At 40.8% G+C, this 1,153,433-nt stretch overlaps 9 protein-coding genes across 15 annotated transcripts; 6 read left to right on the forward strand and 3 right to left on the reverse strand.

The window, feature by feature from the left end:
- Positions 1-18,138: 18,138 nt before the first annotated feature.
- LOC132833348 (wolframin-like) lies at positions 18,139-55,704 on the reverse strand. 2 transcript variants are annotated; one of them, XM_060851538.1, is made up of 8 exons: positions 55,501-55,590; positions 46,677-46,737; positions 44,302-44,381; positions 30,610-30,754; positions 26,777-26,947; positions 26,562-26,642; positions 25,024-25,166; positions 18,139-23,716 (listed from the first exon to the last, which is right to left on the reverse strand). In XM_060851538.1, the coding sequence occupies exons 3-8, from the start codon at positions 44,374-44,376 to the stop codon at positions 21,911-21,913; spliced, it is 2,421 nt and encodes an 806-aa protein (XP_060707521.1). In that variant the 5' UTR covers positions 44,377-44,381; positions 46,677-46,737; positions 55,501-55,590; the 3' UTR covers positions 18,139-21,910. The 2 variants fall into 2 exon arrangements, with proteins under 2 accessions (XP_060707521.1, XP_060707520.1); XM_060851537.1 differs by lacking the exon at positions 46,677-46,737 and having other exon boundaries at positions 55,501-55,704.
- A 405-nt stretch (positions 55,705-56,109) lies between these two features.
- On the forward strand, positions 56,110-117,361 carry LOC132833372 (FACT complex subunit SSRP1-like). Of its 4 annotated transcripts, none has more exons than XR_009647075.1 (13): positions 56,110-56,533; positions 66,759-66,850; positions 73,901-74,073; positions 80,917-80,996; positions 81,843-81,966; positions 85,472-85,598; positions 87,834-87,892; positions 95,392-95,500; positions 99,207-99,386; positions 104,553-104,644; positions 107,217-107,346; positions 115,931-116,034; positions 116,744-117,361. XR_009647075.1 is itself a non-coding variant. In XM_060851593.1 (13 exons), exons 1-12 carry the CDS (start codon positions 56,214-56,216, stop codon positions 113,137-113,139), a joined length of 1,539 nt encoding a protein of 512 aa, XP_060707576.1. In that variant the 5' UTR covers positions 56,110-56,213; the 3' UTR covers positions 113,140-113,141; positions 115,931-116,385. The 4 variants fall into 4 exon arrangements, 3 of the variants coding, with proteins under 3 accessions (XP_060707576.1, XP_060707577.1, XP_060707578.1); XM_060851593.1 differs by lacking the exon at positions 116,744-117,361 and adding an exon at positions 113,087-113,141 and having other exon boundaries at positions 115,931-116,385; XM_060851594.1 differs by lacking the exon at positions 116,744-117,361 and having other exon boundaries at positions 115,931-116,385.
- A 41,833-nt stretch (positions 117,362-159,194) lies between these two features.
- On the forward strand, positions 159,195-432,159 carry LOC132833424 (janus kinase and microtubule-interacting protein 1-like). The gene is made up of 14 exons (XM_060851673.1): positions 159,195-159,537; positions 280,220-280,316; positions 325,732-325,969; positions 344,993-345,490; positions 373,108-373,317; positions 381,522-381,641; positions 381,932-382,078; positions 386,643-386,783; positions 389,936-389,995; positions 415,206-415,325; positions 417,108-417,236; positions 418,885-418,968; positions 424,642-424,704; positions 431,825-432,159. The coding sequence occupies exons 3-14, from the start codon at positions 325,841-325,843 to the stop codon at positions 431,996-431,998; spliced, it is 1,875 nt and encodes a 624-aa protein (XP_060707656.1). The 5' UTR covers positions 159,195-159,537; positions 280,220-280,316; positions 325,732-325,840; the 3' UTR covers positions 431,999-432,159.
- A 758-nt stretch (positions 432,160-432,917) lies between these two features.
- On the forward strand, positions 432,918-511,965 carry LOC132833289 (janus kinase and microtubule-interacting protein 2-like). The gene is made up of 10 exons (XM_060851453.1): positions 432,918-432,990; positions 433,492-433,590; positions 440,801-440,854; positions 444,608-444,673; positions 454,628-454,696; positions 462,667-462,744; positions 475,230-475,433; positions 508,641-508,706; positions 509,013-509,053; positions 511,872-511,965. The coding sequence occupies exons 3-10, from the start codon at positions 440,822-440,824 to the stop codon at positions 511,963-511,965; spliced, it is 651 nt and encodes a 216-aa protein (XP_060707436.1). The 5' UTR covers positions 432,918-432,990; positions 433,492-433,590; positions 440,801-440,821.
- A 200-nt stretch (positions 511,966-512,165) lies between these two features.
- On the forward strand, positions 512,166-633,008 carry LOC132833290 (uncharacterized). The gene is made up of 25 exons (XM_060851454.1): positions 512,166-514,481; positions 515,391-515,557; positions 525,933-526,080; positions 528,690-529,409; positions 537,411-537,467; positions 538,991-539,062; positions 541,869-541,998; positions 543,765-543,904; positions 546,061-547,653; positions 547,889-548,050; positions 548,129-548,233; positions 553,621-553,773; positions 559,521-559,577; positions 559,827-560,009; positions 563,689-563,740; positions 567,908-568,050; positions 574,142-574,378; positions 591,005-591,419; positions 595,715-595,845; positions 597,997-598,050; positions 606,421-606,609; positions 620,087-620,221; positions 629,274-629,354; positions 630,443-630,565; positions 632,831-633,008. Exons 1-24 carry the CDS (start codon positions 512,166-512,168, stop codon positions 630,563-630,565), a joined length of 7,563 nt encoding a protein of 2,520 aa, XP_060707437.1. The 3' UTR covers positions 632,831-633,008.
- An 8,930-nt stretch (positions 633,009-641,938) lies between these two features.
- On the forward strand, positions 641,939-699,309 carry LOC132833460 (dihydropyrimidinase-related protein 1-like). The gene is made up of 14 exons (XM_060851773.1): positions 641,939-642,310; positions 665,895-665,983; positions 668,740-668,924; positions 673,883-674,047; positions 679,452-679,513; positions 680,082-680,162; positions 684,139-684,207; positions 686,902-687,022; positions 688,574-688,730; positions 690,895-691,036; positions 692,040-692,210; positions 692,912-693,091; positions 695,085-695,250; positions 699,218-699,309. Exons 1-14 carry the CDS (start codon positions 641,939-641,941, stop codon positions 699,307-699,309), a joined length of 2,052 nt encoding a protein of 683 aa, XP_060707756.1.
- Positions 699,310-703,960: 4,651 nt separating this feature from the next.
- LOC132833313 (evC complex member EVC-like) lies at positions 703,961-751,254 on the reverse strand. Of its 2 annotated transcripts, none has more exons than XM_060851483.1 (20): positions 750,665-751,254; positions 750,405-750,524; positions 741,302-741,385; positions 740,540-740,772; positions 739,183-739,267; positions 738,678-738,776; positions 733,602-733,736; positions 729,844-730,002; positions 727,983-728,199; positions 726,761-726,909; positions 724,792-724,890; positions 722,246-722,458; positions 719,373-719,482; positions 716,754-716,964; positions 716,130-716,330; positions 711,276-711,420; positions 710,036-710,147; positions 707,005-707,113; positions 704,923-705,013; positions 703,961-704,403 (listed from the first exon to the last, which is right to left on the reverse strand). In XM_060851483.1, the coding sequence occupies exons 1-20, from the start codon at positions 750,848-750,850 to the stop codon at positions 704,330-704,332; spliced, it is 2,832 nt and encodes a 943-aa protein (XP_060707466.1). In that variant the 5' UTR covers positions 750,851-751,254; the 3' UTR covers positions 703,961-704,329. The 2 variants fall into 2 exon arrangements, with proteins under 2 accessions (XP_060707466.1, XP_060707465.1); XM_060851482.1 differs by having other exon boundaries at positions 706,987-707,113.
- A 250-nt stretch (positions 751,255-751,504) lies between these two features.
- On the forward strand, positions 751,505-929,670 carry LOC132833403 (limbin-like). 2 transcript variants are annotated; one of them, XM_060851641.1, is made up of 22 exons: positions 751,505-752,074; positions 752,796-752,871; positions 769,113-769,261; positions 772,893-772,958; positions 779,703-779,889; positions 782,229-782,338; positions 783,936-784,001; positions 790,363-790,479; positions 793,038-793,180; positions 802,128-802,452; positions 817,739-817,978; positions 819,178-819,353; positions 837,392-837,551; positions 841,726-842,195; positions 846,994-847,189; positions 855,582-855,710; positions 884,049-884,276; positions 896,813-897,021; positions 898,095-898,182; positions 918,079-918,266; positions 919,807-919,908; positions 928,216-929,670. In XM_060851641.1, the coding sequence occupies exons 1-22, from the start codon at positions 751,733-751,735 to the stop codon at positions 928,484-928,486; spliced, it is 4,038 nt and encodes a 1,345-aa protein (XP_060707624.1). In that variant the 5' UTR covers positions 751,505-751,732; the 3' UTR covers positions 928,487-929,670. The 2 variants fall into 2 exon arrangements, with proteins under 2 accessions (XP_060707624.1, XP_060707625.1); XM_060851642.1 differs by lacking the exon at positions 884,049-884,276.
- Positions 929,671-947,007: 17,337 nt separating this feature from the next.
- On the reverse strand, positions 947,008-1,143,403 carry LOC132833359 (serine/threonine-protein kinase 32B-like). Its single transcript, XM_060851571.1, has 10 exons — positions 1,143,249-1,143,403; positions 1,110,227-1,110,400; positions 1,043,700-1,043,737; positions 1,024,810-1,024,899; positions 990,682-990,785; positions 978,426-978,542; positions 973,198-973,323; positions 955,935-956,066; positions 955,265-955,329; positions 947,008-947,388 (listed from the first exon to the last, which is right to left on the reverse strand). The coding sequence occupies exons 1-10, from the start codon at positions 1,143,365-1,143,367 to the stop codon at positions 947,253-947,255; spliced, it is 1,101 nt and encodes a 366-aa protein (XP_060707554.1). The 5' UTR covers positions 1,143,368-1,143,403; the 3' UTR covers positions 947,008-947,252.
- Between the last annotated feature and the right edge of the window lie 10,030 nt (positions 1,143,404-1,153,433).

Genomic DNA, 1,153,433 nt, shown 5'->3' on the forward strand with positions numbered 1-1,153,433 from the left:
CACAGTAAATGCACCATTCCTCTGAGAAGAAATGACTGTTTTAATAAGATTTTTCTTTTGATATGACTTCTGAATTCTCGACACAAGCTAAAGTACTGCAAGCGTTAAAAGAGTACTTTTACATGGCAAAATACACTTTTTTCTCACCAGCCATGACAATAGTGACATGTACAGCACGGAAACAGACCCTTTAGTCCAACTCATCCATGCCAACCAGAGATCCTAACCTGATCCAGTTTGCCATTTGCCAGCACTTGGCCCATATCCCTCCAAACCCTTCCTATTCATATTGCCATCCAGATGCCTTTTAAATGTTGTAATTATATCAGCCTCCTCCACTTCCACTGGCATCTCTTCCCATACACGCACCACCCTATGTGTGGAAAAAGTTGCCTCTTAGATTCCTTTTATATCTTTTCCCCCTCGCCCAAAACCTATGCCCGCTAGTTCTGAAAAACCCCACCCCAGGGAAAAGACCTTGTCTATTTATCCTATCTATGCCCCTCATGATTTTATAAATCTCTGTAAGGTCACCCTTCAGCCTCCAGTGCTGCAGGGAAAACAGACCCGGCCTATTCAGCTTCTCCCTGTTGCTCAAATCCTCCAACCCTGGCAACATCCCTGTAAATCTTTTGTTACTCGTTGGTGAGGAATGTAAACTACTTTCCATTTTATATTTCATGGGACCTTAAGTAGTGCATACTGGGTGAGGCTTGGGGTGAAGCTTTTTACCAGCTCCCAGAAGAGTTTAATGTGTTGAACAAGAGTCATCTTATTAGTTTGCCTGCACATCTTTATGTATTCTAGCCTGGATTGCAAACTGCACTGTCTTTGAGAAAAGACAAAGCATGGGTCATTTCTGCAGTTTACAAGCTAAACAACTGTGTGAGAAATTGAATTTTCCTGTGCTCAGAAGAAGGTTTGATACCAAATGTTCTTAAAATAGTTGAGCTGACTGAGGACAGCTAGAAATTAATGATGGATCCGCCAATTTACTAATGGCAGACCATACGCCTGGAAGGAAATACAAACAACAATTATTAATAGGCAATCAAATCAGTAGGGAATGCAGTGAATCTAATAGAGTTATGGCAGCTAAAGAGGTTTTGAAGAAATAAATCATCAATACCTTCCAAGCTAACTGCTGCTACCTGATGATGTAATCATGATTGCTCAAGAAGCACATTCCATTAACTTAATTTAATTGCGTTTTATTTATCTTAGTGTTATTTTCCTTCTTAAGATATTTCTAGCTTCATCTTATCTTTATGCGGAAAGCTTAATTTTCTCTGTCAGTGTTTCATTCTGCAGTGGGTCAGTTTTTAGAGGTGAAATTGACTTAGTCCAATCACTAACAGTTCACTGTATCATCTCATGGACACACTGAAAGCTAGTGAGAATGGTTCCTATTGCAGCTGCTCAAATGTCAATTGGGGAGGACAGTTGCACACACTACCTTCTGCATGGGATACTAATGGCTTATCACAAATACTGTCAGACCACCTACTGAGATTTTATTGTCAAATTCATACTTCTGCCTTGGGGAGAAGCGTATATTCTCAGCCTACTGTAGAGTTAAATAATTCTTTGTGGTTCCTGTGATGAAACATAGTCTCATTCTTTAGCACAGTCCACCCCCTACTGTTGAGCTTCTTGCAACATACAGCACGTGTTATTGTGGATTCAAACTGACAAATGAAGTATCACCAATAACTGTACCAACCATTGCGTGTTTTCAGTGATAAGGTTGTGATAAGGTCTTCCTTCAAATTTAGGGCTCGTATTCAGAATAAAAGGATGTTTAAGTTCCCTTTCTTGTTTTTTTTTAATGTCAGGTTTTTAATGTCTTTGTTCTGGGTATGGAACCAACCCTCAGTTTTCAACCTCCTCTTTAGTAAGTCACCCAACTGATGATTATTGTATAAACTTAGGTGATGTAAACTCACAAATTGAGTTTGATGCTGTCCTAGAAGGAGACTGTGCAATGCACTTTGAACACTGCAGAATAGAGTTCGTGTACAAGCACCATGGATGATTGGGGCAGCACGGTGGCTCAGTGGTTAGCATTGCTGCCTCATAGTGCTAGGGACCCAGGTTTGATTCCAGCCTCGGGTGACTGTCTGTGTGGAGTTTGCACACTCTCCCTGTGCCTGTGTGGGTTTGCTTCAGGTGCTTTGGTTTTCTCTCACAATCCAAAGATGTGCAAGTTAGATGAATTGCTTATGCAAAATTGTCCATAGTGTTCAGGGGTGCGTAGGTTAGGTGTATTAGTCGGAGTGGGTCAGGGTAGAACTTATTCGGACGGTAGGTGTGGACTTGTTGGACTGAACGGCCTGCTTCCATGCTGTAAGCATTCTATGATTAGCTGGTCCCCAGTTGCAGAAATAAAGGTTTGCATTAATAAAGTACATTTCTTCACCACAAAACATCTCAGTGCTTGGAGTGAAGTCTCTATTTTCAGCACATGAATTCCCACAAATAGCAATGTGAGAATGACCAGATGATTTATTAATATGATACTGATTGAGAGACACAATATTGGACTAGAAGAGCCAGAAAGGTCTTTTGTAGAATTCCGTCCAGCACCATCTGGTTGAGATCAGTTATTTCAGCCAAACCAGTGACTGATTTGTCCCTCTGGGATAAATAGGTTTTGCAGTATTCTGTCACAGTTACTTCAATTTATTAGCACAGTTGCTCTCGCCTTTTTTATGCCCTTTGACTACCCAACATTATGTCCTGCTGTGCTTCAAGATTGAACACTAATGTCTTGTTTGATCCTCAGCTCCTTTGTCAGCTGGATAGGGTGCTGGCTGAAGTCTGCCACCACTGGCTACTGGGCTTAAGCTACTGACTTCCAGAGAGCGATGTTGTACTGTATTCTATCTGTTCTTATGCATAGTTCGATGTTACATGCTCCATTTTCTGCTCTTGACTAAAGTTTTCCATTTTTTGCTAAGCTTACTCATTTTGATTCCTATCACATTATGGTTTCATAGAATCCCTACAGTGTGACAGTAGGACATTCAGCCGATTGACTTCACACTGACCCTCTGAAGAGCGTCCTACCCAGACCCAGACCCATGCCCTATCCCTGTATTTCCCGTGGCTAATTTACCTAGCCTGCACATCTTTGGACTGTGGGAGGAAACTGGAACACCTGGAGGAAACCTACATAGACACAGAGAGAATGTGCAAACTCCACACAGTTGCCTAAGTGTGGAATCGAACCCTCGTCCCCAGTGCTGTGAGGCAGCAGTGCTAACCGCTGAGTCACCGTTTCTGATCCCTTTCTGCAGAATTCTGACTTTTTACTGCTTTCCACTTAATTCCTGTGACATCTGACCAAACTTACCTTTTATGTACTCCTCCAATGGTCTGGGTTCTGCTGCTGCTGCTCCCAGTCTTGTTTACTTCATCTTCAAATGAACCTTTTGTCATTTGCACTGTCATCTGAAAGTTCTGTCATCTGCACTGATCCATTGGTTTTATTGTTCGCTGTCACCTGGCTTCCTGGGATTCACTGCATTTGGTTCTTGAGTTTTTCTCTCATTATTTTTCAGGCATACTTTACTAACACATCTCAATTCCACTAGCACAAGCCTTGTTGAAACTTAATTTTGCATTGGATAACCTTGAGCAGCATTTTCATTGGTAATCTATTTCTCAAATGGTCCTGAATTCATTCATTCTGTTCGCTGTCCCCAAAACTGTGCACTCAGTGATTGATATTCTGAGCTGACTGCACTTTATTCGTACATCAACCATCCCACCAAACTTTCCCTTTGGCCTCTCTCATTGTCTTCTCTCCTCTTTTATTATCCACTCCACTTCTCATCTCATAGCTCAGCAGAAAGTTTATGTAACCCACATCCTGTATCTGTTTTCCTCAGATAGCCACTGAGAATAAATGTGGGTTTCTCCAGGAATTAGAGTTGATGGAAGCAATGATTTGGAATTTGGGAGGAGTGGGGGAAGTCAGTATTCAAAGGGAATAAGAGATGGTAAGAGGTGGGTGGAAATTGTCGCAAGAGGTGTTGACTCAGGTCTACAATGAAAGGTAAAATATGTACATCAATGGACACAGAATGAGTGTTTATTTGCATGGAAAAGTTTTGGAGAGACATGTCCCTATAAAATCTACAAGATTTGCCACTTAAACATAGAAGTGAAATATATTAGTAATGTAATGAGAGAAAAACTAAAATAAAAGCAGCGAATCCCAGGAGATCAGGATATAGTGACAGGTGAAGACCAAATCTAACATCGTCACGTCTCTCCCCCGCTACAATGTCTGTATCCTGGCACCAGGTCTGATGGTGTTCTCAGGAGAAAGGGAGGGCAGCAGATGCTGGAGATCAGAGTCGAGAGTTTGGTGCTGGAAAAGCACAGCAGGTCAGGCAGCATCCGAGGAGCAGGAGAATCAATGTTTCAGGCAGGAGCTCTTCCAGATGAATGGCTCTTGCCCAAAACATTGATTCTCCTGCTCCTCGGATGCTGCCTGACCTGCTGTGCTGATCATGCTGTCAGATTGAAGTCTCTAATAGCACCAGACAACACTCAACCCCTCTTCCCGATATGACCTAGATCAGATTTTCAGAAACAAATCTTTTCCATTTAATTCCTATTTACACCCCCCATTGTATTATGCACCTCCACCTGCAACCAACCACCTCATTCATTTCACCTCCATTACATCCAGACTGGACTATTCCTCTGTTTGAATTACCACCTTTCACTCTCCACAGGCTTCAACTCATCTAAAACTATATTGTTCATATCCAGTTTTGTTCACAATCAATCCTGCTTACAATTAACCATTAACATAGAACATAGAAAGTTACAGCGCAGTACAGGACCTTTGGCCCCCTCTGTTGCGCCAACCTGTGAAATTAATCTGATGTCCACCTAACCTACCCCGTTCCTTTAATATCCATATGGACGTCCAATGGCAATTTAAATACCCTTAATGTCGGCGAGTCTACTACTGTTGCAGGTAGGCCATTCCACGCCCCTACTACTGAGTTTAGAAACTACCCCTGATACCTGTCCTAAATCTATCACCCCTCAATTTAAAGCTACGCCCCCCTTGTGTTAGCCTTCCCTATCAGAGGAAAAAGATTCTCACTGTCCACCCTATCTAACCCTCTGATTATATTATACATCTCTCCACCTTCTTTTCTCCAATGAAAACAGCCTCAGTTCCCTCAGCCTTTCCTCGTAAGACCCCCCCTCCTTACATCCTAGTAAATCTCCTCTGAACCCTTTCCAAAACTTCCACATCCTTCCTATAATGCGGTGACCAGAACTGCACACAATACTCCAGGTGCGGCCTTACCAGTGTCTTGTACAGCTGAAGCATGACCTCCTAGCTCTGAAACTCTATCCCCCCCTATCAATAAATGCTAACACACCATATGCCTTCTTAATGGGCACACGTATGGGCCCCAGCTATGCCTGTCTCTTTGTTGGCTACATAGAACAGTTGATCTTCCATAATTACACCGGCACCACTCCCCACGTCTTCCTCCACTACATTGATGACTGCATTGACGCTACCTCGTGCTCCTGCGAGGAGGTTGAGCAATTCATCAACTTCACCAACACATTCCACCCTGACCTTAAATTTACCTGGACCATCTCTGACACCACCCTCCCCTTCCTGGACCCCACCATCTCCATTAATGACGACCGACTTGACACTAACATTTTTTACAAATCCACCGACTCCCACAGCTACCTGGATTACACCTCTTCCCATCCTACCTCTTGCAAAAATGCCATCCCATAGTCCCAATTCCTCCGCCTCCGCCGTATCTGCTCCCAGGAGGACCAGTTCCACCATAGAACACACCAGACGGCCTCCTCCTTTAGAGACCGCCATTTCCCTTCCCACGTGGTTAAAGATGCCCTCCAACGCATCTCGTCCACATCCCACACCTTTGCCCTCAGACCCTACCCCTCCAACCGTAACAAGGACAGAACGCCCCTGGTGCTCACCTTCCACCCTACCAACCTTCGCATAAACCAAATCATCTGCCAACGTTTCCGCCACCTCCAAAAAGACCCCACCACCAGGAATATATTTCCCTCCCCACTCCTTTCCGCCTTCCACAAGGACCGTTTCCTCCGTGACTACCTGGTCAGGTCCACACCCCCCTACAACCCACCCTCCCATCCTGTCACTTCCCCTGCCACCACAGGAACTGTAAAACCTGTGCCCACACCTCCTCCCTCACCTCTATCCAAGGCCCTAAAGGACCCTTCCACATCCATCAAAGTTTTACCTGCACATCCACTAGTATCATTTATTGTATCCGTTGCTCCCGGTGTGGTCTCCTCTACATTGGGGAGACTGGGCGCATCCTAGCAGAGTGCTTTAGGGAACATCTCCGAACATCAACCACACCGACCCGTGGCCCAACATTTCATCTCCCCCTCCCACTCTGCTGAGGACATGGAGGTCCTGGGCCTCCTTCACCGCTGCTCCCTCACCACCAGACGCCTGGAGGAAGAACGCCTCATCTTCCGCCTCGGAACACTTCAACCCCAGGGCATCAATGTGGACGTCAACAGTTTCCTCATTTCCCCTTCCCCCACCTCACCCTAGTTCCAAACTTCCAGCTCAGCACTGTCCCCATGACTTGTCCTACCTGCCTATCTTCTTTTCCACCTATCCACTCCACCCTCTCCTCCCTGACCTATCACCTTCATCCCCTCCCCCACTCACCCATTGTACTCAATGCTACTTTCTCCCCACTCCCACCCTCCTCTAGCTTATCTCTCCACGCTTCAGGCTCACTGCCTTTATTCCTGATGAAGGACTTTTGCCCGAAACGTCGATTTTGCTGCTTTTTGGATGCTGCCTGAACTGCTGTGCTCTTCCAGCGCCACTAATCCAGAATCTGGTTTCCAGCATCTGCAGTCATTGTTTTTACCTTCTTAATAACCCTATCAACCTGGGTGGCAACTTTCAGGGATTTATGCACCTGGACACTGAGATCTCTCTGTTCATCTACACTGCCAAGAATTTTACCATTAGCCCAGTACTCTGCATTTCTGTTACTTCTTTCAAAGTGAACTACCTCACACCTTTCTGCATTAAACTCCATTTGCCACTTCTCAGCCCAGTTCTGCATCTTATCTGTGTCCCTCTGTAACTCACAACATCCTTTGGTAGTATTCACAACTCTGCCTACCTTACTGTGAACCGCAAATTTAATAACCCATCCCTCAACCCCACATCCAGATCACAAACAGCAGGGGCCCCAAAACGGGATCTTGCAACACACCACTGGAACTGAGCTCCAGGATGAACATTTCCCAGCAACCGCCACCCTCTGTCTTCTTTCAGCTAGTCTATTTCTGATCCAAACCATTAAACCACCTTCAATTTCACCTTCTCGAAGAATTCAATAAGATTAGAGGCACGACCTATCCTTCACAAAACAGTGTTGACTATCCCTAATCAAATTATTTCTTTCCAGATGATCATAACTCCTATCTCTTATAACCTTTTCCAACACCTTACCTGCAACCAAAGGAAGGCTCAGTGGCCTACAATTTCAAGGGTTGTCCTGTCTCCCCTTCTTAAACAAGGGACAACATTTGCTATCCTACAGTCTTCTGGCTCTACTGTCGACAATGATAACATAAAGATCAAAGCCAAAGGCTCTGCAATCTCCTCCCTGGCTTCCCAGAGAATGAGAGGATAAATCCCATCTGGCCAAGGGGTCTTCCCTATTTTCAGATCTTCCAAAATTGTTAAAACTTCCTCTTTGTCAACCGCAATCCCATTTAATCTAGTAGCCTGTGGCTCCGTATTCTCACTAACATTGCCCTTTTCCAATGTGAATACTGACGAAAATTATTCATTAAGTGCTTCTATATCCTCAGATTCCAAACACAACTTTCCACTACTATCTTCGATTGGCCCTAATCGTACTCTAGTTATTCTTTTATTCCTGATATACCTAAAGAAGGCCTTAGGGATTCCCTTGATCCTCTCCGCCATCAACTTCTCATGTCCCCTCTGGGCTCTTCTTAGCTCGCTTTAGATCTTTTCTAGCTAACATAACTCTCAAGCCCCCTAACTGAGCCTTCATGCCACATCCTCACATAAACTGCTCTCTTTCTCTTGACAAGAGCTTCAACTTCTTTAGTAAACCATGGCTCCCTCTCTCGACAACTGCCTGATAGATAGCTACTTATCGAGGACCTGTAGTAGCTGTTCCTTGAAAAGGCTTCACGTTTCAAAAGTGCCCATTCCCTGCTGTTTCCTTCCCCATCCTATTTATCCAAAATCTCGCCTAATCACACCATAATTGCCTTTCCACCAGTTATATCTCTTTTCCTGCAGTATATACCTATCCCTTTTCATTCTTTCATTCAAATTCAAATTACTTTGTAATCATGCCTCTAACCTTCGGTCCTCAGAAATTTACAATTTCCCCTTTAAAATGTGATTGTTGTGCCACTTGTGTTTCGAGTGTGTGATTTGTTTAATTTTTTTGCAGTTGTGTATGCACAAGATTTCTTTTGTAAAGATGGTAACCATTTATTTTTCTGTATTTTTGACTGAAATGGAAAAAGGATTTTTAAAAAGGGCTTTGAAGCAGATTACTAGCACTTATTCTAAGTACTGTTTATACTGTTACTAATTTACCAGTGGGAAAGGTTTAGTTGCAGATGAGCTGGCACCAAGGGATATGTATATGGTGAAATTTGAGAGCTGAACAGTTTGTGGGTGAGAATGATATAGACAGAAACCTTTGGATTCCTAGAAAGGGAGATTGTGTCCTTTTCTCTGCAGTTAAAAAAAACCAAAGCCTGAAGAAAGTCAATTAATTTTACCTCATCGGTTGCTAAAAGCTGTTACAAATTAGTTAAGACATATGGTAAGTTGTGATCTAATTGTTCTGTCCCTTTTTGCAAGTATGTGAGCACCTGAAGAAGGGAGATTCAGAAGCAACAAGTCTCGCTGCGCCGAACAGATTACCTTCCTGGTTTTTCAAAATATAAAGAACTGCAAATAAATATCTGAAACAAAAAAAAACACAGAAATTGCTACAGAAACTGAGGAGGTTTGGTAGCATCCATGGAGAGAAAGCAGAGTTAATATTATGAGGCCGGTGATCCTTCTTCAAAATGGAGAGTTGCTCAGAAAAGATAGTATTTATGCTGTTGATGGGGTTGGGGGGAGGAAATGAGTGGAGAGAGAAAGAAAGACTGGGGCAAAAGAATGGCTGAAAAAGCTTATGATGAGGAGCATATGTCGATGAAAATGGGTTAGCTGTGCTGAAGGTATCTCCTATCATAACAGGGCCTGGAGTGTGGAAGTGGGTTAAGAAAAATGGAAGGAGGTATTTAAGCACTCAAATTATTGAAAGTGATCTTGAGTCCTGAAGGCTGCTGGGTCCCCAAACAGAAGATGAAATGCTGTTCTTCCAGCTTCCACTGAGTCTTAATGGAGCATTTCAGTCAACCTGACTGGTGTGGCAATTAATTGGAAGCTTAGGGTCTTTTTTTTTGTCAGTGTCTGCCCACACAAGTAGGGGGTTTTAACGTTTTAATTGGTAGAATTAACATTGATCGTTCACAATTATTTATCTGCAGCTAGAATATATATTTGTAATCAATAATAGTTCTTGTTAAGTACAGAAATCTAGTCCATTCTTTCAGTCAAACTGGATTTAAAGAAACTGATAAATTGGGAAGTTTTCATATTTCTGTAAAATCAGTAAGTTTTGTGATGACACTGGAATTAACAGGGCCTGATTTCCAGCGTACTATCCCAGTAAGTTTGTGAGACACTCAGGACACATGCTACACCATACCTCTTACCTAGTGTGCAGCTTTGTGGGACTTTGGCAGCCTTCCATTTTAGGAGGCAATGTCTTTGTAATCAACTCTGTTTAACCATTACCTGATGTGGCTGAAGACACCCACCCTGGCACAGGAGTTGCTGTTTGCTGTAGATGAAGACATGGGTTGAAAAGTTGCAGGATTTGCCTGCCTTTGAATTCTCATGTCATTTCATCTCATCTCTTCCAGTGCATCTCCAGTATCTGTCTTCCAGTTGTTTATGTTAACGTCTCACTTCCAGATGTCCTTGCATATTATAAGTTGGATATGTTCAATAGTTTGACATCCAGTAACCATTTCACTGGACAGAAGGTTTTTGGTAAACAGCCCTCATTCATCTGATAAAAATGGCTGAGCCAGCAAGAGCATTAATTAATGGCTTAGCAATGCATGTGTACTGATTGACAGTATACGTGCACAATGACTCTGTGTATCTCAGCCAGGTAAGGCTAAATTGTTTTCTTTAAATGTTGGAAAGTAGATCTCTCCAGAAAGCAACTGAAGGCATATGATAATAGCAGAGGAAAGAATATGCAGAAAGGATGTCGGTGTTCAAACACAACTCTCTCTTTGACCCCGTTGCAGGCCACCCCTTCACAACTGCCCTTAAACCATTGAGCAGCTTCGGTGGGCAGCCAATTTTCTCCAGCAGCTTAGGTAGATTGCCTCTGCTTAAACCATTTGATGTCTTGGTGAGATCAATGAAAGTAATACACAGTGGATTCTTTATTCTCCATGCAGCAACTGAACATTGGAAAACCCGCAATCGTAAAAGCACATTATGAAATGGAATAAATCTGCCGTCAACATCAAAGGCAAAAAACATAATTGCCATGATGCTTGGCAGGGGAATGGTAACAGATAATATGATCGCTGCTATCACGCTTATTCTTGAACAAAGACTGAGTCATTAAATTAGGCATATCACAAGGCACTGTGCCCTGCCTTGAGCAGCTGTATTTATGCTGATGATGCTGGGGTGCCAGTTTATTTCGGTTTGATGAGTTCAGGTAGACTCCCATCAACACCTGGAGTTTTGCCAAAAGTAAGGGGGTCAATAACTTTGCTCATGTCTTTCAGCTATTCCATGACAGTCAAGCTCTGTAAATTTAAGGTCATTGTGTCCTAAGGTACAAGATGATGTTTCACCCAAATGAAAAAAAAATGCCAGATGCAACTCAACAGATCTGGCAGCATCTATGGACAAGGCAGCAGAGTTAGTGTTTTGAGTCCGCTATGACTTCTATAGAGCTGAAAAAGGTTTAAAAATGGCAGTTTTAATGCCATTGACTGTCATGATGGGTTGGGGAACAGGAACAAGTGGAACTAGGAGGGTGTTCACAGCAAAAGACAAAGGGAATGTGAATAGAGGTGAAGCAGTTGTAAAGGTGCAAATTAGGCATAAATGAAGGTTCTGCTTTGCTGAGAGAAAAGTCAACAAGATAAAGCTGGGGGAAATGTGGGGAATGCAAGAAAATGGAGGATAGAGGCCATGCTTTGATGTTGTGGAACTCTTAAGTCTAAAGAAGTCATACCAGTTTCAATGGGTCTGGCAGCATTTTTGAAGAGAAATCAAAGTTAATGTTTCTGGTCTGGTGACCTTTCCTCAGAAGAGTCACCTGACCCAAACTGTTAACTTTGATTTCTCTGCACAGATAATGCCAGACCTGCTGATCTTTTCCAGCAACTTCTGTTATAGAGTCAGAGTCATAGAGATATACAGCACGGAAACAGACCCTTCAGTCCAACTCGTCCACGCCGACCAGATATCCCAACCCAATCTAGTCCCACCTAACAACACCTGGCCCATAGCCCTCCAAATTCTGTTCTTGTTTCTGATTTAGTGTCCACAGTTCTTTCAGTTTTTATACCAGTTTCAATGTTAACTTTGCCCATTTTAAGTATTATTGTTTTGTACTTATTAAAACAGTGAATCTACAGGGAGAACAGTTCAAAATTTCTGGCTGACTGGGCATTAGCCTCTTGTTCTGTTGACTGATGTTATTTTTCTGTTTTCCTCCTGCTGTGTTCTTGGCTGGTAAGTGTTCTTGCTTATTGAACTTGCTAGCCATTACCCCTGTAATATGGTCATTGTCACCTCTGAACTGTAATTGTCTCACCAATACATTACCAGTACCAATTCTTAAGGACGATGGTCACCTCACTGACATCACTTCCTATATCCTGACTGATTCCAGAAAACATCAGTAATGTGTGAACATCCTTTCTTGAAAGGGTTCAGAATGATTTACAAAGATGATGCCAGGACTAGAAGATTTGAGCTTCAGGGATAGGCTGAGGAGACTGGGCCTTTTTACCCCTGCATTGTCAGAGGTTGAGGGGTGACCTTATAAAGGTTTGTAAAATCATGAGGGGCAGAGAAAGGTGAATAGCTGAAGTCTTTTGCCCCCAGGTTAGGGGAATCCAAAACTAGAGGGCATGGTTTTAAGGTGAGAGGCAGTGTTTTCACGCAGAGGGTGCTGCATATATGGAGTGAGTAGCCAGAGGAGTTGGTGAAGGTGGATACAATTACGGCATTTAAAAGGCATCTGGATGAGTACATGAATAGGAAGGGTTTGGAGGGGTATGGAGATAGTGAGGGCTGTAGGCTGGAGAGTCCCTCTCCCCAGTTCTGAAGAAGGGTCTGGCCCAAGACATCGACTCTCCTGCTGCTCAGATGATGCTTGACCTCCTGTGTTTTTTCCAATTTATCGATATAGAGGGAAATGGGCTAAATACTGGAAAATAGAACCAAATCAGTTCAGGCTATCTAGTCAGAATGGATGAATTGGACAAATGGGTCTGTTTCCGTAATGTATAACTCTGTGACTCTTAATAAAGTAACAGTGAAAAGCTTTAAGTTTACAGATTACCACTGGGGCCCTTGTTCTGCAGTGGTAGTGTCCCTACCTCTGGAACAGAGGGCGTGGGTTCAAGTTCTGACTTGCACAAGAGGTATGTCATAATATCCCTGAACAGATTGATAAGAAAATATGTGATTAATCTAAAATAATTACTACTTTGTACAAGTTTAGAGCATATGTAGTGTCAGATTGGAATGAGTGCTATTATCCCATATTCCTAATTGGGGGAATAGTGTGAAGTGGTGTCACGTTACCAAGAATCAAACCTTATCACTATACTAAATATGTACAGCCTAGGTTGTACAAGATATCATTAGATGAAACTGATTACAGAACTAAATTTTAATAAAATGCATTATAGGTCTACATAGGTCTGGTAGGTACATTAAAAAAGACTTATTCCTTTAAAGCAGAAGTTTGAAAAAATATTAGGCCAACATGAAACCAAAGCTGTTTTGTTTCAAAATACTATGGCAGTTGAAGCTCTGAAATAAAAATAGAAAATGCAGAAGAACAGATTTGGCAGCGTCTGTGGAGAGACTGATAATGTTAACATTACCAGCCTGATGACTCTTTAGTATATTCATGAACATTTATCCGTCTCGGGTATTGGCTTATTTTGATCTGAGACAATGTGCTACACTGAAAAATCCTTCACTCCTGGACTTTCCCTTGTCCCAGTCCAAGGAATTTGGTAGCACCGTATGCACTTTCTAAATTTAGTAGATCCAGCATGTTTGTCACTGATGTGCTAATCCACAGCATCATAGTGACTCCACACTGCATGATAATGTTGCAATGAGAATTCACAAGCCTCAGACTTCCATTTTGCAAACTTTGAGAGCTTCTGTCTCCCACACACTTTACTGAAACAGAGAATTGTATTGCTGGCCTGGACTGAGCTAATCATAGCAGTGTGACATAAAGTAGTGGGTGAATGTGAGCAAGTTGACTGCTTCCCTCGTCCAACATAGGGAAGAAATTTAAAAAAGTGAGAAAAACTGTTATTATTCCTTAGAATTATAAAATCTCTTAACTAACACAATGTAATGGATTCAGAAATTATGTTCTATGCTAGTTTTAACAGGATATATAAGAATACACAGTTGGTATGTGTGACTAGTGTTGCAATGTATTTTACTACCCTAAATCAAAATCTATTCATGTGGCAATGTCAAGTATTATGCTGCCATCTGGTGGCTGAAGGTTTGATCTGTGATTCAGTAGAGCCTGACAATGAAAAAGGGAAGACTTCAATATTGATAAATGCAATACATGTTTAAAAGATAGCATTAAACAAAACAAATTTTCAAGTTCCCCAAATGTACTTCTCGTTTCAGTTTGTACATAGCTTGGATTTTCAACTTCCCGATGGTTAACATAAGAACAAGTTTGAAAATTGGAAGAACATACTCTAGATTTGTTTAAATAGGAGGGAAGAAGTTAAGGTTATCCATTAGAAATGATTCAAATAATAATAGTTAATACAAACTTGCACTTCCATAGATTTTGCTGTAAAATGTAAATGCGATGTCAGACTGCTTCCATGGTATGGGAGTATCTTCAATTACTGTAGTTGCAGTAACTTTAATATACGATGATGTATTATGTTGAATATAAGACCCAAAGTAAATTAAGAACAGTTCGTAAAAGTTCATCTTGCACAAAATTGAAAAAAAATCTGGCTTAACTGCCCATTGGAGAACAAACCCCAAATCTTTGGAACAACTGAGATGATCAGGCATTACTTAGAGGGTGTGACTCTCTGGAATTGTCTCTTACAGGAAGCTGTAGATTTTCAATCATTGAATATATTTAAGGCAGAGGGTCAATAAATTTTTGGGCCCTGAATATAGCGGCAGATTAATGTCACGGCTGAATGATTTACCCTTCCTTTATTTTTATATGTAAAACATCCATACCTCCCCAGGTCACATCTTTGTATCAAATTGACCACATATTTGGAAGTGTCCTCTGCCATTCCAGGAAATCAGTTCAAATTCTGCTGCTGGTCTAGTTTCAAATTAGAGCTAACTTTGTATATTGTTTTCTTTCAGGACAACCCAGCTTCATGGCTACCTGCAATGGAATGGCTGGTGAAGATCCAAGATTCCAATACAATTATGTGACTTTATCTAACAGTAATCAATCAAATGTCTCCTTCCCCAGGGTTTGATTAATTTTATTGATATATTAAATAACTTCTTTCTTACCAACTATCATTTTACTAATTCCATTTGCAGTCTGAGGTAGACAATCAACAACTTAAAAACCTGAGAATGCTGGTCTTGATTCAAGCATCAAATGAAGCATAATTGTTTTTAGGTTCTTTTCCTTTATTGATGGACAACATGGGGGATGGAAGTGAGGCCTGACAAATGGAGGCTTAAATCTAGAAATTTGGGCCCCATAGTACCCAAGTTTGCAGAACTAATTTGTTCAGCTGCTACTCTGGCAAGAATAATGTTGCCTGTTTTAATGTTGACATATACATTGGGATGGTTTAGAATCATAAGCAGTGTTTTTGAAACCTGAACCACTTGTTGCATTAACAGGTTCCCTGCATACTTTGGTCCAGTCTTTTTGATTCTTTCATCAATAGGAACAGTTTCTTCATATGTTCTTAGTCAAGATTTTGAACGTTGTTGCAATATTTTCTTTCAACATTCGCTCAAGGAGAACTTAAACTTCTCCAATCTAATTGAAGTCTCTCATCTCTCGAACCATTCTTATAAATATTTGCTGTATCTTCCATAAGGGATTGCAATGCTTTTAAAAGTGCAATGCCTAGAATTTGACAATACTCCAGATGCAACTGAATCAGTTTTATAAAACGTCAGCATAACCACCTTCGTACTAATGTTTACTCTATGTAAAGGCCAGAATCCTGTGTCATATTAAATCACTTTCTCAAGCTGCTCTCATTTCCTGTATCCTCTTTAAATAGTCCTCTTTAAAGGTTCTTCACTTCCAATGTTAAATTTCACATGTCATTTCTTACCATCCTTATAATTTACAATACTTTCAAATTTTGTTGCATGCATAATTTTAAAATTGTCCCTTAACATAGACGGGTAGATAGGATTTAGTATGCTTTCCTTTATTGGTCAGAGCATTGAGTACAGAAGTTGGGAGGTCGTGCTGCAGCTGTACAGGACATCGATTAGGCAACTTTTGGAATATTGTTCAATTTTGTTTTCCCTCCTATAAGGAAGGGTGTTGTGAAACTTGAAAAGGTTCAGAAAAGATTTACAAGGGTGTTGCCAGGGTTGGAGGATTTGAGCGATAGGGAGAGGTTGATTAGGCTGGGGCTGTTTTCCCAGAGCATCGGAGGCTGAGGGTTACCTTATGGAGGTTTATAAAGTTATAAGGGGCATGGATAAGGTAAATAGACATAGACTTCACCACTCCAGGGAAAAGACAAAAACTAGAGTGCATAGGTTTAGGGTGGAGGGGGAAGACTTACAAGGAACCTAAGGAGCACTTTTTCCTGCAAAAGATGGTGCATGTCTGGGATAAACTGCCAGAGGAAGTGGTGGAGGCTGATACAATTGCAGCATTTGAAAGGCATCTGCATGAGTATATGAACAGGAATGGGTATGGACCAAATGGGACTAGAATAGGTTAGGATATCTGGTCACCATGGACAAGTTGGACCAAAGGGTCTGTTTCCGTGCTGTATATCTCTATGACTCTAAGAGGTGCAGTGGTCAGAATACTAATTCTGAGGAACCTCACTATGAGCTTCCTCTAATTCAAAATCTAACCATTCACCAGTACTGTTCAATGTGACTTCGTTAACTTCATCACCATATTGCTATTGTCCCTTTTGTTTTAAACTTTGTCACTTTACTAAATATCTTTTGTTACTCTATGTACACCAAATCAACTCCATTTCCCTCTCAAAAGGTTTGTTAGTTGAACATAGTTAGCTAGCTTTGAACTAATCTGTGCTAACTTTCCTTTAATTTTTGACATGGGTCATTTCTAAAAAGCTTTCTCACTACTGAGGTTAAATTGACTGTTCTAATACTGGACATAATTTTATACCCTTTGAACAAAAGTGTAATGTTTGCAATTCTCCAGTACTTTTGCAGCAGTCCTGTAACGAAGGAAAATCAGAAGGTTTTGGACAGCATTACCACAATTTCCACCTACTTCCTGCCTGCTTCAGATATATCTCCTTCTGTTCTAGTTATGAGCAGTCTCCAGAATACAAATGAGTTTCATTCTGCAGTCCCTTCACTAAGCAATTTGAAACAATGCAGGACAGTGTAAAACAACTGTGATTAAGTACAGAAATATTTACAAAGTCACAGGAAGGCTCAGTGGTTAGCACTGCTGCCTCAGTTTCAGACAGCAGGATTTGATTTTACCCTTGGGTGATGGTCTGTGTGTAGTTTGCATGTTCTCCCCTTGTCTGTGTGGGTTTCTTCCCACCGTCCAAAGATGTGCAGGTTAGGTGGATTAGCCAAGGGAAATGTGGAGTTACAGGGATAGGACAGAGGGATGCTCTTTGGAGGGTCAGTGTGAACTCAATGGGCCAAATGGTTTGCATCCACCCTGTAGAGATTCTGTGATCATTAAATTTATACCCTTGCACGGAATCACATCTTCATAAATATGGGTTGTTCCGATTTAACTTCAAAAAGGTGGTCCAGATCGCATTATTTTAATAAATCAGTTTTCGCTCATTACAGTTACTTCCTTTTTATCCCAATGTGGCCACAGGACCTTTGTTGGTATAAAACAGGTGAAAAGTACCAATTTACTGTCTCAGTCATGTCTCTGCCCCCTGCATAAATCTCCTTTCACTTAGGGTATGTTAAAATGGAAGCCAAAAATTTTCAGTGTTGACTTCTAATCTCTTCTCACACTTCCCTTTGGTTTTTTTCCCCCACTTCCCTTCTAAATTTTGTACATTTAGCCTGGTTTACAATCATTTTATTTTTGAACATCTGCTATGTGTTTTTTTTGGTTCATTTTGTTCTGTCATCCAAGAAACCACAGTTTAGTTTGTCCTATTACTTCTGCTCATGGGAGTAAACCTCAACTATTTGTGAACTATCTCCTCTTTAAAAGGACAGCTCTTTGCTCTGTTTTATCTATTAATTTTAATTGAAGCCTCTGATCACTCAATGCAAGAATAGGTGTCAACATATCAATTATTAAAATTTACCATGAGCTGCGTTGCTTGCTAGCTTTAAGAAATGAGGACAAATATCAGAAACAGCTTGGGTCTTAAGGTAAACTATTGAAACTTGTGCCCTCTCTCTTTGCCTTCAATTTGGACTTGCATGTTTTTGGACTCATGTATATGTCATTCAAAAACAGCATTCCTTCTCCCAGAACTCAGAGTCTGATAGCACCAAAAAATAAACAACACTGACTTGAATAATGTAAACAGCCTCTTTATTCAACACAAAAACCATGATTCAAAGCAGCCGAAGACTCGTTAGGTAGCGGTGTCAATATAATTATTTAATACACAAGCCAAATATCAGCTTTCATAGACACATTCCATTTCTGTGACACAGTTAACATAGAGTGCAGGAATTAGGCACTTAATACAACCGGATCCGTAAATGAACATTAGTGAGCAAATGGAAAGAGGTAATGTGAACCAAATGCTAAACACTTGACTGGTTTAGGCAAGGCAGTTAAAATGTGCAAAAATTGTTTGATTCAATGCCAATTCTATACTGACCAAATTCTATTTCTCAAGGTGATACCAATGACTTTCTGCCCTGAGCAAACAGCACATTTGATTTCACAATTAATGCTGCATTTGCTTACTACAGTCATTGAAACTTTTCAATATTGCATCCACACAAGTTAACACAGTGACGGATCACAGGCACTTAAATAAAGTTTGGTAGTATTCAATAAACAAGTAAAACATCAGTGGCTTCATTTTTACATCTAGAATATTCTGTGAACGTGCTTGATTTCTAAAAATATCTGATTAGATGGTAAACAATCTATTTTGAAAACACTCAGGTCTGTGAATTATTTATAGCACTTCTGTCATTCCAAGATATAGTCAGAAATCTATCCACAGGTCTTTCATACTGTGTAAGACTGGAGTTTGGCAGCTTTCTGAAGTATCAAAATTCAAGTCATTTGATAAATACAGAGTTTTACATAGAGCATATTAAAGTCCCATTTATTGCAGTTGCCAACATCTGCTCTCACTAATAAGCACTTACACCTTTCTTTCACAAATCCACGTGCAGAACAAATAAAAGAACAACTGCACTTTGATTAGATGATAAATGTCACATGTATGAACAAGCTACATGCATGTTGTCTTATCAATGATAAGACAAATAAGTTTCTACCTCTCCCACTCCCAATACCTGCCTGCAGATAGTTAAGATTAGAAATTCTGTCCAATGAATGCATTATTATATGATGGCATATTCTAAAAACAAATCCCAGTAAGTAGTATTGTTCTAACACCAACTTTAGGACCAGAACAGAATTAAACATGGGTAGGGATTTATAATTGAACAAGTTACCATCAAATTTTCTTGCTGGGATTGTTAAACTCCCTGTTAGAGAGCTACACTTTGGTCCCAATTTGAAGTATTTCTCTTTCTCCCTTCATTTCGACCACTTTTGTTTTTGTTTAAAAAGTAAAATTGAGATTTAGAACCACATGCTGGCTAAGCAGACTGTAAATACTATATCTAGGGAAAAAATACAAGGTCGAGAGGATTGAAAGCACCAAGTTCCTAGGAGTGACAACAACCAATCTGTCCGGGACCTCCCAGATAGATGCAATGGTCAAAAAGGCACAATAACACCTCCTCTTCCTCATGAGGCTTAGGAATTGCAGTATTTCCATAAGGACCCACACCAACGTTTACAGATGCACCATGAAAAGCATTCTCAGTGCTCTGCCTCAGAAATCTCAAAAATGAACCTCCCATTCATGGAATCCATCTACACTTCTCGTTGTTGTGGAAAGGCTGCTATTAAAAGAATCCTCTCATCCCGGTAATATTCTCCTCCAACCCCTTCCTTCCGGCTGAAGATACAAAACTTGAACAAACATACCAACACGTTCACAAGCAGCTTCTTTCCTGCTGTTATTAAACTGCTGAATGTACCTCTCTAATTTAAAATCTAAAGTTGATCTTGCTTTTGTGTACCTCCTGCGCAGCTGTAACCTTGTATGCCTCGCTCTATCTAAACTCCCTCTGATTTGTATGTTCTGATCTACCTGTACTGCTCAAGCCAAAACTTTTCACTATACTGGAGTACGTGACAACAATAAATGATATTTGATTTAAAGTGCTCCTTTAACAATTAGTTCTATATCAAATTTTTACTATGAAACCAGGAATTACATTTGAATGGCATGTTGTTTCTAATTGTTTTTGATATTATTCATAAAAACCTTATATAAAGCCATACAGTTATCTTGCAAGAAAAATATATTAACAGCAGAGGTTTAAAAGAATTCTTCAGAACTTCCATGCCCATTCCCTTCTCAACCGGCAAGGATATGTAACAGTTATAGATGAGTAGAGATAGCATTCCTTTCTTGCAGCACATAATGCTATTTGGTCAGAAGCAATTAAAGTAAAATTTCGTGAATCCCTACTTACAATATCTCAGAAGATCAAACTCCTCTTTAAGATGAAGAATGATAATATAATTCCCACACTCCTCTTCCGTAGCCAACATCATCATAAAACCAAACTGCCATTAAACTAGCACAATGTCAAGCTAAGAATTGCTTATCAGATAAGGTCTAATTCAGGAATTAAAGTGCTATATCAAAAATAAAATTATTTCCTATCAATAAGAACAGTAAAATCAGTAAGACCTTTGAGCTGGTCACCATAACAACCCATACTATTTTACAAGATATCACTGCCCTCTGCCAGTGACTACTAGAAGAAATAATTAAGTATAACTCATACACTATGGAGCTTGAAACACTCAACACTGTTGTCAATGAGAACAGAAATCACTAAATTATCAAAACATGGAAGAAAGAAATTGAATTTGTACACATTCTTTCACGACATCAGGACACTACAAGCATTTTATGGCCAATCAAGTAATATTTTTGAGGCATAGTCACTAATGGAGAAAAGCAATTCAAAGGATTACAGGCTGCTCTACTTTTTCATGTTTATTGCAAAAGATTAAGTGTAGCTGTGGTATGAGATTACTATATTGTGCCTATGTGTTTACACTATCACAGAAACAGCAGAGTATGGGGAGGGGAGGGGAACTAATGGAATAGAATTTAGTTTGGAATTTAAGTCTTAAATAAGTTTGAAGTGCTAACCATTAACAGCATCTCAATGATGCACCAGTACCACAAATAATAACCGTATCACTTTAGATCATTCACTAGAACTGAACTATTAAAACATCCCACATTAAATCTAATTGTTTCTACAGAGTCCAGTGTTAATTCAGTAGGGCAAACATTTAACTTCACAAACAAAAATAAGAAAAATAATGGAAGAATAACTAAAACCTTCCACAGGCTTTACTGATGTATTTATTAATACTCAGTCTCATTTCTTACTCACTCTTTTATGCAAAAGGGAAAAGCTGAACAAATCCAAAATGTCGCTCATGTGAATGGATGTTTTATCTATACAATCTCTCTTCAGCAAATGTGTGGATGTAAAATACATTTAAGCAGATTAATCATGGTACTGTTATCATCCCATGTTAATTCATGCTTTACCATTTATTCTCAGTTATTGTTTAGCACATGTTCATTATATACTGCATATCATGATACTGGTTTATTTAGTAAATGGTTAGAAGCATTTATTAAAATGCTAGCACATTTTGATAATTATCAATCTTTCTACTTAACGAATACAACAAGAATGTACTAAAACAATAGCTGGTATCTGCAAAGTCATTCATAGTCAATTCAAACTAGTGTTCCATGCACTGAAATCCCCAGATCCATCTGTAATTAAATTTCTTCTGAACTAATTCTGACCAGATAATTTTAAAACTGGACTTGGTAAATATACATTTCTTTTGCCCTATACATGTTTCCATTGTTTTCATCAGAAGGGACTCCAGAACTGTTAAGTGAATGTCCTATAGTGTAGCTCTAAATACGTCAAAAAGGCAGGGGTTCATCCAGCAAGAAAAAGACATTAACAACCAATGCTTAAACGCAAAGCCTGGTTTTATATAGCACAAAAGAATGGTGCGAAAAAGAAATTGAATGCAAATTTGAATGCTAGCTTTACTATACCTCTCCAGTCGTGTTCAATTTTGACATGCCTTGCTGATGCTGGTGTTAGCTTCGCCATACAGTTAAGGCACTTGATGGCTTTCAGTTCAAAGACTGGCCATTTACTGCCCAACTTGCCCTCCAAAATAGTACTGAATTCCACAATACTTCCTTGTCCCAAATTCAGCAGAACATTCTTGAACTCATTACTAGCTCTTAGTACAATATCTTTGGTTGCATCATCTTCAAGAGTTTCATTCCCATTTGAACCATAAGGCATTCCCACAGTTATTTCAAATTTATAGCGACAAAATCTTTTAAGGTGGCAGGTGTGCTTTGTGAGGAATTTAAGCCGACAAAGATCTTCCTCCATCACAGTCACATTTTTGGGATCACATTCAGGATATGTCTCCCCATACAAGCATCTCATCCAATCACTTAAGAAGTATGGAAGCATATTTATTGCAGACTCTGCACTGTTCTCAATCTCAGTGATACGGACATATTTGAACCTTCCTGTCCATGTTACTCTATGCCCCTCAAGATGACCACAAAGAATTTGAACTTGAGCCATGTTAGTCTCTTTCCAGGCACGAGGACCACAAACAAAGCTATATTGCTGCCAAGTCAGAGTTGAATTGTACACCTTCATACCTTCCGACCTGTACACATAAACCCAACAGAACATCATAATTGCAGTGAGCCAAACCAGGATGAGCTTGACAACAGAGCTCCTTGTCAGGGATTTAACTAGTGCTAACAAAGTGCCAGTTGCTTTTGTCCACATGTGAAGGACAACTGGAATTGTGCATAATACAAGGGTGACAAGAATCTTGATCAATTCCATGGAAATGAACCATTTTATTAACTGGATGAAAATCATTATTGCAACACCAATGAGTAGAATTGGTAGAGCAAAGAGAAACAGGAAATAGCCCACAGATGCCCGAATCAGACCCAATCCTGTGGATGACCTCAAGAGTTCTATAGCCAGTTCGCACCACATAAAGCAGACAAGGTACGGAATTAAGTAGTAGTAGGTACCTTTAAAGTTCCTCAATTGTGCCATTTTGAAGAACAAGTAAAACAATAAAAAGTACAAGAGACAGGGAATACCAAGATTCAACATAAAGACATGACCTATTGGCATAGAGATAAAGGGCTCCCCAATAATTCTTAAGTAGGACCAGTTATCAGGAAGAGTGTAAAGGAACCCGATTACTGCACATATAACCTCTGTAATGAGGGCCCTTCGAGTATATGGTTCTGCACTTGTACTCAGACTCATATAAGATGTAATCAAAAAGAAAATTGCAATAACTGACAGCTCTGAACAAGGAATCCAATCTTTGTCTGCAACAGGAAAGGAAAGAATCACAAAAAATGCAGAGAGCATGAAGTGGATGTGTGGTTCCAAATGACTCCAACTAAAGTTCACCTCAGCCTGTTCTACATCTAGGTCTGGCTCAAAACGTAGCAGCAAGTCAGTCATTGTTCTGAAATTGTCCCATGCTTTGCTATCTTGAAAGACCTTTAGTGTACAAATTACCATGGAAATGAAGGAGAGATAAAAAATGACTAAAGGGATGATGAAAGCAAAAAAGCCAATCGTCAAGTTGCTAATTATAAAGAAAAAGACAAGAGCATTTACATGGTGAAGTGGAATAATAGTATGTAACCAGTGCATTCCAGCTTTAGAGGCAAAATCTATTAGGTGCTCCTTTATTTCCATTAAGGCGTGAAGTGGATATTTCACAATCTATAGAAAAAAAAGACAAAATATAATGAGACATTATAAAATATGTTCTGTATGGTTTGATTAGATTAGATTTCCCACAGTGTGGAAACAGGTCCTTCGGCCCAACATGTCCACACTGACCCTCTGAAGAGTAACCCACCAAAACCCATTTCCCTCTGACTAAAGAACCTAACACTATGGACAATTTAGCATGGTCAATTTACCTGACCTGCACATCTTTGGACCGTGGGAGGAAACCCACGCAGACACGGGGAGAACGTGCAAACTCCACACAGACAGTCGCCCAAGGCTGGAATTGAACCTAGGTCCCTGGCGCTGAGAGGCAGCAGTGCTAATCACTGAGTCACTGTGCCACCCACTTTTTAAATGTTCCCTGTCTGAGAAGCAGCAGCCGATTGATTAGATAATTGATTGATAGATGTTTGGCTAGATAGAAATTAGAAACTGTGACGGAGTGAAAGCTATCAAAACATCGTAAAATTATTGATAAATACCAAGTGACTGCCAAGGTAATCTAGTGTCACGTTTGACTGATTAAAGAAGCATTACTATTATTATTCGGTGTAATCAAACTTTTAAAAAAAAATGTATAAGGACTGAAACAACGGAAAATAAAAATTTGGAGGATTCCTTCAACAGCTCCTTCCAAATTCAAAATCACTTTCATCTAAAAGGGCAAAGGCCAACAGGTACTTCAGAAAACCATATGCAAGTTCTCCTACATGCCACTCATCATCATGACTTAGAAATATATCACCATTCCTTCAAAATTCTGAAACACCTTTCCTAAGGACATTGAGAGTCTGCCTATACCAAATGAACTGCACCAGTTCAAGGTAGCAACTCACTACCACCTTCTCAAGGGCAACAAGAGAGAGATGGGTAATAAATATTGGCCCAGTCAATAAAACTCTCATCCCACAAATAAGGCAATCAAATGCATTGACAGTACTCAGCAAGAATTCTTTAAAAAGCACTGACCTAGAACCCTATTTTGTTAGCTATTTGTGACAGTAATATTTAACATTTGGAAAATTTACAATTGTTACCTGCAACTTACATGCAGAATTATTTATATTTCTCAATCATTGCAAGAACAAGAAGTGACATGTACTAATCAAATTGATTATAACTATATTCATGCAATCTTTACAAATTAGAAATAATTCAACACATTTACTTTCTTTAATCAACCCCAGTTGGCAATATTATAAAAGAAAGTATTAAAGTAAGAGGGACCTATTGTAATAAATTAGTGCTCACTGTAGAAGTCTGTTGAACAATTCTATTTGCATTCTTAACTATACCTTCTGCTGTAAAGGCAAATCTTCAGGTAGTTTCCCTTCAAGTCCATCATCCTCTCCCTGCATTAGTAAGTTAGATGGGATAATGCCCTTGGCATACTTCTTTGTGATGTCAACAAAATCATCCAACTTTAAGTCCTTGTTACCTGAAAGAGTAATACCAGTTTTGATTAACAGGATCCCAAGTGTATCCTTCATTGGACTATTAAGTTGCACCAATGCAGCACCTTCCAATTTTACACCTTTTTATTTGTGTTCAAGGTAAGAAAACATTAGGATTTTATACACTTAGTTTTCTTTGAATGCTTCCAGCTAAGTGAACTTTAGTTTGCTTTGCTCTGACAACATGCCTTAGTTTAAGCGGACAGAATTATCCCATTACACTTGTATCACACCTGCATTCTTGAGGTCACGACGTCACCGTATTGCCAAGTTGTGAAATTCATAGAATGGTTATAGCACAGAGGAGACCATTTAGCTAGAGTACCTGAGGTGCCTCTCTGCAACTCAATCATTGATACTTTTGCCAAATACATTAAACCAGTGTCCTCGTGTTCCTAAGCCTTCTGCCAATGCAAACAGTTTCTCTTTATCTAGCTAGTCTGTCCAGTCTCTGAGGAGAATTACTATAACATCACCCATCTGATCATGGAGCTGAAGTCCTTCATCGCTAGAACTGTTTGTCTGATATAAACTCATTGTAATGAAATCCACCAGTCTACTTTCCAATGATAGCAGAAGATCATCAATAATGAGAATAAAGTTATTACCTAACATACATTCAAGCTGACTAGGTCATTTGTTTAGCTTCTTAGTATCCTTTTTCTTGTAAAGTTGCTAGCATTTTAGGATTGAGTGAGACTGATTCTGTAAGCATTAGGCTCGTGTTCATAATCACTTTCTGAACACAGACACAATAGAAAATACATTTAATCTACCAGCCTGGTTTAAATTTGAATCTAGAAGTTAACAGAACACTGACATCCAGTCCTCTTAAATGGCTAACCTTAGGTCAGGTATCTGAGCAGTACTGGCCATTTTATATTGGCCTCACACATCAGAGTCCCAGATTAATGCAAAGTATATGCAGTGACATAGGTAAAAGTATTGAGTAGCATCTCTTGGGAGTTTATGGGAGAGTAAATTTCTGCCATTCAAAAGATATACTTCCTTAAATTTCACTTCATTTGCATCCTCCTTTCTCCATTTTTCATCTTTGGTTCTAATGAACATGAACAAAGAACATAGCAAAGCAGAAATTGGAAATTGAGATAAAATATCCTATAGCACACCAATTCCCCGATCGCTGGTATTCACTTTAATATGAAAATTGAGAAAAAAAATCTCCATTCAGGGATGATTTGATTTTCCTACTCCTGGTATATCACTTTACTTCCATTAAAGACAATATTTCTTAAACTGAAGTTAAAAATGATTCAAATGAAATTGAAATAGATGAACTAAACTACTTGCATACTGAATTTCATAATGTAGCTGCTTAAGAGTTACAAAGGAGGAAGAATGTTAGCAGGTTATCTTACTTTGAATGCTGACCAGTCGCTCAAGCACTCGCCTCTCTTTCTGCAGCATTTTCGGGACAGGGCCTGGTTCAGCCTTGCTACCTGCATGATGATAAAAGCAAAGGAATGGCAATCTGTTATAACACATCGTCAATATACATTTTGAAAATGTGTGAATTTCATCTGCATCAAGATGTGGATGAAGACCCAACAATGAACCTTCTCTTTTGTCCTACCTTCAGCATTGATGTGACTAACATTCTCCAGGATTTCAGAGACAGCTACCTGCTTCTTGCGGTTTGGATTCAGCTTCTGATACATAATTAACGTAGCCTTCCGCACAGCCCGCTCAAGCTCACTCTCATTTGCAAGTTGCTTCACCAATTCCTCGTTCTCAGATGTGATGCCTTGAGGAAAAAGTAGGTGTCAAGCAATTTTTCCTGAAAACTGCATTAACGCATGCAGCCATACAGTAACCTGGAAAGTAGCATGCAAACGGTTTACAGGTTTTTCTCATGAAGATGCACCATGTGCAAAATCTTTCAAATACTGAGCAGATCTACACAACCAAAAGTAAAAATGATGTTTGCGTTAATTATTCAAACTCTTTAAAACAATGGAAACAAAATGTGATATGAAAACAAGAAACATTTTGAATGATTGCACTCTTCTAAATACAGGTTTAGACTTTAGCAATTGCTTTTAGAATTGATTCAAAACAGGCTGAAAATTGGACATCAGCTCACATTTATCACTTCTGTATAGTCTCTCGTACAATCACATCCTTCCTGTGGTGTGATGACGAGAACTGCACACAGTACTTCAGTTATGGCCTGTCCAATGCTCTGCACAACTCCAACATTACTTCCTTGCTCTTACATATTATGCTATGACTGATGAAAACCTCCTTAACTATCACATTCATGTGTTCTGCTGACTTCATGTCAGTTCTCAATTCGATTCATTCTACATAATAATCAAGAAATGCACAGAATCCATAATGTGAAATCAGGCCATTCAGCCTATCAAGTCCACACCAACCTTTTGGAGAACATCCCACCCCATCACACCCCTGTAATCCTGCATTTCCCATGGCTAATCCACCTAGCTTGCACATCCCTGAATACTATGGGTAATTCAGCATGGCCAATCCACCTAACTTGTACGTCTTTGGACTGAGGGGGTAACCAGAGGAAACACACACAGACACGGGGAGAGTGTGCAAACTCCACACAGTCGCCCAAGGCAGAAATTGAACCTGCATTCCTCGTGCTGTGAAACAGCATTGGATACTGCAAAGGCTCTGACAAAAGTCTGGTAACACTACTGAAAATGTATGTTCTGGAAGTAAGTGCACCCCTCGTCAAGCGGTTCACAGCTATGACACTGACATCCATGCAACAATGTGGAAAATTATCCTGATTTGTCCTATTATTATGTACAGGACATATCTAATCAATTCCCACTGTCTACTGAATATCAGCAAATTGACACAATAGCTCATCGACAATGCTATTCAATAGTATTTGTAAAGGAAAAACTTACTCAATGATGCTTAGTTTCTGCTAGAACCATTCAGTTCCTGGCTTCATTACCACCTTGGTCAAAGAGCTGAATTCAATATATTAAGTAACTGCCCTCAACATCAAGGCCGCATTTGATGGAGAATTACATTAAGACATCCTTGCAGAAGTGGACTCAGTAGGATTTGAGGGGATAATCTCCACTGTTCAACGTCTTGGCTAGCACAGAGGAAGATGGTTGTTGTTAGAGGTCAGTCATTTCTGTCTGAGAATATCAGTGCACAGGTTTCCCAGATTAGGGTCCAAGGTCCAACTATTTGCAGCTGCTTCATCAATGAGTTTCCCTTCCTTGTAAAGTCAAATATGGATGCTTGGTGATGATTGCACAACTATTAGCACAATTCGTGGCCCTGAATATTGAAGCAGTCCCTGTTCAAATTTTGCACGACCCAGACAACTTCCAGGCTTGGGCTAAGTAATATCTTTAAGCAATGCAACTGCCAGAAAATGGCTCTTTAACAGGAGAGCATCTAAAATTGCCCTTTGATGTTCAGTGGCATTACTATTGCTAAATCCTCCTTTATTAACAACCTGGAGATTGGAGATTTGACATTGACTGGCTACTGAACCAGACCAGCTATATAAACGATGTTGCTACAACAGCATGTCAGGGGCTGGGAATTCTGCAGCAGTAACTTCCCTCTCGTCTCCCCCAGTACTTGTCAACCAGCTCTAAGTCACAACGTGATCAAGTACTTCCTACTTGCCTGGATCACAAAAACTCGAACTACACAAGTAGCTCCACACCATCCAGGACAAAGCAACCAGCTTGATTGGTTACCCATCTTCATTATTCACTTTTCAATCCTGCATCACACAGTGGCAACGGTGTATACTAAATACAAGTTGCAGTGCCGTGATTCACCAAGGTTCCTTCGACAACACTTTACAAACCACAATCTCCAACATTTTAAATGGCGAAAGCAGCAGTTATAGTGAACAGCCACATTCTGCACACATTATGAGTTGGAACTAGATCACCACTCCTGGATTGCCTCTGGATCAAAATCCTTTCCTAACATAACTGCAAGTGTTTGTAAGCTCAGATGATTGTAATAGTTCAAGAACGCAGCTCATCACCACCAATTCCAAGACTATTAGGAATGGTGGCACAGTCCGTGATGAATTAATTTTTTAAAAATGCTAATGTATTTAATATGCAAACAAAATTAATGCAATACATAGTTTTACAAAAGATCTAAAAGTTGGAAGACACAGACAGCCTACTACGAACCCATTTCCTAATCTGAATAGAGGGAGGGACTCTTTCTCAGAGCTAAGTAAATTCTGGTACTATATTTCTCCTGAAATCCAAGTCTATTAATCCTGTATTCAAAGAATATTAATAGATGACTAATTATGAAAAAATTGAAGCGATTAAACGGTTTCCAACTATAGCAACTGAGCTAAAATTCTAACGGTCATACACGGCCAGATATGGCATAAAACATCCTAATGCCAGCTAACATAATCAGGCTATAAGGAGAGATTCAGTTGCAATTTCACATTGTCTGTGTCTCCACTTGCACATAACATAAGCCATTCATTCCCCACTTTGCTATTTGGGTGGGCAGACCATTTCCTTGATACATTGAACAAACTTTACTTTCTGATACTGGCTCGAAAGTCAATTTTACGAAAATGCAATGAGACTTCAAAGCAGCTTTGGGTCAATTCTGACAGATGTGATAATAGCACCAGATTAATGCAGGTCCTTCTTTCTCACCAATTTAAATTAATGACCTCCCATCTTAGATTAACTGCTTACGTCGATCATGTATATACTTTGGGGAGATTCCTACTTTAAGGAAGCTGAGCCTTGGCTGATTCAGTTTTTTCCCTCAATGCACATCCCCATTAACCTTTTCTTTAAACTGGCCCAAAGGGCAACAGCAACTCCAATGTTGGTCACGCACAAGTTGGCTCCTTGAAGTCTGAGTATGTGGCCACAAAATCAAATAGTGATACAGGGGTTACAAGCTTAGACAAATCACCTGCATATTTCAAAACATTTAGAGAGAAGAAAAGTCATTACTTAGATTTAGACTGCAGCACAGAAATAAGCTGTTCTGCCTAGCTGGTTCATGCCAGCTCGAGGTGTCCTTCCAGCCCTTTGACAAGTAAATTTATTTTGGTATTCTTCCTTGTGAATCAGTTTTGCACCCTCTCTGGTGCTTTTCTTTTAAGACTATGGAGACATGACATGAGTTCTACTGTCCTTCTTTCAACCTTTTCCCAAAGTATGGCTCATGGCATCGCCTCCAAAATGGGACAGTCAGTTTAAATAAACAGTCAGCATTTGCCATGTGCAGTTTGTGATATACTAGTGTTCCTATAGCAATGCAATCATTCAATCAGCATTCCTTTTTAAAAACTGTTGCACCATATTAGCCACATATTAACTGTAGGGTACAAAAAATGATATGTTATCATTACTTCCACATGCTATTCAAAGTCTTTTTATGTCTACTATAAAAAAAACATACCTTTCCTTTCTGCAAGACAACTTTTAAGCAGTTTTCCAGCTTCTTTTTTGCCCTGTTTGGCAGATTGGATTAACCAGTATACAGCTGTACAGTTGTTCAGTTCTTCATCCTTTCTGCCAGCAAGCTTCAGGTAATATTTACCGACCTAATGGCAGCAAATAAAAAGGACATTATTTTTCTTTAAAATGCCACGTATGCAAATATCTGACAATGGCTGTCAAACTGAGGCAAACATTAAAATCCTGGATCTTCAGATGTATAAGTATAGGCAACAAGAATGATATGGTTTTAGAAGTCATTGGTTAGGTTGCAGCAGTAGTTCCATATCTATGTTTAAGTACACAGCACTTGCAGAAGGCTAGCAAGGTCTTAGAGACTATGAAAACGAGAATTATTGGAATGATATGGTGGATGAGAAACTTCCTTTACCAAGGAAGGCAGAGAACCTATAAGGAGAAAGCCAAGATGAGGTTCAGTGGATGTTCAAAAAAACAGAAGACCTCGATGTTTTCTTTCTTACTCTGTTAGCATTGATGCAAATGTCAGGTACCAGAGTACAGTGAATTCAAGGAAATTTTCAAAAGAATCAGGCAAAAGATGACGACTTCTTTTAACAAGAAATTAAATGCACTTCACACAAAAAAGTGCTGAATGCAGATTCAATCATAACTTTCAAAAAGGAAGCTGGAAAATTTGATAGGACATAGAGAAAGGGAAGGAATAACTTACTGAATAGCCTCCTATGCCTTTGGTTCAGTGAATCCTATAATAGAGACACAGTGGCTTTATTTCCTACTTATTTGTGCATGTTGAAGTATGGTACCTTAGCTCATCTATGTAATGCAATCTATTTTCCACTATTAAATAGCTGAGAATAAAGTCAAAAGACTTTAAACATTCGAAACTGGCTGCCAATGGACTGGGTGGTCCATATGCGAGTGGGCGGGCAGGCGGACGAGATCTGGTAGGATGTGCTCTTTGTGGGGTTTCTCATTGTCCTTTCTGTCTAGGTCAATCCTCATCCTTTTTCTCCCTCATGTTTTGCAAGTTAGCACCTCATACAAGTTTATGCGGGAGAGTAGAGAGTGAAGTTCTGTCTTCCTTAAATAAGCAGTTCAGATGGAACAAAACTGGATGTGAACAATAGCTTAGAAATGCAAAACAAATATCATTCCTCATTAGCAATTCTATGGAATTTTAAAGAATTAGATTTACAGAACACCAGATGTGGTCTCACCAATGTCCTACATATTTGAAACATAGCCTCTGTACTTTGTATTCCCCTCACAATAGACAATAACATCCTATGATTTTGTCTAATTACTCTAATTCCAAAAGATAAGAAGTGCAGACCACAAGGTGAAGTTTTTTCTCCTTCAGTCCTTTGGCTTTTAGCAATGATGACATGTTGTTGTCTGTAGGGCAATAGTTGTTCTTTGTTTCGTTGGTTCATCAGTTATACCTCGGTATTTTCCACACATTCAAGAGTGTGTTATGGTTATTTTCTATCTGTAGACTTTAGAAATTTCTCTACTGCTCTTGACAGTGTTTTAATATAATTCTGCAACACAACTGCTGTCAGACAAAATTTCTCATAAGGCTTGATGTCACTCACTGCCTTCAAAAAGCAACACTGGGCCACACAGCTCAAAAATATGTAGCACTTCATCAAGTTGCAAAATTCTTATTTCAATTATAGTCCAACTTCCACCATTTAATAATCCCCCCAAAAAATGTCACTTCTATGAAGCACTAGCTTTTTGGTTCTCTCAGATGAAATAATCCTTGCTTCAACGGTAAGTAAATTTCCTTTTTTGCATGAGTGGATGAAGAACTTTCCTTGGTGCAGCCAGGGATACTGGCTTTGTTTCAGGACAGAATGATTTATTATGATACCTCCTGCTTTCCGCGTCTCATGAATAGCTGTGGGAATTCAGCTCTGAAATGTTTTGATGGATATTATTGGCTTTCCAGTTCCTCTACTCTGCCAATAAAATGCAAGTCAGATTTCTTGTGTAAGAGTGAATTGCTCTGGTTCAGCATATACAGGTTTATAAAATCACGAGGGGCATAGATAAGGTGAATAGTGAAGCCTTTTTCCAAGGGTAAGGGAGTTCAAAACTGGAGGGCATCATTTTAAGGTGACAGGAGAAAGATTTAAAAGGGACCGGAGGGGCAACTTTTTCCACACAGAAGGTGGTTATGTGGCAGATGCAGGTACAGTTACAATAATTAAAAGACACTTTGATAGCTACATGAATAGTAAAGGTTTAGAGGAATATGGGACAGACACAGACAAATCGGACTGGTTTAGTTTGGGAAACCTGGTCACCATGGATGAGTTGAATGCAAGGTCTGTTTCCATGCTGTATGACTATCACATCTGGATTTTAATTATTTTTCTATCTATATTGAAAAGTCATATTCAGTTGCCCTACAACCTACGGTTTCATGCTCCTAGCCCATGCATACAGCAGGGTACTGGTTTACCAGTATGCTCACTTTTGCAGTAAAGCCGAGTACAGTGTGATACTGGGTAAATTTTCAAAGTCAATTTAGCAATACTACTGCTTGTTTGGGTCTTATAATCTGCTCAAAAGTATTCAGTAATAGCAGAGAGTTCTTCACATTGTTCTATCATTCACTATCATTTTATAATATTCTTCACCTCGCTGTGCTACTAAAAATATTTAGATTCTGAGGAGGTAATGAAAACATTAAACTATTTTTTGGGAAACAAATTGCTGTGGCTCCATCTTGTTACAATACTTCAAGAAACAGCAGGACCACCATGTGACAGTGAGACTTCCTGTGATGATGCATGCAGTCTTTTTAGCATTTCAGCCAGACCTAACCCTGATAACATGTTTGCCACTTGTTTTACTAGAGGATATTTACATAAAAGGTTCAGTACAGGCACCATATTACATGTATGGTGAATATTTACATCATTTAATTGATTTGACTGCTCAAATAGCACAGGGTAAAAGTGAGGACTGCAGATGCTGGAAACCAGAGTTTAGATCAGTGTGGTGCTGGAAAAGCACAGCAGGTCAGGCAGCATCCGAGGAGCAGGAGAATCGATGTTTTGGGCAAAAGCCCTTCATAAAATGAGATAATTACACTATAAACAATGATAAAAATAAAAGATCTTTTTCCAGATTTAAGTGAAAGGCTTATGTTTCTCAAACCCAGCAAGTGCGTCAGTTCACTGAAACTAAGCATATTATGAAGTTCAACATTTAGCTTTGGTATGTCATTTCTCCATTAATTATTAGAAAACTCAATGACACATTTTCAAGCCTGTTATAGCAATGGAAACAATACAGATTAGGCCAAAGGAAAATTTCAAGTTTGTTCAGAATAAATGGTTCAAGAATTATTTGTAGAAATGCTTATCTGAACAAAGATGGATTACTCAAGTTTATCTGGCAGCAGAAATACTAACATAAGAACATATGAAGAAACTACCACATGACTAGGTCACTGAACCCTTCAAAAACACCACAGGAATTATGCCTGCTTTACCATTTGATACGATTGGAACTGATATACCGTTACAACCACAATTTCCTTTAATCTCAAGCAGCTGCTATCATTCAATTAAATCAAGGTTGTTCTTAATGTTAACTTCATTTACCAGCCTGGGTCCCATAGAACTCCTCATCATTCACAGATCTTTGTTTGGCAATCTCAGTTTTAAAATTTTGAACTGACCTCAGCAGATTTGCGATAAGAGCGGCCATCACTGTTTGACATCAGCCCCGAATTTCCCATTTCAAATTTTAATGTTATACTTCTTTGATCTGAATTCCATTATCAGAAACAGTGGTTTCTTTTGATCTAACCAACCCCTTTGATCAGCTTAAGTTTAATTAACTTAACTTTCTACTAGACTTAAGTTAAGGGAATAAAAGCTAAGTCTATACAGCCAATCCTCAAACTTTACACTTTCAGTCTAGTGTCATTCTGGTAAAATTATGCAGCACCACGCCCATAGCTAATACATCCTGGTACACTGCCCAGAAGTCAAAACATGGTGGACCAGAACCCTGTATCGTTGTAACTTACCTACTACTATTTATTTTCTAGCTTGAGATAAAGGCCAACATTCCATCAACTTTTTAAAATTTGCTTTATTCACATGTCCCCTAGTTTATACAGATTTCTTTATTTGGACCCCTAAATCTGATTTTTTAAAAAAACAGTTCCCATTAAGAAATGGATGGCCTTATTCCACTAAACTCTGCTACTTTTTGCCCATCATTTAATCTACCAATCAATCTCAATTTACTGCTTTCTATTCCATCTACATTAAAGTGCCCCTTACGTAAGTGCCCCAACCAACTTACATATACAGCTTTCTATTCCTTCCTCCCTAACCAGCGAGAAATCTTCACTAAATCAGTATCCAAAACAGCTCGACCATCTCGAAATGTCTTGGTAAGCAAATTTGAGTGTAATGTGACACTGGACTGCAGCACTGATCTGTTAGCTGGGCAAGGCCCCCAAAGAAGTTTTACAGCTGCCTGCTGTTATTTTGGGGGGGGGGGGGGGGGGGGGGGGTGGCTACATGTAGCAGTAAAAATCCAAATATAAAATGGTACAGTCTCTTGCAATCGCAGAAAACAAAATCTACTTTTATGAGAAAACAACTGGTTACTCCTCCACTCTCAAAAAGCTAATAAAAAACATTCAAGTGTCCAAAGTCACCATAAAAATAAACACCTTTGAGGAATCTATCCAAAATATAATGCAGGATTGGGGTTCATTTTAATGACTGAAAAGAGGTTTTAATTTTTGAAGTAGGTTTAAATCTGTAAGAGGCAATAATTTATATTTACTGTATAACTACAATACAAAAGAAAACCTTATTTCCATTTTGCATCTATTTTAAATCAGTAATATTAATGTCTTTAATCTATCCTCTCACCAATTCAGCAGCTACCACTATTTGCATTACACCCAATTTTCCACATTAGACAAATTAAATCAACGCTTTAATGTTACAATAGTCTGTCAACGTTAATGACCCAGCAGCCTGGTAAGCCTCTTTATGCACTTCCCTGGCTTTGTAATGATCCTGAGTCACGCTCCCTCTGACCCCATCCAGTGTCACACTGTGGCAATGTGATCTTTCACTCTTGCATTAATACACTTCAGCTGCTTTAGTTATCTTTTCTTGAAGCTTCTGTACCTCCTGCTTTTTTTCAGCTCATCTTTCATGGTGGCACCATGGTTAGCACTGCAGCGTCACAGTGCCAGGGACCCGGGTTCAATTCCCACCTCAGGAGTTTGCACATTCTCCCCATGTCTGCGTGGGTTTCCTCCGGGTGCTCTGGTTTCCTCCCACAGTCCAGAGATGTGCAAGCCAGGTGAATTGGCCATGCTAAATTGCCCGTAGTGTTAGGTGAAGGGGTGAATGTAGGGTTGCTCTTTGGAGGGTCGGTGTGGACTTGTTGGTCGGAAGGCCTGTTTCCACGCTAAGTACTCTAATCTAATCTTTCATTTAATTCTGGGCTTTGTCCTTTATGGCTGTATTAGTTTTTGCTTCCTTTAAGCGGTTCAGTCTCAGTTCTGGTGGTGCTCTAATTTGTTTCTGTACACCATATCGTCATGCTTTTATGGCCTACTCAGGCTGGTAGAACAAACCTGTTGTGAGAGATCACAGTAGAAAGATGACAGGAGATCAAGGGGCACACAATGAAAGACATTCAGCTAATGGAGGAGTCAGAAAACAGTGCTGAGGGGAAATCAGAATATTGGAAGGCAGTGGGAAATGCAAATACTTCCAGGTGGGACTGAGTAGCTGAGGAAATCAAGAAATGAACGGTTGAGCAAGATCCAAGAGGGAAAGATATTTAAAATGGAATAAAGGCTTTAGAAAGACCTTTGTTGGAAGCTGATAGTATCAAAGGATGAGAAAGAGTTGAGTGTTAAAGTAGATGAAAGATGATTACAACACAAGAGGAGGAGCCCACAGGGATAGGCAATGAACTGAAAGATAATGTTCTCTTTTGGGATAGTGTGAAGTGAAAAAAAGTAGTAGAATGCAGATCAAGGTGATGAAATGGTGGTAGAGAAGAGAGTGCAGTCAGCAGAGATGGAAGTAAATCGAAATAAATACAATGCACAATACAGTATATGGTTTTAATCTTCAGACCCAATAAAGGATAATTATTTACCTTGGAAGGGGGAACAAAGGTTTAATAGATGGATTGCTCAGGCGACAGACCATCCGATGAAGAGATAATATTGAATAGGCGTATTCTAAGAAAAATGAAAGGTGACCTAATTGAAATTGATAAAAGAGTCATAGAGATGTACAGCATGAAAACAGACCTTTCGGTCCAACCCGTCCTTGCCGACCAGATAGACCAATCCAATCTAGTCCCACCCGCCAGCAGCCGACCCAAATACCTCCATACTCTTCCTATTCATATACCCATCTAAATGCCTCTTAAATGTTGCAATTGTACCAGCCTCCTGGGTCAATAACCCTTGAGTTGTTTCCCTGTGGACAGCCTTTAACTAGGGAATACAGTCTATGCAGATTAGTCATTTAGGACTAAGATGAGAAGCCAGTTCTCATTCAGAGAGGATTGTGAATCTTAAGATTAGTCCAATCTTGGCTGCAGATATTCAACTGTTAAATGCATTCTTGTAATACTACTGCTCTCCATCTGACCTCTTTCAGCCTGACGATTCTGAAATCTCTGTGCTCCTTTAATTTTCACCTCTCAAATCTTCAAGTTTGCAAAACCACCAGCCATCCAGCTCTGCAATTCACTTCCTAAACCTCAACATCACTGTATATGTCCTTATATCTACTTAAATTATTGATTTCTCAGCCTGAATGAGTACATAACTTGGGACTTTTGAAGCAGCATGGGGATTTTTGAGGCAGCGTGGGAATTTGGTGCAATAGGAAGAGGTAGTTTATGTTTTCTTTCCAGTTTCATAGCTTAAGGTCTCTTTAGGGGATAAACTGTAGCTCATGATCGGAGGCTCAGCATAAAAGAAAGTGATATCATAGAAATAGCAAAGTCACTAGTTGATAATAGCTATAATATGACTATTAAAGGTATTTTCAGATTAAAGGCAAAACAGGAAATATTTACAGGCTACAAACTAAAAGATCAGTATTTAATCTTTAAAAATCCATGTTATAAGATGGTTGTTTAATCACTTGAGTATCTCCGGTTCAGCATTGATGAGCTGGAACTCAAGCTTCAAAAACTGTGATACATGAACACATCATAAAGTGGAAAGTAACCTGGATGCCGTGTTTCAGGGGCAGTCATACCCCTTGGACCAAGTACCTCAAATTCAGTCACTGGTCAGATACAGGAGTGTGACTAAAAGCAAGACAGGTAGAGGGTCCCAGGAGGTAGTGTTGAACGAGTCTCAGCTCTTGAGCCTGTTAAACAGGCTTGAGATTCTTGCTTCCTGTGTGGGCGAGAGTGTGGGCTGTAGAAAGGATGAGCAAACTGACCATGGCATTATGGTACAGGACGCCATTCAAAGAGGAGAGGGTGAGAAAGAGAAATTAAGTTTTAATTAGGGGTAGCATAGACAGAGGAATTGACTCTTCTCTGGCCAGGATTGCAAGTCCACAAGGCTGTGTTGCCTACCAGTTGCTCAGGTTCAGGATAGCTCATCCGGGCTGCAGAGGAACTTGGAGTGGGAGGGGAAAAATCTAGGTGTCATGATCCACGTGGGTACAAATGATGTAGGTAGGAGGAGGAAGGATTTTTTCTGAGTGAATATGACAGACAGAGCTAAATTAGAAAAGCCTAACCAAAAAGATAATAATATCTTGATTACTACGTCAGCCACAAAATTGGCACAGGATTAATAAGGTTAGAGAGATAAAAGCAGGCTCAGAGATTGTCATGGGAGAAACAGGTTCTAATTCATGGGACATGGGCATCACTACTGGGGTAGGAGGGAGCTGTTCTGATGGGATAGGACAGGCTCCACCTTATTCAGGCTGGGACCAGAGTCCTTGCGCACTGCATGACTAGGACAGTGGATGGGGCCTTAAACTAATTGGTTGGAGGTGGCGGTGGCTTGGGTTTGGGGCATGCTTGTTGGACAGGTGCATGGAAAGTTATGGAAAAAGTTAAAAGTTGAGAGGTTATTGAAGTTTCTACCACAATTAATAGGATAAAGAGTATGGAAAGACTCAAAACTGAAGTGGAGACATGGTGCAGTCAACTCAGAACTGAGGGTGCTGTATTTAAGTGTACAGTATAAGCAAAGAAAATGAGCATGAAAATTGAAATTGGCAGATAGAATATTGTTGGTGTCACAGAGACATGGCTGTATGGGTATCAGAGAGGAAGTAAGGACTGCAGATGCTGGAGAGTCAGAATCAAAAAGTGTGGTGCTGGAAAAGTACAGTAGGTCAGGCAGTATCGAGGAGCAGGAAAGTCGACTTTTCGGGCATAAGCCCTTCTTCAGGGACGTGTGTGGATGAAGGGCTTATGCCCAAAACATTGACTTTCCTGCAATGAAATTAAATCAATAGCAAGAAGTAATATAGGGTCGGAAGGCAAAGCTTGTGTGTGAATAGAGTTGAGGAATCACAATGGAAAAAACCTTGATGGGAGTTATGTACAGACCTCCAAGGGCACACAAACGTAACAAAGGAAATGAAATTAATAGCAAGATTAAATTAAATTAGTTAACAAAATTAAATCAACATCAGGTCAGAAGGTGTAGTATCCATGTGGGTAGAGTTGAAGACCTGCAAGGAAAAACAAACCCTGAAGGGAGTTATCTACAGGCCCCCTTGCAGTAGTCAGGACAGGGGGCAGAGATTAAATCAAGAGATAGAAAAGGCTTGTATGAAATACACCATTTCAATAATTATGAGGAATTTCAATATGCAGGTGGACTTGGAATTCAGTTCGGCAGTGAATCCCAAGAAAAGGAAATTCTTGGAATGTCTATGAAATGGGCTTTTGGGTAGATTGTGGTTCAGCTCACTAGTGAACAGACAGTTCTGGACTTGGAGACGTGTAATGAAGAAGATTTGTCTGAACTCAAGGTGAAGGAACACCTAAAGGGCAGAGATCATAATATGATGGAATTCATCCTGCAGTTTGAGAGGCAGAAGCTAGAACCAGATGAAACAATATTACAATAGAGTCAAGGTAATTGCAAAGACATAAGGGAGCAGCTGCTAGAGTTGATTAGAAGAGGAGAGTGGTACTGGAAAAGCACAGGTGAGGCAGCATCGGAGGAGCAGGAGAATTGACATTTTGGGCATAAGCCCTTCGACAGAAATGGGGTTACATTTTCTGAAGGGCTTATGCCTGAAATGTCGACTTTCCTGCTCCTCAGATGCTGCCTCATCTGCTGTGATTTTATAGTGCCACACATTTTGTGCCTGATCTCCAACATCTGCAGTTGTCACTTTCTCCTTGATTAGAAGGAAGCCTAGCAGGGAAGGCAGGGGAGCAGCTATAGCAGGAGTTTCTGGGGATAATTTGGGAGGCAGTGCAGATTCATCCCAAAAAGGAAGAAACACACTAAAGGGAGAATAAGGCAACCATAGCTGACAAGGGAACTCAGGGACAGCACAAAAGCAAAAGGAAAAACAAAGTGGTGAAGATTAGTGGGAAGTTAGAGGATGGGGAAAACTTTAAACACCAGTGGAGGACAACTAAAAGAGTAATAAGGATAAGATGAAATAGGAGAGTCAGCTAGATAATAATATAAAAGTATATTGTAAGATCTATTTTTTAGATCTATGAAAGGTAAAAGAAAGGCAAAGTGAACATTGGATAGCTGGAAAATTAGGCTGGCGTAGCAGCAATGGGGTAGAAAAAAAATAGTGGAAGAACTGAATAGATACATTGCATCAGTCTTCACAATGGATGACACAACTGACATGCTTGAACTTCAAGAGAGTCAGAAGGCAATGACCATCAATAAAGAGATGGTGGGAAAACTGAAAAGTCTGAAGGTGGATGAATCACCCAAACTGGATGGACTACACCCCAGTATTCTGAACAAGGTTGGAGAGGAGATTGTAGAAGCATTGGTGGTGACCTTTCAACAATCACCTAAAGTCAGAGGGGGTCCTAGAGGATTGGAAAATTGCTAATGTACCACCCCTGATTAAGAACGGAGGGAGGCAGAAAACAGGAAAATACCAGTTTGCCTGACCGTGGTATTTGGTAAGATTTTAGAGTGCATTATATTAAAGAACAAGATTATACAGTACTTGGAAGTGCATTGTAAAATAGGGCTGAGTCAGCAGGGCTTCGCCAAGGAAGACTCAGGCCTGCTAGAAGTTAGACAAAGGAGAGCAAATGGATGTGATTTATTTGGATTTCCAGAAGGCTTTGAAGCTGCTAAATAAGAACCATTATATTAGGGACAAGGTACTGGCATAGATACAGGACTAGGAGACTTGCAGAAGACAGAGACAGGACATAAGTGGGTCTTTGTCAGGATGGCAGCTGGTGAGTTCTGCTGGGGTCAGTATTGGAACCACTACTATTCACATTACACATTAATGATCAGGATGAAGGAACTGAGGGTATTGTTGCTAAATTTGCAGATGATACAAAGGCAGGTGAAAGGGCAGGTAGTGTTGAGAAAAAGAGGAGGCCACAAAAGGACTTGGACAGGTGAGAAGAATGGGAAAAGTAGCAGATGGAGTATACTGTGGGAAAATGAGAGGTTATCCACTTTGATAGGAAGGAGAGGCAAATATGGGGAAAGGCTTTAGAAATCTGAAGCAAAAAGGTTTGGATTTTCTTTAGGTTAAGATGCAGATTCAGTTGGCAATTAGGAGGACAAATGCAATATTAGCATTCAGTTTAAGAGAATTAGAATATGAACTTACAGCATACGGAGAGGTCTGAATAGAATGGGTGCAAAGAAGATGTTTTCATGAGTAGGATAGACTAAGACCTGATGACAACTTCAGAATGAAGTGATGATCCTTTAGAGTAGTGGAGGAATTTTTTTCAACCAAAGGATGGTTAATCTAAGGTATCCATTCCCACAGAAGGTAGTGGAGATAAATCATTGAGTGTATTTAAAATAAAGGTAGATAGGATCTTGATTAGTAAGGGGTTCAAACGTTACAATAGCATGGGGTTGAGAAGTATATCAGTTATGATCAAATTGTGAAACAAATTCAGGCTGAATGCCCAGATTTTGTTCAAATATCTTAGGCTACTTTTGAATGACAATTTTGTTTTCTTAGAATGGGGTTGTGGCAATTACACATAAAGTTGCACTTCTACAATAACTAATAAGAGTTTAAATTGTTATTTCAAACAAATAGTTGAAGAAGAAACCAAAAGAGCAAATAATAGTACAGAAATAAATGTGTATTGTTAAAGTGCCACACCTCATCCACATTACTTTGTGCTCCTCCTAAGGAGATCAATTACAGCAGTTCAGTTGTGCAAAGCATGACCGTGCAAACAACAAATTCATTGAAAGACTAGTTAGTATGTTGTTTTGTATAATTAAAGGGACAGGTATTGACTACAGCACCACAAAGTCCTCAGCAATTCTTTGTCTTGTACCTGAAGATCTTCCCTGCATATTTAAATCATAAAACTGGCAGATAAAACTTCAGTTTAACTCATCAAATTATAAAAGTTAATGTCAGGCAATGCATTATTGATTTAGTACTGTACTAGTCTGGCTTCTACAAAATAGGGAAATACTTTTTAACCAGCGAATTTGAAGCAAACAAAATAACCTAACTTTTTATACAATTTATTCATAGGATCATTAGTTAGGACTAGCTGGAATTTCAAGCAAAATCCCAGAATATGATCTTAGGGTTCTAGATTACCTTCCTCAAATAGAAACAATTAAGTGACTGCATACATTACCCACTGTAATAAAATTATGTAACAGCAAGTGTCGTAATATGTCTGCCTGTGATGATTTACTAGATGAAGTACATTTCTAAAAACATATTGACAATGCACATGTTAATTATGTATACTGTAAATTTTGGCAAATCTGGTAATTTAGCATGAAATAGCACCAGAGGTGGCCATTTGTTCAACATGCCAATGCCAACTTTTGGGAAGAGCTATCCACCATTATTCCTACTCACCCAGTCCTTCCCAAAATGTAGCAACTTCTGACTTCATTAGTATTGGTCCAAACATGCAAAAATCAAACTGACGTCCAGGAATGACTGCTTCTAACATCACGGTACACGTGACTAAGAGTTCTAGCAAAATCAGAATTAAGGGAAAACTGAAAAGGTTTTTATAGGTCAATAATCTCAGCTCCAGAATATCACTACAAGAGTTTCTCAGGGCAGTATTTCATGCCTAACCACCTTCAGCACTGCTCTTCCTTCTATCCCAAAGTCAGAAGTGGAAATGTTCACTATTGTGGACACGTGCATAATGTTCAGCAACATTTGAGAATCCTCAGATTGTCCATTAACAATTGCAGCAAGACCTGACTAATATATGGGCTTGGGTTGATAAGCGTCAAGTAACATTTATACCATACAAGGGCCAGGTATGACAATCTCTAACATGAGGGAATTAGTTATGCCCTCTTGACATTCTATGGGGATTACTAATGATTAGAAACTGAATTGGAACAGACAATAATACCGTGGCTATAATAACTGGTCAGAGACGAGGGAATTCTGCAGCAAAATACCTGACTACCCAAAGCTGGTCCATGAACTACTGGGCACAAGTCATGAGTATGATGGAATACTCCCCACTTGACTGGATAAGTGAAGCTCTAACAATATTTTAAAAGCTTGACAATTCAGGAAAAAGCATAATGCTTGTTCAGTATCACATCCAAACATTCAATCCATCTATTACTGATGCAGTAGCAGCAGTGTGTACTATCTATACAATGCACCAGAGAAATTCAACAAAGCTCTGAGACAGCACCTTCCAAACCCATGAGAACTTTCATTGACAAGGTCAAGGGCAGCAGACACATGGGAACACCAGCACCTGGAAATTCCTCGCTAAGCCACTCATCATCATGACTTGAAAACATTGCTGTTCCTTCACTGCTGTTCGGTCAAAATCCAGGAAATACCCAACAACAAATGTGTGTACCGACACCAATTGGTTGCATCAGTTCAACAATACAGCTCACCATTACCTTATTAACAGTAATTAGGATGGGCAAAGGATACTGACTCAGCCACTGAAGCCCACATCATGAATGTGTATCTTTAAAAAAAAATATTATTTCCATACAAGGGATAAAGATCATGCAAAAATAATCAGTGATCTCCAACTTAAGTTTAACTGATTTAAATCCTGCAACAAGTGATGAAGGTTTCTATTGAATCTTCTTCGGAGAACTTAAAATTTAAATGAATACACTGTACCTTAGCTGTGGCCTTGATATCCTTGTTATCCTACTTTTGACAAAAGTAATTGAATATTTAAAACCACTGGAGTAATGAACCATACTCCAAAAACCAATCTTCCTGTTAACGTAGGGAGAGTTTGGTGGGCTGGCAGTAGAGAGAAAAAAAAGTTTGCAACTATTAACAACTGTGAATTAGTAAACCTGAAAATGACCCTTTGATTTTTTTTCCTTCTAATGTTATAGATAACAGTCGGGTAAGTATATGAAGGTGAATTCCCATTATCAATTGAATACATTGACATTTTGAATTGAAGAATTTTTGCAGCAATGTTTTGGTTCTACCTCAGTCTGTGCCTTTGCATCACCATTTCTGGCTTTTTCCTCTTGTTCTTCTATGTATTCTTTCTCATTCAACATTTTTGCTGCAAAGAAAAATATAACAAAGGAAACTATTAAGCCTAGCATAATTTTTTTAACTCAATTGAGTTTTACTAATGAAGTGTAATGCAATAGCTCAATAAGACAGTCACAGAAGTCATGCTATGCTCAAATAAAACACATATCACAAATTAATTATTCAGAAAACAAATGGCACACATAAGAAATAATTTTAAAACAGCATGGCATTTGGATAATAGCAGATTTGACATCCTTGAATTATTTTACTCTTTCCTTATTTCCAACTATCCTAAACTTTACAGCTGAAGATCCAACCCTGATACAAACACTGTGGTAACATTTCACTACCTTATTCAAATTGATTTGGTATATGTGCAACTTCATGCACTCTTCTTACCCAGTATATAGAAATGCCAACAGGAGAGGGTACACTGCTGAATCCAGTAATCAGATGCGAGGAATAATCAAAGAGGTATATGTTTGCCATAGTGATCAAACATAGTAAGCTTTTAGGATAAAGATTGAGAAAGACAGTAAAACAAAAAGCAAACTATTTAATGGGGAAAACCTAATAGGCAATAACTGAGCTAAGAAAAATAAATTGGAAAGGTACTCAAAGAAATAAAATATTTAAAAACAAAATACACTGCATTAAAAAGATCAAGCTCAAATTTAAAGTTACATTATCGACGATTAAAGAAATAAAGGGAAGATTGAAACTGAAGTAAAAAGGTTTACTTTAAGCATACTGGCAAATGAATAGATGACAAGAAAATGGAAATGGGAGTGTCAGGAAACAGGCCAAAACAACTTGAAAGATAGACATAAATTTAAAGATTAAAGTACTAAAAGAAACAAGAAAACATTCTTTAACCATACAGAAAATAGCCAGGATTTGTATATGCCCATTGGGGAAATGAATGACAGGCAATAACAGAAAAATGGCAAAAATATGAAATTATTACTTTGTCACTATTAACCATGGAGTCGAATATGCTGGGCATGACATTAAGAGATTAAAAAATTAATAATATTTGATTTCCAAAAAGGGTGATAACTAATGAACTATTCAAGTCCCTGGAGAAAATAGGCATTACTATACATAATACTATCCAAGTATGGGGCCAGAAGACTAGCTTCCATCTAACATTATATTTAGAAAAGGAGTTTGGACAAACCCAAGAAATGTAGACTGACTGGCTTAGTGCAGGTAAGATAATGGAATTCTTATTAAAAATTTAATTTAATAACATCTCAAAAATAAAAATATAATAAACACGCCCATGTGGATTTCGAAAGGGCAGGTTCATGCGTAATCAACCTCACTGAACTTTGGTGAAGAATGTTCACCTGAGTTCCGGTTTTGCTTTCTCAGCAGCTATCCTACTTTTATGAATTCTAGATCCATTAACTATTTCAAGTGGAAACATCTCTACTTCTAGTCTAACAATTCATTTCATCTTTTAAACAGCTTGAGTAGATCACACTTAAGTCTTCTTTCTTCTAAAAACTTTAGACTGTCGTGCTAATTAATTCTGGTACCATTCTAGTAAATCTTTTTTGTACCTCTTAAGAACTAGTTTGAATAGCCAGCATGTGGCTGTTGCTTTCCCTTAGGATAGATATAATAGGAAGGAATGAATAGAAGGCTAGGGTTAGTAAACAATAAGAAAAGACTCATGTACAGCATAAACAGTGTCATAAACCTTGAGGGCCAAATGGCTGATTTCAATACTGAGAATATCATTGCGTACTGCTTAACAGCAAGTGTTGGCATGCTGTTCACATGAATTTCATAACTTAACCAATTCTGCAATTTATGATGACAGTGTAGTTCCCCAAAGTAAAAGTAGCACAAACACATTTAACTAGTGTAATATTAAAAGATTAAATAGGACTCGCTCTCTGGACAGTAATATAATGTTAAAGGGTTAAACTATACAGTGTACATTCTGGAAGTCGGTAGGGATGACAGTCAGGCAAGAATGTGAATGACCTCCCACTCCAATTAGACAGTCATTTGCTCCCCTACTCCCCCATTAACAAATTAAACCATCATTTAATCTCTTCCTTCAGAAATGCTTTCTAGCCATCTGCTGAAGCTAGGTATGTCGCACCTGCATTGTCTTGTGACATCATGGAGTCAGGAAATCATCTGCATAACGATTCTCCAGTACTAGGATATTAGTATTCCCGTTATCTTAGAGGATGATCTCATCCTACCACTGTACCTGGAGTAACAAGTGACTGGGTGTTTTTTTAAGTGGCATATGAGTATGGGGGGAGTAGCCAGAGTATTGTAAGCATGGCCAACTGACCTGTATAAAGGAGAATGTGGTTTCTTTATTCAGTGCCTCACTTTGACTCGACTTCATGTGCCTGTGAAAAGGGTCAAAGGGGGTTAACCTAGCTTGTACAAGATTTATAAACTTTAACTGTTTGCAGATGTTGGTGTGTGTGAATTGCATCTTGTGTATAAAACCTCAGGAAAAGAAACCAACAGTTTCATCTCTGGCTTTTAACAACTCTCTAGCTAGTGCTCTTCCTATTTGAAGAAGGGTTTTTGCCCCAAACGTCAATTCTCCTGATCCTCGGATGTTGTCTGACCTGCAGTGCATTTCCAGCACCACACACAAGTTTAATCTCCAGCACCTGCAGTCCTCACTCTCGCCTAGCTACTGATCATGTCAAACTCCAAATATTCTTTCCATATTAAAATTAATATTGATTACACCTTTACATATTTGACCTCTATACCTCAGTCTTCCTTTATTCATAGGAATTCATTCATTCAAAATATAACTCGACAAGAACTGTTATACCAACCACAATTTTGTAGTTAAAAACAGAACCAAATAGCAGTGTCATTCTTTTGCTATAAAAGCAAAGTCTGTAAAAGGGATAGCAGTCAAACAGCATCAACATTACTTCATATATGGAATTGCTCGCAGTTTAGTGAACGAATTGGACATGTTTCATTGTCTGAGTCATTTGGCTGGAATCCCTACATAACCCGAAGAGAAACAAGTGCCATGAAACTGTCCAGAAAAGAGTGAACTTGAATTGCAATCTCTCCTCTCCCCAACCAAGCCATTCGAAGAGTTAAGAGAATTAATAGCAAACCCATATAGGCAATATTCATCAGTATATGGAAATGTAGTGGTTTCAAATTTATTAGTATAAAGAAAGGCTTGCACTTAATGCAGTGCTTTTCATGACAACTGGATGTCTCAAAGCACTTTACTGGCAACGGATCTTTTTTTGTTTTGAAGTGCAGTCACTGTTGAAAATTGACACTTAATGGGAAGACAATGGTTTAGTAGTATTATTGCTGGACTATTAATCTAGAGATTCCAGTAACGTTCTGGGGTTCTGGGTTCAAATTCTAATCTGGAAATAAGAACAATTGTTGGTTGTCAGGAAAAATCCCTTCATGTGACTCCAGATCCACAGCAATGTGGTTGATTCTTAACTACCCTCTGGGCAATTAGGGATAGGCGATAAATGCTGGCCTAGCCAGCAACACCTACATCCCGTGAATGAATTTAAAAAAAACTTGGTAGCCACTTTTCACAGAAATTGGCAACATGACAGTTTCCAGCCAAGCTGCTTCTGCAATGTTGATTGCAGGATAACTACTTATCAGGACACCAGGAAATAACTCATTTGCTCTACTACAAAGCAATGGAATCTGTCAGTTTCACCTGAAAGGGCAGGCAGATCCTTGGCTTAAAAGCTACACAAAAGACAGCATTTTCAGTCTGAATCATACCCTGAATGCAGCAAATAAATGTCAGAACTGATTTTTTTTATTGCGCATAAATCGACAAATTTGAATGGGCTATAATGTATGGATTTACAGTTGGGTTAAGGAAACTAAGACAGAATCAGAAAAAAATGTAATTAAAATTTTAGGATGTGGATGTCATTGGCTGGCCAACAATTACTGCCCATCTCTGCTTGCCCTTGAGAATGCAGTGGTGAGCTGTCTTCTTGAAGGACTGCAGTTCACAGGCTGTGGATTAATCCACAATGCCCTTAGGCAAGGATTTCCAGGATTTTGACCCAGCAACAGGAAAGGGAGAATAATATATTTCTGAATCAGATTGGTGAATGGCTTGAAGGCAAACGTGGAGGTGGTGGTATTCTCATGTATCTACTGTCCTTGTCCTTTTAGAACAAAGAAAATTTACAGCCCAGGAACAGGCCCTTCGGATCTCCAAGCCTAAGCCGATCCAAATGTACTGTCTAAACCTGTCGGTCAATTCCTAAACAGCTCTATCCTTCTTCTCCCCACCTACTGATGTGGCTGTCCAGATGCATCTTAAATGAATCTATTGTGCCTGCCTCTACCACCTCTGCTGGCAACGCATTCCAAACGCCCACCACCCTCTGTGTGAAGTACTTGCCGCGTGTATCCTCTCCAGCAACTTTCCCACCAATGTCAGGCTCACTGGTCTGTAGCTACCTGGACAACATGAGCAACCATCCAGTCCTCCAGCACCTCACCTGTATTTAGGGATGCCACAAAGATATGTCAGGGTCTCAACTATTTCCTCTCTCGCCTCCCTCAGCAACCTGGGATAGATCCCATCCAGTCCTGGGGATTTGTCCACCTTAATAACCTCTAGCCTACCCAACACATCTTCCCTACTTATGCCAATGTGATCCAGACTAATCAAACTTCTATCTCTAATCTCAACATTCATCATGCTCCTCTCAGTGAACACTGATGCAAAGTAATCATTCAGAATCTCACCCATTCGCTCAGGTTCGACACACAGCCTTCCTTCATTATCCTTTAGTGGACCAATCCTTTCTCTAGTTACCCGCTTGCTTCTTATATAAGAATAAAATCTTTGAGATTCTCCTTAATTCTGCTTGCTAAAGCTATTTCATGACCCCTTTTAGCCTGCTTGATTCCTTGTTTAAGACTTATCCTACTCTTCCAATATTCTTCCAGGGCCCGTTCTGTTCTTAGCTGCCTAGACCTTATGTACGCTTCCCTTTTCCTCTTGGCTAGTCTTGCAATTTCTGTCATCTACGGTTCACAAATCTTGCCCTTCCTATCCTTTGCCTTCAACGTGACATGGCTATCCTGCACTATCTTTAACCTATATTTGAAAGCCTGCCACATCTCAAAGGTGGACTTCCTTCAAATAGGTGTGTCCAAAGTTTGAGAGAAGATTTGTAGCTCGGCTGCTCGTTGTTGTGGTTCTGTTTGCTGAGCTGGGAATTTGTGTTGCAGATGTTTTGTCCCCTGTTTAGGTGACATCCTCAGTGCTTGGGAGTCTCTTGTGAAGCGCTGGTGTTGTTCCCTCAAGCATTTATAGTGATTTGCCTCTGCTGCTTCCGGTTGTCAGTTCCAGCTGTTTGCTGCAGTGGCCGGTATATTGGGTCCAGGTGGATGTGTTTGTTGATAGAATCTGTGGATGAGTGCCATGCCTCTAGGAATTCCCTGGCTGTTCTCTGTTTGGCTTGTCCTTTAATAGTAGCGTTGTCCCAGTTGAACTCATGTTGCTTGTTATCTGCGTGTGCGGATACTAAGGATAGCTGGTCGTGTCGTTTTGTGGCTAGTTGGTGTTCATGGATACGGATCGTTAGCTGTCTTCCTGTTTGTCCTATGTAGTGTTTTGTGCAGTCCTTGCATGGGATTTTGTACACTACGTTGGTTTTGCTCATGCTGGGTATCGGGTCCTTTGTCCTGGTGAGTTGTTGTCTGAGAGTGGCTGTTGGTTTGTGTGCTGTTATGAGTCCTAGTGGTTGTAGTAGTCTGGCTGTCAGTTCAGAAATGTTCTTGATGTATGGTAATATGGCTAGTCCTTTGGGTTGTGGCATGTCCTCATTCCGTTGTCTTTCCCTTAGGCATCTGTTGATGAAATTGCAGGGGTGTCCATTTTTGGCGAATACATTGTGAAGGTGTTCTTCTTCCTCTTTGTGCAGTTCTGATGTGCTGCGTGTCCAATCCACATTTCTGGGCTCCTGCCTAACTTTGATATAATTGGCCTTGGCCCAGTTGAGTACTCTTCCCTTAGCACCACTCTCTTCTTTATCCACAAGTATTTTAAAACACTGTTCCCAAAGAAATCCCCCACTGCAACTTCTACTACCTGGCCTGGCTCGTTCCCCAGTACCAGGGTTCAATATGGCCCCTTCCCTTGTTGGACTATTGACATACTGCTCTAGAAAACTCTCCTGGATGCTTCTTACAAATTCTACTCCATCCAGACCTCTGACCGTAAGGGATCCCAGTCAATGTTGGGAAATTTAAAATCTCCCATCACCGCTACCCTATTGCCTCTACATCTTTCCATAATCTGTTTACCTATTTGTTCTTCTACCTCACGCTCACAGTTGGGAGGCCTGTAAGAGCCCCAATGTAACTGCATCCTTCTTATTTCTCAGCTCCACCCATAATGCCTCACTACCCAAGACCTCAACAGTGTCCTCCTTTAGCACAGCTGTGATATTGTCCCTGACCAGCAATGCAACTCCACCACACCCCCCTCCCCACCTCACCTACCCTTCCTGTCCTCTCTGAAGTGTCTATATCCTGGAATATTTAGTTGCCAATCATCATGCCCTTCCGTCAACCAAGTCTCTGTGATTGCAATATCATACTCCCAGGCACCAATCCAGGCCCTAAGTTCATCTGCCTTACATACTATACCCCTTGCATTAAAGTAGATACATTTCATGCCACCAGTTCTTTTGCGTTCACCTGCTCTCTGCCTACTCTTCCCTTTATTAATGCTATCTTCATAATTCTTACAGTCTCCACCTCGCTGCCTACTTGTTTTCTCTTCCAATTCCCAGTCCCCTGCCACATTAGTTTAAAACCTCCATAACAGCAGTAGCAAAAACTCCCCCAAGGACATTGGTTCTGGTCTGGTTCATTGGACTGTCCATTTTGTAATGGTCCCACCTTCCCCAGAACCGGTCCCAATGTCCAACTAATCTGAACCCCTCCCTCCCACGCCATCATTCAAGCCAAGTGTTTATCCTGACTATTTTTTCATTTCTACGCTGGCTAGCATGTGGTAGTGGTAGTAATCCCGAGATCACTACCTTTGAGGTCTTCCTCTTTAACTTCTCTCCTAGCTCCCTGAATTCTTCTTTCAGGACCTCATTTCGCTTTCTACTTGCATCGTTGGTGCCTATATGCACCAAAGGCAACTGGCTGCTCACCCTCCCTTTTAGAATGCTCTGCAGCCGATCAGTGACATCCCTGACCTGAGCACCTGGGAGGCAACATACCATCAGGGAGTCCCATTTGCGGTCACAGAACGGCCTATCTACCCCCCTCACAATAGAATCCCCTATGATTATGGCCCTATGAGTCTTTTTCCCATCCTTCTGAATAGCAGTACTTGCCACCATGCCATGATCTTGACAACTGCTGCCCTCTCCTGGTGAGCCATCTCCCCCAACAGTATCCAAAACGGTATACTTGTTTTGGAGGGAGATGACTGCAGGGGACACCTGACTGCCTTCCTACTCTTTATGCCGTCTTTTGGTCACCCATTCACTGTCTCCCTCAGCAATTCTAACCTGCAGTGTGACCAGTTCGCTAAACGACCTCCTCAGCATCGCGGATGTTCCACAGTGAGTCTATCCGCAGCTGAAGAGCTGTCATTCTGTCAAACACGAGCTGTAGCTGGACACACTTCTTGCAAGTGTAAGAATCAGGAACGTCAGACTCGTTCCTAAGCTCCCACATCAAGCAAGAGGCACATGCCACGGGTCTGAGGTCCCCTGCCATTGTAAGCTTAGCTTTATATGAACTAAAACCAAACAACGCACTTAAATAAATGAAAGAGACAGACAAGAAATAAAAGCCTTACCTTACAGAGTCTTTCTTCCACTTAAAGGAGGGGGGCAGAACATGTAGTATCACATGTTTAGCCACTGCCCAAATATAAATTAAGCCCTGACCTTCCTGGCAGACCTCACTTCATCTCACCTTCTCTCCTCACCACTCTGGCAAAATGGAGGCCCAAATCCCGAGGTAAGTCCCTTTTTAAGCGAGGAAAAAAATCTTATCCATCCTGACAGCCCTCGCTTCACCTCACCTTCTCACCTCGCCGCACTGACAAAATGGAGGGGAATGGTCTGAGTTTGAAAGGTGCCGCAGAATGTTTGCAGTGTATCTTGTAGATATTTCATACTGCAGCCACTGACTGTCATTGGGCGGAGGGAGTAGATGTTTACCAATGTGGTGCCAATCAAGTGGGTTACTTTTTCTTGGATAGCATCGAGCTTCTTGAATGTTGTTGGAGCTGAACCCATTGAAGCAAGTGGAGAGCTAGGAGGTGAGTTACTTGCCGCAGGTGTTCTAGCATCTGACCTGCCTTTGTAGCCCAATGTTTATGTGGCGAGTTCAGTTCAGTTTCTAGTCAATGCTAACCCGAAGAATGTAGATAATGGGGGATTCAGTGATGGCAACTGAATGTTAAGGGAATGTGGTTAGATTGCTGTGGCAACAAGTGTTACTTGTGACGCGTCAGCCCAAGTCTGGATATTGTGCTGATGTTGTTGCATTTGAACATGGATTGCTTCTATATCTAAGGAGTCATGAATGGTGCATGAACTTAAATAGCCGATTGAAATTCTTTCTTAGCGTCTTTAACCATCCTTAACAGTAGCCTTCCTGCAACACGGTTCTTTATTTTGGGGAAGTTTGATCTTTTTCCAGCTCTGTCCCTTTTCCTTTAATAAGCTGCGTCACTCAAGAGGAAAAAAAAATGTGCTGATGAGTACAAATCAGCATCTCAGCCTTTTAATTTACTTACCCAAAAGGCTTAGTTGCTCAAAGCATATTGCAAATGAAGGCCAAAAGAGAGTTTTCATGCTATAGTGTCGCTCATATCATCACAATACCCGTAAGTTTTTAAAACAGCTCATTAATTATATTTTAAACATATCCTATGTTTTGTAGTAAAAAGTGGGAACACATTGAGGCACAAAACGCATTAGGTGAAAGGAACGCATGGTTGTAAACTTCAAAAAAAGGCAAAGCTAACCATAAATCTTTCCAATTACTATTTTTAACCACTTTGGGAAATGGTCCTTTCATTGTAAGAGGCTGATAACAAACTTTTCACTCACTTTGTATTTTGCAAGAAAATTAAATCAGTTATTATCATTGTTTTCAAATTACTCTACTGCTCTCCCTAATTCAAATCACCTCCATCTCTACAACCCTATAAAATATCTGCACATTTCTAATTCTGGCTTCTTGAACATCCTGATTATTTCTGATCCACTACTGATGCTCATGCCTCGAGTTGCTAATGCTCTGGAATTTCCTCCTTACTTACTTGTCTCACTACCTCCCTTTCCACCTTTAGGATGCTTCCTAAAATCTATTTGTCTGAACATGTTAATAACTATCCCCAATGTTGCTTCTGCAGCTTGGTGTCATATTTCACCCCCTCCCCTATGGTATGCTTTGGAATGTTTCATGTTAAAGATTCTGAAGAAATACAAGGTAAGTTTCATTACGCTGGGGAAGCGAGATTCTATCGTAAATTCGCATAAATAGATCTTTATCTGAACACTTTATAAATTACTGCAACTTTTTTTCTACTCATACATTAGAAATACATGAAACTAATCACTTTGATGATGAAATACTAAAGATGTGTTTCACAGGTATGGAAGTGCCAACATATGTACAAGTGCTGTAGCTGGAAAATATGTCTGCACCCTAGATATGCATAGTTTCTTCCTGATTTTGAGCATGATTCCAGTATTCATTTTACAGGTTCTAACACATTTTAAAGTGCCACCTATACTTGCAAGTTGTGCCATCCCCACTACCTGATACATTTGTAAAATATTCTTTATAACTGTGGCTTGATTTCAAAAGTATTAGTTGGCTGTACAGCACTTTGCGACATCTGGTGATTGTAAAAACACAACATAAATACAAATGTTCCTTGCTTGGGTCTGAAAGAATATGAAAGGATAAATAGATCAGGTCATCCCTCAACCCTCTTGTTTAAGCTAAAAGGGCCTCGGTGTGATTTTGTGCCTAAAATATATGAATAGAAGAATACAGCTATACAATGCTTTGGAGATGCTGGTGTTGCCACTCCGAACGCTACACCATGCACTCTCCTTTGTGATCTATCTTGGCTGCTTTAAGGAATTGATCTCTAATATCAAACTTATGTCTTTTTTAAAAGGAAAGGGAAAAAAAGTAATAACAGACTTCACATCTACAATCATCAGTCCTCTCATCTGCTATTAGAATTCCTGATGAAGGGCTTTTGCCTGAAACTTTGATTTTCCTGCTCCTCGATGCTGTCTGAACTGCTGTGCTTTTCCAGCACCACTCAAATCCAGAATCTGGTTTCCAACATCCGCCCGCAGTCATTGTTTTCACCCTGTCTTCTTACTTTGCAGATCTATGCCTAACTGTTGTGTATTTTCACAAAGGATGTTTATAATTTCTGGATTTTAACTCAGTTTGGTGCAAACCAAATAGCAGAATTTTCAGTCATTACAAATGTATCAAATACAATGAGATCAAAATAATCTTGTGCAAACCTACATCATGCTAAATTGCCCATAGTGTTAGGCACATTAGTCAGAGGGAAATGGGTCTGGGTGGGTTCCTCTTCAGAGGGTCGGTGTGGACTTTGGGCTGAACGATCTGTTTCCACACTGTAGAGAATCTAATCTAATTTCATAAACTGATAGCGCTGCGTGTAAAGTCACCGATATAGTTAATTTAGACCAACAGGACAATTTACGGTTTGACTTTTAGCGATGTATAATGTTAAAAAAAACCTGCGGATGTTGGAAAACAGAAAAAAAATGCTGTTTTGGTGTCTAACGTTAAAATAAGAAACATAATTTGAAATGCATAACAGGACATTATGCGCAAAAGGTTATTTAAAGCATACCACACCTACAACCTGGCATAAAAGCATCCAGTTTACTTTTGTAAATTGAAATGCAAAAATCTGTCAGACACATTTTTCGAGGAAAATATTACAAGCCTAAATCAAATTTGTGGTGTATAGAGACACAGACACCATCCAATGTTTTGACTGTAACAAATCCCCCCGCCCCCGAGATGTCTGCACCCAGGAACAGCTCACGAAGTGGTGATCGCCCCGAGTGGATACTGACCGTCCTCTCCCGCCGCAGGCTCCGACTCGACGTTACGGCCATCTCCCGCGGCGTTCAGTTGCGACTTGCCGTGCTGCGGAGTCGGAGGCTGCTCCGGCTGCATGATCCTTGCATCAGAACACGACTCCTCTGACTCACCCTCACCGCCGCCGCCACTCCTGCCGTCTGCCTGACCGAGAGCTGTCCGCAATGTCGCGCGGTCAGGCCCCGCCCCTCAGCCGCTGGCCTCACCCCGCGACTCTCTGATTGGCGGAAGCGCCGCTGGGCGACGTTCCTCGTGACGTTAACGTTTGGGGTGTGGTAAAGAAAGAGACACGCCTAACGGTCAGTGGGGCTGTTAGCAGTGAAGCTGAGATGTATTTCTCATTCCTTCTCTGTCGATCAACTCCTTTAGTTTTTTTTCCATTATATTCGACCAAATTGCGGTTGCGCCCTTACAGGGGGACCGAATGGGGGGTGTACAAAGTATGTGTGTATTTTACGCACGTGTGAAAATGAAGATGATGGTTGTTGTTGTAGTGGTGGTTTGGACGGTTGGGCGCGTGACTATTGAACGCCGAGCTTCTGGCTGCTTGCGCCCACGCACGAGCCCCCCGCCCCGCCAACTAGTCCGATAACCATTGGTTGCCGCTTAAAACGTCCCCGCCCTCAACCTGGGCTCTCTGCTCGTATTGGCTGGCGCCGGCTTGGCTCGCCCACCATCGACCTCTGTGATGCTATTGGCAGGCGGCCGGGGTCGTGCCCCGTTGCGCGTGAACATGGAGCTGCAATTGGAGGAGGTGGAGGCAGGAGCCGGGCGACCGCAGGCCCCGCTGCGGACTGATTTCGCCTCGTCCCCTTTCGCTGCCGTTCAACCGAGTAGGAAAGCGGCTGTTAGGACGGAGCCGGCCACTCACATTGCCGCCGCCGCAGGTGGAGGTGGTAGCGGCGCGGTGCCGGCCTATTGCGGTAGCAGTGCGGGCGGGGACACGGCCACTTTCATCGGGAGTGTGCCGGTCACCGTCTCCTTGGAGAATTTTGATGGTCAGCACAGGTACGGGGGGTTGGTCAGTACACCGATATAGGATATATACCAGCACAGAAACGGGCCAGCTGGTCCGAGCAGCTGTTGATTGAATGGTTCGCGTGCAGCAGTCTGTCCTCTTAATATGTCTGTACGATTCGAAGGAAGAGTAAGGCCTCAGTGATAGACTGAGGTTTCAAGAAGTTCAAAAACATCGGGCGGAGAGATTTTTCAGATAACTGGGCATCCAGCCCCGTTGACACAGAAGCCAGCTCAGCTTTAACTCCAGATATTTAATTCAACAACTTAAGTGTTTGGATTTATTCAATGACTTTGTGTTATGAAGTTTTTATTCATTCATAGAATGTGTATAGTGCTGGGTTGAACAGGACTCATTGCTCATCCCCGGTTTCTCTTGAAGGTGATGGCAAGCTGCCTTATTGAACCATTGCAGATCATTAGCTGTAAATACACGCACAGTGCTATTAGAGACAGATTTCCAGGATTTTGACTGGCAAATCGCTTCCAAGTCAGGATTTTGTGTGGCTTGGAGATGGACATGCTCCCATGTAACTACTTTCATTGTCCTTCTGGATGTTAGTAATCATGACTTTGAAATATACTTTCTATGGAGTCTTGGTGAATTTCTGCAGTGTGCCTTGTAGATGCTGCATTGGGTATCACTAATGGAGGGAGTGAATGTTTGTAGATACATTGTCAATTAGTTTTGTCCTGAATAGTGTCAGATCTCTTGTGTTGTTGGAGCTGTGTACATCTGGTTAACTGGGGAGTATTCAATACATGAGAATTGATGTTTCAGGCCAGAACCCTTCATTGATTCTCCTGCTTCTCAGATGCTGCCTGACCTGTGCTTTTCCAGCAATATGCACTCTACTCTGATCTCCAGTATGTGCAGACCTCCCTTTCTCCTAGTATTCAATACACCACTGATTTGTATCTTGTAGTTGTTTTTGGGGAGTCAGAAGGCAAATTAACTGTTGCATGATTCCTACCTTCTGACCTGTTCTTGTAGCCACAATAAATATTTGGGTCATCCAGTTCCATTTTCTGGTCAATGGTAGCCACCAGTGTATTGATGATGGGGATGATTCTGTAACTGTAATGTCTTATCAAAGGGCAATAGTTAGATTGGATTTTGCTGAATATGGTTGTTACCTGGCGCTTATGTGAAGTGAATTTTACTTGCTACTTATCAGCCTAAACCTCGTTCAGGTCTTATTGTAGTTGCATGTGGACTGCGTCAGTCTCAGCAGAGTCACAAAAGATGCAGTCATCAGCAAACCTCTCCATGTCTGACCTTGCAATAAAAGATCAATAATTGAAGCAGCTAAAGACCATTGGCCCAAGAGAGATTTTTGGATTCCTCGTTCACAAATCGTGAAAACCTAGAATGCAATTTTGGTAGGTAATGTGGAAGGCAAATGGGATGTTGACCTTTTTATCTCAATTGGGAATGGAGTATAATAGTGAAGACTTGCTATACAAGGCATTAATCAGAACAACTACAATAATATGAAAACATTTGAGTCCCTTCTTTATGGAAAGATATACTGGACTGGAGGCAGCCCAGAGAAGGTTCACTATGTTGATTCCAGGTATGGAGAAATGGCATTTGTGATTGGGCCTATGCTTCTTGGAGTTTAGAAGAATGAGAGGTTACGTTATTGAAACATACAAGATTCTTGGTGGACTTCACTGGGTAGGTATGGAAAGCTTGTTTCAACTTTGAGGGAGTCAAGGACCAGAGAGCATAATCCTAAGAGTAAAGTGTTCTCCTTTTTAAGACCGATGGAGAGGAAATTCTTCTCTCAAAGGTAGTGAATCTGATGAACTAGCCTAAATGGTAAAGAATTCATTTTGTATTAAAGTCTTGAATATTTTTAATTGGGGAATCAAGGGTTACGGGGGAAAGGCAAGAAATTATATAAAGGATTATTAAATGAGCAATGATCTAATTAAATGGCAGAGCAGACTCAATGGTCTGGATGCTCTGATGTTTTACTAATGCTACTGAGGATCTCTTGCAGAGATGTCCTAGGGCTGAGATAACTGACCTTTAACAACATTGTCCTTTTGTGCTAGGTTTGACTCCAACCGGTGAGATTTTTGCCTGATTCCCATGAAGTCTTATTTCGCTACTACAACTGGATGCCATCCATGCTAGGTCAAATGCACTGTTAATTCAAGGGTGTCACTCAGTTTGGCTTCTTTGTTCATAATTAGACAAAGATTAATATGAGGTTGGAAGCTGAATAGCCTTGATTGACACTCAGTTTGAGTTCTATGGCTGTAGAGTTAGACATCTTTTATTTTTCTTTCTCTGTATTTAAAGATGGCATCGGAGAGTGGCCACACTGCAGCACTAACACTGTATTTTGTAACAAATGTATGTGACAAAAAATAAATGAATCAAATCAGTGAGTAAGTCATTCCATATCCAGGACTGCTTGATTTCATTCAATTTATTGTTACATGTAACTAAGTACAGTGAAAAGCTTTGTTTGCAAGCAGTATAGGCAGATCATAGTGAGCAAGGACATAGATCGTAGGGCTTTAAAATAAAAGCTTAGAAGCATACACTTGTGTCGCTAAGAGCATGTGCTATGCAAGATCAACATTAACTTCAAATAATGCTCATCTTGTTAGTGTCCATTCATCTGTCTAATAAAGATCGAAAGAAACTGTTCCTGAACCTGCCGGTGTGTGTGTTTAAGCTTCTATATCTTCTGGTTGATGGAATAGGTTGGAGGAGAGCTTTATTTGGGATGTGGTGGTACTGTGAAGTTGGCAGACTTTCTGCGGCAACAAACCATATACATGGAGACCACAGATGGAAGGTTGGCTTCCATGATTGTCGAGGATGAGGTACAGTTGTCTACCTTCACTGCAGTCTGTGGGTCATAGGGTCACAGTCCTAGAGATGTACAGCATAGAAACAGACCCTTGGGTTTAGCTCATCTATGTCAGACTAACCTAATATCCGAGCCTAATCTAGTCCCGTTTGCCAGCCCTTGGCCCATGTCCCTCCAAGCTCTTATTCATATACCCATTCAGATGCCTTTTAAATGTTGTAATTATACCAGCCTCCACCACCACCTATTCCATACAGGCACCACTCTCTGTGTGAAAATGTTGCTCTTGGGTCCCTTTATACCTTTTCCCCCCTCACCCTAAAACTATGCCCTGTTTTGGACTCCCCTCTCCACCCCCCCCACCCCAGGGAAAAGATCTTGTCTATTTACTCTATCCATGCCCCTCATGATTTTGTAAACCTCTATAAGGTCACCCCTTAGCCTCTGACAAAATATCTGAAAGATTTATCAGGATGGTTCCTGAATTGAGAGATGATCTTTATTAGGAAAGGATAAATAGTACTGTAGTTCTTTGATCATGGTAGAGAACTTTTAAAATTTATGGAAGATTTTGCTGGGTTCTTGTCACAAACTGTTTCCACGTGTGGGTCGAGCAAAGTTAGATGCCATCAATGTAAAATGTTATTAAGAAATCAAGGAATTCAGAAGAAATGTTTGGAGACTGGAATTTGGTGCTAAAAGGAGTGGTTGAGGCAAATCACATAGATGTGCTTCAGGGAAAGAGAGATTTGGGGAGAAGGTAGGTTGACTGGTCAGAATCTATGGAATCCCTACAATGTGGAAACCAGCCATTCGGCCCAACAAGGCCATACCAACTCTCCGAATATCCTACCCAGACTCACTCCCCTACCCTACAATCCTGCATTTCCCATAGCTAACCCACACATTCCTGGACTCTATGGGTAAATTAACATCGCCTATCCACCTAACCTGCATGTCTTTGGACTGTGGGAGGAAGCCAGAGGAAGCCTTCGCACACGGGAGAATATGCACACTGCACATGGTTGCCCAAGGGTGGAATTGAACCTGGATCCCTGACACTGAGGCAATGATGCCACTGAGCTATTGTGCCTTAAGTCAAAGGAAGAGGCTAGAGTGGAACATTGCTGATTGGGCCAGATGGCATGTTTCCTTACTTCTATTTCTATGTGAGGCACTTTTTTTTTAAGTGTACTTCAGGATTTCTACTTGTATTTTGTGAATCACGTGCATCCACATTTTCATAGGCAAGATTCATGCCTGTGACCTTGATACCTATCTGTTCTGGACAGTAGTCCACTCCATATCCGCAGGGGATATGTTCCAGGACCTGCTGAGGAAAGGTGCAAACCCATTCATTTCAATGAGAGATGTATCTTCCCAGTAGCATGCTGGTCCTTGGTTCTGGAAAGTTCCCTATAATATGTTCTGGACACAGTAAACCCTGGATAACTGAAACCATAGAAAACTATTCTGCGAATTCGGAGTGGGGTAACATCCTCCATTCCCAGCAACATGCTGATAAATCTCTTCTGATACCTGTCCAGCTTAATAATATCGTTCCTATATCAGGGCAACTAGACTGGACAGAGTACTCACCAATGTCCAACCTCAGTATAAAATCCCTGTACTCTGGTCTGAACAGTGAAGGAAAGCATACTGAATGCCTTCTTAACCGCCCTATCTGTGTGTCATGCAGACTTCAAAGAATGATGTATCTGAACCCCTTGGTGTCTCTGTTCTACGAGACTATCCAAGGACCTACATTTAAATGCCAAAATCTTACATTTTGGTAAAACAAACAAAGGCAATACCTTGAATTTATCCAAATTAAACGACATTTGCCACTTTTCACTCCTTTGACCCAATTGATCAAGATCTTTGTGTAATCCACTATACCATCAATCTTGGCGTCATCTGCAAACTTACTTACCATGTTTTCTATAATCTTATCTAAATCATTTATATAAATGACAAAGAGAATGTGAACTCAGCACTGATCCTGGCAGAACACGACTGATCACAGGCCTCCAGTCTGACGAACAACTCTCCACCACCATTCTGTCTCCTGCTGTTAAACCAATTTTGTATCCAATTCATAACCTTACCCTGAATCCCATGTGATCTAACTTTTCTGCATAGTAGACTAATTAGTACCTTGTCAAAGGCTTTACTAAAGTCCAAGTAAACAATGTCCACTGCTTTTCCTTCATCAATCATCTTGGTTACTTGCTCAAAAAAAAATTAATCGAGTTTGTGAGACACCATTTCCCTTGCACAAAAGTATACTGACTGTCCATGATCACTCCTGCCTCTCCAAATGCACATAAATCCTGTCTTTCAGAATCAGTTTGAATAGCTTACCCACCACTGAAGTCAGATCCACAGGTCTATAGTTCCTAGGCTTCTCCTTGCATCCCTTCTTAAAGAAAGGCACAACTTAGCCACCCTCCAGTCATTTGACATCTCACCCCTATCTTTAGATGATATGAATATTTCTGCAAGGGGCCCTCAAATTTCCTCCCTAATTTCTCACTAAGTGGTGGGGATACACTAAATTAGGTTCCGGGGATTTTTCTGCCTTTGTTTTCTAAGACTTCCAGCACCTCGACCTGTCTAACGTGAGCTGTTTTCAAAATATCAATATTTATTTCCCTGAGTTCTCTGGCCACCATTTCTTCGCAACTTAAAAAAAACGATGTGAAATATTCATTTTATATCTCTCCCAGTTTCTGAAGTTCAACACAAATTTGACCTTTTCAATCTTTAAGGGGCCTTACTCTGTCTTTTGTTAATTTCTTGCTCTTAATGTATTTGTAGAATCTCTGGATTCTCCTTAACCTTATTACCAAGGCTATCTCATATCCTCACTTTGCCATCCTGATCTCCCTGTTAAGAATGCCCCTACACTCTTTATATTGTTCAAGAGATGCATTTGAACCCAGTTGTTTATATCCAATATAAGATTTTTGTTTTGTTCTTGACAAGAGCCTCAATATCTATATTCGTTTGTTGTTGTCTAATCGTACCAGCCTTACCTTTCACTCTAACAGAAACATAATTTCGTTGAACTCTTGCTATCACACTTTTGAAAGCCTCCCACTTATCAGGCATCTCTTTAACTGTGAACAGTCTACTCCAATCAATTTTTGAAAGCTTTTGTCTCGTACTATTGAAATTTGCCTTACTCTAATGAAAAGTTTTAATTTTATGGAAGACTTATCTTTTCCATAATATTTTAAAACAACTAGAATTATGATCACTAGGCGCAAAGTGTTCCCCAACTATCACTTCAGTTTTTTTGCCCTGTCTTAATATAATTAGATGGTAATAAGTTGGAACAATTTTTTTTAAAGGGTGTTTTTTTCCAGCAGATTTTCTTGTCAATATTTGTTAATATTTTCATGTTATGTCTGTATTTGTTTTTATTGTACATAGAAGCATCTTGTCAAGAAGTTTTTTCGGTATTTTCTTTCTCAATTAAGATCCAACCAAAATGTGAGCAATTTTGTTGTGGCATTGGTAAGATAACTGAAGTATTTCTTGCTGACATTGTAACATTGAGTCATCGAGATGTATAGCACGGAAGCAGACCCTTCGGTGCAACTTGTCCATGCTGACCAACCCTTCCTATTCATATACCCATCCAAATGCCTCTTAAATGTTGCAATTGTACCAGCCTCCACAACTTCCTCTGGCAGTTCATTTCATACCTGTGCCACCTTCTGTGTGAAAAAGTTGAGATATCGTTAATTAATCTATTCCCATTTGCCAACATTTGGACCATATCCCTCTAAGCCCTTGCTATCCATATATCCATCCAGATTGGTTTTCAATGTTGTAATTGTACCAGCCTCGTCCACTTCCTCAGGGAGCCCATTCCAAACTCTGAGTGCAACGTTGCCTCTTAGGTCCCTTTTCGATCTTTCCCCTCTCTCCCCTTAAACCTATGCCTTGTAGTTCTGGACTCCTCCCTGCCAGGGGTACGACCAGATCTAGTTACCCTATCCATGCCCATCATGATTTTATAAACAGTAAAAAGTCACCCGTCAGCCTCTGACACTCCAGGAAAAACAGTCCCAGCCTATTCAGCCTTTCTGAATAGCTCAGACCCTCCAATCCTGGCAACATCCTTGTAAATCTTTTCTGCACCCTTTTCAAGTTTCACAACATCTTTCCAACCAGAATTGCACACAACATTCCAAAACTGGCCGAACCAATGTTCTGTATAGCTATCTAATACATTTTTGTCCGGATGCATCAGCATCAAAATGTTTGGGGAGCATTTTCTGAAATAATGCAACACTTGTTCTGTTTGTTTGTGGAGAACAATACTAACTGTAAACAATGGTGGATAAATCAAACTATCACATTTATTTAGTTATTCTTTTATATGAGCAGTAGTTTACTGTTCTAAATTCAAAGTACTTTTAGGTGTGTTTTTGTAGAAACTGTCAGGATGCCGAATTTCTTTTTGTTTAGTATAACTGGACCTGCATAGTTTCTTTGTCCTGTCCATTGTGGGAGAACTGAGTTTGAATTTCGCAATCTTATGAATTCGGGGGTTACCAGAGCTCCTTCGTGAGTTCTTTATTTTAAATCAAAGGTGATGTTTTAAATTCAAGTTGGCAATTTATTCTCCTTAGAATAACTTTTTCAATCTCTGTCCAGTTTATATGTGTCACTGTATCGGTCCTCCACACAACGAAAATTCTTTTTTGAGTAAAATGAATGATCATCTGAAGCGTTGTCTGTGTATAAAAACATGTCTCTTCTACATACGTTTTTGATGAAAAACATTTTTACGAAAATATATATATATAAAAAATATGTGTGTGTAGACTAAAACAAAACATCATTAGTGCAACATTTTTGATAGAGGAAAAATAAGTTTTAGAATTTGATTTCTAAATTTTTGCATTTCATTCTTCCATGAAGTGGGTCACATTGGTTGAGATATAATTTTAAAATTGTTGATTTTGTAGACTACACAATCACACACTGTTTCAATCCAAGAAGGTGCAGTCAATAATAGAAAATAAGTCAACAGAAAACAAAAAAAAACCTATTTCCAAGCTTTCTTTGCTTTTGTTAGGTAGGATAGAGATGTAGTTACTTCTTAGGACATTGGGGGCGCTGTGAACCTATAGTTTAAAATGATGACCAAAGTAATTTTTAATTCTGGGCTTGTTGCCATGACAACTAACAAAGCTGATGTTCAAATGAAAGAACATCAGCAAGGTCAATTTTGCCTGCTAAACTAAGTGATTAGATTAAGGTAAACTATGTGATAAAAAGACTAGGAAAAATGTCTCGATCAGAGAATACATAGAACCTTAGTTTGCAAATTATACTATTTTGAAGAAGGCTTTTGTTTGTGAAAGATCACGTTGCATGAATTGAGATTAGAAAATAGTATAACTAATGGAGCTTATTGATAGATTTTCAGAACTTGTACATTTTCTCCAGCGAACCACTCGATCTTTCGTGCTTCGCTGTAACAGCTAAGTTTCTGCAGCTAAATAAATGTACCTGCTTTATATCAAATAATTGGGTAAGTGTGGTCACTCCTGAAAAGAACACGCGTGGACGAATTCCGTCCTAACACTTTGCTAGGCAAAATTGGTCGCCACGGTTAAGATGATACAGTACACGAGAGAGAGAATATAGGAGAAAACTTCCCTGAGACGTTACATGATTAAGTCCTAGTTTCATCTTTTATGATGTCAAGATATTGCTCCTAATGTACTTGCTTGGTAGCTATGATTAGTGTAAAGGTGCTGTTGACTCTATTGTCATAAGCATAGAGAACAAATATTTAAGGTGATGGATAAGTGCAAAACAAATTAACATCTTTGTGTTGAATGGTGTAAAATCTCTTGAGTGAGTGCAGCCGAGCAACAACCAGACAAGTAAGAAGTACTGTATTTTATCTCACACTTAACCTACAGTTGAAGCAGCTTTGGGAATTGAGAAGTTACTTGATTGCACAACCCTTGTCCTCTGACCTGTTGTTGTAGCCTCTATGACTCCAGTTTAATTTAGATGAATGTGAGATTCTGCATTTTGAAAAGACAATTAAGTGCATAAGTTTTGCCCTGATTTTTAAGGTCCTGGGGAGTGTTGCTTTAAAAAAAGAGACCTTGGAGTAAAGGGTTCATAGTTTCTTAAAACGGAATCTGATGTTTTGGTGGCAGGAAGGTCAAAAATGAAGCAACTGAAAATCGTTAAACCTGGATGTTACCTACAGGTGTTCTTTTGGGAAATGTTGTGGACATGAAATAATTAGCCTTCAACACCTACAGATATCTCGCTTTGTGTCAAGATACTTTTTTGCCCTGATTTCCATTGACTTTAATTTTGCCAAGATTCCTTGGTGTCGCACTGCCTTAAAACCGCCTTGGTGTCAGGGAGAACTGCTCTTGTCTTGTTCCTGGAATTCAACTTTCTTGTCCATATTTGGATGAAGGTTTTAGTCAGGTTTGAAAGCAAGTGGCCACAGTGGAGTCCAAATTGAACATTGATGAGCTGCTTATTTAAATCTGTATAAAATGAAAATAATAGCTGATACTATTTTCAAGATTGCAAACAGCTTGCACGCACAAAAAAATGCTACTTTCAAAGTTATACTGCACAAATGTGGAATAATGACATTACAGACTATCTGAGTTTGTCACTTCCTTTTTTTATTGGCTTATAGTGGCTTTCATCTTAACCTAACTCATTTTTTGATCATTTATTTCAATGCTTGAGTGGTTTTAATGCTGCAATGTATTAAAACTAATGTGGTCTGTGCTTTTAGTTACTCAAAAAACCTAAGTGACCCTGTAAATATTTTCTCAAATATTGATCAAATGTTTTCCATTTCTGTTTAACTCAAGTTTTACAGTGAAATAATTTTACAGGTCTCTATCTCTGACTTCATGTATTAATTAGTTCTCTCCTGCATTCCTAAGGAGTGGCTTTTGCAGAGCTCCAATGAAATTAATTCCAAAATGTTCCCCAGCATTGAGTTCAGGATCCTGTTGCATAAGCTATAAAACTATTCGAAGACAGCCAAGAAAAATAGATCTTAATTCACAATGTCCTGAAAAATAACTCGTTATTAGGTTTGAGTAATTTCAACCTAAATATCTGAACTAAAAAAAACTTTTTTTTTATTGATGGGTCAGCAATTCATGTAAATTCTTTTCTGCTTTACATTAAAGCTAACATTATTTCCTTTGTTTTGATTGCTTTGTTTAATGTTAGCTATGAGTGTCCAAATTTGTTACTTGAGTAATACATATTTTTTGTTTTGAACAGCAAAATAATTAGTGTGACTTTTAATTTTTAATTTCATTCCTGAAGCTTATTTCAACTGCAATTTTTATTAATTTTAGAATAGTATGTGTGACTACAGATGCTAATGGAGGAACATTGTCTTACGTGGGTCAGCTGAATTCAGATGTGAATTTGGAATTACAGGCTGCAGGTAATGATCTTGTACGTTGTTGTTGGAGACGGATTTTATTAATTTTTATTGACATGGGATGGGGAAATGTGTTTCAGCTTTTTGTTCACTTGCTAACTAACTAGTAATCCCAGTCTGCAGTTTGTTAAATTTAAAGAAATTCCATTTATACATGACACCAAGGCACTTAAGATGAGTTGTGTGCTTACAGCTAATTCTGGAGACAGAGGACAAGATCTATCATAGTAAAATAATCACTAATGCTTTTACAGTTACCCAGTCACCTTACAGTTGAGGTCCAAAGGAGTATTAAGTTTACACTATTAGTTCAAATTGAGATGGACCATCTGCTCCTATCTTTTGTCACATGACTGAAATTGGAGCTGATTTGTTTTTTTTTCAAAAATACACAATTATAAGATTCTAAGTTGTTGAACCTGTATAGGTGGGGCAGTTCTCCAGGCTGAATTGCCAGCTCACCTTGAAATCTCCGTGTCTCTCTCCAAATTGCTGGCTGGAAAGAAACCCACACTTTGCCTGCCTCTATTAAATTGTAATTGAAGTCAACCGATTTTTAATACTTTTTGGATTTAACAAACATTTAATTTATAACTTCTTAGCTCTCCTATCCTGTCTTCCTTTAATTTCCTCTGTGTGGAATAGTGCAACAATTTCTTTGCTTTTTAAATATTTTCAAAATAAGCCTTACCTTTTGATTTTGTGAAAATTGGAATTTGAGAAAGGTTTTGGGGAACACCCTTTGGCTTATTTTACTAAGGCATTGAAATTGAAAGGATTAAATCAAACCATGCCTTGCTGTTTTTGACTTGAGGTGAAAAGTAGTTGAGATTTAATTTTACCTTACATCTGTGACAAAGCAAAGAATGATTTGGACTGGTTATGAACTGAATGCAGCATGGAAAGGAGGTGTGCAAGGAGGCATTTTATTACTCGGAAGAAGCATTTGAATAAATTTCAATGGAAGAATGATTAATGTGAAATTTGCTGAAATTGCAGAACTTTATTACCAGTAATTATCACAGTTGAATTTAGGAGTTTGATATCTATGAATCTGTTGGTATAAGCCATTTTCCTAGCATACTGGTATTTCAGCATGCTCCATTGACTTAGTTGAAAGATGATCGAAATTATGCAAGTTTTACCATTTGAGTTGCTGAAACCACAGCAGAAGTTCTCAGCTTATGGCATACAAGGCAAAAGAAAAGAGATACTACATTGATTTTTTTTTCAATGTGTGCTTTTAAGATTTTCTGAAGGGTTACTTTAGTTTTTCAGAGCTGCTTTTTGATTATCACTCATTCCATCATTAGATGCAGTTACACAGTAATGTTACCGTATGTGTTTGTTGAATATTTACAAGGTTTCCTTCTTTTAGATTGGCAAGATAAAACAAATTTCAAACCGAAAGACTCACTGTCTTATCGGTGACAACTTATCAAAAGAAAGTAGATCAATTTTGTATGTTAATCATCTATTAGTGCCAAATTTGAAGATTTATTTTGTAAAATAACACCTCTTTTATTTGGCAAGCCATGGTTTGTGCAATAGTGGTTTTAAAAAAAACAGGAGTAAGCGTATAAAAAGTTGGTAATAGCAGTTTTGATTCAAATGCAAGTTCCACCATAAGCACCAAAATGCTTGTCTGTTAAATTTGTAAAATTGATTACTCTTGAATGTTTGACTCATGAAACATCCAAGTTCACGATAACGTTGCAAATTTTGAGATTAAGATAAATCATTGATATATTTATGTCTATCAATCACATTCTTTGTGACTGTTATTACATTTTCTTGTTACACAATTTCTTTCTTTCAAAATCATGTGGTACAGGATGAATATGCTAATGAGTGTGACCTCCCTGAATTAGCGCAACTTGCTTCAGTAAAAGAACTCAAGGTGTTAGTATCTATGAGCTAAAGTTGGTTGTCCTGCTGTCTGAACATTCATTGTTCGGCACCTAAATTTAATTCCAAATTGACGACAAAACGTTTGCAGAAGTACAAAGGAGCACAAGTAGGCCATTCTGCCCTTCTAGCCGATTTTGCTTTTTAATATGGTCACGGCTAAGTTGATTGTTATCCGATCCACATTCTCATTTGTTCCTGATAATCTTACACTTTTGTTAAGCAAGAGGGTGTATGTACTGCTGCCTTAAAAATACTCATAGACTTTACTTTCACCTTTTTTGTTAATGAAGAGAATTCTGAACACTCACAAAGAAGTTGTCTTGTCACTGTTTTAATGGACACTATGTTTTGACAAGTGACTCATAGCGGAAATACCATTTTTACATTAAACCTATCTTTGTAAGTTGCAATTGAGTTATATCGTTTCTTAAGGGGGGCTGCTACTCCAGATGTGATCTAACAAGAGTCCTGTATAACTCAAGTGAAACTTCCTTAGTCCCTCTTGCAATAAATAATAATATTGTGCTGGCTTTTGTATTTATATAATGTACCTTTTGTAGTAGGATGCCCATATCACACTGCATCTCAGAGCTCTAATCTTTCATCATTCCAATAAGAGGCTTTCATTTTTTCTTCCTGCTTAACCAAGCAATTGAATTATGCCACAATATACTCCATTTCCCAGATCTTTGCTCACTCACTTAAATTGTTTGTAGCTTCTGGTGATATCTTTGTGTCCTCTTCGCAACTTGTTTTCCCAACTATCTTTGTCATCAGCAAATTTGGCAACCATTCCCATCTCCCTTTATTCAAGTCATTTATATGTAACTTGTTGATGTCCGAGCACTGATCCCTGTGACACGTCTCTCCTTGTATCCTGCCAACCTGAAAAAGACCCATTTATGTTTCCTGTTCGCCTACATTGAGTTTTTATTTTCTGCCATAACCCTTTGTAGCACATTATCCAAGACCTTCTGGGATTTTAAATACAATACATCCATAAGTTCTTTATAAGTCCTTTATCCTCAGCATGTGTTATTTTCTCCATGAACACTCAGTAGATTTGTTAAACATGATATCTGTTCATATAACTATGTTGATTTCATCTGATTACTTGAACTTATCTTAGTGCCCTGCTGTAATTTCTTCCATAATAGCTTCTTGCATTTTACCCTTTGACTGATGTTAAGCTAACTGGCTTGAAGTTTCCTGCTTTCTATCTCCCTTTCCTTTTGAATAAAGGAGATGTATTTGCTATCTTTCAGAACATGCTATTCCAAGAAACTATCCCAAGAACATTGTGAACTCCTCATCAAGGCCACGTTTGCCCATTTAATGTTTCCAATCTTTATGTAGATTAGTCTCCCATGATTATTGCTGTATTTTTCTGACAAGTTTCTATTAGTTTGGTGGAGCAGAATGAAAACTATCTACCCAAAGACTTGAAATTATGCTTTAACACAAAAGGTATATCTGGCCCATTTAGAGAAGAATTGGTTTGAGCTGCTTCTTTGATTAATTAAACCTTGCTTCTCATCTGACATAAGCCTTGTTAAAATCCTTCATAAGGCTGGGGATTTTATTTAAAATTGGATTTTAGCTAAATGCTAACTAAAAACAAAACTAGATTTGTACTGAAAATTCAAACTTTTCTTAACCATAAGTGCCAGCATTCAGACTTTATGTAGCTTAACATAAGAACCTCTGTTTCCAGCTATTTGATGCAATGAAACGAGCCAGAGACACAAGGAGTTCAGGTAATTTAGTCAAGGGCCAAATCAATCTGCATGGTCTTCTAGTTCCTCACTAACATTAACAATTACTGTGCACTTAAGAGTCCAATGTTAAGAGCACTGGCCCATGCTGTCCTATACATCATAAATTTGTGCCCATCTTTTCCTAGAACTCCAGCAGGTTTCTGCCTCTGTTGCAAGTTGAAGTTGTTTTTTTCCGAGTCACAAACTATATCCCATGTGAGTAACTAAAGGCAGACACTCCCTCCTTGTCATTCTGAATCTGTCTGTAACTTTTGCCATGGTTGACCGCACTATCATCCTTCTCCTCCTCCTCTGTTATTGCTAATCTGCATGGAACTGCAATCACTCATTTCCAGTATTGGCTACAACTGGATAGAGAATCAGCTATGTGTTATAAGACCATAAGACATGGCTTCTCTTCCTGCTCCCACTTCAAGTTCTATCTTTGTCACCCTTGTTTTCTGATCTGCATGCTGCCCTTTGGTGATTTAATCTGAATGTCGCTTTCCATGTGTGTTAGTGACAACCAGGTCCAATCGCAGCCACCTCTTAACCTCGCTACTGTTTCTGAAGTGTCAAGCTACTTTGCCGACATTCTGCACTTTAGCAGAAATTCCTTCAAACTAAATATTGGGAACAAAAACACATTGTCTTTGGTCTTCATCCTGTGCTCCATAGCCACCCTCTCGCTGTAAAATGTCTGAGGTGGAGCCAGACTTTATTTGTTTGCAGTTATGTCATATTTGACTGTGTTAAACCTCTATCCATTAACCTATTCTGTCAAGGCTGCCTATTTCCACCTCTGTTCCTCTTTACCCCATCTCAGCTCATCTCAGCTAAAATTCTAGTATGTTTGCTACCACAAGAGTTGGATACCCATTCTTGTCCATTCCCCATAATACAGTTTGTGTTGAACACTCAATATAAATTTTATGTCAATGACTCTTTTCAAGTTTGCTCTTTTTTTTAAACCAGCCTTTCTTCAAATATTTTTTGTCAAATATTAAAGTTGTTATTGCTAGAAATTGAAAGAAAATAAACAGGTAATTTGTTTGACTTAACATTTAATAGATGTATTCAGTTTGTCAGGTTTATTTGAATCCAACTGTCACAGTAGAACTGAAAATGAAGTTTTAAGTTCAGACAATTGGGGAAGGTTGAGGCTTTTTGAGAACATTGCAAATTTAGACAACTAAGATTTCCAAGATAAGTAGCAGTTATGTTTTGTGAAATATAATTTAATTGATTTCATTTTTTTTTAAGTTTATTTATCGGTTATCGCGATTGGTCGTTATGTTAAAGTTCTGATTAGTTTTCCTTTTTCGGTTTGCTATCCCACACAGCCTCCAACATCAGTCATGGAACACCACATTGCTAGGTTCTACCCCTTACACAGAATCCACAAACCTGACTTCCCCCAGTTGGCCCATCATCTCAGCCTGTTCCTGCTCCACCAAACTTATCTTCTTCTATTTTGACCCCCCGTCCTATCCCTCTTGGTCCAGGAACTCTCCACATATATTCGGGACAGCACCCAAACCCTGCACCTCCTCCGTGACTTTTGTTTTCCCGGCCCCCAATGTCTCATCCTCACCACGGGCATCCAATCCCTATACACATCCATCCACAGGGCGAAGGCCTCCAAGCGCTCCATTTCTTCCTCTCCCACCAACCACCAACCACCAACCCAACCAGAACCACTCCACTGACACTCTCATTTGATTGATGGAAGTGGTCCTTGCCCTCAACTTCTCCTTCAAATCCTCCTATTCCCTTCAGACCAAAGGGTAGCCATGAGCACCTGCATGGGCCCCAGTTATGCCTGCTCTTCTTCAGGTAACTTCTTCCACAGTTACACTGGGACCATCCACCACCTTTTTCTCTGCTACATTGATGACTCTATTGGCACCACCTTGTGCTCTCAAAAGGATGTTGAACATTTCATTAACTTCACTAACACCTTCCACCCTGACCATATTGGAGACCTCCCTCTCCTTCCTGGGTGTCTCAGTCTCCATCTCCATCTCTAGTGGCCAACTTAACATGGGTATTTATTTCAAACCCACCAACTTCCACAGCTACCTGAACTACGTCCCCTCCCACCCATGTAAAAAACACTATCCCCTACTCCCAAATCTTCCGCTTCCGCCGTATTTGCTCCCCGGAGGAGCAATTCCACTCCAGGACATCACAGCCTCCTTTTTCAAGGACTACAACTTCCCTTCCCACATGATCAACAGCGTCCTCTAACGAATTTCCGCCACTTCCTGCACCTTCACTCTAGAACCCTACCTCTCCAACCAAACCAGGATAATATTCCACCTCACCTTCCACCCCAGCAATTTCTGGATACCGCGCATTATCCTCCACCATTTCCATCACCTACCATCAGTCCCCACCACCCCACCCTTACCTGCATTCTGCAGAGAGTATTCCCTCAGTGACTCCTTCGTTAGGAACATGCCCTCTATCAACCCACCCTCCCCTCCTGGCACCTTCCCTTGCTGCCTCTAGCGGTGAAAACCTGCACTCTCACCTCTCACCTCTCTCCTCATCTCCAAGGCCCCCAAGGATCTCTTTTTGCATCTGGCAAAGATTTTCCAGCACATCCAAACACCTCATCCACTGCATCCATTGCTTTTGCTGTGGTCTCCTTTACATTGGAGAAACAGGATGCCAACTCGTGGAATACGTGCACCAAACAACCCCACCACTCTGTGGCCGAGCATGTCAACTCCCCCCTCTCAGTTGACCAAGCACATGCAAGTCCTGGGTTGCCTCCATCACCAAATCCAAGCCACCTGACGATTGGGACCCTTCAACCACATTGCAACAACGTTGACTTCCACCAGTTTCTTTATCTCCCCTCTGCCCACCTCATCTCAGATCCAACCCTCAACTTGGCATTGCCCTCTTGAAGATGGACAGGTAGTACAGTTCCTTCTCCCTCTCTTTCTTCCCCCCCCCACCCCCCCCATCCACTCCACCTTCTCCTTTGACCTATCGCTATCACCCCCCCCGCCTGCATCTACCTATCGCCTTCCCAGCTACCTTCGCCCCCATCCCACTCTCCTATTTATCTCTCTGCCTCCTTTTCCCACTGCCACGTTCCTGATGCACAACTTATGCCCAAAATGCCCCTACTCCTTCGATGCTGCCTAACCTGCTTTACCAGCGTCTCATTTTTTGACTCAGTATGCTTGCTAGTATCACTGATCTAGATTTTTACTTAATTAATCTTGCTACTTCTCAACTTGAGTTGACTAATAAAAGTATATTGTCATTAATACAAGTGGCAAAAAGTGTTAGGATGTGTGTGCAAATGTAAACTTATTTATGTGCAGTTGATATTTCACAACGTATATATTCTTACACCATATTTCAGTATCTCCACAGCCATTGCTGCAGCGTGATGGTGTGACTGCTATTTCAACTGGCAACCCGCTGCTTCAGATTCATCCGTTGGATGCAAGATCACAGCGCCTGCAAAGTGTTATTTTGGAGGGACAAACCGAAAGAAGTAGCAGTGCAAAGGAAGTTGAGAGTGATGAACCCAAGGTATTTGTGTAGGATTGGTGAAGTGGTGTTCATTTATGGATTTGATCTCTTCCCAAAGTGAAATAATTAACTTTTGATTCCTAGTATTTTTTTTAAATGCAAGATTTGTTTCTTGTAAGCTTCTGTTTTAACTTTAATAATTTGTATGGTATTTACGAAAGTACCAGTCTTGCCCATGACGATATTATGGCTATTTACTGGTGCCTTGTTTATAGATCTACCCACAACTTGTTGATATGTAGGATTAAAGATATGAGAATGTGTTAGTATGAATGGTATTTGAATTGCAGTAGAGGAGTCAAGAACATGAACTTAATTTGAGAAGTCTCAAAAAAGATGAATTTCTCTATTTTTGAACGAATTATGTTGGGGGGGAAAATACATGGAAGTCATAGTTTATTTGGGGATTGTCACTTGAGTGGATTAACTTTTCATCAATGCAAAAAGTTAAGACTGATGTAAGGGGGATGGTGATTAGCAATGAGCAAAATTATTGAATTTTCATTATTTTGAGGCTATTTCCCATTAGCAAATTGCTTTTTATAATGCCACCTTACAAGCACTAGCTCTGCTTGGATAATTTAAATAAAGACAATTATTTGGACTTTTGAGTTTTACAATTGTGCAAATAAATAATAAAGTATTTTTAATCTTGAATTAATAATTGTAGGGCAAGCTTGACCTGCAAACCCATTAGTTTAACTAATAGGGTGTTTTTTTTTCTCTCTTGCTCTGCTCGTATCCCAAAACCTGTAAAAGTGGTTTGCTCGGAAATAGCACCCTTCAATCAAACGTCCGAACAACTAAGGAGGGTTGGTATTAGTGGGGTCAATTAGCAGTTGTTCATACTTTTTCAGTGTTCCATTTAATCAGTACTTTGTGAGACTGAACAAATGGACAAGTATTGTTAACAAAAATAAATCCTGCAGTCTGTGAAACCTGGTAGTGAACTGATGAATGCACAAAACACCAAAAACATTGAGAATTTGGCTTAGTTCAAGAATTGTTTTTATACCAGGAATAAATGAGAGTCAAGATGCTGAGAAATTATGGCTTGATCATTATTTTAATTTTCAAGAATTGCACATCCTGATCACCATGTTTTGTACTGACACAATTAATTTAACGTGAATATAAATTGATTGGAAACCTATTTCTGTTTTGGTTTTTCTTTGCTTTTTAACAAATGATCGTAAGGATATTTTTGAATTTGTTAACCTGCATTAGAATTTGAGTAGCACTTTTAATTGAAATGGAAATTGAATACTGGACCAATGAGTTCTCCTAAATTCAAGTTCCAGTCTATTGATGCAATGTTTGCAGGCTTTGGCAGAGTGAATAAATGGTGGTAATTTTGTTTGTTACTATGAAATTGTGAAATTATATTTGGGCTGGAAGGGAAATGTTAGTTAATTTTACAATGTTTATGAAAGGTTTATACTTGGTTAACATTTTTCTTAATTTAAGCTACTAATTGTGTTGCAACTCTTTGCAAGTTGCATTGTTACCTTGGTAAACCAAATACATGAGTCACAGTGGTTCCAACCTTTGACATTCCTACACAACTAAATTTACAATTTGCTTCCTGCTTATTGGCGAGAAATACAAAAATTGAATTAAATTAAGTGTGGACATAACTCACAGCCAAATCTTGCTTCCAATTAGTGTATTAAGTCACTGTTTAAAACCAGAATCCTGCTTTTATAAAGGGAGTGACATATTAAGGACAATGGAAGAGTCAATGTTTGGTGTAGCATGTTTTCTACATGCTGGGTCATGTGCAGATGACAGGAAAAATGTGAGTATTTTGACATCTGTTAAAGGGTTAGATGGGATCGTACAGGTCTATTTTCTTTCATTGATTCTTGGATACATAGAAAAGTATTTTATCCTTTATTTTGCTGATTTGAAATTGTTTTTGTAGCCTCAGGGTTGATCTAACAGATTTCTCAGTTGTAGAACTGATCTCTTGTGCCACCTCGTGGCAATTTTGATTTCTACCTTGAAGTTTTTTCTGTTGAGAATATACCACATTGTATCACTGTAGCTGTTTACTTGAGATAACTAAAATTATATTGGTTACTATTATGATGATGCATGTTAGATACTTGGTGTATTCTAAGTAGTCTAAATTTGAAGTTCACGCCACAATGAAACATTGTATTTGTGCAGTGCCTATCATAAGTCCTAAAGTGCTTGACAGCTAGTTAAGTTCTTTTGAAGTATAGTCACTATAATAATATATGAAATACTGTTGCCCATTTATACACAACAGGTAATTTGTTGCTAGTGATACTCTTTGAGGAGTAAATGTTTGACAAGGCATCGCGAGCTCCTCTGCCCCCTCCAAATAACAATCTGGTTCTGCTGAGAGGGGCAGCTTTTGGCTGTGGTTTAGAATATCACCTGAAGATTGATAGTTTCAATGCCACCTTGCACCGTCTATACCACACAGAAGTGTTAGCTTAGTTTTTGTTTGCTCGAGCTTTGTTTAATAAGGTTTAAACTGAACGCTTCTGACTTGAGTGACTACTACTGTTAATCCATACATTGACACTTATTAATGTTCAGTTTACAGCAATAACTAAACATTCATGCAACTGGGCAAATTTTCATACACCATTTTATTGCTGCTCTGTTTTATTAATGGACTTGTGCCACAGAGAAAGACCCCTTTTCAAATCCTTTTGTTTTGCCTTACACTATGGCTACACTCCTAACCCCTTCAACCCAGCAAATCCACACTGCTTATCTTTACTCTGGGCTTTCAGTGCTGCTTCTGGTCCTGAGAAGTTGCAGTGTCTGCTGCTCCTGGTGGAGTTCTTGGGAGCACAGACCAATTGGTTATTTAATTAGTCGGCTGCTATTAGAGGCAGTATCCTCAATCTGAGATGCCAGACAGAGGCAACAGACTGTCAGAAAGGGATTTAATCACATTGGGGTCCATGGAAATAGTCACAGTGGCTTTATGGCTGGTGGGTGGAGCCAGTATCATGACTACTAAATTTATCTGTGTGTGTGTGTGTGTGCTTTTAAAGAGAGTGCTATTGCTGCTAAGAGGAAAGGCAATGCTGCTGCATACTTTATTTTCCCTTTAATAGGGAAGCTGCCCTGTAATATAACTAAGTTGTTTTCAGCTGGGAAATTGATCTTATTTTCCCCCCGATCTTTGCCTCAATTGATACCACAAATACACGTGCTTTCTACAGCAACTCAAAAGCAAAATACCGCGGATGCTGGAAATTTGAACTAAAAACAGAAAATGGTGGAAATGCTCAGCAGCTCACTCTGGCAGCGCCTGTGGAGAGAGAAACAGAGACACCGTTTCAGGTCTGTGACCTTCCATCAGAACATGCTCTCTATTTCTTGATAGATCGGCCACAGTGTTGAATGCCCCTATTTCTGAAGACCGGGTTTAATTGGAATCAGTCATCCCTATGTCAAGGTCTGATTTGTTATTAACCTTTTGATCTCTGTACATGGATTGAATAAATCAGTCATGGGTATATTGTTTATAGGTCAGTTCAAGTTAATAGGTTTCACTTCAAATTCCACAAATACAAGAATGCAATATAAAACAATCCCACAAATCAGTCGTTTGCTATGGTGGATGTCTTACAACTTTTATCCTTAACAGGGCTAGTACAATAGTGTCAAGCATCAGTTCATAATTAGTGTTCACGTGAGTGTTTTCTGTAATATGCAGAGAACAATATCTCACTATTGTCAAATTTTAAGTAATCGCCTAATATTTGAAATTTAAAAACTTATGACCAGCATGGATGAAAATCTGCCTATGTTTGGTTCCCCTTAGTGGTGAAATTCCTCTTGCCATAATTTTGACCAAAAGTCAGTGTGGATGCAAAGCCTTTATTGTTATATTGATCTAATCATGGGAATTTAGGTAGAATTAATTCACCTTCCTACATCTACCTGAAACCCAGAGAACATTTGACAAAACAATCTTACTGTCTGATTTACTGTAGTGAAAGACAATGAGATGTTTTTCGCATTTTCAAGGTGAAAAAATTGCAAGTTGTTAATTACTCCCAAGTTTTTGTTATATCAATACACTTGGTATATATGATGTAATAATTATCTGCTATTTTCACAGCAAATGACTGATGCATTGAATTGTTTCTTGTAAGTGGAATTGAAAGTTATTTTCTATTTATTGATATTTAAACTGAAATGTGTTTGAAAAAACTTGTCCAAAATATCAACTTATACTTTTCAACCGTAACTGAAAATGTGGATTTGATTGGGAAAATAAGTCAGTGTAAAAGGCACGTTGGTCTGTGGTTGATGTCAACCTGTGTTTGCAGGTACAGAGGAATTCAGCTTTGCTTCTGATTTGTTCTGAGATACAGATATCATTTGTTTTGTGATATCATTCGAGGAAGATTAAGAGAGACTAATCAATTTCCTATTTGTATCCTGCATTCTGAGTTGAGCTAAGTATTAAAGAAAAGTTGCTCAAACAGTAGTAATAACACAACCTAAATGAAGGAGTTTTTTTATGTCAGAGAATGGTTTGCTCAATTGAAAACTGATAATATTGCAATTTGATTGTGACAGAAGGGTTTGATATCAAATTAAATTGTAATGCTAGTAACAGAGCAATACCATTTCAACCTTGGTGATACAGTCATTGTTACTCTGACCTACATACCAGCACATCAGGCATTTAGCAATTTAGGATTAGTTCTAAAAGTAGAAGATACAATTTAATAAAAATATGATAGAGATTTTGGGTAGTAATTTGAACTTGAGGTCTGTTGATTGTCACTCCTTGCTTAAGGTGGTAGAAAGAAGTGATTGACAGTTACTTTAGAAATGCCCAGTTATTCAGAAATGGGTTCTGAACTTTAATATTTGCCCTTGTATCTTGTTGTGGATTTTAGGGCTGCTATGTAGTAGCATGTTCTGTGCTTAAGGGGCTTTTCCAGTCTAAACAAGTATGGTCACTTCTTGCAGAAAAAAGTGCTTTTAGCCCAGTTTGTTTTTTAAAAATTAATTTATCGCAATATGGGCATTGCTGGCTGGGCCAATACTTATTGCCCATTCCTTGTCCTGAGAAGGTGGTGGTGAGCTGCCGCCTTTAACCACAACAGTACTTTAGGTTTAGGTAGACCCAAAATGCCATTCAGGGAGGGAGTGCCAGGATTTTGATCCAGTGATGGTGAAGGAATGGTGACACATTTCCATGTCAGAATTTTGAGTGGTTTAGAGAGGAGCTTGCAGGTGGTGGTGCTGTCATGTACATCTGCTGCCCTTGTTCTTTTAGATGGGAGCGATTTTGGGTTTCATAAGTAACCTTTTGTGAATTTATACAATGTGTATCTTGTGGAAGGTGCATATTGCTGCTATTGAGCATTAGTAATGGAGAGAGTGAATGTTTGTGGATGTTGTACCACACAAATGGACTTTCTCCTGGATTGTGTATTCCACCATACTGCTGATTTGTGGATAGATTTTTGAATCAGAAGCTGAGTTAAACACGGCAAGATTCTTAGCCTGATATGTTCTTGTAACTGCTATATTTATGTGGGTTCAATTTCTGATAAGTGGCAACTTTAGGTTGATAGTGAAGGTTTCAGTCATGTATTGCCATTAAATGTCAAAAGATGATGGTTGGATTGTCTCTTGTTGGATAAAATTGCCTGGCATTTGTGTGGTATATATGTGATCTGCCACTTGTTAGCCCAAACCTAGATATGGTCCAAGTCCTGCTGCATTTGAAGATGGACTGTTTCATGTGCATGTACACAATTGTCTGGTAGTACAGAACATTAGAAGCTAGATATCTAAATACACAGAATCCTGTTTTATGAAGGCAAAAGGAATTTGCACATAGGTTGCACCTTTTCCCTTTAAGAGTCAACACTCTGACCAGTTGGAATCTACATCTCTGGTCTGAGAATTAAGATTTAACAGTTAATTGTTTTGCTGTATTTCCATTCCAATCTATCAGCACCCTGTTCTCATCCTGTATAAAATGGTATCCCTTGTTTCAAATCTGTTTTAATTCTGATGAGTGCATGATGAGCATTTCAACTTCTTGCCTTTTAGCAATGTCTTGGCATGTGTATGTCAATAGTATTACTTCTGAAGGGGGGAAAAAAAGATTTTGAGTCAAACCAATGATACCAAGTGCCATAAAGAAAAGTGTACAGAACTTGAGGTAAATCAGGGACTGATAAGTAGATGATACCAAGTTTAGATTTTATTTGATCTTAAGCTTCACTGTGCATGCTTTGAGTGATTTCTCACTGGACGGAAATGGTAATACAGTATATTGAAATGTTATAAGATTCAGAGATCCAGATTATGATATAGGGCATTTGTTTAATTCCACCTTGGAAGAGCAGGAACTTAAATTCAATTTCTTAAACAATCTAGAATGAAAAACTTGTATCAATAATGATGACCATGTCACTCATGGATTATCTTAAAATCTTTCTGCTTCACTGGTATCCATTAGGGGAACATATCTGCTGTGCTTACCTAGTTTGGCCTGCATTTGACACTGGACCCAGAGCGCTGTGGTTGACTCTTCACTGGCTTGCCAAGCCTTTTCAGAAAACAATCAGTTGTCAAAAGGGTTGCTCACCACGGTCTTGTCAAGGACAATAAATTATGGCTTTGTCAGCAGAATTTACATTCTGCAAATTAATATTTTAAAAATGCCTACTGTTGGGCTGTTTATAACAAAGTTTACCTGAAGTTTCAAATTTAATTTTTAAAAAAACAAGTGTATGTTTTTGTCAGGAATTGCCTCATGTATTGGGTTGTATTCACGCCAACGGAGACATCCGTAAACCTCTTTTTTTTAAAATTCAGAAGAGAAAAGGTGGTTGGCCAAAAGGCAAGAAAAGGAAACCTCAAAAAGATTTTACTGCACCCCGGGCTCCTACTACAGGGTAAGAAAGTGGTTTCATGTCATGTTTGAAGGACTTAATTTTGAATGCCCAGTCAACGTTAAGTACTTGTATTGATGTTTGCTCATTTGATTATTCCAGCATAATGTCATCTACTTTGCTCTGATAAAAATCACATCTTTTGTAGTAATGTTTCTGTCAGATTTATAAATGAACCTTGATGGTATGATGGTTAGATTGCTACAATGTGTTAGCACTATTTCAAGTCAGAATAAAATAGCTCAGCAAAAATCAGAATTTGCTATCAGAAAAGCAAAGAAATTAGAATGAAGGCTTTTGGCCACCTGTCTCATACCAAAGAGCTCCACCAAAATTGCAGGAATGCACAAACACTAAAATTCGCAAGTTAACTGCACAGGATGTGGCAAAAGGATAATGTCCAAGCTTATGGTGAGGTTTAAAAGTATGTTGGGTAAACCACTACAAAGTCACCAAAAATGCTTAATTTATATTTATGAGCAATAAGCTACGTTATAGGTAGCTCAACCTCTTTTGTCTTTGCGTAACTAAATTTTATGATTGTATAAATAAAATTATAGTTTATCAATAACCAGATATTTAATAATAGTGCTTATACAGTACGTGTACCACAGACATGTTTTATGAAGTGCTTGTGGTAAAATTGGGTCATTTGTATTCATATTTTTGGACATCATTGTAGAATCAAGTCACATTGTCTTCTGTTGCAATACTTTTTTAATTGCCCAGTTAAAATAAAGCTAGACTTATGCTTTGTGTAGTCTAATTTATTTATTTTTTAAATTGACATGCCTGGTAACACTGCCTTTCAAAATTTGTTCCTTTTAATCCCTTGTAACTGCCTGACAGGTATGTGTTATTCCTGAATGAACAGAGAGCCAAGCTGAAAATTAAACATCCAGATCTCCCTTTTACAGAGATTACAAAACTGCTGGGCACTCAGTGGTCACAACTGTCTCAGGAAGGCAAACAGGTGAGAAATGTCTATCTTTAAATTGGCAACGGCTTCCTTCCTGTCTGATGTTTATTTTTCCCGCCATGTTAACTCTTGTTGTTATAGCTCTCCTGCTCCCCATACAAACAAAATGAAGAGGATCAGAGAAGGAAGAAGAGGGTATGTTCAGAACTTTGCCTTCAGGGTTCACATTGAGGTTTTCTATGAGTTTAAGTGTTAAATATGAAGTTTATATTTGTGTTTCAATTAATTGATGCTAACTGATCCTTGACTTAAGATTTGGGATTTATCTGTTATTGAACAATGGCATTTAAAAACAAAACCTTTTCCAGGGGCATACAATTCAAGCAGGAATAACTAACAAATAAATCTAGGTACAAATGAGACTAAGGGTTTAGAGGATCATAGTGCCAATCCTGTATCCAGGGTGAGGGTGGGATGATGTTGATGATACATGCAGCCCTTGGTCTGTAGGATTGACAACCTGATACTAGATGTCACTGTTTATCAGATGGATCCATTAATTGTTGATTTCTGCTGCTTAGAAAGTCAACATAAGTAATTGTCTTCTCATAAGGACTACAGTATAATGAATTTAACTTACACCTGCTTGGAAATCAAAAGCTCCAGTTTTGAGTTTTTGTCATTGCATGCTTGGCCTTTTTTTGGATGCATCCTATTTACCTGTGTATTCACCAGTAACAATGATTTCCTAGGTTCCCAAGAGAAATTAAAAGATGGTCCTATCTGATCTCATCGGAATTGAATTGAATGTAATTTATTGTCACGTGTACCGAGGCACAGTGAAAAGCTTTGACTTGAGAGCAGTGCAGGCAAATCGCATATTTAAATAGCACAGATATGTAAATAGTAGGTAAACAGAAGCAAAAACCAAAACACTGGCACAGGCGAATGCTAAGAATTTGAGTCCATTCAGTATCCGAGCAACAGGAGGGTAGAAACTGTTTCGAAACCATCTGGTGCGTACGTTCAGGCTTCTGTACCTTCTCCCTGATGGTAGAGGGTATAGAAAAGCATTGCCAAGGTGGGATGGATCTGTGAGAATGCTGGCTGCCTTTCTTTGACAACAGGCCTGGTAGATGGATTCTACAGATGGGAGGTTGGCCTTTGTGATTGCCTGGGCCGAGTTCACCAGTCTCTGTAACCGTCTCTGATCTAGAATGGTATAGTTACCATACCAGGTAGTGATCCATCCAGATAGAATGCTCTCAATGACTCGCCTATAAATGTTAGCAAGGGTATTCGCTGTCTTGCCAAATTTCCTCAGCTGCCTGAGGAAGAAGAGATGTTGGGTGTTTGTAACCAGTGCGTCCACATGAAGAGTCCAAGAAAGATTGTTGTTGATCACTCCCAGGACCACTGTCCACTAGTTCCATCTGTGCTGTTAATATGTAGGTGGGCAGAAAGTCCCGCAGAAAGTCAATAATGAGTTATTTGGTTTTGCCGACATTGAGAGCTTGGTTGTTCTCAGTGTTTCATTTTTCCAGGTCTTCCACCTCCTGTTAGTCTGTTTCTTCACCATCTGCGATTCAACTGACTAGGGTGGTGTCATCAGCGAACTTGTAAATGGCATTAGACTGGTATTTGTCAACGCAGTCATCGATATACAGTGAGTAAGTAGGGGGCTGAGTATACGCCCCTGCAGGGCTCCAGTGTTGAGTGTTAGTGACAATAAAATATTGTCCCCAATCTTTGGTTGTGGCCTGATTGTGAGTTACTCATCCTGGCTCAAGTTTAGGCAGGGTATTAAGCCTGGCTATTCGAGGCAATCGAATTTTTTAAAAAAAGAAATTTTTACAATCAAGGGCTGGTTGGGTACAGCCTACACACACTTGTTGCAAATGGGCAAAGTGACCTTATATTGTTAAATATGATCCACCAGTTGTTGGTGCATATTACCTGGCATCCCATCAGTATTAAAGTTCATGTACCACATTACTCATTTATGTGCTGGACAGAATGTTTTGTTGGCTTAATGGTAGTATCTGTTATGGTGAATATCACTTGTGTTGCGCTGCAAAGAAGCAGCATGGAAAAAAGAACTTCAACTGTTGCTCAGTTTATCCTGCCAGGGTTATGTGAGGTAGATTAAGATCTTTTCAGAGCTGCTAGTGGTGGCCTTAGGCTTGTTCATAAGTTGATGAGTTGTACAGTGAGCAGTTATCTACTGTAGGCAAACCACAGGGCAGCATTGACATGCTCTATTTTGGCAGTGACCTTGCATGTAGCAGTGTATAGCTTCTGGTACACGCAGGTGAGTTGCACTGCACACCTGACTGATCGTAAATGTATCGTTAGTGTAATTCTTCTCATACTAGATTATCCAGCACAAGTCCAGTCATAGAATCCTATCTAATGTTGAGCACTGTTGTTTAAGAGGAGGTTGGTTAAGTATGGTTAGTATGTTGCAAACAGCCAAATACGCAGGCCCTGTTGTACACTAAAAAGATGTGCGCAGAATGTCTTTTTCAGCTCAACAAAATAATAGTAGCTATTTGCTGGTTCAGTTCTCAAGTCAAAGTCTTAACCAATCAGTCAACTTGCCTGATTTTACCATTTAAACGAGCTTGATAGTTAATTGTTGATATCACTAACTGATATATTCTCCATGGCAGCAACAACTACCAATCACAGTCCACTTGCTCCTTTCATACAGCTGTAAATGTTGGTTTCCAATTATGTTGGCATTCTTGCAATTTGTCCTGATGTTATGGACCAAACTCAACCTCCCCAAAATATGTTAAGGAATTAGCCTAGGCTCTAAATTTTGATTTTATTTCAAGGCACATGGAAGGTGCTGTGTTTCAGATATGATTTGATTGGTCCACCTCTCGGCTTCAAGCAAAGCACACTTTATGTTAACTGTTGGAAGAATACAAACTAAAAAGAATTAGAACTATTTTAACTCTACTGAAATACTTAATGAAATAATATATTCAGTGCAAATCATCAAATTTTCTAATATTGCAGCATCTCACAAACAAACCCTTAGCAAATGCAAATTTACAAATTCCTAATGTGTTATCTCCTTCCTAGTCAAGGAGAAAGGAACTAGGAAACAATCTAGCATCAGCAGAGAGAACTCTAGCTTTTTACTGCAGCACAGAGATAGGTATTTATATCAGCTTCAACAGTCAACTCGACACTCCAACTGAAAGTAAAATAAAAACCCGAGGTCTGTGAGCCTGACTCCACTCACTCATGCTCTTTTGTGTAATGTTTAAAAAAAAACACTGCTTCAGAAGCAGACATTCCAGTCTCATTGTAGCAACACCCCTCTCTGCAAGTGAAACAGTGCACAACAAATCTAGTACATCAGAGTGCAAGACAAAAACTTAGACAAAATGTATTCTCAGCAATACTATAATACTGTCATCTACATGTTGGAAGTATGCATTTGGTATGACTTGATGTCAGTCCGTGGCGATAATATTTCTTATGGAAACTGGCGGCACATAATAGATTTGGATTCCACTAAGCATTCCTTCCTTTATACGTATAGAAGTATATTGATGAAGCAGAAAAAGACAAGCAACGATATATTGAGGAGCTGAAAGCATACCAAAATTCAGAGGCTTATCAAGCTTTCCTGAAAAGAAGAGCAATGAACAAAGTAAAAAACCTATGTGGTAAGAGTCTAGCTCATTTGCCTTTTTATTTTGTTACTTTAATTTGCATTTTTTTATGACTGACTTATAGGAAAATATCAGTTTTGTTATGAAAGGAACAAGCAATTTTATTCTCAAACAAAATATTTTGCCAATTATATAGATCTGTATTGGAGATAAAAAGCAAAATGCAATTGTTAAAAATTCTGTTTATCAACAAATCAATCAGCATCTGAAATTTTTAAAAAAGACCAATTTTGGATGGACAGCTTCCCAAAAAACTGAAGAAAGAACTCTACTGTTTTCAGCATTGAACATGATTTGTGGTGATGAAATTCAGTATAATACTGAGATTGATTAACTCTGGGGGAGGCAATGTACCACAGTAACTTCATCCACATGTCCAAGATAACACATCTAGATTTCATAATTATGCACAATTTACATGTGTCAGACAACTTTTTAGTTCTCAATTTTTGCATGAAAATTCATGGAAAGAAGAGCAAATTTGATACGTTCTGATATGGGTCAGTACTTGAGCATTCATGTATTTGCTGCTGCTTGGTTAATTGCCAGCAATCATGCTTTGCCTGTAAGATGTTTATGGGTTCCATTCCAGGGAGGTGTTGAAGGAATGTTGCATTGGGAGCATTGTTAAAGTGAAAAGTTGTCAACTTACTCCATTGGTTTGTATGTGTGTTATAGAGGATGATGAGAGGGTTTTGAGCATTATACTGACAATTGTCTGAACAATACCTGTTTTTAGGGCCTTGCTTTAGTGCTACATTCATTTACTTAATAGAAAAGATGCATCCGTGTAGTTAATTCCATCTGCAGCATTTCAACTCACTTGCTAGAACACCATGGTGGATGTGAGATTGAGGATCTAAAATTTGAATTTAGACAACAAGTATATGTAGACTTTTATTTACCACAAAATGATTTCTCAATTTAAAAGAATACTATAAAATGGCCTGTGAACCTGTACTGCTGATTTGCAGAATTAAGCTGAAATTCAAAGATAAGAGCACAATAGAGTTTTCATAAAATGAATACTGACACATTAATTGACCATTTGAACTAATCTTGAATTGATACATGGCATGACAATTTACATAAATGAGATATCTTTTCTAAAGAATACCATGGGATTAGCCTGTCTTCAATCATGTCACCATATTACAGTTGATTTGGACTTTTCTTGTAATTAAGAACCCTTTCCCAGGGAATGTCATTGGATTAACTTGGTGTAAATCATGTCATCTTATTATATGATTGGTCTTTCTTGTAATTAAGGCTGTACTATTTCTTAAAAAACAACATAAATAATGTGTAATTTTCAAATGTAATTGCGCAACTTCACCACGGAACACAGAAGCTTCAATCTGTGTTACTGGATAGAATTGCGTCAAGGTACCTTTAATTCAATAAACTAATGACTCTTGCTTTTTGAACAGACCGCATTTATTGATTCTTTTGACCGATCTCGAACCAAGAGGCCCCTCTTGAGGGGTCATAGAGCTTCAAGATTTGGCTCAGAGGGTTGGAGCTAATCACTTATATTAAAAAAAAATACATGTATGCTTCCACGTTTAATTAGCTGAATAATTGAGAAACTACACAGTACTGATATACAATGCGAGCAATCCTATGACATTGCTCATGTTAAGTCTGTAGGCTCTGTTTTACAACCTATGACAGAATGTTTATAATGTTGATATATTGAACTATTAAGATGCAACTATGTTGTTTTAAGGCAGATCAGTATTATTGCTGGTAAAGATGGTCTCAGGCCATTGAATGATTACTGTTTTTGGTCAGGAAAAATTGGAAGATGTAAATCAGTTTAAGGCTTCAGAAGCACAATACCTTTGAAAATTGTTGAAAATTTGTACTTGTGTGTGCAGATGTTACTATGTTGTAATTGTAACTTTATTACTTAATAGCATTCTATACCATCTTTTGCCATATTTAAAGCTGATAAGATTTTTATAATTTGGATATTTCTGACATTTTGGTGATCATGGGGAAGTTTCATTTTGAAGTTAGCTCGAGATTGAGAAGAAGCAATAACTTAATGTTTTGGCAAAGCATATAAGCCCCATAATTTTGAACTAATATTCAATTCATCAGTATTAGAGATTGCAGTGTTTATTTGCCAAAGAGGACATCTATTGCCACGCATCAAACTGCTGGTGAGGCATAGAACTGTTCAGATTTAAAGTTACAGTGAATGCCATCATTTGTTCCAATTAGGTGTGGAGTCTCTGGATACCGAATTTGAAAGTGAAATGGTTGGAGTGTCAGAAATTGGTGTAAGTAAACTTTTTTTATTTCATTAAACATAGCATGTAACAAATAGTAATTTATTTTAAGCAAGGGAAAGGCAGTGAAAATTGTTTATTTGGTAAAATAATCTAAATTATTAGTATAGCACTACTCCTATCCAGGGTACTGTGACAGCAATTGAATACACTTTGAAATGTTGTAGTTGTATTGGAGAGCAATTAAACCAATTTATAGGTAATGAAATCCCCCATGCAGCATTAAAATTAATATCCAGGTAATATTTTTGAGATGTTGGTCAAAGAATTTATTTTAACCCCAACACTGCATGAACTGCTATCCTTTTTCTTGTGTTTGGGATCTTTTTATTTCTCCCTGAATGAGTAACTGGTGCCCTGGTTTAATATTTCATCAGGAAAAACAGCACCTCAAACAGGCAATATGCCCTCAGTATTGTACTGAAGTGTCAGCCTGGATTATGAGCTCAGGTTTTTGAGGTGGGATTTAAATCCAGAGCTTTGGATTCCAAGCTAAGGTTGATACATAGCATTGATAGATAATTATCCTGTTTACATTCATTTCAAATAAAAATGACTCATTGTTAATTGTATCCTAAGTTCCTTCATTAATGTGAGAGACTTCCACACTTAAAGGTATGCAATCATGAGTTTGCAAACACTTCCAGCTGTCATTTATTTGTGCTTTAGATGCAATAATAAAAGGTAGAAGATGGCCCAGTGAACTTATTGCTAGACTGTTAATCCAGAAACCCAGGTAATGTTCTGAGGACCTGAGGGTGAAGCCTTGCAGATGGTGGAATTTGCACTTAATAATAATAATATAGAAGTAAGAATTTAATGATAACTGTGAAACCATTGCCAGGAAGAAACCCATCTGGTTCACTAATGTCCTTTAGGGAAGGAAATCTGCTGACTTTACTTGTCTGGCCTACATGTGACTCCAGACCCACAGCAATATGGTTGATGCTTAACTGTTCTCTGGGCAATTAGGAATGGGCAATAGATGCTGGCCTAGCTAGTGACACCCACATCCATGATTCAATAGAAAAAAATGCTTCTAGAGATATTGTAAAATGTTCCTGTAATTCAAATATTGAGTTTTAAAATGTTTCACGCACTTGCAAATTTTGACTTAATTTAAAAAAATTAAATATCCCTTCTTTCCCCTAACCAATTTCTTTGACGCTTCACTATTCATATATATGATAAAGAATGGTATGTGGTTTGAGCTGCTGACTGGCCATTACAGATTTCACAAATCGAGCCTATTAATAACATATAAAAGTAAAACAACAGCTCCTTTGAAATAATTCCACCATGTAGAAACCTGGCTCAGATCAAAAGCTTTAGGAATGGAGGGATTTATTCTGATTCACACACTATCTTTAAAATGCTTTATTTTCAAGCATTTAGTTTTGATCCTGTAGATGACTCGAATAACCACAGTCCACCAGTTGAGAGTTATATTTTTCAGAAATGGGTTAACTGACTGCTTCTCTTTCTCCTTGGAAAGAGAGCGTGAAGAGGGCTCAGTGAACCCCTGCAAAATTATATAAGTTGTGAACACACTATTCCATAAGTGAGTTTTGAGAAGATTTGTAACTCAAGTTGAGGTGCTGGATGTAAGTTTGCTCTCTGAGCTGGAATGTTCATTTTCAGATGTTTCATCACCATACTAGGTAACATCATCAGTGAGCCTCCATTGAAGCACTGGTGTTAGTGACCTGCTTTCAAAATGTGTGTTTAGGTTTCCTTCGATTGATTGTCATTTCCAATGGTGATGTCACTTCCTGTTCTTTCTTGCAGATGGTGGTAAATGGAGTCCAAGTTGATTTGTTTGTTGATTAGTTCTCGTTGGATTGCCATGCTTCTAGGAATTCTCGTGCATGTCTCTTTTTGCCTTTTCCTAGGATGGATGAAATTTGGAGAATTAATTAAGACAGACTTCCAAAAAATGAAACCAGATGGACCCAACACACCATGCTTCTATGGATTACCCAAAATTCACAAGCCAAGAGCCGCCCTCAGAACTATAGTCTTGCTACCTGGAACACCAATGTACAGATTAACCAAGGAGCTACACCAAAGACTAAAACACTTAGTCGAAGACTCACACCACTCCATCTACTCCACCCAAGAATTTCTGAACACCATCAAAGACACCAAGCTAGAAGAAGATGAAATAATTGTCTTCTTTGATGTAACAACCCTGTTCACATCCATCAACATCAACCTGGCCAAGGAAACGCTGACTACATTATTAGAAGAATCAAAGACACATACACCAAACACCACCAACATTATCAGCAAGGACAACATTGTCAAGTTAGTGGACCTATGCCTGACCACCTACTTCACTTTCAATAACAAACCTACAGACAAACCAATGGAACACCCATGGGATCTCTGACATCCGGGTTCTTAGCAGAGGCAGTAATGCAGAGATGTGAACAAACAGCTCTGCCAACCATCCATTCCAAACTTTGGGTCTGCTATATGGATGACATCTTTGTCATCACTCAACTAAACAAATTAGAGGAAATCTTCCCGATCATCAACAATATGCCTTACTGGCATAAAATTCACTAAAGAGAAAGAAAACAACAACAAAATGCCATTCCTAGATGTCACGGTAGAGCGAACTTTAAACCAGTGTCTACAGGAAAACAACACGTACAGACTAAATACTGAACTACAGAAGCAATCATCCCAACACCCATAAACAAATTTGCATGAGAACATTATTTCAATGAGCCACCCCACACTGCAGCACAGAGGAACTACAAAGAGCAGAGGAAAATCACCTAGACAGCGTAATCAAAAAGAATGGGTAACCAATGAACACAGTCTGCCAATTTCTCACCAAGCAAGCAGACAAAATCTAGAAGCCCTAGCCACACTCCCCTACATCAAAGACCTCGCGGAAATGAATGCGAGACTACTCAGGCCTCTTAGAATCATGGTAGGCTGCAAACCCACCAACACACTAAAACAGTAGCTAATGAACTTAAAAGACCCCATACAAACAACAAACAAAACTGTTGTCATTTACAAGATAACTTGCAAGAACTGTAACAAACACCACATTGGACAAACATTCTGAAAACTAGCCACTAGGAGAGATGAACGTCAAGTAGCCACAAGACGACATGACTTACTCTCATTAATATTCTTACGTACAGATGAGGAAGGACACCACTTTGACTGGGACAACACATCCATCCTAGGACAAGCCAAAGACACGCATGAGAACTCTCAACAAACAAATCTACTTGGACCCTGTTTGCCACCATCTGTGAGAAAGAACAGGAAATGGTATCACTATAGGAAATGACATCACCAACGCAAGGAACTCTAAACACACACAAAGCAGGTCACTAATACCAGTGCTTCACAGGAGTCTGATGTTATGGTGACGAAATGTCTGAAAATGAACCTTCCAGCTCAGAGAGCAAACTTACATCCAGAACACTGTTATACTTCTGGGGAAGAGCAGAGTGAGAGGCCATCAATATAAAATAATCGTTGAAATATCTAACAGGGAATTCATAAGACATTTCTTTACTCAAGTGGTGAAACTATGAGCTCATTATCATGAGTGTAGTGTTTTAGTTAATGGAATGTGGGTGTTTCTGGCAAGGCCAGTATTTATTGTCCATTGTTAATGTGCCTTGTGATAGTGAACTGCCTTCTTGAGCTGCTACAGTGTTTTGGGTGTAGGGACACTCGCAGTGCTGTTGGGAAGGGAGTTCAAGGATTTTGGTCCAATGACAATAAAGGAAAAGTAATACGATCCAGAATCAGTGTGGTGCATTTCTTGGAGGGGAATGTGCATGTGGTCGTGTTGCCACTCATCTGCTGTCCTTGTCTGTCTGGATCATGTCCTGGGAAGCAGCTTTGGTGAGTAACTGCTTTGCATTTTGCAGATCATTTTCACAGCTGCCACTGATGTTCAAGGTGTGATTGTTGAAGGTAGTAGTTGGGGTGCCAGTAAGAGACTGGCTTTGTCCTGGATGGTGTTCTTAACAATCCTGGCTTATTCTGTGATGGTGGAAAGGTACTGGGGAGACGGGAGGTGGGTTACTCACTGCAGAATTTCTAGCCTTTGACTGACTTATGAAGTCACAGCGTTTGTATGGTTGGTTCAGTTCAGTTTCTGCTCCGTTGCAACTTCTGAGGATATTGGAGGTTCCAAAATAGCTGTGCTATTGAATGCCAAGGAGCGATGATTAGATTCTCTTTGATGGAAATGGTCATTGTTTGGTACTTGTGTTGCACGGATGCTACTTGCTACCTATAAGCCCAAGCCTGATTATTGTCAGAGTCTTGCTACATATGGATACAGATGCTTCAGTATCTGAGGAGCCATGAATGGTGCTGAACATTTTCCACACAAGCAAGCATCCACTATTTTTCACCTTTACAATAGAGAGAAGTTCATTGAAGTAGCTGAAGATCACTTGGGACCAGGATATTGTACTGAGGCAATCTTGGGTAGTGATACCTTGGGGCTGAGATGATTGGTCTTCAGCAACCATAGCCATCTTCCATCATGATAGATATGACACCGGCCAGCAGTGTTTTTACCTGATGCCCATTGACTTCAGCTTTGTTTGGGTCCTTAATGTCATTGGCAGTCATTTACCTCTGGAGTTAAGTTCTTCTGTCCATGTTTGACCAAGGCTGTAATGAGGTTAGGAGCTGAGTGGCCATGGCAAAGCCCAAATTGATTGTCACTGAGCATGTTATTCCTATGCAAATTTGCTTGACAGTACTGCTGCCGACCTCTTCCATCATGTTGCTGCGTTTGAGAATAGACTGATGTGTAGGAATTGACTGAGATGGACTTAGCCTGTTTTTGAGGATAACATATGTCCCTGAGCAGTTTCCCCATCAGGTAAATTCTTTTTAGGCATTTGAAAATGTTTGCAGGGTTGTAACTAGACGAGCTGTGTGCCACGGCAGTATTTAAATGCAGGATGCCAAAACATTCACCTGCGGCTGTGGATTATTACCAGTTGATAGGGAAACATTTATGGGAATCTATATGAGTGTAGGTTGGAAACGGGAGTAAATGGTTGTGCTAGTAGTTAGATGAGGAACATAAGAGGAATCTCAATTAGCTATACTTGAACAGCTTGACTTAGTGCACAGCTAGTTTTGTAGCACAAATCTTCAGTAGTATCGATAGAATGCTGTCATGGTCCACACCCTTTACAGTATCCAATTCCTTCTGATGTTTCTTGATTTCAGTGGAGTAAAGTAAATTGCAGACTCAGCTGATGCTGGAGACCTCCAGAGGAGGCTGAGAAAGATAATTTACTCAGCACTTCTGGCTGAAGATGGATGCAAATGTTTTGACCTTGTCTTTTGCATAGATGTGCTGTGCTCCCCTATTCTTGGTGATAGGGATATTTGTGAGACCTTCACTTTCTGTTAATAGATCAACTGTCCAGTACCATTCATGATGGGAAGTGGCAGACGTGCAGAGCTTTGATCTGAATTGGTGTTTGTGGGATTACTTGGTTTTGTCTAATGCCATGGTGCTTTTGCCATTTGGCATGCAAGTATTTCTGTGGTTTCACCAATTTGGTACCTCATTTTTAAGTATATCTGGTACTGTTCCTAGTCTGCATTATTGCACTCTTCATTATACTAGGGTTGATTTCCTAGCATGATGGTACTGATTGTGTAGGGAGTATGCCCAACCATAACGTTATGGTTTGGTCTTGAATACAGTTCTGATGCAGATGACCCACAGCATATCATGGATGATCAGTTTGAAGTCTGTCTCATTTAGCACTATTAGTGCCAGATAATACTATGGAGACTATGCTGTATTGGAAAATAGAATTTCAAATTCACAGGGGCTGTGCATTAGTCACTTCTACCAATACTGTCATGATGTTAGTACATGTGATTGGTGAGGACAAAGGCAAGATTTGTCTGGCTTGTTGGTTCCCTCATCACTGGTGCAGATCCAGTCCAGCAGCTGTGTCTTTTTAGGCCAAGATCAGGTTAGTTGAACAACTGGCAGTGGTGTTACTAATCCACTTTTGGTGATGAACATTGAAGTCCCCACTGACCGTGCATTCTGTTCACTTGCCGCACTCACTATTTGCTCTGTGGTTTCTAACATGGAGGAGTATTGAGTCATCAGCTCGTGGGGTGGGCAGAGGGCAGCAATTATGGGTAACTGATAACATGTAGGAGGTTTCCTTGCCTATGTTTGACCTAATGCCATGAAATTTCATTGTGTCTGAAGTTGATCTTGAGAACTCCTTGGTCACCTCCATCTCAACAGTACGCTTTTGACTGTCATCTCTGGTGGATCCCTCCTCTAGTTATACAGGGCATACTACATTCAGAAGGAAATCTGCTACATTTGGTCTATCTTATGTGACTCCAAACCCATAGCAATGTGACTGAATACCCTCTGAAATTACACATATAGCTATATTCGTTGAATCATATGTTGCAGACAGTAACTGACTGTTGCTTGATCAGTCTGTGTGGCCACTGTTCCAAATTTGATCCAAGTTCACTAATGTTGGCAAGAAAGAATTTGCAATTGTTAACAGGAATGTGTTTGCCGTTATTTGGATTGATGTAAGGTACCCCTATGGATTAATTCAATGCTCTAGACTCCAAAGCGGTTTAATCAAACTGAGTAGCTCACTGTTTCACTTCAGTGGGCATTCAGTCACGTTATTGTGGGTATGGAGTCGCATAAACTAGACCAGGTAAGTATGGCAGATTTTCTTCTGAATGTGACATTAGTGTACTGGATGGGTTTTCAGACATTTGAAAATAGTTGCAGGTTTGCCATTAGACTCGTCATCTGCCTTGGCGGGATTTGAATGCATGATGCCAAAACATTCGTCTGGGCTGTTGATTATGACCAGTTGACAAGGAAATATTATTTATAATAAATTAGGGCGATCTGATAAGCATAGGTCCGAAAAGGGAGTAAATGTTTGTGTAGTCTTTAGAGGAGGAAGCATAGGAGGAATCTCAATTGGCTACAACCTATTGAATGGTAGAGTAGGCTTGATGGGCTGAAATGGCCTTGTGTACCTGGAACATCACACATTAGTTGGACTTAATTGACTTGCTCTTTAGTTGTGCACACTGTGGATGATCGTAGGGAGCATTAATAATTATGTTGATCGTGTTCTCAATTATTATTAAAAGAAATCTTATTTGCTTGCACTCTAACATGGAAACCTGTGTTGTGATATTTTAGCAACTTATAATAAATGTTACTATCATTTCACAAATGAAAAGAGACTTTTTTACGTTCCCTAAGCATAGAACAACTATTTTCTTAATCTGACCTTTTTTAAATATTGATTTAAAAATATCAGCAATTCGTATGTTGCTTTCATTTCTATTCTAGATTTGAAATTCTCCTTTTGAAAACACTAATGATATAAAAAATAAATTCATCAACTTTGTAAGCTGGTGGTATATTCAGGAGAAAATAATTGGGTCTTTTTGTTGAGCAGGATGAAGATGACAATGGCCTCTATTGCAAAACATGTAATCAGTACTTTAGCTCTTTACATAATAAAAAGGAACATCTTTTTGGAAGACAACATCTGCAAAATTTGACAGGTAAAGTTTTCTGTTTATCAGCTTAGAGAAAATATTTTAGCAAAACCAAATAATAGCATCAGAAAGGTTGGAAGTCAGTTCAACTTGGCAATTACACAAAATACTTTTCTGAAATGTATAGACCCCAAAAACAACTGTTTAATTTAAAGGGAATTACAATGAAATGGGAGTTAGCTAATGTGAACTGGGTGGATAGATTAGCAGAAATGATAGTAAGCAAGCAGTGGCAGACATTTAAGGAGGTAATTCATAACTCTCAGCAAAAATATATTCCAGTAAGGAGGAAGGATTCTAAGAGAAGGAAAAAACAACCATGACTAACCAAGGAAGTTAAGGACAGTATTAAGTTGAAAGAAAAAGCATATAAAAAGGCAAAACTCAGTGATAGCTTTGAAGACTAGGATAAATGTCGAACCTAGCAAAGAAAGACTAAAAAGTTTAATGAAGGCTGATTAAATAGGCTACCTAGTATTATAATTATCTGATAATAAGAGCTTCTGTAAATATATAAAAAGGAAGCTAGTGCTCAAAGTAAACCCAGGTCTCTAACTATCTCGTCAGATTTATTTTTTAATGGGAACAAGGAAATGACAGAGATGTTAAACAGATATTTTGCATCAGTCTTTATAGAGCCAGAGTTATACAGCACAGAAACAGACCCTTCATTGCAACCAGTTCTTGCTGAACATAATCCCAAACTAAGCTAGTTCCATCTGCCAGCTCCTGGCCCATATCTCTCCAAACCTTACAATTTGTGTAATTATTCAAATGTCTTTTAAACGTTGTAATTGTACCCCCATCTACCACTTCCTCAGGAAGTTCATTGCACTCGCAAACCACCCTCTGTAATATATTTGCCCCTCCTATCTTTTTAAAATCTCTCTCCCCTCACCTTCAAAATGTGCCCCCTAGTCTTTAAATCCCCTATCATAGGGAAAAGACAACTACCATTAACTCTATCTATACCTCTCATTATTTTATAAACTCAATCTCCTATGTTCCAGTGAAAGAAGTTCTAGCGTTTCTTTATTACTCAAACCTTTGCTACCTGGCAACATTCTGGTAAATCTATTCTGAATCTCTCCAGGTTAATAATATCCTTATAATTAGATGTCTAGAACTGGACACAATATTCCAACAGAGACCTCACCAATGTTCTGTACATCCTCAGCGTGACTTCCCAATTTCTATACTCAAAGGTTTGAGCAATGAAGACCGGTGTGTCAAATGCCTTTTTAACTAAATAAAAACTGAAACAACTGCAGATGCTGTAAACCAGGAACTAAAACTGAAGTTGTTGGAAAAGCTCAGCAGGTGTGGCAGCATTTATGAAGAAATAGCCAAATTAGTTTCTGGTCTGGTGACCTTTCCTCAACTGTTTTGAGAAAGTGTCACTGGGACCTAAAATGTTAACTTTGACTTCTTTACACAGATGCTGCCAGACCCGCTGAGCTTTTCCAACGACTTCAGTTTTTGTTTCTGACTTTTAACCACCATCCAAATGTGATGCAAACTTCAAAGAATTATGTACTTGAACTCCCAGGTCCCCCTCTGTTCTACAACACTACACAAGGCCCTGCCATTAATTGTATAAGCTCTACCCTCATTTGCTGTACCAAAATCTAAAAAATTTATCCAGATTGATCTTCATTTGTCATTCTTTTAGTCCATTGATCCATTTAGATTAGATTAGATTAGATTCCCCAGAATGTGGAAACAGGCCCTTCGGCCCAACAAGTCCATGTTGACCCTTCGAAGAGTAATCCACTCAGACATTTCCCTCTGACTAATGCACCTAACACTTTGGGTTTCACCTGACTTGCACATCTTTGGACCGTTGGAGGAAACCAGAGCCCCTGGAGGAAACCCAGACATTGGGAGAATGTGCAAACTCCATACAGCCAGTCGCCTAAGGCTGGAATCAAACCTGGGTCGCTGGCGCTGTGAGGCAGCAATGCTAACCACTAAGCCACCGTGCTGCCACAGCACGATAATCAACATCCCTTTGTAATCTCGGAAAATCTTCTTCACTGTCTGTCATCGATTTTGATATCACCCGCAAACTTACTAACCATGCCGTCGATATCCTCATCCAAATCTTTTATATGAATGACAAATAACAGAGAACCCAGAACCGATCCCTGGGGAACACTACTGATAACAGGCCTCCAATGCGAAAAGCAACCCTCCACTACCACTCCATCTGAAAGGAGAGGGAACTTCTTCTGTGTGGTGTCAAAATGATGGATCTTGGACCTTCGTTACGCTGTGTCATGGATTACTAGGCCAACGAGTGTAATTATTAGAACGCTCAAATCTTGGGTGTTTTCCATTCTTGCTACAGGATGCACACGAAGTCTTGAAAATAAGCCAGACTGTTATTGTAATAGTGCTTCATTATTAACATTTTCTGACATGTTCCTGCAGCTTTACGGATACAAAGTATTACTTCAGTGCTGTTAGTAGGCCACACCACTGTGGCGATCTGCGTACAATTGAAACTTTCGATTTCCAAGGAAAAATAAGGAGCTTGGGGATCATGCTAAGTTATGGTAGTATTAGGCTAGTAGGAGATATGAAAAGCAATTGCACAAAAGATTTGGAGAGTTTGAGACCTCATTTTGTAGATCTTGTAACACTGGCTGTAATACACTTGTTTGGCAATAGCAAAACATAAATAAGTTGGTGTATATTTCCAGAGCATAATTTAACCACTATTAGTAGCATGCATATATAGTTGTACAGATACTACAGTATTTTTACTTCGTATTGTGCTTGCATCGATATTGATTTGCACATATATCGGACCAGAACAGTGATAGCTGGTTGACTAGACCTATCTTCCCCTTTCTGTTAGTTAGAATGGGGACAAAAATATTGCAAGTTTGGCGTTGCAAATTTTTGATAATTGTATGCATTTCTGCTATATTGGCTGGTCAAATAGCGGTAGTTGCTGCATTGTTTTGAACAAAACAGTACTGTTTGAAATACAATTCTCCTGTCAAGAACAGAGTCATTTTGATAGTTAAAATTGAAATGTTTGGAGAGCATCCTTTTAACTGTTAGGGGCAGCATGGTGGCTCAGTGCTTAGCACTGCTGCCTTGAGTGTCAAGGATCTGGGTTCCATTCCACCCTTGGGCAACTGTCTGTGTGGAATTCACATGTTCTCCCCATGTTTCCATAGATTTCTTCCAGGTGTCTGGTTTACTCCCACAGTCCAAAGATGTTCAGATTAGGTGGATTGGCCATGCTTTCTGGAAAATGCAGGGTACAATGATAGCGAAGGGGGCCTGAGTGTGATGCTCTTTGGAGGGTTTGTGTGGTCTCTGAACCAAATGGCCTGCTTCCACATTGAGGATTCTGTTATTTTTAAGAAAGCTCATCATGACCATGTACAGAAGTCCTTTGGTAGGACAAGGATCCACATAGTAATTTAAAATTCTCTTTAACACCAAACTTGATTTACACACCATATGTATCCAGTCCAATTAAGTTCTGATTGTCTTCTCCACAATATCTCATGTAGCATTACTAAGGATTGAGATTAGGCTCTCATTTCAGATTTATTTAAACACAATGTTGTATAGTGTATAAACAAAATACTTCAACTTCAAAATCTTGTTGTCACCATCATCTGAATGGGCAGACACATTGCATTGAACCCTCACCCAACCACGTAACAATTGTAATTATGAATTCAAACAGGAGATTTTGAGAAAGAGGCAGCGGAGCTCTCCAAACAAGAAACGCATTTGGGTGATGAGGACTCAGGAGATGATGATGACAGTGCAGAGCTCTCTCAGTTGTGTGCCCTGACGTCAAAGCATAACTATACATCGCTTAATCTAAGTCTTTTGGAGGAATATATTTTCAAGCAGGTGAAGTGTAAGTACAAACAACTTTTTTGTTTAGTCTTCTGTATCCCAAATACACAGACAAGGTAAACTGGTTTTGTTATCAACTATTTTAAGAGGACCAGTTGCCACCTCTTTCATCCTGTATAAAGTGAATGTCCTCCCTCTGTTGAATGATGGAATCCTGGTTGAAATTCATTTGGGTAGTTATGACCAAGGCCCTTATAGTTGCACCAAACAAATTTAAACAGGCCATCGTTTGGCACAGTTGACAATTAGTACTTTTATGGAAAATAGTTAAATGTTTGTATTGGTTAGTTGAAAATGTCTTACATCAGTTTTCCAGCACTTAGCAGGAATGGGGTGCAAGAAAGCTTGATTTTGCATTTCTTGTAGATGTATCAGGTGGATTGTATCTAAATTGAGAATATTTTGCTGTTCAAAGTATTGCCATTCTTCCTTTACCGATACTTTTAAATATAAAAGCCAATATATAATTATTATTTACAAATCTGCCGATCTGAAGCAAAATGTAGACATTTTAAAGGGATGAGGGGACTGGTTCAAGTTTGTTTGATAACTTTCCTCACAGATGATAAATGCTGATAGAATTGCTGAGTCTTTTCAGTATTTTCTCCTATTTTTGACTGCTCGACAATCTTGGAACCCTAGCCTCTCTAAATTGAAAATTGAATGTTTTTAATACGATTCATGGTCCTGTGTGTTCATCAGCAGATAACACTCTTGCCTCTAAGTCAGAATGTTATGAAAAATTTCACTTGAGACTTTAGTGTAAAATTTTAGGTCGTACTGTAGTGCAGTCCTGAAGGAATGCTGCATTGTTAGAGGTGTTGTCTTTTGGATGGGATGTGAAACTGAGGCCCTATTTGTCTGTTCAGGTGAATGCAAGACATCGCATAGCACTATTAAAGAAAAGCAAGAATGTTCTTGTATCTGGTCTAATACTTATGCCTCAATCAAGATCACTTGCGGGACCAAGGTTTTTGCAAAATGGCTATTCCATTTTCTACTTGAAGCGTTTAAACAACCAAGTTCATGAAAAGCACTATGGAACTTAATCTTTTCCTTCCAATAACTGGAAGATCATTAAAAAGCTGAGATTTTAAATTTGTGCAATTTGACAACAATCTCCATTTCAAGCATGCAATTTTCTTTTCACTTCTGAAAACCATTCATTCTTACGGATAGTTAATGTGTAAATGCCTATATTTCATGCATTGATGGGTTCCTTTGTTTTGCATAAGTACAGAGGAATCTCGATTATCTGAACAGCATGGGTGGGGGAATATTTTGTTCGGATAATCGAATGCTGGATAATACAGTTTAGCCAAGTGTCTGGACTTCGCAATCTTGTCCAGATAATCTGAAATTCAGATAATCGAATGCCGGATAATCAATGTTCTGTGTACAACTGAGTTTGTCAAAATGCTGCAAATAAGTCAGCAAGAAGTTATTCTCATTGATCTGTAGAATGAAGTCTTACATAACGTTAATAACTGACAGATGTGTACTGCTATCGCATATTAATTGAATAATTCTTGTAATAATAAAACAAACAACTGCAGATGCTGGAGATCTGACACAAATTGTTGGACACGCTCTGATTTGGCAGTATCAGTGGGAAAAAGCACAGTCGTTGTTTCAAGTCTGGTGTCACGTCCGCAGAATTGATAATAGTTAGGAAAAGGTGGTATTTATGGTGAGGGTGGTTGGGGAGAGTAGAGTGGATAGCTGCAGATGGAGCCCTAAGAGAGGGAGAGTGTCAGACAAGGGGATTATTGTTAGTAAACTAAGGCAGAAGACAATGTGTTAATAAGGACTAAGAGTCAAAGAAAGTGTGGAGGCTGTGCTGAAAGCAACCCATGTAATGACAGGACCAGGGTGTTGGGTGGGCTAAAAACATGGAAGGATGTAGTCACACTGTAAAGTTATTGAACTTAATGTTGAGTCCTAGAGGCTACAGGATCTCCAAATGAAAGCTGCAGTGCTGATTTTTGAGCTTACGCTGAGGCTCATGGGAGCACTGCAACAAGCCTGAGATAGAAATGTTGGTGTGGGAGTACAGTGACGTGTTGGAGTGGCAGTTAAGTGGAAGCTCATTATCACTTTTATGTGTAGAATATAGGTATTCTGCAAAGTCACCCAGTCTGCGTTTCGTCATCTCAGTGCAGAGGAGACCACGTTGAGAGCAGCAAGTACAATAGACTGGATTAAATGAAATGCAAGTAAATCCCTGTTTCACTTGCAAGGTATGTCTGGAGCCTTAGTTATTGAGGAGGGAGGCAGGTACAACAAGTTGTGAATGTTTGGGAAGGTACCGTTAGGAGTGGACCAGAATGCCCGGAGGGAACACCCTCTGCAGAAGGCTGACCAAGAAGGGGAAGGGGATATGTGTCTCGTGGTAGCATCCCACTGGAAATGGCAAATGGCTGCTAAAGGTCCTTTGGATGCAGAGGCTGGGGAAATGTTCAGTGTGGACCAGGGAAACCCTATTTTTGCTGCATGAGGGAAGATGATGAGTGAGGAAAGAAATTCTTGTTATGGTTTAAAAAGTATCACATGGTTTTTTTTCTGCTGAGGTCATTTTGTGCATTATTTATCACTTAAACTGGTTCTCCTAAATAAACTTTATTAGGTGTTTTTTTTCTCTCTTGTATTGCATTGTCAGTAGATTGCATTGTCAGTAGATTACATAGTGGGCAAGAGTTGCATCCCGGGAATCTGAATGCTTCAAACTATTAAATTGATTGTTGACAAAAACCATTCACAGACATCTCAAATCAGAATATTATCCTTTTTCATTCTTCTATTTAAATGTTTTGAGGAGGCTTTTGTATTGGTGTCACAGGAGCAAACATTAGGGACATGTAACTATGGAGTGTACAGACTGCATGAAATAACAATTAGTTGACAACACAAATTGAGAATCCATTGACAATTTTGTGATTTTTATCCTTTTTCGGGTTGGCAGGCAGAAATGCAACATTGGTGTCTAATTTGGCTTTACCAGCAGTTCAATTAAAGTATAGAGTGTGATGGCTCAGGTCCTTAATATTTCCCAAAACAATTTTTTTTGTCTCTGCTATTTGTATGTATTAAAGGAATGCTATGCTCTAGAATTACTTCTAATGGAGAGGCAAAGGTATGTTGCTTCTCTAAATTTTTTTATGACAACTTGTCCTGCTGCTCTAACAGCAATTTGCATAAAATAAAACTTGGTTATACTAAATAGTGTATTTATATAGTAAACTTAACTTTCTGGAACCAGCCCTGTTCACAAATATTTCCTTGTATCACCTGTTGTTTCTTGTATCTTATAATTGCTAGTGCAGTGTAATTTGGAGTTCTTGAACTTGGTCAAGGAATATGAAATCCACCTGTGATAAACAAAAGTCCTTTTCATATAACAAGTTCATGTTGCATATTTTTTATGTTTGTCAGAATTGGAAAAATTGAGAAAAAGTACGTTTTGATTAGTGAGTGGGGGAGGAACTCTGGTAGAATGGAAGGATCAAAGGGCTGAATGGCCTACTGCTGCTCCCATTGGAAAATCTGGGCCAATTGCCCTTTATGAAAGGGAGGGTCAGGTCTGGAGCAAGGGAAGGGGTTTGGGAGCAGAATGGAGAAGGGTAGTGGTAGGGTCTGGGGCAGGAATATCAAGTAAGGATTGGCTGAATGGGGGAGCAGATTGCAGTGAGGAAAGGTGATTGTCACATCCAGAACAGGGTAATAGAGTTGTCCATTTGTAGGTACTATTGGGTCCTGGAGGGTGTAAGTGGTGTGGCAAATGTCTTTTGAGGATGTCTGCGATGAATATGAAGTCAGTTGAATTGTCACACGGGAGTTAAGACTACGTATTTAGTAGACGAAAGTTTCCTGGATAACTATTATTTTCATCAAAATTCTCTGATTTAAATGGAGACTTTCACAGGGTTCCAGGTGTAGAGAAGTTGCCCAGCGGAATCTTCAATTCTTTGGTCATTTGAGTCTGCTATGATGGTGATCCCACAGGGTGCCTGTATGCAAACTTCAGTTTATTCTAGAGTAACGACTGTCCCGACATTGATAATCCAGGACAGTCTTTATTTATACAACCATTGCTGTGCTATTCAATTGCTTTACCACCTGTCAAAGATTTATGTCTGTGAACTTAGAGATCTGTCTTTGTTCTTGTAACCTCTTTAAATTGTATTATTTAATTTATCGTATCTCTTCTTCTGAATTGCATTATTTCACATTTTCTGCATTGAATTTCATTTGTCGTTTGTCTGCGTGTTTCATCAATCCATGTCCACTTGAAATTTGTATGCTACACTTTGAAGTTTAATGCCATCTGCAGTCTTCAGTATAGTGACCTTCATAGCCCCAAGATCAGATGATCAATGAAAAAGCAGAGTATTTCTTCTACCAACCTATGAGGACACTAATATATACTATCTTGTAATCTGAAAAATAAATGGTCTACTTACATTTTTCTTAACTTTTTATTCGTTCTGCCATGTCTCTTTTAATCCCGTCCTTTTTCAATTTTTCTATTAACTCATTAATATTTGTTGTGGTTCTGTTCGCCGAGCTGGAAGTTTTTGCTGCAAACGTTTCGTTCCCTGGCTAGGGAACATCATCAGTGCTATTGGAGCCTCCTGTGAAGTGCTGCTTTGATGTTTCTTCCGGAAGAAACATCAAAGCAGCGCTTCACAGGAGGCTCCAATAGCACTGATGATGTTCCCTAGCCAGGGAACGAAACGTTTGCAGCAAAAACTTCCAGCTCGGCGAACAGAACCACAACAACGGACACCCGAGCTACAAATCTTCAACCAGACTTTAATCATTAATATTTTACCAAATGTGAGTAATATGACTATACCACTTCAAAATTTGCAGTACTGGAGAAGAGCAGGAAATTCCTTTGGATTTTTTTTCCCACACCCAGAATATGCAGTATAATCTATTTGTTTTCCCCTTAAAAGTTCCATGAGCCCCCTCTAGTAATTTCCAAATCCTCAGCCAATCTTGTTGGGCATAAACTGTCTTCCTACAAATCTATGTTGCTTATCATTCATTAATCCATGATCCATGATATTTCACAGTCCTAAGAATCCTAATTTGTAGCAGAGGTGTCAGAGCAACCATGTGTAATCAAAAATGAAAGTTACTATCTGCTTTGTTTGCTTCCTAGTGAGAGAGTTAGAACTTGGTGAACTTGCAAAATCTTTGGGGCAAGCAAAGGATGAGTGTGAAAATTTAAGTACACAGTTGGAAGCGTTGAAGGTAAATTATATTGGTCACTACTTAGTGAATCTTTGAATATTTCCTAATATTTTTATTCCATTCTCTTGCATTTAAATTTCAAAATTATACCTGCGTATCATATACTTTGATGTTTAAGGTACAATTCATCATGTTGTCTTTGGTGAGATAATGTCAGTGGCATGGATTCAAATCCCACACCAGCTGAGGTTACCATTAAGGACTCTCCTCAGTGTCTCCCCTTGCCTGAGGTGTGGTGACCCTCAAGTTAAACCTCTGCCAGTCTCTCTTCTATTGAGCAAACAGTTCTACAGTTCTCTGGGATTACGGCAACTTTACCTTTAGAAGATAGAACAAACATTGCAGCATGGTACAGGTCCTTCAGCTCTCAATCCTACTCTGAGATCAAACTTTTGATTTGGAGGTGCCAGTGTTGGACAAGTGTGTACAAAGTTTAAAATCGCACAACGCCAGGTTATAGTCCAACTGGTTTATTTGGAAGCACTAGTTTTCGGAGGACTGCTCATTCATCAGGTGGTTGTGGAGTACAACATTGTAAGAATTTATGGCCATGTGATGTAACTGAAATTATACATTGAAAAAGACCTGGATTGATTAAGTCTGTCATTTTTTTTTAGAATGACCATGCTGGTTTCTGTTCTTTTATATATAAATCCCAGATTTTTTAACTTTAACTTTAAAAAAAGCTCTGGGATTTACATATGAAAGAACTGAAACCAACATGGTCATTGCAAAAGTTGAGAGACTTAACAAACAATCCAGGTCTTTTCAATATTTAATTTCAGTTACATCATACTAAATTTTTGTTGTAAATTCTGTGTCTTACGATCTTGTACTTCACAACCACCTGATGAAGGAGCAGTGCTCTGAAAGCTAGTGCTTCCAAATAATCCTGTTGGACTATAACCCAGTGTTGTGATTTTTAACTAAGATCAAACTAACCTACATACCCTACATTTACTTTCATCCATGTGCCCATCCAAGAGTCACTTAAACTCTCCGCTGGCAATCATTCCATGCATCCACCACTCTGTGTAAAGAACCTACCTCTGACACCCCCACCAAGCCTTCCTCCAATCACCTTAAAATCATGCTCTCTCATGATAGCCATTTTGATCCTGGGAAACAGTTTCTGGCTATTCACTCTATGCCTCTCATCATCTTGTACATCTCTGTCAAGTCACCTCTCCTCCTTCTTCACTCCAATGAGAAAAGCCCTAGCTCCCTCAACTTTTCTTCATAAGACATGACCTCCAGTCCAGGCAGCATCGTGGTAAATCACATCTGCACCCCCTCAAAGTTTCCACGTCCTTCCTGTAATGAGGCTACCAGAACTGAACACACTATTCCAAGTGTGGTCTAACCAGGGCTCTATGGAGCTGCAGTATAACCTCGCAGCTCTTAAACTCAATAACTCTGCTGCTGAAAGCCGACACACCATATGCCGCCTTATAACAACCCTGTCAACTTGGGTAGCAACTTTGGGAGATGTATGGACGTGGATGTCAAGATCCCTCTGTTCCTGCATGCTGCTAAGAACCTTGCCTTTAACCCTGTAATCTACATTCAAATCCGACCTTCTAAAATGAATCACTTTACACTTGTCCAGGTTGAACTCCATTTGACACTTCTCAGCCTAGCTCTGCATCCTGTCAATGTCCCATTGCAACTTCCACCAGTCCTCCACACTATCCACATTAGCACCAACCTTTGTATCACCGGCAAACTTACTAATCTACCCCTCCACGTCCTCATCCAAGTCATTTATAAAAATTGCAAAGAGCAGCGGTCCCAGAACAGATCCCGGCAGAACACCACTGGTCACTGACTTCCAGGCTGAATACTTTCCATCAATTGCCACCCTCTGTCTTCTATGGGCCAGCCAATTCTGTATCCAGACAGCCACATTTCCTTGTATTCCATGCTCCTTACTTTGAGTCTACTAAAATCCACGCCTTGCTAAAATCCACGTACACTACATCCGTGCTCTACCATCATCATTGTGTTTTGTTGCATCCTCAAAGAATTCAACAAGGCTGGTGAGGCATGACCTGCAAATCCCCCCCTCCAAAAGCCATGCTGATTATTTGGAAAAGCATAGCTTTGTTAGAGATAATCTCAAATCCTGTGCCTCAGAAACCTCTCCAATAATTTGTCCACCACTGACATAAGACTGACTGGCCTATAATTCGCAGAGTTATGCCAATTCCCTTTCTTGAACAATGGAATAACATTTGCTACCATCCAATTATCCCGCCCTGTATTTTGGTGAGAAGGCAATAAGCAGCCAATAGTTTTAAGTTGACTTTATAGATCTAGATAATGTTTGAAGGGATTAAAAATTTGCAGCGTTAAACTTAATTCTGCTTGAGTAATGTTCTTTGTCATTGCATATGGTATGTTTCTACGTAAAAGATAGGAGTTACCAAAAATCTAAATTGCATCACATGCATTAAAACTATTTAACTTGTTTATTTATATTAATATTTAGATTGGACTTTATGATCTATAGCTGTTCCATGATTTTTCAAAACCAACAATTTTTTAAAAATACATTTATTTCCTATTTCAGAATCAAAAGGTAAAGTTGGAAACTGATCTTGCAAACCTGAAAGCCTATGGAGCATCATTAGACGCACAACTGGACAGTTTAAAAATGGTTCCAATGCTCTTTCAATTCCACATTCAAATAATGGATAATGGTAAGTTATAAGTAGTACTGATCAGTTCTGGCAAAGTTGACATTTATTGTCCATCCCTACTTGCACTGAGAAGTTTGGGCCGCCATCATGACTGAAATTGTGCTGCTCTGGGATCAAAGTCACATAGACCAGATAAGCAAGGCCGTTTCTTTTCCTGAAGGACCATTTTACACCCACTGGATTTTTATAGCAATCCAACAGCTTCATAGTCTCCTTCAATATCAGCTTTTTTTTAGTTCTAACCTGAATTCAAATTTACCAACTGCTATTTGTTCAACCATGAGAATTGCTAATGTAATGTTTAAAACATCAATATGGTGAAATATATCTGCAAAGTATGTTGCTTCTGATTCTTTAATTCCCTCCAGTCTAACACCCACTGAAATCTCTGCACTCCAAGTTCTAACATCTGTACTTCAAGTTTTCATTGTTGGCATGAAGTTAGCTGTCTAAGCTCTGAAATCTCTCAACCCCTCTGTCTACCGTATCATCCTTTTAGGGCATTCCTTAAAACTTATCTGTGACAGAAGGTTTGGTCACTTGTCTCATTTTCTTGTGGCTCTATCAAATTTTGATTGCAGTTCTGTGAAGCACTTTAGGACTTTATATATGCTAGATTAGACAGCAATTATGTCAGTAGCAGCATAAACACCAACTGGAAAAAAACGTAGACTATCCTTGACTCAGTGAATTTTAATCCATTGATCATAGTCATTTCATTTTAGTTTGTATGAGCCACAAAACACATGCAGATATTATTCTCATTTGTTAAAACTACTTCCTATTCCAGAATCGCCCTTGAATGGAGAGACATCTCCCAACTTCTTTTCTCTACTGTAAACTATCACTGTAACCACTCCACACTTCCACCTTTATCTTTTACAGCAAGTGTGAGGAGTTCATAGATTTCTTTGGATGGTCTCAAACTTTGACAATCAGCTATCTGCCCCTGTTCCCTGTCCCCACCAAGTGAAATGTCCTTGCAAGTTCCTAATTCTTGTGTCCTTCTCTAGTTTCTCATTCTCTTTCTAAACTCATCTTGCCTCCATTTCCATTAAACTACTGACTACTATCTAATTTCCCTACATGCCTCCCATGTCAATTGACAGTGTTAACATCTCTCCTCAGGTTCTATCCCTCTGTCCTTTTTATCATTCTTCATCACCCCTTTCCTCAAAAAAAGGCCCTTGACTGCTTTGTCTCTAATCTTCATTTTTTATCTTTTGTTTCTTTTCTAATAATCTTGGAACATTTTGTTGCTACCCAAATCTGTGACCATCTTTCCTTCAATTCCCATATTTGAATCCCAGTGATCAGGCTTCCATCCCTGGATAGTGCTGAAGTAGCTTTTACCATAGTAACAAATGATGCCCTATGTGACTGATAAAAGAGAAACTATCCTTTCTCATCCTTCTCTACCTGTCTACATCATTTTGGAATTGTGATCACATCCACTTGGGTGAGACCGCATTCGCCTGTTTTCATTCATGATTTATTTCCCATTCTTCATTCCAACACCTATTACCTTTGGTGTCCCCAAGGATCTATCCTTATGCTCTTGCTACTTCCTACATAGTGCTTCACAGATTCTCTAACATGCAGTGTTTCACCAGTCTAGTAGAAAAGAACACAAGGAGAAAATTTGGGCAGAGAGAGAGAGAGAGAGACAACTGCAGCATTTAGCTGTCGCCAACAGTGATATATAACAGCTTCCACAGCTAACTTCAAACCCAACAACTGAAAGCTTAACAAATCCTGGATCTGTGGGAGCCTCACTGCACCCATTCATGCTGCTTCTGTTGTTTTAACTTTAAAAGTTGCCTATCACTGCCATCATCCAAAAACACTTGCTGTCTGCAGTGGTGAGTTCTGTCATGATCATCAATCTCTGAATTGTAGACTGCTTAATTGATTAACTTCCATAGAATTGTTGAATTTTAGAGGTAAACGATCAGATCCCTGTTATGTGTACCAGCACCTGATAGAGCTACCCAGCTAGTCTCATTTTCCAGTCTTACCTGAAACCCTATTAAGTTCATCACTTCCAAATGTATATCCAGCTCTCTTTTTGAAATCTCATCTGGAACCTGACTCCACCACTCTCCCAGATAGTGCATTCCAAATCCTGACAGCGAAGTAAAGAAGTTTGTCCTTGTCTCGCTCCCAGCTCTCTCGCTGTCACTTTTGAAACTGTGACACGTAGTTACTGACCTGCCAGCTCATGGAAACAGAATATTCTTCTTTACGCTGTCGTAATTTTGAACACCTCTTAATCTCCACTGCTGCAAGGAGAATAAGCCCGATTTCTGTAATCTTTGCCTGTATCTTAAATATCTCATTCCTGGTATCATTCGAGTAAATCTCCTCTGCACTCTCTCCCGGGTTTTCACATCCTTCCTTAAACAATGATCCCAAAACTGAACGCAATACTCTAAATGTGGTCTGACCAATGATTTGTTGCGGTTCAGCACCACTCTCTCGCTTTTCTACTCTGTATCTCTATTTATAAACCCAAGGATACTATAAGCTGTCTTTGTACCCCTTTAACTTTCCTAGCCGCCTTCAATGAATAATGCATTTGAAACCTGAGGTCCTTTTGCTACTGTTCTCCTCAAAACTGTACCATTGTTGTCTCTCTCTCTCTCTCTCTTTTTCTTCCAGCTGTTATGAACCAGACCAAACCCCCTTCAAAACTCTGAGATAACTAGACTCTAACTTTTACCTTCTTTAAAGGCAGGTGTAAACTGCTGTGATCTAGATATAGTTTGATTGTTCACGCCACTCAGCCTTAAGCAAAATACATTTTTTGCTAGGTCTAAGTAAAAATACAAACAAAAAGAAAATAATTTATGTAACTTTTAATTCGATTGGAAAACTGACTGAATAATAGATTATTTATCTACTACACAACAACTGGTCAAAAATAGTGCAATCCCGTAAACAACCTTTGTAAAGGTAAATTCAGTAAAATAGATTCTCTAACACGCAATGTTTCACCAGAACACAAGGAGAAAATTTGGGCAGTGAGAGAGAACTGTAGCATTGAGCTGTCGCCAACAGTGATTTATAACAGCTTCCACAGCTAACTTCAAGCCCAACAACTGAAAGCTAAACAAATCCTGGATCTGTGGGAGCCTGACTGCACCCATTCATGCTGCTTCTGTTGTTTTAACTTTTAAAAGAAATAACAGGGTGCCTCAAGTTGTTTACTTTATTGGTTTGGAAGAGACAACTCCCTACTTCTGTCTCAAAACTTCTCTTCAAATAAAACCTGTATAAAATACACCTCTTAAAGCTATGGTATCATCATGCATCAAAATGTATTACTTCACATTTCTCTGCATTGAATTTTGTCTGTTCATTTGGTCGATTTGTCAATGTCCCTTTTGAAGTCGCTCAGTGTCATCCTCACAATTTACTCTTCTCCCTAGCTTTGTATCAGTTGTAAATTTAGAGGCTTTTTTTTTCCCTCAACACCCATCTCCCAATTACTTAAATCTGAAAAAGCAAACGTCTCAACACTGACCCCTGGGGATCACCACTTTCACCTCATCTGCAGTCTGGGAAATAGCTGTTTCCTATCTTGTAACCAGCTTCAACTCCATTCTGCCAAGGATCCATCAATCCCAACCATTTCTAATTTGCTAACCAACCTGCCATTTGGCACGATATCAAATGTTTTTTGGGAAAAAAAATCCACAGCATTCCCCTCATTCACTGCTTGTGTCGTCTCATTGAAGAACTCAATTGAATTTTTCAGAATTATCTGCTCTAGACAAAGACATGTTAACTGTATAGTATTAACTTATTTTTCTCTAATTCCTTCTGTGTCATGGTTTTCCCACTATTTGATGTCAGACTGCAAGCTAGGCACATACCCATAAGAAATAAATACAGAGGATATCCAAAGCCAGAGTAGATTCCTGGGTCATCCTTTGCCCCTTCCTTCAAGGACAGTGTCACATTTGCAATTCTTCAGTCTGCTGGGACACATCCTGTGTTCACGGAGGCCTGGAAAATTTCTGTCAACAGTTGAACAATTTGCTCCCTTACCCCCCTCAGCAATCTAAGATGCATCCCTTCTGAATCTTTTCTACTTGAAGTCCTGCCAGCCTTTTTAGCAACTCTTCTTTATCTTTCACCATACTGCTCGGTGCTCTGTACCCACATTTTCAACTAGGTCATTGTCACTATTTTGAGCAGTCTGTTCAAAGCTAACAAAGTATACAGCTTATAAGGCCTTAATGTTTTTTAAAAGTTGGAACAATAAAAGCAGCCTGAATGGATTGGGCAAGCTCCCAAACTACTAGATTTTTAGTTTTACCAATCAGCAGTTGCTAGATTCTTGAAGCTGGATGTAGATGTTCTTATTCTCCTCTCTGTTCCAACTAAAAACTTGGTTTCCCTTCCTGCTTATCGAATGGTATGTGAGACAACTTATTTTATTGAACTTGCCCTTGCCAAGGGTTGTGGGATGTTAATATACATTATTTTGTTAAGCATTTCAATTGAGATAAGCCAATTCTTTTCTTATTATTTTATTTTAATCTGCATTTTAGCTGTAGTGTAAAAGTAGTACAGTTTGGTCAAACTACTCAATTTTAAGCAATCAAATTGCATCTGACTACAAAGCCTTACAATTATCTTAAAATAAGAAAAGGTTAGGATCTAGGCTATTTTCTTAATATATTTTGAGGAGGTTTGGTCTGGTCCATAACAGTACCTAGTTTGCACTGTCTTCATTTCTCTTTTGAAATTCTCCCATTTTTCATGCACTGTTTCAGTACTAGATGGACATAACTTCCCTTCCAATTAAATATCAGAAAGACTGAAACCAATGTTTCATTTTTCTAGTGGTTCCTGCCACAAATGCTACTTCCTTTGTACTGAATCATTCTTTTCCCCCTCATTTGTTTGAGGCCAGAGCAGAGTGTTCACTACTTTGGGAACATATATTTGACATTTGAAATGAGCTTTCTTTCACCATGTCCGTGCTGTCGTTAAGGCTGTCTATTTCACACTGTTAAAACTTTGCCTGGCGGTACCCTCAAGCATAGTTTTTTTTTAATTCTCAGAGGTAACTTTTTCTATTGAACTCGAGACAACCTCCCATCATTTACCTTTCACAAATCCGAGGACGTCAAAATTCCTGTTGGCTGTGTTTGAACTCGCAGCAAATCCATTTTTCTGTCCCTATACTTGCTGACCTACATTGGGTCCTGGTTGAACAATGTATTGATCTCATCAATTCAAATCATTGTTTTAAAATCTTTCCAAGTCTTGGCTCCTTCTTACCTCTAATCTCTTGCAGTGTGCAATTGTCAGGATATCTATGTTTATCTAATTCTGGCCTCTTGAGCGTCACAAATTTTAATCACTCTCAAATTTAATCACTCCATCATTGGTTGGCAATCCCTTGGCACTGGAATCCCCTTTCCACGTCTTTCCGTCTAATTAGGTGCTTCTTCCTTAAAGGTGCTCCATTAAAATGTATCTCTGTCATTCAAGCTTTTGGCGATCTGTTCTGATATATCCTTATACATCTTGATGTCTAATTTTGTTTTTTAACACCTCTGGGATGTTTGAAGACACTAAAAATATAAATTGTTATTGGGGCAGGCATTGCCAGGTATATCTAGCATATGTTCTCCTAAAGTAATATTTCAGCATTTTTTTTTCTAGGTTATTGGCAATATGTTCTGAAAATTTAGGGGAAATCTAACTTTTTTTTATAACTTAGGAACTTGCATATGGCAGAAACGGTTCATATCTCTGGATACACTCATGAAGTAAAGGTGAATAAGTAAAAGGATATAATAAATGGTTAACTCAATGTCACTGATTTTTTCTGTGCATACTGCAAACATAGAGGTTGCCATTTGATACCAATTTGTGAGAAATCAGCATAAAATTAGGCTACCTCCTTATAAAGGTCTTACAAAATTGATGGGAAACTGTTATGAAGATGACATAAAGCTACAGAGGGATGCAGATGGATTAAGCAGTGAGTAAAGATCTGGCAAATGGAGTAAAATGTGGGAAAATGTGCAGTTGTCCATTTTGAGAAGCAGCGTATTGTCTCATGAAGATTACAGAGCTCTGAGGTGAGAACGTTCTAGATGCCGTACTGATGTCATCCAAGTCGAGCAACTAGTTAGGAAAGCAACTAGAATGTTATTTACAGTGAGAGGGATTGAATACAAAGTAGGGAGGTTATGGTTCAGTTATAAAGGGCATTTGTGAGATCACAGCTGGGATACTGTATATAGTATTGGTCACTGTATTTAAGAAAGCAAATAAATGCATTGAAAGTAGCTCGTCCCAGAGTTGGACTTGAAATTCATAGGTTGTCTGATGCGAAATTGTTAAACAAGCTCGGCTTCTATTGGCTGGAGTTTAGAAAGATAAGAGATTACTTGATTGAAACACAAGATCCTGAAGAGTCTTGACAGAACATTGGGAATATGGAGTTGGTAATTGGGCATATGGAGTTCAAGTTACAATCAGATCAGCCATGATCTTATTAAATGGCAGAGCAAGCTTGAGGAGCCGAACAGTACACTTTGTTCCTGACTTGTGGTACTACCAGTCTAAATTCAGATTGCACATCTTGCTGTTTCACTTTAATATTATAGTTAGTCTTGATACCAAGCCCAGTACAGTTGGCAAGATACAAAAGACTTTTATGGGGAACAGAGAAAACAAAAATCCTCTTTTCCTGAGGGTGGGGGGAGTTGAAAACTAGGGGGCATATTTTTAGGGTGAGGGGAGAAAGATTTTAAAAATAACATGAGAAGCAACTTTTTTTCAACCGTGATTAGTATGTTGAATAAACTGCCAGAGGAAGTGATGGATGCAGGTACAGTTACAATGTTTAAAAGACATTTGGATAAGTACTTGAAGGTTTGGAGGGATATGGGCTAAACACAGGCAGATGGACCTAGCTTAGTTTGAGAAGATGTTTGGCATGGACTGATTGGACTGAACGGACCGTTTCCATCCTCTGACTGTATACATATTAACTAAAAACTCCCTCTCCCTGCCTATGTTAAGTGGGTAATGTAACAGGTATATTAGAGTTAAACCAAATTTTGACACAAGAATAAAGCATAGTTATACTCTCACTATGTGCTCCTTTATGTATAGTCAATGCTTAATATAGGTCTTAGCAGAACGTGAAAGCAGATGTAATCATTTTATGCATGTAAGAAAGGAGAGTGGTGAATGAGTAGATCTAGTTGCTCATATATGCTGACATTGGTTTCTTATACTGACCAAGTTTCTTTTGTCGTTATACCCCCTTTACCATATGTTAGATGATGTGTTATATTGGAAAGAGCAGAGATGAATCCTTGCAGCATAGCGGGACTAATTCTGCAAAACTCTGCGGGCTTCCCACATTACTAACCAGACTGGTAGAGACTCAAACTATCTTAAAGCTTGCCTACACCTAAAGGAAAAGAAGGCTTTATTTTTGTTGTTTGCAATCTATTCGAAGTAGTTGGGACACTTTGGCTCATTTCTTGACATTCCACTTTTGAGATTCCTCTCAGTTTAGGTTTTTTTGCTAATTGTATTTAATCTTTGTTTTTCCTGTACAAATTAATAAGCTCCACAAAATTGACCATTGTAAATAATGTTTTTAACCTGTTTTCTCAGTTATCATATAGTTTAAGTTCAATGAAGTTGAATGTTGATAAAGAACACAAGTTTAACTACTGCCAGTTGTTTAGGTGGCATGATTTATGAAAATGCTGTTTGTTCCTGTTTCAATATTAATGGTTTATTTGTCAGAATTTGCTAAAATATGATGTCAGATTTAAGTATCCATCTGCCTTTCTCCAATTCTACTGCCTTAGAGATGCTCAGGTATGTGGGAATTTTAATTCTACTGTAAGTAAAGCCTAATAGTATTCTGCGTCTGGTTTCTTAGCCTTTAATCTTGAACTTGTCCCTCCCCGATTGCTCTTCGGGTGAATTAGCTGATCCAAACAACATTTAGGGTCCCAGATTGAATTTGTAGCCAATGAAGAGTTAGCTGGCTTCAACTGAGGTGGCACAAGCACTACAATTGTCTATAGGATCTGGGTTAAGAAGGGGGAAGATGAACCAGAGTTTCCGCTCCCTATTGTTTCCTTGTAATTCCTGCTGGAACCATGTTAAACTGACTTTGAACAAGATTTCTTTGACGGTAGGCGTGATTTCACCCGTGCAGTTGGTAGTTTGTATTTCTCAGCAAGACCAATTTTTGATAAGCTACGTAAAGCAGCCATTTATAGGTGTGAATCTGTACAAACCATGTTTAGTCTGATTGGACTAAACTTATACATGTAGCCTTGGTTATGACATTGAATCTGTAGTTTGCAACATGAGATAATACTTAAATTCTTCTCTGTGCTCCTCCAAGTGTACCGCTGCATCCTTCTATCTGCAATTTACTGGTAGTGTTTCTGCTCATCTTTTGAATAGAAGTTGAAATGCAATGCCATACATTTCAGCAGCCCAAATTCATTTAAAATATTTATAAGTTACTGGTAAGTTTTGATTTTAATTTGTAACAAGCTATTTATGTATGATCTCACAGAAAGCATCCAAATTGCAACAACCTTTTGTTAAAAGTACTGTGTATGAAGAAAAAAGATATGTTAACTGATGAAGAATGGAAACGATTTTGAAGCAGCAGCTCAGGTCAGATGTGAATACTGAATTTCAGTGGATTTCTACCTGTTTAAAGAGATTTTCTGTTGAGGTTGGCTTTTATGAATTAGATTTATCAGTGTTTTACTTTAATGCAACAATTTTTGCTGATCTATATGTTTTCACAGTATGCTGTATTTTGTTATAAAAGCATGTAGCGAATACATTTTATCAATATATTACAAACTATGTCGATTATGTGGCACAGCTTAAATGTTGAATGCTCATTAGTAAGAATTGCCAATCTGGGATTAGCCCATGATTATTATTGGCTAAACTGTGGTCAATTTAACTCTGAGAAAGTGAGGACTGCAGATGCTGGAGATCAGAGCTGAAAAATGTGTTGCTGGAAAAGTGCAGCGGTCAGGCAGCATCCAAGGAGCAGGAGAATCGATGTTTCGGGCTTATGCCCGAAACGTCAATTCTCCTGTTCCTTGGATGCTGCCTGACCTGCTGCACTTTTCCAGCAACACATTTTTCAGCTGTGGTCAATTTAAACACTATAAGGGGCAATTTATTGAAATGTCTAAGTCCATTCGCGGAAGATGTTTACCACTATCATGTAAAACTTAAACACAGTAAATGTAAATGCTTGCCAACCCCACCAACCTGGCAACACTCGTCCTATTGAACACCACACTACAATTTCATGGTTTAAACTGTTTTTTATGTACTAATTGACACAGCATTTCTTTTACAGAAAAATGATAGAATGCAATATCTTTTACAACACGTAAGTGAAAGTAGTCTTCATTTGTGGTTTTTCTACAAATTTGTGAATGTTTTTTCATTTAAGTTATTAGTAATTATGTACAGTATAATACATGTACAATGTACATTAGTGGAAAACTACTTTGCCTCGTTTTTGAAATTGTAGAAATGTGATTTTTTTTGTAATACTTATTTGCTGCCAGCTATTCAAAATGTTAATTTTTTTGTAGAAAATGTACATGTGTATCATACCTGCTTTTTAATGTAAATTGGCTACTAATTTTTGAAGCATATATTATGCTGACTTGCAAGATTTCTTTCAGTTGGTAATGCACATTATATTGAACATGATTGTTCTTGGTGCCAATGCAGAAGGCAAGATTGCTAGTAAATAGCCATTGTCTAATACATCGGTTAGTTGGTGCTATGTTAGTGAAACTAATGAATTGCACTTTCACATATGGGTCATATTGTAGAATGTGTATTTTTAAATAATGCCTAAGAAAACTATGAATCTGTTTTATAGATCTAAAGAAATATGTTTTGCCATTTTAAATGTTTACTAAATCATTGAGAACACAATGTTTTCTATATAGTATTGCTACATTTGGACAAAAAAGCACTGTATATTTATTTTTATTGTGAAAATACTGTCAAATCCAATAAAAAAATGTTTTTAAAGGTGCTATTTGCTATTTTTACGGAAAACTAAATTGCAAATTTACATTTTCTTGATTTATGGTGCAACTTTACATATCCTAGCACCATGCAGCAACGGCTGGTAATAATGGCAAGAATTATTGATGCCAAAATAGGAAGAAAAACATCTACGCCATTGATAATTGGCCAGGAAAGAATCTTTATAGTTTGGGGGATGGGGGGTGGGTGGATTAACATGAAAGGATTTGATTTGTACCTATTGTCAAAGGATAAAGCATAGACGATTGTGATAGACTTTTTGTTTTATTCAATTTTCAAAAATGCTTTCTTTTAATCAAATTTTGCTAATCAAACCTGAACTATTGCATTGCTGGAAAAAGTAGGAAAGTTTCATTTTGGTCACTAGTACAGAAAAATAAATCTTGTATTGCTGTACGGCAACATTGTCTTTTCTCCAAAAGGTCTCAGCAATATAATCTTTGCATTTCCTTTTCCAGCTAACTTTGTAGCCTTTGGCTTCATTATGCAAACCAAATCATGCTAGTTTTAACATTGTCAATGAAGTGCCAATTTGTGCTGAATCATGGACAGGTTAACAAACTAGTTACAAACATTAGCTAATCATATAATGGCAGCTAATGAATATGTATTATAAAATAGTCAAAAGGTGTACTATCTAAATGTATGCACACACTTTACATATCCTAGCACCACGCAACAACAGCTGATAATAATGGGAAGAATTATGTCTTCCCAGGTGATGTCCTGAAATGTTGAATGTCAACAAACTGGGTTCTGACAATATCTCTTGCTTTTCAGAAATTTAAAGAAAGAGAGCTGGTTAGCTAGTCTATTACCACGTATGGTCAACTTAATTTGTGGTCACATTTAAGTATTTGTCAGTACATATGTTAATAAAAAGCTAGTCAAAACAGGCATTCTGTCCAGTAAACATAATAGCTTTGGACGTAGGTTTGCTGATGAAGGGCTCTGGCCCGAAACGTCGAATTTCCTGTTCCTTGGATGCTGCCTAACTTGCTGTGCTTTAACCAGCAACACATTTTCTTGCTCGCTGAGCTGAAAGGTTCATTTCCAGATGTTATGTAATAAAGTAATGAACATCTTCAGTGGACCTCATGCGAAGCAATGCTGAAAATTCCTCCTTTCTATTTATATGTTTGGGTTTCTTTGGGTTGGTGATGTCATTTCCTGTGGTGAAGTCATTATGTTCCTTTTCTCAGGGTGGTAAATGGGGTCTAACTCTTTGTTGATAGAGTTCCAGTTGGAATGCCATGCTTCTAGGAATTCTCGTGCGTGTCTTTGTTTGGCTTGCCTTAGGATGGGTGTATTGTCCCAGTTGAAGTGGTGTCCTTCCTCATCTGTACGTGAGGATGCTAGTTAGAGAGGGTCATGTCTTTTTGTGGCTGAATGGTGTTCATGTATCCTGGTGGCTAGTTTTCTGTATGTTTGTCCAATGTTGTGTTTGTTAGAGTCAGAGAGATGTACAGTATGGAAGCAGACCCTTCGGTCTGACCTGTCCATGCCGAGCAGATATCCTTGCATGGTATTTTGTAAATGACGTTAGTTTTGTTCATTGCCTTTTGTATTTGTGTTGAGATATTTGGACACAAAAAGATTTAGAAGAATTCATCAATATCCTCAATAATAATCAATTCTTCATTAAGTTTAGAGCTACAACACAAGGAAAACATTAATTTCCTCTAACAGCATTTAATTGGCATTTATTGACATCAAATGTTTTTTCCTCAAAATAACTGGTGCACACTTTTACAATAGACTGGTAATATCATAGCAAATACATTTCCATTGCAATTTGCAAAACTGAAACATTTTAAATGGGCTGTTACTACCCTTTGTACCACGTCGCAGGTCCACATCTCAAGTTTAAGTTTGACAATTAGCACAATGTTCATTTCAGTGAAATCAATGCATGTTTCCCAAGTATAGTCCATGCGCTTGCTCAGCCTAAGACTAGACATTCTAAGTTCATTGAGAAATTCATTAACTCAATGATTTAAAGTTTTCTTGGATTCCAGTTGTCTGAGTATCCCTTTGTTGATAAATTAAAATGTAAAGAAGTTAAGTCAATTGCAGCCTCTTTGTGTTGCCATTGCAATCTATACTACTCCACGCCTATTATTTAATCCTCTTCTCTCCCCACATCCTCTTGCAGTCCCCTTCTGACTCCACAACCACCTCTACCTATTTTCTCCCCAAATCCTCTTGCTTCTCTATCTTCTCTCTCCTCAATATTCTGGAAACTGAGGTTGAGGTGTGAATTGGCAAGGTTGGATTGAGGAAACATTGTCAGAAAATGCAGCAAGTCTGAGGATCAGTGGCATTTTAGAAATCAAACGATGACAAAATAGTTTAAGAAAGGGGAATAGAGTGAGAGAGTAAAGTAGAAACTGACTGTAAAAAGCATCTATAAGTGTGTGAAGAGAAAAAGATTTAGAAAAATAAATGTTTTTGTTAGAAGTTTGGTCTAGTTAGAAGCCAAGAAAATTACCATGTGAAACGAAGAAATGATGGAAGAATTGAACACCATACTTTGGTTCAATCCCAGAAATTTCAGAACTGGAACAGTCGGGCTTTGCTCAATCAGTCAAAAGCAGACAGGCCCGCAACTGCCTCGCCAGGTGCTAATGGCCACATTTTTTCACCTTCAGTGAACTTGCTTTGTGAGAAGAATGCTTTGCAGGCTTGGTGGCACTCCGCTCTGTAGAAGGTCTGGGGCATAGTGAGACCAGGACTGCTTGACAGTTGAAGTTCAAAATATTCTGCGACCTAGTGTGAAGGACAAGGCTAGTATATGTAGGAATAGTATAGTTTATCGCTTAACTGGAAGATGCAGACCATTTTAATCTGTTGCTGTTGATAGTTAATCCTATAAAATCACTAAATTTTATTATTTCAGAGGTAACTGCAAGATTTCCTTCTCATAGTACTAATGTTCAACTGATGACTCATGAATATATCAGCACGAGTTTCTATTTTTATTGTTTGTACAGGACAAAAGATTCATCAATGCTAAATCTGTAGTTTAAGTAGAATACAGTCCTTGGTCATTAACCATTTATGACATTTATATTTTCTCTACATCTTTGAGTTGAACATCTGACTCATTTTTCTTTCATGGTTTTTGGTGGACTTAAAAAAAAAAATGATGGAGCGGAATGTGTACCCTGTAGCAATATTGAGCCATTTGGCATCCATGATAATACTCAGATGCAAATAATCCAGCAATATGCACAAACTCCAATACCAGTGTCATCGTTTTGATGTTTTGAGTAGAATTGCAGTGGAGCAATGACACATAATGGTTTCTTGACATTTGTGTCCTCTGAGTCTGCTGTCTAAACATTGCAATGTAGTGTGCTTACTGTGACCATTGAGAAGAATAGGAGCTGGATTGCAAACACTAGGTTGAGCAGTGGTAGATCATTCTGCTACTTGAGCAAGAACTGCCATTCAACAAGATCATCGCTAACGTGTTTGTTTCAAATTCTACATTCCCATCCACCTCCGATAACCTTTGACTCACTGTTCTAACAGCAATCAATGTAACTTTCTTAAAAATATTCAGTGAATGTGCCTCCACCACCTTCTGAAACAGAGTTCCAAAGCTGCACAACCCAATTTTAACCGAAGTGGTAAAGTCTCAAAGGCAAGCTAACTTTATCATTTTAGTTTTGTTTAGTTCTACATTTATATTTTCATAGCTTACATCATAACGCAAAATCTGAAGTAATTATCTATATATTTAATCACCTTTCTGTTCCTACAACTTTGAGAAAATTTCCACATTTATGGATTTGCATAATCCAATCCCATTGTTTTATTCTATGCTTGTTCAATGCTGATAGCATGTAGACTGAAACAAATGTGGAGTATAATGGTTATACTGCTACGTTTGTCACTGGATGCTGTGGAACATTAGACAACTGGTCTAGCCTGTGATTATTACAATAAAACCAAACTTTTCTGTTCCAATGATTTAACTGTCAATTTTAATGTAGGGAATATTACCTGTGGACAGCTTATTTGCCTTCTATGCAGTATATTTCTGATTACTGCATGCCAGTGTAGCTTAGAAGGAATGTTACACACACCTTTTCTAGTAAATGTCTTCAATTTTTTTTGAGTTATAGAGATGTACAGCACAGAAACAGACCCTTCGGTCCAACTCGTCCATGCCGACGAGATATCCCAACCCAATCTAGTCCGACCTGCCAGCACCTGGCCCATATCCCTCCAAACCCTCTTTTATATACCCTTCCAGATGCCTTTTAAATGTTGCAATTGTGCTAGCCTCCACCACTTCCCCTGGCAACCCATTTGACACATGCACTACCCTCTGCATGAAAAAGTTGCCCCTTAGGCGCCTCATATCTTTCCTCTCTCACCCTAAGCCTATCCCCTCCACTTCTGGACTCCCCTACCCCAGGGAAAAGACTTTGTCTATTTACCCTATCATGACCCTCATGGTTTTATAAACCTCTGGGATCACTCCTCAGCCTCCAACTCACCAGGGAAAACAGCCCTAGCAAATTCGACCTTTCCCTATAGCTCAAATCCTTCAACTCTGGCAACATCCTTGTAAATCTTTTCTGAACTCTTTCAAGTTTCACAACATCCATCCAGTTGGAAGGAGACCAGAATTGCATGCAATATTCCAACAGTGGCCTAATCAATGTCCTGTACAGCTGCAACATGACCTCCCAACCCCTGTACTCAATATTCTGACCAATAAAGGAAAGCATACCAAACGCCACCTTCAGTATCCTATTTACCTGTGACTCCATTTTCAAGGCTATGAACGTGCACTCCAAGGTCTCTTTGTTCAGCAACACTCCCTAGGACCTTACCATTAAGTGCATAAGTCCTGCTAAGATTTGCTTTCCCAAAATGCAGCACCTCGCATTTATCTAATTTAAACTTCATCTGCCACTCCTCAGCCCATTGGCTCATCTAATCAAGATCACGTTGTAATCGAAGATAACCGTCTTTTTGCTGTCCACTACACCTCCAATTTTGGTGTCATCTGCAAACTTTATCTCTTATGCTCACATCCAAATCATTTATATAAATGATGAAAATTAATGGACCCAGCACCTACCCTTGTGGCACTCCACTGGTTACAGGCTGAAAAAGAGCCCTTCACTACCACCCTCTGTCTTCTACCTTTTGAGCCAGTTCTGTATCCAAACGGCTAGTTTTCTTTGTATTCCATGCTATCTAACCTTGCTAACCGGTCTATGATGGGGAACCTTGTTGAACGCCTTATTGGTTAGAATTGGGCATAATACTGTCGCTGATGATTAACCAATGATTTGGAAAGGTTTAGCACAACATTTATTTTCCATACACTGCCTCAATAAGTAATGATCTTTTCTGATGGCTGAATGACCCGATGTTTCAACTTTATTGTTTATATTATGTCAAATCAACGGTAGATGGCAGTGTTGTTCAAGCGGTGACCAGTAGCAATGCCTTTCCTTAAGAATAATTTCATTGGATGGTATTCCTCATTTACTTTTCAGGGAATAGTTAAATTCTTAAATAATTATCATACCATGGTAATTCTTTGTCATAATGATCTTGCTGAGAACAGAGTGGTATAATAGATTATTTGCGTGGTTTTTTGTATTACTTTAGATTTTGAAATAATTGAATTTTCCCTTTTTAATATCATAGAAAAAGAATTGTATCATTTGATTTGAACAGTCGGAACATTGAGATTTTTATATATTGCAGAGAAATATAGCTTATGTTTATATACTTTTAAACAGCAAACGAAAGCAACTCAACACTTCTTACTTTACATCGTGACAATCTGCAGTCATTGTCTTATCTATCGCGAGTATTTGTGAGAAAGCTGAAGTGATTCTTTTCTATTAATTATTTTAAGCAGAATACCATTCAAATCTGAATCATAGCATTGGCTGTGATGTGTATTTGCATGTTGTGTAATGGCTCTGAAAAAGTTAATGTTGAAGTTGTATTAGCTTCACTCAGCTTGGTGATGTCTTTCAATGTTGCACGAGGTCCTGATGGTGACATACCTGGCTAATTATAGTAATTATTGCCTGTTAAGTTAATGTTAATTGTACCTATTCCTACCATGCAATGCCCTATACCTTGTTATGGAAGACACTAACTTTTTCTCGTTAAGACTTGGCCTATGCTCTCCTATTGAAAATTAGACAAGCCCTCATACTAAGCAAATGGTGATAGTGAACTGCTGCAGCCGTGCCAAGAGTTGGTTAACAAGATGCAACATGATAGCAGTGTTGCTGCCTAAATATGAAACACTTAAATATGCACGTCATTTCATGCAATAAAATATATAAGTTTGAGTTGTGAAACTGGTTTTAGTCCTCGTTTACAATTGCCTTGTCACATATTGCTATTTAATGCATAAAAAAAGTTGAAAATATCGGTCCGTTATTTCTTTTAAAAAATAACATCAGATAAATGAAGTAATGTTGAATCTATCCTTTCTACCAATTAATATTGTAAATTTCGTTTGCTTGATTGCAATATTTTTAAAGCTGTGCTTGTTGATACCCAGGGCCAAGTACACTAGTATTGATAGTACTTCAACATGCGTTTCAAAAAAGAATGAGAAGTGCCTAACTCCTCAAAGATAAAGGAAAAATGTAATGAGTGTATTGTGTAAGGAAAGTAGTTTTAAACTTAAGATTTTGATATTTATTTTTGTAAAATCAGTTCAATTTGCATAGAGAGGAAAGTGAGGACTGCAGATGTTGGAGAGTCAGAGTCAAAAAGTATGGTGCCAGAAAAGCATAGGTCAGGCAGCATTCGAAAAACAGGAGAGCTTTCCTGATGAAGGGCTTATGGCCTAAACTTCGACTCTCCTGCTGTTTGGATGCTGCCAGAGCTGTGAGCGCACGCAGAAAGATCATTGGTGTCACCATCACATCCTGGTTTCCTTACAATGATATAAAATAGATTTTCCTCCTTTACCCACCAATTTTCTCCTCACTTTCATCAGTAAAATAGTCTTTTTTGCATTGTACTAGACTGAGCTTTGTCAGCATTTTGGATCTAGGGATAGTCATGGGAACAGCAAAATGTACCACCTACAAGATGCACTGCGGTAACTTATTCAACAGCACTTTCCAAACTCACTATCTTTGCCACTAAGCTAATCAAGGACAGCAAATGCATGGGAACGCCACCACCATAAGTACCCCTCTAAGCCATATGTCATCACTGACTTAGGACTATATCAGTGTTTCTTTACTTCTATTGGGTCAAAATCTTGGAGCACCCTCCCTAATAATGGTGTGGGTTTCCCTACACCCATAGGACTGCAGCACTTTAAGGGGCAGCTCATTACCACCCTCTCAGGGAAGATTAGGGATTTTCAATAAGTAATGCAACAGTTACTACTTGTGGATGTAAAATAGAATTATACTGTGAAAGTATACCATTAAATGCAGTATATTCATTTAATGGTATAGTTTCACAGCTATAATTTACAAGTGCAGAAGAATACATAGGATAGAATGGAGATATGACCGTTTGGTCAAAAGGAAAAATAAACCCCTTCAAGTGAAGCATCCAAGCTCATAATTATACTTAGGATAAAGGGACTGCTCAGACGCTTGAAGTGTTTAGTTAGCTCTCCAAAGAGTTCAATGAAAGCCAATGTGTTGATAAATGGATGGGTAGAGAGCACATCATGGATCCCTTGTACAAAGTCCAACTTTATGACTTGTTGTCTGAACTAGTGGCAGTAGGTAGTTGGTAATTTCCTGTAGAAGTTAATTTTATTCTGGGGAATGATTTAACAGGAATAAAAGTTGTGGCTTTGCTAATTGTTTCAGACAGCGCAATTGAGGCTTAAGGAATGAAATAATTGCAAGATAGGGTTCTGGATATTTTTCCATTGCATTTAGTGACCAGAGCAATGTCTCGACAAAATACATCACCAGATCTCCCAGTAATTTCGCAAGCAAATGTTAAGGGAGCTAAAACTCTATACTTAAGAGTGAGGATAACTGAGGAATAGTGTTTGGCATATCTTCGTTAATTGAAGCTCAGAATCATGTCCTTGGCCCAACCATATTCAATTCCTTCATCAATGATCTTCCCTCCATCACCAGATCAAAAGTAGAGAAGTTCACTAATGATTGCACAATGTTCGCCATAATTTGTGACTTCTCAGGTACAGGAGCAGTCTGTACACAAATGCAGCAAGATCTGGGCAATACCCAGATCGGAGGTGACAAGTGGCAACTAACATGTACACGACACAAGCACCAGACAATGGGTATCTCCAATTTGAGAATATGAACATGCCCCTTGACTTTCACCAACATCTCCATCACTGAATTCCCCTATTATCAACATCCCAGAGCTACTATTTTCCAGAAACTGAACTGCACTAGTCATCTATGTACTGTGGTTACAAGAGCAGATCAGTGGCGAAGAATCTTGCAATGAATAATTCACCTTCTAACTCCCCAAAGCCTGACCATCATCTGCAAGATCCAAGTCAGGAATGTGATGAATATTACCCAATTGCCTGGATGAGTGAAGCTTCAATAACACCCAAGAAGCTTTAGTATGATCCAGGCCAAAGCATTCTGGTTGATTGGCGCTACATCCACGCCCTCAACCAATGCTCGGTAGTAACACTATGTACTACCTACAAGATGCATTGTGGAAATGCACCAAGGTTCCAATGACCGAACCTTCCAAACCCATGGTCACTTCAAGCAAGGACAAGGGCAAGAAATACTTGAGAACATGCTGCACGCCATCCTTCAGTGTCACTGGGTCAGTATCCGAGAACTCCTTCCCTAACACCATTGTATGTGTACCTACAGCACATGGACTACTTGTTTCCACCTTCTCAAGGGCAGCGAGGATGTGCAATAGGTATTACTGGCTAGGTCAATACTTGCATCCCATAAGTGAATTTAAAAGAATATAAGTTCTGTCTAGATTGTGATTGCATTTACTTTTCTACAAAGACTGATTCATACCCAGTTCCTCCTTTAGAAGAATGCATTGATAGGTTGACTGTGCCTCATTTGTTTCTAAGATTAACCTAGTGAAGGGGTACTGGCAAGTGCCATTAAAACAAGGGCTTTTTAAAAAAAAATATGATTTTGTTATAACATGCATTTACCAATGTTGAGTGATGCCATTTGGGTAAAAGAAATTGGGCCTTGTGAATTAAGTTGTAACTGAGGATCATAACTGTATAATTTATTTAGATTGTAAATATGTACATCTAGTAATGTTAAGACATGGGAAGAGCGTGTAAGACGAGCTGAAGATGGTTATAAGCAATTACAGTTGGCTGGCATAATAAGTTTAGCCAAAAGTGAGTTGCGAAAAGGAAGTGTAACTTACCTTGGGCATATTGGAGGGCCCAGGATGTATTTTGCCAAGGACCATAAAGGAGAAGATCCTATTAGAGTTCCCTGTTCCTAAAGCTAAATGACATTTTTAGCAATATAAGAGCTTTACTGGAAATTTGTGCCTAATTTCAGCATTGATCTCTGCATCTTAACAAATGTTTTAACAAGCAGAAGTTTTATGGTGAATAGGATACCCGGCACCCTTTGAGAAGCTGATGGCAATCCTAATAAATGAACCAGTGTTGGCTGCCCCTGATTTTACCAGATTTTAAGATTTTGATTGACGCTAGCGAGTTGGAGGTAGGAGAAGTCTTAACATCAACTGTAACGTTTTGATTTTTAAGTACGTTAATTTGGAGAAAGTTTTAATTTTTAACGGTACCATACCAGAAAAATTTGGTGTTGATTCAGAAAAGTTGAATTATAGTGGTTCTGTTCGCCGAGCTGGAAGTTTTTGTTGCAAATGTTTCGTCCCCTGGCTAGGAGACATCATCAGTGCTCTGGAGCCTCCTGCGAAGCGCTTCTTTGATGTTTCTTCCGGTATTTATAGTGGTCTGTCCTTGCCGCTTCCGGGTGTCAGTTTCAGCTGTCCGCTGTAGTGGTTGGTATATTGGGTCCAGGTCGATGTGTTTGTTGATGGAGTTTGTGGATGAATGCCATGCCTCTAGGAATTCCCTGGCTGTTCTCTGTCTGGCTTGCCCTATGATAGTAGCGTTTTCCCAGTCGAATTCATGTTGCTTGTTGTCTGAGTGTGTGGCTACTAGGGATAGCTGGTCGTGTCGTTTCGTGGCTAGTTGGTGTTCATGTATGCGGATTGTTAGCTGTCTTCCTGTTTGTCCTATGTAGTGTTTTGTGCAGTCCTTGCATGGTATTTTATAAATTACATTAGTTTTGCTCATGTTGGGTATTGGCTCCTTTGTTCTGCTAAGTTGTTGTCTGAGCGTGGCTGTTGGTTTGTGTGCCGTTATGAGTCCTAAGGGTCGCAGTAGTCTGGCTGTCAGTTCTCAAACGCTCCTGATGTATGGAAGTGTGGCTAGTCCTTTTGGGTTGTGGCATGTCCTCGTTCCGTGGTCTATCTCTTAGGCATCTGTTGATGAAGTTGCGCGGGTATCAGTTTTTGGCCAATACCTTGTATAGGTGTTCCTCTTCCTCTTTTCGCAGTTCTGGTGTACTGCAGTGTGTTGTAGCTCTTTTGAATAGTGTCCTGATGCAGCTTTGTTTGTGTGTGTTGGGGTGGTTACTTTCATAGTTTAGGACTTGGTCTGTGTGTGTTGTTTTCCTGTGTACCCTTGTGGTGAATTCTCCGTTCGGTGTTCTCTGTACTATCACGTCTAGGAATTGGAGTTGGCTATCCTTTTCTACTTCTCTCGTGAATCGAATTCCTGTGAGTGTGGCGTTGATGATCCGGTGTGTTTTTTCTATTTCCGTGTTTTTGATGATTACGAACGTGTCATCGACATATCTGACCCAGAGTTTGGGTTGAATTTGTGGTAGGGCTGTTTGTTCTAACCTTTGCATAACTACCTCTGCTATGAGTCCCGAGATTGGTGATCCCATGGGTGTTCCGTTGATTTGTTTGTATATCTGATTGTTGAATGTAAAGTGTGTAGTGAGGCACAGGTCCAGTAGTTTAAGTATGCCGCCTTTGTTGATAGGTTCCGCCTCCTGTTTTCTGTTCTGTATGTCCAGTAGGTTGGCTATTGTTTCTCTGGCTAGGGTTTTGTCAATCGAAGTGAACAGTGCCGTCACGTCGAATGAGATCATGGTTTCTTCTTTGTCTGTGTGTGTATTCCTGATGGCGTCCAAGAATTCCTGTGTTGATTGTATGGAGTGTTTGGATCTGCTGACCAGGTGTTTCAGTTTCTGTTGTAGTTCTTTGGCCAGTTTGTATGCTGGTGTCCCTGGTAGTGATACTATGGGTCTGAGTGGGATGTCTGGTTTGTGTACTTTGGGTAGTCCATAGAATCTGGGGGTGTTGTTGCTTTCCGGTTTCATTCTTCGTAGGTCAGCTTTGGTTATCTGTCCGTTTTTTTGTAGATTCCTTAGTGTGTTATTTATTCTATTGGTGAGTTGTGGTGTGGGGTCAGAATCCTTCATTTGGTAGGTGTTGGTGTCTGCTAGTAGGTGTTGTGCTTTTTTGATGTAATCTGATTTATCTAGGATGACAGTCATTCTGCCTTTATCTGCTGGTAGTATGATTATGTTCTTATCATTTCTTAGTGACTTTATCAACAGATGCCTAAGAGATAGACCACGGAACGAGGACATGCCACAACCCAAAGGACTAGCCACACTTCCATACATCAGGAGCGTTTCAGAACTGACAGCCAGACTACTGCGACCCTTAGGACTCATAACGGCACACAAACCAACAGCCACGCTCAGACAACAACTTAGCAGAACAAAGGAGCCAATACCCAACATGAGCAAAACTAATGTAGTTTATAAAATACCATGCAAGGACTGCACAAAACACTATATAGGACAAACAGGAAGACAGCTAACAATCCGCATACATGAACACCAACTAGCCACGAAACGACACGACCAGCTATCCCTAGTAGCCACACACTCAGACAACAAGCAACATGAATTCGACTGGGAAAACGCTACTATCATAGGGCAAGCCAGACAGAGAACAGCCAGGGAATTCCTAGAGGCATGGCATTCATCCACAAACTCCATCAACAAACACATCGACCTGGACCCAATATACCAACCACTACAGCGGACAGCTGAAACTGACACCCGGAAGCGGCAAGGACAGACCACTATAAATACCGGAAGAAACATCAAAGAAGCGCTTCGCAGGAGGCTCCAGAGCACTGATGATGTTTCCTAGCCAGGGGACGAAACGTTTGCAACAAAAACTTCCAGCTCGGCGAACAGAACCACTACAACAAGCACCCGAGCTACAAATCTTCGCACAAACTTTGAAAGTTGAATTATATTGTATTTAAAATGCCTGCTCCATCAGCAGTAAATGACAGTAATGTACCAATATCTTTGTGTGGACATGGATGAGAAACTTAATGTTAAAAACGAATATATTTTATCCTTTTTTTTCTGCCGAATGTACCTTGATAGCTTAGAAAGAGCATCATTGAAGTTGAGAATTAAGAGGAATCGGTGACCTGGTTACCAGGACTGCCAGCTTGAGGGAGGGTGTATAGGCTTAGAAGCTGTTAGAGATGATAGGGATCATTAATAGTATACTGCTATATTTATTCTCTAATAGAAAATGTTGGCAAGGATAGTATATAGGATGAACTATGACGACCGAGTCTCAATGTGTAATTATGGCAGCCAGTGTGATGACTGCAGGGAATATCTTCAAACAAAATTCACTCTCTCTTCAAATTGCCTTTGTGTTTCATTGTTTTAGTAAGGGTTTGGGTCGTGGCAAAAAAAACCTTAGAGAGAAAGACAACGTTTTTGAACCAAAGTCGAGGCTCAACCAGTCATTCTGATCTCGTACAACATTATTATGACAGCTATTTGTTTCTTCCTGTTGCCTTGGCCCTGATAAGTACACAACCAATGTAAATCTTGAAATGATATGAATCCGTCTCATTTAGCATATTCACAGAAACCTTTCAAACGCAGGAGTGTTGGATAGATATTGTACTGTGAAAAATGTGTCTCTTGGAATAAATCCAGAGTCAGTATTGTACATGCACAAATGAGCCATTCATTATTGGCGATCCCATGATCTGATTCTTGAGAATTGATTTCATTGACAGTGCTGCCACTTTCCTTGAACCTATATTGACTTTTGTACTATTTTTGTTTAGCTATTAAAAAATCTTACAGAATAGGAAGAGGATTTATTGGTGAATAGAACATGACGAAAAGAAACTAAAAAGGCTTTAGGATGCCAAGAAGCAAAGAACAGAGTGCAGAAGTGTACAGGTGGTAAGACTGATCTCTGAATACAATACGGCCCTGTACTGGAACAGGCCCTTTGGCTCACCAAGCTTAGCTGATTCCTAATTCTTATTTGGGCCTGCTACTTATTGCCACTGCAAGGTGTCTGTCCGTACCATTCATGTGTCTATCAACGTACACCTTTAAATGTTGCTAATGTGTCTGTTTCCACCATCTCCACTGGCAGTGCATTCCAGGCAACCATCACCTTCTGTGCGAAGGATTTTCTCTGCACTACTTTTCTAAACTTTCCCCCCTCACCTTGAACCTGTGCACTCTCCTAATTGACATCCCTATCCTGTAGGGGAAAAAAAGCCTTTGACTATTCACCCTATCTATGCCCCTCATAATTTTGTAGACCTCTACCAGGTCGTCCCTCAGCCTTTGTCTTGTCAGAGAAACCTTTTTTTTAAAACAGTGGTTTGTGTGTGGAATGAACTTCCAGAGAAAGTGTTGGGTGTGGTTACAGTCACAACATTTAAAACACATTTAAAATGTGTTTTAAACACATTTAAAATGTGTTTTAAATAAGAATAAGAAATATTTGGAGGAGTATGGGCCAAGTGCAGGTAGGTGGGACTCGTTTAGTTTGGGATTATTGTCGGCATGGACTGGTTGGGCCAAAGGTTCTATTTCTGTGCTGTATGATGCTATGACTGTAAAACAGTCCAAGCTTATCCAATCCCTCCTCATAACTGAAACCCTCCAGACCAGACAATATCCTTGTAAACCTTCTCTGCACCCTCTCCAAAGCATCCACATTCTTCGGGTGGTGTATCGCCCAAGCTGCACACACTATTTCAAATGTTGCCTAACTAACTGGGATTTAATCAAGAGCTGTGAAATAGTGATCCATAGATTGAGTGGATCCTGTCATGGTAGTATTAGAATTTTGATTCCGTTTTCAAAAATCTGAAAGCTAAAGCTAGTATTAGGAAAAGATACGTTAAGATATTGGCTAGTCAGAACAACTGGTATAATAAAAACAAAGCGCTGGAGAAACTCTGGCAACATTTGTGGAGAAAGACGTTTCCAGTCTTAAGGTCATGTTCGGAACTCTTCTGAAGAGGAGTCACTGGACTCAAAATGTTAACTCTGTTTCACTTTGCACAGATGTTGCCAAACCTGCTGAGTTTCTCCAATAGTTGCTTTTATTTCAGATTTCCAACATCTGCAGTATTTTACTTTTATTTAACTGGTGTACTAATGTCTTTATGGAAGAAAATTTTCTGTTTTACTCAACTTCGACCCATTTGTGACTCCACCGTCACAAAAGCACACGGTTGATGCTTCATTTATTTATGAAATGGCCTGGCAGAAAATTTGAGGGTAACTAGGAATGAGAAAACAGACGGGTGGGAGAGTGTCACTGCACAGCAGGCTTTTTACGCACTTCACTTTCTTCAACTTCGACTCTAGAAAACTAAAAACTCAAAACTTTTGAAACTACAGTGGAGGGAATCTTGACAGTTGCTGGGAAGATTAAACAGTGTTCTAGTAGTAGTGCGCAAAATGATTTGTAGGAAGGATATTATCAAGCTGGAGAGGATTCAGAAGAGATTTACCTGGATGTTGTTGAGGATGGAGGATTTGAGGTATGAGAGCCTGGATAGGCTGGGACTTTTTTTGAGTGGAGCAAAGGAGGTTGAAGGGTGACTAGAGGTTTATAAAACCATGCGGGATATAGTGTGAATGGCAGGTGTCTTTTCCCTCGGGTGGTGGATTTCAACACGAAGGTCAGAACTGAAAGGTGAGAGGACAGCAATTTTTTTTTTTAAAAGGTTGGGCAATTTTTCTGTACAGTGTGGTTCATGTGTAGAATGAACTTCTAGAAAGTGGTGGATATGGGTACAATTACAATGTTTAAAAGAATGTTTGGAGGGATATGGGCCAAGCACAGGCAGGTGGAAATAGTTTAGTTTGTGATTATGGTCAGCATGGACTGGTTGGACCAAAAGGTCTGTTTCTTTGCTGTATGACCATATGACTGATTTTTTTTTTCCATGAATGCATAGGTTTACTAAAATAGGTTACTATCCAATATACTAAGATTTGAGATGGGAGAAATATCAATAAATAATATGTTGGAGTTCCACATTGAGTCACTGTGAAATGTAAGGAAATGTTTTATTGGCTGCTGCTGTAGTGCTGATTTCTTATTTGTTCCATGTTGCGTTTGAAAGAAGTTGAATTGAGATAGTGTTCTTTTCCAGAGGACATGGCGATGTTGTGAGCTTGCTCGAAGCAAATTGCTCATTCTCGCTTAAAGTTAAAAGTGCATGCCATGGGAGTTCCAAGGTAGGCAACAAATCCTTTCAAAAATGTTTCCAGAACTTAGTCTGTTCGACCATTAATCTATCTTGCAGGAAGTGCACTGAAATATGCAAGACTTGTACTTGAGCTTTTCCTTACTTCAAATATTTCTCGATTTGTACAAGGGAATTGCAGGGGAGAGCTGATTCTGTTCCTATATGTCAAAGAGAATGCCTCAAATTTTGTTCTGGTTTGATGCAGCACTTCTTCAGAACCGTTTGAACACTTCTGGAATGATATCGTCATAATGTCTGAGAGAGATTTTTGTTTTATTCAGTCATGGGACGTGGGCATCGCCAGCTGGCCAGAATTTTATTGCCCATTTCTGGTTGCTGTTAAGGTGGTGGTGAGCTGCCGTCTTGAGCTGCTGTAGTCCACATGCTGTAGGTTGATCCACAATGCACTTGGAGAGGGAATTTCAGGAATCTCAACTACAGTGAAGGAATGGTATGTATTTCCAAGTCAGGATGGTGAGAGACCTGGAGGGGAATTTGCAGTTGATGGTATTTCTTTTATGATTTTGTTTGTCTCAATTTTTAACCAATCTAATTCCAAGCATACATACTAAAAATGTTATTACAGGAAATGCAATCCTGGCATTTTGGTCAAGCGCAGCAGGTCAGGCAGCATCCAAGGAGCAGGAGGATTGATGTTTCGGACATGAGCCCTTCAGGAATGAAGAGTGTGCGCCCAGCAGGCTAAGATAAAAGGTAGGGAGGAGGGGCGATGGAAATGCAATAGGTGGAAAGAGGTTAAGGTGAGGGTGATAGGCCAGTAGGGGGGAGAGGTCAGGAAGAAGATTGCAGGTTAGGAAGGTAGTGCTGAGTTTGAGGGTTGGGATTGAGACCATGTGGGGGGGAGGGGAAATGAGGAAACTGGAGAAAATCTGAGTTCATCCCTTGTGGTTGAACAGTTCCTAGGCGGAAGATGAGGCGTTCTTCCTCCAGCCGATTTCCCCTCCCTCCCACCTTGTCGCAGTCCCAACCCTCGAACTCAGCACTACCTTCCTAACCTGCAATCTTCTTCCTGACCTCTTTCCCCCCCCCTACTGGCCTATCACCCTCACCTTAACTTCTTTCCACCTATCGCATTTCCAAAGCCTCTCCCCCAAGTCCCTCCTCCCTACCTTTTATCTGAGCCTGCTTGGCACACTCTCCTCATTCCTGAAGAAGGGCTCATGCCCGAAACGTCGATTCTCCTGCTCCTTGGATGCTGCCTGACCTGCTGCGCTTTTCCAGCAACACATTTTCAGCTCTGATCTCCAGCATCTGCAGTCCTCACTGTCTCCTGTAAGATTTTGGTCAAGCAACATTTTTGTGTATTACATTTACCTCCCACTTACTCCTCTGAACTTTATCTCCAGGGCATTTGGCTTTATGCTGCTCACTTACTTGAGGCCTACTTGAATATCACTTAATCATCTGTGTTCCCTGCTGTGTTTACTGTGATCTCCAATTTCCTGCTCACCTTCCAAGTTTGTTTCCTTTTCATCTCCTTGGTGTGTGTTAGAAGCATATTTTTTCAATACATTTCTATAGGATCTGCCAATTGTGGCTTTTTAACAAATCTGCTATTTTACTCACTGTTCTTCCCTATATTACTAATGATGACACCACTGACAACATTAACAAAAGCAAGACAGAAGAGATGCAGGTGGTTCTTGCCTCCTATTTCCTTTGCTTGTTGGAATCTGCTAACTTTTTAACTGGCTTTTAATGTCTCCTGTTGCATCCCAATATATAACTGCCTGACTGATTTCCTTTTTGATTTTCTGCTTATGCACATAATAGGATTCAGGTCCAGTTGTCAACTGAAATGTTGTGTTTATATAATGCAACAAGAGGTTTACAATTGCAAAGATGAAATAAATTCTAATGAGCATTAGCTTGCATTTATGCAGTGTATATGATGCAGTGAAGCTTCACACAGCTTTTCACAATAGCTGTCAGAGAGGAAAAAATATACATTTGGAGATGTTAAAATAAGTGACTTAAATCGTGTTTAAAGAGAATAAGTCTTGAGAACCATCTTAAAAGAGGAGAGAAGGTGGAAGGCCACGGGCTCAGGGAGGGAATTCTAAGGTTAAATGCAGGAGCAAGTTGCTGCAGATACTGGAATCCACTGGAAACAAAAAGTGCTGGAGATCTCAGTGGGTTAGGCAGCATCCATGAAGAGGGAGCTTCCGTTCTGATGAAAAGTCATCTAGACTCAATGTTAGCTTGCTTTCTTTCCATGGATGCTATCTGAACCACTGTGATCTCCAACACTTTTTGTTTCCAATCCAATGTCTAGACAGCAGGAGGCACTGCTGCTTTTGGAGGAGTAAAAGAAATCAAAAAGCAGGTAGCCAGGGAAGAAAATCTAGAATTCTCAGAGACATGTGTGACTGAAGAAAATTTTAGGGAATTTTAGGATAAGCTAGGTGACAAGCCTAATGTTTACTTATAGCCTCTGGGTGGAAGAGATCCTCTATCAAAGAAACCTAGTGCAGTGAGGATCCAGCATCAGGAAGGAGTGGGCATCTGAAGATCGCACCCTTGCCTCTGACACACTAACCCCCACCATTCTTGCGATCTTCACATTTCATTGTTCATCTGAGACCAGGAATCGTTACTGAATCCAAGGAAAGCTTCTGGAACTCTAGCAGCAGCTGACAGGCCAGAGGTTTCAGAGGACACAAATTTCATCCTGCCCAGAGGTCCTGGATTTGAACAAAGACCTGATGCTAGCTGGTTACATGTCTGAAGTGTATTTTATTTGATTGGGCATCTCCCACAAAAGCAGATTCTCCAATTGGGATCCACGTAAGAAATGTTAAACTCTACCTGAAGTTTGTAATTTCATTGAGATATTTCTTAATGTTGCCTGTTCCAACTTGCGGGCTAAGCAAGATGAAATTCACATTTTGATTTTTTTAAAAAAATTTTTTTGTTGCATGTTGTTTTCCAAAGTCACTTAATTCTCTTTCCTTGAGTGAACTAAATAGTCAAATGTACCTCTGTGACACTTCATCTGCACAATGGAAGGGAAACTTCTGCAGCAAAACACTACTTCTTCAAGTTATGTTAGCATATCTGCTTGGCAAGTTACATAGAGTCACATATGCTTTGAAATACAAGTCTCCAGAACTAACAATGAAGTATTTAGAAACTGGGAAATGGTTTTCAGCACTCTCTTCAGGTCACTTGATAATGTGTTGTCAGAAGTAGGGAACAAACAGGAAAACTGATTTGCCTCTTTCTCTTCATACAGTGGAAGGAAAATTATTTGGTTTTGGCATCATTGCTTAGGCTATTATTACCCATCTCTAATTGCCCTGAGGTGAGGATGAGTTGCTACCTTGAATGCTGCAGTCTTTGGGGTGTAGGTTTGCTGTTAGAGAGTTCCAGGAATTTTACTAAGTGACAGTGAAGGAATGAGAGTGAGTGTGATGTGTTTCTTGGAGAGGAGCTTGCAGATGATGACCTGCATCTACTGTCCTTGTCCTTTTAGTTGGTAGAGGCTGTAAGTTTGAAGTTGTTGGCAGAGAAAACTTGCTGAGTTACTGCAGTGGATCTTGTAAATGGTGTACACTGCTGTTGCTGTGTGTGTCAGTGGTAGAGGGACTGAATGTTTAAGATATCTACTTATTGAAAATGGTGAACTTTGTTAAATGTTATTAGATACTTTCATTTGCAAGTTCTTCTTTACCTGCCTGTGCATCATCCCATTCCAGGTCTGTTCTGTGTCCATATGGTAGGGGGTGATTCACAGAAAAGTATAGAAGAACCAAGTCAGTTCAGAAGGCAATGCAAATATTATCTAATTAATGCGTAAATAAGGGTGACATGGCTGAATGCTGTTTATTTTATTGCAACGATTTTGTAAGGATGGCAGATAAGTTGAGGGTGTGGACTAAAACATAGGGACATTGCATCATTGATATCAAGGAGACATGGTCGATGGAGACACAGGACTGCCAGGTTAATATTTCAGGATATAAAATCTTTAGGTGAGATGAAAAGGAGTGTAAAAGAGGAAGTGGTGGCTCCACATTGATCAAGGAATCAATTACTTCTTGATTGACAACAGTCAAATGCAGTAATGAGGGATGATATCTTAGAAAGTTCCTCAAAAGAGGCAATCTGGGTTGAACTTAAGAACAAAAAGGGAGCAATCTCTTTACTAGGAATATAGTGTAGACCTCTTAATGGTCAGGGAGAGAAACATACATAGGTAAATCTCAGGTGTAAAGGTAATAATAGTTGGGATTTCAAGTAACCCCAACATTAACTGGGATAGAGAAAGTGTTCAAGGCCTACGGGTGGAATTCCTAAAATATGTCCAGGAGAACCTTTGAAATTAAAACATAGTTTGCTAAGAGAGGGGACAGTGGGCTTCATTTTAGAGAATGAAGCCAGACATGTATTATATGTGGCAATGGGGGAGTATTTAAGTGATATCCGTAATTACCTTGTGAATTATGGTCAGGAAAGGATGGACCAGAAATAAAGGTTTCAAATCAGGGGAGGGCCAGTTTTTAATAAGATTAGACAGGATCTGGCCAAAGTGAAGTGGGAACAGCAACTTATAAGAAAATCACTTCAGAACAGTGGGGGACGTTCAAAAAGGTAACAGTGAGCATACAGAGGCAACATGTTCCTGTAAAGGTGAAGGATGGGGCCAACAACTCCAGTGAATCCTGGGTGACAGAGGATGTACAGAATTGGATCCAGAAAAGAAAAGGAAGCCTATGGTCGATACCAAAGGCTCAAAGTTGCAGATTGCCTCAAAGTACAGAAAATGCAGAATGTTACCTAAAAGAGAGATAAGGTTAGCATAGAAGACATGAGAAAGCACTAGCGGTTAAAATGAAGGAAAATTGAAACATGTTTTCTAAACATACTAGGGACAAGAGAGTAACCAGGGAAAGAGCAAGGCCCATTAGCGACCAAAGTGGCAATCTGTTTTTGAAGATGGAAGACACAGCTGACCTTTTAAATGAATACTTTGCCCTTCTTTATAGTGAATACAGATGCAATGTACATATAGAAATCAGGGATGGTACTGTGACATAATTAAACAAATTAGCATTGAGTGAGAGAGGAGGTATAAGCAGTTTTAGCTGGCTAGAAAGTGGATAAATCCCGGTCCTGGATGAGATTTATCCTAGGCTGGTGAGAAAGGCAAGGGAGGATGTTTTAGGACTCTGGCATTAATTTTCAAGTTCTGATCACATGAGGGTGTTAGAGGACTAATTTAACACCACTATTCAGGAAGGGTGTTAGGTATACACCAGGAAACTACAGGTAGTATGGAAACAATTGGAAAAATTCAGAGGGATAGAATTAATCTCCACTTGAAGAAACCTGGGATAATCAAGGCTAGTCAGCATGGTTTTATAAGAGGGATATCATGACTAATAAATTTGTATGAATTTTTCAAGGACATTACTAGGTATATAGATAAGGGTAATGTAGTTCTGTTCGCCGAGCTGGAAGTTTTTGCTGCAAACGTTTCGTTCCCTGGCTAGGGAACATCATCAGTGCTATTGGAGCCTCCTGTGAAGCGCTGCTTTGATGTTTCTTCCGGTATTTATAGTGGTTTGTTCTTGCCGCTTCCGGGTGTCAGTTTCAGCTGTAGTAGTTTGTATGTGGGGTCCAGGTCGATGTGTCTGTTGATGGATGTTCTTGCCGTTTCCGGGTGTCAGTTTCAGCTGTAGTGGTTTGTATGTGGGGTCCAGGTCTATGTGTCTGTTAATGGAGTTTGTGGATGAATGCCATTCATCCACAAACTCCATTAACAGACACATAGACCTGGACCCCATATACAAACCACTACAGCTGAAACTGACACCCGGAAACGGCAAGAACATCCATCAACAGACACATCGACCTGGACCCCACATACAAACCACTACAGCTGAAACTGACACCCGGAAACGGCAAGAACATCCATCAACAGACACATCGACCTGGACCCCACATACAAACCACTACAGCTGAAACTGACACCCGGAAACGGCAAGAACATCCATCAACAGACACATCGACCTGGACCCCACATACAAACTACTACAGCTGAAACTGACACCCGGAAGCGGCAAGAACAAACCACTATAAATACCGGAAGAAACATCAAAGCAGCGCTTCACAGGAGGCTCCAATAGCACTGATGATGTTCCCTAGCCAGGGAACGAAACGTTTGCAGCAAAAACTTCCAGCTCGGCGAACAGAACTACAACAACGGACACCCGAGCTACAAATCTTCAACCAGACTTTAGATAAGGGTAATGCTGTTGCTGTAACTTGCGTGGAATTCATTAAGACTTTTGATCATTTGACATGGCATACTTGTTAAGATGTTATAAGCCCATTGAATCCTGGGTATCTTGGCAAATTAGATCCACAATTTTGGCTTTGTGGCAGGAAACAGAGTGATGGCTGAAGGGTGTTTTTGTGACTGGAAGCCTATGTCCAGTGGTGTGCCACAGGTTTCAGAGCTGGGTCCCTTGTATTTTCTTGCATGCATCAATGGAGGAAGTATGATCAGTAAGTTTGCAGATTGCACAAAATGTAGTGTTGTAGTCGTGAAGAAGAAAGTCTTGGACTACAAAAAGACACATATAGACTGGTCAGTTGGGCTGAAGAACGGCAAATGGATTTGAATCCTGAAAAGTGCGAGGTGTTGCATTTTGGAGGACAAACAAGGCAAGGTATTACTCCTTGAATTGTAAGACTTGGTGATGTAGAGGATCACAGGGGCTACATGGTGTGCATGCCCATACATCCCTGAAGGACAGTAGGATAGCTAGGTGAAGTGATAAAGAAGACATGTAAGATATTTATCTCTTTCATCAAGGTGTTGACTGCAAGAGCAAGAAAGTTATGATGGACCTGTATATATAGTTGGTTAAGCTACAACTTGAGTTTTGTGATCAGACTAGTAATGGTGTAGAAGAGAGTCACCAGGATATTACCTGAGTTGAAGCAATACAGCTATGAAGAGGGAGTAAATAGGCTGGAGTTGTTTTCCTTAGAACAGAGAAAGCAGAAGGGGGATGTCATTGAGATGTACAGAATTCTGAAGGGCGTAGTTAAGACAGGTAGAGAGGAACTTCTCCCCTTTAGAGGGGTCAGTAATCAGGAGGCAGAGTGTAAAGGTCAGGAGCAAGTAGTTTAAAGGGATTTGAGGAAAGATTGTTTCAAACATAAGGTTGTGGGTATCTGGAATTCACTGGCTAAAACGGTGGTTGAGGTAGGGATCCATCAAGACATCGAAAAAATTATTTCGATTAACACCCGAAATGCCATTGCATACAGGGTTTTCGGCCATGTGCTGGAAAATGGGAATACGTGGATGCCTAGTGACTGACGTGGAAACAATGGGCCAAAGGGTCTCTTTTTCCAAGTTGCAAAATCTATGACATACATCTTTAAGTACTGTACTTTTAAATTATAATTCAAAGCATTTTAAATTTAAATGGGAGTTGGCCTCCTACAAATTTAGTACTCCTAATTAACTTTCTGAATCCTTTCATAGATTTGTGGCTTCATGAAATGCTAAGACTTTATGCTCTGACCAAATTCCTAGCAACATCGATTTCGAGTTTCCGGCTGAAACTGAAGAACATTTTATTGGAATAGAGAGTTTCATTCATGTGATGTTATGATGTAGTTTATCTCAAAAATATTCAGCCAAACAATTTTGGAATGTTCTCATAAATAAAAGCCATCAGACACTTTTAGCAATAACTGCTGCAGCAATCTACTGGTGATCTTGATTACATTTCCTCTTTTGAGGAAGCTGCAAGCTCTTGCAATTGACAACAATACGATAGCAAAAGCATAACTTAATGAAAACATGATGAGCAGGCTTTAATAATAAAAAAAATCCTGAATTTATAAAATAGTTAATACCTGTGATGTTGCTCATTGTTATGTATTTTAAAATACCTTTTGTATCGTCTGGAAATTAATTCTTACCATCACCTTTTCTGTTTGCCTTCCATTTTTCTTCTCTCCTCCTTGTCTATATACATGTGACAGTTCTGTGTCACGTTTTTCTCTATCTCCATCTGTCTGATTTGTTGACATCCCACCTGCTTGTCCTTGTACTCTGCATGCCCAGTTATTTACAATCCCTTGTTTTTGCTATATTGTCTTTCAAGGATACTGTTGTGTTTGTGAACTCAGTTGAATGGTTAGGAATAAAATGGTATATCTTCTGGTGTGACAAAATGCCTCTTGATGAGAACTCCTTTTTCCTGTTAATTCTGACTTTCCACTTTGCATTTGTGGTGATGTGAATCAAGACCTCTCTTCTTCCTTTCTGCAAATGGCAGCTTCTATCAATTACCTTCAAATGAATTTTTTGTTTTAGGATAGTCTTTCTTGAACACTTCAGCAATCAAGGAGCCAAGATCTAAAAATAATGTTTGAGGGCTGAGTGAAGAAATGGATTGTAGCCATGGAGATAGAAAAAGCAAAGACAACATAGAAGCTCTGGCCACTATGGAGCTGTTGTCAATGAGCAGTTTGGGCAGAAGGGTGATCATAGTGGCAAAGGAGTTAGGGACCAGCCAGCAGATGGTGTGATGTGACAATGGCTGAGCTTCAAAGAGGTATTCATTGGACCTGGAATCTATTTTCATAAAGTGCTTGGATGGCCACCAACAATTATTTGAATAAGATCAGATCCATTATTGCTGACATGAAGATGAGTTTAAAAGGTATTAGACAAATAATCTGAAGGCCATCTTTAAAGAGAGAATTACATTTGCACTAATGTGAAATTTACATGTTGTGCAAATATTTCACAATGATATGAAACATTATATAATTGATGTTTTTACTAACCAGTAAGAGACTGCATAGGAACACTCATGACAGTCAATATATTAAAATTAATACATAGTTACACTTTACTTGCTATTATACAACTATTGTTGAATCATTTTTAATTCCACCTGCTTAAAAAATGTGTACCTCAAAAACAGCTTTGGCTATGAAATATCTTGTATTTTGTAACATTTGTCAGGCTAACAGCATCCATTTATTCCTTCCTGACATCTCACCAGTGAACGCTATTATCTGGTGTTGCCGATTCGTAGCCAATGGTTACTGATTTTTTTTTAACATCTGACAGCTTTTCAACCAATAAGCCTAATATTTTATTTGCAAAGCATCTTTTTAAGGGGCATAAATTAATGTTCGTCAGAAATGTGGTTATTTCATATCTGCAAAACTAAACGTTCAGTATTTTGCTTTCAATACACAGGCACTATTTTTTGAGTAGAAAGTGCCTGTTTCTTTATTGCTATGAATGTTGAAATTCATAATGGTCTTTAAAAAATGAATATTGTTTAGTGACGCACAAGAAAACATTCAGAGCGCCAACAGGCATTTTAACACAGTCAAAGCTTTAATTTTAATTTATAAATACTAATATTTTTGTAATATGTTCCTAAAATATAATAAATGTTTAAACGGCAAACTAGAGTTAGACATCCTGGCAGAGAGGATATTTTATTTAGAGTTGAGATCAGTTTTCTTTTGATCATATGTTTAGATTCCTCAGGCATTGGAGAATGCTTTTTCACTGGCAATTCCGTTCCTGTAAAATCAGATTGCATATGCCAGAGTTGCATGAATGTTTTTTTCACGTTTTTGGAAGATGTCCTCAATAGTTTTTTGATTGGTATTTTGACAGGTATCCTCAAACTAGAGAATTATGGGAATGACCTTCAGGAAGTTATCTATGGATTGATAGCTTAAATATTAATAAATATCTCAGACTGATCAAATGAAGAATTAATCACTGCAGATACTGTGGAGCATAAACAGATACTTGGGAGTAACTGCTTGGACAGTTATGAATAGAGCTGTTGCATAATAGCAGAAATTGTATGGAAATTATGCACATACTTTGGAGTTAGTAGCCTGCAATAAACTAAATGAAGGACTCCAGTGATGTCATATGTCATATAAATGAATCCAAATAGTTTAGTACCATCTCTTGGAAACATGAAATTTTGATCATATCCTTGGGTCTATTATTTAACCACAGAATTTGAATTTGTGCAATTTTTTTCCCCGTCTCATCAGTTGTCTCCTGGTTGAACTGATCACCCGATACGTATTGTCAGTTTGCTGTGATGACATTAATATGGTAGAATTGATAGTTATGATATTGCCACAGGTTGATCAAAGAAAATGACCTGCAGTGTTTGCTGAGAATATCTGTATATAATATTAAAAGGAAATGTCAACAAAGGTGAGCAAATATAAAGGTTATTGTAGTTGAATGAAAGATGTACGAAATTCACTCAAGCTTGCAGCTCTTGACAACCAAGTCTTGTCGCGCTAACAAGATAACTGCTGTATTCTCAGATCTTGGGAAATTTGCTTCAGCGCTCCTGTCCAAAGTAGTGCGATATAAATTACATCTTAAATTTCAAGTGAGAGTATTGCTTTTTTTTTGTGGTGCAAGATTTTCAGTCATATTTTTGATATTGTTTTGTCCATTCACTTCTGATCCTCATAGCACCAAAGCAATTTAAAGACCTTTTTTGAACAATGTAATTTATATGTTTACCTCCCCGAGCTGTTTTTTTAAATACATAGTATTTTTTTTTTAACCGTTTTCTGAAGAACATAAATGCAAATTATGACTTGAAAGTAAAGCCGGAATATGTGGCAAGTAAAAATTAGTTAAAAGTGACATTTTATCTTGAAGCTACTTTAATCGAATAGCACTACTTGTGTGGTATAATCTGTTGGGTAGCTAATGGGAACAAAAACATTCAGATTTAAAATGTTCTTTGGTATTCTGATGGGCGATTTACTGTGCGAGATGTGATTTAATAGTCCAAGTAGCCTTCCTCAACCATGATACTTCCTATGTCATGTTTTCAAAAAGTGATTTGTTAGTAAAATGATAGTAAAGTCATTCACACTGTTAAAGTCAATTAAACCATAGAATATCTTAAAATTAGCAAAGGAAGTAAAAGCTATGGATACAAAAATATTAGGAATGTGTAGATTTTGTACTTACAACATTGTGACCAGGGAAAAGCATTTTGCATTTCACCAAGAAAGGCGACCCAGATCACAATGGTATAGAATGCCTTTGAGATACTGAATTATCTAAAAATTGATTGATTGATTGAGGACGTAGTGTGGCTATACTTAGAATAATTTACTCGACCTGGATGTGATTCATCCAAGAATGTGGAGAGAGCTATAGAATGTTGGGGATAGAGGAGAAATTGCCGAGGTACTCAGCATAATCTTCCAATCTTTGGCTAAACCAGTGGCATCAGAAGGCTTAAAGAACTGAAAACTTACCCTTATTCAAAGTGTGTCAAAGATATACCCAGCAACTATAGATCAATTAGTTTCGCCTTGCTCGTGTGAAAGCTTCTAGAAATGATCATTTGTGACCAGATTAATCACATGGATACGTGTGGATTAGTAAAGAATAGACGGGATGGATTTGTTTCAAGGGAAGCAATTTTTGATAGTGTGTTCAATGAGGTAATGGAAAAAGTTAATGAGGGTATCACCATTGATGTGGTACACGTGGACTTGCAAAAGGCATTTGATAGAGTGCTGCAAACAGGTTTGTCAGCAAAATTTAAGCCTAGAATATAAAGGGCATGATTCCATGGAAACCAGGTTGGCTGAAAGACAGGAAACAGTGGTGAATGTTAGCTTTCTGGATTAGAGTATGGTATACAGTGAGATTCCTTAGGAGTTAACATAAGGACCACAGCTTTTCTTGATCTATATTCATAATCTAAAACTGGAGCATCTAATGTCACTTTTCAGTGTTTCTTGTAAAAAATGTGCATTAGCACTGAAAAGTGGACTGCTTGGGTGGTGGCTGGGGGGGGAGGGGAGAGAGAAGGGAGGGGGGAAGGGCTGCAGTTAGGGGACTTTTAGTGTTGATTGGATCAGGTTTATGCCAACTGTATGGGGTTTGATCCCTGTTCCACTGGAGGTGAATTTGGGACTTGACACTTTGCCCTACCTGTCATGTAGATTGCAGCAGTATGGGTCAGACATGCCTCCTGGCAGCTATTTTATAAATTAGAGTATTGAATACTAAAGCTGAAAATGTGTTGCTGGTTAAAGCACAGCAGGTTAGGCAGCATCCAAGGAATAGGAAATTCGACGTTTCGGGCATAAGCCCTTCATCAGGAATGCCGGGAGGAAGAGAGCTTCTTCAAGGAAGGCATCCTTGCAAGAGGATTCGCAGTAGGTTAAAATCTTCGGGTAAAAAATGAGGTCTGCAGATGCTGGAGATCACAGCTGAAAATGTGTTGCTGGTTAAAGCACAGCAGGTTAGGCAGCATCCAAGGAATAGGAAATTCGACGTTTCGGGCATAAGCCCTATTGAATACTAAAACATGGAAGAATTACCAGGTTTCCCTTAATTGGAGTATTGTATGGAATAATAAAACAAAGAACTGTGGATGTTAGCAATTTGAAATTAAAACAAAGTGCTGGAGAAAGTCAGTGGGTCTGGCAGCATCTTTGGAAAGTGAAACAAATTTAATGTTTTGAGTCCACTTGAGAAGGATTTGAAGGCATGAAATTTGCAAGGTTATTTTCAGATAGGAGCAACTTCTTTCCATTGATAGATTGTAGATAGATAGACAGACACTGTAAATGTTCTCATGAGAGAGAAAATTCAGAAGAAATTTCATGGAGGTGTGAAAATTCATGAGGTGTCTGAACAAAATGTCTGGAGAGAAACCGTTCCTATTAATGAAAAGATGGAGAATCAGATGGCACCAGTTTAAGTTGATTGGCAAAAGTCTCAGCAGCAACATGAGGAGAAGTATTTTTATGCAGTGATTCGGTAGGATCTGGAATGCACTGCCAGAGTATGTGGTGAGAGCAAATTTTATCGGGGAATTTTAAAAGAGAATTGTAAAACTATTTGAAGAAAAAATAATTGCAGGCCTGAATGGAAAAGGTGGGGAATGCAGTGGGTAAGTTGTTTTTGCAGAGAGCTGGCATGGACATGATGGGTGCTGTACAACTGATGCTTTGATTCTATTGTACAGATGTATGTGCAAAAGAGTCACTGGTGGTAGAAAAAGTCTAAGGTGTTTTGACGGGAATATTACAATTTCATTTGCACAAGGGCAAATGTGGGTAGATTGCATGGGGAAGAGGAGATGATGTTCAAACATCACTAACTTTCCAGTTTTTAAAAGATTCATCCATTATCTCTTTTTATTAAAGTTATACTTTAATGGGCCACAGACATCAAGTGATCTTCCAGAGTTTGTCATTTGTGTAATTTGAAAATAATGATTTCTGGCTTGTCCCTATAAATGTTCACAGGTATTACAATGAACTGTATCAAAGTATGTCAACAGAGCCACTACATAGACTCTGAGGTCAAGAGCTGTGGTCCAAAATGTCCTGTTTATTTTTCTTTTTGCATTTGTTTCTGTTTGATTACAGGAAATAATGAAACTCTTACTTGAAAGATGAGCTTTTTTTATAGCTACAGATGTTTGTTTTTCTGGTAAGCTGGTATAAGCTGAGCAATATTGCCACTGCCAGTGACACTGCACATTTTCCTACAGTATATTAGTCCAAAACAGCTAAATGAGCCAGCGAACAGCACGTTAGTTGCATGGGTTCAAATACCACCTGCTGCACCCCCAGTGTTCTCCTTGCAGCATATGAAGTAAACTTGGCAGATGGTGTTTAATTTTTTTTACACTTGGGTAGGAACACAAACAATATTATACACACAAGATGTATTTCATTGTAATTTGGGGGAGGGTAGTTTTTCAGTCCTGGGTGCAAATCTACGAAATGCTTCAAAACATCAATGAAGTTGCTGCCTGTGCAGCAGTGATTTAATTTTTGGGAACTGTGATACAAAATGCATTTTTAATTTGTTTTGGTGTTATGACAAATTAAATCATATGTCTCTTAAGAGTGTTTTGACATCCTTTTGAAATCACAGGAGTTTTTATTACAAGAGATGCAATATCAATCAAGCCATCTTCACAGGTTTCAGGGATTTGTTTTGAAATATTGTCTTGAACAGCAAATTTTACTCAGTGTAAAAATTTAAGGGCATAAGAGAGAATAATGTGTCAGGATAAGCCACCTGCCCAAGTCATAAACGTTGTGTGAAATGGTCTTGTGGTGGTTTGAGAAGCCTTCTGTTATTACTTTAATCAAAAATTAATTTTCTTGTTTTCCTCTTTTTTTTTTGTTAGTTTTTCAGGTCATAGACCATTTAGCAGAGTGGAAAAGTAGCATATTCTCTGGCATCCTACCAATACTGCAATTTAGATGGTCACTGGGATGAACGAGAGTAATCCCAGATTGACCTGATCCCCATTTTACATTTTCTTTTGGGAAATGCTTGCTCATTTGAACTGATAGCAATAATAGAATTCCTTATAATGGGCTAAGAGGCCATTCAGCCTGTTGAGTCACACTGGCCCTCCAAAGAGAATCCCACCCACTCTGTCCCAGGCCTCCACCCTATCCCTGTATTTACCTTGGTTAACCCACCTAGCTTAAACATCCTGAACACTACAGACAATTTCCAGTCTGTCACCCAAGGCTGGAATAAACCCTCTGGAGGAACCAGGTGGGGAATTTCCTTACTAAACATTTTGACATGGTTTATACCCTCACTTTCAAACTTTATGATTTTAATGTCCCTATCCCACTTCAAGTTGCAATGTAACACATTTATGCTTCCAGGTTATGGTAGTTGGAATGGAAGTGAGGTACCATGATGCAAATCAAATAGATATTAAAATGCCAGTGATGTAAAGCAACATGTGACCAGCAGCCAGTCATGGTGCATGTGTGAGTACAGCTATGCAGAGAGTCATGGTTGCTAAATCCCGAGAGTATGAGCGCTATATCCTGTAACGCATTTCTAATGTGTGATGTGCGAAATAGTGTAACTGAAACATGTGGTCAAGACGTGACCTACAAATAAAAGGAAAGCAGGAACAGAGTCAAAAAATATGCAGTGTATGGTGGTTCTCTCCACTCAGTAAAGAATTTACAAATTTCAATGAACTAGGATTATTTGCAAAAGATAAGGATCGTCAGAAAGGTAACAACAGTATTCCCCAAAATAAATTGGAAGGTCACATCTATCCTGTTCAAATTTCGTCTTTATAAACAAAAGTTAGAATTGTGCTGTTTAGATTTATACATCACAGAACTGGATGAGCAATCATGTAAATGAAGATAAGCATTGGAAACAAGGGGTTGGATCGAATCAACGCTTCCAGGCAGTCGGTGTATGATCAGAAGGATTCCATTAAATTGCGGAGTATGCCAGCACCATAGGGGTATTTGCACCCCAAGGCCTGCAGCAGTTCAAGAAGTCAGGTATCACCACTATCATCAGCTCTTGGGCTGTTAGAGAGAGGGAATAAATATTGGTCTTGCCGATGATGCCCAGATCCCAAGAATGCATCAAAGAAAAATAAATTTTCAACAGGAGCCATAGCAGAATTGTTTGGGGACTTTGTTGTCTAAACGGATGGTTGAGCTTGTACAAGAAAGCTAAAAGATAAAGTATGAAGCGATTGTGGCTGGGCAACAATACTTGCCAGCATTGTGTGATTGTCAGGATGTAATAAGGAAGCAGCAAGCCAATTAGGGAAGTCAGGCTGTCTCTCACTCCAAGAGGTATGCAACGATTATAGTGTGAGAAGATATTAGACTCGCCAGTGCAGGAAATTTGATTCTCAACATGACCAGAGGTGGGCTGTCAAGGGTCTGGTTTATGATGGACTTCATGCCAGGGTCTTAAACGATGTGGCTAATGAGGTAATAGATATGTTAACTTTCCAATATCCTCTACATTCAAGAAAGGTTCACTGAGACTGGAAAGTGGCAAATATGACCCGTCTATTTGAGGAATTGGGGAGATTGGAATTTGAAGAAATTGGAAACTATACACCATATACTTTTTCATCTGGAAAGATCTTGGAATCGGTCATTTAAGTCTTTGAGATATTCTAAGTATACAGATAATCAGGAAGAGTCAGTGTGGCTTTGTGAAGGGGAAATTCTGCTTAATTAATTTATTAGACTTCTTTGAAGGAGTAACATGTGCAATGGATAAATTGCCCATTGACATACTCCACTTGGATTTCCAGAAGGCATTTTATAAGGTGCCATACCAAAATTTATTACAGAAAATAAAAACTCATTGTGTAGGGGATAACATTGGCTGGGATTGAAGATTTCTTGACTGGCTTGCAGAAAGTAGATCATAAAAAAAAGTCTTTTGCAGGACATGAGGAATGGAGTCATGCACGAATCTGTGCTGCTGCCTCCAGTTTTTACTGTTCACACCAATTGTGAGATGAAGGGTGTGAAAGCATGGTGCCGGACTACATAAAGTTAGCTTTAAAAAATAAGTATGTTGTGAAGAGACATAAGAAGTTTACAGCTGGACATAGGCCAAGTAAGTGCGCAAATATCTGGCAGATGGAGTTTCATATGAGGAAATATGATCACTTTAGCAGAAAGATTACCAAAACAGTTTTATTTAAATGAAGAAGGACTGAAGAATTCCAGAGTAGAGAGAGATCTAGGTATTCTACTGCATGAGGCACAGCAATTCCGCATGCAAATAGAGCAAATGATTAAGGCTGCTTAAGGAATACTATCCTTAATTATGAAAGGAGTTGAATGTAAAAACGAAAATGTTATAAACAACAGCAAAAACAAATTGCTGGAAAGCTCAACAGGTCTGGCAGAATCTGTAGAGAGAAATCAGAGTTAATGCTTTGGGTCCAGTGATCCTCTGAACTGGTGTAAATCCTCAGAAAAATGTTATTTTAATTAGTTGGAGAATTGGTGAAACGCATCTTGAATGCTGAGTCCAGTTTTGGTCTCCTTATTTAATGAAGAATGTAAATGAGTTGGAAGTAGTTCAGAGGTGGTTTACCGGAATGAATGGGTTGTTTTATGAAGAAGGTATAGTGACTTCATTGAAGTGTCAAAGATCCTGAATAGTCTTGACAACAATGGACATGGAAAGGATGTTTCATTTTTGGATGTGTCCAGAACAAGCAGGTATTGTTTCAAAATTAAGGTTCACCTTCTCATGACATGATAAGGAGAAACCTTTGTCTCTCCAATGGTTGTGCAATTTTGGAACTCTGCCACAAAAGGCAGTAGAAGCTGGCTCACTGAACATTTTTAAGACTAAAGTGTGTAGATTTTTGTTAGGTGAAGAAACCAGAGATTACTGAATGGAAATCTGGAATTTGACACATGCACAGATCAGCTACGATCTTTTTGAGTGGCAGAGAAGGCCCAAGATGCCAAATGGTTTATTCCTGCTCCTATTTCATATGTTTTTTAAAAGCATGTACAGCATTCTGGCAGCTACAACATAAGGTCCGCCAGAGAGCCACATGAATGCAATCAAATATATTAGTTTATCAATAAGACAACCTTGAAATTTCACAGAGGTGAAATATTTAACCAGATAGCAAACAGGTTTTACAATTGAATGAAATCAAATAGCTTGAAACCTTTCGCTACTAGCAACATCTTAGGCCTAAAGAAAAGCAACAATCATAGTCAAACTTGCAGGTGAACACGAATATCTTACGTGAAAATCCTGAAGGATATGTATTTGACCCATTGGAGAATATGTTACCACCTCAATGGCAAAACTGTGTACATTGGGTCATTCACAATGAAATGCAACCACAAGACGTCTTTGTGGTCATTACAACTATCCTACCTGGTAGTCACAAACCAGAGGTAGGGGATTACTTGCATGTTGAAACTCAATCTTGCATATAATCACGATATTGTCAGTGTATCAACTGTGGCAGGAAAGGCTAAAAATAATAATAGCATTGTGTTACTTGATGACCTACCACAGAAACACCCGCAGATTCAAAGCTATAAAAAAAAAACTTCAAATTCAGGATTACATCTCCGATGAGATGCATTCCCATTGATCAACCTCCAATTCGGTATCTGTATACAGGTATTGAATTCCAAATTCATAGGAGCAAAGAGATTATCCAAGTTCATTACCAAACTTATATGTTGGTCAGATCATTTGGCAGAGGGAGCTCAAAAGATCACTATTTCAACTTGCCTTTTGTGAGATATTGTATCCAGGAATTAACTTTTAGTTTATTTAGAATAGCAATGTTTCTGGTTGTTGCCCATAACTATAATATGTCTAAAATTTATATTTACTGATGGCAACAGCTCGTTGTGAAGGATTTTTTTCAATGACAAAAAACATAAACTTCAGGAGCAACAGGTGAATGTAGATCAAATTAACTTGTTCAGTTCTGTTTAATGATGATCTAGGATCTGTCCTGACTCAAACAAACCTGAAGATGTGTGACATATGCCTTCTTCCCAGAATAGAGAGGATTTGCAGAGATGATTTAGGTATACTTCAATTTACTATGGCCATGCATATCTAACTTTGCCAATAGCTCATCAGCACTAAGAGAACTGTTAAAAAAGTATGTTCCATATATGCATGGAGGGAGAGCTATTAAACCTGCCATAGGTTACTTCAACACTTCAGTCATCAGAAACGATGTTTCTACCCCAAACCAAAAATGGAGTCAAGCTTAGAGATTAAAGCATCTCAAAGGGTTAGGAGATTGCATTTTGCAATATGGAAAACCAATTCCATTTGGCTCCAAAAGTCCATCACGAGTTCAACTCCGTTATTCAAACAGTGTGAGAGACTTGGTATAGTATTTGGTATCACAACATTTCACGTGTCACTAACTGGTAAAACATTAATTGTCTAAACTAGCCACAAATCATTGAAGAGTGTATTATTTAGACTACTGCAACTTCCAATAAAAGTACAGAGTTATGACTAAAGTCCATTACAAACCAGCTAACATATAAGTTGCAATGTCTGAAAAAACTGAAGATGTTTTGCTGGACTTACTTCAGTGTCACAATTGTCTATGTGTAAAATATGTATTCCATCTTCAATGATGAATCTTGGTCAACACCAATCTGTGCAATTTCAGGAAGAAGCAGCAAATGATCCATGACTGAAGGAGTGATGAAAAGTTATGTTGGTTTGATACATGCAAAAAGTGCCAGACCCCCTCAGATGTTTTTTGTTGTTCAAAAGTGAACTAGGTGTTTTAGAACATGATTTCTAAAGGAAAATAGGTCTTCCAAAGATCTAGCCTCCCATCTCTCTGGGATATCTATACATTGTCAGCCGTCAAAAAAGAAATTCAGTTTTGAATGAATGTCCCCTTATTCTGTAACTATGTTTCCTGGTTTGTGTTTTCCCCCAGTAGTAAAAACATCTTCCCACCATCTACCCTGTCAAATTGCCTCCAAATCTTATATGTTTCAATATGAACACCCCTTATTCTTCTGAACTCAAGTGCTAACAGCTTAACCTGTTTAGCTGTTGTGTAAATAATAGGGACTTTTTAACAGGCATTATCCTTTGTGTAAATAGTTTTTGCAACTATATTGTGTACCTATTTTTAGTTAGTCTTTGCACTGATATCTTGGGTAGGCAAAATAGTTGTTATGTCACTTTAAGAGAATATGCAAATAATCAAGAAAGCAATCTGAACAGCAGTATGTGACCAGCAACCAGAGTGGTGTGAATGAGTATACAATGTAACAAATAATTTGAACCAAATTGTAGTTTATCAATCCTGCATAGTGGGCCAATGTAACACTTCGTCGAGAAAGAATGTCAAACACACGAGGAACAGCATGGCTGTGCTGGAGAAGAAGCAACAAACTAGCATTGAAATCAAGAGGTAAGGCAGGTGGAAAAAACTGAGCCGGAATGGTCTACATATGAGCTGGGAATAGTTGGTGGACTCAGAGCTTTGGATCAAGGAGGACTGTGAAGTGGCTGGTATCTGGAATGAAGGAAGTGAAGCACGGTTGAACATGAAAACCTACCTTTTGAGAGATTTGAAAGCAAAACTACTGAGCCGATTAGTACATGATACAGTGAATGATTCCTGAGGCCAGGAATAACCCCTGTCCAGGTCAGGTTAGACCACTGCAGAAAGCAGAGGGAATTGATTAGACCTCTTGGACTTCAGCATACACATGGGTGGAATTTGGATTGAGATGACTGCAATTGATTTGGATGTGAGCATAAGTACAGTTGGTAAGTTTGCACATGACACCAAAATTGGAGGTGTAGTGGACAACGAAGAGGGTTACCTCAGATTACAACAGGATCTTGACCAGATGGGCCAATGGACTGAGAAGTGGCAGATGGAGTTTAATTCAAATAAATGCGAGGTGCTGCATTTTGGGAAAACAAATCTTAGCAGGACGTATACACTTAATGGTAAGGTCCTAGGGAGTGTTGCTGAACAAAGAGACCTTTGGAGTGCAGGTTCATAGCTCCTTGAAAGTGGAGTGACAGGTAGATAGGATAGTGAAGAAGGCATTTGGTATGCTTTCCTGTATTGGTCAGAGTATCGAGTAGAGGAGTTGGGAGGTCATGTTGCAGCTGTACAGGACATTGGTTAGGCCACTGTTGGAATATTGCATGCAATTCTGGTCTCCTTCCTATCGGAAAGATGTTGTGAAACTTGAAAAGGTTCAGAAAAGATTTTCAAGGATGTTGCCAGGGTTGGAGAATTTGAACTATAGAGAGAGGCTGAACAGGCTGGGGCTGTTTTCCCTGGAGCGTCGGAGGCGAGGGGTGACCTTATAGAAATTTACAAAATTATGCAGGGCATGGATAGGGTAAATAGGCAAAGTCTTTTCTCTGGGGTCTGAGAGTCCAGAACTAGAGGGCATGGGATTAGGGTGAGAGGGGAAAGATATAAAAGAGACCTACGGTGCAACTTTTTCACATAGAGGATGGTACGTGTATGGAATGAGCTGCCAGAGGAAGTGGTGGAGGCTGGTCCAATTGTAACATTTAAGAGGCATTTGGATGGGTACATGAATAGGAAGGGTTTGGAGGGATATGGGCCGGGTGCTGGCAGGTGGGACTAGATTGGATTAGGATATCTGGTTGACATGGACGGGTTGGACCAAAGGGTCTGTTTCCATGCTGTACAACTCTATGGCTCAATTTGCAGAGAAGGAGATGCCAACTCTAATACTCTGAAACAATGAAGAACTAAGGTAGCAGCATATGAGCAAACTTTCAACACTTTCAAGAGGTTTACATTGTCTTCAAGTCAACCCGGGCAACAAGAATGTGTCTACATTAGAAGTAGTCATTACTTTATGCTAACTATATTACTTTTCCAAATAGTTTTCTTTTAGAATGCAGATCAGGGAAGCAGAATTTTGTTGTCAAAATTGGCTACTACTTTTTACTTGCATCTCTAGGATTGGTATTGAATTTATACTGTTATTCATTAGATCTATGCTCATTATAATCCATTTCTAATTCTTGCACTTTGAAATGTCATGCCATTAATACACCAGGCATAATTTTAACTAGCTAGATCTATGTGCTGTTCTAATTTGAATTGTTAATGAATTTGTATACCAACACCAGTGTTGCTACTTACTATATTGAGAAGTATGAAATGCCTTTATTTGATTCCATGGTATTAACTTTTCTGATGAAGTAAACAGACCACCTGTTCATAATGTCGCTGTGTAAACAAAGCTGCTGCCGCTACTGGATATTCACATTGGTCCTGTTCCCCATTGGATAATTTCTGCCTTATTATCTACATTTGCTGGCTGGATCTTTGCTTTCTAGCTTTTCCTATTGACGTATCAGTTCATATTAAGGTGTTTGAGCACAAAAAAATTATATGAACAATTTCAAAGTAGGACTGTAGTTTCTTGAGTATACTCAGAGTCATAAAGTGTACAGCATGGAAATAACTCATGTGTAATAGTCTTTAGTGTTATGAAGGCATGAGAGTGTGAATGCTGCTCTGAACTGAGAACTTACAAGCACCTGTGATATGACTAGATGGCAATCCCAGAGTATACTGGAAAATTGAAATATATAACATTTCATTATGAAATGGACACCTGAGTTTTGATTGGTTAAATTTGAATTGTTGTCAAAACAGCAATCAGAATCATGAGTGTGGTGTAAGAAAAACACAGCAGGTCAGGTAGCATCCGAGAAGCTGGAGAATCAAAGTTTCAAGCATAAGCCCTTCATCACGTTGATTTCCTGCTCCTCGGATGCTGCCTGACCTGCTGTTCTTTTCTCGCACCACACTCTTGACTCTGATCTGCAGTCTTCACTTTGTCCAAATTTAACCAATCAGTTTAAATTATGCCCCGGGATACTAGAACCCAATCAAATTTGAATTTATTGTTTTGCCAACATTGAACCAATGCAGCCATCCAATGTTGGGGGTATAAAAATGTGGACTTTTGAAAATTGGAGAGAGAGCAACTGCCATAGAGAGAGACCCAGAAATTAGGAAACACTTTGTCAAAGGTACCATTTTATATGAAACATACTTGCAGTAAAAAGAAAGAAGGACCACCCAGGGAATTCAGCATCCGGAAGAGTAAAGTCATAGAAGATGACAGCAGCTGTGTGGTTTTGAAATTAAGTTGATGTAATTTTAATAAGTACCTTATTGGAGCAGTATGTTGTTACAGAGTTGGAGGCAGATAATAAACAGTTAAGAGAAAGGGGGCTTAGAGTTGTGAATAGTTGTTGTTTAATGTTCACTTTTAGGGTTAAGAAATAAATTTTCTTTAAATAGTGGAATTTGGGAGTTCTCTGTCACTCATTTTTTTAATAGATTACATGGGAAAGTGAGCTTTTATGAGTGTTTGGTTTAATTAACAGAAGGGTTCACTGTCGTGTCATAATGTTAGCTTTGAACTCATAAAATGTCCAGGAATTGAATAAGTAAACTGAGTGCTTCCTGTTCCTGTGACCAAAATAAAGATTGTAGTCATAAATATATATTAGTTTCCCATAGCTAAAGGGGACGTTGCATTCCTGTTATCGTCAAACATATAAAATAATTTCACTTCTAGGCACCCCTGCATCGAATCGCCGTTTATGTGTAAAATTGTATTGATGTTTACTGTTGCGATCTAATGTTAATGCAAGATGACTTTATGCATTTTGTGGGCTTGATCAAGGTCACGATTGTCTAAACTGGAGAAGTATGTCTTGTACTATGTCCTATGCTTTAATTCCATCATCAACAGGATTCTGCAACAATGATGTTTTTCAACTTCCCACGGCAGGTTTTATGGTCCCTTAATTGAGGAATTAAATCCTCAGTGAAATGCAGTTAGTTTTATGCTATAAATTTTAAGAACCAGATTGACTGTTCAAGCTAGTTTCATGTGGGCTCATCCCAGGCAGGTAAAGAAGAAAACCTCATTAATCCTGAATAATTTTGAAGTACCTCAGGCATACAAAGCAATAATAGTACCTGTTACTTTTTCTTGTGCATTGACTTTTATTCATTTAAGGATATAGGGATCACTGGCTAGGTATCCATCCCAAACTGCCCAGAATCAGCCTCATTGCTGTAATTCTGGAGCCCTATTGTAGGCCTGACTGGGTAAAGGTGGCGGAGTTTCTTCCATGAAAGGGCATTAGTCAACCAGATGGGTTTTTCTGACAATCGATAATGATTTCATGGTCACCATTAGACATCTTATTCTAGACCTTTTTTTAATTTAAGTTCCACCATCTGCTATGGCAGGATTTGAACTTGGATCCCCAGAGCTTACCTGGCTTTCTGAATTAATAGCCTAGTGATAATAACTCTGTGCCATCACCTACCCATTTGAAACATTTTCCTGAAAACACAGTAGAATCACATATAAAGCTGAACATTTTGAAAAGGCCATCATGCTATTCAACCATCTCCAGTAACTCTAATCTCAATGGGACTGGAAAAAAAACCCACATCAAATGAAAGAAAATCTCTAGGTAATACTTCTGTGGCTCCCCGGGATACCCAGCAGACCGCAGTTGTCCATACACATTCTAAACATAATGATTTTCTACTTTGCAGAAAAGATGTGGCAGTCAGCTGGTTTCCATGATCAGATTTGATTGCTCAATATAATTCCTCACTTCTCTTTCTTACTGCAATATATCTTCTTAAAACTTTTTCTGATACCTTCCCTGTGTCAACCTCCAATGTTAAATGCAATGAGCAAATTACTTAGTTTTCACAAGCATCAAAACCATTCAGACCATAGGGTGTAGGAGCAGGAAGTTCAGGTCCACTTTGCCATTCAATGAGATCAGGGCTGATCTGATAATTCTTAAATTTGCTTTATTACATTAAAAGTATAGAGGTAGTTTTCCCTAGGGAAAGTCTAGGACCAGATGACATAATCTCAGAGCAATAGGTCAGCCATTTAAAGCTGAGATGAGAATTTCTTCTTTCAGAGGTTATGTTCATGCACAGAATTGTTGAGGTCAGGTCATTAAAATATTCAAGGCTAAGGTCGACAAAGTTTTAATCAGTAGGAGAATTGGGAGCTATGGGGAAAAAGCAGAAGAGTGGAGTTGTCAGTTGTCAGATCAACCATGATCTCATTGAATGGTGGACCCATTCTATGTGCCAAATAGCCTACTTCTGCTTCCAGGGATCAAAATCGTTTTATTTTCTTGAGAGTTGTTTTTGAGATTTACTAAAGGTCTGCTTTTTGATTTTCAGGGACTCTCTTTTTTTCATTTTCATGAATTCCTTTATCAAGCAATGTGGGTGTGTAGCAATATTATCTTTTGAATTTGTTTTGACAGATAGGGTACTCTAACTCACACAAAAGCAGTATTAGAAGAATTAATCAAAGTCCTGAATAATCACCCCTCCATTAAGCCTAAAGGCACAGCACACAAGATCTGCAATGCAACAGCCCCCTCCCCCATTAAAACCCTTTGTGTGTGTTCTTGCTATTAATTTTTTTAAATTTGATTTGTTTATTGCCACATTTATCTTGTTATAAAATACAGTGAAAAGTGTTGTATCTTTGTTCCAAGAGGCTGCCAATATACAGCTAGTGTTTTTGGTTAATTATTAAGAAATGGTCGTTACAGCACATGTGTATTTGTATTTTGGATGCTTCTACTTTTCTGTGTGCATTTCAAGCTGCATTTCTTTGACATGATCTGACACTTATAGATTGAGACATCCGCAAGGTCTACACAGAATATGTAGATGCTGATGTGTGCAATGTTCAGTAGGAACCTGCAGAACCTTTGACCAATCAGCTTTGTGGGAACTCAGGCTGCAACAGTTCTGGAAGAAAGAGCCACCTTCACCAGCTATTTCTTAGAATCATAGTGTCCCTAGACTGTGGAAGCAGGCCCATCGAGTCCACACCACTCCACCAAAGAGCATCCCACCCTGACACCCCCATTCTCCGCCCCCCAAATCCTTGTACACTTACTTGTCCCATACTAATCCACTAACCTGCACTTCCTTTGACACTATGGGCAATTTAGCACGGCCAGTCCACCTAACCGGCACATCTTTGGACTGTGGGAGGAGTCTGGAACACCTGGGAAGCTCGTGTTTTTTTAAAAATTCCTTTTGTAATCCAAATGGTGCCAGATTGTGACAACAAATACACGTGACAATAAAATCATTCACATCCATTCACAGCTGGGGATGGATAATGAGTGGTGGCCTCATGAAACCTATAGCCTGAGAAGGAATTTTAAGAAAGTAGCAGTCGTTTCAGGAAAGCAGAAAAACCTTCCAGAAGCAAAAGAAGCGATTGCATATGGACTAATTAGCATCGGCCATTTGTTGTTTGATTCTTCTTAAGTCTTGCTTTAAGACATATGATTTAGAGGAACCCATGTTTTAAAGCATAATCACTTTTAAAACTATTTCGATGTATGCAATCAGAGACCATTAAATGCGCTGACTTGTTTTGCCACATTCTGTTGGACCCCACATATTAAAGCATAATTAGTGTAAAACTTTTTCTCTGATAGCATTAAGAAGCCAAAATAAAAATCTATGTATTTTGCAATTTATTACTCCTACCCTCTCTGCCATAAACCATTCACTGAGAGATTTGGGAGTGGGGACGGGGGGGATGAGGGTTGAGTAATGGTGAGAGGTGTGTGTTGGTGCTGTAGGTAATCTGTTGCCTCTTTAAGTAAGTGCAGCGCCTGACGCTGTGCGGATAGAGCGAGTCAGATAGCTGTGGGGCTGCGCCGCTGTCACAGACCTGCGCTGGGAGCTGTCCACAAGCCGAGAGCTGCTTCCACATAGCACAGAAGAGACCGAGAGAGAGAGAGTGTTGCAGGAAAACAGGCTGAATGTAACAGATAATTGCAACGAGAAAGAGACAGCAAAAAAAAGTGGCATGTGCATATAAATATATGCAGAAATACACAGTAGTTTCATGATGAGGCTGCAGTTGGATTCTCTGTTAAGCCGGAAGCTAGTCGAGACATGAGGGTTTTTTCAGTGCAAGAAAATATTTAAGTATCTTTATAACGTGCAGTTTGAAAGGTGAAGACATCATGACAAGTGAGTACAGAAATACCTGAGCCCTTTCAATGCAGAGAAAAAAGAAGCAGGAATTCCTCAGCTTCTGCAATGTGCTTACTGATCAGCAACACGTATTTTTGTCATTGAATAGCCTGGGTGTGTTCTACTGTGTTTTTTGTATCTCTGTATATTCCTAAAGCAACACTTCTCCTGATACAATCTGCATGTCGGTTTAAAACATACTTCAGAGATAATGTCACGGCGGTATGATGCTAACTCCCATTAACTCATATAAAAAAAATTGCACGGGGGTGTGGGGCAAAAAAAATTGGTTAGTTTCGGTTTCCTGTACCGTGTTTCTCAGCTATTTTAAGTGGGTCAACTGAAAAAAAATCTCTTCAATTACATCCTAAACCTCAGCCCCGCGATGGTATAGTTAATGCTGCAGAGGGATCTGCCTTTTGCGGACTAGGATGAAGGCAGGGTGGGGCCAATAGGCTCCTGCCATTTACATTTTTCTTCTATGGCTGAAAATGCTTTGACATCCTGTAATTGACGTTCCATCTGACCTCTTTCTAACTGCGCTGTCTATTTTTTTGTGTGTGGTCACCCCCACAGCTCGTGTTATTCAGTCCTCAGCGGGAAGCATGCCTGCTCCTTCACCCAGTGCTAGTTTGACGCGTCTTTTCTGACAAAGTTTTTTTTTGGTTGACGTTAATGGTTTTTATGTTCCGGGGATTTGAATATATATAGCTTTATTATGACTGAGAAGAAGTTGCCTTCGCTTAGTTGTCACCAACTCTGTACATTGAAATTGAAATGTTCATAAAACTTTAAAATTTAAGAACCTTACTGCATATTGATGCCATTACAATTTCAGATGTTGATTGTCACCAAATTTTTATTGATTCATATTCATATCTGCCTACTTGTATCTCTTTGACGAGGTATTGTCTGTCTGAGGAATGAACAACTGGGATAAGTGTGTCTTATTTTGGCAACACAACAGACGTACAATGTGTACTGTTCTCTAGGGAATACAGAAAACATATTAAAGAGACATCTTAGGCCATATTTCAACTCCGATTGTTCTTTTTAAGGAATTTGCCAATTTGGTCAGCTTAAGGATCCTTTTAATTTATTTTCTATAATTTCTCAATCTCAAATGCCATTTGTTCTGTTTTGACCTGTTAAAAAATGTTTTTTTTTCTGTGAGGACCTTGAGTACCAAAAACAATACTGATAAAATATTAGTATAAGTAATCCGCTTGTGCTAAAATAACAATGTTAAAACTGTTTGGAAATTTAAACCAATTTGGTTAGAAATGTTGACTTAAACTCATCATACAACAACGCTGCACTGACATGACTGAGTTTTTCTGTGTTGAAACATTCTTTCAGCATCTCGAACTAAGATACTAAGAGTATGATAGAAGAACTTTTCCAATTGTTAATAACACTTATGTCACAGTTTGACTCGATGGTTGAGTAGAGATACTTGTAGAGATTGATGTTTCAGTGTTGCTCCAAAATGAAATGGATGTTGGGTTCATGTAACGGCCTTCTACTGATTAAGGTCAACTTAATCACCACTAAGTGTGTAGAGGTAATGTAGCATTATTTTTCCATGTACAAATGTATGAGGGATGTAGTAGAAGAAGTGAGACTAACTTTGGTTTAGTTTAATTGTAGTCTCCAGTGAAATTAATAGAGAATTTGCCTTATATATCTTTTCCTCTGCACAAGTATTTGTGTTTATGTGATTGAATTAGATATATTGGAAGACGCAAGAACACAGCAGAAGATCATAAGTATGACAGTTCAGTTAATTTTATGGCAGTATTTCAACCAAAAAGATGGTGTGCACTTTGCTTCCCCTTCCTTTCATGCCAGTGGCTAATTGTGATTGGTACCAGTTAGATCATGGGTTCAAACTGCTAACACTTGCAAATTAGAACGAGGAATGGATTTAATGACTGAAATGTATTCAAATAATGCATGCACAGGAAATAATTAGGAAAAATGTGTTTACCTAAAAAATAATGAGGGGAAAAATTCACACAAATGAAATTAAATTGACTATAATTGATTCAATTAATTGATAAATGCTGCAGTTTCAAATATAGCATTATAATTCTTTTGAAGACATGTAAGATGTACAGGCTTTCTTGATATATTCTAATCTAATACTGTGTAATGAAACTTTATTTTTTAAAAAACCATTTAATGTTATGAAATAAGTAGAATGCTATTGCAAATAGTGAGTAGGTCCATCGATGATGAAGTTGACTGTAACTTGCATATTTATTCCTGTGCAATCAGCTTTGCTTACGGAAATACTTTACTAATCTCCTTGCTAGCCATTACATTCCCTTGATTTGTACTGAGGGTGAATAATAACAATGATTAGGTTTATGGTATAAGAGATTACAAATTTCTAATTGTCTGCACCTAGCTTTGTACTATGAGTTGACAGTAAACTCTCAGAAGAATAAAATAGGCATGAAAAGTTCATTCATTAAAACACACTACTTAGTTAAGAATTTCCAAAATCAATTTTTATTTCAACCTTGAATGTTCTGGTAAAGGCTTTGATAGACCATAGGAACATTGGAAGAATGTAGCTCTTGTTCTCCTCACAGTGCAACAATCAATTTTAATAATTATTTGATAATGAGGGAGTACATGAATAAGATTAAAGAATTTGACATTCTCAGAATTATGGGTTTTTTTCCTAATCTGTGGCATTCCATTGAGCGTTTTCATTTGCACAGAATAGATTTTGCCTCAGTTGCTTATATATGCACAGACATTGGGAATCTGTTAGCTCTATTTGCTTATGCTCGATGAACATTAGCTGTGGGCAGACAGTATGTAGAGGCATTGAATAATCATAATTCAACAGTGACGTTTTCATAAAATAAACTTGCACAAGTCAGATATTTTTAAACTAAGATTGCTATTGGTGTTATGTCTTCATCCTGTTTCTAGAGTGTACATGAAATTCACTTTGCCAGAGAATATTTATTCCCCCCACAGGAGTGCACAACATAAGATAAGGTTTTTTTTCTGCTGAAGGTGAGAACTGTTCTTATTTGTAGAATTTTTTTTTCCCCCCGCTGAAGTTTATAGTGCAGAAAACTGTCTTTTGGCCCAACTTGGCAGTGTTTGGTGGAACTAACCCAAAACAAATTCAGTTGCTCTGCTCTCCCCATAGCTTTCTAGCCTTCTCTATTTCATATGTTTAACCACATTCTCGTAAATACTTAAATATTCTTCTGTAATATATTCCGCATTCCAGTAGCCCCGTCGATGTGAAAAAATTGTCCTATCTTCTCTTTCGCATAACAATATTTAATCGATGACCTCAATGCCATCTCAAAGAGCATTTCTAGTCTTTTTTTCTATTCATATGGTCAGAACCTTTGCAATATTAAAAACTTGTATTAAACTTAACCTTCACCTTTTTTTTCTGATTCAGTGGAAATAGTCTTGGAACCTCAATTTTATCCTCACTATAATTTTTTTACCTCCCTTTAGCATCTTAACAGAGCAGTTTTATTATTTAAATGTGAATGAAGTGGATTTGTTACATTGCAGCAAGCATTCTATTTGGAGTTCTCTTTTGATACATGAAGCATTTTGCTTTTTTACATTTAGTTTGCAAGCACATTATTACATGTAAATAAACATTTAATATATGTAGGTGAGGATATTGTAGATAGATGAATATTCAATACTGTACAGCCAAGACTTCAAAATTGAACAACAATTGCATAGCAAGCTTAATGCAGTTGCTAAAGGACAAGACAAATCAACAACTTGAAAGAGGATAATCTCTCCTCCATTATTCTTCTTTATGCTGTTTGTATTTTAGGAGGACCCACTTCTTTAATAATTCCCCTAAAGGTCTTTTTCTGTAATCTAAAGATTAGCACTGGAAAGATCTCCTTAAGAAGGATTTTCATTTTTCAGTTTGAGGAATGTCTATCCTTAGTCTCTTAGGGTAGTAAAATGGTTTTTAATGTACAGTACTGACTATGGATGCCTGATATTGTCAGAGGACTGAAATATTTGTAATGCGAATCCCATTGTGGAGTAGTTCACTGTCACTTTCCTGGATTGGAAGTGTTCAGCCTCAAAGGATGTGTATGGCCTACAGTGCGAATGTTTTGTTTAAAATGAAGGGCTTTGATGTGGTCTTCAGAGCACATTCAACAGAATATGTTTGTTTCCAGTTTCTACCTCTGCAAATGTGTTTGATGCATAAACTTAGTTTCATTAAATTGCAATACTTTCTGATGAGATTATTGAAGAAAGTTGGAAGAAATACCTCTCATTCTTTTTTTTTCACATTTGCAGACTGTATTTGGACTTCTTTTGCCATTTTACTTGGGGATCGAAGAGGTTTTTGCCTAATTCCTGACATTTGAAATGTGGATGCTTAATCTATATATGTTAAAATAGATGTTTATTAGGAATAGAGTATTTCAATTCTGTTTTATTAAAGCTGTGATACAGGATTGGAGTTTTATGGAATTGAGAACATGTCTTGAACCTTTAAAACGAGACCCAGATGTGAAAATCTTGCTACCATTTCCAACAGTTCTAATTTCTGCAAGTAGGGTAAATGGTGGGGCACAATTTATCTAAGTGAAAAATCTAAACTCCACAGGGTCATTTGAAATGGGTGCTGTGTTAAAATAGACATAATTTTGGCTGATGTGGGAATCATGAATTGATGGCATAGACACAAGCTTGAGGGGTAGATAAAGTCTATATAATTGTCATGATCTGACATTTAAATGTGTTGCTCTTTAAACTTAAAACAAATACAGGCTGCAGTTATGATTTTTAAAAAAAATCTATACTGGAATGTTTTGATTGACAGATATAGATTGGCAAAAATTAGCAGCTGTTCCTTTAATTTCAAATAAAACTAACTGTTAACGTTTCTCCAAGATCTATTATAGAGTCATAGGGCCCTTCAGCCCAACTTGCCCATCACCACCCTGTCTACATGTGACTTTACTTTCATAGAGCTGTGAACCTGTACCCCTAGATCTTTGTTCAGTAACGCTTCCCAGGGCCCTATCATTGACCCTGGTTTGCCTTACCAAAATGCAATACCTTCATTTATCTAAATTAAACTCCATCTGCCATTCCTCAGCCCACTTGCCAGTTGATCAAGATCTAGCTGCATTCCCAGATAACCTTCTTCACTCTCCACTATATCACCAATCATGATGTCATCTGCAAACTTACTAACCATACCTCCGAAGTTCTCACACATGTAATTTATATAAATGACGAATAATAGGGACCAAGCACCAAATCCTGTCGCACACCGCTGGTCACAGGTCTCCAGTCTGAAAGATCACCCTCTGTCTTCTACCATCAATCTGTTTTTGTCATTGAGTTTCAAAAGCTTCAGTTATCTCAACAGATGATCGGAGTTCAGGCTTGACAGTCTACTAAAGGGCTCGGTGTTTTAATTGTGGGGTCTGAATAGAAGTTTATTTGTTTTTATAAAATATTAACTAATCGAGATTTAAAAGCTTTCAACTGATTTTATGAATGGGAGTTTTTCCACTATCTAGTGTGTAGGATTAGGGACTGTAGTACATCATTATTAGCAGTTTTTTCCACCTCTGCAGAACTCCTAAGGTCTATCCGTAGTACAAACTCAATAAGTGACTTTGGAGGTAGCATGAAAGATTTGAGGAGCCAAAGATTGGGATGAAGGGACATGAATTGACACTGTTCTAGGATGAAAGAGATGAGGGCATAGGGATGGGTGGGTTGTAAGGGGTTTCAAGTACTCAAAGGTTTCCAAAATAAAAATGATGTTGACACCACAACCAGATCAGCCAAAATCTGATTGAGGCCACTCCACCATCCAAAGAGCCAAAAGGCTTATTCCTGGCTCTACGTCCTGTGTTCCCAAAACAACTGGGATACTGTCCCAGAGTACTGAGACAGATCTTTCTTCTACCATGCCCTGACACTCATCCAGCCCTGTTATTAGTCACATCCTGCTTCTGCGCTTGTCAGGCCCTAATCTATCCCACACCAGCAGCCATCTCCCCCCCCCCCCCCCCCCCCCCCCCCCACCCCCCCACCAGCCACATAATGAAATCTCACATTTTGGGGAATTTTTAATCAAGGTGAGTTCACCAAGTTGTGCTTGTCACCCTTGATGGCCTAAATACAGCCCGTAATATCTGAACGCTCTCCGACTTAGACTGTGTCAGTAAATCACTGTGCAGTTAATCTCAGTAATAGGCTTGTACCACAGAAAGACATGAGAACTATACATAGATCCCTCATTATATTTCTCAAACTTTCAGTGCAAGAGCTATGCAAATTTTATGGTAAGGTGAAGGTGATTTGTCAAGGGAATGAGTGTAAAAACAGAGTTGATAAGCATGCAGGCTCCACGCTCCTGAATGCCACCACTCTGGGGAATCTAGTCTGAGCACACAAGCCTGACTATTTCATAATTGCATCAACACACACATTCCCATTGACTAACAGTAGGAGCCAAAGAGCAGCAAAAAACATACCAAGCCTTAGACTGGATGACTTTTGCATGGGTACTCTGTTTTGCGGGAACAGAGCTAATGGAAGCCACTTGTCAAACAAATAAGAGCTCTGGTAATTGTACAAAAGCTATATTTTACAAACAGTAATGCTGACATGATTGTAGAACCCTTTGAGCAGTGAAGCACTTCCTAACTTCCTGTATAATTAAATCATTTTTAGTTTTGAACAGCTGAGACCTTTGTTATTCCACTCTGCTAAATGAGTTGCAGAAAAAAAATTGGCTGCTTTTAGAGGGTCAATGTAAGGATATCTATGCAAGGTAGTGTAGAGTCATGGAGTTATACACCATGGAAACAGCTCCTTCAGTCCAACACATCGCGCAACCAGATGTCCCAATCTGACCTATTCCCATTAAGCAGCATTGGCCCATATCCTTCTAAACCCTTCCTATTCATGTACACCTCCACATGCATTTTAAATGTTGTATTTGTATCCACCTTCACCACTTTCTGTGGTAGCTCATTCCATACGTGCAACACCTTCTGAGTGGAAAAGTTACTCCTCGGGTCCTTATTATATCTTTCCCCTCTCACCTATGCACTCTAGCTTTGGACTCCCCTACCCTAGGAAAAAGACCTGGGCTATTCACCTAATCCATGCCCCTCGTGATTTTATACACTTTGATAAGGTCACTCCTCATTCTGTTTTTCCCCTGGAGCAGCACAATCTCCAGCCTATTCACCATTTCCCTATAGCTCAAACGCTCCAGTCCTGGCAACATTCTTGTAAGTCTTTTCTGCACCCTGCCAAGTTTAAGAACATCCTTCCTACAGAAGGGCGTTCAGAATTGTATGCAGTAGTCCAAAATGGTGGCCGCCTTCACCATCCTGTCTACTTGCGACTCTGCTTTCAAGGAACTATATTTAGGTAATCTCTGATCATTTTGTCAACTCCTGTTATATTAGTCATAAACGTACTTTTCATGATTGTGCATGTTTAGATTTAGCACCAAATCAGGTTGTATTTAGCAATTTTGTCTAATTAAATGTAGTCAAACGGAATACTTGCACAAGGCCTAATCAGGACAAATGGTGTTGCTCCCTATGTTTTGATGCTTGTTGGGAGGTATAACACTCCCATGTGAAAAGTAGATTAGCATTGAGACGGGGAAAATGGGCAAGTTGGTAATTAACCAAGAAGAGGAGAAATTAGAAGGAAGTGAGAAACTTCTTTTAAAAAAAAAATTGTAGGAAAACTAAAGTATAAGATACTTATTATTAGAAATATCTGTTTGCTTAACTTGCGGGATCAGTTGTGATCTTGCATACTAAAAAAAATTCTATCATTGTTAAGTACTGTTCTTATCTACAAAAACATCAATTTACTAGGAATGTCAAAACTGGGGGAAGCATAGTCATAATGCAATGATTTTTTCAGTAAGTGCTGCATTAAGGCTTACTGATGATATAAAGTTGAATATAGTTGAATTCAGCCCAAATATTGTGAACACCTTCTCTCTTCTGGTCATAGAAAAAAGAGGTCAGTAACAGAATGGGTATTGAAATTTTGTGTTTGATAGCTTAGATATTCCAAAGTATTATCATGGTGCAGGTGCAGAAGAGGCAACCCTTATGTGCAACCCCCACCTTCACAAGAGTGCTAATGCTGCTTCTGATGTATGACATATAAACTATTATTTGTACGTTAGCTATCACAGGTAAATGCATGTCCAATACCCCGGGGGATAAAGGGACAGTTACCATTGGAACCCAGCTTTATATGGTGATTGGCACAAAGGTTTCACAAGTAGGTTTGGCCACTGCATATCCAAGTGTTTTTGTAATCTGGAGTTCAGTGTCTTTTCTCAGGTCCTTCATGTTTTGCCATAGCATGGCACGTGCCTCCTACTTTGTAGCTGACAGTCTTCTGAATTTTTTTCCCCCTTTGATGGGAGCTAATACGGAACTTGTCTGCAAGGAATGAATATCCATTAGAGTGAATGAGGAGGGAAAAAGAGAGTTAAGCTGCTCCTTGCATTCTGCTCTGTAAACAGCCATGCATCCCATCATGTCGTAGGATTGTATATGCAGTGGCGTGCCTGGACCTGTGTTAGTGCACATTTGGTGTGATCATGGTCTGCAGCAGGGTGGAAAGGTGTAATAGGTGAAAGTGAGGACTGCAGATGCTGGAGGTCAGCGTCTAGATTAGAGTGGTGCTGGAAAAGCACAGCAGGTAAGGCAGCATCTGAGGAGCAGGAAAATCAACTTTTCAGACAAAAGCTCTTCATCAGGAAGCTATGGGGTCAAGGCTCCATCATTTATGCCAGTTCCTGTCATTCCTTTATTCCTGGCTACTGTTAGAGCTTTGCTAACAATCTGTTTGAGAACTGTTTGATAATTTCTACGTAACTTTCCAACATTAAGAAACCAGACAATATATCATGCTATGAATTTGAGCCAGGGTCACAGGTCACCATCTCTCTTGCCATCTTATAAATATTGTCATATATTGTTATTGTTCCTTTATGAGTATTATGGAATATTGACATATATCTTCTTATTCCTGATGTAGAAATATTTTAACATTCATTTATCTTTAGGACAAGGTCGAGGACAAGGAAGCACTGACATGTTTATTTAATATTTCTGTATTTAATCAAATCAATGATATGATAAAAACATTATTCCTTCCAAGCGCTTCAGTAATTTGCATCTTTTATAGGTTTAATTACATAGAACAAATGCAGGTACTTATGTGGTCACATTGCACATATGTTTATTTAGCACTTAGTGGTAAAATTAGCTTCTTCCCTTTTGTTATCAACGTCTTTAATGGTTAGGGTTATTTATATTTTCCATATGAGTGACTTGTTAGTTCTTTTAAAGCATTATACCTGAGTTTGTTATAGCCATGGCTTTTGTGGTTTGGTGGTAGCGTCCTTGTTTCTGAACCCTCCTCAATGGAACTAGCAATTTCCCTATAAGACCTTCAGTCCCCATTCTAATAAAAAGGCACACCATCTGGAATGTGCAGGTTTCATGTACACCAGACATGACCCTAATGTCCGAAGAGTCAAAATCTCTCCCTCTAGCACCATTTACTGCGGTCATGCATTCATTTCCTCTATACTAATTCTGTACTCATTTACACATGGTACTGGGAGTAATCTGAGGGTTGCAACGTTTGAGGCCCTGCTTAACATTTCCTATCTAGCCCGCTAAATTCTGACTCCAGAGTTACTTCCAATGTTTCTATTTTGTAGGTATTACTGTTGATCATGATGAATGACTGGTCTCCCTTCCCCCACTCCATGTTCATTGGGCCATTCAGTGACATCTTTGCCCTGGCACCAGGGAGGCAATGTACTATCCAGGATTCATGTTTGTGGCCACAGAAGTACCTATTATGGGCTCCATATTGAATCTCCTATCACTGATCCTCTTCCAGGCTTCTTCAGGACCCCTTCATGGGTCATTGTGCCGTGAACCTGGCTCGGGCTCTACTTCCCAGATGAAGCATTGCTTTCATCAGTATTCAGAACCGAATACTGGTTGTGGAGTGAGATGTATTCCTGTACCACCCAATTATCTCTCCCTCCTTACCTACTTCCTCTTAAGCTGTGGAGTGACTGCATTTATAATCAGATTACCAACCTCACAGATGCAATGCAGTGACCCCAGTTGCTGCTCAAGCTCTGAAATTCAGAGGCTTGTGTTGGTACTGTTGGTGGTACTTGCTGCCCATGTGGTCATCAAGTACATGTGAAATGTCCTGGAGGTCCCACATGGAAAATGATGTGCATACCATGGTTCAGAGCTGCTGTGTCATTCCTGTATCTATTAGCAAATAAAACATACTATTTGAAAAAAACACCAGTTACACATTTGTCTTCTGTTGTCACATGGATATAGGAAGTCAGTGTATCTGAGGAGCAATATGATATTCTCTGTGGATGTATGTTTTTTCATGATTCTTTTTTTCATGTGGATGTATTTTTTTCATGATACCCGTTGACACTTCTTACTAATATCCCCACTTCTTACTAATCAGAGATAGTGGATTATTTTTGTAACATTTATTGTAATATTTCCCTGGTGGAATAATCTATTTGCTGAGGAAAAATGCTAAAGGAAATTAGTTTACACTGCTAATTTTGAAAACTTTTTATTTAGTATTTTGTCTTCTCGTTTAAAAGGGTGTCTATTTGTGTAATAAATGCTTCAGATTTGAGAGTCAATAGCCTGGCTGTGTACACCTTTTTATTACTTACTTTCAATGTTGTTCCTGCTGTCAGCAGCAAATGTAAAGCAACAAGAGGGTTTAATCATAATATCCCATAACTCAATTTCTTCACATCAATGGCTAATAGATTCCTATGATGGAAAACAGTTTTGCATTCTGCCCTTACAATATGACAGGGGAAGAATTGTTCTGGGTGCTACATCTGGCAACATTACAATTCCTTTCCATTTCTTTTGATTGATGTTTCTAGTGAAATCAAAAAATGTTTTATAGAAGAACAGTTTTATGATTTCATTGCAAGTAGTGATAATCTTACCAACCTCACAGATGCAATGAGGTAATCTTAAATACCTTTATACTGTCATTACACTTAATATTTGAGGCAATTTCTCCTTCATGTTTTGGAAGGCAGGTATTCTACAATGAAAAAAAGAAACGTTGCATTTTTGTGGTGCCTTTCACAATTCCAGTGTGGCCCAAGTCATTTTGTGGCAAATAATGTGAAGTTTTGAAATGTGTACGCTTGCAATATAGAAAACATGTAAGTAAATTTGTACACAGCTATCTGGTTTTTGTTTAAAGAATTATCTTGAGAACTTCTCCTTTTTAATTGCTCCATCTTAAGTGACTGTACCATCAGCTGCCAAGACCCTGGATCACCATCTGGCAAACCTTCCTCAGTCTCTTTTCTTCTTTATGATATTCCTGAAAATCTGTCTCTTCGATCAAATGGTTGCTCACCCATGCTAATATCTGATGTAAGTTGATGTCAAAGTTTGCTTGATAATGCTCTTGGATTAAAATGCTATGAAAATGCAAGATCTTGTTCATGATATTGAAAGCATCCTGATTAGGAGCAGGTATAGGCCTCTCACTCCCTTGAAGCCATTTGTCCATTCACTAAGGTGTGACTGTTGTGATTACTTCATGTTCCTGCTTACCCCTAATAAGCTTTTACCCCCTTGATAGCAAGAACCTATCTACCTCTGCTTTAAAAATATTAAAATACTCTACTTCAGCCGTTCTAAGGAAGAGGGTTCCAAAGATTCCTAAACCCCTGTGAGAAAAAAAATCTCCTCATCTCTATCTTAAATGGGTGACCTCTTATTTTTAAACAGTGACCCCAAATTCAAAACTCTCCCAAAAGAGAAACCATCCTTTCCATGCACAGCCTGTCGGAACCCCCCAGGATCTTCAGATGTTTCAATTATTCAACCAAGTTGCCTCTTTTCTAAACTCCAGCAGACACTAGCCTGTCTAAACATTCCTCATAAAGCAACCCATCCATTTCAGGTATTTCAGAAAACCTTCTGTAAACTGCTTCTAAGGCAATAATATCCTTCATTAAATAGGGTGCACAAAACTTTACAAATCATTCCACGTGTGGTCACACCAATGCCCTGCATAACTGAAACATAACGTTCATACTTGTGTGTTCAATTCCCTCCCCCAATAAATGGCAACATTTGTATTAGGTTTCCTTAATACTTGCTCTACCTGCACACTGACATTTTCCGATTCATGCGGTGGAACATCCAGATCCCTCTACTTCTGAGAGCTCTGTAATCTCTCACCATTTTAGTTAATGCAGGGAGACTGGGAAGATCTTCCCAGCTTTTCTAACATACATTGATCTCATCAAAAAATAAACAAACATGACATTTGGGAACTTGAATGTCAGTAGAATCTCCCTTCAAATTTAGTCATCATTTCATTTGAAAGTCCTTTGCTCATATTTCTATATCGTAAGACCATAAGACATAGGAGTGGAAGTAAGGCCATTCGGCCCCATCAAGTCCACTCCGCCATTAATCATGGCTGATGGGCATTTCAACTCCACTTACCCACCCTCTCACTGTAGCCCTTAATTCCTTGCGAGATCAAGAATTTATCAAACTAAAGTTATCAATATCTACAGTTCCTTTGCTATGATCCATATTACAGATATATTTCATGTCACATTTTACATAGCTTCTGTTTTCTAATTTATCAGCAATGATTTAAAATGTAATCTCGTGATTGTTACAACCTATTTACTAATTCCATGTAAATTTTTGCAGAACACCAGAATGACTCATTCTCTCTGAATTTTGGATGCCATTGTTAGAACTGAGCACAATCTACTTTTCCAAATGGTTAACATAAAGAGGATATGCAAATGAGTTGCAATGTTTACTTTTTATGCAGTTTTCCCCATTGTCATTAATGCAACCTTTCAAAGACTCTTCACAACAACTGATTCTGTTATCATCTAGATGAAAATTCTTTTGGGGTGAAATGGAATATCATACTATTAGTTTGGAATCGCTCTGAGACAATATTAGTGTCCAAATGCATGATCATATACAATTTTCTTAAACCACTTTTATGGGATTGCTAATCAGTTCAAGTAAATAAATGGAACCAATAAAGTAGAAGACAAAGGAATTGTCTTAATGTATTAAACTGGTATTATTTGTGTGGTATATTTTCAGTCTAAGAAATATACTGATAAATTCAGTACTATTGTTTTCATAATTTTAAGCCAGGGTCAAATGTCTGAGTTATGAGTCAAAAGCAAAATACTGCAGATAATGGAAATCTGCATTTTTAAACAAAAAAATACTTTTTTTTTGTCATGACAGTCCACAAGCCAGCAGCATTATGGAAACTGAACAATGAAATATATTTTAACATTTTATCTGTAGCTGCTGATGGAGCTTCTACTAATGTGTTTTGATTTTAATTCCAACAAGCAATTTCTGATCAGGTGAGAGGACTTAATTAACATTGACTTCAGGAAGCTAAGATTTTGTAATGTACTCACCCTGAAATATATTAATGTGCTGTTAGCAGTAATCTACCTAGGATTGAAATTTCCATTTCCTCCAGGCATCAGAAGTCCAGCACTCAAACATTTATGAACATTAAGAACTAGTTACAACTCACAAGATCACTAGATGATTAGTTGAATAACAATGCCATGGAATGTGGGGGCAAACACAGATAATAAATATTTTCACCAACCTGATTTCAACATTGTGGAAAAAGAAACATGTTAAAAACATTCCTATATTTTTACTGTTCATTTCCTAGACAATATCCAATAATTCTTCCTTGCTATGGAAACATGTTGTAGATGCAAGACATTTGGTGTAGGCAAACAGTTGTTAAAGATAAAGGCTAGTTAAAATCACTGATGATTGCAAGAAAGAAAAAGCAATCGACAACTGCATTTTCCGCAAATTGGATAGTTTGTGAAATTATAAGTGACCTTGGTGCTTAGCAACTATCCATATGGCAACATTAGACAGCAGTTTTTTTTAACTGTTCTGAATGCTGTTAATAGAAAACAGTATGAATATATTTCTGCTCTGGAATAAATCAATGTCTCAAAGCTTAATATATTTCAACATATGCATTTGTTAGGAGAATCTTTTTCGGGTGCATGCCAAGTTAGTATCTTGAAAATAATATTCTTTAATTTAATAAATGGAGGAGGTAGGGGCTAATAGTATAGTGGATTGTGTCCCTACCTCTGAAGGTTAGATGCTCCAATCCCAGGACCTGGTAGCCAGAGAGAGACATGGTCAAATAGAACATAATAAGATTATAAGATGTAGGAGCAGAAATAGATCATTTAGCCCATCAAGTTGTCTCTGCTATTCAATGAGATCATGGCTGATCTAATAATCCTCACTCCACTTTCTTGCCTTTTTCCCCATAAACCTTGATACCCTTACTTTAAAAACAAAGGTCTTTCTCTGCTTTTGAATATACTTAATGCCCCAGCCTTGACAGCCTGCTGTGGTGAAGAATTCCACAGATTGATAACCGTTTGAGAGAAAAAGAATTCCTCCTCATTTGTTTTGTCTGTGTACCTTTTCTTTTGAAAAGGCCCTCTGGTCCTAGACTCTCCCACAAAGGGAAACAGCCTTTATGCATCTATCTTGGCAAGTCCCCCAAGAATCCTGTATGATTATCAACCTGTGAGACCTTCTGTGATGCCTGTGGAGCAGGTGAGTTTCCTGGTCATCGAGAACTGTGAGGTAGCTGTAGCGCAATAACCATCTCATGTTGAAGGATTATACATGCAAGCATTGGGATTGGGCGGTATTCCATGTCAACCATCCACCTTGTTTCAAGGAATTGCAAGAGAAAGTTTAATAACATCACAAGTTAAATTCATAGGGGCGCCACTGTAAAAGAATATATGTGCCAACACTTAATATAAACCTGTATAGTGAGAACTTTAAAACCATGAAATATTAACAGCAGGCACTGTCAAGTGTACAATATTTAGGCGTTGTGGTAATTAGTGGAAATGTCTGTAGAGAAGTTACATTATAAGCATTTATTAATTTATTTAAAATAAAGAAATGCTGTTAAAATAGCAGAGAGAAAGATTTGATGCAAGATGGTTATATACTTTCTATGATGGTTAGCATTCTGCATCATTCTTGAAATAATATGGTCATCAATAAAATATTCAAATAAATAGGAAGTGGAAGACTTACCGAATCAGTTATCAGATTACAACCATAAAATCCCCCCAAAATTTTACATTCAGGCTTGATGCATCCCTAGCTTTTCAATTCTTTGTGCTGCATATGACATGTAATTTTTAGGGGGGTAATCAGATGACCTGAGCCCAATTTCTTCTGCCTTGATGGAAAGGAGGAGTAGGAAATTGGGCATTAATGTAACTTATCCAGCCTGTGCTACAGAAAGAGAGATGAAGGACTTGTCTTCCAAACCTCTGGCAGAATGATACAGTGACATCAATGCCACACAAGTCCCAGGTAATGATCACTCCAAACAAAAAAGCACCTAATTATTTCCACTTGGTATTCAATGTCATCATCCTTGCTGAATCCTCCACTGTTAACTTTTTGAGGTTTATTGTTGACCACAAAGTGAAGTAGACTAGCCATATAAATACTGTGACATACATACTGGAGGCTGGAAATTCTGCGAAAAATAACTTACCTCCTGCTGACATTGTACCTGATCACCAGAAACAAATCAGGAGTAAGATGGAATACGCTCCATTTATAAGGATCAATGCAGCTCCAACATTGTACAATAAATGCAATACCATCTAGGACATAGCAAGTCATTCGATTGGCACCCCATCTATCACCTTCATCATTCACTCCCTTCATCACCAGTGCATATTGCAACCAATGTGTATCATCTACCAGATGTACTACAGCAACTTGCCTAGTCTTCTTAAACATCATCTTCCAAACGCATGTCCTGTACTATCTCAAGGAACAAGGACAATAGATACTTAGGAACTTGTAGACCGTGGAGTACCTCTCCAAGCCACACACCATCCTGACTTAGGACTGCATTCCTGATCCTTCACAGTCGTTGGCTCAAAATTCTGGAACTCCTTTCTTGATAGCATTGTAGGAATACTTAACTCCAAGGATTACAGCAACTCTAGAAGGCAGCTCATCATGAATTTTTGAAACACAGTTAAAGTTGGGCTATATATACTGGCCGAGCCAGAGATTCCCAATTCTAAGAATGAATAATAAAGAATGTTGTGATTTTTGAAACTGTTAGAAGTCATTTCACTCAGTTATTACAGGAAAACTGACCTATTTTCATGATATTTTATATATGGTATTCCACAATGTCTTACTGTATTAGTTGGTAGAAAAAAAAGTATTGCATTTCAGTTAGTTAATGCATTAGGCACTGACTGGAGATAAGAAAGCCCAAATGACTAGGTTGTGTATTTCTATATGTATTCTAAATCCATAGTATAAAATGCTGCTTTTAATGTCTGAGGAGTGTAGCTCCAAAATGAGGTGCTGAATAGAAAAAGGTACAATTATCTGAGCAGGTGATCTGAATTTGGGTTCTGAATGAGGGATTAAACTATCATGTTGGCTGTTGAAATTATATGATTAGCATCTAAAGCTTGAGTCCATTGAAAGCAGTTGGATCCAATAACATTAATGGCTCTCATAAAAAGGGCTTTGTGGCATAGTGATAGTGTCCTGACCTCGAGACTAAGAGACCTGAGTTCAAGTTCCACCTGCTCCAAAGATACTTTATTATATATCTGAGCAGGTTGATTAGAAAATTCAAAATATGAATGTCTTTCATTTAAAAAAAAAATTTTGTGGAAGAGTGGTAGTGTCCCTACCTTGAGCCAGGAGACCCAGGTTCAAGTTCCATTTGTTCCAGAGTTGTGTAATGACAGGAAACTAGGAAATGTCTAGGTGTCTTTCATGAAAAAAAAATTAATCTGTGTAGCCTTAGGCTCAAGAAGAGCCTCGATGAAAGTTTGAAGCAAGGGGTTAAATGTCATCCATATATTCACATTTTGGTGCATTATTTGATAATCGTCTTTGGTAATATTGTTAGAAGCTCCTGGTTCAGATGGAAGATCAAGTTGGTGTTGAAGACATAAATCTGACAGAGTATAATTTAATATCAAATGTATTCTCAAAATAGTTTATAACCCATCTCCTATGACCACTGCCACTTTAGAAAACTGGTGGTCAGATATTGGCCTTGTTAGCAGGCAAACATTTCCATCTGTGTGAGAATATAATTTTGGAGTGTAATTACCATGGTTACCAGACTGGCTGTCAAATATTTGAAGATGGCTTTCAAAAGAAACTCACTTTGATTTGGAAGGAATGAATTTGGTATAAGTGGGACTTCTTCAAATTGGTGTGATGTGATGAATCAGGGCTCCACAGGGGTCTGTGTGGCTTTTCAACATTTTGCAGTTTTCATCAATGACTTCGCTGGAGAGATCAAAGATATGGTGGCTAAATTTGCAGGTGACACAATGGTAGATAGGAATGTATGCTATGAAGTTAACATATGAAGGATGCAGATTGATATAGGTAGGCAAAAATCTGGCAGATGACTTATAATGTGATAAAACGTGAAGCTCTTCACTTTGACTGGAAGATTGCAAAAGCAGAGTAGTATTTAAATTGAGAATGACTGCAGAATTCCGGGAGGGAGAGGGATCTAGCTGTTCTAGTTCATGAGGCACAGAATGCTAGTATGCAAATAAAGCAGGTGATTAAGAAGGCTAATAGATATCCTCAATTATGAGAGAAATTGAACATTTTCAAGTAAAAATAATATGTTTCAGTTATACAGGACATTGATAAAACCACATCAGGAATACTGAGTCCATTTTTGTTCCTTTTTAGGAAAGATGTAAATGCTTTGGTGGTGGTTCATAGGAGGTTGATAGATTGACACTTGGAATGAGTGGGTTGTCTTAAGAGTAAACATTTGGACTTAATGGACTTTTTGAAGGGATTATTTGAAATTTATAAGATCCTATACAACCTAGAGAAGGTGGACAGAGAAAGTATGTTTTGTCTTGTGGGCAAATCCAAAAATAGGGTACACTGTTTTACAATTAGGGGTTTTCTGTTTAGGACAGACATGAGAATTTGTTTTTCTCTAAGGGTTGTGCGACTTTGAAACTCTGTCTTTCGAGGCACAGTCATTGAATATTTTTAATTAGCGAAAAATGGTCAAGTATTATTATCACTAGGCTACTAATACATTGACCCAGGCAATTTGAATGCAATAGTAATCTGGAATTGAGAGTTTAATGATGATCATGAAACTGTTGTTGTTAGTTTGAAAATCCCATCTGGTTCACTAATATCCTTTCAGGGAGAAAATTGCTGTTCTTGACTGGTCTGTCCTCCAAACCCATAGCAATGTGATTTGATTCATAACTGCCCTGTGGACAATTAGGAATGGGCAGTAAATGCTGGCATGGCTAGTGATGCCCATTTCCCGTGAATGTGTGTATTTCTAAAGAAGTCTGCTACATTTATGTTAGGCAAGGGAATCACAGGTTTTTGGGGATAGAATGTAAACAGAGTAGCCATGATCTTATTGAATGGTGGTATAGGCTTGAAGGAGTATTGTGCAGAGAGGCAGGCTAGGAAGGTTGGAGGCAAGGGTACTCAGAGGGTACCTTTTGTATTTCCATCCTTGTGTCCAATTGCCCTCACCTATAGGCAGTTAGAGAACACACCCCATCCTAAACAGACAGCCAGATCATTGTGGTTTTCTGGTTCGGAATCTCGCCATCTTTCTCATCCAAGGGGGGAGGCAGGTGATCAGGCAAAAGGCAAGTCTTTATGTGATCACTAATTGACCAGTTAAGTGGCTTAGTTGCTGGTGGGTTGAGAAAATCCTGATTAGCCGCTCCAGCTCAGCATGTAATATTGAGGTGATGAGAAATTAGTGAGGTTCTCTCCAGGTTCAATGCATCCCAACACCTCCAGAGAATGGAAAATTGTGTATTCCTGTCTAAACAGCATTCAAGCATTTAATCTTCTAATGATGATTGCTTTCATTCTCCTTCTTCCGCAGAATTAAAAATTTTAGGTAGAAACTAATGTTTAGATACATCTTTCCCAGGTATTGTTAGCTGAAATGTGTACTCTTTGATGCAATGGATGAGGTAAAACATCATGCAATCTTTGCAAGAGAGACATTTATATTGATTTTGAATTAATGTCAATGTTGACTATTATTCATGTACGTTTGGTGATCAAAGGGCAGTGATATTAGGAATGTGGAAAGGCGCACATTTCCCTTTTGATCATCTGCTGCCAAATTGCTGTTCAGGGTAAATTGCTTTTGTGCAGTACAGCATTGCAGACATGTTCTGCTATTTTAGCTTCTTATTGCTGGCCTAATTGGTACTTAAAGGAAAAATGTACCACATTGTAAATTTAACATTTTATACTACGGGAGCAGAGGAGACTAAAAAGGGGTGTTATTAAGAAGAGCTGTTGAACTATAGAACTTTATGAATCGGGAAGATACCATTCAGCCCATTGTGAAAAAACTAGCCAATCAATCCTACTCCACTATTCTCTCATCAAAGTGATCAACATTGTTCTTGTCCAAATACACGTACATACAATTCATTTTTGTCAATTACTATTGCATCTGTTTCAATCATCATTTTAAGCAGTGCATTCTAGAACATAACTCACTCACCAAAGTCTTATTATCATTCATTTCTTAATTCTAAAATCTTCATTTTCTTGTTAAAATCCCTATACCAAATGCTTTCTCCTTCCCCATTCTTTTAAACTATGTAGGGTGGAGTTTTATAAGTGATCTGGGTACTGACCACAGCCAGTTTTGGATGAGGAAATAGTGAAACGTATCTAACATTGGGAGCAGCTTGTGCCAAGCGGTGAGATGCGCTTCTCATTAAACATCAGCGAGCAGAGCAAGGAACCGGTCATTTCAGCTTGTAGCGTTCTGATGAGCGTTTATGTCGCTGAGGACCAAACAGCATCTCCGGGCACATTCTACGGGCACCAGCCTCATGCTCCCTTCCCCCATAGATGTTGGAATCTGATATTTATCAATCCACAAGATTCTCATGGCACCTCTCCATCCACTTGCCGGTCACTCAGGAGATGCAGGCTTTCATTCCAGGTGCATTGGAAGCTAGGATTGAAAGGCTGATGCAGCTACCTTACATGCACTTATACAGGCACCCGGCTCATAGATTCGATTGGCTGCAAGTGAGGGCTGCTCACTTGTGCTGTCAGCACTTGCTCGCTCAATGCCTACCTGGATGCTTCCACCATCCGTGCCTTGCCTGCCATGTCAGTTGGCATTTTGCCAGAGCCATATTAGTACTACCATATTGACATACCCTTTTACACAGACATACAGACTGCTCATCAGTTGGAGTGTGTCCGGGAGAGGGAAGGTGGGAGTGATATTCTTGGATTATGGCAAACTGAGATGTTAGCTTAATGTCTAAGTGTGCCAGCAAAATGGCCATGTTGGAAACTGAGTGGGGGCTAGTCGTCAACCCAGTCAAAGCTGGACCGCTGTCAGTCAGGGATTCCCAGTGCCGTCAATCAGAGGCACGGTCCTTTTACAGTCAAGTGGGTTGTCCAGGGTCACTTGTCAGCCTGGGACATTCACCCTCAGTGGATCTGTCAAATCCAGTACATTAGGCCGGAGGTCAGATCTGTAAGGCTAATAGCAGCAGTCAGGGGAATCATGCATAGTCAGATGGGAGGACTGAAAATAAAGCAGTCAGGGTCTGGTCAGCCACATCCAGGGACCGCTCAAAGTCCAACGTCTGAGACAAATATCCTCCATTTGTCATTAAGGAGGATGCAAGGGGCCCTATAACAGCAACAGAAAGATCACTACCAAAATTGGCAGGGTTGTCAAAGCTGGAGAGGAGGGAAAGCAAAAGCGTTTATAGGGATGGGAATGAGCATCAGAGAGCAAGCTTGGCTCCAAGAGGCAGGTTGTTTTCAGTGACCAGCACTTTGGCCTTCCCGGGGGAGTGTTGAGGAGCAGAATGGGTATCATTTCAGGTATAATTCCTGGCATTTAGGGAACGGCAGACAGTTGGCAGTGGAGTGCTGTGTGGTGGCTTTCTGCATGGGGAGTTTGGAAATGGGCTTTTGGGGTAATGTAAAGTAAAAAGGGACATTGAGGCCCTTGCAGGATTGGGGGTAGGGTACTTAGACTAGGCTGAGCCTGGTGCTCTTGGTGTCCACCATTAGCTATTTTCCTTGCTATCGTTTACCCTTCTCTAGCTGCGCAATGCAACTGGAAAACTGCATGGCTTTGTGCCTTTACAATGCTATTGAGGGACATCACTGGTTTGCCAACACCTGTCAAAGTGCACAGTGGCATTTCAGATGGTGCAGAGACATTTGTTTTTGGAAGATATCTGCTAGGTGATGAATCGTTCAAGGAATGGCTCATGTAATGATGGCATTAGAATTAGATGTGTGGGATGACGTGGGACATGTCAATAGTTAATGAAGAACTTTTGGTATGATACAGTTAGTACAAAAAACTCAACATTGTTCCTGAATGATACTGTGCATAGTTAGGCACAGTATTGAAGCCAAGACCTAACCAATGGTTTACAAAGATAAAGTGTAACTTCCTTGCTTCTGTTTAATAGAGAGGATCTATCTAAAATGCTGTTCTTAATAGCGTTATTAAATTTGCATTAATATCAGAAATTATAAATGAGAAGTAATTTGTAGTTGTGTTTGGAAGATTTGAAATTGGATTTCTTTTGTTTATGCTCTGGTAAATTTCTTTACCAGAAATGATTTCATTTGGAAAGATAATCACATTTTTTCTCTAATCTTATGTTCTCTATTTTTTTATTGTGTTTTCATTCCAGTTGATGGCAATACTGAACAAAATTAATATCCAACAGTGAAATCTGGCTTGATAGATCATAAGTTTTATTTTTGCTATTTGTTTACCATGTTGGTCAGTCACTGAACACATTGACAGGAGGCTGCAATGTACATTTAATGAAAGAATATGCAAGTTTATTAGACTCATGGGGAAGAAAGCACTGACTGAATTATGCTATGTAAAAATGAGTTGAAATTAGCTAATTATAAAAATCAGATGTTGTGGTTCTGCTCGCCGAGCTGGAAGTTTTTGCTGCAAACGTTTCGTTCCCTGGCTAGGGAACATCATCAGTGCGGTGGGAGCCACGTGTGAAGCGCTGCTTTGATGTTTCTTCCGGTATTTATATTGGTTTGTTCTTGCCGCTTCCGGGTGTCAGTTTCAGCTGCAGTGATTTGTATCTGGGGTCCAGGTCGACGTGTCTGTTGATGGATGTTCTTGCCGTTTCCGGGTGTCAGTTTCAGCTGTAGTGGTTTGTATATGGTGTCCAGGTCAATGTGTCTATTGATGGAGTTTGGGGATGAATGCCATGCTTCTAGGAATTCTCTGGCTGTTCTCTGTCTGGCTTGTCCTATGATAGTGGTGTTTTCCCAGTCAAATTCATGTTGCTGGTTGTCTGAGTGTATACACTCAGACAACCAGCAACATGAATTTGACTGGGAAAACACCACTATCATAGGACAAGCCAGACAGAGAACAGCCAGAGAATTCCTAGAAGCATGGCATTCATCCCCAAACTCCATCAATAGACACATTGACCTGGACACCATATACAAACCACTACAGCTGAAACTGACACCCGGAAACGGCAAGAACATCCATCAACAGACACGTCGACCTGGACCCCAGATACAAATCACTGCAGCTGAAACTGACACCCGGAAGCGGCAAGAACAAACCAATATAAATACCGGAAGAAACATCAAAGCAGCGCTTCACACGTGGCTCCCACCGCACTGATGATGTTCCCTAGCCAGGGAACGAAACGTTTGCAGCAAAAACTTCCAGCTCGGCGAGCAGAACCACAACAACGGATACCCGAGCTACAAATCTTCAATCAGATTATAAAAATCAGAAATAAGCATTCAACCCTTGTACCCCAAACAACAACCTCACAGATACTCAAACCTCAATTAAGGATGACCCTGTCCACACTTTAAAGTTCCTTTCTCAGCTGGCCAAAGTTAAAAATCACACAATACCAGGTTATTGTTCAACAGGTTTATTTGTAAATACAAGCTTTTGGAGTGCTGCTCCTGTGTCAGGTAGCTAGTGGGGCAGGATACATAGAACACAGAATCTATAAGTAAGAGATCAAAGTGATACAACTGATGCGATGTATTAGATAAACCGAGATGGCTGTTAAATCTCTAATCATTCAGAATGGGGATGCAGGTTTCGATTGATTAATATGTAAATCCCAAAATTTCTTTCAAGTCATAGCCCTAAGATAACTTAAAGTTTTGACAGGATATTAAAAGAAAAGGATTTATGCTGTTAACTATCATTAATAAATAATTTAGTATTTTAATCTATTTTATTTATTGTTTAACAATGCTGGTGTAGAGGGAACCATAGTTTTTGTATATTCCATTAATTGTAAGTATAAAAGTATGTGTATGTATTCAACTGGAGAACAATGATCATAAAACAAAATGTGTTTAGTTGTGTACATTAGTTTCTGGGAAAATATTGATTAGCCACTAGCATAAATATCCTCTATCTTTTGTCAGCAAAGAACTTTAATAAGCCCTGGCCTTCCAAGGGATTAGAGCAGCACCTAATCTTCAATCTCTTCCCATTATCAGTCTGACCAATTTCTGAACTCAACATTTGTAATATCATTGCTTCACTACTCGGGCAATTTTGAGCACCAAAATCCCACTTTTTCAAATAGTTCCTCCTCTTGACTCTCTCTTATAACCCAAAATTCAGCTTGAATTTGTTGAACTGTTTTGAGCTGTCAATGACTTCGCATTTCAGAATGTAGATAGGCTTTATTTGTTTTCTTGCATACCTAGATTTTAAAAAAGGGTGATTCTGGGAATGTGTTAATATTTTCCTTCATTATTCTGCGAATCATCTCGCTCTTCTAAAACAATTAGTATAAAATTATAGCTCCAACGATAATAGCAATTGTGATTTATGTCTACTGTTTATAACATGTATCTAATGTCAGCTACTTTTCGATTAAATCCTGTATTTAGTTGGTATCGTCTTTACTTTGTGGAATCTGAGTGGGCATCCGGTGTGGTCAATAGATCTTTTAATTCCCCATTTTCTTTCAAATGTAACTTCCATCATAACCGCATGCTGCTAAAGCTCATTGTATTTCTTTTCTTTGTTCTTTCGTGGGATGTGGGTGTCATACAGCAGGGAATCGGACTCTTCGGTCCAGCCAGTCCATGACAATCATGTTCCCAAACTTGTCCCTTATACTTCCAAACATTTCTTATTTGGGAACTTATCCAAATGTCCTTGCCAGTGCCCCTAAGTGGACTTGAAGTGAGTAATTTGTGAGACCATTTTAGAAGGGAGTTAAGAGGCAAACGTGTTGCCCTAGGTCCATGTGGAATCATGTGTAGGCCAGATGAGGAAACGATGACAGGATCCCACCCTATACGATATCTGTGAAATAGAACAGCAATCACTGATAGTTTTTCATGTCAGCATTATTAAAACTAGGTTTTTATTCCAGGTTTATTCATGAAATATAAATTCTATCAACAGCTATGGTGGGATTTGAGCCCATGGCATTAGCCGGGACCTCTGGATTACTGGGTGAAAATGAGTACTGCAGATGCTGGAGATCAGAATCAAGATTAGAGTGGTGCTGGAAAACACAGCAGGTCAGGCAGCATCCGAGGAGCAGGAAAGTCGACGTTTCGGGCAAAAGCCCTTTATCAGGACTCTGGATTATTGTTCCTGTAAAATTACTGCTATGCCACCATCTCCCCTAACTGTGCACCAGAGATCACCAATTAAATATGGCTGTATGGCTTAGATACTTTACTTTCAAATCAGTCTGCTCAGAGATGTTTTGAAGGCTCAAGCCCAGCGCTCTTGGTTCAGTTGTAGGGGCACTACCACTGATCTACAGGAGCCCTACATGACTTCACTATTCAATGGCTTACATAACTAAATCAATCAAGGGAACTCTTCAGTCACTGTAAATTGGGTCATTTAGTTACTTGTGGATACATGAACTGATTACCATCATAGATAGCTGCTTGTTGGACATACATGACTATTATTGTCTCACCAAATTAATATTGTTATGTGGGCGGTGGTGGTGATTTGAGGTCCAGTTAATTTTGAAAGCAGTTAAAATCTCTTGCAGCCAAAATGGTTCATTCTTTCCTACTTTTGGTTGAAATAGATTGACTATTCTAATAATATTTATTGAAATAATTAGCACATTCCTGGATTTGCACAAATTCTGGTTGGTTGTCATATATTGTCAAGCTTTGGGATTCATCGACCACTTTCCACAGAGAGAATTGGAGTGAGATAAAAGATTTATGTGAACAAATTGCGTTTTTAAAACAAAATGCGTTCACAAATTGCTTTTTATCTAAAAGGTGCTGACAGTAGCAGGCTGGGATACTAATAAGTGAAGCTTTGATGCTGCAATGTCAAAAGCTGCAAATGATGAGATGTTTGTTTGCCTGTATCAGTGGACTCCTTGTTGAGATGTCAGTCACTCATTCAGATGGAGACATTGGAAATCAATTGGGCTTTCAAACAAAAAACTGCAAGGGAAGCTTTGGCCAGGCCCAGAAGTTTAGCTTGCAGCAGGGTTGGTGAAACTTTTTCAAATAAAGTAGGATGACCCATTAAAATGGGAAAGAAAAGTATTGTCTTTTTGTAATTCAATGTGAACGTCAATTACACTGATCAGAGGAAGTGACTCTGATCATAATTGTAGTTCTGTACATCCTTGCATTGTGAAATGAAGATTTTTTTTAAGGATTTGCTGTTTACTGGATGTTTTTTTTCAGAACCTTGCCAGAAGTGGAAGAGGTAACAAGATGGCATGGATTTTCAGCAGACATATCTGCTCTAATCATAGGAGGATGCTATTTTATACTGCCAGATTGTATGACATAGTTCAGTGCTGAAAGTTGTGGGTGCATCACTGATATCCATGTGAAAACTCTAAATGAGTCTCCTCCAGGATCAGCAAATTACTTTATGTATTCAGGAATACTTTATGCTTACTCCTTGATACTCCTATGTAGAAATGCCAAAAAAAACAGGAACAGGAGGAGGCCATTCAGCTGTTCAAGCCTGCTCTGCCATTCAATATGATCATGGCTGATCCTTCTACTTAGTACCCTGATCCCACTTTTGTCACTACCCTTCGGTTCCTTTAGCCCCAAGAAGTATGAGAACTCAAGGATATGGAACAAGTGCAGGGAATTCAGAATAGCGCACTTTTAGTGGCAGTTATGTTGGTGCAGTCTTGATGGGCTGAAGGGTCTTTTCTGCACTGTATGAATCTGTGAATCAATATAACTATCTCCTTGAAAACAATCAATATTTTGGCTGTAACCACATTTTTGTGGCAAGCATTACACAGGTTTTACCACTCTCTGGTAAATAATTAGTTCCTCACCTTAATCTTAAACAGCCTATCCTATATTCTTAGACTGTGACTCCTTGTCCCAGGTCATCAGGAACATCCTTCCTGTATCTATCCTGTCTAGCTGTGTTAGAATTTTATAGGTTTCGATGAGATCCCTCTCATTCTTCTAACATCCAATGGAAATAGCCCTAACCAGTTCAGTCTCTCTTCATATATCAGTTCTGCCATACCAGGAATCTGTTTGGAAAATCTTTTTTACAATCCTTCCATAGAGGGATAAAGAAAACAAAACTGCACACAATACTCCAGGTGTGGTCTCATGAAAGCCTGTACAAATGCAGCAAGACATCCCTGCTCCTGTACTCAAACCCTCTCACTATGAAGACCATCATACCATTTGTCATCTTCATAGCCTGTTGTATCTGGATCCTTATTTTCAGTGACAGATCTGTATCGGTATTGGGGTCTCATTGCATCTCCCCCTTTCCTAATCTATCACCATTCATAAAAAAAAATCTGCTTTTACTATCAAAGTGGATAACCTCACTTTTATGACAATATCTTCATCTGTAATGCATCTACTCACTCACACAACTTATCCAAATCATGCTGAAGCATTTTCTCACAGTTCACTGTGTCGTCCAACTTCATGCCATCTGCACACTTGGAGATATTCTACTTAGTTCCCTCATCCAAATCATTGATATTTATTGTAAATAACTGGGGTCCAAGCACTGATCCCCCCCCCCCGTACTCTACTAGTCACCGTCTCAGAAGATGACCGATTTATTCCTGCTGTTTGTTTCCTGGCTGCCTGCTTATTCTCTATCCATACCATTTCCCAAACCTATGCACTTTAATTTTGGGTGCAATATCTTCTGAAAATCCAGGTAAACTACATCCACTGGTTCCCCCTAATCAACTCAACTAGTTACATCTTCAAAATTCAGGTAGATTTGTCAAGCATGATTTCCCTTTAGTTAATCTATGCTGACTGTCCAACCTTGTCACTGTTTTCCAAGTGTTCTGATATTAAATAGACTCCATGATTTTCACTTCTTGGGTTTAGAGATATCTCGCAAAATATAAGCATCGAGACGTCAGAAAATTTTATCCAGTTCCCCATTTCCAAAGATCAATTATTTGTTTTTCATCTATTATTAAGTGTGGAGGTCATGAATATTTTATATCATCGTACTTATTGAATGAATGAACTTCACAAAAACCAAGTTCCTGGATAACTGTCATTCTCTTAATCATTTTCTCTTGTTCTCTTATTTGAGACATCCAGGGAAGTAGCTGATACAGGATATGCTACATAATGCTTTTTTAAAAAAAAATGTTAGTTCACAGGATGTGGACATCACTGGCTAGAACAGCATTTATAGCCTCTCCCTAATTATCCTGGAGAATGTGGGGTGAGCTGCCACCTTGAGCCACTGCAGTCCATTTGATGTAGGTACTCCTGCAGTTCTGTTTGGAAGGAAACCAAATTTGTGTTCCTTCAATGCCTTTGTGTGCTTTAGATTTCTTACATGGTCATGTGTAATGAATCTGAATACTCTAAATGAGGCTAGAATTCAGATATAGGGACCGATTATCATAAGTATTACTGTGAACAAGAATGGCATTAAAAAGAATGTGTTATCCACAATTATCAGTGAAAATGACTAATATTGATGAAAAAAGATATGAGAAAAATTAAGCGTAACATTGTACAATATCCTTATGTAGTTGCTGCAACACTAGAAGTAATTTACTACATATATATGTTCAAAGATTGTTCATTTTCCTATGTGTAATCTAGATCCTCCTGAGAGACATTAATTGAGCTGTTAGTCATTGTGATGAGCTTTAATCCAGGCTATTACTAATTCAAGGTACAGATCTAGCAACAATGCTGATATTGAAGTAATGCACATTTACTCCTATTAGAATAGATTACTGCTACCCAACAGTTTATTTATGGCAATTGGTGAGAACATAAGTTGGCAATGCTTATTAAATACTATGAATAAAGTCGCACTTTTATTCTTAATGTTGGCATAAAAATAACAGATAATTTAAGCTTATTTGAACTGTGTGCTTATTACTAACATGAAGACTACAATAAAGTACCATTACACAGTTACTGTCTTGAAATGTCAGCACTCCTGTAATCAAGTGTATATGATGTCTTGTTACCTTTCAGTTCCATGAATGGTCCTAAATAATAGTTTCTGTTTATATAGGACATGATGTTGGGGGAAAAAAACTAATTATGTTTGTCTCCATTAATGCTGTCTAATCATCACAGGAAACCAACTTCAGGACAGTTCAGTGCCTTTATTGCTTGCCTTAGTGCAATCAATACATGTTAGCGTATGAATTGTATTTTTCAATCCAGTAATGAAATAAGAAAACTGTCTTGGTTTATTGCTATTTCAAATAAAGCAGTGATATTCCTGAACTCAGTAATATGATATAATAGTCAATAGCTTTTGCTGCAGGTAATTCTGTATGTTAAGATTTTTATTTAAATCTGATTTAGTGATGAGCATTTTATGTTCAGCTCATTATATCTTATACATTTTGGAAGTGTCAATCTGTCATTATATTTGTTTTATTGTTATTAATCTATTTGTTTAAATTATGGTCTACAATTGAAAGCATTACTTCTAGTATACTGTCTTTTGTGAGAAGAAATAGGAAAATAAAATGATTTAACTTGGAATGCCTGTATTCCTGTGAAGTTTCTTTGTGTGGGTTTCTATTGTACGATGTATTAGGAATGGTAAAGCACCCTAAGCACCTGGTCAGATTCTAGTGGGCTATGCTCTTCCCTTCAATTTTGGAATTTGTGCATCCTCATGTTTTTGTTGAACCTAATAGTAAGCTATTGTAGCTGTGCTGATTTACTCCTGTTACGTTTGTTAGGGTTGGTTAGGGTTTACATGGATAATGACGTCAAAAATAATGGACTGTACTGATCTCTATTTAAGATACGCCAGCTAGCACCCAATGTTACTTTAAACTGCCAATACAATAACGCGTGTGTTTAGTTTGAAGAATATTTGTTTGCATTCTCTGCAGAAGTGCAAATGTTAGGGGCTGCAAGGAAGAACAGGTACAAAGGATGTTGGTAGACATAGCATGAGAACCAAACAGTGCTGGAATGTCAAGATTATTCAGGATGATGATTATCAGGTTTGTGTCATTTTAAGGCACTTGAGCTAACTGCTTTCAAAGTTACCAGTCAGCATATTACTACACGTTAGCATCCAATAATTCTACCATTGTCATATTTGCGAGATGAGCAGCTTTCAATGTTATTATGGCTTTCAATTGAGGTGTCCTGTTATGTTGACTTTTTGCATCAGGTTACTGTAACTAAATACCTAGCCTTCTTTGTTACTGAGTCCGTAAAGGGTGTACAAAGGAAATAACATTATAAATGTACAGAATATCATTTAATTTATGATAATAATTTGAGCACATTGACGTCCAATACCCTTAGCACTGCATCGTGTGACAGATCATGGATTTGGAAAACTGAATGGATAGTACCTTGGGGCAATCAGCCCATTGTCCTTGGCCTTATCTGATAACAACTGTCAATTTACCAGCCTGTGGGGTGGCACAGTGGTTCAGTGGTTAGCACCGCTGCTTCACAGTGCCTGAGTTCGATTCCACCCTCGAGTGACTGCCCATGTGGAGTTTGCACATTCTCCCCATGTCTGTGTGGGTTTCCTGTGGGTGTTATGGTTTCCTTCCACAATCCAAAGATGTGCAGGTTAGGTAGCCATGCGATATGCAGGGTTAAAGGGATAGGGCATGTGGTGGGTCTGGCTGGGATGCTCTTCACAGGGTCAATGTGGACTTGATGGGCTGATATTGATATTCAGTACCCTTAGCAATGTATCTTGTGACAGATCCTGCTTCCACACTGTAGGGATTCTGCTCTATTCAGAGATCCATACAGTTTTGTTATTGTACTGCACCTCATCCCAAAGGAACCTAACTGAATTTCCTAATGTAGTGTGAAGTGTTTCAAATAACTCACTTCCATCTTTGCTGACCACCTATTTGTCTCAGGAGCTTGTGCTATGCTGCCATCTCTGGCTGTTGGATCTTACCAAGCAAGTGGGCTTTATGCTGTTGTTATGACTTAACTGGGAAGAGTGCACTGATGATTGAATAAGCTATCATAAATGTGTAAATACCCAGTTAATGATCAATTTGCCTGACTGACTGACTGACTGCTATTCAGCACAAACTCAACTCTTTCCCTACCTGCTTATACCTTATACACTTTCTCAGTGTGAATTAAGTTCTGAGTTTTGTGAAACAAGAGGTTCAGCTGAGCAAAACTCATATCAGATAAGAACCTGCAGTTAACAATGAGGTGCTGGAGGTAAAGGTAATGGGTTAACAAGGTGGAAAAGCAGTCATAATGTAGAGCCATTCAACAAGATGAGTCAGTTAACAAGGTGAAAAGTATTCATTATGTGGACCCATTTATTAATTGTGTAAGAGCAGACTGCTTAATCTTTACTATTGACACTCGCTGATTGTAACAGTCACCACTCACTATATACATTGCATTGTCTGGATGTTCCTCCCTGTAAAATGACTATACAGTTCATTGAAAAACTGCAGTTCCAGAGAAGACCGTGAACTTATGTCTCTGTGCACATGGGCGATTGTTCTCACTCCCTCTAGGGCATGGAATAAAGATGGTGGTAAAACTAAGTCTCTGAGCGTTTTGCTTTGACTGAGGGGATAGAAACAGGATGACAATAACACCAAGTTTTGTCCTTCTCATAAAATAACTCCACTTATTGCAAACATACTTATTCTTTAACAAATGGTGGAGAGAAAGAAGGATTACTCTTGAAGTAAAAATTCTTGAGACAGAGACCTTGAGAACTGATTAGTTTATTACATGATATATCATGGGGAATTCACCATCCTAACTGACTCGGTGCTATTCCAAAGTACATCAGAACACTACAGGATTATCGAGAAAAAAAGATAGGAGCTGATTGTTAATTACAAGGCCTGTGCATGCTTCCAAGATGGTACTGAATTAGAGATCAGCCGTTTGGGTCAAAACTAAATACTATTACACATTCCACAAGTGGACCAAAGTGAATGTTATCACCGTGTGTTCTATTTGCACAGATCTGTTAATGCTAAGCAGAGATGTCCTTAATTAGCTGAGCAACCGTGAAATGGCAATAATTTGTAGGGGAACAGGACTAATTGACAAGTCTAGGTCCACTTGACTGACTCCATTGCATGCACTGGCCATCCATCAAAGTGAGAAAAACACTAACTTGACTGGCTAGAGGCCACGGATAGATAAGGCCTACTTTTAGCATTACCTCATACTAAGGGGTGCACAGCTAACATGCCAACTACTATTGCTTTACAAAATGGTTTCTCAGCCGGAATAGGAAAATGGCTTCCACGCAAACCATGTCAAATTTTCCTCCACACTAGCCTACAACTTATTTTCTCTTGTGCGGGTGGTACTTGTTTTCTCTTGTCATATCTGTTCCAGAGAGGGATTCATTGGTTTTATAGCAGCAATCCAATCATCCAATGGTTCTGATTAGTTATTGGTCATCTTAAAGAGAAGCGGAAAGGTGATTAAACTCCACCCACTGTTAAGAGATAATGCCAAGAGACAGCATCGCCTCTTACAGAGAATAATATATTGTACATCATATGTGTATATCGTTTTTCTCTCTCGCTCGCTCTCTCTCCAGATGCTGCCAGACCGATGATTCCTTTTCCCCGTATTCACTGCAGTCGCATTAGAAGGAGTCCATGATGGCCCACTGACCTGCAGCTGGATGATAAGCTAAGGGAGAGCAGGATTGCTTTAAGTAGTTTTCTCTTCTCTAGGCAATAGAAAGTTTCAACATGAGGCCCACAGAAATTTGAAAACTCACAATTTCAAGCTTTTGTTAGGCCATGGTTTTACAGTTTATGGATCCAAAGCAGGTTGTTAAAGTTAGGTTTCTCCCATATGTAATAGGAGCAGGAGTAGACAAATAAATAGACCGGGTGGAGGTGGGTATTACAGATGCTAGAGATTAGAGGGCTTCCTAATGAAGGGCTTTCGCCCGAAACATCGATTTTTCTGCTCCCCAGGTGCTGCCTGACCTGCTGTGCTTTTCCAGCAGCACTCAAGTAAGTCGACCCTTGAGTGTGCTCAGCCGTTCATAACCCTGGCTAATTTTCTGCCTCAGATCCATTCTTGCACTTTCTGTCAATCTCCCTTGTTTCTCTAAGAGACCAAAAATGTATCCGTATCACTCCTAATTATACCCAATGATAAACAATCTCAAAGATTCACATCTCCTAACTGAAGAACTTTCTCCTCCTCTCAGTCCAAATTTTGTTTCTCCTCATCTTGTGGATTCCCCAATCAGGGAAGACACCATTTTAGTATCTGCTGTGTGAAGCCTGTTCAGAATCTTGCATATCTCGAGGAGATTGCCTCTTGCTGTTCTAAACTGAGGAAGAATAGTGTGGGTACAGCTCAGCCATGATTAATAAATGGTAGGACAGTATTGAGAGGATGATTTGAGGATGTCGATTTTTCTTACCATGTTGTTTGCAGCATGGCCATACTGCAATGTATAATTCAAATGCTGGGCTTTCACCTTCCATAGCCACAGGGTGGCTCAGTGATTAGGACTGCTGCCTTACAGTGCCAGGGACCTGGGTTCAATTCCAGCCTCAGTTAATTGCCCTTGTGGGGTTTTGCACATTCTCCCTGTGTCTGCATGGGTTTCCTCTCACAGTCCAAAGATGTGCATTTTTGGTCGTTGGCCATATTAGAGTGTCCAGGATAAGTAGATTAGCACGGGAAAAGTAGGGTTAAAGTAATAGAGTAGGAGGGTGGAATGCTGTTCAGAGGGTCAGTATGGACTCGATGGGCTGAATGACTTGCTTCCATGCTGTAGGAATTCTATAATTCTAAAGCTGCTCAAAATAAACAATTGCCCTTTAAATACTCAGTATGTGCATAGTCATTCATGAATAAGACAGGAACAAGACAGATGGTTTGAAAAAGAAAATGTGGTTGTGAAAATTATAGTCAAGGAATATAAAACTGTGAAGATTGAAAGTTCAGATCTCAAGGTGGAGAGTTAATTCATACTGTTCTTTTGATTTTAGCAATGATGGCACTATTATGTAGAGCACATTGTTCCTCGATTTGGTGGTTGATAGAGTAGATTTAGAATTCTAATTCAAGAGAAGATCTTTCTTTTCTGTTTCTCATTTTTGTTTTGTCTTTTCATTTCACAGAGAAAAGGAAGAAAGATACTTTTTGGTTGCCAGCAAAGAGTCTTGTATGTTTTAATTCGGTTGCCTCTCATTCTTCCAAACTCCAAAGAGTACAAGTCCGACCTACTTGACATCTCCTTATGAGAATATCCCTTTGTATCTGGATCTGTCTCCAGAGCCAGTTATCGTTCCTTTAGATAAGTGGACCAAAACTATTCGCAATGTTCCAGCTGTTATCTGACTGGCGCCTTGAATAGTTTTAGGAAAACCATCCTACCTTTATACTCCATTTGTTTTTGGAATGTGGGCCAAAATTTCATTTGCCTTTCCTAAAATCCACTAAAATTGGATGCCAACTTTTTATGATTCATGTGTTCAGGATGTTTCCTTGAATTTTGACTTTTTTGCTTGTATGCTTCAGGAATTAATAGCTACACTCCTATAATAGCCTTTTTCTTTTAAAACAACATCTGGATCCTTAGAAAACCCCTCTGACAGTGATGCAAAAATACATGTATTCTACTAATCAACTTGCTCTCCATGACCAATATCCAGTTTTTCTTCCACTGCATTCGTTTCACCATTTTATCAAATGATTTAACTTGTTACAACAACCTTTTTTTTCAGTCAAATTAGCTGCCTTCTGTTCTTAACAACTCATTTTAAGGAAGTAAGTTCCTTTTAAATAGGTGATTCAGACACACTGTTAATATCCGTTTTATATTTTATTCCAAAAAATATTGTATGACTATTGTTATCTGCCTAGTACATTACTCCTGCCAGCGTCCAAAGTCATTGAGTTTTAGTTAAAGTTTTTACTCTTGAAATTCATTCACAATAACTTCACTTTACAGACATCAAATGGATGATTGCCCTACAGTCCAGGCAGCATTGACATGCATGTTCTGCATTGGAAATGTGTCATCTGCAATATTGACAATTACTGAAGTGTAGACTACTATGCCCTATGTTTGTAGTAGACATCAATCCATTTGCATATGCAAATAGGAGGCCTGATTGTTTTTTCCTGTCTTTAATCTTTCATTGGGCCAATCTGCCCCTGGCAAAGCCTAGATTTGTTGCCCATCCATAGCAACCCTTGCATTGAGTGACTTCCTAGGCCACTTCAGGAGCAGTTAAGAGTCAACTACATTGATGTGGTTCTGGAGTCACATTTGAGCCAGACCAGGGAAGAATGGCAGACTTCCTTCTCTAAGGCATCAAGTAATTTTCCAGGACAATCAACAACTGTTAGCCACCATCCTTGAGACTCGCTCTCAATTCCAGATTTTATTAATTGAATTTAAATTCCACAATCAGCCATGGTGGGAGTTGAGCCTGTGTTCTTGGAACATTTATCTGACGTCTGGACATGACACCATCTCCCCAACAGTGCTTACTGAAATTGGGGGACCATAAGCATTCCTGAAGAACAAGTGTCATTAATGCTGGAGCCTGGGGAAATCTCCAAAAGGTTTTAGATGGGTTTGCCGAGAAAATCCCAGCAAAATATTTTAGAGGCTGCTGGGGAGGGAGAAAAGTAGCTATGATCTTAGGAGGTGAGTGGAAGATGGCCTCAGTGGACATCTTGAAGGAGGTATCTCCACCAGTAACCTGGGCACTGAAAGCACCTTCTTTCTTCCTTCTCCAGCTGCATGTGTTCCAGTAGCAGAGCCAAAATGCAACCCTTAAGCTGCCTGTAATTAGCAAGGGTAAAAAATGAGGTCTGCAGATGCTGGAGATCAGAGCTGAAAATGTGTTGCTGGTTAAAGCACAGCAGGTTAGGCAGCATCCAAGGAATAGGAAATTCGACGTTTCGGGCATAAGCCCTTCATCAGGAATGTAATTAGCAAGGCCACATTGGCAGGGTGCTCTACACTTCACACCATGGAGCCAGGAACAGCACACATTCAGTTCCACAGCAGCCCGAGGATAAGTGCCCTTCTCCTCCAGACTAGCCCCAACTCTGCTCCCCCTCCCAGATTTTACCCAAAAGCCACTTATGGCCTATGTTCCAAATGCTCTTAATGCATTTGCAGCTCTCCCATCCAACTGAAACAGTCTAACGCAACATGGCTTGGGGCCACCCATAGGTGAATTGGCCATGCTGGATTTCCCATGGTGTTCAGGGATGTGTAGGTTGGTCGGGGGCGGGTATGGAGTCGGGTGGAGTTGGTGGATTTGGATGGGTTGCTCTTCAGAGAGTCGGTGTGGACTTGTTGGGCCAATGGGCCTGTTTCCACACTGTAGCGATTCTAATTCTAGTTCACACTTTGTAATCTATACAACACTTCACAATTCTTCAATGCAAGTGCGTCCAATGCAAATGACTCTATTCCAATTGCACCTCCCTTATTCCTCAATGTAATTTCTGCTGTTTAGAACACATCTGCACTGGGAATTCCTATAAGATTTCCTTCAATATGCTGCAGGAACCTCGGAGAAAAATAACTGTGCACTCTTTCTCCTGGCTTTGTGTCAATGTTACCTCAAATTTAAAGAAGAGCAGAAGGTCTCCTCTCTGACATCCACTGCCAATTTTAAAATTGCGGCAGGAACTTATACAAAAAATTCCAGATTTTTCAGTCATTTGTAGTCAGTGGCTGGAAAGTGTAGTCCTTTTGCACAATAAAATGTCCACTCACTGAGTTATTTTTCATGTTTCTCAATAAATGTTTGATGTTTTCCTGACTTCTTTTCAAACCACGACCAAGATTCATTACTATGTTAGGAAGTAATGAAATCATGTGATGAATCAGTGGATATACACTGTACATATAACTTGTATTGGGATTGAACATTAAAGATTAGATATATCATCAGTTGGGTTCATGAGCTGAGTTCTGTTTACTGATCTCAGAGAGGTGAGTAAGGAGTAAGGAAACATCTTTAGCTGTACTGATTGTCCTGGAAAATGAGAAACTGTCTGGAAAGTGAGCACCTAGGGAATCAGGATTAAGTATCATTCTGAGGACTTCACTGTTAATCTCTCTGCTACCACTCACTGCCTAAACTGAATTAGAAAACTCCAGATGCCCATATTACTCTGTCAATAGAAGACTGAAAATGAAATTAATTTGCTTTTATGTTTTCTGTAGAAGAAATAAGGTGATGCTGATCTGTACTGTTAGAGAGACCTTACTCTGTGTAAATATTAACGCTGACTTAGTGTAATATTAAAGAGATCTCACCATGTGTAAATAAGTCACAGGTGGAATTTATTTGCTCCATATGTTTCCCTCACCTCGGCTAATCATGGTTGCTATGTTTCTCCAGTGCTGACATCAGGATGAGTCAAAGTGTTTAATGGGATTTGTTTTCTCTTTCGAGAGCACTGACTTCAATGAAATCACCAGTCAGCCAGCTGCAGTATTGAAATGTTATTTTTATTGCATGTTATTAGCTCTTTGGCATATGTGTATGTGTATTTAAATAGGGCACTGTGTATTTTAAAAGGTGTGCTATTAATTAAATGCACTGTTGGTAACACTTCCCTCAGTGACATAAGTAATGGTTTCCTTGCAGAATGCCAATTGAACAGCATTTTAATGTCACAAAGGAGTAAGTTTTTTACTTCATTCATCCCACAGATCCTCTTCTGTGCCTCATCAGACAGTAAGTGTACTAACCGTGTTGAGAAAAGAACAGTAACTGTACCCACTTGCCTTGAAGAACCGTGACACTTAGTATAGATTACAGCTGTTCCTATCTTTTCCCATGCTTAATCTGGTAATGGGCTGCCATTTAGTGCGAATAACTTTATCATTTACTGTATTGAAATCTTTTGAGATTTTAACTTTACAAGGATAATAACCCTAAAAAAGAGAGAATTGTTTTTTTTTGTAGAGAGAGTGCTTCTAGGTTTGCAAGAGGCAACCACAGTGAGTTTTCAACTGTATTGAGAAAGAAGAAATTCATTAGCATTCTCTGTTAAATCATCCATCAAAATGCCACAAACATTTCTTTTTATGATGGGGAAACGACATCAAGTAAGAATTAAATTTGATTGACACAACTTGCTTATTATTCACTCTTTTTGTGCCAGTGGTTAAATGGAACTCCTATCAATCCACATCTGACACAGTGTATTTAACAATTCATAATGTTGAAATTGCGTAGTTTGGCGCAGTTATTATTGAACGATAACAGCACAACTAGAATACTAACAGTCCAGGAACTTACCAGGAAAAGTAACAAAATATGAATAATGCACACCATTGTTAATGTGCAAATTGGCTTGCAGCTTGTGGCAAGGGTGGGACTTGCAAATTGCTACAATCTGCCTGACAATTTGCACTGGTCCATTGTTAGCTTCCAATACAGGCCTCTCAACACTAACCTCCTTGTGAGACTCGTTAACTTGTTGTATTTGTTCATTTAATTGCCAACTAAACACGCCACAGTTAAGTCTAATAATTATCAGCTGAAGTACCCTTGCACCGACATGGTCGTTGACGGTCAAAGTCTGGTGTCTCAATCCACCAGGTTGTGAATTGTGGGTAGTTTGTTGCCATTGTTTCACAATTCCAGAGCAGGCCACACCATATCCCTGTTTAGCAAATCATGGACCGTTGTTTTAAATGTAAGAAAATGTTTTCATTGTACTTAACACACCTAAGAACATTCAACAACAGAATGAACCCTTTTTTGCAAATATAACTGCAAACTGATATTTTAGCTCCACAGGCCTTCTGAGATTTTCCAGGAATTTCTGTTGTCGATTGTTCAGGGTTTGATTCTGTGTGTCTGTTGACTTTCCTCAGCAAACACAGCAAGGAAAACAATGTGAATGTTGTTACACACAAACAGAAACTGAAAGTGAGATGGAAGCTTGTGCTGGAGATAATTTTAAGCATTGATGAAAATTCTCATCAGAGACAGGAAATTGAGTCATCTCCTGAGCATACATTTTAATGTGACCTATGACCTGGATGATGCACAATGTTTTCTTTCCTTATTTATTGGATTTAGAGGGAGTAATGAACCCTGTCATGCTCATTGTGTTAAGTCTGCCAGTTTCATAAAATTACACATTACAGTTACACATCATCTTTAATACAGTCAAGAAAGCAATCAACCTAGATAAGTATCCACTTCCTATGATTCAAGATCTGTCTGCATCATTTCATGACTCCACAGTCTTGATAAAGCGTTACTTGACTCTTTAGGAAAGGAAATTTGCCATCCTTACCCTGGCCTTGTCTAGGCTCCAGACTCATAGCAATGTGGTTTACTCTAAAGGGTCTTCTGTGCAATAATTGCTGGCCGAGTCAATAAGGCCCACATCCATGAATTAGTTTTTAAAACAATGTCCAAAGAGATCAATGGTAGATGATAAAGGACAGTTGGTGAGAGTGACATTATTGATAGGAGAATGTTTATACAATCCATTTGCCTCCCTTTTTGCATATATGAATCCACCTTATTCATTCTGATGAAAAGACACCATCTAAACTTATGACTGGTTGCATCTTTTGCATGCCACTGATCAATTATAAATTGCCACTGCCATCCAAAGAGTTAATGTAAAGTTGCCCTAGTCCTGGAGGACCACAAAGCTGCTGTCTCATTCAAAGGAGACAACTGGTAGTGGTTGAACTTATCGGTCACCACGCCTCTAGTGAGGGACAAAGTTGAGAAGGTTGGACCTTCATGGTGACCTCACCCATTGCAGAAATTGAACATGCATCACAAACCAGCTGTCCAGCCAACTGAACTAACTGATCAAAGAGAATGTGGGAACAGTCACAGATGAAATTCCAGATTGGAAAGGCACAGTTAAGTGTATGTCAATGAATGAACACCATGACAAAAGCATAATTTGAAGTTGAGATTGGATTTTCATTAGACATACAAATTCACAGCAGAAAAAGGCCATTCGGCCCATCTGAGCCTGCTGTGACATTCATTAAGATCAAGACTGACCTGATTATGGCCTCAGTTTCTATTGTCTTCTATTCCCAATAATTGTGATTTTTATTGAAGAAATAGCAAAATGTCAGCCACAAAAGCAGGTCGAGTACAATGCTCATTTTAGAATGGCAGAATGAAGTGGGACATATGAGTCTTGATCAAGAGCTGACCAGGGTCTCTTGAGGCCAATGATTATGAGGACACATTTCCTTCTCAAATGAGTGACCCTGATGTTGATCATCTGCCTCATCGATCTGATCAAGCAGAACTACAACCTCAAAAGCTTAGATCTCTTCCGCATCATACACAACCTTCATATCTCATATCTCAAACTCAATCTTTGTGTTGTACTCAGATTAATCAGACACTCTGGCCTCTACGAAATGATGCAATGCATATTTATTTGTTGATTAGGACCATGAATTTAATATAAGGTCATTGAGTTTACAAGGAATAAAAATGTAGTATTTGATTCCAGGGCCTGGGAGAGAAATCAATGGTTCGATTTGCTTCTCCAATTCCTGAGCCCTTTATTTGTGAGGCCCATACCCCTAGTCTTTAACCCTCCCTCACTATCCAGAATTTTAGCAAAATCTGCAGCAAAAGCACTTTAACTAATAAAGGAGGAACACAAGGTCATTTATTTTTCCATACATGTATACCTTTATACAGTGAAAAAGACCTTACTCAGGCATTGGATCCAAACCGATCAAATTCCGGAATGATAGCTTACATTCTATTTTAGAAATAGAGAGACAAATAAGCCTACAAGTAACACGTAAATGGGAGGTCCACTCTGCCTTTTTTCCAGACCCTCCCAACTTGTTGACTAATGATGGTAGATGGTGTCCCTTTAACAAATAGTCCAATAATGAATTGCTTGTCAAGGATTGATTAACGTCGTGGATTGGTTTACCTAAGACAGTAAAACACATTGTGAGTTGTGAAGCAGACATCTAATTTCTGTGGGCAACTTGAAAACCCACAGCTGACTAACTTGTTGGTAGTTGCAGCATTCTACATGCACAGCATATAGACTTGTTATAATCTTTGTTTATTTGTTCGTGGGATGTGGGAATTTCTGGTTGGATCAGCATTGACTGCGCATGCCTAATTGTCCTGGACAAAGAGGTGGTGAGCTGCCATCTTGAGCCACTCAAGTCCTTCGGGTGGAGGTGTACCCACCGTATGAGAATTCCAGGATTCCTAGTGACAATTAAGGAAAAGCCATATGGTTCAAAGGCAGGATGGTGTGTGGCTTGGAGGGAACTTGCGGATAGTTGTATTCCCATGCTTGCATTGTCCTTCTAGGTGGTAGAGGTTGCAGGTTTGCAAGATACCTTTGAAGGAGCTGCTGAAGTGCAATTTGTAGATGCTGCTGCTCCTGTGAATCAGTAGTGAAGGGAGGGAATGTTGAAAGTAGAGGATAGACTTTAAATCACTTCAGCTGCTTGTGTCCTGGATGGTATTGACAGTTGAAGCTGCACACATCGAGTCAAGTTGAGAACATTCTATCCTATTCCTGATATTTTTCTTTATTCATTCACAGGATGAAGGCATCAGTGGCTAGGGAGCATTTATTGCCCATCCCTAATTGCCCAGAGGACAGTTAAAAGTCAATCACATTGCTGTGGGTCTGGAGTCACATGTAGGCCAGACCAGGTAAGGATGGAAGCTTCCTTCCCTGAAAGACATTAGTGATCCATTTTTCTAACAATTGACAATGGATTCATGGTCATCATTAGACTCTTAATTCCAAATTTTTTAAATTGAATTCAAATTCCTCTGTCTGCCATGGTTGCATTGAAACTCAGGTCCCCAGAACATTATCTGGGTCACTGGATAAACAGTCCAGCGATAATATCACTAGACCATCTCCTCCCCTAATTGCCTTGTAAGTTGGTGGATACACATTAAAGACATGGGAGGTGAACTATTTGCCATAGAATTCTCAGCCTCTAACCTGATTCTCTAGATAGAGTATGTAATTGGCTGGTCCAGTTCTGCTTCTGGTGACTGGTAATATCCAGGTTGTTGATAGTGGGGAATTCACTGGTAATGCCAGTAAATGTCAAGAGGCCATGGTTTAATTGGTTTTATTGGAAATAGTCATTGCCTGATTCTTGTTCTGTTATTATTTCTTATTAAATTTAGGAAGTGTTTTTTGAATAGTCTGTTGCAATTTCTGTTGTCTGACTGATTCCATGGATTGTAATGAGTGAAAGTTCAAAACCTGTTGGTATACCTCTGAAAAGACACTGTCTTTTAGTTTTCTCTATTTTCTCTTATTAATTGTGTATTGAAATGGGAAAGGAGCTGTTTTAAAAACCAAGCAATATCAAAGGATGATTTGCAGTTTTTGAAAGCAAGTAGATTGATGTTCTTGTAAGCACTGTTACACAGTTGCTTGTTTAAGCAGTAGTTTGTAGATATGTTGCAGTTAATGTGTGCACAAATTGAGATTTAGTGGCAATAAGTAGCTGATTGGTCTGCAGCCTAGCAACCTTTTATCTCTCAATGGTCCTCTGCCTACAAACAATGTGATTCGTGTGCACTTTGTGTCTCTCACTGTGTCTCACACCTGCACGCACACCCCATGGGTGCTGGGGAAAAATGAGCAATACCACAGTTAGGTGGTAGTGTGGGGGTTAATAAAAAAAAGGCGTGAAAAAGAAAAAGAAATAAACAGGACTGTCAGAGGTTCTGTTCACTCTGAGAGAGCTGGATCTGTGTGTGTGTGCGTGCGCGCACGCAAGGACTCTCCTCCTTGACTAAAAAACTTGTGATTGGTTCTTTGATTCCTGAACAGCTTGGGGTTGCGAACATGGCAGTGAGCAACTTTCAAATCTCCTCCAAGTCAGGAGGTTTTTCTGTTCTCTGCAGTAAAAGCTACTTTCTGTTCGAAGAGAACTAGTTTATTTTTCCTTCAGCGGTAAGCTGTGACGTTTAATTAGTGTCAGCTATTGTTACAAATGTGAACCAACTGCCCTGTGCTTCTTGCAAACCAGTGAAAACATCTGGAGGAGGAAGACTGTGAGAAGCAGCATTTTGTTTGGCATCAGCTCAATCTAAGCAGATCCTGTGAGCAGTAACCACATAACTGCTTTCCTAGTCTTTCTCCCCATCCGTATTACCTATATTGTGTGTGTAAGGGTGGAGCTTATAAGAGGATTAGAGTTTTCACCAGTAGTTCATTACTATTCATTTATGGCTAGAATCTATTTGCTTGTATAGAATAGAGTACAGAAATCTGTTCCATGCTTTATGTCAACCTGTGTCTGAAACTCATGTAAATTGGGGTATTTTGTGTACTTATATAAAATCTTCAACTTGGGTGAACTCCAGGAGCAAAGAGGCTTGATTTCTTGTGCACAGTGAGGTATAACACCTGAATTGCTGATCTAGTATTGTCTAAGTGGATATCTGCAATGTCCAAGTGGATCGATTGTACTTGCACTCCAGCCTTATTGATTCTGCACGTGGAGTTGCAGAAAGTTTTACATTGGTAGGTTTTGTCATGGGTTCCCATTTCTGTGGGTACATTTCTTGTAGTTTTTACAAGAGTAATATTATTGACAACTTCTCCTTTATGAAACCTATCCAGTAACAAATAGTCACTAGATTTCAGAGGACAGACAGCTTGAATTTTGTGAGCACTTTGGAGGGTTTGATGACAATGATAGTGTAAAACACTGTCTTGTTTTCAATGTGTCACTTTGAAAGCAGAGTCCAAGTATACTGCACCTTGTGCCCTCCCTTTCTTAGGCTTTGTTCAATTGTTCATGATCGGATATGTGTATCTGCTGACTTTTCTGTCTTTGGGAACATGCGGAAGGAGAGAATGCTTGATTTTAAATGCAATGAAGGGTTAATCAACAATGACATCGGGAGAAACAACCACCTATTTGTTGTAACAAATGTTTATTTCATAAAAATTGTAATGAGCATGATATACGTACAATTTGATGAAGTACAAATATCTTGAGAAGATACTGGTAGCTATTCCTTTAGCCTCCTAGACTTTTAAGCTTTTGAGCCTTACCACTTGAGCTTTCCTCCTTTTACAACACTCCTGAAAGCCTACTTCTTTTATTCATGGCTTTGGTTATCTGTCCTAATAAGTCGTCTGGTGTCATATTTTAGTAATAATATTCCTACAAAGAACTTTGGTACATGGATGCTATACAAAAGCAAGTTGTTGCTGTCCTAGGAAGAAAAATACTGCAGTAGATCACAGATGGGGGAGAAATGTCACCTTGAAAATGAAAATAATTGATCTATTATTTGTATTTTGACATAATTCGTTGAGTTGCCTTGGGCCATATTACCTTTATAAGTTTGTTGTTTCCCTTATGTACAAAACATGGATTATTTGTAATTGGAGTGTGTGACTTTTTTTTTAAGTGATCCATCAGGTTTTATTTTTGATCCTAACCGTAGAATTATAAGAACCAGAATTTCCCAATAAGTGAGATTTCTCATTCTTCTGGCTTTCTGATCTACCTGCATAAGTTTTTCATTATTTAAGACAGTCTTACATTCCTTGAAAGGAATGAAATATATTTGCTCTGCAAACATAGAAAAAGAATTGCCAGTTCACTGTTATGAATCCCACTTGGGTTTCCGTGATGGATTGAAGAGAAGGTCTGCCTGGACCATTTCGACAAAGGCATTCGGCTGAGAGGACAATTTGTGCTGCCAACAAACTACAGAGAAACCTCGATTATTTGAATGACAAAGGTGGGGAATATTCTGTTCGGATAATAGAACGCCAGATAACACGGTTTAGCGAGGCATCAGGACCTTGCGATCTTGTTTGGATGACTCAAGATTCCAATAAATGAATGCCGGATAATTGAGGTTTCTCTTATAAATCTTTCTCCTGTGACTGACCAAAATAATTCTTCCATTCATTGGCTATGGCCCAAACATGTATCAATATGCTTGTGACGTCTGTACTGCTTCTAGGTTAAAAATCACACAACATCAGGTTATAGTCCAACAGGTTTAATTGGAAGCACACTAGCTTTTGGAGCGACACTCCTTCATCAGGTGATTGTGGAGGGCTCGATCGTAATACAGAATTTATAGCAAAAATTTGCAGTGTGATGTAACTGAAATTATACATTGAAAAATTGATTGTCTGTTAAGCCTTTCATCTGTTAGAATACAGTGATAGTTTCACTTCTTTCATGTGTAAATCACAAAACCCTTTTTTTTAAAAGTTGCATTCTCAGGTTAGCTGTTAACAATGGTGATAGCTAGAAAATATGTTGAAGGTGTTAGCCCCCTGTGTTCTCTATGACCTGATGTTTAGATTGATTCTAATCTAAAAAGTGAGATAACAGAGTTTTACATAAATTCATCAGTTTTTGAGCTGAGAGTTCTACATGAATTTATACAGTTTTTGAGCAAAGTGCAATGTAACTCTGCAAGTACACATTAACAACACAAAATATATGTGTGCATGTGGGTCTTTGTCTGTGTGTGTGTGTCTGTCTGTCTGTCTGCTTGGGGTGGGGGTTGTGAGTGTGATAAAGTGTGTGTGCAGAGTGTCTTAAGTCTGGGTGTGTGTGCGTGTATGGTGCAATGGTGATCATCTGTAATGTGACATGAACCCAAGGTCCCAGTTGAGGCCCTCCCTATGGGTACCGAACTTAGCTATCAGTCTCTGCTCGGCCACTTTCCTCTGTTGCCTGTCCCGAAGTCCACCTTGGAGGATGGTCACCCGAAGGTCCGAGGCTGAATGCCCTGGATCACTGAAGTGTTCCCCAACTGGGACGGAACCCTCCTGTCTGTTGATTGTTGTGCGGAGCCCATTCATCCGTTGTCGTAGCCTTTGCTTGGTTTCCCCAATGTACCATGCCTCCAGGCAACCTTGCCTGCTACGTATAAGATAGACAACGTTGGCTGAGTCACATGAGTACCTGCCATGTACAAGGTGGGAGGTGTTCCCACACGTAATAGTGGTATCTTTGTCCACAATCTGACACGTCTTGGCAGCATCCACCGTGACAGGGTTGTATGGAGTTGTCCTGAGAGCCGGGCAGTTTGCTACGAACAATGATCGGTTTGAGGTTTGGCGGTTGTTTAAAGGCAAGTAGTGGAGGTGTGGGGAAGGTCTTGGTGAGGTGCTCATCCTCATTGATAATGTGTTGCAGGTCACGAAGAACATGGCGTAATTTTTCAGCCCCTGGGAAGTACTGAACAATGAAGAGTACCCTGTCAGTTGCAGCATGTGTCTGTCTCCTGAGGAGGTCATTACGGTTCCTTGCTGTGGCACGTCGGAACTGGCAGTCGATGAGTTGAGCATCATACCCCGTTCTTGTGAGGGCATCCTTGAGTACTTCCAGGTGTCCGTCATGTTCCTCCTCATCTGAGCATATCCGGTGTATGCGTAGGGCTTGTCCATAGGGAATGGCTGTTTTAATATGTTTTGAAGCTAGAAAAGTGTAGCATTGAGGTTGTCTGTGGTTTGCGGTGGAGTGTGGTGCTGAGGTATCCATCCTTGATGGAGACGCACGTGTCCAAGAATGAGACAGACAGTCGAGAGTAGTCCATGGTGAGTTTGGTGGGATGAAACTTGTTGATGTCACTGTGTAGTTTTATCAGTGACTCCTCGCCATGGGTCCAGAGGAAGAAAATGTCATCAATGTACCTGGTGTACAATGTTGGTTGGAGATCCTGCATAGAGCAGAAGTCTTGTTCGAACCTGTGCATAAAAATGTTGGCATATTGGGGTGTAAATTTGGTCCCCATGGCTGTTCCGTGTGTCTGGATGAAGAATTGGTTGTCAAAGGTGAAGATGTTGTGATTGAGGATAAAGCGGATGAGTTGTAGGATGGTGTTTGGAGATTGGCAGTTGTTGGTGTTGAGTACTGAGGCTGTTACCACAATGCCATCCTTGTGGGGGATGCTGGTGTACAGTGCGGAAACGTCCATTGTGATGAGGAATGTTCCCGGTTCGACATGTTTTGGCATCTCCAAATCAGTACTGCTTCTAGTTTGCTTTGTTGTTTAAGAGGCCAGCACTGAATCAGTTTATAATTAATACTTATATGTTGTGGGTTAGCAACATACATACAGCCTAGATCTATGCATGTTCAATGATATCCTATCTAGCTAACCCCTTCTAGCTATGAGAAGGATGACTTTTGCAGATGTAATGTGATTCCTATTGAGTTTCAAGTATTATCTTCTCAATCAATAGCTATTTAACATGTCACTGAGCCCAAAGGAGGCTTAAATGAAGTTTGGAAGTGTGGCTAGAGATCTATTCATTCCTGTTTGATAGTTATATATCCAGTTTCTTATTAGTTTTTCAGTTATCATTCTGCCTCCTGTTAATAAAGGGTATGATATTTACCAGGCCAAGATGACGGTGATGACCAGAATTCTGTCTGTCTGAGTTAAACTGCTGTTTTCCCATTTGCTGCAAATGAGGGACTGAGGGCTGGGTCCAGCAGCCTACACCCCGTGACAATGAAACCGTCCTGTCCCTCCCATTCTCTGCTGTGTGTCTCCCTTTCTGTTGCCCTGGGCCACCTCCCAATGTCCTCCTGCAGGAGGCCGGCCCCCTCACTACATCAAGCACAGAGCCAGCTCTAGCTCCAGCTCGGGTGGAGGAGATGGAACCCAGAGCCAAGACCTCAGCAGCTGACCCCCAGCATCTGCACCTGGGTAGAAGTGTTGAATTTGCGTCCTCATGTAAAGCCTAGGCAGATTGGGAGCGAAGTGAATGTTTGTTTTGTTTGGGTGGGGTAGAGTGTGCAAATGAAGGTTGGGGAGGAGGAGTCTTATGGATGGTGTGGAAACATTGAGAAGGAAGGGATGTTTATGGAAGCAGCAGAGTGAGGGGAAGGAATGGATATTTATGAGCAGGTGAGGAGTGGGTAGAATACTTGAGAGGAGTTCACACTTTGGGGGAGGCTGCGCAGCAATTGCAAAGGAGCCTTAGAGAGGTTCAGGAGACAGCAGCTGGTTAAGGGATTGTGAATGGGGGAGTAACTGATCACTGATGGATCTACAAACAACCATGGAGTGCTGGGTGGCTGTTACTGTCCAATATTCCTCACTTCCATTTCACCTTCCCTGAGTAAGCAGGCTAACCATTGTTAAAGCCAAAACAACTCTGGGCTAGATGAATTAGCTTTTTAAATGACTCCACAAAGGCTGGTATCCCATCACTCTTTATTTACACGTGCGTTGTATTCAACACTGGTCTGGCTCCCTCAGAACCAGCTAACAGAGCAAACAGAACCTCTGACACTCTCTTTTTTTTGAGTCACTATATAGGTTTTGTCTTCCTGTCTGAACCAAATTATCTCCAGTGTCGTCTTTTCACTCTTGATGCAGATTTCACTGACTGATACACTCGCTGCATTTGCTGCTGTTCTTATCGTACTTTGGTACTGAGAAGATAAATAGTCTTGTTTATTGAGGTCTGAATATTCCAATACAGACAGGTATTGTTCAGTGCCATCGATTCCTGTAGCCAGGGCACAGTTTAGGCCTAAAGCGACATCTGCAATGAAATGTCAGTATTGCTTTTGCTACTTTGCATTCCTTTATTTTTCTATGCTTTTCAATGCTAAAGTAGATGGCTGCAGGGAGCAGTCTCTAAGATAAATAGCGCTCTCGTCGTTTTGTGCAGCCATAAAAACAACAGTATACTGCAGTAAGAAGGCACACCATTACAGCTGGCTTTGTGTCTGCATTTGTTGATGCAATGAACTAGTTAAAATTGCAGTGAATAAAGGATTAGGTTACATCCTTTTTGAGGAAACTCGAGCAGCAACAATTTTAAAATTCACTTCCTTTATAAATATTTCTATGGCTTCCGTCCTCCCCATTTCTGAAACCTCCTTCAGCCATCCACCTCTCTGAGGTGTCAGAGCTCCTCTAATTCTGGCCTCTTGAGCATCCCAAATTTTAATCCATTGGTGGTTGTGCTTTCAACTGACTAGGTTTTAAGATGCAAAAGTCCCTTCTTTACTTCACTTTCATCCTTTAAGACAGCCTTTAGAATTCATCTCTTGGATTACGGTTGTCTGATTTAATATGACTGGGACCTGCTCCTGCCCCACCGAACTCATCTCCACAAACCTTGACACCATCCTGGCCGCCTGGTCCAGGAACTCCCCACCTATGTTCGGGAAACCACCCATGCCCTCTACCTCCTGCATGACTTTTGTTTCCCTGGACCCCAATACCTCATCTTCAGTATGGACATCCAATCCCTGTACATATCCATCCGCCATGACAAAGGCCTACAAGTTCTCCATCTCTTCCTCTCCCATTGACCCCCACCAGTACCCTTCCACTGACACACTCATTCATTTGGCTGAACTGGTCCTTACTCTCAATAATTTCACCTTTGAATCCTCCCACTTCCTCCAGAGCAAAAGGGTAGCTTTGGTCACCTGCATGGGCCCCAGCCATGCCTGTCTGTTCGTTGGGTATGTGGAACAGTCCCTTTTCTACCGCTACTTTGCCACCATCCCCCACCTTTCTGCTACATCGATGAATGTTGCAGCACCACCTCGTGCTCCCATGAGGAGGTTCAACTTCGCTAACACGTTCCAACCTGACCTTAAGTTCACTTGGACCATCTCAGACACCTCCTTCCCCTTTCTCGACCTCTCCATCTCCATCTCCATTTCCAGTGACCGACATAGACATCTACTACAAACCCACTGACTGAGTCAATTCCCTTGATTACACCTTGTCCCACCCTACCTCCTCTAAAAATGTTGTCCCTTATTCCCAATTCCACAGCCACATCTGCTCCGAGGAGAAACAATTCCATGCAGAACATACCAGATGGCCTCCTCCTTTTAAAGATCATAATTTCCCCACTCACGTGATTGACGATGCCCTCCAGTGCATCTCCTCCACTTCTTGTACCTCCACCCTCAAACCCCACCCCTCCAGTTGCAACAAGAACAGAACCCCCGGTTCTCGCCTTCCACCCCATCAACTTCTGGATGCATCGCATTATCTTCCCCCATTTACGCCACTTACAAACAGACCCCACCACCAGGTATATATCCCTCCCCACCCCTACCTGCATTCCGTAAAGACCATTCCCTCCATGACTACCATATCAGGTCCTCCACACCCTGCCCCCTCCCCCAACACCAACACCATCCCAGCACCTTCACCTGCCACTGCAAGAATTGCAAAACCTGTGCCCAGACCTGCCCCCTCACCTCCATCCAAGGTCCCAGAGGGATCTTCCACATCCATCAGAGATTTACCTGCACCTCCACACACGTCATTTACTGTACATGTTGTTCCCAATGCGGTCTCCTCTCCACTGGCCTACTTGCGGAACGCTTCCAAGAACATCTCCAGGACATGTGCACGAAACAACCCACCGCCCTGTGGCTGAACACTTCAACTTCCCTCCCACTCCCCCAAGGACATGCAGATCCTGGGCCGCCTCCACCACCAAACCCTTACCATCTGCCGCCTGGAGGAAAAACACTTCATCTTCTGCCTTGGAACCTTCTAACCACATGGGATCAATGTGGATTTTACCAGTTTCCTCATTGTCCCCTCCCTCCATCTTATCCCAGATCCAACCTTCTAACTCAGCACCATCCTCTTGACCTGTCCTACCTTCCTTCCCACCTAACCGCTCCACCCTCCTCTCCAACCTTTTTATCTCTTTCTCCCCCCCCCCCCCCCACAACCCGCCGCCACAACTTTATCTACAAATTGTATTTTCAGCTACCTTCCCCTCCAGTCCCACCCCACTCCCCTTTATCTCTCAGCCCCCTATCCTCACCCCCTCATTCCTGATGAAGGGCTTACTGCTCAAAGCATCGATTGTGCTGTACCTTGGATGCTTCCTGACCTGTGCTTTTCCAGTGCCACACACTGCAACTCTGATTTAATATGATGCCAAACCCATAATCAACATTATGTCTTAAAATATGTTTGTAGAGCTCTTGGGATGTTTTGATGTTTTCTTGCATTAAAGGTGTTCTATAAATATAGGTTGTTCATTTTCATTAGCTGTATGCTTTTGTTGTTTCAGTTTTGACTTGATTTTTACTCAACAATTCAAGCACTACATGAATAATGGTATCTCCTAATGAAAGCTAATTACTGCAAATGGAATAATTTGAGAGAACCTGTACAGTGAAATCATAGGTATTCTCCGATCCAGGCATGACCTCTGTTGTGAATGGTCTTGTATCCGGCACATCTTGCACCTTGCTGTTTCATGTTTGCTGCTGACATTGTTCTGCACTAACAGTCTCAATGACAACTGTAATCAGAACTGAAGAGTTTCAGGGACCAATAGATCCAAAAGAAAGGTAATTAACAAACTGTTACTGAGAAACCACTAAAGTTGTATGAGTTAACCCATTAGAAAAATGTACCAATAACTAAAGCTTGGACCAGTCAAATGACTGAGAATGTATTTTGAAAAGTAAATCAGCTCTTGTAATTTTCTCTGCAATTGTATATTTGTCTATAAATTTGGCTATTTGCTATATCCCAAGTGTGTTTATATATTTTACGACATTGGCAAAATTGAGCTTTCTGGAGTGGGCATGAACCTGTTAGCTGAAGACGAGTGCTCCTCTATCAAATGTGCAGTTTTCCAAGAATCATCAGTACCATTTGGTTGGCTCATTTGATACCATTCTTCTCTTCCTTCTCTAACATTGTGTCTGGTTGGATAGCAAATTCCCAAGGCTTAATTTAATTGATTGTTATTTTCAATAGTGAGAGTCCTGTGTATGCATAATCGGGGGAAAAAATGTTGACTACAGATTTGTAGCAATTATGATTTGTTAAAATGATTTAATTGGATCTATTATTGTCACATGTACCGAGATGCAAGTATTGTTTAGCATGCTATCTAGGCAAATCATACCTTACATAAGTACATCAGGGTAATAGAACAGAATGCAGAGTACAGTTTTACAGCTACTGAGCAGGTGCAGAGTACAGTCAATAATATATGAGAGGTCTGTTCAAAAGTACAATAATAGCGAGGAAGAAACTGTCCTTGATTCTGTTAGTATGTGTATTCAAACGTTTGTATATTTTGCCCAATGGAAGAGAGTATACCAGGGTGATTAGGTGAAAGTGAGGACTACAGATGCTGGAAATTAGAGTCAAGAGTGTACCGCTGGAAAAACAAAGCAGGCCAGGCAGCATCCGAGGAGCAGGAAAATCAACGTTTTTGGCAAAAGCCGTTGATCAGGAAGGGTCCTTGATTATGTTGACTGCTTTGCAGAGGCAATAGGAGTCAATGGAAGATTCCTGATGAAGGGCAACAGGAGTCAATGGAGGGTGCCTGATGAAGGGCTTTTGCCCGAAATGTCGATTTTCGTGCTCCTCGGATGCTGCCTGACCTGCTGTGCTTTTCCAGCAACACTCTAATCTTGGCTCGATGGAAGAAAGCCTGGTTTGTGTGATGGACAGGTCTGCATTCACCACTGTCTGTAATTTCTTGCCGTCTTGGGCAGAGTATTTGCTATACCAAGTTATAATGTATCCAGATAGTTGCACCACCTTTAATTGGTGCATCTATAAAAATTGGCATGGGTCCTTGTGGACCTGATCAATTTCCTTGACCTTTTGAGGAAGTAGAGGTGTTGGTGTGCTTTCTTGATGGTAGTGTCAATGTGGAGGACCAAGACAGATTGCTAATGGCCTTTACTCATGGAACTTAAAGATCTTGATCATTTCCACCTCATCACCATTGATACAGACATGGGCATGTTCTCAACTCTGCTTCCTGAAGTTGATGATCAGCTCCTTCATTTTACTGACACAGAGAGATGTTATCTTTACACCATGCTACTAATCTATCTATCTCTTGTACTCTGTCTCATCATTGTTTTAAGATTTGACCTACTATGCCGGTGTCATCAGCAAATGTGTTAGAGCAGAATTTGGCCCCACGATTGAGTGTATAATGAGTATAGTAAGGGGCTGAGTGCCCAACCTTGAGAGACATTGATGTTGGGATTATCATGGAGGAGATGTTGCTACCTGTCCTTACTGATTACGGTCTGTGAATCATGAATGAGAATCATTCTTTGGATTTTCTCAGTGGAAATCTTGAACTGTATTTAAATATTTTAGTTTGTCTTTCAATTAATGTTTTTGAAGATGATTGTAATTAGCTTTTAAGCTCTGAGTAAGTTTTTAAAACACATTTATTATTAATATTTTCAAAACATATCAAGTTGAAAAGTAGCAAGAGAAAAAGGGGTAGACAAGTGAGACTATTTCCTCATCCTGATACAATTAATTTGTTAAAGGGTAGAAAAATTATATTATTAAAGTTGCTTAATTGCCATTGTAGCTGGTCAGACAATTGTAAACATTTTAACCAGTGAAAGCCATACTAGACCCAGTTAGGAGCGAATCACAGATACAACATCTTTCATCATATAATAAATTATAAAATGCACAACAAGTCATCTCAGGGATATTTTCAGGTAAAAATTGATACCAAACTACAAAAGGAGATAAGGAGCCTCATGTAACAAGTAGGTCTCGGGAGCATCCAAAAACAGGTTAGAGATATTTAGGGAGGGATTTCCAGATTTCAGGGCTCAAGCAAGTCTGTCAGTGCAGAGTAAAAAGAAACAAGGATATAAGAAAGGGCTGAAGGAGGTGACTGAGATAAAAAGAAATGACTACACATAGTTTTGAACACAGGAGTGCAAATATTAAATTCATTAAAGTATATTTTATGAGTACATGGCAGCTAAGTACCAAGGGACTTGGTTAATATGTCACATATTGTTAGCTTGACTGGATCTCGGAGGAGTTTTGATGCCATGTTTCAAGAATGTCAACCAAGGATCATCTGTCAGGGACAGCCCAGAGACAGTACATTGGAAGAAGCCTTTTAACAGGGACCCAAAACTTCAATAAACCAGGCCTGCAAAACTGCCAGAGAACAGGTATCCACCAATAAATAAAAACTGACATTCCCCAAACCCTCACCCCATCATTCTGCAAAACCTCGAATTCACCCACCGCAGTGTTCTCAAATTTGAGATTCTCCTTCCATTGTGATACTAGATCAATGCAAAACTATATGCTCATCATTCCTGCTATACCCCAAACGATCCTCCCAAAGCCCCCAATCGCTAGACCAATAATCCAAGAACTTTCAAAGCCAAAGTCCTCAAGTATCTTTTTTCCTCATGTTTTAAACCAGCTGACACAAAGCTTCCAAATTTTTTTAAAAAAATTCATTCATGGGATGAGGGCATCACTGACCAGGCCAGCATTTGTTGCCCATTCCAAAGTGTTCAGAGTCAACCACATTGCTGTGGGTGTGGAGTCACCTGTAAGCCAGACCAGGTAAGGATAGCAGTTTCCTTCCCTAAAGGGTATTAGTGAGCCAGTTGGGTTTTTCCAACAATCTATAATGGATTCTCGATCACCATTAGACTCATACTTCCAGATTTCACTGAGGTCAAATTATGCATTCTGCAATGGCAGGATTTGAACCTGGGTTCGCTGGACATTACCTAGGTCTCTAGATTAACAGTCTATCAATAATACCAGGAGGCCATTGCCTCTTTGCACCTTTCATACCATGTTGCCTTGAATCCTTAAAATAATGGGATCAAAATTAATGGAATATTCCGAATACACAAAGCAAAAGCCACATACTTACAGTTTGCATGGAATAATGTTCAGCACTGATCCCCAAATTGTCAATAAAGTTCTGAAAATATAATTAATAATCATGGAATTTGACTTCTTTGAACACTAAATCATTTGTTTTGATGTAATCCAGAGCAGGGCATAAAGATTGCTATTATTGTAAAATGTTGTAATTTCAAACTTACAATGAGAAATGCTGTGGGATAACTATTAGTAATTATTTGTAACGCTTTGTAACTTCTATCATTGCATGCTTTGTAACCCACCACGAGGTTAAAGGCAGTTTTGTGAACTGAATTGTACATTATTGTGTTGTTGGAACAGAATCGTTTTGATAAGACTTGAAGACTGCTAGCTATAAAAGACTCGACATTGATTATAACATAACTACAACTAGAAGGACACGTTCTCACACCTTGTTCTTTCCATGCCACTTTCTCTTAAAATCTCAGTGCATGTTGCTTCTTTCTGTGACATCACAGTCTGTTACAGTAACCCTTTAAGGGACTCAGTCTAGCACACTGCATTTTCTTGTAAAGTAGGCCGTTTAGCAGCATGATCCTTCTCCACCATTTAGTATGGTTGTGGCTGGTCTGTTATATGTCTCTCTATCCCCACCTTTACTCCTTATCCCTATACTATGGCTGTGACAGCAACGACAGGATCCAGGGCTGCACCTGGTCCAGACCCCCAGCTCTAGTCCCAGTCTAGGCCCTACTCCCAGCCTAAGGACAGTGGTCCCCAAAAATCCAGAGTCCAGGCTGTTTGGCCTGTTGCACCCACCTGTGTCCCAGGCCCTGTCCCAACAGGGAGTAAGAGTGAAGCAAGCAAGGTTTGAAAACTTTGGGCTAGATATCATGAAAATTTATCAGATTTTAGATTCCTTCCCTTATAATATATGGGAATTGTAATGTTGTGTGTGATACAAAAGAAATTATGCTTACGTTAGATTGCTGCAATATTCCTTATTATTATATTTTCACCATTCTAACTTCGTATTTGATTCAACAAACTTTTAGATCTAGGCTGACGCTTCATTTTATTGGCTGTGGTAACTTATAATGCATCTAATGATCTATGATTCAGAAATTCTACAGATGAGGATGTTAATAGTCAATAATTGTGAAGTAATGCAGATCTATCCCCTACTACCTTCGTAAAAATTAGTGTTGATCCTATTATGCTGCTGCTGTTTTAAATAAATAGTGTTTCCTTTACCAGTGCTGATGTGTCTTGTTAGTCAGGTTTCACTGTTTGTATCAAATGGCTGTGTTAATTCTTATATATACTGGTAGCAATTGCACAGTCCAAGCTTGTGACTTTTCCAGTTAAGGTTTTTAGATATAGTGGAATTTTGCATCTACAATTTCTCTGCAGTGTCCTTGAGCATGGTCAAGATATATTGGTCTCTTTCAGTTGTTCATGAGATGTATCTGATCAACCCAAGGCAAATCAACTAACTTTCATCTTTCAAATCATTTGGGTAAGGGTAGGATTGTGATCCAAGAGGGAAAGAAAGAGCACCTAATGGGGGACGATCGAGGCGGACGTGAATAAAGTGGAGATTGTCTGTTTTGTCTTCCTTGATAAATACACACACGTTAATTGAATTGCCCATAATGGCAAGCTCTGAGTCTGGTATGGTCTGTGTTCACTGATCCGTTGTCATACTTATTGTTCATATCCCAAACATGGCTTAAATAATTAAAACACATTGCCTTTTTTAAAGGTTTAATATGATTTACATCTAGGCGTTAATAAGTGGAGGGGCACTTCAATATTCTGTTATTGTCTTTCCCAAGAGCTTAGTCAGTTGTCATTTTCAACACTCTGTCAAGAGCATTTAAACGAAGGAAAAATTATCTGTCCCCTTGGTACAATAAATATAATGTCATATAGCTCTGTGTCCAATTGCCACGGTAATATTTATTTAAAATTAAATAACACATTTAAAATTTTGCTTTATTCCTGAACATTGGTGACATATGAAGATACAGAAGTGTACAAATCACACAGTGTGTGAATAATAGCTAATTAGGGGTTTATGCACTTATCTATAACAAAACATAAAGAGTGCTAATCCATAGACAGTTTTCTGGATTTGATCCAGCAACAAGGAATGTTTTGAGAATCTACAGTGATATAACAGGAAAAGACCACTTGGTCCATTAAACCAGTCTGGTCTACTCAAGTACCTTAGTGGCTTTGCCCTGTCTTGATGCCAGTTTTAAGTTGCTGGCTGTTCTTCAAGCTGAACATGTATCATTGTGAAAAGCAGCCAGTTTAATTGCAAAGTGATTTCCTTTATCAGTAAACCTGCCAATACTTATTGTTCCACTTGAAATGTTGCACCCTACAGTGGCACACTTCAAATACAAAGTCTGGCGCATTGTCTAATTTTGGAATTGTCTATGCTTCTTCTCAATGATAGCTCTTTAGTGAGATGAGTCTGCCTGCCTAAGGGATCTATTTAAAAATTTCTTGTAAAAGGCAAGGTGTCAGCAACTTTTCAGTGGCATGTAAATAATTCCATATTCATTCAGCGTATGTCTAAATTTCTAACTTGTGAAATCAATTCATGAATGTTTCAAAACGCAAGTAACTTACTTGCCAGGTAAACCATGGAAGATTTAATTTCTTTACTTCAGCCATAAAGCACAAAGTGCTGCTTTAAATCGACCGTTTCAAAATAACATGAGCTCTGGCTAAAATTGTCTCCGTGCAGTATATTTCTTAGCTCTGAGACAATATGAAAAGCAAATCAAAACTCTGAAGGGGAGAAATTCATATGCATGGCGCCATCCCTATCAGTGGCAGGCAGACTCATCTCTCAGCAGGTAGGCAAGCGGCTCTGAAGGCTGTCAGTTGTGCAGCCGCTGCAACACACTTAAGTACAGGAATTGAGGGACTGTATTGGTGCTATCTTAATTAAATGTTTGCAGCAATTTAAGCTCTCAGAAACTAAATGTTAAAAATCACAAATGTAGGTGCCGTGAAAATATGAGATTTAGAAGAATGTGTTTTAATTTTGTTTGCTGCCACTTGAATTCTTGGAATTCTAAGTTGAACATTGTGTTTAGATTTAACAATCAGCTTTAAAAAAAAACTGAAAACCCATAATTTTAAGCGAGAGGGAAGTTATCCAGAGTTCCTGGGGACTTAAAGGTCACTGCAGTCCCAGTGCTCATTCATTAGAGAGAAATGACTGGTGGGGAGTTTAATCCTAATGGTAGCCATGCCTTGGGTGAGGTAGGGAAGGTGGGACAATGGGAGGCTAGGAAGGAGAACTTGTAAGACTTTAATTTTAAGACTGCACTGGGAAATTGTTTGAGAGAGAAGGATATTTCAAGCTCCAAAGTACCGAGATGTCTTTAAAAGGAAAAGCATGCTAAGCAGCGTTCCAAGTATAAGGGATATAAAGCAATGAAATTATCTTAGAATAAGAAGTTGTTATTATTTATTAATACCAGACCAGACTAATGATTTGGAGGTGCCGGTGTTGGACTGGGATTTACAAAGTTAAAAATGGCACACCAACAGGTTTATTTGGACACACTAGCTTTTGGAGCACTGCTGCTTCACCAGGTGGTTGTGGAGTATAAGATCGTAACACACAGAATTTGTAGCAAATGTTTATAGTCTGATGTAACTGAAATTATATATTGAAAAAGACCTGGATTGTTTGTTAAGTTTCATCTTTTAGAATGACCATGCTGGTTTCAGTTCTTTCATATGTAAATCCCAGAACTTTTTTTAAAGTTACATTCTCAAGTGAACTTTAATAATAGGTGCTATGTCAGCTCAGATAATGCATTGAAGGTGTGAGGTGCCCTGTGTGAGGCTATCTGTGCCTCAGTGTACAGAATGATTTCTATTTCTTAAAGGGATTTACAGTATCTTACATGGATTCATGCAATTTTTGAGCAAAATAAAATGCACTTCTGCAAATACAAATTCACCCCATAAACTTTGTGTGTGTGTGTGTGTAGGTGGGGGACAGAGTGGGGGTGGGGGGGTTGCTGGCTATGAGTATCTGTGAGAGAATGTGTGAGAGTGTAAAGGGGTATAAATCTGTGAGAGCATGCGTGTGTGGGTATGAGTGTGGGAATGTATTTGTGAGCGTATGAGAGAGTTTGACAAGAGTGTATGAGTCTGCAAGAGTTTGTGTGAATTTGGTGCAATGGTGTCACCTGTAGTGTGACTTGAACCCAAGGTCCCGGTTGAGGCCATCCCCATGGGTACCGAACTTGGCTAGTTTGAATTGTTGCCTGTCCTGAAGTCCGCCTTGGAGGATGGTCACACGAAGGTCCGAGGTCGAATGTCCTGGAACGCTGAAGAGTTCTCCAGCCAAGGGAGAATACTCCTATCTGTTGATTGTTGTGCAGTGTCTATTCATCCATTGCCGTAGCCTCCTGCTCAGTCTCTCCAAAGTTACCATATCTCGGGGCATCCTTGCCTGCATTGTATGAGGTAGACAACGTTGGCTGAATCACATGAGTACTTGGTGGGTGGTATCTCATTGTGTAATGGTGGTATCCGTGCTGAAACGTCTTGCAGGGTTGTACAGTGTTGTCGTGAAATCTGTGCAGTTTGCAATGAGCAATGATCTGTTTGAGGTTTGGTTGTTTAAAGGCGAGAAGTGGATGTGTGGGAAAGATCTTTGAGAGGTGCTCATCCCCCTCAATAATGTGTTGCAGGCTGCAAAGAACATACCGTAGATTTTCGGCTCCTGGGAACTACTGGACAATGTCAATTGCAGCTAATGTCCACAACCACCTGATGAAGGAGCAGCACCCTGAAAGCTAGTGCTTCCAAATAAACCTGTTGGACTATAACTTGATGTGTGATTTTTAACTTTGGGGATTTTAGTCTGGTATACATAGTCCTCCTGGGAATGATGTCTCATCAGAGAGAGAGGACTGCTGATGGTTTAACCCTATGGGTCGTCATAACTCCGGCAAGGAGAGAGGTTGAGAAGGAGAGTCCTTAATGGTGACCTTAGCCAGAAATTGAACTCACACTGTTAGCATCGGTAACCAAAAAGAGGTGAAGTTTTAAATTGTTTTTGAAAAGAAAAGAAATTGAAGCTGTGTCAGGGATAGTATAACTCTGAAAGGAAACCAATTCAGGAGCATAATAATAATAATTTTTTTAAAAAGCTATCTACAGTTCCAGCAGGTGAGTTGAAATTTTAATTACTTCAAGCCCATCAAAGTATTGTGAAAAAGAAGAGGTTCTCTCCTTTTGGAAGTGAGCTGGTCTGGGTCTTGCCAGAAATATGGCACTAGATGCTCTTAAAATTGCAGCAATGTTTTGTGACCTTTACCGGGTTAAAATCCAATATAAAGCTGTTGTTTCTGTTCAAAAAGTGCTTAGATTTTTGTACTGCGTTTAAAAATCTTTGAAACTGTGTTATGAGAGAGCAGAGTGGGTTTCTTTTTGTTTATCCTCATTTCTATTATTTATAAAGTTTTGTTTTATTGTTAAAACAAGGACTCCAGTATTTTGTACTTATGTTTTATTTAAATGTCATTTCAGTCAAAAAGTTAAAATTGTATAATCTATCTTGTATTATCATCAACATGGGGTATTACCCTAAAACAGTTGAGGACACTAGATCATAACAATAGCCTTTATAATAACAGCATTACTTCTTTTCTTACTCATTGATGTGAGAAGGTAGGGGGCAGGGGAGAGATGACCTGAGTGGGGATTGCACCACAATGTTCACATCACAGTTTAGCTGACTACAGTACTTTAAGCAAATCTAGCATAAAGTGAGGTAACCCAGGAATTACGCTGCAATCTGAGGAAGAAGTTGAGGCAGAATATTTTAATAAATTATAAAGGTTCTGAACTTTATAAATTGAGTCCCAAAATACAAAAGGTGGGAAATTGTGGCTTAGCCTTTATTATCCTGAAGCATTAGGTTTTATTCTGGGTACCATGCTTTAGGAAGGACATGATGACCTTAACGCTACAAAAGAAGTTTCCGAGAGCGAGGCATTAACTCTGAAACAATATTAATGCTCGGTGAGATTTTTCTCCTTGGAAAATGTTTGTGGGCCACATATCTAAACTCAAATCTTCTGAATCTCTGAACAGGTGTTCTGGTCCCAGAAGCAATGGTTCTGAAGTCATACAGTCATACAGTGTGGAAATAGACCCTTTGGTTCAACTCATCCAGATTGTCCAAGTTTCCCTAACTAACTCGTCACATTTGCCTGCGTTTGGCCCATATCTGTCTAAACCTTTCCTATTTGTGTACTTATCCAAATCTCTTTTTAAATGTTGTAATTGTACCTGTATCTACCACTTCCTCTGGCAGTTCATTCCACATCGGAGTCACCATCTGTGAAAAAGTTGCCCCTCACCTCCCTTTTAAATCTTTCTCCTCTCACCTTAAAATTATGCCGTCTAGCTTTGAACTCCCCTCCTCTAGGGAAAAGACCTTTGCACTTCATCCTATTTATGTCCCTCATGATTTTATAAACCTCTATAAGGTCACCCCACAACCTCCTGCACTCCAGTGCAAAAATTCACAGCCTGTCTTGATAACTCAAACCTTCTAGTCCCAGCAACATCCTGCTAAATCATTTTCTCTACCCTTTCCAATTTCATTTTATCGTTCCAGATCAGGGTATGGTCACTGAGAGCTTTTCCCCTTTGCCCTTGCTTACACCTCCCTATGATCGTACTCTCCTATGAGCCCAAACCGTGAGACCCTGTTCCCTGACAACGATAGTCACTTATTCCTTGGGAGACTGTTTCATCCTGGATGTAATACTGACTGCAGCCACTGATTTTTCTGTGGTGCTATTTTTTCTTTTTTTTCTTTTTTTTTACCCCCACACTACCGCCTAACCGTGGGAGTGCTTATTTTTCCCCCAGCACCCATGTTGTGTGTGTGCAGGTGTGAGACACAGTCAAAGACACAAGGTGCACGAATCATTATTCAAATTTCCACCTCCAGGAAGAAAGGAAACACTCGAGTAGCCTGTGACAAGCAGTGCCCTTCACATCAAAGAGCAGTGCTGTATGATCAAACAGTGAAGGGGAGGGTAGGGATTAAATCAAAATAGAGATGGCGGGGGAAATGATGCACTCCACTCCCTGCGGCACCCACCTCTCCCTGAACAACTCCAGGGTGTTGGTGGACACCGCGTGCTCCTTCTCCAAGGACACCCGGGCCCTAACGTAACCGCGGAAGAGGGGCAGGCAGTCGGCCCTAACGACCCCCTCCACAGCCCGCTGCCTGGACCTGTTTATGGCCAGTTTGGCCAGGCCCAGGAGCAGACCCACGAGGAGGTCTTCAGACCTGCCCTCCCTCCTCCGCACCGGGTGCCTGAAGATCAGGAACATGGGACTGAAGTGCAACCAAAATCAGAGGAGGAGGTTTTTAAGAAAATCAAAAAGGGAGTGCAAACACCCACACCCTATGTATACATGGTTCACGGACTCCACAGCGCCATAGAACAAGCAGTTGGGCCGGGAATCCGTGAACCACTGCAATCTGCGTATGCAGGGGACCGTTGCGTGCCGCACCCTCCATCCCAGATCTGGAAGAGAAAGGGGGAGGACTCCCACATAAAGAGCTCTCCACCTCGGATCCCCACTGCCCGGTGGCAAATGGACTCTGTGGTGCTATTGAGTGAGAGCTGCTGGCACTGATTGGCTGTCAGATCATGGTAGGTGAGACTTCTGTGATCAGGTTCCTAATCCCATTTGAAGACTTACCAATGACCAATCAGGTGTCCCTTAAAAGATCGACTTTCAGCATAAAATTTAGAGCAAGGCCTCCAATTAAATTGATTGTCAAGTTGGGTATCTTTTTTGTGTAATTGCAACTGTTTTAATGTTGCTAACATGAGTTTCTACTGTAATGTAGGGTGCTCTGGCAGAGCAAGGGTCTCTCCCTCTGAGCCAGAGGATCTGGATTCAGTCTCACCTTCTCCAAACATCTCCAAATAGCTTGTATCGGAAACATCTAACACAGTAACCAGGACATGCAAGCAAAGTGAGGGAAGCAGTACAGTGCTAATGTACTGCTTACATTACTGACCCACAGTGGTGGATCAGTAATCCAGAACCCCACGTTAATGTTGTGAGCACATGAAATTTAATCCTAACATGGGACAGAAGTATACCCTCTAGTTCATTCATTAACAGCCTTGGCTCGGTTTCTACTGATGCTTCAGCCTGAGCCACCTCCTTAGTACTCCTGGAGGATAGGACAAGGAAATAGGTTCCATCCTATCTCAGTGGGAACAAGAACTGAATCTACAATTTTCCAGTGCTTGATTCTGGCGTTTGTCACTCGTGTAGCCAATTGATCTAAAATGCTTCCCAGAGCTGTTGGCCATTCCCTCAAATTTGCTGTGTCATTCTAGATGGCCGCATCATCCACCTTTAATATCATTTTCTTGTGATAGCCACTTGTTCCATGAGGTCATTCGACAATGTGTTAATCTGTCTTGAACATGTTCAAAGATCAGCTTCCAATGACCTGATTAGGATACAATACTCCCATTTAAATTAAACTCCCAGTCCTGTGGGACAGGTAGCCTTCCTGTGTTTGTATATAGGCTTGTAAAAATGATGGGTAGGAAAGGAACATGTCACAAACATCTCAATGTCCCTGCTGTTCTTTTTAGCAGATGGGAAGAGGAAGTAAACTTGTCCCTTAAATCACAGCGCTGTATTGAGTAAGGATAGGTGATGTTGTAAGGGTTAGAGAGCAATATCTAATTTAATACTGAATTCTTTTATTAAAGAAGGATACAGGGCTGATTTAGAAATTACAGGTAAATCGATGTAACATTGGTATGGAAAATTTAAGCCTTCGAAGTACGGTTTGTAAATTACCGCCAAAGTAGATTAATGAGTGGGATTGAAGGAATATTACAAAAGGGATTAAAAATTGATTGGAAAGAATAATATGGAGAATAGAGGTGAGGCCATTTTCTATCAAAGGTTGCAAGTCACTAGTGATATGCTTAAGGTTTCCGTCATTCCTGATGTCATTCTTGTTCAATGTTTATATGAATAACTTGGATATTGGCCTAGAGGGAGTGGGGCCAATATTTGTCAATAATACCAATTTGAGATAACTAAGGATTTGGAAGATCAAAGGAAGTTGTAAGGGAATGCCATTAAGATGGGGAATAGACAAGACCTCAATCCAACGTTGTCCCAAATGTCGACAAGAGAGCTGAACTCCAGAGGTGAGGCAGGGTCAACTATCTTTGACATCTAGGCAGAATTTGACCGAGTGTGGCATCAAGAAGCCACAGCAAGCTACAGTGAAAGAGAATCAGGGTAAATCCTCCGCTGCTTGGAATCAGACCGAGCACCGAGGAAGAGGGATTTGCTTGTTGAGAGTTAATCATCTCAGTGCCAGGACATCGCTGCAGGACTTTCTCAGGATAGTATTTTTGACCTATCCAAGGGTTTGGGGGGATATGGGCTGGGTGCTGGCAGGTATGACTAGATTGTGTTGGGATATCTGGTCGGCATGGACGGGTTAGACCAAAAGGGTCTGTTTCCATGCTGTACGTCTCTATGACTCTGACTCATAAATGTCTTTTTTTCTATCTTCTAGCCAGTAGTCATTCATTTGGTGGTGACTGCGCGATGTTCAGCACTATTTGTGACTCTGCAGATACTAAAGCAAACCATAGCCATGTACAGCAAGAACTGAGCAATATTTAGGCTTTGGCTGATGTATATCCAAATGACATTTGCATATTCCAAGTTCCAGGCAATGATCATCTCCAACAAGATGAAATCTAACCATCTCTTAATTTTCAATGGGATTATCATTGTTGGATCCCCTCGCCCTCTCCCACCCCAGTCAATATCCTGCAGGTTAGAAAAGAGCTGGACTAGCCATATAAATGCTGTGGCTACAAGAAGAGGTCTGAAGCTAGGAATCCTGCAGCAAGTAACTGACCTGCTAACTCCCCAAAGCCTGTACACCATCTACAAGGCACGAGTCAGCAATTTGATGGATTATTCTCCACGTAACTGAATGAGTGCAGCTTCAACAACTCTTGATGTTCAGTGGCATCGAGGACAATGCACTCTGCATAGTTGGCACCTCATCTACCACCTTAAGCATTTGCTTCCTCCATCATCAAAACAGATTGGCAGTAATATGTGCTGCAGTAACTCACCAAAGCTCCTTCAACATCACCTTCCAATCCCAAGGCCCCTCTCACCTAGAAGAACAAGGCAGCAGGTACTTTGTAACATCACTGGCCATAAGGTCCCCTGCAAGCCACACACCTTCCCAACTTGGAACTGTAAGTGAACAGCATCTTCATCCTGTGACAGAAGTTTACAAAATGCAGTTGAAGAACCAAGGGCCATGAACACAAGATTAAATGTAAAGGTTTAGCACAAAGGGCACCCCAATTTAGAGTTGCATTTTTCAGCCGTTAATTTCCATCATTTTTGGCTTATCATTCAGCCATGTCAACAATCAAGACTGGATTGGAATTGATGGACTGAGGGCACATATGAGGGAACAAGTTGGCGAATGTAATTATGACTCAGTGCTTGAAAGGAGGGTGAATGCCCACACGTACTGTTGAAGCTAAAAAGCTTGTTTTGATGTTATGCACTTCATTGTATTGTCCCAAATCAGCTGGCTACAGGCCACCATTAGCAGAAAGCTGCTGAAGTCTCCCGTCTATTTTTCTGGTCAGGCTTAGGATGCTGTGAAAGACAATTTCCAAACTAATAAGGATTACAAGAGGAATTAAAAATGGCGAGGACACCACTTTAGGACAGAAGCAATTAAAGAAAATACTGCACATCATTATTCAGGAAAAATAAGATGAATAAGTCATCAATCTTAATGCAAATTGTTGTGTTGAAGTGAAAAATAACAAACAAAGGAGGATTGTGTATGTCATTTCTTCAAATCTGTTTTTTTTTGTAAAAGACATAAAGGGAAATTAAGCTAATATGTCCAGTTGTATTTCGTTTACGGTCGATTCAATATTATTCTCCAAAGGACAATAAGGACAGATTAGGTACTGAGAATTAGAAATTGTTAGTCTCATTAAACACACTCTTCTAATCATTAATGAGTGAACAATGGGAAGTTTCCTGATGAGGATTAATATGTTTGAGGACTGTAGATACATTTTTGGATGGATGAGGATATCAGTAGAGGATGATAAATGAAGTTTACAAATTATATGACATATTTTTCCTTATTTCCTTCCTTCGAGAAGATTTTTCTCATGTATCCATGTGGTGTCATACAGTGATTTGTATGATATCAGAAGGATACATGAAAAACATCTTCTGGAAAGAAGGAAAAATTACATGCAAAAAGTTATTTTAAATACAGCAAGGTATTTATTGAGATTTTTAATATTAAGAGAACGTAGACATTGGATTATTTGCCATAGGATCTAATGACTTTTGGTTTTCTGATATGTTTTCAGTTGATCCTTTGAAGAGCCAACTGAGGAGTTGGCTGTGCTTTTTAAAACCTGACACCATGTTGGGTGCATCATCATAGGCCTCCTGAATGCCTCCTTAAAAGCTGGTTCACACAGAATTTTAGAAGTAGTAAAAAAAAAGTAGCTATTTTAGTTTTCTGTTTTTCTTCTTGTGAACTGAAAAGAAGAAAAGACTGGTTTAAAGGCCAAGGACTCTTGAAGGATTGCTGCACTTTTTAAAAGCAGGTTCCTGACACTCATTTGGAGGTGCTGCTTATACAGTATTTGCTCTCCAGAATCTTCCTATTGTGCTGCTTTGTCCTCAGAGTCTCCTGTGGTCTGTTCCATCCTTTAAAGTCTTTCCTCTTTTCTCCTCCAACTAGTGGGCAGTGATCTGACTTCAGTTCAATAATTTTGAGTCTTCCTCACTGTCACTGTCCTTTGATATGAGCTATGCTGATTTAGGATGAGCCTGGTTTCAGCAAGCTTCCCCCGTTGTTAGCCTGTTTCATAAGCACATTGGATCACCTCTTGTATGTCTATATTTACACATTCCCTCTTCGAGATTGCTCCTTCTTTTTAACTTGGCTGCCACTCTCTTGATGTCAAGCATCCCAGATACATATCCCAAAGTAAGGTATCCTCTCTCACTATCCTCAGTTCTGAAACACACTCTTGCCCAGATTTTCTGATGCCCAGATAATTACTTGAGAAGTATTTTTGGAACTTGTACACAGAAACCCTGTGAATTCCCAGCACAGCAACTACAAAGGATTTGCCTGGGATGTTGAGGATTCCGCTAAGCAATCCCTTACGACTGACAAACTGTGAAAGTATCCATTTAAATTGGACAATATGGAGGCCTTGCAGTTAAGCAAATAGTTACTCAAAAGGGAGACTATTAAAAGCTAGTGTGACCCCTTGATAACTGTTAAATTTAACCTCCCATTTCATCTCACCTCCCCAGATGATCAACACTCCCCAAACCATGGGCCAACATCCTGTAAGCCCAAGATCTGAAATCCCTCAACCAAGAACCCTAGTGCCCTTCCCTTCTTCTCCCACTGTTGGACACTCTGCTTCTGCTGGACCAGATATCTTTTCCCCCACATTTCCTGATACCTGATCATCACCCCCTTCCAAACCCAGACCTGACACTCCTGGGACCTGACACCCTCCTTTCCCACCGAATCCGATAACTCCTGACCACCCCAAATTGCCCTAAATACAGTATCGCTTACCTGGCCCCCTTGCTACCTTGTGCCCTGGCACCCTGACCTGGCATCCTATTGCCCTGGTTACTTACCTTGCACTCTACCACAACTCCCACCTGCCACCCTACCTTCTGGCACCCCTTCTCTTATTTGCTTAGCCACCTTGACAGCTGCTGTGAAATGTTGTCTGTGATGATGTACCTTTTTAACTTACAGAATATGGCAATGATTGCCAGGGGGATAAAAGGATCATCTGATTTCCCTTCGTCTGACTGCTCTCTACCTGCTTCCCTCAGGTCTCTTCTTCTGCTGCAGTCTTCTCTGCTGATGTCAGAGTAATATCATCATATGGTTATTCCAGTGAATACTGTCTGCTGCGCCACACCCATTTAATTCAAACATTGAAAGTGAACTCTTCACCTTTACTCCTCTTACTTTTTCTTTATCTGCTGCCAGAATTGATTTGCAGTTAAATTTGCATAGAATAGAGTTTACTAAATGATCTGTCTCTTTTTATGAGTCAATGTATTTTTATATTATTATCCTATGTATTGATAATGTGATAGTGGATGTGTTGATCATTCTTAATCCTACCTCTACCTGTCATGCAATACATTGTCACCTGTGCTCCCCTCACCTCATCCTGGAGAAATTCTTTCTTCCCAGGGGTGATCAGTCTGGAATTCATTGCCGCAGGGTCCTTTAAGGCTGGGTCATTACGTATATTCAAGGCTGAGATGGACAGATTTTTAGTGGTAAGGAAATCGAGAATTGGGGGAACAAAGCAGGATAGTGGAGTTAAAGATTATCAGATTAGTCATGTTCTTATTGAATCGTAGTGCAGATTTGATGGATTGGATGGCCTATTTATGCTCCTGTATCTTGTGGTCTTATTTACTTGTCTGCCACTCTTCTACACAGACCCACTGCTTTAATTTTGGCCTTCAACGCTGTCTTTTTCCAAGTGTACCTTCAAAAGGTTATCAGTATTCAGCCAACATGTGTATAAGTCTGGTCCATTCATCTTGTCTCATTATAAGGTGTTCTGTTACTTCAGAGGCTGCTGTTCCTCATTATTTCAAAGCTTATCATTCACAGTTCTCCTCTATTGGCCTCAATATCCTCTTCTCAATAGTATCCAATACTATTCCAGTATTATCCAGTATTTTCCAATAGTATCCAGTTTCAACATGTCCTTCATTCATATCCTAACTTAACCGTTGGGGACAATAATTTCATTAATGTTGAGTAACGCTGTACAATCCTGGGGAGTATTCCTGTGTAGCTACACAGTTCAATTTTGCCAGGGCATCAGGAATAATTTGCCAATAAATATACCTTCAGTAGAATTTGTGAGTGCTAAGTGCTGACTTTGTGCTGCTTACAATTATTAATTTCTAGTTACAATCTCAAAATCATATTTTGGACCCATATATAGCATGTTGAATCTGTTTAAATGCTGAGCCATTCTGTACCGCCACAATTCTGTGGTACCAGCAATTTTGGAAATTCATTTATTTTGCTCACCAAGGTCATTTGTTAAAAAAAAATGTAGGCTGCAGATATCTCCATGGGAACTGGTTTCTGTTAAAATTGTAGTTAAAATATTTCCTATTGTCTAATTAGTTTGCATTCCTCTTGTGAACATTTCTATACTTCTGGGGCTTTAATCTTCATCACTAATCACTTGTCAATCATGTTTTGCATATCAGTGTCCATATCAAAGCTATTTAGACCAACCTTCACTCTTGGACAAACAGAATTCTGATAGTATATTTCCAAGTCATTTGAAGATAATTGAAAGGTGAATCAAGTAGGTGAAATAATGGTTGGCTAATATGACTGACTTAAGTCAGTGTTGGAAGTTGTTCCTATGTTTGCTCGTTATGAGTTGGGAATAGCACAATTGGATTAATGATCTGGACTAAAGGTTTGGAGACATAAGTTCAAATCCTAACATGACACTGGGGTATCGTAATTTAGTAATGAAGTATATCTAAAATTAGAAAGAGAAGTTGTATCAATAGATTGTAGATTGTTGTATAACTCCATATGTCTTGTCAGTATAATTTAGAGAAATACATTTACAGTTTTTACCATGTCTGGCCTGCATGAGACTTCAGAATTATAGCCATGTGGTTGACTCAGCTCCCCACCATGTAGGAATTGTAACAAGGTCGGCCAGGGTGAGTTGGAGAAAATGAGGACTGCAAATGCTGGAGATCAGAGTCAAAATATGTGGCACTGGAAAAGCATAGCAGGTCAGGCAGCATCAGAAGGGCCGGAGAGTCAATGTTTTGGGAATAAACCCTTCATCAGGAATGTGGACGGAGCCCAAGGGAGCTGTGAGATAAATAGGAAGGTGTTTGTGCAGGGGAAGAATGGTAAATTGGAAGGCAGTAGGTAGATGAAGATGGGGGGGTGATGGTGATAGGTGGGAAGGAAGATAGACAGGTAGGAGAGTTCAAGGGGGTGGTACTGAGTTGGAGGGTTGCATCTGGGATAAGGTGAGGGGAGGGAAGATGAGGAAACTGGTGAAGTCGACATTGATGCTACGTGGTTGGAGGGTCCCTAGGTGGAAGATGAGATGTGCCTGATTGGGGTCGTTAATCTGGTCCAATTGGTCAGCCCTGGCTGATGGACAGAACCAGGAGTGTCAGAGGTTCTGCTCATTCTGAGAGCTAGCTTTGAGGAAGTTCAACCTGTGACAAGTACCATGTACGTATAAATACAGGGTGACGGGATTTGGGCCTCTGTGGAGTTATTTCATTGAGTTATGGCCTGGCAAGTTACTCAGTTATAGACAATTAGGGATGGAAAGTAAGTGCTGGCATCCTTGCCCTTTGAATTAATTAAAGGGACCTTGGATATCATTTTCTTTACAAGCTCAATATATTTAAATAAATTACAAAAAAGAATGTTTAAAACAATAAGTTTTTCTCTAAGAGAAAAGAAAATTTTAATGATTTGATAAATGTTGTCACTTTAACATGCAGTTTAACAACACAAAGCTATATTCCAAACTGAACAATTAGCGAGCTGCATATATCATGCCCTAATGGGGTGTGATTTTAATGAGGGGTACATTAAACAGGTGAGTTCCAGTACACTACTTTTCCACCCACTGTAGGTCATTGCCATGATACAATGGGCAGCCTGCCCATTCTATGTAAATAATTAATGAAGGGTTAATAGTGCTTGTAAAAAGCTCTGTTGTGCACAACATCATCCAACTGTATCCTTCCTGGTGGTGGAATATAAATAAAGATGTACAAACTTGTTTTTCGCTGTGTCCAACACCTGCACACACACGACATGGGTACGAGGCAAAATAAACACTAAAAAAAAGGAAAAAAAGAAAAAAAAAGAAAAAAACGAAAAAAAATCTAACTGTTTTCTCGTGTTGCAATAGTAGTGCTCCTCTGAGCCTGGAGGCTTAGCTTCAAGTCACATTTGCTCCAGAGGAGAACTTATACTGTTATCTTTGGAAAATTACTCAGAAAATATCTCTCTAACTGTACCCAAATAGAGTTGGTGAGGGAGGTGAGTAGCCTGTTTTTGTTTTCAGCAAGTTTTGATGCGTGGTGTAGGGGCCTACGGTCTTTGGAGGGTGCTCTGACACACCGGGAAGTTGTTGTAATCTTGGTGTCACCCACCACCGCGCTGTGGTACTGCCAGGACAGTTGGAGCTCTGGCTAATTGAGATATTGCTCATCCTTCCATTGAGGGGCAAAGTTCTACATTGATTCTGCAAATCTACAGCATCTCAAAGTGGAGGGACCACTTCCTGTGGGCATCGGCACTAACTGCTAACTTTACTCCCCCTCGGGAGGGAGGGAGGTATTCAATCCCTCCATCCCATGGTTAAACCCACCCATTATCTTCATTGAAATGTTTGGCAGTTTTGTTCTTACTTGGCAATGGGACAAACTGATGTCATTTGTAAATGACACAAATGTGCCTTTTGTTTGCTATGGATTATGGATAATGAGCAAAATACAACACAAAAGGATTTTGAGGGATTTTTCAAACTGCTTTTTTTGTTGTTGAGCCTGTATCACTTGATATTACAATTTAATAAGGAGACAATTTTCTTGATTGAAGCTTATCCAAATTTCAAAAAATGCTAGCTGATTATCAGTGAGATAAATGTCTTGATTAGGTACAAATAAATGAACAGTTGGGGTTGCACAGAGTGAACTGGCTCCATTAGGATGCAGTTGTTATGTGTGTTGCTGTCACCTTTTATGGAAGATCCTGGCTTCTCCTTGGAACTGATTGACCTACTGAATTAGGGAGTTAGCTGATTCCCTCAATGTATCATGTGGTGGTGTTTATTTTATTAGTTAATACAGTTATCAGTTATTTGTGTTTGTGGGCTGCTCAATAATGAAAGCATTAATGTTCGATAATGGAAAAAAAGCAAAAGGCTTTTTGTCATCGATGTCTCTTCTTAACGGGTTCTTTGCAGAATGCTGTTTAAAATTACAACAGAACAAAGGAGCAGGCTTTCATATCATTCATACTTGCAGTCATCCTCAGTATATATTTGTGTGAAAAGGACCAGACTCATTATCAATTAATGCTAACTAGAGTTAGTTGTACTTGCTGAATATTGTGTGGATTGTGCTTATTCCTGTCTGCATCCATTGATAGAATAGTAATGATTTTGATTTGGTATAAATTGCTTGACCTTTTGTGGACTGAATCTCATTTGCAATAATTTCAATTATAAATGTCAAATTCTGTGAAATTTGGTGAAGCAAGGTAATTGAGGCAGCTAATAGCTCAAACATCTCAGGATTATAGAAACGTTTATGTACACGAAAATTAATAAGAAACAAATCGTTCAAGTAATTTATAAGCACTGAAGATCACTCTTGTTCAGTGTAATTCTCAAAAAGCTTACAATAATACATTGTTCTACTCATTAAAATGTTCTCCAGTAGTTGGATAAATTATGAGGTATGAATACTATACTTGTAAAAGCAGCAAAATTGACACTGTCAGTCACGAGGATCTGTAACAACAGAATGAGAGGCAAAGGTTACGTTTCTCTCCATTTTACATGATAAAGTGTAAAAATATTTTTACATATTTTGTATGTAAATATTTTGGCATATTGGGTAATAGTTTGTAAAACCTTTATTTCCATTTGCAGAAAGTAAGCCATGGCTCTGTGTGCATTTCACTGATGGAATGAGAATACCTTGGAATCAGCAAATCCAGATGCCATTATACAATACGATAATCTTTATGTGTACATGTCACGATCACTGTGGGTGATTGTTGCCAATAACTCCGTTTTCTTCAAACAGACCATTGTTTTTATATGCAAAAGCTTTGATTTTGTCAATGCACTGGTAGAACTGATGATGTTAGGCATTAATAATAAATATGCACATGTAGACTTACCACCTTGAAGACAATGCATAGCTTTTCCACAAATGAGCTCTTGCATTTTAGATTGTAGGCTATGGTCCTTTGGCACAGGTGGGCAATGTCCTTGCCTCTGAGACAGAAAATCCAGGTTATATTCCCCCGTTTCCCCCAGGATTTGATGGCCAGTGGAGGAGATGGCAAGATTGGCAGGTTGGTATGCCTACCTCCATCTACTGCAAGGTAGTATTTGCTAACCTTCAAAGCTTAATTGCCCACCCTATCACCCCCTGCCCTACCTCCCTGGCCCATGTTAAGTGGCTTTTATTACAATATTACTGTGTTCTCAAGATTCATGTTGGTTTTAGTTTTGCATGAATTTATTTTTAAAAGTTGATAATAATTTTAAAAAGCAAATTTAATTTATGACATTTTTTTCCATCATAGTGTCAAGTAAAACTTGAAACTTAAGCTGTAGATATCAGTGTTTAAATTTATTTGGAGGGTTGTAATGAATACAGGGAGTAGCCAATGATGGAAGAAAAGGGATTTATTAACAGATTAATATTCATGAAATACAGCTGTTCTGTACGTCTGGAATTCATTACCAAATGCAAAGAGAAGCCGTTAAAGAAATTGTGGCATTTTTCTGCAGTTTTAAATATTTTTAAATAATTGCTACAGTTTCCATAGAGATCAATAATTTTAAAATGAACATTTGAATTTCGAGTGACTAACCGAAGGGAATCTCAGAATTATGATTTCAAGTTTTAAGACTGTTCCTGCAACAAAGAGCCAAACCAAAATTAATTTTGATTAGATGTTACTTCAGTAACTAATACTTAGAACCATAGAAAAGACATGCCTTATTGGGACTTTTAACATATTTGAAAATCTCAAGCTGTGTTTATAATTTACAGCATAGTCTTTGCAGCTTTGTAATCTTTACGAAACCCAGTCCAACATTGCTTCCAGTTTCCAAGGGACTCCCTTCTCTCTGTTCTTCCGAATTGGAACATCCAGTGATCTTCAGAGGTCCTTTACAGAAATGTTTTGGTCTATCTCAAACTGACTGCCAACAGATTGGCTCACTTGGGTGACTCCTTCTCCCTTCCCCATCAGGAGTCCTTAAATTTCTTTGGTTTCCATCCCTGACCTGCCCATCTGCTTTTTCTTTCAAAGCTAATGGAGAAGAACAGCCAGAGCTTTTTCCTTGTTACTGACGTCAGAAGCTATTCTTCGAGTCTCTATTTCGGAACTTGCTATTTTTATCTGTGTCCAAGGCTTTTTGAACCTCATTCATTTGGAGACTGTAAGTCTGCATGAAGTAGTACCAGCTGCCTCTTTCTTTGCATTCAGGTTAAAATACTGCATGGAATTCAGCCTGGGCTTCCTATTCCCATGGTGTCTATCATCTGGCCTGTTTTGTTGGGCACAGGCAGATGCAATTTTTTTGTTACTCCCTTTTCCAGGGAATTCTCACTTAGAATTTAAGAGTCCAAAATACAACCACCTCTCAAGGACCTCTTCCCTGGAGCGTTGCAGGCTGAGCAGTGACATTATAGAGGTTTATAAAATCATGAGGGACACGGAAAAAGTAAATAGACAAGGTCATTTCCCTGGAGTGGGGGGAGTCCAAAACTAGAGGACATAGGTTCCTTTTAAATCTTGCCCCTCTCACCTTAAACCTAAGGGGCAACTTTTTCATACAGAGGATGGTGTATGTATGGAGTCAGTTGCCAGAGGAGGTGATGCAGGCTGGTACAATTATTTAGAAGGCATCTGGATGGGTATGTGAATAGGAAGTGTTTAGAAGGGTGTGGGCCAAATGCTGGCAAATGGGACTGATCAATTCAGGATACCTGATCAGCATGAATGAGTTGGACCGAAGGGTCTGTTTCCATGCTGTACATTTCTATGACTCTCTGCTTCTATTTGGATTATAACAAGTGCTGACATGTGGTAGTGGAGAGAGTGAATGCTTAAGAATGATTGGGGTTCTAATTGATTAGGCTGTTTTATCCTTTTGACTTAAATTTTAAAAAAGTACCTTTCAAACATGCAAGCAGGCCCAAATTAAAATAGGAGGGAGAGGTTGTCGTGGTTTTTAAAAAAAATCACTTTCCCTTAATAACGAGTTTCCCGGTGTGCCTATTCCCGGGCCAAGAAGTTTTGATAGCAACAATTACTATCGCTACTTTGTGAATTCTTCACAAGTCCTGTTTTTAAAAAAAAAAGCTGCTTGTATTTTTCTATTGCTCTGTTGGGAAATCTCAACCTTTGTTTTTAATTGGACTTTTAAAGTTGATTTTTTTTTGCTGAAGACTTGATGAGTGTCTGTTACATTCCCTAATGAACAATTTCCTCATAAAATCACCGTCTTGGAAATAATGCAGCCATTCCTGAGATTTTATTATCAAAGTAATGGCTAACAAGCTAACATTTACTGCTCCTTTCATGGTAGGAGCATAATAAATTCAGAAATGTTATTCTATTTTATTTATTTTTTCTGATATTTGTTTCTTGTAATGAACCTTTCAAAAATATCCCAGGCCTGCAGATACGAAGGAAGAATATTTCCTAGTCAAAAGCTGAGGGAAACCGACAATTTTAATTAGCTCATTATTATTCTATGAAGAATTAATACCTGGTGCTTCATTAAGTTTTTAAATAAGACTGGAATTGGCAAAAGTAACATGAGTGACAGCAGGAAACCATATGGCAGTTACATAATTTACAAGATACACATTAATTACTGATGATGAAGACCTTGTGAACTATTTGAGCTCATCCATCTGGAAGAAGTCTACAACTCCCCCCACCTTTAGCACTCCAGCATCAGTTAAATAATTCCAGCTTATTTGTTCTCATACCCTATTCAAAGTCCATTTCATGTATTGGCCACATTCTGCAGGAATGGCATATTCTGGACCTCACTTGCCTTCTGCCAGTTTGAATTAGTTATCGCTTCATCCTCCTGTCAAGCGTATATTGAAGTAATGTTGTATAATTGCCATTTAGCTCCATAACTCTGCAAAGCTTCCTCACCATGTGTTTTTTGGCATTTTCCCATATTTGGAGACTGAATGCAGTGCTCATTATACACGGGTAGGTGATGGCCTAGTGGTATTGTTGCTAAACTATTATTTTAGAGACCCAGGCCATGTTCTGAAGATCTGGATTCGAATCCTGCCATAGCAAATGGTGGAATTTGAATTTAATGGTTGTCTGGGAATAGAGTTAGATAGGAGTTTATGGTGGTTTAATACGAGTTCAATGATGAGTTTAATAAGACTACAAAACCATTGTCGAATGTCAGGAATAAACCTTTCCCGTTTGCTAATGTCCTTCAGGGAAGGAAACTGCCATCCTTACCTTTTATCTAGCCTACATGTGACTCCAGACCCACAGCAATGTGGTTGACTCTTAACTGTCCTCTGGACAATCAATGTGACACTCGCACCCATGAATGAACAAAAAACATACTGCCGGCAGTACTGATTTAGTAAAGTATCCAGTCACTTGTGTAGTACTTGTTTGGCTACCTATGTAGAGTGAAATTTTATTTGCTTTGCTGTTTCATGCTCCACGATGTTGCAATTTTGAACACCGAACCTACAAACGTCGCTGGGTCTGATCACTTCTTTCTGGTTTGACGTGGTAACTTTCCAATGGCCAAGTAATTGTTTCTGAAGCATGGATGGGAGTTGGGAATGGGCACCCTGTGGAATCCATCGCGTCGCAGAATCCAAAGGACTTGACCTGAAAGGTTGGCTGAACAATTCCTCAACGCCTGGAACCTTTTCAAGTAGACAGTCAGGCTGGAAGAACACAGCAAGGCCAGGCAGCATCAGGAGATGGAGAATGGTCCTGAAGAAGGATGCACCCGAAACATCGACTTTTCCACCTCCTGATGCTTCCGGGCTTGTTGTGTTCTTCCAGCTTCCTGTCTGTCTACTTTGAAACCTTCTCAAAGCATCCATTTAAATCTGAGTACTTGCTGTATCACAGCACCTGTTGAATTGACAGTCTGTAATTCTGAACCTTTACAGTTTAGAATACAACAGCTGACTGCTGTGAAACGGGAACATGATCTGCCTTCGCACGATTGTCCTGTGCAACAAATGACCTGTCCGAATGGAGCTACAGCTCCCCATTTCTGAAGAAGCACTGATTGGAATCTCCTGTCAGAAAGATGGAGCTCTGTCATTGCATGATGTAAAAAGTAGAATGACAGTCTGTGTGTGATTGCCACTCTACAGAAAATTTAATTTACCTTATTATTGTCACATGTACTTAAATAGAGTGAAAAGCTTTGTTTTGTGTGTGGTGCAAGGAGATCATACCATACAAAGTGCATAAGAGTAATATAACAGAGCAAAGAATACAATGTCACGACTGCAGTGGTGGTGCACAAAGAGTGAGATCAACATTTAAAATTTGAGAAGTCCATTCAGAAGTCTGATAACAGTGGGGAAGAAACTGTTCTTAAATCTGTTTTGTTATAGGTGTTTTAAAGTTTTGTATTTTCCAGACAGAAGAGATTATAACTGGGGTGGGAGGGGTCTCTAATTATGTTAGCTGCCTTTTCTAGGCAGGCAGAGGTATAGATGGAGTTAGTGGATGGAAGGTTGGCCTGTGTGATGGACTGAAAAATGTGTTGCTGGAAAAGCGCAGCAGGTCAGGCAGCATCCAAAGAGCAGGATAATTGACATTTCAGGCATGAGCCCTTTTTCAGGACCATTCTCCACCCGAAAAGTCGGGCTCATGCCCGAAACATCGATTCTCCTGCTCTCTGGATGCTGTCTGACCTGCTGCACTTTTCCAGAAACACATTTTCAGCTCTGATCTCCAGCATCTGCAGTCCTCACTTTCTCCTTTGTGATGGACTGGACTGTGTTCACAACTCTCTTCAGTTTCTGATAGTCCTGGGCAGAGCAGCAGCCATACCAAGCCGTGATGCATCTGGGGATAGAATGCTTTCTATGCTGTAGCTATAAAAAATGGTAAATGGGCATGCTGAAATTTCCTTAGCCTCCTGAGGAAGTAGAGGTGTTGTTGTGCTTTCTTGGCTGTCGCGTCAATGTGGGTGGATCAGGATAGAAAGTTCAGCCCATGCTGCTGTAAAGACTATGTCTTCTTATTTTGCACCTTTTACAACTGTAGACTGAAATAAGAAAAAAAAACTTTTTTTTCTTAGTTTTGACTCACAAGGATTTCGGTCATAAAAATGACTGAATGCTTGAAAGTAAGGAATTTTATACCTTTTCATGAATCTGATTTGTGTAGCTGTGGGTTCTGGCAATGTACAGACAAACTTGGACAAGGTGTTGTTGTTATCAGTGAAACTAATTGGTTTGTGGACCATGGACTGATTAATGCTGTCAAAGACCCGCTGCCTGCCAACAACAATGTGATTGTTTGGTAGTTGAACAACTCAGGCTATGAATAATAGAGAGAGAGAAACTGGTTCAGACAGGAGAGAAACCAGCTGATCTGCAACAGCCAAAAACACTCGCTCTGTGGTCGCTGTAGTTGGTCGCTGTAGTAAGCCACTTGAATCCAGAAGAACACCAACTTGCCTTTTCTTCAGCAGATGCTGCAAGTTGTGCCTTTAAATTGGATAAGCCAGTGATGTTTTGTAAGCAAACAGTCATCCTATGCCTTTTGTCAACTAGTGGAAGCATTTGGGAATAGGAAGGTCAAGGGGAAACACTTGGATCAACACGAACCAACTCAACAGATCTTGTGAACAAAGACTATGTGGCTATTTTCCCAGTTTTCCTTCCACATGTGAAACAGCCATTTTCTTGGCTGTTTGTGTGTGTGAAAAGGAATTTCTAAGACGTTTAGAATTTTAATTTGTACCGTCTACTTATTCAATTTGTTTATTTGTAGCTAGAATTTAACAATCTGTAATAAATGGTGATTTCTTGTTAACTACAGGAACCTGGTAAATGCTTTTTATCCTGGCTGTGAAAATGAGGTAGTTTGGGATTGTTGAGTAATTCTTTTAGAAGAAGACATTAACTTATATGATGACACTAGGAAATAGCAGGACTTGCTTTTGAGCATTCTACCCCATTGCGTCATGATACAATACATAAGGATATATTGCCTATTTATTCCTTTATGTTAAGTGGTCACAAAAACTATTCAAATCCAGACCTCCTTTCCTTTTTGATAATTTCGCCTTCTCTATATTGAATTCCATCTGCCACTGTGTTCTGTTGACTTCGAATTCATTTCGTACTGTCTCAAAGTCCTTGGCTGTCCCATGAGTCATGATGCCCCAGCCTTCATTCAGCGTTCTCCAACAAATGTTGAAAAGTAATCCGACAATGAATTCTGAAGACCTGTAACCACACCAGCAAAGGCTGGAAACACATAGCTGTTTCAGTCAACCACATTTTTCCATTTAGGGGTGTTAACATTTTTTAAAAAAGCTTTTCATTTGAATCCTTCTACTTTGTACATACAGAATCTGTAGTGAAGTTCAATGGCCTCCTCAGATGCAGGTTTGGAGGGGAGAGGGGCATTTAATTTAAATGCCAGGTAGAGATGCTGCCAATTTTCTGCCTCTGTCCTGATTAACTCTAGGAAATGAAGGCTTGAGAACTGCCTTCCTGCCCCTCCAATGCTGTTTGAGGCCATTATATGGGTAATTAATGTCTAGATTAGAGTGGTGCTGGAAAAGCGCAGCAGGTCAGGCAGCATCTGAGGAGCAGGAAAATCGGCGTTTCAGGCAAAAGCCCTTCATTAGGAATGCTTTTGCCTGAAACATTGATTTTCCTGCTCCTCAGATGCTGCCTGACCTGCTGTGCTTCTCCAGCACCACTCTAATCTAGGCTCTGGTTTCCAGCATCTGCAGTCCTTGTTTTTACCTATGGGTAATTAATGCCCATTTGAGGGGTTTCATCCCACTGCCATTGGCATGAAATGTTGAAAAGCTTCAAATTGAAGTTTTGTGATAAGTTAATTATATTCTCTTCTGGACTGAGTTTAAAAAAAAGTGAAATGGTTTACAACACTTAAAGTGAAGCAATAGTTTCAGCTGGAACTCAGAGTGCAGAGTGATGAAGTAGGTAAGCTCCCCACAATCAGTGGCTGAACCTCAAGGTGATGTAAGTTCAAGACAGGAATGATGGCCCTGAAATTCCTAATGTGGCATAATAAAAAGTCACATCGATCAAAATGTGGCAAGTAATTTTTTTTTTATTGTGAGCTATATAATGACCTGCAGAGAAAACAAAGAAAACAAATGATGGCATTAACTGTCCTGAAGGTAAGTTCAAACATGAGGCATGAATATATTTCCCTTAAGTCTTAATCCTTTGATGGTTATGTACTTAAAGATGTATGAATTGATGTTTTACTTTGTAGAATGCCTTGAGTAAAAAGTGCCTTGAACAACACCAATGTATTCTGTAGTATGGAAAATAAGCTGGAAATCTGAAGTGTTTTATTAAACTGGGGTTAGTTTAATGTAGGTAATCGGAATGAGTACCACTGTATTTGTTTTCCAGACTCTCACCAATTGTTGTAACTGCTGTAGTAGTGCTTATTGTTGAAATTTTCATAAACACTATGATTATCTCACCAGCAACCTGAGAAAGGTGACAAATTATGATCATAGTGGAAGAACAGTTTAAATCTTTTGACTCATTACAAAGATTGATTAGTCACCATTCCAATTGGTGAATGTTTGGTGAGTGAACAGTGCATCTATCTACTGTAGAAATAAGAAATATCTCTGTGTAATCCATAAAGATACTTTCATGTGTTGGATTTTTAGCTTGTGGTACCTTTTGACATTTTTGTTTTAGTTCAGAAATATCAATTTATTAGAGAATTAGCTACAAGTGACTTTTCGAGAACAGGGTCTCCGTTAAAAGCACCTTTATTTGGGTGCATGGGTGAACATTTAAATATTGCCTCTACGCTTAATAAAGGCCAATCTGGGACAAAGGGAAATTAAGTCACATGGAAATAATTATTTGAATTATTTCTGTTTAACTTCAACCTGTTGCTCTTATTATTACTGGATGCTTCATATTTTTAATCCTAAACCGCTACAAATATCTAATGGCCCGCAGGTCAGAGACTCATGGATGCAGAGACTGCTCAGTCTGGGAAAATATTTAGGTAATATTTAGTTAACGTGCTTCAAATCAAGTAATAGATGGGGGAAAAAATAAATACTTGCATTTATATAGCACCTTTTACACGTAATGGATGTCTCGGATCTCTTTGCAGCCAGTGAAGTACTTGCAAATTTCTGTGGCTGTCGTAACATAGGAAGAAAAGAAAATTGGGAACAGGCTCAGGTCAATATCAGGAAGAGAAGCAAAAAGAAATCAATCCAGAAAGAGAATGGGACCGACAAAGGTATGAGCTATAAAAGCAAAAACAGAGAATGCTGGAAAAAAACTCAGCAGGTCTGGCAGCATCTGTGGAGAGGAATCAGAGTTAATATTGTGGGTCCACTGGACCCAAAACATTATTTCTTATTTCTCTCCACAGATGCTGCCAGACCTGCTGAGTTTTCCCAGCAATTTCAGTTTTTGTTGCTGATTTCCAGTATCCGCAGTTCTTTTGGCTTCATTTGTTAAAGGTATGAGCTACATGGTGCTCAAAACAGTTTGATTAAAACTGTTATACGAGCAGGTAGCAGATAAAGCTTTACCTCTTGGGCCTTTACGTTTACATTAAATTGGGGCCAGTAGTTCTTATATTTAATAACCAAACCATCTATAATTGATCTGTGGAGTGGAAACTAAGAGAACGTCCACACAAACGGATAGCGCTGATTATGTGTTGAGTACAGAGTTCTGTTATCGCTGCTGAGATACAGAGAAAGCGCCCTGCCAGTAGTGCAGAGAGAAATACAAGATTCTCTCACATTAAACATTAATTTCAGGGATTGAAATTTGTAAGTACCTCACTAGCTGCAGAGATGTGAGACATCTAGTACTTGTAAAAGGCACTCTATAAATGAAAGTCTTCATTTTGTTTCTTCATTCTTTGCGAGAACAGGTATAGGAAATGTGGAATTCTTGGAGTTGATGCATTTAATATGATATAAGATTATAACTGGCATGGACCATATTAATCGAGAAAATTAATGATAACATATTGTGGGTACATGATAAAGAGGGTGAAGATTGGATTTAGTAAAGGCCAAAGTTAGTTCTGATGCCAGGATTTTTCTTCATGGCAAGACATATTGGATGTAGAATGGAAATATGAATCGTGTAGTGAAGCTAAAGTCGTTGGAATAATTTCTGAAACAATGAAATGCTGTTAGGAAGGATTGGGTGTGGCAGAAGGGAAGCTGGAAGCTTCTGAAATCTTTTCTGATTGGTAAACTAATGTGGACTCAGTGACTGCCTTCAGTCAAGAATTTAGAAGTGTAAGTTTTAATTCCTCTAGTTATATTATCGATGAGAAAAGTTATAAAACTGGACCATCAGCACTGTAACCAACATCACTTAAGAAATATATTCACTGCAACTTAATGGGGCTTCTGTTGAATATATTATTTAGTACAGGTTGATGATTTTTAAAAAATGTGATTCAGGTTTTCACACTGAAAAGCATTGCTCAGCAAATAATTCTAAAATAACTACCTTCTGATGCATGACATGTTGCAAACATTCCCTTCCCTTGATACCTAATGTTGGATTGCTAATCAGGAAAAGGAATTTCAACCTCAGTTCAATTATTCTTGAAGGACAGTGAGAACAAGCTACTTGGAAACGGCATGAGTGATTCTGACCTGAGATACCTCATGGCATTTTTTTTTCCTCTTTGCTCTATTTTTAAACGCAGAATGTTTCCTGACTCCTGCCTGTGCTATTTTAATCTGCACTAACAACTGAGTTGAAAGATTTCAGACTGGAATTCAGTGCAGCTTCATCAGCCACTGGGTTAGAAGTTGTGCACGGCAGAAATAGAGTCCCTCCTGTTTATTGCTGCTACCAGATGACTGGAGTTTGACCTTCTGGTTCTGGTGTACACAGACTGTAGCTTTTGATTGATCATCTGTTCTTGCGGAACATCTGCAAGCATAATTATTGTTTTCCTCATGGTTTAGACACAACCATAATCATTCTGCAACTTTAACTTCTACGTACTTCTTTAAAAAGACAATCATCCAGCAAAATCATAGATACTTGGGCCTCATTGTGGTTCTGCTTAAGCTACTATATCCTAAATTTAATCAGGGAATAGTGCATAGAAAGATGCAACTTGACTTATTAAGTCTTTGCTAAGAAAGGTTTGATATCACAGTATACCTAGACTGTACTGAATAATATTATTGGTTTTCCACCACTCTCCATTGTGGAAAATGCAACTCCTTTTACATATAGGAGTTTAGAACTTTGCACACTGGCTTTTACAAATCAACTGAAATCTGTTTTCTGTAAATTAGCAAATTTAAAAGTGTTCCCATCAGGGGTGCAGTGCTTTATCTTCCCTTCCAATTCTATTTTGATTTAATCTTCTCCCTCTCCTTTGGTGTTCCTTCACTGTGCTTAATGGACTTTGCATGTAAGTTAATTAATATGAACAAGGTTGACTTATTAGTGGTAGTTCATACGTGAAAAGCACCATGGGTGGTTTGATGGTGGGAGAAAAGCCATTTGGCTGTGTGTGATAATACTTCTGGATATTAAGAAAATGCTCACATGGGTGAGCTGAAACATTTTGTTTTTAAAATGTAGGTTGCAGCAGAGACTCTGCAGGTCTGGTAGCACCTGTGGAGGGAAACTAGCTGGGTTCCGAAGAACAATCATATTGAACTTGAAACATTAACTCTGTTTCTCTGCGCAGATACTCCTTGACCTGCTGGGTTTTTGTAGCACACGATTTTAATTTCAGATCTCCAGCATCAGCAGTGTTTTGCTTTTATTTACTTTTATAACTATGTAGAAGTCCAGAGCTTTAAAAAAAAACTAACTCAGTATCTAGCTGCATTTGCACTTGCTCAAGGTCAGAATGGAACTCAACTTTATTCATCCAAATATGATGGGAGTTTTTAGTCACAGTGGTCAGGGATAGAACTGAATGGGGGCCTAAAAATACCAGCATCACTATTGTGTTGTAACTGACCCTGTCCCACAAACCAGCCATCTTAACTCAGGCCAGTATGAATGTATCACATTAAGCTCATCAAAAGCCTTAAAGGTTAATTTAGGAAGCTGACTGGGTTTTTCAGGTGGCCCACAGTTCTATGATGCACTGAGCTTGGGAGGTGAATGTCTCCGATCATTTGGGGTCAGTTGGCTCAGTTGGTTAGACAGCTGGCTTGCCATGCAGAGTGACATTGATAGCGTGGGTTCATTCCCACACCAGCTGAGGTTACTGTAGGGATGGCACGGTGGCTGAATAGTTAGCACTGCTACCTCACAGCGACAAGGACCTGGGTTTGATTCTGGCCTCTGGCATCTATCTCCCCGTGTCTGTGTGGGTTTACTGCAGATGCTCCTATTTTGTCCCCCAGTCCAAAGATGTTCAGGTTAGCTTGATTGGCCATGGGAAATGTCGAGTTATAGGGAAGGGGGGTGGGGAGAGGGTCTGGGTGGGATGCTGTACAGCGGGGCATTAAGGAACTAAGTGGGCCGAATGGCCTGCTTAATCACTGTAGAATTCTCATGAATGAATATTAAAAAACACCCACCAGGCAGTCTAGCACAAACACTGCACAATAACAGAGCAGTAGGATTTTCCAATGTATTTGTTAATCTGACAAAATAAATATTGTCTCGTAAGACAGCTCATCAGTGCACACATTTGAAATTAAGGGAACAAACTGATTTGTTCATTTGTGTATATTGTAGTAATTTTCAGGCTGCTCAACATGGGTCCTGATAATGATCCAACTCTAAATTGACAGCGCATTTCTTTCAGAAGAAAGTGCTTTGTTCAGCAATTTTTTTCAAGTGAACTCATTTCTATAAACTGAGTCCATTACGTATTACGGTTCTGCAAAATCTTACATTACTTTATTAAAAAGCATTTATTTAAATTTTCCATTGCCGTATGAGGCAGACAAAGTAAAGATTTACGTCTGTTTCCGTAGTTAGTATTTCCTGGAATAGGACAGTCATCTATCCCCAGAGGTTGTAGCTTAAGGGATGCCATTCTGCATCAAGCATGGCTGACCAAATAATTCTCTCACTCTTACCTGCCATGGGTGTAATTTACCATGCTGCTTCCCCCTCTCACCCAGAATTGGAAAAGTTTATCGATTTTGCTTCCAATCGTCTCCCTGCTCTCACCTTCGCCTGGTCCGTCTCTGACTCCTCCCTTCACATTCTTAACATCTCTGTTTCTGTTTCTCGGGTTGGGCTGGTCACCAATATCCACCACAAACTCACTGACTCCAACAGTTATGTGGGCTATACATCCTCACACCTCCATTCCTGTAAAGACTCCATTCCATTCTCGCAGTTTCTCTGTCTCTATTGGATCTGTTCTGATGATGCTACCTTGCACTGGAGGTCTCAGAAATGTCCACTTCTTTCCTCAACTGAGGGATTGCCTGCTGTCAAGGTTAGTAGAGCCATTAGCTGTGTCTGACCGATTTCCCACACCTCTGTCCTCTTCCCCTCTTTTCCCTCACACAACACTTTTTTCACCCCACATCCAAAGGATCATTAGCTACTGTTTCGGCCAACCCCAGCGAGATGCCACCACCAGACACATATATTTCCCTCCCCTCCATTGTCAGCCTTCCGCAGGGACTGTTCTCTCAAAAATACCCTAGCCCATTGCTCTTTCACTCCCACCACCTCTCAATACCCCCACTGGACCTTCCCAAGCAAAAGGGAAGCAATGGCCTAATGGTATTATCACTTAATCCAGAGACCCAGCTAATGTTCTGGGGACCGTGGTTTGGATCCTGCCATGGCAAATGGTGGAATTTGTATTCAATAACAACCTGGTATTAAGAGTCTAATGATGACCATGAATTCATTATGGGTTACTTAGTGCCCTTTAGGGAAGGAAACTGCCATTTTACATGTCACTCCAGACCTACAACAATGTAGTTGACTCCTATCTGCTTTCTAGGCAATTAAGGGTGGGTAATGAATGCTGGCCTAGCCAGTATTGCCCTCATTCTTTCTTTCAATAATTAATTTTTAAAATTACAGAATGTGTAACACCCATCCATTTACTTCCTCTCTCCTCACTATCCAAGGCTCCAGACACCCCTTCCAGGTGAAGCAGTGATTTACCTGCACTTCACTCTATCTAGTCTGTTGTATTGTGGTCTCCTGTGCATTGGGGAGACAAAACAGACTAGACAACAGTTTTACGGAACACCACAAAAAAATGACCCTGAGCTGCTTTTTGCCTGTCACTTCAACACACCACCATGCTCCCTAGCCAGTGTTGCTGCCTCGGGCTTGCTGCAGTGCTCCAGCGAGGCTCAACACAAGCTGGAAGAATTGCGTCTCATTTTCTGCTTGGGCACCCTGCAGCCTTCAGGATTCAGTATCAAGTTCAGTAGGTTTAAGATCACCTTCCATATCCTTTACCCACTGCCACACTCCAGACCCTGTCATCACTTGGGTTGCTTTCATCATCATCAGCCCATTTTCATCTGCTTTCAGTTAATGGCCCAGTTAGTACCTTTTCCTTCTTCCTGGCTCACCATTCTTCTGCCTAACTATCTTTGTCTCCATGTATGGTTTACTCTTCTACCCCCTGTCATTAGCATATACCACCATTTTCAAGCTGCTATCAATTCTAAAGAAGACTCGTTGGATCTGAAACATTAACTGTGCTTTCTCTCCACAGATGCTGCCACACGTGCCGATCTTCTTCAGCAATTGCTGTTTTTATGCAAAAGCCACTTGAATTGGAGTGGGACTTGAACCTAGAGCTTCTTGCTTGGAGGCAGGGGTACAAGCCATTGCCCCAGAAAGCCTTCATATTGGTTTAGTTGACTCTTGCTTATAGTACAGTTTGAAAGAACTTCCCATTATTGCTGTTGCCGGGCTGGCACTGATGGAAGATCTGGAACATGTATCAGTTTACAGCTACTGCATGCTAAATCAATGTAATTTCAGCCCTGAAATGTGAACTATTCAACAATCAGTTTGAGGGTAGCAGGGTGGGATCTTTTACTACCGACAGTATCTTAGAGTGGCCACTTTGTTTTCATGCACCATTTGTTTAAACTGCTTCATCAAACTCACTGCGCAGGATCCAGCTGGCTAAGGCAACTCTGAGATATCTGATACACTCCGATCGCCCTCAAGCTGACAGAGGTGCAGGCCATTTTGAGTTTTCTCTGGCTGCCGGTTGAAAGCAAGCAACCTAGGGCAAACTGTTGGGACTGAATGGCCACAATATCAGCTGGAGCAGATCTCGTTCAGATTAGCACCATTTAGATGAAGCGAAGGAAGAGGGACAGCAGCCTTCCCTTGTGAATGCGTCAGAGATCGGAGAGGTATTGACACCCTGCATCTTTAATTCCATATGAGAGGTGCTGACAGAATGGGCTGAAGAAGCCTCAGTGCTGATTGATTGTGTGTGTGTGTGTGTGTGTGTGTGTGTGTGTGTGTGTGTGTGTGTGTGTGTGTGTGTGTGTGTGTGTGTGTGTGTGTCAGAGCACCCGAAGGAAGGCAGCAGCCCAGGACGTATCTGTCACAACATGGCATCCAGGGGGAGGTTTTCAGGGTGATCATTGTTTCCAGAGCCCTCTCTGCTTTGTGGACACCTTACAGGTCACCCTGAAGGACATTGGAACATGCAGCTTTTCTGACTTGGTATGTCTTACGATTGTCTAGTTGGGCAAACTGTTAACTGAATTGATCTTGTTCCATTATAGCTGAGCTGCAAGGAGTAGTTGCAGATGCAACAATTCCTTGGAGCAGTGAAGGTGAATAAATTGTTTCTGAAAGACTTTGGAGAGATATGTTGTCCATGCACTGGACACTTTGACCATTTTATGTAAAATTACTTTGCCCAAGTGTTCCTGTCAATGAGGAGGAAGTGAGGACTGCAGATGCTGGAGATCAGAATCAGAAGTGTAGTTCTGGAAAAGTACAGCAGGTCAGGCAGCATCCGAGGAGCAGGAGAATTGATGTTTTGGCCATAAGCCCTTCATCAGGAATCCTCGCACCACACTCTCGACTTATGTCACTGAGGCAGACAAAGGCACTCCGTATTCAATTTTTGGATCAATTCGATTTTTACTGACAAAATATTCCTTATTAAAAACACTGTGAGCATTTCCCAGATTCCCACATTATTTGCTGCCTGTATAGCTCAATCCATATGAAAAAAATTATTACCCGCAACGATCCATGTGTTTGAGCTGGGCTGTTTAAATCTCTTTCCTCTCTGATGTAGCACTGGCTCTCTTCCACGAAGGTGGATCTTGCAGGTCAGACTGGATCATCTCCTGGGTCGGCACACACACTTCTGCTGTGAGTCTTGCTGCGAGTCTTCGCTGTGGGGGTAGCTTCCAGGTGTGTGTTTTTATCCCCCTTGCCCCACACCTTCCTGGATGTTCTGTGCCCTTTGGTCAGTGGGGCCATGAATAGGATTCAACTGTTGCCATGCCAGAAGGAGTATGATGCACATACTCAGGCAGTCAAGATGCTAAAAAGTCTGATTCACCCTGCTCCAAAACCCATGGACTCGGTATAACTGGTTCTCCTTGAACCTTTGTAACCCTTTTTTGACCTTAGTTTTCATTGGTTATATCTAGCTGATGGTAACTGACTGCTGTTTAATGTAGTTTGGTCAATTTTCTATCAGGCCTGATTTCTGCGGTTGTGAGTCCGTTTAGAATGTCCAATTTTGGGTCTCTTGACCACGGAAAAGCATCATGATACTGTACTGATGAAAGTAATTCATTGAGGTGAATACTGCGATGTATTCAGTCCCTGCCTCCAGCCTCACTTCTTTTTGATATTCAGTCAAACCAACCAAGGTGAACAAGTTAGATTTACATGCGAGGAGAGCTTTAGGTTTTATGCCGTGGTTCGATGAGAGGAGACAGTAATCGGTTGTGAGGAATAGGCATGCAGTTAAATGTGGAAATTTTCTGCTCCGTTTGCAAATGATTTTCATGAGGCTCAGGGCTGCTCTTCATTTGGTGATAAAATGTCCTTTCCTGAAGTAATGAGAAGCATTTCGTAGATTTGAATAATGGTTATCTGTGAAGAATGAAAAGGCTTTTCATCAGCATTATAGATTCAGAAGCTGTGGTACTTTTTTTTGACTAGAAGCTGTTGTTGATGGCTTGCTGCTGAATCTCATGTGCTGAAGGCAATGGTTTATCATGTTCCACCTCATCTCTTTTATTCAGCGCAATCTGTAAATTAATGGTCTCCATTTCCTTCCTCTTCTCTGTATCTCTTGCCAACTGCTAATCTATGCACGTGAAACCTGCCCCAAATATGGGACACATTCAGCTCCTGGACCTCAAATTCTTGATGGACAGTTCAATAATGATGTATACAATGCAGAAAGCTTCACTGAGCCTGCTATTGGTATCTGTCATGAGATGATGGAATTGTGCAGTTGGTTACGGCTGAAGTGGGTGTCCCTTGTCTCCATGCATCCATCCCGATAATTTGCTTTGACATTGAAGAATGCGGGTCTCGTTGTTTTTTCAGGAAACTGCAGAATCCTATCAGGTCTCAAGGCAGCATGTATTCACAAGAAGAATGACTTGAATTCCATCAGCAAGTGTGTATCCTCAGAACAAAAATCTTTCATGTTGCTGACATTTTAAGGTATTTTAATGCCCAGTGACACCATAAAATTGGAATTATGGCACAATACAATTCCAGCACTTGCACTTCCTGCATGAGCGAGTCAACAGGGGAGAAATTAAACACCCAGATCCCATCTGAAGCCAACATCCATTACCTGCATAATACAGTGGTGCATTCTTGATTGACTTTATTCGTCTTAAAGCAGCCAAGGGTTGCTAGGAAACAATTAGGTAACTCTAGTGCTACAGTTCCATTTGAAAGGGTAAGACTGTGCCCTCCTTGATCTGGTTCCAGCAGATGGCATCATGCCCTGCTTCTCAAGGAACTGCAGCTTTCCTGTTTATGATGAAACACACATATGTAGACCCAGTTGCATCTCTATCGGTCATCTGGTGCTGAGTAGATTATACTGCTCTCTGCCATACTTGCACTGATGGCTACATCTGGCTTATGTCAACTGAGTTTTCTTTTTTATCTTGTCAAACTCACCTCATTAATTGGCCAACTGTGTCACTCACATCTGATTACCTCCCCATTACACCACACACCATTTCCATGATCAACTCTCACTCAGTGGATAACCACCCAAAGGTAACTGCCCTTGTGTTTGTAACATCTTAAAAACCCATGATGCACCCAGACTGGCACTGTCAGTGCAGAGTTGCCCTGCACAAGTGTTGACATTAGCCACAGACATAGCTCAAAGTGGGAAGTCAGAGCCCCCTCCCCAACCTCCCTCCAACGCAGGCAGTACCTTGGAATCATGGTGGATGTGGTGGTGCTGATGCAGCTCCTTCTCTTACCCTGAACCAACAAAGGAGGACATGATACCTGGCCAACCCAATCTGAAGTTGGCCCTAAGGTTTAACGTATCTCTACCCAGTCTGGAGGAATGCCCAGTTCTGAAGGAAGAGACACAATGACTCTCTTTGCCCTGTGCCACCATCTTCTCTCCGGTACCTTTTCTCACTTGGTTTCTGTTCCTGTCCCCACCTCCCACCAAAACTCATGCTCTACCACCCTCACTATTGCCTGCAGCTTTCAGCCACTGTCAACCATAGCACCTGCAGGCCCTTTGCTCTGCCATCTCACCAGCTCGGAACACTTTCCCCATCTGCAACAGCATTGAGAGCTGTGCCGCTCACTACCATCTCCCACGTCACCTGCCTGTCTTACCAGGAGGAGAGTGGGGCAAGAAGAGTCAGATGGGTGATGTGTTGCCCATCATTTGGTTCCTCACCTCTTATAAGGAGAGATTTCTGACTCTGTCTCCTCTAAGCCATCCCTGGCCTGATACTGGAGACAGCCTGTGCTGGTACCCTCTGAGTAAAGGCTGTTCTCTCCCTTGATTGTCCAGTGCCGACTATGACCAGCATCCTGGCTTTGTGCCTACTCTAAAAGGCATGACGACACAAAGTAATATGAGCCCAATATTTCTGTCTGAGAGGGTAAAGTATGAAAAGGCAATCCAAGGCAAGGTATTTATGAGCATCTGGGTAGGTTCTAATTGAGCAAGCAAAGAGCCTGGAGATACAACCTGGTCCAGTCTATGAGCTGGTCCCTAAGTAAACAGTGTTCTTGCTGCAGCATTTCAATAATAGCTACCAGTGTACCCTTGAAGAGTAGAAGCATACTGTCAGTGCATCGGAGATTTGCCTTAAGGATTCAGAGGCTGGCACATGTCAGATACCTACATTTGTGGATATAGGGTTTGTGTGGCCAGTTTCCATCGAGTCCGCCCTGAGATTTTGGTGCCCAAGTATAAGGGCGTGGTGATAGAAGGGGTGGAATATTGTAGGGGTCAGGTAACAGAGGGTATACTGAGATGTTTGGCCAAATTGGATGCTAAGTGCGGTGAGACCCATCTTGATGTCAACAACCTTGCTGCATCTTTTATGTTTTTCGAAAGCAGCATGTGGAGATTCTCACAAGGCATCAAAAAGGTTAACGCTTGTTAAATTCCTTGTTAGCAGCCTAACTCACCTCATTAATATTCAGACTCCCATCTTACCAAACTCATCGAACCAGCTGGATGCCAGTGAAAACTGGAGAAGAATACCAGGTCGGGCTTCCAGCTGATGCAGCTCGTCACTTGACCTGAATAACATCCGTGTTGGACATTGGGCACTAAAATCTCAGGAAGACTCAATGGGAGCTGGCCACACACATCCCATGTCTACATACATTGGTATCTGACAAGTATGAGTCTCTGAATCCTTAAGGCACATCTCCGATGCACTTACAGTATGCCTCTGCGCTTGGAGGGTGCTCTGGTAACTATTATTGAAATTTTGCAGCAAGAACACTGTGTGCTCGGGGACCAGTTCATGGACGGGACCAGGTTGTATCTCCAGGCTTTTTGTTTGCTCAATTAGACCTACTCTGATGTTCACAACATCCCTGCCTATATTATCCTCTTGTGCTTCACTGTCTTTCAGATGAGATGTTAAACAGAGGCCCAGCCTGAATGCAAAAGGTGCTTTGAGGAAGAGCGAGGATGGTCCCATTCCCCTGGACGACATTTAACTCTCTTTCAACATCATCAATGCAGACTACCTTGTTATTATCTCAGTGCTGTTGGTTGGAGCTTGCTGTGTGCAAATTGGCTGCTATGTTTTCTAGTCAAGAGTGAGGTGCTGGAAAGATGCAGGTCAGGCAGCATCTGAGGAGCAGGAGAATCAACATTTCAGGCATAAGCCCTTCATCAGGAATGAATCTTGAGGGCTGGGGGCTGAGAGATAAATGGGAGGGGTATGGGGTTGGTGGGGGGGGGAAGGTAGCTGAGAATGCAGTAGGTGGATGAAGATTGGGGGGAGAAGGTGATAAATCGGAGAGGAGGGTGGAGCGAATAGATGAGAAAGGTGATGGATTAGAATAGTGATTTCACTTTCAAAACACTTCATTGACAGCAAAGTGCTTTGGGATGGTCTGAAGTTGTGAAGGGTGCTATATGGATGTAAGATCCATTGGATTTTTCGTTTACGTGTGGTTTCGGTTGAAGGTAACAAAATTTAGAAAACCAATATTTGGAGAGGGTTTTCAGAGAAGAGCTCCTCATCACCATTGGGACTGGGGGACATTGGTCAGTGGTCACTGGGATAGGCTGAATGACCTCAACCCTAATGTAAGGACCCTAGCACTGTGGCCAATTGAATGCAATTCCTGAAATAACTCCACAGAGACCGGCATCCTGCCATCCTTTTATTTACCTTTGCACGTTATTTGACACTGGTCGGTCTTCCTCAAACCAGCTCAGAGTGAACAGAGTCTCTGACACTCCTGTTTATATCTGTCAGCACAGCTCCTTAATTGGACCAGGCTAATAGCCCCACTCATATTCTATGAGGTCTACCTGGCTGACTTCATTACAGTCACTACAGTTCCTATCGTAAGAACCTACCTCAGTCAAGAGGATAGGACAGTGGATATTTTTAAATATTAGAATTGCTGATAAATATACTTCTGGTTTCCTTTTGTTTTTCAGAAGTCATCTCCAGCATGGCAGCTGGGATTGTGATATGATGGGTTTGGGTAGGTTTCATCCACTACAACAATATTATTCCTGAAAAAGTTGTACTCTTTGCATAAGAATGTCGTCAGAGAAATTCAACTTATTCATGCATATTTAATGTTCGGATTTACTTTGCTTTAGTTGACCTGCAGAGTCCTGTCAAATTCAGTCTTCTGTCCCTGGGAGGAATGGAGCTGCAGGCAATGCAATGTTTGTAACTCTGTGTTAATTCCTTAACAAACGAGTTTGCTCCTTACACTGTGCAGTATTGATCAACTTGCTTATCCAATAGTCCCTGATTTTTACTTTTGGAATATTTGAGATACTTCCTCGCATAGAGAATAATGTGGCTCGGCAAATCTGGAAATTGTAACAATCAGCCCATTGTGTATCTGCAATGTAAGTTCATCACTTTCAGCCTGAAATATGTAACTATACACCATAGTGGTCAGACAGTCTGTTCTCTTTCAGTAACTATAGTTTTGTTTTAACAATTGTCCATTTCTTGTCCTCCAACAGTTGTTATGAAGATTCAATTCTCTTCTCTAGCTTTCTTGTCTCACTGTGCCAATTCCTGACTTGCCCAGTTTTGCAAGAAAAAGAGGAAAATACCTTGGCTGCAGAAAATGCACATCCATGTTCACAGACCAGATTTTATACCGATCTTTCTCTGTTCTTTCAGCACCACAAACTCAAAAACTGTCATGAATATGACCATATCACCAATCTGTGGATAGTCCTTCCTTTCCGTTTTGGGAAGTAAATATATTTTTATATCGGTTAAGTACAGGTCTCCTTGTCAAAAACCTGAAGTGGTCAGGGTGAGAAAGATCTCACTACTGGCAGTAGGATTTGCAAAGTTGTAAAGTGCTACTTAACCAGCAAGCATCAGAGATGTGGCCTCGGGCAATGTGTGAGAAGTCTGTGGGTTAATACGTCATGAAAAATACCAGCGAAGACTGAACAATGTAATACTATATTTGGTGAAAAATTGATTCTATAGTTGTAACTGATGGGAAAAGCATAGAGTGTAATTGGTTCATTGTCAAAGTAATGAGATTGTTCCTGATATGAAGTGAAAATGCTGTTTTCTGAATTTAGCCCGAATGTTTCCGGTTCAGTTCCATCTGTAAAAATATCAAGTGGGCTAATTTTTCCTTTCTCCTTAAAAAATGTAGAATGACTGACTGGCAGACCATTTAGCACAGGAGTAGAGTGACATGTGTGAATTGCTTTTAAATTCAGAGTTTACCATTTGGACAGTACAAGTGGTTGAACATGCTTGAATGAAAACACATTATAAGAGAAAATACTGTGCTGGAATTTAATCCCTAATTACTACTGGTTGGATGAATTCGTGTAGATCGTATTTACAAAGGGTATTCTAGGAAGTGCTGAATTATTTGAGGGAAACATACTAGTTGTGTGCAGAATATTCTGTCTTGGATTTGTGGAATCAGATTAATTTTAAATGGAAAGTCAGGTGCTTTGGTCAACAAGTTGCCATGAATGATTTGTTAAAGATATCCTGTGTAGATGAAGTTACTTTTGGAGTCAGTGAATGATTGGGAGGGAAGAAATCAAGACAGTCTATCAGCTGTGTTGCTTAATGTGAAGCCAGGGGAAATGGATAGGAACACATCATCTATGACAAATTGCAATGGCACAACCCTTGTGCAGATTCAATCCTTTCAGCAGTTTCAAAATATGTGTAACATGCAAAGAAATTAATCACTGGGAGCTTTTTTTTTGCCTGTGTCAACTTTATCAAGTTTCATGGATGGTTTCCCTTGGTGACTCCTAATGGTTTTCTTGCTGCATCTTATCATTAATTGCCTCATTAAATACCTATCCTGCCTCCTCCACACCATTGTTCTCCAATTATAGCCCCATTCGACTACTCGGTCTGGCAGCATCAATTCGTCACTGCCAGGATATCCCAGAATGGACTGGCATCCCAGGCACTGGTTGGCACAGTGGCTCAATGGTTAGCACTGCTGTCTGACAGCACTAGGGACCTGGGTTCAATTCCAGCCTTGGGTGACTGTCTGTGTGGAGTTTGAGTCTGCATGGGTTTCCTCCCATGATCTGAAAATGTACAGGTTAGGTGAATTGGCCTCCTAGTGTTCAGGGATGTATAGATTAGGTGCCTTAGTTAGGGAAATTTGTCTGGGTGGGTTAATCTTTGGAGGGTCAGTGTGGATTTGTTAGGCTGAAGGGCCTATTTCTACACTGTAGGGATTCTATTTTACACGCACAGGGTGGTGGGTGTCTGGAACGAATTGCCAGTAGAGGTAGTAGAGGCAGGCACGGTAGATTCATTTAAGATGCATCTGGACAGATGCATGAGTAGGTGGAGAGCAAGGGATACAGCTGCTTAGGAATTGGGTGACAGGCTTAGACAGTAGATTTGGATTGGCTCAGGCTTGGAGGGCTGAAGGGCCTGTTCCTGGGCTGTAAATTTTCTTGGTTCTTTGGGTGAATTGACTTCTTATGTTCAGTAATGATTTTCTGAACAGTCTGTTCTCTTTCAGTAACTGTGGTTTTGTTTTACCAATTGTCCATTTCTTGTCCTCCAACAGTTGTTATGAAGATTCAATTCTCTTCTCTAGCTTTCTTGTCTCACTGTGCCAATTCCTGACTTGCTCATTTTTGCAAGAAAAAGAGCAAAATACCTTGGCTGCTGGAAATCTGAAACCAACCCAGTGGAGGGAGAAACCGAGTTAACATCTCGAGTCTGATATGACTGTTCTTCAGAATTTCTCCTTCTGAAGAAATCGTACCAAAACATTAACTCTGTTTCTCTCTTCACAGACATTCTAGACCTGCTGAGTTTGTCCAGCATTTTGTTGGAAAAATATTCAGTGCCACAGTTTCCCAAAGCCACATCTACCCCCTGCCTTCCTACTACTTGTTTGATAGTATAACATGGTAATTCTACATGTGCCTGTTATAGTAGGGGGTCTGTACTAGAATTTAATGATGATTTTAGAAGAATTTCCCATTGTTATCAATTCAGTCAGTAGTTGGTACTTATCAATATAAATGATTGCCTGAAATTTCTGTTGGTTTCTTTTGATACAGTGCAATGATTTTTCTGAAGATAGGAGAAATGCCTGGTTTTGTCGTTTTACTAGAGTTTCAGCCAACCATGCGGGGAGATCAGGCTATGGCTTCAAAAATTCTCCTCCTGTGGAAATCCAATTGAACTTTATCTTTCTTTCATGTGGCTTTTGAAAGTCAACAACTTAGTTAGTTATTGAGTCATGTTAAAATTTGCTGACACCAGAATACCGTCCAGAGACAGTGAAAGAAAGGGTGGCACGGTGGCTCAGTGGTTAGCACTGCCGACCCAGGTTTGATTCCAGCTTCGGGCTACTGGCTGTGTGGAGCTTGCACATTCTCCCCGTGTCTGCGTGGGTTTCCTTTGGCTACTCCGGTTTTCTCCCACAGTCCAAAGATGTGCAGGTTAAGTGATTTGGCTATGCTAAACTGCCTATGATGTTCAGGGATATGCAGGTTAGATGCATTAGTTAGGGCAAATATAGAGTAATGGGGGAGGGGAATGGATCTGGATGAGTTAGTCTTCAGAGGGTCGATGTGGATTTGTTGGGCCGAAGGGCCTGTTTCCACATTGTCGGGATTCTAATTCTAAAAAGAAGATTTCTCTTGTAATGACTTTGAGAATTTTTGTTCCAGTGAGTTTTGAGAAGACTTGTAGCTCAAGTTGAGGTTTTGGATGTGGGTTTGCTCGCTGAGCTGTAAGGTTCATTTCCAGACGTTTCGTTACCTTACTAGGTAACATCTTCAGTGGGCCTCAGGCGAAGCAATGCTGAAAATTCCTGCTTTCTATTTATATGTTTTGGTTTCCTTGGGTTGGTGATGTCATTTCCTGTGGTAGTGATATTTCCTGTGGTGAAGTCACTTCCTGTTCCTTTTCTCGGGGAGATAGATGGAGTCTAACTTGATGTGTTTGTTGATTAGAGTTCCAGTTGGGACATAACCCTTTCTCACTAGTATCCTCACATATGGATGAGGAAGGACACCACTTCGACTGGGACAACACATCCATCCTAGGATAAGCCAGACAGAGAAACACACGAGAATCTCTAGAAGCAGAGTAACACTAGGCCCATGTGTTAGTGTTCCCTCATCATTCAGAGGGAATGGGTCCGGGTGGGTTACTCTTCGGAGGGTTGGTGTGGACTTGTTGGGCTGAAGAGCCTGTTTCCACACTGTAGGGAATCTAATCTAATCATGGCATTCCAACCGGAATGCTACGAACAAACACATCGAGTTAGACCCCATCTACCACCACCTGAGAAAAGGAACAGGAAGTGACTTCACCACAGGAAATAACGTCATCACAGGAAATTACATCACCAACCCAAACATAGAAAACAGGAATTTTCAGCATTGCTTCACCTGAGGCCCACTAAAGATGTTACCTAATAAGGTAACAAAACATCTGGAAATGAACCTTGCAGCTCAGCAAGCAAACCTCCATCCAAACGTTTTTGTTCCAATTCCTTTATGTGGTCTTCCCATACCATGTGCTTCTTACAGAATAACAGTCTCTAAACTTGAACTATCGTTGACCTCCACTGGAAGCCAGCAAATTGTTCCTGGATATCAAACCGACCTTATGGCTTTTTTTGTTGTGTTCTACTTAACTTCCCATGAAGAGTCAAGTTTATTTCATGTAAATAAGTGCCTCTGCACTCAATCATTCATTGGAAGTATAGGCTTCAGTTCAGATGCTGCAAAACTGTTATTTGATCTCACCTTCCAGGAAATTCATACGGTTGTACCTTTTGACTCACAAGTGCAGTTCCCAACTCTCCTCTTGTCTCTGGTTATGCAATGCTAGTATCTGGGCTGGTACCTGCAAATGTCCAAGTAACGATGCATCATCCATCTCTTGTCTTGCCACCCTAGGCTTCAGGAGCTGAGCTACAGAAATGTCTTATTATCTGCAAGCCCAAAGCCAGAGGGGAGCATAGGGATGAGAGAGGGCCTTGGTGGCAGTCAGGGGAGAGATTGTGATGGTGAGGCAGTTTCCATATGGCAACTTTTTAGGATATGAGGGCAAGGGGTTAATGGAGAGGACTCATTACAGTTATGGCCATCAGGGACTTGAGGTGGGTAGATGCATTTTGTGCCATATCTGGCTCATTTCCAATGGGCACAGCTTTGCTATGAATCTCAATGTCCATCCACGAATATCAAGGGAAGTTAATTTTGCATCCTATGAATTCATGCTTAAGGTCAACCATTGAGTTCAGGTGAACAATCCAGGTGATTTAACATGTATAATAGGTATATCTAGAGGACTGGAGTACAAGGATACAGAAGTTATGATGCAGTTATACAAAACCCTGGTTACACCGCACTTGGAATACTGTGAATAAATCTGGGCACCACATCTCAGGAAGGATATATTGACCTTGGAGGGAGTACAGTGTAAGTTATGATACCTGAATCTCAGTGTTGTTCTGAGGAGGGATTATATAAATTAGGCCTGGTTTCTTTAGAATTTAGAGGGTTAAATGGTAAGCTGATTGAATTCTTCATTTCTTATTTACAGAAAGGGGCAGAGTAGATAAAGCTATACTATTTCCACTGGTTGCAGATTCTAGAACTAGCAGGCAAAGTCTTAAAAACTTACACCAGACATTACAGGAGAGATGCTGGTAGCCTATGGTACTTTCTTCCATAAGTGGCAACTGATGCTAGATGAGGTAATTTTAAATCTGAATAGATAAATTTTTGTTATGCAAGGTATTATGGGATATGAGCCAAAGGCAGGTATAAACAGTCAGGCCACAGATCGGCCATATTCTCATTGAATGGCAGAACAGCCTTGAGGGGTTGAATGGCCTACTCCTGTTCTTGTGTCTTATTTTCTGTGTTCAACATTCACTCCCTCTACCACTGACACACAGGCCCCTGTAGTGTGTACAATACACAAGATGCACCTCAACGACAGGAGTGTCTGAGTCAGTGACCTCCATATGTAGAAGGTCAAAGGCAGCAGATGAAGGGAGCGCCATCACTTGCAGGTTCCCTGCCAAGCCCACATACCAACAGGACCTCAAAATATATTGCATTTCTTTCACCGTCACTGGGTCATTATCCTGGAACTTCCTCTGTAACAGCATTGTGGGTGTACCTAATCCAGCAGAACTGCAATGGTTTTAGAAGGCAGCTCACCGCCACCACTTACTCAAGGAGTAATTAGAGATGAACAACACATATTGGCCTTTAATGGCATTCACATCTCATTAAAGCATTTAAAAAAGGCGCAAAACCTTGAAGTCTGTATATTGAAGAACATTAAAGGCCTTGTACAGAAAAGCAAGATTCATTAAAATCCATCTCCCAGCTTGCAAAAAGCCAATTAAAGGAATCACTGAAAGGCAAAGCTACTCATTGATTTAATGAATGATTGAGAATGCAGGTTTGAATTATAAAGCCTGACATTAATGTATTTTGATGAATAAAAATGTTTCCTGTCTGTTTTGTATTCTGCTTCAGAGATCATGATAATGGTGAGTTTAGTGACTGTGATTGTGGCAGCATCATTTAATCAATATATCTATCCTCTGTTTGTCCTGTTGCTGTAAGAACTGCTTATACCAGGCTATGATTTGCTATGGTAAAATATCTAAAATTGACTGTGTCATGCTGGTGAAGGCTCAAGCTGACAAATAGCATCATCTGGTAAGTGAGACCTGATATTTTTATTCTAAGCATATTTCACAGTTTTCCCCAGCCTTTTGACATACCTTGGGAGAAGGAGGATGATCAACCTTGAACCACATCATAAACTGTCTTCCATGGTTAAGAGATGCTAATATAGGATGTGAACCCAATGTTCCTAGTGTACAGGTAGAGAGATACTAATACTGTGCCACAAGACCTCTTTTGGGATCTTGAAGAGGACTAATAATACATCATTCCTCAGCCAATTAGTCTGAAAGATTATGAAATTACTGGTGCGAGAACGGAGAAGGAAGTGTAAATCAATGTGGGTGAATTCAATGTCAAAACAGGGACAGAAAGAAAAATAAAGAAGGACTGGATGAACCAAGAAAGTCGGGAAACTGGAAAGGAAATCATAATAATTACACATTTCAAACTTTACATTTCCCAGCCATTAAAGTTTGAAGGAATAGGACGCTGTTCTTTTAATAATTAATTCTCTGTACTGGTGTGGTGAACACCTTTTAAAATTTGTCATTCGGTCTCGGGTATTTTTAACTTTCTGCAATGAGTTTAATTTGTATTTCTTGCACAAATCAAGTGACTTTATGCAATTCAATGCATTTGAATAGCAAGTCAGAGAGAGCAGAGATTTTCACAAAGCCAACAGTGCATTGATGGATATGGAATAGAAACTTTCGGATTTCTAAACTTCACCTTGGGTCTATCGGGTCTTGCAGTGCTGCAGCAATTACACTTAATAATACAGAGCGCTTTGAACCTTATGGTCATTTTGATGGCAAATTATGGGCTACTGTAGACCAGTTTCTCAAAGGGAGGGAGAATGGAATATAGCATTATGCTGTACCAGCCTGCTATTGATTTGGTCTCAGCTGCTCTTTGTGTAGTTATAATCTGAATCTACATGCTTTAATTCTTAGCATGATTTTAAATAGTGTGAACTGGAAGTTAACTGGAGGAAAACTGCATATGATAATACAGTCCTTTTTCCAAACATTTTAGGCCACTCCTTCAGAGTCATAGAGATATACAGCACGGAAACAGGCCCTTCGGTCCAACTCATCCATGCTGACCAGATATCCTAAAGTAATCTTGTCCCATTTGCCAGCATTTGGTGCATATCCCTCAAAATCCTTCCTATTCGTATACCCATCCAGATACCTTTTTAAATGTTGTAATTGTACCAACCTCCACCACTTCCTCGAGCAGCTCATTCCATACACGCACCACCCTCAACGTGAAAAGGTTGCCCCTTAGGTCACTTTTTAAATCTTTCCCCTCCCACCTAAAACCTCTTGTTCTGGACTAGCACCAGCCTATTCAGTCCTTCCTGAGAGCTCAAACCCTCCAACCCTAGCAACATTCTTGTAAATCTTTTCTGAATCCTTTCAAGTTTCACAACATCCTTCCTGCAGCAGGGAGACTGGAATTGCATGCAATGTTCTACAGGTGGCCTAATAATGTCCTGTACAGTGGCAACATGACCTGCCAACCCCTATACTCCATGCACTGACCAATAAAGGCAAATGTACCAACACCACCTTCACTATCCTATCCCCACCTGAGATTCCACATTCAAGGAACTATGAACCTGCACTCCAAGGTCTCTTTTTTGAGAACATTCCCCAGGACCTTACCATTAAGTGTATAAGTCCAGCTCTGATTTGCCTTTCCAAAATGCAGCACCTCACATTTATCTAAATTAAAGTCCATCTGTCACTCCTCGGCCCATTGGCCCATCTGACCAACTTCCTGTTGTATTCTGAGGTAACGTTCTTTGTTGTCCACTACACTTCAGATTTTAGCATCATCTGCAAATTTACTAACCATACCTCCTATGTTCACATCCAAATCATTTCTATAAATGATGAAAAGCAGTAGACCCAGCACCAATTCTTGTGGCACATCGCTGTCTCTGGCCTCCAGCCTGAAAGGCAACCCTCCCCTACTACCATCTGTCTTCTACCTTCGAGCAAGTTCAGTATCTGGCCAGATGACCTATTCTGAGTTCTGCCTGACGACAAGCTTGTCAAAGATTAAATGGGAACAGGTTGTTTTTGTTTTAAAATTACATTTTATTGCCATCTATACTCATTTACAGGAGTACAGTGAAAAGTCTACAATGTTACTTCTCACAGCACCATCCCAAGCACAAATCTTAGATACAAAAAGAAAAATAAAGAAAAGTTGCTTTACCTTACCACTTCATAGTATACGTTAGAAATAAGACATAGTTAAAAGGATAAATATTACAGTCCAGTAAACATTTATCAAGAAGATGTTGTACTTACACTTATCTAGCAGAACAGTTGCCCTGGTCATTGTTTATACGAGTCAAGATACAGTCAGAAATGGCAGGTTTTGTAAAGGGCTACATTTCAAACTGTCTGTTTAATTTCATGATAGAATGGACTTGAGTTAAATCAATAGCTGATTTTAATTTCTACTTGGATACAAGGCCCGTGTGATTCCTGTTGCTGTGGTAGTGGGTTCTGAGTGGAACAGTTAGTAAATCATCAGGCTATGACTATCACTGAACCGCATAGCCAGTGTCAAGCTCCAAGCATCCAAGGGTAGGAGGGAGCAGAGAGATCGAGGCAGTTAATCATGTATCACACCCCGAATTTATCTGGGAGATCACTCAACTGAGATTGAACAGAGGAGTTAACAAAGACTGGAAGATTTGTATAGAGCTTTGGATAATGGGAAGGAACTCTTACACTGGATACAAAGTGATTTTATCTGGAAAAGGAGAAATGAAAGATAGGAATTGGGGGCACAGTCTTAAGGTAAGGAACAGGAGATTTAGAGGGGATTTGAAGAAAGTTCTGCCACCTAGAGGGTGGTGGTTTTCAGGAACACATTGAAGGGCTCTGGCCCGAAACGTCGAATTTCCTGTTCCTTGGATGCTGCCTGACCTGCTGTGCTTTGACCAGCAACACATTTTCAGCTCTGATCTCCAGCATCTGCAGACCTCACTTTTTACTTCAGGAACACATTGCCTAAAAAGGCTAGTAGAGGCAAGAACCCTCAAGACATTTAAGATGAGCACTTGAAATGCCATAAATACAAGCCCAAGTGATGTTAAATGAGATTAAACTAGATGTTTGATCATCAGCTTGGAGATGATGAGCAGAAGAACTTTTTTTACAAGCTGTAGGCTCTCTGAGACTCAGTGACCCTTGGTTCTCCTTCGAATATGCAAGTCCAGGGTCCCACAATAGTGACTGGCAAAATCCCCATTGTTAGAAGCCTAGAGTTTTTATTCATTATTGAAGCAATATACACATTAGGAAATGAGAGCTGGATTTTTCATATTGTTAACATTGATGTGGTCATTTGTTTGGCGAGCAGCTTACAAACTGTGCACCTTCGTGCACACATCATTGTCTCACTTTTGGAAATAGTGAGGAAATGGTGGGAAGATTCTTGCACTGAATATCAATTTGATGTTGTGTGGCCAACTAGTCCTGGCATGGAATGTGAAACTGGAACATGTGGGTCAGAGCTAAGGACACTACCACTGCAGAACAAGACACTCCTGCACTCTGAATATTCGACAGTGCAGCCACTATATATCACTGAAAACTATTTGACTTTACTCAGACTTCTCGGCCAATCAGAACTGGAAACTTAAGGAGTAAACACCAAAATGAATGTCTTTGCCTAAATTCCAAAAACATTTTAAGTAAAGCTGTGGAGTTAGAGGCATTAGTGACAGCTAAATTATCCAGCTTTGTGAATATACTTTGCAAAATCCATGCAGGTACTGTGTTCTTTTACATTCTTATTTGCATTTCCTTGCACACAGCAACTATTTTTCAGAATGACAACGTGTAAAACCTTTTTGATACTCTTGATTAACTTTTGTCAAAAGTTTCCTTGGAGCTTCGCTCTTTCTTTCCTCTCCTTTTTTCCTCTGTCTGTCTGTCTCTTTCTCTTTCTCTCTGCCAGACTAACTTTGCTAGAAACACAGCAGAACCCTGTTTGCACATAAATGGCATTTTCACCTCATTCCCCGTGAAGTAACTGATGCAGAGTGGAATCAACTTCCTGGAAATTCTAGGCCAATGTGCAAGTTGTATTCATTCCATTTAGACCAGTGCAGCTGAAGCCAAGGTAACTTTATGGAACTTTCCATAGAGCAATGCTCTCAAATACGTGAGAGTGTGGGCTAAACCTCTTAAAGGTTTTGACTGAAATAAATATATTTCTGTGATACACTGTGCTCTGAGCCATTCATTTGCAAAGGGTGCACCACAAGCCAGCATCCAGAAGCCATTGGATGTATGACTGTAAAAGATCAAAGTTCTGGCAGTCCATCAGCAGAGAGGTCGGAGTTGAGAAACGGCTTTCAGACAGAGCCCAAATTGTAAGGAAGGGGTGGGATTGATCCAAAATCCCAGCCTGCAAAAGAACTTGGAAAAAATGATTTTTTTTTGTTTTGATAACAGAAAATACTGGGCCAGCTGCTTGCTGAGGAGGTTACGCTCATAAGCCTTTTCAAAATGGTGGCTGAAGCCCTGATTCCATGAATCCAGACCCCCATCCTGGAATTTGTAATTTTCCAGAGTCACTTTTAAAGTTAACAGGCTAGTTTGGATCGTGAGAGTGTGCCAATGGCTCCTGATCTGGGTGGGATCATTGTGGAGGTTGTCCTGGCCTCTTCCGCGATTTTCAGGCCAGATGTTTGAAAAGCTGTGGTTTCAGGCACATCAGGGGTGTAAAAAACCAGAGCTCCATGGGGAAATCCTTTTGAAACTGAATTCGAAAGATTTGTCCCATAACCCTCATATCAAGGTATGCCAATCCTCTCAGCTCTCACCAAGTCCCACCAGGCTTCCCAATCCAAGGAATCTCCCCAAACCTCCCTCTGGGACACCTCCAGAAGTAAATTCTGTGAATGATGCACAGACCGGTCCGACTCGCGTCACAAACTTTAATGGTGTTTCAATATGACATTTAAGTTCAATTGCAAGTATTGCTGGTTATTTTAGGATTTATTTTCCCTCTGGGTCTCATATCAACATGACCCCAAATAACTCCCATAGCCTGCATGCTAATGTAAGGCACTTCAATAACCAGGAACTCACTACATACTGTTTAGAAGCAGTGTGCCAACTGAATGTATGATAAAATGATTTTCTTTTTAAGAAGTAATACATTAATAAGTTTTCACAAAGTGGAAACGAAAACTCCTTTTTACTACAAGATAATGCAAGTGTCAGTTATCCAGACCCTGTTAAAGTTTGAAACATTACTTGGAATCAGTGTATCTTCTGCAAACAAACTTGAAATTAATTGCAATTAGACAGCCAGATCTGTCAATCATGCTGAGGTGCAGCTTGTTCGATAATTTAATGGTTGTAATACTGACAGCCAATAGTGCTGAAACATCAGAGTCCCTGTCTGATTGACAGCTCTAGCTATCTGATGTGTTAATTACACAATGTTTGTTTGCACAGAGCCTTAGAGTTTCCAGTGTTGAAACATTAAAAGGCCTGGTTTACATATGTACTATTTTGTAGTCGAATCGAGTTTTTTGTTTAAACATAGTGAGAAGTCATGAATGAATAACTTTTTAGAAATGTTTATTTATGCAACTTCCACTACCTGGCTTACTTTGTCCATATTGTTGGTGAATGGGCATGGAAATGAGGAGGGGTATAATCTTGCTTAGGGGACATGCGTAGTTTAGTACAGACTATTTCAGCTGTGTATTGACAAAGAAGAGAGACTGTCAAAGGTCATGGATTGGTGACAGTCATCACAGCACCAGGGTTCCAGGTTCAATTCTGGCCTCAGGTGACGGGTGTATGGAGTTTGCACATTCTCCCAGTGTCTGTGTGGTTTTCCTCCCACAGTCCAAAGATGGGCCATGCTCAATTGCCCGTTGTGTTAGGTACATAAATCACAGGGGAATGGGACTGGATGGGTTAGTCTTCAGAGGGTCGGTGTGGACTTGTTGGGCCGAAGGGTCTGTTTCCACACTGTCGGGAGTCTAATCTAATCTAAAGAAAAATGGGCAATTCTCTCTTGGATGCCTGTCAAGTTTCTTCGTTATTGTTGGAGCTGCACCCACCCAAGCAAATGGAGGGTATTTCATCACACCCCTGATTTGTGTCTTTGTAGTTGGTGAACAGTAATTGGGGGATCAGGAGGTGAGTTTCTAACCATGGCATTCCTGGCCTCTGACCTGCTCTTGTACCCATAATATTTATATGTATGATCTTATTCAATTTCTGACTACTGATAATAATGAGGATGCTGAGAGGGGGGACTTCAGTGACAATAATGCCACTGAACTTCATGGGGAGATAGTTAGATCTATTTTATTAAAGATGGTCATTGCCTGGTACTGGCTGTGAATAGTACTTGCTGCTTCATGGCCCCACATTGAGTATTGTCCATGTCTTGCGGATTCACGAATGGTGCTGAACATTGTATGATCATTCGCAAGCATCTGTACTTCTGACCTTATGATGGAGGGAAATTCATTGATGAAGCATCTGAAAATGGTTGAGCCATGGACAGTGCCCTGACGAATTCCTGCAGAGATGATAGACCTCCAACATCTTCAACTATCCAGTTTTGAAATGCGATAGACCTTGTGAAGCATAGTGAAATATGATCAAATAGCAGGCTTAGTGAATAAATTATAGAACAAAATGTTTTAAGTTGTTAATTAATTCATAACTCACATCATTGTTATGAATCTCAAAAATGGTAAATGCATTCCATTAAGGAGCAATTACTACTTTGCAAAAAAAAACCACGCTTAGGGATACATTTTAATACGAAGGAATGGTTGGTGTTTATTATAACACTTAAAATTTCAGTGTAAAGTGTGGTTTGGTGAGAAATAAAAATGTTTCTTTTTCCACTTTCCTGCAACCTCCATAATGGAAACTCTTAGTTTGTGATCATTTTTGTTTTATGAATCAATCTGTTCAGCAATATTATAACACTCTGAAGCAGGTGAGACTTGAAGCTGGGTCTCCTGACTCAGAGATAGAGACACTACAACTGCATCATAACAGCCCTTTGTGATTGAATCTGTTATTCTCTCATTAATAGAACAACACATGATCGACTGAGGACGTAGATGTGACATCCAAAAGAAATAAGGTTCAGTGTGATTTTAGTCTCTGCTAGTTCTGTTCATCCGATCTGTAGAATTCTCAAACCTGAGTCCAGTAGATGCTGGAATATTGACTAAATTCAAGGAGGAGGAAGACAAAGATATTTAAGTAGTAATGGTTTGAAAGGTTACAGAGAGTGGGCCGGGAAATGGAGTTGGGACTGAGATACAATCAGCTATGATTGTATCAAATAGCAGAGCAGGCGTGAGGTGATTAATTGCCGCCTTCTGCTCCTAGTCCATATTTTCTTATATTCAGCATTAATGCCAAGTCTGTGATCTTATGCACAGGCTTTAACATTGAGCCACTTATGTGGCTGGTTATACATCCTGGGGAAAGTCTATCCTGGTATTTTTTTTGGAAAGATTATTTGGGTTACTGGGATTATTTTCTTTTGTATGAATGCTGTTTAATAAAATTATTTTAATTTCCTACGGAGAAAGTAAGGACTGCAGATGCTGGAGGTCAGAGCTGAAAATGTGTTGCTGGAAAGGTGCAACAGGTCAGGCAGCATCCAAGGCGCAGGAGAATCGATGTTTCAGGCATGAGCCATTCTTCAGGAATGAGGAGAGATCTCCTCATTCCTGAAGAAGGGCTCATGCCCGAAACGTCAATTCTCCTGCTCCTTGGATGCTGCCTTCATGTCAACGCCCTGCATTACACATTCATTAATTAATGCATTATTACTTTCTTAAGCACTCTCAGGAGTTACTTCAAAACCATTGTTAGTTCATAAATTGTTAATAAATTGTTAAATTCACATCCAGTTAATAGTAGTTAATGGGTCTAGTCCTTAACGATGTGAGTTTTTTTCTGAGGTACTAATTGATTCCCAATGCATGTAAAGTGCACAAATGAGATTTGTTTAATGGGAAGAGAGCAGATAAATGGAATGGCTTAATTTCTGAGGTTGCCTCAGTAATATACTTCAAAATGATTATTTTATAATATTGTACACTATTTGTGTCTGCTACATGCCACCTCCATTTGATAGTAACAGTTAATTAAATGTTGCAGCATTCCATACCTATAGCATCTTGGAGCGCCAATATTTTGCAGATATTTTTAATCCGCCTACTCAGACAAATTCAGATATATGCTTGATGCAGGTGGTACTTGAATCCATACCAGTTAGGTCAGAGGTAGGGACACTACCACTGCACCACACAAACTCGCACTTTGTTTGGCCACGTTTACAGATGGGAACAAAAAAGGTTTCAGTTAGATCAGTCTCTTTCTTATGATCTTTGTTATAATGCACCTAGCTAGCTCCCTGATATTGTACTTACTGCATGCTGTATAGACTGTTTAGTTGTCACGATCTGTGTAAGATATGAATGCCTCTTAGAAAAGCCTTTCATTTTAGGCAATTTGAGTTGGGACATTCCGAAAGGTTTAAAACCCCCACGCCTCCACTTTTATGTGGGTGGAAACTACAGTAAAGCATATATTTTATATTTTCTTTTAGTATAGAGCAGAATTATACAGTCAGTGGGTGTCCTTCCTCCCATCCATTCCCTGTTTTAAGAAAACAGTTCATGGCCAAGCCCCCCCACCAACCACCAAGGTTGCCAGGCAACCATGTGATACTCAGAAGGATGGTCATGGTGAGACATCCACCCAATCTGCAGAGAAAGCCAATCTCAGAGAGGTGCACCATTGATCAGATCACTGGATATTTCTGGTCCCAGAAAATTTTTCCTGGATTCAGATCAATAGGTGAGTTATATGTTGGGGGGATGTTTGGTGGCATAAGGATAGGACGTCCTGGTGAGGTGTCTGGGGAGGGTTAAGTGGTTGGGGCCATGGTGTGAATGCTGAGTGGAAGTGGGAGAAAGTATGACCTTGATGGGCCCAGGACCCCATGAGGATGTATTACCAACCCCTGCAGCCCAGATTTGGCAAGGCTCAAACCTTTCTATCATTTGTGTGAACAAACATGGCGGGCAAGGAATCCATCCTCTTCACTTTGGGTTATCTCTCTTGGAGATTATTCACTGAACCATGGGAAATTGCCGTGATTTACTTTTAAAATATGGAGGCTGGGCCTGAGTCATAAAGATGTGCAATGTGGAAACAGACCCTTTGGTCCAACTCGTCCATGCCCGACCAGATATCCTAACCTAATCCATTTTTCATTTGCGAGCACTTGGCCCGTATCTCTCCAAACCCTTCCTATTCATATACTAATCCTGAGGCCTTTTAAATGTTGTAATAGTACCATTCTTCTCCACCACCTCTGGCAGCTCATACCATATATGCACCACCCTCTGCGTGAAAAAGTTGCCCCATAGGTCCCTTTTAAATCTTTCCCCCTCACTTTAAACCTGTGCCCTCTAGGTCTGGACTCCTCCACCCCAGAAAAGAGACCTTGTCTATTTACCCTATCCGTGCTCCTCTGTGATTTTATAAACCCCGATCTCAGCCAAAATGAGGATAATTTCCTGTGCCATTGGTGTTGATTAGATTCATATACTAGTCATCCAGTGAGTTAACCGGCCATCACTGGAAGGCTTTTGTGAGGCTATTACTCCCTGTCCAACTGCAGGGTGAATTATATCAGGTCATGTATAGGTTAGTGTCAGTTAGATGGGCTTTAGATTGTTTTCACAGGTCAGTGCAACATCAAGGCCGAAGGGCCTGTACTGCACTGTAATGTTCTATGTTCTATGCTGGTCACTATCCTCTCAAGGTACCATTGTCTTTCACTTTTCTGAGCCCAGGGCCGGCCTGCTCCATTTTTTTTTTAGTTTCTTTTTGTTTTTGCTCTTTTTTTTGTTTCTCTTTTCTGTTTTATTTTACTTGTGGAAACAGTGATGGCATTGGCGACTGTGAGTGGCCCAGTGCCGACTCACGGTTTGAGGCGGGTTTGGGCTCTCGGTGGAGGTGGGGTTGGTCCCAGTATGAGACCCAACGGCATCGGCAGTGACTGAATGGGCAAGCTGGGCCTGGACCAGGTTCATGGCGGCGGCAAAGTTGAGCTTGGGCTGGTGCGGTACCCAGTGGCATTGGTTGAGTCTGCATTGGCAAGGTCCAGCAAGGACTCATAGTGCCAAGGGCATCAGTGGAGATGAGGTGGCACCAAAGATGGCAACTTTCATTCCACCAACAGTGATGTAGCGAGGCCACCAGGCCCATGGTGAAGCACTTAACAGGAAGGACTGTAAAATTTCTATCTGTTGCTTTATTTTTCTGTTTTAAGATGGCGCCACAGAATGACAACACTGTGCAACACTTTTCACTGTATTTTGTAACAAAACACACATGACAATAAATAATCAAGTCACATCTGCCTCATTACGTATCACTAACTCCAGAATTGCCTGTTCTCTAATGGGCTCGACCACAAGCTGCTCCAAAACACCATCTTGTAGACACTCCGCAAATTACTTTTCTTGGGATTCACTACCAACCTGATTTTCCCACACCACCTACACATTGAAGCCCCCATGATTATTGGAGTACAGCAGAGTTTTTATGAACCAGCAGCTGTGGAACCAGCAGTGCGCTGGTTGATCAAATATTCTGGATAATCAGGAGGTCCTCAGTACTGCAGTAAAACCTGACTATGTGAAACTTCAAGATACCAACACCTCTCAAAAAAAATCAATGTAAAAAAATCAACACACCACCTAAAATCAATGTAAAAATAGAAACGTAATAGAAACATAGTGCAGGTGGTATGCACATCACTTTTATACTCTATTTACAGCATTAGTGCTCAGACATTGCCATAAATTGCAGTTTTTGATGTATGTATTTTGCCACTTTGTCCAGAGTACTGGTTGATAAAGTGTCAGTTAAAACAAAGTTTGTTTTAGTGCCTTTCTTGCATGCCTTTTCTAACTCCTGATTTATTTTATTCCCACATCCTGACTACTGCTAGGAGATCTGTACACAATTCCTATCAAGGAATTTTTCCTTTGAGATTCCTCAACTCGACCCACACAGATTCTATATCTTATGACTCTAAAATCACTTCTTGCTATCGATTGGATTTCATTTTTTACTAACAAGGCAACCTCCTCCCCTCTGTCCATCTGCCTATCCTGTCGATAGGACATTTACCCTTGGATATTTCGTTTCTAGCCTGCTCCCCTTGCAATCACATCTCTGTGATACCAACAATATTGTACCCGTCAAATCCAATCTGTGCTACAAGCTACAATAAACTGTCTTCTCTGCCAGCCACTACAAAGCCAGTGATTCTCATAGCTACCTTCATTACAGCTCATCACACACCACATTCTGCAAGGACTCCAAGCCATTCTTCCAACTCCTTTGCCTTCATTGTATCTGTTTGGATGATGCCACCTTCCAAAACAGTGCAGCTGACATGGCTTCCATCTTCCATAGCTGTAGTTTCTCCCCCACTGTGTTGACAGGGCCCTCAACCACACCTGACCTATCACCCATGCTTCTGACCTGACCCTTTCCCATCACTCTCAACAGCGTGATCAGGCCCCCTTTGTCCTCACTTTTCATCCCACCAGCCTCCGCAGCGTCCTCTGCCACTTCAGACAACTCCAGCAGAACATTACCACCAAAAACATCTCTCCCTCATCTGCATTTTACAGAGATTGTTCCCTCCAGGATACCCAAGTACATTCCTCAATCACCAACACCATCATCCCTCCCCACCAACTCTCTGAAGAGTATCCCACCCAGACCCATTCCCCATCACTCTACATTTACCCCTGACTAACGCACCTAACCCACACATCCCTAAACACTATGGGGCAATTTAGCATGGCCAGTTCACCTAACCTGTACGTCTTTGGACTGTGGGAGGAATCCAGAGCACCCAGGGGAAACGCATGCAGACACGGGGAGAATGTGCAAACTCCACACAAACAGTCGCCCGAGACTGGTATCGAACCCAGATCCCTGGTGCTGTGAGGCAGCAGTGCTAACCACTGAGCCACCGTACAGCCCCTTGTGAACCCATTCCCATCCCATCCCTTCCCTTCCCTTTCCTTTCCTTTCCTTTCTGTTAGCTTTACTTGTTACATTCTCTGTCACCATTCTCGTTCCCCTCCCACCACCCCAATGCTACTTGCTGTTCTTTCCAGTCTGACAATTAGACACACCACTGTTCTGCCATTCTCACATTCCAATCACTTAATCTGTGCTATCAGCGTTGTCTCCCAGCATTCCCTATCCCCACCATTGCATTAATGCTATCCTCTCCATACTTCATGTCAGCTATGATGACGAATCATATAGACTAGAAACATTTAGTTTGCTCTCTCTCCATGGATGCTGCCTGACCTGCTGTGACTTCCAGCAGTATTTTGTTCTTTTTTCTATTACGTGTTCTGGAGACAGGCATTCCCATAACCTATTCGTTTATGATTGAGGCAGACCTAATCTGAACGTGTTCTTCCTTCAGACACTTGTTTGAGGGTTATGAAAGAAAGAGAAGAGTTAGGCTGGACCTCCAAAGTTATGGATTGCAGTGATTCACTTCTACTGCTGATGGTGGCTTACAGTGCTCCATGGTCAACTGATTTTGTCTGTTTGATTTATAATTTCCCCTCCATTGTGATCAACAATGCCCTCGACTACATCCTCAATTTCCAACACCTCTGCCTTCAAACCCTTCCCCTTCCACTATAACAAGGGTAGAGTTCCCCGGTCCTCACTTTCCACTCCCCCAATCTCCAAATCTAGCGTATCATCCTCCACCATTTCCGCCACTTGCTGTCTGACCCCACCACCAGAATGATAATTCCCTCCCCACCCCTATCTGCTTTTCGCAGGGACCGTTCCCTCAGCAACTCTCTTGTTAGGTCCACACTCTCCACCGACATCTGCACACTTGGTACCGTTTCCTGTGGCTGCAGGAGGTGCAACACCTGCCCTTACACCTCCCCCTTACTTCCATCCAAGGGCCTAAAGAGTCATTCCAGGTCCGGCAAAGATTCACCTGCATTTCCTCTAACCTGATATATTACATCCATTGCTCCTGATTTAGTCTCCTCTACATCAGAGCGACAGAGCGCAAATTCGGGGAAAGGTTCAGCGAACATCTATGGCCCATACACTCCAATCAACTCCACCTTCCTGTTGCCAGCGATTTCAACTCTGCCTCCCATTCCCCTGACGATATGTCCATCCCGGGCCTCCTCCACCATCGCAATAAGGCCACATACAAACTGGAGGAAGAACACCTCATCTTCCACCTCGGGAGCTTACACACATACAGCCTCAACATAAAATTCACCAGCTTCCAGAGCTCCCCATCCTCCACCTCATCCCAAGCCCCATCCCCCTCCCTCTCTGCCCTGCTCCCTTGACCTCACCTAAGCTGTCCATCTTCCTTCCCACCTATCCGCACCATCGTTCGCACTGACCAATCACTATCACCTCCTATCTGCATCCACCTATCATCATCCCACGTACCTTTCCCCAGTCCCAACCCCAATAATCATTTCTCACCCCCCCCTCCCCTTCCCCATTCCTGATGAAAAGTTCCAATCTGAAAAGTCAACTCCCTTCTCTGATGCTGTTTGATCTGCTGTGCTTTTTCCATTTCCACACTTAGATTCCCTGCAGTGTGGGAACAGGCCGTTTGAACCAACAAGTCCACACTAACCCTCCGAAGAGTACCCCACCCAAACCCGTTCCTCTATGTTTACCCTGACTAATGCCCCTAACCTACACATCCCTGAATTTAGCTTGGCCAATTCACCTGGCCTGCACATCTTTGGATTGTGGGAGGAAACCGGAGCACCTAGAGGAAACCCACACAGACACTGGGAGAATGTGCAAACTCCCGAGGTTGGAATCGAACCCTGGTCCCTGGCGCTGTGAGGCAGCAGTGCTAACCACTGAGCCACCATGCTAGCCCAATTGCTCCTGTCCTGAATCTTACCCAGTCAGCCTGACTGCAGTATGACATTGTACATTGGAGCATGCTTCATAGCGACACCATGGAAGTTATCTAGGTCAGCAACATTTGTACACATTGCCACAGCCAGAGGTGGTGGACCCTGATTTGCTCCCTTCCTCAGTTTATCATGACCAGTTGACATGTATAAAGATAACCTTACCCTTTTTGTGTGTATTTAATTGTATATATGCTGAGAAAGTAAAGTACCAGACTGACAGGTTCTCTTGATTCTAACAAAGAAAGTTTTTTTTTAAAGTTGCATAATATTCACACCTGAAAATAAAGGCTGGAGCAGCTGTGGGCAGGACTGTCCCAGAGACTTTGGATTGAGAAGGAAAGAGAGAGATCTTATTGAGACATAAGGCAGTGGCTTTTGCGTTCAGCAAAGAGAAGGTTGCATATACTTTGTGAGCTACCAAACCGAACACCAGAGATAAGATCACCTGTGGTCAAAAAATATATTCCATGACAGTGTACCAATTCAGGAAGATTTTTCTGGTGAGGCCAGGAGATGGAGTCGCTGGAGTGGGTCATACTGTGTGGTTCACAAATTCTCTTAAAAATGAGCAAATGTGTCTTTCAATTGTCAGTGGTGTTACAACTTTGCAAAATAGGATGACATGAATCCACTGGAAGATGGAAGTGATGGCGGGCTATTTCTTACAAAGATGGCAACCCTATGAACAGCATATCTCAAAAAATATGAGGCTATGAGGTATTAGTAGGGGTTAATTTTTCTATAAGGTATTGGTTGCCTTCAAGATGATGATTTGTCAGTTTTTTGCTTTTAGTTTGTTTATTACAGTAAAGACTTTCAAACATGAAATTTTACTGCATAGTTTCTTTAACTTTGGCTTTTGAGATTTCAAATCTCTGTTTAATGTTATGGTTGTCTATGTATATCTTATCTATGCACATTAAACTTCAGAAAGACATTGTTGATTCAAAAGTGCATTGGGATGTCCTGTGGCCATGAAAGATGCTACATAAATTCAAGTATTTATTTTATTTTAGTATTGGGCATTAAGATGGTCACATCATTCAGTTCTCTGAGTCATTTTGAGTAGAGATATACTAATTAGAAACTGCAACCTTCTGCCAACAATAAGGATAGATCATTTAAAAAAGCATTATGGGTAAAAATAGTAAATATTTCTTTGATTCATCCCAGGTGGAAATATTTTAGTTTACTTAATAATTAGCATTGTTTTTCAAAGCTAGCTACCTTGGATGTAGGTTCGCTCATAGAGCTAGAAGGTTTGTTTTCAGACGTTTCATCACCATACTAGGTAACATCTTCAGTGAGCCTCCAGATGAAGCACTGGTGGTGTAACCCACTTTCTGTTTAAATGTTTGGGGTTGCTTGGGTGAAAGAAACTAACGAATATCATCCAACAAGTATTAAAACAAACTAAATTTCTGAAAAAGGTGACTTTTTAAATATAAAGTGGGCTAAATATAAACAGTTAAATATAAAGTGGGTTATACCATCAGTGCTTCATCTGGATGCTCATTGAAGATATTATCTAGTATGGTGATGAAACATCTGAAAATGAACCTTCCAGCTCAGCGAACAAACCTACATCCAGAACCTCAAACTGAGCTACAAACATCTCACTAATACTTGTAAATATTTCAAGGGCATAAACAACCTTTATATAAATATAAATATAACATTTTTTTCTTTCACTTCTTCATGAGAAAGGAGACTTAAAATATTTTTTAAAAGTCACCTTTTTCAGAAATTTGATTTGTTTTAACGTTTGTTGGATGATATTCGTTAGTTTTGTAGAAGACCAATTTATGTCATGGTGGAATTCAGAGCAACAGACTGATCTGCTATAACAGTCCCACAAGTCATTCCAAAGACATGCTGTGAGCCATTTGCTTGCTTGACTTAGCTGATGTGTCCCTGTTAAAATCTTCTCTCATCACAAAAACATGTGTCCATTATTTAGAGCTCAGAGTGAATATTACTACTGGCCTGGTGGGTAATAGCCTCCTGAAAATATTTACTGCTCAATGAAATACATACAGGCAATGAGTGGCCAGTGAACATCTGTGAGAAGTGCACAGACAGCTGGAGCCAATAGACTGCGGTTGTAGTACAAAATGATCAGACAAGAGAAAGTTGTTTTCAAAAAAATAACGGTATTGACCCATTGTCAAGCTCGAATAGAAAGAAAAAATGTGAAACCTCATAATGTGTGGTGGACTGATAAGCTGTACGTGTTATACATTATATGGGAAAACCCTTCCCCCTCAAAAATGTTTTGCTGCAATAGCAAAATGACAAATATTCACATGTTGTCATGTACAGTGTTTTAAAATAAGTTAGACATCTTGTTAGCATATAACCACTGTTGCATTTGAAATAGTCGAGAATGACCCTACTCACCTTTAGTAATGATGTAGAGGTGCTGCTGTTGGACTGGGGTGGACAAAGTTAAAAATCACACAACACCAGGTTATAGTCCAACAGGTTTATTTGGAAGGACTAGAAGCAACAGATGAAGAAGCAATACTTCGAAAACTAGTGCTTCCAAATAAATTGGTTGGGCTATAACCTGGTGTTGTGTGATTTTTAATTATATTTAGTACGTTATAATTAGTGAGATTTTATTTTGTGAACCAATGAAATATTTAATGTAAGCTGAGGTTTTTTTTAGTTGAAGAAAATTGCTTTTAGTTTCTCAAAGTTACGGTTGAAATGAAACAAATTTTATTTAGTTACGTTATGTGATTGTCTTTCCTAAATATCAGTGAAGAAAAAAAGCCACAACTGAATTAAATGGTTTTTCTCTAAATGTGGTATCAGTTTTGAGAGTATAATGAATTTGACAAGAGGTGGAATGTGAAGTGTGTTGCACAGTGCCTCTTTATTCAAACATAAATGAAGGTAAAGGTTGGCTGCAAGTACAAGTAGAAAATGAATGGGTCTATAATGTGAAGTTTACTGATGAGAATTTCTAATTAAAGCACATAGGGCTTGGTGTCTTATCTGTGGCCAATGCTGAGCCAAATATAAATGGATCCAAGTTTTGTGCATGTGCTTTTAAAACTGAATGGTTGGATGGATAGCATGTTGTAAAGAGATAAAAAGCTGCAGCATTGTGCAGAAGGTGGAGGGATTTAGCAGTGGAAGTGGCAAAATTATCAATGCTATCAGCATTTTAATTGTGGATAGTGTGAATAGAATTGGGCACTCGGGTGTTTCCTTTCTTCCTGTTGGTGGAAACTGAATAAAGAATCGTGCACCTTGTGTTTTTCACTGTGTCTCACACCTGCACACACACAACATGGGTGCTAGGGAAAAAATAAGCACTACCGCAGTTAGGCGGTAGTGTTGGGGTTTTAAAAAAAAAGAAAAAAAAGGAGTATCAGACATCCTGTTCAGGAAAAAAAATAGAATTGAGCAATTTGAATCAAACTTGGTTACTTGAAAGTCCAAAAAATAATAAACTGGATGATTGACCAGATTCAGTTGGGTGGACTTAAATGCTTAGAACTGCTCATTTGTGTTTTAAGTTACATTTCTGAGGATAAACTGGAGCAATTGGGATTATTTTCCAAATGAAACGAGGCTAACGAAGGATTTGGTAAAGGTTTTTTGCAATCATGGAGGGCTTAGGCAAAACAAATAAAGGAAAACTGTTTCCCGTGGCTGAAGGGAGAATACTGGGCAGCACATTATTGAGATGATTGGCATAAGCCAGAGATGAGCTGAGATAAAATATTGTTATGCAATGAGTAGTTAGGATTTAGAATACATTGCCTGTTCGAATGATAGATAAAGATTTAATGGTACGCTTTCACATGGAGTTGGATTAATACTGGAATGCAGGAAAGAGCAGTTGTGTGTGATAAGCTGGTTTTGTCTTTGAAAGAGGTAGGACAGACTCAAAGGGTCAAATGGCCTCTTTTATTTTATTCTTTTCCTTACCGCCGCACTACCGCCTGACTGCAGTAGGGCTTATTTTTCTCCAATGGCCTCATGTTATGTTCTACTATTTCATTATAAGTGTGTATCATTTATACATGATCAGTGAGGTGTAGCAGATTAACAATATATCTCCTTAGGTTAAGGTTGGACAATTCCTGCATGTCATGTCAAAGTGCAGGGCAACTGGAGGCCAACTTGTATTTACTTGGCATGGGGAAACAAAAAATATATAAAAATACTTGTGATTTTTGTGTGCTCTTTAGCTCTGCAGCCAATTAAACAATGTACACCGTGCACCATCCAATCATGCCCTCTTCCAGAATGGCACTTAGCATTGGTATACATTGCACAGCCACTATCAGTGGTGAGAGTGCTGGTGTAAATGTCAGTGTAAGCACAGCACAACCGCTTGCGTATGGCTATCATCCTGTATAGTCTGAACGTAAAAATTCCCAAGCACTATAGAGCAGCTTTTAAAATGCTTCATAATTAATGAAGAAAGCCTGTTCGATAGTTTCAGTTTAGATAGGTGGGGAAAAAAGATCCCTCGTTGGTTAGGTAACAATTAAGTAAGACTGGTCTATTTTCAACTTTGCCGTAGGTGAAAAGCTGGCAGTAGCAGATGGGCTGCCTGTTATGCAATCTACTGCTTTCTTTTGGACAACATTTTGAGTGTAAAATGAATGACCGATTGAATGGTACTGTTTCTCCATCCTCAAGAAGGACCCCTCTTCACATTATGTCAGCAGATTGCTGTGTGGATGTGATGGACCAGCACACACCCACTGACCACAAACATATTATTTTAATCAGTCCTACAAGAGTATTAACTGACACTTATCACTGGAATTAAACTGTGTACCTTGACTCAAGTCAATGGCTTTGAGTGGCTAATCCCACTTCAGAAAATGGAAAATCCAAAAATGAGGAGGAATCCACAATGCTTGGTTAGTTAAAAATGGAACAGGGAAATATATGCATAAACCAATTACGTTCTGACCTCATTACCTTTGTGGTTCTGCATCATACTTTGCTGTAACATACTTCTGTGACACACCTTTGGACATTCCAAGAAGTGTTAGAAGCACTTTTAAAAATATAAGTTGCTGTTCTGTGTTTTGAGACAAATTATGTGTCAGTCATCTTTCAAAAGTGGTCAGCCATGAAGCTTTTAAAATTGGGGATTTGTGTTTGAGAGTGTCCAGAAGAACAAAAGGCTGCCGCCTTTACAAACCCAGTCATGAATTTGAATCCAGTGCTCATCATCTTATTGTTGGACAGCACGGCCAACTGTCATAGAGATGTACAGCATGGAAATAGACCCTTCAGTCCAACTTGTCCATACCGACTAGTTAGCCCAACACAATTTAGTCCCACCTGCCAGCACCTGGCCCATATCCCTTCAAATCCTTCCTATTCATATAACCATCCAGGTGCCTTTTAAATGTTGCAATTGTACTAGCCTCCACCACTTCCTCTGGCAGCTGCCTCCTTGTAATTGAAATATTGATAATGACATTCATTCGAAGGAGTTAAGATGTCAGACAATAGTAGGAAGGATGTTGTTAAATCTGAGAGGCTGCAGAAAAGATTTGCAAGGGTGTTGCCTGGTTGGAGGGTTTGAGTTATTGGGAGAGACCAAATAGGCTGGGGCTTTTTCCCTGGTGCATCGGAGGCTGAGGGGTGACCTTATAGAAATTTATAAAATCATGAGGGGCATGGATAGGGTGAATAGCCAAGGTTTGTTTCCTATCATGGGGAAGTTTGAAACTGGAAAGCATAGGTTTACGGTGAGAGGGGAAAGGACTTGAGGGCTAACATTTTCACACAGAGGGTGGTGTGCATATGGAATGACCACCAGCGGAAGTGGTGAAAGCTTGTACAAGTACAAGAACAGCATTTAAAGGCAAGTAGATATGCATATGAATAGGAAGGGTTTAGAGGGATCTGGGCCAAATGCTGGCAAATGGGACTAGGTCAGATTGGGATGTCTGGTTGGAGCAGACAAGTTGGAGTGAAGAGACTGTTTCCGTGCTGTACATCTCTATGACGCTAAGACTGAAAACGTAAAGGGTGGTGACCAACGTCACTGTTGGCTAAAGAGATATCTGTCACCTGGACCTTCCTGTCTGGCCTGATAGCTACATGTTGCGACACAAGGCAAACCCTTCTGCTAATTAAACCAAACACAGAAAAGCTCACCTTGCCTCGTAATCTGTTAAAGTATGAGTGACAGCGAACTGCCCAAATTCCACTATTTAAAAAAAAATCAATTTTATTCTTTAACTCTAAAAGTGAACATTAAATAACAACTGTTTACAATTCTAAACCTCCTTTCCCTTAAACGCTTGTTATCTACTTCTCACTCTATAACAATATCCTGATCCAATAAACGCCCCTATTAAAACTACATTTAATTTTTAAAGCCAGACAGTGGCTATCATCGTCGGTGTTCACTGACATAGATCTCCCCGAATTGTCTTTGGTCTTTTGCTGCAACAATGTTTTATATGATAAAGGTACCTTTTGATAGAGAGTGTTTTGAATAGTAGTCTCTCTCTTTCTCTCTCTCTCTCTCTCTCTCTCTCTCTCTCTCTCTCTCTCTCTATGGCAGGTCACTCTCTCTGGCTATCAAACTGTGTCTGCTGCTTTTATCACCCAAACATCAGATCATCTCACTGGTTTGATGTTGTCAAAATAGTAAAGTTGAAATTTGATTGGGTTTTAGTATTCTGGGACATAATTTAAACTGATTGGTTAAATTTGAACTGTTGTGAAAACATAGCAACCAAACTCAGGTATTTGTTTCACAGCCAATTGTTACATACTTTAAATTTTCCAGTATACTCTGAGACTGTTAGTCAGTCACATGACAGGCGCCTGCATTCACTCTCTCTTAAAGTTACAGTATACACCTTCAGCTTCATAACACATAGATAATCTAAAAGGAGATCTGCAAATAAGTCCAATGCACATGCACAAATTACAAATGCACACTTTATTAGGTAAACTGTTGTTATTGCTCAATTGGTTTTGACCAACATCAATTGGTGATTAGAGACTTCAGCAAGTCGGTATAATTTGGGTTCAAAATCAAATGGATTTCATAAGTTACATTTTTTCCATTCTGAGCATTATCTCAACCTTTTTAAGTTGCGACACTTGTTTGTCACCCAGGTTTGTCATCTTATTTAATACTATTTAAAAGCTGGGTTTCATTTTTCTAAACCTGAGTATTCGCCAACTAATCAGTGATACAATATTTTCAACTTTCTTTTAGAAACAGAATTCTAGAAGAACTTGTTGGAAAAGAGAAAAGGAAGTAACGCTGAGAACTCCGCTGGCCAAGAAAAGTCCATGGAAGAAGTTTGTTTTTGGTAAGTGAAATGCAAGCAATACTGCTAGTGTTTCTCTATATTGCCATCGTTCTCTGCACTGTCTTTGATGTAGCCAAATAAACCTCAGCCAAGGAATACTGTGAATTTTCTCTATGTCACACAGGTCTTTGTAGGATTTGAGGTTAACTTTAGTTTTGGCTTGGACTTAGAGGAGTTGAGGGGCGTGCCTGCTGAATGGAACATTGGTGGGAAACCCCTGTTAGTATCATGGGGGCTACTTGGGGATAAGTGCCCTGTGGGCATTTAACTGGTAACACTTGCGACTTCCCTTGGTTTCAGATTTGACAACAGAAATCCCACTCATTAAGCACCTCACTGGTGCCAGTGTATCCACCAGAGGCCCAGGATCAGTGAGGGACCCAAGCTACAGGTGATTGAGAGCAGGTTGGGGCTCACGCTCATAATGAAGAACCAGTAAAACTTATAAAAGATGTAAACTGGTCAGATACATCTTGTATAGCTCAAAGTGCAGCTACAGTATGATCAGTACATTCATTTCCAAGTATGGCTAGTTCACCACCCTGTGCAGGGTAAGGGCCAGGGAAGAGGTGTAAAGAGGGGAGTTGGATTGGCAGATACGTGGAGGAGTACCGATTCAGCTTACCCTGCTATCAGAATGTCGGATTCCTCGATCAGGCCCTATAGCAAGGCCACTATTCCCCACCTTATCTCCCTCTCACCCCACTCCAATTCCACAGGCCCCTGACTTTGCTAATGGCCTTTAGGAGATGCATGGATGCTGTACAGCCTCCATTTAATCCATAAGCCGCCACCACATTTTGATGGGTTCCAGTAAGCCATTCATTAATGAGCCTAATTGGCATCCTGCCAATAGGAATTCTGTGCTAACACTTTCTGCCTTCCAGTTTAACTGGAGGAAGTTTTTGTTATCGGGAGCCCATTGTACCTAGCCACCATGGTTCCTTTTGTAATAGGCTATGTTAAATCCATTCTCTTTTCTACTGTGTTCATATCATAGTCAAAGCAGGTGAACATTTTGCTCAGGGTAAAAAATGAGGTCTGCAGATGCTGGAGATCACAGCTGCAAATGTGTTGCTGGTCAAAGCACAGCAGGTTAGGCAGCATCTCAGGAATAGAGAATTCGACGCCTGATGAAGGGCTTATGCTCGAAACGTCGAACATTTTGCTCAGACAACTGCCCATACTCTTCCACCGTTTAAAAAATGATCTGTTAAAACGTTACCGAATTTCGTACATGGGTTCAATTCCCACATCATGAAGGATTCTTATTCTCAGCCTTTCACCTCATTTGAGGCGTGGTGACTCTCAGGTTAAACCATCACTAGTCCTCTTTCTCTCTCTCTCTCTCTCTCTGTCTCTCTCTTTCTGTCTCTGTCTCTGTCTCTTTCTCCGCATCTCTCTAACCTATGGTCTGATAAGACCTTTATTCAACTCACATTGTTGAACTCAGTGACAATCCATATTTCTTCCTTTTTAATCTTCAGGTTATGGAAAGATGCTCTCCATTTAAGATGTAAAGATATTCAAGGAATTATTGTCTCTTTTTGTGGAAAATATACACCATTTGTTTCCCTGTCGTACCTCTCTGACTTCCACAACCTATGGTTGCTGGGAGTCAATATTTTATTCGTTTGTTCTCTCATGAGAAACTGTGGCCAAGAGCTAGAGGTTGTGAATGTAAACGAATTGTCAGTATGGAATCTACTGTGCTGTGGCTTCCCCTTGGTGCTGTGGCAGGCTGCATTCGTGTCCAGCTCCATTTTGCTTGTGTTATCAGAATTCCTGCAGTTTTTATACTTTCATAGGATGTGGGTGTTGCTGACTAGGCCAGCATTTGATGTGGCATGGAGGCCCAGTGGTTAGCACTGCTGCCTCACAGCGCCAGGGATCCAGGTTTGATTCCACTCTTGGACGATTGTCTGTGTGGAGCTTGCATATTCTCCTTGTGTCTGCGTGGGTTTCCCCCGGGTGCTCCAGTTTCCTCCCACAGCCCAAAGATGTGCAGGTTAGGTCGATTGGCCATGGGAGATGCAGGGAATAGAGGGAGGGTCTGGGTAGGATGGTCTTTGGAGGGTTGATGTGGACTCAATGGGCCAAATGGCCTGCTTCCACACTGTGAAGATTCTATGATTCTATGACACATTAATAGTACAGGAAGCAATTGCAAGCCTGAAGTGGACAGAAAAATAAATCTTAAGTTGCCTTTGCCTGCTGACACAAGGACTCGTAGCCTGGTACATTGGTAAATTATATTTTTATGTTTCTTCAATAACCAATTCTTAGCCATATATTAAATAATCTTGTTCCCTCAAGTACTTATATGTTATGTCAATATTTATGGATTTACTGTCGCACTAAAACAAATCTGTAAGCCTTGGGATCTTCTCAAGGGCAAGGTTAAAATATCCGAATATCATTATATCCTTTATTGTTAAGTATGCAAGTTAACTCGCTGAGCTGGAAGGTTTGTTTTCAGACGTTTTGTCACTGTACTAGGTAACATCACCAGTGAGAGTCTCTGGTGAAGTGCTGGCGGTATGTCCCGCCTCTCTATTTATAGGTCTTGGTTTCTTAAGGTGGGTGATGACATTTCCAGTTGTTTCCTTCAATGGAAGGTAGATGGGATCTAAGTTGATGTGTTCATTGATGGAGTTCTGGTTAGAATGCCATGCCTCTAAGAATTCTCGTGTGTGTCTTTGTTTCGCCTGTCCTAGGATGTGTGTGTTGTCCCAGTCAAAGTGGTGTCCTTTTTTGTCTGTGTGTATGGAAACTAGTGATAGTGGGTTGTGTCTTTTGGTGGCCAGTTGGTGTTCATGTATCCTGTTGGCAAGTTTCCTGCAAGTTTGTCTGACTTGGTGTTTTTACAGTTCTTGCAAGTTAGTTTTGTAAATGGCAATAGTTTTGCTGATGATATTGAATCAATCCTTTAGGTTCATTAGTCACTGTTAAAGTGTGTTGGTAGTTTATGGGCTACCATAATGTCAAGGAGTGTGAGTACTTTGATGTAAGGTAATGTAGCTGTAGTTTTTGGCTGCTTGTTTATGATCAATAAACACATTAATTTAGACCCTACCTACTTTCCCTTCAAGAAAAGAACCGGAAATGACAACACCCACCCTTAAGAAACCAAACCCATAAATAGAGAGGGGGTACATACCACCAGTGCTTCACCAAAGACATTCACTGATGATGTCACCCAATATGGTGACAAAACGTCTGAAAACAAGCCTTCCAGCTCAGCGAGCTAACTTACATACTTATCATCAACCAGAGCTACAAATCTTCTCAAAAATCACTGTCCTTTATTGCTACTTGTGCTCTAGTACAAAAATACAGGAGTATTGTGAAAAGTTTTACAATGGCTGCCTTTTTCTGGTGCCATCTTAGGTATGAGTATCTAAGTACAAATCTTAGAGTAGAGAAATATAGTTTTGTAACACAAAGAGGCTTACAAAGGAAAGCAGTAGCATTGCTTGTACATTGTGAACAAGATGCAAGTTTCAATCAGTTGTGAAAGGGTTTTAAATTAAAGTCCTGTAAAGAATTCCAGAAACAGTAGCTTAGCATGTGTTACCAGGCTGAAGTCCCACATCATTCCAGCTTCCATTCCCCTCCTCGCTGGCACCCAGCAGCAGGTTTATAAGGTCCTTCCCAATGGTGCCTGGGTGGGCATTCCTTCCACTGGCATAGATGAATTTTGACTGAAATGGGTGCAGAGCCTTTCAAAGAGTCTCAACAGGGCACATGCCATCCTCTGCAGGGGTTTAAAGTTATATTTGTTTCGGGCAGGATTCCAGAGGAATTCCCAACCTCCCCCACATCATGAATTTTAGCGTTATTCCATGGTGATTTAAGCAAAAGAACCAATTGAGTGTTAATGTTTACATTTTTTTGTTATAATCAGACTATGACCAAGACAAAAATTCAGTCCCTTAATTGTTGATGGTGCAGTGAAGCTACTAATTTGTGACAAGTGGAAACAGAAAGGGAAAGCTACAAGACACACTAAGTATTGAAATATTTCTCCTGTATACTTCTTAATATATCAATGAATGAGTGTATTCTCAGAATGTAATTATATAGCACAATGGAGTCGCTGGGAAGAAATGTCAGGCAAGGTAAGACAGAGATAAGTTTGTCACCTTTGTTTGACATACATGATACAAGAAGTTAATGACTTTTTGAAAGGAGCCTCTGCTGGATATTTCCATCTTTGGAGCATTTTTAATGAATGTTTTAACTCTGTCTTGGAGCGCTTGAATGTATTCTAGAATTAATTTTTCTCCTCTCCATTAGGAAAGAAATTGTCTGCAGTATTTTTGTGGCATTGCCATCTGGCAGGTGCTCAAGCCTCTCGAAGGAAAAAAAACGGAAAAATGACCAGTAATAGTTTGAATTGAAGTTCACCAGTGTTTACCAGTTTGGAGCAGAATCAATCACTTCCAAATTCTGCTGGCTTCTCTTGTGGGGTCAGAGACTGAAAATCAAAGCATATTGAATGTTAATGCATTGAAAGATTTATTGATAATTTTAAATGAACAAAACAGAAAGAAAAATATCTTTCTTGAGTACATTTTAGTTTGAGCAATCTGGCCTCATTTAACTCTTATTCTGTGAGATTTGGTGAAGTTAGATTGGTGATCCATCTCCATATGATATATTCATATTTGTGTGTGAAGCTGTTGCATGAATATATAGGTTGAGTTCTTTGCTTGTTATCTTTATTTTATAAATGCAGTGTGCCTTCCAATACAGAACACTCCCCTTGTATGTTTTCTTCCGATGCTCTGACTTGTTGCAGTGGAGCTGTTTACAATGGTCTAGTCAGTGTGTGCACTCGGAAACCTCTGTTTACAATGGTCTAGTCAGTGTGTGCACTCGGAAGCCTCTGTTCCCACATCTTGTGTTGTACTGAAAGGAAAATGTGCTCTTGAATGAGAGGGAATAATCAGTAGTCATGCACCAAAATTGAATACAACAGTGTAGTGAATATGTCAACTCATAGAAATTTGAAAACAGGCAGATGTCAAGGTCTGCCTTTGCTGATTTATTGAAGGTTCATTATAATCTGTAATGTCTACAACATTGTATGAGATCAAGATCAGAAACAAAAAATTGACAAATTTCAAAGGCAGGTGAGGGAAGTTATGGTGGAAGAATGGCACAAAACCGACCATTTACTTTTATAAATACATTGCTTCTGAACCTATTGACAAATTTGTTAAAACAAATGCATTGTAATCTCAGATGTATTCTGAATTATTAATCTGACATTGTGCTTCAAAAATCTGATGTTAGCCTGTACATTTGTTTTCATCTCTCCTCCTCGCGCTATGATAAAATTCCCAATCTGCATCTCTGCTTATCTATTGCAACTAGTGGGAATTACTGCAAAGCGATTTGAATGGAAACTGAAGCAGAATGCTGGCATCTTAGGTCAGGCTGTTAATATCACAAAATAATTAAAGTAATCACAAAGCTGGGCCACGTATTATTCTAATCTACAGAATGTACTATTTAATTGGATGCTTCAAATAGCCATCTACCCTTGGGCTTATCAAGAGTAAGTTTAGTGTCATTTTCAATTAAAGATTTTCCATTGAGGACGGCGAGTCTTCTTCATTCCCTCTCTAAAATGCATGATGGATTGAAAACACTAAAAGATTGTTATGCCACAAAGATTTGGAATATCTAAAGGATTTGGAATGTGTTGTTGAAGTACTCTGAGTATGAGAAGAGTAATGTGTTAAAAAGTGATTAGACGTCAATGTAAATTTAGATTAGATTACTTACAGTGTGGAAACAGGCCCTTCGGCCCAACAAGTTCACACCGGCCCTCTGAAGCAACCCATCCAGACCCATTCCCCAACATTTACCCCTTCACCTAACACTACAGGCAACTTACCATGGCCAATTCACCTGACCTGCACATCTTTGTGACTGTGGGAGGAAACCGGAGCACCCGGAGGAAACCCACGCCGATACGGGGAGAATGTGCAAACCCCACACAGACAGTCGCCCGAGGCAGGAATTGAACCCGGGTCTCTGGCACTGTGAGGCAGCAGTGCTAACCACTGAGCCATCGTCCTGCCCAAAATGTGTTTAATCTCAATTAGTCTCATCACCAGTCTAAACTTTGGTATTGTTATGTAAGTATACACTCTGAACAATATTGAGAACAGTCCATAGTCCCAATATAAAATTCCTGCACTAATAAGGAATGATTTTACAATTACTCACTCCCAGTGCAGAGACTTGGCCATTGGGAGTGAATAACAGACATCTAAGGATGCCTTCTGCCTAGCTTTCCATTTATAAAATTAATGTATGGAGGATAATGTGGGGCTAGCCCACAATTTCCAGCTGCAATTCTGGCCCATGAGGTTGTGCTTTAGCAGGGTGTATTTAATAGACGTGCACTGAGCAAGCTTCATATTTGACAGAAACAGAAGTGCTCATCATGTGCTGTGGTATCACCAGTTTCAACAATCGTGTAAATTGAGAGTGTTCTTCAGTTTATCTAAAACAAAACCACGAAGTAAGTTGGTACATTTTTCTACAACAGGCTGCCAAGCAAAGTGCGATTCCAAGCCTCTACGTTTATGGATTTTCCTGTGTGATGAATTAGTCGATTAATGTTATTGGTGCCTTATAAGGGCACTAACAGGAGTTAATGAGCCAGCCATTCCACTGTGATGTACAATAAAGCTGCTCATTGCTTTAATTAAACCAATTTGGGACAATAGAAAATAATCTGTCCCTTTCTTCAATCTTTTATCTTTCCATTACTCCACCACTTTAATCCTTTCACAGCCTAAAAGAAAGCAGAATGATGGTTAATCACAGGAGACACCCAGACCCTACTTAACTTATTGTTAGTTTGATGCAAACTGCTGTTTGGAGCTATGTTGATGAAAATGTATAATGTAAAAGGCTTTTAAATGTTCTGCTAACTTCCTAAATTTGCAATCACTTCTACTAGTAACAAAATATCTAGAGACATGCGTGAAATAGTTATGTGCCATTGCTACCACTATAAGATCATATAGATAACATTTACTGGTGAGAGATGGGGATTCAATACAATTGAATCATTAAATCGTCTTTGAAATTGACTGGCATTATCAATTCCCTTGTCCAGCCCACTAACTGATTCATGCATTTTAAAAGATGGAAATTTCCCAGATTTGAAAGCTATCCAATCTTGATGCAATAAATAATTTATGGAGGTTGTTAACACTTTAAAAAACATTATTGATTTGTCTTTCCTGCTGATTAGAGCTTTTGAACAAAGGAATGGAAAAGCTAACAAAACCAATGGTGCGCAGCTAAACGCTTACACCCATTGCTTTTCAAGGGGGACTAATTGGAGATTGTTCCGTGCTGATTTAAATGTTACATACAGTTTAGTCAGCAAATAAAATTGCAACAGGTACTGTGTACCTTGGTTAGTAATCTCAGAAAAGACGAAAAGGCCAACATTCTGTGTTCTTCATGCCCAGTGTCATCATCCAGGACAAAGTAACCCGCTTAGTTGGCACCTCATCCACCACCTTCAATATCCACTCCCTCCACCACCTATGCTCACTGCTTGCAGTGTGCATCATTTACATATTACACTGAAAATCCTTACACTGCACCTTCCAAACCCACAGCATCTGCCATCTAGAAGGACAGGGACTGCAGATATACGGAAACAGCATGACCTGCAAGTTCCCCTTCAAGTCTCACATCATCCTGACTTTGAACTATATCGTTGTTCCTTCAACATTGCTGAGTCAAAATTCTGGAAATCCCTTCCTAACAGTGCTGTGGATGTATCTATACCACATGGGCTGCAGCAATTCAAGAAGGCAGCTCACCGCTGGGGCAATTGGGGATGGACAATAAATGCTACCTTGATGGTGAAACCATGAATGAATTAAAAAGATGAGGTTTAATTTTGTACTTAGTTTCTAGGCACAGTGGATCACTGATCAGAAGGACAGTAATAGAAAGATCCCTTTCTATTTGCATTCCAAATGGTTATCTGTTTGGGGATGTAACCAGTTTTTCCTATCTGCAGGAGCAATTCCAACTACCTTGAGAATTCTGATTGTCTTCTCTTGACTAGCCATGGGAACTCACACCGACTAACAATTCCCAGGAAAGTTCAAGGTATTTTAAAAATTTCGATAATGTGGGAAAAAAAGTATCCTGATAATTTTTAAGAAGCTACACAATTCAAAACTTTCTTCTTTCAGAGGGTCCTCACTGGAACGCCCTTTCTCTGTTAGATCATGCATGTATATTGCATCTTACCAGCTTCAGGTCCCCCCTCTCAGGTATACAGATTAGTTGGAGGCTGTACTCCCATGATGTTGATAATGGGGGATTCGGTGATGGTAACACCATTGACTATCAAAGGGTGATGGCTAGATTGTCTCTTATTGGAGAAGGTCAGAGCCTGGCATTTGTGTGACAAGACTGTTACTTGCACTTGTCAGCCCAAGCCTGGATATTGGCCAGATCCTATGGCATTTGGACATGGACTGCTTCAGTATGTGAGGAATCGCAAATGGTCCTGAACATTGTACAATCATTGGCGAACATCCCCACTTCTGACCTTACGATGGAGGGAAGTTCATGAATGAAGCACTTAATGATGGTTGAGCCTCGGACTCTACCCTGAAGAACTCCTGCAGGGAACTCCTGGAACTGTTATGACTGACCTCCAACAACCACAACCATCTCCTTATGTGCCAGGTATGACTCCAACCAGCAGAGAATTTGCCCCCAATTTCCATTGATTCCAGTTTTGCTCAGGCGCCTTGATGCCACACTCCAATCGAATGCAGCCTTGATGTCAAGGGCTGTCACCCTCACCTCACCTCTGGAGTTCAGCTCTTGTGTCCATGTATGAATCAAGCTGTAATAAGGTCAGGAGCTGAGCAGCCCTGGTGGAATCTAAACTGGGCATCACTGAGCAGGTTATTGCTGAGCCGGTGCTGCTTGGTAGCATTGTTGATGACACCATCCATCACTTTATTGTTGATCAAAAGTAAACTGATGGGGCGGTAATTGGTCAGGATGGATTTGTCTTGCTTTGTATGTACAGGACATACCTGGGCAACTTTGCATATTGTCATGTAGGTGCCAGTGTTGTAACTGTACTGGAACAGCGTGGCTAGGGCAGCAGCACAAGGCAATTGTTTGAATATTGTAATGGCCCAGAGCCTTTGCAGTGTCATGTGCCTCCAACTGTTTCTTGAGTGAAGTGAATATGGAGTGAATAGATTTTGGCTGAAGACTTGTCTCCGTAATTCAGGGTACCCTGAAGGAGATGGGTCATCCACTTGGAACTTCTGACTGAAGATAGCTGTGAATGCTTCAATCTTAACTTTTTCAATACTTTATCCATCCTACTCCGCCATTTCCGCCACCTACAGTCAGACCTCACCACCAGAGTTATAATACCCTAACCCATCCCTGTCAGCATTCCGCAGAGACCATTCCCTCCACTCCCAGCACTTTCCATTGCCACCGAAAGAGGTGTAAAACCTACGCCCCTACCTCCATCCTTTCCTCCATCCAAGGCCCCAAAGGAGCCTTCCATATCCTACAGAGATTTTCCTGCACCTCCAAACACCTCATCTACTGTGTTCGTTGCTCTCGGTATGGTTTCTTCTACATTGGGGAGACAGGACGCCAACTTATGGAACATTTCAGGGAACATCTCTGGGACACAGGCACCAAGCAACCCCACCACCCTGTGGCTGATCACTTCAACTCTTTCCACCCTCCCCAATTGGCCAAGGACTTGCAAGTCCTAGGCCTCCTCCACTGCCAAATACTAGCCACCCGATGACTGGAGGAAGAACACCTCATCTTCCATCTTGGGTCCCTCCAAACAGAATCAACATCGATTTCACCAGTTTCCTCATCTTCCCTCCTCCCACCTCATCCCAGATCCAACCTCCCAACTCAGCATTGCCCTCTTGAACTGTAGTAACTGTCCATCTTCCTTCCCATCTGTCCACTCCTCCCTCCACTTCAACCTATCACCATCACTCGTCCCACCTTCATCCACCAATCACATTCCTAGCTACCTTCCCCCAACCCGACACCCCTATTTATCTCTCGGCCCACTTGCTCACCATCCCCGCCCCCTCCACACTCCTCATGAAGAGATTATTCTCAAAATATTGAGACTCCTGCTCCTTGGATGCTGCCTGACTTGCTATGCTTTTCCAGCGTCACACTTCTTGACTCTGATCTCCAGCATCTGCAGTCCTCATTTTCTCCTCCTTTTTCAAAAGCGTCATTCTGAACTTACTTTAATGAGTATGAACTAAACAAGGGCTGATAGATAAAACTGCATCAGGTTGTTCATGCTTTAGCTAGGAAGACCTTAAACTTACAACATACCTTTCACAGCCTAAGGTACTTCATGTTTGGAGGTTTCTTTAAATTTGTGGTCCCTGTATGTAGATAAACTTCAGTCCACCTTGAGCAGCAGAGTCCCACACACAAAATGGAGATCTGTGAGGGATTAATCTGCATTGGGTGATTGTGGTTGAAATGTTGGCTAATGTACCCAAGAACTTTCGGCTGTTTGAAGCTAACATCCACTCGACGTAGCCAATTGCTTTACCAGCCCCTCTGTTGTCCGCTGAGAGGATGTGTAGTTCTTATTGTGATTGACAACTCGTGGCAGGATGGTAGTCACCTTGCCATCAATCCAACAATGGCGCCACATTTGCAGGGACTGTGGCTCAGAGAATAAGCAGCAGTATTACAGCCCCAGTTCTATGACCAACATTGTCTACAAGTTTGGCTTTCTACAGTAAGTACTGTACTTATTGCCGTCATTGCTGAAAGCGTTGGTCAGTTTATAGAGGGTTTTGTTCATCTTTCTATGTTGGTTCTGTAACATCCCTGAACATAAAGAGGGCTGTAATATCTTTGCTCCTGCAACAAGAAAACAGAGACAGAAATTTTCTCAGCTTCACTTCTCGATTTCAAAATTGCAGCTGCCTCTCCAAATCACAAATGTACAAATGACTCCTCACCTTTGTCTCCCCTCAGTCCTGTTGAAAATTATGCACGATGGGTTCAAGAACAGGAATGCTGATCTCTGGCATCATTTTGACTAAGCTAGAGTCCTCTCAAGAATTCGGGTCTAAATCTTTGCAGATGATCACAAAGCTGAGTAAAGAATAGAATTTAAGGGCAAATAGATGAACTCAATGAAGATGAGGGAACAGAGAAAAAGTAGTGAATTAGAATGAGGAGCTTGCTCATACAGACTGATTAGTTCAAAAAGCCTACTTAAATACTGACATTTCTCTGATCTATGAGCTAATTGTGATGGAACTCCCCTTGTGGTGTTAAAGTCATCGTTCCATGCTTGAAAAAAATTAAGAACATAAAAGATTCCCAAATCAATTCTCATAACAAAGCAATTTGCAAGCATACTTCTGAAATACAGCTGAACTGTTTTTCCATTTATACAAGAGAATTGTTTGAAGAGCACAGTGCTTGATCCCCATCCGGTACATGAATTCTACAAGCTCTAGGGAAATTAACAAGGACCTGTTATCTGAAACCAATTCATGAGGATTTCCCTGCCTTGTGAAAACAAAGGAGACAAACCTGAATAATTCTCCGTGCCTTGTGAAACGTGGCAACTTTAGGCCACTTAGCTTGGTCAAATTCCACTCTCCTAAGTGTATTCATGCTGTTTTTGCTATGGGTTTTATGGTATAGGAATAGTGAAGAGGTATAACCACAACTAACTAAGTGTTTTGGCATTCTATAGCTAACCAGTTATGTTGAGAAATCATTTTTGAGCCAAGATTATAGCTTACTTTAACTTTGCCTCTCTGTGGTATTGAAATGTTTTCTATATCAGGTCAGTCACCTTTTGAAGAATTATACTCATGATCAAAAGATAAGAATCTCAGAATTGCCATAAACAAATGGAAGCTGTTGAGCTCGCTTTTGTTTCAAGTACATTGCAAGCTCAATGTAGAGCAACCGAATAAATTGCAAATTTGTTTATAACAAAGGAATCACACTGCTCCCCCAAATCAAAATCCATCTAAATATGCATCTACTTCAGTGTTTCAGCATTTCAGTTAAAGTTGTATGACAGCTGGTTATACCTTGGTCAGATAGTCAAGAATGGAGTAACAGCACTTCATGCTCTGTTTTCACCCTAACTTTCTGGCTACGGTTATGCCTGGGGATATTATAATATGAATCAAGCTACTAGTATAAGCACTGTGCATGACTTAATTAAAGCGGCAAGTAATACATTTTCAGTAGAAGGTCCTCTAAATTCAATCTCATGAACAGTACTATCCCCCAGGATCAGCTGAGCAAATTAAGATCTGAGGTGATATGGTGGCAAAGTGTTAGCACTGCCGCCTCACAGCGACAGGGACCTGGGTTCAGTTCCACCCTCGGTGACTGTCTCTTTGCATTTTGTATATTCTCCCAGTGTATGCATTTTCCTGTTTTTTTTTCCCATAGTCCAAATATGTGCAGGATTGGCCATGCCAAGTTGTCCATAGTGTCCAGCAATGCCTAGGCTAGGTGAATTAGCCATGGAAAATGCAGAGTTACAGGAATAGGGTACAGGGTGAAGGTTCTGGGTGGGATGCTCTTTGGAGAGTTGGCATGGACTTGATAGGCTGAATGGCCTGCTTCCACACTGTAGGGATTCTATGCGCTCATGGTGAAATAGCTGAGGTCTCTATTGTAACAGCCCCTTTTTTTAAATGGCTAAATTCAATTGACATATAAATCAGACACAATCAACAGCAGTATTATGCTTTCACTTTGCGTGAGAGGTAAGGCCAGTTTAAATGTTATTTGATTGTTTGTGAAGTTCAGCTCTAATGCGGTCCAACTTTAATGTGGCTTCACTTCATGGACCTTGATACTCACTTTATTTTATACTTCCACTCTGTAAATGCCATTCCTATTTTGAAATTGGTGTTGAACTTACTTCAACCACCCCTTCATCAAATGCAATCCAGATCACAGCTGTCTGCTCAAAAACTGCTCTTTCTCCCTTCTGCTGCCTTCAGTTTACATTATCAACCCTTTTGCCAGTGAAAACAGTTTCACCTATTTACACAATAAAGTCCTTCATAACTTTACACTCTTTCCTTAACTCTCTCCTTGAGCTGTCCACAAAGAACAACCCCAGCTTTTATAGTGTCTCCACATGACTGAAGTCTCTTACTCCTGAGAGCATTTGAATGAGCCTCCTCATCACTAATTCCGAGGCCTTAACGTTTAAATGTGCTCCCTTCAAGGATGCAATACACAATATATAGGTCTAACATGTCTTCCTTGCTTTTGCTACTCCACCAAGGGTCTAGTATTTTTTTCCAATAGCCCTAGCAACTTGTGCCATCTTCAAATGTTTGTGCCTGCGAAGACCAGTCCTGCTCTCTGATTCCCTTTAAAATTGACCTGTAAATATTGTGCCAAATGTACTCAACAGAAACGGTAACTTGCTGAGCAGGGAATCAGTTCTAATCCATTTCCCTATGATTTTCTGGCCACTGTGGCTTTCATCAATACAACTTCCCAAGGACAAGAAAGATGTGCATTTATCTACCACTTTTCATGAGCACCAACCATTCCAAAGCACTTAATAACCAATTAAGTATTTTTGTTGTCATTGTTATAATGTAGTAATGTTGTAACATGACAGCCTAATTTACACACAGCAAACTCTCAAACAGTAACGTAATAATAATGGGATAATCTGTTTTGTTTAATGCTGAATGAGGGATAAATATTGCCAGGACACTCTGGATAATTCCACCATTCTTCTTTAAAATAGTGTTATGGAATCTCTTGTGTCCACTTGAGATGTTTGACAAGATCTCACATTTCATCTGCCCAGCACTGTCTAGCACTCCTTCAGCACTGCATTGGCGTGTCAGCCTTGATTTTTGTATTAAGACCTGCAGTCAGTCTTAAACCTAGAACGTTGTGCCTGTCAACTGAGCAGGGGCAGACAGAAGAAGATCAATGCACATAGCAACTGAAACACAAGATTGCTACTCTGAAATAGTGTTAAAAATCAAGATCAGTCATATTAACTGTCTCTGCATCATCTGAACCAAACTGGCAATCCAAGTAAAATTTAGCAACTCTTTTGTTTCTACTTGATGTTGACTATTAACTTGAATAAGCAGTTAGAGTATGTCACAAAGCTAGTCCTTTTTTTTCTAAAAGCTGTTCCTTGGCTCAGGAGACTCTGACCTTGATTATTTTTAGAGGGGTAATAAACCAAGCCAGACTCCGATCAGTCTAGTTTGGTACAGAGATGCAAAGGATTTTGAGAGGCCTTTTGTTTACATGTAAACAGATGAGACTTCAGGCCAAAGTGGTCATGTTTTAGAAGTGATCTGTATAATGAAAGGGGAGTGGTCAGTTGTCTGGCTGAGCAGTTTAGTTCAGTGCAGAACTGGTTGAGAGTTCAACAGTGAGCTGTGTGGAAACTCTCTCTTCTGCCCTTCTCGCTTCAACCTGAAAACATCTGACCCTTTTTTGTGCTGTGTTTTAAAGGGGGTTTGCTTATTGGGACTGTTGTGTATACTCAGAACATCATATTTAAGTCTAGTTTGGATAGACTGACTTCTGTTGGGATTCTTTATTCTGTTGTTCTTATTTCATTGTGTAATTTTGTGAATACAATTTTTTGTCTGTTTTAAACCTGGTAGTCAACCTCGCTAACCTAATCCAGGTAATTTTCATTGTACACTTATTGAAATAAATTGCAAAGTTATGGTCTGGGCTGCCTGCTTAAGAAAGCTTTGAGTGGTCTGGCCTAGTCCATAACAAGTGCCATGTTAAATATGTAACTGTTATATCTTACCGTGCTGGGAATCCATATTAATTTGACAATAAGCACGTTTTCTATCTCATATTTATTCACACATTTTTTTCTTATCTGCAGCAAAGTTCTTCTTCCCATAGCAGAGTATTCCCTCTGCATCAAAAATTGTTCATTTTAAATGATTAAATCCAACATTGCTATTTTAAGCCATTATTCATGCAAGTTTTATTAAAGTGAAAAGGATTGTTGGTACTTAACACTGGGCACACAGCGAAGCAGAATAGTTGAGCAACAAGGGACGTACAATTCTCTAAATAAAACCGGAAGATCTGTGCATGCTGGAAACCAGAAACAAAAACAGAACCTGCTGGAAAAGCTCAACAGGTCTAACACTGGATAATTTCAGGATGGCCAATTCACCTAACCTGCGCATCTTTGGAATATGAGAGGAAACCGGAGCACCCAGAGGAAACCCACAAACTGCTCAGTATTAACTTTATTCATGTCTAATAGGGTTAATTTTTCCCAATAGGGTTGGGAGCACATTTTTTGTTTCTGATCCTACTTGAGGTAAATGCATGACAGACAATATTTGATAAAATCAAACAAGACCTTCAAAGATGAGAGGTACGTCCGGTCTCATGGTTGGGTCAGATAGCACTGATTAAGATGAATATTCTCCCCCGTTATACCCTGTACGGATGTTCGCCCTGATTTTCAATAAGCAAACTTTCAGGACACTGGCTAGTTCAGCTCCTTGATTTGGCATCGTAAGTGACATTTACAGAAGGAAATCAATTATTGGGTCATCACTATGATTACTGTCCCATCAAGGAGGGCATCTAGGAGGATCGCGTTGCAAAGCTCTGCACCACAGCACAAACAAGACAAACTTCTAACCCACTCAACCTGAACCATTGCGATATCCTGGAACTCTGGAAAGGTCACCGAGTCCCAAACTGTGAAAGATCAAATCACCTGCATTTTCGCTGTCCAGAGATGCTGAAGAAGGGAAGAGGAGTATCTAAGGCCAGGTCAGAGTCAATGTCCTCGTCCTCTCTTGGTACGGTTTCATCATTATAGAGATACGGAGAGAATCGTGGAAGCTTCCAGGATCTGGGGAAGGATCTGAAGGCCCTATTTTACGAGGGCTCTTGAGATCATGTTCATCCAGTACTTCTCAGTGGCAGTGATCCAGAAAAGAAAATTCTGTGACACTGTCAAGAGAAGACTGAGGGAGCTTGGGATGCAATACTCTCTGAGATATCCGGCCGTGCTATTGTTCACCTGAGATGGATCCTTAAATCTCTTTGAGATGTTGGAAAAGAAGAGAGACTTTGTGGACAAATTAACCTAACCTGAACAATTTAGTCTGTGCAAATAGTTGTGTTGTTTGGGTATGTCTTTTTTTTAAAAAACAGAGGAAGTCTGGTTGGGACTTTCTTTTCCTTTTTTTTCTGTTGGTAATAATCTGGTTTAAACTATGTTTGGCGGTGGTTGAGTTGTGTACTTTCAATTTCTAAGTTAAATTATGCCAAAGGATTCTCTTTAAAACATTTTTCTTTATTCACATTGCTATTCCACAGTGTATTTTCTTTTTTTTCTGCTTGTGTTGGGGGTGTGGCTCTAGCTAGGAGGAGGGAAAATGGTTGGGATGGCTAGATGCCTACTTACGGGCAATTTATACCCAGTTCAAGGATTTAAATGTCTGAGTTGCAGTCTTGGCAGTGGGATGGGAAATTGGGTTTTGGGTTGTCCCATTTGGGCAGGGGATGAGTTCCCCAATGTGGTTCTGTTTGTCGAGCTGGGAGTTTTTGTTGCATCCCCTTTCTAGGTGACATCCTCAGTGCTTGGGAGCCTTCTGTGAAGCGCTTCTGTGATGTTTCCTTCGGCATTTATAGTGACTTGTCTCTGCCGCTTCCGGTTGTCAGTTGCTGTCCGCTGCAGTGGCTGGTATATTGGGTCCAGGTCGATGTGTTTGTTGATGGAATCAGTGGATGAGTGCCATGCCTCTAGGAATTCCCTGGCTGTTCTCTGTTTGGCTTGCTCTGTAATAGTAGTATTGTCCCAGTCGAATTCATGTTGTTTGTCATCTGTGTGTGTGGCTACTAAGGATGTGTGGCTGGTCATGTCGTTTCGTGGCTAGTTGGTGTTCGTGGATGTGGGTTGTTAGCTGTCTTCCTGTTTGTCCTATGTAGTGTTTTGTGCAGTCCTTGCATGGAATTTTATACACTAAGTTGGTTTTGCTCATGCTGGGTTATCGGGTCCTTTGTCCTGGTGAGTTGTTGTCTGAGAGTGGCTGTTGATTTGTGTGCTGTTATGAGTCCTAGTGGTCGCAGCAGTCTGGCTGTCAATTCGGAAATGCTCCTGATGTATGGTAGTGTGGCTAGTCCTTTGGGTTGCGGCATGTCCTCGTTCCGTTGTCTTTCCCTTAGGCATCTGTTGATGAAATTGTGTTGAGTATCCATTGCATGTGTGTTCTCTATTTCTGTGTTTTTAATGATTACTACCTAAAGTACACAAACCAGACATCCCACTCAGACACCATCACACAAACTGGCTAAAGAGCTACAGCAGAAACTGAAACACCTGATCAGCAGATCCAGACACTCTATACAGTCAACACAGGAATTCTTGGACATCATCAGAAATATACACATAGACAAGGAAAAAACCATGGTCTCATTCGATGTAACAGCACTGTTCACCCCTATCGACAAAATCCTAGCCAAAGAAATAATATCCAACCTGCTGGACATACAGAACAGACAACAGGACGTTGAACCTATCAACAAAGACGGCATACTTAAACTACTGGACCTGTGCCTCACAACACACTTCACATTCAACAACCAGATATACGAACAAATCAACGGAACACCATGGGCTCACCGATCTCTGGACTCATAGCAGAAGCAGTAATGCAAAGGTTAGAACAAACAGTCTTACCACAAATACAACCCAAACTCTGGGTCAGATATGTGGACGACACCTTTGTATTAATTAAAAACACAGAAATAGAGAATAGACACCGGATCATCAACGCCACATTCACAGGAATCCGATTCATTAGAGAGGAAGAAAAGGACAACCAGCTCCCATTCCTAGACGTGATGGTACAGAGAACACCGAACGGAGAATTCAGCATGAAGGTATACAGAAAAGCCACACACACAGACCAAGTCCTGAACTATGAAAGCAACCACCTGAACACACACAAACGAAGTTGCATCAGGACACTATTCAAAAGGGCCACAACACACTGCAGTACACCAGAACTGCAAAAAGAGGAAGAAGAACACCTATACAAGGTATTCACCAAAAATGAATACCCACGCAATTTCATCAACAGATGCCTAAGGGAAAGACAACGGAATGAGGACATGCCGCAACCCAAAGGACTAGCCACACTACCATACATCAGGAGCATTTCCGAACTGACAGCCAGACCACTGCGACCACTAGGACTCATAACAGCACACAAACCAACAGCCACTCTCAGCCAACAACTCACCAGGACAAAGGATCCAATACCCAGCATGAGCAAAACCAACGTAGTGTACAAAATCCCATGTAAGGACTGCACAAAACACTACATAGGACAAACAGGAAGACAGCTAACAACCCGCATCCACGAACACCAACTAGCTACGAAACGACAGGACCAGCTATCCTTAGTAGCCACACACACAGACGACAAACAACATGAATTCGACTGGGATAACACTACTATTATAGGGCAAGCCAAACAGAGAACAGCCAGGGAATTTGTAGAGGCATGGCACTCATCCACTGATTCCATCAACAAACACATCGACCTGGACCCAATATACCGGCCACTGCAGCGGACAGCAACTGACAACCGGAAGCGGCAGAGACAAGCCACTATAAATGCCGAAGGAAGCATGACAGAAGCGCTTCACAGGAGGCTCCCAAGCACTGAGGATGTCACCTAGAAAGGAGACGAAACGTTTGCAACAAAAACTCCCAGCTCAGCGAACAGAACCACAACAATGAGTACGCGAGCTACAAATCTTCTCCCAAACTATGAGTTCCCCTATTGACGCTTTAAATGTTGGTTTGCTTTTTGGTTTTTGTGTATATAATCTTTGTAGTTTGTTAATGGTAGTGGTTTTACTTTATGTAGTTTTTACGTTCGATGGATCTTGTGACACTAAGGCTCAGCGATTTGTAGTTCAAGTTCCTCCTCTCTGGAAATTAAATCTTACCGCAGAAGATTAATCTGGCTAATGACCAGATTAATGGTGTACATGGAAATCAAGGGAAGTCACTCACCAATTAAGAAGAAGAAGAAGGTATTTTCGAGTCTTAGAAAGGAAAAGGTGGATATTGCTTTATTACAGGAGACACACATGGATGATAGGGAGCATTTGAAACTACACAAGAATGGCTTTGATTTTGTTTACTTCTCATCTTTTGATACCAGATGTAGGGGAGTGGCTATATTGGTTAGGAGGAATCTCCCATTTAAGCTATGAGAGTGTGTTAAAGACACAATGGGACGTTTGTAATTCTCAAAGTGCTGATAAACAGGGAAGAATATGGTGTTTTAAATGTTTATTGCTCTCCAGCCCATCTCCTCAAATTTTTGGTAGATGCGTTCGCTAAACTGATCAGCCTTGAATCCTGGCATATCACTATCGGGGGAGATTTTAAATGTCTCATGGATCCCACAGTAGACAGGTTGCCCAAAGGCCTTCCGTTACCCTCTGTACAAACTAAACAATTAGTGGATCTGCGTATGGAGTTAAGGTTGACGGATGTCTGGAGGCGTCTCCACCCTACAGGCAGGGTTTTACATTTTTTTTCCAATCCACACAGATGTCACACCAAGATTAATTTTTTTTCTGACCCCTGCGCCAACCCTGGACTTGGCAGCATCTTGTACGATCGGTAATATTACCATCTCTGATCAGGGTCCAGTGTACCTCTTGGTTAAGATTAAGGACACTGTAGTGGGCCCGAGGCACTGACGAATGGATCCCTTTATCCTCTAGGATAATAAATTTGTGGAGTACTTCTCTCGGGAATTTCAGGCATTCCTAGACATTAACTTAGGCTCAATTTGGAGTCCATCTGTCCTTTGGGAAACCCTATACCGGGAGTTAGTTATCTCCTACTCTGCCAGTAGGAAGCAGCAGAAGGGTGAGCAGCAACGTCTCCTTGAAGCACGGTTGGAGGCTGCCGAGAGGACCCTCGGTCAAGCTACAGAGGATTACGGCGCTGCGGTCTGCATTGAATTCTGTGCTCACGCAGACGGCAAAGAAGGAGCTTAATTTTGCAAAGTAAAAGTTATAAAAGCAAGTGACAAGTCAGGCAAATACTTAGTGTATCTCATCAGGAAAAGGAGTGTCCCTCAAGCCATTACGACAATTAGGGAAGGGTCTGGCAATCTAACATGAGACTCCAAAAAGATTAATGTGGCATTTCAGAAATTTTACTCTAAGTTATACCAGTCTGAGGATTGTGAGGAGGGGTGGGCCAGAATTGAGTTTTTTTTAAGGATCTGGAGCTCCTGGGCATGACCCTCAAGCAAGAAGTTTTTCTCAAAGCCCCCTTATCAGAGCAAGAGGTGCAGGAGGCCGTGAAGCAGCTTCAGAGTGGAAAGGTGCCTGGTCCTGACAGACTTCCCAGTGAAATCTATAAGGAATTTATGAACATATTGTCAGGTCCAATGCTCAACATGTTTAATGACTCATACAGTCATGATTGTCTCCCACCATCTCTGAGAGAGGCCAATATTTTGCTTATTCTTAAATAAAGGTAAGGTCCCGGAGGACTGTGGTTCATACAGGCCCATTTCACTCTTAAATGTAGACTTTAAAATCCTCTCTAAGACTCTTGCGTTAAGGCTGGAGACTGTGTTACCTTCTATTGTTAAAGAGGATCAGGCGGGCTTCATAAAGGGCTGCAGATCCTCCAATAATGTTAGGAGGCTGTTTAATGCAATTCAAGCTGTCAGCAACAATCAATACAGGGATTGGTGATTTCTCTGGGTGCAGAGAAGGTATTTGATCGAGTTGGGTGGCCGTACCTTTTCTAAACTCTGGAGCGGTTTGGTTTGGGCAAAGCCTTTATAAGATGGGTAAATGTTCTCTACAGTGACCTTCTCACTGCAGTCATTACCAATGAGGTGCGATCAAGCGATTTTGACATTTTTAGGGGCAGCCAACAGGGCTGTTCCCTTTCGCCATTGCTTTTTACGTTGGTGATTGAACTATTGGTGGAGGCCATTTGTGGGGATCCCAATATATCAGCTCCAGAAGTGGGGTCATAATTACACGAGATTTTGTTGTACGCGAATGATGTCTGAATGTTTTTGTCAAATCCAGCAGTTTCAGTGCCTCGCCTGATACAATGCATCAGTGTGTTTGGTGCCTTTTCGAGGTGTAAGATTAATCTTGCAAAATCAGAGGCAATACCGATGGGTGGTCTTAAGAAGGTGCTAGGTCTTGAGGGCAAATATTGATTCCCATTTAAGTGGTCACAGGGTGGAGTTTGTATATTTGGGCATATTCATCACTCCAGTTCTGGATTGGCTGTTCAAAGCTAATTTTGTTCAATTATTTGACAAAGTCAACAAGACCTTCAAAGATGGGAGGCACTTCTGATCTCATGGTTAGGTCGGATACCGCTTATTAAGATGAATATTCTCCCCCATCCGTTATACCCTATACGGATGTTCCCTCTGATATTCGATAAGTAAACATTCAGGAGACTGGCCGGTTCAGCTCCTTTATTTGGCATCATAAGCGGCTCCTCATTAAATTAGCTAAAGTGCAATTGCCTCACAGATTGGGGGAGTGGATCTCCCAGACATAAAACACTACCAACTAAGCTTACGTGAATGATTGGGCCTGAGAAGATGCTCTTTCAATATGGTTAGATATCGAAGCCTCCCAGGCAAGGTGCCCTCTTCCTGGCTTGTTATTTTGGACAAAATTAGGACAATTAGGGAATATTGCCATAACCTGATAGTTATCAATACTGTTAAAGCATGGAAGCAATTCGGCAGAGGGAAGGCTATATTGGCAAAACATCTCCTCTTTCACCTATTGTGGGTATGATGCGTTTTCAACCGGGGATGATAGATTCAGGATTCAAGCATTAGGCAGTTAGGGGTGTGTCTTGCATAGGTGATTAATTTGAGGGAAACACAATGATGTCCTTTGATCAGTTAGCATGGAAATAGGAGGGTGCTCTGTGCTAAGAGTACACTCTGTCAGCACTATATATCATCAGTTGGGGGGCGGGTGGCCCCTCAGATGAGTTTGATTGACTCTGCAGGGTATGGGAGAGAGAGTTAGAGTTAGGGGTTGAGGTCTCTTCAGAGGCATCGGAAGGTATTTGGGTAAACGCTAGAAAGATATCAAGTTGCAATCGGACCCATGCACTACAGTTGAAGATCCTTCAGGTTGGCAGAAGATTGTTATGGAGCATATCCCCTTGGACTTTCTCGCAAGTATGGTACACTACAAAACTGAGAATTTTTATAAGACATGGCAGCCCTTTTTGGAATCCTGGACACAGACTTATCTGCTGCACTAATAAGAGTTTTTATATATGAAACAGTTGTGTTTTATGAGTTCAATATCCAGGGAGCAGGAACTGTGAACGTATGAGTGCCTTGTTTGGCTGAGTTGGGTTATTACTATCTATTAGTTTGTTGTTAGTTATTATTTAGTTAGTTAAATAGTTATTTGGTTTGTTTTATTATATATGTTTCTATATATATTTATACATTTGTACATGAAGGTGGGTTGGGTTTTTTCCAACTTTTTTGTGTTTTTTCTTTGTATTGTTTTGAATTGCATTGTTTTGCATTTGTTGTAATATTAGAAAAATCTGTTTTTTCAATAAAAATATATTTTTAAAAAAAGGAGGGTGTATAAGTTCTGAGGGCAGAAACTGGATGTGAGAGGTCTCATTCCCAGTCAGAATCTCTATTAGGACATTTTGCAGGTGAAGTAGTCATATTGCCTTGCGCTGACCATGACAGTGATTCCAGGCCTCCCCACACACTCCTCATCCCCTCCAAAATCCCAAGAGCTTTGCTTCTACAATGGTGCAAGACATGAGCTATTCTTTGCTGAATCCCTGTTTCAATGCTGAGGATTGAACAGCTGACACTTTAATCAATGGTATTCTGTAGGGCAGCTACATCATTCAATCAGATGAAGGTGCTGACACGTATGGAGCCAGTGCGTCTCTGAAGAAAACTGTACTTTGGTGGCGAAATGCCCAGTTACCCTTGAAATTGCCTGCCCGCTGGTACCACTTGAATGACATCATTCTGCCTTCAGAAAGGTCATCTGAGAAGTTGCGAAACAGAAGGTGACTGGTACACCACCCACTTGTGCAAAATCACTGGCATGTGCTCTTCAGAACTGGCGTCCATGGCAAAGTTCAACCCAAGATCTCAGGCTCTGTCTCCCAGCAATATCACCTTCTCCTGCAACTTGCACAGGGGAATGGACAGCACTGCCTGTGACTGTGAAAGTCATAGTGACCCTTCGATTTTACATGGAGTGGGGAAGGAATATTTCTAGGCTACAAGTGATTATTCTTCAGAAGCACTACTTTGGCTGCAAAGAGATGCCCTGAAATGGTAATAATTGCTATATAAATGCAAGCTCGCACTTTCATCTCTTTAAAATATCCATGAAACATACGATTACGTTTTACAGAAATAAATCAATGTCTGTAAAGCACCATAAATACTGCAGCGTTCAATTTATTCCATGTGTTAGTTTAGCTGAAACCCTGTGTAGACTTTAAATAGTTTGGCCCATTCAGAATCTGTAACTTATTTATTGGTTTTATTTTCAGTGGAGATGACTGTCACATGTTCCAGACTAGAAAATGAATGTAAATTCTAGGACTAATCACACAGTGAATAATTTAAAATATGGAGCATCAAGAGGTGCCCTTGTGGACATGCTCTGAGTACATGAACAGCAGGCAATCTTTAATTCCATTTAACATTCTACCCTCACATATTCTATCCCTGTAACCTTGAAGTCATTTAAACTGTATTTGTCTTTCGTAGTGCTACTCATGGTTTCCTATCACCACTTGCTGATTCATAGGAGCACTGTGATGTTAAAAAGCTCAGCCTTGTTTTCTGGCCCCACTCCTCCGTGTAATCTTCTCCAGCTCTACACCACTCTGAGATATCTGGCTTCAATCAAACTCTGACCTCCAGAGTGTTCCCAGTGGCTCCATTGCTGGTGGCTGGCCTTTGTTTGCCAGGGCGGTGAGCACCGGAGTTCCCTCCCTGAACCTCTTTGCCTCTCTACGTTGCTATGGTTTTTAACTTCAATGAAGGATTGAAATAATCTCACAAATAAGAAGGTGATGTTTGAGAACATTGGAGAAAAAAAATCAGTGCCTCTGCTGTGTTGTATCATACTCAGAATGTTTAGTCTCTTGCTTACTGCATTTTTTTTTACTATATTCAACTTTTAATACTCTGAGCTTGAGCCTACTCTGTAGTTAATAATGCATGCTGCTAGTGGGATCACATGACATGGGGATGGGATATTGTAATCCTTTGATGTGGTCTTTGAAAGTTTACCAGAGGGCTAAAACTGAGTTTAGTTTAGCAGAAGGATTAATTACCATTGCAACAACACTGTTTCTTCAATTTAGTGTTTCCTCTTATTTATTAGTGAGAATAAACTCCGCTATACTGAATGTTATTCGTAAGTGAGCACATTGGGTATAACAGTTATTATTAAATATTTTGGAATCAGACTCCAGTCATAGATATAAAAAAGACACTCCTTTATGTTGCATTGGGTTAGCACTGAGATGGACACATACAGACAATAAAATCCAATCTTCAATTCAGGCCTGTGGCCAGCCATGTTTGATTTCAACATTTCTGGGCGAGATCAAGAAAGAATCAGCCATGACTCCTACACCTAATTTCTATCCAGTGATACTTAACACAAGTCCATTTGAGCATGGATTAATTTTATATCATTCCCAATGTGATTTGGTTGGGAATGCTGGTCCCGAGTCAATTGTAAAAGACAATCAGCTGGTAGAGTTACTTGGAGACCAGGCAAAGGAACAGGCTTGAAATTGTGTTGCTGGAAAAGCGCAGCAGGTCAGGCAGCATCCAAGGAACAGGAAATTCGACATTTCGGGCATAAGCCCTTCATCAGGCTTATGCCCGAAACGTCGAATTTCCTGTTCCTTGGATGCTGCCTGGCCTGCTGCGCTTTTCCAGGAACACATTTTCAGCTCTGATCTCCAGCATCTGCAGACCTCACTTTCTCCTCAGAGGAACAGGCTTCCCTGAAAGTACACATACTGAAGGAAATATTCTGGCAGTGGCTACTGATCATACATTGCTAAAGAGCCATTTCTGAGAATGGATGGCATTTGGGGGGAGCTCTTCATTCCAGCCTGCTCATAGTTCCGTCTTCACAGATGGAAGAGATTTTTTAAAAAAGGTGTAATAAAAAGGAAGAGTTCAAACGCTTGCAGAAGTGTGCCTCAGGAAGTCACTATAATATTGCATCATCACCTGGGTTGAAATGTCATGTTGCTTTGGAAAACTTTGCAAGGTTGATGTTCTCCAGCATACTAACTACATTGGAAGAAACAGGACTGCAGTCTTCAAGCTGTGCTTTTCCTGTATCACATTTTATATGTGACTTTTCAAAAAAGAAATGTTTGGGAAATGCTTGGTTTTGATGCAAAAGTGAGAATAGATTTTTAACTGGAACAGCAAGAAATGAGAAAATATTCAGGATCAGCAAAAATATCAGCATCAGCATGCGGTTCAAACAGGGCAAAGGAAAAGGAATTTTCCAGTTCCAATTTCAATTTATCTATGTTCGCAACCTGCTATAACATATGGCAGGAGCCTGATGTCTGTTGCAGTCCACCCTGATAAGCCCTGTCAGCACAACAACAGTAGAAGAAATTAACATTTCTGGATATTGCTTGGGGTAATATATCGTATCGAAGGCAGTAGAATCTATGAAACTAAAGAGAACAGCTTGTCTCTGGTAAGACCATGTCTTGATTGTCATCTGAACAGAATGAGAACAATAATTGATCATTCCAAAGTCCTCTTGAGGTTGGCAATTTGTTATCACTGAAAGTTGACTCCAGTATTTTCACTTGACAGGCTGTCGTTCCAATATAATCTGACACTTGCATTTGATTCTCATTTTTGCTATTGATATGTAAAACTGCGAAAAGTCCCATGGTGCCTTGCACACATTATTTTGAAAATGTGTTTAGTCAGGTAATGCATTGACTGTCAGAGACACTGGCATATTGTATTTGTGCTTTACCAACTTCATACCTGTTTTCAGCAAGAGATTGAAGATGATTCCATGAATCAACAGCAAATATTGGACTGACACTACTTTGCTGTGATCATATAAGATTTAATGGGTTTAAAGTGTTGTTGTTTGACCTGATTATTGGTGGGAAGCAAGGACCAAAGTATCAGTTAGAGTATTTATCCTGAGCTTTGTTGAAATTATCTGTACTGTAAATTTTTGTCCTTCAAACTCAGTGGTATTAGAACATATTCACAGAAGCAGTTTTTTTTAGCAGCTCCTAGTTGTAATGTGTTATTTTTAAAAAACTATTCCTGTTTACCTTGTTATAACATTAAATAAACTGGTTTAATAGCTTTGAGAGAATTTGCATTTGGTATTTTTTATTAAATTGATATTAAAACTGGAGAATTGCTCAATATTCCTAATACCAAATGAGACATCTTTACAAAATTACCTAATTAACATAGAAAATTAGCTATCCAGGGTGATCTGAATTGGATTAGTTTCCACAAAATAAGTGAACGCCTGAATTGGGTGTAGATTAGACTCTTCAGATGCTGCCCCTTTGCAACATCCAGACATACAATGATATAATGTGTCGCTGTAAGAGGCTGACTCTTTTTGTTAACTATTAGATCCTTCTCTGGGCTTCTGCATGTAGGAGGAAACTCTCTGAACTACTACAGTTCACATGCATGTATTTTGGAAGCTTGCTCTGTAACTTTATACATTAGTTGCACCTGCATTATGGCATGCACATAAATACATGAAGCACTGAGGCACTGAAAGTTTATTGCTTCAACAATGGTCTGACTTTTGGAGATAATGTGGAAGTGCCGGTGTTGAACTGGATCGGGCACAGTTAAAAATCACCACAACACCATGTTATAGTCCAAGTTTACTTGGATGCACTAGCTTTCACAAAACTGCTCCTTTGTCAGGTAGCCAGTGGGGCAGAATCATAGGACACAGTTTAGAGTGAAAGATCAAAGTGTCATACAACTGATGCCATGTATTGAACAAACCTAGATGGCAGTTAAGTCTTTAATCACTTAGAATGGGGATGCAGGTTTTGATTGATTAATATGTAAATCCCACAACTTTCAAGTCCCAGTCCTGAGATAACTTAAGGTGACATTCAAGCTCAGGCAAGCCATTAAAGGTGTGAGGTTAGAGTCTGTATGTATTCCAACCTTGAGTCAGCCTGGTTTTGTTTGCAAAGTAGGAATTTATAAAATGTCACATGGACTGACTGCCTACAGATTGTGTGCCTTTTGAACAAAATAGACTGTACCTGCAAATACAATCTGCAAATGCAAATTCTCCCCATAGATTTGAATGTGTGTATGTGTGTATGTCTGAGAGGGAGACAGAGAGTGTGTGTGTGTGCACATGCTTGATTAAGGGATGCATGAGTGTGATGGAGTATATGTCTAAGAGTTAAAAATCACACAACACCAGGTTATAGTCCAACAGGTTTAATTGGAAACACACTAGCTTTCGGAGTGCTAGTGTGCTTCCAATGAAACCTGTTGGACTATAACCTGGTGTTGTGTGATTTTTAACTTTGTACACCCCAGTCCAACACCGGCATCTCCAAATCATGTCTGAGAGTGTGTGGGTGTGTGTTAGTGCGCCGGTCTGAGAGAGGATATGCATGAGTGTGTGAGTATGATTGCGTGTAAGAGTATGTGTGGATGTGTCTGAGATGGAGTCTGCATGAGTGTGTGAATATAATCATGTGTGTGTGCGAATGTGTATAGTGTAGTGGGGTCACCTGTAGTGTGACTGAACCCAAGGTCCCAGTTGAGGTCATCATCACTGGTACTGAACTTGGCTATCAGCTTCTGCTCATCGACTCTGCATTGTTGTGTACCCAAAGTTTGCCTTGAAAGATTGTCACCCGAAGATCCGAGACCGAATGCCCCTGACCGCTGAAGTGTTCCCCGACTGGGAGGGAACACCTCTGTCTGGTGATTGTTGCCCCGTAGGTATTTTTTTTCTGTTTATGTCTTTTTTTGGAGCAAACTTTGTTTAAATAATAAAAACTGAAGGCATGCATCCCTTTTCTCTCTCCCAAAGGCTTGGGAGGACTGCTGCATATTCTTGGTGGTGTGGGAGGGGGAGTTGAAGTGGTTGGCCACAGGACGGTGGGATTGTTTGGTGTGTGTGTCCGAGAGATGTTCGCTGAAAAGCTCTGCGAGTCTGCCGACAATACAGCATCAATGTTCATTTCCAGAACTAGAGGGCATAGATTTAGGGTGAGAGGGGAAAGATATAAACAAGATCTAAGGAGCACCTTCTTCACGCAGAGGGTGGTACATGTATGGAATGAGCTGCCAGAGGAAGTGGTGGAGGCTGGTACAATCACAACAGTTAAAGTCATCTGAATGGGTATATGAATAGGAAGGGTTTGGAGGGATATGGGCTGGATGCTGGCAGGTGGGACTAGATTGAGTTGGGATATCTGGTCAGCATGGACGAGTTGGGATGAAAGGTCTGTTTCCATGCTGTACATCTCTATGACTCAATAAGTGAATCTAATTCTTCTTGATGGTTCAACTTTTGAAAGAAGCATTTCTGAGAATAACACTGCAGGTAACATAGATGACCTTCTGATTAAGAAAGATACTTGTCAGGAATATATGAATGTCGAAAGGAGGAGATGTACCTTGTTATATCTGTGGCTATTTGATTAGCCCGTTAATTGAATGCTAATCATTTTTGCACAACTTCTCATTAATTGGCAAAGTCACAATAAAGTGCTACAATGTGCTGGGTCGCATTGTTATTTCTTGCAGTAATTTGTAACAGCGTTACCTGTGAAGAAAGAAGTGAATCTGGCCCTTGAATTTCAAATAGATGTATGTCTAGGTTCTAATTTATTTACTGATTTATTAATTTTACATAGGTTCTAATTTATTGCCAATTACTTGTCTTTGTTCAATGCAAAAATGCAATGCTATGACTCTATGACTCCTGTTAATAAAAAATGGGACAAGTATAAATGAAAGCAAAAACACGATAACTAAATTGAGAGGAAGCAAATTGCTGGTGAAGGAAATAAACCATATCTCTGTTTTTTTCTATCATTATCCGTTGTGGAAAGAGTTGGTTAAAAGCAACTGAAATAATTGTCCATATTATTCAAGAACTGTCACAATCTGACATAATTCCTTTTACAAGGACTAAGCTGTACTTTTTCACCTGGCATAAAAAAAGCAGTCATATGCTAATATAGGTGTGAAAGTGTGTGCATTTTGTCATCTGGCGTGAGTCTGTACTGTGTGGAGAACACACTTGCTAATGTGATTCCTATATTTACAAAGGAGAGTAAACACGTTTGGACAATGAGAAACAAATAAGCTTCTTGACCAATGGTTGGAAAACATACGCAATTCTTATTTATACAGAGGAACCCCAATTATTCGGATATCAGTTATCTGAATTTCAGATTATCCGAAGAAGATCTCAGGATAGAAACATTACACCAGAGACGTGTTTGCAACACTGATCACGTCTGTTTTTTTTACAGTGATTAAAAGTGAGCTCGGCTTACTGAAATGCTGCTGAGAACAGGGGTTGGGCGGATGGGGTGTGGGTGCGCATGGGAAGAGGCGGTGTTGGACAAGTTTGATGGACGGGTGGGATGCAGGGGTGGGCGGGGAATGGTGTTGGACAAGGCTGGGGTGTGGACAGGGATGGGGGTGGACTGGTTCAATATTGGATGGGGCTGGGGGGGGTTCAGTGTTGAACTGGGGAAGGATTGGTATTGAGGGTCAGTGTTGGATGGGGCCGGGGGAGTAGACAGGGGAGGGGGAGGTTAGGGGGGTGTTGGATGCGAGGAGCTAACGATTGAGCGTCAGTGTTGATTGGGGCTGGGTGGCAGACGGGGGGGCTGTGCTGGGAAGAATGGGTGGGGGTGGGGTGGACGGGTGTCACTGTTGAATGGTGGGGTGGTATTGGGGGCGGGTGGGGCAGATGGGGATCATTGTTGGATGGGGCTTGGAGGTGGACGGTGAGGCAGTGTTGGATGAGGGGGCGGTGTTGGACATTGGGGTGGTGTTGGAGAGGTGGGTTGGGCTGGGGGAGTCAGTGTTGGATGGTGGGGCAGCTTTGGGCGGTGGGGTGCAGAACGGATCAGTTTTGGATGGGGCTCGGGGGCGAACAGGGAAGCGCCATTGGACAGTGGGGCAGTGTTGGGTATGTGGGGGTGGCTGGGGGTCAGTGTTTGCTGGGGCTGGGGGGTGGGCAGACAGGGGACGACATTGGATGGGGTTACAGGGCATTGTAGGGTCAGGGTTAGATGGGGTTGGGGAGTGGCTGGGGTTGGGGGCGGAGAGGGGTCAGTGTAGGATGGGGCTGGGGGGGAGATGGGGAGACGCGAAGGCTTGTGCACGTTGTGCTGCTGTCTCGTCTTCTGAGCGGGGAGCAGACTTAACAGAAAACTCCGAGCCCCCGAGGAAAGGCATTTAATCGATTAACCGAATAATCAATTATCTGAGTGGAATAGTGCCTGCCCGTCTCATTCGGATAATCGAGGTTCCTCTGTATATCTAAAAACTGAGAATGTAATAAAGAGTAATCAGCATAGATTTCAAAAGTGAAGCTTTTATTTAACCAAACTTATTGAGTATTGTCAAGAACTAATTGGAAAACAAGATATGGATAATGTAGTGGACATGATATATTTGGATTTTCAAAAGGCTTTCAGGAAGTAATAAATAAGTCATTATAAGTTATTTAGAAGTCATGAAAAGAACTCACACCTAAGCTCAAACCACGTGGAATCAGAAGTAAGTAGCAGGTGCCAAAACATATGGCAGATAAAAAGCATAAGTTTGAAAACACATACCAACAGATTCAAGAATAATTTGTTCCCCACTGTTAACAGACTTTTGAATGGACCTCTCCTATAGTAAAGTTGATCTTTCTTTGCGCCATTTCTGTAGCTGAAGATAGCTAAGCGAAGAGTCACAATGCTCTGGAGCCATCTTGATGATCAATAAATTCAGGGCTTGCCAGCAATCCCTACATCCTATGTAAGGTTTACAAAACAATCTGAAGAGTAGAAATGTTAGTGAGGCTCTCCCACCAGCATCAGCAAAAGCAGGGATGGAATCACACCCTCCTGTTTGCCAGTAAATCTTGGAGCCATCACTCACTATTGACAACTCAATGCCGTACCTAACTTGTTAGGCTGTGCATTATATCACATTTCTCTCACAGTTTGAAGTGAAAGCTCAACTCCTGCATAGAACACAGAACATTACAGCACAGTACAGGCCCTTTAGCCCTTGATGATGTGCCGACCTGTGAAACCAATCTAAAGCCTGTTATGAAGATATGGGTGTACTATACCTTTAAGAGAATTAAAAGCCAGCAGAACTACCCGACATCACAAAGTGTCGCTGGTTTAAATTAAGCAGGCAGGTTTACCCTGTGTTGTAACAAGCCCGTCTAACCTACACTATTCCATTTATCATCCATATGTTTATCCAATGACCATTAAAATGCCCTTAAAGTTGACAAGTCTACTACTGTTGCAGGCAGTGCATTCCACACCCTTATTACTCTTGGATAAAGAACCTACCACTGGCATCTGTTCTCTATCTATCACCCCTCAATTTAAAGCTATGTCCCCTCGTGCTAGCCATCACCATCAGAGGAAAAAGGCTCTCACTGTCCAACCTATTTAATCCTCTGCTATTAAGTCACTTCTTAACCTTCTTCTATCTAACGAAAACAGCCTCAAGTCCCTCAGCCTTCCCTCATAAGACCTTCCCTCCATACTAAGCAACGTCCTGGTAAATCTCCTCTGCACACTTTCCACTACTTCCACATCCTTTCTATAATGCGGCAACCAAAACTATAAACATAACTGAATGGGGGTCACTATCATCTATCTCCAAATTTAACACCTGGCCTGGTTCATTATCCAGTACCAAATCATATGGCCTCACCCCTTGTTGGCCTGTCTGCATACTGTGTCAGGAAGCCCTACTGCACATATTGGACAAAAACTGACCCATCTAAAGTACTCAAGCGTTGGCATTTCCAGTCAATATTTGGAAAGTTGAAGTCCCTCATAACAACTGCCCTATTACTTTTAGTCCTATCTAGAATCATCTTTGCAATCCTTTCCTCTACATCTCTGGAACTATTTGGAGGCCTATAGAAAACTCCCAACAGGGTGACCTTTCCTGTTCCTAACCACAGTTTATACTACGTCAGTAGACGAGTCCTCAAACGTCCTTTCTGCCACCGTAATACTGTCCTTGACTAACAATGCCACACCTCCCCCTCTTTTACCATCTTCCCTGATCTTACTGAAATGTCTAAAACTCGAAACCTGTGATAACCATTTCTATCCTTTCTCAATCCATGTCTCTGAAATGGCCACAACATCGAAGTCCCAGGTACCGACCGATGCTGCATGTTGACCCACCTTATGCCAGATGCTCCTGGTATTGACGTAGACACACTTCAAACTACATTCCTGCCTGCCAGTACACTCCTGCGATTTTGAAACCTTATTCGTGACCTCAGTACTCTCAACCTCCTGTACACAGGGATATTTTGGGAATACGAAGCTACACTTTGAAAAATTGACTTCAAGATGGGAAAGCATCAGGCTTACTGTGATGATAAACTGCAGCTTCTTTTGGAAGACTGTGTAATTGGCAGAGACTGAAAAAGTCACAAGTGTACTAAAGAGGCTGCAAATCATGAGTGTTTTTAATTTTGAGGAGCAGAATTCAAATGCCATTTGTTTATTTCTGCCTTTAACATTTTTCAAATGCTAATCTTCTGTTAAAAGCCATTAATATTCAGGCACCATTGTGAGGGTTGCAAATCCATGCAAACATGACAGCAAAATAGAACAACATAATGGAAATGGCACTCATCCTCAACAAAGTAGAGCCACTGGACTAGAAAATGATCCATTTCTGTCTAATGACATGTGGCAACTAAGCTACATTACACAGTGACCTGTATTTTACCATGGTTATATTTTATAAAGTATATTTCAGAGAAATGAATTGAAATTCTGCTGTAGTTTTGATTTGGCATTGATGCCAAGAATACCAACAATAGAAATCACATGTTTATCTCTATCATATTTGACAAGTTCCAGTCTACATTCACCCTCACTACTACTAAGTATAACTTCATGGTTTTTCCCACATGGAGGTTGAAAATTCTTTTGTATATCTGTTGTTCTTTTGGGAACTTTTTTTTCTGCATTCCTCCACCCCCAGATACATATATTTCTGCCGATGCTTCTTGTGCTAAACAGATGAGAGGTGTCTCAGATAAAGAGCTTGCGTTCCGCAATATATTGGGGACCACTGGCACAATGCCAACTTGTAAAACATCCAAAGTTGCATTTGTTTCCTAAAACTCTTTGTTAAGTTGTCATTGACATGAGTGATCCACAGGATGCAGTGAATGTTTTAGAGACAGAGAAAAAAATAATCATAAGTTTTCCCATCCAAGAAGGAACTTGAGCTACTGCAGGAAGTAAACTGCAGATGCTGGAAATCTGAAACAAAAACAGAAATTGGTGGAGAAACTCAGTGGTTCTGGCAGCATCTGTGGAGAGAAAGCAGAGTTAGCATTTTGAATTCACTGACCCTTCTTAAGAACTAATACTGGCCAGAAAAAGGTGGTGTATCTACTGAAGACATGGAGTGAGGGTGGGATGCTGGAGGGGAAGGAATGAACTGCTGGGTGGAGATGAAACCCAGAGAGAGAGCAAGTTTATTAAGCGCTTAGACAATGAGATAGAAAACATGTACTCAGATTTCTTGAAAGGCAAAATTGCAAGCAGCATACATTGAAGCATAAAATGATACAGACAGATTAATAGGTTAAATAAATGGACAGTTCTGTGGCAAAGAATTTCATTGGAGATTATTTGGACCTGAAAAGAATAGAAAAGGATACATTCTAAATGATGGAGAGCCAGGAAGATTGAAAGCCCAAAGAGACTTGAGCATCCAGATACTTTAATCATGAAAATGCTGTGAGCTGATACAGAAAATAATCAGAACAGCTAATCAAAGGCTGACCTTCATAACTGAAGGACGAGAATACCCAGGAGTTAGAATTTATGCCTCAGCTATACATATCCTTGGGTGGACCACACTTGAAGCATAATGAGCAGTTCTGCATGATGCACATTGGGAATGATCTATTGCTGTATATTGTGAAGTGGAATTACAAGGAAAGATTAGACAAACTTGACATTGGTATTTTGAAGAATACTGGTTGATTTGATCAATGTTTCAAGATATTAAGTATAAAAGATAAGTTAAATAGCTACTTCCACTGATGTGGGAATTCAGAACTAGGGCGAATTGTTTAATATTAGTGTCAGACCTTTCAGAAGTGAAATTAGGGAACAATTCTACTTGCCAAGTATGGTAAGAAGATAGAACTGTCTTCCATGAAAGGCAATTGATGTTAGATTGGTTATTAACTTTCAATCTAGGATTAACACATTTTAACCAAAGGAATTAAGGGATAAAGAGCAAACACAACCATTTGGACTCAGGTTACAGATCAGCTACGACCACACTGACTGACAGCACAGGTTCACAAAGCAAAAAGGTCAACTCCTGTTCCCATGTTGTTATGTCATATTGTAGCAAATATGACAATTTATTTACTCACTGGGGGTTCCACAAACAGTGATGATCAGATTATCTATTTTATTAATTAGATTAGATTACTTAGATTAGATTACTTACAGTGTGGAAACAGGCCCTTCGCCCCAACAAGTCCACACCGACCCGCCGAAGCGCAACCCACCCATACCCACTTACCTAACACTACGGGCAATTTAGCATGGCCAATTCACCTGACCTGCACATCTTTGGACTGTGGGAGGAAACCGGAGCACCCGGAGGAAACCCACGCAGACACAGGGAGAACGTGCAAATTCCACACAGTGAGTCACCTGAGTCGGGAATTGAACCCGGGTCTCAGGCGCTGTGAGACAGCAGTGCTAACCACTGCGCTACCGTGCAGCCCAATATCTGGCCAAAACCCCAGGAAAGATTACTTTGTGTTTACTCAAAGCACTTTAGATTAGATTCCCTACAGTGTGGAAACAGGCCCTTCAGCCTAAACCAACCTTCTGAAGAGTAAACCATCCAGTCCCATTTCCCTTTGACGAATGCACCTAACACTATGGGCAATTTATTATGGCCAATTCATCTGACCTGCACATCTTTAGACTGTGGTAGGAAACCCACGCAGACACAGGGAGAACGTGCAAATTTCACACAGACAGTCACCCAAGGCTGGAATCAAACCTGGGACCCTGGTGCTGTGAGGCAGCAGTGCGAGCCACTGAGCCACTGTGCCTTTCATGCAAGGTAATTGATGTTAGATTGGTTGTTAACTTTCAATCTAGGATTGAAATCACAGCACAGCACTCTGGCAGTATGACTCTGAGTGTCAGTTTAGATTATTGTGTTCAAATCTAAGGAGTGAAGCATGAATGAACATCTTTTGAGAATTGGATTGCCACCACTGAGCCACTTCTGACATTAAAACTGATTATATTTTTACATTAACATTCTTATATAGAGCTAACAAATTACTCTTATTCATAGGAGAATGAGCTATTTCATGAAGATGAGAAACTATATCATATAAAATAGATTGTGGGAATGTTCCCTCTAAGTCTAGATGCTTAGACAAACAGACGAATTTGGAGATAGCTTTCCGTAACAACTTGTTTTCTCGCCTTTTGCCTCACATTAAGGCCTGTTGTTGACTAATGGAAACGAGAATTGTTTGCATGGTTAGCCAACAATCTATTATTCTTATATGTGTTTACCTAGATGATCAAGGGTGAACTAGCTTGACCTTGGCTTTTTTTTTATTTGATTAATGAAACCAATGACATATAGAATATCTGTTTGCATTTGGTCATTGGAGATAAAAGATACATGAGTAATTCAGTTCTATGTAGCAAGCTGGAAGACAATAGTCATGAATTCTGCAAAGTTAACAGAAATCATACCCTAAAGGCCTATCCTGTTTAATAGAAATGATATATTAAAAACAAAATTGCTCGTCAGAAGCAGACATATGTTCTTACAAAAAATAGATTGAGGTTAAAACTAAGAGATAGGAGCAGGAATAGGTCCATTACTCCTCGCCACCATTCAATAAGATCATGTTGGTCTTTTACTTCCATTCCATTTCCTACATTTTCCTTCTATAAGGCCATGAGAGATAGGAACAGGGGTTGACTGATCTGACATTCCCTGTGTTGTCCCCAAAAACCTTTGATTTCTCTACTGCCCATCTATTTCAGCTTAAATATACACAGAGATTCTGCCCCCACAGCTCTCTATTCCTTGAAGTCTTTAATTTACTTGGAATCTCCACAGTGTGGAAACAGGTCATTCAGCCCAACAAGTCCACACTAACCCTCCAAGGAGCATCCCACCCAGACTTATGTGTACAACCCTGCATTTCCTGTGGCCAATTCACCTAACCACATCTTTGGATGATAGGAGGAGACCAGAGCACCCAGTGGAAACCCACACAGACACTGGGAGAATGTGCAAACTCCACACAGGGAGTCACCTGAGCCTGGAATCAAACCCGGGTCCCTGGCAATGTGAGGCAGTAATGCTAACCACTGAGCCATTGACCTGTGTCTTAAATAGATTTGCTTAGATATAGATTAGATTTTTAATGTCACGTGCATTCGAGTGCAGCGAAAGGTGTACAGAGTTACTGGTTACCGGTGTCACTGCACTTGTAATCTCAGCACTTGTGGGAAAGTCGAGGATCAGAGGGCATCATCTCAGAGCATGTGGGTCACCAGTTAGGAGAGAAATGAGGAGGAATTTTATCTTTCAGAAGTCATGAATCTGCAGAAGGTTTTACCACAAAGGGCTGTAGGCGCTGGATCGTTATTATGTTCAAGGCTAAGAGAGACAGATTTTTACTCAGTAAGGGAATCAAGGCTATGGGGTAAAGGCAGAAAAGTGGAGTTTGCAACGATCAGATCAGCCACGATCTCATTGAAAGGTACAGTAGACTCGATGGACCAAATGGCTCACCTCACTGCTGCTCCTATGTCTTATCGTTTTTGAAGGTTTTAGGAGAATGGATTCATATCTTTCAAAGTCAGTTGTGAAATTTCAGTTAAATCAATAAAGCTGGAATTGAAAATGAGCAATGTTGACCATGATATATACCTTTATTGTTTTAAAGATCCATCTGATTCATTAGTATTCTTTAGGGAGGCTAATCTATTGGTCCTTACCTGATCTGGCCAACATGTGACTACAGTATCTTAACTGCGCTCTGAAGTGGTCCAGCAACCCTCTCTGTTCAAGGGAAACAATTGCAGGCTTGCAAGTGATTTCACAAAATATAAAGGGGAAAATATCTTTAATATTCAAGACAATGATAGTTCCCAATAAGCCAATTTGAAGCTGGATAATAGTTGGACGAAAAACAGTATTTGGGGCGGCATGGTGGCTCAGTGGTTAGCACTACTGTCTCACAGCGCCAGGGACCCCAGTTAATGGCTTGGAAAGGGTGGACGCTAGGAATTTTTTTCCGTTAGGCGAGGAGACTAGGACCCGTGAACACGGCCTTAAAATTAGAGGGGGTCAATTCAGAACAGAAATGCGGAGACATTTCATCAGCCAGAGAGTGGTGGGCCTGTGGAATTCATTGCCGCAGAGTGCAGTGGAGGTCGGGACGCTAAATGTCTTCAAGGCAGAGATTGATAAATTCTTGATGTCACAAGAAATTAAGGGCTACGGGGAGAATGCTGGTAAGTGGAGTTGAAATGCCCATCAGCCATGATTGAATGGCAGAGTGGACTCGATGGGCCGAATGGCCTTACTTCCACTCCTATGTCTTATGGTCTTAGTTCCATCTTCTGGGCCACTGTCACTATGGAGTTTGCATATTCTCTCCATGTCTGTGTGGATTTCCTCCAGTGCTCCAATTTCCTCCCACAGTCCAAAGATGTGCAGGTTAGGTGCATTGGCCATGCTAAATCGCCCCTAGTGATCAGTGGTATGCAGGCTAGGTGGATTAGCCATGTGTAATGCAGAGTTACAGAGATAGCATAGGGAAGTGCGTGTGGGTGGGATGCTCTTTGGAGGGTAGTGTGGACTGGATGGGCTGAATAGCCTGTTTTCCATGTTTGTAGGGATTCTATTTGAACTTTACTGTAGGTACTGAAATGGTGGAAGTAGAATAGCATAATTCAAAGACATAATAACAATGTCACTTGCATGAAAATATGATCAATAAGTTTTAAAAACTCCCAACCACAGAAGTTATATCAAAAATGCATTTCATCATAATTGTAGAGTCGTAGAGGTCATTGACACAGAAAAAAGAGCCTTCAGCCAATTGAGTCTGCGCTGGTCAAAAGAAAACCATTGAGTTATTCTAATGCCATTTTCTTGCTGTTGACCAATGGCCTTGTTTGCCAGTGCATATCCAAGGACTACTTCAATGTTCTAAGGGGTTGTACCTCTACATTCTCACAGGTAGTGAATTCCAGATTCCCACCACCTTCTGACAGAAAAATTGACGTCCCCTTTAAACCTCCTGCGCTTGGTTTAAATTAATTTCCTAGAAGTAATTCCCAAGAATGATTGCTTTGTCCGTTTTACAGTCCTCTGTAATGTTTCCAGTCAGTTGTTGCAACCTTGCCAGACTCCATTGTTAATCCGTTATAAAATCTTGGTTCTACTTATCCAAAGGCTTGTTTTACTTGTATTTTCATTGCTGCTCACATAATGCTCAACAACTAGGAGAGGAAAAGCTCATAACCTAACTTCTGGCTTTCAGTTATCCCTCGCAGAGATTGCAACATTGAAACAGTATTGCGAGCTGTGTTAATGTCAGAAATCAATAGTTTGCCTCAAAGGTCAAACTGAAGATATTTTTTACATTAACTAATTCCCACTCGATATTTCCAATGCTTAACCTACTCTCTTTGCCTTCGCGTTTGTAACCACTTCAAGTCCCATTCCATTGATTTGCTGTTGTTCCTTAATTTTGTTTTTTTTAATTCGGTCCAGTGACGAGGGCGTCGCTAGCTGGACCAGCATTTATTGCCCATCCCTAATTGCCCAGAGGTCAGTTAAGAGTCAACCACATTGCTGTGGATTTGGAGTCCCATGTAGGCTAGACCAGGTATGGATTGCAGTTTCCTTTCTTAAAGGACATTAGTGAACCAGATGGGTTTTTCCAACAATCGACAATGAATTCATGGTGGTCATTAGACTCTTAATTCAACGTTTTTTTATTATTGAACTCAAACTCCACCATCTGCCATGGTGGTCTTTGAACTCGGATTCCCAGAATATTACCTGGGTCTCTCAATTAACAGTCGAGTGATAATATTACTAGTCCATTGTGATACATAGTCATCCTTGGTCTTGGTGGGCTGCCTAAGAGGAAGAGGAGAAAGTGAGGACTGCAGATGCTGCAGATAAGAATCAAAAGGTGTCGTGCTGGAAAAGCACAGCCAGTCAAGCAGCATCCGAGGAAAAGAAGATTATACTATAACTGAAGGTCTATGGAGTTTGGGCTGATCTCAGTTTTAATATAGTGTTAGCTGGTGCCAAGAATTTTGGGACAAAAGTTTACAAGTAAGGTGGCAGACAACAGTGAGAGTGACAAGAGATGGGAAGATAGAACTCGTTGGCATAACACTGATGGAGGTTGGTTAGTGGAGGAATTTGAAGCAAAAGTGCCAGCAAAGCATCCATTCTGAAGTGTATTATTTGTTCAAGGGATCTTGGAGACAGGGAGATGGTAGCAGGGTGGAGCCCAGATGCAAAAACAGTGAGGAATTCTCTTAGAATAGATACTGCAGGGTGGAGGAAAAAAATCTCAGAACTTCCAGTGCCTGCAAAAGGACAGTCAAGAGAAAACTGAAGTAAAACTGAACTGTAATAGTTTTGTAATGTTTTGGGACTTGTTCATTGTATAATCCATACTGCTGTTAGTCATGTTGTGTATGAGCTCTTTGCCATATAGCTCACTATAACATTAATTTTCAGTCCCCATCCTCTCTCAGTGAGGGAATCCTGTACGGCCCACTCAAATCAGAACTCCCTTTGTCTAGTACCTTTGCTGCCACTGTCCCCTTTCCTGGTCAGCATCTAAAGAACCTGTTTGGTCTAGTGGGGTCGGGGAAACCCCGTTGATGGTCTAATGAGAAAAGGCTATCATCTTAACCAAGATGGCATTAATTGCATGAGAGAAACTAGTTGCAAGTTACTTTGGTATGTTGGACATTGTCACTGAGACAGAGGGAATTCTCAATATTAGACTTTACTCCTTTGAGATCCAAAGCTGTTCTCTCATCCAAATCCATACAATATCACTATGTAGAATGATAATTAGTACACATCTCAGTATTAACCCTTTCAGACCCTTACACCTTGTACAAAAACTGGGAACCAGAGACATGAACTTGTGGAGTTGGGGAATGATAGCGGGAGGGGGGAATAAGTAGAGAGGGCAGGAAATTGGGAAAATTTTTATGCGAAGATTTTTAACATGTTCATGTCATGTGCACATAGAAGCAAAGCCTTCATCTGTTCTCTCTGTTTACTGAGCTTAAGGAGCCTATCATGTGGCATTGAAAAATCGAGTCAGATTGTGTACAGAAAAGCCAAATTCCTACAATAATGTCTCCTGCCATAGAATGACAGGGGAATCATTCAGGCACACTCTAAACTGTCAGATTTTACATTGAGTCAATTCCCACTGTGGCCCTCAATAGCAGCAAACTTCTCAGCATTTGCCATTGTTGAATAAGGAAATTCTAGCCAAGATATTATTTATTGGGCTTGATTTAATGGGCTATGGGTGCTGGTACATTTCACCACACTTAACATAGTTTCAACCCAAGGTGCATTCCACATGCATATTCTATAAGGTAATTAGTCTCCATGGACGGTCATCTTGGCTGCATTGATGGTACTGCTATATAGGTTCAGAACTTCTGTGATACTCAGCAAGTGCTACCTTGTCTGAAGTCTTTTAAAAAAGTCCTCAACTTATGGTTCAAATATCAGTGAATAATTCCACAGAATTGTACTGGATAGCCACTTCTCATTCAGCAAGGTCAAATAGTTTAATTGTTTATCTCATTTGCTTTGGGACATTACTATTACATCGGAACATAAGAACTGGGAGCAGGAGTAGGCCATCTGGTTCTCCAAGTCTGCTCCACCATAGAATAAGATCATGGCTGATCTTTTTGTGATCTCAACTCCACTTACCTGCCCTCTCACCATAACCCTTAATTCCTTACTGTTAACACAGTGGTCCTCAGGTTTTCCGATGAGACACCAGCTACAATTGTAAAGTTACTTATTGGCTGTGGAACACTTCAGAGTACACAGAAAACATACCAGATAATATTCAAATGAAGCTGTTTCTTCATAGCAACATGTTTGGTTTGTATGGTGACTACCTCGTAATTATTTAAGAAATGATTACCAGCTCAGGAAGTCTATATTTTCTTTTGCAGGATTAAAGAAAAGTCCCTTTTTTATTTGTTCACAGAATGTGGGGTATCACTGAGTGATACAGCATTTACTACTCACCCCTAATTGTCCACAAGATAGTTAAGAGTCAATTACTTTACAGTGGTTCTGCAGTTACATGTAGGCCAGACCAGATAAGGATAGCAGATTTCCTTCTTATTAGTGAACCAGATTTATTTTTCTTAAATGACAATTGACAGTGACTATTAATCTTTTTGTATTCCAGATTTTTGTTGAATTAAAATTCCATCTTCTGCCATGTTGGGATTTGAACCTATGCCCCCAAACCATTGGCCTGGCCCTACTAGATTGTTGCACTCAAAAAACCCTCACCTCCCCATTTGTTAATTTACCTCATCATAGAGTCAGTACAAATACATTTTGTGATTTAAACTCTTCTATCCATGTCCAGCAGAAATTGTGACTAATGATGTAGTGTATCTTAACAGACAGCAATATCACTTCCAAAAATAGCAAGTTCTTTTTCTAATGACTCTGGATTCTGGAAGGATCTTGCTCAATTATGTACATCCATAAGCATGTGTGCATAGGTTAGGTCGGTATCCTTGTGTGTATATGTGCGCGTGCATGTGCCAATGAATAAATCAAAATCGGAGAGAAAAACAGTGTCACAGATGGATCTGAAAGAATTATAAACAAGTATGAGATGGCAAGGTCACTGTGATAGATGGAATTCATTTCCTTGGATTCAGAATGTTGACACTGATTTTTAAAACGTGCACAATTTACCTAAGAATAACCTTTCGATGCAGCTCTTTAATTTCAAGAGCTTGTTCTGACCAGTTGAGAAGATGTGAATAAGCTCCCTTTTTAATACCCTTTAGTTCATCAAAAGAATGTAAATTGTTTTTAGCATATTGCTAAACACACATCAGTTTAAAATGTAGTTCATACTTTCAAAATTAAGGACCTAATTGCAAAGTTTCCTTTAGTGAAACAAAAAGGTATTTTAATATGGTCCAACCCCAGAGCAAATAATAAAACATGATATTAAACACAAACGTAGGTGTAAAGTTTAAAAAGTACAGGCTGGAAGATAAAACAATATGTCATTAAAAATCCTTAAAGTTATTCAAGTATCGGTTTAACTGGGGACCATGATTGCTTAACATATGACAAATATCCTTAGCAATAGTTAAATGTTAGATTTCTTTGAGTTTTCGTTGAATAGATATGTTTGCAATTTGATTTATCACCAGATGTTACATCTTGAGAGACTGAGAGAAAACTGAGAATGAGGCAGCCTTCCAGCTCTGCTCTTACAAGGCCATTTTTCTCTCTCTCCCTCTTTCTCTAATGTGTCTGAAAATGGTTGCTTGAAATACAGTTCATTTGTACATTCCCAAGTTCTGGCCTCATCGTTCCTCCCCCACCGCATAATTTCATCTCCAGAAAGTTAAATTTATCTAGAAAGGTGTAACTCAAACAACAGCTACATATCTGCACTCCAGTGCATTTGTGTAATCACTGATCTTTTTCTTCCTGATGATTTCATGTGTTGGCTCAAGCTGTGGTCAGGTAATCTTAAGTCAGTTTTTTTCTGTCTTTGAAACCATTTTACTCTATGAGAGGTCACAGCTATTGAAATCAGATGGTGGAAGTTAAAATTTGTTATTCCATATTTTACTACCAATATAACAATGGTATAACCTACATTCAACAAACTTTAGTAACTTCAGTGATAAACTAACGTTGTAATGCAAACTTCCTCTTTACAGCTCAGATCATGTATTTACCATTACAAGTCTTTTACTGTTTATAGATTTGATTGAATAGCTTTGTACATAAATATTTTCTATGATGTAAATTAATGGTGCTTAATGTTAGCATTTTTCATTCCCTAGTTTATAACTGCCTGGTGCCTTCTTGAGATCATTAATGGCACTTTGTCACTTGATCACTTTATCACATGATTTCTGCGATATACATTTAGTCTCACATCTGTTAAGCACATTAAATACAAATTATTTTGGCACCTAATGTTCTTGCTTAAATCAATTGCTACAGTCATGCTGCTTAAAACAATATTTTATTCAACATTCCACCGTTTCCTATACAATAGACACAAATCGGCCTCTTCTTTTGTTCTGGAAAGGATGCTAGTTTGAGCAGAACTAACAGTGAGAAATAATCCTGAAAAATACTGCTCTGAATTAGGCCTGAAGGCACACAAATAATAAATTGGAGTGAAAGTGTAGCCTGACAAGGAGTTATCATGCTTTAAACAAAAGGTTTACTTGACATTTTTTTTAAAAATTTGAATTTTGTAAAACTGACTTGGAATATGAATGCTGATGGTGTGAGATTTCTTTTCTCTCAGGGAGATTCTTGACTGCCCAGGGGTAAATGTTAAAGGTGGAGTCTCTTGACAGGTTTGTCCTGCTATAACGTGGGTGCACAACTGCTGTAAACTCCAGGGAAGCAGTGCACAAATAGATGGACTGAGATATGCACTCATTTAAGTAATTGGTTCCTGTTGATCTTCCACCACAGTTGGGGTTACAGCTGGTCCACTTTAACTTTACAAACAACAGGCTGAAACAATGATGTGGATTTACCCCCCCCCCCCCCCCCCCCCCTTTACAAAATATGTTTGTAGGAGTGGGGGGAGTATATACTTAGCTTAGACATATCCTATAGACTTTTTGAGGCCAGGACTATTGGAATCATTTCACCAGGAGCCGTAAAATGATGGGCACAGGCAGGTGAGCCCGGTGTGCAGTGGCCATTTTGGAATAGATGGGATGGAGAAAGTGTGCGTCAGTTGTGAGGAGAGGGAGTGGAATTCCCTTTGTGCTTTGGCATCACCCCCTCCCAAGAATGTCTTCCCTTCATTCCTGTCATCCACTGCCCCACCAAGCTCAAACCCTTGATCCCTACCTCTCTACTCCCTGGACATCTAGATCACTCTCCACCATAAAAACCCAATGGCTGTGATTTCCTTTCCACAGTCACCATTTCTTTTATTTCATTGTAACTGTAACTGTTGACATACCCACCACTGAGTTCTGGCACTGCAGTGTACAATTTTGTGGCTGGTCTAATCGATGGTGGCCCATCCAGGTTATTGGTGGTGGTCTCCTGGCAATGGTAATGTAGTTGATTGTCGAGGGAAAGAGATTATACTTTCTCCCGTTAGTGGTGGGCATTGGCTGGTCCTTACATATTATGTAACCAGGCTGGAGGCTGAAAGAACCCAGCAAGCCAAGCAGCATCAGGAGGTGAAGGAGTCGATATTTCGGGTGTAACCCTTCTTCAGGACTGAGGAAGGGTTACACCTGAAACGTCAACTTCTCTACCTCCTGATGCTGCCTGGCTTGCTGTGTTCTTCCAGCCTCCTACCTGCCTACTTTGGATTCCAGCATCTGCAGTTTTTTTGTCTCCTTATATATAGTGTTCAGTTATACATTTAGTTCAAGTCTCAAGCGCTGGATTAATAGCTCTATTATTATCTGAGGTTTATTGTGAATTGAGTTCAATGTATGTGAACAGCCCTATTTCCAACCATATGACAGAGCAGTCGAAAATAGCAAAGCTGAGGATGCTGTGTCAATGCTTTGGCTTGAAGTGCTACATATGATGGTGTGTTGTAATGAATTACACGGTTGACTTTTCTTTCCACTTTGTTTTGAATCTGTTCACTCCAGGGTCCAAATGATGAAGCTGATGGGAGGATATTCCATAGGCTGTGAAATGTTGACAGTTAGGAATTACTGATTCCACCTTCACTGTGTGCAGAAGAATTGCTGAACAAACATGTCAAAGAAAGGACGGGTGAAGGGCGAAAAGCCCGAGGCATTAATAGATGCATTGCAAGCTGCCAATGAGGAACTCCGAGCCAAGCTGACTGATATTCAAATCGAGCTTCAGCAGGAAAAAGGCAAGGTAGGGATGGTGATCAATACTGAATAGCATTGCAGGCAATGTTACTGCGTACAGCAACATGAATGGAATGGATGCGTGGTGGAAAATGTTGAGATAATTCTGTGAACTCTGAGAGCAGTTTATTAATATCTATTCCATCAATCGATATACCATGTATAGGTTTCCAGAGTCCTTGCTATTTTTTGGTTGAGGTCAAGTTATTTGTAACTGATATTATATCTTTGTCTAAATCAATAAAATTCATTTCCATCTCTCTGTCAGTCGCCACATGAGACAAAACATGGGTTTTTGCCTGTTTGCAAGAGTTAGTAAGCAATGGGGTGTGGATTGTGCTGAGTCACAATGGCCTAGGCAGTTCGATCCTCTTCACCTTGAGGTTGGTTCTCAGCTTCCCATTTCCCATTATTTCCTCTTAAGTCACAACTCGAGATCCAAGTGCGGAAGTGCCGATTGTTAGGTGGACCAGTTGACGGGAATCAAAATCAGGGATTCTAATACTATTGCACGTGTTCTAATAATAATGGCTGTAATGATACAATAAGCACACAGCTATACATCTTGCTTATTGCAGTATGTAAAGCAATTCTGGTGATTTCAATATGTTGAATCAAAGACAGTGCAAGAAAGATACAAAACATTGTCGTGATCTCAACCAGCAAGACCTCAATTGATACCTCTGTAATTTCTCAACACTGTTATTATCATAAAAAGAAACCCCTTTTTTATAAGTGCAATGGAAGCTTTCACTTTTCACATTTTCAGTTTAAAATGAATGGCTGTTGACAATTCAATGGTCATTTATTGACTTCTTACTGTTAAGCCATAGTTGAACTTGAATAAAAGTTGCATGTTGACCAGTACAAACAGATGGCTTAGAGTGGTCCAATTGGCAAAGCTCCAGTGTGATAGGGATGTGGGAACAGTGTGACACCTGATACAGAGTACTTTTGACAAGTAATGAAGATGGAGAATCTCCAACCACTTTTCATTGTCATGAGTTTTCAGAGGGAGGGCAGGTGAGTGACTGCACCTGCAACAGGTTCACATAAAGGATTCCTGTGTAAGTAATGAGAAATCTTTCCTGCCACCATAGTATATTTTCCAGATACTGAAAGACCTAGAGATTATCTTTAAGCACCTTTACACCTAGTTGTTGCAGGATTACTGTGAGGGGCAGACCAAGGTGAAAAGTGACCCAAAAAGATACAAGTTCATATTGCTTTATGCAGGTATCCATTGGATGCTTAGGGCTGAGGAGGTTTTACCTAGTCTTTTCAGGCAACAATCGTACAAAGCTGTGCTCACCAGTCTTCACTGCTTCAGCAGGCCTCTTGGGGCTCTCTGTTTGGGATTCTGGGAGCAAACATTGCCAAGAAACAGTCTTACACTGGGGGCATATCAGATCAATGTCAGCAATCTGAACTGACAAATTGAATTAGGAACAGTGTAGCATGGGTACATCATATTTAATTTAAACTGAATGATGAGGGCTGTGAGCTTTTAGTTGATTTTCTTCTGTTGAGTGAATACTTTTCTGTACTGGGCATATATAAAGATAAAATTATTCTGTTGATAAAAAAAGACATTCAATTTAGTCATCAGCTTGTTCTAGCTTATCTCTTGTTCTGCAGAAAATGGGTTTTCTAGATGGGAAAATATATTTGCCTAAATTTTTAACGGTTCATAATATTGAGTAGAAACTTCAGTCAGCAGAATTTTCATTGCACGATCCGTCACAGGGGATATGTGTGAGTAGACTAAAGTTGTTCATCTGGGTAATAATGGGAATGCCAGAAAGCTGTAGTAATTTCAGTAAAATTCCTTTCTCTATTGTCTTTAAAGTTTACAAGACCTAAGGGACAGAAGCATTTGTCTCACTCAAATTTGGCTTGCGTAGCAGCAAAGTAGGTTTCATGATTGGAATACTTCTGATTTTTCTGTATGACAAATTTAAACTGTAGAGTTCCAGGGATAGGGTGGGAGATGCTCTTCAGAGGGTCGGTGTGGACTTGTTGGGCTGAATGGCCTATTTCCACACTGTAGGGATTCTATGATTCTATGAAAGGTTTGACAATAATTGGAAATGGGTAGTCAAATTGCTGACAGCTACAATGATGTTGCATCGATATATCATGGTGTGTGAATGTGTTTGCAAGTACAGCTTCTTAAAATAGAAAGCGAGACAATTGTGAGACATCGAAACATGCAACCTGAAATTCCAATGCAAATCCACTGAAAGGCTGAGCAAAATTGCTGTGCATAGGCCAGGAAATGGGAAAAACACTAAATCAGCTGATATTCACCTCGTGATTTCAAGTTAGCTTTTTTTTTAAGGTGTGAGATGGGAGTTGTGAAATTATAGCACATCTTGCTCCTTTAATTTGATCTCTCAAGATGAAAAGATTTGCTAGAAAGTTTCAAAGTTATAATGGGCTGAATGGCTTTCGGTTCCATATTGAAGCCAAGACTGAAGAAGGAGCTTTGATGAGGAAACAATGAGCTGGACTTTTCTGTTAAAGTTGAAGTCCCATCACTGGGCCTAAAATCAGTAGCTCATGCCACCTTTGGGGAAAGAAGGGTCCTGGAAAGTGTTTTGCAGGTAGCCTGACCCTCCTGAAGTACTGCTGACCTTTTCAGATGGCAGCCTCAGAAGTGGTAAACTCATGGTGAATAGTTGCCACTCCAGAGCGAGAGGGAGGCTCTAACAGAGATGAGCTGGGCTATGGGATACTGAGTCCTGACTAGGAGATGTTTACCACTGAGTGGCATTGGTGCAAAATATGGAGTGCCCATCACAGAGGGCCCCTGACCAACCCCACCTGTTGGTCTCCCAATCTGGCGATGAACCCTTTCAATGAAGGGAGAATACCCATGTAAGTGAGAAAGATTCGTAGCAGGTAGTCAAGCTGCCAATGTCTCCAGCATTGGCAATATGGCAAAATGGCACGATGGCAGAAAGATGCCAAGCTTCCTTCTCAAAGTCTGCCCTGCCTAATTTGCTCATCCCAGGATCTATGACTGAACTTCTTAAGCTTGTTAGGAGTCCTTGGGTGAACATTTGATTTCTGAAGACGGTCAGGAACTTCCTGAATGAATTTGTCATAAGCAACAGTATTTTTTCTGTAGTTGATTTGCTTCTGTTTTTTCATCAATACCACTTCATCGGTCTCAAGCTGTGAAGGTGCCACTGATTCTTTGAAGCCACTGGAGGTAAGGAATATACAGGGCGGTGGTGGGTACTGCAGATGCTGAAGATTAGAGTCAAGATCAGAGTGGTGCTGGAAAAGCACAGCAGGTCAGGCAGCATCCGAGGAGCAGGAAAATCGACGTTTCGGGCAAAAGCCCTGCATCAGGAATCATAGCCTACAGTTTTTGCGGCTTCATCAGTTAGTAATGATAGGACATGAGTTTAAAGTAATCATCAAAATGACAAATGGTGTTTTAAAACTTCTATTTAAAATAGGAGAGTTGTAAATTGATATAACCTTTCAAGACAAAAAGACCTCAATTTTTATCATTTTACTCCAGTTAGATTGAAGGTTTGATAATACAATGGATCTGGAAATAACATGCTGAGTAAACCTGACTAGAGTAGTAAATCTCCTTAATATTCTGGAGCTTGTGTGTGTGCTAAAGGTTCAATATGTTATTTGGAAACTTAGTTTCTGAAATGGACAGAATTATGTGTACTTTAAGATTGATTTTTACTCCTACGCTGGGTGTTAGAAATGGAGGACATAGTCTTAGTTTCATTTTGAATTAATTTTGTGAGTGGTTCAGGGTCGTCTAGAAATGTGTTTACATGCATTCAAATGAGGCTTCAAGAAAACCTCTTGAAGTGAGTGGTTCAGTGCTTCAGAAGAAAAAAATGGGTGTTGCCTAGCAACAGTATATCTAATGACACAAAGAAAGACAGAGATAGAGAGAGGTTTTAAGACCATAAGATTTAGAGCACCAAGACTGGCACAATGGTTAGCAGTACTGCCTCACATCGCCAGGGAGTCAGGTTTGATTTCACCCTCGGGCGTGAGTCAGTGTGGAGTTGCACATTCCCGCCAGGTCTGCATATGTGTACTCCGGTTTTCTCCCACATTCCAAAGATATTCAGGCTGGATGGATTCGCTGTACGAAATTGCCCCATAGCATCCGCAGGATGCCATGCGAAATGCAAGGTTATGGTGATAGAGTGGGGGTCTAGGTAGGATCCTGTTCAGAGGGTCGTGTGAACTCAATGTGCGAATGGCCTGCTTCCGCTGTCGGGACTCTATAATTTATTTGGCCCATAAAGTCTGTTCTGGCATTCGATGATGACTAAGTGTTTCTTAACCGTATTCTGCCTTCTGCCATACCTTTGATCCACTTACTAATCAAGAACCTGTTGTTATCTGTCTGAAATATGCTCAATGACTTAGCCTCCACTTGGCCTGTGACAATTAGTTCCACAGATTCACCATTCTCTGGCTGAAGAAATTCCTCCTCATCTCAGTTCTAAAGGGACATCCTTTGGCTGTGAGGCTATACGCTTGGAACCTAGTCTCTCCTGTTAGTGGAAACATCATTTCGAAGTCCTCTCTATCCAGATCTCTCAGTATTCTGTGTGCTTTATTTAGATCTCCCCTCATCATTCTAAACTCCATTGAATACAAACTCAGAATCCTCAACTACTCCTCATGTGACAAGCCCTTAATTCCTGAGATCATTCTTGTGAACCTCATCCAAGTCCAGTACTTCCTTCCTGAGATATGGGGCCCAAAACTCTCACTGTATTACAAATGCAGTCTGACCAGAGCTTTTAAACAGCCTCAGCAGTACAAGTCTGTTTTCATATTCACTTGAAATGAATGCACATATTACATTTGCCTTTCTAACTGCCAGCTGAACCTGCATATTAACCTTAAGAGAATCCTGAAGTAGGAATCCTAAGTCTCTTTGTGCTTCAGCTTTCTGAAGCCTTTCCCATTTAGAAAATAGTCTACCCCTGCATTCTTTCTTGCAGTGATAACTTCACGCTATTCCTTACTGTATTCCATCTGCCACTTCTTTGCCCACTCTCCTACCTATCCAAGTGTCTGTTCCTCTGACATTTCTTTGTTCCCCTTTACTACTTCTCTAACCTCATTTTCCAGCAGTCCTACATCTATACTTGCTCTCTTTTGCCTTTTATGTATATGAGTAAACTTATGCAATTTTTAAAATATATTACTGGCTAACTTACTCTTGTATTTCGTATTCTGCCTCATTATTGCTTTTCTTTGTTATCCTCTGCTTGTTTTTGAATCCCAATCCTCTGGCTTCCCATTAATCTTCGCCACCTTGCATGATGTTTCTTTTGCTTTTAGGCTGTCCCTGACTTGCCTTGCCAACCATGATTGCCTTGTCCTCCCCTGATTATATTTGTTCTTCCTTGGGATAAATTTCTGCTGTGCCTCCCAAAACAGACCAGAAACTCCTGCCATTGCTGCTCCACTATCTTCTCTTCTATGTCCCCCTTCCAATCAACTCTGGTCACCTCCTCCCTCACATCTTTGTAGTTACCTTGAATCAATTGTAATACCATTACATCTGTTTCCAGCTTTTCCTTCTCAAACTGCAACCTGAATTCTATCATATTATGGTCACTGCCCCCTCAAAGTATCTTCACCCGAAGCTCCCTAATCAAGAATGCCTCATCGCACATTACCAAATCTGCTAACAATCTGATTTCCTGAGCTTGGGTATCTCTGGAGAAGGAGCACGCAGTGTCCACCAACACCCTGGAGTTGTTCAGGGAGAGGTGGGCACCACAGGGAGTGGAGTGCATTATTTCCCCCTCCAACTCTATTTTGATTTAACCCCTGCCCTCCCCTTCACTGTTTGATCACACAGCATTGCCCTTTGATGCGAAGGGCAATGCTTGTCACTGGCCACTCGGGTGTTTCCTTTCTTCTTGGTGGTGGAAATTTAAATAAAGATTCGTGCACCTTGTGTCTTTCACTATGTCTCACACCTGAACACACACAACATGGGTGCTGGGGGAAAAATAAGCACTACTGCAGTTAGGTGGTAGTGTGGGGGTAAAAAAAAAGGAGTAAAATAAAAGAAAAAAAAACTGATTTCCCCAGTCCACCTGCATGTTCTTGGGATAGTGCCTTCCTTACATGCCTTTTCTATCTTGACAGTGCAGTTCCCTCCAGTCCCAATACCAATGACCGTGCCCCATAAAACCCCTCTTTCCCACACCACTCAGGTTTATTGACAGGTGACTGAAAGGGATTCATATAAGTATTGCTCTCTCAGTGTATTAGAACTCACCTGTAGCTGGTTAGCAAGCACTCAGTACTTTGTATGCTACAGGACTCATTTCAGATGCTTTAATTAGGTTTTTTAAATAAAGCTGTTTTTTATTTTCCTCATTATGGTTCAGCGATGACTTCCGCTGTAGCTTGGCTCTCTCTTTTATATCAAAATAAATCTATCTTGCATACTATCTGCTTTATTCACCCTTGCTTGATGTACATTGCAGAATATCACAGTGCAGATGTAGAATTCAGATAACTGTGCTGAACGTTTATGGCTGTGGGAAGCTACTCGCTGGTAACAAAGGAAAAGAGCGGGGAATGCAACTCATTGAGTAGTCCTGTCAAAGAGACAGCATCGACATGACAGGCCAAATGGCCGTTCCCTGTGTTATAAGATTCTAGGATAATGGGAGAGTAGTTTTCATTGCCCTGGTTTTAGATTGATGCCTGTTGCTGTAACTATGAAACCCTGTGCAGGATAATATCTAATCTAATGCATATGAGAGTGCCAGTCCTCTGCTCACTCCAAATTGGATCGGAAAGCTTTAACAAGTTTTTTTTTATCTTGGCTACAGTAGACCCATTAAACCCAATCTGTTTTACTTGTTATATCCTAAAATGTTTATGATTTCCCACCCTGAGTTTCAGCTAGAGTTAAAGTGGCCATAGTGCAGCAAAGTTATACCATGGATATTTGTTGAGGCAAGTTAGGAGGTGGGAAGGGGATTTAATTGGGTGAGTGATGACATACTCGATCCCGACTACCTCCTGCCCCTGTTTGAATTAAGCTCTGGCTGGTTAGGCCCATACCAGGCCTTTGTGCCCCTATCTTTGGGCCAAGAGGCATGGGTTCAAGGCTTACTGCTGCAGAAGTTTGTAGCAATTGGAGAGGCGAGGTGTAATCGCTAGACTATTAATCCAGAAACTCAGCTAATATTCTGGGAACCTGGGTTTGAACTCTGTCATGGCAGCTGGTGGAATTTGAGTTCAATAAAAAAAATCTGGAATTAAATACTGTTGACCATGGAGCCATTGTCTGAAAAGCCCATGTGATTCACTAATGTTCTTCAAGGCAGGAAATCTGCCATCTTCACCTGGTCTGGCCTACATGTGACTCCTGACCCACAGCAGTGTTGTTGACTCTTAACTGCCCCCTGAAATGGGCTAGCAAGCCACTCAGTTGGATCAATTGCTATAAATTCTCAACCAAGAAATGAAACCTGACAGACCACCTGGCATCGACCTGTACATCAGAAAAACCCTGGCAATGGCAGAAACAACCCTGTTGACACTGCAAAGTTCTCCTCACTGACATCTGGGGACAAGGGAGAGCTGTCTCACAGACTAGTCAAGCAACAGCCTGACGTAATCTTGGTCAGGAAATCATACCTTACAGACAATGTCCCAGACGCCATCATCACCATCCCTGGATATGTCCTGTCTCCCCATCAGGATAGGCCCAGCAGAGGGGGGCCGCACAGTGGGATACAGTCAGGAGGGAGTTGCCCTGGGAGTTCTCAACATTGAATCTGGTCCCCATCAAGTCTTATGTCTTCAGGTTAAACTTGGGCAAGGAAACCTCTAGCACATACCATCCTCCCTCAGCTGATGGATTGATATTCCTCCAAGTTGAACAATACTGAGAGGAAATTCTGAGGATGGCAAGGGCACAATATGTACTCTGGGTGGGAGATTTCAATTCCTACCACAAAGAGTGGCTCAGCAGTAGTACTACTGATCTAGCTGGTCGGGTCCGAAAGGACAGAGCTGCTAGACTGGGGTCTGTACTAAGTGGTGAGGGAACCAGCAAGAGGGAAAAACAAGCTTGTCCTCATCCTTACCAATCTGCTGGCTGCAGATACATCTGTCTATGACAATATCGGTAAGAGTGGCCATCGCACAGTCCTCCTTGTGGAGACAAAGTCCCACCTTCACATTGAGAGTACCCGCCATCATGCTGTGTGGCATATCACTGTTCAATGGGACAGACTTCGAACAGATCTGACAAATCAAAAATGGGCAAGTGAAGATACCAAACAGGACTACTTGCATGCCAAACAACATAAGCAATAAGTGGTTGATAGAGCTAAACGATCCCACATCCAGTGGATCAGATCTAAGCTCTGCAGCCATGCCATATCCAGTCGTGAATGGTGGTGTACAGTGAAACACCTCAGTGGAGGGGGAGGCAAATATCCCCATCCTCAACAATGTAAGGGCCCAGCACATCAGTTCAAAGGATAAGGCGGAAGCATTCGCAGCAAGTTCCAGCCAGATGTTCCAAATGGATAATCTATCTCAGTTTCCTCCAGTGATCCACTGCATCACATACCAGTGTTTTGCCAGTTCGATTCACTCAAGTTATCAAGAAATGGTTGGAGACACTGGATATTGCAAAGGCTTTGGGCTCTGATGACATTCTGGCAATAGCATAGAACATAGAACATTACAGCCCAGTACAGGCCCTCCAGCCCTCGATGTTGCGCCGCCCTGTCATACTAATATGAAGCTCATCCCACCTACACTATTCCATGTATGTCCATATGCCTGTCCAATGACGACTTAAATACACTTAATCTAGGCAAATCTACTACCGTTGCAGGCAAAGCGTTCCATACCCTTATTACTCTCTGAGTAAAGAAACTGATGATTTATGCTCCAGAACTTTCCGTGCCCCTAGCCATGCTCTTCCAGTTCAGATACAACACTGGCATCTACCTGAGAATGTGGAAATTTGCCCAAGTATGTTCTGTACACAAAAAGTAGGACAAATCCAACCCAGCCAATTATTACCCCAACAGTCTAATCTTGATCATTAGGAACGTGATGGAAGGTGTCATCAACGGTGCTTTCCAGCAGCACCTGCTCAGTGACGCCCAGTTTGGGTTCTACCAGGCCTACAACCTTGGTTCAAACATGGCCAAAAGAGTTGAATTCCAGAGGTGAGTGAGAGTGAAAGCCCTTGACAACCTTGATTTTGACTGAGTGTGGCATCAAGGAGCCTTAGTAAAACTGGAATCAATGGGTATCGGGAACAAACTCTCTGGCTGGAGTCATACCTGCCGTATAGGAAGGTGGTTGTGATTGTTGGATGTCAGTCATCTCAGCTCCAGGGCATCTCTGCAGGAATTCCTCAAGGTAATGTCTAAGATTCAAACATCTTCAGCTGCTTCATTAATGTTCTTCCCTCCAACGTAAGGTCAGATGTGGGAACATTCAGTGAGGATTGCACAATGTTCAGCACCATTCGTGACTCCTCAGATACTGAAGCAGTCTGTGTGCAAATGCAACAAAATCTGGACAATATCCAGGCTTGGGCTGACAAGCAGCAAGTAACACTTGCACCACACAAATACCAGGCTATGACCACCTCCAATGAGAAACAATCTAATCACTGCCTCTTGACATTCAATGGTGTTACCATCACCGAATTCCCCCACTATCAACATGCTTGCACTATCATTGTCCAGAAGCTCACTTGGACTCATCGCAGAAACATAGTGGCTATGAGAGCAGATCAGAGGTTAGGAATAAAGCAGTGAATAACTCACTTACTGACTCCCCAGATCTTGTCCACCATCTACAAAGTTCCTCATCAAGTTCAACAAGCTCCTCATCAAGCTCCAATCCAGCCTGACGGAAGTACATCACCCATTCCATCACTGTCGCTGAGTCAAACCCCTGCCCTAACAGCAATGTGTGAGTACCTTCACCACACAGGCAACAGCAGTTCAAAAGTGGGGCTCACCACTTTCAGGCCAGATAAAGTTTAACTGTCTGAATTGAGTTGTCTTCAAATATGAAGACAATGTAGAGCAAATATTTGCTGCAGTCAAATCATTATTTATGCGTCAGGAAGTAACATGATTGTTCTGTTTAAGTAAATTATCTTAATTCAAGCTCTTGTCTTAAACGACATGTAAATATGCCTTTTATCTAATTACTCATATCAAACTAATAATGAGGAAGGTATGAATGAATTGATGCCAAAGCAAGTTCCACTAATAGACTTATATTATATGTTTTTTCAAAACTCTTTATAATCTGCCACTGTGGATTAGAATTTACATGTTTTTTTACATGTTTGGTATTTTTAAACAGTATTATATTCTAGGACTTAGCAATAGCATTTTATTACTGTTAGACTTTGTGCTTTGTATGCCCCTTATTATAGAGTGGTGTTGTGCAGCAATGACAGATGGTAGCTGGATGGTGTAGTTCACAGTCTGTTACATCCAGTTAAGGTGACTGTGACCTTTGGCAAATGTTTGAGGTTCAGCACTAATGCAGTGACAGCACCACCGTGATGAATTCGATGTAAGATTTTTGTCAAGCTGTCCTGAATAATTGGTCTGTACAGTAAAAGACTTACCAAGATGTCTGCTGATAATATCTTCCTCCTGGCAATTCCAAATAAAATATAATGCAATTTGAAATATGCACAATGCTGTATTTGATGCAGATGGGCAGAGGAGACTGAAGTGTGTTAACCACAGGACTATAACAGGATCAGCAAGATAAGCTTTACTATTTCTGTTGCATCCTGCTTGTTTATTTTTTTTAACTTCTCACTTCATATATAATGACACACGTCTTCACATTCTCCTCAGCTGTCTGAGGAAACTGTCACATAGAATCATGGTCGATCATTTAAAAACTGAAAGGACTGCAGATGCTGTAAATCAGAGACAAAAATGGAGATTACTGGAAAAGCTCAGCTGGTCTGGCAGCATCTGTGGAGAGAAGTCAGAGTTAACGTTTCGGGGCAAGTGACCTTTCCTCAGTCACTTGACCCGAAACATTAACTCTGATTTCTCTCCACAGATGCTGCCAGACTTGCTAAGCTTTTCCAGGTAATTTCTATTTTTGCCTATAGTCCATCATTTAGTAGTTTTCCCTGAATGTAATGGTCCCACAATGAACAACGACAACATGCTGGGCTATGGGTATGCAGTGGGGAAAGAGGAGCAGTGACTCAGAGGGCTGTGCTGGACAATGCGGCTCAGGATGGGTCCACTATGTGGCCTAGTACTTACACCATGGTTATTGTCAGACTGCGCTGTTTTATGTGCTGGCAGGTGCCAGCAATGCCACCAGTATGTCATGAGAGGCCTTGGTTTTAGCAGCTGTGACACTACATTGACAGTGAAGGGCAACTCTGCACTGTTAACACTTGACTAAATGAATAGCTGGGGGTCAAAAATGGAGCCAACAACAGGGATACCAGAAAATCCCTGGATATCTCAGCAGTAGCAACCACTTCTGGCTATGGTGAGCAGGTAAATAGGAGAAAAGGGTTAAGAAGCTCACCATAGGGGTGTGGAAGGTAGTTAATAAATCAGGTTTGGGATGATCACATGAGAAAACACACTTGACCATGAAGAGAAAAATCCTTCATGAAATTTGATGGAAATGACAGTGGGGAAAGTGAGGACTGCAGACAGTGACCCAAGGCTGGAATCAAACCAGAATCCATTGTGCTGTGAGGCAACAGTGCTAACCACTGAGCTGTGATGCTGCCCCTGGATGTAAGTGAATTAATTACTAATGAGGGATTGCTGATTCTGGAAAACTTACAGACAAGATTTACAACAAAAAGTTGATTTATTGAAAACCTAGGAGACATGGTCGACTTTTGGTAAATTAAAGAAGATTGACAGCCAGTCCATGGAAGATCACTGATGGATTTGGACATGATATAAAAATGACTAAAGTGATTTGATCGAGAAATTCCAAGTCAGTGCTGGGGTTAAAATTATTAGAGTGTGCATAAATTTTGCATTTGGATGGACATTTAGTTTTGACAGGTTCAGTTTTGTCATAAAGATTCTCTCTTTGAATGAACAACTGATGCCCTAAATTAATTTTTGGGAAAAAAAGTTTGTTTCCAGTTCCCTTCATGTCCCAAACTGGAAATTCTACCCTGTTGCACAAAATGGGGGATCTCCATGGTGAAAAGAGTCAAAACCATTTTGCACCTAGTTGTAGGCCGAGTATAAAAGGAGATGCTGAACGATGTTCTGAACTGGTCATACATTTGTTGATTAAGACACAACACTACATTGACATAATTGACTGAACTCTCGAAATGAATGGGGTATGACTAATATGTATGTTTGTTGTGAGGGAATGTATTATTATGCAGAGTTGTCTAAAATCCAAGGATCAAGTATCTGAAATAGCTCATGATATGAACAGACCTGATGATGAGTATGACGAAAATGAGTGACATGAAGATGTTGCATTATTTTCTGAAAACTTAAGTCAAGCCATGAGTATTATTGGGAAACCCTTGACATGGCAGATAAATGTAAAATGAAGGAACATATAAGTACTACCTGCTTTAGGTCTAGGGATTATAATACAGGAACATCTTTAAACGGAATGCTTCTCCCATGTGAAATAGCACTTCAACAGCATCAACGTCGTCCCGAGTGATATACTATGAGTGCTAAATTAGGCTGTGATGATAAAAGCTCAATTTACATTGAGTCCGAATATTATTGTATTCTGTTAAGAAAATAATATGTTTATTGCTGAGTATTGTTGACCTCTATAGAGAAGAATCTGGCCAACATGGAAAGAATTATCTGGAAGTCGCATAGACAATTTTCCCATCCTTCAGCACAAAAATCATAGCTGCTGCTGGAGGGATGCTGGAGTTGTGGGTAATAAGTTGTGAATTCAAATCCCTCGTTGTAAAAACATGTCAATGTGATGTATATATATATATATATAATATATATAACAACTATCAGAAGACCCAATTCTAAGTGTCTGATTAGCCCAGGAATTGAATGATGTGGTGGACATGGATGTGAAAGTATGGAACAAGGTTCAAAGCGTTTATTTGTTACATTTTTAAGAGCTGTTCCCTAGGTTCAGCATGTTTGGGGTAGTAAGCAACTAAGACATCAGGCGATAGTGGGTTAGGTTATAGAAAAGTGGATTGGAAAAGCAATGAAGTTTCTAACAATCTAGGAGAATTTACAAATGATGAGTTTAGGGACTTGTGTGAGAACTCAAGTATAATACTTGTGAACACACCTATGGAAATTGTCCAACCAGCAATGGTTTTTGTGAAAGAGATCATGTCCCATTTGATGCAATGTTACACAACGTGCCAGAAGATCAGCTAAAGTGCAAACTCACACAGCTCTGGCTTGGGCAGGACATGATGCAAATACATTGCAAATGGCTGGGACTATAGCACAATGCAATCTGTAAAGCCCAATACAATTTGTCATCCATAAAATGTGATGGTTCTCCAATCCGAGACCAAATGACCATGAACTCCATTTTCTCCACCCACGTAAATGCACTACCCTCTGGCAGGAAAGTGTCTAACAAAGTCAAATCATCAGAAAAGAGTCAGAGCCCACTGTAACATCACATAAGAGTATCTGGGGAGACTTCACTTTTGGGCATAAGGAAAGGGAAGATCCCCTAAGAAAAATATGTAAGTCTGATAATACAACCTGACAGCCCGACCACAATTGTATATTTCTCACAAGTATAAGAATGCATTATCAACTTTCAAACTTGAAAATGTGGGAGAAGGTGATAATGACAAGACACCATGTACATTGCATATCCATGTATTCTGTGAGTTAGAGCCAGAAGTATAAAATCAGATAGTTCAAGGGATAGATGCCAAAATACATACCGATCATAGTGAAGAGGAAAAGGCAAACACATCCGAGGGTCATAGAATCTCAGAATCCCTACAGAGTCCATCAAATCCACACTGAACCTCTGAAAATCATCCCACTCTCTCCCTGCATTCCCCATGGCTAATCTATCTAACTTACACATCCCTGGCCATTGTAGGTAAGTTAGCATGGCCAATCCACCTAACCTGCACATCTGTGGACTGTGGGAGGAAACCAGTACATCCAGAGGAAACCCAGACAGGACAAATGTGCGGACTCCACATAGACAGTCACTCGAGGATGTAATCAACTTCAGGTCCCTGGCATTGTGAGTCAACAGTGCTAACCACTGAGCCACCATGCACCCACCCTTGCCTAAAGTTGGTTCCTGAGCGATGTACTGACTAGAAGAGTCAGATAACTAGAGGAAGACTGTGATAGCGATATGATTAGGGAAGTCCATGGGCAAATGCAAAAATTGGTTAGAAATCCAGGAGGAAAGACAAGAGGTGAGGGCTCTGGATTGGCCAAAGGGAGAAGATAGATGGAGAAAAAGAAAACAAAGCTCAAATTCGAGAACTGATTCAAGAGATATGGCTAGGAGGATAAAAGAATTGCAGATAGTGCAAAGAACCTTTAGTAGGCAGACTGACAGGAGTACTCGAGAGAGGCTTCAACAAAATGTGGAAACCGCAGCCTGAGGACCTGTCAATCAGACTGACTGTTAAGCAGGAACTCCGGAGAAGATAATCAAATACTCTTTGAAGAAAACTTTATTTTTGGATTCCCTGTCAACTATTGCGCCAGCTGGTGGAATCTAAATTCATAAATAAAACCTGGAATTGAAAGCTCCTCTCAGTCGTGATGACTGTGAAGCTGTCATTGAGTGTAGTAAATTTTCCAAGCAAGGAACACATCTCAAGGGCAGCTGGGGACACGCAAAAAATACTGGCCTTGCCTAAACCCCATGAGAAAAGAAATTAAAAAAAAGATCGCCCATTTGTGGCATGACTCAGAGGGCAACCTGAAGCCTCTTTGGTGCTAATGACAGAGGTGGAAGCAACTCAAGCAGCTTGGGGAGTTTGGGATGCCTCAAGATGGTGCTCTAATAATTTTTAAAAAGGGGGCCAAGAGTAAATGGGTAACCTCTCTGAAGAAATCTTGGGTGCCACTGTGGCTGCGTTCCCTGACCACAGACCCTTCTTTTGGGCTGTGTAGCCTCTGACTGTGAAGCTCCCCTAAGTTACCATAGAGGGGCTACTTCTCAATGACAAATGGCCATAATTGTAGGAGGTTTTGAGGGGATTTGAGGAAATTTGTTTTTTTCACCTACAGGGAGGTGGAGTTCTGGAATACACTGACTGGGAGGGCTGAGGTGGAAAACCTCACAACTTTTCAAAAGTGCTTGAATGAGCATTTTATGTGTCATAACAATCAAGGTTATGGGCCTCGTGTAGGAAAGTGGGACCAGTATAAGTTGAAGTATAGTTTTGGCCATACAGATTTGATGGGCTGAATGGCCTCTTCTTTACTGTATGATTTTACATGGCAAGGGTTGTCAAGTCATCAGTGAAATGCTCCTGGCATGCAAAACTTAGTGAATAAACACAAAATGTTGCAGGAAAAGTTGGGAAATCTGCTACCTAATTTTGCACATCCTCTGTTACAAGGTTGTGTAGGGTTGGTCATGATGTTCCTGCATCACTAAGTCAAAATGAAAGACCACTGCAAGAGTAATAAACCACTATTCAAGCCAAATACAATTGTGTGTATCATAGATATCATTGAATTTGAGCAATATATAACTTCAGTCTTCAAATAAACATTTTCTTATAGTTTTATTTAAACCTTATGATTTGATTATTGCTTTCAGATATATATTTTACTTATACCTAAGTGGTTTGGACATTGTGAGCTAGATTTTCATGGAGTCAGCCTGATTCATCGAGCCCGGAAAAGCAGCATACCAGGATTTTCACCTCCATTTCTGGCATCAGTAGTTTTTTTGTTCTGACCACTTGGCTGAGCTCCAAATTCACTTGTGGATAAGTTTAGCCGCAGTCTGTTTAGAGAAGATGGTCCTGAATGTTGTAGATTTACTCCAACTGGTTTATTGGGCACAGTAATCATTCAGAGCATACGTCTCTGCAGAATCTTCTTGGTCTGGATCAGTGAAAGTCTTGATGACTCCTCAGAGTCACCTTCACCTCACACTCAGCACAGTATAAGATTAGTTCTAAATCATTAGTTTCCCAGAAAGTGAACCAGTGGCAGCAACTTTATTTCACTATCCCTGCTACTAATTTAGCTTTCAGCTTTCCTGCTTTTCAGCTGTTCTGTGGAAACACATCTCCACAGCCTACCTATGCTGGTCTGCTGCTGATATCCCATCCCTGATAGCCTTGGATGTTTCTTTAGAATTAATTGCTCTCTGTTTCCTGAGCAACCTGAGATCAGAAACTGATTTCCTAGCAATTTGATGTCACAGCCAAAAATCCAAGACCTTTCCCAAAAAAAAACCTGAAGTTTTAGTTTCCCTTTCAGTAAGGGCCTTCCTCAAAAAAACACAGTCTCTGGAATCAAAATCAGTGTACCCACCAAAACATTTGATAAACCATTGGTTTTGCCAATTGCATATGCTTTTACTTCATCCTGAGAATTGCAGCGTACAAATGTAAATACTTCTATGAGTCCAGGCGTTGTCGAGGTGGCAGTGGAGTGAGGGTTTCCTGGTTGTGGTAGGCCCAGAGTGGGAACTCCTGGTTATCAGCATGGCGATGGTGGCCAGGAGCTGGGGTTGTGGTTGGCCTGGAGCTGGAGTCCCCTGGTTGTGGTGAGGCTGTGGCAGTGAAACTGGGGTCTCCTAGGTTGGGGGCGAGTCTGAGTCCAGCGTGGCACCAGGCATCAGCAGCATGCCAGGAAGGTGGGCCGAATAATGAAGAGATGGCGCCTGGAGAGTGGTGACTCCGACACTGGTGCGTCCAGAGTGGGTATGGGCTAGCTCAGGGCTCGTGGTGGAGACAGCAGAGCAAAGATGGACTTTTATTCGGCTTTATCTTTTTATTCTTAAAACACTCAAATTGGTGCTGGATTGTGGTGACAGTTGAAGCTTTTCACTGTATTTCATTGTGTTATTCATTGTAAAGCACATGACAATAAAATAATGAAAATAAAAAAAGTGATCTATAAAAATAGTAACATGGATTTAAATTAGTCAGTTGAGATTAGAGGCAATGTTGAGGTTATGATTGATGTTTGAGCTAACAAGAATACACTGATTTAATTTGTTTTTCTTATTTAAATGCAGTGTTAAAGGTGACTATTGTTTGACTCTCAAACATTGGCTGTCTTAGATGTAACTGTCCAGGTTGAGACATTGCTGATAATTTGTGAACTGTCTCCCAAAGGACTTCGAGCTATAGATTATGTAACAGCACGAGTCTCATATGTGGTCCCCTCAAGGCTACTGAGAAGTTTTGAAGAAACCTGTCAACGCAGCATTTTCCAGGAATTAAATTGCTTAACAAATTCCACTCTGAATGAGAATGTCAGATGTGGTCCATTTCTTCTTAAAATGAGGTCTTTAAAATTGTCAATGTGTACACCTTGTCACCTCACTTCATAAACATGGAGAGATACATTCACTGCACCAAAATGAGATTGAGTGGTTGACCTCAATCTGCTAGTGTTGGAGCCAAGGAAAGCCCGGTCACTCTACTCTCCAAACTCCTTGGTGATCACAGACATTTTTTTTCCCTTTTCTTTATCTTTATCCTTACCTTTATCTGTTTTAAAAAATGGTCCTGCTCTCAGTACAGAGCAGTATTCCCATGGATCACGCGTCAAAGTCAAACTTGCAAAGTTGCTGTAATGGTTGCCTTTTTAAGAATGGCTGTCCTGCTGGAAATGAGTATCTTCTGTTTGGATATGGCCTCCAATTGATTTCATCACCCTCAGGAGGTTATCCTCTCAGTAGCTCCAGTGTAATAGAGAGGCATGTATATGTCACCATTCATTTCCAATCTGTGCTTTGAACTAGCTTGAAATCTGATTGTCTCACATTCAATGAGAGTTCCTCAGGGTCCGAAGTGGACCTTCTCCAGATTGGCACTGAAAACTAAACTTGACAACTTGTTGTGAAACTGTTACCAGACACAAGTGGAGGAATATGATAACATCTATTCAAATGAAGAGTCATATTGGACCTGAAACGTTAACTCTGTGACTCTCTCTGCAGCTGAGTTTCTTTAGCACATTCTGCATTTATTTAAAATCAATGTTGCTCCAACTCTTTGACTTCCAACAAAACATTTCACCCTTGAACATGAGAAGAATTAACAATGTAGATTTACATTGTGTGCTGTTCTGAATTCATGAACATTATACTGAATTAAAATTTAATGTTTAATTTACTGTTAAAAGGTACTGCTTTCTTAGAAGTGTAAGCATTTAGACTATTTGCTGGAATGTTATTACAGGTATAGTGTTTCAATTCCAGTTACCTGATATCTAAAATCCAGACATTTTTTAGGCTGCTAAACATGAATTTTAATTATTATTAGACAAGTAAAATGACTAATGGGCTGATTGGCTGGTTGTTAGATTTGTGGGGTGCTGTGCTAACTAATTAACAGATTTGCATGTCTATTTTTTTCCCATGCTAAATGTTTTGGGTGACTCTTGGCCTAACCAAGCTGAAGCCATCAAGATGCTAAATCTAGCCTGGACTCAGTCCTGGGATTGCTCGTTTGAGATGCTATGTCTCTATAACTAAATTTGTGTCCTTCACCATCAGTGATGGGGCCAAATGAATTCATTTCGTTGCTTTCAATTATGAACTAGCCTGCCCGCTCTAGTCATCAGTGTCTCACTCTAAGGCATGCCAGTCTTAATATTGTCCACCACACCTTACTAGTGTTTGGTTTTCTGTTCCACGTAACTTTGGGTGCAGGACCACAAAGGTTATTCTACCTCTTTCCATTTATGAAAGATCCCTAAGCAGTCACAGTTGCCTTTGACTTGAATGCCTAGTTATAACTTGAGAAGGCAGTATTTTATACTAATTTCATTTGTTATTTGGTTGTAATCTCCAGGTGAATAAACTAGAACGGGAAAAAGTACAAGAAGTGAAGCAAGTGCGGGAGCTGGAGCAACATAAGCAGACGGTGCTGACCACAGACCTTAAGGCTAAACTCCATGAAGAGAAAATGAAGGAGCTACAAACCGTCCGCGAGATCCTACTAAAGCAACACGAGCAGGAACTAGCCCGCGCAATCAAGATCAAAGACAGCGAAATTCAGCGACTCCAGTCCACTCTGAACGTGCTACGGGATGGGGCAGCTGACAAAGTCAAGACTGCCCTGCTCAATGAAGCCAGAGAAGAAGCTCGGAAGGGATTTGACGGCGAACGCACCAAGCTGCAGCAGGAGATAGTGGAGCTGAAGTCCACGAAGAAGCAGGTGGAGGAATCCCTGAACTACGTCGTCCAGGCCGATAAGAAGAAAGCTGCTGAGCTGAGGAGTGCTCACCAGTCTCATCAGGACGAGATCACCAGAATCAAGAAGGAGTGTGAGAGAGACATTCGTCGGCTGGTAAGTGGAGAAGTCTGTTCTTAGGAACTGTCTGGGTTTTCTGCTGAAGATCCCAAGATTTGACTTAATCCCCTTCCCTTTATCAGCTACAGTAGTTGAACCTTACTACAAATGCAAGATCAGCAGTCCTGTTACTCCATAGGGACCTTTAGACGTTAGGAGAAAGTGAAGACTGCAGATGCTGGAAATCAGAGTCAAAAAGTGTGGCGCTGGAAATGCACAACCGGTCAGGCAGTATCCAAGGAGCAGGAGAGTCAATATTTAGTGAATAAACCTTTCATCAGGAAGGTTGGGGGGCCCAAGGGAGTTGGGAGTGGGGGAGTGACCTTTTAAAACTATAATAGGTAAATGGCCAACAGACTTATTGCAAGTAGGTTCTCATAGAAACATATAAAATAGAAGCAAGAGTAGGCTACTCAGTCCTTTGATCATCCCCTATCATTCATTCTGATCATGGTCATCCAACTCAATAGCGTGCTTTCGCTTTTCCTTCCTGTCCTTTGACCCCTTTAGCCCCAAGTCATTCAACTCATTCTTGAATTGTACAATTGTGCCTCTTGCCCCAACTTCCCCAGAAGGAAAACGTGCAAATGATGCATACTAGTCTGGCTTGTGTACCTCGATACAGTGCTCCAGTATAACTAGCACATTCATTTCTAAGTATTATTTACTGCTTTATCCCTTTGGAGATGTGGGTTGGACCAATGCAAGTTTTGTTTCTTGTTCCAGGTGTTTTTGTATTTTAGTCTCTCACACAGCCCCGAAAAGATGTGAAGATTCAGCCTGTATTTTCTAAGTTCTGCTGTGCTTCTTATGCATTAATCTGTTATGGGTAACCTTTGGGCTAGTGGTATTATTGCTGAACTGTTAATCCAGAGACCCATGTCATGTTCTGGTGACCTGGGCTTGAATCCCTCCACAGCAGATGGTGGAATTTGAATTCAATAAAAATCTGGAATTAAGAATCTGAAGAATACCATGAATCTATTGTCAGAAAAACCCATCTGGTTCACTAATGTCCTTTAGGGAAGGAAATCTGCCATCCTTACCTGGTCTGGCCTACATGTGACTCCAGACCCACCGCAATGTGGTTGACTCTTAACTACCCTCTGGCAATTAGGGATAGGCAAAAAATGCTGCATAGCCAGTGACACTTTCATCCTGTGAATGATTAGATTAGATTACTTACAGTGTGGAAACAGGCCCTTTGGGCCAACAAGTCCACACTGACCCGCCGAAGCGCAACCCACCCATACCCCTACATTTTACCCCTTACCAAACACTACGGGCAATTTAGCATGGCCAATTCACCTGACCTGCACATCTTTGGACTGTGGGAGGAAACCAGAGCACCCGGAGGAAACCCACGCAGACACAGGGAGAACGTGCAAACTCCACACAGTCAGTTGCCTGAGGCGGGAATTGAACCTGGGGCTCTGGCACTGTGAGGCAGCAGTGCTAACCACCGTGCCACCCACCACAGGAATGAATAACACAGGAATTTATGCAAACATAGCAAAAGAGTATTTCAAGTCCATCTATTCAGGGAATGATTAGTGTACTAAGAATTGCAGTTTTCAATAACATTCTAAGCCAGAACTTTCTCAAGGTTATCTTCCTATGCTTGTTTATGGCCATACATTCCATGAAAATAAAAGTCCATAATTTTCTTCCCTAAACTCTTCCTCATTTATAATGTAATAACTAAGAATAGACTGAACTTGTAGATCAGATGCTGCAGTGTAAGGGAAAACAGGTTCCTGCCTCTCTAAGGACAGTGCATCTTGATATAATCATTGTTGAAAGCTTAGTCAAGAAGTGACCTTTAAATAATCGTAGATAAAAGCTTAGTTAAGAAGTGGCACTTCCATTTACTGAAACCCTTTCACAGCTCTAGCTGTTGCCAACAGCAATTTGCATTTATATAGGTACTTTAATGTGACAAAAACATGCCAAGGGTGCTTTATGACACCAGTTACTAAACAGAGTTTTATTGCAATCCATATTGGATAATATTAGGACAAATAACCAAAATCTTGGCCAACAAGGTGATTTTACAGAGTGTCTTAAATGACGAAAGGCAGAGAAGTTGAGGAGCTTAGAATTTCAGAGTTTAGGACCGGGATAATGGAAAGGACATCTGTCAGTTGTGATGTGATGGCAGTTAAATTACTAGAAGTGGAAGCATTGAAGAAAATACAAAGGGGGTTTCCAAGAAAGATACCAGAACTGAGAGACCATTATCAGAAAAGACTGGAGATCTTTTCTATAAAAGAGAAAAGACTGAGAGGTGACCTGAAGGGGTTCTTTAAAATTCTGAAAGAGTTTTATGGGGTAGACATTAAGATACTTTCACTTGTGGATGAGTTCAAAACTAGATGACATAAATACATCAGTCACTAAGGAATCCAGTATGAATTAGATGGGAAAAGGATTATAGATAGCATAATTGCCAACAGAAATCTGCATTTTATGTTAGGTGTGAGGTCTCCATGATGCAATGGAAAAGTGAATTGAGTTTTCTACACTGGAGAGAATGAATCATTATGATCTTTTGACACAATTTAAATAATTTGGTATAGTGTGGCTCAGTCGGAGGGAAAGTATTTAAGTCGGCAGCTTCGGAAATGATCTCCCAGAGTGCTGGGGAGAGGACATTGTCCAGATATCTCTTCTTCAGCGATGTGGGTAAATTCAATCCTTACCCAGGCCTCAGGAAATAACCCACAGCAAAACTAAAAATAAGTTACTGAAAACTAACAATATTACTGACAAGTAGTGCGGTATAGCTGCTCAAAAGGAATTCCAGAGAGAAAATCAAGTGAAATGCACACATGTGCGTAGTTTCCGAAAATCCAGTTTACAGGAATAATTACATGTATTGCAGGAGCCATTCCAAAGAGATCACAGCAAGGCCGTGCATCTTTGGTTGAAAGGAAAAGCCTGCTTATTGTAGTAGAACGAAGCAAAGATTTTGAGAAACAGAACTAAGAGAATTACAGTATCACTTATACTCTTGTTACTTTTATATGATGGGAGATGGGAGATTATTACTCAGTGCCTATTGAGATATCAAATGGAGTGCTGTGTCCCATGAAGCAATGTGTTTCATGGGCCTGGGTCTCATGGCAAGGAACATTCAAAGGCTGACTAAATAGGCAGAGTGTCTTCCAGCAACACATTTTTAAGCTCTGATCCCCAGCATCTGCAGTCCTCACTTTCTCCTAAATAGGCAGAGTCACAAAGTGTGGCACTGGAAAACCACAGCAGGTCAGGCAGCATCCGAGGAGCAGGAGAGTCGATGTTTCGGGCATAAGCCCTTCATCAGGAATGTCTGATGAAGGGCTTATACCCGAAACGATTACTCTCCTGTTCCTCCACTGACCTGCTGTTTTCCAGCGCCACACTGATCTCCAGCATCTGCAGTCATCACTTTCTCCTAACTAAATGAGCAGGTGAAAGGCAGATGGACTTTAATGTAGAGATTGGTAAAGTGATGCAATTTTGGCAAAAGAGATAGTGAAAGGCAATATGGACGTAATGGCATATTTCTTAAAAAACTGCAGGACTGGAAGGATCTGGGGGGCAAATTTGTATTGATTGTTGAAGATGGCAGAATACACTGTCAGAGTAGTCAGCAAAACACATGGGATGTTGTTCATTCGAGATATTGAGTACAAAAGCAGGAAGGGTATGTCATCACGATCTATACTGCACAAAGTTTGAACATGTCCAAAACTCATCCAGCCAGCATGTACCTTCCTCACCACCCTCCTTTATTTCCCCATCCCTCAAAATGTCGATTCCAAAATCTTTGTTTTTGTTTTCAAATCCCTCCGAAGACTCTGATCATTACTCAGCAACTTTGTCCAACACCCGTCTTTTAACTTGATGATTCTGGTCTCTAATATATTCTGTCCTCCATGTATTTGCAGTATTGGTGGCAGATTTTCTAAGCTTTCTTTGTTTACTCTCTATAGCTCCCTCCCTAACTCTTCCTATCAGTTCTTCTTTCCTCATCTTTGAAAGCATCCATAAATGATGCCTACCTTGAACTGTTTCAATGTTTACCCTGTATTAATTTCTATATGAAGCACCACAAAATCTTTATTCTAATAAGTTATTGCAATAGATAACCACAGTCTTGCATATTATGTTATTTTATATGCAGTAACACTCAGAGAAGGTCATTAGTGGTAGTTTCCCTAGCTCTGAACCAGAGAGTTCAAGTCCCACCTCAGGACTTGGTGGTCAAGAAGGTATGTTGTTATGTGGCTGATTAACTTGATAATAGATCTGTAAATTCTTCCAACACAACTTGGCAGGTGGTAACAGTGGGGAGGATTACTGGTTAGCATAGAACCAGATGGTAGCTGCAGTGCAACAGCCTCCTGACATTAAAAGATTTCCTGCACAGGTTCATGCCATAAGCAAGTGCCATCTTTGTTCCAAGGGATTGTGGTAAGCTGCCACTGGCACATAGTAGCTCTGAAATTATTGTACAGGAGCAAGAATAACACATATATCTGTTCTTGCAGTGCCGGCTATAAATGTCTGAACTAATGGCTAACATCAACCAATCCAACCAGAATCTTTACCTACCCTCAAATGTCCTCCCTCCTCAGGGTGTGAGGGAATTTTTAAATTTAGGATTGCGATTCCCACAAAAGTTTGTATTAAAATATAGAAATGGAAGATTCAGGGTTCAGTGTGTGAATGCTAAATACCAAAGCCACACATTGCATTTCAGTTAAGAAAGCAGTTATTTTGCTGTCCAGCTGGACTTATTATTAAGATGTGGATACTTCTTTGAGTAGCACTAAGTAGGATCAATCTATCCCAACTTATCATCAGAGTGACAAAATGTGAATTCAAATTACTTCTCATGGCTTCTGTTCAAAATTCCTCGACATACAATTACTGTGGGAATAAATAATTGTGTTTAAACCGGTTTTATTCTTATTTGAGGAAGATCCAAATGTTGCTGCTTCAAATCATTATGTTGCCTGGCACAATGTTTTGTTGCTAGGCAACATGGAGGAAAATTGGACAGGAAGGCTTACGTCCATTGCCTTAATGACTGGGGTTTGACTTGTCCACCCAAGCAGAGGAGACTGCTGGCTGCCTGTTCACTGTCCTAGACACCGTGTAAATGGTGAGGTTCAGGTGGGGTGAAGGAACCAGCCACCAAACCAGCAAAGAAAGGAGAACGGTGATAGGATCTGTGTACTGTGTGCACTGTAAAGTATTATGTAATTTTATGCAGGTTTATATACCACAAGAGCTACTTTGGGTCTAACCCCATCGACATGTGCTTCCAATTCATTTTTCCTCCTATTTATCAGCTTCCCCTTAAACATAGCTGCACAGTGTGTCTCGACTACTCTTCATGACAGTGTTTAACTTTCTAGTCAGTATCTGGGTAAAAATAGATCTATTCAATTCCCTACTAGATTTATTAGTGACCACTGTATATTAATGGTTCCCAATTCTGGTCTCAACTGTAAGTGGAACCATTTATTACCCTACCTAAACCCCATGATAATCTTGAAACTTTCTAGCAGTTCTCCCATCCGTCTACTGTTCTCTAAGGAAACTGTGAGGCAAAGTGGATCAAGTGGGCAATTCTCTTCTATTTTAAGTGGCCTTGTGCTTCATGGAAAACCTTCTAAATCTTAAAAAGATTTTTGCACCTGTTTTGCCCTGTTTATCAGTCCTCACACTCCTGGTGCTGCAGAACTGCTTGTACTTCCTTCTTTGGCAGCAGTGTCTGATGTCTGATCTCTTTGTGTCTGACGTCCTCCCTTATAGGTAATGGTCAGCAGTCCATGTATATGGGTGGGCCAATGGATGGAAACTCTATACTGAAGTCTCTGATTCCGTCCGCAAGAAGAAGATCAACCTAGGATTGATCTACCAATTGCAGTGTCATATTAGGGTCACGCCAGTTAAAAGGTGGATAAAAGTCTATTCTTAGGCAGCCCTAGCAATCATGAATGACTTGTTTCCATGATGGCTTCAATAGATGACTGACAGGTCCAAGGAGTGATCTGTGGACTCTGCCACATTTGGGGAAGGTGGTGCTTTAAAGCTCAGGAAGTGGATTGTGTGAAAATTTGTTCACTTTCTCCAATAGCTCGGCCACCTCTATGTTCTCCTGACCAAGTCTCTCGATGTCTTTGGTACCTTTCTCAAAATGAATCTTCTCCATTGTAGTCAGTTGCAAGCTGGAATTCCCACAAGCTGGCTCAGATGTTTGATTTTTTCAGGAATGCTTTGAAGACATCCCTGAAACCAATCCCTGAGAAGCAAAAAATGCCATTTTTTTTACTAGGTCAGTTAGTTGGAGTTGGTTGTCAGAAAGATACACTCAACAATAGTTTGAACGTATTTTTAGTGCTATTAATAGGAAATACATGCCAAGATACCTCTACATATAAATGCAAGGACACACCTATTTGCCTATGGACCAATGAGTGCTCTTCGCAAGTTATTATTTGTGCAGTACATTGTGTCACAAAGTATTAATTAAATGCAGGGTTTATTGATGTCTTAATATTCTTCCACAGTAGTGTGGAGTCATCCTGGTCTCAGTCAGCTCAGGTGATTCAAAAACACAAAATATTAAATGATTTCATGATTTCAATCTATAAATTTGCTCACCACTTTGGTGTGAACTGAACATGCAATATTCCATGCAGCATATACAGACAGTTAATTCCTATGACCTGCTAATTGTCTGATGACTGCTATAATATGATCAGAAACCTACAGTCATTTCAAGGCCAGGTTCAGTTGAAAGCTGAATTCGCAGGAGAACGTGAAGGACGATTATTTCATCTCAGTACTCCCAGTGCACTCCAGGAGTACATTACCGGAAAAGCCCCCGATTTTCTGTCAACTGAAATTAATTTCCAAGCATACATTTCCAGTGATTGGTGCATGAAGCAGAAATCTCCCTGAGGGTTCTGCAGCACATTAGCGACAGTAAAATTAAAAGTACAGCAGTGATGTATTGACTCAAGAGGTGCAAGTGTAAAAAAAACTTACAAATGCTTCTTTTTATTGACATTTCTTAGCTTTGTTCCCTCCTTTTTTCTGGTACATTCATTCACATTTTTCAGTAACGTTTAATGTGTCAATTCTAACCTTAAAACTATAGAAGTGATCTCAGAAGTACATTTGTGAAATCAGTCTCATTTTTAACCTTTTAGAGTGCAGCTCAAGTCTTGTAGATGATCCGTGAAGTCTGATGACTTTGTGGATCCATATGTGTTATGTTTCTGAGAGGTTTAAACTAAACGCATCATGGAGTAAATAAAAATGACAAACTAATTCCTAAATTAACCAGCTAACATTCCAAAAGAATATGAAAACTCTTGTAAACATAGCAACAAGCAGTCGCAGCCCTGACTCATTGTAAGAGAATGCTTCATGTTGTATTCATTGATAGTCACTTTGTGTGGAATTTAAGTGTAATAGCTGCAGCTCCCTGTATTTATTATGAAGAAATGTGTACGTTCTGGAGTTCTTAGTGAGGCCAATTACTATGCTTTCAGCACCATGGTAATTTGTAGACTTAAATAGGTCCTTAGGGCAAGATATCATTTTCATGTTAATAGAATTACACATTAGAATTCTTAGATGTTGGTTCCTTTCTCGGGTATTTATGGTGTTTCCTTCAAATGTCGAGGCATTTGGCTATGGACTAAGTGTAGATTACTATAATTTGACAACATCAGGTTATTGTCCAGCAGGTTTATTTGGAAGCACTAGCTTTTGAACTGCTGCATCTTCATCAAGTGGTTGAGGATATTTCTGTCTTTCCTGTTTAGTTCCTTCATTTCCACTGCATTTTCATATTGGCGTTCCCACCATTTCAGACATCTGTAGACACCTCATGTTATTTACTGACCTGACTATAACAGCAACATGGTTAAAAAGTGCAAAAAGAGGAGCTGAGACATGGAGGAAATTTTAGTGTTGCTGAACTCAGATTTTAAAAGTAGAAGGGTAGAAAGGACTAAGGGAGTGATACCATACACAGTTCGAGGTGCAGGAGGGATTGAGTTTATTTTGGAAATGTTGCAATAGTCAGTTCAGTGACAATTGGCTAATTCTGTGAGAAGAGATGATAGGTGTTACATGTATTTTTAACAGACAGAATGCTGTAAACTGGAGTGCTGGAGGTGTATGACAGTAAGTGATTAAAATGGTAGCACTGTGATGCCTGCTTCATGTCCTTGAATTTTCAAAGACCTAAGACATTGTGGCATTCATAAAACAGTTACAGAAACATTTTCTAATGGAATAGAATCCCTACAGTGTGGACACAGGCCCTTCAGCCCAACAAGTCCACACCAACCCTCTGAAGAGTAACTCACCCAGACCCATTACCCTACCCTATATTTACTGTGGGCAATTTAGCTTGGCCAGTTCACTTAACCTGCACATCTTTGTGGTTGTGAGAGGAAGCCCACAGGGAGAATGTGCAAACTCTACACAGACAGACGCCTGAGGCTAGAATTGTACCTGGGTTCCTGGCACTGTGAGGCAGTAGTGCTCACCACTGAGCCACCGTGCCACCCCACAGTTTATTCCACAGTCAAGTGAGTGACCTTTGCATGTGAGCTTTACACAGTAGTTCAGGTGTCGAGGTGTTCTGTAAAATCTAATTTTGTTAATACTCCATGCAGTCTTTTTTCTCAAATCAGTTGGGATAACTGTAAGTCCCTTTCCCTCTTGAAATGAAGAGGGCACTTGACTATTCTAAAATACATAGGACAATTTGATTTTGGATTTAACATTTTCCATCATTTATGTAATGGTGTCTATCCCAGCATAAACATTTATTAGATTCCCTACAATGTGGAAACAGGCCCTCCAGCCCAACCAGTCCACACTGACCCTCCGAAGAGTAACCCACCCAGAAGCATTTCCCTCTGACTAATGCACCGAACACTATGGGCAATTTAGCATGGCCCATTCACCTGACCCGCACATCTTTGGACTGTGGGAGGAAACCGGAGCACCCGGGGAAACCCACACAAACAAGGGGAGAATGTGCAAATTCCACACAGACAGTCACTTGAGGCTGTATTGAACCTGGGACCCTGGTGCTGTGAGGCAGCAGTGCTAACCACTGAGCCACCGTGCTGCAAGATTTTAAGAGAAGGGGCCCTCTTTATGGGATTTAACACACATCTCTTGTCAGGAGACTACATTGGTTGGAGTCAACTCTGTTGGTGTTGCTCATGAGAAGTTTCACTTACATGAAATCTTCATGTCGAAAACATATCAACGAGCTTGAGGGAGGCACAATAAAACAAAAAACGAGCTTGATAAACTTACATTGAAAATGTTTGTCTAATCATAATATTCACTTGTAAACATTAACAATCCATAACTGAACCTTTCATTCAATTGTTCTGCACATTAATGAGGGATTGCAAGCCAGAATAAAGACCCACTTAAATCCTTAACCTTTAACCTTCCCTGCTATCCAATGAGGTGGGGCTGTTGTTGCATAGTCCCTATAACCTGCTGGTGAGCATTTAGATCACAAGGGATCAGAATGCCCTGCAATGTGCTGTACTGAGCCCTGCAAAAAATTGCAGCCCAGGAGCTCAGGAGGCATCCTCATTTCAACAATAAGACAATTGCAGTTTCCTACTTTTTAGTGGGGATATCATGGGCATGAAGACTGGGTCCTAGAGTCAGAGAATTGGACAGTTTTAGTGCGGAGACTGAGATGCTATGCAATAGAAACAGGAAGTGCTGCAGAAATTCATTAGGTTCAACAGCATCTGTGGAAAGAGAAAGGGAGTTAGTGCTTTTTATCTGGTATGGCTTTATCAGAACTGGAAGTGGTTAGAAAAGTGTGTTATTTATGTAGGGGAGCAGGAGCAAGTGGAGTATTTTGATAAGGAGCGCAGAGCCAAAGACAAAGGGCTTGCCAATGGAAAATAGAGATGTAAAAAAGTGAAAAAATGAAGGTGTGAAAAGAAGAAAATTGGTTCACTTTGCTGAGGAAGGTAAACAAGATGCATGTGCGTGTTTGATCGGTGGGGGTGGGGAGGGCTGGAGGTGCAAGCGGAAGGAGGGATTGTTTGAAAAATGTTTCAAAGTTTCAGAGATCATGCTCTGAAGTTGTGGGATTCAGTATTGAGCCATGGATGCTATAAAGTGCTGAAGTGGAACATGGTTAGATGTTCCTCCAGCTTGCACTGAGCTGCATTGGAATAATGTAGATGGACCAGTTCAGAAATGTTGACATGGGAGCGTGGTGGTTTATTGGAATGGCAAGCAACTGGAAGATAAAGGTCATTCCTACAGAGAGAGACATATCAGACTTGGAACTCTGTTTCTCTCTCCACAGATGCTGTCACACCTCTGATAAATTTCTCTGGCATTTTCTGTTTTTATTTCAGGTTTTCAGTATCTGCAGTATTTTGCTTCTATGTGAGATGTTTTCCTGCTGGAAAAGTTTACAGACATATAGGAAGGGTCAAATTTGACCAGAATATTTTAGTTTAATTGCTTACCACATGTTTCATGAAATGTTTGTGCTTTAACTTCTATGATAGATAACCTAGCTGAATCAACAGCAAAATAATTAAGGATATTGATTGAGCAGCAGCGCCACAGTCTTTGAGTTATGTTTTCAACAGCCAGGGTTTAGAGGGCCTGCAAATCATTAGAATCCAATCTTGTCATTAAACACGTAATTACTTATTACCTACAGACTGTTATGAAGGATTGTTAATGAAAAGGTCGCACTTTTTAATAGTTAAAGATCACACAACACCAAGCGTTATAGTCCAACAGGTTTAATTGGAAGCTAGTGCTACAACCTGATGTTATGTGACTTTTAACTTTGTATACCGCAGTCCAACACCGACATCTCCAAATCATCACCTTTTAATATTGTGAGTAATTTTCTTTTGCAATGTCATTGTTTTCTGAGTATTAACATAATAAATATTAGAAATACTGGTGCAATCTGCTCCTTTTTAATCCATAATCCTTGCTTAAACAATTATACATTTACATTCAAAGACATTGTACTATTCTCATGATTTATCAAAAGAACAAACAAAGGTAATGGCATCAGTGCTATTTTTTCATCAGTAACCAGCCAGTTTCACCAAAACAATGGGGCAGCACGGTGGCTCAGTGGTTAGCACTGCTGCCTGACAGTGCTAGGGATCCAGGTTTGATTCCACCCTAGGGTAACTGCCTGTGTGGAGTTTGCATGTTCTCCCCATGTTTTCATGGACTTCCTCCGGCTGCACCAGTTTCCTCCCACAGTCCAATGATATACAGGTTAGGAGAATTGGATATGGAAAATTGCCCATAATGTGCAGAATAGATGGGTTAACCATGGGAAACGCGGGGTAAGATAGGGGATGGGTCTAGGTGGGCTGCTCTTTGGAGGATTGGTGTGGACTCGAATGGCCTGCACCCGCACTATAGGGCTTTTATTTTTAAAACATGCACCTATAACTTTTTAGATTAGATTATTTGCAGTGTGGAAACAAGCCCTTCAGCCCAACAAGTCCACACCGACCCGCTGAAGCGCAACCCACCCAGACCCATTCCCCTACACCTAACACTACGGGCAATTTAGCATGGCCAATTCACCTAACCTGCACATTTTTGGATTGTGGGAGGAAACCGGAGCACCCAGAGGAAACCCACGCAGACACAGGGAGAACATGCAAACTCCACACAGACAGTCACCTGAGGCAGGAATTGAACCCGGGTCTCTGGCGCTGCGAGGCAGCAGTGCTAACCACTGAGCCACCGTGCCGCCCACTAATCGGTAGTAATGTTCTTACATCTGAGCTGGAGGACTGGATTCAAGTCCCATCTGCTCCAGAGTTGTGTAATTAGGGCTGATTAGAAATATCTAGAAAGGAAACTAGTGAGAAATAAGTGCAATATAGGAAGGTAGGTAATAACTATCTCCGCTGAGTGAGAATGTAATACCTCCAGTGACATTCACTCAAATAACCATTGCTGAATCCAGTAGCATCAATGTCCTGGGGGTCAGCCTCGACTAGGAAGTATATAAATATTGCAGCTACTAAAGCAGGCCAGAGGCTGGGAATTCTGCAGCAAGTGCCTCATCTGCTGATTCCCCAAAACCTGTTGGCCATCTACAAGATATAAGTCAGGAGTGTGTTGGAATTCTGTCCAGTTGCTTGATTGGGACCTGTTCCAATAACACTCAGGATTGTTCCAAGGCAGATCAACCTGCTTAATTAGTACATTCACCACATGGACTGCAATGGTTCATCAAGACCCACCACCAATCTCTCAAGGCCACCTGGAGGTGGGCTGGCCTTGCCAGTGATGTCCATAACTCCAGAATCAATAAAGCACAAATGAAAAGAACCAGAGGAGAAAGAAAACAAACAAGCCATCAGATAGAAAGAAATAATGTGGAATGAACATTAGTTTTATTAAAATAAAAGCAAAATACTGCGGATGCAGGAAATCCGAAGCAAACACAGAAAACTCTGATGATATTTAGCATATCTAGCAGCATCTATGGAGAGAGGAATGGGGGTTAATGTTTTGAGTCTAATTTGATTCTTCTTTTCAAAACTGGTTCTTATTCTTCAGAATCAGTGCCGAAGAAGCATTATATCAAACTCCACATGTTAACTTAGTTTTTCTCTTCACAGCTGCTACCAGATTTGCTTCCCCCAACATTTTGTTTCAGACTTTTGTTTCCTGCTGACATCCTAAGCAAGCATCCCCAGCATTTTTGAAAGGCATTTTCTTTGATGTTCGTACAAAGTGGGTCTTTATCTAGGGATTCTGGAACAAGCTTCTGACCTAATGCTCATGCCACCTTGAAGTCCCTTGATTCCTTCCACGATAACATTGGCCCCTGTATCAATTCATCTGTTGTTGAAACCCTCTCCCCTACCTTTGTTACCTCTAGATTTGACTACACCAAAAGAATTCTTCTTTGATTTCCCATTGTCTAGTCTCTGTAAGCTTGATGTCATCCAACACTTTGCTGCACATGTCGTAATTCTGCTAAGACCTGTGTGCTCACAAACTACCTTGGCTCCTCGCCAAGCAATGCCTTCATTTCATAACTGTACTCCTCGTTTTCTAGTTTTCCTGTAGGTTTGCCTCTTCTGACATCTACAATTTCCTCTATCCCACAACCTTCCAAGACATCAATGTTTTTTCTAATTCTGTCCTCTTGCATATTCCCAATCCTAATGGTCCCACTGTTGGTGGTTGTACATTCAGTTGCCTGGGTCCAGAGCCCTAGAATCCTTTCTGTCTCAATTTCTGCTTTAAGATGGAGTTTAATTGGGACAAATGCAAAGTGATGCATTTTGGAAATCTAATGCAGGAGGGAAGTATACAGTAAATGGCAGAACCCTTCCGAGCATCACATACTGAGGGATCTAGGCCTCAAGCCTGTGGTAAAACAAGTGAGTAAGTGGTCAAGAGGGCAAATGGTTGCTTGCCTTCATTGTTTGGGGCATAAAGATTAAAAATTAACAAGTCATGTTGCAGCTGTATAGAATTTTAGCGAGGCCACATTTGGAATATTGTATATGGTTCTGGTCACCACACTGCCAGAATGATGTGGAAGGTTTGCAGAGGGTACTGAAATGGTTTACCAGGATGTTGTCTAGTTTGGAAGGTGTTAGATATGAGGAGAGATTGAACAAACTTTGTTTGTTTTCACTTAAACATTGAAGAATGAGGGTAACCTGATAGAGATTTACAAAATTATGAGAGGCAAGGATAGAATAAATAGTCAGAGTCTTTTTCCCAGGGTAGAAATGTCAATTACTTGAAGACATAGATTTAAGGCAAAATGGGTAAGTTTAAAGGAAATGTAAGAAGCACTTTTTTTTTACACAGAAGATGGTAAGTGCCAGGAATGTGCTGCCAGAGGAAGTGATGTAGGTAGAAACAACAGCAATGTTAGGCATCTTGACAGATATATGAATAGAAAGGGAATAGAGAGATGCAGACTACACAGAGGTGAAAGGTGTTTAGTTGAGAAAGGCATTATGTGTCAGCACGGTCTTGATGGGCTGAAGGGCCTGATCACCTGGTCACCTGGTCAGGGATTGATCACCTGACTTAACATCTTCTTATGTGACTCGGTGTTCAATTTTGTTTCATAATGCATTTAGGGATGTTTCATTATGTTAAAGGTGTCATGTAATTCTAGGCTGTTATTGTTGATTTCCCAGCAGTTTTGATGAGGTACAATTTGAATTCACCTTAGTATTGCCTTTCTGTGTCTTGTAGGCACAAGAAAACCAGTGAATTGCTCTTCCCAATGTATCAGGGGCCAGGAGAGTGAGTCATCAAGGTGGACTTGTTATAGACTTGTTAGGGTCTGAGACATATTATAAATTGTAAAAAAAGCTTGCATTTGTGCCAAGGCTGCATAATAGAAAAGGTAAATAAGGAGAAATAATTCTAACTCTGCAAATCACATGTTGTCTTCGAACCCAAAATAATATTTGTACACTGGAGGATGCTTCTTCAGCCAGAAGGTGAAATATTTTACTGTTTATAGCCTAAACATCACACTTAATACTTATTTCATGGTACCCAAGGGGATAAGTTCAATAGTAAAGAATCAAAGGTTTAATCCACTTTGCCGAGAGGACAAGCTTGTAATGATTTTTATTTTGTAACATCAGTAATCCTTGTTCTCTAACTCACTGACTTCATTAATAGAAGATTGAGGTTTATCGAATGAGATTAGTATACAGCAGTGAAAAGTATTCAGTCAAGCTCATTCAAGATTTAAGCCAAAGGGAATTGTCCAGAGGATCTAGGTCAGGGTCTGATGGTTTACATAGGTAAAACTATTTAGTTAGCCCAGCTGTGACAGGAAATGGTTTATTGTTCATTGATGAAAATCTGCAATTTTCTCCACTTTTGCAGAAATTATACGCCCCAAGGAACAGGAAAGTTACATTTGGGTGAATGCAGGGAACAATAACAACTTTATTTCAATTTAGATAAGCATATTTTAAGAATATGGAACTTGTGCAGTGGAGTACTGAGAAACACCACTTTGACTTTTGCTTATGACACAAAGTTGATTTTACACCTCTAGGTCGGAGCTTTGGTGTTGACAATGAAATGAAATAAATAGTAAATAGATTTTTTTATGGACAATTTTAATAGTATTAATATTTTCACAATGAGAGTTTAATTTATCTAATTTCAGTGGTGGTTCAATTGATGCACTTCTAATAAAAACATATACAATCTTGTTATGCTCCCATATTGCCACCGTTATCTACACTATGGTTTGAAATGCTTAGTTTCCTGGTAGATTAGTTGCCGTACATGTCACTGGTTTTGTGTTGCCTCTATCCCTCTCACTCCCAATCCTTTTGTGACTTTGCTCTTCAAGGGAAAGCTGAGGAGAAAACTTTCCATTTGAAACATCTCTCCCATCTCTAGTTGATAGGAATTATATGTTACCAACTCTTACTCAAGAGTGAACACCATTTTATCTTTTCTTTCTTTGTGCTATAACTGTGATGATTGGCCATTAAATCTAGACCTTATGATTACAATTTGTATCATAGATGATGGTTTTCTCTGTGACTTGAGATGTTTTTGCCTCAGTTATCTTCTGCTGAAACCCTCATTCATGTCTTTGTCACCTGCAGAACATCTATCACAGTGGTTTTCCAACCAGCTTTTCTGGTTGGGCTCCCACATTCCAGTAAACTTCAGTTCATCCAACACTCTACGACCTTAATCTTATGCTGCATCACATCCCAATCTCCAAAGAATCCTATTTCCATTCACTTGTTTGGATTGCCAGACCAGTAATACCTCCAACCTAAAGTTCCCATCCTCCTTAAATCCTGTTATTATTGCCCATTCTGTATCCTTTTAACCATTTCTATGCATATAATCTCTGCACCCACCCCAGAATTTTCTGTTTCTGATCCATATGTGCATCCCTTAATCTTTGCCCCTTAATTTGAGGCTGTACCTCCAACTACCACACCCTCATGCTCTAGAATTTCCTCCCGAAGTCCTTCCACCTCTTCTCTTGAATTGCAGAAGCTCACATGTTCTTGTAGAGAAGAAAATGATCAACATGATAGAGGTGGTCCTTTGTTTCACTTTCACAGCACTGCAAGTGTTGTCTTTTGGTAGCCTCGTTCAATACAGTATTTCTGGCTAACTCTCTCTGCCTCCCTGTTGATGATCAGTGATGCTTCTGAAATCTCTGCTCCCAATGCATACTGATAGCCAGAAAGCTGAACAGTTTGAAAATTGAAACGAGCTGCTATCCCAGATTGTTGAACCTTGATCCTACATTAGGTATTGGGTTAGCTTCAGTCTGGGTCATAAACTCACCATTATCTTTTCATTGAGTTAATTACCTTATTAACTTTCTCAGTCATTAACGTGGATGGCAGTCATTCTAACAAATTTTTGGTGAGGTAGGAGGAGTTATTAAACCCACCTGACCCCTGAGAAGCCAATGTCATTGGATTTCTGTTTACTCTCAGAAATCTTCATTGAGTTTCAAAAATTCCCTTGTGATTGAATGTATCCATTTTAAAGACAGATTAGCTTTCTTTACAAATAGACAATAAATGTATACTGATGATTCAGGGAAAGGGAAGGGAAATTAGACTTAATTACGCTGGCACAGAAACAGCACGTACTCGATGGGCTAAATGGCCTCCTTCTGTGTTGTAACTATTCCATGATTCATTTTATGGATCATAAAATGCTCTTTAAATGTATTATTGAATCTGGTTTTTGGTTCCTCGTTAATATCTCTTCCTTTAAATCGGAATTCACTTCTATTTCTTATTTCTTAGTTGGGGGGGGGGGGGTTGGGGTTGGGGTGTAGGTGATGTAAGACCATTTGACAGAGGAGCAGAAGTAGGCTGTTCAGCTATCGAGTCTGTTCAGCCATTCAGTGAGATCATGGCTAATCTGATAATCCACAACTCCATTTTTCTGCTCTTTCCCCAGACCACTTGTTCTTCTTACCTGATCGAAAATCAATCTCTTTCAGCCTTGAATATACTTAATGGCCCTGTATCCGCAGCCCTCTGCTGTAAGGGATTCTACAGATTCACTAGCTTATGGAAGAAAAAAATCCTCCTCATCTCTATCGTAACTAGGTAGCTCTTTGAAATTATTTTCTTTGCCCCTAGACTCTCCTTCAAAAGGAAACAACCTTTCTACATCTACTCTGTGAAGTCCCTTAAGGATATTATATGTTTCAGCCTCGCTTCATTAAAAAAAAATCCCTCCATACCTTGTGAACCTTCTCTGGACTGCCTCCAATGCCAGTGTATCTATCCTTAGGGGACCTAAACTGTTCACAGTGTTCTCACTAGTCAGTGGTCTGACTAGTGCCTTGTATGGTTTTATCAAGATTTCCCTATTCTTAGACTCCATTCCCTTTGAAATAAAAGCCAGCAATCCATTTGCCATCCGTATTTATATTCTGTAATGGTGCTATGTAAATACAATTTCTTGTTGTAATCAACAATAAATGAGTGTTGGATAAAAATGGAATAAAGTACATACAGTAAAAGGACAGGGCAGTACATGGAAAATGTGATTGAGAAACATCATCTAATTCATCAGATCCTTTCATGACACTTATTTCAGGTAAACCCTTCTAGCATAGAACACTAGGAAAAAAAGAATAGTTTCTTCAGAAATGTCCAATAATCACTAATCTTAAGGTAAATGATAGCAATACCAGAGCATTTATCTGATCCCATCTGACACGTTACACATCCTTACTCAGGCATGTGTATAATCCAGGGTAGCATTAAACCATAGATACCCCTCGTAAATCTTTTTAATGAGTTCTCTTCCAATTATTCATCCAAATTTTCTTTAATGGTTCACATGAACACAATATTAACGTTTTCAATCCTTTCATCTACTCACTGCACATGGACGAAAGCATTCTCTGTCGCAAAAATCTGAGGTTTATTATTTTTTTTATCCAATTCTGCAGTATCCTTCAAATGTTACCTGACAGTAAGGAATTAATGAGACACTAAAACCAGAAGTGTTGGAATAAAGCCCTAAAAGTGTTACTTGAGGCTGAGCACATTTAAACTCAGGTGTACTGACATGATAGTTCCAGGCAGAAGCTATCAATGTTTTCAACTTAGAAGTTAGAGTCACAATTATCTTAGTGTTATTGAGACTGAATGAAAAAAATATCCCTTGTGGGGGCACTGAAAAAGAGTTACTTTTGGGTATTGTATAAGGGATGTTTTGTTTGGAATTTATAAAGGACTGTTTGGAATTAATGGGACTATACTTCTACCCTGTGTTTAAAATATCTTTGTATTGCTGCTATAAATAAATAGTTTAGTTTATTCCTTTTGTTTGTTAAAACACTTCTGTTCTATTGTTAACACAAATTTTGCAACGCTGTGTGTTTATAGGTCAATGAGAGACCAACTCATTGAAGCTATAGCAAAACATGGTCTATCAAGCCAGATTTCAATGTGAGGTTTGACTTATCCAGCATTAAATTGATGGGATAATAACAATATAAAGACAGTGGCTACAACATGTCAGAGATCAAGAATCCTGATGGGAATGACTCACTCACCTTTTGACTTCACAAGAGCCTGTCCATAAGTTGGGAATGTGATGGCCTAAACTACAGTTGCCCGGATGAGTGCTATTCCAAAAACATACAAGAAGCTCAGCACCATCCAAGACAAAGCCTTGCTCCTGTTATCTATCAACTTCAACAATCATTCCCTCCACTATCAATGCTCAGTAATTAATTCGCATGTGTGTTATTATCACCCTTCGCATTTAGAACATTACAGCGCAGCGCAGGGCCTTTGGGCCTCGATGTTGCGCTGACCTGTGGAACCGATCTGAAACCTATCTATCCTACACCATTCCATTTTCATCCATATGTTTATCCAATGACCACTGAAATGCCCTTAAAGTTGGTGAGTCTACTACTGTTGCAGACGTTGTGTTCCACACCCCTACTACTTTGAGTAAAGAAATTACCTCTGACATCTGTCCTATATCTATCACCCCTCAGTTTAAAGCTATGCCCCCTCGTGCTAGCCATCACCACCTGAGGAAAAACGCTCTCACTATCCACCCTATCTAACCCTCTCATTATCTTATATGTCTCAATTAAGTCACAACTCAACCTTCTTCTGTCTCACAAAAACAGCTTCAAGTCCCTCAGCCTTTCCTCATAAGATTTTCTCTCCATACCAGGCAACACCTTAGTAAGTCTCCTCTGCACCCTTTCCACATCCTCCCTATAATGTGGTGACCAGAACTGTACATAATACTCCAGGTGCGACCGCACCAGTTTTGTACAGTTGTAGGTTTCAGTACTGACCATTCCCCTTTCATTATACAGGTTACTTCTAAAACATGAAAGCTGTAGCCTAGTCTCATCTGTTTATGTATAAACAAATTGGCCTCCCAATACCCTTTTCATCTCTGTACCAACCCAGCGAATTGGGAGCCCAGACTGTTTTACGACCCCTCTTAAAAATTGCAATGATGCAGTATCGTTGAGAAAAGGAAGAGCTTTTAGAGAAAGGACCAGCTTTGTGACAAAAGAGGGAGTCCACTGGTTTATAAACACTAACTTTAGATTGCCATTGATTCTAGAAGCAATTTATCACTCCAGCTCCACTTAAGAAGCAAGAAACTGTCCTGAGAAACATGATACAGGGGGCATTTTAACTGAAGATAATCTCATGTCATCTCCCAAGCTTTCTTCCTTACATGCTGATGATTTTCTGAATTAAACAAAGACCTGACAATATGTGCAGCAGTTGGCATAGAAACTCAGCCCCACGTTGGTAGCTGTCAAAGTTCAGCTATATTTCTACCCATCAAAATAATGAAAAGATAATAATAAAAGCATAATTAATTTCTTTAAGTGGATGGGTTTATCATAGATTTTCAGGATAAATTTTACAAGCTGGCAGTCCTAATGCTGAATTTTACTTGATGGGAATAGAGCTAATGTAATCAGTGTGTCTGATTCACAACTCCTTTAAACTTCCCAGTTGAAAAGTTTGGCAGCTTTAAAATTCAGAAAGGCTACAAGCGCTACTGTCTGATCTCTCTGTAGTCGAGGGAACATCGGTGCCAAGAAAGATAATTTGGATAGTTTGCCCTTAAATCTAGACATGCACAAATCTCTGCACAATGAAACTAATTTTTAAGAAAAGGGAATGTGATTCCAAAGATTATTAAAGTAGAATACAAGTGCATTTATGTTGTAAAACCTTAGTTTTTGAGGTGGTGGAAGATTCAGAATTAACTAACTACTGAAAATTAAACAACAAAGCAGGTGTTGTAACAATCATTTCTCTAAAATGACAAATACAAGTGTACAAATGAGAGCGTAAATTCAATCCTTTACATTTTCACTGAGTGAATGCTGGATTAGTCTCTGTTGTGCATCAGAGACTGGACGTGTGTCAGGTTAGCTCTGAGAGCTACGTTTTTCACAAAGTGTTCAATTTGATTTGCTTTCCTGCTGTTCATTGCTCAAGAATAGCATGAGGCAGAGAAGGTATGAACAAGCATAATGATTCTCTCTCCTGCCATGTGTGATCATCAGGATTAAGGCCAGCAGTAAACCATTCAGTCCATCGACCTGCTTTGCCATTCAATATGATCACAACTGCTCTGACTGCGACTTGCACACTTGCCTCTTTTCTGTAAATCTTAACCAAGAGAATTAAGATTGAGGTCTACTCACGACTGGTTATGTGTTGTTCAGTGTCAAGGGTACAAGCATTGTTGATTAGAAATCTGCTTATTTATTCTTCAATGTATTCAACATTCCAGACCCTATTACTCTCTGTGGGAAGATAATTCCAAAGACTAATGACTTTCTGAGTGAAGAAATTCCTTCTCCTCTCTACCTTAAATGGGAGACCATTTATTTTGAAACTGGGCCCCTAATTTTCAACTCTCCCACAACAGGAAGCATTTGTCAGCGTCTAGCCTGTCAAGCTCTCTCAGTATCTTATATGGTGCAATGAGATCACCTTTCATAGTTCAAGTCCAGTGTGACTTCTTCAGAATTTCCTTAGACTGTTCTTCGGAATCCGTTCTGAAGAAGAACCATATCTGGCCAGAAATACTAACTCTGTTTTCCTCTCTCTACAGAAGCTGCCAGACCTGCTGAGTTTCTCCAGGATTCTCAATGGAGAATTAGCTGAATATATTTTTCTTATAATATTAATATTATTAATATATTATTCTGTTGTGAAACACTAGCAGCAAAATTATCAAAGCAAAGTCTTACAGGGCCACACAGCAGTTACATAGCACTGTCCATGAGCCCTTCCCTGACAAATGTTTGGGAATTTGTCTGTGTCACCTCCTTTAATCAGGAATTTGGCCTGATTGCCATTGGTCTCCTTTCCCTTCCTCCATTAGTCATTAGCTCTTCATGAATAGCAGCATACAACAAGCAACACAATAATAGAAACCTCACTCTGTTATACTGTACTGATTGGGAGTGCTTTTGCCAGACTCAGCAAGGGCCTGCATTCTGCAGAAAAGAGAATTAAGATTGAGGTCATAGAGATGTCCAGCACGGAAACAGACCCTTTGGTCCAACTTGTCCATGCCGACCAGATATCCCAACCCAATCTAATTCCACCTGCCAGCACCCAGCCCAGATCCCTCCAAACACTTCCTCTTCATATACCCATTCAGATGCCTTTTAAATGCTGTAATTGTACCAGCCTCCACCACTTCCTCTGGCAGCTCATTCCATACACGTACCACCCTCTGCGTGCAAAGGTTGCCCCTTAGGTCTCTTCTATATCTTTCCCTTCTCACCCTAAACCTATGCCCTCTAGTTCCGGACTCTCCCATCCCAAGGAAAATACTTTGTCTATTTTTCCTATCCATGCCCCTCATGATTTTATGAACCTCTATAAGGTCACCCCTCACCCTCTGTCACTCCACGGAAAACAGCATTAGCCTATTCAACCTGTCCCTACAGCTCAAATCCTCCAACCCTGGCAACATCCTTGTAAATCTTTTCTGAACCCTTTCAAGTTTCACAACATCTTTCTGATAGGAAGGAGACCAGAATTGCACGCAATATTCCAACAGTGGCCTAACCAATGTCCTGTATAGCCGCAACATGACCTCCCAACTCCTGTACTCAATACTCTGACCAATAAAGGAAAGCATACCAAACACCTTCTTCACTATCCTGTCTACCTGTGACTCCACTTTCAAGGAGCTATGAACCTGCACTCCAAGGTCTCTTTGTTCAGCAACACTCCCTAGGACCTTACCATTAAGCGTATAAGTCCTGCTAAGATTTGCTTTCCCAAAATGCAACATCTCACATTTATCTAAATTAAACTCCACCTGCCACTTCTCAGCCTATTGGCCCATCTGATCAAGATCCCATTGTAATCCGAGGTAACCCTCTTTGCTGTCCACTACACCTCAAATTTGGTGTCATCTGCATTTATTCACTTTCATGTGTTTCAAGACATCCATCTCATCCTCCTCTATAATATGGATATTTTTCAAGATGTCACCATCTGTTTCTCTACATTCTATATCTTCCATGTCCTTTTCCACAGTAAATATTGATTCCATAGCAGACTGGTCACATGTTGTTCAGTGTCAACAGCACAAGGTTGGAAAGCCTTGGCTGAAGTTGGCAATGGGATTCTAAAGCCCAGACCTCTTTGCAACTGTCCAACTGCCCATTCGCAATTTACAATGAATCATAATCCCAATGTGAAAAAAGAAAATCAGAAACATTCGTGTTCCAAAATGCTGTAGCTTTCTCTTCATGACCAGTGATTACCCAAAACTGGCGTAAATGGCAACTCACCCAACTGGAAAGCTGGTAGCTCCAATCATTGAAGTGCATGTAAAATGGGAGACAGTCATGTTGGCCTTTTGTACAACTGCTTCAAGCCTCCGCAGTAACAGTTTGCCAACACAAGATGTGACAAGTGTACCCACACACGAAAGGAGCTTCGCACCACCATGCGGTAGAACGATACTGCTGCGTCATTTACACAACAGCGCTTTGCAATGTAGCTATTTCAGATTCCTTTCAAATCTGTCTTTGTTTGGAACACATGGTCGCGTCTTTTTATTCTTGTGATGCCTGAAGAGAATATCAGTATAAATTGATTTCCTCGTGGTAACCATAGAAACCTGATTTTTGTTATGCAGTTATAGCTTTTTTTCAAATACACACAAGAAAAGGAGATTCCTGATGGCATATTGTGTGAAGTAATTTCCCTTGAAACTTGCCCTTTTATCGCATGACTGCAGCAAACTAGGATTTGTGCCACGGGCCCATTTCAAGCTGACAGGCCAGAACAAGGGATAAGTAATAACAGAGAGCATTGGCACCACAGCTCTGAGCAAATGGTGCACACTGACTGGTGGTAAAATGCCAGGGTTTCAAACTCCTGTGGGCAGCTTCTATTGGTTGCTTGTGTTAACCCTGCCAATTTATAAATGGAAATTACTTGGGCAGTTTGAGGAAAAGATCCAGCCACCTGTGTCCTGAGACAGAAATACTTCAGGAATGAATGCCCACATGTCTGGTATTGCATTTAATAGTTAATGAACAAATCAGGGATACCGAACTCTAACAAGCTCCTTGTGCCTTTGTTGTAATGTAGTTGTAATCGTTTAAAACAAAACAGATGTTTCAACCCAATTTACACCCAATGAAGTCACATGTTTAAATTTAGTCATTTCCTAATGTAGAATGTGCAGCAGCAAGTTAGTTCCCAGCAAGCTCCCTGACAAAGTGCATCCTGCATTTTCCCTGCTCAGAAGACTCTAAATATGTGATTGCACTTATAATGTTAGTTGCTGCAATCAGGAATTTCATTTCCAGTTTTTCTCCAAGTTGTTCCCTATTTCTCTCTCTCTCGTTCTTCGAGCTCAATACTGGCTCTCTGTTTTTGAAGACAATTTGTCAAATTTATGAATTTAAAATACAGAGCTATGAGCAACTATTGGATATAGATAGAAGATACACTGAAGAAATAATACCACAATTTAATTAGCACCTTGTAGTTCCAGAAACCAAAATCACTTCACTAACTGCAATCACTTCACTAATAACCTTTAACCCCCTGATCTTTTAAACTTTCCATTCTTCACACACAGTCTTCATTAAAGTAAGTTGTCTCTTCAGTTATCAGGAAATCTCCTTCTCTCATTGATGATGGATGTAGTGAATGATCAGGTCCGATTTTCCAATGTGCAATTCAGAAATTCAAGAAACACCATAATCTTTGGACAAACAACTCCCCTGTGGGCTTTTCAAATTCCTTTGGATGGGAACTGGACAAAGGTTGAGTGAACCAGGTCTCCTAGCAACTTGCACAGGGTCAGTCGTCTTGGGCAGATTGTAATCCTAGATAGAGACTGTGCTACAGGCCACTGTGAATCTGACTAAAATTTTGAACTGTCTTTTACACAACACTTTGGATGTGTTCGCTGGGCAGGTCCCAACTCTGAAGAAGGTCTCCTAACCTTATTGAACGCGGTTAGAAAATGAGATAAATGAATAAAGTACAGTAATTGCACCAAAGGTGAAACACTTGTTGGTGTGAAAAAGGAACTTATTCAAAGGATAAGAATGATCTCAGCACATCAATTTAAGTTTGAATGGTCAGTTTCTCTTGCCAATTTAAAAATATATATTTCACGGGGTGTGGGTCCACATTTGTTGCCCATCCTTAATTGCCCTTGGTTTGAGTTGCTTGCTAAGCCACTTCAAAGGGCAGGTAGAAGTCAACCTCATTGTTGTGGATCTGGAGTCACATGTAGGCCAGACCAGGTAAAGATGAAGGATTTCCTTCCCTAAATGGTAATAACGAATCAGATCGGTTCTAAGGAAATTCAGTGATAATTTCATAGTCACTGTGACTGAGGCTAGATCTGATTCCCAGATTTTCCTTAATTACATTTCATCACTTGCTATGCTGGCAGTTGAATCCATATCCCAGAGTATTAATCTGTGCACTATGTGTATTGCCAATACCACTTTGCCATCACCTCCCAGTGACAGAATTGGAGTGTCAGCCCTGCCTTTATTTCAAAGTCGGAAGAACATTGATTTAAACCCAAAACAAACACTTGGACCAGGGGTTTACTGCAGGATTTAGATCGTTAATGTTGGGACAAAAGTGGGATCCAGCATCTATCATGGCTGGTGGCAGGGATAGACTAGTAATGTTACTGGAGGCAGACTCCTTATTAGCTGCTTCCAAACCCTGCACAATTACAGATGATTGGCAGGTTCCTGGGGCACAAAATAATTTGTTACTTTTTTTGTCTGGTGGCTCCTGTTGAGGGTTATATTTTGATCTTCAGGGATCCTTTTTACAGAAATAAAATCCTTTATTTGGCAACACAATCGCATTACCTCCTGTATTTGTAACAAGTAATTGTACACCTAGAGAAGCAGCATTAGGAGGATTCATCAATACTTTCAATAATTGTGATCAGTTGGTTCAATTTAAAGCCTCAGTGTCCTTGGTAAACATGGTTTCTGTGGACAGCACAGTGTTTCAAGTGTCTTAAGACAATGGGAAGAAGTTAACAAAAAAGTTTTTTTTCCCTGAATAACTGATACATCTCCACACACAAGGTGCCATCCCCTTAAGCACACCTTCCAGATAGATGCAGTCCAAACCTATTTGTTTCTTTCACAAATGTAAAATGTTGGAAGATTTTAACCAGGAAGTTACTATCCTCTTTGCTGCATCTTCAATCTCAAGCTCACATTTTAATTTAACTTCTGACATAGAATCTCCTGAACATAAGCCTTAAACTAGAGGTTCCACATCCATTTGCAGGTAATCCATTACCGCTGTGATTTCAAGTTTTCTCCAGTTCATAGTTAGCTGAGGTGTTTCTTTGTTGACATATTTGAAGTTCTTTTCTCTTCTTTACAGCCGTACTGTTCCCCTACTCTCATGTAGCCTCCCTCTCTTTTCCTTCTTTGTAGTATCCCTCTGTCACTTAACATCAGGAATCAGGCATTTGCCCGAAACGTCAACTCTCCTGCTCCTTGGATGCTGCCAGACCAGCTGTGCTTTTCCAGCACCACAATCTCGACTCTAATCTCCAGTATCTGCAGTCCTCACTTTCGCCTAGGATAGGTGCATTAGTCAGGGGTAAATATAGGATAATGGTACAAGAATGGATGTGGATGGGTTACTCTTCGTGGGGTTGGTGTGGACTTGTTGGGCCAAAGGGCCTGTTTCCACACTGTATGGATTCTAATTCTCTCTTGGAGCCTTCCTCTAACTTCCACTTTCCTTGCAGTCTCACTCCCCTCCTTCTAGTTAAATAACCAGCAGTTGTTTCCGGTCTTCCCACCCCCCCATCCCCGTTACAACGCCCCATATTCCCCAGCTCATCTTTGGCTCCCTTATCTCTCCCCATCATTCTTGTGGCCGCCATGTCTCCCCCAGCTCCCCCAACTTATTTACGGCCTCCATTCTTCCTCCAGGCCTGTCATAGAAGTGCTGCCTTGGTTAAAAAGGCATGTCCTGAAGCCATTCCCTGGCCTCACGGAGTGATGGGCAGAATCACAACACATGGGTTGCCTCCTCCTCCTCCTCCCCCCAGCACTGGGAAGTCTCCATGGCAATGGGATAAGGAGTCATCTGATGCAGTTCCCCAAACTTTTTACCAGCTCCCCCCCCCCCCAATCAACCATCCAGTTCCCACTATCCACCATTTTACTGAATCATATAACCATTGAGCTCACAATTTATGTTGTCATTTTTTATGCATTTCTACATTGCTGGAGGCCTTGTTTCTTGGATGCTGTGTTAAGTTGAGGTAGTCTGCCTCCCTAAGTACTTTCATAGTGCCTGTAAGTAAATAGAAAACAACATTTATCACAAAACATGGTGGAAAAATAGGTGAATAGGGCATTAATTTAATTTTACCCCATATTGGCATAAACATAAAGCTTGGAGATTATTCCAGTTGTAGACCCTGGAATCAATCTTTTGGTCTAAAATTAATACAGTGGGCAACTTGCAATGGTTGCCCACTTTCAGCCCAACATGTTGGAGGATGAAATATCGATTGAGTGCCTGAACAGTGGGCATGATGTCATGGAATTTCTAGGCCACCATTTTCTCCAGTCTCCTTGATGTAGCGAATTGAAAAATCCACCTTATTTGGTTATGTCATGGAATGGAGGGCTTCCATGTCTTAACTTTGTCACTATGGATAGATGTTAAACAGGAGCCTGATATCTCTTCCCAGGGTGGAAGGGAGAATGTAGATGGTGGAGGTTGGGCACATTACTATAACTAGCCATTATGATCAGGATTCATTTTGATACCTTGGTGAGAGATGCATGCTTAAGAATAAATTGCCAATGTTTTTCAAAACATTCCTGTGGAAAATCAATGGGAAAACCCAAAAAGCATCACTGTTTAAGTTTTCGAAATTGCATTGTAAGATGAGATTCCTTTGTTTTTGTTTGTCTTTATAATGTCAGCAATGGGGGTTTGAAATTTTGACAGTGACTTACGTGGCCCTTTCTTTTATAGATGGATGAGATAAAGAGCAAAGACAGGGTCATTCTTGCCTTGGAGAAGGACCTTGGCGTTCAAACAGGCCACACTCAGAAGCTCATCCTTCAGAAAGAAGCCCTCGATGAGCAGCTGGTACAGGTGAAAGAAGCTGAACGCTACTACAGCAGCCCCAAGCGCGAATTTCCGAGTGCTGCAGGGGACACCTCCGACCTGATAGGGAACCATGTAAGAAGCTCATCGTATTTCATTATAATACAGCCTTTTAGCTGCTAATTGACTAAATAACTTTCCTCTCATTAATAACACTGTGTAATGACACTCATTGCAGTGTTCCTTTCACAGAATGGGAGAATAGAATGATTTCCAAATCTCCTTTGCCATTTAATGGCTGTGCGCGATCAGTATTGTGGTTCATCTCCTGACTGTGATCTTGAAGCTTTTCTTGATTTTTCCCAATCCTGATGTGCTGGGTGAAGAGGAATAGAGGAAGTGAATTTTATGGAGCTCATCTCCAAATGTTGTTTAGTTTCACAACCTAATTAACCTTGTCTTCAGCATCCCTCTTTCGAAAGTATTTGTTCTTTCCCCCCCTCCCCTATCCATTCAACCTTCCAACAACCTTGTAACCATGGCTTCCAGAAAGATTATTTGAATATTATTCTTTAATGGGGTTTTGGGTACACTGCCAAGGCCAGGAGTGGTTTGCTTTTGCTTTTCTGTCAGGAGGCACTTTGAAGCTAAATTCACATGTACACGAAATCTGATAAAGGCGGTAGATTTCCTATTCACAATTAACAGGATAACCTTTCACAACAGTCAGTGACAGTGTCAGTAGTGATGAGCATGAAATTAGCTTTATGTTTGTTCATTGAATTTTTTAAAAAGTTTTCGAATCAACCCATTCAGAGATGTTATTGCACACCTCTGGAAACCATGCAATGCCAACTCTACTGGAGTTGAACCCAGGTGTCCTGGCACAGAGGTAGAGCCACAAATTGTACTACTGTGCCACAAATTCCACCCACTGCTTTCTTGGAATCCCTACAGCGTAGAAACAGGCCCTTCAGCCCAACAAGTCCACTCTGACCCTCCGAAGAGTATTCCACCCAAACCCATTCCTCTACATATACCCCTGAGTAATGCACCAAATCTATACATCCCTAAACACTATGGGCAATTTAGATTCTCTACAGTGTGGAAACAGGCCCTTCGGCCCCACAAGTCCACACCAACCCTCCAAAGAGTAACCCACCCAGACCCATTTCCCTCTGACTAATGGCAATTTAGCATGGCCAATTCACCTGCACATCTTTGGACTGTGGGAGGAAACTGGAGCACCTGGAGGAAACCCACACAGACACGGGGAGAATGTTCCAACTCCACACAGACAGTTGCCCGAGGGTGGAATCGAACCCGGGTCCCTGGTACTGTGAGGCAGAAGTGCTAACCACTGAGCCACCGTGCCACCTCAATTTAGGATGGCCAGTTCTCCTAACCTGCACATCTTAGATTGTGGGAGGAAACCGGAGCACCTGGAGTTAACCCCTGCAGACACTGGGAGAATGTGCAAAACTCCACACAAACAGGTACCCCAGGCTGGGATCAAACCTGGGTCCCTGGCCTTGTGAGGCACCAGTGCTAGCTATGCAGCCACCATGTTTTGATGGGATTGGAAATACTGTTGCCAGAGCATTACCTGGGCCTTGCTACTACACCGCCATTACCTCTTTGAAAAAGTGCCATATATTAGGCTTCTCATCAAAGACCCACGGAATGTAAAAGGCCGTAGTACCAAGAGTATGAAATCGGCCTTGACTGAAAGTAATGGTGAACAATTGTTTCCCACCTGGAGTAAGGTATACAGTGAGGTTAGTATTGGGATCATTGCTTTTCTTGACCCATGCTAAATACCTAAGTTTGGATATACAAGGCATAATTTTAAAATTTGTGGATGGCATAGAACTTCGAGGAATTTGAACTGTAAGAAGGATAGTGATAGACATCAAGAAAATGTAGACTGGCTTGTGGGATGTAAGACACATAGCAGATGGTATTTGGTGCAGTGAAACATTTTGATAGGATGCACAAGGAGAGACAGTATAAAGGGCACAGTTCTAAAAATCCAAGAAGAGAGATAACTGAGGGCATATGCGTACAAATCATTAAAGCTGGCAGCGCAGTTTGAGAATGCATTTTTTTAAAGAATACAGGATTCTAAACTTTATAAGAAGAGGCATGAAATACAAATCAAGGAATTTCACTTGATCTTGATTACACACTGGCTCATCTTCAACAAGAGTATTGGGAAATTGTGCCAAATTGTGAGACTCCAATTTAGCAAGGATGTAACTGCATTGGAAAGAATGAAGAAAACATTTGTGAGATTTGTCCCTTGGGTAAAGGAATTCATTCATGTGAATATGTTGGAGAAGTTGGGGCATTTCTTCTTAGAGGAGAGGATGTCGAGAGGAAATTTGATAACAGTGTTGAAAATCAAGTTAGATCTGGGCAGAATCGACAGGAACACTTTCTCCATATTGGTGGAAATGTAGAGTCGCTTTAATGATGATAGCAAACGGCAACATGAAGGACATTATTTTTTACATAATTAAGATGTTACAATCCAGAATGCATCACTGAATGTTGCAGTAGAGTTAGATATAAGTGTAGCTTTCAAATGAATATTCGATAATTACCTGAAGAGAGAAAATTTGCACGTGTACAGAGAGAAAGTGAGCCAGTGGAACCAGCTGAGCGGCTTTGTCACATGAACGGTCTTTTTCTGTGGAGTAGCCATTCTGTGTTTCTATACTGCGATTCTATTAATAGATCTTGTTGGCGAACATTCACCAGTGATTGAGAAGTCAAGACAGCTAAGTATGAGATGATGATCAAGTCAAGCCATCTTAGCTATTCAAAACCAATATTGTAATGGACTATACAGCATCCCAAATAGCCCACTGTCTATTCAGGCTCTTGCATTTACGTTTTGAGGAGTTAAAACTGAGGGGAAATATTGAGATTATTTGGCTCCAGGTTTTTGTTTTACGTTATATGTAGTGATTATAGTAGTAATATCCAGTGATGAATATTAGCTCTTAATTATTTCTTTACGCGTTATATACAATTACTGAAAGTATCACATATTGTACTAATATGATTCACAAACAGACAATGTATTTGTAGGTGTTTCTTTTTGTTTTAAAAATAACACGAAATTTGCAATATTTTCAATTTGTTGTATTATTTACAGATTAAACCATTAAAGGAGCAGTATTCCTTAAAGGGGAACTTTAGTGTCAGGGTAAGTACAAAGAATGATGTGTACTTACCTTTACATTATTCCTTTGGTAACTGGACTAAGTGCCAGAATTACATGTACTTATTCCTACAATGATTATTTAATGTAGGATTAAGGACAGGATGCAGACTTACCTTAACATGGATTATCTTCCATTGGGATAAGTGCAATGCTCTGCATTTATACCAAAAACATGTACACCAATGCATTTTGTTTTGCAGTATATTTGCAACTGCTGAGTTGTTCTTAGAAGCACTGTGTATAACTCTTGTCTTAGAATGGATACGCTGTGACATATCATTAAATATTATGCTCACAGGTTCCCCACAAGTTGTCTCATTGTGAGGTTGTCAACCAAGTCTGTCCACAGAGAGTTCCCTCAGGTTTTCAGTAGATTCTCAGTCACAGATATAAATGGTGCGAGATACAGAATGAAGGTTGTCTACCATCCTTCCAGTGGGAGCTCAGAAAGGCAGAGAAATACAAGAACCATTGAAGAAATTATGCACATCATTTCAAAAAACATTGTTGCAGTCCCCTTACTCAGTTATGACCTTCCCTGCTATAATCAGTGTGATAAAGTTGCTATGCATTTGTCATTTGAAGATGTTTGGCATGGTAGATTTTAAATTAGAGCTTACCTACATGTATAAAAATGAATTTTAAAAAATAAAATATTAAGTGTGCAGGTAATCTGAAGATAAATAAAAATGAAGAAATAACATGTTTTTTTTAATGAAAATCAAAAGGAGGTGTAATATCTTTATTTGACTACTATGAGATAAAATAATTCAGGTTTAGAAGGTTGTTTGATGTGGAAAACCACCCTTAACTTCCATTTGCTCATCATTTGTCGATTCTAAACACTGTATTGAAATCTCTCCGTTGTCTGAATTGCTGCTATTTCAGTTCTCATGTTGTGGCTGTACAGGATATTGGTTAGGCCACTGTTGGAATACTGTGTGCCATTCTGGTCTCCTTCCAATCAGAAAGATGTTGTGAAACTTGAAAGGGCTCAGAAAAGGATGTTGCCGGGGTTGGAGGATTTGAGCTATAGGGAACGGATGAACAGGCTGGGGCTGCTTTCCCTGGAGTGTCGGAGGCTAAGGGGTGACCTTATCGAGGTTTACAAAGTTATGAGGGGCATGGATAGGATAAATAGACAAAGTCTTTTCTCTGCGGTCGAGGAGTCCAGAACTAGAGGGCATAAGTTTAGGGTGAGAGGGGAAAGACATAAAAGAGACCTAAGGCGCAACTTTTTCACACAGAGGGTGGTATGTGTATGGACTGAGCTGCCAGAGGAAGTGGTGGAGGCTGGTACAATTGCAGCGTTTAAGAGGCATTTGGATGGGTATATGAATAGGAAGGGTTTGGAGGGAAATGGGCCAGGTGCTGGAGGTGGGACTAGATTGGGTTGGGATATCTGGTCGGCATGAACAGGTTGGACTGAAGGGTCTATTTCCATGCTGTACATCTCTATGATTCTATAACTCTCCATCCAGAGACTGAGAGGAACACCACAGCACCCCTGGTGAAGCCCTCCTTTTTAGAATTAACCCTCTCAATTTCTCTGCCATGCTACTTTCCTCACCTTCAGCAGCCTTCTGGACCCCTACCTTCTCATCTCTATTCTCTTTCAGTTTATCTAAGTTCTCCCTTCTCCTGCCAGTTCCCTCCAAGCCTTTTGCAAAGCAATGGAATGATTAAACACAATTATCATGAGCTTTTTATTGCTTTATTAGAAAGCCAATTTATAATCTAAAATATATATTGCATCACCCTTGGCAATGTGTTCTTCACAGATGTGATAGGTTAGTTCACAAGTAGCAGTGTATGACACTGTGTATAGCTCTCTAGGGTATAACACTTCCTCATGAGGAGAAATATTGATCACGTCTTGCTGATACTGATTTAACCGATGCTGTTTATGTCAGACCTTAGATATTTTAAAACAATACATTTGTCTAAAACATTTTCATTTCAAAATCAAGGTGGACAGTACACATCAGACTGCATAAGCTACTTCTTGCTTAGGTTCAAAACATTTGGTTTCCTCAAAAGTTAAATGTTCTATTCCAGGTATTGCTGGAATATAGGAACAGGAGTGGCTTGTTCAGTACTTGGGTCTATTCTGTCATTTAACAACCACAATGGATTCTGACCTAACCAGCTATGATTCCACATAACTTTGCTATTAGCAAATAAAAATCCTTCAGTTTTTGCTTTGAAATCTCAATTGATCAAGTTCCCTTTCAAGGGAGAGCGTTTGGGATTTCTGTTAGATCTAGTTGCAAGGTGCAACATTGTCTTCTGCTGTTATGGTACATTTCCAGTGTTTTGACTTGTCTCAGTTACTTTTTTAAAATTTTACAATGTCAGTTGCACTAATGGTTGAGTGAGCATAGATTACCCAGTGCAACATTGAGTTATTTGGAGCAGGATATTCCAGGTTTGAGTTCCAATCTATTCTGAGTTAAGTGGGATTTAAACATTTTCAATAAAGACACTGTGTTGGCATTGAGGATTTCTAAGTAAGTTAAATTATAACGAGATTCAATAAGTCTTGACAGATTTCTGTAACTTAGTCTCAGAAAGACACTTTTTATTCAAGTGTGAATATGCGGTCGAAGTATGTTATAGGGCATAATGGGATGCAAATTGTGAAACCACAATAGCTGGACTGCATTAATTCTAATTTCTCATATTAGCACCTTGAAAACTGAAGATTTAAATACAGATTTACTTCTTTGGGGAGCTATTAGACCCCTGTACAGTAAATGAATTTGTGGTATATAGAAACACATGATTACACACTTCCAATGTGTTTAATTGTTCCTGCTAACCATTGTATTAGGTTGTCTGTGTAAGATCATCTATTAGATGAAGCTGTATGCTATAGGTCTTAGTCTGAGTCAGCCTCCAGCAGGGCAATTTTACCTGATGAGGCAATGCTTATCTTATCTCCTGTAACATTAGGGTGGCACAGTGGTTCACACTGCTGCCGCTCAGTACCAGGGACCGGATTTAATTCCACCCTCGGATGACTGTATGTGTGGAGTTTGCACTTTCTCTCCTTCCAGTGCTCTGATTTCCTCCCATTGTCCAAAGATGCACAGGTTAGATGTATTGGCCATGCTAAATTGCCCATAGTGTCCAGGAGTTGTAGGCTCGGTAGATTAGCCAAGGGAAATGCAGGGATGGGGTGGATCTGGGTGGAGTACCCTTTGAAGGGGCCTGCTGTGGTCTCGATGGGTCAAATGGCATCCACATGTAAGGATTGTATGATTGTCCAAGAAACTGGACGTGGGTATTATTGCTTTGAAGATTACTATCTATAATGTACATTCTTCAGGCAAGTAAGTGTCTGGTCTAATATTAAACTATTTGTTTATAACAGAGGAGGATGCATCCAGTATAGTGTGATGCTTGGTGTAAACTGGAGTATGAGATTTCTTTTTAGCGTCAGGTCACATGCTAGTCATGTGCAGTGATGATATCATGAGCATGGTTCTAAAAGATAAACTGACATCCAGTTAGTGAGCCCCCATATGCCAGGTCCCTGACAATAAGAACACATTCATTTTTGGCTTGTTTCCATTGTTAAATTGATGCAGGATAGGATCACTTTGCCTGAAAGGCATGGCTCAAAAGTGTATTTGAAACAGACTCTAAGCTTCCTCTAAACAATTGGTGTGAACAGAGACATCTTTCTGCCTTCCACTAATGATTCCCAGATGTTGACATTGCCCAACTGGTCAGTCCAGAAAAGAGGAGAGAAGGGAAGGGGTGAATCAATGAGAACTGATAACAATTCTCAGGATTAATGAGGTCAGAAGGAGCACTGGCCTTTCTTCCTAGTACCCCATGACAGAATTTTATAAAATATTGTATTGTTTTTGGCACATTTGCTCTTGGAGAAGTTGCACAGTGCGTGATTTACACAGTTAAGCCCAATTTCAAGATTCAAGAGCAGCTTCTCCCCTGCTATTATTAGACTTTTCAAATGTTAATTCTGATCTCGCTCTCTGCACCTTCTCAGTGTCTGTAACATTGCATTCTGCACTCTGTTCTGCTACCCTGATGCACTTTGTATGGTACGATCTGCCAGTACAATACAAAAAAAACACTTTTCACTGTAATTCAGTACATGTGACAACAAGAAATCTATCAATGAATTTCAGGAAAGGGTTCTTAAACAGGCATATATCATCTCAATCTCATTGCACAGCATTTGCACCTATTGCCTATTTAAGGCGCCTGTCAGATGTGTGTGAACATTATACAGGAGAGTAGGGGATAGCTATCATTTAAATGCCCTTGAGATGAGGATACTGAACCACAAAATTACTCCATTTTTTTCCCATAGTTTACATGGAAAATTGGTGTAACAGGGACCGATATTTTACCCTCATCTACCTCAGGCCCTGCTGTTGAGGAAGCATTCATCTCATCACTTTTATACTGGTACCTAAAGACCACTTGCTGTCTAAACCACTGTACACCCTCCTGACCTTTTGGAAAAATTAAACTGCAACCATTTTGCTGTAACTATGATTATATGTTTAGATTGGGAATCAGTTTAGCTCAGTTGACTAGATTGTTGGTTTACAGAGTGGTGTAATGCCAACTGCTTGGGTTCAAATCCCATTACCAGTTAGATTATCATGAAGGACTCTCCTTCTCAACCACTTCCTTCACCTGAGGCTTGGTGGCCCTCAGATTGAGTCACCACCAGTTGCTTCTCTCTCTAATGAGAGAGCAGCCCCTATGGTAAGACTGTGGCGACACAACATGTTTAGACTAAAATAAAATCATGGAGAGAGAGTACCATTTCAGCTGAATGGTCATAACTAAGAACAACAAGGTAACTTTACATGAGGTATAATTAACCTTACTGAGAATAGAGGTTGTATTTGGGTGTGACAAACTCCCTTCAGACTTACTCTGTGTAAAATTAGAATGACTGTTTGGGTTCTGTACGTCAGTGGAACTTGACAAGGAGGACATTTCATCTCCGATGTACAAAATATTTGTGTGTCTTCTTTGACATTTACATACAACTAATGTTAATGTTGTTTTATTACTATCAAAATCATCATTTAATTTCTTGCTCTGAATTCTCCAAAAGGAACCACAACTGGATGAAAGGGATGTAAGGCGGTTCCAGTTGAAGATTGCTGAACTAAATGCTGTGATTCGAAAGCTAGAGGACCGAAACACGCTGTTAGCAGATGAGAGGAACGAACTGGTAAATGCAATAACTTGTGCCCCTCTTTAGTGAATGAGTAAGCCACGCGAGTAATTAATGCTGTACCAAACTAGTTTGTCTTTGACTAGGAAAAGACAAATATAAAATTGTCCACTTCCAGGCAGAATGTGAAATATTTGAAAGAAATACCCTGAAGAATTTGTCTGCTGCCTTTAGCGAAATGAATGATTGCCTGTTAAAACGGGCTGTGTTAATGCTAATGAACTTATTGTGCTGTTGACAACATTTTGCTGAAACTTATCACAGGTCACTATGAATTATTTTTGCAGTTGAAACGTGTCCGTGAGACAGAGAGCCAGTTAAAGCCACTCGTAGAGAAGAACAAGCGCTTGACTAAGAAGAATGAGGACATCATGCAGTCTGTACAGAGGATGGAAGATAAGTTAAAAAAGCTGACCAGAGAAAATGCAGAAATGGTACAAGATACAGTTGAAATGTTATGTAAATTAGAATTCAAGGCATAACTTACAGCACAGCAAGTAGACTTGGAATTAACACATAAGTTTCTGACAGGGTAACAGTGAGATGATTGGCACTTGCTGTTATTTACACCTAAGTCTTACAGCAATAATAGGCAAGGGGTAGACGTGCAATTAAATGTTGAAACCCAAAGGTTTCTGTCCAAGGTGATCCACTGCCAATTTTACAAAAATGGCATCTTGCTGTCGACAACATATTAAACTACACAAACATTGTGAGATAGCAGTATTTTGCATGTTAGATACGTATTAAGCTCACCACATAAAATTGTCTTGTCCACTTCTATGTACGTATCCTTTTAATGATATTTTAGAAGTTAATTACTGCCGGCCAACCTTTCCAGTTGGAAATTACCCATTGAATGTGGAGTCCCATTCCATTAGGTTTGAATTGTTATAGATTTTAAAAATGTAAAATGTAGGACTGAGAAGAAATCTCTCAATTCAATCAATCTTTCCCCTCTTTACTGCTCTTTACATTCCTAATGTGAAGTTGAATTCCTCTATTCTAACTTGACTTCCATCTCAGTCTTTGCACTGTTAATTCCACAAATGTATTAACGGGTTTTGTAGGGAGCACTTTGTTCAAGGCCTCTGAAATAGTGGACGACAAGGTGTGAGTCCTGAGTCAGAGCATCTGGTCCTTTATCAAGTGAATGCAGGAGAAATGGAATGATGCGTCTCATTTGTAGTTAAAAAACAATCTTTACCTTATTAAGACTGTGACAAGCAAAACAAAACACACATAGAATCCGGTGGCTCATCATTTTGAGCATTCTGCATTTGAAAATAAAGTGTAACTTCATTTAGGAAGTACATTCTATCAAAATTGTTTTATTGTCAAATGTCTTGCTTACTTAATTCCAAAGTCTACATGATGTAACTGGGAAAAAGTATAATGTGCTAACAGAAGGCATGGATGAGTTGGACCAAAGGGTTTGTTTCCATGCTTTATGATTCTATGACTGTAAGTGCTGGTCTCTCCTCTTATATATGTTAACATTGTAGGGATTTTCATACAGGGTACTTTTAGTCATTTGCTATTGCAGAATTTGAGTATGTATCATGCATTGAGATTTACATGTTGTGTTAGGCAGCAAAAAAGTTTCAGTGATTCATGAAGATTATATTGTCAAACATCAATCTCCACCTTTTCCTGCTGGATCTTTTCTCCAGAAGCTAACACCCCACTGGGGAAGAACTTAGCACTTTTTGTTTGTTTTGTTTTATATCCAGAAATGCTATCATGCACAGCTGAATGGCTTTTCCCACTAGTAAAACACCCATGGCAATTTTCACCCATTAACCACCATCACCACTTAACCGCATTTCTTTCCATTTAATCAAACTATATACAGTGCTCAACAGGACAATGATAACTTAGCTCTTTTTTTTGTTTTTTTATATTCAGAAATGCTGTCGCACACAACAGAACAGTTTTTACTCCCACCATCAAATCCAAGTCAACATAGCCCTTTAGTTTTTGTAGAGAATTTAGGGTTTTTTAAAATCTCTTGACTGTTTTAATCCATAAATGCTATTGCTCACAACTGAAAGAATGGTTAACTTTTTTAAAAGACATATTTTCTAATTAATCTATTCTAATTAATTCAGTGATATTATTATACACCTCTGGAGCAGGTAGGATTTGAACCCAGATCCTAGCCTAGAGATATGGACACTGCTACTGAGCCACTAGAACCCTCAGAACTTAGCCCTTAAATGAAATGCCCAATGATCAACATTTTGCTCTCCATCAATTCTAGGGTGTGGTCTGTTTGAGCCTTAAAGCTATTTGCATTTCTAACTCTGATAGCATATTGTTAACAGGAGACACAATTTGGTGAAGCTTATTGTTTTGCATTCATCAGGTCATTCAGAATATTAGCAATGTTAATGGAGACAATGTTTTATACTGTATGAGAGGAGAGCACTGCTTCATTGGCAAATGGACTCAGATTAGTAAACATGTTGCCATTGAGAATGCACTAGTTAGATGATGACTGATGGATAACTGCTAAAACTTATTTAATGTTCAGTGAAGCAAGTTGGTCAAGGGATTGCCCTGAGGAATGAACCAGAGAATGGCTGTCATCACCTGTGTTGTTAATTTGAAGCAGGCACAAAATCTGTACATGTTCTGCAAGGTTCAGGGCCCTGTATTTTTTCAAGCTTTCGTGAGATGTGAATGTCACTGGCGAAGTAAGCATTTATTGTGTATCCCTAACTGTCCTGGAAAAGGTTATGATGAATTGTTTTCTTGAACCACAGCAGACCTCGGGGTAAAGGGACAGTCACAATGCTGTTAGGAAGGGAATCAACAGGATTTTGATTCAGTGACAGTGAAAGAGCAGTGACGTAACTTTAAGTTGTGATGATGTGTGGTTTGAAGGAAAACTTGCATGTAATGGTTTTTCCATCCCACTGTTGACCTTGTCCTTCTATGCAATAGAGATTGCGGGTTTGGCAGGTGCTTGCAGAGTAGTCTTGGTAAGTCACAGTAATGAATTTTGCAGATGGTACACCCTACTGCCATGTTTCAGTGCTGAAGGCTGTAGATAGGATGTCAATCAAGTGGGCTGCTTTGTCCTGAATGGTATCAAGCTTCTTGAGTGTTGTTGGGGCTGCATTCATCCAGGCAAATTGGGAAGTATTCCATCATACTCCTTACTTGTCCGTTTTGAATGGTGAACAGGCTTTGGGGAGTCAGGAAATGAGTTAATTGCTGAAGAATTCCTAGCTCTCATAGCCACAGTGTTTATATGGCTAGTCCAGTTAAATGTTTGGTCAGTGGTAACCACCCGAATATAAATGATGGATTATACAACAATATTAATTCCACTGAATGTCAGAGGACAATGATCAGACAGTCTCGTGTTGGAGATGGTTACTGCCTCCATAAATGTTTCTTGTGACTCATCATCTCAAACCTGGATGATGCCTAAGTCTTCCTACATTTGAACATGGATTGCTTCAGTATCTGAGGTGTCATGAATAGTGTTGAACATTGTGCAGTCATTATCAAATATCCTTACTTCCAGCCTTATGATAGAGGGAGCGTCATTGAGAAGCAGCTGAAGTTGTCTGGGTCAATGACAGTATCCTGAGGAACCCCTACAGAGATGTCCTGGAGCTCAGGTGATTCATCTCCAACTACCACAGCAATCTTTCTTTGTGTCAGGTCTGGCTCCAACTAGCAAATAGTTTTCCCCGATTCCAATTGACTCCCGGTTAGATTGGAACACCTTGAGGCCATGCAAAGTTGAATATTACTTTAATACCAATGGTAGTCATTCTAGTTTCACGACTGGATTTGAGCTGTTTTGTCCATGTTTGGACTAAGGCTGTAATTAATTCAGGAGCAAGTAATCCTCCTGCCACACAAGCTGATCATCAGTTATGCCATTTGCAAATTCTATTTGACTTCACTGTAGATCATCTATTCCATCACTTTGCTGATGATGGCGTGTAGACTACTTGGACAATAATTGACCACGGTGCAATTGTCCTGGTTTTTGAGCATAAAACCTATCCGGGTAATTTTCCACAATGTCGGATAGATGCCAGTGTTGTAACTGTAGTGTTACTTTGGCTGTAGGCACAAGTCTTCAGTGACCTGTCAGAATGTTGTCAGGGCTCATAGCTTTTGTGGTATTGACAGGCTTCAGCAGTTTTTTGATATCATGTAGAGAGAATTAAAGTGGTTGAAGACTGGCATCTGGTTGAAGCTGGGGACTTCAAGAGGAGGCTGAGGTGGATCATCGACATGGCCCTTCTGACTGAAGATGGATGTAAATTCTTCAGCCTTGTCTTTTGCACTGGTGTGCTGGACCTAGTATTAAATTGTTGATATTTGTGGAGCCGCCAATTAGTTGTTTAGCTGTCCACCAACTTTCACAACTTGATGTGGCAGGTCTGCAGAGCTTAGGTTTGATTGGTTATAGGATGACTTAGCACTGTGGATTGTACTAATATATGTAGCTCACAGTAGGCACAGTTGGACCACTTTGCAAGCCTGACTGACCACCTTAAATTAGTATAATTCTGTTAGTTGCCATGAATTCTCCGTGGCAACACATCTACCAATCAAAGCTCAATTGCCAACAATGAGCACTCTCTTGTCATACATTATAAATGCTTCCTTTTACTTTGTTATTCTTGCAAATGTCCTGATGAGTGGAAGATGCAAAGTTCGTCATACTGTGTCTTGTTTCAGTACTACAAGAGTGTACTTTATGTTAGCATTAATGTTTGCCTACTTTTAAGCATAGGGAGGATACAGACAGTTTTGTTATCTGGATAGTTTAATATACTCCTGTTAACCTCAAAGGAGTCCTGTTAACTATCAAGGAGTCCTAGCAAAACTTGAGTCATTGGGATTCAGGGGAAATACTCTCTGTGGTTGAAATCATACCTTGCGCAAAATAAGGGAGTTGTGGTTGTTAGAGGTGAATCATCTAACTGTTGCTGTCAAGCACTAAATACATGGTTTGTTTGTCAGAAAGAGAAGTTAGCTTCACAAGGACAGCTGAGGCGTCATACTTCACTGAATGATCTGAACCAAACACAAGACGAGCAAGAAATAGAGTTCTTGCGACTCCAAGTTGTTGAGCAACAACACATTATTGATGATTTAACAATGGTGAGTCATTTTAATATTGCTATTGTCCTTACACATATATAAATTTCAGTTGTTGTTGGTTACCATGAATGGAACATTTACTAGCTGTATTAGTATTGTAATCAAAGATCATTCAATTTCTCAATCAAAATTCTCCCTCCATTAAAAAGATTGTTGGCAAACATTGGTGCCTACTAAAGCTATGAGTGTGATTTCTTCACTGAAGAGTGCAATATATGACAACGTAAAGTGGTTTTCACAAGGCATTATTTCAAAGGCACTAGGGTAGGTTAAGAGACTATCAAATGCACTAACGTTGTGAGGTATGTACCCAGTTCTAGGAGCCACCTTAGATGTTTGCGTAGGCTGGGATCTTCCAGGGGCCTGAGCGATGTGGGCTATGGCGATATCCATAGGCATTGGCATCCAACATGCGCCAGCCTTTTAAGGATGATCATGACACATCTCTGATCCACTTACATTTCACTTCTCCACTTCAATGCTTCACCTTGGCTGCACCAACATCTCTTACTGGAAGGCTATTGCAAGCATACTGTGTGCTCAGGGACATGCATCCAGCTCACAAACAAGACCAGACTGCAACCCCAGGCTCTTTGTTTGTGATCATCGTGCTGTCTGACTGTGAGGTGCTCCCAACATCCCTGCCTTCCATTGCCTTCCCTTTTTGCACTTTATCCCCTCAGCCCGTGATGCCAGGCTGACAGTGCTGTTGTGTTGCCTTGCCATTTAACACAGCCACAGAGACAGAAAATTTTCATTGTTGGTGGCATTTCTCAACCAATTCAAGAAAGATAGCTTTGCCTCAGAGGGTTCCAGCACAGTAAGTCTGTATACCTGTCCAGGTATATTGTGAGTCAGCAGCTGGGAGTGGCCAGAGTCAGGATGTTTTTCACATCAGTGGTGAGGAACCAAATGTCACTATCTGCCCTGCCTTTTCCTGCCCTATTATGGGCTCTTTTCCTCCAGGCATGAGGGAGAGAAAGGCAGTGATTAAGGGAGCTGAAAGTTAACAGCTGTTACAATTTGTGCGTGTGAGGTGTGGGGAGGTGTCCCAAGTGAGTGAATAGACAGCATGGGAGGCATGCAGAGCTTAGTAGTGCAGGGGGTTGGGGGTGGGGAGGGGGTGGAAGTTGTGGTGCTGGTAGTGGTTGGGTGAGAGTGTGTGAGGAAGATATTGCAAGCAATCGTGGTAGAGCTTGAACCTTGCAGGGAACTGGGGTGCAGTAGGGGAGCTGGAGTGAGTGTGAGGTATAAGAGAGAAAACGGTCCTGCCTATGCTCATGGAGCAGAGAAGACATTGGCTTTCTTCTTCCCGTGCTGTTTATCTCTCCTGCCCTGCCCCGGATAGCAAGCTTGGACCAGGCTGACATGATATGGGGTCGTTAGCTCTTCTGCTGGTCCTGGGGAAAGAGGAAGTTCCGCCTATGGAGCACCTCAACAGGACCTCCGGGTGCCTGCCCACAAAGCAGGCATTTAATTTCCCTTGTCTACCATGTCCTGGGCAAATATGAGGAACCAGACTGATAGTGCTTGTGTGGGTGCAGAGCTGTCTTTTAAAGGCAAGGCCATGTTAGGCTTGCTGGTCCATTCAAGAATATCACAGTAGTGGCAGGTTGTTCTAGGAAAAGCATGAAGGGGCTGAGATTGAACGAAAAGTACATCATAGCGGTACTGTAGGTGGTCAATGAGGCACATTTGGTAAGACATGGTGAGAAATTTCACCAGGCCTTTTAAAAAAACTCATTGAAAGTGGCACTTACCAAAAAGCTGTACCATTCAGCTGAGTTTCTGCGATGTAAATTCAGTCTGAAAGGCAAATTCAAATGAAGCAAAGTCTCGATGTTTGTTTCACCACAAAACAGGTTCCATAACTTTAGTCAGGCTTATACAAATTCAAAAACATAAAATTAAAACGTTTCCATGTTTTGCAGGAAATATTATGTTCAATCTTTAGTGTGCTTATTAGTAATGTGTTTAAGTTCTGTCAAAAACTTGGTCTAGATCAGATCCCCTGAAAATATTTTAAAAAGGTAGCCTAGACCCTAACTTTTTCCATACTTTTAAAGCAAATCTGAAGTGTCTGTTTCAGATGCAATGTGACTTATCAAACTACACCATGTTAAGCAAAACACAATTTACTTAATTGCTATAGTTAAAATGCAACAAAAGAAAAAGGAGTTTAGAATAACTTAACTCTGTTGGAAACTTAACAGAATAATAGATACGGAAACTATTACTAATTAACTGTTCCAATATAGGAACCTCCCATAAACACACCCCTTGGCGACAAAAAGGAAGATTCAGACACAGATTCTCACATGCAGTTCTCCAGTCCTGGAGAAAACAACATCAAGAGAAAATTCAGAGAGAGTAGCAGCCAGGCGACATTTACTGAAGCTTCCAACTCTGTTGAAACATCAATAGCTTCAGATACCAGTGAAAAACCGAAACCCAGAAATCCTGATCTGTCAGAGCTGGCCACACCCACTCAGGCTGTTAAACGAAAACCCAAGACCTCTCAGGAGCCTTTACTCAACTGGTCTTACCCAGCCAGCTCAGCACCTCTCGTTCAGTGTCTCTCATAAAATAAACCAGGTCAAAACAACCTCTTAAAGTTACAGCATCGTCACACTACTGCTATTGTTCACTTGGGGCATTTTGGTATTTTCATTTGAAAAACACATATTTTGAAGTTTTCTGGAGGAAGCGTATGACTAATGATAGGATAACTCAACAAGTCTAAGCATGATAGCAAATGAAATAAAATCAGAAAACGCTGAAAATATTCAGCAGGTCAGGAAATATATGTGGGGAGAGTGAAACTGGTCGATAATCTTTAATGTAAAACATAAAGTTAGATATTTCTATTCCGAGTGTAGATTGAACTTAAGTTCAGAGTACAGTAAAACATCAGCACTAAAAGATAAGTGTGTACTCAAGAGTATAATTTTCCTAAGACATCATAGATGTTATAGAATGAAAAATGTGAACTACAAACCAATATTTATTTTATTAATGTCTCATGCTTGAAATATGATGAGATTGACTTATCCTGATAGATTACTACTGATATTTATTGCTGTATTTTTGATTGATTGAGTCAGTCATGTAAAAGTTGGATTTTGTAACTCACTGTTTCTTGCTCGCTGCAGGAGAGGGAGAGATTATTACGTTCTAAGAAACAGAAAAGAAGAAGCACAAAACCTCACAAGGTAAAGTGACAAGTATACAGCATTCATGGAGTTACAATTTGTGGGAAATTGAAGTGCTTGCTAATTATTCCTCAAGGCGGCACGGTGGCACAGTGGTTAGCACTGCTGCCTCACAGCGCCTGAAGACCCGGGTTCAATTCCCGACTCAGGCGACTGACTGTGTGGAGTTTGCACGTTCTCCCCGTGTCTGCGTGGGTTTCCTCCGGGTGCTCCGGTTTCCTCCCACAGTCCAAAGATGTGCGGGTCAGGTGAATTGGCCATGCTAAATTGCCCGTAGTGTTAGGTAAGGGGTAATGTAGGGGTATGGGTGGGTTTCGCTTCGGCGGGTCGGTGTGGACTTGTTGGGCCGAAGGGCCTGTTTCCACACTGTAAGTCTAATCTAATCTAATCTAATCTAAAGTGACGAGTGAGTGCAATTGCTGATTGATTTAAGATATTTGCTTAGGTTTAAAATTGTTTCAAAATTTCTGTCTGTATTACTACGCATTATTTAGAGAGAAGACTTTTCGGTCAATAACTTAATAGAGTTTGGTTTAAAAGAATGCTGGAATACTTAATGTATTGTAACCAAATGAAAATTGTATTTGGAGATGAAGAAATGATCCATAGACTCATAGAGATATACAGGATGAAAACAAACCCTTCGGTCCAACTCGTCTATGCCGACCAGATATCTTAAATTAATCTAGTCCCATTTGCCAGGCTTTAGCCCATATGCTTCTAAACCCTTTCTCTTCATATACCCATCCAGATGCCTTTTAGATGTTGTAATTGAACCGCCTCCACCACTTCCTCTGGCAGCTCATTTCATACACGCACAGCTCTCTCCATGAAAACATTGCCCCTTAGGTCCTTTGTAAATTTCTCACCTTAAACCTATGCCTTCTAGATTTTGATTCCACTACCCTGGGGAAAGGACCTTGGGTATTCACCCAATCCATGCCCCTCATGATTTTATAAACTTCTATAATGTCAGCCCTCAGCCTCGTGTTCCAAGGAAAACAGCCCCAGCCTATTCAGCCTCTCCCTACAGCTCAAGCCCTCCAACCCTGGCAACATCCTTGTAAATCTTTTCACAATATCCTTCCTACAGCAGGGAGACCAGAAGTGAATGCAGTATTCCAAAAGTGGCCTAACCAATTTCCTGTATAGCCACAACATGACCCTCTAACCCGTATACTCAATGCACTGATCAATAAAGATACCAAACGCCTTCTTCACTATCCTATCATCCTGGGGCTCCACTTCCAAGGAACTATGAACCTGCACTCCCAAAGTCTCTTCATTCAGCAACACTTCTCAGGACCTGATCTGTCATTTTTTTGACTTCCCAAAAGCAGGCATTTGGTGATTATTTGTGATTATTCACCAAACCGAGATAAAATACCATAGCTTTTTAATATGGAAGGGATTAGGTAGGGGATTCCTGTGATGAGAGCATTAATCTGTTCAGTTTGAATTGTCGGAACTAACTGCTCCTAACCAGATGATTTGTATTACTGTAAATAAGACTCTACCTTTGCATTGAATATAATTACATTTTTAGTTCAATCCTGTTGGAATAAGTGGAATGCATACTGGAATGGTTCAAATGCGTCTCAGTTGTATTTGATGTGCAGTGTTTCTGTATAGATTCCTGTAACCTCATCATAATTTAGAACAAATCTAATGGGTGGGGATAAGAGTAATGGTTAGGCACAATCAGGCTGCAGTTTGGTATCAGAATAGCCTCTATTCCTTGCGTCAGGGTTCTGTGTTACAGCAGGAAGTTCTTAATCTCCACTGAGCTTTCAAGAAAACTCGAGTTTGTCTTTGAAAAACTTGCTGAGACTGAACAAGACAAGTTCTCTTTTAGTTATACAGCTTTCCGGAGTAGTGTTTTGGGGAATGGTTTTCCCTTCGCCTTCTGTTTTGCAGTGGGCCTATATGGGATACACGGCGTTTCCTCTGCAGTGTCATATATCTCCAAGCTGGTGAGTGCTGAAACAGAAAACATATCATGGGGGCATTCACAAATTCTCAGATCTCCATGTCTGCAACTTTCTGCTGGGAGTGATGGATGTGCTAAATATATTGCATACCAATTTACCATTAAGGAATAGTTGGTTACTTTCTAAAGAAGTTAAGGGGTTTTATATTTTAAAAGCTGTATTTTTAGATTACTTACAGTGTGGAAACAGGCCCTTCGGCCCAACAAATCCACACCGATACGCAACCCACCCAGATCCATTCCCCTAGATTTACCCCTTCACCTAACACTTCGGGCAGTTTAGCATGGCCATTTTTGGATTGTGAGAGGAAACCGGAGCAAGCCCACGCAGACACAGGACGAAAATGCAAACTCCACACAGAGAGTCACCTGAGGGGGACATTGAACCCAGGTCTCCTGAGCTATGAGGCAGCAGTGCTAACCACTGTGCCACCGTGCCGCCCAAGACAGTTGAATGCTCTGGGATTCATGGGTAATTGGTGTGACTGGGCAAGAAAAAAATGGATGCTTTTATTTTGCTTACTTTGAGGCAAGTACTGCAGCGAGAAAGCAAAGAATCCTCAACGGAGGATTACATGACCATGTTTTCGAGAAAGACTCACAGGAGTATGTAAAGTAGCACAAGATAATTTTAAAATTTCACTATGACAGAATGGGCAAAGGAACATGCTATGTCTATAGTATTTCACACAAGACAGAAAGTCTTGATATTATTGCCTTTGTAGGTGAATCTCAAAGTAAAATTCAGTTGTCCATATAAAGGTAGTTAGGAGGATTAGTAAAATGACTTCTCTGACAGAGACTCCTGATTATGGTACCAGAATAAGTTATGTCACTTCAGTTTCAACAGGGATGGCAGGTGGCTCACAATGTCAGGGACCCAAGGTTTGATTCCACTCTCAGATGACTATTTGCAGTCTGTACCTTCTTCTTGTGTCTGCATGGGTTTCCTTCAGGTGCTCCTGTTTCCTCCCACAGTCAAAAGATGTGTAGGCTTAGTGGATTGGCCTTAGAAAATGCAAAAACACAGGGATGGGGTGCGTCTGGGTGGGATGTTCTTTGGAGGGTCAGTTGGGACTTGATGTGCTGAACAGCCTGCTTCCACACTGTAGGGATTCTATAATTCTAACTTGTTGAAGCAAAATCATCATAGGGAGGAGGATAAGAAAGAGCAAGTATGTCAGATGGCAAGAGTAGTGGAGGATGACAGAGACAGTAAGAGTGAGGTAGGAGAGGTAGACAGTTCGTAAAGTAAACGTCCTACAATTTGTCTAGACAAGGTGGGAATACTAGGACAGTTACAAGCTATGGTTCGGAATTTAGAGTGCGGACAGTGGGAAGAATATGTAAAGCAATTTGAGGACTTGTTTAATTTCATTTAGCTAATTTAGTGAATTCAGAAAAGCAAGGTTAACCTACCTAGGGCATATCATAGGACAAGGGCAAGTGTGGCTAAGAACACTGAAACTGAAGGCTCTAATAAAAGTCCCTGTTCCTGACACTGAATAACAAATCATGAGATTTTTAGGCATCTTTGAATTTTACAGGAAATTTGTGTCTAACTGCAGCATGATAGTTGTTTCTTTGATAAATTTATTAAAGCAACAGACACATGGCCAGCGTGATTGCAAGTCACCTTTGAGCAGCTAAAGACAGACCTAATAACTGAACTGATGTTTTTTCCACTTTGTGGCAGAAGTGAGAAAACTTTTGCCTGAGTTTACCAAACCTTTTACAATGGCCCTTGATGCTAGCAACTTGGTGTCTGGTGCAGTTTTATAGTGAGATGATTAAATGAGAATAGAAAAGTCAGTGGAAAACTTTTCCAAAGAATTAAGCCAATATCAGAGGAGGTACTGTGCCACGGAAAAGAAAACTTTGGGAGTATTACAAGGTCTTCAGAACTTTCAAATCTATATCTGACATATTAGCAGGGAAAAGTATAATCTATACTGATGCTTGTGTTCATTGAAAAGATTAAAACTCAAAATATGAGGCTGTTCAGATGGGGGTCTATTGATGCCACCATTCAATGTGAAGCTTGTTTATATTGCTAGAAAAGATAATATGTTTGAAGTTTCCTTGTCACCAATTTAAAATGGTGAAACAAATTGTTGCAGCTGCTCATAGCTGCAAGCTGCACAAAATGGCTGAAAGTAATTTTCAGTTAACCAGACTAGCCTGTTTTGTGTAGTTCATTTTGAAGTAAACTGTAAGATAGCGTAATAATAACTTTCTAGACATTATATATCCAAGATAACGGATTAAGATAATATGCACAGCGTTCGATCACAAACACATAGTTGCAGTTGTTTATACAGGAGTAACTAGTCAAGAGCACCCTGTATGCTGATTGAAGAATTTCATACTTTCATTAATTTGGAGTTTGGGATTCATTACAAAGACTTTAGTTAAGATTTCCAAATAATCATAGTTATAGACTTTGAATTATTTTATTTTTATATATTTTATATATATATATATATATATATATATATAAAAAACACAAATTAAGAATTTAAACAATGGCAGAGGCTTTCTATGAAACTTGTATAAGGAGTGAGTGAAGGGAAATGGATGTGTGTTTTACATTTTGTTGCCTGTGTGTCACCTATCTTGTAACGAAATGCATTATTGAATTGGAATTCATCTCTTTTAAGGGTGGAGATGTGTAAAAAACAAATATTTTATTATGTTTGTTTTTGGACTATGGACTAACATATTAAATATATAATAACCTGTTAGGAGAAGCATTAAAACTCTCTTCTTGTCTCTCTTGTGTGAATATACCAGTAGGTCTCCATTCACAGCCAGTTGGGTTTCTCTCACCCTTTTCTTCAAATTTCCTGTTGGAGAATGAATAAGACTTTGACAATGAATGAAAACCAGTCAATGAAAGACTGAATGTCAGTGTGTGAACAACCTTGTGTCTACATCAAAGAATCAAAAGGAAGTGAAAGAAAATAATGTTTCAAATCGTGCTATTGAACTGTGTTTCCCTGATTTTCTTTCTTTTTCCACACTTCTCCATGGACAGAGTAGATAGGGAGAACCTGTTGCCATTCCAATAATAAAATATATAAAAAGAAGGTATTGATTTAAAGTATTGTGTAAATGTAGTAAAGGTGATGCGAGTAAAGATTTTCTCGCACAGCAAGTATTTGGAGCATAGAATGCACTGCCTGGAAATCTGGTGGAGGCAGGTTCAGTTGAGACATTCGAGAGAGCATTGGATGATCATTTCAATAGAAATAGTGTGTAGGGATTAGGGAAAAGGCAGGAGCTTGGTACTATTGGGTTGGCATGGTTTCGCTGAATGGCCTCTGCTCCATAGCAATTCTGTGATTCTGTGAATCCTATCCTGAAGTATCACTGAACCATAAAGATCAGTGAGTCCATTCTTCAATTCCTGAGTTGCTCTTCATCAAACACAACAGTTGGTGTTCTGAGGGTCTTCTGTTTCAATTAGATTTATTTGTTATTCTGTTTCATGTTGGCTTTAACAGGTTTCTTTTCTTTTGAAGCAAAATGACACAATACATACTAATTTATTACACACATAAACAACATTTAAAATATTATAGACAATGAAAGTAACTATAATAGATGTTGCATTTAACAGGGAACCGATCCACTCTCATCTGTTTTGTCCAACTGCTTAAGACACCTTTCCAGACTTGATATCGAATTCCTACAGGGACTAAGACTGATGAAGGGCTTATGCCTGAAACATGAACTCTCCTGCTTCTCGGATGCTCCCTGGCCTGCTGTGCTTTTCCAGTGCCACACTTTTCAACATAGAATTCCTACAGTGCAGAAGAGGCCATTCAGCCTGGAGAAATACATGAATAGGGAGGGAATAGAGGGATATGGATCCTGTAATAGAAGACAGTTTTAGTATGGAAGGGCAACATGTGTCAGCGCAGGCTTAGAGAGCTGAAAGGCCTGTTCCTGTGCTGTATTGTTAATTATTCTTTCAGTCTGCGTCAATGCTTCAATGAGCATTCAACCCTATCCTGTAACTTTGCATTAATCATGACTAATCCACCTAACCTGCACATCCCTGGACACTACGGGTCAATTCAGCATGGCTAATCCACCTAACCTGTGCACTGTGGGAGGAAACCAGAGCACCCGGAGGAAACCCACACAGACACAAGGAGACTGTGCAAACTCCACACAAATGACCACCCAAAAGTGGAATCGAACCTGGGTCCCTGGGCAGTGCTAACCACTATAGTACAGTGTTGCCCATTTCATATAGTTTGTCATTGAGAAATTTGGGCCATAAAATATTGAAAATGGTATTAAATCTGTGGTTGTGTTACTTTCTCTTAAAGCTTGCTTGATCAATGATAAATTACAGAGCCATCTGTCAGCTTTGAATATAATGAAACCTGTCAGGAATAGGCTGATTGTTCTTGCTGTTGCTACAACTACTGATGAGTTTGCAGGCATTATAAACTGCACTAGAATGTCTTCAGTGTTATTAACCGTAGAAACTCATTTCACCTCAATGCACTTGAATTCCACTCCTGGGCTGGGCTTTAAGATCCATCTCCCTCACTCTGCATTCAGCTGCAAGATTCACATTGTTTTAAGGATTGAAAGTTTGATATGTTGATGATAAAAAATGGATATTTGCAGACATACTGTATCAGGCTCCATTTGTATTATGAATTTCCTTGCAGTGACTGTTCATTAGGGCATGAGTAAATATTTAAGGTTAATGTGAATGGAGTCTTATATTAGAAAGGAGTGTTAGCCCTCACATTAACTTGGAAGGAAATGCAATGTTTGCAGTAAAGATGCCCTTGTGAGTGTCTATTAAAAGAAACTTTATTTCTTTTATTTTCACACTCTTCATGTGCACGGTCTTAGGGCTGTCAGATGATTGTTCTTTCAAGATAGTGAGGTGAATAGTGCTACATGCTTGGGGATGTTGAATGGACTCCCACAGTTTGCATGATGAGTTAGGACTACCTTCATCCTCTAGAAGTGAGTACATACACTGGATGTCCACTCAGAATTGATCATTGGAGCTGCGATCTCCAACTTGTCTACAGCGGATTCAACGCTCCCACCTTGGGCAGCACAGTGGCTCAGTGTTTAGCACCACTGCCTCACAGTGCCAGGGACTCAGGTTCGGTTCCTGACTTGGGTAACTGTTTGTGTGGAGTTTGCACATTCTCCCCGTGTCTGTGTGGATTTCCTCCAGTTTTCTCCCACAGTCCAAAGATGTGCAAGTCAGGTGAATTGGCCATGCTAAATTGTCCATAGTGTTAGGTGCATTAGTCAGGAGTAATTATAAGGCAGAGGAATAGGTCTGGGTGGGTTACTGTTCAGAGGGTGGGTGTGGACGTGTTGACCAAATAGCCTGTTTCCATTCTGTAGGGAATCTAATTTAAACCTCCTGACTGTTAGATGGAAATGCTCCCAGTATGGTAAGGAATTATGGACAAGATTTTATTTTTGGATTGAATTAGGACTGGCTAATATGCTTTAGTAATTCAGTTACCATCAAACATTTCTGTCTACATACAGCTATTTTAAAAAGTCCTCAAATAAAGGAAAGTTCTGTAGAGTAAAAGAAATTGCCCTGAGATTAATGCTGCCCAGGTCTGGAGTTAGATAATCATGCCAGGACCTGAATTTAATGCAGGAACCACTTGATTGAGCATGCGGGCAGCAAATGTCATTTAATTTCTCCATCTCTGTAACAAATTGTACCAGTTTCTCTTCCTAACCCATTCTCCCAGCATTCTCAACAAATCTACCCTCACTGTCCTCTTCTTCACACCCAGAACAAGTAAACTACTTCTTGCCTTCATTACAAACACACTTATCACTTCCTTGTTCCATTCATAACAACCAGCACCCTCACTTTCTGGACTTTTGCTCAATGCCCAGCCTCCCTCATGGCTGCTTCCTCAGTTCACATTGCATACTGAAAGGGTGATTTTAACCCTTTATTCCCTCCTTAGACGAGATGAAACTCGGGTTCCTTCATTTAAACTTTTATTCATGCCTGGGAGGTGGACATATCAAAATGTTGAGTACCTTTCTCGCTTTGTCTGCAGGTTGTAAATTCCAATCAAAAGATTACACAATGATGCATATCCTCGTGATCACCAGGAAATCTATACCGTCCACTTTTCCACTTTCAATATACTTGTTTTCCGTTCACCATCTGCTGTCTTGATTCTTTCCTGCTTCACCTCCCTCTCATCGTCGGAACAGACAGAAATCAGTGCACATCTTTGTAGGAGACAGCTTTTACATATTCTCCCACTCTTTGATACAAGATAACCCTCAACACAAGGGAGAGGAGCGAGACCAACATCACTTAAGTTCTCAAACTGAAGCAGGATACATTGGAAATCATTGGACTCCTCAGGAGGAAGAATCGGAGATTTTAAGGATTTGTTAAGCAGGGTCTCTGTCTATCATTTACATTTGTTCATGAGCCTTTGAAAAACAGTTATGCAGCTTGACTACCTTGCATTTACTTTGTGAGTAGAAATAACTGAGTTCCCAAGGCGGGTGAGAGGATGGTCTACTTAAACACTTCACCATTCCTGCTGAGGAGGGATTATAACTGAGGATGTTGAGTTAATATGCCATAGTATTTGTGCATGGGCAGTTTTGCATTGTTGTACAGGCTCTTATTTCTGCCTTTGGCCTTCTGTCTGTCAAGTTTGGTCACAGGATTTTATACAACAATGACTGACACAGTTGGACAAGTCTCAGAGAGCAATTATTTTGTAGTTTTCTTTTCCATAAAGAGAAACCCAACTTTGCGATTTGTTTAGAAATGTCAATAGTTAATTGTCACTATGATTCATCATTGCATTGAGAAGAGCAGAAAGGCTCTCTTGTTCTTAAAAGTTTGAAGATAAGTACTACAATTCTAGATGTGGCAGGAGCACACACTTCCTCATAGCGAGTTTTGAGAAGATTTGTTCCTCAAGTCAGAGAAGCTGAGAAATAGTTTTTTCCTGATGCCAGGATGCTGGTGGTTTTCAAGGGGCGAGGAAAGAAAAACTGTTTAGCCTGAGATCAGTAGTAACTGAAAACATGGCAAATGGAGTTCATTCTGGAGAAATGAGAGGTAATGCAGCTAGGGAGGGCAAACAAGGTCAGAGACTATGCAATAAACAGTACGATACTGAGAAATATAAAGCAACCCCTCAAGGACAACTTGGAATGGTCAATCAAAGGTGTCTGATTGTAGCAGGAGATGGTGTCAGAAATGATGTTTAATAAGGCACATGGAACGTTGCCTTTTGTAGCTAAGACAATAAAAAATGAATAGGGCAGTTGTGTATAAAATATTAATTATGGAATGTGTTCAGGTATCCTAGGTTGAGCAGAACTATCCAGGTTTTTTTGTAACCATTGCAATGTCTTGATTGTTTTCTCCAGATGCCTCAGTTTCCAATTCTTTGGTAGCTCCACCCCTCGACTCTGAGGCTGAGCCCCTTTAAGTTGTGGTCTCACCCCTCTGACTCATCTCTCACATTCATTCTGGGGAATCAGAAGAGGTTCAGTAGTATATGCTAATCAGAAGCTGCACTTGTGGTCACAGATCTCTATTTTTTGTTTTTCGGCCATTCATGACTTCGGCCTTCACTCACTCCCATTACAATTGGCAGTGTGAAAATCTTCATCTGGAGATATCTTGTAACTATCTGCTCGAATACTGTTTCCCTCACAGCGCAGTGATTCAAATGTTTCGCAGCAATTGGTTTGCCCTAACTCCAGTCATCCATGTAGTCTCAGTTAATAGCAACAAAACTACAAAGACTGTGATTCGTACTCTCAATAATTGGTCAACTCTGAGCATATTATGAGAGCTGTCATCATGTGACCACCTGTCATCAATTAGGCCTCCCCCAACTTATGCTATTGGTCACCGAATATGTCAGTCATCTTGGCTCCTAATCTCCCCAAGGCAATTCAAAGTATTCTGGCTTTTCCTTTTGAAAATCTGGTCACTCTGTATTTAAGCCAGAGCTACAACATTGTGTATGATTCTGCTTGCCATGTGACAAGGATGTGATTACATTAGAGATGGAACAGAAGAGATTAACGAGGATGTTGTCAAGAATTTCAACGATGAAGAAAGATTGGTTGGGCTGGCAATAATTACTTTGAAATAGAATAAACTGAGGAGCAATCCTGACTCATCATTTACAAGACACAGGTTAGGAGTGTGATGGAATACTCCCCACTTGCCTGGATGAGTGCAGCCCCAACAACACTCAAGAGGCTTGCTACCATCCAGGACAAAGCACTTGATTGGCACAACATCTACAAGCATCCACTCCCTCCACCACCAATGTTCATTAGTAGCAGTGTGTACTGTCTAAATGATGTAATGCAGAAATTCACCAAAGATCCTCAGACAGCACCTTCCAAAACCCACAACTGCTTCCATTGTTGCTGGATCCAAATCCTGGAATTCCTTTCCTAATGGTTTTGTGGGTCAACCCACAGCAGGTGGACTGCAGTGATTCAATAAGGCAGCTCACCTCTACCTTCTTAAGAGGCAACTAGGGATGGGCAATAAATGCTGGGAGCCAGTGATGCGTACTTCCTACAAATGAATAAAGAAAAAAAGAAATTTAATTGATGCTGTGTTGCAGTTCACTTAGAGTCCAACTTTGCTACGACAATATGCACTTTAAGATACATGTTGTATTCTGGAGCTATGGTTAGTGATGGAAGAGGCTTCAATATTCTTTCAAGTATATAGCTGGCCAGAAAGCTCATCCACTCCTTGGATCTGTCATTGAAGAGTGTTGGAATGAATTTCAGGGTGATCCACACAGCATGATTGGTTGTGTCATCAATGAACTTTCCTTGGTCATCAAGCGCTGGTGGGACTCAAACCTGGAGCTTCCATCTCAGATGCAGGAATGCTACCCTGTGCATTACAGGACCGCAGATTCAATTAAGATGCATAAAATTGAGGAACATAGATCAAGTGGATAGGGAGGACCTATTTCCATTAGTTCCAGAGTGAAAGACCATAGACCTGAAGTGATTGGAAGAAGGCTTGAAAATACATTTGAGGAAAATATTTTCACCCAGAGTCTGTTGGGGTATACCTGAAAGGGTAATAGTTGTGGAAACCTTCAAGAGATTTAAACTAAAGTTGCATATGCACTTTGAATGACATAACCTACAAGGCTGGATGATGGAATTGGAAAGCTGTTTTTTGCCCAGCAGATCATGGCAGGCTGAATAGCCTCATTCTGTTCTGAATATTGCTATGATTCAAACAGTCATGGAGTCATACAGCATGGAAACAGACCGTGCAGTCCAACTCACCCGTGTCAATCAGATATCCTAACCTGATCTAGTCCTATTTGCTAGCATTTGGCCCATATCCTTCTAAACCCTTCCTATTCATATACCCATCCAGATGTTCTTCAAATGTCGTATTTGTAGCCACCACATCCTCTGGCAGCTCATTCTATATAGGCAACACCCTCTGTGTGAAAAATCTTAAATCTTGCCACTCTCACCTTAACCCTTTGCCCTTTAGTTTTGGAATCCCCTACCCTGAGAAACATTACTCAGCTTTTCACCCTATTTATACCCCTCATGATTTTATAAAGTTGTATAATGCCACCCCTCAGCCTCCAACACTCAAGTGAAAATGGATTCAGCCTTTTCAGCCTATCCCTGTAGCTCAAACCTTCCAGTCCCAGCAACACCCTTGTAAATTTTTTCGAACCCTTTCAAATTTTTTGGGAAAGCAAATCTTAGTAGGACTTATACACTTAATGGTAAGGTCCTAGGGAGTGTTGCTGAACACTGAGACCTTGGAGTGCAGATTCATAGCTCCTTGAAAGTGGAGTTGCAGGTAGATAGGATTGAGAAGAAGGTATTTGGTATGCTTTCCTTTATTGGTCAGAGTATTGAGTACAGGAGTTGGGAGGTCATGTTGCGGCTGTATAGGACGTTGGTTAGGCCACTGGAGGAATATTGCGTGCACTTCTGGTCTCCTTCCTATTGGAAAGATGTTGTGAAACTTGAAAGGGTTCAGAAAAGATTTACAAAGATGTTACCAGGGTTGGAGGATCTGAGCTACAGGAAGAGGCTGAACAGGCTGGGGCTGTTTTCCCTGGAGCGTCGGAGGCTGAGAGGTGACCTTATAGAGGTTTACAAAATTATAAGGGGCATGGATAGGATAAATAGACAAAGTCTTTTCCCTGGGGTCGGGGAGTCCAGAACTAGAGGGCACAGGTTTAGGGCGAAAAGGGAAAGATATTAAAGAGACCTAAGAGGCAACTTTTTCAAGCAGAGGATGGTACGTATATGGAATGAGCTGTCAGAGAATGTGGTGGAGGCTGGTACAATTACAACATTTAAGAGGCATTTGGATGGGTATACGAATAGAAAGGGTTTGGAGGGATATGGGCCGGGTGCTGGTAGGTGGGATTAGATTGGGCTGGGATACCGGGTTGGCATGGACGGGTTGGACCGAAGGGTCTGTTTCCATGCTGTACATTTCTATGACTCTATGACTATAAGTTTAATAACATCCTTCCTTTGGAGGGAGACCGGAGTTGAATGCAGTATTCTAAAGGTGGCCTCACCAATATTCTATACAGTTACAACATGATGTCCCTTTATGTTCTGATGTTCATGTTGAACTTCATTCAGTTTGTCTGAAAACAGAAATTTCTTAAGTTTAATTGGAGTGCCATTTTAATATGCTTTAGGTAATTTTTCTTTGTAGTCGTATTTTTAATTTGATAGCTCCAAGCATTGTTGTCCTAAAAGTGTGCATGACTTGCTGTTACAGTGGGAAGAAAACTAAGCGGCCAGTTTCTTTGTTCTGGTACTGTCAATAGATGGACAAAACGTTATGTTGTTCTGTAACCTGTGACTATTTAACCTGAAGCAATGTTCACTATAAAGTCAGGAGGTGCTGCTTCATAACCTGTGCATATGTCTTCTGTTCACCATCAGACAACAGTCACTGCGGGTCAGAGTAATAGCTTGTGTGTGAAGCAGCTGGAGATATTAAAGAGATATAGTAAGACATTTTATAAATCCAAGCTTTTTTTTTAAACTAGCTTCCCTTATGAATAATTAAAATAACAGCTTTTATCTCAGCATGTAGTCCTGGTTTATCCAATCGTCATCTCCATAAAATGAGTGAGTTACCATTAATATTACGATGAGCAAACCTGTGTCATGGACCTTTCCACTCTACTTCACACAACCCCTGCCCTTGCTTGTGAATTGCGCATAATTTGGACAGCCACTTACATTCTGTACGTAGTTGATAGAAACTGATTAGGCTCCTTTTGCAGACATGAATTGAAGCTGTTTACAGGAAGGAGCACTCTGTAATTTATTTTTAAATAATTTGTCTGCCGTTGATTGCCATGTCTTGACAGGGGTCCAGTGCCATTTTGTTAGGGACTGCGAGTCTGCTGCCTGTGCTACCTGGATGATCGAAGTGATGCTCAGAGTTTCTGGAACACACACAGTTTTCCATAGCTAAAGGGTGGAAATTCTGATTGAATGTCGAACTGACTCAATCTGCAAGTAATTGTCCAGTGTACAAGTGGGACCAGCTAATTTTGCATAGAGTAGCGAGAAATTGGAAGTATGTGTAAAGGGGTATAATTAAGACTGAACATCAAATAATTTTGATCCATTATGATTGTGTGATAAGGGTCCTTACAGCCTTTACCTATTTTCAGGAAAAGCCATAGTTGTATTTTCGTTGCTAAGCTTCAAATTGATTTTTTCAAGCAGTTGGCGACAATCACCCTTTTATTTTAGAGTATGCAGATCCTCAATAGACACAAACCAACAATATGCTGTGAAGAAAGATAAGTAAGAAGCTCCAGGCTTAAAGTAATATTGTTAATGCATCCAATGAAGCTTGTACCAGCAGTTTACATCTAGCTAGCCTGTCCAAATGACAAAGATACTACCATGACTTTCAAGAGTTTAACATTAGAACCTATCCCTGTGCAATGATAGTGGGATGATCTGCCCTGTACTGCCCGCAAAATAAAACCTTTCACTGTACCGACGTGCATGTGACAATAACAAATCAAATCAAAATTCATGGTTCATAATCTGTTAACATATGTAGCTTGTTTTAAAATTAAGACTCACAGATGGAGCTTGGATCTGCAGCCATTCAATGCAAAAATTGTATGTATTTCCAGGACACTGCGGTTGCTGATGCCCTATCCTGAAGGTAGACTGATATAAATTTAAGAACGTGACCAAGGATGTTTAGTACTGATTAAGAATCTGGTGGGCGGAAGTATGAATGGTTGTGGGATTTGTGTTTGTTATTTAAGTGTTACTAACCAGCACTTTTCCCAGTGTTATCAGACTTCTGAACGGGCCTTTCAAATTCTAATGTTGATTTCTATCTGCAACTTCTCTGCATTTGTAACACTTTATTCCTCCCTCTGTTCTGTTACCGTGATGTATTTTGATCTGCCTCTATAGCAAGCAAAACAATACTTTTCACTGTACCTTGGTACATGTGACAATAATAAATCAAATCAAATTAAAGCTAACTCCTGGACTTTGTCTTAAGAGCAGTTCAATATTGAATTTTCAGTCGTACTTGAGCTTCTTCCAAAAGTCATTGCCTGGAAACCAGGTGCATATTTGTTTGTAACTGACTTGGTTTCCTGAGTAACTTGTCCCATTTCTCCTGCTGGGGCATTGAATGGCCTGCTTCTACACTTGGGCGAATAGAAAAAAAGTTTTTCTCTTGTTATCTTATTTAAGCCTGTCATTCTCGTGTGCACCACTGTTATGTTCCTTTTGAATCTCCTCTGGTGAAAAACATCAGCCTTTCCAACCTGACCTCTTAACTGAAATCCCACCTCCGAAACCATTCTGACAAATCTACTCAACACTCTGTCAGGGGGTTTCACAAATGCATGAAGTGTGGTGACCAGAACTGGATGTAATACTCTTGGTTGGTGCTAAGCAGATACTCATCAAGAGTCACAGTAGCTTTCCTGCCTTTGAACTCTGTGCCTTGACATGGTAAGTATAAGGACCCAGAGGCCAACCACTCTTCCTTCCTTTTACCTTCACAGATAGGTATACCTGCACCTCAAGAGACTTTATTCCTCAATAGCCTTTTAGAAATATGTCATTTATGACAGATATGAAGTTTGTAGAATGGTTATGATTTGGGATTGTTTTGGGTGCATGTCTCTCTGTTTCTGTCGGGGAAAGTTATTAAAAATCTTTTGTGTTCCACCTTTGATGCACTGTGGAAGCCAGTCTTAGCAGTAATGCTTCAACATTGTGACCCTATTAACAGAAGGCAGCTTCTGGGATCCAGTGGTGAGTTTTGTAAAACCAAGCAGCACATCTGAAATTGTATTTGTATTGAAATTGTATTCTAACGTTGTGTTGTGGAAAGCTGACTTTTTGTTATTGGTTTAATACAAAGTTGATGAATTGTTGTCAATGAAACAAAAATTTAAAGTGGTTTCTGATTGGCAGGTAGGGCACGTGAATAGAATGAATCAGCTTAAATTCACTACCCGTTCTTTTTATCTACTTCTGTGCTCTGTCCAGCAATACTTTAGATTTCTGATCAATAGTAGTTTGTTGTTCCATTGGTAATGGTACTCTAGTTAATTGTTTCCCCAATCAGTTCAAGTTGACAACTCAATTATCATGATTTTGTCTGATTGCTGGGATGGTATGTGGACAATCTTGACTCATTATTTTACCTACCAATTCCCCTGTTCCCCTATGTGTTGTTTCCTTGTTTTACTGTATAGTGTGATGTTGCTACAAGAAGCTATTGTAATTTAAACATAGCAATGTTATTCTAATGTCCTTCATCCCTTTGAGATTGTAAAGTAAGTGTCCTGAAACAAATTCTGTTTAAATCTATGTTATGACAGAAAATAAGAACCAAAACTCCACAACTCAGATAGCATCTCTGTGAAGAAGCAGATCTAACCTTTCAGATTGGTGGCCATTCATCAGAACTGTTTAATTGTTAAAACTGTAGAGCTGTTTCCATTGCATTTAGTGGGTATCTAACCTATTCTGACCAGTCTAAAGATGTGCAGGTTAAGTGCTATATTGCCCCGTAGTATGCAGGTGGGTCTGGGTAGATTGCTGTTTGGAGGGTCACTGTGGAGTCAGAGAGTCATAGAGATGTACAGCATGGAAACAAACCCTTCAGTCCAACCCATCTATGCAGACTAGCTATCCCAACCTAATCTAGTCCCACTTGCCAGCACCCGACCCATATCCCTCCAAACCTTTCCAATTCATTTACCCATCTGGATGTCTTTTAAATGTTGCAATTGTACCAGCCTCCACCACTTCCTCTAGCAACTCATTTCAGAGTCTGTGGACCAAATGGCCTGCCTCCACACTGTATGGATTCTATGATTCTATTCATGTCCTGCCATAAACATGAACGGTGAGTCTCTGACAATGCACTGTTCGAGTGATGCTCATGGAAGGGCAGCACGGTGGCTCAGTGGTTAGCACTGCTGCCTTACAACACCAGGGTCCCAGATTCAATTCTGGCCTTGGGTGACTGCCTGTGTGGAGTTTGCATATTCTCCCCATGTCTGCGTGGGTTCCCTCTGGGTGATCCGGTTTCTTCCCACAGCCCAAAGATGTGCAGGTTAGGTGAATTGGCCATGCTACATTGCCCATAATGTTAGGTGCATTAGTCAGAGGGTCTGGGTGGGTTACTCTTCGGAGGGTCAGTGTGGACTTGTTGGGCCGAAGGGCCTGTTTCCACACTGTACGGAATCTAATCAAGGTCACAGAAGTACCAACTTCTTCATTTTCATGTTTGTGCATGAAATATTATTGAAACAGAAACAGAAAAAGCTGGAGAAACTCAGGAGATCTGGCATCATCTATGTAGAGAAAATAGAGTTAACATTTCAATTCCAGTGACTTGAAGGGTCCAGCAATTTCAGTTTTTGTTTCAGAAGTCCAACATCCACAGTTCTTTGTTTTATTTTAGTATTATGATGGAAATGGCTGCCAGGTTTGCTTTTCTAAGGTAGCTACTGTTAGCCTCAACATTATTGTAATAGAGGGGCAGCACCGTGGCTCATTGGTTAGCAGTACTGCCACAGAGTGCCTGAGACCCAGGTTCAGTTCTAGCCTCTCGATCCAGCTTTCTTATATATTTCTAACAAATTAAATTTCTAACAAATTCCACCCTCGGACGACTGTCTGTGTGGAGATTGTGCGTTCTCCATGGGTCTTGATACGTTTCCTCCGGGTGCTCTGGTTTTGTCCCACAGTCCAAAGATATGCAGGTTAGGTAGATTCGCCGTGCTATATTGCCCCATAGTATGCAGGTGGGAGTGAGTGGAATGGTCTTTGGAGGGTTACTGATGGACCGAATGGCCTGCTTCTATTTTCACGGCATATTCTGAGCCAACTGGACAAGTACACAGCAACAGTAGCAATGAGGCAGTTAGAAAAAAAAGAGTGCAAGGGCTATATTACGACTCAACATTCTGTAGATCTTCACTGTTTTGAATATTCTTGCTTGTTACATTGTTAAAACAGCAGCCTCCTTTGTATTCTGAAGGAGAGATGAATGTGCTTTTCAAATTGCCACAGACGTCATAGAATTTGCTGGTCAGATTGACTGACATGATGCCTAGGAGCTTCTGATTTGTGATGAAAGTGCAGCTGTATCCAACAAGCAATGGCCACAATGGGAGGGACCAGAAGACCAGTGGGGTGTTCCCTCAGAACGCTGAGACATATTGGCATTGCATATTTCCTTGGGTTTCACCTGAAGCAAGCAGCATCAACGAAACTGTGAAAAGACAGACCTGAAGATTTTTTTGTCCTGGCGTTAGCAAGCAGCTATTTGCTCTTCATTGAAAATTTAGAAATTGTGTTTCCATCTTCCAAATATTAATGCAGGGGAACAAATTCTTCAATAACATTGTGAAGTAGCTCAGGTATTAAAATGGAATATTTACTGCTTGTGCTATATTTTTCCTGCTTCATCTGCTTATGTGTTTTGGTCTGTCTATATTTCTCTGGCTGCCAAGAAATGACTTATAAGCATGAAGGTAAGAAAGCCCTCAGAGCAATTAATGATTTTTTTCTAATTAGGGAACCAATATTACAAAATCCACAGAGTTTACATATGATAGAATATGTGACAGCAATGTACTTCTTTAAATGTAAATATATTTCTGTCAGAGGATAGTAAAAACGTTTTAATTGTAAAATATGGTTCTGAATTGTTGTGTTTTCCATAAATACGTTCTTGATCTCTGGGGTCCAGTACTATACTAGCAGCTCAGATTGAGTTTGTCTTGCCTAAATGTATTATGTAAAAATGAATAAAGGCCTCAAGGACAATTTAACAATAATATAGTAAGAATGAGCTTTCTCATTTTGTTTGAAAGTCACTATAGCTAAAAAAGATATCTATTGTATTTGAATTTTAAAACAGGTTTTTGAAATGGATGGATTTTCTGACGAACAGATGAATCTCATTGAGCTTTGCTGATGTGCCTGTGTGCTTGACCTTGTTCAGACAAGATTAGTATTTCTAATAAAATACTAACATGGACTGATTGATGCATGAGTGAGAGGAATATAAGGAACTGGTGAGCCAACTTGTTCAGTAGCACCTTTCAAAGGATCGTATTGTTAGAGGAGAGAGGACTTTCAGTCTATTACTTACCCGTCCCCCTCTGGGTCTTTTTAGGGACAAGTATTTAAATTTATGCTGGAGGGTTATATTAGTTGATGGTTGTGCCCTTGTAGAGACCTGACATTTGAGGTCACCTCAGCTTTCAAGTAATACTCAAGTTAACGTAAACCTCAGGGGACTGGTCAGTGCCGATCTCCATTAAAACAGCTGCTGCACAGTATTATTCATTATTACTCCTCTTGAACTGACCTGATATGTTTCACCTTTTCTCTGTGCGGGGGGAAAAGCCATCCCCTGACAACACAGTCGGCAGGCAACCCCTGCCCTGTGAAGTGTGACTCTGAACCAATCTGTTTACACCATTGTGGCACACTGCCTTCAATCACTAAAGCATTCACTGAAAAGACAAATTGTGTCTGATCATTAAAACTGAACCTGTGTGTCAGGGGGAAAATAAATAACAAGGATTCCCTGCATCAGTAGCTTTGTGTCGAAATGGGGGTCTGAGTGAGCTGAGCTCAGAGTTTTTAAAGTTATCATATAGATGATGTTTCTAATATGTTGTCTAAATGACTCTAAACTGTGAGTAACAATTATCTAACACTGATTTTCCCCAAATTTGCCAATTACTGATCTGATCAGTAATTGGCAAATTTGGGGAAAATTGAAAGGAGGCTTGGAAGGAGCAGCAACATGCAGTTAAGAGAGAGGGAGAAGGCACCTCCATCTTGAAGCATCCTCTCACCCAGTTTCAAAACTTACATTTGACAAATCCCCTAGTGTTCAGGGAACCATGTAGAAAGGAAGTGTCTGACTACAACTCTGACCAGGCAGTGGACAGGGCCTCAAAGCCTTCCCAGAGGATGGACTGCCTGGTCTTTTGACTGGAGGCAGCCTCCAGGCAGCTCTCATTTTTAGGCTTCGATACTTCTGAAGGTCTGCAGGCCTTTGAAAAGAATGCCTTAGCAGGCCCGCAACTCTAATCAGTCAGCTCTGCGCCATTACACTTCTGATCTGCAACCAGCCTCTAGAAAAATGGTCTGGTGCAGGATGGTGCTGCATGTCAGCTACAACACACAGTTTCCCTCATGGGGAGAAAAAAAATCAGTTATTGCTTTCAGAACAAGTAATGTTGGATCAAACAAAAGCAGCTTGCATCCTTTCACCTGTATATAAGCTTGTCAGGAGGAAGGCTATGCTAATTCTATGATGTGCAGCATTTTTAGCTAAGTTACAAAAATGCTTAAATTTGATGAGGTTCACTGACAACAATCACAGACACGTTTTGATGTGTCTGTATGACACCCATCTGTCAGTAATTTTACTGGAGATGTTAACTTCTTGAAAATAAGTGGGCTAACATTTTGTGTTAAAATGGAAATGCTGAGGGAACGTGTTAAAAATTCATCTGTTAATATCACCAGCAGTCATCCGGCTGGTAATTTATAAATTAAGTCTTAGATAAAGAATTTTTTAGGTCAGGTTGTCATATGTAGAAAGAAAGGGGATCAGTTTTTTATGATCTGCTATATTAAATGCAAATAACATTAATTAACGCTTCATATGTTAATAGAACATTCTTTCCCTTCAGCTAGTCTTTCATTCTTGCCATTTTGAAAATTCAGGTTGTGAAAGAAAAAGATTTGAACAGTACAAAATCTTATGGCATCGATGAAGTGTGGAAAACTGGCCTGAGGTTTTAGCTGTATGTTCTTAATTGTGAGCTTCAATTTAATTCCCTAAGCTCATCACAAGGCTAAATCCTAGCTACCTGACAACATGATGCTTGTTTGCTTTTTGTTCTTCACCAATTTTTCCATGCGGCTCTTCTCACCCTTCCCCTGGTAACATTTTGTCTCTTTACTGGGTCCAGATGGCCATTCCCACGCCAATACTCACTACTGTGGATCCCACAGAAAAAAGAACCTTTGTCTCCACAATAATGATTATTAAAAATGTGTCCATTGTACTTTGGAGGAAAGAAAATATAGTATGCTAAAATGTATTGAGAATTTTCCCATGAATGACTGAAGCTTTTCCTCAGCTATTATAAATGCTTATTTTCCATTGAGTGCAATCTTTGTGCTCCTGCCTATTGACTCATTATATATTTCCTAATACTTATACTAATTAAAAATAGATAATTGAAACTGATCCCATAGTTATAGGAAACTTTCCAACACTATATCCTTTTGGTCAGTGGATCATGACAAGGTTGCATTTTGGACTGGTGTGTTCACTTCTGATTTTGTGGCTTTGTATAACTTGTGTGGTAGTGAATTGACTACTCCTATATCACTCTCCTAATGTTTAGTTCAATTGAAGGGAAGATTCTGCCAATTCAATCTAAATCATAGGTGTAGACTAATCATAGAAGCAGCTTTGAATTATTTCTGCAGAGTTGCAAACAGTGCAATGTTAATCTTGGTATTGAAACCAACCTTACTCACTCTATTTGTTAATAGTTTTGCAATATTGATGGAGGTTGTTTATATTTAATGTGGCCCTGTTCATTATTTTTAAAGGAATGCATTTGAGGGAGATGGAAAGGCTCTGCAATGGATTTCGGATTTCTGAACTATATTAACTTCTTTTGGTACCACTTGCCATGTAAATAATTAGCTTCAGGAGATTAATGTAAAAACTGCTTAGTCTGTATGATGCTGCTGATGATGTTTCCTAGCGTGTCTTCAAAATAATTTGAGGGATCAGACAGGCATGGCAAAAGGTAATGCTTAGCTTTTTAACTCTGTTTCTCTTACTACTTTATACCTAAATTTTGAAACTGGGTGCCCTTGTACCTAAGATGGTGCCATGTGTGGCGACATTGTATGCTTTTCACTGTACTCCTGTACTTCTGTCCTTGAGTACATGTGACAGCAAAATCTAAATCTAAATCCCGAGAGTGATACATTCAACAATATACATTGTTCTGTTAAATGATGCAAAAGAGTTTGTTTTATTTTGATTGGTTGTCTTTGGGATTTTCAATCTTACAATGAGGGTGAAGGCCTGGCTTCGATACAGAACGGGAATTAGATTTCAATTTTGACAAATACTCTCTGGTGACTATGTTTTTTTTTACAATGGCCTTGAACGTATGTTTGACCCGAAAGGCTTCATAAAGTAAATAGTTTTGGTAGGCCTTCATTTCAAAGAGAAATTGGAGTGAGATGAGAACGATGCATCATGTCACAAACATCACCCCATAAACATTGTTTTACTCTTTTGCTTCAAGCTACATAATATTTTTGAACCTGTCAGTAAAAAAAATGAAACTTCAGATAATACATCTGCTGTCCAGTGCCACAGTATAAAGTGAATATAAAAGAACAGTGCACTCTGCAAACGTATGTCCAGTTGTGTTAAGTTTGCTCAGTATACATAGCTGTTTCTGTAAGGTCATGGTCGGTGGTGGGGATATACTTTTCAGTTCTGGCTCTAGTGATCAGTCACACACTTTATGTCAGGGCTGAACCTGTCTGATGCTGCAGATTTCCTCTCAGCCATTAGAGAGGTGACTGAGAACATTTCCACTGTCCAGACCACTGTCCAGAGGTGCTCTGTAGCTATGCGATGGCTAGTCATGAGATTTCTCCTACCTCGGGAGAATGTCCTGCCTCAGCGAGGCTGTCGGTCAAGCTGAATAGTCAACAGCTCTAGGGTTTCAGCATTGGCATCAGGAATAGTGGCATCGCTTGGGGCTACAAGATGTCGCAGCAGTCAAACTGTCGAAGTGTCAGGTCAGAAGTAATTGTGAGTCTCGCAGTGGAGAGGGGAAACGGGGGCAACAGAGCTTGTACTTCGAAGCTCAGATGAGGACTGAACCTCTGGATGGCCTAAAACATGCAAATCTAAATCTTGATCTTGCTTTGTGCACTTGATGTGCAGCTGCACCCTTGTATGCCTTGCTCTGTCTAAACACACTATGATCTGTGTGTCCTTGTTGGTCATGATCTGCTTGCACTGCTCGCAAAACAGAACTTTTCACTGTACTTTGCTACATGTGACAACAATAAATCAAATCAAAGGTACTTAAAGGGGGCGTCAAATTTCTAAAGGAGGCCACTAATTGAAGCTCCCCCCAGTTCCCCCAAACCACCCTGAGCAATGGGCTTCCACTCCCATGATTGAACACTTCCCTTTGGTCTCTAAATTGAGGGAAGGTTAGGAAACGATCCTTTAATGCTCAATAATTGATGTTAAGGCACCGACTTTCCTCTGAAATCATGGAGAGGACTAGAGTGGACAGGGTCGGTGTTGGCAAGTCCACCAGACAACTTTATGGACCCCTCCAAACTGGAAATCTGCTCATGAGCGCCTCTAAACTAGGTCACTTTATAATCTAATATTCTGTTCCTGAAAGATGAAAGCTCCCTTTGCTAATTGCAATTGCATCACAATCTATTGCTAAGTTTTACACTTCACGCAGGTTATTGAAAATTGGAATAAGTTGAAATTTGATTACTAGTGCTATGGATTTTTCTTTGCTGAGATGAATTTTGGATTGTGGTGGCTATCTCCATCCTGAGCAACAAGACTTCCTATTTGTCTGTGGTGAAAAATTCATACTTGTTACAAAAACAGGAAGTGTTGGAAAAACTCAGCAGGTCAGGCAGTATCTATGAAGAGAGAGCAGAATCAATGTTTCAGGTCCAATGACACTTCAGCAGAGCTCTGGGACTGAAACATTGACTTTCTTTCTCTTCACAACTGATGGCTCATTGGTTAGTGCTTGCTGCCTCACAGCGCCAGAGACCCGGGTTCAATTCCAACCTCGGGTAACTGTCTGTGTGGAGTTTGCACATTTTCCTCATGTCTGTTTGATTTTCTTCTGGGTGCTCCAGTTTCCTCTCACAATCCAAAGATGTGCAGGTTAGGTGGATTGGCCAAGGTAAATTGACCACATTGTCCACAGGTGTGCAGGCTTGATGGATTAGTCATGGGAAATGCAAGGTTACGGGGATAGGGTCGGGGGTGGTTCTAGGTGAGCTGTTCTTTGGAGTACTGGTGAGGAATCAATGGGCCGAATGGTCTGCTTCTGTATTGTAGAGATTCTATAAAATGTTGCAGGCCTACTGAGTTTCTCCAGCAATTTCTTTTGTTTTTGATGCAGATTTCCAGCATTTGCGGTGTTTGGTTTTATATTAATTCATATTTGTTTGTCTATTTTGAATTAGTTTTAAGAGGAGACAGTTATTGATTAAAGTGCTGTATTTATGAAAGCTTTAAATTTACAATCTCTCAGTGAAGTATGAACTTTTGGAATTGAATTTGTGACAAAGCAGGTAATTAGGACCAGGCTGAATGACTGGGTCCTTTTCCTCGGGTGAGAGAGTTCAAAACTAGGGGACGTATGCTTAAGGTGAGAGAAAAAAGTTTTAAAAAGGACATGAAGGGCAATGTTTTTACACAGAGAATAGGAATGAACTGCCAGAGGAAGTGGTGGGCGCAGGTATAGTTACAACTTTTAAAATACATTTGGACAGATACATGAATAGGAAAGGTTTGGAGGGATATGGGTCAAGTGCATGCAAGTCAGATTAGTTAAGTTTGAGAACATGGTCAGCGTGGACTAGTTGGACAGAAGGGTCTGTTTCTGTGCTATATGACTCTATGACTGAAGATTCTACAGTAGGAAAGGAAGTTTCTGTGTGTATCAGCAAGTTAACTGAATCTAGCATGCTATTCCTAAACAGTGGAAGATCACATTCCAGCCAGAATTTTAATAGGCAGTTATGGTTATAAATACATGTACATTTATCAAATGGGGTACTATTATTTGAGTTATGACTTCTGGCACTCCATGTCCCTTGGACAAAGATGTAGCTTGACTGAATGTTATATTGAGAAGTGTGATCTTTTCTAACCATATTGCTAATATTAAAAAGAAAGACTTGCATTTATATATTGCCCTCCAGAATTACAGGTTTCATAATGCCCAAATAGTTAAAACCATGACACGTGCATCCAGAAGGACAAGAGCAGCAGATATATAGTAACACCACCCCTAAAGTACGTTTGAAATGTAATCTGCTATAATGTAAGAAACACAGTAGCCAATTTCCATACAGCAGGTTCCCAGAAACAGCAGCACGATAATGACCAGATAACCTGTGTTTGTGATATTGAGTGAGGGAGAAATCAGGACTTACCTTTTTGTTTTCCTTCAGGGTGGTTATTGGGATCTTTTACATCTGCCTCTTTGGATTGACAGAACCTCAGATTAAAATCTCATCCTCTGGTAGCACCTCTGAGAGTGACCTCTGCCTCAAAACTTCTTTGGAACGTCAGCCTGAACTTGTTGTTCAGGTCATTTATATTGTGGATTTTATTGTAGCCACTTTAGAAATGCTGCTCCTTAGCTGACCGTTAAGATTCATGAAGCAAAAGGCTGAGAATAGTTTCATCACCAATACGTAGAAAAGCTGCATAAGGTACCACAAAGAAACTACGAGGAAAAATTGTTTGATATTAACAATGTTTTTGAGGACCTCAGTAATGTATAAACATTCATTCATACTTTTTTTCAGAGGCATGTTGTAGAGACATTTTTTGGATTTGATGAGGAATCGGTAGATTCAGAAACCTCTTCCGTTGCCTCATATACAACTGACAGGACACCAGCAACTCCAGAAGAAGATCTAGATGAGGTAAATAGTTTTATCATGTTTGTCATACAGTTGGTACTGGAACTCTGAATGGACTTTGAAATCTATTGCGATCAACTACAGTCTCACCCACTTCCGTATCATCATTCCTGAAATTCATTGCTGGGAAAATTCTTGACGTAAATCGGGGTAAGAGCTGCAGCTTACTGAATGCCTGTCCTGGCCATCATTCAACTGAGTCTTCATATAGCCTCTCTACATGCACCGTGTGTACCATCCTCCTTGATACTTCACCCATTGGCAAGTCACCACATTACCATAGCTGCTGTCGTTCAAAATCATACATTGCATTAGCCTTTTAACACATTACTTTAAAGCTGAGAGGCACCTATGCTTCTGCCAGGTCGCTTTGCGCTCACAGATACAGTAGACAACTCACCAATCTATATACCTTGTGACTCTTGGCTTTCTTTTTTTCGTGCTTACACACTTTGTGCTGACTAGGAGGCTTTCATTCTTGATGGCTTGCATTGTACTTTTTTAGCAAGTAAGCTCTTTGCTGCACATTCATATGCTCTTAGTCTCTGTGGCTTTTCTACAGGGAAGGAGAGGCAGGCAGTTTGTCATGATCCGGGCACGAAACAGCCAAGTGATGGACATGTTGCTACATGTTAATGCTTGCAACCCGTGTCAGCAGCTTGTGCTTTAAATGACCATTTAGGAAAGTCTAAGGGTGAAAGAGATTATGGTTAGTCAGGAGGTACTGCCACAGTCAGTCAAGGGGCTAATCCCATTCCAGTTCAGGGGACTGGTTATGGTCAGTCAGGTACTTGGTTCTACCAGATCAGAGGAATCCGTATCCTTACAGTCCAGGAATTGGATCACAGTGTGACCTTCAGGAGCACACTCAGTCCAGGGATCATGAGTAGGTCACTCAGGGTCCTATGGAAACATCTGTCCAAGTGGGTCAGATTTTTCTGCAATAAGATATAGGGAGGGATTGAATATGATGGAAGAGCAGTGGTGATGGTATATGACAGGTAAGGTAGTAAATGTGCCCAGTGAGTGAGTAGGAAGTGCTGAGGGCGGTAAGGTTAACAGTTTGGAAACTGAGTTGGTTGTGAGGCCTGAGTGATGAGAGTTGGAGTTGATGAGCCTTGGGGAGAGGCGTATGCAAGGTGGCCCCGTGAATATGAGGGAGCCACTTACCCTTCATAGCACTGAGGGATCATTGGTATCCTTCCTGCATTGGTAAATGCCCACTTTACCTGGTATACAGCACAGACCTGGGCTACCAGTTGGGTCCAGGCTGGCTTGGTTTTGGGGTGTGGCCCTCTGTAGTGGTAAAAAGAACTGCCCTCCTCCATTGCTCTGCCCAGCAGCACCTTCAGGTTTGCTTCTGTGAATGGGACAGAGCTTTGTCATTTTCTCAGTGATAACGGTTGAGCATCATAGTTTGAGAGACAGCTCCTAGAGGACCCGAGCTATAAATATAACTCCAGTGACATGAATGGTGGAAGGTTCAGGCAGTGACCAGCTATTCCACCTCTCTGGCCAAGATGTTTCCCAAGAAAGGTACCTGAGATAATTAGCGAAGTGAAGAGTGAAAAATTGTGTGAGTAAAGTTACTTTGAGCCCTTGTGGACTAGTCACCATGAATTTGACTCAATAAAACACTGAATGAAAATTGGACAACATTCTGCAGTCGTTGTTTGATTTCATACTCAAACCTTTTTAAAAAAAATAATTACTTGCCTTTGTTTCCTTTATAAGATTTCCTTGTGCATTAATGACTAATTCCAAAGATTTCCTCCATTTTATAAGGTCATAAACCGGGAAGAATCTGAACTGAGATTCCGTCAGCTTACGAGAGAATACCAGGCTCTGCAGAGAGCTTATGCGTTGCTTCAGGAGCAAGTCGGTGGAACTCTGGATGTGGAGCGAGAAACCAGGGTAGGTTAAGGATGTGACACAATCCTCTTCATCCAGAAATGGCATTGTTTTGACATTTCTCCATTTCACAATAAATTTTTATTCACCAATCTTTCCAGGGCTACATCATGGCTGGGATTTTTAGGGAATTTAGAACTAGTACAGCATCTTTCATGACATCCAGCATGTAGACTCAAAATGAACACATTTTTCAACATTTTCACCCGATTCAAACTGAACCTTCCTGATTGCCTATCAAATGGATTTCAAAATCAATTCTTCCTTTGGATGTGCAATGATACAGTGAGCTTTCTCTCCTTTAGGAAATTAAGAGCTACACAGCATCACTAAAGGCCGCAAAAGAGTTGACTTTTGACACCTATTGTTTGCACATCATGGAAGAATCATAGAATTCCTACAGTATGGAAGCAGACCATTCAGCCCATCGAGATCACATCGATGTCTAAAGGGCATCCCACCCAGACTACCCATCCACCCACCCCACTCTATCCTCGTAATCCTGCATTTCCTCTGGCTAATCCACCTAGCCTGCACATCCCTGGACAGTATGGACAATTTAGCATGGCCAATTCACCTAACCTGCACATTTTTGGATTGTGGGAGGAAACTGAAGCACCTGGTGGAAACTCTTGCAGACATTGAGAGAATATATAAACTCCACACAGACAGTTGCCCGAGGGTGGAATTAATAGAAATTTAATTTGTTAGAAATATTTAAGAAAGCTGGATGTAGAAATTCACGTGATGCCAGGAATTCCATAGTTCCCCTTGCTTGCCCTCAAGCTGCATCCTGGGGTGAGGAGAATGTGAGTATTTTTGGATGAGCACCAGAACCAGTCCTGGTGCCTGCTTGAGGTGTGAGAAGGTTGAGGAAAGCAGCTGGACCACATTTTATGCCAGTTTACCCACATAATAAGAGGCATTTTGAAACCCATGCATTTGGCACTGCCTTTTTTTTTGTAATAATGACAATCAATGGCAACTGACCTTTATTTCTTCATGCTGTGCTTTGTTCAATGTATTAAGACTGGGTGTTTGTCTAATCATGGAACACAAGTTGCTGACAAGTAGGGAGTGATTTTGTTAAAAAAAAACTATGAAGAGCTTAATTGGGTTAGTAGGAAATACAGCTGAAAATGTGTTGCTGGAAAAGCGCAGCAGGTCAGGCAGCATCCAAGGAGCAGGAGAATCGATGTTTCGGGCATGAGCCCTTCTTCAGGATTCCTGAAGAAGGGCTCATGCCCGAAACATCGATTCTCCTGCTCCTTGGATGCTGCCTGACCTGCTGCGCTTTTCCAGCAACACATTTTCAGCTCTGATCTCCAGCATCTGCAGTCCTCATTTTCTCTTAGTAGGAAATATAGTTCCACTGATTATGTAGTTACCAACAAGAGATTAACAAGTTTAAAATGTTACTAAGAGAGTGGTGCGAAAGATTTGGAAATACTTGCATGCATAAATTTCTTGGAGTATGCAATACTTCTGACAAGCATAATTGAAATAGAGTCCATTTAAGGGAAAAGATATATTTAGTGCAGGAGAGCAGAGCAGTGGGATTCATTTTGGACTGCTCCAGTAAATAACAGCTCAGATAAAAGTGGCCTAAATGGCCTCTCTCTGTGTAGTAATGTATGATTTATCTGAACAGACTCGTGAACAGCTGCAAGCTGATCTCCTCCGATGTCAAGCCAAAATTGAAGACCTGGAAAAATCGCTTGCTGGGAAAGGGCAGGTAAAAGTGGTTTCTGAGAATCTTTGTTTTCAATTGGTTCTAGTCCTGATTTATGCCATTGTCCCTGGTTTAATAAGATCGATGGTAATCAGTAACTTCTTTGGTGAGCGTGTAAAATCTAGTTTGCACAATCTTCCAGTTTCTGAATACAGTGTTGAATTCCCCAAAGAATTATCAGTGGTCATCTGTGCTGTTCAATGTGTACATCCGGATTAAGCACATATCAGAATAGAATCTCTACAGTGTAGAAGCAGGCTAAAAGGCCCACCAAAGCAACACCAACTCTCCACCCAGACCTTTTCCCTGTAATGTTGCATTACCCCAGGCTAATCCACCTAGTCTGCATATCGCTAGACACTATGGGCAATTTAGCATGGCCAATCCTCCTGACTCACACATCTTTGGACTGTGGGAGGAAACCAGAGCAACCCCACGCAGACATGGGGGGACTGTGCAAACTCCACACAGGTAGTCACCCAAGGGTGCAATCAAACCCAGGTCCCTGGGTCTGTAAGGTAGCAGTGCTAACCACTGAGCCCTAGTTCTAGCAGGATGTGAAGCAGGTACTGAATTGATCTGTCAATTTATGAAAAATAAACCTCTGACCACCTTCTCAAAAATCCTGGCAGGTTGCATGCCTATACTGTGTAACAAAGCTGCTTGTTCCTAAGTATTAACTGGTTATTATAATTTTTAATGCTCACTGCTGACATTGGAACACAGCCATCCATACTGTTTGTTCTGGTAGTTTCAATGTTATCAAGGCATTTATGAAATGACATGACATTGAAAAATTACATTTTTTTGGCCGTTAATAGAATGTACCTTCAGCTCTTCCTTTTAATGCTGATTCTGAAAATTATTTCCAATTCTTTTCCGCTCAGGAAGCCTCAGAATTTGGCTTTCAGCAGTTTTTTTTGCTTTACTAATTTCATTCCTTGCAGTTGTAATTCAGAACAAAAATGATATTTAATACAGTTAATTTGCATAATTAGATAAATTTGTTTTGCATTTTCTGTTTCCAGGAAGTTATTTATAGTTGTCTAGTTATACTGCAGATTCCTTCTTAAGCATAGACACTCTGGTCATAAGAATTAGGAACAGGAGTAGGCAGTTCAGCCCTTGAGCCTGTTCTGCTGTTTAACACGATCATGACTGACTCATCTCAGCCTCAGCTCCACTTTCCTGCCCACTCTCCGTAACTATTTAACCAAATACAATATAAAATCTGCCTATCTCCTCCTTAAATTTACTCAATGTCCTCGCACGCACTCAGTCTGAATTCCACAGATTCATAACCCTTTGAGAGAAGTAATTTCTCCTCACCTCAGTTTTAAATCTGTGACCAATCATCCTAAAACTATGACCTTACGCTAGCCTGTCATCCTCTCTACGTGTACTTTGTCAATCCCCTTCAGCACCTTATATAACTCAATTAGATCACCTCTTCTTCTTCTAAACCCCAGAGAATATGGGCCTAAACTGCTCAATCTGTCTTCATCAAACAAACCTCTCATCTCTGGAATGAATTTAGTGAACCTACTCTGATCTGCTTCCAGTTCAACCACATTGCTCCTTAAATGAAGGGACAAAAATTGTACATAATACACAAGGTGCGGTCTGACTAATGCCTTGTACAGTTGTAGCAATACTTTCCTACTTTTGAAAGGGTTGCCAAGATGTATATTTGTGTATATTATAAATAAATAAATACTATCTATAAATATGGCTAAGTATGCAAATATAAATATATTAGCAAAACCTGAAATATTTATATATGCTTTTCCAAATAATGTCCTACCCAAATGTCAAACTAAAGAGAGTCTGAGTGAGTTGGAGAGGAAGTTACGTAAGGTGAAGTCAAGCATGGTTTTTTTTAAAAAGTACTATTCAAACAGTACAAGGCAGGAAGCTGTAACAGAGAGAAGGATTTCCACAATTTTGAGACACTGCGAAAGAATAAAATGGTGGGATGATGCCTGAATTCAAGGGCATTACAGAGAGGGAACAATGAGCTTGATTTTATAATTTTCCCTCGCATATAATTTTTTTCTATTTAGGACAGAGTCAGGGGACGTATGGACACAAACCTGCTTCAGATTATGCTGTGGAAATTGTCTTCTCTCCCTTTCCATTCCCTATTCCCTGCTCCCATTTCTCAATATCCAGTAGAGATGCAGAGTGGGCACATGCACCTATATATAGGTTGGCATGTGCTGCAATTCTGCCAATCAATCTGTTTGTATTTTGGTTTAATGGACTGCTTGTTAGGCCAAGGTGTTCAGTTGTTGTAGAGGATATGAATGAAATTTGGAGGAAGGGTACATCCCAGTACTTTCAGAAAACAGCCATGTATAAACCACATTCAGAAAGAACATTTAAAATCGAAGGGCAAAATGTTATGTAAACAATTCTGTTGCTGACCCTTGCTGTCTGACATGACTCCTGGTTGGAGAGAGCCTGCATTTCCTGCACAAATTACTGGAACTGTGAATGAGGTCTTCAATTCCCATGGAGATGTGCTCAGTTAGAATATTCAGGCCATTGTGTAGGTTATCAATTTGGAGATGAATGATTACAGATTATCATAGAGAGAAAATGGATTTTTCTGAGTTTCAAAATAAGAGGCTTACAAATTTTCACAAATGATCTCTCAGATTTATTTGATTTTCAGGATGACCTTTTAAAAATGCAAAACAACATTCCTTTATCTAGCACCTTTTATCCAATAAGAAATCACAAGCCAGATAATGGGAATATATTTAGATAAAATTTGACACTCAAGAAAGATTTGTTAGAGCAGGTGACAAAAAGATTTTCAACGAGGTAACTGTTAATGAGTTTTTGAAAGGAGTTGAGTGTTGTGGAAGGAACAGTAATTTGACTGCTCTATGTTTAAATGTGGCAAACAATTCATACATTACAGAAGGGGAAGAGAAATGCCTTGTAAAGATTAACTTAATAACTGACCATTTGTTTGAGGTTCATGTCAGACTGATAGAGTGGATTGCTGTTTGATGAGGGCTGCTTATGAATGGCTTCTATTGCAAAATCAGACTTGCACTATTCATGACTTTCTGGTAGACAATGAGCCCAAGTTACTGATGGGCCCTGCCACCGTTGTTTTTCAATGCCAGTAAAGCAGCCAGAATAAGTTATCCTGTCCAGATCTAACATGAGATTTATCTATTGCAATACGATCATAAACCAGGGATTCTTTACTCCACTGTCATTGGGTCATTGCAACCATAAAGGGAAATTAAGTTGAACAAGTTACGGTTAAATACTGTGTTTACGTGGAATTAAACCTCAGCTTTACATCTGGCTGAGGAAATCCTTTGTCTAATCCATCTCCCCATTAGGCCTCATTCCTCCAGAGGGACTGTTTCCTTCAGTCATTTTTACTGCTTTGACTGCCCTGCTCAGTGCATTCCTTACCATTGGCACCTGTTGTTGGAGGTTCCATTACACAGATTATAAATGGCACATTCCTTTTTTGTTGCCACGGGTTTATCATTCTAATTCTCAAAGTGAAATGAGTGTTCTTTCTGTGAGATGCGAGAGGTCTAATTCTAACTCTGTATTCTGCAAAATCCATGGAAATGAACTTTGTTGGCTGTTTTGTTTTATGCCTAAGATGCTGGAGTTACAACTTGTTAACCAATGTATGATCTAGAATACCATTTTGAATGTTAAACCCTGTAAGGGGATCAAATGCTTGTACATCATTTCCAAAGAAATAGGTATTTGGGAACTTATGCTAAATGAGTGACTCAGACACTTAAACTTGCCATGACTCTAAACCAATTTAGGATTATCTATGCAATTGTGAGTTTGTATTATTCAAAGTTTCTGTAGCTGTCAATTTCGAGAGTCTGAAAACAAAATCATTTTTAATGATGTAAAAGTACATCTTAATGCTCACCATCTGCAAATACTTTCCAAAATGAATTGTTGACATGAATGTTTTGTGGGAATTATTTACTGAAAATTTTCTTATAATATATGAAAAAGAACATTGCATTTATATACTCTGAATTTCAACATTTAATATTTTAATTAAACAGAATATTTTCTTGTTGCAGCTCTCATTAATGTCGAACATTGTACCTGAAAGCACATTAACTCCCATTAACCCTTCCTATGTTCATATTGCCTTTACAACTCAGTCGAGACAGTTCTGTCACAATCTTTCCTTCAGTACAGTTATCTCTAGATTTAGATTTAAATTTTATTGTCACATGTACTCAAGGACAGAGATACAGTGAAAGGTGTCCAATGTCATCAGACACGACGCCATTTTAGGTACAAATGTACCTCAATGCAAAATACTCAGGTACAGAGTAGTAAGAGAAATCAAGTTAAAAAGTTGAGCATTACAGACCTTCATACAATAAGTAGAAAAATGAACAAATAATGTAATAGTTAACATTAAACTCCTTCTTAACGTAAACTAGAAAAATAAAGGAATAAAGTTAAAAATTCACCAGTCTTTGATGAGTGCTTCCTGAGGCCTCAATCTCCTCCACTTAGCTTACCCTCCGGGAAACCTCAGCTGCCTGTTCTCACCACCACTGCAGATACCGGGAACTTCACTCACCGCTCACTCTTCCCATGTTGGACCATGATGCCATCACCATATCTAGTCAGACGCCTAGTGGAAGGGATGTATATAAGCAATGAGAAAATGTTTTACATGCACCCAACCGTACACTTTCAGAACTCTAAGCTACTGCAATTATACAAAGAGACCCTAGTAGTAATTCTACTCTATCTTTGAACAGTCATATCATTCAATAATTCAAGCTGTAAAAGATAGTCACAAATAAATCAGACTTAGCTTAATTGAGAATACTTTAAAGCATATTTGCAATTTTATAATTTGTTGAATTGGTAATACTTTTATTTCTTCAACATCCAATACTTGATGTCTTATTTTAGTTTGCATTAATATTAAACTTTTTCAGCTTGTGTGAAATATATTTTCTACTCATATCCCTCCATTATTTATGTTTCTAAGTCAAGGTTTCTGTTAAAGCATCTTTGGTATTCTGCACATAAACAAAATAATTTCACTTAATTAAGCACTGCTCCATATTTCTGTCTCAAGTTAAAAAAGATCCATTTAGTCAGGTGAATGTGGAATGTTATAACAACACCTCAGCAAGTGTAATAACACCTCATGTTACAACAACATTTTTCTATGAATTCATTAAGGCATTCATTAAACGTTTAGGGTGCAATATCAGAATCAATGTCTTTTCACATTATTGCTATGTCAATTTAATCAAGCCTGCTGAAATAGCCTAAATTCAAATACATTGACCTGTTCATAGATGTTATTACATACCTCTGGAACAGGTGGGATTTGAACCAGGGCCTCCAGGTCCAGGAGTAGGGACACTACAACGAAACCACAAGAGGGCCCAAACTGTTGTAGAGTATACCTCTGAAACAGGTGGGAATTGAAGCTGGGCCTTCTGGTCCAGAGGTATGGACAATCATGTTGAAGTGTTTATTAATGTCAGGTATTAGCCCATTTGTATTTTAAAAAATGTTGGAACAAATCTCTCTGCAACCACAGAGGTTGAGGTATAGCTTAATATTTTGTTTTGTTGCATAGCGTTTTTGTAATGCATTTTCTTTCTTTTCTTGCTATCCTGTGTATTTTAGGATTCAAAATGGGTGGAAGATAAGCAGTTACTCTTTAGAAACAACCAGGAACTTTTAGAAAAGGTAAATGATCCATTGGATGTGCCAAATGAAATTTCATCACGTCTCTGTTGTCTCACACAAATAATGTCTTGTGAGGATGTTTAGCACGTTCATGTCTGACTGCTTTGGTTAATGGAGGATGGGGAGACAGCAGTGTATCACATTTAACTGAACTAATCTAACCTGTTAATAGGTTTCTTACTGGGGCCATTTTTGATCCTTGTACTATACACAGATTTTCATTTACCCTTTTTTGTTAGTGATTGTACTTGCATTGATTTTTTTTTGTGCTTGTGAACTGTATTTTCTTGGACACTGTTACAATCAATCTTAATTATGAAAAAGGAAAATCAGGTTACCTTCTTGCTTATTTTATATTTCCCCCTTGATAATTGCAAATTAACTCATGACCTGATAGTACTCAACAATTCAGAGTGAAATTCAGCTGTTGGTACTGTTAATGCTGCCCTGGGAGTAGACATCAGTAACAGTTAGTTTGCAAATAGTGATCTGGTAGTACAGAATTTGGGCGCTTCTGAGAACTGAAAACCCAGGTTGTTTTTTATTTCAACCATCAAAGCATTGTCCCAAAAAATGAATGAGAGAGTAGCTGTCACTGATTTTATTGAGTTGAAATAGGTGCAGTGTGTCTATGTTTTCTTTCTGTGTGCAAAGAATAGGGCTCTGTGTATCAATGTATGTAGCACCAGTGCACACAAATGTGACACAAAATTAAACAAACTTGTCAGTTAACTGTCAATCATCATTAACAGGTGCATTATACATGGCAATGCCTCTACCAATCAAGGTCCATTTGCCAACCAACTTGCACTCTGCTCTCATACAGTATAAATGTTGTTTCCCTCTTACTTTAGTAATTCTTACAAATGTCCTGAGTGCAAGATCAAATACTTCAACAAAATGTCTTTCCTTCAGTAATTTTTAATATTGGTTTAATTTATTTTCACCATCTATTTATCATTTCCTGTATGGATGTAAGTGTGTTCGCTGAGCTGCAAAGTTCGTTTTCAGACGTTTCATCACCGTACTAGGTAATATCATCAGTGAGCCTCAGGTGAAGCACTGGTGATATGGCCGGCATTTTGTTTATGTGTTAAGGGTTCCTTGGGTTGGTGATGTCATTTCCTGTGATGATGTCATTTTCACATGGTATTTCATTTCCTGTTCTTTTACTCAGGGGGTGGCAAATGGGATCTAAATCATTGTTTTTGTTGATAGAGTTCCAGTTGGAGTGCCATGTGTCTAGGAATTCTCATGCGTGTCTCTGATTGGCTTGACCGAGGATGGATGTATTGCCCTAGTCGAAGTGGTGTCCTTCCTCAACTGTATGTAAAGATAGTAGTGAGAGTGGAGACTGTCTTTTTGCATGGCACTCCAACCGGAACACTATCAACAACCATATTTAGAGATGCTTGGTAACAAGTTTAAGAAGCACTGGGAAGCTCTTGGTGAGAGAGAAAAGGCAGGAATGGATTGTTGAAAAGAAACATTTTTGATGTCCCCAGTTGAGTCTGTAATGTGCCAGAATAGATGAAAACTGAATGGCCCCTCATCAATTTCATTTGTTTCTGTGGGTGAATGAAGAGTCGCAAGGCATCACAACTCTCCTCATAATGCTGAATACATGCCTAAATTTCTGGATTGGGGCAGGGGTGGTGTGCAATGGGTAAGTGAGCAGGTTCAGTGTCACCTGGCTGTCCGCTGTTACTTCAGCAGAAGCCCTGAGAACATGTAATAGCAACATTTTTTCAGATTTCCGTGTGTTTTCCAGTAACACTGCAGGAGAAAATTGAGGGAAGTCACTGCCCCACTGTGAGTCACAAATGGTGGGTCTCAAACTAGTGATGATGAAACTGCATATTTCAACAAAACTGCACAGCATCTAGAGCTGGCTCACACGCACCCTTTGCACCTTCCTCGTTCCTACTTTCTTATATTTAATTTTACACCTTCTAAATATTTCTACTGATGGGACATTGTAACAATCCTTTTAGAGAAAAATTACTTTTAAGAAGAAATGTGAATTCCCAGTAACTGACTGAAAGGATTACATAAGATTTCAAGCTTTACCTAGAAATCAAAGGCAACATTGTCTGAGCACTACTCAGCAGGCAACTTAATCAATAATCTACAGATAAGTAATTTCCCATTTTGCTTAAATAGGACGAGAAGTCTTCCTCTCGTGAGATACTGAGACAATACGTATTTCTCCAGGAACCAGTACAAAGTTATGCTCAGCTCCAGATGGTTTGTTTCTTTTGATTCAATTTCCAGCCACATAACTTCTAATCCCAAGAAATTGCCTCCAGTCTGAGGGTTATAATACGGATTCCTACTTCAATCTCAAGTTAGGTGAATCTTCCAGCCTCATTAACTCCTCACAGATGTGGCTTTTTTCAATCTGAGCATGAGCTCCTATCCACATTTTGCATGCTCACTGCCAGAGGAAATAGTTTCTCTGCTTTAGCACAGGATTGGTTGCCTCTGTCTTCCTACCGATTTTCTTCCAGATTCTTGCACTTGGACTTTTTCCCAACCTTCATCTAAATGGCAACATGTATCATATGTGCGTTACATTGATATAGAAATGACAGTTAGCTATCTTCAAGATCCCCAACTCCACTCAAGTCTGGAAGTAAACAAATAGTATCAAGTACAGTCATTTGTGGACACTAATTTTCCTAACATCTTACTGTGACACCTGAAAACTGAGGGGCAGGTTTTTGCTCCCAAGGCATATTTATTAAGCACCGTGAGTCCCAACTTTCACTTCAGGAAGGCGGGGGCATTGTAGAGTTGGGTGCATCAATAGGAGCGGGGGCAGGTGAGTGAATACCAGGGTGCACTGCTGAGAATGCTCACCTTAGTTCTCTGGGACTTCATCCCTTCTGCTTTACAAAACTATTAGGTACTCTCACCCTGATCCCTCACACAGCTTTACTCCTTCCCCACCTCCACCCATTGACCACCATCGCACTTCCATGCCAACTCTTGGGTCTCTTGCCACCATGCATATACTCACACTTCTCCTCCATAGCCTTGGTTGTGATTCGACCGGGAAGGGGGAGGGGGGAGGGGGGGGGAGAGAGAGAATGCATCAATGATCACTCATTGGACTTTGAAAGAGGAACACTGTAGACCACAGGCCCATGGAAGGTCTATGACACAGGCATTCGTGCTGTTTACTCCCTGGCCTTCCTACAGCATTGACCCTATCTGTACATGGCACCTCCCTGCACAGCCACTGCTGGATACATCTCTCACAACTGTACCCTTGCATAGAGGGAGCCAAGCATTTGGGATATTGACCTTATGTGTCAGAAGCACCTGATTCCATGTGCTCGCATTGTTCATCCTGCTGGCAGATGGTGCATTAGGCTTTCTGCGCAGACCTCTGTCCATTACTGGTTATGCAGGGCCATGAACTGCTGTCAGCTGGAGTACAATTCATTGAGAGCCCACACAGAGACTCTAATGCAGTTTCAGGCAACAGTGAGGTGCATGAGCCTTGGTAGGAGGTCGGTACACTAACAGAGATTAGTGAGGTAGCAGAGATGGCATTAGCCTGGCAGAGCGGAGATTGTGATTGCCTTTCCTTTTGCATTGCTGGCCGATCCTCTGCACCGATGGAGGTGGCACTAACACAGGTGATGATCTGAGACTAGACTGGCCGGGTTTGGTGGCACAGCCTCCTCTGTCAGTTTTCCAAGAAGCAGACACCACTTCTTTGCACTATGCCATCCACTAAACCTCCCCCTAGTCCCTATCAGAGAAGCACGGCACCATCTTGTGCTATGCTGCAAATGTTTCTCCGAGTGAGCAAGAGCGTTTCAGTAATTCCAGTGCTCATCCACTACGGCACTTTAAAGGCAGCATGGCGTGCAGGGGGTACTGGTCTTTGGGCAGATGTATGCTGAGTGGTGAGTTGTTCTGGGAACTGCGTGTGGTAAGATAGAGCTGAAATCAGACATGAGAGATGCCAAAGGGGCGTGGTCAGTCAGTAAAGAGGTGAGTTTGGAAAGATAGGATGAGAAAGCTTGCTAGGACACTTTCATGGTGTGGAAATTAACCCATTTGATCTATGGCTTCTTTGAGCTGCAAGAGTTTGTAAGCTCAATTTTCAACACGAGATTGTGATTTTAATTAGCTTGTACTTTAAAACACATTTATTTACTTGCCTAGGGACCATCAGTCAGAGTTTTATTCTGTGAAAGTGAAGACAGATTGAAATCCCACCACACTTATCACTTTAACATGTGCTGTCAGTTTAATTTTGTTCCATCAATATGATCCAGCTATTAAAAAAAATGCATAGCCCATTATGTATGCATGCACTGGGAGTGGAGCTGTGTGGTTGGAGCTATAATTAACATCCTCTTCTAGGCTGTGCAATGCTCTCTCCACCTTTTTAATGAACCGATCACAATGCATCCTTGTTCTTGTCACACCGATCCTGTCATTTCGGAGTTACCTTGCTTTGCGTATTCATGATTCCTAAGAAGATTGTGATGAGCTCATGCAACAACAGGCTTACATCCTTCTGAATCCCTGTAAGATGGAGGCTTGCATGGAGTACCTTGTAGTAGAGGTCACATGGCTACAACAAACCAGGAGGCACATTGTGACAAGACTATATTTTTTGTCCCAAATGATGATCACCCCCCAAAACCTCTTCTAGAGATATGGCAGTTCTCTTTTGCCATTACAACTGTATTTAGAAGCATTGAGCTGAGCTGATGCTTTTTCTGGTTATTTGAATGTTTTGATCAGTTTGTCTTGCCTTGTAGTGTTCGGCTTGTTTTGACAGAATCATTTTAAGCTTCTGACAGCCAAGACTAGAAGCCCTTCTCTTTCAGTATTAATGACAGCTAATCTTTCAACATACTCAGTTCATTCACTCCTGCTCATGTGCTGGATGACGAGAATGCTATTTTACTGTCCTTGGTTTACATTCTGTTGTTAATGAGTAATTCAAAGGGAGATTCACTTTGTTGTGGTTCTGTTTGCCGAGCTGGGAGTTTTTGTTGCAAACATTTCGTCCCCTTTCTAGGTGACATCTTCAGTGCTTGGGAGCCTCCTGTGAAGCGCTTCACAGGAGGTTCCCAAGCACGGAAGATGTCACCTAGAAAGGGGACGAAACGTTTGCAACAAAAACTTCCAGCTTGGCGAACAGAACCACAACAACGAGCACCCGAGCTACAAATCTTCTCACAAACTTTGGAGATTCACTTTATCCATTTAGAGTCTGTCATATGCTTGTCCTGAGATTGTATATTCTGGAAACAAAATGGCAAGAAAATCGACCATCTGAGAATCTAAGCCGATGTTTAAAATAAAATAATATATTCCAATATTACAGGATGCAATTATTTGTGCAGTGGTTTACCAGCAGCTTCAGCAAGAGTCCAAAAGATTAGAAAAACTCCCATTGAAAATCTGGGCTAATTAATAAGGCTTCTCAGAGATGGGATGAAGAGTGGGCCATTCAGCTCTTTGAGCCTCATTTCTCATTTGCTTAGATTATAACTGAGGTAATCTTAAAGCCATTTACCCACCTTGGCTATTAATTGATGGTCATACTTAGCAAAGGTATATCAGTCTCAGTTGTTTTCAGATAAATTTTCATTTGATCAAATTCAGTATCTTTTTGGCAGAACAAGCTTCAGAATTCTGCTATACATTGTTTGCAGACTTCCTCGTGGCACCACCCTAATCAGTCTAAGAGTGTATTTGCTACTCCTTATTCTAAACAAATTGACCAGAGAAAATAGTATCTTTCTATCGACCCTATCGAATCCTTTTGTAATCTTGACCAGTAGACAATGGGTGCAATTGAACATTTGAACATGCCCCAAAGTTTGAGAGAAATGTTTCCTTCTTCAAGTTTTCACTCAAATTCTGTTCCCAATGAGTAATTCAAAGAAAGGTCAACTTTATCCATTTAGATTGGCTGTCATCTGCTTGTGCTGAAACATGTACATTCTGAAAAACAAATGGCTTGGAAATCGACCGTCTGAGAATCAAAGGCTATGTTTAAAATAAAAAATATATTTTGATGTTATAGAACACAATTATTTTGCGGTGGTTTACCAGCAACTTCTGTAAGAGCCCTAAAGGTTAGAAAAGCAAATTACAAACATTTGGCACAAACAAGCACAATTAAACAATATTTTTGAATGTACTTGTTTTATTTAAAGTAATGTCCTTGATATTTTAGGGGTGGTAACTTCATGCAGTTTATTAATATAGCTGTAATGGGTTTATCGTTAAAGTAACCATTTAATTAGTGTCCATCACCTGAGAGTAAACCAATTCTAAATAACAAAAAATGGTTGAGAAAAATCAAGTGCTACTTATTTTGAATCAATGAATCCCTACAGTGTGGAAGCCGGCCATATTGACGCTCCAAAGAGCATTCCATCCAGACCCAGCCTATCATCCTGCATTTCCCATGGCCAATCCACCTAACCTGCACATCTTTGAACTGCGGGAGGAAACCCACACAGACGCGGAGAGAATGTGCAATCACCACACAACCTGAAGGTGGAATCAAACAGTGTCCTTGGTGCAGCAGTACTGCAGCACTGAACCATCATGTTGTCCTCTGGTATACATGAATCACATTTCTCTTAGTACATTCAAGAAAATAACATCCAAAAAGCTTTTATAGCTCGTAAGTTAGTGTCCATGTGCTCAAAAATGCTGAATTTTTATTGTACTGCAAATGGATTCAATAAGCAGAAATTTCCAGTCGTGATTAATTCATACTTGGGATATGGCCTGTTTTGTGGGTTGGGTAGGTACGAAATTCTAGTGCAGTGTTTTTCCCACTAGTACACTGGTAAACTTCATTTGCAATTATGTTTGGAATTCTGCAATCTTCTGCATTGAGTCAGGTAAATTACATTGTCTGAAACAAAAGGCATACCTGATTGGAAAATCCAGGCCTCAAAATCTTCCGTTGGTCACTGTTGGTATAATTTTGCATCAGACACCCAAAGGGTTTGCTGAAATTTGGTTATTTGTTGCTTTAAAATGAAGCCATTTTGAAGCCGTGGCTGTTTAAAAAAAATCTGATAAATTCCAAAATCTGTACATACACTTCTGAATTATTTTACAGATTCATAAATTGGAACAGGAAGAATTGAGACTACAGAATGAGATGCAAGATGCAAAGGACCAGAATGAGCTGCTAGAGTTCAGAATCTTAGAGCTCGAAGTAAGACATTGTGTTTGTAAAGTGTCAAATGGAGCAGACATTTATGAATCAAAAAGGAGAGCATGTGTGCAGTAATATTGAATGTAGTTACATGTGTTCCAGTACTCACGAGAACTGCCTTTTATTAATGTGCTACAATTTCACTTCAGAAGAAGTGAGATGTCTCACAGCCCGAATTTTTGATGTCAAAAAATATTTGAAATATATTACGAAGAATTGTTAGAGATTGATTGAAATGTACAGAGATTATAATTTATACAAATATTTATAGTGAAATTTTTTTTGCACATAATAAAAAGATTTTGTTTTTGCTCCTAATTGCATTCATCATTTGTGTTTCATAATCCTGCATTGTTCATCAATCACCACAGTGAGTCCAAGTTTGCTTCTGTTACCGTACTTCATATGCATTAGGGTTTTTAATACACTCCCATTATGATTTGCTTTTGTTTTACTTTGAATAATCTGGTGGAAAGCCAGGAGCTTCACATCACAGCCATGGTGTTCTGCATGTAATTGAACTGCATTCCACACACAATTCAGTGCAGGAGATACTGAGGAGCTAAAAAACATAATTGAGAAATGTAACACATTTCTTTCATGCAGAAAGAAATATGACAGTAGGCATGAATACAGCTAATCCACCAAAATGCAACAAACGTTTCTTCAATTCTATCACAGAAGTGTATATTTCTTTAGAACTATGCTAGATTTTCAGGGAGTGATTACATTAAATGTTGCTTTGTGGCATGTACATCACACTGTGATACCATATATGTTTTTTTAGAATATTCATCTTGTCTTTAGTTTGGCCTAACACTGTTGCATTGGCAAGTAAATGTGGTGCAAACCTTGTATTTCAAAACTATGCAGGAGCACTAACCCAAAAGCTTTGTTCTTTTTTAGTTGTTGATTAAGCTCACACGATCTATTATTTTCCTATCGTTTTTGGGAGACTCTTCCTCACGTTTGAGCATGACTCCATTGAAATCCATTTATTTCCAATATCCCTGCTTTTCCATCTGGTTCATTTCAGCAGCAGCATTCTTCCATAAGCAAGTTGTAAAGTAAGTATGGAAAACATAGTTCAAGTAGTAGCTAGCATTAGGTTTTCTGGTAGACAACCGAAACTGTAAACTTTCCAGTCGTTGTTACGTCTGCGAAAGTGGTTTCACCGAATACTCCTGAGCTGAAGATTGTTAATTGCTGTGATGTTGTATAAAATCATCAACTATGACCAAAAATCAAGTTAAGTTTTGACACTGATGGTGAGATCCTTTTCCTTCTAAAATGTTTCATTGCTTAAAGTAACCTTAATTGTGCTTTAATGAAAATTAAGAAAGCTGTTTGCAGTTTATTCAGATTTTACCCTCAAACTGTAAATATTAAGACCAGAGAGTACCAAAACAAAAGGTGAATTGGGGAAGTGTTTGATATGAAATTGAGTTCACAGCAGTTAATACATTTCAAAGCTTGAATGTCATGCTATGATCTTAATATCTTATAGAGGATTTTTTTTTCTTCATAATTGTGACTTGGATCTGATGAGACTTGTTTCCTGCCTGCAGGAGCGGGAACGACGATCACCAGCCTATAACTTGCATATATCAGCCTTTTCTGAGAGTGGAAGTGCCCTTCAGCTCTATTGTCAACAAGAGGGTATTAAGGTAAGATTTTTCTTCATCAGAATTTGTCTTGTCTGTGGCACCAGAGCATTATAGAGTGTATCTCACATTTTTGGATATGTTCTACATTTGAATCGTGTGTCAGTTGCAACATGACAAGCTTAAGTCTTGGGTTACGCAAGCTTTTAAGGTTTTCTGGAGAAATGCAGAAAGATGTGATTCTGTACAAAGATGTGGAGGAGACTGTATTGAATACAAATAAGCTGTGAGATGTGTCTGGCAAATGTGAATAAACCTTTGGGCAGCGTGGGTGACTCTGTGGTTAGCACTGCTGCGTCACGTGCCAGAGACCCAGGGACTTTCATCGTCATTCCTGATGAAGGGCTTACACCTAAAATGTCAACTCTCCTGCTCCTCGGATGCTACCTGACCTGCTGTGCTTTTCCAGTGCCACACTTTTCGACCCCAAAATGACTACTGGACTACTTTACGTCAGTCTTCATTAAATTAACAATGATAACGAAGATCGCAGTAAAAGGGAAGAACAAATTATGGATAAGATAGCAATTATTATGAACTGAAAGGATAAGCATTGTTGAAAGATGATAAGTCACCTGTTCTACTTGGAATACATCCTAAATCACTGAAAGAAGCCAGGGCAGAAATAGACAAGGCATTGGTCACGATCTTTTACTTTCTCATTGAATAAAGAAATAGTATTGGAGAACTAGGAAACTGTTAATATAATACCACTATTTAAGAAAGGGGAGATGAATAAACCAGGAAGCTACAAACCCGACATATATTGGTGACAGTTATTGAAAACAATTATCAAGGACTAAAATATGTTTCATTTTGAAAGGCATGGGTTAATTAAGGAAAACCAATCTAGATTTGTTTAATGCAAATCCTGAATGCCTAAATTGGCTGAATTCTTTGATAAGGTAACAGAGAAGATTGATCAAGGAAGTGCAAGTGTTATTGTCCAGAGCAAACCGTTCAAAGACATTCAACAGTGCCAGTGTAGGAGAATTGGTAGAAGCTCCAGGAACTTGAGACAAATCAGGACTGGACACAGGCAAGAGCGACCCATCAGCATTTATTGCTGAAGAACTATATACATGGAGCATTGCTAGTGACTTCTGTCATGTAACCTGATACCATCGTGGAGTACCTTAAGTACATGCTCAAGATTTACAATCAAACTACTGGTTAACCCTTTACCCTCCTCAAAGGAGACTTATTAAGAAGATGAAAGATCAAGGAATTAAGAGGGAGGTGGTGTTATGGATTCAAAATTGGTTCCATCACAAGAAACAAAGGATGGTGGTGGATTTGTTTTTTTATATATAGATTAGCTTGCACTGGTGCTTCCTGATTGTCACTTTTGGATCCATTGCTGTTTTTAGTCTTTAGAAACTGTCTCGTCTCTCTTGGGGTAGGGAGCAGCCTTGTAAAGTTTGTAGATGATCCATGGCAGTGAGGATAGTCATAGACTTCAGGCTGACATAGTCAGAATGATGTACTGAGCAAGAGGCGTTCAGTGATGAGAAGTGTGAAGCGATATACTTTAAGAAGGCTAATGTGGAAAGACAGTGTACTATAAATTCATGATTTTGAAAGTGTAGATGAGCAACGGGAGCTTGGTGTTCATGTAGACAAATTTTTAACCATGTCACAACAAGTTGGTTAGGTGAATAAAAAGCATTTGTTTATTTGCATTTATAGAATATAAAAGCACAAACATTATGCTAGAACTTCTTAACCTAGTCAACTGGACTATTGTGGATAATTCTCTGCACCAGACTTCAGGAAGGATAAAACTATCTCAGAGAGAGTACAGAGACGATTTACCACCATGTTATCAACAACGAGGGATTCTAGTTTTGGAGAGAAGTTGGAAAGGTTAGGATTGTTGAAAGATAATGAGAGGTTTTGAAAGAGTAAATAAAGAAAACTTTTCCCACTGGAAAGTAGTTAATTATCAGAGACCATAGATGGAAAATCCTTCACACAAGAAATGAAGATAAGTTGAAGAGTATGTTTTCACTCAAAAGGTTGTTAGGATCTGGAACTCTCTGTGTCAAAAAATGGTGGAAGCTGATTCTATAAATAATTCTGAAAAAGAATTGGACAGGTCCTCAATTTGGGACTTGCAGGATGAAAGAAATAAGCAAGGAAGCAGTTTGAATGATTCAATGCTTACAACCATGATTACACTTCAGTGGATATAACTTCCCTACACACAAAATTGGCTGAGTGCTGGGAAATAGGCGAATAATGTTTACAGGATGTTTCTCAAGCTAAAGGAAGGGCTTGTATTGATAATCCTCATGGCTCACTGTTGCAGGCCTTGTTTTTCCTCTATCGATATTCTGGACCTTGGAGTACACAGTAATAAAGTTTGTGGATGATACAAAACTGCAAAGTTCATTAAACTGTGAAAAATGACGGTGCAGAATTGCAAAAGAACATAGACACATTGGAGTGACCTGATAGGCAGTAGATGAAAGTCAATGCAGAATTGTGTGAGGTGATACATCTGGTAGAAAGATGGTGGAGAGTTAACACAAAATAAAGGCTATTATTGTAAAGGGGGTGCAGGAGCAGAGGGACCTGGATGAATAGACAAGTCATTAAAGGTAGCCTGATAGTTTGAGAGAGCAAACAACCAAGTTCAGCATGTCCTCGGTTCTGTTAACAGAGGTACAAGAACAAGGAGATGATGCTGAACTTTTATAAGACACTAGTTCAGCCTCAGTTGGAGTATTATGTCCAGTTCTTGGTGCTGGGTATAGGAAGGGTATGAAGGCATTAGAGAGAGAACAGAAAAGATTTATGAGAATGTTGCAAGGGATGAGGATTTTCAGTCATGAACATAAATTGGAGATGTCAGGTTTGTTCACCTTGTAGAAAGATGACATGTGATGGAGTGAATAGGGTGAAAATGTCCCCACTCGGGAGAGAATAAGAGTGCACAACTTTATAGTAATTTATAGAAGAAGCAAAAGTGAGATGAGGAAAATCATTTTTATGCAGTGAATAGTTAGGTTCTGGAATGCACGGCCCGAGGGTATGGCAGAATCAAAACATTCTAGGGGAAATTGGATGCTTATTTGAAAAGGAACATGTGCAGGGTGACAGGGCAGGTGCTCTGTTGAATTACTGGTGCAGATTTGGTATTAGAACATAGAACATGGAAAAATACAGCACAGTACAGGCCCTTTGGCCCTTGATGTTGCGCCGATCAAAGCCCACCTAAACTACACTAGCCCACTATCCTCAATATGTCTATCCAATGCCCGTTTAAATGCCCATAAAGAGGGAGAGTCCACTACTGCTACTGGCAGGGCATTCCATGAACTCACGACTCGCTGAGTAAAGAATCTACCCCTAACATCTGTCCTATACCTACCACCCCTTAATTTAAAGCCAAGCCCCCTCGTAATAGCTGACTCCATACGTGGAAAAAGGTTCTCATGGTCAACCCTATCTAAACCCCTAATCATCTTGTACACCTCTATCAAGTCACCCCTAAACCTTCTTTTCTTCAACGAAAACAGCCCCAAGTGCCTCAGCCTTTCCTCATACGATCTTCCTACCATACGAGGCAACATCCTGGTAAACCTCCTCTGCACCCGTTCCAGTGCCTCCACATCCTTCCTGTAGTATGGCGACCAAAACTGCACACAATATTCCAGTCTTATACAACTGCAACATGACCTCAGGACTCCAGAACTCAATTCCTCTACGAATAAAAGCCAGTACGCCATATGCCTTCTTCACAGCACTATTTACCTGGGTGGCAACTTTCAGAGATCTGTGTACATGGACACCAAGATCCCTCTGCTCATCCACACTACCAAGTATCCGACCATTAGCCCAGTACCCCATCTTCTTGTTACTCTTACCAAAGTGAATCACTTCACACTTCCCTACATTGAACTCCATTTGCCACCTTTCTGCCCAGCTCTGCAGCTTATCTATATCCCGCTGTAACCTGCCACATCCTTCCTCACTGTCAACAACTTCACTGACTTTCATATCATCCGCAAACTTGCTCACCCAACCTTCTAGCTCCTCCTCCAGGTCATTTATAAAAATGACAAACAGCAATAGTCCCAAAACAGATCCTTGCGGAACACCGCTAGTAACTGCACTCCAAGATGAACCTTTACCATCAACTACTACCCTCTGTCTTCTTCCAGCCAGCCAATTCCTAATCCAAACCTCCAACTCACCCTCAATGCCATACCTCCGTATTTTTTGCAGTAGCCTACCATGGGGAACCTTATCAAATGCCTTACTAAAATCCATATACACCACATCTATTGCTTTACCCTCGTCCACCTCCTTAGTCACCTTCTCAAATAATTCAATAAGGTTTGTGAGGCACGACCTGCCCTTCACAAAACCATGCTGACTATCCTTGATCACATTATTCCTATCCAGATGTTCATAAATCCTATCCCTTACAATTCTCTCTAAGACTTTGCCCACAACAGAAGTGAGACTCACCAGCCTATAGTTACTAGGGTTATCCCTACTCCCCTTCTTGAATAAGGGAACCACATTCGCTATCCTCCAGTCTTCTGGCACTATTCCTGTAGACAATGAGGACATAAAAATCAAAGCCAATGGCTCTGCAATCTCCTCCCTTGCTTCCCAGAGAATCCTAGGATAAATGCCATCAGGCCCAGGGGACTTATCTATTTTCATCCTTTCCAGAATTTCCAACACCTCTTCCCTACATACCTCAAAGCCATCCATTCTAATTAATTGTGACTCAATATTCTCATTGGCAACAATGTCCTGTTCCTGAGTGAATACTGACGAAAAGTATTCATTCAGTGTCTCCACAATCTCTTCAGCCTCCACACGCAACTTCCCACTACTATCCTTGACTGGACCTATTCCTACCCTAGTCATTCTTTTATTCCTGACATACCTATAGAAAGCCTTTGGGTTTTCCCTAATCCGACCAACCAAGGACTTTTCATGTCCCCTCCTTGCTGCTCTTAGCTCTCTCTTTAGATCCTTCCTGGCTACCTTATAACTCTGAATTGCCCCAATTGAACCTTCATGCCTCATATTTACATAGGCCGCCCTCTTCCCTTTAACAAGGGATTCCAATTCCTTATTAAACCACGGCTCCCTCACACGACCCTTTCCTCCCTGCCTGACAGGTACATACTTATCAAGGACCAGCCTCTTTCTCTGATGTAACAATTCTGTGATTCTGAATAGTAGTCCAATCGCTACTCAGAACTTTAGTTGATATGAAACTGTGAAAATTGCTATAGAAGTTCACATTCTTTCTATTTATCCATTATTGGATATTGGGAGTGCCCTGTGCCAACTTGCAGATCGACAAATTTGGCCCTTGATTTTCCATCCCCCTTCTCTCCCTGACTACCCTTTCCCCATCCTGCCCTTCACCTTTCTCCCTGGATCCTGTCAGTCTGCATGCTTCAGTAAGTTTCCAGAATTATCTGAGTCCCAGGCCATCCACATTCACATTTACTCCTGGGCATCCTGCTGTACTGGCAATGGGCGCCTGGCGGTGCTGGCAACCTGCTAACGGCCAGCCCCTTTATGGGGCTGAGTGTACTCTAGGAATGAGACTGAGGTCTCACCTCATGATAATTAAAAACCTGTCAACTGAAGAATGATTCAGAGTCAGACTTGGTTGAGTGATGCTCTTGCGAAAGGTTAGGGTTAGCGTTAGGCTTTGTTCATTGCTCTTGTGAAAGGTGTTGGGATGTTTCGTTGTACTAAAGGTGTTGTATAAATGTGGGAATTTCTTGATGATTATGCCTTGTTGTTCTGGAGAGGAGGCTCATTGGCAGAGATCATCTTGACCAAATTGACTTGTAGCATGTTCCAGAAGTTTCTGGACTACCTTAGGAAGCCTGCTCTTGTCTCCTAAATGTCTCCTTAGACTTTACAGTAGCTGAGAACTGGCTTGAGACTTTTGAAGATTTGGGATGACTTCAACCAGAGTTCTCCCTGGATTCCAACTTAATGCACGGCTGGAAATGGCATGAGCTGATAACTGCTGCCTAACCTGCTAAGTGTAGTCAGCATTTTCTGATTGCATTTCAGTTCTCCAGCATCTGTAATATTTTGCTTGTACATTTGACGACCAATATTGTTTCTTCGAGTGCGTAATACAATCATTTTCAAATGTTTTCTCACTGCAACCTCATTTCAGTGCTTGAGGGTTGAGACAACCCCTGTGTGCAAGTTGGGTGAGTGAAATAGGGTGAGAGCTGTTGAGTGAAGGAGAGGAAAGTTGTCAAGTGGGCACATTGGAGAGATGGGAGTGGGGGTGATTGTGGGAAGAGTTGTTGAGTGGGGCCTTTGGTTTTGCTCACAATTGTTCTGATATTCTACTGGGGCCTTAGAGCTAGAAAGCATGAGCAAATAGGTAAGGGAACATTCCAGGATTGTCCTTCCATTTACCACAATGTATTGTGGCAGCATGTTGGTTATGTGGTTAACATTACTGCCTCACAGCACGGACTTGGGTTTATTCCAATCTCAGGCACCTGTGTGGAGTTTGCTTATTCTCCCTGCGTCTGAGCGGGTTTCCTCCGGGTGCTCCGGTTTCCTCCCACAATAGAAAAATGTGCAGGTTAGGTGAATTGGCTATGCTAAATTGCCCACGGTGTTCAGGGATGTGTATGTTACATGCTTCAGTCAGGGATAAATGCAAGAATAATGGGGAATGGTTTTGGATGGAATACTGTTCGGAGGGTTGGTGTGGACTTGTTGGGCCAAAAGGCCTGTTTCCACACTGTAGGGATTCTGTGATTCTTTGCTTCTATCTCTGAGTTTGTTACAAGCACATCCCAGTTAGATAAATCAGCGTGCTGAACAGCTAATCAGCATACTGAAAAAATGACAAATCAAGATGCTGACCAGTTGATAATCCATTTAGAGGTTAAAGTTCATGTCCCAGCACCAGTCACATTGCTGTGTTGGAACCTGTGACCCCAAATAATCAGGCTGTGACCCCAATGAGGGTCATGACCCATGGTTTGATAGCCCTTCCATTAAAAGTTTTCAGTAAAACCTGCAGCTATAAAACTTTTGGAATAAAGTATATCTTCAAGAAGCATAATGAAGAAAACTTAGCATTACCAATCAATGGTTAATTACTTTTATTTGTTTTTCATTTCAGTAATTGTTTCATTTGACTGTTAGATTGATTTAATTCTTTATGAATGACATTAACCCTTTCTTTCAGGATGTGGTTATTCCTGACCTAATGAAGAAACTTGATATCCTGGGAGATAATGGGGTAAGGTTACGTCAGGTCAGCATGGCTCATCGATGTAATCTAAGTTCAGCAGATTCATGTTGCGGGCACCTTTCATCCCATTCTATAATGACTTCTCATTGTGATAACATCCAATTGTTATTCGGTCATCATTAAGTGTGGGCGATGCTGCCAATTGGAAAATAAAATGTTCTAATCTTAGTGACATCCTGTGTCAGTATCATGTATTCACAGATGATGTCTCACGCAGCGGGTTCTGAACAAAACTCCCTCTATCTCATCCCAACATTGAACTTTCATTTCCTGTTCCATCTCAACCTGTATTTCACACCAGTTACTCTCAAAGTCTCTGTAAGAAGCATTACCTCACTTCTGGGCAGTTTTGAGTGATAAATCACCACTGACTGGGAGCCAGTTTGAGGCAGCCTTTGCATTTCACAGACCACCATCAAAATTAAAGCCTTTTTGGCTGGACAAGAGTTATCAAAGCGCAAGTATTTGTATTTCGTACCCGAGCCCCCAAACTCTGATGACACAGCGGCAAACCCCTCTGCTGATTAAACCAAACAACTCGAGAAGCTTACCTCACCTCGTAATCTGTTAAAGTACGAGTGACAGAGAATTCCCAACTTCCACTATTTAAAGGAAGAATATCAATTTATTCTTAAACTCTAAAAGTGAGCATTAAACAACAACTATTTACAACTCTAAGCCTGCTTTCTCTTAAAGTTTTGTTATCTACTACCAACTCTAAACAATATACTGTTCCAGTAAATGCCCCTTTTAAAATTATATCAACTTAATTTTCAAAACCCAGCAGCGGCTGTTGTCTCCGGTGTCTATCTTCCTCTGGTTATAGATCTCCCTGGGATGTCTTGGGCCTTTTGCTGCAAAGATTTTATAGAGAGTGTTTTGAGTAGCAGTCTCTCTCTCTAGATGGCAGTCTCTGGTTATCAAAATGTCTGCTTCTTTTATGTCCTAAACATCGTATCGTTTCATTGGTTCGATGTTGTCAAAACAGTAAAATTCAAATTCGATTGGGTTTTCGTACCCTGTGGCATAGTTTAAACTGATTGGTTAAATTTGAACTGTTGTGAAAACATAGCAACCAAAAGTCAGGTATTTGTTTCACAACCAAATGTTGCATATTTTCAATTTTCCAGTACAGTCTGAGACTGCTCATCAGTCGCTTGATAGGTGCCTGCATTCATTCTCTCTTAAAGGTGCAGTACACACCTTCAACTTCATAACAATTTGATTTAAAATAGCCATTGTATGTATGCTTTCAGTAAGGCTGTGTTTGCATGTCACAACACTAGGGGGAGCACTTTCTGGACATGCTCCATGTCAGAGTGTCAGCTGCTTGCATTAAAACTAAAAAAAGTTGACAGAGACTAACAAGAAAGCTCAAGTTACCCATTTTTAGATTTTTGGAGTTCTAAACTCTTTGCAAGTCTTGTATTTATGTCACCAGTCATCTCGCAAAAATTCCCTCAGCAGGCAATAAATTAGGATGATATATAATTAGGAAATGTTAGTAAAACAACCAATATGGAGTGTGCAAGTTTCTTAACTTTCGATGTGTGAAATTGATTCAAATGTTTAAGGGCACCATTTTTTGCAATAATAACATTTTTTAGATTAGCTTCCCTACAGGATACAAACAGGCCATCTGGCCCAATAGGTCCACTCTGACCCTCCGAAGAGCAATCCACCCAGACTCATTCCCCGCCTCTGACTAATGCACTGAACACTATGGGCAATTTACCTTGGCCAATTCACCTGACTTGCACACTTTGGATTGTGGGAGGAAACCAGAGCATCCGGAGGAACCCCACGCCGAAAATAGGAGAGAATGTACAAACTCCACACAGTCACCCGAGGCGGGAATTGAACCCAGGCTTCTGCCGTTGTGAGGCAGCAGTGCTAGCAACTGAGCCACCAAGTTATGTTGACTAAAATATTTAATAAATAATATACTCAAGGTGGGACTTCGAATGGCAACCCTGGGATTAGGCATCCCATTATTTACCAATTGAGCTGCCTAGTTGTGTCAAAGCTCCTTACAACGACATTTAACATACCACACCTTGCCTAAGGAGGCAAAGTTCAAATGAAATCTCATTGGGACCCAGAATGAATAATCATTGATGAGGTGAATTGAATTATACAGCCTTTGATCAATCTAAACCCCTAAAACTAGCCAAAAAGATGTCAAGAGCAGTTGTCCGTGTGGTGGCGCTACAGTGTTGGCTGAGTATGTGTGCACAACTGTTTTGGATGCCATCTTGCTCAGTGGCATGCATGACAATATTTAAGGGTCTGTTTTTGTAGTAGCTGAATCAACTGCTTTGAGCAAGTAAAATGATAAATTAATTGGAATGAGAAACAAAAATATTTAGTTTACACCCAGATTTATTTTTGTATCTCAGGGAAGAGAAATGCCATTAAGACGATTAATGAAAGGAGGGAATTGGAGCAATTGAATTGAAATCTATTGCATTCTTGTATAATTCGCTGTGGTATAACCAGTATTAATGGTGCGAGCTAAACTTTCAAGTGATTGCATTGTGGATATTTGATTGTTTCTTTTGCTGTGTGACAGATCTTACATATTTGTAAGAGAAACAAATATTTCAGCAATTTTTTTTTCTCTGATGCTGTCAACTACACACTCCACATAGGTTGTTTTATTTAAGGGTATTGTGTTTGTGAAATGTTTGAAAGTATGTCGAAATGCAGCAATCTTTTTCTCTCCCTATCACTGCTATCATTTTCTGCCTCAGAGACACTGTGAAATAAATGGAATTTGCAGCTAAGACTTAATTACTGACAGTGCTGAAAATGTGTTGCTGGTTAAAGCACAGCAGGTTAGGCAGCATCCAAGGAACAGGAAATTCGACGTTTCGGGCCAGAGCCCTTCATCAGGAATCAGGGCCCTGGCCCGAAATGTCGAATTTCCTGTTCCTTGGATGCTGCCTAACCTGCTGTGCTTTAACCAGCAACACATTTTCAGCTCTGATCTCCAGCATCTGCAGACCTCACTTTTTACACTTAATTCCTGACAGTGTCAAGATGCAGTTGGTAGCAGACTGTACCTTTTTTATTAATAATACAAATTTTAATTTGAATAAACGAATACATTTGGTTTCTTTTCAGCATAATAAATACCTAACCTGTGACTGGTTAAATTTGGCAAAATGCATTGACGTGAAATTGCAGTTTTACCCAGAACACTTAGCATTATTTATACCCCAGTGAATGACCGCCAGATCGCCTTGATTTTTTTATTTGGATGGGACGCTAAACACCATTTTTTTCAGGTGGATGTAAAGAATCCCAGCACTATTGGAATGAGTAGTGCAGTTCTCCTTTGCATCCTAGCCCACAGATATCCCTCGACTAACATCACTAAAAATTAGCCATTATCTCAGTGCTACTTCTGGGACCTTGCTGTGTGGAAATGTTTCTTGCATAGCAACAGTGACTAAGCTTCAAATAAAATTACTTTTGAGAAGACCTGAGAGTGTGAAAGGTGCTACATAAATTCAAGCCTTCCTTTCCTCTGAAGTGGACTTAAAAACTCACAATTTAAGATGTGTGCATGTGTAATATATTAACTCAGTGCATGAATAACTCATTTTATACCGGGGTAAAACTGTCTAAAGCATCTGACTAATTTGATCATCTCACTTATACCTCCCAACACAGCATAAATAACTGTGCTGTACCATTAAGCTCAGTTTCAATACTTTGTGCATCTTTGTATTACAGAACCTAAGAAATGAAGAGCAGGTTGCAGTAATTCAAGCTCGTACTGTGCTGTCGCTATGTGAGAAGGTACACTTCGAAATCATGATCATTCTATGAAGCAGGAAGTGCATTCATACACCTGAATGTCTACCACTTCTGTTAATTTGCTTACTGGAATAAAGCATACACAAAATAGATTGCTCGTACTTTGTACTCTTCGCCAGTGCCACGACAGAACCATTTTGGTGGGAGTTGTTCTTGTAAAATGTACCCCTAAGAGTGAATAATACATTTAGCATGACTATTTTTCTTTCCAATTATCTTATCAGAATGACACTGTTGAGGTCCCGTGCTGTTTCACTTGTCCATTGTATGCGTGCATAGAGATGAGGGTTTGGTTAGCTCAGTTGGCTGGACAGCTGGTTTTTGGTTGAATCCTTGCATTGGCTAAGGTTACTGTGAAGGTCCCACCTTCTCAACCTCACCCCTTGCTGGAGATGTGTGACCATTTCAACCTGTGCCTGAATTTGTGTTTCGATTTATTATTCTAGCAGCTCTTTCTGTGTTTAAACTTACAGATTTATGTGCTGTATGGGTTTTGGTAGCTTCGAGTTGCTGTGAGGTTCTGAATGAATGATAGATGCCAAGAGGTTTGGTTAAATGCATTACTTACCAAGGATCCAATAATTGTTCTTGTCATTACTCTATCAAAAAGAAACATAATGGCATGGATCAGCTAAGGATAAAATTATGGGTTCACTCGAGAAGGTTGTAATAAACATGTGTGATCAATACTTTGTGCGGTTCATACAAGCTGCACTTTCACTGAGTGAGTTTGCTTTGTAGTCTTCATCACCATTATATGTTGGCTCAAACACTCTATGTGGGTCCTTGTGCAGTTGAGAAAACAAGCTGCTGGCTGGCCAGCCCCTCAACTGTAGGGGAATGTATTATTACGAAAGGCTTCCATTAGCAATCCATCTGTAACTTCACATGATGTCGATCTGATCATTTTTAAATCCCTTGACTCCTTCACTACTGCAGCAGCACCTCGCTTCCTGATTGCTGTTATCTTTACTGTTTGGACAGTAATAACAACATGTCTCACAGTAAAACATCCCGAGTTGTTTCTCCACTTAGGACTCTCTGATTTTATCCAGAAATTAGAAAACCTAACCGTCTTGAGGCTAACCTCTGCCATCTGATGATGGGACACTGCAGAAAGGGACACCTTTCAAGTGTCCCCAGATTGGTTACATTAATACAGCCCACTGACTGAAGCTTTTATAATAAGATGCAGTCATGGGTGTCAGGAACACATTAGAGACAGATTTTGCTTCAGTCACAGGCAAGTAATCTGATTAGGATGCTGTTGTCTGGTAAACATTGTGGCTAGTAATAGATGTTACTATCTGCATTCATTCTCATGGGATTTTTTTCTTATTAAGGTGCAATTGTATGACCCGCAGAGCACTTGTTGTGGAAATGAATTCCAGGAATTGTGACAGAAATTAACTGGGATATACATCTGATATTCAGTAGAATTTGCAAAATGGCATGCACCCACCCCCAGAATTTCTAGTCATTAAGAACTTAACAGTACTGTCGTAACAGCTCCCCGCACTGCCATCCACCCTTCCAGCCCACTTAGACCACAGTGAATTCTGGCTGAGCTGCTTTATGCAAGTGTTAGTCAAACTCAGGAAGGTGCATTAATCACCTGCTCAAATACAAGCAATAATAGAAAATGCTAGATGCACTCAGCAACTCCGGCAGTATCTATGGAGAGAGAAACAGAATTAAAAATGCAGGTCAATCACCTTCTAGTTTTGTTGAGGGGTTCTTGACCTGAAATATTAGCTTTGTTTCTCTTTCCGCAGATGGTGTCTGACCACACAAGCATTTTCTGTTATTATTTAGGTGCCATTGGCCAACGAGATTCCAAATTAATTTTCATCATGCATGTTTGCTTTAATTTTCGAGAATGCTGTAATGGCATTTCATGAGCTCGGTGCGTTCATTGGTATTTATACGAAATTTGTTTTTTAAGTTCCATCCATTATAGCATCTCAATTTTGCTGTCTGAAGCTAAGGAATTGATGATTGATTTCCTTAATCCCTACCGCCTCCCCTAAACGTGTACTGCTGGGTGTCATTTAATCCAGGTGGTGAGGGCTTGCCCTGGTGAGAGGGCAGACCTGGTGAGAGATTTGTGTCTCCTCCCTTGGGGAAGCCCATGTCATATTAAGTACCAGTTTGTGACCAGCAGAGAGCCTTGCCCTGGATCACCCTGGGGTGAAAATCCTGGGCATCCCAACACCCCCTCCAAAGCGCTGCACATCAAAAGTTGGCAGCTCTTCATTGTTGTGAGTGCCAGGCAAGGAGCATGGGGTAGCTGTTGGCAGTGCCCCCGTCAGAGGGTCAGGATCAGTGAGGGGAACCATACCACAGGTCATTGGAGGTGGGATGAGGGTGGTAGACAGGAATGTAATGGTAGATGGACCGGAGTTTAGCAGTTAGTGCTGTGCTGTGTTGGGTGCCTGATAAAGAGGGATCCCTGACCCCTTCAACCCCTCCTCCTGGAATCTGTGATCACAATCATTAAGATTTGCTTTCCGGATTCCCCACCTGGTGACTGTCCCACAGCAGAGGAGCTCCAGGCTCTACAAAAGGGTATTAGTTGCACCCATGAGGCTTTCAAGCCTGGACTAAATCGAGGCAAACTTGACACCTGGTTAAGTGACCCCCCGCCCCCAATCCCCCAACCATCAGCACCAAACTCTCCATTGTGGAGGGTATTAAAATCCACCCATCATAGTATTCCTACTGTGTGGAAACAGGCCATTTGGCCCAACCAGTCCACACTGACTCTCCGAAAAGTATCCCACTCAGACCCATTCCCCCACACCTATTACTGTACTCTACATTTCCCCTGACTAATGCACCTAGACTACACATTCTTTGACACAATGGGCAATTTAGCACAGCCAATCCATCCAAACTGCACAACTTCGGACTATAGGAGGAAACTGGAGCACCCAGGGAAAACCATGCAGACACGGGGAGAACGTGCAAATTCCACACAGATAGTTGCCTGAGGCCGGAATCGAATCCAGGTCTCTGGCACTGTGAGGCAGCAGTGCTTACCACTGAGCCACCATGCTGCCCTTTATTCTACATTAATCTTTATGTAGCTAACACTTCGTATGATACAATACTTATGGAGGTTATGCACTAAATAGTCAAAAACTGATGTCAGTGAACAGGATTTGAGTGCATCCTGAAGAATGGATAATTTTTAACAATGTGTTGCTTTTTCAAGGTAATTCAAAGGAAATTCTTTATCCCAGTGAATAGTGGAATGTGAAGCTACCTAGACAAAGTGTAGTTCAGACAAATATCATAAATGAGTTAAGAAGAAGTTTGATAAATATTTGAGGACTAAAGGGACAGGAGGATATTTTGAATTGTTAAATGAATACAGGTCAGGGGTCAAATGAAGCAAAGTACAAGGAGTATTAATCAGCCAAGGGCTGTTGGGCTAATGACGTTAAAATGCATCTGAACGCTGTTGATCTCTGTTGTTAGGCTTTTGCAGGAGGCCAGTACATCAGTGCTATGCATCTCGATTGTGTGTAGCAACCCATAATACTATCTCCACAGAAGTGAGAATGGACAATGCAGCTGTATTCACCGACCCACACAAAAAATACAGCCTCATCTGCACAACAAAATTGCTAACAAGTCGCATGCTTTCATATGCCTCATAGGACAGTAAGATAAATGCGGATATCATGGAGAGCCTGGAAGTGTCGATGGTTCTTGTCCGTGCGCTCTGTGAAATTAATGCTGCAGCAGTAATGGAATTGTATTGCAAGGCTAGCCAATAATTTATGTTTGGCTGCAACAGGCTACATCCTTGATCCTCCTGTTATGACCTTTGGCTGCAGGTTGCTAACCTAGACGTGTCATTTGCCATTATTGAGAAGAAGCCGTAAAATAGAGTCACTTCAAAGTTACCCAGGATGTTGAAATGCCAGGAGCTTTGGTTATTATACACAATCTGATGGGAATGCAATGTTTTCCATTTCACACTGAAAATCCCAGCAATGCTCCAAAGGGCAGGAGGGAAATTATGGAAAATTGTCAGCCCAAATCTGTAAGAATAGGTTCATCGTAAGACTCGAATCTAATAACTGCTGTAGAGGAATTGTCAGCATCAAATAATTCTGGTCATTTTTATTTAATATTGTCACAATTCAAATGAGAAGAATGCTCCCATAATCAATCTCACTATTCCACAAGTCGTCAGAAATGAGTAAATATCCAATTGAACCAACAAGACGATCACCTTGCCTGATGGATTGCTATTCAGCGCGAAGGTCACACACACCGTCAACTGGAAAGTAACTACTTAATGTGAACAGACTTATTATTTAACAGATGGCAAAACGTAGATTACTAATTTAATACCTTGTGATTTAAGCCAGACCCCCTTCAAACCCCAAACACACATATTCATCCATGAATAAGACTGACAGAAACAGACAATTTGGCATCAATTTTAGCGTCGAAAATACAGACAGGCAAAGAAACAAACTCTGAATGTCAAAGTCCAGGCCACATGGTTGGGATGAGTTGTTTTGAACAGTTCTTCTGATTGTTATCAATGATGACATGATGTTGTGGACAGAACAATGGCCAGTCTTTGATCCAGCAGCTGATCGGGTCGACCTGGGTCTTCTCTTGTCTTTGGAGCTCTTTATCTAGAGTTTCCAGGTTTGTGTTGCCTTACTCATGTAAAGAAAAACAGTGTCATTTCTTGTTTGCAGGCTTCTGGATATCTCCGAGTGCGCTTAAAGGATTGTGAAAATGCAACTTGAAAAGCAAATCCAAAAAAGCTGCTTCTAGTTTTCCCTTAATTCCAAGATTTCTGTTGCCATTCTGTCTCATAAAGAATTTCACTTCTGTTCTCTGAATTGTAATGTAAGCCTGTAGCGAATGTGTATTTCACATAAGCCTACTTGATCTTAGAGTTGCAAAATGCTCCAGGGTACCTTTAGCTATGTAGCATGTCCAACTTGCATTTTCCAGTTGACTGTCCAAAAGGAACACAATATGGATGAATTACAAAACTAATGTAAGCTAGTGTACTTAAAACTTATTGGTCATGGGGGGTGCCTAGGACAGTTGGCATCTTCACAGTGCATCCAAATCTTACTCACATACTACAGCTATTGTTCAGCACTAGTGCTTTTGCCTCCAAGATGGAAACTTTGTGTTCTAGCCTCATTGCAGCAGTCTGAGTACTTAATGCAGGCTGGTACCTTACTGTATTACTAAGGGAGTGCTGCACTGTTGGAGGGGCCTCATTCAGATAAGACATTAATAGAGACCAATCTGCGTGCTCAAGTGGATATAAAAGATCCCTGGCATTGTCAGAAGGTGAAGAGGGGAATTTTAACCATTGTTCTAAATAATATTTTTCTTTTATGAAACATCAATTAAACAGATCACCTGATCATCGTCATGGTGATGTTCTTGGAACTTTACTATGCACAAATTAAATTCTGTGTTTCCTAGATTATGTCAGTGATTAAACTGCAAAATAAAATGTTTCATTGAAAACCCTTCTTTCTAGCTTACTAAAAGAAGAAGGGGTTAAGAATATGTTATTTTTCCCTCTCCATATTATTGGACGCTGAAGCTGATGATAATTGTCCACTGCTACCATGGTGGAAACCACCTAACTCATCACAGACCAGGGACTGAGCCTACCTCTCTCTGATTTACTTGGCTTGCATTAAACTCCCTGGTTCATTTTCATTATGTCAAAGTCTCTGATGCCTTTGCTGCATGAACTGGCTTGGTGAGTTAGTGAAGATCTAGTACCTTATCAGAGAAGTCATTTGGATATGTATGCGTTTACAATATGAACATTAATGGACATTGTGGAGCTTGGTCCTATTCATATCTACTGTGGAGCTACCTTTGCCATTCTTCTGCCCACCTGACCAGTTCTTTGATGTTCTCTGACAGTTTAAAACTACTCTCTTCACTGTTTACCATGCAATCCATTGTTGTGTCATCCACAATCTTCTTGATCATATCCTACATTTGACTCTGAATCATTAACGTACACCCCAAACAACACGAGCCCCAGCAGCAAGCCCTGAAGAACTCCACTGGAAATAGATTTCTGTCACAGAAACATTCTCACACATCATTCTCTATTTCTTGCCTCATTTCAATTTTAGGTCCAAACTACCACTTTGCCTTGGATCCCATAGGCCTTTATTTTCTTGGTCAGTCTGCCATGAGGTACCTTATCAAAGTCTATGTTAAAGTCCATATGAACTACATCTAATGCATTACCTCTTCAAACATTTCCCTCAAAATGCTGACTATCCATGATTAATCAATATTTCCTCAAGTGCAGATATATTCTGTCCCTCTAAATTCTACTAATTGCTTTCCCACCACTGAGGTTAGACTGACTGACTGACCTATAATTTACTAGTCTATCTGTTTCTCCCTTTTTTTAAATAATGGGACAACAACTTGTGGTGGATTTTGTGCTACTTAGCTGTAGGTGTAAACATTGAGGAAGGCTTACATTTATAAATAATCAAAAACTGAATCTTCCTCACATGGGTTTAGATTTTAAATGCTGATGGTTGAGAGAGGTTATTGTGTAACTGTGTTTATTGTCATCTGAGAAGTCACGGGTAACTGATGTTGCAATTCTCTGGACGCTGACTCGAAATTGTCAAATCTGCAATTTTAAGATTGAGCTAATTTATTTTCTTCTCCAAGATGATAAGTATAAGACCATAAGACCTAGGAACAGATATAAGCCATTCAGTCCATCGAGTCTGCTCTATCATTCAGTGAGATCATAGCTGATCGTATATTCCTCAACTCCACTTTCCTGCCTGTTACCCATAACCTCTGAATCCCTTAGTGATTAAAAATCTGTCTATCTCAACCTTGAATACATTTAATAACCCAATCTCTTCAGCCCCCTGTGGCAAAGAACTTAGAAGAAATTCCTCCTTATCTCTATCTTAAATGTGTGACCCCTTATTCTGAAATTATGCCCGTTGATCCTCAACCGTCCCAAAAGAAGAAAAAAAAACCTGCTACATTTTCCCAGTCAAGCCCTCTAAGAATTTTGAATGCTTTAATAAGGCCATTTCCCATTCTTCTATAGTCTACTGAGTACAAACCCCATCTACTCAACCCCTCTTCATAAGACATAACCTGGTATCAGCATTCTCTGGACTGCCTCCAATTCCAGTATCTTTCTTTATATAAGGGGACCAAAAATATTCACAGTATTCCAGCTGAAGTCTGACTAGCACCTTGTGCGGTTTTTTAGCAAAACCTCCCTACGTTTATGGTACACATCTGTGTTGAGCCGTTTTCTCATGTTGACATAAAGTACATAAACCTCATTTTCTCAGGTGAACTGAAGCAGACACTAATCTCAGTAGTGTAGAATGTGGCAGGCTTTAAACCACCACCCCCTCCTGTCAGTTACCCACCCAAGACCCAGTGTGAGCAGACAAGTGATGACTAGCAGATCTAGAATATTGGGCAGCAGTCAAAGGAGAACTTGTGGTGCTCCCCCAAGTGCTGGATAAATGAAGGGGGAGTGTATTAACAAATAGGAAGCAGAACAGCCTGAAACAGAAACGTATCCTCGCGCTCCCAGTTCAGCTGCTTTAGCCCCAGACCCAAGCAAGAATGCCAGAAGCCAGTTCCAAAACATGCCTGCATTCACCTGTTGTGGCTCTGAATCATCTTCTTGGCACCATCACGTGGGACACTTATCACAATGACCTTCACTGAGTTAAAACAGCAGTGGGGCTTCAAGAGTACCAACACAGCCAGAACTGCATGGTTACAAACATGCATTTGAATCAAAAACAAAGGAGGCCATTCAGCCTCTTGAGAGTGCTACGCTTTTCAATATGATCATGGCTGATCTGATTGTAACTTCAATTTTGCTTTCCTACCTATCCCTGAAAATCTTGCACTACCAGAATCTACTTCCCTCTGCCTGAAAAATATTCAAGGACTTTGCCATCTTTTAAGGAAAAAGAGTGGCACGGTGGCTCATTGGTTAGCACTGCTGCCTCACAATGCCAGGGACCCGGGTTCAATTCCCGCCTCGGCCAACTATCCGTGTGGAGTTTGCACATTCTCCCCGTGTCTGCATGGGTTTCCTCCAGTACTCTGGTTTCCTCCCACAGTCCAAAGATGTGCAGGTCAGGTGAATTAGCCATGCTAAATTGCCCATAGTGTTAGGCGCATTAGTCAGGGGTAAATGTAGGGGAATTAGTCTGGGTGGGTTGCTCTTCGGAGGGTCGGTGTGGACTTGTTGGGCTGAAGGGCATGTTTCCAGACCGTAGGTAATCTAATCTAAGATTTGTCTGAGAGAAAACATTTGCCTAATCTCTGCTTGTAAGCTAGCAATCACTAATTTTTAAATATTGAAGCCTAGTTTCAAATAATCCCAGAAGAGGCAGCACCCTCTTCATGTCTACCTGTCAAAACCCCTCATGATTTTATATGTTTCAATCAAGTTGCCTCTTACGCTTCTAAACTCCAGTAGATACAAGCCTAGCCTGTCCAACTATTCCTCATAAGGCTACCCACACATTTTAGGTATTATTCTATGAAATCTTCTCTGAACTGCATCCAATACTTTTACATCCTTCCTTAAAAGAAGTGACCAAAACTGTACTCCAAATGCAGTCTTACCAGAACCCTGTATAACTGAAGCATATTTTTGAATTCAATTTGCCTCATGATAAATGATAACATTCTGTTAGCCTTCTTAATTACTCTGTGCATCTGCATACTAACTACTGTGATTCATGTACAATTCCCTGTACAATTCTGAGCTGTGTAATCTCTTACCATTTAGCTAACATGCTTAATTTTATTCCTCCTGGTAATATGAACAATTTCAACTTTCCCATTGTATACTTTATTTGCCAGATTTTTGTACACTCACTTTGTCTATATCCTTCGAGCATCCTTATGCCCTTTTCATAACTTACTTTCCTATCTATCCTCATGACATCAGCAAATTTGGCAACCACACTTCTGTCGCATCATCTAAATTACTTTTATAAATTATAAACAGTTGAGGGCAAATACCAATCCTTGTGGCACACCATTCGTTACATCTTGCCAACCTGATAAAGGCCCATTTATGCTAATACTTAGCTTCCTGCTAACCAGCTAATCTTCTATCCAGGCCGGTATGCTATCTATGACATTTTCACTTTCTGAAGTAACCTTTGATGTGACACTTTAAAGTTTTTAACAGGCATCCTGATTTCTTGATCAGAAGAGCAAGTTAAAAATACAGACAATAGAAATAGAGTAAACCAAAGAAATACAATTCTCTGGGGCGTTTAAATGTCTTGTTGGCCTGCTTTCCAGAGTCAAAATATCTCCAATCAAATTGACGTAGTGTTTCCATTTTGAAGGTCAGTTTAAAGAACACAGAGTTCTTGAAAAAACTTTCTTACTGTAAACCTATTTGTAAACAAGTGCATTAGTACATCAGTGTCATATACATGTGACAAATTGTGTAAGCTATAGATGAAGTATCTAATGGGGCGGGTGTGGTGTCAGGGAAAATGTCTGAGCAAATTTCGCAACGGAATACAAATTTTGTGAAGCATTTTTTCACTAAAACTGTGCTGTTTTAAAGGGCTCAGAACCATTTATTTGTATGCTCTTAATATATAATGTTAAGTGTTTTTGAGAATGCATTTGAAAACCAGTTTCCTGCAAAGCATGTGTTTTACTCTGAGGCAATTTCAAGCTGTGAACAAACAGAAAGGCCAGTGCCTTGAACAGATCTTGTGTGTGTGAATAAATTTTCTGTGAAGATGCAAATTTTAATCTTCAGCCCATGGCTCAAATTTGTTTGGCCTTTTTAGCTAATTGTGTGCGTCATGCTAAAGATTGATTGTTTACTGACTCATCCCCTTTGATATGCTTTCTTGAAAAATACAGTGGCTGAAACAAATTGAAGGAACAGAAGCTGCCCTGCATCAGAAGATGCTGGACCTGGAGATTGAGAAGGTACCTTTCTGCATGTTAACACATCAAGGATATGATGATGATAGGAAACTATTGGAAATTCGGGGTGGGGCATTCAAGAGAAGTGAATCTTGTCAAGTGAGTTTAATATGCAATGTGTGAATTGAAAACACATGCTGTGGATCATGTGTGCTCTTTGGATCACAATTTGTTTCATTGTTGTGATTGTCACAGCATTATTGTGCTTCAAATGTGCAATGCGTATTCTGCTGTGAATGAAAACATGGAAGTTACAAAGCTCACAAAGCATTTTTGCATTTTTGAAAAAAAGGTGCAGTTGCATGCCATGAGGGATTCAGGGAGAAATAGCGCCACATATTGTCATGCTGAACTAAATGATCTCAATGCGCAGTCTGTGCTGATTAGTGAATCAGTGTTCGTGAAGGATAAGTAAACAAAGGGATTTCTAAAGTATCACTGTAATAATTACTATTTTTTATACTGTGCCTTTCCATGCTGTTTCTGGTAGTAAAATTGGGGAATGTTTCCATGAGAAACCTTTTCTTCTGATTTCTTTTCCCTAATGTGAAGTCACTCTCATCTCTCATTACCAATCAGAGTTTGACCCTTTCTGACGGGTGCACAGTCACATCATTAGAATATAGGATAATGAGTTCCTTGGCCCAGCAGACTCGAATTTCTTGGTTTTCAGTCACACTGCAGGAAGAGCAAGTTAGAGTGAGAGGTGGGAAGCTGCAATCATTGGGCTAGTCAAAGGTGACGGCTTCCTGAGCTGGAGGACATCCAGCTGCTGCTGCAGGTCAAAATGAGTTGTTTGTTTTCAGCGTTGTCCCTGTATAAGTTGAGTGGACAGCATGGGATGGGGCAAAATGAGAATTTAATGACATTTAATAACCATGGAGATTAACTCTTGCTTCATTCCCCCTCCTTATGTGAAGGCCTTTATTAAGAGATGCATATAAAGCAGGGAACTTCACCAAAGCATTATGTTGGTAGTATGTTAAAAGAGATTATGATGTAGTGGTAATGCCATTGGACTTGGGTTGCTGGTGGTCAGTGGGCAGTGTTTCAAATCCTACCCTGGCTGCTGTCAGAATTTAAATTCAATCACTAAATCAGGGATATAAGTCGAAAGCTAATCTCAGTGAAGTCCTTTCGAGAAGGAAATTCTGCTATCCTTTTCTGGTCTGGCCTACATTTGATTCCAGACAGTGCAATCTTGTTGACGTTAACTACCCTCTGAAATGGTCGAGCAAACCACTCACGTCAATGCCAATGGGGGATGGCCAGCAAATTCAATGCAAGAGTAAAATAAAAGCCCTGGCTTGTCCAAGCTGTTTTCTTTGTGGCTTATGAGGGTTAATTAGAACACACAACATAGAACAGTACAGACCCTTTGGCCCACGAAGCATTTATCTTCATCTAAGAACAACCTAACATGCGCACCCATCAATTTACTGCCTTCCACGTGCTTGTCCAGCAGTTGCTTAAATATCCGTAATGGCTTTGACTCTACTACCACCGTTGGCAGTGCATTCCACGCACCCACCACTCTCTGCGTAAAGAATCTACCTCTGACATCTCCCCTAAACCTTCCTCTAATGACCATAAAATTATGATCCTTTGTGACAGCCATTTCTACCCTGGAGAAATGTCTCTGGCTACCTACTCTATCTACGCCTGTCATTACCTTGTACACTTATGTCAAGTCATCTCTCTTCCTTCTTCTCTCCAATGTGAAAAGCCCGAGCTCACTCAACCTCTCTTCATAAGTCAAGCCATCCAATCCAGGCAGCATCCTGATAAATCTCCTCTGCACCCTCTCTAAAGCATCTATATCCATCCTATAATGAAGCGACCAGAACTGGACACAATGTTCCAAGTGAGGTCTAACCACAGTTTTATATAGCTGCTGCAAAACCTCGTGGCTCTTAAACTCAATCCCTCTGCTAATGAAAGCCAAAACACTATACACCTTCTTAACAACCCTATCAACTTGGGTGCCATCTTTGAGGGATCTATGTATGTGGACTCCAAGATCCCTCTGTTCTTCCACATTGCCAATAAACCTGTCTTTAACCCTGTATTCAGCATTTAAATTCAACCTTCCAAAATGAATCACTTCGCATTTATCCAGGTTGAACTCCGTCTGCCACTTCTCACCCAGCTCTGCATCCTGTCAATGTCTTGTTGTAGCCTGCAATCGCTCTCGACACCATCTACAACACCACCAACCTTTGTGTCCATCGGCAACCTTACTAACCCACCCTTCCACTTCTTCGTCCAAGTTATTTATAAAAACTACAAAGAGCAGAGGCCCAAGAACAGAACCCGGTGAGACACCACTGGTCACTGGCCTCCAGGTGGAATACTTTCCATCCACTGCTACCCGCTGTCTTCTTTTGGCCAGCCAATTTCATATCCAGACAGCCAAATGTCCCTGTATCCCATACCTCCTAACTTTCTGAATGAGCCTACTGTGGGGAACCTTACCAAATGCCATACTGAAATCGATATTTTGTTTTAGATTACTTACAAAAATACACCACATCCAGTTATCGACCTTTGTCGACTTGTCATGTCCTCGAAGAACTCATTAAGGCTTGTGAGGCATGACCTGCCCCTCACAAATCCATGCTGAGTATCTTTAATCAATCTATGTTTTTCCAAATAGTCATAAATCCTATCTCTCAGAATGCTTTCCAGCACCTTGCTTACCACAGACGTAAGACTGACTGGCCTGTAATTCCCAGGGATTTCCCTATTCCTTTTCTTGAACAGAGGAACATGAGTTGTTCTCCATTTTTATGCCCATGCACATTTCAGGCAGCCACGAGGAATTCTTGCTGTGACAACTTACATTTATATAGTGCCTTTAACACAGTTCAAAAAATCCTTTGGTGCTTCACAGGAAGGTCATTAAACAAAGTTTGGCACTGAAGGCGATATTAGGAAAGGTGAGGAAAAGCTTGATTGAAACTTGACTAACTAAATAAACTAGTTGGATCTCAGCCAAGGTATTAGGTACGGTTCTGGAATCCCACATTATTGTAGGGATGTGATTGCGTTGGTGAATATAATTACCAGGATGTTGTCTGGGCTGGAGGGTTGTAGTTATGAAGAGAGATTGAATAGACTGGAATTGTTTTCCTTGGAGCAGAAGAGGCTGACGGAGATATAATTGAGATGTGTAAAATGGTGAGGGTAGATGGGGCAAACAGGAAGAGACTTTTCTCAATTGTGGAGAAATAGAACATAGAACATAGAAAAATACAGCGCAGTACAGGCCCTTCGGCCCTCGATGTTGTGCTGATCCAAGCCCACTTAACCTACACTAGCCCACTTTCCTCCATATGCCTATCAAATGCCCGTTAAAATGCCCATAAAGAGGGAGAGTCCACCACTGCTACTGGCAGGGCATTCCATGAACTCACGACTCGCTGAGTAAAGAATCTACCCCTAACATCAGTCCTATACCTACCACCCCTTAATTTAAAGCTATGCCCCCTCGTAATAGCTGACTCCATATGTGGAAAAAGGTTCTCATGGTCAACCCTATCTAAACCCCTAATCATCTTGTACACCTCTATCAAGTCACCCCTAAACCTTCTTTTCTCCAATGAAAACAGCCCCAAGTGCCTCAGCCTTTCCTCATAGATCTTCCTACCATACCAGGCAACATCCTGGTAAACCTCCTCTGCACCCGTTCCAGTGCCTCCACATCCTTCCTATAGGATGGCGACCAAAACTGCACACAATACTCCAGATGCGGCCACACCAGAGTCTTATACAACTGCAACATGACCTCAGGACTCCGGAACTCAATTCCTCTACCAATAAAAGCTAGTACGCCATATGCCTTCTTCACAGCACTATTTACCTGGGTGGCAACTTTCAGAGATCTGTGTACATGGACACCAAGATCCCTCTGCTCATCCACACTACCAAGTATCTGACCACTAGCCTAGTACTCCATCTTCTTGTTACTCTTACCAAAGTGAATCACTTCACACTTAGCTATATTGAACTCCATTTGCCACCTTTCTGCCCAGCTCTGCAGCTTATCTATATACCGCTGTAACCTGCCACATCCTTCCTCACTGTCATCAACTCCACCGACTTTCGTATCATCCGCAAACTTGCTCACCCAACCTTCTAGCCCCTCCTCCAGGTCATTTATAAAAATGACAAACAGCAATGGTCCCAAAACAGATCCTTGCGGACCACCGCTGGTAACTGCACCAAAGGTCATCGATTTAAAGTAAGGGGTTAAGAGAGGACATGAGGAGATACTTTTTTTACTGGGGGATGGTAGGATTCTGGAATTCACTGTCAGTAAGGTTAGAAACCCCATTTTATTGAAAAAGTATTTCGATGGGCACTTGTGATGCCAAGGCTATGGGCCAAATGCTGGACGATGGAGTTAGGATAGTTAGGTTGTTGTTTCTGACCAGCATAGACTTGATGGACCGAAGGGCCTTTTTCTGTGATCTAGACATCTGTGAAGTTGCTAAGAAGTTGTTTTCAAAAGAAAAATGAGAAAGTAGGGAAATGGAATGGTTTTTGTAAGGGAATTATAAGCTTTAGATTGGAAGCAGGGCCACAAACTGTGGAATGATGAGCACTGGGGATGTGTAAAAGGCTAAAATTTTACAACCTCAGGATTGTAGGGCTGGAGGAAATCACTGGGATAGGGAGGCCATGGAGGGATAAAGCCAGCCTAAGAATTTTAAAACTGCGGTAATGCTCATTCAGTGAACTGTAATATTCGTATATATTTTTGATGTGACTGATATCACAGCAAGGGAAGACGGTAAATAATGGGAATTCTTAGCAGATAACATGTTTATTGGGAGAGAAGGAGAATGTTTCAGGTCCATGACTTTTCATCAGCTTTGGGATAAATTAGAAAGGTGAGAAATTTTGAGCAAGTGAGATAGAGGGGGATGGAAAAAGAACTACAGGGAAGGTGTTTGCCTGGATGGGCAGAGACATGAGAGATTGAAATATTTGGGCCCATGGAATTGGTAATGCGACAAGTAAAGATTCAAAATATGTGTTGATCGAAGATGCAAGTGGAGGGATTGTGAATCTAGAAGCAAATACATGGGCAATTGAGAGGAAGACCTAAGGCTACATTTATTGCCAACATTGCCAATGAGTCACACAGTGAATGGCATTCTCTGAAAGAGGCCAAAGTGTGCAGCAAATGTGGGGCCAACACCTTTTGCTATGCTCAAAATTTGTAAAGAAGGAAGTGGATAGTGTTATTACAGTGCAGATAAAGGCTATTTGGCCTACTGGTTCCATCCATTCTCAGGCATCTCAGACACTTAAAGCTGAGGGATCAAAGAGGTAGTCTCCATGTTCTACCATCTCACATGGAATAGCAACAAAAATGACAATGTCTAAGAATGATGCTGCATTTCTTCCAAGACCGGATGAAAATCTGAGAGTGCCCCAGACAGATTGTGGCATATTACATTGTGCTGTCCCAAGGGCATCAGCATGGGATCAGATTGATTTCTTTGGAGGGCCTCAGAATACGTGCAGCAAGTTTCCATTCGAAGCATGCTTATCGATTTGGAAGTGGCTTAACCATTTATCAGTGTTGAGCAAGGTTTACAAGGGAGAGGTGTGCTTTAGTACAGTGAACAGAAAGAAGTACCACTGCAACATTTTTAAGGGCAAATAGATCCCTAGCGAGACAAAATGCAACCTGAGTTTAAGAAATAAGCGCTATCAAGCAAGTAAAGAGAACAAGAGCATAACCGGGCAATGCTGGGGAAGCTCAGGAGTCCTGAACAGCATGCATGAAGGGAAACTAGAGTTAACATTACAGATCATTGACGTTTCATCAAAACCATCAGATCTCATCTCATTGACGTCTCATCAAATGGCAGAGGTGGAACAGGTTCAAAGCAAGTACGGAGGCAGGGAAAGGAACAGAGAAGCCTAAATGTGTAGTGAGCTGTTGCTCCTGGAGTTTTGGTTGAACTTTGTTGAAACTGTATCGCAGGCTGAGGGCGGAGTAGGAGTGGGGCGGTGAATTTATGAGGGGTGAGTGGAAGATTCCAATCATGCTTCCAGATTGGATAGAGGTTTCCGCAAAGTGATCATCCACTCTGTCTTTGGTCTCCCATATCAGGAGCAGCGAATAGATCTCGATACAAATGAAAATCTGTTGTATGTGGAATTCCCCACATACAATAGATTTTAATTTGTATCTTTATCAATTTAATATATAGTATTGGGCACTGGATGCTGGGAATAGAAAAGGCAAAAGGGCAAGTGCTGCATCTGCTGCTTGGGAAGATGCTGTGGGAAGGGGAGCAGTTGATCAGGGAGATGGAAGATATGGACCAGGGTGTTATAGAGTGAGTGGTGCCTTCAGAATGCTACAAGGCAAACGGAAGATTGGAATAAAAGTAAAGTGCTGCAGTTGCTGGGGATATGAAATAAAAACAAAAAATGCTAGACATGACATTTTGGCCATCACTGCAAGAGGATTTGTGTTCATTTATAAAGAGTAACTTGCCATAGAGGGAGTACAGCAGAGATTCACTACGTTGATACCAGGGATGGCAGGACTGACCTGTGAGGAGAGATCGGTTCAATTAGACATGTAGTCCCTACAAGTTGGAAGAATGAGAGGGGATCTGATTGACACACAAAATTCCAACAGCACTGGACAGATGAGACACAGGGAGGATGTTTTCCCTGATTGAGGAGCCTCAGGAATGCAGGGTAGGCCATTTAGAGATAAGGAACAAGCTTTTCACTCAAAGGGTGATGAACCTGTGGAATTCTGTACTACAGGAGGCAGTGGAGGCCAGACCACTAAGTATGTTCAAGGAAGTGATTGATAAATTCTTAGATATTAGAGGCTTCAGGGGTATGGAGAGAAAGTGGAAAAAGAGGAATGAGATAGAAGATCAACCATGACAATATTGAATAGTGGAGGAGGCCTATAGGGCCAAATGGCCTCCTGTAGCTCCTAGTTTGTACATTTCTATGAGAAATTCAGCAAGTCTGGCAACATCTGTGAAGAGAGAGAAACCAAGTCAATATTTCGAGTCCAAGGTGACTCATCTTTGATTCTGAAGAAGATTGCAACAGACTGGAAATGTATTCTCTTTCTCTTTCTCTCCACCAATGCTACCAGACTCACTGAGTTTCTCCAGTATTCTCTGCATTCAGAATAAGAGATTATGTTTGGTGGTGGCATCATGTTTGGGGTGACAGAAATCTGTTAAAGTGGACACTGAGGTGAGGGAACAGGGCGTTAACGGAGTAGGATTTTCAAGAAGTGAGACCGAAGTTCAGCCACATGGCATTGTCCCACCTCCGGAACACTCTAGGTCAGGAACCCGTCCTCAAGTGACAGGTAGCCGACTGTAGTCATTAGGTTCCTCTCCCATGATTTCACAACCAGCGATAAGATGTGTCCTTTTGGCAGCTTCGGAATAATTGGAAGCTGCCCTCCCGCCTCTCTTAGAAGCTGAGACAGAAAGATGGCCAAAGCTGTGATCACAGACTGCCCTGTGCTCTGTCCACACTGGTGAAGTGGCAGCTGTGGCCATTTTTATTTTCAACTCTTCTTGGCACCTTCATCTCGTGACATTATCTCTCACTCTCTCTCCCCCTTACTTGCTTTGGTAGGCTACTCCTCCAGATGCTCTGCAGTACTGGGAGCCCACTCATTGTCCAGACCACGAGTTGAACTTATCCTTTCCCACTCATCTCTTAGGAAAAGTCACTGACAAGATTCTCAAAGACCTGGTAGGGTCGGAACCTGGATTTTATCCCAGTGTCAGAATCCTAACCCTAAAACAAATTTGTGGTCCACTCTTTCAGGCTGTTGACCTTTTAGCAGAACATTAAGATGTGTTCAATTTAAAGAAACGCAACAGATTTTCAGCAAGTTGAAATGAAAGCTGGCAGATTCGGGCTGTGCGTTAAAAGCTGAATGTTTAATTCTCTTTTACCAGGAGCAGTTTAGCAAGCAGAAGGGCTACCTAGAGGAGGAACTGGATTACAGGAAGCAATCTCTGGACCATGCTTATATGGTAGGATCAGTATTCCTTAGTGTATTTGTCAGTCAGGATGAAATAAAGTTTGAAATATGGGCATATCAGCAATGGGCAGGTGGTACTAGCTGTAAAGATGATGGAGTGAGAGGGACAGAGGTTCCTTGTTGAAACAGTTCCAAACATAACTTATTAAGACTGCATTATTATCACTAATGAGTAAAATGTATGCCAATTATATCACCATTTTTAGTCCTTCAGTGTAGACATTTTCCTAGATCCACATGAAGAGTACACCAGGCTGTCAAACAGTTACGAGAAACATTGGGGAGAGGAAGTCAACATTGTTGTATACATTTAATTGATGTAAAATTGTATGGTGACACCTTGAGCAGGGGAAGGACCTCTATTAACCTGTGTGTCTGTCTGCATCACTGCTAAATCCATCAGGGTCCTTCTTCTAAATCATGCACCCATTTCCTGAACCACTTTTACAATCCAGCTGACTGCAGCAACATCAAACAGGCACTCAGCATTGCCAAGTCTGTGACCAGCCCAACTAGGGCTGCTTGGGATCACTATTAAGATGGAAATATTTTTAGAATCATAGAAACCCTACAGTGTGGATAGAGGCTACTTTGCCAATCAAGTCTACACTGATCTCTCAAAGAGCATCCCACCCAAACCCCCATCCTATTTTTGGAGCCCCACATTTGCCATGGCTAACCCATCTAGCCTGCATATCCCTCGACATTTCCTGTGCCTGATCCACCTAACCTGCACATCTTTGGACTATGGTAGGAAAACAGTGCTCCCAGAGGAAACCCACGTAGACATTGAGAGAATGTGCAAACTCCACACAGATTGTTACCTGTGTTTGGAATCAAACCAAAATCCCTGGCATTGTGAGGCAGTAGTGCTAACCGCGGTGTCAGACTTGATGTTGTGCTAAGAGGAGCGCTCCTCTGTTGGCTCACACTAGGCCCTGTTCCTCTTTTCCCTGCTTTCCTTCTTCCCAGTATTTACCAAAGAAGGAACTGCTTTGAGACAAATGGCTCAAGTTGGATTGAGTCACAGAGGCAATAAAACTTAAGAGCAGGCATCAGAATGATCGTTGGGCCTGGAGCTCACTGTTTGTTAAGTCCCCAAGAATAGGCCGCAATAAATGTAGAACTTATTAATGTCAGACATTTTTGAATTGTTTTACTTTGAGAATATGATGGCATCACCTCGATTTAAAATATTAACTTATGCTAACTGATTTCCTGTGATGGTGCTCATAAGACAAATAGAAATTTTGCCTCACTCTTCACCTTCCCCTTAATGAATAATGAACAAATAATATGAAATGCGACATGTATAAACTGGCATCTACATCTTTATTCTCAAAGTTTACTCTCTGAATCCCCCAGTATCAACATCCTGGGGATTACCATTGACCAAAAACTCAACTGCACTTGCCATGTAAATAAAGTTTATAAATACCATTTATAGGAGCGAGTCAGAGGCTAGGAATACTGCAGCAAGTAACTCACTTTCTGATTGCCCAAAACCTATCCACCATCCACAAGGCACAGGTCAGAAGTGGGATGGAAAACTCTCCACTTGCCTGGAGGAGAACAGCTCCAACAAACTCAAGAACCTTGATACAATGCAGGGCAAAGCCACCCACTCGATTGGCACCACATCCACAAACATTCACACCTTTCACCAGCAACGCTCAGGAGCAGCAGAGTGCACTATCTACAAGATTTCACCAAAACTCCTTGGACTGCATCTTCCAAACCCATCACAATTTCTATCCAGAAGAACAAGAGCAGCAGTTACATGGGAACACCACCATCTGCAAATTCCCCTCCAAGCCACTCACCATCCTGACTTGGTTCCTTCACTGTCGCTGGGTCAGAATCCTGGAATTCTCTCCCTAAGGGCATTTTGGGTCAACATGCAGGTGTTCAAGAAGGCAGCTCACCATCACCTTCACAAGGGGTAGCTACAGATGGACAAGAAGGGTACACCCAAAACTTCGACTTCTCCATCTCCTGATGATGCCTGGCTTGCTGTGTTCTTCCAGCCTCCTGCCTGTCTATTTTGGATTCCAGCATCTGCAGTTTTTTTTACTTTAGCCAGCTAGCGACGCACACATCCCACGAGTGAATTTTTAAAAGTACAGATTAGTGTTTTGCCTCTACTTCAGAAAGTCATCTGTTTACTAAAGAAGTGAGACTACTCGTAAATCATTCTTTTTGTGGTAAGATGTGATCAATGTTGGTGTAGTGGTATCTCAGGTGGTAAGCTGCCGATGTAGGTTCCACTTTTGGAATTTAATCCAGGTTATCACATCAATGTAGGTACAGTCTTTTCGATGACACTGAAATATGATTTTACTCACAAGTGATATTAATTCAGGCTTTGTTTTATACTGATGCCTTATCTGTCTCAGGTGGATACAATGGATTCCATGACACTACTTAAAGAAAGTTAGGGTCCATTACTTGTTCAGGGTTCTAACCAATACACATTTACAACACTGAAGAGTAGATGGTCTGGCCATTATTTCATTGCTGTTTCTGGGACTCTGTTGTATGCAATTTGGTTACCGTATTTCTTTCAATACAATATTCTTTATTCAAGAGAACTTCATTGATTGTAGAAGACTTGGGACATCTTGAGATCTTGCAAGGCATTTATAGATTTGAATACTGGGCTCCTTTTGTCAAAAAAAGGACTCATTTCTAAAATTAAAAAATAATTGATAATGTGGAAGTGTTGTCTCACTGCACAATAAAAAGAAAGACTTGCATTTATATAGCATCTTTTGCAATTACAGAACACTCCAAAGTGTTTTGCAGCCAATGAAGTCCATTTGAAATGCAAACACTGTTGAAAAGTAGGAAACACAATAGCAAATTGGCAACAAAATGATAATAATCAGATGATCTGTTTTCTTTCGTGGTGTTGATTCAGGGATAAAAAGAAATAGTGGGATTAATTCCTTGTTCTTTTTCAAACTAATGCCCTGGATTATATGGATCAACAGGCGGGCTCTAGGTTGACATGTCATCTAAAAGTCGGGATCTTGGTTACAGAGTGCAATGTCTATCCCCCTGACTATACTATCCGTGATTACAGCAACATTTCTCTTTTTTCCCACCTGTGCATGCCTCCTTGCACATCGTGCTGTGGTCAGTTTGCTCATCCTCCCTACAGCCCCCACTCTCATCCACAGGGAGCAAGAATCTCAAACCTGTTAGACAAGCTGAAGGGCTGAGGCTCTTTCAACACTCCCTCCAGGACCCTCTACCTGTCTCGCTCATAGTCACACCCTCCTGCCCCTGACCACTGACTAAATTTGAGGTTGTTACTCTAAGGGGTGTGACTGCCTCCTGAAACACACCGCCTAGGTAACTGCCCCTCCTGAGTTGGCACAGAATTTGAAGGTCGGACTCCAGCTCACCAGCTCTGAGCCGGAGTTCCTCAAGGAACTAATACTTGCTACAGATGTGGTCACTATGAACCACAATGAGGTTCACCAGCTCCTCTATCATGTAGGAACAACACATTGGCTGGCTTGGCATTTCTCTTTTAATGATTTAATTCCCAATTTGGATTTTTTTTTTGTACAAATTTTGTCCTGGTTTATAAATATTTACAACACTTACCTTCAATCTGAAAGTGACCTGTAATAAATGTTCAAATTGTAGCTATCACCAACCAATGAACTTAGGGGTTACCTGTGATGTCACTCTTGTGCTGAGTCCCTGAACCTGGGCTTCAATTTGAAAAAAACTGACAGACTATAGCCGGAAAAAGCAAGCAAAAGGCACCTCATCCCCTCTGGACCGAATTCTCAAGTTGATACCAGATTCCTAAGTTATGTACTCACTCGGGCTGTGCCTCATGCTGGATGGGATCTCTCCTTCCTGATCATGTGAAGCTAATCATGTGGGTGGCACAGTGTTTAGCACTGCTGCCTCACGGCGCCAGAGACCCGGGTTCAATTCCCGCCTCAGGCGACTGATTGTGTGGAGTTTGCACATTCTCCCTGTGTCTGCGTGGGTTTCCTCCGGGTGCTCCGGTTTCCTCCCACAGTCCAAAAATGTGCAGGTTAGGTGAATTGGCCAGGCTAAATTGCCCCTAGTGTTAGGTGAAGAGTAATCTAATCTAATTGATGCAGTTGATTCCAGCATTTTATCTCCATTTAAATAATACCTTTTCTCCCTTCCAAAAAGAACAACTTCACAGTTTCCAACGTTTAGGTTAACAGAAAACACTATACTTAACAAAACTACTGCTTTTTTGCAGTTATATAAATACTAACCGCAACAAGAAAAAAACTACAAATTATTAACTTATAACTGTACTAGTTTAAACTTCACTCTGTTTTGAAAACATCATACTCACACACACACGCGGACGGACACACACACACACACACACACACACACACACACGGAGGGGATGTATGGAAGGGAAAATATTGATAAATGCAATAGTAGCAGTCCACATGATTTAATGAGATTGCCTTTTGCTTCCCAAGATCTCTGTTCTCCAATTTTCTTTCTAGATTCCTTCACTTGTTCACAGGAGTCAAATGGTGATGATTACACAAGCTGTAAAATATTGAGTTACTATTTAAAGGTAACAGCTCTAAGCAACTGATGGGAGGAGAAACCTCTCTTTCGTTGGGCTGCATTTACTTTTGGTACAAAGAAGTAGAGAAACAAAACCTACTTCCCAGTCCAGAAGCTTCTCTCCCTCTTTCCTAAACACTCAGATTTTTCACCTGCCCAGGAGCCAACCAGAGCTATCACCAAACTGATAACATTTGGCATGTGCAACTGGTCACATTTGCATAAACTGATCAGCTAACTGTTGCTGGACAAATCTCAGTCTGCACACAGACCCCAGTGCTGTGTTGTGTTCTGTCTCCACCCCGGCCCTTGCGAAACAATGGGGTTAACATGACTCACATTGAGTTCCAGTAACCAGTTTTTAAACATCCAGCCCCTCCTTCCGTAGTCCTGGCTTTTAAAGCATTCTTTTCTCATCTTTGTCCACAATGGGAAAAATAAAGAAAGTTATAAAGATATAGAGGTAGATAAATGCTTGATCAGCATGCGGACAATAAGTTACTGACCATAGGCAGAAATGTGGAGTAATCAGCCCAATCATCACCTTGTTGAAGACAGAGCAGGCTTAGGGGGCTGAGTGAGCTACCTGATCCTAAAACATATGTTCATATATTCGTGTCAGTTCTAACTTTGTTTGATGTATTGCTTAGAAGTGCAGTGACTATTATCTCAAAAATCCTTGCAGTCATATTTCTGGACACCAGCCGCCATGAGGAAAATGCAAGCATTTATTTCTTTATAGAGGGTGCTTAATAAAACAGAAATATTGGCCGGGATGCTGAAAGAAGTCTTTGCAGGACATGTAAAATTATTAAGATTGTCCAGCCTAACTGAACTAACAGGATGAGTCTCAATGTAATGGGTTATCTGGAGGACAGGTGAAAGTGAGGACTGCAGATGCTGGAGATTAGAGTCAAGGGTGTGGTACTGGAAAAGCACAGCAGGTCAGGCAGCGTCCGAGGAGCAGGAGAATCGACATTCTGGGCAAAAGCCCTTCATCAGGAATGATCTGGAGAACAATATAGCGCTCTCTCAGTACTGAACCTGTAATGCCTGTTGCTGTGCTGTGTTGTCACAACTTCTCTTCTTGACACAACCCATTTGTTTCATGTGTTATTTGGCATACTCGTATTGAAATATAGTGAAACTAAAGTTGCAGACCTCGCAACACTTGCGCTGAGGCATGTACTGCTCTGACCTGTTTTTTTCAATTTGGATTATAGAGTAAAATAAGGCATCCTGCTTGATAAGGATTGACCTATTGGATTTCTAAGAGTAGAGTGTTATCAGCCAAACTGTAACATCTTCCCTTTTCAGGAACTGCCCTACTGGGTACTCATATTGAAATAATTTGAATCTTCAACATGCAGTGCAGGACTCCCACCACTGGAGATGCTGTGGCTTGAACAGTCTCTGTTCATTTTGCCTTCATTTTAAAAATTTCAGTTCTTTTCTCAGTGATATGTACAGTACCAGCATGTTGCTGACTGCACAGTTGATGATGGGATTAAACGTGTTGATAGCATTACATTTGAATATTCTTTGTTGAACAGATTCTGGAGGATTTTTAAATCAATTATTTGTTGCTACTAATTAAGGTGTTTATTCTTACCCTACATTTGAGCGCATCACATCACTAATAATAATTACTCTTTATACATGTGCACAATATTAAACCAATTATTAAAATTGAAAGAAATGTTCAATATTGTTTAGTATTTTATTTCCTTAAGACATTTACTCCATCATTTGAATTGTATAATCAATTGGTATTTGTCAATTTGAATTTCACTGCTAAAGTGTATGGTCCTTGGTATCAGCAAAAGTATCTTTCTCTTTACTGCCTTAGTGCATGTGTAACAAAGGGCCATTTGGTTATTTCCAATGATGAGAGAGTCGTCCTACAATGAGACACTGAATGGAATTCTCCTATTCTCTCTGACCTTTGAAAGAATAAGTAAGAATATCATTCAAAGATCTAACATTCTGAGAAAACTTGGTGTCATAAATGTTGAGAGGTTGTTTCCTGGTAGGAGACTGTCAACTGTGGGAGCATGCAGAATATGGCGTGGCTATTTTCAGCTGAGATGAGGAGAGATCTATTTACTTAGATACCTTTGGAATTCTTTTCCTTTGGGATCTATGGATGCCTAGTCTTTGAGTCCATTTAAGGCTAAGACTTGATTTCTGCACTTTGAGGGGTTGGAGCGATATGTGGTGTGAGAAAGAGGAAGGTGGAGTGGATTTAGAAGATCAACCACAATCTTATTGAATGGTGGTTGCTTGAGGAGCCGTAACATCTACTCCTGTTCCTATCTCTGTAGTGCTCACGCTGTTTTACATTAGGTGTTTCATTTCAAATTTATGATTTACTTTGTGATTTATAAAACAACTTCTAACAATCAACTGCAGAACATTTTCGATTGTATTTATATAGCACTTTTAAATTCATGAAATGTTCTAAAACTGTTCACAGGATTATTATAAAACAAAATGTGGCACCAAGTTAAGGCATGTACGGAAATTAGGTCAGACTATCAAAACCTTGGTCACAGAAGGGAAGTAAGGTGAAGAGGCGTAGGGAGGATATGGAAACCTGAGTCACTACTGGATGGGTTCCACAACCCAATTCCCTAAGCAATATTGCACCTGATTTTAAAAAAAAAGTATGATTAGCCACACAAGCCTATCCCAGGATCATTAGATTCCCTACAGTGTGGAAACAGGCCATTTGGCCCAACAAGTCCACGCTGAACCTCCGAAGAGTAACCCAACCAGACCCATTTCCCTCTGACTAATGCACTTAACACTGTGGGGCAATTTAGCATGGCCAATTTACCTGACCTGCGCATCTTTGGATTGTGGGAGGAAACTGGATCGCCCAGAGTAAACCCACGCAGACATGGGGAGAATGTGCAAATTCCACATGGTCACCCGGGGCTGGAATCAAACTGGGTCCCTGGCACTGTGAGGCTGCAGTGCTAACCACTGAGCCACCATTGCTCCCATGTCTGCTTGTAGACTGATTGATTTTTCTCTAAGAATTTATATTCAAGAATCTGTATTTAGGTACCTTTGTACCTCAGATGGTGCTGTAAGTGGTGACTTACAAAGTTTTCACTGTGAGTATACACGACAATAAAGTCAATTCAATTCAATTTAATCCTAAACTTTGTTTGGAAGCCAAGAGGAGAGGTTAATTTTGGAAGGCTGATCTTGCACCTACTAATGTCTCCCTGAAATAAGGTCAGCAATCCTCAGAAATGGACCTGGGGTTGCCAGAAATCGACCTCTGCCTCAAAAATATCTAATGATCTTGCTTCAGCCATTTTCTGGGGTAAAGAGTTTCCAACGCACTCAAGTCTCTGAGGAAGAAGAAAAATCATCCTTATCTCTATCATAAATGGAAGAGTCCTGAATTACACAAACATCAGTTCCCAGTTAAAGTGGGAAGGCAGGGTGCTATGACACTGCATGTCTTGGATGGCCAATCACAGGAATTAGTCATGAAGAGAAATTGAGAGGCAAGAGGACATGTCAGAGGAACAGGAGTAGGTCATTCAGCTCCTCAAATTGTTCCACCATTCAATGCAATCACAGTTGACCTGTAGCCTAACCCCGTATACCTGCCTTTGGCCCAGATTCCTTAATATCTTCGCTTAAGAAAAAAATATTTGTTTCAGATTTAAATTACCAATTGATCCATTGCCATTTGTGGAAGAAATTCCAAACATGTACCATCCTTCATGTGGAGAAGTGCTTCCTAACATCTCTCCTGATCAGTGTGGCCCTAATTTTTAAACTTACACCCCTAACTCTTGAATCTCCAACCAGCGGAAATAGTTCATCTTTGTCTACCTTGTCTTTTCTCATTAATATCTTGAAGACTTAACCCTTAACCTTCTAAATTTTTGAGAAAACAAGCACAATTTGTGTAATCTCTCCTCATAACTTAACCCCTGATGTTCAGTATCATTCTTGACAACCTATGTTGTACTCCCCCATGGTCAATATATCCACCCTTAGGTCTGCTCACAGTACTCCAAGTGGGATCTAACTGGAGTTTTGTACAGCTGTGGCACAATGTCATTATACTTTATTCCTCCACACATAAAGGCCAGCATTCTATTGGCATTCTTGATTAGGCTTCTGATGAAAATCTCAAGGAATGCATCCAGTCAGTGTTGGCAACACAACCCTGAAGATCTTGTACAATGAACAAGAAGGGCGGCACGGTGGCACAGTGGTTAGCACTGCTGCCTCACAGCGCCAGGGACCCGGGTTTAATTCCCGACTCAGGCGACTGACTGTGTGGAGTTTGCACATTCTCCCCGTGTCTGCGTGGGTTTCCTCCGGGTGCTCCGGTTTCCTCTCACAGTCCAAAGATGTGCAGGTCAGGGGAATTGGCCATGCTAAATTGCCCGTAGTGTTAGGTAAAAGGGTAAATGTAGGGGAATGGGTGGGTAGCGCTTCGGCGGGTCGGTGTGAACTTGTTGGGCCGAAAGGGCCTGTTTCCACAATGTAAGTAATCCAATCTAATCTAAAAGGTTACAATTCCTTTGTGGCGAAGGCGATGAAGGTGGCTGCTTGAAAGGATGCAAAAAGCTAACCTTTACCATCAATAAATAAGTGGAAGAATATGTGAATGGAGGAGTGACAGGAAGCAAGAAAGAATGCAAAAAATGTACGTGTGAGAGGGAGAGAAATACTGACTGCTGAGGCAGAAATAAATCCAAGGGGAAATAGACTTGCTTGTAAAGAGAGATATATGATATAGCAATCAGGTTAAACCTGATATATAAATAAAAACAAAACCCAAAAGATATCACAAGTTAAGGAAAAATTAATGTAAAGAAACAGAAAGCAAATCATAGAAATAATGGATGAAAAAGAGTGGCATATGGAGGGCACAAGGTCAGAGGGGTTGAGGGGTTGAATGGGGAATCGGAGACAGCCTTTTCCACTTACTCTTCCCCCAGTGCTGTGCTCTACTCCTATCTTTTGCGTTTAGCACTGTCTTCCTCACCACCCTTATAATTATCCCATTGCATTATCACTTAATTGCACTGCCCACTCCCACATTAGAGTCCAAATGTGTGGTGCTGGAAAAGTACAGCCGGTCAGGCAGCATCCAAGGAGCCGGTGTGTCGACATTTCAAGACTCCCCCATTAGCCTGATTGTCTCACATATATCTGACATATACCTTTTGTTATAAGCAATTCTACTTTCTCTTAGATTTACTTTGCCCCCAGCAGTCTCTCTCTCTCTCTCTCTCACTCACACACATACACACTGTGTGGAGGATTGTATCCAAAGGTGTTCTAGGATGAAACCTTAATTAAGAAAACAGAGGGAAAAAAGCATCGGTGGCCTGGCACCTGTTCTGTCCAGTCATGTGTAGCATAGTTCTGATAATGAATGAGACTCACTCACGCTAAATAGTTAGGTGACCCTCGAGTGTGTGACTCAATACATGTTGGAAGTGATTCTGAAAGGTAGGATTTGTATGCATTTGGAGCGGGAAGGACTGATTAGGGATAGTCAGCATGGTTTTGTGTGAGGGAAATTGTGTCTCACTAACTTGATTGAGTTTTTTTGAGGAAGTAACTAAAAAGATCGATGAGGGTAGAGTGGTAAACATTGTTTACTTGGACTTCAATAAAGCTTTTGACAAGGTTCCGCATGGTAGACTAATTAGTAAAGTTAGTTCACATGGGATTCAGGGTGCGTTTGCCAATTGTATACAAAATTGACTTGACAGTAGGAGACAGGGTGATGTGGAGTGTTGTTTTTTTTCGACTGGAGGCCTGTGACCAGTGGTATTCCTCAGAGATCAGTGCTGGGTCCACTTTTGTTTGTCGTTTATATAAACGATTTGGATGTGAATGTAAGGCACAGTTAGTAAATTTATGGATGACACCATATTATGGACAGGGAAGAAGGTTTTCTAAGATTATAAAGAGACCTTGATCAATTGAATCAATGGACTGAGGAGTGGCAGATGGAGTTTAGTTTGGATAAATACGAGTTATTGCATTTTGGTAGAACAGAAAATGGCAGGACTAGTGCAATAATGGTGAGGCCCTGGGTCGTGTTGTAGAACAGAGACCTACGGATTCAAGTACATAATTCTTTGAAATACACAGGTAGGCAGGTTGGTTAAGAAGGCTTTTAGCACACTTATCTTCCATGCTGAGACCTTTGAGTATAGGAGTTGGGGCATCATATTGTATAGGACATTAGTGAGGCCTCTCCTGGAGTACTGTGTACAGTTCTGGGAATCCAGCTATCGGAAGGATATTATTAAATTGGAGAGGGTTTACAAAAGATCCACCAAGGTGTTGCCAGGAATGAAGAGTGTGAGTAAAAGGAGAGGCTAGGTAGCATGGGAGTCTCAGTGGTGCAATTGGTTAGCGCGGTTGGTTGTTAACCGAAAGGATGGTGGTTTGAGCTCCCCCAGGGACGCTCATGAGCATTCATTGGGGCAGCATGGTCGCTCAGTGGTTAGCCCTGCTGCCTCACAGTGCCAGGGACACAGGTTCAATTCCTACCTCGGGCAACTGTCTGTGTGGAGTTTGCACATTCTCCCCGTGTCTGTGTGGGTCCCCTCTGGGTGCTCCGGTTTCCTCCCCCAGTCCAAAGATGTGCTTGCTGGGTGAATTGGCCATGCTAAATTGCCTGTAGGGTTAGGTGCATTAGTCAGGAGTAAATGTAGGGGAATGGGTCTGGGTAGGTTGCTCTTCGGAGGGTCGGTGTAGACTTTTGAGTCGAAGGGTCTGTTTCTGCGCTGTAGGGAATCTAATCTAATCTTTCTCCCTGGAGCGTAGGAGGTTGAGGGGTGACCTTCTACAAGTTAACAAAATGGTGAGGAGCATGGGTAAGGTGAATAGCCAGTGTCTTTTCTCGAGGGTGGGGCAAGTTCAAATCTAAGGGATTTATTTTTAAGGTGAGAGGCAAAAGTTTAAAGACACATAGGACAATGCTTTTACTCAGAAAGTGGTTTGTGTGTGGAATGAAATGAACTGCCCAAGGAAGTGGTGGATGCAGATACCGTCACAGTATTTAAACAGCATTTGGATGAGTACATGAATAGGAAAGGTTTGAAGGGATGTTGGCCAAATGCAAGCAAGTGGGACAGGTTTAATTTGGGAACATGGACTGTTTGCACTGAAGGGTCTGTTTCCATGCTAAATGATTCTATCTATGACTCTAGTGTAGGTAATTGTATATTATGTGGTAGAGACATAATGGGCTGAAGAGCTTCTGCTATATGATTCCATGATAGTGCAGGTAGTGTATTGTTTATGGGACTATTATTGATTGTCAGACACTTGGGATGGTTAAAGCTGTGAAACCATTTTTGCAGTCACTCTCTTTGAGTTACTACAGCAATGCAGGTGGAAACACAGTGACCATTTAGAACTATCAAGGCTGTAGATCTCAATCGACAGTAATTCCAAATGAGTGTGTTGATCAGATCAAATGTGGTGCTCATGCTCAGTGGAATGTTGCCTTTTTGGCTCTGCCCTCTCCTAATGAAACTGGATATGTTGTCCACAAAGTGAAGTCTGAACCATTGTTTGATATGTTCACCAGTTGCTAATGGCAACAAAAGTGCACAGTAAACTTTCAAACAATGGGGTGGCGGTGCAGGGAGCATTTGTGTATAATGACCCTTCTGAAAGTAAACCTCATTGTTCAGAGCAGTGGTGAGAGAGAACATTGTGTCAATTGCCACCTCAGCACCTGCTGGAATGTTGGGTGAACTCCAGTCATTACGCCAGTTAATAGTTCTGTGCGATCACATCAAACAGCTTTCCATCCTGTGGATGGTGTTTGGTTTCACTGAGTTTGCAGCTTTTGTGTAACCTGTCTATTCTCCCTTGCAGCAAATCCAGGAGCTGGAAGCCACCCTATACAACACTCTGCAGCAGTGCCCTGGAAACAGAGTGAGTGAATCTCTGACTGAAGTACAAAAGGAAGAGTTGAAGTTGGCGGTGGAGAAGTGGCGACGCCAGGTCCTGAGGCAGAGCCGGGAGTATGATGGTCAGATCTTACAGGAACGCTTGGAACTATTGCAACATGCTCATCAGGTACCAATTGCAGCCATTGGGCATGAGTTGTCTCCAATTCCACTCAAAATGACACATTATCTCTTTGAGTTGAGTATTTTGCGAGCAATAAGATAAAATTGGAATGATTGCCTGCTTTAACAATCAAGTTATTTTGATGGTCAGGCAGTGTCCAAGGAGCAGGAGAATTCAGATTCCTGATGAAGGGCTTATGCCTGAAACATCGATTCTCCTGCTCCTCGGATTCTGCCTGACCTGCTGTGCTTTTACAGCACCACACTTTCAAATTCAGATCTCCAGCAGCTGCAGTCCTCACTTGTTCTGATGTGTTTTTCAGAGCAAATAAGGGCAGTTAAATCATTTTCTATCAAGTGTACATATCTTCTCATTCTAGGGCCTTATTATTGCAAACGTGCTACTTGCAGTCATAGGGACATAGAAATACACAGCATGGAAATAGACCCTTTGGTCAAAATCATCCATGCTGACCAGATATCCTAACCTAATCTAGCCCCATTTGCCAGCACTTGACCCATACCCCTCTAAACCCTTTCAATTCATATACCCATCCAGATGCCTTTTAAATGATGTAATTGTACCAGCCTTCACCACTTCTTCCGGCAGCTCATTCCATACACATACCACCCTCTGTGTGAAAAGGTTGCCCCTAAGGTCTCTTTTATATCTTATCCTTATCACCATAAACCTAAGCTGTCTAGTTCTGGACTCTCCCATCCTGAGGAAAATACCTTGTTTATTTATCCAATCTGTGCCCCTCATGATTTTATAACCCTCTATATAGTCACCCTGCAGCCTCTGATTTTACAGGGAAAGCAGCCACAACCTATTCCGCCTCTCCCTATAGTTCAGATCCTCCAACCCCGGCAATATCCATGTAATCCTTTCTGATCCCTTTCAAGATTCACAACATCATTCTGATAGGAAGGAGACCAGAATTGCACACAATACAAGTGGCCTAACCAATGTCCTGTGCAGCTGCAACATGACCTCCCAACTCTACTGAATGGTCTGACCAATAAAGGACAGCATACCAACACCTTCTTCACTATCCTATCTACCTGAGACTCCACTTTCAAAGAACAATGAACCTGCACTCCAAGGTCTCTTTGTTCAACAACACTCCTGAGGATCTTACCATTCAGTGTATAAGTCCAGCTGTGATTTGCCTTTCCAAAATGCAGCACCTCACATTTATCTAACCTCCATCTGCCACTCCTTGGCCCATCGGCCCATCTGATTAAGGTCCCCCTTGAGGAAAAAACATTTCCTGACAGAATTAAGTACTAGACTTTGCCCTTTAAAGGGACAAAGCAATAATTAACTTTATTGTTTTGTGAAAGTCTGAGCAAAACACTTGATGAGTCGTGGTTATTTCAGTACTTCATCTGTTTTAAAGAGCCTTGAGAAGGCTGTCTGCTTTTAAAAGGGAGTAATACTTTGGAATGGGGGTGGGGAGAAGAACAGGTGACAGAGTGAACCTTTCAATCATATACCTATAACAAACAGGACTTCTCCAGAAACCTGACCCAGTAGATCTCCAAATCCATGAGTCTCTGTAGAGCAGAACAAAAGGTTCAATTTTCCCACTGAACGGGAGTTTCAGATTGAAGCCTGCTTGCTTTCCACTCAGCTGTCTATCCCTCAGCTCTCAGTTTCCTGCCTTAAACCTCTGTTAATCTACGTTTCTTTCCTCCTTTGAGATGCTCCTTAAGACTTCCCTCTTTGACCCTGTGACTTCAATGTGAATTGTTCCTTCATGCTCCTGTAAAGTTCTTGGAATCATTTATGGCTTTAAAAGTTCTGTATAAATGCAAATTGATGTTGTTTTAGAAGCCTATTAGAGCTCCCTCTGTTTATAGAGCCTAGGAAACTCTTACGTTTCTTTTTTTACCAGAACTAACTTATTCTGTAACCCTCTATGGGAAGACTTTGAGTAATGTTTCAAATGTGCTAAAGGAACAGTTGGTACTGTGGTCAGGAATTTATGAGCAGAGCACGAGCATCAAGTAAGGTTTGCAGGATCTTTGGAAATGGGAAACTTACAAACAGCAAAAGGCTATGCATGGCAAGTGGATAGGGAGTTATAACCTGCACCATTGGGTAGGGTCAAGATTAGAGTGGTGCTAGAAAAGCCCAGCAAGTCAGGCAGCATCCGAGGAGCAGGAAAATCAACATTTCTGGCAAAAGCCTTGAAAATCTACATTTCTGGCAAAAGCCTTGATTTTCCTGCTCCTCGGATGCTGCCTGACTTGCTGTGCCTTTCCAGCACCACTTTAATGTAGACTTTCTCTCCAGCATTTGCAGTCCCCACTTTTGCCATTGGGTAGGGTACACAGTGTAAGTAAGTTAAATAGAATAACCCATTTACATGGAGCTTATTATTGTTTGTTCTTTGTTATCAGTGGGTGAACATAAATTGTATTAATTGAGCAAAGTGATTTTGATCACATCTGTTGCTACGTGCATTGTTCTTTATGTTGAAAGAAGGTCACTTTATCTTTAAACCGAATTTCACCTCACCCATAACTTATGTCAAGGTTGGAGAAATTGTAGCACAAGCGACGGAGATGAGTATCTGTTTAGTTGTACAGAATGTACAATCACACATTGTTCTATGTTAAAAGTCAACTGAGTGTACTAAGAGTCAACTTAAAGCTAAAACATTCTGATCGGTTTCAGGAGTGGCTAATCTAACTGAACCCTGGACAGGTTTCCACAACAGACTGGAATCTGTTATTATCCCTGCGCTAATCAGGGTGGAGTTTGATTCATGAGAAGTTGAGAAACTAGGGGGTTAATCCTTTTTCATTGTCGATTAAACCTCGAGCATTGTTCATGTTGTATTGGTGAGAATTGATTTAGTGTATTCTACAAGGTTTTATGAAGTATCCAGGCTACTAATATGGGCGGCACGATGGCACAGTGGTTAGCACTGCTGCCTCACAGCACCAGAGACCTGGGTTCAATTCCAGCCTCAGGCGACTCTCTGTATGGAGTTTGCACAATCTCCCCATGTCTGCGTGGGTTTCCTCCGGGTGCTCCGGTTTCCTCCCACAATCCAAAAATGTGTAGGTTAGGTGAATTGGCCATGTTAAATTGCCCGTAGTGTTAGGTGTAGGGGTAAATGTATGGGTCTGGGTGGTATACGCTTCGGCGGGTCGGTGGGACTTGTTGGGACTAAGGGCCTGTTTCCACACTGTATGTAATCTAATCTAATACTGATTGATAAGTCAGCATGCTTGTGATGGCCAGAGGCTGACTGGTTGGGCATGTTTGTCAGAGATAATGGCCAAGCAATTAGATAGGACCTAAACATAGCCAGAGGGACCCCAGTGTGGTTTAACCCAGACCCTTGGAGTTGAGAAGACCTCAGGTCTTCATGGATAACCACCTGCAGTTTAAAAAGAAGTGGCTGCTGAGGTGCAAGGTGCAATGGTTTGAATTTTCCAACATTCTCCAAATTCTGGACAAGTCCATTCAGACTGGAAAATTGTAAATGTGACTCCTCTATTCAAGAAATGAAAGAGATAGAAAGCAGAAAATTACCGAGCAGGTAGTTTAACAACTGCCACAGGCAAAATGCTGGAAACTGTTAAAGAAGAGGTTAAAGATTCAATCACTTAGAAAATCTCAAATAATCAGGCAGTGCCAACATGATTTTATAAAGGAGAAATTATGTTTGAAATGATGCTCTGTTCTATGCTTCCACTTAGGGCAGTATGATGGCTCAGTGGTTAACACTGCTCCCTCACACTGCCAGGGATCTGGGTTCAATTCCAGCATCGGGTGACTGTCGGTGTGGAGTTTTCACATTCTCTCTGTGTCTGTGTGGGTTTCCTCTGGGAGCTCCAGTTTCCTCCCACAATCTAAAGATGTGCAGGTTAAGTGAGTTGGCCATGCTAAATTGCCTGTAGTGTTCAGGGATATGTCGGTTAAGTGCAATAGTCAGGGGTAAACATAAGGTAGGGGAATAGGTCTGGGTGGATTACTCTTTGGAGGGTTTGTATGGACTTGTTGGGCTGAAGGACCTGTTTCCACATTGTAGTGATTCTATTTTATTAAGTAATGAACAGCATGAACAAAGGGACATTTGTGAATGTAATATAGTTAGATTTCCAGAAAACAGAAAGTGCCACAGGGGCTACTAACTCATGGTAAAAGTGGCAATGTAGTGATTGGAACCATGGCCAGGTCAATCTCATTGATGGTGAGATCCTTGATTGGTCTTGTTAACCTGGGCCATACAGGGAGCCCTCGCTGACAGATACAAACAGGAGATGCAGAAGGTCTCCTCAGTATAGGGACTGGCTCTGAACTGGCTGGTCAGAGTCCATGAACTGTGCACATTTAAATAAAGGGTGACTTGGTGACAAGATGTGCAGTTATTTCAGGCACATAAATAGTTTAGCAAGATATGATGAGAGGAGTGCCACAGGAATTGGTTGTTCGGACCTCAACTATTTCCAATTGAATCGATTACTTGGATGATGGGATTGAATGTACAATTGGTAAATTTGCTGAGTAAACAAGGATAGGTAGGAAAGATAAGAATTCTGAAAAGAAATATAGTGCGGTTAGGTGAATGGGTAAAACAATTTGAGCATAATGCAGGAAAATACGTACTTATCCATTTTGGCAGGTAAAATAGAAAAGCAACATATTGTTTACATGGAGAGAGATTGCAAGGACTCTGAGCTACAGAGGGATCTGGGTAGTTTGGTACATGGAACTGAAAAGGTACAACAAATGAACAGTAATATAAACATAATGTGGTCATTTACTGAAGGTGGATAAGATATAAAGGTAGGACTGTTTTGCTACAGTTGTATAGAGAGTTGGTGAGACCCATCTAGAGTATGGTTGGGCACGTGTGTCAGAGACAATGGCCATGAAACTGGACAAGGCCCAAACATAGGCAGAGGGGCTGCAATGCGGTTTAATCCAGACTTGCATTGGTCTCCTTACTTCTGAAAATACATTAGAAGAAGTTCAAAGAAGGTTCAATCAACTGACACCTGGGATGAGGAGTCCTATCTTATGAGGAAATGTTGGACAATTTCGGCCTGTATCGATTAAATTTAGAAGAATGAGAGGTGATCTAATTGAAACATATAAGATCCACAGGGGACTTGATTGGTTCAATACTATATTTCGCCTTATGGGAGAGACAAAAACAATTCAGAATTCACATTGAGTAACTACATGGCTGAGCAGAGAAAGATTCAAATGAATTGTCGCAAACCCACACTTAGTAAAGCCACACTCCAACTTTTACAGGGGAGTTACATTAATTTACAGTAATGTGAAAGTCTTCTCCAAGTAATTTTGATATGGAGATACTGGACAAATAGCACAGCATGGGAGGCAGTGGGCCCGCAGGTGTTCTGACTGTGCATTGCATGGAGGCATTTGTGAAACAAGGGAACTCAATTCATGCTGAGCTGTTAAACACCTACCCTCCTCAGCCCCACCCCAGACAAACTTTACATAGGTTGTGAAAGCTGATTGTTGTGGTCAATATCTAAAATCATGCCAAAATGACGGGAATGCGGTGTCACAAATCATTTCCATGTCCCCATATAAATGGTCAAATGTATGGATCCTCACTGCCCAAGGTCAAAATATATCTTTATTTCCAAATCATGCCTCTTGAAATTTCTCAAGGGCTACTTTTTGACTCTTGGCAGGGTCATGAGCACAGGTCATAGTCCCAGATCTCCTATAGATATGATGAACATTTCATTGCAATGTGTTTTGTTTTAGAAAAGCACAGACATACAGCCAAAAGATCCCCGTGGATGTGAATTCTATGGCTGTCAGCGGGGAAATTCTAGCATCTCATACCTGTATAGAGTTTCAGAAACTTCAAGTGGAAAGACTAAGGTGGAAGAGATAATGAGACGCTGACGATCCAACACGCTGTCAAGCAGAGAGCCATCTGTTGTGTATAAGCTTGTGTTTTACACTTCCAGGATGTACAAAGGAACTTTGATTATCCGAACGAGATGGGCAGACACTAATTCGTTCGATAATTGGTTATTCAGTTAATTGATTCAATGCCTCTCCTCTGGGGCTCCGAGTTTTGTGAAGTTTCCTTTTTCCTTGCTCTGCCTGCCTTTCTCCCTCTCTCTGTCACAGGCTTTGTTTCTGAGCAGACACATGCTTGTGTGTAAGGGCCCTACAGTGATGCTGAAGCCTCTCACCCTCTCCCAACCCATCATTTCAATGGAATTGACGCAGTGAGCACTTGCTAAGTCCGCTGCCCATTTAGGAGACTAGGTAGCAGCACACCGCACGCGAACTCCCATCTGGATCCACCTCCCCCAACCCTGCCCGACATTTACCCCATTGTCGCACCCGTACCCCCCAACCCCATCCAACACAGCTCCCTGTCTGCCCCCATCTACCTCCATTCACGCCTCACCCCCACTTTGGGGCTGTCGGACTGGACACCAACAGCAAGACTGTTGCTGCCTTTGTGGGGTGAGTCTCAAAATAGCACATGCACATACAGCCACACACAAGCCTTTTACTGAAACTTTTTGACAGGTTCCACCTTTGCCCTGTAGGACAATGATGGAGAGATTATCTGGGGAAGAGAGGTTTACAATACGCCACTCTGTAGAACACCAGGGAGAGTGTGGGGGGGGGAGAGAGAGAGAGAGCGGGTGGTCACTCATTTGGAGTCGGTGTGTGGGCTCCTATCGATGTTAACTCTGTTTTCAGTAGCATTTCAGTAAGCCGAGTTCATTTGTAATCATTGTAAACAAAAGTCGCAATCAGTGTTGAAAGACCTATTTGATGTAATGTTTCTATCGGGACTTTGAGATCTTCTTCAGATAATCCGAAATTCAGATAATTGATATTCGGACAAACGAGGCTCCTCTGTACAAAAGATGGAGGCTTCAACCCTACTCTGCATGTGTTAATGACCTGATATCTGTGTATGGGCTAGTATACTGTAAAGGTCATAGTTTTGAGAAAGGCCACTAAACACCTCTCCATTATAGGTAAATAAAGGGAGAAAAGACAATCTCTACATCGTGTCAAAAGCACCCAGGACAACATTATTTTAATTAAATTACAAAGCCCAAGAATCTTAAAATCAACTGTTCAACTGCCAACAGCAACACTAATGGTCGCATCTGTTGTAAAGACTACAACATTCTACCTCTATTCTTCATAAACAGCTTAGAAACTGAGTCATGAATCTTTTCTCTCACTTTTATCTTTAATTCTGCTCACGTCATGTTCCTAATCTGCGTGTTATGTTGTTATTTCTTTTATCGATTAGTAACTAATAACTCACTCTTTTGTTATCTTGTGAAAGCATGCCTAAATTGACTCCATTTAAAGCATAATTTCATTTTGTCTGGGAGAAAGTGATCAACAAATTAACCCTGTTATTGCCATCCAAAGTGGCAGGTGAATACGCAGGGGAGCTGTTCTTCCCTCCTCACCCTGAGCCTAACCATTTGGGTATTGTATCTGGAAACATCATAAATTTGGGAAATTTTCCTGGGGGCTAATTATAACAAGTTGATTTTAAGATTCTTAGCTATGCAATGTAATTGAAATAATGTTGTCCTGGATTCTTGAATTGATGGTTTTTTTGTGGGCTACTTTTCATTCTCACTAACACTTTTATTAGATGATGCTGTAGTCTCAATACCTTCTGTATTTGTGGCGACGGATGGGTTATTTGGACTCTCACGGAAACAGAATAATTAATTTTCCATCAAAGCTAAAAACACACACACACGATAATCTCCGAGATGAAATAGTATTTAAATTGGTACAAGACAACAGGCATAAGTGATCAACAAAGGTTTTATTGAAAACAACTGACACATAGTTCTACAAAAAGCAATCACACTAAACATACTTTCAGCAGACTGGTGAGATTACAGTTAATGTTTTTCAATCCTGTATGCACGAAGCTCAAACAATTTTTCTTGGTAATTACTACACTTTATTATGCCATCTCAGATCTCAATTTTACAATTAACATAATTTTCATTACAGTAGGATCCACCACTTGCCTTCCATGTTTAGTAACCTCTGAACTCATGCAGCCCTAAACTAGGGATTCCACATTCATTTGCAAGGAATTTATTATGTCAGTTATTTAAAGTTTTCTTGGATTCCACTTAGCTGAGTATACCTTCGCTAACAACTTTATCACTGTGTCGTAACTCCATTGCAGCTTCCTGCTTTTTTTCATTGCAATCTAATCTCCCTAACAACCCTCTTGCAGCCTCTTCCTCCACATTCAGTCATCTTGCACACTCCTCCTTCACCCTGCTTTTCAGCTAACTCCTTCCATTCTGCCACAACCACTTCACGCTTGACAGATGCTCACACCCTAGGTCTAGCCAATGGGATCTCCCTGATCTACCAAAAGGCTCTAAACCTGTCCTTAGCCAAAGTTGGCTCCCAAATTGCTGACCTCCAATCCCAGTCTTGACGACAGCTTGCGACTCCCTCCCTGCTATCATTTACTTTCCAAACTGCCTGTTACTGCTTCACCCACAGATTTCCTGGCGTGCATGCTCAGTCTGTCAGCAGCAAGCATGGGAAAGAACAGGCCCTAGGCTGGAACAGCAGACCCTCACCATTTCCTTCCATTCTGTTCATTGAGGTAACTTTCCTCTATTTGCCCCCATGGGTGGATGTACCTCCACAACGGGCTGAATCTTACTTTGCCAACACTCTCCACAATTTATTTGAGCTAATGCTCTCTCCCACCAGTTGCATCAATAGCAACATACCTCATCATAATTTTATTTTGTATTGCTCAGCTTATATTGTTTAAGAGTGCAGGCCATTTAAGCTTGAGCGCAGTGACTGAAAGGGAACAACATGTATACCGTTAACATGGAGATTTTTCATTCATTGCAGAACTGTCTAACTCAGTGGGTGCATGTCAACTGTGGGTGAGTTGCTGGCAATCTCATTTCCTCAGTCAATAGATTCCAGATTCAAGTCCTACAACTCAAGACTGGCACTAGTGCAGTTCTAAAGGAGTGTCACCACTGATGGAGCTGACTTTTTTTCAGATGAGATACAAAACCGAGATTATGCCTGATTGTGTATGAAGCCCTCCACTCCGACCTATCACTATCACCCCCAGCGATATCTACCGATCGACTTCCCAGCTACCTTCCCCTCCAGCCCCCACCCACACTCTCCTATTTATCTGTCAGCCCACTTTCCCCCCTACCCCATTCCTAATGAAGGACTTAAGCGCAAAACGTAGCTCCTCCTACTGCCTGACCTGCTGTGCTTTTCCAGCACCACATCTTTTGAGTGTGAGAGATTCTGCGATTTTACTTTCTGAGAGAAACAGCCTCCAAATTCTGCTCAGGGCTCACGTTGTGGGCTGTGGCCTTTAATTTGACCAGGACAGTGTTGGAAATGAACCTGATTTACAAGTACCAGGGGAAGGGGAGGGAATCAACACAACAGAAAAGGGAAAAGCCAATGATGAGTTGGAGACAGCGGGATTGGCAGAGAAAATCAAAGATGCTGCAAAATCAAAAGCTTCTCCATTTTATTTTATTCTCTGGCTTTTATTGTCTTCAAAGCTGTTCATCATTAACATCTACCTGGCCTGGTAAAATGGTTCCATCATTTAAGATTAATTTGAATTACTTATAGTGTGGAAACAGGCCCTTTGGCCCAACAAGTGCACACCAACCCTCCGAAGAGCAACCCACCCAGACCCATTCCCCTAACACTACAGGCAATTTAGCACGGCCAATTCACCTAACTTGCACATGTTTGGATTATGGGAGGAAATCGAAATAAACCCATGCAAACACGGGGAGAATGTGCAAACTCCACACAGACAGTTGCCTGAGGTGGTAATTGAAGCCAGTCTCTGGCGCTGTGAGGCAGCAGTGCTAACCACTGTGCCACCGTGCCACCCACTGTTAACATGTCTAGCGACTGCCAGCTTTGAAAAAGTGCTGATATTACCACTGGCTGGTGAGTCTTATTATGAGTCTATTGCCTCATATTTAATACAAAGAAGCCTCCTGTTCCTACTTTTTTTTTAACAATGGTGATAACACAATCTGAAAGAGTTTATCAGGATTGAGCCTGTTAGGGCTTTCTCACTGCTTTGCTTTCATGTCTTTTTCTCTCCAAATGACGATTGGTTTGAAAAAGAGTCATCCCGTTACTTAGCCAATTTGTCTTTTGTCAGATTGGTGAAAGATTGCTTTTTGCATGCAAACAGCTCAAGATTATCTGTTATTCCTCCTGTCAGGGACGGTCTCGTGCATTGGAGAGATTCAGACTTTTGACAATGGAAGTTAAATCTTTCCAAAACCCTGCTTAAGCGGTTTTATTTCATGCACAACTGAAAACAAGAAATCAATGCACTTGGATGTATTGCTCAGCTACTTATCTACTAATAACCTATAATAAGCCCATAAGGTATAGGAACAGAATTAAGCCATTTGGCTCATTGTGTTTGTTTCACTATTTGATCATGGCTGATATGTTTCTGAACCTCATTCTCTTGGCCTTCTTCCCATAATCTTTGATCCAATTACTAATCAAGAACTTATTGATCTGTCTTAAAGACAATGACCTGGCCTGCACAGCCCTCGGCGGCAATGAGTTGCACAGATTCACCACCCTGGCTGAAGAAATTCCTCCTTTTCTCAGTTGTAAAGGGTTGTCCGTTCTCTCTGAGGCTATGCCCTCAGGTCCTAGTTTCTCCTACTCATGGAAATGTTTTCTCCATTTCCACTCTATTCAGGCCTCTCAGTATTCTGTAAGTTTCAATGAGGTCCCATCTCATCCTTTCCAACTCCATTGAGTACAGACCAAGAGTCCTCAACCATTCCTCATATGACAAGCCCTTTATCCTCAGGATCATTCTTGTAAACATCCTCTGGAGTCCTTTTAATGCCAGCACATCCTTCCTTATATGTAGGGCCCAAAACCTGCTCACAATACTCCAAATGCTATCTGACCATAGCCTTACACAGCGTCAGCAGGACACTTCTGTTCTTTTATTCTAGCTCTCTTGAAATGAATGCTTGACTTCCATTGCCAACTGAATCTGCATGTTAATTACAAGAGACTCTTGAACTAGTCCTTGTGTGCTTCAGATTGTCAAATTCTTTCCCCATTTAGAAAATAGTTTAAAGTCTCTATTTTTCCTACCAAAGTGCTTATCTCACACTTTCCCATTGTATTCCATCTGCCATTTCTTTGCCCACTGCCCCAGCTTGACCAAGTCCTTCTGCAGCCTCTCCACTTCCTCAACATTGCCTGTCCCTGCACCCTATCACAGGTATCACTTGCACCAGTAAGTGATGTACTGTTTTGCACAGGGTCTTCGTTCGGATTTCTCTTAGTAGACACCAGACACCGTTTCCTGAGGTCAAGCTGACTTTGAATGTGAATTATGATTTGCAAACCAATGTAAATGGTTTAAAAACAGAAAATGTTTGGAATGCTCATTCTCTGGGAAGTCTGTGAAAAATGAAGCGAGAGATAACATCTCAGATCGTTCATGAAAACTGAGTTCCTTATAGGAATGTCATGAATGTTCCTTTTAGAAATATCAGGAAAGGGCACAGACCTGAACCACTGGCTGAATTTTACAGACCCTCAGATGGTGGGATGGAAGGAAGGGTGGCTGGTAAAATAGCAGGAAGTTAGCCCCCTGTTGCTAACGTTTCCAGGTAGCAAGCAGAACTGTTCGGTTCTGAAGAAGAGTCACTGGACCTGAAAAGTTATCTCTGCTTTGTCTCCACAGGTGCTGCCAGACCAGAGTTTTGCTGAGTTTTTCCAGCAATTTCTGTTTTTGTTTCAGTGACCTAACCTCCACAGCCATCTGTGATAGAAAATTCTATAGGTTCACTACCCTTTCAGGGAAGAAATATTTCCTATTCTCAGTCCAAAGTGGTTTGCACCATATGCTGAAAATGCAATCCCTTATTCTAGACTCCCCAACCAGGGAAAGCATCCTCTCTGCATCTGCCCTGTTAGATTTTAATCATTTTAGTTTGATCACTTCTCATCAATTAAAACTCTAGTATAGGTCCAGTCAAATCATTGTCTCCTCAAAGGACAGTCCTACCAGCCTTGTGAACATCCACTGCACTCTCTCTATGTATCCTTTCTTCAGGAGGATAATCATAACTGCACCCAGGTATGGTCTCATCAATACCCTGTGTAGTTGTAGTAAGGCATGTTTGAACTCAAAATCTCTTGTAATGAAGGCCAGTATATCATTTGTCATATGCTGTTTTTGGTAATGATTGGCTGGAAACATTCACAACGAGACAGTCATTATTGTTCCGATTCTTTTTAATTGGCTTGCTGGCTCATTGACTCCTAGCATGCAGAGTGAGAGATTCCTTTTATTTACAATGCAGAGGTGACCAGTGGATGATAAACTTCAGAGCAGACCTAGGATTCAAACACAGACTAATAGCTCAGTTCTCTAGCACATCATCTTCCACGACCATACTTTCTCCCAGGCGTGATGTTGCATTAGGTTTTTTTGCTCCCTTTTTGTATGGTCCTCGAAGGATAAAACATAAAAAATACCTGAAAGAGGTGATTTTCAACTGAGGGGGAAAAACAGTCTGCCCCTTGTTATCTCTCCCTGTTTGTATCTCTCTCTCTCTCTCTCTCTCTCTCTCTCTATGTTCGAAACTGCACTGAGATTATACAAGGTCCCCCTCAGGACTTTGCCAAACAGAATTCACATCTGCAGTCTTTTTTAAAACACATTTTGGAATTAAAAGTTAAAAAGTCTATCGTACTTTGAGGCTCTGATCTGTTGTCATGACAATAACAATGCGGAAGAATTTTTTTTTCTCTGAGGGTCTTTGATTTGTGGCATTCTCTTCCCAAGACAGCAGTAGAGGGAAGATTATCTTTAAGATTTGGAGGTGCTGGTGTTGGACTGGGGTGTATAAAGTTAAAAATCACAAAACATTAGATTATGGTCCAACAGGTTTACTTGGAAGCACTAGCTTTTGGAGTGCTGCTCCTTCATCAGGTGGGTATGGAGTAAAATTATAGCAAAAGTTTACAGTGTGATGTAACTGAAATTATATATTGAAAAAAACCTGGATTGTTTGTTAAGTCTCTCATATTTTAGAATGGGCATGTTGGTTTCAGTTTTTTCATATGTAAATCCCAGAACTTCCTTAAAGTTACATTCTCAAGTGAACTTTAACAATAGGTGCCATGTTGAGGCACGGTGGCACAGTGGTTAGCACTGCTGTCTCACAGCGCCTGAGACCCAGGTTCAATTCCAGACTCAGGCGTCTGACTGTGTGGAATTTGCACGTTCTCCCCATGTCTGCGTGGGTTTTCTCCGGGTGCTCCGGTTTCCTCCCACAGTCCAAAGATGTGTGGGTCAGGTGAATTGGCTATGCTAAATTGCCCGTAGTGTTAGGTAAGGGGTAATATGTAGGGGTATGGGTGGGTTGCGCTTCGGTGGGTCGGTGTGGACTTGTTGGACCGAAGGGCCTGTTTCCGCACTGTAAGTAATCTAATCTAAAAAAATCTAATCTAATCGATAGCTTCTTGATGGATAAAGGACTTAAGGGATAGGTGTGTAGAGAAGGAAGTGGAAGTCAGATCAGCCATGATCCTATTAAATGGTGGGGCAGCCTCAAATAGGTGAAAGGGACGCTTGATCCAAATTCATCAATTCATTTGTATATACTCTCCTCATTCACATGTTCCATTTGTGCCAAATTGAAATTATTCTTGGGATGTAAGCAATTCTCGCAAAGTCAATGTTGTGCAGGACATTGGTGAGGCCACATTTGGAGTACTGTGTACCATTCTGGTCTCCCCACTATGGGATGGAGATTATTAAATGGAAGACTGTTCTGAAAATATTTACCAGAATGTTGCCTGGACTGGAGGGTTTCAGTTATGAGAAGAGGCTGGATAGTTTGGGACCTTTTTGACTGGAGCATAGGAGTTTGAGAGAAAATCTTCAGAGGTTTATAAAATCATGAGGGCATAAATAAGGTGAATAACAACGGTCTTTTCCCTAAGCTGGGGGAGTTTAAAACTAGGGGGACACATAAAGATGAGAGGAAAAAGGAACATGAGGGGCAGCTTTTCACCTCGAGGGTAGTTTGTGTGTGGCATGATCTGCCAGAGGAAGTGGTAGTCACAGGTACAGTTACAATATTTAAATGACATTTGGATTGGTACATGAATAGGAAAGGTTTAGAGGGATGTGGCCAAGTGCTGGCAAGTGGGGCTAGTGTAGTTTGGGAAACTTGGTTGGCATGGACGAGTTGGGTGAAGAGTCTGTTTCCGTGCTGTATGACTCAATGACAATATGGTGGTGAGTCTCCACATGAAACACTGTAGTCCATTGCTGTGAAGTTCCTTTCATAGCTGGAAGTCCCAGGAATTTAACCCGGACCAATAAAGGCGATATATTTCCATGGTGTTTGACACAGTGGAGATCTTGAAGAGAGTGGTATTCCCATGCACCTTCTGCCCTTGTCTTACGTAGGTAGTAGGGTAGTCGGTGTTGCATGTTCGGGGAGTTTATATTGAAAGATTTGCCTTTGAGAATTGATTAACTTCTGGGCTCTATAGATGTTCAGTTTAAAGCTATATGAAACATACTAGATTGATGTTTATTCCTCCCTTCGTGTATAAATGCCACCATGCCGACACAAACATTGCATGCTCAGGACTAATGTAGAACCTCATGTTAAAGGAATCATAGAGCAGAACATAGATACCTTCTTAACCTGTATTACTACATGACAGAGCTCCTTTCTTCTGCTTATTTATGTTTTGTTTAATCAGTTCGAGCTCATCATTCCTCTAGGCCTTTCTGCTGTCTCTAAATGAACAGATCATACAGCTAATATGAAGTAAGCAATTTAATCCAATTAAACAGAGTGAAACTGTTGTCTTTGAGGCTCACTATAATCTCTCATTCCTTTAAGGCCCAATCTCCACAGCACTAAGAAGTCAAATAGAGAATTCAAAAAAAAACTTCTTTACCCAGAAAATTGAGGCCAGTAGCATGGATGAATTTAAGTCTACAAGGGATATGGAAAGATAGGATTATGCTGATAGAGTCCGATGTGAAGGATTTGAGGAGGCTCAAAAACAGCATAACTGCAGGCATGGGCTGGTTGACTGAATGATCTGTTTCTTTGCCTTATTTTCTAATGATCCCAGTGTGAAACCTGCCTCTTTGGCCAAAATTTTATCCATCTGCCCTGATATTACCTTATATGGCTCAGTCTCAATTTTTTTTTTGTCAATGCTCCTAAAAAGTTACCTGGGATGTTTTCACAATCCTAAATGTGCTATTTAAATGCAAGTCATTGTTTAGTTTGAATGAATTTTAAATAGTAATTTGCACTCATCTTTGAGGCCACCACTTTCATGGGGCCTAGCTGGGCAGGCTTCATCTTGAAAGTTTGTGGTATCACCAATCACAGAGCAAGGTTTCCTCAGCAATGTGATACATTGAATCAGCTGAGTGGAAACTTAACAGATTTATGCAAAGATATGCATGTGGTGCTTCTATAATTTTGTACAGGGAGGAAATCAGAGACAGGCTGACATTAGAATAGAAAATCAGAAATATGCCTGGAAGGAATGAAAGAGATTGAAGGCTGTGCCAGGCAATAGGGAATTGTAGTGAACTTTGGATAACAACCTGAAGAAAGGATAGATCGGAGATAGATCTGAATGAAACCAACGAACAGGAAAAATTCTCGTGAGGTTGGGAAAGACCAATCCTTTTGATCTCTTTCCTTTCAAGTTATAGAAACATGAATACCTGTAAGAAACAAGGAATGTGTAAATAGCTAAGGGAGAGACTGGTAGATGTACGCAAAACAGGTTGGTTGGAAACCTAGGGTCAAGCTTAACATAAGGATATAGGTAAAGTCTGAAGTTATTGTTCAAATTAAAATGTTACTTTTGACCTCAAAAGGTGAACAATTGTGCTGTTCACCATAACCAATATAGCTTATTCTCCGTACTAATTAATGCATAGCAACCCATGGAGCTGATTATTTACACAGCAGTTTCTAGTCTGCATGAGAGTTACAATCTTGCTTTATTCAGCTCACAACTTTGTCAGCACGAATTGACAATGAGCTGGCATGAATGCACCTAACCCTATGGGCAATTGCACAAATTAATTGCACAAATGTCACATTCTGCTAATTTGCGTTTAACTCTTCCAGAATTTCCTCACTTTTGGGGGAGCTTGTTGCCTTACTTTGTTACAAAACAACTGAGATGGAATTACAAAAATAAATTCATTGGTTATGGCGTACCTTGGAATAGCCTGAGACAATGACACATAAATGCAACGAGTTTCCTTCTATTTCTTTCATAATCCTCTTTAATTCTACTGCATTTCTTAATGATTAAATCCTCGGATAGCCTTGTGGATAGTCCTTTCAGTATTAGTTCCAGGGCTTCGAAGGTTCAGTTTTGCTTCATTGAACAAAACCAAAATCCATACTCCAACCGTGATTTTACCAGAGCCTCAGAGAGCTGTGTCTCAACTTTACTCAAAACATTTCGCAATGAAGCTCATTCTGTTTGCTTTGTGAAAGGTTGGTCTGCAACTGATGTGGTAAATGATGAGCTCTCATTCATCCTCAGTTAACAGCTGAATTGGCCATGCTAAATTGCCCAGAGCGTTAGGTGCATTAGTCAGAGGGAAATGGATCTGGGTGGGTTACTCTTAGGAGGGTCGGTGTGGACTTGTTGGGCCGAAGGACCTGTTTCCACATTGTAGGGAATCTAAACTAATCTAAACCTGACACCATTAAGTATGTCTACCCAGTTTTCTTCCAATCTGCAATGTTTCCTTGTATAGGCTGAAAGTTATACAATAAGTTCCCACTGTTCAGGAAGGTTATGCTCTTTAAAAACCTCACAAATAGTGAATTCACGAATGCGAAACACATTTTATAACGAGAGTCAATTTGGATAGGTTCCGAATGCTAAAAATTTGATATGCATGGTATGCAGAAAAAAGATAACAGTAAATAAAGACATTGTTTTTAAACACATATAAAGATGCCCGACTGAAAAGTTGTTTAATAGTTTAAGAAATATATAAAATTGATTACACTTACCCTTATTGTAAGGCTGTTCAGAATGCAATGTTCGGAACAACAGTGAGCAACCATATGCAAATATACCAGGAAGCAACATGGCGGATAACGTATATTACTTTGGAGATACACCTTCTGTATCTTGATTTTTTAAAATGTTAATTTAGGCATGCTTTCATTTTTGAAGATTTTATCCGAGCTTTCTTCCTTATTTTTCTGAAAATTTGGATAAGTAAACATTGGACTCACATTGACTGATGTGTTGGTATAGTGGTAATATCACTGGATTCATAATCCAGACATATGGGTCATTATTCTGGGGATGAGGGTTGAAATCCCTCTGTGGCAGCTGGTGGAATTTAAATTCAATGGACAAAATCTGGAATTGAAAGCTTCACTATGAAACTACCATCAGTTGCTCTAAAAACCCATTTGGTTCATTACTGATTCGGGATAGTCAACATGGCTTTGTGTGTGGGAAATCATGTCTCACAAACTTGATTGAGTTTTTTGAAGACGTAACAAAGAAGATTGATGAGGGCAGAGCAGTAGATGTGATCTATATGGACTTCAGTAAGGTGTTCGACAAGGTTCCCCATGGGAAACTGATTAGCAAGGTTAGATCTCATGGAATGCAGGGAGAACTATCCATTTGGATACAGAACTGGCTCAAAGGTAGAAGAGAGAGGGTGGTGGTGGAGGGTTGTTTTTCAGACTGGAGGCCTGTGACCAGTAGAGTGCCACTTTTTGTCATTTACATAAATGATTTGGATGCGAGCATAAGAGGTACAGTTAGTAAGTTTGCAGATGACACCAAAATTGGAAGTGTAGTGGACAGCGAAGAGGGTTATCTCAGATTACAACAGGATCTGGACCAGATGGGCCAATGGGCTGAGAAGTAGCAGATGGAGTTTAATTCCGATAACTGTGAGGTGCTGCATTTTGGGAAAGCAAATCTTAGCAGGACTTACACACTTAATGGTAAAGTCCTAGGGAGTGTTGCTGAACAAAGAGACCTTGGAGTGCAGGTTCATAGCTCCTTGAAAGTGGAGTCACAGGTAGTTAGGATAGTGAAGCTGTCTGAGAAATGTGTTGCTGGAAAAGCGTAGCAGGTCAGGCAGCATTCAAGGAGCAGGAGAATCAACGTTTCGGGCATAAGCCCTTCTTCAGTAGAAGGGCTTATGCCCGAAACGTCGATTCTCCTGCTTCTTGGATGCTGCCTGACCTGCTACGCTTTTCCAGCAACACATTTTTCAGCTCAGATCTCCAGCATCTGCAGTCCTCACTTTCTCCATAGTGAAGATGGCATTTGGTATGCTTTCCTTTATTGGTCAGAGTATTGAGTACAAGAGTTGGGAGGTCATGTTGTGGCTGTACAGGACATTGGTTAGGCCACTGTTGGAATATTGTGTGCAGTTCTGGTCTCCTTTCTATCAGAAAGATGTTGTGAAACTGTAGAGGGTTCAGAAAAGACTTACAAGGATGTTGCCAGGGTTGGAGGATCTGAGCTACAGGGAGAGGCTGAACAGGCTGGGCTGATTCCCCTGGAGTGTTGGAGGCTGAGGGCTGACTTTATAGAGGTTTACAAAATTATGAGGGGCATGGATAGGGTAAATAGGCAAAGTCTTTTCCCTAGGGTCAGGGAGTCCAGAACTAGAGGGCATAGGTTTAGAGTGAGAGGGGAAAGATGTAAAAGAGACCTAAGGGACAATGTTTTCACGCAGAGGGTGGTATGTGTATGGAATGAGCTGCCAGAGGAAGTGGTGGAGGCTGGTACAATTGCAACATTTAAGAGGCATTTGGATGGGTATATGAATAGGAAGGGTTTGGAGGGATATGGGCCTGGCAGGTGGGACTAGATTGGGTTGGGATATCTGGTCGGCAGGGACAGGTTGGACCGAAGGGTCTGTTTCCATGCTGTACATCTCCAATGCTGTATGGCTGTAAGAAAGGAAATCTGCTATCCTTACCCAGTCTGGTCTACATGTAATTCCAGACCAACAGCAATGTGGTTAAGTGCATGTATAGGCTGTCCTCTGAAGTTACCTATAAACCACTCAGTTCAAGGGCAATTCCTGATGGGCAACAAATGCTAATCTTGTCTGTGATGCCCACATCACATGAAAGAAGAGAGAACTTCACAAATGGTGGTTTTGAATGGCAGACCTGGCTGTGTGGTTCAATTCTGGTCAATACTGGTAAAAGGTCACTGATGTGTATTTTGCTGCTCCTGTACTCTGCCTGACTTGCTGAGTGCTTCCAGCATATTCTGTGTGTGCAGCAGATTTCCCTCCACTGCCACAGTTCTCCCCTCTTGGCATGCCCGTCAGCCTGAAAGATCTGATATAGTTTATGACCATAACATTTGTTAATGGCAGCATGGTGGTTCAGTGGTTAGCACTGCTGCCTCACAGCACCAGGGACCCAGGTTTGATTCTAGCCTCATGCAACTGTATGGAGTTTGCACATTCTCCCTGTGTCTGCGTGGGTTTCCTCTGGGTGCTCCAGTTTCTTCCCACGATCGAAAGATGCACACATTAGGTGAATTGGCTGTACTAAATTGCCCAAAGTGTTCAGGGATGTGTAGGTCAAGGGTAAATATAGAGTAATGGGGTTGTTCTGGGTGGGTTTCTCTTCGGATGGTCGGTGTGAAGTTATCGGGTCGAATGGCCTGTTTCCACACTATAGGGATTCTATGATTCTAATCTGACCAATTTGCATTCCATTTTTGAATCCAGATTGTTTATATATGTAAGAAAAAAAGAGTTCCAATGCATTTCCCAACCCCAAGTCACTTTCCTTCTTAGTTAATATATTTTACTTTCTTAACCAGTTTCCTATCCAGCTTTAATTTAGTTTGGGATATCCTCTGTATGAGTCCTGTGTAGAGGCCTTTACTAAACTTTCTTGCGTCTATCTACATTGTGTTCAAGGGCTTTCCAATTATACATTGGGTATCACTTCACTCCTGCCTTCTCAATGTGCTTCAATTAATGTTTATGACCCATCACCAGAAAGTCTTTGTCATGAACTCAAAGCTCTTGAATTCCTTAATTACTTCATTTTTAAAAATTTGTCCTACAATCTGAAGAGTAGTGAAACCTAATTGTATCATTGCATAATCTTCCTTCCTGTTGTTTTCAACCACGGTTGTGTCTGGTGGTATAGGCAGAAGCTTTTGCAATAAAAAACAGCTGGAGAAAGATGAAGAGGCACACTGATGTCGATGGTATCAGGTGTTTGAACACCTGACAAAATGATTTCTTTATAAATATGGGGCTGGATTTAGTGCCCTCTACACTAAATATAAGGGAAGGTGAATAACCCCAATTCCGACCAGAACGAAAGCCAGCTAGATCAACCTCCTCTTCAGTGCCTTGAAAGCTTGCCATTGGACCTCCAAGCCTATTAAGAACCTCTACGCTGAAGACCCACCCTATCAAAATCTGCTTGTCACTCAGAGACTAGCATCCTCAGGGAGCTGAGGAGAATTGTTGGAGGCCAAGGCTGCATCGTCGTGAAGAGCTAGACCAGCGATAAATGTGGTCTTATCACAGAATGAGGGTTGCAAGTAGAGGGGTCAGGAGGGTCAGAGACAAGGGCAGAGCAGTGACTTTCAGCAGTCAGTGTGTGTGTCCCCCATCTCCAGATCTGTGCCTCTACATTGACAGGAAGGCTAGCCTGGTGGTCCTAATAGGAAAGCAGCCGTTTTCTAGTTCAATGGCTGGTTGAGGATGTAAACAGCCATTAATTGGTCCTTTCAGGGCCTCAATTAATGACAAGTTGGGAAGTTCACCCACGGACATTCCACCACAGAATTTGATTGTACAGATGGCAGGAAGTGGGACAGGTATCTCTGCAGTGCCAATAGATTGATTATTTACCCTCTGCCACCTGCCCGCTATGAGGTGGGGGAATATCTAGCCCAAAAGAAAAATTCTAGGAAAGAAGAGCAACATTTCCGAAAGCCAAAACCTGCCTGTCTCTTAAATCTGTTCAATAAAAATGAAGGTTGTTTGAGTGTTTAATTTGAATTCAAGACCCAAACATAATAAGAATGCCATTAATGAAATGTGTTTGCTTCCACAAAAATGTTAGACAGCTGGTGCTACTAAAAACACGGGGGTCTGAATGTTCGCATTTTCATTTAGTGTTTTGTTGAGTGAGATTCATGGCACCCAGTCTACCACTGTTCATACAATATCTCTCTTTTTACCTTGTTCTATGCATCTGGGCTCTTCTTGGGGAAAGACGCAGATGCTGTTGGTATCTTACCATCATTATGCCACTGCTGCCATATTTAAAGCCCAGCCACTTCAGATGCAGCAAAGGCATGACCTGGCCCAGACTCTGTGGTGCTCAAGCCTCAGTGTTCAATGTGAGAGAAAGAATGTTTGTGTTGTGCTTTGCAGCCAGAAGTCTGGAAGTGTTGGTGGACAAGTTGGTGGAGAGGAAGGCAGTGTTTTTTTTTACCAGTCAAGGAGGTCACGCCATTGAACCCAGTCAGCTTGGACCCCACTTGCAGCCTGGGTCAATGCTGTGTCTTGAGTGAAGTGAGTCGTCCAGCTGTGGAATAATAAGGCCAATAATCTGTTGCACTCGACAAGGGATAGTGCCACCATCGTATCTCTGTTACCTCACACTCACAGAGCCATCACCAACTCTAACTCTGTCACTGCACACACCTCCCACAAAGGCTCATGCTCTCCCACTCTCAATACTGCATTCATTTTGTCCACTCAGAAGATCTCATTCTCTTAAACTACTAACCCCTATTGTCTTTGTGCTTCTTAGTGACACAATGGGGATAATTAATCACCTCTCCAGCACATGCATTAGCACGAACTGCTCTTTGACCCACTTCCTTCATACTCAGCCATTCCCTTTATCTGGAAAAACTGGCCCAGCTCCAAACATAGCATTATCCTATCTACCTGTCTGTGATGCAATCCCAGATGGCTAAGACATGGATCCCTGGATACTTTGGTAGGATCACGTGTCTGAGTGATGTGGTCAACCCACTAGACTGGAATAGGACAAGCTCCATGACTGGCGATGATGATTCCCCTAGCTGACTGTAATCCCCTTTCTCCCCACTCAGGACTGAATGCCTTTGGCTTTCACACATGGCCATTTTCTTGAAGAACACTTCATATGTTTGTTGTGAAAACTGTTGACACGGCTGCAGGTTTGACTTTGGCACAGCACAATGCCACACAGACACATGAGCATTTCCTATCTGACTGTTCCTTGCTGCCCATTGTCACAATAGGCTTCCCCCTTCCTCTGTAATCGTGTATAATAAGGTGAGTTGGGGCTTCAGTCAGATATATACGCGATGAATGCTACACAATGCTTCCATGTCTTATGGTCTGAATAGGGTAGCCATGTCAAAGATGAGATCCAGAAGTTGTCCTTTAAGGCTTGAGGAGAAAATGGGGACAATTTATCTGGATGTCAAGAATCTGTTTTTATAATCATTTGCACCCTAATTCCCTTCCTTTCTTGCCTATCCTTGCCATATCAGGGAGGGAAGAATCCAGCACTATTTCCATTTAGTAAGGTTTTCATCATGCTAGCAAATTCCTGAAATTCGATTGGCTGTCTAGTGACTTCAGCTCACTGAATGGTTGTCTCGGCAACTGCTTTTTCCCAACAGCGTGCCTAGTTGCTCTGAGGCCGCCATCCTCCTTGACTTGTTGCCCATGCAAGCGAGGTTAGAGACAAAAAAACTGCAGATGCTGGAACCCCAGATAGACAAGCAGGAGGCTGGAAGAACACAGCAAGCCTGGCAGCATCAGGAGGTGGAGAAGTTGACGTTTTGGGTGTAACCCTTTTCCAGGACTGGGGGTGGGTAAATGGGGTGGTGGGGGCAGCGTGGTGAAGTGGGGATGGGTGCAGAAAGGCAGAGGGTACGACTAGTCGGTCAGTGAAAGGATTGAATCTGATAGGTGGCTGAGTGGAGTAAAAGGGAGGGGGAGGAATTGGGAAGGCAGTCGGAGGGAAGGGAAGTTATTTGAAATTGGAGAACTTATTGTTGAGTCCTCCGGGTTGTAGGCTGCCTAGGCAGAAGATGAGGTGTTGTTCCTCCAATTTGCGGTGTGGTTTGTTGTGACAATGGAGGACCTTGGTCATGTCGGAAAAGGAGTGGGAGGCCCAGTTGGCCCATGCGGGCCCACCTGAGATGCTCAGTGAACCATTCCCTAAGTTTATATTCGCTCTCCCCAATGTAAAGAAGACCACATTGGGAGCACCTGATGCAGTAATCTCTGGAAGAGAGGCAGGTGAACCTCTGTCTCACCTGGAAGGACTGTTTGGGGCCCTGGATGGAGATGAGTTGGCTGGTGTTTTGGCAGCCCACAAGCAGGCACCGACTAACCACCAGTCTCACTATGTCATCATAGTGGTCAACTCACACATCCCCTTCAGTCCTTTAACACTGTGTTTTGAAACTCAAGAGATATCTACAACTTACATGTAGGTCATTTTGTAGAAACGGACACATGCATTTCATGCATCTACGTAGAATGCTGTTGCGATCACATGAACATCTGCATTTCAGATTGCGTCAGTCATATTAGTTAGAAATAATTTTAAGGATACATTTCGATTCTAAACTCCTGACATAAATCCTTGGTAAAGGTTGTGAGCACTTTATTAAGATGAGTGAAAATTCTGTTAAAGTGATCAATGCATAGATTGATGGTGTGATGAGAATCAGATTCCAAATGACCTTGGTTAAAGAAGCAATGTATTTTTGCAACACACAAAGAACACTTTGGGTTAATAATACAATGCGACTCTCAAATGAAATCCTCATGATGACATTGAGATAATTGAAGAGGTCAGGACTGTGACAGAGTCAATCAGCATAGCACTAAAGGGGGGAGTGGATTTGCTGTCAAACACTGTTACTTGGTCACCTTCCTGCATGAGAAGCTGAACAAATCTGAAATGTCTGAAAGCTAACATTGGGCTGGTAAGTACAATGTTTGAAATGAAACCAATACATGAAGTTTAGAATGATGCCAAGACTCATCCTCAGGGTGAAAAGCTCCCTGCAAAGAAATGCTGGTTCCATTAGAAAAGCCATAGTCACTGCCTTTTACCTAATTATACCTCCCCAAAGTATATTTGTTTCTACCTGCTCACCCCTAGCCCTCCACATTTGATGCTCAAACCCTTAATGCTCTTCAACTTTTTACCCTACCCACTGATTCATTCAACCATTTGCTCCTCCAGATCACCACTGGCAGCAACTTGAGTTTGAAACTTTGCATCAGTCCATAAATACAAAATTTCACCAGATGTTTCCTGACTACACTGTAAAACCACAGAGAACTCTGAGAGACAGCACTGGGAAAAGCCAGCTAAGGGCTGTTATATTAAACCAAGCTACCAAAGGTACAACCAGTTGCACTATAAAAGCAAGGTAAAAGAGCCTTCATTCCTTCTCAGAACTTGTTTTTCTTTCAGTCCACCCTTGGGGAGATATCTTGAACTATTCAACTATTCAGCTATGCTGAATTCAGACTTTGTGTTTTCAAACCCTTTTACTTTGGAAAGAGAATCTTCAAACTAACAAAGGCCTGCAATGATAAAACACACAACTTATTCTCGTCTTTATAAAATATCCATTATCCATTGTAAATTTGATCTATGTATCTATGTTGTGTCTGATTTCCTTTTGGCATAAAATTGTACACTCATCCCACTTTCCAGCACTTGGCCCATAGCCTTTAATGTTATGGCATTTCAAGTGTTCTACCCGGGGAAGTCAAGATGGTGGCGATCCAGTAAGTCTGCCCTACTGTGCTCTGCACCAGAACCAGTGGTGCAGTCAATCTCCCTTTATTACCCATTGTGATAGAAATTGTTAGAAAAATTACTAAACGAAAGGACCGTGAGGATTGCAACAAGCGGGGCACTCCCCTCCAGCAATGGACACATCCGTGGCAGCAGCATCGGCCTCTGCGAGCGCTCCAGGGGACTTATGTGCGCAACAGAGCCTGGTCTCGAAGTTTGTGAAACTCCGAGAAGATTGACTCAGCAATGGAGGAGACTCAGACCAGGCTGGAACCGATCTTGGTCATGCTGCAGAAGCATGAATAGGAGCTCCAGTGTCTCGGGCACTGTGTCATGGAGGTGGAGCAGTGGACTGCGGCTTCTGAAACTGCAGTGGAATCCTCAGAGGGCCGGGTCCAGGCCCTGGAAGAGCAGGTCAACGACCTCAAGAGCATTGGAAGAACATCCATCAGGTGGGGCATCTGGAACGGGAGGAAGAAGGTCAGCTTGTCAGCTTTTATTTTGAAGCTGAAAGTTGGGGCGGGCCAGGTGCAGGTTGAGTAGGCCCATCGGATTGCAGTGCACAGACCTGGCTCGGACCAGTGCCCCCGCCCAGTCCTAGTGTGACTCCAGCACTATAGAGATAAACAAACTGTGCTGGAAGCTTCTAGAGCATTGTGGAATGATCCACAGGCTATGGTATTCAAAGGATCACTAATTATGCTTTTCCAAAACTTTTCTGCTGTCGTAATCTGCAAGAGGAAGGCCTTCGATGAGGTAAAAAGGCGGCTGAGGGACTTGAATATTCAGTATTCCACAAGATATCTGGCAATATTACATTTCAGCTACAGAGGGTGAGTGTTTAATTTTGACTTACTGGAAAATGGCAAGGACTTCCTGGACTGGCTGGCTCAAATAATATGGACAGTAATGTTTATTTTGTTTTTCTCTGTAGCTTGTCTGGTTTACCTGGTTGTTGTTTTTTTTAAATATGTGGGGCTCCTAATTGTTTTTTCTTTTTCTCTCTCTTCTCTCTCCCCTCCCGTTATCTTTTTTTTCTCATAATCTCCTTTTAGTTTCTCTCTCGGTATGGGATGGGAGGGCGATTAGGCGAGGTGGTAGGGGGTTTATATTTTTTTTCTACCTCGAGTGCCTCAGGTTAACGTATGGATAGGATTGGTTGAGTGCCCACTTTTAATTTTCTTGTTATAAGACTCGTGTAACTTTTCCTTTGAGTTGTCTGGGGCTGGGGCGCAGCGTCAGCTAGATGGAGCCATAGAAGGGTTAGTGGGTAGCATGAGCGCCCCCTGTGGGAAAGGGGGAAAGTCTCCTTTCATTTGTTGTAGAATTAGTTGTTTAGAAGTTTTGATTTGGTAGTTTTGGCAGTGCTGTTTTAAAATTTATACGGATTGTTTGTTGTTTTCACTTGGCACGCAATGAGTGGGGTTCTTCTTCCCGTGCAGGTCACGGACTGTTTCGGAAGCCTATGGCTAACCGTTCATTTAAATGGTGCACCTGGAACATTAAGGGCAGTCATTCACCGATTAAGAGAAAAAAGATACTTTCAAATCTTAGAAAAGAAAACGTCGATGTAGCCTTGCTGCAAGAAACACATCTAACCGATAAGCAGCACTTGAAGTTCCAGCAGGGAGGGTTCGGACGGGTGTTTTTCACATCCTTTAATTCGAAAAGTAGAGGAGTTACTATACTCCTCCAGAAGAATCTTCCATTTCAACTATTAGATCAAACTAAGAATGAATATGGGTGGTTTAAGAATCTTAAAGCTTTAATACATGGAGAGGAGTATGGGATTTTGAATGCATATTGCCCCCCAGCACACACCCTCAAGTTTTTAATGGATGCGCTCTCCAGGTTAATGGCCCTTGGGCCACATTATACAATATTAGGGGGAGACTTTAACTGACTTATTGAACCCCAAGTGGACAGGATTCCTAGGGGTCTCGCAGATATATCCCCGCAATCAAGGCAGCAAGCGGACCTGAACAGGGAACTGTGATTGGTGGATGTGTGGAGATGTCTTCAATCTGAGGGTAGGGATTTCACCTTTTTTTTCTAACCCACAGAAGTGTTATACTTGGATTGACGTGTTTTTTTGCCCCATATGCTGTTTTGAATTTGGTGCTATCCTGCAGAATTGGGAACATAGACATTTCTGATCATGCGGTATTCTGTATGGAGGTCAAGGCCGGTGGTAACGGGACAGGCTTGCGGCATTGGTGCATGGATCCTTTCCTCCTGAAGGATAGCAAGTTTATTGAGTATTTTTAACAGGAATTAAAAATTTTTTGGGACGTTAGTTCAGGTACGGCCAGTAATTCGTCGGTGCTCTGGGAGACCGCCAAGGCCTATGCAAGGGGTTTAATGATTTCTTACTCGGTGACCCGGAAGCGGCAGAAAGGAGAGCAGCAGCGTTTGCTAGAGCCCCAGCTGAAGGCAGCCGAGACAGCGCACTTTGACAGACCGTCTGTAACCAAGTTGCAGTGGATTACAACCCTCAGGGCTGCTTTGAATGCTGCGCTCTCCCAGACAACAGAAGGAAATCTTCTTTGAGAAACAGAGGTTATTCAAGTGTGGTAATAAACTGGATAGATACGTAGCGTACCTGCCCAGAAAGAAGAATGTCCCCCAATCTATCACATCCATTAGAGACAGTGCTGGTACTCTTATTTGTTATGCCAAAAAGAGTAACATAGCATTTAGGTAGTTCTACTTTGAGTTGTACTGATCTGAGGGCTGTGAGGACAGATTGGCGAAGATGGAGTCCTTTTTTAGGATCCTGGACCTTCCAGGTGTAACTTCAGAGCAGGGGATTTTTTTTTTGAATGCCCCTCTGACAATCCAAGAGATACAGGAGGCAGTGAGGCAGCTCCAGAGTGATAACACGGCTGGCCCAGATGGACTTCAAAGTGAGTTTTACAAGGAGTTTATAGACACGCTTTCCAAGCCACTGTTGGACTATGTACAATTATTTATCGTCAGGACTGCCTTCCACCCTCTCTGAGAGAAGCAAATATTTCTCTTCTTCGCAAGAAAGGGAAAGCCCCAGAGGATTCCACTTCGTACAGGCCCATATTGTTATTGAATGTGGACTTTAAACTTCTGTCAAAAATGCTGGCGTTGAGATTGGAGAGGATTATGCCCTTTATCGTAAAGGAGGACCAGACAGGTTTTATTAAGGATCGTAGATCTACTAATAATATTAGAATTGTATTAAATATGGTTTAGGTGTGCCAGCAAGGGTCAATTATGGGCTTAATAGTCTCCCTGGATGCAGAGAAAGCATTTGACCGGGTGGAGTGGCCGTACCTCTTTTATGTCCTGGAGCGGTTTGGTCTTGGAGGGGTTTTTGTCAGGTGGGTGGCAGTGTTATATAGTGATCCAAAAGCAGCAGTTCTCACTACTGATAGAGGCTGCTGACAAAGGTGTCCTCTCTCACTGCTATTATTTACATTGTGATTGAGCCATTGATAGAGGCCATCCGGAGGGATATCGATGTAACTGCTTTACGCAGATGACGTTCTTCTCTTTTTAGCTGATCTGATGATATCTGTGCCCCATTTAATACAAGTGATACATCTGTTTGGTTTGTTCTTGGAGTATAAAATCAATTTCATGAAGTCGGAGGCCTAGCCTCTGAGGGGCCTTATTAGAATACCCGATCTTGGGGATGAAACCCGTTTCCCTTTCAGATGGTCACAGGAGGGTACTTGTATTTAGGCATTTTTATCACACTGGCCTTTGATCAATTATATAAAGCTAACTTTATACAATTGCTAGAGAAGATAACACTGGACCTTCAGCGCTGAGAGGATCTTCCGATATCCTGGCTGGGTAGAATAGCACTGGTTACAATGATAGTTCTTCCTTGTATATCATATCCCATGCAAATGCTCCCTTTAATGCTGCCAAGGCAAGCACCATGGAGGCTTTACAGCTGGCTTGGATCTTTGATCTGGTATCATTATTAAGCTTGCCAAATTGCAGCTTCCGCAGGGGATGGGAGGTGTGGATTTCCCAGATTTTAAGAAATATCAATTGAGTTCCCCACTCTCCTATGTGGCTGACTGGGCTTGCGAGGACCCGCGGTCAATCTGGCTGGACATTGAGGCCTGCCAGGTAAAATGCCCCCTCATCAATCTGTTGTTTATGGACAAGATGAGGACTGTTATGAATCATTGCAGAAATCCGATTGTCCTGAACATGGTTAAAAAATGGAGAATGATGCGCTAAAGTGAGGGCAATTTACAAAAACCTTCCCCCTTCACTCCCATGGTAGGAATATTAGGATTCCACCCAGGGTCAATGGACTCTGGCTTCAGGCTCTGGAAGCCCAGAGGAGTCTCCTGTTTGGGAGATTTATTTGCTGGGGATCTCATGATGTCTTTCAAGCAGCTAAGCCAGAAATATAAGCTATCTAGGATGGACCACTTGTGTTACTTTCAGATTATACAGAAAAAGGCTACATTAATGGTTAGTCCCTAAAAGTCTGATATGGAGAGGAGAGTGCTTCGTTCCATGAGTGCTCTCTCGGTCAGCACCCTCTATCATTTATTAGGAGGTAATGTTTAGAAGGACGTTGAGCAGTTTTGCGGAATCTGGACTCAAGAATTAGGGGTGGAGATCTCGTCAGAGGCGTGGGAGGATGTTTGGGAGAATGTTAGGAAGATTTTGATTTGCAACAGGATACAGGCAATGCAATTGAAGGTACTCCACAGGCCTCATTTGGCATCGGAGCGGCTTGTGAAATTTAAGGCAGGAGTGTCCCCAGTGTGCCCCAAATGTAAAACAGATGTTGGTACTCTTACTCATTGCTTGTGGTCATGCCACAAACTTCATAGATATTGGAATGCCATAGCAAGTGTGTAGGAAGGGGCCTTGGGAACGGAGGTCATGGTAGATCCAGTGTCTCTCCTGTTGGTTTGCCAAACCTCCCTTCTTTGGACGTGCATGAGAAGAAGCTGTTTAATATTCTTTCATTCTGTGCGAGGAAGAACATTCTAATGAGCTGAGTGTCAGAGAATCCCCCAGGACTCTCGGGCTGGTGTAGATTAGTTATAGAGCACATCCCCATGGACTTCCTCAAGAGTATGGTGCACCAGAAAATGGAACTGTTTTATAGAACGTGGCAGCCCTTTCTGAATTATGTAGACGCAGACTTGTCGGCTATACTGGTCAGGGCCTTTGTGTAGTTATCAGGGCTATGTCTGATGTTCCGGGGACGTGGGGGGAAGAATTCTGAACAAATACGGGGAGGAAGTATTCCGAACAAACACGGGTTTGTCTATTGATGCTCTCGCTGGTGGGGAGCTTGGTAGGATTATGCTGAGTGCGGTAACTTAACTGAATATAATTTATTTTACCTTGGTTCACCTTGGTTCAACTTGGTTTCATTTAGATTTTTTTAGTTATTTCTTGAATTGTAGTTTTCATAGGTTTTTTTTCTCTGTACTCAGTGGTTTGTGGAGTAGAGTAATGGTTTGTTTACTGTTATTGTTGTGATATTATAAGATTGTTATACTGTTTTGTAGTGATTTTGTAATTTTGTAAAAAATTTCAAATGTTTTTCTCAATAAAAATATTTACAAAAACAAAAGTCTTCATCCCTTCACCTAAGGGGCATATCTTTCTGTCCAACCTGTCCATTCACTTCATAGTCTTACACACCTCAGACAGTTCCCCTCCCAGCCTTCTCTGTTGTAAAGAAAACAAGCTAGCTTGTCTAGCTTCTCTTCATAGCTAAAGTGCTCCATTCCAGGTAACAATGTCCTATGGGATGTGGACTTTGTGGACTGGGCCAGTATTTAGTTGTCCTTGTTGTCTAGTTGTCCTTGAGAAGGTGGTGGTGAGCTGCCCTCTTGAACTGCTGAAGTCTGTTCGATATTGGAAGACCCACTCTGCTGTTGAGGAGGGAGTTCCAGATTTTTAACCCAGCAGCAGTGAAGGAATGACAATATATATGCATGTCAGTGGCTTGGAGGGAACTTATAGATGGCTGCTTTTCCCACCCAGCTGGTAGTGCTTGTGGGTTTGAAAAGTGCTGTCTAAGGAGCCTTGCTGAATTTCTGCATCCCGTTCATGGTACAGACTGCTGCTGTTCAGCATTGCTGGTGGAGACAATGAATGTTGGTAAATAAGTTGCCTATCAAGTCGGCTGCTTTGTCCTGGTTGGTGCCAAGTTTCTTGAGCGTTGTTGACAAGTGGGGAGTATTCCATCATACTCATGTCTTGTGCCTTGTAGATGGTAGACAGGTGTTATAGAGTCAGGAGGTGAGTTACTTGCTGCAGGATTCCTAGCTTTGGACCTGTTTTTGCGGCCACAGTATTTATATGGCTAGTCCAGTTCAATTTCTAGTCAATGGTAACATCCAGAATGTTGTTTGTGGGGTATTCAGTGATGGAAATGCCAGTGAATGTCAAGGTTAGGTAGTTAGTTTCTTTCTTCTTGGAATGGTCATTGCCTGACCCTGTTACTTTCCATGTGTCAGCCCATACCTGCTGCATTTGGACATAATCTACTTCATTAATTGAGGAGTTGTAAACGGTGCTGAACATTGTGATACATCATTTTTAGCACAGAGTCATTTTCAGTAATAAGCTAAACTTGGATCTTGTTAAAAGCTAAAGCTTTGATATTGCTTTTTTTTAAATTGGCACACTCAAAAAAAACTAAAGCAAGTTTAAATGAGGTATATAAATCCAGAGTTCATGGACCACTGTGCAGTAATGGGGTGATACTTACTTTAAAGTATGACTTTCCCATAGCTGCCAAAGACATGATAAGTTGAGTTACACGAGATCAATGGGCTTTCGTTTGCCTGTGGATATTTCAAGTCTACAGGGACACATTTTGCTGTCAGCAACCAGTCAGTCTGATTTAGTGATCACTTAAAAAACACTAAAATGCCATCTTTCACTTGTGGAAATAAAGCAGTGAAAGAAAGATGAGAAAAACACACAATAATCTTCAGATAGGCAAAGAGACACATCAGGTTAAGGAGAACATTTGAAAATTAATGGCTCAACTGTTTACACACAGCAATTCATTATATTCCTGATCCAAAACATGTGAACATGGGAGAAAGCAAATCTTTATTGAAAAACAGTAGATAAATAACATTTCACCTTAACGCAAAACTTGACAGGGACTGGTACATTATGCACCTATAATATTACAGTCATGTATAAACACAATACATTTAAACTTTGGATTTGGTTTTGATTCTCATTGGTTTTGATTTTTTAATTTTACTTGCTGAGTGTCTCAGGCTATACGACACCTTTCCTCTGGAGACTAGTTGGACAATTCCTTTTCTCTGATCTACTTGAAGTAATAATGAAAATGAACTCTCTAACGTACAGCGATTGAGAGAATCATTGGTTTACTATTCCTGTAAGCTTGTGTTCCTATGGTAACTGTGTGCACATGAGCTTCCTGGTCTGGAGGCACACTGGGAGTTTGTGCTTGTGCCTGTTCAAACAAAATGACCATTCAAGGAGACACTGAACTGACGGGGAAATATACCATTTAAGAAAGGTTGGTTGGTTTAACAGCTTTGACAGAGAGCAATGAGCTTTACACTTGTATAATAATGAGACTTTTTCAAAGGAAAAAATGGCTTGCATCTTTGTAAAATATTACATTTATTTCATTGCTTTGTGAATTTGTCCAGGATAATGACGCTTACACTTAGATCTCCATTTGCAGTTGTTGTAACACTTGAGTAGGCAGTAGCTAAGCGGCTGGTGAGACTGGTGGCCTTTGTCCTCACAAAGATTAGCAACTGAGCTTTTAATCTCCGTTTGTTGTAACATTGTGCAATGATCCTGGCAACCTGGTATTGTTGTCTTTTCAGGCCTGATTCACAGGGTGGCTGTGGCTAGTTAATAATAACTAAATGGTCAGTATCCCAGTTCTTAATTGACAAAGTAAATTGTTCAAGAGTTATGGAACACTTAGCAAAGTGATTGACCCCTGTAGTGTTTCTGAATGCTTACTGGAGAATGACTGTATGCTTTGAAAATAGTCCTGCACCCCTTAGCATCCAGAGTAAAAGAACCTATTTAAATTGATTTATATTTTATCAGCAAGATATTTACCAATTGCTTAACAATTTATTTCAAAATAAAAAAAAACTGAAATGTAATTCTGTTTAAATACTAATAAACATACAGCATATTTCTGCCCACAAAATACTGGAAACAGTTCCTGAAATCAGTACAGCCCACTATAATTGTATTTGCACATGTGTTTTTGTTTGGTCTCTAACACTCTGTGATCTTTTCTCTGCAGAGAATTAAAGAATTGGAAGACAAGATAGAGATTCAGAAAAGACAAATCAAAGAAATAGAAGAGAAGGTGAGATCTGGTGTCATAAACAAATCTGAAAAAAAGTAATTGCAAGTTTTAAGATTAATTTTTTTGTCATTTAATTGAGTAGATGCATCAACGAACATGTGAAAGTATTGTCGAGTTATAAATTTGCAGATGACAAGCACATTTATGTACACGCATCAGCAAACTGTCACCTTGTGCTAATATGTTTCTCTTCTTTAAACCTCTCTTTTCTTTTTCTCCTTCTCCCACTTGTTACCTTGTCTCCTTTACTTTCGGTTTGATTTTTATGTTTTCAGTTTTTGTTTTTGTTTCTGTTTTTCTCTTTAGCTTTTATCCTCTGGCCCTGAGGCCGGCTTCCTGGAACACAGGTTAGTGAGCGAACCTTATTGTTTGATCATACCTGATACCTAGGGAGAGTTGCTGCAACGTATCTGGTCAGTCTGAACTATATCATTGACCCCTTATTCGGCTGATGTCCTGAATCAACTGTGAATTTAATTTGAACTACTTTATAGATAATAAGATATTCAACAGAATATCAAATAAACCATGTAAAAGCAGATTAACTACCTTGCTGAACATTAGAAAGGATCATTGACATTGATCAGTTCCAGGATAAACTAGTTTTGCCTAGTTTCAACTTGTCTGATTAGTAAAATAGTGATTCTAAAATATCTGACTCAGTTTTGTTTGAATTAAAATAAATCTTTTTGAGCAATGCACAAACATTATTTTATTGCATGAAGTATCTGTGAAAGATTAATTAAATTGCAATGCTGATCTATATTAAGGAATCTTCCAAAATAGAGATCCTGTCTTAATATTAAATCCAGCATCAGGGGTTTGAGCAGGGGAATTACAAATTTAAATGCTGGATACATGGATCAATGTTTTTACATTCAAGTGCCCCATTTTGGGGGAGTGGAACAGTTTAAAATTTGTTCCTGCTGCTTAGGTTTCCAAGTGGCTGAATAATTCAGCAATGAAATGAAGGTGGGACCTGGTGACTATATGAATGACAAACCTTTTCCAGCATTCCTAGTGAACCAAGAGGGACAGGACTGCTCCCATCAGTTTTTTAAGAAAACCTTTGGCCTCTTACTCCCTAATGGTATTCCCTGTCTTACACTGTGCACCATTAGTTATTCACCTCCCTGTTGTTGGACCCTGTCAACAAGTGCTTTGGCCAGCTGCCTGCCATTAATCAAACCACAAAATGTTTGATGTCCTTTTCTTTATGTTCACTGGCCCTCCCATTCCCTGACCCTATAAGTTTCTTTGACGTCTGCATCCCCTCCTGGCTCCCCTTGACATGTTGTGGGCAGATGTGTTTTAAGGCTTTTTTTTTGGTAAGCTACAGCTACTTTCAGGCTTAGTAAATGAAGATCTTTATTATTTATCAATCAATCACCTCCAATGGCATTTATTACGGGCATATTCAACATCATTAAGTTATAGCTAAATGTGTGACACTTCATTTCAATGTACTTTTAATTCTGTTGTATGAGAGGAGGAATTTCTCACTTTATATTAATATTCCTTACTGTACTGTGGAAGAAGGAATACAAGTCATCTTCCTGGTTCGGGGGCAAATTTGTATGTTATGAAATGACGACTGTCCAGCTGTAATGACAAATGGAGAGTACTATAATCCTTCATATAAAAGAGGTGACAGGCCACATTTTAATGCCACTTATATGATGGGAAGTAGATTTATAGAGCCCTGTGTAATTTTGAATTGGGTTGTCTAGTTAGTTCCCTTCTGCTTTTCCCACAATCCTTTGAACCCAATACTGCAGCTACTTCAAGCACCCTTGAGTAATTGCATTCTAGATTATAACAACTTGCTGTTTTAAAGGTCGCCCTTCATCATCATCTTTCTGGTTGTTTTCTCCCAGTACCTTAAATATGTGCCCAATTTGTATCCAAATCCACAGCCAGTAGTTTTTTTTCTAATTTATCAGATCTCTTCATAATTATGAAGGTTCACATTAAATTTCAGCTTAAATTTGGATTTCTGTTCTTAGAACAGGGTTTATCACCACCTAATTGGACCTCTCATCTTTTGTATCACGTCAGTAAATCTCCAGTGTTGACATCCATTATAAAATGTGATGCCCAGTAGTACACACAATGGGTGGAATCCAGTTTTGGCAATAGAGGTCCCATCCAGTAATTGGAGATGTGCTGGGAACCATGTCTTGCTTACCATTGAGAGACCAGACTCAATTATTAGGTAAGCTGACACTTACCTGGACAGTGCGCAGCCTCCAGTCAGATTAAGTGTCTGGCCATTCATAAATCCGCAATCCCTCCCAAACCCCAAAACCTACTGGTGAATCAGAGGCTGTCAGCCCTTCAGTGCCACCAGGCCATAGCTGGTAATGCATTGGGGCCTTCACTTGGATTCATCAGTGAATTCGTAGATAGGAAAGTGGGAAGGTTGATGTTGGAGGGAAGCTCTTGCCGATAAGGCAGAGAGCGAAGTCAGAACTTTGCGCAGCACCTTGCTTTCAGTGAGATATTTTCCCCCTCCCAGTATGCCACTGCCAACCCTGACAGATTTTCCCTGGGCAGCTTTCTGGAAACATGGGAGAACTATGCAATTTGAATTTAATTCCTGAAGCATCATTAACTCCCAATGAGCTTCAAAATAATTTGAATTAAACGATTTTTGAACAAGGCAGTTATCTTCCTGATGCTAGTTGCCTTTTACTGCACTGCACTAAATAGAGACAGATCTCCTGCCAACTGGGGCCTTACACGTAGTCTGCCTCATGGTTGTTCAGGCCTGGCCTCCACCTTTTCCCATCTCAACAGACTCCCAATAAATTATACCCATTTGAGGGCAAGACAGGGACAGATTAATCAGGGAGAAATCCTATGGTCAGATCGCTTACTAATGCTCCATGTCCACATCTAAAAAATAAGTGAACATATCACAGAATGATTATGATGCAGCCCAAGGCCATTTCATCCATTATGCCTGCCCCACATATGGAGGATACTTGGTGTGGGTTAATGGCATTCATAGGTATAGAAAAGAAAAATTAATGGCAGTGGGCCACAGACTTAATCCTAAAGAGAAATAAAACCACCCATTTAGCTTTGTAAGAAAATAGAATTTCTTAATGATTGACCTTGATTTAATTTTCCTTTGATCTGCACTTTTCCATTTGTCCTTAGACTTCAAGAGAACTCACAGAAGATAAAAATAAGCCGACAGAGAAAATTTCAAAGTGTACAAAGCAAACAGAATACATTGATGTGGAGGCATTGACTAAATTCCGAGCTTCAACTAAAGACAAACTAGAACACAAGCAGACCTACGTGCATATGCTACGTCTTCATTGGAAGATGCCATTCAAAATTTTCCAAGATATATCTATTTACTGAGGAGAAAGATCATTCCAACATCAAATTGTTTTTAATTCATCTAGAATTAGAGGAAAATTGAAACCCCTGAATGTTTCAGAAATGATGGGGAGCAAACACATAAAAGTGCAGAGTGATGCAGATAAAGGGCAAGGCGCTGAGGAAAACACCTGGGTGCAATTAGGGATGCCACATATTTCAGAGGAGCAACACAGCAAACTGATGACTCCCACAGAACCGAAGAAAACAGAACATTTTGTGTCTTTTCCAGGGGAGTTGTCAACAGGTGCAGACAATGAAACATTACCAGAGCAACTGAGAAAATTAGACAAAGAAAATAAACATCGCGGTGACAAAATAGCAGAACTGGAAGCTTATATTTTAAAACTACAGAGTTCCCAAAGCTTAGCAGAGCCAGAATTCAGAGGAAATAAGGCTGTTGACAATCAGCAGATTTTAGAAGAGAAATTAAAAGAGTATGAAGTTATGTTGGAGGATAGGACAGACGAGTCGGAGATCTTGAAGAAGAAGCTCAATGAGGTGGAGCTTTCGTATCATCAACTTCAATTTGAATGTGATGCCCTCAAAGGCAAGCTGGCTTCCGTGAGGGAACTGGAATCACTAGATTCTCTCAGCAGTGATGAGGAAACAGAAGGGAAACATAGTGCCAAAGCGGAGCTACTCCAAAGAGTCAGAGGTTTAGAAGGACTTTTGAAGATTCAGGAAATGAGTGAGAAGGAGTTAACACAAACAGTCAGAGATCTTCAAGGGGAACTTTTGCGTAGCCAGGAGATTCAGAGAGTGCTTGGCTTACGCTGTGCCAAATTGGACCAGTTGACAAAGGAGAAAGAAGATGTGGAAAGCAAGTTAGAAGAGAGGTACAGTCAAGTCGAGCAGCTACAGAAAGAAAAGGAGAAGTTGGAGGAAGATTGCCAAGAGCAAATGAAAATGTTAATTGATGAAATCAAGGAACGGGATGAAGCCCATTCCCAGCTTGAGGTGATTAACAAAGATTTGCTTCTGAAAATCAGGGAACTAGAAGAGTCCAAAACTTGTCTTGAGTCAAAGGTTGCCAAATTCAAGATGGACCTGGAAGAAAGGATGAGTAGTGAATTACAATTGGAAAAGCAGTGCTCAGATCTGGAAAAAACTATCCGAGATTGGGAAAATTTTGAGCAACAGCTGAACGAGCAGTTTAAGCGGGTCGAAAGTAAGCAAAATAGCAAAATAAAGAATCTTAGAAAGCAGCTTGAAGAGAAAGATGAAACATTAAAAAATACCATGCAAATGGTGGAAGAACTCAAGAAAAGCATCAAGGATGCAGAGAGTCAACTTCATGAGAGGCAGCACGTCTCTCCAGAGATTCTTAAGGAGAAGAAGCAACTCGAAGCAGAGCTGAGCAGAAAGGCTGAAGCTGAAATCGATAAGGCAGAGTTCATTGTGAAGATGAGAAGCAGGTTTGAAATGGAGGTGAATGAGAAAAACCAAGAGCTGGAAGACTGCAAGGATGAAATTGAACGCTTGAATGAAGAAATCGGACAGCTGCGGGAGCAACAGTGGCGGCACCAAGAAGCCGAAAGGAAGCTGCAAGAGAGGAGCAAGATGCTGGAAGAGCTGGTGGAAGATCTGAAGGAAGGGGAGACCAAGGTCCTACAGGAGAAGATAGCTCGCATGGAAAAGCTGCTCAATATGAAGGAAGACACTGAGGAGACATTACAGGCAAGGATTGGGAAACAGGAGACTTTATTAAAAGAAATGGAAGAGACCGAAAGAAGGCTAGCACAACGGAATGAAGAACTGGGGATCAAACAACGTGGGATGAGTGAAGAACTACATCGTTGGAAAACCAAGTGCTCCAACCTTGAAAAATTTGAAAGGGAAGTGAAACTTGAGTCAAAATGCCAGAGAGATAGGATAAAAGACTTGGAAGTTACCAAAACCAATTTGGAGGTGCAACTTCAAAAGAAAATCAGCGAGTTTGAAGAGCTTGACCTTTTGAAGAAGAAAGAACAAGCAAGTGTTACAGCAGAGCTGAACAAAAAGATTGAAGAGCTTGAGTTCAAAGAGTCTGTCTGTCAAGCAGCCAAGCAAAACATTGAAACGCAGTTGAAGAAAAAGATGAAAGAGTTTGAAATTTCTGAGGCACATGTTAAGAGCCTTCGGAGCAAACTTGAGGAGGCATTGCATGAGAAGCAAAGTGAAATACGAAAAGTTGAAACTACCATGCGGCAAGAGAAGGCGGCACTGGAAGCTGAGCTTGCTAAACAGTCTCAGTCAGTGATTTCATTGGAGGCTATGATCAAAGAGGAATGCCAAATCTCACTGAACTTAAAGGGAGAGCTGCACACTAAAGAAGCAACTTTAAAAATGCTGCAGGAGGAGCACTTAGTGCTGCTGGCGAGAATTCAAGGTTTAGAACAGGTGGGTGCAAAACTTTGTGGCTTTGAGAAGTCAGTGATATGGAATAGTTTCAGTAGGGACTCATAATTTCAGTCAAGCATTGACCTGATTGGATTTCCATTTCAACATTCAGTTTTGTTTTCTAGCAAAGCTTTAGTCAGCAGTGTGGCAGCCTGTCTGAAAAGCAGGATGGAGGGCAACATCTTGTAAACTGTGAATGAGGATCCATGCTGTGTTCGTATATACAGTGAGAACAGATTACCTCTAATATTCCATTCTTATGCCAATATTTTTTGTCTTCACTCTAGTACTTGAATGCTTAGTGCACAAAAAAATTACAGAAAAGGTTGAAAAAGGCTCAAGTGAATTTTAAAGTCATTGACATGAGCTGCACCTAAATCATGGATCAGTGAGATATTTACAATAAGCTATTCTTGTAAGATTTGGTTTTACAGGTTATCCACTAGATATTTCTTTGTTGAGACATTTGAAAACATTTGTGAAAATGCAATGCAAAGACCTCCTGTATGATGCCATTGTTTGAAGTTCTCTGTAGCTGTAATATCAGAATATATCATGAATATTACATGCCAACTTGTCCAATAGAGTGACTAGAACGTGCCTTTCATCATGAATAAGTAAATACCTCTTCAGCAAACTGTTGCAATGCCATTTGAGCAGCAGGTTACTGTCGTCTAACCAACAGAGGCTGTTTCAATGTGAAAATATCTGAGCAGTTTAGAGATGGAAATTTTTTCAGCAGCACCCTCATTAACGTGAGGGTTCAATTGGTCCCAAAGGCAGCATTGTTTTTTTTCCCTATAAATGGATGATAAGGTGAAAGAGATTCATTATATTATCTCACCCAGGAAAGAGGGAACAGATGTACTGAATGTTAATGTCACTATTGATACCTCCTGGCAATTGCAGGATCTGGAGGAGGTGAAGGATGATGGGACAAAACTCACTGAGTGGGAGAATAATAAGCGTGACATGGATGTCCTCGACCGGAGGTTGGAAGAGCTCACGCAGTCTGAGCAGATACTCAAACAAACCATTGACAACTTCAGAAAGACAGAAGCTGCTTTACAAGGAAGGTAGGGAAATGCAACAGGCAGTGGCACTAATTCTGTTTCTCTTACACATCTGGTACCTTCAAACTGGTTCAGAGAAAAGAACTGTAGAAAGGGAAAGGAAAGCAATGCTGTACCATCGGGGAAATCTCTCAAGCTTCGCTACTATGGTTTACCTGAACAAGCAAGAGTAATGTTAATTAGGGCTGTTGGTATCAAGTAATTGAATAATGGTTCCATTTTCCACATTTCTGCCCATCTTTATGTAATAGGGTAGCAGTGGGATTGGAATAACTAATTTCCTAAAGTGTGTTTACACTGACCAATGGCACTGAACAAAGGAATTTACCTAGAATATGATACATTGCACAAACCACTGCCATAAATGTTGTTCTATGTTCACAACCAAATGAGTTGTACCATCAAGAGTTTGAATTTAACGTGACTCACAATTACTGAATTGTAGAGATAAGGGTTAGTAAAGAAGACTCACTATCTATTTCAATGAACCTGTATAGATATAAAGAGCTGATTTACTTCCTTGTATGTCATCCTATAATTTTTTTTGATTATGCAAATTAAAGAACTATTGATCAAACCACTGTGAATCATACACAGCCTGTAAGATTTCCTGATCTAACCTAGCATTAGATGCTATTTAAAAACATATGTAACATATTTCGAGGGGTTTTGAAATGAATAGGTATAAATTAAGAGCAATAAAATATCACTGGAGCTATTTCTTGTAGTCCTAGTCATAGAGATGTATAACACAGAAACAGACCTTTCAGTCCAACTCGTCCATGCCGACCAGATATCCTAAATAAATCCGATCCCATTTGCTAGTATTTGTCCCATATCCATCTAAGCCCTTCCTATTCATATACCCATCCAGATGCCTTTTAAATGTTGTAATTGTACCATCCTCTGGCAGTTCATTCCATACATGCACCACCCTCTGCGTGAAAAAGTTGTTCCTAATGTATAGAGAGAAATAAGAGGATAGAATGTAAACAAAAAGATACACATGAATAACAGTACAGGAAAACTAAATGGCAGGATAAAAATGAGAAAGAAAATTTGGCTAAAACACAAGATCTAAAAGGTACACATACAAGGCATGGGGGTCTCATGCATAATAGGCCTTTGATCCATTGAGCCTGCTGCAGTATGATCATGGCTGATCGTCAAGCTCAATGACCTGGTCCCACCCTCCCCCAATACTCCTGAATCCCTTTAACCAAAAGAGCTAGATCTACCTCCTTCTTGAAAACGCAAGATGTCTTGGCCTCAACCACTTCCTGTGGTAGTGAATTCTACAGGCTCACCATTCTCTGGATGAAGAAATCTCTTCTCACCTCAGTCCTAAAAGGTTTACCTCTTATCCCTAAATTATGACCTGTGGTTCAGGACTCCCACACCATGAGGAACATCCTTCTAACCTGTCTAGTCCTGTTAGAATTTTTTATGTTTCTATGAGATTCCCTCTCATTCTTCTAACCTCTAATGTATGCAATCTGAACTGACTCAATCTCTCCTTGTACATCAGTCCTGCCAACACAGGAATCAATTTGGTAAGCCTTCACTGCAGCCCTCTGAACATTCTTTCTCAGGTAAGGTAACCAAAACTGCACACTATATTCCAGTTGTGACTTCATCAGTGTCTATATAATTGCGGCAAAACATCACCGCTCCTGTAGTTGAATCCTTTCGCTATGAAGACCAACACAGAGTTTGCCTTCTTTACTATCTGCTGCACCTGCGACTAGGACACCCAGATCTCCTTGAACATTCTCCTCTCACAATTTACAGCCTTTCAACTAATAATCTTGCCATCCAGTTTTTGGTACCAGTGTGGATAGCCTCACATTTATCTATAGCATTTGCCCACTCACTCAGTGTGTCCAAATCACATTGCAACATCTCTGCATCCTCCTCACTGCTCACTCTTTCACCCAGCTTTATGTCATCTGCAAGCTGAGATATTACATTTAAATCCTTCATCTAAATCATTAACATACATTGTAAATAGAGAAATTTGGGGATTTTGTTTGCGAGTTGAGCAAACAACCTGTTAGGATTGTCTCAGTGAATCTGGCCATTATCCTTAGGCTTGCGGCCAATGCTACCTTTGTTATGGACATTGGGTGTCTCTGAGACCATTTAAAGGTAACTGGCACCCCCAGGTGTCCTATGGTTCCTGACAACAAGGAAAGATGGTACGAGACCAATTACAGCAAGATCTGAGACAAGGTGCCCCATTCCTCAGTTGCTACCTTGGTGGCGATATAGAGGAAGGAAAAAAATGCTGTCTGTTTATGGATGGGAGGCAGGACCACAACACCAGAAGTTCATCAGCAGCCCAAGCTTTAACTGCTGCATGGCTGCTGGTGAAAATGGCCTTCTACCCTATTGGAGTCACTGAGCAGGTTTACCATGTAGCATGCTCAGCTTTGGCACAACAAACAAGATCAAAACACTTAATTACAAATATTATTAATTGCTTTAAATATTATTTGCATGCTTTTTGATGCCTCCTGAGGAGCACAAGTCAACAGGCTGTGTGATGTACTTCTAACTTGAAGTAAAGGGTGGGTTTTTGCTTGTGGAGACTTATGTGGATGTCTAGTGCCTGAACAATGGATATTGTGCAATCAAATTTCTCATAGAATCCTTACAGAGTGGAAGCAGAGCATTCAGCCCATTGAGTCCGTAACATCCCACCAAAACTCACTCCATCCCTGTAATTCCCATGGCCAATCTACCTGCACATCTTTGGACAAAGCCTGAGTACCCAGAGGAAACCCACACTGACACTGAGAGAATGTACAAACTCCACACAGACAGTCACCAAACCATCATCTCCCAGGCCATACAGAACCTCATCACCTCAGGAGATCTCCCATCCACAGCTTCCAACCTCATAGTCCGGGTGGGATCAAACCTGGATTCCTGGTGCTGTAAGGCAACAGTGCTAACCACTGGGCCACCATGCTGCCTTCCATCACAGCCACAATATTTCAGTTAGTCTCTGTAGGAAAAGCTCTTCCGTCTGCCCCCCTCCCCCCCCCACTGCCGTGTTTGCTACCACTTCCGCCCACACCAACGCCACTCACCTGCATTCTGCTGACATGCCCCCCCACCCACAGATCCCACTGTCACCAGCCCTGCCCCCAGAACCCTGAGAGGAATGCTACCCCTGCTCATGACTCCACCCCCATTCCCCCTAAAACGACGCCCACTCCAGTCACAGGCTCCGCCCCCACTCCCAGCTCCACACCTACACCAGCCTCCCAGCTCCCAGCGCTGCCGAGTTTTCACCATTCTCCCTGACCCCCCACTCACTGAGGACGAATGATCAGTCCTCAGCAAAGGCCTCACCTTTATTCCCCTCCGCCCACGCATCAATGAATTTAATACACGTCGTGACGTTGAACACTTCTTCCGCCGCCTCCGACTCCTTCGCCTGCCTCCAACACATCCCATCCACCTGGACACCCCCTGCTGGCCTGGTACCTGCCCTCAATCTCTTCATTTCCAACTGCTGCTGAGACATTAACCGCCTCAACCTGTCTACCCCCCTCCCTCACTCCAACCTCTCACCCTCACAACGCACAGCCCTCCACTCCCTCTGCTCCAATCCCAACCGCACCATCAAACCAGCAGATAAAGGGGGTGCAGTGGTAGTTTGGTGCACTGACCTCTACACCGCTGAAGCCAGATGCCAACTCAAAGACACCTTGTCCTACTGCCCCCTTGACCATGACCTCACCCCCCATCACCAAACCATCATCTCCCAGGCCATACAGAACCTCATCACCTCAGGAGATCTCCCACCCACAGCTTCCAACCTTTTGTCCAGAAACCCCGCACTGCCCGGTTCTACCTCCTTCCCAAGATCCACAAGCCTGATCACCCCAGCTGACCCATTGTCTCAGCATGTTCCTGCCCCACTGAACTCATCTCTACCTACCTTGACACTGTCCTATTCCCCCCTAGTCCAGGAACTCCCCACATACGTTCGAGACACCACCCATGCCCTCCACTTCATCCAAGAATTCCGTTTCCCTGGCCCCCAACGCCTCATCTTCACAATGGATATCCAATCCCTCTACACCTCCATCCGCCATGACCAGGGCCTCCAAGCCCTCCGTTTCTTCCTCTCCTTTCGTCCCCAACAGTACCCTTCCACCCACACTCTCATTCGTTGGGCTGAACTGGTCCTCACCCTTAACAATTTCTCCTTCGAATCCTCCCACTTCCTCCAGACCAAAGGGGTAGCCACGGGAACCCATATGGGCCCCAGCTATGCCTGTCTCTTTGTCGGCTGTGTAGAACAGTCCACCTTCCATAGTTACACTGGCACCACTCCCCACCTCTTCCTCCGCTACATTGATGATTGTATTGACACCACCTCGTGCTTCCACGAGGAGGTTGAGCAATTCATCAACTTCACCAACAAATTCCACCCCCACCTTAAATTCACCTGGACCATCTCTGACGCCTCCCTCCCCTTCTTGGACCTCTCCATCTCCATTAATGACGACCGACTTAACACTGACATATTTTACAAATCCACCGACTCCCACAGCTACCTGGATTACACCTCTTCCCACCCTACCTCCTGCAAAAATGCCATCCCATATTCCCAATTCCTCCGCCTCCACCATATTTGCTCCCAGGAGGACCAGTTCCACCACAGAACACACCAGATGGCCACCTTGTTTAGAGACCGCAATTTCCCTTCCCACATGGCTAAAGATGCCCTCCAATGCATCTCATCCACATCCTGCCCCTCCGCCCTCAAACCCCACCCCTCCAACCGTAACAAGGACAGAATCCCCCGGTGCTCACCTTCCACCCTCCCAACCGTTGCATAATTTGGAGATGCCGGTGTTGGACTGGGGTGTACAAAGTTAAAAATCACATAACACCAGATTATAGTCCAACAGATTTAATTGGAAACGCATTAGCTTTCGGAGCGTCGTTCCTTCTTCAGGTGATACTGGAGGACACAATAGTAAGGCGCAGAATTTATAGCAGAGAACACAGGGGGCTAACACCTTCAACATATTGTCTAGCTAATATCAATTGTTACAGCTAACCTGAGAATGCAACTTTTAAAAAAAGGTTTTGTGATTTCCACATGAAAGAAGTGAAACTATCATGGTATTCTAACAGATGAAAGACTCAACAGACAACCAAGGTATTTTTCAATGTATAATTTCAGTTACGTCACACTGTAAACTTTTGCTATAACTTCTGTGCCTTACAATTGTGTCCTCCACTACCACCTGATGAAGGAACGGCGCTCCAATTAAACCTGTTGGACTATAACCTGGTGTTGTGTGATTTTTAACCTTCACATAAACCACATCATCCAAAGACATTTCTGTCACCTCCAAACGGACCCTACCACCAGGGATATATTTCCCTCCCCAGCCATTTCCGCTTTCCGCAAAGACTGTTCCCTCCATGACTACCTGGTCAGGTCCATGCCCACAAACAACCCACCCTCCCATCCTGGCACCCTCCCTTGCCACCGCAGGAATTGCAAAACCTGCGCCACACCTCCTCCCTCACCTCCATCCAAGGCCCCAAAGAAGCTTTCCACATCCATCAAAGTTTTACCTGCACGTCCACCAATATCACTTATTGTATCTGTTGCTCCCGATGCAGTCTCCTTCTAGCAGAGCGCTTTAGGGAACATCTCTGGGACACCCGCACCAATCAACCCCACCGCCCTATGGCCCAACATTTCAACTCCTCCTCCCACTCTGCCGAGGACATGCAGGTCTTGGTTTATGTTGGATAATGGGAACAGACATCTTGTCATCACGGAATGATACAACACAGCCGAAGGCTATTTGACCCCTCAAGAGTGTGTTCCAGATCACTAGAACACACTTTGTATAAAAAATAGTCCTTATGTCCTCTCTAGTTTTTTTGCTGATCAATTTATATCTGTATCTTTTGGTTACTGACCCTTTTGCTCATGGAATCAGTTGTTTTATTACGTAATGTAATAAAACTGTTCTTGGTTTTGAACATTATGATCAAATCTCCTCTTAAATGTCTTTCTTATAGGCACAAAGCACAGTTTGTCTTGTCTTATTGCAGTTCCTGCATTTGTGGCACCATTCCAGGAAATCTTTCCATGTATATACAGAGGAACCTACAAATTCAGAGCATTAACATTTGGCTGTGGCCTCCACTCTGCTGTCTAATCCTATAACCATTGATTTCTTTCTCAATTAAGAAGCTCTGACTCAGCCTGAAAAATAGTCACTGCTCTGTGGGGCTAGGAACTCCGCAGATCCCACTAAGAGAGAGAACACTGTCTTAAATTGGAGATTTCTTATTTTTAAATTGTGGTGCCTAATTCTTGTCTCTCCCACAATGGAAAATACTCTCACCATGTCCACCCTGTCACGTTCCCTCAGGAGTTTATGTTCCAATTAAAAATACATCTCATTTTTCTCAACTTTAATGGATACCAACTCAACCTGTCCAAACATTCCTCAAAACATAACCGTTTTCTCTCAGGGATCAGTTCAGTACATCTTCTCTGAACTGCTTCTAATGCAGTTATATCTTTCTTAAATAAGGAGACCAAGGCAGAGTACAGGACTCCAGGTGTAATCTCACTAGTACCTTGTACAACTGTAATATAAAGTTCACTGTATATAAATTTCCCTTGCAATAAATGATAGCATTCTGTAGGCCTTCCCAATCATTTGTTGCACCTGTATATTAAAGGTAAAGATGCCATAGTCTTACCAGACCACATGCTGCTCTCTTATTGGAGAGAGATCACTATGCCTGGAGTGAGGGATAAGGTTGTGAAGAGGAGCCCTTTATGGTAATCTCAGATGGTACAGGAAATGAACCCATTCTATTAACATCACTGTGTCACAAGCCAACAAAGCTGACTGACTCCATTTGTATATTAACTCTTCATGATTCATATGCCGCCCCCCCAACCCCAACACCACCCCCCTGCCCCCAACACTGCCCCTGACCTCGTGCAACACCACCCTGCCCGCCCCCAACACTGCCCCTGACCTCGTGCAACACTGCCCCCCCCACCCCAACACTGTCCCCCTGTTCCAACGCTGATTCCCTGCCCTAACACCACTTCTAATCCCATGCAACACCGCCCCCCTGCCCCAACACCGCCCCAATCCCATGCAACACTGCCCTCCTGCCCCAACCCCGTCCTCTTGCCCCAACATCACCCCTCTGCCCCAACACCGATCCCCTGCCCCAACATTGCCCCCCGACCCCGTGCAATACCACCCACCTGCCACAGCACCACCCAACCCCCCCCCCCCCGGCCCCATACAACACTGCTCCCCTGCCCCAACACCGCCCCTGACCACATGCAAGACCACCATCCCCCCACCCCCCCACCCAGCCCCACCCCTGACCCCGTACACAGCCGCCCATTCTCCGGGGCAGACGGACTGGACATCAGCATCAAGACTGCTCCTGCTGCCTTTATGGGGTAAGTCTCCAAATAGTATGCGTGCGCACACACACACACACAAACACACACACACAAACACAAATACACACACAAACACGCACACACATACACACGTACACAAACACATACTCTCAAACACACCCACACAAACACAAACACACACACAAACACACACACAAGTACACACAAACACAAACACACACGCAAGTGCACACAAACACAAACGCACACAAACACACACGGATACAAACACAAACACACACAAACGCACACAAACACACACGGATACAAACACAAACACACACGCACAAACACACACAAACACACGCACAAACACACACACAAACACACATACAAACACACACACACAAACACACGTACACAAACGCATACTCACCAGCACACCCACACAAACACAAACACACACACGCAAACACACACACAAGTACACACAAACACAAACACACGCGCAAGTACACACAAACGCACACAAACACACACGGATACAAACACAAACACACACACACAAACACACACATACAAACACACACACAAACACTCACACAAACACTCACACAAACACACACCAGCACACACAAACACACACCAGCACACACAAACACAAACAAACACACACACAAACACACACACACACAAACACGCACACACAAGTACACACAAACCGAAACATACAAACACACATGCAAGTATGCACAAACACAAACACACAGAAACGCACACAAACACACAGACACAAACACACGCACAAACACAGACACACACACGTACACAAACACACGTACACAAACACAAACACACCCACACAAACACACCCACACAAACGCACACACAAGTACACACAAAAACGCACACAAACACACACGGATACAAACACAAACACACACAAACACACATACAAACACACACACACACGCACAAAACACACACACCAGCACACACAAACACAAACACACATACACAAACACACAAACACACACACACACACACACACACACACACACACACACAAACAAACACATGGACACAAACACACACACAAACACACATGCAAGTACGCACAAACACAAACACACACACAAACACAAACACACACACATACACACACACACATACGCAAACACACACACAAACACAAACACACAAAAACACGCAAACACACACACACAAGTACACACAAACAGAAACACACAAACACATGCAAGTATGCACAAACACAAGCACACAAACACACACAGACACACACAAACACATGCAAGTATGCACAAACACACACACGTACACAAACACACAAACACAAACACACACACAAGTACACACAAACACAAACACATACAAACACACATACAAACACAAACAAACACACATACAAACACACACACACTCACACAAACACACACACGCACAAAACACACACACCAGCACACACAAACACAAACACGCACACAAGCACAAACACACACAAACACACACACAAACAAACACATGGACACAAACACACACACACAAGTACACACAAACACACATGCAAGTACGCACAAACACAAACGCACACGCACAAACACACGCACAAAAACACACACAAACCCGTACACACAAACACACACACATACGCAAACACAAACACACACACAAACACACACACAAACACGTACACACAAACAAACACACACACAAACACGTACACACAAACGCACACACACACACACACACAAATGTGCGCAGCCAGAGCCAGCCACACAACCTTTTACTGCAACATTTTGACAGGTTCCACCTTTGCCCTGTTCAGGACAATGTTGGAGAGATTATGTGGGGAAGGGGGGGTTTAGGGTACACCTCTCTGTAGAACTTCAGGGAAAATGTCGGGAGAGAGGGAGGGTGGGCTGTCTGTCATTTGGAGATGGTGCCTGTTTAATCACTGTAAACAAAAGATTCGATTTCTGCTGGAAGCGTGTCTTTGATGTAATGTTTCCATCGGGACTGGGAGATCTCCTTTGGATAATCCGATTTTTGGATAATTGGTATTTGGCTAATTGAGTTTCCTCTGTAATCAATTATCCGAATGAAATAGTGTCCGCCCATCTCATTCAGATAATCAAAGTTCCTCTGTACTCAATACTCTGACCAATAAAGGCAAGCATACGAAACACCTTCTTCACTACCCTGTCTACCTGTGACTCCACTTTCAATGAACTGTGAACCTACACCCCAAAGTCTCACTGTTCAACAACACTTCCCAGGATCTTACCATGAACTGCCCGAGTCCCCAGAAATTACCTGGGTCCCTGAATGCAGTGACGATAGCTGTTGCTTCCTCCATCTCAAATATTGGAACTGTTGATGGAAAAAACTATGGGAAAGGTTCTAATTTTATTGAGTTTTTGGGTAGCCTAATTATACAACACAAATATTCGTAACAAGTAGTTTACAACTAAAAGCATTTTATTTTCATTTGAATGTTGTCATTTGTAAAAAAAAAATTAGCTGTGCCATTGCAGAGTTTACATCTATTGGTCTCTGGTAGAATTTCTCTGCATTTGATGTATTTAATGTACAGACTTGATTTGGACACATCAAAGAGATTTCTGGGGTCTGTATCTTTGAAGCACAAATGGTCAATGGGTCACTGACTGTTTATTTTTAAAAACAACATTGAATTCTTCATTCCTCTTAAAGTGACAAGCACATATCTGAGGAGCATTGAAGGTTTCTCTACAGGGGAATGAAGCTAGAAATTATATGAGCTTTACCCTGAAGCGGTTTGCATTGTGTTTGACATAGGAATGGAGAAGCAGGTGCCAGCAATGACATCCTATGATACAAGTCATGTATATGCCATGTAAAAAGTTCTTGTATTTTTTTGACTCTGTGCTATTGGTTACTTTTATTTAGAATTCAAGAGTTGGAACTGTCAGAGCAAAGGCTCCTGAATAAAATCAACGAGTTAACTTCCAAATCACAGCAATCAATGACCAGTGACCCACTACTTGCAGGAAAGCTTCGGAGTCTGCAAATTTCAGAGAAGAGTCTTAAATTTTCGGTAAGGCTCATTCTAAATCCCGCCATCCATTTTTCTTGCTCGTCCAGACAAACTGACACGGAGCAATTATCCATTATCCTAACCTTCACCCAGGTGATATTTCTGTCGTGTTGGGATACAGTCATAGAGTCATAGAGATGTACAGCACAGAAAAAGACCCTTCGGTCCAACCCGTCAATGCCGACCAGATATTTCAACCCAATTTAGTCCCACCTGCCAGCACCTGGCCCATATCCCTCTAAACCCTTCCTATTCATATACCCATCCAAATGTCTCTTAAATGTTGTAATTGTACCAGCCTCCACCACTTCCTCTGGCAGCTCATTCCATACCCATGCCACCCTCTGAGAGAAAAAGTTGCCCCTTAGGTCTCTTTTATATCTTTCCCCTCTCACCCTAAACCTATGCCCTCTAGTTCTGGACTCCCCGACCCCAAGGAAAGGACTTTGCCTATTTATCTTATCCATGCCCCTCATAATTTTTTAAAACTCTATAAGGTCACCCCTCAGCCTCTGATGCTCCAGGAAAAACAGCCTGTAGAGCTTGAGGATTTCACAAGTGGGATGGAATAGGATAGAGAGGAGATCACCTTTTGAGCCAGTCCCAAACAATCATGGTGCAAATTCTAGACAATGTGATTCCCCCTTCAGTTTCCTAGACACCAGCAAGAACAACTACAAGGGCACTCCCAAGAGAGGCATTAAAAACATTAGGCTAATTTAGATTAAAAATCCATTCTTAGAACATTCCTCTCCAACTCCCTCAAAGATGATCCAGTAAGTTCCAGCAGACTGGTAGGGAGACATCTGTCTGTATCTTGGGAGATTTGATTTGATTTGTTATTGTCACATGTACCGAGATACAGTGAAAAGTGTTGTAACCAGACAAGTCATACCTTACATAAGTACATCAGAGTAGTAGAACAGAATGCAGAATATAGTGTTACAGCTAAAGTGAAGGTGCAGAGAAAGATCAATGCTAATATATGAGAGGTCCATTCATAAATCTGATAACAGTGGGGAAGAAGCTGCTCTTGATTCTGTTGGTACATATTTTCAAACGTTTGTGTCTTCTGCTTAATGGAAAAGGGTGGAAGAGAATGTGACCAGGGTAGGAGGGGTCTTTGATGATGTTGGCTGTTTTTCCAATGTAGTGGAAGTGGGGGTAGGTGGAGTCAATGGATGGGAGGCTGGTTTGCTTGATAGATTGGGCTGCGTTCACGACTCTTTGTAATTCCTTGCGGTCTTGGGTAGAGCAGTTGCCATATCAAGCTCTGATGCATCCAGATAGGATACTTTCAATGGTGCATCTATGAAAAGCTTCCACAGATAGTTATATTAGTTACACTCAGGAACTCACTGAACTCTCTTTAGCAGGAATTTGTTTCTTGTTACATAAGCCAATAATTTGCACCAGTAGTTGATGACTCTGTGGATAGATTAGTTCCTATAGGAATAGCACCCAAATAAGGCCTTGTCCTCATGTGACATTAATCTTGAAATATGACTGGAACCTGGAGCTTCAAAACTCGGAGACAGCGACACGATACACTGCACCACAAGATCTCCCTCAGGAATACTTCGTGTACATCTTAATTCACTGTTAGCTAATAGGTCATAGCCTAATAGAAAAGGTCATGGTACCAACACTCATGTAGCTTCTCTTATCAGTGTTTGTGTTTAACTTCTGCCTTTGTATACATGTTCCTTGTAACAATTGAACTAACTGGGGCTCACAATTGATCCTTTCAGTGCTACATATTTATTGCAATTACAACACTTTATGGTATTCTTTTTTAGCATTGCCTTATTATTTGCCATCCTTGAGTTTTTTTTCCCTCTAAAACAAGACAGGACACTGAGAGAAAGGAGCATTAAATTGGGTCAGTTGTGAATAAATAAATGTGATGTCAACATGCCTGTTTCTGTTGCCAATGACCATCTCACTGGAAAGTTCTATTCTATTATATTGTGATTGTATTTTAACTCCATGTGAAATAAAACAGGCAGAGAATTACACAGGTATTGGTTAGTCCTTCTTATTTTCCATTCTGTATTTAATGTTTGTTCTTTGAAACATTAATGATCTGGTTAGGAAAAAGAAAATGTACTTTTGGGAAGTTTTCTCCCGGCATGTTTTGCTGTAAAGAAAGAGTAATCAAAAGACTCAGGGATGCCATGAGAATCACTGTCCAATTGCACTTGTCAAAGCAAGTATTATTATCACCCAGTCCTTGTGGAGGTCAAGTCCCATCTTCACACTAAGATTGTGCTCCATCATGCCATGTGGTACTAATAGGGATTGGTTAAGACCAGTTTTAGCAGTTCAAAACTACTAGGCATTCTAATCCATCAGTTTAATTGTAATACTCAATCTGTAAACTCATGGCCATCCCATCCCTCCCCAAGAAGCTGAGGAGCTCTGTCTGTTCTCTGTTCCGATTAGTACAGTGAATGATTTCAGAGTAATTCTGACTATTTGAAATACAGTATATAATCTTTAGTGGAGATCTAATCTCACCTTATATCACTTGCTCTGACAGTGACACTCAGGGTAAGTTATTGCCGAGCTCTAACATGTCTCCTCACTATTCTCTTCTTCCTTTGAAGCTTGCTGAAAAGGAGAGGTCCGAGGAGATGCTGAAGGGAAAACTGTGGCGTTTGCAGAATCAGCTCAGGATGAAAGAGGATGAGATGAAGAAGCAATCTGAGTACTTTGAGCATTACAAGCAAAAGCAGCAGCAGCAAATGGTGAAGCTGAGGGAACGGGAGCAGTTCCTGCACAGCCAGATCTTCAAACTGGATAGAGAGAGGATCGACCTAAATGCGACCAGTGTCATCCTGAAAACTGAGCTGCAGCAAGCTACGGCAAAGTTCACGAAGCTGGAAAAAGCACATAGCAAAAGGAGCAAAGATCTTTCTGAGCACGATACTGAACTTGTCAACGTGGCACGTTGCATGGCAGAAAGAGAAAACCAAATCAAAGACAGTATTCTCGTGCTTCAGGATGACCTAAATAAGCTTTTAGAGAAAGAAGAAGCAACTAACGTGGAAAGGGAACAACTCAGGGAGAGACTTCAGCAAGCCGAAGACAATGAGGACTTCCTTACACATAAGCTGGAAGACTTCCGTTCACGGATTCACGAGTTGAAGTTATCGGAGAGCAGTCTGCAAGAGCAAACTGAGGAACTGGAAGAGGAGAATGAGAAGCTGAGAGCAGAACTAAAAGAAATTCAGGAGAATGAAAATTACCTGAAAGAAGTGCTAGAAGAAAAAGAGAAACTGGAGAGCTTAGTTGAGGAGAAGAATAAACTGCATAAAATGACATTAGTAAGTAATAATGTTGCCGAATGTAAAATACCTAATTGAGAGTTCTCATTATTTTTGTTGTCTTCCACATTTAAACATTATTATTTAAAACTAAACCTGCACTCCAAAAAGACGTGTTATTTTAATCTCTTCACACCTCCCTTCCTAATGCTGATTATTTGTGCTTCAGTATTATTCTTGTGGTATCATAGCACTTCCAAGCAGAATTGCTGGATACTATTTGGGGTGGATAAGCCAAAGTGAACAGTATTTCAAGGTGAGTGTGAAATTCCTATAGAGTTCAGGGCTGATGGAGGATGCATCCATCCAAAAACTGATCTGCCAGGCCTTCTGCACAAGTATTATATCTGACTTCAGCCTGGAGAAATGACAGACAGGTTAGCCAATTGACTATCAAACCAGGAAGTGGTTGACTTTACAAGCTTTTACTGTCCACTAATGTGCTTGCAATTTCTGCTCTTAACTATAATAATTGGAAAAATGGGTTTTGGCTGTGCTGCTGTGAAATGTCTCTGTAAGTCACCTTGCAGTGGTTCCAAGCAGGTGAAGTATTTCTTCCTGCAAGTTTCCTATTTTGGAGCAGGTGCCATTGTGTCCAAAATGACCATTTTGCTGAACAAAGAGACCTTGGAGTGCAGGTCCATAGTTCCTTGAAAGTAGAGTCGCAGGTAGATAGGATAGTGAGGAAGGCTTTTGCTATGCTTTCCTTTAATAGTCAGAGTATTGAGTACAGGAGTTTGAGGTCATGTTGCAGCTGTACAGGACATTGGTTAGGCCACTGTTGGAATATTGCGTGCAGTTCGGGTCTCCTTTCTATCAGAAGGATGTTGTGAAACTTGAAAGGGTTCAGAAAAATATTACTAGGATGTTGTCAGGGTTGGAGGGTTGTGAGTTATAGGGAGAAGCTGAATAGGCTGGGGCTGTTTTTCTTGGAGTGTTGGAAGCTGAGGGTTGACAATATAGAGGTTTATAAAACCATGAGGGACATGGATAGCATAAATAGACAAGGTCTTTTCCCTGGGGTGGGGGAGTCCAGAACTAGAGGGCATAGATTTAGGGTGAGAGGGGAAAGACTTAAAAGGGACCTAAGGGGCAACTTTTTCACATGTGGTACATGTATGGAATGAGCTGCCAGAGGGAGTGGTGGAGGCTGGTACATTTACAGCATTTAAAAGGCATCTGGATGGGTATATAAATGGGAAGGGTTGAGAGGGATATGTGCCAAGTGCTGATAAATGGGACCAGATTAGGTTCGGATATCTGATCAGCATGGATGAGTTGGACCAAAGGGTCTGTTTCTGTGCTGTGTATCTCTGTGTCTCTATCACTCTACCATATGTGCTATCATCTTCTGTCCATTTGCTCAGACCTTCTGCTTGCCATGACATTGGATGTTTTCTATATTGTAACTAACTTAGGATATGGGATTTAGTTACTTGTAAAGAATGTTTGGTGTAAACGGTTGTGCGGACAATTATATAGATTCTTTAATGTAGCCTTGAATTAGAGCTCAGGTCATTGACATTGAAGGAACAGCACCACATGGTGAGGTCATAAAGCATATGGTGGGCAAAAGTATTAAAAATGCACAAATAACCAGAATAATAGGGTTTGCAAAGAGTGTATGGCTGTTGCAGGTTACAGAGATTGGAAGGGATGTGTCTGTGGAGGCATTTGCACGGAAGATGAGAATGTTAAATTTAGACCCTCAGTACCTTATTTCTTGCTTCTGCTGCCTACCCTAAAATGAAGCCACTTCATCATCACTAAAGTGGATAACAGCAACAGCCATTTGGACCAGTGCCCTTGACATTCTGATGTGGGTGCAATGGCAAGAAAGCAAAGCCAATTCTCAACATCCCTGCAAGCACCTCTCTGGAGAAATCTAATCACACCGTTTATACACTTGAAACATGTAACCACTGTAGTTCAGAAAATAGCAACACATTTGTGGTAGACTAATTTATTTTGGTCTTGAAATGAAATAAATTGCAAGATGTTAAAAGCGCCACCTGTTTATTTTTTTATTCCAGAATAACAGTGAACTCCAGTTAAATTCTGATGAAATACCAGGACATGAAACTTCGTTAGAGGTCAGAGTAAACCCCTGTTTTACAATTCGGATCTTTTTGCTACCACGCCTGTTGAGTGTGGTTGCTTCTGAATTCTTTTTAATCACTTTATTCCTTCTGCACAAGGGACTGAATGAATGTAATAGTTTTATCTGTGCACCTGTCTTACCCACTGAACAATTGAACTGTTTGACAGGAGTGGTAGGAAGGATAATGTGGTTAGAAATTAAAACCATTCTTACAAACTCACCAGGAGGGAATATTGGTACATCAGGAGCAGCAGCAGCAGATATACTGTGTGTCAGTTTCTTCACTGCTGACTCAGACCAATGTCACCCTTTACTGATTTGCTCTTAGGTCAGAGCATTCAATCTTCTGTGCGATAATTTTATGTTCAGGTTATTGAAAAATTGATGACTGATGATTAAGCTCTATTTCAGAAATGAAGTCCAACAGAAAGCAAAAATATTAGTTAAGTAAGAAACATTTATCCTCAAAGCACTTGGAGACAACTGACCGAGTCTATTTAATGGAATATAGGTCGGCTTCATTCACATCTTGACTCATAATTATCCATCAAAAAACATTCTGTGGGACAACTGAAATGAGATAATTAAAGTCTGGGGATCTGGAAAGTCCACCTACCCTGAAGATCACTATCTTATTCAATATTAATCCATCAATTAATATCACTGAATCAGATTGTTTGGTCATTATCACATTGTAGCTTGTGGGATCCTGTTTTGTGTAGAATATGTTCTTTCACTCGATGTAAGTGTCCCTGGCCAAGGCTGCATTTATTGTCCATCCCTAATTGCCCTTGAATTGAATTACCTGCTCAGCCATTTCGGAGGGCAAGTAAGAATCAACTGCTATGCCATGAGTCAGGAGTCACAAAAAGGCCAGAGTGGGCAAGAATGGCAAATTCCCTTCCCTAAATAAAATTAAAGCAACAGATGGGTTTTTACAGCAATCAGTGATAGTTGTCATGGCCACCATCACCAACACTAGCTTTATATTCCATGATAATTTAATTCAAATTCTGCCACCTCTCATTGTTAGATTTGAAACTCGTTCCCAGAACATTGGTCTTGGAACCTGGATTACTTCAAGTAAAAAGTGAGGTCTGCAGATGCTGGAGATCAGAGCTGAAAATGTGTTGCTGGTTAAAGCACAGCAGGTTAGGCAGCATCCAAGGAACAGGAACAAGCATCAGCCCTTCCTGATGAAGGGCTCTGGCCCGAAACGTCGAATTTCCTGTTCCTTGGATGCTGCCTAACCTGCTGTGCTTTAACCAGCAACACATTTTCAGCACCTGGATTACTTGTCAACTGACAGCTGCATTTTACCTATTTGTTTTCACGTTTCCCTCATTATATCAGAGACAATACTTCAAAGTATTTAATTGTGTAGAAAGTGTTTTACGTTTGAGAAAGTTTTTATTTCATCAGCTGAAGACACTGGCCTTGATTTTCCTGTGTTGGGGAGTGGACAGAAGTAACATTTGTGGTTGTTATGGGAGTGATGGGAACTGGAGAAGTAACCTTGGATCCACTGAGTTACGTCAAAATACCAGCATGCTTCAGGACAGGTTCAAAGTGCAGCTGTCCTTTCCGTCATTGTGTTGTGCAATGAAACATGCGGCTCGGTGGGCGGCATGATGGCACAGTGGTTAGCACTGCTGCCTCAGAGTGCCGGAGACCCGGGTTCAGTTCCCGCCTCAGGCGACTGACTGTGTGGAGTTTGCATATTCTCCCCGTGTCTGCGTCGGTTTCCTCCCACAGTCCCAAGATGTGCGGATCAGGTGAATTGGCCATGCTAAATTGCCCGTAGTGTTAGGTAAGGGGTAAATGTAGGGACATGGGTGGGTTGCGCTTCGGCGGGTCGGTGTGGACTTGTTGGGCCGAAGGGCCTGTTTCCACACTGTAAGTAATCTAATGCACACATGTGATTAGAATTGTAATTGAGAAAACATTTTGGAAATATAGAAGATCCAGCTGTGTGATCTGAGGCACTTTGTTGAATACCCAAACACCACCTTACAAATTGAGGGAGAATGTTACACACTTCTTTGAGCCATAGAGTCCTGTGGCACAGAAAAAGACCCTTTGGCTCATTATGTCTGTGCTGGTCAAAAACTATCACCTGATTATTCTAGTCCAATTTTTCCAGCACTTGGCCCATAGCCTTTATATCTATGCATTGCAAGTAAATCCTTCTTAAATGTTATGGGGTTTCTGCCTTATCACTCTTACAGGCAGTGAGTACCAGATCCCATCACCCACTGAGTAAATACATTCTTGCTCACACCCTCTCTAAATCTGCCCATTACCTTAAATCTGTGTCCCGCGGTCATTAATTGCTTCACCAATGGGGAAGGTTTCTTCCTATCTACTAAATCTATGCCCCTCATAATTTAGTGCATCTCAATCGTGTCCCCTTCATTCTCAGTCTTCTAGCTTTGAGGAAACGACCCCCGTCTATTGTAACTAAAACTTGCCAGTACAGGCAATAACCTGGTAACATAACTCTGCTGTCAGATCAGGATAGAAATTACATGTCCCAGAGAAAGTCAGTACTCAGTGGTGGTGCTACTGATGTCAAGACCAGATCAAAATGCTCAGGAAGGCAAGCCCTCCACCTACACTGAGCTGGTTGCAGCCGCTACAATTCTTGGGAGCCTCTCTTAGTCTCCCTGGTTGCATTGGCCTTAATTTGCTGGGTTCTGGTGTGGATTTGGAAATTGGGGGTGGGGGGATGGAAGGATAACTCTCTTAATTAGGTGTTACCCCAAAATGTTGATCCAGAGTCCGTCCACAGTCATTTCTGGAATCCAAATGCACAGCGACCTGATAGAAGTAGTACCTATCAAGATTTTCATCTAATTCGGAAGACAGGTTATATAATCCAAATACATAGATAAGGAATGAGTGGCCTAAATGGACTTTCAAGCTACCTCCACCAACAAAATTGTGGTTGATCTGCTTGTTCACTCATCTATACTTCCTGGCTTAACCCCAACAGCCTTTACTTCCCTCGTTACTCAAGAATCTATCTCCCTCTGCCTTAAAAAAGTTTTGGTGACACTGGCTTCGCTGCTGTCTGGGGAAGGATCTCTAGGGAAAAAAGTTGCTCCCATCTCCAGCGTAAATGGGAGACCCCTAATTTTTAAACTCTATATCTAATCTCTCTCACAAGGGGAAAGATCCTTTTTTTTAAATAATTTACTCTGTCAAATCGCTCAGGAACACATATGTTTCAATAAGATTGCTTTTCATTCTTCAGAACTCCAAGTAATCCCTAACCGCTCCTTATTGGATAGACTACACCGAATTAGTCATGTTTTTCAAAATGTTTTTCACCCAGAGTGGTGGGGGTCTGGAATGCATTACCTGGGAGGGTAGTAAAGACTGGTAACTTCACAACATTACAAGTACTCATCCAAGTACTTTTTGAATGTTATAACATTCAAAGCTAAGGTGCTGATACTGGAAAGTGAGACCTATGTAAAATTCTTGGTATTTTGGTACTACAGACTTGATTGGTTGAATTCGCTGTTTCATACTGTATGGTTCTATTAACCTATTCTGAAATATTTCTAATGCAGTTATGCAATCTCTCAAATAAGGAGGCCAAACCTTTACACAGCAATCTTAATTTGGCTCTATATAGCTGTAACAAAACTTCCCTAATTTTTATATTGAATTCCACTTGCAATAAACAACGAGGGGATCTGAAGAAGAATCATATTGGTCTTGAAATGTTAACTTTGTTTCTCTCTCCAAAGAACCGCCAAACCTGATTGAATATCTCCAGCATTTCCAGTTTTTACAGCAATATTCCATATTTCTTCCTAATCACTTGCTGGACCTGCAGACTGATAACTTTTTGTGGTTTATATACTAGATCCCTCTGTTCCTCAAAGCTCTGTAATGTCTTTTCATTTGAATTATATGCTGCTTGGATCGTTAGCAAACTTAAAAACAATACTTGATCATGTCATTCATGTCACCAATACAGATTTTAAGTAGTCAAAGCCCCAGCACTATTACATTGGCTTGCTATTGTTATACCTTGCCAGCTAAAATATGACCATTTATGCCTACTCTGGATTTTCCTTTGGCTCTCCATAAGCTGTAAGCTCTTATTTTGTGAAGTAACCTTTCATGTGGCAGCTTGTCACATGTCTCCTGGACCTTTAAGCACAGTACATCCACAGATTTCCCTTTCTCAACTTCATTTGTTACTTCATCAAAGAACCCTAATAAATTAATCAAATCCACAAAACTATGTTACCCCTGCCAGATTGCACTGAGATATTCTAAGTAGCCTGCTGTTATTGTCAATAATAGATTCTCGCACCTTTCTTTAGACAGATGTTAAGCTAACTTAGCAGGTCTGGCAGCATCTGTGGAGAGAAGTCAGAGTTAATGTTTCAGGTCGACTGACCCTCATCTTCTGCTCGAGGGCTGCGGCCTTCTGGACTCAATATTGATTCAATAACTTTAGGGCTTGAACTCTCCCATGTCTTTATCCCAACTCCAACTCACTAGGCCTTGTTATCACAGTCTGCTATTAAACACAACCATTGTTAGCACTAATAATCCCCATTAATAGCTTTTCACCCTCCTAGCCAGATCATTATCCACTCCTTTGTCTGTCCCAACAGTTCTTCTCTCTCTGAGCTCTACCCTCACCTAACATTTCCTCCTTACCCCTTCCTCCCTCCCTATCTTCTGCATATAAGCTGACCCTTTTTTAGCTACTATCAATTCTGAGGAAGGGTCACTCGATCTGAAATGTTAACTCTGACTTCTCTCCACAGATGCAGCCAAACCTGCTGAGCTTTTCCTGAAGTTTCTATTTTTGTTTCTGATTTACAGCATGTGCGGCTCTTTCGCTTTTTATTATGCTAACTTGTCTGTTGTTTCCTGCTTTCTGTTTCTCACCTTTCCAATATAGAGGAGACTCTACTTGTGTGTCAAGGAATACTTAGAAGAAGTTAATAATCGATAGAAAAGTAGAATGGAACTGCAGTTCATATTTTCAATGTCAAAATAAATCAAATGTAGAATGCTATTCTTTTAAAGTTAACAAGAATCAATTATGAAGATTGATCTACATTTAACAAAACAACTGTATACAATGGAAGTGTAATCTGGTTTCATCCTCCCTTGTTTTCTCCCAGTTTCAAAATCTCTCCAAGACTTTGTCCCTTCCTAGCTCTGTAGTCTCCTTTGTGTTACAACCTTTTGGAATATCAGAGCTCCTCAAACTCAGGCCTGATGAGCATTCTGAAATTCAGCCACTGCATTGATGACCGAACCTTTGCCCATTAAGGTGCCGTGCTCTGGAAATCCTTACTGGAACCTCTCAACTTCTCTCTGTTCCTTTAAGGTGCTCTTAAAAACCTACCTCGTCTATTGAAAGAGGATGTAAGCAATTTATTGGTCGATGCCTTAATATTGTCATGTGGCATAGTGTCAGATGTTGTTTGATCACATTTCTCTGAAGAAAGCAGCTTGCTACGTGAGAGGAACTATAAATGACTCCACGATTCGAGACAAATGTAAGCTGTTATTGCAATAAGAAAATCCATTCCTTGTCATGTTCCCTCAGAGGTGCAGTGCTGGAGCTCAATAATTATAACTTTTAATTCACTTTATAACTGGTGCGACTAGTTCACAAAATCTCCACATGACACTGGAAGGGAATTTCACAAGGGACAAAAAAAACTCCTCCATGTCCAAGACTCAGCTACAAAAACATGGGAACCTAACCAATATTAACACATACTAAAGCAACTATGCACGTGGGAAGAGAGAATTTGAGAGCGTGAAACATGTTGTCCTGTAATTTTGAAGGGAGAATACAGTCCCACTGCCATATTCAGGTGTCAATTGCTGAAATTCTTATTTTTCTGCTTTAGGTAACTTCCAAGTGTAAGCACCTGAGCAGCATCTGCAGTGCAGTATTTCAGCACATGGTAAGCACAGACTCTGATAATTATTCTGCAGAAAGTTAGTGCAATTTAGTAGGAAAATAATGCAAGAATTGTGTCTTATTTGAGGTTGTATGCTCAATTCCATTGGTGCTGGAGAGCAGCTGTATTTATCAGTGTTTTCAGCTGAAGATGATGATCAAAGTTATCTCTGTAACTTGTGGGTGTCAGATTGATACTGTCTTCCCCAGTGTAACATGAAAATATTGAGCTGTTATCTGAGTAGAAACAAGTAGCAGGTTTCAAACGTAGGCGAAAGTGAGGACTGCAGATGCTGGAGATGAGATTCAAGAGTGTGGTGCTGGAAAAGCACAGCAGGTTAGGCAGCATCCAAGGAGCAGGAGAATCGACGTTTCGGGCAAAAGCCCTTTATCAGGAAAGAGGCTGTGAGCCGAGGAAGTGGTGCGATTGGGGAGGGGGTTGAGGCTGGGGGGAGGTAGCTGAGGCTGGGGGGAGGTAGCTGAGAGTGCGATTGATGTAGAGAGGTGGGAGTAATGGTGATAGGTCGGAGAGGAGGGTGTTTAGGAAGTGGCGATGGAGGAGGACCTGCATGTCCTTGGCAGAGTAGGAGGGAGAGTTGAAATGTACAGCCTGGAGGAAGAATACCTCATCTTCCACCTCGCGACCCTCCACCCCACGGTATCAATGTGGATATCACCAGTTTCCTCATTTTCTCTCCCCCCACCTTATCCCAGTTCCAACTTGCCAACTCGGCACCGCTCTTTTGAACTGTCCTACCTGTCCATTTTCCTTCCCACCTATCCACTCCACCCTCCTCTCCGACCTATCACCATTACCCCCATCTCCATCCATCTATTGCATTCTCAGCTACCTTCCCCTCATCCCCATCCCCCTCCCACCCCCTCAGCTCACAGCCTCATTCCTGATGAAGGGCTTTTGCCTGAAACATCAATTTTCCTGCTCCTTGGATGCTTCCTAACCTGCTGTGTTTTTCCAGAACCACATTCAGGTCTCAAACATACCTCAGAATGGGAATGGGAATGGGAATTGAACCCACATTATTGACTATATGCCATCAATACAGATATTTTTATAAGACTGTCCTTTTGGTAGAATAAGTCATTGAGCCATGAATTATAATCTGTGTGATTAATTTGTTGGGAATTCCAAAACTTCTTCCCTCTGTTGCCCCATTTTGAAGCTTAAACATTATCTGAGTGAAAATTGAGAGCGGGAGTACAGCTATATAATGGTGATAACATGGTCAGAACTCTGGAGTAGTTATTGCTGCCTCACAGCTCACAACTCCAAAGTTTCATCTGACACCACACCTCCTCTTCCACTGGTCCTGCCGCCCCACCCCCAACTTCAGGAAGCATTTTTCAAATAGATATGTCGAAATTCAAAGCTCAAAGTGGGTTAGGCCAAAATGAACATTCAAACTCTTTACAGTCCACTGCAAACTCTGCCAAAACAATTGTTGAGAATGAAACTTTGCATTGGCGTTATCACAGTTAAATTGATGTTGTGTTTCCTTGCTCTTGTAGGATGAGGAAACCTCACCAAACAGATACAGAGACCTAAAGAACTCCTTAACTCACTTGCGATCCCAGCTGCAGGTAACAAAAAAGAAGAAACTCAGGAAATAGGAGTTTCACCTTCAGCAACACAAGGATTTATTTATGCTTTGTACCCCTTAATACTAATGTTGGCAAATGAATAGAATTATACTATTAAATGTAATATGCTTTTCCGAACTGCTTACATGAAACAAACAAGCAGATATTTTCCAGAATTTTCAAAAAGGCCTTCTATGACATTTTTTGTGATGAAAGTACCAGATTTTCCTATGCTGCAGAATCAGAGCTTTTCCTCCCTGTTGGAAGAAGTTCCTGCCGCAAAGACGTATCTTTGGAAGTAATTAGTTTTGTAGCCTCAGATTCTTTTATGTAGAAGTAAAGTTGGCTGGGGCACTTTGTCCTTCTAGAGAGCTGGAACAGAAGCTGGGGATCCCAACTGATGAAGTGAATCCAAAATCATGACGTTAATTGCGTCGATTATGCACTTATGTGAAGTATGTAAGTTCCAGCGGCCTATGTACATCCCCTTTGAGAAGCTAGTGATCAAACCTTTCAGATTTGGTTACACAGCCAATCACTTTGGTTATGTCAGCTTGCTGTATGGCAAAACGTCGTATTCTTGCACTAGCATTGATATGGGTGACATCCTTATAAATTAGCTATCAGCTCGACATTACGTTTCCCGTTGTGTTGTTTCCAGTAACACACTGCACCTCTGCTACAGATCAGTTTAATCTACCCCCATGCTAGAGAATTTCTCTTTAGTTCCGAATAACAAATAGGACACTCAATTCTCCTGTGGAGAGCTGGACCTATGTAAGTAAAATTTCTTGAAGTTTATGATGGAAAATAAATGCTAATTTTGTGCATTCTTTTCTTTATGTCGTCTAAATCCCCAATGTGTATTAAAATTGAAATACTGCACTCTCTGGTCAATTGCTGTCTTTCAGTTTGAGAAACTTGCCTACTCAGGGTCACTGATTTCTGCCATAGGCCTTCAAGTCACCATTTGCTACCCACAGCTCTTTGGGGAGATAAGGCAGGATGTTCCATATTATAGTGTAGGATTGTCTTCCATTGCTTTCCTTCTCTGCCCCACTGTGAAGACACTGTGACTCAAAGCATGATGTAGCCTCGTGGACGAGTGTTACCATTTTAGGTCATTATAGCACGTTTCCTCCAGTTACTTTAGTACATTTCTTTAGTATCAGTGCTGCCAAATACAAAGAGAGCTGACAGTATTGAGTACCATGGGTGAAGAGATTGACTCAGCATTCAGTTTTGACATGCTGATAGTAATTGAGAAGATAATGCGTGGCTCATATCCATCACTTGAATATTATTATTGTAGTATTGGGTATACTCCTGGTAAGAAATTAGAACAATGTAAAAAAAAATGATCTTGCCTTATCCAGTTCAGCTGAAAAATTGAGCAATGAAGGATGCTATTTGAATGAGCAAGAGCTTTATGGTTTGGTATGTTTTGCTGTAACCTAAAGAAAAATTAATCGTAATTATGATGGGCATGAACAGAGTGCCCTCAAATGTCACATCATCCTGACTTGGGCATGTGTTGCATTCCTTCGTTATAACTCAGTCAAAATTCTAGAATCGCCTGTTTATTGCACTATGGACTAGAAAAGACTGAAAGATGAGGGGTCCCTGTAATCGGCTCAAGGTCACCTAGGGTTAGACCGTGCTAATAACAGCGACATGTTAATAATGAATGAAGAATGACTTGTTCAAGCAACCTTTTTAGCGGTTGAAACTGGTTGAAAACATAATCTGAGTTATTGCTCCAACATTGGTAGCTTTTTAAGAAAGTTGAGTAGCTGTTCTGGTGTTGGTTTCTGTGTGGTCTTCTTGTGAGTGGTAGCCTTCTCTTCTATTTTATTGACTAAGTTAACCATAGAGTCATGGAGATGTACAGCATGGAAACAGACCCTTCGTCAAACTAACATGGTTTGACTAAACTAAAATAGTCCCATTTGCCAGCACTTGGCCCATATCCCTCTCAACCCTTCCTAAACATTTTTCCATCCAGATGCCTTTTAAATGCTATAATTGTACCAGCCTCCACTACTTCCTCTGGCAGCTCATTCCATACATGCACCACTCTCTTTGTGAAAAGATTGCCCCTTAGGTCCCTTTTATATCTTTCCCCACTCACCCTAAACTTACTCCCTCTAGTTCTGATCATGCCCACCCCAGGCAAAAGACTGTCTATTTATCCTATTCATGCCCCTCTTGATTTTATAAACATCTACAAGGTCACCCCTCAGTTTCTGACCCTCCAGGGAAAACAGCCTCAGCTTATTCAACCTTTCCCAATAGCTTAAATCCTCCAACCCTGGCAACATCCTTGTAAATCTCTTCTGAAGCATTTCAAGTTTCAGAGCATCCTTCCGATAGGAAGGAGACCAGAATTGCACACAATATTCCAACAGTGGCCTAACCAATGTCCTGTACAGCCACAACATGACCTCCCAACTCCTGTACTCAATTCAGGTTATTTGAATCAATAAAGCAGTTACAAATCTGACTTGTTTTTCTTTCAGATTTAATCCACTATCTCCAGATTTAATGAGTATAACTTTCCTATTTAGGAAGTAAACTGAGAATTGATCACCTGTGTGATCTTAATTTCCAAAGGAAGTAAAATGTGGGGAGTTTGTATAAGGGGCTGGTGAACCACTCTGCCAGTTTCGAACAGAAAGGTGAAAATTACCTTTAATTGTGGCAAAGATCTATGCTAGATATTAATTACATAGATGTTCATAGGTTACATAGAAGGCCTCAGTTCAAAAAGGATCCACTAACTTTTAAGTATTTTGGTCTCAATCAGAATGGAGACATTTTATTTCGAGAAGAATTGTTGCAGAGCAAGTGGGCAGCTGTGCTGGACTCAGCTCGGAACAAAACCACTCAGACTCCGTCCATTGGACAGTGCGTTCAAGAGGCCTTGATCATTGCAAGTAGGTCTTTGTACGTGACATTACATGCTTCAGTCAACCTCCTTAATTTCTTTAATCAATGTACATCATATTGTCAATTATTATATTTGCTATGGACTTGTATGGTAAAACAATGATTTTCCATGATACCAAGTGAGGTTTAATTTTTTTTGTTTCAAGAGGCTTAAACATTTCAGTATTACAAAATATACCACATAAATCTTCTCTCAAAGCTTCTTTATTTTGATGCAATTCATGTTTAATGTTAAGTAATCTCTTTTCAAACATTTTTCCAGTATATCCTTACTGAAGGTTTTGGATGGACACTACATTGTCTTTTAGGTCACCTGCCTGGGTTGCAAATGGATCTTGCATCCCCCACAGTCAGGAAACCCTTTACTGCCCAAACATGCAGTCATACAACATGAGCCAGGGATCATAACAAAGAAGGGTCTTTTGTCTGTCACCTGGACGCCATAGTTTCACAGGGGTTCTCACATGTGTATCTTCCTTCCAGGAAATGAATGTTCTGGTGAGGCAGGCCTTTTTGTAAACTGCAAATCTGTTCTGTTTATCTAAATGTAAAATGCTTATAACGCTCCTTGTTGTATTATAAAATAAGAGGGCATGTCACACTGATCCTGTTCATGGCCTGTGCATTTTATTGTTTGACAAATTTCTGAGACTAGCCATGCCAAAAATAGGGAGAGAGCTCTCTTCCTCTGTGTTTGATGTCCATCCCAGATTTCAGCAGTTCAAGTTGCGTATTAACTGGAAAGAAAAGTGAAGACTTGACCTCTGAAACATCAGCACCTCTCTCAGTTGTCAATTAAACCTCCTACTCTGCCTTACTAGATATAATGTGGAGCTGCCCGTGTTGGACTGGGGTGGACAAAGTTAAAAATCACACAACACCAGGTTATAATCCAACAGGTTTTTTTGGAAGTACCAAGCTTTCAGAGAGCTGCTCCTTCATTAGGGAATTAGTGGAGTAGGATCATAGGACACAGCATTTATAGCAAAAGGTAATAGTGTCATACACGTAGTTTCCTCACCTTCCCTCTCCCTACCTCATCCCAGATCCAACCCTCCAACCAGGCACTGCCCTCTTGTACTGTCCTACCTGTCTGTCTTCCTTCCCACCTATCTGTTCCATCCTTACCTATGACTTATCACCATCACCCCCACCTGCATCTACCTATCACTTTCCAATCTACCTTCCCCCCCAGCCGCAACCCCACACCCCTCCTCCTATTTATCTCTCAGCTCCCTTGTGCCCCTCCCCACCACATTCCTGATGAAGGGCTTATGCCTGAAACATCAATTCTCCTTCTCGAATGCTGCCTGACCTGCTGCGTTTTTCCAGCGCCACACTTCTCAACTTTCAAATAAACCTGTTGGTGTATAACCTGGTGTGTGATTTTTAACTTACTAGATATAAACTTTTGATAAATTCCTCCTCATCTCTAATTTCAGACTAATATGTTTGTTTATGGGGATATTTTAACTAAACCTCCTTGTCTGGTACTGATGTTAATGTGTGAGAAGACTGACTGGATCAAATTTGCAATGCTAGGATACAGATCTTCTATGGATTTAATTTATCGTGATTTAAACTTAATATTTTTACATAATTTGTTGAGGTTTCCTCTGATCTTCATTGATTTTAAAAAGTATAGCACAGTCCTTCCTACCAGTTTGGGAAAAAAAAAGATGAAACACATAACTCGATTGAGGTAGTGAAAATTTTAATACATCTTGGTCATTTTCTGTGTGCTTTTTAACAGAATTGGCTTCTGAAAGTGTCTGCGATTACCCAAAATTATCTGCAGCTGTGAAGGAAGGACATATAATCCCATTTCTTGAAGCAAACTCTTGTCTACTGGCAGATCTAATGCAGGTTCTTAGAACCGGGGATGTGGAGAAGGTAGGGAACACCTCCGAGTAAATTTAAATGTAGATGAAAAATGTCCAATCACTGTATCATTTTTTTTACATATTTGTTTTACTTCATAACTAAGTGTGCTGTATGGATCTGACCTGAGGTTATAGGAGTTTGAACCAGATAAAGAAAACTGGAGCAATTCATGGTTGTCCAGCGTGAGCATATTTTACCTTAATGCCCACAGTGTTCACTAAACATTTCAAATGCATAAAATAAAGTTCAACAATAATGATTTTCTCATGTCAATGTAAACTAAGTAATGCCAAATATTATATTTTCAGTGAATTTCAAGTCACTGTTGCAACAAAACTGCTTCTAAAACAAAATTTCTAATTACTATTTCAGCAGAGGAAAATGGCAGAATTCAAATTTTTCATTCTTGGGTAAAGATCTATCCCTGTGTAAAAACAGGCCTAGGAACATAACTCCACATTTTGTCAAGAGATCAGCCTTATGATTCAGTCTGGTTATTGAACTTTAAGTGTAATTGAAAAAGTGTTTCTCCTGAGCTGAAAAGGCAGATTTACGTCGATGGCTTCAATACTATTCAATAAATAAACACTCTAGTTGTGTGAAAACCATCTGTTATAATGCCATAATTTGCTACAGTAATCTATCATCCAAGAAAACAGCTTTCCAGCTACCAATCTTCATTTGGGATAAATCATGGTCTTACCAAACTAATAAGTCAGTTCTCTCATTAGATTGGTGCACAGAACTGGTGGTGGTTTTAACCTGAGGGCCATCATCCCTCAGGGGAGAAGTTGAGAAGAAGAGTCCTTTGTAGTTACCTCAGCCAGTACAGGAATTGAACCCACATTGGTTGCATCACTCACCAGCTATCTAGCCACCAGAGCTAAACAACTCCATTGTTTGGGATTCAAGTTGTGTAGTAACATTATAACTGATCCTTCCTCGAATGGTTTACTGGAACAGTGGCTCAGTGGTTAGCCCTGCCGCTGCATACCGCCAGGGACACGGGTTTGATTCCAACCTCAGGTGACTGTCTGTGTGGAGTTTGCACATTGTCCCCGGGTCTGCGTGGGTTTCCTCTGGGTGCTCTGGTTTCCTCCCACAATCCAAAGATGTGCAGGTTAGATGGATTGGCCATGCTAACTTGCCCGAAGTGTGTAGGGATGTGCAGGCTAGATGGGTTAGTCATGGTAGAGATGGGTAGGGATGTGGGTCTGGGTAGGATGCTATTCAGAGGGTCAATTGGCGGAATGGCCTGCTTCTACACTGTAGGGATTCTTTGAGTCTAAACTTGGTTGATGGCATATCCATTGGAGTTAGACAAAGTAGAAACTCTGGAGGATTTAGATGGTTGTCATAATTTTCATCTGTAGAATTAAGGCTGTTGTATTTTATGAACTCTCAGGGCAGGTTTTCTAAAATTATTTGTTCGGGTCCAGTGAATCTTAATTGTTAATACTAAGACTAACTTTTGAATAATTTGTTGTATCAAATAACTGTCCCTGACATTTTGCCACACTTAATCAGAACAATCATCTCATTCACCCTTCTTATGCCATCCCCATCCCACTTCTTTCGTCCCTCTGTAGTGATTGTAATGAGGTCAGCCAGGTGGATCTCAATGAATATGAGTTCCTTGATTGGGGGTGTTAATCTGGTCCAAACAGCAACCCCTGGCTGACAGATAAGAACAGGAGTGTCAGACATCTCAGAGGGAGCTAGATCAGTGTCAGGGACCTTCCACATGTAAGTAAAGAGTGATTTGGTGACAGGATACTGGGCTCTGTGGAGTTATTTTACACTCCCTCAATCCCATCCAGGCCCATGTTGGGAACAATCTTCTCAATCTACTGTTGTTGTTGGGCGGCCTTTACTCTCCATTAGTTTCGTTCTCCATCAAACTCCTCCCATCCCACATTAGGCACCTGCACCTGCATCATTGTGTCCAGCCCATAGGCCTCCTCTTGTGCTAGGCCCTGCCCATCAAATAAACCCAGCAACATGTACACAGTTAGCCAATCAAAATAGACTAGCCAGGCAAAAAAAACATTATTTTTGATTCATTTGGATTTCTTTATTGTCCTGTGCATTTGTGTTTGCTGCTGAATGTTTAATTTATGTAGATATGCAAAGCAGTGCATAATTTGTCATAATATTAATTTCAGGTCAGAGCAATTCTTCGGAGCTCTGAGATACAAAAGGAACTGGCCATATTGTTGGACCATGAAGGAAGAGACTCGTTGAGTTGTGATCTATCATCACCTTTTGCTGAAAAGCAAGAGATCAATGAGACAGCAATCAAGAAATGTGAAGACTACCAAGCAATTGGCAATGAATTATACAGCGAGGCTTTTGTTCCTGTGGAAATCACTAATGTTGAGTCCCAATCTGATCAATTAGAGTTTGAGAGTCAGAAAGTTACGAGTGCAAAATCAACTTGTCTGTCTGCACAGAAGACTGTAGATTTCACTGAATGTGATACAGCTACTTGTATACCACTTAAGACACATTTCAACTTGAAAGGAGATCTTGCTAGTATAGACCCAAAGGCATTGACTGAAACCATTAGAAAACTTGAGGCTAAACTCCAGAGACTTCAGGCTGAGAAGGTGGATATGGGTCAGCATTTGCAGTGTACAAACAGCCAGTTGCTTCATGTATCTGAAGAGAAAAGTAAATTAGCAGATGAATTGCATCTTGCAAATAGCGAAGTGAACCAATTATCTCAGAAGCTCGAGGAGATAACCGAAGAAAAGACTCAGGAGAAAGAATCCATGAAAAACAACTTGAGGAAAGAAAATGAGGTTCTGGAAAAACGAAATAAAGAGCTGCTAAATGGGATAGCAAAACTGGAATCTGACCAAAGAGAACTGGAGGCAGCCTTTCGAGAGAAGAATGAGGAATGTTTACAGAGAATGTCTAAGCTAAAAGACGAGAAGAGTAAACTGGAAGACACAATTAGCTGCATGCAGAAAGAAAGTGCACAGAACTTAGCAGAATGTCATCAAATTGTTGAAAACTTAAGCACACAAAATGAGGAGCTGAAGGAAAGAGTATCAGAGCTGGAATCCAAGTATAATACACTCGCTGACACAGTGACAGGATTGAAGCAAGAGAAAGGAGAGCTGATGAAGGAAAATGAGCATCTGCTAAAAAACATTAATGAACTGGAGAACGAGAAGGCACGAATAATACACCAAACTGTGCACCAGTTAACAAGAGAGAATGAAAATCTTTTAGCAAAGGTCAGGAAATTGGAAAGTGAAGTAGAGACGTACTTTATTGAGAGCAGTGCGGTACAAGACAAAATAAATCATTTGGAAAATGAGAATACCAACTTGATAAATTTGAAGGAATGTCTAGTTAAAGAGCTGAGAGCCCAGGGAACAAGTGAAATAACTAAGCAAGATGAATTAAAGCAACAAAATGACAATTCAATACAAGATGGTACCTTCAAAAAAGATGACAGGAACAAGACTGAGAAAATGTGCCAAGTGCAACAAAATATGGATCTGCGGGAACAGAATGATACAGTAAATGATGGATTGGCAGAGTCATCAATAGTTAAACCCTTGGGAGGATCTAACGATTACCAGAACTTGAGGTGCAAAATAAATGCAGAAGACCAAAAATACCTTGCTGAAGAAACTGGAACTGTCACAGAAACATGCTTGGAAGAAAATGCAATGGTGAATGATGTAGCTTTTGAAGTCGTTAATTATTCTGACAAAAATAAGTCATTGGAAAGTACTGTTAAGGTAAGAGAAATGAGAGTGAGGTGGAATGAGATCATTATGAATGCTTGATACAATATTCCTTTTAAAGATCACTTAAACTGCTAATGTAGTTCACATTATTAACTCTCTTCTCAATTATTCAAAATTTTTAGAACTTTAGAGGAATGTTAAAAGAAAACATAAAGAGGTGATATGTTTAACTCTTACCATCTCAATTTAATGTGTCATTAATTACTCGACCTGCATTCAATTACAGGAAAAGGATCAAGCCCTGAAAAAGCTGAAGCTGGATTATGATACTTTACAAAGAAAACTGATGGATATTGAGGAGAAATCTGCAACTGCTGACATAAAATTAAAGCACAAGGGGCTGGTTTTGCAGGGGAAAGAGAGCCCAGCTAAGAAACCTGTGACTGAGGTAATCCATTATTGTTTTTAATGTTCCATCCCTTTCTTGATCTATTACACATTGTAAAACAAATCTCTCAAATATCAGACGCTGCCGTTGATCGAAAGGAACAATGCACTTGAGATGTTACTTGAGAAAACAGAAATGGAGCTGAAGTCAAAACAAGAAGAACTGGACAAGACAAAAACTGAGGTATAACCATACCATTTTATTAGACGGCTCAATATGGGCGGCACAGTGGCACAGTGGTTAGCACTGCTGCCTCACAGCACCAGAGACCCGGGTTCAATTCCTGACCCAGGTGACTGTCTGTGTGGAGTTTGCACGTTCTCCCCGTGTCTGCGTGGGTTTCCTCCGGGTGCTCCGGTTTCCACCCACAGTCCAAAGATGTGCAGGTCAGATGAATTGGCCATGCTAAATTGCCCGTAGTGTTAGGTAAGGGGTAAATGTAGGGGTATGGGTGGGTTGCGCTTCGGCGGGTTGGTGTGGACTTGTTGGGTGGAAGGGCCTGTTTCCACACTGTAAGTAATCTAATCTAATTGTCTTAGGCAATCTGTGCAGTGATTATCTGATTAATCCCTGACTGTCCCACTTCACATAATTACTTACTGCCTTTTGTTTCTAACTTCAGTTTTTTTCAAAAATCTAGTATCAAAAATCAAGTATCAATCTCCAAGTTTAAATAGTTGTTGGCGTTATAGAGTCATACAGCATGGAAACAGGCCCTATGGTCCAACCAGTCCACGCTGAACATAATCCTAATCTAAACTAGTCCCACCTGGCTGCTCCTGGCCCATATCCCTCCAAACCTTTCCTAGTCATGTACTTATCCAAATGTTTAAACATTGTAACTGTACCATCATCTACCACTTCCTCAGGAAGTTCATCCCATTTGCGAACCACCCTTGATGTAAAACATTTGCCCCTCACGTCTCTTTTAAATCTCTCTTCTCTCACCATAAAATGGGCCCCCTAGTCTTGAAATTCCCCCAATCCAAGGGAAAACACAACTGCCATTAACTCTATCTATACCTCTTGTTATTTTATAAACCTCCTACACTCCAATGGAAAAAGTCCCAGCCTATCCAGCCTTTCTATATAACTCAAACCTTCCTTCCCCGGCAACATCCTGATAAATCTCTTCTGAATCCTCTCCAGCTTAAATGATCTTTTGCATTTGCATTAATAAGTCAGGCAAGCTCATGAAGCAAGCCAGTCCAATCAAGAGCTTGTCAGTTAGTGCTTTATTCTGATCTCTCTGTCTGAGAAATAAATTTCCCATCTAGTCTTCTTCTAATTGTGATTATGCTTTTGTTTTTGAAACTAGGAGGCTGAAAATCATTGCTTTTGGTAAAACATTTTGACTTCCAACTATAGGGGAAAATTCCTCTCCTTTTGGAAAGCTGCTGACTTATGTGCAGGCGCTGATCATTAAATTATATTCCCCTTTTCCATTCCCAAATGCAGTATCACCTCATAACTGCTGCCTCACAGCACCAGGGTCCCAGGTTCAATTCCAGCCTCGGGTGACTGTCTGTGTGGAATTTGCACATTGTCCCAGTGTCTGCAGCGTTTCCTCCGGGTGCTCCGGTTTCTTCCCACAGTCCAAAGATGTGCAGGGTAGGTGAATTGGCCATGCTAAATTGCCCATAGTGTTAGGTGCATTAGTTAGTAGGAAATGGGTCTGGGTGGGTTACTCTTCGGAGGGTTGGTGTGGACTTGTTGGGCCGATCAGCCTGTTTCCACACTGTAGGGAATCTAATCCTATAACCACCACCTGCAAGTTCCCTTCAAGTGACTCACCACCCTGGCTTGGAATTGTATCACTGTTCCATCAGTGTTGTTGAGTCAAAATCCTGAAATTTCCTCAATCAGTATTGGCATTGTGGATCTACCAACAGCACATGAGTTGCAATGGTTCAAGAAGGCAGCTCACCACCAGTTTTTCCAAAGCCAGTAGGGATGGGCAGTAAATGTCGACCCAGGGAGTGGTACCCATGTCTCAAAAGTGAATTTTAAAAAAGGATTCTGATTCCATGACTGCAAGTTACTTCTTTGTAGCCCACTGTTTCAATATGCTGCTGCCTGAACTCCCTTGTGTTCTTCTTGAGGGGTAGGTAAGGACAGTGGTACTTAGGACAAGGCTAATGCTTTAGGGTTATTGGTTCAAATCCCATCATGGTAGCTGTTGGAATTTAAACTCTATTTATTAATCTGGAATTGAAAATTTGACTCTGAAGTGGTGGCCCGTGACACCATTGTCAATTGTTGTAAAAGCCCATCTGGTTCACTAATACTTTTTAACATAGAAATGGAGAAAGTAAGAGCAAGAGGAGGCCATTTGGCCTTGCAAGCCTGCTCTGCTATTCAACATGGTCATGGCTGATCATCCAACTCAGTACCCTATTGCCGCTTTCTTTCTATAGCCTTTGATCCCTTTAGCCCTGAGAACTGTACCGAATTCCTTCTTGAAAACATACAGTGCTTTGGCCTCAACTGCTTCTATGGCAGAGGATTCCACAGGCTCACCTCTTTCACCGTCCTAAACATTCTACCCCATATCCCTGACCCGTGACCTCTGATTCTGGACCCCTGATCCTCAGGGACATGTTTTAGGAAAGGAAGTCTCTCATTCTTACCCATTCTGACCTACATAAGACTTCAGACCCAAAGCAATGTAGTTAACTTTTAATTGTCCTTTTAAATGGCTGAACAAGTCTCTCAGTTCAAAAGGCAATTAGGGAGAGGAAATGCTAATCATATATCCATGAAAAAAAAGTTATCAGAATTAATCTCCCCACATCTAGTGACAGAAGAGGTAGATGAAAGACATGATTTTTTATGTTTTTGCAACAAGGTTTTCCTGGCACTGATTATGAACCTGTTGCTATGGGTTATAGATTCAGGGATGCAGCTCCACATGAAGAGTTGGGGAAGAGGAAACTGTCAAGTTACCTGCCATGGATACACCCATTCTAAATCTTTCTACCTCTCTCTCATCTTTTGAAGTTGCTCCATAAAAACTAACACTTTAAACAATTTCTCATCATTTATTGGCAAGTTTGGTTGTGTTAATTTTATCTGAGTGCTTTGATGTGGTATTCCTGGCGTTAATTCACTGCATGTTTCACTTTTATCAATGTGAAGTTATACAGTAAGTATTGACAAGAACATTAACACCAGGAGACCTCACAGCCTCACTCAGTATTCTCCTCACAATATGAGAGTGGTCCTTAGATGCTTTTCATTTCCATCTGTTAACTAAGCACAGACTAGGGCCCTCAATTCTTGCTCCCAGCACAAATCATGAGTATGGTGGTATATTCCACTTGCTCAGATATCAATTCTCATGAAGCTTGCCATCATCCTGAAAAAAGCAGCTCACTTAATGGTTGCCCCATCAACCACCTTCAACATTCACTGCCTTCATCACTGATGTGCAGTGTGTGCCATCTCCAAGATGCAGTGTAGTAGCACCTTCCAAACCAACAATCTCTACCTCTGCAATGACAAGAGCAGCAGATACATGAGAGCACCACCACCTGCAGGTCTTCCACCAAGCCACTCACCATCCTCATGGTGTTATAATGCTGTTCCTTCATTGCCACTGGAACCATGTCCTGGAACTCCCTTCCAGAAGCACTGTGAGTGTGTGCCTACACCCCAAGGCTGCAGCATTTCAGGACGGCAGCTCACTACCACCTTCTTCAGGCCTGTTAGGGATTGGCAATAAATGCTGACCTAGTCAACAGTGCACAATGCCCAAATATAATTCTGCAAATACAAATTCACCCCATAGACTCATATCTGTGTGCGCATGCATGTATGTGTATGAGAGAGAGAGAGAGGGTGAGTGTGCACATGTGAATGTGAGTGCACATGAGAGTGTGTTTGTGTGTGTGCATGTTTGGTAAAATGTGTGTGTGAGTGTGATGGAGCATAAGCCTCTGAGAGGGTGGGTGTGAGTGTGGGCGTGAGTGTGGGTGTGAGTGTGGAGGGTGTATGTGTCTGTGCATGAGAGAAAGCATGTGTATGACAGAGGGACTGCATGAATGTATGAGTATATAAGAGTGTGTGTGTGTATGTGTGCTTGTGTGTGTCTGTGAGACAGAGAGTGTACAGTGCAATGGGGTCACCTGTAGTATGACAATGACACAAAGTCCCGGCTGAGGCCATCCTCATGGGTACCGAACTTGGCTATCAGCCCTTGCTCAGCCACTCTGCGTTGTTGCCTGACCCGAAGTCTGCCTCGGAGGATGGTCACCCGGAGATCGAGACCAAATGTCCCTGACCGCTGAAGTGTTCCCTGACTGGGAGGAATAACTCTGTCTGGTGATGTCTGGTGTCCACTCATCTGTTGTCATAGCATCTGCTTGGTCTCACCAATGTACCATGCCTCTCTCATAAGCACACATACACTCACACCCATGCACACACCCTCTCACAGGCTTATACTCCATCACACTCACACACAAACCTTACCAAGCATGTACACATGCAAACACACACTCTCTCATAAACACTCGTACTCACAAGCACACTCACGCTCTCTCTCTCTCTCATGCGCATACACACAAATTGATGGGGTGAATTTGTATTTGCAGAATTATGTTTGCAGATACATTCTATTTTGCTCAAAAAATGCACGATTTGCAGGCAGTCAATGCAGACAGTCAATCCATGTAATATTTTATAAATTCCAATTTGAAAATAGAACCAGTCTGACTCAAGATTGTGATGCTGACAGACTCTAACCTCAGACCTTTAATACAGTGTCTGAGCTGAGATGTCACCTTTTTTTATAAAACCTTAAGTTATATCGAGAATGTGACTTAAAAGAAGTTCTGGGATTTCCATATTAATTAACTGAAACCTGCAACTCATTCCAAAAGATAAAAGACATAATAGAGATCTAGGTTTGTTCACTATGTGGTGCAGTAGTAATGTCCCTACCACTGACTAAGAAGCCTGGGTTCAAGTCCCACTTGCTGCAGATGTGTGTAACAATAGGATGGGAATTTGAAAATATCTACAATGGTGGAAGGAGGATGAAAAGTTGGATTACTTTCCCTTACTTCTTCAATCATTTTCTTTGCATGATACTGTAATCTTTTGCTATAAATTCTGTGCCTTATGATCCTGCTCCACAGCTACTTGATGAAGGAGCGGCGCTCCGAAAGCTAGTGCTTCCAAATAAACCTGTTGGACTATAACCTGCTGTTGTAGGATATTTAACTCAGTAACATTGTGGCACTGTCTTGATAAGCTGAACCATCTGTGCAATGGAAGAGTGCAGTGGGTTAGCAACCATTCTCCAGGTTTCGATCTGTAATTGAGTATTGAGGACTATTCCACCAGATGGATCATAATCAATTTGTCTTCCTGACCTGATTATCTGCAATGTAGATAAACATTGACACTAATCAGAAGGGACAGGCTTGTATTTCTTTGCTCTCTGTTTCATTAGCCCAGATAATCAGATTGTCAACAACAAAATGTAAAATGTAAAGAGGAGAAATGTCACATATATCATAGAACAGAGTCGTTATGATTTTTGTTTTGTGTTCCTTTGAATCCAGGCTCAGAAGTGGCAAAGAGAGGTGGGCTGTTCAGAGTCCCGAGCTGACAAGGTCCAGGTGGAGCTAACAGAGGTTTTATCAGAGGTGGAAAGATTGAGGAAAACTGTGAGAGAGCAGGGGCGCCTAAAAGAGAAATTTCATCGGATGGAAGAAGTAAGTGAAAGTTGTCCAACCCCTAGCCCTCCTTCCCCCGTTGTAGATATTTTCAAATCCCCATCCTTTCAGAGGTATTAGTACACATACCTGGAGTTGGTGGGACTTGAACCCAGGCCTCTTAGCTCAGAGATAGGGACATTACTACTGCACCATCAGCACACCTTCTCTTCCACCATTGTTACCTTAATGGCAGAATATGTAAATTCTTCTTGTACAAAGAGTGTTTACATACCTACCACCTGTATCCTTAAAATATCTACTAACAATTTAAATTACATAAATGCTAAACATTTTATGCGTATAACTAGGCTCTGTGAATGAGACTGTGGGATTTGTTAAATTGTGCACTTTTTGTAATGCTCAATATCACTCCATGCTCAGCTAAAAGGAGTTGTGGTTCAATGTTAAAGCCATTTCCCAACTTGCTATTGCAGATGGACAGTCAACAGTCTGAGGCAGCTCAAGTGGACTGGGTGATCAAACTTAAAAATGATTGAAAGTGAAACAGTCATGACTACTGTTGACAGTGAAGCTGTGTACCAGAAAGTTTTGTTTTAAAGTGAACTATTTTCTTGCATATTTTCCCTTTGTAATTCCTGCAGTCCCATCGGCACTTTTTAAAGATCTGCTAGCACCAGTCACCCTGCCGTGCATTGTTCAAATAGTTAATGCCATGGGTAAAACTGGTCAATTTGAGCCGAGCGACAATGACAGCTCCAATTTTGTAGTGAGTCAGTGTACACAAGCTCATTTCAAGGAGACATCATTGGAAAATATCCAGAGGTGGACATATCAGCTGATTTTCCCTTTGCCAAACCAGAGGCTTTGAGCTTAATTATAATACCCCCCAACTTCCTATCTCTGATGTCAGTGAATCAGTATAAACAAATGGTTAAACCCAGAGGAATGGAGCCCAGATTTTTACGGTCTTGCCAGCTTAACTCCACTCTGTTGATTATAGCTTTGTAAAAAAACTCTTTTTTAATATAAAGTCATATTGATGCAGTCATTAGATTGCACTTTCCTAAGGAGCAGCAACTTCTTTTATGAAAATACATGTATCAAACAAAATGAGGCTTCAATTAAAAATATCATTAATTTCCCATTACTGTTAATCCTCATGTTCAGCAGCAAAACTTCCTGCAGTCCTTCCCTGCTGTTCATCCTGTGAATGCCAGTTACTGTAGCTATAGTGCCCTCTGCTGTAAATTAATCCATTGGTCTCTTGTTCAGACTAAATAGTAATTATACTTCCTCATGCAGTGAAAAAAATCCAGAAGATGGGAGTTGTGTTAACTCTTGGAGGTCTGATCATACACAACAGCATTTTCTTCCTGCTGCACAAGCCTTTCCTATTGATCAGTGTTAAACAGGCTGCAAGGTGTTTTGCAAAGCAGTGAATTGGATTAATGGTCATCCTTCCCCACTCAACCTGCCTTGGAAGTGTTTTGCTTTGTCTGGAAATGCCAGATAAAATCATTAACAACAGCCTCTGTCGTAAAATTGTAAAATTTCTTAGATCACTATCAGCAAAACTGAAGGAGCAGCAAAACAAGCCCTTTCTCGTTGAGAGTCAATAAAATGACTACTTAATCCAATGGCCTCCATCACCAGTCCGCATGTAACAGACTGTCTCAATACTAGCTTTGTCAGCTGCATAGTGATTGTTTGAAATTTGATAGGTCCTACATTACACATTGCTTATTTTTCTGACACCAAATGCTCATTAACAGCCTGTTTTAACCTGTGTAAAATCATCTTCTTCAATGAATCACATAGCTTCATTTACTATTCTTTCAAATATCGTTAATAATTACAAACTATCATTCCAAGCTCAACATTTTATTTCCGAACTAAAATCAAGTTACACAGTCCAGAAGAATAAGCAGGGCATGTTCTAGCATTTTGTGATACAATAAGTTGTAGAGTAAAAGATGAGTAATTATCAGAAATGCATTTATGTCCTCAGTGCATTTGTGTGACTTTTACTGAAGCACATTTACAGTTATGACATTTACCAGCAGAGGGAGCAACAAGATCTTTTAGCTGTACCTCAGATTGCACCCGAAGTGCTTGCTCAGTGAGTCAGTGTCAGACGGCACAGAAACAGACCCTTTGGTCCAACCAGTCCACACCAACCATGTTCCCAAAATAAACTAGTCCCAGCTCCCTGTGCTTGACCCATATCCCTCCAAACGTTTCCTATTCTTGAACATATTCAAATGTCTTTTAAATGTTGTAACTGTATCCGCATCCACCGTTTCCTCTGGCAGTTCATTCCACACACAAACCACTCTCTGTGTTAAAAGTTGGCCGTCATGACCCTTTTAAATCTTTATCCTCTCACCTTAAAAATATGCCCTCAAGGTTTGAACTTCACCACTGCAAAGAAAAGATCCTTGTCATTCATCTTACTAATGCCCATCATGATTTTATAAGCCTCCATAAGATCACCTTTCAACCTTCTATGCCCCAGTGGAAAAACTGGTCAATCTTGTCTGAACCCTCTCCAGTTTAATAATGATGTGGAGGTGTCGATGCTGGACTGGTGTGGACAAAGTTAAAAATCACACAACACCAGGTTATAGTCCAACAGGTTTATTTGAAAGTACTAGCTTTCAGAGTGCTGCTCCTTCATCACTCGTTACCTGATGAAGGAGCAGCGCTTTGAAAACTAGTACTTCCAAATTAACCTGGTGGACTATAACTCAGTTGCAGGGTAACCAGAACTCCACAAAGTAGTCCAGAAGAAGCCTCACCAACAACTTATACAACCTCAACATGATGTCCCAACTCCTACACGCAAAGGTTTGAGTAATGAAGGAAACATGCTAATGTCTTCTTAACCAGAAATCAACCCAGAGTGGGTGGGGAACTTTAATCAATCCACAAAATGTGCAGTTTTATTTGTTCCTGAGATTGACCAGTTTTTATGAGCAGATACATGACCATTAAGAGACCTTTTTTTCCATTTGATAAGAAAGTGTTGTGTTGTGGTCCTTAACTCAAAAAGGATTTTGGTGAGGATCAGCTTTGACTCAGATGTGCTCGTTCTTCTTTGAAAGAATGTACAGTGGCTGCCATTCTTTCTGTTGAGCTAGGTTTGTAATCTCGGTTTGATTAGGTCCCAGAAGATGAATGCAACTGCATTCATCAAAGATGAAACAAAACAACCCTGAAAGAACTGTGAATGCTGTAAATTAGAAACAAACACAGAAATCATTGGAAAAGCTCAGCAGGTCTGACAGCATCTGTGGACAGAGTCTGTTGGCTCGATTGCAGGACAAAGCTGGGCTGACTGACAGAACAGTTGCATATATCTCATTAGTTTGGACGGTTCTCAACTTTGCTTGCTAAGCACTAGTGCACTATATTTTTGGAGAACCCTTCTCCCAAACAGAAATTGTTTAAGTTGTCCAGTCATTGCTGAGTCTGACACTGAGTGTGCACTTGCTTTATAGTCTGAGTTGAAATGGCTTTAAGAAGAGAGAACTCCCAGCTGAAAAATCAACTTTCTGCTTTAAATGAACAGAGCAGAAATTTGGATAGTCTCAGAGCAAGGTGCAATGTGATGAAAAAAGAGGTAGTTGCAGTAAGTTGAATCATTTAATGTTGTCAATCACAAACCTACGATTTTGACTGTATAATTCAAGCCACAATCAAATGGCAATATGTGGGGAAATTTTGCATTTCAAGTATTTTTAAAAATCAGGTTTTTCAGCTATCATTTTTCACAAATTATTTAAAACTGATTTAACTTCTGACTTAGAATTTAGCCTTTCTTGATCTGTGATTGTGTTTCTGACAGATACCTGACCCAGTTCGTTACTACCAGGTTTTACAAATATCTGACCCGTGTGCTGTATAACTGCATTTTATTTCACCTTTTTTATTCTCGCAGAGTATAAAAGATTTAATGCAGGTTGACTATTAGGGGTCGATTTTGTGCTGTTGTCTATCTGTAACAAAATTGAAAATGTCTTCTTGACGGAGGTCATTACAATTTTTGCACAGATACCAAAAAGATATTTTCTTACCATTTATTTTGCTGACTGATGACTGATTGCATTGAATCATGGAATCCCTACAGTGTGGACAGAGGCCATTCGGCCCACTGAGTCTACACTAACGCTCTGAAGAGCATCCCACTCAGACCCATGCCTCTACCTTCTCCCCATGAGCCTGCATTTCCCATAACTAACCCACCAGCTTGCACTTTCCTGGATACAATGGGCAATTTCCCACGGCCAATCCACCCTAACCTGCACATCCCTGGGCACGATGGGACAATTTAGCACGGTCAGTCCACCTAACCTGCACATCCCTGGGCACGATGGGACAATTTAGCATGGCCAATCCACCTAACCTGCACATCCCTGGGCACTATGGGACAATTTAGCATGGCCAATCCATCCTAACCTGCACATCCCTGGGCGCTATGGGACAATTTAGCATAGCCATTTCACCTAACCTGCACATCCCTGGGCACTATGGGGCAATTTAGCATGGCCAGTCCACCTAACCTGCGCATACCTGGGCACTATGGGGCAATTTAGCATGGCCAATCCACCTAATCTGCACATCCCTGGACACTATGAGGCAATTTAGCATGGCCAATCCACCTAACCTGCACATTCCTGGACAAAATGGGGCAATTTAGCATGGCCAATCCACCTAACCTGCACATCCCTGGACACTATGGGGCAATTTAGCATGGCCAATCCACCTAATCTGCACATCCCTGGACACTATGGGGCAATTTAGCATGGCCAATCCACCTAACCTGCAAGCCTTTGGTCTGTGGGATGAAACAGGAGTAACCAGAGGAAACCCACACAGACACGGAGAGAATGTGAAAACTCCACACAGAGAGTTGCCTGAGGCTGGAATCAAACTCTGGTCTGGCGCTGTGAGGCACCGGTGCTAACCACAGAGCTGTCCTATTTCAGCTCATAACTTCCCAACCGTCTATTATAAAAATTGCTTTAACAATGTATTTCCCAATTAATATTCCAATTGGTCCCCTTTTCTTATTTTCTGTGTCTTAGCAGCTGGCAGATTCTCCTCAATGTCTGGCCAATAAATATGTTGCGTCCTTCTGGCTCTGCAGCACGACATCTCTCCATCACTAGCTCAGGGCAACAGGTGCTAAAAACTTTGTGCACGCAATTATTTTTCCTGCACACTTGATTATTCAATGCTTTCCAAGTTGGTATCCCTAACCTTTTCCAGAGCACAGCAGACAGGAGTAGGAGTCGATTACATGATCTGTTGAGCTTTTTCTGCCATTCAGTTTGATCATGACTGATCCTGAACTTCAACTCTTGCCCACTTGCCATATTCCTCAATTGTCTGCTAACACAGCTTCAGATGAATTGAAAGATTTGGTATAGAGAATTCCCACAATTTAAAAGCCTTTGAAGAAGCTTCTTCTTGTCCCAATTTTAAATGACTACTCTCCCTACTTTCCACAATGACCAACATAATACAAAGTTCTATTGAATGCCCTTTCATATGTTTATCTTCATGCTAATTCCTCTCCCTCCCTCCCGTCCTGCTTTCTAGTCTCCTCAGAGTCATACTCTTCAATGTCTTTTCTCTCTCCATTACGGACAGAGTTCACATTTGTTTTGTTGTTCATTTGCAGTACCTGGAGCTATATTTCTGGAGAACAGGAACGCTGCAAAAAATGTTGCAAATAAATCAAAATTTATTGCCTTAAGACAGTTTTTGTTTCATTTCAGTTTGAAGAATTGGGCAGGAAGAAAACAGAGGCTGAATTGCTGATAGCTCCATTAAAGGTGACTTAAGTTCCAAAATTAATGTATGTATCTGAAGAGCTTTATCCCGCTAACCAATTTGATAAGTTTAAATAGGGAGCTGATAACTTGTTTCAATATTTATCTTCTGTGCTTTTCCTCATGTGTATGTTCTCCCAGTATTTGATCTCTTCTCCCATACCCTCATTGTTCTTTATTTACTCATGGACGTGGGTGAAAACGTACCCTCATTAAATGCTGAAGACATCTCGTTTATTGTGCTTCAAATAGGCAAAGCTATCCAGTCTGATTCAGAAATGCCATCGTAGGAACAGTCTGATTATACAGTTGGTGAGGGAACTCTACCGACATGGCTTGACTAACACAGGGTTGATTGAAGAGGCTGAGGACATGCTGAATGACACGGCAATCCTGGAGTATACACGCACCTTTCTGTCATTAGGCAACCAACAGGTAAATTTAAAATCCAATTTATCTTCAATTTGTGGAGAGCTTTGTCAGATAATGCTCCTGTAAGGCAACTTGGGATATTTTACCATATTAAAATGGTTGTACAAAGTTGTCACTAACAAATGAGTGGTACTAAGTAATAATGTAGCAGCCTCATTAGTGTGGAGTGCGTCCTGAATTCTTTCTGCAGCAGTTAGTTTGCACTAGCATCTCTTAATGTTACAGCTCCACAGAAAAGTGTGATTTAATCACACGCTTTACTGCTATATTATAATGAAGTTAACAATAAACTAAAATCTGTTCTTCATTTGGGGCAAATTGCTAGCAGGTAATATTGGCAATACTATTTAAATTCTGTAAACTATCTGATGTAAATGAACATTGATTGCAAATTGGTAACAGCAGAAAGGCCAATCCTGTATATACTTGTAGCATGAGACAGTTCGTTCAGGCTAATGGCAGGGATAAACTTCAACCCATTGACCTGGAATTGTACTATGGTTTCCACATTGCAGATTAGAATGATCTTGTCCAGACGCAGGAAGGTCTGATGGTATTTTTTTTGGGTGGGGGGAGGTTGGGGATGGGGGCAGGAGTTGTGGAGTGGGGATTGAATGAGTAATTGTTTTCGACTCAATAGCTCGTGGCTGCACGAGTCAAAATGTGACAGAGGAGTGATGGTTTGTATTCCGCACGAGGAGCCCAACAGTAAAATGAAGGGATTCTAAATCACAAATCCTGACATGCTAGTTCATCACCTACGTGTTTTGAAGATGAATGCAACATTGGCAATCTGTCAAAAGTCATTGCAAATAAATGGAACGCTTCTTCACCAGGCACATTTAGTCCGAATCAGAATCATATTATTAATCATTCAGTTGAACTTGGAATAGACCAGTGACACATGCAACCCTTGATGTATCTGCAGGAAATGCAATGATTGCCATGAATGGCAGCTGAATCACATTTGTGTTCAGTATTGAAGGCATTTCCAAAATCACCAGAACCCACTCATTGCATAGGACACCTTTACCCTCTGTGAATTAAATTGTTCACTTGCTAAACATAATGAATTAGATTTTGATCCAGGGAAATGAATTTTGCTAATCAGTGAAGGCTACCTCTGGTATAGCTGAGAAGCCAACCATTGGCTAAAGAAAAGGACCAGTAATTTGACCTTGTCTCAATGTGGAAAAGCAGGCTGTATCTGTCTTCCAGCTCAATCATTTTAGTTCCCAGATTCCAGCTCCTCTATTTAATTTTTCTGATTAAGCATAACTTGCAGTTCCTGACTGCTTCAGTTCCAAACTCCAGCTCTTCCTCCCCAATCCCCAGCGCTCTTTCTCTTGGTCTAGACCCACAACTTTCTTTCTTCTTTAAGGCTTGGCTGTTGCGTTTTTTTCTATCAAACCTCTCTCTCTCTCTCTCTCTCTCTCTCTCTCCCCCCCCCCCCCCCCCCCCCCTCCCCCGTCCCGTCCCCCCTCCCCGTCCCCGTCCCCGTCCCCGTCACCCGTCTCTCTGTTTCTCTCATGCACTTTGTTCCTTCTTGGAAGAGCTGTTAAGCAGAGACTCTGCCTCTTCAAAATGAGCAATTGGACAAAGCAACAGATTATCATATGCCAAAACAGCAATCTGACTTGTGAACAGAGAAGGGAGTTCAGAACCATGATTTAGAGGATTGGCTGCAAAAGGTCATCCTGTTTAAATAAGGTGATTCACCAAAGCATGATTAAGACAGTATTTGTATTTTATACACTGCCATTCATAACCTGAAGGCATTCCAAAGTGCTATACTCTCAGTTATCATACCTACCTGTGTAAAAGCCAAATTTTCGAGACATATTTCAGGAAAAGGCTGAGAAGTCAACCTTAACATGGCTAATGTTTTTGAGGACCTTACTTTCACTTAAATAGAGAAACATAGGAACAGGAGTAAGCCATCCAGCCCATTGAGCCTGCCTTTTCATTCAGCGTGATCATGGCTTTTCGTACATGTTAATGAATGCCTTTTATCCCATCCCCATGAATCTATACCACTGGTAATCCAACATCCATCATTCTCTACTTCAAACTCACTCAGAGACTGAGCTTCCACAGCACTCAAGGATAAAGAATTCCAAAGATTCACAACCCTCTGCATGAAAAGATGATCCTTTATCTCAGATCTAAATGGCATGCTCCTTAAGTTTTAAATTGTGGCCCCTGGTTCTGGATTTTAACCAGAGAAACCATCTCACCTCCATCCACCCTGCCTATTCTTTTCAATATCTTGCAAGATTCAATGAGATCAACTCTCATTCTTCAAACATGTAGAGAATACAAACCCAGTTCCCCCAATCTCTCGTCATAGGACAGTCCCTCCATCTTGGGAGCAAGTCCAGTGTACCTTTCTTGCATTCCCACTATTGTAATAAAATCTTTCCTGTATAAGAAGGCCACAACCACACACAGTACACCAACTAAGCCTCTATATAATGGTTGTCATGGATTCCTTTAAGTTAAGGCTGGTATTAAGGAATTGGAGAAATATTGCTCATACCAGCCCTTCATTGTCTGTCCCTCTGTCTATTTCTGCTTTTAATTAAGGATTTCTATTAGCATTTGCCTCTGTTCCGTAAAGCATTCTGACTTTCCCTCACTATTCAGTGAAGGTATTGTTTGGCTTATAACTCATGTGAGTGCCTCTGTACCTCAGTTACTTGAGCAGTCAACTCTCCTCAAGACTGTAAAATCCTTTAATATTTTTAATTGTGCTTTGCAAATAATCATCCCAATGCAGCTGTCCAAATTATGGGGGTAATGGGACAAGCAACACCCCCAACCCCCACCACACCTCTGTTTCTAGTCTTGGCCTCACTCTCTTGTTCAGCCCGCTGCACAGAAACAGGTCATTTGGCCAAGCTGGTCTTTACTGATAATTGCATTCTACCGCTCTAAATACCACCCAAATCCGCTTCTGTATCTCTCCATCCAATTCCCTCACCTATAGAGCACGGAAACAAACTTCAGTCCAACTTGTCCATTCCGACTAGATATCCTAAACTGATCTAGTCCCATTTGCTAGCGTTTGGCCCATATCCCTCTAAACATTTCCTACTCGCGTACCCATCTAGATGCCATTTAAATATTGTAATTCTACCAGCCTCCACCACTTCCTCTGTTAGCTCATTTCATGCAAACACCGCCCTCTGTCTGAAAACATGGCACCTCTGCTCCCTTTTAAATCTTTCCCCTCTCACTTTAAACCCCTGCCCTCTAGTTTTGGACTCTCCTACCCTGGGGAAAAGACCTGGGCTTATACAAGCTCCCTCTGAAATGCAACAATAATATGTTCCGTGTGGCAGTGAGTTACTGCTCACTATTAACAAACTCCTCTTAAATGTTTTATTCAAATCTGTTAGGTTGATTTTATATCCACAGCACCACGGGTTGCTCAAAACACCCACCTGTGACCTTCACAAGTGAACACCATTTCTCCACATCCATCTCATTGAGCCTCGGGTCATCTCTCATTTTCTGAGAGAAGAATAACATCCTGCTCTGTCTTTCCTGATAGTTGCGTCCTGTCAATTTTCGTTGTACTAGGTTTTAAAAAGACGTGATTGAAACAACAGCTCCAGGGAATTTGCTCCAAATGGCAATTTCAGTCCTGAAATAACTCAATTATGGTTCTTTGTTTTAGGGGAACATGAACACTAATTCAATCCCAGCTGGAACTCCTAAGCAAGAACAAGGTCAGTAAAGGGAGGGCAGTGACGTGAGACAAAGATCATTTCATCTGTTGTTAGTGGCTCAGCCACAAACACATAACTTATGGAGAAAATCATTGGAATTTACACAAACCTCAAAACCTTTCAGTGCTGCAGTAATTTGTCAATTTCCTCCTCCTTCCCGACTCCTCCAATCACTTTAATTACTATTCTACCTCCTGTAGTTATGACCATGTTACACACAATTTCTCAACCCACGAGACTGGCTGCCTGACTTCTATGGAGTCACCCGTGCACAGGCACGTGAGAGCATTAAATGTTGCTCATGACCCAAAAATTCGATCCCTTGAGTTGATGCACCACAGATGGCCATCTCCAGACTGTTAAGGACAGAGGATCACCGTACACCTGACCTTTCCACAATAAGTACCTTGTCACACTGATATTGTGGATTCCTGGCAGTTCTCATTAAACAGTAGGATCTACTTCCAGTGTACCTGTGCAATGTGCTAGACATAAACAGTACGCCATTAGTGTAATTGAAATTTAATGTACGATGTATTCTGAACAGTCTAAAGCAATAAAGGTGTATCTTCTGTATTCATTACTTCAGAACCTCATGTCAACATTTACTGCTACACTTGTGCTGATCTTCTTCATCAGAAAAAGCAGCAAATATATATATATATTATATATATATATCAGTTAAACCAGTTTCCATATGCTTACTTTTCCAAAACAATTAATGGAATCTAAAATATCTCAGCAGTAAAGAGAGGTATCATTAGCCTAATTTTAAAAAAAGTTATCCTTTGCTCCCATTCCTCACCATGATACTGAGCTGGACAGGGCAGGAAAGATTCAAATATCACAAACCACAAATTGTGCCGGATTACCTAAGGTTGTATTCTGGGAGCTATACTTATTTTCCTATTGAGGAGTTTTCTCTTAACTTCTCATCCCCATGTTCTCATGAGAAGTATCAGTCATAGTCCATACTTTTGGTGACTGCCCAGTGATCTTTGCTGGAAATTACACACGTGTGAATGTTCATCTGTGGTGTTATAGGCAGCTGAATGTCACAGCAACACTGGGGCTTTCGAGACTCACATAAAAGGTGATGTCATGGAGGTTAGGGCTTGTATCTTAGTACAAGCTACCATGAATAGGAGACTTGGGATAAAGGGAAAAAATTGGAGTAGAGATCATGTTAATTCATTAAATGCTGTATTTTTTGCAAATTGTGAAGGTATAAGTTTGGTAAGTAATTAGTCATCATTCACAGGAACTGGGGCACCTCTGTCTATTAGAAAGAGAGACAATTGGTTATGTAGCTTGAGGGACACCACATCATAACAAGAATGGAACAAACAAGGAGGCAGGTCTCCCAGCAATCTCCCAGAGGTAACAGTGGCTGAAGGACCTGAACTGAAGGGAATTTATATTTGCCAGGAATTGGTGTTGGAGAGACTGTTAGGACTGACGGCTGGTAAGTCCCCGGGGCTTGATGGTCTACATCCCAGGGTACTGAAGGAGGTGGCTGTAGAGATCGTGGATGTGTTGGTGATTATTTTCCAGAGTTCAATACATTCAGGATCAGTTCCTGCGGATTGGAGGGTGGCTAATGTTGTACCACTTTTTAAGAAAGGAGCGAGAGAGAAAGCAGGAAATTATAGACCAGTTAGTCTGACCTCAGTGGTGGGAAAGATACTGGAGTCAATTATAAAGGATGAAATTACGACACATCTGGATAGCAGTAACAGGATAGGTTAGAGTCAGCATGGATTTATGAAGGGAAAATCATGCTTGACTAATCTTTTGGAATTTTTTGAGCATGTAGCTCTGAAGATGGACAAGGGAGATCCAGTGGATGTAGTGTACCTGGACTTTCAGAAAGCTTTTGATAAAGATAGGAGATTAGTGAGCAAAATTAGGGTGCATGGTATTGGGGGCAAAGTACTGATTTGGATTGAAAATTGATTGCCTGACAGGAAACAAAGCTTAGTGATAAACAGCTCCATTTCAGAATGGCAGGCGGTGACCACTGGGGTACCGCAGGGATCAGTGTTGGGACCGCAGCTTTTTACAATATATATTAATGATATAGAAGATGGTATTAGTAGTAACATTAGCAAATTTGCTGATGATACAAAACTGGGTGGCAGGATGAAATGTGAGGAGGATGTTAGGAAATTACAGGGTGACCTGGACAGGTTAGGTGAGTGGTCAGATGCATGGCAGATGCAGTTTAATGTGAATAAGTGTATGGTTATCTACTTTGGTGGCAAGAACAGGAAGGCAGATTACTACCTAAATGGAGTCAAGTTAGATAAAGGGGCAGTACAAAGAGATCTGGGTGTTCTCAGTCAATGAAGGCAAGCATGCAGGTAGAGTAGGTAGTGAAGAAAGCTAATAGCATGCTGGCCTTCATAACAAGAGGGATTGAGTATAGAAGCAAAGAGGTTCTTCTGCAACTGTACAGAGCCCTGGTGAGACCGCACCTGGAATATTGTGTCCAGTTCTGGTCTCCAAATTTGAGGAAAGACATTCTGGCTATTGAGGGAGTGCAGCGTAGGTTCACGAGGTCAATTCCTGGAATGGCGGACTATCTTATGTTGAAAGATTGGAGCGACTGGGCTTGTATACCCTTGAGTTTAGAAGCCTGAGAGGGGATCTGATTGAGACATATAAGATTATTAAAGGATTGGACACTGTGGAGGCAGGAAACATGTTTCTGCTGATGGGAAAGTCCCAAACCAGAGGACACAGCTTAAAAATAAGGGATAGACCATTTAGGACAGAGATGAGGAGAAACTTCTTCACCCAGAGAGTGGTGAGTGTGTGGAATGCTCTGCCCCAGAAGGCAGTGGAGGCCCAGTCTCTGGATTCATTTAGGAAAGAGTTGGATAGAGCTCTCAAGGATAGTGGAATCAAGGGTTATGGAGATAAGGAAGGAAGAGGATACTGATTGAGGATGATCAGCCATAATCATATTGAATGGTGGTGCAGGCAGAATGGCCTACTCCTGCACCTATTTTCTATTGTCTCAAGTCTGTCTCACCCAGAGCAACAATTGAGCCTGTGCTATTCGCATTATTCTGAAGCACACACTAGTCATTGAGCTAATGGAACTAATCACCTCACTGTATAAACTATGATAGAAATGTATACATCAGGCTCTATTTCCTAATATGAGCAGAAGTAAAGACGTTGATATGTAACAGAAATTAAAAATGACCAGAAGTATTTTGTAACAGTTTTATCAAAAAAAAATTGATCAGAATGAAATTTTACTATTTTGCACTCATGTATGTGTTGTAATGTCCAAAAGTACCAAACGATTCCTAACAGTTGCTTGACAATTTGTACTAATTCTAGTTGGGATAATGCTTTCAGACAGGTGTTCATTTCTTCTGCTTGCACTATAAACATCTTCAGGTCTTGCAGCCTATTCCAAAAGAAACGTTTTTAACTTGTACATTATTACACTAGTTTTACATCCAAAACCTTTGTCTTATGTGTATGTACGTTAGTAAAATGATCGCAATTTGATCTTTAATCTTCTTGCCTATTTCCTGTCCAATGCCAGTTATTAAATGGTCTAGTGTCCAATTCTCAGATTGCCACCAGCATTACATCTTCGAGTAAAAAGTGAGGTCTGCAGATGCTGGAGATCAGAGCTGAAAATGTGTTGCTGGTTAAAGCGCAGCAGGTTAGGCAGCATCCAAGGAACAGGAAATTCGATGTTTCGGGCCAGAGCCTGATGAAGGGCTCTGGCCCGAAACGTCGAATTTCCTGTTCCTTGGATTCCTGATGAAGGGCTCTGGCCCGAAACGTCGAATTTCCTGTTCCTTGGATGCTGCCTAACCTGCTGTGCTTTAACCAGCAACACATTTTCAACCAGCATTACATCTGGCTGCCACAAGGAGGCACCAGAGACCTCCTAATGTGACTTCTCATCACATTTCCCATTGAAAGACTGGTTCATGTGAAATATAACCATTTACTTGTTTTAAAAGTTAAAGCAATATTATTCAGTGCCAAAAGGAATAAAATTACAAATAAATGTTCCTTATTCATTTTGAAACTTAAGCCCATGCTAAGTCAAGGAAAATATTTAATAGCAAAGTCAAATAAAAAGAAGAAAACCCTTAAGTTTGTGTCTAATTTTGAATTACCTTGTAATTTTAGGCTTGAATCCTTGGTTTCTGAGCTCTCTGTTGCATGAAAGGCAAGCTTTTCTGGATTCCAGTGGAGCTGTAACCTACAGACCACATGTAGCTATTGCTGATTATCGTCCTTATTCGAACATGCCCCACACGGTGCTGCCAGTGGTGAGTAATTCCCACTTTAGAATTGGATTTCTCTGCTTTCCATCTTGCTCACTCCTCCCTAAGCACAAGGCCTTTCACTTCATGTTATCCCCCTTCACTTGGGAAGCAACAATACTTTTCTCCTGTCGGTATCATGTTGGTATCACAGTGCAGAAGAGGCTCTTCAGTGCGTTATATCTGTCCACCAAAGATATAGCACTACCTAACTCAGCCCATCGCCTCGCATGTTGTGACACTTCAAGTGCTCATCCAAGTACTTTATTATGAGGTCTCCTGCATTCACTAGCCTCCCAGGCAGTGAATTCCTCAAATCCTCTTGCTGCGCCTCTTGCTGAGATATTTGTATCATCAATAGTCACAGGTGAGGTGCCCCAGAAGATTGGAGGTTGGCAAACGTGGTGCCACTGTTTAAGAAGAGTAGTAAGGACAAGCCAGGGAACTATAGGCGAGTGAGCCTGACGTCGGTGATAGGCAAGTTGTTGGAGGGAATCCTGAGGGACAGGATGTACATGTATTTGGAAAGGCGAGGACTGATTAGGGATAGTCACTGTGGCTTTGTGTGTGTGCAATCATGTCTCACAAACTTGATTGAGTTTTTTGAAGAAGTAACAAAGAGGATTGATGAGGGCAGAGTGGTAGATGTGATCTATATGGACTTTAGTAAGGCGCTTGATAAGGTTCCCCATGGGTGACTGGTTAGCAAGGTTAGATCTCACGGAATACAGGGAGAACTAGCCATTTGGATACAGAACTGGTTCAAAGATAGAAGACAGAGGGTGGTGGTGGAGAGTTGTTTTTCAGACTGGAGGCCTGTGACCAGTGGAGTGCCACAAGGATTGGTGCTGGGTCCTCTACTTTTTGTCATTTATATAAATGATTTGGTTGTGAGCATAAGAGGCATGGTTAGTAGGTTTGCAGATGACACCAAAATTGGAGGTGTAGTGGACAGTGAAGAAAGTTATCTCAGATTACAACAGGATCTTGACCAGGTGGGCCAATGAGTTGAGAAGTGGCAGATGGAGTTTAATTCAGATAAATGTGAGGTGCTGCATTTTGGAAAAGCAAATCTTAGTAGCACTTATACACTTAATGGTAAGGTCCTAGGGAGTGTTGCTGAACAAAGAGACCTTGGAGTGCAGGTTCATAGCTCCTTGGAAGTGAAGTCACAGGTTGATAGGATAGTGAAGAAGGCGTTTGGTATGCTTTCCTTTATTGGTCAGAGTGTTGAGTACTGGAGTTGGGAGGACATGTGCAGGCCACTGGTTAGGCCACTGTTGGAAAATTGCATGAAATTCTGGTCTCCTTCCTATCGGAAAGATGTTGTGAAACTTGAAATGGTTCAGAAAAGATCTACAAGGATGTTGCCAGGATTGGTGGATTTGAGCTATAGGGAGAGGCTGAACAGGCTGGGGCTGTTTTCCCTGGAGCATCGGAGGCTGAGGGGTGACACTATAGCGGTTTACAAAATCATGAGGGGCATGGATAGGATAAATAGACAAAGTCTTTTCCCTGGGGTGGGGCAGTCCAGACTGAGAGGGCATAGGTTTAGGGTGAGAGGGGAAAGATATAAAACAGACCTAAGGGGCAACTTTTTCCACAGAGAGTGGTACATGTGTGGAATGAGCTTTCAGAGGAAGTGGTGGAGGCTGGTACAATTACAACATTTAAGAGGCATTTGGATAGGTATATGAATAGGAAGGCTTTGGAGGGATATGGGCTGGGTGCTGGCAGATGGGACTAGATTGGGTTGGGATATCTGGTCGGCATGGACGGGTTGGACTGAAGGGTCTGTTTCCGTGCTGTACATCTCTATGACTGTGACTCTCTAAATCTTCTTACTTTCACTTTAAAATTGTGCCTCCTTTTCATTGGCCCTTCGACTGTGGGGAACAGCTGCATTCCATTCACCCTGTCCATGCCCCGTTTAATATTATACATCTCTGTCAGGAATCTCCCCAACACTCTTTGCTCCAAATGAAACAATCCAAACTTGTCCAGTCTCTCTTTATAGCAGAAAGGCCTTGCAATATCCTGGTGAATCTGCTTTGTAACCCCTCCAGTGCAATCACGTACTTCCTATAGTGTGGTGCACCAAACTGCACACAGTATTCCAGCTGTGCCTTGATCAACATGGGGGTCACGGTGGCTCAGTGGTTAGCACTGCTGCCTCACAGCACCAGGGTCCCACGTTTGATTCCGGCCTTGACTCCAGTCTGTGTGGAGTTTGCACATTCTCCCTGTGTCTGTGTGGGTTCCCTCTGGGTGCTCTGGTTTCCTCCCACAGTCCAAAGATGTGCAGGTCAGGTGAATTGGCCAAAGTAACTTGTCCATAGCGCTAGGTGCATTAGTCAGAGGGAAATGCGTCTGGGTGGGTTACTCTTCGGAGGGTCAGTGTGGACTTGTTGGGCTGAAGGGCCTGTTTCCACTCTGTAGGTAATCTAATATCCCTGTTCTTATAATCTATTCCACTACTGATAAACACAAGCATCCTGTGTCCATTCTTAACCACTCTACTAGCATACCCTGTATATAATTCCCTTTAAGCGCAGAGGGAATTAAACCCCAGAGGGTTTAGAGGATTGAAACTAGAGCCCTGGCGCTGTGAAGCAGTAGTGCTAACCACTGAATGACTGTGCTGCCCTGCAAGTAGACTTGTATAAATGCAGTAGCTTATGATAAACTAGCAAGTCATTAACAGACAATTTCTTAACAAAGCAAGCACAGGTTATCTAGTGTGTTGTTATGAATCCGTACTAATGGAGGCTGAGTTAACTTGATTTTATTTCAAATCATGCAGCACAGCCTTGGCCCATTGATAAAGGGATTGAAATTCTACCAACTGCAATGTTGGAATTTGAACATGTGCCCCCAGAACATCAGTAAGGGGCCTCTTACTTACTAGTCCAGTGATAATACCACTAGGCCAGCAGCTCCTCTTTTTAATCTCCCAGAACCATGAGGCTGCCTTCTCATTAGAGAGCGAGAGAATGATGATTTGTGGTGAGTTTAACCTGACGGTCACCACACCTCAGGTGAATGGTAAGGTCTTTGAAAGCAGGACCTTCACATTAACCTTAGCTGGTGCAGGGATGAATCCACCCTGATGACATCACCTACATTGCTAGCTAACTGGGTCACTTATTTATTTGCTGGGCTGCATCATAGATCAGACTTTGAGGTAATAAATCCATGACATTTCTTTATGAGCAATTCCTCAATTAACTGATCGTTTGCAAAGTTGATTGCCAGTCTATCAGTCTGCACGTGAAATTAATGTTTAAGAGCTTCTACAGTCTCCCCTTTGGGAATGGCATGATTGCCTTAACTCTGTTTCTGGGTTCCACTCTTCCTCCACAAGAGGAAATATCCTCCTGGTATCCATCTATCTTCCATTTGCAGTGGAGGCTGGGACGCTAAATGTCTTCAAGGCAGAGATTGATAGATTCTTGTTGTCTCGAGGAATTAGGGGCTACGGGGAGAACGCTGATAAGTGGAGTTGAAATGCCCATCAGCCATGATTGAATGGCGGAGTGGGCTCGATGGGCCGAATGGCCTTACTTCCACTCCTATGTCTTATGGTCTTATTTCTTAACAATCTTACGTTACAATAAACTCACCTCACATCCTTTTAAATTTGAGAGGCCGAACCTGCTCAACCTTTCTTGATCTGACACCACTCAAAAGCAAATTACATTTTTAGCTTTGCCTGTAATTGGCTGATAAAGGCAGAATTCAGATTTTGAACTCTGATAATCTTCCTCCTAGTGAGCTCAGTATATTTATTACAGCTTCTGGATAAAAGCTTTCTAAGGATAGAGAAATAAATGGTAATACAGAACTGAAACATTGCTAATAAGAGACTAGAACTTGAAGCTTTTCACCTTGCACTAGAACACACGAAATAGACTCAATAAAGGAGATATTTTATTTTAATACAGGATGAGGAGAGGATGCTGATTGATCTTGCATCATAGTTTTCGTGAATACCAGGTGAAAAGCTTCAACTTGTAGCCTTTTAGCAATGTTCAAGAATGCAGAAAACAAAAGCCATCTTTTAATTAACATGATTTGGAGGTGCCAGTGTTGGATTGGGATGGACAAAGTTAAAAATGATACAATACCAGGTTATAGTCCAACAGGATTATTTGGAAGCACTAGCTTTCGGAGCACCGCACATGAAGGAACAGCGCTCCGAAAGCTAGTGCTTCCAAATAAACCTGTTGGGCTATAACCTTGTGTTGTGTGATTTTTAACTTTTAATTAACAGTGAGACTAAAATGCTGGTACAACTTTGTTTTTGTTTGAAAGGAAACTTCAGGGCTGGATCTCATGCTTTGCTTTTGGCTGTGTGAGTTGCCTCAGGTTTTTTATAGGGATTTCTCACCACATCTTATCAAACTCAGCTCATCAACTATTTATCACACTCCTATGAGAGCTTTCTCATCTGGTTCTATCCCCATCTTACCAGGCTCCATTCTGTCATGTCAATATGTCCCTCACCAGATATCTGCTGAGAGATCACTATCTTGTAAAGCCCATCGTGCAGCCAGACTGGTACCAACAGTTCGGAGCTGCTCTGACATTTCCCTGGATGTGGGAGACAGGGGAAAATTAGTGCACTGCTTTGCAGCCAATGACGTGAAGATCCTGCTGGGTTGGGGTAGTGCAGGACTAGGAGGTCCTCTTTCCCCAGGACCACCAGTGGAGGCCACGAAGCTAGTCCACACCAGCTTGGTCCGAGGTTGCCATCTAGTTTAGTGCAATTTGAACCATCTGGGGAATGCGCAACAACATAGGAAGAGGGTCAATGACTTCCCCCACTCTCCCAGTATAAGTGCTACCATCTACTTTTTGACACCTCCCTGTTTAGCCTGAGATTGGTATACGTCCCAGAATGCACTGTGTCCTTGCAGTAGCTTTACAATGATAGTTACCAGCGTGCAGCCCAAGGGAACAGTGCTGACGTGCAGAAGAATACTGCTAGTGCATTGGGGATGTGCCATGAGGGTTCTTAGAGGCTAGCACATGTTGGACGCCAGTGACCATGCACATTGGTTGCATGTGGCTGGTGCCCACGAAACGTGCCCTGAGACCCTGGTGCCTGCTATCTCTGCAAACTGAAGTCACCAAATGCCTGCTCTGACCTCCATGTCACAAACTCTAGCTTGTTTGGTAAGATGGGAAGCTGAATATTAATGGAGCAAGTTTTGCCAATAATTAACAGGCATTTAACAAGCTATAATCTCCCTTCATTGGCAACTCATTGCTGCCCCTAGTGAGATACTCACCTCGCTACTTGGCAAGTGCATAAAAGATAGAGTGAGATGCCCCAACATCACGATAGACCTCTTCACATTTCACACCTGCTTCTGCTGTAAATCTTGCCATAGCCACGTCGTTCAGGTTCACCCTCAGTTTCTGAATGCCCATGTATCAGGGAAGCTCAGCACCTTTTTGTATCCATCATCCACAGCAAGCGAGTGTTGTGCTGAAGTACACACACAGCTCAGCTCCTCATTACCATCAACACACTCCCACTCACCATTCCTCCCCTGCCCGCACTCCCACCTTACAACCTTGCTTTGAATAAATGATTCTCCACAATTATGAGAGTTTGTGACTTATTAATGACCCACTGGAGGTAATTGTGACCTTGGGCAATTGTGTAAATAGCCAGTACCTGATCAGGAAAAAGGAGAGATGTTTCATCTGCTCTGATGGCACATGTTTTGCTCTCTCCTTTTCTCAAAGTCAACATTGCCGCCACAAAGTGACCTTTCGCTGGATCTGAGTCAGGGAAAATAAATTTCCAATCTCATTTTTATTCAATGTTTACAGCTAAACTCCATGTTGCATGGCTATTGTGAGACTGGAGTTTATCTGTTTTTACTCATCATTGTTGAAGATAACAATCCTGGAATCTTTAAAGGACATTATTCCTTCAAATGAAAATAGTAGAATGCTACTGTGTACCTTTGATGTCTTAAGAAAATTCAATCAGACTAATTCTGAAGGATTGAGTTTATTTGAATTCAGATAGCTTTGACTTTGTTATAAGACCCACAATAACCTGTTGCACACTCCTCTTTAGCTGCCTCTTTCTGTTGGAGATGTAGTGTTTGTCAGCGGGAACCCTGACAGGCACGGAATGTATGTTGCTGAAGTGAATGGGCAACTGGGGCTGGTTCCAGCCCGGTTTGTGGAAGAGGCTGACAGCATCCTTCATCTGCACACAACTAGGAACAAACCGACTGCTCGTTACAGGGTGAGCAGCCCAGAGAGGAGTACAACATCATGCCAACCAGCCGAGCACAGTAACAATGACCAGGTCAGTGAATCTCAAATGGAATCATATTTGCAAATATGCTGCATCGTGCATAGGGATGACAGCAGCCTCGAAATGTGATTTGGGCTAAGGATTGACTTGAACTTTGGTTTTCTCCTCAATCTGTTGGGAAACTTCTTGTAGCATCTTTTTTGCTTCTATTTTACAGGATAAGCCTATACCTGTGCCGCACAATAAAATTACAAATGTGCATATTACATACTGAACTGCCTGACTGAAACACAACTTTTTTACCAACCAATTATACACATATTCCTCAATTGGAGGTTAATTCTGAGCCACTCAGATACTGCAGATTTCTATTCTTTTAACTGTTTAATGATATTTAAGACTTAGAGATGCCGGTGTTGGACTAGGGTGTACAAAGTTAAAAATCACACAACACCAGGTTATAGTCCAACAGGTTTCATTGGAAGCACACTAGCTTTCAGAGCGTCGCTCCTTCATCAGGTGGTAGTGGAGACCTCCACAATGACCTGATGAAGGAGCGACGCTCCGAAAGCTGGTGTGCTTCCAATTAAACCTGTTGGACTATAACCTGGTGTTGAACAATATTTAAAGTTGATTGTTTTTGGAAAAAAGACTCATTTTGTTGAAAATTTTCACCTTGTACTCATCAGGGCAATACACAGAAATGACCAGGGAATATAACATATGAGAGAAGAGTGCTGATTGGTTGGCAAGAGGTAGAAGTGTTGATTGATAAAGGTGTTGCCATGGCGAATTCCCAAGTTAATAATGATTGACAGCTAACAGCCAAGCTTTACTTAAATGTTAAACTAGGTAGGTTGACTCTGATTCGTCAAGTTATCACCCCGAGAAATGAACAAATGAATGGCTGTCATTTACTTAGTTAAGTTGAAATAGGTGTGGTGCATTTGTATGTTCTTTCTGTCAGTTTGCATTGTGTCTCTACCTCTGGGTTCAAGTCCTACACACCTCAAAGATGCGTAATGACATGTTTGAAGAGGTTGATTAAGAAATATGTGTCTTTTTGCATTGTGAGCATCAGCTAATTTTATTTTAAACATTAGAGACAAGCATTCCAATGTTTGTGTCTTGGTCTATGCTGGATCAGCTAATTTAGGGATGTGACTGCATTTAGTACATAGGCTTTCTATGTTTCTGTAGCTGACACCTTCCTTCCTTGAATGCTTCCAGAAGCCTTGAGGCCTGGCTCAGCAGAATGAGGAGTTGTTCTTTGTTATTACTTCTCTGGATATGCGCAGTTCAGTCTCGGCCTGCATTTATTGACAATTTGATGGATGGACTGCTGACATTCCTCTGCACCGGAGCTGACCTGAGACGACAGAGAACGTCACTTGTGACTCAAAATAATTCCACCGTGAAAAGCTTTAGTAGAAAGAACAACAGCTGTTTACTGCTGCTTCAGTGAAGATGTAAAGGCATTCACCAACTGAGAGGGTGCAGTATTCTTTTGTGCAAACCAGAACTTCGATTCACACCTACATGTCCTACTTTTGTACTTGAGTAATCTCTGAATAAAAATGTTCTTCTTAGAATTGACAAGGGAATAGGCTGTGCCAGATTAGTGATGATGACCCAGAATGAATTCACAATCTGGCAAAATGTTTTGAGAATAGTAACCCATGTGATAAGGTTGAAATTAGATTTGAGGGGGCGAGGAGAGAATTGTGAATCATGTGTTCATTTTTATGTGAAGCCAACTTTAAGGGGAAGAGAAATAAATTGAACCCAATAAATTGAACTGAGCATTTATAATGTAAATCTATACAGCTATCTATTATGTACTTCTAAAAGGCAAAGTCTCCACTTGCACAATTAAGTAACTGTGGTCAGTAAATGAGGTGGAGAATAAAAGGAAAGCACTGTCTACTGTTGGGCAGAGCTCTCAAACAAAGTCAAGAATACCAGACAAGTAATGAGGTGAAAAGAGGGAATTTAGGAACAAAATGCGAGGCTATCAAAGCCAATAGTAAAAAGTACTGTAAAAATATTGAGGAAGAAAGAATCTCAAGCAGCAGTGGTGTGCCCTTTAAACTTCTAAATTGGAGAAAGGCCAATTTTGACGGAATTAGGCAGGGACTTTCAAAAGCTGACTTGGGGCAGATGTTCGCAGGTAAAGGGATGGCTGGAAAATTGGAAGCCTGCAGAAATGAGATAATGAGAATCCAGAGAAAGTATATTCCTGTTAGGATGAAAGGAAAGGCTGGTAGGTATAGGGAATGCTGGATGACTAAAGAAATTGAGGGTTTGGTTAAGAAAAAGAAGGAAGCATATGTCAGGTATCGGCAGGATAGATCAAGTGAATCTTTAGAAGAGTGTAAAGGCAGTAAGAGTATACTCAAGAGGGAAATCAGGAGGGCAAAAAGGGGATATGAGATAGCTTTGGCAAATAGAATTACAGAAAATCCAAAGGGTTTTAAGGATAAAAGGGTAACTAGGGAGAGAATAGGGCCCCTCAAAGATCAGCAAGGCAGCCTTTGTGTGGAGCCACAGAAAATGGGGGAGATACTAAATGAATATTTTGCATCAGTATTTACTGTGGAAAAGGATATGGAAGATATAGACTGTAGGGAAATAGACGGTGACATCTTGAAAAATGTCCATATTACAGAGGAGGAAGTGCTGGATGTCTTGAAGCGCTAAAGGTGGATAAATCCCCAGGACCTGATCAGGTGTACCCGAGAACTCTATGGGAAGCTAGAGAAGTGATTGCTGGGCCTCTTGCTGAGACATTTGTATCATCAATAGTCACAGATGAGGTGCCGGAAGACTGGAGATTGGTTAGTGTGGTGCCACTGTTTAAGAAGGGTAGTAAGGACAAGCCAGGGAACTATAGACCAGTGAGCCTGACCTTGGTGGTGGGCAAGTTGTTGGAGGGAATCCTGAGGCTCAGGACGTACATGTATTTGGAAAGGCAAGGACTGATTAGAGATAGGCAACATGGCTTTGTGCATGGGAAATCATGTCTCACAAACTTGAACGAGTTTTTTGAAGAAGTAACAAAGAGGATTGATGAGGGCAGAGTGGTAGATGTGATCTTTATGGATTTCAGTAAGGTGTTCGACAAGGTTCCTCATGGGTGATTGGTTAGCAAGGTTAGATCTCACGGAATACAGGGAGAACTAGCCATTTGGATACAGAACTGGCTCAAAGTTAGAAGACAGAGGGTGGTGGTGGAGGGTTTTTTTCAGACTGGAGGCCTGTGACCAGTGGAGTGCCACAAGGATCGGTGCTGGGTCCTCTACTTTTTGTCATTTACATAAATGATTTGGATGCAAGCATAAAAGGTAATAAGTAACAGTCAGTAAGTTTGCAGATGACACCAAAATTGGAGGTGTAGTGGATAGCAAAGAAGGTTATCTCAGATTACAACAGGATCTTGATCAGATGGGTCAATGGGCTGAGAATTGGCAGATGGAGTTAATTCTGGTAAATGTGAGGTGCTGCATTTTGGGAAAGCAAGTCTTAGTATGACTTATACACTTCATGGTAACGTCCTGGGGAGTGTCACTGCACAAAGAGACCTTGGAGTGCAGATTCATAGCTCCTTGAAAGTGGAGTGACAGGTAGATAGGATAGTGTAGATGGAGTTTGGTATGCTTTCCTTTATTGGTCAGAGTATTGAGTACAGGAGCTGGGAGGTCATGTTGAGGCTGTACAGGACATTGGTTAGGCCACTGTTGGAATATTGCGTGCAATTCTGGTCTCCTTCCTATCGGAAAGATGTTGTGAAACTTGAAAGGGTTCAGAAAAGATCTACAAGGATGTTGCCAGGATTGGAGGATTTGAGCTATAGGGAGAGGCTGAACAGGCTGGGGCTGTTTTCTCTGGATGTCGGAAGCTGAGGGGTGACCTTATAGAGGTTTACAAAATTATGAGGGGCATGGATAGGATAAATAGACAACGTATTTTGCCTGGGTTGGGGGAGTTCAGAACTAGAAGACATAGATTTAAGGTAAGAGGGGAAAGATCTAAAAGAGACCTAAGGGGCAACGTTTTCACGCAGAGGGTGGTACGTGTATAGAATGAGCTGCCAGAGGAAGTGGTGGTGGCTGGTACAATTGCAACGTTTAAAAGGCATTTGGATGGGTATATGAATAGGAAGGGTTTGGAGGGATATGAGCCGGGTGCTGGCAGATGGGACTAGATTGGGTTGGGATATCTGTTTGGCATGGACGGGTTGGACCGAAGGGTCTGTTTCCATGCTGTACATCTCTATGAGTCTATACATGTGAATTTATGATAGACAATAATGAAATGGCAGGTTTATGAAATAGTTGTTTTGTATTTGTATTTATTGATTACTATGATGGAAGCCATTGTCTTCAGTCGCACCACAAACTCCGAGGCTGAATCCATACTTCTCTCAGGGCACTGTTTCAGGGTGTACTAGACTGTTTACAAACCTGGTGCCCTATTTGACCCAAAGGAAATCTTCGGATCCTGTCCTAGCAGCGTCTGTCTGTTCAACGTTAGGCGAAGCCCTCTTGATCAGTAACTCGTTGGTTTCTATCAGATCTCTGCCTCTGTCCCTATAATGGTCCGTGGGTCTACTCCAGCTTCACTCCCTCTGTTGCTGAGACAATCCATGTTTCTGTTACTCCCATCATTGTGTGTTCCAATGTTTTGCTTTCATCTTTCAGCATCCATAGATCTCTGACATCAGTGTTCCAACTCAGATCAAGCCCTGTCCTCCCAGCACCATTGGACTTGATGACCTGCATTGGCTTCAGACTCTGAAAGTTACAATGATTAAAATCTCCAATCTTTGTGGCCTCACCTATCTGTCTCTCCAGCTTTATCAGACTTGCAGAACTCTGCATTCTCCCATGTCTGGTGAATTGAGCATCTGTAATTTTCTTTATAACCAGGTCCTCAGTTGTCCTCCAGGTCCAAAGCTCTGACGTTGCCTCCCAATCCTCTCCTGACTCTCTTTATGATGTAATGTAAAAATGTACCTCTTTGAATAAACATGAGAGTTTTATTTGAAGGAAATGAACTCATTGACTTCTGTCGCCACTGCTTTTTATTTTCATGCCCCATACATCAGTAGTGAGGAGGGACCAATGTCAAATAGAAGGATTGCTGGACCTGTCCTTGTAGTTCTCTGTCTGTTCAGTGTTAGGAGAAACCCTCTTGATCAGTCTATCTTTGTCCCATGGTAGCTCCCTCCAGCAACAAGGGCCATGTCTGCTGAATGACTCCTCCACACTCTCAAAATTGGGACTTCATTCCTCCACCAACCTCACCAGGGCGTATCTTACTGGCCCCAGTGAATGTTGCCCACTCATCTGTCTCTTGGGGCTTCCATTATTGCTATTGCTCTCAATCTTTAGCAGTCCTGCCAGTGGTTGCTGGTGCCATTTGTACTGCTGAGATGCCAGCCATCTAATTATCTGAGAACTTTTGTGGACAAGAGCTTTGACTTGAAAGGCATAGGAACCTTGAAGCAGCCTGATCAGTGTTTAATCCCATTAGAGCTTTTGCAAATGCCTGAGATAGTCACTGGCTTTCTGACTGATGGATGAAGCATCAGCTGAGAGGAGAGAGCTGGAGAAGACACTTTCTTATAGAGAGCTGGAATACTTGGAATAGAACAGAACAGAGTCCCTACAGTGTGGAAACAGGCCCTTTGACCCATCAAGTCCACACCGACCCTCCAAAGAGTAATCACCCAGACCCATTCCACTACTCTATTATCCTATATTTACCCCTGACTAATGCACCTAACCTACACATCCCTGAACACTATGGGCAATTTAGCATGGTCAATCCACCTAACCTGCCAATCTTTGGATTGTGGGAGGAAACCGGAGCACCTGAAGGAAAACCATGTAGACTTGAGGGGAACATGCAAACTCCACATGGAATGTCGCCCAAGGCTGGAATCAATCCCGGCTCCCTGGCGCTGTGAGGCAGCAGTACTAACCACTGAGCCATCATGCTGAGGGCAGGCAGAGGGCAGTTTGTACCCAGAAGACTGGGTATCACACTTAAGATACATTGGCCATTGCTTGTACCAATGATTTACCAGAATAATACTGGGTTTAAAGGGATAATTCATGTCTTCATATGAGTTTAGAAGATTGAGGGGATGTAATTGCAGCTTTATTAATAAAGGAAACGATTGGAGATCCAAGATAGCAGCGACCCAGTGGGTCTGAGTCTGCAGAGCTCTGCCCGAGACCCAGGCAAAGTGGGGTACCCACCCTCACCTCACCTGCTAAATTACTTAAAATAGATTTTTCCCAGCAGTTTTGGTCATTCTGCATCAAACAAATGCGCCACGGCCTCTAAGACCGCTGCTGAATCATTCATGGGTCAGATCCGGGATCTGGAACGCCAAGTCCAGGCTTTAGTGGAACATATCGACGACCTCGAAAATCAAGATTGTTGAAAAAATATTCGGTTGCTGAGCCTTCCCGAGCGAGAGGAGAAAGGTCAGCTTGTTGATTTTTTTGGAGCAATGGCTCCCACAGCTGCTGAAACTGGAATCGGAGCTGGGCCGGGTGCGAGTTGATCAGGCCCATCGGTTGCTATGCGTAGGCCTGGGTCAGACCAGTGCCCCCTGCCTGGTCCTAGTTCGACTTCAGCATTACAGGGAAAAAACAAATGCTGTTGGAGGCCTCAGGAGCTTGGGGGAAGGATCCCCATGCCATGACATACAAGGGTTCCAAAATAATGTTGTTCCAAGACTTCTCTCCAGTTATGGTTCGCAAGAGGAAGGCATTTAATGAGGCGATTTAAATATTCAATATTCTATGCGATATCCGGCAACACTGTGCTTCAATCATAGAGGATCTATGTATAACTTCGGGTCAGCAGAAAAAGTAAAATAATTCCTGATGCTCTCAAATAGACTGCAGGACTTGAACTGTGTGGATAATAACATTATTTTTCCCTTCTTTTGTTCTCTCGCCTCCTTTTTCCCTCTTTCTCTTCTCCATCCTTCCTCGGAGAAAGGTGCTCATTCTTTATCTTTTCTTTGGATTTTTATTTATAACTTGCATGGTTTATTCGAGTATTGGGGGATGTTTCTGAGTTGTTTTTTTTGTTGCTTAAGACTTGCTGGGATTGTAATTTTGTAATTTTATATATTTTATCTTATGTTGTTTTGCTAAGTGTATCTAGGTGATAATTTTGGGGGGGGTGGGTTGGTCACCCACTTTTAACTCCTTTTAACTTTTCTAAGATATTGGCATTTATTTACTCTACTTTGTAATGTCTGGGCCAAGGGCATGGTTCTACCTGGGAGATGTTATGGCGGGATTACTGGAAGACAGCAGTGCCTCCTGTGAACAAGGGGGAAAGTCTCCTTTTAAATATGTTTCAGGTTTTTTTTAGGAGTAGTTCTTAGCTGTTTTGATTTAGTTGTTTTAAAGGGTGTTCTTACATGTGGATTATTTTTGGTTTTTACTCAATGTCTTTTGGGTGTGGTTCTTCCTCCTGGGGGGGGTCTCAGGCTTGCTTGAACAATCATGGCTAGTCATTTGTTTAGGTGGTGCACCTGGAATGTCAAGGGGAGCCACTCATCAATCAAAAGGAAAAATATATTATCAAGTCTCGAAAAAGAAAGGGTTGATGTAACTCTTCTACAGGAGACACATCTACTTGATAAGGAGCATTTGAAGCTGCAACAGGGTGGATTTGGCCAGGTGTTCTTTTCATCTTTCAGCTCAAAAAGTAGGGGAGTGGCCATTCTTATTCGGAAGAATCTTCCCTTCCAAATGCTTAGCCAGATAAAAGATGAGTCTGGATGGTATATATTAATTAAAGCCCTAATATATGGAGAGGAATATGGGATTTTGAATCTTTAATGCTCCCCGGCGCACACTTTTAAATTTGTAACGTGAGCGTTCTCCAAGTTGATGGTGTGCACCACACAATTGTAGGGGGAGATTTTAATTGTATCATCGACCCGGAGATGGACAGGATACTTTGGAGCTCTGTGGGATATCTTTGAGATTTAGGCAGTTAGCGGATCTAAGTAGGGAGTTGGGGCTGGTAGATGTGTGGAGGTGTCTTCCCCCTGTGGGTAGAGACTTTACTTTTTATCCTAATCCACATAAGTGCCATACCAGAATCGATTTTTTTTTGTCCCTTCGACTTTTTGAACTCTGTATTGTTTTGTAAAATAGGTAATATAACTATTTCCGACCATGCCACAGTATATATGGAGGTTAAGACTAGTGATGATGGGATAGGTCCCCGACATTGGTGTATGGACCCTTTCCTATTGAAGGATAGTAAGTTCATAAAATATTTCTCGCAGGAATTTAAAACCTTCTGGGATATCAACTCAGGCATGGCCAATAACCCTTCGGTGATGTGGGAGACTGCTAAGGTATACGCGTGAGGCTTGATGATCTCATATTCTGTGACCCGGAAAAGACAAAAGGGAGAACAACAGCATCTGCTCGAGGCAGCTGAGACAGTATATGTTGATAGGCCCTCCATTACTGAACTACGGAGGATCACAGCCCTTGGGGCAACTTTGAATACCGCACTTACTCAAACAGCAAAGAGGGAGAGATCATTTGCAAGGCAGAGATTATTTGAACACGGCGACAAGCCTGGCAGGTATTTAGCACACCTTGCCAGAAAATAAAAGGCTCCCCAATCCATTACATCTATTAGAGAGAGTGCTTGTGACCGTAAAAGAATCAATGTAGCCTTTAGAAAGTTCTATTTCGAATTGTATAAGTCACAGGACAGTGAGGATAGAACAAGGAAAATGGAGTCTTTTTTAAAAGTCTGCCCCTCCTGGACCTAACCTCGGAGCAGGTGTCATTCTTGAATGCCCCCCTGGCAACCCAGGAAGTACAGGAGCCGGTGAGGCAGCTCCAGAGCGGCAAAGTGCCTGGATCAGACGGATTCCAGGCTGAGTTCTATAAAGAATTTGTAGGGGACTAGGTTGGGCCACTTATAAATATGTATAATTGTTCACATAGTCAGGGCTGCCTCCCGCCTTCTCTGAGAGAAGCAAATATTTCTCTCATCTTAAGAAGGGAAAGGCCTCAGATGACTGCTCTTCATACAGACCCATTTTCTTGTTGAATGTGGATTTCAAAATTCTCTCAAAAATATTGGAATTAAGACTGGAGAGGGTTCTACCATTCATTATAAAAGACGATCAGACGGGGTTTATAAAGGGTCGCAGATCAACTAATAACATTAGAAGAGTCTTAAACATTGTACAAGCCTACCAGTAGGGAGCAATACCGGGATTAATTGTCTCCCTAGATGCAGAGATGGCATTCGATCGGGTAGAATAGCCATATCTCTTTTATACGTTGGAACGGTTTGGTGTTGGAGAGGTCTTTACTAAGTGGGCTACAGTATGATATAATGATCCCAAAGCAGCGGTGATTACCAACAGTGTAAGTTCAGATAACTTTAGCGTTGGCAGAGGTTGTCATCTAGGATGCCCTCTCCCACCATTATTATTTACGCTGGTGATTGAGCCGCTGGTGGAAGCTGTATGAGCTGACCCTAATATAACAGCTCCGGAGTTGGATCAGGTAAGCGCAAAATCTCTCTCTATGCTGATGACGTCCTGCTTTTCTTAAGTGATCCATTGACATCTGTGCCCAGCTTAATTCAAGTGGTTAACTCATTTGGCATGCTCTCAGGTTACAAAATCAATTTTATGAAATTGGAGGCAATGTCGCTGGGCGATCTTATCAGCATATCCAATTTTCCGGATGGATCCCGTTGCCCCTTTTGGTGGTCACCGGGAGATTTTCATTACGTAGGTATTTCTATTACACTGGCGTTTGGTAAGCTATATAAAGCCAACTATACACACTTATTGGAGAAAATAAGACAGGACCTTCAACACTGAGAAGATCTCCCAATATCCTGGTTAGGTAGAATAGCTTTGGTTAAGGTGAATACTCTACCTCTTCTTTTATGCGCTATGAGAAGGGTTCCCCTAATGCTGCTGAGACGGGCGCTGCGTAAGCTCTATGGTTGGCTCAGCTCCTTTATTTGGAGTCAGAGATGGCCCCTTATTAAATTAGAAAAGCTGCAGCTTCCACAAGTAAGGGGAGGGCTGGATTTTCTGGATTTCAGGAGGTACCAATTGAGCTCTCTGCTACCTTACATAGCTGATTGGGTCTCTTGTGACCCACAATCAATCTGGTTCAATATTGAGGCCTCCCAAGCAAAATCAATCTACTATTTATGGATAAGATGAAAGTTATTATGGATCATTGTAAAAATCCTATTGTATTAAATACAATCAAAGCTTGGTGGATAATGCGACAGGATGAGGGTAATTTACAAAAGACTTCCCCTTATACCCCCAGAGTGGGAACATTGGGATTCCAGCCAGAGCTGACTGATGCTGTATTCAAATTCTGAAGTCCAGAGGTATCTCCTGTTTGGGAGATCTGCTCGATGGGAAGGTCATGGTGCCCTTCGAACAGCTGCATCAGAAGTTTGGGTTGCCTAGCAAGGACCTTTCTCGATATTTTCAAATACGAGACTTCATACAAAAGAAGACCACATTGATAATTAATCCTTATAAAATCGGATAGGGAAAGGAGAGTGCTTCAGTCGATGGGTCTAGCCGATGGGTCCGCCCTCGTCAGTACTCTCTACCAATTACTATATAATAAGGTATTGAAGGTCATGGAACAGTTATATAAAACCTGGAGTCAAGAATTGGGGATGGAAATCTCCTTAGAGATTTGGGAGGATATCTGGGAAAATGCTAGGAAGATCTCTATCTGTAACAGAACTCAGGCTATTCAATTAAGATACATCATAGGGCTCACATGGCACCAGAGCCACTGGCAAAGTTCAAGGCAGGAGCATCTCCAATGTGTTCTAAATGCAAAATGTAAGTTGGTATTCTCATGTGTCTGTGGACATGCCATAAGATCCGCAGATACTGGGACAGCATAGCGTATGCCTTGACAATGATTTTGGTGTCTCTACTTTTGGGCTCCCCAAATTCCCCCTCTCTTGGATGCATACGAGAGGAAACTTTTCACTATCCTTTCCTTTTTTGCAAGGAAAAACATCTTAGTGAATTGGGTATCCGAACGTCCTCCAGGACTTTCAAATTGGCATAGGATAATCATGGAATATATCCCCCTTGACTTCCTCATTAATATGGTGCACCAAAAAATGCAATTATTTTATAGAACTTGGCAGCCCTTTTTGAACTACATTGACACAAATATATTGGCCATATTATTAAAGGCCTTTGCTTAGCTGTGGTAATGGTTCTGGCTGGTTCGGGGGCTCATGGGAGGAAGTGTCCCGTATAAATACGGGTTTTGTTCTGACTTGATATAAATTTATTTTGAATATGTATCTAGTTATTTATGTACTTGTTTTCTTTTTTTATTGTTAGTAATGTATGATATCCTATTTTGTGTTTTGGTAGTTTATAGAACAGATTAGTAGTTAGTTTTCTTAATTTTATATTGGTGTTGTTATTATTTTGTAAAGTGGAATACGTTACTATTTTTGGTAATTTTGTAAAAAAAACTCAAAAATCTTTTTTTTCAATAAAAATATCTACATAAAAAAAAGGAAATGATTGGGTCAGATCCAGAGAAACCCATTGCCTCTGGGAGGGGAAGGCCAAACTTGCAAACTAATGGCAAGATCAGAGCCAGACTAAGAAGTGCTTTCCCTCACAACCAGCTGTGGAAATCTGGAAAACCAACCCCCACCCCAAAAAAATTACTACTTCATTTGAAATTTCCGAGACTGAGATTGACAGATCATTGTCGGTAAAGAAAGCGAGGGAAGTGAATCAAAGACAAGTCGGATAATGATGAAGTACAAATGTGCTGTGAATTGGCACAATAGGCTTGAGGGGTTGAATGTATTACTCCGAAGTGTGTGGCAGTATGTAGAGGACCAACTGGTTTGTTGGTTCAGATTTGTTTTGGCATAAACCTTGAAAGCCCTTGCTGTTGTAATGTAATATTGACTAGTAAACTAACTGTGCAGTGCATATGAAATTAGCTCACACTGCATTGTATGATTTCTCAGATAGTATCCTGTGGAAATTAGTATTGGTTAACACAGTTCAACACTGGAATTCACTTACAAGTAGTTATGTAAATGATCTATTTCTCCAAGCCATCTCTTCCTGATTTGCTGAGATAGTTTAAAGCACAGAGGTGAGATTTTGACATTTTTTTTATTCTGAATGTCACTTTTCTTAACACAACATAAACATTTCAGACTTGTGTTGTTGAGCAACAGTATTTTATAAAAACCTGAATGTCCCTTGCTTTTGCTTCCAACCACTCATCATCAAGACAATAGTTTTCAAGTAACTGAGATGGGAGTAATTTGGTTACATTATGTGTTGGCCATTGTCATATCTGTTTTACTGGTTTGAATCTTTCAGTCAGACTGAACAAACTTGTTAGTATTCATTAATGTTACTCTATGGAACCTTCTGAAGTCCATTCATTAGCAGTTTAATGTGGAAATCCAGGATGATGCGATTGGGATGATGTGTTTCCTCAGATAGTACACTGTTGCACTGTCCCCCAGACTGTAGCCAATGGGAAATCATTTGAATTGTGTAATATTGATGTGAAGGTGATCATTGCCATCTTGTGATACGACAAAGTGATGCCATGTCCCAACCATTGGTGGTGGGATGGAGTGTTGCCACGAATCCTTCTCCCTATGGTAGTGTCAAGGGGCTGTTCTGTAGTTTGTGGTAGAAAATAGACCAGGAATGGACCTCAGCAGAAGACGCTGTTGTTTTAGGTAATAGATGATAGATGATCACTTTTTAGCACTGCATACGGGTGACATTACACTGAGGTATGTAAACAATTACTAACAAACAATTGGTAAGACACATAAGCCTACATGAGGAGACTCTGCCTAACTACTGTCCACATGAACTGACCCAACTTCCCGATGCTCTGCCCAGTAGCTATTACATATCAGAGTGGAGAGAGTTTCAGATCATTAACCATTTCATAGCCATTATGTTATAGAATTAATTGCTCTCATGGTGTTGATTTCAATGTAAAATATTTTGAAAAAGTTGCATGTTGTTACATGAGTTTCAAATGGGGTTCCTGACAGCATACTAATTCCATAATTGACGCTGAACACCCTCACTGACCCTGTTTGCATTTGTAGAAAGCCAAATTGCCCCGTTAGAAAATAATTCTTATTTTTATTTCCTTAGTTTATCTTTAGCCTCTAACTTAATTTAAACAGGATTTAAACTTGTTTTACCGTCTGAAATCTGAATGTGATGGGCTTTAAACAGCATGTGCCCTTGCTTTGGCGTTGACCATAAAACCCAGCCAATTATATTTATTTATAAGGCACTTTGGAAAGTTTAAGTAATGATTCTTTTATAAGGGACTGAGAGCTTATTTTCATCACAGCTATCACTCTGTAAAATCCGTACTGACAAATGTCATCCTGCTTGACAACAGTCACAGTAAAACCATCTGACACTGATGGAAGTTAAATTAAAATTAATAGTAAAATGATATACTCTGAAGCACTTGGCTTTCTATAAACAGAATTATTTAGAGTCTCCGTTGAATAAACAGGCCATCACTGATGCCATATTATGTCGGGTCATATCGTTTTTGCACCAAACCACAGTCTCCCTTTTTTTGTGTAGTTGAAACTGTGTATCTTGTAAACTGGGGCAATTTAATGCCAATATCCTTCAGAGGTATTAATTTAACCTTTCACAGTTATAGTCATTTTTGACAATGATGGAGCGGGCACAGGAAAACACCTCCTGATTGTACAGTAATTGGTTTAAAACATTGGCTGTGTTTATTTTCTGAGCGACCTTCACTGACCCCTTTTAAGCCTCTGAAAGCCTGGTACCAACAGGGTTGTGGGGGAGGGTTAGGTGACGTGGTAGTAATGTCACTGGATTAGTAATTAGACCCCAGCCTCATGATTTGAGTTTAAATCCCAACATGGGAGATGGATGTAATTTGAATTCAATAAATATCTGGAATTAAGAGCTGACTTAATCGTGACCATGTAACCACTGTTGATGTTGTAAAAGTCCATCTGGTTCATTAATGTCCCTTGGGAAGAAATCAGCCCTCCTTATCTAGTCTGGTTTGTGTCTGACTCCAGATCCCAGCAATGTTCTTTATCTTAAAATGACTGTGGGATAGGGGATAACCACTGTTGCCCAAATCCCACAGATGAAGTTTTAAATAGGCAAACTATGCACAGATGTGCATTCTGCCTATTGGGATGCAAAATTGTCAGTGATATTTTTCAAATGAAGACTCTAAATTTGTTGTATGGCTCCCATAATAAACTCCAGCTGCAATCTGTGAGGTAAATGTGAAAACATGCATTAGGTAGTCCTGGAACCGTCACTTGCTGCTGGGTTTTCCTTTAGGATGTTAAGTTGCCAATTTCTCTATTTTGCTGCATTAACCTCACAGACAGTGGATAACAGTTACCACTGTGCAACTTCCAAATTGCAGCAGTTCCAATTACTTTTAGACTGGGACATTAATGCTGTGTTTGAATGTTTGACATGCAGAGTAATATTCTGTAATTTAAAATGAAAAGAAAAAGATGCTATGAATTGTTACGACTGTAGTGGGGAAAATGTGCTGGTAGACAACCCCAATATTCCACCAGTCACATCATTAGTATAAATATTGATTCAATCACCAAAGTAGCCACTTGATTCCCTTTGTACTCTTATTCAGAATAAAAGGAAATTTTGCCTGGTTCCATTAATCAGTTCAAAACTGAGTATTGACCAAACTTTATTCTTACAATGAGTGGTAAAATGGATTAACAACTGAAGTATAATCTGCAATTTCAACTATTTTCATTAATCTCAAACACAACACACTCACACCACAACACAACAGACAACTGTCTCCGCAGAGATGATGATTTTTAAAAGAGAGCATTGATAAAACACCCCTGTTTGCCAAATGTCTGAAAGCAAATGGTAGAATTTGATGACTTCTCCCAGCTCACCAGGTTTCTTACAATTTTCTTCTTCTGGTGATATATGTTTGACTCCACTTGGTATGTCGGCAATGAGTAGAGGTAAACTTTCCCTTTCAGATGCCCAAACTAACAGTTTTTGGTTGGCATTCTGTATATTGTCGAATCAACTTGTTTAGAGATATTACATATCTCTGAGGTAGGCAGGACTTGAACTTGGGTCTCCTGACTCAGAGGAAAGGACACTACCACTATGCTACAAGAGCCCAACCACTGGGTTTCCTGTTTCTGAAGTTGAATTGCTCAGAGCCGTAGACTGGTAGCAGATCTTCAGTTTGGATTGTAATTAAGACAGATTGAAGTTTTCAGTAAAAGCCACAGTTCAGCTCTTCAGGGTTAACTTGATCGTCAGAAACTCTGATATTTGGAAACTTTATTATCTTCCCAAAACTGTCTCTGAGAGAGAGGGAAAAAGAGAGACTTAGAGCTACTGAACTTTCTTCCTTACTAGGTCCATAAAAATAGAAAACTAAAGTTAAAAGGATTCTCTAGATGCCCCAAAGACTTTCAAAACCATTTTTCCCAGCAATTAGGAATCATAAACCGCATCTTTTATCTCCTCATAATGTTGATTGTCTTTTCACCAATGTCATTTGACTTTCTGGAAACAACAGGTAAACCCCAACACATATTAGCTGTTGACTTCATGTCCAAGAGACCACTTAGTAAGCCCTTTTCAATCCAGAAGGTATCCAAACTATTCCATATCTTCTAATTTTTTTTTCACTTAGTCCTTAGACACAAATATATATTCCCACCATTTTGGGAAACAGGCCTTCTGAAGAAGAATGACTGGACCCAAAGCATTAACTCTGATTTCTCTCCACACATGCTGCCAGACCTGCTCGGCCTTTCCAGCCATTTCTGGTTTTGTTTCTGATTTACAGCTTCTGCAGTTTTTTTGGTTTTTCTAAGGTGTTAATTATTTGGAAATATGAAATAAAATCCTCAAAATGCTGGAAGCACTCAGCATTAATACTTACAAGTTGAAACTGGCTCAGTGTGTGGTTTTAATGGATCTGATTGATTTGAAGAGGGCTGAGGAGGACAAACTGAGGAAAAGGCAAGAGACTTACTTAGTGGAAGAGGTGTGGCTGATATATTCAGAGGTTTAAGAGCAGGAGCGATCCGAATTAGTGGAGACAGATGTACAAATTATGGACCTAACAGAAGTCACCAGTTTTTTGAACTTTGTGCTTGAAGGTAGGTAATGGAAGTGTTGCAATATCAGGGAATCAAACTGGGAGCAATTTTGAGTTTTTCAAGATGCCATAAGAAAAAGTAAGACAAAATTAGATGAAAAAATCCCTTATCGATCATACACTGTAAAAAGTTTAAAGAAGTTAATATAATTAATGTAACTAATTATGTTTGGGTCAATATGCTGCTTAGAGGAAGACAACTCCTTCTAATTTTCCGCAGGCACAGAATGCATTGCATAAACTATAGTAATCAATGTTAGCAAATTACCTTTAAACTGCATCTCAAAATGCATAATATTATTGAGGCATTATCCAATGTTTTGCTGTTGGTATCTTTAGGAGGTTGTTTAGTAGAGGTATTAATGAAAGATTTAAGATTGATATTTTATCTATTTTGTCTCTGTAGGTCGTACCTTCTGTAGCAAATTCTAATGCAGATTACAATTTGCTGTCTATTCCTTGTGTGAGCCACAAAGATGCACCTCAGTCTTTTCTATCAAGGTCACATGATAACATGGAAAACTTCAACTTTGAGGCATGTGGGAAAGCCACAGGAAAGGGGCAGGAGGAAGGACATCACCCTGAGCAATTTCACTGGACCCCACGGGACTGCTGTGAGATCTCTTATGGATGGGCTTGCAATGATAGAGGTGACCAGAAAAGTATATTGAGCTCTGGTGAAAGTACAAGCAGCACACTTCCAGAAGTAACAACAAGAAGTGGTCTGTCAGAGAGAATGGTGTCAACTCTTAAAGGTCATAACATCAAACACAGGGCAGCAGCTGAATTGCAGGATGGGAAACGATCAACGATGGCCCAAGGTAATTAATTTGTTATAATCGACACAAAATATTCATTCCCTCTAACGTTTTAATAAAGATTTCTCCTTGAATAATTATAGTGTTTCATAAATAACTTAGTATGTTAACAGTTTCACAAATTAGTGTCCAGCAAACAGCTCCATATATTGACTTATATTACACCATTACAATCTTCTAATGGTTCTGACAGACACTCTTGCCAATATTCAAAGTTCTACCTCTTGCCTTATGGCAACATTGTGATCGTGGATCAATTAAACACCTAGATAACAAGCAGAGAAAGTCGAGAGATTCTGCTTGTTTCTAAAACCAAATTATTCATGCAAAAGAGTTTATTAGATGTAAATAAGTGAGTACATTATTAATATTTCAAATGTTGGGACTTCTTAAGGAACATGACCCAAATATTCGTGAAGTAAAATTTTGGAAAGGTTGTTGTAGTCAATTTTTACTAATTTGAGATTTTCCTATAGATTATCCAAGGGTAGAACCTCTCTCCACCTCTTATGCTTGCTGTAGTGACCCAAGAGTTTGGGCTAAGCTGGGGATTCTACAATTGGAGTTTCTGTTTCTGTATTGGTATGCTCACCAATAATCCACTATATTACAGGAGGCTGTTGCACTGGCAGAGGTACATTGTAGCAACCTAAACATCAATGAATTTATATCCCAGCTAGGAGAAGGGAAACCCCATACCGGGGTGGGGGGGGGGGAGTGGGAGGGGGGGAGAGGGGGGATGAGTGCAACTTGATGCTCAGGGTGAGGCTTTGTTTTCAAAACTTGTGTGTAGTAGAGTGAGGGAATGAGAAGTGGGAATGCACTGCTGGATGACCCTTTCCCATGGTGGGCAGTCATAGGACTATCCATGTGTATGGAACAAGTGGATGTTGTAGTGGCACAGTTACACAGCAGAGCTATGAAAGCTAGGTCCCCTCATCCATTAATTAACTTAACTTACATTTTATTATTATTTAACTGGATAAAATGATGCAAGATAATATGAGGTGCTGCATTTTGTTAGGGTAAATCAGGGCAGGATGCAGATTCATAGTTTCTTGAAAGTACAGTCACAATTAGACAATAATGAAGAAGGCTTTTAGTACTCTTGCCTTTATTGGTCAGTGCATTGAGTATAGGACTTGGAAGGTCATATTGCAGCTATACAGGACATTGGTGAGGCCACTTGGAATACTGCATTCAATTCTGGTCTCCCTTCAACAGGAAGGATGTTGTTAAACTTGAAACAGTTCAGAAAAGATTTATAAGGATGTTGCCAAGGTTGCAAGGTTTGGGAACTGTAGGGAGAGGCTGAATAGGCTGGGATTACTTTCCCTGGAGCATTGGACGTTTAGGGGTGACCTTATGGAAGTTTATAAAATCATGAGGGACATTGATAGGGTGAATAGCCAAGGTCTTTTCCCAGGGTAGGGGAGGAAAGAAATAGATGGTATAGGTTTAAGGTGCAGGGGGAAAGATTTAAAAGGAACCGAAGGGGCAACTTTGCCACAGGAAGTGGTAGAGGCTGGTAAAATTACAGCATTTAAAAGGCATCTAGATGGGTACATGAAAAGGAAGGGTTTAGAGGGATATGCGCTAATGCTGGCAAATGGGATTTGGTTAATGTAGAATATCTGGTATGGATGAGTTGGACCAAAGGGTCTGTTTCTGTGCTGTACAACTCTATGACTCTAAATAGACTGAGCGAACAGTGTTAACAAAGCACAGTCAAGTTGGTGTTTAAACAAAAGGTTTCATGCTATGCCCCAACTTGAAAGATGTAACCCTTGCCAATAAATACTGACTGAGTATGAACTGGAAGTACAAGTCAGCCACTTGGCTCCTTCAGCTTCCTCTGCTATTCAATAACTTCATGGCTGGTCTGATTACTCTACATTCCTGCCTAACCCTGAATCTTTCACTCACTTGCTTGTCAAGAATGTATCCATATCTTCCTTAAAAATATTCAAAGAACCTGTTTCACCCCTTTTTGAGGGCCAGGCTGTTCAGGAGAGATGTTAGGAAGCATTTCCAGACACACAGATGTTTGGGATGCTCTTCCACAGTCTGCAGTGGATGCTGGATTAGCTGTTAATTTTAAATCTATGACAGATAGAGTTTAGTTAAGCAAAGGGATTAAAGGGTATGGGACCAAAGACAAGGGTATGGAGTTACGTCACATACTAGCCATGATCTCATTGAATGGCAGAACAGGCTGAATGGCCTACTCTACTCCTAAGTTACTAAGAGATTTCCAAAGACTCCCAACCCTGTGACAGAAATAAAAATCTCCTTATCTATGCCCTGAAAAGGGCAACCCCCTAATTTTAAACAATGCCTCACCAGTTTTACATCCTCCCAACAAAGGAAACATCTTTCTGCATGTACCTCATCAAGCACCCTCAGGATCTTGTATGTTTCAGTTTAGTCATAGAGTCATACAGCAGAGAAAGAGATCCTTCGGTCCAACTCGTCCATGATGACCATAATCCCAAACTAAACTAGGCCTATCTGCCTGCACTTGGCAGATATCCCTCCAAACGTTTTTTATTCTTGTACTTATCCAAATGGTTTTTAAGCATTGTAACTAACCCAAATCCACCACTTCCTCTCGATGTTCATTCTACACATGAACTACTGTCTGTGTGAAATAAAATTGCCCCTCATGTCTTCCTTAAATTTTTCTCCTCTCACCTTAAATATATGCCCCACCTGAGAGAAAACACATGAGCCATTCACTTTATTTATATCCCTCGTGATTTTGAAAACCTCTATAGGGTCATCCTTCAACCTTCTGTGCTCCAGTGAAAAAGGTCCCAGCCTATCCAGCCTTTCCCCACAACGAAACCCTCCAATCCTGGCATCATCTTGGTAAATCTCTTCCAAATCCTCCTAACTATATCCTTCCCATAACAGGGTGACCAGAACTGGATGCAGTATCCTAGAAAAGACCTCACCAAGGTCCTATACAACTCTCGCCCCCACCCACCACCACCACCAACACAACCCCGACTCCCAGCAGCTTCCCTTGCCACCACAAGAGGTGGAAAACCTGTGCCCACACCTCTCCTCATCTCCATCCAAGGCTCCAAGCGATCCTTCCACATTTGGCAGAGATTTTCCTGTACATCCAAACACCTCATCTACTGTGTCCATTGCTCTCAATGTGGTGTTTTCTACATTGGTGAGACAGAATGCCAACTCGTGGAATGTTTCAGAGAACATCTCTGGGACTTACCCACCAAACAACCTCACCTCCCTGTAGCCAACCACTTCAACTCCCCCTCTCATTTTGCCAAGGACATGAAAGTCCTGGGTCTCTTCCACTGCCAAATCCTAGCCACCTGACGTGTGGAGGAAGAGTACCTCATCTTCTGCCTTGGGACCCTTCAACTACATGGCATCAACATCGATTTCACCAGTTTCCTTATCTCTCCTCCCCTATCTCATCACAGATCCAACCGTCCAACTCGGCACCGCCTGCTTCAACTGTCCCACCTGTCCAGCTTCCTTCCCACCTTTCTGCTCCACCCTCCGCTCTGATCTATCACCATCAGTCCCCCACCTGCTTCTACCTATTGCCTTCCAAATTATCTTTCCCCTAGCCCCACCCCCTTCATTTATCTCTCAACCCCACCCCCTTATTCCTGATGAAGGGCTTATGCCCGTAACGTTGACCCTTCTGCTTCTCAGATGCTGCCTGACTTGCTGTCCTTTTCCAGTGCCACACTTTTCGACTCTAATCTCCAGGATCTGCAGTCCTCACTTTCTCCTCTTCAACCTCAACAAGCTGCTTCATCATCTTCTGAGCTTCAGCAGAGATAAGCCTAGTCTGTCCAATTTTTGTCAAAAGAGAATACTTCCATTCTAGGTGTTAGGCTAGTCAACCTTGCCTCAATAGCTTCTACGACTTTGACATCCTTCCTTAAAGAAGTACAATACATAGTATTCCAATCCTCCAGGTTTTACCAGTAGCCTGTATAACCAAAGCATAAACACTTTAATTTAGTATTCAGTCTTCCTCACAGTCAAAGATAATATTCTATGAACATTCCTGATTACTTGTTGTACCTTCATTTGAACTTTTTGTGATTTATGCACCACAACACCCTCTGTATCTCAGCGTTGTGCAGTCTCGCACCTTTTTTTGATCACATGGCTGCTTTTTTAAAAAAAGTCTCACTCTTTGGAAGAAGGATGGTACTTTTTTGCTGAGATGCTTGTGTCCGGAAGTATTTTCTTGTGTGCAAAGACTTTGTTTCATTCATAACTTTGATCTTGATGTTTCTTTTCCCCAGAGCCCCCCGCCCCAGTTACTTCACTCCGTATTAATGGCCCCGTTGGACAGAACGGCCTGCTGATAATTTGGGAGAAACCTGTCATGGATGAAAATGGATGCAGCAATGGAACATTCATTCAAGGTTATCGGGTATAATAGAGACTAAGTACACTAATACTATCCCGAATTTGCTGAACAAAAGATAGACTTAAGAGGTTTCAAAGAGAAAAACAGCAGACCGCCTTTGGGTTAATTCAGTAAAAAAGAAAGCAAAGTCAGTAAGAATAACCAAATCACCTCAGGTTTAAGGTGCTGTACTGTTTACTGCTTATAACAACAACATTTTGGACTCTCTGGTAGGGGCACCGCCTACATAGAAAGAGGAACAAGCTGATTTACTTTACACTTGCCTGTCCGACTTCCAAAGCTGAAATGAATCTCATATTCCGGGTCCTTTTGGTTTTGCTTTCGTTTTGGGAGTTTTGTGTTTTTATGTGTTTCCAACTTACATTCAATACCGGCTTCTCTTCAGATTAAAACAAAGTACCCTTTTCCCTGTAGCCCTGAAAACACCAGCTTTATATTAAATTCTATTAGTTGTCCATTCTATAACTTCTGTACAGAAAGTGATGCATAGGAGTGATGGCTCAGTTAGTAATCTAATCAGACATTCCATAGATCTCAAGGGTTGAGTATTACCTTGATATAATTCCTGAGCAAGTTGGTGGGTTCATTGGAATTTTGAAGAATGAGAGGTGACCTTATCAAAATGTACAGGACTCTTGGTATCTTCCTTGTCAAGTCTCCTAAAAGGTTATTTCCCCTTATGGGATAGTCTAGGACCTGAGGGCATTATTTCACAATAAGGGGTTGCATATTTTAGACGCAAATGAGGAAGAATTTCTTCCCTGAGAATTGTTTACTACAGAAGGTTGTTGAAGCTGGGTCATTCGGTAGATTTAAAGCTCAGATGGACAGGTTTTTAACCAGTAAGGGAATTGAGGGGTTATATGGAAATGGTAGGAAAGTGGAGTTCAGGATTACCAGATCAACCACGCTCCCATTGAATAGCAGAGCACACTTAATGGGCTGAATGGCCTACTTTAGTTCCAATACTTTATGGTCTTACTGAAGGGACACCATTCATTTAATGGAGGTGATTTATTGTTCAGAGAGTTGGCCAACAGTTGCCAGTGTACGAGTAGTTGCCAATGTGTTTCATACAATTAATGAGACAGTTCAGTTGAATGACTGTCATTGCTCCAAGTTTCTTCCTTGTACTCCTTTTAGAATTTTCTTCTGTTATCTGTTAAAGATATGGACTTATGCTAACTTGTACTTCCAATGAACCTCACAACTTGTTTTTAGTTTATCCAAGTGGCGTCCTTTTTAATTGATTACAGTACAGTGAACAATTTCACAGTATTTATTAAGTATTGTAAGGCAGGTAGGTCCTTTTCCCAATCTAAAATTGAAGGAGCTCTCAAGGGATTTGAAGAGCTCCCCTTGCTGCTTGTTCAGGAGTTTGCACGTGCCTGCTAGAGTTAGATAAATGGCAGCAAATTAGACGAGCCAAAAATACTATCAAAACGTTTGTTTGTCACTTTCTCCAAGATTTTTGCATCAATTAATCTCAGGCAAGTGAATGTAAACGCAGGGGGCACAGTCTCAGAACAAAGTGTTAATTATTTAGGATTGAAACTAGGGGAAATTGCTTCACTCTGCGAGTTGTGAATCGTTGGAATTCCCTAGAAGCATGTTCCTTCATTGAACTTAATAAAGGTTAACATGAACAGTTTTTCCTCAATAAATTAAGGAATATGGGGAGTAAGTGAGAAAATAATGTTGTTGTAGAAGCTCTGCTGTGATTGAATCAAGGTTCCAGGGGCAACATGTCTAGTCTGTGTCCAATTTTTAATGTTCTTCTAGATGTAAAGATGAGGGAGAGTAGGGCAAGGTTGCAACCAATGTCCTGAGGGAGGAGAGTCTGTGTGGATATTGGAAGGGTTCAAAAGACATCAGGGTATTTGTCGCCAAGAAGGCATGCTGTATGTAACACGTAGGTGTAGAGTCTCTCCCCATGCCTTGGTTTAAATACTGCCTTTCATGAGATTCAAAAGAAAAACATTGCGATCCATGGCTGAATTCCAAATGGGGAATAAATATAAGGCTTGTGTCCTTGTTATATTTACATTTCTGATGGGCAAAACATGAGAGCAGGCTACCCCTTAACCTGTCTCTACCAGAACCTCGAACTTATTGAATTTATTTGCAAACCTTTTAATTTATCTAATTTGACAGATATTCATTGATGGTGAGTTTTACAAGTCGATAATGGGGTCAGCCTGCACAAAGGTAAGAATGTGCTGTATATGTCTACTTTGATGCCATGTCTCTTAGGGAATTGTCTCTTTTTTTTCAACATCAAATATTTCTTGTGAGAATTATTTTGCTTATTCAATTTGTGAAATAAAGATGAGTGAGATTATGACTTATGTGATCATCCAATCAAACAACTGTTTTTGAATGTGTATGGGCACAATCCCCTTGAAAGAGGAGACAGTGAATCTGCAGATGCTGGAGATCAGAGTTGAGAGTGTGTTGCTGGAAAAGCACAGCAGGGCAGGCAGCATCCGAGGAGCAGGAAAATCGATGTTTCGGGCAAAAACCCTTCATCAGGAATAGAGGCAGGGAGCCTCCAGGGTGGAGAGATAAAAGGAGGGTGGGGCTGGGGAGAAGGAAGCAAAGAACTCTTTGCTACCTTCCCCCACCCTCCTCTCTGACCAATCACCTCCATCCCCACCCCCATTCACCTATTGTACTCTTTGCTACCTTCTCCCAGTCCCCCCCACATTTATCTCTCCACCCTGGAAGCTCCCTGCCTCTATTCCTGATGAAGGGCCTTTGCCCGAAACGTCGATTTTCCTGGTTCTCAGATGCTGCCTGATCTGCTGTGCTTTTCCAGCACCGCTCTGATCTAACCTCTGGTTTCCAGCATCTGCAATCCTCACTTTTGCTTAAAAAGCAGGATAATCCTATCCCAGCCAATTACAGTGCACTGTGCATCATAAGCAAAGTAATAGAAGGGGTCATCAACAGTACTGTCAAGCAACATTGTCAAAGACGTAACCTGCTCAGTGATGTTCAGTTTAGGTTCCGGCAGGGCTACTGAACTGCTGACCTCATAGCAATCTTGGTCCAACATGAACAAAAGAGCTGAAGTGAGAATGATTGATCTGAACAGAATTAGTTAGTGACAAAAAAAACTGCAGATGCTGGAATCCAAGGTAGACAAGTTGGCTGCATTTGACTAAAGGAGCCTCGGAAAAAAACTGGACTCAATGGGAATTGGGTTGTTGGGGGGGGGGTGGGGGCGGGGGCGGTGGGGGGGAGGTGGTTCCGCTGTGTTGGTTGGAGTCATATCTAGCAGAAAGTTAAGAGGTCAGTCATTTCAGCCCTATTGCAGGAGCTCCTCAGGATAGTGTTCTGGGTCCAGCCATCTTCAGCTGCTTCATCACTGATATTACCTCCATCATAGGATCAAGGGATCGGGGATATTCACTAAATATTGCACAATGTTTAGCTTCATTCACAACTGCATAGGTACTGAGAACCTGTGACTTGGGCTGATAAGTAGCAAGTAACATTCATGCCATACAGTGCCAGACAATGATAATCTCTAACAAAAAATAGACTAACCATCACCTCTTGAAGTTTACTGGCAGTACCTTTGCTAAATTCATTACTAACAACATCTTGAGAGTTATTATTGGCCACAAATAATAGACTAGCCATACAAATACTGTGGCTACAAGAACAGGTCAGAGGCTAGAAATACTGTGATGAATAACTCATCCCTTATCTGCCAAATGCATGGCCATCATCGACCAAGTTAGAAGTCAGGAGTGTGATAGAATGTTGTCCAGCTGTTTGGATAAGTGCAGCTCCAACAACTCTCGAGAAGCTTGATATTATTGAAGACAAAATAGCCCTTTTGATGGGCATCCCATTCCACCACCAGCAATATTCACCACCTTCACCATAAGCATACTTTGAAATCTCTGTCAGAGAGAGCCAAGAATGATTTAGTCATCCTATCTGTTCAGGGCTGAGACTGATCAATGCATAGAATCAGTGAATAAGCAATGGTGGAGGAAGCTGTTGCTAAAGTAGAAAATTAGCCATGATCTACTCATGGAATAGATCCTGCTGCATTTCTTATGTTGTCACCTGTAGCAATGGTGGGGCATAGGTGGGAGGCAGAAGCGGGCTGGAAATTGCTGTTACTTGTAAAAATAGTAAGAAAAGCTCTCTCAACATACATAGATCAGACTGGCCATGTGAGAAATTGGGAAATTTCTCAAAAGGTCCAATGAATGGTTCCACAAAGTGTTGAGAATATCTAATTTAATAATTTATATATTTTAAAGAATAACTTTTAGTATGACAATTGGATATTAAAGAAATAGATAAGTGGAAGCATTAAACTGGAAAGAAGTAACAACTCTGATATAAACACGTTTAGGTTAATTAGATTTGAAAGCTTACTCATTTAGATTAGAATTAATAGTGTGAGAACCTTACACAATAGATGATCCATTGGATTGAGTCATAATGTCTACAATTATTTCAATTTATGACTTAAATTATTAATATAGTCTTCAACAGAAACAATGAACAGGTTATAAGCAAGAATGTTTGTTGGTGGTGCCAGTATATCTGAAGAAAGGGCAATTGTATCCATTAAAGATTATTTTATACATGTGAATCTGTTTGGAGCATGCCAAAATGTGTCACATTGCCACGAAGATGAACTGCAGTGGATCTAATGGTTCCTTTGTTTTAATATGTGTGTATGTGTATTTGTAGGACGGGTCAGTCAGCAAGGGTCATGGATGAGGAGTTGTGAATAGCTGAGGGACGAGAAACATAGTGGCCACTAGAAACTAGGCTGTTCTTAATTTTTAAGTTAATAAATATCTATACAAAGAGGCCCTGCACTCGGACTGAGGAGTCCACAATTTTGAAGTTTTGAATGAGAGTTGAAGGGTCTGTTCAGAAAATGCTAATGTAAGGATTCCCATGAAAATCTTGTACCTCAGAGAGTAGTCAGAATGCTAAATAGAATTAAAGTGAATTTCAGAGAGCTGTGGTATCCCTTTGAGTTGGTTCCAGAAGAAAAGAATTAACCTTCAAGATGTAGTAGTACTGTGGAGAACCATGTAGGGGTGGTGGAGGTGTAGTTTAGGAAAGTAAACATAGAACTTGATTTATAGCATGTATGTTCATCGACTGTGTTTTTTGATCAGTGATATTTGCTGTATGTATTGTTACATAGACAGCAATATTCACTTTTGATAAAAACTGGACATTTTTTGGTATCATTTATTTCAGTTCTGAGAATGAAAGTTCCCTAATAGGATTGCAAGTGTTGTATTCCTAGTGTCCTCTTTTTCTGGGTGGAAATTTTGAAAAAAATCCTCCAGCCTTTCAGGGGAAGCCAGTTTTTTTTTAAATATCAGGAAAAATCTGATGCCTTGCTATCGAAGTTTATCAACATGCCTCTTCGAACAGACCACAGAAACAAATGGATCAATTTTTATTACAAACAACTAGCCAAGAAATCAATCAGATCTTCAGGCACTACTTGGTCCAATAACATCCTGAAACAAATCCAATAATTTTCCATTGAAACTATGACTGAAACATAGATTGATAATTACCACAGAAATTCTAAAAGTATATCTAAAAATAATTGACAGAAATTGGCAACATCATTATAAGTAGATGCCTTACAGTTCATAAAATGTCAATATTTTGTGATCTATTATAGGCTCTTGAAATCCAAAATTATTGCATTGTAATTTCCTGAAGTAGAATAAAGATTAGCTCACTGTTAATCAGAATTGCCTTTTTCCATTTATTTACAGTGTTTTTTTTTGTTTTACTGAAATTTGATGAAAATGCATTCTGGTATTGTCAAAAAAAATACTTGTGACTTCTCCAGCTGATTCAACGAAAGGCAAGATTATGTAGGGATTCATTACAATTAGTCAAACCATCAGTCTGTATTGATAATGCTACCACTAGAGCCTGATTTTATGCCGGTTTCACCATTAACTGTAATCTTCCTCTTGTCTTATTGAGTTAGTTGTGCTTACAAAATTTTGGGAACCAGAGCCTTCTGATTTTACTTACTGCTTTGAATCTTGGATCTATCCTTACAGGTCAATGTTCTTCAATTAGTTCTATTTGTGTTTTCCACAGTTGTACTTTCTAATAAATAAAAGTGAGTGATGTGGGTTTGCTTGCTGAGCTGGAAGGTTCGTTTTCAGACGTTTTGTCACCATACTAGGTAACATCTTCAGTGAGCCTCCTGACCAAGCCCAGATGTTACCTAGTATTGTGCTGAAAAGTCTGAAAATGAAACTTCCAGCTCAGCGAGCAAATTACACCCAGAACCTCAACCTGAGCTACAACTCCTCTCAAAACTCACTAAAAGTGCTTGAGGTTTTAAAATAAACATTGCAAAGAGGGAAAACAGGCCTTCCCTGAGTGAAGAGGATTCTATATCTCCTTACAGTTTGAATGACACTAACAGAGCAAGGACTGAGAAGTAGTGCAAAATAAAGTGTGTGATTATATTGTCAAAATCAGACAAGCAAGAGAAATGAACAGAGACAAAGAACGATGGAATTAACAGAGAGAGAGTAGGGAAAGACAGAAACAATAAGGAAATTGTATTGGTATATTTGCACAACAGTTAAACCTGAAGAATGGGACTGAGCACTCGTTAATTTTCAGAGACAAAGATGTTGACTGGCAATAGTTAATACATATTGCATTATTAAAAGGGTACTTCAACTGAAGTGGACATTCCCTAACTTTCTGTGGTAGACTAATTCCCACATACCATGCAAATACAACACATTTTAGACCATTTAATGTATTTCAAAGATGAACCAGTCAGCTAGGGGCATTTGTGTAAGTTAACAGTAAACCCCAGACTGTAATCTTTACCCTTTACTTGATGTTGATGCCACATCGTTAACAATTGTTCTGATTTTGCAATCTGCCCAAGCTTTCTACAAGGCGTGGCTAGATTTCAACTCAAATACAAATACTGCTCTATGCTGACTGTCAAGGCCATAAGAAATAGTCTAGGATTGCATGAAATGATTGGGAACCCAGTGGGAAAGGCTGAAGTAGAATGACCATCCATTGTTTCCAAGAATTCCTAGCTCCATGAAACCAGCCATTTTGAAAAAAGAGTGGTTGTCCACATATCTTGCTTTCAGCCTGACATGGGGGTTTGTGTGCCGTTGGGGAGAGGTTTGTGCAGGCATTGGGAGGTTTAGGCTGGATTTGAAGTCAGGTCAAATGACTGAGGAAGAGCTGAAGAGGTTGCCAGGTGCCAAGGTGGGCCAGGCACAAAGCGTGCCTCAAGGCTCCAGCTCTATTCCCAAAAATTAACGTAGTTCATTATATACTCACCCGGCAAAGTTCTCTTACCATCTGGCACTGCCCCATTCCCATTCATGCTCCTGATGCTATCTTATGCTCTCTAAATGTATCCCCATGACTCCTCTTACTACCTAACACCTTTGCCTACTCCCATGACCCTTCATACCCTTCACCTTATGCCCCTCTGCCCATCCCCATGCCCCCTCTGCTCACACAGTACCTACACCCATGTACCATGCTTGCCTCCTCCACCTATGAAACCAACTTACTTAGTATCCACAAGTACCTTGCATACAGGAGAAAAACATAAGGTCTATATTACACACTGCAATTTCTTGGTTAAAACACTCATTCATTAAAATTCATTTTGATCGATCGTGAATGGCTTTAACACTTCTTCACAATATTGACATTTCTTAGCCTTTCTTGAAAGATCTTGACACACATCTTAATAGTTTTTGGACAATCTTGACACATTGACAGTTCGTGAAGTTTCTTGACGAGTCTAGATATATTTGACACTAATTGACAGGTCATTGAATTTTTGCAGTACGGAAGTAGGCCATTCAGCCCATCAATTCCTCACCGACCCTCTGAAGCGCATCCCACCCAAACCCATTAACACCCTCCCCCAACCTTGTTCCCTGTAATCCTGCATTTCCCATAACTAAAACACCTAGCATGTATATCCATGGGCACTATGGACAATTTAGCATTGCCAATCCACCTAACTTGGACACCTTTGGACTTGGAAGGAAATCGGAGCACCCGGAAGAAATCCATGAATACACAGGGAGAATGTGCAAACTCCACAGAGATAGTCACCTGAGGCTGGAATCAAACCTTGGTCCCTGATGCTGTGAGGCAGCAGTGCTAACCACTGAGCCACCATGCCACCCCAATTGGATCCTTGACAATTTTGACACTTCCAACTGATTTATGGATTTCTTACGAACAATGTTCTCTGCAGCTAACAATCTCAAAGGATACATGACTATCCCCTACTGAAAGACTTTCTGGCTCCATCGTTAAAGGATACCTGATGCTTTCTTCCCCAGAAGGAATATCCAGAAGGAGACTTCAACTTTCCAAAGGGAACCCTAACTATTCTGAAGAAATGTACTGCAAGAAGTATGGATTCCACATTTATGACTCTTCCCAAGTGGGATTTAAATAGAATTACATATGTGTGAAGCTCAACAGCCTCATCCCCACTCCCATAGAAATGAGAAGTGTTGAGTTCAGAGCCATAAATTGCAACTGTGGACTACTTTCACCATGTTGGAGAGCCTTTCTGATGTGGGTTAGATTCCTTACAGTGTGGAAACAGGCCCTGCGGCCTAACAAGTCCACACCGACCCTCTGAAGAGTAACCCACCCAGACCCATTTCCCTCTGACTAATGCACCTAACACTACGGGCAATTTAGCATGGCCAATCCACCTAACCTGCACATCTTTGGACTGTGAGAGGAAACTGGGACATTCAGAGGAAACCCACCCAGACATGGGGAGAATGTGCAAACTCCACACAGACAGTCTGCCCAAGGCTGGAATCGAACCTGGGACCCTGGTGCTGTGAGGCAGCAGTGCTAACCACTGAGCCACCCTTAGTGAGCAAGTCATGGAGTGATGTCGCATCTAACTTTTGTTAGATGGCTGGCCAAAGCTGACATGCTGATTGAGATAGGTTTGAGACATTTGCCCTGATGGGTATTCCAGAGCATCCTTCGCACAGGATAATTTTTGACTTTGCTGTCAGTGAATGGTGACCATGTTCAATGTATGTGTGTGCGGTCCACTGGTGACTCCCACCATTCTCTACAATTGTGGGAATCCTGGGACTTCAGAAGCTGATGCTTGATTCCAAATAATAAATGAGTTTCCATTTGCAAATGTAGCTTTATCGTTTGCTTGATCCCTCTGTAGGCAACCAGCTGATTCTCTGGAAAAGTTTCTAAGCTTCATGGAACCTCACATGCAAATCTTTAAACCAGCTTCAGGAATGTGATATTGCTCGATTTCATATTTCCCTATGCTAGCTGGCATATTTAAATTGTGATTAAGACTCACCAAGTTTGATACCAATGAAGGAAATAGGCTGGCTAATAGCCAAGTGAATTCTGTCCTGCATGTTTACAGAACATTCTTCTTAAGTGTAGCAAAATTGCCCTTGCAGTAATTTGTTTCACTACATTATTAGGTATTCTGTTTATTTTCTGTGAACGACTCACTAGTTTTTCTTACTCGTCCCTGCTGCCTCACAGCGCTAGGGACCTGGGTTCAATTCCCGCCTCAGGCGACTGACTGTGTGGAGTTTGCACGTTCTCCCCGTGTCTGCGTGGGTTTCCTCCGGGTGCTCCAGTTTCCTCCCACAGTCCAAAGACGTGCGGGTCAGGTGAATTGGCCATGCTAAATTGCCCATAGTGTTAGGTAAGGGGTATATGTAGGGGTATCGGTAGGTTGCGCTTCGGCGGGTCGGTGTGGACTTGTTGGGCCGAAGGGCCTGTTTCCACACTGTAAGTAATCTAATCTAATATTCTATCGCCTTATCCTCACTCTCAATTCACCTGTCAAAAAAAGAGATTCTGTCCTGTGTGTCTAACACAGGTAGCATGATATCTTGGTTCTTTTAATTTTGTAGTTAAGATGAAACAAAAGCTCATGTTTTTCCTGGTCTAGATTAAGCTATACAAGCATATTAATCTTGTACATTACCACATGATCATCTGATCTTCTGCAATTTGGGGTAAATGATGTCAGCTTGCTACATTTTCTTTTATGTAATACAGGCGTTGCCATGGGAGCATGGGGATATTGATAAATCACAGCCGATCACTGCAAATGCAGCCAAATTAGCATTGTGCACAAGCATATCCTGTGCTATATTTAGCTCCAAGACTAAATCAATTCTAATATGAGACACATTATTCAACTGTCTCTCCACTTTGAGAACTGCAAGTTATCTTCAGTCAAACATCCAAGTCTTTGACTTTAAATTTACCTCAGATGACTAACAGGCCCCAAGATGAGTTTGGGATAATTGACTGAAGTGTAAACATCATCAGGAAAAAATGGTCCTAACTGTCACCAACAGTTTCTGCACTGTGCAAAATCTATAACGCGTCCTTGATGAATTATTTTAGCTAAATCAGTTATTAGAAAATGTCAGAGAAAAGTTGAAGGAATTTTTCATCTCCACTTCAAAGGCTGTAGTCTGGTAATTGACTTTTAAATGAAATTACTTCTTTCATACGTTCCAGATCCTGTTGGAAGATCTTGACCTGAGTGTGCCATTTCAAGTCAGTATCCAAACGGTTGGAGCCAATGGTCTGGTTTCTGAGAAATTTACTGTCCTATTTCTAAACAGCCAATCACATAAGAAGCCATTATCAGTGCAACCCCACCTTTCACTGACTGATCAGACTAACAAGACTTCAGAGACACTACAGGTACAGCATGTTTTCATCTAAAAATCTGTGCACGGTGTTTTTGGAAGTTTTTAGGTCTTAAGTTAAAAGTATCATTTGTTTAACAATCTGAAAGAAATGTCTCTTAAAGAAATATGAAGAAATTGTCTCACATCAGTTTATGGATGGAGCACAAATGATAATGCAGGATTGCAGTAAACATGTCTACTGTACATTCTGCTATTTTCAATCACATTCACATCAGCAAAGAGTTAAAGTGATCAAAATCACAGGATATGTTGAACAGCAGTATTTCTTATATTTCTCTCAATTTTTCAGTTAGCTGGTTAATTATTTTATATTTTGCTCTGTCCTGAGCAGTAAATGATTTGCATAAATAGGAAACTAAGACAAGCTTAGACAAAATATTAAAGGTACTGCAAGAAAAAGAGTCTTTGGAATTCGAGTATATTGCTCTGATATAATATAAAACAGGTTTGGCAGCATCTGTGGGAAGAAAGCAAAGTTACCATTTGAGTCTGATGACTCCTCACCAGATCTATAATACTCTGATGTTGAGTTAATGCTAGCAAGGTGCTTCACATCTCTTGTGCTAAGATAGTTGAAATATAAATAATATTTGTCTTCAATGTTATGGTTGATAATTTAAGCTGATGGACACAACGTACTAGAATGACATTTCTCTGTCTCCAGTTTTGGCCGTGATATTTTCTTATTTAAAGGTTGTGTTTCTTGTGGTACTGTTAACTAACTAAGTTTAAGTCGCATGGATTAAATTTACCTGGAGGGTAACGTGTGCATCCTGACCCTCGTTTGCCCTGTGCTGAACTGTATGTGACAGTTAGTATACATCTTGCTTCTTGCCTCATTAGCATACCCAGCTCTTAAAGCAGCAATTGTTACCTAATGCCAATCTTCTGTTTTTTCTTTCCCCCCCATACCCTTGTACACTATTTCTACTCAAAATCTACCCCAATGAATGTCTTAATTCAACATGCCTCCACCATGTGTTCAGGCAGTGCATTCCATACCCTGACTACTTACTGATCTCCCCCTTCACCTCACCAATTGCCTGGTTTTCCTAGTGTTGTTTTCAGCAGAACTGACCTACATTCTGCTGTTAACACCTATGCTGAACCTAGCTTACTTCTCCATAGCCATTACCACTCTTTGCTCTGTGACACCTGTGATGTCTAACCTCCCTCACCCCCCTCTAATCTTCACATCTGTTCTAATGCCCCTCCGCCTTCCTACAGTGCAAAACACATCACTTCTCCATCTCTATCTTTGTTTCTGAATAAAAGTCACATCAAACTTATCATGTTAACTCTATTTCTTTCTCCATAGATGCCGCAAGACCCGCTGAGTTTCTCCAGCTCCTTCTCTTTCCATTTCAATCCTAGTTCCGATCTTTAAGATATATCCCTTGTCCGAGATTTCCCAATCAGCAGAAATAGTTCCTTTTTATCTTCTCAATCAATTCATCTTAATAACTTGACAACTTTGATAAAATTACTCATGTAGGAGTACCACCTCAAGTTTGTGTAATCTTTCTTTGTAGTTAACATTTAGAGAATAGGAGTCATTCTGGTATACCGTTGTGGCACTTTATAATGCCCAGAAATGAAAACTCCAGTTGTAGTTGAACCAGGGCTTTTTATATCTGTAGAATGATTTTGAACCCCTTGTATTCTAATCCTCTAGATATAAAGGCTTTCACTTCCAATAGCCTTTTTTGATTATCTATTGTAGTTGACCATGACATTTTAATGATTTATATGTATGGAGCTTCTACATCCAAAAAGATGCAAAATTCAGTAAAACTGCCAGTAAAATCTTGTTAAAGTTAGGTCCCAAGCTCTTGAATTCCTATGTGATAAATAAGTATCAGGAATAGTGGCATGTGCAGTGATCTTTAAGTCCAATTAATTATTCCTATGATGAGATATCAGTTTAAAAGCAATTTAAAGCAATAAGTCAGCTCAAAATTAATAAAAAGTTAGGCACAGGAAGCGTGTTCCATTTAGGGTGGCACAGTGGCTCCATGGTTAGCACTGCTGCCTCACAGTGCCAGGACCTGGGTTTGATTCCAGCCTTGGACAACTGTATGAAGTTTACACATTCTCCCTGTGCTTGCGTGGGTTTCCCCCACGTGCTTCGGTTGCCTCCCGCATTTCAAAGATGTGCAGGTAAGGCGGATTGGCTGTACTAAATTGCCCATAATGTCCCAGGGGTGTGCAGGCGAGGTGGATGAGCCATGGGCAATGCAGGGCAACAGGTATATGGTCGGGGGAGGGATGGGTCTGGGTGGGATGCTCTTTGGAGGGTCAGAGGGGACTTGATGGGCTAAATGGCCTGCTTCCACACTGTAGAGAATCTATTTAGTATCTTACAAGCTTCTGCTATATACGAAACTCTCGTGCTTAGCCAAACTACAGCTATAATACAGGCAGTTACTCAACAATGTAGATAATGGTCCAGGTTGCCAAGCCTACAACCATCATGATAAACCCAACACCACAAATTACTGTTCCCAACAATTCAGTCTCAATTGTCAGCAAAAGGATGGAAGCTGTCATTGATCGCGTTACCAAGTGGCAATTAATTAGCAGATTTAAAGGGCTCACCAACACTCAGTTTGGGTTTGGTTCAAGAACCCATCATAACCTTTTTGTCCAAACATGGACAAAAGAACTGCATTCCTGGGGTGAGGTGAGAGTGACTGCTCTATATGTTTGCTTGTGACTTCATCTGTTCAGATCTGTTTATCTTCTCAAAACCTTTAAGCTCTGACTGTATAAATTTTAATTTTAACACGTCTTTTTAAATTTAGCATAGCACTTCATTTATTGTATATAAAATAACTTCTCATTTTGAGCTGCAGAACTGGTCATTAGGCAATCATGGCTGATATAACTTACTCACTGTACTGTGCAGGGGTTCAGACTGTAGTGATTGTGCAGTTTCATCTCCTGCAGTTGAATAGTTGTAACAATCTTAACCAGTCTATTTATTCATCAAATTCTAATCATTTGTAGGCATTTTTAATGTTCCTAAAATTTAATTAGGAAACCAACGTTAACCTTTCTTTGATCATCACCATTTGTGTTTTGTTCTCTGAACTTCCTATAGTCCAAACTGAAGTTTCCATGGTTTTTTGAGCCATAATGTAAAAATAAACCGTTTGATTCAGATGATTTGCAGGTGCCGGTGTTGGACTGTGGTGGACAAATTTAAAAATCACACAACACCAGGTTGTAGTCCAACAGGTTTTTTGGAAGCTCCTGCATGCACACGCTTACAAGCTTATGGGGTGAATTTGTTTTTGCATTTTATTTTGCTCAAAAACTGCATGAATCCATATAAAATTCTAAAACTATACAGAGGGTTTGTCAGTTTGATGTAGCATTGGAACACAGACAGACTTCACACCTATTGTTAGAAAAGCTGAGTTATCTTGAGAATGTAATTTAAAAGAAGTTCTGGGATTTACATCTCAAAGAATAGAAACCAACACATCCCATTAAAAATGATGTAACTTTTAACGTAAGATTGTTTATTGTATCAGATCTCCATGACATTGGGTTCTTTTGGCTATAAATTCTGTGAGCATGATCATAACATCCATAACCACCTGATGAAGGAGCGGAACTCCAAAATAAACCTGCTGCACTATAACCTGATGTTATGTGATTGATTGAGATAATCCTACCTACTGTCAATGGAGAAATTAACTGTACTTGTAAACCAACAGCGTCTTTTCAATTGTCTGATGTGTCACACCACTGTGATGTTTATAACATGGTGTAGTCCTACTCTGAGAGACATCAATATAAAAATGGGCAAATGATGAATCAGAACTGGTTTGTCATTTCTATTATAGTGGAGATTAATGGGGAGAAAACCCATCAAACCTATTTTCATCCCCTTTTAGCTGCTGCTATGATGATGTAATGGAAAAGTTTTGATGGTCATTGTAGTTACACATGCTGCTGTAGGCATAGCAACAGTGAACATTGACTTTTTTTTACAGTTTTCTCATTTGAAGAAAATGACAAAAGACCTCTTCAATTCTCTTTTGGCCTTAGTTGATACAGGATACCAACTGAAAAAGGATTTGGAATTTAAGCAGTGTGCTCCAGTATGCAAAATCCAGTTTGTAAATAGATAACGTGCTGGATTTGGGAACAAAAAGCAGCAGTGAACATTTTAGTGAGAGGATTGAAAAGGCCCCAGGTTTGTGCTGTGTGACAGACCTATATTCTGTCTGAATTGGCTGATATGCCAGCACAGAATATGTAAGACCATAAGACATAGGAGTGGAAATAAGGCCATTTGGCCCATCGAGTCCACTCCGCCATTCAATCATGGCTGATGGGCATTTCAACTCCAGTTCCCCGCATTCTCCCCGTAGAGAATTGGCTTCAGTGCTTTCAGACTAGATTCCCTGTTGGTTAGAGTGATCTCAGCCTGAAAGTTCATTCTCGAGGTGGGGGGCTAGTGGGAGTTGGGCAGTTGCCTGGCTGCATGTGCCCATCTTGGGAGAAAGTGGCTCCAGGAGTGTGATCTCAATGCCCAGAGTTGGGAGACAGGGCTCTTGATGAGTGCAGTCGGGTTGGCAGATGCCTGAGATATCAAGCTTGAGGCTGTTAAATGGACTGTTTTAATGCTGCAGGACAAACATGTAAGGACCTATTGCATTCTTCGCATGCCTCATCCACGCCACCTCATGTGGGTCCATTGCCACCCTGAGTAATACTTTCCATGCCAAGCTATGCCTCTCATGACCCTTTGTCAGGCTCTTGCACTTGTGTGCTCATTCACCCACCATAGACTATAGAGAAGCAATGAGTTCCACAGTGAAAGCAGTATATCAGAAATGATTCATAATGTTTTGCTTTTGTTTTAAAAAATTGCCCTTTGGCACAGGCCACAAGGTCCCTTCATGCAGACTGTACCCTGAAAGTTTGCTTCTCAGGTCGGACCTGCAGTGACAAGTGAATTCCCAGCTTTGCAAACATGGCCTTTTAAAATGGCTAGTGGCTGTGGAGGGAATTTGACTGGTGCCCCCACCTCCAGAAGAACAAAGCAGGATGCCAATGGCAGAGAAAGACTTGGTGGAAATCATGCCCCAGGGCTCCAGGAACTGTGCCCAAAGTTTAAAAATAGACATTCCACTTGAAGCATTCTCCCAGTCCTCACTGCTGCACACTCTTCATGCCAAAACAAGCCACCTCCCCCCTCCCCCCCAACCCCCTCAACACTTATGCCCACAAGCTAAAGCATGCTGTCCAAGCAATCTCGACGGTCTTTTATTCCTGAACTGAAGAAGGGTCACTGGACACAAAATGTTAACTCTGCTTTCTCTCCACAAATGCTGCAATATCTATGAGTTTCTCCAGTAACTTTCTGTTTTTTGTTTGCCAGATCTCCAGCATCTGCAGTTCCACAGCAATGTGGACAAACCCATCCTCTGTCACACTTAGCGTGATGCTTGTGTACTGAAGGTGTATGCATAGCTTGATGCAGCCACACAGACAGGTACTCATTAGGAAGACAGTTGTTTGGACAGTTCTTTCTTCCTATGTCTAGAGATTTTGGCCAATCCAAAAATGTGTAGGTTAGGTGGATTGGCTATGCTAAATTGCCCATAGTGTTCAGGGATGTGTAGGTTCAGTGCTTTTGGCAGGGTTGAATAATACAGTAGGGGAATGGGTCTGGGTGGGTTACTTGGTTACTGGGTGGGGAATGGATCTGGGCCGGTGTGGACTTGTTGGGCTAAAGGGCCTGTTTCCACACTATAGGGATTCTATGATTCTTTTTATTTTATTGCATAGAAATACATTTAGTTTCCTTGGGATGTGGGATGTGGTCCCATTGGGATATAGTCCTGAAGTTCTGCTGGGCTGCACTGGTTCTTCGGAGATTTGATCAGTATCTTATAAGAGAGTAACCTTCCACTTGCCCCTTTAAAAGAGGATGATGGGTAATGGCTATGACTAAAGGTGGCAAATTCCTAAGCTAGGACCCCTGGCTTTTGCTCCACAGTCAAAGACCCAGGATTGCATTTTGCTAGCCAAATACACTAAACCTGCATCGTGTGAAGAACTGAGATCAGGAAGAATTTCTTCAACCAGAGGGTAGTGAATGTGTGGAACTCATTTTTCTGTAGAGAGCTGTGGAGGCTGAAGTGTTAAGAATGTTTTTTAATGCAATGCTTGATAATATGGCTTTGTTTAGAAAAGGAAAATGATGGTTAGATTTTAGGTAGTCACTATAGTTCTTACCAGACCATACAGGTACTCTCTCATTAGAGAGAAACACAACTAGTCATGGTTTAACCTGAGGGCCACCATGCCTCAGGCAAGGAGAGAGATTGAAAAGGAGAGCCCTTCATGGTAACCTCATCTGGTAAACGAATTACACTCAGACTGTTGATGTTATACTGGATCAGAGAGCGGCCATCTGAGTTAACCAGCCTCCTCATTAAATTTGTTAGTATTATGAAAATAGAAAAGTTTTTAGATTTATTTATCCAGTAGATGAAATGCCCTTTCTGCATTGAACAGTACTGAGATTCATATTTCACTGTGTCAATTGTGTCTTGATCTCTGCAGCTTGATTAAAGTTTTGATCTTTTCATTGATTGACACGTCATCCATCTCTTTAGCCTTTGAAGCAGGAGAGGTTTAGTTGACATAGCTTGGCATTGGAATTTCCTTATGAATATTTGGCTGAGCTCCAAACACAATTAATTGATTCAGCACTGCAGGAATCAATAACACAGCTGTCAAGAAGACTATGATTTTCGTTTAGATTAACAGTTTTATAAGCTCCTAGGAGGATTCTTTTTCCTGTGGAGCTTGAATGACTGTTATTTTGATATTTTTTGTAAAAATCTCAGGTTCCCCAGTGTTATTATAAGACTCGTGAGTCCTGTCTGTTGTGGAAACTGCATGAGTGAGCATGGGGGAAGATGGATTGGACATTGAAGAAATATGAAGGGAATGGATGATTTGGCAATGCTGGTGTTGGACTGGGGTGTACAAAGTTAAAAATTATACAACACCAGGTTATAGTCCAACAGGTTTATTTGGAAGCACTAGCTTTCGGAGTGCTGCTCCTTTATCAGGTGGTTGTGGACTATAAGATCGTAAGACACAGAATTTATTTTACAGTGTGATGTAATTGAAATTATATATTTAAAAAGACCTTGATTTTGTTTGTTAAGTCTCTCAGCTTTTAGAATGGGCATGTTGGTTTCAGTTCTTTCATATGTAAATCCCAGAACTTTTTTAAAATTACATTATCAAGTGAACTTTAACAATAGGTGCCGAGCTGGCCCAGATAATGTGTTGAGGGTGTGAGGTGCCTGTGTGAGGCTGTCTATGCCCCAATGTTCAGACTGATTCTAATCTAAAAAGAGGATTTACAGAATCTTACGTGGATTCATCCAGTTTTTGAGCAAAATAAAATGTAATTCTGCAAGTACAAATTCACTGCACAAACTTGTGTGTGTGTGTGTGTGTGCGTGTGTGTGCGTGTGTGTGTAAAGGGGTATAAGTCTTTGAGAGGGAGTGTATGAACGAGGGTTTGCGTGAATGTGTGTGTATGATTGTGTCTGTAGCACAGTGGGGTCACCTGTAGGGTATCATGAACTCAAGGTCCCGTTGAGGCCATCCCCATGGATACCAAACTTGGCTATCAGTCTCTGCTTGGCCTCTTTGCGTTGTTGCCTGTCCTGAAGTCTTGGAGGATGGTCACCCAAAGGTCTGAGGCCAAATGTCCCAGACCGCTGAAGTGTGGGACCATGAAGGGAATGGAGGATGCAGTGGGGGGGAATATGGAGAATAAGGAGCTGTGGAGGAGGAGATGGGTGGGTTGGGGTAAAGGATGACGGGTTTATAGAGGACAGGTATGGGAGAGAATGTGAGGAGTAGAAACTAACACTCAGGTATAAAATTGGAAAGGATTCTAAGCTGCCAGTCTTGGTAACCATCTACCTATGTTCTGAACTTGGGTCTGCATCAGAGGTAGCAGTGTCCTCACCCATCTGTCCCGAGAATACCTTTGGTTGGGCTCTGCTGGCAGGGAGTTAGATCGTAACTTTGGCAAAGCTCTTGAATCATGAATCCTACCCCAAAGGGGAAAGTCCAGCTTTGGGAGCTGAGGTGGTGGCCAGTGCACTCAGTGAATGATGGTGTCCCCAGGTTGAATGTAGACCTCAACAATACGGTCAAAGCCAAGATGAACATCCATCCATTGATTGACAAACTCAGGTGGCATCAACTGTTTTTTTTCATAACTGAGACCATACCACTGGGATCATGAGCTACAGAATTTCAGTGATGGCATCTCATGCTGCGACTTTGATCACCAAGCCGAGTATTTGATGACATCATTGGTAAACTGAATTACAGAGTGAAATTGCTTCAATTTAACTTCTTTGAATGACTTTCTAAATGTGCTTTTAATAAGAAGAGTTCTGTGCCTTAGGTGAGTTTGTGATCTCCATTTTAATTATATTGTATTAGATCTAATCAGCTTGCCATTTCAAGAAATTTCATTAATGAGATTGGAAGATTATGAAATCTAAAATGCATTCCCCGAGAAGTTAATTCAGTCTGGTCTGCAATACAAGCAGAGCAAAGGGACCAATTTCTGAACTGTAACATGGTCACAGGGCTCAAGCATGCTCAACATTAGGCCTCAGGAAGCTTATTAGAAAAGATATGAATGGTAACAGCTCTGGTAAACCTCACAGGATTATTGGGTAGTGACTGTGAGGTGAGTTAAGTGACTGGGAGAGGGAGAAATGGGGCACTGGCTGTAATGGAACGTCCAGTTTTACAAACGAACTTGAAACATTTTTATATTAAAAATATTTAATATCTATTTCAGAGAACATCCTGGACATCTATTTTTTGCTATTAGTAACATGTTTGATCACAGAGTTCTAGCTTTAGTAAGGGCACATGGTTGCTGCCATCTTGGGAGTTATGGCAATTATTTTGCAACTGAAAAGTTGATGAAATACCTGCAAATTTCTAGGTCATTAAAATCCCCAGCGTCCTCAGAACCTTCAGAATTATATATTACGTCGCATTGCAAGGTCAAGAAGGAGCTGGTACAGCTTGATAGCTAGTTTATCTATTCATGTGCACATGTGACTCAATCACTTCCCAAGAGAGAAATCATGTGATTGTTATCACGATGATTCATATCCACGATCTCCATTTATACATGCTTTTTCATTTGAATTAACAGTTTGACAGAAACACATTTTACAAGATTCATGATTAGGGATTAGGCAGAACTTAATTGCTACCATGTTGTTTTCTGGAAAAGTTAAATTTAATCAATCCAATTCTTGCTTCAAAATATCAAACCGTATTTTAAAAATGTTATTTTGAATCCCTAAAGTTAATGAATAAAATAACAGAGAAGTTGAATCTTTTCCAGATTATTTTAGCCTTTTAGTTGTAATCAAAATACCAAATGGATAGAATTTTCTGGATCACTGTGACCCTCAAGTAATTTCCTTCAGAAAGCGTAAGGCAGGAAGAACACAAATTTAACATGTATTGATCCTCACTACAGATAATTGCAACAAAATGGTTTCAGATCACAGTGCAATACAGCTCAGTGAAAGAAATGCAGGGGTAAACTCTTTGTGATTTGTAACAGAGAACAAAAGAAAAGTGAATTTAATGTTTCTCTTAAAAGGTTTATTTTTGCCATCTTATTACTGTGTGATTTAATTCAAACTTTGAAGTTAGACAGTTTTCAGTGTATATGTAAATATGTATACTTTGTTGGAAAAGTTAAAAGGAGCAAGTGAGCTCTAAAGTGTGTGGTACACAGGGAGCAAGTGGATCAAGGTGGAGCCCCAGCTGGTTTTATCAACAGGACCTTGAGTGCATCAATATTCCTGAAATCCCACCAGAAACCCTGGCCAGCAGCTGGGATTGGGAATATTGTAGTGGGAAGCCAGAGGTTGGGGAGCAGGGATAGCTAGCCCTGAAAGACAGTGGGAGAAGTGATCTTGAGGTGACAGTGAGATGGTGGGGACAATGGGCAAGATCAGGAGAGGGGGTGGATAGCCAGGGCTGAGACTTTTGGTGAAATTGGCGGGGAGATTAGCGCGGTAATACCTCAAGGGCTTCCTTTGGGGGTCTTTGGATAAGCAGTCCTATATCTCCTGACCCACAAAGAGTTGTAACGGAAGCAATTTGTGAAGACTTACCATGCTGTCTTCATAGTCTATGGCTCCTCTGATATTGGCCTGATGCCAGTGACAGAACAGCACAGGAGTCTCCAACCACAAATAAACACAATATCATGGTAAAAATACTAATGCAGTTAAGCTAGGACTTGTAGAACACAACATCTCCTTGCTCTCCAAAAGCCCTGCAGGCATCACATGCTCCAGGGACCGCAGTATAAGGGCCTGAGTTTGTTATAGAGATTATATAATGCAGGGCAGCAGGTTGGAATCGGAGGTAGAAATTTTAAAATGTTGACTCCATCCATTCACAGTTCTCACAGGAAGAATTTAAATCCTGGCTAAAATTTGTGAATTGCCATTTTTAGAGAAATAGAACAACTTCTTTGTCATTTTTTTGTCTTGAAATCTTGAAAATTGCGTGGATCACTTTGAAGACTGAGAAACGGAAGTTTCATGAAGGCTAGGTTCTCCTCACCAATTTGGAAAAATTGTCAGGAAAGGAATGGAAACAGATTTAATAACTTTCATATTAAAATTGAGTGAAGGGGGAAATTTAACAGCGCTGTGGCAAAAGGACTGGATACTGGGACGAACCAGAAAGTCTTCGAAGAGCTTGCATAAACATGCGATCTTAACAAATGCCTGTTTTTTGGCCTTGACAAGTTCCTCATCAGGAGATCAATCTGAAAGAACAGGGTTGACTTCCAGTCAGGTGGGAAAGGCTCTGGGGTAAGCCTTAGGCCAGAGAGGTCCTGTTGAGGACCCCAGAAACAGGGTGGCTATCCATCCCTCCCTCTACCATTGAGCCTGGAAGTGGACAGCTTGGAGTCATGGTTTAGGTCTTTAAAATGTTAACCTCTGAGTCAATCCCAACTCACCCATTTTGGAGCATTAATACTCACCTCTATGTATCGATGACTGCTCAATGAACAGACCATAAACATGAATGAAGTGAAAAGCATTCTTCCTCTTCTGCACTAAAATGACTGAACATGGGTTTAAATACAATCATGCATACTGAAAATGAATATGTAGCTGCTAATTCCAACATTGCAATTCCTAATGATTTTGAGATAATATTTTAAAAATTATAACCTAATGCCAATTGATTGAATAATTTTACAATTTAACCATTAAAAGTTTGAAGTTTGCTTTCATTTTTTTAAGATCAGACTTCTTATCTGGTTTTGAAATGGTAACAAATTTGAATTGTGATTTTGTGCTATTCACTCAGCAGTCATGATGGCAATGAACTGTACTTTATATCATGGAATTTCAAAAGAAAAATTTAGTGTGAATGATTTCTTAATAAATCTTTTCTATATTCGAAAGACTTCCTTAAAATGTTTTCTTTTGTGGGGCAGTCTTAAACCAGAGGTTGTAAATATAACCGGCCGGATTTGCTGATGGTCAGGTACTTACTTCGGTAGAGAGTTGGGAGTTGTTCATGGGAACCTTATGATTTTCAATCCTAACAGAATCTGAAGGATTTGTCTAGAAAACTGAAGATTCCACAAGCAATTCCCTAGCTGCTTGGAACCCTCAAAGTCGCCGTTCAGATTGAAGGGTTCGGATTGTTGTGCTGCGATCAAATAAATAGTTAATCAGAAAAGCTGTTAAGTACCTAGTCAAAGTTCTGAGCAGCTATTAAACTGAAATGTGTCATTTTGTAAACAAAAAGAAGCGAAGGGGCAAGCTGTGCGTGATTGCCAATCCCCTGAAAATCTGGCCCAAAGAGTCACCAACAATTCCAGCAGGTCACTCAGGAGGAAACTGGTGATTAGAATGTGGAATTCGCCACCACTGGAAGTAGTTAATGTGAATAGGATAGATGGACATAAAAGCAGGTTAGATATGCAAGTGATGGAGAATGAAAAATAAAGTTTGATCAAGCTTGCTGGAGAGGGATAGGAATAGGCTCAGGTGGAGCATAAACACTGGTACAGACCAATTGGCCTATTTCTGTAATTGAATCCCTTTACAACTCTATGTAAAAGTATATGACTCAGATCATGTGGGGATGGTGATAGCTTAGGAGTGATGTCGCTCGACTAGTAACCATGTTTGGGGTACATGGGTTTGAATCCCACCATGGCAAATGTTGAAATTTGAATCTGGGATAAATGTCTAGTCTAATGTCAGTCATGGGTGGCACAGTGGTTAGCACTGCTGCCTCACAGCATCAGGAACCTGGGTTTGATTCCTCAGGTAACTGTCTGTATGGAGTTTGCATGTTCTCCCCATGTTTGTGTGGGTTTCTTCCAGGTCCTCTGGATTTCCCCCACAGATGTGCAGGTTAGGTGGATTGGCCATGCTACATTGCCCATTGTGTTCAGGGATGTGCAGGCTAGGTGGATTAGCCATGGGAAATGCAAGGTGACACATATAGAGTGGAGTATTGGGGGTGCTGGGGGTAGGCATGTCTGGGCGGGATGCTGTTTATGTGGACATAACGGGCTGATTGGTCTGCTTCCACACTGTAGAGATTCACCATTGATTGTCACTAAAATCCCATCTGGTTTGTTAAAGGAAGGAAACTTTCTACCCTTACTTGGTCTGGCCTACATGTGACTCCAGACCCACAGCAATATAGTTGACTCTTAACTGCCCTCTGGATGATTAGCAATAGGCAATAAATGCTGGCCCAGCCAATGACTCCCCCGTTCAATGAATAAATATTTTGAAATGACTAGTCATACTGGCCCCATCATTGCACTGTTAATTATGTTAAGTATACTTTGGGTACTATTTTAGTCAAATTAAGTGATGGATATTCAAATCTTCAGTCACACACAGCAGTCTTATACATTTTTAATGAAAGCAGATTGTCCCTATTTTAAAAAGAACAGTTCTCAGAAACAATTTGGTTCCTGAATTGATTGTTTCAGTGTTGTTAATTATTCAGCTGTTAAAATTCTCACTGTTGTTCCAGGAAAACTGAGTGCCCATAAAGGTTTTCAGGATCTCAACACAAGAAATAAAAATCTCGGCAAACAGAAAAATCCCTTATTTGTAAAGTCCTCGCAATGAGTGTTTTTAAATGTCATATATTTCTTCAGGGCTGGACTCTTCAAAACCATGTTAACCTTCTTAGTCAGCATCTTATTCTTGTAACAAATCCTGTACCAATGAAGGTTAGTATGAGTTAAGCCTAAAGTGTCCACATACATTAGTACCGATAAGTATAGCTCTAAATGCTGAATATACTAAGCGCATTATTCTACTTAGTCTTAATTGTAACTTGTCGGCATCTTATTTATTCTTTTCCAGTTCCTTGCTGTTTTTGATTACAATCCATTACAAGACAGTCCCAATATTCATCCCAGCCATGAACTGGCTTTTAAAGAGGGAGATATAATTTGTTTGTATGGAAAACAAAGAAAAGATGGCTTCTGTGAAGCAGAGGTAAGCAACTTATTTTGCTTTGTTCTTGCATTCAGAGGAGATGATGACATAAAAGTAATGTCACTGGAATAATAATTCAGAGACACAGAGTAACACTTTGGGGATATGTGTTCAAATCCCAGCACAACTGCTAGTAGAATCTGAATTCATTTAACAAAAATGTAATCTGGAATAAAAAGCTTTCATACTATGGGGGCACCTTAATTCTCTCTCCAGTAACAGATTGTTATGAAAGAACAACACCCAAGCATGAGTTAATTTATTGTCACATTATACTGCATTTAAATTTCTTGATTCATAATTGACAATACAGTGATAAAATCCTCCCTGCGATCATCACCATTTATCTCTCCACATTGTTAACTTTCATCTGTTGATATTCTGTGATATCTTCATTACCTGGTTTTCAGCCTGTCAAGTTTTCTGGTCTATAAATTCCTTGGAACAGAAACTGGCTTTGGTTCATGACCGAATGTTAGGTGTCATTCTGATTGACTGATATCATTACAACGATGGATGCCATTGTGATCCTTAAAACATGATTTAGTCTCATCCGTAGGCAGTAAAATAAACAATTGTGAAGCCATGATTGGACCTGGTTTCACTCAATTTCCAGGAGAAAGTTTTTGGCAAGTGTTGCATTGCTTTGTTTAAAAAGTACTCTACCCTATGCTCTGCAGTTGCCTTAACAAGATAAACTTAAAGAGTGAAAGTAAAAGGATTTATCATGCCAATGGACTAATCCCTAATAAAACTAGCTGATGTAAATCACAATGAAAATAGAAAGTATATATTGTCTTTTATCCATTATTTCACAGAATATGAACATTTATTGCCCATCCCTAATTGACCTTGAACACCACCACTGTAAGTCTGTAGTGCACTTGGTGTAGGCACTGTAAGGATTTGGCAGCACTGAAGTAACAGCTAAATAGTTTCAAGACAAAATGGTGTAAAATTAGTCATTGTTTGGGATTAGCTATTATGGTGATAAAAAAGACAAAATATTTTTCTAAGAACTAAGGGTAGGTTAGATGTTGGCTAGTGTTGAAGGATATACCAGTTAAAATATGATTATAGTTATTTAAATAATAGCCCATTCTGCTGGACTGGGCTAACATATTGACAATCGTAATTACATCAAACTGGCGTACAACTGCCATTCATTGAGTACTCCCTTGACTTGTTACATTTTCCAAAGTATATCACCCAGGTTTATCAGGATTAAATTCCATCTGCCAATGATCTTTCCATCTGGCCAATCTGTTTATATGCTCCTGTAACCTAAGACCTTTTTACTCACCTGATCAATCTTCATGTCATCTGCAAGCTTACTTATTCCACCACCTCCCACACTCTCAACTGCATTGTTTATACATCTCATGAGCAATGATGGAACTAGCACCGATCATGTGGAAGAAGGCTTTTGACAAAGAGAATATTGTGTAACATTAAAGTGCATTGGATTGGCGTAGTGTATTGATTTGGATAGAAAATTGGTCAGCAGATAGGAAACAGAGTATGAATAAATGGATCTTTTTCTGAAGGGCAGGCAGTGACTAGTGGGATACCACAAGGATTGGTACTAGAATCTCAGTTATTCATAATATACGTTAATAATTTATGTGGGGGAAACTAAAGGTAATACCTCAAAATTTGCAGATGACACAAAGCTGGGTGGAGGGGTGAACCTTGTGGAGGATGCAGAGATATTGCAGTGTGATTTGGACAGGTTGAGTGAGTGGGCAAATGCCTTGCAGATGCAGTATGATGTGAATAAATATGAGGTTATCCAGTTTGGTAGCAAAAATAGGATGGCAGATTACTGTTTGGTTGTAAATTGTGAGAGGTGAATGTTCAATGAGACCTGGATATGGACAAGACAAATACAGACAATAGACAATAGGGGCAGGAGTAGGCCATTCTGCCCTTCGAGCCTGCACCACCATTCAATATGATCATGGCTGATCATCCTTAATCAGTATCTTGTTCCTGCCTTATCTCTCTGTACTGCCCCTTTACCTAAATTGATTCCATTTAGGTAGTAATCTACCTTCCTGTTCTTGCCACCAAAGTGGATAACCATACATTTATCCACATTAAACTGCATCTGCCATGCATCTGACCACTCACCTAACTTGTCCAGGTCACCCTGTAATCTCCTAACATCATCACATTTCACCCTGCCACCCAGCTTAGTATCATCAGCAAATTTGCTAATGTTATTGCTAATACCATCTTCTATATCATTAGCATATATTGTAAAAAGCTGTGGTCCCAGCACTGATCCCTGCAGTACCCCACTGGTCACTGCCTGCCATTCTGAAATGGAGCCGTTTATCACTACCCTTTGTTTTCTATCAGCCAACCAACTTTCAATCCAAGTTAGTATTTTGCCCCCACTACCATGCACCCTAATTTTGCTCACTAACCTCCTATGTGGGGCTTTATCAAAAGTTTTCTGAAAGTCCAAGTACGCTACATCTACTGGATCTCCCTTGTCCATCTTCAGACTTACATCCTTAAAAAATTCCAGAAGACTAGTCAAGCATGATTTCCCCTTTATAAATCCATGCTGACTCTGACCTATCCTTTTACTATTATCCAGATGTGTCATAATTTCATCCTTTATAACAGACTCCAGCATCTTTCCCACCACTGAGGTCAGACTGTCTGGTATATAATTTCCTGTTTTGTCTCTCCCACTTTTCTTAAAAAGTGGTACAACATTAGCCACCCTCCAATTCACAGGAACTGATCCTGAATCTATCAAACTCTGGAAAATAATCACCAACGCATCCACGATTTCTCGAGCCACCTTCTTCAGTACCCTGTGATGTAGACCATCAGGCCCCGGGGACTTATCAACCTTCAGATCTAACAGTCTCTCCAACACCAATTCCTGGCAAATATAAATTCCCTTAAGTTCAGGTCCTTCAGCCACTGTTATCTCAGGGAGATTGCTTGTGTCTTCCCCAGTGAACACAGATCTGAAGTACCAATTCAATTCTTCTGCCATTTCTTTATTCCCCGTAATATATTCCCCAGTTTCTGTCTTCAAGGGCCCAATTTTAGTCTTAACCATTATTTTGCCTTTCACATACCTAAAAAAACTTTTACTATCCTCCTTTATATTATTGGCCAGTTTACCTTTGTACTTCATTTTTTCTCTGTGTATTTCCTTCTTAGAAATCCTCTGTTGTTCTTTAAAAGCTTCCCAGTCCTCCGTTTTCCCACTTATCTTTGCTATGTTATACTTTTTCTCTTTTAACTTTATATGTTTCTTAACTTCCCTCGTCAGCCACGGCCACCGATGCCTCCTCCCTAGGATCTTTCTTCCTTTTTGGAATGAACTGATCCTGCATCTTCTGCATTATACACAGAAATATCCGTCATTGTTCCTCCACTGTCATCTGTTCCTTCACTGTTAAAGTATTGCACCATTGAACTTTGGCCAGCTCCTCCCTCATAGCTCCATAGTTCCCTTTATTCAACAGAAATATTGTCACTTCCGATTGTACCCTCTCCCCCTCAAATTGCAGATTGAAGCTTATTGTATTATGGTCACTACTTCCCAATGGCTTCTTCACTTCGAGGTCCCTGACCAATTCTGGTTTGTTGCACAATACCAGATCCAGAATTGCCTTCTCCCTGGTTGGCTCCAGCACCAGCTGTTCTAAGAATCCATCTCTGAGGCACTCCACAAAGTCTCTTTCTTGAGGTCCAATGCTATCCTGATTCTCCCAATCTGCTGCATGTTGAAATCCCCTATAACAACTGTAGTAACCTCGTTGTGACAGGCCAATTTCAGCTCCTGATTTAACTCACATCTGACATCCAGGCTACTGTTTGGGGGCCTGTAGATAACTCATTAACTAGTTGCTGAAAGTAAGCATGCAGGTGCAGCAGGCAGTAAAGAAGGCAAACTGTATTTTGGCCTTCATAGCAAGAAGATTCAAATACAGGAACAAGCATGTCTTGCTGCAATTATATTGGAGATTGGTGAGGCCACATCTTGAATATTGTGTGCAGTTTCAGTCTCTTTATCTGAAGAAGGATGTTCTTACTATAAAAGCAGTGTAGCAAAAATTAACCAACTTGATTCCTGGGATGGCAGGATTGACATGTGATGAGAGATTAAATTGGTTAAGAATGTATTACTGGGGTTTAGAAGAGGGGTTGGATTTCATACACATTTTCAGCTCTGATCTCCAGCATCTGCAGACCTCACTTTTTACACGGTTGGATTTCATAGTCCTATTAGAATTTAATAGGTTCCTAACATGTTAGATGCAGGAAGGATGTATTGATGGTGGGGAAGTCCAGAACTTATGATCATAGTTTAAAGATAAGGTTTAAATATTTTAGGACTGAGATGGGAAACTTCTTTACCCAGAGTGTGCTGAGCCTGTGGAATTCATTACCACAGAGAAAAATTGTGTTTTCAAGAAGGAAGTCAGTACAGCTCACTGGCATGTGAATTGCTGTTGTCCACCACTACCTTGTTCTGCTGGCCTTGCAGAAATGCTCACCTGCTGTGAAAGAATTCAAAAATATTATTTTAACATTAGGGCGTCTGAGTCTGATTCTCCCTGCCCCTCCTACCCCCACACCACCACTGTCTAAAGTTCATTTATAACATCCCTACAAATAACATTTCTGGAATAGTCTATTAATTTTTCTAAAATTACTAATTTTCTGTTACTTACTAAACAAGTGTCCTAGTAGACACAAATTAATGACCTAATGCTAACTGTGAGCCGTATGTAGCAGAAAGATGCTGAGTGTTCACACAGATTTATCAAATATATGTTGTTAACATGGTTTCTGTTAAGTAACCAGAATTACCATAGCAACACTTTGGAAACCTGCCATGATAACAGTGTTGCTATGGAAATCATGACTAGTTGATAAAAGTGTACTAAAAAGGCACACATAAGAAATGGTATCAAATATCTTTAATGTCCACTTTTCAAGAATCTTGTCATATTCCTCATTATAATTGGAGAAAAAATAAATAGTTGCAGATAAATTTTCCTCATCTGTCTAGCAATGATCAATCTGCAGCATCATGGTTTAAATATTCCTTATTTAGTCTTTGTATTGAAATTATAATTTATTTTCTTAGAACATATTTACAAAATCAATATTAGTGGTGAACTGAAGAACTTTTCACAAATATTTTCATAATGCTTATACATATATTCAGGGGAAGATTCCTTGTCACTGTAGCTTTAAAATCTAATCCACCATCAAATTACAGTCAATTCAATAATCCAAACTCCCACATTACCTTTGCAATATCTTACCAATGCTCAGAAGTAACTCCATTCCTTTTTCAGGTATAAATTACCAGCGTATTTTCAACTATTTAAACCATCACACATGCAATAATAAATAATATACTGAAAAAGATTTTTACAGTCTAATTGCAGCATCTTAAATTATGAAGTGCATTTCGCACTTTACATCATTAAATAATGGGTAGCAGAATGCAATAACTATCTTTCAACCTTTTCTGTGAGTACAAAAATCTATTTCCTGTTGCCCTTTAAAAAACATGCCAGATGTCATGGATGAAATATACAGTGTACTCATAATAGGCCAACAGGATTTAGTAAAGGATAAGTGCAGTTACTCAAATGCACCAAGTCCTCTTACTTCAGCAAAGCAATCCAGATTTCTAATACTTTCTAAGTGTTCCACTGAAAATACATGTTGCAGTTACCATAATAGACAATTCACCATTTTTGCTTAAGTATGTAATTTATTTGGCTAGTGGATAAACTTAATGAAAGATTTAACTCTATGCCCACAATGATGTTGTCAGTTCAACTTTTCTTGGTGTTAAGTATTAAATTACACCCAGTCCTATAGTTTTTTTTTCAAAGTTATGGTTCATTCAGTTTTCCTGGTGTTCCTGGAGACTTTCCAGTTCTTTTGTGCAATGTGTCACCATATTGAAAAGCCTCTTTACAAATTCAGTCTTTTCTTTGGAAAGATCATTAAGCAGTAGGTTTGACACAGACTACTTTCCTTCTGGGAATTTGGCTGATAGTCCAATTAAAGATGGCATTAAACATTTTAAAATTCCTGAACATACAAAGATGGCCTTGTGTTGTTGTATGCAAGGTTTAGGGCTGTAAATTCTACTATGGTCCATTATGTTAAGAAACTGTTAAAACTCCCCTCCCTTTGCCCTGAAGATACTGAGTGTTAACATTACCATATAATGTGTTGTCTGTAAAATGTCAGCTTTTTTTCATTTTCATTTTAATTGCTTTGTAACATTAGAACTGAATCACAAACTGCACAGCTCCATCTGTCAATCTTTGTTAATAGAAATAAATAGAAATGTTCTGTGAACTAAACTTACCACCCAGTCAGATATATTATACAGTTATTGGTTAGAACTATTTTAATATGAATGCAGATCCTTTTAGGTCTAACTCTTAAAGTCGTCTTAAATCTGCACATAAAACAAAATAACTTGAGCGATCAGGATTTCTATGAAGGCTATCCCCATTTGCTGCAGTGAATATGTTTGGCTTTTTGATAAATTACTTTTGCCTGAATTAAATTTCAAAATGAGTAGACTGGGTTTAGTATGAACCCATTGCTTCCTATTGAATGTCAGTAATTTTTAATCTGTATTTTTGTGACCATCTCCTGGTAGTGGTTCCAATTGCAGGTTGACTCGGGGACTGAAATATTGCAGCTAGATAAGAACATGTCAAAATTAATGACAAGTTGACATTGCGATGAGACACAAAAAATCCAGCAATTTGTGGCAAATGACAACTCATAATGTGTTTCTTCCTTGCCACAAATTGTTCGATGAATTATATATTAATAACAACTTGTGCATTAAGCTCCCCTACAATGTATGGGCCATTGTGTAACACTTTCCCATAACTTCTGGTTGCATTGAACATACAGAATTGAATGTGGTCCAACTGCCAGGATTGTAATGATACACAATCCTGACCCTGACTGCTCCATGCAGCTGACTAAGTTCCTGGACTGAGTTCCTATTCCATCTTGGACTGTATGACTCTAAGATTGTAGTGGAGCTCCCTTACTGTTATCAGTCTTGACTTGACTGAAGATTGCTCCCATTAGACACTGAGATATGGCCATTCAGTTGAAGCACTTTTCATATCTTTGCCATGTAAGCTACTGGCACACGCTGCAGGAGTGATATTGATGTAACATGTGACCATAAAATAACATGTCCAACTGACTGATCATTGCTGGCAAAAATGACAAGCAGCCTGGTTATATGTGTGCACCACAAAGCAAAGCAAGGCAGAAGTACTGTGAGTATTTTATGTTCAGAATGGCGGCAACAAAGTGCAAAAAGGCAAGGCAGAGATGCTGTGAGCATTCAAAAAGGTGCAAAGTGACTGACAGCCAAGAGAGAAAGCAAGGAGTCCTGAACTGCACCCTAGTCCAATCCATGAGATGCGTGCTTGTCCTTGTGTGCAAAGTGGCCTTACAGCAGCATTGTAATGCGAGATTTTGGTGTGCTGCAAAGCGAAATATTGAAGTGGGGTATTCTGTGGGAGTTGGGGGTGATGATGTGTTGAGCCTAGTGCTTATCCGAGACCAGTCTCTATGGATTGGGGTTGGGGTTGGGGAGTAGGGAGGTCATTACCAATGATGCTTGCCTGGAGTTTTTGAGGACTGCTGGCTGGAGCAGAGGCTTGATGGAGCAAGCATTGAGCTGAAGTGCCAAATATCCTCTCTGACTTTCATGTCAAGAACTTTCGCTGTCTACTTTTATCTCCACCAAATAGGGGAATAGGAATCTGGATATTAAAAAGGTGAGAATAGCTAATAACGAGATGTTAATGTGAGCAAAACACTCCCTTGCTGTTCACTATTGAGATTCTTATATTATTAGTGAAATCCTGGTGGAACATTGTGCCTGTAATTTTTTTCTTGCCATCAGGAATCCAATGTTTCTAATTTTGCTCTAGTTTTCTAACTGACTCATCATTGCCCATATCACTTAGGGTTGGAAAAAAAACACCTCATTTGTTTCATTCACTCTGTATTTTCCAAACTTTCTTGCCACTGCCTACATTGTTCACACACAGGGAAATTCAGAGAAATTTAATTATGAGATGGAACAAAACATGCAATCCATTAATAAAATCTGAACCAATACTTTAGTAATTTTAATTCCTGCTTTTATCACCTTGCTAACCACTTACAAGTAAGAAGCATTACTTGCAAAGTAAATAACCAAAAATGCAAACCGTTTGCAAAACATTTTTGAAATTGCTGTGAAATTGTTTGATTCCAGGGTGAATTAAAGTTTGTTCACTGAGTCCTACCCTGTGCCAGGGGTTTGGAGCTTCAGTGATTGAGTCATCCTGAACTACTGTACACTAGGGTTTGGATACATTGATTCTCCTGCTCCTCAGATGCTGCCTGACTGGCTGTGCTTTTCCAGCACCACACTCTTGGCTCTAACCTCCAACATCTGCAGTACTCACCTTCGTCTTTGAATCTATTTTGACAACCGGCATGCATGCTGCTGACACAAAGCCCTGCTGTCTAAAAGTCTGGCTGAAAACATGATAGACTAAGTTATTACAATTCATTCATGCTAGTTTGACCTGCAGCTTTCTCTGCTAGCACGACTTCATTCTTGGATTTATTATTATCTGTGATTCTTAATTTGATTCCTAATTTCCTCCTAATTTCAAATTTTCCATAAAATAAAAGCTAGCGGAAGACTGTCCATTTTGCTTTGGAGAAGTGAGTTGATATTTCTGGGCACCTTAGGAAACTGTGTGCCTGGATGCTTGAATTTTCTATATTTTGGAGTTTGATTTCAATTTACCCACTCAGAATATGATTTTTGTCGAGTAAATTGCTGCTTCTTATCCCAGGGATTCAATCAAAGCCCTAATATATTTTCCTGAGAATCTCAACTTCTGTAAGTTGTCAACTTGTAAATTTCTTTGTGCGGGAGAGAGGGCACATGATTTATTATCAGTTATAAAATGTTTCCTGAATGTTCAAGGTACTGTTTTCACAGGTTAATGGAAGGCGAGGTCTAGTACCAACAAGCTTTCTTGGTCCCAGCTTTGAATTGCCAAAAACATTGAAACACAAAGCAGTAAGTAATGTTACATTCTCTATATATGTGGTCATATAATTATTGAGTACAAAAAAAGCTGACTGCTTAATTTTCTGTAATTCTATTATTTTGTGTTCTTGGTATTATTAGAATTTTTAAGATGGGATACAGTGTGAGAAAATGTAAGGTCATGCACATTGGTAAGAAGAATAGAGGCGTGGACTATTTTCTAAAAGGAGAGAAAATTCAGAAATCTGAAGTGCAAAGGGACTTGGGAGTCCTTGTCCAGGATTCTCAAAGGTAAACTTGCAGGTTGAGTTGATAGTTAGGAAGGTAAATACAATGTAGGCGTTTATTTTGAAAGGATTAGAATATAAAAGCAAGGATGTACTTCTGAGGCTTTATAAGGCTTTTGTCAGACCACATTTAGAGTATTGTGAGCAATTTTGGGCCCCAATTTTGGGAAGAATGTATTGGCTCTGGAGGGTCCAGAGGAGGTTAATGAGAATAATCCCAGGAATGAAAGGCTCAACGTCTGAAGAACGTTTGAGGACTCTGGGTCTACACTTGATGGAGTTTAGAAGGATGAGGGGGATTCTAATTGAAACTTGTAGAATACTGAATGACCTGGACAGTGTGGATGTTGGGAAGATATTTGAGCAGGAGAGACTCAGACCCAAGGGCACAGCCTTAGAGTAAAGCGAAAGACCCTTTAGAATGGAGTTGAAGAGAAACTTCTTCAGCCAGAGAGTGGTGAATCTATAGAATTCATTGCCATAGAAGGCTGTGGAGGCCAGGTCATTGAGTATATTTAAGGCTGAGATAGGTTCTTGAGTATCAAGGGGATCAAAAGTTATGGGTACGAAGTGGGAGAATGGGATTGAGAAATTTATCAGCCATGATTGAATGGTGGAGCAGACTCAGTAGGTTGAATGGGCTCCTCCTGTGTCTCATAAAGTGGGACGAACGCATGATCTTGTCTCGGCAATAGTCTGCTGGATCACCCACCCACAGATTGGACAAACTATTGGATATGCATTAAAATCAGTGGTGTGTTAGTTAATCAGCTTTTAGCACAGGTTTCAATCCTGTCCATCTGATTTTAATTAATAACGATGTTGTTTCAGTCTCAGTCAAGGTCAGTGAGTTCACCTCCAGGGCATCATGGGATAGCTGAGATTCCTAGCTCCTTAGAAGACATCCACAAACAAAAGCTGAATGACCGGCAATGGTTATTCAGAAGAACATGAGTAAGTTTGATAAAGTTACACTTCTCATTTACCACCTTAAAAAAAACTGCTCTTTTCTTTTCCTGTCAATACAATCTTTATTTCCCTTTGCTACTTTTCTTTCTGTACCTCATTTGACAGGAATTCACCTATTTTAATTTACACTTCCTTCTCTGCACTGATAATTTGTTTTTGAATGCTTTGTGGGGTGTGGGCATCACTGGCACAGCTGGTATTGGCTATCCATCATAAGTGGCCCTCGAATTGAATGGCTTGTCTAAAATGGCTCATTGCTGTGGGTCCAGAGTCACATGTAAACCAGTCTAGGTAAGGATGACAGATTTCCATCAAAGGATTAGAGTGAACCAGATTTTTATTTTTGTTTCGGACAATCAATGATGATTTCATATTCATCATTACTAAAAATAGTTTTCAATTCCAGTTTTTATAAATTTAACAAATTCTACCAACTTCCAAGGCAGAATTTGAGTCCATTTTGCAGGGAACTAGCCTGGCCTCACTCATTGCTAGTCTAGTGACAATGCCATTCTGCAGTCATGCTGTCCTGTACCACATAGTTATTCAGATGATCGTTTAAGGACTTGCACAGTTGCTTCACTCAATCCCAGGTACCCTGTTGTCCTCACTGCAATGTTATTAGTCCACACACTTTTGGCAAATTAACAGGCAAAAAATGCATTTAAAAACTTGAACATGCACAGTGTCAATCGGTAAACATGCAGGTTGAGTCCATGATTAAGAAAGCGAATGCAATGTTGTCATTTATCACAAGAGGGTTGGAATATAAAAGCACCGTTGTGCTACTGAGACTTTATAAAGCTCTGGTTAGGCCCCATTTGGAGTACTGTGTCCAGTTTTGCTCCCCACACCTCAGGAAGGACATACTGGCACTGGAGCGTGTCCAGCGGAGATTCACATGGATGATCCCTGGAATGGTAGGTCTAACATACGAGGAACGGCTGAGGATCCTGGGATTGTATTCATTGGAGTTTAGAAGATTAAGGGGAGATTTAATAGAAACTTACAAGATAATACATGGCTTGGAAAGGGTGGACGCTAGGAAATTGTTTCCGTTAGCCGAGGAGACTAGGACCCGTGGACACAGCTTTAGAATTAGAGGGGGTCAATTCAGAACAGAAATGCGGAGACATTTCTTCAGCCAGAGAGTGGTGGGCCTGTAGAATTTTTGCCGCAGAGTGCAGTGGAGGCCGGGACACTGAATGTCTTCAAGGCAGAGGTTGATAAATTCTTGATGTCACAAGGAGTTAAGGGCTACGGGGAGAATGCTGGTAAGTGGAGTTTAAATGCCCATCAGCCATGATTGAATGGCGGAGTGGACTCGATGGGCCGAATGGCCTTACTTCCACTCCTATGTCTTATGGTCTTATAGTCTTATGGTATCCTGATACAACAAAATCTAGGCCATAATGAAATGTACTTCATTTGGGCCATCCAAGTAATTGTTACAAGGACAAAAGATAGATGGCTTCCGACTATAACTGCATGATTTCATCATTCTTATAATGCACAGTGTTGTAATGGAACCTGTGGAACATATTCTGATGCATTTAATGTCTCACTGATGGCATATTCTGTAGTTCTGAATAAAATGACCTGAAGTGTTTCACAGTCAAATTAAAATTTACACCTACTGAATCCCTGTAGATGTATTGTAATGTTTAAATTAACTCAACAAATAGTTTTGTATTTGCAAAAACAACTTCATGATTTTTTAAGCTTTATCTCATCATGTAACCTAACCAAACATTTATGAAACTAGCCGTATACTTTACATAGACTTAGAATTTAGTTGCTCTGAAAGACAAGTTAATTTAGTTTGTGTTATGAAGCCCATAAAAGGTGTTGAGCTTGATATATGCAGAAATTCATGGTTGGATGTGAAGTTATTGCATGTTATACTGTTGTTATTACATCACATTTACTTTTTGTTCTGAAAATCTTTACAGATATGAAGCTTAAAAGATTGCCATTATTGTCTGAAGATCTAAATGTGCACTGCTATATTTGTCAAATTGAATTATCTGGTAAATCTGCTGTCTCTGCTGAATGAACTCTACTTCACTTACATTCGGTGCTAAATCCCAACAAAACCATAGCCTTGTATCTTTGCCTTTAGTTTATTACCATGTAAATCTGTTTAATTTTTATACTACCACCCCCTTATTTCTTGTTTGTGCTCCTGGCCAAGTTGAGTATCTTTACACTTGGCCTTTTATATCCTTGTGCACTTTTCATCTTTTTAAGGACAAAGGAAAGTGCTGACTTAGTCACATGACTTCGGTGACAAATCTACATCAATGTTCTTCACAGAAATGTACTACAATGCTACCGTCCTGCTGCAAACAGATGAAAAACAACACTCAAAGCTCAACATAAAATTTCCTTATTTACGCATTCTAAAACAAAACATGTATAAAAATTTGGCGTCTCTTTTTGCATATTACATCATCTAACCCATTTATGCTGATGATCAATGCCTTGGACAATAACAAACAGAAGGACCTCTGTTGTATAAATGAAACTCCTACCCCGACATGTATGCTGTATGCAACAAACCTGTATGTGTGCGGAAAGTGCAGAATCAGTGTACTGTGCAGTTCTCCTGGTGGCATGTGTGCATGTTTTGGTTACCAGCCCTTTAATTTTAAAAGGAGATTTATTAAGCACAGTTGTCACGAAGCAAATTTGTTTAACATTTCACTTCTTTTGAAGTGTGTCTCAGGATCCAATTCAGGAGGCAATAGTGCTTACTCCCTGTTTGTTCTTTATTTGTATATTATATGTACAGTAGAAGACAACTTGTTTGCACTCTTCATTGTCTATTGCACCTGAACAAACAACAAGTATTTTAATTTTTTTTTTAAAAAGACAACTTTGAGGTATTTTACAAAAATGAAAGTTTTCTTCCTAAAGTTGTTCTTGCAAGAAAATCCCTTACAAAACAATTGATAATTTGTCATTAAAAAGGAGTAATTTATTGGTTGGTGCTGTAGTGTCAGTTCTGGTATTTGGTTCAAAGGAAACCTCTGCAGTAATGACAGCTCTTCCTGAAAATTCCTAAAAGAACTACTTAATAAGTTTATAAATTCTCAGATACCCACAGTAAAATATTAGACTTTGGAATTTAATGATATTCAATATCATCCCAAATTCCTTAGTTTTTTTAGGTTCCTATGATGGCAATTGCAAACTGTATTACATTATTAACAGAAATATATTGGTTGTACAAAATGTTACAAAACTAACATATTTCCCATTGAACCACATAAGTGAAACATGATGAATGTCAATGCAAAATTTATACTCTGTCCTATTTAATCAGTAATGAAATAGATGGAAACAATTTAATTTAATAACATATTTTGCCAGTAAGGTTGAGCTTTTACTGACTGGCAAAGAATTTGGATAATCCAAAATCAGTAATTTTTTTTTGCATGCAACATAGTGATTCTGCTCAAATGAGGAAATGGATGAAATGCGGTGTTCCATTTGCAATTGCTTTTCTCCAAACCCTTATAATGTTTGTTAATAGAAAACTTCAGTGCATGATTTGTTGATCGTACTGTGGCCTTGTGACAAACAGCAAATCTAAACTTTAATCCATTTAGATAAAACCAGCGGATGTGGAACAATCTCCACACCATTACCTTTTTCATTTCCAGTATGGCAAAAAAGATATGTATATAATATGTATGTATATGTGTATATACACACACACATATTTATATATAAATATGGGAATGTACATGTGTGTGTATATATATTGTACACAACACAACAGATTTTCTTTTTGTTTCAACGTGTTATAAATCCTTCAGTGCCTTATAGAGGCAGAGAAGAATTAAAATTGTAATACTAGGTTTCTGCACAAGCCATGTTTGAATTTTGTCTGTCCAAGCCAAATACTTACAAGGCTGTATTATTGTTTCTTAATAAGACTTGGTCTTGAGAATTTTCCTTAGTGCACAAGGGCCTTGCAAAACAAATGGAATAGAGTTTAGATGTGTTTTATTAAGATAGAAGCATAAGAAAAATGTCGGCAGATTTCTAATGTACAGAATACTGAATTAATGTATTGTAGTCACCGCTGTTTCTTAAATGGTTGTACATCACACATTTATAAATTGTTTATTAAATAACACTAAAGATTACTTAAAATCCTGTTGATTTACTTGTTAATAAAATTGTAAGGTTATTTTTGTAAGCTAGTAACATGTAAATGATTTCTATACATTTGTATATTGTATAATGTATGCATTTTGTATTAAAATAAACATATAAAGTTCTTCTGGAAACTCATTATTTTTCTGATTTAGTATTGGAAATAAAGATTGTATTTCTTTCTAGTGCCTCCAAAACTCCTAAGGAAATGGAAGTTAACACAGCTGTTTTTAAATAAAGAAGTAAAATATATGTACATAGGTGTGACGAAATTTAGCCTTTCCTGAGGAGTCAAAGCCTCAGTTCGACGCAACTGCAATGTTTTCAGATAATCTTAATCAAGTAATATTGCTGTTTGCATGTGTATAGAACACTATTTGGTACCATGAGGTCTATTACATTCAAAAGCTGAAAAGGTGATGAACATTATAAATGTCACAATCACCTGGGATCAGCATTGAGGTGTATAGGTGTAACATAGAAAATTAACTTGTACCTGAACTGTTCTTTAGTAGATCTGTATTGGATGCTAACATTCACACCAAATGCGGTTTAAAAAAATGAGTTACATGGCAGAATGATTGAATGATAGCCATAAAATAGAAAACTATTATTGACAATCAAATTGACAAGAATCGTCCATTAGGGAATCATGCTGGAACTACATTAACAGAAATTATTTGGTCTCGGAAGTCAAAGACCTGATGTGAAAATTTGCCAATGATACAAAATTGGCCATTGTGGCTAATACTGAAAGGCATAACATTTGAATAAATGAGAATTAAATGAAGTGTAAAATGATAGGCAAAATAATATGAAAACCCATTCCTTAGGAGATAAGACTTGAAATGATGTAAAAGAGTGTGAGAATCAGAACATAGGTGAATAAAAGAGAACCAAAGGTTGGTAAGGCTGAAGTAGTGCTAAGTACAGGAGTTTATTTCTAAAGAAGTAGAATATAACAGTAGTTTGACAGTGCAATGTTGCCACTTGCAGAAGGGTTGACAGCCAGACCACACTAATTTAAAATAATTGCCATTAAATGCCTGCAGTCAAGACATCTACCCCCTTAAGGAATGTGGCATGACCTCCAAAGTTGCCAGTCAATCACAGCTATTACAGTAGTGCCACCAGCAGTAATGGTCACTGTTGGTATTATAGTAGGTTCAGACCAGTAAAGATGGAGGAGGCTCCAAAGTGAGCCAACATCAGGGGTGCAGGTCAGTCACGAGGGCAGGGGGATGGGGTTTATTGTTATGGGGGGGGGGGGGAGATCTTGTTGCCAGGATGGGTTCTCTGTGAACTACAGCATGCTTAATGATAGGGACCTCCCCAGGTCACCATAAAAGTGGCCAGGATACACTAGGAATCAGCCCTGATACCTGTCCAAATTTTAGCTACCAAACCACTTCAACCATAGGGAATCGGTCTCATTTCCACTACAGCATAAGTACAAAAATATTCATCCAGCTTTAGTAATCAGAATGGAGTAAAGTGTTTATTCTGGTTGAGATATGAAGATTCCAGTCATTCAACAAGCAATTACCTTGTTGGGAGAAATAAGGATCTTTTCAGATGAATGAAGTATGGCATTTATAATGGCTGTCCTAATCTCCTTATTTCTTGTAGTACACTTATGACACATTCCAAATAAAGATTTAGCAAACTACTTAAGTGTCCTTTTGATCCTCCAATTTATTTTGTATGGTTGCCATACAGTTACAAAATTAGGGTGTATTTGATATTTTTCCAATTACTTTGGGTGGTCAGTGGACAGTGAAAGCTTTTTTCCTTGGATGGTGAAGGCTGACATGAGGGGTCATAGCTTTATATTAAGGGGTGATAGATTTAGAAGAGCTATCAGGGGTAGTTTCATACTCAGAGTGGTAGAGGCATGGAACGGCCTGCTGCAACAATAGTAGTCTCATTGATGTTAAGAGATTTAAATGGGCATTGGACATACATATGGATAATAATGGAACGGTGTAGATTAGATGGGCATCAGATTAATTTTACAGGTCAGCACAACATTGAGGAGTGAAGAGCGCTGTAACATTCTATGTTCTATGTACTTTTATGGTGTCATGTTTTGAAAAACAAACATCACGACTCAAGACAGCTAAGCGTAATAATAACTATAATGAGAGTAATTTACACAACACCAACATGTTAAGAACCATGCATTTCCCTCTCACAAAGTGAAGAATGTGAAATACTGTACTAACTAATGTAATAATGCTGTGTCAGCCCAGCGCCAGGGACCCAGTTGACTATCTGTGTGGAGTTTGCGCATTCTCCCTGTGTCTGCGTCGGTTTTCTCCAGGTGCTCCAGTTTTTTCCCACAGTCCAAAGATGGGCAGGTTAGGTGGATTAGCCATGCTCAATTGCCAATAGTATCCAGGGATTTGCAGGTTTGGTGGATTAGGCATGGTAAATGAAGGGTTACGGGGTGTGGGTGGGGATGGGGGGATTAAGGCTGTGTGTGATGTTCTTCAGCGAGTCAGTGTGGACCTTTGGGGCCGAAAGGCCTGTTTCCACACTACAGGGACCCTATTCTATTCTAACTTGGTGACTGGGAACATATCAGCTCTCAAATAGTTACATCAAATACTTGTTGTTAAGCAGAACTGCCATTTCCAATAGAATCTTAATAAGAATAAATACATTTGCTCGCCTACGTATTCTCAAAATAGAAAGGACTGAATCATCAAGGATTCATAGTTTAGGTTTAGTTATTATGGTTATGAAACAAAACAATTTTTTTTAAGAACTAAGGTGGTTTGATGTAATCTAACATTGGATGACAGAAATTTTTTTCCAGTTACACTATGATTGTAGTTATTCCAACTGTGTTAAAGTGATCCCTGGCTCAGCTCGATTGGGTAAACATAATGGCAATCATAATTTCATCAAACTGGCTGTGCAGACCATGTTGGGTTAAGCATTAAATAGTTGATGACCTTGTTCATTTGGTGTTCTAAATCTTTGAGGAAATATTCTGAATTAACGTCACAGTCTGTTTTTTGTTTTGTGTCACTTAAAGGATCTGTTCTAACTATGGATTTTGACAACATTTTGTTTGTGGGAGTTTTGTTATTTGTTTATGGAATGTGGGTATAGCTGGCTAGGCCAGTATTTATTGCTCACCTGTAATTCCCCTTGAGAAGGTAGTTATGAGTTGCCTTCTTGAACTGCTGCAATCATGGAGATATAGTTACATCCAGTATTTTAATCCAGAGACAACGATTGAACAGTGACGTAGTTTGAAGTGGTGCTGGGTAACACTACTTTTCATCATTTATATAAATGATTTGGATGTGAACATAGGAATTATAGTTAATATGTTTACAGATGACACCAAAATTGGAAGTGTATTGAACAGCGAAGAAGGTTACCTCCGAGTACAATGGGATCTAGATCAAATGGGCCGATGGGCTGAAGAGTGGCAGACAGAGTTTAAATAGATGTGAGGTGCTGCATTTTGGAAAAGCAAATCAGAGCAGTACTTACACATTTAATGGTAAGGTCCTGGTGAGTGTTGCTGAACAAAGAAATCTTGGAGTGCAGGTTCATAGTTCCTTGAAAGGAGAGTTGCAGGTAGATAGGATAGTGAAGAAGGCATTTGGTATGCATTCCTTTATTGGTCAGAGCATTGAATATAGGAGTTGGGAGGCCGTGTTGTGGCTGTACAGGACATTAGTTAGGCCATTTTTGGCATATTGTGTGCAATTCTGGTCTCTTTCCTATTGGAAGGATGTTGTGAAACTTGAAAGGGTTCAGAAAAGATTATCAAGAATGTTGCCAGGGTTGGAGGATTTGAGCTATAGGGAGAGGTTGTATAGGCTGTTTTCCCTGGAGTGTCAGAGGCTAAGGGGTGACCTTATAGAGGTTTATAAAATCATAAGTGCGTGGATAGGATAAATAGACAAGATCTTTTCCCTGGGGTGGGAGAGTGCAGAACCAGAGGGTATAGGTTTAGGGTGAGAGGGAAAAGATATAAAAGAAACCTAAGGGGCAACTTTTTCACACAGAGGGTGGTACGTGTATGGAATGAGTTGCCAGAGGAAGTGGTGGAGAATGGTACAATTACAGCATTCAAAAGACATCTGGATGGGTATATGAATACAAAAGGTTTAGAGGAATATGGGCCAAGTGCTGGCAACTGGGACTAGATTAGGTTAGGATATCTGGTCAGCATGGACAAGTTGGACTGAAGGGCTATGTTTCCATGCTCTACATCTCCATGACTCCAAGTCAGGATGATATGTGGCTTGCAGAGAAACTTGCAGGTGGTGATGTTGCCATCTGCTGCTCTTGTCCTTCTCGTTGGTATAGATTGCAGATTTGGAAAGTGCTATTGAGGAAATCTTGGTGACATGCCACAGCACATCTTGTGGGTGGCACGGTGGCATTGTGGGTGGCACGGTGGCACAGTGGTTAGCACTGCTGCCTCACAGCGCCAGAGACCCGGGTTCAATTCCCGACTCAGGCGACTGACTGTGTGGAGTTTGCACGTTCTCCCCGTGTCTGCGTGGGTTTCCTCCGGGTGCTCCGGTTTCCTCCCACAGTCCAAGATGTGCGGGTCAGGTGAATTGGCCAAGCTAAATTGCCCGTAGTGTTAGGTAAAGGATAAATGTAGGGGTATGGGTGGGTTGCGCTTCGGCGGGTCGGTGTGGACTTGTTGGGCCGAAGGGCCTGTTTCCACACTGTAAGTCTAATCTAATCTTGTTAATTGTACACATCACTGCCACCTGCCACTGTGCCTTGATCTACTTGTATATCTCCCTAAATACTTTACCCTATGTAGTCTTCCATTTATTAACCCTCCACCATTTTTATAAAGAAGACATCCAATTTTTACAATGTTCACTTATCATTTATGTGATTGGACTAAATTAAGGAGTTTTATTTTGGATGATTTTAACCAACTAAACTCTGAGTGCTCTGTAACGAAGTAACCAATCAATGTAAGATACTTGTATGAATTAATTATCTTAGGTGTTGTTTAATGTTAAGGATACATAGCTTTTGACAGTATATGTCAACCACACTATATCACCTGTGCCACTTTGTACTGTGTGAAGCAAACATCAAGTTCACTTATAATGTGGATTATAAAACAATTACCTTTGTTGTCATGAGGTGAAGAAAATATCTTCATAAAGGTATGGAATAATATGGGGGAAAAGGTGGGTGAATTGAATTGACGTGCACATCAGCCATGATCTGATCGGAGAATAGACTTGGACTACAAAATAGACCCTGCTCATTTTAAAATAGGAGCAGTAGGCCATTCAGCATCTTGAGTCTGCTCCATTATTTGAGACGCTCATTGATAATTTACTTCAATGCTAGTATCCTGCACGATCCCCTTTCTCTTAATGTCATGTGATTCCAAAACGCTATTGACCACTGGTCATTGCATATTATCAGTAACTGAGCTTCCACAGTCCACCAGTGAAAATTCCAAAGATTCTTCACCTCAGAGTGAAGGAAGTCCATGTCTTCTCCGTCCCAAATGGTGGAGAGATATATTTTGAGACTGTGGTTACTAGTTCACACAGCTAGGGGAACATCCCTTCCGCCTGCAACCTGTACATTCCCTTAAGAATTTCACAGAATCCCGACAGCGTGGAAGCAGGACATTGCGTCTACACTGACCCTCCAAAGAGGGTCCCACCCAGACCCACTCTATCCCCGTAATACTGCATTTCCCATGACTAACCCAACCAACTTGTACATCCCTGGACACTATGGCCAATTTAGCATGGCCAATCCACCAAACCTGCACATCTTTGGACTGTGGGAGGAAAACCTTGCAGACACCAGAAGAATGTGCAAACTCCACACATCCAGTCACCTGAGGCTGGGCTTGAACCCAGGTGCCTGGCACTGACAGGCAGCAGTGGTAACCACTGGGGCTGCCACATTGTGTAAACTTCAATAAGATCACCTCTCATTCTTTGAAATATGAGGCAATATTGGCTTAGTCTCCTTAGAGGACAGTCCATCCATGTCACCAGTAAGTCTGATGACACTCTACAAGCCACTCTAGTGCAACTATGTCTTTTTGTAAATAAGAGTTGGGGGAAAGCAAATCTGGACAGAATACAGCAGGCAGTCTCACAAAGATTTCAAATGAAGCAATATATAGTCATACAGTACAGAAACAGACCCTTCACTCCAACCAGTCCATGCTGACCATAATCCCAAACTAAACTAGTCCCACCTGCCTGTTCTTGCCCATATCCCTCCAAACCTTTCCTATTGGCGTGCTCATTGCAACTGTACCTACATTCACCACTTCCTCGGGAAGCTCATTTTACACGCAAACCACCCTCTGTGTAAAATAGAATCCTCTTGCGATGAGGGCGAACAAACCAATGCCCTCCAAATTGTACCTGAATTGTTCGCTGTCTGCGTGTTATGAACACGGTCACTCAGATCCTTGTGCACCTTCACTCGAAATTCAGTAATTGTCGATATCATTTGAATGTTTGCTGATCCGGCTGGAACTAGATGGTCCGAGTTTACATGGATGGGTTATTTGACTTTTTTGGAAGAATATTAGATGTCTCAGTAATAGTTTTTCTTTGTAAAGGCAGTAATGGGCTATGCTGTGCAGGAGGGACGTAAAAGCTCATTGCATATTCCGGAGAGGTCAGGTCAAACACAACAAAATAGCAACACGAGAGCTTGGTTCAGGGAGCGGCCTGACTCCCTGAAGCCAATTGATATCAGGAGGTGCTGAATGGACAGCTCACAGTGAACTGAGCGGCTCGGCCTCACAAACACTGATCGATCGTTTCAAGACCGAAGCCGCCCCTCACCCTCCCGGCTCCCACTCAACAGCAGATTCATTCCAAGGCCCCTCCTTGAAGGGAAGGCGGGTGGAGTGGTGGCGGGGTGGGGGAGAGACAGAGTTAGCTGAACCAACGACGACACTTTCTCTCTCATTGATTCAGACGCTATTACTTCCGTGTCAGGGAAGCTTTGGATGGATTAGCCTGTCGCCCAGAGGATTCATTAGGTGGTCAGATCCTGGCTGGGGGTCCGCTGGTTTGCTAGTGGTGTGTGAGTGTGTGTATAAGAGAGTGTGACAGACTGTGGTGTTTTGAGTGAGATTAAGTGCTATCATTGTACCCCCTCCCCTTTTCACCCTCTCTCCTCTCCTCGGAAACTGGAGCCAGCATGGCTGAGGGGAAAAGACATTGGAACAAGGAAGATGACCTGCCAGTGTACCTGGCCAGACCGGGCACCACGGCTCAAACACCCCGCCAGAAGTACGGGGGGATGTTCTGCACCGTGGAAGGTGCCTACGAAAGGAAGACAATAGATTTCGACGCCTACAGCGTGGGGCGCAGGAGCTGCAAGGCGTCTCGGAGCTCCAGCAGACAGGACCTGCTGTCGCCGGAGTCAGACGGACTGAGTGAAACCGCTAGCGATGTCAGTGAGGTCTCCGGCTCGGTCATCAGCTCTCCCGGCGAGAGGGAGGAGAGAGCCCCGCTGGAGATCAAACCTGCGACCGGCAAGGAGCTGCTCCAGGACTGGGAGCAGGGCAAGGTACACAGGCAACCTCCATCATCACCATTCACATCCACCCCTCCAACCAATACATAAACACACACACCTCCCTATACACACACACACGTTAACTTATATTGTTCACCGAGCCATGCATAAAATCCCCATTTCTAATCCTGTTCATCAATCGCTGGAACAGTCATTGTTTCAAAATTGTGTTTCAAAGTGATGTTATCAACGCTAGGATACAAACCAGTGAGGGGGAAGAGATCTGATTTCTGCTTGAATGTGCCTTCCTGTCCCATAGACGGATTCTTTTGTTCTGGGGATTTCATTGCACTGGCGCCTCTCCTTCAGGGAAAACGGCGGATTACACCGGAGGGAGTGGGGCCAAGCTGCAATAGTTTCCAATCACCCACAAACCGTATCAAGAGCAGGTATTAGCCCAGAACAGCTTCCATTTTTTTTTCCAGCTGCCCACCCCTTTCCTCGCTGGCTCCACGGGAGCTATTGTCTGCTTGCAACGTGACAGTCTCCAAACCCCAGTCCTTTCTCTCGCGTTTCTTAAGACCAAAATGCTTCCCAAATACACGAGGGGTTTTTGGTTAAGCTTGGTTTCAGCAGATGAGGGTGGGCGAAGAGTTTCTCTTACACCGCCCCTTGACTTTGTTCTTCACACTCCCACATCTCTCTTCACCTGCACCGAGCAACGTTATCAAACAAAGAGGCTGGCCATAAGTTCGACTTTATTCACACACACAATGATGAATGAAACCCGGGACTTACCGTTGTTGGGACGTCAGTAATTTTAGAGTAATACCGTGGCCATTTATGCTCTCTTGAACGGGCACATGACCGCGTGATCTGAAGCGGTAGCTTACATTGTACAGCGTGGATCTAGGGAGAAGTTACAGAAACCTTGGGTGGGAGAGGAAAAGATCTACCGAGATGTACTTTTCCGCTACTTGAGGGGGCGGGGGTGAGTGGGGGGAAACAATGCTTCAATACCTTGCTGAGATGACCCATTGAAGCAAACTGAGATCACGGCAACTTTAGAATGGCGTCAGTGGGCACAACGATTCCTTGCAGAATCTCTTGAAATCTTCAGCAGTCTACACTGCCAACCCCCACCCACCAGACAGCAACACATGGGCACCACTGAAGCTTGTGGCAATGGCTCTTTCCAAAAAATGGGATAGCTTCCTTTCGACTTTCAATGCGATTACCCTTGTGCAGTGAACACCCCCCCCCCCCTCCACTAACACACATAAACCCTGAGGAGGTCTCCACTGAACAGAATCCTGACAAGAGCAAGCCTGAAGGAATGTTGTACTGAGGAACTGGTTCCCCCATGGGCAAGGCACAAGGGGGAGGGGGGGGGGGGCGGTGGGACACTCCGCCTTGTCTACACGTGTACAGCGCCAATAACACTCAGCACTGGTCCCCCCCCCCCCCCACTCCTCCAAGGTTGCACAGTGTTGTACCATCTGCAAAGAGGCACTGCAGCAAAATTCAACCGAGGCTTCTTGGACAGCTCCTGTCGAACACACCAGCAGCACCCCCCCCCCCCCTCCCCACTCCAACACAAATGGGCAAGACCACCACCCAGAAAGCCCACCCTCCCCCCGGTCACAGACTTGGAAACCGAGTGTTGTTCCTTGCTGGGGCACCCCTCCCTGACAGTGCCGCGGGTCAGAGGCTCTAGAACCTGAACCTGAGCAGTAAACGAGGGCTCTGCCTGCAACATCAGGAGAGCCAGCGTGAGCACTATTCTCGCGCCCTGCCTGCAACGCCCACACTGCCGTGAATATATTAAATATTTAAATAAAAGCAGAGTCCTGCCTTGGCTCTTACAAAGTGCTTCCTGAGGTTAAGAGCGCTATCCTCTCAGCCTCTAGGAGGAGCTCTCTCAGTCACCTCCCTCTGGGTGGCTGCAGGCTGACACCTTCTCTAGTCTCACATCCCAAAAAAAAACACACATTCACAAATAAATATTCTTTTGTTTTTTGCAAAAGAAGCGAGCGTTAGTGTGACGATTGCACAGTTTAACAGCTGGGGTGGGTGGGGGAAAAAAACACGCTGCCGTTTCTCCTCTGCTCTCACAATAAAACACAGGCAAACATGACCAGCCAGGACGGCCAGGATGTGCACCGTGTAACGGTAAGCTCTTTATTTCTGAAAACAACGTCCCAGTCTGTCTCGTGTGATTGTGTGTATGTGTGTGTATGTGTGTCCTGTGCCGGTCTTGTAGAAAGAAGGTAGAGAGAGAGAGAGAGAGTTTGCCTGCATTAACTCATCCCCAGCAAGAAGGAGCATTATGATGGCGCTGACTCCCAGTTTAAAACCATAAACTCCGATTATTTCACACATCTCATCATGCTGAGGATTCCAGTCGCATTGATAATCACCCCCCTCCCCCTTTTCCTCCGTGATTTTATTTTTTTTTGTTTGGTCTAAATCCTAATCAGTAAATGGAAAGCTTCAATCAACCCGCCCAGAGATTTCCGATCGATAATCATACCAATCGATACACGACCCATCACTGAAATGTTTCGCTAAATCTTCGAAGTTCCGATTTAATCGTTTGATGTAAATCAGAGAATAAAGACTCAGTTTGTAAATGGGGCACCCATTCTGCAATCCTGGCCGCTGGAAAGCCAATTCATGATTGTGGGGGAACCAAAGGATTTCTTGATAAAGGGAGGGGCGAGTAGGTTCGACTGAGACAAAAAAAAGTCTTCAAAGCAATAAACGCCATCATTGAAATACAGCTTGCGGGTCAAACCTATCAGATTTCACGAAAGGAATTAACTTGGATATTTCCATTGTGTTAGACTACTTTATATTGATATTTGTAGCGTTTTTCGACCAAGTAACCTTGCTCCTGGTAATTAAGAGATAATATTTAGGCAGGGCCGCCTATATCATAAGGCTGCAGAGCTACCGGGTGGAGAATTCCCTTTCAGCCTGCCTCAGTATCTGGATGTGTGTGCTAGGTCCACAGCCTTTCATATCGGGTGACTGCAATCAGATCTAGTTCCAACTCAAAGTCTCCTTCCAACTGATAGTACAATTTGGCTATTGTGCACGGCCAAGCAGTGAGAATCAGTCATTACAATTCATTCTTGGGGACCGTTGTAATCACCATCTGAATATATACATCTCATGCACCATCAAGAACGAAGTTTTGAATTTGTGGCACGGAAATTGGCAGAATAAGTGGCTTAATCTATTGAAGGCTTCGCCTGGGCGACGCCCTTCTCCATCAGACTGATGTCACAGGGTTTTTTTGTGCTGCATCATAAGGGCACATTTTCAGTCATTTCAAAAGGCTAGAAATCAAATTCAGAAATTATAATATCGTACAGAAAACTGGAAGATAGAAAAAATCATTTTCTTCCCTGATTTGACATTATTTCAGTATTCTAATATGTTCTATTATGAATATTTAACATCAACATTCAAATATATATTGATCAAGCAGTTTTAATGTACTGCCCTGCATCAAGATGCTTAATAAGGGTGTTCAGCATATTGAGCCCCTCAAGCTTATTATACCTTCCAGTGCTATTCTGTGACCTTGTTTCTCCACTCTCACCTTTGCCCTATGGCTCTTAATATTGTGGATGAACAAAAAAAAACGATTAATCAGACTTAAAAAATGTTTAAACACTGTTTGAGGAAAGGACCTTTTGCATGTAGAAATGTTTCTGAATTTTCTGAAAGGTCTGGCTCTGAGTTTTACTCAATACCCCCTAGTCTTAAGCTCCATAACTACAAGTTCCAAGTGCAGAAGTCTTCTAGTCTTCCATTTTGTCTGTGCTGGTTCTCTGAATGAGTTTCTTACCTTGTCACACACACAGACACACACTCTGTAACTCCATACATTCTTCTGTTTCTAATTACCATCTCATATCCCTTTGAATGTCTCAATTAAACTTGCCTTCACCATGTTCTCAGGCAGTGCATTCCAGTGCATCGCTTGGTAAGTGAAAATTTTCCCACATGCTACTTTTGCTTCCTTTATGAATTATTTTATGTTTGTGCCCTCTTATTCACAAATTTTTCATGAGTGGAAATATTTTCTCTGTATTACACTGTCCAGATCTCTAACCATATTGAAAACGTTAAATAGATCTCCACTGAATCTTCTCTCTACAAGAAGAATAGTTCCAACATCTCCAATCTATAGTTCCAACACCTCCAATCTATCTTCATAACTGAAATTCCTCATATTTGAAACCATTTTTGTAAATCTCTTCTGCTGTCTCTCCAATGCCCTCACATCCCTCCTAAAGTCTGACACCCAGAACTGAACACAATACTCTAGCTGAGGCTGAACTAGTGTCTTAAATAAATTCAATGTAATATTCTTGCTCATGCAATCAATGCCCCATTGAAAGTAATTTCTCTCCCGCAGTTCACTAATATCTTGAAAACTTTGATCAAATCACTTTAACTCTCTAAATTACAAGGAGTTTGAGTAACCGTTAAGTCGAGCTTGTTTGTTTGAATCATAGGATTCCTACAGTGTGGAAACAGGCTCCTCAGCCCAACAAGTCCACACCGACCCTCCGAACAGTAACCCACCCAGATCCATTCCCCCACTATTCTACTTACCCCTGACTAATGCACCTAACCTGCACATCCCTGAACACTATGGGCAATTTAGCATGGCCAATTCACCTAACTTGCACATCTTTGGATTGTGGAAGGAAACCGGACCACCTGGAGGAAACCCAGCAGACATGGGGAGAATGTTCAAACTCCGCACAGACAGTCGTCCAAGGCAGGAATCAAACCCAGATCCCTAGTGCTGTGAGGCAACACTGCTAACCACTGAGCCACCATGTCGCACCCCCTCAAAAGCTTTTTGAGGAAGCTTTTAAAACAGCAAAAATAGAGTGAGAAGTTTGATAAAGGGAGAAAATTTGATAACAAATTCCAGAATGTTTGAGTAACATAGTTGAATGGTCCCCTATCAATAGTGGAGCATCAAGAAAGGGGTTACAGAATAGTCCAAAGCTGCAGAACAGATGTGGGACTAATGGTGGCTTCACATTAAGATTGAAGAGAGGCCTGTATGATTTGGGAACAAAGACATAGTCTGATATCTGAGTGAGACTTAATTTGAGATGGTTGTGGCTTTTCAGGTTCTTGATAAATTTGAGTTTTTTTTAAGGTGAAGCTTGGTAGGCCAATGTGTGCTGTGTGGTGGAAAGGTGTGGGTAATAATGCACTGTGTGAGGACTTCAGCAAAATGGTAAGTGAGATGTAGGTAGTTATGGGTCATATTGCGAAGTGAAATCTCATAAGAGACTAACAAGCATGATGAATGCCGCTTAAGCAACAGTTAGTTAGAAAGGCTGAAAATGTGGCATATCTGGCAAAAGTTAAACAGAATGGTTTTTCTTCCCAATTTTGAGCTTCAAAAAGTATTAGCTCATTCATAATTTAATGAAGGAAACCACTGGACAGCTGATCCAAAATTAAGTTTACTGTTGATGAACAACACATTAACTTTCGGCAGCATACACTTCACAAACACATTAATGTTGTCAGACAGTTCCCTATAGATGAGAAAAATGGACCAATATTGGAACCTTGGTGTACATGAAATATAACTATAGGGAAAATGAGAAAATTCAATGAAAGGAGATATACTAACTATATTGGGACAGTTGGGAATAGTATCATTTGGTTTTGGGACCATGGTGTAATCAAAGCTTAAAGGATACAAAAAGCTTATGGAGGGAAGAAGGGGTAACACACCATAATTGGTGTTATGCAGGTTACAGTTGGTTATTTTGAAAATGGCTGACCTGATGCTGTAGGTGCGCTTGAAAGCACAACAAAAGAACTGAGATAGAGAATGGTGGGAGAGATGGCTAATTGGGTAGAGTTGTAAGGCAATGTCAATATTTCTGAGCAATCCGTTCATAGGTATTATTATATACCTCTGGAACAAGTGGGACTTAAACCCAGGTAACTCAGAAATAGAGAAATTACCACTGCACCACAATCCAAAAACCACCCTGTGTCAAATACAGATGATATTTCAGGGCAAAAATCACTTCACTCCAGATGGGATTTGAACCCACAAATGCTGGCTTAGGAGGCCAGTGCTTTATCAGGCCACTGGGGCCAAATAGTCAAAGTGCTTAGAGAAAATCTATTGGAAATGTAATCAAATTGATAAATTGCACATAACCAAACTACAACTGATTGACTAAATAACTCAGCTCGTCTCCCTGATCTCATGGTTGCTAGCGTTATTAATAGCTGCTTTTGTTTGGAATTTTCCCATCTACCTACAGACAATTCCATCAACATTCCAACATTTGCTTGCCTGCCTGCCCTATTTATCTACCATTTCTTCTCTACATCTATATATATTCTTCTTTATGATCCTCATGTGTTCCCACCACCTAGCTCAGTGCTCTCTCTTTTAAAATTCCCCACTTGAATCTTTTCAGTCTGTCTTCTGCCCTGTTTATAGAATTGATTTCTCCACATAGTTTCTTGAATTATGTCCTTGATAGCTGTGACTACAGTGTGTTAACTTGTTTTGTTCTCCTGCATCTCTCCAAATCTTTAAAATGCAGTATCACCACACATCTCTTCTCCACTATGGAATGGTAGTGCAGTTTAATGGATTAACAAAGGCTCCCAAAGGAATATGGATGCTGGGTCAATTGAAATTTTTAGAATTGAGATGGATAGATATTTGATTAGGTTATCGATGATCAGTTACAATTTAATTAAATGTTGAAAGAGGCTCCCGGGTCAGAATGACCTATTCCGATTTCTATATTCTAAGTATAATGGCTTCTTAGCTCCTCACATTAACTTCTGGAATATGCTAAGTATGCAGACTTGACCCTCTACCCTTTCCCAATTACACAGTATTCTCTAATGACATCATTTGAAGGTGCAAGATCAGTTTCTACATTTGTCTTATAGCCATCATTTTTATCTGAAGAGGTCATATTTGGCTTGAAACTCCTTTCCCTCCATCCCAAATGCATGCAACATAAAATCTTCAAATCTTCAAATCCCTTTAATCTGTGTGTGTATGCGTGTTTGTGTGTTCTCTTAAATCTTTGCTTCTCTGTCACTATTAAACAGCTAATCACTGAACTCTGCTTCTGTTGCTGACCACATGCTGGTCGACATGGTAAATGGCACTGTTCTTTACCTTCCAAAGACCTTCTAAGTCTTCAAGAGAAAATACCACGGATTCTAGATGTCTGAGATAAAAAAAACCCAGGAAATGCTTGAAATTCGTCAGCAGGTCTGGCAGCATCTGTAGAGAGTCAAGATTAGAGTGGTGCTGGAAAAGCGAAACAGGAAAATTGGCGTTTCGGGCAAAAGCCCTTCACGAGGAATAATGATTCCTCGTGAAGGGCTTTTGCCCAAATCGTCAATGTTTCTGCTCCTCAGCTGCTGCCTGACCTGCTGTGCTTTTCCAGCACCACTCTAATCTTGACTGTAACCTCCAGCATCTGCAGTACCCACATCCGCACCTGTGGAGAGAGCAACAGAGTTAATAACTCAGATCAGTAGTTCTTCCGGAGACTGAGAATATTTAGAGATGTGACATAAATAAAACAGTGAACAGAGGGTTTTGGAAAGAACAAGCATTCTGTAGCGGTTGAGACAGGAGAGATTAAGTATCAAAAAGGATGGCTTAACAAGGCAAACACTGATGGTATGGGACATGTAAAGAAACAAATGATGGGTCTGGAGAAAGGGTAAATGGGAAAGCAGAATCATCATCAATTGTTACTGTCCAAATACAAAAACACAAAGAACAGACAAGAGAAAATGGAGGCAAAGAATATTGTATGAAATTGTTGAACTCAATGTTAAGCCTGAAAAGTTGTGAAAAACCTTGCTGAAAGATGATGTGTTGGTCCTTGAGTTTTCAATGAACTTCAGTAGAACAGTGCAGGATTTGTAAAAAAAAATCTTATTCAGAAAAAAAACAAACAGTACACTCCAAAACATTTTGAATTAAACATCACAAAACTTACAAAAAAATTCAACTTGCACAATTGTATGATCTTTAAATTTCGCAAATACATCTCACATCAGGTATGCAGCCCAAGAACAACATGTTTCAAATTACAAATAGTATACAATCGTTATAGAGTTCTCCATTCAACATATTTCGTTCTAAGGTGCCTCATCATATTTTCAGTACTATTTAATTTCAACATACATTCTTTGAAGTACGCAGTGTTTGGACTAGGCCAGAACATTCAAACATTTTTCGGTAAGTGTACAGTGAAAATTACCCGGAGTAATTTTGCTAGGTTGACTATCAGGTTTTAAAACAGACAAACATTTATTCACAAAATTACACGGTGAAACACAAAGAACGGAATAAAGAACCCCTACAGAGCTCAGTCTGTCCAAACTAGGTTAAAAAATCACACAACACCAGGTTAGAGTGCAACAGGTTTATTGGGAAACACTAGCTTTCAGAGCACTACTCCTTCATCAGGTGGTTGTGACTAGACTTAATTATGCTGTTCTGAATAAACACAACAGTCCCAACAAGCAAACCCCCTTGAAAACACAGTAAAAATTGAACAAATGCTTACTGGTTGACATTGGAAGAGCAGAGGACTGAGAGAGCCTGTTTCCACACAGCTGAGCTCCTAACTAGTTTTGGACTGAACTGCTCACCTAGAGAGCTGACCATTCTCCTTTCATTACACAGGTCACTTCTAAACCCTGACCACTTTGGCCTGAAGTCTCATCTGTTTACATATAAACAAAAAGGTCTCTAAATGCCCTTTAATCTCTGTACCAAACCAGACTGATCAGAGCTGGGAGAGTTTTATGACCCCTCTGAAAAAATCAAGGACACAGTATCCTTGAGAAAAGGAACAGCTTTTAGAAAAAAAGGACAAGCTTTGTGACATCACCACCCCTCCCCATCACCTAAAAATGAACCATCAATATCAAAAGATGGTTTCATTTTTAAAACCCTTCAAAAACCTGGTTCATAGTCTAAACAGACAGATACATTACATTAAGTGCAAACATGCACAACCACATGCAAATTCAGGCCATGGCACACCGGCCACTGAACGCCCCTGTATGTCATTCAAGTCTCGATAACGTGTCGACAATCACATTTTTGTGACCTGCCACATGCCCAATTGTCAAATTGAAATTCTGCAACAACAAGTTCCATCTAAACAGTGGCATTTTTGTCCTTAAGTTTTTCACAAATGTCGATGAGTCGTGATCAGTATATGTGGTTGCCTCAGATGCATTGCTGGTAATATAAACACTGAAATGTTGTAATGTCGACATCAAGTTTAAAGTCTCTTTCTCCACCATTGAATATTTCTGTCGATGAACGTTCAAATTCTTGGAAGAGAACCCGATGGGTCTTTCTATTCCCTCATCCTCCTCCTCCTTCAGGAACACCGCACTGACACCCACATCACTGGCATCGATAACCATCTTAAAATGCTTCGTGTAATCTGGTGTGGCTAATACTGGGGCAGTGGTTAACACAGTCTTCAGGCTGTCAAATGCCTTTTGACAATGCGCTGTCCACTGAAACTCCTTGTCCTTTTTTAACAATTCGGTGAGTGGAGCAGCCATGCTGCTAAAGTTCATCACAAACTTTCGGTAAAATCCACTCAACCCCAGGAACTGTACTACAGCTTTTTTCTTTGACGGTGTGGGGAATTCCCCAATTACTTTCATTTTCACATCCTGTCAGGCCATTTGTCTGTGTTTAATAACATGCCATAGCAAAGTGACTTGGGCTGAAGCAAATTCACTTTTAGCTAGGTTTACCACCGAGCCTGCCTTCTGAAGTCGATCAAACAAGTTTGATAAATGCTGTAAATGTTCCTTCCATGAGTGACTAAAAGTCACCTGGTCATCAATGTACACCACACAGGTGGGTAATCCGGCAATGACCTTATTAGTCAGTCTCTGAAATTTGGCTGCAGTATTTTTCATACTGAATGGCATGGCTTTGAACTGATATAGTCCATTTGGCATTATGAAAGCAGAAATTGCCTTTGCTGTCTCTGACAGAGGCATTTGCCAGTAGACTCTGAGCAAATTCAACTTAGAAATGTAATTTGCTTGTCCCACTTTTTCAACAAAGAGCTCCAACCATGTGATTGGATAAGTATCAGTATTTGTAACATCGTTGACTTTGCGATAGTCCGCACATAACCATTGGGTACCGTCTGGCTTTGGCACCATCATTATGTGTGAGTTCCAGTCACTGTAACTCACTTCAATTATGCCACCTTGGAGCATCTCCTTCTGAACCTGTGCCAACACTTAGAGGATTATGCCTGTAAGGATGTTGCTTAATCGGAACAGCATCGTCTATCTCTATATCATGCATAATTAGGTTAGTACTTCCCAGTTTAATTTTGCATATCTCCCCATGTGATAGTAATAACCCTTTCAGGTCATTTTGATTTTCTTGTGGAAGGTAACTCAATAATTTATCCCAATTTTTGACAACTTCCTCATTGTCCAATTTGATTTGAGGAATGTCCAATTCAGAATCCTCTGAACTTGGTTCTTCCTTCTGTGCTGTAATCATCAACAACTTCTCCTCTTGCTTTCCTTTCCTGTGAAAATACTTTTTGAACATATTCACATGACACACTCTGTGAGGTTTCTTCCTGTCTGGAGTCCTTATCAAATAGTTCACCTACTCAATATCCTCTCAATTTGCTCAGGTCCACCAAACCTTGCTTTTAAAGGCTCGCCTGTTACTGGAAGTAACACCAATACCTTATCCCCAATTGCAAAATTGTGAATTTGTGATTTCCTATCCGCTTTCTGTTTCATTGTATGGTGTGAGACTTTTAAATGCTGTCGAGCCAACTCTCCAGCTCTATTTAATCGTTCTCTAAAATTTGACTCCTAGTCCAAAAGGGTGGTCTCTGAATTCTGACTTATTCATTTCTCCTTAATCAGTTTTAACAGCTCTCTTATTTCATGCCAAAAAATTAACTCAAATGGACTGAATTTGGTTGATTCATTTGGTACATATCTGATCGCAAAACGTACAAATGGAACTCTCTTATCCCAATCATCTGGATAATCCTGACCATAAGCCCTCAACATTGCCTTTAGAGTTTGATGCCATCTCTCTGGCGCTCCCTGTGATTCTGGATGGTACGTAGTAGATTTGAATTCCTTTATTCCCACGTTATCCATAACCTCCTTGCATAGTTTGGATGTGAGTTTGATCCTTGATCTGAGTGGATCTCTATTGGTAGTCCATATGTGTAAAAAATGTAAGTAATTCTTCTGCAACCCTTTTTGCTGCAATATTGTGTACTGGGATTGTCTCTGTAAATCTATTCGGCACATCCATTATTGTTAATAAATATTTATTCCCACTTTTTGTTTGAGGTAGGGGACCTACACAATCAATCAAGACTCTTGTGAAAGGTTCCTCAAATGCTGGAATAGATATTAAAGGTGCAGGTTTTATTAAAGCCTGTGGTTTTCCGATTAGCTGACATGTATGACACGTCTGGCAAAATTCAACTACAGAAATGGTTAGCACTGCTGCCTCACAGCGCCAGAGACCCAGCTTCAATTCCCGCCTCAGGCAACTGTTTGTGTGGAGTTTGCACATTCTCCCCATGTCTGCGTGGGTTTCCTCCAGGTGCTCTGGTTTCCTCCCACAGTCCAAAAATGTGCAGGTTAGGTGAATTGGCCATGCTAAATTGCCTGTAGTGTTAGGTGAAGGGGTAAATGTAGGGGAATGGGTCTGGGTGGGTTGCTGTTCGGAGGGTCGGTGTGGACTTGTTGGGCCGAAGGGCCTGTTTCCACACTGTAAGTAATCTAATCTAATCTTTGTGTGGTCCAGGCCAGTAAAAATGTTTTTGTATTTTAGCCTGTGTTTTCCTCACCCCGAAATGACCTCCAAGTGTAGCTCATGTGCCACTTGCAGGACCTCCTTGCTATATCCTACTGGCAAAAAAAAAATGAATCTCTGCCCATTTTTCATATGTTTGAATGTGTGATTGTCTCCATTTCCTCATTAAGACATCATTTGTTAAGTAATAACACACAGGGATGCATTCACTCTCCTGCTCTGAAGATGCCTTTTGATACAACTATTTAAGTTCTCATCTTTTTGCTGTAATTCGACCAACTTAGCAGAGCTAAAGATACTTCATGTTTACCTATTTGTTCCTGTTCTGTCCCACTTATCTGGTCAAAAAAGATCTCAGATAAAGCTATGTCAGTTTCCTTATCTGTGCCTTTTGATCTCTCCTGGTTTAACTTGTGACTCTGTGATCATGTGATTACACAATCTGGGGAAATTTCCTGGATAAACATCCTTCATTTCTTCAGTTGCCTGCATCTCCACTGGCTTTTCAACTAGAGTAGGCAACACACCTACTGGTGAATCAGCTATATCATTTGCAAGGACAAATTGTATTCTTGGAGCTGAGAATTTGTCCAATACGCTACCACAAATTCTCCACTCTTCTCTTTTCTGGCAATAGTCCCTGAGAAGTGCATACCTCCTCATCCTTCAGCATTACAGACTGAGAGGATCCTGTATCCCTTAATATTGTAACCTCTTTACCTGCTACTCCTGGCCAATGTCAATAAACTTTACCCTTGCATGTATATTTTTTAAGCAGATCTGGTAATTTCTCCTTAATCAACCTCTGATCATCTTGTACACTCTGAGGCAGTTGTCTAACTTCCCTTGTGCTTTTTGTTACTAGTCCAACAAAACATGCAGGCTCGTCTGGTTTTCCTACATCTGGCTTTCTCCTAGCCCACCAACACTGTGATTTCATGTGGCCCACTTTATTACAATGAAAACACCGGAGTTTTTTAACTTCTTTGTCCCCCTCCAGCGTTTCTTTTTTGCCCTGTGGTGAGTTATCCTTATGATCTTCACTGAGATCTACCTTTCCCTTTCCACATGAGGATTTCTCTTTTACCCCAAATTCTATTCCTCAGGGACTGAAATTGATCCTGGAAGCCAAATCAAGTTTTCTGGACCAGCTCATAATCATCAGTCGCTTTAGCTGCTAACCTTGCTGTTTCAACACTCTGCTCTTCCACATGAGTTCACACTGCTTCCTCGCTGAGGTTACCTTCAGCCTTTTAAGCTGACTTTCCTTTTTAAGTGTCAGTTTCTGAAGTTCAAATGATCTCTCTTTTCCTCTCTGTTCTGCTGCTCTCTCTTTTCCTCTCTGTTCTGCTGCTCTCTCTTTTTCTCTCTGTTCTGCTTCTCTCTTTGTTCCTCTCTTCTACTTTTAATCGTAACTCAAACGGTTTCATTTCTGCTGCCCTTTCCTTTTCTCTCACCTCTAACTCAAACTGCTTCATTTGCAATTGAATTCTTGCCATCTCTATAGATTCTAATGGTTTCTCCGGCAAGTTTAAATACTGAGCTACTGATGTAATTATCTCTCCTTTCCTCTTGGAAGCAGGCAGTTCCAGTTCCAGCTTCTCTGCTAATTCCTGCAGCTTGGTCTTATTCACTTTTTGCAAAACTTCCAATTTCACCAACTCCACTTCCAGAAAACTTTTGGTGAATGAAAAACTCATTCCTGTCGCAAGCTTTGTCTACCCAACCAAGCCAACACCTGAAATAAAGACACTAGCACCTACCACTTGCTGTTTAAAATCCCACAAAGAGCCCCCAATCTGTTATGGACTAGGCCAGACCATTCAAAACATTCTTAAGCAGGCAGTCCAGACCATAACTTTGCAATTTGTTTCAGCAAGTGTACAGTGAAAATTACCGGGAGTAAGTTAGCTAGGTTGTCTACTAGGTTTTAAAACAGACTAAAATTTATTCACAAAATTACACAATGAAGCACAAAGAACAGAATCAAGAACCTCTACAGAACTCAGTCTATCCAAACTAAACTTAATTATGCTGTTCCAAATATACACAACAGTCCCAATAAGCAAACCCCCTTAAAAAAACAGTAAAAATGGAACAAGTGCTTACTGGTTGAAGTTAGAAGGACAGAAGGAGCGAGACCACCTATTTCTACACAGCGGCACTCCTAACTAGTTCTGGACTGAACTGTCCAGTTAGAGAGCTGACCACTCCCCTTTCGTTATACAGGTCACTTCTAAAACATGACCACTTTGGCCTGAAGTCTCATCTGTTTACATATTAACAAAAAGGCCTCTCAATACCCTTTAATCTCTTTACTAAATCCGTCTAATCAGAGCCAGGAGAGTTTTATGATGCCACTGAAAAACATCAAGGACACAATACCCTTGAGAAAAAGAACAGCTTTGAGAAAAAAAAGGACCAGCTTTGTGACAGCAGCCTACGGATTATTACAATTTACAGCACCAAATGTATGATGACTGAATGCATTTAAATGGAACCTTTTTCCCCAATGAGTCTCTGTGGTGGTTGTCCCAAGCTTTAAAGCATCTCTCAGCATGGAGGCCCTCGACCTTGGAATGTGCCAGCCTGCCACATTCAGTTGAGGACCAACTCCTTGCACAAGAAAACTAGCACACCTCAGCCAGGTTATAGAGCTTCTTTTACTAAGGTGATGGTCTATCTAGGCACAGTGATTGTTTGTCTCAGTACGCACCCCATATACGTAGAGTCCTGCATCATGGAGCTACCAGGGATGAAGCTGAACAAAATCCATTCCAGACCTTCTCTCCGAAGCCACATTCCACAAGGTGGGGGACAACAATCTCTTTCCCTCTAGAATCACTTCAAGGGAAATGTTCAGAAGGGGTGAGACTTTGCGTATGTAGGAAGCATCTGATAGAATGGTCCTTCTCAATACCAGCTAAGATACGTCATGGTGCTTGTTTGTACATTTTGGTAATAAGGCATTCTAACAACTGATGTTGACAATTGAATGGATCTACTATTTCTTTTGGATGATGTTATGCACTAATAGACTTCCTAATAGACATGTGGTCAAAGGTGCTTTTCTATATAAAGGTCTTCACTAGGGTCAGGTAGTATGACACGTTCCAACTGCTCAGAATGTCACATGGCAATGTGTCTAGTCCCATCCCTGATAACACAGAAAGCTGTCTGATCAAATCTAGAGTCAGACAGGACTGCCCTCCCTTGTATTGCTCATGCACTGCGGATAATTTTTTGCTGAGTTCCATCAGGAAGGATGCAATTACAAAAGGGAGGATTATCCCAGTTAGTGGAAGCATTCAGCTCAGAGTCACCTTGTACATGGACAACATTACTATTTTCTACTCTGATCCACTGGTGGTACGTTGACTGTTCAGCATCTGCGATTAGCTCAAACTGGCTTTGGGAGCCAAGGTAAACTGAGGCAAGGGTTAGGCCATATTGTTTGACTAATCTCTTGTCCTTTCACTGTCATGTCATATTACCCAAAGGGGCAGCAGATTTGGTTCTGAGGGATCATGGTGTGCACTATAAGTGGAAAGAATGAATAGTCAAGATCCAATAAAAACTGAGCATTGGAAAATTATACTCCTGATCCATTGTGGGTAAGAACTGAGCCATCAGGAGCAAGGAACTCTTGGTGCTGCTATTATATGGCCCATCTGGCTCATTCCACATACCTTTGTGATCTCCTGAACCATCTTCTGCTTTATATAGAGGTCAAAAATGAAACCTTTTCACATGAACACAATATAGAGACTTCCACATACAAAGGGGAAAACATTCCCAACATTCCCGCTTAGACAGACAGGAGGCTGAAAGAACACAGCAAGTCAACAGCATCAAGAGTTGGAGAAGTCAACACTTTGGGTGTAACATTTCTTCAGCACTGGGGGTGGGTGTGAGCAGAGCTGCGTATAAAGGGAGGCTGGGGGAGGGGGGGTGGTGCGAGATGGCGGGGTGGTGATGTAAAGATAGGTGAACACAGGTAGAGGGTGCGACCTGATTGGTCGATGGGAGGAATGAATCTGATTGGTAACTGGAAGGAAGGTTCACAGCTTGTAGCTCGATCAGAGAAATGGAAGGGAGGGGGAGGAGCTGGGAGTCAGGGGATCCCTTCCCAGCGCCTCCCCCTCCCTTTCATTTCTCTGATCAACCCTTCCTTCCAGCTACCAACAGGATTCATTCTTCCCATTGACCAACTAGGTCGTATCCTGTACTTGTGTCCACCTATCCCCACCTCACCACCCTGCACTGCACCACCCACCCCCTTCATTTGCAGCATCCTTATCCCCCCCTCCATTCCTGAACAAGAACTACACCCACAACGTTGACTTCTCCACCTCCTGATGCTGCCTGACCCGCTGTGTTCCTCCAGCCTCCTGCCTGTCTACCTTGGATTCCAACGTCTGCAGTTTTTATTTTGTTTCTGACTGTCATCCCACTAGCCACCTTTCTGAGCAGCTGTAATAAGCTGGAGTGACAGTATGAGAACACCAAGTGGAACTGTGCAGGAATGTAGAAACAAGGGTAGGCCATTCAGCCCATCGAGCCTTCTCCATCATTTAATATGATAACAGTTGCTCTAGCAACTGGAGTTAAAATTCTTACCCTTCAGATTCCTTGTTCAGCACCATAATCCATCTCCCTTAATTCTTCATTCCTCTGACCGCAGTTACTTGCACATCCCTTGCTTCATTCTCCTCTCTATCAGTGGCCATACCTTCAGATGCTTACATGCTTCACCAGCTCTAAAGATTTCTCCTGTCCTTTAAGATCTTCCTACAAATATATTTATTAATATGCTGAAAACACTCCATAACTTCTACAAAAATGTATTAACTGCCAGTATAAATTTTTTTAGAAATTAACAAGCCATGAACAAAATACAATGCAGATAAATTCACAATTAAATGCACAGTGGCAGCGTGTACAAGATACAATGCAACAGCTCACCAAGCCTCCTGAGACATTCTCTTCCAAACCTCTACCACCTAAAAGGACAAGGGCAGCAGATACATGGGATCACAACCACCCACAAGTTCCCTGACCAGCTATGCACCATCCTGACTTGGAATCCTGACACTGTACCTTTACTGTCACAACAAGTATTTCCATTACGGCAACAGCTTGGGTTGTAAAATCTTCACAGGCTACAACGGAGGCTATTTCCACACTGAAGATGGGCAACAGTAATTACATTCCAAGATGGGGTTTCTCCTACTCTTCAATATATTGATAGTCTCATTCATAAATTCTTTAAAAATTACTTATTTATGAAATGCTATTAAGTTGAATCCACTGTTTTTACTTTGGAGACCATAGGCTGTAGAAGACCAATTCCATCAGTTCTGAATCCCCAACAGGAGACACATTCAAACAGAGAAGGGGTTGTATTGCTCTGCAGCAGTCCCTGTACTCTGAATTCCCTTTGATTGCAGCTGTGAGCATAAGATTGGTAAATATTACACTCAAATTCCATTAAGACTAGAATTGCTGGTGGAAGCATGTGTTCTGGATTCAATTTATCTGGTTAACATTCCAAAACTTCAGACAATATAAATAAATTATATCAGCAAATAAGAAGATAAGCTGCTAATAAGACTGGGTTGTTGGATTCAGGGGCCATATGTAGTCTTCCTTTGTTGCAGTTTCTTTTGAAGTAGTCACTCAGGCAAATTCTCGAAGGATTGTTTAAGTCCTTTGCCATATGAATGCGGAAAACCCTCACATGTTTCACCATTTTCTCTTGGTGGATTTGCATATTTTGTGCAAAGCCCAATTAATTAAGCACTTGCTACTGAAAGGTGGACGATCCAGTGATTATATAAAATTTGAAAAAGTTGATGATGAAATGCAGGACATTGGCTGAATTTATTTAAAATAAATAAAAATAGTAAGTGCTGGAAAGACTCAGCTGGTCTGGCAGCATATTTGGAGTGGGAAACAAGGATAGTTCAAAATGACTTTTCACTGCTCTGGACTCAAAACATTAGCCATGTTTGTCTTGACATGGATGCTACCAATAAGCTGAATTTCTCCAGCACTTCCTATTTTTATTTCAGATCTTCAGCATTTTTTTTTATTTGAGGAATAAGTACATTTTACCTCTAAAACTGAAAAAAATTGTTGCTCACTTTTTCTGTTGCCTTTCTGGAAGCTTTGGTGAAATCATGAGCTCTGTAGACTCTTGACTGTGTATGGCATCAGTTTGGCATGACAAAATGTAATCCCATATGTGTTTTGAAATGTCTGGTCACTACACTAATCATTGTGCATTTTGTGATATCAAGATGTCTCTGTGGAATTTGTGTAGGGTTAGGAATTTGCGTAGACTTTGGTGTAGTCATTCCTTGTTCATACACCAATCAATCTCCCATGATTGTCAAACGTTGTTTCTGCTCTGATAATGTTTCAGCACTTGAAGTGCTAGATTATATTTTGACCACCCTTGCAGTCCAAGTCATCTGATCTCTGTGCACTCCTCATTATATATCTGAGTTGCATGAATTCCTCTGAATTTGATCCTCAGTTAAAGAGTTAGTTGCTGTAAAATAAGACTCTACTTCTGATAAAATAAAAAGATAAACTCCTTTTTTGCTCAATCCACTATAAAGTTTCAGAGTGTATCTGCTATTATGTGCACCTTGTCTGGAACATTGATTATATAACATAATCATATCTCATCAGTCTAAAGGCTGAATGTGAATGTGTAGAAGCATTCTTGAGGCTTCTTTTGATCTCAGTCACATTACCAAAAGTTTCTAGTCCAACTCATCTTGGAAGTTCAGTCCCATTGGATAATCTACAAGCCTTTCACATCCTCATGTAACTGCTACCACTTCCTTTTCAATGACTGCATATTGTTCAGTCTTCAAAGCTGTCAATAGTTTTCAATGTTCCTTCGGTTTGCGCTTGCATAATGACTAGTCCTAGACCAGCAGACAATATGTTCATGACTATTATAGTAAATAAACGTGGACTATAATGTGTGAAAACATCAGTAGAAAGTAACATCGCTTTAATCTTTACAACAGCTGCAATCTGTTCCTGGCTCCAATATATAATTGCTGACCTTTTTTCAAATAGTTTCTTATGGGTTGAATAGGATTGATTCAGTTGGGGATAAACTTTCATTTTTGCACATAAATGTCAAAACTTTACTAATGGCTCTAGTCTTCCTAGGAACTACTGTGAAGCCTTTTCCTTGCATAATGTGCCCTAGAAATGTCATTGTCAGTTGAGAGTATTGGCATTTCTCATATAGTGTAAGGCCTGTAATCCGTAGTGCTTTTAACATATCACCTATTTTGCTTCCAGGGTTCAAGTCATTGTCCTTTTGGAAAATCTCTGGTGCTGACTCGGTGAACTTGGTTAAAGATCTGTGTTTCCTAGATCTTGGAGTTTTATGTTTACTGACCTGACTCTCCCAGATTTCAACCATGGCAAGCTTTCTGCCAGTATTGAAATAGCTGCTCTTGTGTTGAGTGTACATTCTGTTTCAGTGCTGTGTACCTTCAAGTGATGAACTACAGTCTGTTTGAACTCTCTTTGACTCCATCTAGGAATGTTGTGTTCACGTTTTGTTCTGTTTTTGTCATTTTTGAACATTTTCCTAGTTGCCTGATTTCTAAATCTCTGGAAATTTTCCTTTTGCATGACCTTTTTGTCGATTTGAGGGTATAAAAAAATTCCCTGCTGCTGAACATTCATTATGGATTCACATCTTGATCAATCCAATATGATTGATGATGTTGATTTCTGCTCTTGACATTTTGGCTGCCTTTTTGAAGGATAATGACACTATCTTGGGATCTATACATGCTGACCATGTCAGAAGAATCTCTCAGGTTTGTTCTCAGTGCTGACTGAGTTTGTACCTGCTTTGTTCCAGTTTTAGTGAATTACATTGCCTGTTCTCCTTGGATTTAAGAAAATCTGACAGCTTCTCATGTCTAACGTTGACGACTAGACAGTTTCTAATTCATTCAAAGATCCATATTTGCAATATCCTTATAGATGATATAAATGCAAATGTCCTCTCAAGTGCTGACATTGCTGTTTTAATCTCACCTTTTCTATTACTATATTTCTTTTGGAGCTCAAAATATCAAATACTTTAAGCAATACATCATTGTATTTTCTTCCCTTCTCTTAGCAGAACATCATCAGCAATTGGACCTGTAGCATATAAAAACTTGGTTTGATGGCAATGCTCCTTTGTTAATAAGCCTGGACCATTCTATCATGTTGAAACTGTTTCACATGTCAGCGCAAAACTAAGGGCCAAAGGGCCTGTACTGCGCTATAATGTTCTATGTTCTATGATGATTCCAGAGCTTCCACTTCTGGCCTTGCTATGGGACCTTCCATATTATCGAATGGTAGATATTATGGCAAGGTCTGTACTGAAACTATCATCCTTACAGACGATCATTCTTGATTGAGTACTTGGGTTTGACCTTACTGTTTAATATATTCCAATCCCATTGAAACAACATCCTCACCCAATCCTTCAATTCTAAAGAAGGGCCATATCAGCCTCAAAACATTATCTCTGTTTCTCTCTCCACAGATGCTGCCTAACCTGCTGAATTTCTCCACACTTTCTGTTTTTATTTCAGATTTCCAGCACATTCAATATTTTGCTTTGAATCCAATCCTATGATGTTCCTCTTTAGAAGGTTGCTATTAATGGTGAGGCTTCAAAGTCTTCCAAGGTTCTTTTTCCAGCCATCAGATGTGTTGCTGCTGTGTAGTTCTGTAATCAAAGTTTTCTGAGGTCTTTTCTTTACTGTCAGAGTCCTTTTTTTCCTTAATGTATTGGCCTGTCTTTGTGGTCTTCCTGCTTTTCACTCAGCTGCAGTTTTGAAGTCTTCTGATGTCTTGCTCTGCCTTCGGAGTTGTATGTTTTCAGCTGTATCCCATGGGTTCAGAGGTAAATTCAGATCCTGCCTCTGTTCATTTTCCCTAGCTGCTACCTTCTGTTATATTGTACTTTAAGCCAATATTGATATCAGTATATTGAGAAACAGAACTGGAATATCTTCAGCAGGGCGTTCTGCATGTACGCTCCCCTGAGGCTGCTTGATTCTTAACGTTAAGTAAAGTTATTCAACTCCTTATGCTGCAACACTCCTTTGTTTACATCTTTATATTGTTGATTACTAAATACTCTAGGAAAATGTCCATGATCTCTCTCTTCACATGCTCATTCTAGTTCACTGTTACTGATGAGAGTCATGTGATGAAGTGCATCATCCCATTTTACCACTCTTTAATTTCACTGGTCCCCTTCAGGCATCATCCAGACTATTTGAGAGCCACCATAACACAGCTGATTTTACTATGGGGGTCTATGGGTAGGATGAGAAGGTAAGGCCTACGTAGGGCCTCAGCAGATCATGGACCCCATCAAGCTATTGACGTCATGTTGAACATCCAAATAATGGAGTTAAGCAACCCTCCTCCCAACCCCAACCAAAGCATGCTAAATAATCTAAACAAAGAAGAGCCTACATTAGAAGAGGTAATTGAGACAATAAAGGGAAGGCTGTAAAGTTAATTCCCTCCAGTTCCCTCCCCTTCAGTATTTAGAGGTACCCTCACTGCTTTATATTACCAGATCTCAGGCCTTCTACCATTGCCAAATTAATTCTCTCTATATCCCTGGATTACCATCAGCTACAATATTCATGCTTCTCAATACGCATTTTATTGCCCCTCACTCTTTGTCAGCACTGCCACCACCAGCACACACTGTACACCATTAACAGATGAACAGATCTCCCTCACAATGCTCTCATAAGCCAGCAAGCTCTGACAAATCCATGCATACCCCACAAATGCGTTTTTCATTTCTTACTGACATATATAACCATTTCCCAAATCCTCAGATACTCAAACTCTTCAGCTACTTCCAACTTTCCTCTTTAATCTTCTAGTTTTAGTTTCTGTTCCAACATTATGCCAACACTTGAGAATTGTTAACACATATGGTATTTTTAAATCAAATTTATTTCCACTTATTCATCATTTAAGTTTCATAAACATTCCTCATTCAGACTAGTTTAAACAATACCACACATATCCAGCATAAAATCTTTGACTAGGTGGCATTGAGTTAAAATTCTAGTTGCTGTACTGTTGGAAGTTTTGTTTTTTGGACGAGATGTTAAACTAAGGCTGTCTCAGCCCTCTTATCCTGTTTTGAAGAAATATAGGGGAGTTATCTCCAGTGTCTTGGCCAATATTTTATTCCCTCAATCGATGTAACAAAAACAGATTATCTGATGAGTATGAAGTTGCTGTTTGTGGAAGCTTGCTGTGTGCAAATAATTGCATGGTTCCCTCCTTTACAACAGTGACTACTCTTCAGAAGTATTACACTGGCTGTGAAACACTGAGATAACTGATGGTCATGAAAAATACATCTAAAATGATTCTTTCCTTTCTCCTGCTCACAATGATATATCATACTCGAGCCTAATTAAATATTGGGAACTTACTTTCAGTTGATAAGTGCCTGAAAGCAATCTTTAAGGAAAATATTAAGGCACCATTATATATTGATTTGTCACGGTAATAATCAGATTTAGAAAGTGATTTCACATCTTAACGTTGATTTTTTTTTCAGAAATAGAGATGAGCATGCTATAACCACATGTCTTCTTCATGGTTGGCAGCTATTTAGATAAGATGGGCTCTTGCTGTTATTTCTAGCTACACAATATGGTCTTCCAGATAATCAGAAAGACTATTAATGTCAGCTCATCTTGGCAATATTATGGATGGTTTCCAAAATGCTCTGCTACCACAGAAGATTTTTCAAGATTTTTCTCTTGAAAACTCATCAATTTATTGTATATGGTTAGGACAATTCCAAAACATATTAAATTGTCAGTAAATACCTCTCAGTATGTTTTATTTGTATAACCTGCTAGTCTCGAAAAAGAACAGGTTTTTTTTACAATATGCGCTAATATGTGATAACATGAGGAATGAGCTCACTAACATATTTATGCTAAGCAGTATATAATAAAATCCTCTTCATGAACTGAATGAGTTGATATGTTAATAACCATTGCAGTCTTCACCAGCTGAGAAAATAACCAAGTAAGAAAATAGACCCTTATTTCCAGCATTGCATAAAATAAGAGACTTTTGCTGATGAATCGTAGGTTATAAAAGGTCATTGACCAGAAACTCTCCACAAATGCTACCTGACCCACTGTATACTTGCACTATTTTATCTTATTGTTCAGATTTGTAACACTTGCAGTATTCTGCCTTTCCATGGTTGGCCCCATCTGCTGAAAGGATTTGAACTTTTACAGGAATTTGTATCAGTTTATGTACCAGTGCTTTTTATCCAATTCGTTTATCCCTTTTCTTCTGTAAGGGTTAGGGTATCTCGCCAAAGCATGTCTTTTTCTTGAATGAACCAGAACTGAGCAAGGATTGGCTGGTGGATTATACATTACCATAGCACACTCCATAGCCTAGAGACAGTTTGGTCTGAAATATACTTCTTTCTGCAAATAACCTCCAACTGCCCATTAACAAACCTTCCCATACTGTGTATAATTGCTGTCCTCTGTACTCTCTATAATTGAATTTTGAGCCAAAGCTTCTTGGTGCTTTGACTTTAATCTATTTATTTGGGAAAAATCCTTCTTTTTGGTCGTGTACACATGAGCTTGGTCAATTTTGTGTCTTTTATAGGGTGATCAAATTCTCATCAAAGGTGGGAGGATCATCAACGATGACCGGTCTTACTATGCCGATATTTATCTAGAAGATGGAATCATAAGGTAAAACTCATACAAGACCATGCCCCTCTGTTGCTCAAAATACTTTGTCAAGAAATATATATCTAACTGCTAATTCGGAAGATGTATGATTTGTAGATATTACCAATGGATAGGAAATAGAATACAGGACTAGGGCTGCAATGAAAACCTAAACCTAAACTTGCATCTAAAGTTTGAAGGTCATTTACCAAAAGAACCAGGTTACCTTCTGTTAAGGTAATAATCGAGACTGTCCTTCAATTCAAGGATGATGTCTATTCAGGGCTGTGTATTCATGTCATAAAACAGGCCGATTATCTTTGAGCACATGACGCAGGGCATCCTTCAAGCTGGTGGGAGCCTGAGTGCAGGGCCTGCTACCTTTCCTTTCCTTCTCTGTCACTCCTCTCCCATATCTTTAATGTGTTTTAGCTCAAAAAATGGTGCAGCTTTGAAGTAATTTAGAGCTTTTAACTTTTTGTTTAGAGCTATCTGAGATCAGGTGCATTTCCCTGATAACTTCTCTCTGCTGAATTCAAGCTAGGAAATTTTACAAATGCTTAAAGTTTTGGGTTTTTAACATTTACATAACTTCTCACACAGCTGTGGGATGTTAACAAAAAGCCTACTTCATTTGAATGAGCCTTTGCCGTGCTATAATTGCCCTGGATATTTTAGGGGTTCAAGATTTTTTTTCTTCAGATAATAAATTTCCCCAATTAAGAAAGTGTAGGAGATATTTAGGTTTGTTTCAATTCTAACAGACGAGGGCCTTTGAATGAGATGATTTATTAATTTTGCAACTTAGTTAACAGAAATTAACAAGCAGTACACCCAGAGTGGATAAATATATAGCTACGCTAAAATCAAAAGATGCTATTCTAAATCCAATAAAATTTAGTTTGGTGTCATTTATAGTTGATCATAAATATCTAAGAATATCAGACAATATCTGGAAATTTCTTAGAATAGAATGCCCAACTACATCTAAGAAAAGCAGATGGAGCTTAATTGAAATAAATATAAGGTGCTGTATTTTGGTAGGGCAAATCAGGGCAGGATGTATGTACTTAACGGTAGGGGTTGAGTGTGGTGCTGGAAAAGGACAGCAGGTCAGGCAACATCCAAAGAGCAGGAGAATCAATGTTTTGGGCCTAAGCCCTTCAAGGAGGAATTATGAACTTAAAATCCCCAACCATAGGTTCACTTGGACTACCTCAGCCACCTTCTCCCCTTCCTGGACCTCTCCATCTCCATCAACGGTGACCAACTCAACATGGATATCTTCTACAAACCCATTGACTCTCCCAGCTACCTGGACTACAACTCCTTCCACCCTGCCTCCTGTAAAAATACTATTCCTAACTCACAATTCCTCCGCCTCTGCCACATCTGCTCCCAAGAAGACCAAATCTGCCACTGAACACACCATATGTTTTGAGTTACTTGAAACGAACCCCGGTCTGTTACTCTGATAGCTACTTAGGGGGTTAACTGGGTTGTATCCTGAAGCTGTTGTTTATTCATTCACTGGGACAATTATTCTTTCTTTAATGAAGGTCAGGATTGGTTGTTTGTCTGTCAGCCTGCAAATGGTAGCGAATGCTCTTTCCTAAAACTGTCAGGAATACTGTATTCATGGCCTTGGAGTAGGTCCGTTCAAAATGTTATTGTTTTCTTTTTTAATTAAAGGCAGGAACAGAATGTTGGTCTTGTTTATCTCCCCTCAACTATCTTGTGTATTAATTCTCAGGTAGGCTGCCTCTATATGTTCATCTGGCATTTTGTATGAGCCAACATGTGCCATTCTGTTCCAGACCGTAATTTCCCCTTCCATTTGGTCAATGATGCCCTCTAGCGTATCTCATCCACTTCCCACACCTCCGTCCTTGAACCCCAACTGTCCAACTACAACAAGGACAAACCCCCCCCCCCCCCAATCCTCACCTTCCATCTAACCAACCTCCAGATACTCTCTCTACACTTAATGGTAGGTCTTGGTGGGGGAGGGGGTGGTTGCCGAACAAAGAGACCTTGTGATGCAGGCTCATAGTTCCTTGAACGTGGAGTCACAGGTAGACAGGGTATTGAAGAAGGTGTTGATACCCTTGCCTTTACCAGTAAACACATTGAGTAGAGGAGTTGGGATTTCATGTTTTGGCTGTACAGGATATTGCTTAGACCACTTTTCAGAATTGCATTCAATTCTTGTCCCTCTGCTGTAGGAAAGATGTTAAACTTGAAAGAGTGCAAAAGAGATTTATGAAGATGTTGCTGGGGTGGAGTTTTGTGCTATGGGAAGAGGCTGAATAGGCTGGGGCAGTTTTCCTTAGAGCGTCGGAGGCTAAGGGATGACCTTAAAGAGTTTTATAGAATCATGAGGGGCGTGAATTCTGACCAGATTCTGATTCAGAACTTTGCCATCTCTTGGTTCCCAATGTTGCTCCAATTCATTTTGCATTCTAGACTTTGCTGGACTTAACCTGGTAAACTAACCATCCTTCTCACTTTTATCTGCTGTTTCAGCATTCTCCAGAGTTGATGAAGTCTGTGTTCATGATATCCATATCCCTTAGTGCTGCATCCCCAGTGTTACATTATACGATAGGCTGTTAAAATGTTTGGCCAATGAGTTTCATAGGAATACAATTTTGCCAGAACATATCAATTATATTTTTCTTTAAATCAAAACATATATCCATTGTCAATAGTGATCCTGTTTGTTATGTTTTGTGCAAGGGTACTGTGCAACTTGTGACTTTCCTTTTATCATTCAGACAAATTGGGGACAATCTAAATATCCCTAACGGTGTGAAAACCATTGAGGCAAATGGCAGGATGGTTATTCCAGGAGGAATCGATGCAAACACCTATCTACTGAAACCCTACATGAACACTACTAGTGTGGATGATTTCTTTCAAGGAACAAAGGCAGCCCTGGCAGGAGGAACCACAATGATAAGTAAGAAATGGACCTTTCCTCACTTCACCCCACCCCCACAAGCTTCATAACTTCTGACCCTTATTGTCTACCCAGCAGAGCAGAAATTAGTTAATGCATGACGTTGAAATGAGAACTCAGTTGTTCAGTAAATTACTGGAGCATGCTAACATCATGCGACAGCTACATCAATTTTGATGGAAAAGGTTCTTGCAGTAACATATGGTACATTGTCTGCTAAAACTAACAATTCATTTTTATCAAGGTCATGAGAAAAAGGCATGGCACATTATGAACTGATGGCAAGGTAAATTTTTAATCTTTGGTTGGAGCTAGGATCCTTTATTCCAGTTATGACAATTCTTGGTATTAATTCTGAAAAACTCACAGAATTGATTTTCTATACCATTGAAAACTAATGCACATCATTGGCTTGCTTTTCATTTATGTCTCATTCTGTCTCTACTTTCACTCTTTGTGGTACATTTCCTCTATTTTATTCCTGTACTTTCACTTTCTGGATTTTTCTTCAAACTTGAAGTAATGATAAAAACACCTGATCAGAATTATTTAATTCTATATATTATGACACTAATATTCTTGATTGTTTCTTGTCAGAGCTCTCTTGTTTTTGTACTGTAAAACTGTGTCATGATGATGGATGGATTTCAGAATTCTATACCCTCAAGGCAGACCTGTCTATGGGGTCACTGCAAGGACACTGCACACATCAAAGCTTGACGTTTTCTAATATGTTTTACACAGGGTGGCTATCTTCATTCCAGAAGCATGCTCCTTTGTGTTGCCAACTCCCTACCCACCTATCACTTTATGAAAATTCTCACCAGAGGTTTAAACGACCTATACTGTGTATCTCAATATATAGATTCTACTGCAAAGCAAATAATGGAATATGTTGTACTGTAAGTAGTATGTTAGCTTGCTGAGCTGGAAGGTTTGTTTTCTGATGTTTTGTCACCATGATTAGGTAACATCATCAATGAGAGGCTCTGGTGAAGTGCTGGTGGTATGTCCCACCTCTCTATTTATTTCTTGATTTGTTCAGTTGGGTGATGTCATTTCCAGTTCTTTTTTTCAAGGGAAGGTAGGTGGGATCTAAATCGATGTGTTTATTGATGGAGTTCTGGTTAGAATGCCATGCCTCTAAGAATTCTCGTGCGTGGCTTTGTTTTGCCTGTCCTAGGATGTGTGTGTTGTCCCAGTCAAAGTGGTGTAGTTCCTTGTCTGTATGTATGGAAACTAGTGATAGTGGGTCATGTCTTTTGGTGGCCTGTTGGTGTTCATGCATCCTGGTGGCAAGTTTCCTGCTTTTTGTCTGATGTAGTGTTTTTACAGTTCTTGCATTGTATATTGTAAATGCTGTTGGTTTTGCTGGTAGTATCTAATGGATCCTTTCGGTTCATTACTCGTTGTTTAAGTGTGTTGGTAGATTTGTGGGCTACCATGTTGCCAAGCTGTCTGAGTAGTCTGTAAGTCATTTCTGATATGACTTTGATGTAAGGTAATGTGGCTATAGTTTTTGGTTGCGTTGTGTCTGCTTGTTTGGGTTTGTTTCTGAGGAATCAGCGAATTGTATTTATTAGGAACCCGTTTTTCTTGAAAACGTTGGATAGATATTTTTCTTCTGCTCTTTGTACTTATTGGGTGCTGCAGTGTGATGTAGCTCATTGAAACAATGTCTTGATGCAGCTCCTTTTGTTGAGATGATTGCTTCTGAAGTTAAGAACTTGGTCTGTGTTTGTTTTTCTGTAGATGCTGGTTTGAAGCTCTCCATTGAATGTACAGTTAACATACAGCTTCAAACCAGTGTCTACACAAAATCAGCAAACACAGACCAAATATTTAACTTCAGAAGCAATCATCCTAATACCCACAAACGGTGCTGCACCAATACATTATTTCAATGAGCTACATCACACTGCAGCACCCAAGAACTACAAACAGCAGAAGAAAAATATCTATACAATGGTTTCAAGAAAAACGGGTTCCTAATAAACACAATCTGCCGATTCCTCAGAAACAAACTCAAACAAGCAGACACAATGCAACCAAAACTATAGCCACGTTACCTTACATCAAAGACATATCAGAAATGACTTCCAGACTACTCAGAGCGCTTGGCACTATGGTAGCCTACAAACCTACCAACACACTTAAACAATGATTCATGAACTGAAAGGATCCATTAGATACCACCAGCAAACTAACATCATTTACAAAATACCATGCAAGAACTGTAAAAAAACACTACATCAGACAAAAAGCAGGAAACTTGCCACCAGGAAACATGAACACCAACTGACCACAAAAAGACACAACCCACTATCACTAGTTTCCATACACATAGACAAAAAAGGACACCACTTTGACTGGGACAACACACACATCCTCGGACAGGCGAAACAAAGATACACACGAGAATTCTTAGAGGCATGGCATTCTAACCAGAACTCCATCAATAAACACATCGAATTAGATCCCATCTGCTTTCCCTTGAAAAAAAGAACTGGAAATGACAGCACCCACCTTAAGAAATCTATAAATAGAGAGGTGGGACATACCACCAGCGCTTCATCAGAGACCCTCACTGATGATGTTACCTGGTCATGGTGATGAAACATCTGAAAACAAACCTTCCAGCTCAGCGAGCTAACTGACATACTTAACATCAACCTGAGCTACAAATCTTCTCAAAAATTGCCATGTTGTATTATCTGTCATTTTGATTCTGGATGGAGTTGATGCCCATTTGCATCCAACATCCAGAGTTTATCCACTGAATGTGTGGCACAAGCCAAAAATGTGCTCACCTACCCACACTATGCCAAGTGCAACTAATCATAAACTAGCAACAAGATACACAATGTAGTTTTATCTTTTTAATGTTGCCAGCTGTCTTAGTCATGTTTGCCTTTTTAGACATTTTATAATCAACTTGTTCAGACGTCATTACACACTTCTGGAGCAGATGGCATTTGAACGTAACCCTCCAGCATAGGGACAATACCACTGCACCACACGGTCAGCCTAGTACGATGCCTGAATTGCAGGATTGTTCAGTGCAGGGATGGGGGAGTTATGGGGAAAAGTCTGCTGCAGCGCTGTTGAAGGGCTATCCAGTTAGTCCCCCTCTCCTGTCATTTCTCCTTTGTTTTCTCTTTCATTTACTATTCAGAAAATGCCCATGTCCCTGTTACCCTTCTGCCTCCCAGTCTTTTCCCAGCTCCACATCTCTCCTCAGTTCACTAAAATTAACCTTTCTCCAGTTGCGTATTTTTATTCTGTGTTACTCCTTGTCTTTCTCCATCACCACTCTAAACCTTCTGATACAATGAGCACTATTACCAAGATGCCCCCAAATTGTGATGCAGGAAACATTCAGCCTCCACAGGGCACAGTTTGAGAAGTCGGCCAAGATTAAGGTTCAAGGACTCCTTCAACATGAACCTCAGGAAATGTGGGTTGTCCATAACAGATGGGGAAATAAATGCATAAGAATGAGCTACCTGGGAAACAATCTCAAGCAGTTGGTGTGGTTTCCTTTGAACAACAAAGAATAGTGAAAGCTAAAGACAAAAGGCAAGCTGGAAAACTGGGCTGTCTCCCACATTCTGCCCCTTGTGATCTTGGAGATATCTAATACTCTGCTGCCTTTGTTTTAACACATAACATGTCCCATTCATCCATCACTACTTTGCTCACTGATCTACTTTGACTCTCAGTAAAGCAATTTTAAAATTATCATCCTTAGTTCAAATCCCTCCATGGCCTCACTCCCAATATATCCGTAATCTTTTCATTCCCGCAAAGTATCTGTGCTTCTTTAATTCTGGTCTGTATCCACTCCTGAGTTTAGTCTCTCCAACTTTGCTGGCTGCACCTGCAGTTTCCAAGGTCCTAAACACTGGAATACCTTGCCTACACCTCTGTGCTCCTGTGTCATCTTTAACACAAAATAATATCAACTTATTTGATCAAATGTGGCTGCGTTTATTACTCTGTGTAGGTCCCTAGGACATTTTATTATATTTAAAGATGCTGAATCAATATGAGCTGTCATTATTATCACAATTACTAATATCAAAGAGCCGTACAGCACGGAAACAGACCCTTTCGTCCAACCCATCCATGCCGAGCAAGTTTTCAAAAGCAAACTTGTCCCACTTGCCTGCATTTGGCCCACATCCTTCCAAATCATTCCTATTTAAATACATGTTCAAATGTCTTTTAAGCACTGCATCTACTACATCTTCTGGCAATTCATTCCACATATGAACCACCGTCTGTATGAAAAAGCTACCCCTATGTCCCTTTTAAATCTTTCTCCTCTCACCTTAAAGTTATGGCCCCTTGTTTTGAACTCACCCCATCCCGGGAAAAGACCTTTGCTAATCACCTTCTCTATGTCCCTCTCGATTTCATAAAGCTCTCTAACTAAAATATGGCAAACCATCAATTAAATATTGAAGCATTCTAGATTGTTCTGAAAGCCACTTTGTACACCCCAGTCCAACATCGGCATCTCCAAATCAGAACTAAAGAACGTACCATTTCCATTTTGACCTGTTTCAGTGCTGAGTTGGGAACTGGCATTATATTTCGTATCGTCGTATTTCCATTTAATGAGCATATTGAATTTTTTTGGATAATTTCTGGTATCGCCAGAATATAGCTTCAGGATTTTCAGAACTCAACTATTTCGCCTTCCACATTTCCTTGGATTTATTTCAATTGTGAAAACATTCTGAAGTAAGGCAACTTGCTCATATTTGTTAAAGTTATAGCAACATGTGTAACAAAGCATTGAAATTCCTGAGGTGTCAGCTGACATAGCAGCCACATGGAGTCCTAAGATGGATGTGTCCTGCTCTATGTTGAGTGGTACTGAAATCTTTTAGAATTTCTGTGTGATTGAGGTTGCTAATCTCTTGACTCATGTCTAAATATTTTGTTTGTAGTTGATCATGTTGTGCCCGAGAAGAATGCCACTTTGCTGACTGCTTTTGAAAAGTGGCATGAGGCAGCTGACAACCGATCCTGCTGCGATTACTCCCTGCATGTGGACATTCCTCAGTGGAACGAAGGCATCAAAGAAGAGTTGGAAATCTTGGTACAAGAGAAAGGTCACTACGCTTCAGATAACATAACTGTCAAGGCATTGTTTGAGTTTCAGGGGCTAGACTTTACTGAGGGACACGGTTCTCACCAGCCCACACTGTGAGAGCTGCCAGCCAATCTGGGAGACCCGCCTGAAAAGTCCCATTAGGGCAAGTAATGGACACTGCTGGGGATACAAGGGAATATCGGGAAAGAGGTTTCATGGGCACTGGACTAAGGTAACTTGGGGCTTTTTTGGACAACGAGGTACTAGGGACTTGAGGACCCTTAGAGGTCAGGTTTGTGTGTCAGTTGTCCTAAAACATTGAGTTCACTTTAGCCCTTTAAGGAGGGAAATTTGCCATCCATACCGACACAGAAGGACCAAGATACATTTTGGGGTTTTAAAGACATCACGGAATATGGAGAGAAAGAGGAAATAAGAAATTGAGATGGAGGATCAGCCATGATTGTATTGAATGGTAGAACAGACTCGAAGGGCTGAATGGCCTAGTCCCGCTCCTAGTTTCGATGTTTACATGTGACCCCAAACCACACCAGCATGGTGGATATTTAACTGCCCTCTGAAATGGCCTAGAGTGCCAGTCAGTTCAAGGGCAGTATTAAATGACCAACCTTGTTGGCCTTGCCAGTGACACCCATATCCCATGCAAGAGAGAAAATACATTTTAAAGCAGGCCTGGTGTGAGGTTGGATAATTTGTCATAAGTGGGCATGACTGGCTGAGATGGACTTCAGGAGTGAGAGTCAATAACAGATGGAGACAGGCAGGGAGTGAGTGACAGGGTTTGCACAAAGCTCTTGACTCAGGATTAAGTACTAGGAAAGGTTAATGTTGCGGGGCATTGTGCTGGCAGAGATCATATTGTTATGGTATTATTCGCTATCTATTTTTTTGTATGGTTTGCTGATTGGTGAGTACTAAACTCTCATAATGCAGGAAGGAAGCTGATTGTTGTTCTGTAATGTCTGATTGGTTATTATTCACAGGATTAAAAAAAAACTGAACCTGTAAAAAAGAAAAGTTTTTTTGTACTTTTCTATCATATTACAAATCCTGGCATTCAACGGGTAGTAGAAATTTAGAACTTTCCCTTCCAAAAGGCCACTGATGTTTGGACAATTGAAACTTTCAGGACTAAAATATGTAGTTTTTTTTATTAGGTAAGAATATTGAGGAACGTAAGGAAAAAATAGGAAAATAGGGTTGACGTGTAGATCATTGTAAAGTCCACATCTTTTTATTTTACCTATTTTTGAATATGGTCTGACTGGGAAAATGGACTGTATTCCAACAAAGGACTGAGGAAGGAATTGCTGTACTTTTAAAATGCAGATAATTAAAACTCATTATGAGTTGTGTTACACAGTTGCTTTGTAATCAGTTGGGGAAGGTGTAAAATCAACTGCACAGCCACAGTGCGTGTGTAAAAAGTGAGATTTGATGGGCAACAGATTACTGATTGGTTTGTGGAATTGTGACAAGTTGTGAATGGCAAAAGTCATCAGCCTGACGATAACTCTGTGATTGATTCTTGAAAGGTGAACAGCCGGTGGGTGTAAATGATACAGTGAGAAGCCCTCGGACCTGGAGAAGGGAAAGTGGTGCTGATTTCTCTCCAGTGTAGTATCTTAAGCTAAAGAAAGCCAGTTGTTTTCTCTCACCAGTTACTGTGAGCTGTCGCTTTAAATAAATAAGTCAGAGAGTTTACAATTTGTGAACCGGTTGCTCTGGGCCTCCTGTGAGGCAGTGATGGAGCCCAAAGGAAAAGATCAGACAATTAAAGGAGTTGAGAAAAGCCAAGCCAGGGAACTATAGACTGGTGAGCCTGATCACAGTGGTGGATAAGTTGTTGGAGGGAATCCTGAGGGACAGGATGTACATGTATTTGGAAAGGCAAGGACTGATTAGGGATAGTCAACATGGCTTTGTGCATGGGAAATCTGTCTCACAAACTTGATTGATTTTTTTTGAAGAAGTAACAAAGAAGATTGATGAGGGCAGAGCAGTAGATGTGATCTATATGGACTTCAGTAAGGCGTTTAACAAGGTTCCCCATGGGATACTGATTAGCAAGGTTAGATCTCATGGAATAAAGGGAGAACTAGCCATTTGAATACAAAACTGGCTCAAAGGTAGAAGGCAGAGGGTGGTGGTAGAGGGTTGTTTTTCAGACTGGAGGCCTGTGATCAGTGGAGTGCCACAAGGATCGGTGCTGGGTCCTTTACTTTTTGTCATTTCCATAAATGATTTGGATGCGAGCATTAGAGGTCCAGTTAGTAAGTTTGCAGATGACACCCAAATTGGAGGTGTAGTGGACAGAAAAGAGGTTTTCCTCAGATTACAACAGGATCTGGACCAGATGGACCAGTGGGCTGAGAAGTGGGAGATGGAGTATAATTCAGATAAATGCGAGATGCTGCATTTTGGGAAAACAAATCTTAGCAGGACTTATAACTTAATGGTAAGGTCCTGGGGAGTGTTGCTGAACAAAGAGACCTTGGAGTGCAGGTTCATAACTCCTTGAAAGTGGAGGCGAAGGTAGATAGGATAGTGAAGAAGGCGTTTGGTATGCTTTCCTTTATTGGTCAGAGTATTGAGTACAGGAGTTGGGAGGAGGTCATGTTGCAGCTGTACAGGACATTGGTTAGGCCACTGTTGGATTATTGCATGCAATTCTAGTCTCCTTCCTATGAGAAAGATGTTGTAAAACTTGAAAGGGTTCAGAAAAGATTTACAAGGATGTTGCCAGGGTTGGAGGATTTGAGCTAAAGGGAGAGGTTGAACAGGAAGGGGCTGTTTTCCCTGGAGCGTTGAAGGCTGAGGGGTGACCTTATAAAGGTTTACAAAATTATGAGGGGCATGGATAGGGTAAATTGACAAAGTCTTTTCCCTGGGATCGAGGAGTCCAGAAGTAGAGGACATAGGTTTAGGGTGAGAGGGGAAAGATATAAAAGAGACCTGAGGGGCAACTTTTTCACACAGAGGGTGGTACGTGTATGGAATGAGCTGGAAGAGGATGTGGTGGAGGCTGATACAATTGCAACATTTAAGAGGCATTCAGATGAGTATATGAATAGGAAGGGTTTGGAGGGATATGGGCTGGGTGCTGGCAGGTGGGACTAGATTGGGTTGGGATATCTGGTCGGCGTGGACAGGATGGACTGAAGGGTCTGTTTCCATTCTGGACATCTCTATGACTCTAAATGATAGGAATCCTGAGGACTGCTGCCATTGAGCTCCTTCCCCAGTCATTTGTCTGTCCCCCCCCAACCCTTTTTTATTTGTCTGTGGGTGAACAGGGTTAGAGTTTTAAGAAGGAGGTTATATGTCTCATTGTTGTTTCCTGTGGTTAGAATCTATTATTTGTAGTAAATAGTTCTTGTTTAGTCAGAAATCTAGACCACATTTTCTGTGAACCTGAATCTGTCTGACAAGTAAATTGGAGCTTTGTGCACAGTGCTAATTTTTTTTTTAGCATTTCTAATGACTCTGGGAATATCACTGCTTGATTTCCAGTCCACTATGTGAGTGGGATGTAACAATCATCACAGTCTAATCCAAAGGTACACTTGGCTGAAGAGACTAAATGGTTCTGTTTCTAATTAAGTCTTCCCTTTGTCTTCATTTTAATATTGAATTGTGATGCCTTATCTTAATTGTCTTTTGCCAACCCCTCATTTTGCCCCCTCCTGCCTCCTATGATATCATTGCCTTTCCTGCCTCCTTTAAATTCGGTTTCCATTAAAATGCACCTCTTTGCACAGAGGCACCTTTTGGTGTCACATGGTGCTCTGACACGATACGATATCTAGAGACAATATTGCATTTGTTTCTCCAGGTAAGTTGGAAATGGGGGCTAGAAACACTTGTTAAAGCATCAAAACCTATGAATGAATAAAAATAAAAATCAAAGCAGCTATTACATTATTAGACCCAGTAGTATTTATCAGAGAGAACACTGCAATTTGGTGAACACCAGTTGTTCATACCCGTCTCGTCACTGTTGCATTGTGCTGAGATAATTTGGAAAGGCCAACTAAACTAAAATTAAAGTTAATTTTCTTACACAAATCTAGCATGCCCTCTTATTTATAACTCGGTTAATAACTGCCTCATTTAGCTTAAAAAAATCTTTATATATAACCTGGGAGAGGAACTTTTTTGTGGGATCCTCAGAGCCTTAAGGTGAAGGTGCCTTCCCACCAAGGTTTTAATCTTCTGAAAGAAAATGTCCTCTCAACAACTAATCCGCTGTTGTGCAGTGAAAGTCTCTCTGGCTCCACTGGTGAGGCTAGGCAGGTGAGAAGAGCCTTGGCCCCACCTGGAAAGCTGTACCCTCCATCCCCATGCTGCCAGAAAACCATGTCCAGCCAACTGGCATGTTTTCCCTGGGCCTAAACATAACCCTCTGACATTTGCCTTATGTGACCACTTAAAACAGAAATTACTGGAGAAATTCAGCCAGGAGAATGCTCTGAAGGTAGGTCATTGGACCTGAAAATGGTAAGTCTGCTTTCATTCTGTTGCTGCTGTTGAGTTGAGTTTCTCCAGCAATTTCTGTTTTTATCTCAGACTTCTAACATCCGCAATTCTTTGTTTTAATTTGAAGCTGTTATATTGATCAGCACTTATATTCTCTGGAAAAGTAGCTGGCATGTTGCTGGTAACACAAATTGTGTGTCCATTGTCTCTATACTCACCCTCATCAGAGCCTAAAAATCCAGCCCCCTGCTATCTGCCAAGCTTCACAGATCTGATTCAGGTCAGGCACATTAAGGTATCTAGTAACTCATCAGGCTCCTCTGTTGTCCTAGAATATGGTGTGAAAAGGTTATGTAATTTCTCACTTTGGATCATTATCTAATCACCAATGAGAACGTGCATTGGTGTGAGCATAGCTGTGAGAAGGATTGAGTTCCGTTGCAATGCTTTTGCGGGTAATCAAATCATTCACATTTAGCATCAAAGCAATCCGCATAAGGCATATTACCTTCTGGAGACTGGTCAAGTTGATACACTTTCAGGACTATAGGGGAGAAAGAGGAGGAAATCCAAGAAGGCATGTGGTTAAATTAAGATTACATAACAAATCTTGCAAATTTATTCTTCCGTGTCCATATTTCCCACTGAGGAATCTATATTGGAAATTCAGCCTCAGAACTTTCCACAAATTTGTGGATGAGCTCAACTCTGCCCATAATTTTTGATATGTGCTCTCAGCAGCCAAAACACGATGTGGAACCTCAAAGCCAGACATTTATCTCTGAAATCTATTTATTGTAACGTATCATAGTTTGACTTCCTATATTTTACAATGTAAATGTCACAGATATGAACTATATTCATGTTTTAATAGTTGGTGGATGTACTCTGGATCTAAATATAATCTCCTTTTCTGAAAACAGATATTAATTCTTTTCAAGTCTACATGGCATATAAAGACATGTTCCAGATGACAGACAGTGAGGTAAAGTAGAAGATGTTTTTCTTTATATTAGGGTCTAGTTAACCCAGGATATCTCAGTGAGATTTTATTGATATTTCATTAGGACTTGGAGAGAAATGGGCAGTTAGAAGACATCATATCAGGGTAACCACTATAACAAGAGAATTCAACCTGAGTTTGCGATGGGACTGTGGCTTAAATTTTCATAGAATGCTGTGTTTTATTTTCTGAGGATTGAGTTTGAAGATGGCTCAGATTGGTGTGCAGAAAGATGTTTATGGGATAGATTTACTAATAATTCTGTATTTTGCAAAAGTAAAGTTTTATTTCATGCTGCATGTTTAAAATTCCCATGTATATCTTAGAATTGACCAGAAAGATAAATACAATCATCCATGCTATCCATCCAACCCGTTATGTTTCTGCTTTAACTCTTGGTTAATCGGCTACAGCCACATTTTGCAGTTGCTTTCCCTCCTTTAGGATGAAAGAAGGCTAGGGATATCGTTGCTATGTCAATAGCTTTATCACTGTGATACTGCTATAGTTGCAACACTTGGATAAATTTATATCCTTTTTGTATTTACAGCTTTATGAAGCCTTTACTTTTTTAAAGGATCTTGGTGCTGTAATATTACTCCATGCAGAAAATGGTGACTTGATTGCAGAGGTGAGTGGCTATTTTTGAATTAAATTGCTTATGATTACACCATGCCCACTCAGCTTAGTTCCTGAACAGTCCTGTGGGACCTCCACATTCATCACCTGTTCATGCATCCATTATCAATAATTTACCTGAAATATGACATTGGTGGGCTCCCCAGCTCATGTTATATGTGTGGTTGCACTTTCTGTCAGTAGCCATGCTATGATTGGGTGTCCCTGACTCAGACATCTGGGAGCCCCTGGTACTGGGAGATACCAACCTTGTTCTACATCTCTGTGTTGTAAAAGGTTTTAATATCCACAAATATCCATAATCACCTCCATAATCTTCTCATGTCTAGTTACTGAATCCCTAATGTCCGAACCAGAGGACACAGCTTAAAAATATGGGGTAGACCATTTAGGACAGAGATGAGGAGAAAATTCTTCACCCAGAGAGTGGTAGCTGTGTGGAATGCTCTGCCCGAGAGGGCAGTGGAGGCCCAGTCTCTGGATTCATTTAAGAAAGAGTTGGAAAGAGCTCTCAAGGATAGTGGAATCAAGGGTTATGGAGATAAGGCAGGAACAGGATACTGATTAAGGATGATTAACCATGATCATATTGAATGGTGGTGCAGGTTCGAAGGGCAGAATGGCCTACTCCTGCACCTATTGTCTATTGTCTATTGTCATTACAGGGGGTCCCTGAATTATGAATTTCCAACTTACAACCACAATCTTACACAGGAGAATAATTTTAAAGATCTGACAAATGAACATTCCCTCTATTTACAAATGGTTCCTTGCATTGTATTCTGACTTGAGTACAAATCGACTTGTGAACGGACTCCAGAATGAAACTTATTTGCAACCTGGGGACTGCCTGTAGAGACCAGCATTTTTTGAAGATCAGCTACACTGTTACAATCAAAATGTTTTTCTATACAAAAATCAAAGAACATGAACAGTAGCAATGGCATCCTATCTTAAACAGCCTGTTACCTTAAAGATATTTAATGTGTAGTTAATAGAGATACTTATACTTTAAAGTACCTTCTTAACTCAATTCTCCTTCCACACCCATTTGGCCTATACCTGACCTATACTTCAGGTATTTATCATAAATGGGGGAGTTAATAAATTGGTCTTAGTGCTGATACACAGAATTACTTAAGGATTGAGATTTCTTGGGTTGTCTATTTATTTCGGTTGACGTTTCTCTTCAAAATCTCGTCCTCTGTCCTACAATTGTGAACTCCACATTGAACACAGATGTAGGTAGCATCATAAGTGTGGCCATACGGATCAGAATTCTCCTGTTTCTAATGTTCATTAAGTCTGGATTTTTGCCAGTCGGGACTCTCTCTCTTCTCAGGTTGACTATCCCAGAAGTTGAAGTTATAGTTAATGGAATTAATTCAAGGGCTTTTAAACCCATTTAGTCAAGACAAAACTTTGCTTTGATTTCTGCTGCAAGAGATGTGCCTCACCATCAGCTTGTTCTAAGCTGCTAGAAACGGATCTCCCTTGTAGTAGACATCTTTACCTTAAATCTTTTTTATCATTTAGCTCCCAGGCTGCTTAGTTACTTGATCCATTCCTGGGAATAAATTGCTTTTTGGCAAGAAATCCTCCTTCAGAGAAAACTGGTTCTTAAAAAGTAGACTTTATCCAAAACAGCGGCAACGAAATTTCTCTGGGGAAGAACAAAATATTATTCTTGCTGTTAGCCACACTGAAGGAAAACACTTAGGCAAATGACAAGTCGTTAATTGACAATAATGGGGAGTAAGAACAGAAATAAAAAGTTTATATTTGATATATGGCATATAATGAGTCAGAATTAGTCAAAGAGAAATTATTGCCAAATATACTTAGTTTAGATAATGTATTATTTTATTTACAAATATTAATCTCCCTTTATGAATCCTGTAAGAAGCATTGTGCTTCCCTTTTTTAGTCTTAATGGGAAAGACTATAATTGATGGTATGATTACAGTGACGAGAGTGTGGTGCTGGAAAAGCACACTGAGTCTGGCAGCATCCAAGGAGCAAAGAGAATCGACGTTTCCTTCATCAGGAAACTCCTGCTTCTCAGTTGCTGCCTGACCTACTGTACTTTTCCAGCATCACACTCTCAACTCTGATCTCCAGCATCTCAGACCTCACTTTCTCCTAATTGGTGACAGTGTGACCAAAGCAAATGACCCAGTTTGACTTAATATGTAAAATAGCTTAGAAATGGAAAGTACTGGAAATGCACTGCACATGAAATCCCTACAGACCATTCAGCCCATCAAGTCCACGGCAACCCTTTGAAGAGTATCCCTCCCAACCCCAACCCCCTATTCCTGTATTTCACACAGTTGATCTACCTAACTTACCCATCCCTGGGCAATGTGGGCAATTTCCCATGGTCAGTCCACTTAACCTGCGCATCTTTGGACTGTGGGAGGAAACCAGAGTACCAGGAGGAAACCCACACAAACACTGAGAGAATGTGCAAACTCCACACAGACGGTCGCCTGAGGCTGGGATTGAACCCAGATCCCTGGTGCTGTGAGGCAAAAGTGCTAACCACTGAGCCCATTAAGCGGCATAGAAAGTGAAGTATAGAAATGCTGATGAAAAGAAACAAGTCAGTGGAGAGTCACTGCTTGAGAAAAGGATGCTGCTTGCTTAGAGACTGGGCCCTGGTCAAGGTAATACCATGAAAAATATTCCAAAGAACTACTGTCCCCAGTCTTCTGTTTAATTCAGTATAAGGATGCAATACCTGAATGTATTGAGTTTGTTTGTAGAGTATGAGGCCCTGTGTACGAACAAATGTAGCTTCTAGCAAGTATTAAATGAGTTACATTTTGACCTGACTAATAATCTTACGTGCGTTATTAGTGTAGCTTTGAACAAATGTTGGCAATTTAATTATAAGATGATATGTATTGTGCACTGCACAACTCCAAATTACAGATGCATTTCACTGAAAAGTATGTCAACTGTTTGACATGGAAAACCAGTGTATTCTTGGTACAAGCTGAATATATGCTGGGATAGGTTAGCAGGGAATACAGCAGTCAATTGTGTCTCCTCTAGCCCATAAGCCTCTGTCCAAAATGGTTAGATTGTACATAATGTACCCTTTGTACTTAGCTTGTCTAGCATTCAGCAATCATATTGTAATCAAGAACATTCAATTACCCACCACAGTGGCACTTCAGAGTGGTTACACCTTGTGTAAGTAAAGAACATGTTTAAATGTTTCAAGAGTGGTAGTTTTTGTCCCCATTTGGAAGTCTTGGTGCCCCACTCCTTGGGGAGATGCTGTTGTACTGTTAACATCAGTGGACTAATAACTGAGAGTCCAGACTGATGTTATGGAAACATGCATTTGAATCTTGTCATGGTGAAATTTGAATTCAGTAACAAAAAAATTGGTCTAATTGGTAATTTAACAGCTGGTTCCATTGGTGACCATGTAGCCATTATCAGAAAGCCCAGCTGGTTCATGAATATCCTTTATGGAAGGAAATCGGCCATTCTTACTTAGTCTGACCAACATGTGATCCCAGACCACAGCAATGTGATTGATTCTAAACCAAAATGGTTGAGAGATCCAGTCAATTCAGGTCAACAAGAGATGGACAGCAAATATCAGCCTTACCGGTGAAACCCAGGTCCCATGCAAGAATAAAGAAACTGTAAAGGTAACAGATTTCTTAAGATTATTTTATGTGTATTATGTTAGCTGAAAAATGTGTTGCTGGAAAAGCGCAGCAGGTCAGGCCTGCTGCGCTTTTCCAGCAACACATTTTTCAGCTCTGATCTCTAGCATCTGCAGTCCTGACATTCTCCCTGTGTATTATGTTACACAGTGATTCAAATCTGAAGGTGAGAAGATGCAACTAATTGCACACTTGGAGCTGTATTTTAATTAGCAAGAACACATTTCAGTTTCAGCAGAATCTCTCTCTGATAAACCAAATTAATGTCATTCCTTTCAGGAACAAAAGCGAATCTTGAACATGGGAATTACAGGACCTGAAGGTCATGCATTGAGTAGACCCGAAGAGGTAAACTTTTCATTTTGTCTGTCTCTTACGTGTAAATGGGTAAGATCAAGGATAGTTAATCACGATGCAGTAACAGGCTGATGCCATCTCAGAGTGCGTCAGGAGCTGACTGTACTCCATTGCACTCTCCATTGCACTTATTAATCAGGAGGCTTTAAGTGAGGCAAATGCCAACACAATGAGGTGCTAATGGTGCCACTTTAACATCTTGAAAATAAGGCCAGCTAATTTTTAGATCAATTATGAATTAGAAATCTGAGATTGTAAGCTAAGGAATGAAGTGCTAGCGGGTAGAGATGGAGTTCAGTCACAGATTAACCACAATCTCACTGAACGGCCAAACACACTGGTGAGGCTAAAAGGAGAGCTCCTAAAAAGAGAGTTTTGAAAAATTACTTGAAATGAGCTCCATTTGTTTTGCTTTTCTTTTGCCTCTGCCAGTATCAGTGACATATTTCAGGCTAACATTCTAAGGGCATCAGTGGATCCCTGGCACATGTTATTCGTTGATTATGTGTGATCCTGGAAAGTGGGTACAGAAGGCTATTCAATTAAAGCAGGCATTGCACCACAGCAGAGCTCGATTCCCATATTTGCCCACTGCAGGAGTTCTTGTGACACAGTGGTAGTGTCCCTACTTTGAGCCAGGAAGTCCAAGCAGAGGTGTGTCATAGCATGTCCATACATGTTGATTTTTAAGAAAAGGTTCTTACTAACAGTTTCCAGCTGGAATCACTGTTGTAATCAAAAATGGAAATTCCAGCCCATTTCCTTTTACCTCCTTCTTAGCCTTAACATCAACTTTTGTAAACTTGCTTCATTTGTCATTTGGTACAAAGCTAGACACTGAATTTTAAACAATCTTGAGTTGTGAAGGTCAACACTGCAGAAGGAAGTTTCGAGCAAATAATTGAGTTCCCCCATTTTAATTGACAGTAATAATTCAGGCTGTGATAGAACTAGAGCAAATAGACTGCAACATAGCAATAAATACTAGGTACTTTATATACACACACAAGAAAATAATTATTGTTATGAAAGAAACTTGTCATCACGCTGCTTTGTGGAAGTTATTTCTGTACCTTACGCAGGAATGTCTCAGGGGCCTGCACTTTAATTGGACCCTTGTCTATTTGGTCACATTGAGAGTGTCTAATCTGTCTTTTAGGAAAACAGTGTTGCCTCAGCAACCATATTTAAATTTTGGCTTCATGAATTGACATGGATTTCACATTATTGATGTAGGATATATACACTAATGATGAAAGAGCACTTAAGGAAAATCCTATCCTAAACTACCAGATAACAAAAAGGACAGATCAGAAAATCTAGGCACAAAGGTGAAAACAGAAAATGCTGGAGAAACATTTGAATCTTCAATGACTCTTCACATTGGAACAGTTATGTTGAACTTGACACATTAACTCTACTTGACCTAATGTGTTTTTCAAGCACTTTCCGTTTTCATTTCACATCTCCATCACCTGTAAAAGCTTTTCTTATTTATGAGTGGCCTAAGGACATGAGGATAATTGGTTGGACTCTATCTGACATGTTTGAACTCAGAATTTGTGACACATTGTACAATGTTGATGAATCTACTAATAGATAACCATCCAAAATGTCTTATCTTTGAATTGTCAAAGACTGGATGTAAGACCAGTGTCTGACCCTGTTGAAGCTTGGATGTTTGTAGGAATTGCCTGGGAAGTTTCAACTTCTGAGAGATAATTCCCCTGCTCCCTGACTCTCTGTGAATGTTTCCAACTCTGAGACGAAGTCAGAGGTTTTGGACAATTCCCTGGGACTCACCTGGGTAGTTATCCAGGGATGTTAGACAGATTAACACCTCGTCTAACTCCAGGGTAACTCCACAGTAGACTTCCCCAACCCCTAACTATTGTCTGGTCAGTTGTGACTATCCTCCCAACCCGCTGCGACGACCATCTCACCAATTTAGCCACCTCACCATCAAACAACGCAACCGCACACAAAACCCCTACCCACTCAACCATCTCACACATTCCCATGTACTCAACTCACCCACCTACCTGTCTACCTAATTACTCACCTCATTTACCCAAACTACCCTCCCCTCAGGGTATCCCCAGCCTATTTCGTCTGCCCACACACGCAGCCACCTCAGCTATGCAGTTATTCATTCATGTGGCAGTGCGCTGACATTCACCCTGTGCCTGTCCTGTGATCTCTGTCTTCATCTGACTCTACTGTTCTCCAGAGTTCCCTAAGGGACACGAGGCTCTGCATTTCTGTGCAAGCTGGGTTTGGAAAGCCCTGTTAGAAATACATAAGCAGCATTGAGTCAAGAGAGTTTTCAATTGCAGTGACAAACTGATATTATTTGACACTGCTGGGAAGATTCAGTCTAATATGTACATATTATGCCAGTGCACAGTACTGGCTCATTTTGTCTGACATCCTGAGATGGATTTGTTGAAATATTTGATGTTTTTGACTTTGTTTAATGCCAAAATATTACTAATACTTTGTAATAACGCAATGTCTGAATGCTTTGCACCAGCGAATGTAATAACTTTGCTGAGAACATGGGGCCGCTGATATGAATTAATGCATGGCTTGTAATAATTAAAATATTTAACTTTCAAAGTGACTAAGTAATATTTATGCTGCCTATTTGCTTCATAATTCCCGGTACTTGTGTTTTTTCTCAAGCTGGAGGCTGAGGCAGTATACCGAGCGATCACGATTGCCAATCGGATCAACTGTCCCCTGTATATCACCAAGGTGATGAGTAAAAGTGCAGCGGATGTCATTGCTCAAGCCAGGAGAAAAGGTACAAGATGGACGTCGTCCAAATCCTGTCCCAGAGAAACCTGGGTTCACCGTTGCTATAATAGTGCAGCTACTGCACTGCAGCGGTAGCATAAGATAACCTCCAGAATCCTTAATGTTTAAAACAAAACATATTTTTGTAGAAACAGTCCCCCATGCCCTGGCCAATCCAAACTTGTGGTCAGGTTTAAGATTGAGGTCAAGTGCTTTGTGAATAACGGAATAGCTGAGAATATTCAAATCTTCTCAGCAAGAATGGAAGTAAATGTCATGATAAAAACATCGGCTCTGTTTTGTGGCCGACACTATCCTATCGACAGATGGCTGTATTAGGCACCTTTGGGCGGCACGGTGGCTCAGTGGTTAGCACTGCTGCCTCACAGTGCCAGGGACCCAGGTTTGATTCCAGCCTCTGGTAACTGTCTGTGTGGAGTTTGCATGTTCTCCCCATGTTTGCAAGGGTTTCCTCTGGGTGTGCCAGTTTCCCTTCACAATCCAAAGATGTACATGTTAGGTAGATTGCTCATGCTAAATTGCTCATAATATCCAGGATTGTGCTGGTTAGGTGGATTAATAATAGGAAATGCAGGGTTAGGTCTGGGTGGGATGTTCCTGGAATGTTGGTGTGGACTTGATGGACCAAATGGCCTGCTTCCACACTGTAGGGTTTCTATATTGAGCATGGCTTTTAACACCAGGTGTTGAATGGGTTGTCAGTTCTGTTCACTTTCTTATGTGAATTGGGGCAAATTGGCAGGCTGGATAGGTTAGAGGCTGTCTTTACCCAGTAGCATGTGTATGAATGATCATTCTCTCACTCGGGATTCTGTACAAAGAGTGTGTGGCATCTAGTTGTAGTAAGGTGAGAAGAAATCTTAAATCATTACTCGGAAGATAAAACTCTCAAACATTGCAAGGGTGTGTTGGATGGGGTCTGCGAGTTGTGGTGATGGATGCATGAACAATTCTAGACAGATTGTCTTTTCAGTCCAGCCTTCCAAGATGCTGGGATGTAACTCTGCTCTTTGGTCTGTCATCCACATTGCCATTCTATTCACCAGTGATTATCATCAAACTAGATGAGCCTTCACCAGTGAACCTGACCTAGTTCACTCTTGGAACCCAATAGTTGGAGCCTTACATGGTGAATAGGAATGACAACGGTGGCTCATTATAACCCGTCTCGACTCTCGAGCATTCAGGCCAGTTACAGTTTTAGCATCATTATGGGTCTGTGCTCCATCAATCAGTGGCACTTCTTGGCTTGTGTTTCTTTTGCTTACCGATATGTTGTGTGTGCGTGCCCAAGAAATGGGAGGTTATTACTTTAAAAGTACAGAAGTTAAGAAATGAAACAAACAAATCAGACTTTTTATAAGCATGTTTTACCAATATTGTTAAACATTCAAACAGAAAGATGTAAAAATTAATTTTAAGGCAAAGTACTTTGAGCATTTTATTTTTTGAAGATAAAACCTGAAAAAATGGCATTTGACAGAAATTAGTCTTGGAGGAGCCCAATGCCGGATTCTGTATGTTCCTTTATTAACAGGAGCTGTAGTTTTTGGAGAGCCAATCACTGCAAGCCTTGGGACAGATGGAACACATTACTGGAGCAAAAACTGGGCCAAGGCTGCGGCTTTTGTGGCGTCACCACCACTGAGTCCTGACCCCAGTACACCTGACCACCTGAACTCACTACTTGCCTGGTAGGAGAGTTACATCCGTTTAACCCTTGTACATGACAAACCCAAGGCACTTCGTCTTGGAGAGCAATTTCTTTTTGATTTCTCACTTTTAATACTTACAGCGATGACACTGAATTTAGAATGCATTTTTAGCTTGTCAAGGGCTGGTAATTTTGCCTGCAGTTATGATTTAAATGATAGAATATTCTTTTTAAGAAGTTTTGCGTTTAGCAGGAGAAGTAATTACAACGATTCCCCATTTTTCTGCTACCCTCCACCTCTCTGTGGCTTGGCTGAAGATGTTGATTTTTTATGGGGAATGGCTTCATGAAGATTGGTAACCTTCTGATACTTTGTTCAGGTGGTGATTCTGCAAGTATCAGCAGGCAATGTAACTAAGCTTGAACCCATCCTTCTTGAGATCCACACATGAATACTTTTAAGTGGCTGTGTCTAGATAGCAGTCTAGAACAGGAACTCTGTATGATTCTTGCCAGCATAACCACTTTCCCATGATTCCAGAGCTGCTGCAACGTAGTAAAGCACACCCACCATGACTCAGGCCGAGAAAAGCTAATTTAACCCTCAGCCTCACTGGATCTGTTTGGCTTTGTAGCACTGCTTATTAAAAAGGAATTCGTATTAATTAATTTTGCAATGCTTCAGGAAAATAATTGAAAAGATTCTTCTGTAATTTTGGAGATGTTGCATAGAAGTTAGAACTCTATGGTTACAAGAAGTTATTATCAAGACTAATGCGTGGTGAGACTAATTATGTAACAAGGTCAACTAGGTGGACCTGTTAGAATGAGTTCTCTGATTGGACCAGGTTAACAGACCCAATCAGGGAGCCCTGGCTGACAGATATAAACAGGAATGTTTGGCCAAACTGGCCATAAACAGGTCCAGGCAGCAGGCCGTGGAGGGGGTCGTTAGGGCCGACTGCTTGCCCCTCTTCCGCAGTTACGTTAGGGCCCGGGTGTCCTTGGAGAAGGAGCACGCGGTGTCCACCAACACCCTGGAGTTGTTCAGGGAGAGGTGGGCGCCGCAGGGAGTGGAGTGCATCATTTCCCCCTCCAACGCTATTTTGATTTAGTCCTTGCCCTCACCTTCACTGTTTTGATCACACAGCATTGCCCTTTGATGTGAAGGGCACTGCTTGTCACAGGCCACTCGGGTGTTTTTCTACTTTTCCTGGTGGTGGAAATTGAATAGAAAAGAAAAAAAATAAACAGGAATGTTAGAGGTTCTGTTCGCTCTGAGAGCTGGCTCTGAGGGAGCCTGACCAATGTCAAGTACTATGCATACATAAATAAAGGGTGACTGGGTGATGGGATACCAGCCTCTGTGGAGTTATTTCAAATTAGAGTGATAAATGCCAGACTTAAAATGTAATTTAGAATATTGAAGCCATGTTGCTGTGGATGTACACAGTAATTTCTTCTTATTCTTTTGTAAGATGTGAGCATTATCAGTGCTTACTGTATGTCCCTAATTGCCGTTGTACTGAATGATTTGCTGGGTCACTTCAGAGGCATTTAGGAGTCAGCCATATTGCTGACGACCTTTAAGCGGCAATTGGATAGGTACATGGATGGGTGCTTAATCTAGGATAGATGTTCGGCACAACATCGTGGGCCGAAGGGCCTGTTCTGTGCTGTATTGTTCTATGTTCTATGTTCTATGGGTCATATGTAAGCCAGACCAGGCAAGGATGACAGATTTCCTTCCGCAAAGGATATGAGTGAACCGGTTTTCTTTTACCAAGAATGAGAATAGTTTCACAATCACTTTTACTGAAACTGGATTAAGAATCAAGTTTTCTTTCCATTAGATGTTATAATGGGATTTGAAGCCATGCTCCTGAAAAATTAGCCTTGGTCTCTGGATTACTAATACAATGACATTGCCACTACATCACTGTCTCACCCAGTCACCTTTGTGTCTAACAGTACAATATGTTCATCATTATGAAATGGTGTGTATTTGAACACATCTCACTTGTATATTCCTGGAAAATGTCACAGAGAATGCTAGACTGGCTTTTAATGGTTCTTTAGATTGATTGATGTTGAGAGAAAAATATTGATTTTTTTTAAACCTGTGAACTTAGTATAGAAGAAGCAACATTTACTACTGTACTACTTTAGGAGCAACTAATTTGATGTGATTTTACCCCCTCTAGTGGAGATCTGCAGGTCACAGGAAGTGGCCACAGTACATTTACCACTGCTCAGAAAGCCATTGGCAAAGATAACTTCTGCTTAATCCCTGAAGGCACCAATGGTATTGAAGAGAGAATGAGTGTTATCTGGGAGAAAGCTGTGGTAAGTTAATGAATTTAGTATGAAGTTCAGAAGCCAGTGAGGTACACATGAATCAAAGCAGGTAGACTTCATATTCTTAAAAATGTGTTGCTGGAAAAGCGCAGCAGGTCAGGCAGCATCAAAGGAGAAGGAGAATCGATGTTTCGGGCATAAGCCCTTCTTCAGGAAGGCTTCATATTCTGGCTAGTAATGTCCTGTGGGTTGTACAAGGACTGCTTCCACCAGATTGCTGTTAAAACAGTGAGGATGTTCTCTAAAATTGGGGTATAAATCCCCAGAAAGAAAGATTTGGTCTAGAGTGATGTAGACACATATTTAACGCGTTGAAACAAAAATGATGGTGTAATACACCTCATAGATTCCTTAATTCTATTTGTGACAAGTTTCATACCTCTATTTCTCTACTACATACCATCTCCTTCAGGGGAAAAGGGAAATCAATAAACAAGTGTCACTCTATTACAGCACCAGCACTGGAGAAAAGGTCCATTGCTTCACCTTTCAGTTATACAGTGGTTTGTGTGGTGCAGTGACAGACGAAATGACCACAACCACCTCCACTTGTGGGAACCATTTAAATGCTTGTCAGAAATATGCATCTGAAAGTGAGTGGAGAGTGGACAATGTTATTCTCTGCCTATTTTGTACTCCATTGTACCCACGAGTTGACTGAGACAAATTGTCCCTAAGAATGTCAAAAGTCATGACTAATGGCATTTCTACAACACAGCCCAGTGAGTCGAATATCCTCAGTATTGTGGTTAGCCAGTTACAGTCTAAGGATCTAATACGTGCTTTATTGAGTCCTATAGGCAAACGGTCAGATAGTGGTTAGGTTTATTTTAGTTGTTCTACTCTATATAATTACTGCCTTACTGAATCAATTTATTTCCATTAGCAGACCGTATGTTTATTTTAACTTTGACAAAGTGGGTTGTGTCTGGATGGGTGGTACATGTTGAGAATGAATGTCAGTTGAAACTTGAATTATTATTATTGAAAGGCCACAGGTAAAATGGATGAGAACCAATTTGTCGCTGTTACGAGTACCAATGCTGCCAAAATTTTCAACCTGTATCCAAGGAAAGGAAGGATAGCTGTGGGATCGGATGCTGACCTTGTCATCTGGGACCCAGACACAGTTAAAACAATCTCTGCAAAGACGCATCGCTCGGTAAGGATAGTATTTAATCAGTGGGTCTTGAAAAGACAGGAAAGGGCATTTATCAAAAATATAACATTTTTTTAAACAAGATGTTCCTATTGTTGCTTTAGAGACAGTTATTTTAAAGGTTTGACAAATTAAACAGAAATACCACACAGAAAGTCTTGTTGATAAGCAGCAGTGATGGAGGATTTAGGACAGCTGAATCCTTTGCTAAGAAATGTGCAGAGCAAGTATTTAAGTTGAATCAATACTTTTATAAAGTACAAAAAGTATGTCAGTTGGCAAGTCATGGTACAGAAATTTATTAGGTAATTGGGTCAGCCACTTAAATGAAGATGAGATAAAAGAAAAACTTAACAGGAATATATTACAGGAGAGCAAGTAGTTTCTGAATATTTAGAATGTCTGAATAGGGCTGACATATGGGGGTAAGATGTCATGGAACTGAACATCTTAGACAAGAAAATTCAGCAGTTTGATGTAATTTTCACTTTGGTCAGGAATGCATTTATCTGCATCTGAATAAACATTGCATTATTTCTGGGGTAAGGTTGAAGCTTCATTTTTTTGTCACTACAGTTTGCACATCTAACACTATATCCTTCTTCCAGCACAAAAGGGCAGTGATTTCTGCATCTTTAGAAGAAACAAATTTCTAAGCAATATGAGTTGAATGCCATTCATCCTGATGTTTTACTTCTGTGTAGGCTGTGGAATATAATATCTTTGAGGGAATGGAATGTCGGGGTGCTCCAATAGTGGTCATCAGTCAGGGGAACATTGTCCTGGAAGATGGGAATCTGTATGTTAATCAAGGAACAGGTCGATTTATCCCTCGTAAGCCATACCCTGAATATATATATCAGCGTATCAAGATTCGGAACAAGGTGAGTACATATGTTTGTTTACAGAATAGCAGGGACAGGGGAATTTAATTGGATTGACCATTCATCTCAGTGACGTCATCTGCCATTTGGACAAAAGTGAGTGATGTAAAAAGTATCCCACATATTGTTCCAGTTTCTTCTGGCAAACTGAACTAACTTTGCATCTCAAGAAAGGCAGGTACATGGAGTTAGGATGCAAAGGCTAAGAACTAATTAAATAGGAGAATAGGCTCAAGAGACAAAATGACCTCATCCTGTTTTAAAGTTCTTTCAGTAATTTGGCTTTGGTCAGCATCATTGATCCCCACTGAGAATATTATAAATTTTCAAAAAGTCATATGCCACATGTGTTTAAATCTCTGAAATGCACCATCAGATGATATGACCCTTCACTGGCAGTACTAAACTCAGACCTATTTTTACTGAACATAGCACGGTCGAATCTTCGTAAGTATTACAGCAAGTCAAACCTCAAGTTGGAACTGTGCTATTCTGCTAATTGAATCATGATAAAAGTTATTCAGGATTTGAGGCCACAGGAAAAATATTGTGTGGTGTTGCTCAATAATCGTGTGGACTACCTTTGTCTTTATTTGATAGTGTATGCAAAATAGTACTGTTTGAGATTATTGGTGTCATTTCATACCGTACAAAGAGTGCTTTTAAAATGTAAGCTAAGAAATGAAGATCAGAACGTTTGAAATGTGAAGTAATAGATCTTTGGGAGGAATGAGGAGAAACAATGTAAATTAAGTGGTGTAAGTTTAATGTGCTTGCAGTAACTTTGTAGCATGGTGGCACAGTGGTTAGCACTGCTGCCTCACAGCACCAGAGACCTGGGTTCAATTCCCGACTCAGGCGACTGACTGTGTGGAGTTTGCACGTTCTCCCCGTGTCTGCGTGGGTTTCCTCCGGGTGCTCCGGTTTCCTCCTACAGTCCAAAGATGTGTGGGCCAGGTGAATTGGCCATGCTAAATTGCCCGTAGTGTTAGGTAAGGGGTAAATGTAGGGGTATGGGTGGGTTGCGCTTCGGCGGGTCGGTGTGGACTTGTTGGGCCGAAGGGCCTGTTTCCACACTGTAAGTAATCTAATCTAATCTATTCCTGGCATTATTTTGTTCAATTTACAAGATCTATCAAATGCACATGCCACCATAACCATCCACTTAAGCATTCAGTTAATTTTATCTTACATTTATATCTCTGTTTTTAAATCATTAGATAAATTATAGTTGTGAATTATTTTGTTGATACTTACATGCATTGGGAATTCCTTGATGAAATTCCTGCAACCTATTTAATATTGTATTATTTATTTTATATTGTTTCTCCCCATTTTTCCAAGCTACAATATGTCACATTTCTAGCTCACCTCAGAATGTCTCAATACATATTTTGAAAATGTTCATTGTACAATTAATTGATATGTGCTAGAAATGCTAGAATGTGTTAGAAAGCTTTACAAGGATGCCACCTGGACTGGAAGGTTTAAGTTATAAGGAAAGGGTGGATAGGTTGGGACTTATTTGCTTTGAGCGTAAAAGACTGTAGGTTAACCTTATAGAGGTTTATAAAATCATGAGAGGCATAGATAGCAAACAGTCTATCCCCATGTTAGGGGAGTCTAAAACTAGAGGGCATAGGTTTAAGGTGAGAGGGGCACACTTTTCACATAGAGGATGAAGCGTGTCTGGAACCAGCTGCCAGAGGTAGTGATGGAGGTGAGTATATTTTTGTCATTTAAGAATATCTGAACAGGTACACGGATGGGATAGGCATGGAGGGATGTGGACCAAATGCAGGCAAATGGGCCTAGATAAGTTGCAAAACTAGGTGGCATGGACAAGTTGGGCCAAAGGACCTGTTACCGTGCTGTAAACCTCTATGATTCCAAATAGACAAGAATAAGATTATTACTCATATACAAAAAGGCTGGATGTTATATGGTATACTCCTAATCCTCCTCCTGTCCTCTGGTTCATTATTCTTCCAAGTCAACGGAACTGCACGCGGTGGCTCGAGGGATGTACGATGGTCCTGTGTATGAATTCCCAGTCACACCTAAATATGTCACTCCAGCTCCTTCAACCAAAACATCCCCAACGAAACCACAGCATGTACCAGTGCGAAACCTGCATCAGTCTGGATTTAGCCTATCAGGTGAGATATTGAAGCAGAGCAAAAGGAACAAAACAACATCCATACATTTGTTGAAGGAAATAAGCATGTGGTCATGTGCCTGGGATGGTCAGAGGAGGAATAAATCCTGCTGTCCACTCCTGAAACAGGGTTTGATAGAGGTGTTACAATGTTATTACTGCCTGGCCTGTTATCTGGAGAGGGGAAAGGGAGAAATTAAGAGACAAACATTCCTTTCTTGGTGTAATTCATAACTAAATGATTGATCTTGACTAATTAGTTGTAAGACAGTAATACTCACATAGTCTGTGTCATCTGCATTCCGTTATACCATTCCAGTATAGTAATGTACAAACATGGGCAAAGGTTATTAGCATATTAGTGATGTGAGGGGGAAATCATGCGTAAATGAAATTTAATGGGATAGTTTAAAGATGCAATTAACTGGGAGTGCCATAATGGAGTGATAAGTATTATAAAAACTTTAGAAGTGACAAATCAACCATTCTAATACTACCATGTTTGTAGGAACATAAAATAAGCAATATTCAACCTGCAGCCTCTTTTACTTTATATTCAATAAGTGCAGGAGTAGGCCATTCTGCCCTTCGAGCCAGCACCACCATTCATTATGATCATGGTTGATCTTCCTCAATCAGTATCCTGTTCCTGCCTTATCTCCATAACCCTTGATTCCACTATCCTTAAGTGTTCTATCCAACTCTTTAGATTTAGATTACTTAGATTTAGATTACTTACAGTGTGGAAACAGGCCCTTCGGCCCAACAAGTCCACACCGACCCGACGAAGCGCAACCCACCCATACCCCTACATTTACCCCTTACCTAACACTACGGGCAATTTAGCATGGCCAATTCACCTGACCTGCACATCTTTGGACTGTGGGAGGAAACCGGAGCACCCGGAGGAAACCCACACAGACACAGGGAGAATGTGCAAACTCCACACAGTCAGTCGCCTGAGGCGGGAATTGAACCCGGGTCTCTGGCGCTGTGAGGCAGCAGTGCTCACCACTGTGCCACCGTGCCGCCCACTTTCTTGAAAGTATCCAGAGATTTGGCATCCACAGCCTTCTGGAGCAGAGCATTCCATACACCCACAACTCTCTGAGTGAAGACGTTTCTCCTCAACTCTGTTCTAAATGGTCTACCCCATATTTTTAAACTGTGTCCTCTGGTTCGGGACTCACCCATTAGTGGAAACATACTTCCTGCCTCCAGAGTGTCCAATCCTTTAATAATCTTATACGTCTCAATCAGATCCCCTCTCAGCTTTCTAAACTCAAGCATATACAAGCCCAGTTGCTCCAATCTTTCAATGTAAGATAGTCCCGCCATTCTGGGAATTGACCTTGTGAACCTACGCTGCACTTCCTCAATAGCCAGAATGTCTTTCGTCAAATTTAGATACCAAAGCTGCACAAATATTCCAGGTGTGGTCTCACCAGGGCCCTGTACGGCTGCTGTAGAACCTCTGCTTCTATACTCAACTCCTCTTGTTATGAAGGTCAGCATGCTATTAGCTTTCTTCACTGCCTGCTGTACCTGCATGCTTGCTTTCATTGACTGATGTACAAGAACACCTAAATCTCGTTGTACTGCCCCTTTACCTAACTTGACTCCATTTAGGTAGTAATCTGCCTTCCTGTTCTTGCCACCAAAGTGGATAACCACATATTAAACTGCATCTGCTATGCATCCGTCCACTCACCTAGCCTGTCCAGGTCACTCTGTATTCTCCTAACATCCTCCTCACATTTCACCCTGCCACCCAGCAAATTTTCTAATATTACTTTTAATACCATCATTTATATCATTAGTGTATATTGTAAAAAGCTACGATCCCAGCACTGATCCCTGCGGTACCCCACTGGTCACTGCCTGCTATTTCGAAAGGGAGCCGTTTATCACTACTCTTTGTTTCCTGTCAACCAACCAATTTTCAGTCTAAGTCAGTATTTTGCCCCCAATACCAGGCGCCCTAATTTTGCTCACTAAACTCCTATGTGGGACTTTATCAAAGGCCTTCTGAAAGTCCAGGTACACTACATCCACTGGATCTCCCTTGTCTATCTTCAGAGTTACATCCTCAAAAAATTCCAGAAGATTAGTCAAGCATGATTTCCCCTTCATAAAGCCATGCTGACTCTGACCTATCCTGTTCCGCTATCCAGATGTGTCGTAATTTCATCCTTTATAATTGACTCTAGCATCTTTCCCACCACTGAGGTCAGACTAACTGGTCTAATAATTCCCTTCTTTCTCTCACCCTCCTTCAAGGGCCCAATTTTAGTCTTGACCATTTTTGTTTTCCTTTCACATACCTAAAAATGCTTTTACTATCCTCCGTTATATTATTGGCCAGTTTACCTTCGTACCTCATTTTTTCTCTGCATGTTTCCTTCTTAGTAATCCTCTGTTGTTCTTTAAAAGCTTCCCAGTCCTCCGTTTTCCTCCTCATCTTTGCTATGTTATACTTTTTCTCTTTTGACTTTATATGTTTCTTAACTTCCCTCGTCAGCCACGGCCATCCCAGCCTCTTCTTAGGATCTTTCTTTCTTTTTGGAATGAACTGATCCTGCATCTTCTGCATTATACCCAGAAATACCTGCCATTGTTGTTCCACTGCCATCCCTGCTAGGGTATTGCACCATTGAACTTTGGCCAGCTCCTCCCTCGTAGCTCCATAGTTCCCCTTATTCAACTGAAAAATTGTCACTTCCGATTGTACCCTCTCCCTTTCAAACTGCAGATTAAAGCTTATTGTATTATGGTCACTACTTCCTAATGGCTCCTTCACTTCGAGGTCCCTGATTAAATCTGGTGTGTTGCACAACACCAGATCCAGAATTGCCTTCTCCCTGGTAGGCTCCAGCACCAGCTGTTCGAAGAATCCATCTCGGAAGCACTCCACAAAGTCTCTTTCTTGGAGTCACGTACCATCCTGATTCTCCCAGTCTACCTGCATTTTCAAATCCCCCATAACAACTGTAGTAATATCTTTGCGACAGGCCAATTTCAGCTCCTTATTCAACTTACACCCTACATCCAGACTACTGCTTGGGGGCCTGTAGATAACTCCCATGAGGGTCTTTCTACCCTTAGAATTTCTCAGCTCGATCCATACTGACTCTACATCTCCTGATTCTAGATCCTCTCGCGCGAGGGACTGAATATCATTCCTTACCAACAGGGCCACCCCACCCCCTCTGTCTGTCAGTCTGTCCTTACGATAGCACGTATAGCCTTGAATATCCATTTCCCAGGCCCTGTCCACTTGAAGCTATGTCTCAGTTATCCCCACAACATTGTAACTGCCAATTTCCAAATGAGCCTCAAGCTCATCCAGATTATTTCTAATGCTTCGTGCATTCATATATAATATTTTTAAATTTGTTACTGCCCTCACCCTTCCTATCATTCCCTACTTCACTCAACCTTACAGCATGATCCCTTTTTGAGTTTTCTGCTCCATTGATACCGTTGTCTTTCTTGACTTCTCTTGTTCTAACTTTCCCTCTAATTTCCTTCTTAAACTTCCAGTTTGTCCCCTCACCCCCGCTTTAAATGCAGCTATGTTGCAGTGACAAACCTGCCTGCCAGAATGCTGGTCCCCCACCTATTAAGGTGCAAACCGTCCTCTGCCTGATTTTCCCATTTTCAATTTTCTAACCTGTTGTTATCCAAATTGGCATTACTATCAAGAGGATTTTTTAACCCTTTATTTATAACATTCTAATGGATCCCAGAGGTAGTTTTCATCATTTTTCTAAGGCCCAGTTTATTTTCAGTCGCTTCCACAAACAGGGGATTTCTTCTGCTCAGCCACTGGCTCACATCCCTGAGGAAGGTTCACCAGCAGAGCAGGAGCAAACACTACCAAAGTTGCTGTTTCCTGTTTCTTTAAAATACTTTAAAACTATGTAGCATTTGTTAAATAACTGATTCCTGTTCTATATATACATTAGGTGCCCAGTTTGATGATAACGTTCCACGCCGTTCTGGACATCGTATTGTCAATCCTCCTGGAGGACGCTCCAACATCACAAGTTTAGGTTGACCGGGACTAGATGATCGGGCTGCTGGTAGCTGATACGAGCAGTTTACTTACTCACAAGGCTATCAGTGTTATGAGTACCAGCCCTCTGTGGGTATTTCAGAAAAGAAACAAAGTGTGCGTGTGTCTGTTTGTCCCCTAGAATGAAGTGAATCATGTAACGTATTTTTGCTTGGAGTTGACTGCCACACAGTTGTGTTGCATACCATTGTCATTTAGTATGGTCTTGCCACTAGCGCTGTCCACAATGACACTGGTTTAGACATGTTCCTCGTAATTCTTAATAAGGGTTCTTTGCACATTTTAGCTATTATAGAAGTTAGTGCATGATGCTCAGAGATACAATTTCTGTTTTATGTATGGAAAATAAACTCTTTAGGTCAAATTGCCAAGAACTAAAGTGATTTAGCCAGAATTGTTAGCAAAACTGATGTTAATTTATGGCACAATATCCCTTTTTTTGATCATCAGCAAAAAGATAATCAGAAGTAGGAGGGCTCCAACGTTGATATAGGTGTGCAAGGTATGGTTATCTCAGTGGATTCAGTTGCATTCAGACTCACTGCAGCATAGCCATTGCATTTAAATTCTTAAGAGTTAGTTATACCTCACAGCATTAACAGGGAATGATATTAATGCAACAAAAAAAAAATCAAGGTATGAAATCTTGAAGTTTATGTAACAATGTTGGCTCGCAGCTATGAAATATATTTCACACTTCTTTCTGTTTTCTGTCGCTTTAAACTTTCTGACATCATTTTTGTCTTTGCTGTAAGGTTGAGAAACGTTTCACAGTGATTTTGGCTTGCTGGAAGCTTGTGAAAACTTTCAGAACAGATGACTGAAGAGTAGGTGTTTTATTAAAAATACTGCACTGTTTTATTTGAAGTGATGCAAGTTGCTGCAAGTAATGATCCAACATGGAATCACAGTGACTGATAAAAACAGCAAAGATTTGGGCCAACTTAATCTTAAACTACAGTCACCTTTTTTAAAATTTTTTGATACCAATTCTTCCTTTGTATTCATGTACATTTGTACTATTTCAAACTGAATACTCTGATGTTGTGACTCTACATTTGAACCCTAAATCTGTGAAATAAATGATGCATAAAACCTCCTTTGTTTTTTTCTGCACTTATTTTATCTGTAAGTTCTTGAAAATACTGTGATTTTATTACATAACCATGTCACAATTATTTTACTTTCACCCTCATTGTCAGTGGTTTCCTCTGGCCCTTCAAAAGCAGTGACTCATTGATGAAGTCATGATCTGCTCTTGAACCATGTGTTTTCTCGTGATACTGTGTCCTTTAAGTATCCTGTAATAAATTTATCTTGTGGTGAAAGACATCAGAGTTTGAGCCTTCTCATTCAGCAATCAGCATTGACAGACCAAGGTTGGCACTGATTGATAAAGGCTATGATAAAGTACCTGCAGCATAGCTGTTTTGTTTATTCAGTTGTGAGGCATGAGCATCATCACTGGTTGGTCAACATTTATTAGCTGCCCCAAGATGCCCTCGAGAAGTGGTGATGAGCTGCCTCCACTTCAATCCATGTAGTGTGGGTTGACTCACCCATATTCCTGAGGGAGGGAATTCCAAGATTTTGACCTAGCAACAGTGAAGGAACAGCAATCTATTTCCAAGGCTGGGTGGTAATGTTCCCTTATATCTGCAGCCCTTGTCTTTCCAGCTAGAAGTAGCCGTGGTGCTGTTTAAGGATTTTTGGTAAATTTCTGCATTGCATCTTGTTGATAGTACACACTTGTTACCGAGCGTCCAGAGTACAGGGGTGAATGGAGTGGATGCTTGTGGGTGTGGTGCCAATCAAGTGGGTTGCTTTGTCCTGGATGGTGTCAAGCTTTGTGAGTGTTGTCAGAGCTGCACCCATCCAGGCAACCGAAACAGCTTCTCTAGGCAAGTTCTGGAGCAAGTATCTTCAGTACAATTGCCATAATGTTGTCAGGACCCATTGTCTTTGAAATATCCCATGGCATCAATCATTGCTTGATATCACGTGGAATGAATCGAATTGGCAGAAGACTGGCATCTGTGATGCTGGGGAAAATGGAGGAGGCTGAGATGGATCATCCACTTGGCACTTCTGGCTGAATGCAGAATACCTATCAGGTTAGAGGGTTCAGGAACCTTGGAAGAAGCCTGCTGAGGACTTGGGAACATTTTGAGAGGTTGGGGTGATTCCTTCTCACAACACTATGGGCTTCCATGACTTGCTGGTGATTAAGGACCAGAGGGATGCATGCGCGTACCATGGGTTGACAAAGGGACGATGAAGACAGGTGATGAGTCTTGAATTGATCAGAAGGGTCTGAGGGACCCTGGGATGTAGTTAGAGGGATATGATTGGCACAATGGGCATGATCAGCCTTGGAAAGTGGTTTGAGGTATGAGCTAGCATCTGTTGGCATGGACAAAACATATGGAACATGTGGAGATAAAGGGCTACCAAAGCGAGGTATGTTTTTTTGCTTTAGTTTTTGTTTTACAATTGAACCTAAGATGGACCTTTTAAACAACTGGATGGCCCTTGTGACTGACTCTGAATCCTTCCCTGGGGGTTCGTCCACTCAGTACCCACCATCCCAGAATGAAGGTCCGTTCTCTTAGGCTTGTCGAGGTGGGACTTTTTCTGACTGCAATCCTAACTGCAGAACAAAAATGTAGCCCAGCAAGAAAGTTCCATTGATATCAGTAAAAAATTGGAAATTGAGGCTTTCAATAGATGAAGTTGCTACTAAGTGTGTAAATAATAGTTATATAGAGGTAAATGAATCATAGAATCCCCACAGCGTGGATGCAGGCTATTTTGTCCATTGAATCTACACTGCACCTCTGAAGAGCATCACACCCAGACCCATCCCTCCACCCTACTCCTGTAACTCTGCAGTTCCCATGGCTAATCCACCCAGCCTGCAGATCTTTGAACTGCGGGAGGAAACCCACGCAGACAGGGAGAATGTGCAAACTCCGCACAGGCAGAGACTGGAATTGCACCCAGGTTCCTGGTGCTGTCAGTCAGCTGTTCTAACCACTGAGCCACAAATGATAGAAGAAAGAAATGGAAAGCCAGTCCATGGAATTGATTTTGGTAACTGACTTTTAAATTCATGGACATTTATAACATAGGAGGCTGTTCATCCTTGCGTCCACATAATCCCATTTTCCACATTTTGGCTCATAATTCTACAGAAATTCAAGTGAACATCTAAACATTCTTTAAATGTTATGAGATTTTCTGATTCATCCACACTTTCAGGTAGGGAGTTGCAGACTTGTACCACGGTCTGAGTGAAAACAAATTCTTCAACTCTCCTCAGAGTTCTACATCATACCTTAAATCTATACTCAGTTATTGACTCCTCTACTAATGGAAAATGTGCCTTCCTATTAGTTTTATCATAATCTTACACACCTTTAACAAGTCTTGCATTTAAAATTTGAGATTGAATTTTCAAAGTCATGATAGATTTGTGATTTTGATGAAGTTAAAGCTGATAAGAACAGAGTTTATTAGAGCGTTGAGTATAAGAGTTGGGAGGTCATGTTGCAGCTGTACAGGACATTGGTTGGGCCACTTTTGGAATATTATGTGCAGTTCTGGTCTTCCTCCTATTGGAAGGATGTTATGAATCTTGAAAGGTTCAAAAAAGATTTACAAGGATGTTGCCAGGGTTGGAGGATTTGAGCTGTAGAGAGAGGCTGAATAGCGCTGAAAATGTGTTGCTGGAAAAGCGCAGCAGGTCAGGCAGCATCCAAGGAGCAGGAGAATCGACGTTTCGGACATGAGCCTGAAGAAGGGCTCATGCCTGAAATGTCGATTCTCCTGCTCCTTGGATGCTGCCTGACCTGCTGCACTTTCCCAGCAACACATTTTCAGCTCTGATCTCCAGCATCTGCAGTCCTCACTTTCTCCTAGAGAGGCTGAATAGGCTGATGCTGTTTTCCCTGGAGTGTCAGAGGCTGAGGAGTGAACTTAGAGGTTTATAAAATCATGAGGGGCATGGATAGGGTAAATAGACAAGGTCTTTTCTCTGGGGTGCAGGTGTATAAAAAACTAGAGGGCATAGGTTTAAGGTGAGAGGTGAAAGATTTACAAGTGATATAAGGGTCAACTTTTTCATGAGAGGTGGTGTGTGTATGGAATGAGCTGCCAGAGGATGTGGTGGAGGCTGGTATAATTACAACATTTAAAAGACATCTGGAAGGGTATATGAGAAGGAAGGGTTTAGAAGGATATGGGCCAAATGCTGGCAAATGAAACCTGATTAATTTAGGATATCTGGTCGGCATTTCTGTGCTGTACATTTTTATCGCTCTTGTCTGAAAACATGAGAACTTATAAATGTAAAGCCGACAGGGCAGACGTAAGAAGATGGAACCTTGTTCTGAAGAATGGGAGGAAAATATGAGAAGATGGACTAAGTGTAAGACAGATTAAAATGGGGATAAAGAACAGAAATTAAGTTTAGAAATAAAACAATTAGGATGATGGCAAGAGCACAATCAGGACCAGATGATTTACTGATCCAGAGTATTTGACACATACAAAGACTGAGAAGTTATGATGGTCTAGTCAGAGTAGATAGGAAGAAATTGTTCCCATTGTAAAATTATTGAGAACCAGAGGGCACAATTTTAAAATGATTTATAAAAGAAACAATTATGGGATGAGAAATGTTTCCATGGAGATTCCGAATGCGCTGCCTGGAAATATGACAGAGGGAGGTTCAATTGAGCCATTCAGGATGGTATTAGATAATTATTGTAGAGAATTGACGTGCAAGGCTTGGAAGGAGTTTGACACTAAGTCAGAGTGCCAGTGCAGACATGATGGGCTGATTGGTCTCCTTCTGTCCCATAACAATTTGTGAATGTGTGATCCAGTATGAAAATAAAACTAATGTTGGTCACAGCCACTGGTATAAAAGTTGAGAGTGGAACCATTAGCATACTGTAATATTGCACAATGGTCAGACAGCATAATCCCATTGCCGTTTTTATGTGGTTTCACTCAGTTGTTTGCAAAAATAGGTAACCTTTGGGTTCCTTTTACATCTTCCACTTGTCGGTCCTGTTTGGAAAAGTACAAACATTTTACATTGAGAATAAATGATTAGATTAGATTACTTACAGTGTGGAAAAAAGCCCTTCGGGCCCAACCAGCCCACAGCGACCCTCCGAAGAGTAACCCACCCAGACCCATTTCCCTCTGACTAATGCACCTAGCACTATGGGCAATTTTAGCATAGCCAATTCATCTGATCTGCACATCAGTTTAGAAATGTGATAGGCGTAGGACAGAAAAAAAAATAGCAGATCACATTCCGCAACATATAATTTAGCACATCACATGCCATATACACACACATAGGATATTAAGTAAAATGGAATAAGTTGCTAAATAACAAATACAACTTCCTATACAGAAGCAGAAGGTAAGAAAGTGCCTGGCTATATATTGAGAATGAAGCAACTGTGATTTTCATTTGTTCTTGAATCTCTGCATTTAGTTAGTGTCAATCTCAACTCAAAGAAGGTCCAGAACTCTTGAGATTTTAAACATTTAAATAAAATTAGAATTGGTAACTACCTGAAAGGAATTTCTTCTCCAGCGTCTTCCAATCAGCTTTGGGAACTCTTGCTAAAGCAGCAAGTTGTGACATGAATTTCTTTTCTGCCACCTAAAAGGTGAATTTAGAAACAGAAAGTATGTTACCAAAGGACAAACCTTTCCTATGTGAAATCCGAATAAGAATTTAAAACAATCACTAACTTGGTATCAAATGGCACTGCATTAACAATTTCATTCAGATTCCAGAATAAGTATTGTGGCAAATGCAAAAACTGTCAGTCTAGAACAATAGGGCAGTTCTTCTGAAGTTTTTGCAGAAATATAGGAGCTTTAATACTAGGCTTCAATAGAATCTCTTCCATTCCCCAATTCAAACATTTCATGTCTTTATAAAAAATAAAAATTCATGCAATGTCATTAAATGACACGTTAACATTGAAATTGTGAGGAAAAACTGCTGTATTACAGTTCCAAGTATTGAAACGCAACAAAATTGTTCTGTTGCTCAATCTAATATTGCAAGATAAAAAATTAAAATACTGGCATTTGAAACTGCCTATTTTCCAGTCGGAAGAGGAAACAAAAGGGTTATGCCTGATATGCAAACAATGTCTATAAAACACCCAATTCCCTATAAGCCCCTAGAAAGTATGAGCATTAGTAAATGATAAGGGCCTCTCAAGAAATGCAAGGCCACCCTGAACAACTGGGCTGCTTTATGCAGAATGAAAATTTGTTTTTCAGGCGTGGATACATTTTGCTTTAAAAGGTTTAAGTAGAGCAGATGTATGCCTTTGATGAACCACAACACCCCAGCTTTGTCTTGATGTCTTGTTCAGTTCTCTGCCTGGTGGCAGATCTGATCCACAGCACCAAGAGCTTCATATGGATAGGGTACAGAGGCAAGTTCCCAGTCTGGCACAGATGGAATTAGGTCTGAACCATGTGCTGTAGGCAATCTCTGATCCACAGACTATCCATCCGAATGGCCTTGCAAGAAACCTAAAGTTGCTATGGCAACATATATTCCTACATGCATGTTGTAGAGTGGAGTTTTGAATAACAATGGTAGAAGCTGTAGTTTCTTGCAGTAGCATGCTGACCAGGAATCTCGTCTGCTCCTACTGACAGTGGTGGCTTGTGTTGGAAATATTTACAAGTTGATATTCAAACTGCTTGACAGCATTATGAATGTACCTTCCTTAACCATCATGTCTGAGAGTGGAACCTAAATCCACTGCTTACAGGCAATGATGCTACCCACTGTGCCACACCTTTGCCCTATTCCACATACCACTTCCTTTTCAAGCAAGGCAAGTGACCTCCTCACATTCCTATACTGAAATAAGGTGAAGATGGAACAGGCATTAATATCAAAATCAATGGCACAGTCTTGGCTATTTTGAAAGTTCCATTTGATTCTAGAACCAAAAATAGACCCATCACATCAACATCCAGTGCCGACAAGTGTATTTGCAGAAGTCGTCAATCTAAAGAGAGAGCAGAAGACTATTCAATTGAATTGCCCTTTTCGTAATTTGCGTCAACTCTTCGAATTGTCACATTTCTGTCTCTGTTGATCTAATTGATTTCCATTGATCTAGTTCAGCACATATAGTGGTGTAAGTGTTTTTAAAAAACCTTCTGATTTGTACAACTTAAGCTAAACTAGGCTATAAGTTATGGGTGGATCTGATTTGTTAATTTCATCCTGTCAGTTATACCTGATTAAATTTCATTTGGAAAGCCACAAGTATTAGTCCTGCAGAATTTGTAATAATACTGTTGTTAGCTATCTGTTTTTGTTAACTAGCTGAGGAGCAACTTAATAAATTCAAGCTGCTGATGCACCATATTGCTGATTACCTTTTTCTTTCAATTTCACTGGTTGTTTTTACATACAACACCTAAAAACTACTGAGCTGAATTTCTTAAGATAGCCAAGATTTTAATGCGTATTAGTCTTATTTTAAATTGCTTAATGTCTGCACAAAAACAGTGGGCAATGAATGCCTTACAGAAGCATTAATAAACCAATAACACAGAATTGCTACTTTGTTTATGATGACCACTGTTTTACACCTTTAAGCGTGAATCAACCTGCTCCTTCAGCTGATGAAGCAGCACTGTCCTCTGCGTAAGGAACTCCATATTTGTCTCCTCTTCAAGCAACAACTTGGATATAGTTCTTTTCTGCCATAGCACCAATCTGTTCTCAAAGATAGAGACAGAAACACTTATATTGAAGTTAAATGCTCTACTCTCCCAGTTTCTGTTAAATGAATTGTACAGCTTTATCTATTAGGCTATATAGTGATAGGATAGTGATGCTCACAGCAACTATCTCTGAAGTATACAATAGCTTATACTACCTAAAGTCTTTAACATTATTAAATGTCTGAATGCAAGAAGATACTGCTATATAAGCATACGTTGATGAAATCCAGCATACTAACATGTTAGAATTGTTCAGAATAATCAGATGCATATATTATAGAGTGATGAACACAAAATTACTCTTCATTCAGCTATTAGCAACAACTAATTCAATTTAACTGGGAGGAAATGCTGGTACATAATGTCACTGACTCTTTTTCTAAGGATTTTCAATATTATTAAGTTTACTCAGTCTTCATTAGCTGTAATTTTTTTTCTTAATTTCTCTTTAATGCAAAACAAAACGATGAATGCTCATCTTCTTCCATTTCACCTTCTTCCAGCAGCCCCAGATTCTCCAATTTCTCAAAAAAATTCCCAAATTTTACTGAAAGCTTTCTAGGTGTCAGAATGGCAGAGTGGCTCAGTGGTTAGCACTGCTCCCTCACAGTGCCAGAGACCTGAGTAACTGTCTGTGTGGAGTTTGCACATTCTCCCAGTGTCTGCGTTTCCTGAGTGTTCTGGTTTCCTCCCACCGTCCAAAGATGTACAGGTTAGGTGGACTGGCTATGCTAAGTTGCCCATAAGTATCCAGGGATGTGCAACCAGGTGGATTAGCCCTGGGAAAAGCAGGGTTACAGGAATAGGGTAGGGGAATGGATCGAGCTGTGGTGTTCTTCAGAAAGTTGGTGTGGACTCAATGGGTCAACTTACCCGCTTCCACGCTGTACAGATTCTATGATACTGTGAATTATTTCACGGGGACTGACTGGTTTGTTTTAGCTTTGAAAACAAAATTCTTTCAGCTCTAATCCAGCAGTCAGTTTAAATATGTTTTTTCTGGGCCCTGTGCCTGTTGATTTCCTAAAGGCATAAGCCCTTCTTCAGGAATGAGGAGGGTGTGCCTGATAAAAGGTAGGGAGGAGGGATTTGGGGGAGGGGCGTTGGGAATGTGATAGGTGGAAGGAGGTTAAGGTGAGGGTGATAGGCTGGAGAGGGGTGGGGGCGGAGAGGTCAGGAAGAAGATTGCAGGTCAAGAAGACAGTGCTGAGTCTGAGGGTTGGGACTGAGAAAAGGTGGGGGGAGGGGAAATGAGAAAGCTGGAGAAATCTGCATTCATCCCTTGTGGTTGGAGGGTTCCTAGGCAGAAGATGAGGTGCTCTTCCTCCAGCCGTCGTGTTGCCATGGTCTGGCGATGGAGGAGGCCAAGGACCTGCATGCCCTTGGCAGAGTGGGAGGGGGAGTTAAAGTGTTCAGCCACGGGACAGTTGGGTTGGTTGGTGCAGGTGTCCCAGAGGTGTTCTCTGAAACGTTCCGCAAGTAGGCGACCTGTCTCCCCAATGTATAGGAGGCCACATCGGGTGCAGCGGACGCAGTAAATGATGTGTGTGGAGGTGCAGGTGAATTTCTGATGGATATGGAAGGATCCCATAGGGCCTTGAAGGGAAGTAAGGGGGGAGGTGTGGGCGCAAGTTTTGCACTTCTTGCGGTTGCAGGGGAAGGTGCCGGGAGTGGAGGTTGGGTTGGTGGGGGGTGTGGATCTGACGAAGGTGTTGCGGAGTGAGTGGTCTTTCCGGAATGCTGACAGGGATGGGGAGGGAAATATATCCTTGGTGGTGGGGTCTGTTTGGAGGTGGCGGAAATGACTTTCCCCAGGGACCTGGGCAGACTGCCAGTTTAATTAATCCTCAAATCTATATCAAAAATCGAAATACGGGTAGCCACTTTTAATAGTCTTGTTTGTGGAGCTGAGATTTCTCCCAATTCAGTGACATGGATAGAGAAAGAAAATCAGAACCATGGTGTCTTAATTTCAATAAGTTGTACAAAATTTTACACTTCTATAAATAAATTGTTTGAATTCAGAAACTCTCTCTACATTCCTTGGAAATGAATAAGTTAAATCAGATAAATAACTACAGAAATTCAAACCAAACAGAACAAGTGGTGACAAAAATGCACCATAACACTAGATTATTTCCATTTCCAAATTTTATGTTATTATCAGCACTGATATAATACCAGAGTAGAGAGTGTGGTGCTGAAAAAGCACAGCAGGTCAGGCAGCATCCGAGCAGGTGACCTGACGTTTCAGGCAAAAGCCCTTCATCAGGAATGTGACTTTTGGGTTGGGGCTGAGAGATAAATGGGAGGGGGTTGGGGTTGGGGGGAGGTAGCTGGGAAAGCAATACGTGGATAAAGGTGAGGGAGAAGGTGATAGGTCAGAGGGGGCAGTGATGACGGGTCCAGAGGGCAGTGCCAACTTGGGACTTGGGATAATGTGGGGGGAGGGGAAATGAGGAAGCTGTTGAAATCCACATTTATCCCATGTGGTGGCAGGGTCCTAAGGCGGAATGTGAGGCGCTCCGCCTCCAGGCATCAGGTGGTAACAGTTTGGTGGTGGAGGAAGCCCAGGACCTATATGTCCTTGACAGAGTGGGAGGGGGAGTTGAAGTGTTCAGCCACAGGGCGATGGGGTTGGAGGGTGCGGGTGTCCCAGAGATGTTCCCTGAAAAGATCTGCAAGAAGTCGTCCTGTCTCCCTGATGTAGAGGAGACCACATCATACCAGATCATAATTGCCTTATCTCAAAATTCACCTTAAAAAAAAACATGCTGGCTCTTTAAGAATGAAATCAACTAAACACACCAAACCATGCAATATTGCACAGCTAGTGTAGTTTCCAAATGGTTTAGCCCTAATTTTCCCACTGTTAAAATCTCAGTGAAAGATCACAATCTAAACTTTTACTCACTGGTGCTGAATTTTTCTGGGCAGAAGCGGATTTGCTTTCACACTGACTAAGTCTGTGTTCAGGTTGTCTTCCAAAGCTTCTTCCTTGCTGAGTTTTTGTCTTTTAAACGTTTCTGTTTAAACAACACACATCACTTAAAATTTCAACTCTCACAACATCACAATTGCAAACACCAATAAAAGACTCCACTACAAAATATGAAATACTGAACATCATATCGATTGTGTAAAGGCATAATTTCCTTTTCCTTTGTGAACAAATGTCTACACAACAATAACTTGTATTGACATGGCAACTTCTGTCACAAAATATCCCAAGTATGAATTATTTCTTTTCTTTACATTGGTATTTCTTGTGAATTGTCCTGATAAGCACAAGATGAAAATCTATCATAACAGGTGCAGCTCTTTTTATCAACAAAACTACTGAAGCAGTATAATGTGTCCACAACTCTACTGAAAGTCCAAATTTGAGAACTAATATGCAAGTGATATAACACTAACACATTGCTAAACTGTTCTAATGTAGGATTGGTCCTGCAGCTAACAATTTAATTGATATTGACTAAACGAATTGGTTACATTTTCAACATATTGCAGTCATTCACTCGACCGAACATATTATACCTGAAATTTTTCAAAACATATATCATGAACTGAACAAAAATGTAAATTTTAAAAATCAAATGGAAATACCATTGTCTTTGCTTTCTTAACATTATCATTAATAATGTCTGCTTATTTCCAGTGATTCACTGTGGACAGTCAACATGTTCTCAGTTAAACCTGACCACTATAGGGAGAACATGTGTCTCAAAATACTACAAATCTATTTTGAAAATCATTGTGACTAAGAGAAGTTGTGGTGCAGTGATAGTGCAGAAATCCAGAGCCTAAGTCTAATGTTCTGAAATGGTAGACAGAAAAGTTCAAATTTAATTAAAAGTTTGGAATTACAAACTAGCCTAATAGCAGCCACGTTTCAAGTGTTGTTTGCCTGGTTTAACAATATATTTTATGAAAGAAAATCGGCATCCTTACCTGGTCTGGCCTACATGCAACCCCTGATCCAGAGCAATGTCATTGACCATTAAATGCTCTCTGAAATAGCCCTAGCTAACCACTCGGTTCAAGGGAATTTAGGAATAGGCAATAAATTCTCTCCCAGCCAGTGACACCCATATCCCATGAAAAAACCCCACCCACATAAAACTATAGGAAGAATGGAAAAGTATCAAGACCTTGCAGGATACTCAGCTGAATCTTTTTGTCTTTTCGATACACATCCATGATTTCTTCTATCTTCTGGTAATAGTTCTGGATTAGATTGGTTATGCCTTCCATTGTCACATAGACACTTTCAGTTGCTCTCTCCATTAATAGATTCTTCAAAGAAATTGAATGTTTGCAAGTTAATATTTGTATAATTATGCCTTAAATATTATAGAAAAAACAATTCCACACAATGTCACAATGTCAGTGCATTAGCTTAATTTTAAATACACCTTGATATTTAACATTGAGATTCAAAAAATTAATTATAAATATCTATGGAAAGTCAAACTTTGATGACAAAATTAGTAAGGTAGTTTCACGTCATTAAGTTCAAGCAGACAAAATGTGTCCAGAAACCCTAGCCACTCTCCCCTTAATCAAAGACAAAGACATCTCAGAAATGACTGCCAGACTATTCAGATTTCTTAGCATCATGGTAGCCCACAAACCCACCAACACATTTGAAGGACCCTATAAATGACAACAAACAAAACTAATGCCATGTACAAAATACCTTGCAAGATCTGTAACAAACACTACATTAGACAAACAGGCAGAAAACTAGCCACCAGGATACATGAACATCAACTAGACACAAAAAGACATGACCCACTCTCACTAGTATCATTACATACAGATGAGGAAGGACACCACTTTGACTGGGACAACACATCCATCCTAGAACAAGCCAAACTGAGAATTCCTAGAAGCATGGCAATCCAACCAGAACTCTATCAACAAACGCATTGACTTGGATCCCATTTACCACCCCTGAGGAAAAGAACAGGAAATGGCATCACCAGAGGAAATGACATCACCAGCCCAAAGAAGCCTAAACACATAAACAAAAAGCAGGCCAAACCACCAGTGCTTCACCAGAGGCTCACTGATGATGTTACCTAGTACGGTGAAAAACGACTGAAAACAAACCTTCCAGCTCAACGAGCTAACTTACATCCAGAACCTGAAGAATTTATTGAGACATCAGGGTAAGTTTTCCAGAGTTGTGATTCTGGCAATGAAACCTTTCATAAACAAAAATTTCTCATGGCCCACAGACCTCTGCCCTCAAATTCTCTGACTGTTGTTAAAAAATATCATTTGTATGTTTTAGAATATAACTTCTAGGTTGAAGATGAGAAATGTTCAAATATAAGAAAATTGAAGACACTTGATAAGCCAGTAGACACTCTAATGTGATTAGAAATTCAAAGGAAAATCTTTTTTTATTTGTGGGATAGTGGTAAGGGGTATTTGCATTCATGCCTCAGATTATAGTGTTTTTTTCTGCAGGAGATGGGTAGCCTCAAAGCTCCTCAAAAAAGCCTTTAAATTTTTGGCATAAATCGGTGAGGTTTGAATTATGTGCGTAATATCCCCAGATCAAAGAAGCACTGACAGCAAAATATAAAAAATGCACAACTTTTTCTCTACATTTTGGTGGAGACAGAAAGTCCATATTTTTTGCAATGAAAGTTGGAACTTATTCATATGGGTCCCAAATACTCAAATGTGCACATTGAAGGTAAAGCTGACAAGCTTATATATATATATTGAAAATCCCAGATGTGTCCTATTACTATATAAAGCTAAGGGATGTGAATGGGACTAAAGTTTTGGTGCTGTTCCTGTGATTTTGACAGAAAAGACAGTTGATTTGTGTTAACTGCTAGGATCAGAATAGAGAAAACTGTCACCAGTTGTGATTTCAAAAGAGCTGTGGACTAGCAGCAAAAGGTTTTCAGAAACCAAAGGTATTTTCAGATCTGAAGCCATAACGAATGCAGTTAGCCCCAGTGCTTGATCTGAGGAGTCTATAACTGTGAGGTAACAAAGGAGGCTTTTCTAGCTAGATGCTAGTTAAAGGATCCAGGAAATCTTGCATCATGGAGTACAGCTGGAACACAATGGAAGAGCTAAGTAAAGACAGCTATGGCAGATCCTGGGTCCAGAACTAAGAAGTTCCTGCAGAGTGTAGGGGAACTCTTGGATGGAAGTAAAATTCAAACTCTGTAAAGTGTATCTGTTTACACAATATAATGTTAAGCTAGTGGTGCTTTCGTTAATTAACTCCTGTACCATAAAGGTTTTTGTTAAACATGTCAAATCATATAAAATATTTTTCTAAGTTAATGATTAGGAATTTAAATTTCTTCCTAAAAGATACTGGTCTCTACCTAGATCCAAACAAAGTTGAAGTGTCAGGCGTGGAAGACAATTTTGTTATGTTTTCACCATCCTTCAGTATGATGGATTCAAGATGAAGATTCTGTAGCACATTGATTTGACATCAAAATGGAGTGGGAATGAACTTAGCTTTTGCTAATCATGTAAAATGGATAACATCAAACTGGTAACTCTCAACATATCTCCCTTGCTTTTCCAATTGGACACGATGTATAGTGAGAGACTATTCCAATATCACTCATCTCACTATCACCAAAGGTAGAATTAATGAGTCCTGAAGAAGGTTCCCTAGAGCTAAAAGGTCAACTCTGCTTTCTCTCCACAGATGTTGCAAGACCTGATGAGTTTTTCCAGTAATGTCTGTTTTTGTTTCTGATTTCCACCATCCGCAGTTCTTTTCCTTTTTTTGTGTAGAATTACCCTTGGTATGTTTAATGCAGAAGAGCACCCTCTACTGTATCTAGTGCACTATTTCAGGCAATATAACAAAAACAAAGAGACTGTATCTCCATATGCATTAGTCCAACTCTAAACTGCTGCACTTATTCCATTAAGGGTAAATTTATTTCTCTATTGTTATGGCCTACTTAAAAAGTGTTAACATTTTTTAAAAATTCCAAACAACCAGTTTTAGCCTCTGCTATAAGGTTTCACATTTCTAAACAAAACAAGGTGATTCACTTTGGGACGAATAACAGGAAGGCAGAATACTGAATCAATGGAAAGATTCTTGGTTGTGTGGATGTGCAGAGGGATCTTGGAGTCCATGTACATAGATCCTTGAAAGTTGCCACCAGGTTGTTTGTATGTCTTAATAGCACAATGTGTTAAGTTTTATTAGTGGAGGGATTGAGTTCCAGAGGTGCAATGTCATGCTGCAACTGTACAAAATGCTGGTGTGGTCGCACTTGGAATATTGTGTACAGTTCTGGTTGCCCCTTTACAGGAAGGATGTGGAAGCATTGGAAAAGGTGCAGACGCAATTTGCCAGGATGTTGCCTGGTCTGGAGCGAATGCCTTATGTGGAAAGGTTGAGAGACTTGGGTCTGTTCTCATTCAAAAGAAGACGGCTAAGAGGGGATTTGATAGAGACATATAAGCTGGTCAAAGGATTAGATAGGTTGACACTGAAAATCTTTTTCCTAGGATGATGACGTCAGCTTGTATGAGGGGGCATAGCTGCAAATGGAGAGGTGATAGATGTCAGAGGTAGGTTCTTTACTCAGAGTGGTAAGGGCATGGAATGCCCTGCCTGCCAATGTAGTTAGCTCAGCCACATTAGGGAGATTTAAACAATCCTTGGATAAGCATATGGATGATGATGGGATAGTGTAGGGGGGTGGGCTTGGATTAGTTTACAGGTCGGTGCAACATTTGAGAGCCGAAGGGCCTGTTCTGTGTTGTATTGTTCTATGCTCTAATTGTAATGTGTAGAAAAGTAAATGAAATGACCACTACTAACATTATGGCTCACAATTACGTACGTGCGCTCTGTTTAATTCTTACATTCCCCAATAATGCCTTTATAAGATACATCAAGCTAAAAGACCTTTATTTCCGTAGGGACCACCCAGATGTTTGCCACAGTCCTCTGCAGAATTCTCCTCACCTGCAGTGATTATCAGGGGTACCCTCTTCATTTACCCTCTCTTGACTTGGATAGCTTGTCCCTTGTTCTGGTTATTTTCTGAATACTTTCCAGCTGATTACTTTCTTTTTCACAAGACTCTGTGGAGGACCACTCTAGATTCTCCGAAAACTTTCATCCTAGGCAATATTCCAGTTTCTGTTCCTTCATAAAGTGTAAGCAGAGATTAAGACTCACCCATATTTCGCAAGGTGAACGCTGATCTCAGGGTTCTACTCTGCTTACAATCCAGGTCTACCTAACTGCCATGTACTATGGCTACTCATTAGTGGGCTACAAATCACCCAAGATTCAAAGTGAAACTAAAGGACCCAAATAAATTTAAAACAGACTACCTCCAAAGCTCCACTCATATAAATGTTGACATAGCCTGGTCTAAAGTGTTCTCAAACTGACCTTTAGATAAATTATTCCTTTGTTTAAAATTTCTGTTTAGATCTGATTAAATAAATGGGTTTTATAATCATCTGGGTTCAACACACATGTTGGAACTAATTTAATTCCAACTCACAAAACAAAAGCATCTCTATGGATTGTAATTATTGCAGATTGCAGACTTCATATCACCAGTTCTGTAACTGCATAAATCCACATGTTGTTTTATATCATTACCTTTTGAGTTGTTAATTGCTAAAGTCAAGATGACCCCAACCTTTTAAGTATAATAGACTGCAGGCTTGCACTAATTTCATTTATCTCATTTCCACTGGTTAAATTTTAATTCTTAAAATAGAAGATTGTATACTGAAACATGTGAGCCAGTATGCAAATATTCACAAAACACTCATTTTTGTGATAGTCTAGTATAACCCCAAATCATTATCAAGGTGATGACTCCAGGCTGAAATAAGGAATGCAAAATGCAAATATCTATTCTTGAGCTGTGTTAACCAGTCCACTGTATGAATTTTCATTGAATTGGTTTATAGGAATTGAAATTTGAGACCAATTATGCAAGGCTACGTTAGCTTCTAACGAATATCACCTTAAGTTTCTGCCTGTTGTCGTCATGGTTTTGCTTGAGTGAGTGCACTCTGGCTTGATGGGTAAGAGCACGGCCAATCTCCTGTGCCATGTGCTGCTGTAAAAGAGCCATGAAAACCTGAGATTCTGCAGCCAGCTGTTGGTGAACGAATATTTCAGCCTTTTTCCACAGCTTCCGCTGTTCTTCTGAGAATTTGGATATCTTTTGAAATATAAACAAAATCCAAAACAACTGTCAAAGGCAGACATTTGAAGAGATATAATGAATGATTTGCCTTTCCCTAATCCAAACACACATACAATAAAACCCTTCTTCTATATCTACGACCTGTTAACCTTAAATGTTACATTACTGACAAGTAAATCTAGAAAACTAAAGCTCAACTGTCAGTGGTGATTATTTATTATCATTAACTTTGGCAAACAGATGGTGCGTATTATTTGCGTGGAGAAAGTGAGGACTCAGATGCTAGAGATCAGAGTTGAGTGTGTGGTGCTAAAAAAGCACAGCAGGTCAGGGCTGATGAAGGGCTTATGCCCGGAACATCGATTCTCCTGCTCCTCAGGTGCTGCCTGACCGGCTGTGCTTTTCTAGCACCACACTCTCGACAGATTATTTCTGTACCTCATTATCCTGTAGCTTCATGTTTCCATCCTCAAACTGATCCCAAATAGGGGGTTCCTTCATCCGTTGTTCCTCAAGTTCATTGAGTAGACATTTTGCCTTGAAAAGCTTCATTTCTTTGAGTATCATGAGACTGAAGTGCCTCAGAGTTAGCTGCCTAACCATGGGTTGTAAAGCTACCTGATGCTCCAGAATAATGCCTTCAGAAACCCTGGAAGAATGAGTAAGTGCAAAAAGTGATCACATACACAGATTATTCAGACAATGCTTGGTTCTTAGCACCTCAGGGTCTCCAATGCCTTGGGCACACAGGGGCAATTGAATAGAACTAGGATTTGTATGTGTCCATAATGAGGAAGCAGATAAACTTTGCCATTTATTGTTAGAGTCTAGTAGACAGCTTCAGCAATGATTTAGAAAGTAAACGCATTGTCCTGTTTAGCACAAGGTGACTCAGTCCATACCCAAAATTAAAAGAAGAAGGTGCTGGAAAAATTTAGCAGGTCTGGCAGCATTTCTAGACAAAGTAATAGAATTAAATGTTTGAATTTGATATGAGTCTTGTTATGGTGGTATAGTGGACAACAAAGTAGGTTGTAAACGATTACAAAGAGATCTTGATCATCTGGGTCAATGGGCTGAGGAGTGGCAAATGGAGTTTAATTTGGGTAAATGTGAGGTATTGCATTTTCATAAAACAAAAAAGGGAAGGAGTTATAAAATTAATAGTAGATCCCTGGGTAGGGTTGTAGATCAGAGAGACCGAGGAGTTCAGGTACGCAATTCTTTTAAATTTGCATCACATGTAACAGGGTGGTTAAGACGGTGTTTAGCATGTTTGCCTTCATTGCTCAGACCTCTGAGTACAGGAGTTGGGACATGATGCTGAGGTTGTACAGGATGTTGGTGAGGCCTCTTCTGGAGTACTGTGCAAAGTGCTGGTTGCCCTGCTATAGGAAGGATGTTATTAAATTAGAGAGGAATCAGAAAAGATTTACAGGCTATTGCCCGGAGTTGAAAGTTTGAGTTATAAGGAGAGGTTAGAAAGGCTGGGATCTATTCCATTGGAGAGTCAGAGGCAGAGGGGTGACATTATAAAGGTTTATAAAATCATGAGGAACATAGATACGGTGTATAGCAAAGATCTTTTCCCTTGGGTGTGGGTATGCTTTTAAGTGAGAGAAGGAAGTTTTAAAAAGGACATAAGGAGCATTTCTTTTTACGCAGAGAGTGGTTATTGTGTGGAATGAGGAAGTGGTGGATGTGGCTATAGTTACAACATTTAAAAGAGATTTGAATAGGATAGGTTTGGAGGGATATGGGCCAAATTTAGACTCCAGTGGGGCTAGTTTAGTTTGGGAACATAGTCGACATGGACTAGTTGGACTGAAGCTCTGTTTCCATGCTGCATGATTCTATGCACTCCCAGCATCCACTGTATTTTGCTTTTTTTAAAGGTACACACCTCCTGTCTTGAGTTTTAGCCAATACTAAAGGCTCTGATCCCAGCAGTTCTAAGCTAAAATCAAAGGAACACAAGATTAAATCCAAAGATTCCTGCTTGCAAGTTCATTGCAAGTGAGAGAATAATGGTATCAAACTTAATTATGAAGACTTGCATTGATGCTAACACTTGTGGTCTAAATCCGAAATAAACAAACAAGTTCTTGGACAGAGAGGCATGCCATTTTGAAACAGCATCCCAGCAAGACCCTGTGTGTGCATCATTGGGTAAGAAATATACTGATTTTGTATTTTGTACAAGCCTAAGTTACTTAGTAGTTGTAATTAAATTAAAATATGTAGTTTAACATTTATAGATGCCAGCCTTAAGCACAGGTTTGCTTGCTTGAAAGATCACCTTAACTAAGAACCAGCTAAAACTAGGTTCTCATGAGGTGATTCAGATAAGTTAATTTGTATGGGGAGCAAACATAAGTAGCCACCTTAGTGCGATTTAGCACTAACATTTCCCCTAGTTTGCGCCTAATCTCACTGGAGTTTAGAAGGATGATTGGCAATCTTTCTGAAACATTTAAGATTCTTAGGGGGCTTGACAAGGTAAACACTGACAAGTTGTTTCTCCTTGTGGGAGAATGTAGGGCTAGTGGGCTTAATTTCAGAATAAGGCATCATCCATGGAATTTTTTTTTCAAAATAGCAGAGTGCCATAGAAGCTCCACTGTTAAATACATTAAAGGCTGAGATAGACAGATTTTTAAATCAGTAACAGAATCGAAGAATATGAGGAAAAAGTAGGAAAGTGAAGTTGGGGATTATCAGATTAGCCACGATCTCCTTGAACAACTCGATGCGATAAATGGGCTACTTCTGCTCCTATACATTATGATCTTATAAAAATAAGCAAATCTGGGAAAGAAAAACAAAACACTTAGATTGCTTAAGCAACTAATTGTATCCCCTAATATGGCAGAGTTGCATAAGACAAAATGGTCATAGCTGACATCAGCCAGATCTCTGCACTTTTAAGCGAAGGGCAGAACATTCAAGGAAACAAAAGTAAATGAATAATGAAAATATAGAGGAATAGTTTAATTGAACCACATAAAGGCATGAGTAACTTTCCAATTTGGTCACCATTAAATAATTCATACTTACTTCTCATCTAGGTCACTCTGCCTCAGTAGGAATCCTTGAATGATCTTCTCCTGCTTATCGACCAGATATTTCTGTTTCACCGAGTTGATTACTTTCTCATCCATCCATTCCTAGTTTTTGCATTGAGAGATGGAATTTTCACACAAAATCTGTACTTTCAAAATGAGTACCCACCTATACAAATACATAAATCTCAACTAAAATCTCAGCTGCCTGAGTCCACTTTAGCATTCAAGGTGGTCATGGCTGACCTGTTTATGTGACTTTGTGACACATTTCCATCTACTCCTGATATATTTTTGATCAGCAAAGAAATCAAAAGTTATCTATCTCCCCATTAAAACTTTTCAATTATGCTGTTTCCACTGTCTTCTGAGGTCAGAGAGGTGTACAGCATGGAAATAAAATCTTTGGTCCAACTCTCCCATGCTGACCAGATATCCAAAACAAATCTTGTCCCATTTGCCAGTACTTGGCCTGACACCCTTTAAATCCTTCCTATTCATATACCCATCCAGATGCCTTTTAAATGTTGTAATTGTACCAGCCTCCACCAATTCCTCAGGCAGGTCATTCCATACATTCACCACCTTCTGCGTATAAAAGTTGCCACTTAGGTCCCTTTTAAATCTTTCCCCTTAGCGAGTTCCATAGTGCAAACTCACAAAGAAAAAATTCTTCCAATCCCTGTCCTAATTTTAAAACAGTTCTGCTGGTTCTGCCCTTGATTCTACACTAACCCCCATGAAGAAATATCAATTTCACATTCACCTTGTCAAAAGAATTTAGGATGTTATATCTTTCAATCAAGTGACACTTCACTATTCTAATCTCCATTGAAAACAAACCCAGTCTGTCCAATCTTTCCTCGTAAGACCAGCTGCTAATTCTAGGTATCAATCTAGTAAACCTCCTTTGAAACATCTTCAATTTATTTACAACTTTCCCTAAATAAAGAGACCAAAACTGTACACAATATTCAAAATAGTGTTTCATCAATGTCCGAAATAACTGAAGCATAACATCGTTATTTTGATCAGTTCCTCTAGTAATAAAGGATAGCGTTCCATTAACTCTAATGATTACTTGTTATACTTGCATGCTAACTTTCTTTCGACTCATTCACTAGAAAACCTAGATCACTCTGCACCTCGAATACTGCTACCTCCTCATGTCTCTTCACATCATACGTTCCTATCATTGTATTAGCAGCAAATTATCTACTATGCCTTTGCTTCTTTCATCTAAGTTGTTAATAAGACTTCAGTCAATCATAAAAAATGTCATACTCCTTATTTTCTGCCAACCATACAATAGGTTATCCCCCATACCAACTGCTTCTACTTTACACAATAACTTTTGATGTGAAATCTGGTCAAATCCAAATGCAGTTAATCTACAGGCTATCGTTTTTCCACAGCATTTGTTACACCTTCAAAGAACAATAGTAAATTGTTTAAACACAAAACCATGTTGACTCTTCATGATCACTTTGAATAAACCAATATAAATGACAGAGAGAAAGAAAGAGAGAGAGAGAGAGAGAGAGACCCTAGAATGATTAGCTTGCTTTCATTTAAAAAAAAGAAATTATTTATTTTGCTTAGTGGAAAGCCCCTCAGCTTAGAAAGCTTTTTTGAGTCAATTTGCAGAAGTACTGATTGAAGTTCCTCTTTGAAGAAACGTGTTAGTTTAGAGTGGTTAGGAAATACATTACCTCAGTTTAATATTTCAGTTGAAATTCCAGATTAGAAGTATTTGATTAGCACTCTGAATGGGTTATTTGAAGCTGAGAAAGACTCAGCTCAGTTGTGAGAATAATCAAGGAAGAGGTGATCAAACACTGGGAATTGGAAGAAACTGTTAAATCAAACCTATAGATACAATAAGATGGAGAATTCTCTGGTGTTCGAGTTCTGTAAAATTATAGTGTTGGGACTATATTTTTTACTGTGTTTTGAAATCCTTAACTGTCTTTCTATGTGAAGAGTTTGGTTTATTCTTTGTTATCTTCATTTCATTTGTGTAATAAATATTGAGTTATTGCTCAAATAATCTACAACATTGCATGTCTGCATTTGAGTGGAACACCACCACATTAAAATGAACAAAACATGATCCATAAACCCAGATTTGTGTCAGGAATCTGACATGACCAGTAATAACATCATCTAGGATCATAACAATTCTAACATCTTCTCCATGACAGATATCCACCTTACTGGCTGTTAGTTTCCTTTTTAACCACCTCCCTTTCTTCTTGAACAGAAGAATTCATTGCTAGTTCTAGAATCTAGTGAACTTTGGAAAATTAAAACCAATACATCTGCTACCTCATTAGCTGCCTCTTTTAAGACCTTAGGATGAAATCCATCAGAACCCAAGGACCTGTCAGCCTGCAGCCCCATTTATTGGTTCAGCATTGCTTCCCTAGCAATGCTAACTTGACAAAGGTTTTCTCTTCCTTCCGTGTCATGATGACAGCTATTACCGAGATATTTTTTGTACCCTCTATAGCAAAAACAGAAGCAAAACACTAATTAATTTAATCTGACATTTCTTCATTATGTATTTACTCACCATTTTCATTCTTTACAGGACAAAAATATTTCCCTTTTCACTTTTTAGTTACCCGTAGAAACTCTTGTTACACCCTTTTACATTTCTAGCTAGCTTTCCTCATACACTTTCCTCATTAACCATTTAATCTCTAACTAATTCAAGTACCTGGCCAAATAATTAATAACCTGAATACTGGTCACCAGATCAACATTTGATCACCAGATCAACATTTGACATGTGGAAATGGGCAAAATAGAATGGAAGAGAATTACGAAACAAAAAAGGGACTACCAATAATTTATTTTGCATACCTGTTTCACTTGGGCCAGTTCTTCTTGAAACTGTTTCAAATGTTGTTTTCTTTCTGCTGCTGCTGCCTTTTTTCTTGCCGTTAGGTCTTGCAGCAGACGGCTTCTTAGAGATTCCATTGCAGATAATGATACACTGGCTAGTTTTGGGAGGGTTTCTGTGAAGAGCTCCTCAATCAGTATGTCCAGAGTCCGTGATGATGTAGAATGCAGATTCTGTATGATACAGCAGTTCTTATTTTGCTATGTATCTACTTTAGTAAGATAACAGCAGTTTCAATTTTCTGCAGTTGAAACCAACGAGAAAAACACCGAAGAATAATTTTCAACTCAAATGTTTGCAAAGTGAAATCTACCCTGTCCAAGCCTCATGTAACTAAAAAGGATTTATTTTCAATTCATGCTGTTAGTGAATAGCCTCACCCACTAGAAGCATGCAAAGCATGGAAAAGTGTTGTGTACAAACTTCTGAACAAAATAAATATGGAAATCATGTACAACATCTGGATTTATGATGTGTGATACTAGTGTAGGAGACTTCTCAATGAAGGCAAAAAATTAGAAAATTATCCCAATACATTTCAAATTTATGATTTCACTTTACTCACACATGACAAATATTTTGAATGCAGGCTTGAAAATAATTGGTTAAGTTAAGGACTGTGCGACACACCAGTTTATACGCAGTTTCCTCACCTCGAAAAATTGAGTATTCGTGATATAGGCAAGTCTCCCCAGATTCCTGATTATGATAGCTAAGGTGAAATAAATTGAAGCAATCTTCATCTAATGATGCAGGACTACAGAATGGGACTTTGCATACTACAGCAGATGTTGCAATAAACTGTCAGACACACTCAACCAGAAGGATGGCCGGCTGGTAAAGTACATGGAAATATCACACTGCTGCATAATGTTACACAAATCTGTTTGACAAGTAAGGAAAAGAACAGGGACGTAAGATTGACATTAGATTGCTTCAACAGGAGCCAGACCTAGATATGATGGGATGAATTGCCTTTTTCATGCTATAAACTTTCATGATTCTGTGACTCTTGGAGTTAAGGCAGCTATACTTTCCACAAAACTCTACTTTTAAGTCACCATCAAAACATTCAATTTTTCCAGGGAACAAAAACAAAACATCTCACTTCCTTGAATAGACAATCCTCATCTGGAAAAGTACAAATACAGGTCATCCTCAATTTTGTGCTGCTCCACTTCAAGTCAATTCATTTGAATCTCAATGATTTTCTTTGAGTTGTTTCTTTAAATTAGATCATTTCCGTTTCACTGTTGTTACTTCCAGATGTTGTCTATCCCCTCAATGCTGCCTTTTCCCCCCATCCCACAGCATTTCTTTCTGTGCTACCCTTGTTCAGCTTGCCTCCTGGCATTGCTTCCCCTTGAGGAGAAAGTGAGGTCTGCAGATGCTGGAGATCAGAGCTGAAAATGTGTTGCTGGAAAAGCGCAGCAGGTCAGGCAGCACATCCAAGGAACAGGAGATTCGACGTTTCGGGCATCAGCCCTTCTTCAGATTCCTGAAGAAGGGCTTATGCCCGAAACGTCGAATCTCCTGTTCCTTGGATGCTGCCTGACCTGCTGCGCTTTTCCAGCAACACATTGCTTCCCCTTGGCCAATGTATTGCATTTATTCTATATTTTATTTTGTAAGTTATTTCAGTTAGGAATGCTCAGTGCTGTACATGCATGGTCTTGTATTGCAACTTGTACATTTATTTTTCTGGGCAAGGGAATGCCCGAAGGAACCTAACCTCAAGTTTATCTTTGATTTCTACAGGAATCCCTGAATCACTTAAGTCCATTCATTTAAAATCAAGATTTTCAGGAGTGGAACCACAAATTTAAGGGAGGACTGGTTGGTAATAACTAAGTAAAACAATTCTATATGTTTTCATGTTCATGAAGCATTTTTGGTTATGCATCCAGATCTGATGCTACAGGCAATCCCTGGCTTACAAATGGATTCTGTTCATGAGTATGTTTGTGAGTCAATTTGTACACAAGTCAGAACACAATCGATTACAATACCTATTCATAAGCACGGGTGAACACTCACCTATCAGATCCTTAAAATTAATAGTAATATGGTATCTTGTTCCTAAGTACGAATGTTTCTAAGGTAAACATAAGTCAGAAACCACATGCATATTCAATTTCAGCTGCAAAATTGATGGTGAAGGTTTGTAAAGGGTGTAACTTACCAATTACAGGGAGGAGTGGCCCATTGTGGATTTTCAAAACCTATTATACCATTAGTAAATGTACTATCAGTCCATAAGCACTTAATCAGTGTTAAACTTATAAATTGTGGCTATAAAGGTCATGACCGAACAAGAAATGGTACATCATTAAATCCTTTGCTCTAAATCAGGAAAAGCCTATCGCAGCACTGGAATGCTATTGAAACTTTGCACTCCTTAAGTTTCAGTCAGCAGAATAAAACCTTTTAATTTTTTTTGTAAAATGTGTCAAAAACTGAAATCTATTTAGGGGTAATCTATGAAATAGATTTGATGGATCCTTACCTTCCACAGCTTAGTAATTGCCTTGACATCATTACGATCCTCTTTGTCCTCAATGTCATAGCGGGTCTGTCTGTGTCTCTCTGCGAGCTCATGATAACTCTATAAAATTCACAACTATATTACGTTATGTCAAGCGATCAATAAACAAGTGAAATGTCTTCATTCAATCTGCTCATAATCTGTTCTAATTAATTTTAGAATGCACAAAGAATTAAATAGCTGAAGGAGACATTATTCTGAAGATTTACAGAGAGAAAAATGTAGCACAGCACATTTGTCATAACATTTTCACAGAGACACAAAAATAAAAATCTCTTTCTGAAATATCCAAATTCAGCATGAAGGGAAGAATAACAAACCAAACATTCACAAAAACAGAAACTGCTGGAGAAACTCAGCAGGTCTGGCAGCATTTGTGGTCAATTCTGAAGAAGGGTTACTGGACTTGAAATGTTAACTTTCTATTTTCTCTTCACAGATGCTGCCTGGCCTGCTGAGTTTCTCCAGCAATTTATGTTTTTGCATGTTTCTGACTTCCAGCATCCACACTTCTTTGCTTTATTATGTTAACTCATCATCCACTTTCTCTAGCATGTTGTTTCTCTTGTGTCAAAACACAGAGGCGTGCAGGATTACAATCGAATTCAGTTAAAAAAAAAAGTATGACTGAAACTTCCCCAGCTACAACTTAATCTATCTGGTGGTCTGTCAATAGGCTTTTTAATGCTCAGATACTTGGACTCTTTGTACAAGTGACTGAACATTAATCAACAGAACTCCTCATATAGAAAACTTTACACCAGGGAGGAAATTTACAGAATAGGAAGGAAGAAACTGGTTGACATTGTGTGAGTTCTATCAGTATGAAACAGGGGTCAGCATGATCAAATTCCCAGGAAGTATATACATTGTGTCCAAAAACAATGCCAATGCTTCTAGAGCAATATTGGAATCAGATAACATTCAGGCATGTCAGCAGTTCCCTTAAAATTGGCATCTGCTCCACATGTTAACAAGAGGCCAAGTGGCTGCTTAGGGACCCCTTTCAGGAATTGGGCAGAACTAAATGCAGCTCATGCAGAGCCTTCTCTGCAACCTACACAACAGCAAAAATTGTAAAGCTCTTTTTTCAACAATGTAATCTTCATGTAGATCCAGGTATAGTTGGAGCGCAATGGTAAAACAAAGGGCAAATGTTTTCCATGAAATCTTCCTGAAGTCTTCAAACAGTTGAGCTACTGTTGAAGATAGACCAGTGCCTATTTCAGTGATTCAGGTAGCATCCATGGAGAGAGAGCAAGCTAATGTTTCGAGTCAAGATAACTCTTCAATTTCAATTCTCCTGCCCCTTGGCTGTGCGCTTCCAGCACCACACTTTTTGACGCTGATCTCCAACATCTGCAGTCCTCACTTTCCCCCATCAGACATTTCACGTCAGCTCTAATGAAAAGTCATCTAGACTAAAAATATTAGCTTGCTGTCTCTCCACTGATGCTGCCTGACCTGCTGTGATTTCCAACATTTGTTTTCAGTACTGTTTTCAGCATCTGCAGTAATTCGCTCCCTCTTCTGTTTTCCAGTGTCTGCCACATCCTGGGAGATTTCAATAATTTTGTTCTCAAGAATCAAGCTCAATAAAGCTTTAGCTTATGGCGCAGGGAATTCCACTCTGGTCCCAACGCCATGTAATGCTGGAGGACTTGGTTTCATTACAGAAGGATCTGATCACCAGAATCGGAATGCTGAAGAATTAATTTTTGTAAATGGAACACTGACCTTCCTAGATGGTGCTTAATCAAAACAGGAAATCGATGGGTACATTTGCTGAAGAGGAACCCTTATGGAGCCCGTGATTAGATTTATTACAAAAAATTTACTCTCTCATGCTGAAAACATTGATTGAGCCCAACGTGTTAACTCCAACGATTATGTCCAACAAATTCATCTCATGAATATGTTATTGTCTGACCTGAATAAATTCAGTTGGAGTAAACATTTGTTTTGCCTGCTCTGTTAGATTCATTTTCTCATCTCTTTCTGTCTCTTCAAGTTGTTTCCTCAAAGTACCGTGTCTTCCCTTCATTTCCAAAATGAGTTCTTTAGTTTGTTTTGCACATTCTGTAAAAGAAATATTTAAGTTACATGTGGATAGAGTATATGGAAATGTTTGAAAGCACAAAGCACTTTTGAATTTGTGTCAATGTTACTCAGCAATTTTCATGGGGATTCTTTCGGAGGAGATCAACAGAACGGCTGGATAGAATTGAGCAAAAAGTTAAAAATGGCTGTTCCACCAAAGGCCACATTCCAGTTACAATAGGAAAAGTGAAGAAGTCAAGTGATATTCAGGCTCTTTAATTTCAGAGAAATTTCATTAAAATTACTTTTTGATTTAGAACACAAGTAGAATTTCAACTATAGCTTTCATATCAAAGTGACTGTCCTTGTAAATGTTCACATGACCTGTAACACATTGAGGATTCCATATCATAGTATTGTGATACAGCAGGGAACATTCTGAAAGGTTACTCAACACAGTAAAGCTGCCGCTTCTATAAATCTCTAAAAATTATACATTTCCGAAATGTGGGGAGCATTCGCGTTCTCAATTCTGAGGCGTTCTGCTGGAGCTCTATCAGGCACTGACATCTCGGCATAATCAAGCCAAGCTTAAAGGCTGCACTGTCAGCCTCAAGCCTCACTGGATCATTTTATCTCAAAAATATACTTTATTCATAAGATATGTTGGATATACATTACGAATCACTCAAAACTCAATAAATTGTGAAAAAAAAATTGGATCAAATTACACATTCCAGGCAAAATGTTAACTGAGTGGTGTCCACTTGGTCACTAGTGGAAATGGCGTTGGCCAAAAATATATCCTTCTTTTAAAAATGGTATATTTTATGCTCTACAAATATTCCTTTTTGTTTTCCAAACAAGGATTTCTTGTTTGCTTTGAATTAATGTCCTTTGGACTGTCATTGGAGCTCAAACACTTATCATCTTTAGTTATGACAGTAAATGGTTAGCAATTTTTAGGTTCATACAATCCATACCTTTTTTATCAGCTTTGAACACTTGTGGACATGACAATCCTGAGTCAGTAAAAAAGTGATACTGGAATTATAAAACTGAACTTCTACTGTGAACAACAATTCAGCTCAAAGGCCGTCTTTAAGCCTTACCATTGATGTATGTGTCCACACTGTCTTGAACAGAATGCTGTAATCTGGCTAAAACTTCTTCTTTTTGCCAAAAAGCCAATGCACTATCCCTGTTGAGAACACTCAGCACTGATGTCAGCATCATTAACTTGTCTTTGCTTTCTTGCTGTACAAGCCATGTCAAGGAATGAAGGCTCTTTGTCATGAACTCCCAACGCAGCAACTTATCCAGAATAACCTACAACAAGAGCATAACCGTGTCAGTCGTAAACTCGCTGCTGAATAATTTAGTTCTTCGCTCAATTCTATTACATGTTATTCAAATCCTAACAGGAGTGATGGTATAAGGCAACATACACAGATGCAACCCAATGAATATGCCTTTGCTAACTTGGTCTAGATGTAGGTGTTTTCTGGTGGTGTTTAAGATCAGTCATCAGAGGTGGTCTAACATTGTTTCAGCTTGCACAGTAAGTGTGGATTTTCTAACAGAGACGCAGTGCTAGCCCAGCATAGATGGAAGTTACATTTGGGGTCCCTGCAGAACATCCATTATAGCAGACTCCGAAACAATTGCCCACATAATTAAATATTCCAAAGTGCAATTCCACTATGTCTGGAATCTTCCAAAAGTATCCATTTGGATCAGAAAATCTGGAGTTTGGCAATGAAATTAAGTAAAATAGTCACTCAGGAACGGTTAAGCTATCAAATGTGTAGTCCTGACTGACTGCTAAGCTGACCCCATAATCACTACACCACTCTTCCCTGTTGGCCAGGAGACTGCAGAGACACAGAGATACTAATCACTGACAGGAGCTAGGAATGCTCAGTATATAAAAACTGCTGACACACCAAAGGGAAAACAGCTTGTGAACTGAGAATGACCAGAGTCCTAGTACTGCTGGGTACCAACACATATTCTTCAGAGAAAAAGTAAGAAAAACGAGGTAATACAGAAGCCTTATTTGGACAAAGGTTAATGAAATAATGCTACCTAACTCGTTTATCTGGAGCCAATAAGGTAAAGACATACAATGAACATTTGAGCTTGAGCCAATGAGAAGAGAGAGAGAGAGAGCGAGAAAAAGAGTGAGAGCAAGAGAGAGAGAAGCAGAGAAACAGTTATCCAGATCGGGAATGATCTTGCATATTCTGTGACTATTCAGGCATGTTGGGGGGACTCAAGTGGGGATATAAATAGGTTTTTAATTTGTTTTTTTGGAAAATATAACGGCTCTATTCCATAAGAGAACATAAGTGCATGGTTTAATACATTAATAAAGTTACTTGTGAAGTTAAAAGAATTGACTCTTCTCTCTGCCCACACCAGCCTCTGCAGCCGCCAATTGCTGGGTTCAGACAACAGCTGGTAATTGCCAGACTCAAACAGGTATCAACACCCCAAAAAGAAATCTATCCCCTCTATCTCAGGACCCTCAATTGACAATCATAGGACCAAATGCCACAGCTCCTATAGAATGAATTTGGGAGTAGCTTTCTGCCTGTTTGGGGCAGGAGTGCTGGGTGCTCATCTGAAAATGAAATAAGGCAGACTTTGTGGCACACCCATTGCTTTCCAAGTATTTCTTGTAAGTTAAAAATTGTTGCATACACGTTTTCAAAGAGTCATTCTTATTTTTTCTACCAACCATAATTCTCTTTTTATTTTGCATTTAACGGTTGCTCAGTTGACAGACTTTGCACTTCCCAGTCTGTGGTGCTGGAGATCATGTGTTTTTGTTTGCTAGCAACCTACTTTAATTAGCAAGGACTGGCATCACACAATTTGGTAAAACAGGTGAATTTGTATCACTGCTATAAAAGTGAGATATTAAATTCCAGTCCAAAGATACCTAGGAATATTTTAATGTATACTAACCGTGACTTGAAAAGTCAGGGAGTCAGTTAGCAGATTTTCCACCTGTGACATTTTCTCACTCATGTTCCTTATTATCTCCTGTCCAGTGATCTTGGAGAGTTTGGAATGATTCAAGAGGGAGAACCGGACACTTTCAATTTGCTTGAAGAATCCACTGAGCTGACAGAAACAATTGTTAACAACATTATAGATTACCTTGGCTCACAATGAGGGTCTTCCTGGCAGCTTAAAACTTATAGATTGAGAAAAACAACTTATCGGAAAGCAGGAGAGTGAGGAATATTAGCATCACGCATTAATCACATCTCGAAAAAATAAAATATTTGCATAATAGAGTTTCCACTATGTTAAGAAATGCACAGGACAGAAAATGTCCTGTGTTTTAGAGAAAAATAAACCTGCAAAGATATTTACATGGCCAACAGACCCTCAGAACAAGGGTGTACTGCAGCACACTTGCTCTAAAGGAAACGAGGCAAATAAGAACACTTTGGGATAAATTCTCTGTTGGAATAATAGGTGAAAAATGGGAACAGGAAGATCACAGATTTATATTCATGCCATGGACAAGGTTAGGTTACCATAAGTTCACACTTTCTCATTAGACAGCGGTGAATTTAACCTAAGGGTCATCGTGCCCCAGATGAGGCCAAGGCTAAGAAGCCGTGACCTTCATGGTGACCTCAGTTGGTTGGACAGCTCATTTGCAATGCACAATGATGTCAACTGCGAGGGTTCAATTCCTGTACTGGCTGAGATCACTACTTACAATATAACAGACCCTTGGGTCCACTTCCATCAGTGTTGCCATCATGCAGTTTGCAGTATTTCTCACACTCGGTTCTTTGTCCCAGTTTGGTGCTTTGACTGCTTCTGAACTAGATTGGAACATTAATGTTTTCCTCGTTTCTTTTGGATTTATTCTGGGATTGCTCTTTCTTTCCTTGTGTGTGGATGTGGACTGGAAACTCCAGAGGTTAAAAAAAAACTTCAAATGCTGCGGTTTGTTTTTAAATTTTATAGTGCTTACAATATTTTTTTAAAAATCAAAAATTGTTCTTGGCATTTTTAAAAGCTATTTCTAAATGTTTGCCTAATAACTGCTAGTTTTCAGCATAAAGGTTATTTTTAAAACTTAAATTCATTTTAAAAAGTAATATGCGACTGAGAATTTACGAGAAGAACAGGAAGATCAGAAAGCACCAACACCTACCTAAGGATCTTGGAACATCTATTGATGTCTTCTTGGGTACTCAACACTCCAGTCCAGGGTGTAGGATAGCTGTGGCAGTTTAGTTGCAAGACTTTGATGACTGCAACAAGGGACCCTACCATCCCCAGGAAACAGTGGGATTTGCATCTAAGAAGGCTGGAAACAGGACTTTCATTTTCACGCAGGGTGCATTGGTGAGGTGAAGCTCACCAACACACCACTATTGAGGCTGTTGGTGTACATTAGCCCAGGTCCATCTTCGAGTATCCACAGGCTGGAGGTGGCGCATGTTTATGGTGAAACCAAAGAGGTGAGAGAGCACTGTGGGTAACACACCAGTAGGGTTTGGGGTGCTGTGGTGTCGTGTAGCATCCAATATTGAATGGAAGCCCTTGATGGAAACTGGGTGGCAATATTGGGTGGAAGACTGTCCTTAGGTGGTCAACGTTTTCCCAATCAAAAGCCTAAGCTGGGCCAAAAGTGGATCAGCTTTAGCCTCACCTATCACATTATAAAACAGCAGACAGGTCTGGGCAAACAAAAGCTGATGGTAGGCCATCCAAAACATTTATTAGGTCACAACTCCCTACCCTTGCAAACCCACTGATAAGTGAATGTAGTGTTCTGCTCCCAGAGTCAAATTGTAACACAACAAAAGCAATTCCAATGGTTGGAAAGTTCATTCATCACAATTCTGAATTATCTAAGGATGCACAAGGCAGATTCTCTCTTAGGATTGCAATATCACTTAGAGTGCGTCTCACATGTCAAACTGTTAACATATACATGAGACAGAGTTGTGTGTGGGTTCCTCCAAACTCAAAGCAGTTGATTGTGATTTAGGGTATCCACCAATTGTCTATATAAAGTTTGTTGCACTATTGCAACTATTCATAGGTTCTGAGAATCTAACCTACATCACTATTGAGACTGTAGGTGCACAGTCGGCCAGATCCATCTCAAACAAGCTCCTTCTTTAATCTGATCAAATCCATGTGACATGATCTCAATTGGTGGTACTTATTACATTTAACCAAGTAAGCCTTTCAAACAATATACAATATGCCGGCACTTTTGTCTCTTTTTCCAGCTAAATCATCAATAATGCTGCGAAACGGCATGTACTGGAATATTTCTCAAGGGGTCAACTGACTTAAGTAACAATAACCAGCCACGTTTGCATTACTTTATTGGTACATGAAGGTCTTGGAATTTGTGAGCCAAAGGTTTCCAGTTGCATTTTGTTGTGTTCCTACTAAAATGTCAGGAAACAATGTCGTTATTGTACGGGCAATAGGTGATTTGGTTAGGACAAAAAACAGACATGGAACAGGTTAATAAGCAAAGTTTGCAGCAGATTATCATGGCCCATCCACCTAATAGATGGTACTGTAGAGTAGCATAATGTTGCTGTTCCTTAGAATATACTGTATTTTCCCACATCTGTTTTTGGATCCTGCTGGTACACAGTGCTGAGCATGACTACCACTTCCTCAGAGGATTTGCGATCTCTGGTTGTCAAAGCATAGCTACTGGAGTGCCAAACAAGGCAAATTATCATTGTGTTCACATTATATAATTGCAATTGTACTCTGTCGGTCATATAAAATGGGATGTATTGTGCTGCTCTGCTACTTTACTAGAGGTTCAGTTTTATATCTATACTTAGACGCATCTTGTTTTTGGTCTTACAACTGGTTTTTCCCCTTGCTGCCTTCAATAAGGCTAACAAACATTTAACAAGTCTTACCTTTAACCTGTTTAAGGGCTATAATGAGTTCTATCCCTTCACTGCTGTGGAATTGCACTCTTTGTGTTGGGAACCTGTTGAAATGACCTTAGCTTGCAAAATCAAATCATTACATCCGACATAAATTTTTAAAAATTCTTTCATGGAATGAATACCATTGGCCCAGAGAGCAATAATTGCCTATCCCTAATTGCTCACAGGACAGTTAAGAATCAAATCTATTGCTGTGGGTCTGGATTCGCCTATAGGCAGGCCAGACAAGGAACGCAGATTCCCTTCCCAAAAAAGGACATTAGTGCACCAGCTGGAAATGTAGAAAAAAAAGAGAGTTCAGTCATTCAAACCTCCACCACCATTCAACATGGCCATGGCTGGTCATCAAACTCTGTACCCTGTTACTGCTTTCTCCACTTACCCTTTGATCCCTTTAGCCCTAAGAACTATACCTAAGTCCTTCTTGAAAATATGCAATCTTTTAGCCTCAACCGCTTTCTGTTATAGTGAATTCTACAGGCTCACCAATCACTGGGCAAAGAAACCTTTCCTTATTTCAGTCCTAACTCAGATGGTTATTCATGACAATCAACATAATTAATGAGCTTTTAATTCCATACTTTATTGAATTCAATTTTCACCATCTGCCACAATAGGATTCCAGCTATGTGCCCAAACCATTAGCCTGAAGTTGCACAGTATTATTCCAATCAGATTACCACTGGGTCACTGCCTTCTCCTATATTGATGTGCTCCTGCTGCTGTTGCAACAGACTGCATTATACATTTAAATAGTCTTACCTGTTGTATAGTATATTGCAAATAATTATGTTCATCTTGTTCAGTTTCTTCCAAAGTATAATGTTGCTCACAGTCTTTCCTGTTGGCCTCACCTAGCAACACCAGCTGCTCTGTCTTCTCCAGCTTTTCCAGTTTCTTTGAAACAGAAGAGTTCAATCACAATTTGAGCTAAAAGGAGAGGCTGAAAAGGCTAGGGCTTTTTTTTCCATGGAGTCTCAGAGGCTGAAGGGTGACCTTGTAGAGGTTTATAAAATAGTGAAGGGCAAGGATAAGGTGAATAGCCAAAATATTTTTCCTGGGGTAGGGGAGTCTAAAACTGGATGGCATAGGTTTAAAGTGAGAGGGAAAGATTTAAAAGAGACCTGAGGGGCAACGACCCCACCTCCCACCACCAAACCACGACCCCACCTCCCACCACCAAAACCACGACCCCACCTCCCACCACCAAAACCACAACCCCACCTCCCACCACCAAAACCACAACCCCACCTCCCACCACCAAACCATCATCTCCCAAACCATCCAGGACCTCATCACCTCAGGGGATCTCCCATCCACCGCCTCCAACCTCATAGTCCCACAACCCCGCACCGCCCGTTTCTACCTCCTGCCCAAAATCCACAAACCTGCCTGCCCCGGCCGACCCATTGTCTCAGCCTGCTCCTGCCCCACCGAACTCATCTCCCAATACCTCGACACGGTCCTGTCCCCTTTAGTCCAAGAACTCCCCACCTACGTTCGGGACACCACCCACACCCTCCACCTCCTCTAGGATTTTCGCTTCCCCGGTCCCCAACGCCTTATTTTCACTATGGACATCCAGTCCCTGTACACCTCCATCCCCCATCACGAAGGACTCAAAGCCCTCCGCTTCTTCCTTTCCCGCCGCACCAACCAGTACCCTTCCACTGACACCCTCCTTCGACTGACTGAACTGGTCCTCACCCTGAATAACTTCTCTTTTCAATCCTCCCACTTCCTCCAAACTAAAGGAGTTGCCATGGGCACCCGCATGGGCCCCAGCTATGCCTGTCTCTTCGTAGGATATGTGGAACAGTCCATCTTCCGCAACTACACTGGCACCACCCCCCACCTTTTCCTCCGCTACATCGATGACTGTATCGGCGCTGCCTCGTGCTCCCACGAGGAAGTTGAACAGTTCATCAACTTTACTAACACCTTCCATCCGACCTTAAATTCACCTGGACTGTCTAAGACTCCTCCCTCCCCTTCCTAGACCTTTCCATCTCTATCTCGGGCGACTGACTCAACACAGACATCTACTATAAACCGACTGACTCCCACAGCTACCTGGACTACACCTCCTCCCACCCTGCCCCCTGCAAAAACTCCATCCCATATTCCCAATTCCTTCGTCTCCGCCACATCTGCTCCCAGGAGGACCAGTTCCAACACCGCACAGCCCAGATGGCCTCCTTCTTCAAGGACCGCAGATTCCCCCCAGACGTGATCGATGATGCCCTCCACCGCATCTCCTCCACTTCCCGCTCCTCCGCCCTTGAGCCCCGCTCCTCCAACCGCCACCAAGACAGAACCCCACCTCACCTACCACCCCACCAACCTCCGCATACAACGTATCATCCGCCGTCATTTCCGCCACCTCCAAACGGACCCCACCACCAAGGATATATTTCCCTCCCCTCCCCTATCAGCGTTCCGCAAGGACCACTCCCTTCGTGACTCCCTCGTCAGATCCACACCCCCCACCAACCCAACCTCCACCCCTGGCACTTTCCCCTGCGACCGCAGGAAATGTAAAACTTGCGCCCACACCTCCACACTCACTTCCCTCCAAGGCCCCAAGGGGTCCTTCCATATCCGCCACAGGTTCACCTGTACCTCCACACACATCATCTATTGCATCCGCTGCACCCGATGTGGCCTCCTCTATATTGGGGAGACAGGCCGCTTACTTGCGGAACGCTTCAGAGAACACCTCTGGGCCGCCCGGACCAACCAACCCAACCACCTCGTGGCTCAACACTTTAACTCTCCCTCCCACTCCACCGAGGACATGCAGGTCCTTGGACTCCTCCACCGGCAGAACATAACAACACGACGGCTGGAGGAGGAGCGCCTCATCTTCCGCCTGGGAACCCTCCAACCATAAGGTATGAATTCAGATTTCTCCAGTTTCCTCATTTCCCCTCCCCCCACCTTGTCTCAGTCGGTTCCCTCAACTCAGCACCGCCCTCCTAACCTGCAATCTCCTTCCTGACCTCTCCGCCCCCACCCCACTCCGGCCTATCACCCTCACCTTGACCTCCTTCCACCTATCCCACCTCCATCGCCCCTCCCCCAAGTCCCTCCTCCCTACCTTTTATCTTAGCCTGCTTGGCTACTCTCTCTCATTCCTGATGAAGGGCTTATGCTCGAAACGTCAAATTTCCTATTCCTGAGATGCTGTCTGGCCTGCTGTGCTTTGACCAGCAACACATTTTCAGCTGTGATCTCCAGCATCTGCAGACCTCATTTTTTACACGAGATGCCAAAGGTAGTGGTGGAGGCTGAAACAATTACAACATTTAAAAGGCATCTGGATGGGAATATGAATAGGAAAGGTTTAGAGGGATATGGGCCAAGTGCTGGCAAGTGGGACTGGATCAGTGTGGGATATCTGATTGGCGCAGATGTGTTGGACTGAAGGGTTTGTTTCCATGCATAAAACTCTATGACATGTAAGGTGTGCATTGATATCACTTGACAAAAAGTTAAAAACTAAAATGAGTTGATTCAAAAATAATGTAATGGTGGTAAATTCCTCACTGCAATATTATTGAAATTAATTATGTTTGGAATAACATTTCTCTCAGCTTTCTGTCACTCCACCCTTCCCTCTTGGAGCCACTGCAAACTTCACTATGCAACTGGTCCTTAAAGACAAAAGTCAAACATATTTATTTTCCTTTCTTTATTGTGAAGAAATGTCTCAACTTCTCTCAATGATTCCTCCTAACAGCCTAACTGAGGTCAGGAAATTACAATTTTGTAACTCTAAAGGGAAAACACTCCTCATCAATAAGTGAATACACTAGCATTGTGCTGTTGAGTTCCCCACGTAACAATATCATTTTAAAATTAATTATTTAATTATGTAGTACCCCTAGCTTTTAAGAAAGTAACTGAAATCACTAAGTAGAAACATGAGACTAAATTTAAAGATCGCTGCAGAAGTTCTGTTCACCAGATGGAAGGGAATGACGAGTCCACTGCCACTATTTTCTGCAAGACCCGATAGACCTTAACATGGATCATGCACACACCTGGTCAGGCTTCCTGATTCCTGGAAGGGGAATTTTCTACCCAGAAATCCAATGCTCCCCCCCTCAGTCAGATACCAACAAATCAGATATCCACAGCTCAAACTGTCACTGGACTCCAAGGAAAAAGATGAATGAGATGGATTCACCAGGACCAGAGAAGTGGCAAACAACATTCAAGCCATGCAAACTCCAGGCAATGACCATCTCCAAGAAGACGGAATTAACCATCTCCCCCGTGATGTTCAATGGCATTACCATTGACAAATCCACACTATCAGTGACCTAAGGTCACCATTGACCACAAACTGAATTAGACGGACCACATAAATACTGTGGCTGCATGAGTAGGTCAGAGGCTAGGAAAAAAGGCGAGGACTGCAGATGCTGGAGATCAGAGTCGAGAGTGTGGTGCTGGAAAACCACAGCAGGTCAGGCTGCATCTGAGGAGCAGGCGAGTCGACGTCTCGGGCATAAGCCCTTCATCGGGAATGTGGGGGTGGTGAAGGGGGATTAGGAGTTAAATAGGAGGATGGGATGGGGGTGGAGGGAAGGTAGCTGGGGAAAGTGAAAAGTAAATGCAGGTGGGGGGATGGTAGTGATAGGTCAGAGAGGAGGGTGGAGTGGATAGGTGGGAAGGAAGATGGACAGGTAGAACAGTTCAAGAGCGCGGTGCCGAGTTGGAGGGTTGGATCTGGAATGAGGTGAGGGGAGGGGAGATAAGGAAACTGGTAAATTCAATGTTGATGCCGTGCGGTTGGAGGTGCCAAGGCAGAAGATGAGGCATTCTTCCTCCAGTTGTCGGGGTCTTGGATTTGGCGGTGGAGGATGCCCAGGAGGCTAAGAATCCTGTGATGAGTAACTGACCTCCTATCTCTTCAATGCCTGTTCATCATCTACAAGACACAAGTGAGGAGTGTGTGGAATATTCCCCTCTTGCCTGAGTGGATGAATTCTAAAAACACTTAAGATGCCTGACATTATCCAGGACAAAGCAGTCTGACTGATTGGCACTGCACCTGCCATTTTCAACATTTCCTCCCTTTATCACTGACACACAGAGCAATAGTATGTTACATCTTTAAGAAGTACTGCAGCAATTCACTAAGACTTCTTTGACAGTATTTTCCTAAACCTGTGAGCTATACCACCTACAAGGCCTAGGGCAGCAGATACGTTGGAACACCACAATCTAGAGGTTCTCCTCCAAGCCGCACATCATTCTGAGTGGCAAATATATCACTGTTCGCTCACTGGCCTTGGCTCAATATCCTGGAGTTCCCTTCCTAAAAGCACTGAGAGTGTCCCTACACCCAAGGACTGTAACAGTTCAAGAAAGCAACTCACCTGTACCTTTTCCAGGAAGATTAGGGATGGACAATAAATGCTGGCTCAGCCAGCAATGCCCTCAACCCAAGAACAAATTTTAAAAATTATAACAGTGACTTAATAGGATCAAGTACTTGATTGGCTACAAGGTGCTTTAAGGACTCCAATAGTTATGAAAAGCGCTACATAAATGTAAATCTTTCTTTCCACGTCTGCTACTAGCTATGCCCGCGTCCACAGCTTTATGATATTTTACAACAAACATAACCCTTGACCAGTCGATACAAATCATTTAGTTGGTTATTTTTTGTTGTCTTTTCAAATGGAGTAGTTGAGAATAAAACTTTGTTTGAGTCATAAGGCCACAATTTTAGTACAATGAAATAATTCTGCACTGCTAAATTACATTAAACTAAGTGATTGTTTTATTTTTAATTCGATTTTAAAGTGTGAGATTGAACATTACCTTTTCTTGTGTGGATAGAAAGTCTCTGTAAAACTCCTCATCTATTTTCTCTTTCAAGTACAAATCATTCAGTTGTATTTTCAGAAGTTGAAGAAACATCTAAAATGAAAGAGGGACGTATTCAGAGTTCCTGAACAATAAGGTTTGGGAAATAACGCAGCAATATCACCTATATATGTGTTATTTTGTTATATGCAGTTTACAGTATTAATAAAAGCAACATATAATCTACATTACATACGAACAATAAAGGGGAACAAAGTATTTATCAGACGCTCACTGGCAGTCTTGTATTCATTCTGAGTTCAAGGGGAGATCCTGCTAACAGCGCTGGTACTGGCATGAACACCATAAGTGATTCCCCTCATTTGGAATGGGATAATGACAAAACCAACTTAAAAGGGACAAAATTGTGGCTATACAGAGCAATGCAATGATACCATCACCATTTCTAGGTTAGGATATTCTATATATAAGAAGGACCTTATTATTTCTCAAGACATACCATATATTTTTCTTGTCGTAATTCTGCATCTAAAAGCCTCAGGCTCTGCAGACAGAGCCTATACAGGCCAAGCTCTGCTTCAGGACTGTTAAGTAGGCAAAAACACAAAATCACAAATGATCAACAGTGAATAATATTTTTAAAATTCTGAAAAGGTAGAAACATCTGTATAGATCTGTAAACATGCATTTTTACTTATTAAACTTCTTACAATGTATACCTTTCCATTACAGATTCCTACATCTATATTTATGGTAGAAATGGTCTATGCAAACTTCTCATGCCAGAGTAACAATAAAAGCAGAACATTCTGGAAACATACCAGGCAGAAGTGAGGACTGCAGATGCTGGAAACGAGTTTAGATTAGAGTGGTGCTGGAAAAGCACAGCAGGTCAGGCAGCATCCGAGGAGAAGGAAAATCGACGTTTTGGGTAAAAGCCCTTCATCAGGAATGGAGGCAGGGAGCCTCCAGGGTGAAGAGATAAATGGGGGGCAAGTGGAGAGAAGGTAGCAAAGAGTACTGTAGGTGAATGGGGGTGGGGATAGAGGCGATAGGTCAGAGGGGAGGGTGGAGTGGATAGGTGGGAGGGGAGATTGGCAGGTTGGACAGGTCATGAGGACAGTGCTGAGCTGGAAGGCTGGAACTGGGGTAAGGTGGGAGGAGGGGAAATGAGGAAGAGTCTGTTTTAGTACATGGTTGAAGAGCTTCAGGGCAGAGGAGATTACCTGGGGGTTGCAGTCAGAGAGAGACTCACTGAGATTCATGGTTGCAGTCAGAGAGAGACTCACTGAGATAATTGGCACCAACTCATGCAAGAGAAATACTAACTCTATTTCTCTCTCTGCAGCCAGACCTTCTGACTATATCCAGTGTTCTATGTTTTCATTTCAGATGTCTCACTTCCTCTAATTTTACTTTTGTATGCTGCAGTAACATCCAACCACCACTGGGGACAATAAACTTATTTTATTTTTCCCAGATTCTTAAAACTTAATTGGAGTAAAGCATATCTGCTCCAATTTTCTACTCTTCCAATTTCCCCTATGCTTTGATACTTAATTATAAATATTATAAAATGCAATTAATAAATAAATTAAAGATAGAATGCATGACTTCATATTGTAAAATGAAGTAAATCTTCTCATTTTGTTCTAATTAACTCGCAGTCTTAAACTTTGTTTCAGCGAAGATAGAATGTGTGACATTAAAATTACTTTTGCAAGTTTGGTCCAATTATCCCCTAGCTACTTCCTTATCCCATTCATGTGAGCAACACATTTGACGTGACTGAGTGAAATACACTGAGATAAATTGACATATGTCTGTCCTGAGTACACTTCTTGATGATATTTTACCTTGTATATCCCAGTACCTCAGAAAAGAAAGTCACTTTCGGAACGGTGTTATTTTCATTAAAGACTGTTGTTGATGGTGGACCATCCCCTGGAAAGCAACAGGAACCTCTCTCACTCTTGTGATCGAGTATCTCAGAATCTGATAAAACAAAGTCTTCTTTTGTTCTTTTGGTGGAATCTCTCTGTTTCAATCCTTCTAATAGAGAGGGATGAGATGATCCATCTGCTAGTGGCTGGAAATAAAATACCAGTCACAATTCATAACTTGTAAATAGAAAATCAGCTAAAAGACTCAGCAGCTCTGCCAGCACCTCTGGACAGACAGAGAGAGTTGATGTTTTAAATCAAATATGAATGACTCTTCTTTGGTCTCAGTCCTGCTGAGTGTTTCCAGCACTTCTTCAGATTTCCAGCATCCTTGGTTAATTTGTTTTTATGATTGAAAAATTATTCTCAATCATTGTTTGATAAAAAAGAATAAGGGAGTAACATCCCACCCTAGAAGTGGAAAATTCACATTTTGCATTTGGAGTATTTAATTAGACAACTAAATTATTGGTTATAAAAATCTTTTAAATTGCAAACCTAATAAAAACTGTCATTTAACCAGATTTTATAACTATTTTTCCAGTAAATGCAGCTTTTCAATCCAAAAGCATGATATCATATATTATCTATTAATGAATGCAAACCAAAAAAAAACTATCAACTGCTTAATGTATTACTAAAATTGCCACTCATTATAACAACAGCGATCCTTACCCTGAATTTTTGATTAATGGGATATACGACTCTTGCCTTCAGTGCAAAAGCAGCTATATTACTGTTCAATGATGTTTCATTTTCCTGTCAAATAAAAAACGTATTAGCGAATCAAAATGTTTTGCTGAAGTGTTACAAGTCATTTCTCCTTCTGGGAGCTTAGGGATATCACAGAGCACTCATGCCATGTTTAAATTTTAACTAAATGCTTATATTTCAATGTAAAGCAAAATGAAAGTTGTAATTACAAAAAAAAGCACAATCCAAGAAATGCACATTTTCAAAGTCCAAACAACATTCAAACTTGAAACAACCAAGGATTACTTCAATTATTCCAATAAGAACCTTTTAAATTATTGAGAATGCCATTTCATATAATTTCATGAACCATTATTTTGAATGAATTGATAACTTATTAACAGATTCCGCAACAACATTAATTATGATATGATATTATGCTGTTTAATAATGTCAAATATTATAGGCTCCATGGGATTAGAAAAGTTAGGTGGTTGCTTTTCACTGGTGTGAACATTATGAGCCAAAGGAGCTTTATCTGCGCTGTAGATCTTGATGATTCTATGACATTTTAAAAGACATCCATTCAGTGAATGGAGCACGGAATGATTCCAGGGTTATTGATGTTCTGGCTTCTTAATGTCTAGAGCACATTTCCTGAAATTCTCTTGGTGAAAAGTTCAATCCCAGCTGGATTCACTATTTTTCTAGAGGAAGGGAACAGGAACTCAGTGTCATAGGCTTCTCCCAGTTAATTTGTGAGTGGGTGTTTGGTCATGATGAAGAGATTTACCAGGATGTTGCCTGGTGCAGAAGGCTTGAGTTATAAAGAAAGGCTGGATAGGCTTGGACTTTTTTCACTGGAGCGTAGGAGGTTGTGAGACAATTTTACAGAAGTTTATAAAATAATGAGAGGTATAGATAGCGTCAATGGTAGTTGTCTTTTCCCTAGGATTGGGATGCACATTTTTAAGTTGAGAGAACAGAGATTTACAAAAGATATAAGGGACACTTTTTCTTTACACAGAGGGTGGTTCACATGTGGAATGGACTTCCTGAGGAAGTGGTGGATGTGGGTACAACTATAAAATTTAAAAGACATTTGGAGGCATATGGGCCAGGAGCAGGCAGGTGGGATTAGTTTTGTTTGGGATTATGTTCGGCATGGAATGGTTATACCAAAGCGTCTGTTTCTGTATTGTATATTTCGATGGCTCTATAATAAGGGATGGACAGTGGTGGTGGAGTCAGGCAGAGAATGTCAAGGTGAGTGAACCTCAAGACTAAACAAAATGAAATATTGTTACCACCCTAAAATTGCACTTCTGTACATTTAATATCGGACTCCATTGGCTTCCTGAACATCTCACTTTGTCTGCCCAAAAGAGTCAGGCTAATTTTGGGACACGATTGGACAGAAACAGGATTTAGCTTTGCAGATTTAAGGTTCCTGATGTGGGTTCAACTTGCAGGATTGAGATACTTTGCAATAATTAATCATTTTGATTTGGTTAAGCAGGTGAGGAATTAGATTATACTTTGTTCTTTCAGGATTTGTTGTAAACAGTTCTGTAATGAAGAAAGCCATCGGATCCAGTCAAAATGAAGGTCATTAGTTTATAGTTTTATTGCTGTTTATGGCTCAGGCTAATAGAAATTTAGGCTAACAAATGTGAAAGTGCTTTTGAAATGGACACAGCTTTTATTTAAAGATATAATTATGCATGCTTTGGATTGGATAAGTGTAAGTTAAAGAAGTAATACGTCTATAAATTTTGTATGTGTTATTTTGGAATTCAGTTTGACAGCAGCGTTTGTAGTCTTTTAAGTTTTTAAAATATTTTTAGTGGCATCACTTGGGATATTTGTAATGATCATCAATTATCTAGTGTTGATTCCATACCTAAACAGTCACAGAAGTGGCCTTACTTGTGCCACCTTACCTTGGTAAAAAGCTCTGGCTTTGGAAAGCTAAGAGACACAAGCTGTCACAAAAGGGATTTATTTAACAAATTGTTTGTCATGTCAATGAATGAATCCTGAGACTGCAGGAAGTGATGTCAGTAAGATGCCCATCACTTTTAAATAAACAATCAGGAATTGGGCAGATACTACCAAGGCACCAATCTAGGATTGACTATGATTTATGTGTGGTTCATACACCAAAAAGATAACTAAAGTTCCAAATGTCTCTGTTCATGTACAAGGGATAGTTGTTACTGAAGAGTATAAGCCATGGTTCTTAGGGGTTTGATGCACCAAATGGAAGATTAAAGACAGAAGAAGGGGTGGCACAGTGGTGCAGTGGTTAGCACTGCTGCCTCACAGCGCCAGGAACCCGGGTTCAATTTCAGCCTCGGGCGACTGTCTGTGTGGAGTTTGCACATTCTTCCCGTATCTGCGTGGGTTTCCTCCGGGTGCTTCGGTTTCCTCCCACAATCCAAAGATGTGCAGGCCTGGTGAATTGGCCATGCTAAATTGCTCATAGAGTTAGGTGCATTAGCTCGGGGGAATGGGTCTGGGTGAGTTACTCTTCAGAGGGTCGGTGTGGACTAGTTGGGCCGAAGGGCCTGTTTCCACACTGTAGGGAATCCAATGTCAGTTAACAGAACAAGAGACCTGTGCCTGGTTTAACTGTGTCAGGAACTGGCATCCAAGGCAGATCCACAGTGACCATTGCTTTTATTAAGTGGTTAGCACTGCTGCCTCACAGCGCCAGAGACCCAGATTCAATTCCCACCTCAGGCGACTCTCTGTGTGGAGTTTGCACATTCTCCTCGTGTCTGCGTAGGTTTCCTCCGGGTGCTCTGGTTTCCTCCCACAATCCAAAAATGTGCAGATTAGGTGAATTGGCCATGCTAAATTGTCTGTAGTGTTAGGTGATGGGGTAAATGTAGGAGTATGGGTCTGGGTGGTATATGCTTCGGCGGGTTGGTGTGGACTTGTTGGGCCAAAGGGCCTGTTTCCACACTGTAAGTAATCTAAACTAATCTAATCTACTTTCACAACACACGGTACCTCAATCAGGCACAGAACATCTGACAGTAACACCAACATGCCATTTCAGATTTGCTGGATGGCTTTTGATTATATTAGATTAGATTAGATTCCCTACAGTGTGGAAACAGGCCCTTCAGCCCAACAAGTCCACACCGACCCTCCGAAGAGTAACTCATGCAGACCCATTTCCCTCTGACTAATGCACCTAATGCTATGGGCAATTTAGCATGGCCAATTTACCTGACCTGCACATCTTTGGACTGTGGGAGGAAACCGGAGCACTCGGAGGAAACCCATGCAGACACAGAGAGAATGTGCAAACTCCACACAGACAGTTACCCGAGGCTAGAATCAAACCTGGGTCCCTGTGCTCTGAGGCAGCAGTGCTAACCACTGAGCCACCGTGCCACCGTTTTGGGAAACACTTGGAAGTTGTATGGTGCAGCTCACATTTAATCCCTGAACTACCTCTAAATTGAAGTAGGCGCAGCAATAATTGGCATTAATTGATTCATGAATCAATCCTGTCAGACTGGGTGAGTTCCTATTATTGGCCCATTCTCACATCTGATTTAATCTGAAGATTCTTCCATTGCTAGAAAAATAATATCCAACAACTGAGTGGATGCAGCGACCATGTTATGCTTCTGTGACAAAATAGAAACCATCTAGAAAGTCAAGATCCACTTCAATATTTCAGGCTTAGTGGCCAGGAATAGTCGAAACAGGGAATGTGGATATATTTCAATCCAATTTAAATTCTTGGATCACTGGGGTATGTTTTGTGGTAAGCATAAATTCTACCAGAGACGGTGTGCACCTTAATAGGTTAGGGACCAGCATTCTGGCAGGCAGGTTTGCTACTGCGACACAGTTATGTTTAAACTAAGCAGCGGGGGGGGGGAGTGGACAAACTGGATGTTTAACGAGGAAATTGGAGGGAAAGTTAGAACAAGAAGTCAAGAAAGACAACTGTATCAATGAGGCAGAAAACTCAGAAAAGGATCATGCTGTAAGGTTGAGTGAAATAGGAGTTGATTTGAAAGGTGAGGGCAGTAATAAATTAAAAATACTATACATGAATGCACGAAGAATTAGAAATAAGACAGATGAGCTTGAGGCTCTTTTGGAAATCGGCAGATACAATATTGTGGGGATAACTGAGACGTGGCTTCAAGTGGACAAGGCCTGGGAAATGAACATTTAAGGCTACACGTGCTATCGTAAGGACAGACTGACGGGCAGAGGGGGTGGGGTGGCCCTGTTGGTAAGGGATGATATTCGGGGGGACCTAGAATCAGGGGATGTAGAGTCAGTGTGAATAGAGCTGAGAAATACTAAAGGTAAAAAGACCCTCTTGGGAGTTATCTACAGTCCCCCAAACAGCAGTCTGGATGTCGGATTTAAGTTAAATCAGGAGCTGAAATTGGCCTGTCGCAAAGATGTTACTACAGTTGTTATGGGGGAGTTAAACATGCAGGTAGACTGGGAGAATCAGGATGGTATTGGACCTCAAGAAAGAGACTTTGTGGAGTGCCTCAGAGATGGATTCTTAGAACAGCTGGTGCTGGAGCCGACCAAGGAGAAGGCAATTCTGGATCTGGTATTGTGCAACAAACCAGAATTGGTCAGGGACCTCGAAGTGAAGGAGCCATTGGGAAGTAGTGACCATAATACAATAAGCTTCAATCTGCAATTTCAGAGGGAGAGGGTACAATCGGAAGTGACAATTTTTCAGCTGAATAAAGGGAACTATGGAGCTGTGAGGGAGGAGCTGGCCAAAGTTCAATGGTGCAATACCTTAGCAGGGATGACAGTGGAGGAACAATGGCAGATATTTCTGTGTATAATGCAGAAGTTGCAGGATCAGTTCATTCCAAAAAGGAAGAAAGATCCTAGGAGGAGGCATGAGTGGCCGTGGCTGACAAGGGAAGTTAAGAAACGTAAAGTTAAAAGAGAAAAACTATAATATAGCAAAGATAAGTGGGAAAACGGAGGACTGGGAAGCTTTTAAAGAACAACAGAGGATTACTAACAAGGAACTACGTAGAGAAAAAAATGAGGTACGAAGGTAAACTGGCCAATAATATAAAGGAGGATAGTAAAGGCTTTCTTAGGTATGTGAAAGGCAAAAAAATGGTTAAGACTAAAATTGGGCCCTTGAAGACCTAGAAACAGGGGAATATATTACAGGGAACAAAGAAATGGCAGAAGAATTAAATTGGTACTTCAGATCTGTGTTCACTGGGGAAGACACAAGCAATCTCCCTGAGGTAACAGTGGCTGAAGGACCTGAACTGAAGGGAATTTATATTTGCCAGGAATTGGTGTTGGAGAGACTGTTAGGTCTGAAGGTTGATACGTCTCTGGGGCCTGATGGCCTACATCCCAGGGTACTGAAGGAGGTGGCTCGAGAAATCGTGGATGCGTTGATGATTATTTTCCAGAGTTCGATAGATTCGGGATCGGTTCCTGCGGATTGGAGGGTGGCTAATGTTATACCACTTTTTAAGAAAGGTGGGAGAGAGAAAGCAGAAAATTATAGACCAGTTAGTCTGACCTCAGTGGTGGGAAAGATGCTGGAGTCTATTATAAAGGATGAAATTACGACACATCTGGATAGTAGGAACAGGATAGGTCAAGAGTCAGCATAGATTTATGAAGGGGAAATCGTGCTTGACTAATCTTCTGGAATTTTTTGAGGATGTAACTCTGAAGATGGACAAGGGAGATCCAGTAGACGTAGTGTACCTCAACTTGCAGAAAGCTTTTGATAAAGTCCCACATAGGAGGTTAGTGAGCAAAATTAGGGCACATGGTATTGGGGTCAAAGTACTAACTTGGATTGGCTGATAGGAAACAAAGAGTAGTGATGAACGGCTCCATTTCAGAATGGCAGGCAGTGACCAGTGGGGTACCGCAGGAATCTTTACTGGGACCGCAGCTTTTTATAATATATGTTAATGATATAGAAGATGGTATTAGTAATAGCATTAGCAAATTTGCTGATGATACAAAGCTGGGTGGCAGGGTGAAATGTGAGGAGGATGTTAGGAGATTACTGTGTGACCTGGACAGGTTAAGTGAGTGGTCAGATGCATGGCAGATGCAGTTTAATGTGGATAAATGTATGGTTATCCACTTTGGTGGCAAGAACAGGAAGGCTAATTACTATCTAAATGGAATCAATTTAGGTAAAGGGGCAGTACAGAGAGATCTGGGTGTTCTTGTACACCAGTCAATGAAGGTAAGCATGCAGGTACAGCAGGTAGTGAAGAAAGCTAATAGCATGCTGGCCTTCATAACAAAGGGATTGAGTATAGAAGCAATGAGGTTCTTCTGCAGCTGTACAGGGCCCTGGTGAGACAACACCTCGAGTACTGTGTGCAGTTCTGGTCTCCAAATTTGAGGAAAGACATTCTGGCTATTGAGGGAGTGCAGCGTAGGTTCACAAGGTCAATTCCTGGAATGGCGAGATTACCTTACACTGAAAGACTGGAGCTACTGGGCTTGTATACCCTTGAGTTTAGAAGACTGAGAGGGGGTATGATTGAGACATATAAGATTATTAAAGGATTGGACACTCTGGAGGCAGGAAACATGTTTCCACTGATGGGTGAGTGCCGAACCAGAGGACACAGCTTAAAAATATGGGGTAGACCATTTAGGACAGAGATGAGGAGAAACTTCTTCACCCAGAGAGTGGTGGGTGTGTGGAATGCTCTGCCCCAGAGGACAGTGGAGGCCCAGTCTCTGGATTCATTTAAGAAAGAGTTGGATAGAGCTCTCAAGGATAGTGGAATCAAGGGTTATGGAGATAAGGCAGGAACAGGATACTGATTAAGGATGATCAGCCATGATCATATTGAATGGTGGTGCATGCTCGAAGGGCAGAATGGCCTACTCCTGCACCTATTGTCTATTGTCAATTTTAAACTCACAGATGCTATGCTTCATTTTATATGCTTATTAAACATTCCTACTTCCTCATTTATAACATGTTAATTGCTTAAGCAAATTTGTCATGCAATAATAACAGCTTCATGTTAGCAATGATGTTGTTTCTTTGTTTACAACAGCTAAAAGACTATTGTTGCAAAGGATCAGATGGGAGTTCAATTAACAGTTTGAGGAAACTTTTGTTGATTGGAATGTGCTCGAGTTTCAATGCAGAAGCACACACCATTGCCAAACATCCAGGACGTTAAACTGGATTATGATGTTTGCTTGCCCTAGAGATACTCAATATGTTTTTCTTCTTGGTTGCCTCTGAACACTAAGAATACAGACATAGGAAAGGGGAAATGGAAATTGAGATCCACTGCACCATACCTTTAGTCTCTAAACCACCTTCAGAATTTTGAAGGTTTCCCCACAATGAATTATAGAATTCCTACAGTGTGGAGGCAGGCCATTCAGCCCATCGTGTCCACACCATCGAGTCCAAAGAGCATCCAGCCAGACCCATCCTCCTACCCTATTCCTGTAACCCTGCATTTCCCATAGCTAATCCACTTAGTCAGGACACTCTGGGCTATTTTGCACGCCCAATCCAACTAATCTGATGAACCCAGATCTCTGGTGCACTGAGCCACCATGCTGCCTTGTGCCTATGGAAGGTGAAAGCCCAGCACTGGAATTGTAACACTGTTGAATAGGCATGCTGCAAACAACACTGTAAGAACAATCATTGAGATAGGCAAGATTCTGAAAAGGCTTCATACAGCAGATACTGAAAGGTGTCATTCCTGATTGGGGAGTCTAGAGGATGGGGGAATAAAAGAGTCTCAGAATTTGGACTGAGAGGAGGACAAAATTCTTCAATTAGGTGATGTGAATCTTTGAAATTGTCTATCATTGGGTATAATTCGGAGTGAAATGGATAAATGTTTGGTCTCTTAAGAAACAAGGGAGATTGACAGAAAGTGCAAGAATGGATCTGAGGCAAAAAAATCAGCTAGTGTTATGAATGACTGAGCACACTCAAGGGTCTACTTATTTGGTCTACCCTGCTTCTATTACATATGTGATAAACTTAACTTTATCGACCTGCTTTGGTTCCATAACCCATAAAATCCTGGCCTAACAAAAACTTGGAATTCTGTGCTTTTAAATTTCAGTGGACCTCATGTTGAAACTTTCTATAGCCGAGAGAAGACAAATCTACTTAAAATAATTCTGCTCCCCCTTAGCTTATCAACTGGCTTCAGGACCCTGGGCCATCATGGAAGAATTCTAAAGCAACTGCAGAGAATTCTGGGAAAAAGAATCAACAGGTCTGGCAGTATCTGTGAAGAGATACTGGTGTAATGTCTTCAAGAGTTCTTCATGAGATCTGAAGAAGAGTCATACAGACTTGAAACATTAAGTCTGTTTCTGTAAATAGACAAAGTCTTTTCCCTGGGATGTGGGAGTCCAGAACTAGAGGGCATAGGTTTGAGGTGAGAGGGGAAAGATTTAAGAGGGACCTAAGGGGCAACTTTTTCATGCAGTGGGTGGTGCACTTATGGAACAAGCTGCCAGGGGAGGTGGTGGAGGTTGGTACAATTGCAACATTTAAAAGGCATCTGGATGGGTATATGAATAGGAAGGTTTAGAAAGATATGAGTCAAGTGCTGGCAAATGAGCCTAGATTAATTTAGGATATTTAGTGGGCATGGTCGAGTTGAACCAAAGAGTCTGTTTCCATGCTGTACACCTCTATGACTCTGTAAAGTGCATAATTCAGGTGAAGAGAATGGAATAAGTCTTCCTAGTGCACAGCACAATTTCAGCACTGGGCATCTAGGGGACATGAGATGGAAAAGAGATGTAACTGTTATGTATTAGCAGATCTCCTGTACTGCCCCGATGAGTTGTATGTTGGGTTGGTTCATAAGTGATGTTCAATTATTATTCTGTGACTAAGGTGATGCTGTCTCTCGGAGTTATCACTACTGATAGTGGGTGGAATTTAATCACTTTTCTGCTTCTTTTGAGATGATCAATAACTAAACAGAACTATTGGGTGATCAGATTGCTGCTATAAAACTGATGAATTCCTCTCTAGAGCAACACAGGACAAGAGAAAACAAGTATCACCCACTTCATAATAAGGGGAAGCTCCACGTTTAGCTCTTCTTTCGTCCTCATTGCTTTTGAAACTCCGGCTGTCATCAGAATATTCAGAACAGGAATCATCATCAGTCCCACTTGAACAATGCTCCTGAAAAATAAATAAGATTTGTAACAAATATGCAAACTGTTCCTCCTCCTGGATTCACATATGACAGTAAATGGTGGTGCATTTCAAGATGCAGATCCTCCCTGTGTTGAAAGGCACATTGATCAATCAGAGCAGTTTACCTTCCTTTGCAAGGCTGCTTCCAGCACAAATATATAAAGCAGGACTGCAGAAGCGATCCCCAAGCCAAAGCCCAGCACCACAGCGATTGCCAGGACAGTGGGATTAACCTGCAACTGACTGGAAGGGATAGTCAATCCGGCTCGGCCTGAACAGGAGGCCAGTGAAGGACTGCTCCTGGCCGCCATTCAAATAACACGAACAATCTCTCCATCGCAAACAGCAAACACTTTCAAGACACCTTTGCCATCTGCAAACATTGCGAGGGAAATAAGGCAGAAGGTTTTGAGACGCCAATGTTTAGTCCTCCCCCGCAGATTATTGTGTTTTAGAGTGAAATCCACGTAATAGAGCTCCCTGGGTGGTCTTGTTTTTTTCTGTGCTCCTGGCAACCGTCCTTTCAAAATGGGAATGTTATTTGGAAAATAGGATTGTCCTCCCCAGTTGTGTTTAATTAGAAACTTCGCTTGAAAATGAATTTATTCCTTCTCTCCCTCTCGCTCCCCTTTTTTAAAAAAAATTCGGGAGATGAAAGAGATTTCAGCCCTTCATGGCAAAGAGCAAAGTTTTCCCAATTTAGCTCAAACTTTCTCCCAACTCTCGGCACAGGCCAATTGAAGGGGCGGCGGTGAATGATGGACGTTGTAGTTCTTTCTGGCACACACCCAGTGGAGAAACCCGGAGACAATCGCGCTCCTGGACTACAGGTACCGGCATGCCTCGCGCGGCAGCTGGATTGAAGGTTGAGTTAGCCACACAGAAGGCGGCAGAGTTGTCCAATCAGAATGTGGATTTGGACCATCCGGCCTATCGGAGTGGGGCGTGAGGGTGGGACATGATCTTCCCTGGGACAATGGCAGGGGCTCTGGGCGCTGGAATTGGGACGCTGGCAGGAACATGATGGACAGATTGGTCTCCCTCACTGAACAGTCCAGCTTCTCTGTCTGCAGTCATGGTGGCTAGTGTGTGAGACTGTGATGGAGCATATCTATTCCCATCTAATCAATAGCAGAGCAATGCTTTATCCACTTCTGTGAGCTGTTGTACTGTTTGCATGAGGAATCTCTGTGATGTGGATTGCCCAGGGTCCCCCATTTGTAACATGTCATTCTGCAGTCAGATTTAGCATCTCTCTCGTCCTGTTCACTGCGTTTATTCACATTGTGTGTAGTCACGAATCCGCAAGCGCCCTGCACCCCTTGATCAATATTTTCACGTTGCAGTGGCGAGTGAGATTGAGAACTGGGAAAGAATTTCGAGTTGCAGCAAGTTCGGTGGATTTGCCGAGCGGGTCCCTTGAATGTGCCTACAGGAAATCTCTGGAGGTGCCCATCACCGGCATTCACCACTCGGCAGCTGTTTGTGGGCACAGTCCAGATTTGGTTTGGAAAGGTGGCGATGCTGTTGCATACGTGAGTGCGGACTTTAGAGAATGGAAGTGTTCTATTTTCCAAATGAATGCTAATTGTTTTGATACTTTTGCATCAACATTAATTCTCAATCTTTAACTTGGTATTGTAAGAACTTTTATTATAATGTTGAGAGGTAGAACTCGGTGCTCATGTTGGCCCACAATTATTTGAAACAAACAATCCTGAAGAAATTCAGGAGATCTGGCAGCATCTGTGGAGAGAGAAATAGTTAACGTTTCGAGTCATAACGCTTTCAGTCCGGTCTGAATCTTTGAAACGTTAACTCTGCCTAGCTCTGTTTATCCCCTCCAGAGATGTTGCCACACCTGCTGAGTTTCTCCAGCGCTCTATACGTTTGTTTCAGATTTTAGTATCGCACTAGTTTGCTTTATGTCTCTCTTGTCTTACTTGACCCAAATTCAGATATTTCAGTCCACTAATATAACGGAGACCAACCGATGAGCTTTATTTTGTTAACAACTTTGTGCATTTGGAAAGCACGGTCAAGTAAAATATTTATTAACCAACTAATCAGCACTGTCCTCCCCTACAGTACAAATGCTCATTTTGTTCTTAAACTGGTATTCTGGCAAATTGTCATGATGAATGTAAGATATAAAGCTTTGACAAAATATGTCTTTTCTCAGCATTATACAAATGCTGAACTACTAAATGATTTTTAATATTATTACTTTTAATTTTGAAATGTTTGGGAGATCAGGACTCATCACTACAGCACAGACTGAAGACAGGTTCCTCAGATTTCATATTGTATGACACTGCAAACACTCATTCAGGTATGTAGATCTCTTTCCTTAATGTTTCTGCATTTCATGTCACTTACTTAGCCATCCCCTTTGTGCATAATTGTAAATTGATTCTAAATGTGATGGAGTTAGAGTCCTAGCGGTGTACAACATAGAAACAGGCCCTTCGGTCCAACTCATCCACGCCGACCAGATATCCTGACCTAATCTATCCCATTTGTCAGCACTTGGCCCATATCCCTCGAAACACTTCCTATTGATATATCCATCCAGATGCCTTTTAAATGCTGTAATTGTACCAGCCCCACCACTTCCTCTGGTAACACATTCCATACACACGCCACTGTCTGCGTGAAAAAGTTGCCCCTTTGGTCCCTTCTAAATTTTTCCCCTCACCGTAAACCTTTAACTTCTAGTTCTGGACTCACCCATCCCAGGAAAAAGATCTTGTCTATATACCCTATCCAAAACCCTCATGATATTATAAACTTCTATAAGGCCACCCCTCAGCCTCTGATGGTCCAGGGAAAACAGTCCCAGCCTATTCGGCCTCCCCCTACAGCTCAACCTTGGCAACATCCTTGCAAATCTTCTCTGAATCCTTTCAGGTTTCACAACATCCTTCCGATAGGATTGCATGCAATGTTCCAAAAGTGGCCTCACCATTATCCTGTACAACCGCAAAAGGACCTCCCAACTCCTATATTCAGTGCTCTGACCAATAAAGGAAAACATACCAAATGCTTTCTTCAGTATCCTATCTACCTGTGACTCTGTTTGCAGATTTTTGTTTTGCCAAGGGCCAGCAGAATCTAGCTGTAATTGTAGAAGAAAATCTTTCTTTAATGTAAAGGAAGTAATTCACACTCTCAAACTATAAACATAAGATTAAACATCATTGTGGCATTGCATTGATATTCAGTCATTGACAAAAAAGAAATTATCATTGGCGGTCCCTCACAGACAAGGATGACTCACTTCCACTCTCGGTGGCAGTATAGAATAATGCAACTACCACAGGCTCTGTTACACTTGGGGCAGGTAGTGGTCATGGAATAGGGTAGGTGGGGAATTGGGAGACAAGGCCCGCCTTTCACTCACGTAAATTTGCTCACTGAGCTGGTAGGTTTGTTCTCTGATGTTTTGTCACCCTGCTAGGTAACATCATCAGTGAGCCCCAAGTGTAGCATTAGTGTCCTGTACCGCTTGCTATTTATCTGTCTCAGTTTGTTGTGGTGATAAAATTTCCGGTTCTGTCTGAGAGGTTGGTAAATGGGGTTCAGTATGTTTGTTAATGGAGTTCCATTTTGAATGCCAGGCCTCCAAGAATTCCTCTGTGTGTCTTGTTTAGACTGTCCCAGAATGGATGTATTGTCCCAGTCGACCTCATGTCACACACAGATGAAGAGGGACATCAGATAGACTGGGACAATACAGAAGGTCAAGTATCATAGTTTGATCAAAATATTAAAACAATAATCTCAATCAATAATGAATATCTACAGTTCTCTTGCATGAAGAGTAGATTGGTGTTAATATTATTTATAGTTGATAGTTTGGTCAGACAGTCATTATTCCAATGTAGATGGGAGTTACACATGGGGACCAGTGGAATGGCAAACATAGCATGCTCTGAAGAAACTGTCCAGGAAATTGAATGTTCTGTTGGGCAATTTCTGTATGCCTGGAGCACTCTGAAAATCTCCATTCAAATCAGAGAATTTAGAGGGTTCATGGTTTTGCAGCATCTGGTAAAAATACACAAATCTTTGCCATCTCTGAACAAGTCATATACCATTCTAGAATCTAGCCTGCTTAGCAAATGTCTCCAAGAGTTCCTGTATCTGTATCTGATTGCATTCAGACTCCGGTGTTTCTTTGTGTCAGCCAGCTTGGCTTTTTTATAGCTCTCGTATATTAATTTCCTTCTTTTGGTAGTACACACAGGTCAATAACCACAGGGGCAGGAATTTCCATTTGCCTACAAAAATTACAACACTAATTGCTGTTGCTGACGAGAAATGCATCAGGTATAATTGCAAATGCACACATGACTGTACTGTAGCCACCAACATACATGCAACCAATCCTGATGTCTATCCACTTGATAGCAGGAGCGCCACTGGCATGTAAAAGGCTGCGGGGTATCCAAACTCATTTCACATTTTTACCTTATTATTAGCATATACTGCTGAGCTTTCAACATATTAGAACGTAGAACAGTACAGTACAGCACAGAACAGGCCCTTCAGCCCACGATGTTGTGCCAACCATTGATCCTCATGCATACACCCTCAAATTTCTGTGACAATATGCATGTCCAGCAGTCTCTTAAATGTCCCCAATGACCTTGCTTCCACAACTGCTGCTGGCAACGCATTCCATGCTCTCATAACTCTCTGTGTAAAGAACCGCCTCTGACATCCCCTCTATACTTTCCTCCAACCAGCTTAAAACTATGACCCCTCGTGTTAGCCATTTCTGCACTGGGAAATAGTCTCTGGCAATCAACTCTATCCATGTCTCTCATTATCTTGTATACCTCAATTAGGTCCCCTCGCCTCCTTCTATTCTCCAGTGAAAAAAAGTCCAAGCTCAGTCAACCTGTCTTCATAAGATAAGCCCTCCAGTCCAGGCAGCATCCTGGTAAACCTCCTCTGAACCCTCTCCAAAGCATCCACACCTTTCCTATAATAGGGAGACCAGTATTCCAAGTGTGGTCTAATCAAAGTTTTGAAGAGCTGCAACAAGATCTCACGACTCTTAAACCCAATCCCCCTGTTAATGAAAGCCAAAACACCATATGCTTTCTTAACAACTCTGTCCACTTGGGTGGCCATTTTAAGGGATCTATGTACCTGCACACCAAGATCCCTCTGTTCCTCCACACTGTTCCTCTCCATTTTGTAGATATACAAGCTAGAAACAGTGATTACAATTTTAAGCCACAGTCTTTTGAAGAATGTTTGGAAAGGCTTTGTGAAACCAATCACTGGCTAGTTTAATTGGTAGGTGATGGAGTTCTTAAGCATAATCATGGGGCTGGAAATTTTGGCAAGCAACTACAGATTAAATAGGTTTGATGGATAACTGACCATCTTCTCATCAAACCCAAGATGTTTCCCATAAAATAAGCAATTATGTGGATGTTTGCCAAATTTGGTAGACCTCAGGCATATTTAAACAAATAATTATGGGTTAATTATTTTTTGTTGAAAGCTATTTTTAAAAAAAGAGAAAGAATGAGGGTCAGTCAGAACCCTTTGTGCAGCATTTCAGAAGATAGCATGCCCTTTCCTGCTTCCCTACCTGTATTTTAAAACCAATCCATCTACCTCACTAAGAGGGTTGGACTCTCCCTTCTAATGTCACCAGTTACCCAGGTCTAAGATCAATAAAATGTATGTCTGCTTGGAGTTGTTGGTTAATCAGATTGGCCAGCAGGTCTTCTGGGCAGGATCTCCTCCCACTGAGGGGAGGAAGTCCCATTCTGTCCCTATTAACACCACCACAGTGTATTATGGTTGTGGGAATAATATGTTTTCCCTTGGTTAGTAAATGACTGACTTTCAAAACCAGAGGTAGCAAAATGAATCCATAGAAGGTCGGTGCATGGCCTCAAACCCCCACACTGAATAGTGTTTTTTTTTAATGTAGTACTATTTTATTTAATATATATCTACCAAATCAATCCATTGGAGAGCATCTAAAAATGTCTGATAATAGAAACAAAATATTTTTCTGACAATAAATTTGTGAATAGTATCAAACAGATGAACAGAACGTTGTGAGGAAACTATCAATTCTGAAATTGTTATGTCTAAATTTACCCTTTAATCCAGGTTTCTGTTTGTATCTCAATTTAATTTAGAATATCAGTCTCATTGCAAATAATAAAGTCAGAGATTGCTTCTCTGCTACTGACCCACAAATACACGTATGCAGTAAGTCTCGTAATAATGTTGTGACTCCAATAAACACATCCAATTTACAGTTGATTCCTTTAAAATGATGCAATCTCTTAAAAAAAGTCCTTTTCAAAAGTTCTTAAAAAGATTCCACAAACATTTTAAAGAAATTCCAAGTGTTCTTTGTAGGACTGCTTCTGGGTCAAAGGTTGCCACACTGTAAAAGATGGTAATCAGATTTCAGCAAAAGCCATTTGTTTGCCTGCTCTTTCACTTTCTCCAAACGGTTCATTAACAACTCTCTTTGCGTAGTGATCCTGATGGAAAATAATGTCTCAGTGTCAATGTATGTAAAAGACAGTCGTCCAATTCAGTTTTGAATTCAACTTTCCTTTAAATGCAGCATATTCACCGAAAACAGATTCAATTTTAAAGGTTAATCATGTGCAAGTAAAGATGAAATAATTCACAGTAAGAACTTGAAGTTGAATGTGTTTAATTAAAAGTACAAAGTACTCTTTATTTTGGAAATTAATGAGCCTTAACAACTGCTCGTCTCTAGATTTGAATGTTTTAGCTTTCTCTGTGCACATTTTTCCTCCGTCTAACTCTCGAGCCCATGCTATATCATACAGTATTAGAGCACATGAGGCAAAATACACAGCACAGAACAATGTTGTCTGCTTAAAATGTAGTTGTTTTAATTTCATGTTTTTTAAAATGTCAGAAAACTGAATTTACAAAGCAACCAAAATAATAAGCACAAGTTAAAGCAGTTCCTGTGTAACCTATGATGAAAATAATTCTGTGCCTCAGAACCAGCTCGTTCTGTTCTTCAGTCCTTCAGTTCTTAGTCTTGATATTATATCACAATTAACAATGTGTTGCTATTAAGGTGTCCATGAGGTAGTGTTACACTTAAACATTAATTTGCAATACACACAAGAATGAACTAGTTTTGGGAAATAACCTTTGTACTTATCATATGCACTACAATTATGATTATAAAAGAGAAAATCATTTTCGTCATATTGATTTAAATGTTAGGTGACCATACAATGTGAAGATGAAATACAGTAAAACAGGTATTTGCATGATCATGGTAGACTTCAGTGTGGGGAATTTCTCTGCACTTGAGAACAACATTAGAATGTTAACTATTTTCCATAATGCACAGCTATCATTAAATTTAACGGTACAAAACTGATCAGCAAATATCACAGAAAATCCACTTTGAGGTACCAAATGTTTTTTCCTTGCGTTCACCTCGACATCAAGATCATTTTCAGTTAAGTATTGAATAAAAAAATTGAAAATGCTTCTGTGAAAGCAAATATTTGGAAACATGCAAATAATCCAGCAGTATCTGAAAAGAGAAAAAACTTGCTAATATTTGAACTGCATTCCATTCTCCAGGATGAGAAGAAAGTATGTTTTGAGCAAAACTATTGCAGATGGAGCAGAAAGCAAGTTAGAAGTCACGAATAAGCAATGGTATTCGTATGATGTGTGAACCCCTAATATTAACCATTGCATAGCGAAGTCCAGTTGACAAGTAGATGAATGCAAGTACTTAATAACTAGTCTAGATTTCCCATGCCTTCCTTCAATTGCTTTTATATAAGATCATTATGAATATTGTTCTTCAGTTTTCCGATGCTATTTTTTCTTGAAGAATCCCTACATTTTCCAACAGCACGGATACTAGCCATTGGGGAATGCCCTACATTTCCACTCAGTTGATGCTAACAAATTGGTTTGGCAGTTATCATTATTGTATATTACCTGATCTTGCCTGTAAGTGTTGACATTATATTTAGTAACAGAACAAAATCAAGGCTGACTCTTTGGTGTAGTACTGAAGGAATGCCTCCTTTAATATTGCATTTTATTGAATAAATTAGAGTCATAGAGATGTAACAGCACAGAAACAGACCCTTTGGTCCAACATGTCCATGCCGATCAGATATTCTAAACTAATCGAGTCCTATTTGCCAGCACTTGGCCCATATTCCCCTAAACCCTTCCTATTCACGTATCCAATCAGATGTCTTCAAAATTATACCAGCCCCCCCACCACAGCACCCCATCACCACTTCCTGTGGCAGCTCATTCCATACATGCACCACCATCTGCATGAAAAAGTTGTCCCTTTAGTCTCTTCTATATTTTTTCCCTCTTGCCCTAAACCTATGCCCTCTAGTTCTGGACTCACCCATCCCAGGGATAAGACTTTGTCTATTCATCCTATCCATGCCTCTTATGATTTTATAAACCTCTATAAGGTCACTCCTCAACATCTGACGCTCCGGGGAAAATAGCCCCAACCTAATCAGCCTCTCCCTATAGCTCAAATCCTTCAACCCTGACAACATCCTTGTAAATACTTTCTGAACCCTTTCAGGTTTCGCAACATCCTTCCTAGAGGAGGGAGACAAGAATTACACACCATATTCCAAAAGTGGTCTAACCAATATCTTGTACAACGTGACATCCCAACTTCTACATCAATGCTTTGACCAATAAAGGAAAACATACCAATGCCTTCTTCACTGTCCTATCTACCTGCGGTTCCACGTTAAAGGAACTATGAACCTGCACTCCAAGATCGCTTTGTTCAGCAACACATCCTAGGATCTTGGCATTAAGTGTTTTAGTCCTGCCCTGATTTGCCTTTCCAAAATGCAGTATCTCACATTTATCTAAATTAAGCTCCATCAGCCACTCCTTGGCCTATTGACCCATTGGATCATGATCCCGTTGTACGCTGAGGTAACCTTCTTCACTGTCTACCACACCTCCAATTTTGGTGTCATCTGCAAACTTACTGACTATACTTCCTATTTTCGCATCCAAATCATTTATGTAAGTGATGAAAAGCGGTAGACCCAGCACCGATCATTGTGGCACACTGCTGATGACAGGCCTCCAGTCTGAAAACAACCCTCCACCACTGCCCTCTGTCTTTTACGTTCGTGCCAGTTCAGTATCCAAATGCCTAGTTTTCCCTGTATTCCACAAGACATAACTTTACTAACCTGTCTACCATAAGGAACCTTGTTGAATGCCTTACTGAAGTTCATATAGATCACGTCCACAGCTCTGCCCTCATCAATCCTCTTCATTACTTTTTCAAAAAACTCAGTCAAGTTAGTGAGACATAATTTCCCATGCCCAAAGTCATGTTGATTATCCTTGCCTTTCCGAATACATGGGAATCCTGAGGGACAGGAGTTACTCCAACAACTTGCCCACCACAGACATCAGGCTCACCTGTCTATATTTCCCTGACTTTTCCTTACCGCCTTTCCTATAGATAACCAAAATGTTAGCCAACCTCCAATCTTCTGGCACCTCACCTATGACTATCGATTACACAAATATCTTAACAAGGGACCTAGTAATCACTTCCCTCGCTTCCCACAGAGTTCTAGGGTACTCCTGATCAGCTCCTGGGGATTTATCCAACTTTTTATGCGTTTTAAGACATCCAGCACCACCACCTCTGTAAAATGGACATTTTTCAAGATGTAACCATCTATTTCCACACATTCTATATCTTCCATATCCTTCTCCACAGTAAATGTTGACGCAAAATACTCCTTATATCTCCCCCATCTCCTGCGGCTCCACACAAAGGTTGCCTTGCTGATCTTTGAAGGGCCGTACTCTCTTCTGTAGTAGGTACATCCACATACTAAATCAGAAAATCACTCAACAAATTCCATTCCATCTCAACTGTTAACACTATGGCAGTCCCAGTCTGTGTTTGGAAAGTTAAAATCCCCTACCATAATCACCCTATGTTTCCTAAAGATAACTGAGATCGCCATACAAATTTGTTTCTCAATTTTCTGCTGACTACTGGGGAGGGGGGTCTACTGTACAATCACAATAAGATAATAATCCCTTTCTTATTTCTCAGTTCCACCCAAAAACCTTCCCTGGACATATTCCCAAGAATATCCTCCCTACGTACAGCAGTAATGCTATCCCTTATCAAAAACACCACACCTTCTCTCTTGCCCTCCTTACCATCCTTCCTGTAGTATTTGTATCCTGGATCATTAAGCTGCCAGTCCTGCTCATCCCTGAGCCATGTCTCTGTAATTGCTATGATATCCCAGTCCCATGTTCCTAACCATGCCCTAAGTTCAACTGCCTTTCCTGTTAGGCCTCTTGCACTGAAATAAATGCAGTTTAATTGATCAATCCTACCTCGTTCTCTGTTTTGCTCCTGCTTGCCCTGACTGTTTAACTTGCTCCTTTTCCCAACTGTACCAATCTCGGACTGATTTCTTTCCTCACTATCTCACTGGGTCCCCCCATCCCCGCCACCGTCTTACTAGTTTAAATCTTCCCGAGCAGCTCTAGCAAATCTCCCTGCTGGTGTATTAGTCCTGTCTAATTCAAGTACATTCCATCCTTCTTATGCAGGTTACTTCTACCCCAGAAGAGATTCCAATAATCCAAAAATGTGAACCCTTCTCCTCTGCATCAGCTCCTCAGCCACACATTCATCTGCTCTATCCTCCTATTTAGCACTGTTAAACTAAAGCTCCATATGCCCTTTCAGGTAGACATGGAAGATCTCATGACAACTATTAGAAGGACAAGGGTTTGTTCCTGATATTCTGGCTCTAATTTAACCCTCAACCCATGCCACTAAAACAGATTTATGTGGGCCTTCCTGTGACATATGGTAAGAGGTTTGGCTGCTTTGGAACCAACTTTGGGGACTGAGCAAGTAGGCTTCAAAAATTGACATAGGACAAGAGATTGGCTGCTTTAGAATCAGCTTTAGGGATTGAATGAATAGTATCAAGAGGGAGGCAGTGTGTGAAGACTTTTATTTTAGTTGTTTGTAGTTTAAGAACAGAGAGAGAGATATCACATGAGAGAGAGAGAAATCAGCTTTGATGAGTCTTGGAGAAGGTTGGGTATTTGGTTCCTAGTTTATTGTCTGTAGTTGTTCAGGTTCACGATGGCAGAAGAATTCAGCTCCGTGGATTGTGTGGGAAATCTGTGACACTTTTGGTTTCCATGGTGACCATGTACATAGGAAATGTGTTCAGCTGCAGCTTTTGTTTGACTGCATGGAGCATCTGGAGCAATGGATGGTCTTGTTATGGAACATGTTTAGTGAGCTGGTCACACCACAAGCAACGGCTACACAGGCAGAAAAGCATTGGGTGACCACCAGGAAGATTAGTAAGTGTAGGCAGGTAGTGCAGGAGTCCAGTTCCTTTGTCTCTGTTGCATCTGTTCTGATGAGGAGATATTCCACTCCCAAGCAAATTGTCCTATTTCAAACAATGTGTTTTTTGTCCACTCTGTCATCCTGACACCCCTCCACTGCACTTCCTTCATTCCAAACTCCACTGCTCTAAAAACCTCCCCAAACATAACTTTCCACCACCAGCCACCACATCCAACGTATCCTCCTCAAAAATGTTCACCAACTCCAATTAGACCCCACCACCCAGAACACCTTCCCCAACCCACCCCTGTCTGTCTTCCACAGGGACTGGTCTCTTTGCCACTCCTTGGTTCACACCACGCTCTCCACTAATCACCTCTCCTTCGGTACCTCCCCATATAAACCGTAAAAGATGCAACACCTGTCTGTACATCACCTCCCGCCCCTCCATTCAGGGTTCCAAACACTTCTTCCAGGTGAGAGAGAATTTCATTTGCATCTTGTCCAACCTCGTCTACTGCATCCGGTGCTCCCGATGAGCTCTTCTGTACATCAGTGAGACCCAACGTAGACTAGGTGAACATTTTGCTAAGCCTGGAATGGCCAGCCTGGCCTCCCAGTCATCACCCATTTCAATTCTCTCTCCCTTTCTCTCTCCGACATGTCCATCCTCAGCCTCCTCCATTGCCACAGTGAATCAGACCACACATTAGAAGAACAATACATTATCTTCTGCCTGGACTGCCTCCAGCCCAGAGGGCTTAACATTGAGTTCTTTAATTTCAAATAACCCTCCCATCCATCCCCTGACTCCTTTTTTTAGCCCCACCTCCTCCCTTCCATTGCACCTATCACCCCTTCCTTTCGGCTACCAACCAGATTCATCCCTCCTCCTGAACAACCAGGTTGTACCCACCACCTATGTCCACCTATCATGACCTCATTATTCTGCTACTCTCCGCAGCACACCTCCCACATCTAGTCCTGAACAAAGGTTAATACCCAAAACGTTGATTTCTCCATCTCCTCATGCTGCCTGACTTGCTATGTTCTTCTAGCCTCCTGCTTGTTTAATCTGGAGTCCCCCCTGGCTTGCTGCGTTCTTCGGGCCTCCTGCTTGTCTAATCAGGAGGTCTGTCTGTATTGGATACAGTTGGACAGGATGGCCTCTCAGGAAAGCAGCGACAGTCAAGTTTGAGTGACCATAGATGGCTCTGCTGCGCAACACTGGAGGAACAAGACTGGGAGAGCTTTTGTGATTGGGGACTCGATTGTACAGGGAACTGACAAGCAGTTATGTAGCTACAACTGAGACAGAAATGGTATGTTGCCTCGCTGGTGCCAGGGTCAGGGATGTCACAGAGTCGCTGCAGGGCATTCCGATGGGGGAGGGTACACAACCAGTAGTCGTGATACGTGTCAGTATCAACAACTTGGGTAAAAAAAGAAATGAAGTTCTGCAGTAGGAATTAAGAGAATTAGGTAATAGATTGAAGACAAAATCTACTAAGGTTGTATTGCCTAGATTACATTAAGTATCATGCACTACTGAGTGTAGGAGTAGGAAGATAGGTCACGTGAACACATGACTAAAGGAGAGAGGACTTTAGAATTTTGGATTACTGAGACAACTCCTCAGGGACCTGTACACGCTGGACTGGTTGCATCTAAATTAGACTGGGTCCAATATCCTTGCTGGGCAGTTTGCTGTGGGGGAGGTTTTAAACTAATTTGGCAAAGGAATGGGGCACAGGGTAGATATAATGTTGGGAACAAGGTCTAATCAGATATCGAAGGAATGCTTGGATGGTCTAATAGTTGGTGAAGACGTAGGTGGGATAAGGCTCGTGGGAGGTCCTGGAAGCTAAAGTGTATCTCATTTAATGCAAGGAGCTTGACAGGTAAGGCAGGTGAACTGAGAGCATTGATGAGCATGTGGGAATATGATATTGTTGTAATCGCTGAGACATGGCTGGAGGAAGGACAGGACTGGCAGCTCAACATTCCAGGATATAGAAGCTTCAGGCATGATCGTGTGTCGTGGGAATGTAAGACAGATGGGACATTGCATTATTGATAAAGAAAACTATCACTGCAGTAATGAGAGAGGATGACCTAGAAGGGACTTGAAATGAGGCCTTCTGGGTAGATCTTAGAAATAAAAAAAGGAGAGGTTACTTTGTTGGGATTATATTACAGGCCTCCCAACAGTCAGAGGGAAATAAAGGAGCAGATATGTAGTATATCACAGAAAAATGTGAAAGAAACAGGGTTATAGTTGTAGGGGATTTTAACTTTGCTAACATTAACTGGGATCACCTTAGAGTGAAAGGATTAGATTGGGTGGAATTTTTAACGTGCATCCAGGGGACCTTTTTATGCCAGTACGGAAATAGTCCAATCATAGATGGGGCAATGTTGGACCTAACCGTAGAGAATGTAACAGGTCAGGAGGTTGAACTTGCAGTGGGTGAGAATTTTGGGATAGTGACCATAACAGTTTCAAAGTTAACATGGAAAGAGATAAGGATAGTGCAGAAGTTAAGTGTCCAAGTTGGAGGCAGGCAAAATTTCAACATCATTTGTCAGGATTTGATCAACATTAACAGGAACTAGCGACCAGCAAGTAAGTCTACTTGGGACCAAGGTCTAACCTTGGAAAGCGGGAGTCTTTTAAAGGTATAATAGTGAGAATTCAGGGTCAGTGTGAAGGACAAGGACAGCAAGTCCTGACTAGGGATATTTTATAAAGAAAAAGAAGGAAGCACGTGTCAGGTAGAGCACATTAAAAACAGGGGAGGCCCTTCCAAAGTATTGAGAGTGTAGGAGTTTGCTTAAAAAGGAAACTGAGAGGACATAGAGAAGCCATGAAATATCTTTAGTAGACGGGGATCAAGGAAAACCCCAAGAGTTTTAAATAAATATATTAAGCATAAGAGGGAAAGTGTGCGATCGATTAGAGACCAAAGGAGTAACCTATACGTGGGGCCAGTGGACATGGATGAAGTGTTAAATGATATTCATCTCATCTGTGTTAACAGAGGAGAAAGACATTATAGCTGGGGATACCAGTTGGGATGATCAGGTTCTAGAACACCTTATTAAAGAGGATGTGTCAGATATTTTAGCTCTTTTACAGGTGCATAAATCCCCAGGGCCTGATGAGATGTCTCCCTGGCTGCTATGGGAGGCAAGGGAGAAGATTGTTGGGGTCCTGGTGGTGATATCCCATACCTTACTGGCCACGGGTGAAGTGCTAAATGACTGGAGGATAGCTAATGTGGTTCCTTTGTTCATAAAGTGCAGCAGTGATAGGCCAGGTAATTACAAACCAGATGGTCTGATCTCACTGGTATGGAACATATTGAGGAAAAAAGTCTGAAGAACAGGATTAATTAATATTTGGAAAGGCAAGAATTGATCAGACATAGTCTGCACATATTTCTTAGAGGGAGGTTCTGTCTGGCTAATTTAGATGAGTGTTTTGAAAAGGTGATGTGTTCATCAGAGTAGCACAGTTGATGTGGTTTACGTGGATTTCAGTAAGGTTTTTGACAAGGTTCCACATGGAAGGCTGGTCCTAACAGTAAGAGTCTATGGGGTCCAAGGCAAGTTGGCAAACTGGATCCAAAATTGGCTTACAAAGCGTTGTTTTTGTAATTGGATTCCTGTGACTAGTGGTGTACTGTAGGGATCAGTGCTGAGATCTTTACTGTTTTTATGTATATTAACTACTTGAATGTGAACGTAGAAAGTTTAATTAGTAAGTTTGCAGATTATAGGACAATTGGGAGTATTGTTGATAGTGAAGAGGATGGTCTCAGGCTACAGTCTGATATTGATCGGCTGGTAAATTGGGCAGAGCAATGGCAGATAGAGTTTAATCCTAATGAGTGCAAGGTGAAGCATTTTTAGGATGTCTAATGAGGGAAGGATATACACAGTGAATGGTCGGTCCCTAGGAATATTGAGGAGCCAAGGAACCTTGGTGTTCAAGTCCCTGAAGGTATCAGCACAGTTAGGCAGGGTGGTGAAGAAGACATATGGGATGCTTGCCTTTATTAACCAGGACATAGAATATAGGAGTAAGAAGTCTTGTACAAAAACTTTGGTTAGGCTACAGATTGAATACCATGTGCAGTTCTGATTGCCACAATATTGGACAGACGTGATTACGCTGGACATGACGCAGAGGACATTCAACGTGAAGTCTTAGTTTTGAGGAGAAACTGGATAATCTGGGTTTGTTTTCCTGGCAGCAGAGGGACATTGATTGAGGTTTACAAATTTATGAAAGGTATGGACAGAATAGATCATGAGAATGTCTTCCCCATGGCAGACGTATCTAAAAACCGCCGGCATAACTTTACGATGAGAAGCAAATGGTTTAGATCTGAGGTTTCCAGCACCTGCAGTCATTGTTTTTACCTAGATCTGAGGCAAGAAAAAGTAGATATATGGAGCATGTTGCCTAATAGTGTGTAGGAGGCAGGTGCTCTCACAACATTTAAGAAGCATCTGGATGAATATGTAAAATGCTGTAGCTTAGTAGACTATGGACCAAGTGCAGGTAAATGGGATTAGTGTCGTTTGGTGTCTATTTGTTGGTATAGACATGGTGAACCAAAAGGCCTGTTACTATTCTGTATGACTATGATTCTGTATATAAAATAGCTGCTGAGTTCCTGTGCTAGAACAGCAACTGCACTTCAAAAGTACTTAGTTAGATAAAAAGTGCTTTGCAGCATTCCTGAGATTGTCCAAAATGGTATATGAAAGGGAGCTTTCTTCAATATTTCTATTTCTGTTGTACCCTGAATTCTGTGCCTGTCTTTTACAGTCCTTTTGTGGACTTGCATTTCTTAGACATCATTTTTCCTCCAATTTCTGATAATATAACACATTTCACCCCCTTCCTTAATTTTCTTTTATCCTCTTTAATTTAGTTACATTCTGCCCATTTTCTTTCATGCATGTCCCACCAATCTGGAAGTGCACAGTATTTCCCAAAATTAATGGTGTAATCCCACTGTTACCCCTTTCGTAGCCTGACCCTTATGACCATGTCACTGCTTCTCTACTCAAACTGCTACCACAGTGTCCTTATTCTTGGTCAACCTTGGATCAAGCACAGTCTTTTTTTAAAGAAAGTATTCTTTTGAAACATATCATACGACATAACTGTCTACCATCTTTGGAAAGCTCCTCTAATTCTTGCTGCAACTGCTATTGAAACACCATTTAATATCCAGTTAAAATTCCCATATGATAGTGCAAGCATGTTTTTATGGCTTTTTATTAAAACCTTTCCAGTAACTTGCAGATTTGTGCTGACCTTTGTAAGCCAACCAAAATAAATACATATTTTAATTTTAAAAAATGTTACTATCCTTGCTTGAAGATCTCTCCATTCTGCTTTCATGTGTAACTTCATCCATTGAAGCATACATTGGAAATGCACATAATGCATTAGGTAACTATGAGGGGAGACAGTTGGACATTTTTTACTCAGGAAATTTCAATAAACAGTTTTTTCCAGGGATTCTGTGTACAGCAGTTCACCTTTTTGTATATCTGTATGTTCATGAATCTTTCAGATTTCATATGAAAGCATTTTATTTTTTCAGTTATCTTGCGTTAGTATTTTTCGACTGTATCTAGCTGTTTTCAAGTACTTTTCTTCCTGTTATGCCTTTCCACGGCTCAGTGAAACTATTTAATGGGATCATCACCTTGGTCCAGCTGTGCAGCACCTGCTTTGGGTGCTGAATGACCTCCAATAAAGGGAAAGTCACCATAGTGTCAGAGGACCACAGGGTTACTCTCTCACAAAAGAGAGAGGAACAATTTGTAGTAGTTTAACCTGAGGGTCACCACACCTCAGCAGGCTTCCAATATGGAGGGCAGAAAATGCATGTTCATTATGAAACGGAACTACGGTGTCTGCCATATTGGTGAGGGTCAGAAAATTCACTTGCAGGTGAAGCAATGTGCAATGATACATACGCAATGAAAAGGCGTCTACTGCAAAATGGGTTTGCGGTGAGGCACCAGCTGCATCCTGGAAAATTAGGCCAGGCAGCGATTCCTAAAGGCTACAATTAGCAAACTCAACTTTTAAAATGTGTATGGAGGCAATCTGTCTCCTCATCCTCTCCTTCCAGTCACCTCCACAACAATTGCTTTGCTTATTGTCCTGGTTGCCTTTCTCCCAGTCCCTTTCATCCTCTACACACAATTGCCTCCTATCCACTTGGTCACTTGCTCCCTACCCTCCTCAGGCCTATCTTAGGGATTGTTACTGATGATGCAACAACCTGAAATCCAGTTGATAAACTGCTAGCCAATTTTGTGCAACTATTCAAGGAAATTTCCTGTTCCAATTGTAGTGTTAATGTAATTTTTAAAAATTGTTTGATCATTGAAAAAAATACACTTTTAAGGCTTTCATTTCATAGACAATTATGCGACAGAATACCACTTATTTATTCTTTGGGATTTGGCACCACTAGCTAAGTTGGCATTTATTTCCGTGCCCCAAATGGCCCTTGACTTCAGCGGCTTACCTGGCCATTTCAAAGAGTAGTTAAGAATCAATGACATTGCTATTGATCTGGAGCTGCATGTAGGCTAGGCTAGTTATCGACAGCAGATTTTCCCAATCTAAAAAGCATTAGTGAGCCAGATGAACCAGTAATATTTGAGAGGTGACTGTACAATTAAGTGAGGAAATGTATCCATTTGAATAAGTTGCACAATTTATTTTTCAAGCGCAATTACTGCTATTACAGATTTTGAATTTTAATCCTGCCAGTTGCAACAGGGGAATTTCAACCAATGTCTCTGCATTATCCATCCCAGGTCTCCCTGTCTGTATATGTATTCTATAGGTTCAATTATTAAGCTGGACACTTGGCTTACCAGTCCAGCACCATCTCCTCTGTGAAATGAAAACATTGCTGTTAGGATGTCCATTCAATTTCTTCTACTGGCTGTGAACAGAATGCACAATATTACAGTCAAATTAGAAAAACATTCAGAATACCAAATCAATCGACTGTGCTTACACTTTGTCAAGTTTGATTAATGCTCAATCTGATTTTGGTGTTGAAAGGATTTATTGCTGCATGCTGCATCTGTTTTCTCTTTTTCTTTATTTACAGGGTTAAGGATTGTGACACAGAAACATCCGTACCATTCTCTCACCTCAGCAGCATCAGGCAGCACTTGGAGCCATTCGGTATTCTCCTCTCTCGTGTCATGGACCAAACCAGTCGAGCCTCAGATAAAAGAGTCACAGCCCCCTCCAAAGGTGAGCACAGCAATATCACTCCAATGGGTCGCAAATCCAGCAATGTTGAGGGAGCAAGGAAAGGGTGCATCATTTTAATATCACATGCTGTCATCCTTTTGCAGGGGCTACATCTTTGGTACTTGCTTTGTCTAATGGCTTGCAAGTTGCATTAAAGGTATCCAGGTTCTTTGAGTCCAGGAGTTGGGAAGTCATGTTGAGGTTGAGCAGAATATTGGTGAGGCCACTTCTGGAATACCATATCCAGTCCTTGTCATCCAGACAGAGGAAGCATATTATTAAACCGGAGAGGGTTCAGAAGAAAGTTATAAGATTTTGCTGGGTATGGAAGGTTTGAGTTATAAAGAAAACCTGGGACTTTTTCCACTCAAGCATAGTAGGTTGAGAGGCAACGTTATAGAAGTTTATAAAATAATAAGGGGCATAGGTAGGATTAATGTTAATTGTCTCTGCCCTAGGATGGGGAATTTCAAGACTAGGGAGTACATTTTGAAGGTGAGAGGAAAGAGATTTAAGAAAGACGTGAGGGGCAAATTTTCTTTTACACAGAGGGTGGTTTGAGTTTGGAAAGAACTTCCTGAGGAAGTGGTGAATGTGGATACAATTACAACGTTTAAAAGATAGTTGGATAAGTACATGAATAGGGAAGGTTTGGAGGGATATGGGCCAGGAGCAGGCAGGTGGGATTAGTTTTGTTTGGGATTATGTTCGGCATGGACTGGTTGGACTGAAGGGGCTGTTTCCGTGCTGTATGACTCTGCAGCAGGAATAGGGAACCCTGGATGACAAGACATATTGAGGCTTTGGCCAGAAAAAAATGGAGGTATGGCTGAGGTACAGGCAGCTGGGATCAAGGGAATCCCTGGAGGGATACAGGAGTTTCCTAAAGAAGGAAATCAGGATGACGAAAGGTGGGCATGAAATGACCTTGGCTGCGAAGATTAGGGTGAATCCAAAGAGGTACTTGAAGTATACTTAAAGGAAAAAGAATAACCAGAGATAGAATAGGGCCCCTCAAGGATCAAAGTGAACATGTATGATTGGAACCGCTGGAGATGAGAGGTCCTCAATGAATATTTCTTATGTGTTTACTATGGCGAAAGATATGAAGACATTGGGAACTTGGGGAAGTTAGTGGTGATATCTTGGAGACAGTCCATATCACAGTCAACAGATGTCGGATGTATTAGAATGTACGAAGGTGGATAAATCTCTTGGTCCTGACCAGATATATCCAAGAACACTGCAAGAAGCTCTGGCTGATATTTTTGGATCATTGTTAACCACGGGTAAGGTCCCAGGAGGCTGAAGGGTAGCGAATGTTGTTCCCTTATTCAAGAACGCTGCAAAGAAAATTCTGGGAACTATAGACCAGTAAGTTTAACATCTGTGGTGGGTAAGTTACTTGAGAAAAGATCTAAGAGATAAGACATACATTCATTTGAAAGACAGGGCTTGATTAGGAATAGTCAGCATGATTTTGTGTATGGGGGATCAGGCCTCACAGATTTATTAGAGTTCTTTGCTGAAGTGATCAGGAAGGGTGATGAGGGCAGGGCAGTAGACGTAGTCTATATGGATTTCACTAAGGCCTTTGATAAGGTTCCAGGATTAGTAGGTTTGCTGATGACACTAAAATAGGAAGTGTTGTGGACAGTGAGAAAGGTTATTAGAAATTGCAGCAGTACGTTGACCAGCTGGAAAAAAATGGGTCTAGAAATGAGAAATGGAGATTAATATAGATAATTGTGAGGTCTTGCCTTTAGGAAAGTCACATCCACATAGGAATTTCATTGTGAATGGTAGGAGTATAGTGGAGCCAGAGGGATCTTGGAGTTCAGGTGCACGGTTCTTTGAAAGTGGAATCATAGGTAGACAGGACCATGAAGAAAACTTTTGGCACACTGGCCTTCATCAGTCAGGGCACTGAGGATAGAAATTGGGAAGTTGTGTTGCAGTTTTACAGGATATTGGTGAGACCACACTTGAAGTATTGTGTTCAGTTTTGGTTGCCTTGCTATTGGAAAGATGTTATTAAACTGGAGAGAGTGCAGAAGAAATTTACAAGGATGTTGCCAGGACTGAATTATAGGGAGAGGTTGGACAAGATAGGACTTTTTTCTTTAGAACGTAGGAAACTGAGAGGGGATATTATTCAAGTGTATAAGATAATGAGAGGGGTTGAAAAGGTGAATGCATTTAGTCTTTTTCCAGGGTTGGGGAATCAAGGATGAGAGGGCATCTGTTTAAGGTTAGAGGGGAAAGAATAAAAGGGAACCTGAGGGGCAACATTTTTAAACAGAGGGTGGTATGCATTTGGAATGAGCTGCCAGTAAAAGTGGTTGAGATGGGTACATTTAAAAGACATTTGGACAAATACATGGATAGGAAAGGTTTAGAAGGCCAAGTTCAGAGAAATGGGGTTAGCGATGATGGACATTATGGTCGGCATGGACCGGTTTGGGCCAAACGACCTGTCTCTGTGCTGTAGGATTCTATATGACTCTATGATAACACTATAACTGTTGAAAAGAACCTACACATGCCCCAGTAGATATATAGCTGCCTTGAAATAACTTGAACAAAACTCATTGTGTTTTTAATTTTTCATTTCTGATGCAAAGTCACAACTGAAATGTTCATTTTAACTCAGATCCATTTTCTGTTTTCATTATTCTTGGCAAAGCAGTTTTCCTTCTTTTGGGATTCAACAATATTACAAACTGAAAACATCTTTCCTGTAGAATTTCCAGCCTTAAAACAATAATTTATTAATTGTTACTTCTTTTCTCTTCATTCTCTTCTGGGATATGGGCATTGCTGGCCAGACTAATATTTACTGCTCTTGATCTGAGTACTTTGCTGGGCCACTTCAGAATTGATTGCTTTTGATTTTGGAGTCCACATGTAGGCCAGACCAGCTGCAGATGGCAGATTTCCTTCTCTGATGAACATTAGTGAACCAGGTGTGATTTTTTTTTTGTGTAAGAATGATCAATGGTATTGAGCTTGCCCAGGAATATCTTTTCTCATTTTGATTGGAATTGTTAAGTATAAGACTGGTTAATACATATCTTGAAACAGTATTTGAGAATGTGGCTTAATCTATAGGCTCTGATCCTATGATTTCTTAACTTCATAGCATCCTTCCAGTGTGGAAACAGGTCATTTGGCCCAACAAGTCCATACCGACCCTCCGAAGAGTAACCTATCCTGACCTATTCCCCTACTGTAATACTCTACACTTACTCTTGACTAATGCACCTCATCTACACATCCCTGAAAACTATGGGACAATTTAGCACACCCAATTCACCTAATCTTTGGATTGCGCGATGAAACTGGAGCACCTGGAGGAAACCCATGCAGACAGGGGGAGAATGTGCAAACTCCACACAGACAGTGGGCCGAGGCTGGAATTGAACCTGGTTCGCTGGCCCCGTGTTGCCAATTGTACTCACATCTGCTGCTACTCTTCTTGGGTGCGGAGGATTGCAGAGTAAACCTGTACATGCTAGAGTCAATGGAGCTAGGTCCCAACTGGAGACATGAAGATCGTATAGGAGCTGGTGCTTAGCTAACTTGTTTGTCATGTGTTGCAATAATATCTTGTATCTTGTATTTTCAACAGCGCAGAAACACGGAAGGATCTGCAGGTTTCTCACCTTTCAACTTGACTTTTCAGAAATGTGCCGAGGTAGGTTTCCTATTTTGACTGTGGCATTTTGGCAGCATTTATCAAGGTGGCTGAAACCAAAGGCAATTTTATTTGAGGCCTGTTGTCTTTAAGCACCGTAATGACTGAAACGCTCATTCAGGAGGAGAATTAACTCTTCAGTTTTAGGAGACTACCTAATTTCCACCTGAACCAGTTTCAAGCAAGTTATAGGTGGTAACTGTATGGCCTTTCCTAGGCTGCAGAATTTACTGCAGAATGGGAGGTCATCTGTCAGAGTCAATATGAGAGTTTTAAAACTCATTTTAAAAAATGTTATGTGAAATAAAATGAGAATTTAAAACTTAGATATTTTCAATTTCTAGAGGATCTCTTTAGCTGTCATCACAACTCTGGAAAGCCAGAAGCACTTCAGATTTACTATCTGATAATAGGAAGTACAGGGAAGCAGGGTTCATGCCAACAAACATGTTGGACCACAGAGTTTGCTGGGTCAAGGAAATTGAAGTTGTAATATTGGGGAGCTGCCTGTACAGTTGACGAAGGAGTGGTTATCTTTGGAATAAGTTGCATGACAAAATGTTTGATAAAGAGCACAGCAGGTCAGGCAGCCCTTCATCAGGAATCTTTTGCCTGAAACGTCGATTTTCCTGCTCCTCGGATGCTGCCTGACCTGCTGTGCTTTTCCAGCACCACTCTGTTCTAAACTCTGGTTTCCAGCATCTGCAGTCCTCACTTTTGCCTAAAATGTTTGATAGAGCAGAGTTACTTGCCGTACACTAGACAAGTCCAAATTGAACATTGGAATTGTAAACTAGGAAGAACAGCAGGAGCAATACACAATCGGTCTTTCAGGCACTGAAGACCAACAGCTAATCCTGATGAAGCTTTGCCACCAAAATGGAAGTATGGATTGTGGCTTTACCTTTGCAGAGTCCACAGCTGCAGTTGGTCTTAAGCCTGGGAATGCCAAAGAGAAAACTGTGACCATTCAAACATATGACTTGGGACCTGCAGTAGGCCATTCAGCCCTTCTAGTTTGGTCCATTATTTGATGAGATTGTGGTTAATCTGAATGTGGTTTCTACTTTTTTTGACTACCTCATATCTTTTGATTTCCTTGTCAGTCAAGAATCTATATGTGGGCTTTGAAGGAAATCAATGACCTGCCTCCTGCTGTCTGGGTAAGACAATGAAAAGAAAAAAAAACTTATCCCCTTCTCCATCCTAACCGGGACAGCCTCATGTTTTTAAATATTATTCCCTAGATGTGGTCTCTCACGCAAAGGAAAATATCCTATCAAGATCCACCTTTTCAAATTCCTTCAAGATCTTGTCTTTCAATAAGATCTCCTCTCATTTTTCTAAACAGCAACAGATAAGAGGTCAACCTGGCCTCACAAAATAATCGCTTCATGCCAGCAGTTCCCAATCCAGTGACTCATTATGTGTGGATATGAGGTATTGTGTGGTCACTAACCTAGAATGAGAGAAATCCTACAGTTTGAAAGTAGGCCATTTGGCAGATGGAGTCCACACCAACCCTCTGAAGAGCATCCCACCCAGACCCAGCCCCAGCCCCTGTCCCTACTCTATTCCTATAACCCTGCATTTCACATGGCAAACACACCCAGGTTGCACATCTCTGGACAATTTATCACCTAACCTGGGGAAGGAAACCCAAGCACCTGGAGGAAACCCACACAGCCACAGGGAGATTGCTCAAACTCAACACAGGTAGTTGCCTGAGACTGGATTCGAACCTGGGTCCATGGTGCTATGAGGCAGGAGTGCTAATCACTGAGCCAACTTGCCATTTTAGCAGCCTTTGCTGTCTAAATGCACACATGAAGAACGAATCATTTGAGTAAGTCTCTAGAGTCTTATCAAAGCCTGTGGAATAATAAACACAACAACAGTCAGCACTTTTGGGGACAGGGGATAGCGAAGAGCTTTATTTATTTCAATAAAAAGCAATATTCAAGAAATGTGGTAGAAATACAGATGTTACATTTACGTGATTTATAGAAAGCATGCAACTGAAATATATGTATGGAATCTCTTCTGTATCTAACTGAGATTTTGAGAGTTAAAATTCATAAAAAATTGCAGCAAAAGTTTTGACTGACAGGCCAGTCAGTTTCTGTTATAAAAATGAGAGAAATAGGCTGGAGCCATATAAAGGCAAAATACTGAGGATGCTGGATATCTGAAACAACACTGATAATGCTGGAGAATCTCAGCAGGTCTGGCAGCACATTTGGAGAGAGAAACAGTGCTAACATTTCAAATCCAATCTGACTCCGGTTCAGAACTGAAAGATGTAGGACTTTTTTGCTTTATACTTTTGACAGAGACAGCAGAGGATTGAGGGGATCAGGATGGTGTAGAGGGCCAGTGCAAAAGCATAGGAGGTGTTAATGGTGGTCAAAGTCAGAAGTCACATGATACAGGTTATAGTCCAAAACACCAGCACCTCCACACTAATGGTGGTGAAAGAGGGGAAAAAGGAGATGGAAAAATTAGTACAAATTATGGTGTGAAAGGAAGAGACTGGGTCCTCTCTACAAAGAGCAAAGCAAAGAAGATGAAAAAGAAGCTGGGGGGAGCATGATTGGGAAGAATGTTAAAAAATAAAAATGGAGAACCAACCTTCAGTTTCTGAAGTTGTGGAAATCGATATTGAGACCTTGAGGCACTGTAGTGCCAAAGAGGTATATTCCTGAGATATTCCTTTAACTGACGCTGTATTGATCCATGCTGTTATCTTTCCAAAGCTGCCGCAGTGCAAGTAGAAATGCTTTACGGACACCTAGAGAGAGAAAAGCCGACATAATAAAAAAGAAAACTTAGTATCAGCTTTTGTTCGCATTGGAACTTAAGTGCACAGCTGACATGGTGCTGCATGACTTAGGTTTAGATTTGTTTTCTTAGCATTAAGAAGTGGGGAAAACAGGAACAGAGAGAATTGAGTGGTGGGAAGGAGGGGATGAAACTTCAAGTGTGAAATTATTCACTTTGAAGAAGGAAAATATTTCATTAAGGGTCAGAGGTTGAGAAGTGCAGGTGCCTAAAGGGATCTGGGTTTCATTGTTCATGAGTCACTGAAAGGTGTCCTGCAGGTGCAGAAAGCAATTAGAAGGCAACAGTATGCTGGCATTCATTTCAAAGGGATTTGAGAACAGAAGTAAAGATTTCTTGCTGTTTGTGTAGAGTCTTGGTAAGACCTTCCTGCAATATTATATGCAGTTTTCGTCTCTTCTTCTAAGGAACGATATACAGTATTTGCCCTAGAGGGAGTTTAATAACGGTTCAGCCAAGTTAATCCCAAATTAATCCCTGGGATAGCAGGATTGTTTTCCGAGTGAAGATTGAGGGAACTAGGTCTGGATTGTCTAGCCTTGTGAAGAATGAGAGGTAATCTCACAAAAATTAGTAAAATTCTTACCGTATAGAAGTTTTCTTTTTGGTCACCATGATAAACATTCATCAATGTAATGTTAAGTATTAATAACTACAATATTTTCATAGGTTAGAGTTGGTCTTAACTGACTGAATAACTTTTAATAATGTCATGTATCTTGACTTGTCATTTAATGTAAAATTGTGACTTACATTAACCCCAGTTCTGCTTTAACTTCAAATTCAGGGTTTTCTCTTGCTATCATTAAAAGTAGAAAATGTTTGAAGTATCAACAGATAAGCTAGCTTCTGTGGAGAGAGAATAACAGAGTTCAGGTCAATGACTTTTCACTTGCAGTGGGGTAAATAAAAATGGGTTTGTAGCAAATGAAAAAGAGAAGAGTGGTGAAAAAGAACAAGAGAAAAGATGACCCTAATTGTCAGCCCTGTTTCTCCCCCTCCACCGGTGCTGCCTAACCAGCTCTGCCTAACCGCGCTGCCTTACCGGTGCTGCCTTACCGACACTGCCTGACTGGCGCTGCCTTACTGGCACTGCCTGACCGGCGCTGCCTTACCTGTGCTGCCTAACAGGTGCTATCTTGCCAATGCTGCCTTACCGGTGCTGCCTTGCTAGCGGTGCCTTACCGGCACTGCCTTACTAGTACTGCCTTACCTGCGTTGCCTTACCTGCGCTGCCTAACCGGTGCTCCCTTGCCAGCACTGCCTTGCCGGCGCTGCCTTACCAGTGCTGCCTTACCGGCACTGCCTTATCGGCACTGCCTTACTGGTGGTGACTTGCTGGCGTTGCCTTGCCGGTGCTGCCTTGTCAGCACTGCCTTGCCGGCGCTGCCTTGCTGGTGCTGCCTTACTGGCGCTGCCTTGCCGGTGGTGACTTGCTGGCGCTGCCTTGCCGGCACTGCCTTGCCAGCACTGCCTTTCCGGTGCTGCCTTTCCGGTGCTGCCTTACTAGTTCTGCCTTGCTGGCGCTTCATTACCGGCACTGCCTTACCGGTGGTGACTTGCCAGCGCTGCCTTACCGGTGCTGCCTTACCGGCACTGCCTTGCCGGCACTGCCTTGCTGGCACTGCATTATCAGCACTGCCTTACCGGTGCTGCCTTACCAGTGCTGCCTTAACAGTGCTGCCTTGCTGGCGCCGCCTTACCGGTGCTGCCTTGCCGGTGTTGCCTTGCCGGCGCTGCTGTACTTGCCAAGAGTTTCCTTTTGCTTTTGCATTTACATGCTAAATAATCATCAGAATTTTATTTTTGCATTTACATTTTTTCTGTGCTGTGTAAGACCAGTTGGTATTGCTAAAACTGTTTGGGCTGAAAATTGTAACCATCGAAGTGTTAGTTCACTGTCACAAAAGAGACCATTAAAATTAGATTTCATGTTGATGAAAACTAGGGGTGACCATTTCGGTCTTTAAGTGAGAGCCTTTCTGCAATTCGGACTATATTGTGTTTATTGGCACTTCATTTTAAAACATGTCACATTGTGTAAATTGTGCTGGACAACACCTCAATATTCATCACCTGTAGGGGAAAGTATTTTATTTGATATTCTTAAAAGTCAGTACTACAGCAGGAGAGGATATTAAGTTAACAGTTTAATTACTAAATAAGTGGCGATTATCCTGAGACCTTCATTCTGCACCCCTGCAGATTGTGTTCTGTGTTTAAATTACCTTATTTCCCTTCCTTCTTCCAGTTCTCTGCGCGCTGAAAGTGATGTACTTGAAAGTGACAGTGAGCCTTTGTAATGCTCACTTCAATCAGCCTCCTAACCTACTTGCAACTAACAGCAACTGTGCAAGACCAGCCTGTGGAATCTTGACAATAGTCCCATTCTAGAATTTGTACTAACATTGACTTTTAATAGTAAGTTAGAATCCGACCCCTTCTTTGCTCTTTCTGGTTTTGTTCAGACAGAAAAAAAGACGCAGAAAAGGATTCTGTATTGGCCTCAGCATCACAAGACTGAGTTCAGTACTGAAACTCAAACATAAAATTTAGATGGTACTCCTGTGCGTTTGTAACACTGAAAGCATTACTCTGTTACGAGCGCCCTTTTAGGGTAAAACATTAAAGAAAGAGCCCATATGGCTTCTCATGTAGGTGTGTAGGATCCCTTTGCACAATTTCTCTGAAGAACAGATGTCATAGTCAGAATCTATTCCTCAGTCGCCATCTTTGAAACAGCTTATCTAGTCATCATCACCTTAATGTTTGTGAGACCTTGCTGTGCATCATTTTAAAATACAAATAGTAGCATGCTTGGTTTAAGATCTCTTTTAGAGGCAAGTTAATTCTGTTGGCTAGATGGTTAGTACATGGTACAATCTCTGCTCTAATTGAAGTAGAGTTGGGGGTCACCTCCTCACCCTGCCCTGGAGTAAAATCTGATGTTGTTCGCAAATCGTGAATGTTGGAGGATGTGACCTGGAGAAAACTCACTAGAAAGATGGTGCCACCCTTGTTTGACAAAGAAATTAATTTTATTCATAGTGAAAAGTTTAACTTAAAAATGCTGATATGTCAAACTAACGTTTTTGTTTGTTTTTGGGATGGGGGCATATTGAAAGTAATGGCAATTTTGAAGTTTGGTATGATGGTTAGGTTCTGCTGCTATAGATTATTTTCGCCATTAGATGGTGCATTAAACCTGTCTATTGAAGATCAAAATATTAAAATTTCAGTGATGAATCCAACCACTGGGTGACACTGCAGCACATTGTTTATTGAATTGCTTTTATTTTCAAGGTTGACGTGGATATGTTCCATTTCTAGGACAATGCAAAATTCAGCACAGATGAAGCATTAAGCTTGTTACATCCATTTAACAGGAGGAATATTAGATAATTTAATTTCCTGGCTTGTTTCCTTTTTTTAAGTTCCTCCTTTTGAAATATTTATGCGGTTCCTTTACAGGTGATATTGAACTTGAGATTTATTGGTGCTTCCCCACTTTACAATCATAAAAATCAGTGCCTTGATGTCCTTGATGTGTGCAGACATACATGCACGTGTGTCATCCGCCATATTGGTAAGGACTGCAGCAAAAGCATCCAAAGTGTAAGCCATTAATTGGCACTGGGATTTTCACAAGTATGTTCATGGTTGATGCCCTCTTTTCACAATACGGCTACTCTGAATGCAGTCCCTTAAATGGACCACAGGTTGCTACAGAGTCACTGGGTGAAAAGCATCTGGAAAGGCATTTAACAAGATTGTCAAAATTACTTCCATCAGGCTTTAAACAAAAGTTGTAGAATTGTACATAACTGAGCTGAGCTTCTTTGATGTTGAATAAATTTAAATATATGAACCAAATGCATGTATTAACACAGTACTCTTTCTCAGGTGAGCAGAAGAAATGAATCCCAGATAGTGACTGTGAAATTGATAATAAGCAGTTTGGATGTGCAATCCACATATAACATTTCTCAGCTTACTATCCGAGATGCTATCAGTGGTCTAAGCATTCAAAGTAACATGGGAAAAGACACTGAATTGGGGTTCCAGACGTACACCAAAGACATTCTTCAAGGTACGTTGCCCCTATGTGTCAACTTTATTTATTCAATGTGATAAAGTCATGTCACAAGTTAGTTTAAAAGAAAGTTAAAACATATTCAACACTTTTGCAAGTGGGTATTTGAGTGTTGCATTGAAACATAGTGGATATCTTACTTTATGTTTCATAATATGGTCAAGTATTTTGCTATTTTGTAATTTCAAGTGATTTCTGGAATTTGCTATATTGTAGTGTTTTATTTTGTTCTTTCATGGGATGTGGGCATCACTGACAAGACCAGCATTTGTTGTCTATATCTAATTACCCTTGAACTAAATGGCTTTGAGAGGACAGTTAGTAGCCAACCAAGTTACCATGATATGGAATTAGATCTAGGCTAGACCAGATATCTTTCCCTAAAAAATAGTAGCAAAGCAGATGGGTTTTTTTAAACAACGATTGGTAATTGTTATTGCTGAGGTAGCTTTCAATTCCAGATTTCAATAATTTGAATTTGTCTAGCATCCCACCCCACCCATTGCCGTATTGGGATGGAAGCCAATTTCTCCAGTGCGTTTACCTGGGCACTTTGGTTACGGGTCCCTGACATTTCCATCTGTCATTGTCTCCTCCCTCAGGAATCTTTTTGACAGAGCAGCTGAATTCTTTTGTTTAGCTGACAATTCAACATCTACTGCTTATTTTTGTTGGGCTCACGACTGAATCCATATATGGTCCTTACTTGGCTTTCCTCACGGAATGAGCTTTTGCTTATTAAGGGAGGGGCGAGAGAGTCTGGATTTTCTTCTGGTCCTCTGGTACTGATTAGTTACTTCAATTTGTTTACCTGATGTAAGCGTCATTGGCAAGGTCAGCGTTTATTGGAAATCCTAATTGCTGTTTGGAGGATGATGATGTGTCATCTTGAACCGCTGCTGCGGTCCAAATATTGGGAGTGACATTAGCTTTCACAAATGTTTGGGATAGGTCCAGAACTGAGATATGCTGAGCAGATGGTATTTAAGAGTCAACCACATTGCAGTGGATCTGTCATTATTATTAGGTCAGACCAGATAAAGACAGCAAGTTTCCTTTCCGAAAGGGCATTTTAGGGTATCATAGTCGTTATTACTGATACTGGGATTGGGAACCTTGTGTTGCTGCTGGAAGTAGGAAGCAAGGTAGGTGGAAACTTAATTAAATGGAAAGCCTAAAATCAGGTTCTGGACAGTGAGATGGGTGTTTACAATTAAATTTGTGTAACTTTAAGAGCAGATGCTTTCTGTGTCTGTTTTTTTTCCATGAATTTGCATATCTCACCTGTTCATTGAAATGCCAAACCTCCAGAATTAAGTTTGCCTTCCCAATTCATTTCTCTGCAAGTGATCACTACATGTCTTCCACATTCCAACAGCATAAAAGAGACGTGCGAGAGGTGCTGTACTTGTTGGCATTGGAATGAGTAACTGCTGTCCAGTCCTCTTTGGGGAGCATTTCTTTATGCCATGCCATGATTGAGAATGGGCTGCCATCATGTTGGTTGCTCGGAGCAGGAGGGAGAGAGACTTGAGTGTTGTGGGCATGGTCAGTGATTGGGAAAGGGTGGAAGGGTGGAAAAGTGTCTAGCAGGAGGCGATCATTCCATGAGTCTGCATAGCTCTCTAAATTTGCCACTTCTGGGTGTTCTTTGAATACAAAGCCAGGACTTTCGGCCCCTTGAACCAACAATGGGGGCAATGACTTTTTGTCCATCCCCCACAAGGGTATCAATGCTCCTTAACTATGCATAAGCAATGAGCTAACAACCAAATAATTGCACAAGAAAAGCTGACCCCACACAAAGAGAAATTACGCTCACTTCCACATCGATCATCTCTAAAATGCATATTGGAAGAATTTGCCCTTGAGTTTTTTTGCATCTCCTCCAGTCTTAGCTAACTCAACTTAAATTCCCCAGCTTGCCTCTTGGGAATTGGAATTGTTCATTCGATATTATGACTATTTCTAGTCCATTGGTGGAATGGGTGGTCAATGTGCATGCAGGGATACAATTAGACTGTTAGACAAGCTTTACCATTGAGTTGAACAGTTGAAGTGTGAGCAGTTAATCAAGTTGTTAAGAGGTTGTATCCATGGAAAGAAAAGGAAAAAGTAGGAAAAGAATAACTTTATGTTGTTGTTTTTTTTCACAAAACTATCCTTCAAAATAATCAACCAAATTTAGTTGGCAGTGCATTATTTGCCTTCTGAATGGATTAGAAGACAACATTATAACAAACAGACCATCATGAGAATACTGGTTCAAAGGAGTTATTCTACAAACCTTTCCGGGCACATGTGTTAACATTCCCATTTGATCTTTTGTCCATCAGCTGGTGAATACTTTGTAATAAACTATACTGCAGTATTAAATACTGGCGGATCGAAGGATTGGAGGAACATGTCATTACCTGCCTACCTCAACTTTGGCAAGATGTCTCAGGTATTCTATTTAAAGATTAATTCATCTCCTAACTGCTAACTAAATAAGGTTTTTGTTTCCATTGGTGGATGTTGGTCTCAGGCCAAATACTTTCCTACATGAAAGAAGAGAAGGTCTGAAAGCAAATCCTTTCGAATGTTGACATGATTTGCTGGTGAGGTTTGCAATAGGCAGTGTTTATTCCATAATAACTCTGGAACATGAGAATGTATTTAGAAAGTCCAGTTTAATTTGTTTCACCCTCTGATTCTTTCTAATTTTGTACCAAATATGCTTCCACCTGGCGAAAACTTATCACTGCCTTCACTAAACATTTTTGAATGATAATAGCTCAAGATCCTTTTTTTTTATTGTAAGTTTGGTGTTTCAATACTTTTAACCCACTTTGGAATCCTCCACTGAACATTTTCTACTCCAGTGCATTAGCACAGTGTCCTTTTGGTTTTGGGATCTTGGTATGTCACACACTAATGTAGCTAACTTATTAGATCCTCTTCGTGCAGATGGTTGTCTTATCCTTCTTTCAAGAACTATATCATACCTAAACCTGTTCTATGTGGTAACCGTCCTCTGAGAGTATAAAGACTTCCTGGTCTCCACTCTGACTGCTAGTTTATTTTCTATTTTCTTCCCACTATTGACTTCCTTTTAGAAGTGTTGTGAGGTCTGAATCATTGAATCTCTATTGTGTGGATACAGGCCACTCAGCCCAGCAAGTCCATGCCGAGTCTCCAAAAAGCATCCCCTTACCCGATCCCTGTAACCTTACATTTCCCATGGCTAATCCACTTATTTTACACACGTTTGGGCAGTGAGAGGAAACCTACACAGACACAGGGAAAAGGTGCAAACTCGACACAGAGAGTCACCCAAGGCTTGACTTGAACCCAGATGCCTGGCGCTGTGAGGCAGTGGTGTAACCACTAAGCTACCATGCCACCCATCTAATGCTTCGTCATTATTATAAATACCTCAGTCATATCTCCTAAAGCTTATGCTTTTCTAACCAAATTATCTTAAAATGTCCTAAGCAACCTCTAATTGCAAAAATAAATCAATATTTATTTTTGGTTCTTATTAAAGTATGTGTTCCTCTCTGGTGCCTCTATACTCATTAGTAGGTATAGGGACTAATTAACATTGCAAGTAAAGGCAAACTAAAGTCACATTAATGGAAATATTTTCTGAAGTTTTTCACTTCAATAATTTGGCAATATATCCAAAAGCCCATCTACTTTTCCTTTGGCAACCTCATATTTGTAGTTTGCACCTTTGGTGAATGGGAACTAAGCTCCTCCTTCATTGCTTTGAATGGACATTAAACATGGTATAGAGATGCTTTGAATTGCCTGTCATGGAGAAAATAATACACTTCTCCCCGTTAAATACAACCTGACATTCATAAGGCTATTCGCATAACTTAATCCCAACAATGTGCGACCTTTCTGCTTTTTATTGTTCATGTGTGCTAATTATTACCAGATTGGCAATTACCATACAGGAATTAATTATTGTACATTACTTGAACTTGACTGTAACTGTTGATATTGAATGTGGGCAAACCATAAGATAACTAAAATCCAAAACTGTCTGTCAGGATGATCATATTCAGATTGAACCCTTGGTGGCAGACTTCGTGCTGACTAAGGAGGCCTTAATTGAGGTAAGTTGATTTACAGGATTTGATTTTTCAGTCTTGATTACCATGAGTTTAAATACTGTTATTTGAAGTTATGCTTGATTGCATGTTGGTATTGGTGTACAGTTTTGGAAAGTGCGCATCTTGGACAATCTGTTAATATCGAATTAATTCACTGTGGGAATTAAGCACTGAAATAGGTTAGTGGAGCTTGATTTTTATCTCTAGTGGAAATATGCAAGTCTTTTTTGTTAGTTGGAAGATCTCAAATGAAATCAATTGGGATAGTGCCATTTTAGAGATAGTATCTGCATTGCACTGTCTGTTACATTGGCTGGAGTCCATTCCCAAGGCAAGTTTTGTAATGGTGCATTAACTTGGGGAGGATGATGGCTGGGGATCCCATGACCTCCCGTCTCTGTGGGAAGGCTTGTGGATGGCTCACCTGTTGCACCACTAATTGATGCCTCTGTCTTCACCTTCCTTCATTATAAAAAAAGCCATGACCCAATATACATCTTAAAGCCACAGTACCATCAGATCGCTGACACCCAACATTTTTCTTGCTGCCGATCCCCTCCACCCTCCCCTGTGACTCACCTCCTTCCTGTCGTAGGTCACTGTGGCCTGGGGTCTTTCGGCAATCCTGGATTTTGGATGCCTTAGCCTTGTGGGCAGTAGCCACCTCTTCCTCTCAGGATCAAGGTTTCCAACCCTCAGGGTCCACAATCACAGGGCTGCCTAGTTAAGTGCCTGTTTGGCACTGAATGTAATGGCACTTACCATAAGGAGGAGATATGAGGCTGTCCCTGCCTATTCAGTCAGTGGCTGAGACCTCCAATGCCTACATTAAGTAACATCTGTTAAATTGGAGCCAGCTGTAGGAGGGTAGTACTTTTTGCATTAAGACATAGTTGGAGCTTACTTTGTTTCTTTTCCAAGCTGCAAAACCTTTGGAAGTGTTTGATGCTAACACTTTTACAGTTCTCCAGATTTTGATATTCTTCACTATAATTACATAATTTTGTATTGCTGCCCTATACAATAAGAGCATATAATGAATGCATTTTTCATGTAGGATGAAAAATTCTTGGCAGCAGTAATTTATCACGTTGGATTCAAAATTGGATTTTGAATATTAGACATTGAGATCTGAAATGAACCTGAGCTGTGCAGTGGGAAATCAGTCATGTAATTATTTCATGATCATGTACCTGTTACTGATAAGAGCATGCTTCATTAGTCCAGTTGAAGATTTACAGTCAAAAATACTGACCCATTCAGAAATTAACATTGTAATCTTTCTTAAATCTGAATGCTTTCTACCTTTTAAAATGTGTTAGGCAGTGATCAACGAGGGTAGAAACATCTAAAAAATGAAAATTTATATGGATTTCTGAATGCAAGCTATTACAGTTTTGATAAATAAGTACAAGGTGGGGATCTTACAGAGAGGTTATGACACATCCATTGTGTACAATGTAAACCTCCTTCCATGATAGCTGCTGTCAATTAGTGGCATACATTTTGAAAAACCATCCTAACGTTTGAATGGTCTCTACAATGGAGCCTTAAGACATGTGAAATATGGTGCATCCAGCCTGAGGAGTGTAATGTAAAATGGTTTAGAAAAGAAAGAACCACTTTTAAACAAAGAGTAACAGGGGTTACCGAGGAGTAGAGCAATAAAAGAGCAGCATGAGATTTTATCGTGAAGCAAAAAGCAAATGGTATTGCTGGAAGGACTGTATAATCCCCACAAGAAGGTTCGAAGCTCCAGCAAGGAGTGAGTTTTGAATTAAAAGGAAAGGAAGGCATTGCTGCTCTGGGTATATACAGAATGGGTGTGTAGCTCATCAAGAGACTAGCGGGGTACCCAAAGCACAGACCGAGGGATGCTATCAAAAGAGATCTGAAAGCTCTTAAAATCAATGAGGACAAATTAGAAACTGGAGCTGACAATCAATCCAAATAGCAACGCAGGCTTTAGGTAAGAATTCACTAACACCCTCGCATCCGGTTTCAGTGGCTCCATAGCAAAGCAAAAAACGCATCAGCAGAAATCATTCAGCAACAGCAACAAAGGACAACTTCATGTGTGGTACTCAAGACAGAGTTTGTCTTTCCAAAACTGGCTTGTTCAACCATCAGAAGAAGAATAGCAGGTGACTGATCTTACCTGAGTCGAGAGTGTGGTGCTGGAAAAGCACAGCAGGTCCGGCAGTATCTGAGGAGCAGGAGAATCAACGTTTCAGCATAAGCCCTTCATCAGGAATGAGGCTTGCAGGCTGGGAGACTGAGAGATAAATGGGAGAGGGGTGGGGTTGTGGGGGGAAGGTAGCTGAGAATACAGTAGGTAGATGAAGTTGGGGAAAAGGTGATAGGTCAGAGAGGAGGGTGGAGCAGATAGATGGGAAAGACAATGGAAAGGCCAAGAGCAGTGAACAAGTTGGAGGCTTGGGACTGGGATAAGGTGGGGGGAGGGAAAATGAGGAAGCTGGTGAAACCCATATTAATCCTGGTTGGTCGCAGGGTCCCAAGGCATTCTTCCTCCAGGTGTCGGGTGGTTAGGGTTTGACGATGGAGGAAGCCCAGGACCGGTATGTCCTTGGTGGACTGGGAGGGGGAGTTGAAGTGTTCAGCCATGGGGCAGTGGGGTTGGTTTGTGCGGGTGTTACAGATATGTTCTCTGAAACGGTCTGTAAGTTGGTGTTCTGTCTCGCTGGTGCAGAGGAGACCATATTCGAGTGCAGCGGACACAGTAGATGACATTGGTGGATGACATCTGTCGGATGTGGAGCCACACTTTCAACTCTGATCTCCTCACTTTTTTCTGATCTGACATTCCATTCCCATCCTTTCTCACAGATGGAATGGTGCTAATCATTACTTGAAGCTTTTACTTTGACTTCCAACTGAGCGTGATGCTGCTATTATCACTTGCAACAGCAAAAACAAGACACAATATTGGTGCTAATAGGTGTAGGCAAACGTGAGGATTGCAGATGCTGGAGATCAGAGTCAAGATTAGAGTGGTGCTGGAAAAGCGCAGCAGGTCCAGCAGCATCCAAGGAACAGAAAAATTGATGTTTTGGGCCGGGGCCCTTCAGGAATGAGGATGGGAGCCTCTGGGGTGGAGAGATAAATGGGAGTGGGGTGGGGCTGGGGAAAAGGCAGCTAAGAGTGCAATAGGTGGACAGAGGTGGGGATAAAGGTGATAGGTCGGAGAGGAGGGTGGAGCGGATAGGTCGGAAGGAAGATTGGCTGGTAGGAAACTGGTGAAATCCACATTGATGCCCTGGGGTTGAAGTGTTCCGAGGTGGAAGATGAGGTGTTCTTCCTCCAGGCATCGGGTGGTGAGCGAGTGGCGATGAAGGAGGCCCAGGACCTGCATGTCCTCAGCAGAGTGGGAGGGGGAGTTGAAATGTTTGGCCACGGGGCAGTGGGATTGATTGGTGCGGGTGTCCCGGAGATGCTCCCTAAAGCGCTCTGCGAGAAGGTGTCCAGTCTCCAATGTAAAGGAGACTGCATCGGGAGCAACGGATACAATAAATGACTTTAGTGGAAGTGCAGGTGAAACTTTGATGGATGTGGAAGGCTCTTTTGCGGCCTGGATGGAGGTGAGGGGGGTGGTGTGGGCACAGGTTTTACAATTCCTATGGTGGCAGGGGAAGGTGGCAAGAGGCGAGGTTGGGTTGTTGGGGAGGGGTGGGACCTGACCAGGTAGTTATGGAAGGAACAGTCTTTGCGGAAAGTGGATAGGGGTGGGGAAGGAAATATATCCCTGGTTGGTGGGGTCCATTTGTAGATGGCGGAAATGTTGGCGGATGATGAGGTTTATAAGGAGGTTGGTGGGGTGGAAGGTGAGGACCGGGGGGCCTCTGTCTTTGTCTTTGTTGCGGTTGGAGGGGTGGGGTTTGAGGGCGGAGGTGCGGGATGTTGATGAGATGTGTTAGAGGGCATCTTCAACCATGTGGGAGGGGAAATTACAGTCTTGAAAGAAGGAGGCCATCTGGTGTGTTCTGTGGTGGAACTGGTCCTCCTCGGAGCAGATATGGCAGAGGCGGAAGGATTCAGAATATGGGTTGGCATTTTTGCAGGAGTTAGGGTGGGAGGAGGTGTAATCCAGGTTGCTGTGGGAGTCTGTGGGTTTGTAAAAAAAAGTCAGTGTTGAGTTGGTCATCTTTGATGGAGTTGGAGAGGTCCAGAAAGGAGAGGGAGGTGTCAGAGATGGTCCAGGTAAATTTAAAGTCAGGGTGGAATGTGTTGGTGAAGTTGGGAGCACGAGGTGGCGCCAATGCAGTCATCAATGTAGTGGAGGAAGAGGTAGGGAGTGGTGCAGGCAGAAGATGGACTGTTCTACGCAGCCGACAAAGAGACAGGCATAGCTGGGGCCCGTATGGGTGCCCATGGCTATCCCTTTCGTCTGAAGGAAGTGGGAGGATTCAAAGGAGAAATTGTTAAAGGGTAAAGGGGTAAAGCTAGTCCAAGCCCTTGTGTGTGTTTAGCAATTAGAACATGCAGGTAATACAAACTGAGCCTCCGAGGTTTGAATGTGTTGCTGTACGTTCAACCTAGTTTGCTGCAGGAGGTTGATTTCACTTTGCTTTCCTGCCTGGTTTTGCATAAGGTGTAGTCATTTACCATGCGGTAATAGGTAGCATCCTGCAACAACATTTTATCATTCTTCATTCTGTGATATGGTTTACATAATCACTGGTACTTATAATCACAATGTTGCCGGATCACAGCATTTTTAATCCATTCGTGAGACGTGAGTGTTGCTGACTGGGCCAGCACTTACTATTATCCATTTCTCATTGCCCTCAAGAAATTGATGGTGACCTGCCTTCCTAAAATATAGCAGCCCAAGTACAGTCACGATGTTGTTAAGAAAGGAGTTCCTACACAAGGAAGGAATGACACTATTGTTCCACGTCAGGGTGGTGTGTGCAAATTCAGCGGAATTTGCAGGTGGTGGTGTTTCTTTACATCTGTTTGGTTTTCCAGGTGGTAGTGGTATTGGGTTTGCTATCTAGGGGATCCTGGGTGAGTTGCTGCATTGCATGCTGTAAATGGTACACAATGCTGCGATTGTGCATCAGTGATGAAGGGGCTGAATGTAGATAATTGTGGATAGGGCTACTTTTTCCTCAATGATGTTGAGCTCCTTGAGTGGTGTTCAGCCTGCTCCCATCCAGAAATAGTAAAGTATTCTAACATACTCCTGATTTATGCCTTGTAGATGGTGGACAGGCATTGGGGTGATGAGAGTTCCTCCCTTTTGCACAATTCCTTACCTCCGACTTGCAGTGTTATGGGGAGTCCAGTTGAATTTCCAGTCAGTGGTAACCCTGAAGATATTTTTGTGATAGTAATGCAATTGAATGTCAAGGGGCAATGATTAGATTCTGTCTTCTTTATGTTGGTCAGTTTCCCTTTATCCTCTCTGTCCAGACGTCTCATGGCCTTGTATATCTATATCCAATCTCCATCCTTCCTTTCTCCAAAAAAACAGCCCTAAATGTGTCTTCACATCCTTCCTAAAGTTCACAGCCCAGAATTGGACCAAAAACACCAGCTGAGGCCAACTTGAGCCTTATACAAAGTCAGTGTCGCCTCCATGTTCTTGTATCCTCTGATCATATTAATCAAACTCAGGATACTATATGCTTTATTAACTACTCAATCCATCTATTCTGCTACCCTCTCTGACTTATTCACATATACAAATTTTACACTAAACTTGGCAGCTTGAAATTTTTGTGCAATGCTCATGGAACTGCAGGTTATAGAGTCAAGAGTGTGATATATTTTACCTTCTAAAACAACACTTGAATTCAATATTCCTGATGGATCAGCACTTACTATTTAAGGAAGTCCTCAAAAATAGTGGAGCAAGCAGAAACCTACTTTTCTATAGTGCTGTACCAGTATAGGTTCTATAAAACAATAATCCTGAATCCACAATGTTGCACCTTCAATGGATATTTATGTTCATAGAGTTGAAGACACACACACTTTCAATTGCAGTGTTCTTTAACACATGAAATCTCGAGCGCAATTCCCCCGTCAAGGAGTGGCAAAACTCACTGAAGTAAACCAAATACCTCACGTGAATCATCATGTCAACTCTGTTGCCTAAATAGAAACATCTGTTGGTTTAAATGCACTACTTTTAAATTTAAAAGTAGTTTAATTGCCTATTATTTCTGATATTTGTGATATTTTCCCCTGAGCATCTATTTTTACAGTAACAGTTGGGAATAAAAGGTAATAGACTTTATTGATTTTCTTGGTGTGTGATTTCCAGGGAATGGCTGTAGAAGAAGACGTTAAAAATGATTAGTTGAGTAGCCTTTTTAAAATCTGCCTTCCTTTTCAGGGCTCTCCAAATCACGGTATCCACGTTCTTGGGTTTATTGTTGCATTCATTGTTCCTTTTGCCTTGGTGTGTTTGATTCTCATCATCTTCAAAAGAATCCGAAATCGTCAGCAGCAGGTCAGTGAATTGACAAGTTGTTCCGTTGGATTCCAGCAACAATCAGCCAGAATGGTTGCTTTCACATTATGGAAGAATTTAGAGCAAGAGGCAATATTCTTGGAGTAAGAGGTCACCCATTTAAGACAGAGATTACTTTTTCTCTTGACAGTAGTCAATTCTTCACTGCAGAAATCTGTCAAGTATAAGTCATTAAGTATATTCACGGCTGAGATAGACAGATGTTTAATTGGTAAAGGAAGCAAGGGTTATGGGGATAAGGCAGCAATGTGCAGTTGATGATCATCAGATCAGCCATTATCCTATTAAATGGTTGAGTAGGCTCGATGGACCGAAAGGTCTACTTCTGCTCCTACATCTTACAGTCGTATTGTAAAATTTTATATTACATGAGAGGGGTGATTTAAGAATCTGTAGCAAAATAGGGATCTCTTGTGGATCCTAATGGGATTCGTGAAATATTATCTGAAGTTCAGAAGCTAAATCAGGAATGAAGGTCTATCTAGAAGCTCTCAGAGTTTGGCAGGGGGAGAATTTCCTCCTGCTTTTGTGATGGAAGAACGAAAGAACTTTGATGAAAGAGTAAAAGAACATCTGAAATTGTAAGTGCTAAAGGCACTTCTAGGTAATTACTGTGAGAGCATCCATTGGAACATTAATTTTCCCATGCCTGTGATGGCTTCTGTTGTATTTTTGTTTTACTGAATCTCACATCAGCAGTGTTGTAGGTTTGATAGAAATCTTGTTTAGTTTGACTCAGTATGTTGTCAATGCCAAAACCACCCGAACCGATGGCTGAATGTTGGTTAGTGTTGTGTTAAATACAATGACACCTTCAGAATCCAATACCCATCAGTTAGTGCTCCCATATATAATTAATGAATCTGCCGCACTACCTCAGGCTCTTCAGTGTATCCACAGAATGACCTGCACACATTTTGTGTGGAATATTATTTGTCTAGCTTATTCTGTGCACCGTTTTAATAATTAATGTTAATAAAAGAGGTGAGGGGGTGAGAATCAAGCATCATTGTTATGCCTCAGTCAATAGAGATTAGTGCCATAATGCATGTCTGAAGTTATGCAAAATCTAAAAGTGTTCAGTTGAACTTCTTAACATTGGAAATGTTTATTTAGCTACTGAAGGAGCAAATAACTCAACTCAAGTGTTCTAACACAAGGGCAGAATTTTGAGGAATTAACATCCACACATCTATAATCTTATTATCCATCTCTTTGAAGACTTGAAGGTAAAGTTCATCTGGGTCCAGACACTAGTCAGTCCATAGCTCCATCAGTTTGCTTAGTACTGCTTGCCTTATGATTGTAATTTCACCCATTCCTCTCTCCCTTCCACCTTCTTACTGATAGCTATTAATAAAATGTTTATGTATGCTCTGTAGTGAATTTTGAAGCAAAATATTTGTTCACTGCATCGGCTTTTCCTTGATGTCAGCCACTAACTCACTATTCTCACTCTGTAAAGGAACAAAACTCATGCTTCTTTCTTTCTCTTTCTCTTTTGAATATCTGTAGTAACTCTCACTTTCTGTTTTTGCATTTCTAGTTAGGTTTCTCTCTTTCTGTAATTTCTTCCACTTTATTATCCTTATGCCATTCAGCCCAATCACCTGACCTGCCACATCTTTTCACAGTTAGATGTGTTTTCATTCAGTTTGATGGCTTTCCCTAACTTATTTTGTTAACCACAAATGGTAGGCCCTTCTTTTGGAATTTAATTTAGAGTAGGAATATTCTTAATCTGAGTCACCTGAAATTGACAGTGTCACCAACAATTAGGGTGCATCTGCCAGAAATAGAGTTGCAAAGATCATGCTGTAAGTTTTGGAGCTAAAAGAATGAAGTTCACTCTTTAACTCTCAACATTCAAAAAACTAAATGTGAACTACTCTGTCTCTAATAATCTATCCCCTAAACAAATATGCCAGTTCACTGCAGTTAGCTCCAAATTAATGTGATAAATTCTGTTATTTAGTCTTCTGAATGTTGAGAGTTAAAGAGTGAACTTCATTCTTTTAGCCCCAAAAAGTAGCTGTAGAATTACAGGTTGATCTTTGCAACTGCATTTCTGGCAGATGCCCTCTAATTGTTGGTGACACTGTCAATTTCATTCACTTCTATTCAGTGCATTTTACTGTTCAGGCATTGTACACGTTGCACTCTAACTCAGCCAAAGACTCGGTCAGGCATCCTGCTCGCAAGTTGTTGGGGCTATTTTATAATGTAGAAGTTGCATACACATGACCCAGTGACTTGCATTGCAGTTGCACCTTCTCAAGAACAATGAAATATCTGAGATTTATACTGTGATTCCCCAACATACTACCTTTCTGATCAAGGGCTCAGCATGTAGGAATGGTGAGCCTATTGACCATTCTGCCTCAATCTGCTGTAGTTGGAACAAGTATGAAGTTGCCATGTTGCCACTCAATATTAACTTGGTACCAGCTAAATCTAAGTGAGCATTACTAATAATGTTTAGTCTATTTTGTCTTGGCTAAAACAAAGTATGCAACTTGTACTGTGTTTCTTTATAGGTGGAAAAGGAACAGTCAGAATTTAGTTGTACACCAATCGGTGATGCAGCAGAGCATTTCGAGAAATACCTCCAAATTGAGGACAAAGCGATCAGCATTTTGATGCTTGATGATCCAGAGAACATGATGCAGGCTTTTAATGAGTAAGGGTTATTTTTAAGAATTATCCAAGTAAATGCTTGGTTTTGTACACTGTTATCATCAATCACTTCACCTTATTTTGGGAAGGCAAACTTTACTGAGGCAAGCCATGTTAAACTTTGACAAAGTTAAGGACTGGTGTTTGAAGATAAAATTATCAAGTCACTGTTACAAGTGGGTTTCAGAAATAATCATATGGCAAGAAATCAATATTGCAACAGACTGGGAGAATGTCGGTGGAAGAATTAACTCTTCACTAATTCAGATGGTGGCATTGTATTCTCATTTCAGACTAACTAAATTGGTCCCAGACTAAATCACACTGTCTAACAGTATGATGTGTGCACCAACAAGCTCAGTAGAGCACAGCTGGGATATGTCTGATTAACATTCAGCCACTGAAGTAATGCCAGTGCTTGAATGCCCACAGAACATGATTCAGACCTTTGTTAAGTTCTTTTTCAAAATTACCCAAGTAGATCATTTGTTCTTCCTACATTACTGTCCAAAAAGAAAATTTTGAAATTGACTTGAAAAGGACACTGGCTTAGCAGTAGGGTTGTGTCTTTCCTGCTTTTTAGGCATTACAGGCCTCCCAGAGTGGAAGTCTTAAAGTGCACGTTTACTTACTTCAGAATTTCAGAAATGTATGGTGCAGACAGAGGCCGCTTGGACCAAGAAGTGTCGTCTAAGCACAGTTTCCATGTGATGGTGATAATTGCCCTTTTTTAGGTCGTGAGTTCTTGACACCCACTGTCCAGTTGCTGCTCCCCATTGTTCCTTCTGCCAATTACTATAATTCTGCAATTCCTAGCTATTGAAACCTCTGCCAAGGGAAAGAAGTTCTTTCTAATCCCCTGTCTTTCAGCTCCTCATCATTATACACACCTAATTTAAATCATCATTGATCATCATTAAGTCATCGTTATGCAAACCCCAATTAAATCTACCGCCAGCGTCCTCTGTGACAAAGAAAACAAAACAACCATTCTATCAAAACCTGGAAGTGAAAATTTTCCAATTCTGGTGAGGTCCTCATGAATCTGACCTGTAATCTGTCCAGTACATTCTTGGTCTTCTATACAGTGGGGATCTGACTGGCTTTTAGCATGGATCGAGTGAGCAGAGGGTAGTGATAAATATGCCATTTTTCATGTTGGCAAGCTGGAGTTAATTAAGTACCACAGTGATCAGCACTGGATGGCAACTATTTACAACTTGTATGAATCACTTTGGAGTGACTGTGATGGTGTAAGATTTGCATACTTCTGAATGTACAGAAACAAGCTTTATTGAACATAACTACATACACAGGATATGCAGAGAGGACATCTTACTTAGAGCCCTCCTGACTCAGTTCCAAATGATCTGTGATCGCTATGAACAAGGTCCTTTTGCACATGCTTAGTAGCCATATTTAGAATGAAGATATAACTCACTTAACTTTACAGGAACTGAATGTGCCGATGACACAAAGATAGCTAGGAAAGCCAGTTGTGAAGAGAGATAGAGGGTGGTGTCTTCTGTCTGAGACTCATTGTAGAGGCAGGTCTAAAAGCAGGAGGTACTCTAATTTAGAGGTTGGTCAGGTTTTCTTCTGCAATGATGTTCTTCCTATCTTAAAAAATGTGCAGATGGATAAAATTCCAAATTCTATGAGTAAGCGAATTGGAGCTTCTGTTCGGTCCCCACAGGGTGCTTTCAGGTTCCAACTTAGAATCATAGAATCCCTACAGTATGGAAGCAGGCCCATTGAGTCCATACTGACTCTCAGAAGATCATCCAACTCTATCCTTGTGATCCTGCATTTTCTATGGCTAATCCACCTAGTCTGCACATCCCTGGATATTATGGGAAATTTAGCCTGACCAATTCACCGGACCCTGCATAGCTTTGAACTGAGAGGAAACCAGAGCACCTGGAGGAAACCCACACTGGAAGAATATGCAAACTCCACACAGACTGTTGCCTGGTTCCCTGGCACTGTAAGGCACCACCGCTAACCAATTGTGCTGCCTTCTGGTGTCATTAGTTAAAGGTAAACTCAACGTTGTCCCAGAGGACCATCATGCTGCTCTCCCAACATATTTACAAGGTACCCTGACAACATTTCACTCTCTGCAACAGGGATATGCAGAGAGGACAAAGGGAACGGCACGGTGGCACAGTGGTTAGCACTGCTGCCTCACAGCGCCTGTAGACCCGGGTTCAATTCCCGACTCAGGCGACTGACTGTGTGGAGTTTGCACGTTCTCCCCGTGTCTGCGTGGGTTTCCTCCGGGTGCTCCGGTTTCCTCCCACAGTCACAAAGATGTGCGGGTCAGGTGAATTGGCCAAGCTAAATTGCCCGTAGTGTTAGGTAAGGGGTAAATGTAGGGGTATGGGTGGGTTGCGCTTCGGCGGGTCGGTGTGGACTTGTTGGGCCGAAGGGCCTGTTTCCACACTGTAAGTCTAAAAAAAAAAGTTCTTTTCCCAGGGATTGGGGACAGCAGACAAGGCCAACTGATGAAGGAAACATGGACAGTGACATTCCCTCTAAGTTTCTTGCTGCTGTTCAATATCCATGCTAGGCAGAGGCATGCAGAATCAATGTGTCAGCATGCTGATCAATGTGCGTGGAATTTCCCAGCTGCTGAGCAACATAGGGTGAACTTTGTTGGGCAGAGGTGACTGTAGAGGCCAGCACCCATGACAGTCCTAGAGATGTACAGCATGGAAATATACCCTTCAGTCTAACTTGTCCATGCCAACTGGATATCCCAACCTAATCTAGTCCCATTTGTCAGCACTTGGCCCATATCCCTCTAAACCCTTCATATTTGTATACCCATTCAGATGCCTTTAAAGTGTTGCAATTTAGCAGCCTCCACCATTTCCTCGGGCAGCTCGATCGATACACGCACCACCCTCTGTGTGAAAAAGTTGCCCCTCAAGTGCCTTTTATATCTTTCCCTTCTCACCCTAAAACTATGTTCTCTAATTCTGAACTCTCCCATCCTAGTGAAAAGACCTTGTCTGTTTACCGTATCCACACCCCTCATGATTTTATAAACCTCTATATAAGGTCACCCCTCAGCCTCCGACATTCCAGGGAAAACCCAATCTATTCAGCCTCTCCCTGCAGCTGTAGAAGATCAGGAGACCCAGGTTTCAATGCCTCAAGAGGATGTATGTTGTACTGCACTCAGCCAAGATATGTATCATTGTCTATTGAATGCTTCACAGCCCTATGAGCTAGCATTGTCAGGTTGCCACTGCAGAGGACTCTCACAGATGAGACTGGATGTCAGGAATATCCATCAGATGTTTTGAGGACAATCAATATCTGTCACTTAGTTACAGCTATCAATGTAGCACTACTTGCATCACAAAGCTGCTGTCTCCTACACATCAGTCAAGGCTTGCACTTAAAATGATAAAAGGATACACTATACAAGACTCAGTGACTCATGCACAATAGTTCACTGACCTTTCTTCACAATTAGGGGAATGACCATATCTGCTAGATTGTCAGAAAAGGCTCACGTGGGTAGATTGTCAGAAAAGGCTCACGTGGGACAAGGATAAAGCCACAATGGTGGCTTTGAATGGCTGTTCTGAGCAGTCCAGGGAACAGAAGCATCGGACGTTGTATATCTAATGATGGCCTTACTGGATGCTTGGTGAACCTTGCAACATTGTTTGGCATTGGCTGAAGGATTCGCACTGTGCTCATTAGCCATGCCTTTTGAGTTACCCCTTATCACCCACGAATTACCCTGGGAGTGACGCAGAGGAGTGAAGGTTTGAGGAACTTGAGAGTTATGCAGATTGTAAGTATCATGACAGACTCCGAAATAGTGAGCACACAGGAATGGTCACAGTCAATACTCCCTTGATTAGAGGGAACTCAGCAATGGCTGGTCATCCAGTTATCATAACATAAACTTGAATGCTTTACTCAGTTACCTATATGGCTAATTATATATTTTATCTATATTAGGTTTAGAAATCGAAGATCCGTTAACCAGATTTCTTTAAAATTCCAAAATTATTGATTTATATAAAACAAAACCTTTTTCATAGAGATATCAAGCTGATTAAAACATGCAGTTTGTAACATGATAACATAAATGATCACAACCTCTACATGTCTTAAAAACACATCACCAGATAAGGTGAAGAAAATTGATTTCTCTCTGCAGAGACTAAAAACACTTTTAGCCAATATGTCTTCACTCTCTTGAAACAAAAAGGATAAAGTTTGAAATGCTAAGACGGTTGTCAGTTGGACACTTTGGCATTCTAGGAGAGAATGAGGCCTGCAGATGCTGGAGATCAGAGTGGAGAGAGTGGTGCTGGAAAAGCACAGCAGGTCAGGCAGCATCCGAGGAGCAGAAGAATCAACGTTTCAAGCATAAGCCCTTCACACAGTCAGATTTCACCCAACACACTCCGTGGTTTCTGGGGATCTTTGCAGGCACAGTCATTTAGGAAATAGCAACAAACCCTTTTAATGGTTTCTAACGTGAGAGCAGCTAGAACAGGCTCCAGGAACCACATGAAAACAACATGAGTTATTTTCCAGAAGCAGGAGATTAGAACTAGAGAGTCCATTTCTTTTGGAAGGCTTCTCCCAGGCTACTCTGATTGGTATCCAGAGCAGAAACTAAAACCTGACAGACCCATTAGGTAGCTGATCTGCAGTAAACAAGAGTTATTAGAAGATATATGACTACCAAGAAATGCTTTGTTTAAAAAAAGAGTTCCAATCCTCTATCATGGACCTCATTTTGAAAAAGGACTCCATAATCTTTTAAATTCAATTGCACAAGAATAATTATAAGTGAATAATTATAACACTGATCATTTCCACTAACTGTTTCCAAGCATTTACTATTAGCCATTTGACTATCAGGGAGTGTCTTTTTTTTAAAGAGGCCTCCTGTCAGAAAAACTGAATTTGTGCTTCCTGTCAATGAAGTTCCACTGCTTGTCTTTCTAAAAGCTCCAGGTGGATGTGGAAGATTCTATGCAAGAAATGTGTAAAAGGTTATAGATTGATGAAGCAAGTGGGCAAGAAATTGGCAGATGGATTAGAATGTGGGAAAGTATGATCTCATCCATGATGAAATGTCCAACCTAATTATCTGATCATCTGTTTGAAACTTAGGGCTTATTTGGTCCTTTATAACTCCTGACATTTCATGGATGTTACCTTGGTTAAGTATAATTTTTTAATACTGTTAGTCAGATTAATTAAAGCCTCAGATATTTTGAGTTTGATGCCAAATCTAATGTTGGCACAGACATGACAGCCAAATTACCACCTTCTATGCTAAAACAGTCACCATTCTTTGTTACAGACTTTTATTGTTTTTTTTATATTCTGCTCTGATATATAGACTGGCGTCTCTCAACCTAATTATTCACTCACTTTACTTTGTTATTTCTAATTCTATATGCTGTATTGCTTTTTAGAGCAAAAGCAGTGATCCTCTTTCGTTTTATTCTGTGGAATGAAGTTCTTATAATCCGGTTGGTTTGGTATATGGCAGCATATGGTTCATTAATGTAACTGAATTCCATGCGCTGTATTTCAACTCTAACAACCCAAAGGATTAAATTCCCTCCAGCAGTTCTTAAAAGAAATTCATTTGCCTCTAAAGTGTCTTAAATTTACTTTTGAATCTTTAATGTAGCAGTAAAATGTTATACTGCTAAAATAATTTCAGAAATTTGGCATCATTCTGGCAGAATGCATATAACTATTGAGTGTCCTCCCTTGTGGTGCAGTAGCAGTGGGGAATAACACCAGGAGTTTTTTTTTAACTACTAGATACTGATCAACCTTCTACCTTTTTGTCTCTATTTCTCTAATCCATCTGCTTCTTTTCCTTCTTCCTTTCTTTATTGTCTGTCTCAGGCTTCACTGTGTACGGAATGGATGTTGGAGTTCATTGGTTAACCATTTGCTTTGTGATGTACCAAAATAGTTTGCTTTCTTCTTCTTTAATTATTCATGAGGTGTGGGTGCTGCTGTCAAGGCCAGCACGTTATTGTCTCTGAGTGTGGTGCTGGAAAAGCACACCCGGTCAGTCAGCATCTAAGGAGCAGGAGAATTGATGTTTCGAACATAGATTCTCCTGCTCCTCGGATGCTGCCTGACCTGCTGTGCTTTTCCAGCACCACATGCTTGATCTCCAACATCTGCAGTCCTCACTTTCTCCCAGATTATTATCTATCCCTAACTGCCCTGAATAAAGCCATTTCAGAAGGCAGTGAAGAGTCACCTATATTGCTATGGATTTGCAGTCATATATGAGCCAGATCCAGTAAGGACAGCGGGCTTCCTTCCCTGACGGATATTAGTGCAGCAGTCGGAGTTTTTATAATGATTGATATGCTTACATGGTCACTGTTACTGAGCAAAAGCTTTCTATTCAAGATTTATTAATTAAATTCAAATTTGACCAGCTGCCAGGGTGGGATTGAATTCACATCCCCAGAGCGATTGCCTTTAGCCCATTATATATGCTTGGCTGAGAGCCAAGACATCCAAACATTTTCTTGAAACACCTGAGCTCTCACTTGATTGACACATCTCGGTTGTCTGAGCACTTGATGTCAATCTTTCCTTGCAAAAGGTAAAGGAATTTTAAGTTTTTCAGTTTCAGTGAATGAAATTTAAATGGGCTAGATTTGTCCATTTTTATTGCTGTGTTGTTTTAAAAAAAACTCTTTCTAACACGGTAGAAAGTTATCAATGAATGATTTGTTTTTTACACAGATTTTAATAGTATATCTACTATTCACTTTAAGGCTACGTCCTGATTGCCCAGACCCTGTGCACAATCTGTGAGGGACAAGTCAGGAATGTGGTGGAATGCTCCCCACTTGCAGGAATAAAGGATGCCCCAACAACATTTGAAGCTTGACACCATCCAGACTGAAAAACCTGCTTGATTGGCATCATATCCATAAATCTAACTCCCTCCACCACCAATGCTCAGTAGCAGCAATGTGTGCCATCTACAAGATGCAGAAATACAACAAGGCTACTTATAGAGTCATAGAGATGTACAGCATGGAAACAGACCCTTCGGTCCAACCCATCCATGCCAACCAGATATCCCAACCCAATCTAGTCCCATCTGCCAACACCCAGCCCATATCCCTCCAAACCCTTCCTATTCATATACCTATCCAAATGCCTCTTAAATGTTGCAATTGTACCAGCCTCCACCACTTCCTCTGGCAGCTCATTCCATACATGTACCACCCTCTGTGTGAAAAAGTTGCCCCTTAGGTCTCTTTTATATCTTTCCCCTGTTACCCTAAACCTATGCCCTCTAGTTCTGGACTCCCCAACCCCAGGGAAAGGACTTTGCCTATTTACCCTATCCATGCCCCTCATAACCCTCAACAATGGGCATCTAGAAAGACAAGGGCAGCAAATACATTGGATCGCCACCACCATGCACATTCCCCTTCAAACCTCTCATTACCCAGCCTTGGGAAATATATTACCTTTACTTCAGTGTTGCTCCAGAATGCTCTGTTCAATGCTAAAAATCACACAACACCAGGTTATAGTCCAATTGGAAGCATACTAGCTGGTGTTGTGTGATTTTTCACTTTGTACACCCCAGTTCAATACCGGCATCTCCAAATCATGCCCTGTTCAATGATATTGTGAGAGTATCTGCACCACAATTGATGGCCGCTGTTCAAGAAGGCAACTCACCACCACCTTCTCAAGGGCAACTGGAGATGGACAATAAATGCTGGCCCAGCCATGGTACCCACATCCCCTGAAAAATACTGTTTTCATTTTGAGTATGGCAATGGAATTGCTATAGCCTGACATGGAAGGATTGCAGGAGGGAGCATGTAGTATTGTGGATCGGACATGGGAAATGCATGGCAGCTAATAGCTGAATGCCCATTCTGGTTGTTTTCTAACTGAGACAGAATGCCACAGTGCCAAGGCAGGCATTTTAAACTGCCTGACTCCACACCTGGTAGTCCTTGTCAGCTGGCACAACTGGGTGTGAAGCACCTATCTCCCTAGCAACAATATTCCTTCCATTATGCCCACTTTCTCTCAGGGGGAGTGGGCTGAGCTGGGAGGTTTCCTGACACCCACTACCTCCCTCAAGGATGAAAATCCAGGCCCAAGATCTCAGGTTGAGAAGACCGTTCATCATCCCCTTCTGATGGAAGATCATCTCGACCTGAAAAGTTGGCTCTGCTTCTCTCTTTGTGGATGTTGTCCAACCAGCTGAGTATTTCCAGCGTGTTTTTGTTTTATTTCTAATTTCCACTACCTGCAGCAATTTCCTTTGGTGTTCAGTTAACTCTGGAATCACACAAATTATGTGACTTACCAATGTTACATGTCCATGACCTGTTTCTGGCTATAGTATTTTTCTCTTTAAAAACATCAATAGTTGAAACTCAGATATAAACTTTAGAGTTGAAGAGATGGGAAATTTAGCTGTGTTTGAATATGTCTTAAAGAACCCCATGCCTGAGACTGAAAGAGTGTTTGGCATATCTGGGGTCCAGTTGCATTTCATTCACATTACACGTATCAACAAAAATAAAAACTCTACATCAATTATGTTTATGCATCATTCAACTCATGTCTGCTTAAAATCTGTTGAAAGAAACCGCATCCTCCTCGCTTTGTCAGAAATAACGAAACCATTCTATTTGTGTTACATCATGTTTGATTGTTAGCCTTTCATGACCTCAGTCTTTAATGACATGAGTCACTGGTTGTACATTCTTACAGAAATAACATCAAAATAAATGAACTTTTAAGAAGTCTGCATGTGTGTTTGCACTATTTAGAGCTTCTGTTTCCAGTATTGGTGGTTTCTTTCTTAATCAGAAATATTGTTCTTGCTTACATTCCTGACCACATAAATTAGAGACCGTCTAGCGTTCAGTTTTCTTTTACAGTTTGCACATATGGAACTCCATACAGATGGATACACATCTGGAATACTGTCGCAAACAAATGCACATCGATGCCATTGTGTTGTTGCTGAGGAACCTTAAACCTAAGGAAGACCTTTCACCAGCTTTAGAGGAAAGGTTCAGCAATGTCTTCCGAAGACAGTTTGAGGAGATGGAAACCAGGCTATGGATAGAGCATGATGGGGTGTTAGCTGCATTAGCGACTCAAAGCGATCAAGAGACTGGCGAGAGAATGGCAGTTCTCCATTTGAGACAGAGGGAAGAGGAAGAAGAAACTGAGCTGCTCATACAGAAAATGGATGAACAGGTATGTCAAGGCTTGTGATAGTTTTTGTTTTTAGTCAGATACAACAGAGAGAGAGTATCTCAGAGTATTGCCATGTCATATATCATATTTTACAAAAGAACAGCCTTAGAAATGTATATTTAGGGTCTTGAGTATTGCTGAAAAAAAGTCTAATTTTATCAAATCTTTTTGTCTTGCATTCATCAGGACAATTTGCAAAAATTACCAAAGGGAAAACAGCATTATACTGTATGAGAGCTAAATGGACTGTGACTGATGTTATATGTACAGCTATACAATAACTAACTTTTATTTATCTTTTGTTTAAATTTTAAGCAAGATTGACTTTGGTTAGGGTGTTGGCTAATAAATGAACCAGAAATCATTGGTCACCTATTTTGTAGAGTTGAAAGGCAGGGTATGTACATTGTCTTTCAGCGTGCAAGGATGACGGCCCTGTGTATTAATGTATTTAGCTTCCAGTATACACAAGGTGTTACACTTAAAGCCTATACAGGCTGTTCAGGTATAACGAGCATTTCATTAACAGGAGTTGACTACAATGCGATTGATGAACTGTGAACGCTGTTTGGATAATGCAAATTTTCTACTGAACAGTATAGCAATTTTCTATACCATCTTGTACAGCATGATTTTCTATAGCGGTTTACTATGGTGTGACTTTCTATAGCATGGGGTTGTAGGGAGCAGAACTAGACTGAAAATGTGTTGCTGGAAAAGCGCAGCAGGTCAGGCAGCATCCGAGGAACAGGAAATTCGGCGTTTCGGGCATAAGCTCTTCATCAGGAATTGGGAATATGGGATGGCGTTTTTACAGGGGGCAGGATGGGCAGAGGTGTAGTCAAGGTGGCTGTGGGAGTCGGTCAGTTTATAGTAAATGTCCATGTTGATTCGGTCGCCTGAGATAGAAAAGGAAAGGTCTAGCAAGGGGAGGGAGGAGTCTGAGATGGTCCAGGTAAATTTGAGGTCGGGGTGGAAAGTGTTCGTAAAGTGGATGAACTGTTCACCTCCTCGTGGGAGCACGAGGCAGCGCCGATACAATCATCGATGTAGCGGAAGAAAAGGTGGGGGGTCGTGCCAGTGTAGCCGCCAAGATGGACTGTTGCACATATCCTACGAAGAGGCAGGCATAACTGGGGCCCATGCGGGTGCCCATGGCTACTCCTTTGGTTTGGAGGAAGTGGGAGGATTGGAAAGAGAAGTTGTTCAGAGTGAGGACCAGTTCAGTCAGTCGAAGGAGGGTGTCAGTGGAAGGGTACTGGTTGGTACGGCGGGAAAGGAAGAAGCGGAGGGATTTGAGTCCTTTGTGATGGGGGATGGAGGTGTACAGGGACTGGATGTCCATGGTGAAGCCTGCTTGGCACACTTTCCTCATTCCTGAAGAAGAGCTCATGCCCGAAACATCGATTCTCCTGCTCCTAGGATGCTGCCTGACCTGCTGCGCTTTTCCAGCAACACATTTTCAGCTCAGGGCCATACTTTATCCTGCTTCAGGAGGCCACCCCTCTGGATCCAGCCAGATGGACTCAGACAGCAGTCCTGATCAGCCTTCCCTCTAACTTTCTTTCCGCCTGCATGGGTTTTCAAAACGTGTGGATTGTAGCACCTTCCAGAGCTGGAAGCCAATGGCACATTCAGTACGCTAATACCAATCGCCATGCAGTTTGGTGAGGCTATTGGTCCTGAGATGTCTCCAGTTAAAAGGAACACCCAACAGTGCAGGAAGAGAGCCTGTGATATTCATTTAATGCAGTGTTCAATCCTCAGAAGCAATTCCTTGCTTTGTCTCATTGCAAGAATACCTGGCCCAGCCCCTAGACTGATATCTCCACAACATCACGACTGACCTACCTGTAATCAGCAGGCTGATTGCACTTGAACTATAGGACACAGAGTGACGCAGTCCTCAGATTACAAGGACATGGATCCATGGACTCTGTTAGGATCAAGCACCTGACGATGGATAACCCCCAGACTTGAATAGGACCAGCCGTTTGACTGACCAGTACTCTTTGACTGATGTAGTCCCACTTGACCCCACTAAGTACTGCTCCCCATTGATCTTTAGAACATGGTCATTTGTTTGATGTGCAAGCATCTTTTTTGCTATACATCAACATGTCTACTGTCCTTGCAGTTCACTTCCCCTGACAGTGACAAGCTGCAGCCTCCCCCCGTGTGCTAAGAAAGTAATATGAAGTGTACAGAACTGGCAGCTTCCAAGTAAGTACAAATTGAGTGAGCACTATGAATGCAAAGTAAACGCCATAACGTACATCCCTGTGCAGATGGATATGTGTCTGTGACTACAAAGCAATCTGGCAGAGGCCTCAGTTCATAGGTGTACTCAAGCTCCAAAGTCAAGTGTTTACGTTTTGAATTGGGGTGGGTTGGGCAGTAGTGGGGGTTGGAGGAGGTGTGTGTGTGCATGTCTGTTTGTGTCTGTAAGCAGGCATGGTTGATGGTTGTTGTGGTCACCCTGGTGGTGTGCTGCTGCTGATGTATCTGGACAAAGGGCCAGGGAGGATGGTGACCATGGAACATGCAGCAACATTGTCTTGTCTTGTGTCGCCATAATCTTACCAGACCATAGGGGCTGCTCCCTTCACGAGAGAAAGCGACTGGCGGTGATTTACCCTGAGGGCCACCAGTCCTCAGGCGAGGGACGAGGTTGAGAAGGAGAGTCCTTCATGGAAAATCATGTGTTGACGATCTGATTGCCTGAACGCAAATATCATCCAATCAGGAAGCTGTGAGGTAATCACCCTGACATTCACATCTGCCATCTACTCTCTCAGGGAAGGAGAGGAGAAGTGGAAGTGATGTATCTCTAAGAAAAGTTGGGTTGGTAATAGCATGCAAGTGAATGGAAAGAGATAGTTTTCACTCAATAGCAAGACTCTGAAACCACCATTTAAAGCTTCAGGGAAAAATTGAAAACACTTGCTTGATGTAAAGATTCTGTTGTTTTTTCATTATTGCTGTATTTTCTCAACTTTCCCACTGTTAACCACACCACACCAGGGATGGAATGTTCCACCCTATTTATTAGATTCCTCAGATATAAGATCTTATCATTAAATATTGGGCAACATACATTGGGCAGCTTCCTGATTGCCTGAACCCAAATATCATCAACACATGAGGTTACCATGAAGGACTCTCCTTCTCAACCTCATCCCTCACCTAAGGTCTGATGGCCCTCAGATTAAATCACCACCAGTGGCTTCTCTCTAATGAAGGAATGGGGGATCGACTGACAGAATTGAACTGAGAAGTATCTCTTCTGGACCTGAAATTGTGATGACGATAACAATCATAGCCACTTCCATTTATGTAGTGACACCATAAAGCATCCCAAGATAAGCCACAGGAACGCTTTCAGCTAAAGGTTGACAACCAACTATTTGGATTTCAGACCACTGACCAAATATTTGTTGAAGGTTTTAAAGCGAGTTTCAAAGAAGAGAGATATTGTGGCGGCATGGTATTCCTGCACCTAGGATCTGGTATTTAAATGTGGAGCCGTACAAATTAACGATGCACTAGAGCCAGAATTGCTTGATACTATTGACTAATTTTAACAAGATTTGCCCACCATTAAGTTTAGACCACTTAGTCTATACTGTAGTTACTCAGATTCAGACTATTTCATTTTTAGTAACCTCACCTGATTTATCCTCAGATAAGTCGCTGTGTGTAGAAGATTTATACCTAAGAGGTTAGCACATTGACACATGCTGATTAGCCTGTGAAACAAGGTTGAACGCATGACCAACTCTGTAAGGTTAGCTAACTGGATTGCAAACAAATTACTGGAATCAAAAGGTGAACAATTAACAAAAATATGCCGAGAATATTCAAACTCAAGTGTTCTGAGTGAACTCAGTTTTCATGTTATTTTTAATTCAGTTTTGCTGCAAGGCCTGTATGCATGGTCAAAGCATTGCTATGTAATGCAGACTGAATGCCAGAAACATGTGTTTCTCTACATTGCTGTGGGGTTGATTTAGAAACAGCCTGTGATAGTATGCTTGATAAAACATTCAGGATGGTTCCTTTCACATTCACTTGATCTTTTTGTGCTAAATGTCACAGGAGTTACGTATGTTTATTTTTGCACATGGTCACTTACCTTTCAGGGTAGAAGGTTAGTTCATCCCGCAACACGAAATTAGATGTGATATTAAACACAGAAAATGACCAAAATGGGCAGCAATTTAGGCAATATGTGTTGACCCGAAACATTAACTGTCTCACTCTGTAGTGATGCCACCTGACATACTCAGTATGTGCAGCATTTTATTTCTGTTTTTATTTCTGATCTGCATGAATTGCAAGGCTTTTCTTTTAACAAACTATATTTGTATGTTTGCAAAATAAGACACTAGTAGAGGAGCGTCTGTTTCAGTTGACTGTGGTCCTTCCGACTGAGGTGGTTTGTCAGATCATGTCTTAATTAGAAGGATAGTGGTACCTTCAGAACAGAGACTGTGAAGGAACATATGGCGCACATTTTAAAAGCTTTGCGAGGGAAAGCTTTTATTTTTATGTACAGATGTGCATTTGCAGATGTTCAACAATAACAGTTTTTAATGACAATGACAACCTGCATTTACTATGAAATTTGAAATCTCCCAAAGCTTTTCATTGAGTTTTGTTAAGCAAAATTGAATTTAAGGGATAGTAGAGATATTATGAAAGATCACTGAAACTTTGATTTAAGGATATATTTTAAAAAGTGTCTGAAATGAAGAAAGATATGTCAAGGGTTTGGGAGGAGTTCAAAGCTTAGGGAGAAGACTGCTTTTATTTATATTCATTCATGAGATGAGGGCACTCCTGGCTAAACTAGCGTTTACTGCCAGTAGATATATCCCAGTTGAAGGTGGTGATAGGTTGCCATCTTGAATTATTGCAGCCTTTGGGAAGAAAATACATTGATACCACTTTAGTGAGGGAATTCCAGGGTTTTAGCCCAGTGATAGTGAAGGAATGGTGATGTAGTTCCCAGTCAAGATTGTGCACTTCCCTTCATGTGCATTGTTTGCTGTTCCCTGTTTGTTGCCTATTGAAAGATCCTTGTGACTACCTTATACAACTAGATGTTACTGGAACTCCTATTGCATCTTCTATAGCCATGTGTTAACAGTGTTTATCACACACATTGTCATCACCACGGGAATAGGATTCGTTCATTCTGATCTGGAGTGTCAACAGGATCATGATTTACTGCATTAGTGACTGAAGAGTCAGGCATTACAAAATTTGCTTCCTGAAATGATGAAACTGGCCTGTACATTTTCAGGCAAAAATGAGGACTACAAATGCTGGAGATTAGAGTGGAGAGTGTGGTGCTGGAAAAGCACAGTGGGTCAGGCAGCACCTGAAGAGCAGGAGAATCGATGTTTTGGGCAAAAGCTCTTCATCAGGAATGAGGCTCCTCAGGTTCACTCCTGAGTGTGTCTCCTGGTTAGGAATTAATTCACCCTCTTCAGGTATGTGTAGGGGAGAAGTGAAATAAATGGCAGATTGATATCTTGAAAAAGCTGAGAAAAGTCTTCATGAAAGATGATCTATTTCATTTAAGGTGTGAGAAGCCTTCCCAAGATGTTGTCCTGTTTTGCTTAGATGAAAGTCCGTGTTCCTGGAGGAGCTGTGAGAATTCCTGAAACAATGGAATGTTGATATCTTCTTGGCATGACCGTGTTTTTTGCTTGGGACTAAGTGCCTGGTAATCACTGTAAAAGACCAAAAGCACGAAAACAACAAACTGCGGATGCTGGAAATCAGAAACGAAATCAGAAATTGTTGGAAAAATTGAGCCAACTAGAGGTGCAGGGTGTTTTGTCTGGCTCCATATTAAAACCATGGAATTCTTCTTGATGTCACTCCCTTTCCCACTCAGATTGTCTACCTTTTCCAATCATTTTTAACACTCCTAGTTGCCACCCCACCCCCAATCCATGCTAACCTCTGCATCTCGCTGGCTGTGTCTGTACAAATGAGATATTATTACATAGTGTGACCAATTATGTCGACTTTCATTTTTTTCTCTGACCCAGTTCAAACCCACATCTCTGAAAGTGACAATTATCTTTTGTGGATGTCAATTAGAGTAAATTGCTGCTTTCTAGCAGACCGATGAAAGTGTTTTCTTTCTTTGAGGGAAAATAGCCAGATTGGTTTGACAGGAAGAAAAAGTCCCATTGGAGCTAAGGATTTTTAAAAATTACTGGTCAGAATGTGTAGCCCTCTGTTTAGTTGTCTAGCTTGTTAGGATTGTACAGATTTTCGATGTGTACGACAGGAGTTATTATTTCCAGCAATATTTTACTTCCCATCATAAAATAAACAACAAACATGGGATAGTCTGTGTATTTTCTTTAGAGGTTCATTTTTTTTTTAATTGATACTTAGATGCACAGTGGCTCTGTGGTTAGCACTGCTGTCAGTGACCCAAGTTTGATTCCACTCTCAGGTAACTGACTGACTGTGTAGCGTTTACACAATCTCCCCATGTCTGTGTGGGTTTCCTCTGGGTGCTCTGGTTTCCTCCCACAGTCCACTGTTTTGCAGGTTTAGTGGACTGGCCATGTTAAATTGCCCATAGTGTCCAGGGATGTGCAGACTAGGTGGATCAGCCATGGGAAAAAGCAGAGTTACAGGAATAGCCTTGGGCGGTGAATCTGGGTGGGATGCTCTTCAGAGGATCAGTGTGGACTTGATGGGCTGCATGGTCTGCTTCGCTCTGTGGTGATTCTATGATATAATCACTGAGGTTTTAACAGCATGGAGTCCCTTTGACCCAGCATTTCACACTGGTCACCAATATCCATCTATTCTGATGCCCATATCCAGTATTTGGCCCATAGTCTTATATGCTACTGGCATTTCAAGTGTTCATCTCAATATTTCTTGAATGTCTTGAGGGATTCCCCCATCCACGACACTTTTGGGCATTGCGTTGTTGATATCCACAGCCCTCAGGGTGAAAACATGTTTCCTCCAATCCCTTTTAAACCTCCAGCTCAGTACTTTGGAACTGTGCCCCTGGTTGTCTAATCAGGGAAACATTTCTTCCTATCTATCCTGCACATGTCCCTTCAGATTTTGTACACTTTAATTGGATCCCCAGCCCTCATCATTCTCTGCTCTGAGGGAAAACAGCCCCAGCCTACCTCGTCTCTCTTCACAGCTGAATTATTCCATCCCAAGCAACATTCTGGTGAATTTGTTCTGCTCTTCTGTGTAATCGCTTCCTTCCTATATTGTGGCAATCTGAACTATGCATTATACTCCAGCTGTGGCCAAACTATTACTTGGCTGCTCTGTCATAACCTTCTCATTGTTACGTTTAATGCCTTGACCAACTAAGGCAAATATCTTACATGAACTACCTTATCTACCTGTCCTTCTGCCTTCAAGAGTCTGTGGACATATGCACAACAAAGTCCCTCTGGTCTTGTGTATTTCCCAGGCTCCTATTATTCAACATGTATGCCCTTGCCTTGTTACTCCTCCTAAAATACATTACCTCACACTGTTCAGGATTTGCTACAGTAGAGCACATCTGACCACCCGACCTATGTCGTCTGGAGTCTAAGGCTTGCTTTCTTGCTGTTTACCGCACCACCAATTTCATGTCGTCTGTTGAGCATACCTTATACATTCATGCTTAGATCATTAATGTACACAACAAACAGCAAGGGAGCCAGAAACCTGGACACAGGTTTCCAGTCTGAGTGTCATAGAGGCCTACAGCAGTTTTAAAAAATATTCTTCAACATTCAACCTCTACTTCCTGCCACTATGCCAATATTTGATCCAAATTGCCCTGAATCCCAAACATGTATTAGCATTGCGCTGAAACACCTTAAGCTTAATTTTAGTCAGTTGTATGTTAAATGGTTCCAAACTGAAGTCAACAATGGGTTTGCTTCAGTCATTGCTTCAGCAAAGCTTATCTGTGTGAAACTGGCTAAGTAATGACTGTCAAATCATATTCCTGTAATGTAATGGATATGTTGCTGTATTAGTAATGTAGTTCTCCAGATGAACAGAACCAAAAATATTCATTTAAATCTCACCAAGGTAGTTTCTAAGTCGATGAAGACCATATTGCTTGGAGTTTAGAAAGGTACAGGATGATGTAATAATTCATACATAATATTTAAGGGGCTGACAAGGTAGATGCTAATAAAATGGGCTAACTTCTGTCACAGAATGGGAGCTGGGGTTGAAGAAATTCAGACTGGAAGTCTGACCTGAAGCTAATATTGTCCTGCCTCTGGACAGACCACATCAGTGCAGGCTATGGTAAGGATTGACAACTCCGCATATGCAGATGAGCAATCATTTTGGCCATATAGGATTAGGGCTGAAAATGTGTTGCTGGAAAAGCGCAGCAGGTCAGGCAGCATCCAAGGAACAGGAAATTCGAGACGTTTCGGGCATAAGCCCTTCATCAGGAATCTTGATGAAGGGCTTATGCCCGAAGCGTCGAACGTCCTGTTCCTTGGATGCTGCCTGACCTGCTGCGCTTTTCCAGCAACACATTTTCAGCTCTGATCTCCAGCATCTGCAGACCTCACTTTCTCCTCCAATTAGGATTAGGGCCTATTTTCAGAAAGCATCAGCATTTTCCCAGCATCGTCTTGCTGAATCAGCTTGGATGAGCTCGCAGTGGCAGGATAGTGGACCAGCAACAACTCCTCTCACTGGCCTGGTGAGTGAGCAATGCTATGGCGGGAGTGGGACTTGAAGGTGGTGGTGTTCCCACTACCCCATATTCCTATTGCACTTATCCTCTAGATGGCAGTGTTTGTGGGTTTGAAAGGTGTTTTCTAAAGATGTAATGACCTACTCGTAAGTCTTGTGTTCTTTAAATTCTCTGAAGCTTCCAAGAATGTTTCTATTTTGAGGTACTATAAGCTTTGTGATGCCGCAGACTACGTGTTGGAATGGAATGAAGCATGAGAGATGGAGGTCAATTTAGAGAAAAGTGAAATGATGCACTTTGGCGGAACTGTTGAGAAAAGACAGTATGTTGTAACCGGAATGGTTTTAGAAAACGTAGACAAACCGAGAAACTATGGTGAGTGTATGTACAAACCTTTAACATCCTGTTTAAGGCAGTTAAAAATCCATGTTGAAAAGTGTGGTGCTGGAAAAACACAGCAAGTCAGGCAGCATTCGAGGAGCAGGAGAATTGACATTTTGAGCATAAGCTCTTCATCAGGAATGTGGAGGGGGGTGGGGTGGAGGCTGAGAGATAAATAGGATGGTGGTGGTGGGGTAAGGTGATAGGTAGGTACAAGTGGGGGGGGAGGGGTGTGGTGATAGTGACAGAGCGGAGGGGAAGGTGGAGCGGATAGGTGGGAAAGAAGATGGACCGGTAGACAGATCAAGAGGGCGGTGCCAATTTGGAGGGTTGGACCTGGAATGAGGTGGAGGAAGGGGAAATGAGGAAACTGGTGAAATTGATGTTCATTCTGTGTGGTTGGAGAGTCCCAAGGCAGAAGATGAGGCATTCTTCCTCCAGGTGTCGGGTGGCTTGGTATTGGCAGTGGAGGAGGCCCAGGGCTTGCATATCCTTGGTAAAATGGGAGGGGAAGTTGAAGTGTTGGCCACAGGGCGGTGGGGTTCGTTTAGTGCATGTGTCCCAGAAATGTTCTCTGAAATGTTCCGCAAGTTGGTGTAATATCTTCTCAATGTAGAGGATACCACATTGAGAGCAACGGATGCAGTAGATGAGGTGTTTGGAAGTGCAGGAAAATCTCTGCTGGATGTGGAAGGATAATTTGGGGCCTTAGATGGAGATGAGGGGGGAGGTGTGGGGACAGATTTAACACTTCCTGTGGCTGCAAGGTAAGGTGTTTGGAGCGGGTTGGTGGGGGTGGGGTGTGCATGGTTCTAATAAGGTAGTCATGGAAGGCATGGTTACTGCGGAATGCTGATAGGGGTGGGGAGAGAAATATGTCTCTGATGGTGGGGTCTGATTGTAGGTGGTGGAAATGGCAGAGGATAATGCGCTGTGTTTGAAGATTAGTGGGACCAGGAGGTTCTATGCTTGTTGCGGTTCAAGGGTGGAGGTACAGGAAGTGGAGGAGGTGTATGGAGGGCATTGTTGACCACATGGGAGAGGAAATTGTGGTCCTTGAAATAGAAGGCCAACTAGGATGTTCTGGAATAGGATTGCTCCTCCTGGGAGTAGATACAGCAGAGGCAGAGGAACTTGGAGTAAGGGATTAAATTTTTACAGGAGTGGGGTGGGAAGAAGTGTAGTCCAGGTAGCTATGGGAAGTAGATATCGATGTTGAGTCGGTTGCCAGAGCATGTTGGATACTGGGTTTATAAACAGAATGATGAATAAAAAGGCCACGAGATAGTGCCTTAGAAAACTCTAATTAGTCTTGTAGACAATTCAGGAAAGATGTGAAGGTACCAAAGTGATTTATCAGCAAACCAACAGCTATTCAGAGAGGTTGGAAACATGAAAATCATTTTCCCTAAAACAGAAGAGGCAAGGAGTTCTGAATAGGATGGGTTTTGGTAACAGTAGCTCAAAAAAGCTTATTCCCTCTTGTAAATTTGTAAGTAGCTAGAAATCAGAAATTCAAAATGACTGCCAAAATATCAAGAGTTGCAAACTTTTTTTTTACTTGGTGTTGTCAAGGACTTGGAATGCTGTGCCGGAAGTAAATGACAGCTGATCCTATCAGCTGTGGGCGGCACGGTGGCACGGTGGTTAGCACTGCTGCCTCACAGCGCCAGAGACCCGGGTTCAATTCCCACCTCAGGCGACTCTCTGTGTGGAGTTTGCACATTCTCCCCTTGTCTGTGTGGGTTTCCTCTGGGTGCTTCGGTTTCCTCCCACAGTCCAAAGATGTGCAGGTTAGGTGAATTGGCCATGCTAAATTGCCTGTAGTGTTAGGTGAAGGGGTAAATGTTGGAGTATGGGTCTGGGTGATAAACGCTTCGGCGGGTCGGTGTGGGCTTGTTGGGCTGAAGGGCCTGTTTCCATACTGTAACTAATCTAATCTAATCTAATCAATAATACTGACCAGGGTGAGGAACTGAGTGGGTTAATAGGAATGTGAGATGAAGCACAAATGCTTTAAGAAATGGCATTGAAAAAAATGGAGAGAGTGCGAACTGCAAATGCTGGAGAGTCAGAGCGGATAAAGTGTGGAGCTGGTAAAAGCACAGCAGGTCAAGCAGCATCAGAGGAGCAGGCGAGTTGACGTTTCAAGTCGGAACCTTTCATCAGGACATCGGATCTGAAACATCGACTCCCCTCCTCCTCTGATGCTGCTTGACCTGCTGGGCTTTTTCCAGCTCCATTCTTTATTCACATTGAAATAATGGGCCAAATGACAGGCTCTGTGCTTGCAATAGTGATGTCTCGTCATCTTATCCATTCTTTGCTTTCCCGCTGAACTCTCAAACCAGTCCATCCTAAGACTACTTTAGTTGTTCCTAAATAGAGATGTAATAAAGTGTTATTTTAATGGATCACAAGATACTCAGATTGGGTGGGGTGGTGAGGGGGAGGATATGCCGATTTTTTTTTGACCTATCTGGAATTAGCAACTTCTATCAATAATGATATTGAGTGTCTGGACTCTACAGCCTGACAATGGATCTGTTTACTGGGTACCACTACTATTCAGCAGCAAGTATGCTTGACATCAGCCTTCTCTGTTGCTATTTTCTTACTTTTTAATCATCCTGTTCGGATATGTTACGACTCCCCTCCAGGGCAAGTGTACTTTGAACCCAGGTCTTTTAGCTCAGAGGTGGGAACCCACACACTGTAGCACAAGAGACCTCTGATGCTGTTTTATGAATAGAATCATGCTAGAAAGCCTTGAATTCCAGAATATTCCGCCACCTTTGTTGGATTCATTCTTCTGTAAATTCTTCTCACAGTTGAATCATCAGCCCACTGTCAATGAAATTCCATGAAGAGACAATACTTTGCCTGTCAAGCAGCTGAATTATAGGAAGAATTTCATTTTGTCAGCTTTGCTTTAATTAGCTGACTTAAATTTTGGAGATTCCAAAATTACTTCCAATTACATTGGCAGCTTCAAAGTAATCTAAAAATATATATTTAACTGAGAAATATGTGATTCATTCAAATAGACTTTGCTGTGCAATTCACCCACATGATCTCCATTTCAATATAATATGACTCCCTGGCCCCACCATCTCTCAATGCATTAATAGGAAAGTCGATTCTGATTAAGTTCAGATTAACAGTGTAATGTTGACTCAGTAGTAATTTGAAGGTTATCTATACAAATGTAAAACACAACTGATATTTTGTGAAAGTGGTGAGCTTCTTTCAATTGGTTGTAAAATAAGAAGTGAATAAGGTAGCAACTATGACAAAGCAAGGCAGGTTAAATAAATGAAATGTAAAAAGGCTTTAAGAATAAAGAATGGAGGCATGGAGTATGAATTAAGGAAGTTGTATCAAACATTAATGGGCCGCTCGATAGGAATCTTGGATCCAATTCTGGGCCCCATATTTTAGTAAAGTAGGTATAGTCTGATTGGCATGGGAACAGGGATGTGCCCACTCAGTTTCTCACCCTTAATTATCTGCCCAATTCCCTAACCAGTATCATTTAAGTGATCAGTTGTCACCTTTTTTCAAGCAAAACATTCTAAATCCTGACGACCTCCAAGTAAAAAAAATTCTCAACTCTTGATATCTTGGCAATGATTTTGCATCTCCAATTTTTTTTAGATTAGATTAGATTACTTAGTGTGGAAACAGGCCCTTCGGCCCAACAAGTCCACACCGACCCGCCGAAGCGCACCCACCCAGACCCATTCCCCTACATTTACCCCTGCACCTAACACTACGGGCAATTTAGCATAGCCAATTCACCTAACCTGCACATTTTTGGAGTGTGGGAGGAAACCGGAGCACCCGGAGGAAACCCACACAGACACGGGGAGAAAGTGCAAACTCCACACAGTCAGTCGCCTGAGGCCGGAATTGAACCCGGGTCTCTGGCACTGTGAGGCAGCAGTGCTAACCACTGTGCCACCGTGCCACCCACACGGTTATCTTCTGGTTATCTTCAAATTTACAGGAGGGCTAAGCTTTTTTAAACTCCCTACTACCTCAGTTACCTGGAGAACCTGGTGACCTACTCCTTGGAACAGAGATGTTTGATAAGTGTTCAAAATCAAAAAAGGGCTTCAATCTAGCAATTGAGGATTGGTTATGGCAGAGGTATTGACAAGAGGGCACAGATTTAAGAAAATTGACGAACGAAGTAACAGTGAGATGAGGAAACAGCCATTATTCGATCATTTCAAGCTGGAATGAATTGCCTGAGAGGGTTGTGAGGAAGCAGATTCAATAGCAAGTATCTGGTTGGAACTGCATAAATATTTGATGGGAGAAATTTGCCCTGAAGACAAAACCTTGGAAGCTTTAATGTGATCTCAGTTTCATTGGCAGCTACACAATACACTTGCAATACCGCACCAAACTGAATAAAGACTGAACACACAAACGACATTAGGAGAAATGTTTACCAAGTTGCATACAAGACTTTTATAGACAGAAAAGTCTATACTGAATAATTTCCTGTATATCAATACAAATATTAACTGTGAGACTGCATGTGTTTTTTTAACTGTCTATTCTGTGGTGTAAGTTTTGTGAGGCTTCACATTCTTTTGAAGGGTTTCACAAAATCGCAAGTAGCTTCAGCTTTTCTGTTCAATGATTTTCTGGTTCCCCTGAGTTTGACAAAGCCCCTGCCTGTGAAGTAGGGTCTCAAAATGCACCTTCTATGAGTACGTGCTGGGTCCAAATTTTATAGGGAATGGGGGAAGGGGCAGCTCAGTGGTTAACACTACTGTCTCTCAGTGCCAGGGATTAGGCTTCGATTCCACCCTTGGGCGACTGTCTGTGTGGAGTTTGCATGTTCTCCCTATGGGTTTCTGCTGGGTGCTCTGGTTTTCTTCCAATGTCCAAAGCTGTGTAGATTAGGTGGATTTGCCATAGAAAATGCAGAGTTGCAGGGATAGAGTTGTGGTGCTCTGTGGCGAGTTGGCGTGGACTTGATGGGCCAAATAGCCTGCTTCCACACTGTAGGAATTCTGTGATACTGCTTGTCCCATGGTTGGACTTTAACCTGACAAAGTTCAAGTCAGGCTGCTGTGCAACGTTAATACACTGCAGGATGGATGAACAAGTGGAGAGTTGGACCACTGTCTCTCAGGGTAGAGTCTTCTGTTCTGGGAAGCAGTGAATTTGAAGCTGGGAATGGTACTTAATTAGAGAGGGTGGTAGTGTTGGATACATGATTGCTGCCGCTCTTGCTGTTGCTCTGGGTAGCTTGTTATCTCCCAAACTGGGTTCGTTCTGATTGAAGGCAGTCAATGTCTGGTTGTGTGATGGGCAGAAGGCAAGGCTGTGCCTTCTGGGAAGCAAGCTATTGCGATCCCCAACCTGAAAAGTTCATCCCCTTTACTTCCCTTTGCCACAAGCATCACCTCTTGCCGTGGATCTCTGGCAGCGCTGCCTCTTCAGCACAGAAACTGCTGTTAACCTGATCTGCCTCCTTTCGTTTGATGGAATTTCTGAGCCTTGAGTCAAGATAAAGGCCTGCCAGTGGTCTCACCAATGCCTCAGATATGAGAGGTGCACAAAAAACACTGATGGCACTTATACCCAGCTTGGTCACGTGATCTTAAGACAGGGCAGGTTAGGCATTGCTTGGGTTTTGGAGATAGGGATGCTTAAAGAGAGAGGGTGAAATCTCTGGGGACAGAAGTGTCCCCTGATACTCAAAGGGCACTCACTGATTTATTCCTGCCTTTTCATCCATTGTGCTGAAAGACTGCCTTCCCACACTCTCACATCTTCCATTGCTCACTGTACAATGGCAGTGGAGATAGGTCAGACACTAACTAGACTACTTCATTCACCACCCTTCCCCTCCCTCCTCACCCGCCCATTATGGGCACCATGTTGGGAGTAGACAGGAAGGAGAAGGGGAAGTCAACTTGCATATTTAATGATCCTGTCCCCTCCAAAAACACATCCAGTAGGTGGCCTTAAAATTCAGCCCTTTGTCTCTGTTCAAAACTTGTTGTCTATCAGATTTTCTTTGAATTTTTTGATAAATGTCGAATAAAGTTGCAGTGAAGGATAAGCCAGATCAATAGAGGTTAAAAAGGAAGATGGAGAAGTATTAAGAAGATGGTGTTTTGGTGCATTTCATGCTTTGTTTTTTTTATGTTTGTTCAGCTGGCCTCACAGTGCAGAAAACAGCTGGAACAATTGCACATGTGGGAGCAGAAACAACTGAGAGACTCACTTCTGATGACACACGAAGAAGCTTCTGGAAAGGCCCGAAGAAAGTTAGTCGTGTGCCTCAGGCAGGCATTCCAAAGCATCATTTTTGACCAACTGCAGGAGGTCATCAGACAAGAGGAATTAGATGAGGCTTCAGCCAGCCAAGTACTGCAAGCAAACTGGCACCTTCAGGTAGAAAAATGGCGCAAAGTTATCAAGGGTGGGCGGGAATGCAAACTCTGATCAGCCATGATCTTATTCAGTAGTGGGGTAGGCACAATGTCCTATTCCTGTTACGAAGTTGTGTGTCTGGTGCCATCAAAGTGATATACTGTGAAAAAAATGAGTAAAAAGTTGGCAGTTTGCTGTTAAGATGATAATGTGTCGAAGTGAGCTATTTAAAAAGAATGCTTAATCTCAATTGTTTTTACTATCAGGTAAAGTGGATATGGGACTCATTTATTTAACACTGTCCAACATTGATTTCACTAGAATATCAGGAAGATAATGATAGCGATGTTTTAAACGAAGATCTTATTTAATTATTAGATTTATCCAACAGAGGCACTGCTGAGTATAAGGTATCAATGAGCTAGTACACCCAAACCTATGCCCATCAATATCCTTCGCTTGCCATCATCGATCCTAAGGTGTACCCATCCATTCATGGGTATCTGTCTGGGTACAGATCAAATCAGCAAACTCCCCTTTGAATAAGTTTTGACCATAACATCTTTTGATATGCTGTAAGTTAATTATTCTAATTCTGGTGTTTCTGCTTTTGTTGTGATTGGGCCTTGCCTCCAGAGCCAGTGTGCCTTGGAAGTGTTACTGTGGTGACAGAGGATGTGATGGATGTTACTGAAGGATTTCATGAAAGCAGATACACAAATTCTATCTGTGGAGCCATAACTTCGTGTTGATACCAGATTTGATGCTGTAGTGGCTGCTCACTCGGTTTCTCATTGTGACTCACTGAGTTAAGTTAAACTGGTTAGTTTGATAAAATGGATGTTGGTTTGTATGCAGGCTAATCCACTGGCTCTGCTTTCCCTCTGTGACTGCACACACATTTAACATGTCCTTTAGAACATTTTGCAGGGTAGTTATGAGAATAACTCATAAGAATGCACTTGTTCAGGGACCTATTGAAAGTGTTCAGGCCACTATGAAAGAGAAAATAATGTTAAACCTAATTAGCCTATAAATTTTATTTAATAACCATAAATAGATTATTTACCCTGAATACCTTGGATGCAAGTGTCGTAATTCTAGACAGTTTCAGTTCTTGAGAAACATGGTTAATTCATTTAAAATCAGCACAAAGGTCTGTGCATTTTCAATGATTGCACATAAACACACTTTAATCTGAATCTTGTGTTCCTTTCTAGTTTCAGTTGGAAACACTGATGGATCAGCAACTTGCTTTCCAGAGGAAAGTTCTTGATGAGGGTCTTGCTCATAGAAAAGGACTGGTCGACAGGATACAGCGTGGGATGAACCATAGACGCAATCTCCTGAACACTGCTTCCCTGCATATTACAGCCTTTACCAGTCTACTGAAAAAGTAAGATATGATTCTCATTGAAACCAAATGTATTGCTTCAGAATCCAGCTGAGAACCATTTACATTTTGCGTCAATACTTCAGAAATGACAGATATATCTGTGTAGATGTGACATAGTGCAAAAGTAATGAAGCCATGTACAGAATGTTGGGCATAACAAGGGAAAAGAGCTCAGGATTTCAATTAAAAGAATTATTGAAAAATGGACAGGTACTGACTATCATTGATAAATAGAGCTGCAGATATCTAAACCCCTGAGGAAATTATAATTATAACTAACACTTTGTTCATCATCTTGTTATTCAATGACTATTACATTTGTGGAGGGCATATGCAGATAATGTTATTGCATCCACTTACCCTCAGAAACATTACAAAAAAGAACTCACATTTAAAGTTTACAACCTCAAATGTCCCAGTGGGTTTTTAAGTTTGTCTTGTAGTGTAGTGTAGTGTAGTGTAGGAGCTGTGTGTATAAATCGGCAGCCAGTCAGGCTCTACAAATAGCAACATGATAATGACCATGTACAGGCACAGATTCTCATTCCTAGGTCATGTGTGTAGAATTAAGGGTTATGGGGATAAGGAAGGAACTCAAGTTGAGGATTGTCAGATCACCTATGATGATATTTACTGGTGGATCAGACTCAATGGCTGACTTATACTTTAGTATCTAATGATCAAAGGTGGGAGAAGTTCCACGAATGCAAATCTGAGCTTTAAAAATTGCTGTCCACACTCCCTGTTTTCGCAGGCTGGGTTTAGAATTAAGCCGGGCAACTCAGAAAGAGCAAAGGAAGCTATTAGTTCCTGAGCTGGGCTGCACAGAAAGGTTGCATGGGAGTTGCAGCACTCTGTTCAATACTTAAAGACAAAGATTGAAACACACTCTGCCTCATCCTCCCACCAACACATAGCATCTCAAAAATCCCTCATTTTTTCTGTGCTGACCTATGCATCCATATCCATCCCCCGTGGCTCCTCAAATCCTCAAATCCCTATATTATCCAATGCCCATCATCCCATGGCCCTTCATTTCCCAATAATCCCCACTGCCCTTAGAAATCCCTATGTTAACTCTCACTCCATTCACACCATCCATAGCCTTTTTCTCACTGTGACAACTCATCCAGTATCTGCTATGGGCAATTATCAGGAGTTGCGCTGATAGAGAATAACATTGTGCCTGTTGCTGATGTCATAATTGGGAAAAAGATCTCCTTTGATACAAAGTAAACTTGAATACTTGAACTCAATACTTGAAGATTTTTCAACTAATCTTTTACTGTTTGTGATGGTTGAGAAATTTGTAGCTCAGGTTAAGGTTCAGGTTGTGAGGTAACATCAGTGAGCCTTTGGTGAAGTGCTGGTGTTATGTCCTCCTTTCTATTTGTGTGTCTTGATCTCTTAAGATGAGTGATATCATTTCCGATTCTTTTTCTCAGACGGTAGTAAATGGGGTCCAAACCGAAGTGTTTATTGATGGAGTTCCAGTTCGAAAGCCAGCCTTTAGGAATTCTTATGCGTGTCTTTGTTTCGCCTGAGCTAGGATGGATGCGTTGTCCCAGTCAAAAGTGGTGTCCTGCTTCATCTGTGTGTAAGGATACGAGTGATAGTGGGTCATGACTTTTGGTGGCTAGTTGGTGTTCATGTATCCTCATGGTTAGCTTTCTGCCTTTCTGCCCGATGTAGTGTTTGTTACAGTCCTTGCATAGTATTTCGTAAATAACATTCATTTTGCTGGTTGTTTGTGTAGGGTCCTTTAGGTTCATCAGCCACTGTTTAAGTGTGTTGGTAGGTTTGTAGGCTACCATGATGCCAAGGAATGATATCACCCACCTTAAGTGACTAAGACACACAAATAGAAAGCGGGACATAACACCAGCACTTCACCGGAAGCTCACTGATGACGTTACCTAGTATGTTGATGAAACGTCTGAAACCAAACTTTCTAGCTCTGCGAGCAAACTTACAACCTGAATCCTTTACTGTAAAATATTGAAGCTGTCCATTCAAAGGCTCACTTGATTGGCTCCCTGTTGTAAAAATAATAGTTTGGGAAATCAATTATGCAGCAAAACTCCACTAACAGTTTATGTCAATACTCAGTCAGACATCAGCTCAGTACCTGATCAAAACATTGTGTCAGTTGTGATGGTAATGGTTTTTAATTAGGAAAGTGACCCATTTGATTCTACAAATGAGTTAACATCAACATCTTATAGTGTAATTAGCAACATTCTCATAACCTTTTCAGAACATTTGCTTTCTAAGTTAAAAAGAAATTGACTCATATTTGAAATATTAAACTTATTAGTAAATATGTGCTTTTATTGTTCAAAACCTACAAGTGGAACTTTTGTCCTTGTCAAATCTTTCACTACCACTTTGCTTTTGAAAGGAAAATGGTATTAACAAAGTTATTATGTAAAGATATTTCCACTGTGTTACACATCCCATTATGGGTCTAGTGCCAGGGAAGAATTTGCAGTGACTGAATTAAGCTGATTAGCTAAAGTCATCCCTCTGCATTACACAGAGACAATCGATTACATAACTGGTTATAAATAGCTTGAGGCGGATCACTCTAACAAGGGTTGGGTTCAGTTAGAGGGCAAGGCTCCATGAACTACCACAACTGGCACAGGGATTGAATCCATGCTCTGATTCCGCTGTGACACTCTAGTCAACAAAGCTAACCAATTTCCGCACGAAAGCACAGATTTAACCCAGCTGCGAAAAAAAATGTTTGCTTTAAATAGATTTCTACATTTTAACATAGACATCTATAGAAGTGCTACAACCAGTTTTTGTTTCTGTAAAAAGAGCTCCAAAAATCAAAAGAAACAAATTTTCAAATGTCTGTGATGCAGCATGTGAAGAAATTGCAAAAATACTTTCTCACGCTGCTGTGCGCGGATCAATTAGAATATTCATGAAAGCTGCGTCCACAGGTGGAAAGAGTATCACATGTGATACAATTTTAAGAAATATTAAGACCCCATTAAAAGGTCTACTGCTGTTGGATTGCTTTGTGTGGATCACCCACACTTCATCTCACAATGGGTACAGAAGTGGGCACATTCAAAATGGGTATGTTTTCTGTTTTATTTTGGATTTTATCTTTTGATATAACCTCAACACTGGCTTGGATGTGGAAGATTTAGCCCAGTGACCTTTACGTTGTGTCATGTAGAAAGAAAAATGTGTGAGCATCTCATGGAGATTTGAAACACCATTTATTTTAATCTGGTTACTTTGGTGGAGGCATTAATCAGTCTCAGAACAATGTGTGAAGTGTTGCATACCAATTTTGAAGGAAACACCTGGCCAGATTTGGAGAGATGTTGAGGCCTCCAAATAAAAACATACATATTCTAGATACACAAAGACACAAGGACAATTTTGGTCTTAAATTTAGTCAAATTATTGTGAAATATGTCACTTTTAAAATAGTTTTAATCTGGAGAAAAATCATTAATAAACTTGCTAGGAATGAATTTTTAGTATGCTTTACACTGTCTGGTGATTTTTATTTTAGTGTGAAGCCGCAAGTCCAAAATTAAAATGATAGTCAGCCGCTATTACTTGATAAAGTGCTGTGATCAAATCACGATTCATCAGTCTGTTCAGAAGCCTGTGTGATACGATAGTGCCAAATTCAGATTTCTTTAACATAACATTAAAAATATAGAAACAGGCCCTGTTTCACTCTTGGTCATGGGTGGTCCTCTATCTCAATTCCATATTCCCACTTTCTCTCCATACCCTTTTAAATCTGAAAATTACTTCTTTAGAGTCATACAATACAGAAACAGACCCTTCAGTTCAACTCGTCCATGCCGACCAGACATCCCAATTTGACCTGGTCCCATTTGCCAGCATTTGACCCATATCCATCTAAACTTTTCCTATTCTTATACCCATCCAGATGCCTTTTAACTGTTGTAATTGTACCAGCCTCCTCCATTTCCCCTGGCAGCTCATATCATACATGCGCCATCCTCTGTGTAAATAAGTTACCCCTCAGGTCCTTTTTAAATACATCCCCTCTCACCTTAACCTTAATCCTATGCCCTCTAGTTTTGGTCTCCCATTCCCTGGGGAAAACACCTTGCCTATTCACCCTATCGATGTCCCTCATGATTTTATAATCCTCTATAAGGTCACCCCTCAGCCTCTGATCTCCAGGCCCAAGCCTGTTCAGCCTCTTCCTCTAACTCAAACCCTCCTGACCTGATAGCATCCTTGTAAATCTTTTCTGCACCCTCTCAAGTTTAACAACATCCTGGCCAGAATTGAATGCAGTATTCTAAAAATGGTCTCACCAATGTCCTGTACAGCTGCAACATGATGTCCCCTCTCCTATACTCAAATGTTCCGACCAATGAAGGCAAGCATGCCTTCTTTACCATCCTGTCTACCTGTGATGCCACTTTCCAGAAACTTTAAACCTGCACCGCTAGGTCTATTTCTTGAATATACTCCATGACTTGGCCTCCACAGCCTTCTATAGTAGAGAATTCCACAGGGCCACTATCTTTTGAGTAGGGAAGGTTTTCCTCATCTTAATCCTAAATAGTTCTAGACTCCTAATTAGGGGACAACATATCTCTACATCTAGTTTGTCCAGCCCTGTCATAACTTAAATGTTTCAATCAGAAGCCCCCTCATCCCTCTAACCTCCAGTACACGCCCATGATAGAAAGGATTTGCATCTTTCCCAACCATCTTGCATACAGCAATGGAATTACATTTTCCATCATGGTAATGTTATTAGACTAGTGGCTGATGCTCTGGGGATATGGGCTCAATTCCCAGTGGTCGAGGTTAATTTTAATTAATTCACAAAAATCTAGAAAGAAAAGATTTAGGAAAGGAAGTCTGCCGTGCTTGTGTGATCTCGCATTACAGCAGTGAGATTGGTTCATACCTACCCACGGCAACCCATTGGGTTCAAGGGCAGTTAGCAATGGGAAACAAATGGTAACCTTGCCAGTGACACTGGGGGATGAGCAATATTAGCTAATGTGGGGCAGAATCAGACAAGATGTCCAGCAAGGCCCACCTTTACATCAGGAGTATCTTGTGCCATCCTTTTTGCTTATCACAAATGGTGTGGTGAATTTCTTGCCAGGCAGGGCTGAGTTCCCAACAAAGGGGAATTATTTCTTGTTAAATGCCTTGTTGATGATCCATCTCATTCATGTGTAACAAACTTTTTAAGCAAACTCGAAAACTTGACATGGAAACTAGTGAGTATCTGGTAGATTCAACTCACAGCTTGCTCCACATGACCCCCATGTTTGATGAAATTGCTGTTCAGAGTACAATCAGCAGGGACCAGCCAGACCCATCCATGTACATTGGCATCTGCCAATTTATCAGGGCCATCATGGCCCCTCTCTGATCCACTTGCAGGCTGCTTACAAAGTACATACTTACATTGCAGGGCATATCAGCAACTAGCATTGAAAGGCTGCTGCTAGGACACTTTGCACACAGTGACTGGCAGCCAGCTCACCGATTGAACCAGACCACACCTCCGAGCTCCTTGATTACTCTTTTAACGCTAACTCACTTAGCACCTACCTGAATGCTTGCAGCTTCTATACCTTGCATTACCAATTGGCATGTTGGCACTTCAGCCAGAGCCAAAGATTGTCGTTACTGGCATTTTGAGATGCAGTTTAGCAGGTTGCTTGTCAGTAGGGTACTGTCTGGGATGGAGTGAGGGGTCCAGGGGAGTGGCATATTGATGAATGGCGCACTGAGGTGTCAGTGTAACTTCTGAAGTATGTGCCAGCTGCATGCATGGCAAACACATTGCACGTGCATTTAACAGTCAAGGTGAGCCGTCCAATCAAGGTCGTACAATCAGTCACAGGCAGAGAGTCCAGGGGCTTTGGCATAGCCAGTTACCTACTTGGGATGCTCACAGACAGGGTGTCTGTCCAGGGCATGCTCAGTAGTCAGTTCTGTAAGGCCAGTACAAGGAGCTAAGGGAAATTGAGCATTGTTGTTTGTGGAGCTGCAAAAGCAGTGGTCTAGGATCTGGTCAGTCGTGCTGGGACTGCCTGTTGACGTTGGTCAGAGGTCTGAGCTGAACAGGAACTTGGTAGTCTGTTTCTTTATCTTCCAGGCGATTTCAGGGATGGGTTTATAGGGGCAACCGGGGTGGGGTGAGGGAATCCAGGCGAATGGGGGATGGAACACAGACATTTGCAAAAGAGGGGATAGGACAGTGACTGGGGGAAGTTCAAAGTGTATCAGGAAGGATGCACATGGAGCAGCATCATGCAACATTGGAGTCTATGGGAGGAGGAAGATTAGTGACTGCGACCACTATCATGGCCTCCCCATGGGGGCATCATCAGAGTGGACTGCTAGAGTTCAGCAAACTGAGAGGATAGCTGCAGTTAAATGTGTTAAGACTCCGTACGTGAGAGATGGTGGAAATGGGCTGTTGATGTAACAAAAGATGCACAGTAGAGTGGACATGTTGGGGTATTTGGTGACCAGGTGGGGCCCAGAGGTGATGGTGTCCACTGTGAATTGCATTCCCTGCCATCACCTTCCATCCTCTAGATGTGAAGTGCTACTAGAAAAGGGGTTTCTAACCGCTGGACTGAAGTCACTTTCCACACAAACTTCTTAGTACTGCCATTTCTCCTTGGATCAGTTATGGTTGGTTCAGTTCTCTTTTACTAGAGATTATGGTGTGAATTCGAACTTATTTAAGCAGCTCCCGTTGTGACATTGAAATCGTCTTATGCCCTTTCCACTCTCAAACCTTGATGAGTTTTTAGAGAAAGAGGAAGGGTAGAAACTTATTTCCTCTGGGCATTTTTCTTCTGATTGTGTTCAAAACCAATATATTTTGCGCCCACCATCTGGGTGAGATGTTTGCTCTCTAAAAATGTTGCAATCTTGGTGACTCCTTGTGTTCTTGGAAGATGCAACTGTTGAGCTAATGTAACCGATATCTGTTGCTTTGAAAATTGTTCTGTCTGAAAGATATATGTCCAGCTAATGACATTCTGTAAATTAATATTTTAGATAGCACATCTTAATAATACTATCATTGGTTTTCTGCTCAATATATAATTATATATGTGAACCACTTCTTTCAAAATGTATTTCATTGTTGCACTTAGTAATACAAAGAATTCTTCATTTTCAAACATGCATTTGGTTTAAAATAGTAGAATTGTTTATGATGTGAGAAATTTAAACTCATCATAACCAATAGTACTAACTTCCCAAATGCTATTTAATTTTGTTGTTCATATCCTACATGATGCACTGTTGAAAGGCTTGAGTCAATTTGGAACAGTACCTAAATAAGCAAATATGTTTGTACTGGAATGGTAGTGTCAGACCGACTTTACATCAATGGTAACGTATAGCTTAAATTTAGAGTTAGGACCCCGAGTTACCAAAAACAAGTGAGGTGAGACCACTATTGAGGTGGGTTCTCCTTACTTGCATTTTCCATTGCTCAGTGTAACTTATGTGCGTTAGCAAATTGATTGTAAAAGGTGTCTGGTGGGTCTCTTTGTCCTCTCTGGATACCTTTGTTTAATTTATCCCCAAATGAATTTAAACATTGAGATAATTAGAAAGAAAGGCTTTCTTTTTCCTGATATGCATAGTTCTTCCTGCCCGCCTAAAGATTTTCAATTAACAGCTTAGTTAAAGGCACCACACACTTAATGTGCATGGAGTACTCTCCCATTAGGAAATTGACAGAATTGGTTTCAATGTTGGTTTTGTACGGCACCATTTTTTTTTCAGTGGAGAGTAATGTAGAACAATGTGCCAGACTCTAATTTCACTCCATCCTGTGGGTTTCCAACTCAGTGATCAAGGGTAAAATACAAAATAATTAATATTGCAAGAATTCACAGGTCAGTCTGCTTGAAAAATATTGACCTGACAAGATCAATACTTCCTGAACAGTTGACTCAAGGTACTGGTGGGCAATGGTTTCTCACAAAGTCTCGGCAACAGACGCAAATTAGTTATTGCTTTTCTTTAACCGAACATGAAGAGACAATCAATATTCACAGAATTCAATATAGTCAGATTTGGTGTCAGTTCTTTGCAATTTATTTCCCCTCTTACTTCCTCAATAGAATTTCTATACCACAACTTGAAATGTTATTCCTGCACTATTAATTTATCAGTTAATTTGAATAAATTTCTTTGATTTGGAAGAATAACCTTACACCATCTTTTTATAAACAGAGAGCAGATTTTTAGGTAGCACGCTACTTGGATTAAAAATAATAGCTTGCCAAGCCTTTTAGTTTTCATTTTTTTAACAGTACACACAAGTGCTTGTTTAGAAAACATGCAGTGATATTTAAATGAACATTGTTACGGAAATAAAATTATTGTGAACTTAAATTTGATTCAGTTGATGTTGAAGAAGCAGAGATTGAAGGAAAATTTGGAAGAGATTAAAAATGAAAATCTATGTCTGAGTTTTACATAAATGAATAAATACTAAAATCTGAAAAGTTAGAAGGCCAATTTTGGAAAGGTTTTAATATCAATCATGGGTCATTGGTGCAATATGTTGGAGTTGTCATATGCGTCTTCAGAAGCTGCATGGTCATTGTATAATGAGTAATGCTTGTAGTTGTGAAATTCCATAGAGGTACACACCAGAGGTCAATAGAATTCATTTATTTTAAGCAAGTTAAAATGTTTTCTGTCCGCCTAAGCAAAAATGTGTTTTTAGAATATTTCAGTGAAAGAGAGTACTTACCTCAAAGTACCTCATTTACCCAATGTTATTTGCATGGTGCCATTTCTTGCCTCACCCCCCCAAAGAGTCAGCAGGAAATACATTCACTGATACTAGCTCCTCTGCAGCCATTTAACATTCGACTGGTCATTAATTGGCTATGGGTGAGATTTCAGCTCCCGTCCAAGTGGGAATCCATTTTTGGGGCGAGCTGATGAGTAATGGGTGGCAAGCAGCTCTGTAATCCTAGCAATGTCAAATGCGCACAGTGACCATTGCTGGGACTGAGTCTCCAAAGAAGGGGAGCTAATAGAAGTTGAACTGAAAGTTGGGCTGGGGTACTGTTAAGGCCTGGCTAATCGGCCCCACAAGAAAACAAGAGGGAGCCAGGTTGAAGCGTTGAAGGTAGGGTTATGGCCTTGAAGAGGGTGGGGGTGGGGTTGTCTTCAAGGGGCACAGAGGGTACCCAAAAGTGCCCCTTCCCTGATACAAACCCATGCAATGAAAGCTGTTCAGCTATTTGTTTGTGGTCAGATTACCCCTGTATAAATAAGTGAGCAAGGAGACAAGATGATGCACTTATGTGGTCAATGATAAGTTACCTCAGTAAAATAAACTTTATACTTAGTTTACAAAAATAAATAAATTAATGTCTAAATAATGATTGCATTTAAATAGAGGTTCCTGTTAACAGGGTTGAAAATGTGTGGCTGGTTAAAGCACAGCAGGTTAGGCAGCATCCAAGGAACAGGAAATTCGACGTTTCGGGCCAGAGCCCTTCATCAGGTAAGGCCTGGCTAATCGGCCCCACAAGAAAACAAGAGGGAGCCAGGTTTAAGCATTGAAGGTAGGGTTATGGCCTTGAAGAGGGTGGGGGTGGGGTTGTCTTCAAGGGGCACAGAGGGTACCCTAACCTGCTGTGCTTTAACCAGCAACACATTTTCAGCTCTGATCTCCAGCATCTGTAGACCTCACTTTTTACTCCTGTTAACAGGGTGCCAATTAACCAATGTACATTTTATATGCCCTTCCGAAATGCACAGGAGTCTTTCATTAAAGATGTTGAGTTGAACAAATCAGGGAGTGATTGGGGCATAAATTGTGAACTGCAGGCAAGAATCCCAAAACAATCTAACATGACTATTCATTTAATCTTTGTTTTCTGATGTTCACATCAGCTGCTACTGGGCTTCAGTCTAACAGAGCATGAAAACATGATTAATAAGCCCAGAAATCAACGTGCTCTGATGTGGGCAGTATTTACAGGACATCTTTTCATCTTGTCTCTCCCCTACCACAATATTTCTGAACCCTGTCGAACTCTGATTCTATGTTTTTCTGTTTGTCACTAGCTCCAGTTCAACAGTGTTGTATTCTTGGTTTTTGTTGTTTTATTTATTCACTCTCACATTGTGGACAACTGTGCCTACGCCAGTATTTATTGCCTATCTTTAATTGCCCTGAGGGCAGCTAAGAATCAGCCACATTATTGTGGGTCTGGGGTCACACGCAGGCCAGACCAAGTAAGGATAACACGTGATTTTTGAGAGGATTTGTAGCACAGGTTAAGGTTCAAGTTGTAGGTTTGCTCGTTGAGCCTCTGTTGAAATGCTAGAGTTCTGTCCTGCTTTCTATTGATGTGTCTTGGTCTGCTTCGGTGGGTGATATCATTTCTGGGTTCTTTCTCTCAGAGGGTGGTAAATGGGGTCCAGATCAATGTGTTTATTGGAGTTCTAGTTTGAATGCCAGGCCTCTAAGAATTCCTGTCCGTGTTTCTGTTTAACCCATCCCAGGTGGGATGTTTTGTTCCAGTTGAAGTGGTGTCGTTCTTTGTCTTTGTGCAAGGATAGTAGTGATAACTGGTCATGTCTTTTGGTGGTTAGTTGGTGCTCATGTATTCTGGTGGCTAGTTTCCTGCCTGTTTGTCTGTTGTTGTGTTTGGTGCAGCCCTTGGCTGGAGTAGTCTGGTAGTCATCTCAGAGATGTCTTTGATGTACGGTAGTGTGGCTAGAGTCTCTGGCATGTTATGTCTACTTGTTTGGGTTTGTTGTTTAGGAATCAGCTAACTTTGTTTATAGGGTACCCATTCTTCTTGAATAAGTATTTTGCTTCTGCTGCTCGTAGTTCCTGGATGCTGCAGTGTGTTGTGGCCCTTTTAAATAATGTCCTGATGCAGCTTCGTTTGTGGGTGTTGGGATGATTGCTCCTGTAGTTGAGTATCTGGTCTCGGTGGTGTTGCTTTCCTGTAGACGCTGATCTGCTTTTCATTCCACTGTGACATTTAGGAAGGGGAGCCTGTTGTTGTTCTCCTCCTCCTTTGTGAAATTTATGCCAGTAAGGATGTTGTTAATGATATTATAGGTTTCCTCTAATTTCTTCCATTTTGTGACGACAAAGGTGTCATCCACATAGCAGATCCAAAGCTTGGGTTGGATCATGGGGAGGGCTGTTCGTTCTAGTCTCTGCGTCACCCACTTCTGCTAAGAACCCTGATACTCATGATTCCAAGGGTGTCCTGTTGATTTGTTAGGTATTGTCATTGAAGGTAAAGGGGATAGTGAGGCATAGCTTGAGGATATTGTTTTTACGTTCTTTTCCCGAGGTTTCACATACGAGATGCAATTCGCACACGCCGACGTCTGCAAACAGTTAAAGTTTATTAAAGCCTGTACAAGCTAGGTGTGACCCCTTTGACATGCTTTGCAGACATGTGAAGTCAAGTCAAAAGAGGCCCCGAATAAAGGAAACATGTCCCCTTTATACAGGTCAGTTGGTAATGCTTGCAGGTAGTTGAGTGTGTTGCTGGAAAAGCACAGCAGGTCAGGCAGCATCCGAGGAGCAGGTTAATCGATGTTTTGGGCCAGAACCCTTATTCAGGAACTGTGGCCACTCTTCTTCGCACCCCCCCCACCCCCACCACTCATAATCACACGTTACTCCAAGTACAATGGTGAGGATGAGGTCATCCTCGGAGATAATGTAAATGTAAATGCCCTAATCCTGGGGAATCGTTATGCAAACAATGTCCTGACTCAGCAATTCCCCAAGACAATGTAGGTGTGATATGCCCTAGCTTTGGGGGATGGCTATGAAAGCATTTCTGAATGGAAGGGATGGAATGAGAGTTTACTTTGACAATAGCAGGACAGTAGTAGTAAATGGCTGGCTAAATGAAGTTTGAGTCACCCTGACCCACCTGACCCAAAGACAGTACAGTTTAACCCTTTAACATTATTTTAATGTTCAGACACATTGTACAATTTAACCTTTAAACATTATATTGTCTTTGCTGATGGAGTTGGTGCTGTCAGGTATTTGTGACCTTCGTTTATCTAGCAGTGAGGCCAGTGTTTCTTTGGCTAGGGTAATGTTGATTAATGTGAATAGGGCCGTTACGTTGAAGGAGACCATGACTTTGTCCTCTTCTACTTTGGTGTCTTTGATATTCAGGAATTCTTGAGTGGAGTGGATAGACTGGCATGAGTCTTCTACGAGGTAATTCAGTTGATGGTGGAGTTCTTTTGTTGGTCTGTATGTTAGTGTGCCAGGAAGTGAGTCTGTGGGTCTGGGGGTGGGGGAGGAGGGTCTCCTGGTTTTGTATACCTTAAGTAATCCATAGAAATTGGGTGTGTTGGATCCATCAGGTTTCATTCTTTGGAGAACTGTCTTGTTAATTTTGCCTGATTTGTGGAGCTTCTTCACTGCGGCTGTGATGCGATTTTCTAGCTGTGGAGTCGGGCCCATCACCACCTGTTGGTATCTATGAGTAGTGAGTTTGTCTTTTCAATGTACCGTGTTCTGTTTAGGATGACAGTCATGCGTCCTTTGTCTACCGGTAGGATTACAATGTCTCTGTCTTTTTTAAGTCCTTCTAGGGCTTTCCTTTCCTGTGCCTTGAGGGTGTTCCCTTCTTTCTTCCTGCTTAGTGTTGATGCAACTGTCTGTCTGATAGCCTGCTGGGTTTCCTCCAAAGGTTCGTTGTCTTTCAGAGTTGATTCAAGTGCTGCGAGAAAGTCCTTTTTGTCCACGTCTCTGTGGTTATAGTTCATCTCTCTTATTGGGACAGACTTCTTCGTGTTTGTTAGTGGTCGGTCCGAGAGATTCTTAATCCAAGCTCCTGAATTGTCTGTGTTGTTCTTTTGCACGAGCTTGTCCAGTTTTTCTTGCAAGGATAGTTTTTTCTCTGTCTTGGTCTGCTGTTGTTTGATGCTACTGGCTTGTTCTAATGTGTTTGTCCATTGCTGGTCAGTTGTGTTGGTTTACAAAGCTTTTAGGGGCGAAATTTCCCATTTGTATTTGTGGAGACAGTTGTGGGCATCATTAATCATGTCTCACAACATTCTGCAGCTGTTCTGTTCTGCTGTTCTCCTGCCTTGTGGGGTGTTGCGAAGTGGTTTGTACTTGACACATCTTGGTAATACCTGTTTCCTGAGGCATTCATATAGGAAGTAGAGTTGTTCGCGGGTGGCAGTCAGTCAGATGGCATTGGTTTCCCATCTTCAGGCTAGTTTGAGAGTATTGTGCCCATAGGTGTTTGAATTGTTTGAGAAGAAACACTGACTACACTACTAGGTGAACCATAAACACCAGACAGCACCAACTTCATCAGCAAGGACAGCATTCTCAAGCTAGTAGACCTGTGCCTTTCTACTCACTTCACCTTCAATGACAAGACCTACAAAAGAATCAATGGGACACCCATGGGATCATCAATATCAGGGTTCTTAGCAGAAGCGGGAGATGTAGCCCTCCCCATGATCCAACCCAAGCTTTGGATCTGCTATGTGGATAACACCTTTGTCATCATAAAGCAGAACAAATTAGAGGAAACCTACAATATCATTAACAACGTCCTTACTGGCATAAATTTCACAAAGGAGGAGGAGAACAACAACAGGCTCCCCTTCCTAGATGTCACAGTGGAACGAACAGTCAATGGAGATCCATAGACTAGCATCTCCAGGAAAGCAACACACAGAGACCAGATACACAACTACAGGAGTAATCATCCCAGTGCCTACAAATGGAGCTGCATCAGGACATTATTTAAACGGGCCATTACACACTGCAGCATCCAGGAACTATGAGCAGCAGAAGCAAAATTCCTATGCAGCATGTTCAAGAGGAGCGGCTACCCTATAAACAAAGTTCGCCGATTCCTAAACAACTAACCCAAACAAGTAGACACAACACGCCAGAGACTCTAGCCACACTACTGTACATCAAAGACATCTCTGAGATTACTACCAGACTACTCTGACCCCTTGGCATCATGGTAGGCAGTAAACCTACCAACATACTGAAACAGCTAATGATGAACCTAAAGGACCCTGTTCCAACAACCAGCAAAGTAAATGTCATATTCAAAATATCCTGCAAGTGCTGCAATGGACAGACAGGCAGGAAACTAGCCACCAGGATACATGAACACCAACTAACCACCAAAAGACATGTACAGCTATCACTAGTACCCTTACACACAGACAAAGAAGGACACGACTTCGACTGGGACAACACATCCATCCTAGGACAGGTCAACAGAGACATGGACAGGAATTCCTAGAGGCCTGGCATTCAAACTGGAACTTCATCAATAAACACATCGATTTGGACCCCATTTACTACCCCCTGAGAAAAGAACCCAGAAATAATATCACCCACCAAAACAGACCAAGATACATCAACAGAAAGCGGGACAGAACACCAGCGCTTCACCAGAGGCTAACTGATGATGTTGCCTAACATGGTGACGAAATGTCTGAAAACAAACCCTCGACCTGAAGGATGACCCATTTCCTTCCCGAAAGAACATTCGCCAACCAGATAGGTTTTTCCAACAATCAGCAATGGTTTCATAGTCATCATTAGATTCTTAATGCAAGATTGTTTATTAAGTTCACATCACACTATCTGCCATGGGGGGCTTCGAACCCAGGTCCCCAGAACATTACCTGAGTTTCTGGATTATTAGTCTAATAATAATACCGCTAGGCCATTGCCTCCCGATCTAATGAGTTGATTTTTAGCTGAAGAAGCACATGGTTAACAAGTGGGTATGACAAAAGTGTGAATAAATATTGAGTACAATTCAGAATAAAGTTAATTGTTCATTGTAGCTTGAATACTATAGTGTTGAGTTATTTACTTGAAATGCATCTGTGTTTCCAAATGCCAAATAGTCCTGAAAGGCCATAGGTATGAAAATCATTTTAGTTTAATCCATTTTTGCTTCATGTTTGCATCATTCTCAATCTGTAATAATAAGTAGGAGACTTGTACAGATGTGTGAAGTAGCAATCTAGATTGATGGGACCTATATTAGATTTATTTTTCTCTTGCTGTCTTCTCGATCCCTCTCCCCAGTGCATAACTAGCTATCAGTTTTTTGTTCTCTTTTCCCATAACCCCCTGAGTGACCATCTAGGCTGCAACAACTTAGTGCATCTTCATCTTGTAACATAGGAATTTTGGTACTTACCTTTCGAACACTTAGCAATGAAATTGCTTTCTTACAAGTATATTGCCATGTTCTAGACTGAAATATGGTTAATTTGTTGATCCAAAATCAAATCATACTGTTAAAATATTTAATTATTTACTGTCTGGATTTGAAACGTGGTTGCCTGCAATCTGTTTTCACTCAAATAGTTCACTTATGAATGCATGTTTGCTAAGTTTCAGGGCCTGTTGAATATGCATTTCTTTTTGATTAGCAGAGCACAAATTAATTTCTTGCTTTCTTCACTTAAGGCATATGGCCAAAGATCAAAAGAATCCATCAATATACTTACTTCATGAATGTTAAGTATACAATGTTCAGCAATGTTGGTGTTGTTCCACTTTATACTATTTGACCTTCTTTTAATTCCTATTTTAGGTTTGCATCAAAGGGAATACTCTCAGTCATTCGTCCAGCTACCCATTAAATAATACCAAAGTATATAGAGATAAGAATAGTGCTGACTTCTCAGTCCATTAATATACCCCATCCTCTAATGCTGAGCCACACAGACCTGCGAATTCCAGATGGGTTTTTAATCATTGGAACACTCCAATTGCATCAGAAATGGAAAGACAAAGTCAGCCAAATAACCAGCGGCTGCTCGCTGTCTAGTCATCTAACTAGAATTGATCTACCAAACCAGCCCAAGTGAGAAAGCCCAACAATCACTCAAGCAAACTGTTGGCACTTCTCATTCTATATTTTATTTAATTATTGGAGGGGTATGGGTGTCAGTGGCAAGGCCTGCTTTTTTTTTTGCCTACCTCAAATTACTGGATGGCTTGCTAGACCATTTTGGAGGACAGTTAAATGTCATTTACATTGCTGTTGATCTGGAGTCACACATAGGCCAGACTAGGTAAGGACAGCGATTTCCTTCCCTAAAGGATAATACAGAAACAAGTGGCTTTTTACAACAGCTGATAGCTCTACAGTCATCGTTTCTTAGATTTTATTAATTGGATTGAAATTCCATCAGCTTCCATGATTTGACTGGAACATTAGCTCGGGTTTCCGGATTACTAATCCAGTGGCATCATCACTGGGCGACCATCTCCTCGATATCTGCAAATAAAATCCAGAAAAGAAAGCGAGAAAAACTGTCCTATCGAAAAAATATTGACATTGGTTTTCTGTTTAGTTGTACACAGAATGATCAGTATATTATCGAAAGTTGCAATGTGGAACGAGTTTTGATCAATGAGCCAATAATCTTTTGTCATCAAAAGTATTCAGTATTATAACTTCTAACATTATGATCCCTTTTGATCATTGCTACTTTAGGAGTCATCAAAAGCAGTCAAATGCCATTCTAGTTTCTTAAATTTGCCATCATAAGATGTTAGAAGTAATCATTAGGATTTAGTGTGAGTTGGGTGAGCTGGACTGGGGCTAGAACCATAGTCAACCTCCAACAAGTGCAGCACCTATTGGGCAAAGGCTGTGTAGCCCATCTGTTGGCTCAGAGCAGTACAGGAAGCTCCTAGGGATGTCACATATGGTGCCATCCTGTCCTTAACTCAGGCAATTTTTTTTTTCTGTCCTGGTTCTTTATCATCTCCTCCTCTCCCATCCCATTGTTACGTTTCTTCCTCTGCATCCATTGTTGTCTCAATCACCTCCATAGCTGTTGCTAACTATGTTGTCTCCACCTTCAGCCTGACAATAACCACCCTCCAGCCTCAGGTCTCAATAGCTTCACCTGACCTCCATGCTCAGGCCTACTCCGCTGACCTGATCCATCTGTCTGGGCTTGCCACCAAACTTTGGACAAACCCCACTTCATGCTTGGGTTTTTTTTTCCTTCCATTATTTAAAAAAAACCCAAGCATGAAGAGTAGAGGAGGGGTGACAGGAGGACAACATGCTGGCATCAGGGAATGATGGCAGTGACTATATTCTCCCACTGTCCATTTGCATTGTCACAGGAGATCAACTATTATACAAAGTAATCATCACCCTCTTCTGATATATTCTGTAACATTAGATTTCCCAGTGCATTTTTAAAATTTATTTTAGGCGGTTGTAAGAGAAATAGGTTGCCCTCATCAAATTGAAACTCATTTTTACAATGAAATTAAATGATAATTAAAATCGGACAAAACACTAATCTTTTCTATCATTTGTACTCTGAGTTAACATTAAACATCTCACTTCAGGTATAGATTGTCCATCCTCCTCTGTATTGTATGAACCAATTTTCATCCAGGAATATTCCTCAACAAAATCTAATAATTCAACATCTAATGGGCCAATTTGACATTTCTGTTTTCCGTACTGTGACTCATACAGAAATGAAATTAATGATTGCTTTAGGGATGCTTACAGGTTTATTTAAGTTTATGAAAAACTGTTTTGGAATAGTTCAAACTCATTTCATTTAAACTGGCTTTAATTTCATCAACTCTCCTGTGTTAAAATCCAAATCTCAAAGCAGAAAATGTACATCTATCCTCAGCAGATTGACAGTTATTTGGATATAATTTTAAAAATCAAAAATCCTGCTCTATTTCAAAATTCAATGTAAACTAATGAGGTAGTGTGTTGGATAATTCTGCACATAGTTTGCTCTGAATATAAACCTGTTAGGAGAAGTAAAATAGCATAGAATCACAACAAGAAAATCAAATTTAAGTTTGTGCATACTGAGACCTACTTTAAATACATTTTAAGTATTTTTTAATGTATTTGTAAACCTTGCAAATTAACAGTGGGTTTATATGGTACAATTTTAAATGTCTTTGAATTATTTCATTGGAGATGTATTTTATTTTATTGCAGCACTACTTATCTAACAGAAGATCAGCTGGAATCTGTATTGGACGTTATGCACCAGGAAGTACTTGTTGTGAAGCAGAAGCTGGATGAGGTCATGGATCAAGAGAAGAAACTAATTTATTGCAAATTGATCAGTGAGAGACGAGAGCACATTTTCAAAAAAGTAAGTGAACTGCAATTTTGTCCTTTCCAATTCCTATGCATATTTATGTCTGACAGAACATAGCTGAGCTGAAATAAAAAATGGAATTTGAAGGACAAAAATGAATGTGAGAGAAAGTACTCGTGGAACCTTAAAGAATGAAGTGGCCATCCTTAGAAGCTGCATGCTAATAGTCTTGAGAGAAACATATAAGTCAAATTTTACTTCAGACTTCTAAATTGTTTTGAACTATGTTACAGAACAGATCAGTGCATCAGTTCTTTGGCAACTGCCTGTTGTTAATATCACCTTTTTGCCAATAATTTCCAAGCACCCAGATTTCCTAATCTTCTACTACATTCTTGAACTGTGGAGAAACCACGTCAGGCTATTCTACCGGGGACCTGCTAAATTAATAGCTGGAGATCTAGGAAAGTCTTCCCCACCACCTCCCATTGAAGTTCTCCCCTGTAATTAACAAGAAAAAAAGGGCAGTCCAGAGGCTCAGTGGTTAGCACTGTTGCCTCAGAGCGCCATGGACCTTCATTCAATTCCAGCGTCCGGCAACTGTCTGTGTGGGATTTGCACATTCTCCCCGTGTCTGTGTGGGGGTTTGCTTTGGTTCCCTTCCACGATCCAAAGATGTGCAGTTTAGATGAATTGGCTGTGCTAAATTACTCATTGTGTGTAGGTTGGATGCATTAGTTAGGGGAGAAAGTGAGGTCTGCAGATGCTGGAGAGCAGAGCTGAAAATGTGTTGCTGGAAAAGCGCAGCAGGTCAGGCAGCATCCAAGGAACAGGAAATTCGACGTATGAAGGGCTTATGCCCAAAACGTCGAATTTCCTGTGCCTTGGATGCTGCCTGACCTGCTGCGCTTTTCCAGTGACACATTTTCAGCTCTGCATTAATTAGGGGTAAATGTAGAGTATTAGGATAGGAGAATGGGTCTGGGTGAGTTACTCTTCAGAGGATCAGTGTGGATGTGTTAGGCCGACGGGCCTGTTTCCACACTGCAGGGATTCTATCATTCTATGAGAAATGTGATCAAGCAATACCTTTATTTTAGAATATTGGCTGAATTTGCTGTAAAAGTAGATCAAGATACCAAAAAGCAGGGTTTCTGTTTCTTTATATAAAATGTAAATACTCCAGCAGTGATAAAATGTGAATATTTGGGTAGGGGTTGGAGCTGACAAAGTTGGAGCGATGAGAATAGTTGTGGCAGATGCTAAATTGTACTTCAAGCTGAAATAGAACCATGTTATACTCCCATTGCTATTAGATCTGCTGATGTGTTAAGAAACTCATCAGAGGGGGGAATTTGAAGCATTTGTCACAGTATTTCATGCCAGAACTCATGACCTGAATAGATATACTTTGCTAGATTTTATGGAAAAGCAAAATAACAGATTGATCAAAGCCGTCAGGAAACCACTTGGGAATGTTGAGAACTGAATTGTTTCTTTGCAGTTGCACTGTTTTTCTAACTAACTCCACTTTGCATTTATACTAGTGAGTCACTTCGGTGAGTTGTCCGTTAAAGTAATAGAATGTCTGGGAACATTAGATTATCACAGACATTTTCCCCAGTGGCCATTTGGTAACTACCTTGCAACATGTTGAAGGTTAGAGATTTACTGAGGCAGACTGCATAACCACCTAGAGAAGGAAAGTCAATGTCCAGCTGATGGACTAAGATGGAGCCCACCCTACAACCATATGATACCTGTGGGTTGACTAAAGTGGTGAGACTCCTGTTCCTCAGTAGGTATTGGCCAGCAGCTCCAATAGTTACAGCAGCACTAAGAGTGTAATAATGGCCACATTTGGAACTATGAGGAGGTCCCAATGGATTTTGGAGTGGGGTAAGTCAGAGGTACTTACGGGGTGGGTTTGACCACTTTGAGAAAAGAGTTGGGAGATTGGGCTCTGACAAACAGGGCACATAGGGAAGAAGAAGAGTTTGCCTTTTAAGTGTGACCAGCATCCACCTGAAGATGGTACTTTCCATCTGACCTCCTCTTCCCCCTTTAAAGCCTTTCATTCAAGGAATAGGACTGTCTACTTCTGCCGAAGTGTCCACACCATCCATACATTAGTATTTACGTGAAAGTGAGGACTGCAGATGCTGGAGATCAGAGTCGAGAGTGTGGTGCTGGAAAAGCACAGCAGGTCAGGCAGCATCCGAGGAGCAGGAGAATCAACGTTTCAGGCATAAGCCCTTCATCAGGAATGAGGCTTAGAGGAGATGACCTTCTGGGGTACAGTGTGTGAGAGAGAGAGAGAGAGACTCACTGAGATCCTTGTGGAGAGAGGAAGGGAACTTCTTCAAGGTAGGAATCCTTGGAAGAGGGTTTACAGTGAGGTTAAAATTAATGAGAAGAAAGTGACGAAAGCAGATGCTGGAGATCAGAGTCGAGAGTATGTTGCTGGAAAAGCACAGCAGGTCAGGCAGCATCTGAGGAACAGGAGAATCAATGGGGTTTAGCCTGAAACGTCGATTCTCCTGCTCCTTGGATGCTGCCTGACCTGCTGTGCTTTTCCAGCACCACATTCACAATACATTTGGTATGTGCAGCATTGCAGTTAGGATAATAGATTTTCTAACAAGCCTAATTACGTTTAATTATTGATTTAACTACATTTTGCACGCTCATATCTTGGTATTTTGCTCACCTCCTGGACTATTACCTGAATGAGTTCAAGAGTGAGTGGGAAGGGTGTGGGTTAGGCACCTTACATATATTTTACATGTTCTGCCACTCCAAATGTGCAACTTTGGGTCATGCAAAGTTTAAATCCATCAACCTCACATAAAACAATTGTAGTGCTAAAAGAGTCTGTCTTGGAATCTCTCTGATGAGGAAGAGAAAAATCAGACTGATTAAGAGATGTGAATCCTAACCACAAGAACTAGCAGGGAGTGATATTTCGATTTTTGGAAATTTTTTGTACATTCAATTGACCAATTAAACTGACGTGTACAATTATTCACTCCTTTCGGTTTCAATTGTTTCCAACTTTGTTTTCGGAGAAGTTTTCCTCTCAGTTTCCACTCCACGTGCACCCACATGGATTTCCTGACAATTGGAAAACCTAGCCAAACAGTCTAATAAGGCAAAGTGAATATGAGGCTCTCACATTTAAGCCCATCTTACTTCCACCATTGGAACTGGAAGTGTGTGTATGAGAAATGAAAACTTCTTTTAACATTTAACAATTCCCATCTTTCAGCATGAAAATTGCCCCCATTGTTTCAGTAAACAAGAACATTAGAGATTAATTTTAAATTGTCCTCTCAGAAAAAATGAACATTATTTTTAAAAAATCTAAACAAGTTGTAGGTTGGTTTCATGTTAGGTAAAGATGGGTTTTAGCTCTGTGGAGAATTGGATACCATATATTGTTGTGACTCACGTGTGAATAATGGTGAACTGAGGTGAGATAGCAAAAGGTCATTTACATCTGTGGAATCAGAGCCCAACATAGGGTCACGAGGAGATTTTGAAATCATTAATAATTCCAGAGGATAATGGATATAAATTCAACAAATGAGATAAAGTAAACCAAAACCAGTTGGTGGCAGCATTGTAATTAACATGACTAGCACTTGTTTCTAGAATTCATTGAAAATTGGCCCTTTATTAATAAAATATTCCAAGTGTATTGATGTATTAGGTCTCTAGTATTATGAAGGATGAGTTTGTTTGCTTAGCATCTCTAGAGATACTGTATGGACTTATTATGCAGTATATTGATTCCTTGGAGGCTGATTGCACTGCGAGACACTGCCTGGACGATATATCTAGTGTTCTTCACTTTTATATCACTGAAGAATGCTAAACAGGCTGCACTGTAAGTGACCAGGAATCAACGTAGCTCAATATGGCATCTGAGAGGCAATGCTACCCCAGATACTTCCATCAATGAATTTCCCTGATCTGTATCTTAGACCTATCATAGATGCCAATTACATTGTGGTAGCATACCTGATATATCCTTATGTCCCTGGACCCATTTTCATCAAGATGAATGATTTTGCTCAAAGGTCTTTTACCTTTAATCAGAGACATTTTAATTTGCTTTTAATCAGTTTTTGTAAAGTCTATTTCCTGGAACTAGGAGGAGTCTGGCTAGCATAGTCTTGCTTTAAAATGAGTATTTTGTGTTTAATCTAATTCTTTATATGATTAGATTTGTGAGCAAGAGCATCAACAAAAGCAGCTGGCATCTCTTCTCAACACCTTGGGAGAAAGACATTACAATCATAAAAAATACCTCATGGACTGGCGTGAGCTATTACACAATCATTGTGCAGAACTCGGAGAATTGGTGGAGAAATTGGACAAAGATGCAGTGGACCAACTGGAAACCCTTAATATGCAACTTATCAAAAATGCCTCGATGAAAATTAAAACAATTCATGCTGAATTTTATCAGAAGTTGGTCAATCTTGGCGTTCCAAAGGACTATTTAAGACAAGTGATAGAAGATCAGGATAAGGAAATAAACATTCACCAGGACAAACAAACAGAGCAAGCAGAAATCGACGAGCGTAAAATTAATGAATCGTTGGAGAAAGTTAGGGGAAACATATCAAAACAACTACATTCAGAAATTGAAGAACAGAATTTCTTACGCCATTGGAATAAATTGGTTTTCCAGTAAGTGTGTTTCAAGTTTCAAAATTTATTCTTGAGCTGTTAGTGCCAAGGCATGCATTTACTAAACTAGGGGCCCTTCGGAAAGATGTGGTAAACCTTCTCCTTAAGGTACATGGAGTTCATACAACTGTGGATGAAAAACCATTTTAATTAGCAATTCGTGGACAGTTTTGCCAGATTGCTGACTCCTTTGATTTTTAAAAGCTGAGTGGATTTCTGGATACATAATGTAATCAAATGACATTGGTTACGTTCTTGTTCAGCTCAGTTCCTTCAGCCAAGCAATCAACACTGAGATTAAATACTTAAGAATTTTAAAGTTAATGTGCACATTGCTTTAATAGCCTTAGCCAATTTAGCCAGAAAGATAATTGGAGCACCTGCTCAAAATGTATTTCCAAAGTGAACATTCCCAGTCATATTTTATTACACAAAGCTCTGATATTAGAAGAGGTCTGTTTCAATAAATTTTATCCTTACGGCCAACTAACCATTGTTTATATGTAAAGCATGAATGAGATGACTGGACCAACTGTTATTTTCCATGTAAGATTATAGCAGAGACATGAATGTACACAAATCTTGTTTGTGTTTTCTGGAGTTTTTCTTGTCTATCTTGAGGAACTCAAGGCGATTTTTGTCTTGCCCTGACCTGTAGTATGTAAGCTTGGGATATATGTTTTGCCAGCAAGGCCAGTTTTTATTGTCCATTCCAAATGGTCCCTGAAAAGATGTGGTGAGCTGTCTTCTGCAAACAGTCCTTGTGGAACGGTGCCCTCATTATTGAACTTTTTTCACATAACTGGATAAATATGATAAGTTGGTATGTCCTTTGGGATAGGTTTGACAGGATGATTGACTTTTCATATTCTAAGGTTTCTTGCATGAAAATGTCAAAATCGATATGGAAATTTCTGCACTGTCTTTCTCAAATGTTACATAGATCAGAAACAGAGGATGGAATTTTCCCCTGCCTTGTGTGGTGAAGAAGGTGTAAAATTTCAGAACTCACTTCCAAATCCCACCATTGAGCAGTGGTCACCTTATTTCCACACATTTGCACCGTATTAACGGTCCAATTCACCTTATTTATGCACCACTTCTTTCCTTCCTCAAGAAATTGGATGTTGCAAATTCCAAACATATAAATCAGAGTGAGTACTTGATGGCTGCAGCTCAGCAAGTGTTTGTGCTGTGCCACCATGCAAATGCTTCTCCACAACAATGTCCCTTATGCTCCATGGCAACCTTGATATCAGTCAGCAGTGGCAAAACACCAGCTTCCTCATACCCTTGTCCCTACACTGGGACTATCTCAGACCACTTCAGCCCTTCACTCCTTTCCTTTGGAATGCCGGGATATATATGTCTTGTGTGTTTCTGCCAGGTCATCCTGCATGCAGGGACACATATATATCACGTATCGAGAGATGATATGGCTCTTAGCTTAATTCCCAAGCACTAACTATGACTCTATAACTCACTTTGCACGTACCTGAAAACTGCCAGTCTCTATATGCTTCACATTGCTTTGTTAACAAGGAGTCACACTCAGTGACTTCAGCACTGACTTAGATCACCAGCCCCTGTGTGGGTCATGTTGATTTCGTAACACACAGGATCTTCAGCGCTGACCTACAGGCTGCATTATTTTATCCTGTGGGCAGAGAGGCAGGCAGCTTGTCACAGTGTGGAGCATGGAGTTGTCAATGAGATGGGCATGTTGCCGTATGGCACTGTGCTGCATCAACACCTCTCATGCAGTGTTTTGCCATCAGTTTGCGTGGCCAGCATACTGCATGTGCTTCAAGCAAATGGAAATGTATGAGTCAAAGGAAAGCAATCCTTAGTGAGGTCAAGGGTGATTAAGTTCACTTGAGCCAGGCAGTCAAGAGGTTCATCCTATTTCGCCCCAGTGAGTTGGTCACACTCAATTAGGCCCAGGATCTGTTTCCTTGAAGTCTGGTGAGTAGACCATGGTTAGTCTTGTAGGCCGAGTGAAAGCAGCTCATGGATTACAGATAGGCCAACTGAATTGCTGTTAAGATATCAGGGGAATGGATGACTTCTTCCTGCAGTGACGCAAAGGGAGACATTAATATTGCTGAAACAACAGTAGTGGTGATGCAAGGGGAGGAGAGCAAGTAAGTTGTCCCCAGCGAGTGAGTGGGAAGGGTTCATAATGAAGTGCATGAAAGCACCTAATAGACATGATGCTTGCAATAGTGAGAGTTGAAGTCCATGAGTGTTGGTGAGAGAGCATGTGCTGTGGCAGCATTACAGTGAGTGGTGGCCTCGCGTGTGAAGGTAGTAGCAGAGAGAAGATGGTGATACATGCTCTTGCAGAGCACAGATCATTGACTTTCCTCCTGCATCGCTAGGCCTCCTGCTTTACCTCAGACACAGGACTAACCTGAGCTGCCATTTGGGTCCAGGCTGGTTCAGTTAGGTGTTATGGCCTTCCTATTCCATAGGAAACAGGGCTACCCTCATCTCCACAACTCCATCGATAAACACCTTCTGGTTCCTGTCTGTGAAGTGGAGAATGGGCTATTCTTTCTTCAGGCCATGTGCCCAGGCACCATGCTGTGAGTTCCTAGCTTGCAGTATCTGAAGTGGTACATAACTGGCTTTTATATGAGGTGTTAGTGATGCGACAACCAAGCGTTCTCAACAGGGGTGAGTAATTCTGCCTCTCCAACCACACAAGTCTTCAAGAAAAGTGCTCAAGAGCTCAGTTGCATAATTAATTAGGCGAAGAGTAGAATCATAAAATCCCTTCAGTGTGCGAAGAGGCCATTTGGCCCACTGAGACCACATCAACTCTGAAGAGCATCCCACCCAGCCCCTGCTCCATAGCCTAGCCCCAAAACCCCACATTTACCATGGCTAATCCCCCCACTGGACGCTACGGACAATTTAGCACGGCCAATCCACCTAAACTAGTTGGCAAAGAAAATTCTCTGAGCCGTGACGGTTTAGGCACAATGAATCTCTCTCAACGAAATATTTTGGACCAAAAAAATTCTGTATTAGATTTTACTTTGTTATCCTGCCCTAAGCCAGGCAGAATCTCAATCAGGAAATTGGTGATGAGTCATCCAGTTGCTCCCCTGCTCTTTTCTAGCATTGTTACAGATGTTTGCCCTTTCCCCATCTGCTGCCTGTAAATGCCAACGGGTCCTTGTTTCCAAGTCCCTTTCCAACACTCTGAAATGACTGCCAGTCTGCCTTTAGTGCAGTGCCAGAACGAGCTGAAGTCTCATCAGAAAAAGGGAGAGGTCAGAAGAGTAACTCTGCCTCACCCTTTATGAAGATCTGAACCAGGATGGTCAGAAAAGACTGTCTGACCAATCTAGGTTGTGAAACCCTCTCTATCATAATAAATTGGTTCATCCCAAAAGCCATCATCTAGGAAACACAGGCCAATTTTCAGGAAAAGTATTTGAAACACTCCTTGTAAGATTTCAGGCTCAGCCTTTAGATGTGTTACAATCCCTGACACTCTTCCTTCCCTTTTTTTGCCTTCTGTGTATTCCAATGACAATCACACTGTACTAACTGGATTTTCATCAGACCCATCAGTGGACTCCTGCTTACTGGCAAGTCTTCAACAAGTCTGTACCTCGTACAGACAATCACTTAGGCTGCAAGTACAGACCAGGGCTCCAGTAGTCAAGCCCTGTGCTGACCCCTTAGATTTGAGCAATAGAAAAACCCAGCTGTTTTGTTTTTATCTCTTATCTTAAAAAATTCAAATGGAATTGTAAGATTAAATTTTAGAAACGCAGCTACAACCATTAATTCTGCATCTAAATATTGCGGTCAAAACTGATTTTGATTGGCTGCCTTATTGTGATAATATGAAGTTATGTTGCAATTGTGTTTACTGTTTTATGAGGGCTTGAAATCAATATTGGGTATCAAACTACATTGCTGTGTGGCTAGGGCTCTCAATCTATTTTTTGTTCAGCTTACAAATCATGGTACACAGGAGTAGTAATTGCGTGAATTATGATAATAGCTGACATCTGTACTACCATCTGCTTTGCCAGCGGGGCCAATAGTTGAAAGTACATTTTCTGGGGCTTTGAGTGCTGGTTCACTGAATCTTGCAAAGCCTTTCAGTCTATTCACAAGACTTCAATTTAAAAAAAAACGTATATTAGGTAATTCCACAGAATTGTCTTAGGATAAATCCACTTGTTAACCCTAACATTCTCCATCTTTCTCCCTGCAAATTTGACTTCAGCTGTCATGTTCAGCTTTTGGAAATTATGTGAGCATTAATATAGGTTAGAAATGTGGCCAGTTTCTTCTTCAAATATTTTTATTTTGATTGTTCAGTGAAACTATGGTGTGTGACACAGGTTAATATTTAAAACGAGGTGTACAGAATGTATTTGTAAATAATGTTTCGAAAAAGATTAGAATGTCAACTTTTCATAGTTTCCGAACAACTATAAAAATTACCCTATGTTTCAGATTGCAATTGTAACGTGCTATTCAGATTCCAACTGGGGAGTTTTGGAATATATGGCAAGCAAAATTCTCCGAAGAGACTGGAGTCAGCTTGCATAACTACATGGGATGGTTAGATGGCCAAAGAATGACCTATTAAATACTAATATAACAAAAAAAGTGTTTTACAGCCTCTACATAAGTTAGATACATGATGGGTATCTGTGAAATGAGCTGGATCAGTGTAATGTGTCCATATTTATATGTGATCGATGAATATTTCTGCTTCATTTATCCCTGGGATCAATCTAATGATTCATTTCTATTTTCTTTAAAGGAACCTAATGAAAAGTCCACTTTTACTTTCTGAAGAGGAATTTCAAAAGATCATGCTGACTTACCTCGAAAGTTTCTGCCAAATGGATAATGGCTTGGCTCTTCCTAAGTTGTGCGAGAGATTCACAATCCAACGCTGTCTGACTGACTGGAGGAAGACAGAGACAGAAAAACTTGAACAGCAGTGGAAGAATGGGGTGAGTGAGCTTGGAAGGGACAACCTTCCATCCTGTGATGCATTGGTAAAAATTGTTTCTGTTAAATGATGAGGTTGGAGTAATAATCTGGTGAATTTTGTGAAGCAATACAGCATTAAAGACTAAAGTGCAAGCCAGCAGATGAAAAGCCACATGTATAACATGAAGCTAAACAGCATATTGACCTAAGCACATTACTGGCAATCATGATTTATCTCAATCTCAGCCTCATGAACTTGTGTTTTTTAGCTTATTTGCTAATTTCAGTGCGTAAGTTAGACTTTTTAACTGGTATTTCTAATTATAAAATGAAATATCATAGAAGCTATGTCACAACTCTCATGAAGTTCCAAATTCAGACCCGTGATGTTCGATAACTGAAGGAATCCACAGTCAAATCAGTATTTTCCCATCTGGAAGTAACAGTGCACACGACTATTACTGTGTTCTGGATGTGCACATACTGTGATGTCAACTGAACAGTGAGGGTCTTTATTTTGCAAAGCCCGATTGTGATACTGTTGAAAACTTCATTTGTAGGTTGTTTGCTGACTTGCTTTTTTTTGAATAATTTTTATTCTTTACAAAATTATAAAAATATAACAAACTAAGAGTATAACAATTACAATAAGCTAACTACTACTCTACTCTACAAAATAAATAATAAAAGAAAAAGCTACCCATACTACAATTCAATTAATAATTTACAAAATAAGTTAAATTAAATTAAATTAAATCAGACCACTCAGCACAATCCCACCAAAGCTCCCCATCATCGGAAGCATCAGTTAGCATACCCATATTTCCTCTCAGGGCACCCAGCCCATCAGACCCAGGCCTAGGTCTGGATCTGATAAACAAAGGCTCTAGTTAATAAGGCCAACAGATTTGCTTCTAAGTGGTTCAGAAAGGGCTGCCATGTCTTGTAGAAAAGTTCTGTTTTCTAGTGCACCACACTGGTAAGGAAATCCAGGTGATGTGTTCCATGACTAATCTATGCCATCCTGACAGGCCCGGAGGACTTTCAGAGGCCCAACTCATCAAAATGTTCTGCCTCGCACAATGTGTAAGAATATTAAACAGCTTTTTCCCATGCTCATTTAACGAAGGCAAATTTGGCAGGGCCAGGAGAAGAGACTCCGGATCTGCCTTGACCTCAGTCCCCAGGCCCCTCCCCCCCTTGCCACTCACTATAGCACCCAATACTTGCCAAGCTTGTGATATGACTAGAATCAATGAGTAAGAGTGCCAGTACCTATTTTGCATTTGGGGCACAATGGAGGCTCTCCCTTTTTGAATTTAGCAAGTCGCTCTGGGGCCAGATAAACGCTATGAAGAACCTGTAGCTGCATAGCATGCGTCCTGTTGCAGATCGAGATCTTTCTTATCTTCTCTCCAAATGTCTTCCCATATCTCTAACGAAATCTCCACTCCCAAACCCTGCAGAGCTGATCAATATCTTTGAAGGTGTCACCACCCAGTGAACGGTAAAGGGTACTAATCAGGAGAGTACCTGAAGTCTGAAGCACTGTCCTCTCTACCTCAGACCTATAAGGATGAATGAGGATTGTAGTCTTTTTCTGGATAAAGACCCTGATCTGAAAGAGGTCCCTGCTGGGCAATTCATACTTGTGAATCAACTAATTGAAGGACATTCTATGTTCTATGTTCTATCATGACCTCCCCCTTCAAATAAATCTCCCAGACAAGAGACTCTGCTGGATACCCATGATTTAAAACCAGAGTCCATCAACCCTGGCCAAAATCCTGATAAACTGCCTTCACTTTGACGCATAACTCTTCACACGCTAACTATATTGATGACAATTGATAATACTCCGTGACTGTTCTCATCTTATCCATGAATAACTGATTAATAAGGGGGTACTTCGCATGGGAGGCCTTGGTATCCAGCCATATTGAATGTGGGTCCTCACAAGCCCAGTCATTCACAGAGGATATTAGTGAGCTATTTTGATACCTCTTAATATCTGGAAAGTCTATCCCCACCCCCTTCCCTGGGGAGGCTGCAATTTGGCAAGATTAATGAGAGGCCATCTGTGATACCAAATAAAAGAGCCGAACCAACCGTTGAGTCTCTGTAATGTTTGCCTCGGCATCATCAGAGGGAGCATTCGTGTGGGACATGATAAGCGAGGAAGAACCTTCATTTTAATAAGAGCTATTTGGCCTAACCAAGAGACTGGAAGAACTTTCCAACACTGAAGGTCCTGCCTTCTCTTATCGAACAAGTGCACAAAGCTAGCCTTATATAATTGGTCAAAGGGAGGAGTAATGAAAATGCCTAAGTACAGAAAACCTCCCTGTGACCACCTGAAAGGGAATCGGATTTCATCATCAAGATTGGGTATTCCCCAAGACCGCCCAGGAACGTGGCCTCCGACTTCATCAAATTAATCTTGTATCCTGAAAAAGAGCCAAATAAATCGATATATCGTATTAAATAAAGCACAGACAGTGCCCGGTTCAGAAAAGGAGAACGTCATCTGCATAGAGTGTGATCTTATGCACCCCTGATCCCACCTCTGGGGCAACTATACTAGGGTCCCTCTGAATAGCCTCTGCCAGCGGCTGAGTCACCAGCATGAACAGCAGCGGCGAGAGGAGACAACCTTGTCGGCTGCCTCTACCGATACTAAAATTATTAGATGTTATACCATTAGTAAGGACCCTGGCATATGATCACTATATGGTACTTCCACCCATCTGGTAAAGACACCAAATCACTCCAGAACATAAAAATGGTATGGCCACTCCATCCGGTCAAACACCTTCTCCGCGTCAAGGGAGACTGCCAACCCTGGAATTGACCTCCACTGGCACACCTGGACCATGTTCTAATGTTATTAGAGGACTTACAGCCCTTAATAAAACCTGTCTGTCCCTCCTTTACAATAGAGGGCAACACCTTCTTCAATCTCAAGGTGAGAGTCTTAGATAAAATTTTAAAATCCACGTTTAGCAGCGAAATGGGCCTTATGGGTAGCACGGTGGCTCAGTGGTTAACACTGGCACCTCACAGTGCCAGCGACCCGGGTTCAATTCCCGCCTCGGGCAACTGTCTGTGTGGAGTTTGCTCATTCTCCCCGTGTCTGCGTGGATTTATCCCGGGTGTTCCAGTTTCCTCCCACAGTCCAAAGATGTGCAGGTCAGGTGAATTGGCCATGCTAAGTTGCCTGTGGTACTAGGTGCATCAGTCAGGGGTAAATGTAGGGGAATGGATGTAGGGGAATGGGACTGGGTGGGTTCCTCTTCAGAGGGTCAGTGTGGACTTGTTGGACCGAAGGGCCTGTTTCCATATCGTAGGGAATCTAAACGAAGCACAGTCCTCCGGGGCCTTCCCTCTTCTGAGGATGAGAGAAACATCAGCTTCTCTCAAAGAGGGCGAGAGGCAGTCCTGACTTTACGAATAATTGTACATGTCCAGCATTAGCCTGGCCCACATATACAGAAATTCTGTATAAAACTCACTTGGAAGACCATCAGGGCCAGGTGCCTTACCACTTTGGAGCTGCCTTACCGCCTCCTGTATCTCTTGCACTGTCAAATCCCTACCCACTGGGTGAAGACATTTCCATACACCCATCATTCCCAACTCCACACATAAATCCACCAATTGTTTAGATTGTGGCGAGGTGCCCTGGGGACCCCTGGGAGTCCTATTCGCTGTGGGATCCATGGGGCGATTAAAGTCTCCCCCTATAATAGTATGGTGCATTCCAAGTGCAATCAACTTAGCACCATACTATCAGAAATTTAAGGGGGTGTGCCGGGGAACAGTAAACATTCAGAATGCCGTACTCCTCGCCATGTACTAAAGCTTTGAGAATCACAACCCCCCCCCCCATATTCATTCTTAATTTGATCTAACAGCTGGAATTGGAGATTCTTCTGAATGAGTATAGCCACTCCCCTGCTTTTAGTGTTAAAAGATGAAAAGAACACCCGGCCAAATGCCGGCCACCCTCCCATCCCCCGCTGCAAATTTAGATGCTCCTTTTCATCAAGGTGGGTTCCTTGTAACAGAGCGACATCAACTCTCTCACTTCTAAGACTTGGAGTACTTTCTTTCTCTTAATCAGTGAGTGACTTCCCTTAATATTCCAGGTGCACCATTTGAACAAACAACTAGCTATAGTCATCTAAAACAGCCTGTGAATACCTGAGAGGAAGAACCCTACTACAACGTGCCAAGTGGTGACTTATAGAGCCTGAAGAACGCATCTACAAAAACTACCAAGCCAAAACTTTTAAAAACCACACTTACAATGAACCAATACAAAAAACAGATAATATGACGAACTCCGAAGCCAGGCCTTGCTGGGCAAGTAACTCTAACGGAGCTTCCATGCAGCCATGGGTGTGTCCATTACTGCAGGGGAGTGCCCTGCTTGTTGTGATCCATGCTGCCCTTTGTCTTTAGTCACCTTCCCAAGTCACTGAAAAGAATATATAGCGATTCTAGTAACTCAAAACTACCGATTTTTCCCAACTCCGCTAAGATGGGGAGGGCTGAAAATGTGTTGCTAGAAAAGCGCAGCAGGTCAGGCAGCATCGAAGGAACAGGAGATTCGACGTTTCGGGCATAAGCCCTGAAGAAGGACTTATGCCTGAAACGTTGATTCTCCTGTTCCTTGGATGCTGCCTGACCTGCTGCGCTTTTCTAGCAACACATTTTCAGCTCTGATCTCCAGCATCTGCAGTCCTCACTTTCTCCTCTAAGATGGGGAGGGTAAAAGCACACTTTGCCTGAGTTATGGTGTAGAGCGCAGCAAGGCAGACCTGTTAGATCTCCGCCATCTTGAGATCCCCCCCCCCCCCCCCCGTTTGCTGACTTTCTGACTAAAGGATTATGGCATCAGTGAGAAGTTACTGCCTGCCACTTAAAACAAGGTAACACAGAGCCTGGAATTATGCTGCAAAAGACAGATGCTGTGAGCTACCCAGCAAGGAGGCCAGGATTTCCTGGCAGCCTTGGAGCTATCCCAGTGTCATTGCAGACTCCATCCACATTACTCCAGCTTGAGGCAGAAATGGAGAAAGTAGACGTCTGCAACTCTTCTCCTTCCATAGGATTCTGCCTGGCAGTGCCTCTTAAAATTAGTCTCAAGCATTCTGCTTGATGAATAGTGAAGAAAGTCCTTTCTACTTATACAGTCTAACTTGTGAATAAAATATAATTGAGAACCTTTCCGATGCAGCTTAGTGATATAATATTCAAAGCTGCTGAAATAACTCGACAGAGGCCAGTATCCCATTGCCAAATTACCCTTTATTTACACGCACATAGTGCTCAATACTGGTCCAGCTTTCTCAGGGTGAACAGAACCTCTAACACGTATTTTTCATTTAACCTTTTTTTCCTAATCAGCCTGTTCAGAGAATACACGCCTCTGGAGCAGGTGGGAAACTGGGTCTCTCAGTGCCAAGGTAGGGACACTACCACTGCACCACAAGAGACCCTTCTACTTCTTTTCCTGTCTGTCAGCCAGAGTTCCCTGATTGGGGGTTGTTAACCTGGACCAATCAGGGAACTCATATTCTATGAGGTCCACCTGGCTAGCCTTGTTACAATCACTGTGCTTGTCATTATATAAGAAGCAGAGTTGAAAAGTGTGGCACTGGAAAAGCACAGCACATCATGTAACATCCAAGGAGCAGGAGATTTGACGTTTTGGACATAAGCCCTTCATCAAGGATGTTGGTGAGGGGAAGAGGGCTGAGAGATAAATAGTAGGGTGGGGGTGTGATTGGAGGGAAGGTAGCTGGAAAGGTGATAGGTGGATGCAGATGGGGAAGGGGGAATAGGTTGGTGGGGAGGGTGGAATGGATAGATGGGAAGGAAGATGGATAGCTCAAGAGGGCAGTGCCAAGTTGGAGGGTTGGATCTGGAATGAGGTGGGGAGAGGGGAGATTTGGAAAATCCACAAACCTGACTGCCCCAGTCGACCCTTTGTCATCTCCTGTTCCTGCTCCACCGAACCTGTCTTCTCATATCTCAACACCATCCTGTTCTCCTTGGCCCAGGAATTCCCCATATACATTTGGGACACCACCCATGCCCTCCATGACTTTCATTTCTCCAGCCCCCAACATTTAATCTTCACCATGTACATCCAGTTCCCATACACATCCATCCTCCGTGGCAAAGGCCTCCAAGCCCTCCATTTCTTCCTCGCCCACCAATCCAACCAGTACCCCTCCACCAACAGACTCAGTTGATTGGTGGAACTGGTCCTCACCCTCAACAACTTCTGCTACCTCATCCCAGATCCAACTCTCCAACTCGGCACTGTCCTCTTGACCTGTCCCACCTGTCCACCTTCCTTCCCACCTATCCACTCCATGCTCCTCACCAACGTATCACAATCACTCCCCAGCTGCATCCACCTATCGCCTTCCCATCTACCTTCCCCTCAGCCCCACCCCCACCTCCTATTTATTTCTCAGCTCCCTCTATCCCCAACCCTGCCATTCCTGATGAAGAGCTTATGCCTGAAATGTCAGCTCTCCTGCTTCTCGGATGCTGCCTGACCTGCCGTGCTTTTCCAACGTCACTCTTTTCGGCTCTGAGCTCCGGCATCTGCAGTCCTCACTTTCTCTCGTTATATATGAAGCTGAGTGATACTTAAATATTTATGAAACATTCAGTTAGAGACAGTAGCTGTATTTTTAACAATATTTATTTAAATGGATCATAAAAATAAATCCCTCTTCTTGACTTTCTGAGAATGAGGCTGGATGACTGTAGCCAAAGTTATGGGTGGAAGAAAAATAACGTAAAAGACAGTAGCAGCACGAAGATCCCTTGTGCTTGTGCGATTTATTGAGAGAATTCTGATAAGCAGAAAATTTAAATCCGTAATGATTGAGGACTGTTTATATATAGATCACTTTTACAGATTGCAGTGATTTATGCTAAAACATTCACATTTGCACCACTCACTAATGCTAAAGTGTTATAAATTTGATGTTTGGGTGAGCAGTTTAATTTGCTTCTCTAAGCAGTGAATCCTTTGATCTATTCACCTTCATCTATCTATCTTGACAGATTTTCAAATGTGAAATGACAGAAATACTTCACAGTTACTTTATGATAATCCACATTAACCGTGAAACAAAGACTGGGTGGCCCTGTGATAGTTGGAAACACATAGGAATTGCTAGCTGAAAATAGGCCGAAGCTTCTCATGCAACATTTACCACCCTGACATACATGATACAATGATAATGGAGTTTCTGGCTAAATGTGGCATAAACAGCTCTGTTGGATAAAAGCCAACCCTTGTGATAAAGGCTCCAGTTTTAGAAAGAACATGGCCATGAAATATTTCATACTTGGGCAGATTTATCTTGCGAGAAGTCAGCAGAGTTGAATCAATTTTGATTCTCGCCTTGCAAAGAATATAATACACGCAAAAGAAATTTGTGAATAAATGCATTCAAGGTGGAGTGACTGGAACAAAAATGGAACTTTATGGTTAAATCAAAGAATATGACCTATTTTTGTCTAGAAATGGGTATGGGGATCTGTGACAAGTGTAAAAGTGAATGTCGGTTATACTCTTAGTTGTATGCAGAAAAGATGTAAAGTTTGACTTAGGAAAGAAAGGATAGACATTCTTAGAGGCTCAATATCAGGAGCATCTCGAGTCTCACCATTGAGTCATAACAGCTGATTATCTGGAAATTCATTGTGTTTTTATTAAAAGTAACATAAAAGAGCAGGGATACAAAAATCAATAATGTCTTAATGTGAGGCTCTTAAAATCTGTGCGTGAAAAGTTGCCCTTTTGTTCAGTGTACTGCCACAATTTCAGCAGGAGTACAATGTGATGAGTTGGCCTGGGAACCATATTGTGATTACTGTGTGAGGGCAGAGTCTGCACCCACCTCTTGCTATGCTATCATTGTGAGGGAGCCCTCTTTCCATAAACAGTTTGTCCCTATATCTAAATAAATCAGCAAGATTTAAAAAGTATTACTTTGGGCCTTGTATATTTTTGACAGCACAGACATGATGGGCAAAAGGTCTGTGACTCTATGTATGATTCTATGCTTCATGAAGACGCCAACCACCATATTCCCCTCCTCCGTTTAGTACTCATCTCCTGAGTTTCTGGCCTTATGCCAATGCCAGGCACTCTGAATGGTGTCAGTATCCACCATTTTGTATCATTATTACCCTGTCAATGTGTCTGATCAGTGGCAGCAACCTGTACTGAAATATAAGTTTTCTATGTGTGTGTTTAAGTGTATCCTTACACTTTGGAAATTCTGGTTTATACCTTTTGAATTCTGAGATTTAAAAATAAAGCTACTTCTCTGGTGATTAATGAAAGATTTTCTGTCTGTTTCCCTCCTTTTGTAGGGCAAGTTGAAATCGGAGGAAGTGGGACATGGCGACCAGGTCAAATTGTTAGCTTTACAAGAACGTATGAGAGACAAAATTAAATTGTATGAGGAAGAAAATAATAAAGTTTATGAAGAAATGCATGTGGTAAGCTGGATCGAAAAGATGGATGCTGGTGACATGGTTGGGAGTAGAAAACTGTGGAAGCGACTATTCAGGCATATTGTTTTCATACAGATTTTTGCTGTGGAAATATTTAATTCTAATTCTTGGCATAATACAAATATTGGCAGCTACGCCACATATTCTGCAGACTCAGGTTTATAGTCAAATATAAGCAGAGACTGAATTATTGTTATGGTTAGCATAGAGTTCCAGCAAATATCCAATACCAAGCCACTAATCCCGTTCTCCAGCCAGCTGATGTTATCTGTTGTGGTCATTTATGATTGGCCACATTTGTCACTTTTCACCTGTAATATAGGTAGCATCATAATGAGAATAGGAGACAACTAGCCCTATTCCCCAAGAGCCAGCAACACTTTCTGATGAACTGTATGTGATTGGGATAACATCACACATCTACTGAAAACCTAGCTGCATTATCATATTGTAGGAATACGCATTGCTAACCATATCATCATTTCTACTTAAAATTTGTGTAAACTTTGTGACACCGTAACAGGCCTTTTGACCCAACCATTCCAAGTTGATGTTTACCCTGACAAAAGCAATTTAGCTCGGATTGAATTTACTTCCCTGTTGCAATATCTAATTATTGGCATTACCTTCATCCTCTTGTCCAACCCTAGCTTGAATAGTGACGTAGGAAGGTACATAGAGTCATAGAGATGTATAGCATGGAAACAGACCCTTCGTTCCAACCCGTCCATGCCAACCAGATATCCCAACCCAATCTAATCCCACCTGCCAGCACCAGGCCCATATCCCTTCAACCCTTTCTCTTCATATACCCATCCAAATGCCTCTGAAATGTTGCAATTGTACCAGCCTCCACCACTTCCTCTGATAGCTCATTCCATACATGTACCACCCTCTGCGTGAAAAGTTGCCCCTTACATCTCTTTTATATCTTTCCCCTGTTACTCTAAACCTATGCCCTCTAGTTCTGGACTCCCCGACCTCAGAGAAAAGACTTTGTCTATTTACCCTATCCATGCCTCTTATAATTTTGTAAACCTCTGTAAGGTCACCCCTCGGCCTCCGATGCTCCAGGGAAAACAACCCCAGCCCGTTCAGCCTCTCCCCATTGCTCAAATCCTCCAATCCTGGCAATATCCTTGTAAATCTTTTCTGATCCCTTTCTCAGGAAAACAAATAACTTAGTTGCATGTACTGACCTCAGGATATATATGGATTTTACATTCAATGAAAGTAATGAATGACCACTTTTGTAATGTAAGGATCTTTTAAACCTTCCACATTCCCCATTTCTTTAAACTGTGTAGGTTTGTAGTGGGTGCAGTGTAAAAGTACTAAAAGCATTACACCCAGCTCCAAATACCTCGCTCTGGTCTTAAGAGCATTTACCAACCAATTTGCTCCTATGAGGTGGATTATGTTCATTTAAATACTGTAATGGGGCTTTGTGCTTCTGTTTTAATCTCCATTTGCATGTTATGCTGTTATGAAGGAGCTTCAGTTATCCATATTTTTAAAGACTTTCAGCAATTTTTCACAATTGTTTAGCTATAGTAAAGTCCTTGCATTGGGAGAACATTTTTTGAAGGTCACTGAAAGGGCACTTTTAAAAAAAAATCTAAAGTCTTAAACTTGTTTATTGGAATTCACATGTCTTCAGTGAACAATTTGGACTTAATGGAAGTCACACATCTGAGTTTATGGCTGACAGGAGTTGTGGCTATTTGATATAGCTTGAGAGTTTAGTTTGTGTACAGCTTGTGAAGAGATATGATCCCCAGGTTTTGTGGCAATGCTTATGTTATTTCCATAACATAAGAAACTGAGTGAATATTGGAGTGTTGAGGAATCCGACATGTTTTCTTACAGCTAATTATTTTACACAAACATTACATTCACAGGCATATAACTGTCTAGGTTAAGACTAAGTTAAAGCTTTCCATGGCATTAGAGAAAGTTAAATGTAAGACCTTTATACCCTCAGTCCATGTGTTCCCATGTGTTATATTACAATCATAATATCATGAAGGTATTCTGACAGTGAACATTTTCAGAATAATTCAGTAATTTTGTTTACTAATGAAACCTGATTGACGGATATTTTTATTCAGAATCCAATGTGGATGAAGTATATATTTGACCGTATTGATAACTAGATAAACCATTTCAAGAGATTTTAAGATTTGTTGTAGTGAAACTAGATAGAGACAGCACATTGCTCCAACCTCAGTCTTGCATAACTGGATTTCTCAACCAGAACCAGTACTCCCCACCTTGCCACCTCTCCCAGCCAATGTCTCGATTCCCTGCTTTCTCCATTAGGCCTCTGACTGTATGATCAGTACTGTGTGTGTACCCACACCACATGGACTGCTGCAGTTTAAAAATGGCAGCTCAACAACACTTTTCAAGGGCAGTAAAGGATGGGCCAATATATTCTGACCTCGCCGGTGATGCCCATTTTCTTTTAAATCCAAGGTCCACAATCCATGATCTCTCCAATCCTGCTGTGCCTTGGGGCTGAAAACTGGCTTCTTAAAGACCAACTGGTCTCTTCATCTTGCTGGCTGCCATCAAGTGGTGACAAAACATGCTCATCCAGCCCCACTTTATAATTCAGCAGAGCCCAAGGAAAACCCAGTTTTCTAAGTATTGACCCACAAAGCTACACCCTTTTCCCTCCCTGCAATGTAACAACTGGTGTCTAGTTCCTGGCTCAGCCATGAACCCTGGGTGTGATTGTTTATCCAGCTTCATATTTCTCTTTCCTTGTCCTCCCTAACCTTCAAGACGAGCTGCTGCTCCCTCCGACCATGCCCTCTCATCCTGCTTTATTTGGTTTTCTTCTATGTCTGACCATTTGCTCAGACAGCGAATATAGAATCATAGAATCCCTACAGTATGGAAACAGGCCATTTGGCCCAACAAGTCCACACCAACCCTCCGAAGAGTATCCCACCCTGACCCATTCCCTTCCCCTTTTACGCTACATCTCTCATGACTAATGCACCTAAACCTATGAATCCCTGAATACTGTGGGCAATTTAGCATGGCCAGTTCACCTAACCTGCACATCTTTGTATGTGGGAGGAAACTGGAGCACCCGGAGGAAACCTACACAGACGCAGGGAGAATGTGCAAACTCCACACAGACAGTCACCTGAGGCTGGAATCAAATCGGGGTCCCAGACACTGTGAGACAGCAGTGCTAACCACTCAGCCACCGGGCCCACCCCTAGACTTGAAGTACTTACAACCTTGATAATGCTGTGGAACGACCTAAAAGCCCCTCTGAATCTACACACTTCATCCCTCTGACTGACTGCAGCCCATCCACCAAACAGATTTTACAGGGCAGCCCTGACTGACAACAGCCTAGTCCCAGACTGAATTTACAAATGACCCACCAGCGAAACCCAGATAGATTTTGATAATCTTCCAGGACTGCCAGTAACCCAATCTTTAGACTGAAATAGAGCTAATCTCCAGACTTGCAGCAGATCAATTGCATAACTCACTGACCTCACCTCCAGGACAGGAAATGACCCAGCTCTTGGGCTGATTGTGAAAGTCTCACCCTGACTGACTGGAGATCACCCTTTAACTTTCACACATCTCCATGCCTTTCAGGTCCACGCGGTGTGTTGCTGTGTAAGCTGCTGGTACATGTATGTTGACATAGCATTGTGCCTTAGTGTCATGTCCTCACTTTCACATTAACACTCATTGTTTCTTATAGCCACATGTTGCTGCCTTTCCCTTGGTCTTAAAGTGACCCAGTCAGCTACCTGTTTGCTCTGTGTTTTAAGGTGCCATTTGGAATCTAGGGCTACTGTTGGATTCTGTCTGCTAAAGCGAGAAATGGAAGCCTTTCATTATCTTTTTCCCAGTTGGATGGAGCAATCTTGTGTACCAACAGATAAACAGCTTCTTCCTCTCTGTTATTAGACTTCTGAAAAGACCTCTTAAATTTAATGCCGATCTCACTCTTTGTGCACCTTCTCTGCATCCGTAAATATTATATTCTTTGCTCTGTTCTATTATCCTAATGTACTTTGTATGATGTAATCTACCTGTACTGCACACAAAACAAACTTTTCACTGTACCTAGATACATAATAAATCAAATTAAATCAATGGGTCAATGACACATACAGCTTTAGTTCCCATGGGGGCACCTACTGCAGGTATAGAATTGACAGCAAAAGTGGACAAGTTTTGAAATCGAGGTACTGAGGAGGTCTTGGTGGAGGCAGCCCAAGTTGTGTTCTCATCTGCATGGGAAGCCAAAGAGCAATGATGTCAAGCATGTCCTTTACTGATTGGCCAGGCATTAACTGGGAAGGGGAAGTTGATTCTGGTGAGTTGTATAATTGATGAGATGCAAATGGGCTACAGTTTGGCTTTTCACTGCCCGAGGACAAGAAATTCAACTCAAACTTTATCTCCATGGTGAGAATCCAATTTTTGTACTCTTTTCTGACACAGACTCATCACTATTCTCACCTATCTCAGTCAGTGCAAAATCCTGGAATATGTCTTATTTTGTTATTTGTTGTGGAAGATACATTCAGCTCTTCTTTGAAACTCAAGAGCACGTATGCTAAATGATTAAGAAGCCTCTGCATAACAGTGTATACCAGTGGATAGCTCAAAGCCTACTCCCTGTAAATTCAAGAGAGTCCAAACATTGGTTTTAAAATTGTATGTGTGTCAGTTACAGTTCCGTAAAACTGAAACAAAATAACAGACCTGGAAAATTCAGTTCGGCTCTGCACTTATATAGTGTGACTCCTGATTGGTTACTGGCTTTCACTCTTGCCAATGTTCCAAGTGACGCTTGACCCCACCCAACCTCTTTTTAACCTGAAGAAGGGTTATACCCAAAATGTTGACTTGGATTGCTGTTTTCTTTCAGCCTCCTGTTTGCCTTTTTTTTTGTAACCTGAATTGCACATGGTACAGGCCATCCAATGCTAAACCTAAAAATGTCCAAAGTACGACACAATCAAATCTACTGGAATTAAGGTGCTGCGCCCATAATGGAGTTAAGGCCAACTTTTAAGCAGTCCTGTCCGTTTCTGGCTGAACTGGCAAGCTGTTGAAAAATTTTGGACAATGGGCTAGTGGGTAGCAATGATTGAACTTCCTTCATGAAGCAAGACAGCTTTTAGCTCTCGTCTGCAGCATGTCACGAATAGAAAGTGAGGTCATCTTCACAGAACTGGTTTAAACAAAGGATTGAGCCGCAGATGTGCATTGTGGCTTTTTGATACCTTATCCACCATATTAATACCACCTAAAGTGTAGGCATCCAGGACCCTTCTCTGAATCAGGAATTTGGCTCTTGGCATTAACAAACATCAGGAGAAAGTGAGGACTGCAGATGTTGGAGATCAGAGTCAAAAAGTGTGGCACTGGAAAAGCTATGCCACAGCTTTTCCATTTCCACACTTTTTGACATTAACAAATACAAACCTACTTTCTCTTTCTGGATCCCTTCCCAAAATTGGATTACATTGAATTCTGGCTGTCAGTGAGTCAGCTGCCTTCAGGACAGTTGTACTTACATGGTGCTGAGCCAACAGTTTGAACATGGGCTTGTGGAGGCCACACTGAGAAAGATAATGAATGCAATGCAGTAAAGACCAACATTGCTCTTCCAAGCTCTGCAGCAGCTCAAACGATGTTTGTCAACATCTCCTCTGCATGGTGCTCCAACTCCCAGCTGACTGCCCTTTCCTCCCTTGCTCTTGATCCTAACTTAATTAGAGACCAAAAAAGCTGCAGATACCGGAATCCCAGGTAGACAAGCAGGAGACTGGAAGAACGAAACAAGCCAGGCTGCATCTGAGTCCTCTCTGTGCAAGGCCCCAAAGGATCCTTCCACATCCGGCAGAGATTTTCTTGCATATCCAAACAGCTCGTCTACTGTGTCCATTTCTCTTGATATTGTCTTCTATACATTGAGGAGGCAGGACGCCAACTCACGGAACATTTCAGAGAATATCTTTGGGACACACGTACCAAACAATCCCATCACCCTGTAGCCAACCACTTCACTGCCCCCCACCCCCATCTCCATCAAGAACATGCAAGTCCTGGGCCTCCTCCCACCACTAAATCCTAGCCACCTGACGCCTGGAGGAAGAACGCCTCATCTTCTGCGACCCTCCAACCTAATGGAATCAATGTCATTTTCAACAGTTTCCTCATCTCTCCTCCCCCCCACCTCATCCCAGATTCAACCCTCCAACTCAGCACTGCCCTCTTGAACTGTCCCACCTATCCATCTTCCTTCCCACCTATCCACTCCATCCTCCCCTCTGACCTATCACCACCTGTCGCCTTCCCAGCTACCTTCATCCTGAGCCACACCCCCATCCTCCTATTCATCCTTCAGCCCCCTTCTTACCCCCCTCCCCATCCCCCCCAACATTCCTGATGAAGAGCTTATGCCCGAAATGTCAATTCTCCTGCTCCTTGGATGCTGACTGACCGGTTGTGCTTTTCCAGTGCCACACTTTTTGACTGTCTTCTTTCAGCCTCCTGCTTGTCTACCTTGATCTTAACTTCCCTTCCGATTGTCATCTCTTCTATTTCCTGTTTCCTTCAACAACTCTACTCCCAAACCTACTAATTGACCTATGCCTGTTGACCCAGCATCATAGATATTTACATCAGGAGAGCAATCTGGCGAGAAAATGTAACCAATAGGGTATACCCTTAACAAGTGAAATTTAGGGGTCCTATTACCCAATTGTACCATAATCAAATTTGCTCTTCCAGCAGCTTCACAACAAAAATAAACTTAAATAGAATTCCTAACTAAGTGGGCATCTGATGAGATGCCCAGTTTCAGCGAAATCATGCTTCATTGTAACTCTGCATGGTTTGTTTTGGCAATGCTGATTGGGTGCACAAGTTGCATGCTTTTAAAAGAAACCAAAGAACTGCAGATGCTAGAAATCGAAAACTAAAACAGATATTGCTGGAAGATCTCAGCAGGTCTGGCAACAACTGTGGAGAGAAATCAGCGGTAGCATTTCGGGTCCAGTGACCTTCCTTAGAACGGATGGTAGCTAGGAACAGGTTTTTATACAGAAGATGGGGTAGGGGCAGGGGGGAGAGCAAATTGTTAGGTGATGCTAGAGCCCAAACAGAGAGAGAAAGGAGTGGATAAAGGTCAGTCTGGGGAATGAATAACTGCTAATGGGGACTATTAGTGACTGATAGTGGGTAGTGTGTGGTAGCAGCCCATATAAAGTGAAGGCTTGGTGTGTGGGGTTGGGGGAAAGCATGGGGAAATGTGCTCAAGTCCTAAAATTGCTGAACTCCATATTAAGTCCATAAGGCCACAGGATTCCCCGGCAGAGAATGAGGTGCTATTCTTCCTGCTTGCACTGAGCTTCACTGGAGCACTGCAGCAGGCCTGAGACAGAGATGTGGCCAAGGAACACGGTGTGTTGAATGGCAGGCCATTGGAAGCTCAGGATGTTTCCTGCGGACAGAAAGTGGGTGTTCCACAGAGTGGTCACTCAGTGTGCACTTCCTTTCCCCAGTGTAGGGGAGACCGCATCGAGAGCAGTAAGTACAGTAGAGCTAATTGCACCAAATGCAGGTAAATCACCTCTTCACCTGAAGGGTGTGTTTGGGCCCTAAGGAGGGAGGAAGAATTGAGGCAGGTGTTACACCTTCTACGGCTACAGGGGAAGATGCTGTGGGGGTGTGAGGCTGAATTGGGATTGAAGGAGGAGCAGACCAGACTGCCTCAGAGGGAACAGTTCTTGCGAAAGGCAGATAAGGGAGGGGAGGGTAATATGTGACTGGTGGTGGCATATTGTTGAAGTCCTAGTTGCCAACATTACAAAGCAAAGGTTAAAAATGGCACATCAGAATTTAGAAATTCTTACATCTGCACTTTCTATCATAATACCATTATTGATTTCAGATCTATCGGCCCTGAGATTGCACAGTGATTGCTCTTGTACAGATGCTCCGAATGTGTCATCCAGTATTGCTCCACTGCTGTTACAGTGACTCTGTTAGCTCATTTATATCAAAGACTGTGCAACACCATCAAAACAGAGGAATTTGTTCATATGTTAGTAGCTTTTAGGGTCATTAACTTTATTAAACTTAGAAGTGGTGGGAATAAATGAATTGATTAGCCTGACGTAAAATTACTCCTCAAATGCAAGCTCTTTACATGCACAAGTTGCTTTGCATTTCTTTTGCATTTCCAGCAGCCTTCACTTTCCTTTTCACATCAAGTACTGATAAGCTGTTGATAATTAATAGCTCGCTCTCTGCATGACTGTGTAAATCCCAAGTGCAGCAGATAAATTGCCAAGATGGGAATGCTCGAAAGTATATCACTCGCCTGTTAAAAGCCCTTATCTTATCACCAACAAATTACTCACCCTGAACAGAGCTGATGGATTCTGTAAGTTGAATCATGTAATTTACCCTGAATCTGAAAGATGAAAGTGAAAACTCTACCTGAAGTATGTTAATAAATCCAGGATGATATCTGACAGCTTCTGCTGCTAAGTTGGATGGAGATACAATTCAGACTGAAAAATGTAATTTCAAATTCCTTAGAATATTGGAAGCCAGTTGCCTGTGAGGAAATGAAAAGTATTTTAAAATGTAGTTGTGCAACATGTCCAAATTGATCAGTGGGAACATAGAAACAGAAGTAGGCCATTTATTCTGTAGTACCTGTTCCACGATTTAATGATTGTAGCTGCCATGATGGGGGGGAGAAGGCTCACCTCAAGCTCAAGCTCATGGGAGGGATGGAGGGACGTATTGTTGTTCTCCTTAGGAACAGAGATGTTTGCGAAGAAGTTTGATGACAGTGATCAAAATCACAAGACAAGACAGAGGAGATGGAGAAAGCCTCTTCTCATTGGCAGAATTGTCTACAACCTTATGATACTGATGTTAAGGAACAGTAAAAGACTATTGATGACTCGAGGAAGACTTTTATACGGGGAGAGCTTAGGATCTGGATTGCACTACCTAAACGTGTAATGGAGGCAGTTTCAATCATGTCTTTCGAAAGGAAATTGGATTTGAAAAATATGTTCGGGGCTAGTAGGAAAGGGCTGACAGTTGAGACAAGTCAGTTACGAAAAGAAGACTTGCTGAATGGTCTCCTCTGTTGTAATCTTTCTATATCATTTGTCTAATTTTCTTGTAGCTTGACCTTTGGTGGCCAATAATAAAGAAGTAACTCTCATTTTTATTTTAATTTATTACATCATTGAGACATCTCATAATGCTTGGGGATCAATGGCTTAATTTGTTTCATTCACAATTGTAACGTGGCTAGATTTGCCTCCAGTTTTTCAAGCAAGGCTAAAGAAACAACAAATGACTGAATGTTTAGTTAATTTAGACAATCGAACCACTGCCCCAAGGCATTCAACCGTGTTATCAGTATTGAGTCATCCACTACCAATATTCTGGGAGTTATCATTGACCAGAAAATCAACTGAACTCACCAGAGTGGTGTCAAGAGCTGGTCAGAAGTGAGGAATACTGTGGCAAGTACTCACCTCCTGTATCCTACAGGCACAGAGTCAGGAGTGTGATGGAATACTCCCACTTGCCTGGTTGGGTGCAGTTCCAACACCACTCAAGAAGCTTGACACCATCCAGGGCAAGTAGCCCGCTTGATTGACATTACATCCACAAGCATCCACTCCCTCCACCACCAATGCTCAGTAGTAGCAGTGTGTACTATCTATAGGATGCACTGCAGAAATTCACCAAAGATCCTCAGATGGTATCTTCTAAGCTCACAACCACTTCCATCTAGAAGAACAAGGGCAGAAGGTGTATGGGAATGCCACCGCCTTCAAGTTCCTGTCCAAGCCACTCACCATCCGGACTTGGAAATATATCGCCGTTCCTTCACTGTTGCTGGGTTAAAATTGTGGAATTCCCTCCCTAATAGCATTGTGGGTCAACTCACAGCAGGTGAACTACAGCAGTTCAAGAAGGCAGCTCACCGCCACCTTCTCGGGGGGCAACTAGGGGTGAGCAATAAATGCTGGCCCCACCAGCAATGCCCACATCCCAACAATATGAATACATTTTCAAACAATTGATTTTTGTGACAGTTGTTCAATGTGTGTAGTCTGTTGAGTCTCCAACTAAGATCATTTCACCTGTTGTGCATTGCATAGAGTAGTGCTAACATGTACTCAGCTGCAGACCATCATGATTGAACAACTTTGTTTTCACATTTCCAACAGGGAGGGCATTATAATGAAATGCTCAAATCTTGCAATGTAACGTTCTTTTCCCATTCGTAAAGCCGCACATTATTTACACCAAACATTGAAATGTAAAATATTCATAAGTTCCTAGAATGATTGAAGCAGCATCAACAAAATCTAAAAATTTGACAGGTTGTTTCCAATTGTCTTAAAGTCATTGCAGCAAAAACATAGATGTGACAGATGTTGCCAGAGTCATTTTTTTGTGAAGTAATTCCCAGGTTCATTTCCAGCCTTGGGTGACTGTCTCTGCAGAGTTTGCACATTCTCCCCATATTTGTGTGGGTTTCCTCCGGGTGCTCCGGTTTCCTCCCACAGTCCAAAGATGTGCGGGTCAGATGAATTGGCCATGCCAAATTGCCCATAGTGTTAGGTACATTAGTCAGAGGGAAATGGGTCTGGGTGGGTTACTCTTCAGAGGGTCAGTGTGGACTTGTTGGGCTGAAGGGCCTGTTTCTACACTGTAGGGAATCTCTAATCTAATCTAATCTAATCTAATCTAACTGTTTCACCACAACAAACCGTTATGTGTTTAACAATTTTTTTCATTTGACAAGCAATAATTAAAGAAAAATTTTCTTCTTTCTTCCAACATACCTGTAATTAACCTTCTTTCCCTTTCTATCAGAGTATCTCCTTTCATTTTCATTCATTTGACTCTACTCTGTCAGTACATCTGACTGTGTCAGCTTTGAAATTAGCTACCATCTCCCATTGAATGATTGAGACTGAGACATTGATTGATGGGTTTTACTGAATTGATAAATTCTGTGATGCCAGTATACTTATTGTTCCTTTGAGATGCTTTCTTTCTGGCTGTCATTTAGAATCGTAGGAGGAACTTAGACGAGAATAACTGTTAAATTGTATTCATTTGTGGGACATGGGTGTGCCGGCTGGCCAGCATTTATTGTCCATCCCTAGTTGCCCTTGAGAAGGTGATGGTGAGCTGCCTTCTTGAATCACTGCAATCCATATGCTATGGATTGACCCACAATGTCTTTAGTGTTTTGACACAGCAAAAATGAAGAAACAGCAATATATTTCCAAATCTGGATGGCAAATAGCTTAGAGAGGAACTTGCAGGTGGTGGTGTTCCTATGTACCTGCTGCCTTTGTCCTTCTCAATGGAAATGGTCCAAGGTTTGGAAGATACTAAAGATCTTCAGTGAATTTCTATAGTCTGTACACACTGCTGCTACTAAGCATCGGTGGTGAAAGAAATGGATATTTGTGGATGTAGTGCCAATCAAGTGGGCTGCTTTGTCATCGATGTTCTTGAGTGTTGTTGGAACTGCGCCCATCCAGGCAAGTGAGGAGTATTCCATCACACTTCTGACTTGTGCTTTGTATGTAGTGGTCAGGCTTTGGGGAGTCAGGAGGTAAATTACTTGCTGCATTTTTCCAAACTTCTGACCTGCTGTTGTAGCCACTGTATTTGTGGTGAGACAAGTTGAGTTTCTGGTCAATGATAACTCTGAGGATGTTGCTAGTGGGGATATCAGTGATTGTAGTGCCATTGAATGTCAAGGGATAGTGGTTAGAATGTCACTTATTGAAGATGGTCATTGCCTGGCATTTGTGTGCTGCAAATGTTACTTGTCACTTGTTAGACCAAGCCTGGATATTGTCCAGACCTTGTTGCTTTGACAATGGACTGCTTCAGTATCTGAGGAGTCGCAAATGATGCTGAACATTGCGCGATCATTAGCGAGCCTCTCCACTTTTAACCTTGTAATGGAGGGAAGATTATTGATGAAACAGCTGACAAAAGTTGGGTTCTATGATACAACCCTGAGGAACTCCTGCAGAGATGTTCTGGAGCTGAGATGACTGACCTCCAAAAACTACAACCATCTTCCTATGTGCCAGGTATGACTCCAATTCCAATCCCCATTGATTCCAATCTTGCTAAGGCTCCTTGAACCCACACTTAGTTGAATGTGGCCTTGATGTCAAGGATTGTCACCCTCACCTCACCTTTGGAATTCAGCTGTTTTGTCCAAGTTTGAACCAAGGTTGTAATGAGGTCAGGAGCTGAGTGGCCCTGGTGGAATCCAAACTGGGCATCAGTGAGCAGGTTATTACTGAGCAGGAGCTGCTTGAAAGCACTGTTGATGACACCTTCCATCACTTTACTGATAATTGCAAGTAGACTGAGGGGGCGGTAATTGGTCGGGTTGGATTTGCCCTACTTTTTGTGTACAGGATGTACCTGGGCAATTTCTGTCAGATAAATACCAGTGTTGTAACTGTACTGGAACAGGTTGGCTAGAGAAGCAGCAGGTCCTGGGGCACAAGTCTTCAGGACCATTGCCGCAATGTTGTTAGGGCTCATAGCGTTTGTAGTATCCAGTGCTTTCAACCCTTTCTTGATGTCCTGTGGAGTGAATCAGATTGTCTGAAGACTGGTATCTGTAATGCTGGAGACCATTGGAGGTGGCCAAGATGGATCAATCACTCAGCACATCTGGCTGAAGTTTGCTGTGAAAGGTACAGTCTAATGTTTTGCACAGATGTGCTGGGCTCTCCCATCATTGAGGATGGGATTATTTTCCTCTGCCAATGAGTTGTTTAATTGTCCACCACCATTCACAATTGGATTTGGCAGTACTGCAGAATTAGATCTGATCAGTTGGTTGTGGGATTGCTGAGCTCTATGTTACTTGTTGGCAATTAGTGCTATTGGTGGCTTCATCAGATTGACACATCCATTTTAAGATATATCTGGTGCTGCTCCTGACATGCCCTCCTGCACTCTGCGTTGATGCAGGGTTTGTTCCTCCTGGCTTGATGGTAGTGGTTGAGTGGGGAAAATCCCAGGCGATGAGGTTGCAGATTGTGCTGGAGTACAAATCTGCTGATGTTGATGGCCCACACTGCCTCATAGATGCCAGGATTTGAGTTGCCAGGTCTGTTCACAATCTATCCCATTTAGCATGGTGATAGTGCCACACAACATGATGGAGGTTATTCTCAATGTGAAGACAGGACTTCATCTCCACATGGACTGTGCGATGGTCACTCTTACAAATACTGTCATGGACAGGTGCATCTGCAGGTGGCAGATTAGTAAGGATGTGGTTAAGTACATTTTTTCTTCTTACTGGTTCTCTCACCAATTGCTGCAGACGCAATCTGGCAGCTGTGGACTTTAGGTCCGGACCAACTCGGTTAATAGTGCTGCTGCTGAGCCACTGTTAATGGTGGATATTGTAGTCCTCCACTCAGTGTATATTTTGCACCTTTGCCACCCTCCATGCTTCCTCCAAGTGTTGTTTAACCTGAAGGAGACTGATTCATCAGCTGAGAGAGGAAGGTACATGATAACCAACATGATATTTCCTCGCCTGGTCCAAACTCTGAGTCATAGCGATGTACAGCACGGAAACAGACCCTTCGGTCCAACCCGTCCATGCTGACCAGATATCCCAACCCAAGCTAGTCCCACCTGCCAGCACCCGGGCCATATCCCTCCAAACCCTTCCTTTTCATATACCCATTCAGATGCCTTTTAAATGTTGCAATTGTACTAGCCTCCACCACTTCCTCTGGCAGTTCATTCCATACACGTACCACCCTCTACATGAAAAATTGCCCCGCAAGTCTCTTTTACATCTTTTATATCTTTCCCCCCTCACCCTAAACCTATGCCCTCTAGTTCTAGACTCCCCCACTCCAGGGAAAATACTTATGTCTATTTATCCTATCTATGCCCCTCATGATTTTATAAACCTCTATAAGGTCACCCCTCAGCCTCCGACACTCCAGGGAAACCAGCCCCAGCTTATTCATCCTCTCCTATAGCTCAAATCCTCCAATCCTGGCAACATCCTTGTAAATTTTTTCTGAACCCTTTCAGGTTTTACAACATCTTTCCGATAAGAAGGAGACCAGAATTGCACGCAATATTCCAACAGTGGCCTAACCAATGTCCTGTACAGCCGCAACATGACCTCCCAATTCCTCTGCTCAATATTTTGACCAATAAAGGAAATCATACCAAACACCTTCTTCATGATCCTATGTACCTGCGACTCCACTTTCAAGGAGTTTTGAACCTGCACTCGAAGGTCTCTTTGTACAGCAACACTCAGGAGGACCTTACCATTAAGTGTATAAGTCCTGCTAAAACTTGCTTTCCCAAAAAGCAACATCACATATTTATCTAAATTAAACTCCATCTGCCACTTCTCAGCCCATTGGCCCATCTGGTCAAGATCTCGTTGTAATCTGAGATAACCTTCGCTGTCCACTCTATCTCCAATTTTTGTGTCATCTGCAAACTTACTAACTGTACCTCTTATGCTCGCATCCAAATCATTTATGTAAATGACGAAAAGTAGTGAACCCAGCACCGATCCTTGTGGCACTCCACTGGTCACAGGCCTCCAGTCTGAAAAACAGCCCTTCACCACTACCCTCTGTCTTCTACCTTTTGAGTCAGTTCTATATCCAAATGGCTAGTTCTCTCTGTATTCTATGAGATCTAACCTTGCTAACCAGTCTCCCATGGGGAACCTTGTCGAATGCTTTACTGAAGTCCATATAGATCATGTCTACCGCTCTGCCCTCATCAATCTTCTTTGTTACTTCTTCAAAAAACTCAATCAAGTTTGTGAGACATGATTTCCCATGCATAAAGCCATGTTGACTGGCCCTAATCAGTCCTAAAGCCGTGAGACTTGATGTGGCATTATATGTGTGATTTCTAAATATTTCAATGTGATTAATTTTGGATGTTTGTATTTTGAAATAGTGGCATATGGGTTTGCTATATGCTGAAAGGCTTTAAAGATGTTTATGTAGGTATTCTTGTAGCCATGGTGCTTTCTCCTTTTAAAAGCAATCTAAAATAAAGTTTTGGAGGCTGAGGGAAATTTGTTTACATTGGAGAGTCGATAAGTGAAGAAATTAAACAATGTAATGCATTGTGTTTCAAACAGAAGTCTCTGGAATGTTTTTTTTAAAGCAAACATCAAAAAGCTTGAAAGAAAAGGTTGGAGTTTCAGTTTGGCAGTTTGCAGACGTCTTAGCTAAAGCTAAGTGTGTAAAATAGTTGCCTCTGAAAAAGAGAAGTAGCTTAAGACTGTTAAAAAGGAGGTTACTTCATTGTGACCAGATATGTTGGTTAAAATCCTAAGGGTTTATTTGAAGCTGAGAAAGCCTAAGCACTGTGTATAAAAGATCCAGGAAGAGGCTATCAGATCCTCAAGACGGTGAATTGAAGTGACAGCTAAATTAAACCTATTAGTTGTGAAAATAAGGAAACTCTGTCTGATGTGAGAACTGTAAAGGAGTTTTGTTGTGATTAATGGGATTGCATTTTACGATGTATTTGGAAATCTTTAAATTTAATAAAAATTTTGGTTTATTCTATTTTACCTTCTTTTGAAAATAAACCTCAGCTTTGTTACTAAACATGAATCTGCACCAGTGCGTGTTGGTTGTTCAGTAAAAGACCACTTTGTTGAAGCAAAAAGAGAGGATTTACCAAGCCAGATTTCAGTTTGGGATCTGATGTATCCAGTCATAGCTTTAGGTGGAACCAAAAGAGAAGTTGCTCATGCTGTCCCTTGGTCAGATTTCTTCTTTAAATTAAATTATTTAAATAATACGATGGAGTCTCTTTCCAGTATTCATTGGATAGATGAATGCACCTTGACTGTTTATAGTAATTTCAATCTCATACTTTTCTTTTTATCCCCTTGGTAGTTTTTCACCATGACCTTCTAACTATCACTGAATTCTCCGAGTGTCAAATCAAATGAATTAAGACCCATCTTCACTTTGCTACTGATAGGAGGCCTAAAGCAAATTAAATTTCGTCCTAGCATCATGGTAGGTGGGGAACCTCAGGGTTTACTGGGTAAGAAACCCACACATTTTCCTCCTTGTGTCAAAGAAAACCTGTGAAATTATTGATTAGCTTGTTATCTAGAAAATGCTTCTGGAAAGACTTCTACACTGATATTCTGTGCTGGGTCATATCATGGTATTAGTGTGTGTTAAACTTTAAACTGTGGGCTGTTTTCTAACATTGACATTTCTGACAATGCACAAATTATAAATCAACTTTTCAAACCTCCATTGCTTTGAGATGTGTGGAATTGAGGACAGACTAAACATTTAGCCACTTCTTTAAATGTAATTAGATTAGATTCCCTATAGTGTGGAAACAGGTCATTTGGCCCAACAAGTCCACATCGACCCTCCGAAGAGTAACCCAGCCAGAGCCATTTCCCTCTGTCTAATGCACTAACACTATGGGCAATTTAACTTGGCCAATTCACTTCATCTGCACATCTTTGGACTGTGGGAAGAAACCAGAGCATCCAGAGGAAACCCAACCAGACACTGGGGGAATGTGCAAACTCCAAAACAGTCTGGTCCTCCCTAGCAGAGAATTGAACCCCGGTCTATCCCATGACAGGCAGCAATGCTAACCAGTATACTATCAAGGGATTTCTATTCATTCTCAGGATGTGAATAGGCCAGCATTTATTCCATAACCCTGATTGCCCTTGCAAAGATCTTGGTGAGCCACCTTATTGAATCGCTGCAGTCCATGTGGTGGAGGTGTATCCATATCCCATGAATGCATAATAATTTGGATAAGTTTACCATAGATATTGACCAAATCAAGGTACTCTTTCCTTTCCACTCCAAAGAGCCATATAAACATATTCCCATGGTTTTCCTTTGTGCAATCATGAAATTAAAGGAGCAGCAGATGGATCATTTCTTATTCTGAGAAAGACTTCACAACTTTTAACCACTTCTTCTATATCTCTATCTACCTTCCAAAACCAAAAATATATTGTTACTACTTTTTTCATATGGACTGCAGGTTCTTCATAATGTAGGCTAAAGTGAGTATTGCAGATGCTGGAGGTTAGAGATGAGACAGTGGTGCTCGAAAAGCATAGCAGGTCAGCCAGCATTCAAGGAGCAGGAAAATCAACATTTCGGTCAAAAGCCCTTCATCAGGATGCTGTACATAATGTCCCTCTTACAATTTATTTTTAATCCTTGACAAAATAATGACTTTTTAACAACAAAGAACTTTGCCTTGATCTAAATTCAGTTCATATTGAAATACTCCTGCAATTTCTCATCATTACACTTTTTTTTTTGGCCAACCATACATGAGGTAATTGAGCTCTTTTCTGAACACCAATCCTCACAAGTTTTTCTCCAAACTTATCTGGCATGTCACTTGTAGATGTAATATTATTCTCAGGAACCTCAATGGTTAGATATGGATAAGGCTTCACAGGAAGTCTGAAATAAGTCAGCATGTGCACAATCTATTAATTTAATGATATTTAATATCATATTGAAGGGCCATCTGAATCAATGCCCATCTCCGTAGCAGTGCTGTTGCTAAGGCAACTATTCCTTTCTATGAACCAAAAATGACTGTCAGGACTTGATCGTGAATTAGCAAAATGATTTTTCCATCATGTTAGTAGTTGTGGATCTAAGTAACACCATGAATGATAACTAATGCCTCTTTCACAACTTGAGCCAGTCTGGTCTGATATTGTTAAAGTACATGAAGCATTTGTTACAGGGTTCTTCGCACTAACTTCAGTTATTAAGATAACACCACACTTCATCCTGTGGTGAGTCAACACATGCTAAAATCTAGCTGTATCTTGGGATCAGAGTGGGTCAAAACGAGTCAAAACAGCTTCACTTCGATGCTTTCTTCTCCTTCCACTTCAGTTCAGTGCCTTTGCTCAAAACCACATCGACAAGAGAATTTCTTAAATTGAGAATGTTTTCTGAAGCATTAACTCACTTGCTAACTGTTTCCTTTAGAGTATTCTGTGCAATCTCATCCTTAGTTGTATCATAATATGAGTCCGGAGTTTCATTAGTTCCAATATATTCCATTCATCTCTTGAACAATATTGACTAAAAACCAAATCAAAATCAATTTAGATCATGTTACTATGTCAAGTTCCCTTCACTAAAAGAGAAAATTATAGTGCTCATGTTGATCCTGTTGTTTATGGTGCTCGATGCAATATTCAACCATCAATCATTTAATAGAGAATAATTTGTAATTATTACATCACTTTTGTGGGAACTTGCTGCCTACAAATTGCCTACGGTTTTTTTTCCTGCATTCTAACAGCAAAGGCACTACAAAACATAAGTGACAAAAACAATTGGTGAGGAAGGCACAAAGACTCTGCCGAGGGGTATTAACAGGTGGCAAAGACTTGAAAATGGAATATATGTGTGGAAATTCAGTTTGGCAGAAAGAATAAAGGAGCAAAATGTTATTTAAATGGATAAAGACTGCAGAAAGCTACAGCTAAGAGATATTTAGGAGCCTCTGTCCAAAAGGTAGCATCCAAGATTTTTTCGTCCGTTCACAAGATGTGCACATCACAGGCTAGGCCAGCATATATTGCCCATACTTAATTGCCCAGTTGACAGTTTGGAATCGATCACATTGCTGTGGGTTTTGAGTTTTATGTAGAGCTGGTAACAATGGCAGCTTCCTTCCCTAAAGGACATTAATAAACTAGGTGGGTTAAAGTACAACTGGTATAGGGAAGCTAATTGGAATGTTGGCCTTTAGTTCAAAGGGAATCGAATATGTACATAGTGAGATTTTAGCAAAACGAGACAGGGCAGCAGTCAGACCTAAGCAGGAATACTGTGAACAGTTGGACTTCTTATCTAAGGAAAGATATATTGGCATTACAGACAGTCCGGAGAATGTTCACTCAGTTGATATCAGGAATGGATTGTTGAGGTTGAATCTTTAAGTATATTCAAGACTGAAATGGGCAGATTTTTAATCAGTAAGGGAATTAAAGGGGAAAGGCAGGAAAGTGGAGTCAAAGATTATCAATCAAAATAGCTATGATCTAATTGAATAGCATAGCAGTTTTGATGGGCCGAATGGCCTACTTTTACTCTTGCATCCTATTGCCTATACTGAGACTGCTGCGTATCCTTATTTCTCATTGTCCTGTTCTTTTTTTGTTTTTGCCCTCACTAACTCATTCTTAACTGCATCTATACTATTTGACTCCATACTCACATTTTAACCATTCTCTAAGGGATTACTGCAAGCGAAGCAGTTGAGAACTGCTGTTAATACAGTGCATTGTTTATCGAATATATATCAAGTGTGTCCAGATAGCTTTTTTATATCTTGTGTTTATAATCCTAATGGAGCAGCCTTTGTTCTGAACCGAGTATTCTTTTTTTTTTTGTTGAATAAGTAAACGTTTTCCCAGCAGTTGACCATGGCATTTTCACATGAGAAGAATTGCATTTGAGGGTGAGGGTTTGCATGAAGTTGAATGTTATGCTTTTCTCCGTCTGTACTGCCTTTTTTTGAAGGGTAGCATTGGTTCTAACTCTGTGGAAAGTTCAAGTTCAACTATAATTATTACTTGGCAGGCAGTGTCCTCTCTTGCTGAAACAGATCAAAAGACTGACATTTCAAGTAGAAAATTTTCAGAGTCCTAAAAGGTTGTCTGCTTTGAAACTGCTCGCTGAGGTGATTAATGATTCTGGTCAATTAGCAGCAATAGGAAGGAAATAAACTGATATGTGTTAAGAAGTAAGTTGTAGAGATATTCAATAATGTTGCTTTCTGCCTTGGAAAAGTTTCAAAGGAGAACTGTGATTAAGTCCCTGCTTAAAGAACTATCGGTACTCCAATTCAAACAGCTAGACCTTTTTACATTTGAGCAACATGACTTCAAGGTGACCTGATACATTCCAGCCCTTTCATCAGTTTATAAATCTGTATGAGTATTGATAAATTATTCTAATTTCACAGCTTGGGAAAGAGCAGGAAATATATGTTTAGATTTTTCAAAAGTAAAAATCATTTGGTTTTACATAACATGATACTGCTGGAAGGGAAATCTTTTGTCAAAACTTTATGTCTTCATCTTTCATCAGGACACATGCAAGAATGCCAAATTTCAAATGCTCAGCACAATTTATACTACAAAAGGAAAGGGTGTTGTTGGGTTGGAAATTGACTTTGAGCATTGCCACGGAGAAGGAAATATGGCCAGTCTATGTTAGGCAGACTATTTCAAACATTTGAGCAATTGATGAAGCAAGCTGCCTCATGCTGCTACTATGCAATGGATGGGCAACTGGTACACAAGATACTGCTGTCAATCCAAAATGACTTGTTGTATACTGTGTAACTGAACAGCATTGTGATTGTTGTCAGTGTAATGCTCGATACATGGGCTGTATGTGGGCGGCACGGTGGCACAGTGGTTAGCACTGCTGCCTCACAGCGCCTGAGACCCGGGTTCAATTCCCGACTCAGGCGACTGACTGTGTGGAGTTTGCACGTTCTCCCCGTGTCTGCGTGGGTTTCCTCCGGGTGCTCCGGTTTCCTCCCACAGTCCAAAGATGTGCGGGTCAGGTGAATTGGCCATGCTAAATTGCCCGTAGTGTTAGGTAAGGGGTAAATGTAGGGGTATGGGTGGGTTGCGCTTCGGCGGGTCGGTGTGGACTTGTTGGGCCGAAGGGCCTGTTTCCACACTGTAAGTAATCTAATCTAATGTATGTCCCACAAGTTAGCTGATTGAATCAAGCAGCACGTTCTTTGAATTATCACACTATCCACTAACTACTGTTAAAGATTTTTCCACTCACTTAATATTGCTGTATATGTATTTTTGTAGAACAAATTAGACACACTTCACGTGGAGCAACAGGCATGTATTCAATTGTAGACATAACCTGCTTGACCGTGTGCCAGTGTAGGAGATACAAATAATAATTTTCCTATGAAATGTTGGGTAATGAATGAGTGAATTTGAGTCCCCTCAGTAGGTTCATAAGACTTGCTGGTATATAAAAAATAGAGTAAAAGAAACTGAATATGCTGGTATTCATATTCTTGTATATGTAATCAATTTTCACTTCCTTTTTGCATAATTAAAAATGATTCCAGGTATGGCCACATTGTATTGACCAAATTGTAGCCAGAGTAGGTTATCCATGTTCTTGCCAATGTTAGTATTTAGCCAGATTGCCTGCAATTTCCAGTGACAAGTGAGATATGCCACTGCAGATCAGAACTCAGAATACCTTTTCTTATTATGTAGATGGATTCCAATTGATGGGAGTGAAATTCTAATATTACTGAAGATTTAGAGGAGTGAATGACCGCATTTCAGGAAATTTGAAGTCCTCTACGTTTGCAGATCAGGGTTGTACTAAATAGCTAGGAAATATCTGAGTTTAGTTTTGCTCATGTTGGGTACCCTTGTGGTGAATTGTGGTGTGGGGTCAGAATCCTTCATTTGGTAGGTGTGGGATCCATGGGATCACCAATTTCGGGACTCATAGCAGAGGCAGTTATGCAAAGGTTAGAACAAACAGCCCTACCACAAATTCAACCCAAACTCTGGGTCAGATATGTCGATGACACGTTCGTAATCATCAAAAACACGGAAATAGAAAAAAACACACTGGATCATCAACGCCACACTCACAGGAATCCGATTCACGAGAGAAGAAGAAAAGGATAGCCAACTCCCATTCCTAGACGTGATAGTACAGAGAACACCGAATGGAGAATTCACCACAAGGGTACACAGGAAAACAACACACACAGACCAAGTCCTAAACTATGAAAGTAACCACCCCAACACACACAAACGAAGCTGCATCAGGACACTATTAAAAAGAGCCACAACACACTGCAGTACACCAGAACTGCGAAAAGAGGAAGAGGAACATCTATACAAGGTATTCGCCAAAAACGGATACCCGCGCAACTTTATCAACAGATGCCTAAGAGATAGACCACGGAACGAGGACATGCCACAACCAAAAGGACTAGCCACACTACCATACATCAGGAGCGTTTCAGAACTGACAGCCAGACTGCTGCGACCCTTAGGACTCATAACAGCACACAAACCAACAGCCACGCTCAGACAACAACTTACTAGAACAAAGGAGCCGATACCCAACATGAGCAAAACTAATGTAGTTTACAAAATACCATGCAAGGACTGCACAAAACACTATATAGGACAAACAGGAAGACAGCTAACAATCCGCATACATGAACATCAACTAGCCACGAAACGACACGACCAGCTATCCCTAGTAGCCACACACTCAGACAACAAGCAACATGAATTCGACTGGGAAAACACTACTATCATAGGGCAAGCCAGACAGAGAACAGCCAGGGAATTCCTAGAGGCATGGCATTCATCCACAAACTCCATCAACAAACACATCGACCTGGACCCAATATACCAACCACTACAGCGGACAGCTGAAACTGACACACGGAAGCGGCAAGGACAGACCACTATAAATACCGGAAGAAACATCAAAGAAGCGCTTCGCAGGAGGCTCCAGAGCACTGATGATGTCGCCTAGCCAAGGGACGAAACGTTTGCAACAAAAACTTCCAGCTCGGCGAACAGAACCACAACAACGAGCAACCGAGCTACAAATCTTTGCACAAACCTTGAAATCAAAGTTAACATTTTGTGTGCTGTGACCCTTCTTCAGAACCTCCTGACCCCTCAGACCTCAGAACAGGATCATTTTACCCGAAATGTTAACTCTGCTTTCTCTTACAGATGCTGCCAGATTTGCTGTGTTTTCCTAGCAATTTCTGTTTTTGTTTCTGATTTCAAGCATCTGTAGTTCTTTTGCTTTTCTGTTTAGTTTATTTTCCCAGCAGTTTCTGTTTTTGTTTCAGAAAATGTCTGAGCTTGCCCCTGTTATTACTCATACAATTGTTGCACAAATATTAAGTGTCTACGTGTCTCTCACTGCCTACCTTTTAAAATTAATTTTATTGTTCTTGGATTTGCTTCTTCTGCTGTTAACTTATTTTTAGCACAACTGCTAAAAGCGAGTAGGTTATGCAGGAAGCTGCTTTTTGTATCTGACAGGTTTTGTCATGAGTTATTGAATGGGTGTGAAAAGCCATTTTCCTGTGCCCTTCATCTGTCCACTGACAGATCTGACAAATCCTGCAAATGTCTGAAACGGGGCATGTGGGAAATAATTCATAAATCCAATTAAGAAGGAAGTATGTTTCAAATTATTAGACCCACAAAACATTCCTGAAAACTCCTTGTCTTATGTTTTTACTGATAGATATATGGCACACGCTGAGGGTAGTCCCAGCCCTGGTATGGTAATGCTATTTTCAGCTCAAATGCAACAATTCACCCATCAACATAATGGAACAAATTTAATGAAACAATACATCTCATGACTCCCTTGAGGTTACAATATTACTGATATTGAAAAATAGAAGCCTTGCAGATATATTGCTTGTGAGATTGTTTATTTGCCACTGGATAAATTTGGCAGTTTGACTCTAAAACTTAATATCCCATTTATTTCACCAGGAGGACTTCCTTTATCTCAGATGGTCAAGTTGAGACAACAAACCTCCATATTCTAATAGGACAGTAGGGGATAAGCCATCCCAACTAATGGTGGAAGTGAGAGCAGACCAGTCTGGGGCTTAGTTTGGATCCATGATTTCCATAGTTTTAAGTCTCATTAAAGTTTTCTTTTCGGTGCAGCCATGATATTTCTGCATAAAGTTACACTGCCTCCAGCTTTGCATTTTGGTATGTCTTGCAAAATTCAAAGGATTGGAGGATAAGTTGGCTCTCTGCTGAAATTACGTCCAGCTGTTTCTGTTGTTGGGAGTATAAATGTGGTGCAATAATTCTCATGGGACCATCTATAGTGTGAGCTGCCAGTAACAAGATACATCTTGAGGGGTAGCACTTTGTGTTCTAACAAAACACAAAAGTCCCAGTTTTAAATTGGGACAAGAAATAGAGTTTGGCGTTCAAGTTGTGGTTCTGGAGGTTGTCATAGGATCTCACTGCATTCGAGACCATTTTTGAGCTTTTAAAGAATTTGCTCTTCTGTTATTTAGCCTATATCTCTGGCCATGTAAAGAGCTACTACTTAATCATAAAATTCCTAAAGTGTGGAAATAGGCCATTTGGCCCATGGGTTCAAATTGACCCTTTGAAGATCATTTCACCCAGACCAAGCCCCCTACCCCATCCCTGTAACCGTACATTTCACATGGCTAATCCACCTAACCTGCACAGCTTTGGATGGTGGGAGGAAATCAGAGCACCCAGAGGAAACCCACACAGACACAGGGAGAATGTGCAAACTCCACATAGACAGTCATTGAAGGGTGGAATTGAACCTGGGTCCCTAATGCTGTGAGATAGCAGTGCTAACCATTGAGTCATCATGCTGCCTACAATTAATGTAACTAATTATGCTGGAGTCCATGAATGTACATATAATGTCTGTGTGTTCAACAGGAGGACTCTATTGAAGTAAAGTCAGTGTGTTTGCCTACAGTGTGTGTGCCTCATGTTTGAGGTCTCATAACCACAGACCAAAAGGGAGATTTTTATATGACTAATATTGCAATACAAAGATTCCCTTTATATACAAAGCAAAATTACATACATTTATATTCGTTTCAAGTTACCCAAGTTGCCAATTATTTGCATGAATGTTCTCATGCCTTAACAGTTCATTGTTCCCATCAGACTATGCACATTCATTGCATGCACAGTCCTTAAATCATCTGATCTCTTTATTGGCATGTGTGATTTGGTACATATTGTCATTGGCTGTTCATCTCAGTAATATTGGATCAACAGGGAGTGCCATTTCTTCTTGCTGGGGCATCAGTTGGTGGATAGCTGACAACCTCTGGCTCTGATGGTTGCTGTGTGATCTATGCAAGTGGTACATTCACTTCTTCCTGATCAGCCACCTGCAGCTCACGAGCAACTTCTCCTGTTGGGTGCATGAGCCTGTGGTTGTTAACGATATATGTGGTCATTCACTTCTACGGTGTAAGATCGAAGTAACAGTTGCAGGTCCCAAGCTGCCACTTTGACTGACTTGTTGAGAGCATTGAAGGTTTGTACCCTGACCATTTCCCTGATATTTAACACTGGCAGTGGTTCAGCAGTCTTGTCAAAATAGTCTTCAGCTTACTTCCAAGGGCTTCATTTTTGGATTGTGATGTTGAGCCACTTACCACAGGTCTGATAAGGTCATGACATTTCATGAAACAGTAGAGTCTACTGATATTTTATGTTGACCCGACGTTCTCCTCTGCCGTTCTTATTCCAACAGTCACAAATCGTGTCTCAGCTATTGACTTAACTAAATCAGTTTGGTGTAGGGTGTATAGTGATTTATCAGAACCCAAAGCCAAGGGTTCTATAGTAACCATATGTATCTGTTTGTTGTTCGTTTTAGCCTGACCCTTGTGCACAAATTGATTCAGATTCTTGAAGTGAGAACATTGCCCAGACTGGACATGTCTTTGCCATTGCATGATGTTTTCTGCAGTATTTCCATCCTATCTCTTGTCCATGATTATTCTTCTCTTTGTGCCTGGAGGGTTTGGTTTGAACACAAATGTGTTCAAGCCACTGATTGATTTCCGCACATGCCAATCTCCTGCATATATATTTCCCTTCAGTAGCTGGGTCCCATGTGCTCATACAATCCTGTCTTTAATTAGATTATCCTTTAATTCTGAAAATTGGCATATATCTGTGAACTGACTTAATGGTATTATATTTTGATCTATGGACTCTTTCTCTTTCACCCCAAATATTGGATACGGCCCATTCATTTGTAATGTTAACTTGGCGCTCGAAGTATGCCTTCAAAGCTTTTAAAGTTTAAGGTTTAGAGTCGAATATATTTGGAAACAGTCTGTTCCCAATTGTGATGAAAGTGTAGTCACTTGTAACAGTTCTGGCTGGCCCAGTAAATCTACTGCTATTTCAAAACTCTGCCATCGTGTGTGGAAGAAATTCCAATTTTGTACATTATCCCCTGTCATTTTGAACAGGACCAGTATGGGAAAAGCTGAAGCCATGTTCTTTCAACTGATGGTTTAACTGTGGCTTACCAAATTGATCTCTGTTTTTGTTTTGCTGGCAGCTCACAACTCCATATGTATCTGTATCTCCCTGTATTTGGTTTTGCTTTCTTACAGCTCTGCAGCACTCACCTCAATCCCACTTTTTTTTTTGATTAGATTAGATTAGATTACTTACAGTGTGGAAACAGGCCCTTCGGCCCAACAAGTCCACACCGACCCGCCGAAGCGCAACCCACCCATACCCCTACATTACCCCTTGCCTAACACTACGGGCAATTTAGCATGACCAATTCACCTGACCCGCACATCTTTGGGCTGTGGGAGGAAACCGGAGCACCCGGAGGAAACCCACGCAGACACGGGGAGAACGTGCAAACTCCACACAGTCAGTTGCCTGAGTCGGGAATTGAACCCGGGTCTACAGGCGCTGTGAGGCAGCAGTGCTAACCACTGTGCCACCGTGCCGGTATTCTAACACAATACTTCACATGTACAACCAGCAGTTTGTTGAACACAGGGTCTTTATTGAGGTAAAGTTAAGATGTCTAACTATAGTATATGTGTTTCATGGTAGAGATCATGTGTATACGGCAGACTTGGAAGGACATCTTTTTTTAGATTACTTACAGTGTGGAAACAGGCCCTTTGGCCCAACAAGTCCACACCAACCCTCCGAAGAGCAACCCACCCAGACCCATTCCCCTACATTTACTCCTTCACCTCACACTATGGGCAATTTAGCATAGCCAATTCACCTAACCTGCACATTTTTTTGGACGTGGGAAGAAACCGGAGCACCCGGAGGAAACCCACACCGACACAGGGAGAATGTGCAAACTCCACACAGACGGTTGCCTGAGGTGGGAATTGAACCCGGGTCTCTAGTGCTGTAAGGCAGCAGTGCTAACCATGTGTTGCAATCTAAATATTTCATCTGCCCCCTCACCCTCCAAGGAGTGTTGAAAGTGGTGCACATCTTAATAGATCCTTCCTCACTTCATTTGCCAGGAATCATACAAGTTGTGCCTCCCATTACTTTCTCTTAAGAACGTCACAAACTTATTTTTCTCTGAATCAGACTGCAACCCTACTTTGGTGATTAGGCCCCACCAACCTTTTGTGGGATCCTTGACTGAGTCCTGCGTTATGCACTTTACAATTTATTGTGGAGGGAATAGGTTTAAGCTATTGTCAGGTTCCCTCCCACCCAGCCACCAGAACTGTCATGTTTTTTTCGGACATGAGCAGGTATATAAATGGAGGCCTTTATTTCTTCGAAAACTGATGTTGAACACCAACATCCCAAAATTATTTACGTGGCAGATTTGAGAAAAGGAGTGCTGCAAAATACGGAGGAACTTTTCTGCGGTCAGAGTGGTGGATATATGGAATGCTCTGCCCCAGAAGGCAGTGAAGGCTAAGTCTCTGGATACTTTCAAGAAAGAGGTGGATAGAACTCTTAAAGATAGTGGAATTAAGGGTCATGGGGATAAGGCAGGAACAGGATACTGATTGTGGATGATCAGCCATGATCATAATGAATGGTGGTACTGGCTCAAAGGGCCGAATGGCCTACTCCTGCATCTATTGTCAGATAAATGTATGACAAACTTGTTTACTTAACTTAGCCTTTAATTTTCTATGTTTATTAGAGTCACAGAGTTTTTAATTTTTGACAGCAGTTTGGTTAAATAAATATGCATTGCCCAATGTTTCTCTTATTTAACCAGTATTCTGTTGTTTACTCTTGTCTCTCTTCTTTGTAAGTTTTGATCTAAAGATTAGAATTAAGTTTATTTTGTATATATTTAAAGTTTTAGAATGTACTACAAAATGCCTCTTCATCAAGCATTTATAATTGATTGTAAATCTGCTTAGTGCTTCTAATATGTACTATGATTTGAGGTTAACTGCAGACTGAGTGACGTTAAAGACAAAAGTTCATCCATTACATGATTTCTTCTCCTAAAATGCTCCAAATAATGGCTGTACTTAACGCTGCCTGTGACTTGCATTTTTATTCTGGAGTTCTGGAGTTCTTATTTGCTGTGAATGTCACAATAAGATGCTGGCTCAATGTCGTTCCAGGTCCATGCTGAGCTGCTACAGCAGAGAGCTAATCAGATGAAGGATCTGGAAGAAAGCCTAGGAGTCTGCATGGCTTCAATTCAGCTTTGCAAAGCTGAGAAGCAAGTCAGTGCCCTAGAGATTCATGGTGCTGTTCTCAACCTGCAGGCACTGCTGTTAGACGAACTAAGCACAGCAGGGTCAGTGCCCCAGTCTGAGTGTGCCCGGATTGTTCAGGAGCATGTTTGCGTGAGTGTTATTTAAGAGAATTATACATGAAGATGAAACCTAATTTTCTGTCTCCTCATTCAGATTATATATGCTTATTTTAACCCTTCTATTGTAACCCACTTTGAATGACTGCCGTGCATTTCCAAAATGTGAATGTTGCCTTTTCTGTATTTTTAAATATAATTATTATTATAAAACTTAGCTTTGCCAAAACTTGGTTGACTGAGTGTTGGGGAAAGTGAGTTTCTGACAAGAGTGGGTTCTGTGTAAAGTTAGATTGTAGGAGACGTTCTTACCTTCACGTGAGCACTGCCTTCTTATTTCTTCGTGGTTTGAAGTGCTAAGCACAGTGAAATGAGTGGGGGTGTCCTTCATGCATTGACAAAAATCAGTATAAATATCCAATGGTCTGGGTGGATGGCATCACTCCAATGGGATTTTAAGCTCAGAATGTTTCACTCAGAATGCATTGGATCTAGGGACAATGAAATCCCAGGGAAGTTGTTTTTACATTTCTTTAACGTTTCCTTCTGAGCTTAGTTATGCTGTTTGGAATCCCATGAGAGATCTTTGGACTCACGTTGCTCAGATGTCTATCCATGACTACAATCTTCACAGCACGCCCCCTTCTTCCCTTCATTCCCCTCTTCATTATGTATCTAAGGATTAATCATTGGATGTTCCCTGTTATTATACAATTCCCTGCTTCCTCCCATTTCCATTCTCACCTACCCACAGATGTGTACTAGCAGCAGTGTTTATGTGTGATGGGATGTATCCATGCCCTCAATAATCATGATGTATGCTGGGATGTATCCATGACCTCAATAACCATGAAGCAAGTTTGGTTCAGGAAGGTTGTGTGTAAGGTATCTGCAGAATTTAAGGTCAGTTGTATCCCAAAGCTCACTACTAGCTGGCCTGGGCTTTCCTGAACTCAAAGAGCGTGGTGCTAGAAAAGGACAGCTGGTCAGGTAGCATCCGAGAAGCAGGAGAATCGATGTTTCAGGTATAAGCCTTTCATCCTGAGCTTGTCCAGGTATTTTATAATCAGCTTGTTCAGAGATTTTATTACACATCTCTGAAGTACTTGAATCCAGGACTCTGGCTCAGAAGTAAGGACGCTACCACTGCACCACAAAAGCCCCTCCCCTGAATTCTTCTACCTGTGCTCAAAAACTCCCTCTTCATCCCCAATTATGCAACAGTCACATCCTTGAATATAATCAGGCCTTTGTACTCAGTCCTTTTGGAAGTAGATTGTAGTGAAGGGAGAGTGTTGTGCTGTGCAGCATTGAAGTGGGGTATGGTTTTGTCACTACCATAGATAACAATAGGAACAATTTGAGCAGGTGAAAGTAGAATTAACACGCAATGCTAAATGAAATTCCCTTGCATAATTTGTTCAGTAGTTTGTTGGTAACAATACACGAAACAAGATTGAAGAAAATAAGTATTTTGTCAATAAATTTCAACAACTTGCTCCTTTATGTCTTGGTGAATTGATTGAGATTCTAGTCATAGTGTTTGCTTAAATTAAGTTTGAATCTTTAGTGACTACATTCATTGTAATATAGATAGTAGTAATTTTACACATGGTTTATTTAATAACAAAGTCAATAAATACAACAGAAATGTATTTCAATACAGGAGCTACTTGAACTTGTAAATATTCCCTTGCAAAAATCCACAATGGAACTGCAATGAATCAAATTCAGATAATCTGGAATTCGCTTGTATTCAAATTGTCAACCATTCACACTGGCAGAACAGCAAATACAGTAAAAGGATGTCTGCAATAAATCAAAGGTTTGACTGGTAACTGCAGATCAGTCAAACTTGTGCAAGTTTTCATATCACCGAAGCAACCAACTAGAATGGAATTTGATCATGGTAGACAACAAAATCACCCAGCTCTTCATAAGCCATCATTTGACATCAAGATCTCCCAATGAAAGTACATCAAACCTCTGTATGAATGGCTAAACCTGTGAGAAAGTTCGAAGTGTTGTTGAGCAGAAAGGGAGTGAAGTTGGTACAAGTGGAAGATGGTGGTGCAAAGTGAGAAGCAGCTTTCACTAATGAGTTAAACATTCCATCATCCAGTTTACCAACCATTCTAAAGCATAGCGGTAACATTTTGGAACAATTCAACAAGCAGACATCTTCTCTAGCAAGGAAGAGAATGAGAATGGCTGTTTTTCTGAAGTTTGAAGAAGCACAACTCATGTGGTTCATGGCAACTTGAGCCAAGTAATGTTCCCATCTCCAGTCCAATCCTCCGGGAAAAGGGGAGTTGCAAAGAGCCTGGATAACAAGGAATTTATCTGCAGCGATGGATGGCTGGTCCCATTCAAGATGAAGCATGGCATTGTCATCTGTGTGACAAGAAATGAGGGTATGTCACTTATGGCAGCACTGACAGATGATTGGAAGCAAGATGGCTTCATGCACGTCCTGATTGAGTATGTACCAAGAAATATCTGAATCGCAGATGAAACTGGGCTTTTGCAAGATTGCTCTTTGATATTTATAGGTGAAAAGTGTCATAGTGGAAAGTGAAACAAGAAACATGACACTAAGGTCAGTGCTAAAAGGCTCCCATTTCTTGTGAGGGGGACGTCAATACAACCATGATGATCTTAAGATGCTGAAGCACTGTCCACACTGTGATGAACCCACCAGGACGACCTGCAGCATTTTTGAAATTTGATCAAGAAAGTGGACAAAATGTATCAATGGCAGAAAAGGAAGATTATCATCATTGCAAACCAACTGCCCTGCCCTACCCAACATCACTGGTATCAAGAGTGTCAAGCTGATATTCTTGCCTCTCAGCAGCACAGCAAAGTTCCAATCAATGGATTGAGTGAGGATGATTCGGAATCTTAGAATCAACAACCGATTGCATCTTATTCTCAGGTTATTTAGGTCATTGGTAAGAAACGGCAATAGAATCTAACTATTCTAGAGGCAATCTTCATGGTTATGAAGATGTGGAGGGTGGGCCATGTTCACGGTGTTGAAGATGTGGAGTATGAGTCGTGTTCATGATAATGAAGATGTGGAGGATTGGCCGTGTTTATGGCAATGAAGATGTGGAGGATGGACCGTGTTCATGGCATTCAAGATGTGGAGGATGGTGATGGAAACAACAGTTGCCAACTACCTACATTAAGGTGGATTCAAATTGATTAACCATGCTCAGGTGCCATGGGTGAGCTGGAGCAGTGGCCACACAGCCCAAAGATAAAAATTATTGTCATTTACCTGCAAGAGGTCATCTTGAAGATTCTAACAGAGGTGACGGATTGGCCGAGGTGGACAACACCAAACACTGCACAACAGAGCTGATAAATGAGGCACTTAAAGATGCGATATGTTCTTCAACTGAGGAGGCTGGTAAATCCCCATCTACTCGCTTGCCTATTTGAAGCTGAAAGGGCCAGAGAGATGCTCTGGGATTTTGCACTGCAGCAAGACAACCCAGGGACTATTTGACTGCATGGGTGATATGGTGGACTGTACCACACTAATCCAAAGAAAGCACACCAGTAAGGAAAGATAGCTGAGGTTCTCCAAAGCTAACTCTTTTCAATGCCTTTCACTGCATAAGTTCCAGCTGTCGTAGGTTGTGAACAAGTTAAAAATAAACACATTTTTAGCTCACTTATTGCTTTACCATGTTTTCATTTTGGATTTATTTTTGACGCAAAGCATATTTCTGGTCAAATCAGATTACATAGTTGTCTCCTTAGCTGTCTCAAAGTATCACTTTTCGTGAACCTTGAGGGCAAATTCCCTGCGATTTGACTCTATGTAATTTCCCTGTAGTTCAGTTCTTATTGGAATTCAACTATTCCAGATAAAATTGTTAATATGTGCCATAATTAAGCAATTACACCTGTTCCTGATCCATATGTTGTCCCTCAATGCACTTTCTTTTATGCCATGGCAAATCAGTCAGCCATCTTTCTTTGTGCTCTGGAGTTAATTCTCTAAACACCTCCTCCTGTATACATCTCAATTCACTTTCAAAGGCCTTGCTCAGTTTGGTTTCAGTTGCCTTTCCTCTTTACTCCTTTCAACTGATCCTAACTGTGAACCTCTCTGGGATATTTTGCTATCTTTACAATGCTATACAAATGCAGGTTATTTTTGAAAGCAAAATTTAATGAAGTAGTTTTGATTGAAATAGTTGATTCCACTATTCTAGGTACACTGAATGCACAGATTCAGGCTACAGTGCTATAATGCTACCTGGAACACACACACCATCCAACCACAGTTAATCATTGGGCGTGTGGGCTCATGATATCACATCTAAAGAATAATTGGATATTCATGCAACATAACTTCTTCAAATTTCCTTCCTTAAACTAACGTCATTTACAATAAACCATGCAAGAACTGTTTAAAAAAAAACTACATCGGACAAACTAGCAGGAAACTTGCCACCAGGATACATGAACAACAACTGGCCACCAAAAGACATGACCCACTCTCCCTAGCTTCTCTACATACAGACAAAGAAAGACATCATTTTGACTGGGATAACACGCATATCCTGGGACAGGCAAAACAAAGACACTTATGAGAATTCTTAGAGGCTTTGCATTCTAACCAGAACTCCATCAATAAATACATCAATTTAGACCTTATCTACCTACCTTTGGGGGAAAAAAAACTGGAAATGACATCACCCACCTGAAGAAACCAAGGCCTATAAATAGACAGGACATACCACCAGCGCTTCACCAGAGACTCTCACTGATGATGTTACCTAGTATGGTGACGAAATGTCTGAAAACAAACCTTCCAGCTCAGCGATCTAACTTCCATACTTAGCATCAACCTGAGCTACAAATCTTCTCAAAACGTGTTGTGCTTATGTTGATCCTCTCAGGTTTCTCAGGGAAGAGTTTATCCCTCAATCAACTAATAGAAAGAAATTACTTTGTAACTATTGCCCTGAGGTTTGCGTATATTGCTCCTACAAATTGCCTGCTGCCTTTTCTACATTCTAACTGCAACTGCACTGCACAAAAATAAGTGTGCAGGCAAGGGGTGAGGATAGAGCTAAAAAGTCTGCAGAGGGATATTGGCAGATTGAAGAAAAAACTTGGCAAATTGAATTTCATGTAGGGAAATGTAAGGTTTTGGAATTGGACACAAAGAATGGAGGAGCTGAATACTATTCAAATGCAGAAAAACTTCAGAAAGCTACATAGCAGAGAGAGTCCTCATCCATGAAACACAAAAACCTACCATCCAAGCTCAACAAGTAATGTGGAAGGCAAATGGAATGTTGGACTTTATTTCAAATAGGTTGGAATATAAGAATTGGGAGCTTTTGCTGAAATGATACAAGACACCTGTCAGGCCTCTGCCAGAATACTGTGAACAGTTTTGAGCCCTTTATCTAAGGAAAGTTATATTACATTGGAGAGAGTCCATAACGTGCTGATATCAAGTATGGAGGGACTTTCTTATGAGAAATTGAGTAGATTTGGCCTGTGTTTACTGGGATATAGAAGAATGAAACGCAACATTATTGAAGCATAGAAGATTCTAAGGGGAATTGGCAGGGTAAATGTGGAAAAATTGTTTCCCCTTGGAAAAGAGTCTCGGACCATAGCACACAACCCCAGAGTAAGAGGTTGCACATTTAAATCAGAGATGAGGAGGAATTTCTTCTCACAGAGGATAATGACCCTGAGGATTTCTTTATGGTAGAGAGATGTCGAGGCTGGATTCTTAAGTATATTCAGAGCTGAGACAGATAGACAGACTTGTAATTAGTAAGGGAATCAAGCATAACAGGGAGAAGGCAGGAAAGTGAAGTTGAGGATTACTGATCAGTCATGATTGCATTGAATGGCAGAACAGGCTTGATGGATGAATGGCTTACTTCTGCTTCTACGTCTTTGTACAATCATCATAGAATCCCTACTATATGGAAACAGGCCATTTGGCCCAACAAGTCCACTCTGAAGAGTAAAAAGTGAGGTCTGCAGATGCTGGAGATCAGAGCTGAAAATGTGTTGGGGCTTATGCCCGAAACGTCGAATTTCCTGTTCCTTGGATGCTGCCTGACCTGCTGCGCTTTAACCAGCAACACATTTTCCACTCTGAAGAGTAACCCACCCAGACCCATTCCCCAACCTTATTACGTTTACATTTCCCCTGACTAATGCACCTAACCTACACCTCCTTGAACACTATGGGCAATTTAACATGGTCAATCCACCAAGCCTGCACATCTTTGGACTGTGGGAGAAAACTAGAGCACCCGGAGGAAACCCACGCAGACACGGGGAGGATGAGCAAACTCCACACAGACAGTTGCCCAAGGCTGGAATTGAGCATGGGTCCTTGGCGCTGCAAGGCAGCAGTGTCTTGTGGTATTAAAAGCAGTTACTTGGTTGTAAGGTACTCTGAGTCAAACTGACACTTTGAAAGACACCCAGTAAATGGACCATGTGTCTCCAGGAATGTTATTACTAGGTGGAGCCACAAGTGTCAAAGGTGAAAGAGTTAAACATGGCCGAAACATGACAAAAACCGCCATGTTTGCTGCCCTGAAATACGTTCCAAGCAGGAATCAAGTAACCAGACTAACAGTTTATTTCATTAACTTTTAAACCAATTGTAACATCTAGGAAAATGCAGCAGCAGTTATAAATCAGTCTGTAAATTTCTTTGTAAATCACTTCTAGTGACAGTTCATTAGTCTGGTCTGTATGCAGATGCAGTGAAACATTGTCTGACAACAAATCAATCATTTTCTCATTTAAATCAGGGACTTTCCTATCAAGGAAATTTACAGACTGATTAGAATTGTTGCTGTGTTATCCTTGTTTTAACTCTTAAATCTTAAATATAGATAAGGTTATGTTGGCATGATGTCATGGCTGCAACTGCATGGATAGATAATGGTGCCATTTTTGAATTGGGAGCATATACACTGATTTACTACCAGTCTTCTTTTCCTTTCCTGAGAGAACTACTATGTTGGAACGTGAGCAATAGTATGTAGGCCACTGTACACCCTGGTTTTGAATACTAGTTGAATGCTCCCTTTTAGGGAAGACAAAGTCTGCAGATGCTGGAATCCAAAGTAGACAGGCAGGGGGTTGGAGGAACACAGCAAGCCAGGCAGCTTCAGGAGCTGGAGAACTTGATGTTATAGGAATAACTCTTCTTCAGGACTGGAGGTGGGGGTAGGGGGAGCTGCAGATAAAGGTTTGGGAGGGTTATGCGGGGGAAGAGGCGAAATGATATGGTAGTGATAGGTAAATATGGGTAGAGGGTACGATCTGGTTGTTTGATGGGAGGAATGAATCCAGTTGATAGCTGGAAGAAAGGGTCAGTAGGAGAAAGGGAAGGGAGAAGGCAGGACTGGAGAGGGTGTTAGATGATGGGTGGGAAGGTTATTTGAAATTGGAGAACTCAATGTTGAGTCCTCCGGGTTGCAAGTTGCCCAGGTGGAAGATAAGGTGTTGTTCTCCAATTTGCGGTCTGGAGCTCTGTTTAGAAAGCCTAACTCCAGACAACGCATGAAGAATTTTAGACAAAAGAAAACCATTAGGCCTATCAAAGTTTTCCACTAAAGCAATCTATTTTTTGATTTTGTAAACTTGCCCGGAGATTACTCAAACATTTATAATTTATCACTTTTCCAGTATAAATTTACTAGCTGCTTACCAGTAATATGCTTGGCCTTCTGACCATACTCTGAAGTAATCTGGTTTAGAACATAGATCAATACGGCAAAGAACAGGCCCTTCGGGCCACGATGTTGTGCCAAACATTTGTCCTAGCTTAAGCACCTATCCAACTGCCGCTTAAAGGTCACCAATGATTCTGACTCTGCCACTCCCACAAGCAGCGCATTCCATGCTCCCACCACTTTCTGGGTAAAGAACCTACCCCTGACATCCCCCCTATACCTTCCACCCTTCACCTTAAATTTATGTCCCCTTGTTTAGTTTATTCAAATTGCTTAACTTTTATTTAACTTAACAAGCTGCTTTCCTCAACTAGGTCATGGATGACAAATCTTCCAAGTTTAAGAACAAGCAAATTATATATCAACAATAACTTGAACCTTAATATGATAAAGTTTCCCAGAGGCACAGGTTTTAAATATAAGCTCTGAAAATGTGCACCCAAGGCAAGCTCACATTCAATCCATAACCATTTAGTGCACATTGGAAGCAGGGTGTCCAGTAATTCTCACTCATAGTAAACTGCAATGAATAACATAATCAGAAATATCATACTCAAGGTTTGGGCTCAATGCACAATTTTCCGTTCTGATCTCACACCGCGGAGGCTCCACTTGCTGATAACAGTGTATCCCATTAAACTCCCTGCAACTAAACAGAAAAGAAATGAACTGTATACCTTGTCAATAATGTAACTTTTTTTGAAAACTCAGTTTATTAATCAACAAAGTTGGATTCCATTCTTTAAACTTCATCTTCCATTTCCAAACCTATTCACCTCTCACATGCCACCAAATTCACCCTCTGTTTATCTTGCCTTCTCTTCTTCCAACTGTTGCTCTCAATCCTCTTTCCATCATTTAATTTTTCTACCCATCTCTTGACCTCTGGTAGTTCATTTTGCAATCACTCCTTCCTTTCTCTTATTCTTTAATCCACATTCTAGTTGCCTATTCTGTGCAGAAAACTTTATGGGTGGAATTTTTCCCTAAATGGTGGGGCAATGGTGAGAAATGTGGGAGAATCACCCGATGAATCAAGCAAGGCCTTTCTTGACTTTGGGAGCAATAAATTGCACTTTCAAATAATTTCTGGACATCGACATGCGCTTCTCACTAGTGAGCAGTAAATGACCTGGGGATTAGCAATTTTGGAGAAGATTTGTCGCTCAGGTTGATGATCAGTTAGCTCACTGAGCTTGAAGGTTTATTTTCAGACGTTTCATCACCATACTAGGTAACATCAGTGAGAGTCTGTGGTGAAGCACTGGTTGTATGTCCTGCCTCTCTATGTATAAGTCTTGGTTTCATAAGGTGGGTGATGTCATTTCCAGTTCTTTTTTGCAAGGGAAGGTAGATATGATCTAAGTCGATGCATTTATTGATGGAGTTCTGGTTAGAATACCTTGGAATTATTGCTCATTATCACCCTCACTGTTGCTTAATCTTGTCTCATTAATAGGCACTCTTCTATTCTACCACCTGAAACAAGGATTAGACACTAAGAATTCCTGATATGAAAGGCAGAGATCGTTCCCCGCTCCTCAGATCTCCATCTTGGATATCGGGTACCAATATCTCAATGCACCACCATGGGCAGCACCCAAATGTACCCTAACCGATGGATGTTCTCACCCAACATGTGGCACCCTCTTTGTACCAACATGACGCATCTTTGATTCACCTGCAGTACACCTGCCATGCTACGTTTTGGGGTGTACTGGCAGCTATCCTTGAAGAGTTGCTGCAAAGCTACTTTGCAAGAGATAGACATCTGGCTCATAGATTGGACAAGGGGGTACGCTTACTCTTACCAAACCAATATTTTCCTAGCTACCATAAGTTCTGGGGAAGGGTCACTGAATCTGAAACCATAACTCTGATTTCTCTTTACAGATGCTGCCAGACCTGCTGAGCTTTTCCAGCAATTTCTGTCTTCGCACACTTACTCTCTCAACTCGCACTCACTTTGCGCCGAACTGGATTCTCACAGCATCTCTGCCTTGGCTTGTCTTGCCTTTGGGTGGCCTTTCTCCCTCAGTCACACTTTTTAAAGGCCCACAGTTTTGCCTTGCTGTTGAGTGCGGACTCTAAACCAGGCAGCTTGAGTGGGTGTACATGTTGCTGAATGGTACAGTGCTATGCTAATCTCACACTGCATGCCAACTACTCTGCCTATGCATCAAACATATGGCTATGCATTATTGTCGAAGGGGAATGGTGTTAAATCTAGACAAGGATATCTGCTGCCTTTCATGACGTTCTGACACAGACAGTCGAGGGGCTTGGGTTCAGTTAGACATCCAGTTAGAGAAGTTTGGGTCAGGGGATCTGTCTCACTATAACCTGGAGTGTGGACCACAGTCATCCCTGCAGCTCCACTGTAACCAGCCAGCAGATTTAACGGATTGTCAGTTGTAGAGATACGTAAGAGATCAAGGATCTGACCCGTCATCATTTGGAGCTGACTGTCCGAGTACTTTATGGACTGGAGCACAGTTAGTCCTGGAGGATAATGCGTGGGTATCCAACAACATGGGCAACACAGTGGTTCAATGGTTAGCACTGCTGCCTCAGCACCAGGGACCCAGGTTTGATTCCAGCCTCGGGCAACTGTCTATGTGGAGTTTGCACATTGTCCCCGTGTCTCCGTGGGTTTCCTCCGGGTGCTCTGGTTTCTCACACCATCCAAAGATGTGCAGGTTATGTGGATTGGCCATGAAAATGTAGGAGGGGGGCATATCTGTGTGGGACTCGATGGGCCGAATGACCTGCTTTCACACTGTAGGGATTCTGTGATTCTGTGACACCAATGTGTTAGCAAGCTGGGACACCGAAAGTTCAGGATTGGATTCAGCAACCTGGGACATGGAGGGTAAAAGGACAATGAAGGAGAGATTTTGATATATAAAGGGGGTGAAACCAATAGTGCAAGAGAGACTTGGAATGCTGGGAGGTGGGGAATGGTGATGGATGGTCACTACTACCATAGCCTCAACTGGAGAATAGTGCAAAACACTAGTGGGTATGAGCAGACTGTACTGATGGGGCCAGAAGAGTTAAAGATGATATTTAGAGTCACCGTTCATGGTAGTGGGTGGGAACAAGTGGGGCTTTAGATGAGATGTGCTGTCAAGGGAGGTTCTGGGGTGGCCTAATAGGACTAACCATTTCAATGCAATTGGGTCCAATCCTGTGGCTTACATAAAAGCAATCTGGAACAGAATCATGAATGGAATTCTTTTCCCTGCCTAGGCACCCCTCCTTTTGCCACTGGCCAAACAGTCATCGAGTCATACATCATGGAAACAGATCCTTCGGTCCAATCAGTCCATGCCATACATAATCCCAAACTAAACTAGTCCCACTTGCCTGCTCCTGGCCCATATCCCTCCAAACCTTTCTGAAATGTGTATCAATCCAAATGTCTTTTAAACATTGTAATTGTACCCACATCCATGACTTTCTCAGGAAATTCATTCAACCATCCCACTGTGAAAAAAAATTTGTGCCTCATGTCTTTTAAAATCTCTCTCCTCTCACCTTAAAAATGTGTCCCCTAGTCTTGAAATCCCCCATCCCAGGGAAAAGAAATCTACTATTAACTGTATCTATACCTCTCATTATTTTATAAACTCCTAACAGATCGCCAGCCTATCCAGCCTTTCTTTATAACTCAAACCTTCTATTCCTGGCAACATCCTGGTAAATCTCTACTGAACCCTCTCCAGTCTGATAATATCCTCCTTATAACTGGGTGACCAGAACTGGACACAGTATTCCAGAAGAGGCCTCACCAATCTAAGCCTGAAGCCAGGCCTGACCCACAGATCCACTATGGACAGCACAGGAAAATGGATCCTGAATCGACTGCAGCTAGAATGGGAATCAAACATTGAGCTGCTGCCATCAATCTGATCCCCACCAGTTATCCAGCCAAGTGACCCAACTGCAGAATGAGGCCAAGCTGCTTACACTTAAGGTAGCCTGGAGTTATGGCTAGTGATGGTCGAAGCTCCTATTCCTTTCCAGTACACGGGGGCTGATTGGGGGCTGACCAGGAACCTCTCCTGCTCCTAGTTGTACATTGGAAATATTTACAAATTGATAGTCAACCCATTTGGCCAAGTTATGACTAGATCTCCTTTGGCCTTCGAGTCTTGGGATGGGACTTGAATCCATAGCTTCTGTCTGAGAGGTAGGGCCACTACCCCTGCACCACAAGACCTCTTGCCCTCAAGTAATTCGGCACAGCTCAGGAATCAAACCAAGGCGGCCTTAGTTTGTATGACTCAGCTATTCACTGACTGAGTCATCAGTCAATTTTATGGCTTTATTCTGTTCCTGTATGTAAACACTCTATCAGAAATGTCAGGATCTCCATTCATGGAAGGGATGAAGCAAAAAGAGCAATTAACAAACATTTCAAAACTCTTGTAACATTGGAAACTGCCTTTGCATTTTGTAGGTGTGACACTTTATCAGAATCTGAAGTTCTAATGAATGGTATTGCATAAATCAGCAACCTTACTTCTAATTGACCTTTAGTATATTTTCTCTTTACCATTTTGTCTCAAATGTACAGAATTCATTTTTGTACAATCTCTTATTTTCTTAATGTTGATCTGCTTGTGTATTTTTAAGAAATAAGTCTATTGAATCATATCCTAAAAGTTAGCCTAAAGGATTACAATCCATTGGTTGTGAGAGTTGCTTTGGATGTCCAGCATTCCAGAACTTCCACAGAAAGTGTTTCTTCTGACCTCACACATGTTTTTTGTCTGTTGATCCAAGATTGATAGTATCTTGCTTTTTCCTTCTGCAGAAGCTGGAACAACTCGTCTGTTTGCATTCAGAGATGCTACAGCATGAGCTTGCTATGCAGAGTGAGCTAACAGAACAAAACAGCTGGACGTTGACAGAGAGCAGACACCCCACTGAAGATGATACTGCACAGAGCAGCAGTCAAATATTTCTCTGTCTACAGCAGGCCATGTTCAAGTATCAAGAACTGATAGACACAGAGACTCAGAGGTAACAGCCCTGTGTTTTCTAGAGAAAGAAAAACATTCTGAATAATTTGAAAGATTAATATTTGCAAAAAAATAAGAGGCAATGGTGCAATTTCAGATACCACAGCCCCATAGTATGAAGTGGTGAGGCTTAGTTCATGGTGAAGGCCCACTGCATACTTAGGCTATTAGGCAGCATTTTGAACAGTGAGGGACCTTGTAAAGAGCAAGTTCCATGTTAAAGCAGGAAGATTCCCATGATATAATCGAACAGACTGACCAGTACCTGAGGTGCTTTGAATGAATACCAATGCTATCTTGCTTTATGCTGCTACAGCTGTATCCCTGAATGGTGCTATTTCTGTACACTTAAGCCTGCATTGTTGTCCCTTCATAATCTCTATCTGCCATGGGTTCTCTGAGCAATAGGAGTCTGATTTGCACTCTTGAGGTTGCCCTATCTAGCAAGATTGCTCCTTTGCCCTATCTACTTCATCACTATCTTATCCTTATCTAACAACAACTCTCACTTATTTTTGTAAGTCCTATAAATTCTTTATTTACAATCTAATAGACATCATACTGATAAGAGTTCTCTATTACAGTATTTAAATTCACCTCCTCTTCAAGTCCAGGTAATGTGTGACTGTTGAGGTCACACATTATTGAGTGATATTTGAGGTTTTCTTCTTTATAAACGAAATATATTTACATTAAAGTGTAATCTGTAAACATTTCCTGACTTTTGTAGCAAAGAACTCCACATGCCAATGCATTGTTGCTTTTGGTAACTTAAATTTTTGGCACTTTTTTACACCATTGTGGTTAAGCCAGTAAGCTATGTCTGGTTATTTATTTAGCTGGAAAATTTATTTTCTGTATTCAGTTAAAGCAATCTAGAACCCCATCAGTTTTCCACAGTCTCTCAATGTATTACTACAGTCACTTGCCCATTGTTTCGGTTCAGGAGATGGTCTTTACCATTTTACGTGGCCCATGGTTTCACTGATTTGTGCCTTTCTGACAGGATTTGTGCTGCATAATAATAGAACATTAGAGACCAGATCAAATATTAACTTCCACACTGTTTTCCAGATTAAGAGGTGAAGAGAGGAAAAGTCAGTTACTAGAAGATGTGAAGGGGCAGCTGCTGGTGAAGACATTGCTGAGTCTCCAGGATCAGGTTATATTCTGCATCAAACATTTCTTTCAGATTTCATATTTATGCTTTGATTTTCCCATTTATATTTGCTTCCATACCAAAATATATATGCTCGCTTGAATGTGACTGTTCTATTATTGCAGGTTTACTTTGATGAGAAATGGTCACTGAGAGTCACTTTGGGAGACAGTATAATGAGGCAGTAGGAACGTAGCTCATGAGAAATGTGTAATGGACAGCTGAATCAATATCACTTGCTATACTCCATTGCCCAAAGTCACAATTACCAGCATTTTCTCAAGACCTTTGTGAAGGACATAAATAAGGCTTGATCAATAATCCAATGCTATAAAAATCTTGGAGCTTAGTTTTCATCCATTTATTGGTATTAATTTTTGTGAAATTTCAGTTAGTAAATTGGTGCTGTGTTCATAAGGCACCAAGTGTGCAAGTGCAGTTTTTGCTCGCAATTTTGGACCAAATCTCTGATTACCGTGATTTGATCTTGTCTGAAGTTGCTAAATCAGCCACCTGCAGGTTCACCACTCAAAGGCTGACATCATACGATTTTCTTACAGTCATTATCTATTGGGCTTCTGGTACCTGCAGTGAAGTAGTGTAGTCTGCTAGCTAACAGGCAGTGGTAGATTTCAGTATGTCTCAGGCTCTGAGACAGAGGTGTTATGCAGCTTCACCGAACACTCTGATAGAAGAGGTGCACAGGAGGTAGTCTGTCCTATGCCTGCACTGGGGTGGAAGAGGGGCAGCTGCTCAACTTGCCTGACTGTCTTTTTCTCCAGTATCTGGTATTGTGCTATTTGGGTTTCATTCCCCCCTCCTGCAGAGCAAAAGGTATTTCTCACAAGATCTACCTAACCAAGTACTCCTTTCCTTTTGATGTCTCCAAATGAGTTAGAGTAGGAAAATCTTTTCTCCTTTGCAGTGAACATGATGTGGAGGTGCCAGTGGTAGATTGGGATGGGCAAGGTCAGAAGTCACACAACTTCTGGTTATAATCCAGCAAGTCGATTTGAAATACAAGCTTTCATCTGACGAAGGGGCAGCACTCCGAAAACTTGTGTTTTCAAATAAACCTGTTGGACAACTGTTATTGTGTGACTTCTGACTTTGTGGTGAAGTCTGAGGACAATTTCCAGTATAAATGTTGACAGAACTTTAGTTATTTCTCAACAAATGTCCTAGAAAGTCTGCTCATGTGTTTCAAACATCCTGTTCAAACTCCCAACAGCTAGTGAACAATAAAACAAATACTGTCCTGAAGTATCTTGAAAATTGAAGCAGAGGACAGTGCTGTCAGTGTTTATTCTAAAAACAATATGCCTGAAATTGCAATTTGACCCAGAGCATACATGCGGCTAATATAAATATGTTTGGAGTGATGGTGTTCCACATTATTTATACTTAAACATTATTTTTAAGCCACCTGTTTGGACATGTTATACCCAAATTGGATGCAGATAGGACTTGTGGACCTTCTAGGCCAGAGGTAGGAACACTACTTTCCTTGCCCATATTTTTGTTTATTGATTACAGGGCAAGTTAGAATGGGCAATATAATTTATAGCTGGAACTAGGTTCTGCTAAGACACATGGAATTGGGGAATCAGTGTGTCTGAAAACTGCTGAAGGTCTGAGTAGCAATTACTGCAATGGTGACATTTTGCGTTCTTATTTTGTTTTGAGGCTAGTCACTTCTGAGCTGACTTTGAGGCTTTTGGGACTGTGAGATTTTCAAGATTTTACCTTTGCCACTAATGAAATAAGCAATTCTCAGGATCAATTGTCAATTCCCAATGGACATAGCCTTTTATTTGGTATTATAATTATGATGAGAAGAAATATAAGAGGTTGCAGGAACAAAATGCTTTTCAAGAGTAAGCAGGTAACAGGGGTCCTGCAAAGTGCTTAGCACTATATGAAAGAGTGTGCCAACTGCTTCAGAAAGATTTAAGGTAGACTTGTAATCATAATCATCCACCCAAACAAATTTATCTGTGTGGTTTTGAGGGTCATCACTCGACTTGATAGCAAAGCATTCTCAAAAGCAGGGAATCAGAGCTGTACCACCCAGTCACCATCACCAGCTGCTCTATCTGTGGCTTTGGTTTGCTGCATTGTTTCATCACTGCATTGTTTGAAAACACACCCTCATGACGTAAAAGCAGTAAAGGGGACCTTGTTTGTCACTTCTAATACTGCAACTGTTGATTTATTGACTTCTTGGGGTTTCTGAATCTCCCTGTTAACTCCAAACACAGCGGTTATATTAAGTTCACTCCTGTTGATCTTTAGGTCATTTTCAACTTTACTGAAAATACTTTCATTTATATTTGCCTCCAAACATCTCACACAACTAATTGGTTTAGAGTGCACCTCTTGAGATTTATGGCACCATGATGCATACGCTGCATTGGACATGTCTACAATATTAACAAAATAGATGGCTAGTTAATTGGTTTTTGGTGGTCATGGTTGCTTAATGAATATTAATCAGGGCACCAATAAATCTTTCTTGTATAAATCTCTGTAGTTTTCTAAATATTTTACAAAATGTACTCTGCAATACTGTTACAGTAGAATCACAATGCTACTCCATTTCAGTGACTCATAGCTATCCTTCGGTACAGTACTGCCAAGTAATTTCCTTACAACATCTATGAACACACTCTCTCAAAACTCTACTCCAGCGCTTACCAAACTAAAAAAACACTTGTTAAAACTTGAAAATTAACAGGGTCCTAGATGCTAGCAGAACAAAAGAGCAATGAAGCAGTATGATACTGCATCATATCAGTTTGAAAATCTGTGATGAAAATCCTGAGTCGTTGAGTGACTCAGCTGCCCTCAAGTTGCTGAATGCTATTCAGCCTCTATCGTCATTGCACTGAGAAGCTCCTAGAGAAACTTATGATGCGTTATGTAGATTCATAGTTATGTTACAGTAAATCTGATTAAAGCTGCCACAGCTATTCAGTGTCTACAGTGCTCAGAGAACCACTCTGTGATTTGTTAATTCCCAAATTATAAAATAGGAAGTATTGGGATTGAACTTGATTCAATTTCTCATTCCTTCCTGATGAAGGACTTCCGCCCAAAACGTCGATTCTCCTGCTGCTCGGATGCTGCCTGACCTGCTGTGCTTTTCCAGCGCCACTCTAATCTCAATTTCTCACTGCCCGATTCCCAGTTGCTGTGACACCAAGTGGGGGTGCCACAGCATAGGAGCAGCTGGCCTATTCATTGTTTGCAAGTGATGATCTCTCAAGTAAATTTCATACAGAAAGCGTTAACTCTAATTTCACAGATGCTGTCAGAGCTTTTCCAGCAACTTCTGATTTTTTTGTTTCTGATTCACAGCATCTGCAGTTCTGACAGTTTTTACGCCTTAATCACTGTCAGTTTCCACTGCAATTTCAGTCCCACCTCCATCAGTATTGTTTCTTTAAATTCTGAACGTGGTGTACATCCTGGTCAGAAAGGATGTGAGATATTGGATAAACAGTTATAACCGACTATCAAAGCTGAGGTATGTGCTGAGGGATGTTTGCTCCCAGCCAAGCATAATACTTTATCTGAAGTTAATTTGCCCATTGGGAAAGAATTGCTTTAATATTCAAGAGTTCCTTTTCCTCAGATGAATGATGGCAGGATTTCCATTAGCTCCTGCAAACCATAACCTGTCGCAGGCAGAGAGTGTTCTCTCTGCTTCATGCCATGTTATTTGAGTTGGCAGTTTGACATATGGAAGAGAGGCAGAAATGTCTCTAATCATTTTGTTCCATTTCATTGCCAAATTACTTCCAACAGTTTCATTTCCTCAGTTTGATGGTCACAAAAAAATCTCCGTTCTTTGTCAGCTGTTCCCATGTCATTGGCAGCCTGACCATCGCTTATTTTCATGGTGAGAAATATAGATTTACATCAACTAAAAGGTTTAGAGTTCTTTCTCTTGGGGAACTCAAGTGTTTCTAATTAAGTAGAAGCTGTTTATTAAACTGACTAATGTCCATGTCAGAATTCCCCTGTGGTTAGATTGGATTAGTTTAGCCCCAAGTGTGTATTACTTTTGAACCATGTTAGTGTGCCTGATGATTGGTAGCATTAGCTTTAGATTAGATTCCCTACAGCCTGGAAACAGGCCGTTTGGCCCAACAAGTCTGCACCATCCATCTGATGATTAACCCACCCAGACCCATTCCCCTACCCTATATTTACCCAGACTACTGCACCTAACACTATGGGCAATTTAACATGGCCATTTCACCTAACCTGCACATCTTTCGCTTGTGGGAGGAAACCAGAGCACCTGCAGGAAACCCACACAGACACGGGGAGAATGTGCAGACTCCACACGGACATTCACCCGAGGCTGGAATCGAACCCAGGTCTCTGGTGCTGTGAGGCAGCAGTGCTAACTACTGAGCCACCATGCCGCTTTTTTGTTCAAGACTAGATGAAGTGGATATTTAGTGAAAGCCAGACATGGGCCAGTGCCTAAAACAGAAAGTGTTGGAGAAATTTACAGGAATGGCAGCATCTATGGAGACAGAAACAGATTTAACATTTCAAGTCCACTGTGAGTCTTCTTTTGTCCTAGTGTTCCATTTTTGGTTCAGACTACCAGCATCAACAGTCTTTTGCTTTTATTGTGGGCTAGTAAGGGATATGCCTTACTCACTTACTTGTGACTCAGACCATTTTGATATTCAGGATCGGTAGTATACTCAGATCTGAATGCCATCCAAATCAGGTGTGAATACCATTAAGTTAGCATGAAATAAAGTGGACTGTCATCCTTGGGTCGCTAGTTCAATTCTAGCTTAAAGGAGTCTGAGCTTCTTTTATTGGGGAGCTAATGACCTAGTAGTGTTATCACTTGTCTGGGGACATGGGTCTAAATCCTGCTATGGTAAGTGGTGGCTCAGTGGTAATGTCCCTACACATAAACTGGATTCAAGTTCTATCTGCTCTAGAGGTGCTTAATAACATCTCTGAACAGATTGATTGAAAACATAGGTTAAGTAGAAAGATGCTGTTGTCCCAGGGGAACATAGGCTGCTGTCTCATCAGGGAGAGGGAGAGACAATTGTCAGTGAGTTTAAACTGAAGGTTAGTATGCCTCACATGAGGGGAAGGATTAAGAAGGTGAGACCTCCATGGTGACCTCAGCTGGTTCAGGAATTGAACCCATGTTGTTGACATCACGCTGCGTCACAGCCCAGCCAACTGAGCTCCATCTACCTTGCCCAAGAATGTGATTTGACCCAATCTTAACATGTTATGTTGCATCAACTGGAATCTTTTTCATTTAAATTGTTAATATAATAGACACCTGTGTCGGGTTGTTGAAAATGTTGAGTTCTGCACAATCAAAGGGAGTAAATTTGCATCTCGTCATACTGTGGTGGAGTTAACCTAGAATGAAAATGGCTATTGGATAACTTACAATATCTTGCGAATCAGAATAGAGTTGTGTTGAGGTCAAAAATTAAAACTGCTTTGACAAGGAGGAGATAAGATATATTACAGTTTGGAAAAATGCCAACTTGGCATTTTCTGCTTTAATCTGTTTTAGAACTGGTTTAATCTGTTGAACACTAAACATTCATACATACCAACAAATGAATGAGGTGCAGAAGTAGGCCATTTAGCCATCAAGTTTATTCCAGCCATCAGTAAGATCCTGGCTGAATTTTGAATCCTGTATTTCCAATTACTCTGAATAACCTTGGATTCCCTTACATAACAAAAATCCATCAACTACCATATTCAATCTCACTGCTTCCACCATCTCACGTGACAAAGTAAGTGATAGGCTAAGTGAATGGACAAAACTGTGGCTGGTGTTCAATGTAAGCAAATGTGAGGTCATCTGTTTTGGACCAAGAAAAGACAGCTCGGGGTACTATCTAGATGATGTGAAGTTAAGTACATTAAATGTCCAAAGAGGTTCAGGTGAATAGATCTTTAAAAGTCATGAGCTGGTGCAGAAAATATTCAAAATAAAAAGACAATTTGAATGCTGGTCTTTATACCTAGAGGACTGCAGTACGAGGATGCAGAATATATGCTACTGTCATATAAAACCCTGGTTAGACTCCATCTGGAGTACTGTGAGCAAGTCTAGACACCACACCTTATGAAGGATATGTTGGCCTTGGAGGGAAATGTAGGTTTACAAGAATGATAGCAGGACTTCAGAGGAGAGATTACACAAATAATTTTCTGAAGAATTTAGAAGGTAAAGGGGTCATCTGATTAAAGTCTTCAAGATATTAATGGGAAAAAGACAGGGCTGATACAGATAAGTTGTTTCCACCAATTAGGGATTCTAGCACTAATCTGAGTGATAGGGCCAGACTGCTCAGGAGAGATGTTAGGAAGCCCTTCTACACACAAAGGGTGGGAGAGGTTTGGAACTCTCTTGTACAAATGGCAGTGGATGCAGGACATGTTCTTAATTTTAAATTTGAGATATTTTTTGTTAAGCAAAGGTATTAAGGGAAGGCACGTATAGAGAGTTAAGCCACAGATCGGCCATGACCTCATTGAATGGTAGAACAGCGTTGAGGGCAGAATGGCCTACTCCTGTTCCCATGTTAGAGTAACAAAGCCACAAACCTTCTCAGAGTGAACATTTCTCATTTTTGACCTAAAAAGGCGATTTCTTTGAAGTGGCACAGTGGCTCAGTGGTTAGCATTGCTGCCTCACAGTGCTAGGAACCTGGGTTCGATTCTAGCCTCAGGCGACTGTCAGTGTGAAATTTGTACATTTTTTCTCCGTGTCTACATGGGTTTCCTCCCACAGTCCAAAGATGTGCAGATTAGGTGAATTGGCCATGCTAAATTGCCAATAATGCTCAAGGATGTTTAGTTAAGTGCATTAGTCAGGGGTAAATATAGAGTAGTAGGAAAGGGGAATGGGTCGGGATGGGTTACTCTTCGGAGGGTCGGTGTGGACTTGTTGGGCTGAAAGGCCTGTTTTCACACTGTAGGGATCCTACAGTGCCCCTAGTTCCAGACTCACCTAAAAGTAGAAATACCATTTTCATGTCCACCTTATCAAGAGCATGAAGGATCTTTTCAACTTCAATCAAGTCTCTCCTTATTATTCTGAATTTTAGTGAAAACAAACCAGTCTGTCCAGCCTTTCCTCATTGGACAACCCACTCATTCCAGGTATCAATCTAGTAAATTTCACACTTGCCTATATTATACTCCAAGTTTTTGCCCACTCATTTAACCTATATCTGTCAACCTGCAACCCTTCTCAAAAAACCAATGTCCCAGCACTGACCCCTGCAAGACCCCAGTCATCACAGCCTGCCAATCAGAAAAGAGATCAGTTCATTCACTCTATTTGTTCTGCCCCAGCTCGTCTTCTCTTCATGCCAGCAAGTTACCTCCTACGCCATTTCCTTCTCTTATGTTGCACCTTGTCAAATGTCTTCTGTTTGTTCTAGTACAGTAGGCCAATAAGCTTCCCTTTATCCATGATGAAAGTTATTCCTTCAAAGAACTCCAACAAATTGGTTAAATATGATTTTGCTGTCACATGGACCATACTGACTCTTTGTAATTACCATAAATTCTTCTACGTTCCCAGCTATAACCTCTTCAATGAAGTCATGTTGAGGTTGTGCAGGACATTGGTGAGGCCTCTTCTGGAAGACTGTGTCCAGTTCTGGTCACCCAGTTATAGGAAGGATATTATTAAGCTGGAGATGGTTCAGAGAGATTTACCAGGATGTTGCCAGGTATGTAAAATTTGAGTTATAAAGAAAGGCTGGGACATTTTTCACTGGAGTGTAGGAGGTTGAGAGGAGACCTTAATAGAAGTTTATAAAATAATGAGGGGTATAGATAGAGTTAATGGCAGTTGTCTTTTCCCTAGGATGGGGGATTACGAGAGCAGGGGGCACATTTTTAAGGTGGGAGGAGAGAGATTTAGAAAAGACATGAGGGGCAAATTATTTACACAAAAAGTGGTTCGCATGCAGAATGAACTTGCTGAGGAAGTGGTGGATGTGAATACAATTGCAATGTTTAAAAAACATTTGGATAAGTACATGAGTAGGATAGGTTTGGAGGGATATAGGTCAGAAGTAGACAGGTGGGATTATGTTTGTCATGGACTGGATGGACCAAAGGGTCGATTTCCTATTTTCTCCCTCCACTCTTGATTAGAGGCATTATAGTTGCTACTTTCCAGTCTGATGGAAACTTTCCAGAATATTATATCAGTCGAACAAATTCTGTAAATGTTCCTTCCATGAGAGACTAAAAATTACCAGGTTATCAATGTATACCACATCGTTGGATAATCCAGCAATGACCTTATTGGTCAGTCTCTGAAATGTAGGTGGATCGTTTTTCATACTGAATGGCATGACTTTGAACTGATATAGTCCATTTTGTGTTACGAAAGCCGAAATTGCCCTTGCTCTCTGACAGAGGTACTTGCCAGTAACCTCTGAGCAAATCCAACTTAGAAATGTAAGTTGCTTGTCCTACTTTCTTGACACAGTCGTCCAACCATAGAATTGGATATACATCAGTCTTTGTAACGGCATTGACTTTGCAATAGTCCACACACAACTGTTGGTACCATCTGGCTTTGGCACCATGACTATGGGTGAGCTCCAGTCACTGTAACTCACTTTGATTCTGCCATCTTGGAGCATGTGCTCTATCTGTTTCTGAACCTGTGCCAACTTTAGAGGGTTATGCCTATAAGGATTTTGCTTAATCGGAACCGCATCTCCTATATCTACATCATGCATAATTAAGTTAGTACTTCCCAGTTTATTTCCGCATAAATCCACATGTGATGGTCATAACACTTTTTCAGGCCATTTTGATTTTCTTGTGGAAGGTAACTCAATAATTTATCCCAATTTTTAACAACTTCCTCATTGTCCAATTTGATTTGAGGAATGTCCAATTCAGAATCCTCTCAACTTGGTTTTTCCTTCTGTGCTGTAATCATTAACAACTTCTCCTCTTGCTTTCCTTTCCTGTGAAAATACATTTTAAGCATATTCACATGACACACTGTGAGGTTTCTTCCTGTCTGGAGTCCTGATCAAGTAGTTCACCTCACTCAATTTCTTCTCCGCTTGATAAGGTCCACTAAACCTGGCTGTTCAAGGCTCACCTGTTACTGGAAAGTTAAACATCACACAATACCAGGTTATAGTCCAACAGGTTTAATTGGAAGCACATTAGCTTTCGGAATGTCGCTCCTTCATCTGGTGATAGTGGAAGGCTCAATCCTACACACAGAATTTATAGCAAAAATTTACGGTGAGATGTAACTGAAATTATACATTGAAAAATTGATTGTTAAGCCTTTCATGTTAGAATACCATGATGATAGTTTCACTTCTTTCATGTGTAAATCACAAAACCTTTTTTGAAGTTGCATTCTCAGGTTAGCTGTTAACAATGGTGATAGCTAGACAATATGTTGAAGATGTTAGCCCCCTGTGTTCTCTGAATATGCCATGATGTTTAGATTGAATCTAATCAAAAAAGTGAGATAACGGAGTGGTCCAGGACATTCAACTTCGGACCTTCGGGTGACCATCCTCCAAGGCGGACTTCGGGACAGGCAGCAGCAAAAAGTGGCCGAGCAGAGGCTAATAGCTAAGTTCAGTACCCATAGGGAGGGCCTCAACCGGGACCTTGGGTTCATGTCACAGATAGGTGACCACCATTGCCCTATACACACACACAGACACACCTACACACACACACACTCACACTCACACACTCACACTCTCACTCTCACACTCACACTCTCACTCTCACTCTCACCTCACACACACACTCACACACATACAGGCATTCCTATGCACAGATACACACGGACACACAGACACGTATACAGACACCCACACACACCCTTACAGACACACACACTTCCACATTCAGACATGCACCTCCTCGCAGACTTAAGACACTCTGCACTCACTATACATACACACACACACAGACACACTCACATTTTCTCACACTCACAACCCCCAACCTAGATAGACACGCACATGCAGACAGACAAAGACCCACATACACACATATATTTTGCGGGGTGAATTTGTACTTGAAGGGTTACATGGTACTTTGCTCAAAAACTGCATGCATTTATGTAGAACTCTGAGCTCAAAAACTGCATGAATTAATGTAAAACTCTGTTATCTCCCATTTTAGATTAGATTCAATCTAAACATCATGGCATAGACAGAGAACACAGGGGGCTAACACCTTCAACATATTGTCTAGCTATCACCATTGTTAACAGCTAACCTGAGAATGCAACTTTTTAAAAAAAGGTTTTGTGATTTACACATGAAAGAAGAGAAACTATCATGTTATTCTAACAGATGAAAGGTTAACAGACAATCAATTTTTCAATGTCCAATTTCAGTTACATCACAGCATAAATTTTTGCTATAAATTCTGTGTGATAGGATTGAGCCCTCCACTATCACCTGATGAAGGAGCGACGCTCCAAAAGCTAGTGTGCTTCCAATTAAAGCTGTTGGACTATAACCTGGTGTTGTGTGATTTTTAACATTGTACACCCCAGTCCAACACCAGCATCTCCAAATCACTGTTACTGGAAGTAGCACCAATACCTTATCCCCTGTTGCAAAATTGTGAATTTGTGATTTCTTATCCACTTCTTGTTTCATTGTATGGTGTGATACTTTTAAGTGCTGTCGAGCCGACTCTCCAGCTCTATTTAATCGTTCTTTAAAATTCGACACATAGTCCAAAAGAGTGGTCTCTGAATTCTGACTTATTAATTTCTCCTTAATCAGTTTTAACGGTCCTCTTACTTCATGCCCAAAAAATAATTAAAATTGACTGAATTTGATCAATTCATTTGGTGCATCTCTGATCACAAAAAGTGCAAATGGAACTCCCTTATCCCAATCATCTGGATAATCCTGACCATAAGCCCTCAACATGGTTTTCAGTGATGCCATCTCTCTAGCATTCCCTGTGATTCCGGATGGTACGCAGTAGGTTTGATTTGCTTTATTCCCAAGTTATCCATAACCTCCTTGAATAGTTTGGATGTAAAGTTTGATCCTTGATCTGACTGGAACTCTATTGGCAGTCCGTATTTAGTAAAGAATTTAAGTAATTCTTCTACAACCCTTTTTGCTGTGATGTTGCATAATGGGATTGCCTCTGGAAATCTAGTCAACACATCCATTATTGTTATTAAATACTTATTCCGACTTTTTGTTTGAGGCAAGGGACCTACACAATCAATTAAGATTCTTGTGAAAGGTTCCTGAAATGCTCAAATAGGTATTAAAGGTGCAGGTTTTAATAGCTGACATGTCTGGCAAACTTCATTACATCTTTATGTAGTCCAGGCCAGTAGAAATGTCTTTGTAGTTTAGCCTGTGTTTTCCTCACCTCTAAATGACCTCCAAGTGGTAGCCCATGTGCCACTCACAGTGCCTCCTTTCTGTACCCTACTAGCAAAACAATTTGATGAATCTCTGCCCATTTTTCATCTGCTTGACTGTGTAATGGTGTCCATTTCCTCATTAAGACATCATTTGTTTAGTTATAACACACAGGAATGCGTTCACTTCATTTGTAAATGCTTTTTGATATAACTGTTTTAATTCCTCATCTTTCTGCTGTAATTCAATCAGCTTAGTAGAGCTAAAATTACTTGCATGTTGACCTATTTGCTCCTTCTCTGTTCCACTTACCTAATCAAAGAAAGTTTCGGACAAAACTACGTCAGCTTCCTTATCTGTGCCTTTTGATCTCTCCTGCTTCAGCTTTTGCCTCTCTGATCTTGTGATCACATAATCAGGGAAAATTCCTGGATAACCATTCTCTAGGTCTTCAGTTGCCTGTGGCTCCACTGGCTTTTCAACTAGAGTAGGCAGCACGCTGACCAGTGAATCAGCTATATCATTAGGAAGGACAAATTGTATTCCTGGAGCTGAGAGTTTGTCCAGTACTCCTACCACTAATTCTCCACTCTTCTCTGGACTCTCTAGCCTCACTTTACATAACTGAGCATTTTTTTGTCTCACTATGAATTCCTGTTACCAGTGCCTTCTCTGGCAATAGATCCTCAGGAGTACATATCTCCTCATCCTTCAGCATTACAGACTGAGGGGATCCTGTGTCCCTTAATATTGTAACCTCCTTACCTACTACTCCTGGCCTACGTGAATAAACTTTACCCTAGCATGTATATTTTCTAAGCAGATCTGGCACCTCTGATTATCTTGTACACTCTGAGGCAGTTGTCTAACTTCCCTTGTGCTTTTTCTCACTAGTCCAACAAAACAAGCAGGCTGGTCTGGTTGTCCTACATCTGGCTTTCTCCTAGCCCACCAACACTGTGATTTCATGTGGCCCACTTTATTACAATGAAAACACTGGAGCTTTTTGACTTCTTTGTCCCCCTCAAGGGTTTCTTTTTTACCCTGTGGTGAGTTATCCTTGTGATCTTCACTGAGTTCAAAAGCTCTCTCTTTTTCTTTCTCTTTTATTCCCTTTCTTCTGCTGCTCTCTCCTTTTCCCTCTCTTCTGCTTTTAATCATAACACAAACTGTTTCAATTCTGCTGCCCTTTCCTTATCTCTCACCTCCAACTCAAGCTGCTTCATTTGCAATTGAATTCTCGCCAATTCTATAGATTTGGATGGTTTCTCCACCAAGTTTAAATGCCGAGCTACTGCTGTAATTATCTCCCCTTTCCTCACACAAACAGGCAGTTCCGATTCCAGCTTCTCTGCTAATTCTAGCAACTTGGTCTTATTCACTTTCTGCAAAACCTCCAAAGTCACCAAATCCACTTCCAGAAAACGTTTGGTGACTGAAAGAGCCATTCCTTTCCCAAGCTTTGTCTACCCAACCAAGCCAACACCCGAAATAAAGACACTAGCACCTACCGCTCGCTGTTTAAAATCCTGCAAAGATCCCCCGGTCTGTTATGGACTAGGCCAGACCAGTCAAAACATTCTTAAACAGGCAGCCGTAGACCGAACTTTGTCTTTCCTCTTTCAACTTCTTTGCTGAGGCTCCCATTCTCCACTTTCTGTTGTTTCTCATCTTCTGTGTTTTCCTTTGTTTCTTTCAGCATTTGTCTCATCAGTGTTTTGCCTTTTGATTTTCCTATTTAGGGCATGTTCAATCCCACCTTTTCAAGAATCACACTGGAACGTTATAACTGGCTAACTTTGATCCATGTTCACACCAACTTTTTCCTTTTTATGTTTTCACATTCAAGCTACAATGCAAATGGAACTTGGTGTGTTGTGTCCAGAATGCCTGTTGTTTCTCATCTATCTCTCCATGCCTCATTTATTTGTATCACATCTAAGTGCTCTTCCTATTAATATTTCCCATTATAATTTCCTTTTTACTATCTTTTCTGCACAATTTGACACTGAAAATATTTAATTATTTGTTATTAGATTGAGAGTAAGCGAGATGCTCTGTTCTATGGTCATTTCAACACAAGACATGCCCTCAGAATGGTCTATGAACTAAAAAATTTACTTATCCCTTTTAGTTTCAAGAGTTTACATTTAACAATGTCCTGCAGCATGGCTATGAACACAATAAAAGGTTAGTTTAGGTTGTAAGTTTGCACACTGAGCTGGCAGGTTTATTTTCAGATGTGTTGTCACCCTGCTAGGTAACATCATCAATGAGCCTCCGGTGAAGCACTGGTGTTCTGTCCCACTCTCTGTTTGTGTGTCTTGGTCTGTTAACGTGGGTGATACCATTTTCAGTTCTTTTTCTCAGAGGCTGGTAAAAGGTTAGTTCATTATGGAGCTGTTGCTCAAAGTTGTTTAACTAAAAACTGATCAAGTTACGAGCTAAAATATAGAGAGAAAGATTGAAGGTAAATAAGGAGAAAAGTTATGCATCAAGGTGAAAATGAGATCAGTCTGTATTATTGTTGGAAGCCTGACTTGATTGAAGATTGTCCATCCAAAGTAAAGGTCATTATAACTTGAACTCAGGTTAAGGAGCTGTGATGGTTTTTGTTATTGAATAGTTGAGTGTTACTCTGAGTGCGCTGAGCAGTACAGGTCCTAAAAGGAAGTGAGGTTTCTTTGTTTCACTTTTATAGCATTGCAGATTGGTAGCCTGGTTCAGAAGAATTGAACTTCCTTTCTTTAATGAAAATGCCACATTTGAGGACAAAATGTTATAAAATCCAAGAGTTGCTGAAGGGATGGCATCATTCAAAATGAAATCCCAGAGGTGAAAGGACACTTCACTATATCGGGTCCTTGGAGACATTAGAATAATGAGCTTCTGAAAAGATCAATAAATGTTTCTCTAGCCTTTTGGAACAAGCTTCTCTTTAATGACAAGATATTTCCTTTATTGCACTGCAGTGATTGATCACCTGATATTGCCATATGCCTCTGACTGCTGCAATTGGATTTTGCAGGATTTACCGAGAAGCAGCGAGGATTGAGGCAAATGACTGCCCCAATTCCCCTGAGTCAAATGTAATTCTCTTTCTTTATTTGAATTTGTTTTTATCGTTGGATTTGTTTTTCTTCAGGCACTCACTATGATAATGAATATTCCTGAGGTAAAAAAAACAGCTAGAATTGTGAGCTCTGCAGCTTGGTGCTCCATTATCTGAAGAGATGTGAGCACTGTTAAAATGCTAATGGCAGTGAAGTTGTTCTAAATGTCCTCTTTCTTTTCAGTTGGCCTTCGCACAAGCTGCTTTTTTCCTACACCCAGTACCCATCCTTCCTAGTGATCAATTATGATGAGTGATTCCAGTAGTTTGGGGAGTATTACTGGACTGTCTGATAACCTTGCCCCTTACCAGCTGCAAGAGATGAAAATATTTTATTAACAGATAAATAGAGCATCCTAACCTTTTGGCACAATGGTAATGTCCAGCCTCTGGGCCAGAAGGTTTGGGTTCAAGTCCCACTTGTTTCAGAGGTGTCTTAACACTTATAAATAGGTTGAGTGAAAATATTTCAAGGGCTGTTATGGTGGAATGGTCACGTCCCTAACTCTGGGCTAGAGGCCTGAGCTCATCTCACCTGTCTTGTAGATGTCATAACATTTTTAAACAAAATATTTAAAAGTAGGTCAGTACAATAAATGCTGCTTCTAACCATGTTAAAAATCACACAACACCAGGTTATAGACCAACAGGTTTTTTTGGAAGCACTAGCTTTTGGAGCGCTGGTGCTCCATCAGGTAGATGTTGAACAGGATCATAAGACACAGAATTTATAGCAAAAGATCACAGTGTCATGTCACTGAAACGATATATTGAACAAACCTAGATTGCTGTTAAGTCTCTCATCTTTTAGAATGGGTTGCAGGTTTCGGTTCATTAATACATAAATCCTAGAACTTCTCTTAAGTCAAATTCTCGAGATAACGTAAGGTTTTATCAAAAAAAGGTGGCTTCTCAGATTAGACAAAGCATTAAAGGTGTGAAATTAGAGTCAGTCTGTATCCCAATCTTGAGTCAGACTATAAAATCTTAAGTTATCTCGAGAACCTTTTATTTATACAACCTTAAGTTATCTCGAGAATGTGACTGAAAAGAAGTTCTGGGATTTACCTATTCATGAACTGAAATCTGAAACCCATTCTGAATGATGAAAGATTTAAGAACAGTCTAGGCTCGCTCAATATATTGTTTCAGTTATATGACACTGTGATCTTTTGTGATAAATTCTGTGTCTTATGGTCCTGCTCCACAGTTACCTGATGAAGGAGAAGCGCTCTGAAAGCTAGTGATTCCAAACTAACCTTTTGGACTTTAACCTGTTGTTGCTTGATTTTTAACTTTGTTTCCCCCCCTCCCCCCACCCCACCCCACCCCAGTCCAACACTGACACCTCTACATCATGGCTTTTAACCATGTTGAAATATTGGCACAGGGAAATACCCTGGCAGTGTACTATCACATTCTAATAGAAAATCTCATCCTGGCCTTTGTACAGTATCGACAGCTCTATCCATACTCCAGAAGAAAGGAGAGGTTTTTGAAACACTTCTTTGTGCAAATGATTACCATTAAACCTGAAATATTAGCAAATTTAGAATTTACCTTGGGATTGGGATAGAAATGGTTTTGGTTTCTCATTAAAATATACAAACTAATCAATCAGCTTTGAGTGAACATTGTTCAAATATGCTCATTGGCACCAAGGAGGTATTGTGTTGTTCCTGGAAAGATCTGCTGGAGCTAGTACATTCACTTCAATTCAGGAGTGATACCATAATAATTCAGACTAGAGTGATACCACCTTGTTAGTTTGTGGTGTGTGTACTGTAACCCAATCTTATGAAGGTGTGGTTCTTAAGGGGAGAAAGTGAGGTCTGCAGATGCTGGAGATCAGAGCTGAAAATGTGTTGCTGGAAAAGCGCAGCAGGTCAGGCAGCATCCAAGGAACAGGAAATTCGACGTTTCGGGCATAAGCCCTTCATCAGGATTCCTGATGAAGGGCTTATGCCCAAAACGTTGAATTTCCTGTTCCTTGGATGCTACCTGACCTGCTGCGCTTTTCCAGCAACACATTTTCAGCTCTGGTTCTTAAGGGGTTGACATGTATGTTTGAGGGTGGTCAGCCTTTGGTCTAATGAGAAGAGACTTATAGAGTGAATAAGATCCAGTTTATTCCAATCTGCGCAACTATTTATCAATTGCACATTACTGCTAATGCTGGGGGCTCCTAGACTTCAGTTTGTCTCGCATGAGACCTTACTTTACTCAGAAACCCTCATAACAACACTGCAATGGCTTGTGCTTATTGCACTCAATCAAGTATTACCCTTTTAAACCCCATTGATGTGACATATGGACTATTTCAGTTTTGTTTGTAAGCAACTGGCTAAATAGCTCCTCCGGCCTCATACCATTTTAGAGAAAATTGGAAAATAAATCAAAACATGGCTATGGGCCAGTTATATTTTGTCACTCGTCCAAACACAACATTAATTTTTTTGGCCACGTTCTTCTTATTTAATCAACTCTGACTTAGCGCAGGTGCTGTGCAGAAGTAGCTAGCAAGCAACAGAAGATCAGGCTCAATTTCCCCTGGCAGCATTGTCATGTTATAAATGCAAATGGAAATGGTCAGACTGACACCTGGCCTGGCTTCTAAACAGAGTTATTTTCAAGGAGAAGCTAAGCAATTTATTTCAATGCCAAATATTGTCGCAGAGTACATTAGGCAACTGTTTGGTCAAATGGAAGCCATGGCAGTATCAGTTATTTGGCTCTCCGTGATTTTCTCAAAGCAAAACTATCACTCTTGCATTGGCGGGCGGCAAGATCATGTTTTGTCTATTGACTTTATGTATGTGCATTTAGAATCATAAAATCATAGAGGTGTACAGCACAGAAACAGTCCCTTCGGTCGAACTTGTCCATGCCAACCAGATATCCCAAATTAATCTATTCCCATTTGCCAGCACTTGGCCCGTATCCCTCTAAACTCTTCCTATTCGTACACCCATCCAGCTGCCTTTTAAATGTTGACATTGTACCAGCCTCCATCACATCCTCTGGCAGCTGATTCCATACACGCATAACCCTCTGCATTGGTCTCTTTTATATTTTTCCCTTCTCACCCTAAACCTATTCCTTCTAGTTCTGGAAGCCTCCATCCCCAGGGAAAAGACTTTGTCTGTTTATCATTTGCTTAGATTTTGCTGTTATCTGGGCACTAAACAGTACAGCTAGAGTTGCACTTCCTGCTGAAATTGTGAGCATGGCTGAAAATAAACATCTGGGACTTGACTAAACCAGCCAATTAATTGTGTATCTCCTTGGCCATTTAGATTAAAAGATTGAAACATTGTAGCAAAAGGTTGAGAATGAAGTGTTAAGGTTAAGTAAGTAAATTCAATGTCAAATCAGGAGCACAAAGAGACAAAAAAAAGACTGCATTAAAAAAAAACAAGTAGAAAGAAGTTGACATTTTAGTTTTGCTATTTAAAATCGCCAAACTGTTAAATCCTAAAGAAATGATAGGTTAGCTATTTGAAACATCCTGTTTAGACATGTTATGACACCCACAGGGCAGGAGGAACTTGAACCCAAACCCCCTGACACAGAGCTAGAACTTCTGGTAGTTAGTTTACTGAACTAGATTGATTGCCAATACTTAACACTTACCATGGCAGACAACTTGGTTTGGTGTGGACCAGTTCAGTTTGTATCAACAGTGCAACTACAACAACTTTATGACTTCCAATGCATGGCAACCATTGGGATGATAGCAAGATATCAGGACAATTTTGTGATCAGTCCACAAGGTGGTAAAGAGATGGATAAGATGGAGCCATAAGTTAGCATGGCAATTGAGCATGTATTTAATGCAAGGTCATCTTGGTAAATGAGTTAAAGCTAGTTTTTGCTGTTCTGAAGCTTGTTAAGCAGTTGGGAGACATTGAAAATATCTGCTAGCTCTCATTCGAGAAACTACATAGCATTCCAGTGGCTAGCACTTCAATGGACACCATCTTTTCACTGCATTTGGTATTTGGTGGTAAACAAAGTGTTGAATTTGTTTTTCAAGCATGTGTTATGGGATATTTGCCAGTTCACAATTAGTGCCCCTGAAACAGTGAAGAACTGTCTTTAGACAACTAGGACACCCCAAAAAAAACTTTTTCAGACATGTTTTGTCAAAACTTTGTGGGCAGTCAAGCAACTTTCATCCTAAAAATTCACTAAAGGCTCCTTTACCTTTTTTGTATACCTTATATGGTTCACCAGGCAAGATATTAGTGCTTGATCATGGTATTCTTGCCAGAACTCTTTCTGGATTGGCTGAGGACTGGGTGAAGGATATTAGAGCAGACATGGCTGCACTAGCTGTAATGGAAAGAAGTGCAAGCTAATGTACATCTATTCCTTGATAGGCAGAGGATATCTCTCCTCCTGGATCTCTGTCACTGCGCTCTCCAATGCTCCAGAACCTGTGCGCAGTCTCGATCCATCCCTGATTCATCCTGTGGTGTGTTATCAGCTACAGCAGTGCACACCATGAGTGGAAGGGGAGTGCAAAGAGACCACACTTAAACCACCACAAAAATTGCACCTTAACACTTGTGTGCTAAACCTACAGGTTTCTGCTTAGCGTCTGCAGGCAAGTCCAATTTAAGAGAATCAGCAATGAGAACCAAAATCGTCAGCTAAATTCAGTCTTTCACACATCCATGTTTTATTCAACCAACATCCGTCAAGAGTCACAAAAGTCTTGTGATGAAGGATGAAGGACTTATACCCAAAATGTTGATTCTCCTGCACCTCGGACACTGCCTGACCTGCTGTGCTATTCCAGCGCCACATATTTCAATTCTGACTCTCCAGCATCTGCAGTCTTCATTTTCTGTCAAACACCCATCAAGAGTTTGTTTTCACACTTTGGTCAAAATGCCCCACGGGACTTTCAAAAAACTAATGGCAGAACAGCGCAACTGGGAAACAATCCTTGGATATGTGTGTAACCATATATTTACCTTTTGTCTGAAGTCTCTGTACATCCTACATGTTAATAATAACCAGTAGCATTAGTCGATATTATTTTGACAGCAAAATTAGATGTTGGGATGATAATTATTTTCAAGTGTTTGAATTTGGTATATGCTGATTGTGTTTGTAGGCTACTCTCAAAACATGATTCCACCATTATTTGGATTTTGAAACATCTGGATTTAAAACTGCTCATTCTCACCACTACATAACATTTTGTACATGCCTATCAGCCATTTTCAGTTGTGTGCAGGAATCAAAACATTTGAGCAGTTTTTTTATTGAATTTCCACTTGATGCATTCTTGTCTATAATACACAAAGTGACATTTTTCTTATCAACCTTTTCTCTTTATTGTAGGAGATGAAGCTAGCAGCTTATCTTGTGGAGCAGCTGGAAGTGCCAATGACTGAGTTTCAGGCACTGCTAAATCTGCTCCTCCCCAATGCTACTGAGGAGGAATCCACTCTGATTGTAAATGGAATATATTCTGAGAGAATTATTAGCAGTAAGATAAATAAGGGTAAAGCAGATGAGAGTGGGAAAAGGTAAGAATTATTGATGTAGAAAAAAGTAGTTGTTACTGGTCTTTGAAGTCAACTTTTTGCAGCAATTTGCTGATGCATGCTTTTCAGTTTTGTTGTAATAAGATTGATATCTTAACTAGAGAAGGCACATTCAAGTGGAAGGCAGTAACTATAAGATAACTTGGACAGGATTTCAGATTTGTGTTTCAGTGACAGATATGTTCCTTTCCCCTTAACCGTATAAAATGTACAGTTTGAAGCCTCCTTACACAGTCGCTGGTTCTGATCAGTATTACAACTATTGTGAGTTGTCCTTCATCTTGGCCAAGTTTTATATTCCCAGGGACTCATTAATAGGAAATCCATGTATTTCTGTGCTTGAGCAAGACAGCCTGTCACCTCAGATCAAACCAGCTTGAGCTGTCAACCTATAAAGAAGCAAGTTCTTGAAAGCAGCCAAGTGAGAAGGCAGATCTTCATCCGACTGTGGGCTCAGAGGGTTGCTTTGCAACATTTCCATATGCATTGTAACCATGAATTCTTACAGCAATCTTCAAGCAACTGCTGTTTATCATCCAATTACTTATTTATTGATATTATTTGTTTCCCTCAAACACAAATGATCTTTTTCTTTTGCTCTTATAGATAGAAGGCTTCCTTTGTAGTGATGTTTTGTTATATTATCCCAATATGTTGTGTCTGGCTGATTTGAAATTGATTAGTTAGCAGCATAATTTTATTCATAATAAGGGTCTTCATCAGGCTGATTGTGATTTTCTTAATTGGTTTCCCTACAGAGAAATGCATTTTTCCCCCTAGGCCTGTACGTTCTCACGTGCTTCCCTTTATTATCTTCACTACACGTAATTGTTAGGCTTGAATCTTTCTCCAAGGAAATCAGCTGGCACTTTTTAATGGAATTTCGACGATAGCATTTGACTTGCTCTGAAGTCAACTGGAAGAAACCACAGATGAAACAGAGCTTGAAAAGAAATGGATGAATGGGAGAGGAGAGAAGAAAGAATATAAACAAACAAGAGAGAAAGGGAAATGGTTCATAAACTGTCTCTGTATTAAAAAAAAACAGAAAATGCTGCAGACACGAAAGAGGTTGGGTTTGTGAAAAAAGAGACATAATTAATAATTCAGCTCAATCATTAAGTGTCAGAAGTGGACAAAATTAGAGATGTAAAAGATTTTAATCAATGCAGAGCTAGTTTTGAGGGAGGGAAGACCCAAAGGGAATATCAGTGACAAAGGGGAAGGTAGGAGAGATTAAATTTTTAAAAAGTGATGATTGTGCAAAGCAAAAATGGATAAAGGAGAAAGTAAGATTAAAAAAAACCCCGAGGAATTGTAAATAGTTGTCTGAAATAAGGGAGTGGTTATGATAGAATTTGTTGAACTCGGTGTTGCATCCAGAAGGTTGTGAAGTGCTGAATCTAAGGTTTGCAACCAACTGTAGAGTGTGATAATAATAACTAGCATCTTCAGAGCTAAATGTGGATACTCCAGAGTTTTGAATACCTGATTTGTCACAGTTTCCATCTACTTTTGCTAGGAGACTTCAGAGGTCAAAGAAATCACTTGACCTAAAACTGAGAAGCAAGCTCATTGGTGAATACCAGGAGAATATACATACACCCTGCAGCAACAAAAGAAGGTAATAATTGTTAATGGTGCATGATCATTTCTTCAAATTTAAACTACCATTCAGAAGCATAAATGCTAGATTAGCATAGCAAAACATTAAAAATAATTGTAATTTTTTTCATACAATTAATTACTTTTAGTAAATACTTATACAGGTGACTACATACTATTAATGTTAACTACTACTTTTTAAAAAGATTCCAATAGTTATGTTGATAGTCCAGTCAACAAAGAGATCATTAGTGCAGCTTTAGGTTCTGCATATTAGAGTACCAAGGTTTATAGACACCTCTGTTGTTTAACTGATACCACTAGGAGCAGAATAGAATCCTTGAAGTGTGGGAGAAGGCCATTTGACCCAACAAGTCCACAATGACCCTCTGAACTGCTCCCTCCACCCCCACCAGACACACACCTCTACACTGTAATCCTGCACTTCCCATGGCTAATCCACCCAGCCTGCACATCTCTGGACAATTTAGCACAGCCAATCCGTGTAAACTGCGCATCTTTGGACTGTGGGAGGAAACCCCACACAGACATGGGGAGAATGTGCAAACTCCATTCAGACAGCCAAGGCTAGAATCAATCCCAGATCCTTGGTATTGTGAGGCAACAATGCTAACCACTGAGCCACTATTTTGCCCTGGGTTGTTATGAAGCACTACAATTGGTTCTAACATCTCTGGATTAGAGAATAAAAGGAAATATGGAAAGGTGCTCTCCTTGTAATGATTAATGAGTGATCCATGCTGCCATGATGTTTCTACTGTTTAACTTACATCAGAGTTGTAAGATGACAAAGTATATTTTAATAAGAAATTAGAAATCAGAAGAGAAAAGGACAGAAGAGATTGAATAGATGCTGCAGTTGCAAAAAGGAATAGATTAACATATAATCTACTAATTATTTATTGAGAAAGTATAAAAATATGTTAATAAATAAGATATGGGCAAAATGTGCAAATAAATAGGAATATTTTGGAAATGAATCTGTACATTTGCTGATGACACTAAAGTGGAAAGTTCACAAATGGTAAAAAAGGATTGTAAAGGAATTCCGTAAGACATAAACGGGTTGATGGAATGGGTAGACAGGTGGAAAATGTAATTCAGTATGTATAAGTCAACAGCAGGTAATTCATTTTTAGATGGAAACCAATAAATGGCTTGCATACCACCTATCACGCAGACAGGTCGTTTGGTTAACCGGAATATGCTCATGTTTATGTTCCGCACAAAGCTTCATTGCTCTATTTTATCTTGGCTGAAAATGTGTTGCTGGTTAAAGCGCAGCAGGTCAGGCAGCATCCAAGGAACAGGAAATTCGACGTTTCGGGCCAGAGCCCTTCATCAAGCCCGTGGGCCCGAAACGTCGAATTTCCTGTTCCTTGGATGCTGCCTGACCTGCTGTGCGTTAACCAGCAACACATTTTCAGCTCTGATCTCCAGCATCTGCAGACCTCACTTTTTACTCTATTTTATCTTGCCCTACCAACATATTTCTTTAGTCCTTTCTCCATCATGTTTGTATTTAGTTTTCCCTTAAATGTGTCTATGCTATTGGAGTCAACCATTCTACTTGTGCATTCTAAACACTCACCAAAATGAGAGTATACAGTAAATGGGAACCTACTGAAGGCTACAGGTGAATTGGAAAAACTAGGGTTTCAGGTTCATAACACTCTCAAAGTACAAGTCCAGGCAGACTTGTAAAGAGAACGTTGGATAGTTAACATTTATAAATGGGAGCATTGCATCTGTATAATTTAATAGTAATGAATTTACATAAAGTATTCATTAAGCCACATACAGCAAACTGTTTTGGATACTTCTCAAAAGGATAATAAATTGTTTAAGAGTGTGCAGTGTTGACCCATCAAAATGATGCTAGGGATGGGAAGCAATAATTCTGAAGAAACGTTTGAAATACAGGGGCTATTTCCACTTGTTTCTGCCCTCCTCTTCTGTAACCTCAACCACCCCCTCCCCCTGCCTCAACCCATGAAATCCTTCACCCCATAACTCACAGCCCTCACCTGAATCCTCCACGATCCATCAGGTGCTCTTTCAGCCTCTTTTTGTGGCTCTGATTAACCCAAGAGCTGCCAGTCCCTGATTCTAACCCAAACCCTGAACGCATTAAATGGTTTAATTGGATTCACTCTCTCAGCGGAGCAGGTAAGGGCTGTTTGGCAGTTGCTGCTTGAAGGCTCGGTGACGTTTGTTTAACGGTTTAAATTTGAAAGTTTTTTTTTTAAAAAGTGCGGAGTGGACCCGGAAGATGGTGTAGTGCAAGCTTACCTGGGTAAGTTTTTTTTCCTATAAAGGCGCGCAGGAGAGGAACCCGAGGCATTACAGAGGTAGTGCCTCTCACCCGCCCTCCACCTCTAATGTAATAATAAGACCTGTTGTGGTAAGAAGGTAAGTGCTGCATTTTGCTTGTTCTAGTGTTTAGACCTAGTTTTTTTTAAAAGGTTACTTTTAGAGGGATGGCAATGAAGGCAGTGCAATGTTCCTCTTGCAACATGTTTGAGGTGAGGGATGCCATGGTCGTCCCTGCTGATTACACTTGCACCCATCTCCAACTCCTCTAAGACCGTGTTAGGGAACTGGAGCTGGAATTGGATGAACTTAGGATCATTCGGGAGGCGGAGGGGGTCATAGATCGGAGCTTTAGGGAAGTAGTAACTCCAAAAATTGCAGACAGATGGGTGACAGTGAGGGGGACTGGGAGGAAGCAGCTAGTGCAGGGACCCCCTGCGGCCATTCCCCTCAAGAACAAGTATACCGTTTTGGATATTTGTTGGGGGGACGACTTACCAGGGGTAAGCAATGGGGTTCAGGCCTCTGGCACAGAGCCTGTCCCCATTGCTCAGAAGGGAAGGGTGGAGAAGAGCAGAGTTATTGGGGACTCTATAGTTCGGGGCACAGATAGGCGGTTTTGTGGGGGCGAGAGAGACTCACATTTGGTATGTTGCATCCCAGGTGCAAGGGTACATGACGTCTCTGATCGTGTTTTCCGGGTCCTTAAGGGGGAGGGGGAGCAGCCCAAAGTCGTGGTCCTGGATGTTAGGCAGGCTTTCAGGGAGCTAGGTTGGAAGCTCAGAGTTAGAACAAACAGAGTTGTTGTCTCTGGTTTGTTACCTGTGCCACGTGATAGAGAGTCGAGGAATAGGGAGAGAGAGCAGTTAAATGTGTTGGTACAGGGATGGTGCAGGAGGGAGGGATTCCGGTTTCTGGATAACTGGGGTTCTTTCTGGGGAAGGTGGGACCTCTATAAACAGGATGGTCTACACCTGAACCTGAGGGGCACCAGTATCCTTGGGGGGAGGTTTGCTACTGCTCTTTGGGGGGGTTTAAACTAACTCTGCAGGGGCATGGGAACCTAGACTGTAGCTTTAGGGTGCAGGACCTGGAGTGTAGGGAGGTTCGGAACATGGCATCAGCCTCAAAGGAGTGTGCCTGTAAACAAGAAGGTGGCTTGAAGTATGTATACTTCAATGCGAGAAGTATGCGAAATAAGATAGGTGAACTTGCAGCGTGGGTTGGTACCTGGGATTTCGATGTTGTGGCTATTACAGAGAAATGGGTAGAACAGGGACAGGATTGGCTGTTGCAGGTTCCAGGGTTTCAATGTTTTAGTAGGGTCAGAGGTGGGGGTAAAAGAGGGGGAGGTGTGGCATTGCTTGTCAAAGATAGTATTATAGCGGTGGAAAGGATGATGGATGAAGACTCGCCATCTGAGGTAGTTTGGGCTGAGCTTAGAAATAGGCATGGTGAGGTCACCCTTTTGGAGTTTTCTACAGGCCTCCTAATAGTCCTAGAGACGTAGAAGAAAGGATTGCAAGGATGATTCAGGAGAAGAGTGAAAGTAATAGGGTGGTTGTTATGGGGGACTTTAACTTTCCAGATATTGACTGGAAATGCTATAGCTCGAGTACGTTAGATGGGTCGGTGTTTGTCCAATGTGTGCAGGAGGGTTTCCTGATACAATATGTAGACAGGTCAACAAGAGGTGAGGCCATTCTGGATTTGGTTCTGGGTAACGAACCAGGCCAGGTGTTAGAATTGGAGGTAGGTGAGCGCTTTGGGGACAGTGACCACAATTTGGTGACTTTTACTCTAGTGATGGAGAGGGATAAGTGTGCACTGCAGGGCAAGAGTTATAGCTGGGGCAGGGAAATTATGATGCGGTGAGGCATGACTTAGAATGCGTGGCTTGGAAAAGTAGGCTTCAAGGGAAGTGTGCAATGGATATGTGGAGCTTGTTCAAGGAGCAACTATTGAGTGTCCTTGATAAGTGTGTACCTGTCAGGCAGGGAGGAAAGGGTCGTGTGAGGGAGCCGTGGTTTAATAAGGAATTGGAATCCCTTGTTAAAGGGAAGAGGGCAGCCTTTGTAAATATGAGGCGTAAAGGTTCAATTGGGGCGATTGAGAGTTATAAGGTAGCCAGGAAGGATCTAAAGAGAGAGCTAAGAGCAGCAAGGAGGGGACATGAAAAGTCCTTGGTTGGTAGGATTAGGGAAAACCCAAAGGCTTTCTATAGGTATGTCAGGAATAAAAGAATGACTAGGATAGGAATAGGTCCAGTCAAGGATAGTAGTGGAAAGTTGCGTGTGGAGGCTGAAGAAATTGGGGAGACACTGAATGAATACTTTTCATCAGTATTCACTCAGGAACAGGACATTGTTGCCGATGTGAATATTGAGTCACAATTAATTAGAATGGATGGCTTTGAGGTATGTAGGGAAGAGGTGTTGGAAAGTCTGGAAAGGGTGAAAATAGATAAGTCCCCTGGGCCTGATGGCATTTATCCTAGGATTCTCTGGGAAGCAAGGGAGGAGTTTGCAGAGCCATTGGCCTTGATTTTTATGTCCTTGTTGTCTACAGGAATAGTGCCAGAAGACTGGAGGATAGCAAATATGGTTCCCTTGTTCAAGAAGGGGAGTAGGGATGACCCTAGTAACTATAGGCCGGTGAGTCTCACTTCTGTTGTGGCAAAGTCTTAGAATTGTAAGGGATAGGATTTATGAACACCTGGATAGGAATAATGTGATCAAGGATAGTCAGCATGGTTTTGTGAAGGGCAGGTCGTGCCTCACAAACCTTATTGAATTCTTTGAGAAGGTGACTAAGGAGGTGGACGAGGGTAAAGCAATAGATGTGGTGTATATGGATTTTAGTAAGGCATTTGATAAGGCTCCCCATGGTAGGCTACTGCAAAAAATACGGAGGTATGGCATTGAGGGTTAGTTGGAGGCTTGGATTAGGAATTTGCGGATGATACGAAAGTCGGAGTTGTTGACAGTGAGGAAGGATGTGGCAGGTTACAGCGGGATATAGATAAGCTGCAGAGCTGGGCAGAAAGGTGGCAAATGGAGTTCAATGTAGCTAAGTGTGAAGTGATTCACTTTGGTAAGAGTAACAAGAAGACGGGGTACTGGGCTAATGGTCGGATACTTGGTAGTGTGGATGAGCAGAGGGATCTTGGTGTCCATGTACACAGATCTCTGAAAGTTGCCACCCAGGTAAATAGTGCTGTGAAGAAGGCATATGGCATACTGGCTTTTATTGGTAGAGGAATTGAGTTCCGGAGTCCTGAGGTCATTTTGCAGTTGTATAAGACTCTGGTGCGGCCGCATCTGGAGAATTGCGTGCAGTTTTGGTCGCCATACTATAGGAAGGAGGCACTGGAACGGGTGCAGAGGAGGTTTACCAGGATGTTGCCTGGTATGGTAGGAAGATCGTATGAGGAAAGGCTGAGGCACTTGGGGCTGTTTTCATTGGAGAAAAGGAGGTTTCGGGGTGACTTGGTAGAGGTGTACAAGATGATTAGGGGTTTAGATAGGGTTGACCATGAGAACCTTTTTCCATGTATGGAGTCAGCTATTGTGAGAGGGCATAGCTTTAAATTAAGGGGTGGTAGGTATAGGACAGATGTTAGGGGTAGATTCTTTACTCAGCGAGTCGTGAGTTCATGGAATGCCCTGCCAGTAGCAGTGGTGGACTCTCCCTCTTTATGGGCATTTAAACGGGCATTGGATAGACATATGGAGGATAGTGGGCTAGTGTAGGTTAGGTGGGCTTGGATCGGCGCAACATCGAGGGCTGAAGGGCCTGTACTGCGCCGTATTTTTCTATGTTCTATGTATGGCTGTAATTGCAGCAGGGCTTTTAAGAGTTAAGTACAATAGCCACCAGTCTTCCAGTTGAACAAAAGCATTTTTTTTTAAATCAAATTTTTTTGTATCAAACAGTACCCAGCAACTAAACTATCATTACTGAGCAATTTATCATGGGTTGTAAATAGCATACTTATGTTTCCCTGTCATGATTGTTCAAAGAAAATTGTATTCATTTATCTTAAAAGTTATTTTGAATGCTGCTATCATCAATTGTTAATAAACCCAATTGATTTTTTTATGTTTGTTTTGTCGAACTTCATGGCAGAATCAGTCTAAGTATAAAGTTCAGGTTTCATATGATCATAAGTAGTTTAATAAATCAAGCTAAAATGCCTGTTAGGTTATTGAAGAAATTGTGTACCCAGCTATTAATATAAATGTTAGAATCAATCGGTGAAAGATGAAAAAAAAATAGAACTTATTTTAGTATTATACCTTTGCAATCTTAAGTTTCTGAACTGCTGTACTACTAATAAGTACTTCTAGTCAAAGCATAGTAGCTTATTGGCAAACATTAAGTTTCCACAAATAGTCAGTTGTTTGACCAGAAAATCTCTTCTAATGGTGTTGAATGAGGGATAGATATTCGCCAGGGCACTAAAGAGAACTCCACACACTTTGAATAATGTTGTGCGATCTTTTACTTCTACCTGTTAAGGCAGGTGTGGCTTTTGTTGAACATCTCATTCAAAAGTGCTGAAGTGTCAAACTAGATTACCTGTTGAACTTTCTAGAGTGGGGCTTAAAGCCATGACCAGCCTCGTCAGGTGAGAATTCTACTACTGTGTCAAGGTTCCAATGAGATGAGATGTAATTTTAATTTAATATGCAATGCGTTCGTTACAAGTTTCATCTCCATTGATTATTTAAAAGTTTCTGGTGCAGAAATCCAATTGTTTGAAACCTTTTCATTTGTTTTTAGTAATATTGAGGGTAATTTTCTACTTGCTAGTTGTGTATGATCATCCCTTCCAGCTCCAGGTTGAATACTTTCCATCTACCAACATAAAAGACCTGTTACCAATCTGCCACATTTTCCATTTGTTTTGCTATGATGATAATATTTTAATATTTTGTAATTTCTGAACAAATGCTAATTTTCCAGCCAGGAAATCAGATGAGACGTCCACAAAATCTCCTCTTCTATGCACTTGGCTTCCCACTAAATAAGTCTGGCACATACATTCCCTCATCTAGTTTCCTTCTTATTGATAATTCATTCGTGGAATGTCGATGTTACTAGCAAGGATAGCAGTTTTTTGCCTTTTCCTAATTGTTCTTGAGTGAGCTCTCTTCTTAAACCACTGCCATCCATGTTGTGTGCGGGCACCCAGGTTGCTGTTAGGTAGTGGATTCCAGCTACTTAACCCTGTGTTGAAGGACATGTGTAGAATCCCTCACATTCTATACTTTACCTATCTTAATGGGGAGGTGTATAATGTTATCCTAAAAGCAAGACTGATGTGTATTCTTGGTACTAATATTGTCTAATGTTAGAAGGAGGCAGTGGAACAGTGGTAATGTCACTGGGCTAGTTATTCAGATGCTGTGGGGAACACTAGTTCAAATCCCACCAAGGCAGCTAATGGAATTTGAACTTAATAAAAATCTGAAATTAGGAGCCTGTTGACGACCATGAAACCATTGTGGATTGTCATTAAAATCCTGTCTGGTTCACTAGGATAGTAAATCTGCTGTCCTTACCTGGTCTGGACTACAAATGAATCCAGACTCAGAAGAATTGACTCATAACTGCCCTCCAAAATGACCTGGAGGAACACTCAATTCAAGGATAATGAGAGGTAGGCAACAAATATTAACCCAGCCAGGAACACACTAATCTCAAGAATAAATGATAATTGTTTAAACATTGCATAGCTGTGAGTCAGGGCATTATAGGATGCAGTGAATACTTGAACCTGGCTGGGTATTTTACAAAATGATCTGGGGAGTTTATTCAATTGTACAAGTTAATGGACTGATGGAAGAGTCGGCCTTCTATTTAGTTTGTAACAATTTTGCAAAGTGATGAGTGTCTTAATAAGTGTGAGTTGAGAGCTCAGTAAAAGATTACATTGTTCAATTGTGATTGTCATAACCTGATCAAAATGTCGGTCTTTTCTGTGCAGCATATTGAAGAAGGAGCGACTCCAGCTCATGAAACAAGTGTCCTTCTCTCCTGACTATGGTTCCCCTAAGGTCTCTCCTGTTAAAGTTGATGATCGCCATGAATCAATTGATGAAGCACTGGGGCAAGTTGTAAATATGCCCGATACAGGGGAAAAAGTCTTTGTATTCCGCATCAAGGAACTACATCACGCTTCAGATCTCCAACCAAAGAAGAAGAAAAAGCGCAATTTTTTAAATTATAAAAGAGCAGCTGTGGCTAACTTGGATTGACTATGAATTAATTCAAGATTAGCATTATATTGCCAAATGACTAACTTTGGAGCCTTTTAACCTATAAACTAGAGCTACAATGATAATTTCCTCTTTAAAAAAATGGAAATGGTCAATTTGATTGTTGTTCATGAGTTGTTAAAGTTAAGGGGAAACTTGCAAATTTTTGAAACCTGCAACACATAAGCAATCTCAAATATAGCCAACTCATCACAGCAGAAGCATCAATCATAGCGTAATTATCCTTTGGTGTTTCTCAGGTCGACAGCTAGCTGGCATAAATGTCAAAACTTTATTCATCAAGCTGAGATATGGACAATAATTTTGTAGAATGCTTCAGCAATGATTCAGAAAACTGCAGTTTAATTATCAGTTTTGGATTCATTGATAACTTCTGTAATGGAGACAAGAAAGTAGAATGTTGACTGATCAAAGGTCCTTACTGTCTGTTAATGGACTAAGGTAATAAGTGTGGGAGCTTGCCATGAACTGTTTCTTCAAGTGCTGATGATACGGAAGAGAAGCAAGCAATATCTAAGTTGCACTTTGGGAAAGAGCTCACCAATAAACTCATGAAAACTGTTACAGAGTTACAGTGATGGATAAATATCAGCATGAAAAGTTTACAGATGTGGTGATTTTTCTCTGCCACTGGTAATAAGTAGCAAAGAGTTGAATACAGTTTTTTCTGATTTAATTGGCACACCAATCTCAATGTGATGAACCTCAGCCTCTACAGTGCAATGTTCTGCTACTGTGGTGTACTTGTTACTTGGAGTGGTCATGGGTTGCACGGTTTTGCCTTAAATTTTACAATGTCTCTTCCTCCTGTTCTGTTGTGATGCACTCACAAATGGCTGTTACACTCATATATGTTACTCTGATATTCTTGTTTGATGTGTTACTCCTTTCACTTCTGTAATGATGATTCTAACTTGTCCTCTATATAAAATTCAGCAAAACCTTGCAATTTTTGATTTGTATCTGCTAGTGTGGTTTGCTAAGTGACCACAATAATCTTAATAAGCAAAAGTATTTCTTTAGCTGCTCCTTTTTAATTTCTCCTTCTTTGATAGATAGGGATTGAGGTAAATGGTTTGCAGCTCTTTGTGCCAAATGCATTATCATACTTTTTTTCAAAACAGCTATTTGAATATGATGCAGTATAAACATTATTATATTTTATCTGGTTGATTTGTAACTAAACATAAAATGTGGTAATACAACTTTTTTTGAGAATTTTAACCTGTGTGATATTCCTGCTTTTTAAATCGAAAACACCTGGTACCCTTTGGTACCTATGTCCCTTTATCTGAAGGATATTTTCCCTGATTAATTTTTAACTTGCCATGATTTGCAATTGTCACTACAGAAGATCTTTTTGCAATGTGGTTATAACCTGCTTTGAGTTAAGAAAATCAAAACAGTACACAGTACTCAAAGTGTAGGTGTCTTACCAAGGCTGTAGGTAATTGTAGTGGGGGTGCTTGACTCATGTGCTCCAATCTCTTCATAACAAGAGTTAACATGTAGCATTTGCCCTCTTAATTGCTTGCTGTACCTGCTGGTTAATTCCCTATGATATTTGTTTACAAGGATACTAACAAAACTGATAAGTAACTTTCCTCAATTTCTTACAAAACTATTTTTATAATTGTTTTTCCTACAAAAGCTGATATCTTCACTTCCCCACAATAAATTTCATCTGCTATGTATTTGCTCACTCATATAAACCTGGGTCCAGCAAATGAGAAGGCTCCATTTCAGGAATGCTGGAGAGTCACATGACAGCAAGAAACTTCTATTTAAATTCAATTCTGAATGAGTTAAATGATTCTTGTATTAGGAAACAGTGTCTTTCCCTGTGTTGCAGTCTGCAAAGCCTTTGTGATCTCCTCTGTATTCCTCATGACTGGCCTGATTTGGGAAAGATTGCAACTTGAATATGAGAACAACTTGTTAAATCTCTCAGCAAAGGTACAACGTCCCAGATCACGGACAGCCTAATCCTAATGGTTATATTTATTTCTTTAATGTTGTATTTAATTGTTAAGTCTCCAACCAGGCGTCCTTGATGTGTTTTTATTGTGGTTCAGTTGATAGCTAGCTCATAGTTACAGATCTACCCTGCATATTTGCTTTGCTCAAAAGCAACTTCATCTTGAGTCACTTTTGTGACAGTTTTGTCAGTGATAGTTTACTGCCAACTTCAACTGTATCCTGTATAGCAGTTTCAATAACATGTTCTTAAAAAAATTGACTTTGCCATGGTTAATCGGGTTATAGTGCTGTTTTATTAATATGCATGCGCTCATATGAATGTTAGGCGAAAATGAGGATAGAAACATACAGCACAGTACAGGCTGTTCAACCCACGATGTTAATCCTAATCTAAACTAAAATAACCTAACCTATGCTCCCCTCAATTCACTGCTGTCCATGTGCATGTCCAGCAGTCACTTAAATGTCCCTAATTACTCTGCTTCCACCACTACCCCGGCAACACATTCCATGTGCTCACCATTCTGATGTCCCCTCTATATCTTCCTCCTACTACCTTAAAACTATGACCCTCTCATGCCAGTCAATCTTGCCCTTTGGAAAAGTCTCTGGCTATTCACTCTATCCAAGCCTCTCATTACCTTGTACACCTTGACCAGGTCACCTCTCTTCCTCCTCTCCAAAGAGAAAAGTCAACCTTTCCTCATAAGACAAGTCCTCCAGTCCAGGAAGCATCCTGGTAAACCTCCTTTGCACACTCTCCAAAGCCTCGACATCTTTCCTATAATAGAATGACCAGAACTGGACACAATATTCCAAGTGTGGTCTCACCAGGGTTATATAGAGCTGCAGCAAAACCTCGTGACTCTTAAACTTGATCACCCCCCGTCAATGAAAGCCAAAACACCATATGCTTTCTTAACAACCCTATCCACATGTGTGGCAACTTTGAGGGAACTATGAAGTTGAACACCAAGATCCAACTGTTCCTCCACAGTGCCAAGAATCCTGTCATTAATCCTATATGCAGCATTCAAGTTCAACCTTCCAAAATGCATTACTTCATATTTATCCAGGTTGAACTCCATCTGTCATTTCTCAGCCCAGCTCTGCATGCTGTCAGTGTTGTGCTGAGCCTGCAATAGCCCTTGATACACACCGCCAACCTCTCTGTCATTGGCAAACTTACTAACCCAACCCTCAACCTCCTCAAAAAAGTCATTTATAAAAACTACAAAGATCCGAGGCCCAAGAAGAGAACCCTGTAGGACATCACTCACCACTCACCTCCCAGGCAGAATACTTTCCATCTACAACCACTCTCTGCCTTCTGTCAGCCAACCAGTTCTGAATCCAGACAGCCAAATCTCCCTGTATTCCATACCTCCTGATTTTATGAATGAACCTACCATGGGAAACCTTATCAAATGCCTTGCTTAAGTCCATTTACACAACACCCACTGCTCAACTTCCATCAACCTGTTTTGTCACCTCCTCAAAGAACTTAATAAGATTTGTGAGGCATGCCCTGCCCCTCATAAAGCCATGTGACTTCCATTAATCACACCATGCTTTTCCAAATAGTCATAAATCCTAGCCCTCAAAATTCTTTCCAAAACCTTGCTGACCACAGACGTAAAACTGACAGGTCTGTAATTGCCAGGGATTTCCCTATTTCCCCTCTTGAAAAGAGGAACCACATTATAGTAGGATTGTTAATCCAGAGACCCAGATAATGGTCTGGGGTCCTGGGTTCGAACCCTGTCACAGCAGATGGTGGAATTTGAATTCAATAAAAATCTGGAATTAAGAATCTAGTGATGACCATGAATTCATTGTCAGAAAGACCCACTGGGTCATTAATGCCCTTTGGGGAAGGAAACTGCCATCCTTACCTGTGACTCCAGATACATAGCAATGTGGTTGACTCTTAACTGCCCTCTGAACAACTAGGGTTGGGTACTAAATGCTGATCTAGCTAGTGACACCTTCATCCTGTAAATAAGTAAAGGAAAAAAGATCTTGGCTTAATATTAACTGATGACAGTGTTCATTAATTTTTATTTGTAACTGTTTTATCTATGTAGTTCTACAGTGAAATTACTGAATGCTATTTGCAAGTAATCATCACTAGCTTTCAACTTTTGATGTTGGTAGCATGTGTTGGGAAAATTCTTAGCTTAGCCCACCTGCCTATAGTGGGAGGAAGTGTCCTCAAGGGTGGGATCTTTGTTGCAAGGGATACAGGGAGAAAGGTTTTAATTTTAACATAGTGGAAAGTATTCAATTAATGATTTTAATATTTTAACTGTTTTTACATATGCTTCTGTCACAATAGGGCTTGTTACCTTTGTACAATATATCGTGATTGAATAGGTATGGAAGTGCCATAACCTTTCATGAGTGTAAGGGACTTTGGGTGTCATGTCTTGGAAAGAGGGGCTGTGGGGGATCTGGGAGATATAACTTGACCTAGGCAGCAAAAGGCAGATCTTTTAAAATTAGTGTTCAAAAGGTTCCTCATATAGATGTGGTCCATGACACCTTTGGGGGGGGGGGGGAGGTGGGGAGAAAGATTAAAACCTGCTGTAATTTCAGAAAGATTAAAACCTGCTGTACTCATGGTGAAGCATAAAATTGAACCCAACTCACTGCTGACAACCTGGTCACCCCCTATGGTTGTCATTCTTGCACTCCCTTGATCCAATCTCCAGCCACTCCCATACCTGACACCCTCTTTACTCTTAGTTCCATCCCATCAAACCCATTCTACCTGACTCCCCAGGCCCAGCAACCTCCCTCGGTGACCCAACACCCACCTCTGACGTGTCACCCCTGCTTCCTATCAACACTCTCCCCAACTAGAACCACACTGACCGCTCTGAGAGTCTCCCCCAGACCAGACACCAGGATCCTAAGCCCTTATCCATATAACTGCGACTCTATCCCCCTCACCCACTTGGTTCCTGTAACCATCAACCACTTAGCATCTTTCCTCACCCACCTGGCACTTATATCTAATATCAACTCACTTCCTTACCCCCCCCCCCCCCATTCACCAGGCACCCAAACTGCCCTGCCACCTGTATCTCCTCACCCACCTGGAACCTTATCATGAACTTAGCATGCCATCCCTTCCACCCACCTGCTACCCAATCCCATCACAGGAGCCATCAAGATGGTTTATGGTCCTTTAAACTTTCGAATACAATATTATTGCTGGAAAAGCTGACATGACTTCAGCATTGCTCCTCTCTACTGCTGGCTGGGAGGAATGCTGAAGCCATTTGTGTTGCTTTGGTTGGAAAGTTCCCAATCCAAAGCCTGTTGGCTGAAAACTCCACTAAAGGCAAATGATGAGATTTGAAACTTCAGGTCATAACGGCCAATGTTAGGTTCTGTGATTGAACAACCTCTGTCAAACTCTCACTTCTCTCAGAGGGTTGTGGATCTGTGGAACTCACTGGCTCAGAGTGCAGTGGAGACAGAATCAACCATGAGATTCAGTAAAGAAATAGATATGTTTCTGATGAATAGTGGGAGAAAGGAGAGCAGGCAGGGAAGTGGAGTTGAGACCAGGATAAGATCAGCCATGATCAAGTTAAATGATGGAATGAGCTTGAAATGGTGAATCGCCTACTCCTGCTCCTAATTCCTATACATCAAATGTGTAAAATTGCACAAGCTACAAGGTATACATATTCATATGCAGGCTTCTGTCCTTTGCAAACAGAAAGCATAAGTCCACAAAATGCATCTTTGTTAACTGGATAAAACTGGACCAACACTTCCTGATGCATTCCTCAGAACAATATCTTGACTGAACACAATCAACTTGCCTGTTATGAAGTTAAGATAAAGCTTAGCACATAACTGTTCCCTAATACATTGTATCCATGTCAACACCTCTTTCAATTAGAATCTAATTGCCAACCAATTAACAGCCTCTTCTCTTGAAGTACAAATTGTTGTTTCCCTCTTGTTTCTTACAGTTCTTCGATGAATGTAAAACAGTGCTTTGACAGCATATCTCTTTATCAACAATACTCAAGAGTAAAATACTTAGCCTCCTTTAGAGAATTAGTGGAGATAATCTATTGATGGTTTGTGCACAACCATGGAGAGATTATTTCATTGGACTCTAAACTCATCTCAGACTGGCGCTGTATAAATTAGTAAAAGCTGCTTCATACAAATGAGTTCAGTTTAGAGACGTTAGACTTTGTGGTGTCTACAAAGTGAGCCTATGAATAATTATTATACATGAGGGACCTGGTAGGGATATTATCAAGTGTTCATAAGCTTGAAATGATATTCCTATTACAACCAAGTCTTGATTCGAACAGCTGATTAAAAGCAGCAAAATTCCACCATCTTCAGTTCATATGAGGGGCCAAGAATATTAATAGAGCAATTTTAATGTGTTAACAAGGAGGTCAATGACAGGATATAACATGTAGTACCAAAAACATCAATGCAGTTGGAGTTTTATGCAGCTATGTATGGATTACCATTCAGCTGGAACGGAGCTTTTTTATGGCCCATTAAATCTAGTTGTGATGTTGGAAAATATACAAACAGTACAGGTACAGTGAAGAGAATTCAATAATCCGAACTAAGTCCCTCCTGTGAGTGCAATACACTGTGGGCTTTCAATGCCAACATATTTGAATAGCAAAACAAATTAGATTACTTACAGTGTGGAAACAGGCCCTTCGGCCCAACAAGTCCACACCAACCCGCCGAAGCGCAACCCGCCCATACCGCTACATATACCCCTTACCTAACACTACGGGCAATTTAGCATGGCCAATTCACCTGAATTGCACATCTTTGGAATGTGGGAGGAAACCGGAGCACCCGGAGGAAACCCACGCAGACACGGGGAGAACGTGCAAACTCCACACAGTCAGTCGCCTGAATCGGGAATTGAACCCAGGTCGCTGGCACTGTGAGGCAGCAGTGCTAACCACTGTGCCACCGTGCCGCCCTAAATGAGGAGCACCTTTCCAGTTCCAAGCACGGCAGACGGACAAAGCTACCTCTGTCCCAGGACAAAGGGAGCCTGCGTGTTTTATGGGAATTTTGAGCAGTGGTTGAGTGGGTGTGGCTATCTGTCTCTTTTCTAAAATGGAAGACAATTATCTGCAGCACCAAAGATATCCCATTTGGAACAATTGACCTTTCCTCAACGTGTTCGTTATGGGGATTTTAATTGGTTAACAGAGCATCAGCTTCTTGCTCATATAAAGAAAGAAATATTTTTTACAAAACTAACATGAAACCATAATGTTTAGTTTGGAGGTTTAAACTTGTAATACTGTCATTCACCTTAGCTAAAGGTATCTCTCCTTCATGAGAGAGATTTTCTATATGTTAGACCTTTTAATAAGTACCGCAGAGAATGTGGTTCTTGTTGAGACAAGTATCTTGAAGAATATTTACAACAAGAACTATTTACATAGATGCAATATCACAGACTTACACTCCAAGTTCTGTGCTTACTAATGTTACTGTACCTGTCATACAGATAACTGACTGAAGACATTACACAGAGAGGGTGACTAAAGGTGAGGTGGATAACTTTATACCAGAATTTCGTAAGGTCATGTAACTACATTATGGATATAGTGCCTGGGTGAAGTGGAACCATAATACAACATCTTCCATTCCTCTTTAATGAATTGCCACCATTGCACGTACAATGATGCACATAGAGATATTGTCTTTGTACATTCAGATAACACAACAGTGGATGTATGATCTGACCAGATTGAGTTCTTCGACAATACAGGTATCTCCCACTTTTCGAATGTTCATTTTACACCACTTCGCTTTTGCGAAAGACCTACATTAGTGCCTGTTTTCGTGAATCCGAAGAGGATTTTTGATTTTACGGGAAATGACTGAATTTTTCCCATATAAATCATGCATCTTCGCTTTACACCATTTTCGGCTTATGAATGGTTTCCTAGGAATGCTCTACTTTCAGATAGCGGGGGATACCAGTAACCACAGCATGGCCTTGTAGATTATCTCTGAGGTATGCTGTCTGTCATTGTGGATGGAATGTAAATTGTTGTAATACATATAGGGTTGCTGTCTGGTATTTTAGTTTCAGAGTTGTCATTCTGTAGGATGGCTGGTTATCGAAAGGCAGTTCAAATATGTCACCTATTTCTTCTCTGGACTTTACCATTCCTCATTGCCATGGCTTTATGTTTTAGGCTGAACACAATGACATGAATCTAGATGTTTGTATGAAAGTTTTGAACTCATATGCTGGCTAAGATTGGGATAACCATCTGCATGATCATTGATTGTGCTTTTGTGGCATTTTCCTCCTCTTGTACGTGTAGTTGGAAGGTGATAGTGAGGAAGGGAAGATGTGGGTGGGTCTGGTCTTGAAACAAGAGAGCTGTAGTGAGGATAAACTATTGTCTGGAGGAGTAGCCTGTAGACAACATAACAATCCAAAATCTTTGCAAGTCACTTTACATTCAATGATCATGGATTGTACAGTCTGAACAGGGAGTTCTGCAAGACTGTGTGACTGAGGGTACGAATGAGAAAAGGTCATATATTGCACATTCCACTTCCTGCACATCTTAGAAGTGTGCAGTAGTCAATTGTAACACAATTTGTTACAGTATACTGAACGTATTGAACAAGGCAGTTAATGTGTCAACAATCATTGCACTTATGTTATCGTTAATTTGTTATAAAAGGGAAATTTGGTGAGTGTGGACATTGAAAACATCAGTGATATCTGCATCAGAACCCAGAAGAATTTTTTGGGGAAGGAGAATTTCTCTGGATTCTTGATGGAATTGATATATTTTACACGACTTGACTTATGATCGATGAGCATAAGCTGGGCCAATATATAGACGAATGCACTGATCTCTTGGTTTTGGTCTGCTACCATGTGATCCTACATGTTTATGGTACAGCATGTTTTAATTTGAGCTTATAAAGTTACCATTGTAACTTTACCTTTGACAATTGCATTCTTGAAGAGTTCTTGTTTGTTTCTGAATGACCAGAAAGAGCACACTTTCTCAGGAACCTGCTGAATATGTTCAGGCCACCCACTGAGGATGATCTGTTTGAGCTGTTACAGCTGGCCATCATTTGATGTAACTTGTTGGATCTGCTGTGCTTAGCTGTGAATAGAATGTATAAAATTGATGGAGAGACAATCTTCAGATTCAATAGTACTTCTTGGAGGTCTCAAGGAATATCTTTGTTCTTAGTATCTTTGTAAGTCAGCTTAGAGGATCAGAGATGGCCATTTGGGAACTCGTTTTACATGTTCTTCTGAATCATACAATGATCTTCACAAGCAGGTACCATTGTTGTGAAGGGTCATTTGCATGAGGTTTTCAACAAATCTCTTCTAATGGTTTGTGATAACTAAGAACAATGGAATGCTTGCTAAATCAATATGTATAAAACTATTTAACGTGAAAGATCACTCTTTCAATGTGAAAGTAATGATTTGGGAATGCCGATGTTGGACTGGGGTGTACAAAGTTTAAAATCACACAACACCAGGTTATAGTCCAACAGGTTTAATTGGAGGCACTAGCTTTCAAAGTGTCGCTCCTTCATCAGATGGTTCATCACAACCACCTGATGAAGGAGCAGCAATCCGAAAGCTAGTGCCTCCAATCAAACCTGTTGGACTATAACCTGGTGTTGTGTGATTTTAAACTTTAATGTTGAACTAGTTAGCCTTTAGGAGCAAACGTAATAGGCATTTTCTGGTAATAAACTGACAATGAGGCCTTTTCTAGTGAGCATGGCTATCATTCTGAAATTTTACCATCTGCCATGTGCCCAGAACATTACCCTGGATTTTGGATTACTAACCCAGTGACATTATCACTACATCAGTGCCTCCTTCCTTCAATATGCCCTTCCTGATGGATAATCCAGATGGTACTCTGTGGGACAGTATTTACTGAAAGGTGTATGGGCCAATGTCCACTCTTGGCATCAAGCTTGGAAAGATGCTTTGCCCTTGAACACTGGGCTTAAACTCTGCTAGGGTAGAGAATGTCTTGCTGCAATGTTTAGCCACCTTAGATCTAAACACAAGCCTATATGTGCCATCTTTCTTCAAAATGCATGATGGAGCTGCAGTATGACGTTCAACTTGTGAAATGACATTTTGTACCAGGGAACCTGATTCCAGCTTCAGCTTACCTTGAATGTAAATGTGCACTTATTAGGTGGATTGATGCTTGGCTATATTATCTTTAAAATCGCCGTTAGCATGGTAGCTGTCAGGGTAAACATTAATCAGGTCATAACTAGACTTAATATTACAGTCTGGAATTTTTTGGAGTTGCAACTGATGGATTTATCACCTTGTGGATTGTAATAATATGTAGATCAGTGCATGCTGATAGACCAATGATAGGAAGTCCATTGGTTTCATCAATGTCAAAGGTTTACCATGCTCATCCTGAGAATCTATATTGTCCTTTAAGATGGACAATGCCAATAAATGAAATGTTGGACCCTTTGTGAAATTATCTTCTGTGGACTTCACCACATTGTCCCAATTTCTTGGTATGTCCCTTGTAAGATGCATAAAGGGTGATATTTGCATTGGTTTTAGTATAGATCTTTGGTTACTGTGCATGTTATCCAATTCCTTTTGGGGTTTATCATTAGGGATGGAGGTGAAATAATTCAGCTTTTCTGATGACATACATGTGGTATGTGAAAATGACCATGTGCTGTCTGACTGGGCCTGCAAGCTGTAACACTAAGATACCTATTGGACTTCATGCCATGATTGGGAACTTTGAAAGTTTCTTTAGAAGTGTTCCTTGGCTGGCTATTCTTCACATGCTGCTGGCAGCATTGGGTTACATTTTGAGTTTGTTGAGTGATTAGACTTTGTTCACATTTTAGTCCAATATAGATTGTGTGTGTCATGAAAATATTGGACACCATCATGGGGGGATGAGGCAAGCTATTCCTCCTTCATGGTTTGGATGTGCCAATGGAACCTATTAATGGCTCCAGTACATATAGAATACTCAAGCCCCAACTGATGCTGCTGGCCTACTGTAAGTTTTTCAAACTTGTCCAGCAGTGCTTTTCTAATAGGCAATGACCAATTCCACAAGCTAGTGTTAGTGAAATCATATTGTTACCTTCGTGTGGGCACCTGCTTACAGATTCAACTATTGTTTCACTTTATTGTTGGCATGATGTGAATTCAAGCCCATCAAATCTAGAAATTGACTTGAAATTGATCTCTGAATTTTCTTTCAGGATTTTTTCAGCCTCATCAGAAATACTTGAGAATTTTGTTCTTCTTAACCATTCAGCACATTAGCTTGGCTTTAGTACCTACATGCTGTCACCACAATATACTTTGTTCCACGATATGATCATGCTTGTTCAGACAGCAACCGGGGTTTCTGGAGGACCATTATCCAGTGCCATTAGAATTATTTGTAGGTGCTGGGAAATGGCTTACAAACCTACCAACTTAATTTGGAAATTCTGAGCAGGCTTGGAGCATGTTTGGAGGTGTACCAGCCCCAAAATGGCAGCCACTAGGCAGAGTGCTGGTTTCTTATCTCTGGCCATTTTTGTGGAGGGAGTTTTAAGACAGGTTGCCAGTTAGGTTTGTTAAGAGTTCAGTTAATTGCAATTAAAGAAGACTGCCTTGATTGTTCCAGTTTCCATGAAGGCAGTGGCCAGTTTTGCTGAATGCAAGTGAGTTCTCAGTGGCAGACTGGGGAACTAGGTCTGCAGGCAAGCTCAAAGGCTTCCTGGCCTTCCTTGATATATAAGCAGCAATTGGCTGCCCATAGCAGAGATTCCCCAAACTCCTTCCCCATTCCCCCATCAATGGCCTAGATGAAAGAGTCACTAACAATTGTTTTTAAAAAATGTTCCTTTTCAAATCACTTTTACTTATGTCCCATTGTAGTCAGGTGTTTCCTCAATCTGGTGACCCTGTAATTTGGCCTTTCAGCTATGAAAGCCCACTTTCCATCTTTGCACAGGACATGTTAAGTATTTTAACAAGCTTTTCTAAAACTTCCCAATGAGTGATGGCTTCTCCCCAGGGTTTGGGCCCTGGAATCTGTCTAGACCTGTTTCCTCACCCATTTCGAGTAAGACAAGCCATATGAGCAAGTGGGAGCCTAACGTGCAATGGAAATATAAGCTTCAAGATGCTTAAAGGAAATTGAGACTTTTCTCTTCTGCAAAAGTTAGGATATTAGTCATCACCTTGAAGATGGAGAAGTAAACTGATCTTAGTTCAGCAAAATAATTGCATTCAACAATGCTGGATTGTTTTTTTTAAGTTATCACCTTTATCGTGTGGTAGCTTTAGAAATTGGGGAAACATTTCTTCTGTAATGAAATCATAAAAGGTGTTATAAAGATGATCATCATTTGCTCCACTTTGCACAGAAGAATTTTTTTTTTCATTTGGCTATTACATGTTAACGTATTTAATAATGTTTTATAATGATCAAATAAGATCAGGACATTATTGATTAAAGTAGGCTTTTTGGGTAACTATGTCATATACAGTGTTGAGGGAGGCCACAATAATACCGTGTTGTATTGTCACTAGGCTTTTAAAGATTGGAAGCTCAAAGCTGTAATACTTCTCTGGGGAGAAAAGTCCAACATCATTTGGATGTAAAATGATTGATAATCTTATCGAGGTCAGCCAGGAACTCCTGCATTGAAGCTGTGTCTAAAGTTCAGTTGCTGCCATATTGAGTCAGGCAGTTCTTAGTTACCCTAGAGTTGCAGCAGAAGTTGGGATTATGCTGATTGTTCATGCACTATGGTGTCCAGAGCTTAAAGAAAAAAATATACTCCATCAGCTTTTCTTCATTTTGGCAAAAAGCCCTGAACCAGACACAGTTCAATCCTCATTTGTATTCACAAGGTGCCCTGCAGTTTTTGGCAGTGATACTGAGACTACAAAAGGTTATCTGCTCCAGGTGGGCTTGTTTGCCTGTTTTACATATGCTTAGCTGGCAGTTGATGTTGCTACGGTGCAGCATGGCCCAACCTGAAGACAAGTTAAACCATAAGTTTTATTCCTGACATAGTAATTTTGAAGAAAATATGAGCAGGCGATGTGCAATGTTCCACTTTATTGTATAGACTTGACATTGAACACAACAGATACTACATTTAAGGAAGCACACACATTAACAAGGTAACAGGATTTCCAATGTAATTTTTACATTGTATAACATAGAGCCTAAAGCACAAAAACAGGCCATTTGGTCCCAACTGGCATCTGCTGGCATTTATGCTCCACATAAACTTCCTCCCACACCTCTTCAGCTAACCCCATCAACATATCCTTCCATTCCTCTCATTTGCTGCTAACCTTCTCTGAAATCCTATCGGCTTCAGTTACTCCATTTAGCAGCAAGTTTCACATTTTTACTACTTTCCAGTGAAGAGGTTTCTCTTGAATTACTTACTGTTTGGATTTGTTGATGACAATCATATGTATATAGACCCTAGTTTTATTTCCTCCCACAAAGAGAAACATCTCGTCTGTCTCATCAAACATTTTCATAAAGACCTCTATGAGATCATCCCCTAGATTTTTGATTCTGGAGAAAAGAATTCAGCTTATTAACATTCCTGATAAGTATGTCCTCTTGGTTTTGCTAAAAGGCTTTTGCATTTTTTTCCCCCTCCACGTTCCTTTTATAGATATTTTAATCAACCTGTTCAAATGGGTAATAACACAAGCCTGGAGCAGATGGAACCTGAACCTAGGTCTTCCAACCCACAGGTAAAGATACTAGAAATGTACCACAAAACTCTTAATGTTTCCTTTATAACACAGACACTATAATTATAGCATGGAGACTATAAATGCGTGCAGTCCTTCAAGTGTGGTCTAATCAAGGTTTGATTTGTGTTTAACATAACCAGAAATTAACCCCAGTATTTGACTTAGTGTTTTATGAATTTATTCAGTATCATTCTGACTTCTAATGATTTGTGCAGGTGCATTCTATTAAGAGTCATGGAGTTTTCTTAATCTTCCTCTGAAAATGCACCTCATTTTTATCTAAATTGAAATTATTTCCGTAATTAGGCTGTCAAAGATTGATAGCGCCGAACTGTAATACTTCCTGAGGGAGAAATACAACATTATTTGGATGTAAAATGATTGATACCACGGTCAGCCAGGAATTCCCTGCATCCAATCTGTGTCTAAATTAATTAATTACACATCCAATCTGCCAATTATTCATGTGCTCTTGTATAATTGTCCATTCTTCCTCAGTAGTTACCATGTTTCCTAATTTGGTTTTGGCTATAAATTTGGAAATTAAAGATTGGATTTAACATGGCTCATGATTGAAAGCTGTGTGGGCTAGCTTGGTAAATCCAATGGGCAGCAGATCCATAGTCTATTGGGGGATCCCTGCACCCCCAACTCAATTTTGACTCCATCTATACTTCCTGCTGCCTCAGGAAATCAACCAACATAGTCAAAGACCCATCCCACCCCGGATATACTCTCTTGCATCCTCTCCCATTGGGTAGAAGACATAAAAGCTTGAATCTATGTATGAACAGATTCAAGAGCAGCTTCTTCCCTGCTGTTATCAGACTTTTGAACAGACCTCTCAGATGTTCATATTGATCTCTCTCTCTCTGCAGCTGTAGCACTATGTTCTGCTACCCTGGTGCACTTTGTATAGTATGATCTGCCTGTCTAGCATACAAAGCAACACTTTTCATTTTATCTTGGTACATGTGACAATAAATCAAACTCAAGCTTGAGATCTTTATGTGGCCGGGTATTACCCACATAAGGGGAATGGTTCCATCACCACAAGCCAGCAAGCAGCAAGAAAGGCCCACCACTCACTGAGCAGCCCAGTAAATTTATCTGCAAAGACTAATGGTGGGAGAAAGATCCTTTCTAAACTGATTACCTGAGCCCATTTAGAGACCTTTCTGGCCAAAGTTGAAACCCCTCCCATCCCTACATGGCCAGTTAAACACTGGCAACCCACCCCTTCACCACAACACCCTTCCCAACTCAGAAACATTTACGAATTTACTATCCACCACTGCCAGCCCAAGTGCAGTCCAGGCAGTGACCATTGTTCAAAATGGCACCACGAGTACTTGAAAGCTGGCAATAGCCGATTGATCCGAAACTCGCTTTGGTGGGACTTCCTTTTCTTGAGGTGAAGAAACCCCACCTTTAACCAAATATTCTTTTGTTAGGGAGGCTTGCCCAGGAATGTGCCTTACATAGTTTAATATAATATTTCTAATTCCCAAGACCAACCTTGTTTATTTGAATTGTGAACAAGGGAATCTGAGTATTGATCATTTGTACCTTTTGTCAAACCTCACCCCTACTCTCCAGCTTCTATTTTATAGCCAAATTGCTATCTGTTCTATGACTTATTATCTGATGCAAACCATTGTCACGAAGGTTCAATGTGATACCTTACAGAAGACCTTTTGAAAATCTAAATGGGTGGCATTTACCACATTACCCTGGATTACATTTTCAGATTATATGCATGCAATTGTCCCTCTGCTATCTCCTGCTCTAACATCTTTTCATATGGATGCAATTCATGTGGAATAGGAACCTTTTCCTTCTGAGTTTACACTGTTCATCAATTATCTCCATCTTGCTATCTGAAATGTCATTATGGCCTGTATCTTTCAGATGGTGGGGTTTCAATCCTAATCACAGCACCTAGCCCAGTCACCGAATACTTTCTGGAGTGTTTGATGGTTGGAAATGATGCTTCCAGCCTTTTCTCGGGCAGAAGTCCCACCTCAGAGAGCTGACGACCAATTTGGTTGCCTGGCAGCTAAGCAGTCCCAACAATCGTGTGGGACAACAGCAGGTAAGTGCAAGGTATCTTACAGCATCATGGAGAGATGAGTGGCTGAAGGAGTGAGGGTCTTGATGGAGTGGTCAAAGAAGGAGGGAGCCCCTGCAAGGGAGATGCAACCCCTCCCCACCCTGAGGCCCAAACCTGCCAGGTTGGTACCTCACCACTTCCTCTGGGTAGGGAGCAAACCTGAAATTGGAAACAATTAATTGGTAGAAGTCCTCAATTGAGACAGGGATGGCTGGATGCGTCACCATTACAGACAGCTTGGTGAGGGGTAGGAGAATACCACTGAGAGAAATTTAGTGGAACATGCCCCCCCCCCCCTTCCCACATCCCCTAGTTCCAAACATGCCAGTGGATGGGAAGGCCTGTAAAATTATGCCCTTTTTAATTTGGTCTCTTCATCTAATGTCACGTGTACCTGTTCACTTTCTGATAAATACTGAGGCAAGCTAACAATTTAATATTTATGGTAGTACAGTGTCAATTTCCCACCCTGGAAGTGGTTTTCAATTATAGGTTGACTGAAGGAGTAAGTTGCTCAGTGAGTAATGGTCATACTGAATTTCTGCAGTGTGGATTATTGAAGTTTGAATTTGATATTTGGTTCAGCCATTATTTTGAATATAAAGATACCCAATTAGATTTCTTTACAGAAATCTGGCCACTTTTGCTTTTCTTCAGAAGCACGTTCAACTTGTAGTGTTTTCAAGAGATGTCACCTTGAACTGCCTATTGGTGCATAAACATAGAACACCAATTGCTGGCAAAGCAATTCTATCATGTCCATGTTTAGGTGAATTGCAGATACACTGAAGCAGCTGATTAATGAAGCTCGAGGCTTTCAGATATTGGGTCTTGAGCCTTGTTATAATGAAACCGACATTGCATTACAGACTGTGGCAGAAGTTGAGTAAGATGTTAATGTTGGTAAGTGGATGCAGAGACAGAGATCCAAGAGTCTTGGGGTTAACAGAGTTGGGGAGAGGTAATCAGGGGTCAGATTAAGACCCAGTGCAGGAGAATTGCTCAAAGATTAGACGAAACCATTTGCCCCAGATTGGGAAAAGATTACAAATCAGCAAGAGAAGCTAAGCTCATTAAACCAGCTGCAGCTCATTCATTTTTAAAAATTATTTGTTTTTGAGCTCAGCCTTATTCAGAAAAGCAGATACTGAGAGAAACTAACCTGTTGAGTTTAGGAAAATACTTAAACTATAGTCAGTTTTAGTTCTTTATTTCAAACGCGAGCAAACTATTGCAGATTCTGGAAATCTGAAACAAAGTGGAGAAACTCAGCAGGTTTGGCAGCACTTCTAACGGAGAGACAGAGTTAACATTTCAAGTCCTGTCTGTTTTCTCTCTCTGCAGATGGCGCCAGACCTACTGAATTTCTCCAGCATTCTTTGTATTTGATTTTATATAATTGTCATCTGGTAATTATTGTCATCCAATAATTAATGATGATATTGTCATATGAACTCAGTTGTGAAGTTACTCCTTTATCATGTAACATTGCTGCTTTCTGATTACTGGGTTACTGCTAAATCTAATTCAAGGCACCACTGCTCTTCAATAAGAGTCAGGTAATAGCAGTTATTCAAGTAAGGTGGTACAGACCAAAATGAAACATAACAGAAACAGTTATCAAAAACAATAACTATTATTCAACCACCACTTAATGTGTGCACTAAAATAATCTTGTGTTTTATTGTGTCACATTTGGAATAACCACAAGGTTCCACACCAATTCTTTAATTGCTGGGTGAGACTGCCATTGGATCCATTTAATCATGCCTCGTGAGCTCTAATGCACCCTACTGAGCTCTTTTACTTAATTGCTGTCAATTTCCTCTTAACCCAAATATAATAAAATCAAGAGTGAAAATAACATGCAATCATCTTTTCTGTCACAACTTCAATACATTAATATTTATAAATGTTTGTCGTCTTTTGACAATGTCTTGCCCCACCAGGAGATTCTTGGTCTATTGGTAACGAATAGCTAATATCAGGTGTAAATTGTAGTCTTTAAATATAATGTTAACACTGTATTTACATTTCTTTCAACTTGTACAAAATCAAATTTAAAATAAAAAATCAAATCACTTGAGAGATATAAATTATTTAAGATAATAATGAATAAGAAGCTGGCTATTAATTTTGAAAATTAAATTTACATAAGGCAAGGCAGAATATAAACTTTGCCTAGTGTTTATTGCTAACAAAAATGTACATTTTTCAATTTAGAGACTATTGACTTTTTTTCAATCATTATAACTTCTTACTTTGCCAAAATTAACCGCACTGCTCAGGTTGTGTTTACAAAATGTAGAATTAATCATGCAGAAATAAAATCCCAAACTCAATTCATAAAACTTTTGTAAAAGTCCAAATTAGCCTGAAACATTTCTATCAAGTCAAGTGTACTTAGTTCTGAATGTCAAGGGGAGTAAGTACTGGAAAATAATCTTGTGAGTATGAATCTTGTCAGTGAAATTATCGTGTTTTATAAATGTACAGCTTTAAAAGACAAGGCATAAAAGTAAATTTTTCTCAAAGGCTTAGGTTGGTGTTGTAACATTCTTAGTGTGTTTAAAGGAACCTATGTGAAAATTAACTTCAAAGTAGTTCAAGGTATATATTTGTCTTTTCTCTCTGTAAGATGATTGTCCTCTGCCAGCCAACATATCCCTTTCCACTCCAGCCTAGGAAAAGCTCAATTTTTTCTGCTGGGAAGCTAGTCACCCGAGCTGTTTTCCAATGGGAGAGGTGATTTAAACTACAAGGCATGCACAGAAATAATGTCATTGTAAAGCAAAGAGTATTAAAGTTCTCAGAAGGGTCAGATTGGTTCTGGTAGACTAGCTAGGAACTGTAGTGTAGAAAGGTTCAAGCACATTGTTGTTCTGACCATCCTGTGTCTTTTCATGCATCTGACTGCAAGTTTCATTTTCCATCTTGGATGTTTGTCCATCCTCCGCCCGAGATTTTCTGAACCTGAAAATTGAAGACCGTAAAATGATGTTTGTGTATTGTTAAGGAGGAGGCACCGATATTCACTACATGGAGTGTTAAGGTGTCTACAGAATTTTCAATGTAACATCTCAAAGCAACTAGAACCCAAATCTATCTTCCTCAAAATAGTAGTAATCCCCATATCCTAACTGTCATTGAAATATCATAGTAATAACAAAGAACAAGAATTTCTGATCTACTGCTGTAATACTTTGTGACAATGTTTCCACGCTTACTATTCTATATGAAATGTTCTCTCCTTTTTTTCCTGTAATTAGTGATTCATCATTCTATAGACAGTGGAACCCCTCTAATAATTTATCCACATCAATATTCTTAAGTTGTGAACTTAGTTATCAAGTTAGCAGGCTCTTAATGATATCATGGCTTGATCCTCTCCATCCAAATGTAGCTTTTTCATTTCGAAACTCTTGAGTAAAGCACAAAGGTAAGAATTCTGGATAATTTCCTTTTCTTCCTTGTGATGAATCTAGCCTTTCACTGAGAATGTTCTAACTGCATCTCAGGATACAATGACTTCTTTCTCGTGAATCGCCTTCCTGTATTGCAATGGGAACTGCTTTGAATATTATCAAATATAAATACCTGATTATAATAGATTATAATCTATTCACTTTATTCACCCAAGAATTAATATTAAATGCATTATATATTTTGTATGTGGTCTCTGCAATGGTTAGCTGAAAAATGCATGGTTAAATCCCAAGAAAAGTAATATCCTCCACAAATTAACTGATAAATCCAATCTCAAACATTAACTGGTCCAATACATACTAATATTTATGGTATTACAATAGCAGATAATTGCTTATTTGAAAGAGTCATTAGCTGTAAGCTTATGTAATTTTTAAAGTCTCACTTTGAACACAAGCATTCTACAACTATGTTGCAAAACTGAAGTAGAAACGCATCCTACTCAAGATATTCACAAGATTACTGAGACAAAAATCGACAAAGGACAGCACATGACACATTACACATGACTACAACCAGTGCTGAAGTAATCAACATTATGCCCTAACCCAGAATGTGTTGGAGGTATTGCAAGTAAGTAGGTTTTAAAAGCATTGAGTTTTTAATATAGCTCCATACAATATTCTTGTGAGGAAGTTAACACCCTTGGGATAAAAAAGGACAGTAGCAACATGGATTCCGAATTCTCTGATAGGAAACAGAGTTACGAACAATGGATTTTCTTTTTGTGCTGGAGGACATTTGTAGTGGAGTTAATGATCTTTGTGTACAGGGAGCAATTTCCAAATTTGTAGATGATAGAAAACCTGGAAGAATTGTAAACTGTAAGGAAGATAATGAACTTCAAGAGAACATAGACAAGATGACAGATTGGAAGTAAAGATGTAGATTGGTTCAATGCAGAGAAGTGTGCAGAAATGCATTTTGCTAGGAAGAACATTGAAAAACAATAGAAAATAGGGGGTACCATTCTAAAGGGGTTGCAAGAGCAGAGGGACATTGATGTATATACACACAGACCATTGAAGGTGGCTGTACAGGTGGAAAGAGCAATTAAAGCACCCATTATCCTCAGCTTCTTTATAAGGAGTATCGGGTACAAGAGAAAGAGGCAATGTTGAATCTGCTAAACCTCAGCTGGAGTATCGTGCACAGTTTTTGACACCCCATGATAGGAAGGACTTAAACACATTGGAAAGAGTGTAGAAGAGAAAGAATGATTCCAAGCCTGAGAAATTTCTTTTATGAAGATGGATTGAAGAGACTGGGACTGTTGTCCTTGGAGACAAGCAGGCTAAGAGGAGATTGAATCAGGTTTTCAAAATCATGAGTGAGCTACATCAATAGACAGGGAGAAACTCCCATTTTTAAGAAGATCAAGAATGAGAGGCATAAATTTAAAGCAAATTTCAAAAGAAGCAAATGTGAGATGAGAGAAAGCTTTCACACAAGTAGTTAGGACCTGGAACACATTGCCTGGAAATGTGGTAGAGTTAACTTTAAATGAGGCAAAAGTAAGGACTGCAGATGCTGGAAAGCAGAGTCGAGATTAGAGTGGTGCTGGAAAAGCACAGCAGGTCAGGCAGCATCCGAGGAGCAGGAAAATCGACGTTTCGGGCAAAAGCCCTTCATCAGGAATTAAGGCAGGGAGCATCCAGGGTGGAGAGATAAATGTTTAAATGAGACATTTGAGAAGACAAACAAGATTGGTGAAGACAATATAAGTCCCTTACATCAGAAACAGGAACATTTATAATAGGAAACAAAAGAACAATTAATCAATTAAATACATACTTTGATTTAGTGTTCACAAAGGAGGGCACAGTTAACACATCAGAAATGCTGGGCAGCGTAGAGTTTAGTGAGCAGAAGGAACTGAGGGAAATTGTATTAGTAGGGAAATGGCGTTGGGGACATTGATGTGATTGGAAGTTGATAAATCCCAGATAATCTATGTCCCAGCATATTTAAAAAATCGCCTAGGGATACTGGATGTATTGCTAGTCATCTTCCAAGACTCTATAGACTCTGGAACAATTCCTCAAAGATTGGAGGGTGTAACCTCATGACTTAAGAAGGGAGGCAAAGGGAAAACTGAGAATTATGGCCCAGTCAGCCTGATGTTAATCATGAGAGAAAAAATGCTTACGTCCATCATGAAAGAACAGAAGCTGAGTATTTGGAAAATAGTGGCAGGGACAGCATGGATTTCTGAAAGATAAATCATGCTTGACAAATCTACTGTAATTCTTTAAAAAAAGACACGAGGGGCAATTTTTCTTTACACAGAGAGTGGTTTGCATGTCGAATGAACTTCCTGAGGAGGTGGTGGATGTAGGCACAATTACAACATTTAAAGACACTTGGATAAATATATTAATAAGAAACTTTTGGAGCAATATGGGCTAGGAGCAGGCAGGTGGGACTAATTTAGTTTGGGATTATGAGGTATAAACAATGACTGCAGATGCTGGAAACCAGATTCTGGATTAGTGGTGCTGGAAGAGCACAGCAGTTCAGGCAGTATCCAAGGAGCAGCGAAATCGACGTTTCGGGCAAAAGCCCTTCATCAGGAATAAGGGCAGAGAAAGCCTGAAGCGTGGAGAGATAAGCTCGAGGAGGGTGGTGGTGGGGAGAAAGTAGCATAGAGTACAATAGGTGAATGGGGGAGGGGATGAAGGTGATAGGTCAGGGGCGGGGAGAAGGTGGAGTGGATAGGTGGAAAAGGAGATAGGCAGGTAGGACAAGTCTTGGGGACAGTGCTGAGCTGGAAGTTTGGAACTACGGTGAGGTGGGGGAAGGGGAAATGAGGAAACTGTTGAAGTCCACATTGATGCCCTGGGGTTGAAGTGTTCCGAGGCGGAAGATGAGGCATTCTTCCTCCAGGCGTCTGGTGGTGAGGGAGCGGCGGTGAAGGAGGCTCAGGACCTCCATGTCCTCAGCAGAGTGGGAGGGAGAGTTAAAATGTTGGGCCACGGGGTGGTGTGGTTGATTGGTGCGGATGTCCCGGAGATGTTCCCTAAAGCACTCTGCTAGGAGGCGCCCAGTCTCCCCAATGTAGAGGAGACCGCATCGGGAGCAATGGATACAATAAATGATATTAGTGGATGTGCAGGTAAAACTTTGGATGTGGAAGGCTCCTTTAGGGCCTTGGATAGCGGTGAGGGAGGAAGTGTGGGCGCAGGTTTTACAGTTCCTGCGGTGGCAGGGGAAAGTGCCAGGATGGGAGGGTGAGTTGTAGGGGGGCGTGGACCTGACCAGGTAGTCACGGAGGGAATGGTCTTTGCGGAAGGTGGAAAGGGGTGAGGAGGGAAATATATCCCTGGTGGTGGGGTCTTTTTGGAGGTGGCGGAAATGTCGGAGGATTATTTGGTTTATGCGAAGGTTGGTAGGGTGGAAGGTGAGCACCAAGGGCGTTCTGTCCTTGTTATGGTTGGAGGGGTGGGGTCTGAGGGCAGAGGTATAGGATGTGGACGAGATGCATTGGAGGGCATCTTTAACCACGTGGGAAGGGAAATTGCGGTCTCTAAAGAAGGAAGCCATCTGGTGCGTTCTGTGATGGAACTGGTCCTCCTGGGAGCAGATACGGCGGAGGCAGAGGAACTGGGAATATGGGATGGCATTTTTGCAAGAGGTAGGATGGGAAGAGGTGTAATCCAGGTAGCTGTGGGAGTCGGTGAGTTTGTAAAAAATGTCCGTGTCAAGTCGGTTGTCATTAATGGAGATGGAGAGGTCCAGGAAGGGGAGGGAGGTGTGAGAGATGGTCCAGGTAAATTTGAGGTCAGGGTGGAATGTGTTGGTGAAGTTGATGAGTTGCTCAACCTCCTCGCGGGAGCACGAGGTGGCGCCAATGCAGTCATCAATGTAGCGGAGGAAGAGGTGGGGAATGGTGCCGGTGTAATTACGGAAGATCAACTGTTCTACATAGCCAACAAAGAGACAGGCATAGCTGGGGCCCATACGTGTGACCTATCACCTTCATCCCCTCCCCCACTCACCAATTGTACTCTATGCTACTTTCTCCCCACCCCCACCCTCCTCTAGCTTATCTCTCCACACTTCAGGCTCTCTGAAGGGCTTTTGCCCGAAATGTTGATTTCACTGCTTCTTGGATGCTGCCTGAACTGCTGTGCTCTTCCAGCACCACTGATCCAGAATCTAGTTTGGGATTATGTTTCAGCATAGACTGGTTAGAACAGAGGGTCTACTTCCATGCTGTATGACACTATATGTAATGAGTAGAGTTGAGGAGGAGAGCCAGTCCCACATAAGAGATTAATGTGTAAAATTAAAGCAGATTGGACAGAGGGTAGTGTATTGAAATAGATAGAACACTGGTTGGCAGACAGGAAAAAGGCTTAGAGCAAATAAGTCTTTATTACAAATGGCAGACAGTGACTAATGGAATAACACAGGGATCAATGCTAGGATCCCAGATATACACAATATATATGAATGATTTACATGAGGGAACAAAATGTAATACCTTCAAATTTGCAGATGACATAAAGCTGGATGGGAGTGTGAGCTGTGAGGAGGATGCAGCGATGGCTCAGTGCAATTTGAACAAGCTGAGTGAGTGAGAAAATGAGTGATAAATATGAGCTTATCCACTTTGGTAGCAAAATCAGAAAAGCAGATTATTATCTGAATGGCTATAAATTGAGAGTTGGGAGTACACAGTGAGACCTGGGTGTCCTTGTACACCAGTTGTCGAAGGTAAACATGCAAATGCAGCAGGCAGTAAAGCAGGCAAATGGTATGTTGGCCTTCACGTTAAGGTGACCCGAATACACCAGCAGGGATATCTTTCTGCAATTATATAGACACTTGGTGAGAGAACACCTGAAATATTATGTGCAGTTTTGGTCTCCTTGTCTGAGGAAGGATGTACTGGCTCTGGAGGGAGCGCAGTGAACGTTTACCAAACTGATTCCTGGGATGGCAGGACTGACACATGAGGAGGGCTTGAATCAGTTAGAATGTATCACACTGGAGTTCAGAAAAATGAGGGGGATCTCATAGAAACCTGAAAACCTATAAAGTTGTCATAGGCCTGGACAGAGTTGATACAGGAAAGAAATTCCTGATGGCAGGAAGTCTGGAACCAGAGGTCACAGTATACTAATTACGATTGAAATGAGGAGAAATGTCTTCACCAAGAGGTTCTGCCTGTGAAAATCATTACCACAGAAAGTAGGCAAGGCCAAAACATTGTATGATTTCAAGAAGGAGTTGGATAACTAGGGGATAAAGAGATCAAAGATTGTGGGGGGGGGGGGTAAGCTGGAACAGGCTATTGAGCTGGATGGAGAGTTGAATGGTCTACTTCTGCTACTATTTTCTATGTTACATTTCTTGTAGCAACCACATTTTATACGGCTGGCCAAAATCAATGGCTGGTTAATCCCAACTGCCTGGAAGGAAATACCAGTGAAACTTATGAATGGTGCATACTGGCCTTGTATACCTCACACTGGCCTTGTATACCTCACACTGGCCTTGTATACCTCACACTGGCCTTGTATACCTCACACTGGCTTTGTATACCTCACACTGGCCTTGTATACCTCACACTGGCCTTGTATACCTCACACTGGCCTTGTATACCTCAAAATGGAGCTCCGTTATGACTGTACGTTCATTTCCAAATTTTACTGTTTTCACTGGTTCACCTGTATTAGAAGATATTGAGGGTGTAGGTTTCAGCACTAGATTGGACTATGATTTCTTTATGAAACGCTGGTGAGAAATTTTATAGGATGTGGAAGAATTATGTCTGACAGAGGGTGTAATCAAGGTTTCTTGCATCCCAACTAAAATTTCATTAAAATTTGAAAGTATCATCATAACACTCGACCAGGATTTGAATGTCAATACAAATATGAAGTTGATTAAAAGCATTGAGTATTATTAAGCCATAACATGTCTAGTATTAATACAGTGTTCTGAAGTTCTAACAACAGAAACAGCTGGAGATTGGGGAATGCAGCTTGTAAGGGTCACTGAGGACAGTTGTCAGTCTATTGCTTAGAGTGTCAGTTTTTATAAACTACCCCCAACCCAAAACACAAACCATGCCCCCATCCCACAACCAGTGCATCCCAACACTTGATTTCACTTAAGTAGCTTCTCTAACCAACAAATAATATGCTCCATCAATTTATCATGTGGAAATTATTCTCAATAAAGCTTGCACATATTGTACATCAGAGATTATGAGTGTATCTGCCATAAAATAAAAGGATTCATAGCTCAATATCGAGTTAGCCAAATCATGAGGGTCATGGATATTGTGAACAGCCAATCCCCCAGGGCATAGGTTTAAGGTGAGAGGAGAAAGATTTAAGGGGCAACTGTTTTCATACAGAAGGTGGTGCATGTATGGAATGAGCTGCCAGAGGAAGTGGTGGCAGCTGATATGATTACAATGTTTAAGAGGCAGCTGGATGGGTATATGAATAGAAGGGGTTTGAAGGGGCACGGGCCAAATGCTGGCAAATGGAACTAGATTAGTTTCGGATTTCTAGTCGGCATGGACGAGTTGGACCCAAGGGACTGTTTCCGTGCTGTACATCTCTGTGACGTACAACTGACTGAGAGGGACAAATGAGAGGTCAAGGCCTCATGTGTCCTATTTTGTACAGGTGTGGGTGCCACATTATAGGAAAGATGTGAATGCACTAGAAGGAAATTTCTGAGTCTGAGAAACTTCAGCTATGAGGACAGATTGAAGAAGTTGAAGTGTCTCCAGGGACAGAAGAAGGCTGAGAGGTGATCTGACCAAGATTTTCAAATCATGAGCAGTCTGGACAGAGTAGGTAGGGAGAAAATGTTTCCACTTGTAAAGGAAGCAAGAATGAAAGGGCATAGATTTAAAGTGTTGAGAAAATAAAACAAAGATAATGTGAGAAAGGCCCTTTCACACAGTGAGTTGTTAGGATATGGAATTCACTGCCTGGATATCTGTTAGTGGCAGTTTCAGTTAAGACATTCAAGAGGAAATGGACCCTTTTGGATAGTAATGATGTGTAAGGATATAAAGAAAAGGCAGTTGTTTAGCACTAGTTAATAGAAAGGGGCTCGATAACACATATGTGATGGGCTGAATGGTTTCCTTTTGCACCATTGTGATTCTGTGATCTGGCTTGCTTCATTGCGGGCCTGCCACTCATAATAACTTCTGCACTTAAGGCAAGCCAGAACCTTTACTTGTGGAGACAATACATGGATGGCAGGACCTTTATTAAAGGAATCATGAGCTATCCTATTAGGGGAGGCAGCACTGAGGAAAATGAGTGCCCTTTTAATAAATCAGATGTGAAGCAAACAGCTGGATTGGTTAAGAAATTATTGCACTTACTTTTCTCTGTTGAAAATGGTAAAATCATTGTGGACTGTTTCCAGGCACTGCTGCAGATGTCCGTTCTTTAATATCACATGAAAGAAAAAGTGATTGCAAGAGAGAAATTTCAAAATACAAGAAAACATCACGTCAGCTGTGAAAGTCTCACTTAAATTTTGGAAATGATTGATTCCACCAGTTTTAACGATCACTGAAAAATAAAACATTATTTATTTCCTTACTTTACAATGTCAGAGCACTTTTATTATGGTGCCACTTGTTTTGTTTTTGAAGTGAAATCAGATAATTTTCAGAAAAACTGAGAAAATCGGAAGGCATTACAGAAACGCCAGAGGGATGTCAATTTTTAATGCATTTTTTTTACAAAAGTTAATTCAATGTTATAAGTAAATCTGTCACTGTCACTGGCAATCCATAGTGCTACAGGGAAGTGTCAAATATAATCAAGATTTGGAACAGCTGGTGTTGGACTAGGATGGACAAAGTTAAAAATCACGCAACACCAGGTTAAAGTCCAACAGGTTCATTTGGAAGCACTAACTTTCGGACCACTGCTCCTTCATCACAACCACCTGATGAATGAGCAGTGCTCCGAAAGCTTGTGCTTTCAAATAAACCTGTTGGACTATAACCTGCTGTTGTGTGAAATACAATCAAGACATCTTACCAATGGGGAACTTTCTTTCCCAGAATCTTTAGATTTATTCTTAGCTAGTCTTTTCTTTTTCTTGTGAAGTGGTTTGGATTCCAGTATCATTTCTTCTAGTTCAAAGGTTGGATCGCAATTCAATCTCCCTTTCTGTTGCGAGAGAGGGAAGGAGAAGAGGAGAAAGTCAATTAAGGATTGATTGGTCAATGTTAGCACCTTTTTCAAAAAATGATTCATTATAAAGAGCAATTGCGTTTAATGGTTACATCTTCACCTCTTCCCTAATCATTGCAAATTCATATGGCAAGTAAAGATGATGGAAATCAGTTGTAAAATGATTCATGTTGGTAATGACGGGATGTTAAATTAACAGAATCATTTCTGTTCTGGATTGTGGATTGCTGAACAATACATCACAAATTGTAAAAAGGGCAATCAGTTGCTGAAGGCAAAGAGAAATAATTGCATTTATGTAGCAAATTATATGATCACTGGATGTTTCAAAGCAGTTTGCAGTCAGTTAAGTCTTTTGAAGTGTTACTGTTTCATTGCAGGGAATACAGGAGCCATTATGCTCACAGAAAATTCTCACAAACAGCCATGTGATCACGACACGATTTGGTAATGTTGAGGGATAGATATTGGCCAGAACGGCACAAGTAGCTCCGTTGCTCTTTATCATAATAGTATCATGAGATCCTTTGCATCCACCCAGGCAGACAGATTTGGTGGAAGTGAGGGGCTGGGGCAGGGTGGGGATTGGGGGAGGGGTTGTTGGTGGTGGTAATTCGTAAGATTGTTATTTAGTCCAGAAGACAATTCCTGTGACAGTGTGGCACTGCCTCAGTACTGTACAAAAGTGTCAGCCTTCCAATCATAGAACCAGAATAGAAATTGTTGGAAAAACACAGCAGGTCTGTCAGCATCAGAATTGTTCTGAAGACGGGTCACTGGACCTGAAACATTAACTCTGTTTTCTTTCCAGCATCTGTCGAAAGAAAGCAGAGTGAATGTTTCAGATCCAGTGACCCTTCTTCAGAACAGTTCTGATGCTGACGGAACTACTGGGTTTTTCGAACAATTTCAGTTTTTTGTTTCTGATTTCCAGTAGCCACAGTTCTTTTATTTACACTCATAGAATCCCTACAGTGCAGAAAGTGGCCATTTGGCCCATTAAGTCTGCACTGACCCTCTGAAGAGCATCCAGCTCGAACCCCATAACCCCACATCTCCCATGACTAATCCACCTAGCCTGCATATCCCTGGATACTATGGGGCAATTTAGCATGGCCAATCCACCTAACCTGCACATCTTTGGACTCTAGGGAGGAAACCAGAGCACCCAGAGGAAATCCACGTAGACACTGGGAGAATGTGCAAACTCAACACAGACAGTCACCCGAGGTTGAATTGAACTTGGGTCCCTGACTCTGTGAGGCAGCAGAGTTAACAACTGTGCCACCATGCCACCCTTAGTTTCCATGCTCAAGCTTGGGACTAGAGCTTGGACCAAGAACCTTGCGGCTTCAGAGACAAATCATTGAATGAAGGCTGATTCTTTCGCCAACATTCTATAAGTGAACAAATGGGAAAAGTTAGAGACTTCATTAATTTATTGTCACTCATGCAAGTTTTAGCGTTCAATAAGTTAAATTTGTTTTTGCATGAAAACTCCCTGCATGGGAGAGGATCTCAAAAGAAACATTCACCCCATGATGTCTCCACCAGTCAACAAATGACTGACAAAACTAATCACATTTTCTAGCTTTTGGCCAGTATCCCTGGAAACTGTAGCAACATTAGTAAATATCTAACTACTGCTTCAATATTATGAGGGTCCTTTTCAGGCAATGAGTTCCAGGCTGCTGCAACCCTCTGAGTGAAAAAAAAACAATTTTCTCAACTCTCCCTTTAGCCTTCTTCTTCTTACATTAAATTGTTGCCCCATAATTTTTGACTCTTTTAACCTTTGCTGCTCCAACGATAAAACAAAACCCAGTCTATCCAATCATTCCTCATCGCTCAGACAGTGCAGCCCAGACAGCATCCTGGCAAACCTCCCCTGCACCTTCACTGGTGCAATCAAATCCTATGCAATAAGTAGAACTACATTCAGTACTCCAATTGGGGCTGAACAGCATTTTGGACATTTCCAACAAAACCTCCTTGCTCTTGTGTTCAATGGTTAATAAAGGAAGCATCCCGCATGCCTTGTAAACCACCTTATCTACCTGCCTGGCTACCTTCAGGGATCTGTGTGTGTATACACCAAGCTTCCTTGATCTAGAATTCTTTCCACTGTCATATCATTTATATCTAATCACTTGCTTTGCTAATCCTCCCCAAGACTAATACAGTACCTCTCTTTTCTTGGTTGAATTCCATTTGTCACTTCTCTGCCCACCCGACCAGTTAATTAATATCCTCCTGCTCTTTATACCTATCTTCCTTACTGTTTACTACCACTGGTTAGGCAGCATCCAAGGAATAGGAAATTCAACGTTTCGGGCATAAGCCCTTCATCAGGAATCCACGCAGACACTGGGAGAATGTGCAAACTCAACACAGACAGTCACCCGAGGTTGAATTGAACTTGGGTCCCTGACACTGTGAGGCAGCAGAGTTAACAACTGTGCCACCGTGCCACCCTTAGTTTCCATGCTTAAGCTTGGGACTAGAGCTTGGACCCAGAACCTTGCAGCTTCAGAGACAAATCATTGAATGAAGAGCTTATGCCCGAAACGTCAAATTTCCTGTTCCTTGGATGCTACCTAACCTGCTGCACTTTAACCAGCAACACATTTTCAGCTGTGATCTCCAGCATCTGCAGACCTCATTTTTTACCCTGTTTACTACCACTACCAATTTTTAAGTTACCCATGAACTACTCGGTTATACTCCTTCTGAGGTTCTTGCATACGTCACAGCAATGGCCCAGCACAGATCTCTGTGGGTCTCCACTGGAAATGGGCACAGAAACATCTCTCTACCATCAACCTGCCTCTCAGCCAATTTTGGATCCAACTTGCCATGTTAGATAGAATGAATTCTAAAGGACAGAAACCTAACAGCTTCCCTACTGCCAAGGTGAGACTGATCTGGTCTATAATTTTCCTGGCCTATCCATTTTTATTAATAATGGAACAATGTTCGCAGTCCTTCAGTCATCTGACATCTCTCCTGAGACCAGAGAAGATTTGAAAATTACCAGCCAGGATCCCTGAAATCTTCTACCTTGTTTCTCTCATCAACGTGGGACACATCGCAACTCGGCCTGCAGATTTATCTGCTTTTAAAATTGACAAACCCACTAGAATCTCTTCTCTTTCTATATTAATACCTTCTAAAACTCCAGTGTTCTCAACAGTTGCATCTGGAACTCCGTCATCCTTTACTATAGTGTAAGAATTCAGATCCATATACATACTGTCTCTTGGTTCCTAATGGGCTCTACTCTTTCTTAATTATTCTTTATAAAAATGTACAACTCTTTGGGGTTTCCCCTGTAATACTCACCAATGTTTTCTCTTGCACTCTATTTGCTTTCATAATTTCCTTCATAAGTTCTCCCTTGAATATTTTACACTTCTCTATGAACCCTGCTGTACTGAGCCCTTGGTATCTGCCATGAGATTCTCTCTTTTTCTTAATCCTAATCTTTATCTCCCATGATATTTAGGCTTCTTGAGTCTTGTTCCCACCTTTTTGTTTTCTTTATGGGAACATATTTGCCCTTTACTCTCTCTCTATTCTCTTTTAGAATGCCTCCCACCATTTTGACACTTATTTTTTCTGCACATAGCTACTTCTAGACCACTTGGGCCAAATTATATTTGAGTAAAATTAGGCTTTCTCCAGTTTAGGACTTCAGTTCTGTTCGCTGAGCTGGGAATTTGTGTTGCAGACATTTCGCCCCATCTAGCTGACATCCTCAGTGCTTGGAAGCCTCCTAAGAAGCGCTTCTGAGAGTGGCTGTTGGTTTGTGTGCTGCGAGACAACAACTCACCAGAACGAAGGACCCGATACCCAGCATGAGCAAAACCAATGTAGTGTACAAAATCCCATGCAAGGATTGCACAAAACACTACATAGGACAAACAGGAAGACAGCTAATGATCCGCATCCATGAACACCAACTAGCCACAAACGACACGACCAGTTATCCTTAGTAGCCACACATGCAGATGACAAGCAACATGAGTTCGACTGGGACAACACTACTATTATAGGACAGGCCAAACAGAGAACAGCCAGGGAATTCCTAGAGGCATAGCACTCATCCACAGCTTCAATCAATAAGCACAACGACCTGGACCCAATATACCGACCACTGCAACGGACAGCTGGAACTGACAACCGGAAGCGGCAGAGACAAACCACTATAAATGCCGGAGGAAAGATCACAGAAGCGTGTCACAGGAGGCTCCCAAGCACTGAGGATGTCACCTAGACAGGGGACGAAACGTCTGCAACACAAATTCCCAGCTCGGTGAACAGAACCACAACAACGAGCACCTGAGCTACAAATCTTCTCCCAAACTTAGGACTTCAATTTCAGCACAGCTGTATCCTTTTCCATAAATATCCAAAATCTTACTGAGTTACGGCCATTACATCCAAAATGGTGCCTTACTGTCATGCCTTCCAGCTGCCCAGGCTCAATTCTTCAACATTAGTTCCTGAAAAGCCTACCCTTGGGCTTTATATAAACTGAGCTAATAAAAAAATCTCTGGATGCAAGTTAAGTATTGAGTTCACTTCCTATCTTAAACACTAAGTATCCCAGCCTATATTTGGGTAGTTAAAATCCTATACTGTTAGTACCTTATTGTATTTACACTTCTTTGAATTGTGATTATAAATGTTATCCTCTATTTCTCTCTTATTATTTGGGGGCCTTTAGTACACACCCAATAGCATGTTTTCCCCTTATGTATTATTTAATTTACCAAGGTGGCCACATTTTGAAGATCTTTTGAACATATCACTCCATCATTGCAAGAACTGATTCCATAATCACTAATACAACGTCTTCCCCTTTTAATCCCTCACTATCTCATCTGAAAACCCTATAAACAGGGTTATAAGTTGAATTACCAATCCTGCCTATCTTGTGGCCAAGTCTCAGTCACAGCTATGATATCATATTCCTATATGACTATTGGATAGCACAGTGACTCAGTGGTTAGCACTGCTGTCTCATAGTGCCAGGGACCCAGGTTCAATCACGCCCTCGGGCAACTGTCGGTGTGGGGTTTGCACATTCTTCCCATGCAAGGTTTCCTCCCACACTCCAAAGATGTGTAGGTTAGATGGATAGGCCACGCTAAGTTGCCAAGAGTGTGGTGCTGGAAAAGCACAGCAGGTCGAGGAGCAGAAGAATTGATGTTTGGGGCAATCAGCCCTTCATCACTTTTGCCATGCTATGTTGCCCCACAGTGTGCAAGCTAGGTGGATTAGCCATGGGAAATGTAGGGGGAGTGGGTCTGGGTGGATGCTCTTCGGAGTGGTGGTGTGGGCTAAATGGCCACTTTCCACACTGTAAGATGATATGATGTGTACCTTCACTTTATCTATCTTAGTCTTCAGGCTCCTTGCATTAATGATTCAATTTAGCCTCGCTAAACCTACTTGTGTCTTATCTAGTCTGCACTTGCTCTGACTTCCTGACTCAATTACTCATATCTCAATGTCTAATTCCACTCAGCTCCTTTTCCCCTATGAACTACTTGTCAGGATCCAACCTTCTTGTCAATCTGCTTTAAGTCAGCATCAGCAAATTTTGCCACTTCTTTTCCTAACCCAACTTTTGGACTGACATTGTGATATTATACTTTTTGTACTTCTGGCAGAAATATAAGAGGTCAGACTTTGATGTTAACCTGTCTTATGGTGCTATTTTACTAAGATAGACAACTAGCTCTCTCCCATGAGTTGTTGAATGGATTCTGGGATTGATTTGCCTGTCAGCTCTTTGGCATGGTATTGAATCCAGACTGAAACAACAACTTTGAAATAACAATAGATGGGTAATGTGAGACATGGGTTATAATGTCCATTAATACCTTACTCTTTGATACAGTACATAACTAATTTGAGGCGAGACAGATGGTAGCTGTAGTGACCTTAGGAAGAACACTGAATCTTTGGGTCACAAAGCTGTGCACCACTGGGGCTTTCCACACATTTGTCTGCATTTATTGTGGACTAATTGATCATGACTGAATGTTATAATTAGTCAACAACTCCACTGTTGTTATATCATGGGAGTAGCAGGATGGCAGAAAGTGATCACTCTGCCGTAAGGTTTTTATCTGCAAGATAAAATATCATCAGGAAAATGCAAATCTGTGGAATGCTAACATTGTTAACAGTGATGGTTATAGCAAGCATGCCAACCTAGAAAACTAGCAAAAGTTGATCAAAGCTCTTAAAAAGCTGATTCAGCTCCCAAATAATTGACAGCTCAAAAAACAACCTTGACACGTGAAAGCGAGTGATTACAAAATCTTTGTGACTTAAGTGGTTGGTATTCATAGCATCCCTTCATTTGTTTTGACCGATAAGAATGGAGAACAAAATTACAACTGAATCTTTAACAGAATGACAATGCCATTGCCTGCCCCAAAAGAATTACTTAGCTGCTGCTGTTCCCCATCCAAACCTGACCATCATAGTTCACAATGGCACCTTACCTCCTCCAGCATCAGCTCACAGCAACCCTATTCCCCAACCAGTTCAGAAGCCTTTCACAGAGATATTCCTCTTCTTCTAACTCCCAGTTCAGCCCCATCACCCAGAAACTCTTTGATCTCTACAGCCAAGTTAACTTTATATTCTTCTATTAATCTTCTAAACCACCCCAACAATCACACCGCACGCTGACTGCCCAGCTCATGTTGGCACTGTTCAGACTTCCTAGTTTCTCCAGTACTCTGATTCCACACAAAAGCAAAATACTGTGGATGCTGGAAATCTGAAAGAAAAAAACATCAAAATGTTGCAGACACTCAGCAGGTCGGAGCATCAGGAGAGAGAGAAGAAGCACAGATTCTCCATCCATGGATGCTGATAGACTTGCTGAGTTTCTCCAGCACTTTCTGGTTATGTTTCTCTTTTCTGTCACATGTCCATTGTCTGCTGTTGGTTAACCTCTTGGTCCATAAAATACAGCATCCAATTCCTGCATTTCCCTCAAAATATTGTTTTGGCTTCTTCTGTTAAGTGTCATCCTCAGGCTGGGATTTCACACAGCTCCTTGCTGCCAGATGCTGTGGGGTTAAAATGGGTGGGGGTAGTGTGGCAGCAACCGACCAGCCTCCACTGATGCGTGGGTAGGTATTGGCCAGCCCTTGCACCAATTGAGGCCCTTAGGTGACCAGTAAGGGCAATATTAGGGCCTCTTGCTACCATCACTGGTATCATTTGCTGGTATCCTGCTCAGGTGTTGTTCCTCCTCATTGGAATCCTATGCCCGCAGAGGGCACCCCCATGTATAGAAAGGTCACCTTTGCTTGATGACATTCCACCAGCTGTTCACTTGTGCCAACTCCCTTGTCAGGGCCTACCTTACAGGTCCTGGTGAGTTCACCTCACATACCTGCTTCCCCTAGCTGATTTGGGACTGATCCAACAGCAGCCACATAACTTCGAGGCATTGCTGAAATGGAATAGATATGAGACCCCTGTCTGGCCAGTATCTCTTAAAGGTTGGATATTGTGACTTCCAGGTGCAATGAAACAGGACTCCTTCGAGTTACCCACTGGGCAGGTTCACGATTTTCATGTTAATTCCCAGCATCTGTTTCTACCCTTTTCCAATCCCCTTTACTAATCCTCTGACTATTCAATTTCTAGTGTTACCTATTCCCTTTCTTTCTGACTGCTATCCAGATTTCTATCTTTCACCTTCTCTCCATTACTGCTATCAGAGCGTGGCTATTATATTCTAGAACTGAGACAGGTCCTCTCAGAAATAAGGAGCAAAGTGTTTAAGGAGGACAGAAGGCCAGTCAATGTCAGAAAGACAAAGTGATAATGGTGAGGATACTGCCTTCTCTTTATTGCAGATTGAAATGATCATTCTTGCAGCGAATCCATATTCCACCGGCTGCCACTTGAACCACCAAAATTTTCTCTCGGACTTTGGAGTACTAGTTCAGTTATATTATCGCACCAATACCTCCCAGGAAAGGTGGGGCTACCAAAAACTGTGACTATAGAATCAATAGCCCAGATGCAGGGATCACAGTGCAGGTGACATATCTGAGATCAAGTGAATTATGCAGAATCCTTGCAGTCAAGACAAAGTCCTGAAGCACAGGCAAGACCAATTGAGAAATCTGCTAACAGGTTTTCTACTGCTGCCTACCACAAGCTTAACTTCACTGGTAAAGATGTGCATTGGGCTTCTTATAGCTGGATGCTTTCTGAGATTGCCCTTACTTGCAATTTCATCAATCAAGCCCAAGCCTTCTATTCATCCACTTGATAGTGTATTAGGGCTCATCAAAGCTATCGCTCTCTTGCTTACCACTGATCAGATGGCTACTCCTTGTGTACTGTGGGTGCATACAAATGGACCTACAGACATCACTTCTCAATCTGAAAAGTCTACCTTAAGTTACCTTGGAACAGTATATATCTCAAAACATCTGAACAACAGGGAAAGCTAACAATTTCACACTGCTACTCTGCAGAAGCACAGCAGTTAACACTGGCAGAATGTGCCATCAAGCCAGAAAGACATTTTGCCTATTACACAATGATTAATGTGATAATTGAGTTTCTGCCTCAGTACACTATCGGGTACATTGGCCATATATCCCACCAACTGGCAGCTTATATCAAATAGCACATCCTTTCAGCTATTCACAACATGGAGATGAATGACTGTCGTCAACAAGCTTATACTTGCCAAAATCAGAATACAAAGCCATTTGTTAGATGTGAGTCCATGATTGAACAGCACAAAGTGAACAACCTTGAGTGTGTTACGAATGACACAAAAACTAATTTAAGGTCATCAGTTAAACATGCATCTGGCTCACCTACTGGAAATTATGTGTATTAACTTAAAAATACCTTTCCTCAGCAGAGAAATAAAGATATTGAGGCACTGTGCTAGTTTTTGAATAAAGCAAAAACCTAGCAGGCAATAGTTAATTAGGATGGTGCATACCTAACAGTTTTGCTTCAACTAGAGTTGACCTATCAACCAGTCAGCACCCTTCGCTTATACAATGTAAGTGCTGATCCCTTTGAAATTTACCTTTCCTGAGCCTGTTTTGAGAAGTAAAGATGTAGAGCTTCAACAGCACGTCTTTTTCTCAGCAATACTCATCAGCTAATAGAATGCAACAATACAGAAATAGTCATTTGTTAGTGCAGTACAGGAATACTGCAGAAAGAAAAGATATTTTCATGAAGATTTTCAATTTGCTCTCATCAGGACATCTTATAAGAAATTCCAAGGTAAAGTGAAAACAATATTTATACGGTATGAAAGGATGTAGCTGATTAGTTGTCAAGTGATCAAAGGCATTGCAATGCAGAATGATTGAGTTACTGATGACTGACATTTAACTGCCAAGTTTCGTTTAAACTTTCAGCTAGACAAATTGACTCTGAGTGGTTAAGGCATGACTCTGAGCAATGAACCAGAGAATGACTGTCACTTATTTTGTTAAGCTGAAACAAGTGTACTATATGTACTTTCTGTCTGCCAGAATAACAGGCCTTGTATCTTAATATATGCAGCTTATAGTATATCCAGTGAGCTACACTATAGCCTAATAGACAACCTTAAATAAATTGTCAGCGTAATGTTTCACATTCTCATGACTGTTTAGCAAATGTCTAATTATAGAATCACTTCGAATATGAGACACTGCTGTGAAATTTGCAGGCATGGGCTAGCTGAGTGTGGCAGAACCTTGCCTGTTGTGAATAGCCAAATGGACATTCCTTTTTTATTCACTTAAGGGAAATGAGCATTGATGGCTCTGCCAGCATTTATTGTTCATCTTTAAATGACACTTGAGAAGGAGAGTGTTGAAATAACTCCATAGAGGCAGGTATCGTGTCAACAAGTCACTCTTTATTTACGTGAAGAGTCCTTGACACTGATTCAGCTCCCTCCAAGCCCACTCTCAGAATGAACAGGATTTCTGGTACTCCTGTTTTTTTTCTTCATTTTTCAGCCAGCTCAGAGTCAGTCCCCTCCCTGACACAAAAGAGGAGAGTTCTTGACAAAGCACTCCTGTTTTTATCTGTCAGCCAGGGCTCCCTGATTGGACCAGATTAGCAGCCCCAATCAGGGAACTCATATTCGCTCATATTCAATTACTGCAATTCCTCCCCCTCAGAGTCTGAGAACACAGGCTCGCTCTTTATCTGTAGCTCTTCCTGGGGCTTCTTAGCACTGGCTCATGTTCCTCCAAGTCTGCCTGCGGTGGTGTGTAACATGCAGAGCTCATCGCTGGATGCCAGAGCATCTCAGGAGAAGTTCATTCTCTTCTTTAGGTGTTGAGGCAGCAATATCTGGTGTGTTCACCTCAGATTCCACGGTTTCTTTAATGTTTGACAGAGAGGGGGGAGCCAGAGGTTCCAGAACAGTCCAAAAGGCTGTCAAGGAGCCGGGCACGTTTTGCACCTACAATGTTTGTGAGTTCGCAGCTTTCATTTGTTCCATCTACCTGTTCAGGACCATTATACCAACCTGAACTTTATACATCACTGGACCAGATCTCATATTGACAATGCCTCTTATCCAGGCTGGGTCATTCCTACACCAAACTGCAATTTCCTGAAGTAACCTGTCTCTTGCATGGAGCAGAGTTTTGTGTCCAGCGTCGGCGTTCCTAATGCTGTTTCACCCTCTGCTGCCCGGTCTGGGAAAGTTAGTTTAACCTGGTGAAGCGTCTTCTTCCCATCAGCAGCTCTGCTAGAGCCACCCCTGTAGTTGCATGAGGGATGGTCCTATAATCAAATAGGAACTGGGACAATTTGGTACCTAATGAAGCTGTTGGCTGTTTCTTTAAGCCTGCCTTCAAAGTTTGGATTGTCTTTCTGCTAGGCCATTGGATGACGGTTGGTATGGAGCTGTCCTTATATGTCAAGTACCACTCGAATTTAGGAAATACTCACATTTCTGCTGGTAAATGATAGCCCGATATCTGTGACCCAACACTTCCAGGAACCCATGTATTTTCTATTGTCGTCCCCGTGTTTGATGAATGAACTCTATGCAAGTTCAGCCTCTTTGAATGGAAGACCATAATGACTAAGAACATTGAACCCATGAAAGGATGTGCACAGTCTACGTGTAACCAAGTCAATACTAGATCATGCTTGGGATCACAGTGTGCCAACACCTAAGTGGATGATTGCTGTTTCTTTGCTGAAAAAATGTTGAGCCAATCTAGATAAATCTTTCTCAACCAATTTCACTCCATCAAGTTTGGGCCCAAGACTTTTACTACAATCAGTGGTAATGGAACCAGCTGCTTTTCATAAGAGACAGGAACTGAATTTGTACCCTTAATCTGTAAAGACTCCCCAGTATAGGTTCTCAGTCAAGACAAAGTCTTGTGCAAACCTAAGGGTTGGAATTCAGAGCAAATTTTGTTACAGACTGGTTCTGCTATCACTGAAATAGCTGCGCTGGTATCAACCTCTGTTAGAACTGGGTGACCATTTAACTAGACGTTTATTTTGGTTGGTTCTGATTTGGATGTGCTAAGCAATTTACCCATTCTAAACCAGATGCAGGTGGGCTTTCCAGAGTGTGCACTCTCCTGAAAACCAGTCTATGAGTTCTTTTACTCAAGTTGGGTCCAATGGGACTCTTCCTGTCTCGAGGCTGCTTACCGACAGCAACCACAATGGCTTGCTGGCCCGGATCCTCAAGATAATGTTAACTGCTTGGCCAAGGCTTGGCTTTGTTTTGGGTTTTTTGCTGTAGGCTGACCAAGAATCCCTCTGTTCAGGGTATGTCCGGAGTGAGACCCTGTAATTGCCTTCATCCCAATGATGTTCCCCAAGCTCAGTCAGCCTGGAAAGGGTGTCTACTTCCATCAATATACACTTCAACTGATATGCTCCACTTACCGCCTTTTCCAATGATACGGCCAGTTGTCGTGACTGTTTGGAGGCCACTTGAGCTTCAGCTAGTCAGCACTTCTGCATGGTTACACCATTACTCCCACATACCAAATGGTCTCTCAACATCTCATTAAGGGTTAAACCAAAGTCATATACCTCTGCCATTCATCTTACCCTAATCAAAAATCCCAATATGGATTCTCAAATTGCTGAGTGAAAACGATAATGTCTCAGAATTAGAGGTGGCTCGGGGTTGTAATATTCCTAACTAAATCAGTCAACTCTTGAAAGGTTTTAGTATCTGGTGCCTCAGGGAAAGTTAGCCTCCTAATAATGGAAAAAGCTGCAGGTCCACAAGCTGTCAGGAGAATTACTCATTGCTTTTCATCTGCCCTGAATGTCATTTACGTGGAACAAATAATGCACTCTTTCCACATGCTGGACTCAGTAGTGGTCATGGGTTTGGAATGTGCTGTCTAAGGAAGCTTGGTGAATTTTTTAAGTGCATCCTGTAGGTGTCACTGCTGTTACTGAACATCAGTGGTAGATGGCCTGAATGGTTGTGGATGTAGTGCCAAAAGACTGGCTGCTTTGTCCTGGATAGTGTCAGGCTTCTTGAGTGTTGTTGGAAATGCACTCGTCTAGGCAAATGGAATTTATTTTATCACACTATTGATTTGTTCCTTGTAGATAGTTGACTGGAAAAAAGCAAGTGAGTTCCTCATTAGTGGATTCCTGGCCTCTGACCTGCTCTTATAGCCACCATATTTTATGATCAATTCAGTTTCTGATCAATGGTGTTCCCCAGATGTTGATAGTAGGGTATTCAGAGATATTCATGCCATTAAATGCCAAAGGGCAATAATTGGATTTTTTTCTTGTTGGAGATCCATTGTGGACTGTTAGAATAATCCATCTGATTCACTAATATACTTTCGGCAAGGAAACTGCCATCCTTACCTGGACTGGTCTACGTGTGACTCCAGACTCACAGAAAGCCTTTGATAAAGTCCCACATAGGACTTTAGTGAGCAAAATTAGGGCGCATAGTATTGGGGCAAAATAGTGACTTGGATTGAAAACTGGTTGATTGACAGGAAACAAAGAGTAGTGATAAACGGCTCCCTTTTGGAATGGCAGGCGGTGACCAGTGGGGTACCGCAGGGATCAGTGCTGACACCGCAGCTTTTTACAATATACATTAATTACATAGATGATGGTATTAAAAGTAATATCAGCAAATTTGCTGATGATACAAAGCTGGGTGGCAGGGTGAATGTGAGGAGGATGTTAGGAGAGTACAGGGTGACCTGGACAGGCAAGGTGAGTGGACAGATGCATGGCAGATGCAGTTTAATGTGGATAAATGTGTGGTTATCCACTTTGGTGGCAAGAACAGGTAGGCAGATTACTACCTAAATGGAGTCAAGTTAGGTAAAGGGGCAGTACAACGAGATCTAGGTGTTCTTGTACATCAGTCAATGAAAGCAAGCATGCAGGTACAGCAGGCAGTGAAGAAAGCTAATAGCATGCTGGCCTTCATAACAAGAGGGATTGAGTATAGAAGCAAAGAGGTGCTTCTGCAGCCGTACAGGGCCCTAGTGAGACTGCACCTGGAATATTGTGTGCAGTTTTGGTCTCCAGATTTGAGGAAAGACATTCTGGCTATTGAGGGAGTGCAGTGTAGGTTCACGAGGTCAATTCCTGGAATGGCGGGACTATCTTACGTTGAAAGTTTGGAGCGACTGGGCTTGTATACCCTTGAATAGAGAGAGAGAGAGCCAAGCAGGCTAAGATAAAGGGTAGGGAGGAGGGACCAGGGGGAGGGGCGATGGAGGTGGGATAGGTGGAAGGAGGTCAAGGTGAGGGTGATAGGCCGGAGTGGGGTGGGGGCGGAGAGGTCAGGAACTGCCTGCCCCGGCCGACCCATTGTCTCAGCCTGCTCCTGCCCCACCGAACTCATCTCCCAATACCTCGACACGGTCCTGTCCCCTTTAGTCCAAGAACTCCCCACCTACGTTCGGGACACCACCCACGCCCTCCACCTCCTCCAGGATTTTCGCTTCCCCGGTCCCCAACGCCTTATTTTCACTATGGACATCCAGTCCCTGTACACCTCCATCCCCCATCACGAAGGACTCAAAGCCCTCCGCTTCTTCCTTTCCCGCCGCACCAACCAGTACCCTTCCACTGACACCCTCCTTCGACTGACTGAACTGGTCCTCACCCTGAATAACTTCTCTTTTCAATCCTCCCACTTCCTCCAAACTAAAGGAGTTGCCATGGGCACCCGCATGGGCCCCAGCTATGCCTGCCTCTTCGTAGGATATGTGGAACAGTCCATCTTCCGCAACTACACTGGCACCACCCCCCACCTTTTCCTCCGCTACATCGATGACTGTATCGGCGCTGCCTCGTGCTCCCACGAGGAGGTTGAACAGTTCATCAACTTTACTAACACCTTCCATCCCGACCTGAAATTCACCTGGACCATCTCAGACTCCTCCCTCCCCTTCCTAGACCTCTCCATTTCTATCTCGGGCGACCGACTCAACACAGACATCTATTATAAACCGACTGACTCCCACAGCTACCTGGACTACACCTCCTCCCACCCTGCCCCCTGTAAAAATGCCATCCCATATTCCCAATTCCTTCGTCTCCGCCGCATCTGCTCCCAGGAGGACCAATTCCAACACCGCACAGCCCAGATGGCCTCCTTCTTCAAGGACCGCAGATTCCCCCCAGACGTGATCGACGATGCCCTCCACCGCATCTCCTCCACTTCCCGCTCCTCCGCCCTTGAGCCCCGCTCCTCCAACCGCCACCAAGACAGAACCCCACTGGTTCTCACCTACCACCCCACCAACCTCCGCATACAACGTATCATCCGCCGTCATTTCCGCCACCTCCAAACGGACCCCACCACCAAGGATATATTTCCCTCCCCTCCCCTATCAGCGTTCCGCAAGGACCACTCCCTTCGTGACTCCCTCGTCAGATCCACACCCCCCACCAACCCAACCTCCACCCCCGGCACCTTCCCCTGCAACCGCAGGAAATGTAAAACTTGCGCCCACACCTCCACACTCACTTCCCTCCAAGGCCCCAAGGGATCCTTCCATATCCGCCACAAGTTCACCTGTACCTCCACACACATCATCTATTGCATCCGCTGCACCCGATGTGGCCTCCTCTATATTGGTGAAACAGGCCGCTTACTTGCGGAACGCTTCAGAGAACACCTCCGGGCCGCCCGAACCAACCAACCCAATCACCCCGTGGCTCAACACTTTAACTCTCCCTCCCATTCCACCGAGGACATGCAGGTCCTTGGACTCCTCCACCGGCAGAACACAACAACACGACGGCTGGAGGAGGAGCGCCTCATCTTCCGCCTGGGAACCCTCCAACCACAAGGTATGAATTCAGATTTCTCCAGTTTCCTCATTTCCCCTCCCCCCACCTTGTCTCAGTCGGTTCCCTCAACTCAGCACCGCCCTCCTAACCTGCAATCCTCTTCCTACCTCTCCGCCCCCACCCCACTCCGGCCTATCACCCTCACCTTGACCTCCTTCCACCTATCCCACCTCCATCGCCCCTCCCCCTGGTCCCTCCTCCCTACCCTTTATCTTAGCCTGCTTGGCTCTCTCTCTCTCTTATTCCTGATGAAGGGCTCATGCTCGAAACGTCGAATTCTCTATTCCTGAGATGCTGCCTGGCCTGCTGTGCTTTGACCAGCAACACATTTGCAGCTGTGATCTCCAGCATCTGCAGACCTCATTTTTTACTTGTATACCCTTGAGTTTAGAAGGCTGAGAGGGGATCTGATTGAAACATATAAGATTATTAAAGGATTGGACACTCTGGAGGCAGGAAGCATGTTTCCGCTGATGGGTGAGTCCCGAACCAGAGGACACAGTTTAAAAATAAGTGGTAGGCCATTTAGAACAGAGTTGAGGAGAAACTTTTTCACCCAGAGAGTGGTGAGTGTGTGGAATGCTCTGCCCCGGAAGGCTATGGAGGCCAAGTCTCTGGATACTTTCAAGAAAGAGTTTGATAGAGCTCTTAAGGATAGGGGAATCAAGGGTTATGGGGATAAGGCAGGAACAGGATATTGATTGAGGATGATCAGCCATGATCTTAATGAATGGTGGTGCTGGCTCGAAGGGCAGAATGGACTACTCCTGCACCTATTGTCTATTGTCAACGTGGTTGACTCTTAACTGCTCTCTGGGCAATTGGGGATGGGCAATAAATGCTGACCCACATCGTATGAAGGAATATAAAAAAAATCATTGCCTGATACTTGTGTGGTGTGAATGTCATTTGCCAAGATATTATCTGGGTTTTGCAGAATTTGGGCATGGACTGCTTCAGTATCTGTGGTGTTCTGAATGGTGCTAAACATTGTGTAATCATAGGCAAACATCACCACTTCTCATTTTGTGATGGAAGAAAAATCATAGATGAAGCATCTGAAAATGGAATTTAAAAAAAATTCATTTGTGGAACATGGGTGTCACTGGCTGGGCCAGCATTTGTTACCCGTTCCTGGTTGCCCTTGAGAAGGTGGTAGCCTTCTTGAACCGCTGCAGTCCACCCGCTGTGGGTGGACCCACGTTTTGGGAGGGAAATTCTAGGATTTTGACCCAGCAGAGATGTCTGCAGAGATATCCTGGAACTGGGTTGACTGATCTTCAACAGCCACAACCATCGTCTTCATGCCAGGTATGACGCCAGACCAGTAGAGAGATTTTCCCTTGATTCCCATTGACTCTAGTTTTGCTGGGGCTCCTTGATACCATACTTGGTCAAATATGGCCTTGATATCAAGCTCAGTCACTCTCACATCACATTCACCAACCTTTGCAGTGTATAATCTACATACTTAGCATCAGACTGATACTGAAATGCATATACCCCATTGCTCATTGATGTGAAAGACAAAACATCTCTCTGACTTGACAGCAGCAGCCTGTCAGTAGTGAACACCACTAGTATTGCTGCTGCATAATAGCTGCATAAAATAATTAGCGTCACCTATTATTCAAACTAAGACTGCTGAAAAGCTTTATAAAAAGTGTCTATTTTCTGCAGCACACAACAAAATAACTTACAGCAAAAGAAATGTCCATCAAAGTTATTATGTTTTGTCTTTTGATTGTTAACTCACATTTGGAACAAAAGCAGGAGGGAGATTCTTCTCCAGAACTGCATCCCAGTTCACATCTGCTAGGTACGGAGAATTCTGAATGTCTTTCAGACTTGATGGGCGACATTCGGGCTCCTTCACAAGCAGCTAATATGAAATAAAATAATTATACTTTAACATTTTTATTTGGCTGATGGTTAAAAGAAAAAAAAGTGTCACAAGTGTTTGAAATGCATCCAAGCGAGAAAAGTTCCAAAGTTCAAGATTTTGCTACATAACTACCATCATCGCATATGGAAGTGTAATGTTGAGCAACAGATTGATTTAATCTGGAAGAATTTTAACTCTGGTGAAGGAGATGAATGTGGAAATAAAAATTGTAATCAGTTTAAAAGTAACCATGAAGTTGATTGTTGTTAAAACCCAAACCCCATTACTGATATAGGGTAGGAACCTTATTGTCCACTCTGGCATTCTTCCATCTACAAAAGATGACGGAAGTCGAGCTAACAATTCATTTTTAATGGACTGTCTTCATATGGTGGAAATTGGCTGTTGGCTTAAGAGCCAATCTTTGACGGACAGGTTCTGCCACAAGTTCCATACTAGAAGCTACCAGGGGTCCTGGAAGGTTGTTGTTTACAATGTTGGTATCAGTTAGCAACCGACAGTAGTTGCTGGTTATCATGATGGTACATGCCGGATGACAGGTGGTATTGTCACTTTTCTCTGTCATCAGCTAGTCTCTCTCTGTGTGATAATCATCATTTAACACATCACATTCATGCATGCAAACTTTGAAATGAACTTTAGATAACCTACTGGGCATCTGACTCAAGCATAAAGTCATTGGGTATGTGACTATCTTCCATTCTGCATACATGCTTGAGCCAATGAAGTTGTCTCTATTTGATAAGTGCGAAGGAACGTGGGAGCTCTGCTTTTGAGAAGACTGCCACCTTCATGATTTTGTACAGTCAGGATATACGCATGACATACCAACAGCAAAGATGTGAATTGTTCAGCTTCTTTTCTTGACAGATGTACATTGTCCATGTTTCACAGTCGTGCACTGAGGTACTGAGAACATCGATCTTATGAACAGTGTGGTCTCAAAGGTCAGCCTGATGTTATTACATCTGAATTTTCTGAGTTGGTCAAAGGTGGAAGTTGACTTTCCTGTATTTGTAACAAGTTTTGCATCAAATGATATACTAGCTATCAATGTGGACAGAGATAGCAGGAGTTTCTAACCACTTCCTGTGTTTGGGAGTTAGGGAGGAGATGTCTCGCATTGTCCTTTGTGACCAATTTACCCAGTCTAGTCTATATACAATTAGACTTGTGTGCCAGACCGGCCTGATAGTCTTATTGGCTTCTGTTTACAAGTACATATTTCATATAAGATCACCATAGAATCCCAACAGTGTGAAAGTAGACCATTCGGTCCATTGAGGCCACACCAAACCTCTGCAGAGCAGCACACCCAGACCCACCCCGGTACCTATCCCAATAACCCTGTCTTCCCCACGGCTTCTCCACCTAGCCTGCACATCCCTGGACACTATGGGCAATTTAGCATGGCCAATCTGCCTGATCTGCACATCTTTGGACTGTGGGAGGAAACCCACGCAGTCATAGGGAGAATATGCAACCTCCACATAGACAGTTAACCAAGGCTGGAATCGAACCTGGGTCCCTGGTGTTGTGAGGCAGCAGCACTAATCACTGATCCACTGTGCCGCCTCTTGACAAATGTCAAAAATTAGCTAATTTGAACCAGCGTGGCTTTGCAAGACCAAAAGATCCTCTCAAAGTTCACTGTACTGCTGAATGTTGCAAGCCCTTTTTAGCAAATAAGGAAGACCTTGCGCTGAATGAGACTGTAACTGGGACAAAACATTCATAGATGGTGCAAGGTGGATGATAGGATTTCAGAAAAACTAAATGCTCAACCATTTCTGATAATAACTGGGAGCTGAACTTGACAGAAAACTTTTATCCCTGGGTTCATGCAAAAAACTTGGAATACCATTGGACCTATTAAGACAATTGTTCATAGGACAATAGGATCGTGACAATATAAATCCTGGCAAGATGCCGGCAGAGCTCCTCTGCTCCACCAGTACTTTTTATTTCCTTTTTTCTTTTCTCTCTACTCCCTCTCACCCCTCAGCACTGGAGGTGAATACTGGCGAGCTGTAGGTGCTGACAGAATGTTCCCAGAGCAGGAGACCCTGGAATGGTGCATGGGTCATGAGCCCTGGAATGGTGCAATCAGTGAGCCCTGTTACAGAGTGCGAGGTCCAAGCCCCGGAGCTGAGAGTGGGAAACAGCACCGGAGCAGGGAGTGGGGAAACATCCCCGGAGCAGGGAGTGGGGACACATTCCTGGAGCAGGGAGTGGGGACACAGTCCCGGAGTAGGGAGTGGGGAAACAGTCCCCGGAGCAGGGAGTGGGAAAACAGCACCGGAGCAGGGAGTGGGGAAACAGCACCGGAGCAGGGAGTGGGGAAACAGTCCCAGAGCAGGGAATGGGGAAACAGTCCCCAGAGCAGGGAATGAGGAAACAGTTCCCGGAGCAGGGAATGAGGAAACAGTTCCCGGAGCAGGGAATGGGGACATAGTCCCGGAGCAGGGAGTGGAGAAACAGTCCCCGGAGCAGGGAGTGGGGAAACAGTCTCCGGAGCAGGGAATGGGGAAACAGTCCCCGGAGCAGTGCGCAGGCTGTGATCCCGTGCGGCGATGACTGCCGGAGGGGAGGCAGCCTTGGCATTTGCCTTGGAACAGCTGAGTGCCGGTATAGAGCAGTCCGGGGCTTGGAGCAGAGCAGGAAATCTATGTTGGATTGGTGTTAAAAAGTGAGGTCTGCAGATGCTGGAGATCAGAGCTGAAAATGTGTTGCTGGTTAAAGCGCAGCAGGTCAGGCAGCATCCAAGGAACAGGAAATTCGATGTTTCGGGCACAAGCCCTTCATCAGGAATGAGGAAAGTGGTTGGGTTGGTTGGTCCGGGCATCCCAGAGACCACCCCGTGGCTGAACACTTTAACTCTCCCTCCCACTCCACCAAGGACATGCAGGTCCTTGGACTCCTCCATCGCCAGAACATAACAACACGACGGTTGGAGGAAGAGCGCCTCATCTTCCGCCTGGGAACCCTCCAACCACAAGGGATGAACTCCGATTTCTCCAGTTTCCTAATTTCCCCTCCCCCCACCTTGTCTCAGTCGATTCCCTCGAACTCAGCACCACCCTCCTAACCTGCAATCTTCTTCCTGACCTCTCCGCCCCCACCCCACTCCGGCCTATCACCCTCACCTTGACCTCCTTCCACCTATCACATCTCCATCACCCCTCCCCCAAGTCCCTCCTCCCTACCTTTTATCTTAGCCTGCTGGACACACTTTCTTCATTCCTGATGAAGGGCTTGTGCCCGAAACGTCGAATTTCCTGTTCCTATGTTGGATTGGGGCCTGGCTTGGGCAGTCAGACCTTGTGTGGGGCTCCTGCACTGAGCTGCTACACTGCATTGTTTGTTAGAAATTTCCTACCTTACTGTGATGTCAATCCTTTAACGGTGTCCTATTTTTTAACTTATTTTTCACCTCTAAGTAATACAACTACTTTTATTCCTTTGCTGTATCCAAGAATTGTACCTCAGTACTTGTACCTAAGATGTAGTTATAAGTAGGCAGACATTGTAAAAACTTTTCATAAACCTAAAATGGAGTACACCTGACAATAAAAGGATATTGAATTGTATTGAAATGTTTTATGGTTGAGCCAAGTCCTGGTAAAAACAAAGGTATAAAAGACATTTTTACTAAAACATTCACTCCTGTAATCAGGAAGGCAACTTGGATCATTGTCAGTGAAGCAGTTATTGCTGGATTAACAACCCATTGGTATGCATATGCATGAGATTTTTGCTTATAGTTGCTTGGGCTTAAAGTAATTGATTAGATATGAGTGGTGCTAGTGCAATTTAGGATTGTTGCATAACTGTACTATTGGATGGATATATTCTATATTGTAGTCTTTGCTGATTAGTAAGTAAAAAAACCTTATTTCATTTGATTTGCATTGTCCATTCAATGATTCAGACCTTAGAAAATAGCTTTAACAAAACAATCTCACAGCTAGAAAGCTACACATTTGCATTAAACAGAGAAAGCTCAACCATCATCTTCCCATAATGAATTAAAGTAGGTAATGAAATATTAATCTCATGAATGTTTTTTTTAAAAAACTGAATCGTCAATTGTTTCATATTAATTTGCATAAAGGAAAATGATTTTGAAAAATAACTGGAAGAAATATTGTTTGCAGTTATCCACAGTAATTCATTTCATGTAAGGACTGAATTGTCTTGAGAAATGGACTTTCAATCTAGTTTGAGGACCAGGTGGGTAGCTGGAATCCAAGTTATGGTAATAAACTAATTCCTCATTTCCTTCTTCTGGTTAACCAACCCACCATAAGTATGAGAAACAGTGGGAGCTTACACTTTATCGAAACTATTTGTAATCAGACCAGCACTTGTCTATGTTCCTAAAATTCCCAAAATAAAACCATAAGATCTACTTTACCTTACAATGAACGTCCGATGGGCATAGTAGTTGAGGTGGGCATTGGGAAAGAGAAGGTGAGGGGATCAAAAACCATTCATCTGTCCCGATTACAATGAACATTGAGAAGTTATGCTGGTGAGGAGATAAGTTGGTGAGGAAGCATTTTAGAAGGGTCTCTTGCAACTAAGGGGCTGAGGCAAAGAAGGATGCAGGCTTCCTTTTTGAGGACTGGAGGTACATTCTAGATCCCACTGACACTCTGAATGAAAGAATCTGTTCCCCATTGGAGAGCTGCTACAGCTTTTTGACTTGCCTTCAGTCGGCCTGTTTTCCCAGCTAAAATTAAATTGAGGATCTACGATGGGACCTCAGTTGGCAGACTCTTGTACCCATCTGCCTCAACCACTGAACTACAATGTGCATTTTAAATAGTGACCAGAAGAATACCAACAGGTATATTAAATGGTTTTTAATGGTTTCTCACCTTCTTCCTGCTGAATGAAGAGCACTGAAATTTGTTTTGTTTTGAAACCCAGTTTCACATATTAAGTTTTTTGTTTAAAACTCTTAATCTTTTGCAGCAATGAAGCATGTTAGTATTGAGGTTTTTTTCCAGCTAAAATTATCTTGGTGTCAGTTGTAAAAGTGTATGTCGTGACCTTTTCTTTCTATTCTTTACCTTTTTTACTAATGTCACCAGGCCTTTGGACCACGTGGAGGAGCAGTGCACTTTCTCAGTATTAATCATGAGAAGTATTTCTTCAACTGGCGTATTGGAGTGAATGTCATATGGTCTCTGTGAGATAAAATACAACAGAATTGCTTAACATTTACTTGTTCTACTCTTTTAAATGAGGCAGTAAGTGTCAGAAGCCTTTACTGATAATGTCCTTTTACTTCCTAACGGTAAAGAAATGTAATAAAGTATGAATAGTCATGATTAAAACTGGTAAATGACAAGGTTCACGGATTAAAAAGTATAAATTTGCTCGGTATGGCAAGTCAAACATGCTAACCCATATTTTATTCTAATGAGAAGTTACACATCTGAAGCATGAAACCATTTTTAGTATTTTTATTCAACATTTCCGAGGACAAAGTTTAAAATTCCTGTACACAACTTTATTAGAAATTGTGTCATTGTACCATACTGAAAATCAGTGCAGTTTTGAGGTTTACAAACATGTTTTTGAACTAAATCTTCTTTTAAAACTGAATGACTATCTATATTCTGAAGTTGCTCAAATATTATCTATGAAAGAATTGATGATCCTTGCTTAACTCCTATTACCTGACTATGTTAAACCCACTGCCTCAAAAGCTTCCAATTTATAATTTCAAATCCATTCAAGACACACTCATCAATATCCATGAAAATTTCTCCAGCACAGTAATATTCCAAGATCTCATTATTCCCAACTCCGGTTTCCTAAGATCAATCTCTCTTTATGTCTCGTTATTGGGTGCTGTACTTTTAATGTAGTACAGTAAGAATGGATATGACAATGAGATAGTGATGTACCAGTGTGAAAATTATTTAGGGAACAGTATCACCTATAGTGATGTAAATAAAACAGCTTGAAGAGCCTACTAAAGTCAGATGGCAGTCACTCATGGGTGAGGGGAAATGATTATAGGCAACAAAATGCCAACAGAGAAAAGGTTGTCTCTCCAATGTACAGAATAGACCATCAAGACACAAACTTCATTGGAACACAAACCATTTTAGCCACTTGATCCAAAACTCTAGAATTCTGCCCTGTTCCACACTGCTTCTCCATGCTCTCTCCACTTTTAAAACCCTTTGTAAAATTAACCTATTTTCGTCATCTCTGCCAATGAGACTCTGTGAAAATTTCTGTCTGATTACACTCTTATAAAATGGTGTGGATCCTCTTCAACACTAAAGCTTCTATATAAATTCAGCTATTATTTTTGTTGTACCACTCCTTATAAATATTGTAAGTTGATTTATTTTTTTCCCTGCAATGGTAAGCATATTTGAAATTTATTCAGTGAGCAATATCCCCCTTTGGATGAGAAAACAAGAGCTCCAAACTGCTCTGTTGAAATTAAGTGAAAGTAGTTTTGACAGGGACAGGCCATGTGGGACATTGGTACTTTCAGCTTGCTGGTATTGCATGTCTGCTACAACAATTCAAACAGTACAAAAGGGAATTTAACAGGGAAGAGATTAATTATTCTCATTCTGCTCATCACTTGGCTGTTGGTTGTTGTTTATATTGCTGTGAGTGTGCCAATACAGAACATTTCCAGTCACCTCCCAAACTTTCAAAACAGAGTATGAAATTTTTTCATACTTTATGAGAAAAACAATGTTCCCACCTACTGCCTCATAGAACATAGAACAGTACAGCACAGAACAGGCCCTTCAGCCCACGATGTTGTGCCGACCACTGATCCTCATGTATTCACCCTCAAATTTTTGTGAACATATGCATGTCCAGTAGACTCTTAAATGTCCCCAATGACCTTGCTTCCACAACTGCTGCTGGCAACGCATTCCATGCTCTCACAACTCTCTGTGTAAAGAACCCGCCACTGACATCCCCTCTGTACTTTCCTCCAACCAGCTTAAAACTATGACCCCTCATGTTAGTCATTTCTGCCCTGGGAAATAATCTCTGGCTATCGACTCTAGCTATACCTCTCATTATCTTGTATACCTCAATTAGGTCCCCTCTCTTCCTCCTTTTCTCCAATGAAAAAAGTCTGAGCTCAGTCAACCTCTCTTCATAAGATAAGCCCTCCAGTCCAGGCAGCATTCTGGTAAACCTTCTCTGAACCCTCTCCAAAGAATCCATATCTTTCCTATAATAGGGCGATCAGAACTGGACGCAGTATTCCAAGTGCGGTCTAACCAAAGTTTTAGAGAGCTGCAACAAGATCTCATGACTCTTAAACTCAATCCCCCTGTTAATGAAAGCCAAAACACCATATGCTTTCTTAACAACCCTGTCCACTTGGGTGGCCATTTTAAGGGATCTATGTACCTGCACACCAAGATCCCTCTGTTCCTCCACACTGCCAAGAATCCTATCCTTAATCCTGTACTCAGCTTTCAAATTTAACCTTCCAAAATGCATCACCTCGCATTTATCCAGGTTGGACTCCATCTACCACCTCTCAGCCCATCTCTGCATCCTGTCAATGTCCCGCTGCAACCTACAACAGCCCTCTATACTGTCAACGACACCTCCAATCTTTGTGTCGTCTGCAGACTTGCTGACCCATCCTTCAATCCCTTCATCCAAGTCATTAATAAAAATTACAAACAGTAGAGGCCCAAGGACAGAGCCCAGTGAAACACCACTCACCACAGACTTCCAGGCAGAATATTTTCCTTCCACCAACACTCGCTGTCTTCAGTTGGCCAGCCAATTCTGTATCCAGACAGTTATGTTCCCCTGAATCCCATTCCTCCTGACCTTCTGAATGAGCCTACCATGGAAAACCTTATCAAATGCCTTGCTGAAGTCCAAATACACCACATCCACAGCTCAACCCTCATCAACTTTTCTAGTCACATCCTCAAAGGACTCGATAATGTTTGTGAGGCATGACCTGCCCCTCACAAAGCTGTGTTGACTGCATTTAATTAAGCCCTGCTCTTCCAGATGGTCATAAATCCTATCCCTCAGAATCCTTTATAACACCTTGTAATATAGGAGTATTTAATATGTGGGGCATGAATTACAAATTATTCAGCTGAGTGCAAAATCCCCAAATTTAACTCAGGCCCATTGAGCTTTGGTACACAGATATCGGTCTTGGCATTTTAATTGCAGGTTTATGATGTTCTAATCCAAAATATTGTGATTCTGTTTGGTTTCTCACTTCATCCTTCCTGACTTTGCATTTCTAGCCCTATACTTCACATTCTTAATTATGTTTGCTATCTAATCCATCTTCTTGACCGTGCACTTTCCTCTGTAAATTCTGCCTCCCTCAGTTCTTATCATTGATTCATTTCCACTTAGCTTCATACTTCTCATTCTATCTCACAGATGTCTCAGCGGTTCCAGTCCTATCCTCCTCTTGCTGAATTCAGCTCCTTAAGGGACTTTCTGTTTGTATAATTACCCTAGACACTTCCCTCAGTTCCTTTTGTTATTCAAAGCCAGCAGCTCAGGTAGAGGATCTCTTGTGCTGCTCAGCCTTTTATAAGCAATTGCTTCATCCTTCCACAGAATTTTCAAAAGTACAAGCATATTAGATTAGATTACTTACAGTGTGGAAACAGGCCCTTCAGCCCAACAAGTCCACACCGACCCGCCAAAGCGCAACCCACCCTTACCCCTACATTTACCCCTTACCTAACACTATGGGCAATTTAGCGTAGCCAATTCACCTGACCTGCAGATCTTTGGACTCTGGGAGGAAACCGGAGTACCCGGAGGAAACCCACGCAGACACGGGGAGAATGTGCAAATTCCACACAGTCTGTCGCCTGAGTCGGGAATTGAACCCGGGTCTCAGGCGCTGTGAGGCAGCAGTGCTAACCACTGTGCCACCGTGCTGCCCATGCAGTGATGATAAGCCTCAAATCCAAGTAATTTAGTATAATCAGTCTCACTAGCAGGCTGCAAAATTTTCATTGTACCACTCATTTACTTTTTGTACTTTTGATAAATGTGAGGTGCTTCATTTTGGAAAGGCAAATCAGGGCAGGACTTTTACGCTTAATGATAAGGTCTTGGAGAGCCTTGATGAACAAAGAGACCATGGAGTGGCAGGTTCATTGTTCCTTGAAAGTGGAAGCAGGATAGTGAAGAAGGCTTTTGGTATGCTTGCCTTTATTGGTCAGTAGGAGAAAGTGAGGACTGCAGATGCTGGAGAGTCAGAGTCCAAAAGTGCGATGCTGGGAAAAAAGCACAGCAGGCCAGACAGCATTCGAGGAGCAGGAGAGTCGACGTTTCGGGAATAAGCCCTTCATCAGGAATGTGGAAGGGGAAGGGGGCTGAAAGGTAAAGGGGGATGGGGCTGGGGTGAAGGTGGCTGGGGATGGCGGTTGGTGGATGCAGGTGATAGGTTGGAGGGGAGGGTGGGAAGGAAGATGGACAGGACAGGTCAAGAGGGTGGTCCCGAGTTGAAGGATTGGATCTGGGATGGTGGGGGGGGGGGGAGATGGAGGGAGGGGGTTGGAGGGGAGATTTGGAAACTGGTGAAGTCAATGTTGATGCTGTGTGGTTGTAGGGTCAGCAAGGAAGTTGCAGAGATGTGTAAACATCATAAAGTATTTTTTAGATTAGATAGATAGATTCCCTACAGCGTGGAAACATGCCCTTCGGCCCAATAAGCCTCCAAAGAGTAACCCATGGGGTCTTTAAATACCTGTACATTGACTGGGAAGGTAGGAGTGTAAGGGACAGTGATGGACAAGTATTCCTGGATTATGTTCAGGTGAATTTCTGATAGCAGTACATCTCCAGTCCAATAAGAAAGAAGCAACCACTACACTTGGCTCTTGGAAATTAGGTTGGCTAATTAGATCACATAACAGTGGGAAACATCTAAGGACTAGTGATCTGTATAACACAAGGTACAGGATAAAGGGAGAAAATGGCTTTGGTCAATCTAGAATAAGAATAATCAACTGATGGACTTCAATAGAGATGACAAATGAGATAAATGCAGTTAAAGAAGACAAAGTTTGCTTATAGCGGGTGGCAGGTAGTAAATAACATTAAGAATCAAGCTGAATTCAGGAGGTTCAATAGAGAGGTGAGAAAGCAAATATAGGAAGCAAGAGAGATTATGGAAAGAAAAGGGACAGCTCACATAAAAGGACACCCCTATGTCTTTATAAGAACATTAATACTAAAATAGTGGGAAAAGGAGGAATTGGACTGATTAAGGATCACAAAGGGGACTCACACTTCGAGGCCCAGTTTAAGGTATTAAATGAATACTTTGTATCTGTCATTAGCTGCAAGGTAGTTGCTGCCCAGATCGTGATGACAGAGGAGGAAACTCAAATTGATAAGGAGAGGGTATTTGGATAAGCTCTGAGTGCTTAACATTGATAAGACACCAGGGTCAGATGTGATGCATCCAAGGATATTGAAGGAAATGACAGTGGAAATTGATTAACAATTATGCTTCAAACTTCCTTGGATTTGGGGTGGTGCCAGAGGACTGGACAATCACAAACAGTATGCTGTTGTTCAAATAACATTGTAGAGATTGACTGAGGAATTATTGACCAGTCAATTTCATTCAGTAGTGGTCCAACTACTAGAAAAAAACTATTTGGAATAAAATTAATAGTCATGTGAGAAATTATAGATTGGTTTGGAAGAGTCAGCATGGGACTTCTTAAGGAAAATGGTCTAACTTGCTGGGTTTAATTTGAAGAGGTAACAAAGAGATTGGATGAGGAAAAGGCTGTTGATGTGATGTTCACGAATTTCTAAAAGAGATTTGATAGACTTGTGAGGAAATATATCATAGAAGGAAAGGGACAATAGCTGTATCAATACTAGTTTAGCTGAGTATATTTTGGGCTAGAAGAAGGTTTGTAGTGGATTATTCTAGCAAGTGCTATTGGGAGCCTTGCTTTTCCTGATATATACTAACAGTCTTGAGTAAATCGAGGAAAATTCCAAAGTTTGTATGTGAAACTAAACTGAGGAAAATTGCAAACTGTGGGAAGGACAGTGCAGAGCCTTGAAAAGATATTGACACTTTGGTCAAATGACAGGATAGGTTCCCCTGGAAGTTCAGTCCTCTACTTTTTGTCATTTACACAAATGATTTGAATGCGACCATAAGAGGTACAGTTAGTAAGTTTGTAGATGACACCAAAATTGGAGGTGTAGTGGACAGTGAAGAGGGTTACCTCAGATTACAACAGGATCTGGACCAGATGGGCCAATGGGTTGAGAAGTGGCAAATGGAGTTTAATTCAGATAAATGCGAGGTGCTCCATTTTAGGAAAGCAAATCTTAGTAGGACTTGTACACTCAATGGTAAGGTCCAAGGGGGCGGCACGGTGGCACAGTGGTTAGCACTGCTGCCTCACAGCGCCTGAGACCCGGGTTCAATTCCCGACTCAGGTGACTGTCTGTGTGGAGTTTGCACGTTCTCCCCGTGTCAGCGTGGGTTTCCTCCAGGTGCTCCGGTTTCCTCCCACAGTCCAAAGATGTGCGGGTCAGGTGGATTGGCCATGCTAAATTGCCCGTAGTGTTAGGTAAGGGGTAAATGTAGGGGTATGGGTGGGTTTCGCTTCGGCGGGTCGGTATGGACTTGTTGGACCAAAGGGCCTCTTTCCACACTGTAAGTCTAATCTAATCTAAAAAAAGTGTGGTTGAACAAAGAGACCTTGGAGTGCAGGTTCATAGCTCCTTGAAAGTGGAGTCACAGATAGATAGGATAGTGAAGAAGGCGTTTAGTATGCTTTCCTTTATTGGTCAGAGTATTGAGTACAGGAGTTGGGAGGTCATGTTGCGGCTGTACAGGACATTGGTTAGGCCACTGTTGGAATATTGGTTGCAATTCTGATCTCCTTCCTATCGGAAAGATGTTGTGAAACTTGAAAGGGTTCAGAAAAGATTTACAAGGATGTTGCCAGGGTTGGAGGATTTGAGCTACAGCTGAACGGGCTGGGGCTGTTTTCCCTGGAGCGCCGGAGGCTGAGGGGCGACCTTATAGAGGTTTACAAAATTATGAGGGGCATGGATAGGGCAAATAGACAAAGTCTTTTCCCTGGGATTGGGGAGTGCAGAACAAGAGGGCATAAGTTTAGGGTGAGAGGGGAAAGATATAAAAGACACTTAAGGGGCAACTTTTTCATGCAGAGGGTGGTATGTGTATGGAATGAGCTGCCAGAGGATGTGGTGGAGTTGGTACAATTGCAACATTTAAGAGGCATTTGAATGGGTATATGAATAGGAAGGATTTGGAGGGTTATGGGCTGAGTGCTGGCAGGTGGGATTAGATTGGGTTGGGATATCTGATCGGCATGGACGGGTTGGACCGAAGGGTCTGTTTCCATGCTGTACATCTCTATGACTCTATGTGTACTTTGGTACAAAGAACATGATGAGATAATATAAAACAAAGGGTGTGCAGGAACAGGCAGACCTGGGTCCATATGTAAATAAGTCACTTAAGATGGCAGATTAGGTAGAGAGAGCTGTAATCGAGCATACAGTATTCGAGACATCAAAAATAGGAGCACTGAGAGCAAAAGCAAGGCAATTATGATGAACTTTGATAAGACACTGATTAGACCTCAGCTTTTTCACTACACTATAGCGAGGATGTGAATGCACTGGAGAGAGTTAGTGTTCGGGTTATGAGAATGACTCATGAGAATTGTACTCAGCTGAGATCATTCGCTTCTGAAGAATGGTCGAAGAAACCGGGACTGTTTTCCTTGGAAAGGAGAAGGCTTAGAGCAGGTTTGATACATCTCTTCAGGGGTGGGGACAAAGCGGATAAGGAAAACTAAAATGCTGTCATTTGTAAATGTATCGAGAACTAAGATGCAGGTGAGAAGATAGATTATGGAGTACACTGCCTGGAAGTATGTTAGAGGCAGGTTCGATTGAGGCATGTAAGATGGCACAGAATGATTACTTAAATGGAGCCAATGTGTACTATTCTGCGGAAAAGACAGGAGACTGGTATTCAGTCTCAGAGATCTGGTGCAGACACAATCGGCCACTGCAATAGAACAATTCTGTGATAGGAGTTGCCAATTTTAACTGTTTCCATGTTGGATAATCAGGCAGGGGTCTTTATTACTAGGGGTTGACCTCTGCTCAAAGTGTGCTAATACAAACGTTGGGTGAGGATTGGACTCATAGAATCAAACAGCCTGCTAGTAATTACTGCACAGGATAATGAATGGACAGTAGTTGGGTTACATGAACCAATGTAGTCAGGAATTGAACATGAGGAAAAAAGGAAGCAAAAAACAGCGATTAAGAGCTTTGGTTGATTAAATCTTAAAAAGTATTTGCTTATTGTTAAATGTTTATTTACACTGGATTAAGGACTAGTGTGTTCAAAGATGAGCCACGGCTGGAGCAAAATACTTACCATTGTGACAGAAATGTTTATTTTATTTCCCTGGAGGGAATGAAACAAGAACTGAAACTGCTAGGGCATGTTCTTGCCGATGAGATGGAGAGTTGAATGATGATTCTTTTGAGAACTGAACCAATCACAGTTGTTGCTTTTCATTACTTTGAACTTTGAATGCAAGCCGCGTCGTTTCTTGACTAAAACATAGTTTAGTAAATTATTTCTGCTGTATACAACATGCTTTTAATATATTTTAGTCACAGTAATTAAAAAGTATCTCTCCAGTTGCACTGACAATAATGAAGAATGGAAGTTAAAATCAACTTGCTGCTAATAGATTGTGACTCCTGTGAAATGAACCACAGTTGTTTATAATAATGAAAGTGAGAATCATCCACAGCACTTGCAGAATGCATAAAATTGGTTTGTGATTAAATTCATAGCAGATGGAAAATGCAAAAGAGGTGGCAACACAGTTGGGAGGGAGTTGCTTTGGGAGTCGTCAACATTGATTCTGGTCCCCATGAAGTCTTGTGGCTTCAGGTTAAATATGAGCAAGGAAACCTGCTGCTGATTACCACATACCATCCTCCCTCAGCTGATGAATCTGTACTCCACCATGTTGAGCAACACTTTGAGGAAGCACTGAGAATGGCAAGGACACAATATATACTCTGGGTGGGGGATTTCAATGCCCACCACCAAGAGTGGTTCAGCAGCAGTACTACTGGTCAAGTCCTAAAGGACATGGTTGCTAGACTGTGGCAGATGGTGAGGGAACCAACAAGACCTCAACCTTAACAATCTGTCCATGACAATATTGGTAAGAGCAATCACTGCACAGCTTATGTGAAGACAAAGGTCTGCCTTCATATTGAGAGTACCATCCATCAAGTTGTGTGGCACTATCACCATGCCAAATGGGATAGACATCAAACAGTGACTGCAGATGCTGGAAACCAGATTCTGGATCAGTGGTGCTGGAAGAGCACAGCAGTTCAGGCAGCATCCAACGAGCAGCGAAATCGACGTTTCGGGCAAAAGCCCTTCATCAGGAATAAAGGCAGTGACCTGGAAGCATGGAGAGATAAGCTAGAGGGAGGTGGGGGTGGGGAGAGAGTAGCATAGAGTACAATGGGTGAGTGGGGGAGGAGATGAAGGTGATAGGTCAGGGAGGAGAGCGTGGAGTGGATAGGTGGAAAAGGAGATAGGCAGGTCGGACAAGTCCGGACAAGTCTTGGGGACAGTGCTGAACTGGAAGTTTGAAACTAGGATGAGGCGGGGGAAGGGGAAATGAAGAAACTGTTGAAGTCCACATTGATGCCCTGGGGCTGAAGTGTTCTGAGGCGGAAGATGAGGCGTTCTTCCTCCAGGCATCTGGTGGTGAGGGAGCGGCGGTGAAGGAGGCCCAGGACCTCCATGTCCTCAGCAGAGTGGGAGGGGTAGTTGAAATGTTGGGCCACGGGGCGGTGTGGTTGATTGGTGCGGGTGTCCCGGAAATGTTCCCTAAAGCGCTCTGCTTGAAGGCGCCCAGTCTCCCCAATGTAGAGGAGACTGCATCGGGAGCAACGGATACAATAAATTATATTAGTGGATGTGCAGGTAAACCTTTGATGGATGTGGAAGGCTCCTTTAGGGCCTTGGATAGAGGTGAGGGAGGAGGTATGGGCACAGGTTTTACAGTTCCTGCGGTGGCAGTGATAAGTGCCAGGATGGGAGGGTGGGCCATAGGGGGGTGTGGACCTGACCAGGTAGTCATGGAGGGAACGGTCTTTGTGGAAGGCGGAAAGGGGTGGGGAGGGAAATGTATCCCTGGTGGTGGGGTCTTTTTGGAGATGGTGGAAATGTCGGCGGATGATTTGGTTTATGCGAAGGTTGGTAGAGTGGAAGGTGAGCACCAGGGGCGTTCTGTCCTTGTTAAGGTTGGAGGGGTGTGGTCTGAGGGCTGAGGTGCGGGATGTGGACGAGATGTGTTGGAGGGCATCTTTAACCACATGGGAAGGGAAATTGCGGTCTCTAAAGAAGGCGGCCATCTGGTGTGTTCTATGGTGGAACTGGTCCTCCTGAGAGCAGATACGGCCGAGGCGGAGGAATTGGAAATATGGGATGGCAATTTTGCAAGAGATAGGGTGGGAAGAGGGGTAATCCAGGTAGCTGTGGGAGTCGATGGGTTTGTAAAAAATGTCAGTGTCAAGTCGGTTGTCATTAATGGAGATGGAGAGGTCCAGGAAGGGGAGAGAAGTGTCAGAGATGGTCTAGCATCTCCAGATTGGGCATCCATGAGGTGATGTGGATTGTGGCCTGACATATCCCCCACTCAACCATTACCATCAAGCTAAAAGATCAACCCTGGTTCAATGAAGAGTGCAGGAGGGTAAGCCAGGGGAAGCAACAGGCATACATGAAGATGAGTGTCAACCTGGTGAAGCCACCTACCAGGACTACTTGTATGTCAAACAGCATAAGCAGCACGTGATTGACAGAGCTAAGTGATCCCACAACCCATGGATCAGATCTAACCTCTGCAGTCCTGCCACATCCAATCGTGAATGGTGGTGGACAATTAAACAACTCACTGAAGGAGGAGGCTCCACAAATATCCCCATCCTAAATGATGGAAGAGCCCAGCACACAGTGCCAAAGATAAGGCTGAAACTTTCACAGCAATCTTCAGCCAGAAGTGTTGAGTGGATGAACCATCGCGGCCTCCTCCAGTCTTATGGTCTTACGGAAACTGAGCATGGCTGAGCAGGCTATTGTTGATTAAGTGCTGCTTGATTGCACTGTCAGAGGCATCTCTCTCAGCTGATGATTAAGAGTGAATTGACGGGGTAGTACTTGGTCAGATTAAATCTTTCCTGCTTTTTTGCGGTCTAGGTAACAATGCTAAAATCGCATATTTTATTTATAAATTCAAAGTGATTAAAAAAAACTAGATTGTTCAATCTAAATTTCCGAGTTGAGGGTTTCCTGTCCCTTAATTCATTAGTACCCTAATTCTAAGGGACAAGAATAAGACCCTTTGAACAACTTTTCAAAAGGTTCCCACCTCTTGACTGCGAATCATGGCACTTTAAGGCATCGTGAACCAGGAGTTTGGTAAAAGCTTGCCTGACTCCATACAACTGCAGGATCCAGGGGATGCCTCAGAGGAGTTGGCCAAGTTGGCCATGCAGGGTATGGGCTCATGACCCAAATCATCCTGCATTCCTTACCCACACTGATGAAAATTGGGGTGGCAGAAATGTACGAGAAAGTGAGGACTGCAGATGCAGCGCTCTTCCAGCAACACATTTTCAGCTCGTGGCAGAAATGTAGTCAGGAAGACTGCAATTTTCATTTTGACATATCCTCAACTGCATTAATATCTAATCCAACATTTAGTTGCCGCAATTGTGCTTTGTATCGGTTCGAAATACAAGTAAGATAGTTATCCTAATAACTTCAAAATATTGCTTTCAAATGAGAATGGGGATGTTCCACTTATCAGGCAACAATCTTCCCCTAGCCTCGTGTATTGAAACAAAAAGCGGGAGATATTCCTGGTTGTGCTGTTATCATGTTTATGAGTCCATTTAATACATTCTGTCTACCACACTGTTCAGATACTAACTTTTGTTAATTGCACACCATATCATACACAATGTTACTCGAGAGATTGTTGCAATGGAGAGTTATATACATATATTCATGTTTAACACATAAATTTAATTTACAATGGTTGTGAAAAAACAATGCATAATATAATATGTACATTCTACAGCTTTTAGTTTAGAATTCAATCCCTTTATATTGTTAGTTCCTTACAGAATTAGTTATCAACAGGGGAGATGATCTGACATCTTGCATGGCAATAATAAGATTTGAATAGTGGATCTTACCCAGCCCCTTAATAGTTCATAAGAGGTAATGCCCAGTGACCACCAGTCAACGGGATATGAATAGCCAGGACCTCCTTCCAAAAATGTCTGAAAAAGCTCTGGAGCTAAAGAGAGATGGAGAGGAGATAAAATCAACCAATGTATGCTTACACATTGTAGTATAGGGGATTGAAATGGTTCATGTCCATTACGATGTTGGAAGACATTCATACAAGCAAGACTTCAAAGGAAAATCATTATGGTTTCAGCAGAATCAGTAATACCTTTTCACATTGCATTAATTCATTAACATGCATTATTCTCATCATTGAAGAGCTCCTCTGGCTTCGCGGTGTCCTTTTGTCTCTTCCTTGTTTTGTAATTTGATGAGTACAAGATTTTTATGTCAATGGACCTATCAATAACTTTAAACTTACACTGGACAGTTTTATCAAATGAACTACATTGTATGCAACCGACAGGAATTCAATGACAACATCCAAAAGGGATTGAACTAAAGTCCCGACAAAAGCTTCAGATAAAATTCCAGTACAATGGAAAGCATATGCTGTAAAAATTCAATGTCTTACAGATACAGCATTTTTGCTTTCAATGTAAAAGAACGACATAAAAAATATGTCTTCAACTTATAAGGAAAGTAGAAGGTGATAAGCAGGAAGTGAGCCAGAGTAATATCCTAGAATCCCTACAGTGTGGAAACAGGCCCTTCAGCCCAACAAGTCCACACCAGCCCACTGAAGAGTATTCAAGGTTTGTGCTAAGATTTGTAGCTCGGGTGCTCGTTGTTGTGGTTCTGTTCGCCGAGCTGGAAGTTTTTGTTGCAAACGTTTCGTCCCCTGGCTAGGCGACATCATCAGTGCTCTGGAGCCTCCTGCGAAGCGCTTCTTTGATGTTTCTTCCAGTATTTATAGTGGTCTGTCCTTGCCGCTTCCGGGTGTCAGTTTCAGCTGTCCGCTGTAGTGGTTGGTATATTGGGTCCAGGTCGATGTGTTTGTTGATGGAGTTTGTGGATGAATGCCATGCCTCTAGGAATTCCCTGGCTGTTCTCTGTCTGGCTTGCCCTATGATAGTAGTGTTTTCCCAGTCGAATTCATGTTGCTTGTTGTCCGAGTGTGTGGCTACTAGGGATAGCTGGTCGTGTCGTTTCGTGGCTAGTTGATGTTCATGTATGCGGATTGTTAGCTGTCTTCCTGTTTGTCCTATATAGTGTTTTGTGCTGTCCTTGCATGGTATTTTGTAAACCACATTAGTTTTGCTCATGTTGGGTATCGGCTCCTTTGTTCTAGTAAGTTGTTGTCTGAGCGTGGCTGTTGGTTTGTGTGCCGTTATGAGTCCTAAGGGTTGCAGTAGTCTGGCTGTCAGTTCTGAAACGCTCCTGATGTATGGTAGTGTGGCTAGTCCTTTTGGTTGTGGCATGTCCTCGTTCCGTGGTCTATCTCTTAGGCATCTGTTGATAAAGTTGCGCGGGTATCCGTTTTTGGCGAATACCTTGTATAGGTGTTCCTCTTCCTCTTTTCGCAGTTTTCCACGGGTGAAGAGTATTCCACTCAAACCCTTACCTCTACCGTATCACTCTACATTTACCCCAAACTTACACATCCCTGAACACTATGGACAATTTAGCATGGCCAATTCACCTAACCTGTACATCTTTGGACTGTGGGAGGAAACCAGAGAACCCAAAGGAAACCCACACAGACACGGGGAGAATGTGCAAACTCCACACAGGCAGTCACCTGAGGCTGGAATCGAACCTGGGTCCTCTGGCACAGTGAGGCATCAGTGCTAACTACTGAGTCACCATGCTGCCCCAACCATCCAACCACTTTCAACTGCTTCATCAATGACCTTCCCTTTATCATAAACTGAAAAATAGGAAAGTTTGTCAATGATTGCGTAATGTTCAGCACCATTTGCGACTCCTCAAACACTGAAGAAGCCTATGTCCAACTCATGAACCCCTCCTACTGTCCCCTTGATCACAATCTCACCTCCCATCACCAAACTATCATCCCCAGACCATCCACAAACACACCATCTCAGGGTATCTCCCATCCACAGCCTCCAACCTCATAGTCCTGGAGTCCTGCACCACCTGGTTCTACCTCTTTCCTAAAATTCACAAACTTTTTTTTTATATAGATATTTTTATTGGGAATTTAACATTTTGACAAATTTACAAAAATAAGCAGAATTTTCAAGCACAAACATTAATATAAAAATAGATCTTAAATATATAATCATCAAAATTCAACTAATCCACAATCATCCAGAGTGTATAGTTGAGTCGCTTACATCCTTCAAATAAGAGAAAATGTTCTCTAATACACTCATAACAGTATGATTAAAAGGAAGCTATTTCCAAACAATAAGAACAAACAAAAAAAATTCAACATGTTTGAATGGAGATCTTCCCCCTTGTTCTCAGGGGGCCTTACTACCTTTCCAACGTTCCACCATATCCTCTCCCAAACAGTGTCCCACCCTCGACCCGGGCGCTCCTTAATAGGATTTAGATATAATACCGAGCTAGAGTTAACAGTGAGCGCCGCACCCCCACCCCACCCCACCCATACCTGAGTATATCTAATAGCATCAATGCCACGTACAAACACACATAACTATAAAATTACAACTCCAACAGATTACAGTTAAGTATAATAACATAGCAAGGAAGACAACCCCGCTCCCAGAGGCAAAAGTAAAGTAGAATAAAGTAACCATTTCTCCCCACGGAGTGTGGGAGAGGCAAGCCAACATAAATTGTCTCTTACGATTTATTTAACCGAGTCTAAAAGTTTCTTGGCCTCTTCCGATGATCTAAAATTATACTCGGATCCTTCGTGGGTAAAGCATAACGTCGCTGGGTAGCGTAAGGTGTATTGAATATCTAAGTCCCTTAAACATTTCTTCACCTCATCAAACGCCTTCCTTCTTCGTGCCAAAGCCGGGGAGAAGTCCTGAAATAACATAATCTTGGATCCTTCATGAATCATAGCTTTAGGATCCTTTCCAAGCTTTCTGGAGGCATCCAGGAGTATCTGCCTCTCCCTATAACTCTGCAGCCGGAACAGGACCGGGCGTGGGCGCTGGTTTGGGCCAGATCCGCGTACTGCGACCCGGTAGGCCCACTCCACCCTTACCCGGTCAGTTTCAGCCCCCAGGTTTAAAATCTGCGGCAGCCATCGCTCCAGAAATGCTACTAACTGTTCTTTCCCTTCTTGCTCTTGAAGGCCCAGCAGCCGAATATTCTTTCTCCGATTTCTGTTGTCAATATCATCGATGTAAATTTCAAAGGCCCGGACTCTCTGCTCCAGAGCTCTCACCTGTTCTGCAACTGTTTGAGCTGCAGCCTCGGAGGTCGTGGCCTTTAGTTCCACCCCCTCCACTCGACCCTGCAGCTCTTCCATGATTTGATTCTGTTTCTGCAGCTTTTCTTCGAATGCATTCCATCGCTGTCGGGATTCTGCGATGAAATTGACGAGTGTCGATTCCAGTCTAGCAATCATCTCTATAAGGCCTGTTTTTACATCAGCTGCAGCCAGAGGAGAGGAGGGTGGGGGAGGGGTCTTTGTTTTCTGAGAGCTGCGGGGTCCCTTTGATTTACTCATTATCCACTCAGTATTAGACTATTTAAATATAATATTCAGCAGCTAATTAAGATTAAAGAAATTTTTTGGGTGGTTTGGCAAGTGTGGTGGGGACAGGAAACCCACTTTACCCAGGTTTTGGGAAGGGCTCTGTAGACTCAGACTTGCTGAGTCGCCGCCATCTTGGATCTCCCCAAAATTCACAAACTTGATTGCCCTGGTTGACTCATCATCTCCACCTGTTCCTGCCCCGCCTAACTTATCTCCTCATATCTTGACACTGTCTTGTCCCTTTTGGTTCAGAATCTCCTCACATACATTAGGGTCACCACCCATGCCCCCCTCCACCTTCTTAATAACTCTAGTTTTCCCGGCCCTCAATTCCTCACCTTCACCATGGACATCCAATCTATATATATATCCATTCACCATGGCAAAGGCCTCTAAGCTCTCCATTTCTTCCTCTCACACCAACCCAACCAATACCCTTCCATTGACACATTCAGCTGAAAATATGTTGCTGGTTAAAGCACAGCAGGTTAGGCAGCATCTCAGGAATAGGGAATTCGACGTTTCGAGCATAAGCCCTTCATCAGGAATGAGAGAGAGTAGCCAAGCAGGCTAAGATAAAAGGTAGGGAGGAGGGACTTGGGGGAGGGGCGATGGAGGTGGGATAGGTGGAAGGAGGTCAAGGTGAGGGTGATAGGCCGGAGTGGGGTGGGGGCGGAGAGGTCAGTAAGGAGATTGCAGGTTAGGAGGGCGGTGCTGAGTTGAGGGAACCGACTGAGACAAGGTGGGGGGAGGGGAAATGAGGAAACTGGAGAAATCTGAATTCATACCCTGTGGTTGGAGGGTTCCCAGGCGGAAGATAAGGCGCTCCTCCTCCAGCCGTCGTGTTGTTATGTTCTGCCGGTGGAGGAGTCCAAGGACCTGCATGTCCTCGGTGGAGTGGGAGGGAGAGTTAAAGTGTTGAGCCACGGGGTGGTTGGGTTGGTTGGTCCGGGCGGCCCAGAGGTGTTCTCTGAAGCGTTCCGCAAGTAAGCGGCCTGTCTCCCCAATATAGAGGAGGCCACATCGGGTGCAGCGGATGCAATAGATGATGTGTGTGGAGTTACAGGTGAACTTGTGGCGGATATGGAAGGATCCCTTGGGGCCTTGGAGGGAAGTGAGTGTGGAGGTGTGGGCGCAAGTTTTACATTTCCTGCGGTTGCAGGGGAAGGTGCCGGGGGTGGAGGTTGGGTTGGTGGGGGGTGTGGATCTGACGAGGGAGTCACGAAGGGAGTGGTCCTTGCGGAACGCTGATAGGGGAGGGGAGGGAAATATATCTTTGGTGGTGGGGTCCGTTTGGAGGTGGCGGAAATGACGGCGGATGATACGTTGTATGCGGAGGTTGGTGGGGTGGTAGGTGAGAACCAGTGGGGTTCTGTCTTGGTGGTGGTTGGAGGAGCGGGGCTCAAGGGCGGAGGAGCGGGAAGTGGAGGAGGTGCGGTGGAGGGCATTGTCGATCACATCTGGGGGGAATCTGCGGTCCTTGAAGAAGGAGGCCATCTGGGCTGTGCGGTGTTGGAACTGGTCCTCCTGGGAGCAGATGCGGCGGAGACGAAGGAATTGGGAATATGGGATGGAGTTTTTACAGGGGGCAGGGTGGGAGGAGGTGTAGTCCAGGTAGCTGTGGGAGTCAGTCGGTTTATAGTAGATATCTGTGTTGAGTCGGTCGCCCGAGATAGAGATGGAAAGGTCTAGGAAGGGGAGGGAGGAGTCTGAGACAGTCCAGGTGAATTTCAGGTCGGGATGGAAGGTGTTAGTAAAGTTGATGAACTGTTCAACCTCCTCGTGGGAGCACGAGGCAGCGCCGATACAGTCATCGATGTAGCGGAGGAAAAGGTGGGGGGTGGTGCCAGTGTAGTTGCGGAAGATGGACTGTTCCACATATCCTACGAAGAGGCAGGCATAGCTGGGGCCCATGCGGGTGCCCATGGCAACTCCTTTAGTTTGGAGGAAGTGGGAGGATTGAAAAGAGAAGTTATTCAGGGTGAGGACCAGTTCAGTCAGTCGAAGGAGGGTGTCAGTGGAAGGGTACTGGTTGGTGCGGCGGGAAAGGAAGAAGCGGAGGGCTTTGAGTCCTTCGTGATGGGGGATGGAGGTGTACAGGGACTGGATGTCCATAGTGAAAATAAGGCGTTGGGGACCGGGGAAGCGAAAATCCTGGAGGAGGTGGAGGGCGTGGGTGGTGTCCCGAACGTAGGTGGGGAGTTCTTGGACTAAAGGGGACAGGACCGTGTCGAGGTATTGGGAGATGAGTTCGGTGGGGCAGGAGCAGGCTGAGACAATGGGTCGGCCGGGGCAGGCAGGTTTGTGGATTTTGGGCCGGAGGTAGAAACGGGCGGTGCGGAGTTGTGGGACTAGGAGGTTGGAGGCGGTGGATGGGAGATCCGCTCCATGACCTCTCATCTCCCAGACCATCCATGACCTCACATCATCTCCCAGACCATCCATGACCTCACATCATCTCCCAGACCATCCATGACCTCATCACCTCAGGAGATTTTTTTACTCATTGACACATTCATTCAATTAGTGGAACCTCACCCTCAACAACTTCTCCTTTGAATCCTCCCACTTCCTCGAGACCAATGGGGTAGCCATGGGCACCCACATGGGCCTCAGATATGTCTGTCTCTCTGTCAGATACATGGAACAGTCCATCTTCCGCAATTACATTGGCACCATTCCCCACCTTTTCCTCCACTACATTGATGACTGTATTGGCACCACCTCATGCCCCCACAAGTAGGTTAACAGTTTAACAACTTCACGACACCTTCCCCCTGACCTCAGCTTCACCTGGGTCACTTCAGACACCGCCACACCCTTCCTAGACATCTCTGTCTCCATCTCCAATGACTGACTCAGCATGGACATCTACTTTAAACCCACCGATTCCCACACTACCATGACTACACATCTGCCCAATCTCCCTCCTGTAAAAGTTTGATCCCAATTCCTCTGCATCCTTCCCTGGAGGAGCAATTCCACTCCATCCCAGATGGCCTCCTATTTCCAGGACCGCAACTTCCCCTCCCACATGGTCAACAATGGCCTCTAGTGCATCTCCTCCACTTCCCGCACCTCCACTGTAGAACCCCACCCCTCCAACCACAACAAGGATGGACCCTTTCCCCCGCATCCCCAGTCCTCACCTTCCACCCTAATAATCTCCGGATACAGCGCATTATCCTTTGCCATTTTTGCCACCCACATTCAGACCCCACCACCAGAGATATATTTCCCTCGCCACCCCTATCAGCATTCAGCAGAGACCATTCCTTCTGGGACTCCCTTGTTAGGTCCACACCCTCCACCAATCCACCCTCCACTCCTGGCACCTTCCCTTGCCGCGGCAAGTGGTGTAAAACCTGCACACATGCCTCCCCCCTCTCCTATGTCCAAGGCCCCACAGGATTCTTCCACGTCCAGCAGAGATTTTCCTGAACATCCTAATACCTCATCTACTGTGTCCGTTGCTCTTGATGTGGTCTCCTCTAAATTAGGGAGACAGGAAGCCAACTCATAGAACATTTCAGGAAACATCTCTGGGCCATATCCACCAAACACACCCACCATCCTGTGGTTGACCGCTTCAACTCCCCCTCCCACTCCTCCAAGGACATGTAAGTCCTGGGCCTCCTCCACTGCCAAATTCAAGCCACCTGACGCCTGGAGGAAGAATGCCTCATCTTCCGCCTTGGGACCCTCCAACCACATGGCATCAATGTTGACTTCACCAGTTTCCTCATTTCTCCTCCCCCCACCTCATCCCAGATTCAACCTTCCAATCGGCACCGCCCTCTTGACCTGTCCTACCTGTCCATCTTCCTTCCCACCTATACAGTCCACCATCTCCTCTAACCTATCACCATCATCACCCACCTACATCTACCTTTTGCCTTTCCAGCTAGCTTTCCCCACAAGTAACCGTCCTATTTATCTCTCAGCCCCCTTCCATGCTCCCCCCCACCCCTAATGAAGGGGTTATGCCCAAAACATCAATTCTCCTGTTCCTTGGATGCTGCCTGACCTGCTGTGCTTTTCCAGTGTCATATTCTAGACTCTGATCTCCAACATCTGCAGTCCTTACTTTCTCCATGTCCAGCAAGACCTGGGCAAGTATCCATCCAGTTTGGGCTGTCATGTGGCAATTAACATTCATGCCTCTTAAGAACATGGTGATAACCATCTCCAGCAAGAGTAAATCTAACTGTCGCTCCTTACATTCGCTGACATCATCATTGCTGAATCACCCATTACAACATCCAGGGGGTTATCCTTCACCAGAAACTGAACTGAGCTGGCCATATAAGGTTAGGAATCCTGCAGTGAGTAACTCAACTCCTGATGTTCCTTGTCTTCCATCGCAAAGCACATATGTGATGGAATAATCCCTACTTGCTTCGCCAAGTGCAACTCCATCAACGTTCAGAAGTTTGACACCATTCAGGACAAAGCAGCCTACTTGATTGACACCACATCTACAAACATTCACTTCTTCCACATTGACACTCAGTAGCAGCAGCGTGTACTGTTTACAGGATGCAGTGCAGAAATTCATCAAGGCCTCTTCGATAGTACCTTCTGTGTTTATGACCACCACTACCTACAAGAACAAGGGCAGAAAATATATGGGAACATCACCTGCAAATTCTCCTTTAAGCAATTCACCATCCCGACCTGGAAATATTTTGCTTTTCCTTCATTTTGAACTTCCTGCCTCATAGCTTTGTGAGTACATCGAGATCAAATGGACCACAGTGATTCGAGATGGCAGCTCAACTTCACATTTTCAAGGGCAATTAAGGACAGTAACACATTCGGGAGGGTAAGAAAGGTTACAAAAACATATTGAAAGGATGGGTGAATAGACAAAGATGGAATACAGTGTGGAAAAATGTGAAATGTGATACCTGGAATAGATGGGTTGTCTTATGAGGCTAGGTTGGACAGACTAGGTTTGAAGATATGATTTGGAGATGCCGGTGTTGGACTGGGGTGTACAGAGTTAAAAATCACGCAGCATCAGGTTATAGTCCAAGAGATTTAATTGGAAGCACACTAGCTTTCGGAGCACTGCTCCTTCATCAGGTGGTTGTGATACGTGGTACTTGAAGATACGTGGTGTTGAGGTAACTGATCTGGAATTCAGAGGAACAAGAGGGAACTAGATTGAAACATATAAAATCCTGTGGGGTTTTGAAAGAATTGATGTGGAGAGAATATTTCCTCATGGGAGAATCGAGAACTAGAGGTCACTTTAAAAATCAAGGGGGTCTCCTATCTAAAACAGAGACAATGTGATGATCAGTAGAGTGCAATTTGGCACTGCAGTTTAAATCCTGCTGACTAACTTTCTGAACTGTTATCTGTATTCCGGTTGCTTATGACTCCTCTCAATAATACTGTTATTATTTTCATTTTCACCATTAGTTCCATCTGTTCATGTAAAGCCAGACCAAAAGTTAAAAATCTGTCACAAAATCATGAGGAGTACAGACAGGTTTAATGGTAGGTGTCTTTTCCCTGGAAGGGGGGATTTCAAGACCAGGGGCACATTTTTAAGGTGAGAGGAGAGAGATTTAAAAAAGACATGACGGCATTTTTTTTTTACACACAGTGTGGTTCGTATGTGGAATGAGCAATTGATGGATGTGGGGACAGTTGTAATGTTTAAAAGGCACTTAGGTCAGTACATGAGTAGGAAAGGTTTGGAGGGATATGGGCAAGGAACAGGTGGGTCGGTTTAGTTTGGGATTATGTTCGGCATGGACTGGTTGGACTGAAGGGTCTGTTTCCATGCTGTATAACTCTACGGAGTTATGTTACGTTTGGAGTCGGAACTGAAAGTGTGTTGCAAAGTAATAATTTACAATACCCAAGATTAGCTGCAAACTATATAATTACAAACTTCTGCGGTTGAAGACTATGCAGTGTCAGCCTGGCAGTTATCAATTATTTTGTCAAGAAGAACATAAATGTGTTGCATTTATCTGCAGCATTAATGAACAATTTATGCTTTCACTGACAGGGGGCAATCTACCTTATACGATTCTAAGTGTTTTATGACTGAAGATGAATTAACAGGGTTTGGCTGGTTGCTTAAACAGATGCCAGCAGGTTTCTATTACAATGTTGGCATGATTAGAAAAGAAGTGTGAAGATTTGATAGTTTACAAACAACAAGTAAAACAAATTGAATACTGTAGCCTTCTGAAATTTACTTACATTTTCAATTAGAGTTAGAACTTCTCAGTCTTACCCAGCTAGTAGCTTAAATGGGGTGCAAATTCATTCTAATTAGATTCTGGTTTCAAACGTGATTGCCTTAAGATTTTATTCATCAATCAATTGCCTGATAATGATATGAAGTGTCCGATATGAAATGCTTTATGATTATGTGGCTCTTTGCCAGTAATGATGGATGCCTTACAAAATATACCAGAAAGTAAGGGCTGTCATTAGGATTTATGCATGTTTCACATGTTTCACTATGGGGATCGATGAACAGTAATTAATGCTCAGCTAACAGTCTTTCAAATGGTGCGCCTGCAAAAGCTCAGTGGTACAAGTGCAATGTAATTGAGTCAAAATTGATTTCGGAAAGATTTTATGAGTTCTCCAAAGAAAGGAGGTCTCCATTGTCCTAATTGCCCAGTTGGCAAAGAGCTTGTGTTTCGTGAAAGTGACAAAAAAGCACATAGATTTGATCCTTAGCCAGTACTGAGTTTGTTCATCTTAGTGATGACTGCAGTGGAGGTTTGATAATTGGTCTCAGTGTCTCTAAGCTAAGGAGTACAACAAACAACCAGGATTTCTCTCTGCCTCCACTGATGCTTAACGGAAAATCCATGTGCACGTGTACATGGGCTGGAATGGCATTAGGCAATAATGCTCATTTGAAGAGCTAATGAAGGTATGATGGGCCAAATGGTCTCCTGCGCCATTACTCATCCGCGATTCCTCTTCAAAGTGGAAACTCCGTGAATCTATCCCAATCCCAACTCATTTTCTCAGGTTGACAGGTTGTGTCTTTTGATTTCTTTGGCACATTCCCAGTTGAATGTGTGCCAACATACCAATTCCTTGCAATTGCTGTAGCAGGAGTGAGACTGTTACATCAGAACAGGCAAGAGGGCATCTGTTTGGCAGAAGAGCCTGAAGACCAGCAAGTTCACATTGGTGAAAATGAATAAGCTCAAAATTAGCTGCTTTATTTCACACTTCTGCTAGTAAATCTAACTGATACAAAATAAAGCGTTAATTATTGATAAATTAATTATGATTGTATTGTTATAAAGTTAATTATGAAATCTCAACATTACAAGAAAGGGTATTTACTATTAATTTGTGACTTCCTCCCCATGTGGAAGCTGCATTGTTTGGTTACAAAATGTGCAAACCTTATCAGAAATAGACAACATAACTCACCCTACATTATGGTCACTAGCTAATATCTCTGATATTTTGAGTGTTACATGTTTGGTTAGTCTAGCTACCAGAAATTGTTCAGTTTTTAAAAGTAAGTGGTTCATTGCTGATAAAGACACTATATCTAGCTTTACAGAATTATGAATAAACTTTAATGAAGTCATGATGTCTGTCTCTCATGTGATTTCTTACCCCATCACAGGGTAATATGTCTGCATGTTGTCTTCGACATTTACTTTCTCAAATCTGTATAATACATCTCCCCTAAAGTTGTTCTCTTTTTTAATACAATCAGTCTCACTGTCCTCCTAACTGTCTGGCATCACAGATTCCATCTGTCAGGAGGCTTCACAACTCTCCCTCATTGTATTCTTGTCTCTGACTCAGGAGATCAGTAGTGTAGTAGCTTGAAGGTTTACTCAAAAACGCAATACATTATTTCCCAAAGCGATGTTACAAGTTACTTATATTTTCGAATAGTTGATACGGCAATCGAATGATAAATTTCAATCATTTTTGCCATCTGAAAGTCAGAGACAGAATAGAAACAAGGCCTTTTGCAGAAAATGATACTGAGTTCGAATTACCATAGCGAATGTAACAATAAGGCAAGAGGCAAAGAAAATTGCAAATCAGATCATTATTTGTAGGTTGTAAAATGTTCCAAATTTAAATTTTAGAATTATGAGAAATCTGAGTTAAGGAATTGCAATTATATAGATGAGAACATCCTCTGGAAATCAGCATTTTGCAGAAAATTTGATCAGAGCAAAACTCATTTGAAATATCATTTTGATACATTCGCATAGAGCAAAGCAGCAAGGAATACATTACTGCCAGATTGTCAAGAGGGCAAACCGACCGTGGAGACATTGCCAAATGCACAAGCCACTATTCAGTGCATGCTCAGTCAATCAAAATTGATTAGTTTTGCATTCACTGATGATGTGAAGTTATTCAATTTCTTCTCTTTTTCACACGTAATGAATATATTTACATGCAAAGGCAAACACTGCTGAAGTTCATTGATTAGCTTTATAATCAACAATTAAGAATTCTATTTCTTCCCTTTATGCAACCTTGCTCAGGGGTTTTATAATCAAGAGTCTCAAACTTCATGAAAGTTTCCAATACCTATTTGGACTACATCAATATTTCCAAATTTCCTGCCTGAACCAGAGTGGAGGCCTGATTGTCATCCAATTCCACAGCCAAAAACCAGAGGACTAGACAATTAAAACCAATGGCTACTTGTTCGACTATACTCCTTTCAGACATTCTGTAGTTTTAATTACCAGGCATTAAAATTGTCAGCCTAATTAAGAGGAAAGTCACCATAGTCCCAATGGGCTGCTCTCTCATAAGAGAAAGAGAGAGAGAGAGAGTGAGATGACTGAATTAGAATTCCTGGTGGACTGGTGGAGAGATTAACCTTAGGGTCACTATGCCTCAGCTGAGGGGTAAGACTGAGAAAGTGGGAGCTCATGGTAACTTCAGCCAGTACAGGAATTGAGCCCATCTTTGTTGGCATCACTCTATACCACAAACCACCCAACCAAGCTACCCAACCCTCTCCTGAAGCAGGTGGGTGGCTGGATGGATTTATGAAGATTATGTTATTGTCAACTACTATCATAGCAACATTTTAACCTGAGTTAGAGCAGGGAAGCTGTAGGTCAGCCTTCGGCAGGTAGGTTGAAGGAGCTAAGTTGAAAACTGAAAGGAGAGGAAATGCTCTCAGCCAATGATTCATTAAGTATTATTTGGACTGTAGATCTAATTGCAGATCAGCTACCTATTTGCCACAATATAACATCACATCAATGATCGTGCCCTTTGCTGCTAGTTCTCACCCATTAGTTAGTAAAAATCAGAAAGTCAGTATCACTTCTCCAAGCTTGCTGTTTCATATTTGAGCTATCTACATTAAAAAAAAATTATCACTGCCATGCTGTCATTATTTTAAAATTAATTGGGATATGTGAAGTGTAAGATATTGTGAAGTCCATCCTAACTTGTTCAATGAAACTGTGTTATAATGACCCCTGTCATCCTCTTGACAACCAGTGTTGTAAATGTCTAGCCTTATTTTAGTACTCATAATTACTGTTCAGGCCATTCCTGATGATGCTATTATCTATAGGAGAAGGTGATCAGCTTTTTCAGCTGGGTTGATCTGTTCTGTTACAGTTCTACCCTGAAGATGTAGAGAACGGCTAGATTTTAAACACTGAATGCCGTAAGACCACTAACAGCACATCTAGCATTGACATTTTGTTGGAAGCCATCTGTGCATTGAGGGAGAGGAAGTCCTTTGAATTTATTTTGTAATAGTTGTGAGGGACTACAGTAATATATGGTGGGTGACAATGATTGGACTCTGAGCTTTGGGAACCCAATAAACCCCATAAATAAAAAAAAGACTAGATAGCTCTATTATCCTGATACTTTGTTGAAATGCTAAAAGTAAGAATTCACCAGCTGTCCTATGAACCTGTCAGGCACTTGATGGATCTATAGCTATTCTGCAATCTTGCAGATATTAGAGAGCTGCCTAATATTATCATCATGCCATTGGATCACAAAGGAGACCCATAACTGAAACTGGGTATTTGGCCCAACCAGTCCATGCTAGTCGGTATGCTCCAATCAAAACTGCTCACAACTTTTGTCTTCTGTATTAACTGTTCTACTATCAAAAGCCCTCTCTCAAATGCTTGTCTAATCTCCCCTTAAGTATATTGATTCTATTTGCTTCAACCATTGCGGTAGCAAGTTCCCCATTCTTACCATTCTTTAGGAATTGAGGCTTCCTCTGGAATTCTCTGTTGGATTTCTTGAGCACAATTATATATTTACACAAAAGGAAACATTTAGCTAAGAGAGCCATTCATAATGTTGAAGATTTTGCACTCCTCAGCCTTCGTTTTCAAAGCAGGTGAGACCCAGGCTGTCGATCCTTTCCCATGTATCTGTTCGGTTACAGTTCTATTCTGAAGACGTAGAGAATGGCTAGATTTTAAACAGTGAATGCCGTAAGGCCACTAGCAGCACATGAGTGCATTCAGAGACATAGAGGGAACCATGTGTGATTGTGATCATGCCTGCAAGTCCTCATACAGTGAATGTCAGATCTGTCTTGTTAGACCATAAGAAATAGGAACAGGACTAGGCTGCTTGGCTCCTCAAACCCCACCATTCAATAAGACCATGGCTGCTCTGATATTCCTCACATCCACTTTCCTGTTTTTCATGTAACCCCTTGACTCATCTAAGAATTTATCTACTGCAGCCTTAAATATACAAAAGGCATCCGTCTCCATAACTCTCTGTGGCAAGGATTCCAAAGACCCACAATCCTCAAAGAGAAGAAATTCTCTTCATCTCAGTCGTAAATCGGCTCCCCTTTATTCTGAGACTATGCCCCTCTGGTCCTAGTCTCTTCCATGAGGGGAAGCATTGTCTCAGCATTTACCCTGTCAAGCCCCTTCAGAATCTATATGTTTCAATGGGATCACCTCTCATTCTCCTAAATTCCAATTAGTGGTGTCCCAACCTGTTTAACGGTTGCACATTAGACCCCTCCAGACTGAGGATCATCCCAATGAACATTCAGTGAACTGCCTCTAATGAAGTAATACCTTTCTCGAAATAAGGAGACCAAAACAGCACACATTACTCCAGCTGTGGTCTCATCAGCACCTTGTACAGTTGTAGCAAAACTTTCCTACTCTTAAACTGTAACCCCCTTAAAATAAGGTCCAAATTCCGTTAGCTGTCCTGATTACCTGCTGCACTTGTTAGCTGTGTTTTGTGCATAAGTACCTCAAAATCCCTTTGTGTTGCAGCTTTCTGCAGTTTTTCTTCATTTAAATAATAATCTGTTCTCCCTTACAAAATGGACATCTTCCCACTCCATTAAGCTCCATTTGCCAGTTTTTTGCCCACTTATTTAACCTACCAATATCTCTCAGTAATCTGTTTGCATCTCTATGACAACCTACCTGCCCATTTATTTTTGTGCCACAGTACATTCACTTCCTTCTTCCAAGTCATTACTATATATCGGAAACAATGTATACATTCATATATAGTAAACAACATCCATATATTGCGGTCCCAGCACTGATATCTATGGAACCCCACTGGTCATGATTCACCAACCTGAAAATGATCTCCTTTTCCCCACTTGCTTTTTTCTGTCCATTAGGCAATTCTCTATCTATGCCAATAAACTACTTCCAGCAACATGGGTTCTTATCTTACAACTTAGCATTTTGTGAGGTATCTTGTCAAACTCTTTCTGGAAGTCCAAATACAGCACATCAATTGGTTACCGTCTACAGTATTCACATTGGTTGAAACATTCTCAAAAAATTGCAATGAATTAGTCAGACACAATTTCCCTTTCATGAAGCCATGCTGACTTTGCTTGATTAGATGATGATTTTCCAAATATTCTGTTACTTCCTTAATAATTGCTTTTCCAACAATAAATGTTATGCTAATTGACCTATAGTGACCCACTTTTTGCCATGCTCACTTTTTGAATAGGGGTGTCACATTAGTAGTTTTCTAATCTCTGGTACTTCTCCAGGGTTTTTGTAAAATTATAACCAATGCATCCAATATTTCTGCAGCTATTTCTTTCAGGGTCTAGGATGCAAGGTATCAGGACCAGGGAAATTGTCTATCTTAAACTGCATTAGTTTTTCTAATACTTCTTCTCTAGTGATGATAGTTTCTCCCCTGTATTCTTTGGTATCAATGGAATGTTCTTCCACAGTGAAGAATGTTGCAAAATATCTGTTTAACTCCTCTGCCATTTCCTTGTTCCCCATTACTGTCTCCCACATTCATTTTTGAAGGGATTTATGTTCACTCTGACCTCTCTCCTCCTTTTTATATATTTAAAGAAGCTCCCATATCAGTTTTTATATTCCTTGCTAGTTTGCCCTCATTGTTTTTTTTTCTCTGTTAATATTTTAGTCCTCCTTTCTTTTTAATGTAATATTCTCCTTAACTTCCTTGGTTAGCCATAGTTGGTTTATCCCTCTCAGATTCTTTGCTCCTTACTGAGGCCCACTTTTGCTGAGAGCCATAAATTATCTCTTAAGTATTTGCTGCTGTTTGCTCACTGTCATTTCTGCTAATCTATCCACCGAGTAGCTAAATGTTTCCTCTTTTCATTGTAATTCCTTTTATTTAAATTAAGCACTGATTTCTCTCACCCAGTTTTCTTACTCTCGAAATGAACAGTACATTCTGTCATGATATAGTTATTAGTTCCAAAGGGATCTTTTACTCGGAGTTTATTTATCAAATCTGCCTCAGTGCCCATTACCAACCCAAGATAGACTACTCCCTGGTTCCCTCCATGACACATTGCTCTAGGAAGCTACGCCTAATACACGGCAAGAATATTATTGCAAAAAATAAGGTGGAAGCATTTGCAGCAACATTCAACCAGAATTGGCAAGGGGATGATCCATCTCAGCCTCCTCCAGTGATCCCCAGCATTACAGATAACAGTCTTCACCCAATTCTATTCACTCCATGTGATATCAAGAAATAGTTGGTGACACTGGATACTGCAAAGGCTATGGACCCTGACAAAATTCCAGCAATAGTACTGAAGACTTGTGCTCCAGAATTTGCCACTCCCCTTGACAAGCTGTTCCAGCACAGGTACAACACTGGCATTTACCCGACAATGTGGAAGATTGGCCAGGTATGTCCTGCAGATAAAATGCAGGACAAATCATTCTCTATCATCTGTAAAGTGATAGGACTGTCCATCAACAGTGTTGTCAAGCAGCACCTGCTCAGTGACACCCAGTTTGGGTTCCACCAGGGCCACTTAGTTCCTGACATTTTGATTCAAACATGTCCAAAAGGGCTAACTCCAGAGGTGAGGTGAGAGTGACAGTTCTTGAAATCAAGCCTGCTTCCAACTGAGTGTGGCATCATGAGTCCTGACAAGACTTGAATCAAAGGGTATCGCAGGACTCTCTGGTGGTTAGAGTCATACCTGGCACATAGGAAGAGGGTCATGGTTTTTGCAGGTCAGTCATCTAAGCTCCAGGACATTTCTGCAGGAGTTCCTCAGTGTAGTGTCCTAGGCCCAACTATCTTAAGCTGCTTCATCAATGATCTTCCCTCCATCATAAGGTCAGACATGGGGATGTTTGTTGATGATTGCACAATGCTCAGCACCATTCGTAACTCCTCAGATACTGAAGCAGTTCATGATCAATTTCAATAAGATCTAGATGATGTCCAGGCTTGAGCTGATAAGTGGCAAGTAATATTCATACCAGACAATTATCAGACTTTGACCATTACCAATGAGAGACAATCTAACCACCGCCTCTTGACATTCAACGATGTTACCATCACTGAATCCCCCAGTATCAACATCCTTGGGGTTACCCTTGACCAGAAACTCAACTGGACTGACCACATAAACACAGTGCCAAAAAAGGAGGTCAGAGGTTAGGAATACTGCAGCAGGTAACTCACTTCCTGACACCCTAAAGCCTGTACAACACCTACAATGCACAAGTCAGGAATATGATGGAATATCCTCCACTTGCCTGGAAGAGTGCAATTCCAACAACACTCAAGAAGCTTGACACAGTCCAAGACAAAGCAACAAGCTTGACTGGGACTACACTCACAAACATCCGCTCCCTCCACACCAACGCACAGTAGCAGCAGTGTGTACTATCTACAAGATGCTCTGCAGAAATTCATCAAAGATCCTCAGACAGAACCTTCCAAACTCACAACCACTTCCAACTAGAAGGACTAGGGCAGCAAATTCATGGGAATACCACCACCCTCAAGTTCCCTTCCAAGCTACTCCCCATTCTGACTTGAAATTATATCACCGTTCCTTCATTGTCCCTGGGTCAACATCCTGGAATTCCCTCCCAAATGACATTGTGAGTCAACCTCCAGCAGTGGATTGCTGCAGGTCAAGAAGGCACCTCATCACCACCTTCTCAAGGGAAACTAAAGATGGGCAATAAATGCTGGCCAACCAGAGACATTCCCATCCCATAGATGAAATTTTACCCAATCAACATGAAGATTAAAGTCACCCATAATTATTGTTCTATTCTTTCTACATGCTCCTATTGCTTTTTGATTTATAATCTTTCCTCGTGAGTGCCTACTGTTTGAGATTCTGTACACTAATCCTATTAATGTCTTCTTTCCAGTGCCATTTTTTTTAACCTCCACTCACGCAGACTCTAAATCATCCAAGCCTAGATCATCTCTCACAACTGTCCTCATTTCACCTCTTACAAACAGTGCTATCCACCACCATTCTTATCCCTCCTGTCTTTCCAAAAGATCAAATATCCCTGAATGCGAAGTTGCCAGTTTTGATTGCCTTGTAACCACATTTCCATCATGGCTATGAGTTTCTAATCATTTGACTCAATTTGCATCCTCAGCTCGTCTACATTCTTCTGAATGTTTTATGTATATAGATACAAAGCCTTAAGGTTTTGTTTTGTTATCATATTTCTATACACTTTTATGATTCCTTGATACAATATGACATGCACACAATCTGTCCATAAATTCTGTCAACATAGCCATGACATGACTAAGATCAATTATTTTGCCTTCTAGAATATCGCCTGACTCAACCCCCTCCCTAACATTTTCTGCTAGGTTTTACTGTTTGAATACAATGCTAGCTAATGTCCACATTTGAACTTGAGGTCATCCCAAAACACTAGATGACATTTATCTATCTTCCCTGTATTTGCAGACCCACACTGGCACCCAGTTAACCAATATCTCAATTTTAAAATTCTAATCCTTCCTTTCAAATCCCACCATAGCACTCCCTATCTCAGTCATGTCCTCTAGCTCTATAATCAATGGTAACATCTGGATTCCTTTAATTCCAACCTATTCAGCATTCCCCAACTTTCAATTGCTCCATCAGTGTTTATCATGCCTTCATCTGCCATACTTCTAACCTTTGTCATTGTCTCTTTAACTTTCTATGTCTCTCTATTGGATCAGATGATGTAATAGCAAGAGTAGGCCATTTGACCATTCAATAAGAGCATGGCTGATGTGCTCTGAACTCCATTATTCTGTATGTCCACCTCTCTATACAGTGTCACAACCCTCAACTCTCTTGTCTATTAAACATCTAACTCACTCAGCCTTGAAAAAAATCAATGACCCAATCTCCACTGCTTTCTGGGGAAGAGAATTCTAATATTACAAACTGTCAGAAAAAAAAAATCCTTCAATATTTGTTCTAAAAGTGATACTTCTTATTGTTAAGCTGTATCTCCATTTTCCCCTCAAGGGGAAAGGTCGTTATGGTATCCACTCTTTCAAGTCCTATCAGGATTTAATTTATTGCAACACAATTCTATGTAATTCCTTCAGACTCTTCCTTTAAGACAGTCATTCAAAGCGAGCTATTGATTTTAGTCATTTTCCCAATATCTTCTTACATGACACTGTGTCATATTCAGTTTTATAATAAAACCGTGTAGTGCCATGGGATGTTTTGTTGTCTTAAAAACAAAATATAAATACAAGTCAGCATTGTTGCAAAGCAAAAAAAATCCTTCAAAAACAAAAGGAAGCATTCACTTTGAAAATGGATATTTGAAATGCCAATCTCAAAAGATCTACATATATACAATGTTTGATGATACGCAGCAGTAGCCATGGTAACAGGCGCTGATCTTCATTGCTTGAATATGATAGCTTTAACATTCTAATGGAGTCATTTACAAAGGATGACCTCAAGAGATGTTCTGGACAGCTTGTCTGGAATATCAATTTTCTTTCACATTTTCAGAAGAATTTGTATGCAACTGATTTGTCATTGCATCTGACTGACTCAAAAATTTGTAAAAATCATTTTTAGATTGTGAGTGTTGCTGGCTAGATCAGCATTTATTGCCTAACCATTAAGATAGTAATGCTGAACGTCATTGTTAACACACTAATGTGATGTAAGGCATTCTAGTATTTCCACCGAACAATGATGAAGTGACAATCTCTAACTAGGGGGGCGGGGGGGGGGGGGGAGGGAATGGTGGCTTTGTGATATTAAAAGTGGAGTGATAATTTACAGGTCCACACAGATATTGTGCGCACATGGGTCCCAGTCCCAGTTTGGTAGCTGGTGGTCTTTAAATTCAATTACTAAAATCTGGAATTGAAAGCTGGCAACCATCAGCGATTGTCACAAAATCCCATCTGGTTCACTCATGTTCTTTTGGGAAGGAAATCCTTACATGGTCTAGTTCATGTGGAATCAGAATCACAAGAATGTGGTTGACTCATAACTGCCCTCCAAACTGGCCTTTGCAAACCACTCAGTTCAATGGAAATTAGAGATGGGCAACAAATGTCATGTCAGTGATGCCCACGTTGCATTAAAAAAAAGGGAAGGAAAAGGCAAGACATTTTGTGAAATCTGGAGGTGAAAATATTCCGATGCACTTTCTGCTCTTGCCCTTTTAAATGGTGGAAGTCAAGTGTTTGGGAAGTGCTAAGAAGACCTTGGTGTATTGGTGCAATTGAACCCTATAGCCGTGGCGGAGGCATTTATAATGCTGCCAATTTGATGGAGTGGAAATTGCCTAAAATAATTGACCTCACCAACACTGCACTAGTAATGGAGGCTTTAACCTAAAGTTAAATTAAACCTTTGGCCTCATGTTGATACTTGCAGCATGATGCTGGTGATCATAGCAACTCCAGTCACTGTGGCACCAATCTGGACCACTTGCTTCACTCATAATGATCCACAGTAGTTCTGTGAAGCTGGGAAGAACACTTGTGTTCTTCTAGATCCACATGAAGGGAAAAATATGGAAAAAGGCCAACTATGTTTGCTGATATATCCAGTATTCCTGATTAACTTGAACCAGATTACTAATCCAGCAGGATGAATTTTGGCATGTGTTTATCAGCAAGTGATACACCCAGATATCACAAGTACGTTGCATTGAGGGGTGGGTGGCAAACATTAAAGTCACCTTGACCTCAAGATGATTCCCAACTGCAGGTGCAGATGAGGTGGGCTATAATAAGTCTTATAATGAATCATTATCTGCACGAAAATAGCAAAGGCCATTTTCTACTCAAATCGAGTCTGGACAGAGGCAGTTCCAGTTACGTCTCAAGAAAGCCAACTGCACTTTATATAGTGCATCTGACAACTTTACCCATGCCCATGTGAAAGCACTCTGGCCTGGGTATTTTGATGACAGAGAGCCTCTCCATCTCTGCAAATATGGCAGAGGAGATTGAAATCCTCTATCCACTGAACACTGCACATTTTGTGCTCTTTCATTTTTTGCAGACAACGCCCATAAAAATCAGCAGCTGCATCTGTCCGTGTGATTTTAGTGACCCAGGTGCCTGGAATGTGTTTAATGTTGATCTGTTGGCAAGGTTGTGCCACAGTGATAGTGTTTCTACCTCTTGGCCTGATAGCTGGGTTGAAGTCCCACCTGCTCCAGAGGTGTGTCATAGTATCCCTGAACAGGTTGAATTTTAAAATTTTTTAAAATATTAGACCTGGCAGATGTTGTTTGTGAGTTTTAAAGACTCTGAACAGGTTAAGACTTGCCTGAGTGTAAAAATCACCACCCACTGTGTTGATGTCATGAGGATTGTTGAGAGTATATAGAAAGATGTTGGAGAAGGCAGAACTCAGGCTAATTCCTCACTGTGGTCTTTGAATTTTGTGTTGAGCCTTTTCTTTATAACCTGCATTAAACTGCATCTTGTTTATTACATATAAATTTTTTTAGCTAGACTAGACCCTTGCATATACTAGATTACGTAAGCCCCCTCAGAAGACCCAGACTTCTGCTTACATAACAGCAGAGAACCTTTTTGGAGAGGTATAGCCCTCCTTTGGGCATGTCCCTTAGGCACCCTTGGGCAGAGGTCAAGTATGTTTAGGAAAAGATAAGGTGCCCCATAGCATTGTAGAAATAGACATGAATGTGTGGAGAAATTGCACAAACTCAAACTGTCAAACTCTCTGAACTATCCAAATTATCAAAACGAATAGTCAAAGACAACTGTCAAAAGGAACTCTGAGATTGTCAAGGCATTTAAAACCCCAGCCATTTAATTTTTTTAAATAAAAGGGTCAAGAGACATAGATTAGCATATATGAGGGTTTCTGGGATTGTTGAAGGGCATAGGCTGACATTGAGATTACGAGGAGTCATGGGGTTGTATGGAGGGAATGTAGGAACATGGGGGAAACAAGGAGATGGTATAGCAGGGTCATGGGAGTGTATGCAGAGCTGAGGGTGGTGAGATGTGAAGGATGGAGGATGTTTTATGCTTTTTTAAAAAAGTTTACTGCAATTCTGGAGCATCAGGGTACACCTTTTGCCCTCTCTGCCTCCACACCCAAAATCCTTCACACTTGTTCCAGGGTCATCCAGCCCAGCTCCCAGACAATTCCACCTCCCCAAACAAAACTCCCAGCTTCTGGACTATTTTCTTGCAGGTTAGATTTACAGAGCTGAGAAATGTCCCACTTGATCAGGAATAAAAATCTGAGTCACGATAACTACTCTTCAGATGACATTACATCAGACATTGTTAAGTGCAGTTTCTCTTCACTGTTGAATTGTTTGTGTTGCCCCACTCCTTCTATTGTACAACAAAATGCTGTAGCTGCTACAAATCTCAAATCTAGAAGAAACTGCAGGAAATACTCAGCAGGCCGGACATTTGGTGAGAGGAAAAATGTTACATTTTCAGGTCTCTGGGCCTTCATCAGAGCTGGAAAAAATTTGAAAAGTATGAGGTACAGAGGCAGTGGTATGGGATAGGGACTCAAGGGAAGGTGACACGAGAAAGAATGAAAGGGAAAGCTTATGACTGAATGGAAGGTAGGAGTGATTTAATGGTAAGACAGATTATGGTGCAAGGCAAAGGAATGGAACAAGGAAAGAAGCGAAGGATTTATCTGGTGGAGATAAGTAGCAATTACAGGTTCAAATATGGTTATTATCAAAAATAGTTGATCCCATTGCTGAGTCTAGCTGACTGTCATAAAATAATATTTTATTAATTTAGGCGAAAGATTTCTGAGGTTTCAGAATTCTAAAACCTCAGTTGTCTTTGACAGATAGGAAGGGTTAACAACTGAAGCATAAAAGACGAAGTTGATTTGAAAGCATTGTTTGAAACAGATGCAGCAGCAGAAAGATAAACAGAACATGCAAGTGAATTGTACGATAGTCCAAATCAAAGGAATCCTCAAGACAGAGAGGCAAACAAAGTGCAAAACATGATGATATAAAAGATAAAGAATATTGTGAAGTTGATATGTAACAAGGAAAACTCCAGGTATAGATGAAGTAAAACATCTGAAAGCACTTGAAAAAAATAGGATCAGAAGTGTAAACAAGAATTTGTGATCAGATATACACCAAAGGAGATACTCCAAATATCTTAAGATATTAATTATTTATTATCTAACAACACACAAGCAAAGGAGTGTAATTGTTTTAGAAATACAAACTTAATAAGTTCATATATGACATAGAAGCAGAATTAGATCCTTCAGTCCTTAGAGTTTTCTCTGCCATTCAATGAGGTCATCGTTGATCTGATAATCCTCAACTCCACGTTCCTGCCATTTCACTATAACCTTGACTCCCTTACTGATTGCAAGTCCTTCTATCTCAATCTTGATTATACTTGATGATTTCATCATGGTAACCTTCTGCAGTAAAGAACTGCACAGAATCACAACCTTCTGAGAGAAGAAATTCCTCTTCATCTGTGTCCCAGCAATATAAATACCAATCTTCAGCCAATTTGATTCACTTCATGCAATATCAAGGAATAGTTGGAGACACTGGATACTGCAGAGGCTATGGGGCCTGACATTATTCTGGCAGTAGTACTGAAGACCTGTGCTCCAGAACTTGCTGCTCCAATGGCCAAGCTCGTCCAGTACAGTTACAACACTGGCATTTACCCGGCAATGTGGAAACTTGCCTAAGTATGTCTTGTGCATAAAAAAGAGAAATCTAACCAGCTAATTACCACCCCATCAGTCTACTCTTGATCATCAGTAAAGTGATGGAAGTTGTCATCAACAGTGCTATCAAGCAGCACCTGCTCAGCAATAACCTACTCAGTGACACCCAGTTTGGGTTCCACCAGGGCTACTCAGCTCCTGAGCTCATTACAGCCTTAGTTCATACCTGGACTAAAGAGCTGAATTCCAGAGGCGAAGTGGGAATGGCAGCCCTTTACGTCAAGGCTGCATTTGACTGAGTGTGACATCAAGGAGCCCGAGCAAAACTGGAATAAATCGGTATTGGGGGCAAACTCTTTACCGGTTAGAGTCATACCTGGCACAAAGGAAGATGGTCATGGTTGTTGGAGGTCAGTCATCTCAGCTCCAGGACTTCTCTGCAGGAGTTCCTCATGGTAGTGTCCCAGGCTCAACCTGTAAGAGCCTTTCCTCCATCATGAAATCAAAAGTGGGGATGTTCACTGATGATAGCACAATGTTCAGCAACATTCACGACTCTTCAGATACAGAAGCTGTCCATGTTCAAATGCAAAAAGATTTGGGCGATATCCAGGCTTGGACTGACAGGTGGCAAGCAACATTCACGCCACATAAATGCCAGGTTGTGACTATTACCAACAAGAGACAATCTAACCACTACCCCTTAACATTCAATAGTGTTACAATCAATGAATTCCCCACCACAACTGGGGGTTGCCATTGATCAGACACTCAACTAGAGTCATCATATAAACACAATGGCTACAAAAGCAGATCAAAGGCTGGGAATACTGTGGCGAGTCACTCATCTCCTGACTCCCTAAAGACTGTCCACCATCTATAAGGCACAAGTCAGAAGTGTGATGGACTGTTCCTTATTTGCCTGGATGAGTGCAGCCCCAACATCACTCAAGAAACTTGACACCATCCAGGATGAAGCAGCCCGCTTGATTGATACCATATCACAGGTATCCAATCCCTCCATCACCAATACACAGCATGTATTATCTACAAAATGCACTGTAGAAAAACACTGAAGATCCTCAGACAGCACCTTCCAAACTCATGACCACTTCCATCCAGAAGGACAAGGGCAGCAGATATATGGAAACACCACCACCTTCAAGTTCTCTTCCAAACCACTCACCACTCTTATTTGGAAATATATTGCTGTTCCTTCACTGTCACTGGGTCAAAATCCTGGAATTCCCTCCCTAATGGCATCATGGATCAACTCTCAGCAGGTGGACTGCAGTGGTTCTAGATGTCAGCTCACCATCACCAATGCTCAGGTGGCCAACTAGAGAGGGGCAATAATTGCTAGCTAGCCTGTGACATCTGTATCCCACCAATGAAGAAAAGAAAAATTCTTAGATTATGCACTCTGCTCCTAGATTCTCCCACAAGGGGAAACAGCCCTTCTTTTTAAAAAAAACATCTATCCTAAGAATCTTGTATGTTTCAATAAGATCTTCTTTCATTCTTCTAAATTCCAATCAGTATGGGCCCTGACCTACTGAACCTCTTATCTAAGACAATCCCTTCATAAATGGTAGCTGTCTGGACTGCCTCCACAGCCAGTATAACTTTCGTTTGATAAAGGGCCCTAAACTGTTCATAGTATTCCAGCTATGGTCTAGCTACTGCCTTGCATGGTTTTAGCAAAATCTTCCTACCTTTACACTCCACTGCATTTAAAATAAAGTCCGCTTCTAATTTGTCTTCTCTTTTGAACTTGGATTGGTAGCATTTTGTGATTATATGCGCAAAGACTCCCATTTCCCACGGTTCTATAGCTTTCTGCAGTCTTTCTCCATTTAAGTAGTATTCAGCTCCTTCATTCTTCCATAATCTCATATTTTCCCACATTATATTCCATCTGCCAAGTTTTTGCCCACTCGCTTAATTTATCTATATCCCTCTCAGACTCTGTGTAATCCTCATCACTTGCCCTCCATCTATTTTGTGTCATCTGCAAACTTGACTATAGTACATTCACTTTCTGAATGCTGTCAGATCTGCTGAGTTTCTCTTGTTTCAATTATAGAAGGAAGAGGAATCTGAATTGTGGATCAGAGCTCTGTTTGGTAATTTTGATTGGCCTGAAAATACAAGGATCTCCAACCAGAAATGGTTTGAACTTTCATGAAAAGATGTAGAAGCCATAGTACAGTCCATGTCATTTTCCAGCCATGATACCACTGAGTGAGTATTATTTTACTATCCAGGACATGTGCAGGGTAGCTCAGGGATCTGCTTCATACAAGAACTGGATGAAAAGAGCACTACAAAAAATAATAATAACAATAAAGTAAGTTCTACAACGTCTGTTTTCATTTTCCCTACTGGCCGTTAAGCACTTACGAGGTGTCATAGTAATTTCTCTGCTGTTTTAATTTTGCTCCCACGTTTTACTTTTATTTACTTTGTAGACACACTGCAGTGAAGTAGAGGTAGTGTTTGAAAAAATAAACATCTCACATAACAGCATAACCTTCACTTTGACAGCTAAACGAGTGGTCAAAGGTCAAGTTGTTGTTTCATCTGTCGTTCAACGTCCCTTCCTACTTGACTACTACCTTTTTATCCTCTACTCCTTTCATCTTTAGCAAAGAATGCCAATGGCTTGCTATTAGCCTTTGGAGTATTTCCAAAGGATTTCAGATTTTGTCCTTTTGGTAATGATTTTTGCCATGTGCAGTCTTATTACGAGTAAGGACATTGATAACCTGGCTTCGCTGGAACTTGGCTCAGTGACTGAAACCTCCCCGTGTGATGATGCTTTCCACTGACAGATCTGTCATTGCACTTGCGTTGTTTTCCTCAGCCAAATGTTCTTTGTATAGCTTTAATTTCATTTAAACCCTCCTGCTCAAAGTATAATGCCATGGATACTCTGCATGATCCTACATTTCACTATCGATCTAAGTTTTGGACACATCTACAGGGCCAGGTGCATCCTGACTTAGAATAATGAGATTGTATCAATAGCTTCAATATTAAATTGAGAGACTATAGCAAAGCATGGACTGAATGAGGAGAAATACTAGACTATTCAATGCTAAAAAGTATAGATACAAATCAAAAAGATAGAGACATTGAAAGACAACTGATGGTCAATGGGGGAATTAAAAAGCTTCCCAATCACTGTGGCCTTGGTGTTAATATTATGGGATTGGATTGTAAAAACTCAAGAAACCAAGAACTACGTAGATGGAATCAAAATGTATGTTATACTTTACTGACCCAGTCTTTTCTCCAACATACCATAGTGAACATAGTGAAAAGGAAGGCTGTGTAATTTTTTAATACATTCATATTGTATCTTGTAATGTGCTACATTAGGGACTTGTTACAATGTTTTAAGCAGATGGTATTAAAAGGAGTTTATTGATTCGGTAGCTGGAAGATAAAGAGCAAATATAGTGGAACAATCAAAAAAAAAATTGCTGGAAAATCTTAGCAGATCTGGCAGCATCTTGGAGAGACAGCAGAGTCAAGGTTTCAGGCCGAATGTCTCCTCTTCAGAACTGAACACTGGAACAAAGCCCAATTTCCATGAGAATAACTAAGTCCAGAAGAAGTTGCTATTGGAATCTTTCAGTTCTCATGAGGATTGCGGAGGCTGAAAACTGGCCAAACATAGATTGTCACAAATGAGAAATGGGCTGGTCACAGATTGTTGTTAATGGAGAAATGGGCTAGTCATGATTGTTGCTAATGCTGAAATGGACCAGGCAAAAAGCAGAGATGTCTTTTAGCATGGAGCCGGGTGAACTTGGTCAGCTATCTGAAAGAGCTCAGGCAAAGGTAGATCAACCATCCAATCCTGCCTGTTTCTCAGCAGATATTCACGACTGAGAGTACTAAACTGTTTGATGATTTTATTAATAGAAATCAAACAACCCTGTGTTCAGGGTCACTGATATCCAGAGGAAACCTCCGAATTACAGGAAATGCTAAAAGGAAGCTTTCCATAGAGACTTGAAATGTCCGATCACAATTGAATTATTGCAACATGGGCTATCACTTAAAAGAAAGTGATTTATGAGAAAAGAAAAGTAAAGGATGCGAAGTAAAACCAAGAAAACAAATGAGATAGATGCAAAAGCCTTCGCCTGTTGTATCATTTTTGACTGATAACCAGTTTTATTGAATTTAGTAACTGCTTTGAAACATACAATTTATTTTCAACAGTTGCATCAATTCAATATTTTAAAGTGTTTGCCTAAAATTAATTGTAGTTAACTTTCTTTCCTAAGGGCCAACACATTTGAGCAGTGAAAGAATATAAAGTTAAAATGCACTGCAATTCATTTCCCAAAATAGTCAAAGATCAATTTGAAGTTTTTTTTAATTTACGGCTACTCCGCGATCTTGTACTTGCAACATTTGATACTACAATGTTCTTGAAACCTCTGAGATACATGTTTGCAGCATGTTCTTCTATTAAAATAATGGGCAGGTGAATTTGAAATTGAGTATCAGAAACAATTCTGGATCCATTAGTGCTGCAGGGGAAGCAGCAGCAGAGAATGATAATTTTAAAACTTAAATTTCTTCTCGCACAAAGACATTAGCATAAATGTTATTCCTAGCTGGGAAGAGGGTCCAGATTCACATCTGGTCATGATGTGGACCTTTTCTTTCGTTTTTAAAACAAAATAATTCTTGGGTAGTGAGTGCCACTGGCAAGACGCACATTTATTGCCCATTTCTGATGGTGAGCCCTGACAACTGAATAGTTAATTAACTTTTCTTATTGTTGTAGTGGAATTTGAGCTCAGGTTTCATGAGCATTAGTCTAGGTTTCTGGATTACTAGTCCCTAACATCACCACTGTGCCAGCTTCCCAACTCTTAACCATACCACATTGGCAAAAGGTGTTGATAGATCTGGGTTGGCTGCAAGTTTTTTCATTCAAATTCCAACAGAAGCACCCACACTCTCTGCTAATACTAATGCTTTGGTCCAGAATTTAAAAAGGTTTGGAGTTTTTCTTTCAGGTCTTGTGTCCTTTTTTAAATGCCTTGCCATCTCTTTAGGTGCTATAAGGCCAGTCTTGCTGTCATATCATCTAGATTTTATAAACTTGAACATTGGAATGAACATTCTCTGAGATTCCATACTTGCCAATCAGCAAACCGACGTATTGATGTCCGGTTTCGGAGGTCAATACCACGCACAGTCCTCAGAGATCCACACACCACAGATAGAAATAAGAGGGCATAATGGAGGATGAAATATGTCAGTTCACTGCACTTCAGCACAGGCAAGTCCTTGCAATTTAAGAACCAACTATATTTGGGCAATTTGATAAGCATCTTTCGCTGAGGTTTCACTAATTGTCTTCCAACAGTAGCAGTCTCAGTGTTAACCTTAGGTACAACCCATAGAGTGCAGAACCCGGGAAATGGAGCTCATCAAACAACTTGACCTGTCCTTCCAGATTTTCTTTGAAAATGGGCATTCCAGAAGGAGATGGAGGCAGGGGTGCGGGGGGAAGGTCCAATGCCATCATCTTGACGGCTGAATACTGTGCACAGCTGCAACATGATAATGTGAGTGAAAGAGTTTATCAGCTTGGACCTTGTCAACTTTCCTTTGTGGCTGCTTCTTTCCTCCAACACAGCCAGCTTAATGCAACTAGGACTGATGCTTCATTTTTATCAATGTCGATGTGTTGTTCTATCAATTTCTTCGACTGTGATCTGTACTAGAGCATGACACACAATTACAATTACAGTCAATACCACTTTCACAGTCAGCATCGTTATAGCAAATTAGACTGGAAGACAAACATGATAAAATTTGTATGCTGGCCCTCATGTATGTTTACAAACCTCAGCAAAATACTCAGCTGTACATTAACCTGGGAACATGGGAAGGATCAGTGAAAGTTCATCAATGGTAACTCAGAAAATAACTACCCATTAGCACACACTTAGCATGTGGATTGGCTTCAGGGCACAGAACAGTTTGACTTCATTTCCATTTTAGATCACTGCCATTGAATTCCCAATCATTTTATTTTAATGGTGAATGTCTAATATTCTTAACTGTATGATTGCCTTTAAAAAATCAAGCCTGGCCCCTGTGACTGTTTGCCATTATCCAGATATTTAACTTTTTTCACAGTTTTATACTACATTGCAGTTTTTAAATTGATCTGCACTAATGATGTTTGCTAAGATAGTAAATGGGATGTAATTCAATGTTAAATACTTTGCAAGTTTCTAGTTGAGGGAACATATAATTACACCAGCTTGCAAGAAACAGGATATGTCTCTGGCAAAGAATTTCAACATTTACCAACAGATGAGATATCAGAAATGAATTATCTAACTGTGGAGATCCTCATGAATTATGGGTTATCTTTATCCTTTCTGTGATCTAATCTACCTTCAGCCTCTTTTCATTTGCCACTGTCTTAAATACTACCTATCATTTAATTAGGAAATAAAGCAACTATATTTCATTCAGAAAACTTGCAAGTTTGGTAGTCGAGTAATTTATTTCAAAGTGAAATGGAACTGAAACATTTTGATTTCAAAGCGTGTGAATAAAATAATCAATTTGTAATTAAAGCAGTTCAGCTAAATGATACCTTTTGTGACTCTCACAACTCTATATTAAACTGATAGTGCAGTGCGGAGGGATAATTCCCTGAGTCTGGATGAGGACGCTCAGTAACACCGTGGACGTTGGTCTGCCTAACCTACTTATTTAACTACCCTTATGGTTCCAAAGAGGCCCTGGAGTGCAGGTTCATAGTCCCTTGAAAGTAAGGTTGCAGGTAGACAGGGTAGTAAAGAAGGTGTTTGGTATCCTTGCCCTTATTGCTCAGTACAGTGAGTATAGGAGTTGGGAAGTCATGTTGCGGCTGTCCAGGGCATTGGTTAGGCCACAATTGGAATACTGCATGCATTTCTGTTCTCTCCCCCATAGGATAGATGTTGTAAAACTGGAAAGGTTCAGAAAAGATTTACAAGGATGTTGCCAGAGCTGGAGGCTTTGAGCTATAGGGAAAGGCTGAATAGGCTGGGGTTATTTTCCCTGGAGCGTCGGAGGCTGAGGGGGTGACCTTATAGGTTTATAAAATCATGAGGGGCATGGATAGGGTGAATACTCAAGATTCTTTCCCCAGGGTTGGGGAGTCCAAAACTAGAGGGCGTGGGTGTAAGGTGAAGAGGGGAAAGATTGAAAAGGGACGTAAGGGGTAACTTTCTTATTCAGTGGGTCATACATGTATGGAATGAACTGTCAGAGGAATTGGTGGAGGCTGGTACAGTTACAAAACTTAAAAGGCATCTGAATGACTATATGAATAGGAAGGGTTTAGAGAGATATGGGCCAAGTGCCGGCAAATGAGATAAGACTAATTTAAGACATCTGGTGGGCATGGACGAGTTGGACTGAAGGGTTTGTTTCCATGCTGTACATCTCTATGACTCTATGTTATAATAAATTTCTGAAGTTACCAGGCTGGTCAATAAACCCTATTAATAACACAAGCAACAGCTCATTCTTTAGAAATATGTTTATGATTTTGCAGTACTTATGCCTGGCAGATACCTTTTGCAAATATTAAAAATACCTTGGAACAATTATATCCTTGATTCTATACATGGTACACATATCCCACCACAAAATCAGAAATCAGTTACAAAATAGATTTCACTCATTACAATTCCCTCCTTAAATTTCGGTTTCAACATTTTTTTCTACCTAATTCTTCCAAATTTTTTTTGTCTTTCTTTTCAGCTCTGAACTTCTTCACTCTTTCTCTTTCTTCCCCATCCATGCCGTTATTACTACTGGGCTTGACTATTTCAATGTTAAATGATTGATAAGTCCCCTTGACTTGACAGGATCCATCCTAGAATTTAAATGAAGTAGCTACAGAGATGGTAGTTGCTTAGATTCTGGAGAAGTGTCTATGTCAAAGAATGTTACAGCAAAGCATTAAGAAATACATAATATAAGTAGGCAGAGTCAGCATTGCTCTATGAGGGGAACGCAGGCCTGACAAATTCATTATAATTCTTTGATGTGGTGACAAATAGAATTGATGCAAGGTAAGCCGTGGATGAAATATATTTGGATTTCCATATAGCATTTGATAAGTATCAGATATTAGGCCACTTATTAAGAGCTCAAGATAGTCCATTAGCATGGATAGAGGATTGGCTAACAAATAGAAGGCAGAGAGTTGGGATAAGGGCAGCAGTTTTAGGTTGGCAAACTACAAGTAATGGGGAATGTCTCCAGGATCAGTGCTCGAACCACATTTATTTACAATCAATATTGATGACTTGGCAGTTGGAATATAATGTGGGAAAATGTGAGGCTGTGCACTTTGTTTGGAGGAATAGAGGATCGGAATATTATTGAAATAGAGAAAGGCTGCAGAAAGGTGCAGCACAGAAGGATTTAAAATTCCCCATGCCTAAAACCCAAGAAGTAAGTATTGAAGTTCAGCAGGTAATAGGAAAGGCAAAAGGAATGTTGGTCTTTACTTGAAAGAGAATGCAGTATAAAATCAGGGAGGTTGTGCTAAAACTACGCAAGACAGTACTTAAATACACCTGGAATACTGTTGACAGTATTGATCCTCTGATCTACTGGCACTAGGGGCAGACAAGAGAAAATTCATTTGATTGATTGTGCGAATAGAAGGATTACCATCTGACGAGACATTGAGCATTTTGTGCCTTCACTCAGTGAAGTTTAGCAAAATGAGAGGCGATCTTGTTAAAGACTGTATATGTTATCTCATTTGGCTGGACCTACAGTGTCAGTCTAATTCCTGCACCAGCTGAGGTAACCATGAAGGACTCTTCTTCTCAACATCCTGCCTTGCCTGAGATGTGGTGACCCTCAGGTTATCCAGCACCAGTCATCTCTCTCTTTCTAATGAGAGAGCAGCCCTATGATTTCATAGGACTATAGCAAGTGTACATTTGCCTATTGGACACAAAATATTAACTTTGCTTCTCTGTCCACAAATGCTACCAGAACTACTGGGTTTCTCCATCACTTTGTTATTTTTTCATATTTTCAGGTTTCCTGGCTATTAAATCTCTCTCCCACTTTTCCTCCTTCTCTGTTTCTGCCCCACTGGTTATTTGGCTCAGTTTGGAATCAGGATATCTTTTGTATTGTAATTTTCGAAGGCATGAACAGGCTAGGGCTGCTCCCCCTGGAGCTTTGGAGGCTAAGGGATGACCTTATCGAGGTTTACAAAATTATGAGGGGCATAGATAGGATAAATAGACAAAGTCTTTTTCCAGGGGTCGGGGAGTACAGAACTAGACGGCATAGGTTTAGGGTGAGAGGGGAAAGATATAAAAGAGACCTAACAGGTAACCTTTTCACGCAGAGGGTGAAACGTGTATGGAATGAGCTGCCAGAGGAAGTGGTGGAGGCTAGTAAAATTGCAACATTTAAATGTCATTTGAATGGATATATGAATAGGAAGGGTTTGGAGGAATATGGGCCACATGCTGGCAGGTGGGATGAGATTGGGTTGGGATATCTGGTCGGCATGGACGGGTTGGACCGAAGGGTCTGTTTCCATGCTGTACATCTCTATGACTCTATGACTATGATCCATCAGAGCCAGGGGTCATTAAGCCAACATTACTGTGCTGAAGAGTATTATTCCCGGTACGCTTTACTTTAAAAATTAATCAGCATAAAATTATACTTTTAAGATCTTTTCTATTATATCTTTCTTCTAAAAAATCAATTTAAAATCTCCTAAAAAGTCATAGCAATATTTTGGCTTAAATCAGCATTTTCTGAGAACCATTTTATCAGTTTTCAATAACCAGGGAAGATGCTAGTCATAATAATGTTTTTTTAAAATTATATTGATATCTTTTACTTTCAAATCTCCTGAAAACCCTGGACTTGCCATTTTGATATTACTTCTAATTCATTACCTTTATTACTTAGTACTTATAAAAATTAAGTATTGATTGTAATGTTGCTTACCCATGTATGGCTTGGTCCCAGCCATTGATGTGGCTTTTTCAGAGTCCTTCACCACTGTTGCTATGTTGAAATCAGTGATGTGAACATGCCCTTCAAAAGCAAACAAACAATTTGAATTTAAAAAGGAAATTCTCTGCAAAAACAAAGGGAAGAAATGTAACATTTTCAGCCACAATATTGGAAAGAAACATGTTGGCAGAACAGCGGTCAGTAGTTAAACTTGCAAAGAATTGTTGAAAAAGATAAATTAGGATTTGCAGGCAACAAGGGAGTTACTTTGCCACATTGGACAATGCATTCTCAACTTGGAGGTTTCTATCCATTTTGATGTTCAGGAATTTCAGGAATACAGATCCTGGGAGGCTTTATAGCTTCAGAAGCAAAGGTGAGCACTCTGGTCCATTGGTGGATTTAATAAAACTTTACATTGGCTTCTTTAGATTAGATTACATACAGTGTGGAAACAGGCCCTTCGGCCCAACAAGTCCACACCGACACGCACCCACCCAGACTTATTCCCCTACATTTACCCCTTCACCTGACACTACGGGCAATTTAGCATGGCCAATTCACCTAACCTGCACATTTTTGGGCTGTGGGAGGAAACCGGAGCACCTGGAGGAAACCCACGCAGACACAGGGAGAATGTGCAAACTCCACACAGTCAGTCGCCTGAGGCAGGAATTGAACCCAGGTCTCTGGCGCCGTGAGGCAACAGTGCTAACCACTGTGCCACCATGCCGACTTGTCGGGCTGAAGGGCCTGTTTCCACACTGTAAATAATCTAATCTAATCTAATCTAAAGAAGCCAATGTAAAGTTGTACTTAAGACATCCATGGATAGCTTGTCTGACAAAATTTCAGTGATTTAGGAGAATAAGAGACCATGATTTTATTTGGTGTGAATTCTGTATGATAAAGTATAACCTTACTGGTTTTCTTTTGTAAATCTACAAAAGTGAGTAGAGTGTTTTTTTTATTATTATATTTTGTTACTGAGGTTAGACAGGATGCAGAGCCGGGCTGAGAAATGGCAAATGGGGTTCAACTTGGATAAATGTGAAGTGATACATTTTGGAAGGTCAAACTTGAATGCTGAATATAGAATTAATGACAGGATTCTTGGCAGTGTGGAGGAACAGAGAGAGCTTGGTGTTCATGTACATACATCTCTCAAAGTTGCCACCCAAGTAGATAGGGTTGTTAAGGAAACATATGGTTCTTTGGCTTTCATTAACAGGGGGATCGAGTTTAAGAATCGCAAGGTTTTGCTACAGCTCTACAAGTCCCTGATGAGACAACACTTGGAATATTGTGTCTAGTTCTGGTTGCCGTACTACAGAAAAGATACAGAGGCTTTGGAGAGGTTGCAAAGAAGGTTTACCAGGGTTCTGTCTAGACTGGAGGGCTTGCCTTATGAAGAGAGGTTGAATAAGCTTGGACGTTTCTCTCTGTAGAGAAGGAGAAAGGGAGGTGACCTGATCGAGATATACAAGATAATAAGAGGAATAGATATAGTCAATAGCCAGAGACTTTTCCCCAGGGCAGGACTGACTGGCACGAAGAGTCAAAGTTTTAAGATATTAGGAGAAAGGTTTGGAGGGGACGTCTGAGAGAGTTGTGAATGCATGGAATGCGTTGCCAGCGGTGGTGGTGAAAGCAGAGTCATTAGGAACATTTAAGCGACTGCTGGACACGCACATGGATAGCAGTGAATTGAGGGGTAAGTAGGTTAAAGTATTTTATTTTACATTAGGATTAATTCTCAGCACAACATCGTGGGCCAAAGGGCCTGTTCTGTGCTGTACTTTTCTATGTTCTATGTTCTATGTTAAACTTTAAAGGTGTAAAAACATAGAGAGGGGTGTGGGAGTCCTGGGGAGATAGTGGGGAAAGCGATTAGTCTGAAACTGTTACAGTTGGGAAAAGGAGCAAGTGGAATTTAATGGGGAAAAGTGTGAGGTGATTCACTTTGGAAGGAGCAAAAGGAATAAAGAGTCCTGGGCTAATGGTAAGGTTCTTGGTAGTGTAGATGAGCAGAGAGATCTTGGTGTCCATGTACATAGATCACTGAAATTTGCCACACAGGTCGAGAGGGTTGATAAGAAGGCATATAGTGTGTTAGCTTTTATTGGTAGAGGGATTGAGTTTTGGAGCCATGAGGTAATACTGCAGCTGTACTCTGGTGTGGCCACATTTGGAATATTGCATACAGTTCTGGTCACAGTGGTATAGGATGAATGTGGAGGCTTTGGAAAGGGTTCAAAGGAGATTTACCAGGATGTTGCCTGGTACAGAGGGAAGGTCTTACGAAGAAAGGCTGAGGGACTTGAGGCTGCTTTCATTGGAGAGAAGGTTGAGAGGTGACGTAATTGAGACATACAAGATGGTTAGACAGGATGGACAGTGAGAGCCTTTTTCCTCGGATGGTGATGGCTAATACAAGGGGACATAGCTTTAGAGTGAGGGGTGGTAGATATAGGACAAACGTCAGAGGTAGTTTCTTTACTCAGAGAGTGGTAGGGGTGTGGAATGCCCTGTCTGCAACAGTAGTGGACTCACCAACTTAAATGAGCATTTAAATAGTCATTGGATATTGTAGGTTAGATGGGCTTTAGATTGGTTTCACAGGTTGATGCAACATTGAGGGCCAAAGGGTCTGTACTGTGCTGTAATGTTCAATGCTCTATGAGTCAAGCAGTCAAGGCAGGCAAGAACAAAGCAGAGAACAAGGTGTGACTGATAAATTAAACTGCATTTATTTCAATGCAAGAGGCCTAACAGGGAAGGCAGATTAACTCAGGGCATGGTTAGGAACATGGGACTGGGATATCATAGCAATTTCAAAGACGTGGCTCAGGAATGGACAGGACAGGCAGCTTAATGCTCCAGGCTATAGATGCTATAAGAATGATAGAAAAGTGGGGGCTGAGAGAGAAGGGGATGTGGTGTTTTTGATTAGGGATAACATTACAGCTGTACTAACGGAGGATATTCCTGGCAATACTTAGGTGGAACTGAGAAATAAGAAAGGGATGATCATCTTTTTGGGATTGTACTATTGACCCGCAGTAGCCAGGGGGAAATTGAGAAACAAATTTGTAAGGAGATCTCAGTTATCTGAATGAATAATACGGTAGTTATGGTAGGGGACTTTTACTTTCCAAACATAGACTGGGACTACCATAAGTCTACTGGGACTGGGCCTGGATGGAGAGGAATTTGTTAGGTGTGTATGAGAAAATCTTTGGATTCAGTATGTGGATGTACCTACTGGAGAAGGTGCAAAACTTGATCTACTCTTTGGAAATAAGGCAGAGCAGGTAACTGAGGTGTTAGTGGGGGTGCACTTCGTGGCCAGTGAGTATAATTGTATTAGTTTTAAAGTAGCGATGGAAAAGAATAGATTGGATCTAAAGGTTGAAGTTCTAAATTGGAGGAAGGCTAATTTTGAAGGTATTAGGCAAGAACTTTCAAAGGTTGATTGGAAGTGAATGTTCACAGGTAAAACAATGGCTAGAAAATGGGAAGCCTTCAAAAATGAGATGCCGAGAGTCTAGAAACAATATATTCCCATTAGGGTGAAATGCAAGGCTGCTAAGTGTAGAATCCTGGATGACTAGAGTAATTGAGGTTTTGGTCAAGAATAAGAAAGAAGCATATGTCAGGTATAGACAACAGAAATCAAGTGAATCCTTAGTAGAGTATAAAGGGAGTAGGCGTATAGAATCATAGAATCTCTACAGAGTGGAAACAGGGCCTTTGGCCCCATAAGTCCACACCGACCCTCTGAAGAGTAACCTGCCCAGATCCATTTCCCAACCCTATATTTACCTCTGACTAATGCACCTAACCTACATACCCCTGAACACTGTGGGCAGTTTAGCATGACCAATCCACCTAACCTAAATACCCCTAAACACTGTGGGCAATTGAGCATGACAATCCACCAAACCTACACATCTTTGGATTGTGGAGGAAACCGGAACACACAGAGGAAACCAATGCAGACACGGGGAGACGGTGAAAACTCCACACAGACAGTCGCCAGAGGCTGGAATCGAAGCCTTGAGGGAAATCAGGAGGGCAAAAAGGGGACACAAGAAAGCTTTGGCAAATAGGGTTAAGGAGAATTCAAAGGGATTCATTTTGGAAAAGCAAATCTTAGCCGGACTTATACACTTAATGATACGGTCCTAGGGAGTGTTGCTGAATAAAGAGACCTTGGAGTGCAGGTTCATAGCTCCTTGAAAGTGGAGTCGCAGGTAGATAGGATAGTGAAGAAGGCGTTTGGTATGCTTTCCTTTATTGGTCAGAGTATTGAGTACAGGAGTTGGAGCTGCAAATGTGTTGCTGGTCAAAGCACAGCAGGCCAGGCAGCATCTCAGGAATAGAGAATTCGACGTTTCGAGCATAAGCCCTGATGAAGGGCTTATGCTCGAAACGTCGAATTCTCTATTCCTGAGATGCTGCCTGGCCTGCTGTGCTTTGACCAGCAACACATTTGCAGCTGTGATCTCCAGCATCTGCAGACCTCATTTTTTACAGGAGTTGGATGGTCATGTTGCGGCTGTACAGGACATTGGTTAGGCCACTGTTGGAATATTGCATGCAATTCTGGTCTCCTTCCTATCAGAAATATGTAGTGAAACTTGAAAGGGTCAGAAAAGATTTACAAGGATGTTGCCAGGGTTGGAGGATCTGACATAGAGGGAGAAACTGAACAGGCTAGGGCTGTTTTCCCTGGAGCTTCGGAGGCTGAGCAGTGACCTTATAGAGATTTACAAAATTATGAGGGGCATGGATAGGATAAATAGACAAAGTCTTTTCCCTGGGGTTGGGGAGTCCAGAACTAGAGGGCATAGGTTTAGGGTGAGAGGGGAAAGATATAAAAGAGACCTAAGGGGCAACTTTTTCACGCAGAGGGTGGTACATGTATGGAATGAGCTGCCAGAGGATGTGGTGGAAGTTGGTACAATTGCAACATTTAAGAGGCATTTGGATGGGTATATGAATAGGAAGGGTTTGGAGGGATATGGGCTGGGCGCTGGCAAGTGGGACTTGATTGGGTTGGGATATCTGTTCGGCATGGACGGGTTGGACCGAAGGGTCTGTTTCCATGCTGTACATCTCTATGACTCTATGACTCCAGACATACATTAAGGACAAAAGAGTTACTAGGAAGAGAATAGACGCAGGAAATGGGGAAGATACTAAATGATATTTTGCGTTAGTGTTTAGTGTGGTCGAGCATTTGGAAGAAAGGAAACGTGGAGCAATAGTGACATCTTGAAAAATATCCAAATTAAAAAGGAGGAAGTGTTGGACGTCTTCAAACTCATAAAGGTGGATAAATCCTCACCTGATCAGGTGTACCCTAGAACTCTTTGGGAAGCTAGAGAAGTGATTGCTGGGCCTCTTGCTGAGATATTTGTATCATCAGTAGACACAGGCGAAGTGCCTGGAAGACTGGAAGTTGGCTAACATGGTGCCATTATTTAAGAAAGGTGGTAAGGTAAAACCAGGGAACTATAGACCAGTGAACCCAATATCAGTGGTGGGCATGTTCTTGGAGGGAATCCTGAGAGACAGAATTTACATGTACTTGGAAAGGCAAGGTCTGATTAGGGATAGTCATCATGGTTTTGTGCATGGGAAAATGTGTCCCACAAACGTGACTGAGTTTTTTGAGGAAGTAACAAAGAGGATTGATGAGGGTAGTACAATGGATGTGGTCTATAAGGACTTCAATAAGGCGTTCGACAAGGTTCCTCATGATAGACTGGTTAGTAAGGTTAGATAACATGGATAGGAGGGAGAACTAGCCATTTGGATTCAGACCTGGCTCGAAGGTAGAAGACAGAACGTGGTGGTGGAGGATTGCTTTTCAGACTGGAGAACTGTGACCAGTGGTGTGCCACAAGAATCGATGCTGGGTCTATTGCTTTTCATCATTTATATAAATTATTTAGATGCGAACATAGGAGGTATAGTTAGTAAATTTGTAGATGACCCTAAAATTGGTGGCGTAGTCGACAGCCAAGAAGGTTACCTCAGAGTACCATGGGATCATGATCAGGTGAGCCAATGGGCTGAAAAGTGGCAGATAGTGGGTAACTTAGCATTTTGGAAAGGCAAATCAGGGCACAAATTATACACTTAATCATGATGTCCTGGGGAGTGGTGCTAAACAAAGAGACCATGGAGTGCAGGTTCATAGCTCCTTGAAAATGGAGTCACAGGTAAATAGGATAGTGAAGAAAACATTTGGTATGCTTGCCTTTATTGGTCAGTGCATTGAACATAGGACTTAAGAGGGCATGTTGTGACTATACAGGACATTGGTTAGGCCACTATTGGAATATTATGTACAATTCTGGTCTCCCTGACATAGGAAGGATGTTGTGAAGCTTGAAAGAATTTAGAAAAGATTTACAAGGATGTTTCCAGGGTTGGAGGGTTTGAGCTATAGGGAGAGGCTGAAACACTGGGGCTATTTTTCCCGGAGCATCGGAGGCTGAGGAATCACCTTGTAGAAGTTTAAAAAACTCATGAGGGGTATAAATAGAGTAAATAGACCAGGGTGGGGGAGTCCAGAACTAGAGGGCATAGGTTTAAGGTGAGAGTGGAACCAAGGGGCAACATTTTCATGGGCTGTTAGAGGAGGTGGTGAGGTGATACAATTACAATATTTAAAAGGCACCTAGATGGATATATGAATAGGAAGGATTTAGAGGGATTTGGGCCAAATGCTAGCAAATGGGACTAGATTTATTTAGGATATCTGGTCAGCATGGACAATTTGGACCGAAGGGTCTGTATATCTCTATGGTTCTATGATTCTATAACTTCAGCAGAAAAAGAATTACTGACATAATTTAAGGTAAAGTATTTGCTTTTGAGATCTGTAGCACTGTCCCCTTAGAAAGATCAGATTCTCTAGATAATGTTAATACTAATATATAAAAAGAAAGCTCTGAAGCCATTAAATTTTTCTATTTACCTAATACTTGTTAAATTTACTTCTTGAAAACTACAACCATTTAGGAAGCTCACAAGAATATCTAATGGATCTGAATAACATTTTCTTTTTTTAATGTGTAATTTGCTACAGATATTGAAATGTAGGATCTTCACAAAGTTTACTTTTATGAAAAGGACAAGTTTAAAAATGCAGGAATATAGCCTGAAACACTAACAGAACATTAACCAAAATCTTTGCAATTAAGTTTTTAAAAGGAGGACCAATACAAAAGGTCAAAGTTAGAAAACGGAAGATTTTTTTTCTGTTGGGATCCTTATCAAATTCATGCCCGAGGGGTTCCTGTAATTTCATAAATCAAAAACAAGTTTTAATTTTAGTTCGGGCCTCATGCTGTACTTGTGAGCAACAAATGAAAAAGGATTGAACCATTCCGAAAGGAGTGACAGAAATCATTAGTGCAGTTGATATTTCTCCGCCTGAAAATTAGCATGTAGTGGCTATCAATGGATCCAGTGCAAAGCATAGCACAAGAAAATAAATGTTTTAAAACAGTGACTTGTATTTAATTATTAATGTTCTACCTGCACTCGTAACACCATTTTGTGTAAATATTGGGGAGAATAGATGAAAAAGGAGGGAGACTTTTTGTGACTAGTCTTGATTCTTATCTGTTTTGTACTGCCTTATTTGGTAGTCATGTCCTGATTTCAACACTTCACTCAAAACGCTTCTGCAAATCCATTTAAATGACCTTGAGGCAACATTTCCTAGGTCCTTTACTGTATATAAATCATTCATTTTAAACCAGTGCTCAAATAGAAGCGTTTTGCATGGGAAGCCATTTTGAGGAGTACATTCTTATACAGGAACATGATTATTACTTTTAGAGGTTGAATGAAGCAGAATAGGGGATTAACCCCAGTGTTTTCAATCACCTAAGATAGATATGCTCTGCTTGAAACCAATCTCCTGAGGGCAGTACATTAGCGTAGCTGTGGGTTATCGTATGATTAGGTACAAGAACGTACAATTGATGGGAACTGAAAACTGCGCTTGTAAATTAAATTCAAACAGCTGAGGTGATAAAGCAGAATAGAAGGTAAAGATCCTTAAAGACATTAGAAATGTTTAAAAGTCATCTGAACCCAATTACTGACTGTTCCGAGATTGAAGACAGAGGTAATTAAGAGGCAAATGGAAAAAAATTTGACTAAATTGTACTTTGCAGTAAGTCAGAATGTTCAAGTTTGAGTATCATTATTTCAACTATTCCATCACAATTGTTTGCACCAGACAAGGCAGGGTAAAAGGGTATTTTGAAAATGTAATATATATGCTAACTGCTGCACTGCAGCAAACTCCAGGAATCTGCCTCTCTTGGCTTCTCTGGTGATGAAGCAAGTCTGTCACCAACGTACAAAAGAAGCTGACGTAAAAGTGGATAGACCTCACAGAAATAGTCTATTGAATCAATCAAAAGATAATGTCAAATTCCAAATGTAAATCAACAACACTCACTCTATCTCACCTCGAAGTTTTCAACCCATCTACACTCTCTAAGTTACAACACTGCTATGTATAACAGTCACAACTGGTTCAGCAAAATTTACCTCCAACTTTTTTTTTAAAGTTAATTCACAGCATTCCCATCCCTAACTACCCAGAGGGTAGTTAAGAATCAATCGTATTGTGTAGGTCTAGACTCACACATTGGCCAGACCAGATAAGGACAGCAGTTTCCTTCCCTAAAAGACAGAATGAACCAGATGGATTTGCCTGCGAGCAACAACAGTTTCACAATCAGATATCTTTTAAAAATATCTGCCATGATGGGATTTGAACTCAGGTCCCCAGAGCATTACCCAGATGTCTGAGTTACTAGCCCGGTGATAATAATAACACTAGACTATCACCTGCCTGTCTCAAAGCAATGAAAGCTATTGTCTTTGGTCACAGCCAGGTCACTGTTCATTAGCCATCGACCTGATTCTGCTGCTCAGAGGATGACTGAAGCTGAATGAGACCATTCCAAGCCTGTGGGTCATACTTGACTGCAAGTCAAACATTCAAATAAATGTCCATCCTGCCTCCAAAATTGCTTACAATACTGCTGTAACATGACCCGTTAGTTCCCCAAACTCATATCACCTGCTGCTGAAACCTTCTTCCATGCCTTTGTTAACTCTAAATTTGACTATTTCTGGATGGCCTCTCATCTTCCATCCTCCATAAGCCTGAACTCATTAAAACTTCTCTACTCATATCTCCAGACCAACTCCCATTTATTCAACATCCCTGAACTTTCTAAACTATATTGGTTCAAGTCCGTCAACGCCTCATTTTAAAAATGATTATGATGATTGTAAACAAATCCACCCTTTCCTGCCTCTGTAATTTTCTCCAACCTTATAATCATCTCTCTTCTCCAATTCTGTGTCTCCATTGGCAGCCATATCTTCAGCTGGGACCTTAAAGAAATCATATAGTATAGAAGAGACCCTCTGGCCCATCTAGTCTGCACTGACAAAGCCTACTCCAAATCTACACTAGTTCCAATTTCCAACACTTGGCCCATACCTTGAATGTTATGATATCTCAAGTGCTCATCCAAGTACTTTTTAAATATTGTGAGGTTTCCCGTCTCAAATACCCTCCAGTCAGTGGATTCTAGATTCTTGACCCCTCTGGATGAAAAGACTTTGCTCCAATCCCCTCTAAATCCCCTGCCTTTTACCATAAAATCATCTCCCCTTGTTATTGACCCCTCAATTAAAGTGAACAGCTGCTTTTTATCTGTCCTGTCCATGCCCATATCACCTTATATACTTCTAACAGGCTCCCCTTACCCTTTTCTGCTCTAACATAAACAACCTGATCTTATCCAGCCTCCCTTCGGAGCTAAAATGCTCCATCCCAGGCAATACCTTGGTGAATCTCCTCTGCACCTCCTCTAAAGGGATCACCTCCTTCTATCGATGCTGCCAGTCCTGCTGAGTTTCTGTTTTTTTTCAGATTTCCAGCATCTGCAATTCTTTGCTTTACATCCTCCCTATAGGGTGGTGACCAGAACTGCACATAGTACTCCAGTTGGGGCCTAATCAAATTCCTGTACAGCTCCAACATAACCACTCTGCTCTTGAAATCCATGCCACGACTGATAAATGCAAGTCTCTCTTAACTATCCTATCAATCTGTTCTGCCACCTTTGAGGATCTGTGGATAACCTCCCAAGATCCCTCTGTTCCTCTGAGCTTCCTAGTGTCCTGTTATTCATTGAGTACTCCGTTGTCTTGTTACTTCAACCAAAGTGCATCACCTCACACATATTAGGGCAAAATTACACCTGCCACTGATCTGACCAATCTGTTTAATATCCTCCTGCAACCTAAGACCTTCTTTCTCATTGTCAACTACCTGTGTCATACACAAACTCATCAGCAACACCGGACACCCCATATTTTCTTCGATATCATTTATACATGTCACAAACAGTACAGGGACCCAACACTGATCCCTGTGGTGTGCCACTGGAAAGCAACCTCATAGCCTACCTTTTTAGTCATCTGTCCTTATGTGGCATGGTGTCGATTTTGCTTTGTAACACTACTGCAAAGCAACCTTGAGACGTGTTTTTACATTCAAGATGCTATACAAATGAATGTTGTTGTTGGAAGCCCTGCTGTATTTAGATAGACATAGAGTCATAAAGCTTTACAGCATGGAACCAGCCCCTTTGGGCCAACTCATCCATGCTGAACAGTTATCCTAAATTAATCTAGTCCCACTTGCCAGCATTTGACCCATATCCCTCTAAACCCTTCCTTTTCATATACCATCCAGATGCCTTTTAAATGTTGTAATTGTACCAGCCTCCACCACTTCCTCTGGCAGCTCATTCCATACACGTTCTACCCTCTGCATGAAAAGTTTGCCCCTTTGGTCCCTTTTATATCTTGCCCCTCTCACCTTAAACCTGTGACCTCTAGTTTTGGACTTCCCAACCCTAGGATAAAGACCTTGGCTATTTACCCTATCTATGGCTCTCCTAATTTTATAAACCGCTATAAGGTTATATCTCAGCATCCGACACTAGCGAAAATAGCCCCAGCCTATTCAGCCTCTCCCATTAGCTCAGATCCTTCAATCCTGGCAACATTCCTGCAAATTGTTTTTCTGAACCATTTCAAGTTTAACAATATCCTTCCTATAGCAAGAAGACCAGAATTGCACGCAGTATTCCAAAAGGGCCTAATCATTAACCTGTGCAGCTCTAACATGACCTCCCAACTCTCATAATCAATACACTGACCAATAAAGGAAAGCATACCAAACACCTTCTTCACTATCCTGTGACTCTACTTTCAAGGAACTATGAACCTGGACTCTAAGGTCTCTTTGTTCAGCAACACTCCCCGAGACCTTACTGTTAAGTGTATAAGTCCTGCTCTGATTTATTTTTCCAAAATGCAGCACATCACATTTATCTGAATTAAACTCCATCTACCACTTCTCGGCCCACTGGCCTATCTGATCAAGATCCCGTTGTGCTATGAGGTAACCTTCTCCACTGTCTACTATACCACCAATTTTGGTGTCATCTGTAAACTTACTAACCATTCCTCCTATGTTCACATCTAAATCATTTATATAAATGATGAAAAATCCACCCAAGGTTATTTTTGAAGGGTAGAAAAATATAGCTTACTATCTTAAAAAAGGAAAATAATGGTTTGCTATGACAGACTAAATTTACTTAGAAGCTTAGCTAACAAAACTGCAAAGGTTTTAAAATGCAAAAGGTTTCATTATTGCTGGTGTAAATGGAATCACTTTCTTCATCCCACTCACAGCAATATCTCTCAGGTATTCACTGTTTACAAGTACGCATGAAGTTTTGGTATTTACTTCTAAATAATGAAGCTTTCCATTAGTTTGTATGATGGTATAAAATGATCTAAAATGTGCCACAATGACCTCACGATCATTGAAATTCTACTTTTGCATCACTATGAGAGTGACGATGGTAGTAAAAGGTTTTGGGGTGTCTCTCCCAGTTGACTTTTGATTCAAAATGTTGAAGTTAGCCCGGTCACGAGAACCAAATATTCAATTTTAAACTCAGGTTGTACAAGCCTTTTGACATTCTGAACCAAGCATCGACCCAATCTTGAACTCTCAATCAGTTCACTTCAGAGTATGCATGTTTGACCACAGCTTGTGAAACATAAAAGGTCCCATCATGTGTTTACAGATGAAATTGTTTCTAGCACAGACTGATCTCTCAGTTTGTGAAAAAATGAATAATAAATTACAGTCTTGCACAACTTAGTTTATTGTTTGCAATACAATCTCCAAACTGCCCAAAAAAAAAGGATTAGTATCTGCTCTGGATTACTTTGGTAAAAATGTGTAAGAACACAGTGAAAGTAAGAACACAACTTTAACATCACTAAACAGACATATCACTGCAAAATTGATCAGAGATGTGGTTCTAGTTTTCCTAATGGCCTCTCTTATCCCTAACTAGAAATTGCAGACTTCAAAAAAGATGAACTCAATAAAATCCACCTGGCTGTCATTCTGTCTAAATCACTCAGCAATGCCGTCAATGGAAGGGTCGTCTACACTTGACTGGATTACACTTCTTCTAACTATATTCTACTGAAGATCTATCCAAACAAACATCTACCTACAGTTGGAATATTGCCAACAGAGGATCTAAACGTCAACCAAGGGTGTTGTATTTAACTTAAAGGCTGATATTGCAAATTATATTTATATATGTTTGAAATTCTATATATTAAAACTAATCAGATTTCTCACTGGTATTTTTTCTTTCTAATACCAGATTAAATTTCCATCAGTTGCTAGTTTTACATAAAAATACAGTACAAATTTCACTTTTCAACAAAATTAATTTTATTGAAATGGCATGATCTGATATTAGTAATGAATTTACAAATGGATCTATAGCAGAACCCTTTGTACATTTTTTAAAAATCAAGTTTATAGACCAGCTTACATTGAAAATGGTAAGATATTGGGTAAAGCATCACCAAAGGAACTGCATACAAATGGTACAATGTGCTCATTATTGATGCATACTGTATTTTTATCCTATTGTTCCTTAGCCTACATTGTACGATATTTGTGGAATTAAATTATTAACCCTTACTTCAGTAGTGTAAACTGAAGCACAAAGTTAGGAAGAAACTTAATTTCTTTCAATCTTCAGAGGGATAATTACGAGTAAAGTTGCAACATTTAGCTCTGCAGTGCCCGAAGATAATAAAAGTGAAGGAGGCTGACTTTTGTTGACACCCAGCACAGTTTGCCCTGTACACCAGATCTGGAGTGGGCAATAGCACAGGAATGCTGTGCAAGCATAGGGAGCACAGATACATAGCAGATCATGACATCATTTGGCTGCATAAGGGACACCCATTGATGCTATTTAAAAGCATCAGCCTGGGCCTTACAGGTGAGGTGGTTTTGACTTTCTTTTTCTGCTGAGGATTCAGTGGACTCTCCTGGAAGACTTCACTCAACTCATTTGACCCAGCAGTGGGTTGGGCTGGATGTGTGTGAGAGGTTGAGTGGCTTTTGAAGGTGTCTGAGCAGATAAATCTGCTCTCAAGTCATAAATCCTTCTAGAATCATAGGAACAAGCAGCAGAAATAGACCATTCAGCTCCTCAAGCCTGCTATACTGTGAAACTACTGCCACTATCCTGGGACAGGAGCTCAGCAAGAGGAAGTCATGTGAGAGCCTATAGACATCCTGTGAGCATTGCCATCTGCAGCACGAGGGCAGCAGTCTGAGTCTGCATGGTACAAAACAGCAATAACTATTGATTTCATGACACCAGTCTGGGAGTCCATTGCAAAACTCAGCTGTTGTTAATTGTATTGCAATGGAGACAGCGGCACCTGCCATCAGATGCTACATTATGATGGGCTAGGCACTCTAATGGACCTGGCCAACAATTAAGCCCTGAGCAGTGTCTCATGTTAACTTGCAGCTAGACCACTCCATGCTCCTTGACAACAATGCATCAAGTGCTTCTGTGCTCAAATCCATCAGCCTTTTCTTTGAATGCTGTCCTCATCTGAGTCCTGCAGTGGAACTTGTGTGAAGCCTTGATCTTTGGGACGTTGATTTACATGTTCACTGCTAGCTTTGCTGCAGTTCACTCTTGCCCAGTGACTCAGCATTCCAATCTCACCTTTATGGTAGCCTCTAAAGTTCAGACCATCACCAGTCCTTGAGCTGCTATCTGATTCAATGAACATCATTATTCAGGATGACTTCAGTGATGCTGGTTGCAATAACCTCTCTGGTTGCCTCTAATGCCTGGCACCATCCCCCATAATGGGTTTCGGGGATGCAGCCATATATCTCTCATAGAATTCCTACTGTGTGGAAACAGGCCATTCGGCCCATGAGTCCACACTGCCCCTCCCAAGAGCATCCCACCCAACCCACCACCCTACCCTAACTCTATAACCCTGCTTTTCCCTGGTAAACTCACCCAGCCTGCCCATCCTGGGATGCTATTGGCAATTTAGCATGGCCAATCCATCTAAGCTGCATGTCATTGGACTGTGGGAGGAAGTCAGAGCACCAGGAGGAAATCCACACAAGCATGGGGAGAATGTGCAAACTCCACACAGACAGTCAACTAAGAGTGGAATTGAATGCAGGTCTCTGGCGCTGTGAGGCAGCAGTGCTAATCACTGAGCTCTCATGCCATTCATATCTGACCCACACTGCCTTTTCCTCCCAAGGCCTCACCCCTGAGCCCCTCACAAGTTCTTTGAGGCTCCTTCATGTTACATGTTAACTTGCACAGTAAGACAGCAGGAAACATATCGGTTCATGTGTTGAAACATTGGTAATAATGGCATATCACAGCTGAATTGTTGGCAGTTTGTGGAAACTGCAAGATATGGATATGAGATTTGGAATAATGTGAGGCAGAGAAGAACATTAGATATGAATCTTGATTGTTAGAGATTGCTATGGACATGTGATGGGGATACATTGAGTAGTATGTGAGTTTGATGATGAAAGCTTCACTTATAGAACCATTTTTGCTGCAGTGCAGCTCTCCCCTCGGTGCCAAACCCTGATATTGACCTCTGTCACCATTTGCTGCCATTCCCTTTGACATGTACATCTGGAGGGTGTCTGGCCCTCTGCAGATACACATCTTTTCTCCTCTGGCCACCTTCGGAATGAGGGTCTCTAGCACTGCAGCAGGAGAATCTGGAAGTCTTCTCTCTGGCTTGTTTAATCATCATTCATCTTCCTTGTGAAAAAGCACAAGCAGAAACAGATCCAGAGGCTGCTACAGCCAGAAAGCGCCTCCTCTTTAAGAAGGTCACACTGCTTTGGTCTTTGACCTTTGCTCTCTGCCACCAGTCACCACAATGTGTTTAGCATTGGGCTATATGTCACAATCATGGGAATGAAAAGGCAGCAGAAAATTTTACAAGTAATGACTTAGATTGGAAACAGCGTCATTATACATTGCAATCGCTGCACCTGCAAATGAGCTATATACAATTATTAGCCTTTAGTAATTTCCCAATCATATAATGCTGCTCATTGACACTTCAGTGCTTTCATTGCCATTCTACAATTCAGCCTTCACTGGACTGTATCTATGAGATCAGGCCTCTTTTTTTATTTGTTTACTTTGACTGATTAAAAATAAGTCAAGGAACTAGCATTTAACTAAAAACTCCATCATCAGAATGCATTTACAATTTGTGTTCTTCTCTGCAAGTAACATCCTCGATTATTTGAGGGTTGCCATGACATAGCGATTTTACAATGGGGCAGGGGGAGGAAGAGGCAGTCTCCAAGTCTGGCCTCGCTAGAATCTGATCAAACCACGAACTAACTGTCTTGCTGAGCTAACCAGGCCCCCTGCAATTGGTGTTAATTGTGTTATTTGTCCACACCTGCCTCGTACATAAGCGTAACCACTCTCAATTTTACATAACAAGCCTGAACTTGCAGTACGAATGTCAGCAACAGTCTTTAATGACAAATTATTGTGTCAATTAAATGTATGTTTTGGCTCTACTTTCTCAAACATCATGTAAGTTAGCACTATGTTTGTACTTGCCATATTAAAATGTCATCTTAGAATGTTAATTCTTCAGTTGCATCATTGAATTGCCATTATTATACTGTATGTTTTTGATAGTATTAACAATTGGATGCAATGCTGAAAATATAGGTTATGTACGCACTATCTTTTTAACACAGACTGTACATATAATTTATCTGAGTGTCTTATTTCACAGCTCATTTGTGATTTACCCTTTTCTTTCTGTGAACAAATAATAAATACATTGTCTTTTCAAGGTATAGTTAATTATCATTCTATTTGAAAGCTATAAGTCTGCTGAATGACAAATAAGAAGCAACATTTCCTTTTCACAATACTCTACATAAAATGTTATGCCTATGGCTACTCTACCCAACTGCAACTTGATCCTTTAATGAACTGTATTCACTGAGTTATTCCAAATGCTGTTTTCCTCAGTAGGACTGCATCTGCCTATTTCCTAAATGTCAATACTATCTTTCACTGATGACCAGTAACCTCTCTGACAGGTGAGCTATAGCTATAGATATTTAACTACCCAATGTGATACCTTCACAGTTGGCATTTTGCATAAATACAAATGTGTTTTATTTTCTTATCCATACCTGCCTTTCACTTTTCATAGAAAATCAGGTCAAGGAAGAATGCAATTGGGATTCCAAAAGATAAGAGAGAAAGCTATCAATCACTTTTCAAAGTCAGTTTCTCTTCTTGGGCTCCTCGTCAAACCATCATCCTCTCTCTATTTTACTTACTAAATCTATGCCCTTCTTATGTTATCAAACTAGAACAATGTGGAGCACTTTTCTTTAATTATTCATTTATGGGATGAAGGTGTCACTGGCTAAGCCAGCATTTATTGCCCATCCCCAGGCAGTTAACAGCCAACCACACTGCTGTGGGTCTGGATTCACATGTGGGTCTGGAGTCCCCTCTGCTTGGGTCCACCGTGCTCAGGTAGACTTTGACCTGCTGCTGCTAAATCCTGCTTACCCACACATATTTTCAATTCTCAGTGAGGCAGTGCATCAGTGCCTCACCTCATGAGCTGCTTCTGATATCTTTCCAACAATCGACCCAGTGTCACTTATTGAATTCCATCAGCTTACAGATAAACTAGTCCAGCTTGGACTGGTTATTTAATATTCTATTTTAAAACAGCATTTCCATTTAGCAATCATGTAATTTAGGTTATTCATTTTCATTTGCTATTAAGGATACATTCCCAGTTTTATTTTATTAAAAGACATATTTTTGCTTCAATTATACATGAAGCCATACACTTATTCCTCTCTTTATCTCAGTCTTCTTATGTTAGACAAAACATAAGTCTCCACCAAAAAGGGCATTTGTAACTGATCAGAAATTTCTATTATAAAACATTTTGAAGTGCATTTTTACATTGCCAATATTTTAGGCCTCTCATGCTAAACTTTTTTTTAAAAATGTTTACAGTTCGCAAAATACAACATTGGAACAAACCCTAATGTTACAGTAATTCTCTTTGTGAGATGACCTATGCATTACTAGAGATTCCTGCATTTTGATTACGGGTATTCATTTCCAATCTTTCACAGCAAGCACCCAAACATCAGATTCTACCTTAGCCCGTCTAATAAATCTCTTTCTTGCTGCCTCCAACTTTTTAATTCTACTTGATTATAAGATATAAAGGTATTTTCCAAAATACTGTTTGCTGAACTGTGCTGTACCGAAACTTAAAACATCCTGCTGTCAATTTAACTTGGTGTTGTCTTAGATTTTGCCTAAGTACATCACGAGTTCAATACACAAAGATTTTATCACAGTTTAATTTAATACAATCCAGTGATCCCCTAACAACTGGCTTGAGGGAAGAACCAAGCCATTCAGTTCAAATACAAGCACTGGACATGATTTGTTCAGATGTAAATCTAATTGTCATATCAATGATATATTTAAATGATGGGATCTTGTCACGTAATGATGGTGTCCCTATCTCTTGATTCAAGCCCCACCTTCGTGTTGCTGTTCTGTAAATAATCATGTTTTTCTATCTGGAATGCCTCAACCACATTTCCAGGCAGTGCATTCCATACCTTGAATACTCACTGTGTGAAAAACATCATTCACACTTTGCATTTGCTGTTTTTGACAAACACTTCAAGTGTTACCTCTGTCTCAAACTCATTTTGAGGGGAACAGATTGAGTCCTCTGAATTCTGTTTAGAATCATAGAGTCTGCAAAGTGCAGAAAGGGGCCATTTGGCCCATCAAGTCTGTATCAACCCTCTGAAGAGCATTCCACCCACACCCAGCCTTCCACACTATCATTTGTACCTGCACCCTATAGCAATTTACCATGGCCAATCCACCTAGATGGCACATCTTTGGACACTGGGAGGAAACCAGGGCACCCAAAGGAAACTCACACAGAGACGGGGAGAATGTGTAAACTCCACACAGATGGTCACCTAAGGCTGGAATCAAACCTGGGTCCCTGGTGCAGCGAGGCAACAGTGCTAACCATTGAGCCACTGTGATGCTCAACTGCATGGCTTGACATAAATCATGGATGATACTCCAGTGCCTGAGTGGGATGTGTAACCCTTAATGGAACTTAATTGGCTGTTGCCAGCAAGAAACAGCCTCAGATTCTGCTGCTAACTGAGGCAGAGTCAATTGCCTCCACAACAACACCCTGCAGCAACCCAAACCCTGCTCCCATCTCACACAACTGCCGCCAGGATCCTCTGTTACCTCCACAAAGTTCAGCCTCAGGATAAAGAAGATTTATCAACTTACCATGTTCATCAAGAAGGATATTGTCAGGCTTGATATCCCTGCAACAAAAAAAATTAGAAACCAAGGTTATTACTGTAGTCATGCATGGAGTCAACACTTGACAACAAAATCACTTAATCTGTGCTATTCCTGTTTCCACAATGAAAACAGTACAAAATCCTTAAGTTTTGTGTTAATTAGAAAATTGCTTTTCTATGTGTTTTATTCAATTGGTGTGTGTTTCATTAAAGTTGATATTGAAGCAGTTCTTTTACTCATCTCTTATTTTCAATCTCTTCCTGATTTGTTCCATAAATGATTCACGACTATGATTGCAACAACACCAATTCTATGGTTATACTACGCTTCAAGTGATAAAACGTGCTAAAGTGGTTCACAGAGATGCACTCAAACAAAATATAATTCCAAGTAACATTAGGAAATACTTGGGGATATGATTAAAATTGTTGTCAAAGAGGTAGATTGTTTTTAAGGGACTATTTTAAAGAAGGAAAGCAAGAGAGAGAGCTGAAAAGTTGTAAGTAATAATTCTTCATTGTGTTGTAGATGAAGAGGAGCCTACTGATGGACCATGCCTTATTTCCAGAAAGCACTTGATAGGAATTCATATAAAAAGTTATTGCACAAAGTTAGAGCTCATGGTATAGAGAGCAGCATACTAGCATAGAATGAAGATTGGCTGGTTGGCAGAAAACAGAGTATGCATGAATAGGTCTTTTTCAGATTGGCAAGGTGTGATGAGTGGTATCCTGCACTGGTCTATACTGGGCCCTCACTGTTTTATCATTCATATCAGTGACTTAGATAAGGGGATTGAAGATAATAGTGGCTAAATTAGCAGGATAGGTGGCACAGTATTTTGTGAAGTTGACATAACAAAGATGGAGACTAAAATAGATTGGTTAAGTGAGTGGGGAAAAATCTGGCACTTCGAGTACAATGTGAAAAAATATTAAATTATTCATTTTGACAGGAAGAACGAAAAAACAGACCACTGTTTATACAATAAATGACTGTAGAATTCTGAAGTGTAGAGGATTCCAGGTGTCCTAGTGCGCAAGTCACTAAACATTAGTATGCAGAGACAGCAAGTGATTAAAAAAAAAACAAATGGAATGTATCCTTTAACGAGAAAAATTGAACATGAAAATAATGATCCTCTGCTTCAGTTATGCAGGGCGTCTGTGAGATCATGTGTGAATACTGTGCATGGTTTGTCCTTTTTTTTGTAAGGATGTAAATGCATTGGAGGAGATTCGGAGGAGGTTTACTCGATTGATACCAGAAATGGGTGGGGTTATCCTATCAGGACAGATTGGACAGGCTGGGCTTATTTTCACTGGAATTTAGAAGAGCGAGGGATGATTTAATTGAATTTTATAAAATCTTGAATGGTCTTCACAATGTGAATATGGAAAGGATATTGTCAGGCTTGTGGATGAATCCAGAACTAGGAGACACTTTTACGATTAGAGGTTACACTTTTAGGACAGAGTTGAGTGGAAATCTTTTCTCTGAGAGTCGTGACATGAAAATTCTGTCTCCGTAATTGGTGGAGGCAGTGTCATTGAACACCTTCAAGGCAGAAGTATATAGATTCTTGTCAGGCTAGAAAATCCAAGCTTGTGAGGTTTAGATAAGAATGTGGAATTGGAAACACAAACAGATCAGCTGTGATCTTATTGAATAGTTTTTCCACAGATTTTTCTTTTTTATTGAGCAGTTTGAACTTCTGTCCCCAAGCATTGAAATAAAAGCAAAAAATTGCGAATGCTAGAATTTGAAATAAAAGCAGAAAAAGCTGAAGAAAACCAACAGATCTGGCAGCATCTGTGGAGAAAGAAATGGATGTTGACAGGTCTCTGGGTTTCTCCAGTATTTCCTGTTTTAATTCAACAGGATAATGTTCTGGATGGTGGTCCAGTGATATCACCACTGCATCACTTAGAATTATATGTTTTGCAATAGACCACACATGATGTAGATATGTTGAGTCAGAATGGAGCATTGACAAAGTGTTCTTTACTTCTGAAAATAGTGGGTGAGTGACATTCAGAAGCTGTGTGATGGGTATAGTATCTGACACAATGATAGAGAAATTCCAATGAATGAATCCCAGTAATAAATAAATAAAATTGTTCCCCAAAACTAAAAGGCATTGTAGATTTTAGAAATAACAAAATATTCCAATAAAAAGCAATAGTGCTTTTTTTTTCTTAAAATGTGCCATCATCCATGTTTTCTTAATATTAATTCAATGTGGACTTTGAAACAAAATATTTACAACACTAAAACTAGAAATTGGGGAAGCCTGTTTTGTGCATTTTGGCTCCATTTTTATCAAAGTCAGTTTACAGCTTACATTAAAAACTGCCCTTCCTTCTGTTCAAATCACTGAAATAAAGGAATACCGATAAACAAGCTCATATTTTCAATTATAATTGCAGCAACAACCAAAAATTCTGTTCTCAAAGCCTAAAATAATGACCCAAAGGAGAAAGAACTGCTAATGCAACATGGAACAATTTCTCCACTAAAATTGTTGATTCAATTTAAAGAGATTCCAAATCACCAATCATCCTGTCAGTTCTCCTTGCAATAATTCCTTTGTATCATTTGCAGTCATGCCCAGAGCATCCTCAGGCTGAAAGATGAGCTGTTCCCTCAGTGATGATTTACATTTCATTGAAAGAACATCATCTGCCTTCATTTTGCCTTTTTTCATCATGTTACACTCCCACCCACAACTCCCCACAACTCCCCAACCCAGACATACCAAACCCCAGCCCAGTAAGACCCGCATTATGCTCTATGATCATATTCTCTGCCAAATTCATCCATCTCACCCTCTGAACAATGTATCTCTGATGGTAGTACAATGAAACGATTATTATTTTGGTTCCAAACTCTGTACCTTAGTTTAATTTACCGAAAATAATTTTTATTGTCAAGTTTACTTCTGCTACATAAATCCTTCTCCAAACAATATGGGGGAAAAGTATTTATGCTCTTTTCCTACATGTACGAGGCATCTAAAAGTAGATCACATTATCCAGACTAATAACATAAAATAAGCAGCTCCATTTTCTTAGTCATCCTTAGTTTGCAAATTAACAAAGGTATATTAAATACATTTGACATTGTAGGGCACAAAAGCACTTTAAAAACCCACAAGTAATGCCTGTCAAAAGCATTTAGTTGCACAAGTAATTTGCCATACATATTTGTCAGTTCAAATATGTTGTGCGGCCATACAGCTTTTTCACTGAGTGCTATTTCTGAGCACTGAGACATACCAGATTTTCTCTTAGTGAACATCTGCTGCAGAAAGAATAAACACATTGTGACTTGCGCTCCCTAGAGAAATTAAACAGCAGAGTTACGACTGTTCGTAGCTCTAAACTTAACAATGAAACATCAAATAGATTTAGGAGTTGCTTCAAAATGATTACTCATGTTCAATATATGCATTATTTTCTTCAGAGTTGTGGTTATCCTCTTTTATCTGTGAAAATGGACCTCATGTGGCATCTGTCTATTTAGATCCACCTGAGGTCTTTCAAATCTGCCAGTTGATAGAAAATACACGTTTATTAAAATGTCATTTATTTCTGGTGACCTTCATGACTAAGTCATGGGAAGTATGTTGAAGCAATTCATTTGCTAGGCAAAAGTGAGTCCTGCAGATGCTGGAGATCAGAGTCAAGATTAGCGTAATGCTAGAAAAGCATAGCAGGTCAGGCAGCATCCGAGGAGCAGGAAAATCGACGTTTCGGGTAAAAGCCCTTCATCAGGAATAAGTTCATTTGCTAGCTTAATGTCCCTGTACCGGTTTCTGAAATCAGGCCTATTTGAATACAGTTGGTTAGCTCTTGGCGTTATGAAATGTCTCGCCTTGGAAGTTCAATGACTTCAGAACAGACTATTGCATGATTTAAACGCCAATCTTAAAGCAGCAGATGGCCAAAGGGATTTAAATGTTCATGTACGCAGATCATTAAAATGTTGTGAACAACTATAGGAAACAATTACAAAGCCTAATGAAAATACTCTCCTTGATTTCTACAGGAATAGAATATATGTTTAAAGCTAGTACAGCTATGCAAAACCGTGTTTAAACCACATCTGGAGTACTGAGCCCCACATCTTATTAAAGATGAACAAACCTTTGGAGATAATACGGTGTAGATTTACGAGAAGGATCCCTGGACCCCAGAGTTAAATTATGAGTAGAAATTACACAAGAAAATAAAGAACTGCAGATGATGGAAACCTGAAACAAAGCCAGACTTTGTTGGAAAAACCCAGCAGGCCTGGCAGCAACTGTGGAGACAACGCAGAGTCAATGTTTCAGGTCCAATGACCCTTCAGAACAAGGAAGAAGAATTCCAAAGAAAGGTCAGTGGATCCAAAATGCTGACAGATGTTGCTAGACCTGCTGAGTTTTTCAAGCAATTTCCATTTTTGTTACACAAACTAGAATTGTGCTCTGCAGAATTTAAAATATTATGGGACAAATGGATTTAAGATGTCAAGTTATTAAGAGAAAACAAACAGAATTACAGAGAAACTCAGCAGGTTTTGACAGCATCTGTGTTTGAGTCCAACAAGACTCTTCTGCAGAACTGATATCACCAATATAATGAGAACTGAATAATTCCACAGCATTTTGCCTTTATAAGACATTAAGAGGATTTGTTAGGCCAGACAGAGAGACACTGGGCAGAGTTTAGTTCCCACAATGCACACCACTACCCCCTTCCTCCCTATATGTGGTTACAGAATGAATGGGAACATCGGGAACATACTGTTTCTGTGCAGGAGGCCCAACTAACTCAGACAATTAACTGGTTACTGTCATCCATGCAATTAAAGCTCCCAAAGGATGGACATTCTCTGAGGTCTACCGAGAGGATGAAAGGTGGATCTCTGAAAATGAAGTGAGTGGAGCTGAATGTGGTCATTGCAGGAACGGTGGTGGGGAAAGGTCAAATGCAATGGGGATGGTTTTCACTGGATCTCTTCCCATCTTCCAGTCCCTAGGCTGGGCGCTGGACACCCATCGATAAGTACAAGGATTCAGGCAAATCTGACAGGGTGAGTTGGGCAGCCTGCATGAGCCATAGGAGACACATGCTTGGCTGAGATGTTGTATTATGTCTCCCAGTCAATAATCCTTTCAGAAAGATGCTCATGACATCTTCACTCTATCATGGCATGTGATCTGAGAGTATAATGGTCTCATACTCCATCTTATTCCAGGATCACTTATGCAATGACATGTTACTGGATGCTGCTCAATGCTGCCCAGCTGTAATCTAATGTTAGTGTATAATAGTGAGCTGCACTAAATGTCTGTTGCATTCTTCAATACCACATTATCCAGTTTCATTCTTTATTTTATCGGAATAATCTAAGCATTGCCTCATCAGGTAAATCACCTGTCTGGAGGCAAAATCACATCACTAGCCATCTGCTAAATCATCGCTACATTCAGGAATATTTAGTATTAGGTGGCTCATTTCAGAGCTTAGTTGGTATCACATTACCAGCATGTGGGATTCCTCTGCCAGGAATCCAGTCCCATTCCTACCAAATTGCTGAAGGTTTTTCCAAAGCCAGGAACTGGATGTGGGCACTGCTGCGTAAGTCTGCCCAAACACGCACTCCACACTGCCATTCTGCTTTTCTCTGACAAAGATACCCTAAATTCAGCTCACTGCTTCTGTTGAGAAGCAGGAGAGTCATAGAGTCATAGGCATAAAGATGTATAGCATGGAAACAGAGCCTTTGGTCCAACTCATCCATGCTGACCAGATATCCGAATCTAATCTAGTCCCATTTGCCAGCACTTGACCCATATCCCTCTAAGTGTAAAAAATGAGGTCTGCAGATGCTGGAGATCACAGTTGAAAATGTGTTGCTGGTTAAAGCACAGCAGGTTAGGCAGCATCCAAGGAATAGGAAATTCGACGTTTCGGGCATAAGCCCTTCATCAGGAATGAGGAAAGTGTGCCAAGCAGGCTAAGATAAAAGGTAGGGAGGAGGGACTTGGGGGAGGGGCGATGGAGATGTGATAGGTGGAAGGAGGTCAAGGTGAGGGTGATTGGCCGGAGTGGGGTGGGGGCGGAGAGGTCAGGAAGAAGATTGCAGGTTAGGAGGGCGGTGCTGAGTTGAGGGAACCGACTGATACAAGGTGGGGGGAGGGGAAATGAGGAAACATTTCCTCATTTCCCCTCCCCCCACCTTGTCTCAGTCGGTTCCCTCAACTCAGCACCGCCCTCCTAACCTGCAATCTTCTTCCTGACCTCTCCGCCCCCACCCCACTCCGGCCTATCACCCTCACCATGACCTCCTTCCACCTATCACATCTCCATCGCCCCTCCCCCAAGTCCCTCCTCCCTACCCTTTATCTTAGCCTGCTTGGCACACTCTCCTCATTCCTGATGAAGGGCTTATGCCCGAAACATCGAATTTCCTATTCCTTGGATGCTGCCTAACCTGCTGTGCTTTAACCAGCAACACATTTTCAACCATATCCCTCTAAACCATTCCTATTCATATACACATCCAGATGCCTATTAAATGTTGTAATTGTACCAGCCTCCACCACTTCTTCTGGCAGCTCATTTCAGACACGCACCATCCTCTGCATGAAAAAATTGCCCTTCAGATCCCTTTTAAACTTTTCCCCTCTCACCCTAAGCCTACGCCCTCTCGTTCTAGACTCCCCTACCCCAGGAAAATAGCCTTATCTCTTTATCCTATCCATGCCCCTCATAATTTTATGAACCTCTATAAAGTCACTCCTCAGCCTTCGATGCTCCAAGGAAAACAGCTCCAGCCTATCCCTATAGCTCAAACCCTCCAACCCTGGCAACATGGTTGTGAATCTTTTCTGAACCCTTTCCTGTTTCAAACAAAACTAAACCTTTTGTGTGTGAAAGACCAAGGAATTCTCTTTTGCAGACAGTTAATTGATGCTGGATCAATTGGTATTTCTAAATCCGAGATTAAACAGTTTCTATGAACCAACCTCAATAAATGATAATTGGCTAGAGATGAGGCTCACACTGATCCCACATGGAATGATGGAATTGGTTTGAGGGGCTGAATGGCCTAGTGCAGTTTTTATTTTTCAAAGAGGAGGATGAAACTTTTTCCCTGCAATTCCAGCCAGCAGCTATAAACATCATTCAACTTTATAACAGGTAATTATCACATTACTGGTTGTGAAATCTTGCAGTACATTAACTGGCTACCACTCTTTCTGCTTTATCTCAAAGTTTACACTTCAAAATTAAATCCCCGGCCCTAACATGCTTTGGACTACCAGAGGTCACGGTAGACACTCTATCAATGTAATTTTTAATGATTTCGGGATCCTATAATCAATTTTAAATGAGAGGCAAAAGTAATGGAAAAGGTTGCTCCAGGAGTAGACACAGTGTATTATTATATTGAGAACTTGGGTTCAAAAGCAGAGGAAAGATTGATTTTTGGCCTCCAATTCTGTAATGATTTGGTACTTTTTGTTTATAAAGATGTCCAAACATTGTTCTGAACATTAAATCAAAGCAAGAGTTGGAGAGATTTTTTTTTCAAGGTGGTCACTGGTTTGTGTATTACAACAATCAAAGAAAGAGGGAGAATTACACCAGAAGTGGACTCATGCAAAGATAACAGGTCCCTAACAGCAGAGACACTGCTATTAACAGTCTCCAAGCAACCGGGCTGTGGAGAAGTCTAAAGATGTTTGGAAATTGGTAATGTTATGGACCAGGCCAGACCCCCTCAAAATATTTCAAGAAAGTAGCCCAGACCCTAACTTTGCTAGTTTTTGTTAAACAGGTGTTAGCAGATATTCCAGGAGTGATGCAGCTGGTCAAACCACTTAGTTTTAAACAAAACACAAGATTACTGAATGAAACACAAATAAAGGGGAACAGAATACAGAAAAACGTAACCTATCCGAAACCCAACAGACCATCCCAACTTAATGATGCTGTTCCAATACTTGCAACAATCCTCATAAACACCCCTTGGAAAAAAAGATTATCTCAAACACCAGGTATTACAGGAGAGAGAGATGGCAGAGAGATTCAGCATGGAACACCTTCTTCCATGTAGCTGTTTGTTGGCTCAACAGCCTCAAACTGACTGACTGCTTTTAGTGAACACCCAGACTGCTAAAACCAAGCCAAACCAAAGAAAAGCTGAGCTGGGAGAATTGGCCGCCCCCATTTCATTGTACAAGTGCTTTTTTTTTCAACTTGAAAGCTTTTTTCCTGAGGCAATATCTGTTAGCTATAATCAAACTGGCTCTAAAACCCTTCAAACCTAGACTTTTCGGAATTGCAGCTTTTACAACCTCTCGAGAAAAAGTCAAGGACAGCATAACCTTGTTAACGGAGCAGCATCGTCACAGTGGGAAGAAATTTCCAGAAGCAAAGGTCTGTTGGGATCCCATGTTAAGGAGTAGTGAGCCGAGTGAGCAGTATGTTTTAAGGGTCTTGGGGAGAGACATTGTTTGAAAAAGTTGCATCTACTGAAAATACAGTTAATCAACAAAAAGAAGCCAATGTTAGCAACAAGAAGCTTTAGCATGGAGAAATGGGAGAGACTTCACTGAGGTTTAAGTATCTGTAAGAGAAAGAAGGAACAAATCATTCTTTATTTTACGAAAAAATGTTGACAAATTTCTGAGATCCAAAGACCTTCACTCTAAAACATTAAAACAGATGGCTACAGAGATACTAGATGCACTGGTGATTGATTTTTAAAATTCTGCAAATGTGCCTAAAGTCTAGAAGATTACAAATTAAGTCCCACTGTTAAAGGAAGGAAAGAAAGAGAGAAAACAAGGAACCACAGACTAATTGGTGTGACATCATTAGTAGGAAAATATTATACTCTATTATAAAGGATATGTTTACTGGATAGTTAGAAAATAAGTGTCTGAATGGATAGAGTCAACATGGATTATATAGGGGGAGTCATGTTTGAAAAATCTGATAGAGTTTTTTTTAAGAATGTTACTAGCAGAGTCAAAATAGGGTATCAGTGGATGTGCCACAGGTGGAATCTTAGAAGGCTTTTGATATTGACCCACACAGGAAGTTAATGAACAAAATTCAAGTACATGGCATTAGGGATAATTAGGGGTATATGAATGGATTGAGGATTGACTAACAGGCAGAATGCAAAGAATAGGAATAAATGGATCATTCATAGGTTAGCAGGCTGTGACCAGTGTAGCAGCTCAAGGATTAGTGTTTGAGATCACAGTTAAATATACTTATATCAATGATTTGGATGGATGGGGAAGGAGTGTAATATTTATAAGTTTGCAGACAGTACAAAACTTGGTGGGAATATGAATGTCAAGGATTTTAATGACTTTGGCAGAAGGAGTCTTCTCCTGGCCCAGGCCCAGTGACAAGGTGGCTTCTAATGGCCCAGTATTGCAGTCTGACCTGGTGCCTGGTGGAGTGGTCTCCCAGTGTGGCCGTCTTGTCTGGGGGTGGGGTGCAGTCTCGGCCTGGAGTGGTATTCTTGTCTCAGCATGGAGGTCTCGTCTCATCATGGAGGTCTCGTCATGGGTATTCCAGTAACCTGGCATGAAGGTCGAGTCCCGGTGCAAAGGTCTAATCCAGGCATGGAGGTCTCGGCTTGGCGTAGCAGGATGGTCTCGGCCCAGCGTTGTGATCTTAGACTGGCCTTGTGTGGCCTAAGTACCCCAAACCAGGAGCAATTAATTGAGCTGTGATGAACTTTTATTTTTTTCCTTCCTTCTTTTTATGATTTCTATCATCAATTTAGGTACCATGGCATGGCTACTTATCAAACCTTTCACTGTATTTTCTTTGTAAAAATATTTGTAACAATAAAATGCTAATCTATTCTACGAGGTTCCACCAAGTTTTGTATAATTTACAAACTTGTAAATATTAACGGGATATACAGAGGCTGCTTGAGTGGGCAAGAGCGTAGCTATGTAATATATTGTGGATAAGTATGAGGTGCTGAATATTTCTTAAAATTGGGAACAGATTGGAAAGTCCAAAGGAACACAGTATCTTTGTTCAAAAGTCACAGAAAGGTGCAGGTTTAGCAACCAATTCAAAAGATAAGTGGTCTGTAAACTTTTGTGACTGCAAGATTTGAATTCAGAACAAAGAAATCTTGCTTCGATTGACTAAAGTGCTGGTGAGACTGCACGTGGTATTTTGCGCACTTGCCACAAAAGAAATGCGATAAACCGATTCTTCGGAAAGAGGACAGTGTACTTGTAGTCTCTGGAGTTCAAATGAATGAAGGGATAGAAAGATCAGATGCAGAATGATGTTTCCCTGGGCTGTGGGATATAAAGCCAAGAGATACATCCTCAGAAATAAAGAGCAAGTATTTAATACTGCAAGTAGGAGCACCAACAGAATGAGCTCATTGGACTATTCTTCCCCTTTGTTCCTATTCCAATGTTCTGATGCTTATAATGAGATTGTTCCAGTAGTTCTAGTCCATTGTAATATTGTTCATTTTTTTATATATTTACACACACTTTTATGTTCTTTTGTTAAAAGTATATTGGCAGACTCTTGTGAATATGTTCAGTAATTGACCTTCACAGTAAACAATAAGAAACTTAAAACTTACAGTCTATCCAGCCAGTTTTTATTCCTGTACAAACACAGAAAGTGCTCATTCAAAGGAAGTATGAAGAGAGAAACACAGTTAATGTTTCAAATTTGGTTAGTACTGTGCAAGCATTCTCTGGTTTGTTTCACTCTTGCTCAGTATTATCATCAGCTGGGATCAGAACAACATCTATCACAGCACAGTAACTGCTTGGACAGGACAGGTTATGGAATGCATAACCAGCTGGAGAGATTACTATATGGAGCAGGTGTCAAACCACCATGAGCCACATTTCTCTCAACAACAGAGCATCGAACAATAATTTACAATTCTTGATAGCACATTTCTTGGTTGTTTGCAACCCAACTACATCCTGCCGGGAAAAGCAGGCGAGGGGCAGTGATTGCTGATCTGACAACAATGTCCCAGTGGAAAATGCAGTAAGTGGAACAGGCAGAAGATAAATGAGGTTGACCACCTGCCAATACAGTTGAGGGTATGGTGCTGGAAAGGCACAGCAAGTCAGGCAACATCCGAGGAGCAGGAAAATCAACATATCGGCTTTTGCCAGAAACATCGATTCTCCTGCTCCTCGGATGCTGCCTGACCTGCTGTGCTTTTCCAGCATCACACTCTCAACTCTAATCTCCAGCATCTGCAGTCCTCACTTTCACCTCCTGCCAATGCTGCCTAGCAGAGTGCTCCTCACCTAAACGTGTGCGAAGGTTTGGTACAATAGTCTTATAATTTGTCAAGCATGTAGAAGGAGCTAACTACCATTTGTAACTTGCTTGTGCTGCAGATATAAAGTAGATTTCCCTAAACAAGGCTGTCTACCTGCAGTTCAGGTTGTTAAAATTGGGTCAGAATATACAATTAAGATTCAAATTCAGTTTGGAGGTCATCCTGGTTCTCCATAGCTATGAAGAATTCCAGAAATTGGCATTTCTAAGTACCATATGCCGAGGAGTTTTGCAATAAAGCAGCCTTGTTAAATTATCAAAAAGCTGCTCTACAAATTAAAGTTAGTAAAATCACAATGTGCAGATCAGCCTTTCAAAACACCTGAATAAAATAATTTTAACTTTAAGGTAAAATTGTTCCTGCTATGGCAAAAATGTAAAACAGGGTGAATCCAATACCAACCTAAATATTTGTTTATATTTATAAACTTGTCCCAGTTTTTGACTCATGTCTTGGATACATCTAGTTAAATCATTTCCCTTAGCAGTGATAAAATTAGGATGAAGTGTCTGAATGTTTATCAGACTGGCTGAGGTATGGGTGGTACTCCTTAGCATTGGCAGTCTAGAGGAAACAGGTGGCAAATTGTTAACAAAGTGCACAGCATATTTGCAGTATTTGTAATGAAGCTTAGAACATAATTACCCAGGGAAACTGGCAAGCTTGGAAGTTTGTCAGTGACAGTATGAATTTCAATTCTGGACTTGTAGAGGATGATTTTCAACTTTGCCATCTGGGCAATAATTTGGTGGGCCAGATCACTAACTGTTCATGAAACAGTCAGATGAAATTAAAATGAGTTCCATAACATGCAGCTCATCCAATCTGCCACATTCTTGTCCATAGAACGAGAGTAGAGACTATTGTTTCCTCTCTTTCCAGGAGTGTTATACCTGCCATGCAGTGTGTTTAAACACTTACTCCAAGCAAAGAACTGCGAGTCAACTCTTACAGACAATAATATTAGTTTATTGAACACATTATGATAAACACTACAAACTATCTTATGCTTAAACTTAGCTTTGTATATTGAATCCCACCCCCACACTAGAACTTGGCTGGTCTCCACGTGGTGATGTCTTCTTCTTCCGATGGCCTTGGAGGTGCCTTCTCTTTTGGCAGTTATTCTCAAGTTACCACACTGAGTGGGATTTTGCGGCAATTCCTATTCTTTCAAATCTTTGCGCCCTTTTGGGAGGCTCTTGTCAATGGATGTATCAGGTTCAATTACCCTGAACAATCAAGGGCCTATTTCCACACGGTAGGGAATCTAACCTAATCAGACCCAACCAGGCATTGGCACATTGATGGCAGGGTGGCCATTAGATGTGCATTATGGTAGGTGCTGGGTGCACATAGCCTCCTCCAAATAAGGGCGCTGACACCTCTGTTTCTAGTGAATGACATGATGCTCCTGATTGTCCCAAGGGCGACATTCCATTGTCCCATTCAAATCCAACTTCAGGTGTGTATTGCAGGGTCGGCAGCTGTGCGGTTTGTTCGCAAACCATTTGTGGTCAACTGCAGGCTGTCTGGATTAGCACAGTCACTATGGTCAAGGCTGGCTTTCCTTTCCCAGCATGCTGTAATTTATGGCAGTCATGATTTGGAGATGATGGTGTTGGACTGGGGTGTACAAAGTTTTAAAAAAATCACACAACACCAGGTTATAGTCCAACAGGTTTATTTGGAAGCACTAGCTTTTGGAGCGCTACACCCTTCAACAGGTGGTTGTGATGAAACAGCAGCACTCCAAAAGCTAGTGCTTCCAAATAAACCTGTTGGACTATAACGTAGTGTTGTGTGATTTTTTTTAACTTAATTTATGGCCACTTTATCAAAGTTCATCATAAATCAATTATTTTAGACAGCGTGTACGGCCACAGGAGAAATTAGTTTTCAATAGGGAATTCACTCAAAGTGGCAACTATATTCACAAATTCCCCATAAAGAATTATACTGGCATTCTTGAACATTTGATCCTAGAAGGATTGGGAAAGGCAGAATTATGAAATAGTGCCAATGCTGTATTCTAGACCAATTCCTACACCTAATGTAATTAGGGTTTAAAATTGAGGACTTCTTATGTACATTCACAAAGTTAAGGAGCAGTAGTTAAACAAAGACTGTAAGCGTTTGTTAAACTGCAGGTATTTACAAACACATGCATTCTTGAAAAATTCAATAAAGGGACACCAGCACCACGAGCAAGGTCAACATCTATTGCCTGTTCCTGGTTTCCCTGGACAGGGTGGTGGTGAGCCACCTTCTAGAACTGCTGCAATTCTTTAAGGTTTGGTACACCCACAGTGCTGTTAGGAAGGGAATTCCAGTGACAGTGATATAGTTCCCAGTGAGCATAGCGAGAGACTTGGAAAGGATGTTCCAATTGGTGATGTTTCCATACATCTGCTGCTCTTTCTTTTCTAGACAGTGGAAGTCAAAATTTTGGAAGGTAGTGTTAAAGAAGGTTTGGTGAGTTACCAAAATGCTCATGTAAATGATACACACTGTTGCCACTTTGGAACAATGGTTAATGTAGTGGATGGAGTGTCAAACAATCAGGCTGCTGGTGTCAGCTTCTTGAATTTTGGAGCTGCACTGATCATTTACACATTGCACACATTTATTAATTTTGTCCTTTCTCTTCTTTGGCCAGAGATGTCAAAACTGAAGGACACCTTGGTAGCTGTCTCCTATGCCTCCATTCTGTCCCCAAAGTTTTGCTTATGGGGTCAGAATTGGAGTAAGATTCAGTGACATGTAGCATGGTCACTGCATAGAAAGAGGCCATTTGGCCCTTTAAGGGAAGAGCAATTTAATTAGTCGCACTTCCTCATCTTTTCTCCCAGCCCTGTAAAGTTTGTCGCAACATATAATTAATTCTCTGAAACCTTTCACGTCCTCGAAGTTTGCAGTCCTTAACTAGACCCTGAGAACCCTGACCATTCTCTGTAGAGAGAAGCATTTCCTCATGTGTTTGTTTTGCCAATCATCTGCAATCAAATTGATCTTCTGATACTGAATCTTTCCAAAATAGTTCCCTCACTCTGGGCAGAGAGGCTTTCTGTCCAGCTGCTGGCCTCAGTTTTAACTCTTCATTGACTTTCCATTATCCAATAATACCATCTTTGTATCATTAACCACAGCTGGGAGACTGATTGTTAATGATATGAAGATGGTATTATTGGATAATGGAAAACTGATGAAGAGTTAAAATTGAGGTAAGATTAGATTACTTACAGTGTGGAAACAGGCCCTTCGGCCCAACAAGTTCACACCGACTCATCGAAGCGCAACCCACCTATATCCCTAACCTAACACTATGGGCAATTTAGCATGGCTATTCACCTGACCCACACATCCTTGGACTGTGGGAGGAAACCGGAGCACCCGGAGGAAATCCACGCAGACACGGGGAGAACGTGCAAACTCCACACAGTTAGTCGCCTGAGGTGGGAATTGAACCCAGGTCTCTGGCACTGTGAGGCAGCAGCGCTAACCACTGTGCCACCGTGCCACCCACTAAGCACAGTTGCCCCATAAGCAGCTGGGCAGAAGGTCTCTCGTGACCAGTGGGCACCCTGATCTCAAAAATAAACTGTTGCATTAAAGGTAAAAAATTATAGTTTTTCCTGTGCAATCTAATAAGTTAATGTGCCTACCATTCAGAATTCTACTACTTTGACAAAGTGGTTTATTGCCTTGGCAGGTTTGGAATCATTGAATTGTTGAAGCACAGAAAATGATCACTCAGCTTGTTGTGTTTGTGACAGCTCTCTCCAACTAACCCTGTGTCACTCTCCTGCCTTCTCCACATAGTCCTGCAAATATTTTCTCTACAGATAACAATCCAATTCCCTTCTGAAAGCCAACACTAAATTTGCATTCATCACACTCGCAGGCGATGCATTCCAAGTCATAACCATATGTTGTGTTAAATGTTTTTTTCCCCATGTCACCTTTGCTTTATTTGCCAATCACATCAAATCAGTGACTTCTAGTCTCTCTTCTGGCAGACCTCCTCTTGCTGTTTTCTCAAAGGGGAACAGCTGTAGCTTCTTCAACCTGCCTACATGATTTATGTCCCTTATGCCTGGAACCATTCTCATGAGTCGTTTCTGCACTCTCTCTAATGCCTTCACGTCATTCTTAAGGTATGAGCTCAGAACAGTAGACTATACTCGAGGTGAGACCAAGGTTTTACGCATGTTTAACATAATTTTTCAAAAATTCATTTGTGGTATACTTGTATCCCTAGATGGCCAGCATTTGTTGCCAGTACCTAGCTGCCAGTGAGATGCCACCTTGAATGTTGCAGTCCCCACATTGTGGGTTGACCCACAATGCCCTGAGGGAATTCCAGGGTTTTGGCCATGCACTAGTGAAGGAATGGTGACACATTTTCAAATCAGGATGGTGAGTGGCTCGGAGGGGAACTTGAAAGTGGTGTTGTTCCCATATATCTGCTGACCTTGTCCTTCTGGATGGAAATGGTTGTGGGTTCGGAAGATCTGTCTGAGAATCTTTGATGAATTTCTTCAGTGCATCTTGTAGGTAGTATACACTGCTGCTACAGAGTGTGGAAGGAGTGGATGCTTGAGAATGTGGTGCCAATCAAGTGAGCTGCTTTGTCCTGGATAGTGTCAAGCTTCTTGAGTGTTGTTGGGGCTGTACTTGTCCATGATGATCAGATACATCTTTCTTCAGGAGACTCACATTCAGTATCAAAGCTCTAAGAAGACCAAAACCTTGCTTTTTGCTGCTGGCAGTATTTGAATATCCTTCAGATGTAACAGATCTGTTCTAATGTTGATTCTCTGGGATCTTTATTCAAGCTCAGGCCCGATTTCTAGACGAACATTAAATAACAGTTATTAATATACTCAATATGAAGGTAAGCCAGCAGTGCATGTGTGCTGTATACGATCCAACCTGTTAGTCTTGAGTGCTGAGGTCTCTTCCTCAGAAGGTGGTGGATGTAGAATTTTGAAATATTTTGAAGGCAGAGGCAAATAAATTCTTGATTGCCAAAAGGATGAAAGATCATTGATATGTAGGAATGTAGTCTGTCACTCATCTATAATTTTGCAGGTCACTGCACTTCAGGTGCAACTCCAAGTTCCTCTTGAATGAGTTTGATTGTCCCTGGATCAATCACCAAACCAGGCAGATTTACCTCAGAGACTCATCTACATTTTCATTAAAACGTGTCTACACAATAGCTTTGACTTTGCATGTTACTGCAGTAATTACCATTTAGCTATTCTTGAAGCAGTTCAATTAAATTGCAGATCCCTTCATGTTGCACTGGTCTCTCTAAGACATTCACACAGTTGGGGGTGCCCAGTGCTTTTCAGTGAAATGTTTCAATGGGACCCCTCTTCCATTGTCCCTACACTACTCCAAAGCCAGAGGCATGAAGGATTCTGCTCATTCTAGGCAATTATGTGACAGCGATTCAGAGACCTTGTTCAAAATAAAATGCTGGGCATGAGCAATATCTCCGTAGAACGACGGAAAGCAAAAATCTGTATCTCAGGTCAGTGTCAAATTTGTACCAGCATCAGCTTGTGTTCAAACAGTACAAGATGTTCCTAAGAGCAGTATTACCTTGATTCTAACAGCGTCAGATTCTACCAGTGTCAGATGTGTTGGCAAAGCAAGTGGAAGTGTTTACAGATCATCAAAATTATAATCAAGACACTTCAAGGCAATCCTTCCTTTAGTGGCTGACTGTAAATAGTCCAGGAAACACAATAGGAAAATATACCACAGCTCCAACAAATGGTCCGGGATACACAATAAGAAAACAGTACACAGCTCCAAAACATAGTCTGGGGTACACAATAGGAAAACATATCACAGCTCCAAAACATAGTCTGGGGTACACAGTAGAAAAACATATCACAGCTCCAAAACATAGTCTGGGATATACAAGAGGAAAACATACCACCTCTCCAACAAATAGTCTGGGATACACAATAGGAAAACATGCCACAGCTCCAACAAATAGTCCAGGATACACAATAGGAAAACATATCACAGCTCCAACAAATTGTCCAGGATACACAATAGGAAAACATATCACAGCTCCAACAAATAGTTCATGATACACAATAGGAAAACATACCACAGCTCCAACAAATATTCCATGACACCCAATAGGAAAACATACCACAGCTCCAACAAATATTCCATGATACACAATAGGAAATCGTACCACAGCTCCAACAAATATTCCATGATACACAACAGGAAATCATACCACAGCTCCAACAAATATTCCATGATACACAATAGGAAAACATACCACAGCTCCAACAAATAGTCCGGGAAACACAATAGGAAATCATATCACAGCTCCAACAATTAGCTATCATAAGGAATGAGGCCTATTTTATTTGGTTTTGAGCCTCCCAGTTATGTGCAAGAAATGATCCAAGACACTTTCGTTCCCAATAATTTTGCAAACAAAAAGCAAAACTAACAACATGAAGCACAGAATTTTTTTATTGTTATCCAGTCAATGAAAAGAAAAAAATATATAAATACTATTGTTTCAGTGCTTCTTGCGACCTCAAAACAAACCACACTCTTCATAAACCATGTAGGACTGGCTAAAGCAGTTGCTAGATGGATAGTTTGAAGTGGGGAATGATGCCAATAGTGGGAGTTCTATTTCTGCAAGGCTATGAGATTGTTCATGGAGATGTGGCTCCTCACTTTGCCCATGTAGAGAGTTGCTCCTCAAACTATATAATCACTTGTCTTTCTCTGACAAAAAGAGATGCATATGGCTCTTCATGTGAAGTGGTTAATTACATGACCACTCAACAAATGAGTTACTTTTAAACTGTTGCCATTACACATTTTTGGGTAAAGCACAACAGTTAATTTGAGCAGAGCAAAGTTTCATTAAAAAAAAGGTGTTTGGACAGTTAATCTTTAAGTCTATAAGTTAGTTTGCTGAGCTGGAAGGTTTGCTTTCAGATGTTTCATCACCATATTAGCTAACATCATCAGTGAGAGTCTCTGGTAAAGCGCTGGTGGTATGTCTTGCCTCTCTATTTATATGTCTTAGTTTCTTAAGATGGATGATGTCATTTCTGGTTCTTTTTTTCAGGTAGATATGATCTAAATCGATGTGTTTATTGATGGGGTTCTGGTTAGAATGCCATTCCTCTAAGAATTCTCGTGTGTGTCTTTGTTTCGCCTGTCCGAGGACGTGTATGTTGTCCCAATAAAAGTGGTGTCCTTCTTTGTCTGTATGTATAGAAACTAGTGAAAGTGGGACATGTCTTTTGGTGGCCAGTTGGAGTTCATGTATCCTGGTGGCAAGTTTCCTGCTAGTTTCTCAAAAATCGCTAAAAGTTACTCTGTTTTATTGTTTGAAGAGTAACGGATTGGAGGAAGATTCCTCCATGGAATCATATAAAATGTACAGCACAGAAAAAGGCCATTATGTTTTTGCTGGCTGAATAAAATAATCACCCATTCGGATCACACTTACTGGCACACTTCCACAGCCTTGCAGGATACATCACTTCAGGTAGTGATCCAAGTTTCTTTTCAAGCAGTTTGAGGGTTTCTGTTTCAACCATTAATCCGAACAAAATTCCAGACATCCGCCAGCCTCTGGGTGAAAATACTTTTCCTCATATCCCTCGTAATTCTTCTGTCAACCATATTAAATCTGTGTTCCTTGACCTCTCCAGTTGGGGAAACAGGTCTGCTCTGTCCACTCTATCCAAGCCCTTCATTATATTGTAAAGTCAATTAAGTCACCCCCTCAGCCTGCTCTATTCTGAGGAAAACAATCCTCGCCTGGTTAATCTTTCCTCACAGCTGCAATCTTCAAGCCCTTGTAATGTTATTACAAACTTGCTCTGTACTCTCTCTGATGTGCCAACTGCATTTGTACACAAAACCACAGCAGTGACCTAACCAGTTTCTTAGAAACTTCTGACATTATACACTTGCTCCTATGTTCAATACCTCATTCAATGAAGGAAAGGCATGTCATTTGTGTCCTTACTGCCTCATTTATCTGTCTGGTCATTTTCAGAGGCTTTTGTACATGAAGTCCATTGTCTCTCACTACCTCCTCCCCTTTCCATAACCTCCCATTCATTGTGTACTCTCTTGCTTTGCTTTTCCTCCCCAAATACCGAACTACAATTATTTCATAAAGCACCATTTCCACCTGCACACCTTTCTTCAGTGGTGAGAAAAGATGGCAGTGAAGATTTCATTCCATGGCAGCAGTGCAGCAATGGGTACTCGTGCCTGGGCAGCAGGCCGATCGCCCATAGCAGAGCAATTAACAACAAGCACTGCCAAGTTGAACACTTCTTTTTGTTTCATATTCTATGTTTTGGTTCATTTCTCTGTGTTTTAACATGGCACCAGAGTGTGATGACAATATACACTTTTCTCTGTATTTTGTAACAAAACAAATGTGACAATAAATAAATAAGTCAAAATCACTTGAAATGTGGAAATTCCAAGAATGCAGAAAACCTCTAGTGCCATTCTAGGTTATGTATTGCAATGGGACTTGAATATCCAATTTACTGACTTAAAAATTATAGTCCTACTAGGGATTAATTTGGCATGATTTGAACTCTGCACTTGAATTATAGAGACCTCTCTTAATTTCCATCAGTTTGATCTTAATTAGTTTACCACATAAACTCCTCACTTGGATTATTTTACTAACCATACACTTTGGGACTTCAATACTCCATAGTTTGGGAAAGTGCTGAGCAACGTGTAGCTGAGCAACGTCCATTGGCTCGAAAGATAACTTTACCATTTATGTGAAGAAACAGCGTGGACTGTAAAGTAATTACTACTTGGTTGATAAGGGCAATCTAATGGACATACCCACTTAAATTTTTAAACAGCCAGGTTGTAAAGTTCTACACATGAAACATTCAAAAGAGCAGAGGTTTGTAGAATGAATTCGGTGATAGGCTACCTTCGTTAGTAACAAAACATAGAATGGTAAATGAATAAAGAATAGCTTTGACTAGATTTCAATGCCTCCGAATGTTAAGCAGCGATCTGCATTGGGTTCACTGCTGTTCCCACATTTCACAAATAACACAGGCCTAATTTAAGTTATGATTTGGTAGTGACACAGGGCTAAGTGGCTTGTTGACAAATATTCGTGTGATTGATAGGACATTCCAAGAATAAGCAGAAAGGATGAAGAGTGATGGATGGACTTTAATGCAGATAAAGAGAAACTTATACACATTGGAATGGAAGATGGAAAACCTGCACAAACTAAGGGGCATTCAATTAGTGAAATTGGGAAAGTAAAGATTTTTAAAAACAATCACGATTTCTGCTTATATGAAGCCCTTATAAACACAGATAATCTTGTAATACAAGGAATATCAAGGAAGTATGACAATGTATTGAAACCTGTTCTAATAGCCTTATATAGAAGATAGGTGAGATGACATTTGAACAATTAGATGCACCTTATATTTGGAATCAAATGCTCACTTAGGAACTTGGTGCAGAGTGGGAAGGAGGTGCTATCTTTAATTAGCTTTTTCAGCCTCCAGGAGCTAGTGAGTGTTCAAAGACTTTAGAGTAATTGGGCAGGTAAGTGGTTGGTGGTGAGTTTTAAGTTTTTACCCTCTAAACGGAGTCAATGGTTTAAACTGGTACTGGAGAGAGAGAGAAGTATTACATTAAATTTGCAGCTTGGCTTGTAGAACTTCTTAACATTAGAGGATAGTGCAGTGATATTCTGAAACCTGATTAGTGAAACACAATAAAGATGGCAGGACATCGTATTTTCACAGCTGTACCATGTGGGATCAATTGCAATCACATCCACAGGAAGTGTCTGCAGCTTGAGGAACTTCAGAGTTGTTGAGCTGGAGGCTGAGCTCTGCACTCTGCAGTGCACCAGAGACAGCATTCACCTTAATTTTCATCCTGGCTGTGCAGACCTCTGAGGCGTGTGCATGGCAGGGACCTCCAGAACAGGTAACTCAATGCTGTCATGGTCATCCTGACATCAATCACTCTACATGGAACATCAGAATGGCTGTGCAGCATAGAAGGAATGGTGACTTCGGTGGGACGACTGTTACTTGGTCACTTTTCCTCCAGTGGACAGTCATAGCCCTGAGATGAGGTACTTCTGATTTGCCAGGTACAGGAGGGTGTGAGTGCAAATTAAGGTGGCCTGGGGATAAAAAAAGGCAGCAATGGAGGAGCCTCAGCCCCTGTAATTATCCAATATGTTCAATAGGTTCTTCCAGTTTGTTTGACCAAGAGGTTGCATGAGCAACCTGACTACGGTGCAGGGGCCATTGAGCTTTGGAATATTAAAGAAAAAGAACAAAGAAATAGTGCATGGTCATGGTAACCAGAGTGTGACAGGAAAAGACTGTGATGTGGTGGAGCTGGGCGTTGGACTGGGGTGGATGAAGTTAAAACCACATTTTCCAAACCTTTTTTGCGTGGTGGAGGAGAGGCAGCTCAACTTTTCTCTTGCTTGGGGGGAGCTACTGAGAAAATTTCAAATTGATAAGGTTTTAGGTTAGATTAGATTAGATTAGATTACTTACAGTGTGGAAACAGGCCCTTCGGCCCAACAAGTCCACACCGACCCGCCGAAGCGCAACCCACCCATACCCCTACATATACCCCTTACCTAACACTACGGGCAATTTAGCATGGCCAATTCACCTGACCCGCGCATCTTTGGACTGTGGGAGGAAACCGGAGCACCCGGAGGAAACCCACGCAGACACGGGAAGAACGTGCAAACTCCACACAGTCAGTCGCCTGAGGCGGGAATTGAACCCAGGTCCCTGGCGCTGTGAGGCAGCAGTGCTAACCACTGTGCCACCGTGCAAAGAAATTCTAAAACAATAAATTGAAAATTTAAATAAATGAATAATTAATAAAAACAACCATTAAATAATATCAAGCAGCAAAGATAACGAATAAAAGGTGAGATAAATATTGAAACAAAGAAACATATATTTCTATGGGCAAAGACAAAATGAGTGGGACAGGAAGGGACAGAGAATTTAATAGCAATAGTGCTTCTAAGAATAAGGTCATTGCAGGCAAGTGTAGTGAAAAGTAAAACGGAAGTTCCTTTACTTTATTGTGCAGAGCACCTACAATGAGATAGATGAATTTGTGACAAAAACCAAAATAAATAATTTCTATTTATTTGCTGTTACACAGACACATAGTGAACAGGTTTGGGATATAAATATTCCAGGATACACGACATCTAGACAGGACAGACAGATTGGAAAAGGAGGAGGGGTATCCCTGAGAATAAAAAATGATCTAAGAACATTAATGAGAAAAGTCACAGGTTAGAAAAGCATGAATTCTAATCAATATGGATAGAGATTAAGAACAGCCAGAGTGAGAAAAAGGTTGTGGGGCAGTTCATACGTTGAAAAATGTGTTGCTGGAAAAGTGCAGCAGGTCAGGCAGCATCAAAGGAGCAGGAGAATCGATGTTTCAGGCATAAGCCCTTCTTCAGGATTCCCGAAGAAGGGCCTATGCCCGAAACGTTGATTCTCCTGCTCCTTTGATGCTGCCTGACCTGCTGCACTTTTCCAGCAACACATTTTTCGGCTCTGACCTCCAGCATCTGCAGTCCTCACTTTCTCCCAGTTCATATGTTGCCTAACAATCTAACTAATTGCAACTGTAGCAATATCTAGTCAGGTACAGTGGATTGTCCATGCTAAATTGCCCTTAGTGTCAAGGGATTTGCAGTATAGGTGGATTAGCCATGGGAAATGCAGGGTCACAGGAATAGGGTGGGGGCTCTGGGTGGGATGCTCTTCAAAGTGTCAGTGTGGACTTGATGGACTCAATGGCCCACTTCCACACAGTAGGAATTCCATGATTGAATGATTGTACATAGCTATCTGATTGCATTTAGAAGGATTTAATGACATTTAGTGACTATCATATTCCATGATTGAGAGCTGTCTTGCCAAGGCAAATAGAAAAGGAAGTCAAATTTGATTAGCTGAATATTCTGAGGTTTCACTGATTAACTGGAAAAAAGGAAAAACACTAAAAAACCAACATACTTTTATATAGATACAGATTAAATGGATTGGAGACATTTAGGTATTTACACTTAGGTTTGAATGTTACCAGCTCTCTATTCACAGCTTGGCAAGTGTAAAATGGCAGTAGAAGGCCTCAGGATGGAGGCTGATACCCTCTCATAACCATGGAATATTCTGAAAGGTGGGAACTTCCTGCCCAACAACTAGAAGGTGACAAATCAAACAAATTTATAACTCAATTAGTTGCCACTTCCCACCCTGCTGATAGTTAACCAGTGCAGAGGTGGGTCGTCACCAGGTGGGGAGACAGCCAGCTGAAACATGGCAGCTTCTTCACATGGTTCCCTCAGAATGGGTGCTTCCTTCCTGCATGTGTGATGGCCTAGAGAGGGCCTTGGCAATGGCAATAGCCACCCCGGTGACCCTGGCACCATCACTTTGTTTTTTTGTGGAATGTGGGCATCACTGGCTGGCCAGTATTTATTGCCTATCCCTGGTTGTCCTTGAGAAGGTGGTGATGAGCTGAACTGCTGCAGTCCATGTGCTGTAGGTTGACCCACAATGCCCAAAGGGAGGGAATTCCATGAATTTGATCCAGCGCCAATGATATATTTCCAAGTCAGGATGGTGAGTGGCTTGGAGGGGAACTTGTAGCTGGTAGTGTTCCCATGTATCTGCTTCTATTGTCCTTCTAGGTAGAAATGGTCACTGGATGGTTATTTCCCATTACCAAAACTTGCCACCTTTCAAGGTGACCTCAACAGAGAGATGTTCTCTTCCTCTCCACGCCTTCTCAGCTGGGGTCACCTCTTACAGTCAAAACATTCAACTTTAGGCCAAATGCTGGAATGTGTGATTAGTCCCAACAGGTCATTGCAGATTCAGTGGGCCAAAGGATCTCTTCAGTACTGCATGATTCTATATCAGTGGCGCTGACAAAGTTCCCGAGATTTGCTGGCCCTCAAATTAGCCTTTGGATTCTGTCTTCAATGACATGCAACTCTGCCACCATCTGTACTCTTCAGGATGGTTAGTTAGAAAGATGATTTCTCTTTGCTTACTGCTGATCAATTCTACTCAATCCTACTTTATTAATTTGTTTGCTTTTGTCTCTTGCTGATTTATCCTTGGTATCTTCTTGTGACGAGTTCACTCACACTCCGGTTTGTAGCATTGCTATTTTTCTGTCAATATAATTGCCAATATATAATTTAAAATTGTTACTTTCTGTGTAATGCAAGCCCTCTATCCCTATGTGTTCTTTCCCTATAATCATTAAATTATATGGCGAATAAAAACCCACACAAGCAACTGTATGTTCTATCCAGCTGATGTGGAATGGTATTTGGGTATAAGGCCAAAGGGGATTCAAACACTTTAATACATTTTCAATGTTCTGTCCTATGTACTTTACTTTTAAACGACATATAACAGCAGACTGCTTTCAAATAATTACTTTAAATTAACTGATGCAGATGAAACTTGTGTTTAAGTACTATTAGCAGCTCCTATGTGGGTAAATGCAAGGTACAATCACATTATTACACCTGGAGGTCTTGTGCAAGATTCAAGCAAAGAATTATCATGACAAACTGGCTAAACTTCAAAATTAAATTATTGATAGCAAGACAAGAAAGCTCTAAAGTGAAAATCTAACAGGAGCTGCACAAACAGATTAATAGGATGATGAACTGAATTGTCTAAAGCGGCTGACAAATGACAAAAATATGATTGCAAAATTGAAAACATCAAATTTTCAGGCAAATTGGAGAACAATTATTTATGAATTATTTAAGTTTATGTATTTCATTCCTAACTTTGTAGCATATCTAACAATATAATATAGGTGAAAGTGGGTACTGCAGATATTGGAGATTAGGGTCAAGATGAGAGTAGTGCTGGAAAAGCACAGCAATGTCATATGTTTACCCGATTACAATGTGCCTTGCTTGTAAACTATTTCATTTCATTATTATTTGTCTGAGGTAATGAAAATTAAATAAACGTTATTCATTTCGCATCAAATTCCTGTACAGTTTAGTGATCTGGTGGTAATAAAAGAAACCTTACCCAAGCAAGAGAAGGACTGAGAGCTGGCAACATGTATTCAGAAAAGACAAGGAATGAAAGAAAAATGATTAGAAGTATTGATTAAAGAAGCTATTATTGCACAAGAAAGGTATGATGTTGTTGAAGGGTCAATGACTTTCTATTTCGTTAGAAATAAAGAATAATAGAAAAGCTATTTTGATTGTGGGTGTATGCAATAGGCCACCAAATAGTGGGATTGAAATGGAAAAGCAATTTTCAGTCATATTACAGAAAGATGCAAGAACTATAAATAATGATACTGGGCTACTTCAATGGAAACAATGTAGAAGACAAAGTCAAGGAAAGAGAGGAACACCTGAAATATACAAGAAAATGCACTCTTGATTGGTATGTCTCCAAGCCTAATGACAGAAGAGACTGTACTACATCTATTTCTATGGGATGAAGTAGTAAATTGGATCTTGCTTCAATGAGGGGGCATTGGGAACAACATTCCTGAACCTGATAGTACTAAAAAAAACATGGAACAATCAAGTTGGAAAATATCTCAGTGGAGGAGACGTAGAGAGTCATTATGGAGTCATGCAACACAGAAGAGGCCATTCGGCCCATTGAGTATACCGTCAACCTATCTGTGCTAGTTCTACTTTCTAGCACTTGGCCCATATTGTGACACCGCAAATGCTTACTCATGTACCTTTTAAAGATTGTGAGGTTTCACACCTCTACCTCCTTCCCAGGCAGCGCATCCCATATTCCTACCATCCACCAGGTAAAAAAGCTTTTCCTCAAATGTCATTTAAACCTCCTGTCCTTTACCTTAAAGCTATGCTTCCTTGTTATTGACCTTCAGCAGGATGATTACCTTCAATGAGTTGAGAAGGTATCTGGTCCACATGGATTCAAACTACCAAATGCAGGTGAGATGGTAATTGAATAGTGGAAGGGATTTTTCAGGAGATATATGGTTAGTCTGATGGTAATATTGAACATGTCAGATTCAAAATTGCTAACTTGACTTGATAGACCATAGTTTTAATTTTACAATTTGGTGACCATGGCGATCATCCACATGAGCTGCCAAGATGCTTTTATCAAAATAATTTGCAGAAAATAAAAAAAATGTATTTGACAATTTGAAAAGATCCGATGGGATCCAAGTCAATGTGTTTATTGACAGAGTTCCGGTTGGAATGGCATGCTTCTAGGAATTCTCGTGTGTGTCTGTTTGGCTTGTCCTAGAATGGATGTGTTTTAATCCCAAGGTGTTTTATACATATATGAGGAATGAGAGGGTAGCTGTAGGAAGTGAAGGAGATGGTGGATGGTGACTATTCTAGGACATTTCAATATAAATGCACCTGAACTGGAGGGGTACAAATGTCCTGGGTGGGAGATTTGCTCATGTGATTCGGGAGGGTTTAAACTAATTTGGCAGGGGGGTGGGAATCAGAGCCACATGTTTGAGAGGGGGTCAGTTGCAGACGTGACAGTGTCAAGATATATTGAATCTAAAAGGAAGGTTTCTCTCGCAATGAAACAAAGGGATCGGTTAAAGTGTGTATACTTTAATGCAAGGAGTGTCCGAAATAAGAGTGACGAACTTAGAGCATGGACCAGTACTTGGAATTACGATATTGTGGCCATAACGGAGACATGGGTTTCACTGGGACAGGAATGGTAGCTTGATGTTCCAGGCTTTAGAACATATAAAAAGAACAGGGAGGGTAGAAAAAGAGGAGGGAGTGTAGCATTGCTAATCAGAGAGTGTTTCACAGCTACAGAAACGAAGGTTGTTGAGGAAGGTTTGTCTACTCAGTCAGTATTGGTGGAAGTTAGGAACAGCAAGAGAACAGCCACCGCATAGGGGGTTTTCTACAGACCACCTAGTAGCAGCAGAGAGATTGAAGATCTCATAGATGGGCAGATTCTGGAAAAATGCAAAAGTAGCAGGGTTGTTGTTATGGGCGATTTCAACTTTCCCAATATCGACTGGAACCTATTAAGTGGAAATGGAGCCAATTTTGTCAGGTGTGTTCAGGAGAGTTTCCTTGCTCAGTATGTTGATAGACCGACGAGGGAAGAGGCCATTTTGGATTTGGTGCTTGGTAACGAGCCTCACAGGTGTCAGATCTCGCGGTGGGAGAGCACTTTGGTGACAGTGATCACAACTGCCTCACATTTAGCATAGCCTTGGAAAGTGAAAGGAGCAATTACCAAGGGAAAATATTCAACTGGGGAAAAGGGAATTATGACGCTATTAGACAGGAGTTGGGAAGTATAGACTGGGAGCAATTGCTTCACAGAAAGGGCACAGCAGACATGTGGAGACTATTTAAGGAGCAGTTGTTGCGAGTGATGCACAAATTTGTTCCTCTGAGGCAGGTCAGAAGGGGTAAGATTAAGGAGCCTTGGATGACGAGAACAGAGGAACTTCTTGTCAAAAGGAAGAAGGCAGCTTATGTAAGGTGGAGAAAGCAAGGATCTAGCACAGCTTTAGAGGATTACAGGCTTGCTAGAAAGGAGCTCAGAAATGGGCTGAGGAGAGCTAGGAGGGGGCATGAGAAAGGCTTGGCAAGAAGGATTAGGGAGAGGCAAACGCATTTTATTCATACATGAGGAATAAGAGAATGATCAGGGAGAAGGTAGGGCCAATCAGGGATAGCAGAGGGAACTTGTGCATGGTAGGCTCATCCATGAAGTCAGGAAGTATGGGATACAGGGAGATTTGGCTATCTGGATTCAGAATTGGCTGGCTGACAGAAGGCAGAGAGTGGTTGTAGATGGAAAGTATTCTGCCTGGAGGACATATTGAGTGGGGTCCTGCAGGGCTCTGTACTTTGGCCTCTGCTCTTTGTATTTTTTATAAATTACTTGGATGAGGAGGTTGAGGGGTGGGTTAGTAAATTTGCAGATGACATAAAGGTTGGAGGTGTTGTCGATAGTATTGAGGGCTAATGCAGGCTGCAGTGCGACATAGACAGACTGCAGAGCTGGGCTGAGAAATTGCAGATGGAGTTCAACCTGGGTAAATGCGAAGTGATGCATTTTGAAAGTCGAACTCGAATGCTGAATATAGGATTAAAGACAGGATTCTTGGCAGTGTGGAGGAACAGAGGGATCTGGGTGTGCAAGTATATAGATCCCTCAAAGTTGTCATCCAAGTGGATAGAGTTGTTAAGAAAGCATATGGTGTTTTGGCTTTCATCAACGGGGGATAGAGTTTAAGAACTGTGAGGTTTTGCTGCAGCTCTACAAGTCCCTGCTGAGGCCACACTTGGAATATTGTGTCCAGTTCTGGTTGCCCTACTGTGGGAAAGGTACAGAGACTTTGGAGAGGGTGCAAAGAGGATTTACCAGAATGACAATAGACAATAGGTGCAGGTGTAGGCCATTCGGCCCTTCGAGCCTGCACCACCATTCAATATGATTGTGGCTGATCATCCTTAATCAGTATCCTGTTCCTGCCTTATCTCCATAACCCTTGATTCCACTATCCTTGAGAGTTCTATCCAACTCTTTCTTAAATGAATCCAGAGACTGGGCCTCCACTGCCCTCTGGGGCAGAGCATTCCACACACCCATCACTCTCTGGGTGAAGATGTTTCTCCTCGTCTCTGTCCTAAATGGTCTACCCTGTATTTTTAAGCTGTGTCCTCTGGTTCGGCACTCACCCATCAGCAGAAACATGTTTCCTGCCTCCACAGTGTCCAATCCTTTCATAATCTTATGCGTCTCAATCAGATCTCCTCTCAGTCTTCTATACTCAACGCTATACAAGCCCAGTTGCTCCAGTCTTTCAGCGTAAGGTAATCCCGCCATTCCAGGAATTGACCTCGTGAACCTACGCTGCACCCCTTCAATAGCCAGAATATCTTTCCTCAAATTTGGAGACCAGAACTGCACACAATACTTCAGGTGTGGTCTCACAAGGGCCCTGTACAGTTGCAGAAGAACCTCTTTGCTTCTATACTCAATCCCTCTTGTTATGAAGGCCAGCATGCTATTAGCCTTCTTCACTATCTGCTGTACTTGCATGCTTACCTCCATTGACTGGTGTACAAGAACACCCAGATCTCTTTGTACTGCCCCTTTACCTAAATTGATTCCATTTAGATAGTAATCAGCCTTCCTGTTCTTGCCACCAAAGTGGATAACCATACATTTATCCACATTAAGCTGCATCTGCCATGCATCTGACCACTCACCTGACCTGTCCAGGTCACCCTGTAATCTCCTAACATCCTCCTCACATTTCACCCTGCCACCCAGCTTAGTATCACCAGCAAAGTTGCTAATGGTATTACTAATACCATCTTCTACATTACTAATATATATTGTAAAAAGCTGCGGTCCCAGCACTGATCCCTGCGGTACCCCACTGGTCACTGCCTGCCATTCTGAAATGGAGCCTTTTATCACTACTCTTTGTTTCCTGTCGGCCAACCAATTTTCAATCCAAGTTAGTACTTTGCCCCCAATACCACGCGCCCTAATTTTGCTTACTAACCTCCTTTGTGGGACTTTATCAAAAGCTTTCTGAAAGTCCAGGTACACTACATCTACTGGATCTCCCTTGTCCATCTTCAGATCCTCAAAAAAGTCCAGAAGGTCAGTCAAGCATGATTTCCCCTTCATAAATCCATGCTGACTCTGACCTATCCTGTTACTACTATCCAGATGTGTCGTAATTTCATCCTTTATAATAGACTCCAGCATATTTCCCACTACTGAGGTCAGACTAACTGGTCTATAATTTCCTGCTTTCTCTCTCCCACCTTTCTTAAAAAGTGGTACAACATTAGCCACCTTCCAATCCACAGGAACTGATCCTGAATCTATCAAACTCTGGAAAATAATCGAGAACGCATCCACGATTTCTTGAGCCACCTCCTTCAGTACCATGGGATGTAGACCATCAGGCCTCGGGGACTTATCAACCTGCAGACCTAACACTCTCTCCAACACCAATTCCTGGCAAATATAAATTCCCTTCAGTTCAGGTCCTTCAGCCACTGTTACCTCAGGGAGATTGCTTGTGTCTTCCCCAGTGAACACAGATCTGAAGTACCAATTCAATTCTTCTGCCATTTCTTTGTTCCCCATAATATATTCCCCTGTTTCTGTCTTCAAGGGCCCAATTTTAGTCTTAACCATTTTTTTGCCTTTCACATACCTAAAAATGCTTTTACTATCCTCCTTTGTATTTTTGGCCAGTTTACCTTCGTACCTCATTTTTTCTCTGCGCATATTTCCTTGTTAGTAATCCTCTGTTGTTCTTTAAAAGCTTCCCAGTCCTCCATTTTCCCACTTACCTTTGCTATGTTATACTTTTTCTCTTTTAACTTTATTTGTTTCTTAACTTCCCTCGTCAGCCACAGCCACCCATGCCTCCTCCTAGGATCTTTCTTCCTTTTTGGAATGAACTGATCCTGCATCTTCTGCATTATACACAGAAATATCAGCCATTGTTCCACCACTATTATCCCTGCTAAGGTATTGCACCATTGAACTTTGGCCAGCTTCTCCCTCATAGTTTCATAGTTCCCTTTGTTCAACTGAAATATTGTCACTTCCGATTGTACCCTCTTCCTCTCAAATTGCAGATTGAAGCTTATTGTATTACGGTCACTACTTCCCAATGGCTCCTTCACTTCGAGGTCCCTGATCAATTCTGGTTCGTTGCACAATACCAGATCCAGAACTGCCTTCTCCCTGGTTGGCTCCAGCACCAGCTGTTCTAAGAATCCATCTCTGAGGCACTCCACAAAGTCTCTTTCTTGAGGTCCAATACCATCCTGATTCTCCCAGTCTACCTGCATGTTGAAATCCCCCATAACAACTGTAGTAACATCTTTGCGACAGGCCAGTTTCAACTCCTGATTCAACTTACATCCGACATCCAGACTACTGTTTGGGGGCCTGTCGATAACTCCCAAGAGGGTCTTTTTACCCTTAGAATTTCTCAGCTCTATCCATACTGACTCTACATCCCCTGATTCTAGGTCCCCCCGTGCAAGGGACTGAATATCATCCCTTACCAACATGGCCACCCCACCCTCTCTGCTCGTCAGTCTGTCCTTACGATAGCTCATGTAGCCTTGAATATTCATTTCCCAGGCCCTGTTTACTTGAAGCCATGTCTCAGTTATCCTCACAATATTGTATCTGCCAATTTCCAAAAGAGCCTCAAGCTCATCCATCTTATTTCTAATGCTTCGTGCATTCATATATAGTATTTTTAATTTGTTACTGCCCCCACCCTTCCCGGCAACTCCTATTTCACTCAACCTTACAGCATGATCCCTTTCTGAGTTTTCTGCCTCATTGATACAGTTGTCTTTCTTGACTTCCCTTGTTCTAACTTTCCCTTCAATTTCCTTCTTAAACATTCAGTTTGTCCCCACCCCCCCCCCCCCCCCCCCCCACCTCCCCCACCCCTGTTACATAGGGGATGCTGCCTGGACTGGAGGGCTTGCCTTCTGAAGAAAGGTTGAATAGGCTCATCGACCTGATAGAGGTGTACAAAATAGTGAGAGGAATAGATAGAGTCAATAGCCAGAGACTTTTCCCCAGGGCAGGATTGACTGGTACGAGAAGTCATAGTTTGAAGATATTAGGAGGAAGGTATAAAGGCGATGTCAGAGGTAGGTTTTTTACACAGAGAGTTGTGAACGCATGGAATGCGTTGCCAGCTGTGGTGATGGAAACAGAGTCTTTCGGGACATTTAAGCGACTGCTGGACATGCACACATGGAAGCAGTGAGTTGAGGGGTGCGTAGGTTGTTACTATATTTTACATCAGAATTAAATCTTGGCACAACATCGTGGGCTAAAGGGCCTGTTCTGTGCTGTACTTTTCTATATTCTATGTTCAATGTTCTGTAGAAATAAAAATGGAGGAGGTTTGAGTGCTATGAAAAGTATTGAGCAAACAAGCCCCCAGGACCTGATAGGATCTGTCAAAGAATGCTGAAGGAGACTATTCAACATTGTCCCTTTGTTGAAGAAGGGCAACAGGAATAACCTGGGAAATTATAAGAAGGTGAGCCTTATGGCAGTAATAGGGAAATTATTGGAGAAGATTCTTAGGGATAGGATTTACTAACAGTTACTCACAAAATATGAACTTGTTCGCAATAGACAGCATGGCTTTGTGCAGGGAAGAATGTGTGTCTCAAACTTGATGTAGCTTTTTGAGGAAGTGACAAAGATGATTGATGAGGGTAGGATGGTAGATGCTGTCTATATGGAATTTAGCAAGGTCCCTGATGGCAGGATGATTCAAAAGGTGAAGTCATGGGACCCATGGTGAGCTGCTAAGATGGAGCCAGAACTGGCTTGGTCATAGAAGACAGAGAGTAGCAGTGGAAGAGTCTTTTTCTGACCAGAGATCTGTGACCAGAATAATATCAGGGATGAAGAAGTTCAGCTGGCTGGAGAAGACAAGATAAAGAGGATTTTTTTAAAAGAGAAAATCATGAGTTTTGATCGAGTGATTAAGGCATAACTCATGTCTTACAGCAGAAAGATTGATAAATCAGATTTAAAGGCTTCGGCAAAAGAACCTGAGAGAAAAAAGTTTGTAGTGAGTTGTTGTGAGCTGGAACTCATTTATTTCAAAATGAGGCCAAAATATTCACTTGGCAGAGGGAGAACCAACAGTGGGTAGAAGTAGGCACTGAGTTGGTAGATAAACCTGGTGGCATTGGCGCAATTGTAAATCGAATGCTAAATAATTAAAGATGTTTATATGGAAGTCCTACTTCCCCTAGTTATTCAACAAGCAACTGCACCTAACTGCAAAAATGGCTTTTGTATGTTTAGAAATTTGCATTAGAACCTGCAATTTTAGAGATTCTTAACTCCAATGTTAGAAGTTCATTATCCTTGTTCAAAATTGTTCAAAGGCTAATAGTTTCAGGAAATAATTTTGCCTCTTAATTTGGTGTATGGTTTTGAGTGATTGGAGGAATTTCATATGGATGAGATTTGCACAACCTTCCAATCAATACAAATGAAAATTTGCACAGCCTAGAATGCCGCGCTTGTTAGCATGTGGCTGGCAGGTCAAAATATCTACAGTCGATGCTGCTCCGCTTGGAATGTAAAGCCATTCCCAAGAGTAATGATAAGAGAAAGGCAGCTTTTAGCAATGACATTTGCTTTCTCTGATTCCAGATGAGAATGCTAATTTTACTTGAAAGTAATAAAATACTCTCACAGATCTGGCTATTTGAATTGAAGACTGTTACATCTTACAGGAGATTTTCAGTGATGTTTGTGCTTAGGAAGCAGTCAACATAAGTTTCTGTTTATATACAAGGTAGAGTTGAATTTTGAAAGTCAGAAAAGTTGGTCACTTTCACACACACACACACACACACATAAACACATATATACATTTTGCTGATTGTATTGGCTTTATGCTCCTGTCTTTTTCCTTTTATGGTCTAATATTTCCTTCCTTTTTTTGTTTCCCCTTCCGTTATTTAACCTTTTCCCTCTGGTTTCATATTCTGCACAATGATGTGAGCTGGTCATAGGCTCTGGTAGGGGAATGAATCATCGAAGGCTGTAGTCATTATAAGGAATATCCAACCCTCAGCAGCTCATTTTCCATCACTTTCCCAATCACTCTCATTTCTGCCCATTCTCTTGCCCCCAAGTTTACTCCTATCATTTTATCTTCTACGTATTTCTCTTCCTACAATCCCTCATTTCCATCATTACATCTCCCCTGTCTCACCCAGTCTCTTTCATTGTTCCACTCTCTGAAGACACTTTCTAAAATTTATAAATGCAAAAAGCTACAGTAGAAATGTTTTCAGAATACTCATTTTGCTCTTTTGTAGTCAATCAGCCATTATGACCTTTACTTGAAAAGTAAAAGCCTTCATTTCAAAGAAAGCTACTCAGAAGAAAATTCTTAGAAGTTAAAAAAATTGAATATTCAATTGATACATTATTTCAGATTATTAGATCAATCAAATAAACTGTTTATGCTCAGAATACACAATACAGATTCGCACAGTCACTTTCTGGGCAATAATATTGAGCTTAATAATGGTGAAGATGCTTTGGGACTGTTTCTTCAAATTGCAGGTAACTTCAATCTGCCTGATAATAAGTCTGGCTTTTTTTAATTGCTAGTGATTAGAGGAAGGCATAGATTGCTTTATTGTGTAGATGATGAAGCTCTTTACCGTTGGAGACAAGGGTGGCTTTTTGAGTTTCCCATTGACAGAGTCTGAGGCTCCCAGTCCCAGTGAGGCTCTTAAGTATAAGCAGTTGTAGATATTTTTCGACTCAACTTGTCCAGAGACAACCTGAAGCAGGTGGGTCTTAAACATAGGCCTCCTGGCTCAGAGGTAGGGACACTAACAGTGCATCACAAAACCCCTAAACTGTCCATTTCATTCTGAGGTGAGGACTGGGAATCAAGAATAGCTCATTAGCATTTCCTCATGTATACGAGGTTTGTGGGTTTTATCACGGATAGAGAAAACTATTCTTGAAATCAAATTGCAGGCTTCCCTACACAGTTACCATTTTTTACATTTGTTCAGTGATAGCAGTCTCACTCCTTAATTGAAGGTTTATGGGTTCAAGTCTCACTTGGCTGTCCAAGCTGACATTAGCACTATGTTGAGGGAGGACTATAGTATTGAAGATGTTTTGCAGGTGAGATACTAAAGTGATGCCTCGCCTGCTCTTTCCTTTAAAAAAAATCAGAAACAAGAAGATTTATTTTCTAATCTGATATTGTTACAGCCTACATAGAGCCCAACCTGCTTTTAAAAACGATGCAAACTTTCTGGTGCTACTTGAAAGAATGAGACAGCAAGATTGTGTTTTAAATGTCGAGTGTAACAAATTACAAAATGCACTCCGAAGGAAATACATTTTTGATAGGTCACGAGAGACCGCAGATTTGTGTGATCAGCAAGAGAAAAGACTGCTTCTCTTCGAGAGCTACCAAAGCTAGTTGCAGAAGGGAGACTAACTCTAGTCAGTGATGCATCTTATGATCTTCTAAGGATTCAGGAAGATTTGTTCTTGCCCGATCATGGAGAAGGATAATCATCAGAACAGATTTTACAGCTGATTTAAGAATCTCTCTGAAAACTGAGGAAAGTGAAGACAGTCACTCAAAATTATAATTCCGTGGTTTAAATCATTTGTTGCCTATTTTAAAAAGTGTTTCCTTGGGTTTGTCTTTTGTAATTTGTTACACTAAATGTTTGAAACACAAAATCTTGCTGTCTCAATCTTTCAGATAGCAACATTTTGGCATGTTCGACTCGACATAGATTGTAAAAATATTAGGGTAGAAACTGAACCTCCTTGTTAATGTTTTTTAAAGGAAAAGGCAGATGAGGCATCAGTTTAGCATCTCATCTGCAAAACGTAACCCTCAATACTGTAGCCTTCCCTCAGTACAGCACTAAAGCCAGCTTGGATAACCAAGAGAGACTTGAACCCACAAATCTTTAATTAAGGGGTGAGACTGCTATCATTGAACAAATATGAAACACGATCACTGTGTAAAACTCTGTGCTGTGATTACAATAATGCACAGAGTTGTACCAATCTTGCAGGTGCTGTTTTATTTTGAAATCAGTTGTGCTACTCCTGAAATGGGAATGCTTCCTGCTGACAGGAACATTTTTCATTCTTTCATATTAATTTTAATTAACCCAAAGTTCCAAATAAGAACAAGTAAGCAGAAAATGGATTTATTTCCACGAATATTTGGCATGCTTTAGTAATGATTCTGGGAACATATACATTATGCTTGTACTTTAATATCATAAATTTAATAAATTTAAAATGACCTCATGGTGCACTAAGTAAGCCAAAACAATTATGCCTGTTGATTTTTCGATTATTTAGCTATCTAGTAGTTAATCTCATCCTTCATTACAATCTAAGCTATTAGTAACATTATCAGTAAATACATATATGTTACAGTGATAACCCCTACAAGGCCCATGGAGAAATTGCTGGTTAATCTCCTAGTGGAGCTTGTTGAGCATGAGTTTCCATGATAACAGACAATGGCCTGTCCAACTGGAACTGATCACCTGAGACCTTTAGTGATGGCTGCATTGGTGCTTCAGTAGTAGAATTCTCAGCTGCCAAGCAGGAGGCCTGGGTTCTGTAGGAGAGCAGTGGTGGAGTGGTAGAGTCATTAGCCTGGTCTTTATTACCAAGGCAATGTGTTGTGGTCAGCAGCTGAAATGCTACCACAGCAGACCGAGAATTTTAGGGCTCTTGTAGTGCAGTGGTTGTATCCCTACTTCTGAGCTAGGAGGCCCGGGTTCAGGTCCCACCTGCTCCGGGTGTGTAATAACATCTCTAAACAGGTTGATTTGAAAATAGGTTAAAGAAAGAAAAAGCAGACTCAGACGGGAAGGTTGCTTAGTTGTGTGTTGGACTTTGGAGTATTAGAAAGACAAAAATAAAGCAGGCCCATAACAGCTCCTGAGGGGTAGTGGTAGGGCTCCTAACCCTAATCCAGGGACCCGAGTTTGCATCCCACCTTTTCCATCGGCTTACAATAGCGTCTCTGAAGAGGTAGGTTAGAAAGTAGGTTTCAAACCTAATAAGGCAGACCCCTGATGCCTTTAGAGATGGGTAGGCACAGCTTTGTTTTCCCCTCCAACTCACTTTGATTTCGTTCTTCACTCTCTCCCTACCTCCCCCTCACTTTTGACAGTTGCACTGCCCATAGCAGGCTTTGCATGGTAATATTTAATCGGCTGCAGGGCTGATTACCAGTCGGGTTAGTCATTTACAAAACACAGTCACGGTGATTTTGATAGTGGGAAAGTCACTCAGCTGTATGTGTGATAGCACTTCTAGGTGGAAAGCGACACTCCGAAAGCTAGTGTGCTTCCAATTAAACCTGTTGGACTATAACCTGGTGTTGTGTGATTTTTAACTTTGTACACCCCAGTCCAAGACTGGCATCTCCAAATCATGAGAAAAAGAATCACCTTCTCAGTGAGTTCATGTAGTGCAGTGGTAATATCCCTAACTCTTAACCAAGTGACCCAGGTTCAAGTCCCGCCTGCTCCAGAGCAATTTTACAATATCCTTAGGTTGGTTAAAAAATAAAGCAGATCCCTTGGCTATATGGGAAAATTACTGGTGGTGTTCAATAGTTTTAAAACATTTGGTTTTGGCGTTGGGGAAAAGAATTGCACAGATATAGAAAAATAAAAGAAAAAGCAGATGCAGGAATGGATCTGCAGGACTGTCTGCCCTGGGCTGGAACTAGCCCATGTACAGCATTTTGGCGTTCAACAATAAACAATGTTCCTTTTGAGTTTGGTTTCTTCAGTTATTACAGATACAAAGAGAAAAAAGGAAATGCATTAATATCTTCACATCCTCAGGGTATATCAGAGTCCTTCACACGCATGCTTCAGTTAATGCTACCCTTATAGAATACCGATATTGGTTTGTGAATTTTAAATTTGAAACCTTCACATTTTAAATGGGCAAGAGTAATTCAAGAACAGAGTGAGCAGAGAACTCAATCAATAGCTTTGGTTTATTTGGACTTCAGTAAAGTTTCATATCAACAAGGTTCCATATTGTAGATAGTTAGCAAAGTTAGATCACATAGGATTAAGGTGAGCTTGCCAATTGGATACAAAATTGCCTTAATGGCAGGAGATAGAGAGTGATGGCAGAGTGTTGCTTTTCAGACTGGGGCCTGTTCCCAGTGGGGTTTCACAGGGATCAGTGCTGGGCCCACTTTTGTTTGTCATTTATATAAATGATTTAGATAAGAATAGAGAAGGCCTACTTAGTAAGTTTGGAGATGACATCAAAATTGGTGGTATAGTGGACAGTGAAGAATATTATTTAAGATTACAAAGAGATATTGATCAAGTGGCTGGAGAGTGGCAGATGGAGTATAATTTGGATAACTGCGAGGTCGAGCATTTTGGTACAACAAACAAGGGCAGGACTTATACAATTAAAAATAGGGCCTTAGGTAGAGTTGTTGAACAGACTGACCTAGGAGTTAAAATACATAATTCCTTGAAGTTTGCATCACATGTAGACAGGGTGGTTAAGAAAGTGTTTAGCATGCTTGCCTTCATTACTCATTCCTCTGAGTGTAGGAGTCAGGTTGAGGTTATACAGAACGTTGGTGAGTATTGTGTCCAGTTCTGTTTGCCCTGTTATAGGGAGGATGTTATTAAGCTGGAGAGGGCTCAGAAAAGATTTACCAAGATGTTGCTGGGAATGGAAGGTTTGGGTTATAAGGAGAGGCTGGATAGACTGGGACTTCTTTCACTGGAGTGTAGGAGGCTGAGGAGTGACCTTATAGAGGTTTATAAAATGATGAGAGGCAGGGATAAGATGATGGCAGGTGTCTTTTCACTAGGGTGGGCATTTCAAGACGGGGGGTTATACTTTTAAGGTGACAGGAAAAAAATTTAAAAAGTTTTTTTTCACACAGAAGGTGGTTAGTGTGTGGAATGAACAGGAAGTGGTGGCTGCTTCTACAGTTACAAGGTTAAAAATACATTTGGATGAGTACATGAATAAGAAATGTTTGGAGGGATATGGGCCAAGTGCCAGCAGGTGGGACTAGTTTAGTTTAACATTATGGTTGACATGGGCTGGTTGGACCGAAGGGTCTATTTGTACGCTGAATGACTCTATGACTCTACAATGTGACCATCAGTATACTTTTTATTTATTTTTCATTATTTTTGATTCACTTCCACTTCTCTGCTGGAACTCCGACTCATAAGAAACTTTTCTTTCCACTGGGATTTTGTTTGTCTTTCCGCTGGCTCTGCATTTGGCTTTGTCCCACCTATCTCTTTCCAACTCCTTCTAACTTTTCCAGTTTCTAACTTTTTGATGAAAGGCAGCACAGACCTGATAGAATAACTCATGTTTCTCCAGATATTGCAAAACCAGCTGAGCACTTCCAGAATTTTCTGTTTGTACCACCAATCTAATGTCGTCTAGTTCTCTAGTACTTCATCTCTTCTCACTCTCTGTAAATCCTTCCAGTCTCTTCTTGCCAATAGTATCACAGCTGCAATTCCCCAACACCTTGCCTTTGTGGTAAATTAAAATTCATAATTCACCTTCATGATAATTCAACACTTCTGTAGAGAAAAGTGTCAAGAGGTATTTTCAGAATAAGTTCTGTGATATTGTAAACTCACATCAATGTCAGAGCACAGTGCCAAACCACAAAACTAAATATGGGTTGGATTTCACAGCACACCATTAGGTCTGCTTTTGACAGAGGTGCGGGAGTGGGGTGGGAGGGGGTCATTAAATCATTAAATATGAGGTGTGAAAAGATGCCACCTTCATATCCACTTTAAATCTGGGCCTCACACAGATACTCAAACCAACGACCTAAAACCAGCCATTTTAAATGAATAACTAACAAGAAATTAAGCTTGTACTAAGCCATTTGACCCCTGTGTTACTGTACCCAATGCCATAAAACATCTACCATAGGCACTCAGGCAGAGATGGACAGCTTGCTTTTGAACAGATTTTTGTAAAGGCAGGGAGGAAGTGAGCAGTGTACGGTATTCAGAGAGGAAGTGAGGACTGCAGATGCTGGAGATCAGAGTTGAGAGTGTGGTGCTGGGAAAGCACAGCCTGCTCCTCGGATGCTACCTCAACCTGCTGTGGTTTCCCAGCAACACACTCTCGACAGTATTCAAGAGAGGTTCCCTTCACTTGCTAAGGGGCGTCTTCTCCAAGATACTATTCCTTCACTGTGTTCCTCCTGGCCTAACCTTGTGAACCCATCACCATCCAATTACCCACCTTCCACCCCTACCAAGACTGCTTGAAATTTCCCCACCTCAAAAGGCCTGACTTTACATGGGTTCAGGTGCCTTTGTCTCCTTCTACCGAGGCAATTTTGTCGTGCCAATTCTGGTGCTGCCAGGAGCTCATCAGAGGAGGAATACCTTTTGTTGAGGAGTGATCGCCCCCTCTCTGTCTGCTTAGCCCATTGGTACTGACTTCTCACTAGAAGGTAAACCTCCTTTGTGTCTGTTAGCTCCAGGGAAGTGCGGAATACACCCACTCCCTCCAGCCCCAATTACCTTGAAATCCAGCCCCATGAACATGATTGCATACAAATACTTCACATTTCCATATTCATATAATATTTCATTGGCCCCATGGTAGCATGTTTGAAGGTGGGAAGCTTTATAGACACAACATTTTGCCCTTCCCAACACTGTAGAGACCACCCCAAAACTATTTATGGAAAAATCATATTCCATAAATTGCCTAAACTATAATTCAACATTTCTGTATTGAAAAGCGTTGGGAGGTATTTTCAGCATTTTACTGAAGGCAAGGCTAAACCCAAGCCGAGCAATAGCCTGGCAGCTTTCTCTGGGAGAGCTGGTTTTCAGTAGGAAAGGGGGACAACCTTCTTTAGCGAGCCCCCTGTGCCCATCAGAGGGAGTCCCATTCCCCCACAAGGTCATACCTACCTTTAAATCCTTCCCAGTGCTCTCTCAAACGTAGACCCCACTTCCATCATCCCTGATGCTGGCCTGATATGGGTGGCACAATGGCTAGCACTGCTGTCTCTCAGGGCAAGGTACCTGGGCTCAATTCCAGTTTCCCTGTATCCGTGTGAGTTTCCTCTCACAGTCCAGAGATGTGCAGGTTAGATAGATTAGCCATGCTCAACAGATGACATGATGGCTCAGTGGTTAGCACTGCTACCTCACAGTGCCAGGGACTCAGATTGGATTCCAGCCTTGGACAACTATCTGTGTGAAGTTTGCACATTCTCCCTGTGTCTGTGTGGGTTTCCTCTGGGTGCTCTGGTTTCCTCCCACAATCGAAAAATGTGCAGGTTAGGTGGATTGGCCATGTTAAATTGCCCATAGTGTTCCAGGATATGTAGGTTAGTTGCTGAAAATATGTTGCTGGTTAAAGTGCAGCAGGTCAGGCAGCATCCAAGGAACAGGAAATTTGACGTTTCGGGTTAGTTGCATCAGTTAGGGGTAAAGGTTGAGTGATAAGGTAGGGAAATGGGTCAGGCGTCTCCTTATTTTGGGATTCTGTGATTCTCAATTGTCTCATGGTGTCCAGGGCTGTGCAGGCTGGGTGGATTAGCCATGGGAAATGCAGGGTTATAGGGATAACATTGTGGGCTAGCTCTGGGTGTGAAGCTCTTTGGAGGGTTGGTGCAGATTTGATGCATTGAATGTCCTCTTTCAGCACAGTACGGGATTTTATTTTACCCCAGGCCAAGGTCCACATTGTACAATATCCTCTTGTTCAGGAATGGGCTGGGCTACCAGCAGTACCTACCACTCAATCCTGATGTTACTGGGACCGCAGAGGCAATCGGATAGGCTGGCAACTCTCCAAGGTTAGATTTTCTATTCAGATGGGGGTGCAATTCTCACAGCTTTCTCTTGGGTGAGCTTCTGAAAAAGTTTTTATTGGGAATAGGGGCTTGTGGGCAGAAGAAATGCAGCACTCTGTAAAATCCAACCCTTGGAAACCAGGACACAAATCAAATAGCACCCCCTCCAAAAGATTCCTGTTGAGATTTATTGGGGACTACTTTTTGATTTTGGTTTTGGTTTTTAGGGCTTATTTTCCATTGTCACTACCTCATTTACTGGGTGGTGTAACATTATCTTCTGTATTTGTCTTAATGTGTAAGATGTTTGAACATAAGAAATAGCAGCAGCAGTAGGCCATTCAGCCCTCAAGCCTACCCCATCATTCTACAAGATCATGACTGATCTGCATCAAAGCTCAATCCGTCTTTCATGTCAGCTCCTCATAGCCCTCAACTCCTCAATGTTTAAAAAATCTACCCAACTTCATTTTTAAATACTTCCAATGACTTTGTCTGCACAATTATCTAGGATAGTGAATTCCAGATATTCACTACTCTGAGAAAAGAAATTCCATTGTATCTCAGTTTTAAATAAGTACCTCTATATTTTGTACCTGTATTCCTATATTGAGATTCTGACACCAGTGGAAATATCTTCTAAACATTTACCCTTCACACCCCCTCAGAATCTTGCACATTTCAACAAGATCACCCCTCATTCTTCTAAACTCCAATGAATAAAGGCCTAACCTATTTTGCCATTCTTAACTCCTTCATCCCAGGAATCAGCTTAATGAATTTGTTCTGAACTACGTTCGAGGACAATATAACCTTCCTTAAATAAGAAGACCAAAACTGTACACAGTACCCCAAGTATGGCCTCACCAATACCTTGAGAGAAAGTGAGAACTGCAGATGCTAGAGAGTCAGAGTCACAAAGTGTGGCACTGGAAAAATCACAGCAGGTCAAGCAGCATCTGAGGAGCAGGAGAGTCGACGTTTTGGGCATAATCCCTTCATTATGAAATGTCAACTCTCCTGCTTCTCGGATGCCTCCTGACCTGCTGTGCTTTTCCAGCGGCACACTCTGCGACTCACCAACACCTTGTCCAGTTGTAAAGATATCTCCCTATTTGTCAACTCCAATCGCCTAACAAAGAAATTCAGAAGTCCATTCTCCTTCTTAATTACTTACTGCATTCTGTATGCTAAATGTTTTCTGTTTCATGCCACAGCAGAGTTTTGGATTTCCTCTCCACTAAAGTAATGGTCTACCTTCTGATTTTTCCTACTGAATTGCAAGTCCAAATACTTTTCTACATTAAATTCCATTGTCAAGTTTGCTGTCAAACAATCCATATATCCCTTCCGACTCCTTACTTGCCCTCTCACTTATTTTGGTATCAGCAGCAAATTTGGATATATTACACAGCCCCTCCCCAACCCTTAATACAAATAGCAAATAATTGAGGCTTCAGGACTGACCCTTCTTGCTGATAGGTTCATTCATAAGTCTATTAACAGCAGGTACATGACAGAACCAAACCGTGATGGGAAAACTCTCTCCTAACTGACCCTGTCCATTCTGTTCACACTGGAGTGGGGAATCTTTCTTGCTTTGAATTTTTGTGACACTGTGGGGATTGATTGGGAACTGCCTTTCACCTCCACACGCCTTGATCCCTGATGAAACACTAGCCAATTAATTTACAAATTAAACCCTCATCTGTTTTTTCACCATCTTAATTTTTTAATGCATCAGATGAATGACTTTGCAAGGAACTCAGCTTCTTTCAATTTATCATGTCACAAGTTTTAAATAAAAATAATAAAAGACTACTTAAACTTTGAAACCAAAATGGAACTTTTGCCCATTGATAACGCTTAGCACTACACAAGCTCATCAAATCCAGCTTATATTGTTATTTGCCAAAGAGAATCTTTTGTTATCAGCATAAGTGACCTTTGCATTTCGTTTTATTCTCTTCTTCCTCTTTACTTTTCCCCAGGCGGTTTGTTTTTAGCAATCTCAGTTAATTAAGAGCAAAATTGAAAGAGCCTTCTGTTCAAATCAACAGGCTGTAAAGTTGACCTGGATACTACACAGCTGATTTTCTATCACTAACCTTTTTACTGCAGTTACTTTATGTAGGGAGAGATCCTGACTCTGATAGCAACATGGCCAGATAAATCAGACAGTGTTTCAAACACAACTCATGGAATTATAAAATAGTTACAAGCATAGAAACTGACCATTCGTGACAGTTCTCTGCAGGAACAACTCAGCTAGTTCCACTCCCACTCACTTTTCAGTAACTGTGCAATTTTTTGTTCTCTCTCTGGATGCTTTTCCAAGACTTTTCCTTTTAAAATCACTGTGATTTAGTTTTCTTCCACCTCGCTCTCAGGCAGTGCTTAACCTGGCTGTGTTCCAAATAATCTGACTTTTCTGATAATGCTGTTTCCCTCTCCATAGACCTGCTGAGTTTCTGTTTTTATTGAAGATTTCCAGCACCGACGGCATTTTGCCTTTACTTGGAGCAATGTTAATTGTTGCTTTGACTTTCTTACATCAAAGTAGACTTTCCACAAGCTGTTGGAGGGAGTTCAATGGTCAGAAATTAAACTTTGAATTCTTTCTCAGTTCTCACCTAAATTTAAGTTGGGTGAATTCCTGGCCCTGATAATTAAAGCAAAGAGGGTTATTTCTGTTTGATATAGCTCTTTACGGTACAGGATGTCAATTGGAATGACTGCATGCAAACTTATGTTGCATTTAACAGGTTAAAATGCAAGATACATTTATTTTTTAAAAAGCTATCACTTTGCACTTCACATTGGGATGGGTCAAATATAATCTTACAGTATTTGTTGTCAGCTTTTAATGTCCCAACAAAGTGCTGTTGGTTTGACCAAAAACATTTGACCAAAAACCAATTCTATCTAGAGCAACTAGCCATCCACTGTATCTCCAGTCATGTTAGTGCAAGGTATGACCCTACAATTGTTTCCTTTAGAACCCATCTATTAAAAAAAAACCCACAAAGGTGTAATTTTTCTCCTCAATCAAGAGCAAAAGATAATAATTGGGTGATGAATGATATTCTTAGATTGAGTTGCTGTATGTCTTAGTTATCTCAAATTAATGCAAAGTCCTAAATACAAATGGCATATTTCCTTAACTTAAAATGGTTTAGAACTTTACAAAACTTTTAATGTACATGTTATCATAACTAAGGGCAGCTTACCTTGTCTTTATCTAGAATTTTCTCTCTGAGTCAGTCACTTGACTCACAAACTAAAACAATAGAGCACTATTCGAGGATCTGTGATTGGATAAGTTTAATCAAATATGACAATGGTCATAAAAATACAATGAGACCTAAATTCAGATAACAGAAAACATTGAAGAATCAGTCTGAACATTGTAGCACAGACAGTCTCACACAGGGCACCTCCCACCTTAAATGCATTATCTGGGCCGACATGACACCAATTGTTAAAGTTACTTGAGAAGGTAATTTACATAGGAAAGAACTGAAACCAACATGGTCATTCTAAAAGATGGGAGACTTAACTAACAATCCAGGTCTTTTTCAATATATAATCACACTGTAAACTTTTGCTATAAATTCTGTGTCTTACAATCTTATACTCCACAACCACCTGATGAAGGAGCAGCGCTCCAAAAGCTAGTGCTTCCAAATAAACCTGTTGGACTATAACCTGGTGTTGTGTGATTCTTAACTTTGTACAGCCAGTCCAACACCGGTATCTCCAAATCATGAAAATATTGAAAGTAGAGATTTATGCATGAGGATGCATTTTGTTTTGTGCTGCAATGTATAATGTACAGTAACAAATCAGCCACTTCCTACACCCCTCAGTTCTCATTGCTACTGATTTCAATGGAAATTAATGTTGTAGGTGATATAGGTAGTCTACTGATTCACTGAAGAATATTTTCGTACTCATGCATTGAAAGAAAGAGCCATCAACAGAGAAAGATAATATTAACACAAAGCCAGTGAAAAACATAGAGACTTAAGTCATGAAGAGAAAAACAGAGAGAATTGACACTGATTCCACAAGTCTTCAAACTTAACTTCAGCAATGAAGGGATGCCATTTTCCTTGGGAGTTCTGGTCAGCATTCCAGAAGACTTGTAGGACTATTTTCTGTGTTTCTATGTTCCCAATGAGCAGGGTCCAGAACTAATATACAGCCATTTAGCTGGAGGTGAGGAGAGATTTGTTCACCAAGAGAATGGTAAGCCTGTGGAATTCTCTGCCTCAGAAAGTGATCGAGACCAAAACATTGAATGTTTTCAAGAAAGACGGTTATAGTTCTGAGGGTTAAAAGGGATCAAAGGGTATGGGGACAAAGCAGGAACAGGGTACGGAGTTGGTTAATCTGACATGACTACTTGAATGGCAGAGCAGACTTCAAGAGCTGAGTGGTCTACTCCTGTTCCTAATGTCTATGTTTCTATGTTGTTTCCTGTAGTATTTATAACAACCATTTTTGGAATTAATTACACTGGAGATAAATTGGTTTTCAAAAGTAAGTTGAGAAAATCTGCACACCCACACATACACAGGAAGAAAGAAGAAGGTTCTTTTAAACATTTACATTTTCAAATTATTTCTTGAAGGCACAAAGCAGTAAACAACCACAACCACATGATGAAAGAGCAGCGCACCGATAGCTAGTGCTTCCAAATAAACCTGTTGGACTATAACCTGGTGTTGTGTGATTTTTTTAACACAGCAGTAAAAGTTTTCCAAAGTTTCCTTCAGTTGCAGTAGTGTTAAAAATAGGCGAGAGACTGAAATGATCATGAACGTGGCCATTGTATTATTTCTCCTATTGGGTCAAAGAAGGATCTACTAGCTGGAAGGTAAAACTTAAAAAGCACAAAGCCACTTTGAAAAGCAGCTCTATGAGACACCACCGACAACTAACTCAGGTAGCAACAGTTCACAACTCACTGCAATCTTACATATTTAGTTAGAATAAAAAGGTTCTCAGAGATTAAAGATGAATATTTTTCCAGCTGCTGTACACTGATATTAAGATATCAAAATCAAACATCTTAACAAATCTCTGACAGCATTTGTTAAATAGAAATGAAAATTAGACACTGTACAGTAATCTGGTTAAGTCTGAATCAGAAAACTGTAACCTTCACTTTGTAAAGATCCTGATGCAATGTAAATGAAATATCATTAATCAATCTGGGTCATGTTTTGCTCAGGCACTTTGGAATTAACTCTAACTATCTCATGTTATACTCAGGCACTTTGGAATTAACTCTATCAGCTATAAGATAAGGTTTTAGTATTTGATTCTATTTCTCATTGCTCTGAAATCAGTAACATTTAATATTAGCATTTGTAACTTGGATAGCACAGAAAGAGAGCATTTGGGCCATCATGCCATGTTTGTTCTTGGTCAGAGCTGTCCAATTAATTAACTCCTTGTCTCTTTCTCCTTAACTCTGCAAATATCCTTTGTGGCCTTCAACCTGATAAGTTGCTGTATGATCTCTCAAGTCAGCACATTTTGCCATGCTTTCTGTAACCTTTAGGCATTTGATCTCACATTGGGTGCATTCCTGTATAAACTGAGGCTACACACTTTAATAACTAATTAAGGTGCTATTGTCTTCATTACTGAGTCCTTTAGGTTTAGGAGTTGGGAAATCATGTTGAGGTTGTATAGGACATTGGTAAGGCCTCTTCTGGAGTACTGTGACGAGTTCTAGTCACCCAGTTTTAGGAAGAATATTATTAAGCTGGAGAGGGAGCAGAAGAGATTTACCAGGATGTTGCTGGGTATGGATGGTTTGAATTATAAAGAAAGACTGGATAGGTTGTGACTTTTTTCACTGGAGAGTACGAGGTTGCGAGGTGACCTGATAGAAGCTTATAAACTCATGAGGGGTATAGATACAGTTAATGGTAGTTATCTTTTCCCTAGGATGGGCAACTTCAAGACTAGAGGGGGCACATTTTTAAGGTGAGAGGAGAAAGATTTCAAAAAAGACATGAGGGGCAAATGTTTTACACAGAGGCTGTTTCGTGTGTGGAATGAACTTCCTGAGGAAGTGGTGGATGTGGGTATAATTACAAGCTTAAAAGACATTTGGATAAGCACATGAACGATGTGGGCCAGGAGCAGGCAGGTGGGACTAGTTAGTTTAGGAATATGTTTGGTATGGACTGGTTGGACCGAAGGATCTGTTTCTGTGGTGTATGACTCTATGACTCGGTAGCAAAACATATATTCATGTAAGGCGATGGAAACTACTTTCCCATCTACTTTGTGTCCCCAGTGAATTTCATACAAGCCAAGATGTGGGAGATAGTGTCAGCAGTTTCCAAGCTACATTGATGACAGCTAAGGTATTCAATGCATTCAGCTGCACCTCTGTGCTTTGACTGTTCTTATAGCCATGCTACATGGAGAATGGTGAAATTATCGAGCCATGCTACTGCACATTGGTTCTGGGGAGACTGTTCTTACTGTCACAAAGAACTATAACCCGGTTTCTTGAAAACTTTCAATGTTTTGGTCTTGCTCACTTTCTGAGGCAGAGAATTCCACAGGCTTACCACTCTCTTGGTGAACAAATCTCTCCTCACCTCCACCTAAACCTTTCCTTATTACTATATTCCCAGAATTACCTGATAGGCTGAAATTCTACTGGCAAGTTCTACCACAGTCACTCTGACATTCCAGTTAGTGACTGGAAAGCCCCAGGGAAATGGCTAACAGGCTGATTACCAGGTCAGTTGGATCATTTTCGGGGGGTTCTACCAATCTCTCATTGGAGTTACAATAAAATTTGAGAACAACATAACATTTTAGGGCTCCAGAACCTCCTCAATAAATTGAACAGGTCTGTTGTTTGGCCACTGTTAGCACTTTTTTGAACACATAATCCTTCACAGGCCTATTGTCTGCTGGGCTAGCATTTAAGGCTCATTCCTGATTGCCCTGAAGGTTGCAGTGATGAGTTTCCTTTTGAACCACTGTAGTTCTTATGGAGCCAATACATCACAATGCTGGCAGGGTCAGAGTTCCAAGATATTAACACAGCGAGAGTGAAGGATCAGTAACATAGTTCCAAGTCAGGATGACAAGTGACTTGGACAGGAACTTGAATGTGGTGGATACCACTATATCTACCTTCTTATGGTAGAGGCTTGGGGTTTGGAAGGTGCTGTCTAAGGAGCTTGGATGAGTCACTGCAGTGCATCTTGCAGATGGCTGCTGTCACTGTTAACTATATACTGCTGTTACTATGTATTGGTGATGGAGTGAATTGGGCACCAATCATATAGTCTGTATCGTCCCTGATGGTGCTGAGCTTCTTGAGTGTTATTGGAGCTTCGCCCATCCAGGCAAGGTAAAAGTATTCTATCACACTCCTGCCTTTTGCCTTGTAGATGACGAATAGGCATTCGGAAGATGGGTGAGTTACTCGCTGCGCAATTCTTAGTCTACGACCTGCTATTCTAGCCACCTCCCCACTATATTCAAGCAGAACTATGACCTATGATTATAGCAGCTCAGTTAGTACAACTATATAACCTATATAAGCTGTTTGCAGTGCTTAAGCTCCTTGCAATTGCATAGATCGCTAAGTTCATGGTACCCTTCCCAGTTCAACTGAGACCTGCCAAGGTACATTCAATTCCTCAAGCTCACTGACTCAACTCTTGTGTACCTTTGTCCAGTTACAAGTTATATATTGCCTCAACAGCGGCCAAAAAGGTGAAAACTTTATACTACAGCAGAAATGTATCAGCCCTGTATTTTGAAAGCTTTTTCACTGATATTTTTCAACCTCTGTCTCATTTTGACATTGCTTTGTGCTATTTTATTGCAGGTTTTTTACAATTCAAAGAAAATGTTTTTGTTTTTAAAAGGCTGCATTGGGGATCTTTGGGTTTCTAAAAAGAGGAATAAAAAAGAACAACATGGAAATTTTGAAACTTTATAAATCACTGGTTACATTATAGTAGCGTGTCAGCTACTCACCAAGGTCCTGAGAGAATGTGAATTATCTGGATATTGTGTGAAGATGGGTAAATAGAAAGCAGGAGACAACAGCTTCACTTCACTTGGAGGTCACCACTGATGATGTTACCTAGTCAGGTAACAAAACGTCTGGATATCAAACCTACAGCTCAGCGAGCAAACCTCCACCCTAAGATAGGTAACATTTGATGAAGTGCATTCCCCATTGATTATGCCTGACTTTCCTTAATTCCATCCTGAGTCTTACTTCCTCCTTCACTGTAATAATGGGGGGAGGTAATGGTTTAGTGGTATTGTTGCTGAACTGTTAATCTAGACACCCAAGTAATGTTTTTGGGACCCCGGTTTGAATCCTGCCACGGCAGATGGTCAAATTTGAATTCAATTTTTAAAAAACTGTAACTCACAGCTCTAATGACCATGAAACCATTGCTGATTTTCAGAAAAAATACCCATCTGGTTCATTAATATCCTTTAGGGAAGGAAATTGCTGTCCTCACCTGGACTGGCCTACATGTGACTGCAGACCCATAGCAATGTGATTTACTTTTAACTGGCCACTGGGCAATTAAGGATGGGAAATAAATTTTAAAATGGAATAGCAAATGTCGAAACTATTCCTGAGCATCCCTCATTCTGGGCAATGGAGTGTTAGCTGTGAAATACTCTGGTGGACTCCCTCTATCAGAAACAGGTCCGTATAGGGAAATACTATAATGTACTTGGATTTGTTGGACACATGAATAGCCAATAAGTCAGAATATGTCATGAGGGATTGATTTTATGGCTAAAACAGAAGTATGAATTGTAATGAGATTCATTTTGCTACTGAGTAAAGTTACTTGTCTCAATTATGCACTGAAACTATGCAGGAAAAAAATTGGAGCCCTGCATGTTAAATCCTTATTTCATTTAAATGGGTACCTGTATGCAATTATTATGTATTAAAGCAGAGCTTGGATGTGCACTTGCATTTAACTATCTTTATTGTCCATTATAGTACAAAATGAAGCCTGCAAATGAGTGAGCCTATAATAGACATCCAAACACTTAAAACCGAAACACTGAAAGACTACTTTGTAGCTGACAGTTTTTGTTAAAAGAAAATCAGAATATACAACAAGCGATAATTTCCTCACAGAAAATCAGTAAGCATTGGAAAATGTTTGAAATTTCATGCAAATGACACTGTCTTTTGAAGTAGGTGCTCATTGTGAAAATGGAAGCAGATCAAGAATTACAAAACGGTTACATGAAATTACTTCTTTGAAAAAGCTATTACCAACCACTTACAACCACCTGGCACAATGCCATAAAACCACAGCAAATTCTACACTTGAACTTTACTTGTAGTAAGACTGCAGAAAAAAAGCACAAAACTATGTAGAGTGCCTCAATATCCACTAAGGCAGTAGCCCACAAAGTGTGGCCTGTGGGTTAGTCAAACAGGAGGATGGTACTTCCGGATGTCTAGGGGCTGGAGCGAACTGTGCTTCACTGATGTGCAGCGTGATGAGGCCATATAGCCAACAATTCAAAACCCTCCTTTCCTCCTGCCTAATGTCACACAGCCAGACCACCTCCAATGTGTGCAGTACAATTCATCATAAGCTCAATCACAATCTTATGTTATTGGCAAGCTTTATGTTCCTGTTGATTTGTTTGATGCAAAATAAATATCAGTTTCTCAGAAGAAGAATGCTTCAAATAAACTTGTTCTTTTGTAGTATAAATGTTACAACTTGAACATGTCTATACTTTTTCTTCAGAAATGAATGAATAATTATAATTTTTTATGAATAATTATGAATTCAGAAATGAATACTTATGGTATTTAATTAAATGCAAGTAATGTACAGAACTATATTGTATTTACAAGTTAAACCAAATTACAGATTCCCTGTTCTACTGCCTTCCATCTTGTAAGATGGTTGTTTTGCATCATGCTGGTCAATTTTGTGTATGATTTAAGGACACCCCTGTGGCTGGGGGCAAGGATCGCTGTTGTATTTGTTGCACAAGAAGATAATGAGCTGAGAAAGTGCACAGTTTACAGCTCTCTGGTTTCTCTGGGCCTGCAATGTGGCCAACTATGTTTTTCATTTCTGCTCATTTCTTCGAATGCCTTTAAGTCATTTTCTAGGGGTCACAGCTGTCAACAACTACCTCCAAGTATCAGTGTCTTAGTGTTTCTCAGGATGGCACCACCCTCTTGCCCTGTCCTACCTGCCCATCTTCCTTCCCACCTATCCAATCCACCTTCTCTACCGACCTATCACTATTACCGTCAACCTATCGCCATTCCACATATATTCTCTCCACCCCCATCCCCATCCTCCACATTCCTGATGAAGGAATATGCCTGAAATTTGACTCTCCTGCTCCTCGGATGCAGTGTGACCTACTGTGCTTTGCCAGAGCTACACTTTTCGACTCTGACTCTCCAGCGTCTGCAGTCCTCACTGCCCCCCAGTGTCAGTGTCTGCCTTCTTCATAACTCAATTGCAGGTCTCTATGATGGTATGCATACCTAGGAGGTTGTGATACAGTAGCCAGCCCACTAGCCTTTTGGAATGCTGCTGTCTTCTGTTTAATGAATGTGGCCAAGTCAATGCAGATGTTGTTAGCTGAGCAATTGGCATATGCTGATTGAATTAGCATGCTCCAAAACCTCTGAGGTCATGCCCTTGCTCAACCAAGAGATACTGTCTAAGCCAGCAAAGGTGGAAAACTGTTCAGCCTTTTCCCCTCTCTAGCATACGTTGTCCATGTCTGGAGAAATGTGTCTTGAGGATGCAGAGTTGATAGGCTCACAGTTTAGTTCTTTCAATCAAGTTGCTTCTGTTCCACCCTCTCTTACTCAGCTTGGACGTAACAATTGCAGCTTTTGCAGTGCATTGATTTCAAAAAGCAGTGAGAGATTGCTGGTAATTGTGGAGCCTAGATATGTGAAGCTAATCACCAATGTCAAGTGTCATGGCAATATCCTGAACTATGACATTCGTATTCCTGCCCTGATAGTCAAACCAAACGCTCTACAAGCACGAGAGCATCAGTCCATTTGCTGCTGAATGTTTTCTTTGGAATGTTAGTGTGACACCATCAGTATAGAGCACACCTTTCTCTTAGATCTCAGGTGAGCTGGACAGAAAAGCTTTATGAACACATGAACAACAGTAGATCACATGGCTCTCCCAGCCTGCTCTGTCATTCACTAAGATTGTGGCTGATCTGATTTTAATCTCAAATCAACATTCCAGCATATTGATAGTCTTACATCTCCTCGGTAATCAGGGATCTAGTTACCTTCCTACCTATCTATCTTTCTGTTGGCTTTGGTAAGTAAGTAGACAGACAATATAAATTACCTGGAAGCATATGACAGCAACAAAGAGAAGAATATGCCAAAGACTGTTGGTGTCAGGACAACAGTCGTATTCTCTGTGCTGAGTCTCAAAGAGTCCTGATGTTGCCCCATTATAATTGGGGCATCATCGTGTCTGCATCATATTGTGAAGGAAAGAGGAGCTCACAATGAGTAGTTTTGGAGCAAACAGTCTTCTCTAGTAGCTTTACAAGATCACACTGCTCACATGGTTGAATACCTTAATGAGATGAATCAAAACAAACATTGCAGTCCTTGTTCATATCATTTCTCTTGCAGTTGCTGGATTAAGAATATCATATTGATCATAAATCTTACAATTTTAAAATCACACTGGGTTTCAGGAGAAATGTGTTCATTTGGGATCTGTAGGCTGACTGGAAACAAAGTAAATGAAGCAGATACTTCCCCCATCATACTGAGCAGGGAAATGTTTGTACTGTTGCCACTGCTGTGGTTTCCTTATGTAACGCCCCAATCTTCGTGTTACACACGCATTGTGGGACACAACTCCCTTCCTCCAACAGAGATAGAGCCATTTGTACAAACGCTGGTTTCTTGTACTTTATGAGTTCAGGTGATATGGCATTGACACCTAGAGTTTGCCCATTTGCTAACTTACTGCACTTTGAGTTTGATATCTGGCTTTGCCATGACTGGCAGGTGTTCTATAGCGGCCAGAGCTTCCTTGGAGAATGTTCTCTCAACCCTGAAGTTATGTTCCACCCATCTTTCCAACTGTTGAAGTTGATGCTGTCCTCCCTTGCCTTTGTTTTCAATTGAGGTATTTTCTTTGCTGGTGGACCTGTGATCCGTCACTATATGCCTCAGTTTTCCCTGTGCAAGGCATATGTTCCACCTGGCAGTCTGCTGGACTTTACTTTGAGCAGCTCTTTATGCATCAGAGTATTCTGGATCAGAGCGCCCTTGTGATTGATAAAAGTGAATTTATTGACTTCAATGACAGGTTATACTACAATTTGAAGGTGCTGGTGTTGAACTGGGGTGGACAAAGTTAAAAATCACACAACATAAGGTTATAGTCTAATAGGTTTATTTGGAAACACTAGTTTTCGGAGTGCTGCTCCCTTATCAGGTGGTTCTTTAAGATCTTATGCTCCACAACCACCTGATGAAGAAGCAGTGCTCTGAAAGCAAGTGCTTTCAAATAAACCTGTTGGACTATAACCTGGTGTTGTGTTATTTTTAACTAAGGTTATATCTTAGTTAACCTCAAATCAGTCAGCATGTTTCTGCTCTTGCATCCCATAGTTGAGGGTGCAGCGTTGTATTTGGTATCTCCAAGTCTATTCCAGAGAGTCACACAGTATGGAAACAGACCTTTTGGTCCAACTCCTCCAAATCAACCAAGTTTCCCAAACTAAACTGGTCCCATTTGCCCATGTTTGGCCAAAATTCCTCTAACCCTTTTCTATTCATGTAACTGTCCGAACGTCCTTTAAATGTTGTAACTATAACTGCATGCAGCATTTCCTCTGGCATTTCCACATATGAACTACTCTTTGTGTGAAAAAGTTGCCACTCAGGTCCCTTCAACACCTTCCTCCTCTCACCTTAAAATTTTGCCCTCTAGTTTTGAACTTGCTTACCCTATGAAAAAGGCCTTTGTGATTCACCTTATCTCTGCTCCTCATGATTTTATAAACCTCTATAAGGTCATCCCTCAACATGCCAATGAAAAACACCCCAGCCTATCCAGCCTCTCTTCATAACTCAAACCCTCCAGTGTCAGTAACATCCTTGTAAATCTTTTCTGAATGCTCTCCAATTTAATCATATTCTTCCTATACAAAGAACTACAAAGGTGTCCTCACCACCGTCCTGGTCAATCTCAACAATAATGTCCCAACTCATATACTCAGTGGTCTAAACAATGAAGGTAAACATGCTAAATGCCTTCTTTACGACCGTGTCTACCCGTGATGCAACTTTCAAGGAACTATGTGCCTGAACCCTTAGGTCTCCCAGTTTGACAACACTCCCCAGAGTCCTACCGTTAGTTATGAAAGCCCAGCTCTTGTTCATACTATCAAAAGGTAACACTTTGCATTTATTTAAATTCAACTCCATCTGCCATTCCTCAGCCCATTGGCCCAATTGATCCCTTTGTAATCATAGATAACGTTTTTCACTGTCTACTGCACCACCGATTTTGGTGTCATCTACAAACTGACCAACGATACTTACTATATTCTCATCCAAATTGTTTATATCTTCTGGACATCTCAGCACTCTGTGGGGCAATGCCAGATAGTATTTGTGCAATTGAGTCAAGGAATTGTTGATTCTTAAATGGGTATGTTGTTGATGTCAGCAATTCTGATTTGAATGAAAAAATCTTCAAGAGTTGTATTCTCATCCTGGTATACATCAGGGAGTGACTTGGTGAGTTGGTAGCTACAGGTTTTAAAAGTGTTTTTTTGAAGGGAAACATCTGGTGATGACCAGATCTAATTGGTGCCAATGCCCTAATTGGATGTCTCTAGGACATCTAGGCCCATGGTTTGTTCTGGGAGATAGTGCTAGATATATAACACTCATTGATAGCAGCATTGCTCATGTAGTCTCTGAACTTTCTCAATTATCTCTCTCAGGCTATAATGTCCAAAGCAGGAGAGTCATACCTCATCTGTCAGCCCTGTGTATGTGAATCTGATGTTCCAGCTTGCCAATCAATGTCCATCTTTTCATTTTCTTTCTTTGCTTGGTATTATGGATTCTGACCCTTTGTTGAGTAGAAAATCTAAGCTCAAAGCATCCACTGAAATGGAGAGATCATAGCTGGGGCTGCCTGACTTGAGTTAATTGGTGGCTGAACATTGAGCCAGGATGGTCCTTCTGTAGACAACAGCAACCACTCTCTGCCAATAAAGTTAGGCTCTTCATTCATAACTATAGTTTTCTTGTGATAATGCTGTGCAATTAAACTGAAGTATCCTCTCCAAGGAGTGAGTTGGGCAAGATTCAAGGAGACCCTGCATTGCCCTAAAGTCAATGACACCTTCACAACCTCCCCAGATGAGTCTAAAGGAATGCAAAGCACTCCATTGTCTCTGTCATTGTTGCAGGAGCTGTCATAAAAGGTGACATATCTAGACATTGACCCGCCACTCCAGATTTATTGACGGTGTTTATACACTTAGTCTTCAGTGCTGCTGAGATGTCCAGAAGATAGAGGAGCAATTTGCTCATTGCAGAGTGTTTGGTTCATGATGACTAGGATGTATTCACATGTCAGTGGCCTGCTCACTGTGCGTCTTACAACCAAACCTTCATCTGTTCCTCCTTAGCCTGGGGCTGTGAGGGTTTCCGTTCATGTGTGCCATCCTCAGGTGTCACACATGAACGGATCCACTGAGGCTGAGTGCTGACACAGGGATTTATACATTTGGCGCTTTGCATTGCTGCTGGCCAGTGGCATGAGCTGAAAGGGTGAACCAAACCAGCACATAAAAGCAGAAAGCACCCTCACTCACAAACTGGACACATCACACTGTCCTGTTGGACATAGTTTTCATGAGTTTGCATCAAGTCTGTTGAGTCTTTTTTTTTGGAAGTGGCACAAGTTGGGTGGCATGGTGGCACAATGGTTAGCACTGCTGCCTCACAGCGCCAGAGACATGGGTTCAATTCCCACCTCAGGCAACCATCTGTGTGGAGTTTGCACATTCTCCCCGTGTCTGCGTGGTTTTGCTCCAGTCCAAAAATGTGCAGGTTAGGTGAATTGGCCATGCTAAATTGCCTGTAGTGTTAGATGAAGGGTTAAATGTAGGGAAATGGGTCTGGGTGGGTTGCTCTTCGGAGGGTTGGTGTGGACTTGTTCGGCCGAAGGGCCTGTTTCCACACTGTAAGTAATCTAATCAAAACAAAGGTGAAAGTAGGACTGGCAGGTTGCCTTTGGGATCTTTGTCAAGTATAAGAGATCTGTGGATCAAAATGTTTGGAATCCTCTGCTGTAAACCCTCAGTGTTGGCGTTTGCAGTAGAGCTGTGGAATCCTGCACATGACCTGCTGACTATATTATCAAGTAGATGTAGACATTCATTTTAAAAGATAAGGAGATGAAAAACAATCGCAAATAAAGAAAGCACATCTGATGGTTTTTACAAAATTACTTGAAAGCATTAAGGAAACTTGAGTAAGATATTAATTTTATTTTGATTAAATTCTTGTATTCAATCAAGCAAAATTCTCTCTCTTCATTAGCATTCTGGTGATAGCTGTAACTAATCTCAGATTAAGGAAGTATCAGGTTCAGTTCCTATAAGATATTGTGCAGTCTTGAATAATCACGAGTTGAATTGAATTACTAAAACTGTAAGTAACGTTACAAAAATAAAAACAATCTTATCACAATCTTTGGAACTCAAAATAAGTTTTGTTGAATCATCTGAAGTGTTAGTGGGCAGCATTTCCTGTTGGAATAATGCTGGCTTCTTAGGCTAACATGACTGGACATTGGTGGAAAAGGCTCAATGAGAAATATGGTTGGTTCCCTGTTTTCGTTCTTTATTCCTGGAATTTCTGCTGGAAGTGATGCAGAATAAATGATACATTTATCCAAATATGGACAAAGAAATTTATAAGCCATGCCAAAAATGTTTCAGGTTGATTATCTCTTATCAAAAGTTCAATCAGAATTTTAAGCAATGCTTATGTCTATGCATATTCTCTGTTCCTACTTAATTAACTAACTCAAAAGTTTGTTGCTGTGGAAAGAGTCTAGACTCATTGATAGTTTAAAGATCTCAATTCATTTTCCTTGAAGTCTCAGACGTTAGCCAATAATCAAACACTTATTTTTGTGATGTTTTCACTTTTCACATGTTATTTTTTCCTCTGATAGTTTCAACATGACAGTGCGCAGAATTCTCACAGGTCAGATTTCAACAAATGGCACAAAGGTACTTTGAAATGAATAGAGTCATAGAGGTGTTTTCTTTTATTAATTGTTGAAAGTTCATGACAGCAAATAATGTATAGAACAGCTTCAAGGACAGGAATAAGGAGCATGTAGAGCAATGGAAATGGTAATATGGTATTTGTAAAACTGGAATAGGATGCAAAGACATTCGCTAATGATACAAAGACATACATTCAAATTCCCCTCATGTCAAGTATGGAATTTAAGTTTAATTAATCAAATAATTATGAAACTAAAATAATCAGTGATGGTGACCATGACAATTATCATTGACTGTTCTTAAAAACTCATGTGTTGCACTACTGTCCTTCAGAGAAAGAAATCTTCCACTGTTACAAGCTCTGGCCAAACATGACGGCAGAATCTGAGCAATGAGACTGGATCTTCATTTCTCTCAGAAATAGCTGAGCAAACATTGAGTTGTATTCAAGAAGCGAGTTCACTCTCATTGTTCCAAGGTTAATCAGGAATAGGCAACAAGTATCGACTTTGCCAGTGAGCTTCTGTGTTATGTGAATGATTTTTTAAACAAAAAACAGAAGCTGTGTGGAATCTAAACATAAAAGGCATTATCTTTATTGCTGTACGGTCCACTGCTGTTTAATTTTATTTCCTTCCAGAGTTTAATAGATATTTTTAAGAAACAGAATTTCAGCAAATGAACTATTGAGGATACTTCGTGATTTCATTGCCATGAGAGTATATTGTTGTATTTGATGACAGGTTGTTTCTAAACATGAGTTAGTCTGCTCTTGTATTGTACATAAGAATCAATCTCCTGTACAGTGCGAAAAATTGTGGTGTATTACTAATGGGCAACTGTCTGTGTGGGGTTTGCACATTCTCTCTGTGATTACACAGGTTTCCTCCCACAGTCCAGAGATGTGCAGGTTAAGTGAATTGGCTGTGCTAAATTGACTATTGTGTTCAGGGATGTGTAAGTTAGGTACATTATTCAGGCGTAAGTGTAGAGTAATAGGGTAGGGTAATGGGTCTGGTTGGGTTAATCTTCAGAAGGTCGGTGTGGACTTGTTGGGCCAAATGACCTGTTTCCATGCTGTAGGGATTCTATGATTCTATTCTATGTTACTGAACTAGTAAATCCAGAGGTTTCAGCAAACACTCTAGAAATGCAGTTTCAAATCCCACCATAGAAGTGGAGTTAAATTCAAATAGAAGGGATCCATTTGGAATTGAAAGTTAGTTCATGGTCACGATCAATGAGACTACAAATTGTTCATTTAACATCTAGTTCACTAACATTTTTTAGCAAAAGTAATCTGTCCTTCTCACCTGGTCTAGTGTAACTCCAGACCCATACTCTATGGTGGACTCACACTGCTCCCTGAAGTGACTCAACAAGCTATTCAGTTTAAGGCCAGTTAATAATGGGGAACAAACATCCCATGAATGAGTAATAATAGTCGAAACCAAGTGCAGTGCGACATAAGGTGAAGTAGATTTAGAATTGGACACAAATTGAAAAGGGAAATGACAGAAGTGGATGAGGTCGTGAAAAGATAGAGGGACACAGTAAAGGGAATGAAGGGGTAAGAAAGGGAGAAAGGAAATGGAAATGAAGCCAGAGGGGAGAGGTGACACAGAAGGGTTAGAGACAGAGCTGTAAGATAGTAACTGGAGAGTGATAGAGAAGTGGAATCCTAGAAGAACAAGGCAGATAGCTGGAAAAGAGAATGGGCATGATGGTAAGGAGTCAGTGAAGCTGGAGGAGTGCAAACTTTCACCATCTGGGGAGGGATAGAAATTCAAAGTTGCAGGCATCCAAATGATTACAGGAAGGTCCATTTACTGCTCAAAGGAGCTGTCAGCAGCCATCACATCCACTAAGGACGCACTTAGAGGGGCAAAAGATTGGTGTAAGGACACAACAGAGCCACTCACCATATATTTCCACCAAAGTCAGCGAAACAGAAAATTTAAGCATGCACACAGGACCGTAACTGATTCTTTGAAATTTACAGTATGATTTTGTCAGAAAGGACATACTAATGCTGTCTAGGCTTGGTATATATAGCATAGAAGAGAATCAGACTAATTACAGCATCAAATAATGTCATACAGGCCATTGTGTCCATACCAGCATGTGTTTAAAATACCTTAACCAATTCAACTCCTGGCTTTTCCTGTGGGTAAGAGATACACAGGCAGAGGAGCAGAACAGAGAATCATAGGACACAGGCAACATAGTGTCAGGGAGGAGAATGAGAACAGAGTGAATAGAAAATAACCACAGCGGATGGAAACTGGTAGGATGTTTCTTTGCATATGCAGATTGAGGGCTGAGAACACAATTAGTCACTCTGCTATTTTAAATCAGTGACCTGAGCTTGATAGGTTATATAAAATGGGTGGGCTGACACTGAGGCTGACCCATCTAAATGTTAGGTCACAGGATATGGGAGAAGAATAAAAAGTGTGAATTGGTGGGGATGGTGAGGAGATGAAGGAATTTGGGATGGGAGTGGAATATGAGCTTGGCGAGGAGTGGCTCAAAATGACTAAGATGACATACAGTCTCAAGAGTTTTGTTGTTTTCAGTCAGATAAAATTCAATGATATGTTGGGTCTTTATAGAAAAGCCAGATCCAGCGCTAGGTAGGGAGCATAATGTCACCTCTCCTCAGATTGCTACAAAATGGCAAAATGGCTATTATCTTCCAGTGATCCTAAATCTGTCCATTGATGAACTGAAAGGCTTTTCTATTTGTTTATTCATGGAGTGTTGCCTGGAAACCGTCCTGGTCAAACATGTGCCATTCATGTACTTTAAAGAATCTTAATACCTGGAAATTCTTTGCCGTGTAACTGAGTGAAAGATCGAGCTGCACAACTCTAGAATAGAATAGAATAGCAATTTATTGTCCTTTGTGAGGACAATACACGCTTGTGAGCGTGTACAGGCACAGAGCCCAAACACTTCCTATCCTACCCCCATTGCCATCTCACTGCATACTCAATAGTGTTTATCAGCAAGAAGCTTCAGCCTTAGAGATTTACAAAGCAGTCACAGCCAACACCACGAAAATCAATCTAAGTCAACTGCAGGTTGATAGGATTTGACCTGGCAAGAACCTCCTTCTTTCCTTCAGGTCTCACTTCACAATGATGTCATGTAAATAAGGGTTCTGAGCATCAAATTATAAAACCTTTAGCTTTAATGGCAACTGTCCTCATGTCATTGCCCCTCTGCCCCTTTGATTAATCTTTGATTCATTCACATCAAATTGAACTTAGGTCCAAAATAGTCCATTACTCGGTTTCTTCCAGCATGTTTAAGCAAACTGTCTGGCAAGCTTACCTTAATTTTCAAGAGTAGAATTTTCTCCACTTAAAGAGACATAAGTAATGGTAAGGAAATTAAGAAACTAGAATTAAAACTAGCTTTATTGTCACATATACTCAAAAGAGTACAGTGAATCATGGACAAGTCACTGTTTATGGCGCTATCATAGGTACATACATCCCTAGATACTGCTTCTTCAGTTACATTTCTTAAGAAAATAGAGAAATAAAAAGTCCAGCATTGCAGATTTTAGAAATAAATTTATAAAATGGAAAAGAAATTCAGAGCAACAGACTTCTCACCCAGTTAACGCTGGCACCTAACCTCAAGTCTGTACCAGGTCTTGACATCAGACCATGCCAGGCTTCACCTCATGATTCACGAGGCCAGGAGAATGCTGTGGAATCACCTCGAGACTGGAAGTCCATGCTGAGGCCATGCCAGGCCGACAGCCTGCTACATACCGCTGGAGGACCACCATAATGGGCCTAGAGTTTGCCATGCCTGGCTGGGAGGCCATCAATGTAGAGAGAACTTAAAATTGGAATCTCAATGTCAAGAAAACATTTCACAATTTTCCTTTTAGACTTTAAACAATGATTTCAAAATCCACTATTGAGTGGTGACTACGTTATTTCTGTAAAATTAATTTTTATTCAGTACGGAACTGTAAGCATGAGAGGACATGTTTGTGATGTCCAAGGCAGCTTTTCATTGGTGGAGTTTGGGATGGGGGTAGCCTACTACCTGAAATCCATTCATTAACTGCAACATGAATAATTTTGTTCTGCAATGTATTTTTCACCCAGTGCTCTTTACCGATATCTTTGTGAAGCTTCATGTCACACAGTGCCTGGATATAACATGATGCTTCATCAAGATTATTGTGAGGGCATGGCAGCACTGTTCATAAAATGGTTTTCTCTTCCAAGCATCACACACAGATGATCTGTTTACATGTTTGACACAAACGTTTCCGTGTTTGGTGTCCCTGAGGCCTTGCTTCAAATGCAAAGACAATTTGAAGGAGAGACCAGTTATAACATGGACAGCAAGATCTTGTGTGGCTGCTGCACAACATCCACAGCAAGGAGCATCAGGTGAAAGTCCACCCATTGAGGCAACGCCAAATGAGCCCCCGATGTCACATCTGCAAGCAATGCTGCCATTTTCTACAGTTCTTGGAAGGACAATGCAGCCGGTGATTTAGGATATCCTGCCCATCATCATCAAAACTTTGTCTTCTGCTGGAGCAAAACTTGTGGCCAGGTGGTTGCCATGGTTACAGCTTCCCTGATTTGGAATGCCAGTGGCTCATTTCAAGCAGCTGCTGGGGACCTGAGTGAGAGGTTCCAATCCTTCACCCATCAACACATCCTGGATGTCACTAATGCTAGATCACAGTTGTTCATATTCCTCTCCCACTATTTGGAGTTGCCAGTAGCCCAGGCAATGAGATTCCCCATGGTCACCTGTTTCCCAAGGTGCAGGTGCTACAGACTGCATTCACGTTACCGCATGGGTGCCTGGGAGAGTAGATGAGGCAAGAAATTTCACAACCTATAAAGAGTATTTGGATGATCTCTTGTAATATCATAACTTTCAATGCTATGGACTAAGTACTGGAAAGTGGGACTGCTGTGCTGATTTGTAGTAGCTTTTTTGTCAGTGCATACTCAATAGGCTGAAGGGCCTCTTCTACACTGTATGATTCTATGATTTGGATTCATCAAACACTGACTATGCTCAATTAGATCATTGTCTTCCAGATATCTATCCCTTATAACAGATTCTAGGATTTCCTCTTCTAGTCATTTACTGCTAACAGTTGTCAAAAAAAAACATTTTAGGACTCTCAGAACTCCAAACCCTGCAAAGCAGATGATTGCGTTCACTTACCCAATGTCTGAGATGTATGAACAGTTGTGGTCAGTAAACACCAGCAATTGAATTACTGAGTGAACAATTTGAGTAAATTTCATCTTCTCATTATGGCCAATGACCAGCTAGAGAGTTCAATAAGTTTTCTAACAGCAAAGTATTACATTATTGATTTTTTTTGTGTGTGTTAATTTTGTGGATTACAATTAGTACAATTTACAACAATGAAGTGTTCCAAAAGCCCTTATAGAAAACCATGGTATCCATCATTTAGAATTTAGCAACATGCTGTTGGCATTGAACATATCTAACCACATTAGTGTGGATCCCTGAGGTTTTGTAATTATGTACTTACACAACAAGTTTAATCTTTACATAGATAATATCTGACAGTGCTTTTATAACCTAAATACAAAATATAATGATGACAACATCCAGCAATTAAATATTTAAAAGAAAACAAAAGCATTCATCAAACAGATAGCAATTTGTGGCATTTCCTGTCTCCAGGGAAATAAAGATAACCTGTTTAGTGTTGCTAGAAGTGTTGCTACTTGAACAAATTTCTACCCTTCGAGAGAGCAGACGTATAATAAAGAATATGGTTCATGATGAATTAGCATTTGTATCATATGGAAGAAAACATGTACAATTATTCAAACCTCTAACAATCACTGTTTTAGCAAGTTTTGAGAAGATGTGTAGCTCAGGTTGAGGTTTTGGATGTAGGTTTGCTCATTGAGCTGGAAGGCTCATTTCCAGACGTTTCCTTACCCTACTAGGTAACATCTTCAGTGAGCCTCAGGTGAAGCAATGCTAAAAATTCCTGCTTTCTATTTATATGTTTGGGTTTCTTTGGGTTGGTGATGTTATTTCCTGTGGTGATATTATTTCCTGTGGTGAAGTAACTTCCTGTTCCTTTTCTCAGGGGGTGGTAGATGGGGTCTAACTTGAAGTGTTTGTTGATATCAACAAACTCTTCGAGTTAGACCCCATCTACCACCCCCTGAGAAAAGGAACAGGAAGTGATTTCACCGCAGGAAATAACATCACCACAGGAAATAACATCACCACAGGAAATGACATCACCAAACCAAACATATAAATAGAAAGCAGGAATTTTCAGCATTGCTTCACCTGAGGCGCACTGAAGATGTTACCTAGTAGGGTAACAAAATGTCTGGAAATGAACCTTCCAGCTCAGTGAGCAAACCTACATCCAATCACTGTTTTCTACCACATTGGAAAATACAAAGAACTTACCACCGTAAGTGTAAAGACATCCATTTATTTAATTTAGTTCACACAATGTTAATATCCCAGCTGATGGTAACACTGGACAAGTCTGATCCTAGAATGAAACTTAGTTCAATAATCAATGAATTTTATTTTTTGAATTTGGTTAGCATGGTGATCAGTCATTGAACGTACTCACAGAAGATTGTTGTTGTACTTTTAACAAAGGAAAATAATCAAATTTATTACACAATATAACATCGATAAACACAGGCGGAAATAAGGACTGCAGATGCTGGAAACCAGAGTCTAGATTGGAGTGGTGCTGGAAAAACACAGTAGTTCAGGCAGCATCCAGGAGCAGGAAAATCGACATTTCGGGCAAAAGCCTTCATCAGGATTTTCCTGCTCCTCGAATGCTGCCTGACCTGCTGTGCTTTTCCAGCACCATTCTAATCAATAAACACAAAATGATTTGGAAATACCTGATCGTAAATAGCAAAAAAAAATTCACACCTTTTTCCCCAATCACCTTTAGCCCTTTCAGCACTCTAATTTCTTACTCAACTGACGAGATATTCATGGGTTCCTTTGGCAACTTTCTGCATGTTCACCAGATGTGACTCTCTCTCTATCTCACTGAGATACAGTCACTCATTGAGTTTTCTTTGATGGGACAACTTTGAAATGCTAAACAGCATATTTGATGGTATGGATTTTCTTTCTTCTGAACTGAACCCACTTCTCTGTTCCTCTTTCTCTGGGTTATACAATCTTGGCTTAGTAAACACTTCAGCAATTATTTCATCAGGTAATTTCTCTAGTCACAGCAGAAATCACATGAGTTCTCAGAAATACTGTTCTAAATCTCACATGGAAAAAAATTAGTTTCTGACACGTAAAAAAGAACAAGTCAATGTCATGGAAACTAAAAACCAAAAATCAACTTACCTCTACTTTAGAACTTAAGCTCCCAAATAATATATTGTAAACCATCCACAACAGTTTATTTCAATAAACAACAAAAACATAAATTAAAAAAGTTGCACCTTTATGTTTTATATTAAACTAGTTCCATTATAGAAAATAGTCTTGCATAATTGCTGCATGCTCTATAATTTCATGAAACAGTTTTGATGAGGGTGCAGATGCTGGATATTCACTATTATTGGGTTGCTTTTCAAGAAAAGAGAGAGAGATGTACTTGTACAGTGTCTTTCACAAGCTCAGGCTATGATTGTTTTACAGTGAATGAAACTTCATTGAAACATAGGAAGCAGAAAGTAAGTTCCTACACGAACAACGTGATAACATCCAAATAAATTGGCTTTTTGTTGGGAAGTTGATTGAGGGAGAACTAAATAACTGTCAGAATACTGGTTATACATCTCCTTCAAGATAGCGTCATAGGATCTTTTACATTTATCTCAGAGGGCATTACCTCTGTTTAATATCTCATTCAAAAGGTACATCAGCAACGGTGAAGCACTTCCTCAACACTGCACTGGATTACCAACCTAGATTTCAATCCTAAAGTCCTCGAGAGGGCAAGAACCTGAGTTTTAGAGGGATATGGGCCAAATACTGGCAAATGGGACTAGATCAAGAGTGCTACCAACTGACCCTCAGCACAATCTAATTTAACACTGAATACTAATTCAACAAGGCAAGCTGCTTTCAATTATATAGTCACCAGGTAGGCTCCCTCGCCTGAGGTGTGATGATCCTCAGGTTAAACTCACCACTAGTTATCCCCCTCAGAGAGAAACTGTATGCTTCTCTAGTACTATGGTGATTTTACCTTGTCTATTTCAAATGTTACTAACCTGTGGATGATATTGTAGCTCTGCAGGTAGTCCAAGGCTAATGCTAATTCACAGACATAGAGTTTCACAGCTTCTTCATTGAAATGCACATTTTGCTGTAAATGATAGCGTAAATCTCCACCGAGCAAAAGATCTACCACCATAAACATGTCTTCCTCATCTTGGAATGAATACCTGGAAGTAAACACATTTTTTGTTAAAAAATAAAAGAATGTGAATAATGTACTTTCTTATTCAAATGAAAGTGAAATTATAGGAGTAAAATCAAAGCAAAATTTATCACTAAACTGTGAGTCATCATTTTGCTATCATAAGACCAAATGAGAAAAAGAGCAAGTCAAAACTAATCAGGCAGATTTTGGAAGAAATCTTGTCTTCATCTATTGAAATGTGATTTTAGGTGTTAAATCCAAAATAAGATAGCATACATTTTAGTTAAGATTATTAATTTTACTGACGATGAACTGTGGAATGCATAAAGTGATGTTTTGTACTGATTTGCTATTGTACAGGAAATATTTTACTGCATGGAAAATCACAAGATTAGGGTGGATTCCCTCAGTCTCTAAGTCTCCATTGCTGCTGTTCAGTGATTATGAAGCTGCTAGCTTATATATTAATAAAAAAGATTGTCAGATTCCATCATAAAAGAGGCATTTGTTTTGTTTAATGAATCATAGAAATGTACAGCACAGAAACAGACCCTTCAGTCCAACTCGTCCACGCCGCGAGATATCCCAACCTGATCTAGCGCCAATGTGGAGGTGCTGATGTTGGACTGGGGTGGACAAGACCAGAAGTCACATGACACCAGATTATAGTCTAACAGATTTATTTGAAATCATAAGCATTCAGAGCGCTGCTTCTTCATCAGGTGAACTGGACTTCATCTGTCAAAGAAGCAGCACTTTGAAAGCTTGTGATTTCAAATAAACCTGTTGGACTATAACCTGGTGTCATGTGACTACTGACCTGATCTAGTCCCATTTGCCAGTATTTGGCCCATAAATCTCTAAAACCTTCCCATGCGTCCATTCAGACGCCTTTTAAATGTTGTAATTGAACCTGCCTTCACCACTTCCTCTGGCAGCTCATTCCATATACGCACCACTCTCTGCATGAAAAAGTTGCCCCTCAGCTTCCTTTTAAATCTTTCCCATCTTACCTGAAACCCTTGCCCTCCAGTTGTGGAAGGCCATGGGTGAAACAGCTTGTCCAGTTACCTTATCCTTGCCCCTCATGATTTTATAAACCTCTATAAGGTCATCCCTCAGCCTCCGACACGCCAGGGAAAACAGCGCCAGCCTATTCAGCATCTTCCTATAGCTCAAACCCTTTAATCCCAGCAACATCCTTATACATCTTTTCTGAACTCTTTCAAGTTTCACAACATAGAGCTGGGAAACAAGACGGCATAGGAATGCTACTCCATCTGAATTAATCTGCTACCCTCATGCGAAATTGCTGCAATTCTCACAGTTAGTAAACAGTACACCATTAAGAAGCATGTTAAGGCTAATAACTTGAACATGTCTCAAAGATATACTGTATACTAATTATGGGATTTAACACAATACAGGGTTTTCCTGATCTCCTGGAATACTTTGAGCAGAAAGCCACAGAAAGAACAGCAAAAGTAGACATTTTTATCCATTCACGCCATTTCTCAAGGGATAATGCAAGTGTCTTACCCAGAGACTACATGCAGATGTTCCAGCCACCTGCATTTTGTACAATCATATTGCCCACAAAGGATACACTTAGTACCTTAGTTTTATTAACTGAAAAAGTAGATATGATTAAATAGGTGACCAACATTTATAGAAAATGCTAAAGGAACGTTTAACAATTTTTCAGTGGCAGGGCAATGCAATCTAGTCTCAGAGTCTGAAAGTTTAACATCTCACTCAGACATCGTATGGATGCAGAAAATCTGAACAATTATCAATAATGTTTACATAGTACCTATGATAATCTGCTTATCAATATCAAATAGTGATGGAGAAAAGGAAAATGTTTTTAAAAAATTTATACTAACTATAATGCAATGCCTTTCCCATTTTCAGTTTAGTTTAGTGAAGAAGGCATTTAGTATGCTTTCTTATATTGGTCAGAGCATTGAGTACAGGAGTTGGGAGGTTATGTTGTGGTTGTATAGGACATTGGTTAGGCCACTTTTGAAATATTGCATACAATTCTGGTCTCCTTCCTATCGGAAGGATGTTGTGAAACTTGAAAGGGTTCAGAAAAGATGCAAAAAGATGTTGCCAGGATTGGACGATTTGATATATAGGGAGAAGTTGAATAGGCTGGGGCTATTTTCCCTGGAGCATCAGAAGTTGAGGGGTGATCTGAGAGGTTTATAAAATCATGAGAGGCATGGATAGGATAAATAGATAAAGTCTTTTTCCCTGGGGTAGGTCAGTCCAGACCAAGAGGCCATAGGTGTAGGGTGAGAGGGGAAAGATATAAAGGAGACCTGAGGAGCAACTTTTTCATGCAGAGGGTGGTGCGTCTATGGAGTGAGCTGCCAGAGGAAGTAGTGGAGGCTGGTAGAATTATAGCATTTAAAAGGCATCTGGAAGAGTATATGAATAGGAAGAGTTTTGAGGGATATGGGCTGAGTGCTGGCAAATGGGACTAGATTAAGTTTAGATATCTGGTCAGAATGGACGAGTTGGACTGAAGGGTCTGTTTCCGTGCTGTACATCTCTATGACTCTAGTTACGATCTGTCGTTGAATGTCATAATGACATTTACACTCAAGATATTATCAATACATCCTTCATCTCCAAAGAAGCTTGATACAGTGTCTAAGGCATTTTATCACATAGCAATATTCTTTTAAGCTTATGTCTGATCACAAAAATGATAGCATTGCTATTGTATTAACAATAGCGGCACAACTGCAGCACACAATTCAACAAAATGTGGATTTGTGAACATGATATGACAGATCACTTTTATACCCATTTTGCAGTAAAATGGCAAGTGATAATTAAAAAGTAAGATTACATTCATTTACTCAAAATCGTGCTTAGTGTGATAATAAAAGGCAGAAAAATTAGGTTATTTGGATTTATAACAAATCAAAAGAAAGATATTTGAGAAACATCAAATCATGATATCTATTGGGAATATAGAACCAAAACCAGCATTATACCATATGAATGACATCACACTAGCAGAAATTTTATAAATATAACCTTTGACAACACAAAATAAACATTTGATGTGCACCACCTGTTGGTGCCATGTTAATGCAAGGTTTTTTTATGTTACTTACAACTAAACTGGTAGAGATTTGATAAACCACTCATCGTGACAGCATGTTATCAGAGATTACATAAATATCTCCCGAAGGCATTACATTAATAAAGATTAGATCTGTCAATCAATCAAAATTGCTAACTGGTCGAAGGACTGACTATGGGAATATATTATTGGCCACATTCACTAATTCAAGGGAAATACCTACGTAGACATGCAATACAGATAAATATACGCCATGTATACTTTTCTCATGGCTATAAAATGTGGGAATCTGTGAATGGAACATGCACCAGATTTATGACCAGTATTCAATCCCAGTGAAGTTCTGCACTGCCAACAGAATCAAGGCTAATACTGTACCTGAACTACAATTTGAAACTTGGTGTAACTGAGATTAAATGGACATCATACAGTGCAATTGATTCTACTACATATCAAATAAAAATACTTTCATTATGGATCAGATACACAACACTTGCACAAACTGAAACAGAGATGAAAACTCCGACTCCTCCAGGTAATAGACAAGTGTCATATACCAGTTATGCATCAACACAGAATTGAAAATGATGCAAAATCTAAGGGTTAAATAAATGCCTCATTCCAGTACACATTCAACCATGAATGAGGGAAACACCACCTGTCAATGCCAAGGATTAGATGTGTGTCACATTAGTTCTTTGATAATTGAACCTAACTTTGTTCTTTACAAAGATACAACACATTCAACTTGGCTTGGTAACTAATAATGAAGTGCAAGTACACCAACTGAGTTTTCTTTTCTCGAGTTTGGGATATAGAGAGAAATTTATTATTGCAGTTCTACAGAGGTTTGGTAATATTGCACAGACTGGGGATTAAATCTTCCTGTTGGAGCAAATTACTGCAGGTGCTGGAATCACCTACTTACATGCCCACTTGTCTGTCCTCAGCATGCTGCAATGCTTCAGCAAATCAGCATAAACTGAATCATCTTCAGATTAGGGTTGTTACGGCCTGAGAGGCATAGAGTCATACAGAAGTGCAGCACAGAAACAGATCCTTCGGTCCAACTTGATACCTAACCTAATCTGTTCCCATTTGCCAGTATTTGGTCCATATCCCTCCAAATCCTTCCTATTCATATACTCATGCAGATGCCTTTTAAATGCTGCAATTGTACCAGCCTTCACTACTTCCTCTGACAGCTCATTCCATACATGCACTACACTTGGCATGAATAGGTTGCCCCTTAGATCCCTTTTATTTCTTTCCCCCTCACTTTACATCAATGCTATACCTCAGCCCATTGGCCCATCTGATCATGATCCTGTTGTACTCTGAGATAACCTTCTTCGCTGTCCACTACACCTCCAAATTTGGTGTCATCTGCAAACTTACTAAGTTTACCTCCTATGTTCACATCCAAATCATTTAAATAAATGACAAAAAGTAGTGGACTTCCACGGTTCAATGCCCTCCAGTCTGAAAAACAACCCTACATCAACACCTTCTGTCTTCTATCTTTGAGCCAGTTCTGTATCCAAATGGCTAGTTCTCCTTGTATTCCATGAGATCTAACATTGCTAACCAGTCTCCCATTGGGAACGTTGTCGATTGCCTTAGTGAAGTCCATATAGATCACGTCCACCACTCTGTGCTCATCAATCCTCTTTGATATTTCTTCAAAAAAACTAAATTTCGTGAGAGATGATTTCCCATGTGACAAAAGTGAGGACTGCAGATGCTGGAGATCAGAGTCAAGATTAGAGTGGTGCTGGAAAAGCACCACCTCATTCCTGATGAAGGGCTTTTGCCCGAAATACCGATTTTTCTGCTCCTTGGCTGCTGCCTGACCAGCTGTGCTTTTCCAGCACTATTCTAATCATGATTTCCTACGCACAACACCATGCTGACTATCCCTGATCAGTCCTTTCTTTTCCAAATACATGTAAATGCTATCCCTCAGGACTTCTGGATTTAATATGGGAGTTCTGCAGCTACAGACTGTGAATCCACACCCATTCCTTCACTTTCTTCTGGCTTTACTTGTTACATTCCCTGTCACCATGTCCTCTCTGCCCCCACCACAGTGGGACTGCCTGTTCTTTCCAGTTTGGCAGTTAGGCACACCATTATTCTACCATCCTCACATTCTAGTCACTTAATCTGTACTATCAGCAACTTCTATCCCTCAGCACTCCAAGCCTCCAACCCGTCACCATCGCATACGTGATGCCCCTTCCACACTACACGTCAGCTCTGAAGAAGAATCATCTAGACTTAAAACTTTAGGTTGCTCTCTCTCCACAGATGCTGCCTGACCTGCTGTGATTGCCAGTATTGTTTGCTTTCAGATTATGTCTTCCTGTCATATGGGGTCTCAATATTGTACCATATTCAGTATTTGTAATCTGAGCCATCAAACATCTTGAATCTTTGCTGATTATCTGGATTAATTACAGTAGGAACAGCTTAAATATACAAAAGTGATTTATTGGCCTCACATAAAATACCAATACTGCTCCTCAAATTCTAACAGTCAACTCATCGGTCTATCTCCTTTGATGTGACAGCTCTTGATATCAGAGCTACATTTAACCAAGTGTGACAGCAAGGTAAAACTAGACTCAATGGGAACCGGGGTAAAACTCTCTGCTCATGGTAGTCCTAGTGTGACATTCTTTTCCTGAGGTTACACACACAAGATGCAATTCGCACACACCAACTTCTGCAAACAGTTAAAGTTTATTAAAGTCTGTACAAGTGAGGTGACCCCCTTTGACATGCTTCATAGCTGTGCAAAGTCAAGTCAAAAGAGGCCCCGAATAAAGAAAATACATTCCCTTTATACAGGTCAGTTAATAATGCTTACAGGTAGTCTGTCCACTCCCTCCCCATAACCACGTTACCCCAGCAACACTGGTAGGATGAAGTCATCCTCGGAGATAAAATAAATGTAAATGCACTAATCCTGGGGAATCGTCATGCAAACGATTTCCTGACTCCATGAATCCCCAAGATAATGTCGGTGTGATATATTCTAGCCTTGGGGCGGCCCTGCAAATGAATCCTAGCTTCGCTACTCCCCCGGACAATGTAGGTGTGATATACTTCAGTACCGGGGGATGATCACGCAAACAAATTTGATTGGCTATGAAAGCGTTTCTGAATGGAAGGGACTGAATGAGAGTTTAATTTGACAATAGCAGGAGAGTAGAAGGAAATGGCTGGCCAAATGAAGTGGGAGTCATCCACATTCCTGCAGTCACCCCCACACACTTCCAGAATGTTCAGCTTCTGGAGAAAGACAATACAGTTTAACCCTTTAACATTACATTAATGTCCAGACAGATAGTACAATTTAATCTTTTAACATTACACTGGTACAAAGGGAGATGGTTGAGATTGTTGGAGGCCATTCCTCTTAGAGCTAGAATAGTTCTTCAAGAGTTCCTCAGGTTAGTGACCTTGGACCAACCACCTTGAACTACCTTATCAATGCCCTTCCCTCCATAGCATGGTGAGAAGTCGTAATGTTGGCTGATAATTGCAAAATGTTCAGCACCATTTGCTACTCCTCAGATACTGAAGCAATCCATGTTCATTAGTAACATGACCTCGGCAATTTCCGGGTTTGGGGCAATAACAAGCAACATTTGTACCACACAAGTGCCAGGAAATGATTAGCTCTGACAAGAGAGAATCTAACCATCACCCCTTGTCATTTTAACTAGTACCACACATCCTGGGGAGTCACCATTCACCAGAAATTAAACTGAACCAACTATGTAAATATTGTGGCTACAAGAACAAGTAGTGGCTAGGACTCCTGCAGTGAGTACTGCACCTCCTGACACAACAAAATGCACTATCTACAAGATATGATCAACTAGGTGAAAGTGAGGACTGCAGATGCTGGAAATTAGAAATAATTTCTGATGAAGGGCTTTTGCCTGAAACGTCGATTCTCCTGCTCCTCCGATGCTGCCTGACCTGCTGTGCTTTTTCAGCACCACACTCTCGACAAGATATAACCCAAGTCACACTTGTAATAGAATCTTTCAACTTACCTGGAACGGTGCGGCTCCAGCAAGACACAAGAAGCTAGATACCCTCCAGCATGATGCAGCTCACTTGTTTGCACTAGTTCTGGTGTACCTACACCAAATGGACTGGAGCAGTTCAAATCAGCAGCACACCACCACCATCTCAAGGGCAATGAGAATAAGCAAATGCACTCAACCCATAGATTTAAACTAAAACTGTGTACTATGGTGACCTTTGGACAACCAGCATAACCATTTTCTTGCTGTACTCATTTAAAGGTTATATATTTAAATAAATATTTATATATATTTAAAGGTTCAGCATCAATTCACACCATCTACAATGCAGAATGTTAAGGTCATTGGGCCATTACAGCTCTTAAGGAGTCATTTTGGCCCATTGTGTCCATGCTGACACATTGGAGAAAGGTCATCTAAGTCAAATTCTCAAGTTGCAGTTTATTTTCCCTCAAGTGCCCATCCAATTTCCTTTGATATCATCATCTCTGCTTTGACACCCTTAATGGCAATAGGTTCCAGCGCACCACCACTCACTTCTTAAAAAGGTTGTTCCTATATCCCTCTTCATCTCTTTCCCAAAACCTTAAATCTGTGTTTCCCAATCATTCTACCACCAACTAATGGAAACAGCTTTTCCCAATCTACCTATCATAATCTTGTACATCTCTGTTTAATCTCCTCTAATTACTTGATGGAGAACAATCCCAACATCTCTCAGTTAAAATCCCTCAGCCCTCGAATCATTCGGGTAAATCTTGAATCCTTTGAAGGACTGTCATGTTCTTCTTAAAATGTGGTAACCAGACCTAGAGCATTTCAAGGGTTCAGTACAACTGCTGGTCTTGTAACCAATTATGAAGTTCAAGATCTTGCATGCATTTCTAACCACACGCTAACTGCCTTTCTACCTTCAAAAGATTTATGCACATAAATCGCTGGTCTCTAGGACACCACTTACTCCTTATAATAATTCAAATCATATTGCCTCTTCCTATCCCTTCTGCCATAATGCAACACATCTCAATTCTCTGTCAATCTGTCAATCTCCTGTCAATTCAATTCAATCTGCCACTTACCTGACCATTCTGCTAGCCCATCTGTGTCATATTGCAGTTGATTGGTGTCATTCTCACTGTTTGTCAAGTTTCCTATCATTGGCAACTGTGAAAATTTTACTCCATGTTTCAGTATCTGAGTCATTTATGTGTATCAAGAGAAAAAAGCACTTTTCCAAACACTGACCCTGGGATAAGACCATAATTTACTATACTGGTCTGCAATAGCGCTAAGGGAATTTAACATGAGCAAAAAACAGAAAATTTTACAGGAACTAAAATCTTGAATGGTTATTTGCATGTATTATTCATATTAATGTTTAACACGATAAATTTTATGTCAAGTTACACGATTTGTTATAACATCTACTATCTATTTATTAGATGAAAAAGTTACGTATCCCCACTTTCTGTTAAGCTTCAACCCTCTCTTCAACATTTTATTTCGCTGAATTATGAAGGAAAAGTGAATTTTTAACATGGTTATAGGTATAATACAAACTTCTACTGTTCCTTAAAGCTCAGTATTGAATTTTGTATAAAAGCTTGATTGTAATGCAAGCTTAAATATATGATGTAGTTTTGATCATCAATGAAAATCTCCATCTTCATAGCAGTTGCATGGGATGGTATAAACTAACATTATGAATACCTCACATAAAGCCTAACTGATATACCTCAACAATGACAACAAGCTATTGCTAATAAAAATAGCTCTACCCTGGCTTTGAAACAAATTCATTCTTGGAATGTTACACACTTCTGGAACTTGTGTGTCATTGCTTCAGAATGGAATTGTGATTTCAGCAATATTGAAAGGTTTACATTTCTCCAGTAGATAGATCTTTTGCCAAAATCTTTAAGCGATTTATTTTTCTTCACCAACCCCAGAACAATTTAAAAGGATTTTCTTCCAGGCATCAGGATGAAAGCTCAACTCACTTAACCCTGTTACTGATTGAAATGACATTTTAAAATTACTTGGCAAACATACAGAATCTAGATTAAGTCTAGAAGAAATACTCATCTATAGAGGTTCCCTGTTTCCTGTAAACTAACAAAGAGAAAAACTATCCATCAATCAGCTGCTAAAAAGGTGGAGGGTCAGTGTGGACACAATCAGCCAAATGACCTGCCCTCACAGTGTAGGGATTCTATGAAATTCAACACCAAAATGTAACTGAGGTGTTAGTTTCAATAAAACGAGAAAGCAGAAAAGGATTACTTGGTAATTATTTGTGATTTGCATAACATGCCAGGTTTAATTTAGCTGTGGATTTTGAAGAATCTTTATTTCAAAACACGCAAAGATAAAAATAAACTCTAAATATTGATTCTGGTGGAAATTAATCACTCACTCACTTTGTAAAGTGTAGCAAGGGAATCTTTGAAATTCCCTACTCTAAGCAAAGTGATTTTACATTTGTGATCGTCTTATCAGCTTAAAAGCTGATGGCAAGTTGAAAGCATGAGCACACCAGATTGTATTCTACAGCAGATCAGATACTTGGCTTATCTGTCGACTCAATAGCCACAGCTTTTTTTGAGCAATATTCTGACTGACTTGTGCTTTGCACCTTACAATATAAGCGAGAGTAAATCAGTGGAAAACAGAATTTGCTTATTAGGACAATGTCACTGGGCTCTCCTGGGAAACACATAGATTAGGGGGCACAGTGGCTCAGTAGTTGGAACTACTGCCCGACAGTACTAGGGAGCCGGGTTCGAATCCAGCCTCGGGTGACTATCTGTGTGGAGTTAGCTCATTCTCCCCATGTCTGTGTGGATTTCCTCTCACAGTTCAAGGATGTGCAGGTTCGGTAAATTGGCCATGCTAAGTTGTTCCATAGTGTTCAAGGATGTGTAAATTAGGGGTATTAGTCAGGGGTAAATATAGGGTAGGGGGAATGTACCTGGTTGGCTTTACTCTTCGAAGAAGGACTTGTTGGGCTAGAAGGTCTGTTTCCACACTGTAGTGATTCTAAAAAAAAATCTATGTGTGTTCAAAAGCAACAGAGGGTCTGACATCCGAAGTTTAAATTTATGCTATGAAAGAGGAATGAGGTTTTAGAAGTTTGCTAGTTTTTGAAGGAAATGAATCTGCACTGGATCTACCAACAGGGCAAAATGCAATAATGGAACTAGACAACAAATTTCACACATTTCCTTATTAATAAAAAAAACATACATTGTAGATAATACGCAACCCATCTTAGACAATGGAGTTCAATATTTAGAGTATTAGTGAATTAACATTATCATTATTTTCAGAGAATAAATGCTGCCCAATCAACAATGCCCACATCCCATGAATAGAATCATAGTCATATTGTCACAGAGTCATGCAGCACAGAAACAGACCCTGCAGTCCAACGAGCACATGCCAAAAATAATTCTAAACTAAACTAGTCACACTTGCCTGCTCCTGGACAATATGCCCCCCAAACCATTCCTATTAAATACTTATCCGAATGTCTTTTAAATGGGCAGTACAGTGGCTCAGTGGTTAGCACTGCTGCCTCACAGCACCACTGACGTGGGTTCAATTCCAGCTTTGGGTGACTGTGTGGAGTTTGCATGTTCTCCCATTGTCTATGCAGGCTTCCTCTGGGTGCTCCGGTTTCCACCCACAGTCCAAAGATGTGCAGGTTAGGTGAATTGGCCATGCTAAATTGACCATAATGTTGAGGGATGTGTAGGTTAGGTGCATTAGTTAGGGGTAAATATAGGGTAGGGGAAGGGTCTGGGTGGGTTACTTTTCAGAGGGTCAGTGTGGACTTGTTGGGCTGAAGGGTCTGTTTCCACGCTGTAGGGATTCTATAACTAACCATTCTCTCTCTAAAAAATTTCCCTCTTGTGTATTTTTCAAATCTCTCTCCTCCCACCTTAAAAATGTGCCCCCTCATCTTGAAATCCCCCATCCTAGGGAAAATACCCCAACCATTAACTCTATCTATGTGTCTCATTATTTTATAAACATCTATAACATCACCTCTCAACCTCCTATACTCCAGTGGAGAAAGTTCCAGTCTATCCAACCTTTTTTTATAACTCAAACATTCCATACTCGGCAACATCCTGGGGAATGCCTTCTGAACCCTCTCCAGCTTAATAATATCCTTCCTATAATGGGATGACTAGAACCAGACACCATATTCCAGAAGAGGTCTTACCAATGTCACATATAACCTCAATATGCATTCCCAACTTCTGAAATAAAAAAAAAGTAGATATTTGGGAATCCCACCATCTTAGAAATGTGAAGCAGTTATAATTCCAGAAGTGTTCAATCTGCTCATATGCTTGTTCTTTTTTGTTTCCAATGTGGGTAATTATTTCAAGAGCAATTTTACAATGAGATGGATCTGAAACTAATCAAGGAGCAGATGAAACTGCATGACCAACTGCAGAGTGCAGTCCCAAAGAAAAATGATAGAAGCAGATTTAATACATAAGTTATTTGTGACTGCAAATTGTAGGTCAAGCAGTTAAAAAAAACCTGTATGAGATTTGCAGTGTACTGAATCTCCACCATTTAAGTTGTCTGACTTACCAATAACAGAAGAAATAAAACATGGTGCTGGCAATTATTTTTCAAGTAAAGCAGTGTTTTCAGCTTGAGAATGACAGGAAAATTCCTCTGACAAGATTTGACGACGAATTCCAGAAACAATAATCAAGACACGAGCACTGAGTACTTGACTTGTGAGTGAATTCATGCAAAATGCTGGAGTGCAAAAGCATACAAGCCAAAAACAAAAGTCTCGAACTGCAGTTACGAACAACACTGGGCAGAATTTTCACAAAATAAACAAAGGAGCTGTATTGCTGTATCTCCACACATGGTGGTCTTCTGAATGTTACTATGATGCAAGTGATACAAAAGATCATGATAAATCCCCAAGATATCAAGAACATTTGCAAAACATATGGAACATTGGAAAAATGGCTACCAAAATCTTTAGTCAAAAGTGTAGTGCTGGAAAAGCACAGAAGATCAGGCAGCATCCGTGGAGCAGGAGTATCGATGTTTGGGCCATAAACCCTTCATCAGGAATGATGAAAGGCTTATATCCGAAACTTCTCCTGCACCTCGAATGTTGCCTGACCTGCTGTGCTTTTCCAGAACTACACACTCGACTCTGATCTCCAGTATCTGCAGTCCTCACTTTCTCCTACCAAAACCTTTAGCCTGAATTTGAAGGGCACAACTGTCCTATTTGAATGCAGAGTATTTAACAAAGGATGGAGCTATGTTTTCTATATTTATCTTTGCAGAAGCAGCTATGCAAGCCGAGAAAATAAAAACGTCCGGCTGAAATGAAGGATTGCCTAAAATCAACACTTCAGGCCTGAGAACAGCAGAGAGATCTTGCTCAGCTGTAGTTATGAGTAATGCTGAAAAACAAATTCCTATAAAAGTAAACTTCTGAATTCACCACCTATATCTGATGGCTAATGGGCGATAGCTACAGTAATCAATTGATCCGTTTGTCAATAAGCTGTGCTACGAGGGGAGGAGTGTGATTTTTCAAAATCTGAGGTGAATAGGAAATGGAGCCAATTAGTTTCAAAACCTATTGAAGCTTTCCAAAAGGACTTATTGGAATAAAAGAAGTGAAATTAACACATTGCTTAAACATGACAGCAAATATAAAAGCATTTGTAGTGATTGGAACAAAGGCCAGGTGGATCTCATTGACTGAGATCTTTGATTGAGGTTGTTAACCCGAATGTAACACCTGACTGAAAGATATAAACAGGATATTCAGAGAGTCTCCTCATTCCAGGGACTGACTCTGAGCTGGTGGTCAGAGCTCATGTAGTGTGCACATTTAAGTAAAGGGTGACTTGGTGACAAGATACTAGCCTCGGTGCAGTTTTCTCACCATTGTAACCTGTCAACAACATCCAAAAGCATTCAGAATTGTTGCCAGTTTTAGCACAGTAGCCAGGGTTGAGAAGTTAGCAAGTTGCCTGGGAAGTGCAGTTGTTGAATCTACCACAAAACTGTCCTACAGAGTCATAGAGATGTACAGCACAGAAACAGATCCTTCAGTCCAACTCAACCAGGCCAACCATATGTCCTAAACTAATCTAATCCCATTTGCCAGCACTTGGCCCATATCCCTCAAAACCCTTCCTATTTATATACCCATCTAGTTGCCTTTTAAATATTGCAATTGGACCAGACTCCACCATTTTCTCTGGCAGCTCATTCCATTCTCACATCAACTTGTGTGTGACAAGGATGCCCCTTAGGTCTCTTTTATATCTATCCCCTCTCACCCAAAAACTACGCCCTCTAGTTGTGGACTCCCCAACCCCAGGGAAAAGACTTTGTTTATTTATCCTATCCATGCCCCTCATGATTTTAGAAACCTCGATAAGGTCACTCCTCAGCCTTCTTCACTATCCATCTAACTTCAACTCTACTGTCAAGGAACTATGAACCTGCACTCCAAGGTCTCTTTGTTCAGCAGCACTCCAAGGACCTTACCATTAAGTGTATACGTCCTACTCTGATCAGCATCTGACATTTATATAAAATAAACTCTCTTTGTACTCAGAGATGTTTGCAAGCCAGGCAGGGTGAATGGAGACTGAGCTCAATAAAACAAGAAACCTGGTTCCAAAGATACAACCAGAAACTACAAATGGGATGCAACCAAACAAAACACAATGTCAGAATTCAACTCTTACACCAGGCTAGCAGTCACAACAAGGATTGCATGGGAGTCCTGCTTTGACACAAGCATATGACATTAGCAGCAAAACTGACCAAGACCTGCATTTTGTCACAATATCCAGGTCTTAAAACTCACAGAAAAATCTAGTCCCTTATTTTAGTTATGAAGGTAGAAGATTAAACACTTCCAGGTGTGAACTATAGATAAAAGTTGTCACTATTTTGAGGGAGTTGTTTTTTCTAATAACGTGTTTCCCTCTTGCATAGACCAATGCAAGATAAATTCCACTAACTCTACTGATATAAAATGTCAACTTGCAACTGTGATGATGATTAGAAAAAGCAGCAGAATAAAGTTGAAGTAACATTTTAGTCTCCAATAAAAATCAAATGAAGATATTAATATTCCAATTGGAAATGTGATGGAACATCCAATTCATTATACAACCATTCCCAAAAGAGCAAGTGACAGGGCTATAAGAGTTGATTTTTGGCATTTTATCTTTTCTTTTAAAGAACAGAATCAATAGCAGCCTGTGAAACCCAGGGAAACTGATGAGATTTGCCAATTGGTAAAAGGGATTAGAGCTTTTACATGACAAAGTGGCATTGACTCATGCCATGGCCATCATTACCACTCATAGGATTAGTTTTACCAGAATAATAAAATAAAATAACACTGAGTAATGAATTCAAAATGACACATATGGAATGAAATGGTTTTTAAGCTGAGTGATTTCCTTTGAAATGAAAACACTTGAATTGCAGGCATTAGAAGTGACATTTGTCATAATGGCTCACTCTGTTTGCCAGTAGACTGATCAGCCTGAGGATAGGGTACAACTTTATTCCCAGCAATGTTGGAGAAAAGGGAAAGAACAATGAGGCTCAAAAATGATCAGACAGAATACTACTATTCACTGAGCTAGAGCAAGAAATTTTATACAGTCAGCAATGAGACACAGCCCAACAGTAACTGAAGCCCAGGATTAGGGCTTGGTATGAAACACAGTGACATCACAAGAAAACTAGAAGTTCATTGGTTGGTAATAGCTGCTAATTTGACTATGATAGATTACTTCCAGATTGAAGGTAAATAGAAAAAAAATTTACAGATTACAAATCAAAAGATCAAAAAGATTACCAACTACATTTCCTACCCCTAGTAGGAAATTTTAAAAAAACGCATTAAGAACTAAGTAAATAAAATACAGGTGCAGGGCCAGGTAATGTGTTGTACCTGCATGATGTAAAAGCTTTGAAGCCCATTGTGGTTCACAGTAAGCACATTTGGAGCAACTGTTGGTTGCTTGAGGAACCCAGCTTAGAGCTGATGAGATGGAATCTGAGCTTCGAACACTGTGACACAATAGGGAGGGTGAGAATTATTTGGACAGTGTGTTTCAGGAGGCAGTCACACCCCTTAGATTAACAACCTCAAATTTAGTCAGGGGCAAGAGGTGTGACTATAGGCAAGGCAGATAGAAGGATCCAGGAGGTTGTGCTAAAGGAGCCTCAGGCCTTTAGCTTGCCTGATAGATTTGAGGTTCTTGCTCCCTGTGTGGACGAGAGCAAGGCTGTCAGGGCAATGAGCAATGATCATCTCAAATGAGCATCTCATCTAGGCTGCAGAGGAACTTGGAGTGCGAGGTTAAAGATAGAAGTGTCGTGGTCTACATAGATATAACAATATTGGTAGAAAGAGGAAAGATGTACTACTAAGTGAATCGGGGTAGTGGGGTGCTAAATTATAAAGCAGAATCAAAAAGCCAATAACCTCTGCTTCACTACATGAACCACTAATTGGCATACAGACTAAAGGGGTAAATGAGTGGCTCAAAAACTGGTGTGAGAGAAACAGGTTGAAATTTGAGAGACTTTGGCACCAGGACTGGGGAAGGGGGGAGCTGTTCCAATCGGACAGATTCCATCTGAATCAAGCTGGAATCCATGAAAATCTATAACATAAAATGTAGAGGAGAAGGTAGACTGCTGGTTTAGTGATGGGGTTGATTGTTACCGGAAAATGAAAGAAAAAGATAGAATGTGCAAAAGTCATATTGCACCAAGGAACCATAAAAGTATAGGGAAATCTGACAACAGAACAAACTTAAGGGCTTTGTGCACAAAGCATTCGGAATAAGGTAGATGAACTGATGGTACAAAATGTGATAACTGAATGTGATCTCATAGCCATTATAGAAACATGGTTATAAGGAGATAGGATTGGTTGGTAATAGCTGCTAATTTGACTATGATAGATTCCTTCCAGACTGAAGGTAAATAGAAAAAAAATTTACAGATTACAAATCAAAAGATCAAAAAGATTACCAACTACATTTCCTACCCCTAGTAGGAACATAATATTCAGAGATATTTTACTTTTCAGAGTGACAGAAGGGTTGGAAGAGAAAGCACTGTTAATAAGAAATAAAATGATGATCTAAGCTCAGATGGTGTACAGTTCATTTGGGTGGATGTAAAAATGAAAAAGGGAAAGAAGACATTGATAGGAGTCGAGTACAGGCTCTTAGATGGTAGCCACTCCATGGCAAGGGCTATAAATGAACAAATAATAGGAGAATGGAAAAAGAAAACAATAATTATGGGGGCAATATTGATCTTCACGTTGCTTGGATTGTAAAAGGTAGCTATGATACCAAATTCATATGGTGCAATTGGAATAGTTTACTGGAGCAGTTGGTCATTAAGCCAACCAGGGAGAGGTCTATCTTGGTAAATGAGTAATGAGGCAGGTTTAATAAATAACGTACAAATAAAAGAGACCCTAGGAAGTAGCAAGCATAATATGATAAAGTGCAATATTCATCTTGAGTGTAAGAAAATGGGTGAGAAACAATTGTATTTAACTTAAGGGTAGAGCTAGCTGAAGTGATAGGTTAGCAGGCATGATAGTAAAAAAGCAGTGGCAGATACCTAAAAAGGTAATTCATATCTCTCAGCAAAAATACACCCCAGTGCAGAGGCAACATTCTAAGAGAGGAATATAACATGATTAATTAAGCAAGTTAAGAAGATTATAAAGTTGAAAGAAAAAGCATGTAAGAAGAACAAATTCAGTGACAGCCCCGAAGGGGCTAAATTCAAAATCCAGAAAAGGAGATAAAAGATAATGAGTATAAAAGATAATAAATGCAGAGGAAGTAAACTACAAGGACAAACTCTTGTGGAATATAAAAACTGACAATAAGCTTCTTTATATAAAGGAAGGGAGAGGTCAGAGTGAACATAGTTCCCCTAGAAAAAGTATTTGGGAAACAATGAAACTGCAGAGGTGTTTAACAGATATTTTGTATAAGTCTTTATAGTGGAAGTCCAGTTGAAGTTATGGTTCAATGGCAATCCCTAGAATATTCATTATATGGGATTCAGTGATGGCAACACCATTGAATGTCAAGAGGCAATGGTTAGATTATCTCTTATTAGGGATGGTCATTACCTGGCATTTGTATTGCACAAATGTTTCTTGCCATTTGTCAGCCCAAGCCTGGATAATGTCCAGGTCTTATTGCATTTGCACATGGTATCTTCAGTATCTGAGGAGTCATGAATAGTGCTGAACATTGGCAAACATCTTCAATTCTGACTTTTTAATGGAGGGAAGGACATTGGTGAAGCAGATGAAGATAATTGGGTGTGGGACACTACCTTGAGGAACTCCTGCAGGGATGTCCTGGAGCTGAGATGACTGAGCTCTAACAAACATAACGTATCTTCTGGGTGGGACTCCAAATATTAGAGAGGTTGTACCCTGACACTCATTGATTCCAATTTTGGTAGGGCTCCTTGATGACACACTTGGTCAAAGGTGGCATTAATGTCAAGGGCTGTCACATACATGCCACTTCATTAATGACTTGGAGGAAGGAAGTCAATGTATTGTATCCAAATTTGGCACAAACATAGGCGGAAAGGAGAGTTTAAACAAAAAGATTAAACTGTTTGAGCAAATAGTTTACAGAAAGATATTGATAGGTTAAGTAAGAGGGCAAATGGATTATAAATGTAGGAAAAATGCAAAGTTGTTCATTTTGGAAGGGAGAACAAAAGAACAGAATATTATTTAAATGGAGACTGCTGCTGAAAGCTGCAACACAAAGCAAAAAACACAGAAAGCTAGTACATAGGTTGCAGAAGGTAATCGGGAAGGCTATGGAAGTTTGGCTATTATTCAAGAGGTTTAAAGTATAAGAGTACTACAACTGTACAAAATATTGATGAGACCACATCTGTAGTACTGAGAGTAGTTTCCATCCCCTTATTTAAGGACAGGCAGTTCAGAGAAGGTTCACTCGGATGATCATGTTAAGGAGAGATTTTCTTCAGAGCAAAGGTTGGGACTCTATTCACTGGAGTTTAGAAGAATGAGAGGTGATCTCATTTAAACATATAAGATTCTTAAGAGGCTTGACAAGATAAATGCTGTGAAGATATTTACCCTCACAGGAGAGTCTAGGACCAAACAGCATAGTCTCAGAATAAAGAGGAGCCAATTTAAAGCTGAGATGATAAAGAATTTCTTGGAAGTCTTTGGAGCTCTTGCCACAGACAGTTCTGGGAGTAGAGTCCTTGTGTATATTTAAAACATAGATACATTAACATGCAGTCTTGATCAGTATGGGAATGAAGGACTGCGGTGGAAACACAGGAAAGTGAATCTGAGGAATGTCAGATTGACTTTGATCCTATTGATTGTTATGACACTGGGCAAACCCTCCTACTTGATTTAAAACCAGCAACACCGAAAAGATTTATCCCGTGCAGTAATCTGTAAAAAGGTGAGTGGCTAAGAACTATTTAAAGTAAAAATTAACAAATTTACTTCTTAAAGTATAACAGAGTATAATTAACAAGCAATTATTTACAATTCCTTCCTCTAACCTATCTATCTAACCTAGTCTGATAAAACTCCTAATTAAGATTTATATAAAATTCAAATTTTAAAACCAGCCATCAGTTTTACTCTGTGCAAACTTGTACTTTTAGACAGGTATGTCTCAGAGAGTTCTGACTAGCAGTCTACAGCTGTTGGTCATTTGGCAGTTCACCTCCCAACTGTTCAATTTTCCCCGGTCTTATACCCCAAACTATCAGATTATGTCATTGGCTTTTAAGATTGTCAATATACTCAACTCAAACTTGATGGGAATTTGGTATATTTTGGGGTATCATTTAAACTGATTGGCCTAATTCGAATCAGTTTTGGGATTTCCAGGCAACCAGCTACCCCAGCAGCTGGACCACATGTTACATTGTGTCTTATTGAGAACACTTGGTGCTGTCAATGCTAGTTTTTAACTCTCTTTAAGGTATAGTACACGCACATCTTCATAACATGATTGACAGAGCACACTCAAGGGGCCAAATGGCCCACTCCTGTTCCCATTCGTTATGGTCTTGTTCTTGAAGGTGAGCAGATTTACAGGATGCAGCATATAGAAAGAGTTCATAGCTGAGCAACAATTAGGAAGTTTTTAAGTTATTAAGTCACTAAAAATTAGAAGTTTCAAGGCATTCAGTACGTTCTTAAAGCAATAATTACCCATATGATATGGCATCTTAGGGGGAAAGTGATTTTTATTTAGTCTGTTCTTGCTGAGCATCTCATTTTTCAGCAACACATTAAGAGTGCTAAATGAGACATAGCTGTGTTTAATGAGGAAACTTAATGGCCTATCATTTAAATTACCAAGCATTTGTCCTTGATTTCTCACAAGAGGATAACTACAGATAATGATTGGCCTGGGATACTTGCCATTTCACCAATATTCACGGTCAACAAAGTTATAGAGCACCAAGATCAAAGTGCCAAAATGGAAGCCCATTGAGCATGCACCCTACCCTTTCAGTGTAAAATTAGTAGTGTTCAGAAGAACAAAAGTGATTGATTAGTCTATGTGAAAATAATGATAATTTTATGGAGCATAGAATGAATTTCAGAAAAAGACATTTAAATCTTTTAAAACAAAACATTTTGAATGATTTAAAGTGAAAAAAAACTGTGAAATGCAACAGCAATATCAGACAGCACCTACAAATTATAGATACTTTCTAATCGACCTGTTGCAAGATGACAGTTAATAATGGATCAGATTCTAACATTTAAAGAGAATTGATTTAGCAACATCAGAAAGAAGTACAATTGGATTTTTTCATACATTTTCTGGTATTCACACACACAATGTCAGCTACCAATTAAAATTAAAAAAAAACAGCAAATTAAACAAAACATTATCATCAGTGAAACATACAAGGTCCAGGAGCTGTGATCTATAATGCGTCCTTGCCTCCTCACCTTACTTCACATGGATGTAGGTTTGCTCGCTGAGCTGGAAGGTTCATTTTCAGATGCTTCACCACCATACTAGGTAACATCTTCAATGGGCCTCTGGAGGCTCACTGAAGATGTTACCTAATAGGGTGATGAAATGTCTGAAAATGAATCTTGGAGCTCAACGAGCAAACCTACATCCAGAACCTCAACCTGAGCTGCAAATCTTCTCAAAACTAGCTTACTTCACACTTGTGAAGTTGTTACTCTTAATCTATACATGGCCAACTGCCTCTCTTTCACTCTCTCTGAGAAATGCCTGTGATCCTTGTGTAATATGACTACTTACAATACAATACAACATTTTGTAGGGACTCCCCTGATTCTGCAAATAACAGCATATCAAAATTTTATTATTTTCACGCACCCAATCTATATCTGTGGAAACAAATCTAATTCCTTAAAATTTGTTTTCTGTAAAGATTGAATAATTGTGGTGACAGTACATAATACTGTTGTACTTTTCTCTGCTCTTAAAGCATATCTGATTGTCCTTCTTCCAGCCCGATGCTTGCTATTTTGTCCCAATCATGTCTCTGGATAAAGCTCACATCTTTACAGTCAATGTCAGATTTCAGCAAAATATCTACTACATTTTGATGAAAAACATGATTGAATACTTTTTTATTTCTTATGAAGTATATGGAATTTTTTTCTCGATATTCAATGGACTTGTTCTTTGGTTAAATATTCCCTTGCTTATTCTACTCAAGATCTAAATCTGTTCTGTGTTTCACCAATTTCTGCTTCACACATGGCATTACTTTTTTTTCTTATTACAAAATCACTTTAAAGAAATGACCCATTAAGGATTACAGTTCTAAAATGATTGTACTCCTTGCTTGAGGTTACCTCAATCACTTATTGAATAATGAATGACTCAATTCAGTTGGAAGTAATCCTTGAAACATATTTAATCAAAAAAAATGTTATCACTTCTAATCCTGTTTCTCCAGGGACTTTTAGATGTTCTGTTCTTATTTTATCCGTGTCTAGAATTTTTTTCCTGTACTTTCAATGTGTTCTTTATCTCTGATATCATAATGGCATTGTTTACCTGTCCAATTGAGGACTCTCTCATTTTGAATCATTGTTCAATTCACTTGTATATTCTGTTCATCATTTTGCTGCTGTACAACATTTTGCTTTCTGTAAAAACCTACTCCTATTAATTGGGAAGTGAAGAACCTCAAGGTTTTTAAAGTTCACTCCTCTTTCGTACTTTCTCAGCCCTACACCAAAGTCTTATATAGAATATGTGCACAAGCCTCTGAGTTAAAGCCCAAACAATTTAGGAGAGGAGTGAGGGGACGAATGATGAGAGGGGAGAACAACTGTTTGTTTCACAACACCTAATGGCCTGTTAAGTACTCCTGATGTGTAACCATTACTTATCACTTCCAATGTTACAGATATTTAAGCAACAATGAACTTTTGATAAAAGGTAAGAACATGCCATTTATGTAGTACCTTTCACAACCTTAAGGTGTCCCAAAGTACTTTCCAGTTGAAGAAGTACTTTTGAAACTGATGATGAAGGAAACAAGATGATCAATGTGTGCAAAACAATGTCCTACAAACAGCAGAGAGGTAAACAACCAAATAGTCTATCGATTACAGGATACATGATGGCAGGTCAATACTTTCAATATATAATGCTTATTAAATGTCAATACTTCTTAAAAAGAACAATGTGTTTTTGCAATCTGAGTTATGAGTTAGAGACAAAAATCAGCTGTAATTTTTGCTAGGCCATTTCAGAGAGTGGAGTTATACACGTGCCTAGAATTTCATTTGTGAAAATGGCAGTGTATCTTGACTATAAAGTTCCTCTAGAATACTGTCTCTTGCTAACTTGTGGATGCACTAGGTACAATATAATGTCAACATAATATAAAACATCAGATGTCCGTAAAAAGTAAACTGAAAAAAAACTGCAGATGCTGTAAATCAGAAACAAAAACAGAAATTGCTGGAAAGTTGTGATCTGTAGAAAGGTCACTGGACCTGAAATGTTATCTCTGGGTTTTCACCACTGATGCTGCCAGAACTGCTGAACTTTTCCAGCAATTTCTACATACTTGTAAAATATTGTTGGAACTCCTGAGCAACTTGCAGGAAAATTTACTTTTAGTCAAACTTTTCAGACATGTTATGAGACACCTTTATGGCAGATGAGACTTAAACCTAGACCTTTGCTAACTAATTGCTATACCTCCACACTAACAGTTTGGGATTAAAAGACTAAAAGCAATAGGAACAGGAGTAGGCCATTTGGACACTCAAGCCTGCTTGGCCATACATGGATCATAGTCCTCATGTCCACTCTCTTGGCTTTTATCTGTAATCCTTGCTTTCCCCTCCTGATCAAGAATCTATCTCAGACTTAAATATACACATGGACTCTGCCCCCACAGCTCTCTGAGGCAAGGAGTCACAAAGACTCTCACGATTCAGAAAAGAAATTCCTCCTCATTTCAACCCTAAACGGATCCCCTTACTTCTGAAACCATGTCCTCTAGACCTAGATTCTTCCATGAGGTGAAACATCCTCTCAGCATTTACTCTCTTATGTTTCAATGAAATCACCCCTCATTCTTCTAAATTCCAGAATTACTTTATTTATTCACAGGATTTGGGCTTCACTGGCTAGGCCAGCATTTATTACCTATTATTAATTGCCCAGAGGGCAGTTGAGAGTCAATCCCATTCCAGTGTTGTCTGGGTCTGGAGCCACATGAAAGCCAGACCAGGTTATAGTGATTGGAATGTGTCAGCCAGGTGAATCTCAGAATATGAGTTCCCTGATTGGGCTGATAACCCAGTTCAATCTGGGAGCCCTGGCTGACAGATATAAACTGGAGTGTCAGAGGTCCTGTTCACTCAAAGCTGGCTCTGAGCTCGGTGAGTCAGTGTCACGTACTATGCACGTGTAAATAAGGGGTGATTTGGTGATGGGACACCGGCCTTTATGGAGTTATTTTATGGGTAAGGACAGCAGTTTTCTTTCAGACAGGGATGGGTTTTTTTTTGATAATCAGCTACAGTCATGAGACTCATAATTCCAGATTTTTATGGGTTTCAAATGCCACCATCTGCCATGGACAGGATTTGAACCCAGTTCTCAGAATTGTACCTGGGTCTCTGAATTATCAGTCTGATGATAATATCAGTAGGCCATCACTTTCCTTAATAGAGTCTCAACCTGTTTAACCTTTACTCATAAGACAATCCTGCCATAGCATGGATCATCTCAGTGAACCTTCTCCAATTAAATCACTTTCCTTAAACAAGAGGACCAAAGCTGCTCGCAGTACTCCAGGTGTGGTCTCACCAGCAATTTGTTCAGTTGTATAAGACTTCCCTACTCTTATACTCCAATCCTCTTGAAATAAGAACCAACATTCCAGTACAAAGTTAAAAATCACACAACACCAGGTTACAGTCTAATCTGTTGGACTGTAACCGGTGTTGTGTGATTTTTAACTTTGTACACCCCAGTCCAACACCGGCGTCTCCAAAACATTCCAGTAAGTTTCCTGATTACCTGCTGCATCTGTGTGCTAGCCTTTCAGGTTAGGTAAAAAGTACACTCAAGATCCTTTGTGCCAACACTTCTCTGCAGTTTTTCTTCATTTAAATGATACTCTTCTTTTATTCTCCCTTTCAAAGTGAATAAGTTCACATTTTCCTACTTTTTGCCCACTTACTTAGCCTACCAATATCTGTGTGTGAACTATTTATATACCTCTCATAACCTGCCTTTACATCTATTTTTGTGTCATCTGCAAATTTGTTTACAACACTTTCACTTCCTTCCTTCAAATTATGAAAATATACGATTCCTGCACTGTTACTGCACTAGTACGCTGAGACCTCAGAGAGCAGTGCAATCTCTCACCATTCAGATAATAGGCTTCTGGGAATGCACCTTGCATGGCTATCTTTCTTATATGCCTGTGGCAAAAGGCAAGAGTGGGGAGAGTCTCCTGGTCAGCCAGAATCATGTGTTTGCTGCAATGTGACAAATTACCTGAGCAGGTGAAGCCACAGGTGTACTCTGTGGCAAGTATCCAACTTGTTGATGGACAATAAGAAACAGATAGAGTTAAAGCTAGTTCCAAGAATCTGATAGATAACAGTTAATAATAATAAATGTTACAGCTTGATAGAAAAAAAATGGGTCACCCACACTTAGGGAAATAATTACATTCGGTATTCCTCAATCTATTGCTTCTAATAAGTTCTTCAATTATCTTGAACTTCCACTGGGATCTATAACCTTTAATGGAAATTGTAACTGTAACTCTAATTAAAATTGCCAAACATTTAGACAGAATGTCATGTAAAAACAAAGTTCTTTTTGTACTGCACTGATTTGTTATCTTGATAATTAATTTATTCACTGTCAGTCAGAATATGCTGCATATCATTAGTTACACAGAGTATTTAAACAAGATAGTTTTATAAGGCATTGTATATCAAGGTCCCTTAGTTCTTCTATCAGTGCCTAAGGTGCCATATTCCTTGAGGATTCTCCCAGTTTTGTGTGGGAAATTGACAAACTATGCTACATGGTCGAGTCTGTGCTGGGGTAGGATCGTGGAGTGGTAAGCTTGGAAGTTTCCTTTGGACTCCACAAACCCAGCATTTCCATGACCACTATTGCTGCCCTTCTAAATACAGCAGAACCCCCTTCTTCACTCTTCCCCAATTACTTCATAAAATTCAAAGTTTGTGCGAAGATTTGCAGCTTGGGTGCTCATTGTCGTGGTTCTGTTCGCCGAGCTGGGAATTTGTGTTGCAGACGTTTCGTCCCCTGTCTAGGTGACATCCTCAGTGCTTGGGAGCCTCCTGTGAAGCTTCATAAAATACTAGAACAAAGGCTTACTAAGTTCCAAAGAGCCATATTCAGCTCAAAGCATTAACTCTGCTTCTCTCTTGATAGATGCCACTGTGCCTGCTGTGTACTTCTTGCACTTCCTCTGTTTTTAGTTTAGATTTTCAGCATCCACACTGTTGATTTCTGCTTGCTAGGTATCGATTTGGCTCTTGGGATCATCATAGGTCATTGCTGGTTGGGAAGCTATTCTTTAGTTTGAGTATGTATTTCACTGGCACTCTTCTGCACTGTACTGAGAGTGCGCTGGGGAATTTCAGGTGAGATATTATAATGAGGCTCTGCTAATAGTGAGGACTGTAGTCACCTTATACTGATTGGTTAAAAAGTAGGATTGTTTTCTGGTATTTGCATCAATATTCCTCCCCCATCAATTTGAATGGTTAATGATCTCATTTACCATTTGTGAGGTTCTGCTGTATACAAATTGTCTGCCACGTTTACTTGCATTACAACCAAGATTACACTTTATGGGGTAAATATTTGACTGCAAAGCACTGAAAATCCAATGCAAGTAAATGAGAATTTCATTTATGGTTAATTTATCCTTTCTCAGGATAGCACTTCTTATGGATTAATGGTAACCAGCTATGGATAGAATTGTTGAGTTGGCTTCTGGACAAGATCACAATGCAAGATCTGGTAAGCACATGGGCCTTGATATTCAGCATCTACCCAATAGACAAGAAAGGTTGTGGTTAGGAATTAAGCTTGTGCTTTTTCTCTCCCATTTCAGTTTTGAAAATTGGCATGACCTCTCAGTGAAACCAGAAAGAAGGGGAAGACCGCTACACTGTTGATCAGGGCCCCACAGTGGCTATTTCTGCCTCAGAGCTTGAGACTTCAAATTTTCAGCTCCTGACCCAACTTGATATCCTGATCCCAATCCGGGGAGCGTTGGATTGAAAACCAGAGAATTACCAACCTTATAAAATGGTAACATTATACAATTGCTTTGGTGTTGACCTTGTATAGTGCTCCTCTGTACCAATGTAGGAAGGCAGGACATTTCATGGTCATATTTACATTTGGCATATGCCATGATTTAGATTTTAACTGCTGCCAGCCAGATTTTCAGGACTCTGGGAACCAAACAGTAAAATGTTTACTGTTTGTGTACAATTCTCCTTGTGGGTCAAGAGGAATTGGAGTCCTCTGCCACTCATTCAAAGAAGCCTTTTGCCTCTCCTCCAGGAAATGCAGCCTCTTCTCTCTGTGGCAGAACACGCTCCCCCACTCCCATCGATCAAATTGCCACCTCAAGCCTTTTCCCAGGCATCTCCTGTCACCCACCAAGCCTGCTTGCAAGGTTAATGCCTGGCAATCTGATTGATTTCTGGGTGAGTAATGCTCCTCTGCTCCTTCTCTCTATCTTCCTCCCACTTCTCTTAAATAATGGGGTAATGGAGTTTCCTGCTTTTGCACAAACTAAATGCTACCAGGAGGAATCCACAATTAGATACTGATCAAGACTGCACTATCATTCAATTATGATCGTGGCTTTAGTATAGTGCGACTATGGTATGGAATGCCATTGATAATTTAACTTGGTCCTAAGTACCTGCTCAGTCTCTGACCTTGTGCAATTCAATTTAAACTAAGATATGACTCAGTTCTCTTGACTAATTTCCCGATCATTCAGTTCCTGCAGATATCATGTTTTCTGCCTTTCAATTTTCTAATTTCGCAAAATGAAGAGAGAGCTGCTTGCCAGTTGACATGAGCTATTCAAAACCAAGAAATTAAATATACATTTCTGCCACACATGGCTTGGTGAGTCTATTGCATCTGCACTGTCACTCATGTCTTATATTTACATTAAGTCTGTTCCTTCTTTGTAAAGGAAAAACTTAATAATTAAGAATAGATTCTCATGTGGGCTTTTGTATCTCAGGGAGTATCAGTTCATGTTTTCTCCTCTGTCTACATGAATACTTTCCTTAGGCATCAGATGTGCTGTCTCTGGTAGTTTTACATCAATGTTGTTGTTTTGCCTGCATGAAAGCAAAAGTCACCTAACCTTTTAAAATGGATCAAAATATCTCCCCATTCCAAAATACCCAAAAATCAGTTCACGTCATTGTTCCTGAGAAATGGAACGTTTCTGGTTGCAATCAGCAACCCAAGAACTGAATCATAGAATCCTTACAGCAGACCATTCACCCCCATACTGACCCTCTAAAGCACAACCCACCCAGACCCACACCTTCATTGTAACCCTGCATTTCCCATTGCTAATCCACCTAATCTACACATCCCTGGACACTATGGGCAATGGAGCATGGCCAATCCGCCTAACCTGCACATCTTTGGACTATGGAAACAAATTGAATCACCTGGAGGAAACCCACACAAACACGGGGAAAATGTGCAAATTCCACACAAACGATCGCCCAATGTTGGGATCAAAACTGGATCCCTAGCACTGTGAGGTAGCTGTGCTAACCACCGTGCTACCCTAAATAAAAACTGATATTTGTACTTGACCTTATGCTTGGGAGCAAAACAATCAAATACAGCATCTATTTGTTTCCAAGCTTAGCAACACTCTCTTTCTAAATAGGCTTATTTTGAAAGTATTTGGAGAGAAGCAATAAGCAAGCATAGATAATAAACTGTAAAATGTAAGAAACATAATTAGTGCCGAGAACAGAAATGAATAGTAATGTATTATTTTTCAGAAAGTCAATCAGGTAGTGTTAGTGAATTAATGATTGTAAGCTTGAATGATATGCTTGGGAAGTGATTTAATTAATGAGAAAATGTTCGAGTAAGGAAATAAATTGAATACAAAGCATTTAATGAACTAATTTAATTGGAATTGAACTGTATATGTATTTCTATGCTGGTGGACGGATGTGGGATATGAAAACACCAGAACAAATCTTCAGATTAGCACTGATGCTGCATGCATTGCTGCTGATTGCAGGAATAATTGGTTCCCCTTTTGCTTCCTTCCAGCTGGGAATGACAATCCAAGTGGAAACTACCAAAGCCTCAGAGCAGCAATCTGGGAGAAGACTGGCAAAGTGGAACAGTGCAGAGGGCATACCCCTTGTGGAGGTGCCAGTGTTGAACTGGGTAGGACAAGGTCAAAAACCACACAACAACAGCTTATACTCCAACAGGTTTATTTGAAAGCTCGTGTTTTCAAGTAAACTCGTTGGACTATAACCTGGTGTTGTGTCATCATTTGCCATATTTAGGCTCATATTTGTATGTCATAAGTCTTTCAAATGGGGCTAGTGAGTGAGGAGTGAACGGATGAATGGGTAGAAATGGATAAAGTATAAAGTTATAGATTGTGACAAATATTCCATTCAGCAATGTGCCGTCTCAGTCAAGTCACACAAACCCCTTGTGGAGTTGTTACATTTTTACAATCGCTATGTTGTTTGCGCTGGTACCACGTTCCGTTACAAAGCTCCAGCCAGAACTGACGGACAACCAAGTCTTTTCTTGCCTATCCTTTCACCATGGATCATATTGATTTGATGTATCACCTCATCCCTAAAGAATTCTAACTAATTAATTTAGCCTGTATGCAAATAGTCTAACTGTGTGGCCTATCTCCTCTCTGATATAACTGTGGAACATGATGAGCATTCCAAGTGTTTTGCTGGTAAGTGATTTACTGTTATAGAAGATGAATAGACCTGGGCTATATGCCCAAGAGAGAATTAAGACATCACTCAAAGTTCATAGTGAATTCAAACAGCTTATGGAAACTGCAGCTTGGCTGTAACTATGAGAGAAAGCAGCTCGTAATAGATGTCACCATGGTACAATCTGGTTCTTGGATGAAGAATTTAATTGTAACTATGATGATTTATCAGGCAGATTTTCATTGATAGGATTCATTCTAAGATAAATGTTCATCATTTAAGTGTTTACCCTGGACTTATCTTCAATTTTAACTTGTATTTATCCTTATCTGTGTATATTTGGTGAATATTGTTGCTCACAAATAGGACAGTGCAAGGAATGGAACATTGGGTCACAGTTAATTTAATTTTAAAATCTTGTGAGTGTTAGTAAATTAGCTTCAGTCGCCATAGGCAAATAGAGAGAAAGGCACAAAAAGTCTACTGATGACTTGATGACAAAAAAAAGCCTTTGTACAACAAGGTGCAATTACACAGCAGTCGAATTCTGCATTTCATATGATTTTTTGGTCCTAACCCAAACTATGTCGCTTCTTAATGTTCTGGTCCACAAAGGCACAATCAGGAAAAAAAATAGCCTTTTAAAAAAATCTCATAACTGATATAGTCCTCACTTCACTTGCTGTCAATCTTGTTTGGAGCATCTTTTGAATTTGCGTCAATCTGTAAAGCTAGACAAAGCTATTACATCCTCCTCCCCTATGAGACTGCTACCCCTATGCATGCATTCCACCTTCCACATATCAGTTCCACATTATCAGTACTGAATATGCAAATAATCCAAAAGAGGAGATAAGTCAGTGGATTGAAATTTAAATGGCTTATATTTGTCATTTTAAGCCACAATATTGAATGTTGCCTCATGCTTCAGCCACAGGCAGGTCCAAGGAAATGAAACTTATGAAAAATATATTGTTTGGATCAAGTGTTTTGACAGTAAACATTGGATATTAAGGTGGAGAGATCAAGACATGAGAGAAGCAACTTTATTCATTGTGCTGCTGCCTTGCAAGAACAAAAACTGCAACACGAAACTTTAAGCATTCTGCTCACCCCATCTTTCTGTTGTCTTATTCACTCCTATTAAAATACCTGCTGTCAATAATATGATACGTTTCCATTTCTTTAATGTTACATTTGCTGACATTCCTGAAAGGGTTTTGGATTTGTGAAGCAACATACAGATTACATTGTCATTTTTTGACAGTGAACTGTAGTTCATATATTGCAACGATTACACTCGAAATTCTTTTCATCTGTGCATTAAGAAACAACTGAATACAACATAGAATCATTTAAAGCACAAGAGGGGGTCTTTTCAGATGATCATGCCTGTGTCAGCTCCTCGTATGAACTCACTGATTTAGTCATATACTCAGCTTTTTCCCTGTGACCTTACAAATGAGTTCTCTACGTTGAGTGCCTCCATGATTCTATCACTCTTTCAACTGCCCTGCCCCTCGGTGCTATTCCTCCCAAAGTCCATTGCTTCATACATATACAGCAAATTTACACTTAAATAGAATTTTTGACAGAATTCAACATCCTGAGATGGACTTATCAAACAAATAAAGACTCAGAGCCGCACAAAGAGAAATTGGATGGAATGAAATGCAGGTGACAGAGGTCTCACCTATTGGTCAGAAAGCCTCACATCACCTCTTTGCAGAAAGTCCAACAAGTTGGTAACTGATTGGATAGTTATGGGTGTTCTGGATGGGCAGAGGTTGTAGTGTGGTGTGGTGCAAGGGTTTTGTGTGTGTGTGTGTGTGTGTATGTGTGTGTGTGTGTGTGTGGTGCAAGGGTTATGTGTGTGTGGGGAGGGGTTGTAGTGTGGTTGGTGCAAGGGTTGAGTGCGTGTGTGTGTGTGAAAATGTATGGAGGTGCACGGGTGGGTCGGGGGTGTGGGTGTGTGGGGGGTTTGTGTGTGTAGGTGTGGGAGTGCGCGGTTGAGTGGGGGGTGTGTAGGGGTGTGTGCGTGGCAGGGTGTGTCTAGGTGTAGCTGTGTGAGTAGTTGGGTGTGTGGAGGTGTGGAGGTATGTGGGTGGGTGGGGTGTGTGTAGAGGTGGGGGTGCAGAGGTGTGTGGGAAGGTGTGGGTGGGTGGAAGGTGTGTGGGGGTGCAGAGGTGTGTGGGAATGTGTGGGTGTGTGGAGGTGCGGAGATGTGTGGGAATGTGTGGGTGTGTGGGGGTTGTGTGGGGGTGCAGAGGTGTGTGGGAATGTGTGGGTGGGGGGATGTGTAGGAGTATGGGTGAGTGTGAGTCTGGCTGTGTGGGGGTGGATGTGTGTGGAAGTGTGGGTAGATGTGTGAGGGGTGTGGGTGAGTGTGGGGTGTGGTGTATGCGTGTGTGGTATGTTTGTGTGTGGGGGTGTGTGTGGGAGGTATGGTGAGTGTGGGGGCTTGTGGGAGTATGGGGGCTTTTGGGGGTGTGTGAAATGTGTGGAGGTGTGTGAGAGTGCGAGTGTATATGGGGGGTGTGGGTGAGTGTGGGGGTTTGGGTGTGTGGGTGGGTGTGTGGTGCATGTGTGGGTGTGTGCCGATGCTTGGGAGTGTGTGCAGGTATGTAGGGCAGTGTAAGTAGGTGGGTGTGGTTGTGTAGTGTGCGTGGGTGTGTGTGGGTGGATGTATGTGGTAAGGTGTGTGGGTGTTTGTGTGGGTGGGTGTGTATGGGTGAGTGGAGGTGTAGTTGGGTGTGTTTGATGGGGGTGTGTTGAGGTATAGGGGAGTTAGTGGGGGGTGTGGATGTGTGAGTGTGTTGGGGGGCATTGGGGTGGGTCTAAGGGGGGGTGTCCATCTGTTTACTGAGTGTTTCAGACAACACCATTGGATGAATATTGGCAGCTGCCAACAATGCACCTACCAAAGGCTGAGGAACCCTAGGCTAAAGTTGAGAGAGACAAAAATAATGATGGGTGAGATAGTATGAGGACGAGGGAGTGTGTCAGAAGTACTGTGTGACTCCCCGATGGGAGCCCCATTTTCAGGCTTCCCCTGTGGTGCCACTCCTGCAAGCTACTGGTTGAATACCAGGAGGAAAAGACCATTGAGTGGGTGTTAGTTGCTCATTTTAAGGTGTCAATTGGAAGTAGTATGGGAAGACCGTAGAGGCAGGCATTAAATTTACCCATCAGGTCAGATGACAAAAAACAGAGGAGGTTTTAAGGAGTGCTTTAAAGGAGGAAAGGAAATTTCATGTTGGAGAAAGGTAGGGAAGGATTTGCAAAGCACAGGCCCTCGGCAAACAGAGGCATGGGCACTGATGGTGGTGAATAAAATAAGGGTACGCACAAGAGGCCAAAATTAGAGTAATGCAGATATGTCTGAAGGTGGCGAGGCTGAAAGAGATTAAAGAAAGAGGCAAGGGCTGATCCCATGGATTGATTTGAAAACTCTTCCACCTTAATTTGTAATATCCACGAGCCTGTGAATTCCACAGTCTATCTTTGTTCCCAGCTACAGCCTGCAACTAATGAGTGCTCAGTAATTATTGCCTTACCAAGCTTTGTGTCATCGATAAACTTTAAAATTATGCTATTTTATACTCAGGTTCAGGTGATTTATTTATAACAAGCCAATAATATGCAAATACTTTTTGCATTCAAACAACTAAACATAATTAACATTTACTTGCATTTGCACTGTTATTATAATATGAATAAAAGGTCCATGCTCAGTGGTCAGCACTGCTGCCTCACAGCGCCAGGGACTGGGTTCGATTCCTGCCTCACGTGACTGTATGGAGTTTGCACATTCCCCCAGTGTCTGGTTGGGTTTCTTCTGGGTGCTGCAGTCTCCTCCCACAATCCAAATGATGTGTAGGTCAGGTGAATTGGCCATGTTAAATTGCCCATAGTGTTAGGTGCATTAGTCAGGGGCAAATGTATGATAGGGGAATGGGTCTGGGTGGGTTACTCTTCAGACGGTCAGTGTGGCCTTGTTGGGCTAAATGACCTGTTTTCTTACTGTAGGGGATCTATTCTAATCTTTGCCATCTCCACATTCTATGAGCTTATTTAATTATTACAAGAAGTTCCTTACCATAGATTCACAAGGAAAGGGTGCTCAAGTCGTTGCATGATCTGCAGTTCTCTGAAAACGTTGCGCACTTCATCACGTTCAATGCATTTTTGTTTGTTCATGTATTTCATAGCATACATTTTCTTTGTATCTCTCTTCTGGACAATGCAAACCTGGCCAAAGTAAAGGAAAATGAGACAATAAATCAACATTGCTTAAAGAAATCAAACAGTTTACTATAGCATTTGCATTTACTTAAAACCAAATCTTGGCTACCATTTTTATGCATGTACCATAAAATTGATAAGTGAATAGCGAATCAGTTATAATCATAATTCAAAGACATCTCTATCAGGCACATGGTAAAAGATCAATGTTTAAGCACAATTACCGTACAAACCAACCATCAACTTCCTCGAGTCCCATTAGAAATATTCAGTCCATAATCTGGCTTGGTCTCTTCACACTTTTGTACACACAAACATCCCTCATTTTTTTTCAAGACAAATCACCTTAGGGTAATTGGTGGACTGTGATTGTGGTCTGCCTTGTGTTAGCCAGCTGAATTTTCTCCCCTACAAAACCGCAATGAGGCAAAATCCAAAATCCCTGTTGTTTTGAAATTGTCAGCCATTCCTGCCAACGGAATAGGTATCCAATACAAGAATGCCTATAATAAGCTGAGGTTCTGGACTGGTAACTCTGCGTTCCCTCAACATGTGCCAGTAACATCCAATTGGAGCAAACGTAGGCCACACAAAATTATGGAAAAACCACAATCAGCTTGGAGATTGCTCCGTGGAACCCTGCAAGCATGGCCGCAAAGGCCAGTAACCCTGCAGAGCCTGACGAAAGCCTGCCCGCTAACCCACCTGCTTTCTTCACTGAGGCCTCAAAGGCTGTAGCAGTGCTCTGAGATATTGCTCTGCAGCACAGAAGCAGCAACCATAAACACAGCTCTGCAGCAAGATAAGCAGAAAATCATTAATAAGTATGCCAGAGCTAACTCCCAACATTTTATAACACCTTCGACTGCACAAAGTCATTGCATTGCAATGTATGAACAAATTGAAAAAAAATTCCTTTTCACATATTTATTGCATCATTGTCTTTTCTTCTTTATTACATCGAGCATATTTGTAGATAAAATAGGGTTGCACAGAGCTTCCTCAGCTAATCTGAATCTTCATTTCTCATAGGTTTGTGGTCAGGCCCCTGCAATTTGATTTATCCCAATTTTACTGTTTTATCTTGAAAAGTTTGTGATTTGTACTTTTATGCATTTTAACTTTTAGAAATTAGCTTCCAAAACAGTGACATTTGGGTGTTGATTACATCGAGGAAGGACTTTTTGTTTTAAAAAAGTCAGAGAATTCTTTTAGAACTTGCTTAGCATACGAGAGAGCAGGATACCCTTTCAGTTTTAACGGAAATTGTTTATATTGGGTGATTACAACATTAATAAACATTGAAGGCCTTAGCTTGTTTTTGACTCAGAATGATCAAGGATCAGTTTTAGCTTAGGAAATCAAAGACTGGATATTCTTAGATGATTATGGGCACTGACAAGGGTCTGAAGCAAGCATGGTCTCTTTCCTAGAGGAGTTATGGAAATAAGTTGTCTCAGTAGAAATGTTTAATTGCAGATTAGGGCTGTTTGGTTAGGAAGTGTAGATAATTAGAAGCTGAGAAAATCTAAGCTCTCAGTTTAGTGTGCATAGATCAAAGAAGACTCCACAGTTGACAGGACAGAAATTGGGTTGAAGACTATTTGTGTCCAGTTCTGGTTGATCTGTTGTCAGAAGGATATTATTAAGCTGCAGAGAATTCAGAAAGGATTTATTAGGATGTTGCTGGGAATAATGGGTTTGAGTTATCAGGGTGGCTGGATAGACTGGAAGATTTTTTTCCTGGAGCATAGGAGGTTAAGGGGTGACCTTATAGAGGTTTATAAAATCATGAGGGGCATAGATAAGGTGAATAACAGGTGTCTTTCCCTAGGGTGGGGGATTTCAAGATGAAGGGGCATATTTTTAAGGTGAGAGGAGAAAAGTAAAAAAAGTGGGTCAACTTTTTTTTAAAAGACAGAGTTTTAAAAACACAGGGACTAGTTGAGATTGAGACTATGATTCGCATGGACTGGTTGGATGAAAGAATCTGTGTTTCTGTGCTCTATGACTCTGTGACAATTGACTTTGATTCCATTCCTTTCTGAGAGAGATTGATGAATCCCTCTAAACTGGAAGGCATTTTATCTATTGGATTTCTGTACCTGGGGGTTTCCTGCTGAAACAAACAATCGCTCCATTGTAATATCTAGAGGACAGTTAGTCATGAACTTCCTTCATGGAAGATGGCTGCCCCGTTGAAACAGGCTCTTCCATTCTTGCAGTGCCCTGGATTTTTGGAGCAGGTATTTTTTCTTACAGACTTCATCCTGAATCTCCAAAGCAGACAATTTCCTTAAGTGTGTCAATCTATGAATATTGGTCATTCACACCAAGTTCAATGGAGTTCATACCTTGAATCTATTTCAGTAGATTTGTTCTCAAGCTATTGATAAATCTGAAGTGTGTAGACTCTTCAAACCATTACTTAATCTGAATGCTTTCATTCATTCGTGAACATTGTTGCATTGCTGAAAACAAAACACTTGCCTTCTCATACTATTTGATGATGACTGCTTGCTTGGTATAGTCTATGTCCCTGGGATTGAGGAACCCTTCTGGGAAAATAAGGCAATAAAATTTGAGCTTGAGTTTTCCAAATCATCTGACATCAGACTTAAATCTGTCATAACTGTTCGCTTATGGCAGCAGCGTTGTATTTTGTGTTGCAACAGTTCAAAGCTTTGTCTGTTTATTTATCTGAGGTATACCGTTCATTGGCTAGATTATTGCAATTTCTTGCAGAATCATGAAATCTAAACTCACTTCAGTGATAGGAAACATTTCTGCCAATCCAGTAGAGTTACAGATTTCCAGTTTGCTGATAGTATGAAACATATTTTGTGTGACAACATAACGAACCTTGATGGATTCTGTTTTTTGTTTGGTTCCGCTATGAGCCGAGGAAGCACGATGAAATCTTTTTAAATGTTCCACTACCAACTGTCCAGTAACTGAACTTCTTTGACTTGTTGTTCATTGACTATTTCTTGAAAAAATGTTGCATGATTAGCTGTTCCTTGACTTTAACTAATTTGACTCCTATTATCTGAAGATGATTCAGGTCAAAACATATATTCAGGATCAAGAATGAGAATTTTTGATTATGAAATATGTATATGTTCTGTGCTATTGAACAACTTTGCATTGCTGATTTGTTTGCAAAATAGCTTTCAACTTAAGTGCTATACCTCCTGGACAATATGGGAAGAAACAATGTTTCTTCAACTGTGGTGCACTGTCTGACAATATAATTACATATTCCTCTGTTTCAAATGTGAAATTAGTCAGATATCCCATGACAGAAATATGTTTTTGACAAAAACTAGGTCTGGATTACTTATTTCATCTAGGAATACCTTTGGCCTTTCCTCTATCGTAGCCTGGTCCACTTCATGAACTTATATTTGACATTTTTATTGTTGCATGACTCTGTTTCATCTCAGCTTTTTATTCTGAAATGGATCCATTGTTTTATAGATGTTTTCTTTTAAAATAGCTGGGAATTGCTTGTTCCTTTGAAGTTTCTTTTCTCCACAGTGCTGATAATGATTGCTCATATCTACTGTCTGTCCTACCCACTGCATTGTCTTCTCATGTGTGCCAGGAGATAAACTGAAAACTGAATGGATGCTGCCGATCTTGTGTGATAAGATCAATCTTCTCCTTTTATGAATAATCTGTGCTGCTTCTAGAACTCTGCTTCACTTATCATCTAAACAACTTCCTCCATAGAGTCAACTCTTCTTTTGACTGTAATAAACTTAAACATTACTCCTCAGTTATTCTAACATCTCTTTTGAATTCTAGTTTTAACTGCCATAAAATCCTGTGGATGGTAAAGTCTATTACTAAATCTTGTTCTTTCAACTTTATGCAGTCAGAGTAAAAGAGTTAAAGCAATTGTCAAAGGCTTTCAGAACTTCATATGTATCTATCGATTCCTTTATATCTTGGAAGACCATAATAATATTAGTTATACTCCCAAACATATAAGCTTCTGAATTTAAATACACAAAGATGTATTTACTTTGCAGGCTCGGAAGCATTTCTGTACTTTAAGGATTGTCTTCTCTAAAATATCAAAGTCTGTGTTCAATTTGGCTCATCTCTGAATTTAAAATCTTCCCAGATATATTATCTCTGTTGTATGTCTTCCTAGCATTAAATGGCTTTTAATTTTGGAATATAGCAATGCAGTTATTAGATAGTTCTGTTCTGGAGGGTTTTCTGCTCTTATGTGGTCAAGATTGAGGAATCCTGCCTTGGAGAGTAAAATGGAGGATTCAAAAACTTTGTTGCTGTTTCCTTACATGGATCAGTAGCTTCCTAACTTTTTCTTCCATTAGACTCTCTCTACTAAAGCTTTTAAAATGCCTCTTTATTGCTTTATGTCTGGTTTTGCTACATTGCCAGTTGCTTATGTTTGTTTTAAGGTGCTCCTTTGGCCTTTGATTTTTCTTACTGTAGATATGCTTCACAATATTCACTTGCTCTGAGCTGTAAGTACCTCATTTACTTCTAAGCTTCCCAAGTTGTAAACTTTTGAAATGTTTCCACTACCCATCCATTTCAAATTTATTAATGGAACCTCTGTTTTCCATTCACTAGCATGCTGGACCTTGACTGAGGACTGCTCTAATAGAGCATTGGCATCTATAAAAGCACTTGTTTTAAACAATATGTAGCTTAGGGCATGATAACAACTACGCACAAGTTACATTAATGTGCTAGACTCTGTTACAGAGATTGTGAGGTGGATAGGTAACTGCCAACACCAACCCACCCCTCCAATAACAAGTTACAAAATGACCTGTAGGTAAGGACAAGCCTGCAATCCAGCATACTGGGATTGAAATAAAAACAATAGGAAATTATGCCCAGATCATAAAATCTGCCCAGTGACTGCTGAGCAAATGTTGCCCCAAATTAAGACCAGAAGCAAGATCTTTTGGTCTAGAGAGTTTCCCCACTTTGATTCTTTCTGCTCATTATCCTTTATCCTTTATTTCTCAATTCACTCACGGATTGTGGGCATTGTTGGCAGGGTCAGGTGGTGGTGAGCTGCCTTCTTGAACCATTGCAGTGCTATAGGTAGACCCACAATGCTCTTGCGGATGAAATTCCAGGATTTTGACCTGGCAACATTGAAGGAACAGCAATATGTTTCCAAGTCAAGATGGTGAGTGGCTTGGAAGGAACTTGCAGTTGATGGTGTTCCCATATCTGCTGCCCTGGCTCTTCTAGCTGGTATCTTAGAAGCTTTGGTGAATTTCTGAAGTGCAACTTGTTGCAGGTACAGACTAGTTTTTAATTCCACACTTTAATGAGTTCTAGTTTCACTAACTGCCATAATGGGGTACAATGCTGCTACTGAGTGTTGGTGATGGAGGGAGTACTAATGAGAAAATAGAGATACCTTAAATATCAGCCAATGAGAAATGGGCAGTGATCCATCCAGTCATAGTTACATCTGAGTATTATAATACAATTTTACAAGTGGCTCAGGAAATTCCAACGGCTGATCACGTAAGAAAACACAAACCAAAATATTGAAACATTTCTATTGGCCAGGATCACCAAAAGATGCACTCAGACTGGTTTGCTTGAAGGTTTGTAAGTTGTTAGCTGCTCCATTGAGTGTGGAGGTCAGCTCAGATGGTGGAACTGCTGCCTTGTGATGCAGAGTAATGGCAACAAACTGAGTTCAACTTCTAAACCAACTGACGTCACCATGCAGATCCTGCCTTCTCAGCCTAATCCCTCACATGGTGACCCTCAAGTTACACCTACCACCAGTTGTCTCTCTCTAATGGGAGAGTAACCCTCTGGGACTATGGTTACTTTATCCAGTACTGTATCTTTCAAATGCAGCATTGATTCTGATTAATTTTCCGAGTAGACTGTTTGGCTCAATTCAGGATCCAGTTATTGACTTTCTATCAAAGCAGATGGGTTAAACATATCGACCTCATTCCCTTTACTTTCATCCTGCTGTTAAAACTTTCAATAATTGTTTCTGATAATTAAATTTCCAGTCAATTCTTTTGTCATGGACTGCTTTCCTTCCTAACTAATTTTATGGACCCAACACCCGGCCAGGAAACAGTCCAGGAGATTCCACTCATAGCATGTCAATTTCTTTTATCTCTACTGGTTGTTCCATCACCTTCATTGAACATAATATTTTTGAACCAGCCAGGTCATTTCCCAAAGAAAAATCAATTCTTTCTACGGGGATTTGCTTCACAACTACAAATGTCTCCAACTACAAAATCACTCATTAATCTAACTTTATATAATGGGATTGGTGCACAACCTCCATATCCAAGTCCAATTCATATTTTCTTCCAATCATCCCTGATACAGCAAGCATCAGTGACTGACTTGCTCCGGAGTGTCTCAACTTAATTAATGGTTTGCCTCCTTGATTTGAAGCATATGGAAACATTTCTCCTTTTGAGATAAAATATTTAACATCACAAGTAGCCCAAATTCTCTTTTTGATTAATCAAACAAAAATTTGCATGGCTGTCTGCAGTCATCGCTTTCTTCTTGTTTCAGACTAAAGATAAATGTTCTCTTTTTCTGACTGTTATGGTTTTAAAACCCATTTCCTGTCCCATGCCCACTTTTCTGAGGATTCCTCCAACATTCCTATTACTGAAACTGGTTTCATATTCAATTTCCAGTTATTGACTTACATATGTCCAGTCTTATTACAATGGAAACATTTATTTTCTTTTTTATTACTCTTTATTATACGTGTCCTTCTGTTTATTCCCTAAAATTTGTACTTCTTCTATCGTCAGATTTTCTATTTCTTCTTCTTCCTTGTGAATTCTCACATAACCATCTTCCCAACTGTAACTGTCTGTGAGAGATATCATAGGTATCTGCTAGAGCTTTGAGCTTTGATACTCCACACTCATCTAAATAAGTTTTGAATATTATAGGAATGTTATTTCTGAATTCTTCTATCATAATTTGTTTTAAGTTCTCAAATATTTTCTTTAACTTCAAACCCACCACTATCTCAGTATTTCTTTTTCTCTTGGAAATTTTGATTAGGTTTATTTCTTGTGGTTCTTTAATTAGAAGCTTCAGGACATCCTCATAAGCGATCAGTTTCCCTTCCTTAATAGTGTCATAATCTGTAAGTTATTCTTCTGACACCTTGCATGTACAATCTCCCCTGAAGTCAAAATCTCTTTTGGACATATCATCTGCCTAGCTACCTTTTCAACTGGGGTGAAAGATCTTCTCTCTCTATCCTCAGTAAATGTAGGCAATAAGCATTGAAATTTAGTTAAACCAAATCTTCACTGGAATCAAAATCACCCACTGAGCTTTGACCTATTCTTCCTTTACTCCTGGCTGACTCATGTTATCTGGCTTTTCTGTGCCCTCAGAATTCAAGCTTTCTAAATTCCACCTCCCTTCTCTTTTCATTCTCCTCTCTTTCCATTTCCTTTGTTTTATTCTGTCCCTTTTCCATTGCTTTTTGGTTTGCTTTCTTCACTTCTCTTTATTTCACTTCAATCTTCTAATTTCTTTATCATTCCTAACTGTAACTAATTCAAGCATCTCAATTTCAGGTCTCCCTTAGCCCCACTTCGATTTCCAAATATTGGGTGTTCACTTTTCTACCTATAAAAACCTGACTTTATTTCTTCTTCAATTTATCTAACGCTCTCAGCTTCACCAGATTCAATTTCAAATAATTCACTGTAACATATTCTATTCCCAAAAGATCTCTTAGTGCCATTCAAAGTATCTTAAAAATACAATCCATGCAAACAAATCTTCACCCCAACATTCCTATGTTATTTCAGCATCTCTATGTACCTGTTTGTCCAAAAAAGACACAGATCACTCAAACTCAATAACTTCAAACACTCAAGAGTCCCTATTTGTTATGATCCCAATTCACAGTGTGCTGGACAAAGGTGTAAGTGTCTGAATGGGTTAATGCTGAAGAATGCCTTGATCACCATTCACTACAGTGATGTCAAACAGACTTAATGGGAGAACAGCTTAGAATCTCAGAGGAATAATACCTATCAACTTGATCATCCTCATAGTCTTTGCAACAATGTCTACCACACCAATGGAAATTCTACCCGTCCACTTTATGCAATGAACTACATCATGTTTAAGACAAGGGCCACTTCTCATTTGACGACCAAGAGATTTTCAGGTTTCTGACTGTACAAATTCAGGCAGGCAGTTTGGAAGTTCCACTATTCTCCCAGAATGCACCCCCTTTGGATTTGGTGGATTGGTAGGCTTCTGGGAAGAAGACTATTGACTTTCATTCTGTTCTATACTCTATAACATGGGGAATAATGGTGAGGGTTCATCTTACAACATGATATGCTTTTCAATAACTTCAAACTGAAAGGACAGGAAATACAAATTGATGTGAGATATAACGTTTTATTGTGAAGCTGTTTGTCATGTTACCAACTCGGTTTTCTTTCAGTAAATTTTATATCAAAGCGCGCAATCTTGAAATTTTAATAATGATGCGATTAATGATGTAGAAAAATCTGCACGGGAACCTGTTTCAGTTAATTGCTTGAAGTAATCTTGACTGGAAAACCACTTGCCCTGGTGAGAAAATAATTTTCAAATAAAATCACAGCAAGTTCTTCAGTCCATCTGGACAAAATGCAGCAGATAAAGACTGAAGTGAACAAATTGACTTCGCTTTCCCTGAAACAGCAAGGCCATTCATTGTAGAGTGCTTAGGGATTTCACACATTTAATGTCTGATATTTCATTACAATTAAGGAAATTGTGTTGTGCTGACAGGATGAACATTGTATGTTTTGTTGAAGGAAGCAGCAAAACATCAATTAACATATAAAGCCAATAAACACTTCACCATTTGAAAAGTACCAATTAGAATTGCCTTCAAAAACTCTTGAGACATGCACAGCAAACAACTACAATTACACTGAGTGGTGTTAAACGTGGCAAATGCAATGACGGTAGTGACAATATTATTTAGTTGGCACAGCTTATTACACAGCGCTAAATTTGCATTTATTTTAGTGACCCTGTCATTTTATAAACAGTATTATTCTAATTGTCAGTAAATACACAGCCTCATGTGCCACAATAGACATTAAAGTTAATAATAACACCTCACCTGATAGATTGTTTCTATTGCAAAAACACTATCCAAAATATATTCACATAGTTTTAAGGGTACAATAAATGGACAGCCAAAGGAAGAGAAATTCAAGCAGATTAACAAAAAATCGGTTCTTAATTCAATAAATGACCACATCCATGCACTCTGAAAGATTGGTCAATGAGCTTAGACTTGGGTTTTCCATGTTGCCAGTCCTTTAGACACAAGCTGCGAAGTGGGATGGCTTATAAGATGGCGACAGAAGACATGGGAACCCACATTTCCTCCATATTATCTGTGGCTTGATCGTCATTGGTCTCATCAGCTGTCAATTAGAGATAGCCGATGAAAGCAAATAATTGGTCAATTCGCAGCCACTTCATAACTCTGCTGCCATTTTACTGGCATCGGGAAGGGCTAATGCTGCATGGAACCACATCTAACCTCTAAACTCTGACAGCCTCTTTGGGAAGGCCTCCTTTATGCTGCATGACTTGTAGAGGGAGCCATAGTGGCAATGGCCACACCCATGGATACAGTATACACACTTTTCATCAGCAAGACCTAAACGATGTATCTAGCCTTCAAAACCTCAAAATGAAATTGGCTACTTTGTCATAAGAACATAGGAAATAGAAGCAAGAGTAGGCCATTCAACCCCTCAAGTCTACTCTAACATGGTATAAGGTCATGTCATGGCTAACCTGATTGCAGGTTTAACTCCACTTTCCTTCCTGACCCTCAATCACGTGAATCCTTTGCAGATCAAAAATATCCTTGGAGGACAGGAAATCCCAGCTGGAGGACAGGAAATCCCAGCTGGAGGATGGGCAATCCCAGCTGGAGGACAGGCAATTCCAGCGAGAGCACCGTCTTATGATAAAGATGCAATTCCTA

This window comes from Hemiscyllium ocellatum, chromosome 36, assembly GCF_020745735.1.
Source record: "Hemiscyllium ocellatum isolate sHemOce1 chromosome 36, sHemOce1.pat.X.cur, whole genome shotgun sequence".
In the NCBI taxonomy this organism is placed as follows: Eukaryota; Metazoa; Chordata; class Chondrichthyes; order Orectolobiformes; family Hemiscylliidae; genus Hemiscyllium; species Hemiscyllium ocellatum.

What these genes read in the sequence shown, in the direction of transcription:
- LOC132833460 (XM_060851773.1), top strand. Translation starts at nt 641,939, where the DNA reads ATGGCTGAGGGGAAAAGACATTGGAACAAGGAAGATGACCTGCCAGTG. An exon ending in CATTGAGTAGACCCGAAGAG is followed by an intron (nt 684,208 to 686,901) that starts GTAAACTTTTCA and finishes TTTTTTCTCAAG; the next exon opens with CTGGAGGCTGAGGCAGTATA. An exon ending in TGCTCAAGCCAGGAGAAAAG is followed by an intron (nt 687,023 to 688,573) that starts GTACAAGATGGA and finishes CTTTATTAACAG; the next exon opens with GAGCTGTAGTTTTTGGAGAG.
- LOC132833403 (XM_060851641.1), top strand. Translation starts at nt 751,733, where the DNA reads ATGTGGATTGCCCAGGGTCCCCCATTTGTAACATGTCATTCTGCAGTC. An exon ending in TCCGAAATCGTCAGCAGCAG is followed by an intron (nt 790,480 to 793,037) that starts GTCAGTGAATTG and finishes GTTTCTTTATAG; the next exon opens with GTGGAAAAGGAACAGTCAGA. An exon ending in CCCTGCAGCAACAAAAGAAG is followed by an intron (nt 919,909 to 928,215) that starts GTAATAATTGTT and finishes TTTTCTGTGCAG; the next exon opens with CATATTGAAGAAGGAGCGAC.
- LOC132833372 (XM_060851593.1), top strand. Translation starts at nt 56,214, where the DNA reads ATGCTATTGGCAGGCGGCCGGGGTCGTGCCCCGTTGCGCGTGAACATG. An exon ending in TTGAGAGTGATGAACCCAAG is followed by an intron (nt 74,074 to 80,916) that starts GTATTTGTGTAG and finishes TTTAAAATTCAG; the next exon opens with AAGAGAAAAGGTGGTTGGCC. An exon ending in CACAGTTGGAAGCGTTGAAG is followed by an intron (nt 104,645 to 107,216) that starts GTAAATTATATT and finishes TTCCTATTTCAG; the next exon opens with AATCAAAAGGTAAAGTTGGA.
- LOC132833424 (XM_060851673.1), top strand. Translation starts at nt 325,841, where the DNA reads ATGTCAAAGAAAGGACGGGTGAAGGGCGAAAAGCCCGAGGCATTAATA. An exon ending in AGAGAGACATTCGTCGGCTG is followed by an intron (nt 345,491 to 373,107) that starts GTAAGTGGAGAA and finishes TTTCTTTTATAG; the next exon opens with ATGGATGAGATAAAGAGCAA. An exon ending in ACCAGGAACTTTTAGAAAAG is followed by an intron (nt 424,705 to 431,824) that starts GTAAATGATCCA and finishes ATTATTTTACAG; the next exon opens with ATTCATAAATTGGAACAGGA.
- LOC132833313 (XM_060851482.1), bottom strand. Translation starts at nt 750,850, where the DNA reads ATGGCGGCCAGGAGCAGTCCTTCACTGGCCTCCTGTTCAGGCCGAGCC. An exon ending in AAGCAGCCTTGCAAAGGAAG is followed by an intron (nt 750,525 to 750,664) that starts GTAAACTGCTCT and finishes TTTATTTTTCAG; the next exon opens with GAGCATTGTTCAAGTGGGAC. An exon ending in CCCTGACTTTTCAAGTCACG is followed by an intron (nt 728,200 to 729,843) that starts GTTAGTATACAT and finishes CTCTTGTTGTAG; the next exon opens with GTTATTCTGGATAAGTTGCT.
- LOC132833359 (XM_060851571.1), bottom strand. Translation starts at nt 1,143,367, where the DNA reads ATGTATGCTATGAAATACATGAACAAACAAAAATGCATTGAACGTGAT. An exon ending in TATCCTTCTTGATGAACATG is followed by an intron (nt 1,024,900 to 1,043,699) that starts GTAAGTTGATAA and finishes TTGCTTTTGAAG; the next exon opens with GGCATGTTCACATCACTGAT. An exon ending in ATGAACTATTAAGGGGCTGG is followed by an intron (nt 978,543 to 990,681) that starts GTAAGATCCACT and finishes TTTATCTCACAG; the next exon opens with AGACCATATGACATTCACTC.
- LOC132833289 (XM_060851453.1), top strand. Translation starts at nt 440,822, where the DNA reads ATGAAGAAACTTGATATCCTGGGAGATAATGGG. An exon ending in ATATCCTGGGAGATAATGGG is followed by an intron (nt 440,855 to 444,607) that starts GTAAGGTTACGT and finishes TTTGTATTACAG; the next exon opens with AACCTAAGAAATGAAGAGCA. An exon ending in CTCTGGACCATGCTTATATG is followed by an intron (nt 462,745 to 475,229) that starts GTAGGATCAGTA and finishes TCTCCCTTGCAG; the next exon opens with CAAATCCAGGAGCTGGAAGC.
- LOC132833290 (XM_060851454.1), top strand. Translation starts at nt 512,166, where the DNA reads ATGGGGAGCAAACACATAAAAGTGCAGAGTGATGCAGATAAAGGGCAA. An exon ending in AATTTCATCGGATGGAAGAA is followed by an intron (nt 553,774 to 559,520) that starts GTAAGTGAAAGT and finishes GTTTCATTTCAG; the next exon opens with TTTGAAGAATTGGGCAGGAA. An exon ending in TGTCATTAGGCAACCAACAG is followed by an intron (nt 560,010 to 563,688) that starts GTAAATTTAAAA and finishes TCTTTGTTTTAG; the next exon opens with GGGAACATGAACACTAATTC.
- LOC132833348 (XM_060851537.1), bottom strand. Translation starts at nt 55,603, where the DNA reads ATGCAGCCGGAGCAGCCTCCGACTCCGCAGCACGGCAAGTCGCAACTG. An exon ending in ATGCAAAGGCACAGACTGAG is followed by an intron (nt 30,755 to 44,301) that starts GTAGAACCAAAA and finishes TGCTGCCATTAG; the next exon opens with GTCGGTAAATATTACCTGAA. An exon ending in TTGTCTTGCAGAAAGGAAAG is followed by an intron (nt 26,948 to 30,609) that starts GTATGTTTTTTT and finishes TTTTTCCTCAAG; the next exon opens with GCATCACATCTGAGAACGAG.